At 45.2% G+C, this 1,153,433-nt stretch overlaps 2 protein-coding genes, 1 long non-coding RNA gene and 1 pseudogene across 5 annotated transcripts in view; 3 read left to right on the top strand and 1 right to left on the bottom strand.

The window, feature by feature from the left end:
* The window catches only part of LOC120990939 (protein unc-13 homolog A-like), a 2,175,961-nt gene extending 2,054,678 nt beyond the window's left edge, over positions 1-121,283 (bottom strand). The window contains exons 1-3 of the mRNA XM_040419831.1: positions 121,154-121,283; positions 47,863-47,962; positions 47,660-47,777 (exon numbers count right to left, since the gene is read on the bottom strand). Of these exons, the coding sequence (XP_040275765.1) occupies positions 47,660-47,777; positions 47,863-47,962; positions 121,154-121,283 (348 nt within the window). The remainder of the gene's footprint in view (positions 1-47,659; positions 47,778-47,862; positions 47,963-121,153) is intronic.
* Positions 121,284-454,705: 333,422 nt separating this feature from the next.
* Positions 454,706-1,105,336, top strand: NFIC (nuclear factor I C). Of its 3 annotated transcripts, XM_040417754.1 has the most exons (12): positions 454,710-454,972; positions 456,536-456,703; positions 571,341-571,872; positions 816,258-816,329; positions 816,470-816,544; positions 827,740-827,863; positions 890,096-890,220; positions 990,013-990,141; positions 990,318-990,502; positions 990,913-991,066; positions 992,324-992,409; positions 1,105,029-1,105,336. In XM_040417754.1, exons 2-12 carry the CDS (start codon positions 456,674-456,676, stop codon positions 1,105,044-1,105,046), a joined length of 1,530 nt encoding a protein of 509 aa, XP_040273688.1. In that variant the 5' UTR covers positions 454,710-454,972; positions 456,536-456,673; the 3' UTR covers positions 1,105,047-1,105,336. The 3 variants fall into 3 exon arrangements, with proteins under 3 accessions (XP_040273689.1, XP_040273688.1, XP_040273687.1); XM_040417755.1 differs by lacking the exon at positions 456,536-456,703 and having other exon boundaries at positions 454,706-454,972; XM_040417753.1 differs by lacking the exon at positions 454,710-454,972 and having other exon boundaries at positions 456,334-456,703.
* On the top strand, positions 746,512-746,686 carry LOC120992984 (annotated as a pseudogene).
* Positions 1,105,337-1,112,897: 7,561 nt separating the features above from the next.
* Positions 1,112,898-1,127,228, top strand: LOC120989565. Its single transcript, XR_005776280.1, has 4 exons — positions 1,112,898-1,112,908; positions 1,120,745-1,120,754; positions 1,126,227-1,126,230; positions 1,126,690-1,127,228. It is a non-coding gene; the product is annotated as an uncharacterized LOC120989565 (long non-coding RNA).
* Positions 1,127,229-1,153,433: the final 26,205 nt, after the last annotated feature.

The following is a 1,153,433-nucleotide window of genomic DNA, read 5'->3' as shown; positions in this document are numbered from 1 at the left end:
GACCAATAAATCTCGGACCTAATTTCCACGAGGGAACCTTCAACTTGATATTTCTGGTAGACAACCACACCAAGTCATTCACCCCAAGATCCGGACCTTCAGAGCGCTTCCTATCAGCCGCACGTTTGTATCTACCACCAATTCTCTTCAAACTTGCTTGCACACTCTGCCACACTGAAGAAAGTGAAGACGCAAATCGTTCCTATTCGGGAATCCCAGACGGCCCCCCCTCACTAAACGTACAAAACTGAGGATGGAAACCATACGCACCAAAAAATGGTGACTTATCGGTGGATTCTTGACGACGATTATTAATGGCAAACTCGGCTAACGGTAAATAAGATGACCATTCCTCCTGATTTTCGGAAACAAAGCATCTCAAATATGTCTCTAGGTTTTGATTGGTACGTTCAGTCTGACCATTGGACTGTGGATGGAAAGATGAAGAAAACAACAGATGAACCCCTAAACGAGAACAAAAAGCTTTCCAAAATTTAGAAACAAATTGGGTACCACGATCCAAAACAATATCGGAAGGGACCCCGTGAAGCTTCACGATGTGGTCAATAAAAACTTGAGCCAGTGTGTTAGCATTAGGCAATGCGCCAAGAGCAATAAAGTGCACCATTTTACTGAATCTGTCAACAACTACAAGAATAACAGTCTTCCCCGCTGATACTGGTAGATCCGTAATGAAATCCATTGACAGGTGCGTCCAAGGCCTGTTGGGGAAGGCCAGAGGTAAAAGACGCCCTGCCGGACGAGTATGATCTACCTTAGAACGAGCACAGGTAGCACATGCAGACACAAAATTCAACACCTCCTGGCGCCATTTAGGCCACCAGAACCGACGAGACACTAACTCAGAGGTTGCCCAACTACCTGGGTGTCCTTCCAGTGTGGAGTTATGTTGTTCTTTTAGTATCTCCAGTCGTAAATTTTCTGGCACAAACAGTTTACCCGAGGGGCAGGAGGCCGGGGCGTCCCCCTGAGCTTCCAACACCCTCCCCTCCAAACCTGAGTGTAATGCAGAGACCACCACCCCCTTTTGCAAAATGGGCTCTGATACCTCAACATCACCCCCTCCAGGAAAACTTCGAGACAATGCATCCGCCTTAGTATTTTTTGCCCCCGGGCGATAGGTTATTACAAAATTAAACCTAGTAAAAAATAACACCCCCTCCAAAAAATGACGCCACTCCTCAAAAGCCAACTTAATAGCCAAAAGTTCCCTGTTGCCAATATCATAGTTCCTTTCTGCAGTAGACAATTTCTTCGAAAAGAAAGCACACGGACGCCATTCACCAGGGGACGGGCCCTGAGATAGTATCGCTCCCACCCCCACCTCTGATGCGTCAACCTCTACAATAAAAGGAAGCGAGACATCTGGCTGTACGAGAATAGGGGCCGAGGTGAATCTCTCCTTCAGAGAGGCAAAGGCAGTTTTGGCTGCATGTGACCATTTGGAAAAATCGGATCCCTTTCGGGTCATGTCCGTCAGTGGTTTGACCACCAAGGAATAGTTCTTTATAAACTTTCTATAAAAATTGGCAAACCCCAGGAAGCGTTGCAATGCCTTCAGGTTCTCAGGCAGATCCCAGTCTATAATCGCCCGGACTTTCTCTGGATCCATGCGGAAAACTGAATCTGACAACACATACCCCAGAAATGGCAGTTCTTTTACGGCGAACACACATTTTTCTAACTTAGCAAACAATTTGTTGGCCCTTAATATCTGCAGCACTTGTCTCACATGGATCTTATGAGTATCCAGATCCGGGGAATAGACCAGGATGTCATCAAGATATATCACAACAAATCTCCCGATAAGGTGACTAAAAATATCGTTGACAAAATGTTGGAATACCGCAGGCGCATTAGTAAGACCAAATGGCATGACCAGATTTTCATAATGCCCTTCCGGAGTATTAAAAGCCGTCTTCCACTCATCCCCCTCTTTGATGCGAACCAGGTTATAGGCTCCTCTGAGATCCATTTTGGAGAACCATTTAGCACCAGCAACCTGATTAAAGAGGTCGGGAATGAGAGGAAGAGGATAGGGATCTCGGATAGTTATCCGGTTTAATTCCCGGAAATCCAGGCAAGGACGTAGGCCCCCATCTTTCTTTTTAACGAAAAAGAACCCTGCAGCCACAGGTGAAGAAGAGGGTCTGATGTGTCCCTTAGCCAAACTCTCCGAAATATAATCTTTCATAGACTTCCTCTCCGGGCCGGAAAGATTGTATAACCGGGTTTTAGGTAGTTTTGCCCCAGGTAATAGATTAATCGGGCAATCATATGGACGATGAGGTGGTAACCCCTGACAACCCTTCTCAGAGAACACATCCATAAAATCTGACAAAAAGGCAGGTAAAGATGTTACAGAGAGTGTAGAGCACCTACTACTCAAGCAGTTGTCCTTACAATGTTTACTCCACTCCACAATCTTCCCGGCCTGCCAATCCACCACTGGATTGTGAGTCACCAGCCAGGGAAGCCCCAATACCATAGGAGCCGGAAGACCGTCCAGGACATAACAAGAGATATGCTCTTTATGGAGGTCCCCTACCTGCAGATGGATATTATGGATGATCTGAGTTAACTCTCTCTGAGTAAGAGGGGAGGAGTCGATGGCAAACACAGGAATAGTTCTGCATACCGGTTCCGGAGTAAAACCCAGAGCCTGAGCAAACCGTGAATCCACCAAGTTGACCCCCGCCCCACTGTCCAAAAAGACGGAACAGATCTCAGTTTTATTGCCCGCCTCAACGGTAGCGGACAACAAAAACTGAGACATGCGTATGGAGGAAACGAATACGCCCAGACTGTTCTCCTCCGCACAATCTGGGGACTCTAGTTTTCCGGCGGCTCCTTTGTTTGTGGTCTCTTGGTTCTGAGGGACAAACCTTTACAAAATGACCCCTCCCCCCACAACGAAAACAAACCTCTGACCTACGGCGGGACTTAGGAGGATTCACCCGTCTAGTGGCGCCCCCTATTTGCATTGGTTCGACTGGACCATAACAGACCGATCCCTGCCCTATAGAGGCCTCCGTAAAATTTAATAGTCTCTCCCTGAGTCGTCTGTCGATTCTTATGGACAGAGACATAGCAGCCTCCAGAGACCCAGGGACCTCGTATACCGCCAGCGCGTCTTTTAATTTTTCAGACAACCCCTGGCAGAACTGACTCCTAAGGGCCAAGTCGTTCCATAACGTATCAGTAGCCCACCTACGGAATTCGGAACAATATAGTTCAGCAGACCGGTTCTCTTGCCGAAGTCTACGTAGCTTAGACTCAGCCAGTGAGACCCTGTCCGGGTCATCATATACGAGACCCAGGGCTTCAAAAAACTCCTCCACTGATCGTAAGGCCGGAGAGTCTGATGGTAGGGAGAAAGCCCAAGCCTGCGGATCTCCTTGCAGGAGAGAAATTACAATGCCCACCCGTTGTTCCTCACCGCCGGAGGATCTAGGGCGTAACCTGAAGAACAATTTGCAAGCTTCTCTGAAGGTTACAAATTGGTCTTTCCCTCCAGAGAACCTATCAGGTAAAGCCACTTTTGGCTCAGGAGTACCTTGGTTTCCCGTAGCAACGGTGGAACCCAAGGATTGCTGCTGCAGCACTGTTGCTTTTAATCCTGCCACTTCAAGGGATAACCCCTGTAATTGTTTCGCCAAAACCGAAACCGGATCCATAGTGGAACAGACAAAATACAAAGCAAAACAGCAAGCAAAAAAAAAAAAGGAAAAAAAGAAATGTCACTTTTTTTTTTAAAAGGCCAGATATACTGTCACGACCGCTATCCCAGCAGCAGTCGTGTCGCACCAGATGGAGGGGAAGGGGGACCCTTATCTACGGTTGGGAAATAGAATGGCCACCCCTGACTAACCCTAAGCTGGCACCTGTCTGCCCTGATACCCTAGACGAAGTGTGAACCCGTGCGGCGAGCAGGATGCCTAAACCCTCAGTCGCCCTAACAAGACTGGACTGGGGAAAGGCCGATGGGAGCGCTAGTCACCATCACTCACGTCTAGGAAAACAACAGGGGAAGACAGCAACAAACAAACAACAGCAGAGATAGACTTATCCAGTCACGAGCAGAGAAGGCGATCCCAAACACAACAGTCCACGCCGGACAAGAGCTCCACAGCAACACCATCAAACGATCTCCTTCCAAGGTCAGAGTAGCACTGGAAGTAAGGACTATATCTGGCAATGACTGCAAGTGAAAGTGAAACTAATATAGTAGCTGGGAGTGGCAGACAGAACTCACCTGAGAAGGATGCCTACAAACTCCCAGTCAGGACAAAAAGGTTCACAAGGCAAAACCCAGATGACATACCCTGAACCACGGAGCAAACTCACAAGCTATCGCGAGTAGCAAGTCGCTGAGACCTTCTCCTCCCAGACCTGTCTGGATCAGTCACAGTCGTGACACATTACCTATTAATCTCCCTCCAGACGTATTGAGCAATTTACAAAACAATTATCATTTTAAGTGGAATGACATCACCCTTAATTATTTAGGAGTGAAACTTACAAAAACATATGGTACCCTGTATACTCATAATTTTCTCCCACTTTTTCAGCAACTTAATACACTTATGGCTAAGTGGATGCCCTTGCCTATTTCTTTGTTGGGGCGTATCGCAGCGGTCAAAATGACTATACTACCCAAGTTATTATATGTGATGGAGACTATCCCAGTCCCGATACCTAAAAAAGAGCTGAGAGCATTACAATCTTCTATCCTTCGATTTGTCTGGAATGGGAAGAGACATAGAATTGCATGCAACACCCTAACTGCTCTTAAAACGCAGGGGGGTTTGGGGCTTCCTGACATAATGAAATATTATTGGGCGACGCATTTATGTCGGATCCCGGCGTGGTCCTCTCTTCAGGCATTTTCTAGATGGATGGAGATTGAAAAGCTTTGGTTAGCCCCCATTCATCCCAATGCTCTCCTGTGGTCCCCTCTACCAAATGATTGCTCTGTCCAGTTACTAGGCCCGATGTCACACACACACTCTATTCGGAAATGTTGTAAACGTAAATTTCCATTGGTTTCTGATAGACCCTCTCTGACCTCATTCCTATTCAACCCTGTGTTCAGGATAAGAATGCAGGGTACGCTCTTTAAGCCATGGTTCTCTAATAAGCTATTTAGATTTGCTGATATAGTGGACTATAGAACTTTGGAGATTATATCTTTTGATTTGCTCAAGGAGAAATATAGTCTTCCGGAGTCCTCTAGATGGCAGCATTTACAAATAAAACATTTGCTTAGATCTATGTTCCGAGATACGAAAGTGTCCACTCCAACACAGTTTGAAAAATTATGCAAACTTTCGACCTCTACTAAAGGTCTTATATCAGATATTTATGTCCTCCTCTCAACCCCGGAGCCACCTCAGGTCCTACGACATGCGTATATGTCTAAATGGGAGAGATGCCTTGAGCGAGACATCTCGCCAAATGAGTGGCAGCTTATCTGGCGTAGGGCTGCAATGTCATCCACTTGTGTGTCCTTCAGAGAGAATTCATACAAGACATTAATGTTTTGGTATCATACCCCCCAGATGCTTAGACATTTGAACCCTACGGTTTCTGGTACTTGTTGGAGGTGTGATTCTGGTCAAGGGTCTTTATTCCACATTTTTTGGGATTGTTCAATCATCTTCCCATTGTGGAAAGAAGTCCAGCGCCTTTTATTGCAGCTTCTTAATATCAAGTTTTCATTGGACCCCTACATGTTTCTATTGAACATGCCTCCAATAGTGCTAAAGAAGCCGGTGCTTTGCTTAGTACTTTATGTCCTGTCAGCGACATATGCCTCATTGCCCAGTTTTGGAAGAGGCAGGACATACCTACTAAATTAGATTTGTTTACTAGTATCACGGAAATTAGAAGAATGGAGTATTTGACAGCAGTTATTAATAACACGGTAGATAAGTTTAATAAGGTGTGGCAACCTTGGGATACTTTCTTTGATAAGAGCGACTAATACTCTCTTCCCCTTTTTGTATGTTTGCCCTTTTGTGTCTTGTCTTGTTTCCTATTTTCGTCTTTATAAGTATATATTATTATTTTAGAATGTGAGATTCATCTACCCGGTTTTCGGGACTTAATATGGCTTGCTGGGATTAGCATTATGATGCTGTATTTGTATTGTCATTCCTGCTATTTTATCCATTTAAAATTCCTGATAGTTAATTGTTTACATGAAAAAATTGTAAAAATGCACTTTTATTATTGTACTTTTTTCTTCAATAAAAAGACAATTATACAAAAAAAAACAGGTTATAATAGTCATATTTGATATCCCTGACCTCCATATTTTGTGGGGAATGTGAATCTGTGCTCGTTACTTATGTACAGCGGAGACATCCCGAGATATGGCACATACCATATTTCAGAACTGGCATTCATCTCAGAAATACAGCCGGCCCCAGCAGGCGGACTCTCAATTCCCCGCCTTGAGTCTGGGATCCTTATAACAAGGGCCTAGAATCTGCTGAAGAAGTTCTCCACTTTTAACAACACCTGGAGAGGGCCTCAGCCAGAGAACCCGTGGGCTGTAGGCATATTCGGATTATTACACTGGACAAAGGTTTCTTGGACTTTATCCCTGCAACTGACTATTTCACCAACGGACATCTCTTCTGCGGAAAATAAGTATTTTCTTTCTTTTCTCCCTTTTTGTTTATTGGACTATACTTTCCTTGATTATTGTTTTAATAATTACTGTACATCTTGATAATTTGTATTGTGTGTGTGTGTATATATATATACAGGGAGTGCAGAATTATTAGGCAAGTTGTATTTTTGAGGATTAATTTTATTATTGAACAACAACCATGTTCTCAATGAACCCAAAAAACTCATTAATATCAAAGCTGAATATTTTTGGAAGTAGTTCTTAGTTTGTTTTTAGTTTTAGCTATTTTAGGGGGATATCTGTGTGTGCAGGTGACTATTACTGTGCATAATTATTAGGCAACTTAACAAAAAACTAATATATACCCATTTCAATTATTTATTTTTACCAGTGAAACCAATATAACATCTCAACATTCACAAATATACATTTCTGACATTCAAAAACAAAACAAATCAGTGACCAATATAGCCACCTTTCTTTGCAAGGACACTCAAAAGCCTGCCATCCATGGATTCTGTCAGTGTTTTGATCTGTTCACCATCAACATTGCGTGCAGCAGCAACCACAGCCTCCCAGACACTGTTCAGAGAGGTGTACTGTTTTCCCTCCTTGTAAATCTCACATTTGATGATGGACCACAGGTTCTCAATGGGGTTCAGATCAGGTGAACAAGGAGGCCATGTCATTAGATTTTCTTCTTTTATACATTTCTTGCCAGCCACGCTGTGGAGTACTTGGACGCGTGTGATTGTCATGGTCTTACCTTCTTGCTGTTCTCCTTCGTTTGACATGTGCTGGCGGCCATCTTGGTTTCTGGGTTTCTTGTAGCCTTCCACCCTGCGGCTCCTCCTTCCCACTGGGAGGAGCTGGATGCCTAGCTCATATATATAGGAGGTCTGTGGCTTCAGTTCCTTGCTTGGTCCTCCTGTGTTCACATGCTTCTAAGACTGCTGCTGCTTCTGGTTCCTGATCCTGGCTTCGTCTGACTACCCTGCTGGTTCCTGATCCTGGCTTCGTCTGACTACCCTGCTGGTTCCTGATCCTGGCTTCGTCTGACTACCCTTCTGGTTCCTGACCCCTGGCCTCTCAAAGACTCTGCTTCGGTTTCACCATCCGCTTGGACTTTTGCTTTACAGCTTTATTTTCAATAAAGCCTTCTTATTTTCACTTATCTCTTGTTGTACGTCTGGTTCATGGTTCCGTGACATTAGGACCAAGCCATGAATTCTGACGGTACAGGGCCATCCTCGCTACCCATGCTGGTTGCCAGACTTGATCAGCAGGATCACCTGTTGGGTCGGTTCGCTGTGGCGTTGCTAACCCTGCTTGAACGCACGGCTCATTTCGCTCCCGTTGCCGATGGGTCGGTTGTCGCTCCTACTGCCGCTCCGGTTGTTGCGCCAGAGTCTACCCCGACACCTGTTGTTGCGCCTGCGGTGTATGACCGGTTCTGCCCCTCTTCCACAGCGCTTTGGGGGAGAGCCAACTCAGTGCCGAGGTTTCCTTAACCAGGTGGGCATTTATTTCGAGTTGCTGCCACATGCCTTTCCTACTGAGAGATCAAAGGTGGGCTTCTTGATCTCGCTGCTCTCGGACAAGGCCTTGGCCTGGGCCAGCCCTTTATGGGAGAACAACAATCCGGTGGTTGCCGAGTTTTCCGGTTTTGTTGCTTCTCTTCGGAAGGTATTCGATGTGCCGGCTCGTGCTGCCTCTGCTGCGAAGCTCCTTATGTCCATCAGACAGGGTTCACGATCCGTAGCTGAATACGCCATTGAGTTTCGTACCCTGGCAGCAGAGGTGGGCTGGAATAATGAGGCTCTGGTCGCTGCTTTCTCTCATGGTCTCTCGGATGCCTTGAAGGATGAGGTTGCAGCTAAGGACCTACCAGTGGAGCTCGAGTCTCTTATTTCTTTCCTGATTTTGATTGACACCAGACTCAGGGAGAGACCTTCCTTTAAGGAGAGCCTGCGGAGGTCTTCTAACAGATTGGCGCCTACGTTTGCTGTCCCACCCGTGCCTCCCTCTCCTCCCACGCCTCCTGGGGATGACTTGTCTGGGGGTGAACCCATGCAGCTGGGGTTTGCTCGCCTGTCCGAGGGGGAGAGGGTACTCCGGAGACGCGAGGGCCGATGCATGTACTGTGGTCTCGGTGGGCATTTTCGGTTGGCATGTCCGAACCGTCCGGGAGAACGCTCGCACCTGAGATCCTGTCGGGGGCAGATCTTGGGTGGAGTCTCCTCGTCCCCGGTTTCCCGTGTTGACAAACCACTGATCACTGTTGTCCTCTCCTGGGTCGGGGGCTCGGTGACGACCCAGGCGTTGGTGGACTCTGGTGCTGGTGGTTTGTTCATTGATAGTGTGTTCGCTGCCGCCAATTCCATTCCTCTGCAGGCTCGAGGTTCTCCACTGGCTCTTGAGGCGATAGACGGCAGACCCCTTCTGCCGCCACACGTGACTCATGAGACCCTTCCAGTGGGGATAGCCATTGGTGCCATTCACAGAGAGTCGGTCTGCCTCCAGGTTATTTCGTCTCCACACTACTCGGTGGTCTTGGGGTACCCCTGGCTCCAGAAGCATAATCCGACTTTCGATTGGAGATCGGCCGAGATCCTCTCGTGGTCACCGCAGTGTGGGGCTAGTTGCATCCATGGGTCTGTCAAGTTGCTGTGTACTTCCTCGGACTCTCTGTTGCCTCCTGAATACGAGGAGTACCGGGATGTATTCGATAAGGTGCGCGCGGTTGCCCTACCTCCGCACCGCCCATACGATTGTGCCATAGAGTTACAACCTGGTGCCGTTCCTCCTCGTGGCAAAGTCTATCCACTGTCGGTAGCGGAGAATGAGGCCATGGAGGAGTACGTGAGGGAGGCGCTTTCACGCGGACACATTCGCAAATCCTCGTCCCCGGCAGGGGCTGGATTTTTCTTTGTGAAAAAGAAGGGCGGTGAGTTGAGGCCTTGCATCGATTACAGGGGTCTCAATCGCATCACGATCAAGAACGCTTACCCGATACCCTTGATTTCCGAGCTGTTCGATCGCCTTAAAGGGGCCACGGTCTTTACCAAACTCGACCTGAGGGCGGCATATAACCTGGTAAGGATCAAGGCGGGCGATGAGTGGAAGACCGCGTTTAACACCAGGACCGGTCATTATGAATCCTTGGTTATGCCCTTTGGGTTGTGCAATGCGCCCGCAGTCTTTCAGGAATTCATCAACGATGTTTTCCATGACCTGTTGCAGCAGTGTGTGGTGGTCTATTTGGATGACATCTTGGTATATTCTGAATCCATGGAGGCCCACATTCTGGATGTCAGACGAGTGTTGCAACGGTTACGAGAGAACAAGCTGTTCGGTAAGCTTGAGAAATGCGAATTTCACCGATCCCAGGTAACCTTCTTAGGTTACATCATTTCCGCTGAGGGGTTCTCCATGGATCCTGAGAAGGTTTCGGCTGTCTTACAGTGGCCCCAGCCCAGTGGTCTTCGTTCCCTGCAGCGCTTTTTGGGCTTCGCCAATTATTATCGGAAGTTCATCAGGGACTTTTCCATGCTGGCCAAGCCTCTCACGGATCTGACCAGGAAGGGCAGTAATTCCCAGGTCTGGCCGCTCGAGGCCATCCGAGCTTTTGAGGCCCTAAAGTCCGCTTTTGTGTCGGCTCCGATTCTGTCGCATCCCAACCCTGGGTTGCCCTTTGTCCTCGAGGTGGACGCGTCTGAGACGGGAGTAGGCGCCCTTCTGTCCCAGCGTAGAACACCAGAGGGTCCTCTGCTTCCTTGTGGGTTTTACTCCCGGAAACTGTCTTCCGCGGAGTGCAACTATCAGATTGGTGACAGGGAGTTATTGGCCATCGTGCAGGCCCTTAAAGAATGGAGGCACTTGCTCGAGGGTTCGGTGGTTCCGGTTCTCATCCTGACGGACCATAAGAATCTGACCTACCTTTCTGAGGCCAAGAGATTGACACCACGTCAGGCCAGATGGGCTCTGTTCTTGTCACGTTTTAATTACGTGGTCTCCTACCTACCCGGTTCCAAGAACATCAGGGCGGATGCCCTATCACGGCAGTACTCCGAGCTGTCCAGGGAGGAGTCGATTCCGACTTCGGTCATACCTCCGAATCAGATCCTGGCCGCCATTCGCACCAGCCTGACCTCTCCCCTGGGTGAGCAGATTTTGGCGGCTCAATCTGGTGCTCCCTCTGGGAGACCCAACGGCAGATGTTTTGTGCCTGAGGAGTTGCGCACTCGGTTGTTGCGAACCTACCATAACTCCAAGACCGCGGGGCATCCTGGAAAGAATCAGCTGTCCTGGGCTGTTTCACGTCTGTTCTGGTGGCCTTCCCTACGTTCCGACATCGCCGCATATGTAGCGGCATGCTCCGTTTGTGCCCAGAGTAAGTCCCCTCGGCACCTTCCGTTGGGCCTTCTGCAACCCATAGCCACCGGGGAGCGCCCATGGTCACACCTGGGGATGGATTTCATTGTGGACCTCCCTGCATCCCGAGGCCATACGGTCATTCTCATGATTGTGGATCGGTTTTCCAAAATGTGCCACTGTGTTCCTCTCAAGAAGTTACCCTCTGCACAAGAGTTGGCCACGATTTTTGCCAGGGAGGTCTTCCGGTTGCACGGTTTGCCCAAGGAGATTGTGTCGGATCGGGGGAGTCAGTTTGTGTCCAGGTTCTGGCGCGCCTTTTGCTCCCAGTTGGGGATTCATCTCTCCTTCTCCTCGAGCCTACCATCCTCAGTCCAATGGGGCCGCAGAACGATCCAATCAGGCCTTGGAGCAATTCCTTCGTTGCTATGTCTCCGATCACCAAGACAATTGGGTTGACCTCCTGCCTTGGGCTGAGTTTGCCAGGAACACGGCGGTGAACTCTTCCTCTGGGACGTCTCCCTTCATGGCCAATTATGGGTTCCAACCTGCCGTGTTACCGGAGGTATTCTCTCCCCAGGATATTCCGGCTGTGGAGGATCACCTTTCCCTCCTACGTGCTTCTTGGGTACAGATCCAGAAGTCCCTTGAGGCCTCTGCGCAGCGCCAGAGACTCCAGGCTGATCGCAGACGAGCGCCTGCTCCTTCCTACCAGGTCGGAGACCGTGTATGGTTGTCCACCCGCAACCTCAACCTTCGAGTGCCCACTCCCAAGCTGGCGCCTCGCTTTGTTGGTCCCTTCCGAGTGCTTCGCAGGGTAAACCCGGTAGCCTATGCCCTTGCGCTTCCTCCTGGCATGCGGATCTCTAACGTGTTTCATGTCTCCCTGTTGAAGCCACTGGTGTGTAATCGTTTCACTTCCTCGGTTCCTCGGCCTCGTCCGGTCCGAGTGGGCAATCGTGAGGAGTATGAGGTGAGCAATATCCTGGACTCACGCCTGGTCCGCGGTCGGGTGCAGTTTTTGGTCCATTGGCGTGGTTATGGTCCAGAGGAGCGTTCCTGGGTTCCCTCCGCAGATGTCCATGCTCCTGCCTTGCTCCGAGCCTTCCACGCACGCTTCCCTCAGAAACCGTTTTTTGCTCGGCGGAGGAGGGGCCCTTGAGGGGGAGGTACTGTCATGGTCTTACCTTCTTGCTGTTCTCCTTCGTTTGACATGTGCTGGCGGCCATCTTGGTTTCTGGGTTTCTTGTAGCCTTCCACCCTGCGGCTCCTCCTTCCCACTGGGAGGAGCTGGATGCCTAGCTCATATATATAGGAGGTCTGTGGCTTCAGTTCCTTGCTTGGTCCTCCTGTGTTCACATGCTTCTAAGACTGCTGCTGCTTCTGGTTCCTGATCCTGGCTTCGTCTGACTACCCTGCTGGTTCCTGATCCTGGCTTCGTCTGACTACCCTGCTGGTTCCTGATCCTGGCTTCGTCTGACTACCCTTCTGGTTCCTGATCCTGGCTTCGTCTGACTACCCTGCTGGTTCCTGATCCTGGCTTCGTCTGACTACCCTTCTGGTTCCTGACCCCTGGCCTCTCAAAGACTCTGCTTCGGTTTCACCATCCGCTTGGACTTTTGCTTTACAGCTTTATTTTCAATAAAGCCTTCTTATTTTCACTTATCTCTTGTTGTACGTCTGGTTCATGGTTCCGTGACAGTGATGGAGCATTGTCCTGCATGAAAATCATGTTTTTCTTGAAGGATGCAGACTTCTTCCTGTACTACTGCTTGAAGAAGGTGTCTTCCAGAAACTGGCAGTAGGACTGGGAGTTGAGCTTGACTCCATCCTCAACCCGAAAAGGCCCCACAAGCTCATCTTTGATGATACCAGCCCAAACCAGTACTCCACCTCCACCTTGCTGGCGTCTGAGTCGGACTGGAGCTCTCTGCCCTTTACCAATCCAGCCACGGGCCCATCCATCTGGCCCATCAAGACTCACTCTCATTTCATCAGTCCATAAAACCTTAGAAAAATCAGTCTTGAGATATTTCTTGGCCCAGTCTTGACGTTTCAGCTTGTGTGTCTTGTTCAGTGGTGGTCGTCTTTCAGCCTTTCTTACCTTGGCCATGTCTCTGAGTATTGCACACCTTGTGCTTTTGGGCACTCCAGTGATGTTGCAGCTCTGAAATATGGCCAAACTGGTGGCAAGTGGCATCTTGGCAGCTGCACGCTTGACTTTTCTCAGTTCATGGGCAGTTATTTTGTGCCTTGGTTTTTCCACAAGCTTCTTGCGCCCCTGTTGACTATTTGAATGAAACGCTTGATTGTTCGATGATCACGCTTCAGAAGTTTTGCAATTTTAAGAGTGCTGCATCCCTCTGCAAGATATCTCACTATTTTTGACTTTTCTGAGCCTGTCAAGTCCTTCTTTTGACCCATTTTGCCAAAGGAAAGGAAGTTGCCTAATAATTATGCACACCTAATATAGGGTGTTGATGTCATTAGACCACACCCCTTCTCATTACAGAGATGCACATCACCTAATATGCTTAATTGGTAGTAGGCTTTCGAGCCTATACAGCTTGGAGTAAGACAACATGCATAAAGAGGATGATGTGGTCAAAATACTCATTTGCCTAATAATTCTGCACGCAGTGTATATATATATATATATGTAGTTAAGGCTGACATGTCAGCCTGCATTTGTGGGAGGGGCGGAGGTGCCTTTAAATAGTCAGGGCACGCGTTCCTCCTTGCCCGTGAGCTATCTGTGCAAGGAGGAGTTACTGCTGTTGTTTCCCGCCTAGCTCACGTCGCCAACACACACGTGTATCCAGCCACCCGTAAGTATGCTGGGGCCGCGGCTCCCTTCAACTGACAGGCTGCTTCGGTGTGCTGCAGCCGAACGCACAGGTAACATGGCTGCCCCCCCTTTTTTTCCCTAGGTTCAGGCTTGCCGGTCCCCTGCCTACTGCCCCCAGTACCTGGCCACCGTCTGCTTCCCTCAGCGCTGCCCGCCTGGGTTCTGTGGTTTAGCCGGGTGTCGGATCCCACACCAGACCGTATCCCCCATCGCTGCGTCCCTCGGTCTCCCGCGCAAGTCCCGCGATACTTTGGCACCTCCTCCCTGCTTCTGCCCGGTCAGCGTGTCCGACTTGTTCCTCCTTCTCCTGCTGCCGCTCAGCGTTCCCACAGGGTGGCAGCATGGAGACAGCTTGATAAAGTTAAAAAAAAAAAAAAAGAGCAAGCAGGACAACCATAGCTTACCCTAGGTTGTCTGTTAAAGTTAAAAAAAAAAAAAAAAAAAGAAACACAACAAAGTCAAGCACAGCCCAACCTGGGGGGAAATAAGTCCATAAAATCATTAAGAAACATGGACACAAATTAAAAACTATTATAAATACTTAACAAAAAAAAAACAGTTCATCGTCAGTTGCTTACGTTGCCCCGGGCAATACTGCTGCCACTGTTCCCGCAGGTCACCGTCATATATCCAACGCTCAATTTTACATATCACTGCATGTTTGGGGCCTGTCACTCTTTCGCGGCCATACGTTTTTTACTGGCTTCATGCGGATGCCTGCAACATCGTCCAGGTCACGGCTTAATATTTCCATGTATGATTAATTCTGTTGCCCTGTTACGTCCTGCAGGCTCACGTGTTCAATTCGATAATTTCCGTTGCCTGCCACGTCTTCGGTCTTACGTTTAACTTAATTATTCAGCCTGTAAACGCCATCCAGGTTCACGTTTTACTCTGTTATAATTTTGGTTGCCTGTTACGTTGTTCAGGTTTACGTTTTTAATTCATAATTCTGTGGCCTGCTACGTTGCCGGCCTTACGTTTTTAATTTATAAATGATGCCTGTCACGTCAACCAGGTGTACGTTTTTAACTGAGCATAAACTCTGCCTGTTACGTTCTGCAGGTTTACGTTTTTAATTCAATAATTTATGTTGCCTGCTACGTGTTGGGCTTACGTTTTATTTTATTATGTGGCCTGTCACGTCATCCAGGTTTACGTTTTTAACTCTTATGGTAATTTTGTTGCTTGTTACGTCATGCGGGCTTACGTTTTTAAATCATTAATTCTGTTGCCTGGTCGTTTTCAGGCTTACGTTTAAAAATAAATTAAAAGATTTTTTTCAATGTTCTTGATACCTCTCTCCCAGCCTCATGTGTACTAACATTATCGTCCTGTACACTTCAGGTCCGGGGCCAGTTGTGATTGCTCCTTTGTTTTTCCAGGGTCATTCTTCAGGTACCGTCTAGTCATTCTTACTTCGATGCGCACCTCTTTTTCACAGTACACTTCCCTCCACGGTTAAGTCACGTCATAATCACCAGCTGTCACTTTCTTTTTCAGGTCCACACAGGTACTGTAAGCGCTCACATTCCGGTCTGCACCAGCACAAAAAATAAAAAATAAATATATAAATTTATTTAATAATAATACAATGTCCACCATCACGGGGAACTATTTACTCCACGGTCGTCCGACCTTTAATTCTGTCACCATTTCTCACTCCAACAGTATGTCCCATCTATCGGACCACGAGGATTCCTTATCCATCCCTGACTCGTCCGCTTCCGCCCACGGCAGCACCATGTCACTCAGGAGTTGGACCATTCCAAGAATAATCAAAGAGCTCAACAGCCGAGGGATTTGTTACCCTGCGTCGGCTCGGAAGGCGGAGCTATACCGACTCCTGGTGTCCGAGCCCACGGCCCCTCCAGCGGATCAATGCCCATGTCAACGATTCAGCTTTCATTGGCACAGTTGCATGCCACAATCAATAACATTGCGACTTCCGTCTCGGATATGCAGGCCAGACTGGTTACGGTAGAATCCAGAGGGCTGTCACCTTGTCCCTCCATCCCTCCGGTTCCATTGGTCACTGCTTCGTGTTCCCATTCCCCAGGTAGGGCTTCGTTCACACCTGAGGTAGCTCCGGCACACTTTGTCCCAGATAACATTAGAAGGGATATTATAGACGGCAAGGACGTAAATTTAGCTAGCATTCTCATTGCTACCCATGACACCATCAACAATAGGACCATCGCGTGCGGCGACGTTTCCATCACTCTAAAAGCCAGGGACGTCCGCCTTAACAAAAAATTATCCATCCCCGAATTTGTCCTGGCCTTCAGCTTATTTAGGGACATCATCTGCTCCGCCTGCCCTGGAAGACGGGAGGAACTGGACACCTACCTGTACAGGGTCACGGATCTGGGCCACACGTATGGCGGCCACGCCTTCTATGATTATCATCGCTCGTTTTCGGCCAAGGCGGCCGCCACTCTGGCCCAGTTCCACCGCACCACTAATTGGGCATCCATGGACATGGAGCTCTTTTGCCGCCATTTTGCTGGTCTCAAGGCACCAGCTTGTGCGTCGTGCAATTCCATCCTCCACTCGTCAGATTGGTGCCCCAACGTGGTCCCTCCCGTCTCCCAGGGCAGGTTCCTTCCCAGCGCCTCCAGTTTCACACCAAGACCCACTCCATCCACCGACAAATTAGGCCGCCCCATAGTTTTCCTGGGTAATAGTCAATTGTGCAACAATTACAACTTGGCCATATGTAATTATAATAAATGTCGAGCCCTGCACATTTGCTCTGGTTGCTTTAGAGCCCATCCCATCACAACTTGCCCTCAGCGTTCCTCCAGGACCTCCTGACTAGTCGGAGTCAACGTACATCTCCTGGCAACTCTCCTACACAACCATCCCAATCCCCGTTTTGTTCAGTTTCTCACAGTAGGGTTTTCAGAGGGTTTTCATACGGGTCTGGTCGCACTTCCCCAGTCCACCTGGGAGGGTCCCAACCTCCTCTCAGCAGCCAAGGATACCGATTCTGTAGGAGGCCTCATACAATCAGAGCTGGAGAAGGGATTCCTCATAGGGCCATTTTCCACTGTCCCCTTCGATTCATGGAGGGTCAGCCCTATCGGCATTGTGGCAAAAAAATTCTCAAATAAAAAACGTCTAATTTATGATCTTTCTGCGCCTCATGGTTCCATCATCCCGAGTTTAAATTCTCTGATCCCCTCCAAAGAGTTCTCCATGAGGTACTCCTCAGTGGATGAAGCCATACAACTCATTCTCCAGGTTGGCAGAAGGGCTTGGCTATCCAAGGCGGATATCGCAGACGCGTTCAAATTGCTCCCCATTCACCCGCAGCTCTGGAGGTGGTACGGCATCAAATGGCAAAATCTTTATTATTTTGCTAGCCATCTGACCTTTGGATCCAAGAAGCAGCCCCTGGTTGTTTGATCAGTTCGCTCAGGCTCTGCATTGGATTCTAGTCAACTGCTGCGATTGCCCGCTGGTCATCCATTACCTGGATGATTTCCTGTTGGTTGAATCCCCAGGTATCAGACCCAGCAAGCTCAGGTCCCTTCTCCGGGTCTTCTCTGTGCTCAATGTTCCTGTCGCCTCTTCAAAGATAGAAGGCCCTTCGACGGTAATTACCTTTCTAGGGATAGTGTTGGACTCCGTTAAAATGCAAGCTAGGCTTCCGGAAGAGAAGCTTGCCAAAATCAGGGAAGAGATCTCCAAGGCAGCAGGCTCCAGGCGTTTCACTAAGGTTGAGTTACAATCTTTGCTGGGTATGTTGAACTTTGCTACCAGGATCATGCCGCAGGGCAGAGCTTTCACTTCCCGGTTGCTACAGCTGCTTCCATCAGCCTCCGAGCAGGATAGTCTCATCTGCCTAGACAGCCAAGCGATCGCGGATTTAGCAATGTGGGACACGTTCCTCGCCAGCTGGAACGGTGTCTCCATGTTTGTCCCACTATGGGGTCCCACATCAGCCACGATCTTCACGGACGCCGCGGCTTGTGCAGGTTACGCAGCAATCAGCGGGAATCAGTGGTTCGCTGGTCCCTGGCCCCTAGAGGTGTCTTCTGCGCAGCAAGCTTTAAAATCTTCCCCTTTACTAGAGGTGTACCCCATTGTAGCGGCGGCTCAAGTTTGGGGCAGTCAATGGGCCAATTCATCGGTAGTTTTCGTCATGGACAATCAGGCGGTGGTAGACATAATCGCCAAAGGCAGATCAAAATCTCCATTCATCATGTCATTTGTCCGTAGGTTGGTCTGGCTTTCCCTCTGTCACAATTTTCATGTCACTTGCAGGCATATCCAGGGTAAACAAAATATCGCCCCAGATGCCTTGTCACGATTTCATTTTCATGATTTTTTTCCAGGCAATGCCGGAGGCGGACCAAGTGGGTCTTTCCCCTCCTGCGTTCCAGACTCTGATCTTGGATTAAAATCGTTCATTGATTCAGCAAAAAGTCTGGTGAGAAATTCTTTATCGGTCAACACGTCCAGAAACTATAGAACAGGCTGGAATGTGTTCCACAAGTTCACGCTCCTTCACCCAAGACATGATACCGGCAAGACGGCGTACATCATGGCTTTCTTGGCATACTGCCATTTGGAGCTCAAACTGTCCTACAATTCCATAAAGCTATACCTGACCGGGGTACAGCATTTCCTCTCATTAGAAGATCCGGACTGTAGGTCGATTTTCCTGTCACAACCGATAAAAGCCACCCTTAGGGGCATTCAAAAAAGTAGCAGGGGTCCAAGCTCTCTCAGACAGCCGGTATCAGGAGAGCTCTTCAGGAAGTTATCCACCTCCCTAGATGGTAATCCTTTTGGGCTCCTTGCTAGTACCGTGGTCAAAGCGGCCATGTACCTCAGCTTTTATGGTTTTTTGCGGCCAGGGGAATTCACCAGCTCCTCTGCTAAAGCCAAAGGCTTAACTAGGGGCCAGCTGGTCCGGCAGGGAGACCAGTTCATCCTGTACCTCGCTTCATCTAAGACATCTGAAGTCGGTCCACCAGTGGGGATCAGGTACTTCCCCACTTTCAATGAATGGTGCCCGATCCAGGTCCTCCAGCAGCTCCTGGCGGTGTTGGGCGATTCGGCCCGAGACAGCCCGTTGCTTCCCCTTAAAGTCAGATCCATTACGTCATCCCAATTCATTTCGCACATCCGTTCCCTAGTGGCGGGTTTAGGTCATGATCCAAAAACCATTTCAGGGCATTCCTTCCGCATTGGGGCTGCATCCGCAGCATCAAGGCATAATGTCCCAGCTCACATCATCCAAAAAATGGGGCGCTGGCACTCGGCATGCTACGGGCGCTACATTCCGAATCCACACCGGGAGATATCCAAGGCCTTCTGTAGTCTGGTTTTATGATGTTCTGCAGGTACAATAAACTCCCTTTTCTACACTACCTGGCTTGTTCTTTGCCCCCTTATAGGCCTACCCGCGTTCATGGCTAAGGGCACACCACCAGCCATTTAGTCCAGGTATGAGGTAAGTAAACAGGGCAGGCCTGTCCCCCGCTATTCTACACAAGGTCTTCGCATCCGCAGCCGTGACCACAAGTAGTTAAGGCTGACATGTCAGCCTGCATTTGTGGGAGGGGCGGAGGTGCCTTTAAATAGCCAGGGCAAGCGTTCCTCCTTGCCCGTGAGCTATCTGTGCCCCTCCCACCCTCCCTCATTTTTCTACTTCTACCAGGGTATGCCCCCTTATAGGCCTACCCGCGTTCATGGCTAAGGGCACACCACCAGCCATTTAGTCCAGGTATGAGGTAAGTAAACAGGGCAGGCCTGTCCCCCGCTATTCTACACAAGGTCTTCGCATCCGCAGCCGTGACCACAAATATATATATATATATATATATATAATAAATGACCTCCAAGTCATTTCTCTATCCATATGCCTGTTTTCAAACACTGCAAAAACGTACCCTAGCCTCTCCGAAGAGAAAGCTACTCGGTTCTGTTATCCAGATAGTGGGTTCCTTGCTCCCATAAATCGCAAGGTGGTGGCAGTTAAACTACCCTGTGTGTGGTTCCGGTCCGGTCGCTCACACGCTTACTTGCGGTCAATCGGCGGTCCAACCCCTGCGCTTTCAGCCTATCGACTGTACGGACTCAAGTTAGACTGTCGGTGTGCTGAAAGTGGCTTGTGCAGGTGCAAAGGAGTGTTTAAATGCCAGGTAAAGGCACATACACTACATATAAAACAAAACAAAATCACAGAAATATTGTGGCAAATATGGGGGAACTGCTCAACCCCCAAACACTGTAGCGTGTTTTTCATTGGGGGAGCAGTCCCACCGCATGTGGACCGCAGCAAACGACTATCCCCAGCAAAAAATGCGTACAATGGAGGATGTCGGCGCGGTCCACATGCACCACAAAGGCATCCTACACAAACCGAAGCATTGGGCGGATGAAAATATAATCATATAAATCACAGAAAAATGCACCAAACGGATATGCCACTGACTATACTGGCTAGTCATAAATGCAGATATTAAAAGCTGAGACCTTTGCCAATATATTCCTGTCAGGAAAATATCGGAGCCCATCATGCACCACGTCACGGTCACTCAGCATGGCAAGGGGTCCTACCACTACGCTAACTATGGTGTGAACAAGGTCTGAAGGTGATGTAATCCAGCTCACAGCCAAGCCTCCACACAACCGCATAGCAGGACAACTAATGCAATGTGAACAAAGCAAGACTGTAAGCCACACCCATATCAGACCGTGTGATGGAGGTTACCAGGTGCAAAAGAGAGTGTTTGAATGCCAGGTAAAGGCACATACACTACATATAAAACAAAACAAAATCACATAAATATCGTGGCAAATATGGGGGAACCAGTATAGTCAGTGTCATATCCGTTTGGTGCATTTTTCTGTGATTTATATGATTATATTTTTATCCGCACAATGCTTCGGTTTGTGTAGGATGCCTTTGTGGTGCATGTGGACCGCGCCGACATCCTCCATTGTATGCATTTTTTCCTGGGGATGGTCGTTTGCTGCGGTCCACATGCTCCCCCAATGAAAAACACGCTACAGTATTTGGGGTTTGAGCAGTTCCCCAATATTTGCCACTATATTTCTGTGTTTGTGTCTTGTTTTATATGTAGTGTATGTGCCTTTATCTGGCATTTAAACACTCCTTTGCACCTGGTAACCTCCATCACACGGTCTGATATGGGTGTGGCTTACAGTCTTGCTTTGTTCACATTGCATTAGTTGTCCTGCTATGCGGTTGTGTGGAAGCTTGGCTGTGAGCTGGATTTCATCACCTTCAGACCTTGTTCACACCATAGTTAGCGTAGTGGTAGGACCCCTTGCCATGCTGAGTGACCGTGACATGGTGCATGATGGGCTCCGATATTTTCCTGACAGGAATATATTGACAAAAGTCTCAGCTTTTAATATCTGCATTTATGACTAGCCAGTATAGTCAGTGGCATATCCGTTTGGTGCATTTTTCTGTGATTTATATGATTATATTTTCATCCGCACAATGCTTCGGTTTGTGTAGGATGCCTTTGTGGTGCATGTGGACCGCGCCGACATCCTCCATTGTATGCATTTTTTGCTGGGGATAGTCGTTTGCTGCGGTCCACATGCGGTGGGACTGCTCCCCCAATGAAAAACACGCTACAGTGTTTGGGGTTTGAGCAGTTCACCCTCATTTGCCACGATATTTCTGTGATTTTGTTTTCACCTCCTAAACAACCCTAATCCGGGCCCTAACTACCTAACAATATGAATAGACCTTGAAGGTAGGAATATTCATATGCAGTATACCTAGGCCCTTATTTCCCTATAAGGCCCTGGAATAAGGTTAGGACCAGAGACAACCTATTCCTCCCCAGATGGAGGAATGGAAGTCTCTGTCTCAGGCCCAGATACAAACAAACAACAGGGAATATAACAAACACAATACAACAGGAAAAGACAAGACTTAGCTTAAAGTAGATAACTGGCAACTCCAGAAGCACCACAGAGTACAACCGACCAGCTAGTAAGAAGACAGGAAGAAACTCTATAAATCACACCTCCAAGAGAGAGAAGTAGCTACTTATGGGAAGTTAAATTACCAACAAGCAACACCTGAAGCAAGGGGTATAGCATTCACCAAAACACAGACACAATAAGATCCACAAGGAACTTGTCATTTTAACCCACGTGTTGCCAGTCTCTCTGATCTCCTGGTACCTGGCACGGGAACGTCCGTGACAGTGTGAGAGCCAAAAGTGAGTAAAAGGTTGCTGAAAGTCTTCTTTTGTGAGCTGACAGGGAGAGGCCCTCCAACAGGTTGACAGGGACGTTATATGTATAGTAAGTGCTGGACAGGGTAGGTTTTCTTTTGTTGTTTTGTTATTTTTTCTGCAACATTATCAATAAACCTGGCTACAAGTCAGCTTAAAACTTGTTCTGAATTGGATGGAGTTCTGAATTGGATGGAACAGATAAATGTCCTTTGACCCCAGCAAAGGTGATCCCTAGCATAACTCCTCACAATATATCTATATACATATATAATCTTTGCCCTGCACATGAGATATATATACTGAACAAAAATATAAACGCAGCACTTTCGGTTTTGCTCCCATTTTGTATGAGCTGAATTCAAAGATCTGAAACATTTTCTACATACACAAAAAAAACATTACTCTTAAATATTGTTCACAAATCTGTCTAAATCTAAGTGAGCACTTCTACTTTGCCGAGATAATCCATCCCAACTCACAGGTGTGGCATATCAAGGTGCTAATTAGACAGCATGAATATTGCACAGGTGTGCCTTACACTGCCCACAATAAAAGTCCATTCTGAAATGTGCACAGTTTTGCCTTACTGGGGGGGAAGGGGGTCAGAAAACCAGTCAGTATATGGTGTGGCCACCATTTGCCTCACGCAGTTCAACACATCTCCATCGCATAGAGTTGATTAGGTTGTTGATTGTGGCCTGTGGAATGTTGGTCCACTCCTCTTCAATAGCTGAGTGAAGTTGCAGAATATTGTCAGAAAATGGAACACGCTGCTGTATACGCCGATCCAGAGCATCCCAAACATGCTCAATGGGTGACATGTCCGGTGAGTATGCTGGCCATGCAAGAACTGGAATGTTTTCAGCTTCCAGAAATTGTGTACAGATCCTTGCAATATGGGGCTGTGCATTATCATGCTGCAACATGAGTTGATGGTCGTGGATAAATGGCACAACAATGGGCCTCAGGATCTCGTCACGGTATCTCTGTGCATTCAAAATGCCATCAATAAAATGCACCTGTGTTCGTTGTCCATAACATATGCCTGCCCATACCATAACCCCACTGCCACCATGGACCACTCGATCCACAACGTTGACGTCAGCAAACCGCTCACCCACACGACCCCATACATGCTGTCTGCCATCTGCCCTGAACAGTGAAAAACGGGACTTATCAGTAAACAGAACGCCTCTCCAACATGCCAGACGCCATCGAATGTGAGCATTTGCCAACTCAAGTCGGTTATGACGACGAACTGCAGTCAGGTCCACACCCCGATGAGGATGACGAGCATGCAGATGAGCTTCCCTGAGATGGTTCCTGACAGTTTGTGCAGAATTTTTTTGGTTATGCAAACCGATTGTTGCTGCAGCTGTCCGGGTGGCTGGTCTCAGACGATCATGGAGGTGAACATGCTGGATGTGGAGGTCCTGGGCTGGTGTGATTACACGTGGTCTGCGGTTGTGAGGCCGGTTGGATGTACTGCCAATTTCTCTGAAACGCCTTTGGAGACGGCTTATGGTAGAGAAATTAACATTCATTGCATGGGCAACAGCTCTGGTAGACATTCCTGCAGTCAGCATGCCAATTGCATGCTCCCTCAAATGTTGTGACATGTGTGGCATTGTGCTGTGTGATCAAACTGCACATTTCAGAGTGGCCTTTATTGTGGGCAGTCTAAGGCACACCTGTGTAATATTCATGCTGTCTAATCAGCACCTTGATATGCCACACCTGTGAGGTGGGATGGATTATATTGGCAAAGGAGAATTGCTCACTAACACAGATTTAGGCTTCATGCACATGACCGTTGTTTTGGTCCGCATTCGAGCAGCTGTTATTGCGGCTCGGATGCGGACCCATTCACTTCAATGGGACTCAGTGTGCTGTCCGCATCCATTGCACCGTTCCGTGGCCCCGCAAAAAAAATATAGCATGTCCTATTCTTGTCCGTTTTGCGGATCTGCGGTTTGCATGTAGCCTTAGACAGATTTTTGAACAATTTTTGAGAGTAATGGGTCTTTTGTGTATGTAGAAAATGTTTCAGATCTTTGAGTTCAGCTCATGCAAAAAGGGAGCAAAACCGAAAGTGTTACGTTTATATTTTTGTTCAGTGTATATATATTTACTGTATATATATATATATATATATATACACATACAAACACACACTGTATTTTTCGCCCTATAAGACAGAGTTAGAGGATTTTGAAGTTTAGTTGCATCAATAGAAAAAAATATTATATATAATTCTTTTTTTTTCTATCTATTGATACTAAACTGCACATGATACTGTATATATTGCAGTCCCCAATGCACGACATGGGAGGCACACGTTCGGGTGCATGAGCCCTTACACATGGCTTTTCATGTGTAGTTTGAAACATGTGCAGGTAGCCTAAGGCCTCTTTCACACGGGTGTCCCGGATTTTCTCTGAATGCGTCCCGGTGTCACGGCTGAGGATGGGGAAAACCCTCAGCCGTGCGATGCCAGGAGATGGTAGGTCGCTACTTGGCCAGGACCACAGAATTAGGGAGCAGGTCACCTCCTATCGCATCCCTAATCTGACCCTGACTCCTAGCTGCATGAGCCGACCTTGATGGTAGGAGGGCTCATACTCCGGAACCTCGGATCCCTACTAACCCTCCGCAGATCCCTGAGCTAGGAGCTGGGTAGACAGCCCGTTCCTACTGGACGCGGAGAAACAGGAGTCTAAAGTGGCCAAGCTGCAAGGAGATGGGGTACATAAAGAGACCTATGGATATGGAAGGAGAACAACTCTAGTTCAAACCTACCTGCCACAGCCTTGCTGACTGGATCCCGTGCTCACAAGCTGATGTCCAGACCATACATAAACGGACACAGCAAACACACATACACACACAGGAACCCAGATCCATAGCTGCATTAAACATGAAAGGAAAGCAACATCAACTTAACATCACATATAAACATTTATGACCACAAGGGTGGCCCTCACTGGCAGATGGTATAAGGGACCAGGAGGGTGCCTCCAGCTTACAAACAAGGCTGGAGTACCCCTCAGACATCAGGTCTCAACTGAGGCTATATAGCCCAAAGTGGCCACAGACACACAGTGGAAAGGGAATTAACCCTTCCAACACCAAGGAGGGAAGTGAAACCACTTAAAGGGAAAGTGCATACATAACTAAACCTCACACACCACAAATTGGGAAAGTGCACACATAAATATCACACCGCACCAGTTACCGCCGGCAACGGCATGCGTGGCAATCATGTCCTGGGAATCAGCCAGCAGGCCGAGACACTGCCACACATGCACACAATACTACACGTTGCCACGGGAAACCACAAGTGCCGGAAGGTGTAACAGTGCACACCATACAAACCAAACCAGGAACAACCGCATGCAGTTGGCAGCAAGCTGCCTAGCAACCGCTCAGGATGCTATACCGCCCAACACAACCTTGTTGCCAGCGGCAACCACACATGACGCAACAAGTAGCCCTCACCATATAGTTGACAACTACCAAACCGCAGGCAACCACATGCGGGTCCAGAGTCACGACCATGACCATGGTCGTGACACCCGGGTGCATTGCGGGAAACCCACGTGAGTGCGCACAAAATTTGAGTCAGTTTTAACTGTGATTGTGTTGCGTTGTTCAGTTTTTACCGCGCGGGTGCAATGCGTTTTGCACGCATGTGATAAAAAACTGAATGTGGTACCCAGACTCAATCTTATTCACTGATGTTTGGGTTTGGGTTCGGTGTTGTGTAGATGTTATTATTTTCCCTTATAACATGGTTATAAGGGAAAATATTAGCATTCTTAATACAGAATGCTTAGTAAAATGTTGCTTGAGGGGTTAAAACAATTTAAAAAAATTAACTCACCGCATCCACTTGATCGCACAGCCGGCATCGTCTTATTTTGTCTTCTTTGAGGACCTGCAAAAGGACCTATGATGACATAATCACGCTCACCGCGTGGCAAGCGCGGTGACGTCAGTGCAGGTCCTGCTGAATGAAGATAGAAGATCCTTCTATCTTTATTCAGCAGGGCCTGTGCTGACCTCGCCACACTCACCACGTGGTGAGTGCGATTACATCATCAAAGGTCCTTTTGCAGGTCCTGAAAAAAGAAGAAAGAAAACGATGCCAGCTGCGCGAACAAGTGGATGAGGTGAGTTATTTTTTTATTTATTTTTTAACCCCTCAAGGCACATTTTAGTAAGCATTCTGTATTAAAAATGCTATTATTTTCCCATATAAACATGTTGTAAGGGAAAATAATACAGTGATTAGACTTTAATGGGGCTGCTCATCCCTATCATCTCCTAGCAACCATGCGTGAAAATCGAACCGCATCCGCACTTACTATTCATTTCTATGGGGCCTGCGTTGCATGAAAAACGCAGAATATAGAACATGCTGCAATTTTCACACAACGCATAAGTGATGCTAGAATATCACAGCTCATCTGCACAGCCCCATTGAAGTGAATGGGTCCGGATTCAGTGCGGGTGCAATGCGATCACCTCACGCATTGCACCCGCACAGAATTCTCACCCGTGTGAAAGGGGCCTAAGGATCCTCACACATGATTGCCAGAATAAATGCATACATACTACTTTGTTTAACTTTTTAATGGTGTTTTTTGCACACAGTGGTGTAAAACTGGTGTAAAGTAGAACTGGCTTAGTTGCCCATAGCAACAAATCAGATTCCACCTTTAATTTTCCAAAAGGGCTGTCAAAAATGAAAGGTGGAATCTGATTGGTTGCTATGGGTAACTAAGCCAGTTTTTTTTTGCACTAAAATGTAATGTTGATAAGTGCAAGATAATGCACCTGGGGCGTAAAAATCCAAGAGCAGAATATAAAATCAGTGATACAGTCCTAACCTCAGTCTCTGAGGAAAGGGATTTAGGGGTCATTATTTCAGAAGACTTAAAGGTAGGCAGACAATGTCATAGAGCAGCAGGAAATGCTAGCAGAATGCTTGGGTGTATAGGGAGAGGAATTACTAGTAGAAAGAGGGAGGTGCTTATGCCGCTCTACAGAGCACTAGTGAGACCTCATTTGGAGTATTGTGCTCAGTACTGGAGACCATATCTCCAGAAGGATATTGAGACTTTGGAGAGAGTTCAGAGAAGAGGTACTAAACTAGTGCATGGATTTCAGGATAAAACTTACGAGGAAAGATTAAAGGACCTTAACATGTATAGCTTGGAAGCAAGGCGAGACAGAGGGGATATGATCGAAACTTTTAAATACATAAAGGGAATCAACAAGGTAAAAGAGGAGAGAATATTTAAAAGAAGAAAAACTGCTACAAGAGGACATACACTGCTCAAAAAAATAAAGGGAACACTTAAACAACACAATGTAACTCCAAGTCAATCACACTTCTGTGAAATCAAACTGTCCACTTAGGAAGCAACACTGAGTGACAATCAATTTCACATGCTGTTGTGCAAATGGGATAGACAACAGGTGGAAATTATAGGCAATTAGCAAGACACCCCCAATAAAGGAGTGGTTCTGCAGGTGGTGACCACAGACCACTTCTCAGTTCCTATGCTTCCTGGCTGATGTTTTGGTCACTTTTGAATGCTGGCGGTGCTTTCACTCTAGTGGTAGCATGAGACGGAGTCTACAACCCACACAAGTGGCTCAGGTAGTGCAGCTTATCCAGGATGGCACATCAATGCGAGCTGTGGCAAGAAGGTTTGCTGTGTCTGTCAGCGTAGTGTCCAGAGCATGGAGGCTCTACCAGGAGACAGGCCAGTACATCAGGAGAGGTGGAGGAGGCCGTAGGAGGGCAACAACCCAGCAGCAGGACCGCTACCTCCGCCTTTGTGCAAGGAGGAACAGGAGGAGCACTGCCAGAGCCCTGCAAAATGACCTCCAGCAGGCCACAAATGTGCATGTGTCTGCTCAAACGGTCAGAAACAGACTCCATGAGGGTGATATGAGAGCCCGACGTCCACAGGTGGGGGTTGGGCTTACAGCCCAACACCGTGCAGGACGTTTGGCATTTGCCAGAGAACACCAAAATTGGCAAATTCGCCACTGGCGCCCTGTGCTCTTCACAGATGAAAGCAGGTTCACACTGAGCACATGTGACAGACGTGACAGAGTCTTGAGACGCCGTGGAGAACGTTCTGCTGCCTGCAACATCCTCCAGCATGACCGGCTTGACATTGGGTCAGTAATGGTGTGGGGTGGCATTTCTTTGGAGGGCCGCACAGCCCTCCATGTGCTCGCCAGAGGTAGCCTGACTGCCATCAGGTACTGAGATGAGATCCTCAGACCCCTTGTGAGACCATATGCTGGTGCGGTTGGCCCTGGGTTCCTCCTAATGCAAGACAATGCTAGACCTCATGTGGCTGGAGTGTGTCAGCAGTTCCTGCAAGACGAAGGCATTGATGCTATGGACTAGCCCGCCCGTTCCCCAGACCTGAATCCAATTAAGAACAACAGGGACATCATGTCTCGCTCTATCCACCAACGTCACGTTGCACCACAGACTGTCCAGGAGTTGGCAGATGCTTTAGTCCAGGTCTGGGAGGAGATCCCTCAGGAGACCGTCCGCCACCTCATCAGGAGCATGCACAGGCATTGTAGGGAGGTCATACAGGCACGTGGAGGCCACACACACTACTGAGCCTCATTTTGACTTGTTTTAAGGACATTACATCAAAGTTGGATCAGCCTGTAGTGTGTTTTTCCACTTTAATTTTGAGTGTGACTCCAAATCCAGACCTCCATGGGTTGAAAAATTTGATTTCCATTATTTTTTTTTTGTGAGATTTTGTTGTCAGCACATTCAACTATGTAAAGGACAAAGTATTTCAGAAGAATATTTAATCAATTCAGATCTAGGATGTGTTATTTTTGTGTTCCCTTTATTTTTTTGAGCAGTGTCGTTTTAAATTAGCGGGGCAAAGGTTTAAAAGTAATATCAGGAAGTATTACTTTACTGAGAGAGTAGTGGATGCATAGAATAGCCTTCCTGCAGAAGTGGTAGCTGCAAATACAGTGAAGAAGTTTAAGCAGGCATGGGATAAGCATAAGGCCATCCTTCATATAAGATAGGGCCAGGGGCTATTCATAGTATTCAGTATATTGGGCAGACTAGATGGGCCAAATGGTTCTTATCTGCCGACACATTCTATGTTTCTAGGTTTCTATGGTGTTTTTCCCATATAGAGGAAGTGATGTTAACCACCTCCGGACCGCCTAACGCAGGATCGCGTTCCGGAGGTGGCAGCGCTGCGCAGAGTCACGCATATACGCGTCATCTCGCGAGACGCGAGATTTCGCTCAAAGCCGGCCCGCGCATGTGCATCGCGGGCCAGCAAAAGTTAGAGGACAAGTTCGTCACCAGCCTGCCAGCAACGATCATTGGCTGGCAGGCTGGCGATTTTCAAAAAAACAAATGAAAAGCCAGATAACACATCATATTAGTAAATATGATGTGTTAAATGGCTTGTCTGCTCCTCTGCTGGTCCTTTTCGTCGGTTGGTTCCAGAAGAGGAGCAGACATCACAGTGAGTAGCACCAAACACTTCACCTTAGCCCCAGATCATCCCCATCACCCAAATTAACCCCTTGATCGCCCCTGTCAATCACCTAGTGAAAGGAAAAAAGTGATCAGTGTAAACTGTCACTTTTTTCACTGGTATTGACTGATAGGTTTTAGGATAGTTTAGGTCCCTTGGTTAGGTAGTTTAGCGTCAGTTAGCGCCCAGCCCACCGCACCGCAGTCACTGATTCGCTGATTAGCGTACCGCTAATCAGCATTTGTACTTTTATAGTATCTGTAAGTGATCAAAACTGATCACAGTCAGATCTATAATTGTATTAGTGTCACCTTAGCTCGCCCTCCACCCAAAACGCAGTGTTTGCCCGATCAGGCCTGATTGGTCGCCCACACGTGTGTTCACCCACGCCCGCCCCGCCGCAGTGACAAAAAATATTATATTTTTTGATCACTGCACAATCACTTTCCAAGCGCTGCGGCGATAAAAAAATCAGTTTTGATATTTTTTATCAACCGCAGCGGCCTCCGGTACTTCGCTAGCCTCCCCTTTGTAAGACAGGCTTGCTTTTTTTCTTGGGTAGTCTCAGGGAATACCCCTAAATTTAGTAGTCCAAATGTCAAACAGGGGGTATTCTTCTGAAGAGGCCTACAGGATTCTGACCCAGTCGGATGAGGAATGGGAACCCCCATCTGACGAATCTAGCGGGTCAGAATATGAACCTGTAGAGAGCAGTGGCAGTCTGACACAAAGTTCGGACGAGGAGGTTGAGGTCCCTGATAGCACCAGGCGTACCAGGCCCCGTGTCGCTAGACCACAGGTTGTGCAGGATCCGTTTCAAGGGCAGCAGAGTGGGGCTGGCGCTGTCGGATCACGTGGTGAGGCATACACCAGCAGCGCAGCCCTCCCTGGACCTAGTACCAGCACTGCCGTACAACATGGTGAAGTGGCGAGCACCAGAAGGGCAGTTGAAGCTGGTACGGTGGCACGTGCAATAGTTACCCCGTCGCAGCCACCGCAAAGACAGGCCCGTAGAGCCCCTAGAGTCCCTGAGGTGCTGGCAAACCCTGATTGGCAGTCACCAACTTCAGCCGCACCTGTTGTTCCCCCTTTCACCGCCCAGTCTGGAGTTCGGGTTGAGACAGCTCAGATCGGTTCGGCCCTAAGATTTTTTGAGCTGTTCTTGACTGCGGAGCTCTTGGACTTAGTCATGGCAGAGACAAACCGGTATGCCACACAATTTATATCCGCCAACCAGGGAAGCTATTATGCCCAGCCTTTCCAGTGGAAACCAGTCCAAGTTTCCGAAATTAAAATTTTTCTGGGCCTTCTCCTCAACATGGGCCTGACAAAAAAGCATGAATTGCGGTCATATTGGTCCACGAACCCGATTCATCACATGCCCATGTTCTCTGCTGCTATGTCCAGGGCACGTTTTGAGACCATCCTGCGTTTCCTGCACTTTAGTGACAGCAGCACCTCTCGTCCCAGATGCCACCCAGCTTTTGACCGGCTGCACAAAATTCGGCCCCTTATAGACCACTTCAACCAGAAATTTGCAGATTTGTATACCCCCGAGCATACATTTTACCGGGCGCCTTGGCTTCAAACAATACATCCCAAGCAAGCGTGCCCGGTATGGGGTCAAATTGTATAAGCTCCTTGAAAGGGCCACAGGCTATACCCACAAATTTCGGATCTATGAGGGAAAAGATCAGACCCTGGAGCCGGTCGGTTGCCCCGACTACCTGGGGAGCAGTGGGAAGACAGTCTGGGACTTGGTGTCACCCTTATTTGGCAAGCGGTACCATCTTTATGTGGACAATTTTTACACAAGTGTGCCCCTTTTCAGGCATTTGTTCCTAGAACAGATTGGCTGCTGTGGCACCGCGCGAACTAGTCGCGTGGGCTTCCCCCAACGGCTCATTACCACCCGTCTTGCAAGGGGGGAGAGGGCTGCCTTGTGTAACGAAGAACTGCTCACGGTGAAATGGAGAGACAAGCATGACGTTTACATACTCTCCTCCATTCACGCAGACACGACCATACAAATTGAAAGGGCAACCCGTGTCATTGAAAAGCCCCTCTCAGTCCACAACTATAATGCGCTCATGGGAGGGGTGGACTTCAATGACCAGATGTTGGCTCCCTATTTAGTTTCCCGACGCACCAGACGCTGGTATAAGAAGGTGTCTTTATATTTGATTCAATTGGCGATGTACAATAGTTTTGTTCTCTACAGTAAGGCTGGGAGAACGGGATCCTTCCTCAAATTTCAGGAAGAGATCATTGCGAACCTCCTGTATCCAGGAAGTTCCGTGGCCCCATCCACTAGTGTAGTTAGCCGTCTACACGAGCGACATTTCCCCAGTGTCGTTCCTGGTACCTCAACCCAACCGTCACCCCGAAAAAGATGTCGTGTCTGTAGCAGGAGTGGAATAAGGCGTGACATCCGCTATTTCTGTCCTGACTGTCCTGACCACCCTGCCCTATGCTTTGGAGAGTGTTTCCGGAAGTACCACACACAGGTACACTTAGCATAAGGATTGCATCTCACAGGACAGGCACACAGGGCTATTAGGGCCCTTTTACTCACAGCTGCTGCAAACCTCTCCTTTCACCTGGGATAAAGTGCATAATGTACTTCGCCACATCTTTGGGCGATTTGCGCTTTGCACATTGTCCCATGGGGAAGGAGAGGTTTGTCCTATAAAAGGTAAAAAAAAAAATTAAAAGTAAGCAAAAAAGTTAACGTTCAGTTCAAAAAGTAAAAAAAAAGTTTATATGTTCTGTTCAAAAGTTATTATAAAGTTAATAAATTTATTGCGTTGCGGCCTGGTTTTTTCTTTTTTGTTTTGTTTTTTTTACCTTCCAGGTGGACCAACCGATCGACTAGCTGCAGCACTGATGTGCATTCTGACAGAAGCATTGCGCTGCTGTCAGATTACACACAAGTCGGTGTATGCGGCGCTGCAAGATGAGATTTCTCCTCTGCAGTAAAAGATACGTTTGCCGAGGCATATGAGCTGAGGAGGTGGCGGTGTTCATATACTTTGGCAAACACTTTGTATATATAAAAAAAAAATTCCGGCAATGATTTATTCATTCATATCGATTGATGTGAATGGAGAAATCTGGTTTGCCAGGGCATACGAGCTAAGTGGGTATGGATGTTGGGCGGAGCTCCTATGTCCTGGCAGACGCCTTTCCCCTCCTTTTTTTTTTTTGGCAGAGATTTTTTCATCCACATTGATCGATGCGAATGAAGAAATCTGTGCCGTTCATTTTTTTTTTCAGCCCAGAGGCTGAACGGGAAAAAAAAATCTTATTACCCGTATGCTTAATATAAGGAGAATAGCAGAAACTCCTAATGCTGGCCATACATGTAATGATTGCGGAGACCCTCAAATGCCAGGGCAGTACAAACACCCCACAAATAACACCATTTTGGAAAGAAAACACCCCAAGGTATTCGCTGAGGGGCATATTGAGTCCATGAAAGATTGAAAATTTTGTCTCAAGTTAGCGGAAAGGGAGACTTTGTGAGAAAAAACCCAAGAAAATCAATTTCCGCTAACTTGTGACAAATTTATTTTTTTTCTATGAACTCGCCATGCCCCTCATTGAATACCTTGGGGTGTTTTCTTTCCAAAATGGGGTCACATGTGGAGTATTTATACTGCCCTGGCTTTTTAGGGGCCCTAAAGCGTGAGAAGAAGTCTGGGATCCAAATGTCTAAAAATGCCCTCCTAAAAGGAATGTGGGCCCCTTTGCACATCTAGGCTTCAAAAAAGTGTCACACATGAGGTATCGCCGTACTCAGGAGAAGTTGGGGAATGTGTTTTGGGGTGTCATTTTACATATACCCATGCTGGGTGAGATAAATATTTTGGTCAAATGCCAACTTTGTATAAAAAAATGGGAAAAGTTGTCTTTTGCCGAGATATTTCTCTCACCCAGCATGGGTATATGTTAAATGACACCCCAAAACACATTGCCCAACTTCTCCTGAGTACGGAGATACCACATGTGTGACACTTTTTTGCAGCCTAGGTGGGCAAAGGGGGCCACATTCCAAAGAGCACCTTTCGGATTTCACCGGCCATTTTTTACAGATTTTGATTTCAAACTACTTACCACATATTAGGGCCCCTAGAATCCCAGGGCAGTATAACTACCCCACAAGTGACCCCATTTTGGAAAGAAGACACCCCAAGGTATTCGCTGATGGGCATAGTGAGTTCATGGAAGTTTTTATTTTTTGTCACAAGTTAGTGGAATATGAGACTTTGTAAGAAAAAAAAAGAAAAAAAGAAAAATCATCATTTTCCGCTAACTTGTGACAAAAAATATAAAATTCTAGGAACTCGCCATGCCCCTCACGGAATACCTTGGGGTGTCTTCTTTCCAAAATGGGGTCACTTGTGGGGTAGTTATACTGCCCTGGCATTCTAGGGGCCCAAATGTGTGGTAAGTAGTTTGAAATCAAAATCTGTAAAAAATGGCCGGTGAAATCCGAAAGGTTCTCTTTGGAATGTGGGCCCCTTTGCCAAACCTAGGCTGCAAAAAAGTGTCACACATCTGGTATCTCCATACTCAGGAGAAGTTGGGCAATGTGTTTTGGGGTGTCATTTTACATATACCCATGCTGGGTGAGAGAAATATCTTGGCAAAAGACAACTTTTCCCATTTTTTTTTACAAAGTTGGCATTTGACCAAGATATTTATCTCACCCAGCATGGGTATATGTAAAATGACACCCCAAAACACATTGCCCAACTTCTCCTGAGTACGGAGATACCACATGTGTGACACTTTTTTGCAGCCTAGGTGGGCAAAGGGGGCCACATTCCAAAGAGCACCTTTCGGATTTCACCGGCCATTTTTTACAGATCTTGATTTCAAACTACTTACCACACATTAGGGCCCCTAGAATCCCAGGGCAGTATAACTACCCCACAAGTGACCCCATTTTGGAAAGAAGACACCCCAAGGTATTCCGTGAGGGGCATGGCGAGTTCCTAGAGTTTTTTATTTTTTGTCACAAGTTAGTGGAATGGATGTGCAGACCCGCACTTCCGGGTACCTTATCTCTGAGTAGGCTTCACTTCTGGTTTCGGCTCACGATTAGGCTACATCTTTTCAAAAACTCAAGACTGGCACATCCATACGCATCACTTGTGCGTTGCGTGAAAAACGCAGCATGCTCTATTTTGCGCGTTTTTCACGCAACGCAGGCCCCATAGAAGTGAATGGCAAGTGCGATCTTCACGCATGGTTGCTAGGAGACGATCGGGACGGGGACCCGATCATTATTATTTTCCCTTATAACATGGTTATAAGGGAAAATAATAGCATTCTTAATACAGAATGCATAGTACCATTCAAAAAAATAAAAAAAAAATTTAACTCACCTTAATCCACCATGGTGATGGACCATGTGATGAGGGCAGTGACATCATCAAAGGTCCTATTCCTACTACACAGCAAAGATGAAGACAGAAGAGAAGCCGGGCTGCGCGAACAAGTGGATTAAGGTGAGTTAAATTATTTTTTATTTTATTTTTAACCCCTCCAGCCCTATTGTACTATGCATTCTGTATTAAGAATGCTATTATTTTCCCTTATAATCATATATAAGGGAAGATAATACAATCTACACAACACCTAACCCAAACCCGAACTTCTGTGAAGAAGTCCGGGTTCGGTTCTGGGTACCAAACATGCCGATTTTTCTCACGCGCGTGCAAAACACATTACAATGTTTTGCACTTGCGCTGATAAATCTTGCATTTTCCCGCGACGCACCCGCATCTTATCCGGCCCAAAAACATGATGCCCGTTTGAAAGAGGCCTAAGCCTATCTAGGATGATACAGTAGGAGACACACTGGCTTTGCAGCATAGTATTACACATTATAGCTTAGATACACTAAATGGCACTGCCTCAACTATATAAGACTAGCAGCACAATATAACATATGAAAGGGCCACTTATCCAGTACATCTAAGCCTATCTGAATTACCATGCGATGCGGTTATATACAGGGGTGGCTGTGAGCAGTAACACTCAGGCCCCTTTCACACGGGCGTTGCGGAAAAATGTGCGGGTGCGTTGCGGGAACACCCGCGATTTTTCCGCGCGAGTGCAAAACATTAAAATGCGTTTTGCACTCGCGTGAGAAAAATCGCGCGTGTTTGGTACCCAAACCCGAACTTCTTCACAGAAGTTCGGGCTTGGGATCGGTGTTCTGTAAATAGTATTATTTTCCCTTATAACATGGTTATAAGGGAAAACAATAGCATTCTGAATACAGAATGCATAGTAAAACAGCGCTGGAGGGGTTAAAAAAAAATAAAAAATCATTTAACTCACCTTAATCCACTTGCTCGCGATGCCCGGCATCTCCGTCTGTCTCTTTTACTGTATAGGACCTGTGGTGAGCATTAACTATAGTTTAAGGACCTGGGATGACGTCACTCTGGTCATCACATGGTACCTCACATGATTTTTATAACCATGTTATAAGGGAAAATAATAAGGTTCGGGTCTCCATCCCGATCGTATCCTAGCAACCGTGCGTGAAAATCGCACCGCATCCGCACTTGCTTGCGGATGCTTGCGATTTTCACGCAACCCCATTCATTTCTATGGGGCCTGCGTTACGTGAAAAACGCACAAAGAGGAGCATGCTGCGATTTTCACGCAACGCAAAAGTGATGCGTGAAAATCACCGCTCGTGTGCACAGCCCCATAGAAATGAATGGGTCGGTATTCAGTGCGGGTGCAATGCGTTCACCTCCCGCATCGCATCCGCGCGGAATACTCGCTCGTGTGAAAGGGGCCTCATAAGTGCTAGCTAGGCCTACACACATTTAAAGCCTTTAGGCCCCTTTCACACGGGCGTTGCGGATTGGGGCCGGATGCGTTCAGGGTGTGTTCAGTGAAACTCGCACCACTTTGCAAGTAAGTTCAGTCAGTTTTGTCTTCGATTATATTCAGTTGTTCAGTTTTTTCCGCGCGGGTGCAATGCATTTTGATGCGTTTTTCACGCGCGTGATAAAAAGCTGAAGGTTTACAAACAACATCTCTTAGCAACCATTAGTGAAAAACGCATCGCACCCGCACTTGCTTGCGGATGCAATGCGTTTTTCACTGAAGCCCTATTCACTTCTATGGGGCCAGGGCTGCGTGAAAAACGCAGAATATAGAACATGCTGCGTTTTTCACGCAACGCAGAACTGATGCGTGAAAAAAAAAAACGCTCATGTACACAGACTCATTGAAATGAATAGGTCAGGATTCAGTGCGGGTGCTATGCGTTCACGTCACGCATTGCACCCGCACGGAAATCTCGCCCGTGTGAAAGGGGCCTTATTGTATTATCTTTCTGTTCAGTAACACTCATAGGAGACTCTGACTGCTGTGACACAGAGCACACAGGCCTGGAATGTGGCGGTGGGGCTTGTATGAACACAACACGGTGAGCTGCCAGTCACAAGATGGCTGCTACCATGAGCTGTTTTCCCTCATATAACATAATGACTAGTGTTGGTCGAGCACCAAAGTGCTCGGATGCTCGAGTAGAACACCTTGGGAAGGTCAGAAATTGATGGAAACGCCACTGAAATGGTTTGGGAACAGCATGGGGAGGATGTCTGGATGCATCTTGGCCTCCCAGGTCGCTGCTGGGAACGATGTTGTCCGAGTAGTACGCCACTTTTACAGACTGACAATAATACGCACCAAACCGAAGATAAAATAAATTTTTGAGGAAAAATTGTTAGGAAACATTATTTTCTGTATATTTGCCAAAAATTACAAGGAAGAGACACTACGATACAACCTGCATATCACATAAAGGAGGGCCTCATTCACATTGTGGTACAATTGTTCAGGTAGTGGGACCTCTACACTCATAAAGTCTATGCACTAAGGTAAAGGGCTGCCAAAAATTACAAGGAACTGGCACTCCAATACACCCTTTGTTACACACAAAGGAGGGCATCATACACACCCTTGAAAAATTATGATTAATGGCTTGCTGGTGACCCTCTAAAACATTAGGGGTGAGGGCCTGCTGCTGAGCTGACCATCTAATAAATTTTGTGGGCGAGTGCCTGCTGCCGAGATGACCATCTAAAACATTTTGTGGGCGAGGGCCTGCTGCTGAGCTGACTATCTAAAACATTTTGTGGGTGAGGGCCTGCTGCTGAGGTGACGATCTAAAACATTTTGTGGGTGAGGGGCTGCTGCTGAGCTGACCATCTAAAAAATTTGGTGGGTGAGGGCCTGCTGCCGAGCTGACCATCTAAAACATTTTGTGGGTGAAGGTCTGGTGCCAAGCTGACCATCTAAAACATTTTGTGGGCAAGGGTCTGCTGCCAAGCTGACCCTCTAAAACATTTTGTTGGCGAGGACCTGCTGCTGAGCTGACCCTCCAAAACATTGTGGTTGAGGGCCTGCTGGTGACCCTCAAAAAAATTATGGGTGAGGTGAGGGCCTGTTGGTGACCCTGTAAAACATTATGGGTGAGGGCCCGCTGCTGAGCTGACCCTCTAAAACATTAGGAGCGAGGGCAGCCTAATAAGCATGTTGATATGATGGAGGAGGATGAGAAAAGGGAGATGGAACCATATATCCTTTTTAGTGGTGGAAGGGGTGCATGGGAATACAGTGTATTTAATACACCATAAAAGCGACATTTAGAGTGCCTTTATGTTCAGCCGCTTTCCTCTGGTGGAGTAGAGAAGTCAGGGGCAATCCAGGCCTTGTTAATTTTTTATAAGAGTCAACCGGTCAGCATTTTCAGTTGACAGGCAGATGCGCTTATCAGTTATTATGCCCCCAGCATCACTAAATACACGCTCTGACAAAACACTGGCAGTGGGGCAGGCTAGCACCTCCAAGGCGTAGAGCACCAGATCGTGCCACGTCTGCAGCTTGGACATCCAATAGTTGTAAGGCACACATGGATCACTGAGGATGCTGACACTGTCTGCTACGTACTCGTTCACCATCTTCCAGAATTTTTCCCTCCTTGTGACACTAGTTCGCACATCAGGGTGAGGGTGCTGGCAGAGTGTCATAAAACTGTCACAGGCCTTGTAGAGGGTTGCCCTCCCTCTGTTGGAACTGCTGTGTGTTCCCCTCCCCTCGCCTCCTCGGTTGGCCAAGGAACTAGGTACACTGCAGCCAGGATTGTCAGCTGGAAATTTTTGGAGAAATTTTTCCACAAGGACCTTCAGGTATTGCACCATTTTGTTCATCCTCTCCTCCACAGGAATGAGAGATGAGAAGTTCTCTTTGTAGCGGGGGTCAAGAAGGGTGAACAACGCGTACAACGCGAGGGTCACGGGAAAGGCAGCCTAACATGAAGTCAGTCATGTGTGCCAGAGTCCCAACAGACAAGACTTCGCTGTCCTCATCAGGAGGATGACTCTCAATTTCCTCATCTCCTTCCTCCTTTTCTACCCATCCACGCTGAACAGATGGAATAAAACTTCCATGGGTACTACCCTCTGTAGCGGAGGCAACCATCTCCTGCTCCTCCTCCTGCTCATCATCCAATTTGCGCTGAGAAGACGAACTGAGGGTGGTCTTTCCCCATTTCCACCTCTTCCACATGCAAAGCGTCTGCCTTAATTGTGAGCAGCGAGCGTTTGAGTTGACACAGAAGTGGGTGGTTATGCTGATAATAGTGTCTATCGCCGCTCACCATCTGTGTTCATTCCTCAAAGTTGCGTAAAACCTCACAGAGGTCAGACATCAATGCCCACTCGTCGCTTGTGAAGAGTGGAAGCTGACTGGAAAGGCAACAACCATGTTGCAGCTGGTATTCCACTACTGCCCTCTGCTGCTCACAATGCCTGGCCAAAATGTGTAACGTAGATTCCCAGCGCGTGCTCACGTCGCGCAACAGTTGGTGAGCTGGCAATTGCAAGCGCTACTGCAGCGTTGCCAGACTGGCGGAAGCTGTCGATGACTTACAGAAATGGGCACACACGTGGCGCACCTTCACCAGTAGCTCAGGCAAATTGGGGTAGGTTTTGAGAAACCGCTGAACCACTAGGTTGAACACATGGGCTAGGCATTTTATGTGTGTCAGCTTGCCGAACTCCAAAGCCGCCACCAAGTTACAGACATTATCAGACACAACCATGCCTGGTTCTAGGTTGAGTGGCGAGAGCCACAGCTCAGTCTGGTCTCTTATCCCCTGCCACAGCTCTGTGGCGGTGTGCTGTTTGTCACCTAAGCAGATCAGTTTAAGCACGGCCTGTTGCCCACTGCAGTGCTACACTGCTTCCAGCTACTGACTAATGTCTGACTGGTGCTGCAAGATCATAATTCAGAGGTGAAAGTTGAGGTAGAGGAGGAAAAGGGGGGAATTGCAGCTGTAACACCCCAGAATTGTGTTAATACATGTCTCTACCCCGCTATTATCTCCTAAGAACCTTTATACTGTCATCAGATAGGATTTTGCGCACGTCCTCCACAAATGTACATATAAAACTATGTTAAATGCACTTGTTCATGTAATTAGCCTGGTTACCAGCAGGTGGCAGCATCATTAGCAGCGATAGTCTTAAAGTTATGGCAGTTTAGAGTGGAACAATCCTGTTATAGTCTGACCCCTCCCCCCCCCCCCTTCTACTGAGAGTGGGCTAGTTCCTCTTCATGCAGCAAGGGAGGGGAAAAACTGTTAGAACCAGATACTGTTTACCCCCTGTTGGAGAAAAGAGGGTTTTGAGTAGTACTCCCTCCTTAGGGAAGAAAGTAGGGGCATGGCTCCGCAAGAGACCTGGCCATATACCCAGTCTGAGCACCCTCAGCTCTGCTGGATGAAAAGGCAGAAACTACAGGAAAACTCCAGAGTTCCAGGAAGAAAGCATCCCCTGAGAATCCATCTGTGAGATAAGTCCAGTGCCTAGGAGAAGCCAATTCCTCCTCAGCTAGTCTGTCCCCACACAGCAGAAGTTACAGCTAAGTGCAGAAGCTAATCCTGCCACAGTTACAGAGATATCAGATGTTTATCCTGCAAGCTCCACATTTGAAGCAGAAGTACTCATTCCTGCCAATCATTGCCAAAACCCGCTGGGACCAAGAGACCAAAGCTGTATAAAGCAACGTTTGAATTTCATCTGATGGTCTGGATATAATATATTCTGCAAAGTTCCTCTATTACGCCTACTATCACTACACTCAAATTTATTGCAAGTGAGCCAGAAACCAGGAGTCCGGCCGTAGGTAGGAGACACCGGTATTTGCACTTTTGTTCAAAGGCCTGGGGTATAGACATCTATACGCTGCACTGGGACACAGAAGTAGATGTTCTAGCTGATGGTGCTTGCGAAGGTCCAGGTGCATGGCGGGAGGCATCCGGGCCTGCATCTTGGACAGGAGGTTGGCCAGCACGTAACACAGTGGAAGCGGAGGCAGTGGTGTGACCCGCAGACACTGGTTGTGGACCCAGGGTTTTGGTCCACCTATTAGGGTGCTTTGATGCCATGTGGTGGATCATGCTGGTGGTGGTGAGGTAGCTAGTGTGCACGCCCTTGCTCATTTTGGTACGGCACAGGTTGCAAATCACAATTCTTTTATCGTCCACACTTTCCTCCAAAAAGTGCCAGACTGCGGAACACCTACTGCTTGGCAAGAGAGATTGCCGCAAGGGGGTGATCCGGAGAACAGTTGCGGGCCTGTTTGGTGTGGCCCGCCTTCTCCCTTTTGCCACCCCACTGCCTCTTCCAGCCTGTTACGGTGCTGCGGATCCCCCCACTCTGTACTGCTTTCCTCGCTCGGCTTGCCACCTTCCCAGGTTGGGTCAGTGACTTCATCGTCCAGCACCCCCTCTTCCACTTCCGCACTCTGGTCATCCTCCTGACTTGTTGACTAAGAACAACCTCAGTTATTGACAACTCATCATGAACCTCTTGAGACACCAATTGCGGTATACTTATTGGCAACTGTGTCTCATCATCATCATCCAACTCGTGAAATACTAATTGCCGTTCCCCACCGTCATCTTCTTCTGACTGTGGATGCTCCAGAGTTTGGGAATCAGGGCACAAGATCTCCTCATGTCCCTCTTCAAGCGGGCTTGGCGAGAGGCCCAAATTAAGGAATGGCGATGAAAACAGCTCCTCTGAATATCTGAGTGTGGGATCACTTGTTTGCCAAGACTCTCCATGGTGGGTGGAAGGAGTATCAGGGTGAGGATTCTGTTGACCAGACTCTTGGCTACTGATACTGGACTTGGTGGAAGACAGGGTGGTGCTTAAACGACTGGAAGCTTTATCTGCTGCAATCCAACCGACCACCTGGTCGCACTGGTCTGACTTTGAGAGTGGTGTCCTGCGCCGCCCTGCAAACTGGGACATGAAGCTAGGTATCATGGATAAGTGTCTTTCTTGTGCTCTGGCAGCAGGCACAGTTTCACCGTGCCCAGGGCCACGGCATCTGCTTGCACCATAAGCAGCACGGCCACTTTCCCGTCCCGTACTGCTCGCCTTTGGCATATTGAATGGTATATATGCTTGCAAGTATGTCACACGTACAGTAGCGCAGGTTCTGTAAGTGTATTCGCAAATAAAGTACACAGACTGTTGAAAAAAAGACATGTGCTGAAGAGGTTATAATTTTCCAAAGAGCACATTGACTGGTCTAAAGAGACATTTTGTGGACTGATGAAAGTAAGATTGTTCTTTTTGGGTCTAGTGGCCGGAGACAGTTTGTCAGACGACCACCAAACACTGAATTCAAGCCACAGTACACTGTGAAGACAGTGAAGCATGGTGGCGCAAGCATCATGATATGGGGATGTTTCTCATACTACAGTGTTGGGCTTATTTATTGCATACCAGGGATCATGGATCACTTTGAATACATCAGAATACTTGAAGAGGTCATGCTGCCTTATGCTGAAGAGGAAATACCCTTCAAATGGATGTTCCAACAAGACAACAACCCCAAACACACCAGTAAACGTGCAACATCTTGGTTGCAGACCAACAAGATTGACGTTATGGAGGGGCCAGCCCAATCCCCGGATCTTAATCCAATAAAAAAATTGTGGGGTGACATAAAAAATGCAGTTTCTGAGGCAAAACCAAGAAATAGAGAAGAACTGTGGAATGTACTTCAATCACCCTGGGCTGGAATACCTGTTCACAGGTGCCAGATGTTGGTTGACTCCATGCAACACAGATGTACAGCAGTTCTCAGAAACAGTGGTTATACAACTAAATATTAATTCAGAAATATACAGAGGCTCTACTGTCAGAAATACACGGATAGGTGCTCTCTCCAAATAGGCAGCACCTATTGCCGAAGTGGTAGATAAACAAATGGGTATATAAAATGGAGGGCACTCAAATGTCTAGGTACACATATGGATAAATTATAAGTTATTTATTAGAAGTAAAATTGTAAACCACAGGGGTGTAAACAAGTGGTTCCAAATGAGTGGCGTCAGGGTTATTTGTGCCACAATACGTAATGTTATTACATAAACCACAGGGATGTAAAATAGGTGGTTCCAAATGAGTGGCGTCAGGATTATTTGAGCCACGATACGCAATGTTCTTATGTGCAGATAAAAGTTAGTACTAGTACAGGTGATCAGTCTGTCTAGTATAATAAAAATATATGTAGAATCCACGTCAGAGTGGGCTTGTGTGTGCCCAGCTAGGTATGACGTGGGTATCTGGATATCAAATAAAATGCACTGTAGAAGCAAATTAAGAGTAAATTGTATCAGGCAGTGTTACAGTCCCTTGTTGTGTCCAGGTGGATGGAGACAGTCTGTTATATATTAAGGCTGGAACAGTCTTACCCCATCGGAGATGTGTCCGGGTAGGTGGTATATACTGGCAGTGGTCCGATCCTGGGGAGCGTTGGTGCGCACGTCGACTTGTTCGGCTTCTCTGTCCGTTGTGGTGTATCTTACTTCCGGTATCTCTGGTAGTGTCCCACGTGGTGTAGAGGATGGCGTCTCGCGTTGCTCGGGGCGAGTCTCTGGCGTCTCTGGTTACGTCCCACGTGGTGCAGAGGATGGCATCTCACGTGACTCGGGGCGTATCTCCGTCACTGCGGTCAGCTGACTGGACACGTCACCTATTGTAGCCGGCTCTATTGGTAGCTTTTGCAGTCTTTCTTGATAGAACAAATGATAGCTTTAAAACCATATATGGGTCAAGCTACTGTCTGAATAAGGACCAAAAGCGTTTCGGTGCACTCTTGCACCTTCATCAGTGGCAGCCAGAGACGCCGGAGACTCGCCCCGAGCAACGCGAGACGCCATCCTCTACACCACGTGGGGCGCTACCAGAGATACCGGAAGTAGGAGACACCACAATGGACAGAGAAGCAGAACAAGTCGACGTGCGCACCAACGCTCCCCAGGATCGGACCACCGCCAGTATATACCACCTACCCGGACACATCTCCGATGGGGTAAGATTGTTCCAGCCTTAATATATAACAGACTGTCTCCATCCACCTGGACACAACAAGGGACCGTAACACTGCCTGATACAAATTACTCTTAATTTGCTTTTACAGTGCATTTTATTTGATATCCGGATACCCACGTCATACCTAGCTGGGCACACACAAGCCCACTCTGACGTGGATTCTACATATATTTTTATTATACTAGACAGACTGATCACCTGTACTAGTACTAACTTTTATCGTGGCTCAAATAATCCTGACGCCACTCATTTGGAACCACTTGTTTACACCCCTGTGGTTTATATAAGAACACTATGTATTGTGGCTCAAATAATCCTGACGCCACTCATTTGGAACCACTTCTTTACACCCCTGTGGTTTATATAAGAACACTATGTATTGTGGCTCAAATAACTCTGACGCCACTCATTTGGAACCACCTATTTTACATCCCTGTGGTTTATGTAATAACATTACGTATTGTGGCACAAATAACCCTGACGCCACTCATTTGGAACCACTTGTTTACACCCCTGTGGTTTACAATTTTACTTCTAATAAATAACTTATAATTTATCCATATATGTACCTAGACATTTGAGTGCCCTCCATTTTATATACCCATTTGTTTATCTACAACTAAATATTAGTTAAGTGATTCAAAGGAAAGCAAACATTTTTCAGTTTATATAGTGAATGTTTGAGTTTGTACAGAAGAATACAAACTGCTACTTTTAACAGTCTAATATTCACTTTTCTTCAATTTGTTTAGAGGAACAACAAAAATTTGATTTATTTCTCTTCATGTTTTAATTTGGAATAGAATGCATAGTGTAATCCCAATGCATTTGTGTGCATGGAAATAGAAGCTATTAGAAGGATTTTAAACTTTATTCACAACTGTACATCTGCAGGTGTAATAGGACCTTTAGGCTAGTTTCATACTAGCATTGTGAGGAACAGTCTGCTGGGTCTCTCTAGATTCGCATTGCTGGAAGCTACTGCATTCCCATCCAGCCCCCAATAAGGTCATGCATTTATGATTTATCATGTTACTGAGGATTTACAAGACTGCTCAGTGTTACAGCTGAAAGCATTAATGTCCCTATTCTGCTGGAAAAAATCCTGAAACCATCTGGATCAAAGAGAGGACATATCACGGGTACTGATACATTAGCTGTCGTTGCCCTGTCAAACTTAATCGGCGGGCCAGATTCCCTCTTGCGATCATCCTCCAGCTGCGCCTGGCCTCCAGGCCTACTCTGTCTCCTCACATAGGACATGTCCTGCCTATCAATAAGCCTTTTCCCTGCACTCCTGGCTCTTAAAAGGTGAGCGTGCGCACTTCCCAATTTACACCAGCCAATGTATGGCAACCTGTGAAGATTTAAGGCACTTTCCCCAGACCCCTGTATGGAGTAAAAGGGTGGACACTGGGGAACTGGCAGGATAATGCCCTTAGGTTTAGCCCTAAATCAAATCCATTGGTTAGCACAGTGGTTCCACACCCACTACTATTACAATTAAAACTAAGTAGCTCATGCAGATTCCCACCTCCCTGTGATCACATGATCACTAGGACTAGAGCAGGAAGCGGCAACATTGAAGCTGTATATACTGTACAGCACTGGAGAAAGCAGGGACAGTAAAAATCCATTCCTGCCTTCGCTATCGGGAGCCCTGCTGTCACTGACAGTGGGCTCCCAACTCCCACAGCTGAAAAATTGCAAAATAAACATGGAGTCCCAGTTATGGGTCTTCAACACAGTGAAAGCCAGATATCCCTCAAAGGAAGGAAAACCAAGCAAAAGGGTGACCCCATTATAGAGGTCACCAGATCCACCATATTAAGTGGTAGTGTTGATCACGAATATTCCAATTGCAAATTTTTATCGCGAATATAGGTACTTTGAAAACTCGCAAATATTTAGAATATAGTGATATATATATTCGTAATTTCAAATATAGATTTTTTTATTGCGAATTTTTGTAATGCGAATTTTTTCCGCAAATTTTTCAATTGCCAAGTAAAAACATGATTCCTCCCTGCTTCTTGCTTGTGGGCCAATGACTCATTGGCCCACAAGCAAGAAGCAGGGAGGAATCATGGATTTAAATGGGAAAAATTATGATTATTCTAAAAAACTAATATATAGCACTATAATGAATATATTAGTTTATTTGAATATTCGTAATATTCTAAAACAAGAATATATAGCATTATAGCGAATATTCAAAAAAATGAAAATAGAGCAATTTAGCTAATATAGTGCTATAATCTTCTTTGTTTAATAGTTGTAATTTTTTTCTCATCTGAAGTTCAGATTGGAAAAAAATTACAACTATTAAAAAAAAGATTATAGCACTATATTAGCTAAATTGCTCTACATTTGTTTTTTTCGAATATTTGCTGTATTACTATATATTCTTTTTTTAGAATATTACGAATATTTGAAAAAACTAATATATTCGATATAGTGCTATGACTTATTGGCCCACAAGCAAGAAGCAGGGAGGAATCATGTTTTTGCTCGGCAATTGAAAAATTAGCGATAAAAATTCACATTATGAAAATTTGCATATTACGCGATTATTACCTTGTCCATTTGTCGAGTAAAAAATCATAGAATATAACGAATATTCGAATTCGCAAATATTCACTGAATATTCTACAAAATATTTGTGAAAAATTGCGAATTTGAGTATGACCCCTGCCGCTCATCACTATTAAGTGGCCCTTATGTCAAGATCCAGCTCTTTTACAAGCCTTAAAGGGGTTACCCAACATCATAAACAGCCCCCCCCCCCCATGTGCCAGGCCCCTCAGAGGGAATATACTTACCCTGCTCCCTGAAGCGCTCCTGGTTCCTGCACCGCCGCTTCTCCCTGTACACGGATGAAAACATCCGTTGTTGGGGGGGGTGCAGCCAATGGCAGGCGTTGACAGGGACGAGCCAGCTTAGCGTTAACCATGATGCTAGGGAGGCTCATCCCCGCCTGCCATTGGCTGCTCCCCCCGACACCAGATGTTTTCATCCGTGTACAGGGAGAAGCAGCAGCGGCGGTGCAGGAACCAGGAGCTCCGCGGTGTAAATATATTCCTTCTGAGGGGCCCAGCACATGAGGGGTACTGTTTATGATATTGGATAACCCATTTAAGGATGTAACCCGGGAAGACCTGAGCCAGTTATCCATCCACAGATAGTTTTGGGGTGATGCACAATTAGCATGCACCTGCCATCTCTGCAAGGACATTCATGAACATTCTTGCTGAGATAAGAAAGGACCACCCAGATGTGTATAGTCTACGTCCGGAAGCATTTAAGAAACCAGAAGAAATAAAAAGGCCATAAAATAAGATGTATAGTATATTACAGTACCAAACATAGAACACCATAAAATACTCAGTTCTGCACAACCCTAAAGGGGATTGGGTATTCTGACTTTAACATTCAACGTGGATGGATTATGGCCACCTAGAATTTGCATGATCCTTCAAACAATTGACCTCTGTGTAAGTATCTTTTTTATTTTGAACACATACCTCATTGGATTGTCTTATGGTTCTTAGTGGGATCCATACAGTACCCACCATGGTGTCCCAAATAAGTCCTTTGTTCCAGACTTCTACTGTTAGGCCAAGGTCCAGCCGATTAATCTCACTAAAAGAAATGTGACATAGCATCTAGTTAAGACATGTACAAAGTTGATTTTACTAAGGAAAATTTTTCTGTACATTATACTCACAACATGAAGTCTTGCTCCCAGCAGGGAAGGTTCCCTCTTACTGCAATTGTTGTGCTCTTCACATTTTGTACTTTTAGTGTTACATAGGCATTAAACTTTTCTGTCAAAAACAAAAATAAATGTAGTTTTAAAATACACATCGATGTACACAGGTGTAGGTCGTAAAGATACTGTATATAGGGTGGGTAGGGTAAAAAAACAGGAACCATGAGGTCAGATCCCAACTGGAAATGTTATGGCATATGCTAGGGACATACCATAATATATGATTTGAATATGACTTTAAACAGAACCCCAACAGCCTTCTATAGTAATTTTTAATTAGAGGGACTGTCAGGCTCCTTTAGAGACCCTGAAATAAATATTTGTCCGTCTGTCTCATTGTCACACCAAACTGCTGGGGGGCTGGTGGTGCATAAATCAACAATTAAAATCTAATTCACATTATTAAAAAAAAAAAACAGATTGTTTCTTTAATGTTAGACCTAGATTGCCCATTGACATATAAAAATAGTAAAAATGGCCATTACGTCGCACAAAAAAAATTCCCTTTTGAAGATTCCAACAACCAAAATTTTTTTAAAGAAGTATTTCCATCTGGGAAATTCATGGCATATCGCTAGTGCAGTTTCCCACTACGTGACCGTGGGCACCGCAAACTTGTTTTTATTGTGTTTTAATGTCTTATATTATGCCTGTAGTCAGGGAGGCCCACGGGGATGGAATCCCACCCAGCCAGACGTAAACAATGAAAGCGTTGGCTTCAGCACTGCTGCAGCGATAGGTCCACATAGAGTGTGTGATGATAATTTGCATACAATATCAGGTTCGTAACACAAAGTTCACAAGTCATAAGTCAACCAATAGGGTGAGACGGCGGACAGAGGCAGAGCGTGTGTGCGTGCGTGCGTGCGTGCGTGCCGTCCCGTCGGCAGACAGTGCTATGTGTTGTACGGGGCCGGACGCGGGACCTGGATGGTGAAGCTGCAGGCAGTGAGTGAGGTCCAGAGCAGAGAGCTCAGCCTCTACAAATTATAAGACTGAGGATGCTGCCGGGAAGGAATGGGGACTGGGAGATAGCAGCTGCCAGCTTACCGGTCTCCAGTGCACCCCTCCTGTCCTGAGTCCTGACTGATGTGCCAATGAAGGGCGGGAAACTCCTGCTACAGGCTGCTATGCAGGCAGGGCCAGGGGCCCAGGACCTAGTTGCTGCTAGTCTGTGTACAAAGTGGCCAGTTTCTACTGGTTTCCCCAGATTGTGCTGGCTGGGTTCTACTGGGTTATAGTCACTGTGTGAGAGACACTGCTGTAATGTGACTGTACAGCATGTCACCTCAGTTTGGGGGGTGTACTGTACTGCCACTACCTTACCTTCTGATGTATCCCTGTTTTAGAATTGACTTAAAGTGTCAACTACATTCACATGGCTGTGGTGCCACTGGGCTTTTGGAACCATGCCTCTGCCCCTGTCTTTGGCCACATCTTGTGGAACTCTGACCCATCGAAGTCAATGGGTCTGCGTCCACACCATGATGTTGTGTTCACACAGTTGGTACTTTGCAGATCTGCGGTTCGCAATGCAGAGCACAGGCGTGGCAGCACCATAGCCATGTGAACGTAGCAGCCTAACTTTAAGTCAATTATCCCTTTAGAGGGGTTGTCTCATCATAGACAATGGGGTTGCATATCTCTAGGATATACCCCCATTGTCTTATAAGTGTGTGTCCAGCCGCTGGGACCTGCACCTATATCGAGAACGGAACACTGCAAGGTGGTGGCTGGAGGACTCCGGTCCGGCCACCACCAAGCCGGCTTCCCATAGAAGTGAATGGGAGCGTACCGCGCATGACTGGCCACTGCTCCCATTCACTTCTATGGGCTCGAGGGAAATAGAGGAGCCAGCACTCGGCTATTTTCGCCAGCCCCTTAGAAAATGAATGTAGGGCAGCTGCGTATTCGCAGTGCACCCTCCTTGACTTTTGGATCTCCGTTCTCTATATAGGTGGGGGTCCCAGCGGTGGGACCCGCACCTATAAGACAATGGGGACATATCCTAGCAATATGCCCCCATTGTCTATGATGAGACAACCCCTTTCACCCATATGCTGTTAGATGGCATCATTATTATTATTATTATGCACTTATTGGATTAAAATGTATTTTCTCAGTGAGATTTTAGTTCTGCCATTGGGCATGATGAGCGTGTAATGGTCTGGTGGTGTTAGGAAACGATATTGAGGGTGGGGGGGGGGGCAAACTGAACTCTTGCACCAGGGCTCATGAGCCTTTAGCTACGCCCCTGATCTCATGTCATATTCTCCCATGTCACTATGTGATTCTACATGTAAGATCCTTTTACGTAGGGTGCACTACACTAGTTTCTCCACAAGATGGGGCAGTGTTACAGTGTGTATATATAGCTTAGCCCAGGCCCAAGTTAGGCAGTCTTTCCCTGAAGTTTAGACAGAGAGCAGCCATGAAGTAGCTGCTTGCTGGAGGGAGGCCTCCTGCCTCTCTGCTCTCTCCCTGTTGGCTCCACGCCCAGGGTTAAAGTTACAAGATTCCACCCAGAGGTAAGAAGTCCACTTCTACAGCTCACTCTTCCGGGGTGACCAGTGTCCAGCTACTAAAGCAAGTTTTCAAAGGGATTTTTTTATAGTCTTAAAGTCAAAGAATAGCACACGGCCATATTTAAGGGCTTCCCAGGCACCTTTGCAAGCAGGTGTAGGACATAGCTTCCGGCATCTACATCTCCAGTTTAAACCCTGAGGACAGACAGGCCATCTGTCAGAAAACACTGGAAAATAGAAGTTCAAAGACTCAGCAAACCACCTTCAAGTCAGGTTAGGATCCGGCGAGAGTTTTTACCAGCCAAAGACTTTTATTTCTTCAAAGCCTAGTCTGAAGCAGTAGCATTCTTACATATATATATAGGACTAAGAGCCTGTTTCTTCTGAGGACTTACATTTCCCTACCCCTGTATGCATGGGACTGTATTTTACACTGGGATGTACAAAGGACTGTTTTATAAATTGGATGGAAATGTTACTGGGAGAAACGTTCAGTAAAAGTTATAATTTGGATTGCACCATCCTTGTCTCAGTCTTCAGTTCGTCAATTAACACTACAGTAAATGGTTGTACCATCACAAAAGGTACTGCCGTCACGACTACAAGGGACCTTGCCATAGGCACATTAATACAGACCATCAAGGGCACCTCAAACCACCATCTGGCTTGTGTCCCTTACACCAGAGTGTGCCCCAGAGAATTATTGCGCCGTTCTCCTCTTCACTTATGCGAGCCTACCCAGGGACGACATAACCGTGAGTAACAAGAACTGTATTTACCTCGGCCCACCTATTGCTCACACCGTGACCTCACGTATAATTCCCTTGTTTGGTCTGGCATACCGCACTAGGACATGCCATCAATGTTAGTTCAATGCGAGTTCTACCTCTGGGCCCTGATCGTATCAACAAAATGGGCACCCAAAGTGAAGGGAGAACAGCAGCCCATGAGCGGCCAACCTCCATTTACTACTATGGGAGTCCTGAAAATTGCTGAGCGCAAGTTCCAAAGCAGTAAAAGGAGAGGTGGCCAGAGCGTTTAACTCTGTGCCATTAGAAGCCACCACAGCCATGCCTACTAATGGCATGGCTGTGATTGGCCAGTGCAGCATGTGACCCAGCCTCTATATAAGCTGGAGTCACGTAGCGCTGCACGTCATTCTGCTGTGCTTATTGTAGGGATAGGATGCTGATTCTGTGAGGGAGAGAATTGGAAAGAAACTTTAATAAGAACTGCAATTAAACTCAGCAATCTACATAAATTTTGTTGTGTGGGTGCAGTGCACAATCTTTTACTCTCTCCTGAGCCCAGTGACAGAGAAAAATAACTTTTATCCGTCTGTTAGTCAGGTGAACGGCGGCGGACATTTTATGCAACCTCAGTGCACCAGCACTGCATATGTGTTTTTGTGACATTGAAATGCAAGCTTGAAATACTGCAATAATAATCTGGGTTTAAAAAAACACCCAATTTTGACAATATCCTACATCTGGTGCCTTTGCAGCATTAATCAGTGTGCAATTTAAGCTAGAAATGCAGCTATAATTTTCTGGGTTTTAAAAAACACCCTTTTTGGGCAGAATACTAAATTTTACAGTCCTTGCTGCATCTGTAAGTGTGAAATTCAAGCGTTAAGTACTGCTGTCATATTCTGTTATTCAAAAAACACCCAATCACGTATAATTCCCTTGTTTGGGCTGGCATACCGCACTAGGACATGCCATCAATGTTAGTTTAATGCGAGTTCTACCTCTGGGCCCTGATCGTATCTCCAAAATGGGCACCCAAAGTGAACGGAGAACAGCAGCCCATGAGCGGCCAACCTCCATTTACTACTATGGGAGTCCTGAAAATTGCTGAGCACAAGTTCCAAAGCAGTAAAAGGAGAGGTGGCCATGCTTGCACTCCACTCACCACTATGGCACTTCTGAAAATAGGCGAGTGCACTATTTATGTATACAGGATTAGCTGTTAGTCAATGATAGCTGTAGGGGGGTTCTTATGTATAGAAAGAACAGAGGTATAAATTACAAGATTTGCAATTTTTTTTCCCCATTAAAACTAAATATAAATCTGCTCAGCTCCTTCTCCTCTATAATCTGCTGCCTGCGGATTAAGCCTCATGCACACAACAGTATTTTTTCACGGTCCGCAAAACGGGTTTCCGTTGTTCCGTGATCCGTTTCCGTTTTCTTTTCCGTGTGTCTTTCTTGATTTTTGGAGGATCACCAGACAAGTAAAGTGAAAAAAAAATCTAAGTCAAGTTTGCCTTGAAAATGATAGGATAAAAACGGACACGGATCACGGACGCGGATGACAATCTTGTGTGCCTCCTTGTTTTTTCACGGACCCATTGACTTGAATGGGTCCGCAAACCGTTGTCCATCAAAAAAATAGGACAGGTCATATTTTTTTGACGGACTGGAAACACGCATCACGGACGCGGATGACAAACGGTGCATCTTCCGAGTTTTCAACGGACCCATTGAAAGTCAATGGGTCCGCAGAAAATCACGGAAAACGGAACAACGGACACGGAACCCAACAACGGTCGTGTGCATGAGGCCTTACATTGCATTTTGTAGTGACAGGTATCCTTTAATTAAAAAAAAATAAAATCATAAGTCAAGTCTGGTCAAACAAAGACTTTTATGTTTGAGGTTGTTTAATCCCTTCAAGACCCTGCAATTTTTAACCTTCCTAATATTTTTGCAAATGTGACATGTGTCACATTCTGTGGTAATAACTTTAGAATGCTTTTACTTAGGACTCATGCACATGGCCACTGCCCAGCCGTGGCTGTACTGTGGTCAGCAAAACACGGGCATCGGCCGTGTGCACCACGCATCACAAATGCACACCCATTCACTTGAATTGGTCCACAATCCGGGAGATGCGGTGCGGAACATAGGCATGTGGGTTTTCTGTCTGTGCCTCCACACCACAAAAAAGTAGTTCATGCACTACTTTTTTGCAGTGCGGACAGTCAGATGCGGATCGTGGACCCCATTCAAGTGAATGGGTTCGCGATCTGCAAGCGGCAGCTCCACGGTCGGTGCTCGTACATTGTGGACTGCAATTTACGGTCCGCAGCACGTGCATAGCCGGCCTTCGGTGGTGTGCATGAGCCATTATTCAAGCAATTCTGAGTGTTTTCTAGAGACACATTGTACTTCATGTTAGTAGTAAATGTGATTCCATATGTAAAGTTTGGGTTCGTACCAAACTTTAGAATTTTTAGACCCCGAACCCAAAAATATCAGTAAAAGTTTGGGTTCAGGTTCGGTGTCCGGCAATTTATTGGAGTTTTTTTTAAAGGCTGCAGAGCGTTTAACTCTGTGCCATTAGAAGCCACCACAGCCATGCCTACTAATGGCATGGCTGTGATTGGCCAGTGCAGCATGTGACCCAGCCTCTATATAAGCTGGAGTCACGTAGCGCTGCACGTCATTCTGCTGTGCTTAGTGTAGGGATAGGATGCTGATTCTGTGAGGGAGAGAATAGGAAAGAAACTTTAATAAGAACTGCAATCTACATAAATTTTGTTGTGTGGGTGCAGTGCACAATCTTTTACCCTGCCCTGAGCCCAGTGACAGAGAAAAATAACTTTTATCCGTCTGTTAGTCAGGTGAACGGCGGCGGCCATTTTATGCAACCTCAGTGCACCAGCACTGCATATGTGTTTTTGTGACATTGAAATGCAAGCTTGAAATACTGCAATAATAATCTGGGTTAAAAAAAAACACCCAATTTTGACAATATCCTACATCTGGTGCCTTTGCAGCATTAATCAGTGTGCAATTTAAGCTAGAAATGCAGCTATAATTTTCTGGGTTTTAAAAAACACCCTTTTTGGGCAGAATACAAAATTTTACAGTCCTTGCTGCATCTGAACGTGTGAAATTCAAGCGTTATATACTGCTGTCTTTTTCTGATATAAAAAAACACCCTTTTTTGGCAAAATACTTAATTTGCGGCCTTGTCTGCATCTGTCAATGTGAAATTCAAGCGTTATATACTGCTTTCATATTCCGTTATTAAAAACAATACTCCTTTTTGGGCAAAGTACTTATTATTGCAGCCTTTGCTGCATCTGTTATTGTTAAAACAAACTTTAAATACTTCAATAATTTTCTGGGTTTTAAAAAACACCCATTTTTGGTAATACCCTCCACTGGGGCCTCTGCCGCATTAGTCAGTGTGCAATTTAAGCTAGAAATACAGCTTTAATTTTCTGGGTTTTAAAAAACACCCTTTTGGGGCAAAATTCTCAATTTTACAGCCCTTGCTGCATCTGTACATGTGAAATTCAAGCGTTATATACTGCTGTCTTATTCTGTTATAAAAAAAAAAAACATTTTGTGCAAAATACTTAATTTGCGGCCTTGTCTGCATCTGGCAGTGTGAAATTCAAGCGTTATATAGTGCTGTCATATACTGTTAATTAAAAAAAACTCCCTTTTTGGGCAAAGTACTTAATATTGCAGTCTTTGCTGAATCTGTGATTGTCAAACATAAATTTGAAATACTTTAATAATTTTCTGGCTTTTAGAAAACACCAATTTTTGGCAATACCCTCCATCTTGGGCCTCTGCCGCATTTGTCAGTGTGCAATTTAAGCTAGAAATACAGCTTTAGATTTCTGGGTTTTTAAAAACACCCTTTTTTGGCAAAATACTCAGTTTTACAGACCTTGCTGCATCTGAACGTGTGAAATTCAAGCGTTATATACTGCTGTCTTTTTCTGATATAAAAAAACACCCTTTTTTGGCAAAGTACTTAATATTGCAGCATTTGCTGCATCTGCTATTGTTAAAACAAGCTTTAAATACTTCAATAATTTTCTGGGTTTTAAAAAACACCCATTTTTAGAAATACACTCCATATTGGTCCTTTGCCGCATTAATCAGTGTGCAATTTAAGCTAGAAATACAGCTTTAGAATTCTGGGTTTTAAAAAAACACCCTTTTTTGGAAAAATACTCAGTTTTACAGACCTTGCTGCATCTGAAAGTGTGAAATTCAAGCGTTATAAACTGCTGTCATATTCTGATATTCAAAAAACACCCATTTTGGGCAAAATACTTAATTTGCGGCCTTGTCTGCATCTGTCAGTGTGAAATTCAGGCGTTATATACTGCTGTCATATTCTGTTATAAAAAAAACTCCCTTTTTGGCAAAGTACTTAATATTGCAGCCTTTGTTGCATCTGTGATTGTTAAACACAAGCTTGAAATACTTAAATAATTTATGGCTATTAAAAAACACAAATTTTTGGCAATAATTTCCATCTTTGGCCTCTGCCGCATTAGTCAGTGTATAATTTGAGCTAGAAATACAACTATAATTTTCAGGGTTTTAAAAAACACCCTTTTGTGCAAAATACTAAATTTTACAGCCTTTGCTGCATCTGTACGTGTGAAATTCAAGCTTTATATACTGCTGTCATATTCTGTTTTTCAAAAAACACCCATTTTGGGCAAAATACTTCATTTGTGGCCTTGTCTGCAGCTGTCAGTGTAAAATTCAAGCGTTATATACTTCTGTTTTTTTCTGATATAAAAAAAAACACCCTTTTTGGGCAAAGTAATTAATATTGCAGCATTTGCTGCATCTGTTATTGTTAAAACAAGCTTTAACTACTTCAATAATTTTCTGGGTTTTAAAACACACCCATTTTTGGCAATACACTCCATATGGGGCCTTTGACGCAATAATCAATGTGCAATTTAAGCTAGAAATACAGCTTTAGATTTCTGGGTTTTAAAAAACACCCTTTTTGGGCAAAATACACAATTTTACAGCCATTGCTGCATCTGTACATGTGAAATTCAAGCGTTATATACTGCTGTCATATTCTGTTATTCAAAAAACACCCTTTTGGGCAAAATACTTAATTTGCGGCCTTGTCTGCAGCTGTCAGTGTGACAATCAAGCGTTTTATACTGCTGTATTTTTCTTTTATAAAAAAAAACACAGATTTTGGGCAAAATACATAATTTGCGGCCTTGTCTGCATCTGTCAGTGTGAAATTCAAGCGTTATATACTGCTGTCATATTCTGTTATAAAAAAAACTCCCTTTTTGGCAAAGTACTTAATATTGCAGCCTTTGTTGCATCTGTGATTGTTAAACACAAGCTTGAAATACTTCAATAATTTATGGCTATTAAAAAACACAAATTTTTGGCAATAATTTCCATCTTTGGCCTCTGCCGCATTAGTCAGTGTATAATTTAAGCTAGAAATACAACTATAATTTTCAGGGTTTTAAAAAACACCCTTTTGTGCAAAATACTAAATTTTACAGCCTTTGCTGCATCTGTACGTGTGAAATTCAAGCTTTATATACTGCTGTCATATTCTGTTTTTCAAAAAACACCCATTTTGGGCAAAATACTTAATATTGCAGCCTTTGCTGCATCTGTTATTGTTAAAACAAGCTTTAAATACTTCAATCATTTTCTTGGTTTTAAAAAAACACCCATTTTTGGCAATACCCTCCATCTTGGGCCTCTGCCGCATTAGTCATTGTGCAATTTAAGCTAGAAATACAGCTTTAATTTTCTGGGTTTTAAAAAACACCCTTTTGGGGCAAAATTCTCAATTTTACAGCCCTTGCTGCATCTGTATGTGTGAAATTTAAGCGTTATATACTGCTGTCATATTCTATAAAAAAAAAAAAAAACATTTTGGGCAAAATACTTAATTTGCGGCCTTGTCTGCATCTGTCAATGTGAAATTCAAGCGTTATATAGTGCTGTCATATTCTGTTATTTTTAAAAAAAACTCCCTTTTTGGTCAAATTACTTAATATTGCAGTCTTTGCTGAATCTGTGATTGTCAAACATAAACTTGAAATACTTCAATAATTTTCTGGCTTTTATAAAACACCCATTTTTGGCAATACCCTCCATCATGGGCCTCTGCCGCATTAGGCTACTTTCACACTAGCGTTTGGGGTTCCGCTTATGAGCTCCGTTTGAAAACTCTCACAAGCGGCCCCGAACGCATCCGTACGGCCCCAATGCATTCTGAGTGGATGCGGATCCGCTCAGAATGTATCAGTCTGGCAGCGTTCAGCCTCCGCTCCGCTCAGCAGGCGGACACCCGAACGCAGCTTGCAGCGTTTTCGTGTCCGCCTGGCCGTGCGGAGCCAAACGGATCCGTCCAGACTTACAATGAAAGTCAATGGGGACGGATCAGTTTGTCTCGGCTCCGCTTTGACACCGTTCGAAACCGTTCACGTCTCTGCGCATGCCCAGTAACTTCCTGTCCCTTCCCCTCATCGTCGGCCATTTTGGATTGTCGACTTGGTGAGACTGGTAAGTGAAGTTTTGTCTGTTTGTCTATCTTTCTTTTTTTCTATCTATCTATCTATCTATCTATTTCTAGGGGTGGGGCTGCTGGCACTTGGGAAGGGGTGTGTGTGTCTGGAACAGTGGGGGCTGCTGGCACTGGTGGTGGGGGCTGCCTTTATGGGGGGCTTCTGGCACTGGGGGGCTGATGGCACTGCGGGGGTGTGAGTGGCTCGAATTGGGGGGTCTGCTGGCACTGCGGTGGTGTTTCTGTAAGGAACTGCGCATGCAGTGCTTCTGGCACTGCAGGGGTGTTTGTGGCTGGAACTGTGCGGCGCTTCTGGCACTGGCGGGGTTTATGTGGCTGGAACTGTGGTTGCTGCTGGCACAGCGGGGGTGTTTCTGTCAGGAACTGCGCATGCAGTGCTTCTGGCACTGCAGGGGTGTTTGTGGCTGGAATTGGGGGGTCTGCTGGCACTGCAGGGGTGTTTGTGGCTGGAACTGTGCGGTGCTTCCGGCACTGCGGGGGTATGTGTAGCTGGAACTGTGGGGGCTGAGGGGGGGGGGGCTGAGGGCACTGTGGGAAGGTTGTTTGGAACTGGGGGGCTGATGTCACTGTGGGTGGCTGCTGGCACTATGGGGGGGCTGCTGGCACTATGCGGGGCTGCTGTTTCTGGGGGTGTTTATGGCACTCGGGGGGATTATGGCTCCTGTCGGATTAATTTTTTAAATCATTTTATTATTAGGGTCGTTCAAAACAAAATTTATTTGAAGTAGAAAGTTCTGCGGTGGGCAAGCACCAATCAATATTTTAAAAAGTAAGTATTATAAAAAAATAAAAAATAAATGTTGATATATGTGGAAATAGTGCTCTAAACAAGTTCGTTTAACGTTATCTGCATTTTGTCTGGTATTCTGTTGCGTACAGATGTCATCAAAGAAGCGAGGCATCGATTGGAAAAACCCACCCAGAAGGCGCCGGCGTATTGAGTGGCCTGTAAGTATAAAATCAACGCTTGGAGTTTGTACTGTTTGATTCGTTGCATTAATCAGTATGTGCTCTTATTATAGATTTCTTCATCATCATCTGTGGAGGGCTCTCCACCTGCCGGGGCCGGCTCACCTGCTGCAGCTGCATCACCAGCGTCCAGGGGAGGTGGACCAAGCCCAGACCGGGGCTGTCAAGAAGTAAGTATATATATATATATATATATATATATATATGCACTCACCTAAAGAATTATTAGGAACACCTGTTCTATTTCTCATTAATGCAATTATCTAGTCAACCAATCACATGGCAGTTACTTCAATGCATTTAGGGGGGTGGTCCTGGTCAAGACAATCTCCTGAACTCCAAACTGAATGTCAGAATGGGAAAGAAAGGTGATTTAAGCAATTTTGAGCGTGGCATGGTTGTTGGTGCCAGACGGGCCGGTCTGAGTATTTCACAATCTGATCAGTTACTGGGATTTTCATGCACAACCATTTCTAGGGTTTACAAAGAATGGTGTGAAAAGGGAAAAACATCCAGTATGCGGCAGTCCTGTGGGCAAAAATGCCTTGTGGACGCTAGAGGTCAGAGGAGAATGGGCCGACTGATTCAAGCTGATAAAAGAGCAACGTTGACTGAAATAACCATTCGTTACAACCGAGGTATGCAGCAAAGCATTTTTGAAGCCACAACACGCACAACCTTGAGGGGGATGGGCTACAACAGCAGAAGACCCCACCGGGTATCACTCATCTCTACTACAAATAGGAAAAAGAGGCTACAATTTGCACGAGCTCACCAAAATTGGACTGTTGAAGACTGGAAAAATGTTGCCTGGTCTGATGAGTCTCGATTTCTGTTGAGACATACAAATGGTAGAGTCCGAATTTGGCGTAAACAGAATGAGAACATGTATCCATCCTCTGATGGCTACTTCCAGCAGGATAATGCACCATGTCACAAAGCTCGAATCATTTCAAATTGGTTTCTTGAACATGACAATGAGTTCACTGTACTAAAATGGCCCCCACAGTCACCAGATCTCAACCCAATAGAGCATCTTTGGGATGTGGTGGAACGGGAGCTTCGTGCCCTGGATGTGCATCCCTCAAATCTCCATCAACTGCAAGATGCTATCCTATCAATATGGGCCAACATTTCTAAAGAATGCTATCAGCACCTTGTTGAATCAATGGCGTAGAATTAAGGCAGTTCTGAAGGCAAAAGGGGGTCCAACACCGTATTAGTATGGTGTTCCTAATAATTCTTTAGATGAGTGTGTATATATATATATATACACTTACATATATATATATATATATATGTAATTTATTATTTTATTTAAATATATAAAAAAAAATAATAATGTTTGTTTCAGCAATCTGCACCTAGAGCCGCCAGCGAGGATCCCCCAGTCGCCTCCAGAGTCCGCGGGAATGAGCGTGGCGGTCGTAGACGTGTAAGTCTTGAATTAAGTAGTTTTAATTTGTATTTTGTATTAGGATTTACATTTAATTTTGTATTTCCTTTTTTCCGGGGTTCCGTAGGCTCCACCAGGGAAGATGAGGAGTTCGGGGTTCCTACCATCGATAACCTGGTCCTCATTCAACTGGTGGAGGCGCGTCCATCATTATGGGACCACTCCGACCGCCACCACGCTGATCATCATCATACCCAGTGGCTCTGGAGGGACATCTGTGCGGAAGTTTTTGAGACCTGGGGGGATCTAAATGCGGCGGCTCAGGAAAAATATGGTAAGTAAAGCAATATGTATTTTAATACATTAATATTGTTATTTTCCTTTCTTCTTGCTGATATAATTTTTTATGTTTTTTTTTCTATAGTCAAACAGGTTACAACGCGTTGGCGATCTATCCGGGACTGCTTCAGGAGGGATTATAACAGGGAGGTTCAGGCCCCGGGTGTCTCCGGAGGAACCTCAGGGTCCCCATACATCCATACGGCGGCCCTGGGGTTCCTACGAAGGGCGATGGCACCAAGAAGGTAAATATTTTTAACAACTGTTAAACATTTTTTTGTAAAGGGGCTGTCTGAGACAGCGGAGTGTTTGGCTCCCCTGTTTTGGCCAGTCCCCTACAGTCAGAGGGACAACTATTCTCTCTGTCTGAGTGTAAGGGGCTGTCTGAGACAGTGGAGTGTTTGGCTCCCCTGTTTTGGCCAGTCCCCTACAGTCAGAGGGACAACTGTTCTCTCCGTCTGAGTGTAAGGGGCTGTCTGAGACAGTGGAGTGTTTTTCTCCCCTGTTTTGGCCAGTCCCCTACAGTCAGAGGGACAACTGTTCTCTCCGTCTGAGTGTAAGGGGCTGTCTGAGACAGCGGAGTGTTTGGCTCCCCTGTTTTGGCCAGTCCCCTACAGTCAGAAGGACAACTGTTCTCTCCGTCTGAGTGTAAGGGGCTGTCTGAGACAGCGGAGTGTTTGGCTCCCCTGTTTTGGCCAGTCGCCTACAGTCAGAGGGACAACTGTTCTCTCAGTCTGAGTTTAAGGGGCTGTCTGAGACAGCGGAGTGTTTGGCTCCCCTGTTTTGGCCAGTCCCCTATGGTATACGGTAGACATAGCATAGAACATGGATGTTTTATTTAAAGAACAATTCCTAACTTTCCTTATTTTTTTCCTACAGAACTGCCACCGTCACTCGGGAGCCTGAACAACCTCCTGAGGCGGAACCGGAACAGATCGCCAGCGCCAGCCCTCCTGTCCCTCATGTATCGGCTCAGGATAATCCGGGTCCCCTACCGAATCCCTCCGCTCATCAGAGGCTCTTAGGATTTCGGCAAAATTTGAGAGCCCTGGTGAGCGGGCAGAGATCCGGTAGGCCAAATCGAGCTGATTATGCAAACCTTGTAGAGGTCGTTTCCGACGCTCTAGAAGGTTTTGCCCAACATCAGATGGAGTTTGGTGCTAACTTGATTCGCCGCTGGGAGGGGGCGGAGTCGGCGTTTCAACGCAGCCCAAACTACCATTATGGGCTAAGCATGATCAGTTTGATGGACTCAATGACGCCCGAGCAGTTACATGAGTTCAAGATCATGCAAGAGAACGGGGCATGGGAAATTATGCACCGCCCCCAAATCCCACCCCCACCCCCATCCCACACCTATCCCCCATCCCACACCTACCCCCCATCCCACTCCAGTGGCCAGTACCGCCAACCTTTCCCTTCCCACCCCCCCGAGCATGTGTTACCTTCTCTTTCTAATTCTTCTCCTGCTCAATATTTTCCTCCTACTTCTTTTCAAACTCCCTCCACCTCTACACATGCTCGGGTCCCCTCCTCCTCAGACCCTTCCTTTCTCCACACCCCACAATTACGCCCTGCATCCTTTCCTGTGGCCCGTAGTTTCACCTCGGTAGATCGCCAGGACAGGGGGGCTACCATTGCCAGCCCCAGACCATCTAGTCCACGACAGCCCACCTCCCCTCACCATTTCTAACAATTATAGTTTATTTTATTTTATTTATTTTAGTTTTTTATTGTTAAAAAAATAAAACTTTATTTATACTTTGCTATACAAAATGTGTCTGTCTTTTTATTGTCCTGTACAGGGTAACCTTGGCACTACAGCTGTGTTAAAATAAAAACTACCCTAGTCTCACTACTGTTCGTTTATTATAACAACCTTGGTAGTTTTTATATCAAAACAGCATTAGTGCCAATGTTGTAATTAACATGACCATCAATATTGAGCTATCTTTTGGCTCTTTATTGATCGTAGACCCTATGATTGGCACATGAACAAGCAAATGCTTGTTCATTGTTCAATCTTGTGCCCTTTCATATGAGCCCTTGTGGGAGTCACGGTCCATCAGCATCATCAGGAATTCATTAATAAATTGTAATTTTACTGTTTAATGATTTCCCGATGACGCTCTAATATAACTAGTGTGATTACCACAAGGGACACGCAAGGGACATACAGTTTTTAAAAGGGGTATTCACATAGACAATGGGGGGATTTTGCTTGAATATGCCCCCATTGTCTGATAGGTGTGGGTAACATTGGTAGGACCCACACCTATATCGAGAATGGAGTGGGGAGTACTGTGGCTGGAGGACAAGAAATTTCCCGTGGTACGTCCACCACCAAGCGCTAATCCCCACCTCTCCCATAGAAATGAATGGAGGGCGGCAGTGCAGTGCGACCTCATCCACTTTCCTGGCTCCGTTCTCAATATATGTGAGGATACCAGCAGTGGGACCCGCACCTATAAGACAATGTGGGCATATCAGTGGTATGCCCCCATTGTATGAGATCAGAAAACCCCTTTAAAGCCTCTTGCACACGACTGTATGCCCCAAGAGACATATGGTCCCTGAGCGGGCCATATGTCCCGTAGTAGCAGTGATCGTGCGCACAAGAGTACACAGCATCATAGTGTACAATGATTCTGTGCAAGTTGAGCTGCCCGCGGGTATATTGTCTTGCGCTAATAGATCATATGAGTGCGGGACAATAGCCCAGTATGCGGCACAACATGGTCAGCATCATGATCATCTTTACTCCCGTACGCACGATCAATGACGATCAGGGACATATGGCCCGCTAACGAACACTATACATCTTTAAGTGCATGTAGTCGTGTACAAGAGTCCGAAAGGTGTGGTCCATTATCAAAGCCGGACCAACTTTGAATTTCAACAAGATAGCCCTGCAGAAATATAGGAGTATGTCAACCCTGGGTTTCTAAATACATGAAGATGGAACCTAGAGATGCTACTTATTCCAAAACGGATCCGATAAACGGATGGCAAAACGGAAACGAACGTGACAAACGGATCCGCAATACAGACGGATCCGTTTGAACGGATCCGCCTGTATTGCTTCCGTTTGTCTCCGTTTAGTCAGTTTATTGACGGATCCGTTTGAAATGCATTTTAGACGGATCCGTTTGAAATGCATTTCAAACGGATCCGTGAAACGCTAGTGTTAGTCATAGTGCAATTTAAGCTAGAAATACAGCTTTAGATTTCTGGGTTTTAAAAAACACACTTTTTGGGCAAAATAATTAATTTGCCGGCCTTGTCTGCATTTGTCAGTGTGAGATACACGCTTTAGCTACTGCTGTCATATTCTGGCATTAAAAAAACTCCCTTTTTGGACAAAGTACTTAATATTGCAGCCTTTGCTGAATCTGTTATTTTTAAGACATGCTTTAAATAATTCAATAATTTTCTGGGTTTTAAAAAACACCCATTTTTGGCAATACCCTCCATCTGGGGCCTCTGCTGCAATACTTAGTGTGCAATTTAAGCTAGAAATACAGCTTTAATTTTCTGGGTTTTAAAAAACACCCTTTTTGGGCAAAATACACAATTTTACAGCCCTTACTGCATCTGTAAGTGTGAAATTCCAGCGTTATATACTGCTGTCTTATTCTGTTATTAAAAAAACACCCTTTTTGGGCAAAGTACTTAATATTGCAGCCTTTGCTGCATCTGTTATTGTTAAAACAAGCTTTAAATACTTCAATAATTTTCTTGGTTTTAAAAAACACCCATTTTTGGCAATACCCTCCATCTGAGGCCTCTGTCGCATTAGTCATTGTGCATTTTAAGCTATAAATACAGCTATAGATTTCTGGGTTTTAAAAAAACATTCTTTTTGGGCAAAATACACAATTTTACAGACCTTGCTGCAACTGAACGTGTGAAATTCAAGCGTTATATGCTGCTGTCAAATTCTGATATTCAAAAAACACCCATTTTGGGCAAAATACTTAATTTGCGGCCTTGTCTGCATCTGTCAGTGTGAAATTCAAGCGTTATATACTGCTGTCATATTCTATTATTCAAAAAACACACTTTTGGGCAAAATACCTAATTTGCGGCCTTGTCTGCAGCTGTCAGTGGGAAATTCAAGCGTTATATACTGCTGTCATATTCTGTTATTCAAAAAACACACTTTTGGGCAAAATACCTAATTTGCGGCCTTGTCTGCAGATGTCAGTGTGACAATCAAGTGTTATATACTGCTGTATTTTTAGTTTATTTAAAAAAAAAAACGATTTTGGGCAAAACACCTAATTTGCGGTCTTGTCTGCATCTGTCAGTGTGAAATTCAAGCGTTATATACTGCTGTCATATTCTGTTATTAACTTCTTAAGGACACAGACTTATTTCACCTAAAGGACCAGGCCATTTTTTGCAAATCTGACCAGTGTCACTTTAAGTGGTGATAACTTTAAAACGCTTTGACTTATCCAGGCTATTCTGAGATTGTTTTTTCGTCACATATTGTACTTCATGACACTGGTAAAATGAAGTAAAAAAAAAATCTTTTTTATTAAAAAAAAAATACCAAATTTACCACAAATTTGTAAAAAATTGAAAATTTCCAAGTTTCAATTTCTCTACTTCTATAATACATAGTAATACCTCCAAAAATAGTTATTACTTTACATTTCCCATATGTCTACTTCATGTTTGGATCATTTTGAGAATGATATTTTATTTTTTGGGGATGTTACAAGGCTTAGAAGTTTAGATCAAATACTGCAATTTTTTTGAAATTTTCAAAAACCGAATTTGTAGGGACCAGTTCAGGTCTGAAGTCACTTTGCGAGGCTTACATAATGGAAACCACCAAAAAATGACCCCATTCTAGAAACTACACCCCTTAAGGTATTCAAAACTGATTTTTACAAACGTCGTTAACCCTTTAGGTGTTCCACAAGAATTAATGGAAAATAGAGATAGATATAATATTAAATTTTTGGGCTAATTTTCTTTCAGTTACAAAGCAAGGGTTAACAGCCAAACCAAACTCAATATTTATGGCCCTGATTCTGTAGTTTACAGAAACACCCCATATGTGGTTGTAAACTACTGTATGGGCACACGGCAGGGCGCAGAAGGAAAGGAATGCCATACGGTTTTTGGAAGGCAGATTTTGCTGGACTGGTTTTTTTTGACACCATGTCCCATTTGAAGCCCCCCTGATGCAACCCTAGAGTAGAAATTCCATAAATGTACCCCATCTAAGAAACTACACCCCTCAAGGTATTGAAAACAGTTTTTACAAACGTTGTTAACCCTTTAGGTGTTCCACAAGAGTTATTGGCAAATGGAGATGAAATTTCAGAATTAAAATTTTTTGGCACATTTTCCATTTTAATCTATTTTTTTCAGTAACAAAGCAAGGGTTAACAGCCAAGCAAAACTCAATATTTATTGCCCAGATTCTGTAGTTTACAGAAACACCTTATATGTGGTCATAAACTACTGTATGGGCACATGGCAGGGCGCAGAAGGAAAGGAATGCCATATGGTTTTTAGAAGGCAGATTTTGCTGGACTGGTTTTTTTGACACCATGTCCCATTTGAAGCCCCCCTGATGCAATCCTAGAGTAGAAACTCCATAAAAGTGACCCCATTTAAGAAACTACACCTCTCAAGGTATTCAAAACTGATTTTACAAATGTTGTTAACCCTTTAGGTGTTCCATAAGAGTTATTGACAAATGGAGATGAAATTTCAGAATTTCAATTTTTGGGCAAATTTTCCATTTTAATCCATTTTTTCCAGTAACAAAGCAAGGATTAACAGCCAAACAAAACTCAATATTTATGGCCCTGATTCTATAGTTTACAGAAAAACCTTATATGTGGTCGTAAACTGCTGTACGGGCACACGGCAGGGCGCAGAAGGAAAGGAATGCCATACGGTTTTTGGAAGGCAGATTTTGCTGGACTGTTTTTTTTTTACACCATGTCCCATTTGAAGCCCCCCTGATGCACCCCTAGAGTAGAAACCCCCCAAAAATGACCCCATTTTAGAAACTACGGGATAGGGTGGAAGTTTTTTTGGTACTAGTTTAGGGTACAATGATTTTTGGTTGCTCTATATTACACTTTTTGTGAGGCAAGATAACAAGAAATAGCTGTTTTGGCACCGTTTTTATTTGTTATTTACAACATTCATCTGACAGGTTAGATCATGTGGTATTTTTATAGATTAGGTTGTCACGGACGCAGCGATACCTAATATGTATACTTTTTTATTTATTTATGTAAGTTTTACACAATGATTTTATTTTTGAAGCAAAAAAATCATGTTTTAGTGTTTCCATAGTCTGAGAGCCATCATTTTTTCAGTTTTTGGGCGATTACCTTGGGTAGGGTATGATTTTTGCGGGATGAGATGACGGTTTTATTGGCACTATTTTGGGGTGCGTGTGACTTTTTGATCGCTTGCTATTACACTTTTTGTGATGTAAGGTGACAAAAAATTGTTTATTTAGCACAGTTTTTTATTTTTTTTATTTACGATGTTCATCTGATGGGTTAGGTCATGTGATATTTTTATAGAGCCGGTCGATACGGACGCGGCGATACCTAATATGTATACTATTTTTTTTATTTATGTAAGTTTTACACAATAATATTATTTTTGAAACAAAAAAAAAAATCATGTTTTAGTGTCTCCATAGTCTGAGAGCCATAGTTTTTTCAGTTTTTGGGAGATTATCTTAGGTAGGGTCTCATTTTTTGCGGGATGAGATGACGGTTTTATTGGCACTATTTTGGGGTGCATATGACTTTTTCATCGCTTGCTATTACACTTTTTGTGATGTAAGGTCACAAAAAATGGTTTATTTAGCACAGTTTTTATTTTTTATTTTTTACGGTGTTCATCTGAGGGGTTAGGTCATGTGATATTTTTATAGAGCCGGTCGATACGAACGCGGCGATACCTAATATGTATACTTTTTTTTTAATTATGTAAGTTTTACAAAATAACAGCATTTTTAAAACAAAAAAAAATGATGTTTTAGTGTCTCCATATTTTGAGCCATAGTTTTTTTTTTTTTTTGGGCGATTGTCTAAGGTAGGGGCTCATTTTTTGCGGGATGAGGTGACGGTTAGATTGGTACTATTTTGGTGGGCAACGCCATTTTGATCTCTTACTGTTGTACTTTTTGTGATGTAAGGTGACAAAAAATGGTTTTTATTTTTTATTTTTTACGGTGTTCATCTGAGGGGTTAGGTCATGTGATATGTTTATAGAGCCAGTCGATACGAACGTGGCGATACCTAATATGTATACTATTTTTTACCAATTTTTTTTTAACTTTATTTGGGGAAAATTCAGTTTTTGTTTATTTTTACTTGAAACTTAATTTTTTTGGGGGAAAACTTTATTTTTTCAACTTTTTTTTCACTTAATTTTTTATCCCACTTTGGGACTTGAACTTTTGGGGGTCTAATCCTTTACAATGCATTCCAATACTTCTGTATTGGAATGCATTGGCTGTATGAGTAATACTGTGTATTACTCATACAGATTCCGGGGCCTGTGAGATCCAGGGGGCTGGATCTCACAGGCTCATCACCGGAAGGCAGCGCAGATGCCTCAGGAAGGCATCTGCGCTGCCTTCCATGCCATCGGGTCCCCCGCACAGCCCCATGGGGACCCGATTGCACCGCACGTCGCCGCCGCAATAGATAAAACCGCAAACCGCAGGTCTGAATTGACCAGCGGTTTGCGGCGACCCCCCCGGGCATTTAGCCGAAGTGCCTGCGCGGCGGTGATCAGAAATAGACAGGGCGTACCTTTGTCCTTAAGTACCAGGACATAATCGCGTACCTGTACGCCCTATGTCCTGAAGAGGTTAAAAAAAACTCCCTTTTTGGCAAAGTACTTAATATTGCAGCCTTTGTTGCATCTGTGATTGTTAAACACAAGCTTGAAATAATTTTATGGCTATTAAAAAACACCCATTTTTGGCAATAATTTTCATCTTTGGCCTCTGCCGCATTATCAGTGTGTAATTTAAGCTAGAACTACAGCTATAATTTTACTAAATGTTACAGCCTTTGCTGCATCTGTACGTGTGAAATTCAAGCGTTATATACTGCTGTCATATTCTGTTATTCAAAAAACACCCATTTTGGGCAAAATACTTAATTTGCGGGCTTGTCTGCAGCTGTCAGTGTGACAATCAAGCGTTATATACTGCTGTATTTTTCGTTTATTAAAAAAACACCCATTTTGGGCAAAATACTTAATTTGCGGCCTTGTCTGCAGCTGTCAGTGTAAAATTCAAGCGTTATATGCTGCTGTCTTTTTCTGATATTAAAAAAGCACCCTTTTTGCGCAAAGTACTTAATATTCCAGCCTTTGCTGCATCTCTTATTGTTAAAATAAGCTTTAAATACTATTTTCTTGGTTTTAAAAAGCACCCATTTTTGGCAATACACTCCATATGGGGCCTTTGCCGCATTAGTCAGTGTGCAATTTAAGCTAGAAATACAGCTTTAGATTTTTGGGTTTAAAAATAACACCCTTTTTGGGCAAAATACTCAATTTTACAGACCTCGCTGCATCTGAACGTGTGAAATTCAAGAGTTATATATTGCTGTCATATTCTGTTAGTCAAAGATCACTCATTTGGGCAATATACTTAATTTGCGGCCTTATCTGCATCTCTCAGTGTGAACTTCAAGCGTTATATACTGCTGTCATATTCTGTTATAAAAAAAACTCGCTTTTTGGCAAAGTACTTAATATTGTAGCCTTTGTTGCATCTGTGATTGTTAAACACAAGCTTCAAATACTTCAATAATTTTATGGCTTTTAAAAAACACCCATTTTTGGCAATAATTTCCATCTTTGGCCTCTGCCGCATTGGTCAGTGTGTAATTATGCTAGAAATAAAGCTATAATTTTCAGGGTTTTAAAAAACACCCTTTTTGTGCAAAATACAAAATTTTACAGCCTTTGCTGCATCTGTACGTGTGAAATTCAAGCGTTATATACTGCTGTTATAATCTGTTATTCAAAAAACACCCATTTTGGGCAAAATACTTAATTTGTGGCCTTGTCTGCATATGTAAGTGTGAAATTCAAGCGTTATATACTGCTGTCATATTATGTTATTCAAAAACACAATTTTAGGCAAAGTACTTAATATTGCAGTCTTTGCTGAATCTGTTATTGTCAAAACAAGCTTGAAATACTTAAATAATTTTCTGGGTATTAAAAAACACCCATTTTTGTCAATACCCTCCATCTGGGGCCTCTGCCGCATTAGTCCGTGTGCAATATAAGTTAGAAATACAGCTATAATTTTCAGGGTTTTAAAAAACACCCATTTAGGGTAAATTATTTAATTTGCGGCCTTGTCTGCATCTGTCAGTCAGTGTGAGATACACGCTTTAGATACTGCTGTATTTTTCTTTTATTAAAAAAACACCCATTTTGGGCAAAATACTTAATTTGCGGCCTTGTCTCCATCTGTACATGTGAAATTGAAGTGTCATATACTGCTGTCATATTCTGGCATTAAAAAAACTCCCTTTTTGGACAAAGTACTTAATATTGCAGCCTTTGCTGAATCTGTTATTGTTAAAACAAGCTTTAAATACTTCAATAATTTTCTGGGTTTTAAAAAACACCCATTTTTAGCAATACCCTCCATCTGGGGCCTCTAAAGCATTAGTCATTGTGCAATTTAAGCTAGAAATACAGCTTTAGATTTCTGGGTTTTAAAAAACACCCTTGTTGGGCAAAATGGTAAATTTTACAGCCCTTGCTGCATCTGTACATGTAAAATTCAAGCAATATATGCTGCTGTCATATTCTGTTATTCAAAAAACACCCATTTTGGGCAAAATACTTAATATTCCAGCCTTTGCTGCATCTCTTATTGTTAAAATAAGCTTTAAATACTTCAATAATTTTCTTGGTTTTAAAAAGCACCCATTTTTGGCAATACACTCCATATGGGGTCAGTGTGCAATTTAAGCTAGAAATACAGCTTTAGATTTTGGGTTTTAAAAAAACACCCTTTTTGGGCAAAATACTCAATTTTACAGACCTTGCTGCATCTGAACGTGTGAAATTCAAGAGTTATATATTGCTGTCATATTCTGTTAGTCAAAGATCACCCATTTTGGGCAATATACTTAATTTGCGGCCTTATCTGCATCTGTCAGTGTGAAATTCAAGCGTTATATACTGCTGTCATATTCTGTTATTAAAAAAAAACTCCCTTTTTGGCAAAGTACTTAATATTGTAGCCTTTGTTGCATCTGTGATTGTTAAACACAAGCTTCAAATACTTCAATAATTTTATGGCTTTTAAAAAACACCCATTTTTGGCAATAATTTCCATCTTTAGCCTCTGCCGCATTGGTCAGTGTGTAATTATGCTAGAAATAAAGCTATAATTTTCAGGGTTTTAAAAAACACCCTTTTTGTGCAAAATACAAAATTTTACAGCCTTTGCTGCATCTGTACGTGTGAAATTCAAGCGTTATATACTGCTGTTATAATCTGTTATTCAAAAAACACCCATTTTGGGCAAAATACTTAATTTGCAGCCTTGTCTGCATATATACGTGTGAAATTCAAGCGTTATATACTGCTGTCATATTATGTTATTCAAAAAACACAATTTTAGGCAAAGTACTTAATATTGCAGTCTTTGCTGAATCTGTTATTGTCAAAACAAGCTTGAAATACTTAAATAATTTTCTGGGTATTAAAAAACACCCATTTTTGTCAATACCCTCCATCTGGGGCCTCTGCCGCATTAGTCCGTGTGCAATATAAGTTAGAAATACAGCTATAATTTTCAGGGTTTTAAAAAACACCCATTTAGGGTAAATTATTTAATTTGCGGCCTTGTCTGCATCTGTCAGTCAGTGTGAGATACACGCTTTAGATACTGCTGTATTTTTCTTTTATTAAAAAAACACCCATTTTGGGCAAAATACTTAATTTGCGGCCTTGTCTGCATCTGTCAGTATGAAATGCAAGTGCTATATACTGCTGTCATATTCTGTTATTAAAAAAACTCCCTTATTGGGCAAAGTACTTAATATTGCATCCTTTGCTACATCTGTTATTGTTAAAGGGACACTGACAGGGCCAAAAAGCATATTAAGGTATATATATGACCGTACAGGTCTTATAAAGTGTATTAGAATCATCTAAGTATCCCCCCTGTCCACCTTATAACTACAGTAATCTGAAATTTTATAACCTGCTTGAATCGGGTTCAATCTGCCCAAGGGGCGGTGTTTCCCCTCAGCTTGCGCCCAGCCAGCCTCGCCACAATTGCCGTTTGAAGCGCCGCCCAGCTCATCAATATTCACTTTGCTGGGCGGCTACTAGTGTCCCCGGCCATCTTCAGCGCATGCGCCCGGCACCCTCACTGGCCGGGATCGCATCGCGCCTGCGCACAGTCTCATTCTCAGAGGCAGCCAGAATGAGACTGTGCAATCAAACTCCAGTATATGTAGGGTGTATCTCACATGGTCTGAACTAGTGTAGGCCTGAATTAAATATTTCTTTGCCCAAAATGGCTGTATTTCAAATGGCTTTATTTCAAATGCCTGAATCAAACCCCTGTTTGTAGAGGGTGTATCTCACAGGACCTGAACCAGTGTAAACCTAAATTATAGATTTCTTTGCCCAAAATGGCTGTATTTCAAATGTCTATATTTCAAATGCCTGAATAAAACCCCTGTATATAGAGGGTGTATCTCACACCGTCTGAAACAGTGTAGGTCTGAATTAAATATTTCTTTGCCCAAATTAGCTGTAATTCAAATGCCTGAATCAATCCCCTGTATGTAGAGGGTGTATCTTACACGGTCTGAACCAGTGTAGGCCTGAATTAAAGATTTCTTTGCTCAAAAAGGCTGTATTTCAAATGGCTGTATTTCAAATGCCTGAATCAAACTCCTGTATATAGAGGGTGTATCTCACTCGGTCTGAACCAGTGTAGGCCTGAATTAAATATTTCTTTGCCCAAATTGGCTGTATTTCAAATGCCTGAATCAAACCCCTGTATGTATAAGGGGGTGTATCTCACACGGCCTGAACCAGTGTAGGCCTGAATTAAAGATTTCCTTGCCCAAAATGGCTGTATTTCTAATTGCTGTATTTCAAATGCCTAAATCAAACCCCTGTATGTAGAGGATGTATCTCACACGGTCTGAACCAGTGTAGGCCTGAATTAAATATTTCTTTGCCCAAAATGGCTGTTTTTAAATATGCTGTATTTCAACTGCCTGAATCAATCCTCTGTATGTAGAGGATGTATCTCACATGGCCTGAACCAGTGTAGGCCTGAATTAAATATTTCTTTGCCCAAAATGGCTGTTTTTAAATATGCTGTATTTCAAATGCCTGAATCCAACCCTTGAATGTAGAGGGTAAATCTCTCACAGCCTAAACCAGTGTAGGCCTGAAATAAAGATTTCTTTGCCCAAAATGGCTGTATTTCAACTGCCTGAATCAAACCCCTGTATGTAGAGGCTGTATCTCACACGGCCTGAACCAGTGTAGGCCTGAATTAAATATTTCTTTGCCCAAAATGGCTGTATTTCAAATGGCTTTATTTCAAATGCCTGAATCAAACCCCTATTTGTAGAGGGTGTATCTCACAGGACCTGAACCAGTGTAAACCTAAATTATAGTTTTCTTTGCCCAAAATGGCTGCATTTCAAATGGCTGTATTTCAAATGCCTGAATAAAACCCCTGTATGTAGAGGGTGTATCTTACACGTTCTGAACCAGTGTAGGCCTGAATTAAAGATTTATTTGCCCAAAATGGCTGTATTTCAAATGGCTGTATTTCAAATGCCTGAATCAAACTCCTGTATGTAGAGGGTGTATCTCAAAGGGCCTGAACCAGTGTAGGCCTAAATTAAAGAATTCTTTGCCCCAAATGGCTGTATTTCAAATGGCTTTATTTCAAATGCCTGATTTAAACCCCTGTATGTTGAGGGTGTATCTCACACGGTCTGAACCAGTGTAGGGCTGAATTAAATATTTCTTTGCCCAAAATGGCTGTATTTGGAATTGCTGTATTCAAATGCCTGAATCCAACCCCTGAATGTAGAGGGTAAATCTCACACGGCCTGAACCAGTGTAGGCCTGAATTAAAGATTTCTTAGCCCAAAATGGCTGTATTTCAACTGCCTGAATCAAACCCCTGTATGTAGAGGGTGTATCTCACACAGCCTGAACCAGTGTAGGCCTGAATTAAATATTTCTTTGCCCAAAATAGCTGTATTTTAAACGCCTGAATAAAACCCCTGTATATAGAGTGTGTATTTCACGGGGCCTGAACCAGTGTAGGCCTAAATTAAAGATGTTTTTGCCTAAAATGGCTGTATTTCAAATTGCTATATTTCAAATGCCTGAATCAAACCCCTGTATGTACAGGGTGTATCTCACATGGCCTGAACAAGTGTAGGCCTGAATTAAAGATTTCTTTGCCCAAAATGGCTGTATTTCAAATGCCTGATTCAAACCCCTGTATGTAGAGGGTGTATGTCACACAGTCTTAACCAGTGTAGGCCTGAATTAAAGATTTTTGCCCAAAATGGCTGTATTTGAAAATCCCTGAATCCAACCCCTGTATGTAGAGGGTTTATCTCACAGGGCCTGAACTAGTGTAGGCCTGAATTAAATATTTCTTTGCCCAAATTAGCTGTATTTCAAATGCCTAAATCAAACCCCTGTATGTATAGGGGGGGGGGGGGGTGTATCTCACATGGCCTGAACCAGTGTAGGCCTGAATTAAAGAATTCTTTGCCCAAAATGGCTGTATTTTAAATGGCTTTATTTCAAATGCCTGATTCAATCCCCTGTATGTAGAGGGTGTATCTCACACGGTCTGAACCAGTGTAGGCCTGAATTAAATATTTATTTGCCCAAAATGGCTGTATTTCAAATGCCTGAATCAAACCCCTGTTTGTAGAGGGTGTATCTCACAGGGCCTGAACCAGTGTAGGCATAAATTTAATATTTCTTTGCCCAAAATGGCTGTATTTCTAATGGCTGTATTTCAAATGCCTGAATCAAACCCCTGTATGTTGAGGATGTATCTCACACGGTCTGAACAAGTGTAGGCCTGAATTAAATATTTCTTTGCCCAAAATGGCCGTATTTCAAATGGCTGCATTGCAAATGCCTGAATCAAATCCCTGTATGTAGAGGGTGTATCTCACACAATCTGAACCAGTGTAGGCCTGAATTTAATATTTCTTTGAACAAAATGGCTGTATTTCAAATGCCTGAATAAAAACCCCTGTATGTAGAGGGTGTATCTCACACGACCTGAACCAGTGTAGGCCTGAATTCAATATTGGTGCACCAAATGGCGGTATTTCAAATCTCTGAATCTAACCCAAATGTGTGTGTGTGAATCTCACAATGACATCTGCATCAAACGCTGCCAATTTTTTTTTTTTGCCCAAACCAGTGTTTGTTTCACAACTGAATTTGACAGCAGTATATAAGCCTGTAATTTCACACGTGCTGATGCTGCAAGGCCTGAAAATAGTGTTTTTTGTCAAAAAGGTGTGTTTTTAAAACCCCAGAAATTGATGGGTGTATTTCTACCTTAAATTGCACACTGACTAATCCAGATGTCCTAGATTGCCAAAAAAGTGGTTTTTTTTGGTAACAGAATATAAAAGCTGTATATATTAAACTTGAATTTTACAGTTGCAGATCAGGAAATAAAGTTTTTTGGAAAAAAAAGTATGTTTTTAAAACCCCAGAAAATGATGGGTGTATTTCTAGCTGAAAGGGAACCTGTCATGTGGATATTTGATTATAATCTAACTAATTATATACAATCATTAACTACTAAAAAGTGCCTTAGATGTATTCACTTACTGGTGTGACAGATGGTTACCTCATGATATACACACAAAGATGCCACATGCCGCTTGCTAATGAGCTGATTTGAGTCCAGCGTGATGTCATTGAGTCCAGCGTTTATTTAATTAACAGCTATAGCCACTCCCCTGTCCACCTGCTGCTGATTCATATGGAAAATAACTGTCAATCAGCAGCAGGTAGGCGGGGAGAGTCAGGAGCTCTTAAATATTGATGATTCATCATTACCAGCTGGAGCTTTTCAATTCAAGATGTTGGCAGATTGACTGGGTCAATTAAAGAAAGTGACCCAGCATTTTGCTAAGAGAATCAGTCACTTATTTATGTTAGCCTTTTAGTTAGGACACCATAAAACTGGTGACAGGTTCCCTTTAAATTGCACACTGACTAATCCAGATGTTGTAGATTGCCAAAAAACTGTTTTTTTGGTAACAGAATATGAAACTGTATATTTTAAACTTGAATTTAACACTTGCAGATCAGTAAAATACATTTTTTTGGCAAACAAGTGTGTTTTTAAAACCCCAGAAAATGATGGGTGTATTTCTAGCTTAAATTGCACACTGACTAATCCAGATGTTGTAGATTGCAAAAAAAAAAGGTTATTTCCAATGTCCCAAAAGCTCAGATGCAGTGCTGGTGCACTGAGCTTGCATAAAATGGCCGCCGCCCACCTAACTAACAGAATTTTAAATGTTATTTTTTTTGGGTCAATGGGCTCAGGGCAGGGTAAAACGATTGTGCCCTGCACCCACACAACTATTTCTATGTAGATTGCTGAGTTAGATTCTCTCCTATTCTCTCCCTGAAATCACAAGTCCAGCAGCATCCTCTCCCTTCACTTGTAACAGTAGAGTGACATGCAGCGCTATGTGACTCAAGCTTATATAGAGCCTGTGTCACATGCTGCTCTGGCCAATCACAGCCATGCCATTAGTAGGCATGGCTACAAACACAAAAAAAAAAAAAACGGGGGGGTCAGCACATCCCAATGCGTAGGTGCACGTCGCAGTGTGGCTGCAAATATACATTTGACAAACACATAGGGCAACAGCACTCTACAAACCAAAGGTAGAGTACAAAAGTATATTACATAGTAAATGCTATGCTAATAACTTAGAGATGCTTAGCAAATACATTTTGTACAAAATCATTTGAGCCCGTCTGCCGCACGCCAAGGCGATCTCTAATAAGACGGGTCCTAACACTAAAGCTTACCTGTTGGGTGCCATAACAGCGACCATGAAATCCAGGAAATGCAGGTCCCACATGCATGCTGGGCCCCTGTTGATCCATATCTGTGTGGAGCCAAAATGGCCTACATGGAATCCAGGGACTATAAATACCAGCATGCATGCTGAGCAAACTATATACTCAAGCTAATTAAAATCAGCCTGTGAGGCAGAAGAGGCTAGGGAGTGCACGACCCTGCATATGGGGGTCAGCCACTACTCCCATATATAATACTACAAACACAAAAAAGGGGGGTCAGCACATCCCAATGCGTAGGTGCACGTCGCAGTATGGCTGCAAATATACATTTGACAAACACATAGGGCAACAGCACTCTACAAACCAAAGGTAGAGTACAAAAGTATATTACATAGTAAATGCTATGCTAATAACTTAGAGATGCTTAGCAAATACATTTTGTACAAAATCATTTGAGCCCGTCTGCCGCAGTAGGCCATTTTGGCTCCACACAGATATGGATCAACAGGGGCCCAGCATGCATGTGGGACCTGCATTTCCTGGATTTCATGGTCGCTGTTATGGCACCCAACAGGTGAGCTTTAGTGTTAGGACCCGTCTTATTAGAGATCGCCTTGGCGTGCGGCAGACGGGCTCAAATGATTCTGTACAAAATTTATTTGCTAAGCATCTCTAAGTTATTAGCATAGCATTTACTATGTAATATACTTTTGTACTCTACCTTTGGTTTGTAGAGTGCTCTTGCCCTATGTGTTTGTCATTAGTAGGCATGGCTGTGATGGCTTCTAAGGTCAGGCAGTTAACTGCTTGTTGATTGGCTGCTCTGCAGCCTTTCAAAAAGCGTCAAGAAAGCGCCGAACACCGGACTCGAACCCAAACTTTTACTGAAATGTTTGGGTTCAGGTCCGGGGTCCAAAAATCCTAAAGTTCTGTACGAACCCGAACTTTACAGTTCGGGTTCGCTCAACCCTATTCACCACCAATGACTGGGCCTCCATGTGAGACCTTTGTTCCTTGTTGCGCTGTTTCGAGTACTCCACCAACATGGCCAGTGCCGATAACGCCGTTCTCAGCATTACTATCCCACTTCTAAGTCTCCTTGAAAAAACGCTGCTGGCAATGATGGAAGAGGATGTGGCACAGGAGGAGGAAGAGGGATCATTTCATAGGGTTTCCGGACAGTCATTCACAAGTGGCTCCGAGGGTGGGTTCCTGCACCCACAAATGCCAGGTACACAATTGTCCAGCCAGGGCACAGTTCTGGAGGATGACTAGGTGGAGGATGAGGAGATGGAAAAGGAGGAACCATGTTCACAGCAGGGTGGCACCCAGACCAGCTCATGGCCATCACTGGTGCGTGGCTGGGGGGATACAGAGGACACAGACGATAGACATCCCACAGAGGACAGCTTTTCATTGCTTCTGGGAAGCCTGGCACACATGAGTGATTACATGTTGCAGTGTCTCCGCAACGACCGCCGAGTTGCCCACATTCTAACTTGTGCTGATTACTGAGTGGCCACACTGCTGGATCCCTGTTAGGCCTCATGCACACGACCATTTTTTTTAAGGTCCGCAAAAACGGGGTCCGTAGGTCCGTGATCCGTGACCGTTTTTTCGCCCGTGGGTCCGTCCTGAATTACAATGCAAGTCAATGGGGACGGATCCGTTTGACGTTGACACAATATGGTGCAATTGCAAACGGATCCGTCCCCCATTGACTTTCAATGTAAAGTCAGGAGTCCCTTTTAGGCTACTTTCACACTAGCATTGTTTAAATCCGGCGTTCAATTCCGACACCGGAACTGCCCGCCGGATCCAGAAAAACGTGTGAAAACGGATTACATTTGAATCCTGATCAGGATTTTGATCACAATGAAAAAATGCATTGGAAAAAACGGATCCGCCATTTATGGACTTTAACTTTTTTTTTACATTTTTCGGGTTTAACATGCAAAAGCCGGATCCGGTTTGACTGAACACACGGCGCTGGATCCGGCGTTAATGCAAGTCAATGGGAAAAAGACCGGATCCGGCTCAGCCAAAGTGTTCCAGATTTTTGGCCGGAGGTAAAAATACAACATGCTACTGTTTTCTGAAAAGCCTGATCAGTCAAAAAGACTGAACTGAAGACATCCTGATGCATCCTGAATGGATTACTCTCCATTCAGAATGCATTAGGATAAAACTGATCAGTTCTTTTCCGGATTTGAGCCCCTAGGACGGAACTCTGCGCCGGAAAAGAAAAACGCTAGTGTGAAAGTACCCTTATACCATCGGATCGGAGTTTTCTCCAATCCGATTGTATATTTTAACTTGAAGCATCCCCATCACCATGGGAACGCCTCTATGTTAGAATATACCATCGTGAAACTCAGATCCGACAGTATATTCTAACACATTGGTGGCCAGTGCGGCCGGCCCCTTCTCCCTCCCCTGTAGTTAACACATTGGTGGCCAGTGCGGCCGGCCACCCCTCCCTCCCTTGTAGTTAACACATTGGTAGCCAGTGCGGCCGCCCCCCCCTCCCTCCCCTGTAGTACTGTAGATTCATTGGTGGCCAGTGGGCCCCTCTCCCTCCCCCTCCTAATTAAAATCTCCCCCCCTATCATTGGGACTCCGATCGGTACTCTCCGCTGCCACCAATGATAGGGGGGGAGATTTTAATTAGGAGGGGGAGGGAGGGGGGGGCCCACTGGCCACCAATGAATCTACAGTACTACAGGGGAGGGAGGGGGGGCCGGCCGCACTGGCCACCAATGTGTTAACTACAGGGGAGGGAGAGGGGCTGGCCGCACTGGCCACAAATGTGTTAACTACAGGGGAGGGAGGGGGGGGGCTGGCCGCACTGGCCACCAATGTGTTAACTACAAGGGAGGGAGGGGGGGCCGGCCGCAGTGGCCACCAATGTGTTAAATACAACGGAGGGAGGGGGGCCCACTGGCCACCAATGAATTTAAAACTGGGGAGGAAGGGGGGGTGCCCCCTCCTGCCTGGCAGCACATGATCTCTTACAGGGGGCTATGATACGCACAATTAACCCCTCAGGTGCAGCACCTGAGGGGTTAATTGTGCGGATCACAGCCCCCTGTAAGAGATCGGGTGCTGCCAGGCAGCAGGGGGCAGTCATGTACACAGTTCAAAGTATATTCTAACTAGAAGCGTCCCCATCACTATGGTAACGCCTCTGTGTTAGAATATACAGTCGTGGCCAAAAGTTTTGAGAATGACACAAATATTAGTTTTCACAAAGTTTGCTGCTAAACTGCTTTTAGATCTTTGTTTCAGTTGTTTCTGTGATGTAGTGAAATATAATTACACGCACTTTATACGTTTCAAAGGCTTTTATCGAGAAATTACATGACGATTATGCAAAGAGTCAGTATTTGCAGTGTTGGCCCTTCTTTTTCAGGACCTCTGGAATTCGACTGGGCATGCTCTCAATCAACTTCTGGGCCAATTCCTGACTGATAGCAACCCATTCTTTCATAATTACTTCTTGGAGTTTGTCAGAATTAGTGGGATTTTGTTTGTCCACCACCCTCTTGAGGATTGACCACAAGTTCTCAATGGGATTAAGATCTGGGGAGTTTCCAGGCCATGGACCCAAAATGTCAACGTTTTGGTCCACGAGCCACTTAGTTATCACTTTTGCCTTATGGCACGGTGCTCCATCGTGCTGGAAAATGCATTGTTCTTCACCAAACTGTTGTTGGATTGTTGGAAGAAGTTGCTGTTGGAGGGTGTTTTGGTACCATTCTTTATTCATGGCTGTGTTTTTGGGCAAAATTGTGAGTGAGCCCACTCCCTTGGATGAGAAGCAACCCCACACATGAATGGTCTCAGGATGCTTTACTGTTGGCATGACACAGGACTGATGGTAGCGCTCACCTTTTCTTCTCCGGACAAGCCTTTTTCCTGATGCCCCAAACAATCGGAAAGAGGCTTAATCAGAGAATATGACTTTGCCCCAGTCCTCAGCAGTCCATTCCCCAAACTTTCTGCAGAAGATAAATCTGTCCCTGATGGTTTTTTTTGGAGAGAAGTGGCTTCTTTGCTGCCCTTCTTGACACCAGGCCATCTTCCAAAAGTCTTTGCCTCACTGTGCGTGCAGATGCGCTCACACCTGCCTGCTGCCATTCCTGAGCAAGCTCTGCACTGGTGGCACTCCGATCCCGTAGCTGAATCCTCTTTAGGAGACGATCCTGGCGCTTGCTGGACTTTCTTGGACGCCCTGAAGCCTTCTTAACAAGAATTGAACCTCTTTCCTTGAAGTTCTTGATGATCCTATAAATTGTTGATTGAGGTGCAATCTTAGTAGCCACAATATCCTTGCCTGTGAAGCCATTTTTATGCTACGCAATGATGGTTGCACCCGTTTCTTTGCAGGTCACCATGGTTAACAATGGAAGAACAATGATTTCAAGCATCACCCTCCTTTTAACATGTCAAGTCTGCCATTTTAACCCAATCAGCCTGACAATGATCTCCAGCCTTGTGCTCGTCAACATTCTCACCTGAGTTAACAAGACGATTACTGAAATGATCTCAGCAGGTCCTTTAATGACAGCAATGAAATGCAGTGGAAAGTTTTTTTGGGGATTAAGTTAATTTTCATGGCAAAGAAGGACTATGCAATTCATCTGATCACTCTTCATAACATTCTGGAGTATATGCAAATTGCTATTATAAAAACTTAAGTAGCAACTTTTCCAATTTCCAATATTTATGTAATTCTCAAAACTTTTGGCCACGACTGTAATGTCAGATCTGAGTTTTCATGGAGTGAAAACTCAGCTCTGAAAAAGCTTTTATGCAATGGCCAGCCTGCTCTACTCTATCTTTGTGCTGGGGTTTTGGCTTGATCCCATGACATTCTACTATTGGCTGGCAGCAGATGTCATAGTAAGCTGCCAGCCAATAGAAAACAAAAAGCAGTACTGGCAAGTGCTGTGCCAGTACTGCGGTTCCCAGCCTGAGAATGGCCATAGGAGGTGGTGGGAGGAGGAGACAGCAATTGTACTTTGTCCTCCTCACTGAGCAAGTGGGAGGAGCTCCAACTCTGCAGCTGTATGTAGTACCTGCTTCTAGAAAGTACAGCACAATAGTAGGTAGGGGAAGCCTGTAGATCTAATAAAAACATTCAGTGCTGCTTTGGGGCCCCTTCTAAGCTCTGGCCCGAAGCAGTCGCTTCCCCTGGTTTCCTGATAGCTACGCCACTGATGCCAACATAAAGCAGACATATGGGGAATGTTGATTGATAACTATTTTATGAGGTATTATTATCTGTCTTAAACGTAGAGAAATTGTAATTTTGAAAATTTTAGATTCTTAATTAACCGCCTCCGGACCGCCTAACTCAGGATCGCGTTCCGGAGGCGGCAGCGCTGCGCAGAGTCACGCATATACGCGTCATCTCGCGAGACGCAAGATTTCGCTCAAAGCCGGCCCGCGCATTCGCATAGCGGGCCGGCAAAAGTTAAAGGACAATTTCGTCACCAGCCTGCCAGCAACGATCATTGGCTGGCAGGCTGGCGATTTTCAAAAAAACAAATCACAAGCCATATAACAGATCATATTAGTAAATATGATCTGTTATATGGCTTGTCTGCTCCTCTGCTGGTCCTTTTCGTCGGTTGGATCCAGCAGAGGAGCAGGCTTCACAGTGAGTAGCACCAACACTACACTTTAGCCCCAGATCACCCCCTGCACCCCAATTAACCCTTTGATCACCCCTTTGATCGCCCCTGTCAATCACTAGTGAAAGGAAAAAAGTGATCAGTGTAAACTGTCACTTTCTTTTTTCACTAGTATTGGCTGTTAGGTTTTAGGATAGTTTAGGCCCCTTGGTTAGGTAGTTAGCGATTGGTTAGCGCCCAGCCCACCGCACCGCAGTCCCTTATTCGCTGTTTAGCGTATCGCTAATCAGCATTTGTACTTTTATAGTATCTGTAAGTGATCAAAACTGATCATGGTCAGATCTATAATAGTATTAGTGTCACTTTAGTTCGCCCTCCACCCAAAACGCAGTGTTTGCCCGACCAGGCCTGATCGGTCGCCCACACGTGCGATCACCCACGCCTGCCCCACCGCAGTGACAAAAAATATATATTTTTTGATCACTGCACATTCACTTTACAAGCACTGCGGCGATAAAAAAAATCTGTTTTGATATTTTTTATCAACCGCAGCGGCCTCCGGTACTTCGCTAGCCTCCCCTTTGTAAGACAGGCTTGCTTTTTTTCTTGGGTAGTCTCAGGGAATACCCCTAAATTTAGTAGTCCAAATGTCAAACAGGGGGTATTCTTCTGAAGAGGCCTACAGGATTCTGACCCAGTCGGATGAGGAATGGGAACCCTCATCTGACGAATCTAGCGGGTCAGAATATGAACCTGTAGAAAGCAGTGGCTCTCTGACCCAAAGTTCGGACGAGGAGGCTGAGGTCCCTGATAGCACCAGGCGTACCCGGCCCCGTGTCGCTAGACCACAGGTTACGCAGGATCCGCTTCAAGAGCAGCAGAGTGGGGCTGGCGCTGCCGGATCACGTGGTGAGGCATACACCAGCAGCGCAGCCCTCCCTGGACCTAGTACCAGCACTGCCGTACAACATGGTGACGTGGCGAGCACCAGAAGGGCAGTTGAAGCTGGTACGGTGGCACGTGCAATAGTTACCCCGTCGCAGCCACCGCACAGACAGGCCCGTAGAGCCCCTAGAATCCCTGAGGTGCTGGAAAACCCTGATTGGCAGTCACCAACTTCAGCCGCACCATTAACATAGTAACATAGTAACATAGTTCATAAGGCCGAAAAAAGACATTTGTCCATCCAGTTCGGCCTGTTATCCTGCAAGTTGATCCAGAGGAAGGCAAAAAACCCTGTGAGGTAGAAGCCAATTTTCTCCACTTTAGGGGAATAAAAAATTTCTTCCCGACTCCAATCAGAATAACTCCCTGGATCAACGACCCCTCTCTAGTAGCTATAGCCTGTAATATTATTACGCTCTAGAAACACATCCAGGCCCCTCTTGAATTCCTTTATTGTACTCACCATCACCACCTCCTCAGGCAGAGAGTTCCATAGTCTCACTGCTCTTACCGTAAAGAATCCTCTTCTATGTTTGTGTACAAACCTTCTTTCCTCCAGACGCAGAGGATGTCCCCTCGTCACAGTCACAGTCCTGGGGATAAATAGCTGATGGGATAGATCTCTGTACTGACCCCTGATATATTTATACATATTAATTAGATCTCCCCTCAGTCGTCTTTTTTCTAAAGTGAATAACCCTAATTTTGATAATCTTTCAGGGTACTGTAGTTGCCCCATTCCAGTTATTACTTTAGTTGCCCTCCTCTGAACCCTCTCTAGCTCTGCTATGTCTGCCTTGTTTACAGGAGCCCAGAACTGTACACAGTACTCCATGTGTGGTCTGACTAGCGATTTGTAAAGTGGTAGGACTATGTTCATATCACGGGAATCTATGCCCCTTTTGATGCAACCCATTATCTTGTTGGCCTTGGCAGCAGCTGCCTGACACTGGTTTTTGCTGTTTAGTTTGCTGTTTATTAAAATTCCTAGATCCTTTTCCATGTCAGTGTTACCGAGTGTTTTACCATTTAGTATGTACGGGTGACTTGCATTTTTCCTTCCCATGTGCATAACCTTACATTTATCAGTGTTAAACCTCATCTGCCACTTATCTGCCCAAGCCTCCAATCTATCCAGATCCCTCTGTAGTAGTATACTGTCCTCTTCAGTGTAAATTACTTTACACAGTTTAGTGTCATCTGCGAAAATTGATACTCTACTATGCAAGCCTTCTACAAGATCATTAATAAATATATTGAAGAGAATAGGGCCCAATACTGACCCCTGAGGTACCCCACTAGTGACAGTGACCCAATCTGAATGTGTACCGTTAATAACCACCCTCTGTTTTCTATCACTCAGCCAGTTACGTACCCACATACAGATGTTTTCTCCCAGTCCGAGCATTCTCATTTTATATACTAACCTTTTATGCGGTACAGTGTCAAATGCTTTGGAGAAGTCCAGATATACGACATCCATTGATTCGCCGCTGTCTAGTCTAGAACTTACCTCCTCATAGAAACTGATTAAATTAGTTTGACATGACCGATCCCTCACGAAGCCATGCTGATATGGCGTTATTTGCTTATTTCCGTTGAGATGCTCTAATATAGCATCTCTCAGAAAACCTTCAAACAGTTTACCCACAACAGATGTTAAACTTACCGGCCTATAGTTTCCAGGCTCTGTTTTTGGCCCCTTTTTGAATATTGGCACCACATATGCCACGCGCCAATCCTGTGGGACATTCCCTGTCAGTATAGAGTCTGCAAATATCAGAAATAAGGGTCTGGCTATGACATTACTTAATTCCTTTAGGATACGGGGGTGTATGCCATCCGGTCCTGGCGATTTGTCTATTTTAATCTTTTTAAGCCGCTGATGTACTTCTTCCTGGGTCAGACAGGACACTTTTAATGGGGAATTTATTTTTGCATTCTGCATGTCATCTGACAATTTATTTTCCTCAGTGAATACATTGGAGAAAAAAATATTTAACAGCTTTGCTTTCTCCTCGTCGCTCTCTGCGACTCCCCCCTCATTACTCTTTAAAGGGCCAACACCTTCAGCTTTATACTTTTTAACATTTATATAATTGAAGAACATTTTAGGGTTGGTTTTACTCTGGCAATTAATCTCTCGGTCTCTAGTTTGGCCGCTTTTATTTGTTTTTTACATGTTCTATTTTTTTCCTTATAGTGTTTCAGTGCTTCCGTGCAACCCTCCTGTTTTAGTGTTTTATATGCTTTCTTTTTGTCATTTATTGCTTTCTTTACAGTTCTATTTATCCACATTGGTTTCTTTTTGTTCCTTAACCTTTTATTACCATACGGTATGTACCTCTGACAATGAGTTTTTAGGATGTTTTTAAAGATATCCCATTTTGTGTCTGTATTTGTGAGGACTTTGTCCCAGTTAGTTTGGCCTATGGCCTCTCTTAGTTGGCTAAATTTAGCTTTATTGAAGTTTGGTATTTTTGTTCCTCCCTGTAGAAACGCTCTTTTGAATGATAATTGGAAGGTTATTACTTTATGGTCACTATTTCCCAGGTGTCCCCCGACCTGCACGTCTGTTGTTCTGTCAGGTCTATTGGTTAATACTAAGTCCAGTATGGCCGTCCCTCTAGTCGGGTCCTGAACCAGTTGGGAGAGGTAATTGTCTTTGGTTATAGCCACGAACCTGTTTCCCTTATGAGATATACAAGTTTCAGTTTCCCAGTCTATATCTGGGTAGTTGAAGTCCCCCATAATAACCACCTCATTATGATTTGCCGCCTCGTCTATCTCGTTTAGTAGTAGATTTTCTGTGGACTCTGGTATATTAGGTGGTTTATAGTAAACTCCTATTAGTAATTTATTGTTGTTTTTAGCTCCATGTATCTCTACCCATAGTGACTCCACATGTTCATGTCCCTCACTTATATCTTCTCGGACTGTGGGCTTTAGACAGGACTTTATATAAAGGCAGACCCCTCCCCCTCTCCGGTTTTGACGATCCTTTCTAAACAGACTGTAACCTTGTACATTAACTGCCCAGTCATAGCTATCATCCAGCCATGTCTCAGTTATTCCCACTATGTCATAGTCCTCCTCACACATCACTAATTCCAGTTCACCAGTTTTATTAGTCAGGCTTCTGGCATTAGTATACATACATTTGAGAGGTTTATGTATATTTTTTACCCTACACCTTTCCTTCTGAATTGTTCTAGTCCCTCCTTCCATTCCTCCCCCATTCTTATTACCTTGTCCCCGGTCTCTATCTGCACTATCTTCCCCTCCTATAACGTAATTACCCTCCCCCCTAGTCCCTAGTTTAAACACTCCTCCAACCTTATAGCCATCTTTCTCCCCAGCACAGCTGCCCCTTCCCCATTGAGGTGCAGCCCGTCCCTACGATAGAGCCTGTTGCCGATAGAAAAATCGGCCCAGTTCTCCAGGAACCCAAACCCCTCCATCCTACACCAGTTCTTGAGCCACTTGTTAATCTCCCTAATCTCCCATTGCCTTTCTTGTGTGGCTCGTGGTACAGGCAGTATTTCGGAAAATACTACCTTAGAGGTCCTTGCCCTCAGCTTTTGACCTAAATCCCTGAAATCATTTTTAAGGACTCTCCACCTACCTCTAACTTTGTCATTGGTTCCGATATGGACCATGACCGCTGGATCGTCTCCAGCCCCTCCCAGTAATCTGTCAACCCGATCCGCGATGTGTCGAACTCTAGCGCCAGGAAGACAGCACACTGTTCGGCGATCACGGTCTTTGTGACAGATTTCCCTATCTGTTCCCCTAATAATGGAGTCTCCCACTACCAGCACCTGTCTGGCCTGCCCTGCTCTCCTGGTTCCCTGCTTACTGGAGCTGACATTCCCCTGACTGGCAGAGGAAGTGTCTGGCTGCAGCAGTGCCGTCCCCGGACTGACATCCCCCTCATCTGCCAAACGTGCAAACTTGTTGGGGTTTGTCAGATCAGGGCTAGCCTCCCTGGCACTCTTCCCTCTACCCCGCTTTCTAACTTTTACCCAGCTAGCTACCTCACTTTCCTCAGCCTCCTCTCTGTCACCCTCCCCCTCATCTACCCCAAAGAGTGCTTGCTCGGTGAGAAGCAAACTCTTTTGCAAATTATCAATGCCTCTCAGTGTTGCAACTTGCCCATTTAGAGACTCGATCTGCGATTCCAAACGGGTAATTTGCTCACATCTAGAACAAAGATATACACCCTCGAACGGCTGTTCCAGGACTGCATACATCATGCAAGATGTGCACTGGACTGCGTTGTAAATTGTGCAACACATACTAAATGGGGATTACAACAGTAAAAAAGTAAAACAGTATAAATGATTTAGATTTAGACCCTGTCTGCTGTAGTTGAAGGACCACGTAAAATTAAGCCAACAACAAACAAGGAAATTATATCCAACCTTAGTTTCCAAACTCCTTTTCTTAAACTCCTTATTTTTTAACTCCACTTAATAAGAAGCCACTTAGTAGAGCAAGCCTCAGAAAGAGCAGGCTCTGAAGAGTATAAGTGGCTCAATTTATAGCACCTGGTTGCCCCAGGCACTCGCCTTAATTAAGCAGAGAAAAAAAAAAACAAAAAAAAAACGATTTTAAATGCAAGTACAAAAATACAAACACTTAACTTTCAATGATCTCTGCTGCAATCCACACTCAGCCACCTGCAAACACTCCCACAAAACCACACACAGCTCTAGAACTCCTTATTTTTTAACTCCACTTAATAAGAAGCCACTTAGTAGAGCAAGCCTCAGAAAGAGCAGGCTCTGAAGAGTATAAGTGGCTCAATTTATAGCACCTGGTTGCCCCAGGCACTCGCCTTAATTAAGCAGAGAAAAAAAAAAAAAAAAAAACGATTTTAAATGCAAGTACAAAAATACAAACACTTAACTTTCAATGATCTCTGCTGCAATCCACACTCAGCCACCTGCAATCACTCCCACAAAACCACACACAGCTCTAGAACTCCTTATTTTTTAACTCCACTTAATAAGAAGCCACTTAGTAGAGCAAGCCTCAGAAAGAGCAGGCTCTGAAGAGTATAAGTGGCTCAATTTATAGCACCTGGTTGCCCCAGGCACTCGCCTTAATTAAGCAGAGAAAAAAAACAAAAAAAAAAAAAAACGATTTTAAATGCAAGTACAAAAATACAAACACTTAACTTTCAATGATCTCTGCTGCAATCCACACTCAGCCACCTGCAATCACTCCCACAAAACCACACACAGCTCTAGAACTCCTTATTTTTTAACTCCACTTAATAAGAAGCCACTTAGTAGAGCAAGCCTCAGAAAGAGCAGGCTCTGAAGAGTATAAGTGGCTCAATTTATAGCACCTGGTTGCCCCAGGCACTCGCCTTAATTAAGCAGAGAAAAAAAAAAAAAAAAACGATTTTAAATGCAAGTACAAAAATACAAACACTTAACTTTCAATGATCTCTGCTGCAATCCACACTCAGCCACCTGCAATCACTCCCACAAAACCACACACAGCTCTAGAACTCCTTATTTTTTAACTCCACTTAATAAGAAGCCACTTAGTAGAGCAAGCCTCAGAAAGAGCAGGCTCTGAAGAGTATAAGTGGCTCAATTTATAGCACCTGGTTGCCCCAGGCACTCGCCTTAATTAAGCAGAGAAAAAAAAAAAAAAAAAAAAAACGATTTTAAATGCAAGTACAAAAATACAAACACTTAACTTTCAATGATCTCTGCTGCAATCCACACTCAGCCACCTGCAATCACTCCCACAAAACCACACACAGCTCTAGAACTCCTTATTTTTTAACTCCACTTAATAAGAAGCCACTTAGTAGAGCAAGCCTCAGAAAGAGCAGGCTCTGAAGAGTATAAGTGGCTCAATTTATAGCACCTGGTTGCCCCAGGCACTCGCCTTAATTAAGCAGAGAAAAAAAAAAAAAAAAAAAAAAACGATTTTAAATGCAAGTACAAAAATACAAACACTTAACTTTCAATGATCTCTGCTGCAATCCACACTCAGCCACCTGCAATCACTCCCACAAAACCACACACAGCTCTAGAACTCCTTATTTTTTAACTCCACTTAATAAGAAGCCACTTAGTAGAGCAAGCCTCAGAAAGAGCAGGCTCTGAAGAGTATAAGTGGCTCAATTTATAGCACCTGGTTGCCCCAGGCACTCGCCTTAATTAAGCAGAGAAAAAAAAACAAAAAAAAAAACGATTTTAAATGCAAGTACAAAAATACAAACACTTAACTTTCAATGATCTCTGCTGCAATCCACACTCAGCCACCTGCAATCACTCCCACAAAACCACACACAGCTCTAGAACTCCTTATTTTTTAACTCCACTTAATAAGAAGCCACTTAGTAGAGCAAGCCTCAGAAAGAGCAGGCTCTGAAGAGTATAAGTGGCTCAATTTATAGCACCTGGTTGCCCCAGGCACTCGCCTTAATTAAGCAGAGAAAAAAACAAACAAAAAAAAAACGATTTTAAATGCAAGTACAAAAATACAAACACTTAACTTTCAATGATCTCTGCTGCAATCCACACTCAGCCACCTGCAATCACTCCCACAAAACCACACACAGCTCTAGAACTCCTTATTTTTTAACTCCCCCTTTCACCTCCCAGTCTGGAGTTCGGGTTGAGACGGCTCAGATCGGTTCGGCCCTGGGATTTTTTGAGCTGTTCTTGACTGCGGAGCTCTTGGACTTAGTCGTGGCAGAGACAAACCGGTATGCCACACAATTTATATCCGCCAACCCGGGAAGCTTTTATGCCCAGCCTTTCCGGTGGAAACCAGTCCAAGTTTCCGAAATTAAATTTTTTCTGGGCCTTCTCCTCAACATGGGTCTAACTAAAAAGCATGAATTGCGGTCATATGGGTCCACGAACCCGATTCATCACATGCCCATGTTCTCTGCTGCTATGTCCAGTGCACGATTTGAGGCCATCCTGCGTTTCCTGCATTTTAGCGACAACACCACCTCCCGTCCCAGAGGCCACCCTGCTTTTGACCGGCTCCACAAAATTCGGCCCCTCATAGACCACTTCAACCAGAAATTTGCAGATTTGTATACCCCCGAGCAAAACATCTGCGTAGACGAGTCCCTAATACATTTTACCGGGCGCCTTGGCTTCAAACAATGCATCCCAAGCAAGCGTCCCCTGTATGGGGTCAAATTGTATAAGTTCTGTGAAAGGGCCACAGGCTATACCCACAAATTTCGGATCTATGAGGGAAAAGATCAGACCCTGGAGCCGGTCGGTTGCCCTGACTACCTGGGGAGCAGTGGGAAGACAGTCTGGGACTTGGTGTCACCCTTATTTGGCAAGGGGTACCATCTTTATGTGGACAATTTCTACACAAGTGTGGCCCTCTTTAGGCATTTGTTTGTAGAACAGATTTGCGCCTGTGGCACCGCGCGAACTAGTCGCGTGGGCTTCCCCCAACGGCTCGTTACCACCCGTCTTGCAAGGGGGGAGAGGGCTGCCTTGTGTAACGAAGAACTGCTCGCGGTGAAATGGAGAGACAAGCGTGACGTTTACATGCTCTCTTCCATTCACGCAGACACGACAATACAAATTGAGCGAGCAACCCGTGTCATTGAAAAGCCCCTCTCAGTCCACGACTATAATTTGCTCATGGGAGGGGTGGACTTCAATAACCAGATGTTGTCTCCGTATTTAGTTTCCCGACGCACCAGACGCTGGTATAAGAAGGTGTCTGTATATTTAATTCAATTGGCTCTGTGCAATAGTTTTGTTCTCTACAGTAAGGCTGGGAGAACACGATCCTTCCTAAAATTCCAGGAAGAGATCATCGAGAACCTCCTGTATCCAGAAGGTTCCGTGGCCCCATCCACCAGTGTAGTTAGCCGTCTACACGAGCGACATTTCCCCAGTGTCGTTCCTGGTACCTCAACCCAACCGTCACCCCAAAAAAGATGTCGTGTCTGTAGCAGGAGTGGAATAAGGCGTGACACCCGCTATTTCTGTCCTGACTGTCCTGACCACCCTGCCCTATGCTTCGGAGAGTGTTTCCAGAAGTACTACACCCAGGTACACCTAGCATAGGGATTGCATGTCACAGGACAGGCACACAGGGCTATTAGGGCCCTTTCATTCACAGCTGCTGCAAACCTCTCCTTTCACCTGGGATAAAGTGCATAATGTACTTCGCCACATCTTTGGGCGCTTTGCGCTTTGCACATTGTCCCATGGGGAAGGAGAGGTTTGTTCTATAAAGGTAAAAAAAACGAAACAAAAAAATTACCGGTAAGTAAAAAAGTTAATGTTCAGTTAAAAAAGTAAAAAAAAGTTTATATGTTCTGTTCAAAAGTTAAGAAATTTATTGCGTTGCGGCCTGGTTTTTTCTTTTTTGTTTTGTTTTTTTTACCTTCCAGGTGGACCAACCGATTGACTAGCTGCAGCACTGATGTGCATTCTGACAGAAGCATTGCGCTGCTGTCAGATTACACGCAAATCGGTGTATGCGGCGCTGCAAGACGAGATTTCTCCTCTGCAGTAAAAGATACGTTTGCCGAGGCATATGAGCTGAGGAGGTGGCGGTGTTCATATACTTTGGCAAACACTTTGTATATATAAAAAAAATAATCCCGGCAAGGATTTATTCATCCACATCGATTGATGTGAATGGAGAAATCTGGTTTGCCAGGGCATACGAGCTAAGTGGGTATGGATGTTGGGCGGAGCTCCTATGTCCTGGCAGACGCCTTTCCCCTCCTTTTTCTTTTTTTGGCAGAGATTTTTTCATCCACATTGATCGATGCGAATGAAGAAATCTGTGCCGCTCATTTTTTTCTTTCAGCCCAGAGGCTGAACGGAAAAAAAAAATCTCATTACCCGTATGCTCAATATAAGGAGAATAGCAGAAACTCCTAATGCTGGCCATACATGTAATGATTGCGGAGACCCTCAAATGCCAGGGCAGTACAAACACCCCACAAATAACACCATTTTGGAAAGAAGACACCCCAAGGTATTCGCTGAGGGGCATATTGAGTCCATGAAAGATTGAAATTTTTGTCCCAAGTTAGCGGAAAGGGAGACTTTGTGCGAAAAAAAAAAAAAAAATCAATTTCTGCTAACTTGTGCCAAAAAAAAAAATTCTAGGAACTCGCCATGGCCCTTATTGAATACCTTGGGGTGTCTTCTTTCCAAAATGGGGTCACATGTGGGGTATTTATACTGCCCTGTCATTTTAGGGGCCCCAAAGCGTGAGAAGAAGTCTGGTATCCAAATGTCTAAAAATGCCCTCCTAAAAGGATTGTGGGCCCCTTTGCGCATCTAGGCTGCAAAAAAGTGTCACACATGTGGTATCTCCGTACTCAGGAGAAGTTGGGGAATGTGTTTTGGGGTGTCATTTTACATATACCCATGCTGGGTGAGATAAATATCTTGGTCAAATGCCAACTTTGTATAAAAAAATGGGAAAAGTTGTCTTTTGCCAAGATATTTCTCTCACCCAGCATGGGTATATGTAAAATGACACCCCAAAACACATTCCCCAACTTCTCCTGAGTACGGAGATACCACATGTGTGACACTTTTTTGCAGCTTAGGTGGGCAAAGGGGCCCACATTCCAAAGAGAACCTTTCGAATTTCACCGACCATTTTTTACAGATTTTTATTTCAAACTCCTTACCACACATTTGGGCCCCTAGAATGCCAGGGCTGTATAACTACCCCACAAGTGACCCCATTTTGGAAAGAAGAAACCCCAAGGTATTCCGTGAGGGGCATGGCGAGTTCCTAAAATTTATTATTTTTTTCACAAGTTAGCGGAAAATGATGATTTTTTTTATTTTTTATTTTTTATTACAAAGTCTCATATTCCACTAACTTGTGACAAAAAATAAAAAATTCTAGGAAATCGCCATGCCCCTCACGGAATACCTTGGGGTGTCTTCTTTCCAAAATGGGGTCACTTGTGGGGTAGTTATACTGCCCTGGCATTCAAATGTGTGGTAAGAAGTTTGAAATCAAAATGTGTAAAAAATGACCGGTGAAATCCGAAAGGTGCTCTTTGGAATGTGGGCCCCTTTGCCCACCTAGGCTGCAAAAAAGTGACACACATGTGGTATCTCCGTACTCAGGAGAAGTTGGGGAATGTGTTTTGGGGTGTCATTTTACATATACCCATGCTGGGTGAGAGAAATATCTTGGCAAAATACAACTTTTTCCATTTTTTTATACAAAGTTGGCATTTGACCAAGATATTTATCTCACCCAGCATGGGTATATGTAAAATGACACCCCAAAACACATTCCCCAACTTCTCCTGAGTACGGAGATACCACATGTGTGACACTTTTTTGCAGCCTAGGTGGGCAAAGGGGCCCATATTCCAAAGAGCACCTTTCGGATTTTACAGGCCATTTTTTACAGATTTTGATTTCAAACTCCTTACCACACATTTGGGCCCCTAGAATGCCAGGGCAGTATAACTACCCCACAAGTGACCCCATTTTGGAAAGAAGACACCCCAAGGTATTCGCTGATGGGCATAGTGAGTTCATAGAAGTTTTTATTTTTTGTCACAAGTTAGTGGAATATGAGACTTTGTAAGAAAAAAATAAAATAAAAAAAAATCATAATTTTCCACTAGCTTGTGACAAAAAATAAAAAGTTCTATGAACTCACTATGCCCATCAGCGAATACCTTAGGGTGTCTACTTTCCAAAATGGGGTCATTTGTGGGGTGTTTGTACTGTCTGGGCATTGTAGAACCTCAGGAAACATGACAGGTGCTCAGAAAGTCAGAGCTGCTTCAAAAAGCGGAAATTCACATTTTTGTACCATAGTTTGCAAACGCTATAACTTTTACCCAATCCATTTTTTTTTACCTAAACATTTTTTTTTTTATCAAAGACATGTAGAACAATACATTTAGAGAAAAATTTATATATGTCGTTTTTTTTGCAAAATTGTACACCCTGAAAGTGAAAAATGTCATTTTTTTGCAAAAAAAATCGTTAAATTTCGATAAATAACAAAAAAAGTAAAAATGTCAGCAGCAATGAAATACCACCAAATGAAAGCTCTATTAGTGAGAAGAAAAGGAGGTACAATTCATTTGGGTGGTAAGTTGCATGACCGAGCAATAAACGGTGAAATTAGTGTAGGTCAGAAGTGTAAAAAGTGGCCTGGTCATTAAGGGTGTTTAAGCTATGGGGGCTGAGGTGGTTAAATAAAGGTGAAATATATTGACTCAAATTTACCATTGTCATGAAGTACAATGTGTCATGAGAAAACAATCTCAGAATGGCTTGGATAAGTAAAAGCGTTCCAAAGTTATTAGCACAAAAAAAGACGTATGTCAGATTTGCAAAAATCGGCCTTGGATTTAAAGTGAAAAGTGGCTTGGTAGTGAAGGGGTTAAAGTAATCAACAATTCACACAGATCCATCAGATCCATCCATGGAGCAGATCCATCAATCTACAATAGTCCAGCCATGTTTTATGAAAACATAGGGGCACGTTTATTAACCACTTTCCGTCCGCCCATAGACTATAAACGTCCTATGGGTGGTTCTCTATTTCTGAACGGACGTTCCAGAACGTCCGTTCAGAAAGTGCAGCTGCACGCTAATCGTGCAGCCGCTGATCGGGTTGCCCGCTGTCAGTGAGGGGTGCATTTCTTCTGTAACTGGGGCTACTATGTCAGCCCCAGTTACAGGAGAAATCAACAGTGAAAAAAAAAAGAAAAAGTGAAGCAAATGTCCCCCAGAGGTCTTGTATGACCTTATGGGGGACGAAAAGTGTAAAATAAAAAAATAAAAAATAGAGGGTTGAAAAAATAAAATAAAAAGAAGTTTCACATGTAAAAAAAAAAAAAAGTCCCCAAGTGTAAGGAATAAAAAAAAAAAGTTAAAAATAGAAAAAATAAAATAGACATATTTTGTATTGCCGCGTCCGTAAAAACCAGCTCTATAAAAATATCACATGACCTAACCCCTCGGGTGAACACCGTAAAAAAAAAAAAAAAAAAAGCAATTTTTGTCACCTTACATCACAAAAGGTGCAACACCAAGTGATCAAAAACGCGTATGTCCCACAAAATGGTACCAATAAAACCGTCACCTCATCCCGCAAAAAATGAGCCCCTACATAAGAAAATCTCTCAAAATATAAAAAAACTATAGCTCTTAGAACATGGAGACACTAAAACATCTTTTTTTTGGTTTCAAAAATGCTATTATTGTGTTAAAGTGAAACAAATAAAAAAAGTATACATATTAGGTATTGCCGCGTCCGTAAAAACCAGCTTTATAAAAATATCACATGAGCTAACCCCTCAGGTGAACACCGTAAAAAAAAATAATAATAAAACTGTGTCAAAACAAGCAATTTTTGTCACCTTGCATCACAAAAGGTGCAACACCAAGTGATCAAAAACGCGTATGTCCCACAAAATGGTACCAATAAAACCGTCACCTCATCCTGCAAAAAATGAGCCCCTACATAAGAAAATCTCTCAAAAAATAAAAAAAAACTATAGCTCTCAGAACATGGACACATTAAAACATAATTTTTTTGTTTCAAAAATGCTATTATTGTGTAAAACTTTAATAAATGAGAAAAAGTATACATATTAGGTATCGCCACGTCCGTAACAATCTGCTCTATAAAAATGTCACTTGACTGAACCCCTCAGGTGAACGCTGTAAAAATAAATAAATAGAAACTGTGCTAAAACAACCAATTTTTTGGTCACCTTGCCCCATAAAGTGTTATAATGAATGATCAAAAAATCATATGTACCAAAAAATAGTACTAATAAAACTGGCACCTTATCCCCTAGTTTCCAAAATGGGGTCACTTCTTGGGAGTTTCTACTGTAAGGGTGCATCAGGGGGGCTTCAAATGGGACATGGCATCTAAAAACCATGTGGAGTTCCTTTTCTTCTGCGCCCTGCCGTGTTCCCATACAGCAGTTTATGACCACATGTGGGGTGTTTCTGTAAACCGCAGAATCTGGGTAATATATATTGAGTTTTGTTTGGCTGTTAACCATCGATGTGTTAAAGAAAAAATTGGATTAAAATGGAAAATCTGCCAAAAAAGTGAAATTTTAAAATTTGATCTCCATTTTCCTTTAATTCTTGTGGAACGCCTAAAGGGTTAACAAAGTTAGTAAAATCGGTTTTGAATACCTTGAGGGGTGTAGTTTCTACAATGGGGTCATTTATGGGGGTATCCACTATGTAGGCCCCACAAAGTGACTTCAGACCTGAACTGGTCCTTAAAAAGTGGGTTTTGGCAATTTTCTTAAAAATTTGAAGAATTGCTTCTAAACTTCTAAGCCTTCTAACGTCCTAAAAAAATAAAATGACATTTCCAAAATGATGCCAACATAAAGTAGACATATGGGGAATGTTAAGTAATAAATATTTTATGAGGTATCACTTTCTGTTTTAAAAGCAGAGAAATTGAAATTTAGAAAATTGCAAATTTTTCAAATTTTTGGGTAAATTTGGGATTTTTTCATAAATAAAGGTGAAATATTTTGACTCAAATTTATGACTATCATGAAGTACAATGTGTCACGAGAAAACAATCTCTGAATGACTTGGATAAATAAAGGCGTTCCAAAGTTATTACCACATAAAGTGAGATATGTCAGTTTTGCAAAATTAGGCCTGGTCAGGAAGAGGGCAAATGGCCCAGATGGCAAGTGGTTAAGAACTTTTAATAAAGCCCCATAGCTGGCGGAGGATCCGCCAAAGTTATGAAGAGGTGCATTTCATCTCCAAGACCATCTCCGCCCCTTGTAAAACACACTCTGCCCGAATCCCTGGGGTTTAGCCAGGTTAGCCGGCGAAACATGTCGGTGGGTAGTGTTTAAAGCTATTTTAGGCAGCAAGTGTACTGGTTATTAGAAACTAATATGATATAGATTTGATATGTAGCGCAGGGACAGAGAAGGAGTGAGTCTGTAGCAAAGTACAGACACAGCTCACCATATCCCAGCAGTTGCTACATCACACTGTGAAGGCAACAGAGTTACAAATATATTCAAATAAAAATAACCAAGTTACACAGCTGATATTTTTAGATACTTTTAATTAGTCAGATGTTTTAAGACAATGATAACAATAAAAGCTATGTTTTAGAATGTAGAAGATAGCACATGTAATTGAAAGGCCTCTTTGGTCTCAATGACCATTTGAAAATAATGAAGAGGTGCAGGCCCTTCCCCACTCACGCCACAATTTTAGACCTGGCGTGAGCAGGGAGAAGTCGCAGATAGTGGCATAACTAACTCTTGCACCGCCATCTGTGCCTGAAATGCGCCTAATATAAGCATCTTTTAGTATTATAAATGACCCCAATAGTAGAAATCATAAACTCTCATGACACAGACATCAGCCAGTATCTGTACATTTACAGACATTAATGTGGTCATTTATCAAACTGTTGTAAAGTAGAACTAGCTTAGTTGCCCATAGCAACCAATCAGATTCCACCTTTTATTTTTCAAAAGAGCTGTCAAAAATGAAATGTGTAATCTGGTTGCTATGGGTAACTAATCCAGTTCTACTTTACACCAGTTTGATAAGTGTATTTGAGGGCATGAAATTTGGAGTTTAAAGCTGAAAGGAGGGATCAGGTTCTAAAGAATAATGAAGGAGGATGGATAAATGGAACAAAGTTTGATTAAACAGCATGATAGATCTGTCTAAATAGATACAGGTGAAACTCGAAAAATTTGAATATCATGCAAAAGTTCATTTAGTTCAGTCATACAACTTAAAAGGTGAAACTAATATATGAGAGACTCATTACATGCAAAGCGAGATATTTCAAGCCTTTATTTGTTATAATATGGATAATTAATCATTATCCATATTAAAACAAATAAAGGTTCGAAATATCTCGCTTTGCATGTAATGATGGCTTACATCTTATGAAAACCACAAATTCACAATCTCAGAAAATTAGAATATTGTGAAAAGGTTCAATATTCTAGGCTCTAAGTGTCACACTATAGTCAGTTAATTAATCCATAACACCTGCAAAGGGTTCCTGAGCCTTTAAATTGTCTGGTTCAGTAGGAATCACAATAATGGGAAAGACTGCTGAACTGACAGTTGTGTAGAAAACCATCATTGACACCCTCCATAAGGAGGGAAAGCTTCTAAAGGTATTTGCAAAAAAAATTCATGACAAATGGATGGATTCAGGAACAAATGTAGTTTACTAGAGGTGGAAGCTATAATCCAAAGGAGAAACAGTTCAAATGAAACAAGTGTACGTAAGTCTTTCATTTAACCCACCTGGTGACTGGGATCGGAAGCGATTAGAGTTGAGCGAACACCTGGATGTTCGGGTTCGACGAGTTCGGCCGAACTTTCGAAAAATGTTCGGGTTCGGGATCCGAACTCGACCCGAACTTCATCCCGAACCCGAACCCCATAGAAGTCAATGGGGACCCGAACTTTTGGGCACTAAAAAGGCTGTAAAACACACCCGGAAAGGGCTAGAGGGCTGCAAAAGGCAGCAAAATGTAGTTAAATCCCCTGCAAACAAATGTAGATAGGGAAATGATGAGTTAACATAAAATAAATAAAAATTAAACAATATTAATTGGAGTGAGGTCCCATAGCACAGAATCAGGCTTCAAGTCACCCACCAATGGAGAAGGTCACTTACTATTATTTTGACCACAGCACCCAGACAAGGGAGAGAGGTCCCACAGCAGCGAACCAGGCATCATATCACCCACCACAGGAGTAGGCCACCATTTAGTTACTTTGACCCCTACACCCAGACGGAGGAGAGAGGTTACACAGCAGAGAATCAGGCATTTAGATCACCCACCACAGGAGTAGGCCACCATTGAATCAGACCCCGGCAACCATGTCAGATGGCACAAGCATAAGCTTTATATCAATCAGCACAGGAGAAGGCGACTTTGACAGACTTTGACCCCTACACCCGGACGGAGGAGAGAGGTTTCAAAGCAGAGAATCAGGCATTTAGATCACCCACCACAGGAGTAGGCCCCAATTTAATGGGACCCCGGCAACCATGTCAGATGGCACAACCATCAGCTTCATATCAATCAGCACAGGAGAAGGCGACTTTGAAAGACTTTGACCCCTACACCCAGACGGAGGAGAGAGGTTTCACAGCAGAGAATCAGGCATTTAGATCACCCACCACAGGAGTAGGCCCCCATTGAATCAGACCCTGGCAACCATGTCAGATGGCACAACCATCAGCTTTATATCAATCAGCACAGGAGAAGGCGACTTTGAAAGACTTTGACCCCTACACCCAGATGGAGGAGAGAGGTTTCACAGCAGAGAATCAGGCATCATATCAACCACCACAGGAGAAGCCACCATTTAGTTACTTTGACCCCTGCACCCAGGAAGAGGAGAGAGGCACCACAGCACATATTCTGGCATCATATCAGCCACCACAGGAGAAGCCACCATTGAGTTACTTTGACCCCTGCACCCAGGAAGAGGAGAGAGGCACCACAGCACATATTCTGGCATCATATCAGCCACCACAGGAGAAGCCACCATTGAGTTACTTTGACCCCCGCACCCAGGAAGAGGAGAGAGGCACCACAGCACATATTCTGGCATCATATCAGCCACCACAGGAGAAGCCACCATTGAATTACTTTGACCCCTGCACCCAGGAAGAGGAGAGAGGCCCCACAGCACATATTCTGGCATCATATCAGCCACCACAGGAGAAGCCACCATTTAGTTACTTTGACCCCTTCACCCAAACAGAGGAGAGAGGTTCCACATCAGAGAATCAGGCATCATATCAACCACCACAGGAGTAGGCCACAATTTAATGGGACCCCGGCAACCATGTCAGATGGCACAACCATCAGCTTCATATCAATCAGCACAGGAGAAGGCGACTTTGAAAGACTTTGACCCCTACACCCAGACGGAGGAGAGGGGTTTCACAGCAGAGAATCAGGCATTTAGATCACCCACCACAGGAGTAGGCCCCCATTGAATCAGACCCTGGCAACCATGTCAGATGGCACAACCATCAGCTTTATATCAATCAGCACAGGAGAAGCCACCATTGAGTTACTTTGACCCCTGCACCCAGGAAGAGGAGAGAGGCCCCACAGCACATATTCTGGCATCATATCAGCCACCACAGGAGAAGCCACCATTGAGTTACTTTGACCCCTGCACCCAGGAAGAGGAGAGAGGCCCCACAGCACATATTCTGGCATCATATCAGCCACCACAGGAGAAGCCACCATTGAGTTACTTTGACCCCCGCACCCAGGAAGAGGAGAGAGGCACCACAGCACATATTCTGGCATCATATCAGCCACCACAGGAGAAGCCACCATTGAGTTACTTTGACCCCTGCACCCAGGAAGAGGAGAGAGGCCCCACAGCACATATTCTGGCATCATACTAACCACCACAGGAGAAGCCACCATTGAGTTACTTTGACCCCTGCACCCAGGAAGAGGAGAGAGGCCCCACAGCACATATTCTGGCATCATATCAGCCACCACAGGAGAAGCCACCATTGAGTTACTTTGACCCCCGCACCCAGGAAGAGGAGAGAGGCACCACAGCACATATTCTGGCATCATATCACACACCACAGGAGAAGGCCTCTTTCAGTGATTTAGGCCTTTGGACCCAGACAGAGGAGAGAGGCACCACAGCACATATTCTGGCATCATATCAGCCACCACAGGAGAAGCCACCATTGAGTTACTTTGACCCCTGCACCCAGGAAGAGGAGAGAGGCCCCACAGCACATATTCTGGCATCATATCAGCCACCACAGGAGAAGCCACCATTGAGTTACTTTGACCCCCGCACCCAGGAAGAGGAGAGAGGCACCACAGCACATATTCAGGCATCATATCACACACCACAGGAGAAGGCCTCTTTCAGTGATTTAGGCCTTTGGACCCAGACAGAGGAGAGAGGCACCACAGCACATATTCTGGCATCATATCAGCCACCACAGGAGAAGCCACCATTGAGTTACTTTGACCCCTGCACCCAGGAAGAGGAGAGAGGCCCCACAGCACATATTCTGGCATCATATCAGCCACCACAGGAGAAGCCACCATTGAGTTACTTTGACCCCTGCACCCAGGAAGAGGAGAGAGGCCCCACAGCACATATTCTGGCATCATATCAGCCACCACAGGAGAAGCCACCATTTAGTTACTTTGACCCCTTCACCCAAACAGAGGAGAGAGGTTCCACATCAGAGAATCAGGCATCATATCAACCACCACAGGAGTAGGCCACAATTTAATGGGACCCCGGCAACCATGTCAGATGGCACAACCATCAGCTTCATATCAATCAGCACAGGAGAAGGCGACTTTGAAAGACTTTGACCCCTACACCCAGACGGAGGAGAGAGGTTTCACAGCAGAGAATCAGGCATTTAGATCACCCACCACAGGAGTAGGCCCCCATTGAATCAGACCCTGGCAACCATGTCAGATGGCACAACCATCAGCTTTATATCAATCAGCACAGGAGAAGCCACCATTGAGTTACTTTGACCCCTGCACCCAGGAAGAGGAGAGAGGCCCCACAGCACATATTCTGGCATCATATCAGCCACCACAGGAGAAGCCACCATTGAGTTACTTTGACCCCCGCACCCAGGAAGAGGAGAGAGGCCCCACAGCACATATTCTGGCATCATATCAGCCACCACAGGAGAAGCCACCATTGAGTTACTTTGACCCCCGCACCCAGGAAGAGGAGAGAGGCACCACAGCACATATTCTGGCATCATATCAGCCACCACAGGAGAAGCCACCATTGAGTTACTTTGACCCCTGCACCCAGAAAGAGGAGAGAGGCCCCACAGCACATATTCTGGCATCATACTAACCACCACAGGAGAAGCCACCATTGAGTTACTTTGACCCCTGCACCCAGGAAGAGGAGAGAGGCCCCACAGCACATATTCTGGCATCATATCAGCCACCACAGGAGAAGCCACCATTGAGTTACTTTGACCCCCGCACCCAGGAAGAGGAGAGAGGCACCACAGCACATATTCTGGCATCATATCAGCCACCACAGGAGAAGCCACCATTGAGTTACTTTGACCCCCGCACCCAGGAAGAGGAGAGAGGCACCACAGCACATATTCAGGCATCATATCACACACCACAGGAGAAGGCCTCTTTCAGTGATTTAGGCCTTTGGACCCAGACAGAGGAGAGAGGCACCACAGCACATATTCTGGCATCATATCAGCCACCACAGGAGAAGCCACCATTGAGTTACTTTGACCCCTGCACCCAGGAAGAGGAGAGAGGCCCCACAGCACATATTCTGGCATCATATCAGCCACCACAGGAGAAGCCACCATTGAGTTACTTTGACCCCTGCACCCAGGAAGAGGAGAGAGGCCCCACAGCACATATTCTGGCATCATACTAACCACCACAGGAGAAGCCACCATTGAGTTACTTTGACCCCTGCACCCAGGAAGAGGAGAGAGGCCCCACAGCACATATTCTGGCATCATATCAGCCACCACAGGAGAAGCCACCATTGAGTTACTTTGACCCCCGCACCCAGGAAGAGGAGAGAGGCACCACAGCACATATTCTGGCATCATATCAGCCACCACAGGAGAAGCCACCATTGAGTTACTTTGACCCCTGCACCCAGGAAGAGGAGAGAGGCCCCACAGCACATATTCTGGCATCATATCAGCCACCACAGGAGAAGCCACCATTGAGTTACTTTGACCCCCGCACCCAGGAAGAGGAGAGAGGCACCACAGCACATATTCTGGCATCATATCAGCCACCACAGGAGAAGCCACCATTGAGTTACTTTGACCCCCGCACCCAGGAAGAGGAGAGAGGCACCACAGCACATATTCAGGCATCATATCACACACCACAGGAGAAGGCCTCTTTCAGTGATTTAGGCCTTTGGACCCAGACAGAGGAGAGAGGCACCACAGCACATATTCTGGCATCATAGCCACCACAGGAGAAGCCACCATTGAGTTACTTTGACCCCTGCACCCAGGAAGAGGAGAGAGGCCCCACAGCACATATTCTGGCATCATATCAGCCACCACAGGAGAAGCCACCATTTAGTTACTTTGACCCCTGCACCCAGGAAGAGGAGAGAGGCACCACAGCACATATTCTGGCATCATATCAGCCACCACAGGAGAAGCCACCATTTAGTTACTTTGACCCCTTCACCCAAACAGAGGAGAGAGGTTCCACATCAGAGAATCAGGCATCATATCAACCACCACAGGAGTAGGCCACAATTTAGTTTATTTGACCCCTGCACCCAGGAAGAGGAGAGAGGCCCCACAGCACATATTCTGGCATCATATCACACACCACAGGAGAAGGCCTCTTTCAGTGATTTAGGCCTTTGGACCCAGACAGAGGAGAGAGGTCAGAGATTAGCTTCATATCCCCCAGCACAGCAGAAGACCGCTTTATTTGACTTAGGCCTCAGCACCCAGACAGAAGACAGAGGTAGCATGGCAGAGGTTATGGCTTCATGTCACCCGTTAGTTTAACCGGCCACTTTCATCTGGTTAGGCCCCGGCGCCCAGACAGAGAAGAGTTTCATTCAACTGTGGGTTTCATAAAATTTGTATCAAATAAAGAAGTGGCCCGTAGCACAACAAGACATGTTTTAGGCAGTTAATAAGGACTACTCTGCACAAGGGAGGGACAGGTCCTGTGGGATCCATGCCTGGTTCATCTTTATGAAGGTCAGCTTGTCCACGTTGGCTGTGGACAGGCGGCTGCGCTTGTCAGTAATGACGCCCCCTGCCGTGCTGAATACGCGTTCAGATAAAACGCTGGCCGCCGGGCAGGAAAGCACCTCCAAGGCATAACATGCTAACTCTGGCCACGTGGACAATTTCGAAACCCAGTAGTTGAATGGGGCCGAACCATCCGTCAGGATGTGGAGGGGTGTGCAGACATACTGTTCAACCATGTTAGTGAAATGCTGCCTCCTGCTAACACGTTCCGTATCAGGTGTCGGTGCAGATAGCTGTGGCGTGGAGACAAAACTTTTCCACATTTCTGCCATGCTAACCCTGCCCTCAGATGAGCTGGCCGTGACACAGCTGCGTTGGTGACCTCTTGCCACTCCTCTGCCTTCACCTTCCACCTGTTCCCCTGTGACATGTGGGAATGCTCTCAAGAGCGCCTCTATCAGCGTGCGCTTGTACTCGCGCATCTTACGGTCGCTCTCCAGTTCAGGAATTAAAGTGGGCACATTGTCTTTATACCGGGGATCCAGCAGGGTGGCCACCCAGTAGTCTGCACACGTTAAAACGTGGGCAACTCTGCTGTCGTTGCGCAGGCATTGGAGCATATATTCGCTCATGTGGGCCAGGCTACCCATGGGTAAGGACAAGCTGTCCTCTGTGGGAGGCGTATCGTCATCGTCCACCGTATCCCCCCAGCCACGCACCAGTGATGGGCCTGGGCTGCCACCCCGCTGTGAACTTGCGTCATCCTCGTCCCCCTCCACCTCCTCCTCCTCATCCTCCTCGTCCTCCAGTACAGTGCCTTGGCTGGCGACTTGTGAACCTGTCCTCTGCTGCTTAAACAAACCTCCCTCTGAGCCACTTCGAACAGACTGGCCCGAAAGTGTTAGAAACGAGCCCTCATCCTCCTCCTCCTCCTCCACCTGGGCCACCTCCTCTAACATCATTGCCCTAAGTGTTTTCTCAAGGAGACATAGAAGTGGTATTGTAACGCTGATAACAGTGTCATCGCCACTGGCCATGTTGGTGGAGTACTCGAAACAGCGCAGCAGGGCACACAGGTCTCGCATGGAGGCCCAATCATTGGTGGTGAAGTGGTGCTGTTCGGCAGTACGACTGACGCGAGCGTGCTGCAGCTGAAACTCCACTATGGCCTGCTGCTGCTCACACAGTCTCTCCAGCATGTGCAAGGTGGAGTTCCACCGGGTGGGCACGTCGCATATGAGGCGGTGAGCGGGAAGGCCGAAGTTCCGCTGTAGCGCAGACAGGCGAGCAGCGGCAGGATGTGAACGGCGGAAGCGCGCACAGACGGCCCGCACTTTATGCAGCAGCTCTGACATGTTGGGGTAGTGGTGAATGAACCTCTGCACCACCAAGTTCAGCACATGCGCCAGGCAAGGGATGTGCGTCAAACCGGCTAGTCCCAGAGCTGCCACGAGATTTCGCCCATTATCGCATACCACCAGGCCTGGCTTGAGGCCCACCGGCAGAAACCACTCGTCGGTCTGTTGTTCAATACCCCGCCACAACTCCTTTGCGCTGTGGGGCCTGTCCCCCAAACATATGAGTTTCAGAATGGCCTGCTGACGTTTACCCCGGGCTGTGCTGAAGTTGGTGGTGAAGGTGTGTGGCTGACCGGATGAGCTGGTGGAAGCAGTGGAGGAGGAAGCCGAGTAGGAGGAGGAGGCTACAGGAGGCAGAGAATGATGCCCTGCGATCCTAGGGGGCGGAAGGACGTGCGCCAAGGAACTGTCCGCCGGGGGCCCAGCCGCCACTACATTCATCCAGTGTGCAGTTAGTGAGATATAGCGTCCCTGGCTGTGCTTACTGGTCCACGTATCTGTGGTTAGGTGGACCTTGCCACAAATGGCGTTGCGCAGTGCACACTTGATTTTATCGGACACTTGCATGTGCAGGGAAGGCACGGCTGTCTTGGAGAAGTAGTGGCGGCTGGGAACCACATACTGCGTGACAGCCATGGCCATCAGCTGTTTGAAGCTGTCTGTGTCCACCAGCCGGAATGACAGCATTTCAAAGGCCAGCAGTTTAGAAATGCTGGCGTTCAGGCCAAGGACTCGAGGGTGACTCGGGGGGAATTTGCGCTTCCTCTCTAAGGTTTGAGATATTGAGAGCTGAACGCTGCTGTGTGATATAGTGGAGACGCTAGTTGACGGTGGCGGTGGTGGTGGTGTCGGTGGCACATCCTCTGTTTGCTGCTCGGCAGGTGGCAACATTCCTCTCGAGGCGGAAGCCGAGGCAGCAGCGGTAGAGGGAGCAGGGGGAGCCTCAGCGAGTGCCTGGTTTTTAAGGTGTGTACCCCACTGCAGTTCATGCTTTGCATGTAGATGCCTGGTCATGCAGGTTGTGCTGAGGTTCAGAACGTTAATGCCTCGCCTCAGGCTCTGATGGCAGAGCGTGCAAGTCACTCGGGTCTTGTCGGTAGGACATTGTTTAAAGAAGTGCCATGCCAGGGAACTCTTTGAAGCTGCCTTTGTGGGGCTGGGTCCCTGTTGGCGATGTCCAGTAGCAGGCGAACTCTGGGGGCGGCGGCTCGTCTGCTTTGGCCCCCTGCTCCCTCTTTGGCTTCGCTGTTGTCTCGGTCTCACCACTACCTCTTCCTCTGAACTGTGAAAGTCATCGCCACGACCTTCAGTCCATGTGGGGTCTAAGACCTCATCGTCCTCTGCATCGTCTTCCACCCAGTCTCCCTCCCTGACCTCCTCCTGTTCAGTCTGCACACTGCAAAAAGACGCGGCAGTGGGCACCTGTGTTTCGTCATCATCAGAGAGTCGGTGACTCTGCTGTGGTGGTATTCCCATGTCCTCTTCATCTGGAGACATAAGTGGTTGTGCGTCAGTGCATGGTATGTCTTCCTCCACTGGGGAAGGGCTAGGTGGACGCCCCTGGGAAACCCTGGAAGCAGAGTCTTCAAACAGAAGAAGAGACTGCTGCATAACTTGTGGCTCAGACCGTTTCCCTGATATGCTTGGGGGTGATGTGACAGACTGATGGGCTTGGTTTTCAGGTGCCACCTGTGCGCTTTCCGCAGAAGACTGGGTGGAAGACCATGTGGTGAACGTGCTGGAAGCACTGTCGGCCACCCAATCGATTAATGCCTGTACCTGCTCAGGCCTTACCATCCTAAGAGCGGCATTGGGCCCCACGAGATATTGCGGTACATTCTGCCGGCTAGTTGAGGGAGTTCGTTCCCTACTGTGTGCGCCTGGGGCCGAACGGCCACGTCCTCTACCAGCAACAGAGGCTCCACGGACACCACCACGACCGCGTCCTCGTCCCTTAATAGTATTTTTCTTCATTGTTGCGATTCAACTCGCACCACAATGAAATATATTATTTTTTATAAGCAAAATCCCCTCACTGGAATACTTTCAGTCTTTTGACTGTATGGATTACAGATGGAATGACTGTTATATGTGAGTACCGCTTTCTTTGACAGATTCTAGTATGGGTACATATATGTTTTCCCAACCCCAGCACATTAGTTTGCTAATTCCAGATGTATGAAACGCAGGCCTAACTGTATCTAGTATATTGAACGCCAGATAAACTAACTTGGCCTTTTTTAAATAAAAAAAAAATTCCCTCACTGGAATACTTTCAGTCTTTTGACTGTATGGATTACAGATGGAATGACTGTTATATGTGAGTACCGCTTTCTTTGACAGATTCTAGTATGGGTACATATATGTTTTCCCAACCCCAGCACATTAGTTTGCTAATTCCAGATGTATGAAACGCAGGCCTAACTGTATCTAGTATATTGAACGCCAGATAAACTAACTTGGCCTTTTTTAAATAAAAAAAATCCCCTCACTGGAATACTTTCAGTCTTTTGACTGTATGGATTACAGATGGAATGACTGTTATATGTGAGTACCGCTTTCTTTGACAGATTCTAGTATGGGTACATATATGTTTTCCCAACCCCAGCACATTAGTTTGCTAATTCCAGATGTATGAAACGCAGGCCTAACTGTATCTAGTATATTGAACGCCAGATAAACTAACTTGGCCTTTTTTAAATAAAAAAAATCCCCTCACTGGAATACTTTCAGTCTTTTGACTGTATGGATTACAGATGGAATGACTGTTATATGTGAGTACCGCTTTCTTTGACAGATTCTAGTATGGGTACATATATGTTTTCCCAACCCCAGCACATTAGTTTGCTAATTCCAGATGTATGAAACGCAGGCCTAACTGTATCTAGAATATTGAACGCCAGATAAACTAACTTGGCCTTTTTTAAATAAAAAAAATCCCCTCACTGGAATACTTTCAGTCTTTTGACTGTATGGATTACAGATGGAATGACTGTTATATGTGAGTACCGCTTTCTTTGACAGATTCTAGTATGGGTACATATATGTTTTCCCAACCCCAGCACATTAGTTTGCTAATTCCAGATGTATGAAACGCAGGCCTAACTGTATCTAGTATATTGAACGCCAGATAAACTAACTTGGCCTTTTTTAAATAAAAAAAATCCCCTCACTGGAATACTTTCAGTCTTTTGACTGTATGGATTACAGATGGAATGACTGTTATATGTGAGTACCGCTTTCTTTGACAGATTCTAGTATGGGTACATATATGTTTTCCCAACCCCAGCACATTAGTTTGCTAATTCCAGATGTATGAAACGCAGGCCTAACTGTATCTAGTATATTGAACGCCAGATAAACTAACTTGGCCTTTTTTAAATAAAAAAAAAATTCCCTCACTGGAATACTTTATGGCTTTTCACTGTATGGATTACAGGTGGACTGGTATTAGTAGGGGTGACACAAGCACACCCAAGTCCCTGATGTAGGATTTCTATGGCACAGACCACTATTACAAGTGATTAATGGACGTTGGGAGAGATTGTGCTGCAGCACTAGTCCCAAGATGGCCGCCGCCTATCAGCCCAGTAACATGTGCCACAAAATGGTCTGCACAACCTTTAAAAAAAATAGCCTTGGACTGTGCTGCTAAATCGCTATTGGTCTGAATCCCAGGTGTAGATGTCTGACTTGTTTGGAGCTTTGGAATGCACACTGTGGCAGCTTCTGCTGCAGCACTACAAGTCGCAAAATGGCGGCCGGCGGTCAGCCCAGGTACATGTGGATGGAAAAATCACTCTGGCCACTCTAAAAATAGCCAATCCCTATCAAAAAAGCAGCTCAGCTGCAGTTGTTCAGATGAATCACAGGTGGAGGAGAGAAATTTGCTTCCAGTTATTCAATTATCCCTGCCTATTCTCGCCCTAGCATCAGCTGCGTCTATCCCTGTTCTATTCACATCGGGAGTGAGCACGTCCCGACGTGCGCACAAGCTTATAAAGAGGCTGAGTCACATGCTGCACTTGGCCAATCACAGCCTTGCTAATAGTAGGCATGGCTGCGATGGCATCTTAGGGCAAGTAGTATGATGCATGTTGATTGGCTGCTTTGCAGCCTTTCAAAATGCGCCAAAATACATGCCGAACGACGAACCCGAACCCGAACTTTTACGAAAAAGTTCGGGTTCGGGTCCGTGTCACGAACACCCCAAAATTCGGTACGGACCCGAACTATGCTCGAACTGTTCGCTCAACACTACTCCCTTGGTCTTACAATTTATGAAATCTCTGATTTTATGAGTGTAATTAGTCACCGAACAGGTCAGTTTTTGTAGTTCGTAGAAAATTACAGGCCTTACAAGTGCCACATCTAAAAACCCCTATTGGTCTTCTATCAAGCCATGTACCATTGTTTGTCGGACCAGTGTAGTGGCTGTGTACCAAACGGTCCTTTAGACTTCTACCCTTTCTATATGTGATCTGTGGGAAAGGACGGATCACTTTAGAGAGATCCTTATCCATGGCTAGAATTGGCCAATATGTTCTCAGAATGGCTAAGACTTCTTCGTTGGCTACGTCGAATGTCGAGAAGACAAATCAGATTATCATCCCGGTTTTTAGTGGCTTTTGGCAACAGGAGGTCAGTCTTCTTTTTTTTTTTTTCCTGATATCTGGAATGCTTATTTTAGGATAGATCCAAGGTAACCTCTCTGGGATAATCTGTTTTGTAATTTTCTCGACTCACGATAGAAGTTCTCGTTATTAGAGCAGTTCCTGCGGATGCGTAAATATTGCCCCTTAGGGATACCTCTTTTTACTGTAAACGGGTGATGACTATTCCAAAGTAAGATACTATTAGTGGCGGTAGGTTTTCGGTACACTGATGTAGTTAGGTTCCCTAAGGTGAGTTTTACTTCAACATCCAGAAAAGTTATACACTCAGGTTAAATTTCGGATGCAAAGCTCAAACTGATATCATTGTTATTAAGTGTGGTGATGAAAACAATAAACTCCTCCTTACCATTCTAAATCAGAAAGACAACATTGTCAATGTAACGAATCCAAAAAAGGATCTTATCGTTCCACCAGACTAGCTTCTACCTTTAGTAAAATACATTTGTCCCTCACTGGACCATAATGGTGCGAGAAGCACCTGTAATAATAACAGTGACTAGGGATGAGCGAACCCAAACTGTATAGTTCGGGTTCGTACCGAATTTTGGGGTGTCCGTGACACGGACCCGAACCCGAACATTTTCGTAAAAGTCCGGGTTCAGGTACGGTGTTTCGGCGCTTTCTTGGCGCTTTTTTGAAAGGCTGCAAAGCAGCCAATCAACAAGCGTCATACTACTTGCCCCAAGAGGCCATCACAGCCATGCCTACTATTGGCATGGCTGTGATTGGCCAGTGCAGCATGTGACCCAGCCTCTATAAGCGCTTGGGTCACGTAGCGCTGCACGTCACTCTGCTGTTACAAGTGTGGGGAGAGGTTGCAGCTGCGACGTTAGGGCGAGATTAGGCAGTGATTAACTCCTCCAAAACACTTAAGACAGTGATCGATCTACAGCTGTGGATCATTGAACTGCTGCTATTCAAGAGCGTTTTTCAGTCACTTTTTTCTGGGGTGATCGGCGGCCATTTTGTGGCTTGTGGTGCGCCAGCACAAGCTGCCACCAAGTCCATTTAACCATCAATAGTGTGGTTATTTTTTGCTATATCCTACATCAGGGGCAAGCTGTCACAAAGTCCATTTAACCATCAATAGTGTGGTTATTTTTTGGCTATATCCTACATCAAGGGCAAGCTGCCACCAAGTCCATTTAACCATCAATAGTGTGGTTATTTAAATCTATCCCTAAAAGGGTATATTAGATTCAAGGTGCTGATAGGGTCATTCTCAATAACTTCACACACACGCTACTGTGCATATCCAAGTCTAATTCTGTCCGTAAACGTATACCTGTCACCCAGCGCCTAAATAATAGCCCTCAAATTCATATCCAGCTAAATCTGTCATTACTGCTGTGCCTGTATTAGTGGAATACGGTACCTAAATAGATAGCCAGATAGTGTTAGGTGTCTGTAAAAAAAGGCCTGAATTTGAATTCAATACATTGGGCCAAATAATATTTTTCTTATTGTGGTGAACGGTAACAATGAGGAAAACATCTAGTAAGGGACACGGACGCGGACATGGTCGTGGTGGTGTTAGTGGACCCTCTGGTGCTGGGAGAGGACGTGGCCGTTCTGCCACAGCCACACGTCCTAGTGAACCAACTACCTCGGGTCCCAGTAGCCAGCAGAATTTACAGCGATATTTAAGGGGGCCAATGCCGTTCTAAGGATGGTAAGGCCTGAGCAGGGACAGGCATTAGTCAATTGGGTGGCCGACAGTGGATCCAGCACGTTCACATTATCTCCCACCCAGTCTTCTGCAGAAAGCGCACAGATGGCGCATGAAAACCAAGCCCATCAGTCTGTCACATCACCCCCATGCATATCAGGGAAACTGTCTGAGCCTCAAGTTATGCAGCAGTCTCTTATGCTGTTTGAAGACTCTGCTGGCAGGGTTTCCCAAGGTCATCCACCTAGCCCTTCCCCAGGGGTGGAAGAGATAGAATGCACTAACGCACAACCACTTATGTTTCCTGATGATGAGGACATGGGAATACCACCTCAGCACGTCTCTGATGATGACGAAACACAGGTGCCAACTGCTGCGTCTTTCTGCAGTGTGCAGACTGAACAGGAGGTCAGGGATCAAGACTGGGTGGAAGACGATGCAGGGGACGATGAGGTCCTAGACCCCACATGGAATGAAGGTCGTGCCACTGACTTTCACAGTTCGGAGGAAGAGGCAGTGGTGAGACCGAGCCAACAGCGTAGCAAAAGACAAAGAGGGAGCAGTGGGCAAAAGCAGAACACCCGCCGCCAAGAGACTCCGCCTGCTACTGACCGCCGCCATCTGGGACCAAGCACCCCAAAGGCAGCTTCAAGGAGTTCCCTGGCATGGCACTTCTTCAAACAATGTGCTGAAGACAAGACCCGAGTGGTTTGCACGCTGTGCCATCAGAGCCTGAAGCGAGGCATTAACATTCTGAACCTTAGCACAACCTGCATGACCAGGCACCTGCATGCAAAGCATGAACTGCAGTGGAGTAAACGCCTTAAAAACAAGGAAGTCACTCAGGCTCCCCCTGCGGCCTCTTCTGCTGCTGCCGCCTCGGCCTCTTCCTCCGCCTCTGGAGGAACGTTGGCACCTGCCGCCCAGCAAACATGGGATGTACCACCAACACCACCACCTGCGTCACCAAGCATCTCAACCATGTCACACGGCAGCGTTCAGCTCTCCATCTCACAAACATTTGAGAGAAAGCGTAAATTCCCACCTAGCCACCCTCGATCCCTGGCCCTGAATGCCAGCATTTCTAAACTACTGGCCTATGAAATGCTGTCATTCAGGCTGGTGGACACAGACAGCTTCAAACAGCTCATGTCGCTTGCTGTCCCACAGTATGTTGTTCCCAGCCGGCACTACTTCTCCAAGAGAGCCGTGCCTTCCCTGCACAACCAAGTATCCGATAAAATCAAGTGTGCACTGCGCAACGCCATCTGTGGCAAGGTCCACCTAACCACAGATACGTGGACCAGTAAGCACGGCCAGGGACGCTATATCTCCCTAACTGCACACTGGGTAAATGTAGTGGCGGCTGGGCCCTAGGCGGAGAGCTGTTTGGCGCACGTCCTTCCGCCGCCAAGGATCGCAGGGCAACATTCTTTGCCTCCTGTCTCCTCCTCCTCTTACTCAGCTTCTTCCTCCTCTTCTTCCACCTGCTCATCCAGTCAGCCACACACCTTCACCACCAACTTCAGCACAGCCCGGGGTAAACGTCAGCAGGCCATTCCTGAAACTCATATGTTTGGGGGACAGGCCCCACACCGCACAGGATTTGTGGCGGGGTATAGAACAACAGACCGACGAGTGGTTGCTGCCGGTGAGCCTCAAGCCCGGCCTGGTGGTGTGCGATAATGGGCGAAATCTCGTTGCAGCTCTGGGACTAGCCGGTTTGACGCACATCCCTTGCCTGGCGCATGTGCTGAATTTGGTGGTGCAGAAGTTCATTCGCAACTACCCCGACATGTCAGAGCTGCTGCATAAAGTGCGGGCCGTCTGTTTGCGCTTCCGGCGTTCACATCCTGCCGCTGCTCGTCTGTCTGTGCTACAGCGTAACTTCGGCCTTCCCGCTCACCGCCTCATATGCGACGTGCCCACCAGGTGGAACTCCACCTTGCACATGCTGGACAGACTGTGCGAGCAGCAGCATGCCATAGTGGAGTTTCAGTTGCAGCACGCACGGGTCAGTCGCACTGCGGAACAGCACCACTTCACCACCAATGACTGGGCCTCCATGCGAGACCTGTGTGCCCTGTTGCGCTGTTTCGAGTACTCCACCAACATGGCCAGTGGCGATGACGCCATTATCAGCGTTACAATACCACTTCTATGTCTCCTTGAGAAAACACTTAGGGCGATGATGGAGAAGGAGGTGGCCCAGGAGGAGGAGGAGGAAGAGGGGTCATTTTTAGCACTTTCAGGCAAGTCTCTTCGAAGTGACTCAGAGGGAGTTTTTTTGCAACAGCAGAGGCCAGGTACAAATGTGGCCAGACAGGGCCCACTACTGGAGGACGAGGAGGACGAGGATGAGGAGGAGGTGGAGGAGGATGAGGATGAAGCATGTTCACAGCGGGGTGGCACCCAACGCAGCTCGGGCCCATCACTGGTGCGTGGCTGGGGGGAAACACAGGACGATGACGATACGCCTCCCACAGAGGACAGCTTGTCCTTACCTCTGGGCAGCCTGGCACACATGAGCGACTACATGCTGCAGTGCCTGCGCAACGATAGCAGAGTTGCCCACATTTTAACGTGTGCGAACTACTGGGTTGCCACCCTGCTGGATCCCCGGTACAAAGACAATGTGCCCACCTTACTTCCTGCACTGGAGCGTGATAGGAAGATGCGCGAGTACAAGCGCACGTTGGTAGACGCGCTACTGAGAGCATTCCCAAATGTCACAGGGGAACAAGTGGAAGCCCAAGGCGAAGGCAGAGGAGGAGCAAGAGGTCGCCAACGCAGCTGTGTCACGGCCAGCTCCTCTGAGGGCAGGGTTAGCATGGCAGAGATGTGGAAAAGTTTTGTCACCACGCCACAGCTAACTGCACCACCACCTGATACGGAATGTGTTAGCAGGAGGCAACATTTCACTAACATGGTGGAACAGTACGTGTGCACACCCCTCCACATACTGACTGATGGTTCGGCCCCATTCAACTTCTGGGTCTCCAAATTGTCCATGTGGCCAGAGCTAGCCTTTTATGCCTTGGAGGTGCTGGCCTGCCCGGCGGCCAGCGTTTTGTCTGAACGTGTATTCAGCACGGCAGGGGGCGTCATTACAGACAAACGCAGCCGCCTGTCTACAGCCAATGTGGACAAGCTGACGTTCATAAAAATGAACCAGGCATGGATCCCACAGGACCTGTCCATCCCTTGTGCAGATTAGACATTAACTACCTCCCCTTAACCATATATTATTGTACTCCAGGACACTTCCTCATTCAATCCTATTTTTATTTTCATTTTACCATTATATTGCGGGGCAACCCAAAGTTGAATGAACCTCTCCTCTGTCTGGGTGCTGGGGCCTAAAAATATCTGACAGTGGCCTGTTCCAGTGGTGGGTGACATGAAGCCTGATTCTCTGCTATGACATGAAGACTGATTCTCTGCTGACATGAAGCCAGATTCTCTGCTATGGGACCTCTCTCCTCTGCCTGGGTGCCTGGGCCTAAATATCTGACAATGGACTGTTCCAGTGGTGGGTGACGTGAAACCTGATTCTCTGCTATGGGACCTCTCTCCTCTGCCTGGGTGCCTGCGCCTAAATATCTGACAATGGACTGTTCCAGTGGTGGGTGACGTGAAGCCTGATTCTCTGCTATGACATGAAGACTGATTCTCTGCTGATATGAAGCCAGATTCTATGTTATGGGACCTCTCTCCTCTGTCTGGGTGCCGGGCCTAAATTATATGACAATGGACTGTTCCAATGTTGGGTGACGTGAAGCATAATTCTCTGCTATGACATGAAGACTGATTCTCTGCTGACATGAAGCCTGAATCTCTGCTATGGGACCTCTCTCCTCTGCCTGGGTGCCTGGGCCTAAATATCTGACAATGGACTGTTCCAGTGGTGGGTGACGTGAATCCTGATTCTCTGCTATGACATGAAGCCTGATTCTCTGCTATGACATGAAGACTGATTCTCTGCTGACATGAAGCCAGATTCTATGTTATGGGACCTCTCTCCTCTGCCTGGGTGCCGGGGCCTAAAAATATCTGACAGTGGCCTGTTCCAGTGGTGGATGACATGAAGCCTGATTCTCTGCTATGACATGAAGACTGATTCTCTGCTGACATGAAGCCTGATTCTCTACTATGGGACCTCTCTCCAATTGATATTGGTTAATTTTTATTTATTTTATTTTTATTTTAATTCATTTCCCTATCCACATTTGTTTGCAGGGGATTTAACTACATTTTGCTGCCTTTTGCAGCCCTCTAGCCCTTTCCTGGGCTGTTTTACAGCCTTTTTAGTGCCGAAAAGTTTGGGTCCCCATTGACTTCAATGGGGTTCGGGTTCGGGACGAAGTTCGGGTCGGGTTCGGATCCCGAACCCGAACATTTCCGGGAAGTTCAGCCGAACTTCTCGAACCCAAACATCCAGGTGTTCGCTCAACTCTAACAGTGACCTATACATCAAGGTCCCTGTAATCTGTGTATATAGTGAGTATAGGCACCCCACTACCATGGGGTTCCCTCTCACCTTTTTTTTAAATATATCTTTACTATCAGATTCTAATCCTCTCCCCTCTTAACAATACACTTTGGCTAGCTGTATATATCTATTCATATGTCCTTCAGCTAAAAGGGGTCCTCTGAATTAGTATTATGTTAATCTTAATCATAAGGCATTTCTTTCTATTAGTTTTTTACTATCGGAGCTCTTGACCCCATTACTTCCGGTTTCTGAGTCTTGCGATTCACATGTGCGTTCCAAATACCGGAAGTCACATGTTTGCGCTTCATTTCAGCGTTCCACAGGCCGGAAATATTTTTCCGTTGTCCGGAAGTTCTGTGTGACGCTTGCGCTTAAATTCTGAGCGCCAACGTCTGTACACTAGCCGCTTTTACTCCCATACATCAGCATGCCAAGCACTGTGGGCATTTTATATCAGTATCTGCTGACATGGTCTCATACATATCTTGATCCCACATGTGAACTCAGGGAGATAAGTACCTTATCATTTTTGTATCATCTTTTTTGTATCATTATATTAATCCCTAGGATTATTTATTATTACCACCCCCTGATGAACCACCAGATGCGGAGGAAACGCGTTGGGTTTTCACTGTTTATATATGCGTATAAGGTTGATTCCTGTACCCATTCGAACATGTACATATCAGATACGTACATAAATGTAGGGTTCAGTCAGGCTTTAGGTACGGGGACAGGGGGCCTCCACAATATTATCTGGGCAGAGAATATATTTTAGGGCCAAAATAGGGATAGAATTTTCTACCCCGAGGCTCGGCTTTGCTACCCCAAATATACCTACTATTTCCTGCATCAGTCCTGCATCAGCCCTGCTATAAAATCAATAATTATTTTGTTTTGTTAGGCGAGAGCCTGTTTTTCTTTTTTTGTTATTGGTTTATCACTAGGGTATCTGCCCTGTTACCCCCAAGTCTAATTAAAGGTAATTTTAGAAGTACAAACAGAAAATGCAAATGTGATCGCACACTACATCCAGCATTCTGCCCTGCCTCCATGCTGGATGAGACATTGGTGTACATTTTGGCCAAAGCGTAATAAGCCACTCACCGCGTCAAGGTCGTCTCATTTGAGTCGTCCCTAACTCTTGTTCCTACCTGTTTATGGGCTATGACAGCCACATAAAGTCCAGGGAATGCAGGTCAGCATGCAAGCCAAGTACACTCTGCTTTTAACCCCGTCCGGTGCCATTACAGCTTTCATCGGATCCAGGGATGCAAGTACGAACATGCATGCTGAGCCCACCATATACTTCTCCTGGAGCCAAATGGCTACTGGTAGGTTCTATATAAGCAGACTCAGTTTTATACTGACTTTAAAACCAGCCTCCAGGACAGATTGACTGGTCAGGTGTGCAGGACTCAAAGGAGATCGCCACGCCTCCAATATAAGCTACAAAGAAAAAATGTGGGGGGTTGAGTCCGCACAACCCGCATGTAGGTGCATATCACTATGGCGAAATACATATACAAACAGAAAATGCAAATGTGATCGCACACTACATCCAGCATTCTGCCCTGCCTCCATGCTGGATGAGACATTGGTGTACATTTTGGCCAAAGCGTAATAAGCCACTCACCGTGTCAAAATGTACACCAATGTCTCATCCAGCATGGAGGCAGGGCAGAATGCTGGATGTAGTGTGTGATCACATTTGCATTTTCTGTTTGTATATGTATTTCGCCATAGTGATATGCACCTACATGCGGGTTGTGCGGACACAACCCCCCACATTTTTTCTTTGTAGCTTATATTGGAGGCGTGGCGATCTCCTTTGAGTCCTGCACACCTGACCAGTCAATCTGTCCTGGAGGCTGGTTTTAAAGTCAGTATAAAACTGAGTCTGCTTATATAGAACTTACCAGTAGCCATTTGGCTCCAGGAGAAGTATATGATGGGCTCAGCATGCATGTTGGTACTTGCATCCCTGGATCCGATGAAAGCTGTAATGGCACCGGACGGGGTTAAAAGCAGAGTGTACTTGGCTTGCATGCTGACCTGCATTCCCTGGACTTTATGTGGCTGTCATGGCCCATAAACAGGTAGGAACAAGAGTTAGGGACCACTCAAATGAGACGACCTTGACGCGGTGAGTGGCTTATTACGCTTTGGCCAAAATGTACACCAATGTCTCATCCAGCATGGAGGCAGGGCAGAATGCTGGATGTAGTGTTCGATCACATTTGCATTTTCTGTTTGTATATGTATTTCGCCATAGTGATATGCACCTACATGCGGGTTGTGCGGACTCAACCCCCCACAAATTTTAGAAGTACGTTTATTTTCCTCATTAATTTTCCTAATTAATCAATAGGTGTCGTCCATCCATCATATTTACTCTAAGTATTCTTTATGCAATTGCAAAAGAAGTTGGATCTTCCCAAAGTGCTGTATCAAAGCACATTAATAGAAAGTTATGTGGAAGGGATAAGTGTGGAATAAAAAGGTGCACAAGCAGCAGGGATGACGGCAGCCTGAGGAGGATTGTCAGGAAAAGGCCATTCAAAAGTGTTGGGGGCTTTCACAAGGAGTGGACTGAGCCTGGACTTAATGCATCAAGAGCCACCACACACACAGACGGATCCTGGACATGGGCTTCAAATTTCATATTCTTCTTGTCAAGCCTCTCCTGAACAACAAACAACGTCAGAAGCATCTTACCTGGGCTAAAGAAAAAAAGAACTGGTCTGTTGCTCAGTGGTCCAAAGTCCTCTTTTCTGTTGAGAGCAACTTTTGCATCTCATTTTGGAAACCAAGGACCCATAGTCTGGAAGAATGGAGAGGCACACAGTGCAAGATGCTTGAAGTAGAATGTGACGTTTCCACAGTCTGTGTTGATTTGGGGAGCCATGTCATCTGCTGTGTTGGTCCAGTGTGCTTCATTAAGTCCAGAGTCAACGCAGCCATCTACCAGGAGATTTTGGAGCACCTCATGCTTCCTTCCACTTTATGGAGATTTTTTGGCAATGTGTGCAGGACTTGGCACCTGCACACATTGCCAAAAGTACCAAAACCTGGTTCAATGACCATGGGATTACCGTGAGATTACTTGATTGGCCAGCAAACTCAACTGACCTGTACCCCATAGAGAATCTATGGGGCATTGCCAAGAGAAAGATGAGACATGAGACCGAACAATGCAGAAGAGCTGAAGGCTGCTATTGAAGCATCCTGGTCTTCCATAACACTTTAGCAGTGCCATAGGCTCATAGCATCCATGCCACGTCGCATTGAGGCAGTAATTGATGCAAAAGGGGCCCAAACCAAGTACTGAGTACATATTCATGATTATACTTTTCAGAGGTCCTACATTTTTCCATTTAACATCCTTTTTTTTATTGATTTCATGTAATATTCTAATTTTCGGAGATTGTGACTTTGGGGTTTTCATAAACTGTAAGCCATAATCATCCAAATTATAACAAAGGCTTGACATATCTCGCTATGCATGTAATGAGTCTATCCACCACATATGTAGGTAAGTACCCCGGTGTTGATGGCATCTCCAGCAATCATCAGAGCTGAGACAATTCTTTTGTTTGAGCCTAACCGGTGTGATATCCCATTGTATATGTGGTATCCACCTGGTGATTAACTTGAATGAGTTTTCTTGAAGGCGCGTACAGCGAGAGAAGCCGTGTGAGTTGCAATATATTTGTTTTCTTTCCTGTTTTGTCCAAGTGGTGTCAAACTGTCAGTCTTTACTCCACTCTGAGATATAACCTCCGTCAAGTGGGGATTTCTCCTGTTGGAGGATATTATAGATTTGAGAAAGTAAGTGTTTAGGAGGATTTTCAACGGCTATCAGTTTTTCAAACTGAGTTTGTCCTCTCATACAGTTTGAGTAGGTCAGATAGGGAGATAGTAACGAATGCATGTGTGCCTTGTGTAATGAATGGAGAGGTGTGTGGGCCAGAGGGTCTTCAGATTCTTCTGTCTCAAGAAATGAGTAAATTGGTATGTGTATCAGCTCTGATACTTTCAAATCTATATCCGTGTACCTTTTAAGATATAATTCTGGGATATCTGCTACAGTCATGAGGGGATAATATGGGGCTGAATTTGTCCCTATATAATTGCCAGGTTTTGAGTGAAGACTGAGTAATGGTATTTTGGGTGAGATGGGTTGGCACCTGTCTCTCTTTGCCATAGTAGAGATCTTAGTGGGCTGTTTGCTAAGTGTTCTTCCATTGTGATCCAGAGCTTGTTGTTGTTTGTTTTAGTCCAATGTATTATTCTGGACAGATGTACTGCTTCTTAGTACAATTTCCAATCACGTAGTGCCATACCGCCGCTTGTTTTATGTTGCGTGAGTATAGCATTGTTTAAGCAGGGTCTTTTGTCCTGCCATAGGTATTTGTTTATATATATATATTTTTTTTTATTGTGGTGAAGAACGAGATTGGGATTGGAAGTGTTTGGAATAGGTGTAACAGTTTTGGAAGTAGAATTGCTTTGATAAGGTTCTTTCGCCCAATCCAAGAAAGGAAAGGAAGAGACCAGGATTCTAATATTGATTGGAAGGTTTGGGGAATAAGTGCATAATTAAGGGAGTATAACTTATTCCAGATTGGGCTTTTTTTGAGACCAAGGTAAGTGATGTGGGCCATTGGAAAGGGTACTTGGATTGTAGAGTGCTCTTCTCCTCTCCGCTGATATTTATTCCTATAGCCTCTGATTTGGTTGCATTTATTTTAAAATTGGAGATAGTGCCATAATCATCTATAATGCGTGTAGCGCTGTGAATGGGTTCATTATAAATACCAGGATATCATCTGCGTAAGCTGCTGTGCTATGTACAAATCATCTGTCGTCGTACCCACTGATATCTGGGTGTTCTCTAATGGACTGCAGTAATGGTTCTAGGGAACGAACAAAGTACTGGGGCAAAGGTCAGCCCTGTCTAGTCCCATTACATATCTTAAAAGGGGTCGACAAGGACTAATTAATACGTAGTCTGGCAGTAGGATACAAATACATCACGAAGATGGCGTCTATAAACGCTTGTGGGTAACCAAAGTGATTCAGTACCTGTTTCATGTAGGTACAGTCCACCCTATCGAAGGACTTCTCCACGTCCATCCCCAACAGCACCAATGGGGATTTTTTGCTTGACGCATTCTGTAGTAAGGATAAGACTCTCATAGTATTATCTTTCCCCTCTCTATTCGCTACAAATCCCACCTGTCCAGGGGAGATTAAAGAGGGGATCCAGGGTTTCAATCTATTTGCTAACAAACTAGCGTAAAGCTTCAGATCTGTGTTTAGCAATGATATAGGTCTGTAGCTTCCTCATTGCGTGGGGTCCTTTCCTTCATGTATTAATGTAATGTATGCTTCTAAAGCCTGCTTTGGTATGAGGGCTCCTGATAAGTATGCATGACATGTGTCTGTTAGTTGCCGGAGTAGTACAGCAGAGAATGAATCGTAGTATGAGCTAGGGAGGTCATCTGTGCCTGGATCCTTGCTTTTTGGGCACTTCCGCAGGGCGGACCGGACCTCCTCCTGAGAAAATGGCTTCAGTAATTCCTGATGTGATAAGGTTGTCAATTCGGGTGGAGTAATGTGCGAGAGGAATTTTGTAATGTGGGAGGAGTGATCCTGCGTATTTTTCCTTTCTTCGGATGAATTTAATTGGTATAACGAGGAATAGAACTCATTTCGTTTTGATCTCTGAGATATTGTCACGGCTGTATGTGAGCAACAAGAGCATACAGTTAATAGAGCTACTGACCGGACCCAAACTAGGGAGGATAAAGGGTGACCCCTGTCAGACCCTCAAAGCTCTCCCTATGCTGCTAAAGCACATGCCCGGATCCAAATGGTGGAACGGGGCATGCCCACGTACCTAAGACTGATGACCACTGTAACCCCTACAATAGTGGAAGGGGCACGGCCACCGGTGCCCTGCTCAGAATATGGAGGGAACCGTGGCCACCTCAGATCCAGTCAGAAAATAAACAGGTACACAACAATGTCTGCAAACTTAGCTGAAGGTGCTGCAGCCGCAGAGAAGACGGATCCAAGGACAGCTGGCAATATCCGGAGTGCTTGCTGCAGCAGAACACAGGTCCAGTGAAATGATAGCTAACAAGTGAAGATACTCAAGCAAGAGCTACAACTCAAATGAGAACTATAATCCACAACCTAGAAAGGAGGAGGGGTGATTTAAGGGCAGGGAAATCAAACGCAGGAGGAACAGCTGGGAGGACTCCTCCAAGCTCTAGTAGTGACATCATCACAGGGGTGGAGAAACAGAGCTGTGAGAACGTCTCAAAACTCTGGTAGTGACAGATATGTGTACAGGGTTTACGTCTTTTGATGAGGGACATCATGAGTTTAGAGGCTTTTCTCCCGGTGGGCGTAAAAGGAGTGTTTGACTGACATGTAAATCTTTGCTGAGATCTTGTTTAGCAAATCATGTAACATTAGGCATGTAGATGTGAGTTGTTATAGACAGTTGGTTGCTAGTTATTGTTTGTGTAGTTGTTCAAGTTTATTTCTGACTGTAAATGTAGTATTTGTTTTATCTCTTTGTTTTTTATGAAACAAACCTGCAGAAATTAATTCTCCTCTAATTGTAGCTTTGTGGGCTTCCCAGACCACTGGGATGGGAACTCCTGTATTTAGGTTTTGTTTAAAAAAGAGGTCTAGGCGAAATTGGATTTTGGAGTGGACTGAGGAGACCGAGAGCAGAGTCTCGTTTAGGCACCAAGATGCCTTAGGTGGAGCGTGATTGCATAGAGTCAGGTTAAGTTCCAATGGGGAGTGGTCGGAGTGGATGCTTGAACCTATGGTTGCAGATTGTATTGTATTGAGAGAGGTCTGTTGTAAGAAAAAATAATCTATCCTATGATAGGAGTTGTGTGGGGCAGAGTATAATGTAAAGTCTTTATCAGAGGGGTCAACGAAGCGCCAGGTGTCTAAGTGAGAGAAGTTGTAGTGATTTTTTGATATGTCTGAGAGATCTGTATGAGAGGGAGGACTTCCCAGAGGTGGTGTCAAGAAGGGGGTCGAGGGCTACATTAAAGTCTCGTCCTACTATTAGTTTGCCCACTTTGAGGCTATCTAGCTCCGATAGTGTTGTGCGGCTCCATGAGGTTGCGTGTTAGGGGCATAGAGATTAGATAGGGTGACTACTGTACCATTCAGTCTCCCTGTAAACGTTATTGTTCTGCCATCAGGGTCTGTGTGTGAGTCAATAAGTTCAAAGGAGAGATGTTTGGCAAATGCAATGGAAATACCTTTAGAGTTTTTTGTAGTAGAGTGAGTGGAACCATTTATCAAAGTAGTGTTTGTGGAAGGATGGGGTTTTGTCTTTCAAGAAGTGGGTCTCCTAGAGGAAAAGGACATCCACTTGTGCTTTTTTGAAATTGTGAAGGACTTTGCTTCGTTTAACAGCTGAGTTGAGTCCTCTTGTGTTAAACGAGACTAGTTTCAGGGTGGTCATTTTAAAATAGCGGAGGTGATCGTCCAGACTATGGCCTGGACTATGTGGAGTGAATGTTGGATATGTAGGATGCCCGCATAGCTCTGGGGAAGGTGTAGGGGGGGGGGGATAAGCATGAGGTGAAAATTGTAAAGTACAATTAACATAATCATTGTAATAAGAGATTTAAGATGTAACAATTTGTGAACAAGTGAGTAAGTCAGCCCTGGGGATTATTGAACTAAAGAGGATATCTTGATGTCATGCAGAAACAAAACTGTATGTGGGATCTGGACTTAGTTCGCCACTGTCAGAACAGAGGGATGGATGCGTGAGCGATGCTGGGGTGCTGGGGCACAGGTCCGCCACCTCGCAGACGTAGTATCAGTCTGCGAAATGTGGGTAAAAGTAGCACTTCCCGTGCCGCGTCAGCTCCCCGCAATCCATCCAGAAAATCCCATTGTTACTTTACGGGAATGTTTGTAAATGTAATCAAGAATGAAAATTCTATTAACTGGGATAAACGCTCATCACCCAACTTCTAGATGGTTCAGGTAGGGTCCACGTCGATCCGTCTAGATGTCAGTTTCATTTGGCGCTTGTGGTTCCTGTTGCGCTTCTCCGCTTCCACTTGTTCCCACGGTGTTGGTGGTGGGATCACAGGTAGTGCTGTCAGGTCTTGTATCAGGGACCAGTCTGGAATGTCCAGGTCTGTGATCTTTAAGGATCTGTAGGATTTTGGGAAGTTCTGAGTAGTTTCTCAAGAACCGGCCATCTGTAAGGAATGTCCCGTCGCCTGAGTATTTGTGTCAGTGGTCTCAGGATATTTCTTTTAGAGAGTGTGACTCTTGATAAATCTTGGTAGATTGATATTGAGAAGCCTTCCGTTGTAGCAGGGGGTTTTGTCCTGGCCAGGCGCAGAATGGATTCTGTGACTTTTGTAAGAAAGAGGCAACAAATTACATCTCTCGGTGGGTCAGGTGTTGAGGGCTTGGCTTTTAATGATCTGTGTGCCTTTTCGATAGAGATCTTTAAAGGATATGAGCCCCCAAGATAGAGACGAAGATTTGTTTTACGGTGTCAGGAAGGGCTTCAGAAGAGACAGATTCCGGGATTCCTTTCAAGCATAGGTTGTTTTGTCATGCTCTATTCTCTTGGTCTTTAATCCAATTTACTATTTTATTTATGTGCGCCTGGCAAGACCCAAAGCTTGATTATGCGGATTCGGTGTAGGAGATCAGTTGGGATTGTGTGGTTTCCTATTGCTCTACCCTGCCTCCTATGTTTCTCAGATCTTGTTTGATATCCTGTAATTCCTTTATCACTAGTTTGAGAGCTTTTGAGAGGGCTTTTACTAAAAAGACTCTAGATATCGGGAGGCTTTTTTCGGCTTGTGTATCATCCTCGTCGCTTTCCATCTCTTGTAGATTGGGGGGAGATAGTTCTCTTTCTGTGGTTCTGATAGGGGATGCTTTACTTGAGTGACTTATTCTGGGTTGTACGGATGGTTAGCGTTTTTTGCACAAGAGTCCAGAGAGCCTGTAAAACATGAGTTGGATGTACTCTTGGACTTGTGAGGACTATTTTTCACCATATCTAGTGATATGTGGCCTGAGATTTGAATTTTTTCTGCGGTTTTCAGGTGTTGTGATAAATAAAATAAAGGCAAGTAAGAGTCTCCTCTGCTTGTGGCCACAAGAAGCTGAAGAATGGCACATTACTGAGCCTCTTTTTCAATTGTGTGGAGAGGAGTAAAAAAAAAAAAGAAGAAAATTGTGTCAGTGGCCCTTTAAATTTAAAAGAAATATCTCTTAAAGTCTCAGTAAAGGTCAGAAAAATTGTGATATGCCCTCTACCAGATTTCCCTGAGTAGATATTGATATATAGGGGCCCTTGTTTCACTGAGGGGGGGCTCCAGAAAAATTAAGATAAAGCCTTCAGCATGTCCCTGAATAGTGAGTAAAGGAATAGAGCCCCTGAGTTTCTCAGGGGAGCTTCGGATAATTAAGGCTATGCCATTAATAAATGTAGCAGTGCTGATACGGTTTGTCCGAAACACTGTACACTGGTGGTAGGTGGGCAGCAGTGGCCTGCTCGATATGGGTTGTAGACTTTATATTCTTAACTGTCAGACAAGGGGAGAGGGTAACTGTCTTAGCTTGTGCAATGGTATGGTGGGTTTACACCCTTAATTGCCCAGGCTGTAGGGTCTGGGTTCTGGCGTGTCCAGTAGATCCCCTGACAACGGTGCTTGATTCTTCTGGAGGCAAGTGTGAGCCCAAAATAGTGTCTTCACAGCACAGATGTAACAGCAGGATGGTATGTGTGCTGGTTGGGTTAGTTTCCTCCCACGGGCTCCCTGACATCTGGTGTTTCCTCCGATGCCCGAGTTGGTGAGCTGTGGGGTGTCGGAGCTCCTCTGGGGTTGTTGTGTCCGCGTGTCGGTGCATGGACTGTATCGCGACTGGTGGAACTCAGGCCCCCAGCCATCTAGACGCCTCTGGTCGGGCTCTTTTTTGATGTCGGCAATATGGTGGGCTCGGTTATTAAGGTTTTAGGGTCCAATGTGGTGTATTTTGAGCTGGGTGGATGGGGATTCTATTCTGGCAGCCGGAGCTGTGCTAGGAGACGTCCTCCCTGGTCTGCAGCAAGCCATGCCCCCCAACCTATTAGGTAACTTTTAATGTCTTTAAAAGTGTATTGTGTAGAAAGTAACTCCTCTACACTATGCCTGTTCTGAGATGTGATGGTGTAAGAAAAGTGCAGACCACCAGAAGACAGAGCAACAGGGGGAGCAGTATCATATTTTTTAACCAATGCTTTCATGAGTCATCAGGTTGAGAAAGTTTGACCGGAATATGTATTTTCTTTACATTTTATATAACTCATACAGTATGTATTACTAAAGTGATCAAAACATGCACATAGTATTTCTTACCTTGTGGCCCATCAAACTTTGCTTTCTTCACTATAAAAAGAAAACATGCAAATCAGATATGATATAATTTTATAAGACAAAATATAATATGAAAAAAATAAAAAAAATGTGCCACATTAAAGGGAATCTGTCACCAGTTTTATGCTGCTAGATTCTAACAGCTTTAGTGCATGCCAATGAGTCCACATATTCATGAGCCCATGGTTCTCCCCAACTATCTGCCTTTGATGGACAGTTTTGTTTTCCATACAGGGAGTGCAGAATTATTACGCAAATGAGTATTTTGACCACATCATCCTCTTTATGCATGTTGTCTTACTCCAAGCTGTATAGGCTCGAAAGCCTACTACCAATTAAGCATATTAGGTGATGTGCATCTCTGTAATGAGAAGGGGTGTGGTCTAATGACATCAACACCCTATATTAGGTGTGCATAATTATTAGGCAAGGTAGAGACATGGCCAAGGTAAGAAAGGCTGAAAGACGACCACCACTGAACAAGACACACAAGCTGAAACGTCAAGACTGGGCCAAGAAATATCTCAAGACTGATTTTTCTAAGGTTTTATGGACTGATGAAATGAGAGTGAGTCTTGATGGGCCAGATGGATGGGCCCGTGGCTGGATTGGTAAAGGGCAGAGAGCTCCAGTCCGACTCAGACGCCAGCAAGGTGGAGGTGGAGTACTGGTTTGGGCTGGTATCATCAAAGATGAGCTTGTGGGGTCTTTTCGGGTTGAGGATGGAGTCAAGCTCAACTCCCAGTCCTACTGCCAGTTTCTGGAAGACACCTTCTTCAAGCACTGGTACAGGAAAAAGTCTGCATCCTTCAAGAAAAACATGATTTTCATGCAGGACAATGCTCCATCACACGCGTCCAAGTACTCCACAGCGTGGCTGGCAAGAAAGGGTATAAAAGAAGAAAATCTAATGACATGGCCTCCTTGTTCACCTGATCTAAACCCCATTGAGAACCTGTGGTCCATCATCAAATGTGAGATTTACAAGGAGGGAAAACAGTACACCTCTCTGAACAGTGTCTGGGAGGCTGTTGTTGCTGCTGCACGCAATGTTGATGGTGAACAGATCAAAACACTGACAGAATCCATGGATGGCAGGCTTTTAAGTGTCCTTGCAAAGAAAGGTGGCTATATTGGTCACTGATTTGTTTTTGTTTTGTTTTTGAATGTCAGAAATGTATATTTGTGAATGTTGAGATGTTATATTGGTTTCACTGTTAAAAATAAATAATTGAAATGGGTATATATTTGTTTTTTGTTAAGTTGCCTAATAATTATGCACAGTAATAGTCACCTGCACACACAGATATCCCCCTAAAATAGCTAAAACTAAAAACAAACTAAAAACTACTTCCAAAAATATTCAGCTTTGATATTAATGAGTTTTTTGGGTTCATTGAGAACATGGTTGTTGTTCAATAATAAAATTAATCCTCAAAAATACAACTTGCCTAATAATTCTGCACTCCCTGTATGAATCAGCCCCGCTGACAGTTGGTCTAACATAACAACACAGTTTATACGGCTGAAAATCCGACATCCATCCAGTTCAGCCTGTTATCCTGCAAGTTGATCCAGAGGAAGGCAAAAAAAAATGAGGTAGAAGCCAATTTCCCCCACTTTCTTTCCTTCCCGACTCCAATCAGGAAATCAGTATAACTCCCTGGATCAACAACCCATCTCTAGTAACTATCATGTAATATTATTACACTCCAGAAATACATCCAGCCGCTCTTGAACTCTTTTCGTGAATTCACCATCACCACCTCCTCAGGCAGAGAGTTCCATAGTCTCACTGCTCTTACAGTAAAGAATCCTCTTCTATGTTTGTGTACAAGCCTTCTTTCCTCCAGATGCAGAGGATGTCCCCTCGTCACATTCCTGGGGATAAATAGATGATGGGAGAGATCTCTGTACTGACCCCTGATATATTTATACATAGTTATTAGATCGCCCCTTAGTCAAATGTTTGCTAAAGTGAATAACCCTAATTTTGATAATCTTTCAGGGTACTGTAGCCCACTCATTCCAGTTATTACTTTAGTTGCCCTTCTTTGAACCCTCTCTAGCTCTGCTATGTCTGCCTTGTTCACAGGAGCCCAGAACTGTACACAGGACTCCATGTGTGGTCTGACTAGTGATTTTTCAAGCGGCAGGACTATGTTCTCATCACAGGCATCTATTCCCCTTTGATGCAACCCATTATCTTATTGCCCTTGGCAGCAGCTGCCTGACACTGGTTTTTACAGCTTAGTATGCTGTTCACTAAAATTCCTAGGTCCTTTTCCATGTCAGTGTTACCCAGTGTTTTACCATTTAGTATGTACTGTTTTCTCCCCCCCCCCCCATTAGCATAACCTTACATTTGTAAGTGTTAAACCTTATCTGCCACTTCTCCGCCCAAGCCTCCAATCTATCCAGTATACTGTCCTCTTCCGTGTTAATTACTTTACACAGTTTAGTATCATCTGTAGAGATGAGCGAATCGAAGCTAATGAAGTGGAATTTGATCCGAATTTCATCAAACTTCGTGGTAACTAATCAAATTTTTTCCTAAAAGTGATCCCTCCTTCCCAGAGTTCCTTGCTCCATGTCCTAACATGTGCAGCACATGTTAGGATATGGAGCAAGGAACTCTGGGAAGGAGGGATCATCCATAATGCCATGCATGCAGCCAACCAGCAGCTAACCAGCCCTGTGATGTCACAGCCCTATAAATAGCCTCAGCCATTTTGGATTCAGCCATTTTCCAGTGTACTTAGTGAAGGGAGAGAGACGTCAGCAGGCACTAGAGAAAGTGCTAGGAAAATCTTGAAAACTTTTATTTTGCTGAATAGAAATTCAGGGAATGAGAATTAGAAGTGTAGGGAAAGGATATGGAGGAATTATTCCACAGTATAAAAGCAGAACAGGGATCAATATGGGAGTTTACAGCGTGGGTAATAGGAACAATCCTATTACAACTGGCTGCACTGACTGGGGATCCAAATTGCCTTTTATACTGCTGCTTTCAGGTTTGCAATAGATGATACCTCTAATTACAGCAAACCTTTCTTTTTATTGGGGCGCAAGTGCTGTGTGATATAGCCATTAACAGGGTGTATTGCTAGTAAATATTTATGTCTTATTAGCCCTTGTGCATTGCAGTTATATGTTCTAAAGCCTTTTTTGACATGTATAAGTGGCAAAAAAAATATTATTTGTCATTCTGCGATGCAGTTACATGTTCTAAAGCTTTTTTGGCGTGTATAAGTGAGAAAAAAATTATTTGCTGTTTTGTGGTGAAGTGAGAAAATTACAGCCCTTTTTGGCATGTTTTAGTGGCAAAAAATATATTATTTGCCGTTCAGCGGTGAAGTTCCATTGTACCACAGCCATTTATAGGGTGTATTAACCCCATAGGGACACAGCCTTATTTCACCTTAAGGACCAGGCCATTTTTTGAAAATCTGACCACTGTCACTTTAAGTGCTGATAACTTTAAAACGCTTTGACTTATCCAGGCCGTTCTGAGATTGTTTTTTCGTCACATATTGTACTTCATGACACTGGTAAAATGAAGTCAAAAAAATTATTTTCTTTGCACAAAATAATTCCTAATTTACCAAAAAATTGGAAAAATTAGCAAATTTCAAAGTTTCAGTTTCTCTAGATCTGTAATACATAGTAATACCCCCAAAAATTGTGATGACTTTACATTCCCCATATGTCTACCTTATGTTTGAATTGTTTTGGGAATGATATTTTATTTTTTGGGGATGTTATAAGGCTTAGAAGTTTAGAAGCAAATCTTGAAATTTTTCAGAAATTTACAAAAACTCAATTTTTAGGGACCAGTTCAGGTCTGAAGTCACTTTGCGAGGCTTACATAATAGAAACCACCCAAAAATGACCCCATCTAAGAAACTACACCCCTCAAGGTATTCAAAACTGATTTTACAAACTTCGTTAACCCTTTAGGTGTTGCACAAGAGTTATTGGCAAATGGGGATGAAATTTGAGAATTTCATTTTTTTGCCTAATTTTCCATTTTAACCCATTTTTTCCACTAACAAAGCAAGGGTTAACAGCCAAACAAGACTGTATCTTTATTGCCCTGACTCTGCCGTTTACATAAACGCCCAATATGTGGCCGTAAACTACTGTACGGCCACACAGCGGGGCGTAGAGTGAAAGGCGCGCCGTTTGGTTTTTGGAAGACAGATTTTGCTGGACTGGTTTATTTACACCATCTCCCATTTGAAGCCCCTCTGATGCACCCCTAGAGTAGAAACTCCATAAAAGTGACCCCATCTAAGAAACTATACCCCTCAAGGTATTCAAAACTGATTTTACAAACGTTGTTAACCCTTTAGGTGTTGCACAAGATTTAATGGAAAATTGAGATACAATTTCAAAATTTCACTTTTTTGGCAGATTTTCCATTTTAATATTTTTTTTCCAGTTACAAAGCAAGGGTTAACAGCCAAACAAAACTCATTATTTATGGCCCTGATTCTATAGTTTACAGAAACACCCCATATGTGGTCGTAAACTGCTGTACGGGCACACGGCAGGGCGCAGAAGGAAAGGAATGCAATACGGTTTTTGGAAGGCAGATTTTGCTGGACTGTTTTTTTTTGACACAATGTCCCATTTGAAGCCCCCCTGATGCACCCCTAGAGTAGAAACTCCAAAAAAGTGACCCCATTTTAGAAACTACGGGATAGGGTGGCAGTATTGTTGGTACTAGTTTAGGGTACATATGATTTTTGGTTGCTCTATATTACACTTTTTGTGAGACTTTTTGGCACTGTTTTTTTTTTTTGTTATTTACAACATTCATCTGACAGGTTAGATCATGTGGTAATTTTATAGAGCAGGTTGTCACGGACACCTAATATGTATGCTTTTTTTATTTATTTATGTAAGTTTTACACAATGATTTCATTTTGAAAACAAAGAAAATGTTTTAGTGTCTCCATAGTCTAAGAGCCATAGTTTTTTCAGTTTTTGAGCGATTATCTTAAGTCGGGTCTCATTTTTTGCGGGATGAAATGATGGTTTGATTGGCATCTATTTTGGGGTGCATATGACTTTTTGATCGCTTGCTATTACACTTTTTGTGACGTAAGATGACAAAAAATGGCTTTTTTTACACCGTTTTTATTTTTAATTTTTTACGGTGGTCATCTGAGGGGTTAGATCATGTGATATTTTTATAGAGCCGGTCGATACGGACGCGGCGATACCTAATATGTATACTTTTTTTTAATTTATGTAAGTTTTACACAAGGATTTCATTTTTGAAACAAAAAAAAACATGTTTTAGTGTTTCCATAGTCTAAGAGCCATAGTTTTTTTCAGTTTTGGGGCGATTATCTTGGGTAGTGTATGATTTTTGTGGGATGAGATGACGGTTTGATTGTTACAATTTTGGCGTACATGCGACTTTTTTGATCACTTTTATTACCTTTTTTTGGAAAGTAAGGTGGGCAAAATTTCAATTTCATCATAGTTTTTTATTTTTTATTTTTATGGCGTTCACCGTTTGGGTAAAGTAACATGACCGTTTTATAGATCAGGTCATATGGAATTGGAATTTTTTCATTTTTAATCAGTGATAAATGTGTTTTTTGATTTTTACTTTTTTTTCACTTTTTTTCACTTTTTTTTTTACCCAGACCCACTTGGTTCTTGAAGATCCAGTGGGTCTGATGTCTGTATAATACAGTACAGTACAATATATATTGTACTGTACTGTATTTTACTTACACTTTGTCTGAACAGATCTCTGCCTTTAGCACAGATCTGTTCAGCACCATGGACAGCAGTACGCCTGAGACGGCGTCCTGTTGCAATGGGAACCTTCCCCGTCTGCTCAGAACTTCGCAGACGGGGAAGGGTAAGGACGGGGCTGTCGGGGGGCTGTCTGGGGGCTCTCTCCCTCTCCCATCGGGGGGCTGCAGTGCCTTTGCAGCCCCCCGATGGGAGAGGGAGGGAGCTCCCTCTTACTGTTAACTTTTTCCATACAGCGGTCCGTACGGACCGCTGTATGGAAAGGGTTAAACGGCTGACATCGCACCGCAGATGTCAGCCGTTTATACCAGGGTGCCAGCAATGTGCTGGCACCCTGGTATACCCACTAACCACGAACGATCATTCAAGGGGAGGCGGGCGGGGGATCGCGATCCCGCCTGCCGCACCGCCCGCCTTTTGCACCGCCCGCACCGCCCGCAACCCTCCCCCTGCACCTCCACCGGGCTAAAATCACTCAGGGGTGCAGGGGGGGGGATACAGATATATTTTGGACATTATAAAGTTTCTGATCCTCGCGGTCAGGGACCGCGGGGATCAGAAACTGCAAAAAGCGCATCAAACCGCAGGTCTGAATTGACCTGCGGTTTGTTGCGATCGCCGACATGGGGGGGTCACAGGACCCCCCCACGCATTTAGCCTAGGTGCCTGCTCAATGATTTGAGCAGGCACCTTGTTCCGATCACTGCCGGCCGGGCGGCAGTGATCGGAACAACACATGACGTACCGGTACGTCATGTGTCCTTAAGTACCAAGACATCATGACGTACCGGTACGTCATGTGTCCTTAAGAGGTTAATAGGATAGATACATACGTCCTATTAGCCATTCTGCTGTGAATCAACATCGTTATACAGTCATTGTTGGGGTGTGTTAATGGGAAAAATAAGTATGTTATTAGCCATTCTGCAGTAAATTTACATTGTCATACAGACATTGTTGCACTGTATTAATAGCAAAAATAAGTATGTGTTATTAGTAGAGTTGAGCGGACACCTGGATGTTCAGGTTCGACGAGTTCGGCCGAACTTCGGAAAAAAGTTCGAGTTCGGGACCCGAACTTGACCCCGAACCCGATTGAAGTCAATAGGGACACGAACTTTTGAACACTAAAATGGCTGTAAAAATGTGATGGAAAGGGCTAGAAAGCTGCAAATGGCATCAACATGTGGTTAAGTGCTCTGCAAACAAATGTGGATAGGGAAATGACTTTAAGTAACATAAAATACGTAAAAATAATAATCTTGATCTAGGAGAACCAGGTACATATGAAGTAGGAGGTTGAGGAGGCAGTGGATGTGGCGGCGTAGGTGGAAGTGGCGGTGGAGGAGGTAGCCTACACTGCTTTTTGGTTTAAAATTTATTTTTATTTTTTTAAATTAGGGTACACCTCAAAACATTGGGAAATATAACCCTCCGGTCGTGCTAAACACATGTTCAGTCAATACACTGGCTGCAGGGCAGGCCATCACCTCCAAGGCGTAAAGGGCAAGCTCAGGCCATGTGCCCAATTTGGAGACCCAGAAGTTGCAGGGGTCAGTCAGTTCGTGTAGGTGTGTGCACACTTACTGCCCCACCATGTCACACGTCCCCGTGATGTTCACGATCCAATTTGATATCTGCTCTATCAACTTTCGATGTTCTTTTCTGCGCCTACCATGGTGATCACGGGTGGCGGGGAATCAGGGTTCCAGGCCAGAGAGGGAGCGTGAGAAAGAGAGACCACATCCAAGGGAGGATTCATTTTTTCTAATTTAAAATTATAGAGTTGAAATATGGGAGAAATTATTAAAGCATAAAAGTGTGACAACTTTTCAAAGTTTAAGCATTGAATGTAAGGATGTGGTGCGCATTAATTACTGAATAATTTATTAAATTTTATTCCCTGTCACCTATGCATAGCAGGTGTTTATTCACGTCTAAAATTGTATAATGTCAACCCAAGAATGTAACAGAAAAATGATTGAAATTTATTAAGCTGTCAACTAGGTAGAGGAGGAGTATATTACACCCCCCCCCCCCAAAAAAAAAATTGGTGAATTTCACCAGAATTTTATTTTTTATTTTTTACCGGTCTACTAGGTATAGCAGTGGTACTATACACCCAAAAATTAGTGAATTTCACCTGAAATGTTAATGACATTTTGCGCTTGTATTCGCGTATCTAACGATCACGGTCCAGTGATGGAATTAAGGACGGTACGTTGTCCTTTCAATAAGGATCCAGCAGCGTGGCCACCCAGTAATCAGCACACGTTAGAATGTGGGCAACTCCGCGGTCGTTGTGGAGACACTGCAGTATGTAATCGCTCATGTGTGCCAGGCTGCCCAGAGGCAACAAAAAGCTGTCCTCTGTGGGAGGTGTATCGTCTGTGTCCTCTGTATCCCCCCATCCACGCACCAGTGATGGCCATGAGCTGGTCTGGGTGCCACCCTGCTGTGAACATGGTTCCTCCTCCTCCATATCCTCCTACTCATCCTCCACCTCCTCATCCTCCAGAACTGTGCCCTGGCTGGACAATTGTGTACCTGGCGTTTGTGGGTGCAGGAACCCACCCTCGGAGCCACTTGGGAATGACTGGCCGGAAACCATACGAAATGATCCCTCTTCCTCCTCCTCATGCGCCACATCCTCTTCCATCATCGCCAGGAGCATTTTTTCAAGGAGGCATAGAAGTGGGATAGTAACGCTGAGAACGGCGTTATCGGTACTGGCCATGTTGGTGGAGTACTCGAAACAGCGCAACAAGGAACACAGGTCTCGCATGGAGGCCCAGTCATTGGTGGTGAAGTGGTGCTGTTCCGCCGAGCGACTCACCCGTGCGTGCTGCAGCTGAAACTCCACTATCGCCTGCTGCTGGCACAGTCTGGCCAGCATGTGCAAGGTGGAGTTCCACCTTGTGGGCACGTCTCATATGAGGCGGTGAGCGAGAAGGCCGAAGTTACTCTGCAGCGCTGACAGGCGAGTAGCAGCAGGGTGAGAACGCCGAAAGTGCGCACAGACAGCCCGCACTTTATGCAGCAGCTCTAAAATGTCGGGGTAATTTTAAAGGAATCTCTGCACCACCAAATTCAGCACATGCGCCAGGCAAGGGATGTGCATCAAACCGGCTAGTCTCAGAGCTGCTACGAGATTTCGCCCATTATCGCACACCACAAGGCCGGGCTTGAGGCTGACTGGCACAAACCACTCATCGGTCTGTTTTTCAAGGCCCGTCCACAACTCCTGCTTGGTGTGGGGTTTGTACCCCAAACAGATAACTTTTAAAACTGCCTGCTGTCCTTTACCCATGGCTGTGCTGAAGCTGGTGGTGAAGGTGTTGCGCTGACCGGAGGAGGAGCTGGTAGAGGATGAGGAAGCAGAGTAGGAGGAGGAAGCAACAGGAGGCAAACTGAAGCGCCCTGCAATCCTCGGTGGTGGAAGGACATGCGCCAAACTGCTATCCACTTCAGGTCCAGCCGCCACTGCATTTACCCAGTGTGCTGTTATAGAGATATAACGGCCCTGACCGTGCTTACTGGTCCACATATCCGTAGTCAGGTGCACCTTGCCACAGATGGCATTGCACACCTGATTTTGTCCCCTACTTGGTTGTGAAGGGAAGGGATGGCTCGCCTTGAAAAATAGTGGCGGCTGGGCACGACTTACTGTGGGACAGCCACCGCCATAAGGCCTTTAAAACTATCCGTCTCCAACAGACGGAATGACAGCATTTCAAAGGCAAGTAATTTAGAAATGCTGGCATTCAGGGCTAGGGATCACGGATGGGTAGGGTGGTACTTCCTCTTCCTCTCCAGCATTTGGGGTATGGAGAGCTGAACGCTTCCGTGGGACATTGTGGAGATGCTTGGTGACCAAGGTGTTGGTGTTGCTGGCAAATCCTCTGTTTGCGGAGTGCCAGGTGGCACTGTCACTCCAGAGGTGGATGAAAAGGCCGAGACTGCAGCAGAAGAGGAAGCAGGAGGAGCCAGAGACCTTTCTTGGTTTTTGAGGTGTCTACTCCACTGCAGCTCGTGCTTTGCACTTAAATGCCTGGTCATGCAGGTTGTGCTCAGGTTGAGAACTTTTATGCCTCACTTCAGGCCCTGATTGCACAGCGTGCAAACCACTCGTGTCTTGTTGTCAGCACATTGTCTGAAGAACTGCCACACCAGGGAACTCCTTAGTGCTGGCTTTGGTGTGCTCGGTCCCTTGCTGCGGTGGGCAGTAGGAGGCGTACTGTCTAGAGGACGGCCGCTCCGCTTTTGCACCCTGCTCCATCTTCTGCTGTGCTGGTGGCTCTGTGCGACCATCGCCTCTTCCTCCGAACTACATAGGTCACTCGCATGACCTTGATTCAATGTGGGGTCGAGGACCTCATCGTCCTCCACATCATCTTCCACGCAGTCTTCACCCCTGCCTTCCTTGTCGGTCTGCACACTTTCAAAATCCCCAGCAGTTGGCACCTGTGTTTCGTCATCATCCGAGACGTGCTGCGATGGTCCTCCCATGTACTCATCTTGAAAGATAAGTGGTTGGGCATCGGTGCACTCAATCTCTTCCACTTCTGGGGCAGGGCTAGGTGAATGGCCCTGGGAAACCCTGCTAACAGAGTCATCAAAAAGCAGAAGAGACTGCTGCATGACTTGGGGCTCAGACTGCTTGGCTGATTTGCAAGGGGGTGAGTGGAAAGACTGATGGACAACGGTGGCAGGTGCCAACTGTGGTATTTCAGCAGTTGACTGGGTGGGAGACAATGTGAAGGAACTGGATCCACTGTCAGCAACCCAATCTACTATCGCCTATACTTGTTCAGGCTTCACCATTCGTATTGCGGCATTAGGCCCGACCAAATACCGCTTCAGGTTTTATCGCCTACTCTCACCTGAGGAAGGGGTTTCACTTGTGCGTGTAGCTGGCACAGTCCTCTACCTGCAACAGGAGCTCCACCAGCAGCACCACGACCTGGGCCACGTGCCTTATTTGACGCTCTCCTCATATTTTTCGAATTTAGGATCTTGCCCTAAATTGGTGTTTAATAGTAGAATAGAACGACAGTATGTAAAGTGAGTATCTCACAGGGCCTGAACCAGTGTAGGCCTGAAGTAAATATATCTTTGCCCAAAATGGCTGTATTCCAAATGGCTGTATTTCAAATCCCTGAATCAAACCCTTGTATGTAGAGGGAGTATCTCACACGGTCTGAACCAGTGTAGGCCTGAAGTAAATATATCTTTGCACAAAATGGCTGTATTCCAAATGGCTGTATTTCAAATGCCTGATTCAAACTCCTGTATGTAGAGGGGGTATCTCACAGGGCCTGAACCAGTGTAGGCCTGAAGTAAATATATCTTTGCCCAAAATGGCTGTATTTCAAATCCTGATTTAAACCCCTGTATGGAGAGGGGATATCTCACACGGTCTGAACCAGTGTAGGCCTGAAGTAAATATATATTTGCACAAAATGGCTGTATTTCAAATGGCTTTATTTCAAATCCCTGATTCAAACCCCTGTATGTAAAGGGTGTATCTCACACGGTCTGAACCACTGTGGACCTGAATTCAATATTGGTGCACCAAATGGCTGTATTTAAAATCTCTGAATTTAACCCAAATGTATTAAGGGTGTATCTCACAATGACATCTGCATCAAAGGCTGCCAACTAAATTTGTTGTGCCCTGTAATTTCACACGTGCTGATGCTGCAAGGCCTGAAAATAGTGTTTTTTGTCAAAAAAGTGTGTTTTTCAAAACACAGAAAATTATGTGTGTATTTCTACCTTAAATTGCACACTGACTAATCCAGATGTTGTAGATTGCCAAAATAGTCTTTTTTTGGTAACAGAATATGAAAGCTGTATATATTAAACTTGAATTTAACACTTGCAGATCTGGAAAATACTGTTTTTTGAAAAAAAATAGTGTGTTTTTAAAACCCCAGAAAATGATGTGTGTATTTCTACCTTAAATTGCACACTGACTATTCCAGATGTTGTAGTTTGCCCAAAAAAAGGGTGATTTGCAATGCCCCAATAGCTCAGATGCAGTGCTGATGCACTGAGCATGCATAAAATGGCCGCCACCGCCGCCACCCACCTAACTAACAGAATTATAAAAGCAATATTATTTTTATTTTTTTTGGTCAATGGCCTCAGGGCAGGGTAAAACGATTGTGTCCTGCACCCACACAACTATTTCTAGGTAGATCGCTGAGTTATATTCTCTCCTACTCAATCCCTGAAATCACAAGTCCAGCAGCATTCTCTCCCTACACTTGTAACAGCAGAGTGACGTGCAGCGCTATGTGACTCAAGCTTATATAGAGCCTGGGTCACATGCTGCTCTGGCCAATCACAGCCATGCCATTAGTAGGCATGGCTGTGATGGCCTCTTGGGGCAAGTAGTATGACGCTTGTTGATTGCCTGCTGTGCAGCCTTTCAAACAGCTCCAAGGAAGCGCCAAACACCGAACCCAAACTTTTACGGAAATGTTCGGGTCCGGGGTCCAAAAATCCTAAAGTTCCGTACGAACCCGAACTGTACAGTTCGGGTTCGCTCAACCCTAGTTATTAGCTGTTCTGCTTTGAATTTCCATTGTCATACAGTCATTGTTGGTGTTTATTAATAGGAAAAATAAATATTTCATAGCCGTTCTGCAGTGAATTTACATTGTCATTCAGCGGTGATATTGGTCCTGCGACAACGTCTGCCACCTCATCCTCCACTCTGTCCTCAATCTCCACTGCAGGGACAATTCACAGTGCCCTACCAGCATACCACATGTGTAGGGCATAGCGGTGTCACGCTGTTCTGCATCTACTCACCAGCAGCTAGTCTTGGAGCAGAACCTGAATTTGTGGCCGCAACTGGTGAGTTTGTCCGGGAAAAGTTGTCCTGCACGGCCAGTAGTGTAGCTTTAGAGTGGGTGTTTAGTGTGGTGGGGGCCAAAGTTACCCCAAGGAGAACTCGCCTGTCCACCCAAAATGTGGAGAGACTGACCTTTGTCAAGATGAATCAGGCATGGATCAGCCAGGATTTCCACCCACCAATGCCTAATGCATCAGATTAGATCATCCATGCTGCCTCACTCAAACCTTGACAAGAGACTGGTTTCCTCTGGCTACCTGCCTCAGCTACTATTCTGATGCTACCACCCTCCTGATGCCACACATTTGATGCTAATTGCTCCTTCTTACACCCACCATCGTCAGCGGGTACTGTTATTGCCACCCACCTCCCCACTCTGTTACCGGGTCACTCTGTGGTCTCCTGATGCTACTGCTGCCACCTCCCCACTCTGTCATTGTGCCACTCTGTGGCCTCCTCATGCTGCTGCTGCTGCCACCTCCACACTTTGTCACCTTGCCACTCTGTGGTCTCCTCATGCTGCTGCTAACTCAACACTATGTTACTGGGCCAATCTTTGGCTTCCTCATTCTGCTGCCACCTCCACACTGTCATTGTGCCACTCTGTGGCGTCCTCATGCTGCTGCCACCGCTACACTCTGTCAGTTTGCCACTTTGTGGTCTCCTCATGCTCCTGCTACCTCAACACTGTCACCTTGCCAGTTTATGGCTTCCTACTGCTGCTGCCACCTCTACACTGTCACTGCGCCACTCTGTGGCCTCCTCATGCTGCTGCTAACTCAACACTATGTTACTGGGCCACTCTTTGGCCTCCTCATGCTGCTGCCACCTCACCACTGTCACTGGGCCACTCTGTGGTCCCCTCATGCTGCTGCCACCTCACCACTTTGTCATTGGACCACTCTGTGGACTTCTCATACTGTTCCCACCCTCCCCACTTTATGACTGGGCCACTATTTTGCCTTTTTGGCCTGGTTGACATAACCATTTATTTGACCCTTCTTCTGATCTGTCAGAAGGAAGGAAAAATAAGACGCACAATGGATCCAGTCTGTGTAGCAGCTGTAAGGCCTGCATGATCCCATCAGAATTGGCTCATGATTTAGTAGCCAAAAGCAGGAGTGGGTACAAAACACAGAAGATTTGCAAATATTCCATTCACGTGTCACCTCTATTTTGGATCTACTCCTGCTTTTTTTGGCATTAGCAATACTGATGGATTACTGACCAAATGCTGACCGAGTGAAGGCGGATGCTCAACAGATAGGATCCGTTTTTTGGGGAGTTATTGTTCTAACAGATCAGAGGAAGGGCAAAATAATCAGTGACATCTACACAAACTTACTGATGACACCCTCTCCACTCTGTTGGGGGCTCTACTTGTATAAGCATTTAATAAACCAGGTTCTGTAGACATCTATGTAGAATAAGCTGACGACGTTGTGATAGTAGTGCGCTTCTTCTTGACGCTAACATCGACCAGTAAGGCTTAGTTCACACTTGAGTTATGTAGTTGGTCAGTTTTGGCCCCGTAACTGCCCAAATAAGTGAAGTGTGCAGTGATTCTAAGAGTGATGCCTGTCATCTGCGTGTCATACTGACTCAAAGTATTGTTTCACTACCACAGTAGACTCTACACCACTATACATGCTCTCTGCAGCCAGGAAATAGCAGTTTTCTAACGCGATTCGCCGCAAATGAATTCGGATCGAATCAAATATTTTTGGAAAATTCTGCGAACCGGCCGAGATGTTTGGATCCATGTGCAGTAAAGGGCTCGATCTAGCTTTGTTAGAAAGAGATTTACATGTTCGATATCTTATCTGAGTTAAATTTTTTACATTAGTCATGGGATAACTTCTTTAAATTAGTTTGACATGACTGATCCCTCATGAAGCCATGCTGATATGGCATTATTTGCTTATTTTCATTGAGGTACTCCAAGATAGCATCTCTTAGAAAACCAAAGCAAATCAGTAGCTCAACTATTCAGGATCAAGGAGAAGGTGCTCTATCCCAGGCATACCCACCGCCTGATAAATGACAATGTTATAATATAGACAAAATGTATGGCACTCTATTGACTGGTGTAGCATGGATAAGATCAAGATAAATATTTAGTGATAAAGGAATATTTATTCATATAAAAAAAATTAAACTGTTAACACATCCCTATATAAAATAAAAGTGTTGGTATCAAAAACCAAAAAAGTTGCGAACAAAAAAGTGCTGGACTGTCCTGGATAAAAATCAATTGTGGTATTTTGTCCAATCAGATCTGATTAGGTATCAACTCTAAAGAAAGGAATCCTCTTGGTGTCAAGTAACAAGGGTTGATGTTTAAATACTAGAGACTGAGTTTTGTTTCCTTAGAATATATAGTTGCTGTTGACTTATAGTTCCATCAGAATGATCTTATGACCGTTCATTTAAAATCCTGGTAAGTAACATCTTATAATAAAGAATACCAAGGTGACATTGCAGATATATAAAAATGCTCAATTCAATCGCTATTTAATAGTACGTTACCACTCTTCATAAGTTGTTTGTTGTCTCGCACTAGCGATGTATTGCTGCAGTCCTGGCTTGTCTCCTTACAGCTGTGCGCTAGGGTAGCGAATCGCGTTCCCGTCCAACATACCATGTGGCGTCCCACGTGGTTCAGAGCAGAGTTGATTATTGGTTGGTGGTGTAGTAGCAGTCTGCTCCTATGGCGCTTGTAAATAAGCTGAATTTTGGGAACAAGGAGAGTCCGGTAGTAGCAGCCAAGCTTTAGAAATACAATTAAAGATCTCAACATTTTTTATCTCGCCAGATATGGCTTGTTGGCTATTGTATATCCCCAAACGCGTTTCGGAGCACATGCTCCTTCCTCAGTGGGTATCAATAGCCATTTGATTCAGCAAATTTATATCTAGTCCTCAATTAGATGGCCTAAGTGTTATCAAAAAGCCGGGCTGGATTGGGGAAATGATTGTTCATAAAGCAATATCAACCGTTACTTAATATTATCTTGAGCATTGTTGTAGGCTCTGATGTATGTTTATTTCAAAATAAGCAAAAAGAAGAAATAAATAGAAAAAAAATAGTTTAAAAAATGGAGAACAAAAGAGAATAAAATATTATTGCCAAAAAACGCATATGCGTTATCTATGCGTTTATGCTGCGTTTTATGTTAAAACTGAATCTTCATATAAACAGATATCATACATAAAAGACTATATCTAGTCATATAACCATTGTAAGCATCCAAGGGGTGAGGTGATTGATGGCAAGTATGTGTCACTGAGGCTGCTGCTCTCAGTGATGTAAATCCCGGATGTAAATGGCAACCAGTGATGTTAGATCGCTGAGTTCGTGGTAGCTAGAATTTGGGTCCGGGATTTAGGAGTGACTGAAGAGTTTGGTTGGGAAGGTTACTCCCATACTCCATCTCGGGTGTTATCACCTCACACAGCTGGAAACAAATTTAAAAGACACACTGCCAGTGTGTGTGTTTTGGTCTGGAGAGGACTTGGGAGCATTCCTCTCCACAGTGTTCCAGAGAAGGAAAGAGGCAAGACTCTGCACAAAGGTGACTCCTGTATTTCTGCCTGTTTAAAAATGAAGCGTTATATGACACATGAGGGCTGAAGATAAGTGCTTTATGTGACTGAACTTTGATCCCAAGTCCTCTCCAGACCAACACACACACACACACACACACACACACTGGCAGTGTGTATTTTAAAATAGCTTCCAGCTGTGTGAGGTGGTAACACCCGAGATGGAGTATGGGAGTGACCTTCCCATCCAAACTCTTAAGTCACTTCTAAATCCCGGACCCAAATTCCAGCTAACAAGAACATGTAACATCACTGGTTGCCATTTACCACCCGGGATTTACATCATTGAGAGCAGCAGCCTCAGTGACACATACTTGCCATCAATAACCTCACCCCTTGGATGCTTACATATCCCCCCCCCCCGCCCAAGACCCTAATAGACAGTGAAATTTTGCAACATTCTCAGTGTGCGTCTGTAATATATGCATTTTCATTGTTCCACTTTGAGTAAAGCGTGAATGGCAAATATAGCATTCATATGGATTTTCACTGAATAAGTTCTTATATGTTTCCGTTTGTAGGTGTCTCTACTAATATAACTGCACAAACTGCACTGAAAAGGCCTCTTTCCAGTGTGAGAATGGATATGTCTCTTCCACTTGCTTACCTCAACCCTGGTGTAATCACACATGGAACATTTATAAGGTTCCTCATGAGTACGCTTGTAACGCGATGTCTGACCAATTCACTACTTTACTTGTCACAAAGGCCATGTCACAGTCTGGGCACTTATAAGGCCTTAGTAACAGGATACCATAAATTATCGCTTACCGCAAAATGAGGAAATCTTTGATCAGCATGAGGCTCCTGGAGTACCTCATTCAGTACGTTTACATTTTCCCATGCATGTTTCAGGGTGGAGACTCGTAACTGAGCAGTCCCGAAGTTCTTCCGTGACACTTCCAAGTCTGGGACATTCTGCTCAGGGTTAGACTGCTCACCCTGATCCCCAACCAACACTGCGAGGGGAAAACTGTTCGATACATCCATGGTCAACCCTACAGCATCTGTTTGAGCATCCTCACCTAAGGGAACTGGGTTGAACAAAGGTGAACATGTAACAGGCATATCAATAGAGTGGGGTTGAGACCAGAGTTCCCAGAACAACAGAAAATCACGTCCCACAATCAACAGATGTATCAAGTCTCGTACCACACCCACTTCATGGGTCACTGTCCCGCAGCCAGTCTCTACATTCAATTTGGCAAGCGGATAATGCTTAGTGTCCCCATGGATACAAACCACCCCCACCCGACTTTCAGGGACAACCAGGTCATGGGGTACTGCAGCATGTAAGAGGGTGACCCGGCTACCTGAGTCCAACAGGGCCACCACACTAACCCCGTTTATCTAACATCACTGGTTGCCATTTACATCACTGAGAGCAGCAACCTCAGTGACACATACTTGCCATCAATCACCTCACCCCTTGGATGCTTACAATGGTTATGACTAGATAGTCTTTTATGTATGATATCTGTTTATATTTACAAATGGTTATATGAAGATTCAGTTTTAACTTAAAACGCACCATAAACGCATAGATAACGCATATGCGTTTTTTGGCAATATAATATTTTATTCTCTTTTTCTCTATTTTTTTTCAAAATGTTTTCCTATTTATTTCTTCTTTTTGCTTATTTTGAAATAAACATATATCACAGCCTACAACAATGCTCAAGATAATATTAAGTAACTGTTCATAAAGCAATATCAACAATCTAACATTTCCACAATTCAGCCCGGCTTTTTGATAACACTTAGCCGGATTGAACACCGCCCAGGCCGTCTAATTGAGGACTAGATATAAATTAGCTGAATCAAATGGCTATTGATACCTACTAAGGAAGGAGTAACGCGTTTGGAGATATACAATAGCCAACAAGCCATATCTGGTGAGATACAATTAAAGATCTCAACATTTCTTATTTCTATAGCTTGGCTGCTACTACCAGACACTCCTTGTTCCCAAAATCCAGCTGATTTACAAGCGACATAGGAGCAGACTGCTACTACACCACAAACCAATAATCAACTCCGCTCTGAACTATGTTGGAGGGGAACGCGATTCGCTACCCAAGCGCACAGCTGTAAGGAGACAAGCCGGGACTGCAGCAATACATCGCTAGTACGAGACAACAAACAACTAGGGTAGGGTTGAGCGTACCCGAACTGTAAAGTTCGGGTTCGTACCGAACTTTAGGATTTTTGGAACCCAGACCTGAACCCGAACATTTCAGTAAAAGTTCGGGTTCCGGTTCGGTGTTCGGTGATTTCCCTGCACTTTTTGAAAGGCACAACAAGCGTTTAGCTCTGTGCCCTTAGAAGCCATCACAGTCATGACTACTAATGGCATGGCTGTGATTGGCCTGTGTAGCGTGTGACCCAGCCTCTATATAAGCTGGAGTGATGTAGCGCTGCGCGTCACTCTGCTGTGCTTAGTGTAGGGAGAGGATGCTGCTGGTGATTTCAGGAAGAGAATATAAGAGAATCTTTGCTCAAAACGTGAATCTAACTCAGCGATCTACATACATTGTGTTGTGTGGGTGCAGGGCACAATTTATTTATCCTGCCCTGAGCCCAGTGACCGAAAAAAAAAATTACTTTTATAAGTCAGTTAGGTGGGCGGCGCCATTTTATGCAAGCTCAGTGCACCAGCACTGCATCTGAGCTTTCGGGAGCTTTATTTAAAAAAAATCAATTTACAACATCTGGTGCATTTGCAGGCTTAGTCAGTGTGCAATTTAAGCTAGAAATACAGCCATCATTTTCTGGGTTTTTAAAAACACACTTTTTTGCCAAAAAACACTATTTTCCAGATCTGCAAGTGTTAAATTCAAGTTTACTATATACAGCTTTCATATTCTGTTACCAAAAAAACTATTTTTTGGCAATATACAACATCTGGATTGGTCAGTGTGCAATTTAAGCTAGAAATACAGCCATCATTTTCTGGGTTTTTAAAAACACACTTTTTTGCCAAAAAACACTATTTTCCAGATCCGCAAGTGTTAAATTCAAGTTTACTATATACAGCTTTCATATTCTGTTACCAAAAAAACACTTTTTTGGCAATATACAACATCTGGATTGGTCAGTGTACAATTTAAGCTAGAAATACAGCCATCATTTTCTGGGTTTTTAAAAACACACTTTTTTGCCAGATTCCACAATTTTTCTGACCTTGCAGCATCAGCTCGTGTGAAATTCCAGGGTTATATACTGCTGTCAAATTCAGTTATTAAACAAACACTCGTTTGGGCAAAAAAAAATTAGTTGCCAGCCTTTGCTGCAGATGTAATTGGGAGATACTGCCTTTACATACTGTCTTTCTAATCAGTTATTTGAAATAAAGCCACGTTCTAGTGTGAATCAGGGAGTGTGAAATACACCCTTTAAATACAGGGCTTCTATTCAGGTATTTGAAATACAGCCATTTTGGGAAAAGAAATCTAATTGCGGCCTAGTGTGGATCAGGACGTGTGAGATACACCCTTTACAGGGGTTTGATTCTTTTATTAATAAAACACCTTTTTTTGTGCAAAATACACAATTTTTCAGGCCTTGCAGCATCTTGACGTTTGCAATTCCAGGGTTATATACTGCTTCCATATTCAGTTATTAAACAAAAACCCGTTTGGGCAAAAAAAGTTTATTTGGCAGCCTTTGCTGCATATGTCATTGTGAGATACACCCATTATATATTTGGGTTCTATTCAGATATTTGAAATACTGCCATTTGGTGCACATATCTTTAATTGAGGCCTAGTGTGAGTCAGGCCGTGTGAGATACACCCTTTAAATACAGGGGTTTGATTCAGGCATTTGAAATACAGCAATTTTGGGCAAACAAATTTAATTGAGGCCTAGTCTGGTTCAGGCCGTGTGAGATACACCTTGTAAATACTGTCGTTCTATTCTACTATTAATTAAAAACCCATTTAAGGCAAGATCCTAAATTCGAGAAATATGAGGAGAGCGTCAAATAAGGGAGAGGACGTGGTCGATCTGTGCCAGCTACACGCATAAGTGAAAACCCTTCCTCAGGTGTGAGTAGGCGACAGAACCTGCAGCGGTATTTGGTCGGGCCTAAAGCGACTCTACGAATGGTGAGGCCTGAACAAGTACAGGCGATAGTAGATTGGGTTGCTGACAGTGGATCCAGTTCCTTCACATTGTGTCCCACCCAGTCTCCTGCTGAAAGACCACAGTTGGCACCTGCAGCCGATGTCCATCAGTCTTTCACCTCACCCCCTTGCAAATCAGCTATCACGGTCGGCGTGACTATCACATACGTGACGCAGAGGGAGGGAACAAGGAAGGCCCTGCCCAAGTGAGAGGGAAGGTGGTGACCCCTGACTCACCTAGCGGCTGGCACCTGGCTGCCCTGATGTCCCTAGACGGGTTCCTCACCCGTACGCCGATCACGTGCCTAAAGCCCTGGCTTTCCCTAAGCTGAGCCGTAGATAGTGAACAGGGCGGTGGGAACACTAGTCCGCACCACTAGCTCTAAAGGAAAACACCAAGGGAAGGACAGACAATACAAACTCAACATATAATCCCAGGTGGGCGACAACAGGAGACAACAAGAAGCCCAACAGGGATCCGGAGGGTAGCACTCTGAAACGACAACCGGGATTAACAACTCCAGTGGGTCAGTATAGATGTCCAGGCAGGAAGCTCTATAACTGGCAACTAGAGAAGAGTGAGGGGAGAATATAAGGAGGTTGGGAGTGGCAGACAAGAAACAGCTGAGGAGGAGAAGCTATGGATCCCTGATTGAGACAAAAAGGATAGCAAGGCAAACACAGAAAACAATCACTAAGAAACAACGTGATCTTTAGATATAGAGCGCGCAGCCACCCGCTGCGACCTCCTGACCCCGGGTATAACGGAGTCAGACGTGGCTCTTGATACCCTCGTGACAGTACCCCCCCTTTCACGAGGGGCCTCCGGACACTCAGGACCAGGTCTCTCCGGATGAGAGGCATGGAAAGCCTGAATTAACCTGTTGGCGTTTACCTCTGACGCTGGAACCCACATTCTTTCCTCGGGACCGTAACCCCTCCAATGCACCAGATACTGAAGAGAGCGGCGGACCCGACGAGAATCAACAATTCTGGCTATTTGAAACTCCAGATTACCATCCACAATAACAGGAGGAGGTGGCAGCGGTGATGGTTCTAGAGGTGGAACATACTTCTTGAGTAACGATTTATGGAAGACGTTATGGATCTTAAAAGTCTGAGGTAGCTCCAGGCGAAAAGCCACAGGGTTAATGACGGCTACTATTTTATAAGGACCAATGAACCTAGGGCCCAGTTTCCAAGAGGGAACCTTCAACTTAATATTCCTAGTAGACAACCACACATAGTCATTCACCCCTAGGTCCGGACCTGGCGACCGTTTCTTATCGGCCATGCATTTATATTTACCACTCATCTTATTTAAGTTAACTTGCACCTTCTGCCATACCGAAGAAAGAGATGAAGAAAACCTTTCCTCTTCGGGAACCCCAGAAGACCCCCCCTCTTTGAAAGTACAAAATTGGGGATGAAAACCGTATGCACCAAGGAATGGTGACTTGCCAGTGGACTCCTGATAATGATTATTTATGGCAAACTCAGCTAACGGTAAATATGATGACCACAACTCTTGGTTTTCAGACACAAAACACCTTAAATATGTTTCTAGGTTTTGGTTGGTACGCTCAGTCTGTCCATTCGACTGAGGATGGAAAGCTGAGGAAAAGGACAAGTGTACCCCCAAACGGGAACAAAAAGCTTTCCAAAACTTAGAAATAAACTGGGTTCCCCGATCCGAAACCACATCGGAAGGGACCCCGTGAAGCTTCACGATTTCACTGATAAACACCTGAGCAAGAGTTTTAGCATTAGGAAGTGCGGGTAGCGCAATAAAGTGTACCATCTTGCTAAACCTGTCTACTACTACCAAAATAACTGTTTTACCCGCAGACAACGGTAAGTCAGTGATGAAATCCATTGACAGATGTGTCCATGGCCTATTGGGGATAAAAAGAGGCAATAAAGACCCTGCTGGACGTGTATGAGAGACTTTCGCGCGTGCACAAGTAGAGCAAGTAGACACGAAATCCATTACATCCTGACGCAACCTTGGCCACCAAAAACAACGAGATAATAGCTCCAAGGTTGCTTTACTACCCGGGTGCCCAGCAAGTGCCGAATTATGATGTTCTTTTAATAATTCAAGACGCAGGTTTAACGGTACAAACAATTTCTCTGAGGGGCAAGAGGCCGGGGCGTCCCCCTGGGCCTCTAACACCTTTCCCTCTAGAACAGAGTGTACAGCAGAGACAACCACTCCTTTTTGTAAAATAGGTACCGGATCACTAGCATTACCCCCTCCAGGGAAACTACGAGATAACGCGTCTGCCTTGGTATTTTTTGCCCCAGGACGATAGGTGATTACAAAGTTAAATCTGGTAAAGAATAGCGACCACCTAGCTTGTCTAGGGGTGAGACGCTTAGCCGATTCTAGGTACAGAAGGTTTTTGTGATCCGTAATCACCGTGACGGGGTGGATTGCTCCCTCTAAGAAGTGACGCCACTCTTCAAGCGCCAGCTTAATCGCCAACAGTTCCCTATTTCCAACATCATAGTTCTTCTCTGCAGAAGATAATTTTTTGGAAAAGAAAGCGCAAGGGCGCCATTTGCCAGGAGACGGACCCTGAGACAATACAGCCCCTACTCCCACCTCTGACGCATCTACCTCAACAATAAAAGGCTGGGAGACATCAGGTTGAATTAGAACAGGTGCCGAGGTAAACCTCTCTTTTAGAGAGGAAAATGCATTTTTAGCGGCGTCAGACCATTTAGAAAAATCAGTCCCCTTCCTAGTCATGTCGGTAAGGGGTTTAACGATCACTGAATAATTTTTAATGAACTTTCTATAGAAATTTGCGAAACCCAAAAACCGTTGTAGGGCTTTAAGGTTCTCAGGAAGATCCCAATCTAAAATTGCCTGGACCTTCCCAGGATCCATACGGAAACCTGAAGCAGATAATAGATATCCCAGGAACTGTATTTCCTGAACGGCGAAGACACATTTTTCAATTTTCGCATATAATTTATTCGTCCGTAGGACCTGCAGTACTTGCCTGACATGCACCTCATGTGTTTTCAGATCAGCCGAATAAATTAAGATATCATCTAGGTATATGACTACAAACCTGCCGATGAGATGACTAAAAATATTATTAACGAAATGTTGGAAGACAGCGGGGGCATTGGTCAGACCGAAAGGCATAACTAGATTTTCATAATGCCCCTCAGGGGTGTTAAAAGCTGTCTTCCACTCATCCCCTTCCCTGATACGAATCAGATTGTAGGCCCCCCTAAGATCAAGTTTGGAGAACCATCTAGCACCCGCAATCTGATTAAAAAGGTCAGGAATGAGAGGAAGAGGGTATGGGTCTCGGATGGTTATCTGGTTTAGCTCACGGAAATCTAGGCAAGGACGCAGGCCCCCATCTTTCTTTTTAACAAAGAAAAACCCTGCAGCCACGGGTGAAGAAGAGGGTCTGATGTGTCCCTTAGCCAGACTCTCGGAGATATAATCTTTCATGGCTTGTCTCTCGGGACCCGAAAGATTATACAACCTGGACTTGGGTAATTTTGCACCGGGAATCAGGTTAACTGGGCAATCATAAGGACGATGAGGTGGTAGCTTCTGACAACCCCTTTCAGAAAAAACGTCCTCAAAGTCCGAAATAAATGTAGGTAGGGAAGCTATGAAGGCGATTAAGCAATTGTTATTTAAGCAATTCTCTCTGCAATGCTCACTCCACTCCAATATCTCCCTGGCCTGCCAATCCACCACTGGATTGTGCGCTACCAACCAGGGAAGACCCAATACCACAGGAGAGGGAAGGCCCTCCAGAACGTAACATGAAAGACACTCATTATGGTGGTCCCCTACCCGAAGGTGTAAATTATGAACAATGTGGGTGAGGTTTCTCTGAGACAGAGGAGCTGAATCTATAGCGAATACGGGAATAGGTCTCTGCAGCGTACAGAGAGACAAACCCATAGTGCGGGCAAAATGGGCATCTATCAAATTTACCCCTGCTCCACTGTCTAGAAAAAAAGAAATAGACTCCGTCTTAACACCAAAAACAATAACCGCTGGTAACACAAATTGAGATGTTCGTATGGAGGAAACGTATACCCCCCGGCTGACATCCTCCGCACAGCCTGGGGTTAGTAGTTTTCCGACGGTCTTTTGTTTTTGAGAAAGGAGGGACAGACATTAATGAAATGACCCTTCCCCCCACAGAAAAAACAAGCCCCCCCCCTACGGCGAACCTCAGGAGGACGGACCTGACGAGAAGTTCCGCCTAGCTGCATAGGCTCTTCTAAGTCAGTACAGACTAATTGTTGCTTGGGAGAGGTAACCAATTGCTCAGGAATTTTCGATCTCTCCCTAAGACGCCTATCTATTCTGATAGAGAGGGACATAACAGCATCAAGGGAAAGGGGGGTCTCATACAGCGCCAGTGCATCCTTAACCCTTTCAGATAACCCAGAGCAGAACTGACTCCTGAGAGCCGGGTCGTTCCACTGAGTATCCGTAGCCCACCTACGGAACTCTGAGCAATATTCCTCTGCTGACCGATCTCCCTGTAGGAGTCTCCGTAACTTCGACTCAGCCAGGGCGACTCGGTCAGGGTCATCATATATGAGACCCAAAGCCCCAAAAAATCCCTCCACTGACCGGAGAGCCTGGGAACCAGGGGGTAACGAGAACGCCCAGGATTGTGGGTCCCCCTGAAGCAGGGAAATGACAATCCCTACCCGCTGTTCTTCATTACCTGAGGAGTAAGGGCGCAACTTAAAGTATAATTTGCAGGCCTCACGGAACGTCGCAAATTTGTCCCTTCCCCCAGAAAATCTGTCAGGAAGAACAACCTTGGGTTCTGTAACTACCTGGTTACCCATAGCAACCGCTGGGGGTGCGGTCTGCTGCATTTGCTGCTGTTGTTGGAGGACAGACGACTTCAATCCTGCCACCTCCAAAGACAGGCCTTGAAGCTGTTTTGCCAAGGCAGCAATAGGATCCATATTGGATTCTAAGTAGAGAAAAAAAAAACAACAAAAAATTTTTTTTTTTTTTTTTTTTTTTCCTCTCAAAAAGTAAAGGCCAGTTATAATATCACGGTCGGCGTGACTATCACATACGTGACGCAGAGGGAGGGAACAAGGAAGGCCCTGCCCAAGTGAGAGGGAAGGTGGTGACCCCTGACTCACCTAGCGGCTGGCACCTGGCTGCCCTGACGTCCCTAGACGGGTTCCTCACCCGTACGCCGATCACGTGCCTAAAGCCCTGGCTTTCCCTAAGCTGAGCCGTAGATAGTGAACAGGGCGGTGGGAACACTAGTCCGCACCACTAGCTCTAAAGGAAAACACCAAGGGAAGGACAGACAATACAAACTCAACATATAATCCCAGGTGGGCGACAACAGGAGACAACAAGAAGCCCAACAGGGATCCGGAGGGTAGCACTGTGGAACGACAACCAGGATTCACAACTCCAGTGGGTCAGTATAGATGTCCAGGCAGGAAGCTCTATAACTGGCAACTAGAGAAGAGTGAGGGGAGAATATAAGGAGGTTGGGAGTGGCAGACAAGAAACAGCTATGGATCCCTGATTGAGACAAAAAGGATAGCAAGGCAAACACAGAAAACAATCACTAAGAAACAACGTGATCTTTAGATATAGAGCGCGCAGCCACCCGCTGCGACCTCCTGACCCCGGGTATAACGGAGTCAGACGTGGCTCTTGATACCCTCGTGACATCAGCCAAGCATTCTGAGCCCCAAGTCATGCAGCAGTCTCTTCTGCTTTTTGATGACTCTGTTAGCAGGGTTTCCCAGGGCCATTCACCTAGCCCTGCCCCAGAAGTGGAAGAGATTGAGTGCACCGATGCCCAACCACTTATCTTTAAAGATGAGTACATGGGAGGACCATCGCAGCACGTCTCGGATGATGACAAAACACAGGTGCCAACTGCTGGGGATTTTGAAAGTGTGCAGACCGACAAGGAAGGCAGGGGTGAAGACTGGGTGGAAGATGATGTGGAGGACGATGAGGTCCTCGACCCCACATTAAATCAAGGTCATGCGAGTGACCTATGTAGTTCGGAGGAAGAGGCGGTGGTCGCACAGAGCCACCAGCACAGCAGAAGAGGATACAGGGTGCAAAAGCAGAGCGGCCGTCCTCTAGACAGTACGCCACCTACTGCCCACCACAGCAAGGGACAGAGCACACCAAAGCCAGGTCGAAGGAGTTCCCTGGCGTGGCAGTTCTTCAGACAATGTGCTGATGACAAGACATGAGTGGTTTGCACGCTGTGCAATCAGAGCCTGAAGCGAGGCATAAACGTTCTCAACCTGAGTACAACCTGCATGACCAGGCATTTAAGTGCCAAGCACGAGCTGCAGTGGAGTAGACACCTCAAAAACCAAATGGTACATCACACCCACAAATTGTTGAATTTCAACTGAAAATGTAACTGACAATTATTTTTTTTAACCTCTTCAGGACACATGACGAACCCGATGCCTGCTCAAATCATTGAGTAGGCACCTTGACTAGATGCGTCGGAGGGTCCTGTGACCCCCCCCCCATGACGGCGATCGCAGCAAACCGCAGGTCAATTCAGACCTGCGGTTTGCTGCGTTTCCGGGTTATTCGGGTCTCTGGGGACCCGATAACCCGGAACAGGATGGTTATCGGTGATGTGATTTACTCTACCAATCACCATCCCGCGATCCTAAGAGGTTATGGTGACATCACCTCTCAGGATCGCCTCTGATTGGTTGGTGGGCGGGCCGGCGGGAGATTCAAATGTTGCCAGCGCTCCTCTCCTCCTCCTTTTGTGTCCCGGAGCGGGGGAGAGAGGAGCGTTGCCTGCACGTCGTCGATCTGTGCCAGCATCACCCCATCTGTGCCCCTTGCCCACCAGGACCCGATCCGTGCCCCAGCCCCCCCCCCCCCCATCTGATTAGCAGGTAATTAGGGAAAGTTTAGGGAAAGGTTGGGCTAGGCAGGGATAATAAAGGGAGGTACTGTGTGACCCTAGACCCCCCAGGGGTGCTGCCTCTTGCCCCCCCCCTGACCCTCCCCCCAACTTTTTTGAGGTGCAGGATTTTTTATTTTTTTTGTGTGTGTACGCTGACTGTGGCCGGCACTTTTTTTTTTTCAAATTTTTTGCCCTTTTTTTTTAGTCTTTTTTTTTTGTTAGTTTTAGGGTGAGTTTGCGAACACCCGTGCCCCCACTCACACGCACACCAAATAAATATTTACATGCACGCTCATACACACGCAGACACACACTCCCCTATACGCCCAGCTTGCCTCCGAGTCCGAGAGTCCCAGTGAGGACGAGGATGACCCCACTTTCCTGTTGTCATCCGCGTCCTCCTCATCATCTAGCGATGATGATGCGCCCCCAAGGCGGCGGAGCAAGGGGACCGCCATGTTAGGGACTAGTTTTCCGGCCCACCAGTTAAATCCACCGGAGCCCCCTGCCGGTGAACTTGTCTGGTGTACCCCAGAGCGATATGAGCCCATGATTCCTGATTTTGTAGGCCAACCAGGAATCCAGATTTCCACAGTGGGCTTCACTGAATATGACTTTCTTTTTGTCATTTTTTCAGTGACCAACTGGTAAATCTAATGGTGGAGCAGACGAACCTGTACGCCCAACAGTTCGTTGCTCAACACCTGGGCTCCTTTTTGGCTAGGCCCGGTGGCTGGACGCCGGTCAGTGCAGCCGAGATGAGGACATTTTGGGGCCTCATGCTGCATATGGGCCTAGTCAAGAAACCTAGTGTCAGGCATTACTGGAGTGGGGACATCCTCTACCAGACCCCACTTTACAGTACGGCCATGACACGCTCCCGGTTTGAGGCCATCCCGAAATTTCTGCATTATTCAGATAATGCAGCATGTCCCCCCTGAGGTGATCCTGCCCATGACCATCTGTATAAGATACGGCCGGTCATCGATCACTTTGGGGCCAAATTTGTACAGGCCTATGTACCTGGAAGGGAGGTCGCGGTTGAGTCTCTCATTGCGTTCAAGGGGAGACTCTTTTTCCGCCAGTTTGTTCCCTCAAAGCGGGCGAGGTATGGCGTGAAGCTATGCAAACTTTGTGAGAGTACCTCAGGGTACACTTACAAGTTTTGTGTGTACGAGGGGCGAGATTCCCGTATTCAACCCCCAGAATGTCCCCCCGACTCTGGGTGTTAGCGGGAAACTTGTGTGGGACCTTATGCACCCACTGCTAGATAAGGGTTACCACCTTTACGTGGATAACTTTTATACTGGTATCCCCTTGTTCCAGTCCCTTGCCACCAGATCCACGTCCGCTTGTGGGACCGTGCGGAAAAATCAATGCGGCCTCCCTACCCTCCCCCTCCAGGTACCTATCCCCAGGGGTGAGACCCGTGCCCTTACCACTTGAAACCTGTTGCTGGTCAGGTATAAGGACAAGAGGGATGTCCTTGTACTGTCCACAATTCATGGTAACGGCATCACCCCTGTCCCTGTGCGAGGTACCGCGGCAACGGTCCTCAAGCCCGATTGTATCGTCGACTACAATCGGTATATGGGAGGAGTTGATCTCTCTGATCAAGTCCTCAAGCCATATGATGCCATGCGCGAAACCCGGGCATGGTACAAAAAAGTTGCGGTCTACTTGGTGCAGGTTGCCATGTACAACTCAAATGGAAAAAAATTGGAAAAACTAAAATAATTTATTAACAGTATACAAATTAGGTATCTCAGAGTCCGTAAGAATCTCCTCTATAAAAATACCCCATGACCCAACCCCCAAGATTAACACGGTCCAAAAAAAAAAAGGTGCAAAATATTTTTTTGTCACCGTTGCATAACAAAAATTTTAATAGCAAGCGATCAAAAAGTCATATAGCCCCCAAAATAGTGCCAATAAAACCGTCCTCTCATCCCGCAAAAAATGAGCCGCCACATAAGATAATCGGCTAAAAAACAAAAAATGACTATCCTTTTTGATACAAAAAAAATGTTTTGTATCTCTAAAGTCTAAATCTAGTCTAAAACCTAAATAAATTAATTTACAATATATATATTGTAAATAAAGTTGACTTATTAGGTATTGCCGCATCCGTAAGAATCTCCTCTATAAAAATACCCCATGACCTAACCCTCCAGATTAACACGGTCAAAAAAAATAATTTAAAAACTGTGCCAAAACAGCTATTTTTGTCACTTTTCCATTTCAATCAGTATTTTCCGGTAACAAAGCAAGGGTTAACAACCAAACAAAACTTAATATTTATTACCCAGATACTGCAGTTTACAGAAATGCCACATTTGTGGTCTTAAACTGCTGTATCACTAAAAGGCAGGGCGCAAAAGGAAAGGACCGACATGGTTTCTGGAAGGCCGATTTTGATGACCTTTTTTTATTGACACCATGTCCCTTTTGAAGCCCCCCTGATGCCCCCCCTAGAGTAAAAACTCCCTAAAAGTGACCCCATCTAAGAAACTACACCCCTCAAGGTATTCAAAACTGATTTTACTAACTTTATTAACCCTTTAGGTGTTCCTCAACAGTTAATGGCAAATGGAGGTGAAATTTCAGAATTTAAATTTTTAGTAACCTTGCCTCACAAAAATGTAATATAGAGCAACCAAAAATCATATGTACCCTAAAAATAGTCCCAACAAAACCGCCACCTTATCCCATAGTTTCCAAAATGGGGTCACTTTTAGGGAGTTTCTACTCTAGGGGTGCATCAGGGGGGTTGAAACAGGACACAGTGTAAATAAACCGGTCCATAAAAATCAGCCCTCCAAAAACCACACGGCGCTCCTTTCCCTCTACGCCCCGCCGTGTGGCCGTACAGTAGTGTACAACCACATATGGGGTGTTTCTGTAAACGGCAGAGTCAGGGCAATAAAGATAGTCTTGTTTGGCTGTTAACCCTTGTTTTGTTAGTGGAAAAAATGGGTTAAAATGGAAAATTTGGCAAAAAAATTTAATTCTCAAATTTTATCCCAATTTGCCAATAACTCTTGTGCAACACCTAAAGGGTTAACGACGTTTGTAAAATCAGTTTTGAATACCTTAAGGGGTGTAGTTTCTTAGATGGGGTCACTTTTAGGGAGTTTCTACTCTAGGGGTGCATCAGGGGGGTTTCAAATGGGGCATGGTGTAAATAATCCAGTCCAGCAAAATCTGCCTTCTAAAAACCATATGGCATACACCTTTTCCCTCTACGCCCTACTGTGTGGCCGTACCGTAGTGTACGACCACATATGGGGTGTTTCTGTAAACGGCAATAACTATTGTGCAACATCTAAAGGGTTAACAAAGTTTGTAAAATCAGTTTTGAATACCTTGAGGGGTATAGTTTCTAGAATGGGGTCATTTTTGGGTGGTTTCTAATTTTTAAGCCTCGCAAAGTGATTTCAGACCTAATCTGGTCCCTAAAAATTGGGTTTTTGAAAATTTCTGAAAAATTTCAAGATTTGCTTTTAAACTTCTAAGCCTTGTAACATCCCCAAAAAATAAAATATCATTCCCAAAATGATCCAAACATGAAGTTGACATATGGGGAATGTAAAGTAATAACTACACTGCTCAAAAAAATAAAGGGAACACTTAAACAACACAATGCAACTCCAAGTCAATCACACTTCTGTGAAATCAAACTGTCCACTTAGGAAGCAACACTGAGTGACAATCAATTTCACATGCTGTTGTGCAAATGGGATAGACAACAGGTGGAAATTATAGGCAATTAGCAAGACACCCCCAATAAAGAAGTGGTTCTGCAGGTGGTGACGACAGACCACTTCTCAGTTCCTATGCTTCCTGGCTGATGTTTTGGTCACTTTTGAATGCTGGCGGTGCTTTCACTCTAGTGGTAGCATGAGACGGAGTCTACAACCCACACAAGTGGCTCAGGTAGTGCAGCTTATCCAGGATGGCACATCAATGCGAGCTGTGGCAAGAAAGTTTGCTGTGTCTGTCAGCGTAGTGTCCAGAGCATGGAGGCGCTACCAGGAGACAGGCCAGTACATCAGGAGACGTGGAGGAGGCCGTAGGAGGGCAACAACCCAGCAGCAGGACTGCTACCTCCGCCTTTGTGCAAGGAGGAACAGGAGGAGCACTGCCAGAGCCCTGCAAAATGACCTCCAGCAGGCCACAAATGTGCATGTGTCTGCTCAAACGGTCAAAAACAGACTCCATGAGGGTGATATGAGGGCCCGACGTCCACAGGTGGGGGTTGTGCTTACAGCCCAACACCGTGCAGGACGTTTGGCATTTGCCAGAGAACACCAAGATTGGCAAATTCGCCACTGGCGCCCTGTGCTCTTCACAGATGAAAGCAGGTTCACACTGAGCACATGTGACAGACGTGACAGAGTCTTGAGACGCCGTGGAGAACGTTCTGCTGCCTGCAACATCCTGCAGCATGACCGGTTTGGCATTGGGTCAGTAATGGTGTGAGGTGGCATTTCTTTGGAGGGCCGCACAGCCCTCCATGTGCTCGCCAGAGGTAGCCTGACTGCCATTAGGTACCGAGATGAGATCCTCAGACCCCTTGTGAGACCATATGCTGGTGCGGTTGGCCCTGGGTTCCTCCTAATGCAAGATAATGCTAGACCTCATGTGGCTGGAGTGTGTCAGCAGTTCCTGCAAGATGAAGGCATTGATGCTATGGACTGGCCCGCCCGTTCCCCAGACCTGAATCCAATTGAGCACATCTGGGACATCATGTCTCGCTCTATCCACCAACGTCACGTTGCACCACAGACTGTCCAGGAGTTGGCAGATGCTTTAGTCCAGGTCTGGGAGGAGATCCCTCAGGAGACCGTCCACCACCTCATCAGGAGCATGCACAGGCGTTGTAGGGAGGTCATACAGGCACGTGGAGGCCACACACACTACTGAGCCTCATTTTGACTTGTTTTAAGGACATTACATCAAAGTTGGATCAGCCTGTAGTGTGTTTTTCCACTTTAATTTTGAGTGTGACTCCAAATCCAGACCTCCATGGGTTGAAAAATTAGATTTCCATTTTTAAATTTTTGTGTGATTTTGTTGTCAGCACATTCAACTATGTAAAGAACAAAGTATTTCAGAAGAATATTTAATTAACTCAGATCTAGGATGTGTAATTTTTGTGTTCGCTTTATTTTTTTGAGCAGTGTATTTTTGGAGGTATTACTATGTATTATAGAAGTAGAGAAATTGAAACTTGGAAATTTTCAATTTTTAAAAATTTTTTGCTAAATTTGGTATTTTTTTTTATGAATAAAAATTACATTTTTTTACTTCATTTTACCAGTGTCATTAAGTACAATATGTGACGAAAAAACTATCTCAGAATGGCTTGGATAAGTCAAAGCGTTTTAAAGTTATCACCACTTAAAGTAACACTGGTCAGATTTGCAAAAAATGGCCTGGTCCTTAAGGTGAAATAAAGCTGTGTCCCAAAGGGGTTAAACCTGTCTACTCGGTATAGCAGTGGTACACTACTATACCTAGTAGACAGGTTTAAAAAAATAATTAGTAAATAAGTGGTTGGCTCACATGGCCATGCAGTACTTCAGTAAATGTCCGATTGGTTAGGTGGGCGCTTTTCCTTCCTTTTCTAGACGCGTTTCGGGGCGTCTACACCCCTTCCTCAGTGGGGTGTAGACGCCCCGAAACGCGTCTGGTAAAGGAAGGAAAAGCGCCCACCTAACCAATCGGACATTTACTGAAGTACTGCATGGCCATGAGATAAAGATTTTCAACCAAAATCAGCGATACAGTTCACAGTAACAGACGCCGCCGAAAAGGTATCATTCCTGTTTGTATAATCCCGCGACAACGTGACGTCATTCACTCGAGGCGAGCGACGCGAGACGCTGAGTGCTGCCGTCACTGCTCGCTCCTCGTGCAAACGAACCATACGTCTCAGGGGAACGGCTCAGCAGGAGACAGGTAGGAACCTGGAACTAGCATTTTACTTACCTTGGCGGCAATGTCAAATAGCTGAACAAATACAAGTAAATTCCGGATGGACTTTTGCATCATTGTCCTGTTACATATCATCCATCTGCACCCGTGAGGTGATTTATATATATATATACAGGACATTCCCTCTGTCTTGTGGTTTGTGATATTCAACGTATGAACAGTGATTTCCAGTACAACCAATTGGTTGATTAAAGACACCTGCGAACGCCGCATATCATCACTGCACATTGCGTCACATAAGATTGTGGGTATAGGGTTATCACCCCACCAACAGTATTTTTATTCATTATTTTTTATTTAATTTTAAAGTTTTAATTCTTGGTAGCAATCGTATTGTATTTTATTTGCCTAAGATACGCACTTCTAGAAGGTTTTATTATACAGGTTATTCCTGCAATTACTAATAAATTTATCCTTATGGTCCTAATGCTGTGAGCACTCACTCATCGCTTTAAAAAAAATAATTGTCAGTTACATTTTCATGTGAAATTCACCAATTTTTGGGTGTGATGTACCACTGCTATACCGAGTAGACAGGTAAAAAAAAAAAATTGTCTGTTACATTTTTCGGTTGAAATTCACCAATTTTTGGGTGTAATATACCCCTCCTCTATCTAGTTGACAGCTTAATAATTTTCAATAATTTTTTCGGGTGACAATAAACAATTGTGTTTTCTGTCAAAGACCCCTGCTCTACCAAGTAGACAGGTTAATTAATTTCACTAATTTTTCTGTTACATTCTTGGGTTGACATAAAATTTTAGACGTGAAAAAACCTCTGCTCTGCATAGGTGACAGGGAATAAAATTTAATAAATTCTTCAGTAATTAATGCGCGCCACATCCTTTCATTCAATGCTTGAACTTTAAAAAGTTGTCACACTTTTATGCTTTAATAATTTCTCCCATAATTCAACTTTATCATTTTAAATTTGAAAAATGTAATCCTCCCTTGGATGTGGTCTCTCTTTCTCACGCTCCCTCTCCGGCATGGAACCCTGATTCCCCGCCACCCGTGATCACCATGGTAGGCGCAGAAAAGAACACCGAAAGTTGATAGAGCAGATATAAAATTGGATTGTGAACTTCACAGGGACGTGCGACATGGTGGGGCAGTAAGTTTGCACACGCCTACACGAACTGACTGACAGGGGTCAGCCCCTGCAACTTCTGGGTCTCCAAATTGGGCACATGGCCTGAGCTTGCCCTTTACCCCTTGGAGGTACTGGCCTGCTCTGCAGCCAGTGTATTGTCTGAACGTGTGTTTAGCTTGACTGCAGGGGGTTATAACAGGTTATATTTCCCAATGTTTTGGTGTGTCCCCAAATTTAAAAAATAAAATTTAAAACCAAAAAACTGTGTAGGCTACCTCCTCCTCCACCGCCGCTTCCACCTACACCACCACATCCACCGCCTCCTCAACCGCCTACTTCATATGGACCTCGTCCTCCTAGATCAAGATTATTATTTTTTATCTTTACGTATTTTATGTTATTTAAAGTAATTTCCCTATCCACATTTGTTTGCAGATGCTCTTAACTACATTTTGATGCCATTTGCAGCCCTCTAGCCCTTTCCATGACATTTTTACAGCCATTTTAGTGCTCAAAAGTTCGGGTCCCCATTGACTTCAAAGGGTTCGGGTTCGGTGTCAAGTTTGGGTCAAGTTCAGGTCCCGAACTCGAACTTTTTTCCAAAGTTCGGCTGAACCCGTCGAACCCGAACATCCAGGTGTCCGCTCAACTCTATATATGAGCATTTTTATATATCTGCAATGTCACCTTGGTATTCTTTATTATAAGATGCTACTTACCAGGATTTTAAATGAACTGTCATAAGATCATTCTGATGGAACTATAAGTCAACAGCAACTATATATTCTAATGAAACAAAACTCAGTCTCTAGTATTTAAACATCAACCCTTGTTACTTGACACTAAGAGGATTCCTTTCTTTAGAGTGGATACCTAATCAGATCTGATTTGACAAAATACCACAATTTATTTTTATCCAGGACAGTCCAGCACTTTTTTGTTCGCTACTTTTTTGGTTTTTGATACCAACACTTATCACTCTCGTTTGGGCTATTGACTATCAATTGATTTTTCAGGTCAATTTTGAGCCACATGATTATAAGATTGATTGTATGTTATTGTCTTATTTTTGACACGTCTGGCCAATTATTTGCTCATTCGAGATAGATCGGAGATATGTCATATCATATCTAGGCCATTATGTCATATTTTCATATTTTATATTCACCATTTTATTTTATATAAATATTCCTTTATCACGAAATATTTATCTTGATCTTATCCATGCTACACCAGTCAATAGAATGCCATCCATTTTGTCTATATTATAACACATTATCTCTTAGAAAACGTTCAAACAGTTTACCCACAACAGATGTTAAACTTACCGGCCTATAGTTTCTGGGCTCTGTTTTTGGACCTTTTTTTATTTATTTTTTTATTATTGGCACCAGATTTGCTATGCGCCAATCCTGTTGAACACTCCCTGTCAATACAAAATCCTTAAATATTAAAAATAAGGGTCTGGTTATAACATTACTTAATTCTCTTAGGATAGGTTGGTGTATGCCATCTGGTTTCGGCGATGTGTTTATTTTAATCTTTTTAAGACGCAGCTCCACTTCATGGGTCACACAGGGCACTTCAAATAGGGAATTTAGTTTTACATTCTGCATTTCATCAGTTAATACAGTGGAGAAAAAAATATTTAATAGCTTTGCTTTCTCCTCATTGCTGTCTGCAACTTCCCTTTCATCACTCTGTAAAGGGCCGACACCTTCAGATTTATACTTTTTACCATTTATATAATTGAAGAACAGTTTAGGGTTAGTTTTACTCGCTTTAGCAATGAATCACACTCATTGGCAATTACTCTGCCTATCTGGGACCCTGGATTGTCCCTGACCTTGCTAATTTTCTAACATTTTCTCCTGGCATTGACCCCATCTGGCTGTGTTTGTATGTTGTGTTGGTTTTGAGACATCTCTCTGGTTTGGACGTTGGCCTGATCTTGACTTTATTTTGGATTCTGATCTGGTCCTGGTTTTGCCTGTCTGTTTCTGACCTCTTTCTGTATAACTACTCCTTCACCCCACTAGGTTTAGGTCATATTAGGGACAGTCACTAAGCTGTGGGCCACCTGACTTACCGGAACTGATGCCAGAAACTGGTGTAAGTTATAACTAAAGTCTGTGCCAGCCCCTGGCTGGCGTAAACTTCAGTTTCTGCCACAGGGCAAAGATTAGCCTATTCTTAACAGAGGCAGAATGCCTGCCTGTATCTTTACATGGCATGCACAAGTATTAGTTGTCAGAAGAAAGAATGGCTTGTTCTGCACAAGTGTCTAAAAATTAGGCCTTAACAAGAACACAATATTTGCAGCAGCAGTAGCAGCATAGCATGGAACAGATAAGGCAGTAGATGTATGTACTGTAGTAGATGTGTGTAGCAGTAGTGGCAACTGTGTAGCAGTAAAAGTAGTGACAGTAGGGGTAATGGATGTGGCAGCATGGAAATAGCACCTGGGAATTAGCAGCTGTGGCGTGTGTGGTAGTGGCAGCAGCAGCCATACAGTACAAAACATGATGATAGACAGGCAGACAGCACAGTGGCATGATTTTAGCAGTGGCAGGCATGTTGTAGAGAACATGATGATTGGCAAGCAGACTGTCAGTGACAAGATGGGGCACAATCAATCAGTGAGGGCAAATCTATTTATCAGCCTCATATGAAAATCCTCACATATCCATACCTCATTCATTTTGACAAAAGTGATGTTTTGGACACTGGTGGAGGACAACTTGGTCCTGTCACGAACCAGCGGGTGTGAACCCACTGTGCCACATGTCCTACCTTCTCTAAGAGCGTTATCTAAGTGAACCCCTTGATCTTCTTCACAGTACTCCGATGGTGGGGATAGAATTTCCCGATAGGAACACCAGGTTGCTACCCCTTGTGGAGGATTGGCACACGAGGCAGCTGGTCCAGGCGGACCAGGAGGTACCCGAGCAAGGTACAGACGTAGTCAGCTGGCTGAGTCGTAACCAGGAGCAACAGTGCAGGACCAAAGGATGAGGCAGAGCTGAAGTCAAACAAGCAGTAGGTCAGGGCAGGCGGCACAGGTCAGGCAATCGGCTTGGCAACAGGAGAGGCAAGGCAAATAGGCAGGGATCAAACAGGAAGCAGAGTTCAGGAACACAAGCACGGGTCAGGTACACAGGACCACAAGCAGAGATAACAGCAACCTTAACAGGACACACGGACCTTGACGCTGAGGCATCGGGGAAGGGGTCTGAGCCACTAATATATGTGCAGGAGGGCTAGGATTGGTGAGCGAGGTCACATGGTCTAACCCATAAAGCACAGGAAGTGACGCGCGCCGGCCCTTAAGGAAGTGCTGCAGGGATCAAGCAGCAAAGATGTTGTTGCAAGGGCTGAAGGGAAACTGTGAAGCGGATCCCAGAACAAACAGTTACTACAAGGACAGAGCCCAGGATTGCAGCAGTGAATGGGAAAGCACTGGCAGCGGATCACCACTGAACATGGCGCTCGGGGACTGCGGCGGTAAGCAGGGGAACAGTTTGGAGTGTGGGAGGAAACCCATGCAAAGACCTACTGATAGGGACCTTAGATTGTGAGCCCCATTGGGGACAGCTTAATACTGACATCTGTAAATCGCTGAGGGATGGCATTATATTCAATTGGGTCCATTAGGTGCTGTTCCCTCCTGAGATGACATTGGAGGCTGGACAAGAGAGAACAGAGAGCTAACTGGGCCAGTTCAGACCAATGTTCCAGTCTGCCTGCCCAGAAGCCCATAGGGTCAGGGAACATGGCATGAAACAGAGAAACGCCACAGCATTTAGAGAACAAGAAAATTTTAAACAAGATTTTTTGCTGGCCATAAATACAAATATCATACAGCAAAATGATATTTGGGTTAAGGCGTGTATATGTGCCACATTTGCTGAATGACAAGACAATTAAGGCTACTTTCACACTAGCGTTCTTTGCAGATCCATCATGGATCTGCAAAATGCTTCCGTTACAATAATACAACCGCATGCATCCGTCATGAATGGATCCTGTTGTATTATGTCTTATATAGCCAAGACTGTCATGAACTCCATTGAAAGTCAATGGGGTACAGATCCGTTTTCTATTGTCAGATAAAAATGGATCCATCCCCATTGACTTACATTGTGTGTCAGGATGGACAGACGTCTCGCTCCGCATCCCAGGACGGACAGAAAAACGCTGAACGGAGACAAACTAATGAATTCTGAGTGGATCCTTTTCCATTCAGAATGCATTAGGGCAAAACTAATCCATTTTGGACCGCTTGTGACAGCCCATGACGGATCTCACAAACTGAAAGCCAAAACGGTAGTGTGAAAGTAGCCTAATACTTTTGCTTGCCTGGCCAGAAGTCCTACACACGGCACCGACCAGAAAAGTTATGTATTGGTAATGTTGTGGAAGTGCACCACTATCCCCACAACTAAGCTTTATAGCAGTACTACACCACCAGTAACTTGGCCTGGTGTGGGTTCAGCTTGCACACAATCTAATGTCTGGTCAAGAATAGTTTTCTCATGATCACATAATCCGTTATGGATGTCTAAAATTGGAGCGGAGAAGTGTAAGCAGAAGAGAAACAGCAGATGATGATGACAAGGACACTGTACTGCTTGGGAATGCAGGCTAGCTGCCACAAAGTAGACCAGGATAAGGACAGACTTGTTTTGATTTGGAATGCTTGCCAGTTCTATTGCAACCGGTAATGTCGCCTCATGTGTGGTAGTAAAGCCCTGGTACCCTTATTTGTGTTTGAATGCCCACAGCATACTACGATCAGCCCTGCATTGAGGCTGTACAGCGCAGTATACTGCTGTAAGCCTCTCTGGGGGCTTTATTTCCCTTGTAACTGGGGCTACTATGTCAGCCCCAGTTACAGGAGAAATCAATAGTGGGGGGGAGGAAGTGAAGTTAAATGTCCCCCAGAGGTCTTGTATGACCTTATGGGGGACGCAAAGTGTAAAATAAAAAATAAATAAGTGTTTTAAATATAAAAAAAATAAAAAATCTCCAATTAAGTAATAAAAATAAATAAATAAAATAGACATATTTGGAATTGCCACGTCCATAACGACCGGCTCTATAAATAGATCACGATCCATCCCGTCTGATAAACACCGCAAAAAAATAAAATAAAAACTTACGGCATCAAAATGTGGTTAAGAGCATGGCAAGTGCTCTGCAATCAAATGTGGATAGGGAAATGACTTTAAAAAATTATAATCTTGATCTAGGAGGACAAGGTCCATATGGAGTAGGAGGTTGAGGAGGCGGTGGATGTGGCTGTGTAGGTGGAAGCCTACACTGCTTTTTGGTTTTAAATTTTTATTTTATTTTTTATTAGGGTATACCCCAAAACATTGGGAAATATAACTTGTTATAACCCCCTCCAGTTGTGCTAAACACACGTTCAGACAATATACTGGCTGCAGGGCAGGCCAGCACCTCCAAGGTGTAAAGGTTAAGCTCAGGCCATGTGCCCAATTTGGAGACCCAGAAGTTGCAGGGGGCAGAACCATCAGTCAGTTCGTGCAGGCATGTGCAAACAAAGAGAAACCACATCCAAGGGAGATCAATGGATGAAATTTAATTGTGATTGAGCGGAAATGTGGGAGAAGCTATTAAAACGGAAATATCTGACGGAAAGAAGGGGGCGCATGGCAATTACCCACTCCTGACTCGGGGAGGTAGTGATGATAAATAACAATACAGGACTCTTAAGATGCCCTGTTATTTGAATGATTAATAAAAAAATATAGGGAATGTCACTGGGGTATTTTGGATTTGGAAACATTAGCCAGGAGAGGCCCTGCTGCTGCTATGTTGACTCTAGATAACTTCTGCCTGATCGCACGTTCCTGTGACGTCCACCATCCATTTGGATATCTTCTCTATCAACTTTCGATGTTCTTTTCTGAGCCTACCATGTTGATCATGGTTATCGGTGAATCAGGGTTTCACGCCAGAGAGGGAGCGTGAGAAAGGGAGACCTCATCCAAGGGAGGTCAATAGCTGCAATGGGATGAAGCGGAAATGTGGGACAAATTATTAAAGCAAAAGGATCGAAGGAAAGGGCCAATTAAAGATGAATTTTAGAAATTTAAGTCCCTGTCACCTATGCAGAGCAGGGGTTTTTCATCGCCAGAAATGGGTTAATGTCTCCCACCAAAGGAACAGATTTTTTTTTTTTTTCGGTCCCTGTCACCTATGCAGAGCAGGGGTTTATTCACGGCAAAAATTGTAAAATGTCAACCCAAGAATGTAACAGAAAAATTTGTGAAATTTATTAACCTGTCTACTTGGTAGAGCAGGGGTCTATCACAGCCAAAAATTGTTGAATGTCACCCGAAAATATAAAAGAAAAATTAGTGAAATTTATTAAGCTGTCAACTAGGTAGAGCAGGGGTATATCACAGCCAAAAAATAGGTGAATTTCACCCAAAATGTCAGACAAATTCGTGTTTTTTATTTTTTTACCTGTCTACTAGGTATAGTAGTGGTATATCACACCCAAAAATTGGTGAATTTAACCTGAAAATGTAATAGACAAATTAGTGAAATGCTGCCTCCTGCTAAGACGTTCCATATCAGCTGGTGGTGCTGGTTGTTGTGGCGTGCTGGCAAAGCTTTTCCACATTTCGGCCTTGCTGCCCCAGCTGCGTTGGCGACCTTTTCCTCCTCCTCTGCCTTTGCCTTGTGCTTTCACTGTGCACCCGCTGTCAGGTGGGAATGCCACCAGCAGCGCGTCTACCAGCGTGCGCTAGTACTCGCGCATCTTACGATCACGCTCCAGTGAGGGAATTATGAATGGTTTGTTGTCCTTGTAACGGGGATCCAGCAGCGTGGAACACTCAGGGGTTTTACTGCCACATGATTAGGGGCCATCTCATTAGGATAAAGCACATCAACTGCACCGAGCCTGCGGCCAAAGTGTTGAAGTGGTGTCCGAGATCCCCAAGGGCCAAGCCAAGTAACTAAGTTTTCATGTGAAATATGTTTGTTATACACATATAGCCTACACTGTGCCACACAATATACAGTCGTGGCCAAAAGTTTTGAGAATGACAAAAATATTAGTTTTCACAAAGTTTGCTGCTAAACTGCTTTTAGATCTTTGTTTCAGTTGTTTCTGTGATGTAGTGAAATATAATTACACGCACTTCATACGTTTCAAAGGCTTTTATCGACAATTACATGACATTTATGCAAAGAGTCAGTATTTGCAGTGTTGGCCCTTCTTTTTCAGGACCTCTGCAATTCGACTGGGCATGCTCTCAATCAACTTCTTGGGCAATTCCTGACTGATAGCAACCCATTCTTTCATAATCACTTCTTGGAGTTTGACCACAAGTTCTCAATGGGATTAAGATCTGGGGAGTTTCCAGGCCATGGACCCAAAATGTCAACGTTTTGGTCCCTGAGCCACTTAGTTATCACTTTTGCCTTATGGCACGGTGCTCCATCGTGCTGGAAAATGCATTGTTCTCACCAAACTGTTGTTGGATTGTTGGAAGAAGTTGCTGTTGGAGGGTGGAGGGTGTTTTGGTACCATTCTTTATTCATGGCTGTGTTTTTGGGCAAAATTGTGAGTGAGCCCACTCCCTTGGATGAGAAGCAACCCCACACATGAATGGTCTCAGGATGCTTTACTGTTGGCATGACACAGGACTGATGGTAGCGCTCACCTTTTCTTCTCCGGACAAGCCTTTTTCCAGATGCCCCAAACAATCAGAAAGAGGCTTCATCGGAGAATATGACTTTGCCCCAGTCCTCAGCAGTCCATTCACCATACTTTCTGCAGAAGATCAATCTGTCCCTGATGTTTTTTTTGGAGAGAAGTGGCTTCTTTGCTGGCCTTCTTGACACCAGGCCATCTTCCAAAAGTCTTCGCCTCACTGTGCGTGCAGATGCGCTCACACCTGCCTGCTGCCATTCTTGAGCAAGCTCTGCACTGGTGGCACTCCGATCCCGCAGCTGAATCCTCTTTAGGAGACGATCCTGGCGCTTGCTGGACTTTCTTGGATGCCCTGAAGCCTTCTTAACAAGAATTGAACCTCTTTCCTTGAAGTTCTTGATTATCCTATAAATTGTTGATTGAGGTGCAATCTTAGTAGCCACAATATCTTTGCCTGTGAAGCCATTTTTATGCAACGCAATGATGGCTGCACGCGTTTCTTTGCAGGTCACCATGGTTAACAATGGAAGAACAATGATTTCAAGCATCACCCTCCTTTTAACATGTCAAGTCTGCCATTTTAACCCAATCAGCCTGACATAATGATCTCCAGCCTTGTGCTCGTCAACATTCTCACCTGAGTTAACAAGACGGTTACTGAAATAATCTCAGCAGGTCCTTTAATGACAGCAATGAAATGCAGTGGAAAGGTTTTTTGGGGATTAAGTTAATTTTCATGGCAAAGAAGGACTATGCAATTCATTTGATCACTCTTCATAATATTCTGGAGTATATGCAAATTGCTATTATAAAAACTTAAGCAGCAACTTTTCCAATTTCCAATATTTTTGTAATTCTCAAAACTTTTGGCCACGACTGTACAGTATACCTCTACACTGTGTAGGGGTTATACTGTTTATTGTACAGCATGGCACAGGTTATATTGTCCGACATGATGTAACCTCCATACATTTTATATACAGCATACAGTAATCCACCTTGCCATCTATGCTTTGAATCTGGTTTTATATGTTACTTGGTTTTTGTACATTTACTTGTGTGTGCTAGTTGAGACCTGCTGTGATTGGGTTTTAGTTAGTTATTAAATGCTAACGTGACAGTTTTTTGGTTTTGCACATTATTGATGATTGTATTTTATGACTACTCTTCTAAGGGTATTGCCTTCCTTTATACTGCAGTTCCCCTGTACCACTCTGCCTGGGACTTTTAGCAGTTTAAGCAGTAATTTATGATTTTCTTTTGCTCTCAATAAATCTTGTGTTAAGCATCAAAAAAAAAAAAAAAATATATATATATATATATATGGAGAGACGGCTGCAAGTATTCTTCTGATATGATTTCATTGAGCAGTTTTGATCGGGAGGGGGGGGGGGGGGGGGGGTTTTGACACTCGCCCTGAGAGAAATTTTACCTAGAAACTGCACTGGTGGCCAGAGGTGAATGAAGAGGCTGCAGCAGAAGAGGAAGCAGGAGGAGCCAGAGACCTATTTATTGGTTTTTGAGGTGTCTACTCCACTACAGCTCATGCTTTGCACTTAGATGCCTGGTCATGCAGGTTGTGCTCAGGTTGAGAACGTTTATGCCTAGCTTCAGGCTCTGATTGCACAGCGTGCAAACCACTCGTGTCTTGTCGTCAGCACATTGTCTGAAGAACTGCCACGCTAGGGAACTCCTTCGACCTGGCTTTGGTGTGCTCGGTCCCTTGCTGCGGTGGGCAGTAGCAGGCGTACTGTCTAGAGGACGGCCGCTCCGCTTTTGCACCCTGCTCCCTCTTCTGCTGTGCTGGTGGCTCTGTGCGACCACCGCCTCTTCCTCCGAACTTCATAGGTCACTCGCATGACCTTGATTCCATGTGGGGTCGAGGACCTCATCGGCCTCCACATCATCTTCCACGCAGTCTTCACCCCTGCCTTACTTGTCGGTCTGCACACTTTCGAAAGCCCCAGCAGTTGGCACCTGTGTTTCGTCATCATCCGAGACGTGCTGCAATGATCCTCCCATGTACTCATCTTGAAAGATAAGTGGTTGGGCATCGGTGCACTCAATCTCTTCCGTTACTGCGGCAGGGCTAGGTGGATGGCCCTGGGAAACCCTGCTAACAGAGTCATCAAAAAGCAAAGACTGCTGCATGACTTGGGGCTCAGACGGCTTGGCTGATTTGCAAGGGGGTGAGGTGAAAGACTGATGGACATCGGCTGCAGGTGCCAACTGTGGTCTTTCAGCAGGAGACTGGGAGGGAGACAATGTGAAGGAACTGGATCCACTGTCAGCAACCAAATCTACTATCGCCTGTACTTGTTCAGGCCTCACCATTAGTAGAGCCGCATTAGGCCCGACCAAATACCGCTGCAGGTTCTGTCGCCTACTCGCACCTGAGGAAGGGTTTTCACTTGTGCGTGTAGCTGGCACAGATCGACCACGTCCTCTCCCTGCAACAGGAGCTCCACCAGCAACGACCTGGGACACGTCCCTTATTTGACGCTCTCCTCATATTTCTCGAATTTAGGATCTTGCCCTAAATGGGTGTTTAATTAATAGTAGAATAGAACGACCGTATGTAAAGGGTGTATCTCACATGGCCTGAACCAGACTAAGCCTAAATTAAAGATTTATTTGCCCAAAATGGCTGTATTTCAAATGCCTGAATCAAACCCCTGTATGTAAAGGGTGTATCTCACACAGACTGAACCAGTGTAGGCCTGAATTAAAGATTTCTTTGACCAAAATGGCTGCATTTTAAATGCCTGAATCAAACCCCTGTATGTAAAGGGTGTATCTCACAAGGCCTGAACCACTGTAGGCCCGAATTAAATATTGGTGCACCAAATGGCGGTATTTCAAATCTCAGAATCTAACCCAAATGTATTAAGGGTGTATCTCACAATGACATATGCAGCAAAGGCTGCCAAATAAACTTTTTTTGCCCAAACGCAGGAATCTCAAGTCTCCCGGACGTTCAAGGAGTCTCCCGCTATTAGATAGCGGCTCCCTGACACCCGCATGTGAAACAATATAACCCGGAAAGGTTTACTGATAGCAGAGCAGAGAGATAAGAGAAGTGACAGGACAGAGTTTAGATTACAGGTTGAATTAACCCTTTAGGACTAAATTGGCTTCTCAAGGAGATATATATGTTAAAGGCATCCCTTCTGTCTCATTCAGTAGCTATATAACTATTGAGAGAGATGTATTTTTTTTAAATACATTTACACATTTAACCCTCCATTTTAATTTATATTATTTACCCCAGTGTTAAATTCACAGCCCCTGGATGCTTGTTTTTTTCCTACAGTGGGGTAGATAATTACACATAGGGTTTTAAAGAATAAACTTCCTGACTCAGACCAAGAGCCGACTCAGCGAGTCAGCAAGTGAATTGAAGCATCCGCGCATGCGCATTGCGCAACCTAAGCTTCGGTTCACTTGCTTCTTTTCAGCTCAGCGAATGAACCGAAGATTCGATTCATGAATCAGTTCATTTGAATGAACTGATTCAAATGAACAGATTCATGTGAAAGATCCGAACTTCCCATCTCTAGTTTACTCTCAGTAAACCTTTCCGGCAACCTGTAGCAGTGTCCCCTTCTCGACGCGTGCGCACAGCGCAAGAAGAAGCCGATGCCAGCAGTCCGCAACGGCGCATCAGGCTGAGCCTGTGCGCACGCGCGGGATCTCAAAGCGGGAAGAGGGGGAGGGAGGGAGAGGCGGCACTGAGGAGTAGAAGGCGGCACTGGGCACGAACGGCGATGCGTGCGGCCGGGCACCATGCATCCACAGACCTCCCCTGCTTGGGCACCTTAATTCAATGATTGACAGGTTAGTAAAACCTGTTTTTCCGCAGAATAAAGCCACAAATAGCTTTTATAAGGCCACGTTAGAAATCAGAATGCTACCCTGGACATGAGCATATGTTTAGCTCACAGGGCTTATAGGTGGTGGCAGAATCCCTTTAACCGCCTCCGGACCGCCTAATGCAGGATCGCGTTCCAGAGGCGGCAGCGCTGCGCAGAGTCACGCATATACGCGTCATCTCGCAAAACGCGACATTTCGCTCAAAGCCGGCCCGCGCATGCGCATCGCGGGCCGGCAAAAGTTAGAGGACAAGTTCGTCACCAGCCTGCCAGCAACGATCATTGGCTGGCAGGCTGGCAGGCTGGCGATTTTCAAAAAAACGAATGAAAAGCCAGATAACACATCATATTAGTAAATATGATGTGTTAAATGGCTTGTCTGCTCCTCTGCTGGTCCTTTTCGTCGGTTGGTTCCAGCAGAGGAGCAGACATCACAGTGAGTAGCACCAAACACTTCACCTTAGCCCCAGATCACCCCTATCACCCGAATTAACCCCTTGATCACCCCTTGATCGCCCCTGTCAATCACCTAGTGAAAGGAAAAAAGTGATCAGTGTAAACTGTCACATTTTTTTCCACTGGTATTGACTGATAGGTTTTAGGATAGTTTAGGCCCCTTGGTTAGGTAGTTTAGCGTCAGTTAGCACCCAGCCCACTGCACCGCAGTCACTGATTCGCTGATTAGCGTATCGCTAATCAGCATTTGTACATTTATAGTATCTGTAAGTGATCAAAACTGATCACAGTCAGATCTATAATTGTATTAGTGTCACCTTAGCTCGCCCTCCACCCAAAACGCAGTGTTTGCCCGATCAGGCCTGATCGGTCGCCCACACGTGCGTTCACCCACACCCGCCCCGCCGCAGTGACAAAAAATATATATTTTTTGGATCACTGCACAATCACTTTCCAAGCGCTGCGGCGATAAAAAAATCAGTTTTGATATTTTTTATCAACCGCAGCGGCCTCCGGTACTTCGCTAGCCTCCCCTTTGTAAGACAGGCTTGCTTTTTTTCTTGGGTAGTCTCAGGGAATACCCCTAAATTTAGTAGTCCAAATGTCAAACAGGGGGTATTCTTCTGAAGAGGCCTACAGGATTCTGACCCAGTCGGATGAGGAATGGGAACTCTCATCTGACGAATCTAGCGGGTCAGAATATGAACCTGTAGAAAGCAGTGGCACTCTGACCCAAAGTTCAGACGAGGAGGTTGAGGTCCCTGATAGAACCAGGCGTACCCGGCCCCGTGTCGCTAGACCACAGGTTGCGCAGGATCTGCTTCAAGAGCAGCAGAGTGGGGCTGGCGCTGTCGGATCACGTGGTGAGGCATACACCAGCAGCGCAGCCCTCCCTGGACCTAGTACCAGCACTGCCGTACAACATGGTGAAGTGGCGAGCACCAGAAGCGCAGTTGAAGCTGGTACGGTGGCACGTGCAGTATTTACCCCGTCGCAGCCACCGCACAGACAGGCCCGTAGAGCCCCTAGAGTCCCTGAGGTGCTGGCAAATCCTGATTGGCAGTCACCAACTTCAGCCGCACCTGTAGTTCCCCCTTTCACCGCCCAGTCTGGAGTTCGGGTTGAGACAGCTCAGATCGGTTCGGCCCTGGGATTTTTTGAGCTGTTCTTGACTGCGGAGCTCTTGGACTTAGTCGTGGCAGAGACAAACCGGTATGCCACACAATTTATATCCGCCAACCCGGGAAGCTATTATGCCCAGCCTTTCCGGTGGAAACCAGTCCAAGTTTCCGAAATTAAAATTTTTCTGGGCCTTCTCCTCAACATGGGTCTAACTAAAAAGCATGAATTGCGGTCATATTGGTCCACGAAGCCGATTCATCACATGCCCATGTTCTCTGCTGCTATGTCCAGGGCACGATTTGAGGCCATCCTGCGTTTCCTGCACTTTAGCGACAACACCACCTCCCGTCCCAGAGGCCACCCAGCTTTTGACCGGCTCCACAAAATTCGGCCCCTCATAGACCACTTCAACCAGAAATTTGCAGATTTGTATACCCCCGAGCAAAACATCTGCGTAGACGAGTCCCTAATACATTTTACCGGGCGCCTTGGCTTCAAACAATACATCCCAAGCAAGCGCGCCCGGTATGGGGTCAAATTGTATAAGCTCTGTGAAAGGGCCACAGGCTATACCCACAAATTTCGGATCTATGAGGGAAAAGATCAGACCCTGGAGCCGGTCGGTTGCCCTGACTACCTGGGGAGCAGTGGGAAGACAGTCTGGGACTTGGTGTCACCCTTATTTGGCAAGGGGTACCATCTTTATGTGGACAATTTCTACACAAGTGTGGCCCTCTTCAGGCATTTGTTCCTAGAACAGATTGGCTGCTGTGGCACCGCGCGAACTAGTCGCGTGGGCTTCCCCCAACGGCTTGTTACCACCCGTCTTGCAAGGGGGGAGAGGGCTGCCTTGTGTAACGAAGAACTGCTCGCGGTGAAATGGAGAGACAAGCGTGACGTTTACATGCTCTCCTCCATTCACGCAGACACGACAATACAAATTGAGCGAGCAACCCGTGTCATTGAAAAGCCCCTCTGTGTCCACAACTATAATTTGCTCATGGGAGGGGTGGACTTCAATGACCAGATGTTGTCTCGGTATTTAGTTTCCCGACGCACCAGACGCTGGTATAAGAAGGTGTCTGTATATTTAATTCAATTGGCTGCATATAATAGTTTTGTTCTCTACAGTAAGGCTGGGAGAACAGGATCCTTCCTCAAATTTCAGGAAGAGATCATCGAGAACCTCCTGTATCCAGAAGGTTCCGTGGCCCCATCCACCAGTGTAGTTAGCCGTCTACACGAGCGTCATTTCCCCAGTGTCGTTCCTGGTACCTCAACCCAACCGTCACCCCGAAAAAGATGTCGTGTCTGTAGCAGGAGTTGAATAAGGCGTTTCACATTCGCTATTTCTGTCCTGACTGTCCTGACCACCCTGCCCTATGCTTTGGAGAGTGTTTCCGGAAGTACCACACACAGGTACACTTAGCATAGGGATTGCATCTCACAGGACAAAAAAAAAAACACCAGTAAGCAAAAAAGTTAACTTCAGTTCAAAAAGTCAAAAAAAAGTTTATATGTTCTGTTCAAAGTTATTATAAAGTTAATAAAATTTATTGCGTTGCGGCCTGGTTTTTTCTTTTTTCTTTTTTTTTTTACCTTCCAGGTGGACCAACCGATCGACTAGTTGCAGCACTGATGTGCATTCTGACAGAAGCATTGCGCTGCTGTCAGATTACACACAAGTCGGTGTATGCGGTGCTGCAAGACGAGATTTCTCCTCTGCAGTAAAAGATACGTTTGCCGAGGCATATGAGCTGAGGAGGTGGCGGTGTTCATATGCTTTGGCAAACACTTTGTATATATAAAAAAAATAATAATAATCCCGGCAATGATTTATTCATCCACATCGATTGATGTGAATGGATAAATCTGGTTTGCCAGGGCATACGGGCTAAGTGGGTATGGATGTTGGGGCGGAGCTCCTATGTCCTGGCAGACGCCTTTCCCCTCCTTTTTTTTTTTTTGGCAGAGAATTTTTCATCCACATTGATCGATGCGAATGAAGAAATCTGTGCCGTTCATTTTTTTCTTTCAGCCCACAGGCTGAACCCGAAAAAAAAAATCTCATTACCCGTATGCTCAATATAAGGAGAATAGCAGAAACTCCTAATGCTGGCCATACATGTAATGACTGCGGAGACCCTTAAATGCCAGGGCAGTACAAACACCCCACAAATAACACCATTTTGGAAAGAAGACACCCCAAGGTATTCGCTGAGGGGCATATTGAGTCCATGAAAGATTGAAATTTTTGTCTCAAGTTAGCGGAAAGGGAGACTTTGTGAGAAAAAAAACCAAAAAATCAATTTCCGCTAACTTGTGCCAAAAATTATTTTTTTCTATGAACTCGCCATGCCCCTCATTGAATACCTTGGGGTGTCTTCTTTCCAAAATGGGGTCACATGTGGGGTATTTATACTGCCCTGGCTTTTTAGGGGCCCTAAAGCGTGAGAAGAAGTCTGGGATCCAAATGTCTAAAAATGCTCTCCTAAAAGGAATTTGGGCACCTTTGCGCATCTAGGCTGCAAAAAAGTGTCACACATGTGGTATCGCCGTACTCAGGAGAAGTTGTGGAATGTGTTTTGGGGTGTCATTTTACATATACCCATGCTGGGTGAGATAAATATCTTGGTCAAATGCCAACTTTGTATAAAAAAATGGGAAAAGTTGTCTTTTGCCGAGATATTTCTCTCACCCAGCATGGGTATATCTTGGCAAAAGACAACTTTTCCCATTTTTTTATACAAAGTTGGCATTTGACCAAGATATTTATCTCACCCAGCATGGGTATATGTAAAATGACACCCCAAAACACATTCCCCAACTTCTCCTGAGTACGGCAATACCACATGTGTGACACTTTTTTGCAGCCTAGGTGGGCAAAGGGGCCCACATTCCAAAGAGCACCTTTCGGATTTCACCGGCCATTTTTTACAGATTTTGATTTCAAACTACTTACCACACATTTGGTCCCCTAGAATGCCAGGGCAGTATAACTACCCCACAAGTGACCCCATTTTGGAAAGAAGACACCCCAAGGTATTCGCTGATGGGCATAGTGAGTTCATAGAAGTTTTTATTTTTTGTCACAAGTTAGTGGAATATGAGACTTTGTAAGAAAAAAAAAAATCATAATTTTCCACTAACTTGTGACAAAAAATAAAAAGTTCAATGAACTCACTATGCCCATCAGCGAATACCTTAGGGTGTCTACTTTCCGAAATGGGTTCATTTGTGGGGTGTTTGTACTGTCCGGCCATTGTAGAACCTCAGGAAACATGACAGGTGCTCAGAAAGTCAGAGCTGCTTCAAAAAGCGGAAATTCACATTTTTGTACCATAGTTTGTAAACGCTATAACTTTTACCCAAACCATTTTTTTTTTACCCAAACATTTTTTTTTTATCAAAGACATGTAGAACAATAAATTTAGAGAAAAATGCATATATGGATGTCGTTTTTTTTTGCAAAATTTTACAACTGAAAGTGAAAAATGTCATTTTTTTGCAAAAAAATCGTTAAATTTCGATTAATAACAAAAAAAGTAAAAATGTCAGCAGCAATGAAATACCACCAAATGAAAGCTCTATTAGTGAGAAGAAAAGGAGGTAAAATTCATTTGGGTGGTAAGTTGCATGACCGAGCAATAAACGGTGAAAGTACTGTAGGTCAGAAGTGTAAAAAGTGGCCTGGTCATTAAGGGTGTTTAAGCTATGGGGGCTGAGGTGGTTAATCATATACATAAATATGATAATTTGGGGCAGGGTAATGAGCCCAGTCCTCCACACCATAGAGCAAAGTGTGCAGATACTGCATATGTTTGGAAAATGTAATAAAAAGTTTGTGAAAGAAAACCTCCCTGAAATGAGAAGTGCACCTCCCTGAAATGAGTTTTTGCAGGTTGGGTCTGCAAACGGGTGTGTGTTTAATAACTCAATATGGCAGCAGTATATAACCCAGGAATTTCAAACGTTCTTATGCTGCAAGGCCTGAAATATTGTGTATTTTGCCCCAAAAAGGGTGTTTTATTAATGAAAGAATATAAGCCCTACAGGGTGTATCTCAAACAGCCTGACCCACTGTAGGCCTGAATTAAAGATTTATTTGCCCAAAATGGCTGTATTTCAAATGCCTGAATCACACCCTTTACATACAGGGGTTTATCTCACACGGCCTGTACCATTGTAGGCCTGACTTAAATATTGGTGCACCAAATGGCGGTATTTCAAATCTCTGAATCTAACCCAAATGTATTAAGGGTGTATCTCACAATGACATCTGCATCAAAGGCTGCCAACTACATTTTTTTTTGCCCAAACGAGTGTTTAACAACTAAATTTGACAGCAGTATATAAGCCTGTAATTTCACACGTGCTGATGCTGCAAGGCCTGAAAATAGTGTTTTTTGGCAAAAATGTGTTTTTAAAACCCCAGAAAATGATGGCTGTATTTCTAGCTTAAATTGCACACTGACTAATCCAGATGTTGTATATTGCCAAAAAGATGGTGATTGTCAATGTCCCAAAAGCACAGATGCAGTGCTGGTGCACTGAGCTTGCATAAAATGTCCGCCACGACCGCCCACCTAACTGAATTATTAAAGTTATTTTTTTTCGGTCACTGGGCTCAGGGCAGAATAAAAAAATTGTGCCCTGCACCCACAAAACACAATGTATGCGGATCGCTGAGTTAGATTCTGATTTTGAGCAAAGAGTCTCTCCTATTCTCTCCCTGAAATCACCAGCAGCATCCTCTCCCTACACTAAGCACAGCAGAGTGACGTGCAGCGGTACGTGACTCCAGCTTATATAGAGGCTGGGTCACATGCTACACTGTTCGGCGCTTCCCTGGCGCTTTTTGAAAGGCTGCACAGCAGCCAATCAACATGCGGTTAACTGTCTCACCTTAGAAGCCATCACAGCCATGCCTACTAATGGCATGGCTGTGATTGGCCAGAGCAGCATGTGACCCAGGCTCTATATAAGCTTGAGTCAGTAGCGCTGCACGTCACTCTGCTGTTGCAAGTGTAAGGAGAGGATGCTGCTGGACTTGTGATTTCAGGGACAGAATAGGAGAGAATCTAACTCGGCGATCTACAGAGAAATAGTTGACCAAAAAAATAAGTTTTTTAAAAATTCTGTTAGTTGGGTGGGTGGCGGCGGAGGCGACCATTTTATGCAAGCTCGGTGCACCAGCACTGCATCTGAGCTTTTGGAAAACTGCAAATCACAATTTTTTTGGGCAAACTACAATATCTGGATTAGTCAGTGTGCAATTTAAGCTAGAAATACACCCATTGTTTTCTGTTGTTTGAAAAACACACTTTTTTGACAAAAAACACTATTCTCAGGCCTTGCAGCATCAGCACGTGTGAAATTACAGGCTTATATACTGCTGTCAAATTCAGTTGTTAAACAAACACTCGTTTGTGCACAAAAAATTTAGTTGGCAGCTTTTGATGCAGATGTCATTGTAAGATACACCCTTAAAGGCTCTTTCACACTTGCGTTGTTCTTTTCCGGCATAGAGTTCTGTCGTCGGGGCTCTATGCCGGAAAAATCCTGATCAGGATTATCCCAATGCATTCTGAATGGAGAGAAATCCGTTCAGGATGCATCAGGATGTCTTCAGTTCAGGACCGGAACGTTTTTTGGCAGGAGAAAATACCGCAGCATGCTGCGCTTTTTGCTCCGGCCAAAAATCCTGAACACTTGCCGCAAGGCCGGATCCGGAATTAATGCCCATTGAAAGGCATTAATCCGGATCCGGCCTTGAGCTAAACGTCGTTTCGGCGCATTACCGGATCCGACGTTTAGCTTTTTCTAAATAGTTACCATGGCTGCCAGGACGCTTTTGGGCAAAGAAATCTTTAATTCAGGCCTACACTGGTTCAGACCGTTTGAGATACACCCTTTACATACTGTTGTTCTATTCTATTATTTAAACACCCATTTATGAGGAGAGCGTTAAATAAGGGACGTGGCCCAGGTCATTTTTCTGCTGGTGGAGCTCCTGTTGCAGGGAGAGGACGTGGTCGATCTGTGCCAGCTACACGCACAAGTGAAACCCCTTACTCAGGTGCGAGTAGGCGACAAAACCTGCAGCTGTATTTGGTCGGGCATAATGCTGCTCGACGAATGGTGAGGCCTGATCAAGTACAGGCGATAGTAGATTCGGTTGCTGACAGTGAATCCAGTTCCTTCACATTGTCTCCGACCCAGTCTCCTGCAGAAAGACCACAGTTGGCACCTGCAGCCGAAGTCCATCAGTCTTTCAACTCACCCCCTTGCAAATTAGCCAAGCCGTCTGAGCCCCAAGTCATGCAGCAGTCTCTTCTGCTTTTTGATGACTCTGTTAGCAGGGTTTTCCAGGGCCATCCACCTAGCCCTGCCCCAGACGTGGAAGAGATGCCCGATGCCCAACCACTTATATTTCAAGAGGAGTACATGGGAGGACCATCGCAGCACGTCTCGTATGATGACAAAACACAGTGCCAACTGCTGGGGCTTTCGAAAGTGTGCAGACTGACAAGGAAGGCAGGGGTGAAGACTGGGTGGAAGATGATGTGGAGGACGATGAGGTCCTCGACCCCACATGGAATCAAGGTCATGCGAGTGACCTATGTAGTTCGGAGGAAGAGGCGGTGGTCGCACAGAGCCACCAGCACAGCAGAAGAGGGAGCAGGGTGCAAAAGCGGAGCGGCCGTCCTCTAGACAGTACGCCTGCTACTGCCCACCGCAGCAAGGGACCGAGCACACCAAAGCCAGCTCCAAGGAGTTCCCTGGCATGGCAGTTCTTCAGACAATGTGCTGACGACAAGACACGAGTGGTTTGCATGCTGTGCAATCAGAGCCTGAAGCGAGGCATAAACGTTCTCAACCTGAGCACAACCTGCATGACCAGGCATTTAAGTGCAAAGCACGAGCTGCAGTGGAGTAGACACCTCAAAAACCAAGAAAGGTCTCTGGCTCCTCCTGCCTCCTCTTCTGCTGCAGTCTCGGCCTCTTCATCCACATCTGGAGTGACAGTGCCACCTGCCACCCTGCAAACAGAGGATCTGCCAGCAACACCACCATCTGGGTCACCAAACATCTCCACAATGTCCCACGGAAGTGTTCAGCTCTCCCTCTCCCAAACACTGGAGCGGAAGAGGAAGTACTCCCCTACCCACCCGCGATCCCTGGCCCTGAATGCCAGCATTTCTAAATTACTGGCCTTTGAAATGCTGTCATTCCGTCTGGTGGAGATGGACAGTTTTAAAGGCCTTATGGCGGTGGCTGTCCCACAGTACGTCGTGCCCAGCTGCCACTACTTTTCGAGGCGAGCCATCCCTCCCCAGCACAACCAAGTAGGGGACAAAATCAGGTGTGCACTGCGCAATGCCATCTGTGGCAAGGTGCACCTCACTACGGATATGTTGACCAGTAAGCATGGTCAGGTAGATTATATCTCCATCAAAGCACACTGGGTAAATGCAGTGGCGGCTGGGCCTGAGGGGGATAGCAGTTTGTCCCATGTCCTTCCACCACAGAGGATTGCAGGGCGCTTCAGTTTGCCTCCTGTTGCTTCCTCCTCCGACTCTGCTTCCTCATCCTCTACCGGCTCCTCATCCAGTCAGCGTAACACTTTCACCACAGTGGAGTAGACACCTCAAAAACCAGTGACAGTGCCACCTGGCACCCTGCAAACAGAGGATCTGCCAGCAACACCAAAACCTAGGTCACCAAGCATCTCCACAATGTCCCACGGAAACGTTCAGCTCTCCATATCCCAAACGCTGGAGCGGAAGAGGAAGTACCCCCCTACCCACCCTCGATCCCTAGTCCTGAATGCCAGCATTTCTAAATTACTGGCCTTTGAAATGCTGTCATTCCGTCTGGTGGAGACGGATAGTTTTAAAGGCCTCATGGCGGTGGCTGTCCCACAGTACGTCGTGCCCAGCCGCCACTACTTTTCATGGCGAGCCATCCCTTCCCTGCACAACCAAGTAGGGGACAAAATCAGGTGTGCACTGCGCAACGCTATCTGTGGTAAGGTGCACCTGACTACGGATACGTGGACCAGTAAGCACGGTCAGGGCCGTTATATCTCCATAACAGCACACTGGGTAAATGCAGAGTCGGCTGGGCCTGAGGCGGATAGCAGTTTGGCGCATGTCCTTACACCACCGAGGATTGCAGGCCGCTTCAGTTTGCCTCCTGTTGCTTCCTCCTCCTACTCTGCTTCCTCATCCTCTACCAGCTCCTCATCCGGTCAGCGTAACACCTTCACCACCAACTTCAGCACAGCCAGGGGTAAACGACAGCAGGCAGTTTAAAAACGTATCTGTTTGGGGGACAAACCCCACACCTCGCAGGAGCTGTGGACGGGCCTTGAACAACAGACCGATGAGTGGTTTGTGCCAGCCAGCCTCAAGCCCGGCCTGGTGGTGTGCGATAATGGGCGGAATCTCATAGCAGCTCTGGGACTAACCAGTTTGACGCACATCCCTTGCCTGGCGCATGTGCTGAATTTGGTGGTGCAGAGATTCCTTAAAAATTACCCCGATATGTCAGAGCTGCTGCATAAAGTGCGCGCCGTCTGTGCCGTCTGTGCGCGCTTTCGGCATTCTCACCCTACTGCTGCTCACCTGTCAGCGCTGCAGCGTAACTTCGGCCTTCCCGCTAACCACCTCATATGCGACGTGCCCACAAGCTGGAACTCCACCTTGCACATGCTGGCCAGACTGTGCGAGCAGAAGCAGGCGGTAGTGGAGTTTCAGCTGCAGCACGCACCGGTGAGTCGGCAGATCAGCACCACTTAACCACCAATGACTGGGCCTCCATGCGAGACCTGTGTTCCTGTTTAGAGTACGCCACCAACATGGCCAGTACCGATAACGCCGTTCTCAGCGTTACTATCCCACTTCTATACCTCCTTGAAAAAACGCTCCTGGCGATGAGGGAAGAGGATGTGGCACAGGAGGAGGAGGAAGAGGGATCATTTCGTAGGGTTTCTGGCCAGTCATTCCCAAGTGGCTCCGAGGGTGGGTTCCTGCACCCACAAACCCAAGGTACACAATTGTCCAGCCAGGCCACAATTCTGGAGGATGACAAGGTGGAGGAGGAGGAGATGGAGGAGGAGGAACCATGTTCACAGCAGGGTGGCACCCAGACCAGCTCATGGGCATTACTGGTGCGTGGATAGGGGGATACAGAGGACACAGACGATACACCTCCCACAGAGGACAGCTTTTCGTTGCCTCTGGGCAGCCTGGCACACATGAGCGATTACATGCTACAGTGTCTCCGCAACGACCGAGTTGCCCACATTCTAACTTGTGCTGATTACTGGGTGGCCACGCTGCTGGATCCCCGTTACAAGGACAACGTACTGTCCATAATTCCATCACTGGAGCGTTATCGTAAGATGCGAAAGTAAAAGCGCACGCTGGTAGACGTGCTGCTGAAGGCATTCCCACCTGACAGCGGGGGCACAGTGGAAGCACAAAGCGAAGGCAGAGGACGAGGAAGAGGTCGCCAACGTAGCTGAGGCACCACCAGCACCTCAGAAGGCAGGGTTAGCAAGGCCGAAATGTGGAAAAGCTTTGTCAGCACGCCACAACATCCAGCACCACCAGCTGATATGGAACGTCTAAGCAGGAGCCAGCATTTCACCAACATGGTGGAGCAGTATGTGTGCACATGCCTACACGTACTGAATGACGGGTCTGCCCCCTTCAACTTCTGGGTCTCCAAATTGGGCACATGGCCTGAGCTTGGCTTGCCCTTTACGCCTTGGAGGTGCTGGCCTGCCCTGCAGCCGGTGTATTGTCTGAACGTGTCCCAATATTTCCCAATATTTTGGGGTGTGCCCTAATTTAAAAAAATTAAAATAAATTTTAAACCGAAAAGCAGTGTAGGCTACCTCCTCCTTCTCCACCGCCACTTCCACCTACACCGCCACATCCACCGCCTCCTCAACCTCCTACTCCATATGGACCTGGTCCTCCTAGATCAAGATTATTATTTTTTATTTTTATGTATTATATGTTATTTTAAGTCCTTTCCCTATCCACATTTGTTTGCAGAGCTCTTGCCATGCTCTTAACCACATTTTGACGACATTTGCAGCCTTCTAACCTTTTCCATGACATTTTTACAGCCTTTTTAGTGCTCAAAAGTTCGGGTCCCCATTGACTTCAATGGGGTTCGGGTTTGGGGTCAAGTTCGGGTCCCGAACTCAAACTTTTTTCCGAAGTTCGGCCGAACCTGTTGAACCCAAACATCCAGGTGTCCGCTCAACTCTATTTACTAATTGTCAAATTGAGCGGAGTTAGCCACTGCTCGTCCTGTGACTGCAGAGCTAAAATCAGTGCAAGATCAGTTTGGCTTTTGGCTTCCAGTCACAACAGCCGCAGCACAGCATGGCAACGTCTTACCTGGCATATCGAATAGCTTCTGGGGAGTTTGGGGGGTGCAGCGGAAGAGTTGGTAGCAGTGAAAAAGGAGGAGTCAGCCAAGGAGGAGACGGAGGATGGAGTAGGAGGAGGAGAAGAGGCAGGCCTGCATGCAATCCATAGCGGTAACACCAAATCCACACGGGTGCCACGGGTTACATGCTTGACGGCCGTCAGAAGGTTCACCAAGTGGGCAGTAAAAGTTATGTACCTTCCCTGCCTGTGTTTGCAAGACCATGTGTCTGTGGTCAGATGTATATTGGCACTGACACTGTGTGCCAGAGATACAGTCACTTGCCGCTAACCGTGGCCATATAGCTCCGGGATGCCCTTCTGGGAGAAATATTTCTTTCTAGGGACCTTCCATTATGGTGTGCCAATGGCCACAAATTTTCTAAAGGCCTCCGAGTCCACCAATTTATATGGCAGTAGTTGGTGAGCTAGCATTTCCGACAAGCCAGCGGTCAGCCGTTGGGAAAGAGGATAATTCGGTGTCATAATTTTTTTACACTCAAACATTTGGGCCACAGAAGCCTGCCTTGTGCCAGATGAACGCGACGACGGCATGGTGGAAGGTGGAGTGGAAGACAAATGGGAGGAGAGAGGAGAAGAAGAGGCAGGACGTGGAACATTAGGAGTGTGGCTTTGTGGGTTCTGACGGCGTTGCTCCCACCCGGCTCGGTGATGGGAGGCCAGGTGCCTTCTTAAGGCGGTCGTCCCTAGGTGAGTGTTGGGCTTACCGCGGCTTATGCGTTGACAGCTGCAGATGGTAACACTATTATCAGCAGCTGACACACTGCGGAGCCATGTGCTGGCCTTCCTGGGAGCGCAAGATGTGACAGTGCATGGTGGATGTCTTGCTCCAGATAAATTTGCAGTCTGCTATTTGCCTCTGTGCACTGCGACTTCTGCCTGCTTCTCCTCCTTCTCCTGCCTATCTGCTGCTCCATCTCTCCCTCTGAACCCCCCTCCTCTTCCTCTCTTGTGGGCACCCACGTGACATCCATCGACACGTCATCATCATCACCTTCACCACCACTGATATTAGAGATCTCGGAGTAGGCAGCAACAGCGTGTCACCGCCAGTTCTGTGAGAAGGTCTGGCAGACGTTCTTCTCTACCTCTTGTATGATGTTCTTTGTTTTGGTTTCACTTTGTCATCTCCTTTCCTTCTGCCAGGTGTCACTTATTTAGACTAATCGTCTTCCTTTATATTCCCTCCCATACTGCCTCACTTTGCGGTTTATACTACTTCCTGGATGAAGTGTTCACTGCTGGAGGCTGCTGCTGCTGTTTGCTCAGATAAGTCTTTTCCTTTATTGTGTTTCCTTGCTGGCTTGATTCTAGGTGACCCTGACTCTATCCGTATTAAGTGCAGAGAGCCGGTGGTCGTGTCCCCTCACTATTATAAGGTTTTCAGGTGTCGCACAGACTTGGGTACATGGGCATGCTATCGTCTACCATTGAGACCCTTGCATGTGCATAGCAGTCAGGGAGAGCTCTTAGGGTTTTATAGGGCTCACCTATATGCTCCTTAGTTTTGAGATCAAGCCAGTCGGTCGTTTATTTATAAGTTCCAGCTATCTGCAACTTCATCTGTGACACAACAGGGACCACCCTCCTTGGGCTGATCTGGGTACTGTCGTCAGACCGCTGGGTGGTGGCCATTGCTACCTCCTCTTCCTCATCCGATGCCAAGAATGGCTGCATATCGGTAAGGTCTGGGAATTGATGGGTGTAGGGGCTATGGTGGTGTCTTTGGGGTGCACACAGCAGAGAGTGAGGAGGGTGCAGATACAGAGGATGAGGAGGGTGAAGAAGCGGAAGGCTGAGTAAGACACTCAACCAACTCTGGTGCGCCCTTTAACGTAATTGCACGCACCTTCTCCAACTTCCCACTTAGGCTCCAGCCTGGTGCACCTGCCTGACCCCTACCACCCCTGCGGAATGGCCTGCCTCTTCCTCTGCCTGTCATTTTCAAAATGACCCTGTGACAAAGTCCTGTCACGGCCTATGGTGTGCGCTGTGACACTGTTGCTACACTTGCAGTTGCCAGCGGAAACGTGTTGCTGTGTGTGCATGCGGTGGCAGTGTCTCGGCCTTCTGCGTGATTGCTGTGACATGGTTGCCACGCATGTTGTTGCCTGCCGCAACGTGTAGCTTTCCATGCTTGTGTGTACACTTCCCCTTTAAGTGGCTTCCTCCCCTTGTCTGGTGTTGGAAAGGTTAACTCCCTTCCTAGTGCTTTTACACTGGGTTTATTTGTGTGTGTGTGGGTGTTGCTGCTTGGGCTATTTAGCCTCTGCTGGATGCCTGAAGCTGGGGGGTACTCCAGCCATGGTGTATGCTGGAGCTATCTTCCTGGCATATTCCATCTGTCCAGTGAGGGCCACCCTTGTGGTCATAGAAGATGTTTTTATGGTGTCTTATGTTTATTGCAGCTATGGGTGTCCTGGGTCCCTGCGTGGTTTGTGCTGTGTCCTTAATGTTTGTGCTGTGTCCTTAATGTTTGCCCAGCTTCAGGCATCCAGCAGAGGCTAAATAGCCCAAGCAGCAACACCCACACACACACAAATAAACCCAGTGTAAAAACACTAGGAAGGGAGTTAACCCTTCCAACAGCAGACAAGGGGAGGAAGCCACTTAAAGGGGAAGTGCACACACAAGCATGGAAAGCTACACGTTGCCGCAGGCAACAACATGCGTTGGCCAAGACTGTAGAAACGCTATGGTGTTGTTTTCTGTTACTTATATTGCTTCTATGGTTTTTAAACCGCTTGCCGTCACACTAACGCCGATAAGTAAGCAGCACCAATCACCACACACACACATTACATTCCCCCCTGTCACTTATTAACCCCTTATTAACCCCTGATCACCCCATATAGACTCCCTGATCACCCCCCTGTCACCCCCCCCTGTCATTGATCCCCCCCCGTAAGGGTCCCTTATCACCGCCTGTTACTTAGCTACTTGTTAGGTAGTTAGCGCCCAGCCCATTAGGGTCACCTTAGGCTCTACAAAAAATGCAGTGTTCGCCCTATCAGGCCTGATCTTGTGCGCACACTTGCGTTCAGTCCGCCCCACCGCAGCGACCGAATTATTTTTTTTCTGATCACTGCAAAAACACCGCAAAATCGCTGCGGCGCTATAAAGATCACTTTTGAGCTTTCTGGATCTTTATTAGCGATCGCAGATTTACTTCGCAAGCACTCCTTTTTCCTAGGCAGGTGTGCTCTTTTTCCTGGGTAGTCTCAGAGGAATACCCCCTAAATTTAGTTAGCCCAAAATGTCAAAGGGGTATTCCGCTGAAGAGGCCTACAGGATTCTGGCCCTGATGGATGAAAGCGATGGGGATGCCTCACCCGCTGAATCCAGTGGTTCAGAATATGAACCTGTAGACAGCAGTGGCACTCTAACCGCTAGTGAAGATGACGAGGTTGAGGTCCCTGCTATGGCCAAGCGTACCCGACCCCATGTCAGTGTTCTGCATACCCCGCGTGATGAGCATCATTTGCAGCAGAGTGCTGCTAGCGCTGATCTTCAAACCCAAATTGGCAATCCCCTGCTTCCGCCGCACCCGTATTGCCGCCCAGTCTGGAGTTCACGTGGAGACAGCTCATTTAGGATCGGCCCTTGAGTTTTTTGAGCTGTTCTTCACCGCGGATCTCTATGACTTAGTTGTGGCAGAAACCAACCGCTACGCCACACAGTTTATAACCGCCAATCCAGAAAGCTTCTATGCCCAGCCTTTCCGGTGGAAACCAGTCACAATTTCCGAATTTAAAATATTTTTGGGCCTTATCCTCAGCATGGGTCTAACTAAAAAAAAAATATTGCAGTCCTATTGGTCTAAAGACCCAATACATTACATGCCCATGTTCTCTGCTGCTATGTCCAGGGCACGTTTTGAGGTCATCATGCGCTTAATGCATTTTACTGACAATAAAACGTGTCATCCAAGAGGCCACCCTGCTTATGACCGGCTCCACAAAATTCAGCCCCTCATAGACCGTTTGTCATCCAGGTTTGCAGATGTGTATACCCCCAATCAGAACATCTGCATAGACGAGTCCCTTGTACATTTTACCGGGCGCCTTGGCATCAAACAGTACATCCCCAGCAAGCGCACCCGGTATGGGGTCAAACTGTATAAGCTCTGTGAAAGGGCCACAGGCTATACATATTGTTTTAGGGTCTATGAGGGAAAAGACTCAAAACTGGAGCCGGTCGGATGTCCTGACTACCTGGGGAGCAGTGGCAAGATTGTCTGGGACTTGGTGTCACCCTTACTCCACAAGGGGTACCACTTATACGTGGACAATTTTTACACAAGCGTGGCCCTCTTTCGGCACTTACATCTAGTCGGAATTGAATGCTGTGGCACCGCGCGACCTAGTCGCCGGGGCTTCTCCCAATGGCTCGTTAATACCCGACTTGCACGGGGGGAGAGGGCTGCCTTGTGTGACCAAGAACTGCTCGCGGTGAAGTGGAGGGACAAGAGGGACGTTTACCTTCTGTCCACCATTCACGCAGACACGACAGAACAAATTGAAAGGGCAACTGGAGTCATTGAGAAATCCGTCTCTGTCCACGACTATAACCTTCACATGGGAGGGGTGGACTTCAATGACCAGATGTTGGCTCCCTATTTAGTGTCCCGCCGCACCAGAGGCTGGTATAAGAAGGTGTCTGTTTATTTAATTCAATTGGCTCTGTATAATAGTTTTGTTCTTGACAGTAAGGCTGGGAGAACGGGATCCTTCCTAAAATATCAGAAAGAGATCATTTCGGAACTCCTGTATCCAGGAGGGTCCGTGCCCCAAGTCCGTGATGTAGTTAGCCGGCTACATGACAGACACTTCCCGAGTGTCTATCCTGGTACCCCAACTCAGCGTTCCCCAAGAAAAAGATGTCGTGTCTGTAGCAGGGCTGGAATAAGGCGTGACACCACCGTTTTTTGTCCAGACTGTCCTGACCACCCTGCCCTATGCATAGGGGAGTGTTTCTGCAAGTACCACACACAGGTACACTATTAGTGTAGGGATCGCGTGACACAGGACAGGCACACAGGGGTCTTAGGGCCCTTTCACACATAGCTGCTACAAACCTCTCCTTTCACCTGGGACAAAGTGCATAATGGGCGATTTGAGCTTTGCACATTGTCCCATGGGGAAGGAGAGGTTTGTCCTCTAAAGGTAAAAAATAAATAAAAAAAATCACAGGTAAGCAAAAAGTTAATGTTCTGTTTCAAATGTTATATAAAGTTTATAAAAGTTGATGTTAATAAATTTATTGCGCTGCTGCCTGTTTTTTTTTTTTTTTTACCTTCTAGGTGGACCAAGCGATCAACCAGCTGCAGCACTGATGTGCATTCTGACAGAAGCATTGCGCTGCTGTTAGATTACACAAAGTGTGTGTATGCGGCGCTGCAAGACGAGATTTCTCCTCTGCAGTAAAAAAGATACGTTTGCCGAGGCTTATGAGCTGAGGGGCGGTGTTCATATGCTTTGGCAAACATTTTTTTATAAAAAATAAATAAAATTCTGGAAATGATTTATTCATCCACATTGATTGATGTGAATGGAGAAATCGGGTTTGCCAGGGTATACGAGCTGAAGTGGGTTTGGATGTTGGGCGGAGCTCCAATGTCCTGGCAGACGCCTTTCCCTTCTTTTTTTTTTTGCACATTTTTTGGCAGAGATTTTTTCATCCACATTGATCGATGCGAATGAAGAAATCTGTGCCGTTCATTTTTTCTTTCAGCCCAGAGGCTGAACGGAAAAAAAATTCTCATTGCCCGTATGCTCAATATAAGGAGAATAGCAGAAACTCCTAATGCTCGCCATACATGTAATGAATGTGGAGACCCTCAAATGCCAGGGCAGTACAAACACCCCACAAATGACCCCATTTTGGAAAGAAGACACCCCAAGGTATTCGCTGAGGGGCATATTGAGTCCATGAAAGATTTAACTTTTTGTCACAAGTTAGCGGAAAGGGAGACTTTGTGAGAAAAACAAAAAAATATCAATTTCCGCTAACTTGTGGAAAAAAAAAAAACTTCTATGAACTCGCCATGCCCCTTATGGAAATACCTTGGGGTGTCTTCTTTCCAAAATGGGGTCACATGTGGGGTATTTATACTGCCCTGGCATTTTAGGGGCCCTAAAGCGTGAGAAGAAGTCTGGAATCCAAATGTCTAAAAATGCCCTCCTAAAAGGTACTCATTGGAATTTGGGCCCCTGTGTGTGAGAAATATCTATCTAAATGACAACTTTTTCCATTTTTTTTATACAAAGTTGTCAATTTACAGAGATATTTCTCTCACCCAGCATGGGTATATGTAAAAATACACCCCAAAACACATTGCCCTACTTCTTCTGAGTACGGCAATACCACATGTGTGACACTTTTTTGCAGCCTAGGTGCACAAAGGGGCTCAAATTCCAATGAGTACCTTTAGGATTTCACAGGGCATTTTTTACGCATTTGAATTCCAAACTACTTCTCGCGCTTTAGGGCCCCTAAAATGCCAGGGCAGTATAAATACCCCACAAGTGACCCCATTTTGGAAAGAAGACACCCCAAGGTATTCCGTGAGGGGCATGGTGAGTTCATGTAAAATTTTATTTTTTGTCACAAGTTAGTGGAATATTATACTTTGTAAGAAAAAATAAATAATAATCATTTTCCGCTAACTTGTGCCAAAAAATAAATAAATCTTCTATGAACTCACCATGCCCCTCACGGAATACCTTGGGGTGTCTTCTTTCCAAAATGGGGTCACTTGTGGGGTATTTATACTGCCCTGGCATTTTAGGGGCCCTAAAGCGTGAGAAGTACGGTAGTTTGGAATCCAAATGCGTAAAAAATGCCCTGTGAAATCCTAAAGGTACTCATTGGAATTTGGGCCCCTTTGTGCACCTAGGCTGCAAAAAAGTGTCACACATGTGGTATCGCCGTACTCAGGAGAAGTAGGGCAATGTGTTTTGGGGTGTCTTTTCACACATACCCATCCTGTGTGTGAGAAATATCTCTGTAAATGACAACTTTTTCCATTTTTTTTATACAAAGTTGTCAATTTACAGAGCTATTTCTCTCGCTCAGCATGGGTATATGTAAAAATACACCCCAAAACACATTGCCCTACTTCTTCTGAGTACGGCGATACCACATGTGTGACACTTTTTTGCAGCCTAGGTGCGTAAAGGGGCCGAAAGTCCAAAGAGTACCTTTAGGCTTTACAGGGTTGCTCACAATTTAGCCCCGCCCAAAATGCCAGAACAGTAAACACACCCCACAAATGACCCCATTTCGGAAAGTAGACACCCAAGGTATTCACTGAGGGGCATAGTGAGTCCGTGGGAGATTTTTTTTTTTTGCCAGAAGTTGGCAGAAATGGAAACTTTATTTTTTTTTTTCCTCAGAAAGTGTTATTTTCCGCTAACTTGTGAAAAAAAATTAAATCATACATGAACTCACCATGCCCCTCCGCGAATACTTTGGGGTGTCTTCTTTCTAAAATAGGGTCATTTGAGGGGTATTTATACTATACTGGCATTTTAGCACCTCAAGAAACATGACAGGTGCTCAGAAAGTCAGAGCTGCTTCAAAATGCGGAAATTCACATTTTTGTACCATAGTTTGTAAACGCTATAACTTTTGCGCAAACCAATAAATATATACTTATTGGATTTTTTTTATCAAAGACATGTAGCACAATAAATTCTGACACAAACTTGTATAAAAATGTAATTATATTTGAACAATTTAACCAGAGAAAGTTAAAAATACAAATTTTTTTTGAAAATTGCCGTCTATTTTGATTAATATCAGAAAAACGAAAAATCTCAGCAGCAATCAAATACCACCAAAAGAAAGCTGTATTTCTGAGAAGAAAAGGAGGTAAAATTCATTTGGATGCCAAGTTGCATGACCGAGCAATAAACCGTTAAAATTGTGAAGTGCCGATTTGTAAAAAAGGGCCTGGTCACTAGGGGGGTATAAACCTGTGGTCCTTAAGTGGTTAATCTGGTTCTCATACACTGAGTTGTTCGACCTACATATTGCAGGTTGCAGGGACTCTCCAAAAGATAGATAACAAAAGATGAGCCACAGTCCAAGTGTGTTTTATTTCAAAATTTTCCCCTGTGATAGATGAAATAAAATCTGATTGACCGGGGGAGATTTTATGTGTTTGCATTGGTAATTTCCGATGGTATCCTGAGTAGTTTTTTTATTTTTTTATTTACCTTACTAGGTGCCAAGATATTTTTTAAGGTTATGTTTCTTCTGTATGTGAGGTTTGTTTTTTTTGGTAATATTTTTTTCAGAATGGGGTCATTCAGTAGAATGTTCCAGTTTTTTGTGAAGATATTTTTTATTTCATTATGGGCAGTGTTATAAGTGGTGATAAAATTATATTTGAATTGATCTCCATTTTTATTAGTTATTTTTTTTTATTCGCTATTTTGAATCAGGAGACAAGTTTTTTTTATATGCTGAGGATAAAATTTTTGATGGGTATTTTTTCTCCTTAAATCTTTTTTGTAAGACTTTGGCTTATTTGGTGAAATCTTCAGTTGAGGTACAAATTTTCCTTATCCAGCGGTATTGTCCGTATGGAATATTCTTCAGTCATTTGTGGTAATGGCTGCTTTGAAAATGTAAATAATTATTTGTGTCAACTTGTTTAAAGTGTGTTTTGAATCCAATTGTGTTATTATCGGACCGAAATAGTGTGACATCTAAGAAAACTATTTTGTCTCTAGAAAAATTTGGGCAAAAATGAATGCCCCAGGAGTTGTTGTTCCATTCTTCTACAAAGTCAAGGGCATCTTTTTGTGTGCCTTTCCAAATGATGAACAAATCATCTAGGTATCTTTTATAGTACACGATGAGCGGAGAAAAAGTCAAGGACTGTGCAATGTGTTGTTCAAACCAGCCCATAAAGAGATTAGCATAACTTGGTGCCACTCGCATGCCCATTGCACAGCCCTTTATCTGTTGATATAGAGTGTCATTGAATGAAAAAATGTTATTGCAAAGAATAAACTCAATTCCTTTGAGAAGGAAATTAATTTGTTCAATGTTGAGTCTATTGTGACTGATTAGTGTTTCTTCTACTGCTTTTAGTCCTAATTGGTGTGAGATGTTAGAATATAGAGAGGTGACGTCTTGTGTGAAGAAGGAATAACTAGCCGGGAACTCGACTGTTTGCAGTTCAGTTATTAATTGTGGGGAGTCTTTTAGGTATGTAGGGAGTTCTAAAACATATTCTTGGAGAAACAGATCTATGTACTGAAATAAATTTGGATGTGATAGACCCTATCCCTGAGATGGTTGTTGTAGTTTTTTGTGTATTTTACGTAAATAGTAAAAGAACGGAGTTTGGTGATGCTTGACGGTAAGGAACTCTTTTTCTTTTTTATTGAGTATATTGTGATCAATTGCTTCTCGGAGCAGAGCTTTATATTTTTCCAGAATGGTATCAGTGGGGTCAATTAATAGAGGACTGTAATACATATCATCAGACAGTATTCGCATAGATTCCAATAAATAATCGTCTTTGTTTAGAAATACGACACCGCCTCCTTTGTCTGCAGAGCGAATAATCAGGTCAGGATTGTCTTACAAGGTTTTTAGAGCTGATTTTTCATTTCTACTAAGATTATTGCGTGTGATGTGATGTTCTTTTTCTAATTGACGAAACTGCATGAAAACAATGGATTGAAATGTCTCTAAATGGTTCCCTCTGTGATGGATTGGATAAAAATTAGACGGAGGTTTGACTGGTACATGTAAAAACTCTGTAGTTGTACGTTGGGAATTGCTAGTCGAGGAATTCTCTTTGGAAGAACTATTTACAGAGTTGTCTCTTTTTTATTTCAAAATGTTGATTTAATGTAAGCTTTCTGATGTAGGAATTTAGATCCAAAAACAATGTGAAAGCACTAGGAGGTGCGCATGAACAGAAAGATAAGCCCAAAACTAATAATTTTATTTCACTGTTATTTATGAGGTGATTGGATAGATTGAATATTTTTATGTGTTTATTTTGTTTTTGTTGTGGCTGTTGGTTTTCAGATTCTGAAGTATCATCTCTAGAGGTTTTCCTCCTATTTTTTCCTCCCCTACACCCTCTGGTTGTTTTCTTTTTTTGGCTTTCTTTGTGAGGGGGATGGGGAGAAGCTGCATTAGGGTTGGTATTGTTGCTGGGTAGAGGGGTGGAAGGTAGTGTCCCAGCTGTTTTAATGGATGATTTGGTTATTATGGGGTTTGTATGTGGTATTTTCTCTATTTTTGGGCTTAAATGGTGGGTTTTGTGTCGAATTGACCGTGAGGGCAGATGCATGACGGTATTCTAAAAAAGTAGTTGTAGAAAGATTAGAAAGAGAATCAGAGTTCTGATTTGATATGGCTGGAACTGCAGAGTTAGGAGAGAGATCTGTCTGATTTTAAAAAATGATGTCATCATCATCAATGAGGTCTATAAGTACTCCAGGTGTGTTTGGAGGTGTGGAGGAAACAGGTTTGGAGATGTTGGGAGAGAGTCTCTGTTTGTCCAGATTCCTATTGCTACTGAAAGAACTGTTCTGTATGGTAGGTCTTACAGAACCAGTAGTGGATAATGTGGATGTGTCAGGACATGGTATGAAACTGCTAGCAGGTTGAGGTGCATGTTGCTGATGTTTGTATTTGCTATTGGTAATAGTGCGACTATTTGGGGGGGAAGTGCGTTGATTTCTGTTGTTGGAATGCTCTTTTGTGTCGATAGTGGCAGAATTAGGAGTATATTGGTAAACTGGTTTGTCCATGTGGTTCTAAAGGTTTCTGATTAGATTTATTTGAGAATTGGATTTCTGATTTCTCTTAGGCCATTTGTGTATTGATTACTGAGAAAATCTTCCCTATCTCAGTTGAATTTTTCAGCTTTATTAGCGATTAGCTCTAGCTCAAATTTCTGTAATTTCTGGAAAATGGAGAGATTCCGTTTCTGAAAGTCAACTTAACTATTGTATTGTGTTAGCTGATTTTTAGTTTTTTCAATATTACAAATCGCTGAAATAGCGATCACTCTCATTTTATGTATTAATTTGTCGATATGACCAAAGGAACATTGCATAAAATATTTCCCCTTTTCTTTGGTAAAGAGATCATCATCAGGAAAGGAAGATTGTAGGGGGGGAACCTTAAACCCCTAGGTATGATCTGTTCCTTGAAGTACATCTGTAGGAACAGAACATCAATTGTATGATATATTTCTATTTTATGTGCATCTTCAAGTACAAGAAAAAGATCAGTCATTATTTCAAGCTCATCTGGAGGGATTGTTTCCTCCTGACTGTGCAATAGGATGTCCACGGGTTTCTTGCTGGTTAGTAAGGTAATCCATGTTATGAAGAGAAGGGGATGAGTGGTAAATCTGTTCACTAAGTTGCGCTGCGGGTCCTCCAGAGAGAGGATTACCTTACTAACCAGCAAGAAACCTGTGGACATCTTATTGCACAGACAATTGGACTGATTGGAACAACTCAAATGCAAGCAAATCAGGAGGAAACAATCCCTCCAGATGAGCTCGAAATAATGACTGATCCTTTTCTTGTACTTGAAGATGCACAGAAAATAGAAATATATCATACCATTGATGTTCTGTTCCTACAGATGTACTTGAAGGAACAGATCATACCTAGGTCCTTTAGCCAGCTCCTGAAGAAAGTATACATATGACGCGTGTTCGGCTCATTCGAAGTCAGGGAGAACTGAGCACAGGAAGGGACAGACAGTGTAGGGAGTGTAATTGAATATTATTTCTGTACAAATAACGTTTCAGAGACCCAAAAGTCCTTGTAAGGACTATTGTGTGTGACAGCAGCTATACATGTTTGTAGTGTAACATGCACTAAATTGCTCAGTGTTAGTGAGAGCTGTGCATAGGAAGGGACAGACAGTGTAGGGAGTGCAATAGGAAGATTTTTATACAAAAAACATTTCAGAGATCCAAAAGTCCTTTTAACCACTTCAGCCCCCCTACCTTAAACACCCTTAATGACCAGGCCACTTTTTACACTTCTGACCTACACTACTTTCACCGTTTATTGCTCGGTCATTCAACTTACCACCCAAATTTATTTTACCTCCTTTTCTTCTCACTAATATAGCTTTCATTTGGTGGTATTTCATTGCTGCTGACATTTTTACTTTTTTTGTTATTAATCAAAATTGAACGATTTTTTTGCAAAAAAATGAAATTTTTCACTTTCAGTTGTAAAATTTTGCAAAAAAAACGACATCCATATATAAATTTTTCTCTAAATTTATTGTTCTACATGTCCTTGATAAAAAAATAAATGGTTTGGGTAAAAGTTATAGCGTTTACAAACTATGGTACAAAAATGTGAATTTCCGCTTTTTGAAGCAGCTCTGACTTTCTGAGCACCTGTCATGTTTCCTGAGGTTCTACAATGCCCAGACAGTAGAAAAACCCCACAAATGACCCAATTTCGGAAAGTAGACACCCCAAGGTATTCGCTGATGGGCATAGTGAGTTCATAGAACTTTTTATTTTTTGTCACAAGTTAGTGGAAAATGATGATTTTTTATTTATTTTTTCTTACAAAGTCTCATATTCCACTAACTTGTGACAAAAAATAAAAACTTCCATGAACTCACTATGCCCATCACGAAATACCTTGGGGTGTCTTCTTTCCAAAATGGGGTCACTTGTGGGGTAGTTATACTGCCCTGGCATTTTAGGGGCCCAAATGCGTGCAAAGTAGTTTGAAATCAAAATCTGTAAAAAATGGCCGGTGAAATCCGAAAGGTGCTCTCTGGAATGTGGGCCCCTTTGCCCACCTAGGCTGCGAAAAAGTGTCACACATGTGGTATTTCCGTACTCTGGAGAAGTTGGGCAATGTTTTTTGGGGTGTCATTTTACATATACCCATGCTGGGTGAGAGAAATATCTTGGCAAAAGACAACTTTTCCCATTTTTTTATACAAAGTTGGCATTTGACCAAGATATTTATCTCACCCAGCATGGGAATATGTAAAATGACACCCCAAAACACATTGCCCAACTTCTCCTGAGTACGGCAATACCACATGTGTGACACTTTTTTGCAGCCTAGGTGGGCAAAGGGGCCCACATTCCAAAGAGCACCTTTAGGATTTCACAGGTCATTTTTTACACATTTTGATTTCAAACTACTTACCACACATTAGGGCCCCTAGAATGCCTGGGCAGTATAACTACCCCACAAGTGACCCCATTTTGGAAAGAAGACACCCCAAGGTATTCCGTGAGGGGCATGGCGAGTTCCTAGAATTTTTTATTTTTTGTCACAAGTTAGCGGAAAATGATGATTTTTTTTTTCCCACTAACTTGTGACAAAAAATAAAAACTTCCATGAACTCACTATGCCCATCACGAAATACCTGGGGGTGTCTTCTTTCCGAAATGGGGTCACTTGTGGGGTAGTTATACTGCCCTGGCATTTTAGGGGCCCGAATGCGTGAGAAGTAGTTTGAAATCAAAATCTGTAAAAAATGGCCGGTGAAATCCGAAAGGTGCTCTTTGGAATGTGGGCCCCTTTGCCCACCTAGGCTGCAAAAAAGTGTCACACATCTGGTATTGCCGTACTCAGGAGAAGTTGGGCAATGTGTTTTGGGGTGTCATTTTACATATACCCATGCTGGGTGAGATAAATATCTCGGTCAAATGCCAACTTTGTATAAAAAAAATGGGAAAAGTTGTCTTTTGCCAAGATATTTCTCTCACCCAGCATGGGTATATGTAAAAAGACACCCCAAAACACATTGCCCAACTTCTCCTGAGTACGGGGATACCAGATGTGTGACACTTTTTTGCAGCCTAGGTGGGCAAAGGGGCCCACATTCCAAAGAGCACCTTTCGGATTTCACCGGCCATTTTTTACAGATTTTGATTTCAAACCACTTCTCACGCATTCGGCCCCTAAAATGCCAGGGCAGTATAACTACCCCACAAGTGACCCTATTTTGGAAAGAAGACACCCCAGGTATTTCGTGATGGGCATAGTGAGTTCATGGAAGTTTTTATTTTTTGTCACAAGTTAGTGGAATATGAGACTTTGTAAGAAAAAAAGAAAAAAAGAAAAAATCATCATTTTCCGCTAACTTGTGACAAAATATAAAAAATTCTAGGAACTCGCCATGCCCCTCACGGAATACCTTGGGGTGTCTTCTTTCCAAAATGGGGTCACTTGTGGGGTAGTTATACTGCCCTGGCATTCTAGGGGCCCTAATGTGTGGTAAGTAGGTAAATGACCAGTAAAATCCGAAAGGTGCTCTTTGGAATGTGTGCCCCTTTGCCCACCTAGGCTGCAAAAAAGTGTCACACATGTGGTTTCGCCGTATTCAGGAGAAGTTGGGCAATGTGTTTTGGGGTATCTTTTTACATATACCCATGCTGGGTGAGATAAATATCTCGGCAAAAGACAACTTTTCCAATTTTTTATACAAAGTTGGCATTTGACCAAGATATTTATCTCACCCAGCATGGTTATATGTAAAATGACACCCCAAAACACATTGCCCAACTTCTCCTGAGTACGGCGATACCAGATGTGTGACACTTTTTTGCAGCCTAGATGCGCAAAGGGGCCCACATTCCTTTTATGAGGGCATTTTTAGACATTTGGATCCCAGACTTCTTCTCACGCTTTAGGGCCCCTAAAATGCCAGGGCAGTATAAATACCCCACATGTGACCCCATTTTGAAAAGAAGACACCCCAAGGTATTCAATGAGGGGCATGGCAAGTTCATAGAAATTATTTTTTTTTTGGCACAATTTAGCGGAAATTATTATTTTTTTTTTTCTCACAAAGTCTCCCTTTTCGCTAACTTGGGACAAAAATTTCAATCTTTCATGGACTCAATATGCCCCTCAGTGAATACCTTGGGGTGTCTTCTTTCCGAAATGGGGTCACATGTGGGGTATTTATACTGCCCTGGCATTCTAGGGGCCGAATGCGTGAGAAGAAGTCTGGAATATAAATGTCTAAATAAATTTACGCATTTGGATTCCGTGAGTGGTATGGGGAGTTCATGTGAGATTTTATTTTTTGACACAAGTTAGTGGAATATGAGACTTTGTAAGAAAAAAAATAATAATTTCCGCTAACTTGGGCCAAAAAAATGTCTGAATGGAGCCTTACAGGGGGGTGATCAATGACACGGGGGTGATCAGGGAGTCTATATGGGGTGATCACCCCCCTGTCATTGATCACCCCCCTATAAGGCTCCATTCAGACGTCCGTATGTGTTTTGCGGATCCGATCCATGTATCAGTGGATCCGTAAAAATCATACGGACGTCTGAATGGAGCCTTACAAGGGGGTGATCAATGACAGGGGGGTGATCAATGACAGGGGGGTGATCAGGGAGTCTATATGGGGTGATTAGGGGTTAATAAAGTGACAGGGGGGTGTAGTGTAGTGTGGTGCTTGGTGCTACTTATTACTGAGCTACCTGTGTCCTCTGGTGGTCGATCCAAACAAAAGGGACCACCAGAGGACCAGGTAGCAGGTATATTAGACGCTGTTATCAAAACAGCGTCTAATATACCTGTTAGGGGTTAAAAAAAATCGCATCTCAAGCCTGCCAGCGAACGATCGCCGCTGGCAGGCTGGAGATCCACTCGCTTACCTTCCGATCCTGTGAAATCTTGCGTCTCGCGAGATGACGCATATATGCGTGACTCTGCGCAGGGCTGCCGCCTCCGGAACGCGATCCTGCGTTAGGCGGTCCGGAGGCGGTTAAGGACTATTGTGTGTGACCGCAGCAATATATATTTTTAGCGCATCCTGCGCAAAATACCATCTAATAGGCCGCTGTGGACAGTTTAAATTATTCGCTCCACATCTCCTGTGTAAATTGTGCGCATCCCTAAAATATCAGTAACATCCAGTGCACTTTTTTCCTTAGACGGTGTCCCCTGCGGACAGTTAAATTATCCGGGCCACATCTCCTATTTAAAATGTGCGCATCCCTAAAATATCATTGACATCCAGTACACTTTTTCCGTAGACACTGCAAACTGTGACATTACCTGTGGTACCTGTTCTGTATAATGTTTCCTAATCACAAATACCTTTGTGATTGGCCGTGATGCTGATGGTGCACGTAGAGGCCGTGGCCCTGTGTGCGGTGAAACTGTGCCTGCTGCCAGAGCACAAGAAAAACAATCATCCAAGATACCTAGCCTCATGTCCCAGTTTGCAGGGTGGCGTAGGACACGACTCTTAAATCCAGACCAGTGTGACCAGGTGGTCAGTTGGATTGCAGCAGATAATGCTTCCAGTCGGTTAAGCACCACCCTGTCTTCCACCAAGTCCAGTCTCAGTAGCCAGGAGTTTGGTCAACACAATCACAATCCTCACCCTGATCCTCCTTCCTCCCACCATATACAGTCTGGCCAAACAAGTGATCCCACACTTGGACCTCTTTTCATCGCCATTACTTGATTTGGCCCCCTCGCCAAGCACGAGATGAGATCTTGTGCCCTGGTTCCCAACCTATTGAACATCCACAGTAGTGATGAGCAGGAGGTGCCATATTCGATTTTTGCGATATTTCGCGAGTATTCGATTGAATATTCGTCTTACCGTATATTCGTCGAAATCGAATATTCGTCATTATTCTATTTATCGTGAATAATATGCGATTTAATTATTCGCATATTGCGATTTTCTTTTAACTGTATAAGGCAACTTTCCTATTGGTTGGCTATTTAGAATATTCACATTTTATTTTCCAATCTGTACAGTTGTTCGCATACTCCTCCCCGACAAGTGTCCCCGTCACCATGGGAATGCCTGTGGATTTGAAAAATACCATCGGATCTGAGTTTTCCCTGAGATCGTAAAAAACTCAAATCCGATGGTATATTCTAACACACAGGCTTTTCCCATGGTGATAGGGACGCTTGTCGGGGAGGAGTATGCAAATTTTTTCCAAATCTAAACTTCAGAAGAGACAAAAAAAAATTGACTATAAAAAAATGATCTGTATATTCTGTTTTACAATATTACGAATATTCTAAAAAATGAAGTTATAGCAATATAGTGAATATTCGTAAAATACACATATAGACTGCAATTTAGCTAATAGTGCTATAATCTTTTTTTTATAGTCTAATTTTTTTTGTCTCTTCTGAAGTTCAGATTTTGAAAAAATGTACACTATTAAAAAAAAATACTATAGCACTTTATTAGCTAAATTGCAGTCTATATGTGTATTTCACGAATATTCACTATATTGCTATAACTTCGTGTTTTAGAATATGACGAATATGACGAATATTCTAAAAAACGAATATATAGCAATATAGCGAATATTCGTTATTTAGAATATTCGTCTTTTTTTTTCAATCTGTACGGTCGTTCGCATACCCCTCCCCGACAAGCGTCTCCGTCACCATGGGAACGCCTGTGGGTTAGAATATACCATCGGATCTGAGATTTCACGATCTCAGGGAAAACTCAGATCCGATGGTATTTTCTAACCCACAAGCGTTCCCATGGTGATACGCGAACGACTGTACAGATTGGAAAAAATTGGAAAAGATTGGGGAAAAAAAGACGAATATTCTAAATAACGAATATATTCCCTATATTGCTATATATTTGTTTTTTAGAATATTCGTCATTCTATTTTCCATATGAAAGCATGATTCCTTCCTGCTTAAGTTGCTTGTGGGCCAATGACTCATTGACCCACAAGAAAGAAGCAGGAAGGAATAATGTTTTCAGATGTTAAAAAATGACGAATATTCGATATAGCGAATAGTATATAGCACTATATTCGTAATATTCGTGAAGTTGCGATATTCACGATTAATATTCGCTATTCGAATATTCGCGCTCAACACTAATCCACAATCGCAAGAACATGATGGTGGGGAACCGCAATTAGTGTTTAATGAGGTGGATGATGATTAGACACCGTTGCTAATGAGTCAACCGCAATTACTGTCTCAAGATGTTGATGAAGAGGATGAGACACAGTTGTCAATCACTGAGGTTGTGGTTAGATCAACAAATCAGGAGAGTCAGAGTGAGGAAGTGGAAGAGGAGGTGTTGGACGATGAGGTCACGGACCCAACTTGGGAAGGTGGAAAGCCGAGTGAGGACAGCAGTACAGAGGGGGAAGGATCTGCAGCACCGCAACAGCCTGGAAGAGGCAGTGGTGTGGCAAAAGGGAGAAGGCGGGCCACACCACACAGGCCTGCTACTGTTCCACGGAGCAACCCCTTACGGAAATCTCCCTTGCCAAGGGGTAGATGTTCCACATCATAAATACGGCGCTTTTTTGAGAATAGTAGTTCGCAACCTGTGACATACGAAAATGAGCCGGGTGTGAACACTAGCAACCTCACCACCACCAGCATGATCCGCCACATGGCATCCAAGCACCGTAATAAGTGGAACGAACGCCTGGGTCCACAATCAGTGTCTGTGGGTCACACCACTGCCTCCTCTTCCCCTGTGTTAGGTGCTCGCCCTGCACCTGGACCTTCGCAAGCACCATCAGCGACCACATCCACTTCCATGTCCCAGCGCAGCGTAAAATATCCTTACCCCATGCAAGTGCAAATACCCAGCCACTCACCCACAGGCCATAGCACTAAATGCGCAACGTTCTAAATTAATGGCCCTGAGAAATTTTACCATTTAGGCTTGTGGACACTGAGGACTTCCACAGCCTGATGTCCGCGGCCGTCCCTCGTTAAGCAGTCCCCAGCCACCACTATTTTTCACGGTGTGCCGTGCCCGTCTTACACCAACATGTGTCATGTAACATCACACATGCCCTGACCAACGCAGTTACTAGGAAGGTCCACTTTACCACGGACACTTGGACAAGTGCATTTGGCCAGGGACGCTACATTTCCCTGACGGCACACTGGGTGAACGTTGTGGAGGCAGGGAGCGAGTCGAACCCTGGGATGGCACAGGTGCTACCAACGCCAAGGATTGCAGGCCCTACGTAGATCAGGATTTCCGCCAGCACCTACGTTATTGGCTCCAACCCACACTTCTCCTCCTCCACCTTTGAATTATCTTCGTGCAGCACCAGTTAGTCATCAGTTGGTAGCTGGAAGCAGTGTAGCACTACAGTGTGGAAGCAGTAGAAGGCCGTGCTGAAGCTGATATGCTTAGGGGAAAAACAGCACACTGCCGCAGAGCTGTGGTAGGGGATAAGAGACCAGACTGAGCTGTGGCTCTCGCCACTCAACCTAGAACCCGGCATGGTAGTGTCTGATAATGGCCGTAACTTGGTGGGGGCTTTGGAGCTCAGCAAGCTCAGACACATCCCATGCCTAGCCCACGTGTTCAACCTTGTGGTTCAGCGGTTTCTAAAAACCTACCCCAATTTTCCTGCGCTACTGGTGAAGGTGCGCCGTGTGTGTGCACATTTCCGCAAGTCACCGACAGCTTCAGCCGGTCTGTCAATGCTGCAGCAGCGCTTAAAATTGCCAGCTCACCGGCTGCTGTGCGACGTGAGCACGCGCTGGAACTTGACATTCCACATGTTGGCCAGGCTTTGTGATCAGCAGAGGGCAGTAGTGGAATACCAGCTGCAACATGGTCGTCGCATTTCCAGTGAGCTTCCACTATTCACAAGCGAGGAGTGGGCATGGATGTCTGAGCTCTGTGAGGTTTAAAGAAACTTTGAGGAATCAACACAGATGGTGAGCAGCGATAACGTTATCAGTGTAATCATCCCACTTCTGTGTCTACTCAAATGCTCACTGCTCACAATTAAGGACGACGCTTTGCATGTGGAAGAGGTGGAAATTGGGGAAGACATTACATAGGGTGATGGCCAGACCACCCACAGTTCGTCTTCTCAGCGCGAATTGGAATATGAAGAGGAGGAGGAAGAGCAGAGAGGGTAGTACCCATGAAAGTTTAATTCCATCTGTTCAGAGTAGGTGGGCACAAGAGGAGGAAGAGGGTGAGGAGATTGAGAGTGATCCTCCTGATGACGAGTCGACAGCGAAGTCTTGCCTGTTGGTACTCTGGCACAGGTAGCTGACTTCATGTTAGGCAGCTTTTCCCACGACCCGCGTGTTATACGCATTTTAGACAACACGGATTACTAGTTGTTCACCCTTCTCGGCCCCCGCTACAAAGAGAACTTCTCATCTCTCATTTCTCTGGTGAAGAGGATGAGCAAAACAGGCAATACCAGAAGATCCGTGTTGAAAAATTGCTCCAAATATTTTCATCTGACAACGCTGGCAGCAGAGTCCGTAGTTTCTTGGCCAACCGAGGAGTGGAGACAAGGGGAACACAGCAGTTCCACCAAAGGCAGGGAAACACTCTCTAAAGCCTGGGACAGTTTCATGACACCCTGCCAGCACCCTCACCCTGATGCGCGGCCTAGTGTCACAAGGAGGGAAACATTTTGGAAGATGGTGGAGTACATAGCAGACCGTGTCAGCGTCCTCAATGATCCCTCAGTGCCTTACCACTACTGGGTGTCCAAGCTGGACATGTGGCACGAACTGGCGCTCTACGCCTTGGAGGTGTTGGCCTGCCCTGCCGCCAGCGTTTTGTCTGAGCGGGTATTTAGTGCTGCTGGTGGCATTATAACAGATAAGCGTATCCGCCTGTCAACTGAAAATGCTGACAGGTTGACTCTTATAAAAATTAACAAGGCCTGGATTGACCATGACTTCTCGACTCCACCAGACAAAAGCAGCTGAACATAAAGGCACTTTAAATGTGTTGTTTATAATGTACTGAATACACTGTATTCCCATGCACCCCTTTCACCACAAACAAGGGTACATGGTTGAATCTTCCTTTTCTCTTCCTACTCCTCCTCTTCCATCATATTAACATGCTTATTAGTCATATATAATGCCCTCACATATATGCCCTTCGCATATAATGTTTTACAGGGTCAGCTCACATGCAGGCCCTTACATATAATTTTTTAGATGGTCAGCTCAGCTGCAGGCCCTAGCATATAATTTTTTAGAGGGTCAGCTCACCAGCAGGCCTTCACCTACAATCTTTTAGTGGGTCAGCTCACAAGCAGGGCTGGACATAAAATCTTTTACAGGGTCAGCTCATCAGTAGGCCGGCACCTCAAATCTTTTACAGGGTCAGCTCACCTGAAGGCCCTCACATTTAATATTTTAGAGGGCCAGCTCACCAGCAGGCCCTCGCATATAATGTTTTACAGGGTCAGCTCACCTGCAGGCCCTCACCTTATTATACCTAATAGGTCATTTGCATGCATGCTGCCTTGCTTGGATGTGGTAGCTGTAGCTGTTTCTCAGGCTCCCTCTCCGGAATTGAACCATGATTTCCCCCGTTACCCATGGTCTACATGGTTTGGGCTGAAAATAACATTAAAAGTTGATAGTGCAGACATCCGGATCGTTGCCGTCACAGGGATGTGCGATTGTCCCCAGGTTATCTAGAGTCACTAAAGCGGCAGCAGGCTCTCGCCCAGAATGTTTTAGATGATCAGATCAGCAGGCCCTTGCTCCAAATGTTTTTGAGGGTCGCCAGCAGGCTATCAATAATAATTTTTCAAGGCTGTGTATGATGCCCTCCTCTATGTGTAAGAAAGGGGTGTATTGGAGTGCCGTTTCCTTGTAATTTTTGGCAGCCCTTTCACTTAGTTCACTTAGGCTTTATGAGTGTAGGAGTCCCACAACATGAACAACTGTACCACAATTTGAATAAGGCCCTCTTTATATGATATACAGGTTGTATCGGAGTGCCTCTTCCTTGTAATTTTTGGCAGCACTTGCACTTTATATACAAGTAAATATACAGGAAAGAATGTTTCCTATAAATTTTTCCTCTAAAAAAAAAATTATTTGGTTTTGTGTGTATTATTGTCAGTCTGTAAAAGTGGCGTACTACTCGGACCAGGGGCGGACACAGACAGCAGAGGGCCCTTGTGCAAGGAATGTGACTGCCCCCCAAGCCAAATTTGCAACCTAACCTATTCCGTCCTAACATTACTTATAGCAATACAAAACATACAGGGTAAGGCAACTTTCACACCTGTGGCACTACACTCTGGCCACCTGATCCGGCAGAAAATGCAATGAATCAGCCCAGACACAAACCGCAGCATGCAGCGGTTTGTGTCCCGCTGATTCTCTGCATTTTTGCCAGATTGTGGCCGGATCTCTGCCATACCCCATTATAGTCAATGGGGCCGGTGGGCATTCTGTCTGCATCCAGCAGTGCTGGAGCATTCCCGCAGGCTGTTCTCTGCTGGAAGAACCTGCCAGAATCACTAACGCAGATGTGAAAGTAGCCTAATACAGCGCCACATACTTCTTCCATCCAGTGACGTCTCCTTTGATGTAGATGTTCTCTGTCCCCATATTCTCCTTTCAGACCAGACCGCCATGATGATTTCTTTCAGCCATCTCTTATTTCTGCAGAGTTTGACAGACATTTTAGTTTCCTACTTTTCCATCATCCTCCCACCTTCTGAACATCTTATCCTGCCACGCCCAATACTGTGCCCGCTGTGCTCCCTATACAAGTTACACACAGATAGTTCCCCTTCAATAATTATTGGCACACAGTGTCCAAAAAATAACTGTGCCCAGGGAACAGTGTCCCTGACACTAGTAGCGTAAACATAATGTTCCCCCTAAAAAATTGTGCTAAGCTGATACTGTGCCAGGATTCCCACCAAAGTAACAGTGCTCCCTAAAGTCCCACCAATAGAAATAATTATCTACTAGACGACATGTAGTAGTAATAGTGCCACCAAAGTAAAAATGTCCCCACTGTGTCCCAGAAGTAATAATGCTCCCATAGTGCTCATACTAATATTCATGTTCCTCATAGTCCCTCAACTGTAATAAAGCCCATCATAATGCCCCCGGTAGTAATAATTCTCTTTATAATGTGTTACAGTAAAAATAAAAAATGCCCTGTTGTGTGGCAGTATAAAAAATACCTCCTCTTAGTGTCCCCTGTAGATCCAATGTCCCCATAGTGCCCTCATAATGTGTGCCATTGCCCCCTACTGTGTGCCCAAAAAAACTCTTAGTGCCCCCAGTTGAGACAAGGACCCCATAGTGCCCTATAATTTGCGCCAGTATAAAATACTCCTATATCGTGCCCCAATAGTGTGCCTCCCCTTATCCCCATGGTGCTTGACAATGTGCCAGTATAAAATGCCCCCATAATGTGTGCCAGTATAATTCCCCTATATAATGACCCCAATAGTGCTCCTCTCCCCCTTCTCGATAGTGCCCCCCATGTGTCCCAGTATATAGGATACCGTCTCTAGTAAATGCCGCCATAGATGCTCCCCCTTCTCCATAGTGCTCCCCATGTGTGCTAGTATATAAGATAGGGTGCCCAAAGTGCTCCTTCCCTCCCTAGTGCCCCACATGTCTGCCAGTATATAAGATAGGGCCCCAGAAGATTCCCCCATAGTGCTCCTTTACCTCTTTCTCCATAGTGCCCCCCATGTGTGCCAGTATACAAGATAGGGCCCCCATAGTGCTCTTCCCTCTCCATAGTGCCCCCCATGTCTGCCAGTATATAAAATAGGCAGGCCCCCCCCCACCCATATGTCACTTGCTCAGAACCCCCAGAGTCAGGAGGACCCCCTCCCCCTAATATCAGTTGCTCATTATTTATTCAGGCCTCCATATCGATGTGACAGATGCCTCCATCAGCACTCAGATCAGACTTACTTCTCCTGCTCTGCTGCTTTTCATGTCCTGCGTACATCGTCAGGTCATAGTGCTCGCTGTACGCAGTCAGGCTGGAGGAGACCAGGGAGGAAGTGGAGCCACAGGGGTAAGTAAGAGCTTTTCTCCACTGACTCTCTCTTGCATACTAGAGGGGGCCTATTCATACTAGTGAATATTATCAAAAGACCACGGCATTCTGTAAATATTTTTAGTTGCTTATTTTATTTCATATCTTTTGTATATATATTTTTCTTTTGCATATCCATCCAAAAGTAATAGCCACTGGCCAACGTTTCGGTCTAATGTTAGACCTTGTTCACGGCCTATTATATAAATAAGTACATAATTACATTTATATACATATACTGATCAGGCACAAAGTTATTACATGCATATCGTGATAACAAAATGGACAATGTTTAATGGGATATAACATTGATAAGGGGAGAAAAAGATGTCTATCATCGATGAGAATACATGATGGGAATACAAAACGAACCGGACCCATCCATATTGTACACAGACGGATATTGGACTTATAGCATGTAATTGAAAATAGAAATTAAACAATAACAGTAGCAAAATGACAAGCACAAATTGTCAAAAATGAAATGTCAAAAATGACAAAATTGAAAAATGAAATGAAATGAAAATGGCAAAATGACTGTAGCAACAGCTAGAGTAATGCAAACCCAGTGACCGGAACACTCTCCTACATTACTCCAGTTGCCATCCTCTCACCACCAAACAATCCTTACCCCGTTCACAGTTCCAAAGGGTAGCTCGAATTGTCAAAGACCCCACACTCCTCTACTGAAACGAGAACAGACTCTTCCCGTACGCCAAAGCTCCCCTCCTAATACTACTCCATCATCACCCCGTCTCCCGCTAGTAGTGACATACCACCCTATCATGCCTAAAATTCAAACAGTAATAAAAAAACACTGGTCGATCTTGAAAGATTCTTATCCAGATATCCCTGAATTTCAGTCACCGGTCCGCATGTGTTATAAAAGACCACAAAATTTAAGAGATCGATTAGTCAAGGCTGATATTGGACCGTTAAGACCTTCCATAAAACAAACCACACTAGCACCTTCAAAAACAGGCACCTACCCATGCCTCAACTGCACCCAATGCAACAATGTCATCAGAGGTAACAGGATTATTCACCCCCACTCAGGCAAAATATACCACCCAAAAGGCTTCTATACATGCTCCTCTTCATATGTCGTATATCTGATCCGTTGTCCATGTGGCCTTGCATATGTGGGAGAAACTACCCAATGTGTACGGGACCGCATTTCCAAGCACAAAACGGAATTACCGGTTCCACATCACTTCATTTCAGCAAATCATCAGATTAACAAATTAAAGTTTCAAATTTTAGAACAAGTAGCATCGGCAAGACGTGGAGGCAACAGGATAGCACGGTTAAAACAACGTGAGGCTTACTGGATCTATGAACTTAATACTTTGACACCTCGTGGATTAAATAGAGACTTTGATTTCTGTATCTCTTGATCCTTTACAATTTTTCATTTCATTTTGTCGCTTTAATATTGACTCATAATGTTCTCATCTTATTAACCTATTAAGCTATTTGTACCAATTTTTACAATAGGTGATAATTATGGATTTCCAAATATTAACTCTCTCCCCCCCCCCCCCTCTTTATTCTCCACAGGTGAAATGACCACTATCAGCCAGGTAGTAGTATACCATTAGTGATATAATATAGTATAAGATACTGCTATTATTATAATATATTGATAGAAATATGGATAGAAAAAATATATATTTAGAAATGTAGAGACATATTATCTTACTAATCACTATAGGGACTAATGCATTACCCTGTATATCGATGTTACCTGATAAATTACTAACATAGTATAGATACTATATTTTTTTCCCCTTAAGAGATATATATATCTGAGGTCTATTATCTTATTCTGGTACTCCTTACAAGCTTCTCAGTGGCATTTCTACTATTTTCTGGCTCTCTCATACATAATTACTAGTTGCCAATGCCCTTCTTAGACACTAGAGTACCTCTGCGCATGCGCCCGCTATTGACCGCGCTCCCGGCATTGACTACTCCCACTACGCATGCGCCTATTCATGATGTCATCATTTCGGCGCCAGTCGCGCCGCGCCTTGTCATCCCCGCGGTCCTTTGAAATTTCATAGGCGCCCAGCATCCCCACGCCATCCACGATTCTCCCTACTCCACAGTACTAAGGTATGTACAGCGATTACGACCAAGTGAGCAGCGATTATATTAACTATGCCACGCTTGTTATGCCTGTTATGCTTGCTAGGGTATTTATACTTAGAGAGTGTCCTTATACAATATTCTTGATATCTTACCTACAACTAAACTATTAGTTATGCCCAATGGACCGCTCTGAACATCTCCTATTTTAACCATTCTAATGCCACTATTTTCCTTAACTCTGCTCCCCTCCATTCTATTATGGCTACTGCTATGCTATTCTAGCACACCTATTGAATGACTTTATATACTACCATCTACCTAATATTATACCATTTGGCTTCCACAGATATCTCATCCCTACGCTGGTACCTCTGCCTGGCTACCACTATTCTGTGGTCTCATTACTCTAGCTGTTACTACAGTCATTTTGCCATTTTCATTTCATTTCATTTTTCAATTTTGTCATTTTTGACATTTCATTTTTGACAATTTGTGCTTGTCATTTTGCTACTGTTATTGTTTAATTTCTATTTTCAATTACATGCTATAAGTCCAATATCCGTCTGTGTACAATATGGATGGGTCCGGTTCGTTTTGTATTCCCATCATGTATTCTCATCGATGATAGACGTCTTTTTCTCCCCTTATCAATGTTATATCTCATTAAACATTGTCCATTTTGTTATCACGATATGCATGTAATAACTTTGTGCCTGATCAGTATATGTATATAAATGTAATTATGTACTTATTTATATAATAGGCCGTGAACAAGGTCTAACATTAGACCGAAACGTTGGCCAGTGGCTATTACTTTTGGATGGATATACAAAAGAAAAATATATATACAAAAGATATGAAATAAAATAAGCAACTAAAAATATTTACAGAGTGCCGTGGTCTTTTGATAATATTTGCACGTACCCTTACCACTGAGCACCTCCCAACCTTCAACAAGGAGTGCCGCTGAACCCCATATTTATTCATACTAGTGAGCGCTTCTGAAAGTGCTCACTAGTATAAATGGCCCCCCTCACATGCCGGGCCCCTGTGCAGCTGAACTGGCTGCACAGGCGATATGTCCGCCCCTGACTCGGACAACATAGTTCCCAGCAGCAACCTGCGAGTAGAAGATGCATCCAGACATCCTCCCCATGCTGTTCCAGAACCATTTTGTGGTGTTTCTATCAATTTCTGAAATTTTCCTATGAACCAGGCACTCTCCCCTTTTCAGAGCAGGGGGTGCCTTGGTTTAATGCTCAGTTTCTCCCATTGACTTCCATTATACTCGGGTGCTTGGTCGAGCACCCGAATATCCCGATGTGTTCAGCCCGAGCACTACGGTGCTCGATCAACACTACTACATACCTAAAAGACTCCACACAATTAATAACTGAACTACAAACAGTCGAGTTAGCCGGCTAGTTATTCCCTCTTCACACAAGACGTCACCTCTCTATATTCTAACATCTCACACCAATTAGGACTAAAAGCAGTAGAAGAAACACTAATCAGTCACAATAGACTCAAAATTGAACAAATTAATTTCCTTCTCAAAGGAATTGAGTTTATTCTTTGTAATAACGTTTTTTCATTCAATGACACTCTATATTAACAGATAAAGGGCTGTGCGATGGGCATGCGAGTGGCACCAAGTTATGCCAATCTCTTTATGGGCCGGTTTGAACAACAACACATTGCACAGTCCCTGACTTTTTCTCCGCTCATCATGTACTATAAAAAGATACATAGATGATTTGTTCATCATTTTGAAAGGCACACAAAAAGATGCCCTTGACTTTGTAGAAGAACTGAGCAACAACACCTGTTGCATTCATTTTTGCCCAAATTTTTCTAGAGACGAAATTGTTTTCTTAGCTGTCACACAATTTCGGTCCAATAATAACATAATTGGATCCAAATTACACTTTAAACAAGTTGACACAAATAGTTATTTACATTTTCAAAGCAGCCATTACCACAAATGACTTAAGAATATCCCATACGGACAATACCGCTGGTTAAGGAAAAATTGTACCTCAACTGAAGATTTACAAAAAGTCTTACAAAAAAGATTTAAAGTGAAAAAATACCCATCAAAAATGTTATCCTCAGCATATAAAAAAACTTGTCTCCTGACTCAAAATGACTGTCTAACAGCGAATAAAAAATAATCAATAAAAATGGAGATCAATTTAAATATAATTTTATCACCACTTATAACACTGCCCATAATGAAATAAAAAATATCTTCACAAAAAACTGGAACATTCTACTAAATTACCCCATTCTGAAAAAAAATATTACCAATAAAACCAAACATCACATACAGAAGAAAGACAACCTTAAAAAATATCTTGGCACCTAGTATGGTGAATAAAAAAATAAAAAAAAATAAATAAGCATGCCCACAAATACTCAGGATACCATTCTAAATTACCGATGCGAACACATAAAATCTGATTGACCAGGGGAGATGTTCCTGCATTATAAACATTTTATTTCATCTATTACAGGGGAAAATGTTAAAATAAAAGACACTTGGACTGCGGCTCATCTTTTGTTATCTATCTTTTGGAGTGTCCCTGCAACGTGCAATATGTAGGTCGAACAACTCAGTGTATGTGAACCAGATAAAAAAAAAACATAGAAGCAATATCAGTAACGGAAAACAACACCATAGCGTTTCTAGAAATTTCGATACATAGCACAATTGCAATATATCTGTTCTAAAACTCACCATCATCGACTGGATTCCTCTAAACAATAAAAATATATTCCAACAATTAGTAAATAAAGAATCCTACTGGATATTTTGCCTGCAGACCCTGGTACCTGAAGGTCTCAATGAAGTCATAGAACATACTAAATAAACAGTATTCAAGCTTCCTACTACAAGCACTTACTATAGATGAATAAATATTCACTATAGAATAATAAATAATTATTTCAACAGAGCTTCTCATTTTAACAGAGCTTTCTATTATAAATAATTATTTGTCAGTTATTTATTTATTTTTTATTAGTTTAATAATTTACTATTAGGCCTCTTTCACACGGGCGTTGCGGGAAAATGTGCGGGTGCATTACGGGAACACCCGCGATTTTTCCGCACGAGTGCAAAACATTGTAATGCGTTTTGCACTCGCGTGAGAAAAATCGTGCATGTTTGGTATAACATAGTTATAAGGGAAAATAATAGCATTCTGAATACAGAATGCATAGTAAAACAGCGCTGGAGGGGTTAAAAATAAATAAAAAATCATTTAACTCACCTTAATCCACTTGATCGCGATGCCGGCATCTCCTTCTGTCTCCTTTACTGAACTGGACCTGTGGTGAGCATTCATTACAGGTCAAGGACCTGTGGTGACGTCACTCCGGTCATCACATGATCCATCACCATGGTAAAAGATCATTTGATGGATCATGTGATGACCGGAGTGACGTCACCACAGGTCCTTGACCTGTAATGAATGCTCACCACAGGTCCAGTTCAGTAAAGGAGACAGAAGGAGATGCCGGGCATCGTGATCAAGTGGAATAAGGTGAGTTAAATTATTTATTTTTAACCCCTCCAGTGCTATTTTACTATGCATTCTGTATTCAGAATGCTATTATTTTCCCTTATAACCATGTTATAAGGGAAAATAATAATGATCGGGTCTCCATCCCGATCGTCTCCTAGCAACCGTGCGTGAAAATCGCACCGCATCCGCACTTGCTTGCGGATGCTTGCGATTTTCACACAACCCCATTCACTTCTATGGGGCCTGCGTTGCGTGAAAAACGCAGAATATAGAGCATGCTGCGATTTTCACGCAACGCACAAGTGATGCGTGAAAATCACCGCTCATGTGAACAGCCCCATAGAAATGAATGGGTGGGTGCAATGCGTCCAACTCACGCATCGCATCCGTGTGGAATACTCGCCCGTGTGAAAGGGGCCTTAGGGTTGAGCGAACCCGAACTTTAGGATTTTTGGACCCCGGACCCGAACCCGAACATTTCATTAAAAGTTTGGGTTCGGGTTTGTTGTTCGGCGATTTCTTGGCGCTTTTTGAAAGGCTGTAGAGCAAGCCAATCAACAAGCGTTTAACTGTGTGACCTTAGAAGCCATCACAGCCATGCCTACTAATGGCATGGCTGTGATTGTCCAGTGCAGCATATGACCCAGCCTCTATATAAGCTGGAGTCACGTAGCGCTGCACGTCACTCTGCTGTGCTTAGTGTAGGGAGAGGATGCTGCTGCTGCTGCTCTGAGGGAGAGAATAGGACAGATTCTGTTATCAGAACTCTAATTGAACTCAACGATGTACATAGATTTAGTTGTGTGGGTGCAGTGCACAATCTTTTTACCCTGCCCTGAGCCCAGTTTTATCCGTCTGTTAGTTAGGTGGGCGGCGGCGGCCATTTTATGCAAGCTCAGTGCACCAGCACTGCATCTGAGCTTTTGTGACATTCAAATCCAAGCTTGAAATACTGCACTAATAATCTGGTTTTAAAAAACACCCTTTTTTGGCAATATACAACATTTGGTGCCTTTGCATGATTAGTCAGTGTGCAATTTAAGCTAGAAATACAGCCATAATTTTCAGCGTTTTTAAAAATACCCTTTTTGTGCAAAATACACAATTTTAAAGCCCTAGCAGCATCTGCACGTGTGAAATTCAGTCGTTATATAGAGCTTTCATAATCTGTTAGTAAAAAAACACCCTTTGTTTTGCAAAATAATTAATATTGCAGCCCTTGCTGTATCTGTGATTGTTAAAAACAAGTTTTAAAAAATGTAATAATTTTATGGCTTTGAAAAAACTTTGCAGGATTACCGTATTTTTCGCCCTATAAGACGCACCGGCCCATAAGACGCACCTAGGTTTTTGAGAAGGAAAATAAGAAAAAAATTGTTTTTTTTTAACCAAAAGGTGTGCTTTTGGTGGGTTTGAACTAATGGTGGTCTGTGCATGACACTATTATGGGGGATCTGTGGATGATGCACTGTTATGGGGTGGGGGATCTGTGGATGGCATTATGATGGTGGGGGGGATCTGTGGATGGCATTATGATGGTGGGGGGGATCTGTGGATGGCATTATGATGGTGGGGAGATCTGTGGATGGCATTATGATGGTGGGGGGGATCTGTGGATGGCATTATGATGGTGGGGGGATCTGTGGATGGCATTATGATGGGGGGGAATCTGTGGATGGCACTGCTATGTGTCATCCACAGATCCCCCCATCATAATGCCATCCACAGAAAGGCACTGTACTCTGGCCCCGCCGCTCAGTAAATACTGTATTATACGTAGTGTTAATCATAATATCTAAACTGAATAATGATGCGCTCCCCCTGCTCCCCATGTGTACCGTACTTATCGGTACACATGTCACGCTCCTGTAGTAAGCACTAGCAGGCAGGCCGGGCGGCCATAACTCACTGAGGTCACGTGCCTGCTCCGCCTGCTTCATTCATAAAGTAGGCGGAGCAGGTACATGACCTCCATGAGTTACGGCTGCCCAGCCTGCCTGCCTGCTAGCTGCTAGTGCTTACTACAGGAGCGTGACATGTGTACCGATAAGTACGGTACACATGGGGAGCAGGGGGAGCGCATCATTATTCAGTTTAGATATTATGATTAACACTAGGTATAATACAGTACATACTGAGCGGCGGGGCCAGAGTACAGTGCCTGCACTGCCCCGCCGCTCTCCCTGCCTACTACAGACCCTCCTCCCTCCTCACTAATACCCACTTTTGGGTGCGTCTTATGGGGCGAAAAATAAGGTAGTCGGTGTGCAATTTAAGCTAGAAATACAGCCATAATTTTCGGGGTTTTTATAAACACCCTCTTTTGGCAAAATACAATTTTACAGCCCTTGCTGCATTAGCACGTGTGAAATTCAAGTGTTATATATAGCTTTCATATTCTGTTAGTAAAAAAAAAACATTTTTTTGCAAAATACTTAATATTGCAGCCCTTGCTGCATCAGTGATTGTTAAAAACAAGTTTTAAAAACTTCAATAATTTTCTGGCTTTGAAAAAACACCCATTTTTGGCAATATCCAACATCTGTTGCCTTTGCAGGATTAGTCAGTGTGCAATTTAATCTAGCAATACAGCCATAATTTTATGGGTTTTTAAAAACACCCTTTTTTTGCAAAATACACAATTTTACAGCCCTTGCTGCATCAGCACATGTGAAATTCAAATATCCGTATTTTTCGCCCCATAAGACGCACTTTTCCCCCCCAAAAGTGGGGGAAAAGTGCCCCTGCATCTTATGGGGCGAATGCTGGCAATTTACATCGCAGTCTACGATGCTGCAGCATCGCAGACTGCGATGTATTAGTGAGGAGGGAGGAGGGTCTGTAGTAGGCGGGGAGAGTGGCGGGGCCGTGCAGGCACTATACGCTGGCCCGCCGCTCAGTATGTACTGTATACGTAGTGTTAATCATCATATCTAAACTGCGCTCCACCTGCTCCCCATGTGTACCGTACTTACCAGTACATGTCACGCTCCTGTAGTAAGCACTAGCAGATAGCAGGCAGGCCGGGCTGCAGGTGGCCGTAACTCACTGAGCAGGAATGTGCCTTCCGTGAGTTACGTCCGGATGTTATGGGGTGGGGGATTTGTGGATGGCACTGTTATGTGGGGGATCTGTGGATGGCATTATAATAGTGGGGGGTCTGTGGATGGCATTATGATGGTGGGGGGAATCTCTGGATGGCATTATGATGGGGGGATTTGTGGATGGGACTGTTATGGGGTAGTGGATCTGTGGAGGACACTGCTATGTGTCATCCACAGATCCCCCCATAACAGTGCCATCCACAGATCCCCCCATCAAAATGTCATCCATAGATCCCCCCCCACCATCATAATGCCATCCACAGATCCCCCCCACCATCATAATGCCACCCACAGATCCCCCCACCATCATAATGCCACCCACAGATCCCCCACCATCATAATGCCATTCACAGATCCCCCCACCATCATAATGCCATCCACAGACCCCCCACTATCATAATGCCATCCACAGATCCCCCACATAACAGTGCTATGCACAAATCCCCCACCCCATAACAGTGCATCATCCACAGATCCCCCATAATAGTGTCATGCACAGACCGCCATTAGTTCAAACCCACCAAAAGCACACCTTTTGGTTACAAATATTTTTTTTCTTATTTTCCTCCTCAAAAACTTAGGTGCGTCTTATGGGCCTATAAGACGCATCGTCTTATAGGGCGAAAAATACTGTATATACAGCTTTCATATTCTGTTAGTAAAAAAAACACTTTTTTGGCAATATACATCTGGTGCCTTTGCAGGATTAGTCAGTGTGCAATTTAAGCTAGAAATACAGCTATAATTTTCTGGGTTTTTAAAAACACCCTTTTTGGGCAAAATACACATTTTTACAGCCCTTGCTGCATCAGCACGTGTGAAATTCAAGAGTTATATACTGCTGTCATGTTCTGTTATCAAACAAATACCCATTTTGGCCAAAAAATGTAATTTTGCAGCTTTTGCTGCATATGTCATTGTGAGATACACACTTTAGATATTAAGGTTCTATTCAGTTATTAGAAAAACAGCCATTTTGGGCAAAAAACTTTAAATTGCGACCTAGTCTGAATCAGTACATGTGAGATACACACTTTAGATACTGTGGTTATATTCTTCTATTTTTAAAACACTCTTTTAGGGCAAAATACACAATTTTACAGCTCTTGCTGCATCAGCACGTGTGAAATTCAAGGGTTATATACTGCTGTCATATTCAGTTATTAAACAAACGTAATTTTGCAGCCATTGCTGCAAATGTCATTGTGAAATACACACTTTAGATAATGTGGTTCTATTCAGTTATTTAAAAAACAACCATTTTGGGCAAAAAACTTTAATTGCTGCCTAGTCTGGATCTGTACGTGTGAGATACACCCTTTACATACTGTGGTTCTATTCTGATATTTGAAAAACAGCCATTTTGGGCAAAAAACTTTAATTGCGGCCTAGTCTACATCTGTATATGTAAGATACACACTTTAAATACTACGGTTTTATTCTTCTATTAATAAAACACCCATTTTGGGCAGAAAACTTTAATTGCGGCCTAGTCTGCATCTGTACGTGTGAGATACAACCTTTACATAAAGTCGTTCTATTCTCCTATTAATTAAACACCCATTTATGGCAAGATCCTAAATTTGAGAAATGTGAGGGGAGCGTCAAATAAGGGACGTGGGCCAGGTCGTGGTGCTCCTGTTGCAGGGAGAGGACGTGGTCGATCTGTGCCAGCTACACGCACAAATGAAACCCCTTCCTCAGGTGCGAGTAGGTGACAGAACCTGCAGCGGTATTTGGTCGGGCCTAATGCGGCTCTACGAATGGTGAGGCCAGAACAAGTACAGGCGATAGTAGATTGGGTTGCTGACAGTGCTTTCAGTTCCTTCAGATCGTCTCCCACCCAGTCTCCTGCTGAAAGATCAGAGCTGCAGCTGATGTCCAGCAGTCTTTCACCTCACTCCCTTGCAAATCAGCCAAGCAGTCTGAGCCCCAAGTCATGCAGCAGTCTCTTCTGCTTTTTGATGACTCTGTTAGCTGGGTTTCCCAGGGTCATCCACCTAGCCCTGCCGCAGAAGTGGAAGAGATTGAGTGCACCGATGCCCAACCACTTATGTTTCAAGATGAGTAAATGGGAGGACCATCACAGCACGTCTCGGATGATGACGAAACACAAGTGCCAACTGCTGGGGCTTTCAAAAGTGTGCAGACTGACAAGGAGGGAAGGGGTGAAGACTAGGTGGAAGATGATGTGGAGGACGATGAGGTTCTCGACCCCACAGGGAATCAAGGTCATGCGAATGACCTATGTATTTCGGAGGAAGAGGCGCACAGCCGAAGAGGGAGCAGGGTGCAAAAGCAGAGCAGCCATCCCCTAGACAGTACACCTGCTACTGCCCACCGCAGCAAGGGACCGAGCACACCAAAGCCAGCTCCAAGGAGTTCCCTGGCATGGCAGTTCTTCAGACAATATGCTGACGACAAGACACGAGTGGTTTGCACGCTGTGCAATCAGAGCCTGAAGCGAGGCATAAACATTCTCAACCTGAGCACAACCTGCATGACCAGGCATTTAAGTGCAAAGCACGAGCTGCAGTGGAGTAGACACCTCAAAAACCAAGAAAGGTCTCTGGCTCCTCCTGCCTCCTCTTCTGCTGCAGTCTCGGCCTCTTCATCCACATCTGGAGTGACAGTGCCACCTGCCACCCTGCAAACAGAGGATCTGCCAGCAACACCACCATCTGGGTCACCAAACATCTCCACAATGTCCCACGGAAGTGTTCAGCTCTCCCTCTCCCAAACACTGGAGCGGAAGAGGAAGTACTCCCCTACCCACCCGCGATCCCTGGCCCTGAATGCCAGCATTTCTAAATTACTGGCCTTTGAAATGCTGTCATTCCGTCTGGTGGAGATGGACAGTTTTAAAGGCCTTATGGCGGTGGCTGTCCCACAGTACGTCGTGCCCAGCTGCCACTACTTTTCGAGGCGAGCCATCCCTCCCCAGCACAACCAAGTAGGGGACAAAATCAGGTGTGCACTGCGCAATGCCATCTGTGGCAAGGTGCACCTCACTACGGATATGTTGACCAGTAAGCATGGTCAGGTAGATTATATCTCCATCAAAGCACACTGGGTAAATGCAGTGGCGGCTGGGCCTGAGGGGGATAGCAGTTTGTCCCATGTCCTTCCACCACAGAGGATTGCAGGGCGCTTCAGTTTGCCTCCTGTTGCTTCCTCCTCCGACTCTGCTTCCTCATCCTCTACCGGCTCCTCATCCAGTCAGCGTAACACTTTCACCACCAACTTCAGCACAGCCAGGGGTAAACAACAGCAGGCAGTTTTAAAACGTATGTGTTTGGGGGACAAACCCCACACCGCGCAGGAGCTGTGGATGGGCCTTGAACAACAGACCGATGAGTGGTTGGTGCCAGTGAGCCTCAAGCACTTCCTGGTAGTGTGCGATAATGGGCAAAATCTTGTAGCAGCTCTGGGACTAGCTGGTTTGACGCACATCCCTTGCCTGACGCATGTGTTGAATTTGGTGGTGCAGAGGCGATAGTGGAGTTTCAGCTGTAGCACGCACGGTTAAGTTGCTCTGTGGAACAGCACCACTTCACCACCAATGACTGGGCCTCCATGCGAGACCTGTGTTCCTTGTTGCGTTGTTTTGAGTACTCCACAAACATGGCTTGTGCCGATAACGCCGTTCTCAGAGTTACTATCCCACTTCTATGCCTCCTTGAAAAAATGCTGCTGGCGATGATGGAATGGGATGTGGCACAGGAGGAGGAGGAGGAAGAGGGATCATTATATGGGGTTTCAGGCCAGTCATTCACAAGTGGCTCGGAGGGTGGATTCCTGCACCCACAACGCCAGGTACACAATTGTCCAGCCAGGGCACAGATCTGGAGGATGACGAGGAGGAGATGGAGGAGCAACCATGTTCATAGCAGGGTGTCACCCAGACCAGCTAATGGTCATTACTGGATGCGTGGCTGGGTGGATACAGAGGACAGGGACGATACACCTCCCACAGAGGACAGCTTTTCGTAGCCTCTGGACAGCCTGGCACACATGAGCGATTACATGCTGCAGTGTCTCTGCAATGACCGCCAAGTTGCCCACATTCTAACTTGTGCTGATTATTGGGTGACCATGCTGCTGGATCCCCATTACAAGGACAACGTACCGTCCTTATTTCCCTCACTGGAGCGTGATCGTAAGATGTGCAGTACAAGCACGCGCTGGTAGATGCGCTGCTGGTGGCATTCACACCTGACAGCGGGGGCACATTGGAAGCACAAGGTGAAGGCAGAGGAAGAGGTCGCCAACGCAGCTGGGGCACCGCCAGCACCTCAGAAGGCAGGGTTAGACAGGGTCCACTGTGCCCCTGCTGTCAGGTGGGAATGACACACATCTTACGATCACACTGCACTCAGGGCCGGTGCAAGGATTTTTGCCGCCCTAGGCAAGATAAAAATTGCCGCCCCCCTCTTATCAGATGATCTGCCCATATCATGACATCACATATGTTCCACCCCTTTCTCAGCTTTTAAATTAAAAGAACTGCTATGTTTCCCTTAGGGTTAATCCAGCTTCTTGTAGCTGTCTCTTTTTGAGGGACGGAATTGCGGACCCATACATTTCTATGGGGCCGCACGACGTGCGGCCCCAATCCGGAATTGCGGACCCGGATCCGCAATTCCGATCCTGAAAAAAATAGAACATGTCCTATTCTTGTCCACAATAGCGGACAAGAATAGGAAAATTCTCTTAGTGCCGGCAATGTGCGGTCCGCAAAATGCGGAACGTACATTGCCGCTGTCCGTGTTTTGTGGATCAGCAAAACACACAGGGATGTGTGAATGGACCCTAAATGTGAGGTAAATTAGTTTCCAATGTAGTATTAATAACTAAACAATTAAATAATAAACATATTGCATTGTCTACTTACCACCAGGACAATAAGATGATCTGGTCTCTGGCTGCAGTCTGGCTCTGGGGACTCCCGTGTCACTCTCTTCTCCCCCCTCCCTAGTCCCTCCCTTGTCACTCTCCCCCCCCCCTCCCTTGTCACTCTCTTTTCCCCCCCTCCCTCCCTTGTCACTCTCTCCCCCCCCCCCCTCCCTCCCTTGTCACTCTCATTTTACCCCCCCCTTGTCACTCTCATTTTACCCCCCCTTGTCACTCTCATTTTTTTTTTACACCGCAGAAGGGCGCCCCCTGCTAAATGGCGCCCTAGGCGACTGCCTAAGTCGCCTTACTGGTGACGCCGGCCCTGACTGCACTGACGGAATTAACCCCTTAAGGACACAGCCTTTTTACACCTTAGGACCAGGCCATTTTTTGCAAATCTGACCAGAGTCCCTTTAAGTGCTGATAACTTTAAAACGCTTTGACTTATCCAGGCCGTTCTGAGATTGTTTTTTCGTCACATATTGTACTTCATGACACTGGTAAAATGAAGTCAAAAAAATTATTTTTTTTGCACCAAAAAATACCTAATTTAACAAAAATTTGGAAAAATTAGCAAATTTCAAAGTTTCAGTTTCTCTACTTCTGTAATACATAGTAATACCCCCCAAAATTGTGATGACTTTACATTCCCCATATGTCTACTTCATGTTTGAATTGTTTTGGGAATGATATTTTATTTTTTGGGGATGTTATAAGGCTTAGAAGTTTAGAAGCAAATCTTGAAATTTTTAAGAAATTTACAAAAACTCAATTTTTAGGGACCAGTTCAGGTCTCAAGTCACTTTGCGAGGATTACATAATAGAAACCACCCAAAAATGACCCCATCTAAGAAACTACACCCCTCAAGGTATTCAAAACTGATTTTGCATACGTCGTTAACCCTTTAGGTGTTGCACAAGAGTTATTGGCAAATGGGGAGGAAATTTGAGAATTTCATTTTTTTGTCTAATTTTTCATTTTAACCCATTTTTTCCACTAACAAACCAAGGGTTAACAGCCAAACAAGACTGTATCTTTATTGCCCTGACTCTGCCGTTTACAGAAACACCCAATATGTGGCCGTAAACTACTGTACGGCCACACAGCGGGGCGTAGAGTGAAAGGTGCACCGTTTGGTTTTTGGAAGGCTGATTTTTATGGACTGGTTTATTTACACCATGTCCCATTTGAAGCCCCCCTGATGCACCCCTAGAGGAGAAACTCCCTAAAAGTGACCCGATCTAAGAAACTACACCCCTCAAGGTATTCAAAACTGATTTTACATACGTCGTTAACCCTTTAGGTGTTGCACAAGAGTTATTGGCAAATGGCGATGAAATTTGAGAATTTAATTTTTTTGCCTAATTTTCGATTTTAACCCATTTTTTCCACTAACAAAGCAAGGGTTAACATCCAAACAAGACTGTATCTTTATTGCCCTGACTCTGCTGTTTACAGAAACACCCCATATGTGGCCGTAAACTACTGTACTGGCACACAGCGGGGCGTAGAGTGAAAGGTGCGCCGTTTGGTTTTTGGAGGGCTGATTTTGCTGGACCCTTTTTTTGGCACCATGTCCCATTTGAAGCCCCCCTGATGCACCCCTAGATTATAAACTCCATAAAAGTGACCCCATCTAAGAAACTACACCCCTCAAGGTATTCAAAACTGATTTTACAAACTTTGTTAACCCTTTAGGTGTTGCACAAGATTTAATGGAAAATAGAGATACAATTTCAAAATTTCACTTTTTTGGCAGATTTTCCATTTTAATATTTTTTTTCCAGTTACAAAGCAAGGGTTAACACTTAACAGCCAAACAAAACTCATTATTTATGGCCCTAATTCTGTAGTTTACAGAAACACCCCATATGTGGTCGTAAAAAGCTGTACGGGCACACGGCAGGGCGCAGAAAGAAAGGAATGCCAAACGGTTTTTGGAAGGCAGGTTTTGCTGGACAGTTTTTTTTTACACCATGTCCCATTTGAAGCCCCCCTGATGCACCCCTAGAGTAGAAACTCCAAAAAAGTGACCCCATTTTAGAAACTACGGGATAGGTTGGCGGAACGTACATTGCCGCTGTCCGTGTTTTGTGGATCAGCAAAACACACAGGGATGTGTGAATGGACCCTAAATGTGAGGTAAATTAGTTTCCAATGTAGTATTAATAACTAAACAATTAAATAATAAACATATTGCATTGTCTACTTACCACCAGGACAATAAGATGATCTGGTCTCTGGCTGCAGTCTGGCTCTGGGGACTCCCGTGTCACTCTCTTCTCCCCCCTCCCTAGTCCCTCCCTTGTCACTCTCCCCCCCCTCCCTTGTCACTCTCTTTTCCCCCCCTCCCTCCCTTGTCACTCTCTCCCCCCCCCCCCTCCCTCCCTTGTCACTCTCATTTTACCCCCCCCTTGTCACTCTCATTTTACCCCCCCTTGTCACTCTCATTTTTTTTTTACACCGCAGAAGGGCGCCCCCTGCTAAATGGCGCCCTAGGCGACTGCCTAAGTCGCCTTACTGGTGACGCCGGCCCTGACTGCACTGACGGAATTAACCCCTTAAGGACACAGCCTTTTTACACCTTAGGACCAGGCCATTTTTTGCAAATCTGACCAGAGTCCCTTTAAGTGCTGATAACTTTAAAACGCTTTGACTTATCCAGGCCGTTCTGAGATTGTTTTTTCGTCACATATTGTACTTCATGACACTGGTAAAATGAAGTCAAAAAAATTATTTTTTTTGCACCAAAAAATACCTAATTTAACAAAAATTTGGAAAAATTAGCAAATTTCAAAGTTTCAGTTTCTCTACTTCTGTAATACATAGTAATACCCCCCAAAATTGTGATGACTTTACATTCCCCATATGTCTACTTCATGTTTGAATTGTTTTGGGAATGATATTTTATTTTTTGGGGATGTTATAAGGCTTAGAAGTTTAGAAGCAAATCTTGAAATTTTTAAGAAATTTACAAAAACTCAATTTTTAGGGACCAGTTCAGGTCTCAAGTCACTTTGCGAGGATTACATAATAGAAACCACCCAAAAATGACCCCATCTAAGAAACTACACCCCTCAAGGTATTCAAAACTGATTTTGCATACGTCGTTAACCCTTTAGGTGTTGCACAAGAGTTATTGGCAAATGGGGAGGAAATTTGAGAATTTCATTTTTTTGTCTAATTTTTCATTTTAACCCATTTTTTCCACTAACAAACCAAGGGTTAACAGCCAAACAAGACTGTATCTTTATTGCCCTGACTCTGCCGTTTACAGAAACACCCAATATGTGGCCGTAAACTACTGTACGGCCACACAGCGGGGCGTAGAGTGAAAGGTGCACCGTTTGGTTTTTGGAAGGCTGATTTTTATGGACTGGTTTATTTACACCATGTCCCATTTGAAGCCCCCCTGATGCACCCCTAGAGGAGAAACTCCCTAAAAGTGACCCGATCTAAGAAACTACACCCCTCAAGGTATTCAAAACTGATTTTACATACGTCGTTAACCCTTTAGGTGTTGCACAAGAGTTATTGGCAAATGGCGATGAAATTTGAGAATTTAATTTTTTTGCCTAATTTTCGATTTTAACCCATTTTTTCCACTAACAAAGCAAGGGTTAACATCCAAACAAGACTGTATCTTTATTGCCCTGACTCTGCTGTTTACAGAAACACCCCATATGTGGCCGTAAACTACTGTACTGGCACACAGCGGGGCGTAGAGTGAAAGGTGCGCCGTTTGGTTTTTGGAGGGCTGATTTTGCTGGACCCTTTTTTTGGCACCATGTCCCATTTGAAGCCCCCCTGATGCACCCCTAGATTATAAACTCCATAAAAGTGACCCCATCTAAGAAACTACACCCCTCAAGGTATTCAAAACTGATTTTACAAACTTTGTTAACCCTTTAGGTGTTGCACAAGATTTAATGGAAAATAGAGATACAATTTCAAAATTTCACTTTTTTGGCAGATTTTCCATTTTAATATTTTTTTTCCAGTTACAAAGCAAGGGTTAACACTTAACAGCCAAACAAAACTCATTATTTATGGCCCTAATTCTGTAGTTTACAGAAACACCCCATATGTGGTCGTAAAAAGCTGTACGGGCACACGGCAGGGCGCAGAAAGAAAGGAATGCCAAACGGTTTTTGGAAGGCAGGTTTTGCTGGACAGTTTTTTTTTACACCATGTCCCATTTGAAGCCCCCCTGATGCACCCCTAGAGTAGAAACTCCAAAAAAGTGACCCCATTTTAGAAACTACGGGATAGGTTGGCAGTTTTGTTGGTACTAGTTTAGGGTACATATGATTTTTGGTTGCTCTATATTACACTTTTTGTGCGGCAAGGTAACAAGAAATAGCTTTTTTGGCACCGTTTTTTTTTTTGTTATTTACAACATTCATCTGACAGGTTAGATCATGTGGTAATTTCATAGAGCAGGTTGTCACGGACGTGGCGATACCTAATATGTATACAATTTTTTTAATTATGTAAGTTTTACACAATGATTTCATTTTTAAAACAAAAACAATGTTTTAGTGTCTCCATAGTCTAAGAGCCATAGTTTTTTCAGTTTTTGGGCGATTATCTTAAGTAGGGTCTCATTTTTTGCGGGATGAGATGACGGTTTGATTGGCATCTATTTTTGGGTGCATATGACTTTTTGATTGCTTGCTATTACACTTTTTGTGACGTAAGATGACAAAAAATTGCTTTTTTTACACCGTTTTTATTTTTATTTTTTTACGGTGGTCATCTGAGGGGTTAGATCATGTGAAATTTTTATAGAGCCGGTCGATACGGACGCGGAGATACCTAATATGTATACTTTTTTTTATTTATGTAAGTTTTACACAATTTTTTAGTGTTTCCATAGTCTAAGAGCCATAGTTTTTTCAGTTTTTGGGCGATTATCTTGGGTAGGGTATGATTTTTGCGGGATGAGATGACGGTTTGATTGTTACAATTTTGGCGTACATGCGACTTTTTTGATCACTTTTATTACCTTTTTTGAGAAGTAAGGTGGTCAAAATTTCAATTTCATCATAGTTTTTTATTTTTTATTTTTATGGCGTTCACCGTTCGGGTTCACTTTTATTCACTTTTTTTTTGACCCAGACCCACTTGGTTCTTGAAGATCCAGTGGGTCTGATGTCTGTATAATACAGTACAGTACAATATATATTGTACTGCACTGTATTTTACACTTGTCTGAACAGATCTATGCCTTTTAGCACAGATCTGTTCAGCACCATGGACAGCAGGACGCCTGAGAAGGCGTCCTGTTGCCATGGGAACCTTCCCCATCTGCTCAGTACTGGTCAGAACTGCGCAGACGGGGAAGGGTAAGGAGGGGATCTGTCGGGGGGCTGTCTGGGGGCTCTCTCCCTCCCCATCGGGGGGCTGCAAAGGCACAGCAGCCCCCCGATGGGAGAGGGAGGGAGCTCCCTGCGCTGTTAACCTTTTCCATACAGCGGTCCGTACGGACCGCTGTATGGAAAGGGTTAAACGGCTGACATCGCATCGCAGATGTCAGCCGTTTATACCAGGGTGCCAGCAATGTGCTGGCACCCTGGTATACCCACTAGAAACCAACGATTATACAAGGGGAGGCGGGCGGGGGACACCGCCCACACCGCCCGCAACCCTCCCCCTGCACCTCCCGCCACCATAAAATCATTCGGGGGTGCAGGGGGGGTAATAAAACATTATTTTAGGCATATAAAGTTTCTGATCCCCGCGGTCAGGGACCGCGGGGACCAGAAACTGCAGAAATCGCAGCAAACCGCAGGTCTGAATTGACCTGCGGTTTGCCGCGATCGCCGACATGGGGGGGTCACGGGACCCCCCCGCGCATTTAGCCTAGGTGCCTGCTCAATGATTTGAGCAGGCCCTGGGTTCCGATCACTGACGGCCGGGTGGCAGTGATCGGAACAACACATGACGTACCGGTACGTCATGTGTCCTTAAGTACCAGGACATCATGACGTACCGGTACGTCATGTGTCCTTAAGAGGTTAAGGACGGTACGTTGTCCTTTTAACAGGGATCCAGCAGCGTGGCCACCCAGTAATCAGCTAGTTAGAATGTGGGCAACTCTGCGGTCCGCCCCTGATCTAGCCTTATTCTTGAGGTTTATGAGTGGCTTGCACTGTGCAGTGAATTCTCTGTATAAAGTCAGGTCCAAAAAAATTCAGACATCGACACAATTCTAACATTTTTGGCTCTATACACCACCATAATGGATTGGAAATGAAACTGTCACCGCCAGATCTGTGAGAAGGTCTGTTAGACGTTCTTCTCTACCTCTTGCATGACGTTCTTTGTTTTGGTTTCACTTTGTTATCTCCTTTCCTTCTCCCAGCTGTCACCTATTTACACTAATTGTCTCCCTTTATATTCCCTCCCATACTGCCTCACTTTGTGGTTTATACTTCTTCCTGGATGAGTTGTTCACTGCTGGAGCCTGCTTCTGCTGATTCCTCAGATAAGTCTGTTTCCTTTATTTGTGTTTCCTTGCTGGCTTGATTCTAGATGACCCTGACTCCGTCCGTATTAAGTGCAGGGAGCCAGTGGTCGTGTCCCCTCACTATTATAGGGTTTTCAGGTGTCATATAGTATTAGGTACGTGGGCATGCAATCGTCTACCATAAAGACCTTTGCATGGGCATAGCAGTCAGGGAGAGCTCTAGGGGTTTTATAGGGCTCACCCATATGCTCCTTAATTTGGGATCAAGCCAGTCGGATGTTTATTTATAAGTTCCAGCTTTCTGCAACACCATCCGTGACAGAAACGAACAAGATCTGCTTTAACTGCAGACTGTCATCTTTAATTTAAGGGTATTTACATCCAAATCAGGAGAACGGTGTAGTAATTACAACAGTTTGCATATGTGCCTCCCACTTGTTAAGGAACCAAAAGTAATGGGACAGAATAATAATCATAAATCAAACTTTCACTTTTTAATACTTGGTTGTATATCCTTTGCAGTCAATTACAGCCTGAAGTCTGGAACGCATAGACATCAGCAGACGCTGGATTTCATCCCTGGTGATGCTCTGCCAGGCCTCTACTGCAACTGTCTTCAGTTCCTGCTTGTTCTTGGGGCATTTTCCCTTCAGTTTTGCCTTCAGCAAGTGAAATGCATGCTCAATCGGATTCAGGTCAGGTGATTGACTTGGCCATTGCATAACATTCCACTTCTTTACCTTAAAAAACTCTGGTTGCTTTTGCAGTATTCTTTGGGTCATTGTCCATCTACACTGTGAAGCGCCGTCCAATGAGTTCTAAAGCATTTGGCTAAATATGAGCAGATAATATTGCCCGCAACACTTCAGAATTCATCCTGCTGCTTTTGTCAGCAGTCACATCATCAATAAATACAAGAGAACCAGTTCCATTGGCAGCCATACATGCCCATGCCATGACACTACCACCACCATGCTTCACTGATGATGTGGTATGCTTAGGATCATGAGCAGTTCCTTTCCTTCTCCATACTCTTCTCTTCCCATCACTCTAGTACAAGTTGATATTGGTCTCATCTGTCCATAGGAGGTTTTATCAGAAGGCTTTTTTAGATGTCGTTTGGCAAACTCTAATCTGGCCTTCTTGTTTTTGATGCTCACCAATGGTTTACATCTTGTGGTGAACCCTCTGTATTCACTCTGGTGAAGTCTCTTGATTGTTGACTTTGACACACATACACCTACCTCCTGGAGAGTGTTCTTGATCTGGCCAACTGTTGTGAAGGGTGTTTTCTTCACCAGGGAAAGAATTCTTCGGTCATTCACCACAGTTGTTTTCCATGGTCCCCCGGGTCTTTTGGTGTTGCTGAGCTCACCGGTACGTTCCTTCTTTTTAAGAATGTTCCAAACAGTTGTTTTGGCCACGCCTAATGTTTTTGCTATCTCTCTGATGGGTTTGTTTTGTTTTTTCAGCCTAATGATGGCTTGCTTCACTGATATTGACAGCTCTTTGTATCTAATCTTGAGAGTTGAAAGCAACAGATTCCAAATGCAAATAGCACACTTGAAATGAACTCTTGACCTTTTATCTGCTCATTGTAATTTGGATAATGAGGGAATAACACACACCTGGGCATGGAACAGCTGAGAAGCCAATTGTCTCATTACTTTTGGTCCCTTAATAAGTGGGAGGCACATATGCAAACTGTTGTAATTCCTACACCGTTCACCTGATTTGGAGGTAAATACCTTCAAATTAAAGCTGACATTCTGCAGTTAAAGCACATTTTGTTCTTTTCATTTCAAATCCATTGTGGTGGTGTATAGACCCAAAAATGTTAGAATTTTGTCGATGTCCCAATATTTATGAACCTGACTGTAGCTAATTTTTTTCATGACATGTTCCTCCATTGCGCCTCTGTGCCCATCGTTCTGTATGCTAATTAATAGGGAAGAGGAGACATTAGCTTTTCTCAGTGGGTGTCTCTTTTATCTGGCTGTGGCTCTGTCCAATCATAGCGGAGCCGTCACAGCTGTTTTTTCTCAATGGCTGTGACATGCTCCGCTGTGATTGGACTGTGCCACAGGCAGATAGAAGAGATGCCCACTGAGAAAAGCTGATGTCTCCTCCTCCCTGTACCGATTATATTAATTAGCATACAGGGCGCCTAAACAGAACAAGGGGCACAGCAGCGCAACAGAGGAGGATATTGTGAAAAAAATAGCAATATGACATCTAGGGAACATGGGCTACAATGTGAGTCACCAGTTTTTACTTTTTAAAAGTGATAAAAGTTCCTCTTTAAGGCAGTGCTGGAAAATAATGGTGGCCACACACAATATTGACACTTTGGGCACTATTTGGCCATTTTACTTAGGGTTGTACTCACTTTTGTTGCCAGCAAGTTAGACATTAATGGCTGTGTGTTATTTTGAGGACGCACCAAATTTACACTGTTACGCAAGCTGTACACTGACTACTTTCCATCCCATAAAAAGATATAATAAAATATTTACAAAAATGTGAGGGGAGGACTCACTTTTGTGAGATAATGTATATACACACAAACACACACACTTATTTACTTACAGGCTGCAGGTTCTCTGCCTTCACCTCTGATGTCTCTTTGAGGTTAAAGGACCTTTTTGAACACAATAATGGTAGGCTAAAGGACCTTTGATCATGTGACACGATGACATCATCAAAGGTCTTTTAGCCTACCATTACTACATTTCAAAGGTCCTCGATACTGGTATGTACACCATTTCTAGTAAAATTCAGGCCAGGCCAGGGCCCTTCAGATACAGCCACACTGGAGGCCCAGCCTGGCCTAAATTGTACTATAAAAGACTGCTGACAAAAGTAATTAAAATTTACTAAATATTAACTAATAAAAATCAGACATTGCTTTTGAATTGTGGTTCAACAGAATCATTTATAAAAAAAATCTAATGAAACTGGCCTGAACATTTTTAGCTGTGTGTTTTTACTCCCTATCCTGCTAAAGGACCCATGAATCTGCGACTGAGACCATTGTACTCTGCACAGATTCAAGACATCCTGTGTCAGATGCAGCAAAGCAGCCCCAAAACATAACCTAGCCTCCTCCATGTTTCACAGTAGACTAGTGATGTCCGGTTCATGAACGAATCGTTCTTTTGAATCGATTCAGTTCACTGAATGGGAGGAGTCGATTCCTCTGACTGAGCTGATCCATGTGAAACAGCTCAGTCAGATAGCACAGCAATAGAGACGCTGGCAGCAGGGAGGAGTGTAATCTGATCCTAGAGTGGAAGCCAGCCCCTCCCCTCCCTGGCCGGCAACCAATCAGAGCTCAGGCAAGCAGCACTGAGTCACACACTGTACAGGAGAGAGTCTAAGAATCGAATGAGTCTACTACGGGGGTGCACAACCTTTTCTGTTTGGGGGCCACATTTTCAGACTGAAGGGATCCCAAGGGCCGAAAATTAAAGTTAAAGGGATATTACCAACTGAAATACTATATTTATGGTGTATTGTACATACAGTATATAATATAAATGTCTGATTACACCTCTAGGATTCCCATCTAATGGAAAAATACATGAAAAATGTATGAAAACAGCCACAAAACATAGACATACATGTCTGTTACCAGATGGTTGGGGGCCGCACAGAATGATATCAAGGGCCTTATGTGGCACCCCTGGTCTACTAGTTAAAAGAATCTAAAGATCCTACTTAGTTATAGACTCATTCGATTCTTTGAGTTAAAAGAACCGTCAGTCACTAGAACAGTTTACACTGAGGCTGATGCTTTTGTTGCAGCAGTGATGAGGTTAAGGGACAGACGGGCAGTCAGCAGAGAGATAAGAGAAGGGACATCACAGAGTTTAGATTACAGGTTGAATTAACCCTTTAGGGTCAAATTAGCTTCTCAAGGAGATATATATGTTAAAGGCATCCCTTCTTCTGTCTCATTCAGTAGCTATATAACTATTGAGAGAGATGTATTTTTTTTAAATACATTTACACATTTAACCCTCCATTTTAATTATATAATTTACCCCAATGTTAAATTCACACCCCCTGGATGCGTGTTTTTTTTTTCCTACAGTGGGGTAGATAATTACACATTTACACACAGGGTTTTACAGAATAAACTTCCTGACTCAGACCAAGAGCCGACTCAGCGAGTCAGCAAGTGAATCGAAGCTTCCATCATCAGCGCATCCGCATTGCGCAACCTAAACTTCGGTTCACTTGCTTCTTGTCAGCTCAGCGAGTGAACTGAAGATTCGATTCATGAATCGGTTCATTTGAATGAACTGATTCAAATGAACCGATTCATGTGAAAGATCCGAACTTCCCATCTCTAGATACAACGTTCTTTTCTTTGTATGCTTCATTTTTGTTTCTGTGAAGATACATAAGATATGACTTGCCAAAAGGCTCCAGTTTTGTCTCATCTGTTTAAAGGACATTCTCCCAGAAGCTTTGTGGCTTGCCAATATGCATTTTGGCAAATTCCAGCCGACCTTTTTTATGATTTGCTTTCCACCTCGGTCTTCTTCCATTAAGTCCACTTGGGCAACGGATGGTGCAATCTGATACTGATGTACCTGGACCCTGGAGTTCAGCTCTAATCTCTTTGGAAGTTGTTCTGGGCTCTTTGGTCACCATTTGTATTATCTATATCTTTAACCCGCAATCTGGCTGGATAGAAAATGGAGTAAGGGAGTTGTAGTGCTCTTAAGCAGCGCTTGGTATCCTGGAATTGAGCCCTCTTTCGCTGCACCTCCACCAAAAAATCCTAACTAGAGTTGAGCGAACCCGAACTGTAAAGTTCAGGTTCGTAACGAACTTTAGGGTTTTCGGCACCCAGACCCGAACCCGAACATTTACATAAAAGTTCGGGTTGGGGTTTGGTGTTCGGCGATTTTTATGGCGCTTGTTGAAAGGCTGCAAAGCAGCCAATCAACAAACGTCATACTACTTGCCCCAAAAGGCCATCATAGCCATGCCTACTATTGGCATGGCTGTGATTGGCCAACTGCAGCATGTGACCCAGCCTCTATTTAAGCTGGAGTCACGAAGCCACCCGTCACTCTGCTCGGATTAGTGTAGGGAGAGGCTGCAGCAGCTGTGAGGGAGAGATCAGGGAGAAATCTTATCAAGAACTAGTTTATGTACTCAGCGATCTACAGAAAAAGTGTTTTGTGGGTGCAGTGCACAATTTTTTTAAGCCTGCCCTGAGCCAACTACTGCTAAAAACAAACTTTTTTTTCTTCAGTTAGTCAATATCAATACATGATCGGCAGCCATTTTATGCAACGATAGTGCACCAGCATAGGCTATCTGCAAGTCCAGAAATACAGCTTTGGGGTGAAGCTGTATTACTGGGGTGAAAAAAAACTCTAATATACTGCACATCTGGGATTAGGCAAGCATAAGTGACTGTCATATTTAGGCCATAAATACGGCTTTGGCATACTGGGGTGAAAAAAAGCCTCTCAGTCACTTATGCATGTGTAATCCCACATGTGCAGTATATGAGAGGCTTTTTTCACCCCAGTATGCCAAAGCGGTATTTATGGCCTAAATATGACAGTCACTTATGCTTGTGTAATACCAGATGTGCAATATATTAGAGGGTTTTTTCACCCTAACCAAAAAGCTGTATTTCTGTCCTAAATGAGACAGTCACTTATGCATGTGTAATCCCACATGTGCAGTATATGTCTCATTTAGGACAGAAATACAGATTTTTGGTTAGGGTGAAAAAACCCTCTAATATACTGCACATCTGGTATTAGATAAGCATAAGTGACTGTCACATTTAGGCCATAAATACGGCTTTGGCATACTGGGGTGAAAAAAGCCTCTCATATACTGCACATCTGGGATTACACGTGCATAAGTGACTATCATATTTAGGCCATAAATACGGCTTTGGCATACAGGGGTAAAAAAGCCTCTCATATATTGCACATCTGGGATTACACGTGCATAAGTGACTAACCAAAAAGCAGTATTTATGTCCTAAATGTGACAGTCACTTATGCAGGTGTAATCCCAGATGTGCAGTATATTAGAGGCTTTTTTCACCCCAGTAACCAAAAAGCCGTATTTTTGGCCTAAATGTGACAGTCACTTATGCTTGTCTAATACCAGATGTGCAATATATTAGAGGCTTTTTTCACCCCAGTAACCAAAAAGCCGTATTTATGGCCTAAATGTGACAGCCAATTATGCACGTCTAATCCTAGATGTGCAGTATAAGTGACTGTCACATTTAGGCCATAAATACGGCTTTGGCATACAGGGGTAAAAAAGCCTCTCATATATTGCACATCTGGGATTACACGTGCATAAGTGACTGTCACATTTAGGACAGAAATACAGCTTTTTGGTTAGGGTGAAAAAACCCTCTAATATACTGCACATCTGGGATTACACATGCATAAGTGACTATCACATTTAGGCCATAAATACGGCTTTTTGGTTACTGGGGTGAGAAAAGCCTCTGATATACTGCACATCTGGGATAAGACGTGCATAAGTGAGTGTCACATTTAGGCCACAAATACCGCTGTCATATAGAGTTAAAAATAATTAACCGCAAATATAAACCCTGATGTAGAGTATTGCACTGTATTTTTTTTTTTTTAACATACTTAACCACTTTTTACTTTGCTTTCTGAACGCTAACTATGAGGCAAACATCTAATAAGGGACGCGGTCATGGTCATGGTGTTGGTGGAGCCTCTGGTGCAGGGAGAGGACGTGGCCGTTCTGCCACAGCTACACGTCCTACTGAATCTACTACCTCAGATCCCAGTAGCCGCCAGAATCTACAGCGATATTTGGTCGGGTCTAATGCCGTTCTAAGGATGGTAAGGCCTGAGCAAGTACAGGCGCTAGTCAATTTGGTGGCCGACAGTGGATCCAGCATGTTCACATTATCTCCCACCCAGTCTTCTGCAGAAGGCGCATAGGTGGCACCTGAAACCCATGCCCATCAGTCTGGCACATCACCCCCGTGCATATCAGGGAACCTGTCTGAGCCTCAAGTCATGCAGCAGTCTCTTATGCTGTTTGAAGACTCTGCTGGCAGGGTTTTCCAAGGGCATCCACCTAGCCCTTCCCCAGGGGTGGAAGACATAGAATGCACTGACGCACAACCACTTATGTTTCCTGATGAGGACATGGGAATACCACCTCAGCATGTCTCTGATGATGATGAAACACAGGTGCCAACTGCTGCGTCTTTCTGCAGTGTGCAGACCGAGAAGGAGGTCAGGGAGGAAGACTGGGTGGAAGACGATGCAGGGGACGATGAGGTCCTTGACCCCACATGGAAGGAAGGTCGTGCCACTGACTTTCAGAGTTCGGAGGAAGAGGCAGTGGTGAGACCAAGCCAACAGCGTATAAAAAGCGGGAGCAGGGTGCAAAAGCAGAGCAGCCGTCTCCAAAAACAGTTCGCCTGCTACTGGCCACCGTCACCAGGGACCGAGCATGACAAAGACAGCTTCAAGGAGTTCCCTGGTATGGCACTTCTTCACACAATGTGCTGACGACAATACCCAAGTGGTTTGCACGCTGTGCCATCAGAGTCTGAAGCGAGGCATTAACGTTCTGAACCTTAGCACAACCTGCATGACCAGGCATCTACATGCGAGACACGGGCTGCAGTGGAGTAAGCACCTTCAAAACCAAGAAAGGGCTCAGGCCCCTCCTGCTCCCTCTTCTGCTGCTGCCCTGGACTCTTCCTCCGCTTCTGGAGGAACGTTGGCACCTGCAGCCCAGCAAACAGAGGATGTGCCACCAACAACACCACCTCCGTCACCAAGCATCTCCTCCATGTCACAGGGAAGCATTCAGCTCTCCATCTCACAAACCTTTGAGAGAAAGTGTAAATTCCCACCTAGCCACCCTCGATCCCTGGCCCTGAATGCCGGCCTTTGAAATGCTATCATTCAGGCTGGTGGAGACGGACAGCTTCAAACAGCTCATGTCGCATGCTGTCCCACAGTACGTCGTTCCCAGCTGCCACTACTTCTCCAGGAGAGCCGTTCCCTCCCTGCACAACCAAGTATCGGATAAAATGAAGTGTGCACTGCGCAACACCATCTGTGGCAACGTCCACCTAACCACAGATAAGTGGACCATTAAGCATGGCCAGGGACGCTATATCTCCCTAACTGCACACTGGGTAAATGTAGTGGCGGCTGGGCCCCAGGCGGAGAGCTCTTTGGCGCACGTCCTTCCGCCGCCAAGGATCGCAGGGCATCATTCTTTGCCTCCTCTTCTACCACCTCCTCATCTGGTCAGCGACAGACCTTCACCACAAACTTCAGCACAGCCAGGGGTAAACGTCAGCAGGCCATTCTGAAACTGATGTGTTTGGGGGACAGGCCCCACACCACGCAGGAGTTGTGGCGGGGTATAGAACAACAGACCGACGAGTGGTTGCTGCCAGTGGGCCTCAAGCCCGGCCTGGTGGTGTGCGATTAATGGGTGAAATCTCGTTGCAGCTCTGGGACTAGCCGGTTTGACGCACATCCCTTGTCTGGCGCATATGCTGAATTTGTTGGTGCAGAAATTCATTCACAACTACCCCGATATGTCTGAGTTGCTGCATAAAGTGCGGGCCGTCTGTGCGCGCTTCCGGCGTTCTCATCCTGCCGCCGCTCGGCTGTCTGCTCTACAGCGTAACTTCGGCCTTCCCGCTCACCGCCTCATATGCGACGTGCCCACCAGGTGGAACTCCACCTTGCACATTTTGGAGAGACTGTGCGAGCAGTAGCAGGCCATAGTGGAGTTTCAGCTGCAGCACGCACGGGTGAGTCGCACTGCGGAACAGCACAACTTAACCACCAATGACTGGGCCTCCATGCGAGACCTGTGTGCCCTGTTGCGCTGTTTTGAGTACTCCACCAACATGGCCAGTGGCGATGACGCCGTTATCAGCGTTACAATACCACTTCTATGTCTCCTTGAGAAAACACTAAGGGCGATGATTGAAGAGGATGTGGACTAGGACGAGGAGGAGGAAGAGGGATCATCTCTTTCAGGCCAGTCTTTTAGAAGTGGCTCAGAAAGAGGATTTTTGCAACAGCAGAGGCAGGTACAAAATTGGCCAGCCAGGGCCCACTATTGGAGGACGAGGAGGAGGAGGAGGATGGGGATGAAGCATGTTCACAGCGGGGTGGTATCCAACGCAGCTCGGGCCCATCACTGGTCTGGGGGCTGGGGGGATACGGAGGAAGCAGACGATACGCCTCCCACAGAGGACAGCTTGTCCTTACCTCTGGGCAGCTGGCACACATGAGCGACTAAATGCTGCAATGCCTGCGCAACGACTGCAGAGTTGCCCACATTTTAACATGTGCTGACTACTGGGTGGCCACCCTGCTGGATCCCCGTTACAAAGACAATGTGCCGTCCTTAATTCCCTCACTGGAGCGTGATCGGAAGATGCGCGATTACAGGCGCATGATGGTAGACGCTCTCCTGAGAGCTTTCCCGACTGACGCCGGGGGGTAAGTGGAAGCACAAGGCGAAGGCAGGGGAGGAGGAAGAGGTCGCCAACGCAGCTGTGTCAGCGCCAGCACCTCAGAAGGCAGGGTTAGCATGGCCAACATGTGGAAAAGCTTTGTCACCTCGTCGCAACAACTGGCCCCAACTGCTGATATGGAGCGTGTTAGCAGGAGGCAGCATTTGAACAACATGGTGGAACAGTACCTCTGCACACGCCTACACGTACTGACTGAAGGTTCTGCCCCATTCAACTTCTGGGTCTCCAAATTGTCCACATGGCCAGAGTTTGCCCTGTATGCCTTGGAGGTGCTGGCCTGCCCTGCAGCCAGTGTAATCTCTGAACATGTATTTAGCACGGCAGGAGGCGTCATTACAGACAGACGCAGCCGCCTGTCCACAGCCATCATGGACAAGCTCACGTTCATTAAAATGAACCAGGCTTGGATCCCACAAGACTTGTCTGTACCTTGTGCAGAATAAACATTTATACCACCATCAAACATACATTCTTGTACTCAAGTCAAGTGCAATGATATTTGTCCCAATATTTTAAGGGCTACCTACCCCAATAAAAAAAAATAAAAAAAACATTGCTGGCTACCTGTTCCTCCTCCATTGCTGCCTCCACCTACAACACCACATTCACCGCCTCCTCAACCTCCGACTCCTTATCCACCTCCTTCTCTGAGTTGCAGGTTAATAATTTGTAATTTTTAGTTATTTTATTTCATTTTAAGTTATTTCCCTATCCACATTTGTTTGCAGAGCAGTTGCCTTGCTCTTAAGTACATTTTACTGCCTTTTACATCCCTTTAGCCTTTTCAAGGACTATTTTAGAGCCATTTTAATAAAATAAAAAGTGCCAATTTTAGTTCCCTAAATTGAAAAAATTCTTATTTTCAATTGTCGGGTGACATTTTACCATTTTTGGCGTATACAAACCCCTGCTGTGCCTGGGTGACAGGGGCCTAAATCTGTCAAAATCCTCTGTTCTATTGCTGGGTGACATGAACCCCCTTTTGCCGTGAATGAACCCCTGCTGTGCCTGGGTGACAGGGGCCTAAATCTCTCAAAATCCTTTGTTGTATTGCTGGGTGACATGAACCCCCTTTTGCCGTGAATGAACACCTGCTCTGCATTGCTGACAGGGGCCTAAATCTCTCTAATCCTCTGTTCTATTGCCGTGAATGAACCCCTGCTGTGTCTGGGTGACTGGGGCCTAAATCTCTCAAAATCCTCTGTTCTATTGCTGGCTGACATGAACCCCCTTTTGCCATGAATGAACCCCTGCTCTGCATTGCTGACAGGGGCCTAAATCTCTCAAAATCCTCTGTTCTATTGCTGGGTGACATGAACCCCCTTTTGCCGTGAACGAACCCCTGCTGTGCCTGGGTGACAGGGGCCTAAATCTCTCAAAATCCTCTGTTCTATTGCTGGGTGACATGAACCCCCTTTTGCCGTGAACGAACCCCTGCTGTGCCTGGGTGACAGGGGCCTAAATCTGTCAAAATCCTCTGTTCTATTGCTGGGTGACATGAACCCCCTTTTGCCGTGAATGAACCCCTGCTGTGCCTGGGTGACAGGGGCCTAAATCTCTCAAAATCCTTTGTTGTATTGCTGGGTGACATGAACCCCCTTTTGCCGTGAACTAACCCCTGCTGTGCCTGGGTGACAGGGGCCTAAATCTGTCAAAATCCTCTGTTCTATTGCTGGGTGACATGAACCCCCTTTTGCCGTGAATGAACCCCTGCTGTGCCTGGGTGACAGGGGCCTAAATCTCTCAAAATCCTTTGTTGTATTGCTGGGTGACATGAACCCCCTTTTGCCGTGAACGAACCCCTGCTGTGCCTGGGTGACAGGGGCCTAAATCTGTCAAAATCCTCTGTTCTATTGCTGGGTGACATGAACCCCCTTTTGCCGTGAATGAACCCCTGCTGTGCCTGGGTGACAGGGGCCTAAATCTCTCAAAATCCTTTGTTGTATTGCTGGGTGACATGAACCCCCTTTTGCCGTGAATGAACACCTGCTCTGCATTGCTGACAGGGGCCTAAATCTCTCTAATCCTCTGTTCTATTGCCGTGAATGAACCCCTGCTGTGTCTGGGTGACTGGGGCCTAAATCTCTCGAAATCCTTTGTTGTATTGCTGGGTGACATGAACCCCCTTTTGCCGTGAATGAACACCTGCTCTGCATTGCTGACAGTGGCCTAAATCTCTCTAATCCTCTGTTCTATTGCCGTGAATGAACCCCTGCTGTGTCTGGGTGACTGGGGCCTAAATCTCTCAAAATCCTTTGTTCTATTGCTGGCTGACATGAACCCCCTTTTGCCATGAATGAACCCCTGCTCTGCATTGCTGACAGGGGCCTAAATCTCTCAAAATCCTCTGTTCTATTGCTGGGTGACATGATCCCCCTTTTGCCGTGAATGAACCCCTGCTGTGCCTGGGTGACAGGGGCCTAAATCTCTCAAAATCCTCTGTTCTATTGCTGGGTGACATGAACCCCCTTTTGCCGTGAACGAACCCCTGCTGTGCCTGGGTGACAGGGGCCTAAATCTGTCAAAATCCTCTGTTCTATTGCTGGCTGACATGAACCCCCTTTTGCCATGAATGAACCCCTGCTCTGCATTGCTGACAGGGGCCTAAATCTCTCAAAATCCTCTGTTCTATTGCTGGGTGACATGATCCCCCTTTTGCCGTGAATGAACCCCTGCTGTGCCTGGGTGACAGGGGCCTAAATCTCTCAAAATCCTCTGTTCTATTGCTGGCTGACATGAACCCCCTTTTGCCATGAATGAACCCCTGCTCTGCATTGCTGACAGGGGCCTAAATCTCTCAAAATCCTCTGTTCTATTGCTGGGTGACATGATCCCCCTTTTGCCGTGAATGAACCCCTGCTGTGCCTGGGTGACAGGGGCCTAAATCTCTCAAAATCCTCTGTTCTATTGCTGGGTGACATGAACCCCCTTTTGCCGTGAACGAACCCCTGCTGTGCCTGGGTGACAGGGGCCTAAATCTCTCAAAATCCTCTGTTCTATTGCTGGGTGACATAAACCCCCTTTTGCCGTGAATGAACCCCTGCTCTGCATTGCTGACAGGGAACTAAATTTAGTGAAAACATCTGTTACTGATCGGAAGATGCGCGACTGCAAGCGCACCCTGATGATAGCATTCCCACCTGACAGCGGGGGCACAGTGGAAGCACAAGGCGAAGGCAGAGGAGGAGGAAGAGGTCGCCAACGCAGTTGGGGCACCACCAGCACCTGAGAAGGCAGGGTTAGCATGGCCAAAATGTGGAAAAGCTTTGTCAGCCTTGGAGGTGCTGACCTGCCCTGCAGCCAGTGTATAGTGTAAACGTGTGTTTAGCACGGCAGAGAGCATTATCACAGGCCGCAGCCAATGTGGACAAGCTTACATTTATTAAAATGAACCAGGCATGGATCCCACAGGACTTGTCCGTACCTTGTGCAGTATAGACATTTATACCAGCCTCAACCATCCATTCTTGTACTGAAGTGCACTTATTCTTTGTTTTATTTTGTTAAATGTCCCAATATTTTGGGGGATACCCCAATTAAAAAATAAATAATAACACAAATCAGTGTTGGCTACCTATTCCTCCTTCACCGCCGCTTCCACCTACACCACCACTTCAACCTACACCGCCACATCCACCCATCCACCGCCATCTCAACCTACTACTCCTAGATCCAGATTGTTACTTAAAAATTTTCTGTATTTTATGTTATTTTAAGTCATTTCCCTATCCACATTTGTTTGCAGAACAGTTGTCATGCTCTTAAGCACATTTTGATGCCTTTTGCAGCCCTTTAGCCCTTTCCAGGACTATTTTAGAGCCATTTTAGTGCCCAAAAGTTCGGGTCCCCATTGACTTCAATGGGGTTCGGGGTCAAGTTCAGGTCAAGTTCGGGTCCCAAACTTTTTTTTCAAGTTCGGCTGAACCCGAACATCCAGGTGTCCACTCAACTCTAATCCTAACGGATGGAAACTTTCCCGCAGTCCACCAAGATAGGCCCAATCTATCTGGCTTTGCGTAGTATAATGTCCCGGTCCTTTTAATACAGGATCCTGATTAGGACTGGACATGGAGGTTATCCAGGAGGCAAAGGTCTGGTAGGAACTCATTGAGCTCTTTCAACAGCAAATAAAGCTGTGAGAGATTATTATCCAAAAGTAGTTAACAACCAGGATTCAGAATAATTACTAGGATTTCTGCCCTCCGTCTCAGGAACCTGTATAACCCTTCTCACTTAGCCTCTCAGATACTTTCTGCAAGTCATGCGCATAAAGTTCACATCCTCCTCCACACCACCCATAAGGGTATTAAGGTTTGTAAGGGCTGAATTACATTGCGCCACAGCAGAGAAAACACCCTTAGGGTCCATTCACACGTCCGTTTTTTCTTTCCTGATCTGTTCTGTTTTTTCAGGAACAGATCAGGACCAGATCTGGACCCATTCATTTTCAATGGGTCCTGGAAAAAATCGGACAGCACAATGTGTGCTGTCCGTTTCCGTTGTTCCGTTCCGCATGTCCGAAAAAATATAAAACATGTCCTATTCTTTTCCGCAAAAATCGGATCCTGGACCAATACAAAGTCAATGGATCCGCAAAAAACGGAAGACATTCGTATGTCATTACGTATGTCATCCGTTTTATGCGGATTCCGTTCCTGGAAATTAGGCTTCCTCCCCAGTATTAAATGTGACCAGTGTGGCCCCCCTCCCTCTATATTCATTGGTGGCCAGTGCGGCAGTGCGGATTCCCAGTAAGTTTTCTACAGATCTGATTTTTCACTCCCCCCCCCCCCATCATCGGTGGCCAGTGCGGATTCCCAGTATTAATAAATGTGCCCAGTGCGGTCTCACCTCTCCCCCCCCCCCCCCCCCATCATCGGTGGCCAGTGCGGATTCCCAGTATTAATAAATGTGCCCAGTGCGGTCTCACCTCTCCCCCCCCCCCCATCATCGGTGGCCAGTGCAGATTCCCAGTATTAATAAATGTGCCCAGTGCGGTCTCACCTCTTCCCCCCCCCCATCATTGGTGGCAGCGGAGAGTACCGATCGGAGTCCCAGTTTAAATCGCTGGGGCTCCGATCGGTTACCATGGCAGCCAAGACGCTATTGCAGTCTTGGCTGCCATGGTTACTTAGCAATAAATACAAGCATTATACTTACCTGCGACTGCGAGCTGCGATGTGTGTCCGGCCGGGAGCTCCTCCTACTGATAAGTGACAGGTCTGTGCTAAAAGCAATGCGCCGCACAGACCTTTCACTTACAAGTAGGAGGAGCTCCTGGCCGGTCAGACATCGCAGCTCGCAGTCGCAGGTAAGTATAATGCTTGTATTTATTGCTAAGTAACCATGGCAGCCAAGACTGCAATAGCGTCTTGGCTGCCATGGTAACCGATCGGAGCCCCAGCGATTTAAACTGGGACTCCGATCGGTACTCTCCGCTGCCACCAATGATGGGGGGGGGGGTGGGAAGAGGTGAGACCGCACTGGGCACATTTATTAATACTGGGAATCCGCACTGGCCACCGATGATGAGGGGGGGGGGGGGAAGGGTGAGACCACACTGGGCACATTTATTAATACTGGGAATCCGCACTGGCCACCAATGATGGGGGGGGGGGGAGAGGTGAGACCGCACTGGGCACATTTATTAATACTGGGAATCCGCACTGGCCACCAATGATGGGGGGGGGGGGAGAGGTGAGACCGCACTGGGCACATTTATTAATACTGGGAATCCGCACTGGCCACCAATGATGGGGGGGGGGAGAGGTGAGGCCGCACTGGTCACATCCGCACTGGCCACCAATGAATATAGAGGGGGGGGCCGCACTAGTCACATTTAATACTGGGGAGGGAGGGGGGTCTGCCCCCTCCTGCCTGGCAGCACCTGATCTCTCACAGGGGGCTATGATTCGCACAATAATTGTGCGGATCACAGCCCCCTGTAAGAGATCGGGTGCTGCCAGGCAGCAGGGGGCAGTCATGTACACCGTTCTCAGTATATTCTAACTAGAAGCGTCCCCATCACCATGGGAACGCCTTTGTGTTAGAATATACTGTCGGATTTGAGTTTTCACATGTTTCCGTTTTTTGCGGATCCGCAAAAAACGGATGACATACGGAAACATTTTCAGGAACAACGGATCTGCGAAAAACGGACTGAAAATCGGGATGTAGAAAAATACGGACGTGTGAATGTAGCCTTAATAGTAGATTTGTGGTAAGTATAGGCAGTGCAACTGTGAGTTTTGTTGTCTCTGGACATGGCGGCTTGGCTGCTGCACCCATTGCGCCCTCAGAATGATTCCCAGAGGGCCATTTAAGGCCCTGTATCACCATTGGACTCCCAGGCCTCCTGCGTTGACTGTGAGGACGAGTCAGATTCAGTCACACAGGTAAAGTTATGGATATCGGCCATATTTGCCATGCAGCCTAGGTGTAGCCAGTGCTCTGTCACCTCCAAACTCCTTGTCCTTGGCAGCCTCATTAGTTTTCTGGGTCATAGTAATGCTCGAAGGTAGGCAATTGTCATAGCTGTGTAATAGAGCTCAATGGAGGAAAAGAGCAACAGGTTGTCACTGATAAAGAATGATTCACTGTGAGAGCTCTTGTTGGGCATGTCCGCTCACAATCTCAGTCATGCTCCACCCCATTATCAATCTCTTCAATTTTCATCCATTTTTCTATTGTGGTTACATCCAAGGAGTTTGGCTACAGTCCCATAGACCTCAAAAATTCTGAATACATAACATGTGCAACTATAGTAAATGGAGCATCAAGCTGTTAGGAGATGGTCTTATAGCTTTTACTTTTAACATGCTTGTCAATAATTTTCTTTCTAATCCCCTGAAACAACTCTCTCCTTACTTTTCTTTGGCCCATTTGGTACCAAACCCTTTAAATAGGCAGACTGACTGATTACAAGTTAGAAGACATCTGTGTTGCTAATTACAGGACACACCTTAGTTTAACATGCTCCTATGGTCAAATTATTTTCAATCTTTTCTAGGGGTACCATCATTTTTGTCCAGGACAGTTCTATTAGTTCCATTCAAAAGCAATGTATGATTTTCATTAGATGATTCCCAGTAAATGTTTATTTATCATTACTTTTGTCAGTTTAAAGTTATTTCAGGGACCATAGTGTTTTTTTTTATGCCTAAACATAAGAGTAACAACAATTTTGTCCACGTGTATATACATTTACCATATATGAATATGCTTATATGTACTCTTTAATGCTCTTCCTTTTATCTATGAGGGAGAGAGATCATGCAATATTTATTACTATCCTAGACCCATTTACAGTATTTGCAGTGACAGATTTTAGACTGCTTTAGGTAGAAGCTTGGTTCTTAATCTGTCTATTAGACTGTTCTGGCATTTCATGTCTTTTAAGGAAGTGTGTGAGCAGTTGTTTTATTTCACAGCTGAGTTGATGCTCTGGAACTCTAGAGAGAAAGGAATTTCAATTAGTGTAAGTATAAAGCCGTAGCCTGCTCTCCCTGCATTCACTGGAAGCCTTTTGGCACCAGGAGAGGTATAGAGTCCACTCTCTATATGGAACCTGCACTCCCTGAATTTTATGATAGCCATCATGGCACATAACAGGTAGAATTTTGTGTTAGGTTCGCCTTGACGTGTGGCAGACGGGTCCAAATAATTTTGTACAAAATATATTTGCCAAGAATCTCAAATTTACTTAATAAGCATAGCATTAGCATCAAAATACTTTTTTGTGCTTTATTTGTTTTGCAGAGTATTGTTGCATTGTATATTTTTTTTTGCGCACCTGTGCATTGGGATATGCAGACCAACCCTTTTTTCTTTACAGTTTGAACAACAGGTGTGGCTGACTCTATTCAGTCGTACACTCCTGACCAGCCTGTCTGCCCCATAGGCTGATGTAACGGTCACGTACACACACACACACACAGGGGGGAGGATAGTGACCACTGCGCTCCACCCTCACCCCTGGCCCTGCCTACTTGCCTCACGAGTCCTGATGACAGGGGACAACTGGACGGCAGTCCCTAACTTAGTATACGTGCGGGAAGGACAGACAAGACAAATAACGGATAGTGAACGGACTGGGTCAAAACCAAGAGGACAACGCAGTACAGAGGTATAAGCAAAGAAAGGTCAGGAGAAGCCGGGGTCATAAATACCAGGAGAGTCGAGAAGTACCAAAGGAGTCCGCAAAGAATAGTCAGGTGGAAGCCGAGGTCAATATACCAGGAAGGATGCACAGTACAGGAGGAGCAGGCAAAGGATCGTCAGGGAACAGGATCAGGTAAGTACACAGGTATCCAACAACTGCCAGGAACCTAAATTAACAGGCAACCTGTGGCCAGCAGGCTGCCTGTATTTATAGTGGGGAGTGAGGGTCATGTGACGTGGCCAGCGTCACATGACCAACAGACCGACCAGTCGAGCACCGAGTTATCAGCTCGGCGCTCAAGGCAGACTTAGGAGCAGGGAGCCTCCCAGCTAGCAAAGCAGCCCTGGGAACGAGGTCAAACACAGATCCTCGCTCCCGAAGCTAAGCAGCAGGTCTCCGGCTGATGGGAGACTGAGTGTGCCTTCGGCACCCCGTTACAGCTGATTTTAATTAGTGTATAAAGCTGTAGCCTGCTCTCACTGGAAGCCTTTTGGCATCAGGAGAGGTATAGAGTGGACTCTCATTGCATTCCTTCATAGGTTGTCGCCGTCCCCCATTGTTTGTATGGGTGGGCGGTGCATATTTACAACAATATAGGTGCATGTTGTGCCATCTAATTATATGTGTTGTTAGCAATTAACTTGTATTGTATACTAGTCCCTTATGTCTGGAGTGTTTATTTTTTGTCACATTCCAGCTTCTCCATATTTTGCTGCTATAAGTATTTTATGACAATTGATTATTATTTCTGTGTATGTGTACTTATTAATAAATTATGTATTTTTTTATTTTGTTGCGTGGAGGTTTTTGATTTGGTTAGGTGTTGTACTATGGTCCCATGCAAGATATATATGTTGTTTATAATTTGGTGTTTATATTAGAAAACCAACCTCATAGAAAAAAGCCACCATATTGTTACTACCCACAGAAAGGTACAATGTTCTTGCACCTGGGCTATATAGCAAGCGCAATGGCTACTATGGCTATAGTTATGCCCATGATGCAGTGCCCTGAGGTTAAAAAAACACATACTGCATAAAACATCTGTTATTCCACAAAAATCCTTCCTATTCAAACTGATAGGACACTACACACACAAATATTGAGGAATAATCATTGCTGTTCAGTGAAATGGATGTAAAGAGCTGTCATGTCAAGCATTTTAATATTCTAATGCATTAAAAAGTACACATGAGAACATGAAAAATGTTGAATACTTGACATATTCCATCTATTCCAAATATTAAAGGGGTAGTCTGAGAAAATTAAAAATCTCAGACTAGCTCCCCAATGGGCTAAAATACAAAATGATGTTATATCATATAATACCATATACATAATCCATATGCTATTTATTATGTATTCTAACACAAATGTGGTTACCCAGATCCAAGAGTAGTACATGTAATATATAAATTATATCTAAACATAATAATATGATATAGATAGGCAGACATATATATAGCCAAAAAGAAAGATCCAGTCTATGCACAACATAACCCCACCCTTTTCCGTCTGCTCACGTCACCTCCCAGTTTTCTATTCATAAATTCCTCATTTAGGAAAAAATAGCAGAATCAGCTCCACAGTGGACAGTGGGCGTGTGTACATGGGGCAAAATACAGAGAGGCACAGCTCATTGTGTACAAGAAACCAGGGGCATTAGGGAAAGAATAATAGGCAGACTGAGAGTGGGGAGGTGACAACATGAATGAAAGTGACAGTTTGTAGGAGACAGAGTGGCATTCATTAACTGCCACAGAGCTGATGTAGATAGATAGATAGGTGATGGATACTAGCTAGATAGATAGATAGATAGATAGATAGATAGATAGATAGGTGATGGATACTAGCTAGATAGATAGATAGATAGATAGATAGATAGATAGATAGGTGATGGATACTAGCTAGATAGATAGATAGATAGATAGATAGATAGATAGATAGATAGATAGATAGATAGATAGATATGAGATAGATAATAGATATTAGATAGATAGATAGATAGATAGATAGATAGATAGATAGATAGATAGATAGATCGAAAGATAATAGATATTAGATAGATAATAGGATAGATGATAGATAGATAGATAGATAGATAGATAGATAGATAGATAGATAGATAGATAGATAATGGATAGATAGATAGATAGATAGATAGATAGATAGATAGATTACATAGATAGATACTAGACAGATGCAATATTTGCAGTGATATATATATATATATATATCTGAGTGGATAGATAGATAGATAGATAGATAGATAGATAATATATGACATTTGCTTAAGAGTATTTTGTAATGATTCAGTGATGGAGGGACATATAACCTTAAATGACAATGTAGACTATTTCACTTCTGAAAAACTCTCTCACTAGTTCATTCCCAGAGGATTCTAAATAAAATAACAAAATATACATTTCCTTTATCAAGTAAAAGACCCCCCCCCCCCCCTAATTATGTACACACACCCATCACAGAAACAGAAGACTATAATCCCCATCTTCTGCCTTACCCAGCACGCCTCATTATATATATATATATACACCTCACATATAAGAACGGAAATATTCCCATCATGTAACGGATCACTAGATTAGAGGAGCCAACACCCAAACCGACATGAGTTCCCTGTCTTAGTCTTACCTCCCACACACAGCAGGGACATGGTGCCTCTTGTACAGCAGGCAGTGATGCCCACCGCTCTGGCAGCGTTAACTGGTCAGCGCTATCCTCCGGCTACAGCTGGTCATAATGACTCTCTCTTGCATTGCCCACTGTCTGCCATCTTTATGCTTCAGCACCAAGGTTGTGGAGAGCTCCGCCTGACGTCAGCTCTGAGGGGCGGGGCTCAGGAGGCGCGCACACCTGATTTGTTGTACATGAGGCGGCTAAGCGCTCCCTTCTAGCCTCTGTACACGCCATGGCTCAGCGGATGCTCTGGAACAGCAGGGAGTGTGCAAAAGGGGGAGGTGTGCATGCCCATAGCAAGGTGTCTACAGGAAGAAAAGAATGAATGGGAAATCAGCTGGAGAAGGGTCTATGGACAGAGGTTTGCAAACATTTCAATCAGTGCTGTTCAATGAAATGGGCGGCCAGAATTGTAATATTCTGACACATTAGCAAGTGACAGTGCACATGAGAACATGCAAAATGTTAAATACATGACATATTCCAGTGTTTTGAAAAAAAAACACCAAAAAAACATTTCATGCGTTTCATGCTTTTATTTCAGCTGACCTAGCACATTTTACAATTTGCTGGATTTGTAAATGCAAATGTATGTAAGATGTCAACATCCTACATGAATTCAAAGAGTGATTAATTCACATGGCAAGAATTACATGTATCAAATATTCACTGGCAGCATTAGGAGCACCATACACGTGTTAATTCATATACTGTACATAATGCATAGCCTATTATATACACTGGTGGAAAATGAAAAAAGATCGCCTGGAAAACTGGATGCGATTAAAGTGAGATTGACAAAGTATAAACTGCTAGTGGTGCTTGGTCACTGACAACACAACCAAGGTGGTGCACCCTTTATTTTAGGTTCCATGATGAGCCATGGTCATATTAACCACTTAAGGACCACAGGTTTATACCCCCCTAGTGACCAGGCCCTTTTTTACAAATCGGCACTCCACAACTTTAGCGGTTTATTGCTCGGTCATGCAACTTACCACCCAAATGAATTTTACCTCCTTTTCTTCTCAGTAATAGAGCTTTCATTTGGTGGTATTTCATTGCTGCTGACATTTTTACTTTTTTTGTTATTAATCGAAATTTAACGATTTTTTTGCAAAAAAATGACATTTTTCACTTTCAGTTCTCTAAATTTATTGTTCTACATGTCTTTGATAAAAAAAAATGTTTGGGTAAAAAAAAAATGGAAAATGCAAATGTGATCGCACTCTACATCCAGCATTCTGCCCTGCCTCCATGCTGGATGAGACATTGGTGTACATTTTGGCCAAAGCGTAATAAGCCACTCACCACGTCAAGGTTGCCTCATTTGAGTGGTCCCTAACACTAGTTCCTACCTGTTTATGGGCCATGACAGCCACACAAAGTCCAGGGAATGCAGGTCAGCATGCAAGCCAAGTACACCCCGTCCGGTGCCATTACAGCTTTCATCGGATCCAGGGATGCAAGTACCAACATGCATGCTGAGCCCACCATATACTTCTCCTGGAGCCAAATGGCCACTGGTAGGTTCTATATAAGCAGACTCAGTTTTATACTGACTTTAAAACCAGCCTCCAGGACAGATTGACTGGTCAGGTGTGCATGACTCAAAGGAGATCGCCACGCCTCCAATATATACTACAAAGAAAAAATGTGGGGGGTTGAGTCAGCACAACCCGTATGTGGTGCACATCACTATGGCGAAATACATATACAAACGGAAAATGCAAATGTGATCGCACTCTACATCCAGCACTCTGCCCCGATCTCCTTTGAGTCATGCACACCTGACCAGTCAATCTGTCCTGGAGGCTGGTTTTAAAGTCAGTATAAAACTGAGTCTGCTTATATAGAACCTACCAGTAGCCATTTGGCTCCAGGAGAAGTATATGGTGGGCTCAGCATGCATGTTGGTACTTGCATCCCTGGATCCGATGAAAGCTGTAATGGCACCGGACGGGGTTAAAAGCAGAGTGTGCTTGGCGTGCATGCTGACCTGCATTCCCTGGACTTTGTGTGGCTGTCATGGCCCATAAACAGGTAGGAACTAGTGTTAGGGACCACTCAAATGGAGGCAACCTTGACATGGTGAGTCGCTTATTACGCTTTGGCCAAAATGTACACCAATGTCTCATCCAGCATGGAGGCAGGGCAGAGTGCTGGATGTAGAGTGCGATCACATTTGCATTTTCCGTTTGTATATGTATTTCGCCATAGTGATGTGCACCACATACGGGTTGTGCTGACTCAACCCCCCACATTTTTTCTTTGTAAAAAAAAAAATGGTTTGGGTAAAAGTTATAGCGTTTACAAACTATGGTACAAAAATGTGAATTTCCGCTTTTTGAAGCAGCTCTGACTTTCTAAGCACCTGTCATGTTTCCTGAGGTTCTACAATGCTCAGACAGTACAAACACCTCACAAATGACCCCATTTCGGAAAGTAGACACCCTAAGGTATTCGCTGATGGGCATAGTGAGTTCATAGAACTTTTTATTTTTTGTCACAAGTTAGCGGAAAATAATGATTTTATTTTTTTTTTTCTTACAAAGTCTCATATTCCACTAACTTGTGACAAAAAATAAAAACTTCCATGAACTCACTATGCCCATCATGAAATACCTTGGGGTGTCTTCTTTCCAAAATGGGGTCACTTGTGGGGTAGTTATACTGCCCTGGCATTTTAGGGGCCCTAATGCGTGCGAAGTAGTTTAAAATCAAAATCTGTAAAAAATGGCCGGTGAAATCCGAAAGGTGCTCTTTGGAATGTGGGCCCCTTTGCCCACCTAGGCTGCAAAAAAGTGTCACACACGTGGTATCTCCATACTCAGGAGAAGTTGGGCAATGTGTTTTGGGGTGTCATTTTACATATACCCATGCTGGGTGAGATAAATATCTTGGTCAAATGCCAACTTTGTATAAAACAAAATGGGAAAAGTTGTCTTTTGCCAAGATATTTCTCTCACCCAGCATGGGTATATGTAAAAAGACACCCCAAAACACATTGCCCAACTTCTCCTGAGTACGGGGATACCACATGTGTGACACTTTTTTGCAGCCTAGGTGGGCAAAGGGGCCCACATTCCAAAGAGCACCTTTCAGATTTCACCGGCCATTTTTTTACAGATTTTGATTTCAAACCACTTCTCACGCATTCGGCCCCTAAAATGCCAGGGCAGTATAACTACCCCACAAGTGACCCCATTTTGGAAAGAAGACACCCCCAGGTATTTCATGATGGGCATAGTGAGTTCATGGAAGTTTTTATTTTTTGTCACAAGTTAGTAGAATATGAGACTTTGTAAGAAAAAAAAAATCATCATTTTCCGCTAACTTGTGACAAAAAATAAAAAATTCTAGGAACTCGCCATGGCCCTCACGGAATACCTTGGGGTGTCTTCTTTCCAAAATGGGGTCACTTGTGGGGTAGTTATACTGCCCTGGCATTCTAGGGGCCCTAATGTGTGGTAAGTAGGTAAATGACCTGTGAAATCCGAAAGGTGCTCTTTGGAATGTGGGCCCCTTTGCCCACCTAGGCTGCAAAAAAGTGTCACACATGTGGTATCGCCGTATTCAGGAGAAGTTGGGCAATGTGTTTTGGGGTGTCTTTTTACATATACCCATGCTGGGTGAGAGAAATATCTCGGCAAAAGACAACTTTTCCCATTTTTTATACAAAGTTGGCATTTGACCAAGATATTTATCTCACCCAGCATGGGTATATGTAAAATGACACCCCAAAACACATTGCCCAACTTCTCCTGAGTACGGCGATACCATATGTGTGACACTTTTTTGCAGCCTAGATGCGCAAAGGGGCCCACATTCCTTTTATGAGGGCATTTTTAGACATTTGGATCCCAGACTTCTTCTCACGCTTTAGGGCCCCTAAAATGCCAGGGCAGTATAAATACCCCACATGTGACCCCATTTTGGAAAGAAGACACCCCAAGCTACCTGTGTCCTCTGGTGGTCGATCCAAACAAAAGGGACCACCAGAGGACCAGGTAGCAGGTATATTAGACGCTGTTATCAAAACAGCGTCTAATATACCTGTTAGGGGTTAAAAAAAATCGCATCTCAAGCCTGCCAGCGAACGATCGCCGCTGGCAGGCTGGAGATCCACTCGCTTACCTTCCGATCCTGTGAACGCGCGCGCTTGTGTGCGCGCGTTCACAGGAAATCTCGGCTCACGCGAGATGACACCAATCGGCGTTAGTGTAGCCTGGGAGAGCCGCCGCGATGACGCCTTTCGGCGTTAGGTGTGCGGCAAGTGGTTAATACTGGGTGGCATCTCCCCTTGCTGCGATACAGGTTGTGTATGAAGAAATAAAAACAGAAAAAACAGAACGAGGGTTAGTTAAAATATTTTGGGTGGAACACCCAAAATATATGAATAACTAGGGGCGCCAATAGGAGAGAAGTATCAAGTAAAAATAAAAAGCTTCTTCAAAAGAAAATGTCGGGAAGGCTGCTAATAATAGTGGTTATGTGAAGAGAGCTTACACTCCCTATTGTATCTACATGTAACTATAATGATAGAATCCAATGTTGCTAAATAACTAACTCAAAAGTATAAATAGTTGCCAAATGATGGATATATATACCGTATTTTTCATTTAATAAGACGCACTTTTTTCCCTCCAAAGTGGAGGGAAAAAGTCACTGTGTCTTATAAAACGAATGCGACGCAAATTAGGTGGCTCAGGAGCTCTCACTAACATTTGGGTGGGCTGGCGGCTTCACTGAAGGCTTCTGCCGCCAGCCCGCGCTTCCTGGACAAGACCGCACCAGGGATGGACGGGCTGGCGGATTCACTTATTGTGCTCTGCTGCTGCCAGTCCGCGTGTCCATATTGAGGGGGGCTCTACGCTATTATAGTAAGGGTACTTTCACACTAGCGTTATTCTCTTCCGGTATTGAAATCCGGTAAAGGGTCTCAATACCGGAAAAAAACGCATCAGTTTTGTCCTAATGCACTCTGAATGGAAAGAAATCCGTTCACTATACATCAGGATGTCTTCCGTCCCGTGCCTTGTACGGTATTTGACCGGACAAAATACCGCAGCTTACTGCTGAATTTTTTCCAGACAAAATCACGGAACAATGCCGCACTTGCCGAATCCGGCATTAATTTTCATAGAGATGTATTAATGCTGGATCCGGAACCAAGTGTTCTGGAAATCGCCGGTTCCGGTTTTCCGGTCTGCGCATGCACCGGGATATAGGAGGAGCTAGTTTCGCTTTTGATCTTTGAAATATTTTTTATACCGGATCTGTTATTCTACATGAAACGGATCCGATATATCACTGGATCCGTCTAACGGGAAAAAAAAGATATCCGTTTTTATATGGCTTGCCGGATCGGATTCTAACAACGCCAGTGTGAAAGTACCCTAAGCTGTTGGGCGGGTGGCTTCACTTACTGCGTACTGCTACCGCCAGTCCACACATCCATCATACCTTTTCAAGGCTCTCCTGAGCCCACCATTGGGCGGGCTGGCGGCTTCAATGAATGCGCTCTGCTGCCACCAGCCCGCACTTCATTAGTCCTGCTGATTGGTGCTGAGCTCACTGGTGCTGCCCAAACCTCCGCCAATCAGCTTCCTTCCAATTTTCCGCTGTACCAGCTCTGCTCCTGCTGTGTACAGCGGTTTTGTAGACCCAGTCCCCTTTCATCCATAGGTATCCACCCATGTACTGCAGTATATAAGTGGATTCTTATGGATGAGGGGGGTTATAGTCATATTTAATATAAAAACATGCCAATTACAGAACAGTCCCTGGATAGTGTTTATATTTATTCTGATTATAACTCCCCTCATCCTTGGGAATACACCAATGTACAGTACCTACAATGATGATCGGGGTTATAATCACATAAGTGTCATCCACAGATCCCTCATAACAGTGCGTCATCCACAGATCCCCCATGACAGTGTCATCCACAGATCCCCATAACAGTGTCATCCACACATCCCCCCATAACAGTGCATCATCCACAGACCCCCATTAGTTCAAAACCCACCAAAAGCACACCATTTGGTTTAAACTATTTTTTTTCTTATCTTCCTCCTCAAAAACCTAGTTGCGTCTTATCATCAGGTGCATCTTATAAAGCGAAAAATACGGTAAATAGAATATTATGAGTGAACAAATATAGAAAAATAAAATGAATAAAATTATGTACAAAAATCTAACGATTATATATTCATGTAAAATTGAATCAAACAAAATGCATTGACTCACTTCACTGGGGAGGTTGTCTGTAGGATAAAGCTCAAGACACCCACAAACTCAACCCTCCCTGGCCAGAATCGCATGAAGAGTATAAGGAAATGATAGCAGCCCAGGCGATGAAGCTTCTGATAGGTTACTTTTATTAAAAATATTGGCTCAATGCGTTTCAGGGTATTATAGGTCCCTCCTTCCTCAAGAGCAATGTATAAAATAGTCATACCTGAACATCATTTAAAAAGAGTCTCATTTCCCGGCGGTCGGTCGCACTCACGGTTCGTGGAACCGGAAGTGACGTTCAACGCCGAGCCCTTCCAGTATCTACAGTTGGAAAACATGTAGTCAATATTATAATAAGGAATAAATATTGGTTTTAATGTGCAAATAGTATACAGTATTAGGCATTTGGGGACTAATTAAAAGTATAGTTGGACTCAATAAACACTGAAAATGGGTCTCTACCATATATTGTTCTTCCACTACTGAAATGCGCATTCCGGCACATGCATTCCCCAGTGGAACGCAAATAGTCAATCCCACGCTAGGCAACAATTGTGCATTGGCTGTAATCCTCTAAAAATATGTATATATGTAATAAAATAAGTGGTTAAACCATAAATTAAAGGTGAGCCTATTCAAATATAAGATTAAAGCTATTTGTTTTTCTATTTTGTAGATGAACTTATTGAAATATGAGATAGAAACTATTTGAGTTTATGCGCTATATGGCCGGAATCCCGATACGTTCCATCTGTACAGCATAGATCTATTAACACATATTCTAACAAATTATCAGAAATCCATACAATATTAGATCACATAATTATAGCAGTTAAAACTAGAGTTGAGCGGACACCTGGATGTTCGGGTTCGACGGATTCTGCCGAACTTCACAAAAAAGTTCGAGTTCGGGCCCTGAACTTGACCCGAACTTGACCCCATTGAAGTCAATGGGGACCTGGACTTTGGAGCACTAAAATGACTGTAAAAAAGTAATGGAAAGGGCTAGAGGGCTGCAAATGGCAGCAAAATGTGGTTAAGAGCATGGCAAGTGCTCTGCAAACAAATGTGGATAGGGAAATTACTTCAAATAACATAAAATACATAAAAATCTAAAATAATAATCTTGATCTAGGACGAGGAGGTCCATATGGAGTAGGAGGTTGAGGAAGCGGTGGATGTTGCGGTGTAGGTGGAAGCAGTGGTGGAGGAGGAGGAGGTAGCCAACACTGATTTTCGGTTATGTTTTTTATTTTATTTTATTTTTGTTTAAATTTGGGTAGACCCCAAAACATTGGGAAATATAACCTGTGATAACCCCCTCCAGCTGTACTAAACAAACGTTCAGACAATACACTGGCTGCAGGGCAGGCCAGCACCTCCAAGGCGTAAAGGGCAAGCTCAGGCCAGGTGCCCAATTTGGAGACCAAGAAGTTGAAGGGGGCAGACCCATCAGTCAGTAGGTGTAGGCGTGTGCACACATACTGCTCAACCATGTCGCACGTCCCTGTGACGTCCACGATCCAATTGGATATCTTCTCTATCAACTTTCGATGTTCTTTTCTGTGCCTACCATGGTGATCACGGGTAGCGGGGAATCAGGGCTCCAGGCCGGAGAGGTAGCCTGAGTAAGCGATACCACATCCAAGGGAGCTTAATGGATGAAATTAAATGTGATCGAGCGGAAATGTGCAACAAATTATTGAAGCAGAAGCTTCCAAGTAAAGGAGCGGGCGCGCAGCAATTACCCACTCCCTACTCGGGGAGATAGTGACGATAAATAACAATACAGGACTCTTAAGATGCCCTGTTATTTGAATGATTAATAAAAAATTATAGGGAATGTCACTGGGGTATTTTGGATTTGGAAACGTTAGACAGGAGAGGCCCTGCTGCCGCTTTGTTGACTCTAGATAACTTCTGCCTGATCGCACGACCCCGTGACGTCCACGATCCAATTGGATATCTTCTCTATCAACTTTCGATGTTCTTTTCTGCGCCTACCATGTTGATCACGGTTAGCGGCAAATCAGGGTTCCACGCCGGAAAGGGAGCATGAGAAAGGGATACCACATCCAAGGGAGGTCAATGGCTGCAATGTGATCGAACTGCAATGTGGGACAAGTTTCATAAAGCAGAAGGATCGAATGAAAGGAGGGGGCGCGCATCAATTAAAGACAAATTTTAGAAATTTAAGTCCCTGTCACCTATGCAGAGCAGGGGTTTGTATACGGCAAAATTGGTAAAATGTCACCTGAGAATGTAACAGACGCTTTTGCACCCTGCTCCCTCTTTTGCTGTGCTGGTGCCTCTGTGCGACCACCACCTCTTCCTCCAAACTAGACAGGTCACTCTCATGACCTTGATTCCATGTGGGGTCTAGTATCTCATCATCCTTCACATCATCTTCCACCCACAATTTACCCCTGCCCTCCTTGTCGGTCTGCAGACTGCAGAAAGCCGCAGCAGTTGGCACCTGTGTTTTGTCATCATCAGAGACGTGCTGCGGTGGTCTTCCAATGTCCTCATCCTGAAACATAAATGGTTGGGCATCAGCGCACTCAATCTCTTCCACTTCTGGTGTAGGACATGATGGCCATAAGCTGGTTTGGGTGCCACCCTGCTGTGAACACAGTTCCTCCTCCTCCTCCATCTCCTCTTCCTCATCCTCCACCTCGTCATCCTCCAGAACTGTGCCCTGGCTGGACAATTGTGTACCTGGCATATGTTGTTGCAAGAACCCACCCTCAGAGCCACTTGTGAATGACTGGCCTGAAACCCTTGTAAATGAGCCCTCTTCCTCCTCCTCCTCCTCCTCCTCCTGTCCCACATCCTTTTCCATCATCGCCCGAAGCGTTTTTTCAAGGAGGCATAGAAGTGGGATAGTATTGCTGAGAACGACGTCATCGGCACTGGCCATGGTGGTGGAGTACTCGAAACAGCGCAACAAGGCACACAGGTCTCGCATGGAGGCCCAGTCATTGGTGGTGAAGTGGTGCTGTTTCGCAGAACGACTCACCTGTGCGTGCTGTAGCTGAAACTCCACTTTTGCCTGCTGCTCGCACAGTCTGGCCAGCATGTGCAAGGTGGAGTTACACCTTGTGGGCACGTCGCATATGAGGTGGTGAGCGGGAAGACCGAAGTTACTCAGCAGCGCTGACAGGCAAGCAGCAGCAGGGTGAGAATGCCAAAAGCGTGCACAGACGGCCCGCACTTTCTGCAGCAGCTCTAACATATCGGGGTAATTTTTAAGGAATCTCTGCACCATCAAATTCAGCACAAGCACCCGGCAAGGGGTGTGCGTCAAACCGGCTAGTCCCAGATCTGCTACGAGATTTCACCCATTATCGCACACCACCAGGCTGGGCTTGAGGCTGACTGGGTCCAACCACTCATCGGTCTGTTGTTCAATGCCCTTCCACAGCTCCTGCGCGGTGTGGGGTTTGTCCCCCAAACAGATACGTTTTAAAACTGCCTGCTGTCATTTACCTCTGGCTGTGCTGATGTTGGTGATGAAGGTGTTACGCTGACCGGATGAGGAGGCGGTAGAGGATGAGGAAGCGGTGAAGGAGGATGAAGCAACAGGAGGCAAAGAGAAGCGCCCTGCAATCCTCAGTGGTGGAAGGACATGCGCCAAACTGCTATCCGCCTCAGACCCAGCCGCCACTGCATTTACCCAGTGTGCTGTTAGAGAGATATAACGTCCCTGACCGTGCTTACTGGTCCACGTATCCATAGTTAGGTAGAGCTTGCCACAGATGACGCTGCGCAGTACACACCTGATTTTGTCCCCCACTTGGTTGTGCAGGGAAGGGATGGCTCGCCTGGAAAAGTAGTGGCGGCTGGGCACGACGTACTGTTGGACAGCCACCGCTATAAGGCTTTTAAATCTCTCCATCTCCACCAGATGGAATGACAGCAGCATTTCAAAGGCCAGTAATTTAGAAAGATGACCAGCTCCCAAGAAGTCAATTACATCTAATTTAATCCCAACCTATAAAATTATGCCAGATATTGGCCAATCATACATAAAGATATGCACTCTTGTGTGCTGACATGAACACACCAAATAGCAGTATAAAATCAAAAGGCAATTATGAATCTAAGATAGCAATAAAATTAAAATAGCAATAAAATTATAATAGTCACGGTCCCTCCTTTCTATTAAGCTGCGGAGCTTTCGCAGCTTACTCTATAATATTTGGACTGCAGCCCTACGTTGTTTTCTTTACAATTTTCTTCATTGATGTATTTTTAGCAGGATGGTGGAATGTTCTACGGGGTATATGTGAGTGTCCAGTGTCTTAATTTACACTGATAGGTGCGTTAAATGATTAACAGTGATGGAGCGCAAGTCCACGTGTCCAGACGCTTCGCCGCCTTTGTAGTGTAACGGGTAGTTTTCTTTTTTATAGCGCTTGTGCGCTTCTTACCCGATGTTGATGTATCTACACGGTGACAACTGTTGGCATACAGTCCAGGTATCGGCCGCTCCACGAATAGTCTCCGGTTACTAATGACGCTGTGCGCCTGCGCAGTGCGGCTTTCCGGACGCTGACTGTTCCACTTGTGATCTCTGGTTGTTAGCAGTACTGGGCACCTGCGCAATACACGGTTCCGGACGCTCACAGCCCTCAAGTTGTTTCACTACGATAATCTAGCTTCACACTTGCGAATTTTCCACTTTTCAATTCCCGGTCATAGAAATGTTACACCAATTGTTACAGGGGTGCAGTCACTTTTCTAGCCAGACACGTTTCAAAACCGCATGGGTTTTTTCCTCAGTGGCAGTATATTGCCACAAAACCCGGACCGGACCGTGACTAATCATTCCATATACTAAACAATCCTATATCAAGTACTCATTCAATCATAAAATATAGGTTATTCACCTCATGTATATTAGTGTTGTACACTGCATACTAACATCAATAAATATGATAGTGATATTACATTATGTAAACATCGTATACAAAATCTTGATTCAGCAGACTTGGTTTTTATTGATGTGATGGCTGGATTCGGTGAGAGGGTGCAGGACATGTCAATGCGCTGATAAAACAGCCTGCCACCGAATCATCTATAAGAACCCAAAGATTTTGAGTTCAGAATTGAGTCCCCTAGGTGCTATAGTTCCAAATTCGTAGATCATTTTAGACTCGTACCTGGACATTTTAGATATAAAGTTGCCTCCCCTCCAGTCTTTCTTAACAGTCTGTAGAGCTGCGTACTTCAAGCCTGTTGGATCACTAGCATGGTGTATTTTAAAATGATTAGACAACACATGTTTATCTGTCACGGGGTAGCGTCACGGGTATAAAGATAGAGCGGAGGTGCACCCCCTCTGCTGCCACCCGGTCCCCTGTCCCTGCCTACTTGCACCACCCGCCCTAAGTGACGAGGCGCAACTCGGCGACAGTCCCTGACCTGAGTAAGTGCAAGCAGTGAGATAGAGACAGCAGGGAAGCGGACAGCCAATGAGAAGTAGCAACATTGAGTGGACAGAGAGGTGGAACAAGCAAGGTACCACCAAAAACTGAAGGGCGAGGATGGTCAACTAGCCGGGTTGAGTCGAGGAGGTCACGTCAGTACGAGGGAGGAGACAGAGACAGATCTGAGAGCGGGCCGAGGTCAAAATACGGGAGGTCACGTCAGTACAAGAGAAGAGGCAAAGACAAAATCCAAAAGCAAGCCGAGGTCAAAATCCGAGAGGTAGCGTCAAGGTTCAAGGAGCAGGCAGAAGAGGTGTCTGGAAGCAGATCAAGGGTCAAATCCAAAGGTAAGCTAAATAACAATAATAATACACAGCCTAAGGGACCAAAATCAAGGGCAACCTGTAGCCAGCAGGTTGCCTGTATTTATAGTGGGGAGTGAGGGTCATGTGACGTGGCCAGTGTCACATAACCGACAGACAGGCAAGTCGAGCACCGAGTGATCAGCTCAGCGCTCAAGGCAGACCTAGGAGCAGGGAGCCTCCCAGCTAGCAAAGCCACCCTGGGAACGAGGCCGAACACAGATCCTCGCTCCCGAAGCTAAGCAGCAGGTCTGCGGCTGATGGGAGAGTGAGTGTGCCTTCAGCGCCCTGTTACAGTACCCCCCCCCCCTTTACGAGGGGCCACCGGACCCAAACCCTTGGGTACAAATCTCCCAGGATGCTCATCATGAAACTTCTTGATGATCTTCGGGGCGTGGATCTCAGTAGCTGGGACCCAAGACCTCTCCTCGGGTCCATAGCCCTTCCAGTGGACCAGGTATTGAAAGGAGTTCCTAACCTTTCTAACATCAATAATTGTAGAGATGATAAATTCCTCCTGACCTTCAACCTCCACAGGTGGAGGAGTTTTTTTTAACCGGAACCACTGGTGACACATATCTCTTAAGCAACGACTTATGAAACACATCATGTATACGAAAGGAGTCGGGTAGCTTAAGTCTAAGGACACTGGGTTAACAACCTCAATAATATTGTATGGTCCAATGAAACGCGGAGAGAATTTCCTAGAACACTGTTTCAAAGCAAGATTCTTAGTCGACAACCACACCTTATCGCTGAGTACAAAATTTACCCCCTTGGAATGTCTCTTAGTGGCATGTTTACACTGGGTTTTATGGGCCTTTCCAGGTTCGTTTGAACCTGTGCCCAGACTGTGCACAGTCTAGAGGTAAAAGAATCTGCCTGCGGGTTGAGTGATACAGAGGGACTAGAACAAAAGTGAGGATGCAAACCACTGTTACAAAAAAAAGGAGACACCCCCGTGGAAGAATTAACTCGATTGTTAATAGCGAACTCTGCCAACGGGAGGTATCTCACCCATAAGAGTTGATTATGTGATACATAGCACCTTAGAAAAAGCTCCACTGCCTGATTTAACCATTCCGTCTGCCCACTGGTCTCTGGATGGAAAGCAGACGAAAAGGAAAAAGAGATGTCGCATCTTCGACAAAAAGTCCTCCAGAAACCCGAAACAAACTGAACGCCTCTATCAGAGACGATATTCTCAGGGACACCATGCAGACGTACCACATGTTCAATGAACAAGGATGCTAAAGTCTTCGCATCAGGGAGCTTACTTAAAGGAATAAAGTGCACCATCTTGCTAAAACGGTCAACCACTACCCACACCACTGATTTCCCCTCAGAAGGGGACAGATCAGAAATAAAATCAATGGAAATGTGAGACCATGGCTTGCAGGGAATGGGTAGTGGTTGTAGTTCACCAGCGGGAAGTGTTCTCAGGGTCTTAGACCTGGGACAAACATCGCAAGCCAAAACATAAGACTGTACATCCTTAGACAAAGTGGGCCACCAGAAAGACCTCAGCAGCAATTCCTTAGTGGCAGCAATACCTGGATGACCAGAGAGCACGACATTCACCCAATAATTGAAAACGAAAGCACTCAGGAACAAATAACTTATCTGCCGGTGTTTGTGGAGGAGCAAGTTGCTGAGCCCGTTGAATCTTAGAGGAAAGATCCGCAGAAACTGCTGCCACAAAGATGCTTGTTGCGGAGATTCAAGGTATACCCTCAATATCTTCACTTAAATCCCCTTGTAGCTGAAGAAGCAGGTCAATATCCAAGAGACAATTTCCCCAGTAACTGGACGACACACAGTTTGGGAGTCAACTGACTTTACTAGGCATGCGCACCTGGTTTCAAACCTCCAACAGCCTCATTTACATACAATACATAGATTACTATGGTACAGGGAGAAGTGGGGTCAGACAATAGCAAGGGCTGATGGGAGGTTGAAGGGGGACACTGCAGCTAGTTTAAACTGGTCTCCCAGTGTCCCTGAGACAACACCCTGCTGGGGAAACAATGGGACAGGAAAAGGGGGAGGGGAAGAGGTACAGACAAGAAAGACATTCTGTAAGTGGCTAGGTTTGCCACAATGCTTGCCGGCAAGATGGGTTCCGGGGGGGTGTCAGGAGGTTGGACGGCATTAAAACTCCGGGACAAGACATCTGCCTTAATATTTTTACTTCCTGGTCTGAAAGTAACAGAAAAATTAAAACAAGTAAAAAACAGGGCCCATCTGGCTTGTCTAGGATTAAGGCGTTTGGCTGCCTCAAGAAACACTAAGTTCTTATGATCGGTGAGGACAGTAATACGGTGTCTAGACCCTTCTAAAAAATGCCTCCATTCCTCAAATGCCATTTTATGCCAGTAATTTGCGTTTTCCAATATCATAATTTCTCTCCGAAGGAGAGAACTTACGAGAGAAGAAGGCGCATGGCCTTAAATTAGTGAGGTTAAAAGACCCATGAGAAAGGATGGCCCCCACACCATCCTCTGAGGCATCAACCTCCACCACAAAAGGTTCCTCGGTATCGGGCTGAACCAAGACTGGAGCCATCTGAAAACAATTTTTACGGGTATCAAAGGACCGACAGGCCTCCAACGACCAGTTAACCAGATCAGAACCTTTTTTAGTTAAGTCAGTAAGGGGCTTGGCAATAACAGAAAAATTCTTTATGAATTTACGGTAAAAATTGGCGAATCCTAAAAAGCATTGGAGTGCCTTTAAGGAGGATGGTCTTACCCAGTCTTGGATAGCCTGAACCTTACTGGGATCCATTTTAAATGAATGAGGAGTAAGAATATAGCCGAGATAAGGAATCTCTTGAACTCCAAACACACATTTCTCTAATTTAACGGACAGATGATTCTCCCTCAGGATTTTAAGAACCAATCTGATGTGAGACACATGAGAATCCCAGTCGGGTGAAAAGACAAGAATAGCATCGAGATAAACAATCATAACTTTGTCGATGAGTTCTCTAAAAATGTCATTCATGAAATTCTGAAACACAGCTGGGGCATTGCAAAGACCGAATGGCATAACAAGATACTCAAAGTGTCCCTCTGGAGTATTAAAAGCAGTTTTCCACTCATCTCCCTCCTTAATATGAACTAGGTTTTACGCTCCTCTTAAATCAAATTTAGAAAACCACGAAGCACCCAAAATCTGGTTAAACAAATCAGGAATCAACGGGATGGAATACTGATTCCTAATAGTGATTTTATTCAAATTTCTATAGTCAATGCAGGGCCTGAGACCACCGTCCTTCTTTTTAACGAAAAATAATCCTGCTCCCAGGGGAGAGGTGGAGGGCCTAATATGTCCCTTCTTGAGACTCTCCTGGATATAGTCTTTCATGGCCCTGCGCTCATATCAAAAATATGTATCGAGGAACAGCTTTATTTTGAATACAAGCTGTCATTTGCCTCGATGGCTGTTGAATGTACCATTCAGCCAATTCCGTAGGATGACGCGTAACTGCACCAAGAACGAACTGTTCGAACGGGAAGCAATACCCATGAAAAATCAATTTGTGGATAAACAGTATCCACCCGTGCTGCTGGATGATGCATTGGATAGAGTGAAAAATGTAGATAGACGCACATTTTTTGAAGAAAAAAATAAAGAAAGTAATCAAGGAGAAGCAACATCTAAGTTAATATTACCCTTCAATGTGGAATACAAAAAGATTTCAAAAGTGGTGAATAAACACTGGCACATGTTGCGTGAGGATAACATTTTGGCTACTGCTTTGCCAATCAAACCTCTTACTGTTTATACAAAAGCAGCAAATCTGGGGTTGCAAGTAGCTCCTACTATTAGGAAAAAAGAAGAAAAAAAGATCCATAATTACACCTTGGATGACCCTGAAGGGGTTTTAAGGATGTGGTACTTGTGGGAATTGTAGAACAACAAAATTCCCCAGGAAAACCACAAAAGTAATCTCCCAAACTACTTCATATGAATGGGAGATCAATGAAATATTATCATGCAACAGTAAAGCCGATATTTATGTGTTGGAGTGCCCATGTGCGAAACAATATGTGGGTCGCACCAGTAGGACCCTCAAGATCAGGGTCTCCGAACATATAAATAACATTAAGAATGGTTATGATAAACATGTGTTGTCTAATCATTTTAAAATACACCATGCTAGTGATCAAACAGGCTTGAAGTACGCAGCTCTACAGACTGTTAAGAAAGACTGGAGGGGAGGCGACTTTATATCTAAAATGTCCAGGTACGAATCTAAAATGATCTACGAATTTGGAACTATAGCACCTAGGGGACTCAATTCTGAACTCTAAATCTTTGGGTTCTTATAGATGGTTCGGTGGCAGGAGTACACGACGTGTCGATGCCAGGCTGTTTTATCAGCGCATTGACACGTCCTGCACCCTCCCACCGAATCCAGCCATCACATCAATGAAAACCAAGTCTGCTGAATCAAGATTTTGTATACGATGTTTACATAATGTAATATCACTATCATATTTAACCACCTCCCGTCTGCACGTTGACTATAAACGTCCGGGAGGTGGTTCTCTATTTCTGAATGGACGTTCCAGAACATCCATTCAGAAACTGCTGCTGCACACCCAGGTGTCCCTGCCTTCTGGATCGCTGCATACACAGCGCTCACCGAGCGCTGTGTATGCAGAGCAGGAAGCGCTATGCGCTTCCTGTTCCGGCCGCCGGGATCGAAGAATGCAGGAGCTGTGTGAGGTTTTTCACAGACCTCGATCAGCCCTGTACTGAGGCTGTACAGCCTCTCTGGGGGGTGTATTTCTCCTGTAACTGGTTCTACTATGTCAGCCCCAGTTACAGGAGAAATCAACAGTGAAAAAATAAAAAAAAGTGAAGTAAATGTCCCCCAGAGGTCTTGTATGACCTTATGGAAAAGTGTAAAATAAAAAATTAAAAAATAAAGTGTTAAAAATATAAAATAAAAATAAAGGTTTCACATGTAAAAAAAAAAGTAAGGAAAAATTTCAAAAATGGAAAAAATAAAATAAAATAGACATATTTGGTATTCCTGCATCCGTGACGGTCGGCTCTATAAATATATCACATAATCGACCCAGTCCGATAAACACCATAAAAAAAAACCTGTCAAAAAAAGTTATTTTTGTCACCTTACATCACAAAAAGTGCAACACCAAGTGATCAAAAAGGCGTATGTCCCACAAAATGGTACCTTTTTTTAGTTTCAAAAATGCTATTATTGTGTTAAAGTGAAATAAATTTTAAAAGTATACATATTAGGTATTGCCGCGTCCGTAACAACCAGCTCTAAAAAAATATCACATGACCTAACCCCTCGGGTGAACACCGTAAAAAACAAAAAGAAAACTGTGTCAAAACAAGCAATTTTTGTCACCTTACATCACATAAAGTGCAACACCAAGTGATCAAAAAGGCGTATGTCCCACAAAATGGTACCAATTAGTCCCTACATAAGAAAATCTCTCAAAAAATTTAAAATATATAGCTCTCAGAACATGGACACATTAAAACATAATTTTTTTTGTTTCAAAAATGCTATTATTGTGTAAAACTTAAATAAATAAGAAAAAGTATACATATTAGGTATCGCCACGTCCGTAATAATCTGCTCTATAAAAATGTCACTTGACCAAACCCCTCAGGTGAACTCTGTAAAAGTAAATAAATAAAAACTGTGCTAAAACAACCAATTTTTTGGTCACCTTGCCCCATAAAGTGCTATAATGAATGATCAAAAAATCATATGTACCCAAAAATAGTACCAATAAAACTGGCACCTTATCCCCTAGTTTCCAAAATGGGATCACTTCTTGGAAGTTTCTACTGTAAGGGTGCATCAGGGGGGCTTCAAATGGGACATGGCATCTAAAAACCATGTGTAGTTCCTTTTCTTCTGCGCCCTGCCGTGTGCCCATACAGCAGTTTATGACCACATGTGGGGTGTTTCTGTAAACCGCTGAATCTGGGTAATAAATATTGAGTTTTGTTTGGCTGTTAACATTTTAAAATTTCACTTTTTTGGCAGATTTTCCATTTTAATCCAATTTTTTCTTTAACACATCGATGGTTATCTCCATTTTCCTTTCATTCTTGTGGAACGCCTAAAGGGTTAACAAAGTTTGTAAAATCGGTTTTAAGTAACTTGAGGGGTGTAGTTTCTACAATGGGGTGATTTATGGGGGTATCCACTATGTAGGCCCCCCAAAGTGACTTCAGACCTGAACTGGTCCTTAAAAAGTGGGTTTTGGCAATTTTCTTAAAAATTTGAAGAATTGCTTCTAAACTTCTAAGCCTTCTAAAGTCCTAAAAAAATAAAATGACATTTCCAAAATGATGCCAACATAAAGTAGACATATGGAAAATGTTAAATAATAAATATTTTATGAGGTATCACTTTCTGTTTTAAAAGCAGAGAAATTGAAATTTAGAAAATTGCTAATTTTTCTAAATTTTTGGTAAATTTGGGATTTTTTCACAAATAAAGGTGAAATATATTGACTCAAATTTATGACTATCATGAAGTACAATGTGTCACGAGAAAACAATCTCTGAATGACTTGGATAAGTAAAGGCGTTCCAAAGTTATTACCACATAAAGTGAGATATGTCAGATTTGCAAAATTAGGCCTGGTCAGGAAGGGGGCAAATGGCCCAGATGGGAAGTGGTTAATGATGTTAGTATGCAGTGTACAACACTAATATACATGAGGTGAATAACCTATATTTTATGATTGAATGAGTACTTGATATAGGATTGTTTAGTATATGGAATGATTAGTCACGGTCCGGTCCAGGTTTTAATTTTTACTTAGGCTCCTTATAAGGAGCAATATGTCCACCTTTCTCCATTCAATATACTGCCACTGAGGAAGAAACCCATGCGGTTTTGAAATGCGTCTGGCTAGAAAAGTGACTGCACCCCTGTTACAATTGGTGTAACATTTCTATGACCGGGAATTGAAAAGTGGAAAATTCGCAAGTGTGAAGCTAGATTATCGTAGTGAAACAACTTGAGGGCTGTGAGCGTCCAGAACCTTGTATTGCGCAGGTGTGAGAACTGCTAACAACCAGAGATTACATGTGGAACAGTCAGCATCCGGAAAGCCGCACTGCGCAGGCACGCAGCGTCATTAGTAACCGGAGACTATCCGTGGAGCGGGCCGATACCTGGACTGTATACCAACAGACGTCACCGTAAAGATACATCAACATCGGGTAAGAAGCGCACAAGCGCTATAAAAAAGAAAACTACCCGTTACACTACAAAGGCAGCGAATCGACTGGACACGTGGACTTGCGCTCCATCTCTGTTAATCATTTAACGCACCTATCAGTGTGAATTGAGACACTGGACACTCACATATGCCCCATAGAACATTCCACCATCCTGCTGAAAATACATCAATGAAGAAAATTTCAAGGAAAACAACGTAGGGCTGCAGTCCAAATATTATAGATTAAGCTGCGAAAGCTCCGCAGCTTAATAGAAAGGAGGGACCGTGACTATTATAATGTTATTGCTATTTTAATTTTATTGCTATCTTAGATTCATAATTGCCTTTTGATTTTATACTGCTATTTGGTGTGTTCATGTCAGCACACAAGAGTGCATATCTTTATGTATGATTGGCCAATATCTGGCATAATTTTATAGGTTGGGATTAAATTTGATGTAATAGACTTCTTGTGAGCTGGTCATCTTTTTGTATATTTATTGTTTAGCTATTGGATGGTGGCAGGCCATGCTCTATTTTGGTGAGCTTCCAATAACTATTTTTTTTCAGTAATTTAGAAATGTTGGCATTCAGGGCCAGGGATCGTGGGTGGGTAAGGGGGTAATTCCTCTTTTGCTCCAGTGTTTGGGAGATAGACAGTTGAACATTGGGAGATGCTTGGTGACTTAGGTGGTGGCGTTGCTGGCAGATCCTCTGTTTGCGGCGTGGCAGGTGCCACTGTCACTCCAGAGGTGGATGAAGAGGCCGAGACTGCAGCAGAGGAGAAAGCAGGAGGAGCCAGAGACCTTTCTTGGTTTTTGAGGTGTCTACTCCACTGCAGCTCGTGCTTTGCACTTACATGACTGGTCATGCAGGTTGTGCTCAGGTTGAGAACGTTTATGCCTCGCTTCAGGCTCTGATTGCACAGCGTGCAAACCACTTTTGTCTTGTCGTCAGCACATTGTCTGAAGAACTGCCACGCCAGGGAACTCCTTGGAGCTGGCTTTGGTGTGCTCAGTCCCTTGCTGCGGTGGGCAGTAGTAGGCGTACTGTCTAGGAGACGGCCACTCCGCTTTTGCACCCTATTCCCTCTTTCGCTGTGCTGGGGGGCTCTGTGCGACCACCGCCTTTTCCTCCGAACTACAAAGGTCACTCGCATGACCTTGATTCCATGTGGGTTCGGGAACCTCATCGCCCTCCACATCATCTTCCACCCATTCTTGACCGCTGCCCTTCTTGTCGGTCTGCACACTTTAGAAAGCCACAGCATCTGTGTTTTGTCATCATCTGAGACGTGCTTTGTTGGTCCTCCCATGTACTCATCCTGAAACATAAGTGGTTGGGCATTGGTGCACTCAATTTCTTCCACTTCTGGGGCAGGGCTATGTGGATGGCCCTGGGAAATCCTGCTAGCAGAGTCATCAGAAAGCAGAAGAGACTGCTCCATGACTTGGCGCTCAGGCTGCTTGGCTGCTTTGCAAGGGGGTGAGGTGAAAGACTGATGGACATGGGCTGCAGGTGCCAACTCTGATCTTTCAACAGGAGACTGGGTGGGAGACAATGTGAAGGAACTGGAGGCACTGTCAGCCACCCAATCTACTATCGCCTGTACTTGTTCTGGCCTCACCATTCGTAGAGCCGCATTCATTGAAAGTTCTGTCGCCTACTCGCACCTGAGGAAGTTGTTTCCCTTGTGCTTGTAGCTGGCACAGATCGACCACATCCTCTTCCATCAAAAGAAGCTCCACCAGCAGCACCACGACCGGGGCCACGTCCCTTATTTGACATTCTTCTCATTCTTTGCGTTCACCCACCAAACTAACAGATGGTTTATGTCAGGCGACAATGTAACCGCCAATAGTCAACAATTAAGTTCACTGAGAGGAAGGCAGTGCCAGTGTCAAAAAGATGAAAAATTTATTGAGGTCACATTTATTGAGGTGTGACAGGCGAATTATATATAATCACTTCACGGTCACAAAAAATGTCTCTTAGAGATGTCGCGAACATAAAATTTTCCGTTCGCGAACGGCAAACGCGAAATTCCGCAAATGTTCGCGAACGGGTGAACCGGGCAAACCGCCATAGACTTCAATAGGCAGGTGAATTTTAAAACCCACAGGGACTCTTTCTGGCCAGAATAGTGATGGAAAAGTTGTTTCAAGGGGACTAACACCTGGACTGTGGCATGCCGGAGGGGGATCCATGGCAAAACTCCCATGGAAAATTACGTAGTTGACGCAGAGTCGGGTTTTAATCCATAAAGGGCATAAATCACCTAACATTCCTAAATTGTTTGGAATAACGTGCTTTAAAACATCAGGTATGATGTTGTATCGATCAGGTAGTGTAAGGGTTACACCCGCTTCACAGTGACAGACCAAACTATGACAGACCAAACTCCCCTTTTAACGCACCGCAAACAGTCCATTTGCACAACCGCAACCTCCCCATTTGCACAAGGTTGGATACCAATCTAGCCATGTCCCGTTCCTTGTCCTCACTGACGTCATTGAAGGTCTCTTCCTCCACCCAGCCACGTACAACACCAAGGGTCCCCGAAAGGTGACAACAAGCCGCCTGGGACGCCTGCTGTGGTTGGTCTTCCACCTCCTCAAAGCCACCGTCCTCCTCTGACTCCTCTTCTTGAGACTCCTCTCTCTGCGTTGCCGTAGGTCCAGCAATCGACGACGACAAGGCTGCTTCTGGTGGTGATGGTGACCACAACTCTTCTTTTTCATGCTCATCTACGGCCTGATCCAGCACTCTTCGCAGGGTACGCTCCAGAAAAAACGCATATGGGATGAGGTCGATGATGTTGCCTTGGGTTTGACTGACCAGGTTTGTCACCTCCGCAAAAGGACGCATGAGCCTACAGCTATTGTGCATGAGCGTTCAGTAACACGGCAAAAAAATACCCAGCTCCGCAGAGGCTGTCCTCTTTTTTTTTCATTAAAAAAATCTGTTTTTACCAGTTTAATCTCTGTTTTGTCCCCTATCAGGGGCCGGTGTGGTGTATGGAATAGATTTTAGGAACCGGGAGACGGAAAAAGATGCTTGGTCGGTCCTCTTACTTCCAATTTGGGGCACTGCGCGTGCGCCGTGCAATGTATTGTGCTACCCTATATGAGTGGTATGTTAAGTAGTACTATTCCTATCAGTTTAATCCCTGTTACGTCCCCTATCAGGGGCCGGTGTATGGAATAGATTTTAGGAACCGGGAGATGGAAAAAGATGCTTGGTTGGTCCTCTTACTTCCAATTTGGGGCACTGCGCGTGCGCCGTGCAATGTACTGTGCTACCCGATATGAGTGGTATGTTAAGTAGTACTATTCCTATCAGTTCAATCCCTGTTACGTCCCCTATTAGGGGACGTGTATCGAATACAGTTTATACAACTGCAAAGAGTTGTAAATAGTTGACACGTGTAAGGCCGATTCATTGGCCTGTATTTGTGGGAGGGGCTTGGCTGCCTACTTCAACGGCCAGCGCCCCTCCCACCTTGTACGACGCAGTTGTGTTTCCAGGAAGCGTGCGCTCGTACCTTCATTCGGCTCAGCAGGCGAGGGTAAGCAGCCTTTAGTCCGGTTAGCGAGGTCGGCCCCTAGGTGAGTGGGGGCCCCACGCTCCGGACAGTCATGTCATATTCTAGCCGGCGGGGGGTGGGGCCCACGACGGGAGAAGGTCTCCCCTCCGCCCCCGTTCTGAGCGCCCGAGCAATACGCCGCTCCACGCGGCAGCGGTCACCAGCCTGCGGGGGGCGGAGCCCATGAGGGGAAGGGCTCTCCCGCCCCCGATTTCATGCCAGGGGGCCGCGCTGTTTTCCCCACGTGGTGGAGTGTCCAGCCGGCGGCGGGTCGGCCCCTCAGGCAAAAGGGGGGCTCCCCTGCACTGGGCGCTCTGCCAGGGAACAGTGCGGCCTCCCACGTGGCACGTCTCCAAACCGGCTGGGGGCAGGGCCATGATGTATAAGGCCTCCCCCTGCCCGGCTCAATGCCAGGGGGTTGTGCTGGTTCCCCACGTGGTGGAGTGCCCAGCCGGCGGCGGGTCGGCCCCTCAGGCAAAGGGGGCACCCCCGCACTGGGCGCTCTGCCAGGGAGCGGTACGGCCCCCCACGCAGCAACATTTCTCTGACCGGTGAGGGCGGGGCCCATGTTAAATTAAAGGCTCCCCCATACCGGTTTATGCCAGGGAGCTGCGCTGCTCCCCACGCGGTAAGAGCGCCCAGCCGGCGGGTGGGTCGGCCATTAGTCGGAGCAGGGCTCCCCCGCACTGGGCGCTCTACCAGGGAGCCGCGTAAGCCCCCCACGTGGCTCACGAGCTGTGTTGGTGTGGGGCGGGGGCCATTGTGCAGAAGGTGTCCCCCTGCTCTGATCCACGGTGCCAGGGGGCGTCGCGCTCCCCACGCAGTTATTGCGGAGGAGTGCGGGGGACGCGGTGGCCCCGCTCCTCACCTGCATTAAAGTCTCACCTGCATTAAAGTCTGGCACGGGCCACCGTGCCGCGTAGATAGGCAGGGATCCATGACTACAGTAGGGCCGACCAGGGGGAGAAGATATTAGCCTGTGGCTTGCATCCTTCTGCCGGCCGTACACAAAGTGGGCAGCTCATGTTACGTCACTTATGTCTTACTTATTCGTGTGGTTCCTTACAAACGCGTGCACAATCCAGGGTTGATGCTTTAATTGATTTGCTTCTAGATCCTAGTCTTGTCTTGGTTACATCCTGAGATTATAGCTTGTCGGCAAGCTAGTAGGGGTACACGTTGGGGAAGGGGGAGAAGAGTACTCACAAGCGGGGTTGTGTCTCATGCACTGTCTCACGTCCAGGTTGTGCTGTTTCACAAGTTCTCGCGGTGGTCAGTCTGTAGATTTCTAAGCGGGTAAGTATATCATGTTCCCTCTGTGTGGTACTTCTGGGTGTCGGTTCCTGGCCACTTCCTCACGGTCCTTCTAGTGTCAATGTGCAGAGCTACACGGGGGCGGGGCACCTTACCATACATTTCTGAACAGGTTCACTGGTGCTGGTGGTCGTCCAGTTAAGCCGGTCATTTACGTTACTGTTTCCACAGCTGTCATGTCACATGCATCGGACATCGTCGAGGCGACTGTGGACGAGATTGTGGCAGTATACAGTCACTGAGAGCATGGACTATCCCTAGACTTATGTCGGAATTAACGAAGAGGGGTATCCCTTTCCCGACTTCCGCCAGGAAGGCGGAATTATATCGGCTGTGGAAAGACTCTGCGGCGTCTGGTCAAGATGATCTCCCTATGACCACGGTGCAAACATTGCTTGCTCAGTTGCATGTCATGCTGAACAGCCTAACGTCAGCTGTCACTTCTATACAAGCGAGGTTGTAGTCAGTTGAGTCTCGCGGCTCGGTCATTACTGTCTCTCCCCCTGATGTGCCGGTTGCCACCACCTCCGCTGTAGGGGAAATCCATACTACCCTGGCTGTCCCCAATGTGGCTCCTTCTCATTTTGTCCCGACCAACGTCAGGAAAGACATCTTAGAGGGTAGGGATGTTAACCTCGCTTCCTTACTGATAGCTTCCAGGGATTTGTCCGACAACAAAGTCATAGCTTGCGGGGAAGTCTCGGTGGTGCTGAGAGGCCGTGACCACAGGCTTAACCGCAAGTTAACCATCCCGGAGTTTGTGATGGCATTTAGCCTTTTCAGAGATGTCATATGTTCTGCTAGGTCGGACAGGAGGGAGGAACTCGATCTGTACCTTTTTCGAGTTACAGAGTTGGGTCATAAATACGGAGGAGTTTCATTTTATGATTATCATTGTTCTTTTGCAGCCAAGGCAGCAGCAGCTTTCACTCAGTTTGGATATGTCACAGATTGGTCCAACTTGGACACCGAATTGTTTTGCAGGCATTTTGCGGGTCTGAAAGCTCCCTCCTGTTCCGCTTGTTAGTCCATTTTCCACTCTACCGAGTGGTGCCACAAGTCAGCCGCCAGTACGCTGTCATACCCTTCTGGCTCGTCGACTGGGCCACTCGATGTCTTCAGACCTCCTAGTACTGTTGACAAGTTAGGCCGGCCCATTATTCAGTTGGGCAGGGCCCAAATTTGTAATAATTATAACTTCGGATCTTGTAATTTTGGTCAATGCCGTCTGCTGCACATTTGTACCAATTGCTTTAGGGCCCATCCCAGAGTCGCATGCTCATTAAAATCAGTTAAAGCCTACATGAGTGTGGTCAATACTGATTGTTTACGGGGGTATTTGCAAGGACACCATAATCCAGGGTTCGTGCAGTTTTTGATTTCAGGATTCTGCGGGGGCTTTCATACAGGGTTAATCACAACACCAGAGTACACGTATGAGTGCAAGAACCTTCAGTCTGCCGAGAGGAACCCTGATTCTGTAGACAAGCCTAATAGAGTTCGAGTTGGGTAAGGGTTTCTTGATCGGTCCCTTTAAAGTGCCCCCCTTCCAGCGGTGGAGGGTTAGTCCCGTTGGGGTGGTCATGGGCAAATTTAGCAAGAAGGAGAGACTTATTATCGACCTGTCAGCTCCACATGGTTCCCATGTCCCTAGTCTTAACTCCCTCATTCCTTCAGAGGAAGTGGGCATGAGGTATTCGTCTATTGACCAGGCCATCGCCATCATCATGCAGTTAGGGCCCAGAGCGATGTTGTCTAAGGCTGATATATCGGATGCCTTTAAGTTGCTTCCCATCATGCCAGCGCTCTGGCAGTGGCACGGCATCAAGTGGAAGGACCAATACTATTTTTCCACCAAACTCACCTTCGGTTCTAAGAGCAGCCCGTGGCTCTTTGATCAGTTGGCTCAGGCCCTCCATTGGGTTTTAGAACATAAGGTCCGCTGCGAATTTGTTATCCATTATTTAGATGACTTCCTGCTGATTGCGAGGCCAGGAGCAGCCCCCCTAGGTTATTAAGGTGTTTCTCCCAGTTAGGGGTCCCGGTCTCCCCCAAGAAAGTTGAAGGCCCGTCCACAGTCATCACCTTCCTGGGCATTGAGCTAGACTCACAGGACATGTTAGCCAGGTTGCCATCGGACAAACTGGTCAGAATTAGGGAAGTCATTCACAGGTTTTCTGTCACAACAGTGGTCACCAAGGCGGATTTACAGTGGCTACTGGGTATGTTGAATTTCGCCATGCGTATCATTCCGCAAGGCAGGTCGTTCATCTCCCGCTTGCTGGTGTTCCTGACCACGGCCCCGGAACAAGACAGCCCAGTGCGTTTGGATAGCCAGGCCTTAGCTGATCTTCACATGTGGGACCACTTTCTTTGTCAGTGGAACGGGGTGTCTTTGTTTATACCCGAGTTGTCTAGCTAATCCCCTGTAGTCTTTTCAGACGCGGCTGCGAGCTCAGGGTTTGCTGCTATTTTTGGCACCCACTGGGTAACGAATGGCCTGCCGAGGTGAGACAGATCCTAGGTTTCCTACAAACATCGGCGCTGTTCAAACTGTACCCCATTGTGGTAGCCGCCCATGTGTGGGGCAGTCGCTGGGTAAATCGATCTGGTTTGTTCGTTACTGATAACGCTGCCGTAGTAGACATTTTAAATAGTGGGTTGTCTAAATCCTCATATGTCATGTGTCTCTTGAGACGTTTAGTTCAACTATCCCTACATTATCATTTCTGTGTCAATAGTACGCATGTGCCAGGTTCGCAAAATGTGGCTGCTGACGCTTTATCGAGGGCTAATTTCTCCCTTTTCTTGCAGGTCATGCCAGAGGCAGATGTTGTGGGCGCTACCGTCCCTCCCCACGAGTCATTAATACTAATGTGACCGGTCACCTAGAGACGGCCCACGCTTTACTAGCCAAGTCCCTTTCACCAAACACGACCAGGGCATATAACTCCGGGTGGAGGGCGTTCTGCATGTCCTCAGGGAGAGTCCAGTTTTGTGGAGTATATCCTTGCTTTCATTGGCTACTGCCACTCAGAGCTCAAGCTGTCCCACAACACGGTGAGGTCATACTTGTCGGGGGTTCAGCATTTCTTATCCGTCAGTCACCCTGAACGGGCATCGGTGTTTTCTATGCATGCTGTCAAAGCTACGTTGAGGGGTCTTGGCAGATGTGGATCCGGAGGCCAAGTGCGCAGACAAGCTGTCACTGGGCTCCTTTTCCGTAACCTATCCGACATCCTGGATAGGAGCCCTTTCGGGGTTTTGCCCAGCTTGGTGCTCAAATCCGCCGTTTATTTTGCCTTCTATGGCTTCTTGAGACCTGGGGAGTTTACTTGTTCTCCTGGTAGTGGCAGGTTTCTCACAATCGGCCAGTTGGTCCAGAGTGCCGAGGGGTACGTGCTACTACTCAGGACGTCCAAGACTTCACAGATGGGTCCCCCAGTTCCTGGAGCTATTTTCCCACGTCTCATCAATGGTGCCCTGTCACAGTCTTCCGTCAGTTGCAGTCAGCATTAGCGGGGTTCGGGCCAGATAGTCCTCTGTTGCCTTTCGGGGTGGTACCACTCACTACTCATCAGTTCGTGTCCCACATACGCTCCTTAGTGGCCAGTTTGGGTGGCGACCCAGCTGCGATCTCAGGACACTCGTTTCGCATAGGTGCCGCATCCGCGGCCTCAAAGAATCAGGTACCAGCGCATGTCATCCAGAAGTTAGGGCGTTGGCGCTCCGCGTGTTTTAGCCGTTATATACCACACCCCGAAACTGAGATGTCAATGGCTTTCCAAAGTTTGGTTTTGTAAGTTATGTTGTAATAAATTATTCCTGCTAATCAGTGTGTCTTTTGCCCTCTTTCAGGCGTCCCTACTACGGCGCGGTTGCAGCATAACTCTAACCACTTAGGGGCAGGGTAATTAGGTAGGACGGGGTACGTTCTCTTGGTTGCCACGACCACAAGTGTAAGGCCGATTCATTGGCCTGTATTTGTGGGAGGGGGTTGGCTGCCTACTTCAACGGCCAGCGCCCCTCCCACCTTGTACGACGCAGTTGTGTTTCCCCTCCCCCCCCATCCCTTACTGCCTACTACTCTCAAAGGGGATGCCCTCTTTCAGGCGTCCCTACTACGGCGCGGTTGTGGCATAACTCTAACCGCTTAGGGGCAGGGTAATTAGGTAGGACGGGGTACGTTCTCTTGGTTGCCACGACCACAAACTCATGACATAAATTTTATTCCTCTATGCGTCAATCTTGGTGTAGTGATGACTGTGCTCGTGCGCACGTTTGGGAGATTGCAGGCGATGGCGGTTTTTCAAAGCCTATGGTCGTGCTGAGGTAGTTCAGTGACAGTTAGGTGACCCAGAAAACAATGATTCTGCAGTGTGGGCCCATTGTTGGCCTAGTAGGCTTTAATGATCACCTTAGATGATCACAAAGAATATATATTTTTTTTGCAGCCCCAGTGCAGCACCAGAAGCCAGAAAAATTAGGCATGTACATGCCTAAAAAATTAGGTATTGTTATGTTTTCCAGGCAGAAATTGCACTAAATAATTGCGGCATGCAAGTCATCCGGCATGCAGAGATTAAATACAGCAGCGTGTGGATCATTTTTAACCCAAGGCATCTCATCAGGCCTTTTTAAGTCAAATGCATCCCCCACTGTCAGTCCCTTCGGGATCCATGCCTCATTCATTGTAATAAAGGTGAGGTAATCTAGACTTTTTTGACCTAGGCGACTTCTCTTCTCAGTGACAATACCTCCTGCTGCGCTGAAGGTCGTTTCTGACAGGACACTTGAAGCGGGGTGTAATGGCACCGTCTCAGCAGACAAGGGGTTAAAATTCGTTTAGGCGATAAGCCCCTTTCTGAGAGACAGGCACAGCTACTGCAGGATACACCAAACTCCCGAACTGGATACAAAGTAGCACTCCAAACTGGAACCTCACGAATAGCTGCTAGCAGACGAACAGGGATCAGCTTACACTTCTGGCAATCGGTCTTCTAACAGCATACAGTGAATCCCCCCCAATAACGAGACAAGGCTCCGTGTTGAGGGTCAAACAGTGGTCTGACTGTACTTCACGTACAGCCTCTTTTATTCATAAACCACAAACATAGTACTGCCCACAAGGGTTTGAAATACAACCAATCAGTAATTAACAACACATACAATGTAACTACAGCAACCAATCATTCACACCCCCAGAGGACCAGAATGAAGACTGTGACATAGGACAAATATGCAGCACTGTAGGATACACAGAGACAATACATCCCCACAATGCATCATGGTCTCCTCCTCTCTGTCCCGGAGACAACCGAGGCGTAATCCAATTATCTCTCAAGACAAAGAGAAGTCACCAATACACATGCGCAGACAACAGGACAGACATCACCCTTTAAACACACAATGGGACAATGGCACAATAGAAACACCCCCAGCATTTTCCTCCCAAGCTGACAAATTACACTTATTATAAATTGTTACAACTTTGTGAGTTTACATTGGCCATACATATAACTTACATCAATTTAAACAGTATAACTTGGGGACAAACCTATCCAAAATTCACTTGAATAGGTTCAGGGGTTTAAAAGTTAGTATATGGCCCATAATCCAGGGGCAAGAGGCCAGCAGCCAGTCCTCTCCAAAACCCAGTGGCGAGGTTGGTTTCGCCACACATCTCCCCCCCCCCCCAGGGAAGACTAACCAGATACCTGACCTCACGCCGGTCGGTACCTGAGTTAGTCTGGCAGCCCACCCACAACCCAATACTGGACCTGTTGCATTTGGTAGCCTGTCTCTGTCCAGTGAGTCCACCAAGGTTATGCTGGAAGCTGGTACTCCCGGTCTCTGTGTTGCTCCCTGGCTTAGAGTCTGGTTGTTGGAGGGGGAGACCGACTGTCTCTACCCCCTGTGCTGTAAGTGCAGAGACCACGGTCCCATCTGCACGGTTGTGGGTTTTACTGTCTCCCCCTGGTGCGTTAAGCTGCCGCTGGGGAGAGGGGGTAACGAGCTCCTCTCCCATACATACTTCCAGCCGCTGGGGAGGGCGACCGACCGTCTCCGCTCTCAATACAGTGTCCTGCTGCTGGGGAAAGGAGACTGGGCTCTCTATTCCCTGTTGGACACTCTGCCGCTGGGGGACAGGACCGACTGTCTCTGCCCCCTGTAACTCCGCCTGCCGCTGGGGAATGGAGACTGGGATCCCAATTCCCGGCACATCACTCGGCCGCTGGGGAATGGAGACTGGGCTCCCAATTCCCAAAAAATCATGCTGCTGCTGGGGGACAGGAACAACTACCTCTGCCCCCTGTAACTCAGCCTGCCGCTGGGGATATGCCTTCCCGGCATATCACTCTGCTGCTGGGGGGCAGGAACAACTACCTCTGCCCCCTGTAACTCAGCCTGCCGCTGGGGAGGGAGGACGCTGCTCTCCTCTCCCTGCACTTCACACTGCCGCTGGGGAATGGAGACTGGGCTCCCAATTCCCTGCAGGACCGGTGGAGAGACCTCGGTCCCATCTCTACCGGCCACCTGGGGTCCTTCCCAGTAACACTCTACAATATCTGCCCAGCTGAATGGGTCTGGATCTGGGTCTGTCACCTTACCGTCCTGCTGAGCCTTCTCAATGGAGTGGAAGAGATCTCGGTAGTCCTGCTCCAGTTCCCACTCCAGGGTTGCTAGGTAAGCCAGGTCTTGCTCTACCTCATGGGGGTCACCCCACTCATGCCTAGCCTCCCTCTCATAGAAAATGTCCTGAAGTCTGGACTGTGCAGGGCTCCCGAAGTCAGGCTCTGCAAAGGACTCCCATAACAAGCCAGGACCATCAAACGCCTCTCCCTCTGGCTTGTCATGTTCGGCTGTCCAGGGTATATACTGTGCCATATACCACCAAAGCGCCTGGTAGGCATCCTCCAGCCATAGCTCCTGCCATACCCGGTGCTCTAGATCCTTCACCCATTCCTCCAGGGGCTGCTCTCCCAGGAAGGGCATCCGCAGGGCCACTTGCTTCTGCAACCGCTGCTCTTCACTGGGGAGACTCTCACCCCGCTGGTATTGTAGATTATCCAGGGCCTGGTACCAGATGCCTTTCCTTAATGCATCCCGGCCATCCAGGTCCTCCTCCTCGTATAACACTGCTGGTTCCATCCTGCTGCTGTCAGGGATGCTGTACTGGGACATGCGTTGTCCTTAAATTGTAGAATCCACAGAAATGGTGTCTCCTGTAGCTGTCCTTCTGGCTGTAGGAACGATCCCGCTGCTTGCCACCAATGTAACGGCACCGTTTCAGCAGACAAGGGGTTAAAATCCGTTTAGGCGATAAGCCCCTTTCTGAGAGACAGGCACAGCTACTGCAGGATACACCAAACTACCGAACTGGATACAAAGTAGCACTCCAAACTGGAACCTCACGAATAGCTGCTAGCAGACGAACAGGGATCAGCTTACACTTCTGGCAATCGGTCTTCTAACAGCATACAGTGAATCCCCCCAATAACGAGACAAGGCTCCGTGTTGAGGGTCAAACAGTGGTCTGACTGTACTTCACGTACAGCCTCTTTTATTCATAAACCACAAACATAGTACTGCCCACAAGGGTTTGAAATACAACCAATCAGTAATTAACAACACATACAATGTAACTACAGCAACCAATCGTTCACACCCCCAGAGGACCAGAATGAAGACTGTGACATAGGACAAATATGCAGCACTGTAGGATACACAGAGACAATACATCCCCACAATGCATCATGGTCTCCTCCTCTCTGTCCCGGAGACAACCGAGGCGTAATCCAATTATCTCTCAAGACAAAGAGAAGTCACCAATACACATGCGCAGACAACAGGACAGACATCACTCTTTAAACACACAATGGGACAATGGCACAATAGAAACACACCCGGCATTTTCCTCCCAAGCTGACAAATTACACTTATTATAAATTGTTACAACTTTGTGAGTTTACATTGGCCATACATATAACTTACATCAATTTAAACAGTATAACTTGGGGAAAAACCTATCCAAAATTCATTTGAATAGGTTCAGGGGTTTAAAAGTTAGTATATGGCCCATAATCCAGGGGCAAGAGGTTGGTTTCGCCACACGGGGCACGCCAGAAGTTCTATCGCAAATTGGGATAGCTCAGGCCACAGGTCAAGCCTGCACACCCAGTAGTCAAGGGGTTCATCGCTCCTCAGAGTGTCGATATCTGCAGTTAAGGCGAGGTAGTCTGCTACCTGTCGGTCGAGTCGTTCTCTGAGGGTGGACCCCGAAGGGCTGTGGCGATGCGTAGGACTTAAAAAGCTCTGCATGTCCTCCATCAACAACACGTCTGTAAAGCGTCCTGTCCTTGCCGGCGTGGTTGTGGTAGGAGGAGGATTACTTTCACCTCTTCCCCTGTTAGATTCCCGTTGTGCTGTGACATCACCCTTATACGCTGTGTAAAGCATACTTTTTAACTTGTTTTGGAACTGCTGCATCCTTTCCGACTTCCGGTAATTTGGTAACATTTCAGCCACTTTCTGCTTATACCGGGGGTCTAGTAGCGTGGCCACCCAGTACAGGTATTTCTCCTTCAGCCTTTTTATACGAGGGTCCCTCAACAGGCATGCCAGCATGAAAGACCCCATTTGCACAAGGTTTGATGCCGAGCTACTCATGTCCCGTTCCTCGTCCTCACCGATCTCATTGAAGGTCTGTTCTTCCCCCCAGCCACGTACAACACCACGGGTACCAGATAGGTGATGACGAGCACCCTGGGATGCCTGCTGTGGTTGGTCTTCCTCCTCCTCAAAGCCACATTCCTCCTCTGACTCCTCTTCCTCAGACTCCTCTTCCAGCGTTGCAGCAGGTCCAGCAAACGATGCTGATAAGGCTGTTTCTGGTGGTGATGGTGACCACAACTCTTCCTCTTCAAGCTCATCTACGGCCCGATCCAGCACTCTTCGCAGGGCACGCTCCAGGAAGAAAACAAATAAGATGATGTCGCTGATGGTGCCTTCGGTGCAAATGACTAGGTTTGTCACCTCCTCAAAAGGACGCATGAGCCTACAGGCATTGCGCATGAGCGTCCAGTAACGTGGCAGAAAAATACCCAGCTCAGCAGAGGCTGTCCTAGCACCCCGGTCATACAAATACTCGTTGACGGCTTTTTCTTGTTGGAGCAGGCGGTCGAACATTAGGAGTGTTGAATTCCAACGTGTCGGGCTGTCACAAATCAAGCGCCTCACTGGCATGTTGTTTCGCCGCTGAATATCGGAAAAGTGCGCCATGGCCATGTAGGAACGCCTGAAATGGCCACACACCTTCCTGGCCTGCTTGAGGACGTCCTGTAAGCCTGGATACTTATGCACAAAGCGTTGTACGATCAGATTCAACACATGTGCCATGCACGGCACATGTGTCAACTTGCCCAAATTCAATGCCGCCAACAAATTATATTACAGAGAATTATTTTTTACTGTTTTAAATGCAAGCTACTGTGCCACCAGATATGAGTGGTGGGCACTGGCAGTGGGCACAGTACACTCTGTGGGCCTGACACACACGCTGGCAGGCAACTGCAATTATATTTCATAGATTTTTTTTTTTACTGTTTTAAATATAACCTACTGTGCTACCAGATATGAGTGGTGGGCACTGGCAGTGGGCACAGTACACTCTGTGGGCCTGACATACACGCTGGCAGTCAACTGCAATTATATTACAGAAAAAAAAATGTTTTAAATGCAAGCTACTGTGCCACCAGATATGAGTGGTGGGCACTGGCAGTGGGCACAGTACACTCTGTGGGCCTGACACACATGCTGGCAGGCAACTGCAATTATATTACAGAGATTTTTGTTTTTTACAGTTTAAAATGCAAGCTACTGTGCCACCAGATATGAGTGATGGGCACTGGCAGTGGGCACAGTACACTCTGTGGGCCTGACACACACGCTGGCAGGCAACTGCAATTATATTACAGAGAAAAAATTGTTTTACTGTTTTAAATGCAAGCTACTGTGCCACCAGATATGAGTGGTGGGCACTGGCAGTGGGCACAGTACACTCTGTGGGCCTGACACACACGCTGGCAGGCAACTGCAATTATATTACAGAGAAAAAATTGTTTTACTGTTTTAAATGCAAGCTACTGTAACACCAGATATGAGTGATGGGCACTGGCATTGGGCACAGTACACTCTGTGGGCCTGACACACATGCTGGCAGGCAACTGCAATTATATTACAGAGATTTTTTTTTTACTGTTTAAAATTAAAGCTACTGTGCCACCAGATATGAGTGATGGGCACTGGCAGTGGGCACAGTGCACTCTGTGGGCCTGACACACACGCTGGCAGGCCACTGCAATTATATTACAGATAAAAAATTGTTTTACTGTTTTAAATGCAAGCTACTGTGCCACCAGATATGAGTGGTGGGCACTGGCAGTGGGCACAGTACACTCTGTGGGCCTGACACACACGCTGGCAGGCAACTGCAATTATATTACAGAGAAAAAATAGTTTTACTGTTTTAAATGCAAGCTACTGTGCCACCAGATATGAGTGGTGGGCACTGGCAGTGGGCACAGTACACTCTGTGGGCCTGACCCACACGTTGACAGGCAACTGCAATTATATTACAGAGAAAAAATAGTTTTACTGTTTTAAATGCAAGCTACTGTGCAACCAGATATGAGTGGTGGGCACTGGCAGTGGGCATAGTACACTCTGTGGGCCTGACACACACGCTGGCAGGCAACTGCAATTATATTACAGAGAAAAAATTGTTTTACTGTTTTAAATGCAAGCTACTGTGCCACCAGATATGAGTGGTGGGCACTGGCAGTGGGCATAGTACACTCTGTGGGCCTGACCCACACGCTGGCAGGCAACTGCAATTATATTACAGCAAATTTTTTTTTCCTGTTTAAAATGCAAGCTACTGTGCCACCAGATATGAGTGATGGGCACTGGCAGTGGGCACAGTACACTCTGTGGGCCTGACACACACGCTGGCAGGCAACTGCAATTATATTACAGAGAAAAAATTGTTTTACTGTTTTAAATGCAAGCTACTGTGCAACCAGATATGAGTGGTGGGCACTGGCAGTGGGCATAGTACACTCTGTGGGCCTGACCCACACGCTGGCAGGCAACTGCAATTATATTACAGAGAATTTTTTTTTCCTGTTTAAAATGCAAGCTACTGTGCCACCAGATCTGAGTGGTGGGCACTGGCAGTGGGCACAGTACACTCTGTGGGCCTGACACACACGCTGGCAGGCAACTGCAATTATATTACAGAGAAAAAATTGTTTTACTGTTTTAAATGCAAGCTACTGTAACACCAGATATGAGTGATGGGCACTGGCAGTGGGCACAGTACACTCTGTGGGCCTGACACACATGCTGGCAGGCAACTGCAATTATATTACAGAGAAAAAATTGTTTTACTGTTTTAAATGCAAGCTACTGTGCCACCAGATATGAGTGGTGGGCACTGGCAGTGGGCACAGTACACTCTGTGGGCCTGACACACACGCTGGCAGGCAACTGCAATTATATTACAGAGATTTTTTTTTACTGTTTAAAATGCAAGATACTGTGCCACCAGATATGAGTGAGAGGCACTGGCAGTGGGCACAGTACACTCTGTGGGCCTGACACACACGCTGGCAGGCAACTGCAATTATATTACAGAGAATCTTTTCTTTGTGTTTAAAATGCAAGCTACTGTGCCACCAGATATGAGTGGTGGGCACTGGCAGTGGGCACAGTACACTCTGTGGGCCTGACACACACGCTGGCAGGCAACCTCAATTATATTACAGAGAAAAAATAGTTTTACTGTTTTAAATGCAAGCTACTGTGCCACCAGATATGAGTGGTGGGCACTGGCAGTGGGCACAGTACACTCTGTGGGCCTGACACACACGCTGGCAGGCAACTGCAATTATATTACAGAGAATATTTTTTTTACTGTTTTAAAGGCAAGCTACTGTGCCACCAGATATGAGTGGTGGGCACAGTACACTCTGTAAGCCTGAGACACACTCTGGCAGGCAACTGCAATTATATTACAGAGAAAAAATTGTTTTACTGTTTTAAATGCAAGCTACTGTGCCACCAGATATGAGTGAGAGGCACTGGCAGTGGGCACAGTACACTCTGTGGGCCTGACACACACGCTGGCAGGCAACTGCAATTATATTACAGAGAATCTTTTTTTTGTGTTTAAAATGCAAGCTACTGTGCCACCAGATATGAGTGGTGGGCACTGGCAGTGGGCACAGTACACTCTGTGGGCCTGACACACACGCTGGCAGGCAACTGCAATTATATTACAGAGATTTTTTTTTTTACTGTTTAAAATGAAAGCTACTGTGCCACCAGATATGAGTGATGGGCACTGGCAGTGGGCACAGTACACTCTGTGGGCCTGACACACACGCTGGCAGGCAACTGCAATTATATTACAGAGAAAAAATTGTTTTACTGTTTTAAATGCAAGCTACTGTGCCACTAGATATGAATGGTGGCATTGGCAGTGGGCACAGTACACTTTGTGGGCCTGACACACATGCTGGCAGTCAACTGCAATTATATTACAGAGATTTTTTTTTTTACTGTTTTAAATGCGTGCTACTGTGCCACCAGATATGAGTGGTGGGCACTGGCAGTGGGCACACTACACTCTGTGGGCCTGACACACACGCTGGCAGGCAACTGCAATTATATTACAGAGATTTTTTCTTTACTGTTTAAAATGAAAGCTACTGTGCCACCAGATATGAGTGATGGGCACTGGCAGTGGGCACAGTACACTCTGTGGGCCTGACACACACGCTGGCAGGCAACTGTAATTTTATATCATGACCCGGAGGCTCCTATTGCATTCTCAATCTTTACTGTAACCATAGCAGCAAAGAGAAAAAATACACAGAAACCATCAAACCATCCCACAAGGGTAACCCCTCCCATAGTCCAGTCCATAAATAGAACCTCCCACCGGAACTCTCCCTCTTTCTTTGCTGCTTTCCATGGCAAGATAAGTGTATTTTTTATGACTGACATATTTCTTGTTCTGACTTGTTTTTTATCTTCTTAAGACTTACAAATATATGTTCCTGTATTTGGGGTATTCGTTATATATATATATTATTTGCTGTATATCGTTTTTCTGTTTTATTGAGTTTTGTGGGTAGTTATATTTCTCCCCCTCTTGTCCCCCCTAGTAGTTATTCTTCCCCTTTATGTTCCCTGGTTAATCGCCGCTACTGCCTTTGTCCCTCTACCCGCCTTGTGCGGGTTACTGCTCTTCCGCCCCCCCACTCCTTTTCTCTTACCTCCGTTCGCGCCGGCTCTATCTCTCTGAGCTGTGCGCGTTCTTCTTCCGTGGTCTCGCGAGACGAGATCCCGGCCCCCGTCGTTTTCTCTCCAGCGCTCCCGAGATTCTCGGGCGCCATCTTACGCCTCCCTCCGGACTACTTCACTTTGGGCCGGATCGGCGGCGTGTTTAGAAGCTGGACAGTGTCTCCATTCCCGCGTTTCTGGTGGGCGGAGCTTCTTCTTGTCGGCTGCGCCATTGCCACTGCGCTTATTTTCCTCATCAGGTTTGCGGTTCTTCCGGAGTGACTAACTCCTTACAATGTCTCTTCCTACACAGCCCACTGCAGCTGCCCCCTCTCCTACCTTAATGCCTACCCCAGCCTCACCTGCTCTGCCCCAGTCAGCATTACAGCAGTCCATTACAGAGGCTATTAACAGTGCTATGGGCTCCATGTCCTCTGCCATTTACCAATCCATTGCCCAAGCGCTGAGGGTTCAGAACCCTGCCCCTAATCCCCCTGCCGCTAATGCCTCCAGAATTACAGAATCAGATAGCCTAGTTCTATCACAAGACCGCGTGCTTAGTTCACGCAAGCGAGCCTGCACGCGCCAGGCAGAAAAAGCGCGCCCCTGGAAGTCAGCTCGGGCTCAGCCCGTCCCTAGTTCCGACTCAGAATTGGAGTCCGAGGAGGAGGCTTATAGTGATGGCCATAGTGCCTCTGACCTAGACCTAGAGGAGGTCCTAGTGGAAGATGAGGATTTCGTCCCTGAAATCCCTCGGTCTCGCCCATCGGCTAGTACGGCCCCTGAGACCCATGGGTCAACAACATCCCTTGTAGACCCTTCGGGCAAACCATTGTTCGACCCGGATAGTTTACATCATCCACGGTCCGCTGAGTGGTTACCCACCCCACACGTGGCCCGATATTTGGAGGACAGGGTTAGGAGACCCCTTTCTAAGGAGACGCGCAGCAAGTTAAAGGCCGAGTGCCCGCGTCCCTTAGTCCCAAACAAAGTTTGTGAAACCCCCAATGTGGATCCTAAAATGATCCAATTTTTAGCCAAGACTGGCTTTAATCCCCGCAGAGGGCTCGACTCGGCACTACGTGCCTGCCAAGATAAACTGCTGGATAGCTTAGGTCCCTTGACCAAAATTTTTGAGTTGGCAGAATCTGCCAGATCTGAGGGCACTCCCATTGACCCAGATGAGCTGCGTGGCTGGGCTCAGCGCGCCATCTGTATGGTTGGAAACGTGAATTCTTCACTTTCCATGGAACGGAGGAAAGCAATCCTCATCAAGATCGAGCCAAAGTTATCCAACATGGCTCTTACTGAGTCGGTCAAGGAGGCACAGGGGCTCCTTTTCGGTGATACTATCATTAAGGATCTGGGCAAGTTTGTCGGGGCTTTCACTGCATTGGATAAGGCCCAAAGCTCCATGCGAAAAGTTTTTCAGGGGAGAGTCTCTTTCAGGGCCGGCAGTTTTAGGGGCCGTCTGTCTGGCCGTGCCCATTTCCAGACCCGTGGCAGCGGTCGAGGCTCCTTCAATCAGCGCCAGGTGTTCCAGGACCAGAGGCCGCAATCCTCTTTTTTCCCATCCAGAGGTTCATCCGGTAGATCCCGGTCCTTCAGGGGATTCTCAGGATCAAGACGTCCCCTCGGTAAGTGACCAGAATCAAATGTCTTTTTCAAACCATTGCATAGGGGGCAGACTCCATCATTTTTTGGATGCTTGGTCCCGCATCACATCCAACGGTTTCATATAGAACTGACTGTTTCTCCTCTGTTCCTCCCCTATCCGCACCAGAGAGTGCTTTCAAGTCAATCCCGACATTGCTTGAACACGGAGCTTCATTCCCTCCGTTTGAAGGGGGCTATAGAGCTTGCCCCGATTCCAGAAGGGGGAATCATAAGCGACATTTTCTTGGTACAGAAAAAAGGGGGTCAGTTTCGACCAGTCATAAACCTGAAACGTCTCAAACATTTTGTACGGTACCGCCATTACTCAGGGACATTCTTGTTCCGTACGATTGGATGGTGAAGTTGGACTTGAAGGACGCGTACCTGACGGTTCCCATTGCTCCACCTTCCAGGGACCTCCTTCAATTCCTGTGGAGCGGTCAGGTCTGGCGATTCACCTGCCTTCCCTTCGGCCTTTCTTCGGCTCCTTGGTGCTTCACCAAGCTGATGAAACAGGTGGTAGCTTGGCTCCGTCTTCAAGGGATTCGTCTGATAATTTACTTGGACGATATCCTGATCCTGGCCCAGTCCCCCAACATTCTCCTGACTCACTTACGGATGTCAATTTCCCTGCTCACGGGCCTGGGGTTTATCATCAACACCGAGAAGTCGTCCCTTCAACCTTCCAGATCCATCGAGTTTTTGGGATTTGTGGTTGATTCGTCCACTCAGAGTCTTTGTCTTCCGGGTTCCAAGGTCAGGTCCATCCGCAAGGAGTTACGTCATACTCTGAAGCTTCCCCAAGTCTCCCTACGTCACTTGGCTCGGGTTATAGGTCTTTTGTATTCTTCCATCCAGGCAATCTTCCCGGCTCCGTTATATTATCGGGCTCTTCAACGGCTAAAGATCGCTCACCTTCAATCGGGAGCGGCGTATGTGGATTTGGTGGTCCTGGATCAGGAGACGAGAGACGAGCTGGCGTGGTGGATTTCCAACCTCGATGCATGGAATGGCAAAGCCATCGTAGGCCCTCAACCGGATCTCATCATAGAAGCGGATGCCAGTCTTCTCGGCTGGGGTGCCCATTGCGAAGGAGTCTCCACTGGGGATCCGTGGTCGGCGGTCGAATCCCATCTCCACATAAATGCTCTGGAACTCTTGGCGGGGTCGTTTGCCATTCGCAGTTTTGCCAACAACAGGATCTCGGCATGCATCAAGCTCAGGATGGACAACGTGTCTGCGTTCCGGTACGTCAACGCCATGGGAGGGACTCACTCGGCGATCTTGACTCATTTGGCGAAAGAGTTCTGGACGTATTGCCTGGACAATGGATTCAAGGTGATCGCGGAATATATCCCGGGCCTTCACAATACCTTCGCGGATTGGAGTTCTCTGTACACCTCAGACTTCAGCGATTGGAGATTGGATCCGGCGGTGTTTGCCTCTATCGATTCCCTTTGGGGACCGTTTACCCTGGACCTCTTTGCGTCGCGTTGGAATTCCCATCTTCCCAGGTTCTACAGCTGGAGGCCGGACCCTCTGTCGGAGGCAGTGGACGCCCTTCTTCAGGACTGGTCGGGACATCTTTCGTATGCCTTTCCTCCTTTCATGCTGATTCCTCAAGTGCTGTCTCAAATTCGTCGCCAGTCGGCGGAATTGGTCCTGATAGTTCCCTTCTGGCGGTCTCAGGTCTGGTTTCCTCAACTCCTGGAACTCCTGATAGAAGATCCTCGTCTCCTTCCGTTCTCCCGGAGTCTCCTCCTCGGCCCGCTAGGCCAGCATCATCCTCTCCTGTTGGACGGCTCCCTCCGACTCATGGGGTGCAGAGTTTCGGGATGCAGTGTGAGATCGCTGGAATATCGGGGACGGCTAGGTTCCTCTTGGACAGCGCTTGGGCCCCCGGTACTAGACGGGCATATCGATCAGCTTGGGGCATCTGGTCTCGTTGGTGCGTTGGACGGGGTTTGGATCCCGTTTCGGCCCCTGTGACCGAGGTACTTCAGTTTTTGTCTTCTCTCTTTGATGAGGGTAAGGCTTACAGGACAATGAATGTCTTCAGGTCGGCAATCTCTTCACGCCACCAGGGGTTCGCTGGTTGTCCAATTGGCCAGCATCCTCTGGTTTGTCGGCTCCTCATGGGCTCTCGCCTTTCTCGTCCTCCTCAGCCTCGGTTCTCCTCTTCTTGGGACGTCCGGCTGGTTCTGGATTTCTTTTCTCAGTGGCCTTCCAATTCGGATCTCTCTCTGCGGCAGCTGTCTGCGAAACTAGTGTCCTTGCTCTGTCTTGTTTCTTGCAAGAGAGTTTCGGATGTTAGGGCTCTGGACTTTAATGCTCTCTCTTTTTCCCCGAATGGAGTTTCCTTCAACATTTCCCGCCATACAAAAACGAACATCAAGTCGGTCTCTTATCCGGAGTTTCCCAATTCTCCGGCCCTTTTGTCCGGTGGGTTGCCTGAGGGAATACTTATCTCGTACTTCTTCCCTCCGTTCGCTTGGAGGACATCATGAGATTGGCTGACTGGTCTAGGTCCTCTACGTTCCGGGAGTTTTAATTTTAGGCCGGCTCCACATGCCTTCGCGTCTGTTATCTCCACACTTTGAACTTGCAATAAGAGCCTCCGGGTCGTGATATAAAATTACATGATTTTCCTAGTTTATGACGTAAAGTCATGATTTTATGAATGACACGGAGGCGAGTATTGCCCCTCCCGATTTTGCTACCTTTTATTACTGCTTATATTAATAAAGTTGTTATGTTCCCTCCCTGATTGTGTTCTGTGGTTATTATTATTATTATTATTATTATTATTATAATTATTATTATTCCTAGATCTTTTTGGTTGAACTGATTTATGTTTTTTATTACTTGTTCATTATTTATTTATTCTCCACAGTCGGTCTATACTACCGTTGAAATTTTAGATTCTGGCAGATTACCATGTGCCTTTGTATTTCTTCCTGTAGGTTGATGTCCTACTCTGCTGTTTCCAAGTGCCCTTCCGGTGGCTGGTTTTTCTGTGCCCTCCAGTGGTTGTCGTTTCTGGCGGTGTTCCTGATGGGCCCTGTTTCGTTACTGCCCTGCTCGGTTGAGTTTTCCGGTTGGAACGAGTTGGTGGAAGTTCTTTCCGGTCCGGTTATACAGTATTGAAGTTCTTCGCTACAAAGAAAGAGGAAGAGTTCCGGTGGGAGGTTCTATTTATGGACTGGACTATGGGAGGGGTTACCCTTGTGGGATGGTTTGATGGTTTCTGTGTATTTTTTCTCTTTGCTGCTATGGTTACAGTAAAGATTGAGAATGCAATACTCGACTCCGGGTCGTTCATAAAATCATGACTTTACGTCATAAACTAGGAAAATCATGTAATTATATTACAGAGATTTTTTTTTTTACTGTTTTAAATGCAAGCTACTGTGCCACCAGATATGAGTGGTGGGCACTGGCAGTGGGCACATTACATTTTTTGGGCCTGACACACACGCTGGCAGGCAACTGCAATTATATTACAGAGAAAAAATTGTTTTACTGTTTTAAATGCAAGCTACTGTGCCACTAGATATGAATGGTGGGCATTGGCAGTGGGCACAGTACACTTTGTGGGCCTGACACACACGCTGGCAGTTAACTGCAATTATATTATAGATTTTTTTTTTTTTACTGTTTTAAATGCAAGCTACTGTGCCACCAGATATGAGTGGTGGGCATTGGCAGTGGGCACAGTACACTCTGTGGGCCTGACACACACGCTGGCAGGCAACTGCAGTTATATTACAGAGAATAAATTGTTTTACTGTTTTAAATGCAAGCTACTGTGCCACCAGATATGAGTTGTGGGCACTGGCAGTGGGCACAGTACACTCTGTGGGCCTGACACACACGCTGGCAGGCAACTGCAATTATATTACAGAGAAAAAAAAAAAAAAAAGCAGACTGATGTACTAGCCGTAAAAAGTGCTTTTTGGAGTGTTGTCAGGACGCTGTCCTTACAGCAGATCAGATGAGTCTTTGAGGACTGGAGTGGACACAGAACACTGGCATAGCTAACGATTTCCCTACTAAATCAGCAGCAGCACTTTCCCTGCTCTCACTAACACTGGTCAACCAATATTAACCGGACAGAATAAATATCGAATAAATGGAAAAAACAGACCCCCAAGGAGTCATAATAATCACCAAAAAATGAAACTAACTTTCGTATATATGAAAATCCAAAAGACTTTATTATAAATATATATATGAACAATACATACATGCATGATAAAAGAAGGCAGCACAAGGCAGGACACAAAAAGAATGCTAGCTAAAAAAGTATACCTCAAAACCTCATGACAGCAACGCCCCAAACAAAGTGCAAAGGAGGCAATTGTAGAGATTGAGGTTAAAGTACAAGGACAAGATTAAACATACATTTTTCTACATCTATCCTGTTTTTTGTTTAACTCCAATCATTCAAAAGTTTGGGATCCATTTAAACATCGATATCTCCGCAGTGTATGGCAAAATAGGCCAGTGTTTATTCTCATCCCACACGAGGCATTATTGCTGACACACTTCGTTGTTTCAAATGGATACTTAGTCAGCGCGGGTTCTTTTCTGTTTCTCCTAATAGTTTGTTCTATTTTTTATTTTTTTTTGGCAATTATCCCCTTACCAGAACCCTGCAGCGACACACCCCTCTGTAACCGCATTACAGTACTGGTGATCTCCCATCTCCCCTCAAACTAGACGGCAGCGCTAGTATCCATATTAATACTAAGATTAAACATACCCTGAGTGGTGCAAAGATCTCTCGGCCGACTCCTGACCCAACGCCGTTTCGCCAGTAAACCTGGCTTCTTCCGGCCGAGAGATCTTTGCACCACTCAGGGTATGTTTAATCTTGTCCTTGTACTTTAACCTCAATCTCTACAATTGCCTCCTTTGCACTTTGTTTGGGGCGTTGCTGTCATGAGGTTTTGAGGTATGCTTTTTTAGCTAGCATTCTTTTTTCCCTGTTGTTATTTTCGTGCACTGATCTCCCGGCCTCTCCTTGGGTCCTGCTCCTCATCTGTGTGTCCTGCCTTGTGCTGCCTTCTTTTATCATGCATGTATGTATTGTTCATATATATTTATAATAAAGTCTTTTGGATTTTCATATATACGAAAGTCAGTTTCATTTTTTGGTGATTATTTTTTCTCACTAACACTGCAGCTTCCTAATGAATCTAAGATGGATGCTGTCCTTGCTTTTTGATAGGAGGTGGGAGGGTCTGGGAGGGAGGGTATGCTGCTGATTGGCTGGAATGTGTCTGCTGACTGTGAGGTACAGGGTCAAAGTTTGCTCAATAATGACGTATAGGGGGCGGACCGAACATCGCATATGTTCGCCCGCCGCGAAGAAACGCGAACAAGCGATGTTCGCCGGGAACTGTTCGCCGGCGAATAGTTCGGGACATCTCTACTGATAAGTTGCCCTTTTTAGGGGCATATGGGTTCCACCCGCAATTTGGCACATTTTCTGGTATGGAGACTTCTGATATACCTGAAGAGGAATGTTATTCCTCTTCTTTGACATCTATTTGGCAGGGGAAAAAAAAGTATAAACGTATGGCTGACAAGAGATGTATGAATGGTCCGGACCTGAGTGTGGGTGATTCTGTGTGGCTGTCCACAAGAAACATTAAGTTGAAAGTACCTTCTTGGAATTTGGGTCCAAGGTAGTAATAGTTGAACATCGGCCGGGACGTTTTGCGAACGCTATCAAATGTTCGCGAACCGCAAGTTCACGGCGGGCCCCATTCACTTTAATGGCAGGCAAACCTGCAAAACCTTCAGGTCATATTTGCAGCCACCAAATACTTACTAGAAGTGCACAAATCATCCCACAACATGGACAGTGACATACCAGAGGGAAATCAATGGCCAAAATTCCCACAAAAAATATATATTTTAATCAGGGGTCATTTTTATGCGTCCTAAAGGGAAACTGTCAAAAACGTGCCCTGCTGGAGCCTAGAAATTTTTTATTTTAGACCATGGGAGTACAGGCCCCAAACATTAGGCATTCACCGGACATAAAAACATCAAGTGATAATGTGGATGGAGGTTTATTAGATGGTCAATGGATATCAATTTTACTGCAGGTCAGTGGACTACAGGCCCAAAAAATTATTCATTTACCATACAGAAAAGAACAATTGGAAATGTGGATAGAGGTACATTAGTTGGTCACCGTATAACAATTTTACTGTTGGCCAGTTAGAATACAGGCCCCAAAAATGATGCATTCACCTTACAGAAAACATCAAGTGATTATGTGGCTGGAGGTATATTAGACGGTCATTGGATATCAATTTTACTGCAGGCCAGTGGAGTTCAGGCCAAAAACATTATGCATTCGCCGTACAGAAAATATCAAGTGATTATGTGGCTGGAGGTATATTAGACGGTCATTGGATAACTTTTTTACTGCATGCCAGTGTACTACAGGCCCCAAAAATTATTCATTCACCGGACAGAAAACATTAAGTGATTATGTAGCTGGAGGTACATTAGGCGGTCACCGTATAACAATTTAACTTTTTTTTTATGCTTTATTTGAAAAACTCAAAATTACATTAAGTAGAAAAAACATTGCTTTCCTCCATACACAGCAAATGACTTATAATGTTAATGCAAGGTCACAAGGTGAACTAGATATTTCTTCTTAAGTTATGTTCTTAGTGCATTTAAACAATATAGTTGTCCCACAAATTCTATTTCATTTTGTAAATCCCTTTCTTTACTTTCCCTTGCTCTCCCACTCTTTTTCCCCTACTTTCCCCCCTTCCCCTTTTGCATCCCCCCTATCTCCAAATATAAGGAGAGGGAGAAAACAAACACACAAAAGAAAAAATAAAAAAATAAATAAACTATTCGGAAGCCATTATATAAAAAATATTGCCTAATATATTGTATATTCTACAATAATACCCCGCCCAAGTAATACCGCTCCGCACCTTAATTTCCAGTTATTCCCTTAATGGAATCTGCTATTTGGTCCCTATTCCATATCTATTAGATCTATAGTTCTTCCAAAGGAGCCACCTTACTGTCACAGCGGCTTGAGGTTTAACAGATTTAACCATAATGGTCTCATATTTACTATGTAAAGTGTAGGGGGTTCAACAGACTTCCATTTTGTGGCCATACACATCCTAGCAGCCGTCAAAATCTGCTCTACAGCCCACCGGGCCTGGTGTTGGATAACTGCCAGCACTATCTGCAGGAGCGCCAGTGCTGGGTCTGGATTTACAGGGCTGTGAATGACACAGAAAATTAACCGAAAAAACTCCCCCCAAAAAGGGAGAACCTTAGGACAGGTCCACAGAGGTATTTAGCAAAGTACTGATGCCAGAACAGTGTTTCCAACATGCATTGGAATAACCTGAAATACCTTGGGCTAATCTGTGCGGGGCAAGGTACCATCGCAGATGTACTTTATTGACCTGTTCTATGGGATTAACACACAAAGATGTGTAAGTCGACCATTTACAAGCTTGCCTCCATTGTTCTATTGTAAAAGTAGTTTGAAGATCTTGTTCCCATTTTAACATATAGGGCAGTTTCTGGTTTTCTTCTAACTGGTTCAAAAAACGATAGAATGGAGAAAGGCCCTGGTAAAACTTTTCTGTTGTGTAAAAGGCTTTGTATATTGTCTGTCCAGTTTGTTTTTTGATGTTTTATAGAATTGGTGGTCAAAAAATGCCTTTTCTGTAAATATTGATAGAAAAAAAACTGAGGATAGCCAAATGAGACTCGTAATTGTTCGAACGGCAAAAGGACCTCTCCAGCATAAAGCAAATGCAGCATTTTGATGCCTCTACTTTCCTACCCTTTCAAAGAAAGACCTGGTATATGTGGTTCTAAAGATCTAACAGAGAGATACTTACGGGGGAGCATCATTCTTTTTGACGAAGCTAATACATTTTTCCAAATGTGGAAGGAGTGGAGTGCCGAAGCTAGTGGACAAAATAACTGTATAGCTTTAAAATATTCTGCCTCGGCATATGTCTTAATAGAGGCTCCCTCAGTAAGGGCATTTTCAATATGAACCCATTTATGCGTAGAGGATGACTTAAACCATTCTCTCATAGCGTCTAGAGCAGCTGCTTTGTAGTACCTACTATTATTCGGAACACCCATCCCACCCTCTAAAAAGGAGAGGTAGAGTACTCCTTGTGCCACTATGGGGCACCTACCTCTCCAAATAAACTGTAACAATAGATTTTGTAATTCTTTAAGAATTGACCTGTGTATAGGTAAGGGAATACAACGTAGCACATACAGTATTTTTGGTAGAAACAACATTTTAAAAATATGGATGTGTGCCACCCACGAAAGCTCCAATTGCATAATCCTGTTGATTTTTGGTTTAAGGATGGTAAGTAGTTGTTTAATATTACGGGAAACCAATGTTGTGATTGGAAAAGACAATTTATTTCCCAAATAGGGTATCCCGTCCAGGGACCACCCAAAGGGATATTTTGTAGAGAGGCATTGAATCAAAGAGGGATCCATCATTATTTGAAGCACCACAGACTTGGAAAGATTAAGTTTATAATAAGATACTTGAGAGAATTTCATTAACAAAGCGGGGAAGGAAGTTTGTAGTTTTATACAAGTAATGATAACATCATCAGCGTATAAACCGATGATATGGCTAATATTCCCTACTAAAACTCCTGAAATATTTGGATTTAATCTGATGGCCTTTGCCAAAGGTTCCATCGTTAGGGCAAAGATACGGAGATAGGCGTCAGCCCTGCCTTGTGCCGTTGCTGATACGGAAAGGTGAGGACAAAGACCCTGAAACATGAACTCTAGCCGTAGGGTTCAACTATAAGCCCAGGATGGATCTCAAAAACACTCCTTTAAAACCCAATTTATTGAGAACAGCCTCCATGAACCCCCAGTGCACTCTGTCTAAAGCTTTTTCAGCATCCAATGAAAGAAGAGCGCTGGGGGTCCCGGAAAGCTGCATCACCTGGAGTAAATTAATCATCCTTCTTGTCCCATCTCTGGTCTGTCTTCCGGCCACAAATCGTACCTGGTCTGTATTTACTAGAGCAGGCAAGATCTGCTGTAGTCGTAAGGCCAACAATTTAGCATATAGTTTAAGATCACAATTTAATAAGGCTATTGGTCTAAAGTTTTCAGGTTTAGTAAGGGGTTTACCTGTCTTGGGAAAAGAAATTATTATGGCAGAAAGCTGGTTCGGACCAAAAAAGTTTATAATAATCACATGGGAGACCATCGGGTCCCGGTGTTTTATAATGGAGCGAGGTTTTAATAATATAAGCAATTTCTTTTACATTAATACGAGTATTTAGAATTGCTAATTGTTCTTCTGACACTTGATGTAAGTTTATCTTTGCTAGAAAGGATTTAACCACTTCAGCCCCCCTACCTTAAACACCCTTAATGACCAGGCCACTTTTTACACTTCTGACCTACACTACTTTCACCGTTTATTGCTCGGTCATGCAACTTACCACCCAAATGAATTTTACCTCCTTTTCTTCTCACTAATAGAGCTTTCATTTGGTGGTATTTCATTGCTGCTGACATTTTTACTTTTTTTGTTATTTATCGAAATTTAACATTTTTCACTTTCAGTTGTAAAATTTTGCAAAAAAAACGACATCCATATATAAATTTTTCTCTAAATTTATTGTTCTACATGTCTTTGATACAAAAAAAATGTTTGGGCAAAGAAAAATGGTTTGGGTAAAAGTTAGAGCGTTTACAAACTATGGTACAAAAATGTGAATTTCTGCTTTTTGAAGCAGCTCTGACTTTCTGAGCACCTGTCATGTTTCCTGAGGTTCTACAATGGCCAGACAGTAGAAAAACCCCACAAATGACCCCATTTCAGAAAGTAGACACCCTAAGGTATTCGCTGATGGGCATAGTGAGTTCATAGAACTTTTTATTTTTTGTCACAAGTTAGCGGAAAATGATGATTATTATTATTATTTTTTTTTTCTTACAAAGTCTCATATTCCACTAACTTGTGACAAAAAATAAAAACTTCCATGAACTCACTATGCCCATCAGCGAATACCTTGGGATGTCTTCTTTCCAAAATGGGGTCACTTGTGGGGTAGTTATACTGCCCTGGCATTTTAGGGGCCCTAATGTGTGGTAAGTAGTTTGAAATCAAAATCTGTAAAAAATGGCCGGTGAAATCCGAAAGGTGCTCTTTGGAATGTGGGCCCCTTTGCCCACCTAGGCTGCAAAAAAGTGTCACACATGTGGTATCGCCGTACTCAGGAGAAGTTGGGGAATGTGTTTTGGGGTGTCATTTTACATATACCCATGCTGGGTGAGAGAAATATCTCGGTCAAATGCCAACTTTGTATAAAAAAAATGGGAAAAGATGTCTTTTGCCAAGATATTTCTCTCACCCAGCATGGGTATATGTAAAATGACACCCCAAAACACATTGCCCAACTTCTACTGAGTACGGAGATACCACATGTGTGACACTTTTTTGCAGCCTAGGTGGGCAAAGGGGCCCACATTCCAAAGAGCACCTTTCAGATTTCACCGGCCATTTTTTACAGATTTTGACTTCAAACTACTTACCACACATTAGGGCCCCTAGAATGCCAGGGAAGTATAACTACCCCACAAGTGACCCCATTTTGGAAAGAAGACATCCCAAGGTATTCGCTGATGGGCATAGTGAGTTCATGGAAGTTTATTTTTTGTCACAAGTTAGTGGAATATGAGACTTTGTAAGAAAAAAAATAAAAAATAAAAAATCATCATTTTCCGCTAACTTGTGACAAAAAATAAAAAATTCTAGGAACTCGCCATGCCCCTCACGGAATACCTTGGGGTGTCTTCTTTCCAAAATGGGGTCACTTGTGGGGTAGTTATACTGCCCTGGCATTCTAGGGGCCCTAATGTGTGGTAAGTAGTTTGAAATCAAAATCTGTAAAAAATGGCCGGTGAAATCCAAAAGGTGCTCTTTGGAATGTGGGCCCCTTTGCCCACCTAGGCTGCAAAAAAGTGTCACACATGTGGTGTCTCCGTACTCAGGAGAAGTTGGGCAATGTGTTTTGGGGTGTCATTTTACATATACCCATGCTGGGTGAGAGAAATATCTCGGCAAAAGACAACTTTTCCCATTTTTTTATACAAAGTTGGCATTTGACCGAGATATTTCTCTCACCCAGCATGGGTATATGTAAAATGACACCCCAAAACATATTCCCCAACTTCTCCTGAGTACGGCGATACCACATGTGTGACACTTTTTTGCAGCCTAGATGCGCAAAGGGGCCCACATTCCTTTTAGGGGGGCATTTTTAGACATTTGGATCCCAGACTTCTTCTTACTCTTTAGGGCCCCTAAAAAGCCAGGGCAGTATAAATACCCCACATGTGACCCCATTTTGAAAAGAAGACACCCCAAGGTATTCAATGAGGGGCATGACGAGTTCATAGAATTTTTTTTTTTTGCCACAAGTTAGCGGAAATTGATTTTTTTTTTTATTTTTCTCAAAGTTTCCCTTTCCGCTAACTTGGGCCAAAAATTTCAATCTTTCATGGACTCAATATGCCCCTCACGGAATACCTTGGGGTGTCTTCTTTCCAAAATGGGGTCATTTGTGGGGTGTTTGTACTGCCCTGGAATTTGAGGGTCTCCGCAATCATTACATGTATGGCCAGCATTAGGAGTTTCTGCTATTCTCCTTATATTGAGCATACGGGTAATGAGATATTTTTTTTTCCGTTCAGCCTCTGGGCTGAAAGAAAAAATGAACGGCACAGATTTCTTCATTCGCATCGATCAATGTGGATGAAAAAATCTCTGCCAAAAAGAAAAAGGAGGGGAAAGGCGTCTGCCAGGACATAGGAGCTCCGCCCAACATCCATACCCACTTAGCTCGTATGCCCTGGCAAACCAGATTTCTCCATTCACATCAATCGATGTGGATGAATAAATCATTGCCGGGAATTATTTTTTTTATATATACAAAGTGTTTGCCAAAGCATATGAACACCGCCGCCTCCTCAGCTCATATGCCTCGGCAAACGTATCTTTTACTGCAGAGGAGAAATCTCGTCTTGCAGCGCCGCATACACTGACTTTTGTGTAATCTGACAGCAGCGCAATGCTTCTGTCAGAATGCACATCAGTGCTGCAGCTAGTCGATCGGTTGGTAAAAGGTAAAAAAAAAAAAAAAAAAAGAAAAAACCAGGCCGCAACACAATAAATTTATTAACTTTATAATAACTTTTAAACATTACATATAAACTTTTGAACTGAACGTTAACTTTTTGGCTTACCGGTGATTATTTTAATTTTTTTTTTACCTTTATAGGACAAACCTCTCCTTCCCCATGGGACAATGTGCAAAGCGCAATTAGCCCAAAGATGTGGCGAAGTACATTATGCACTTTATCCCAGGTGAAAGGAGAGGTTTGCAGTAGCTGTGAGTGTAAGGGTCCTAATATCCCTGTGTGCCTGTCCTGTGAGATGCAATCCCTATGCTAAGTGTACCTGTGTGTGGTACTTCCGGAAACACTCCCCTAAGCATAGGGCAGGGTGGTCAGGGCAGTCAGGACAGAAATAGCGGGTGTCACGCCTTATTCCACTCCTGCTACAGACACAACATCTTTTTCGGGGTGACGGTTGGGTTGAGGTACCAGGAACGACACTGGGGAAATGTCGCTCGTGTAGACGGCTAACTACACTGGTGGATGGGGCCACGGAACCTCCTGCATACAGGAGGTTCGCGATGATATCTTCCTGAAATTTGAGGAAGGATCCCGTTCTCCCAGCCTTACTGTAGAGAACAAAACTATTGTACATCGCCAATTGAATCAAATATACAGACACCTTATACCAGCGTCTGGTGCGTCGGGAAACTAAATAGGGAGCCAACATCTGGTCATTGAAGTCCACCCCTCCCATGAGCGCATTATAGTCGTGGACTGAGAGGGGCTTTTCAATGACACGGGTTGCCCTTTCAATTTGTATTGTCGTGTCTGCGTGAAGGGAGGAGAGCATGTAAACGTCACGCTTGTCTCTCCATTTCACCGCGAGCAGTTCTTCGTTACACAAGGCAGCTGTCACGGCTGTATGTGAGCAACAAGAGTATACACAGTAAAAGAGCTACTGACCGGACCCAAACTAGGGAGGATAAAGGGTGACCCCTGTCAGACCCTCAAAGCTCTCCCTATGCTGCTAAAGCACATGCCCGGATCCAAATGGTGGAACGAGGCATGCCCGCGTACCTAAGACTGATGACCACTGTAACCCCTACAATAGTGGAAGGGGCACGGCCACCGGTGCCCTGCTCAGTATATGGAGGGAACCGTGGCCACCTCAGATCCAGTCAGAAAATAACCAGGTACACAACAATGTCTGCACACTTAGCTGAAGGAGCTGCAGCCGCAGAGAAGACGGATCCAAGGACAGCTGGCAATATCCGGAGTGCTTGCTGCAGCAGAACACAGGTCCAGTGAACTGATAGCTACAAGTGAAGATACTCAAGCAAGAGCTACAACTGAACTGAGAAATATAATCCACGCCCTACAATAGGAGGAGGGGTGATTTAAAGGCAGGGAAATCAAACGCAGGAGGAACAGCTGGGAGGAAGGAAACAGAAAGTAAAGACTTCATCACAGGGGCGGAGAAACAGAGCAGTGAGAACTCCTCCAAGCTCTAGTAGTGACATCATCACAGGGGTGGAGAAACAGAGCTGTGAGAACGTCCCAAAGCTCTGGTAGTGACAGCAGCCCTCTCCCCCCTTGCAAGACGGGTGGCAACGAGCCGTTGGGGGAAGCCCCGGCGACTAGGTCGCACGGTGCCACAGCAGCCAATCTGTTCTAGGAACAAATGCCTGAAGAGGGGCACACTTGTGTAAAAATTGACCACATAAAGATGGTACCCCTTGCCAAATAAGGGTGACACCAAGTCCCAGACTGTCTTCCCACTGCTCCGCAGGTAGTCAGGGCAACCGACCGGCTCCAGGGTCTGATCTTTTCCCTCATAGATCCGAAATTTGTGGGTATAGCCTGTGGCCCTTTCACAGAGCTTATACAATTTGACCCCATACCGGGCACGTTTGCTTGGGATGTATTGTTTGAAGCCAAGGCGCCCGGTAAAATGTATTAGGGACTCGTCTACGCAGATGTTTTGCTCAGGGGTATACAAATCTGCAAATTTCTGGTTGAAGTGGTCTATGAGGGGCCGAATTTTGTGGAGCCGGTCAAAAGCTGGGTGGCATCTGGGACGGGAGGTGCTGTTGTCGCTAAAGTGCAGGAAACACAGGATGGCCTCAAATCGTGTCCTGGACATAGCAGCAGAGAACATGGGCATGTGATGAATCGGGTTCGTGGACCAATATGACCGCAATTCATGCTTTTTGGTTAGACCCATGTTGAGGAGAAGGCCCAGAAAAATTTTAATTTCGGAAACTTGGACTGGTTTCCACCGGAAAGGCTGGGCATAATAGCTTCCCGGGTTGGCGGCTATAAATTGAGTGGCATACCGATTTGTTTCTGCCACGACTAAGTCCAAGAGCTCCGCAGTCAAGAACAGCTCAAAAAATCCCAGGGCCGAACCGATCTGAGCTGTCTCAACCCGAACTCCAGACTGGGCGGTGAAAGGGGGAACTACAGGTGCGGCTGAAGTTGGTGACTGCCAATCAGGGTTTGCCAGCACCTCAGGGATTCTAGGGGCTCTACGGGCCTGTCTTTGCGGTGGCTGCGACGGGGTAACTACTGCACGTGCCACCGTACCAGCTTCAACTGCCCTTCTGGTGCTCGCCACTTCACCATGTTGTACTGCAGTGCTGGTACTAGGTCCAGAGAGGGCTGCGCTGCTGGTGTATGCCTCACCACGTGATCCGACAGCGCCAGCCCCACTTTGCTGCCCTTGAAACGGATCCTGCACAACCTGTGGTCTAGCGACATGGGGCCGGGTACGCCTGGTGCTATCAGGGACCTCGACCTCCTCGTCCGAACTGTGGGTCAGACTGCCACTGCTTTCTACAGGTTCATATTCTGACCCGCTAGATTCGTCAGACGAGGGTTCCCATTCCTCATTCGACTGGGTCAGAATCCTGTAGGCCTCTTCAGAAGAATACCCCCTGTTTGACATTTGGACTACTAAATTTAGGGGTATTCCCTGAGACTACCCAAGAAAAAAAGCAAACCTGTCTTACAAAGGGGAGGCTAGCGAAGTACCGGAGGCCGCTGCGGTTGATAAAAAATATCAAAACAGATTTTTTTATCGCCGCAGCGCTTGTAAAGTGATTGTGCAGTGATCAAAAAAAAATATTTTTTTGTCACTGCGGCGGGGCGGGCATGGGTGAACGCACGTGTGGGCGACCGATCAGGCCTGATCGGGCAAACACTGCGTTTTGGGTGGAGGGCAAGCTAAGGTGACACTAATACAATTATAGATCTGACTGTGATCAGTTTTGATCACTTACAGATACTATAAAAGTACAAATGCTGATTAGCGATACGCTAATCAGCGAATAAGTGACTGCGGTGCGGTGGGCTGGGCGCTAAACAATCGCTAAACTACCTAACCAAGGGGCCTAAACTAACCTAAAACCTATCAGTCAATACCAGTGGGGAAAAAAAGTGACAGTTTACACTGATCACTTTTTTCCTTTCACTAGGTGATTGATAGGGGTGATCAAGGGGTTAATTCGGGTGATGGGGGTTGATCTGGGGCTAAGTAAAATGTTTGGTGCTACTCACTGTGATGTCTGCTCCTCTGCTTGGACCAACCGACGAAAAGGACCAGCAGAGGAGCAGACAAGCCATTTAACACATCATATTTACAAATATAATGTGTTATCTGGCTTTTGATTCGATTTTTAAAAAATCATCAGCTTGCCAGCCGATGACGTGACCCCCCTCTAACTTTTGCCGGCCCGCGATGCGCATGCGCGGGCCGGCTTTGAGCGAAATCTCACATCTCGCGAGATGACACGTATATGCGTGACTCTGCGCAGGGCTGCCGCCTCCGGAACGCGATCCTGCGTTAGGCGGTCCGGAGGCGGTTAATCAGCTCATCTGTAGGTAGTATTATCAAAGGATCATCCTTTAAGTTATACAGTTTAGAGTAGTAGGCCGCAAAGGCCTCCACTATATCTCTGGATCTGAAACACGATAATCCGAACTCCGTTCTATGTATCTAAAATTTGCATTAGCTGTCATTTGTTTAACTCTTTTAGAGAAAAATGTACTCGCCCTCTTTCCCATAGCATAATTTTTAGCCTTACATCTTGACAAATTACATTCGTACTGATATAATAGCAGGGTGCGAAGTTGATTTCTCGCCTGCAGGAGTTGAGCTGTTAATACATGATTTGGGGATTTTCTATTTGTATCCTCCAAGTCTCTGATGCGATCCATCGCCTCTTTAATTTCTTTCTCTCTATAGCGCTTAGCCAATGAGGCAGCTTGTAAAAAAAGACCCCTTATAAACGCCTTATGTACCTCCCATAAAGTAACATCTGAGACTTCTAAGTTGTCATTAGTTAAAAAGTAACTCTGCAGGGCCTCTGTAATTCTACTTACTACTCTCGGAGATTTAAGCAAGGGCTGAGGCGCCAGGGGGAGTGCGGTGTGCGTGGTATCCTTCTCGTTTGCATGATGATATCTCCAGACATCATGCAAACCTTCCTCTAGCAATACTTTCTGCAGATCTTCTCTTTGAACAGAGGCCTCAGATGCACAATCTATATCTTTAGAGACGAAAATATTAAAATCCCCGCAGACCACCAATCCCCTCTTTGCCACCAGCCTCACTCTCTGCAATACTGAGCGAATAAACGCCCATGTAGACCGATTTGGAGCATAGAGATTAATCTCTATGCTCCAAATCGGTCGACCCGGGCGTTTATTTATTATTTATTATTTTAGTATGTACGATAAATAGTTTTTTTTTTACAATAGTTAACTATTGTAAACAAAAAACTATTTATCGTACATACTAAAATAATAAATCTCCCTCCTGGGTCTACGTATTCGGACGCGACCGAGAAGGTCAAACAGTTCCTAACAAGGATACAAATCCCGCCCTTCTTAGCTGCGGCCGTTGCATGCTTATTGTATGAGAAATCTCTGTGGGATAAACGCCAGCAATCATTCTGCAACAAATGTGTTTCTTGTAGACAGGCAATATCGCACTAAGATTTAACTAATTCTTTCCATAGAGTATCTCTCTTATATGGGGAATTTAGCCCCCTAACATTTAAAGATATAATCTTCACCACCATTACAACTTAAACAGGGTATAAGAAAACCATACTTCTTTGAGCTGTTGCATAAAAAACAACTGTCAAAAAAAAAAAGAAACACACAACACAAAAAAAACACAGCATAACTTTCCAGCAGAATTCTCTGACATTAGTTGGGGAAAAGTGCGTAGTTAATATCCCTGCGAACAATAGGAGAACTGCATAAAACTCCAGTGGAACCAAATATAAGACCTAAACCACCATTGTCAGGCCACAGTCTAGTCATTCCCAATTTTTTCCAGCCGTCTGGTTGACCTCCTGGGATGCTGGGCATCTGGGAGCAACTGCCACATCTGCATCAGAGCTTCCGTCTCAGTAAGAGTAAAACAAGTTACCGTAGACCCGTCTTTAGTTATTATCAGTTTTGTAGGGAATCCCCATCTATAGGGTATACTTTCATTTCTTAAAATCTTGGTAACAGGGGCAAACTCTCTTCTTTTTGCCAAAGTGGTCTGAGAATACCCCTAAGTCTTTATACATAACAGACAACCCAGGTTTATGTCGGAGTTGAAAAAGAAAAACCTCTTTAGTTCTATAAAAATGAAGTCTAACCAGCGTGTACAGAAAGGTCAAGGTGCCTAGGTCTAGGCACCCGGTGGATTTATTCTGACACGAAACATCTTTCTCTTTGACCAACGCATCTACCACCAGCTCAGGGGGGTTGTGATGGGCTGTCCTTGTGCCCCCACTTTCGCAAACCTCTACCTGGGCTGGTGGGAGAAGGAGGTTGTGCAATGAGCAGGACACTGGTGCGGTGGCCAATGATGCAGTGGGTCAGGATATGTGCATATAAGTTTATGAGTAGTTCGTGACGCCAATTGCAGCGTGCGCAGGTACTGTAACAGGGCCCTTTAAGATGTTGTAACTCACGTACCAGGTGAGGAATGCCAGAGGGGGCTAATGTCTCTGTGTAGTAGGTATTGTGTCAACGGTGTCTCCTACCTTGGTACGGCTGGACTCCTGGATCCCGGCTCACTTGCAATAAATTGAGTGTGGTTAGTAGGAGTAACTGAGGAACTTTGGTAGTAAGGAATGAGATCCAGACTGGTGATATAATCCAACTTGTCTTTACTTAATGATTGGCAGCTTGAATCCATACGAGTTACAGCATAGGTCTTGGGTCCCAGCAGGTATTGGCAATATGTGGCAGGAATCAATATGTATTCTGCTTCTATTCATATGCCTAGTGAATCTGGCAGGTATCTATCTTCTGCTCTGTCTGTCTTCTTAGTATGGGCCTGACTAGCTGAGGAGGTACTTGGTTTCTCCTGGACTCTGGATAAGTTACTCTCAGTTCTGCTCGCAGGGTATATTTTGTCCTGGAGGTCTGTAGATCTGGAGGTGCTGCTTGCTTTGTCACCAGCTGAGGTATAAGACTCAGGCTGGGAAGAGTGATCCTTGGTCTCAGCCGAGACAGATCCTGGTCTGGGATCCCTATTTCTGGGAGCTCCTACCAACACAGCCTTCCCCTAGCAGGGGTAGCTGGTACACACTCTAACTTAACTTCCTCTCCTCCCCATGAGGTAGGATGTGGGAACATTCCACTCCTCCTCAAAGAGGGGGGAGCTAGACTGAAATGAACTATTCCAGTCTAGATATACTAAACTGGCTATGGTCTGCTGAACATATTGCTGCCACCTGCTGGTGTACATGGAAATTACAGCAAAATACATAAAACAGGCCTAAAAAATACATATAATGGAAAATGCATTGTTAGACTACACAAGATGGCAATACATATGCACCTGACATGTTGCAGCGGGGAGACAGAGTTTAGTGACATACTCTGGGATGTTACAGTTGTAGTCACCGACATGATGGAACAGTACACATCTTGTATCCAACTGTGGATTAGATATATAGATGACGTGCTGATACTATGGAATGGCACCAGAACTAGCTTCATGCATTTTGTGGAAACCCTAAATATCAACCAACTGGGCCTATTTTTTACATCTGAGATGCAGGAGAGCCAGATTGCCTTCCTGGACCTTACTATTTCAATAGGTAGGGACAGGAGAATTACCACCAAACTATTTAGAAAACAAACCTCCACTAATAGTCTCCTGCACTGGGAGAGTGGACACCCCAGGAGGAATTGTTCTGAGCTAGGTGAGTTCAAGGCAGCGGCATCTGATTTAAGATCAAGATTTGTAAATCGGGGGTATCCACAGCACACCTTGAAAAAGGCATATCATCATGCCATGAGTGCGAATCGGAGTGAACTATTGGTCCCAAACATTAGAACCAATGCTGATCCACCCCTTGGATCATAGCCACTTTTGATAAAGCTCATCGACAGGTCCGTGAGATTTTGCAGAATCACTGGTCCATTCTTCAGTCTGATCCAGATATCGGGTCATCTATATCTGACCGTCCCTCTGTCACGTATCGGCGTGGTCCCAACTTACGAGATCGATTGGTGCACAGCCTCTATACACGTCCCGCGTCTGGTACATGGCTCAAAAACACAGCTAAAGGTACCTTCCCCTGTGGTTCCTGCATTCAGGGCCGTCTTTGCCGCAGGGCAAAAGGGGCAGCTGCCCCGGGCCCAGTTGCTCCTGAAGGACCAAGGGAGCTCCATTTCCCAACTCCTATTCACTAGTGACTGTCACCACAGGGGCGTCGCTAGGTTAAAACATTCGGGGCCTGGGCCCCTGATGTTTTGTCCCAGGCCCCGAATGTCCTGCCTGCCTGCTAGATACAACTGTATTGCCGTACACAGAACGGCAATACAATTGAATCTAATACACTGGGAAGAGGTGAAGGACCTGTGGTGACATCACAGGTCATGTGATCAGCAAAATAGGCTGTGATAGGATGACCTGGATGATGTCACCATCATGTGACCAGTGCAGGATTGGACGAGTGAAGGAGAAGGAGCCTAATGCTGATGTCTGTACATGAGAAAAGGTAAGTTAAGGGAGAGGCAGAGCAATGCTGGGAGTTGTAGTTATTTAACTAGGATGTATGTTAGGGCTGAAGGGAGGGATGTTATTGACATGGAACTGCATGTTGAAAGTGGATGGTGGGGGGGAAAAATGTTTATGTACATGGGACTTAATGTTTAGGCTACTTTCACATCTGGATCATGACTAAGAACACGACAGTTCGAAACGCGTAGATCTTTGGAACCGGTGGGCACCAGTGTTTTTTTGACTGCTGTATTTACCTGAATTTTGGTGACAATAAAGACCGGGATTATCACATTATCCATCGTGGTGCTGGAGCATTTCTTCTATTTCCTCTATCTTCAATCAGGACTGGCTTGAGTCCGCTCCGTGCACCGCTGTGCAGGACGTTGAGGTGAGCTGGCTGTAACCCTTTCTAGGCTACTTTCACACTTGCGTTTGGGGATCCGCTTGTGAGGTCCGTTTCAAGGCTCTCACAAGCAGCCCCAAATGCATCAGTTTAACCCCAATGCATTCTGAATGGATGCGGATCCATTCAGAATGCATTCGTTCGGCCCCCCGTTCCGTTTTGGAGGCGGACCCCAAAATGCTGCAAGCAGCGTTTTTGTGTCCGCATGGCCTTGCGGATCCAAACGGATCCGTCCTGACTTACAATGTAAGTAAATGGGGACGGATCCCTTAGCATTGACACAAAATGGTGCAATTGTAAACGGATCCGTCCCCCATTGACTTTCAATGTAAGTCAGGACGGATCCGTATTGGGACTTAGAAATTCAAATCTAATACAAACTAATCGGTCCTAAACGGATGCATTCGTTTGTATTATCGGTGCGGATCCGTCCTGTACAAGTACAGGACAGATCCGCACGAACGCAAGTGTGAAAGTAGCCTTAGGGGGTGATGTTTACATGGGATTGTGCGTTGGAGGCGGCTGGGGAGGAGGTGATGTTATTTACATGGGACTGTATGGTGGAGGGAGGAATATAACTGCAGGGGGCACTGCAGATCCAGGGGACATTATAGGCGGTCTTATTACTACTGGGGGCTCTATAGGAGGGTCTCATAGATCCGCTCTTCTAATAATGGGGGCATTGTTGAGGAGCATTATCACGGTGGGGCAGTGTTACTAATGAGGGCATTCTAGAAGGGAATTACTATTGGTGGGACTATGAGTAGCACTATTACTATGGGGGGCAGTAATGTTTCTTCAGGATAGTATTTGGGGGTATTGGGGGGGCAGGGGTGTAACTAAAGGCTCATGGGCCCCGGTGCAAGAGTTCAGCTTGGGCCCCCATTCCCTCAGTGCTTTGTGTGTCTTATGTGGCACAAGGGTCTTTGGGCCCCTTCATGCTCCTGGGCCCGGTAGCGACTGCTACCTCTGCACCCCTTATAGCTACACCCCTGGGGGGGGGGGGACATCAAGCAGCAGGATAACACTGTGGGGACTCCAGTTGGGGGATAATGATAGAATGTGAGGAAGCTAAGATGTCTGTGTGTCACACTCTGCAGATCCGCACGAACGCAAGTGTGAAAGTAGCCTTAGGGGGTGATGTTTACATGGGATTGTGCGTTGGAGGCGGCTGGGGAGGAGGTGATGTTATTTACATGGGACTGTATGGTGGAGGGAGGAATATAACTGCAGGGGGCACTGCAGATCCAGGGGACATTATAGGCGGTCTTATTACTACTGGGGGCTCTATAGGAGGGTCTCATAGATCCGCTCTTCTAATAATGGGGGCATTGTTGAGGAGCATTATCACGGTGGGGCAGTGTTACTAATGAGGGCATTCTAGAAGGGAATTACTATTGGTGGGACTATGAGTAGCACTATTACTATGGGGGGCAGTAATGTTTCTTCAGGATAGTATTTGGGGGTATTGGGGGGGCAGGGGTGTAACTAAAGGCTCATGGGCCCCGGTGCAAGAGTTCAGCTTGGGCCCCCATTCCCTCAGTGCTTTGTGTGTCTTATGTGGCACAAGGGTCTTTGGGCCCCTTCATGCTCCTGGGCCCGGTAGCGACTGCTACCTCTGCACCCCTTATAGCTACACCCCTGGGGGGGGGGGGACATCAAGCAGCAGGATAACACTGTGGGGACTCCAGTTGGGGGATAATGATAGAATGTGAGGAAGCTAAGATGTCTGTGTGTCACACTCTGCAGAGACGAGGCGGCTGAGAGAAGTTGTCCAGACCGAGTGGAGAAGATGATGACAGAGGGGAGACGTCACCTGGAGGCCCTGGACGTGACAGGTAAGTGCTGCTGTATAGCAAGTACAGCAAAGTGCGGGGGGGGGGGGGGGGGGGATCCAGGGGGCCCAAGTAAATTCTTGCCCAGGGTCCAATCAATATTAAAGACGGCCCTGCCTGCATTATATGCAAGAACATCATGAAAGGAGATTTCTTCACCAGTTTTTCGACTGGTGAGAGATTTAATATCCGTTCCTTTATCAGATGTACCTCAGTGGGTTTGGTGTACCTGATTACCTGTAAGTGCGGCCTACAGTATGTAGGCAAGACCAAACGTGAGATTAGGAGGAGAATAGGCGAACACCTATCTGATATCCGCAATTCACGGGACACAACTGTGTCACGTCATGTACGTGAAGTACATGACGGGGATCCCGATGTTCTGCGGGTACAATAGATCCATTCGTGGCGGAGACATTGACACACTGTTACTCCGTAAAGAAGCAATGTGGATCTTTAAGTTGCAAACCATCCATCCGAGGGGTTTGAATGAAGCTATTTCATATGCTTGCTTCATCTAATCTAATTTAGTGCAAGATTGGGTTTTCCACTACTGTTAATTAAGCCTATGCACATACAGTAATATGATGTTGTCCCCTCCCTCTTTTCCTCCTTGACTTCCCCACCCTCCTCTCTGTGATTCGTACCTGATCGCAGGGAGTAGGCATGGAGATTGACATGTAGGGAGGACTGGTGACACATTGCTCTAGGTCTTGTTTGTTTTCTTTTATTTAGTGGTTCGATATTTGATGCAAATGTATTCTGATTTATTACCTCTAAGGGTCGTCTATTATACCCACATCAGTACTAGGCGAATTTAAGACATATTCGCCGCAGATTTCGGTTCCCCCAATACAGCAGCGCACATTGCACAATCGCGAGGAGGTGGATGAACTTACCAGGGTACTCGGCGGGTCAAGGGGCGGATGTCAGATGACGCGCTCAGTTTTGATTTGCGGTAGGACCAGCACACACCTCCCCTTAGGCGGGGCTTGTGTGATATCCTTTCGGCGCTCATGCGGCCGCGTACGGCCGTCAAAGCGCCGGAGCCTTGACACGCAAAAGTATGGGGCACTTTTCCCTTACAGGCTTACCTTATCGAGAGACTTTCGCTCCTGATGACACGGGGCAGACTATGTTACGTAGAAACGCGTTGAGCCGGTGATCTCTATCCAGGACACGGCTCTGTAGGCAGGGTGCTTATCAAGTGTCAGGCAGCGCACCAGCTGACCTGGAAGTGTGAATGCGGTCCGATACTTAGACCCAGTGCGACTCTGCATGAGTGGGTAGGCAGACTGAGGTAGCTGATTTAGCATCTATAGAGACACTGAATATTGTGTGGTTGCTGTACTTTTGGATGTCCTGATAGGGTGTGTGATTGATTTCACATACTAACAGTTTATGAGCTTGGAAGACAATACAGACTCCATTCTCAACAGGGCCTCCAGCCTCAATTCACTATCAGCTACTCTGCTGTTGAGTGCTAGGTAGGACTGCAAACGAATGCACCTGTGCCTGGTTCAAATACAAGAACAGTGTCCTGATTCCTTCTCCAGCAGATATTAGCACAAATGTGCCAGCAGGATTAGGATTTAGTCCAGACTGTGTGTTATGTAGCGGGTCTATTATCATCCTGGAGCCTGAAATTCACGAAAGTGATGTACAGAATTCTCCCGTTTTAATCAGACATTAATAAATACTTTATTATTTTCTTTTAAATATATTCTTCAGGCAGTGTGATACGAACCCGGTGGATCCTGTCTACCATAAGGTCACAAGAATGTTAACCAGGCAATATTTCTTTAAGGAATTCAACATAAAAAGCCTATAATTGTGAGTCTTGAATATCTTCATGGATCCTCTAATACAAACATTATTTCTTCTGGATCTATCTTCGAGATCACATATCATACTCTTCATGCGCGAGACCTCTTCTTCTAGCTCATAATGAGCATCTATTAAGGCATTATGTGAAGTAGTATATTCTGCCATCTTAGACTCGATGTGTGAAGTACGCTCGCCAAGCTCAGATATTTCCCGCTGTAGATCACTTAACATATTTTTAAAATCTCCTAACAGAGTGGTGCAGAAAGTCTCAAGCATAATTTGCATGTCGCGTTTCGTAAGGGTCCCCCGTTAACTCTGTCCCAGATGTCCCAGGGGAATCGGTTAACTCTACAACAGGTATTCCAGGGGGTCACTCCATATCGCCACTCACAGTGGGAAAAGCTGAATGTGGCAAAACCGGGGCCAAGACCATAGCCGCAGCTGTAGCAGAGCCGCAGACCGGAGGCAGGGTCCAAGCTCTGGCTTCCCCATAGTCCGGCTCCCGCTCGCGCGATATTCGGGCAGCGGAGCCCATGCCTTCCTGCCTCCCCAGCTCTACCGCAGTCGCAGCTGCAGTGAAAGGTTCCCTAGCGTGCAGCTCAGTGAGTCTAAGTAGTGGGCCCTTTCTGACCCCTTTGCCGCGGGGCATCATGAGTTATTTGCAAACCAGCACAGACTAGGATCGGTCTGAGCTGCTTTGGTGTTCTACTCGGAGCTCCCTCCTCAGGCAGCCGACACCATCCGTGAACAGGCCACACCCCCTTTAACAACAGGCCCCAGAAATTATGCATTCTACGTATATAAAAGATCAAGTGATTATGTGGTTGGAGGTATATTAGATGGTCATTGGATAACAATTTTAATGCAGGCCAGTGTAGTACAGGCCCCAAAAATTATTCATTCAACGTACAGAAAAGAACAAGTAATTATGTGGCTGGAGGTATATTAGAAGGTCAATGGATATCAATTTAACTGCAGGCCAGTACAAATACATGTCAAATACATATGTTTAAAAGAACTTAAAATATAAAATTGGATTAAAAACATGGCTTCCGAAATCCCCTCTCTTGAAAAAAAAATAAATTATAATAGTTGAAATTCGATAACACGTGGTCATCACAGGTGTTGAATTCCTCCGTGGCCCCAAACATTAGGCATTCACCGGACCGAAAAGGCCTTTTATGCTGATGTATTTACATAAGTCAGGGACCATTCTTTGTTCTGGGTGGTGGCGGATATGAGTGGGCTGGCATGAGGAAATTCAATTAAACGTGGTTGTCACAGGTGTTGAATTCCTCCGAGATCCATGCCTCATTCATTTTTAGAAATGTGAGGTAGTCCACACTGTCGTGAGCTAGGCGAGTGCGCTTATTGGTCACGATCCCCCCTGCTGCGCTTAACATCCTTTCAGACAGGACACTCAACGAGGGGTAAAGCCAAGAGTTCCATGGCAACAGGTCAAGCTTGCACACGCAGTAGTCAAGAGGTTCCTGTCGGTCTAGGCATTCCCTGAGGCTGGATCCGGAGGGCGGCTGTCGATGGGTTGGCTGCAAGAATTATCTCATATCCGAAGTGACCAACACATCTTCAAACCGCCCTCTTCTTGCATGTGCTGTAGGATTGGTACCCGCAACTATTTCTCTGTGGGTGGAAATTTCTCTGCCAGTGCCTGCAACAGCAGAATGCAGCATCTTTTGAAGCAAGGCCTGGAAATGCTGAATTCTGACAGCCCTCTGTGATGGTGGTAACATTTCCGCCATTTTGTGTTTGTACTGGGGATCTAAGTACGTTGCCACCCAGTACTGGTCCTTTCCCTTTATGCTTTTTATATGGGCGTCCCTCTTCAAACACTGGAGCATGAAGGCCCCTATTTGCACTAAACTGGAAGCGGTGGAGCTGCCTGGCTCCTGCTCATCGTCCAGGAGAATGTCGTCCTCGGTCTCCTCCCCGCATCCACGGACAACACCAGGGATCCCAGAAAAGTTTAAAGCCATCCTCCTCTGATTCCTCTTCAGACTCCTGCTGGCTTGTCTCAGATGGAGTAGCCCCCTGGGAATTCATTCAGCATTGTGACTTCCTCATCTTCCTTTTCCTGCTCCTCGACGGCTTGATCAATGACACAACACAATGCACGCTCCAGAAAGAAGGCGAAAGGTACGATGTCACTAATGGTGCCCTAGCTGCGACTGATCAGTTTGGTGATATCATCAAATGGCCGCAGAAGTCTGCATGCGTCGCGCATGAGTAGCCACTGGCACGGTGGAAAAAAAAAAACCTCCCTAGAACCTGTCCTGCTGCAGAGTTCATACCGGTAGTCGTTAATGGCACGTTTCTGATTGAGCAGCCCATCAAGCATATACAAGGTGTAGTTCCAGCGCTTCGGGCAGTCATAAATCAGAGATCTGATGGGCAAGTGGTGTTGCCCCTGTCAGCAAGGCGAGCCATGGCCGTGTAAGATGTTCTAAAATTGCCAGAGATTTTCCGGCCTGCCGCAAGACGTCCTGGACCCCGGGGTATTTGGCAACGAATCGCTGCACGACTAAGTTCAAGCGTGTGCCATGCATGGCACGTGTGTCATTTTGCCCTGTTTCAGCGTGCTCAGCAGATTGGCACCGTTGTCGCACACCACTTTAGCAACTGTCAAATTAAGCGGGGTTAGCCACTGATCGGCCTGTGACAGCAGAGCTGAAAGGAGTGCAGGACCAGTGTGGCTCTTGGCTTCCAGGCATAACAGCCACAGCACAGCATGGCAACGTTTCACCTGGCATGTCAAATAGGTTCTGGGGAGCTGTGGGGGTGCAGCGGAAGCGGCGGTAGCAGTGGAAAAGGAGGAGTCAGCCGAGGAGGAGAGGGAGGATGGAGTAGGAGGAGGAGAAAAAGAGGCAGACCTGCATGCAATCCGTGGAGGTAACACCAAATCCACACGGGTGCCACGGGTTGCATGCTTGACAGCCGTAAGAAGGTTCACCCAGTGGGCAGTAAAAGTTATGTGCCTTCCCTGCCTGTATTTGCTAGACCACATGTCTGTGGTCAGATATATCTTGGCACCGACATTGTGTGCCAGAGATACATTCACTTGCCACTGAACATGGCCATATAGCTCTGGGATGCCCTTCTGGGAGAAATATTTCCTTCCGGGGTACTTCTATTGCGGTGTGCCAATGGACACAAATTTTCTAAAGGCCTCCAAGTCCACCAGTTTATATGGCAGAAGTTGGCAGGCTAGCAGTTCCAATAAGCTGGCTGTCAGCCGTTGGGCAAGAGGGTTATCCTGCGTCATCAACTTTTTCGTTCGAACATTTGGGCCACAGAAGCCTGCTTTTTGCCAGATGATGCATGGTGGATGGTTCGCTCCAGATACATTTGCAGTCTGCTTTTTGCCTCCTGTGCACTGCGAGTTCTGCCGTCTTCTCCTCCTTCTCCTCCCTATCTGCTGCTCCGTCTCTCCCTCTGAACTCCCCTCCTCTTCCTCTCTTGTGGGCACCCACGTGACGTCCATCGACACGTCATCATCGTCACCTTTACCACCACTGACATTAGAGATCTCAGAGTAGGCAGCAACAGCGGGGACCACCCTCCTGGGCTGATCTGGGTACTGTCGTCAGACCGCTGGTTGGCGGCCGTTGCTGCCTCCTCTTCCTGATCCGATGCCAAGAATGGCTGCACATCTGTAAGGTCTGGGAATGGATGGGAAAATAATTCCTCTGACTCGAGTGGAGGGGCTATGGTGGTTGTGGTGATGGTGTATTTGGAGGTGCACACAGCAGAGAGTGAGGAGGGTGCTGATATAGAGAATGAGGAGGGTGCAGAAGCGAAAGGCTGAATGAGCCACTCAACCAACTCTGGTGCGTCCTTTGACGTAATCACACGCACCTTCTCCAACTTCCCACTTAGGCGAGCCTGCTGCACCTGCCCGTGCCCTACCACCCCTCCGGAATGGCCTGCCTCTTCCTCTGCCTGTCATTTTCAAAATGGCCCTCTGACAAAGTCCCTATATAAGAGCAGTGTTTGTGGAAGCAGGTATATAGAACACCTTAATGATTATTTGCTGGAAGCAGGTATATCAAACCCCTTTAATTAGTTTTTTTGGGGGCAACAGGTATATCACACCAGTATCAATTAGTTGTTCCAATAGCGTTTGTCCCTCTGTATAGCTGCGGTATCGCAGCAGAACCACATACAACTGCTGCACAATACAAATGCACTATATAGAAAGTATATTATAGGTATATTACACCCCTGCCTCAATCAGTTTTTTTGGGGGCAACTGGTATATCACACCAGTTGCAATTAGTTGTTCCAATAGCGTTTGTCCCTCTGTATAGCTGCGATATCTCAGCAGATCCACACACAACTGCTGCACAATACAAATGCACTATATAGAAATTATATTAAAGGTATATCACACCCCTGCCTCAATCAGTTTTTTTGGGGGGCAACTGGTATATCACACCAGTTGTGATTAGTTGTTCCAATAGCAATTGTCCCTCTGTATAGCTGCGGTATCTCAGCAGAACCGCACACAACTGCTGCACAATACAAATGCACTATATAAAAAGTATATTATAGGTATATCACACCCCTGCCTCAATCAGTTTTTTTGGGGGGGGGGCAACTGGTATATCACACCAGTTGCAATTAGATATTCCATTAGCGTTTGTCCCTCTGTATAGCTGCAGTATCGCAGCAGAACCGCACACAACTGCTTCACAATACCAAGGCACTATAATATACTTTTTATGTTAGAAAGTATATTACAAGTATATCACATCCCTCAGTATGTCACACCTATAGATAGCACACCTATACCAGTCCTTAAAATAACTTTTTTAGCCCTATTAGCTAGCGTTTGGTGTCCCTAACAGTCTGTCCCTGCTCCACACAGCAACCTCTCCCTACACTGGCAAAAGAGTGAATGTAAAATGGCTGCCAGATCGGGTTTATTTATAGGGTAGGGGGTGTGTCCATGTGCTGAAACATCTCAATTGGCTGTCCTGTCCCACCTGATGGAAGTGTCATGGGTCAAAGTTCGGCGCAATGCAAAACAATATGGACCAAGGTTTATTGGTCCATATAAGATCACTGCCATTATTAACCCGGTAGTCTTTCGTCTTGAATTTCCTCAGGCTTTGAAGATTCATAATGTGTTCCATAAGTCGTTGTTGAAGAGATATGTCGAACCTGCTGAACCATCCTCCTTGCCTCTCGTTCCTGTCATGGTGGACGGTAATCTGGAATTTCAGATCGCCAGGATAGTTTACTCCCGAAATCTCTGTAGTTCCCTTTAGTATCTCGTTCCCTGGAGGGGTTACGGACCAGAAAGCCTTTCACAAACCTTATCCAGATAAAGTCAGTCCTGGGTGTCTGGAGGACACCCGTAGAAGGGGGAGTACTGTCACTGTCTCTCCCATGACAGTGGTCAGAAGATCTAAAGAGAATGGCTGCTCGTGATGTGATCTGATAGCCTCTTTAGTTTCACTTCTTTCTGTGTTGTTGCTGGGTATGACAACACCTTTTGTCTCAGGTGCAGCTTAAAGGGAACCTGTCATGTGGATATTTGATTATAATCTAACTAATTATATACAATCATTAACTACTAAAAAGTACCTTAGATGTATTTACTTACTGGTGTGACAGATGGTTACCTCATAACATACACACAAAGATGCCGCATGCGATTTGAGTCCAGCGTGATGTCATTGAGTCCAGCGTATATTTAATTAAGAGCTATAGCTTCTCCCCTGCCCACCTGCTGCTGATTCATATGGAAAATAACTGTCATTCAGCAGCAGGTGGGCGGGGAGAATCAGGAGCTCATGAATATTCAGGACTCATTATTATGAGCTGGAGCTTTTCAATACAAGATGTTTGCAGATTGACTTGGTCAATTAAAGAAAGTGACCCAGCATTTTGTTAAGAGAATCAGTCACTTATTTATGTTGCCCTTAGTTAGGACACCATAAAACTGGTGACAGGTTCCCTTTAAGTGGTCTTTCCAATTCTTCTATTTAGTCTGGTCTCACCCATCCTGCGGTTGAAAGCTCTTTTTTGGTTGTGGAAGTGCTAGTGTTGGTTCTCCTCTGAGTTCCTGCTCAGTGTCTTTTCTTTATTTCTTGTTTGCTGTATTCCCCTATCTTTGGGTATTAGTCCGGAGGGAGTCTCCTGTTCCTTCAGCTGGGAAGGAACAGGACACCTTTTGTCCTGACATGATCTCCAGTGCCCTTTAGGGTCAGATAGGGCTCTAGGTTCCCGCGTAAGAACATTCCTACCATCAAGGTCTGTTCATACTGGTAGTAGTCAGGGCTCGGTTTAGGGATTCACTAGGGTGTGACCTTTCCCCTTTCCCTAGTTTCAAGGCCTAGTACCTTTTCCCTTCCTTCTTGTGTTTGGCATGGAGTTTACTACCCACACCACGCCGTGAAAGGAACTGGCTGAATACCATGCCTGGTTACAGCATTTAAGGGGAAATAATTGATATGCCAAGGTTGACACGTGCATCTTTGCAAGATCTTCTCTACCATTCCTGGGGTACATCATCTCTGATACTGGTTTGCAGATGGATACAGAGAAGTTGGATGCAGTGTTGAACTCGCACCACCCTCAAGGTCTTCATTCCATACAGCGGTTTCTGGGTTTTTCAAATTTCTATCGCTAGTTCAGTACAAATTTTTCATCCCTGACATCTCCAATCTCTGCTCTTACCAAGAAAGGGATGAATGCCCGATCCTGGACTCCTGTGTCACCGCCAGTTCTGTGAGAAGGTCTGACAGACATCCTTCTCTACCTCTTGCATGATGTTCTTTGTTTTGGTTTCACTTTCTCATCTCATTTCCTTCTCCCAAGTGTCACCTATTTAGACTAATCCTCTTTCCTTTATATTCCCTCCCATACTGCCTCACTTTGCGGTTTATACTACTTCCTGGATTGAAGTGTTCACTGCTGGAGGCTTCTGCTGCTGCTTGTTCAGATAAGTCCTTTCATGTATTGTGTTTCCTTGCTGGCTTGATTCTAGGTGACCCTGACTCCCTCCGTATGGAGTGCAGGGAGCCGGTTGTCGTGTCCCCTCACTATTATAGGGTTTTCAGGTGTCACACATTCTTAGGTACGTGGGCATACAATCGTCTACCTTTGAGACCCTTGTATGTGCTTAGCAGTCAGGGTGAGCTCTTAGGGTTTTATAGGGGTCATCTATATGCTCCTTAGTTTGGGATCAAGCCAGTCAGACGTTTATTCATAACTTCCAGCAATCTGCAAAATCATCCGTGACATTATAAACCGCCATAACCGTCTTAAGCATGGATCCGGTTTCAGCTTTGATTGACCGCATGCAAGGTCTTTCACTGGAGGTAGCAGATCTCCGTAAAACTGTGTCTCAGTTTCAGGTGACCGGTTCTGCTTGCGTTCATGGAGTTGGTTCCGAGCCTAAGATCTCGCTTCCGGATACGTTCTCCGGGGGTAGTGAGAATTTTGTTCGCTTTAGAGAGGCTTGCAAACTCCATTTTCGCCTACTTTCCCCATTCCTCTGGTGATCATCATCTCGCTGCTCAGGGATAACGCTCAGTCTTGAGCCTTTTTGCTGCCGGTGGGGGCACGGCCCCTCCGATCGGTGGATGAATTTTTTGTAGCCCTGGGGTGTATATATGATAACCCTGATCGTATTTCTCTGGCTGAATCTAAACTGCATCTTTTATGCCAGGGTAAACAGTCCGCAGAGATATATTGTTCTGAATTTCGGAGATGGGCAGCTGATACTGGTTGGAACGATGCTGCACTCCGAAGTCAATTTTGCCATGGTCTTTCGGAGGGATTGAAAGATGCATTTTCATTTCATGAGAGACCTGCCTCGTTGGAGTCTGCCATGTCTCTAGCTATTCGTATTGACAGGCGTCTTAGAGAGAGAGGAGAGACCACTACTTCCTGTCATATTCAGTCCAAGGACAGTGGGGCTGTCTCATTCAGTACGCAGGGGTCTCAGTCTCTCTCAATCCCCTCTGAGCAGGAGGCCATGCAGCTGGGTTTGCTTGCCTCTGATAGTAGAGTATTCAGCTCTCAGAGGAGGGTTTGTTTCTGTTGTGGGGGTATAAATCATTTGGCTAATGTCTGCCCCTCTAGGAGATTCATGGAGTTTTCTGAGGGTAATTAAAAAGAAACAAAAAGAAAAAAAGCCTCTAAAAACTTTCCATTTGCTACTATTGGCAACGTTGATGCAGAAATTGAAGGTTTGCCGTTTGCTTGTAGTTCCCGTTTTCTCCTACCTGCCAGGGTGGCGCTAGACGGCAAGAACATTGTGAGATTTTTGTAGATAGTAGAGCAGCTGTCAATCTCATTGATAATCAATTTGCTATAACGCATGGTTTCCAGGTATGCACTTTGGAAAAGGATATACCTGTTTTTGCTATAGATTCCGCTCCACTTTCTCAAAGATCGTTAAAGGGCATAGTTCACAATATCCGTTTGACTGTGGGTGATGCTCATGTTGAGGATATGTCATGTTTCGTCCTAAGCGGATTACCTACTCCTCTAGTGTTGGGGCTACCCTGGCTCACTAAACATAACCCCACCATTGATTGGCAAGCAAGGCAAATAAATGGTTGGAGTGAGTTTTGGAGAGAGAATTGCCTCACGTCGTCTCTTTCAGAGGTTTCTACCAAGACTGTACCATCTTTTCTCTCTGAATTTTCGGATGTGTTTTCCGAGAGTGGTGTCCAGGAGCTGCCCCCTCACCGGGAGTACGCTTGCCCTATTAATCTCATCCCAGGCGCCAAGCTGCCAAAATCACGTTTATACAATCTCTCCCAACCTGAAAGAGTCACTATGCGTACTTATATCTCTGAGAGCCTGAGAAAGGGACACATCCGACCCTCGAAGTCACCTGTTGCCGCTGTTTTTTTTTTTTGTTAAGAAAAAAGATGCTTCTTTAAGACCTTGTCTGGATTTCAGGGAGCTGAACCGTATCACAATTCGTGACCCATATCCGCTTCCTCTGATACCGGACCTGTTTAACCAGATTGTTGGGGCTAAAGTTTTTTCTAAGTTGGATTTAAGAGGGGCATACAACCTAGTCAGGGTCAGGGAAGGGGACGAATGGAAGACGGCCTTCAATACCCCTGAGGGTCATTTTGAGAATTTGGTTATGCCCTTTGGTTTGATGAATGCTCTGGCCGTCTTCCAACATTTTGTGAACAGCATTTTTTATCATTTAATGGGAAAATTTGTACTGGTGTATCTAGATGAAATTTTTATTTTTTCTCCTGATTTCAAAACTCATAGGGACCACCTACGTCAGGTCTTGCTGATTCTGCGGGAGAATAAATTATACGCTAAACTGTAAAAATGTGTGTTTGCAGTTCCGGAGATTCAATTTCTTGGTTTTCTTCTCACCGCTTCTGGTTTTCACATGGACCCTGAGAAGGTCCGCGCTGTGCTTGATTGGGAGCTTCCTGAGAATCAGAAGGCTCTGATGCGGTTTTTGGGTTTTGCCAATTATTACAGAAAGTTCATTTTGAATTATTCCTCTGTTGTTAAGACACTTTACTACTTTCTGGATTGAAGTGTTCACTGCTGGAGGCTTCTGCTGCTGCTTGTTCAGATAAGTCCTTTCATGTATTGTGTTTCCTTGCTGGCCTGATTCTAGGTGACCCTGACTCCCTCCGTATGAAGTGCAGGGAGCCGGTTGTCGTGTCCCCTCACTATTATAGGGTTTTCAGGTGTCACACAGTCTTAGGTACGTGGGCATACAATCGTCTACCTTTGAGACCCTTGTATGTGCTTAGCAGTCAGGGTGAGCTTAGGGTTTTATAGGGGTCACCTATATGCTCCTTAGTTTGGGATCAAGCCAGTCGGACGTTTATTCATAACTTCCAGCAATCTGCAACATCATCCGTGACATCCTGAGGCCAAAGCTGCCTTTATTCAATAAAAAAAATCCTTCCCCCTCTGCTCCTATTCTTCACCACCCTGATGTATCCATACAGTTCTTCATGGAGGTTGATGCTTCCTCTATCAGAGCTGGTGCAGTCTTGTTACAGAAACATTCCAAGCACAATACAGTCTCCTGTGGGTTTTTCTCCAAGCTCCTCTGCTCAGCTAAAAAGAACTACTGTATTGGAGACTGAACTTCTCATCATTAAACTGGCCCTGGAGGAGTGACGTTATTTGTTGGAAGGTGCAGAACATTCAGTGGTCATCTTTACCAACCACAAGAATCTTACGTCTCTTCAAAAAGCATCTAAATCCTCGTCAGGCCAGATGGGCACTCTTTTCTCATTTTAATTTTGAGTTACACTTCCATCCAAGATATTTACAGTTGGTCACTAGGACCAATAATTGTCTCTGGGTTGACAACGTGTTATTTAGGTATCTAAAATATAACATTTATTGATCGTCCTTAAAAATAAATCATTGATGCAAACTAACACACAATTAAAACTATCAGCCGTGTCTGCACTATGACTAGTAATAGTCTGGTTGTAACTGTGGTCTCACTGGAGATACAAGCCTAAACTGAAGGCTACTTAGCTAGCTCCACACTCTGCGTGCCGGTCATCCAGACTCTCTTTGGTGTGCACGGTTAGTATCACAGTACACTCCCACAGGTGGTAGCAGCTCCCCTAGTGTTCAGCGCGAATATTCGAAAAGCGAATATTTTTTCGCGAATATCGTAACTTCGCGATTTCGCGAATATTTCGAATATAGTGCTATATATTCGTAAAAACAAATATTCGTTTTTTGTTTTTTTTAAAGAAAATTACAGTGCACATATAATTGATTGTTTCCCAAAAGTGCAAAAGCTCAGATCTTACTCACATTGCCGAGAAAGTGATTGAGGCGCGAATCTTCGTAATGCGATTATATTAGCGCACAGGCGAATATCGCCACTTGTCCCAGAACGGAGAGGCAAAGGGCTTTGCATTCAAATAGTATAGCACCATATTCGCGAATATTTAGAACTTAAAAAAAATTTGATTTACGAATATTCGTATTTTTTATTTTAGTTTCCACCGTACAGATTACATTGATCTGTACTCTGTAAACTACTGTCATCACCCCCCACTGTATCTCGATTGTTTCCCTAAAGTCCAAAAGCTCAGATTTTACTCATATTGCCTAGTAAGGCTACTTTCACACTAGCGTTCGGAGCGGGTCCGTCTGATGTTTCATCAGACGGATCCGCTCCTATAATGCAGACGTTTGCATCCGTTCAGAACGGATCCGTCTGCATTATAACTTAGAAAAATTTCTAAGTGTGAAAGTAGCCTGAGCGGATCCCTCCAGACCTTACATTGAAAGTCAATGGGGGCGGATCCGTTTGAAGATTGAGCCATATAGTGTCATCTTCAAACGGATCCGTCCCCATTGACTTACATTGTAAGTCTGGACGGATCCGCACGGCCAGGCGGACACCCGAACGCTGCAAGCAGCGTTCAGGTGTCCGCTCACTGAGCGGAGCGGAGGCTGAACGCTGGCAGACGGATGCATTCTCAGCGGATCCGCCTCCACTGAGAATGCATTAGGGCTGGACGGCTGCGTTCAGGGCCGCTTGTGAGCCCCTTCAAACTGAGCTCACGAGCGGACACCTGAACGCAGGTGTGAAAGTAGCCTTAGTGATTGAGGCGCGAATCTTCGTAATGCGATTATATTAGCGCACAGGCGAATATCGGCACTTGTACCAGAACGGAGAGGCAAAGGGCTTTGCATTCATATATTAGTGATTGCGGCGCGAATCTTCGTAAGGCGATTATATTAGCGCACAGGCGAATATCGGCACTTGTCCCAGAACAGAGAGGCAAAGGGCTTTGCATTCAAATAGTATATAGCACCATATTCACGAATATTTAGAACTTCGAAAAAATTTGATTTACGAATATTCGTATTTTTTATTTTAGTTTCCACCGTACAGATTACATTGATCTGTACTCTGTAAACTACTGTCATCACCCCCCACTGTATCTCGATTGTTTCCCAAAAGTCCAAAAGCTCAGATTTTACTCATATTGCCGAGTGAGTGATTGAGGCGCGAATTTTCGTAATGTGATTATATTAGCGCACATGCGAATATCGGCTTTTCGTGAGGACACTAACCCCTCCCTTATTTTAGATTGTGGGCCAATGAGAAGGAGTCAAACAGGTTAGCAACATCCCTAGCAACCAATCAGAAAGTTTCCCACCCCATTACTATATAAGATTTTGTCACGGCAGCCATTTTGTGCAGTTTCATGTGGTGGTGATTGAGAGAGGAGCTTGGAACTGTGCAGTGCTTTGCTTTTTTAAAAGCAAATTATAAATCGAATTTATTACTGATTCTGATAGTGTTAGATAGGGTAGGTTAGTGTAGCTGATAGGTTAAAGATTAGGGTACAGTTAGTGAATAGTTAGCAGATAGTTTCTAGTGCAGTGTGTAGTGTAGGGTACAGTTAGGAGACTAATAATCATTTATTTAGGTTAGTGAATAGTTAGCATATAGTTTCTAGTGCAGGGTGCAGTGTAGGGTACAGTTAGGAGAAATGTAATCATTTATTTAGGTTAGTGAATAGTTAGCAGATAGTTTCTAGTGCAGGGTGTAGGTTAGTTATAGTGTAGGCTTTAGTTGTTTTTTCTTTTAGTTTTCTAGTTTAGTGTCTGTAATAAAAAAAAAAAAGTTTATTAGTTTTCGTTTATTACTGTTTAGTTTGTGTCGTGTCAGTGTCTACGTCCTTTGTTAGTTAAAAAAAAAAAAAAAAGTTTATTCGTTTTAGTGTTTTTTCCTTTACTGGTTATTACTAAGTGTATTGTCAGCGTCAGTGTCTACATCCTTTGTTACCTTTGTTAGTTAAAAAAAAAGAAGAAAAAAGTTTATTAGTTTTAGTGTTTTTTCTTTTACTGGTTATTCGGTGTATTGTCAGCGTCAGTGTCTACGTCCTTTGTTAGTTAGTTAAAAAAATAAAAAAGTTTATTAGTTTTAGTGTTTTTTCCTTTACTGGTTATTACTAAGTGTATGGTCAGCGTCAGTGTCTACGTCCTTTGTTAGTTAAAAAAAAAAAAAAGTATTTTCTTTGATTTATTATATATAATTTTTGTTTTATTTATTGTACCACAGTCCCCATCCCAATAAACCTTTTCCCTAATTCACTTTATATAATTTAATTTTTGTAGGAGCAGGGGTAGGAGAGTAGTTGGTCCCAATGCTGGACAGCTGCCAGCACGGGGCCGCTCCTCTACCCACCGAGGTGCGGACGCAGGTGCCAGAGGCGTCCGCCTTATTCGCAATTTTTTTGCAACTGGCAGCAGGAGAATTACATCTCAGGATGCTGAGCAAGTTATGTCTCTCGTGGCACAAGCCAGTGCCACAGAGTCCTCTGCCCCGGCTCCGAGTAGCAGCAGAAGCAGTTTGTCTCCTGTAGGACCAACCCCCAGCCCCCAAGAATCGTCCCTGCTCCTGTTTGACAGCGACAGTGAGAGGAACACCTTGGGGGAGGTAATGCAGGAGGCTGACTTGCAGTTCAGTCCTCAGGGTCAGGACCTTATGGAAGGGATGGAGGAGGAGATGGAGGGGGTACCACCTGTATGTACCCCAGTGACATCCCTTCCAACAGGTGCGGGCGGTTTCAGCCATCGAAACCCCACACCTAGTCAGACCCAGGCGTCAGCGAGGGGACAGAGGAGCCAGGTCAGGTGCCCCACGTCTGCTGTTCCCCTTAGACCACCACTGGTTGGCCCTGTGTCTGACATATCGGGGGACGAAGAGGAGGGTGATAGAGAATGGGTGCCACCTCCCTTGTCAGGCATCAGCAGCACTGATGAGGAGGAAGGTAGGCACCAGAGTCAAATGGTGCGACAGGTTGCCAGTGAGCCCAGAGTCAGGGGCTCGACTGGTAATGGCAGTAGGAGGAGGCAGCAGCAGCCACCTCCACCTGTCCGCACCGAGCCTGAGCAGGCGCAAGTCAGCACCGCCCCATCTGACAGGAGGGTGGTGCGTAAGTCGCCTGTTTGGGCTTACTTCACCCTGGCACCAGATGTTGCCACAATTGGCATTTGTAATCTGTGCCATGCCAGGGTGAGGAGAGGGAGGTCTGCGGCACGGCTGGGTACCACTGCCCTCACCCAGCACATACGAGTCAACCACTGGCGGGAGTGGGAACAGATGCAGGGTGGTCACAGCAGTGGCGTCACCAGCAGTGCGCAGGGGACAGCAGCTCCTGCCACTGTTCTGCAGCCACCCCAACCACTTCCAACAAGGCGTTCCCACTCCCCCGCTCCCTCTCCTAGAGGTACTGGTACTGGCAGCCAGACCTCTGCCTCCACCGCACCCTCCTCTATGTCCTCCACTGCCGTCCGGCGCCAGCCCACGGTTGCTGACCTTTTTGAACGCACCGCGCCCTATGCCCCCGGGGACCGACGCATGCGTTCACTCAATGGGCTCCTGGCAAGGGTTATCGCCCAACATCTGCTGCCCTTCAATCTTGTGGACAGCAATCCATTCCGGCAGATGTTGGAGCAGGCACAACCCAGATGGCGTGTCCCCAGCCGCCATTTCTTTGCCAGGACTGGCGTCCCTGCCCTACACCAGCACATTGTGCAGAATGTATCCCTGTCGCTGGATCATGCTGTCAGTGACAGGGTGCATCTGACAATGGATGCTTGGACCAGCAGGCATGGGCAGAGACGCTGTATCAGCTTTACTGCCCATTGGGTATCCCTCCGAGGTGCCGGGGAGGGATCAGCGGCATCTGACTTTGTGGTGCCGCCCCGGGGTGTCCAGGGGAGAACTGCTGCTCTACCCCCACAAGCCACTGTCTCCACTGCTGCTGAGCCCCCCCAGTAAGCGTCCCCGTAGCTACGCAAGTGTGGTGCACGTCCGCTGCCAGGCCGTGCTCCAGCTTGTGAGCTTAGGGGAACGGAGACTCACTGGACCTGATGTTCTGGCCGCACTACAGGCTCAGGTCCAGAAGTGGCTGACACCCCGAAGGCTCCAGGCAGGTATGGTTGTCTGTGACAATGGCAGCAACCTCCTCGCCGCCTTCCATGCTGGCAGTCTTACCCACGTACCCTGCATGGCACATGTCCTCAACCTAGTTGTGCAGAAATTCCTCAGAAAATACGAAGGGTTGAGTGACATTGTGCCAAGGGTACGGAGGATTGCCAGCCACTTTAGACGGTCCCCAACTGCTGCTGCGTCCCTGTCCAGACTGCAGCGGGACAACAGCCTGCCCCTTCACAGGCTGATTGTCGACAGCGTGACGCGGTGGAACTCCACCCTCCACATGCTGGAGAGGTTGTGGGAGCAGCGAAGGGCGGTGAGGGAATACCTGCTGGACCAAGGCACTCCAGGGCCAGCACACCCACTCCCATACATCACTAATGCGGAGTGGGGGCAGATACAGCAGGTCTGCCACGTGTTGGCCCCATTTGAGCAGGCGACCAAGATGGTCAGCGGGGAGCATGTCGGCCTCAATGACGTGCTCCCCTTAGTGTTCCTGCTGGACAGGACACTAGATCGCCTGCTCGAGGCTGGGAAAAGTGCCTTGGTGGAGCAAGAGGAGGCAATGCTTCACCAGGACCAGGACGAGGAGGATGATGATGTGGACGTCCAGGAGTCTGGGCCTGGTCAGGAGGGAGAGACGGTGTTGGGGGCACCGTTAGTTCGGGGGTGGGGCAGCTCTGACCGGGAGCATCAGCAACAGCAGCAGGAGGACCAAGAGGTCATGGTCCTGGGCAGCCATGAACAGTCACAGCGGGCTGTCCTCTTCCCTATGGCTGCCCACATGCTGCGATGCCTCCGGAGGGACCCCCGGATCAAGAGAATCAAGGAGAGGGAAGATTATTGGTTGGCCACCCTTTTAGACCCTCGCTGCAAGGGGAAACTGGAGCAGTTCATCCCAGCCAGCCGTAGACAGGCTCGGATGGATCAACTGCGGGCCGGTCTAATCAAGCGGCTGGAGCAGGCCAACCCTCGGCCTCACGCTCCAGTTATCCCCGCCCATCTCACCCAGCAGGTGGCTGGCACTAGCAGCACCAGCCGAGCAGGTGACCTTATGGGTGAGATGCGGTCGTTCTACCAGTCTGCGCGACCCAGTAGCAGCAGCAGCAGTCACCACCAGCGGCTGGCCCGCATGGTGGCAGACTACATGGGGTCCGTTGGTGCTTCCGACAGCATGAGCATCGACGACCCCATGGAGTACTGGGTCGCCAGGCTGGACACCTGCCGCGAGCTCGCTCAGTATGCGCTGGAGTTACTATCTTGCCCCCCCTCCAGCGTACTGTCTGAGCGGACTTTCAGCGCGGCAGGTGGGGTGGTCACGGACAAGCGGACCCGTCTGTCCACAGACTCAGTGGACAGACTTACATTCATTAAAATGAACGAGTCCTGGATCGGCAGTGACTTCTTGGCCCCCACTGTCGGTTCAGGCCGTTGAAGGGTCCCTTGTCCATCCCTCTCCTTGTCTCTCCCTCCTAAACTATGTTGTTTTTTTATTTTTTTTTAAATATTTATTTATATATTTACTTATTTATATATTAGAAATTTTTAATTATGAAATTTGTCTAATTTGTATTTATTGTTGTGTATGAATTATGAATTATTAAATTATTGATGAATTATTAAATCGTATTATTGATGTATATATTACTTTTTAATTAAAGATTTTATTTTAACATTATTTATTTTAATGATTTGATATATTATTAGATTCATTTATTTACTTAATGTAATTTGACTTAAATTGATTGTTACCAATCAAAAAATTATTGATAAATTAAGTAAATTAAAGCATATTGAGTCAGTATCAGAACACTGCGGCTACACAGCCAGCCTAACCGTGTGATGATTCCTACACGCCAGAGGGCACTAGTAGTGGTGGTGTTTATCACGGCTCTCTCATCCTCCTTTTGTCTGTGAGGAGTAATGGGTACGGCCGCTCTCCACACCCATACATGATCTTCAAAACAATACTTATTACAACAATGATGATTATCTAATCAGACATGATAAAAAATAAAGTTATATTTAGTGCATACATATATTCGCATACTTGCGCATGCGCGAATATTTAAATATACTATTGCTTAATAATTACTATACTATACAGATATGGATCAAACATGCATTCAAAAAGTTATCACATGAAGTGTTGTACTTACAGTTAGCAGGAGTTCATCCTCTTCATCGTGGAATTTGCTGCCCACCATTTTCTCTGGTCAAGATTCACTCTTAAAATGGATCTGACGCACTCGCGATAAACCGCGCCTATAATGCATGCACACCTGCGCGCGCACAATCGCATCACACTATTATTAACTTGGGTGGTGTTATGTAGCGAATAAACGAATAAGCGAATATAACAAATAGGCGAATATTTGAAAAATGCTATTAACCCTGCCACAGTAGTTAAAATATAACGTCGGAACTTAGTTTTCACGAACGTATGGAAAACTCAGATCCGATGGTATATTCTAACCACACAGTGAAGTGACGCTTGTCGGGGAGGAGTATGTTAAATGTATCGCATAATATGTATTATGCGATTCAAAAATTCTAATTATCGCATATGCGATAAAATAGCGAATTCGAATATTCGCAAATAGCGAATTCGAATATGGGACATGCCGCTCAACACTAGTGTTCACCACTCACTCATAGTGCATTCCTAACTGAACTTGTTACTTGGCAGAACATCGGCTGGCTAAAATGTTAACATGTATCACTTTCTGCCCCCCCGACATGTTTCGCCAAACACTTGGCGTCTTCAGGGGTTTGGGCAGTGAACTGTCCAACTGACAAAAACATCAAGGTGAATGCTCTGTCCTGGTTGTTTGAGTCATCGGACCAGCAAGACATTGTTGAGCCGACTTGCATGATCACCGTGGCTTCTGTTCAGGTCAAGGACATTCCTCCCAGGAGGATCTTCATGCCACTAGCCAAAAGGAAACATATACTAGCCTGGGGACAAGACTCCACACTGGCCAGTCATCCAGGGATCAACAAGACTTTAGAACTTTTATCACGCCGCTACTTGTGGCTCACACTTCCAAAAGATGTGCGTGGTTATGTGTCTGCCTGTACCACCTGTGTTCAGAATAAAGTCTCCAGGACCAAACCTCCCAGGCTGTTGTTACCTCTTCCTGTTCCTAATGCCACGTGGCAACACATTGTCATGGATTTTGTCACCGAACTTCCACCTTCTGCCGGATGTACTATACAGCTAACTGGGTGGTTGTGGACTGGTTCTCCAAGATAGTTCACTTTGTTTCTTTATCTGGATTTCCCTCGGCTGCTAAACTTTCTAAATTGTTTGTAGAGCACATATTCCAGTTATGTGGACTACCTTTGCACATAGTTTCCAATCACAGAGTGCAGTTTACCTCTAAGCTCTGGAGAGCTCTTTGCCTGCTGCTCGAGATAGAAATAGACTTCTCTTTGGGATATAATCCCCAGACCAACGGGCAAGTAGAGTGAGTCAATCAAACATTAGAGAATTATCTCTGGCATGTTGTCTCAGCTCAACACGACAACTGGATACAATTGTTACCTTGTGCAGAGTTCTCCTATAATAACCCTTCTAGTGAGTCTACAGGATCCTCTCCATTCTTTGTCATTTATGGACAACATACTCGTACTCCTCTTCCTGTTGTATACATCTTCTGGGATACCATCTGCAGATTCATCTTTTAAGGGTTTCTTTAAGATTTGGTGCTAGAACAAAGACTGCATTAACAAAGCGGTGACTTGTATGAAAAAGAATGCAGACAAGAGAAGAAGACTGCCTCTGTTCTCTTCAGGAGATAAGGTATAGCTCTCCTTTAAAAATATCCATTTAAGGCAGGCATCCTCCAACTGCGGCCCTCCAGCTGTTGTAAAACTACAACTCCCACAATGCCCTGCTGTAGGCTGATACCTGTAGGCTGTTCGGGCATGCTGGGAGTTGTAGTTTTTCAACAGCTGGATGGCCGCAGTTTGAGGATGCCTGATTTAAGGGTTCCCAGTTTCAAATTTGCCCCTAGGTTCCTGAGACCCTTTGGAGTATTGAAGAGGATCAATGAAGTCACATATAAGTTACGTCTGCCTCTCTCTCTGCAGATTCCTAATGCCTTCCACATATCCTTGCTGAAACCGGTAGTTCTAAATGGTTTCTCTACTTTTCCATCTACTCCAATGCCGGTGTCTGAAGATTCTAAGAATGTATTTGATGACAAAGACATCCTGGATAGAGATGAGCAAATTTTTCAAAAATTCGATTCGACCGGTTCTCAGAATTTTCTGAAAAAATGTGGTTTGATCTGAATTTATTCACGGTGAATCGCGTTAAAAACGTCTATTTCCTGACTGCAGAGAGCCTTTATGGGGGTGTAGAACACTGTGTCTTGCAGTAACACGCATAGGGAGTCTGCTGTGGTAGTGAAATAATACTCTCAGTCAGAATGACATACAGATGACAGGCGAATTACTGCAAAGAAAAAGGGGTCAGTCAGCACATTCCAATGTCCAGGTGCGCACTGCCATGGTTAAAAACACAAAGAAAAAAACACAATGCAACAGCACTCTGCAGACCAAATAAAGTACAATAATGCCATAGTGATAGAACATATTCTGGTGCTAATGCTAAGTTTGTTTTGTAAATTTGAGATTCTTGTCAAATACATTTTGTACAAAATTATTTGGGCCCGTCTGCCACATGTCAAGGCGATCTCTGTAAGACGGGAACCTAACACTAAATGCTACCTGTTATTAGAGATGTGGCGAACATAAAATTTTCCGTTCGCGAACGGCGAACGCGAATTTCTGCAAATGTTCGCGAACCGGGTGAACCGCCATAGACTTCAATAGGCAGGCGAATTTTAAAACCCACAGGGACTCTTTCTAGCCACAGTAGCGATGGAAAAATTGTTTCAAGGGGACTAACACCTGGACTGTGGCATGCCGGAGGGGGATCCATGGCAAAACTCCCATGGAAAATTACATAGTTGACGCAGAGTTGTATTTTAATCCATAAAGGGCATAAATCACCTAACAATCCAATATTTTTTTGAACAACGTGTTTTAAAACATCCAGTGTGTGTATACGATCAGGTATGATGTTGTATTGATCAGGTAGTGTAAGGGTTATGCTAGCTTCACAGACATTGACAGACCAAACTCCCCTTTTAATGCACCACAAACAACCGCAAACAGTCCATTTGCCCAACCGCAAACTCCCCATTTGTACAAGGTTGGATACCAAGCTAGCCATGTCCCGTTGATGTCATTGAAGGTTTCTTCCTCCACCCAGCCACGTACAACACCAAGGGTCCCGGAAAGGTGAATTGAATAGATTTTTCGAACGGGGAGATGGTTAAAAAAAACGCTGGCTCCCTCCCCTTTGTTTGAATCCACGCCACGGTCACTGTGTCTGCGCCGTGCAATTTACTGTCCCACCCGATATGAGTGCTATTTTCTGTAGTTCTCTCTTCTCATCAGTTTAATCCCTGTTATGTCCCCAATCTGGGGTCCATTTATTAAATTGATTTTTCGAACAGGGAGATGGTTTAAAAAAACGCTGTCTCCCTCCCCTTTGTTTGAATTTACGCCACGGTCACTGCGTCTGCGCCGTGCAATTTACTGTCACACGCGATATGAGTGGTATTTTCTGTAGTTCTCTCTTCTCATCAGTTTAATCCCTGTTACGTCCCCAATCTGGGGTCCATTTATTAAATTGATTTTTCGAACGGGGAGATGGTTAAAAAAACGCTGGCTCCCTCCCCTTTGTTTGAATTTACGCCACGATCACTGCGTCTGCGCCGTGCAATTTACTGTCACACCCAATATGAGTGGTATTTTCTGTAGTTCTCTCTTCTCATCAGTTTAACCCCTTAAGGACCGGGCTCATTTTCACCTTAAGGACCAGGCCATTTTTTGGAAAACTGACCAGTGTCACTTTAAGTGCTAATAACTTTAAAACGCTTTGACTTATCCAGGCCGTTCTGAGATAGTTTTTTCGTCACATATTGTACTTCATGACACTGCACAAAAAATACCTAATTTACCAAAAATTTGGAAAAATTTGCAAATTTCAAAGTTTCAGTTTCTCTACTTCTGTAATACATAGTAATACCCAAAAAAATTGTGATGACTTTACATTCCCCATATGTCTACTTCATGCTTGAATTGTTTTGGGAATGATATTTTATTTTTTGGGGATGTTATAAGGCTTAGAAGTTTAGAAGCAAATCTTGAGATTTTTCCGAAATTTACAAAAACTCTATTTTTAGGGACCAGTTCAGGTTTGAAGTCACTTTGCGAGGCTTACATAATAGAAACCACCCAAAAATGACCCCATCTAAGAAACTACACCCCTCAAGGTATTCAAAACTTATTTTGCATACATTTTAACCCTTTAGGTGTTGCACAAGAGTTATTGGCAAATGGGGAGGAAATTTGAGAATTTCTTTTTTTTGTCTAATTTTTCATTTTAACCCATTTTTTCCACTAACAAAGCAAGGGTTAACAGCCAAACAAGACTGTATCTTTATTGCCCTGACTCTGCCGTTTACAGAAACACCCAATATGTGGCCGTAAACTACTGTACGGCCACACACCGGAGCGTAGAGTGAAAGGTGCGCCGTTTGGTTTTTGGAAGGCAGATTTTTATGGACTGGTTTATTTACACCATGTCCCATTTGAAGCCCCCTGATGCACCCCTAGAGGAGAAACTCGCTAAAAGTGACCCGATCTAAGAAACTACACCCCTCAAGGTATTCAAAACTGATTTTACATACGTCGTTAACCCTTTAGGTGTTGCACAAGAGTTATTGGCAAATAGAGATGAAATTTGAGAATTTAATTTTTTTGCCTAATTTTCAATTTTAACCCATTTTTTCCACTAACAAAGCAAGGGTTAACAGCCAAACAAAACTGTATCTTTATTGCCCTGACTCTGCTCTTCACAGAAACACCCCATATGTGGCCGTAAACTACTGTATGGCCACACAGCGGGGCGTAGAGTAAAAGGTGCGCCGTTTGGTTTTTGGAGGGCTAATTTTGCTGGACTGTTTTTTTGACACCATGTCCCATTTGAACCCCCCCTGATGCACCCCTGGAATAGAAACTCCATAAAAGTGACCCCATCTAAGAAACTACACCCCTCAAGGTATTCAAAACTGATTTTACAAACTTTGTTAACCCTTTAGGTGTTGCACAAGATTTAATGGAAAATAGAGACACAATTTCAAAATTTCACATTTTTGGCAGATTTTCCATTTTAATATTTTTTTTCCAGTTACAAAGCAAGGGTTAACAGCCAAACAAAACTCATTATTTATGGCCCTGATTCTGTAGTTTACAGAAACACCCCATATGTGGTCGTAAACCGCTGTACGGGCACACGGCATGGCGCAGAAGGAAAGGAATGCCATACGGTTTTTGGAAGGCAGGTTTTGCTGGACTGGTTTTTTTGACACCATGTCCCATTTGAAGCCCCCCCGATGCACCCCTAGAGTAGAAACTCCAAAAAAGTGACCCCATTTTAGAAACGGCAGGATAGGGTGGCAGTTTTGTTGGTACTAGTTTAGGGTACATATGATTTTTGGTTGATCTATATTACACTTTTTGTGCGGCAAGGTAACAAGAAATAGTTTTATTGGCACTTTTTTTTTTTGTTATATACAACTTTTATCTGACAGGTTAGATCATGTGGTAATTTTATAGAGCAGGTTGTCACGGATGCGGCGATACCTAATATGTATACAATTTTTTTTATTTATGTAAGTTTTATACAATAACTTCATTTTTAAAACCCAAAAAATGTTTTGGTGTCTCCATAGTCTAAGAGCCATAGTTTTTTCAGTTTTTGGGCGATTATCTTGAGTAGGGTCTCATTTTTTGCGGGATGAGATGACGGTTTAATTGGCACTATTTTGGGGTGCATATGAATTTTTGATCGCTTGCTATTACACTTTTTGTGACGTAAGATGGCAAAAAAATGCTTTTTTTACACCGCTTTTTTTTTTTTTTTTTTTTTACGGTGGTCACCTGAGGGGTTAGGTCATGTGATATTTTTATAGAGCCGGTCGATACGGACGCGGCGATACCTAATATGTATACTTTATTTTTATTTATGTAAGTTTTACACAATGATTTCATTTTTGAAACAAAAAAAAAATCATGTTTTAGTGTTTCCATAGTCTAAGAGCCATAGTTTTTTCAGTTTTTGGGCGATTATCTTGAGGAGGGTCTCATTTTTTGCGGGATGAGATGACGGTTTGATTGGTACTATTTTGGCGTACATGCGACTTTTTTGATCACTTTTATTACCTTTTTTGGGAAGTAAGGTGGGCAAAATTTCAATTTTCTCATAGTTTTTATTTTTTTATTTTTATGGCGTTCACCATGTGGGAAAAATAACATGACCGTTTTATAGATAAGGTCGTTACGGACGCGGCGATACCTAATATGTGTAGTTTATTTTATTTTTTTAATTTTTATTCAGTGATAAATGTTTTTTTTTTTTTATCTTAACTTTTTTCACTTTTTTTTACATTTTTTTGACCCAGACCCACTTGGTTCTTGAAGAGCCAGTGGGTCTGATGTCTGTATAATACAGTACAGTACAATATATATTGCACTGTACTGTATTTTACTTACACTGAACAGATCTATGCTTTTAGCACAGATCTGTTCAGCACCATGGACAGAAGGACGCCTGAGCAGGCGTCCTGTTGCCATGGGAACCTTCCCCGTCTGCCACAACTTCGCAGACGGGGAAGGGTAAGCACAGGGCTGAGGGGGGCTGTCGGGGGGCTCTCTCCCTCTCCATCGGGGGGCTGCAAAAGCACAGCAGCCCCCCGATGGAGAGGGAGGGAGCTCCCTGACCGATGACAGTTAACTTTTTCCATACAGCGGTCCGTACGGACCGCGGTATGGAAAGGGTTAAACGGCTGACATCTGCACAGATGTCAGCCTTTTATACCAGGGTGCCAGCAATGTGCTGGCACCCTGGTATACCCACTAGAAGCCAACGATCGTTCATGGGGAGGCGGGCGGGGGATCGCGATCCCGCCTGCCGCACCGCCCGCCTCCCGCAACGCCCCCACCGCATGCGACACCCCCCAGTGCCATAAAATATTGATTTTAGGCACTGTAAAGTTTCTGATCCCCGCGGTCAGGGACCGCGGGGATCAGAAACTGCAAAAAGCGCAGAAAACCGCAGGTCTTAATTGACCTGCGGTTTGCTGCGATCGCCGACACGGGGGGGTCACATGACCCCCCCTGGCGTTGTCACAGGATGCCGGCTGAATGATTTCAGCCGGCATCCTGTTCAGATTAACCCCTGGGGCGCCGGAATGCCTATTTAAAGTTAGGACGTACCGGTACGTCCTTGGTCCTTAAGGACTCGGGAAATAGGGCGTACCGGTACGTCCTATGTCCTTAAGGGGTTAATCCCTGTTATGTCCCATATCAGGGTGGGATTGGCTTTTGTGAAAAAATTTTTAGGCCGGGTACCTTCGACTGCCTTCACAGTGACAGACCAAACTCTGATACACCAAACTGAATTGATTTTAGGAACCGGGAGATGGAAAAAGCAGCTTGGTCGGTCTTCTTACTCCCAAGTTGGGGCACTGCGCGTGCACGGAGCAATATGCTGTGACACCCTATATGAGTGGTGTCTTAACTAGTACTATTCCTATCAGTTTAATCCCTGTTACGTCCCCTATCCGGGGACGTGTGTCGAATTGATTAACCATTGTCGAATTAACGAACCATTACGACATCCTGGAATAATTTAGTTCTGAGCTTTGTACTTGCTTTGTATTGGAATTGATGGGGATTTTTTAAATTGTCTGCATTATTTCTAATAAACTATTAAGAGACTTTATTATGATTTTTTTATTTTATGTATTAAAAACCCACCCATACAACTTAAAAAAAAATCATTAAAAAATGTAAGTTTTTTCTATGAAAAATTATCCAGCCGATCGCTTTCGGTCTGATCATAATGAAGCAACGGCCTTATCATCTGGGGTGTGCCAACACACTCAAAGGTGATGATCGCTTCATTGTTATACGCAAGCCCCTTCACCACAACAAGGTAACGATCACGAAGGGGAATTGACACTTGTATGTGCCTCACAGTGAAAAATTAGGCATGTACACATGCCTGAAAAATAATGTTATTGTTGCAGCCGCTGTTGTAGCAGCGGCCAGGAAAATTTATGTTTTCAAGGCAGAAAGGTGACTAAAACATTGCGGCTTGAACCCTAGTTGGTGGCGGAGAATTCACGAAAGTCATCCGGTATGCAGACATTAAATACAGCAGCGTGGGGACCATTTTGAGGCCAAGGCATGTCATCAGGCCTTTTGTTAGTCAAACGTATCCCCCACTGTCAGTCCCTTCGGGATCCATGCCTCATTCATCTTAATGAAGGTGAGGTAATCAACACTTTTTTGACCGAGGAGACTTCTTTTGTCAGTGACAATGCCTCCTGCTGCACTGAAGGTCCTTTCTGACAGGACACTTGAAGCGGGGCAGGCCAGAAGTTCTATAGCAAACTGGGATAGCTCAGGCCACAGGTCAAGCCTGCACACCCAGTAGTCAAGGGGTTCATCGCTCCGTAGAGTGTCAATATCTGCAGTTAAGGCGAGGTAGTCTGCTACCTGTCGGTCGAGTCGTTCTCTAAGGCTGGATCCCGAAGGGCTGTGGCGATGTGTAGGACTGAAAAAGCTCTGCATGTCCTCCATCAACAACACATCTGTAAAGCGCCCTGTCCTTGCCGCCGTGGTCGTGGTAGGAGGAGGATTACTTTCACCTCTTCCCCTGTTAGATTCCCGTTGTGCTGTGACATCCCCCTTATAAGCTGTGTAAAGCATATTTTTTTGTTTTGTTTTGAACTGCTGCATCCTTTCTGACTTTCAGTAAGTTGAGAAGACAGGTTGGCATTAGCAGGAGGTGCTCAAACCCACATGCAGTTGTGCATATATATAGGGGAGCAAATCCTGCACTTGTGGCCCGTTGCTAATGGCAATCCCCAGCAAAATGCATACGGTGGAGGATGCCCGCGGCGAACCACAAGTACCACAATAGACATCCTACACAAGGTAACTCCTCCCTCCACCCATTGCAAGCATGGCTACATGCTGGAGGTAACTGGTGAGCTGTTTGTGAGTCGGCCTTATGCTCCTGTAAATTTGCCCACTGGCTCCTGGTATTGCCCATACAGCTCAGGTAGGAGAGTGTTAGGTCCCGGGCTACTTGAGAAACCTTGGCGTGGTGCCCGGGCTTTGACATGTTCTACACCGTAGGACATGTTGACTAATCTCTCAATTTTAAAATCAGTTTGAGGGTTTAGTGAGACTGCAGAGTGCACCTGAGACTGCAGAGTGCCACCCAGTACAGGTCGTTCTCCTTCATCCTTTTTATACGAGGGTCCCTCAACAGACATGACAGCATGAAAGACCCCATTTGCACAAGGTTGGATGCCGAGCTACTCATTTCCCGTTCCTCGTCCTCACTGATGTCATTGATGGTCTGTTCTTCACCCCAGCCACGTACAACTCCACGGGTCCCAGATAGGTGACAACAACGAGCACCCTGGGATGCCTGCTGTGGTTGGTCTTCCTCCTCCTCAAAGCCACATTCCTCCTCTGACTCCTCTTCCTCATACTCCTCTTGCAGCGTTGCCGCAGGTCCGGCAAGCGATGATGACAAGGCTGTTTCTGGGGGTGATGGTGACCACAACTCTTCCTCTTCCTCTTCACGCTCATCTACAGCCTGATCCAGCACTCTTCGCAGGGCACGGTCCAGGAAGAAAACAAATGGGATGAGGTCGCTGATGGTGCCTTCGGTGCGACTGACTAGGTTTGTCACCTCCTCAAAAGGACGCATGAGCCTACAGGCATTGCGCATGAGCGTCCAGTAACGTGGCAAAAAAATTCCCAGCTCCGCAGAGGCTGTCTTAGCACCCCGGTCATACAAATACTCGTTGGCGGCTTTTTCTTGTTGGAGCAGGCGGTCGAACATTAGGAGAGTTGAATTCCAACGTGTCGGGCTGTCGCAAATCAAGCGCCTCACTGGCATGTTGTTTCGGCGCTGAATGTCTGAAAAGTGTGCCATGGCCGTGTAGGAACGCGTGAAATGGCCACACACCTTCCTGCCTGCTTGAGGACGTCCTGTAAGCCTGGGACTTAGACACAAAGCGTTGTACGATGAGATTCAACACATGTGCCATGCACGGCACATGTGACAACTTGCCCAAATTCAATGCCGCCAAATTGCTTCCATTGTCACACACCACTTTGCCGATCTCCAGTTGGTGCGGGGTCAGCCACTGATCCACCTGTGCGTTCAGGGCGGACAGGAGTGCTGGTCCAATGTGGCTCTCTGCTTTCAGGCAAGTCAAACCCAGGACAGCGTGACACTGTCGTATCCGGGATGTGGAATAGCCCCTGGGAGCTGGGGGGATTCATTTGATGTGCAGCCAGACACCGCAGCAGAAGAGGACTCAGCCGAGGAGGTTATGGAAGAGGATGGAGTAGGAGGAGTAGAGGAGGTGGCAGTAGGCCTGCCTGCAAGTCGTGGCGGTGTCACCAACTCCGCTGCAGAGCCACGCATTCCATGCTTGTCAGCCGTCAGCAGGTTGACCCAATGCGCAGTGTAGGTGATATACCTGCCCTGACCGTGCTTTGCAGACCAGGTATCAGTGGTCAGATGGACCCTTGCCCCAACACTGTATGCCAGAGATGCCATGACTTCCTTTTCAATCACTGAGTAGAGGTTTGGGATTGCTTTTTTTGAAAAAAAAATTTGTCCGGGTACCTTCCACTGTGGTGTCCCAATAGCGACAAATTTTTTGAAGGCCTCAGACTCCACCAGCTGGTATGGTAAAAGCTGGCGGGCTAAGAGTTCCGTCAAGCCAGCTGTCAGACGCCGGGCAAGGGGGTGACTCTGTGACATTGGCTTCCTACGCTCAAACATTTCCTTTACAGACACCTGACTGTGGGCAGATGAGATGGAACTGCTGAAGGTGAGAGGCGGAGTGGCGGGTGGTTGAGAGGGGGCAAGGAGGACAGCAGTGGTTGACGTTGCTGAAGATGCTGGACCAGAAGGAGGATGGTGGCTTTGAGTTTGTGTGCTGCTTCTACTCGTCATCATGTGTTGATCCCATAGGCGTTTGTGATGTGCGATCATGTGCCTTCGCAAAGCAGTTGTACCTAGGTGGGTGTTGGATTTCCCACGACTCAGTTTCTTTTGGCACAGGTTGCAAATGGCATCGCTGTTGTCAGAGGCAGACACACAAAAAAATGCCACACTGCTGAGCTTTGCAATGACGGCATTCTGGTGGTGGCAACAGCATGTGTTGATTGGCGTGCTGTCTGGCTGACCCCGGGTGCTGATACATGCTGTCTGACTGTGCCACTAGCTCCTTGCGACGACCTCCCCCTGCTTCCAACTCGTCTCCTCCTTCTCTCTGTCTCCCCTTCTGAACTTTCCCCCTCTTCTTCTTCTCTTCGAGCAGGCACCCACGTGGCATCCACGCACACATCGTCATCATCAACCACTTCACTTGTATCTGACACCTCAGCAAAGGAAGCAGCAGCGGGAACAACATCATCATCATCATCACACTGTACGTCCATGTGTGTAATGCTGCCTGACTAAGACATATCCCTGTTATCTCCATCCTGTGGCAATAATGGTTGCACATCACTAATTTCATCCAACTGATGTGTAAATAACTCCTCTGAGGGATCAAGTGAAGCGGCTGTGGTGGATGTGGTGGTAGTGGTGGTGGTGGTGGCGGCGGGCCGGAGAGTGGTAACTTGAGAGCAGGTGACCAAAGCTGAGCTGGAGGAGGATGGTGCATCAAGGTTCTTAGCGGAAGCTGTTGAAGATGGGGTGTCCTGTGTAAGCCAGTCAACTATTTTCTCCGAATTTTTTGGGTTGAGGGTACGTGGCCTCTGAACACTGGGCATTATTCCAGGGCCAGTGGAAATCACAGCACCACGACCATGACGGCCCCTGCGGCGTGGCCTGCCTCTGCCTGTCATTTTTTATTAGATAAGTGTTGCTATGCGTGCAAGGTACTGTGCCACCCTATATAAGTGGTGGGCAGTGGGCACAGTACAGTCTGTGTGGGCCTGACACACACTGGCTTGCAAATGTATTTATATCACAGAAAAATATTAAATAGAATTTTTATTTATCTGTGAGGGATTTGTGAGTGAGTGACACCCTGTAACGGTATAAGTGGAAGCCTAGCCACTAGCCAGTGGCCACAATACAGTCTGTGTGGGCCTGACACACACTGGCTTGCAACTGTGATTATATCACAGAAAAAGATTAAATAGAATTTTTTTTTATCTGCGAAGTATTTGTGAGTGAGTGACACCCTGTAACGGTATAAGTGAAGGCCTAGCCACTAGCCAGTGGCCACAATACAGTCTGTGTGGGCCCGACACACACGGGCTTGCAAAAGTGATTAGATTACAGAAAAATATTAAATATAATTTTTTTTTATCTGCAAGGTATTTGAGTGAGTGACACCCTGTAACGGTATAAGTGGAGGCCTAGCCAGTGGCCACAATACAGTCTGTGTGGGCCTGACACTCACTGGCTTGCAACTGTGATTATATCACAGAAAAATATTAAATATAATTTTTTTTATCTGCGAGGTATTTGTGAGTGAGTGACACCCTGTAACAGTATAAGTGGAGGCCTAGCCACTAGCCAGTGGCCACAACACAGTCTGTGTGGGCATGACACACACTGGCTTGCAACTGTGATTATATCACAGAAAAATATTAAATTGAATTTTTATTTTGACTTATGGGATGGAAGATACTTCGGCCCATAAACCTGCCCTTTACCTTACTGCCCCCTCCCGTCCCACAATTAACAAACAGAGACATCTTCTTGGGAAAAGAGCCTTCTCGGCCATTTTATTCAACAACATTAATTATCACTTAACAGAAATACGTAATAACACGCATAACATATCAATTACCATAACATATGAACCATTGCATAGGATCCTAGAAGGCAACGGGTAAGCTGTGTTCTCCACCATTCACCTCCACTTGTCATACCGCCTTACCCTCGGCCGCGGTCACCGACCCGAGAGCACCGAATACTCCAAACTGTAATTAATCTCCCCTGTAGGCCCATCTGCCCAACAGGAGCCCCATGCACAAGCTTACCGAACCTCCTGAGATGCACACTCCACCTTGGCATGCACCTCTTAAACTTATCATTGCCTTCCAGGACCCTCCATTACCATGCCACGAACGACCATAGGAGACACCTCACCTATGGGAGTCCCGCCACCCCCGAAGAGCCGTCTCCAGACCCTCCTGAATCCCTAAGGCCCACATATCAATACCCACCTCATTCAGGTGAACACCATCAGACCTAAGGAACTGAGGCGATGCCGCCTCCAGCTCCCGGTGACGCACCACAATTCCACCATGGCGCCTCACAAAACGTCCAACCTCCCTATTAAGCTTAGCCCGGGCCTTGTTAAGACGGTCAACTGACCTCGCAAAACGTCACACTCTCCAAGCCACCACCTCGGACCAAACCACCAACACACCCGGAACATCTGACCACAAACGCAGGAGATCCAGCTTCATATCACGAATCACCTCCCTAGTACTGCGAACACCCAGATCATTCCCCCCAACATGCAATACAACAATATCAGGTGACCTGTCCAACGAGCCCGAAGCATGAAATTCCGGAAGCACCCTACCCCACAAAAGGCCCCGTATGCCAATCCAGCGCACTTGCATGTCAGGCGGGTCGAACCCCAATTGCCGTCCGTTCCTCCGCACGTCCGCCCGCCCGCAATGCTCCACAGTACACGTAAAAATGTCCGAAGATCCAAGCCATACAAGCCGACCCTGTAAACACAGAAATTAAAACCTAACTCACCAGTCAGCTTAACAAAATTCCATATAAAACAACTGAACATTGCTCCCCTTGGCACTCACAACATGTGGGGACGAACATACGACTGATAACACCTAGATTCCCACCGACCAATCCGTTTAATGGCCTGCTCCCCCAGGCCCCATCTGGCCGCCTCCGTTGCCGCCCCAATCCTAAAGGAATGAGACGCAAAGTCCTGTGCCCGAAAAACCGCAACAAACTGATACAGCGACAATGCCGACCCATCCACATGCATCAACAACGAACCCACCACATCCGGCCTAACCGCCAACAACTCCTCCACACACCTGACCGGACACAAAACCGACCCGAGTAACGGGCGCAGTATAATAACCACCCCTTTGCCCTCCTGATCCGTCTTAGACCTGCGCAATATGCAACGCAAACCCCCCCCAGAAAAACACACATCCTGCCGCAACAAACCGCCCCCACACGACCGACTACCCGACACCAATTCAGACACCCTGAAGGCCCCAAAAAAGGCCAAGGAAAAAGCAGCCCTAAACAAACAAACCTCATAAGGCGTCAAACACACCACACCAGCCATCTCCCACAACGACTGCAACACTGCCCACGAAACCGGCCTACGAGTGTCTGGCCGCGCGGCACTTCGCCTATAACCCTTCAAAGCTTGCCTAACCAGAAAACAGTTAGACACATCCACAAGACCCCACAACCGAAATCAAAAAGTGACATCCGCCACTCGCTTGGAAACCACCGAAACAGACACCCCCGAACTATAAGACAAACCGATAAAATATACTAACAACATCTGGAAATCCTCCACTACCTCACAACCCCCCACCTGATCCAGCAACTGCTCCCACTGGGACCACACCGAAGAATACGCCAACCACGTACTCCTACTCACGGGACCGGCGAATCAACTCAGAGGAGACCCCAAGGCCACGTTCCAGAGCCACTGAGGACATGGTAGACCAATCTCGTCCGCATCCGGCACCAACCCGCGAAAACGATCCCACTGAAAGCGAGAAAGTGAATCAGCAATGTCGTTATCAACACCCGGAACATGCACAGCCACAAAACAAGCATTCAACCGCAAGCCGCTAAGCACTAAATGGCGAAGCAAGCGCAACACCGGGGGCGAATTAGCAGACTGACTGTTAATCGCCTGAACCACCCCCATGTTGTCACAGCAAAATCTCACTCTTTTATTCCTGAGCACATCCCCCCCACAACTCAACAGACAAAACGATCGGAAACAATTCCAACAAAACCAAATTCCTCAAAAAACCCGCCTCCACCCAAACATCCGGCCAGGCACCTGCACTCCACTGCCCCCCACAAAAGGCCCCGTAACCACAAGACCCCGACGCATCCGTACACAGCTCCAAATCAACACTGGCCACAGGCGCCCCCATCCACACCGAACGCCCATTAAATTCCCCCAAAAAACGCTCCCACACCAGCAAATCATCCCGAACCTCAGACGATAATCGCAAAAAATGAAAAGGCCTCTGCACCCCAGCCGTCGCCATGGCCAAGCGCCTGCAGAACACCCGGCCCATTGGCAGAATTCTACAAGCAAAATTCAACTTCCCTAGAACTGACTGCACAAGCAGCAACTGCACCTTTTTCGCCCTCCTCAAAAAAGCAATATCATCGCGCAAATCCGCCACCTTTTCATCCGGCAACCGGCACTCCATGGCCACACTATCAATCACTATACCCAAAAATTTTACAGAAGTCGCTGGACCCTCCGTCTTTTTCGGCGCCAACGGGACACCCAAACGACCAGCTATGCTCTCCATCGTGTGCAATAACACCGAACAAACTCGCGACCCAGCAGGTCCCAGAAACAAAAAATCGTCAAGATTATGTAAAACGGAAGTCCAACCCGCCTCCTGCTTCACCACCCACTCCAAGAAGGAAGCAAACTTCTCAAACAAAGAACATGAATTTGCACAACCCATCGGTAGACAACAATCAACATAAAAACTGCCCTCCCACTTAAACCCCAACAAATGAAAACTATCTGGATGAATGGGTAACAGACGAAAGGCAGCCTCTATATCCGTCTTCGCCAACAAAGCCCCTTTACCAAAACGACGCACCCACCGAACCGCCTCATCAAACGAAGTATACGAAACCGAACAAAGCTCCACAGCAATACCATCATTAACAGAACTACCCTCAGGAAACGACAAATGGTGTATGAGCCTAAACTTGCCCGCCTCCTTTTTAGGAACCAAACCCAAAGGTGACACCCACAAATCCGACAACGGGGATTCTGCAAATTGGCCAGCGACCCTCCCTGCCGCGACCTCCTTACCAATCTTCTCCGCTACCACGTCCGGTCTACGCAAAGCCGACGCCAAGTTACGGGGAGCCACCACCGGACTAACCGAAAAACACGGTATCCGAAAACCATCCGTGAAACCAACGAACAACAAAGCCGCTGCAGCCCTATCTGGGTACCTCTCTAACCACGGCACCATCTCTTCCACCTTCACCGGCGTCACCCCTCTTCTGCGCCCCATCAACTCCTTTACCTCGCCCCCGCTTGAAACACTGTGACAGACTGTGCACCCCACCACATCCGGAACATTCATGCTTGAACCGGCAGTCAGCGAGGTATCTGCAATAACCTTAATTGAACTGCCAGCAGCAACCCTTCTTTTGCCCGCCACCAGGCTCGGACGCCGAGGAAGCCCCGGCCGCCTCATGAAAGGACTGATGACCCACCTTTGGAGCAGCCATAAGCCGCATCCAAAGACCGATACCTTTATGATCCCAACGAATACTCGCCCGGACCGCCTTTCGCTGACGAAATTGTTCATCGTACCTCAACCATGCCACACCCCCATACGTCCTATAGGCCTCACCAACGGCATCCATGTAACAGAAAAGAGCGGAACAGTGTTCCGGCGCTTTTTCCCCCACCACACTCGCCAGAATGGCAAAAGCCTGCAGCCAATTCAAATACGTCCTCGGTATCAACCGATACCGACGCTTCTCCTCCTCCTCTTTTTTGGACTCATCAGGCCTAACCCTATCCAAACTAAACTTTTCCAACTGGAGCAACGAGAATATCTCCACGTACTCGTCCCTCCAGATCTTCTCCTTAACCTCCGCCTTCAAATGAGCCCCCTGCGGCCCCTCAAAGCAGACGTAACCCTCACCCCTAGCTGCGTCCGCCAACCGCACCTCGTCCCCAACCTTACTTTTTCCCCCAACACCGCCCGACACATCCCCAGCCCCCGGAACCGCCAAATCCGCCTCAACGCTACTCGAGCCGGCCCCGCCAGACTGACACCCCACACCACCAGACGCTACCGGAGCCCATACCGCCGTATGCGACTCCCGAACACCCGACCCCAATCTAGACAAAAGCGACACCATCCCCTCTAGCAATTCCTGCGCCGGCCCCTGGCCCTGCAAAACACCACCCCCCACCATTTGCTCAACAGGAGCCCGTTGCTGACCCGAAGGCCCCTCACCTGACCTGCCCTGAGGTATCCGCCCAGCAGCCATGGTCCGCCCAGACGCTCCCGCCATCGATGGTCCGCTCAGCTGCGCCGCTGCCGGACCGGCTCCATCTTCGTCCATCCGCCCGTCAGCTTCCCAGTCGTCCTGACTCACTTCGCCGTCCTCCACCTCCACGCCCGCCAGCCATCCAGGCCCGCCGCTAGGCGGCCGCTGCCTCTCGTTGTCCCCGGCAACTGACACCACCCGGCTCCGTCCAGGCTCACCGGCAGGGGAACAGGCAGCCGCCTCAGAAATAGCTCCATCACTGCCGTCATCCTGTACTGCAGCGCCTCCGGATCCAGCTCCCACAGCAACAGCAGCCTCCTGAACCGACCCGGCTGCAGTACCAGGAACAGCCACCGGTGTGTCTGCTGAGCTCCGTCCACTCCCCTGCAGTCTCACAGAAGAACGCCGCCAGCCCTGCGACAAGGGCCGCTGCGCAACTCTCTCCACTGCGGACGACAATCCAGGATCCAGGCCCCCACCGACAGACCGTGGTGCCGCACACTCCTCTACCAACCGTGGCCGACTCACCGCCCGCTCCCCAGGTACGACGTCTGGCTCGCTCCCCTTCCGACAAGGCCTCCAGGGGAGGCGCCGCACCACCATAGCTCCCCCCAAGCCGCGAATAGGACGAGGCGACGGGAGCAACCCGGTCCTCTCCCGCTGTAGCCCGGAGCCGACCAGGATTCCTCCCGCTGCGGCGGCAAGGCACCGGACTCACTGCCCTCACCGCCCGCACCGGAGGGTCCCTGCTGGGGCTCCTTAAGTGCCGCCGCACCCGTGGGGTAGCCTCAGGGCTCAGTCTCTCTGGGGGCACAGACCTCCTAGCCCTGGGCCTTGCAGCAGGGGCGGCCGGTGTGGGGACCGGACCCGCCAAAACAGCCTGTAGACTCTGCTGCAACCAATCGGCCCCATGTCTCTCCGCCGCCGCCTTCACTGCCCCTAATAAAGCCTCCAAAGACTCCATAACTCACAGCGCACGCCAGACACGAGAAAAACTTTCTACTTCTTCCACGAGCGCCGTCTGACAAAACTCCGCCCCCACTCCCCTCATATACTGCCCGGGAATCCATGACCATGACCCCTCCCCACAACCTAACCTTAACCCTCAACTGCCTAACTTCCCCCCAAGTCAAACAGCACTATGCTAAGGCTGTGCCTAGCTCCGTTGCTCCCAATCTGTGAGGTATTTGTGAGTGAGTGACACCCTGTAACGGTATAACTGGAGGCCTAGCCAGTGGCCACAATACAGTCTGTGTGGGCCTGACACACACTGGCTTGCAACTGTGATTATATCACAGAAAAATATTAAATAGAATTTTTTTTTATCTGCGAGGTATTTGTGAGTGAGTGACACCCTGTAACAGTATAAGTGGAGGCCTAGCCACTAGCCAGTGGCCACAATACAGTCTGTGTGGGCCTGACACACACTGGCTTGCAAATGTGATTAGATGACAGAAAAATATTAAATAGAATTTTTTTTATCTGCGAGGTATTTGTGAGTGAGTGACACCCTGTAACGGTATAAGTGGAGGCCTAGCCACTAGCCAGTGGCCACAATACAGTCTGTGTGGGCGTGACACACACTGGCTTGCAACTGTGATTAGATCACAGAAAAATATTAAATATAATTTTTTTTATCTGCAAGGTATTTTCTGTCACACCCTGTATGAATGGTGTGCACACAGTACTGTCTGTGACTGAGCCTGCAGCCTCTCACACACGGGCAGGCAACTGCAATATATATATATATATATATATATATTAAAAAAAAAAAAAAGCAGACTGATGTACCAGCCCTGAAAAGGGCTTTTTGGGGTGCTGTCAGGACGCTGTCCTTACAGCAGATGAGTCTGTGGACACAGAACACTGCCCTAGCTAACGCTTTCCCTATTGAATCAGCAGCAGCACTGTCCCTCCTCTCACTGAGAATGCAGATTCCGAATGAATCTAAAATGGATGCTGTCCAGGAGGTGGGAGGGTCTGGGTGGGAGGGAGGGTCTGCTGCTGATTGGCTGGAATGTGTCTGCTGACTGTGAGGTACAGGGTCAAAGTTTACTCAATGATGATGTATAGGGGGCGGACCGAACATCGCATATGTTCGCCCGCCGCGGCGAACGCGAACAAGCTATGTTCGCCGGGAACTATTCGCCGGCGAACTATTTGGGCCATCACTACCTGTTATGTGCCATAACTACCACCATAAAATTCAGATGGTGCAGGTTTCACATGCATGCTGGGTCCACTCTGCTTTTTATAATTTTTGTTGCCAAAATAGTCTCCATTAAATTTAGGGGATGCTGGTACCAACATGCATGCTGAGCCCACTCTATACCTCTCCTGGTACCAGACGGCTTCTAATCAATGCAGTGAGAGTCCACTCTATACCTCTCCTGGTGCCAAAAGGTTTCCAGTGAGTGCAGGTAGAGCAGGCTACAGCTTTAGGCCTCCTGCACACGAACGTGTGCGCCCCGTGGTCGTGCTGTGCCCCGCAAAATGCGGGCCGCAATGCACAAACACTGTCTGTGGGGCAGCCGCTGCAGATCGCGGACCTATTCACTTTAATGGCGATCCGGCCGTTCCGCAGAGAGATTGGACATGTTCCACCTTTATGCGGAACGGAAGTACGGGAGTGTTAGCGTTTTTTCTCCAGGCAGGTTTATTATGGTTATACGATGAGGCATCAGACCTCCAACCCGTGAATATTTCCATTTGCAGTGAATATCCTATTTGCACTGGCCAGGAGATACCGACCACCCAGACTTAATTCAGGTAGTCAATATCTGAAATCTTTATTCCACAGCACATACTTATAGGAAATTGGGGGTGGGAACATCAAAATTACTGGAGCGCGTGACATGTTACAGTTGAAACTTCGTTAAACAATACTGGTATCTGCTATATTCAAAACATGAAAGGGTTATTTTACATATTGGCCAAGGTTTATCTAAATGCTAACAAGTTGAATGACTTGTCATAGGTTGCTGTCATTGCATGTGAGATGTGATTTTAAATAGCCTTTTGTTACGGGAGGAAGGTGCTATTGTGTTCACCAACTGGCAGGGTGTGAGATCCTTGTAATTTGGGGTACTGCATTCCACAAGAGATGAGGCCTGTAGGCCTTGTATAATCCATGATGTCTAAATAGTAAAATTATGAAAAATCCCTTTCAGGGACGAAACCCCACGGAAGCACTTCGTAGTGCTCCCATAGGGTTCCGTTCCGTGCTTCCATTCCGCATCTCTGGATTTGCAGACCCATTTAAGTGAATGGGTCCGCATCCGTGTATTGCGGATCTGCAAATGCGGTCCGCATTCGGCAACGGGAAGCACACGTTCGTCTGCAGGAGGCCTTATACTTACACTAATTAAAATCATCCTATGGGGCAGACAGGCTGGTAAGGGGTGCAAGACTAAATGGAGTCAGCCACAACTCCAGTATAAACTGCAAAGGAAAAGGGGGTCAGTCAGCACATCCCAATGCTCAGGTGTGCTCTGCCATGACTAAAAACACAAATTAAAAAAACACAATGTAACAGCACTCTGCAAACCAAATAAAGTACAATAATGCCACAGTAATAGAAAATATTCTGGTGCTAATGCTACGCTTGTTTTGTAAATTTGAGATTCTTGGCAAATACATTTTTTGCACAATTATTTGGGCCCGTCTGCCACACGTCAAGGCGATCTCTGTAAGACGGGAACCTAACACTAAATGCTACCTGTCATGTGCCATAACGACCACCATAAAATTCAGAGAGTGCAGGTTCCACATGCATGCTGGGTCCACTCTGCTTTTTATAATTTTTGTTGCCAAAATGGCCTCCATTAAATTCAGGGGATGCAGGTACCAACATGCATGCTGAGTCCACTCTATACCTCTCCTGGTGCCAGATGGCTTCCAATGAATGCAATGAGAGTCCACTCTAAACCTCTCCTGGTGCCAAAAGGCTTCCAGTGAGTGCAGGGAGAGCAGACTACAGCTTTATACTTACACTAATTGCAGTTTTTAGCCATGGCAGCGCACACATAATGTGGAGGTGGCAGCAGCATGAAGAGGCCACAGAGTGGCAAGGTGACATAGTGTGGAGATGGAAGCAGCATCAGGAGGCCACAGAGTGGCAAGGTGACAGTGTGAAGGTGGCAGCAGCATGAGGAGACCACAGAGTGGAAAGGCGACATAGTGTGGAGGTTGCAGCAGCATGAGGAGACCACAGAGTGGCAAGGTGACATAGTGTGGAGGTCGCAGCAGCATCAGGATGCCACAGAGTGGAGATGGCAACAGCATGAGGAGACCATAGAGTGACCTGGTGACAGAGTGGGGAGGTGGGTAGCAATAACAGTACCCGCTGAAGATGGTGGATGTAAGAAGGAGCACTTAGCATCATATGTGTGGCATCAGGCAGGTGGCAGCATAAGAATAGTAGCTGAGGCAGGTAGCCAGAAGAAACCGGTCTCTTTTGTCAATGTGTTGGTGTGGCACCATGGATGATCTAGTCTGATGCATCAGGCATTGGTGGGTGGAAATCCTAGCTGATCCACGCCTGATTCATCTTGACAAAGGTGTCACGGGGAGCCGGCGGCACACTCTCCCTCCGCAGCGCCACAAGGATGCGGGCGGCATTCTCGTCCACATGGGGACCAGGAGGAAGGGAGGATCAGGCCGCGCATGCCTCCTCTGCCTGACCGGCGTCAGGGATGCACTCTTCCCAATCCTACGTGACAAAACGTCAGTCTCTTCACATTTTGGGGGGACAGGCGAGTTGTTTTTGGGGTAACTATGGCCCCCACTGAACTAAACGCCCTTTCTGATGCCACACTACTGGCCGAGCAGGACAGCTTTTTAAGGGCAAACTCTGCCAGTTGCGGCCACAAATCCAGTTTGGCTGCCCAGTAGTCCACCGGATCTTCAATGTCAGCTGGCAGGGTGCTGTCCAAGTATGCTACCACCTGATGGTTCAGGTCCTGCTCCAGGTCTATCTGCTGCTGGTGAGTTGTTTTTCTTCACTAGGCGGGTGAAGAAAGCTGCTCATCCGTGACTCTAGACTCAGGCTGCTGTTGATGGAGCTGGTATTGCTCCTGCCACCCTACCCCTCCCCAGAAGCCATGGCAGTGGAATGTGAGTGCAGAAGGCCCCCTCGGTCAGACCTGCGAGAGGATGGACGATGGCGCAGATAGGCAGCGGCCAACTGACTACATAGGATGTCTCTATAGTAGTTCAGTTTGTCCTCCCTCTCAGCGGGTGTAAAAAAGGCCCCCATTGTGGACCGGTAACGAGGGTCCAACAAGGTGGAGAGCCAGAAGTTATCCCTCTGCCGAATAGTGATAATTCGGCTGTCACTACGCAAGCAAGTGAGCATGCATCAGGCAATTTGTGCAAGTGACTCGGAGGGACTCCCTTCCTACATCTCCACTGCATACTGCCATGGTGTGTCTGGGTACTCTGCCTTCTCTTCCTCATCTCCCTGTAGCTCCACTGGCTGCTCCTCCTCTCCTGTCACCCATAAAAACCACCCATTTCGCTACACATTACTTGTGCTCTAATGTCGTCCTCCTCCTCCAGTTCAGCCCCCACAGGGCTCATGTGGTCATGAGATCTAGGCGCCACGTCTCCAGTCCTCCGACCAGCCAGATTTACGAGCATCAGTTCCAGGACATGAAGCAGTGGAATGACATTGTTCATCCCGTAGTCCTGGCGACTGAGCAAACGGGCCCTCCTCAAAGGGCCAGAGCAAACGGCAGGTGTCACCCATGAGCTGCACTGGCTGACATCGAAGTTACACTCCTGTCCGCTTGGATCATCAAGAAATCATTTATGGCATTTTTCTGTTTGTTTAGTCGATCCAACATATGGAGGGTGGAATTCCAACGTGTGGAAATGTTGCATATCAGCCTATGTTGGGGGATGCCGTTATGCTACTGCAGCTCATGGAGGGTGTGCTTTGTGTTGTACGCTGTATGGGTGTGCTTTACGAGTGGCTGAAGTGCATGCAGTTTCCTAGCCATTTTTAGCATGTCTTGCAGATGGGTGGAAGACTTCAGGAACCACTTAATAACCAGATTGAACACGTGTGCCATGCATGGCGCATGGCTCAGCCCTCCTTGACGCTGCGCTGACACCATGTTCTTCCCGTGGTCGGTCACCATGGTTCCGATTTTGAGTTGTCGCAGAGAAAGCCAGGATTCGATTTCTTGATGAAGGTCGCGGAGCAGTTCCTCCCATCTGTGACTCCGTTCACCCAGGCAAACGAGGTGCAGAACTGCGTGACACCGCCATGCCCTGCACATGTGGTATTCTGGAGGGGCATTGTAAATTGTCCCTGCAGTAGAGGCTGAGGACACGGTGGAGGATGAGGAGACAGAGGCAGACATTGTCACAGGACCAACGGCGTGAAAACATGGAGGCGGAAACTGTGTCACCTGGCCAAGTTGCTGGTGTGGCTCTGCAGGAACCACATTCACCCAGTGGGCAGTAAAGGATATGTATTGTCCCTGACCATAGTTACAGCTCCACACATTGGAGCTGCCGTGCACTTTGGCAGACACCGACAGGCTCAAGGACTGGCCAACCTTCTGTTCTACATACGTGTGCAGAGCTGGTACTGAAAAGAAATGACAGCTTGGGCCTCTCCACCTCAGTTTGGCACAAGACATCAGTTCTCTGAAAGGTGCAGAGTCCACCATTTGGAAAAGGAGGGACTGCAGCACCAGCAACTTGGACAGGAGCACGTCCAGCTTCTGAGTCGTTGAATATGTGCATGCATACTGTTGTCTCTTGGCAATCGCTTCGGTGATCGATTGCTGACGGAATGACTGACAAGGAGTAGGAGGGCGAGGAAGAGGAGCATCATGACCAGCAGATGATGGGAAGGACAGACAGATCCCTTCAGCTGAGGTGGTGGAACCTTGACTGACTGAAATAGGCTGCGTGCCACTGGGTGATTCAGCAGTTGTTGCGGCAGACTGGACCACCACATCGGAGCCACAGTTCTCCCAGGCCACTTTATGGTGATGCTGCATATGTTGACGTAGGGACGTGGTGCCAACATTGACACCCTGGCCACGCTTCACCTTCTGCCCACAGATTCTACATATGGCCATGTTCGCCTCCTTCGGCGGCTTAAAAAAAACTGCCTCACCGCCGAGTAGTTGATTTTACCCCCAACACTACGCACTGACTGACTGCTACCGCACGTTTGGCTCCCGACCTCCCACTGAGGCCACCCTGCTGACTCCTGCCCATGCCAGCGACTTGCTGGCTCACGGGCAAGCTGCCACCCTCTTCTCCCGATGATGATGAAGCCCTTTCATCACCCGACTCCCAAGTGAGATCACCTACATTATCATCATCATTGAGTACTGTCTGCACGTCACTGATGTCCTCCTCAACCGTCTCTGGGTCAGGAGCCTGACCGCTCACAATACCAGCTTCCACACCACTCTCCTCATCACTACTTGCCTGCCTAGTGGAGGAGGTCTCCTCCACATCTTGGCTTGCCAGTAGCTGCTGACTGTCTTTTAGTAGCTCTTCCTCACTGTATAATGAAGCTGAGCCCACAGCATATAATACTTCTCTGGCTGAGGGAACAGAAAAGGACAGAGGCAGGTTGAGGACAGGTGAGGGCACAAGACCTGCTCCTGGACCATGCCAACTAAAGGTTGTGTCTGACGAACCCACTGACTCTTGCCTGGGGGTGTCTGATGTCACTTGCGATGAAGTCAAAGATCGAGTCAACCATTTAAGAACCGCTGGGTTGCTGGTCAAGACAAGACCGCTAGATGACACAGGGAGCTCAGGCCTTTTTAAGTGACCCCTGCTGCCTCGGCCCCTTACTCTGCTGTGACCTCTGCCTGCGCCAGAAACATTTAGGCCTCTGCCACTCCTCTGTGCACGGCCTGGCACTTCTCTATCTGACATACTGTTAGATTAAATAAAGAAATAAAAAGGAAATTAAAACACCTCAAAAAAGTCTGTAATTTTCTAACTTCACCACACAACAGCTAATAAGCCCTTTTTTCACACAAATACACGCAAAAAAGGGCTTTAGAACATATAACTGCACCGCTGAACAGAAAATACAGTGGATATAAAAAGTCTACACACCCCATTTAAAATGTCAGGTTTCTGTGATGTAAAAAAATTATACAAAGATAAATCATTTCAGAACTTTTTCCACCTTTAATGTGACTTATAAACTGTACCACTCAATTAAAAAACAAACTGAAATCTTTTAGGTGGAGGGAAGAAAAAATAACTAAAACAATGTGGTTGCATAAGTTTGCACACCCTCTTATAACTGGGGATGTAGCTATGTTCAGAATTAAGCAATCACATTCAAAATCATGTTAAATAGGAGTCAGCATACACCTGCCATCATTTAAAGTGCCTCTGATTAACCCCAAATAAAGTTCAGCTGCTCTAGTTGGTCTTTCCTGAAATTTTCTTAGTCGCATCTCACAGCAAAAGCCATGGTCCACAGAGAGCTTCCAAAGCATCAGAGGGATCTCATTGTTAAAAGGTATCAGTCAGGAGAAGGGTACAAAAGAATTTCCAAGGCATTAGATATACCATGGAACACAGTGAAGACAGTCATCATCAAGTGGAGAAAATATGGGGACCTACTAAAAGAAACATAGAAACATAGAATGTGTCGGCAGATAAGAACCATTTGGCCCATCTAGTTTGCCCAATATACTAAATACTATGGATAGCCCCTGGCCCTATCTTATATGAAGGATGGCCTTATGCCTATCCCATGCATGCTTAAACTCCTCCACTGTATTTGCAGCTACCACTTCTGCAGGAAGGCTATTCCATCCATCCACTACTCTCTCAGTAAAGTAATACTTCCTGATATTACTTTTAAACCTTTGCCCCTCTAATTTAAAACTATGTCCTCTTGTAGCAGTTTTTCTTCTTTTAAATATTCCCTCCTCTTTTACCTTGTTGATTCCCTTTATGTTTTTAAAAGTTTCTATCATATCCCCTCTGTCTCGTCTTTCTTCCAAGCTATACATGTTAAGGTCCTTTAATCTTTCCTGGTAAGTTTTATCCTGCAATCCATGTACCAGTTTAGTACAGTAGGTGTTTGTGACATTGTGTTTTCAGCACGACAGCGTCGCGCTGATACTCGGCGACGTGGTGCCGAGATCTCGCACTCACTGGGATAGCGACAGCACATCCCAGCAAGCGCGTCATAGAAGAGGCGGGAGATCCGACTTGGATTCCCGCCAATTCTACACGTGTGCGGCGTTTGTTATGAATCCTGAGGGGGAAGTCCCCGCCGGATTTTAAATAAAAATCCGGCCTGGGTCCCGCCCTCAGGAGCATACCGGGCCCTTAGGTCTGTTATGGGTTGTAAGGAGAGCCCCCCCTACGCCGAAAAAAACGGCGTAGGGGGTCCCCCTACAATCCATACCAGACCCGTATCCAAAGCACGCTACCCGGCCAGCCAGGAAGGGAGTGGGGACGAGCGAGCGCCCCCCCCCCTCCTGAGCCGTACCAGGCTGCATGCCCTCAACATGGGGGGTTGGGTGCTCTGGGGCAGGGGGCGCACTGCGGCCCCCCCACCTCAGAGCACCCTGTCCCCATGTTGATGAGGACAGGGCCCCTTCCCGACAACCCTGGCCGTTGGTTGTCGGGGTATGCGGGCGGGAGGCTTATCGGAATCTGGGAGCCCCCTTTAATAAGGGGGGCCCCCAGATACCGGCCCCCCACCCTAAGTGAATGAGTATGGGGTACATCGTACCCCTACCCATTCACCTGCAAGAAAAGTGGTAAAAACACAAATAAACCACACAGTGTATTAAAATATTTTATTTTTCTGCTCCGGAGGCCGCCCCCTGTCTTCTTTATTAGCTCTTTTACCAGGGGGGGCTCTTCTTCTTCCGATATCCCGACGGGTCTTCTCCGCTATCCGGGGGGGTCTTCTCAACTCTCCGGGGTTCTCCTTCTGTCTTCTCCTTCTGTCTTGTTGTCTCCTTCTGTCTTCTGTCTCTGGGGGGGGCTCTTCTTCTTCCGATATCCCGACGGGTCTTCTCCGCTATCCGGGGGGGTCTTCTCAACTCTTCGGGGTTCTCCTTCTGTCTTCTCCTTCTGTTCTTCTTCTGTCTTCTCCTTCCTTCTTGTTGTCTCGGCGCACCCCGGTTCTTCGTCTCGCGAGACTCGGCGCACCCCGATTCTTCTCTCTGTTGTTGACTCGGCGCACCCCGGTTCTCGCGAGACGAAGAATCGGGGTGCGCCGAGTCTCGCGAGACGAAGAACCGGGGTGCGCCGAGTCAACAACAGAGAGAAGAATCGGGGTGCGCCGAGTCTCGCGAGACGAAGAACCGGGGTGCGCCGAGACAACAAGAAGGAAGGAGAAGACAGAAGAAGAACAGAAGGAGAAGACAGAAGGAGAACCCCGAAGAGTTGAGAAGACCCCCCCGGATAGCGGAGAAGACCCGTCGGGATATCGGAAGAAGAAGAGCCCCCCCCGGAGACAGAAGACAGAAGGAGACAACAAGACAGAAGGAGAAGACAGAAGGAGAACCCCGGAGAGTTGAGAAGACCCCCCCCGGATAGCGGAGAAGACCCGTCGGGATATCGGAAGAAGAAGAGCCCCCCCTGGTAAAAGAGCTAATAAAGAAGACAGGGGGCGGCCTCCGGAGCAGAAAAATAAAATATTTTAATACACTGTGTGGTTTATTTGTGTTTTTACCACTTTTCTTGCAGGTGAATGGGTAGGGGTACGATGTACCCCATACTCATTCACTTAGGGTGGGGGGCCGGTATCTGGGGGCCCCCTTATTAAAGGGGGCTTCCAGATTCCGATAAGCCTCCCGCCCGCATACCCCGACAACCAACGGCCAGGGTTGTCGGGAAGGGGCCCTGTCCTCATCAACATGGGGACAGGGTGCTCTGAGGTGGGGGGGCCGCAGTGCGCCCCCTGCCCCAGAGCACCCAACCCCCCATGTTGAGGGCATGCAGCCTGGTACGGCTCAGGAGGGGGGGGGGCGCTCGCTCGTCCCCACTCCCTTCCTGGCTGGCCGGGTAGCGTGCTTTGGATACGGGTCTGGTATGGATTGTAGGGGGACCCCTACGCCGTTTTTTTCGGCGTAGGGGGGGCTCTCCTTACAACCCATAACAGACCTAAGGGCCCGGTATGCTCCTGAGGGCGGGACCCAGGCCGGATTTTTATTTAAAATCCGGCGGGGACTTCCCCCTCAGGATTCATAACAAACGCCGCACACGTGTAGAATTGGCGGGAATCCAAGTCGGATCTCCCGCCTCTTCTATGACGCGCTTGCTCTCCATCGCGGCAAGCCAGCTCGGCGCTGGCTCCCGCGATGGGGCTCGTATGTGCTCAATCTCGCCGAGAAATACGGCGAGATTGACACAAAATCGGGTTCACCTACTGTAGCTCTTCTCTGAACTCTCTCCAAAGTATCAATATCCTTCTGGAGATATGGTCTCCAGTACGGAGCACAATACTCCAAATGAGGTCTCACTAGTGCTCTGTAGAGCGGCATGAGCACCTCCCTCTTTCTACTGGTAATTCCTCTCCCTATACACCCAAGCATTCTGCTAGCATTTCCTGCTGCTCTATGACATTGTCTGCCTACCTTTAAGTCTTCTGAAATAATGACCCCTAAATCCCTTTCCTCAGATACTGAGGTTAGGACTGTATCACTGATTTTATATTCTGCTCTTGGGTTTTTACATCCCAGGTGCATTATCTTGCACTTATCAACATTAAATTTTAGTTGCCAGATTTTTGACCATTCCTCTAGTTTTCCCAAGTCCTTTTCCATTTGGTGTATCCCTCCAGGAACATCAACCCTGTTACAAATCTTTGTGTCATCAGCAAAAAAACACACCTTACCATCAAGGCCTTCTGCAATTTCGCTGATAAAGATATTAAACAATATGGGTCCCAGAACAGATCCCTGAGGTACCCCACTGGTAACAAGACCTTGGTCTGAATATACTCCATTGACTACAACCCTCTGTTGCCTGTCCCTCAGCCACTGCCTAATCCATTCAAAAAAGAGTCAAAATGTGCCATGCTGATAGACTCATACCCAAAAAGACTGAGTGCTGTAATAAAATCAAAAGGTGCTTCAACAAAGTATTAGTTTAAGGATGTGCACACTTATGCATAGTTCTGAAATGATTTATCTTTGTCTAATTTTTTTACATCACAGAAACCCGACATTTTAACAGGGGTGTGTAGACTTTTTATAGCCACTGTATATTTTTATTTTGCCACCATTACACGACAAAAAGGGCTTTATAACATATAACTGCACTGCTCAACGGCAAATATATTTTTCTTTTGCCACTAATAGATGCCACAAAAGGCTTTAGAACATATAACTGCACCACTGAACGGCAAATATATTTTTCTTTTTCCACTTATACACACCACAAAAGACTTTAGTACATATAACTGCACTGCTGAATGGCAAATATGTTATTCTTTTGCCACTTATATACACATATAGAACATATAACTACACCGCTGAACGGCACTTTTATTTTATTATTTTGCCACTATTACACGACAAAAAGGGCTTTAGCGCATATAACTGCACATATATTTAACTTTTACCACTAATACACGCCACAAAAGTCTTTAGAACATATAACTGCACTGCTCAACGGCAAATAAATTTTTCTTTTGCCACTAATAGATGCCACAAAAGGCTTTAGAACATTTGTGGTCCGAACCTCATGCGAGAGGGAGTTGCCCAGCCGCCACCCCCCTCCCCAAATGGCCTGTGGTGTGCCTTGGCCTTATCAGGTCAGTATGCCTAAAAGGGGGCATACTCTGATAGTGATGAAATGATGACTGAATGAAAAAGTGGGAAATGGGTGGGCGGGGGACGTCCGAAGCAGCCGACGTGCTGCCTGTGTGAGCGGAGCCGAATAAGAAGGTTGAAGGCTAGCCAACAGCTAGCCTTCAAACTTGTGGTCCGAACCTCATGCGAGAGGGAGTTGCCCAGCCGCCACCCCCCTCTTCAAATGTCCTGTGGTGTGCCTTGGCCTTACCAGGTCAGTATGCCTAAAAGGGGGCAAAAACCAACTGATAAGGGAAGGGCTGGTCTGACCTGTTACTCTGCCAACTTGCTGAAAGCTTGGACCAGCTCTGCCTGAGGCTCCGGGATGTATCGAACAAAGCATCCCGAACTCCAGCGCCCCAAATGTTTAATGATGTGTGCTGGGACCCCCTGCTTGGAAGCCGCCCCGATGCGAAAGGAATGCCCCGAGAATTGTCCAGGATTCAACCCTATGTTGGTCAACAGGATGCGGATGTGCTTGACAAATTGGCTAGATGTCAGCGGATCGGTAGGAAATGGGAGTAAGGGGTCAGTGGAGATGTGGAGACTAAGAGCCAAAAACAGATTGTCCAAGACTGTCACTGGACACCACGCGTTTGTGGTCTGGAAGAACTTGACTAAGTGGCCGGGACCCACCTTCCTGGTTTTATCGTGAATCAACTGCAACTGATAGCTACTACGCACCTTGACTAAATCGCCCTTGCGGAGAGCCACTGCCCCCTGTCTAGCCTGTGTTACCTGGCCTCAAAAACCCGTAGAATGCTAAATACATAGCTGATTTGATCACTAGACTGGGAAGAACTCTGAACGGTGATAGTGACAGAACTTCCGACAGTCTGTGAAAGAATTCCCCCGTGATAGGCCGACGGATCAACTTGACCGTGACCTGACTTTTCTGTATGCCCCTGAGGACGGCCTTGATTGGGTGAGCCGAAAATATGGACGGTCTTTCCGGCTCCTGAAGTGCCCAAAAATGCTGCACCCCTGCCAAATATAACCTTATTGTATTGTAAGATAGGGCCAGAACTGAGTGACAGTAGGATACAAAGGCCACCATGTACTTGACCTGACCCGTGTCACCCCTAGGACACTTCAACTGAAAATCAGAGAAAACCACACACGCTCGGTGGTATGCCCCTAATGTACTGCCCGACAATGATTTTGTGATGAGTGAACTGGCGTCCACCATCAGAGAATCTAATCCAATACCAGCAGCCGCCAGTCTGGTACCGGGGTGCCCACTGCATCCGCTTCTGGATTCTGTAAGAAAAAGCGTGGAAAATCAAAACGAGACAAAGCATCAGCTGCAACATTGCTCACCCCATACAAAAGGGCATAAAATTGAAACCCCTGCTCCAGAGCTATCCAGGTCAACCTGCGCATGAAAGACATGAGTAAAGATTTGGATCTACCCTTATTTATGATTTCGCCATGTTGTCAGGGTGGAAAACCACCGTGTGACCGGACCACCTGTGCCCCCAAACTATAGCAGCTGCCACGATAATATAGATCTCAAACAATGCCGATGTCTGAGAAAAACCCGGCATCTGTAGTACCTCCGTGGGCCATGAGCCGGCGAACCAGTGTGAGCCAAATATGGCAGAGAAACCTGCCGAGGCAGCCGCATCTGAAAATACGTGTGGGGAATCGATAGTAGCCCTCGGAACAAACATGGAGATGCCATTCCACCCACTGAGAAATCTGTCCCACATGAACAGATCTGCCCGGGCGTTGGAATTAAGATGAACTGATGAGTCCAAATCACTGGTTTCTTGCAGTAACACTAACAACCTTGAAATAAATGACCTACCCTGAGGAATGATCCTCATGGCAAAGTTTAACATGCTGTAACTCTCTTTTAGTGCAGACCTGAGAAATGACCAAGGAACGGACACCTGACTTGATCCTGTTGAGTTTCTCTTGGGGCAGACTAGCCGACATCTCGCATGAATTTAAGGAGATCCCTAAAAACGTGATGACTTGCGCAGGCCCTTCTGTTTTGTGATCAGCCACCGGAATGTTTAACTGCTTAAAAACTTGCAAAAGAACTTGCAAGTCAACAGGCGCCTCTGAGGGGCTCTCAATCAACAAAAAATCGTCAAGGTAATGAATGATGTTCTGGCAACCCCATACCTCCAACAAAATCCACTCCAGCACCTGCGCTAATTTGTCGAAAAGACTGGGGCTGCTTTTGGAACCAAAGGTCAATTTGGTGGCGAAATAATATGCATCTCTCCACTTGATACCATGCCACTGCCAGAGAGATGGGCTAATGGGCAGCAATTTGAACGCATCAGAGATATCAGCTTTTGACAGCCAAGCACCCTTACCTGTCTGCAGTATATTTCAAAGAAAACTCTTCAGACGGGATCAACGAATTGAGACTTGGGACGTGAGAAGAATGAGGAGCAGACAAATCATAAATCAAACAAAATTTATTCGAATATTTCCCCTGCACCACCCCCACCGGGCTCACCCTCCATGTGTGAAAAGGAGGGGACTGGAAAGGACCTATGACAAAGCCCTTGTCCAGCTCACTCCTCAACAATTCGTCCACCAGACCAGCATGTTTGGAAGCAGACTGAAGGTTAGGGCATTCAAAAGTCTGCTGTGGCAAGGTGATGAGCCCAGTGTGGAACCCCCGGGAAAAACCCTTCCACCAGGAATGAACGGAACGGCTGAACCGGGTGAAGCCGCAGTAGCTGGTCTAATAACTCCACGTCCACCCGGCTCAGTCATGCCAACTTCAAGGTGCAGACCGTGACCGGATGTGCCCTGAAGCACGTGGCACAGACGTGCAACAACCTACACTGACTGTAGTTGCAAATGGCATCATTAAAATTATTGCACAGCTGGGCTTTGCCTAAAAAATGAATTGGTCTCCCTAGTCTATCATGCTGAGCTGACTGCTGACTAGGACCCGGGTTGGATGTTCCCCTTGAGGTACTGGGAACAGCTGTAAGGTCAGCCAATGGACACTAAGTGGTAGTATGGGCAGGAGACTGACATGTGGCGCACACCGGGGATTTCAAACTGGCGAAGTGCCTGCAAAATAGCTCCATGTCAATGTTGCTCCAGTTTGTGACTACCTGAAACTGGGCCCAAATGGCTGCCGCTTTGGCCGAGAAGGACCTATAATAGTCATAGAACGCTGAACCCCCGTACTTATGTGCCAGATCCACCACCCTGTAAAGGTAAGTGTCCAGCTCTTCTCTTCTGTGGGGGCTGGCGGAACACAAAACGTCTCTGAACAGACTGAAGGCCAGGACAAATTCAGCCAGTGACAGTTTGCGGGCAAGCCTGGGGTCCTTGGTTTTGAGCACCACCGACACCTCGCTACAGCCGAAGGATTTATTCTCCGCCACGTCATGGGATGCTATTAACAAGGACGCCAGGTTGACATCCTTGCCCTCCAAGATATCCCTCTTAATACTAGGCCTGACAAAATACACTGGCGCAACTGAAGGTATCCCACCACCCTGTGACAGATTGGGTGTTGCTACCAAAGTAGATGTAGTACCTGCTACCACAGCCGGAGGTGCCGCATCACTGGTTGGCCCGACTACTAGGGGGGGGGTCGCGACGCTGCTACATCACCTCCATCCGGGTTTGTAAATCCTGGATGGAATTTGTGAGCGTGTATCTGCACCAACAAGGTGTTGATGGAAGTGTTGTCACTGTTTGTAGCAGGTCTGACTGGTGGTGTACCGGGAAAGAGTAATTTGAATAGTTCTGCCTTTCTGGCAGTAGCCGCGAACGGAATGCCTCTCCTCAGCAGTTCGGCTGTTAGTTTAGGTACTGTCCATGACCTGAGAAAAGGGATGCTACCATGTTCGGACCCTCTGCCTGGAGATGGAGGCAAGGACGCAAATTCCTCAATATCAGAAGGCTGAGACATGACCACTGAAACAACCAAACAAAAATAACTTGTTAACCCTGCGACCTGCTGCCCGCAAGCTGGCAGACAAGGTGACAGACTAGAAAACGCCCCCCTCCTCCCCCGCAGCGTGATACGAATGAACAAGAAGCCAACGAGGCTGACAGGAAGTATGTTAGTCGTTTCCACTGACGTATGAAGCGAGCCCGAGTTTTAGATCTGCGACGTAACAGATCAATTATAAACGAATACTGCGGGCTAAATGAACCTACAGATGTGGTAGGTAAGTATAGGAATAGGAATTGTGGGAAAACAGACCGTATGACGTATAACACTAGTCTACGAGATATGAGACAACGTGTGCCTGACTGCCGTGACAGCGTGGTTGTACTAGCATGAAGTTTTGAGGAAAAGAAAAAAAAGTTGTTGTTTTTTTAAAACAAATTTTTTTTTTTTTTTTAGTTTTTTTTTTTTCTTCTTTACACTTTCTTTCCTTCAACGTCAAAAGCTAACCGATGTGAGGAAAATACTGGCTAAAATAAGCATGTACTGTATGTAAATGCAAAATGGTGTGCACAACTTGATGAAACTAGCAAGCAACCCCAAGGAATAGCACCTGACGCAGCTACCGGAGCCCTTTCAAACAATGCCCAGGTAACTTGCAACCCCACACATGCACTTTAAGGAATAGCCATAGAATGTTGCAGCAGTGCTGAGCAGATATGACCCTTATGTGTTGCAATGCTGCCACCTAGTGCCATGTCCAGAATTGCATGTGAGAGATATGAGACGAGGAGCGATCCTCCAGCGTACCTCCCCCTGCCTCCCTCCCTGCTACCCTGCCTCACCTTCCCACACCCAGTTTGCACAAACCAGCGATCCTGAACGTAAATCCTGTGGAATTCTGGCAAGAAGAAAAGTTTCCACCCTGCGTCTGAAAGCTCCGACTCGTGGGGCGCTTGGTGATGACCTCACTGACCCGGAAGTAGGCACGGACGTCCGAAGCAGCCGACGTGCTGCCTGTGTGAGCGGAGCCGAATAAGAAGGTACCGGCTCCTCCCACAAATCCAGGCTAGCCAACAGCTAGCCTTCAAACATAACTGCACTGCTGAACGGCAAATATGTTATTCTTTTGCCACTTATACACACATATAGAACATATAACTGCACCGCTGAACGGCACTTTTATTTTATTATTTTGCCACTATTACACGACAAAAAGGGCTTTAGCGCATATAACTGCACTGCTGAACGGCAAATATATTTTACTTTTACCACTAATACACGCCACAAAAGTCTTTAGAACATATAACTGCACCGCTGAACGGCAAATATATTTTTCTTTTGGCACTAATACACACCATAAAAGGCTTTAGAACATATAACTGCACCGCTGAACTGCAAATATATTTTTATTTTTCCACTTATAAATGCCTCAAAAGTCTTTAGAACATATAACTGCACCACTGAATGACAAATATATTTTTATTTTGCCACTGTTACACGACAAAAAAGGCTTTAGAAAATATAACTGCACCGCTGAACGGAAAATATATTTTTCTTTTGCCACTAATACATGACAAAGAGTGCTGTAATTTTAGCACTTCACCACACAATGGCTAAAAAGCCATTTTTTCCCCACTAATACAAGCCAAAAAATGCTTTAGAACATATAACTGCACCGCACAAGGGCAAATAAGACTTAGGCCTCTTTCACACTTGCGTTGTTGGGATCCGGCATGCACTTCCGTTGCCGGAGGTGCCTGCCGGATCCGGAAAAACGCAAGTGTACTGAAAGCATTTGAAGACGGAACCGTCTTCCAAATGCTTTCAGTGTTACTATGGCACCCAGGACGCTATTAAAGTCCTGGTTGCCATAGTAGGAGCGGGGAGCGGGGGAGCGGTATACTTACAGTCCGTGCGGCTCCCGGGGCGCTCCAGAATGACGTCAGAGCGCCCCATGCGCATGGATGACGTGATCACATGGATCACGTGATCCATGCGCTTGGGGCGCCCTGACGTCACTCTGGAGCGCCCGGGGAGCCGCACGGACGGTGAGTACACTGCTCCCCCGCTCCCCACTACACTTACCATGGCTGTCAGGACTTTAGCGTCCCGGCAGCCATGGTAACCATTCTGAAAAAGCTAAATGTCGGCTCCGGCAATGCGCCGAAACGACGTTTAGCTTAAGGCCGGATCCGGATCAATGCCTTCCAATGGGCATTAATTCCGGATCCGGCCTTGCGGCAAGTGTTCCGGATTTTTGGCCGGAGCAAAAAGCGCAGCATGCTGCGGTATTTTCTCCGGCCAACAAACGTTCCGTACCGGAACTGAAGACATCCTGATGCATCCTGAACGGATTACTCTCCATTCAGAATGCATTAGGATAATCCTGATCAGGATTCTTCCGGCATAGAGCCCCGACGACGGAACTCTATGCCGGAAGACAATAACGCAGGTGTGAAAGAGCCCTTAGAAATATTTCCTTGTAATAAACCCTGTTAATGGCTGTAACACCCCAATAACAAGAACGGTTTGCTGGAAATACAGAGCTGTATAATGTCAATTTGGGTGCCCAGTCAGTGCAGCAAGGTGTAATAGGATTGTTCCTAATAACCAGGCTGTAACCTCTGCTACGGAACCCTGTTCAACATAAATGCTTTGGAATGATTCCTCCCTATCCTTTCCCTACACACTGAATAATCTTTTCCTGCACTTGTAAATCTTTTTTTAGCACAATTAAGTTTTTCCTAGCACTGTCCCTAGTGTCTGCTGACGTCTCTCCCTGCACTAAGTACACTGAAAAATGGCAGAATCCAAGATGGCTGAGGCCATTTATAGGGCTGTTAAATCACAGGCTGGCTGCTGATTGGCTGCATGCATGGCATTATGGGTTATCCCGCCTTCCCAGAGTTCCTTGCTCCATGTCCTCACATGTACAGGAGCCATTTCAGGAAAAAGTGTGATACGTTACCATGAAGCGTAAGGAAATTCGGATTCGGTGCAAATGAAATTCCACTTCATCAACTTCGATTCACTCATCTCTAATCCTGGACATAAAAAAGCGTGGCAAGAATACCTACTATCTTGTGAACTGGAAAGGCTTTGATCCTGAGGAGAGGTCTTGGGGACCAAAGGAGAACATCCATGCTCGAATTTAATAAAAAGGTTCTTGTTTAGTCTTGGACTCAAAACGATGGGGCATAAGGAAGGGGGGTACAGTAACAGTGGTTACTGACCGCCAATGTTCCCCTACTTACCGGTTCAGTCCTGGGCTCTGTGTTCGCGAGTCATTAGCTTCCAGTGAATCGTCCTTCCTGGAATCCACTCCACGGTTTCCAGCCTGTTCCCTGGAGTACTTCTTTAATGGTCGGCACGCATCACTTCCTGTGATTTATGGTTTTAGCACATGTAACAGTGCTGACCATTGATTACCAGCCTCCACTACTTTTCAAGGTGTGCCATTCTTGCCCTGCACGAACAAGTGGTGAAAAAAAAACAGGTGTGTGCTGTGCAATGCCATCAGTGGCAAGGTCCACATAACCACTGATACATGGACCAGTAAACACGGGCAAGGATGTTATATCTCCCTAACTACCCACTGGGTAAATGTAGTGGCGGCTGCGGGCGAGGCGGAAATTGGTTTGGCGCACGTCCTCCAGCAATCCGTCAGCGCAATACCTGCACCACCAACTTCAGCACAGCCAGGGGGAAACTATAGCAGGTTGTTCTGAAACTCATATGCTTTGGGGAAAGACCACACACTGAGCAGGAGCTGTGGGTGGGCATGGAAGAACAGACAGATGAATGGTTGGTGCCGCGGAACCTCAAGCCCAGCCTGGTGGTGTGCGAAATCTCGTAGCAGCTCTGGGCCTACCCAGTTTGACAAACATCCCTTGCCTGGCACATGTGCTGAAATTGGTGGTGCAGAGGTTCCTGAAAAATTACCCCGATATGTCAGAGCTGCTGCAGAAAGTGAGGGCCGTTTGTGTGCTCTTCCGGCATTCTCACCCTGCTACTGCTGCTCGCCTGTCTGCACTGCAGCGTAACTTGGGCCTTCCCGCTCACCGTTCATATGCAATGTACCCACAAGGTGGAACTCCAGCTTGCACATGCTGGAGAGACTGTGCGAGCAGCAACAAGCGATAGTGGAGTTATAGCTGCAGCTCGCACGGGTGAGTCACTCTGCGGAACAGCACAAATTCACCAACGAGTGGGCCTCCATGCAGGATGTGTGTGCCGTGTTGTGCTGTTTCGAGTACTCCACCAACATGGCCAGTTCCGATGACACCGTCCTCAGCGTTACTATCCAAGTTTTATGTCTCCTTGAAAAAACGCTTCAGGCAGTGAAGGATGAGGATGTGGCACAGGAGGAAGTGGAGGAGGAAGAGGGATCATTCCCACGGTTATTAAGCCAGTCGATCACAGGCAGCTTGGAGGGTGGGTTCCTGCATCAACAGCGGCCAGGTACACAACTGTCCAGCCCGGGCACAGTTTTGGAGGATGATGAGGAGGAGACCAAAAAGCAACCCCCAGTTGAGGCCGAGAGTACGCCCCGGGCCTTCCATGACAAATCCTTGTGCGCGTTGGTTAACCTGTCTGAAGACATATAAGTCCATACAGTCACTGCGGTGTCATCAGGGGGCCCTGAAACTGACTTCACCAAGTACTTCCCTCTGTTTAGCTTGTGGATCTTCTATTACATCTTTGTAATACCTTGGAGCGTGCCAGTTATAAGGGATAGAGCTGTCCTACTTGTCCCAGCCTAGACCCCTCCAGAGGGGCAGGGAAAGAAGACATGGCCTTGCCCGCAGAGCCATTTGCAGTCCTCAGAGTCCGGCGAACACAGTCACACACAAAGGCGATCCACAGTAGAGTAGGTCAATGCGTGGAGTGGACACAGCTTTCTCACTCTCCCTGTTCTAAAAATTAATTATATATATATGGTCACCAGATAGGGGACGTATGAGATATTAAAACGACAAACAGATTATTTTTTTTTTTTTTTAGAGCCAGAGGAGCTTGCTTTCTTCACCCGTGCAACAAAATCGTGCAGCGTGCCACACAAAAAACATGCGCACCCCATAAACTTTCCCAGTCCCTCTGAGCCAGAAGGCACCTTCAAGGGACCAAGACAAAAAGGCAACCCCCAGCCAAAGCTGGGAGTACGCCCTGGCAACCCTGAGCCGAAGCCGAGAGTATGCCATATCTGTGCTCCGGTCTCCACCTAGGCTGCCACCCCAGGTGTCGTCACGAACAGTGGCGTAGGGATCGCCATAGCAGCCATAGCAATGGCTATGGGGCCCTACGCCACTGGGGGCCCAGGATGCCGGCTGAGGATAAAAAATAAAAAATTCAAGTGGCGATGCGATCGGGGCCCCCCCCTCTCCTCATAAGTGGCAGCGGCAGTACCGATCGGAGTCCCAGCTGTAATGCTGGGGCTCCGATCGGTTACCATGGCAGCCAGGACGCTACTGAATTCCTGGCTGCCATGGTCAGTTAGTTATACTTACATGCGCTGTGGCCGCCGGGCGCTCCTCCTTCTTGTAACTCGTCACAGGTCTGTGTGGCGCATCGCTATAAGCATAAGCAATGCGCCGCACAGACCTGTGACGCGTAACAAGAAGAAAGAGCGCCAGGCGGCCACAGCACATGTAATGATGTAAGTATGCCGCACTGCAGAGTAACTGACCATTGTAGCTGTGAGTCCTGCAGAGCCTGCTGTACGTCCCTGTTCTGACTGTGCGATTCTGTCTGTGTGCTGTGTCCTGTACATGTCAATGGTGGTAGGTGAGGGGTAATCCGGGGACGCCCCCCCCCCCCCCACCTTGTCATGGGTAGTGACCTGGGCTGCCGCTGACACCACTGATGGGGGGGCTGGAGGGCACACTGCCCACCAATGATTTTGATACCGGAGGGGGGGGGCAAACTGCCCACCAATTAATGATTTTAATACAGGGGGGGCACACTGCCCAACAATGAATGATTTTAATACAGGGGAGGGAGGGCACACTGCCCACCAATGATTTTAATACCGGGGAGGGCGCACTGGGGGCTGATGGAGAGGGTACTGGGGGCTGATGGAGAGGCTACTGGGGGCTGATGGAGAGGCTACTGGGGGCTGATGGAGAGGCTACTGGGGGGCTGATGGAGAGGCTACTGGGGGGCTGATGGAGAGGCTACTGGGGGGCTGATGGAGATGCTAATGGGGGTTGATGGAGAGGCTACTGGGGGGCTGATGGAGAGGCTACTAGGGGCTGATGGAGAGGCTACTGGGGGCTGATGGAGAGGCTAGTGGGGGCTGATGGAGAGGCTACTGGGGGGCTGATGGAGAGGCTACTGGGGGGCTGATGGAGAGGCTACTGGGGGGCTGATGGAGAGGCTACTGGGGGGCTGATGGAGAGGCTACTGGGGGGCTGATGGAGAGGCTACTGGGGGCTGCTATGAGGCCACTTGGGGCTGCTATGAGGCTACTGAGGGCTCTTATCTGAGGTCTGATTGGGGGTCATTCATATTGGGGTCTGAGCTGAGGTGTGATCTGAGGTCTTATTGGGGTCTTATTAACATTGGGGATCTTATTGGGGCTGTTAGCTGAGGTCTGATTAACATTGGGGGTCTAATTGGTGGTCTGACCTGAGGTATAATGAAATTTTTTTTTTTCCGGAGCAGCTTGGAGAAAAAAGGCCTCGTAGTCTCCCACACTCCTTCTGCCCGGCCAAGCCTGCCAGCACCCCTGAGGCCAAGCCTGCCAGCACCCCTGAGACCAAGCCAACCAGCACCCCTGAGTCTTCAGAACTGTAAGTAAATTATATATAAGGGGAGCTTATAATATGAAAGAGACGAATTATGTCAGAGCAGCTCTTTACCTACACGTGTATCAGCACTAGATATATACCCCTTACTCTGCCTAATACCAAAACTACACAAGATAAATATCCCTACCTTCTGTCTAATACACATACACACCCCACGATATGTACTTTCACCTTCTTGTGTTACAGACCCCTGTACAATTTAACAATCTTCTTTAATACACAGACATTTAGATTCATACATTTCCTACACTGGCACAAATGCGTTGCCAGTGACCAACTGTCTGTGCTCAGTCCTACGCGTAACCGTCGCAAGTGCATGAGGAGCTGCGGATGTAGCGGCGAGGTCCGAGAGGTGTGTGGGGATGGGAGATCCGGGAGGGGGGGGGCCCATAATTTTTTTTTGCTATGGGGCCCAGTCATTTCTAGCTACGCCCCTGGTCACGAAGCTCGACTACTAGGTCTTTGCAGGGGGGTGAGGAACCAGATGGCCACACACAGACCCCCAGACCTCAAGGGGAGTAACCCATAAGGGCGCCTAGAAATCCTTGTGACAGATAAATGTGGAAAGTTAACACACAGTGAACAAAAAATAAAGTGAATGTGTGCTGAAGCTCAGACAGGACATTCGGACGGAATTATAAAAATTCCTCCTCCTTATGCCAGGCCTAATAGCCGGGCAAAGAATAGAGGTGAGTGTGCTCAAATTGTGATAAAGTAAAGTGCGTGCAAATGTGCCGTCACTCAAGGGGCTCCCACCCCCAGTGAGTTCAGGCACCACAGGGTCAACAATCCTGGAGCACTTCTGCACCTCGGGCTTTCAAACATCTCAGCCCCTGGCTTTGATTCAGCAGGGCCCTTGGTCACCTATGGCCCAAGCCGTACACACTAGGGATGCAATGTGGTTCTGTGTTCTACATCCTGGCGGTGCTCTGAACAACCAGGAATTAATAAGAACGGATACTACACTTGATCTTAGCCAAAAGACCGAGAAGCCGGCTGTGGATAATAGAGTTGAGCGGACACCTGGATGTTCGGGTTCGACGAGTTCGGCCGAGTTCCACTATCGCCTGCTGCTGTTCGCACAGTCTGGCCAGCATGTGCAAGGTGGAGTTCCACCTTGTGGGCATGTCGCATATCAGGCGCGGAGCGGGAAGGCCGAAGTTACGCTCCAGCGCTGACAGACGAGCAGCAGCAGGGTGAGAATGCCGAAAGCACGCACAGACGGCCCGCACTTTATGCAGCAGCTCTGACATGTCGGGGTAATTTTTAAGGAATCTCTGCACCACCAAATTCAGCACATGCGCCAGGCAAGGGATGTGCGTCAAACCGGCTAGTCCCAGAACTGCTACGAGATTTCGCTCATTATCGCACACCACCAGGCCGGGCTTGAGGCTGACTGGCACAAACCACTCATCGGTCTGTTGTTCAAGGCCCGTCCACAGCTCCTGCGCGGTGTGGGGTTTGTCCCCCAAACAGATAAGTTTTAAAACTGCCTGCTGTCGTTTACCCCTGGCAGTGCTGAAGTTGGTGGTAAAGGTGTTACGCTGACCGGATGAGGAGCTGGTAGAGGATGAGGAAGCAGAGTAGGAGGAGGAAGCAACAGTAGGCAAACTGAAGCGCCCTGCAATCCTCGGTGGTGTAAGGACATGCGCCAAACTGCTATCCGCTTCTGGCCCAGCCGCCACTGCATTTACCCAGTGTGCTGTTATGAAGATATAACGGCCCTGACCATGCTTACTGGTCCACAGATTTTTTTCCCCTACTTGGTTGTGAAGGGAATGGATGGCTCGCCTTGAAAAGTAGTGGTGGCTGGGCACGACGTACTGTGGGACAGCCACCACCATAAGGCCTTTAGAACTATCCGTCTCCACCAGACGGAATGACAGCATTTCAAAGGCAAGTAATTGAGAAATGCTGGCGGGTAGGGGGGTACTTCCTCTTCCTCTCCAGCGTTTGGGATATGGAGAGCTGAACGCTTCCGTGTAACATTGTGGAGATGCTTGGTGACCGAGGTGTTGGTGTTGCTGGCAAATCCTCTGTTTGTGGGGTGCCAGGTGGCATTGTCACTCCAGAGGTGGATGAAGAGGCAGCGACTGCAGCAGAAGAGGAAGCAGGAGGAGCCAGAGACCTTTCTTGGTTTTTGAGGTGTCTACTCCACTGCAGCTCGTGTTTTGCAATTAAATGCCTGGTCATGCAGGTTGTGCTCAGGTTGAGAACGTTTATGCCTCGCTTCAGGCTCTGATTGCACAGCGTGCAAACCACTCGTGTCTTGTTGTCAGCACATTGTCTGAAGAACTGCCACGCCAGGGAACTCCTTGGAGTTGGCTTTGGTGTGTTCGGTCCCTTGCTGTGGTGGGCAGTAGGAGGCGTACTGTCTAAAGGACGGCTGCTCCGCTTTTGCACCCTGCTCCCTCTTCTGCTGTGCTGGTGGCTCTGTGCGACCACCGCCTCTTCCTCCGAACTACATAGGTCACTCGCATGACCTTGAGTCCATGTGGGGTCGAGGACCTCATTGTCTTCCACATCGTCTTCCACCCAGTCTTCACCCCTGACTTCCTTGTCGGTCTGCACACTTTCGAATGCCCCAGCAGTTGGCACCTGTGTTTCGTCATCATCCGAGACCTGCTGCGATGGTCCTCCCATGTACTCATCTTGAAAAATAAGTGGTTGGACATCAGTAGACTCAATCTCCTTCACTTCTGGGGCAGGGCTAGGTGGATGGCCCTGGCAAACCCTGCTAACAGAGTCATCAAAAAGCAGAAGAGACTGCTTGGCTGATTTGCAAGGGGGTGAGGTGAAAGACTGATGTACATCGGCTACAGGTGCCAACTGTGGTCTTTCAGCAGGAGACTGGGTGGGAAACAATGTAAAGGAACTGGATCCACTGTCAGCAACCCAATCTACTATCGCCTGTACTTGTTCTGGCCTCACCATTCGTAGATCAGCATTAGGCCCGACCAAATACCGCTGCAGGTTTTGTCACCTGCTTGCACCTAAGGAAGGGGTTTCACTTGTGCGTGTAGCTGGCACAGATCGACCACGTCCTCTCCCTGCAACAGGAGCTCCACCAGCAGCACCATGACCTGGGCCACGTCCCTTATTTGACGCTCTCCTCATATTTTTTGAATTTAGGATCTTGCCCTAAATGGGTGTTTAATTAATAGTAAAAAAGAACGACAGCATGTAAAGAGTGTATCTCACACGGCCTGAACAAGACTAGGCCTCAATTAAAGATTTATTTGCACAAAAATGGCTGTATTTCAAATGCCTAATTCAAACCCCTGTATGTAGAGGTGGTATCTCACAGGGCCCGAACCTCTGTAGGCCTGAAGTAAATATATCTTTGCACAAAAAGGCTGTATTTCAAATGGGTGTATTTCAAATGCCTAATTCAAACCCCTGTATGTAGAGGTAGTATCTCAGAGGGCCTGAACCTCTGTAGGCCTGCAGTAAATATATCTTTGCACAAAATGGCTGTATTTCAAATGCCTGAGTCAAACCCCTGTATGTAGGGGGGTATCTCACACGGTCTGAACCAGTGTAGGCCTGAAGTAAATATATCTTTGCACAAAATGGCTGTATTTCAAATGCTTAATTCAAACCCCTGTATGTAGAGGTAATATCTCAGAGGGCCTGAACCTCTGTAGGCCTGAAGTAAATATATATTTTGCACAAAATGGATGTATTTCAAATGGCTGTATTTCAAATGCCTAATTCAAACCCCTGTATGTAGGGGGGTATCTCACACGGTCTAAATCAGTGTAGGCCTGAAGTAAATATATCTTTGCACAAAATGGCTGTATTTCAAATGCCTAATTCAAACCCTTGTATGTAGAGGTAATATCTCAGAGGGCCTGAAACTCTGTAGGCCTGAAGTAAATATATCTTTGCACAAAATGGCTGTATTTCAAATGCCTAATTCAAACCCCTGTATGTAGGGGGGTTTCTCACACGGTCTGAACCATTGTAGTTCTGAAGTAAATATATCTTTGCACAAAATGGCTGTATTTCAAATGCCTGATTCAAATGCCTGTATGTACGGGGGTATCTCACACAATGTGAACCAGACTAGGCCTCAATTAAAGATTTCTTTGCACAAAATGGCTGTATTTCAAATGCCTAATTCAAACCCCTGTATGTAGAGGTAGTATCTCATAGGCCAGAACCTCTGTAGGCCTGAAGTAAATATATCTTTGCACAAAATGGCTGTATTTCAAATGTCTAATTCAAACCCCTGTATGTAGAGGTGGTTTCTCACAGGGCCTGAACCTCTGTACGCCTGAAGTAAATATATCTTTGCACAAAAAGGTTGTATTTCAAATGGCTGTATTTCAAATGTCTAATTCAAACCCCTGTATGTAGAGGTAGTATCTCAGAGGGCCTGAACCTCTGTAGGCCTAAAGTAAATATATCTTTGCATAAAATGTCTGTATTTCAAATGCTTAATTCAAACCCCTGTATGTAGAGGTGGTATCTCAGAGGGCCTGAACCTCTGTAGGCCTGAAGTGATTATATCTTTGCACAAAATGGCTGTATTTCAAATGGCTGTATTTCAAATTCCTAATTCAAACCCCTGTATGTAGGGGCGTATCTCACACGGTCTGAACCAGTGTAGGCCTGAAGTAAATATATCTTTGCACAAAATGGTTGTATTTCAAATGGCTGTATTTAAAATGCCTGATTCAAACCCATGTATGTAGGGGGGTATCTCACACGGTCTGAACCAATGAAGGCCTGAAGTAAATATATCTTTGAACAAAATGGCTGTATTTCAAATGCCTAATTCAAACCCCTGTATGTTAGAGGTAGTATCTCAGAGGGCCTGAACCTCTGTACGCCTGCAGTAAATATATCTTTGCACAAAATGGCTATATTTCAAATGGCTGTATTTCAAATGCCTAATTCAAACCCCTGTATGTAGAGGTCGTATCTTACACGGCCTGAACCTCTGTATGTCTGAAGTAAATATATCTTTGCACAAAAAGGCTGTATTTCAAATGTCTGTATTTCAAATGCCTGATTCAAACCACTGTAGGTAGAGGGGGTATCTCACAAGGCCTGAACCAGTGTAGGCCTGAATTTAATATTGGTGCACCAAATGGCGGTATTTAAAATCTCTGAATGTAACCCAAATGAATTAAGGGTGTATCTCACAATGACATCTGCATCAAAGTCTGCCAACAAAATGTATTGTGTCCGAATGAGTGTTTGTTTAAAAATTGAATTTGACAGCAGTATATAAGCCTGTAATTTCACACGTGCCGATGCTGCAAGGCCTGAAAATGGTGATTTTTTTGTCAAAAGAGTGTGTTTTTCAAACCCCAGAAAATGATGGGTGTATTTCTACTTTAAATTGCACACTGACTAATACAAAAAGTCATTTTTTGTTAACAGAATATGAAAGCTGTATATATTAAACTTGAATTTAACACTTGCAGATCTGGAAAATACTGTTTTTTGAAAAGAAAATTGTGTGTTTTTCAAACCCCAGAAAATGATGGGTGTATTTCTACCTTAAATTGCACACTGACTAATACAGATGTTGTAGATTGCCAAAAAAGTCATTTTTTTGCTAACAGAATATGAAAGCTGTATATATTAAACTTGAATTTAACACTTGCAGATCTGGAAAATACTGTTATTTAAAAAAAAGTGTGTTTTTAACCCCTTAAGGACACATGACATACCGATACGGCATGTTTCCCGAGTCCTTAAGGACACATGACGTACCGGTACGTCATGTGTTGTTCCGATCATGTGTTGTTCCGCCCGGCCAGCGGTGATCGGAACAAGGTGCCTGCTCAAATCATTGAGAAGGCACCTTGGCTAAATGCGCGGGGGGGTCCCGTGACCCCCCCATGTCACCCTCAGGTGGCCACCGTAAAAAAATTAAAACGGTAAAAAAAAAGCCATTTTTTGTCATCTTACGTCACAAAAAGTGTAATAGCAAGCGATTAAAAAGCCATATGCAACCCAAAATAGTGCCAATCAAACCGTCATCTCATCCCACAAAAAATGAGACCCTACTTAAGATAATCGCCCAAAAACTGAAAAAACTATGGCTCTTAGACTATGGAGACACAAAACTTTTTTTGGGGGTTTCAAAAATGAAATCATTGTGTAAAACTTACATAAAAAAAAAATTGGATACATATTAGGTATCGCCGCGTTCGTGACAACCTGCTCTATAAAATTATCACATGATCTAACCTGTCAGATGAATGTTGTAAATAACAAAAAAAACGGTGCCAAAAAAGCTATTTCTTGTTACCTTGCCGCACAAAAAGTGTAATATAGAGCAACCAAAAATCATATGTACCCTAAACTAGTACCAACAAAACTGCCACCCTATCCCGTAGATTCTAAAATGGGGTCACTATTTTGGAGTTTCTACTCTAGGGGTGCATCAGGGGGGCTTCAAATGGGACATGGTGTCAAAAAAAAAACAGTCCAGCAAAATCTGCCTTCCAAAAACCGTATGGCATTCCTTTCCTTCTGCGCCCTGCCATGTGCTCGTACAGCAGTTTACAACCACATATGGGGGGTTTCTGTAAACTACAGAATCAGGGCCATAAATAATGAGTTTTGTTTGGCTGTTAACCCTTGCTTTGTAACTGGAAAAAAAATATAAAAATTGAAAATCTGCCAAAAAAGTGAAATTTTGAAATTGTATCTCTATTTTCCATTAAATCTTGTGCAACATCTAAAGGGTTAACAAAGTTTGTAAAATCAGTTTTAAATACCTTGAGGGGTGTAGTTTCTTAGATGGGGTCACTTTTATGGAGTTTCTACTCTAGGGGTGCATCAGGAGGGCTTCAAATGGGACATGGTGTCAAAAAACCAGTCCAGCAAAATCTGGCTTCCAAAAACCATACGGCGCACCTTTCCCTCTACGCCCTACTGTGTGCCCGTACAGTAGTTTATGGCCACATATGGGGTGTTTCTGCAAACTACAGAATCGGGGCAATAAATATAGCATTTTGTTTGGCTGTTATCCTTAACTCTTGTGGAACACCTAAAGGGTTAACGACATTTGTAAAATCAGTTTTGAATACCTTCAGGGGTGTAGTTTCTAGAACTACAAACCTTCGATTTGTTTGAATCCACGCCACTGTCACTGCGTCTGCGCCGTGCAATTTACTGTCACACCCGATATGAGTGGTATTTTCTGTAGTTCTCTCTTCTCATCAGTTTAATCCCTGTCACGTCCCCAATCTGGGGTCCATTTATTAAATAGATTTTTCGAACGGGGAGATGGTTAAAAAAACGCTGGCTCCCTCCCCTTTGTTTGAATCCACGCCACGGTCTCTGCGTCTGCACCGTGCAATTTACTGTCACACCCGTGAATGGTATTTTCTGTAGTACTATTCTCATCAGTTTAATCCCTGTATGGTCCCCAATCTGGGATACATTTATTAAATAGATTTTTCGAACGGGGAGATGGTTAAAAAAACGCTGGCTCCATCCCCTTTGTTTGAATCCACGCCACGGTCACTGCGTCTGTGCCGTGCAATTTACTGTCACACTCGATATGAGTGGTATTTTCTGTAGTACTATTCTCATCAGTTAAATCCCTGTATGGTCCCCAATCTGGGATCCATTTATTAAATTGATTTTTCGAACGGGACGATGGTTAAAAAAACGCTGGCTCCCTCCCCTTTGTTTGAATCCACGCCACGGTCACTGCGTCTGCACCGTGCAATTTACTGTCACACACGATATGAGTGGTATTTTCTGTAGTTCTCTCTTCTCATCAGTTTAATCCCTGTTACGTCCCCAATCTGGGGTCCATTTATTAAATAGATTTTTTGAACGGGGAGATGGTTAAAAAAACGCTGGCTCCCTCCCCTTTGTTTGAATCCACGCCACGGTCAATGCGTCTCCGCAGTGCAATTTACTGTGACACCCGTGAGTGGTATTTTCTGTAGTACTATTCTCATCAGTTTAATCCCTGTATGGTCCCCAATCTGGGATCCATTTATTAAATTGATTTTTCGAACGGGGAGATGGTTAAAAAAACGCTGGCTCCCTCCCCTTTGTTTGAATCCACACCACGGTCACTGCGTCTGCGCCGTGCAATTTACTGTCACACCCGATATGAGTGGTATTTTCTGTAGTACTACTCTCATCAGTTTAATCCCTGTTACGTCCCCAATCTGGGGTCCATTTATTAAATAAATTTTTTCGAACGGGGAGATGGTTAAAAAAACGCTGGCACCCTCCCCTTTGTTTGGATCCACGCCACGGTCACTGCGTCTGCGCCGTGCAATTTACTGTCACACCCGATATGAGTGGTATTTTCTGTAGTACTATTCTCATCAGTTTAATCCCTGTTACGTCCCATATCAGGGTGGGATTGCCTTTTGTGAAAAAAAATTTAGGTCGGGTACCTTCGACTGCCATCACAGTGACAGACCAAACTCTGATACACCAAACTGAATTGATTTTAGGAATCGGAAGATGGAAAAAGCAGCTTGGTCGGTCTTCTTACTCCCAAGTTGGGGCACTGTGAGTGCACGGAGCAATGTGCTGTGACACCCTATATGAGTGGTGTCTTAACTAGTACTATTCCTATCAATTTAATCCCTGTTACGTCCCCTATCCGGGGACGTGTGTCGAATTGATTAACCATTGTCGAATTAACGAACCATTACGACATCCTGGAATAATTTAGTTCTGAGCTTTGTACTTGCTTTGTATTGGAATTGATGGGGATTTTTTAAATTGTCTGCATTATTTCTAATAAACTATTAAGAGACTTTATTATGATTTTTTTATTTTATGTATTAAAAACCCACCCATACAACTTAAAAAAAAAAAAAAGCAACGGCCTTATCATCTGGGGTGTGGCAACATTGCCAACACACTCATAGAGGTGATGATCGCTTCATTGTTATACGCAAGCCCCTTCACCATAACAAGGTAACGATCACGAAGGGGAATTGACACTTGTATGTGCCTTTTTTTTGTTTTGTTTTTGCAGCCACAGTGCAGCACCAGAGGCCAGAAGAATTAGGCATGTACACATGCCTGAAAAATAATATTATTGTTGCAGCCGCTGTTGTAGCAGCGGCCGAAAAAATTTATGTTTTCAAGGCAGAAAGGTGACTAAAACATTGCGGCTTGAACCCTAGTTGGTGGCGGAGAATTCACGAAACTCATCCGGTATGCAGACATTAAATACAGCAGCGTTGGGACCATTTTGAGGCCAAGGCATGTCATCAGGCCTTTTGTTAGTCAAACGTATCCCCCACTGTCAGTCCCTTCGGGATCCATGCCTCATTTATCTTAATGAAGGTGAGGTAATCAACACTTTATTGACCAAGGCGACTTCTTTTGTCAGTGACAATGCCTCCTGCTGTACTGAAGGTCCTTTCGGGCAGGCCAGAAGTTCTATCGCAAACTGGGATAGCTCAGGCCACAGGTCAAGCCTGCACACCCAGTAGTCAAGGGGTTCATCGCTCCTCAGAGTGTCGATATCTGCAGTTAAGGCGAGGTAGTCTGCTACCTGTCAGTCGAGTCGTTCTCTAAGGCTGGATCCCGAAGGGCTGTGGCGATGTGTAGGACTGAAAAAGCTCTGCATGTCCTCCATCAACAACACATCTGTAAAGCGCCCTGTCCTTGCTGCCGTGGTCGTGGTAGGAGGAGGATTACTTTCACCTCTTCCCCTGTTAGATTCACGTTGTGCTGTGACATCCCCTTTATAAGCTGTATAAAGCATTTTTTTTTGTTTTGTTTTGAACTGCTGCATCCTTTCTGACTTTCGGTAATTTGGTAACATTTCCACCACTTTCTGCTTATACCGGGGGTCTAGTAGCGTGGCCACCCAGTACAGATCGTTCTCCTTCATCCTTTTTATATAAGGGTCCCTCAACAGACATGACAGCATGAAAGACCCCATTTGCACAAGGTTGGATGCCGAGCTACTCATTTCCCGTTCCTCGTCCTCAATGATGTCATTGACGGTCTGTTCTTCACCCCAGCCACGTACAACACCACGGGTCCCAGATAGGTGACAACAACGAGCACCCTGGGATGCCTGCTGTGGTTGGTCTTCCTCCTCCTCAAAGCCACATTCCTCCTCTGACTCCTCTTCCTCATAATCCTCTTGCAGCTTTGCCGCAGGTCCGGCAAGCGATGATGACAAGGCTGTTTCTGGTGGTGATGGTGACCACAACTCTTCCTCTTCACGCTCATCTACAGCCTGATCCAGCACTCTTCGCAGGGCACGCTCCAGGAAGAAAACAAATGGGATGAGGTCACTGATGGTGCCTTCGGTGCGACTGACTAGGTTTGTCACCTCCTCAAAAGGACGCATGAGCCTACAGGCATTGCGCATGAGCGTCCAGTAACGTGACAAAAAAATTCCCAGCTCCGCAGAGGCTGTCCTAGCACCCCGGTCATACAAATACTCGTTGACGGCCTTTTCTTGTTGGAGCAGGCGGTCGAACATTAGGAGTGTTGAATTCCAACGTGTCTGGCTGTCGCAAATCAAGCGCCTCACTGGCATGTTGTTTCGGCGCTGAATGTCTGAAAAGTGCACCATGGCCATGTAGGAACGCCTGAAATGGCCACATACCTTCCTGGCCTGCTTGAGGACGTCCTGTAAGCCTGGGCAGGGGCGTAGCGTGGGAGGGGCCGGGGGGGCCGTTGCCCCGGGCGCCACTCTGCAGGGGGCGCCGTCTGCGGGGCTGGCAGAAGTTAAATCGCCGATGCTGTGTTTTTTTTTCTTCACACAGCGTCCGGCTGCAGAGCAGAGTGAGGAGGCAAGAGGGGGCGGGGCATGCACGGCAGTTCCCGATAGGCTCCGCCCACTTTCCAGGCGGGAAAGACTGCGGGAAAAGTGCAGACTGCAGAGCGAGACAGGAGCCGGAGGCAGCAAGAAGAAGCAGAAGATCATGGCTGCAGCTGAATCAGTAGGAGACTGTAGTCCAGCCATAAGCCTAGAGACAGTGATTCAACTTGAATTACTTAGTGGGGGCATTGTGCACTGTCTGTGGGGGCAGTATTACTTTGTTGGGGCCCTGGGGGGCAAATTACGTAATGGGCAGTGCCCATTACGTAATTTGCCCCCCAGTGCCCCCACTAAGTAATACTAACTGCCCCCACAGACAGTGCACAACTCACTGCACACTGCCCATTACGTAATTTGCCCCCCCAGTGCCCCCACTAAGTAATAGTGCCCCACAGACAGTGCACAGTTGTGTCAGTATTACTTAGTGGGCCACTGGGGGGCAAATAACATAATGGAAGGCATTGTGCACTGTCTGTGGGGGCAGTTAGTATTACTTAGTGGGGGCACTGGGGGGAAAATTACGTAATGGGCAGTGTGCAGTGAGTTGTGCACTGTCTGTGGGGGCAGTATTACTTTGTTGGGGCACTGGGGGGCAAATTACTTAATGGGCAGGGCCCATTACGTAATTTTCCCCCCAGTGCCCCCACTAAGTAATACTAAGTGACTGAACAAACGCATGCCCTCGTACAGGAACAGCCGAACAGGAGGAGTCAGATCGATGACAGCCAGGTAGGGGGCGTGGCGCGGGCAGCGGCTAGTCGGGATTCGGACTCGAGATCGCCGGCGCCCCCAGGCAGAGTGCGCTCTACGCTGTGGCCTACTCTGCTTATAGGTGGCGCCGGCCCTGGATTCAAGCGACCCTGAGACAGAGTGAGTGACAGTCAGTGTCACTGTCCCAGAGTCCCAAAGTCCCACCCTGAGTGTGTAATTAGGTCAGTAGTTTACTTTGTTGGCATGGGCTGAGGGCAGGCAGGCTTTAGGGTTAATATATGAGAATATGAGTTAAGAGCCCGTAAGTGTCATGAGAGCCAGGCCAAGGCTGCCAAGCAGATGGCACCATGGCACTGCAGTCAGAGTGCTGGTGAAGGATGACCAGGGACACTGAGACAGTACTGCCTCTCTGGGATGCCATCTGCCCATCTCTGCTGTCCATATACCAGGCCTACCCTGGTATATGGACAGCAGAGATGGGCAGATGGCATCCTCTGAGCAGTACTGTCTCTTTGGTCATCCTTCACCAGCACCCTGACTGCCACTTGCTTGGCCTGGCTCTCATGGCACTTCACTGCCTGGTGCTCGGCTATCAGCACTGAGTGACAGTCAGTGTCGCAGTGTGACTCAGTGCTGATAGCCGAGCACCAGGCAGTGAAGTGCCATGAGAGCCAGGCCAAGCAGGACCGTGGCAGTCAGGGTGCTGGTGAAGGATGACCAGAGAGACAGTACTGCCCAGAGGATGCCATCTGCCCATCTCTGCTGTCCATATACCAGGTCTACCAGCATTAGCCCTTGATATACCACCTGCCCACCTGGTCACCCCACCTAACACTCACGAAGACAAGTGACTCAGACTGTTAGGTGTGGGGTGACCAGGCGGTATATGAAGGGGTAATACTGGTAGGCCTGGTATATGGACAGGAGAGATGGGCAGATGGCATCCTCTGGGGGTTGTATCTTACATGGGACTGTATGCTGGAGGAGCTGAAGGAAGAGTGATGTATTTTACATGGGACTGTTTGCAAGAAGGACTAAAGGCAGGGGGAGTGTTGTATCTTACACAGGACTGTATGCTGGAGGGGCTGAAGGGGGCCATAATTATTACTATAATACTACAGAGGTGGTCATTATAATAATAATAATAATAATAATAATAATAATAATACAGAGGGGGCCATTATATATTATAATTATACAGAGAGCATTATACTTATGGGCACTATGGGGGAAGGGGAGGTCTGTTATCTGAGGATGATAGTAAAGTGAGGAATCTAAAACATTTTCTGCAAAACTTTGCAGAGACGAGACGTGGCTGAAAGAAGGTGTCATGATGGTCCTATCTCCAAATGAGGACGTTGAGGAAAGTCTACATCACAGGAGATGTCACTGGATGTAACAGGTATGGGGCGGTATTCTCCTGTATCTTTCATAGCAATGTATGTAATGTCCATACAAATATCTGTTTCACGGTAGGGTAGGGGGGAGGGGGTATATAGAATTTGGCCCACACTGCCTCAGCCTGGCCCCAGACTTGAGGTCACACTGTGTGTGTTCTGAATTCTGGGGCCTCACACCCATCTACTACATTATCTGTACTCAGAGAGTTATCACTGTGTTATCTGTGTTGTTACATAGGAGATGCAGGAGACATCTACTACATTATCTGTACTCAGAGTTATCACTGTGTTATCTCTGGTGTTACATAGGACTGCAGGAGACATCTACTACATTATCTGTACTCAGAGTTATCACTGTGTTATCTGTGGTGTTACATAGGACTGCAGGTGACATCTATTACATTATTTGTTTAAAAAAAGGGGCGTGGTCACAGGTTGGGGGGGCACAATACTTGGCTTGCCCCGGGTGCTGGTTACCCACGCTACGCCACTGAGCCTGGGTACTTAGACACAAAGCGTTGTACGATGAGATTCAACACATGTGCCATGCACGGCACATGTGACAACTTGCCCAAATTCAATGCCGCCAACAAATTGCCTCCATTGTCACACACCACTTTACCGATCTCCAGTTGGTGCGGGGTCAGCCACTGATCCACCTGTGCGTTCAGGGCGGACAGGAGTGCTGGTCTGGTGTGGCTCTCTGCTTTCAGGCAAGTCAACCCCAAGACAGCGTGACACTGTCGTATCCAGGATGTGGAATAGCCCCTGGGGAGCTGGGGGGATTCAGTTGATGTGCAGCCAGACGCCGCAGCAGAAGAGGACTCAGCCGAGGAGGTTATGGAAGAGGATGGAGTAGGAGGAGTAGAGGAGGTGGCAGCAGGCCTGCCTGCAAGTCGTGGCGGTGTCACCAACTCCGCTGAAGAGCCACGCATTCCATGCTTGGCAGCCGTCAGCAGGTTGACCCAATGCGCAGTGTAGGTGATATACAGTACAGACCAAAAGTTTGGACACACCTTCTCATTCAAAGAGTTTTCCTTTATTTTCATGACTATGAATGCATCAAAACTATGAATTAACACATGTGGAATTATATACTTATGGGCAGGGCTGAATGCGTCTTGGACGTGGGTAAGGCATGCCGAACCTGAACTATGGCTGAGTTGTGCCGGGAGCCACGGGCGTGGGTAAGCCTGGAGAGGGCGTACCCTATTGGAGTGTGTGAAAAAAGGGGTGGGAGGGAGGGGTAAGTGAGACACACCACCTGAGGGAAGGAATTGGCAGGTATATATAGGGAGCCAACGCCCTGCCCACAAATACAGGCTGAAATCAGCCTTAATACTTATGGGCAGGGCTGAATGCGTCTTGGACGTGGGTAAGGCATGCCGAACCTGAACTATGGCTGAGTTGTGCCGGGAGCCACGGGCGTGGGTAAGCCTGGAGAGGGCAAAAAGACAAGTACACTATGTTGTCTAAACCGGTTTATTCATATACTTTCAACTCGCATGACCTATAACGCCAATGACTGAAAAGCCTGGGATATTTCCCTGTGTGGGTTTGGAATGTATCTAATGAAACAAGATGATCTCCAGTGCCCCATGGAACGAATGACATGAGCAGGGACTTGGTGTTTCGACGCTGACGAAGCCGCTCCGATGCGGAACGAGTGACCCGAGATGACTCCTGGGTCGTACCCAAGGCCTGCTGCCAGAGAACGGATATGGGACGTGAATTGGTTTGAAGAGAGGGGTTTGTCTTTGAAGGGCAGGAGAGGACTGTTACGAGGCGCTGTCTGTAACAGGGATAATAATTTGTTGAGGATCCGAACTGGGCACCAGTTATTTTGGGTAGGGAAATATTTAGTCTCCGTGGGTGGCCCTGCTTGGTTTGTTTTGGTCAGTGAAAGGCTGAGTACGAAATAGTCATTATGCCACGACAGCTGTTCTTTGCGGAGACAGCCATGTCCCGGAGAGCTGCCAGTGAATTCTCCTGGCCGGAGGAAGCCGTAAAACTTAAAAACATGGCTGCTTGTATTACCGTGCTGGTCAAGGGCCCAAAAGGACAGCCATCTAGGGCAGAAGACAAATCCCTGAACAGCTTGCTGGACACCGGTTGTCTACGGGTGGGAGCCTGTTTTGTATTTTTTTGTATTCCCCTGAGGGCCGCCTTGATTGCCTGGTTTGAAAAAAATAGAAGATCGACCCAGATTACTGAGCATGAAGTGATGTTGGAGGCCCGCTAGGTATAATTTGATGGTATTATAAGAGAGTTTAAGTTGGGAATAACAGAAAGCTATGAACGCCAGCAAGTATGATGTTTCGTCACGGCCGCCCTGAGGGTAAAGGAGTCTAAAACTATCAAACGCTTTCAACCCGGCTCTGTAATTCCTGGCCGTATTTGGGGCTAATGATTGACTTATGAGGTGTTTTGCTGTCGAAATCAAAGACTCTAGCCCATCACTAGAGTGTTGTGTGTCGGGATTGAGGCTCCCGTGGGGTCCGCGTCGGGCATCTCCTGAAAGAAAACCAAGAAATTAAATCTAGACAGTGCATCTGCTGCTACATTTCTTTGACCCTGAGAAATCGTGGATCCGCCTTTGACTGAACCTGACTTTGATGAATGACTTGATCTGGATTGCCGCGAACAGAAAAAACCAACAATAAGAGCTAAATAAGGTATATACAGACTGGGATATGCAAGGATAGAACCTCCCAGTGCTATTACCCTCGTTGCGTATGACTTACCTTGCGGGACTTTTAGCCTACTTTGAGAATGATAGTGGCCGGAGACACTTCTAGGAATCTGAGGGAAAACATTTAAGTAAACTGAATAACGTAGCCGTGAGAAAAGGATGGGGACCGTGAAACCCCTTGATTGTCCGGAAGGCTCCTAAAAGCCGAGCCTGGACAGACTAGAACGGGGTGTGGCGAACCCAATATGACATATGATGTGGATACAGCAGTGGCTAACTTGGAGGTCCAGTTGTCACTCAACATTTAGCTCATCCTAGGGGTAACCCGGACAGGACAAATGGTGTGACATGTTATCAGTGGTAGCTGAACCTGGACAACCTATGTGACATACTACATTAAACATGGCCTGGACGATCCAGGTGACATACTACATTAAACATGGCCTGGACGATCCAGGTGACATACTACATTAAACATGGCCTGGACGATCCAGGTGACATACTACATTAAACATGGCCTGGACGATCCAGGTGACATACTACATTAAACATGGCCTGGACGATCCAGGTGACATACTACATTAAACATGGCCTGGACGATCCAGGTGACATACTACATTAAACATGGCCTGGACGATCCAGGTGACATACTACATTAAACATGGCCTGGACGATCCAGGTGACATACTACATTAAACATGGCCTGGACGATCCAGGTGACATACTACATTAAACATGGCCTGGACGATCCAGGTGACATACTACATTAAACATGGCCTGGACGATCCAGGTGACATACTACATTAAACATGGCCTGGACGATCCAGGTGACATACTACATTAAACATGGCCTGGACGATCCAGGTGACATACTACATTAAACATGGCCTGGACGATCCAGGTGACATACTACATTAAACATGGCCTGGACGATCCAGGTGACATACTACATTAAACATGGCCTGGACGATCCAGGTGACATACTACATTAAACATGGCCTGGACGATCCAGGTGACATACTACATTAAACATGGCCTGGACGATCCAGGTGACATACTACATTAAACATGGCCTGGACGATCCAGGTGACATACTACATTAAACATGGCCTGGACGATCCAGGTGACATACTACATTAAACATGGCCTGGACGATCCAGGTGACATACTACATTAAACATGGCCTGGACGATCCAGGTGACATACTACATTAAACATGGCCTGGACGATCCAGGTGACATACTACATTAAACATGGCCTGGACGATCCAGGTGACATACTACTTAAAAACGTGGCCTGGACGATCCAGGTGACATAACATTAGACTTGGCCTGGACGATCCAGGTGAAATACCATATTGAACATAGCCTGGACAATACAGGTAACATACAACATTGAACCCGGCCTGGATGATCCAGACGACGCACAACATTAGACTCGGCCTGGACAATCCAGGTAACATACTACGTAAAACTCGGCCCCGTATGATCCAGGGGACATATAAAAAACTCAGCCTGGACGATCCAGGTGACGTGTTACATTGGCTCGTTTGAAAAACTAACTGCGTGTCACAACAATGGCTAAATTGAAGGTCCAGTTGTCGCCCAACATTTAGCTCATCCTGGCGTGACCCAGAGGCAAGATAAATGATGTGACATGGTATAAGTGGTAGCTGAACCTAGACGATCCAGGTGACATACAACGCTAAAGTTGGCCTGGACGATCCAGGTGACATACAACATTGAACTCGGCCTGGACGATCCAGGTGACATACAACGTTTAAAGTTGGCCTGGACGATCCAGGTGACATAACATTAAACACGGCCTGGACGATCCAGGTGACATACAACGCTAAAGTTGGCCTGGACGATCCAGGTGACATACAACATTAAATTCGGCCTGGCGATCCAGGTGACATACAATGCTAAAGTTGGCCTGGACGATCCAGGTGACATAACATTAAACACGGCCTGGACGATCCAGGTGACATACAACGCTAAAGTTGGCCTGGACGATCCAGGTGACATACAACATTGAACTCGGCCTGGACGATCCAGGTGACATACAACGTTTAAAGTTGGCCTGGACGATCCAGGTGACATGACATTAAACACGGCCTGGACGATCCAGGTGACGTACAACATTGAACTTGGCCTGAGTGGTCCAGGCGACAGATGATTTAAGTACGCGGTATATGTGATAACTGAACTGATCGCGCGCCGCTGACGAATCTTTCCAGCCAAACCTGCGTTTGGAAACAGGGAGCCTGCCACGCGCAATTTTGGACCCCTGACACCTGCTGGCAGTGTGAATCCCTGCTTCCATGCCGTGACACAATTCTGACCTGCAGGGACCAAGTAACTTACTGGCCCATGTGCTGTTGATTAATATATGCAAATACGCACACCAAAATTGCCCCTGACACAGGCTGGAAGCTGGGCTGCCGCAGTTTGGCGTAACGCCGGCAACAATGCCCACTGCTTCCCATCTGTGCCGCCTCTGCTATATAGCGTCTCTGCTGGGGCAATGATTTATTATCCCCCTTTTTTTTTTTTTATCTGGGGTGGATATTTCCGAGTGGGCATGTGGCGCACTCATGGCCGCTGCAGGGAGGGGAAGGGGGACCCCCGTGCTTGCTACCCTGCTTGGACTGGGATGTGCGGTCCCCAAGTGCGAGCCTGGAGTGGACGGACGTGTGTGGGAGGTGTTGCGATCAGTGCTCGGCTGGAGGAGGGCAGGCGGAAGTGGATGCGTTCCACCTTGAACCGCAGAACCTTTGTGGAGGAGTGCTACTGCCCGTAGCCGTGAGTAGACGGGAGCTCATGCTCCAAGAACTTACGTGTAACCGAACGACCTCTCTGATATCGTGGCGCTGTGTAGCGAATCGCACTTGAACAACCCGACGTGAAGCTGGAAAAAAACAGACGTGAAGCTTGCATGGCAGCTAGATGTGGCTCCTCCTACAAAGTAAGTGAGACACACCACCTGAGGGAAGGAATTGGCAGGTATATATAGGGAGCCAACGCCCTGCCCACAAATACAGGCTGAAATCAGCCTTAATACATAACAAACAAGTGTGAAACAACTGAAAATATGTCATATTCTAGGTTCGTCAAAGTTGCCACCTTTTGCTTTGATTACTGCTTTGCACACTCTTGGCATTCTCTTGATGAGCTTCAAGAGGTAGTCCCCTGAAATGGTCTTCCAACAGTCTTGAAGGAATTCCCAGAGATGCTTAGCACTTGTTGGCCCTTTTGCCTTCACTCTGCGGTCCAGCTCACCCCAAACCATCTCGATTGGGTTCAGGTCCGGTGACTGTGGAGGCCAGGTCATCTGGCGCAGCACCCCATTACTCTCCTTCATGGTCAAATAGCCCTTACTTTCAAAGTTTTCCCAATTTTTCGGCTGACTGACTGACCTTCATTTCTTAAAGTAATGATGGCCACTCGTTTTTCTTTACTTAGCTGCTTTTTTCTTGCCATAATACAAATTCTAACAGTCTATTCAGTAGGACTATCAGCTGTGTATCCACCTGACTTCTCCTCAACGCGACTGATGGTCCCAACCCCATTTATAAGGCAAGAAATCCCACTTATTAAACCTGACAGGGCACACCTGTGAAGTGAAAACAATTTCAGGGGTCTACCTCTTGAAGCTCAAAAGAATGCCAAGAGTGTGCAAAGCAGTAATCAAAGCAAAAGGTGGCTACTTTGAAGAACCTAGAATATGACATATCTTCCGTTGTTTCACTCTTGTTTTTTATGTACAGTGGGATGCGAAAGTTTGGGCAACCTTGTTAATCGTCATGATTTTCCTGTATAAATCGTTGGTTGTTACGATAAAAAATGTCAGTTAAACATATCATATAGGAGACACACACAGTGATATTTGAGAAGTGAAATTAAGTTTATTGGATTTACAGAAAGTGTGCTATAATTGTTTAAACAAAATTAGGCAGGTGCATAAATTTGGACACCACAAAAAAGAAATGAAATCAATATTTAGTAGATCCTCCTTTTGCAGAAATTACAGCCTCTAAAGGCTTCCTGTAGGTTCCAATGAGAGTCTGGATTCTGGTTGAAGGTATTTTGGACTATTCCTCTTTACAAAACATCTTTAGTTCATTCAGGTTTGATGGCTTCCGAGCATAGACAGCTCTCTTTAAGTCACACCACAGATTTTCAATTATATTCACGTCTGGGGACTGAGATGGCCATTCCAGAACGTTGTACTTGTTCCTCTGCATAAATGCCTTAGTGGATTTTGAGCAGTGTTTAGGGTCGTTGTCTTCTTGAAAGATCCAGCCCTGGCACAGCTTCAGCTTTGTCACTGATTCCTGGACATTGGTCTCCAGAATCTGCTGATACTGAGTGGAATCCATGCGTCCCTCAACTTTGACAAGATTCCCAGTCCCTGCACTGGCCACACAGCGCCACAGCATGATGGAACCACCACAATATTTTACTGTAGGTAGCAGGTGTTTTTCTTGGAATGCTGTGTTGTTTTTCCTCCATGCATAACGCCCCTTGTTATGGCCAAATAACTAAATTTTAGTTTCATCAGTCCTCAGCACCTTATTCCAAAATGAAGCTGGCTTGTTTCAAATGTGCTTTAGCCCACCTCAAGCGGCACTTTTTGTGCTGTGGACGGAGAAAATGCTTCATCTGCATCACTCTCGCATACAGCATCTCCTTGTGTAAAGTGCGCCGAATGGTTGAACGATGCACAGTGACTCCATCTGCAGCAAGATGATGTTGTAGGTCTTTGGTGCTGGTCTGTGGGTTGACTCTGACTGTTCTCACCATTCGTCGCTTCTGTCTATCCAAGATTTTTCTTGGTCTGCCACTTCGAGCCTTAACTTGAACTGAGCCTGTGGTCTTCCATTTCCTCAATATGTTCCTAACTGTGGAAACAGACAGCTGAAATCTCTGAGACAGCTTTCTGTATCCTTCCCCTAAACCATGATGGTGAACAATCTTTGTCTTCAGGTCATTTGAGAGTTGTTTTGAGACCCCCATGTTGCTACTCTTTAGAGAAAATGTAAAGAGGAGGGAAACTTACAATTGACCCCCTTAAATACTCTTTCTCATATTTGGATTCACCTGTGTATGTAGGTCAGGGGTCACTGAGCTTACCAAGCCAATTTGAGTTCCAATAAATAGTTCTAAAGGTTTTGGAATCAATAAATTGACAACAGTGCCCAAATTTATGCACCTGCCTAATGTTGTTTAAACAATTATAGCACGCTTTCTGTAAATCCAATAAACTTCATTTTACTTCTCAAATATCACTGTGTGTGTCTCCTATATGATATATTCAACTGACATTTTTTTATCGCAACAACCAACGATTTATACAGGAAAATCATGACGATTAACAAGGTTGCCCAAACTTTCGCATCCCACTGTATATAATTCCACATGTGTTAATTCATAGTTTTGATGCCTTCAGTGTGAATCTACAATTTTCATAGTCATGAAAATAAAAGAAAACTCTTTGAATGAGAAGGTGTGTCCAAACTTTTGGTATGTACTGAACCTGCCCTGACCGTGCTTTGCAGACCAGGTATCAGTGGTCGGATGGACCCTTGCCCCAACACTGTATGCCAGAGATGCCATGACTTCCTTTTCAATCACTGAGTAGAGGTTTGGGATTGCCTTTTTTGAAAAAATAATTCGTACGGGTACCTTCCATTGTGGTGTCCCAATAGCAACAAATTTTTTGAAGGCCTCAGACTCCACCAGCTTGTATGGTAAAAGCTGGCGGGCTAAGAGTTCAGTCAAGCCAGCTGTCAGAAGCCGGGCATGGGGGTGACTCTGTGACATTGGCTTCCTACGCTCAAACATTTCCTTTACAGACACCTGACTGTGGGCAGATGAGATGGAACTGCTGAAGGTGAGAGGCGGAGTGGCGGGGGGTTGAGAGGGGGCAAGGAGGACAGCAGTGGTTGACGTGGTTGAAGATGCTGGACCAGGAGGAGGATGGTGGCTTTGAGCTTGTGTGCTGCTTCTACTCGTCATCATGTGTTGATCCCATAGGCGTTTGTGATGTGCGATCATGTGCCTTCGCAAAGCAGTTTTACCTAAATGGGTGTTGGATTTCGCACGACTCAGTTTCTTTTGGCACAGGTTGCAAATGGCATCGCTGTTGTCAGAGGCAGACACACAAAAAAAATGCCACACTGCTGAGCTTTGCAATGGCGGCATTCTGGTGGTGGCAACAGCATGTGTTGATTGGCGTGCTGTCTGGCTGACCCCGGGTGCCGATACATGCTGTCTGACTGTGCCACTAGCTTCTTGCGACGACCTCCCCCTGCTTCCAACTCGTCTCCTCCTCTCTGTCTCCCATTCTGAACTTTTCCCCTCTTCTTCTTCTCTTCGAGCAGGCACCCACGTGGCATCCACGGACACATCGTCATCATCAACCATTTCACTTGTATCTGACACCTCAACAAAGGAAGCAGCAGCGGGTACAACATCATCATCATCATCACACTGTACGTCCATGTGTGTAATGCTGCCTGACTGAGACATATCCCTGTTATCTCCATCCTCTGGCAATAATGGTTGCGCGTCACTAATTTCATCCAATTGATGTGTAAATAACTCCTCTGAGGGATCAAGTGAAGCGGCTGTGGTGGCTGTGGTGGTAGTGGTGGTGGTGGCGGCAGGCGGGAGAGTGGTAACTTGAGAGCAGGTGACCAAAGCTGAGCTGGAGGAGGATGATGCGTCAAGGTTCTTAGCGGAAGCTGTTGAAGATTGGGTGTCCTGTGTAAGCCAGTCAACTATTTTCTCCGAATTTTTTGGGTTCAGGGTACGTGGTCTCTGAACACTGGACATTATTCCAGGGCCAGTGGAAATCACAGCACCATGACCACGACGGCCCCTGCGGCGTGGCCTGCCTCTGCCTGTCATTTTTTATTAGATAAGTGTTACTATGCGTGCAAGGTACTGTGCCACCCTATATAAGTGGTGGGCAGTGGGCACAGTACAGTCTGTGTGGGCCTGACACACACTGGCTTGCAACTGTAATTATATCACAGAAAAAGATTAAATAGAATTTATTTTTATCTGCGAGGTATTTGTGAGTGAGTGACACCCTGTAACGGTATAAGTGGAGGCCTAGCCACTAGCCAGTGGCTACAATACAGTCTGTGTGGGCCTGACACACACGGGCTTGCAACTGTAATTATATCACAGAAAAAGATTAAATAGAATTTTTTTTATCTGAAAGGTATTTGTGTGAGTGACACCCTGTAACGGTATGAATAGAGGCCTAGCCAGTGGCCACAATACAGTCTGTGTGGGCCTGACACACACGGGCTTGCAAATGTGATTATATCACAGAAAAAGATTAAATATAATTTTTTTATCTGAAAGATATTTGATTGAGTGATACCCTGTAACTGTATAAGTGGAGTACTAGCCACTAGCCAGGGGCTACATTACAGTCTGTGTGGGCCTGACACACACGGGCTTGCAAATGTGATTATATCACAGAAAAATATTAAATAGAATTTTTTTTATCTGAAAGGTATTTAAGTGAGTGACACCCTGTAACGGTATGAGTGGAGGCCTAGCCAGTGGCCACAATACAGTCTGTGTGGGCCTGACACACACTGGCTTGCAAATGTGATTATATCACAGAAAAAGATTAAATAGAATTTTTTTTTATCTGAAAGGTATTTGAGTGACACCCTGTAACGGTATGAGTGGAGGCCTAGCCAGTGGCCACTATACAGTCTGTGTGGGCCTGACACACACCGGCTTGCAGCTGTGATTATATCACAGAAAAATATTAAATAGAATTTTTTTTTATCTGAAAGGTATTTGAGTGAGTGACACCCTGTAACGGTATGAGTGGAGGCCTAGCCAGTAGCCACAATACAGTCTGTGTGGGCCTGACACAAACGGGCTTGCAAATGTGATTATATCACAGAATAGTATTAAATATAATTTTTTTTTATCTGCAAGGTATTTGGGAGTGAGTGACACCCTGCTATCGGTATGAGTGGAGGCCTAGCCACTAGCCAGTGGCCACAATACAGTCTGTGTGGGCCTGACACAAACGGGCTTGCAAATGTGATTATATCACAGAATAGTATTAAATAGAATTTTTTTTATCTGCGAGGTATTTGTGAGTGAGTGACACCCTGTAACGGTATAAGTGGAGGCCTAGCCACTAGCCAGTGGCCACAATACAGTCTGTGTGGGCCTGATACACACGGGCTTGCAAATGTGATTAGATCACAGAAAAATATTAGATATAATTTTTTTTATCTGAAAGGTATTTGAGTGAGTGACACCCTGTAACGGTATGAGTGCAGGCCTAGCCAGTGGGCACAGTACAGTCTGTGTGGGCCTGACACACACGGGCTTGCAAATGTGATTATATCACAGAAAAATATTAAATATAATTTTTATTTATCTGCGAGGTATTTGAGTGAGTGACACCCTGTAACGGTATGAGTGGAGGCCTAGCCACTAGCCAGTGGCCACAATACAGTCTGTGTGGGCCTGACACACACGGGCTTGCAAATGTGATTATATCACAGAAAAATATTAAATAGAATTTTTTTTTTATCTGCGAGGTATTTGTGAGTGAGTGACACCCTGTAACGGTATAAGTGGAGGTCTAGCCACTAGCCAGTGGCCACAATACAGTCTGTGTGGGCCTGACACACACGGGCTTACAAATGTGACTATATCACAGAAAAATATTAAATATAATTTTTTTTTATCTGAAAGGTATTTGAGTGAGTGACACCCTGTAACGGTATAAGTGGAGGCCTAGCCAGTGGCCACAATACAGCCTGTGTGGCCCTGACACACACTGGCTTGCAAATGTGATTATATCACAGAAAAAGATTAAATATAATTTTTTTTTATCTGCGAGGTATTTGTGAGTGAGTGACACCCTGTAACGGTATAAGTGGAGGTCTAGCCACTAGCCAGTGGCCACAATACAGTCTGCGTGGGCCTGACACACACGGGCTTGCAAATGTGATTATATCACAGAAAAATATTAAATAGAATTTTTTTTTATCTGAAAGGTATTTGAGTGAGTGACACCCTGTAACGGTATGAGTGGAGGCCTAGCCACTAGCCACAATACAGTCTGTGTGGGCCTGACACACACTGGCTTGCAACTGTGATTTTATTTCAAGCCACGGAGGCTCCTATTGCTATATCTTTCTTTACTACAAAAACCACAGCAGCAAAGAAAAAACTTAAGAGATTAGCATATCTCTAGGTAACAAACCCCTCCCACATGGTCCCCTATATATATAGTCTCTGTCACAGGAAACCCTCCTCTTTCTTTGCTGCTGCCACAGCTAAGTACTTCACTGTGTCATTTTTTCTAATGTTATGCATAGTAGATATATATATTTCTTTCCATTACAGGGCGCGTTCTTCTTTATTCACTAACTTAATTACTGTCAGTTTATTGTTTTCTCTGGTTTATTTTGCCCAGGTAGTTTAATTTTTTTTATCTACATTGCGCCCATTACGTTTTTCTTCATACTGCTTCCCTATTGTCTTACTCATCTATCGGCTCTCTCAGATATTACCCCGCAACCGCACTTCCACTTTCGCCGTGCAGCATACGGGTAGGTTACCCGACACTGCTAGATTGTGAGGTGTATTTCCCTTTAAGCCAGTTAGGCCTGTTGCAGGCAATCTTTATTCCAGCCAGCAGAGGGAGCCCCCAGTTCAGTATAAATAGGCTAGGGCCTAGCCTAGGAGTGTAGTTAGAAGTTTCTGGAGAGGGTGCTGAGAGATTCAGGGCTCAGTCAAGAGTGCAGAGATTGCACTACTGGTGTGGAGGGTCATACCCACCCAGCTTTCCAGGTTAGTTATACCTGAAGAACTCAAAAGATAGAGCCTGCCATCAGGAGGGAAGAAGACCTCTACCAAGTATTTGCTCAAGGGTTATCACCAGGATTTAGGTGTCCGGACCTTGAGGGTATTGCTGCAAGTAGCATAAGAGGGAATCCCTGAACCTAGAAGGCCTGTCTCGAAGTTAACCTTGTTGTAAGTAAAAGCCTGAACCACTACTGTTAACTGTATGGTAAAGTGGGGAATAACTTTGGAACTGTATTCTCTGGCTGTTCAGCCTACTACAAATCCATGCAGTAAAGTTGACCTGTTGTATGAATACCTGGACTCCTCCATTATTCCACCTATCACTACACGGTGTGTCACCGTTCAATTGGCACTGGCGTCACGACATTTATGAACTGCCTGTTTCAGTATTTACCCAGATTGAAGACGACAGTGAATCCCAGGTTAGTGGGTTGCCCTGCACTACGACTCCCCGCATACCCAAAGCGGCTACTGACCCCCTGGGATACTGCATCGCTCTTTTTGGCGTCACGAACAGGATCCGCATGCTTCTGGAGTGCAGAGAAGTGTGAACTGTGTGCTTTAACTATTCCACCACCGTATTGCAAGGACTGTACCCTTTATTCCCAAGTCGGTGGATTACAAGTGTGCCTGGGAGGATTCGGAGGCGCTGTGCTGTGTTGCGCTACCCCCAGGAAAAGAAAATCGTGTTGTGGATTACAATTTATTCACTTGTCAACAACCCTGCTTGCTGTCAGGGAATGGTGACCAAGATGGCCACCGGCTGCCTGGAGTAAAGTTTCGCGCGCTGCTGAGGACCTTCGTGGGCGGATCCCTTCAAAGACACAGAGAATCCCGCCCCTCTTCATCATCGCACCGCCGCGGCCCTGCTTCTTCTACGTCACCGCGTACTCAGGACGTCCGGAGTCTCTCGAGATTTGGACTGCGCAAACCCGGCGATACCGGTAAGGACTTGTAACCGGAGGGAAGGGGATTGTTCCGGCCCCTTTAGTCGCCAGCGGCCACATCGTAATAAGCTAACATGTCAGAACCGGGAGTTCCCGAGCAGCCGGCCCCGGGAGAGCTTGCGGCTCCTAATCATCCTATAGCCCCCAGCATGATGCCCTTTACCATGCCTTACTATTTTGGGGCCCCATGTTTTCCCCGCTATAAAGGAGAGACCCATACCCTAAGAGACTTTAAAGAAAAGCTGCTGGCATTATTCAAACTGTACCCCATAAATGCCGACCAGCAAATGGAAATCCTGCTAGCACAACTGGAGGGAGCTGCCCGCAGAGAGGTATTATCCTGGCCTGCTGCTGAACGGAGTACTCTAGAGCAGATATTCACCCGCCTCAGGGCCACTTTTGAAACAAGGACTGCCTCAGAGATAAAGATGCACTTCTTTGGCAAGAAACAGAAGTCCGGTGAGTCCCTCCGTGACTATGCCCTATCACTTCAGGAGGCTTTAGGGGCTGTAATCCAGATAGATCCCAAAGAGGCTGATAATCAGGACCAGACCCTAAGGGAACAATTTATCACCGGGGTGTCTAGTGAGCAAATAAGGACCCAATTAAAGATGCTGTCCGCCCAGCACCCTAACAGTGCCTTTCTGGACTTTAAAGAACTGGCTATAAAAATTCTGGGGTCAGCAGTATCTACGGAGTTGAGCACCCCACCTGAGTCATCAGCCTGCAGGCCAAAACCGCTTATCACTAACCAAGCTCAGGCCGGTCAAGCTGTTCAAGCTTCAGCTACCGATACTATCGCCATGCTGACAGAGCAAGTAAATCACCTCACTAAAAGTCTAGAGAGAGTGTGCAGAAAAATAGAGGAATGGGAAAAACCCATAATGTCAGAAGAAGAGTTCCTGTCACCTCCTAGGCTGTTCCCACCTCCATACCAAGAGACTCACCCCAGGGATCCTGGGAGGCGTAATAGAAATCGCAAGCGGCCCGTGTGTACATACTGCAAAAAGGTGGGACACACAGAATCCATGTGCTGGCAGTTAAACGGGCAACCCCTGAGGCTGAGGACCACCCCTCGGGAGGTAGAACAATAGGTCCAAAAGATCCAAATTGGATGCCACGGTATGTAGGATCCCATCCTAAAATCAATATAGAGATCAATGGGGTCCCCTTTGAAGCCCTATTAGATACTGGGTCCCAGGTCACTACCATTCAGCTGCCTGCATTTGAAAAGTTCTGGGACACCGACCAATTGATCCAGCCGCCTGAATCCTGGGTAGAGATTATCGCCAGCAATGGCAAACCAGTAAAGATTCATGGATACTGGGAACCCACCCTGCAGGTGGGAGAAGTAACCTTACCGCAACAGGGGGTGATAGTAGTACAGGCCGGCGACAGAGGAGGACATCCTGTCATTCTAGGCACCAATGTCTTCAAAAACTGTTATTCAGAAATACTTGCCGTATTACACCAGACTTTGCCCACTGCTTCCTCTGCATCCAAGAGGGTGATTCAAAAGACTATTACTGTGTTAAGTGCCCAGCAGAGGTTTGCTAATGGGAAAGGAGAAATTTGTACTGCCAGGATCCGTGATATTAAGCCTGTGACTTTGCCTCCTAATTCTCAAACTCTTTTATGGTGTCGTGCTGTCCTGGGAGTCCAAGGCCGAGATTATCCAGCCCTGGTGGAACCAATCCAGTTGGAGAACTATCCTTATGTGAGAGCTGCCAAGTGCCTGGTGAACGTCTCCCAAGGTAAAGTACCTGTCCGTCTGATTAACCTGAGTGATCATCCTGTGGCGCTTACTAAGCATTACCCTGTTGCTCAGCTGTCCCAGGTGTCCTTCCAAGACATCATTCGTCTTCCAGTGACAGAAAAGCCGCCAGCTGCAGTCAGTGGATGTTCGCCGGTGACCCAGCCACAGGTGCCCTGGTGGGAAGAGCTCCATGTCGGGGACGAGACTACCCCCCAACAACAACAAGAAGGGATTATACAGCTTGTCAAAGAGCACCACCAGGCCTTCAGTAAGCATGCTACTGATTATGGAGAGGTTAGTGCCATACAACACACCATACCTACTGGCTCTCATCCTCCTATCAAGGAGAGATACAGACCTTTACCGCCTACTTCATATCAGACTGTAAAAGAGATGATCCAAGAGATGAAAGACTCTAATGTAATCCGGGACAGTCGTAGCCCGTGGGCGGCACCCCTGGTCCTTGTAAAGAAGAAGGATGGTGGTATCCGTTTCTGCGTGGATTATAGGAAAATTAATCAAATAACCCACAAAGATGCATACCCACTGCCCCGCATTGAGGAGTCACTAACTGCTCTGGGCTCCTCTGCCTATTTCTCCACATTGGACTTGACCAGTGGCTACTGGCAAGTACCCATGGCCCCTGCAGATAGGGAAAAGACTGCTTTCACCACTCCCATGGGCCTGTTCGAATTCAATTGTATGCCGTTCGGGTTATGTAATGCCCCAGGAACTTTCCAGAGACTAATGGAGCGGTGTTTGGGTCACAAAAACTTCGAAACAGTGCTGCTGTTTCTAGATGACGTCATTGTGTACTCAAAAACATATGAAGACCATCTGAAACATTTAGCAGAAGTATTTGAAATCCTTATCAAATATGGCTTGAAGGTAAAGCCATCCAAGTGTCACTTGCTCAAACCTGGGGCATGTGGTAAGCGGAGAGGGCGTGCAACCTGACCCTGATAAGCTAGCGGCTGTCCGTAATTGGCCGGTTCCTACTACCGTCAAGGAAGTGAGGGGTTTCCTTGGTTTTGCAGGCTACTATAGACGGTTTATCCCCCATTTTGCTCAAATAGCTGATCCTATCCAGGAACTCTTGAGGGGGCAACCCAAGAAAAGTCCTAGAACTCCCGTGCCCATTGAGTGGAATGAGGAAAGAGAGATAGCGTTCCAATTGCTAAAAAAGAAACTGACCGAGCCTCCTGTGTTAGGTTATCCAGATTATAGCAAGCCTTTCCATCTTTATACCGATGCTAGCAAGCGAGGCCTGGGAGCTGTGTTAGCCCAAATCCAAGAGGGAAAAGAGAGAGTGATAGCATATGCAAGCCGCTCCCTGAAAGGAGCTGAGAAAAATGACCAGAATTATAGTTCCTTCAAACTAGAGTTCCTGGCATTAGTGTGGGCAGTGACGGAAAAATTCAAAGATTATCTAGCCGCCACCCCGTTCATTGCATTCACTGACAATAACCCTCTGGCACATCTAAATACAGCTAAATTAGGGGCCTTGGAGCAGAGATGGGCCTCTCGCCTCGCCAACTATGATTTCTCTGTAAAATATCGTGCTGGACGTACTAATGATAATGCTGATGCTTTATCCAGGCTTCCCACAGAGACAGCTCCTGATGATGTGCGAGGTGCTTGGGAAGATGTAGAGATGCCGGCCTTCTATAACAAATTTGCTCAACAGGATCAGGCTCGAGCTACCAATGACAGAGCTGCAGTTCCTTCACCCTCCAGTAGGCCTGAACCTAAAGAAGAAAGGTGGGTGAAACTACAGTCTGAAAGTAGAGTGCTGGGTGAGTTGTTGGACTTCATTACTAGTGGCAGAGCCCCTGAGAGGATTCAGCGTAAGAGTGCAGATCCTGAGCTCATCAAACTGTGGAGACAGCGCCATCAACTCTTCATACAAAAGAGCCTATTGTTACGGAGAAGCCTAGACCCAGTGTCCAACGAAAGAGTACACCAGATTCTCATACCCCGACGAGATGCAGGTATGGTGTTGGAGATGTACCACAATCAATCCGGTCACTTTGGGGTCCAAAAGACTGAGGCTAATATCCGCCAGCGGTTTTACTGGGTGGGCATGAGAGAAGACATTGAGAAGTGGTGTCGGGAGTGTGTAGCCTGTGCCTTAAAACGAAGTGAGCACCATGATCAGAGGGCACCACTGAGACCCATTGTAAGTACCCGTCCTCTTGAACTTGTCGCCATCGACCATGTGAAACTGGAGCCTAGTCGCTCAGGGTATGCTTATGCCATGACTATTATTGACCATTTCACTAAGTTTGTTGTAGCGGTGCCTGTGAGAGACCAGACAGCCAAGACTACAGCCGAACTGTTCTGGAAGCATTTCCTCCTGCCCTACGGATGTCCAGAAAAGATCCTCACCGATCAAGGACCTGCTTTTGAGTCCCATCTGTTCCATGAACTGTGCCGCTTACACAACTGTAAGAAGATCCGGACAACGGCCTACCATCCTCAAGGTAATGGATTATGTGAAAAAATGAATCAGACCTTGATAGAGATGCTGAGGGCCGTACCTCCTGAAACCAGAGGAGATTGGCCTAATCTGTTGCCACAGCTAATGTTCACGTACAATCATACCATCCATTGTTCCACTGGGTATACCCCTTTTTATTTGATGTTTGGGCGCCAAGGGACATTGCCTGCTGATCACTCCTTGGACATACATGTACCTGATTGCATCAAACCATTACCTAATACCGACTGGGTTGCTGAGCACCAAAGGCGATTGAATACAGCCAAAGCTATTGTTCAGGAATGGATGGACAATGTTAGAGACCGACAGCAGAGAGACTATGATCAGGCAGCCCATGCAGAACCCTTGACAATAGGGGCTGTGGTATGGTTAAAAAATAACCGTCGTACAAGTAAACTGGACAGTAAATGGGAGCAAAGTCCCAAATGTTGGGACTCATACTTATGAGATCACCCGGGAAGACAAGGGATCCCAAATTGTACACAGAAACCGGTTAAAACTCTGCCTGACACCAGAACCCAGTGCCGAGAGTTCTAGATCTGAATCCCCTGTGTCAGAGTCATCAATACAGCCCGAGGATCCTATGCAGGCTGTCAGTAATCTAAGGTATGACGGTGATCCCATGCATTGGCTTCTGACACCATGGTTGAACTTGCTGGTGCCTGCTCCGGCACCTACTGTATCTTCACCTCCAGAAGAGCCGGTTCAAGATGCCCCGGATCCAGTTTCCCCTCTAGTGAATCTAGTTGTTCCTGTTGTTCCTGTTGTTCCTGTTGTTCCTGACCAAGGTCTCACTGATGGAGACCCTCCTGTTGCTCCTCTCTCTTCTACCTCGTTGCTAAGGGAAGAGGAGACCCCTGTGTTGAGAAGGTCCACCCGGATGACCAGGGGACGTCCGCCAGTCCGTTTAGGAGACTTTGATTATACTGGTGGTGTCTCCTCCCGGGCAGTTGCTACTGGTAATACCTTGCTTGACATTTGTGCGCAAGAATGGACTCCCCCACGTGAGCCCTTGCCTGTGATACACCCACAGGAAACCCCTGGGTAGTTCCGTTATTATACTGCCACCAAAGAAAATGGACTAACCTGGTTCACCCTAAGTCCGCTGTGCCAGGTCAGCGGCCGTGCCTAAGAAGCAAGAAGACGCCCCTTTTCCTTACGTCATTTGTTCATGAAGTTACCAATGTTATGTTTTCTGTGTGAAATAATTATTTATTATATTTATAATAGAATGCTTATGTTATGTACCATGTTATGCCGGTTCAGGAAGGTGTGTGTGAGTACGAGGCCTTACTCACGTTAAAGTCTGGGGGTGTGCAGCATACGGGTAGGTTACCCGACACTGCTAGATTGTGAGGTGTATTTCCCTTTAAGCCAGTTAGGCCTGTTGCAGGCAATCTTTATTCCAGCCAGCAGAGGGAGCCCCCAGTTCAGTATAAATAGGCTAGGGCCTAGCCTAGGAGTGTAGTTAGAAGTTTCTGGAGAGAGTGCTGAGAGATTCAGGGCTCAGTCAAGAGTGCAGAGATTGCACTACTGGTGTGGAGGGTCATACCCACCCAGCTTTCCAGGTTAGTTATACCTGAAGAACTCAAAAGATAGAGCCTGCCGTCAGGAGGGAAGAAGACCTCTACCAAGTATTTGCTCAAGGGTTATCACCAGGATTTAGGTGTCCGGACCTTGAGGGTATTGCTGCAAGTAGCATAAGAAGGAATCCCTGAACCTAGAAGGCCTGTCTCGAAGTTAACCTTGTTGTAAGTAAAAGCCTGAACCACTACTGTTAACTGTATGGTAAAGTGGGGAATAACTTTGGAACTGTATTCTCTGGCTGTTCAGCCTACTACAAATCCATGCAGTAAAGTTGACCTGTTGTATGAATACCTGGACTCCTCCATTATTCCACCTATCACTACACGGTGTGTCACCGTTCAATTGGCACTGGCGTCACGACATTTATGAACTGCCTGTTCCAGTATTTACCCAGATTGAAGACAGTGAATCCCAGGTTAGTGGGTTGCCCTGCACTACGACTCCCCGCATACCCAAAGTGGCTACTAACCCCCTGGGATACTGCAGCCGTACCTTAATTATTCATTAATTATTCATTTATACTGTATCCTACATAGGCTATTATGGCTCATACCCCATCTAAACAGTCTATGGCAGAGGATTCTGAGGTAGAATTTCACTCCCCTGCTACAGCTCCTACATTTAGTGGAGCCCCTTTAATTTTAGAACCTTCCCATGTGGATATCCTAGAACGCTCTGTGTCAGAGGCTATTATGGCGGCAATGGGATCCATGTCCCATTCCCTATCCAGGTCAATTGCTGATGCACTCATAGTTCAACCCCCCCCACCCAGGGTTGACACCCAATCAGGTACTGCTTCCCATCCAACCTCCAGAATCGAATTGATTGGTGTGTCCAAAGCCACCCATGATAGAGCGCCAGAATCGCACAAAAGAGCCTATTCCCGCCAGGCAGAAAAGGCGAGGAGCTGGAAATGTGCCAGAGCACAACTAGAGTCAGATTCAGGATCCGAAATTGGTTCCGACTACGAGGAGGTTAGGTTCGAGGATGAGGAATTCCCAGATGCAGACCTGTCTGACTCCCCATCTGCTCGGCCCATTGATAGTTCCGCTACTGCGGCAGGACCGTCTACTTCTCAAGCTGCATCAGGTTCATCGGGCCCTTTGACCGACCCCTCTGGGGAGCCATTATTTGACCCCGACTCACAACACCATCCGAGATCGGCTGAATGGCTACCGCTGAATCATGTAGCCCAATATCTAGAATCCAGAGTCTGCTGCCCTCTCAGTAAGGAGGCACGTAAAAACCTCAAAGCCGAATGCCCGCGGCCTTTAATAGCAAACAAGGTTTGCGATACACTAGCAGTAGACCCTAAGATGGTCCAATTTCTTTCCAAAACTGGCTGGAATCCTAGGAGAGGCCTAGATTCTGCTCTTCGGGCTTGCCAGGACAAGCTCCTGGACGTCTTTGGGCCCCTAGCCAAGATTTTCGAATTGGCCGAGACCGCTAGAGCGGCTAATGAATTTGTGGACCCTGAGGTCCTCCGTGGTTGGACACAACGTGCCATTTGTATAGCCGGGAATGTTAACACTTCCCTTTCAATCGAGAGACGTAAGGCGATCTTATTTAACCAACTCCGGACCGCCTAACGCAGGATCGCGTTCCGGAGGTGGCAGCGCTGCGCAGAGTCACGCATATACGCGTCATCTCGCAAGACGCGAGATTTCGCTCAAAGCCGGCCCGCGCATGCGCATCGCGGGCCGGCAAATGTTAAAGAAGAAGTTCGTCACCAGCCTGCCAGCAACGATCATTGGCTGGCAGGCTGGCGATTTTCAAAAAATCCAATCACAAGCCATATAACAGATCATATTAGTAAATATGATCTGTTATATGGCTTCTCTGCTCCTCTGCTGGTCCTTTTCGTTGGTTGGATCCAGCAGAGGAGCAGACTGAACTGTGAGTACACCAAACACTTCACTGTAGCCCCAGATCACCCCCCTGCACCCCAATTAACCCTTTGATCACCCCTTTGATCGCCCCTGTCAATCACTAGTGAAAGACAAAAAGTGATCAGTGTAAACTGTCACTTTTTTTTTTCACTAGTATTGGCTGTTAGGTTTTAGGGATAGTTTAGGCCCCTTGGTTAGGTAGTTAGCGTCAGTTAGCGCCCACCCCATCGCACCGCAGTCTCTTTTATTCGCTGATTAGCGTATCGGTAATCAGCATTTGTACTTTTATAGTATCTGTAAGTGATCAAAACTGATCACGGTCAGATCTATAATAGTATTAGTGTCACCTTAGCTCGCCCTCCACTCAAAACGCAGTGTTTGCCTGATCAGGCCTGATCGGTCGCCCACACGTGCGTTCACCCACGCCCGCCCCACCGCAGTGACAAAAAATTATTATTTTTTGATCACTGCACATTCACTTTACACGCACTGCGGCGATAAAAAAATCAGTTTTGATATTTTTTATCAACCGCAGCGGCCTCCGGTACTTCGCTAGCCTCCCCTTTGTAAGACAGGCTTGCTTTTTTTCTTGGGTAGTCTCAGGGAATACCCCTAAATTTAGTAGTCCAAAATGTCAAACGGGGTATTCTTCTGAAGAGGCCTACAGGATTCTGACCCAGTCGGATGAGGAGTGGGAACCCTCATCTGATGAATCTAGCGGGTCAGAATATGAACCTGTAGAAAGCAGTGGCTCTCTGACCCAAAGTTCGGACGAGGAGGTTGAGGTCCCTGGCAGCACCAGGCGTACCCGGCCCCATGTCGCTAGACCACAGGTTGCGCAGGATCCGCTTCAAGAGCAGCAGAGTGGGGCTGTCGCTGCCGGATCACGTGGTGAGGCATACACCAGCAGCACAGCCCTTCCTGGACCTAGTACCAGCACTGCCGTACAACATGGTGAAGTAGCGAGCACCAGAAGGGCAGTTGAAGCTGGTACGGTGGCACGTGCAATAGTTACCCCGTCGCAGCCACCGCACAGACAGGCCCGTAGAGCCCCTAGAATCCCTGAGGTGCTGGCAAACCCTGATTGGCAGTCACCAACTTCAGCCGCACCAGTAGTTCCCCCTTTCACCGCCCAGTCTGGAGTTCGGGTTGAGACGGCTCAAATCGGTTCGGCCCTGGGATTTTTTGAGCTGTTCTTGACTGCGGAGCTCTTGGACTTAGTCGTGGCAGAGACAAACCGGTATGCCACACAATTTATAACCGCAAACCCGGGAAGCTATTATGCCCAGCCTTTCCGGTGGAAACCAGTCCAAAATTTTTCTGGGCCTTCTCCTCAACATGGGCCTGACAAAAAAGCATGAATTGCGGTCATATTGGTCCACGCACCCGATTCATCACATGCCCATGTTCTCTGCTGCTATGTCCAGGACACGATTTGAGACCATCCTGCGTTTTCTGCATTTTAGCGACAACACCACCTCCCGTCCCAGAGGCCACCCTGCTTTTGACCCACTCCACAAAATTCGGCCCCTCATAGACCATTTCAACCAGAAATTTGCAGATTTGTATACCCCTGAGCAAAACATCTGCGTAGACGAGTCCCTAATACATTTTACCGGGCGCCTTGGCTTCAAACAATACATCCCAAGCAAGCGTGCCCGGTATGGGGTCAAATTGTATAAGCTCTGTGAAAGGGCCACAGGCTATACCCACAAATTTCGGATCTATGAGGGAAAAGATCAGACCCTGGAGCCGGTCGGTTGCCCTGACTACCTGGGGAGCAGTGGGAAGACAGTCTGGGACTTGGTGTCACCCTTATTCGGCAAGGGGTACCATCTTTATGTGGACAATTTTTACACAAGTGTGGCCCTCTTTAGGCATTTGTTTCTAGAACGGATTTGCGCCTGTGGCACCGCGCGAACTAGTCGCGTGGGCTTCCCCCAACGGCTTGTAACCACCCGTCTTGCAAGGGGGGAGAGGGCTACCTTGTGTAACGAAGAACTGCTCGCGGTGAAATGGAGAGACAAGCGTGACGTTTACATGCTCTCCTCCATTCACGCAGAAACGACAATCCAAATTGAGCGAGCAACCCGTGTCATTGAAAAGCCCCTCTGTGTCCACGACTATAATGCGCTCATGGGAGGGGTGGACTTCAATGACCAGATAATGTCTCCGTATTTAGTTTCCCGCAGAACCAGACGCTGGTATAAGAAGGTGTCTGTATATTTAATTCAATTGGCGCTGTATAATAGTTTTGTTCTCTACAGTAAGGCTGGGAGAACACGATCTTTCCTCAAATTCCAGGAAGAGATCATCGAGAACCTCCTTTACCCAGGATGTTCCGTGGCCCCATCCACCAGTGTAGTTAGCCGTCTACACGAGCGACATTTCCCCAGTGTCGTTCCTGGTACCTCAACCCAACCGTCACCCCGAAAAAGATGTCGTGTCTGTAGCAGGAGTGGAATAAGGCGTGACACCCGCTATTTCTGTCCTGACTGTGCTGACCACCCTGCCCTATGCTATGGAGAGTGTTTCCGGAAGTACCACACACAGGTACACTTAGCATAGGGATTGCATCTCACAGGACAGGCACACAGGGCTATTAGGGCCCTTTTACTCACAGCTGCTGCAAACCTCTCCTTTCACCTGGGATAAAGTGCATAGCGTACTTTGCCACATCTTTGGGCGATTTGCGCTTTGCACATTGTCCCATGGGGAAGGAGAGGTTTGTTCTATAAAGGTAAAAAAAACTAAACAAAAAAAAAATTACCGGTAAGTAAAAAAGTTAAAAAAGTTAAAAAAAAGTTAATATGTTCTGTTCTAAAGTTAATAAAGTTATTGCTTTGCGGCCTGGTTTTTTCTTTTTTGTTTTGTTTTTTTTACCTTCCAGGTGGACCAACCGATCGACTAGCTGCAGCACTGATGTGCATTCGGACAGAAGCATTGCGCTGCTGTCAGATTACACGCAAGTCGGTGTATGCGGCGCTGCAAGACGAGATTTCTCCTCTGCAGTAAAAGATACGTTTGCCGAGGCATATGAGCTGAGGAGGTGGCGGTGTTCATATACTTTGGCAAACACTTTGTATATATTAAAAAAAAAATCCCGGCAATGATTTATTCATCCACATCGATTGATGTGAATGGAGAAATCGGGTTTGCCAGGGCATACGAGCTAAGTGGGTATGGATGTTGGGCGGAGCTCCTATGTCCTGGCAGACGCCTTTCCCCTCCTCTTTCTTTTTTTGGCAGAGATTTTTTCATCCACATTGATCGATGCGAATGAAGAATACTGTGCCGTTCATTTTTTTCTTTCAGCCCAGAGGCTGAACGGAAAAAAAAAATCTCATTACCTGTATGCTCAATATAAGGAGAATAGCAGAAACTCCTAATGCTGGGCATACATGTAATGATTGCGGAGACCCTCAAATGCCAGGGCAGTACAAACACCCCACAAATAACACCATTTTGAAAAGAAGACACCCCAAGGTATTCGCTGAGGGGCATATTGAGTCCATGAAAGATTGAAATTTTTGTCCCAAGTTAGCGGAAAGGGAGACTTTGTGAGAACAAAATCAAAAAAATCAATTTCCGCTAACTTGTGCCAAAATTTTTTTTTTCCTATGAACTCGCCATGCCCCTCATTGAATACCTTGGGGTGTCTTCTTTCCAAAATGGGGTCACATGTGGGGTATTTATACTGCCCTGGCATTTTAGGGGCCCAAAAGCGTGAGAAGAAGTCTGGTATCCAAATGTCTAAAAATGCCCTCCTAAAAGGAATTTGGGCACCTTTGCCCACCTAGGCTGCAAAAAAGTGTCACACATCTGATATCTCCGTATTCAGGAGAAGTTGGGGAATGTGTTTTGGGGTGTCATTTTACATATACCCATGCTGGGTGAGATAAATATCTTGGTCAAATGCCAACTTTGTATAAAAAAATGGGAAAAGTTGTCTTTTGCCAAGATATTTATCTCACCCAGCATGGGTATATGAAAAATGACACCACAAAACACATTCCCCAACTTCTCCTGAATACGGCGATACCACATGAGTGACACTTTTTGCAGCCTAGGTGGGCAAAGGGGCCCACATTCCAAAGAGCACCTTTCGGATTTCACAGGTCATTTACCTACTTACCACACATTAGGGCACCTGGAAAATGCCAGGGCAGTATAACTACCCCACAAGTGACCCCATTTTGGAAAGAAGACACCCCAAGGTATTCCGTGAGGGGCATGGCAAGTTCCTAGAATTTTTTATTTTTTGTCACAAGTTAGTGGAAAATGATGATTTTTTTTTTTTTTTCATACAAAGTCTCATATTCCACTAACTTGTGACAAAAAATAAAAACTTCCAAGAACTCACTATGCCCATCAGCGAATACCTTGGGGTCTCTTCTTTCCAAAATGGGGTCACTTGTGGGGTAGTTATACTGCCCTGGCATTCTAGGGGCCCAAATATGTGGTAAGGAGTTTGAAATCAAATTCTGTAAAAATTACCTGTGAAATCCGAAAGGTGCTCTTTGGAATATGGGCCCCTTTGCCCACCTAGGCTGCAAAAAAGTGTCACACATGTGGTATCTCTGTATTCAGGAGAAGTTGAGGAATGTGTTTTGGGGTGTCTTTTTACATATACCCATGCTGGGTGAGATAAATATCTTGGTCAAATGCCAACTTTGTATAAAAAAATGGGAAAAGTTGTCTTTTGCCAAGATATTTCTCTCACCCAGCATGGGTATATGTAAAATGACACCCCAAAACACATTCCCCAACTTCTCCTGAGTACGGAGATACCAGATGTGTGACACTTTTTTGCAGCCTAGGTGGGCAAAGGGGCCCATATTCCAAAGAGCACCTTTCGGATTTCACTGGTCAGTTTTTACAGAATTTGATTTCAAACTCCTTACCACACATTTGGGCCCCTAGAATGCGAGGGCAGTATAACTACCCCACAAGTGACCCCATTTTGGAAAGAAGACACCCCAAGGTATTCCGTGAGGGGCATGGCGAGTTCCTAGAATTTTTTATTTTTTGTCACAAGTTAGTGGAAAATGATGATTTATTTTTTTATTTATTTTTTTCATACAAAGTCTCATATTCCACTAACTTGTGACAAAAAATAAAAACTTCCATGAACTCAGTATGCCCATCAGCGAATACCTTGGGGTCTCTTCTTTCCAAAATGGGGTCACTTGTGGGGTAGTTATACTGCCCTGGCATTCTAGGGGCCCAAATGTGTGGTAAGGAGTTTGAAATCAAATTCTGTAAAAACTGACCAGTGAAATCCGAAAGGTGCTCTTTGGAATATGGGCCCCTTTGCCCACCTAGGCTGCAAAAAAGTGTCACACATGTGGTATCTCTGTATTCAGGAGAAGTTGAGGAATGTGTTTTGGGGTGTATTTTTACATATACCCATGCTGGGTGAGATAAATATCTTGGTCAAATGCCAACTTTGTATAAAAAAAATGGGAAAAGTTGTCTTTTGCCAAGATATTTCTCTCACCCAGCATGGGTATATGTAAAATGACACCCCAAAACACATTCCCCAACTTCTCCTGAGTACGGAGATACCAGATGTGTGACACTTTTTTGCAGCCTAGGTGGGCAAAGGGGCCCATATTACAAAGAGCACCTTTCGGATTTCACTGGTCAGTTTTTACAGAATTTGATTTCAAACTCCTTACCACACATTTGGGCCCCTAGAATGCCAGGGCAGTATAACTACCCCACAAGTGACCCCATTTTGGAAAGAAGAGACCCCAAGGTATTTCGTGATGGGCATAGTGAGTTCATAGAACTTTTTATTTTTTGTCACAAGTTAGTGGAATATGAGACTTTGTAAGAAAAATAAAAAATAAAAAAAAAATCATCATTTTCCGCTAACTTGTGACAAAAAATAAAAAGTTCTATGAACTCACTATGCCCATCAGCGAATACCTTAGCGTGTGTACTTTCCGAAATGGGGTCATTTGTGGGGTGTTTGTACTGTCTGGGCATTGTAGAACCTCAGGAAACATGACAGGTGCTCAGAAAGTCAGAGCTGCTTCAAAAAGCGGAAATTCACATTTTTGTACTATAGTTTGTAAACGCTATAACTTTTACCCAAACCATTTTTTTTTTTTACCCAAACATTTTTTTTTTATCAAAGACATGTAGAACAATAAATTTAGAGCAAAATTTATATATGGATCTCGTTTTTTTTGCAAAATTTTACAACTGAAAGTGAAAAATGTCATTTTTTTGCAAAAAAATCGTTAAATTTCGATTAATAACAAAAAAAGTAAAAATGTCAGCAGCAATGAAATACCACCAAATGAAAGCTCTATTAGTGAGAAGAAAAGGAGGTAAAATTCATTTGGGTGGTAAGTTGCATGACCGAGCAATAAACGGTGAAAGTAGTGTAGGTCAGAAGTGTAAAAAGTGGCCTGGTCTTTCAGGGTGTTTAAGCACTGGGGGCTGAGGTGGTTAAGAACGAGCCAAAATGATCTAATCTGGCCCTATCCGAAGCAGGAAGTGAGGCACAAGGTCTCCTTTTTGGCGACTCATTTATCAAAGATATGAGCAAATATGTTGGAGCATTTAAGGCCCTTGACAAGCCCCAATCCTCTATGAGGAGGGTTTTCCATCCTTGTTTTTCACACAGGGCCGGCAGTTCCAGGGGCCGTATGTCCGGCCGCTCCTCATTCCAGACCCGGGGCTCGGGTTGAGGTTCCTACAACCACAGCTCCTTCTCTGAAAGATCCTCATTCCAGGATTCCAAACAACTATCGGGTTTCTTCCCATCACGAGGTGCTCCCAATCATAGAGGCTTCCGTGGAGGCTCCAGCTCCCGTCGCCCTTTCGGTAAGTGTACCACCACTTCTTTCTTCTCCAATTTGTGTAGGGGGCAGACTCCGACATTTTTCTCGTCTTTGGTCCACCATCACCACGGACACTTGGGTGCTCTCCACAATTCTTGGTTTCCAAATAGAGTTGGTAAGTCTTCCGAGTCTCCCCTTCCCTCCCCACCCTATGATCACCCCATCAGACACCCTATTTCATATAGACAGGGAGCTGATGGACCTGCTCAGAAAGGAAGCGATCGAACGTGCACCAAATTTCCCTGGGGGTGTCCTGAGCACTATCTTTCTGGTACACAAGAAGGGCGGCCAAATGCGTCCCGTCATCAACCTGCGCCCCCTAAACAGTTTTGTACGGTATCGACACTTCAAGATGGAGGGCATCCATCTTCTCAGGGATCTTCTACTAAAAGGGGATTGGATGGTAAAACTCGACCTAAAGGACGCATACCTCACTGTCCCAGTAGAAGAATCCTTCAGAGACCTACTTCGTTTTCTGTGGAAGGGAGAAACTTGGCGCTTCACTTGCCTCACCTTCGGCCTCTCGTCGGCTCCATGGTGTTTCACCAAACTCATGCGGCCGGTAGTAGCATGGCTTCGCAGTCGAGGAATTCGACTAATTATCTACCTGGACGACATCCTTTTGTTGGCCCAGGACAGACATACCCTCCTATCACATCTGGAACTCACTTCGAACCTGTTAACCGGGTTAGGATTCCTCATCAATTACGACAAGTCCGTTTTGACCCCAGCACGGACAATGGAATTCCTAGGGTTTTCTGTGAATTCGGTAGCAGAAACCCTCAGTCTTCCGACAACAAAGATCAAGGAGATTCGCAAGGAATTACGCAGAACACTGGAAATACCACAAATTTCCCTTCGACATCTGGCTCGGATCATCGGCCTCCTATCCTCCTCCATCCAGGCCGTTTTTCCAGCCCCTTTACATTACCGGGCCCTTCAACGCCTGAAGACGGCCCATTTACACAGGGGAGCCACCAACGCGGATCTTATTTGTCTAGACGACGAAACTCGGGACGAAATCCGTTGGTGGATCTGCAATCTCCAAGCCTGGAATGGGAAGGCGATTTGCGGTCCTCGTCCGGATTTAACAGTGGATTCCGATGCCAGCCTCCTCGGCTGGGGGGCCCACTGCGAAGGCATTTCTACCGGAGGTCCTTGGTCGATGGAGGAATCTCCTCTGCACATCAATGCTTTGGAGCTCCTGGCGGGCTCATTCGCCATTCGCAGTTTTGCGAAAGACATGATCAGAACTTGCATTCGACTACGCATGGACAACGTCTCCGCTGTCCGTTATGTCAATGCCATGGGCGGTACACACTCTCCCATGCTTTCTCATTTGGCCAGGGAATTCTGGTCTTTCTGTCTGAGCCGGGAACTTACAGTGGTGGCGGAATATATTCCAGGATTACACAACGTTCAGGCGGACTGGAGCTCACGCTATCTCAGGGATACCAGCGATTGGAGATTAAACTCGCAGGTGTTCTCTGCCATCTCCTCAGTCTGGGGTCCTGTTTACATCGACCTCTTTGCTTCCCGTTTGAACAAACAACTACCGAGATTCTTCAGTTGGCGCCCGGACCCGGAAGCGGAAGCTGTGGACGCCTTCCTTCAGGACTGGTCCGAAGACCTCCACTACGCGTTTCCGCCGTTCTCAATGATCCCGAGAACCCTGAGTCAAGTTCGTTTCCATTCAGCAGAGATCATATTGATTGTTCCGTTCTGGACCACTCAGTCGTGGTTTCCCAACCTTTTGGAGCTTCTCATCCTTCCTCCCCTTCTCTTGCCAGATTGTCCAGATCTTCTCTTAGGTCCAGGAGACGTTCAACACCCTCTTCTTCTGGATGGTTCTCTTCGACTGCTGGCTTGCAGAGTATCAGGCGTTCCCACGAAGGCCGCGACCTTTCGGAAGCAACTTGGAGATTACTGGAGGAGTCTTGGGCTCCCAGCACCAGACGGGTTTATAAAGCAGCCTGGAGATCTTGGTCTAGTTGGTGCGTGGACCGGAGTCTGGATCCCGTTTCGGCCCCTGTAGTGGACATCTTGAGTTTTCTTACTTCCCTATTCGAGGATGGTAAGGCCTATCGGACTATAAATCTTTGCAGATGCGCCATTTCCTCTTTTCACCAGGGTTTCGAAGGCCGTCCAGCTGGACAACACCCATTGGTCTGTCGCTTACTCAAGGGTTCCAGGATGTCCCGTCCTCCCAGACCACGTTTTTCTGCCACATGGGACGTTTCTTTGGTTTTAAATTTCTTCTCTTCCTGGCCTTCCAACTCCGAACTTTCATTACGTCAATTGTCGGCTAAGCTAGTCACTTTGTTCTGTCTTATCTCTTGCAAGAGAGTTTCTGACGTGAGAGCTTTAGATTATGATGCCAGATTTTTCTCTCCTGAAGGAGTCACTTTTGACATTTCTCGTCGAACTAAGACCCAGATTCGCTCCGTTTCTTTTCCTTGTTTTCCGACGGTTCCCGCTCTCTGTCCGGTATCTTGTTTACGGGAATATGAGTCTGGAACTTTATCTCATCGTTCCAACGAGGTCCCTCAATTGTTCCTTTCTTATCGCTATCCGTTCGCCCCGGTCTCCACCACAACTTTGGCCAGGTGGGTGAAATGGCTCATGTCTTTGGCAGGCGTTGACACTTCCGTATTCACTGCTCATTCTACTCGGAGCGCGTCTTCCACTTCTATGATGGCAGCAGGTGCTCGTCTGGAAGAAGTTATGAAAATTGCAGACTGGTCCAGGGTATCAACTTTCAGAGAATTTTACTTTCGTCCTACTCAACATGTATTTTCTTCTGTTATTGGACAGCTTTAACCACTTCCCATCTGGGCCCTTTGCCCCCTTCCTGACCAGGCCAAATTTTGCAAAACTGACATATCTCACTTTATGTGGTAATAACTTTGGAACGCCTTTATTTATCCAAGTCATTCAGAGATTGTTTTCTCGTGACACATTGTACTTCATGATAGTCATAAATTTGAGTCAAAATATTTCACCTTTATTTATAAAAAAATCCCAAATTTACCCAAAAATTTGAAAAATTCGCAATTTTCTAAATTTCAATTTCTCTGCTTTTAAAACAGAAAGTGATACCTCATAAAATATTTATTATTTAACATTCCCCATATGTCTACTTTATGTTGGCATCATTTTGGAAATGTCATTTTATTTTTTTAGGACGTTAGAAGGCTTAGAAGTTTAGAAGCAATTCTTCAAATTTTTAAGAAAATTGCCAAAACCCACTTTATAAGGACCAGTTCAGGTCTGAAGTCACTTTGTGGGGCCTACATAGTGGATACCCCCATAAATGACCCCATTGTCGAAACTACACCCCTCAAGGTATTCAAAACCGATTTTACAAACTTTGTTAACCCTTTAGGCGTTCCACAAGAATTAAAGGAAAATGGAGATCAAATTTTTAAATTTCACTTTTTTGGCAGATTTTCCATTTTAATCAATTTTTTTTCTTTAACACATCGATGGTTAACAGCCAAACAAAACTCAATATTTATTACCCAGATTCTGCGGTTTACAGAAACACCCCACATGTGGTCGTAAACTGCTGTATGGGCACACGGCAGGGCGCAGAAGATAAGGAACTCCACATGGTTTTTAGATGCCATGTCCCATTTGAAGCCCCCTGATGCACACTTACAGTAGAAACTCCCAAGAAGTGACCCCATTTTGGAAACTAGGGGATAAGGTGCCAGTTTTATTAGTACTATTTTTGGGTACATATGATTTTTTGATCATTCATTATAACACTTTATGGGGCAAGGTGACCAAAAAATTGGTTGTTTTAGCACAGTTTCTATTTATTTATTTTTACAGCGTTCACCTGAGGGGTTTAGTCATGTGACATTTTTATAGAGCAGATTGTTACGGACGTGGCGATACCTAATATGTATAGGTTTTAATGTGTCCATGTTCTGAGAGCTATAGTTTTTTTATTTTTTGAGAGATTTTCTTATGTAGGGGCTCATTTTTTGTGGGATGAGGTGACGGTTTTATTGGTACTATTTTGTGGGACATACGCGTTTTTGATCACTTGGTGTTGCACCTTTTGTGATGCAAGGTGACAAAAATTGCTTGTTTTGACACAGTTTTTTTTTTTTTTTTTACGGTGTTCACCCGAGGGGTTAGGTCATGTGATATTTTTATAGAGCTGGTTTTTACAGACGCGGTAATACCTAATATGTATACTTTTTTTTATTTGTTTCACTTTAACACAATAATAGCATTTTTGAAACCAAAAAAATGATGTTTTAGTGTCTCCATGTTCTAAGAGCTATAGTTTTTTTATTTTTTGAGAGATTTTCTTATGTAGGGGCTCATTTTTTGCGGGATGAGGTGACGGTTTTATTGGTACCATTTTGTGGGACATACGCGTTTTTGATCACTTGGTGTTGCACCTTTTGTGATGCAAGGTGACAAAAATTGCTTGTTTTGACTTTTTTTTTTTTTTACGGTGTTCACCCGAGGGGTTAGGTCATGTGATATTTTATAGAGCTGGTTTTTACGGACGCGGCAATACTAAATATGTCTATTTTATTTTATTGTTTCTATTTTTAATTTTTTTTTTTTATTCCTTACTTGGGATTTTTTTTTTTTTACATGTGAAACTTTTTTTTATTTTATTTTTTCAACCCTTTATTTTATTTTTATTTTATTTTACACTTTTCGTCCCCCATAAGGTCATACAAGACCTCTGGGGGACATTTACTTCACTTTTTATTTTTTTTTTACACTGTTGATTTCTCCTGTAACTGGGGCTGACATAGTAGCCCCAGTTACAGGACAAATGCACTCCTATAGAGGCTGTACAGCAGCAATCCTGCGCTGTACAGCCTCACAGCAGGGCTGATCGAGGTCTCAGAGACCTCACACAGCTCCTGCACTCTCCGGTCACGGCGGTCACATGACCGCCGGGTCGGAACAGGAAGCGCACAGCGCTTCCTGCTCTGCAGACACAGCGCTCGGTGAGCGCTGTGTCTGCAGCGATCGTGAAGGCAGGGACACCTGGGCACTGTCCCTGCCTTGTCTTAGGCTGGGTTCACACTTGAGCGTTTTACAGCGCGTTCAAACGCGCTGTAAAACGCTCAACACATGAAAACCAATGCTTCCCTATGGCCCTGGTTCTCACTTGAGCGTTTTACAGCGCTGAAAAACGCGCTGTAAAACGCCCTACGCTCAAACAAGTACTTGAGCTTCTTTGGGGCGTTTTGACGCGCGTTTGTGGCCATAGGACATTGCAGTCAATCAGACAAACGCGCGTTTACTATTGCAAAAACCGCTCGTCAAAAACGCGCGTTAAACGCGCATATCAAAGACGCTCAGGTCTGAACCCAGCCTTAGGGTTGCCCTGCTGTCACTGACAGCGGGCAACCCGATCAGCAGCTGCACGATTAGCGTGCAGCTGCTATTTCTGACAGGACGTTTTAAAACGTGCTGTCAGAAATAGACGTCCACCCATAGGACGTTTATATCCTATGGGCGGACGTGAGGCGGTTAAACTCGCAATAGGAGTCTCCGTGGCTTGAAATAAAATTGGATGATTTTACTAATTTATGACGTAAAGTCATGATTTTATTAAAGACACGGAGGCGAGTATTGCCCCCCCCCCCCTCATTTTCTTATTTCCCTCCCTTGTCACATTAATTAATATATTTATCTTACTATTTTGCTTTTGTATTGATTACTTTATGCTTACTATTTATCATGTTGTTTACTGCTTTGCATACATATTTTATTTTAAAGGAGACTAGTATCCCCTCTATGTGATTTCCTGTTTCTGTTCTTTCTTCCAGTGTGACTTAATCATCTTTATTGGCTAGATTACATATGATCTACGTTTCTAGTTTCCAGTTACAGCATCGCAGTTCCAGTTCCTCCAGTTTCTTGAATTCTGTTTTCCAAGGTTCCTGAAGAGTTGGAGTGGCATCCGCTTTTTTCTGAAAGGTATTTGAGTGAGTGACACCCTGTAACGGTATGAGTGGAGGCTTAGCCAGTGGCCACAATAGAGTCTTTGTGGGCCTGACACACACTGGCTTGCAACTGTGATTATGTCACAGAAAAATATTTTAAATTTTTTTTTTTTATCTGCGAGGTATTTGTGAGTGAGTGACACCCTGTAACAGTATAAGTGGAGGCCTAGCCACTAGCCAGTGGCCACAATACACGGGCTTGCAAATGTGATTATATCACAGAAAAATATTAAATAGAATTTTTTTTATCTGAAAGGTATTTAAGTGAGTGACACCCTGTAACGGTATGAGTGGAGGCCTAGCCAGTGGCCACAATACAGTCTGTGTGGGCCTGACACACACGGGCTTGCAAATGTGATTATATCACAGAAAAATATTAAATATAATTTTTTTTTATCTGCGAGGTATTTGTGAGTGAGTGACACCCTGTAACGGTATGAGTGGAGGCCTAGCCAGTGGCCACAATACTGTCACGGCTGAGGATGGGGAAAACCCTCAGCCGTGCGATGAACGAAGAAGGTGGTCGCTGCTCGACCAGGACGACAGAATTAGGGAGCAGGTCACCTCCTAATCGCATCCCTAATCTGACCCTGACTCCTAGCTGCATGAGCCGACCTTGATGGTAGGAGGGCTCATGCTCCGGAACCTTGTAGTCCCTGCTAGCCCTCAGGACGGCCCTAAACTAGGAGCAGGGTAAGACGACCTGTTCCTTCTGGACACGGAGGAACAGGAGTCTCACTGGCCAAGCTGCAGGGAAAAGGGGAACACAAACAGTCCTATGGATATGGCAGGTGAACTAGTACTAGTTCCACCTACCTGCCACAGCCTTGCCGACTGGATCCCTCTGCTGGCAAGCTGATTTCCACACAACATTAAATGAACCCAGCAAACACACATCCACACACAGGAACCCAGATCCATAGCTGCACCAAATAACAAAAGGAAAATATCAACAGAACATCACATAGACATAAACTTATGACATCCAGGGTGGCCCTCACTGGCAGATGGTAAATAAGCAGGAGGATGTCTCCAGCAAGCATGGCTGAAGCACCCTCTCTGACTACTGCCTTCCACTGAGGCTTTATAGGGCCAAGAAGCCACACCCACAGTCAGACACACCCAGTGCACACACACACTAGGAAGGAAGTTAACCCTTCCAACACGAGGGAAGGGAAAACAACAAACTTAAAGGGGAAGTGCACACAACACATATAGCACACCGATAAAAGGCACACCTATAAATAGAGGTTGCCAGGTGCAACCGCATGCCTACTGCAGCAAGCTGCCTAGCACCGCTCAGGCTGCTCTGCTGCCACATACACAATGTTGCCAGCGGCAACCACAGGTGAGGCAACATACTATAGCCCTCACCTGTGATTGACAACAACACCAAGACCGCAGGCAACTGCATGCGATTAAGAGTCACGACCATGACCATGGCCGTGACAAATACAGTCTGTGTGGGCCTGACACACACTGGCTTGCAACTGTCATTATATCACAGAAAAAGATTAAATAGTATTTTTTTTATCTGCGAGGTATTTGTGAGTGAGTGACACCCTGTAACGGTATGAGTGGAGGCCTAGCCAGTAGCCACAATACAGTCTGTGTGGGCCTGACACACACGGGCTTGCAACTGTGATTATATCACAGAAAAGTATTAAATAGAATTTTTTTTTATCTGCGAGGTATTTGTGAGTGAGTGACACCCTGTAATGGTATAATTGGAGGCCTAGCCACTAGCCAGTGGGCACAATACAGTCTGTATGGGCCTGACACACATGTGGCTTCCAAATGTGATTATATCACAGAAAAATATTAAATAGATTATTTTTTTATCTGCGAGGTATTTGTGAGTGAGTGACACCCTGTAACGTTATAATTGGAGGCCTAGCCACTAGCCAGTGGCCACAATACAATCTGTGTGTGCCTAACACACACGGGCTTGCAAATGTGATTATATCACAGAAAAATATTAAATATAATTTTTTTTATCTGAAAGGTATTTGAGTGAGTGACACCCTGTAACGGTATAAGTGGAGGCCTAGCCACTAGCCAGTGGCCACAATACAGTCTGTGTGTGCCTGACACACACGGGCTTGCAAATGTGATTATATCACAGAAAAATATTAAATAGAATTTTTTTTTTAACTGTGAGGTATTTGTGAGTGAGTGACACCCTGTAACGGTATAAGTGGAGGCCTAGCCACTAGCCAGTGGCCACAATACAGTCTGTGTGGGCCTGACACACACGGGCTTGGAAATGTGATTAGATCACAGAAAAAAATTAAATATATATATTTTTTTATCTGCGAGGTATTTGTGAGTGAGTGACACCCTGTAACGGTATAAGTGGAGGCCTAGCCACTAGCCAGTGGCCACAATACAGTCTGCGTGGGCCTGACACATACGGGCTTGCAAATGTGATTATATCACAGAAAAATATTAAATAGAATTTTTTTTATCTGCGAGGTATTTGTGAGTGAGTGACACCCTGTAACGGTATAAGTGGAGGCCTAGCCAGTGGCCACAATACAGTCTGTGTGGGCCTGATACACACGGGCTTGCAAATGTGATTATATCACAGAAAAATATTAAATAGATTTTTTTTTATCTGAAAGGTATTTAAGTGAGTGACACCCTGTAACGATATAAGTGGAGGCCTAGCCAGTGGCCACAATACAGTCTGTGTGGGCCTGACACTCACTGACTTCCAACTGTGATTATATCACAGAAAAATATTAAATATATTTTTTTTTTATCTGCGAGGTATTTGTGAGTGAGTGATACCCTATAATGGTATAATTTGAGGCCTAGCCACTAGCCAGTGGCCACAATACAGTTTGTGTGGGCCTGACACACACGGGTTTGCAAATGTGATTATATCACAGAAAAATATTAAATAGAATTTTTTTATCTGCGAGGTATTTGTGAGTGAGTGACACCCTGTAACGGTATAAGTGGAGGCCTAGCCACTAGCCAGTGGCCACAATACAGTCTGTGTGGGCCTGACACACACGGGCTTGCAAATGTGATTATATCACAGAAAAATATTAAATAGAATTTTTTTTTTCTGAAAGGTATTTGAGTGAGTGACACCCTGTAACGGTATGAGTGGAGGCCTAGCCAGTGGCCACAATACAGTCTGTGTGGGCCTGACACACACGGGCTTGCAGCTGTGATTATATCACAGAAAAATATTAAATATATATATTTTTTTAACTGTGAGGTATTTGTGAGTGAGTGACACCCTGTAACGGTATAAGTGGAGGCCTAGCCAGTGGCCACAATACAGTCTGTGTGGGCCTGACACACACTGGCTTGCAACTGTGATTATATCACAGAAAAAGATTAAATAGTATTTTTTTTTATCTGCGAGGTATTTGTGAGTGAGTGACACCCTGTAACGGTATGAGTGGAGGCCTAGCCAGTGGCCACAATACAGTGTGTGTGGGCCTGACACACACGGGTTTGCAAATGTGATTATATCACAGAAAAATATTAAATAGAATTTTTTTTTATCTGAAAGGTATTTGAGTGAGTGACACCCTGTAACGGTATGAGTGGAGGCCTAGCCAGTAGCCACAACACAGTCTGTGTGGGCCTGACACACACGGGCTTGCAACTGTGATTATATCACAGAAAAGTATTAAATAGAATTTTTTTTTATCTGCGAGGTATTTGTGAGTGAGTGACACCCTGTAACGGTATAAGTGGAGGCCTAGCCACTAGCCAGTGGCCACAATACAGTCTGTGTGGTCCTGACACACACTGGCTTGCAACTGTGATTATATCACAGAAAAGTATTAAATAGAATTTTTTTTTATCTGGGAGGTATTTGTGAGTGAGTGACACCCTGTAATGGTATAAGTGGAGGCCTAGCCACTAGCCAGTGGCCACAATACAGTCTGCGTGGGCCTGACACACACGGGCTTGCAAATGTGATTATATATCAAAAAAATATGAAATATAATTTTTTTTATCTGCGAGGTATTTGTGAGTGAGTGACACCCTGTAACGGTATAAGTGGAGGCCTAGCCACTAGCCAGTGGCCACAATACAGTCTGCGTGGGCCTGACACACACGGGCTTGCAAATGTGATTATATCACAAAAAAATATGAAATATAATTTTTTTTTATCTGCGAGGTATTTGTGAGTGAGTGACACCCTGTAACGGTATAAGTGGAGGCCTAGCCACTAGCCAGTGGCCACAATACAGTCTGTGTGGGCCTGACACACACTGGCTTGCAAATGTGATTATATCACAGAAAAATATTAAATATAATTTTTTTTTTATCTGCGAGGTATTTGTGAGTGAGTGACACCCTGTAACGGTATAAGTGGAGGCCTAGCCACTAGCCAGTGGCCACAATACACGGGCTTGCAAATGTGATTATATCACAGAAAAATATTAAATAGAATTTTTTTATCTGAAAGGTATTTAAGTGAGTGACACCCTGTAACGGTATGAGTGGAGGCCTAGCCACTAGCCAGTGGCCACAATACAGTCTGTGTGGGCCTGATACACACGGGCTTGCAAATGTGATTATATCACAGAAAAATATTAAATAGAATTTTTTTTATCTGAAAGGTATTTAAGTGAGTGACACCCTGTAACGATTTAAGTGGAGGCCTAGCCAGTGGCCACAATACAGTCTGTGTGGGCCTGACACTCACTGACTTCCAACTTTGATTATATCACAGAAAAATATTAAACATAATTTTTTTTTATCTGCGAGGTATTTGTGAGTGAGTGACACCCTGTAATGGTATAATTTGAGGCCTAGCCACTAGCCAGTGGCCACAATACAGTCTGTGTGGGCCTGACACACACGGGTTTGCAAATGTGATTATATCACAGAAAAAGATTAAATATAATTTTTTTTATCTGAAAGGTATTTGAGTGAGTGACACCCTGTAACGGTATAAGTGGAGGTCTAGCCAGTGGCCATAATACAGTCTGTGTGGACCTGACACACACTGGCTTGCAGCTGTGATTATATCACAGAAAAAGATTAAATATATTTTTTTTTTATCTGTGAGGTATTTGTGAGTGAGTGACACCCTGTAACGGTATGAGTGGAGGCCTAGCCAGTAGCCACAATACAGTCTGCGTGGGCCTGACACACACGGGCTTGCAAATGTGATTATATCACAGAAAAATATTAAATATAATTTTTTTTTATCTGAAAGGTATTTGAGTGAGTGACACCCTGTAACGGTATGAGTGGAGGCCTAGCCAGTAGCCACAATACAGTCTGTGTGGGCCTGACACACACTGGATTGCAACTGTGATTTAATTTCAAGCCACGGAGGCTCCTATTGCTATATCTTCCTTTACTCCAAAAACCACAGCCCGACCACAGAGGTCTCCCGTAGAAGGGGGGGTACTGTCATGCCCTGCTCGGACGGTGTGCGGAGGTCTGTCAGATTGGCAGCACGTGTCTAACCTTTTGTTTTGGAATCATGCTGGATCCGCCTTCCTTCAGGTGCTCTGGGTGGGGTCATTGGCTTAAATTGCCTTCACTCCCAGAGGGCCGCGCGGGTTATAGAATAGGAAGGAAGGAAGTAAGTAAGTAAGTAAGTAAGTCTAGGCTGTTTGTGTGTCTTCTGCCCCTTCTCCCCTTTCACCATCTCAGAGATTCTAGGGTGTTTGCAGTCCAGGCACGAGATCACATTATTCCTGTCATCAAGGTCTGAATGTTGGCTTAGCAGCGTAGGGACAGAACTCAGGGATATGCTAGGAGGAGACCATTCCCCAGCATCTCGCCTAGACACTTGTTTATTTGGTTGTCTGTATATCTGAGATACTGTCCGCCGCGACAAAACCCCTGTATGTAGAGGGGGTATCTCACAGGGCCTGAACCAGTGTAGGCCTGAAGTAAATATATCTTTGCACAAAATGGCTGTATTTCAAATGGCTTTATTTCAAATGCCCGATTCAAACCCCTGTATGTGTAGAGGGGGTATCTCACAGGTCCTGAACAAGTGTAGGCCTGAAGTAAATATATCTTTGCCCAAAATGGCAGTATTTTAAATCCTTGAATCAAACCCCTGTATGTAGAGGGAGTATCTCACACGTTCTGAACCACTGTAGGCCTGAAGTAAAGATATCTTTGCACAAAATGGCTGTATTTCTAATGCCCGATTCAAACCCCTGTATGTGTAGAGGGGGTATCTCACAGGTCCTGAACCAGTGTAGGCCTGAAGTAAATATATCTTTGCCCAAAATGGCTGTATTTCAAATGCCTGATTCAAACCCCTGTATGTAGAGGGGGTATCTCACAGGGCCTGAACCACTGTAGGCCTGAATTAAATATATCTTTGCACAAAATGGCTGTATTTCAAATGGCTGTATTTCAAATGCCTGATTCAAACCCCTGTATGTAGAGGGGGTATCTCACAGGGCCTGAACCACCGTAGGCCTGAAGTAAATATATCTTTGCCCAAAATGGCTGTATTTTAAATGCCTGATTCAAACCCCTGTATGTAGAGGGGGTATCTCACAGGGCCTGAACCACTGTAGGCCTGAAGTAAATATATCTTTACCCAAAATGGGGGGGAAATGCCCCTGCGTCTTATGGGGCAAATGCTTGCAGTTTAACATCGCAAGCTGCGATGTACGAGCGAGCGGAGACTCAGGGAGGGACTGGGAAGAGGAGCTGGGGGCCGGCGGCAATAACGGCGGGGCGGTGCAGTTAGTGTAGTATAGCCCCGCCGGTATACTAATATAAGATGTCTTATTCAATTAATAGTTATTAAACATGCCCCCTCACTCCTAATAGTACCTTACTTCTTAACCGCTTCTGTAGAATGCAGGCAGGCAGGCCGGGCGGCAGCGTAACTCCCTGATGTCACGTGCCTGCGCCGCCTACTTTATGAATGAAGCAGACGGCGCAGGCAAGTGACGTCAGTGAGGGACGCGCCGGCCTTTCGGCCTGCCTGCCGGCATTGTACAGAAGCTGTTAGGCTGTAAGGTACTATTAGGAGTGAGGGGGCATGTGTAATCACTATTAATTGAATAAGACATCTTATATTAGTATACCGGAGCGCGGGGGGGGGGGGGGGATCTGTGGATGACATTTTTATGGGGGACATCAGTGTTATGGGCTGGGGGGGTCTGCGGATGGCACTGTTATGGGGTGGGGGGGGGGGGCTGTGGATGTCACATATATAACAGTGCCTGATTCAAACCCCTGTATGTGTAGATGGGGTATCTCACAGGTCCTGAACCAGTGTAGGCCTGAAGTAAATACACTGCTCAAAAAAATAAAGGGAACACAAAAATAACACATCCTAGATCTGAGTTAATTAATAATTCTTCTGATATACTTTGTTCTTTACATAGTTGAATGTGCTGACAACAAAATCACACAAAAAAAAAAAAAAGGAAATCAAATTTTTCTACCCATGGAGGTCTGGATTTGGAGTCACACTCAAAATTAAAGTGGAAAAACACACTACAGGCTCATCCAACTTTGATGTAATGTCCTTAAAACAAGTCAAAATGAGGCTCAGTAGTGTGTGTGGCCTCCACGTGCCTGTATGACCTCCCTACAACGCCTGTGCATGCTCCTGATGAGGTGGCGGGCGGTCTCCTGAGGAATCTCCTCCCAGACCTGGACTAAAGCATCTGCCAACTCCTGGACAGTCTGTGGTGAAACGTGACGTTGGTGGATAGAGCGAGACATGATGTCCCAGATGTGCTCAATTGGATTCAGGTCTGGGGAACAGGCGGGCCAGTCCATAGCATCAATGCCTTCGTCTTGCAGGAACTGCTGACACACTCCAGCCACATGAGGTCTAGCATTGTCTTGCATTAGGAGGAACCCAGGGCCAACCGCACCAGCATATGGTCTCACAAGGGGTCTGAGGATCTCATCTCGGTACCTAATGGCAGTCAGGCTACCTCTAGCGAGCACATGAAGGGCTGTGCGGCCCTCCAAATAAATGCCACCCCATACCATTACTGACCCAATGCCAAACCGGTCATGCTGGAGGATGTTGCAGGCAGCAGAACGTTCTCCACGGCGTCTCCAGACTCTGTCACGTCTGTCACATGTGCTCAGTGTGAACTTGCTTTCATCTGTGAAGAGCACAGGGCGCCAGTGGCGAATTTGCCAATCTTGGTGTTCTCTGGCAAATGCCAAACGTCCTGCACGGTGTTGGGCTGTAAGCACAACCCCCACCTGTGGACGTCGTGCCCTCATATCACCCTCATGGAGTCTGTTTCTGACCGTTTGAGCAGACACATGCACATTTGTGGCCTGCTGGAGGTCATTTTGCAGGGCTCTGGCAGTGCTCCTCCTGTTCCTCCTTGCACAAAGGCGGAGGTAGCGGTCCTGCTGCTGGGTTGTTGCCCTCCTACGGCCCCCTCCATGTCTCCTGATGTACTGGCCTGTCTCCTGGTAGCGCCTCCATGCTCTGGACACTACGCTGACAGACACAGCAAACCTTATTGCCACAGCTCGCATTGATGTGCCATCCTGGATAAGCTGCACTACCTGGGCCACTTGTGTGGGTTGTAGACTCCGTCTCATGCTACCACTAGAGTGAAAGCACTGCCAGCATTCAAAAGTGACCAAAACATCAGCCAGGAAGCATAGGAACTGAGAAGTGGCCTGTGGTCACCACCTGCAGAACCACTCCTTTATTGGGGGTGTCTTGCTAATTGCCTATAATTTCCACCTGTTGTCTATCCCATTTGTGATGGGGACGCTTCTAGTTAGAATATACTACGAACTCAAAATACTGATTACTAACTACTCTCCCATCTATAGAACAGTGGAAAATTAAAGTTGATCAGCTTTACCGTTTTGAGGAACTTTCCGCATTGGAGGCTAGGAACCATCAGAAATTTCTAAAACAATGGCGGGGGTGGAGGGAATTTAGATTCACTAGTAGCCATTCTCACTCTCCATTATCCAAAGTCGATACGCTGTAGATATATCGGGAGAACACAATCTCTGCTTAGCCTGATTTCTGCTTAGTTTACCCTAACTTATGCTTAGTTTATCTTACCAAAGTTCAAATAACTAAAAGGATGCTTAACCTTTATGCGCTCACATTTATGAATCTTCTTACCTTACTGCTTTGTACTTGGAACTTCATGGCATTAACAATGTACTACATGTACTGTAGATGTACCCTTGAATGCGTCATGTTAGGCGCCTTGCTTCTTATTATGTACCATGTATTTATTTTTTCTTATTTGAAAATAAAAAATTTAATAAAAAAATAAAAAATAAAAAAGAATATACTACGAACTGTGTACATGACTGCCCCCTGCTGCCTGGCAGCACCCGATCTCTTACAGGGGGCTGTGATCCACACAATTAACCCCTCAGGTGCCACACCCCTCTATTGTATTAATATCATTGGTGGTCAGTGTGCGGCCTCCCCTCTACCCCCCCCCCCCCCTTCCCCGATCATTGGTGGCAGCAGAGAGTTCCGATCGGAGTCCCAGTTTAATCGCTGGGGCTCCGATCGGTAACCATGGCAACCAGGACGCTACTGCAGTCCTGGTTGCCATGGTTACTTAGCAATATTAGAAGCATCATACTTACCTGCTGCGCTGTGACCGGCCGGGAGCTCCTCCTACTGGTAAGTTACAGATCATTAAGCAATGCGCCGCACAGACCTGTCAGCGCTGTAGGAGGAGCTCCCGGCCGGTCACAGACAGCGCAGCAGGTAAGTATGATGCTTCTAATATTGCTAAGTAACCATGGCAACCAGGACTGCAGTAGCGTCCTGGTTGCCCTGGTTACCAATCGGAGCCCCAGCGATTAAACTGGGACTCCAATCAGAACTCTCCGCTGCCACCAATGATCGGGGGGGGGGAGAGGGGAGGCCACACACTGGCCACCAATGATATTAATACAATAGAGGGGGGGCCGGGGGGGGGCGCACATTGGCCACCAATGATAATACAATAGATGGAGGGGGGGGCGCACACTGGCCACCAATAATATTCAAACTGGGGAGGGAGGGGGGTCTGCCCCCTGCTGCCTGGCAGCCCCTGATCTCTTACAGGGGGCTATGATACGCACAATTAACCCCTTCAGGTGTGGCACCTGAGGGGCTAATTGTGCTGATCACAGCCCCCTGTAAGAGATCGGGTGCTGCCAGGCAGCAGGGGGCAGTCATGTACACAGTTCGTAGTATATTCTAACTTGAAGCGTCCCCATCACCATGGGAACGCCTCTGTGTTAGAATATACTGTCGGATATGAGTTTTCACGATGTAACTCAAATCCGATGGTATATTCTAACATAGAGGCGTTCCCATGGTGATGGGACGCTTCAAGTTAAAATATACTATCGGATTGGAGAAAACTCTGAATCGATGGTATATTAACTCCTGACTTTACATTGAAAGTCAATGGGGGACGGATCCGTTTGCAATTGCACCATATTGTGTCAACGTCAAACGGATCCGTCCACATTGACTTGCATTGTAAGTCAGGACGGATCCGTTTGGCTCTGCACGGCCAGGTGGACACCAAAACGACTTTTTTTTCATGTCCGTGGATCCTCCAAAAATCAAGGAAGACCCACGGACGAAAAAAAAGGTCATGGATCATGGACCAACGGAACCCCGTTTTGCGGACCGTGAAAAAATACTGTCGTGTGCATGAGGCCTAATACAGATGTTGTAGATTGCCCAAAAAAATGGTTATTTGCAATGTCCCAAAAGCTCAGATGCAGTGCTGGTGCACTGAGCTTGCATAAAATGGCCGCCGCCGCTACCCACCTAACTAACAGAATTATAAAAGTTATTTTTTTTTTGGTCAATGGCTTCAAGGCAGGGTAAAACGATTGTGTCCTGCACCCACACAACTATTTCTAGGTAGATCGCTGAGTTTAATTCTCTGCTATTCTCTCCCTGAAATCACAAGTCCAGCAGCATCCTTTCCCTACACTTGTAACAGCAGAGTGACGTGCAGCGCTACGTGACTCAAGCTTATATAGGGCCTGGGTCACATGCTGCTCTGGCTAAACACAGCCATGCCATTAGTAGGCATGGCTGTGATGGCCTCTTGGGGCAAGTAGTATGACGCTTGTTGCTTGGCTGCTGTGCAGCCTTTCAAAAAGCGCCAAGAAAGCGCTGAACACCGAACCCGAACTTTTACGGAAATGTTCGGGGTCGGGTCTGGGGTCCAAAAAACCTAAAGTTCGGTACGAACCCGAACTTTACAGTTCGGGTTCGCTCAACCCTAGTTAGTACATTTACAATGCTGTACCATGACAGTAACTTAATACACTTCAAAGTTGTTATCTATTGTCCTTTTTTCTGTACTTTTAAGGCTACTTTCACACTTGCGGCAGGACGGATCCGACAGGCTGTTCACCATGTCGGATCCGTCCTTCCGCTATTTCGTCTGCCGCCGCTCCGTCCCCATTGACTATAATGGGGACGGGGGCGGAGGTCCGGCGCAGCACGGCGAGAGCCGCCGGACTAAAAAGTCGGACATGCAGGACTTTTAGTCCGGCGGCCTATCGCCGTGCACCGTCGGAGCTCCGCCCCCATTATAGTCAATGGGGACGGAGCGGCAGTCCGGCGGCACGGCGAAATAGCGGAAGGACGGATCTGACATGGTGAACAGCCTGTCGGATCCGTCCTGCCGCAAGTGTGAAAGTAGCCTAAAAGTATTTGAACAACAAAATAACAGTTATGAGGCTTAAACACAACGAATGCCAGATATTCCTCCAGGGAAGGAAAACCAAATAAAGGGGTGTCCCCATTATAGAGATCACCAGAGCCACCATATTAAGTGGCCCCTATATCAAGATCCAGCATTTTTACAAGCCTTAGGAATCTTTCATACGGGCGAGAATTCCGCACGGGTGCAATGCACCCGCACTGAATCCGGACCCATTCACTTCAATGGGGCTGTGCAGATGAGAGGTGATTTTCACGCATCACTTGTGCATTGCGTGAAAATCGCAGCATGTTCTATATTCTGTGTTTTTCACGCAACGCAGGCCCCATAGAAATGAATAGGGATGCGTGAAAATCGCATAGCATCCGCAAGCAAGTGCGGATGCAATGCGATTTTCACGCATGGTTGCTAGAAGATGATGTTATTAAAAGGCATTCTATTTTAGCTTATAGAGCTGCGGACATGCACGGTCCCATAAAGCTGTGTCCTTTTATTGTGTTTAAAAAATGATTTTAGAGATATGTAAATGAGCCTGGTAAGCTGTTCTAACCTTTTGTGCCCAGCCACGCCCCCCTGCGAAGGAGCCCAACATCGCCTGCGTCCTCCGAATCTCCTCCTTTCTTCACAGTTAGATTGCCGTAATCTCGCGATGCGCAGTTCCTTCCCTGAGGCTGATGCCAGCACAGGGAAGGAACACTATACCGGCACTGCGCATGCGCTAGCTGGCGCATCACGAGATTACGGCAATCTAACTGTGAAGAAAGGAGGAGATTGGGAGGACGCAGGCGGTGCTGGGCTCCTTCACAGGGGGGCCTGGCTGGGCACCAAGAAGGTTAGTACAGCCCCTTGGGCACCTTACCAGGCTCATTTACATATCTATAAAATAATTTTTTAAACACAATAAAAGGACACAGCTTTATGGGACAGGTATATTGCGGACATGCTAGCGGCGATCTAGCCGTGCATGTCCGCAGCTCTATAAGCTAAAACGAGGTGACAGAATCCCTTTAAATTGATAAAAGTCAATTTACTGTATTTTCCCTTATAACATGGCTATAAAGGAAAATAGCATTCTTAATACAGAATGCTTACTAAAATGTTGTTTGAGGGGTTTAAATTTTTTTTTTAAATGAACTCACCTCATCCTCTGGTTCACACAGCCGGCATCGTCTTCTTTCTTCATCTTTCAAGACCTGCAAAAGGACCTTTGATGACGTAATCGCGCTCAGTGACGTCAGCGCAGGTCCTGCAGAATGAAGATAGAAGGTGGTGAGCGCAATTACGCCATCAAAGGTCGAGAATGCTATTATTTTTCTTTATAACCATGTTATAAGGGAAAATAATGAAATATACAGAACACCTAACCCAAACCCGAACTTCAGTGAAGAAGTCCGGGTTCGGGTCTGAGTACCACATTAAATTTTTTATCACGCGCATGCAAAATGCATTGCACTCGCATGTAAAAACTGAACCACGCAACACAATCGCAGTCAAAACTGATTGAAATTGCGTGCGCACTCGTGTGGGTTTCCCGCAATGCACACGCGGCGCATCCGGAGCAAATCTGGGATGCCCGTGTGAAAGAGGCCTTAAGGATGTGACAGCAGAATACCTAAGCCAGTTATCCATCCACAGACAACTGTTTAGGGGTGTTGCCCCGTACACTGAATAGCAGCTGTGTTTCGTCTTGCTCAGCCCCATTCACTTCTATGGGGCTGAGCTGCTCCTATGCCACGTGAACGATGAACGTGGCATCACTGGCCTAGGAGCCCCGCTGCCTTCTCGAACAGCTGATTGGCAAGGGTCCCAGGTGTTGGACCACCACCAATCAGATACTGATGACCTATCCTGAGGATAGGTCATCGGTATTAAAATGGCAGAAACCCCTTTAACCCCTCGGACTAATAGAAGTAGACAGGAACAGGGGTGGACTGACCATTCGGGCACTCTGTCATGGACAGAGAGCCCACGGCCACTAGGGGGCCCAGCGGCAGTGGCAACGGCAGGAAGAAAGGAGCGCTTCCATTGTGGAAGTGCTCATGCTTATATTCATCTGTATAGCCGTCCCCTGGACGGCGATACAGATGAACAGTGCGGGGCAGTGGAGAGGTGTCTCCCTTGCCCATTCCTCTGATAGGCTACAGGCACTACGCCTGCAGCCTATCAGAGGCCGATACAGGCGGCGCAAATGATGTCATCGCGCCGCCTGAGCCATACAGAGCGGGATACAGGCCGGAAGAGGCCTGCATCGCATCAGAGTATTATGGAGGTAAGTATAAGTGTTTTTTGTTTTAATTATTTTTAGTATAGTATGGCGGGGGGGTGAGGGCCCTATGGAGAAGGGGGGAAGGAGCACTATGGGGGCATCTATTTAGGGCCCCTATATATTGGAACATTATGGAGGGGCACTATGGGGGCATCTATTGGGGGCCCCTATATACTGGCACATTATGGGGGGGCACTATGGAGAAGGGGGGAAGGAGCACTATGGGGGGATCTATTGGGGGCCCCTATATACTGGCATGTTATGGGAGGGCACTATGGAGAAGGGGGGAAGGAGTACTATGGGGACATCTAATGAGGGCCCTATATACTGGCACATTATGGGGGGGCACTATGGAGAAGGGGGGAGGAGCACTATGGGGGCATCTATATATACTGGCACATTATGGGGGTGCACTATGGAGAAGGGAGGGAAAGAGCACTATGGGGGCATCTAATGGGGTCCCCTATATACTGGCACATTATGGGGGGGCTCTATGGAGAAGGGGGAAGGAGTACTATGGGGGCAGATATCTAATGAGGGCCCTATATACTGGCACATTATGGGAGGGCTCTATGGAGAAGGGGGGGGAATTATCACAATGGGGGCCCTATATACTAGCAAATATTATGGGGGGCACTATGGGGGCTTCTACTGGGGGCCCTATATACTGGCACACATTATGGAGGGAACTATGGAGAAGTGTGGGGGAAAAGAGCACTATGGGGGAATCTCCTGGGGGCCCTATATACTGGCATGCATTATGGGGGGACACTATAGAGAAGTGGGGGAGAAGAGCACTATGGGGGCATTATATAGGGGCATTTAATACTGGCGCCCATTTTGGTGCCACTATTGGGAAGGGGGGAGAGAAGCATTATGGGGAAATCTATGTGGGGCAGTCTATAGGGGCATTTTATACTGGCACATTATGAAGGGCACTATGGGGACAGGGGGAGGAGCACTATAGGGTTATCTTCTGGGGGCACTATATAGGACAGGGAGGAGAACTATGGGGGCATCTTCTGGGGGCACTATATAGGAGTATTTTATACTGGCACAAATTATAGGGGCACTATGGGCACCTTAGCTCAACTGGGGGCACTAAGTGTTTTTTGTAGTGGCACACAGTACGGGTAATTTGGTCACATGAGGTCACTCTGGGGACATTGGCTCTACTGGGAGCACTAAGAGGAGTTTTTTTTTTTTTTTACTCCCACACAACAGGGCATTTTTTGTACTGGCGCACATTATAACGGGGCTAGTATTACAACTGGGGTACTATGGGAGCATTATTACTTCTGGGACACAATTACTGTTGGGGGCACTGTAGGAGCACTATTACTACTAAGTGCACTCTGGCACAGAATTATTACTGGTATTTTGGGGAGCACTATTGCTGTGGGGGCACCCTGGCACAGTATCAGCTTGGCACAGTTATTTTTGGGGGACATTATGGTTACACTATTAGTGTCAGGGGCACTATTTGCTGGGTACAGTTATTTTTTTTAACATTGTGTTCCAATAATTATTGAAGGGGGGTTGTGTGTAACTAATATTTTCAGGGGGTTTATCTGTTTCTACAGTATAGTTTTGGGGGGCACAGCGTCTCAGTATGGGGGTGCATGATGGGATGTTCTCAGCTGGATGCTCCAACTGAGAACAGCCTGCCGGATTCCAGTTCATCAAAAAAATATAACCTGTCCTATTCTTATCAGTGCAAAAAAGTCATCCGTGTCCGCGTCTGTGTCCGTTTTTTTCTACAAGACCTTGGTGCAATAAAATTACACTTTTCATTAACCTTCCTTTTTTTCCTCTGTCAGACAAAAAAAAAAGGAAGACACAAGGAAACACAACTGAAGCAAAATCGGACAAGGACCACTGAAGCCAAATCACTGGCAGGAATGTATTCCATGTATGCTGGTTGCTGGTGTCATGTGTGCTGGCCTGCGGTCTTGTCAGCAGCTGTGTGTGAACTTCTCCCTGTGTTCTTTGCCTGTTTTTAGTGTAAAAAATGCTGTTTTAGACGCATTTTATTTTTCTGTCGCATTCACTACTGAAATTGCCCCTGTTTTGTTCACCTATTTAGATTTTTTTGGCCAGTGTTCCACACATCCAGTCCTCAGGGCCCACCTGCTGGTCATGTTTTCAGGATTTCCTTAGTATTGAGCAGGTGATATTATTAGTGTCAGTGCATCAGGACTTACCATACACATTCATTCTGTGGGATATTCACAAATCCTGACCGGTAGGTGGGCCCTGAGGACTGGAGTTGAGGAACTCTGTTTTAGGCTAATTCAGAAGTTTTTCAACTTTTGCTACTTTTTTCCCGACCTATTTATATAGGTGCGCCTTTTTTTGCACCTGAATTGGTCACAAAAACAGTCTAATTTGTACTCCACCCCAGGACTGGCATACTTTTCTTTGTCTGTTTTCAGTGATGAAGTGACTTTTTGCCATTTCCAAGAGGCATGTGGCGCAAATAAATTAGACCAGTGTAAGTGAATATGAACCTGTCTAACTGCAAAACAACAACCAGGTCAGACTAAGGCCTCATGCACATGACAGTGTTTTTTCACCAGTGGATCTAGGGCGCATGCGCAAGATTACGGAGTACCATCGGCGATGAAAGGAGTGAATAATTAGCAGTGGGGCGGTGCTGGGCTCCTAGAGAATGGGCGCGGCTGGGCACCAACGGCCAGAGGGACAGCCCCATGGGCACATTACTGAGGTAATTATTAGCATCTAAAAAAATTTTTTTTAACAAAATGACAAAACAGATGGCAGTAATACTGGTATATTTTAAAACAAATCGAGGAGACTGATGTGGTGATGTCAAAAGCTCTGTTACTAAAATCCAACTGTCACCACCAGACATCTGAGAAGCTCTGACAGACGTCCTTCAGAACCTCCTCCTTGAGGTTCCTTTTGTTTTGCTTTCATTTTCTCATCTCGTTAGTCTCTCTCAGCTGTCAGGTAGTTGCACTGATTGCATCCCTTTAAATTCCTTCCCATACTGCATCACTTTGCGGTTTATACAACTTCTTGGAGTATATGCATGCTGGATGCTACTACTGAGTCTTCTACAGATAAGTTTTGTTTATTCATTTGTATTTTCCTGTTTGCTGGATCCCAGGAGACCCTGACTCCCTCCGTATCAAGTGTAGGGAGCCGGTGGTCGTGTCCCCTCACTATTATAGGGTCTTCAGGGGTTATTCAGTCGAGGCACGAGGATATGTGATCTTCTACCATTGAGAATTTTGCATAGGCTGAGCAGTTTAGGGAGAGAGCCAGGTCTGTTGCAGGGCTATCCCTTTGGTTCCTTAGTTTTGGATCCAGTCAGCCGGATCTTCCTTTTGTGTCTTCTAGTTTGCTGTATACCTTCCGTGACATTATAAACCACCATAACCGTCTCAAGCATGGATCCGGTTTCACTTTTGACTGAACACATGCAGGGTCTTTCATTGGAGGTAGCGGATCTCCGTAAAACTGTTTCGCAGTTTCAGGTGACCGGTTCAGCTTGCGTTCATGGAGTTTGTTCTGAGCCTAAGATCTCGCTCCCGGATACGTTCTCCGGGGGTAGTGAGAATTTTGTTAGTTTTAGAGAGGCTTGCAAACTCCATTTTCGCTTACTTCCCCATTCCTCTGGTGATGAGGAGCAGATGGTGGGGATCATCATCTCGCTGCTCAGGGATAACGCTCAGTCTTGGGCTTTTTCGCTGCCAGTGGGGGCACGGCCCCTCTGTTCAGTGGATGAATTTTTTTTTAGCCCTGGGTCAGAAAAATGATGATCCGGATCGTATTGCTCTGGCTGAGTCTAGACTACGTCTTTTATGCCAGGGTAAACAATCCGCAGAGATATACTGCTCAGATGGGCAGCTGATACTGGTTGGAATGATGCTGCACTCCGAAGTCAATTTTGCCATGGTCTTTCAGAGGGATTGAAAGATGCATTTGCCTTTCATGAGAGACCTACCTCCCGGGACTCTGCCATGTCTCGGGCTGTTCGTATTGACAGGCGTCTTAGAGAGAGAGGAGAGATCACTCCTTCCTGTCATACTCAGTCCAAGGACAGTGCGGCGGTCTCATTCAGTGCACAGGGGTCTCAGTCGCTCTCAATCCCTTCTGAGCAGGAGCCCATGCAGCTGGGTTTGCTTGCCTCTGACAATAGAGGATTCAGCTCTCATGGGAAGGTTTGTTTCTGTTGTGGAGGTATAAATCATTTGGCAAATGTTTGTCCCTCTAGGAGATTCAGGCAGTTTTTTGAGAGTAATAAAGAAACAAAGAAAAAAATCCTCTAAAAACATTCCATCTGTTACTATTGGCAAGGTTGATGCGGAAATTGAAGGTTTTCCGTTTGCTTGTAGTTCCCGTTTTGTCCTACCTGCCAGGGTGGCGCTAGAGAGCAAGAATATTTTTTGTGAAATTTTTGTAGATAGTGGAGCATCTTATTGATAATCAATTTGCTATAACTCATGGTTTCCAGGTATGCACTTTGGGAAAGGATATACCTGTTTTTGCTATTGATTCCGTTCCACTTTCTCAGAAATCGTTAAAGGGCATAGTTCACAATATCCGTTTGATTGTGAGTGATACTCATGTTGAGGATGTGTCATGTTTCGTCCTAAACGGGTTGCCTACTCCTCTAGTGTTGGGGCTACCCTGGCTCACTAAACATAACCCCACCATTGATTGGCAAGCGAGGCAAATAAATGGTTGGAGTGACTTTTGCAGAGAGAATTGCCTCACGACATCTGTTTCAGAGGTTTCTACTAGGGGTGGGCGATATGGCCTAAAATCTATATTGCGATATAATTTTAAGCATGTGCGATATGCGATATATATCGCGATATATTGTTTTCTATATTTGGGGGGGCGTGTTTAAACTTCTTTTTAACTTTTTATTTAATAACTATTAGCCTCCTTAAGGGCTAGAACCCTTGTCATATTCACCCTAATAGAGCTCTATTAGGGTGAATAGGACTTTACACTCTCCCTGCTGCCCTGTGCTTTGTGCACACAGCAGCAGGGAGCTGATCCCCCTCCCCTAAATGGTGCCATCCACAGATCCCCCTCCCCTAAATGGTGCCATCCACAGATCCCCACTCCCCTAAACGGTGCCATCCCCAGATCCCCCCTCCCCTAAACGGTGCCATCCCCAGATCCCCCCCTCCCTTAAACGGTGCCATCCCCAGATCCCCCCCTCCCTTAAACGGTGCCATCCCCAGATCCCCCCCTCCCCTAAACGGTGCCATCCACAGATCCCCCCTCCCCTAAACGGTGCCATCCACAGATCCCCCCCTCCCCTAAACGGTGCCATCCACAGATCCCCCCCTCCCCTAAACGGTGCCATCCACAGATCCCCCCCTCCCCTAAACGGTGCCATCCTCAGATCTCCCCCTCCCCTAAACGGTGCCATCCACAGATCCCCCCCCTCCCCTAAACGGTGCCATCCCCAGATCCCCCCCTCCCCTAAACGGTGCCATCCCCAGATCCCCCCCTCCCCTAAACGGTGCCATCCACAGATCCCCCCCTCCCCTAAACGGTGCCATCCACAGATCCCCCCCCCTAAACGGTGCCATCCCCAGATCCCCCCTCCCCTAAACGGTGCCATCCCCAGATCCCCCCCTCCCCTAAACGGTGCCATCCACAGATCCCCCCCCCTCCCCTAAACGGTGCCATCCACAGATCCCCCCCTCCCCTAAACAGTGCCATCCACAGATCCCCCCCCTCCCCTAAACGGTGCCATCCACAGATCCCCCCCCCCCCCCGACGCTCACAGGAATACATTTAAAAACAAATCAGTAACTTTAACTTTATTCATTGGTGATCTCTTTACTGTACACCTTACTAGGTCTTAGCTCCGGTAACAGCAGGCAGTGCGTGGGGCGGCGCTCACTCACTGACGTCACGCGCCTGCGCCGCCTAGTGGGAGGAGCAGGCGCGTGACGTCAGTGAGTGAGCGCCGCCCGCAACCACTGCCTGCTGTTACCGGAGCTAAGACCTAGTAAGGTATACAGTAAAGAGATCACCAATGAATAAAGTTAAAGTTACTGATTAGTTTTTAAATGTTCTACTGTCAGCGGCGTGGCCCTGTATATTCTAACCCCCAGGCAAGCGTCCCTGTCACCATGGGAACGCCTGGGGGTTAGAATATACCATCGGATTTGAGTTTTCACGCGCTCACTGAGATCGTGAAAACTCAATGATTTACTGTCAGTCCCTCCCCTCCTCCTCCTCCTCTTTTGTCATTGGTGGTCAGCGGCAGCCGCGCACAGTGGGGAGGGAGGGACTCTCTCCTTCTCCATTGTGCCCAGTGTGCCGGCTCAGGAGAAGATGGTGCGCGCAGAGAGCGCGATCATATCGCGGTCCGGCGATATAGGCGATATGCTCAAAATCCATATCGTGGCACAAATTTATATCGCATATCGCCTATATCGTCTATATCGCCCACCCCTAGTTTCTACTAAAACTGTACCATCTTTCCTCTCTGAATTTTCGGATGTGTTTTCTGAGAGTGGTGTTCAGGAATTGCCCCCTCACAGGGAGTACGATTGCCCTATTAATCTCACCCCAGGCGCCAAGCTGCCTAAATCTCGTTTATACAATCTCTCCCAACCTGAAAGGGTCGCTATGCGTGCTTATATCTCAGAGTCTGAGAAAGGGACACATACGACCCTCGAAGTCACCTGTTGCCGCTGGTTTTTTCTTTGTTAAGAAAAAAGATGGTTCTTTAAGACCATGTCTGGATTTCAGGGAGCTGAACAGTATCACAATTTGTGACCCTTATCCGCTTCCTCTTATCCCGGACCTGTTTAACCAGATTGTGGGGGCTAAAGTTTTTTCCAAATTGGATCTAAGAGGGGCATACAACCTGGTCAGGGTCAGAGAAGGAGAGGAATGGAAGACGGCCTTCAATACCCCTGAGGGCCATTTTAGGAATTTGGTTATGCCTTTTGGTTTGATGAATGCTCCAGCCGTCTTTCAGCATTTTGTGAACAGCATTTTTTATCATTTAATGGGGAAATTTGTATTAGTGTATCTGGATGACATTTTGATTTTTTCTCCTGATTTCAAAACTCATAAGGAACATTTACGTCAGGTCTTGCTCATCCTGCGGGAGAATAAATGATACGCTAAACTGGAAAAATGTGTGTTTGCGGTTCCAGAAATTAAATTTCTGGGGTTTCTTCTCTCCGCTTCTGGTTTTCGCATGGACCCCGAGAAGGTCCGCGCTGTGCTTGAGTGGGAGCTTCCTGAGAATTAGAAGGCGCTGATGCGTTTTCTGGGTTTTGCCAATTATTACAGGAAGTTTATTTTGAATTATTCCTCTGTTAAACCACTCACTGATATGACTAGAAAGGGGGTAGATTTTTCCTCCTGGTCGGTAGAGGCGCGTAAGGCCTTTTCTAATATCAAGGAGAGTTTTGCTTCCGCTCCCATCTTGGTACAACCTGATATTTCTCTACCCTTCATAGTTGAGGTTGATGCTTCTGAAGAGTCCTCTGATAAGTCACCATTTTTTGGTGCATATGGGTTTCATCCGCAGTTTGGGACATTCTCTGGAGAGGGGTCTTCTGGTTTACCTGATGAGGACAGATTCTCCTCGTCTTTGTCATCGATTTGGCAAAAGATTCAGGATAATCTAAAGAGCATGAGTGAGAGATATAAGCGTGTGGCGGATAAGAGACGTGTGCCTGGTCCGGACCTGAATGTTGGTGATCTGGTGTGGTTGTCTACTAAGAATATCAAATTGAAGGTTCCCTCCTGGAAGTTGGGTCCTAAGTTTATTGGGCCTTACAAAATCTTGTCCGTCATCAATCCTGTTGCCTACCGTCTTGATCTTCCTCAGACTTGGAAGATCCATAATGTTTTTCATAAGTCCTTATTAAAACCTTATGTCCAACCCATTGTACCCTCGTCTTTGCCACCTCCTCCGATTGTGGTTGATGGTAATCTTGAATTTCAGGTCTCTAGGATTGTGGATTCTCGTGTTGTCCGCGGTTCTCTCCAGTACCTCGTTCATTGGGAGGGTTATGGTCCTGAGGAGAGGATGTGGGTCCCAGTGACGGACATTAAGGCCACTTGTCTCATCAGGGCTTTCCATAGGTCCCATCCTGAGAAGGTGGGCTCTGAGTGTCCGGAGTCAACTCGTAGAAGGAGGGGTACTGTCACCACCAGACATCTGAGAAGCTCTGACAGACGTCCTTCAGAACCTCCTCCTTGAGGTTCCTTTTGTTTTGCTTTCATTTTCTCATCTCGTTAGTCTCTCTCAGCTGTCAGGTAGTTTCACTGATTGCATCCCTTTAAATTCCTTCCCATACTGCATCACTTTGCGGTTTATACAACTTCCTGGAGTATATGCATGCTGGATGCTACTACTGAGTCTTCTACAGATAAGTTTTGTTTATTCATTTGTATTTTCCTGTTAGCTAGATACCAGGAGACCCTGACTCCCTCCGTATCAAGTGTAGGGAGCCGGTGGTCGTGTCCCCTCAATATTATAGGGTATTCAGGGGTTATTCAGTCGAGGCACGAGGATATGCGATCTTCCACCATTGAGAATTTTGCATAGGCTGAGCAGTTTAGGGAGAGAGCCAGGTCTGTTGCAGGGCTATCCCTTTGGTTCCTTAGTTTTGGATCCAGTCAGCCGGATCTTCCTTTTGTGTCTTCTAGTTTGCTGTACACCTTCCGTGACACCAGCTGACAGAATCCCTTAAAAAAAATAGAGCCACAAAATGGGATATTTTTTTAAAGTATCCTAAAATCTAATTGTAAGAGGTACATACATTATGGGAATAAAAGGCTAAAGAACAAGAAGAAACTAATGTGAATAAATAGAACTGTAAAGAAACCAATAAATGACAAAACAAAAATGCATTAAAATAACTAAAACAGGAGGGTAGCGAGGAAGCACTGAAAAACTACAAATAAATGCAGCCAAACTAGAGACGGAGAGATTAATTGCCAAAGAGAGCAAAACTAACCCTAAAATGTTCTTCAATGATATAAATGGTAAAAATTATAAATCGGAAGGTGTCAGCCTTCTACAGTGTAATGAGGAAGGAGTTACAGAGAGCGATATGGAGAAAGCAAAGCTATTAAATATTTTTTTCTCCACTGTATTCACTGAGGAAAATAAACTGTCAAATGAAATGCAGAATGTAAGCGTAAAAGTGCCCTGTCTGACCCAGGAAGAAGTACAGCGGTGTCTTAAGAAGATTAAAATAGACAAATTGCTAGGACCAGATGGCATACAACCCCGTATCCTAAGAGAATTAAGTAATGTCATAGCCAGACCCTTATTTCTAAAATTTAATGACTCTATACTGACAGGGAATGTTCCACAGGATTGGCGCATAGCAAATGTCACATTCACTAGTGCAGTACCTCAGGGGTCAGTATTGGGCCTTATTCTCTTCAATATATTTTTCAATGATCTTGTAGAAGGCTTGCACAGTAAAATATTTTTACTGTATATCAATATTTTTGCAGATGACACTAAACTATGTAAAGTAATTAACACTGAAGAGGACAATATACTGCTACAGATGGATTTGGATAGATTAAAAGGCTTGGGCAGAGAAGTGGCAGATGAGGTTTAACATTGACAAATGTAAGGTTATACACATAGGAAGGAATAATGCAAGTCACCAGTACATACTAAATGGTAAAACACTGGGTCACACTGACATGGAAAAGGACCTAGTAATTTTAATAAACAGCAAACTAAGCTGTAAAAACCAGTGTCAAGTAACTGCTGCAAGGCCAATAAGATAATGGATTGCATCAAAAGGGGCATAGATGCCCGTGATGAGAACATAGTCCTGCCACTTTACAAATCACTAGTCAGACCACACATGGAGTACTGTGTACAGTTCTGGGCTCCTGTGAACAAGGCAGACATAGCAGAGCTGGAGAGGGTTCAGAGGAGGGCAACTAAAGTAATAACTGGAATGGGGGGACTACAGTACCCTGAAAGATTATCAACATTAGGGTTATTCACTTTAGAAAAAGACGAATAAGGGAAGATCTAATTACTATGTATAAATATATCAGGGGTCAGTACAGAGATCTCTCCCATCATCTATTTATCCCCAGGACTGTGACGAGGGGACATCCTCTGCGTCTGGTGGAAAGAAGGCTTGTACACAAACATAGAAGAGGATTCCTTCCGGTAAGAGCAGTGAGACTATGGAACTCTCTGCCTGAGGAGGTGGTGATGGTGAGTTCACTAATGGTACTTTCACACTAGTGGCAGGGGACTCTGGCAGGCTGTTCTGGCGGGTGAACAGCCTGTCCGATCCGTCCTGCCGCTAGTTCACATGTGCCCCTGGACTGCCGCTCCGTCTCCATTAACTATAATGGGGGCGGAGTTCGGGCGGCAGCTCACACAGAGAGGCAGCCAGACTGAAAGTACTGCATGAACTCCGCCCCCACCCACATTATAGTCAATGGAGTCGGGGCGGCAGTCTGAGTGCACATGTGAACTAGCGGCAGGATGGATCAGACAGGCTGTTCACCCGCCGGAACAGCCTGCCGAAGTTCCCTGCCGCTAGTGTGAAACTAGCCTAAAAGAGTTCAAGAGGGGCCTGGATGTATTTCTGGAGTGTAATAATATTACAGGCTATAGCTACTAGAGAGGGGTCGTTGATCCAGGGAGTTATTCTGATTGCCTTATTGGAGTCGGGAAGGAATTTTTTTTCCCCTTAAGTGTGGAAAATTGGCTTCTACCTCAGTTTTTTTTTTGCCTTCCTCTGGATCAACTTGCAGGATAACAGGCCGAACTGAATGGAAAAATGTCTTTTTTTCGGCCTTATATACTATGTTACCCAGTTTATTATTATAGACACGATCAGAGCTGAGATGAATTTTAGGTATAGAGGAAAGCTACCAGTGTCCTCTTTTCCCCAGAACCTACCTTATCAAAGTTGCTGCAGAGACCCCCATATTCAATCATCTGGTATCATCTTGCTGCTGTGTGAGCAGGTAATATTTTAATGTATCCATACGGTGGACCCCCAAAATAAATTTTACTGGTGGGCCCAAGGCACCCCAGTCTGACACTGTATGTGTGTGTGTGTATATATATATATATATATATATATATATATATATAAATGGCGGCACTGACTGCAATCAGGAAAATCGGGTGCATGTTCCAGGGGAATCGACCTCTTACCCCAATCAATAAATCCAGAAAAAGGACGGCACTCCAGCTGAATGAAAGTGAAGTTTTTCTTTATTCAACCATACGGTGCAACGTTTCGGCTCCAAAAATGAGCCTTTCTCAAGCAGAGATACAAATCAAGTGAAGGCAAATATATAGGTGACTTAATCAAAGTACAGATCATGTGATCATGCCACACCCAGTGGGCGTGTTACAAAAGTGACAGCTACAAAATCATGATAAAATACAATGGTACAGGTGCATAATAAGGCAAATGAAATGATTATATATATATCTAGTATTTGTATACATAACCAAAAAAACATCAATCAGGCATACATGTCTAGCATTTGCATACATAAGTGAAAGGACAGACCCATCGATCCGGTACATCTAGAAGTAAACAATCGATGGATGCGTCCAGTGAATGTAAAACATACCGAAGGAGGAGCAAAGGGACGATCAAGAGGACACATATAAACGGTGAGGGGCCCATTCTATGCGATCGTTAAACATAGCAAACATACCACTACTCGGAAGCGGCGTAACATCAATCAGGGACCGGTGGCAGCTGCAGGACGCCGAGCATCATCAGAACCGGCCTCTGCTCTTGCGTCATCACAGCGCCACTCAATACAGCCTAGGTGCGTTGCGGCGCATGCCCAGTGTGCATCAGGTCTCAAAATGCCATCTTTTAAGCTGGAGAAATGCCCATACCCTGTATTCAGACACCGTATCTGTTGTAAACCAGGGTATCGCGATCCAGACTAGTGCAGACAGCCCGGAATCCAGATCGTCCACATACTGTACCCTGACCAGAGCCCACTAATCCCACGGAAAACCGCGGTATAAAAGGGGGTATCTGTCAAGGGTGTCCGGTCGCTATCATACCCAAGAGGGTTCTCCTCCTACAGGTACACAGGTGTCACAGGGAGCAAATCTATACCAGAAGGATGAAGTAATTACAACAGCACCATCAAAATATATATAAAACAGTCCCCTGGTGCACACCGGATCCGGTAGTGGAAAAATGCAAATATATAAAACCAACCCAAAAAATTTTGGGGTAAAAAAAGAGAAAAACGCAAAGCTGGTAGGAATGTCACCCTCCCGTATACAGTAATGCGTCCACTTCATCCTTAAGCTCCAACCTTCCAAATGGTAATTGCAGGTGATCTGTGAATAAAAAACAAAGAAAGATAAAATTACTGTTGAAACAACAGATTCTAGAAATAAATACATTCTCTCAGTTTGTACACGAAAACACAGTAGCACAACCTGCTAGACACAGGAGGCAAGCCACACCTCACACAACATCCCCGAAATAAAATTCTATGTTCAATCCATTTGGTCTCAGGCTATTCAGCCTATGGATCCAACCTAGTTCCTTACGCTTAAGTAACCTTGACCTGTCACCGCCACGTCTGGGCTGAGGCACATGGTCGAGGATCCAAACTATCAGATCACCCTCCCTGTGTCTGGCCTTAGAAAAATGCTTAGATACCAGTAGATCGAGGAGTTTCTTCCGGATGCTTAAGCGATGATTGTTCAAGCGGGTCTTGAGGTCAGTCGTCGTTTCACCCACATAAAGCAGATTGCATGGGCAAGATAGCACGTAAATAATGTAGCTAGAATTGCATGTGAGATGAAACAATGTTGTAAGATTCACCCGTGTGGGGATGTATAAATGTTTTCCCTTTTCGGATGTATCTGCAATTGACGCACCCCAGGCAGGGAAAACAGCCCAAGCCCGGCTGCGTCAATGCAGTTTGTCTGGAGGACCCCTTGGAGCCAATGTCTGCCTTGACCAACTGGTCTCGGAGATTCCTTGAGCGCCGGTAGGAGAACAATGGTGGATATTGAAACTCTGGTATCTCCTTGAAACAAGATCCCAAGAGATCCCAGTGTTTCCTGAGAACTTTGTTAATTGAGGGACTAAGTTCACTATAGACTGACACGAACGGAATCCTAGCTGCTTTCTGCACGGTTTTCAGCTGGGACAGCAATCCATCCCTATCAAGACCGCGTGCCCTATCCATGTGCTGATCTAATAATCGTTTCGGGTAACCCCTATCACGAAATCTCATTGCCATGGACTCTAGGGTCGCGTTGGCCTTGTGTTCATCAGATACGACACGTTTAACCCTAAGGAACTGAGAGAAGGGGAGTGACTGGACCATTCTCCTAGGGTGAGAGCTATTGTAGCACAGGAAGGTGTTGGTATCCGTGGATTTGGTGTATAATTTCGTATGTAATATACCTCCGCTAAACACAACCCTGGTGTCCAAGAACTGGATGTCCGTACTGGAATGGACGAGAGTGAACTGCAGATTGGAATCATGGCTATTTAAAAAGGCATGAAAATCAGTCAACTCCACCTCGCTACCTGTCCATATGAGGAAGATGTCGTCGATATATCTCCACCACCTCAGCACATGGCTGAAGTGGTGGGACAGATAGACGACATCTTCCTCATAGCACCGCATAAAAATATTCGCATAAGTGGGGGCCACGTGGGACCCCATGGCCACACCCCGCTGTTGCAAATAATAAGCAGCAGAAGTAGAGAAAAAAAAAGAAAAAAGAAAGAGGGTTATCCAAAAGCTGCCAGGGACTGTGCTTTGTCCCTGAAGAAAAGGATAAAGAAGGGGCGCCACAAGGATCGTACGATAAAGGGATTGAACAAGGAAAAAAAGGAAAAAAAGTTTGCTGGAGAGGCAGCTCTGGTGTGGGATGAAACCAACCACCACAGAGAAATCGAGATAATCAGTGAAGGGTAGGGAACAGGGGGTAGTCACTCACCCCGAGTGTTAACCGGTCACTGTAAATAAATGAACAGTTGAGCGCCAAACTCCCAAAAGACAGAATAGAGGTGTTGGAAAATCATTGACAGTAGCAAAGATCACCAAACTCAAGTGCTATAGGCTGGTATGTAGAGCACAGTTGAGAATAGGTGCTAAAAATAGGATGATGCTTGTATATTATTAGGTCAAGTCATGTAGCAATAAAACTGAATAGATGCATAAAATAAATATTTCAAGAAAGTTAAAAATATTAGAACTATGGAGACAATAATAAAGATAAAAACATTGGTAAAAATCCACTCACTTCACAGGGGGGGCGCCACCAGGATAAACTTAAAACACCTGTGGCAAGTCACCTCCCTAAGCCGGGATCGCGTGTAAGTTGTTAGAGGTAGACGTCTACGTCCTGGGTGTACAGCCTGGTTGGTAAAGCAGCAGACAAATCCAAAGGTACGTATTCGATCCTCTTTGATGATAAAACGTAAGGCTCAACGCGTTTCAGGGGTCACAATACCCCCTTCATCAGGAGCAGGATATACAATAGACATAATGTATGGGCTTTAAATACATGTGGATGTGCCGTTTTGGCGCCAAAAAACAGTGGGTGGAGTTACAAGTGATGACATCATCGTTATGGGAATAAGAATATTTTTGTTATAAAATACAGGTACGTTGGTGGTGCTTGTAGTAGGTAAAAGGCTGGACACCTATACACACAAAAACTATATGAAAAGCTACCCTCAGATCGTTGATGTTTCTATATTAGAATCGCATAACCGGAAGTCAGGTGGGTGGAACGCAGCGTGCGTTCCACCAGACCATATCCGGGATAGAGTAAGCCGCAACCGGAAGTGAGCCGCCACCGGAAGTTGCTATATTAGAAGTGGGTGGAACGCAATATGCGTTCCACCTAGTACATATCCGGAATAGAGAGACCGGAAGTTGGCCTGTGGAACACACAGGTGCACAAGCAGCTATAGTAAAAGCGAGTGGAACGCAGTATGCGTTCCACCTGGCGCATATCCGGATCGAGGAGACCGGAAGTGCGCCTGTGGGACGCACAGGGGTCCAACCATGTTGCAAATGCCTACTAGACATACGAGAAATAAGTACATAAATATGGAAATACATCTGGCCATAAAAATCTTGAATGGCCTTAAAAATCTTTTTTTTTATAAAAAACAAGTAATATAACAATAAAAGGATCAGTAAAATAAGGAAATGTGCGTACCTTGATTCACCCTATATATAGCTACAGGGATAATGTCACTCATAGTAATAATATTTGTAATAATATAAAGAAATAAGTGGGTATCGACGTTAAAATCGGGTCGCATAAAAGATATACATAAAAACTAGTTTATATTGATATCTGTGGGGAATAAATACGCTTCTGTTAGACAGTACGGGTATAATGTCTCCAGAAATGCCCATTTTGCCCCAACTGGAATATAATGATGGGTAGTGTACAAATACTAATAGTAAAAGTGTAAATAACGTAGTGATCATACCACAATAATGTAAGGAAAAAATGGTATATTGATGTATAGATGAATGGATCTGTATATTTATTTGAGTAGTTACCATTGAAAGATTAGGTATATGGTGGTATATGGTATATGGTGATATCGTATCTGTAAATGAATCGAGATCTTATATAGGGAGCTAGTAATTTAGTAGTTGGTATATTCAAGAGATTCATTGAGACCGAAGGGTATGAGGGTGTTTAGCTTGAAGATCCAGAACATTTCTTTTCTGCACAGTGTTTGGAATGATCGGGGAACCCATTCGAGTGGCGTAACTGACAGAGATGCGGGGTCGCCTTCATGATGAGAAGCGTAGTGTCGGGATACACTGTGTGTGCAAATTTTGCGTCTTATGTTAGAACGATGCTCATTCATACATTCCTTCAGAGATTGAGTTGTGCGCCCAACATACAGAAGGTTACACGGACATTGCAGTAGGTAAACCACATTTGTAGTGCTGCAATTCATAGGATGGTGTATGGAAATTGGTTTCATAGGGTGAGGTAAGATCACCCGTTCGCCGCAACAGTTTATGATGTCACAGCACATACATCTTTTTATTCCGCATTTGTGTGAGCCTATTTTCTGTAGGCTCTTGTTGGGACCCGATTTGGGACATCGTGGGTTAATCTCAAGTTTGGGACACGAGGGGGCTAAAATGTTTTTCAAGGTCTGGGCACGTTTAAAAATTAAATTAGAAGTTTTTGGAATAGTCTTGCCTATAATGGGATCCTTTAATAAAATATTCCAGTGTTTATTTATTAGTTTTCTGATATCCATGTGTCTGGAGTTGTAACGTGTGACAAAGTGAAAATTGGATTGAATATTATCTGTAACTGAAGTTTTATTTTTCTTTTGGCCACTGAGACTATCTTTTTGGGATATTCCTAAGGCTCTCTTTTCTGAATCTTTTACGAGTTTGCTCGGGTAACCTTTATCGTGGAAGCGTTTTTTCAAAATGGAAAGTTGTTCCCTACAGACCATGTCATTTGAGCAGTTCCTGCGAATTGCAAATAATAGACATCCTTAAAAAGGAAATAATTGTAATGAAGAACAATGTTGAGCAAATCAACAATGAAATCTGTAGCATGGGAGGTATAGGAGGACTTCATGAGCATTTTCCTGACTGCTTGGACACCACTATCATGTACTATGGACGTATATAGTGATGTAACATCGAATGATGCTAACATCACGGAAGCCACCTGTGACACATCAGTATCTCGTAATTTAACCAGAAAATCTGATGTGTCCTGTATATAGGAAGACCAGGGCCGGTACAAGGCAGGGGCCGAAGGAGCGGGTGCCCTGGGCGCTACCATTTGCGGACAGGAGGGGGGCGCAGGTGAAGTGCCAGCAGCAGTGGCGTCGCCAGGGGGGGGCCAGAGGGGGCCACGGCCCCCCCTACATCATGCTGTGCCCCCCCATGTGCCCCCCCCCCCCCAAGTGAGCAGCCGCCGCCGGGCACAGGGAGATGAGCGCTTCCATTGCGCTCATCTCCATTGTAAACTGTCTGTGCCAGCGGAGGTGCAGGGGAGGGAGAGGCGTGTCCCTTCCCTTTCCTCTGATAGGCTGCAGGCAGGCACCAAAGTGGAGGAGAGGCCCCGCCCCCTAATTACTCCTGTTTACCTTTCTAAAGCTAAAGGACCTTTGATGATGTCATCACAGGTCCTGTAAGGAAACTGCACAGTGTAAAGTGTAGTTCCCAGGTTAGAACAGTGCATCTGCCAGGACCTGTGATGACATCATCTTCAACATCACAGGTCCTGCAGAATCTAGCAAAGGAACTGCACCAAAAATGGTGTAGTTCCTAGGTTTCAAAGGTACATCTGCCAGGACCTGTGATGACATCATCACAGGTCCTTCAACCCCTAACAGCAAGTATTAAAAGTTCACAAGCAGCTCTGTATTGATCCATACAGACTGGAATGGAGAGGTAAGAGGAGGTCCTCCACTTTTCATCATTTACCCCTTCCCCCTCCATGCCCTGTTTTTACTCATTGCTCACTCATGTATACTACTTCAGACAGTTACCACTACCTCATGTACCTCACAGTGACTATAATGCATAACTGACCACATATTTCTATAAACACTGCATCTACAGTATTATACCTTCTATGTGTCACATCAATACACTGCTCTGTATATATATATATATATATATATACACACACACATACATGCACACACACTGCATATATTACACAGTATTATACATGCAATATGTACAGATATATAGTATATACCGCAGTGCACTGATATGTGAGGTATGAGGTATAATAGATGCTGTGTGTACAGATATCAGTACACTTCTGTATATACTATATATGTGAGGTACGAGGTATAATAGATGCAGTGTGTACACATATATAGTATATACAGCAGTGTACTGATATGTGAGGTACGAGGTGTCAATACACTGCTGTATTTACTATATACCTGTACACACTGCATCTATTATACCTCGTACCTCACATATTACACTACTGTATATACTGTATACACTGCATATATTATACCCCGTACCTCACATATCAGTACACTGCTGTATATACTATATACCTGTACACACTGCATCTATTATACCCTGTACCTCACATATCAGAACACTAGGGAATATACTATATACCTGTACACACTGCATCTATTATACCGCGTACCTCACATAACTGTACACTGCTGTATATAATATACATCTGCATCTATTATACCTCTTTTGTGTGCCAGGGCTGTTTTGTAATCCCATTCCGGCCCTGATGGCATAAATTATAAAACGCAGCAGCAAGAATAGTTCATGGAACAAAGGGAGGGGCTATAAAAGGGGAATGGGGGCCCAATTTAGATTCCTGCTATGGGGCCCAGTGATTTTTATGTACGCCCCCGGCTGCAGGCACTAGGCCGGCAGCCTATCAGAGGCCGGCGCAATGACGTCATCGTGCCGCCTGAGCCTTACATTACAGCGTGGGACACAGGAAGAGGCTGCATCGCATCGCTGACACTTAGGTAAGTATAAGTGTTTTTTTTTTGTTTTTTTTTACAATAGTGTTACTGGCACATTGGGGGGGGCTTATTACAAAACTGGCACATGATGATGGGGGGGACTTTATACTGGCACATGATGATGGGGGGGAACTTTATAGTGTCTGTGACTTTCAAAGTCCCACAGTCCTTTGTTCTATTGCTTTAAGTATATTCTTGTTTTGAAACAACATTGATTCTTTCTTAAAAACGGGGGGGGGGGGGGGGGGGGGGGCAGCTTGCCATCTTCGCCCTGGGCACCAAATGGCCTTGTCCCAGCCCTGAGGAAGACCCACCTATAGAGAACTCTCGCAGTACTTTGTCCAGAAAGATAGCTATGTTGCTGAAGATGGAATCCAACCCTGAGACGATGGGGCGTCCCGGGGGATCAATGAGGGTCTTGTGAATCTTGGGCAGCACATAAATCACCGGAGTGACTGGATGTGCCACCTCAAGAAATTCACACAGACCCCCATCGATAATACCAGCAACCATAGCATCCCTCAGACAACTGCGGATGACACCAGCTATCTTGAACCTAGGGTCAGAGTCCAAGACTCTATAAACATGGGGGTCCCCTAGTTGTCGCATGACCTCTTGTACATATTTGTTGGTGTCCATCACCACAACAGCACCACCCTTGTCCGCAGGCTTCAGAACAAGGGTGGGGTCAGATCTAAGAGCTTCAAGAGCCTCAATCTCAGCGCCAGTCAGATTGGGGCGTCTAAAGTCAAGATCCCCCTGTACGGAAGACCTGAGCTCAGAAAGCCCCCGTCTGACTCTACTGATGTATGCTTCAACAGCTGGTTCATTGATGTTGGGTGTGAAATTACTCTTCAAAAATAAATTGAGAGATCCCAGTGTGAATTCACTGGTCTGGGGTCTTTCAACACTGATCTTATTATGATGCCATATTTTGAGTTTAATGCGGCGAAAAAAGGAAAATAAATTGGATTCCAGTTCAAACCAGTTCACAGAGGAACTGGGACAAAATGAAAATCCTTTCGATAGGACACTCACTTGTGTGGGAGACAGTTCTTTAGAAGACAGATTGACAACAGTAATTTTTTCTTCCCCATGTTGCTTTTGGTTACCGCAGGTCGGATCTTGTTGCTCCGCAGCCTGCCTGGACCTCCTGTGTCCATGTCCACCTCTCCTGATGCGTCGCCCCGTCTTTCTGGAATCCGTGGAGCCTGGTATAAAAAAAGACTGTTCACCATCAGTGGAAATCTGTGTGGTCTTCCTCCTTTTTCTAACGTCCTTCTGTTGTTTATTAAACTGTCTCTCCGACTGCCAATTATAGATGTTACCCTTTTTATAATCTTCAGTGTCTCTACACCACTTGATTCTTTTGTTCTCCTCAGAATCAGTCTGGAAGAGCTTCATTTGAACAGACATATCCTCCATATATTTGGTAAAGTCCTCAGTAGACAAAAGCGTTTGGAGATAGGTCTCAAGCTCACGTATGTCACAATTCAAAATAGCAAGTTCATGCTGTAAAAACTCGATGTTGAGTAATATGAAATCAAGGGAGTAGCGATTAGATAACGCCTCAAACTTTTTACAAAATGTAGGATTGTTGAAAAAGAGGTTAGGCTGTATATTAGACCGCATCCCTCTGGGATTTTTTGCGTTTTGTGATACTCCCCCAATGTCATCATGTGCAGATGAAGGGATACCATGCGTTTGGAGACATTCTCAAACTTACGTTTAAGCTCTTTGATGGAAGGGGTGTTGAGGAAGGTGGCATCTCCTCCTATGTCGCGCAGTATGCGCTCGGCGTCTTCTGCTGTGTACACACAACCATAGGTTGAAATAGATTCAGGATTCGACATGATGAAAAATAAAAATAAAAATGAGCAAAGTGCGGAAAAAGCTGTGAGTCGTGCTCAGCCAATAAGCCAAAGATATAGAAGAAAAATGGCGGCACTGACTGCAATCAGGAAAATCGGGTGCACGTTCCAGGGGAATCGACCTCTTACCCCAATCAATAAATCCAGAAAAAGGACGGCACTCCAGCTGAATGAAAGTGAAGTTTTTCTTTATTCAACCATACGGTGCAACGTTTCGGCTCCAAAAATGAGCCTTTCTCAAGCAGAGATACAAACCAAGTGAAGGCAAATATATAGGTGACTTAAAGGGTTTCTACCACTAAGTTTTCACATAATTAGCTTTCAGACACTAGCGATCCGCTAGTGTCTGCTCTACCAAACCATCCTAATATAATTGCTTTTGGGGCAGCCGTTTCGCAAAAAAAAGAACTTATATTGATATGCTAATGAGCCTCTAGGTGCTATGGGGGCGTCATTAGCACCTAGAGGCTCGGTCTACCTTCACAAAATGCCGCCGCCCAGCGCGTCCCTCCAGCCCGCCCATCTCCTCCGGAATGCGATCCTCCCTGTGAGCGTATGTATTCGGCGCATGCGCAGTGAATGTCTGGACGCTTCCCTGCTCAGACATCTCCACTGCGCCTGCGCCGATGACATCATAGTGCTCCGAGGAACAGGCGCAGTGGAGATGTCTGTGCAGAAAGCGGTCAGACATTCACTGCGCATGCGCCGAATACATACACTCACAGGGAGGATCGCATTCCGGAGGAGATGGGCGGGCTGGAGGGACGCGCTGGGCAGCCGCATTTTGTGAAGGTAGACCGAGCCTCTAGGTGCTAATGACGCCCCCATAGCACCTAGAGGCTCATTAGCATATCAATATAAGTTCGATTTTTAGCGAAATGGCTGCCCCAAAAGCTATTATATTAGGATGGTTTGGGAGAGCAGACACTAGCAGATCGCTAGTGTAGTGTCCCACTAGGTGGGCGTGGGCACTGCACAAGGGTCAATTGGGCGACGTGTTGCTCCTGCTCACAAGGGACAGAAATGTTATATTTAACTATGCATTTAATGTATTTTCTAATGTGTTTTATATGCAATGTTCCCCTGTGTTAATGCTTAGCAGGCCTAGTTGGGTGTAGTTAGACATCCCAGACACTAGAGGGAGATAGGGAGCCCCTAGTATAAATGTCCAGGCCCAGACAGGGAGGAGGGAGTTCATAGTCAGGAGTCTGTGGAGACAGAAGTGAGAAGGCACCAGCCAGAGATATGCTGAGGGCCTCCTCCTGACATGCAGCTTGATAGCCCTGGCTGCTAGCTATGACCAGGAGGCTAGTGAAGAATCCTAGCCTGCCTGTAGTCCAAGGGAGCCTCAGTTAGCTCCGAAGTCACCCCAGTAGTAGGACAGAACCTCCTGGGAGAAAACCTGCAGTTACCCTCAAGTCAAGCAGAGACAGTGTCACCAGCTCAGATGAGTAAGCTAATGGGCAGAGGAACTATAGAGTGAGAGCAAGAATCCATACGGGAGGAAGATATATTTTACCAAGGATTTAAGCCAGCATTTAGGCATCCGGGCCTTGGGATAGAAACCAGACAGGAGTTCTAAAGAACAGCGTACACTATTTCTGAGGAGAAGGTACAGCCTGATTCTGAGTGTGTTGTGGATTACCCTCTGAGTATCTTGCACAGAATTATACCTGCCAGTATTTGTATTGAAGCCTGCTTGTGAAGCACTTGATATAAGGGACTGCATTACCATCTTGATGTACAAAGTTGGACTGTTTAAGTAAAGCAACGTTTGGTTCACTATACCACCTGTGTACCTCACTTATTACTACTATAAATCGGTGTGCCACCGTTACAGGCACTGGCGTCACGATTCCAAAAGGGACCTTGCTTCAGGCACTCAAAATACCGGTAACATCCAGGGCACCTCATCCACCATCAGGCCTGGTCCCTACCTACGGAGTGTGCCCCAGAGGAACTTGTGTCTACCTCTCCTTCACTGCCGCATGCCTGCCCAGGGTTCTCCAATACAGTGAGCAACCCTCGATTGCCCATAACCGTGACCTCACTTCGCAATACCCTGCAGGTCTGGCGTGCTGCACTAGTGTCTGAAAGCTAATTATGTGAAAACGAAGTGGTAGAAACCCTTTAATCAAAGTACAGATCATGTGATCATGCCACACCCAGTGGGCGTGTTTTCATTTGCCTTATTATGCACCTGTACCATTGTATCTTATCATGATTTTGTAGCTGTCACTTTTGTAACACGCCCACTGGATGTGGCATGATCACATGATCTGTACTTTGATTAAGTCACCTATATATTTGCCTTCACTTGGTTTGTATCTCTGCTTGAGAGAGGCTCATTTTTGGAGCCGAAACGTTGCACCGTATGGTTGAATAAAGAAAAACTTCACTTTCATTCAGCTGGAGTGCCGTCCTTTTTCTGGATTTATATATATATTTTTTTTTTCCATGGGCTTTTGTAGGTGACAGATGCCACTCAGTTGGTCTGTTAAATTCGGGAAATCTTTGTGATGAAAACTTTTGATGGGCACTGCAGAACACACAATATGAAATAGGGTATTGTAAAAGGAAGTGAAAGCCCTGTATCATTTATGGAAAGTCATAACTGTAGAATATACTGTTTTCACTACAGCTAGAAAGCTCCATCCCTGTGATCAAGTAGTTAACCCAATGCTTGTGAAGTCTTAGGAGAGAGGGCTCCTCCCTCACCCCTGCAGATGCCAAGGGGCACAGACCAGACGGGTACTGCGTGTGTGTGTGGAGGAGGGGACATGCAGATAAGGAGGAGGCGATAGTGACTGAGAAAGAAGACACAGTGGAGGGTCAGGGTAAATAGGGGGAGACTGAGGGAGGCGCACATGACAAGAAATGTGCACAAACATGGAGTTTGTGGCAGTCCAGTAATGACATACGAGTCCATATGTAGAAGTACCAGATTACTTTGTCTCTTGATACAACGTGACGTGCCGATTAGAGACCTGAAGCCTCTGTGGAGCTGCTGAGGTGGGATGTCCGCATTAGAACTAAGCTCCCTTCACAGTGCGGCATTATTTTCGGGTGCTCCTTTATCCCCGGCTCCCTCTCCCCTCCCTCCGGCCCAGTAATTCCCCAGCTTGAGCAGCGGGGAGGGCAGGAGCTCAGACTATGTTACTCAGCATTTCATTCTCGGCGTCAGTCAAAGGAGTCGGGGGCACCAGGACCCGCAGTGGCCACTGAGACAGGACACAAAGGGACCCTGATGGCAGTCTCATCACCTCCCTTCTACTGTGCCCGGCGAGCATGGACCTGGGAAGAGCCAGTGGCACCTCCAGCCTAATTGCGGATCCCTAATTATAGCGGGCACAGTGAGTGAGGGCGCTGGATCATGGTAGGTGACAGCGCACTGTGGGTGGGGTTGTTATGGGCAGTGCCTGGGGGGTTGTCTGGGTCAGCCCCACATAGTTCCTACATAGGGCACTGTGGAGTGGGGAAGGAAATGCTGTCCCTTCTGTATTAGTGGGGTGACACTCCATACCTTCACCCGTCCATGTCTAGGAGGGGAATTTAGGACAAGGGGTGGGGAGGTTCTACTTTAACAGGCTGGAGGCTGTGGCTGGTTAAACATGGCCGCGTAGGAAGGGGAGGACCTAGCGCAGGCATCGGGATGAACTTGGAAGAGAAGCTGGGGACAGGTTCTCCTGACTAGACAAATGTCCATGCGAGAGCCGTATTAAAGCGGCAGTGCCCACCCCCATCCAGCGAGTCGTGGGCAGGGCAGAAGTTACCGTACTAGAGATGGCATGGGGCGAGCAGGCACAGCTGTACATATGTCCTAATCTACCCCCGGGCAGCGAAAAGCGCATGCAAATGAACGTGAACTAGAGGGCTGCCAGCCGCAGTGCCGCTTCCTGCTGCAGTGCCCCTGCCAGGAGGTGCTACACGCTGTGCCCAACTTTCCGGAACCTATAGTGCGAGGCTGCCCATTATCCCTCCAGCTGGAAGAACCATGTAAATAAGACCTCTCCGAATCTAGAATCCTGCAGTGGGGCAGTAAACCACTGGCGATCTGTGGGTGCGAGATACAGCCCATAAGCTCTTCTGGAACATCATGGGCATAGGTCTGATCTGTACAGTCGTCTAAAAACCTTACCTTACTATGGGGCAAATGGATCTGATTGTATACTGACAATATGTGCCCTGTTTCTGGGTTACTACAAACGTGCATAAAGCCTCATTTGGATTAGTACATGGGCACAGAACATTAGGTGAAGTACCTGATGTCACCTCTTAAGCAGGAAACGTACCTTTAGGACCCTGCTAAGTCTCCTGAATGCTAGGGTTGACTCCATGCTCACTCCACTAGCTCAAGTCTAGACAGTCATGTAGTGTGATAGTTTCCCACGTAATAATAGTCAGCTATTGTAATAGTTTCCCAGTCACACGGAGGGAGAAGCAATTCCTCTTTTACTAGTTTTCACCAATCTCTTGCTGGTGGCTGTGGCACTTCTGGTCAGGTCCTGATACATCACTGGTTAACCATTTGTTTGCTAGAATAGGCTTGAAGTGCACAAGGAGCAGCAAAGCACCCATCAGTGTCCACATTCTCTGTGTACAGAGACTATATCTTTAAAGGGATGTCATTTTTTTTATCAGTTTTTTTTTTTTTTAATAGCGTAGGATGGGCCTGATGTAGGACGTCACCCATCGCTCTCCTCCTCCTCCCCCCTCCTTCCTACACGCTCTCTTTTTTCTGTCTTTTTTATTCTATCGCTCCTCTGGTTAGTTTTCTAATGGAACACAATTCACAAAGTTGCCTTCTGCCTCCCTGTGAGGAAGCCTAAATTGGACACTGTGCTATAGGTTTTTTAAAGCGGAACCCCCTGCCACGATCCAAATCTGGAATTCCCAAAGGAAGCATTATTCCTTTTATTCTTTAATGTGCATTTTGCAGGAATATTTTTTATTTTTGTGGGGCATACGGAAAGTTGGATGTGGGTTGCAGAAGGAAAAGCAAGCATCCAGCTGCTGCCTGTGACTCAGTAACTTTGTGTGTGTAACAGTGGAGTATAAGAGGATACACTATACAGCCATGTATGCGTCACCTTTATGTCTGACACAGGTAAAGTGACTTTCATCCAATTATTCTCTTAGCAGCTTGAAATCCTCTTCTCCCACCCTGCTTGCTACTTCCCGCTGCCTTCTCAAGGCTTGTCATACACAGCTACGTTTGCATCTTTAGAGGAGGTTTAATGCATGGCAATGTAGGCTGAGAAGCTTGGCCCAGAATAAGAAAGTGCCTGTTCCTAAACATTACAATTGTGGTAATTGTGATGTTTATGGCTTTTCAGAATATGGAAAAATGAAACTAGAAACATGTTATAAGTTTGGAAGGAAGTGCTCATGTCTCCAAAAAAGGTCAAATTTTCACACATTTTTGTCTTAGTTATTGTTGAAAATATCAACGGAGATATAGTTTTGGCTGTAGGTTTTTAAGAACTGGTATTTTCTCAGGAATGTATTGCAGGCCATTCTTTGCTGATTATAAAAAAAAAAAAAATCTAGTCACATGTCTAGTCCGCCCCTCACCCCACACCCTCTTGCCCGCTCTTTTCTGGGACATGTATTTTATATCTATATATATATATATATATATATATATATATATATGTGTATTGTGTGTAATTTGGAGTGGGGGCATTCGGCAGCATCGCGTATTTCGGAAGAATTGTTTAGGAGCTTGTTTTTGATTATATTAATGTACTTTTATGTTCTATAGATAAATGGTTGCTTGTTTATGTCTTATCAAACTTACACTATAGTCCCGTTATTCCCTGAGGTGCTTAGGAATAGTGGGTGTTTTCTACTTTGCTCCCTATTCTAATGCACGGAAGCTTGGTAACTACCGCAGATCAAAAACTAGGTCCAGCTTGTTGTGTATCTTATTGTTTGCTCAAATGGCAGCACAGGAGTTAATGGACTGGTGGGTGGAAAAGGCCTGGTGAATGAAATGACCTTGGCCTGGTATGACAGCACTCCCAATAAGCAGTAGAAACCAATTGTTCACACTTTAATGGAATTTTGTTACACATGTGGTTTAAATTGTCATCTCTCGTGTCCATCTATCTATCTCTCTATCTCTGGATATAGCTGTGTATGTAGGAGTATTAATAGAGCAAATGGTACCTGGCATGAACTTGCAAAAAACTTTGGGGTCATTTATTAAGGGACTTATGACAATTTTAGTAGTAAAAATAGTTGAAAGTCCCTTTTTTAACCGGCCCTGCGACAATATTTAGTCACATGGCCAGTTTTAAGCCATGTTCGGCAGTTGGGCGAGATGAGGGTGTGCCAGGGACGGGACTCTGGGCCTGGCAAATTTGTTAACATTTACACCTGAAAACAGGGCCTGGAGTAGTTTTGACACCTCATCATAAATTAGCAGGATCTTACAGCAGCATGGGGGAAGATCTAAGACTGGCGTAAAAAGCTTGTCTTGGTAAATCACCCACATTGTTTATGAACATTCATCCTGGGTGTTCAATCAACTATATAGCGCAGAGTATTTTTTTGTGCGGAAAAACTGGAAACTTGCATAGAGGAAAGCAGCATTACCCTTGGCAAAGTAGGGTTGTCACGATACCCAAAATTTGATTCGATTTCGATACCATAAAGTATTGCGATACTGAATACCATTCGATACCACACAAAAAATAAAAATAAACACAAAATAAAGCCGCATGCATTCTGCATTTTATTGAACGTCCGGCCCATAATAGAACAGTCCTATCCTAATTTTTGGGGGGGACAAGGTGACAAAAAAAATGGCAAATCATGTGTTTTTTTATTTTTTTGAGTTTATATTTTTATATGTAAAATTGGGAATGGGGGTGATTTAAACTTTTAATATTTTGGTGTGTTTTTTTTTTTTTTTTTTAACTTTAACCACCTTAGGGGGGCTAGAACCCTTGTCCTACACCCTGATAGAGATCTATTAGGGAGAATAGGATTTTACACTGTCCCTGCTGCCATGTGCTTTGTGCACACAGCAGCAGGGAGCTTACCATGGAAGCCATGGAAGGCTTTAGTAGTGTCTTGGCTGCCATGGTAACCAATCTAAGCCCCACAACTGCTGGGGCTCCGATCGGAAGCTTCAACCAATGAGAATACTGAGGAGAAGGGGAGGGGACCCTGTGGCCATTGCACCACCAATGAAGATAATGAACATTATTATAATACTAGGGTGGGGGGCGCACTGCGCCACCAATGACTATAATTTACCAATAAATACAAATGTCGGCGGGTGCCAGCCTTATCACACAGCCAGCACCCAGCCTCAATGATGGGGATCCTGCAAACCCCATCAATTAACCCCTCAGGTGCGGTAATTGACGTAGTTCGGGGGATTGCCACACCCTGTCATTGAGGCGGGGTGCCAGCTGTGTGATACGGCCAGCACCTGGCGCCCTACATTTGTATTTAGGGGTAAATTATATTCATTGATGGAGCAGTTGCCACAGCCCCTCCTCTCCTCCTCAGTACTATCTTCTCACTGGTGGCCAGCGGCAGCCACGTCACAGTGGGGAAGGAGGGACTCCTTCCTTCTCCACTGTGCCGGCTGAGGAGAACATGGTGAGCAGCAAAGGCGGTGCGCGCCATGTTCTCTAACAGATGCTAGTAGTGCAGCCTAATATTGGAAAATAGCAAATCCCGGTATCGGTTCAATCCGGGTGTAAAAGTATTGAAAATTCAATACCCGGTGCAACCCTATGGCAAAGCAGTAGGTTGTGTATGTGAGCCCTAGTGTAGGGCTTTTACCCACACTTGTTTACATATATGCAGGATCATATAACAATGAGAGTTAATCCCTATTAATCTCCCTGTTTTTTTTTGTGTGTGTATATATATATATATATATATTAAGGCAATTTGCCTGGATTTGTGGGAGGGGCTGAGGTCCGCCTCCAGCCTATTTAGGGCACTCCCTTACCTGGCTCCTGCATCATTTGAGGTCTGAGCTTTGAGAGAGGAGGTCGCTTGTGGAGTTCCTGGAGAGTTACCTGCGAGTCGCTGGATTTCTGGGAGTTTTTTCGTTGCCATCCGTTCTGGATTTGGAGCATTTCGGTTCTATTTTTCCGGCTTCACTCGGTTCACTGTGGGTCACGTTTGCCCGTTAAACTGCGAGTCATCCATACGGTACAGCCGGGGCCTCACGGTTGCCCCCTCTACCGGTTCAAATTCATTTCACCAAACGCTGCACCAATATCACTGTTTTCTCGTACAAGTCACCAGTATTTCATTTCTGTCACGCCTTGTTCATGCACAATTTGTCTACACCGTACCACTATTCCGGTCGGCCCCCCTGCGGCAAGCATGCAGTCGTTTTCCTGGGCAATCCCCCATTTCTGTTCATTTCACCAAACGCTGCACTAATGTCACGGCTTTCTCGCACAAGTCACCAGCATTTCATTTCTGTCATGTCTTGTTCATGCATAAATTATCTGCACCGTATCACCCCTGCGGCATGCAGGCAGTGGTTTTTGAGTCATCCATACGGTACAGCCGGGGCCTCACGGTTGCCCCCTGTTCATTTCATTTCACCAAACATTGCACTCATGTCACGGGTTTCTCGTCACAAGTCACTATCATTTCATGTCGGTCATGCTTTTGTTCATGTAGAAGAATTGGTCACACTGTACCACTACTCCGGTCAACACCCCTGCAGCGCAGGCAGGTTGTTTCCTGGGCTCATTCCCCATTTCTGCTCATTTCCTTTTCCCCACATTCATTCACAATCATGCCTCCCCCTTGTTTCATGTTAAAAAATCGACATGTCCAATAGTACACACTTGCTCACATTGGCTTCCACATCGGGCACAGCACACACCCTCCCTCCATGTCCGGCGTCACGGGCACGCCGCTGTTCAGGCACCATCCCCCACTACCTCCGGTCTGTTCCGCCGCGCGGCCGGCCGCGTCTTGGCGCCTGGTCTGCGCACGCGCGGCCGGGGTACGGCGCATGCGCGTTGTCCCTGCGGCCGTCCGGCGGTGCGTCTGGGGCGGGGAGCCGCCGTCGGCAGGTCTGGTCTCCGGTCTGGCCGTTTTCTGCAAATCACACTCATGCCCCCCCCTTTTTGGTTCATGGCAAACAGCGTGACCAGAAGTGCACACACTTGCTCACAAACCTTCCGTAGCAGTGCACACGGCACACCCTCCCTCCATGATCAGCATTTCTGGGCCCGCACTGCTGCTCCAGGCGCCCCCACTGCCTCCGGTCCGTTCCGCCGCTCCTCCTGCCGCGCGGCCGGCCGCGTCCCGGTACCTGGTCTGCGCACGCGCGGCCGGGGTACTGCGCATGCGTGGCGATGCGTCGGCGCATGCGCGGTGTCCCGGCGGCCGTCCGCGGTGCATTCGATGCGGGGAGCCGGCGTCGGGCGGTTCGGCTCAGCTGGCAGGCGGAACTCCAGGGCGAGCGGTTCCCATAGCATGCCCCCTCCTGCGCAGGCTGTGCAGCCAGGGGGGCATCCAGCAAGCCCCAAACTGAGCACCCTCCATATTAAAAAGCACCCCAGCAGCCCCCGCATTAAACTGGAACCCCAAAAAAAAAAAAAAAAATACCCCAGCAGCCCCCGCATTAAACTGGAACCCAAAAAAAATAAAAAAAATAAATTAAACAGAAAAAGGAGGTTACTGGTATTCCGCCACATGAAAAAAAAAAAAAAACACATTTGATTTCAAGCAGCACGTTCCCACGTTTTACATGGGCATACGGCCACGCCGCAGGTCTCTTTGTCACACCATGCGCAAGCTGTCATTTCGCAGGCAACCGTCATGATCCTCCGGGTCATGCCATATGTACAACATGCATTTCACATTTCATCATACTATTTTATGTCTACCCTCCCCTTTTCAGGCGGTCAACCTATAATATATTTTGCACTACCGTGTATCTGGAGAATTTTATTGCTACCAGGTACATTCACCTGCGCATTTACAAAGGTTTTCTTACATTTCGGATGGTCCCGTTAGGGTCAGCTTGCTGGCTGTAGGGGCACCATCATCCCACTAGGTTACCCCCTTCTTGGCTTCGCCATCAGTTAGTGGTCCCGCGAGGCCGACACCCCGCCTCAAACGTGCAGAGGCAACCGCCCACCGCGCCACCTCGTTAGTAAGCCGCCTCGCGTGTTGCATAGAGAGGGCCTCACCTGTCACTCCCTTCCCCTAGTCCTGTCTTACAGTCACCGAGAGGCCAACGCTCCTGCCACTACCACAAGTGGCCTCATTAACCCCCTGCGCCAAATCATAGGTAGAGCCTCTCAAGCCGCTTGGCAAATTAGCAGGGCCTCATCTGTCACCATGCAAGTATAATTTTTTCGCCATCCGGCCTAGCTAGCTTGCCAGCACGATCCTGTGTTTCCCCAAGCTAATCAACTGTTTTGTTTTACTATGTCTCTGGAAGGGATAGAGAACTTCTCCCTACCTGGCTCCCCTGCTAGATCCGTCACTGCTACCCAGGGAGACGATCTAGCCAGTCCAGCATTCATCAGATCCTGGACAATCCCGCGCATAACGACGGAGTTAAGGCGACGGCATGTTCCCTTCCCCGCCACGGCAGGGAAAGCAGAGCTTTTCCGGCTGCTGCGCACACCAACCGATAACAGGGAGGCAGGGGAAGGACCTAGCCAGTCCAGCACAGGGGATATACATGCCATGCTGTCCTCTCTAATGACATCCATGTCTAAAGTCAACGCCAGGTTGGAGAGGCTGGAATCGGTCACCACGACCCTCTCCTTGGCAGGGCCACCACCGGCAGCGTCACCGGCGCCGGCCGGATTGCCAGTGATCACGCCGACCGTTAGCCTGGAGGACCAAGAAGTCAGCCCGGCGCACATAATACCGGAGGAGGAACCTGGGGTACCCATCGCCACCAAGAAGACAGAAGGGCCAGACACGGTCATCACCTTTCCTGAGTACCCAGTTAGATTCAGCCTCAAGGCAAGCCAGTTTGCCATCCGGGAAGATTCAGGACATTCTCGCCCACATAGACAACTACCTTCAACTCGGCACCGGCAACCGCAAAGAACTGCAGTCCCCGCTGGGCTCCCTGAACTTTGCCATGCTCATCATACCTCAGGGTCGCTCATTTATATCATGGCTCCTGCACCTCTCCCCTTTTTCCTACACGGTTGTCCCTGGATGCCCACGCTGCGGCAGATCTGGGCATGTGCGGGAGATTTCTGTCCACCTGGAATGGCGGGAGCTTGTTTCTCCCTCAGCTGTCGGACTCTTCCCCCTCTATCTGGTCAGATGCGGCATCTACCACAGGCTTCGCTGCCATTTTGGGAACGATTGGCTGTGGGACAGCTGGCCTCCTGCGGTCCGGGGTTGGAGGGATTCTCCACTGCCTCAGCGCTTTCGAGATCTACCCCATCGTGGCGGCTGCCGTGGCGTGGGGTCATTCATGGGCAAACATGTCGGTCCGGTGCTATGCAGACAACCAGGCGACCTGCCAGATCATCAACAAAGATCGTTCCAAGTCCCTCACAATCGTGAGGTTTCTGCGGAGACTTACTTGGTTGGCCGCTTGCAATAATTTCTTCTTACATTGTTCCCATGTCCCGGGGGTGTGCAATACGGCAGCTGACAATCTGTCTCGCTTCTAAATTCAGGCATTTCATCAAGCTCTTCCATCAGCGTCACCCACGGCCTCCATCACTCCATCATTTCAACAGCTCATTCTGGATTAGAAGGCATCATGCGGCATAGCCAGTCTTTGTCCCGCTTAGCACTGTCAGACAATACACATAGAACATACGACAGAGCGTTCACACTATTCAACAGGTCCCTGTTGGAACACAACATCACGCCCCCTTTTGTCATGACGTCTCTTCCGGAGTTTGCTTCTTTTTGCCACCTCAAACTCAAAATGTCATACAACACCATCAAACTATATCTCACTGGCATTCAACATCATATGCTAAATCATACACCCCAATAACATCAGCTTCATATCCTCGCACCAGATCAAAACCATACTCAGAGGTATTCAGAAAACGGAACCCGCTCGTCCAGCCCAGAGGCTACCCATAAACAATCATATCTTCAAAGCATTATCCGACTTGCTGGACGCCACTCCTCTTGAAACTGATACCAACTCCATCATCAAAACGGCAATTTACTTGGCCTTCTACGGATTCCTGAGACCCGGGAAATTCACTACAACCTCCACGACCCAAACCTCACCTTGTCGTCTTGTCTCCCACTTGTCGATACACATGGATCACTACATCCTGTCCTTACCTCACTCCAAGAATAGTCAGCACTTACCCGTCAACATTTCATATTACCCCACGCACAACAGATGGTGTCCAGTCAGGGTTCTGGATGCTTACTATCAGCGTCACAAGTTTCTACCCTCTCAACCGCTACTTCAACTACATGGTTCGGTACTCACCACCACCACCTTCATGACCCATGTCAGGTCATCCCTCACACAACTAGGCCTCAACGCAGCCAACTACTCAGGGCACTCCTTTCGCATTGGAGCCACGTCCACGGCCTCCAGTGCCAACATCCTCACTCATGTCATCAGGAAATTGGGGCGCTGGAAGTCATCCGCTTACGCGCAATACATTCCCAAATCAACACAAGAGTTAAGAGTGGCTTTCCAACACATGTCGGGTTAAGCTATTGATATATCAATTGGCTACAATAAACTGGTTTATTTCCATTTTTGCCCTCTTCTTTCTCAGGCCTACCTCATCCTCGGTTTCGGCACACCACAACCGACTGCACTCATTCCCTGCTTTCCCAGGGCTCTTCACTGTACTACCGTAAGCCCCTTACACAAGTATTAAGGCAATTTGCCTGGATTTGTGGGAGGGGCTGAGGTCCGCCTCCAGCCGATTTAGGGCACTCCCTTACCTGGCTCCTGCATTATTTGAGGTCTGAGCTTTTGACCCTCCCACCACTCCACTCATTTACAACTCATTTCTTCGATATCTTTTCCTTGGGTAGGCCCTCTTCTTTCTCAGGCCTACCTCATCCCCGGTTTCAGCACACCACAACCGACTGCACTCATTCCCTGCTTTCCCAGGGCTCTTCACTGTACTACCGTAAGCCCCTTACACAAATATATATACACACATACACAAACACACACACTCACCTAAAGAATTATTAGGAACACCTTACTAATACGGTGTTGGACCCCCTTTTGCCTTCAGAACTGCCTTAATTCTACGTGGCATTGATTCAACAAGGTGCTGATAGCATTCTTTAGAAATGTTGGGCCATATTGATAGGATAGCATCTTGCAGTTGATGTAGATTTGAGGGATACACATCCAGGGCACGAAGCTCCCGTTCCACCACATCCCAAAGATGCTCTATTGGGTTGAGATCTGGTGACTGTGGGGGCCATTTTAGTACAGTGAACTCATTGTCATGTTCAAGAAACCAATTTGAAATGATTCGAGCTTTGTGACATGGTGCATTATCCTGTTGGAAGTAGCCATCAGAGGATGGATACATGTTCTAATTCTGTTTACGCCAAATTCGGACTCTACCATTTGAATGTCTCAACAGAAATCGAGACTCATCAGACCAGGCAACATTTTTCTGCAAATTGTAGCCTCTTTTTCCTATTTGTAGTGGAGATGAGTGGTACCTGGTGGGGTCTTCTGCTGTTGTAGCCCATCCGACTCAAGGTTGTGCGTGTTGTGGCTTCACAAATGCTTTGCTGCATACCTCGGTTGTAACGAGTGGTTATTTCAGTCAACGTTGCTCTTCTATCAGCTTGAATCAGTCGGCCCATTCTCCTCTGACCTCTAGCATCCACAAGGCATTTTTGCCCACAGGACTGCTGCATACTGGATGTTTTTCCCTTTTCACACCATTCATTGTAAACCCTAGAAATGGTTGTGCGTGAAAATCCCAGTAACTGAGCAGATTGTGAAATACTCAGAACGGCCCATCTGGCACCAACAACCATGCCACGCTCAAAATTGCTTAAATCACTTTTCTTTCCCATTCTGACATTCAGTTTGGAGTTCAGGAGATTGTCTTGACCAGGACCACACCTCTAAATGCATTGAAGCAACTGCCATGTGATTGGTTGACTAGATAATTGCATTCATGAGAAATAGAACAGGTGTTCCTAATAATTCTTTAGGTGAGTGTGTATATATATATATATATATATATATATATATATATATACAGTCTTGTGAAAAAATTAGGACACCCTTTGAAAGCATGTGGTTTTTTGTAACATTTTTAATAAATGGTTATTTCATCTCAGTTTCAACAATACAGAGAGATTAAAGTAATCCGACTAAACAAAGAAAACTGAAGAAAAGTCTTTTCAAGATCTTCTGTAAATGTCATTCTACAAAAATGCCTATTCTAACTGAGGAAAAAGATAGGACACCCTTGCCCCTAATAGCGAGTGTTACCTCCTTTGGCTGAAATAACTGCAGTGAGACGGTTCTTGTAGCCATCTACCAGTCTTCGACATCGGTCTGAGGAAATTTTACCCCACTCCTCAATGCAGAACTTTTTCAGCTGTGAGATGTTTGAGGGGTTTCTTGCACGTACAGCCCTTTTCAAGTCACCCCACAGCATCTCAATGGGATTCAAATCTGGACTTTGACTTGGCCATTCCAGGACTCTCCATTTCTTCTTTTTCAGCCAATCTTTGGTTGATTTACTAGTATGTTTTGGGTCATTGTCATGTTGCATGGTCCAGTTCCGCTTCAGCTTTAATTTTCTAACTGATGGTCTCACATGTTCTTCAAGCACCTTCTGATACACAGTAGAATTCATCGTGGATTCTATGATGGTGAGCTGACCAGGTCCTGCTGCAGCAAAGCAGCCCCAAACCATGACACTTCCCCCTCCATGCTTCACAGTTGGTATGAGGTTCTTTTCTTGGAATGCTGTGTTTGGTTTACGCCAAACATGTCCTCTGCTGTTGTGTCCAAATAATTCAATTTTGGACTCATCTGTCCAAAGAACATTATTCCAGAAGTCCTGGTCTTTGTCAACTTTATCGCTGGCAAATGTCAGTCTGGCCTCGATGTTTCTCTTGGAAAGCAAAGGTTTCCTCCTTGCACACCTCCCATGCAAGTTAAACTTGTACAGTCTCTTTCTGATTGTAGAGGCATGTACTTCTACATCAACAGTAGCCAGAGCCTGCTGTAGTTCTCGAGATGACACTTTAGGGTTTTTGGATACCTCTTTTAGCATCTTGCGGTCTGCTCTTGGGGTGAACTTGCTGGGGCGACCAGTCCTGGGCATGTTGGCAGTTGTTTTGAAAGCCCTCCACTTGTAGACTATCTTCCGGACAGTGGAATGGCTGATTTCAAAATCTTTTGAGATCTTTTTAAATCCCTTCCCAGACTCATAGGCTGCTACAATCTTTTTTCTGAAGTCCTCTGACAGCTCTTTTGCTCTCACCATGGTGCTCACTCTCACTTCAACAGTCAGGAGCACACCAAACTAAATGTCTGAGGTTTAAATAGGGCAAGCCTCATTCAACATGCAGAGTAACGATCTACTAATTATGTGCACCTGGTGTGATATACCTGTGTGAGATCTGAGCCAATTTAAGAGGGAATACATGTGAGGGTGTCCTATCTTTTTCCTCAGTTAGAATAGGCATTTTTGTAGAATGACATTTACAGAAGATCTTGAAAAGACTTTTCTTCAGTTTTCTTTGTTTAGTTGGATTACTTTAATCTCTCTGTATTGTTGAAACGGAGATGAAATAACCATTTATTAAAAATGTTACAAAAAACCACATGCTTTCAAAGGGTGTCCTAATTTTTTCACATGACTGTATATATATATATATATATATAGTGCCTTGATAAAGTATTCATACACCTTGTACTCTTCCACATTTTTTCACATTGCACCAGGGGTTGGGAACCTTTTTGCTGCCAAGGGCCATTTGGATATTTGTAACATCGTTTGGGGGCCATACAAAATTCTCAACTTAAAAATTTGACTGCTATATTTGGTCAAACATATAACTGACTTAAGGTTAAGTTACAGAAATTGCGCTTCAGTTTAAAAAATCGAGAGCACTGTATTTTTGCAGCACAAAATGGCGCCTGCACTATATGTTACAGATAGTAAAGGCGCCATTTTGACCACATATAACAGTCTCATTTTTAAGTTGAGAATGTTATATATTTAGTTCTTTATTTGGCATTAATGGCAGCGAAGCTAAACCCAGAGGGGGGTTCACCCAGCTTTCACTCTCCTTGCCACTGTCCCTGCCTCTTTCTTCGCAACTGTTCCTGCCTTTGTCCCTTTCTTAGCCTCAGATCTACCCCCCCCCTCCATCAGCCTCCTATCAGACCCCCCAGCCTACATCAGCCTCAGTTCAGACCCTCATCAGACTCTCCCCAGACTCAGATCACACCAGACCTACAACCTCAGATCAGACCCTCCCTAGCCTCAGATCAGCCCCCATCAGACCCCCAGCTTTAGATCAGGCACTTGGCAGATTCACTTACCCTCCCTGGACTTCTCCCCGCCGCGCTGTACTGTGACCTGACGGCGCACAGCGTCAGGTCATAGTGCACGTCTACGTGCACTACGTCCTGACACTGTACGTGTCAGGACACAGCGTGGGGCCGGAAGAAGACCAGGGAAGGCAAAGACAGCCAGTGCAGCGCTGTTCTCATCTTCCTGTGGCTCCCACATTACACCCACAAACTTAAATGTATTTTATGGGTATTTTATTTGATAGACCAACACAAAGTGGTATGTGTGAAATTTAAAATAAAATTATGCATGGTTTTTAGTGATGGGCGAACATCAGCAGGGACGGTTCGCAAACGCGAACAAATGTTCGCAAACCGCAAGTTCGTTGTGGGCCCCATTCACTTTAATGGCAGGCGAACCTGAAAAACCTTCAGCTCATATTTGCAGCCACCAAATACTTAGACAAATCTGTATCTAAATCAGGGGACATTTTTATGCATCTTAAAGGGAAATTCTCTGAAATATGACCTGTCGGAGCCTAGAAAATTCTTATTTTAGGCCACGGGAGTACGGGCCTTAAAAATTAGGCATTCACCTGACATAAAAGAAATTCTGATTGTGGCTCGAGGTACATTATGCGGTCAGTGGATAAAAATGTTACTGTCACTGGACTACAGGCCCCAAATATAAGGCATTCACCAGACAGAAAAGATCAAGTGATTATGTGGCCGGAGGTATATTACACAATTAATGGATATCAATTTTACTGCAGGCTATTACAAATACAGGTCATATACATATGTTTAAAAGAACTAAAAATATAAAATTGGATTAAAAACTTCTCTAATGAAATCCCCCTTCTTGAAAAAACCCTAATGATAATAGTTAAAATTCAATAACTCGTGGTCTTCACTGGTGTTGAATTCCTCCGAGGCCACAACAATTATTCATTCAGTGTACATAAAAGAACAAGTATGTGGCTGGAGGTAGATTACACAGTCATTGGATATACATTTACCAGCAGGTCAGTGTACTACAGGTCCCAAAAATTATGCATTCAGCGTACATAAAAGAACAAGTAAGTATGTGGCTGGAGGTCTATTAGATGGTCAATGGATATCAATTTTACTGAAGGCCAGTAGAAATACAGGTCAAATACATATGTTTAAAAGAACTAAAAATATAAAATTTAATAAAAAAAATGGCTAACGAAATCCCCCCTCTTGAAAAAAACCCTAATGATAATAGTTAAAACACATGGTCGTCACAGGTGTTAAATTCCTTAGAGGCCCAAAACATTAGGCATTCAACGGACAGAAAAGGGCTTTTATGCCGCTGTATTTACCTAAGACAGGGACCAATATTTGTTCTGGGTGGTGGCGAATATTTGTGGGCTGGCATGAGGAAATTCAATTAAACGTGGTCGTCACAAGTGTTGAATTCCTCCAAGATCCAAGCCTCATTCATTTTTAGAAATGTGAGGTAGTCCACACTGTCGTGAGCTAGACGAGTGCGCTTATCGGTCACGATCCCCCCTGCTGCGCTGAACGTCCTTTTGGACAGGACACTAGACGAGCGGCAGGCCAACAGTTCCATGGCAAATTGTGCCAGCTCTGGCAACAGATCAAGCCTGCAGACCCAGTAGTCAAGAGGTTCCTAGCTTCTCAGAGCATCCACATCGGCCATTAACCCGATGTAGTCGGACACCTGTCGGTCTAGGCGTTCCATGAAGCTGAATCCTGAAGGCGTCTGTCGATGGGTTGGCTGCAAGAATGATCTCATATCTGAAGTGACCAACACATATTCAAACCGCCCTCTTCTTGCATGCACTGTTGGATTGGTACCCGCAACTGTTTCTCTGGGAGTAGAAATTCCACTGCCAGCGCCCGCAAAAGCAGAATGCAGCATTTCTCGAAGCAGTGCCTGGAAGTGCTGCATTCTAACAGCCCTCTGTGATGCTGGTAACATGTCCGCCATTTTGTGTTTGTACCGGGGGTTCAAGTACGTTGCCACACAGTACTGGTCCTTGCCCTTTATGCTTTTTATAGGGGGGTCCCTCTTCAAGCACTAGAGCATGAAGGCCCCCATTTGCACTAAACTGGAAGCGGTGGAGTGGCCTGGCTCCTGCTCATCGTCCAGAATAATGTCTTCCTCGGTCTCCTCCCCCCAGCCACGGACAACACCAGGGATCCTAGAAACGTTTAAAGCATGCTCTTTTTATTCCTCCTCCGCCCCGGCACCATCCTCCTCTGACTCCTCTTCAGACTCCTTTTCACTTGTCTCAGATAGAGTAGCCCCCCAGGGAAATTATCCAGCATTGCGACCTCCTCATCTTCCTGCTCCTTGACGGCTTGATCAATGACACGACGCAATGCACGCTGCAGAAAGAAGGCGTAAGGTACGATGTCACGGATGGTGCCCTGGCTGCGACTGACCAGTTTGGTGATCTCATCAAATGGCCACAGAAGTCTGCATGCGTCGCGCATGAGCAGCCACTGGCGCAGTGAAAAAAATAAATAAATATCTCCCTAGAACCTGTCCTGCCGCAGAGTTTGAACAGGTAGTCGTTAACTGCACATTTCTGCTGGAGCAGCCTATCAAGCATATACAAGGTGGAGTTCCATTGCGTCGGTCAGTCACAAATCAGACGTCTGACAGGCAGGTAGTGTCGCGGCTGAACGCCAGCAAGGCGAGCCATGGCCGTGTAAGATCTTCTAAAATGGCCAGAGATTTTCCTGGCCTGCCGCAAGACGTCCTGGACCCCGGGGTATTTGGCAATGAATCGCTGCACGAGTAAGTTAAGAACGTGTGCCCTGTTTCAGCGTGCTCAGCAGATTGGCAGTGTTGTCACACACCATTTTACCAACTGTCAAATTGAGCGGGGTTAGCCACTGATCGGTCTGTGACTGCAAAGCTGAAAGGAGTGCAGGACCAGTGTGGCTCTTGGCTTCTAGGCACAACAGCAGCAGCACAGTATTGCAACGTCTCACCTGGCATGACAAAAACCTATTTGGGAGGCGCAGCGGAAGAGGCGGTAGCAGTGGAAAAGGAGGAGTCAGCTGAGGAGGAGACGAGGCAGGCCTGCATTCAATCCGTGGCGGTAACACCAAATCCACATGGGTGCCACAGGTTGCATGCTTGACGGCCGTCAGAAGGTTCACCCAGTGGGCAGTAAAAGTTATGTACCTTCCCTGCCCGTGTTTGCTAGACCACGTGTCTGTGGTCAGATATATCTTGGCACCGACACTGTGTGCCAGAGATACATTCACTTGCCGCTAAATGTGGCCATATAGCTCTGGGATGCCCTTCTGGGAGAAGTATTTCCTTCCGGGGAACTTCCATTGCGGTGTGCCAATGGCCACAAATTTTCTAAAGGCCTCTGAGTCCACCAATTTATATGGCAGTAATTGGCGGGCTAGCAGTTCCGACAAGCCGACGTTCAGCAAGAGGGTTATCCGGCATCATCTTTTTTCGCTCGAAAATTTGGTCCACGGGAGCCTGCCTTTTGCCAGATGAACGCGACGACGGCACGGTCGAAGGTGGTGTGGAGGACAAATGAGAGGAGAAGGGGAAGGAGAAGAGGCAGGACGTGGAGCACCAGGAGTGTGTCTTTGTGGGTTCAGACGGTGTTGCTCCCACTGGGCTCGGTGATGGGAGGCCAAGTGCCTTCTTAAGGCGGTCGTCCCTAGGTGAGTGTTGGGCTTACTGCAACTTATGCGTTGCAGATGACAACACTATTGTCAGCAGCGGACACGTTAAAAAAAAAGCCCACACTGCGGAGCCATGTGTCGGCGTCCTGGGAGCACCAGATGTGACCGTGCATGGTGGATGGCTCGTTCCAGATACATTAGCAGTCTGCTTTTTACCTCTTGTGCACTGTAAGTTCTGCCTCCTTCTCTTCCCCATCTGCTGCTCAGTCTCTCCCTCTGAACTCCCCTCCTCTTCATCTCTTGTGGGCACCCACGTGACGTCCACAGACACATCATCATTGTCGCCTTCACCACCACTGACATTAGAGATCTCGGAGTAGGCAGCAACAACAGGGACCACCCTCCTTGGTCTGATCTGCGTACTGTTGTCAGACTGCTGGGTGGCGACCTCCTCTTCCTGATCAAAGGCTGCGCATGCGCATCGGTAAAGTCTTGTAATGGATGTGAAAATAGTTTCTCTGACTCGAGCGGAGGTGATATGGTGGTGGTGGTGTCTTTGGGGGTGCACACAGCAGAGAGTGAAGAGGGTGCAGATAGAGAGGATGAGGAGGGTGCAGACGCGGAAGGCTGTGTGAGCCACTCAACCAAGTCTGGTGATTCCTTTGACGTAATCGCACTCATTTTATGCAACTTCCCACTTAGGCTCTGGCCTGGTGCACCTGCCCGACCCCTACCACCCCTTAGGAATGGCCTGCCTCTTCCTCTGCCTGTTATTTTCAAAATTACTCTGTGACAAAAGTCCCTATAGAAGAGCAGTATTTGTGGAAGAAGGTATATCACACCCATGCTTCAATCAGTTTTTTGGGGGGGCAACTGGTATATCACACCAGTAGAATTTATTTGTTCGAATGGCATTTGTCACTATCTGTAGCAGAGGTAACGCAGCTAAACCGGAAACAAATACTGCACTACCTAAATGCACTATATAGAAAGTATATTATTGGTATATTACACCCCTGCTTCAATCAGTTTTTTGGGGGGAAACTGGTATATCACACCAGTAGAAATTATTTGTTCCAATAGCGTTTGTCACTCTGTAGCTGCAGTATCGCAGCAGAACCGCACAAAACTGCTGCACAATACAAATGCACTATAATACACTTTCTATGTTAGAATGTATATTACACCCCTCAGTAAGTCACACCTATCGCTAGCACACCTATACCAGTCCTTAAAAGGACTTTTATGGCCCTGTTAGCTAGTGTTTGGTGTCCCTAACAGTTGGTGTCTGCTCCACACTGCAACCTTTCCCTACACTGGCAAAAGACTGAATGTAAAATGGATCAGGTTTATTTATAAGGTAGGGGGTATGTCCATGTGCTGAAACGTCTCAATTGGCTGTCCTGTACCACCTGATAGATGTGTCATCGGTCAAAGTTTTTTACAATGTAAAAGAATATGGCACCGGCGGACATCGCCACATGTTCGGTGAACCGTGAACGAGCCAAGTTTGCAGCGAAACGACCGCCGGGCGAACCGCAAGGCCATCTCTAATGGTTTTCATACTTTTTAATAAATAAAAATCTGGAAAGTGTGGCGTGCATTTGTATTCTGCTTCCTGAATCAATACTTTGTAGGAACACCTTTTACTGCAATTACAGCTGCAAGTCTTTTGGGATATGTCTTTACCAGCTTTGCACATCTAGAGGCTAAAATGTTTGCCCATTCTTCTTTGCAAACTATCTCAAGCTCAGTCAGATTAAATTGCTCTGGCTGTAAGTTTAGGGTCGTTGTCTTGCTGGAAGGTGAACCTCCACCCCGGTCTCAAGTCTTTTGCAGCCTCTACCAGGTTTTCCTCCCGAATTGTCCTGTATTTAGCTCCATTCATCATCCCATCAACTCTTACCAGCTTCCCTGCTAAAATAACGCATCCCCACAGCATGATGCTGCCACCACTATGGTTCACAGTGGAGATGGTGTGTTCATGGTGATGTGCAGTTTATTTTTCCATTACACATAGCGTTTTGAATTTAGGCCAAAAAGTTTAACTTTGATCTCTGACTAGAGCACCTTCTTCCACATCTGCTGTGTCCTCTACATGGCTTGTGGCAAACTGCAAACAGGACTTCTTATGGCTTGCTTTCCAAAATGTCTTTCTTCTTGCCACTCTTCCATAATGGCCAGATTTGTGGAGACCCACAACCAATAGCTGTCCTGTGGACAGAACATTTGAGCTGTGGATCTCTGCAGTCACCATGGGCCTCTAGGCTGCTTCTCTGATTAGTGATTTCCTTGACTGGGCTGTCAGTTTAAGTGGACAGCCATGTCTTGGTAGGTTTGCAGTTGTGCTATACTCCTTCCATTTTTGGATGATGGATTGAACAGAGCTTTATGAGATGTTCAGAGGTTGGAATATAAAAAAAAAAAAAAACTAAACATGCTTTACACTTTTCATGATGCTATTTGGTCACTAATGTTCTCTAACAAACTTCTGAGGCCTTCACAGAGCAGCTGTAGTATTACTGATAATAAATTATATACAGATGGACTCCATTTACTTATTAGGTGACTTCTGAAGGCAATTGGTCACACTGGATTTTATTTAGGGGTATCAGAGTACAGGGGGCTGAACACAAATGCACACCAAACTTTTCAGATTTTTATTTATTAAAAATGTTGAAAACCATTTGTCATTTTCTTTTCACTTTAAACATATTTGCTACATACACACAGATTACTTGTAATATTGCTTGAGAAAGGGCTCATTGTGTTGGGCTTAAACATTGTATATGGGCGAGTAAAAGAGTGTGAATGGGCGAATACTTTTTCACCATCTATAATACACACACATACACTCACCTAAAGAATTATTAGGAACACCATACTAATACGGTGTTGGACCCCCTTTTGCCTTCAGAACTGCCTTAATTCTACTTGGCATTGATTCAACAAGGTGCTGATAGCATTCTTTAGAAATGTTGGCCCATATTGATAGGATAGCATCTTGCAGTTGATGGAGATTTGAGGGATGCACATCCAGGGCACAAAGCTCCCGTTCCACCACATCCCGAAGATGCTCTATTGGGTTGAGATCCTATTACCATCCTATTTGTAGTGGAGATGAGTGGTACCCGGTGGGGTCTTCTGCTGTTGTAGCCCATCCGCCTCAAGGTTGTGCGTGTTGTGGCTTCACAAATGCTTTGCTGCATACCTCAGTTGTAACGAGTGGTTATTTCAGTCAACATTGCTCTTCTATCAGCTTGAATCAGTCGGCCCATTCTCCTCTGACCTCTAGCATCCACAAGGCATTTTTGCCCACAGGACTGCTGCATACTGGATGTTTTTCCCTTTTCACACCATTCTTTGTAAACCCTAGAAATGGTTGTGCGTGAAAATCCCAGTAACTGAGCAGATTGTGAAATACTCAGACCGGCCCGTCTGGCACCAACAACCATGCCACGCTCAAAATTGCTTAAATCACCTTTCTTTCCCATTCTGACATTCAGTTTTGAGTTCAGGAGATTGTCTTGACCAGGACCACACCCCTAAATGCATTGAAGAGAAATAGAACAGGTGTTCCTAATAATTCTTTAGGTGAGTGTATATGATATAACAAAAACATCTACTTATTTTATTTTTCTTGAGTTTTATATTTGGAAATGAGGAACATGACCCCACAGTGAACATTGAGCAGCCACCCATGCGCAACCACACTACTTTCCCGATATCTGAAAATAGCCCGATTTCCGGCAGTTACACAGAGGTGAATGAAAGAACGGCCGCGCTCTCCATTCACCGCTATGGGACATCAGAAAATAGCTTGCACGCTTATTTCTGTAACTTCTATGAATGGAGAGCATTCTGTGCATTGGTGGTGAGCTCTTAACTTTGGGGGCTCCATTCTGAAGGTGGGAGCCACACTTATCTGACATTGATGGTATATACTAGTGATATGCCATCTATGTCCCAGATGGGCCAACCCCTGTAATATAATTAAATATTTTAGTTGCCTAAAATGGGTTTAACTGAGCCATTAAACCCATTAAATAAGGGGTCTGTTAATATATTAATATTGATGGCCTATCATCAGGATAAACTATCAAACTGCAGTGCACTCCTGGGAGATGCAGGTGCTTGATGGTCAAACAGGAAAAGGTGCTGCCTTCCCACAGAAAGTAAAATGACAGGAGCTGCAAAAGGGTGAGTAAAGTAACTCGAAACGGTGAACATTACACCAAAGAGCAGCAGATTATTGCATTGATGTAATTAAAATAATGGTATTCACTACTCCAGATAGGGTTGTCACGCTCACGATACCAAAATTTTGATTTGATTTCGATACCATAAAAAAGTATTGCAATACTCGCCATTTGATACCACACGAAAAAAATAAAACACCAAAAAAGCCGTGTGCATTCCATATTTATGATATTTTATGCTACTGGAATGTTATAAATATATTTGTTTTTAAATTAGGTTGTAGCATTGTCCCCTAAATAACTCCTTGCATGTGACCTGGGTGTGTTTGCAAGGGATTAACTTTACTTCAATCCCTCAATCTTGCACTCACTTTCCACTCAGGCCGCAAATTGAGCATGAAACACGTCCTCAACACAGTCCATCACCCCAAAACACATTGCTACGCCTACAAAAAAAAGTATCAATTTAAATTAGGGGCGAATAGGTACGCCAACAATGCCCTACTCACAAGCACACACACAGTGACACAACCATACTTATACTCTAAAACAGAGTTATGGTTCGTTTAGGGCAACAAAAGTAAAGTTTTAGGCTACTTTCACACTAGCGCTTCAGTTTTGTCCCAATTCATTGTCAATGGGGACAAAACCGAACTGAACAGAACGGAATGCTCCAAAATGCATTCCGTTCCGATTAGTTGAGTTCCCAGACCGGAAAGCAAACCGCAACATGTTGTAGTTTCCTTTCCGTCCTGGGATGCGGAGCAAGTCTCTGACACAATAGAAAACGGATCTGTCCCCCATTGACTTTCAATGGAGTTAATGACGGATCCGTCTTGGCAATGGTAAAGATAATGCAACCGGATCCGTTCATAACGGATGCAGATGGTTGTATTATCAGTAACGGAAGCGTTTTTGCTGAACCCTGACGGATCTAGCAAAAACGCTAGTGTGAAAGTAGCCTTAGTGTACAGAAAGGTACAGTACTTAGTTTCAAAAATTTAAAGAAATAAACATAAATAGATAAACAGTTATGAAAAAAAAAAGAAATACAGAAAAGTCTAGTACTTAGCGTGTTCCTTGGTAAAAGTCCTTTGCGGTTTGTTCCTGGGAACTGGGAAATGTACGCAGACTAATTAGATCGGAACCTCAACTTGTGTCAAATAATGTCCACGATCACATAGTTTTACCCCCCCCCCCCTCCCCCTCAGCAAAGAGGTGTACTGAGAGGTTGGGGTGGACTAGGAACTTAAAGTGGCCCTGGAAAAAATACTGAAAGTGGCCCTATTTTGTGGTTGGGTCCAAATTGATGGAAGAAGGGCCAGCAATACCATATTGTGGCACATTATGCCACCCCAACAGAGCCAAGTACCACAGTCCATCACAAAATACTGCCAGCAAATAGAGCCCCAGAAACTTCCATTGGCCGGCCATGAGGAGGGCCTAGGTTGCCCCCTGGGCATCGGCCCATCGGGAAGTTTCCCTGTAAGGTCTATGGCCAATCCACCCCTGCTGAGAGGGCAACCCCAATCCATTCTGGCCCAGCCTTCAGGGAAGGCCCTTCATTGCGCTTGTTCTTCACACTTGAAATAGGACCAAAATGTGATTTGAAGCATGTACAGAAGAAAGTGCAGGCACAGACAAGCTTTCATCATACCAACTGTTTAGACACCAGATGTGTATGTTTCCCTGAATACAAGATCCTTATTTAATACGAATGCATGCAGTTAGGTATGGGGTGTTTGGACTTCCTGCTATGCCCATGTTGTACCCAGTGCAATTATGAAAAATTATCAGTATTTAGGTCTTAACATGAATGATTTGCAGCTTATGATATATTTACTCATATTCTGGTACATAGTCCAACAGCCCCTGGACCACATGTTGTGCCCTGAGTACATTACAATATTACAGAAGGGGACATATGACGTACTCATAAACTCACATAACAGAGAATATATGCTACCAGAGCGGAGGGACTCTACGATCATATACCTAATGCCGGCTAAGTGCAATATTACACAATGGGGTGTATGACAGAATATCTATCTGTATGTTGAGCTTTATGGAAGAGCTCATTGACCTCACTAGGATGCTTTCATAAGGCGTACCCTTTTTTGCAGGTTAGTCAGGTTGTTGCCCTGTTAGAACTGTTCCATATGTGCTGTTAATGTATAGAATACAATGCCTGACTTCGAGAATGGAACAGTTTAGCAATGAAGCATGAGGCAAAATTCATTTGTACTTATTTGCAGCAGTCACTATCAGCAAGTTCTAAACTGCCACTGAAAACTCTGCACTAAATGTTTTTTTTAAGCTTCAAGGATTTCAGGCACCAGCCTTAGATCACCGTGATCAGTGGCAAGCAATTGGCTGGTGTTGTTTAAAGCACGCTGCCATTGGACACTAAAGCAGTGGAAATGCATCTTCTGGAGCCAGTAGTGGACCAGGAAAATGTTTGGGGACCATGAAGGCCCCTGCTGGTGATAAGTCGCTGGCAGAAAAAAAACAACTACAAGGGCTCCGGAGTAATGTCTGCAGAGTAGTAGTAGAAGTGTCCAGGCTGCACTGCAAAACTGGGAGTGGGCTTTAAAGTGTTATAGGTGGAGCTTAGTGACCCGAGGAGAGTTACTAGATATAACTTTACTTGGAGCCCCAGAAATGCCAAATCCGTCTGTCTAAAGCAGGCATGCGCAACCTGCGGCCCTCCAGCTGTTGCAAAACTACAACGCTCATAATTCGCAGACAGCCTACATCTATCAGCCTACAGAAGGGCATGGTGAGGGTATTGTAGTTTTACAGCTGGAGGGCCGCAGGTTGAGCATCCCTTGTCTAGAGTGTTGATTCAGCCTTTGTTATCTTGCAGTTGAGAACCTTTTCTGTATATGGTACATAGCGCCACTTAAAAATGTGCTTGATCTAGGCCACTTTAGCTGACCACATGCAATTTTACCATTCATGGAAACCAGGAGTAGACAGATTTGATTTTACCCATGTGATCCTACTTTTCCCAAGGTAAGCTGCGCAAGTAGTGGCTGGCAGACAATTATCTCACTTTCACAGTAGAATTAAACAACTGTAGTCTAAGGGATAGATATTGGCCAAGTTATAGTAGCAGTTTAATGAAGACCCAATGCTTCTATTAGCAAGCAAGACCTAAAAATAATGGATCCATCTTGATGGGTCTGCCTAGATCTTTGACCTGAAGTACAGTACATCCATCTCATGGGATGAATAAGACAACTACATGTAAATGAAAGCCAGGTCTTATCATCCGTGTCTGGGCTTACTAATTATCAACTAGTATCTACAGTAAACCTTTCCAGAATATGCTATGAATATGATGTTTGGTTGTATAATGCAAGCACATTCTGCCTTTTCAAGTATGCATCAGTATCTGATCGGTGGGGGGGTCAGACACCTGGGACCCCAGCCGATCAGCTTTTTGAGAAGGCACCACGTGGCCTCACAGCTTACGAAGCATAGCGCCGTACATTGTATAGCGACTGTGTTTGGTATCATGCTCAGTACCATTCACTTCAATGGAGCTGAGTGCGATTCCAAACACAGCCGTTATACAATGCGTAAGGCTGTGGTTGGTAAGCTGACCTATCCGGAGGATAAGCCATCAGGATCAAAATCTCAGAAACCCCTTTAAGGCTTACATTCACACGAAAAAAATAGCCATGAAAAACGGACACACTGTCAGTTTTTTGTAACCATTTTTCAACCAGTTCTGCATAAATTTTTTTGCAATCTGGCAGTTTTCTTTCAAATTTCTGTTTATTAAGGATAATAAATCAAAATGTACACTCAAACAATAAAGGGGCATCATACCCCTGGATCATAAAGCAGAGAGCATGGCAAAAAATCATATCATTACAAAAACCTTAATTATGAATCTGACGATGAATCACAGATGAATCAGGACATTGTATGAGAAGGGAGAAAAGAAAGGTGACCAAACCTTCTGCTTACTTAGGAAAATAATAAAGTGAGTAAGGGGGGTTAGGAACCTCCTTCAGATTTTTCAAGCCATTTGGCCCACGTTAACAAGTATTTATCATGTGACAACGACTCCCAACTAGACATTTCCTCAAATCTTCAAATGTCATGTACTTTTTCCTTTCACATCTGCACAGTTGGGGCCTGTTCAGAGAGCCATTTTAGTGGAATGAGTAATTTGGCAGCTGCTATACAGTCTTGTGAAAAAATTAGGACACCCTTTGAAAGCATGTGGTTTTTTGTAACATTTTTAATAAATGGTTATTTCATCTCCGTTTCAACAATACAGAGAGATTAAAGTAATCCGACTAAACAAAGAAAACTGAAGAAAAGTCTTTTCAAGATCTTCTGTAAATGTCATTCTACAAAAATGCCTATTCTAACTGAGGAAAAAGATAGGACACCCTTGCCCCTAATAGCGAGTGTTACCTCCTTTGGCTGAAATAACTGCAGTGAGACGGTTCTTGTAGCCATCTACCAGTCTTCGACATCGGTCTGAGGAAATTTTACCCCACTCCTCAATGCAGAACTTTTTCAGCTGTGAGATGTTTGAGGGGTTTCTTGCACGTACAGCCCTTTTCAAGTCACCCCACAGCATCTCAATGGGATTCAAATCTGGACTTTGACTTGGCCATTCCAGGACTCTCCATTTCTTCTTTTTCAGCCAATCTTTGGTTGATTTACTAGTATGTTTTGGGTCATTGTCATGTTGCATGGTCCAGTTCCGCTTCAGCTTTAATTTTCTAACTGATGGTCTCACATGTTCTTCAAGCACCTTCTGATACACAGTAGAATTCATCGTGGATTCTATGATGGTGAGCTGACCAGGTCCTGCTGCAGCAAAGCAGCCCCAAACCATGACACTTCCCCCTCCATGCTTCACAGTTGGTATGAGGTTCTTTTCTTGGAATGCTGTGTTTGGTTTACGCCAAACATGTCCTCTGCTGTTGTGTCCAAATAATTCAATTTTGGACTCATCTGTCCAAAGAACATTATTCCAGAAGTCCTGGTCTTTGTCAACTTTATCGCTGGCAAATGTCAGTCTGGCCTCGATGTTTCTCTTGGAAAGCAAAGGTTTCCTCCTTGCACACCTCCCATGCAAGTTAAACTTGTACAGTCTCTTTCTGATTGTAGAGGCATGTACTTCTACATCAACAGTAGCCAGAGCCTGCTGTAGTTCTCAAGATGACACTTTAGGGTTTTTGGATACCTCTTTTAGCATCTTGCGGTCTGCTCTTGGGGTGAACTTGCTGGGGCGACCAGTCCTGGGCATGTTGGCAGTTGTTTTGAAAGCCCTCCACTTGTAGACTATCTTCCGGACAGTGGAATGGCTGATTTCAAAATCTTTTGAGATCTTTTTAAATCCCTTCCCAGACTCATAGGCTGCTACAATCTTTTTTCTGAAGTCCTCTGACAGCTCTTTTGCTCTCACCATGGTGCTCACTCTCACTTCAACAGTCAGGAGCACACCAAACTAAATGTCTGAGGTTTAAATAGGGCAAGCCTCATTCAACATGCAGAGTAACGATCTACTAAATATGTGCACCTGGTGTGATATACCTGTGTGAGATCTGAGCCAATTTAAGAGGGAATACATGTGAGGGTGTCCTATCTTTTTCCTCAGTTAGAATAGGCATTTTTGTAGAATGACATTTACAGAAGATCTTGAAAAGACTTTTCTTCAGTTTTCTTTGTTTAGTTGGATTACTTTAATCTCTCTGTATTGTTGAAACGGAGATGAAATAACCATTTATTAAAAATGTTACAAAAAACCACATGCTTTCAAAGGGTGTCCTAATTTTTTCACATGACTGTAAGGTGAGATAGCAAGGAATGTTTGCTAAGGGGACAGTGGAGATCTGGCAGATTCAGAAGAACAGCGGTGGGTGATAAGGTCGTGCTGGCTGGACATATATTTTTTATTTCACTAGCCACTCCATCCCAAAATGGGCGGATACCAGGGCAAGACCACCAAACATGCAAAGCTGTGCCCTTTTCTGCTGAGCACCGCCAACAATCCGCAGATACCTCTGGAAACATCTTATTCAATAGATCTGGTGTGCGGTACCATTTAGAGACAATCTTAAAAGAATTTTCTTGTATGGATATGCAACGGGAAAAACCATGTGAATGACTAAGGATCCTGTCTGCATCTGAGAAATGCGTGTTGAGGTCTGATTCCCACTGGGAGATATAGAGTGGTCTTTTATCATCTTTTGGTTCCAGAATTTTGTTATATATACACACACACACACGTGAGAGTAGTTTGCTTCTAGGATTAGGGGATTGGAGGATGACGTCATACCAAGAGGGAATGTACCCCCGAGAAGCTTTGTTTAGATATTCTGTGCAAATTTTACTGAAATGGAGGTAATGCAAGTGAGACCATTTGTGCGTCTTGTAAGATAATTTCAATGACTCTGCATCTGGGACCTTGTTACCCTTCAGCACGTCCCCCACCGCGACATTACCAAACCCAGACCACAAGTTAAAAACATCAATGTAACCCAAACTAAGGAGATATGGAACTAGGCGAATTGGCGTAAAAGGGGAGAGGCCCATCGGAAATGACATTTGAGAAGCGAATTTCCTCCATGCCCTATAAACCCCAACAAATGAGGGGTTAGTTGAGTTATCTTCTACAATGGTTGAGGGCGAGGTCTCCCACAATCTGGCCAATTCCGAGGGGTCCCATGAAATATTGGCTATTTGACAGCCTAGCTTGGGAGAGTAAGGGTTCAGAATTTCCGAATGTAGTCTAATCAGGTTGGACAGGTAGTAGCTTTTGACGTCTGGGAGGCCGAAACCCCCTCTCACAATAGGTTGGGACAAACAGCCGTAAGATAGCCTAGGTCTAAGCTTCTTCCATATGGAAACTGAAAAGAGTTTTTGAACCTGAGATAAGTAGGAAGGGAGATCAGCAGGGTCTGGAAAAGGTATAACAGTCTAGGGAGGACATAAGTCTTCAAAAGGTTTTTCCTACCTATCCAGGACAAGAAGGGGATCTTGAGGTCTTCCAATTGTGCCTTAATGTCAGACAGCAGAGGGGAGTAATTTAAGCGAAATAGCTGGGTGGGGGAAGGTGTTAAATTGACACCAAGGTATTTAATGTGGGAAGTGGAAAATTGAAAGGGATAGGAGTTAGATAGATTGGCCATGGTGATCCGAGGCAAATTAATACCCATGGCTGAGCATTTAGATAAATTGATCTTAAAATTTGATATATGGCCAAATTCATCTAACAATTTTAATACCTCAGGGAAAGCAGTGATCGGGTCTGACATAATTAGCAACATGTCGTCTGCAAAGGCCGCCACGGTATGGTGAGTGGAGCCAACTTTAAACCCTTTGATGGTGTCACTCTGTCTAATTTTCTGAATAAGGGTCTCCAGGCAAAGTATGAAAAGGGAAGGGGACAATGGGCACCCCTGGCGAGTACCGTTTGAAATGTCGAAATAAGGGGATAAAATACCATTGACCCTCACTCGGGCATGAGGGGCTGAGTACAAGGACATCACTGCCCCCACAAATTTAGGATGGAAACCAAACCTGGAAAGGGTGGCCTCCATAAACCTCCAGTCCACTCTATCAAACGCCTTCTCGGCGTCTGTGCTCAATAGAGTCAGGCTATTCTTAGATCGCAGAGCATGTTGAATTAGCAGCTGAACTCTAAATGTGCTGTCCCTGCACTCACGCCCCCCAACAAAGCCAGTCTGGTCGGGAGAAATAAGGGTTTTCAAAAAAGGGACAATTCTGTAGGCCAACAGTTTGGCCCAAAGTTTTATATCGGCGTTTAAAAGGGATATAGGCCTGTAACTAGATGGGATTTCTGGGTCTTTATTGGGTTTTGGGAGGACCACAATATGCGCCTCTAGTGCCTGCTTTGCTGGAGAAGCACCATCTAGCAAGGAGTTAAAATACGACACCAGGTGGGGGCCAAGTACATGGGAATTTTTTTTGTAGTACGCAATTGGTAGGCCATCAGGGCCGGGGCTTTTACCCGAGGGAGTGGAGCTGAGGATTTTTTGAACCTCTGAAAGGGTGGTAGGAGAGGTCAGGGATTCACTATCCGCTAGGGATAGTGTTGGTAAGTTAAGCGAAGATAATAAAGTATTGGTGAGGGTATTCCTATCCTGGATGGCATTAGGGGACTCTTTCCCACGTAAATTGTATAGGGCAGAGTAGTATGAGTTAAATATTTTGGCTATGCTTGGGGTGTCTGATACTGACGTATTCTTATCACCACGCATTTTAATAATATAAGATTGATCACTCCTCTTTTTTGATTTGGGCCGTCATTAATCTATTCCCTCTGTTCCCATGTGCATACTGCCGGTGTCTGATTTTGAGATAAGCCTTAGCAGCCCTGACATTCAGAAGATCCTTTAGCTCTTTCCTTAGAGCGAACAGAGCCTCTAAATCGGTTTCTGACATAGACCTTTTATGTGCCTGTTCAAGAGCCGAGATCTTGGAAAGGAGGAAGTTTAGGCGACTATCGCGTTTCTTTTTTAGGAAAGAACCTAATGCTATGAACTCTCCACGCACAACAGCTTTATGAGCTTCCCAGATAGAAGCTGGAGAGGTCCCTGCCAGATCATTAAAGGAGAAATAATCTACCAGCTTTTTCCCAAATGAGTCAGTGTCGGCCTGAGTGTTCAGAAGTGTAGGGTTAAGGGACCAAACCCATTTCCTGCCAGAGGCCCCAGGGACTGTGAAGGATAGAGAGACCGGAGCGTGGTCCGAGATCGTGATGTTGTGAATGTCAGCCTCACTAACCCGAGGCAGCAACCTGTCAGAGATGAATAAATAATCAAGGCGTTGATAAGATTTATGGGGGTGTGAGTAGTAGGAGTACTCTTTTTTTTGTCACCATGCATGGATCTCCACACGTCACACACACCCATAATCCTAAGCTTACTGAGTATCCCCTTCAGCACCCCAGAGGAGACCGCGGACCTGCGAGTGGAGGCATCCAAATGGGGGTTCAATGTTAAATTAAAATCCCCACCTATGATTAACATGCCGGAGGTGAAAATGGAAATCTTACGCAAAATCCTGTTCAGCCATTTAGAGGTATTGTTATTAGGAGCATATAGATTACACAAGGTGACCTCCACACCTCCCAAAGTGCTTTTCAAGAGTAGAAACCTCCCCTCGGGGTCCGCCATCTCCGCCATTACACACAAGGGGACACTCTTATGTATACCAATACTAACCCCTCTAGAAGCTGTAGAAGTATTACATGCATGGAACCAGTGTTGAAAAGAGGAGCGAGCTAGATTGGGGACCCGACCCTTTTTAAAATGCGTTTCTTGTAGCATAGCTATTTGTGTCTTATTTGACCTCAGTATCTGGAAGATACGACTCCTCTTAATAGGATTATTACCCCCGTTGACATTAAAGGTGGTCACATTTAGTTTTAGGTCAATCATCTGAAGTAATTAAGCTTAATAAAAGGCTATTTGATGGTGGCTCTATGATCCAACTTGAAAACCAAAACAACAACTAAGAGGAGCCTTGCGGAACTTAAAGCTCCATGTATGCGCATACCAATTATGCGCATAAATTTGAGGGTTGGGGAGAACAACAACATGTGATAGCCTGATCTGCCCAAGCCTCAAGTGACCTAAGCCCATATCAGATGACTAGGCAAATGTACTAACACCGTTGGAACAGTGAACCTGCATATTACCAGAACACATAAATTTCTAATCCAGCCGGATTTAAACAGACCTTGACTACAAGATGCATTGAGGAGAGAAAGGGGAGAAAGTAAGGTAAAGGGGGGGGCAGCAGATACTAGGCCGGAATGAACGAGTCACGGACAGACAAATTCAACAGGCAGGTTTAGAGTGGAAAACAGGCACGATACAATGCCAGATTCAGAGACGGATGTCTCAGAAATCATTCAATCATTAGTGTCCATCCTTGAGGGGCCGCCGTTTCTTCTAATCTTCTGCCTTTTAACCGTGGACCATTTCGACGGGGCCTGCAACGGGGGTAAGTCCTCCTCCAGTGGAATCGGCATCTAAGAAGACAGGACCATAGGCTCCAGGTTAAGTGGCTCCCAAATCTGACGTACGTCCTCTGGTGTGCGAATAGTGAAGCGCTTATTACCATGTGTGATGAGGAGGCCAAAGGGATATAGCCAACGGTACGCGATTTTAGAGGAGCGCAAGACATCCGTAAGGAGTTTCAATAGCCGCCTTTTTTGCAAAGTAGAGGAGGCAATGTCCTGATATATCTGAACTTTAGAGCCCATGAGCTGAATTTCTCCCATAGATCTGGCTCGTTGCAGGGCAGCTTCGGTGTCTCTGAAGCTTAACAGCCCACATATAACGTCTCTGGGGTTGTCAGAAGGCGGAGGTTTTGAGCGCAGGGCCCTATGCACTCTCTCCACCACTACTTTGCTATCCCTGTCAGGGCCGAGTAGAAGCTCGAAAAGAGACCCCATAACTTTAAATAGGTCCTCCGTGTCTTCCAGGAGCAGAAGGGAGCTATTTATTGCCAAGCGGTGGGAGTCTAGAGTGACCCTAACTGCAGCATTAAAAGTTAACAGTGCATCCTGATTTTGTTCCAGGGTATCCACTCTTTCACCAATATGGCGGACCTCCGTCTTGATGACAGTTAGGTTAGCAGCTATAGGGGCCAAAGCCCTTGACAGAGCCTCATCCAGGTAGCTCCTGGTGAGGTTGACAGAATCGCTCACCTCTGGTTGCGAGGGGGAGAACTCTGCTGCATCGTCGGCGTCTGGCTCCAGAGAGTGAGGAAGCGCTGTATCCTTCAGCCGAGGCACCATCTTATAAGCGCGCCCGGCCTGCTGCGAAGGTTGGCGGCTGACAAACTTCTCCATATTCTGCTGAGGTTGAGAGCCCTCCAAGGAAGATGCCGTGGTGCCCAGTGAGTTCTTCGGCTGGATTTTCCGGAGGGTTAGTGTGCTGAAAAAGAGGCTTAATAGAGGCTTGGTGGCGGGAGCTCTACTCTCTAGCTTCCACCATCTAGCGCGGTCAGGCTCCGCCCCAATCTGGCAGTTTTCAATGGCTGTTTTGCACCCGTTTTTAATGGCCATTAAAATTTATTATTTTCTTTGGCTTTCTTTTTTTTTTTATCCCAACCCCTGCAGTATACATAATGTCCCTCATAGTGGCCACCAGCTGTAGTAATGTCCCCCATAGTGGTGCTCAGCAGTAATAATTAGTGTTGAGTGAATCGAATCATCCGAAGCGGAATGCGATCCGAAGTTTAGGAAAAACTCAGGATTTTTGTAACCTCTGAGCACCTGAATGAGTCTCAGATGCCGCGATCAGCATTGTATGCGGTATTTGAGGGGTTAAATGATGGGGGGGTGCATGATCGCCGTTCCGCGTCATTGTGCTCACTCCATATAATGAAAAACGATTTGTGACGAAGTAATTCGCAACAAATAAAATTTCTTGACGAAGTTCAGTGAAGCTAACAAATCGAATTTTTCAAAACTTCGGTAGTAATAATGTATCCCCAAAGTAGCCCCCAGCAGTAATAATGTCAACCATTGTGGCCCCTAATGTCCCTCATAGTGGTTCTCAGCTGTAATAATGTACTTAAGCCGAAAAATTTAATTACTCACCATCAAGAGAGGAGCGATTGCCTCTTTACATGCAGGTGGATGAGGCAATTTTTTTTAACCCCTCAAAGGCCATTTTGCGCTAATATACCCATTTATAACAGCCGGTAGACAGGTGCACTCCTGTCTAACGGCCATTAACCCCTTTGGGACACAGCCTTATTTCACCTTAAGGACCAGGCCATTTTTTGCAAATCTGACCAGTGTCACTTTAAGTAGTGATAACTTTAAAACGCTTTGACTTATCCAGCCCATTCTGAGATAGTTTTTTCGTCACATATTGTACTTCATGACACTGGTAAAATGAAGTAAAAAAAAATTATTTTTTTATAAAAAAATACAAAATTTACAATTTTTTTTTAAAAAAATGCAAATTTCCAAGTTTCAATTTCTCTACTTCTATAATACATAGTAATACCTCCAAAAATAGTTATTACTTTACATTCCCCATATGTCTACTTCATGTTTGGATCATTTTGGGAAGGATATTTTTTGGGGATGTTACAAGGCTTAGAAGAAGTTTAGAAGCAAATCTTGAAATTTTTCAGAAATTTTCAAAAACCCAATTTTTAGGGACCAGTTCAGGTCTGAAGTCACTTTGCGAGGCTTACATAATAGAAACCACCCAAAAATGACCCCATTCTAGAAACCACCTCTCAAGGTATTTTACAAACTTTGTTAACCCTTTAGGTGTACCACAAGAATTAATGGAAAATAGAGATACAATTTAAAAATTTCACTTTTTTGGCAGATTTTCCATTTTAATAATTTTTTTCCAGTTACAAAGCAAGGGTTAACAGCCAAACCAAACTTAATATTTATGGCCCTGATTCTGTAGTTTACAGAAACACCCCATATGTGGTCGTAAACCGCTGTACGGGCACACGGCAGGGCGCAGAAGGAAAGGAATGCCATACGGTTTTTGGAAGGCAGGTTTTGCTGGACTGTTTTTTTGACACCATGTCCCATTTGAAGCCCTCCTGATGAACCCCTAGAGTAGAAACTGCATAAAAGTGACCCCCATCTAAGAAACTACACCCCTCAAGGTATTCAAAACTGGTTTTACAAACGTTGTTAACCCTTTAGGAGTACCACAAGAATTAATGGAAAATAGAGATACAATTTAAAAATTTCACATTTTTGGCAGATTTTCCATTTTAATAATTTTTTTCCAGTTATAAAGCAAGGGTTAACAGCCAAACCAAACTCAATATTTATGGCCCTGATTCTGTAGTTTACAGAAACACCCCATATGTGGTCGTAAACTACTGTACGGGCACACGGCAGGGCGCAGAAGGAAAGGAATGCCATACGGTTTTTGGAAGGCAGATTTTTCTGGACTGTTTTTTTTGACACCATGTCCCATTTGAAGCCCCCCTGATTTACCCCTAGAGTAGAAACTCCAAAAAAGTGACCCCATTTTAGAAACTACGGGATAGGGTGGAAGTTTTCTTGGTACTAATTTAGGGTACATATGAATTTTGGTTACTCTATATTACACTTTTTGTGAGGCAAGGTAACAAGAAATAGCTGTTTTGGCACAGTTTTTATTTTTTGTTATTTACAACATCTGACAGGTTAGATCATGTGGTATTTTTATAGACCAGGTTGTCATGGACGCGACGATACCTAAAATGTATACTTTTTTTATTTATGTAAGTTTTACACAATGATTTCTTTTTAAAAAAAAAAAAAATCATGTTTTAGTGTTTCCATAGTCTGAGAGCCATAATTTTTTCCGTTTTTGGGCGATTACCTTGGGTAGGGTATGATTTTTGCGGGATGAGATGACGGTTTTATTGGCACTATTTTGGGGTGTGTGTGACTTTTTGATCGCTTGCTATTACACTTTTTGTGATGTAAAGTGACAAAAGATGGTTTATTTAGCACAGTTTTTATTTAAATTTTTTTACGGTGTTCATCTGAGGGGTTTGGTCATGTGATATTTTTATAGAGTCGGTCGATACGGACGCGGTGATACCCAATATGTATACTTTTTTTTTATTTATGTAAGTTTTACACAATAATATTTTTGAAACAAAAAAAAATCATGTTTTAGTGTCTCCATATTCTGAGAGCCATAGTTTTTTCCGTTTTTGGGCGATTACCTTAGGTAGGGTATGATTTTTGCGGGATGAGATGACGGTTTGATTGGCACTATTTTGGGGTGTGTGTGACTTTTTGATCGCTTGCTATTACACTTTTTGTGATGTAAGGTGACAAAATGGTTTATTTAGCACAGTTTTTTTTTTTTTTACGGTGTTCATCTGAGGGGTTAGGTCATGTGATATTTTTATACAGCCGGTCGATACGGACGCGGCGATACCTAATATGTATACTTTTTTAAATTTATATAAGTTTTACACAATAACAGTTTTTTTAAAACAAAAAAAATTATGTTTTAATGTCTCCATATTCTGAGCCATAGTTTTTTTTTTTTTGGAGCGATTGTCTCAGGTAGGGGCTAATTTTTGGCGGGATGAGGTGACGGTTAGATTGGTAATATTTTGGTGGGCAAACGGCCTTTTGATCGCTTGCTGTTGTACTTTTTGTGATGTAAGGTGACAAAAAAAATGGTTTATTTAGCACAGTTTTTATTTTTTACGGTGTTCATCTGAGGGATTAGGTCATGTGATATGTTTATAGAGCCGGTCGATACGGACGCGGCGATACCCAATATATATACTCTTTTTTTTTCTCCCCCTATATCTTCCCTTTTTTTTTTTTACTTTATTTGGGGAAAATGACGTTTTTGTTTATTTTTACTTGAAACTTTTAATTTTTTTGGGGGAAAACTTTATTTTTTAAACTTTTATTTTCACTTTATTTTTTGTCCCACTTTGGGACTAGAACTTTTGTGGGTCAGTAAGGGTACAGAGGGGAGGTAACAAGTTGGTTGTGTTCCTGCACAGACTCACTCTATCCAATCAGTGTTGCCATTTTCAGACTGTGCAGGGACACCCCCCCAACTGGTTACCTCCCCCTGTACCCTTATTGAAGGCTAATAGCAATTCAGTTATAAATTCTAGTAGAAATAATAAAGGAATGGCACAATATACAGACATAAGAATAGATGTTCGAGAATTGTTATTACGCAAGGAATGCATGAAGCTATTAAAACAGGCATGTCAGGAGCCGTGAAAGGTCCTCTTTAATCTCCTTTCTGAAGACACATATCTGCAAGAATCTGTTATTTCACCTTTCACTCTTTCTGTAACTTTTGTAACATATTTCAGCTATGTCTTTTTACAGTAATGATTCTCTGAGGAGAGAACGATTGAAATCATTGGAGCTCTTAGATCCTCCTCCTCGCCTCTAGACCCATGCCCAGCGTCCGTGGTGAGGTCCGCTGCGGTTGCAATGGCACCATACATTCGAGACATTATAAATAGTTTCTTTTTCCAGCGGTCAGGTGCCAGCTATTCTGAAGCAGGCAGTGGTAACACCCCTGCCTAAGAAACTGGCGCTACCTATGACCGATCTGAGTAACCTTAAACCGATTTCGGGACTGCCGTTCGCTGCAAAGATAGGCGAGAGGGAGGTTGTTGCACAACTACAGGGATATCTGGAGGCCAATCACATTCTTGACGACTTCCAGTCGGGATTCCGTCCCGGAAGGGGTACTGAGACCGCTCTGGTCAATGTCTAGGGCGATCTACTGATGGCATTAGACCAGAACGACTCTATGGTCCTAGTCCTTCTGGACCTATCATCCGCTTTTGACACTATTGACCATCAAGTGTTACTGAACCGGTTAAAAGTGGTAGCCGGATTAGATGGAAAGGCCTTGGCATGGATGGTCTCATTTCTCCAGGACAAGGTACAACGAGTGAAGATGGGGGTATTTCACTCAGCCGATCTCCCACTGTCCTGTGGAGTACCACAAGGCTCAACACTATCCCCAGTCTTGTTCAACATCTATCTGAGACCATTGGTCGACATCATCAGGAGCCACAATCTTCAGTTTCATGTTTATGCGGATGATACACAACTGTACTTTAGGCTTGCCAAAGGAACAGTTGATCAAGTCCATCTGGCCGGATGTCTCTTAGAGATCGATCACTGGATGAGTGCCAATCATCTAAAGCTTAATGGCACCAAAACTAAATATATTACATTCAGTGACCAGAAAATTACACCCTCAGCACCCCAATGGCTATTGTCTTTTAGAATAGATTGGTGGTTGGCTCACACTCAGGTGATTGTGGGCAGGTGCTACAAACTCACAACTTGGGTGCCCGAACCCAAAAAGTTAGTGAACAATAGAAAAAGAGAGGAGTGAGCACTCACACTATCTGGACCATAGGGAATAAATGATATTTAATAAATGGTAATTTACATCAACACTCAAATCCAATAAAATTTCATAAAATAGTAAATGGTACCAACATAAAATCACACTGACGAATGGTGGTTGTGTAAACCTTGCGTAATTGGTGTTCAAGGCTAACACTTTACACCACGTAGAGTTGTATGGTAGCAAAAGTCAGTGATACCGCAGGCCGCGATCGGCAGCTCTAATGTCCCGGTGAAAGATTCGTATGACTCCGGATTATTAAAGTGTCCACGTGCATAGAGATGTCTCTCAATATAGCAGTCTCTCCACAATTGATCCGGTATAACCGCACAGGGCTATAGTTAGTACGTGCACAGTTCAGGTTCCTACCTTATCCCAAGTTACACCAGACTGTTCCACGCTGGGCCGTCCTGCCACGAGCAGCGAGTGATGCCGGCCGCTTCGGCGTCTCACGTCACAGATCTCGGGTCGCTGACGTCACAATATCGCGGGAACAGAAAATTCGGCTGGTATGGATGGTAGATCGTTATTGGAACCTGTAGTTGACTCCTGTGTCCTGGAGATGTATTAGTAAGATTCCTTATCGCATGGCCATGCAATGTATTTCATCAGAATCCAGTGGGTTAGGTGGGCGCTTCTTCCAATCACCATGGCTATTGTCTTTTAGACCTGTCCCTGAGACAGCCATCCAGGTCAGGGACTTGGGAGTGGTCTTGGACTCCAGATTAACCCTGGCTCCTCAGATAAATCAGGTAGTTAATACCTGTCACTACCAGCTGAAACTTCTGAGGAGGATCTTAAAATACATCGAATCCCCTCTCAGGAAAGCCTTGGTCGGAGCAGCGATCAGCAGTCGGTTGGACTATTGTAATGCCTTGTACATGGGACTCCCTAAGAAGAACTTGCATAGACTTCAACTTGTGCAGAATGCCGCAGCAAGGCTACCAACGGGTGTTGCCCGTCGAGAGCATATCACTCCCTCTCTTAATGCCTTGCAATGGCTCCCCGTCCAACAACGGGTGATGTTCAAGATTGGATGCTTCATGCATAGGGTATTCCATGGTGTGGGGCCCCTGTACCTGCGACGTAAATTCACCAGGTACGCCCCGTTGAGGACATTGAGGTCTAGTAACTTTGCGAATTTTAACATCCTGCAAGTTAACAAGATCAGACGTGGAGGTAGATCCTTTTTGACTCAAAGGGCCAGATTTTGGAACCACCTACCTCTGGCCCTGAAAATGATTCCCAGTCTTCTCTCATTCAGACGTGCACTGAAAACCTTACTTTTCAAACAGGCGTTTGATCTTCATATATAACACTTATTTTTGGTTCATATAATTTTGGGGGTTTTCCTAAATTTTAGTCTATAAATTCACGGTTGGTAATGTCCCTTCTATTTTAAAGATACTTTTTCCTCACGTTTATTAATTTTGTTCTCTTCACATTCTCTATATCTCATCCGAACCCTTTGAACCTTGAGATCCCCCTACCTTCCCTCCCTTTTTCTTGATTCTCCATTTGATAAGTGCTAGGAAATTGGTCTCTGGAATAGGTGCCTTATTCTCTAGGCCTTTGCGGCCCATGGCAACGTGTCATGCCTTCTTCTTGAATCAGCCAGCTAAGCGCATCGAGGCCCTAAGGGTAAGACAGTGTGTACACAAGACTATACATCATCAATCATTGTTAGAAAGTTTTTCCTGGAGAAAGCAAGTAGTAAGATGAACCAGCACACAATATGTCATAATCTATTATAACTTGTTTTATGCGGCTTTATTGGTAACATCTAAAAATGTTAAACTTGTTTTGGAGAAAACCAAAGCAACCACTGGAAATGGTCCTTCCATGTTGATGGTTCTAATATTTAGTTGTAGAGACTTTTCTGAAGATGTAGACTCAGAGGGGGAGATTTTTCTCCCTACATTAGTTTTAAGACGTATAAAAGTCACAAATACAGTGTTTACGAATCTTTAAATACCATTGCAACAAGATTGTTGCAAGCGGCATTTGTATGCCGCTCTCACCACTTTCTGAAAGGGGGACCAGGCATGGGCTGGTCTATCGCACCTAGTACATTTGTCTTCATTGACACCAGTTTTCACAGAGCTGGTGTAGATTTTAGCGCACAGACTGGGGTAGAATGCACCTAACCTCGTCATAAATTAGGTACATCTAGCAGCGCAGGGGATATCTAAGGGTACTTTCACACTTGCGGCAGGACGGATCCGACAGGCTGTTCACCATGTCAGATCCGTCCTTCGCTATTTCGCCGGCGGTGCACGGCGAAAGCCACCGGACTAAAAAGTCGGACATGCAGGACTTTTTAGTCGGACATGCAGGACTTTTTAGTCCGACGACTTTCGCCGTGCACCGCCAGAGCTCCGCCCCTGCGGTCCGGCGGCACGGCGAAATAGCGGAAGGACGGATCCGACATGGTGAACAGCCTGTAGGATCCGTCCTGCCGCAAGTGTGAAAGTAGCCTAAGACCAGCATTTAATAGAAACATAGAAGCATATAATGTGTCGGCAGATAAGAACCATTTGGCCCATCTAGTCTGCCCAATATACTGAATACTATGAATAACCCTTGGCCCTATATTATATAAAGGATGGCCTTATGCCTATCCCATGGATGCTTAAACTCTTTCACTGTATTTGCAGCTACCACTTCTGCAGGAAGGCTATTCCATGCATCCACTACTCTCTCAGTAAAGTAATACTTCCTGATATTACTTTTTAACCTTTGACCCTCTAATTTAAAACTATGTCCTCTTGTAGCAGTTTTTCTTCTTTTAAATATTCTCTCCTCTTTTACCTTGTTGATTCCCTTTATGTATTTAAAAGTTTCTATCATATCCCCTCTGTCTCGTCTTTCTTCCAAGCTATACATGTTACTTTCTTAGGTCCCTTGCTCAAAAGATGTGTGCCTTTTTACACTATTCACTCCAGTATTGAAAAAATGAGTTTGGTTAGGGCTCTTTCACACTTGCGTTGTCCGGATCAGTCGTGCACTCCATTTGCCGGAGGTGCCCGCCGGATCCGTAACAACGCAAGTGAACTGAAAGCATTTGAAGACGGATCCGTCTTCAAAATGCGTTCATTGTTACTATGGCACCCAGGACGCTATTAAAGTCCTGGCTGCCATAGTAGTAGTGGGGAGCAGGGGAGCAGTATACTTACAGTCCGTGCGGCTCCCGGGGCGCTCCAGAATGACGTCAGAGCGCCCCATGTGCATGGATGACGTGATCCATGCGACACGTCATCCATGTGCGTGGGGCGCCCTGACGTCACTCTGAAGAGCCCCGGGAGCCGCATGGACGGTAAGTATACTGCTCCCCCGCTCCCCACTACACTTTACCATGGCAACCAGGACTTTAGCGTCCTGGAAACCATGGTAACCATTCAGAAAAAGCTAAACGTCGGATCCGGTAATGCGCCGAAACAACGTTTAGCTTAAGGCCGGATCCGGATTAATGCCTTTCAATGGGCATTAATTCCGGATCCGGCCTTGCGGCAAGTGTTCAGGATTTTTGGCCGGAGCAAAAAGCGCAGCATGCTGCAGTATTTTCTCCGGCCAAAAAACGTTCCGTTCCGGAACTGAAGACATCCTGATGCATCCTGAACGGATTTCTCTCCATTCAGAATGCATTGGGATAATCCTGATCAGGATTCTTCCGGCATAGAGCCCCGGCGACGGAACTCTATGCCGGAACCCAACAACTCAAGTGTGAAAGAGCCCTTAGCTATGTTAATGAGTTTCGAAAAGTTACAAAGTTCAAAAAAAAAATCTAACTCACTGCAGTACAAGGGTGTCGTCAGAAAACTGTAGTAATATTTCTAGACAAAGGTGTTAGGTTTAAAGATGCACCAAACTTAACAAACACCATACAACATTTGATAAATTTGGTGCAAAGTGCGCCAACGCAGACTACTGCAAAACTGACTTCCAATATTACCCTCTTGATGAATTCCCCCCACAGACTTCACATATTGTTATCATTTATTGCTGAATATACATTCTCTGTTTAAGACCCCTTTCACATGAGCGAGTGTTGCGCCCGCACAGAATCCGGACCCATTCATTTCAATAGGTCTGTGTACATGAGCGTTGGGTTTCACGCATCACTTGTGCGTTGCATGAAAATCGCAGCATGTTCTATATTCAGTGATTTTCAAGCAATGCTGGCCCTATAGAAGTGAATGGGGCTGCACGAAAATCGCATTGCATCTGCAAGCAAGTGCGAATGCGATGCGTTTTTGACGGATGGTTGCTAAGAGATGTTGTTTGTATACCTTCAGTTTTTTACCACACTTGTGCAAAATGCATTAAATCGCATTGCACCCGTGCAATAAAAACTGAACAACTGAAGCGATCGCATAGAAAACGGAATGAACTTGCTTGCGAAATAGCGCATTTTTCACTGAATGCATCCGCAACGCATCTGGGCCTATTCCGCTCACACTCGTCTGCAAGGGGCCTAAATGAAACTTAAATTTTATAAATGTCAGGTCCAAAGACCTGAGTAAACCTGGGATACAACATATATGTCTAGTTATAGAGCTGGCAGCTTTTCACTGCTATTGCAAACATAAAAGCTTAGTGGTAAATTAGAAACACAGTATTGAGCATTTCTCTTTTGTAATATGTATGTAAATGTCATGTATCAACACATGTTCTCTATGTATATTCCTAAATGCACACACAGAATCCGTGTCCTCGTATAACCTTACTTTCTGTTCTCTTAACACAAACACCCCTCTCAAGCTCCACCTGTTCTACTCCGGAAGTAAGACCCCCCTTCCCCCTCCCGTTCTTGCATTTGCTTTGTTGAGTTAACCATTCATTGACCCACAGCAATTATTATAGCAGAGTGCTCTGTTTTCAGCTTTCATGTACAGAACAAGATTAAAAACTATGTTGTGCTTATATATTCTTTATCAAGGAATGGTGCATACAAATTACATATATTACATATGTTCCTACCGTGCAGTGCATGGCTTGTTAGTTCACTTGTGGAATGCTCTGCAGTAAAAGTCAGTATGCTGTATTAAGATGAAGAAAGATTGAGATTCCTCGGTGGTTGATCAACCACTGAGGAATCTCAATCTTTTTTCATCTTATATTTACTGGCTAACACGGTAAAAAAAAAAAATATATATATATACATATATATATTTTTGTTTACTTGATGCTGTATTAAGACTTTGCGGTAATGGTGTTGTTAAATGGAAGGGCAAAGTATACAAGACTTAAAGGGGTTGTCTCACTTCAGCAAAATGTGTTTATCATGTAGAGAAAGTTAATACAAGGCCCTTACTAATGTATTGTTGTTTTTCATTTTGCTTCCTTTGCTGGCTGGATACATTTTTCCATTAAATTATACACTGCTTGTTTCCATGATTACAACCACCCTGCAATCGAGCAGCAGTGGTCGTGCTTACACACTATAGAAAAAAGTGCTGGACTATGTGCACTCCATGGTCCTGGCCACCAGAGAGGCTGGCACTTTTTCCTATAGTGTGCAAACACGGCCACCGCTGCTGGATTACAGGGTGGTGGTAACCATTGAAAAAGAGCAGTGTGTAATGTAATGGAAAAATTTATCTAGCCAGCAATGGAAGAAATATGGATAATAAAAATACTAGAGGTGGGACGAATCCAATTTTTTTCGAATCCGAAAAGGTTCTCTAATATATTGAATCTTTAGAATCTCGAATCTTACGAATCCTGTACATAAGAATTGTGTGAACGGTGTAAGAAACAAAGTGATCCAAACACTTATGCGGGGGATCTGTGGTTGACACTGCTATGGGGGGGGGGGGGGGGAATCTGTGGATGGCACTGTTATGGGGGGGGGATCTGTGGATGGCACTGTTATGGGGGGATCTGTGTATAGCACTGTTATGGGGGGGATCTGTGTATAGCACTGTTATGGGGGGGATCTGTGTATAGCACTGTTATGGGGGGGATCTGTGTATAGCACTGTTATGGGGGGGGATCTGTGGATGACACTGTTATGGGGGGGGATCTGTGGATGACACTGTTATGGGGGGGATCTGTGGATGGCACTGTTATGGGGAGGATCTGTGGATGGCACTGTTATGGGGGGGATCTGTGGATGGCACTGTTATGGGGGATCTCTGGATGGTTCTGTGATGGGGGGGGGGGGATCTGTGTATGACACATACACTGCGTGCAGAATTATTAGGCAAATGAGTATTTTGACCACATCATCCTCTTTATGCATGTTGTCTTACTCCAAGCTGTATAGGCTCGAAAGCCTACTACCAATTAAGCATATTAGGTGATGTGCATCTCTGTAATGAGAAGGTGTGGTCTAATTACATCAACACCCTATATTAGGTGTGCATAATTATTAGGCAACTTCCTTTCCTTTGGCAAAATGGGTCAAAAGAAGGACTTGACAGGCTCAGAAAAGTCAAAAATAGTGAGATATCTTGCAGAGGGATGCAGCACTCTTAAAATTGCAAAGCTTCTGAAGCGTGATCATCGAACAATCAAGCGTTTCATTCAAAATAGTCAACAGGGTCGCAAGAAGCGTGTGGAAAAACCAAGGCGCAAAATAACTGCCCATGAACTGAGAAAAGTCAAGCGTGCAGCTGCCAAGATGCCACTTGCCACCAGTTTGGCCATATTTCAGAGCTGCAACATCACTGGAGTGTCCAAAAGCACAAGGTGTGCAATACTCAGAGACATGGCCAAGGTAAGAAAGGATGAAAGACGACCACCACTGAACAAGACACACAAGCTGAAACGTCAAGACTGGGCCAAGAAATATCTCAAGACTGATTTTTCTAAGGTTTTATGGACTGATGAAATGAGAGTGAGTCTTGATGGGCCAGATGGATGGGCCCGTGGCTGGATTGGTAAAGGGCAGAGAGCTCCAGTCCGACTCAGACGCCAGCAAGGTGGAGGTGGAGTACTGGTTTGGGCTGGTATCATCAAAGATGAGCTTGTGGGGCCTTTTCGGGTTGAGGATGGAGTCAAGCTCAACTCCCAGTCCTACTGCCAGTTTCTGGAAGACACCTTCTTCAAGCAGTGGTACAGGAAGAAGTCTGCATCCTTCAAGAAAAACATGATTTTCATGCAGGACAATGCTCCATCACACGCGTCCAAGTACTCCACAGCATGGCTGGCAAGAAAGGGTATAAAAGAAGAAAATCTAATGACATGGCCTCCTTGTTCACCTGATCTGAACCCCATTGAGAACCTGTGGTCCATCATCAAATGTGAGATTTACAAGGAGGGAAAACAGTACACCTCTCTGAACAGTGTCTGGGAGGCTGTGGTTGCTGCTGCACGCAATGTTGATGGTGAACAGATCAAAACACTGACAGAATCCATGGATGGCAGGCTTTTGAGTGTCCTTGCAAAGAAAGGTGGCTATATTGGTCACTGATTTGTTTTTGTTTTGTTTTTGAATGTCAGAAATGTATATTTGTGAATGTTGAGATGTTATATTGGTTTCACTGGTAAAAATAAATAATTGAAATGGGTATATATTTGTTTTTTGTTAAGTTGCCTAATAATTATGCACAGTAATAGTCACCTGCACACACAGATATCCCCCTAAAATAGCTAAAACTAAAAACAAACTAAAAACTACTTCCAAAAATATTCAGCTTTGATATTAATGAGTTTTTTGGGTTCATTGATAACATGGTTGTTGTTCAATAATAAAATTAATCCTCAAAAATACAACTTGCCTAATAATTCTGCACTCCCTGTATATAGCATCTTATGCTATGTGCCATCCACAGATCCTTCCCATAAGTGTCCCTGCAGTGTGAATGACCCCCAATACAGGGGCTGGGGGCCGGCATCTGGATTAGGAATGACAGTGGGGACCGGTGCAATCCCTGTATTCTATTGCACCAGCCCCGCTCACTGTAAAAGGCATTGTTAAAATAGGCATTAAAGGCATTGTAAAAATATAATAATCATTTGTAATCCAGCTGTATTACATACAACTAAGTTCCATAGCAGAGAGGAGGCAGGCAGGAAGGACAGGCGGGCGACGCGTCACTCACTACGTCATGCGCCCGTGCCGCCTGCTTAATTCATAAAGTGGGCGGCGCAGGTGCATGATGTAATGAGTGACGCGCCGCCCGCCCTCCCTCCCGGCCTGCCTCCCTCCTCCTCTGGAACTTAGTTGTAAGTAATACAGCTGGATTACAAATGATTATTATATCTTAACAATGCCTACAGGTTAGATAAGATTATACAACAGTGAGCGGGGCCGGTGCATTAGAATACAGGGACTGCACCGGTCCCCGCTGTCATTCCTAATCCAGATGCCGGCCCCCAGCCCCTCCTTCCTCTGTTGATACACCCACCCAGCGCGATGTGCGGCATGGCGGCAGCCGTGTATCATTAGGTAAACTAATCGCAGTATTTTTGGGTCGGCCAAATCGCCATATCGCATTCTGGGATTCGTCGGATTCAAATTTTACTAAATTAGGTTGGGATTAGAGTCCACGAATCCAACAAGATTCGAGGGATTCGTGGATTTGACGGATTAGTCGTACCACCTCTAAACAATACATTAGTAAGTGCCTTGTATTAACTTTCTCTACATGATAACTGCCATTTGCTGAAGTGAGAAAATCCTTTTAAATCTTTTAAGTCTAATCAAAAGACCTATGAAAATGTGTAAGCATAATGTCACGGCTGTATGTGAGCAACAATAGTATACACAGTAAAAGAGCTACTGACCGGACCCAAACTAGGGAGGATAAAGGGTGACCCCTGTCAGACCCTCAAAGCTCTCCCTATTCTGCTAAAGCACATGCCCGGATCCAAATGGCGGAACGAGGCATGCCCACGTGCCTAAGACTGATGACCACTGTAACCCCTACAATAGTGGAAGGGGCACGGCCACCGGTGCCCTACTCAGTATATGGAGGGAACCGTGGCCACCTCAGATCCAGTCAGAAAATAATCAGGTACACAGCAATGTCTGTACACTTAGCTGAAGGTGTTGCAGCCGCAGAGGAGACGGATCCAAGGACAGCTGGCAATATCCGGAGTGCTTGCTGCAGCAGAACACAGGTCCAGTGAACTGATAGCTACAAGTGAAGATACTAAAGCAAGAGCTACAACTGAAATGAGAACTATAATCCACGCCCTACAATAGGAGGAGGGGTGATATAAAGAGAGGGAAATCAAACGCATGAGGAACAGCTGGGAGGAAGGAAACCAAAAGTAAACAGAGCAGTGAGAACTCCTCCCAGCTCTAGTAGTGACATCATCACAGGGGTGGAGAAACAGAGCTGTGAGAACGTCCCAAAGCTCTGGTAGTGACACATTATGTGAGTGCTTTCCATATAAAGAAACGAACGAAGAAAAGATAGAGGCGGCACAGTTGCTACACTCGAGACAATCTCCACTGTAAAACAACAAAAGCAGTCCACCGCACATCCATGCCTTTGATACAATATAGCGGTGCACAAGCCCAACAACAATGGATGCAGTCCGAATAGGTAGAGAACAATAAGGGTGGCAATCACCAATGTAGTAAAATGAAAATCATCCTTTATTCATCCAGGATAACATTCAGCAGAGCTAGTAGTATCACACACACACACTTGTTGGGTAGTGACCACTGAACTCCACCCGCACCCCTGTCCCTGCCTACTTGCCTCGCAAGTCCTAGCGACAAGGGACAACTGGTCGACAAACCCTTAGCTAGGATAGTGCAGGGAAGACAAACACCACAAGTAACGGGAAAGTCAAACAAGCCGCGTCAATAACCAAGAGAGCAGAAAGGTACCGAAGGAGCTGGCAGAGAATCGTCAGGACAAGCCGAAGTCAAAACCAGGAGGGAACGCCAAGACCAAAGGATGAGACGGATGGGAAATCGGAAGCCAAGCAGGAACAAAAAACCAGGTGAGTATCTCGCAGGAAGGACCTCAATAACAGGCAATCTGTGGCCAGCAGATTGCCTGTTTAAATAGGGCGCTGGTGGAGTCATGTGACGTGGCCAGCGTCACATGACTCCTGAGTTCTAATGCTGCCGTGAGCTGCTCAGCACTCAGCCCTATTGTGGTTAAGGGGGAGCGGGCGACGCCAGCCGTCCCCGCTTCCGCACAAAGCGCATCATGACAGTACCCCCCCTCCACACGGGGCCACCGGACCCAAGGCCCCTGGCAACAGCTTCTCAGGATGGAGAGGAGCGGACTGTGAAGGAACAACAGGAGTAACATGTTTTTTCAGCAGAGATTTGTGGAAGACGTCATGGATGTGGAAAGATTCAGGTAACTTCAATCTAAACGACACTGGATTAATTACCTCCGTAATCTCGTATGGACCTATAATACAAGGTGCAAACTTTTTGGAGGCCACCTTAAGAGGCACATTCTTAGAGGATAGCCACACCTTATCCCCAACCTGAAAATACATCCCCTTAGAACATCTCTTATTTGCTTAGATTTTTTTGATTATTTTGAGCTTTTTCTAGGTTCGACTGAACCCGAGCCCAAACTGTGCACAGTTCAGATGAGACCTTATCTGCCTCAGAGTTAGATGAGGAGACAGATGATCCAGAATAAAAACGAGGATGGAAACCGTAATTACAGAAAAATGGGGAGACACCAGCGGAGGACTTAACATGGTTGTTTATCGCAAATTCTGCCAAAGGAAGGTATTTAACCCACAACTGTTGATCACCAGAGACATATGACCTGAGAAATTGTTCCACAGACTGATTAAGTCGCTCCGTCTGCCCGTTACTCTCAGGATGATAGGCAGACGAAAAGGACAATGAGATTTGGCACCTCCGACCGAATTTTGTTTCCGTGTCTGTTCCGTTTTTTGCGGATAGGATTCGGACCCATTCATTTCAATGGGTCCGCAAAAAACGTGTGCTGTCCGCATCAGTATGTCCGTTCCGTTGCTCCGCAAAAAAAATAGTGCATGTCCTATTTCTTTCTAGTTTGCGGACAAGGATAGGCATTATTACAATGGATCCGCAAAAAAAAACTGATGCCATACGGAAAGTCATCCGTTTTTTTTGTGGACCGCAAAACACATACGGTCGTGTGCATGTAGCCTTCGGGCTGTTTCACACGAGCGGATGCCGTGCGTGACATCCGCTCCGTGAATGACAGCCAAGACCCGATGCGGACAGCAGAAGCACGGAGCATTAACATGACTGATAATGCTCCGTGCCTCTCTGATCGCTTTACTACGAAATCACAGTGAGATAAAGTTGTCACTGTGATTTCGTAGTAAAGAGATCACAGAGAGGCACGGAGCATTATCAGTCATGTTAATGCTCCGTGCTTCTGCTGTCCGCATCGGGTCTTGGCTGTCATTCACGGAGCGGATGTCACGCACGGCATCCGCTCGTGTGAAACAGCCCTTACCCAGTCCAAAATTGCTAATACCTTGCTTGGATTCATTTTAAAAGCATGAGGAGTGAGAACATACCCTAGATACTAAATTTCTTGAACCCAAAAAACAATTTTCTCCTGGCCGCCAATTGATTCTTCCTCAAAACCTCCAACACTTGTTTAACATGAGACACATGACTCAAAATCAGGGGAAAAAAAAAATCAAAACCTCATCAAGGTAGACAATTACAAATTTACCCAAGAATTCTCTAAAAATATAATTCATAAAGTTTTGAAACACAGCTGGCGCATTGCTGAGTCCAAAAGGCATTACAAAATATTCAAAGTGTCCAGCTGGCGTATTGAAAGCTGTCTTCCACTTGTCTCCCTCCTTAATTCAAATTAAGTTATATGCCCCTTTCAGATCAATTTTAGAGAACCAGGGAGCCCCCATTACTTGATTAAACAAATCAAGAATCAACGGACGGGAGTATTGATTCTTGATCGTAATCTTATTTAATCCCACCCCCATAGGAGATACAGAAGGCCTAATGTGTCCCTTACTGATACTTTCTTCAACATAATCCTCCATGGCCTTGCGTTCAGGTCTGGAAAGATTATAGATACGTCCCTTGGGAAACCTGGCCCCCTCTATCAATTCAATGGCGCAATCTTAAGATCTATGGGGCGGTTACAACTCGGGGTTCGAGGAGGAGAATACATCCATATATTCCTTTAAGAGTAAAGGCAATATATTGGATTCTGCTGAGACCCCCGGTTGCACTACAGACAAGCACGAGTCGCATTCAACCCCCCATTTCACTAGTTCCCCCCTTGGTCCAGTCCATAATGTGGTTATGTAACTGGAGCCAAGGCATTCCCAGTACTACCTCTACTGGTAAGTTTTCTAGAACCAACAAAGAGCATATTTCAGAGTGACACACCCCCACAGTCAAGGATATCTCAGTGGTAGAATACTTCACAGTACCACCCACCAGGGGGGTGGAGTCGATAGCCATGATGTGGATGGGAGTGGGTAGTGTCAAAATCGAAATACCCAACTTTAATGCAAATCTCATATCAATAAAGTTGGCAGCAGAACCTGAGTCAATGAACGCATTACCAGAACATTTGTTAATACCCAAGGAGACAGTAATAAGTACTAATAACTTATTCCTGACCACATTAGGAAATACCTGGTTCTTAAGCTCCCCCATCTTGGTAGATTTACCGGAAGAAGGTTTCTTGGAGCATTGGTTAATCCAATGGCCTGACTCGCCACTAATAGAAACAAGCCCCTTGTCGGTGACACTGATCTCTACGAGTCATCCCAACCTGCATGGGTTCCTCAGAAGATAAATCTGACTGAAGCACCTCCTGGGAAAAAAGCAAACGTTCCTGCTGTCTCTCCCTAACACGTCTGTCAAGTCGAACAGCGAGTGTCATGGTCTCCTCTAATGTCTCAGGAAGCTGGTAGTTCACTAATAGGTCGTTAAGATTTTCAGACAACCCTGACCTAAACTGTCTTTTAAGGGCTGGTTCATTCCAGCCAGAAGGAACACACCATCTCCTGAAATAGGTACAATAGTCTTCGGCAGGTTGGTCTCCCTGTACCAAAGCCTTAAGAGCGGTCTCAGCTACCATGGCCCTGTCAGGTTCATCATACAAGGTTCCCAGTGCCTGGAAGAACCCCTCGACAGAGCTGAGACAACCAGCATCAGAAGGCAAGGAAAAAGCCCAATCTTGGGGATCTCCCTGGAGGCGAGAGATTACTATGCCCATGTGTTGGCTCTCAGAACCGGATGACAAAAGGGCGTAATCTGAAATAAAGTTTACAATTCTCTTTGAAAGAAACTTTTTACGGTCACCTGAAAATGTGTGGAGGCACATTGTCCTGACTCAAGTCAAAAAAGCCGCGTCAATAACCAAGAGATCAGAAAGGTACCGGAAAAGCAGGCATAGAATCGTCAGGACAATCCAAAGTCAAAACCAGGAGGGAACGCCAAGACCAAAGGATGAGACGGACGGGAAATCGAAAGCAAAGCAGGAACAACAAACCAGGTGAGTATCTCGCAAGAAGGACCTCAATAACAGGCAATCTGTGGCCAGCAGATTGCCTGTTTAAATAGGGTGCTGGTGGAGTCATGTGATGTGGCCAGCATCACAGGACTCTTGAGTTGTAATGCGGCCGATTGAGCCGCGCGGTGCTCAGCCCTATTGTGGTTACCATGATGACGCGAGCGTGCCCCGGCCGTCCCCGCTTCCGCACAGAGCACATCGTGACAAGGAGGGGAGATGGCGGTCAACGGCCCGAGGAAGCGCAAAGTTGCGCTAAACGGCTGTTGCCGCTACTATATTTGAGAAACTGACATCTCGCCCCTACTAGCTCTGCTGAATGTTATCCCGGATGAATAAAGGATGATTTTCATTTTACTACATTGATGAGTGCCACCCTCATAGTTCTCCAACTATTCGGATTATCTGAGTGCTTTCTTTCAGGATCCTCACATGAGACATATTAGACTTCTACCCACATTGTAACACAGTAAGTATAAAGTATTTAGCTAGGTCTCCACAGTTGCAATTTTGTCTCCAAATCAGCATCCACTGACCTCTGCTTCATTGATGCCTCTCTATTATGAGGTCTTATCTGTGGTCCATTGGCCTGGTGACCCATAACTGTTTATTATATTGTTTGTGTCACGGATCAGTGGATGTGAACCCACTGTGCCACTGACTAGCAATACTCCAGAGGGGCGTGACTAAGCAACTACCCGGATTTCACTAGCTCCTCAGATGTTGAGGGTAGGCTTGACCGTCATACCCATTGTATGACACCAGTGATTCTTATTAGTGATTCCAATTTAGTGTGTGGTATTATTATACCTTGTAGGCAGCCTGCCCACTATTTTAGGGCTCATGCACATGACCGTTGGATGTTTTGCGGTCCACAAATTGCGGATGCATAAAACACGGATGCCAGCCATGTGCATTCCTCATTTTGCGGAAAGGAACAATCCTAGTAGAACAGTCCTATCCTTATCAGTAATACCGACAATTATAGGATATGTTCTATTTTTTTGTGGCATGGCCATGTGAACATATGGACACAGGATGTACACATAGCCATTAACGTTTTTCTTCGTAGCCCCACTGAAGTCAATGGTTCTGCCTACAGGCTGAGAAACCCCCCGGAATGTACACGGAAAAAAAATACGTTTGTGTGCATGAGCCCTTAGGGTCATTTTTGACTTAGATCTTTCCTTCACCCTTGCATCTCAGAAACATCCAGAATCCACCTTTTTTTTGTGGAGACAGCAAATACTCCAAGGGTATGACCACACGGTGAGGTTATGATGCGTTCATGATGGGGTTAGGATCCGCTGCATCTCATTTTGCAGTAGAAATCAAGAGGAAAATAGGTTCCTGAGTTACACTTGGCACTTTTAAAGTTGTGATGACTGCACCTGATTTACACTCAGTTTACCACACATAAAACATGTCCTGATATTTGAGTAGCCACATGCAGTATACACTCACCTAAAGAATTATTAGGAATCACATGGCAGTTGCTTCAATGCATGTAGGGTTGTGGTCCTGGTCAAGACAATCTTCTGAACTCCAAACTGAATGTCAGAATGGGAAAGAAAGGTGATTTAAGCAATTTTGAGCGTGGCAAGGTTGTTGGTGCCAGACGTGCCGGTCGGAGTATTTCACAATCTGCTCAGTTACTGGGATTTTCACGTACAACCATTTCTAGGGTTTACAAAGAATGGTGTGAAAAGGAAAAAACATCCAGTATGCAGCAGTCCTGTGGGCAAAAATGCCTTGTTGATGCTAGAGGTCAGAGGAGAATGGGCCGACTGATTCAAGCTGATAGAAGAGCAACGTTGACTGAAATAACCACTCGTTACAACCGAGGTATGCAGCAAAGCATTTGTGAAGCCACAACACGCACAACCTTGAGGCGGATGGGCTACAACAGCAGAAGACCCCACCGGGTATCACTCATCTCCACTACAAATTAGAAAAGAGGCTACAATTTGCACAAGCTCACCAAAATTGGACTGTTGAAGACTGGAAAAATGGTTTCTTGAACATGACCATGAGTTCACTGTACTAAAATGGCCCCCACAGTCACCAGATCTCAACCCAATAGAGCATCTTTGGGATGTGGTGTAACGGGAGCTTCGTGCCCTGGATGTGCATCCCTCAAATCTCCAACTGCAAGATGCTATCCTATCAATATGGGCCAACATTTCTAAAGAAAGCTATCAGCACTTTGTTGAATCAATGCCACGTAGAATTAAGGCAGTTCTGAAGGCAAAAGGGGTCCAACACCGTATTAGTATGGTGTTCCTAATAATTCTTTACGTAAGTGTATGTTTAACATATTTTTCCTTGTCCGTCACTATTTGAAATTAATCATAATGCTAAAGAACCACCAATCTATAAACAATCGCTCGTAAAAAAAAATACCCTAAATTTATGATTGGCGACTGCATGCATACCATAACCACATCATTACTTCATCACGAGCACATCGTGTGGCCATTCTCTAAGGGTACCTGCACACGAGTGCGGGTATTCTAACAGAGCTTCTTCACAGATTTTTCTATGAATTGCTCTGCATTTCTGCACAAAATCTGCATCGGACTTTCTCTGCTCCGCCACTGATTGACAGTTTTTTCCAACTAAAGTAGCAGCAGGGGGCAGAGAAAATCAGGAACTCATGTATATTAAAAATATTCAACATTTTAGCATAACGGCTGAATCAATTAAAGAAAGTGACCCAGCATTTTACTAAGGGGATCTGTCACTAGTTTATGTTACCCTTAGTTAGGACAACATGAAGCTGGTGAGAGGTTCTCTTTAAAAGGGTTGTTCACTTTTTTCTATTGACAGCACTGTCCTATTCACTTGAACAGATAGGAGCTGTCCCATTGAAGTGAATGGGGGTACCATATTTGTAATTATACTGCTCTCCTCTGCAGTTGCGACGGCGAGCAGGTAAACAGAGGAAAGAACAACGTGCTCGTACAAACGCTGCTTTCTCTTCCAAACAGCTGATGGGCGGGGTGCCGGGAGTCGGCCGATCATCAGGATAGGTCATCAATATAAGATCAGTAGGGGGCCATCAATAGAAAAAAGTGGAGAACCTCTGTAATGGCATTCTCCAGCTTGGGTGATTGAGCTAGTGTTCACCTACTCCTGAGCAGACACATTTCTGTTTCGCGTCTATTTTGAAATGATAGCAATCAAGGTTATTCTATTCCACTACTACATCGCAATTCCCATACGTAATTTGGATGTCATATTCATCCTGTGAAATATTTCCTTACACTTACTGTAGCTACTATGACTGTGTGAACGTTGATGGATTCTCTGTGTTAGGTGACTGATCTAGTGCTCACTGATGTCTGTTCTCCTCAGCAAAGACACGCTTTTGTCTAATAGGAAAGGCTCATCTTTCTGTCCAGCCTCTACAGTAGCGGTGGGGAACCTTTTTCCTGCCAAGGGCCATATGGATATTTGTAATATCGTTTGGGGGGGCCATACAAATTTCTCAACTTAAAAATTTGATTGCTATATTTGTTCAAACTTAGGAGTAAGTTACATAAATTGCGATTCAATTTTTAAAAAAATCGAGAGCGCTGTGTTTTTGCAGCACAATATGGTGCCTGCACTATATATTACATATAGTACAGCTGCCATTTTGACCAAACATAGCAATCTAATTTTTAAGTTCAAAATGTTATATTCAGTTCTTTATTTGGCATTAATGGCAGCCAAGGTTCACCCAGCTTTTACTTTCCCTGCTTCTGCCTTCGCAACTGTCCCTGCCTTTGTCCCTTTCTCAGCCTCAGATCTGTCCCCCACCTCCATCAGACTCCTAACAGCCTATATCAGCCTCAGATTAGACCTCCCAGGCTCAGATCAGACCCCCCCAGCCTCATATCAGGCTCCCATCAGACCCCCCCAGCCTCATATCAGGCTCCCATCAGACCCCCCAGCCTCAGATCAGACCCCCCAGCCTCAGATCAGACCCCCCAGCCTCAGAACAGACCCCCCCAGCCTCAGATCAGACCCCCCCAGCCTCAGATCAGACCCTCCCTCGCATCAGATCAGACCCTCCCCCGCATCAGATCAGACCCTCCCCCGCATCAGTTCAGACCCTCCCCCGCATCAGATCAGACCCTCCCCCGCATCAGATCAGACCCTCCCCCGCATCAGATCAGACCCTCCCCGCATCAGTACAGACCCTCCCCGCATCAGATCAGACCCTCCCCGCATCAGATCAGACCCTCCCCCGCATCAGATCAGACCCTCCCCCGCATCAGATCAGACCCTCCCCCGCATCAGATCAGACCCTCCCCCGCATCAGATCAGACCCCTATCAGACCCTCCTCACCCTCCATTAGCCGCTGATCATACCCCCCCAGCTGCCAATCAGGCCTCAGATCAGTCGTTTAAAAAAAAAAACTAATAAATTTACCTTTCCAGCTATAGATGGCGCTGCCATTCGACAGATTCACTCATCTTCCCTGGTCTTCTTCCTGCCGTGCTGTACAGTCGTGGCCAAAAGTTTTGAGAATGACAAAAATATTAGTTTTCACAAAGTTTGCTGCTAAACTGCTTTTAGATCTTTGTTTCAGTTGTTTCTGTGATGTAGTGAAATATAATTACACGCACTTCATACGTTTCAAAGTGCAACCCATTCTTTCATAATCACTTCTTGGAGTTTGTCAGAATTAGTGGGTTTTTGTTTGTCCACCCGCCTCTTGAGGATTGACCACAAGTTCTCAATGGGATTAAGATCTGGGGAGTTTCCAGGCCATGGACCCAAAATGTCAACGTTTTGGTCCCCGAGCCACTTAGTTATCACTTTTGCCTTATGGCACGGTGCTCCATCGTGCTGGAAAATGCATTGTTCTTCACCAAACTGTTGTTGGATTGTTGGAAGAAGTTGCTGTTGGAGGGTGTTTTGGTACCATTCTTTATTCATGGCTGTGTTTTTGGGCAAAATTGTGAGCCCACTCCCTTGGATGAGAAGCAACCCCACACATGAATGGTCTCAGGATGCTTTACTGTTGGCATGACACAGGACTGATGGTAGCGCTCACCTTTTCTTCTCTGGACAAGCCTTTTTCCAGATGCCCCAAACAATCGGAAAGAGGCTTCATCTGAGAATATGACTTTGCCCCAGTCCTCAGCTGTCCATTCACCATACTTTGTGCAGAAGATCAATCTGTCCCTGATGGGGTTTTTTTGGAGAGAAGTGGCTTCTTTGCTTCCCTTCTTGACACCAGGCCATCTTCCAAAAGTCTTTGCCTCACTGTGCGTGCAGATGCGCTCACACCTGCCTGCTGCCATTCCTGAGCAAACTCTGCACTGGTGGCACTCCGATCCCGCAGCTGAATCCTCTTTAGGAGATGAACCTGGTGCTTGCTGGACTTTCTTGGACGCCCTGAAGCCTTCTTAACAAGAATTGAACCTGATGACCCTTTAAATTGTTGATTGAGGTGCAATCTTAGTAGCCACAATATCCTTGCCTGTGAAGCCATTTTTATGCAACGCAATGATGGCTGCACGCGTTTCTTTGCAGGTCACCATGGTTAACAATGGAAGAACAATGATTTCAAGCATCACCCTCCTTTTAACATGTCAAGTCTGACATTTTAACCCAATCAGCCTGACATAATGATCTCCAGCCTTGTGCTCGTCAACATTCTCAACAAGACGATTACTGAAATGATCTCAGCAGGTCCTTTAATGACAGCAATGAAATGCAGTGGAAAGGTTTTTTTGGGATTAAGTTAATTTTCATGGCAAAGAAGGACTATGCAATTCATCTGATCACTCTTCAAAAAAAAAAACTTAAGCAGCAACTTTTCCAATATTTATGTAATTCTCAAAACTTTTGGCCACGACTGTACTGTGATCTGACAGGGCACAGCGTCAGTTTATAGTGCGTGTCTACATGCACTATGTCCTGACACTGTATGTGCTCCATGTTCTGACACTGTACGTGTCAGGACACAGAGTGGGGCCAGAAGAAGACCAGGGAAAGCGAGTACAGCTAGTGCAGTGCTGTTCTAACCTTCCTGTGCCTCCCGCATGCTAATGACCGCTTCAATAATGGAAGCGGTCATTAGCATTTTCACTATGTGCTATTGCAGAGGGCCAGGGGCCACATGAGATGATACGGCCCGCAAGCAAGTATTTTTCCACCCCTGCTCTACACCAATACTTCCACCCTGCACCAGTTACTGGCATGGATGCTTTTCAACTATAGAATACAATTCAGATATATCACGTTCACCAACAAAGCTCTTTACAGTGCTGCATCTCAATCTACCTTTCTTAAACTCTGCCAATGATTTTAGACGAACATCCTCTATAATCTAATCTGAACTTCCCACTTCCATTTTATGGAGGTTCTCTGGTTGTGTACCTAAAAAGTCTCTTGCAGCTAACTTCCGGACAGAAGACACTCTTACTCTTCTGTTGCGCAGTTGCAGTAGCAGAGTTTGGGGTGGCCCCAACGCTACACTGCATTCCCCAGACACCGTCAAGGTCTCACCACGTGTTGCTGCTCTCCAGAAGGGATGGTAAGGCATGGTGCACCCCAATGGGAAATAAGTATAGAGACTCAGGGTCTGCAGTAACCAGGGTGCCTCTTTACTGGAGGGATTCAGGTGCAAAACAATACAAGCGACACTTATAGGGCTGGCTTCTCCAGTCTCCCTGGCAGAAGAAAGGTTTGATGCTAAGGAAAGGCATGAACTAGCTGTCCCTCTCTCCTCAGAAGGCTGGTACCCTGGTCCAAAGGTTGAAAGCCCACTGTCTGTAGCTCAGTAGTTTGAGTGACTCCTTGGTCACAGGGCTGGTGACCCATGGTCTATGGCTCAGCGTCCTATCTAATCGTCTTCTTCTGGTCACTCATGCAGGCTGGCATGAGTCTCCCCTCCAAGTACTGGTCCCTAACTGCAGAACACTAGGGGTTCTGACTGCTCTCCTTATATACAGTTTTAACTAGACTAGAATCTTCTATTGGGAGGGGTGGAGTGGAGAAGGTCAGCACAAACAGATACATTGTAACACTTTTTGTGTCTAATAGACTTACACTAGAGCTTTAATGATACTCAATGGCAATGACAGAGCAGGTTTTCCAGACAAAAACAAGTTTCCAGACATAACAACATAACTAAAACCAGACATTCAAAAGGTCAGTCTGTCTGGTTTTGGTGGTAAACAAGTCAGACTTTTTCTCTCCAAAACATGCTCTGCTTTAAACCCTATGGCAGCTGTGGAAAATTACCAGCTTCTTATTCAAAGTCCCAAAAGTCTCTCAGTATTCAATAATCCTTTTCACGGAGCCTAGCAAATACAGTGCAAATGAACAGGATATATATATCACAACATACATATAAAATGCAGTTACACAGTATTAAACAGTGCACATTAACCCTTTCAAGAGAAATAAAGTTAGGCTACTTTCACACTCGCGTTTTGTGCGGATCTGTCATGGACGGATCCGTTCAGATAATACAATTATCTGTATCCGTTCAGAACGGATCCGTTTGTATGATCTTTAACATAGCCAAGATGGATCCATCTTGAACACCATTGAAAGTCAATGGAGGACGGATCCGTTTTCTATTGTGCCAGATTGTGTCAGTGAAATTGGCTTCATCAGACGGACACCAAAACACTGCAAGTAGCGTTTTGGTGTCCGTCTCCAAAGCGGAATGGAGACTGAGCAGATCCTTTTCCATTCAGAATGCATAAGAATGCAAGCTGATCTGTTTTGGACCGCTTGTGCCCTGAACGGATCTCACAAACGGAAAGCCAAAACGCGAGTGTGAAAGTAGACTAAGAGGTTTTAATTTTGCATAGGGGAAACGGGAAAATGTCCACAAATTTCCAGACTTTACAGTACCCCTACTCCAGGGAACTACACTGTCGTTTCTTCGGCTGGCATCATGTGAATGCCCAGCTGGATACAGGCTCTTTTGACATAACAACCAAATGTGCTCCTCTTTCTTCCTGTTCAGAAACATCTATATTAGGCAGCTGAACATGAAGAAAGAGGGGCATATCTGGTCGCAACGTCAGAGGAAGAGCCCTCAACGAGACAGGCAGTTAAATGATCCCTGCAAGAATTGTGGAATCAGAGGAGCGGTGGAAGGCTAAGTACTGCTTAAAATGTCTTCTGTAAACAGGTTAGCGGAAAGAGACTTTTTAGGTACAGGATTGGAGAACCCCTCTGAAGACTTTTCTTGAGCTACGACAGTTCTCTGGAATATGCTATTCTGGACAATCAGGTGCCAAGCACACACAGTCTTAGAAGGTTATTCCCATTTCAGCCTTTCGAGATGAGATGGGAACATGAATAAGTGTTGGCTTGAGTAGGCAGAAATCAGAACTACACAGTTCTGTTGACCGTGGAGCTCCAGTGTTGACTTCCAGCAACAGAGCTACTGTACACCTGAACAGCTGATCATCAAGGGTTCAGGATGTCTGATCCTATCAATTAGCTATCTCATAGTAATGATGCACAACCCCTTTAACCATTCCCTAAAAATACATCTTTTTAGGCAGGTTTATCACTTTGGCCATATACATTAGATAGAAATTGGTTAATAGTTGAACAGTAGTTGAACAATCATCTGATGAATCAACTTGCCACAGACTTTGCTATACACATTTTAGTCCATATTTTCCGTTACAGTTGTTCAAACTGGCCATATATCTGTGTCTATGACATATCAACATTTGTCTGAAAAGTCAGTGACTGTTATGCAAGCGGGTATGGACCCACTGCGCCACTGACCAGCTATACCCTGGAGGGGCGTGGCTCAGTAACTACCTGGTCTTCACTAGAGCCTCTGAAGGTGAGGATAGGTTTGGGCCGTTAGGGTAGTCACCATGTACGGCTCCTAAAAAGTCCCCGGGTCAGTGGCAGCTGACCAGGAGGTCATAAATACCGGTGCAAAGCACTGAGGGAAAAGCCATAGTCAGAAGGTTCGGACTCAGGGCAGGCAAAGATTAAGCAAAGTCCGTAATTGAAGTCCAAGGTCAGAGGCAGGCAGAGATGAAGCAAAGTCTGTTAAATTGAGAAGCAGGTTCCAGTACACAGTAAAGCAGAATATTCAAAACACCGTCACACAAGGAACTAGACTGGCTAGTGACAAAGATTGCTCAGGCGCCTTCATGGGGCAGGAAGCACCTTTAAATACATCCTGCAACCCAGCCATAGGCTGGGGAGATAGAGGACGTGTACGTGCTGCCTAAGAAAAGGAGGAGAGACACTCTAGCGCACGCCCAGTACAGTACTCTAGGCAGGAAGGAAGCTCTAGCATGGAGCACAGTAACTGCTTGTCAGCACTATGCACGGCAGTAGGAGAGAAAGAGAGAGCCCGGCGCCAGAGCCTTCGAGTAGGGACAGCAGCGCTGGCATGGACCGCTGGGCTCACAGTATTCCACCCCCACCCCCTCTCCTCCTGTCTTGCCCTAGACAAAAAAATGTTCAGTAAAAGAGGGGCATTGATGTACTCTCTAGGTTTCCAACATCTTTCCTCAGGGCTACAACACCGTTCAATCCACAAGAAACAGGGTTCTACCTCTACTCTTCATCATAGATGTTCTCTTCTCCGAATGCACCAGAAGCTGAGACAGGTTTCTTTACAAAACGATTCAGAATGACAGGTTTTAGCAGGGAGACGTGGAAAGAGAAAGGCCAGCAGTGGGATGTTAGGTTGTTGACCATAAACAACAAAAAATGGGGACTTGGAAGACTCGCCGACTTGGTCATTGTACAAAAACTCAGCCCATGGTAATAGCTCGGCCCAGTCGTCATGATGGAGGTTGGTGAAATGTTGCAAAAAAATTGGTCAGGATCTGATATACACGTTCCACTTGACCATTAGACTGCGGATGATAAGCCAAAAGAAGTCCAGAGACACATTCAATAGCTTACAGAAAGCTCTCCAGAATGTAGATGTGAACTACACTTCTCTATCTAACACAATTCCACCAGCTGAGGAGCAGAAGGAAGACCAGGCAGAGGTACGAAGAAACCACAGGTTACCATCTTACCCAAGGAAGCTTTTTGTGAAAGCACAGCCCCAGCTCCAAGAGACAATGCATCCACCTCAAGATAAAATTGCTTGTTAGCAATAGGGCGATGGAGAACTGGAGCCGCAGAGAAGGCTTGCTTCAACGCTAGGAAAGCCTATTCAGCCTCAGCTATCCAATTCTTGGGATTTGCTCCTTTGCGGGTCAAGGCAGAGATGGGGGCAGTCAAGGACGAGAAGTGTGGCACGAACTGGTGAACCGCTGGATTACTTTTAAACCAGCCTCAGCTTCTCAAGATCCATCTGCAGGCCAGTATCAGTTATTATGTATCCTAGGAATGGAAGTGAAGACTGCTCAAAGAAACATTTCTCGAAGTTGGCGTGCAGACTATCTTTTCTTAACTTTTGAAGAACCTGATGTACCTGCCTCCGGTAAGTAGCCAAATCTGGAGAAAAACAAAGAATATCATCTAGGTACACCACAACACAGGAATAGAACAAGTCTCTGAAGATGTCATTTATGAATTCTTGAAACACTACATGGGCATTGCTTAGCCCAAAGGGCATCACCTGGTATTCGTAGTGATCGTCGCGGGTGTTGAAGGCGGTCTTCCACTCATTCCCCTGACGATTCCTGATCAGGTTGTAGATCCCACGTAGTTCTAATTTGGAGAATACTTTAGCTCCCCTGAGGCGGTCAAACAATTTAGGAATAAGGTGATCTTGTTAAGACCCCTGTAGTCGATGCATGGACGTAGGGAGCCATCTTTCTTCACAAAGAAGAAACCTGCACCAGCCAAAGAGGAAGATTTGCAGATAAATCCTCTGTCGAGGTTCTCCTTGATATACTCAGACATGGACTGAGTCTTGGCTGGTGACAGGGGATAGATGCGTCCCAGTGGATTCGAGGAACCAGGTACCAAGTCAATAGGGCAGTCATACGGCCTGTGAGGAGGTAGCATCTCAGCCCCTTTCTTGTCAAAGATGTCCACATAAGCATGATAGGCTACTGGGAGACCCTGGAGATTGGGTGGTACCTGAGGTGACCGAGCCGACTGAACATAAGAAAGGCACCTCCCAAGACAGGACTGTCCCAAACAAAACACCTCTCGGGACCTCCAGTCAAGAACAGGTTCATGAACATGAAGCCACAGAAGCCCTACTAGGAGAGGATGAGACAGACTTGAGAGGACCAGGAACAACATCTCTTCAGTATGAATGCTCACACCTGTAATTTTACAGGGTCAGTGATGAACTGTATGCACTTAGATACAATTAGAGGAATCTGCAGACGTCAAACAGGTATCTGATGATCCACTAGGCCTTGTTGCAGGAGTTGAGACCCTCCCAGAAGGCGGCCACTAAAGCCTCATTATCCTAGCCCAACTCAGAGGCAAGGGTCTAGAACTGGACTGAATGCTGGCCCACGGACTGACTTCCTTGGCGCAGCCACAATATAGAAAACGCGGCTGAGGTAGTGCGTCGTCAAACACTCTACAGAAAGCCTCTAGGAAGGTCTGTAGATTCAGAAGTACTAGGTCACTCCTCTCCCAGAGTGGGTTGATCCAGGCCAGGACCTCTCCTGTAAGGTGCGACATTAAAAAAGCGACCTTGGCTCGGTCAGAGATGAACTGATGCAGAGTGAAAGTCTGTTTTACTGCATATTGGGTGGTTTCTATTACGTAAGCCCCTCGAAATCACTTTATAACTGAATTGGTGCTAAAGATAAATTGTTTTTGGAAATTTTGTTGAAAATTTTAAAAATTGCTTCTAAGCTTCTAAGGCTCCCTTTCACACTGGCGAGTTTTCCGCGCAGGTGCAATGTGTGAGGTGAACGCATTGCATCCGCACTGAATCCGGACCCATTCACTTCAATGGGGCTGTTCAGGTGAACGGTTATTTTCACGCATCACTTGTGCATTGTGTGAAAATCGCAGCATGTTCTATATTCAGCGTTTTTCACGCAACGCAGGCCCCATAGAAATGAATGAAGATGCGTGAAAATCGCAAGCATCCGCAAGCAAGTGCGGATGCAGTGTGATTTTCACGCATGGTTGCTAGGAGATGAGTCAATTTACTGTATTGACATGGTTATAAGGGAAAATAATAGCATAGCAATACAAAATGCTTACTAAAATGTGGCTTGAGGGGTTAAAAAATATAATATATAAATAACTCACCTCATCCTCTTGTTCGCGCAGCCGGCATGTCTTCTTTCAGGACCTGCAAAAGGACCTTTGATGACGTAATCTCAGCGCAGGTCCTGCTGAATGAAGAAAGAAGATTCTATCTTCATTCAGCAGGACCTGTGCTGATGTCACCGCGCTCACCACACGGTGAGCGCGATTACATCATCAAATGTCCTTTTGCAGGACCTGAAAGATGAAGAAAGCAGACGATGCCGGATGCGAGAACAAGCGGATGAGGCAAGTAAATTTTTTTATTTTTAACCACTCAAGCAACATTTAAGTAAGCATTCTGTATTAAGAATGCTATTATTTTCCTTTATAACCATGTTATAAGAGAAAATAATAAAATATACAGAACACCTAAGGCCTCATGCACACGACCGTTTTTTATTTGCTGTCCGCAAAAACGGGGTCCGTAGGTCCGTGATCCGTGTCCGTTTTTCTTCCGTGGGTCTTCCTTGATTTTTGGAGGATCCACGGACATGAAGGAAAAAGTCGTTTTGGTGTCCGCCTGGCCGTGCGGAGCCAAACGGATCCGTCCTGACTTACAATGCAAGTCAATGGGGACGGATCCGTTTGACGTTGACACAGTATGGTGCAATTGCAAACGGATCCATCCCCCATTGACTTTCAATGTAAAGTCAGGAGTCCCTATTATACCATCGGATCAGAGTTTTCTCCAATCCGATGGTATATTTTAACTTGAAGCGTCCCCATCACCATGGGAACGCCTCCATGTTAAAATATACCATGGGATTTGAGTTATATTGTGAAAACTCATATCCGACAGTATATTCTAACACAGAGGCGTTCCTATAGTGATGGGGACGCTTCAAGTTAGAATATACTAAGAACTTTGTACATGACTGCCCCTGCTGCCTGGCAGCACCCAATCTCTTACAGGGGGCTGTGATTCGCACAATTAACCCCTCAGGTGCCCCTCAGGCCGGGCGCTCCTCCTACTGGTAAGTGAAAGGTCTGTGCGGCGCATTGCTTATAGCACAGACCTGTCACTTACCAGTAGGAGGAGCGCCCGGCCGGTCACAGACATCGCAGGTAAGTATAATGCTTCTAAAATTGTTAAGTAACCATGGCAGCCAGGACTGCAGTAGCGTCCTTGTTGCCATGGTTACCGATCGGAGTCTCAGCGATTAAACTGGGACTCCGATCGGAACTCTCCGCTGCCACCAATGATGGGCATCTACACCTGGTGCCGGCCCAGACTTAAAAGCCATACAGAAGTCAGCGCATGCTTGCTGAGATATAAACAGGTAGAATATACATATATTTTTTTTAGTGAAGATTTTAAATGTCCAGGTCAGACGTGCGCGGTGTGTAGATAGTGAGACACGGAGATATTTAAGAAGATATGATGTTGAGTCAATATTTGTTTTTGACTGTATTTTGTCTAAGGGAACACCTTTTGCTCATGTTAGGTTTTTTTGTGTTTATATTGCAAATGGAGGTATCAAACAATATACACTGCTCAAAAAAATAAAGGGAACACTTAAACACAATGTAACTCCAAGTCAATCACACTTCTGTGAAATCAAACTGTCCACTTAGGAAGCAACATTGAGTGACAATCAATTTCACATGCTGTTGTGCAAATGGGATAGACAACAGGTGGAAATTATAGGCAATTAGCAAGACACCCCCCAATAAAGGAGTGGTTCTGCAGGTGGTGACCACAGACCACTTCTCAGTTCCTATGCTTCCTGGCTGATGTTTTGGTCACTTTTGAATGCTGGCGGTGCTTTCACTCTAGTGGTAGCATGAGACGGAGTCTAAAACCCACACAAGTGGCTCAGGTAGTGCAGCTTATCCAGGATGGCACATCAATGCGAGCTGTGGCAAGAAGGTTTGCTGTGTCTGTCAGCGTAGTGTCCAGAGCATGGAGGCGCTTCCAGGAGACAGGCCAGTACATCAGGAGACGTGGAGGAGGCCGTAGGAGGGCAACAACCCAGCAGCAGGACCGCTACCTCCGCCTTTGTGCAAGGAGGAACAGGAGGAGCACTGCCAGAGCCCTGCAAAATGACCTCCAGCAGGCCACAAATGTGCATGTGTCTGCTCAAACGGTCAGAAACAGACTCCATGAGGGTGATATGAGGGCCCGACGTCCACAGGTGGGGGTTGTGCTTACAGCCCAACACCGTGCAGGACGTTTGGCATTTGCCAGAGAACACCAAGATTGGCAAATTCATCACTGGCGCCCTGTGCTCTTCACAGATGAAAGCAGGTTCACACTGAGCACATGTGACAGACGCCGTGAGTCTTGAGACGCCGTGGAGAACGTTCTGCTGCCTGCAACATCCTCCAGCATGACCGGTTTGGCATTGGGTCAGGAATGGTGTGGGGTGGCATTTTTTTGGAGGGCCGCACAGCCCTCCATGTGCTCGCCAGAGGTAGCCTGACTGCCATTAGGTACCGAGATGAGATCCTCAGACCCCTTGTGAGACCATATGCTGGTGCGGTTGGCCCTGGGTTCCTCCTAATGCAAGACAATGCTAGACCTCATGTGGCTGGAGTGTGTCAGCAGTTCCTGCAAGACGAAGGCATTGATGCTATGGACTGGCCCGCCCGTTCCCCAGACCTGAATCCAATTGAGCACATCTGGGACATCATGTCTCGCTCTATCCACCAACGTCACGTTGCACCACAGACTGTCCAGGAGTGGGCAGATACTTTAGTCCAGGTGTAACGGTCACATCCACACACACACAGGGGAAAGGATAGTGACCACTGCGCTCCACCCTCACCCCTGGCCCTGCCTACTTGCCTCACGAGTCCTGATGACAGGGGACAACTGAACGACAGTCCCTAACTTAGGATATGTGCAGGGAAGACAGACAAGACAAAATACGGAACATGTCAGAACCAAGAGAGCTACGCAGTACAAAGGATTAAGCAAAGAATGGTCAGGAGAAGCCGGGGTCAAATACCAGGAGAGCAGAGAAGTACAAGAGGAGTCCTAAGAGAGTAGTCAGGTGGGAGCCGAGGTCACAATACCAGGACGGATGCGCAGTACAGGAGGAGCAGGCAAAAGGCTGGTCAGGGAACAGGATCAGGTAAGTATTCAGCAGTCCAACAAATAGCCAGGAACCTAGAAATTAACAGGCAACCTGTAGCCTTGAGAGATAGATTCTTGGAGGACAACCATACTTTATCCCCAACCTGAAAGTTTACCCCCCTTGAACGTCTATCGGCCTTGAGTTTTTGAGAACATTGAGCCATTTCTAGGTTCGATTGAACCCGGACCCAAACTGTGCACAGTTCGGAGGAGAGTTTATCCGCTTCAGGGTTAGAGGAGGAGATGGACGACCCAGAATGAAAACGGGGATGAAAATCATGGTTACAAAAGAAAGGGGAGACCCCAGCGGAAGAATTGACACGGTTATTCAAAGCAAATTCAGCCAACGGAAGGAATTTGACCCATAATTGCTGGTCATCAGCAACATACAACCTCAAGAATTGTTCCACAGACTGATTAAGGCGTTCAGTCTGCCCATTACTCTCAGGATGGTAGGCAGAAGAAAAAGACAATGAAATTTTACATCTTTGACAGAAGGCCCTCCAGAATTTGGACACAAACTGCACACCCCTGTCAGAAACAATATTTTCAGGGATAACATGTAAACGAACAATCTCTCTCACAAAAATAGACGCCAGGGTTTTAGCATTCAGAAGTTTAGACAGGGGAATGAAATGAACCATCTTGCTAAACCTATCGACCACTACCCAAACCACAGTCTTACCCTCCGCCAGCGGTAGGTCAGTTATAAAGTCCATCGAGATATGGGACCAGGGTCTACTGGGAATGGGTAGGGGTCGTAGGTTACCAGCAGGGCGAGTACTAGGTGTCTTAGACCTGGCACAAACCTCACAGGCTGACACGTAGGACTTAACATCCCTGGTCAGAGTGGGCCACCAATAAGATCTAGAAACCAGATCCTTAGTGCCCTCAACACCCGGATGTCCACAAAAGGCAGAATCGTGACACTCCCCCAACAGCTGGAGACTAAATTGTACGGGAACAAACAACTTATCTGTTGGGGTGGATGCCGGTGCCAGATGTTGTTCAGCCTTAATGCGAACCGAGATATCCTGGGTTAGAGCTGCTAAGATGATGTTTGTTGGTAGGATGGATTCAGGCGGCGTCTCAGTGGGCTGAAAAGCATGGAAGCTCCAAGATGATGCGTCTGCTTTCACATTTTTACTTCCCGGCCTGAACGTAATGGAGAAATCAAAACGGGTAAAAAACAGAACCTCTTAGCTGACTCGAGAAACATTAGGTTTTTATGATCAGTGACAACAGTTACTCGATGCCTTGCCCCCTCCAAAAAATGCCTCCACTCCTCAAATGCCCATTTAATAGCCAGCAGCTCCCTATTCCCTATGTCATAGTTTCTCTCCGTGGGAGAGAATTTCCTGGAGAAAAAGGCACACGGTCTTAGGTTAGTGAGGCTAGCAGGACCTTGTGAAAGGACTGCTCCTGCGCTATCCTCGGACGCATCCACCTCCACAATAAAAGATTTCTCCTGATCAGGCTGGATCAGAATGGGAGCGCTACTAAATGCCTTTTTTAAGGTTTCAAATGAAGAGATTGCCTTGGTAGACCAATTCTCCAAATCCGCCCCTTTCTTCGTAAGGTCGGTCAATGGCTTAGCAATTACAGAAAAATTCATGATAAATTTACGATAGTAATTGGCGAAACCCAAAAACCGTTGTAAAGCCTTTAAGGATGAAGGCCTTACCCATTCCTTAATTGCTAAAACCTTACCAGGATCCATCTTAAAGGCGTGAGGAGTCAAAACATGCCCTAGAAACAGTATCTCCTGTACACCAAAGACACATTTCTCTTGCTTAGCGGATAGCTGGTTCTCCCTCAACACCTCTAATACTTGTTTGACATGAGACACATGAAATTCGAAATCTGGAGAGAATATCAAAATGTCGTCAAGATAGACAATAATAAATTTACCTAAGAACTCCCTGAGAATATCGTTCATTAAGTTTTGGAACACAGCTGGGGCATTGCTGAGTCCAAAAGGCATCACCTGATATTCAAAGTGTCCTATCGGAGTATTGAACGCTGTCTTCCATTCGTCTCCCTCCTTGATTCGGATTAGATTGTATGCCGCTTTCAGGTCAATCTTGGAAAACCAGGTTGCCCCCAGAACCTGGTTAAATAAATCCGGAATCAATGGGAGAGAGTATCTATTTTGGACAGTGATCTTATTCAATCTCCGGTAATCAATACAAGGCCTAAGACCACCATCCTTCTTTTTAACAAAGAAAAACCCTGCTCCCATAGGAGAGACTGAAGGTCTAATATGCCCTTTAGCAAGGCTCTCCTTAATATAATCTTCCATAGCCTTGCGTTCGGGCCCTGAAAGATTATAAATTCGCCCTTTAGGAAATTCGGCACCCTCTATTAGCTTTATGGAGCAATCATAAGGTCTATGGGGGGGGGGGGGTAGAACCTCTGGAGTAGGGGATGAGAATACATCAGAAAATTCTTTAATAACTGAAGGTAATGTATTAGACCTTACTGAAACCCCAGCCTGGACCACGGACAAGTATGAGTCACACTTAGGTCCCCATTTCACCAACTCTCCTTTGGACCAATCAATTGTGGGGTTATGTAAACAGAGCCAAGGCAACCCTAGTACCACTTCAACCGGTAGGTTCTCCAGGACTAAAAGAGAACATCTCTCGGAGTGGCACACACCCACGGTCAGAGAAATTTCAGAGGTACATGACCTCACCGTACCACCCATCAGGGGAGTAGCATCAATAGCCATGACATGGATAGGTGTAAGTAAAGCAAACATTGAAATACCCAATTTACTAGCAAATTCAAAGTCAATAAAGCTGGCCGCTGAACCGGAATCAATAAAGGCCTTACCCGGCCACTTATTAACCCCCAGAGAAATTGTTATGGGTACCAAAAGCTTATATTTAGAAAAATTAGGGTGTACCTGGTCTTTAGGTTGTCTTGCCTTAGGAGATTTGTCAGAGAGGACCATCTTAGGACAGTTGTTAATCCAATGGCCAGGATCTCCACAGTAGAAGCACTCTCCGCGTCTGCGACGAAGATTACCCCGGGTCATGCCAACCTGCATGGGTACCTCGGTGGAGGCCTCAGTGTTGTCCCTGGAAAAGGCCTCTGGCTGGAACACCATCTGAGAACAGAACTGTCGTTCTTGTCGTCTCTCTCTAACTCGTCGGTCAAGTCGGACAACTAGGGTCATCATCTCCTCTAAGGTCTCTGGAATTTGATAACTGACTAATAGATCTTTTAAATTATTAGACAGACCAGACCTAAACTGACTCTTCAGGGCTGGTTCATTCCATCCTGAGGGTACACACCACCGTCTGAATTGGGTGCAATACTCCTCTGCAGGGAGATGGCCCTGAACCAGTGCCCTAAGAGCCGTCTCGGCTACCAGGGCCCTGTCTGGTTCGTCTTAGAGGGTACCCAGGGCCTGAAAAAAAAACCACACAGAAGTCAGACAACTGGCCCCAGGAGGTAATGAGAATGCCCAGGCCTGGGGATCACCCTGTAGAAGAGAAATGATAATCCCCACGCGTTGGCTCTCGGGACCGGAGGACACGGGGCGCAAACGGAAGTAGAGTTTGCAACTCTCCTTAAAGGAGAGAAACCTCTTCCGGTCTCCAGAAAAGGGTTCTGGGAGCTTGATCTGGGGTTCAAAATGTGGACTGGAGGGCAGAGGAGTGGAAGAACCTTGCCCTAACTCAAAAGAACGGAGTTTCTCTCCTAGCTACTGCACCACCTGTGTCAAGCTAGAGACATGGTCAGTCAGGGTAGTAAGCGGATTCATGATACAGTGGTTATTGGGCCTGTTAATCTGTAACGGTCACGTCCACACACACACAGGGGAAAGGATAGTGACCACTGCGCTCCACCCTCACCCCTGGCCCTGCCTACTTGCCTCACGAGTCCTGATGACAGGGGACAACTGGACGACATTCCCTAACTTAGGATATGTGCAAGGAAGACAGACAAGACAAAATACGGAACATGAACGGACCGGGTCAGAACCAAGAGAGCTACGCAGTACAAAGGATTAAGCAAAGAATGGTCAGGAGAAGCCGGGGTCAAATACCAGGAGAGCAGAGAAATACAAGAGGAGTCCTAAGAGAGTAGTCAGGTGGGAGCCGAGGTCACAATACCAGGACGGATGCGCAGTACAGGAGGAGCAGGCAAAAGGATGGTCAGGGAACAGGATCAGGTAAGTATTCAGCAGTCCAACAAATAGCCAGGAACCTAGAAATTAACAGGCAACCTGTAGCCAGCAGGCTGCCTGTATTTATAGTGGGGAGTGAGGGTCATGTGACGTGGCCAGCGTCACATGACCGACAGACCAACCAGTCGAGCACCGAGTGATCAGCTCGGCGCTCAAGGCAGACTAGGAGCAGGGAGCCACCCAGCTAGTAAAGCCGCCCTGGGAATGAGGTCAAACACAGAACCTCATTCCAAAAGCTAAGCAACAGGTCTGCGGGCAATGGGGGACCGAGTGCACCTTCGGAACCCCGTGACACCAGGTCTGGGAGGAGATCCCTCAGGAGACCGTCCGCCACCTCATCAGTAGCATGCACAGGCATTGTAGGGAGGTCGTGGAGGCCACACACACTACTGAGCCTCATTTTGACTTGTTTTAAGGACATTACATCAAAGTTGGATCAGTCTGTAGTGTGTTTTTCCACTTTAATTTTGAGTGTGACTCCAAATCCAGACCTCCATGGGTTGAAAAATTTGATTTCCATTACATTCAACTATGTAAAGAACAAAGTATTTCAGAAGAATATTTAATTAATTCTGATCTAGGATGTGTTATTTTTGTGTTCCCTTTATTTTTTTGAGCAGTGTATATACATTTATATGCAGGATAAATGCAGACATTTATCCTGCGCTGGTTGCAGACCGCTATTAAACTAACCAGGGGGGGGGGGATTTTTATTAGGAGGGGGGGAGAGGGGAGGCCACACTGGCCACCAATGAATGTAATACAGGGGACGGAGGGGGGTGTGCCCCCTCCTGCCTGGCAGCACCTGATCTCTTACAGGGGACTATGATATGCACAATTAACCCCTCAGGTGCGGCACCTGAGGGGTTAATTGTGCGGATCACAGCCCCCTGTAAGAGATCAGGTGCTGCCAGGCAGCAGGGGGCAGTCATGTACACAGTTCGTAGTATATTCTAACTTGAAGCGTCCCTATCACTATGGGAACGCCTCTGTGTTACAATATACTGTCGGATCTGAGTTTTCACGAAGTGAAAACTCAGCTCTGAAAAAGCTTTTATGCAGACGGATCTGCGGATCCGTCTGTGTGAAAGTAGCCTACGGACCACGGACGCGGATGTCAATCTTGTGTGCATCCGTGTTTTTTCACGGACCCATTGACTTGAATGGGTCCGTGAACCGTTGTCCGCAAAAATATAGGACAGGTCCTATTTTTTTGACTGACAGGAAACACGGATCACGGCCGCGGATGAACAACGGTGCATTTTCCGAGTTTTCAACTGACCCATTGAAAGTCAATCGGTTCGCAGAAAATCACGGAAAACGGAAAAACGAACACAACGGTCGTGTGCATGAGGCCTAACCCAAACTTCAGTGAAGAAGTCCGGGTTCGGGTCTAGGTACCACATTCATTTTTTTCTCATGCGCTTGCAAAATGCATTGCACTCACGCAGGAAATACTAAACATCGGAATGCAATTGCAGTCAAAACTGACTGCAATTGCGTGTCTACTCGCGCGGTTTTCCCGCAATGCACACGCAACGCATCCGGAGCAAATCCAGAATGCCCGTGTGAAAGAGGCCTAAGCCTTCTAACGTCCTAAAAAAAATAAAATGATTTTTACAAAATGATGCCAACATAAAATAGACATATGGGGAATGTTAAATAATTAAATATTTTATGAAGTATCACTTTCTGTTTTAAAAGCAGAGAAATTAAAATTTAGATTTTTTTTTTATAAATAAAGGTTAAATATATTGACTCAAATTTATGACTGTCATGAAGTACAATGTGTCACAAGAAAACATTCTCAGAATGGCATGGATAAGTAAAGCATTCCAAAATTATTACAACATAAAGTGACATGTCAGATTTGCAAAAATCGGCCTGGGATTTTAGGTGAAAAGTGGCTCGGTACTGAAAGGCTTAATAAATACAAACTTTTTAAAACAGCCAGTGAAGAGTGCGCTTCTGGGTTTCCGCCTTCTCAGATGCTGTAGTCACCTTTGACGATGGCATCTGAGAGGTTAACTGTCCATGATAGGCATTACTGCTGGTCACCGACATTAGCAGGCACCCTCTAGCTTTGACCCTCCCTCTGCTCCGGAGCGGGTGCCATCTTTAAAGGCTTAACATCTGCCGTACATGTAAGGCGGATGCTATGAAGAAGTTAACCCTGTGGATACTGGAGGTTTTTTCGTTTTAGCGTTTTCATTTTTCTTCCCCATCTTCCTTGAGCCATAACTTTTTTATATTTCCGTTCACATATCCATATGAGGGATTGTTTTTTGCAGGGACAAGTTGTACTTTCTAATGCCACCTTTTAATACGGCATACAATGTAGTGGGAATTGAAAAAAATATATAAAAATGCAATTACAACACGTTTGATGGGTTTTGTCCCTATGGCATTCCCTTTGCAGCAACGGACCCATGCCCTTCATTCTCCGGGTCAGTACGATTACAACAATACCACATATGTATACACTCACCTAAAGAATTATTAGGAACACCTGTTCTATTTCTCATTAATGCAATTATCTAGTCAACCAATCACATGGCAGTTGCTTCAATGCATTTAGGGGTGTGGTCCTGGTCACGACAATCTCCTGAACTCCAAACTGAATGTCAGAATGAAAGAAAGGTGATTTAAGCAATTTTGAGCGTGGCATGGTTGTTGGTGCCAGACGGGCCGGTCTGAGTATTTCACAATCTGCTCAGTTACTGGGATTTTCACGCACAACCATTTCTAGGGTTTACAAAGAATGGTGTGAAAAGGGAAAAACATCCAGTATGCGGCAGTCCTGTGGGCAAAAATGCCTTGTGGATGCTAGAGGTCAGAGGAGAATGGGCCGACTGATTCAAGCTGATAGAAGAGCAACGTTGACTGAAATAACCACTTGTTACAACCGAAGTATGCAGCAAAGCATTTGTGAAGCCACAACACGCACAACCTTGAGGCGGATGGGCTACAACAGCAAAAGACCCCACCGGGTACCACTCATCTCCACTACAAATAGGAAAAAGAGGCTACAATTTGCACGAGCTCACCAAAATTGGACTGTTGAAGACTGGAAAAATGTTGCCTGGTCTGATGAGTCTCGATTTCTGTTGAGACATTCAAATGGTAGAGTCTAAATTTGGCGTAAACAGAATGAGAACATGTATCCATCATGCCTTGTTATCACTGTACCACGGTGGTGGTGGTGTAATGGTGTGGGGGATGTTTTCTAGGCACACTTTAGGCCCCTTATTGCCAATTGGGCATCGTTTAAATGCCATGGGCTACCTGAGCATTGTTTCTGACCATGTCCATCCCTTCATGACCACCATGTACCCATCCTCTGATGGCTACTTCCAGCAGGATAATGCACCATGTCACAAAGCTCAAATAATTTCAAATTGGTTTCTTGAACATGACAATGAGTTTACTGTACTAAAATGGCCCCCACAGTCACCAGATCTCAACCCAATTGTCACGACTGTGACTGATCCAGACAGGTCTGGGAGGAGAAGGTCGCAGCGACTTGCTACTCGCGATAGCTTGTGAGTTTTCTCCATGGTTCAGGGTATGTCATCCGGGTTTTGCCTTGTGAACCTTTTTGTCCTGACTGGGAGTTTGTAGGCATCCTTCTCAGGTGAGTCCTGTCTGCCACTCCCAGCTACTATATTAGTTTCAGTTTCACTTGCAGTCATTGCCAGATATAGTCCTTACTTCCAGTTCTATTCTGACCTTTGAAGGAGATCGTTTGATGGTGTTGCTGTGGAGCTCTTGTCCGGCATGGACTGTCGTGATTGGGATCGCCTTCTCTGCTCGTGACTGGATAAGTCTATCTCTGCTATAGTTTGTTTGTTGCTGTCTTCCCCTGCTGTTCTCCTAGACATGAGTGATGGTGACTAGTGCTCCCATCGGCCTTTCCCACCTCTAGGCTTGTTAGGGTGACTGAGGGTTTAGGCATCCTGCTCGCCGCACGGGTTCACACCCCGTCTAGGGTATCAGGGCAGACAGGTGCCAGCTTAGGGTTAGTCAGGGGTGGCCATACTATTGCCATCCGTAGATAAGGGTCCCCCTTCCCCTCCGTCTGGTGCGACACGACTGCTGCTGGGATAGCGGTCGTGACACCAATAGAGCATCTTTGGGATGTGGTGGAACGGGAGCTTCGTGCCCTGGATGTGCATCCCTCAAATCTCCATCAACTGCAAGATGCTATCCTATCAATATGGGCCAACATTTCTAAAGAATGCTTTCAGCACCTTGTTGAATCAATGCCACGTAGAATTAAGGCAGTTCTGAAGGCAAAAGGGGGTCCAACACCGTATTAGTATGGTGTTCCTAATAATTCTTTAGGTGAGTTTATGTCTAAATAGTGTAATTACATCACCATAACCCCCATAACATTTTTATAGTTTTATCTACTAAACTGTTTTGGGGCTCAATTTCTGCTGGATAATCTGTAGTTGGCGCAGTGGCAATTTTCGATTGGAGCCTCAGCAGTGAAATTGAGGGGCTCCAGTCGGTTACTATGGCAGCCTGGATGCTACTGAAACGTTCCATGGTAAGCTCCCTGTTGCTGTGGACACAAAGCACAAGGCAGCAGGGACAGTGTAAAATTCTATTCACCCTAATAGATCTCTATTAGGGTGAATAGGACAAGCGATCAAAAGATCTGAGGTTATAGCTCCTTAAGGCTGGGTTCACACCTGAGCGTTTTACAGCGCGTTCCTACGCGCTGTAAAACGCTCAACAGGCAAAAACCAATATTTCCCTATGGGCATGGTTCTCACCTGAGCATTTTACAGCGCGTACGAACGCGCTGTAAAACTCCCTACGCCCCAAGAAGTACAGGAGCTTCTTTGGGGCGTATTGTCGCACGTAACACCTCTGTTTTTCATTGTACGCCTCTGTGGTCAATAGCAAGAACGCGCGTACGACGCGCGTTTCCAAAATACAAAAACGCCCCAAAATACGCCCGATAAAAATGCCTGTAAACAGCGCATATCGAATACACTCAGGTCTGAACCCAGCCTTAGGGATCTTTCACACGAGCGGATGCCGTGCGAGTAATCCGCTGCATGAAAGAGAGCCAAGCCACTCTCTGGACCTCAGAGACATGGAGCATTAACATGATTGATAATGCTCCGTGCCTCTCTGTGATCTTTTTACTACAACATCACAGTGAGATAAAGTAGTCACCATGATTTTGTAGTAAAAAGGTCACAGAGAGGCACGGAGCATTATCAATCATGTTAATGCTCCGTGTCTCTGCTGTCCGGAGCTGGGCCTGGCTCTTTCACGCAGCAGATTACACGCACAGCATCCACTCGTGTGAAAGAGCCCTAAGGGGGCTAATAGCTATTAAATTAAAAAAAAATACAACGTTTATAAAAAAATAAAAAAAACATCTAAATATTAACCCCTTCAAGTGACAGCCAGTTTGGACCAAAGGCCAGAGCCCCATTTTTTAAATCTGACATGTGTTACTTTATGTGGTAATAACTTTGGAACGCTTTTACTTATCCAAGCCATTCTGAGATTGTTTTCTAATGATACATCGTACTTCATATTAGTGGTGAATTTGAGTTGATACGTTTTACCTTTATACATTAAAATAATAATAATAATTTGAATTTCTTTGCTTATAAGATGGATAGTGATACTTCATAAAATAGTTATCATTTTAAATTCCCCATATGTCTACTTTATGTTGGCATCATTTTGTAAATGTTGTTTTATTTTTTTTTAGGAAGTTAGAAGGCTTAGAAGCGCACATTTTTACGAAAATTTTCAAAACCCACTTTTTTTAAGGGCCATTTCGGTTATGAAGTCATTTTGTGGGGTTACATAGTAGAAACCACCCATAAATGACCATATTTTAGAAACTACAAGCCTCAAGTTATTCTAAACTGATTTTACAAACTTTATTAACCGTTTAGGTGTTCCACAAGAATTAAAGCAAAATGAAGGCGAAATTTTAAAAGTTCATTTTGTGGCAGATTATCCATTTAAATCCAATTTTCCTGTAACACAGCAAAGAAACCTCAATATTTATTACCATGATTCTGCGGTTTACAGAAACACCCCATATGTGGTCGTAACTCGCTGTATGGGCACACGGCAGGGTGCAGAAGGAAAGGAGCACCATATTATTAACGGAGGGCCGATTTTGCTGGAATGGTTTTCAGGTGCCATGTGTGGGGATTTGCTCTGGTAGACAGGCTTGCGGACTCAGTACAGAGGCAATGACAACGTCTTTAACTTAAATAGTGCAGTGTTTTATTCACACAGATGTAAAGTGACAAAATAACAGTTTCAAGAAAAAAAACTGTCACCTTGAGTCTGGTGTTTGTTCACACCAGGCTGCAGCACATAAGTCCTTGAAGGAAGCAGTAGTCCATGTGCTTTTGTCCACAAACAATGTAGCAGGCCTAGTTCAGGCCCAACCGCTCAAGCTCCAACACCCAGACTGCCAGCACTCCACTAGCAGATGGAGGATAATCCACACAGCTGAACATGCTGACTGGGTTTTTATATCCCAGCCAAAACCCGGCCTGGAACTGTGGGGAACAGCCACCCACCCTGCTCTTTGGCTGCTCCCAATAAGAACCGGCCCGGATTGGCTTTACAGCCATTCTGACAGCTGAAGTGTCAGACTGCACTACAGAACTGACACTTCAGGAAAAAAATCCGGTTCTTACCTCACCGAGGCCAGGAACCTCTGTGACACGTATCTTCCGTCAATGACAGATCCTTGTTCCTTCTTACATACCTCCCCTCTTTGTTCAACCCTGAGGGGGTGAACACTTGCCAGACAGTGTACGCGGGACAGGGCATCCGCGTTTCCCTGTAACCTGCTTGCCCTGTGTTCCACGGAAAAGTTAAAATTTTGCAAAGATAAGAACCACCTGGTGACCCGAGCATTCCTCTTTTTGGCCTGGCTGATCCATTTCAGAGGGGACTGGTCGGTCACAAGACGGAACCTTCTCCCCAAAAGATAGTAGCGGAGAGACTCGAGTGCCCACTTGATGGCCAGGCACTCTCTCTCCACTATACTGTACCTAGTCTCGGCTGGGGTGAGCTTCCGGCTGAGGAAGACAACGGGATGCTCCTCCCCGTCAATATCTTGAGATAGTACAGCACCGAGACCTACCTCGGAGGCATCGGTCTGCACTATAAACTCCCTTTTGAAGTCGTGCGTCACCAAAACCGGGGACCCACACAGGGCCGATTTCAAAGCGGAGAAAGCCTTTTCTGCCTGCTCATTCCAGTGGACCGTCACTGACTTGCGTCCCTTCAAAAGGCCTGTCAATGGTGTGGCGACTGTAGCAAAATTGGGGACAAACCCCATATAGTACCCCACCATACCCAGGAACGACTTTACTTGCCGAGTAGTGACAGGTCGGGGCCAATTCCTAATTGCCTCAATTTTGTTCACCTGAGGTTTGATCTTTCCGTGCCTAATGACATACCCCAGGTACTTGGTCTCTTCTAACCCTATCGAGCACATTTTTGGGTTAGCGGTTAAGCCAGCCTTCCTAAGGGAGTCCACTACAGCCTGTACTTTTGGTAAGTGACTTTCCCAGTCGGTGCTATGGACAACGATATCGTCCAGGTACGCCGAAGCGCATCGACGATGTGGACGGAGTACAATATCCATTAACCTTTGAAACGTGGCGGGAGCGCCATGTAGACCAAAGGGTAATACCTTGTACTGATACAGCCCCTCTGGCGTGACTAAAGCCGTTTTTTCTTTGGAAGCCTCCGTCAAGGGTACCTGCCAGTACCCTTTGGTGAGGTCCAACACAGAAAAATACCGGGCTTGGCCCAATTTTTCAATAAGCTCAGCCACTCGGGCCATGGGATACGCGTCAAACTTTGACACCTCATTAAGTTTGCGGAAGTCATTACAGAACCGCAATGTCCCATTTGGCTTGGGTATTAATACGATTCAACTGGCCCACTCACTTTTTGACTCTTCAATGACACCCAGCTGGAGCATTAGCTGCACTTCCTCCGTGATAGCTTGTCGCCGAGCCTCGGGTACCCGGTACGGTTTTAACCGGACTTTCGCCTGAGTCTCAGTGATAATGTCATGCTGGATTACGGACGTGCGTCCAGGGAGGTCTGAGAACACATCTGTGTTCCGACTTATGAACTCCCTGGCTTCCCGAGCCTGTTTAGAGGAGAGGCTGTCAGCAATTTTCACGGTGGCAGCAGCTTCCCCTCCTTCAGACCGAGGGGCCGAAACCGCTTCCCCTAGAAACCGCTTCCCCTAGAAACCCTGGTCGTGGGCTGTCTTCCATACAGGTTTCCCTTTCCTTCCACGGCTTGAGCAGATTCACATGGTACACCTGCTGCGGCTTTCGCCTCCCTGGCTGGTGTACTTTGTAATCTACCTCTCCAATTTTTTCAAGTACTTCGTAGGGCCCCTGCCACCTAGCTAGGAACTTACTGTCTACAATCGGTACCAGAACTAACACCCGATCACCCGGGTTAAATTTTCGGACCCGAGCCTGCCGATTATAGACCCTACTCTGGGCTCGCTGCGCTGCCTCCATATGCTCCCTAACCATCCGTCCCTGCATCTGGGTGACGTACTCAACAACACTTTTGTGCGGTGTGGTTTGTTGTTCCCACACCTCTTTGGCGACGTACAATAAACCACGAGGGTGTCTGCCGTATAGCAGTTCGAAGGGCGAGAACCCGGTAGAGGCCTGGGGCACTTCTCGCACTGTGAACATGAGATAGGGCAGAAGGAGGTCCCAGTCCCTCCCATCCTTAGACACCGCTCTTTTCAACATATTTTATAGCGTCTGGTTAAACCTCTCTACCAGGCCATCAGTTTGCGGATGATAAACGGATGTCTGTAATTGTTTTATGTGGAGCAACTTACAGAGTTCTCTCATGACCTTGGACATAAATGGGGTCCCTTGGTCAGTTAGAACCTCCTTAGGCAGACCCACTCTAGAAAACATTTCCATCAACTCCTTAGCTATGAGTTTAGCTAATGTATGACACATTGGCACCGCCTCCGGGTACCGCGTGGCGTAGTCGAGGATGACCAGGATGTGCTGGTGCCCTCTAGCTGACTTCGGTACTGGGCCTATGAGATCCACAGCGATCCGCTTGAATGGAACCTCAATAATCGGGAGCGGGACCAGGGGACTGCGGAAATGTGGCTGGGGGCTGGTTATCTGGCAGGTTGGGCAAGACTTACAATACTCTTCTACCTCTCTGAACACACTGGGCCAGTAGAACCTCTGTAGAATCCGGTCTTGCATTTTCTGCTGGCCCAGGTGTCCCCCAAGAACATGTTGGTGGGCTAAATCCAACACAACCTTGTGATACGCCTTGGGCACCACCAGCTGTTCAATATGCTCACCCCGTAGTTGATTTACTCGGTACAGCATCTCCTGTTGAACCACAAATTGGGGGATCATAGACTCGGCCCCCGGTTGTTGCGGCTCACCCTCAACCACTACTACATTTTCCCAGGCTCGAGATAGAGTCGGGTCCTGGTGCTGGGCCGTACCAAAATTATCTCCGGAGACGTTGAGGTCTGCCAACTAAGGGCCCGGCGGCAAGTCCTCCACGTCTCCTACCATCACACTTAGCGGGGTTGTCTCCCCCTCCTCCACCAAAGTGGCGGTCCCCCCTACCACTGGCCCTTCGGACTCGGGTTCCCAGGGTTCTGGTCTCCCCCCTGAGCCGGGCCACTCTGCTAGGGTTACATCTGTCTCATGTGTATTGGTGACTTTCATATCCGGCCAGAGTGTCGGGAACCCGGGGAAGTCTCTCCCAATTATTAATTCATAAGGTAGCCCTGTGGCGACGGCCACCTCATGAGTCCACCTGCCGGCCACCGTTTTTAGACAGACCAATGCGGTGGGATAGTCTTTTAAGTCCCCATGGATACAGACTACGCTGACCTTTCGGCCAGTATACTCAGCAGGCCGCACCAGGGCAGCTCTTGCCAGGGACACCAGGCTCCCTGAATCCAGCAGTGCCACCGCCAGAGTGCCCCCCACTTCCACCTGGCTATTGTCCATAGTCTCGGAGGTTCCTGTGGCACACAACTTTCTGGCATATAATGAGTGGTGGTAGCCATAGTTGGTGTCCATGGGTTCCCCCCGATGGGGACAGTCGGCTCTTATGTGTCCAGGCTCCTGACAACGCCAGCAGACCACTGGGTTTGGGTCTGCAGGGGGTACATCCCGGGCGGGTCTAGCTGGCACCGGCCGCCTGGTCTGGGGTGGAGTTTTCCGGGGTTTGACTGGCCCCCTCCCAAAAGAACCCCCCTGTAGATTTCTGGTGGCCTCGTAGCGCTCGACCAGGTCGACCATCTCCAGGGCATTACCTGGAGACACCTGGCCGATCCAGTGCTGGAGAGGGTAAGGCAAAGCCCTCCAGAACACATCCACCAGCAGACGGTCCAGCATAGTCGTAGGAGTCAAAACGTCAGGCTGCAGCCATTTTTGCAGTATGTGCAACAGTTCATAGTACTGTGGTCTAGCGGGTTCAGCCGGGTTAAATTCCCACTGATGCACCCGCTGGGCCCGGACCAACACATTCACCCCCAGTCTCGCCAGGATCTCACCTTTTATGGTAGTCGGTCGCTTGATCATCAGGGAGATCAAAGAAAACTTTCTGGGGTCCAGACGCCAGGAACTGAGCGACGACGTCAGCCCACTGGTCTCGGGGTAACTTTTCTCTCACAGCCACCTTTTCGAATACTGCTAGATAGGTCTCAACGTCATCAGATGGGGTCATCTTTGGGATCGCCGCGCGGGCAGCTTTCCGGGCATCGTGGATGTTGTGGGATGCTCCTGCAGCTTGCAACGCCATCACATGCTACAATAGTAGCTGGTTAGTTTGCTGCTGCTGCTTATTAGCCTCCCGCTGCTGCAAGTTAGCCTCCACAAGGGCCTTTACAACCGCCTCCATTTTGTCAGGGGACATGGGTCGCAACTTTGCCGGCTTGATATAGGACATAAACTTGTGCCAGGAAAAACAAAAACTTTTTAGCCTTCAGGCCTGCCTCACTGCGTCTGCCCGCATTCTCCATCAAATGTGGGGATTTGCTCTGGTAGACAGGCTTGCGGACGCAGTACAGAGGCAATGACAACGTCTTTAACTTAAATAGTGCAGTGTTTTATTCACACAGATGTAAAGTGACAAAATAACAGTTTCAAGAAAAAAAACAGTCACCTTGAGTCTGGTGTTTGTTCACACCAGGCTGCAGCATATAAGTCCTTGAAGGAAGCAGTAGTCCATGTGCTTTTGTCCACAAACAATGTAGCAGGCCTAGTCCAGGCCCAACCGCTCAAGCTCCAACACCCAGACTGCCAGCACTCCACTAGCAGATGGAGGATAATCCACACAGCTGAACATGCTGGCTGGGTTTTTATATCCCAGCCAAAACCCGGCCTGGAACCGTGGGGAACAGCCACCCACCCTGCTTTTTGGCTGCTCCCAATAAGAACCGGCCCGGATTGGCTTTACAGCCATTCTGACAGCTGAAGTGTTAGACTGCACTACAGAACTGACACTTCAGGAAAAAAATCTGGTTCTTACCTCACCGAGGCCAGGAACCTTGGTGGCACGTATCTTCCGTCAATGACAGATCCTTGTTCCTTCTTACATATGTCACATTTGAAGAGACCCTGTGGTACCCCTAGAAAGAAAACCCCAAAAAGTGACCCCATTTTGGAAACTACCCCCCTCAAGGATTAAATTTAGTGGTAAAGTGAATGCTTTGATCCAACAAGCGTTTCATAGAATTTAGAAACACATGGCTGTGAAAATTAAAAATTTACTTTTATTTCCAATATAAAGTTGCTTTAGCCCCAAATTTTTCATTTTCACAAGGGGTAACAGTAGAAAATGCACCCCAAAATTTGTGATGCATTTTTTCTCGAATACAACACCTCATACGTGGTTATAAACCGCTCTTTGGGGGCACGGCAGCATTCAGAAGGGCAAGAGCGGCATCGGAATTTTCTAACATGCAATTTGCTGAAATTAGTTTAGGGCCCATAACATTTGTATTTTTTCACCATCGTAGCTTTGTGTGGACTTGTTTTCTTGCGGGACGGGCTGTAGTTTTTATTAGTATAATTTTTGGGTACATACAGTACAGACCAAAAGTTTGGACACACCTTCTCATTCAAAGAGTTTTCTTTATTTTCATGACTATGAAGGCATCAAAACTATGAATTAACACATGTGGAATTATATACATAACAAACAAGTGTGAAACAACTGAAAATATGTCATATTCTAGGTTCTTCAAAGTAGCCACCTTTTGCTTTGATTACTGCTTTGCACACTCTTGGCATTCTCTTGATGAGCTTCAAGAGGTAGTCCCCTGAAATGGTCTTCCAACAGTCTTGAAGGAGTTCCTAGAGATGCTTAGCACTTGCCCTTTTGCCTTCACTCTGCGGTCTAGCTCACCCCAAACCATCTCGATTGGGTTCAGGTCCGGTGACTGTGGAGGCCAGGTCATCTGGCGCAGCACCCCATCACTCTCCTTCATGGGCAAATAGCCCTTACTTTCAAAGTTTTCCCAATTTTTTGGCTGACTGACTGACCTTAATTTCTTAAAGTAATGATGGCCACTCGTTTTTCTTTACTTAGCTGCTTTTTTCTTGCCATAATACAAATTCTAACAGTCTATTCAGTAGGACTATCAGCTGTGTATCCACCTGACTTCTCCTCAACGCAACTGATGGTCCCAACCCCATTTATAAGGCAAGAAATCCCACTTATTACACCTGACAGGGCACACCTGTGAAGTGAAAACCATTTCACGGGACTACCTCTTGAAGCTCATCAAGAGAATGCCAAGAGTGTGCAAAGCAGTAATCAAAGCATATTTTCAGTTGTTTCACACTTGTTTGTTATGTATATAATTCCACATGTGTTAATTCATAGTTTTGATGCCTTCAGTGTGAATCTACAATTTTCATAGTCATGAAAATAAAGAGAACTCTTTGAATGAGAAGGTGTGTCCAAACTTTTGGTCTGTACTGTATGTATTTTTGATCACTTTTTATACCATTTTTAGTGAAGGTGAAGTGGTCAAAAATGGCAATTCTGTCTGCTTTTAATTTTTATTTTTTATGGGGTTCCTCTTATGGTAAATATTATATATCTATTTTATTATGTGGGTTGATATGGTTATGGCGATATCAAATTTATGTAGTTTTTTTATGTTTTACTACTTTTTCAGCATAAAATCACTTTTGTGTTAAAAATAAATGATATTTTGCATCACCATATACTAAAGTGCATAACATTTATATTTTTTCACCAATGTAGCTGTGTGGGGGCTTGATTATTGCAGGGCAGGCTGTCGTTTTTATTAGTATCATTTTGGGGTACATATGGCTTTTTGATCACTTTCTATACCATTTTTTGTGGAGGTGAAGTGGATCAATGGCAATTCTGTCTTTTTATTTATTTTTTATGGGGTTCCTCTTGTGGTAAATATATGATTATTTTATTCTGTGGGTTGATACGGTTATGGCAAGATTTGATTTAAGTAGTTAATCTGTTTTCCCTTAGATTTGTCAACAGCACAATAATTGGTTAACAATCCCCCTGTGAGCTATCAGGACCTGTGTAATTTTTAATGATTAAGTCTGCAACACCCTGCTGTATAAATGGTCCTTCCCCCTTCAACTCATTGAGTATTTTATAAAGTAATCCTGTAAGAAAGAAAAAACAATTTTTTGACTTAAGGTGGGAAGTTTGTGCTGCTGACAAGACTAAGGCCCCTTGCAGACGAGCGTGTCCGGATAAGGTCCGGATGCGTTGCGGGAAAATGCGTGATTTTTCCGCGCGAGTGCAAAACATTGTAATGCGTTTTGCACACGTGTGAGAAAAATCGGCATGTTTGGTACCCAAACCCGAACTTCTTCACAGAAGTTCGGGTTTGGGTTCGGTGTTGTGTAGACTGTATTATTTTCCCTTATAACATGGTTATAAGGGAAAATAATAGCATTCTTAATACAGAATGCATAGTACAATAGGGCTGAAGGGGTTAAAAATAAATAAATACATTTTTTATCTCACCTTAATCCACTTGCTCGTGCAGCCCAGCTTCTCTTCTGTTTTCTTCTTTGAGGAATAGGACCTTTTATGACATCACTTCACTCATCACATGGTCAATCACATGATCCATCACCATGGTGATGGATCATGTGATGGACCATGTGATGAGCGCAGTGATGTCATCAAAGGTCCTTTTCCTGTGCACAGCAAAGATGAAGACAGAAGAGAACCCGGGCTGTGCGAGCAAGTGGATTATGGGGATTTTTTTTTTTTTAACCCCTCTAACCCTATTGTACTATGCATTCTGTATTAAGAATGCTATTATTTTCCCTTATAACCATGTTATAAGGGAAAATAATAATGATCGGGTCTCCATCCCGATCGTCTCCTAGCAACCGTGCGTGAAAATCGCACCGCTTCCGTATTTGCTTGCGGATGCTTGCGATTTTCACGCAGCCCCATTCACTTCTATGGGGCCTGCGTTGCGTGAAAAACGCAGAATATAGAACATACTGCGATTTTCATGCAATGCACAAGTGATGCGTGAAAACCAACGCTCAAGTGCACAGCCCCATAGAAATTAATGGGTCCGGGATCAGTGCAGGTGCAATGCGTTCACCTCACGCATTGCACCCGCGTGGAAATCTCGCCTGTGTGAAAGGGGCCTAAGGGAAAACAGATTAACTACTGTACTTAAATATAATCTTCCCTAGCGTCTGTCAGCAGCACAATAATGGGATTTAGCGAGTAGTATCCCTGGGCGGGTTAGTAGTTGTAACCGAATCTAACACAGATCTAACAAAAAGAGTTTTTTTCTGCACATAGAGAGTCCAATTTGGAATGCTTGAAGAAGGTCACTGGAGTAGACCAAGATGCACTGTTACAAATTTGCGCCAAAGGAACCGAACTCTGCTCTGCCCAGGAAGTGGCTGTGGCTTTCGTCGAGTGTGCCTTGGTGTACTAGGGTGGTTTTAAATTCGGATTTATGTATGCTTCCTTAATACATTCTGAGATCCATCTAGATATTGTTGCTTTGGAGGCTGATTTTCCTCTACTGTTACCCTGAAACGTAATAAACAAACTCTTGTCTTTACGGAACTCTCTTGTTCTGTCAATATACATACTTAGACATCTGACCACACCAATTTTGGTGTAGTCAACCTGAGCATTCTCCTCAGCTGAAGGAGAATACCTAGGAAGAGTTATCACTTGATTTATATTTGAAAATGAGGGAACTTAAGATTCCTTTCATCTTTTGTAACTAAACAGTACTCTATCTGAATAAAGATAGATAAGGCTCTTCGGCTGCCAAAGCCTGTTATTCTCCTACCCTTTTTGCTGAAGGTACAGCCACTAAAAGGGCAGTCTTAAGAGAGAGAAATTTTAATGGTGTTTCCTCAAGTGGTTCAAAGGGTTGCTCACATAGTTGTCTTAGTACTAGTGAGAGATCCCAAGAAGCCCTCGGCTGGATTCTTCTAGGTCTTAGCCTATTCAAGGCTTTGAGGAAATCTTTGACCTCCTGAAACTGAAATAATTTCTTTTGGAGATAAGCTGAAAGAGCGCCCACCTGAACACGGATTGTACTGGTAAATAATCCTCAATCAAAACCATCCTGAGGAAACTCCAGTATTTGGGGCCTAGATGGAGAAGAAGGATTAATACCTCTTCCGAAGCACCAGGAACTAAAAAAATGTCTGATTCTGGCATAAGTTCTATTAGTAGATACACTCCTAGAGTGTGCTAAGGTATTTAGGACCCTATCTGAAAAACCTCTATCTTTTAGTATGGGCCTACCAAGCTGTTAGATGGAAGGACCTCAGATTGTGACACAATTGAGACCCCTGAGAAACTAGGTCCCACTGTAGGGGAAGTTCCCAATACATCATGGTCATGGTCCATGGTCATGGTCCATGCTCATGGTCATGAGGAGAGAGAACAAAGCTCTCTTCGGCCAGAACAGTATTATTACTATGACTGAGGCTTGCTCCTGCTTGATCTTGGTCAATACTCTCGGTATCATCGTTGTGGGTGGAAATACGAATGCCAGTGTGAAGTCCCAAGGAATCGACATGGCAACTATTGCTAAGGGTTGATCCTCTGCATATAGGGAACAAAACCTTTTTAGCTTGGCATTCAGCCTGGTGGCCATAAGATCTATGTCTGGTAACCCCCACAGATCCGATATCTGATGGAATACCTCGAGAGAGGGACCATTCCCTGAGAGCTGTTTCCGCAGTCTCCTTCGTAACTAAGGAGGAAGGTAATACACCTGTCCTGCTCACAGGACGAAAAAAACTCAATGAGCTAAAGGGGGAGGTCAATTTATACAGCAAGGTGTTGCAGACTTAGGCTACATGCACACAACCGTTTGTCTTTTTGTGGTCCGCAAACCGCGGATCCGCAAAAAACGGAAGCTGCCCGTGTGCCTTTCGCAATTTGCGGAACGGAACTGGCGGCCCATTGTAGAAATGCCTATTCCTGTCCGCAAAACGGACAAGAATAGGACATGCTATATTTTTTTTGCGGGGCCACGGAACGGAGCAAAGGATGCGGACAGCACATGGAGTGCTGTCCGCATCTTTTGTGGCCCCATTGAAGTGAATGGGTCCGCACCCGAGCCGCAAAAACTGCGGCTCGGATGCGGACCCGAACTACGGTCGTGTGCATGAGGCCTTAATCATTAAAAATTCCACAGGTCCTTCTAGCTCACAGGGGGGCTTGTTAACCCATTATTGTGCTGCTGACAGATGCTAGGGAATACAGAATTTATGTATTTTATATATTTTTACTAGTTTTTCTGCATAAAATCACTTTTGTGTTAAAAATAAATGATATTTTGCTTCGCCATATACTAAAGTCCATAACTTTGTTATTTTTTTACCAATGTAGGTGTGTGGGGGCTTTTTTTTGCATGACAGGCTGTAGGTTTTATTGGTATCATTTTGGGGTACATATGTGTTTTTTAACACTTGTTATTTATTTTTTTGTGAGGTGACAAAAACAGCAATTCTGTCATTTTTTCCCCACATTCTTTTTTAGAGTTCACCGCGCAGGATTAGTAATTTGATACTTTTAAAGATCAGGTCATTACGGACACGGCAATACCAATTATGTGTAGTTTTTTTATTTATTTCTTTTTTTAATGACCATGACAATTTTTTTTTATTCTTATTTAAATTATTATTATTTTTTTCACTTTTTCACTTTTTTATTTATTTATCAAGACCCATCTAGATCTTGAAGATCCAGTGAGCCTGATGGCTATACAGTGCATTGCAATAGTCATCCGTCTTTTTTTACCATATACGGAACAATTCATTACAATGGGTCCGCAAAAAAAAATGGAAGGTACTCCGTGTGCATTCCGTTTCCGTATGTCCGTATTTCCGTTCCACAAAAAAATAGAACATGTCCTATTATTGTCCGCATTATGGACAAGGATAGTACTGTTCTATTAGGGGCCAGCTGTTCCGTTCCGCAAAATACGGAATGCACATGGACGTCATCCATATATTTTGCGGATCCGTTCTTTGCAAACCGCAAAATGCATACGGTCGTGTGCATGAGTCCTAAGGTTGATCAGATCTTTAGGGTCTTTGTAAAGTGTCGGGTTGCCATGGCAACCATCTCAGCAGCGGCAGCCCCATGGAAGAAAGAGGGAGCTCCTTCCCTCTCAACCCCATGGATGCCGCGGGCGGCTGCTGACCGCGGCCTCTATGGGGTTATGCCAGCACAGATTTCAGCCATAGCAGCAGAGTGTCAGTTGTAAGTTACAGCTGACACTCTCTGCTGATGGCTGAAGCCACAGCCATCAATGACAGCAGATAGCACATCTCAGCAGGGGACATCTGGGGGCAATGGGGGGCAATGGCAGCATGTAACATAGTAACATAGTACATAAGGCCGAAAAAAGACATTTGTCCATCCAGTTCGGCCTGTTATCCTGCAAGTTGATCCAGAGGAAGGCAAAAAAAACCCTGTGAGGTAGAAGCCAATTTTCCTCACTTTAGGGGAATAAAAAATTCCTTCCCGACTCCAATCAGGCAATCAGAATAACTCCCTGGATCAACGACCCCTCTCTAGTAGCTATAGCCTGTAATATTTTTACGCTCCAGAAACACATCCAGGCCCCTCTTGAATTCCTTTATTGTACTCACCATCACCACCTCCTCAGGCAGAGAGTTCCATAGTCTCACTGCTCTTACCGTAAAGAATCCTCTTCTATGTTTGTGTACAAACCTTCTTTCCTCCAGACGCAGAGGATGTCCCCTCGTCACAGTCCTGGGGATAAATAGATGATGGAATAGATCTCTATACTGACCACTGATATATTTATACATAGTAATTAGATCTCCCCTCAGTCATCTTTTTTCTAACGTGAATAACCCTAATTTTGATAATCTTTCAGGGTACTGTAGTTGCCCCATTCCAGTTATTACTTTAGTTGCTCTCCTCTGGACCCTCTCCAGCTCTGCTATGTCTGCCTTGTTCACTGGAGCCCAGAACTGTACACAGTACTCCATGTGTAGTCTGACTAATGATTTGTAAAGTAGTAGGAATATGATCTCATCACGGGCATCTATGCCCCTTTTGATGCAACCCATTATCTTATTGGCCTTGGCAGCAGCTGCCTGACACTGTTTTTTGCAGCTTAGTTTGCTGTTTATTAAAATTCCTAGATCCTTTTCCATGTCAGTGTTACCGAGTGTTTTACCATTTAGTATGTACGGGTGACTTATTATTCCTTCCCATGTGCATAACTTTACATTTCTCAGTGTTAAACCTCATCTGCCACTTCTCTGCCCAAGCCTCCAATCTATCCAGATCCCTCTGTAGTAGTATACCAGGCATCCTCAAACTGCGGCCCTCCAGCTGTTGTAAAACTACAACTCCCACAATGCCCTGCTGTAGGCTGATATCTGTAGGCTGTTCGGGCATGCTGGGAGTTGTAGTTTTGCAACAGCTGGAGGGCCGCAGTTTGAGGATGCCTGTAGTATACTGTCCTCTTCAGTGTTAATTACTTTACAAAGTTTAGTGTCATCTGCGAAAATTGATATTTTACTATGCAAGCCTTCTACAAGATCATTAATAAATATATTGAAGAGAATAGGGCCCAATACTGACCCCTGAGGTACTCCACTAGTGACAGGGACCCAATCTGAGTGTGTACCGTTAATAACCACCCTCTGTTTTCTATCATTGAGCCAGTTACTTACCCACTTACAGACGTTTTCTCCCAGTCCAAGCGTTCTCATTTTATATACTAACCTTTTATGTGGTACAGTGTCAAATGCTTTGGAGAAGTCCAGATATACGACATCCATTGATTCGCCGCTGTCAAGTCTAGAACTTACCTCCTCATAGAAACTGATTAAATTAGTTTGGCATGACCGATCCCTCACGAAGCCATGCTGATATGGCGTTATTTGCTTATTTCCGTTGAGATGCTCTAAGATAGAATCTCTTAGAAAACCTTCAAACAGTTTACCCACAACAGATGTTAAACTTACCGGCCTATAGTTTCCAGGCTCTGTTTTTGGACCCTTTTTGAATATTGGTGCCACATTTGCCATGCGCCAATCCTGTGGGACATTCCCTGTCAGTATAGAGTCCGCAAATATCAGAAATAAGGGTCTGGCTATGACATTACTTAATTCCCTTAGGATACGGGGGTGTATGCCATCCGGTCCTGGCGATTTGTCTATTTTGATCTTTTTAAGTCGCTGTTGTACTTCTTCCTGGGTCAGACAGCACACTTTTAATGGCGAATTTATTTCAACATTCAGCATTTCATCTGACAGTTTATATTCCTCAGTGAATACACTGGAGAGAAAAATATTTAACAGCTTTACTTTCTCCTCGTCGCTCTCTGCGAATCCCCCCTCATTACTCTTTAAAGGGCCGACACCTTCAGATTTATACTTTTTAACATTTATATAATTGAAGAACAGTTTAGGGTTAGTTTTACTCTCTTTGGCAATTAATCTCTCGGTCTCTAGTTTGGCCGCTTTTATTTGTTTTTTACATGTTCTGTTTTTTTCCTTATAGTTTTTCAGTGCTTCCGTGCTACCCTCCTGTTTTAGTGTTTTATATGCTTTCTTTTTGTCATTTATTACTTTCTTTACAGTTCTGTTTATCCACATTGGTTTCTTTTTGTTTCTTAACCTTTTATTCCCATACGGTATGTACCTCTCACAATGAGATTTTAGGATGTTTTTAAAGATATCCCATTTTGTGGCTGTATTTTTATTTTTGAGGACTTTGTCCCAGTTAGTTAGGCCTATGGCCTCTCTTAGTTGGCTAAATTTAGCTTTTTTGAAGTTTGGTATTTTTGTTCCTCCCTGTAGAAACTCTCTTTTGAATGATAATTGGAAGGTTATTACTTTATGGTCACTATTTCCCAGGTGTCCCCCAACCTGCACGTCTGTTGTTCTGTCAGGTCTATTGGTTAATACTAAGTCCAGTATGGCCGTCCCTCTAGTCGGGTCCTGAACCAGTTGGGAGAGAAAATTGTCTTTGGTTATTGCCAAGAATCTGTTTCCTTTATGAGATATACAAGTTTCAGTTTCCCAGTCTATATCTGGGTAGTTGAAGTCCCCCATAATAACCACCTCATTATGATTTGCCGCCTTGTCTATCTCGTTTAGTAGTAGATTTTCTGTGGACTCTGGTATATTAGGTGGTTTATAGTAAACTCCTATTAGTAATTTATTGTTGTTTTTAGCTCCATGTATCTCTACCCACAGTGACTCCACATGTTCATGTCCCTCACTTATATCTTCACGGAGTGTGGGCTTTAGACAGGACTTTACATAAAGGCAAACCCCTCCCCCTCTCCGGGGGGCACTTAGATTTATTAGGGGCACCGGGGGCATGGTGGCAGTCCTGCCTGATTTCAGGCTGTGATCTCCAGCGTGGAGATCACAGCCTGATACCGGCATTTCTCTCAATGAAGCACTCAGATTGGTTAGTCTTCAGAGACTAAACAATTGGAGCGCTTGCCAGCAAGGGACCACTATGATTGGTCCCTTGCCGGCTTCACCAGTGTCTCTGCAGTAAGTCAATTGCAATTTGGACGTACAGTTACGTCCAAATGCTTGAAAGGGTTAAAATTTTACATCACTCCCCTTTCCCAATTTTACATATAAAAATATATAAACAATGAAAAATAAAAATATTAGGTATTGCCATGTCCGATATATTTAATATTAAATTGGATGATATATTATTGAAAATAGTTATACACTGCGTGCAGAATTATTAGGCAAATTAGTATTTTGACCACATCATCCTCTTTATGCATGTTGTCTTACTCCAAGCTGTATAGGCTCGAAAGCCTACTACCAATTAAGCATATTAGGTGATGTGCATCTCTGTAATGAGAAGGGGTGTGGTCTAATGACATCAACACCCTATATTAGGTGTGCATAATTATTAGGCAACTTCCTTTCCTTTGGCAAAATGGGTCAAAAGAAGGACTTGACAGGCTCAGAAAAGTCAAAAATAGTGAGATATCTTGCAGAGGGATGCAGCACTCTTAAAATTGCAAAGCTTCTGAAGCGTGATCATCGAACAATCAAGCGTTTCATTCAAAATAGTCAACAGGGTCGCAAGAAGCGTGTGGAAAAACCAAGGCGCAAAATAACTGCCCATGAACTGAGAAAAGTCAAGCGTGCAGATGCCAAGATGCCACTTGCCACCAGTTTGGCCATATTTCAGAGCTGCAACATCACTGGAGTGCCCAAAAGCACAAGGTGTGCAATACTCAGAGACATGGCCAAGGTAAGAAAGGCTGAAAGACGACCACCACTGAACAAGACACACAAGCTGAAACGTCAAGACTGGGCCAAGAAATATCTCAAGACTGATTTTTCTAAGGTTTTATGGACTGATGAAATGAGAGTGAGTCTTGATGGGCCAGATGGATGGGCCCGTGGCTGGATTGGTAAAGGGCAGAGAGCTCCAGTCCAACTCAGACGCCAGCAAGGTGGAGGTGGAGTACTGGTTTGGGCTGGAATCATCAAAGATGAGCTTGTGGGGCCTTTTCGGGTTGAGGATGGAGTCAAGCTCAACTCCCAGTCCTACTGCCAGTTTCTGGAAGACACCTTCTTCAAGCAGTGGTACAGGAAGAAGTCTGCATCCTTCAAGAAAAACATGATTTTCATGCAGGACAATGCTCCATCACACGCGTCCAAGTACTCCACAGCGTGGCTGGCAAGAAAGGGTATAAAAGAAGAAAATCTAATGACATGGCCTCCTTGTTCACCTGATCTGAACCCCATTGAGAACCTGTGGTCCATCATCAAATGTGAGATTTACAAGGAGGGAAAACAGTACACCTCTCTGAACAGTGTCTGGGAGGCTGTGGTTGTTGCTGCACACAATGTTGATGGTGAACAGATCAAAACACTGACAGAATCCATGGATGGCAGGCTTTTGAGTGTCCTTGCAAAGAAAGGTGGCTATATTGGTCACTGATTTGTTTTTGTTTTGTTTTTGAATGTCAGAAATGTATATTTGTGAATGTTGAGATGTTATATTGGTTTCACTGGTAAAAATAAATAATTGAAATGGGTATATATTTGTTTTTTGTTAAGTTGCCTAATAATTATGCACAGTAATAGTCACCTGCACACACAGATATCCCCCTAAAATAGCTAAAACTAAAAACAAACTAAAAACTACTTCCAAAAATATTCAGCTTTGATATTAATGAGTTTTTTGGGTTAATTGAGAACATGGTTGTTGTTCAATAATAAAATTAATCCTCAAAAATACAACTTGCCTAATAATTCTGCACTCCCTGTATTATTGATATAAAAAAATATGAAATAATAAATATTATAATGCGGTGAACGCGCTGTAACAAAAAAAATAAAAATAAATGAAAAACATGCGATTCACAATTTTTTATCCCTCTAAAAATAGAATAGGACTTGTTTATTATGTGCTGGACGTTCTGAAAAATGTGGATTGCACAAGTCTTTTTTGGTATTTTCTTTTTCTTTCACGTGGTATCGAATGATATTGAGTATCACAATACTTTTTTATGGTATCGAAATAAAATCACTAACCATCTTATGATGAATTTCATCATGGACATCGATGTGTGAATAAGCATCTTGTAGGACCGCGCGCTTATTGACAAGTTTCAGGATAACCACTCCAAGTCAAAACCATCCACTTCTGCATATACAGGTAAAATGTTGGTTTCCACAGACAACTTACCTCTCCTCTTGTTCCTGTGGAGTATCAAAAACCGCACCAATAGTGAAGTACTGATGTCATTAACCCCATGTACTCCTGGTATTATACTCACAAGCACACGAGTATATGTAAGCACATCAGATGAAGGCCGTCATTACGAACTCCTCTAGCTCTCTTCTTCCCATAGATAATTGTACAGAAAATTTGCTCTGATAGTGAAGCACTGTCACCAATATGTATATAAACAGATTTTTAATATACTCACAAACGTCAGTAGAAATACAGGCAAATCAGACAGAATAAAATACAGCAATTTTGTGCATGCCCGACCCGGGTTTCGCTCCAAGCTTCATCAGGGGCATATATCTTAATCATCCGCACAAGTGTTTAAGTATCCACCCAGTTTCCCTCCCCCTTTCTCCCAAAACACTATTTTTACATTGCCAGTATTGACCATAAAACCACTATATAAAACTTCCATAATGTTATAAAACAAACTACAACCAGAGTTAAAATATATTTTCTCATTTTCGTACTACCCGCCACTATTTTCCTTTTCAGCCGCTACACTTTCATTCATAAATTGCTCCACTAGGCAATACGCCACTCAGGTTGATCACGTGGTTTGTATCCACCAATCATAATTCAGGTGGACCGTTCCAAATCTATTGTTGTCCATATTTCAGCTTACAGAGCAAGGGACCTCCATCCTCCATGTACTAATCTATCAGACAAGGTTTTAAATCGAATTCCACGTTTAATCCCTGGGGCTGGATCTGTCACGGATGTAGTAGGGGAGAACACCAAAAGACAACAAGAAGGAAGGGGAAAGACACTAGGCCTCACCGCTAGGGAAGGAAAAGGGTCGCCACCTATAAAATCCTGCTCCTGGCCCTAACTCCTATCCATATGGGCACCTCTCGATGGTAGATACCCATACACAGGAACCTAGAAAACCCTGGTGACCCTCAGATGCCCTAAAGATAATGACAGGGCAGAGACCACAAATTCCTTCCCTGGTGAAGGAACTAGTGTCTCACTGAGGCCTAGTAAACAACCGGGGGGGGGGGGAATAATACAAAACACAACAAGCGGAACACTTAACTTCAGAGGATGATAGATGAACAGGACTTCAACACGAACCACACTCCAGCTCTTCCAAGACCAAATTAAGCTATCCCAAGCAAGGAGTGATGGGAAAAGTCAGACTAAATAGGGCGAGGTAAAGGTCACATGATCCACACCTGAACAGGAGGTGTGGACATACCAGCAACACACAGACAAAGTGAAACCGAAAGAGACTGTCAGATCACTAATCCGTAGATAATCTTTCAGACCTTCTGAGACCTGTCACAGATGTGACAGGATCGTATCTAATTCGTAGATACACTTTACTTCTTTGCGAACTTTCTTTGCCACAGCTTCTCCTCCCCACCAGTTCGCCTTCACTAGTTCAATCCCTGCAAAGGTAAGTCCCCCAGGACTGTTTTGATGAAATTTTTCTATAATGTAGCGATACTCCATCGTGTGTCTCTAATCCTTTTCTGATGTTCCTAATGTGTTCTTGTACATGCGTTTTTAACTTCCGCATGGTGCGGCCCACATACTGGAGGCCACACGGGCACTCCAGCATATAGACCACTCCTGCAGTTTTGCATGTAATATTCCCCTTGATTTTAAAATCCTTGTTTCTTTTATTAGAATGGACAGTTGTCACTCTACACTGTCTATTGTTCTTATTTCTGTTTTTACATGGGAGACAGAACCCACACCAGGACAATTTTTCTCCTCCTTTCCTCACATCATCTAAGGCAGTGTTTCTCAACCAGTGTGCCTCCAGCTGTTGGAAAACTACAACTCCCAGCATGCCCGGACAGCCTTTGGCTGTGCGGGTATGCTGGGAGTTGTAGTTTTGCAACAGCTGGAGGCACACTGGTTGAGAAACACTGATCTAAGGGAATGGCACTATGCACCAGATGGTTTCCAAGGTTGGGGGCTCTTTTAAAAATAATATCCGGTCATTCTTTAGCACTGCCCAATTTTTCCTAATGGCATTTTTAATAATGCCAGCATGCGTGCTATATTGTGTGAGGAACATGAAGCAAAAATCTTTTTTTATCCTTTTACCTCTTTCTTTTCCTTTTAGGTTTCCCACTTGTTCTATATTTCTACTACAACTTATTAGTTAATCCCTCTTATATCCCTTTTCCACAAATCTCTCCTGAATAATCTGATTCTGTTCTCTGAACGTGGTCACATCTGTGAAGTTGCGGTAAACTCTTTTTATCTGCCCCTTCGGGATATTCTGTAACCAGGGACTGTAATGGCAGCTATTCATATCAATGTAGCCATTTACATCATTCTCCTTGAAGAAGGTTTTCGTTTTAAAAATCCCTCCCTCAATGAAGATCGTCAAATCCAAGAAATTAACCGCTTCATTACTAATACTACTAGTAAACTTCAGATTCCATTCGTTTATATTCAATTCCCTAATGAATTCCTCTAGTCCCTGCCTCTCTCTTTCCAATATCAACAGGCAGTTGATATTCTGGCGCCACATATAGTCAATTTGCCTGATGATGTAATTTTGGTCAGACATGTGTTAATCTTTTCTTTCTCCCAAAATGACATATACAGATTAGCAAAACTGGGGGTGAATTTTGCCCCCATCGCCGTCCCAACCCTCTGCAGATAGTATTTATTCCCAAACCAGAAGTAATTACGATCCAGACAATATGCAACACAATCCAGAATAAAAGCACCCTGTTTTTCAGACATCGCTGGATCGCTATTCAATTCTCTCAATCCTAATTCCTTAGGAGATGTGACGTCCACAGTTGCTAGCCACATATTCTCTTTATATGGGCCTAAATCATTCACCAATTTGATCACACTCCTGGAGTCTTTCAAGAAGGAGGGATTTTTAATGACATATTTTTGCAAAAAGTAATCGATATACTCTGTAAGTCTGCTCATTAATGAGTTTATGCCTGAGACAATAGGTCTCCCTGGGGGGTTCAACCAAGCTCTTATGGATAGGGAGACCTATTGTCTCATTGAGGGATCTTCATTCAGGGAGGGATCTTTAAAACTAAAACCTTCTTTAAGGAGAATGATGTAAATGGCTACATTGATATGAATAGCTGCCATTACAGTCCCTGGTTATGGAATATCCCGAAGGGGCAGATAAAAAGAATTTACCGCAACTGCACAGATGTGACCACGTTCAGAGAACAGAGTCAGATTATTCAGGAGAGATTTGTGGAAAAGGGATATAAGAGGGATGAACTAATAAGTTGTAGTAGAAATATAGAACAAGTGGGAAACCTAACAGGAAAAGAAGGAGGTAAAAGGATAAACAAAGATTTTCGCTTCACATTCATCACACAATATAGCACGCATGCTGGCATTATTAAAAATGCCATTAGGAAAAATTGGGCAGTGCTAAAGAATGACTCTGTATTAGGAAAAGAAATCCCGGATCGACCAGATATTATTTTTAAAAGAGCCCCCAACCTTGGAAACCATCTGGTGCATAGTGCCATTCCCTTAGATGATGTGAGGAAAGGAGGAGAAAAATCATCCTGGTGTGGGTTCCGTTTCCCATGTAAAAACAGAAATAAGAACAATAGACAGTGTAGAGTGACAACTGTCCATTCTAATAATAGAAACAAAGATTTCAAAATCAAGGGGAATATTACATGCGAAACCGCAGGAGTGATCTACATGCTGAAGTGCCCGTGTGGCCTCCAGTATGTGGGCCGCACCATGCGGAAGTTAAAAACTCATGTACAAGAACACATTAGGAACATCAGAAAAGGATTAGAGACACATGGAGTATCGTTACATTATAAAAATGTTCATCAAAAAAATCCTAGGGGACTTACCTTTGCAGGGATTGAACTAGTGAAGGCGAACTGGCGGTGGGAGGGGGGGGGGGGAGATGCTGTGGCGAAGATAGATTGCAAAGAAGTAAAGTGTATCTACGAAATCTACGAATTAGATACGATCCAGCCCCAGGGATTAAACATGGAATTTGATTTAAAACCTTGTCTGATAGATTAGTATATGGTGGATGGAGGTCCCTTGCTCTGTAAGCTGAAATATGGACAACAATAGATTTGGAACGGTCCACCTGAATTATGATTGGTGGATACAAACCACGTGATCAACCTGAGTGGCGGATTACCTAGTGGAGCAATTTTATGAATGGAAGTGTAGTGGCTGAAAAGGAAAATAGTGGCGGGGAGTACGAAAATTAGAGAATATATTTTAACTCTGTAGTTTGTTTTATAATATTATGGAAGTTTTATATAGTGGTTTTATAGTCAATACTGGCAATGTAAAAATAGTGTTTTGGGAGAAAGGGGGAGGGGAACTGGGTGGATACTTAAACACTTGTGCGGATGATTAAGATATATGCCCCTGACGAAGGTTGGAGCGAAACCCGGGTCGGGCATACACAAGATTGCTGTGTTTTACTCTGTCTGATTTGCCTGTATTTCTACTGACTTTTGTGAGTATATTAAATCCGTTTATATACACATTGGTGACAGTGCTTCACTATTAGAACAAATATTCTATAGAATTATCTAGGGGAAGAAGAGAGCTAGAGGAGTTCGTAATGATGGCCTTCATCTGATGTGCTTACATATACTCGTGTGCTTGTGAGTATAATACCAGGAGTACATGGGGTTAATGACAGCAGTACTTTTTGATACTCCACAGGAATGAGTGGAGAGGGAAGTTGTCGGTGGAAACCAACATTTTACCTTTTATATGCAAAAGTGGATGGTTCTGATTTGGAGTGATTATCCTTAAACTTGTCAATAAGAGTGCGGTCCTACAAGACACATTGAACTAAGTGTGAATTAAGCCCACATCATTATTGTGACCTGCTGCGGCAAAGTATCAAGGCAACGTATTGGAGGACTCTCATTTTATATTTTTGATGTGTGAATAAGGCCTAACATTGTTTTTAATAGAAATCCAGAACATAGTTTATAAAAAAAACTGACATGTTTCTGCGCAGAGAGGCCAAGTTTGTGGGTGTAACATAAAAATATGTGGAAATCCGGGCCATATAGGGATTGCAAATACGCTTGTGTGAAAGTAGCCATAAGGTGTAAAAGATTTGCACCTGTTCTGTGTTTTTGACCTGCATCTGGTTTTGGCTCACAATCACTGACTAAGGGCTCGTTCAAACAACCGTTGGTGTCCCGTGCCCGTGCTGTGAACCGCAAATTGCGGTCCGCAATGCACGGCACCTTCGGTGGGGCAGGCACATGGGGATCGCAGATTCATTCACTTGAATGGGTCTGCGATCCCTCCGTTCTGCAAAAAGATAGAGCACGTTCTATCTTTTTGCGGTGCGGAGGCATGGAATGGAACCCCAGAAAGCACTCCGTAGTGCTTCCGTAGTATTCTGTTCCGTGCTTCCGTTCCGCATCTCCGGATTTGCGGACCCATTGTCTTGCCCTGCTCAGACGATGTGCGGAGGTCTGTCAGATTAGCAGCACGTGTCTAATCATTTGTTTTGTTTTGGAGTCATGCTAGATCCGCCTCCCTTCAGGTGCTCTGGGTGGGGTCATTGGCTTAAATTACTTTCACTCCCAGGGGGCCGTGCGGGTTATAGCTCAGTCAGTCTGTGGAAGTAAGGAGTGAAGGATTGGCTTTTCCGGCTCAGATAAGTTGGTTTCTTATTTCTTTGGTTTGCTGTCTTGGCTTTTGTGTGTCGTCTGTCCCCTCCTGGTTCTGAGGGAGCAGGCTGCCCCTTTTTCCCCTTTCCCCATCTCAGGGATTCTAGGGTATTCTCAGCCCAGGCACGAGGACACATTATTCCTACCTTCAAGGTCTGAATGTGGGCAAAGCAGAATAGGGAGAGCAGTTAGGGATTAGCTAGGAGGTGACCTTATCCCCAGCTTCTCGCCTAGAAAACTTGTTTTGTGATTTATGTATCTTATATCCTGTCTGCCGTGACACCCATTGAAATGAATAAGTCCGCATCCGTGATGCGGAATGACAACGGAACGATGCCCGTGTATTGCGGGTCCGCAATACGGGAATGGGACACCAACGGTCGTGTGAACGAGCCCTAAATAAATGTGAACTAGGCGTAACACATTTGGAATATGTGAGGAAACTGCATGAAAATATGCATAACTAAACTGCTGTATCCATGTACGCTTAGGCCTCTTTCACATGAGCGTGACGGATTGGCTCCGGATGCATTCATGGTGCGTTCAGTGAAACTCACACCATTTTGCAAGCAAGTTCAGTCAGTTTTGTCTGCGATTGTGTTCTTTTTTTTTCCGCGTGGGTGAAATGCGTTTTTCATGAGCGTGATAAAAAAACTGAAGGTTTACAAACAACATCTCTTTGCAACCATCAGTGAAAAACGTTCTTCACGGACCCCTCATTCACTTCTATTTGGCCAGGGCTGCAAGAAAAACGCAGAATATAGAACATGCTGCGTTTTTTACTTAACGCAGAACTGATGCATGAAAAAAACGCTCATGTACACAGACCTATTGAAATGAATGGGTCAGAATTTAGTGCGGGTGCTATGCGTTCACATAATGCATTGCACCCGCGAGGGAATACTCTCTAGTTTGAAAGGGGCCTTACAGTGCTCTTGAAAAATAAGAGCAACAGAGTCTTTCTTTTGGACAGTTTTCATGAATTTGCCCCATTGTGTATTAATTAATTAATTGTATTGTTTTAATCACTGATGCATTTTCTGTGAACCATACAGTATATATAGGTTGGGTTTCCACAAGGCAGAATAAGTTCTGCATAAAGGACAAATATTATCTCCGGTCTTTTTTGAATCCACTTATCTCCAAAAACTGCATCAGAAAACCTGAACGTGTAAACTCAACCATATTGAGCACGTATGCACTATTACTTTATGATTCATAAAGGTTCATTGGAGCTGAAATGTTGCATGGGTAAATAAAGGTGTGTATTAATTGAAGTGCGGCCTTATCTTTATTTATCTGGTATGTAGAACGTACACATCCACATGATGGATTCAAAAGGGTTAATATCATTGACTAAATCTGTATATGATTAATCTTTTGTTCCACAGTAAAAACCATAGACATATTCAACACAAAAATAAATAAGCATTTAACCTTTATTAAAACGCAGGCCTCCAAGCATTGATCACTAATTTGAAAGAAAAGTACAAGGTGGAAATCCAAGGCTGAGCCTTTAAAGGGATTTTCCAGTTACGACAAACACAAAAACATAACACCATAACATGTGCTTTCACATCACCATATGTATTTTGCGGTCCGCAAAACGTGGATCTTCAAAAAATATAGATGACATCCGTGTTTTGTTGCGAAGCTATTGTAACAATGCCTATTCTTGTCTGCAAAACGAACAACAAAAAAACATGTTATATCTTTTTTTGTGGAACTGCAGAATGGACATAGAGATCATGGTAATCTGTCCTAATGATTTGCAGCTCCATTGAAATAAATGGGTCCACATCCGATCCGCAAAAAAAAAATATGGTCGTGTGAACAGGGCCTAAGTCAGATTAGGACGTTCTAAGTGCATTTAGACTCCTCCAACATAATTGCTATCTATGGCCTGCACCCTGTGTATACATACCAGTGCAGGACTCTGTAGCATCAGGTCTCTGCCTCTCCTTTCCCTCCCAGCTGGAACATCACAAATCCAAGCAGGTTTGCAGCCTCATTAGTATTCACTTCAATGCAGCTGAAGTTGTGTTGGATATGGGTTGGGGACGAGCCCTTTTTCAGCACATAGAGAAACATTTACTAAGACTGGCTTTTTACAGAGTTAGGCTGGGTTCACACGAGCGTGTCCGGATTAGTTCCGGATGCGTCCCGGTGTGTTGCGGCAAACCCGCGCGAGTAGGAATGCAATTGCAGTGAGTTTTGACTGCGATTGCGTTTCGATGTTCAGTTTTTATCGTGCGTGTGCAATGTGTTTTGCACGCGCGTGATAAAAAACCGACTGTGGTACCCAGACCCGAACTTCTTCACAGAAGTTCAGGTTTGGGTTCGGTGTTGTGTAGATGTTATTATTTTCCCTTATAACATGGTTATAAGGGAAAATAATAGCATTCTGAAAACAGAATGCTTAGTAGGTGATCAGTTGAGGGTTAAAAAAATAAAAATAAATTAACTCACCTTCTCCTGTTGTTCGCGTAGTTCTCCCGGTCTTTAGTTCTTTAAAAGATAAACTATTGGCTAAAGGACCTTTGGTGACGTCAGATCACATGCTCCAATCACATGGTCCATCACCGCGGTGATGGACCATGTGATTGGAGCATGTGATCTTACGTCACCAAAGGTCCTTTAGCCCATAGTTCATCTTTTGAGAAGTAAAGAAGAGACCGGGACTTACGCGAACAAACGGAGAAGGTGAGTTAATTTTTTTTATTTTTTTTAACCCTCAACTGATCACTTACTATGCATTCTGTTTTCAGAATGCTATTATTTTCCCTTATAACCATGTTATAAGGGAAAATAATACAGTGAATAGACTGTCACCTAGCAACCATGCGTGAAAATCGCACAGCATCCGCACTTGCTTGCGGATGCTTGCGATTTTCACGCAACCCCATTCACTTCTATGGGGCCTGCGTTGCGTGAAAAACGCAGAATATAGAGCATGCTGCGATTTTCACGCAACGCACAAGTGACGCGTGAAAATCACCGCTCATCTGAACAGCCCCATAGAAATGAATGGGTCAGGATTCAGTGCGGGTGCAATACGTTCACCTACCGCATTGCACCCGCGCGGAATACTCGCCCGTGTGAACGCAGCCTTAAGCCTCATGCAGACGTCCGTGGAACATGGTCCATGAGATACCGGACTGGCATCCTCCTGGTTGGTTGCTATGATGCCGTGCGATTCGTGCCGCCGCTGCTGTACAGTAATACACTCGTCATAGCAACCAATGACGCCGTGTGCTCCTGCACTCAGGAGGCGGCCAGTCCGGTATCTCACGGACCGTGTTCCACGGACATCTGCATGAGGCTTTAGCGCCCCCCAGTGGCCGTATTGCGGCCCGCAATACACGGGCACCGGCCGTGTGCATTCTGCATCACGGATCGCGGACCCATTCACTTGAATGGGTCTGCAATCACAGAGATGCAGAACGGAGGCATGGATTAGAACCCCACGGAAGCACTACCCCACGTAGTGCTTCCGTGACGTTTCTGGCCGTGCCTCTGCACCGCTAAAAAGTAGCGCATGCACTACTTTTTTGCGGTGCGGATCCGCTTGCGGCTGCCCAATGGTATGTGCCCGTGCATTGCGGACCGCAGCATGGGCACAGAGCCCTTATGTTCATGGGCATGAGCCCTTAGGTCTCATGCACATGAATGTATTTTATTTCCGCTTCTGTTCCGTTTTATTTGTGGACCATATGCGGAACCATTCACTTCAATGGGTCCGCAAAAACAATGGAAGGTACTCCGTGTGCATTCCGTTTCCGTATTTCTGTTCCGCAAAAAAGTAGCGCATGTCCTATTATTGTCCGCAAATCACGGTCCAAGGCCCCCATCAAGTCAGTGGGTCCGCAAAAAATACGGAACGAACACGGAACACATCCGTATGTCATCCGTATTTTGCAGATCCATACTGTAGAAAAGCTATGCCCAGCCCATATTGCTCATGTGTTTGGTGATTAATAAGTTACTGTTTCCGTTTCCGATCCACAAAAAATGGATCGCATATGAAAACCATACGGATATGTTTTGTGGAATAACGGAACGGAAGAGGACTTAAATCCGAGAAAAAAAAAACTCTGATGCGGAACAACAGATCCGTGAAAAACGGACCGCAAAACAACAATGGTCGTGTGCATGAGCCCTTAAGCCTCATTCACACGTCAGTGTTCAAATCCGTGAGGAGGTGGTCAATGATGCATCCGTGAAGCTGTCTGTAAAGGATCCGTGTGTCCGTTTTCTTGCTGTCCGTGTTGCATCCGTGTGAGGCCTCATGCACACGACCGTTGTTTTATTCCGTGTCCGTTGTTCCGTTTTTCGTGATTTTCTGCGGACCCATTGACTTTCAATGGGTCCGATGAAAACTCGGCTAATGCACAGTTTGTCATCTGCGTCCGTGATCCATGGTTCCAGTCCGTCAAAAAAATATAACCTGTCCTATTTTTTTCGCGGAAAACGGTTCGCGGACCCATTCAAGTCAATGGGACCGTGAAAGAACGCGGAGGCACACAAGATTGTCATCCGTGTCCGCGCGTCCGTTTTTTTCCTATCATTTGCATGCCAAACTTGACATAGACTTTTTTTTACTTTCCTTCATGTCTGGTGATCCTCCAAAAATAAAGGAAGGAACACGGAAACAAAAACGGATCACGGAACAACGGAACCCCATTTTGCGGAACGGAACACAACAACGGTCGTGTGCATGAGGCCTTACACTGACACTGAACAGCTGAAAAATTATTTTCAAAGCATCTCTTCCTAATGATCTGTCAAACACGGATGCAACACAGATGGCATCCGTGTTGCATCCATGGTTTTCACGGACCCATACAGTATAATGGACGTGATGGATCCATGAACACGGACAAAATAGAGCATGCATCTGTGCTAAAAACACATTAAAATGAATGGGGACGTGTACTGTCCGTGGAGAACACTAACAGCACACTTCCGTGAAACACTGAAGTGTGAATAAGGCTTTAGAGTTGTCTAATATATGACTAAGCGTGCATCTGTGGTAGTCCTTGCGCCTAATGTAAAAACAGGGGCTGCCGTAGTTTTTTGCTAACATTTACATTAACATCTACAGTAAGTCCAGTTGCCTTGATTTATTCTTTACAGATAGTTACGCCTGTTTCCATGCATAAATGTTAGTAAATTTTCTGGGGCTGAAGCCCCCACCCCGTCACACCTAACTAGAGGACACGCAGTGCGACTATATATTGTAGCAAGGCTGGTTAAAAAAGGGGACTTGCAAGCAACTATTTTATGCCTAAAATTGTGGCAAGTCCCTAGTAAGTGTCCCCATAGACTTTTTCTAAAATAAATTATTTGACAAGTCTTCATCATGATTTGAAATCTAGTCCTTTTGAGTGTCAGGCAGAAGAGCTGCTCTGTTGGAAGGGCTGGATTTTTTGTGCTTAAAGCTATTTTCTTCACAGGCATAACACTAAATAAATTGCACCATCTACCAATCACCATAAATAATATGTGTAATATATTGTACAGCTTATTATGATTACAGGAATACCAAATATTGTTTTGTTATATTTTAGGCCTCATGCACACGACCTTTCCATTTTTTGCGGTCCTCAAATTGTGAATCTGCAAAACACGGAACCCGCCCGTGTACCTTCCGCAACGGAACAGGCGGCCCATTGTAGAAATGCCTATTGTCCGCAAAACGGACAAGAATAGGACATGTTATATTTTTTTTGCGGGGCCACGTAACGGAGCAACAGATGCAGACAGCACACAGAGTGCTGTCCGCATCTTTTGCGGCCCCATTGAAGTGAATGGGTCCACACCCGAGCTGCAAAAACTGCGGCTCGGATGCAGTCCAGAACAACGGTGTGCATGAGGCCTAACACTAATAAATGTAAGGTTATGCACATAGGAAGGAATAATGCAAGTCACCCATACATACTAAATGGTGAAAAACTGAGTAAGGGCTCATGCACATGACCGTATGGATTTTGCGGTCTGCAAAAAACGGATCCGCAAAAAATACGGATAACATCCGTAAAAATTCCGTATTTTGTGGAACGGAACAGCTTCATAGAACAGTACTATCCTTGTCCATAGAGAAAATAGAAGGAATGCTCCAGCACCACGATGGATAGTATAATAATCCCGGTCTTTATTGTCACCAACATTCAGGTAAATACAGCAGTCAAAAGAAACACTGGTGCCCACCGGTTCCCCGGATCTACGCGTTTCGAACTGTCGTGTTCTTAGTCATGATCATGACTAAGAACACGACAGTTTGAAACGCGTAGAACCTGAATGTTGGTGACAATAAAGACCGGGATTATTATACTATCCATCGTGGTGCTGGAGCATTCCTTCTATTTTCTCTATCTTCAACCAGGACTGGCTTGAGTCCGCTCCGTGCACCGCCGTGCAGGACGTTGAGGTGAGCTGGCTGTAACCCTTTCCATGCTATATCCTTGTCCATAATGCAGACAATAATAGGACATGTTCTATTTTTTTGCAGAACGGAAATACAGACGGACACTGAAAGAAAATACATTTGTGTGCATGAGCCCTAACACTGACATGGAAAAGGACTTACTGTAACTGTAGCAATCCATGTCAGGCAGCTGTTGCTAAGACCAATAAGATTATGCCACCTGCCACTATACCAATCACTAGTCAGACCACACATGGAGTACTGTGTACAGTTCTGGGCTCCCGTGAACAAGGCAGACATAGCAGAGCTGGAGAGGGTTTAGAGGACAGTAACTAAAGTAAAAACTGGAATGGGGCAACTACAATACCCTGAAAGATTATCAAAATTACGGTTATTCAGTTTAAAAAAAAGACAACTGAGGGGCGATCTAATAACTATGTATGAATACATAAGGGGGCAGTACAGAGATCTCTCCCATGATCTATTTATACCCAGGACTGTGACTGTGACTGTGATGAGGGTAAATCCTCTGCGACTAGAGAAGTGATGGCTAACCTCCAGCACTCCAGCTGTGGTGAAACTATGACTCCCAGCATGCTCCATTTATTTCTAGAGAGTTCTGAGAATAGCCAAGCAAATGTGCATCTTGGGAGTTGTAGTTTTACCACAGCTGGAGTGCCAGAGGTTAGCCATCACAGGACTAGAGGAAAGAAGGTTTCTACACAAACATAAGATGATTCTTTACTGTAGGAGCAGTGAGACTATGGAACTAGGAAGTTGTGATAGTGAATAGTGATGGACGAACATCTGCCGGGACGGTTCGCGGCGGGTCCCATTCATTTTAATGGCAGGCAAACCTGAAAAACCTTCAGCTCATATTTGCAGCCAAGAAATAATTACTAGAAGTGCCCAAATAGTCCCACAGCATGGACAGTGACATACCAGATGTATTATTCGAATTTGCGATCTCCATTCATAATTTTTTTTCGATGCAAAATATCAGCAATATGATTTTCGCGTACTCGCATGCGCAAATGCACTATACAGTACCCAAATGCACTATAAAGAAAGTATATTGGTATATAACACCCCACTTCAATCAGTTTTTTGGGGGGTGACTAGTACCAGTAGAAATGATTTGTTCCAATAACGCTTGTCCCTCTATATACCTGCAGTATCGCTGCAGAATCGCACACAACTGCCGCACAACACAAATGCAATATAATATACTTTCTAACATAGAAAGTATATTATAACATTGTACAAGGAAGGCAATCTGTCACGGCGGACAGGGTAAGATACACAGAAAGATAAACAAACAAGTCTCTAGGCGAGAAGCTGGGGATCAAGGTCACCTCCTGACAAATCCCTACCAGCTCTCCCTATACTGCTATGCCCACATTCAGACCCTTAAGGTGGAAATAATGTGTCCTCGTGCCTGGGCTGGGAATACCCTAAAATCCCTGAGATGGTGACAGGGGAATAGAGGCAGCCTGCTCCCTCAGAACCTGGAGGGGCAGGCGTCTCTCTAACAGCCTGGACCGCAAACCACAACAGAACAAAAAACCAACTTATCTTTCTGAGCAGGAACAGCCAATCCTTCCTTCCTTGCATACACAGATCCAGACAGAAGCTATAACCCTCAGGGAACACTGGGAGTAGGTGTGATTTAAACTCAACGACCCCACCCAGTGCACCTGAAGGGAGGCGGATCTAGCTTGACTCCAAAACAAAAGGCTAGACATGAGCTGCTAATCTGTCAGACCTCCGCACATAGCCTGAGCAGGGCATGACACAATCCATTAGAATATACATAAAGACTGGCAATGTGCATTCCGCAATTTGCGGACCGCACATCGCTGGCAGTATAATAGAAAATCCCTAATCTTGTCCGCAATTGTGGACAAGAATAGGAAATGTTCTATTTTTTTGCGGAAACTCAAATGCAAATGTGGATGCGGAAAGCACATTCCGGCCCCATTGAAAATGAATGGGTCTGCACTCGTTCCGAAAAATTGCGGAACGGATGCGGACCCATATTGCGGAAGTGTGAATGGAAAAAATATCCCTCAAAATTAAAATAAATTAAAGTTAAGTAAAAAGCATAGATGTGGTAGGCAATAACAAACGCTCGGCGGCACGAAATCAGGTCTCGGCAGCACCAAATCAGAAACCATATGTCCTACAACAATCCGGGGGGTTCCAGTGCACATCCATGAATCCCGGAGGGAAAGCAAAAAACATCTATCCCTGGGCTGATGATGTGGTATTGAAGGACAGGGTGGGCAAAGAACTGTCCCTGATATTGCCCTACAGGGGGGTGCTATTCTGGCCCTGATAGCCTAATCACAGACCACCCGCCCTGATAAAATCAACCCCGTCCGGAACCTTACCCTATATAAAAAATGGCCATAGTAACCCCCTAGCCCCTAGGCCCCTGACTTTCAGTTGGACCCCCTTTTGCCTTCAGAACTGCCTTAATTCTACGTCGCATTGATTCAACAAGGTGCTGATAGCATTCTTTAGAAATGTTGGCCCATATTGATAGGATAGCATCTTGCAGTTGATGGAGATTTGAGGGATGCACATCCAGGGCACGAAGTTCCCGTTCCGCCACATCCCAAAGATGCTCTATTGGGTTGAGATCTGGTGACTGTGGGGGCCATTTTAGTACAGTGAACTCATTGTCATGTTCTAGAAACCAATTTGAAATGATTCGAGCTTTGTGACATGGTGCATTATCCTGCTGGAAGTAGCCATCAGAGGATGGATACATGTTCTCATTCTGTTTACGCCAAATTCGGACTCTACCATTTGAATGTCTCAACAGAAATCGCGATTCATCAGACCAGGCAACATTTTTCCAGTCTTCAACAGTCCAATTTTGGTGAGCTCGTGCAAATTGTAGCCTCTTTTTCCTATTTGTAGCGGAGATGAGTGGTACCCGGTGGGGTCTTCTGCTGTTGTAGCCCATCCGCCTCAAGGTTGTGCGTGTTGTGGCTTCACAAATGCTTTGCTGCATACCTCGGTTGTAAAGAGTGGTTATTTCAGTCAACGTTGCTCTTCTATCAGCTTGAATCAGTCGGCCCATTCTCCTCTGACCTCTAGCATCCACAAGGCATTTTTGCCCACAGGACTGCCGCATACTGGATGTTTTTCCCTTTTCACACCATTATTTGTAAACCCTAGAAATGGTTGTGCGTGAAAATCCCAGTAACTGAGCAGATTGTGAAATACTCAGACCGGCCCGTCTGGCACCAACAACCATGCCACGCTCAAAATTGCTTAAATCACCTTTCTTTCCCATTCTGACATTCAGTTTGGAGTTCAGGAGATCGTCTTGACCAGGACCACACCAATAAATGCATTGAAGCAACTGCCATGTGATTGGTTGACTAGATAATTGCATTAATGAGAAATAGAACAGGTGTTCCTAATAATTCTTTAGGTGAGTGTAGATCTATGTGTTTTTGACAAATAAAAGTATATTATAAGTATATTGCACCCCTCTGTGTATCATACCTATCGATAGCACACGTATACCAGTCCTTAAAAGGACTTTTGTGGCCCTATTAGCTAGCGTTTGGTGTCCCTAACAGCCTGTCCCTGCTCCACACAGCAACCTCTCTTTACACTGGCAAAACACTGAATGTAAAATGGCGGCCAGATCAGGTTTATGTATAAGGTAGGGGGTATGTCTATGTGCTGACACGTCTCAATTGGCTGTCCTGTACCACCTGATGGATGTGTCATGGGTCAACGTTCTTCACAATGTAAAAGAATATGGCGGGCGCGAATATCTCCATATGTTCGCATGTTCGGCGTATCGCGAACACGCAAAGTTCGCCGCGAAATGACCGCTGGGTGAACCGCAAGGCCATCTCTAATAGTGAACTCGCTAAAAGAGTTTAAGATGGGCCTTGATGTTTTTCTAGAGTGTGTTAATATTGCATCTTATAGTTACTAGAATTTTGGAGAAGGTTGGTTGATCTAAGGAATTATTTTAATTGCTTCAATCAGGAAGAAATTTATTCACTAAAATAAGGAAAATTGGCTTCTACATAGGGACGGGCTGCACCTCAACGGGGAAGGGGCAGCTGTGTTGGGGAGAAAGATGGCTAGAAGGTTGGAGGAGTGTTTAAACTAGGGACTGGGGGGGAGGGTAATTACATTATAGGATGGGAAGATAGTGCAGATAGAGATCGGGGGCAAGGTAGTGGGACTGGGGGAGGAATGGAAGGAGAGACTAGAACAGTTCAGAAGGAAAGGTGTAGGGTAAAAAATATACATAAACCTCTCAAATGTATGTATACTAATGTCAGAAGCCTGACTAATAAAACTGGTGAACTGGAATTAGTAAAGTACAGTCATGTGAAAAAATTAGGACACCCTTTGAAAGCATGTGGTTTTTTGTAACATTTTTAATAAATGGTTATTTCATCTCCGTTTCAACAATACAGAGAGATTAAAGTAATCCAACTAAACAAAGAAAACTGAAGAAAAGTCTTTTCAAGATCTTCTGTAAATGTCATTCTACAAAAATGCCTATTCTAACTGAGGAAAAAGATAGGACACCCTCACATGTATTCCCTCTTAAATTGGCTCAGATCTCACACAGGTATATCACACCAGGTGCACATAATTAGTAGATCGTTACTCTGCATGTTGAATGAGGCTTGCCCTATTTAAACCTCAGACATTTAGTTTGGTGTGCTCCTGACTGTTGAAGTGAGAGTGAGCACCATGGTGAGAGCAAAAGAGCTGTCAGAGGACTTCAGAAAAAAGATTATAGCAGCCTATGAGTCTGGGAAGGGATTTAAAAAGATCTCAAAAGATTTTGAAATCAGCCATTCCACTGTCCGGAAGATAGTCTACAAGTGGAGGGCTTTCAAAACAACTGCCAACATGCCCAGGACTGGTCGCCCCAGCAAGTTCACCCCAAGAGCAGACCGCAAGATGCTAAAAGAAGTATCCAAAAACCCTAAAGTGTCATCTCGAGAACTACAGCAGGCTCTGGCTACTGTTGATGTAGAAGTACATGCCTCTACAATCAGAAAGAGACTGTACAAGTTTAACTTGCATGGGAGGTGTGCAAGGAGGAAACCTTTGCTTTCCAAGAGAAACATCGAGGCCAGACTGACATTTGCCAGCGATAAAGTTGACAAAGACCAGGACTTCTGGAATAATGTTCTTTGGACAGATGAGTCCAAAATTGAATTATTTGGACACAACAGCAGAGGACATGTTTGGCGTAAACCAAACACAGCATTCCAAGAAAAGAACCTCATACCAACTGTGAAGCATGGAGGTGGAAGTGTCATGGTTTGGGGCTGCTTTGCTGCAGCAGGACCTGGTCAGCTCACCATCATAGAATCCACGATGAATTCTACTGTGTATCAGAAGGTGCTTGAAGAACATGTGAGACCATCAGTTAGAAAATTAAAGCTGAAGCGGAACTGGACCATGCAACATGACAATGACCCAAAACATACTAGTAAATCAACCAAAGATTGGCTGAAAAAGAAGAAATGGAGAGTCCTGGAATGGCCAAGTCAAAGTCCAGATTTGAATCCCATTGAGATGCTGTGGGGTGACTTGAAAAGGGCTGTACGTGCAAGAAACCCCTCAAACATCTCACAGCTGAAAAAGTTCTGCATTGAGGAGTGGGGTAAAATTTCCTCAGACCGATGTCGAAGACTGGTAGATGGCTACAAGAACCGTCTCACTGCAGTTATTTCAGCCAAAGGAGGTAACACTCGCTATTAGGGGCAAGGGTGTCCTATCTTTTTCCTCAGTTAGAATAGGCATTTTTGTAGAATGACATTTACAGAAGATCTTGAAAAGACTTTTCTTCAGTTTTCTTTGTTTAGTCGGATTACTTTAATCTCTCTGTATTGTTGAAACGGAGATGAAATAACCATTTATTAAAAATGTTACAAAAAACCACATGCTTTCAAAGGGTGTCCTAATTTTTTCACAAGACTGTATGAGGAGAACTATGACATAGTGGGAATAACGGAAACATGGCTGGGTGATAGCTATGACTGTGCAGTTAATGTACAGTCGTGGCCAAAAGTTTTGAGAATGACACAAATATTAGTTTTCACAAAGTTTGCTGCTAAACTGCTTTTAGATCCTTGTTTCAGTTGTTTCTGTGATGTAGTGAAATATAATTACACGCACTTTATACGTTTCAAAGGCTTTTATCGACAATTACATGACATTTATGCAACAAATCAGTATTTGCAGTGTTGGCCCTTCTTTTTCAGGACCTCTGCAATTCGACTGGGCATGCTCTCAATCAACTTCTGGGCCAATTCCTGACTGATAGCAACCCATTCTTTCATAATCACTTCTTGGAGTTTGTCAGAATTAGTGAGTTTTTGTTTGTCGACCCGCCTCTTGAGGATTGACCACAAGTTCTCAATGGGATTAAGATCTGGGGAGTTTCCAGGCCATGGACCCAAAATGTCAACGTTTTGGTCCCCGAGCCACTTAGTTATCACTTTTACCTTATGGCACGGTGCTCCATCGTGCTGGAAAATGCATTGTTCTTCACCAAACTGTTGTTGGATTGTTGGAAGAAGTTGCTGTTGGAGGGTGTTTTGGTACCATTCTTTATTCATGGCTGTGTTTTTGGGCAAAATTGTGAGTGAGCCCACTCCCTTGGATGAGAAGCAACCCCACACATAAATGGTCTCAGGATGCTTTACTGTTGGCATGACACAGGACTGATGGTAGCGCTCACCTTTTCTTCTCCGGACAAGCCTTTTTCCAGATGCCCTAAACAATCGGAAAGAGGCTTCATCGGAGAATATGACTTTGCCCCAGTCCTCAGCAGTCCATTCGCCATACTTTCTGCAGAAGATCAATCTGTCCCTGATGTTTTTTTTTGGAGAGAAGTGGCTTCTTTGCTGCCCTTCTTGACACCAGGCCATCTTCCAAAAGTCTTCGTCTCACTGTGCGTGCAGATGCGCTCACACCTGCCTGCTGCCATTCCTGAGCAAGCTCTGCACTGGTGGCACTCCGATCCCGCAGCTGAATCCTCTTTAGGAGACGATCCTGACCCTTACTGGACTTTCTTGGACGCCCTGAAGCCTTCTTAACAAGAATTGAACCTCTTTCCTTGAAGTTCTTGATGATCCTATAAATTGTTGATTGAGGTGCAATCTTAGTAGCCACAATATCCTTGCCTGTGAAGCCATTTTTATGCAACGCAATGATGGCTGCACGCGTTTCTTTGCAGGTCACCATGGTTAACAATGGAAGAACAATGATTTTAAGCATCACCCTCCTTTTAACATGTCAAGTCTGCCATTTTAACCCAATCAGCCTGACATAATGATCTCCAGCCTTGTGCTCGTCAACATTCTCACCTGAGTTAACAAGACGATTACTGAAATGATCTCAGTAGGTCCTTTAATGACAGCAATGAAATGCAGTGGAAAGTTTATTTTGGGATTAAGTTAATTTTCATGGCAAAGAAGGACTATGCAATTCATCTGATCACTTTTCATAACATTCTGGAGTATATGCAAATTGCTATTATAAAAACTTAAGCAGCAACTTTTCCAATTTCCAATATTTATGTAATTCTCAAAACTTTTGGCCACGACTGTACAAGGTTACAGTCTGTTTAGAAAGGATCGTCAAAATCGGAGAGGGGGAGGGGTCTGCCTTTATGTAAAGTCCTGTCTAAAGCCCATACTCTGGGAAGATATAAGTGAGGGACATGAACATGTGGAGTCACTGTGGGTAGAGATACATGGAGCTAAAAACAATAATAAATTACTAATAGGAGTAAAATCTCATTGTGAGAGGTACATACCATATGGGAATAAAAGGTTAAGGAACAAAAGGAAACCAATGTGGATAAATGTGGATAAATAGAACTGTAAAGAAAGCGATAAAACATGTAAACAAATAAAAGCGGCCAAACCAGAGACTGAGAGATTAATTGCCAAAGAAAGTAAAACTAACCCTAAAATGTTCTTCAATTATATAAATGTTAAAAAGTAGAAATCTGAAGGTGTCGGCCCTTTAAAGAGTAATGAGGGGGGAGTGGCAGAGAGCGACGAGGAGAAAGCAAAACTGTTAAATATTTTTTTTCTCCAGTGTATTCACTGAGGAAAATAAACTGTCAGATGAAATGCTGAATGTAAAAATAAATTCCCCATTAAAAGTGTCCTGTCTGACAAGAAGTACAACAGCGACTTAAAAAGATTAAAATAGACAAATCGCCAGGACCGGATGGCATACAACCCCGTATCCTATGTGAATTAAGTAATGTCATAGCCAGACCCTTATTTCTGATATTTGCGGACTCTATACTGACAGGGAATGTTTCACAGGATTGGCGCATAGCAAATGTGGTGCCAATAATCAAAAAGGGTCCAAAAACAGAGACTGGAAACTATAGGCCGGTAAGTTTAACATCTGTTGTGGGTAAACTGTTTGAAGGTTTTCTAAGAGATTCTATCTTAGAGCATCTCAACGGAAATAAGCAAATAACATCATATCAGCATGGCTTCATGAGGGATCGGTCATGCCAAACTAATTTAATCAGTTTCTATGAGGAGCTAAGTTCTAGACTTGACGTATTGCGGCCCGCAATTTGTGGGCCGCAATACGGCCACGGATCACACACGTTTGTGTGAACTAGGCCTCAGATTGGGTCACTGTCACTAGTGGGGTACCTCAGGGGTCAGTATTGGGCCCTATTCTCTTCAATATATTTATTAATGATCTTGTAGAAGGATTGCACAGTAAAATAAAATTTTTCGCAGATGACACTAAACTGTGTAAAGTAATTAACACTGAAGAGGACAGTATACTACTACAGAGGGATCTGGATAGATTGGAGGCTTGGGCAGAGAAGTGGCAGATGAAGTTTTAGGGTACTTTCACACTAGCGGCATGACGGATCCGACAGGCTGTTCACTCTGTCGGATCCATCCTGCCGCCGAACCGCCGCTCCGTCCCCCTTGACTATAATGAGGATGGTGGCAGACCTCCAGCGCAGCATGGCAGTTCACGGTTAGAGGCCGCCGGACTAAAGTCGGACATGCAGTACTTTTAGTCCGGCGGCCTTTGCACTGCCGTACTGCGCCGGAGCTCCGCCCCCATCCACATTATAGTCAAACATAGAAGAGGATTCTTTACGGTAAGAGCGGTGAGACTATGGAACTCTCTGCCTGAGGAGGTTGTGATGGTGAGTACAATAAAGGAATTCAAGAGGGGCCTGGATGTATTTCTGGAGTGTAATAATATTACAGGCTATAGCTACTAGAGAGGGGTCGTTGATCCAGGGAGTTATTCTGATTGCATGATTGGAGTCGGGAAGGAATTTTTTTATTCCCCTAAAGTGGGGAAAATTGGCTTTTAACTCAGTTTTTTTTTTTTTACCGGCCTCTGGATCAACTTGCAGGATGACCGAACTGGATGGACAAATGTCTTTTTCGGCCTTATGTACTATGTTACTATGTTACATCACAAGTTTTTTTGCCTTCCTCTGGATCAACTTTCAGGTTAAGTGCTCAAGCGGTCTGCAAAACACAGATACCGGTCGTGTACATTCAGGCGGCCCCTAATAGAACAGTCCTATCCTTGTCTGTAATGCGGACAATAATAGGACATGTTCTTTTTTTTTTGCGGAACGGTCATGCGAACATGGAATGCACACGGAGTAATTAAATTTTTTTTTTTGTGGCCCCATTGTAGTGAATCTGGATCCTTAAAAAAATGGAACGGATACGGAAAAAAAAATATATTCATATGTATGAGCCCTAACAGGCTAAACTGGATGGACATATAACCTATCCAGGATAGGTTATGAATATAAAATAAGTGGGGTCCCCACCGATCAGCTGTTTGAAGGGAATGCAGCGCCTAGAAGCAATCGTAATTGTTGTTGTAGTTTTTTTGGCCAGGTGCAAGGATTGCTATATGCCTCATTTATAACGCATGCCTTATCATAAGTTAGCTGAATCCTATGGTAGCGCAAGTGAGAAACTAATACTGGCGCAAAAAGCAGGTTAGTTAGTAAATGTGCCTCACAAACTTGCATTTCTGAATGGACTCTATTGCCTCCTGCACATGACCGTATGGCCTTTTCAGTATTTTGCGGTTCTTTTTCTCATGGATCCGTTTTTCTGTTTTTTGTTTCAATAGTTTTTCCACTTCCATTCCGTTAGGTTTCCGTTTGTGATCCGCTTTTTGCGGATCGCAAACTGAAGCATACAATAATGTTTAATATTGCCCACAAATAACGATCCGTGGCTCCATTCAAGTCAATGGTTCCGCCAAAAAAAAACAGAATTCATATGGAATGCATCTGTATGTCTTCAGTATCCGTATCCGTTCCGTTTTTGCAGAACCATCTATTGAAAATGTTATGCCCAGCCCAATTTTTTTGTGTACTTACTGTTTAAACATTATTGTATGCTTCCGTTTCCATTTGCAATCCGCAAAAAACGGATCACAAACGGAAACCAAACGGAACAGATAAACGGAAGCGGAATGGAAACACTACTGAAACGAAAAACCGAAAAAAAGTCATACGGTCGTGTGCAAGAGGCCAAGGGGTGCTGGCACACAGTGCATTTCTGACATGCATTCGGGATGCAATTTTTTATTGTAGCTAGTTAAAATAGATTAAATAATTTCTACATGATAAATGCCAATTGCTGAGGTGAGACAACCCCTTTAAGCCACTTTCACATTGAATTTTGCATCAGTATTTGTAAGCCAAAGGCCTCATGCACACAGCCGTTGTGCGACAATTGCTGTCCCCAATGCATGAGCAACATCCGTGCAGCGGGCCGAACCATTCAACTTGAATGGTTCCGTGGTCTGTCCACACTGCAAAAAAATGACATGTCATATTTATTTGCGGTGCGGAACAACGGAAAGAAACACCACGGAAGCACTCCGTAGTGCTTCCGGTGTTCCGTTCCATGACTCCGTTCCGCATCGCCGGAATTGCGGACCCATTCAAGGTAATGGGTGCGCATCCGTGATGCGTGGTGCACACGGCCGGGGGCTGTGGATCGCTGATGAGGCCAAAACCAGGAATGGAAACTGCAAATAAAAATATAATGGAAGGATATGTACCTGTTCTGGAACCACTCCTGGTTTTGGCTTATGAATACTGATGATAAATAAGTATAAGTGGCCTTTTTGAAAATGCTGTTCTACATATGGCGACTAATGGTAATTTTTCACTCTTCCCACCCAGGATGAATTTCACCCTTTTATTGAAGCCCTACTCCCTCATGTACGAGCTTTTGCCTACACCTGGTTCAACCTTCAGGCACGAAAAAGAAAATATTTCAAGAAACATGAGAAAAAAATGACTAAAGAGGAAGAGCGAGGTGTAAAGGATGAACTGTTGAACGAGAAAGCAGAGGTTAAGCAGAAATGGGCATCACGTCTTTTAGCAAAGCTTCGCAAAGATATCAGGCCAGAGTTTCGGGAGGACTTTGTGCTATCTATTACTGGAAAGAAGGCAGCCAGTTGTGTCCTCTCAAACCCGGACCAGAAGGGCAAGATGAGGAGAATAGACTGTCTACGACAGGCAGATAAGGTGTGGAGGTTGGATCTTGTTATGGTAATCCTTTTCAAAGGCATTCCATTGGAGAGCACGGATGGAGAGAGACTTGTGAAAGCAGTTCACTGCTCAAACCCCCAGTTGTGTGTGCAGCCACACCACATTAGTGTCTCTGTAAAAGAACTAGACCTGTATTTGGCTTACTTCATTCGAGAGAGAGGTGAGACAATATTAGTTTATTCAGCATTTCAAACATGTTTCTATAAGGCCAGTTGCACACAATGCAGATCACGTGTGTTTTTTCTGCATGGATTTTTGTGCAGAAAAACTGCAGCATAGTACTGTACCAGCAAACTGTTTGAGAATACACGTTGCTAATTTTTTCTGTGTGGAAATTGACCTGCCATGTCAAATATGTTTCACCGTTTTCCAATGAAGGTTCAGATCTACGGAAAATCTGCATCTAATCCACACCAAAATCTGTGAATAATAGTTGCGGATATGCTGCAGAAATGCTCGGATCTTATGTGTCTTCTCCCGCACACATGTGCAGGCGGCCTAATGCCATTTCTATCTCCTGACAACCTCTACATAAATATTAAACCATTATGAACTTGTTTTGTTGAGGTATGATTGGTATTGTTTACTGTACCTTTTGCAAGACATATAGGGGAGATAAGTATCTGAACGGCAGGGGTCCAATCACTGGGGCCCCGCTAATCACTTGAACAAGGGTCTATGTTCCCCTATTTGATTAGTGGCATACATGTTAATTCAACTCTATGGCGCTCTACTTTGCAATGTGATGTTTCATACAATCCATAGAAGCTTGTGTATGGAGAGGATGGGTCCAAGTTATAGCAATGCAAAGTTTAGTGTTCAGTTGACAAACCTCCTATAACAAAAATCCCAGACAACCCCTTTAAGATCTAGTTCTTATATTGATTTATTTTCATTCTTTGAAATGACTTAACATATTGAACCCCCTAAAAAACCGTGAGGCTGAAATATTTGGGTCATTTACAAAAATGCCAGTCTTTGTTTTTCCCTTGCGCTGGCTGAGAAAAAGCCTATTTTATTATGAGGCTTCATGAAAAATTAGGCTCACTGCCGGCAGTCCATGTGCCCGGAGTAAAAAGTACTACAGCCCCTGACTACAGTAGTTTTTACTACTCTTTTATGCCTGTTTCCATACACATTTGCTAGGGGAGATTTATCAAAACTAGTGTAAAGGAAAACTAGCTTAGTTTCCCATAGCAACAAATCAGACTCCACCTTTAATTTTTCAGAGCTCCTTTGGAAAATGAAAGGTAAAATCTGATTGGTTGCTATAGGCAACTAAGCCAGTTTTCCTTTACACTAGTTTTGATAATTCTCCCCCAGTAAATGTGTCGGAGTCAAAGTTCCCAGCCACATCCCCATCACTCCCTTGCCACTCCCAACTGGCACAAACACGCCTGTGTGAAAAAATATTGCTTCACAGGCATTCAAAAAGTCTTGTGACTATTTTGACGCCAAAAGTTGGCATAAAAATATTCGTAAATATTCAGTGCCAGGAGGCCTAACATGTTTGTAAGAGGTTTTGTGCTAAATCCAAATGTACCTAACTTTAAATTTGCCAAGATTATGCCTATTAGGAAAAACACGGATATCTTCCCATGTGCGTTCCTCAATTTGCGGACTACACATGCCGCTGCTATCATAGAAAATGTATATTCTTGTCTGCAATTGCGGACAAGAATAGGACATGTTCTATTTTTTTTGCGGGGCCGGGGCACTGAAGTACGGCTGCGGACAGCACATGGTGTGCTGTCCGCATCTTTTGCGGCCCCGTATGAATGAATGGATCCGCACCCGTTCCGCAAAATTGCGGAGCGGTTGCGGACTCATTAATACAGTCGTGTGAATGTAGCCTTATATTGAAAAAACTTTCACTTTCTGTTTTAAGCTTTCCGCCTGGTATTAATAATTTTTTGAACATAGTTAGCACGGTTGAAAAAAGACATAAGTCCATCAAGTTCAACCAAGGGATAGATGGGGACGCGAATCCCAGAAGGAAGTGAGGCTCAGATTTCTACACGTTTTCATAAGCATTAATGTTTACTTTTAAGAATTTGTCTAAACCCTTTTTAAAACTGTCCACTGTTCCTGCTGTGACCATATCGTGAGGAAGTCTATTCCAGAGATTCACAGTTCTTACAGTAAAGAAGCTTTGACGCTTCCGGAGACTGAACTTTTTCCTCTCCAATCGGAGGCAGTGCCCCCTTGTATTTTGAGTGTATTTTACATGGAACAGTTTCTCCCCGTATTTTTTGTATGGCCCATTTATATATGTGTATAGGTTAATCATGTCCCCCCTTAGATGTCTCTTCTCAAGACTAAATAAATTCAATTATTTTAATCTTTCTTCATAACTAAGACCCTCCATGCCCCTTATTATTTTAGTCACTCTTATCTGTATTTTTTCCAGCTGTAATACGTCTTTTCTATGGACTGATGCCCAGTAGTGTTGAGCGAGCATGCTGTTCGGCTCGAGCATCGCTATGCTCGGCAAATTGCAGTGCTCGGCCGAATACTGCGGGTGCTAGAGTACAATTTAATACAATGAAAGTCAATGGAAGACCCGAGCATCAAACTAGGCACCCCCTGCTCTGAAAAAGAGAGGGTGTCTGGTTCACAAAAAAAGTTAGAAATTGATGGAAACGCCATCAAAACGGTTTGGAAACAGCATTAAGAGGATGAATGGATGAATCTTGGACTCCTATTATCTATGACATACAATAGACAACCACACAAAGGCTATATGCCAAAAGCCAGGTATGTGGAAACCAACAATCTATCCATGAGACAGATATCAGTCAGCATACCTTACAATGGCAGCCTTGTGCACTATGAGACATTCCAAACCAGCTCTCATCTAACTGAGAGCCAGTAAGCCTCAAAGTTGCTTTACATCTGTTGGATGGCTTGGGTGGACCTGCACACCTAGATCAATATCATTAGGGTGACGAAAAGTTTTCCGATTGCCCTAACATAATATTCAATAACTTTTCTATACAGTTTTGTCATGTAAAAACGAATTTGCATAAACATGGGCATATGGGAAAGACATGCAAATGAGCAGAATCTGCCTTGTTTTTCAGCTAAAAAACTATTTGCATTGAAAATTTGCAATCTACACTACTCATGAACAGCGCCATCTATTGGTTTCATAGTCTTGTCATAAGACTCATAGTCTAATAGTCTTGTCATAAGACTATGAAACCAATAGATGGCGCTGTTCATCTTGTTGTGGCGCTAGTAAGTGGGGCACCCTTCTCAACAGAGTCTACACACCATGTAGCACTCAGCCTTTTGCATGGAAAATTCGCAATAAAAATTCACAATTAGAATATTCGCGATCTACACTACTCATGAACAGCTCCATCTATTGGATTCATAGTCTTGTCATAAAACTATGAAACCAATAGATGGCGCTGTTCATGAGTCATTACAAGCAGGGAAATAGTCCTCAGATACACCCTAGCAAGCTTATATTACCGCAGATAAAGTGCTAGAAGATGTGTGAATGATAGCAGCAATCCGATATACACCTCAGTGTTAGCGCAGGCTTCATAGTCTTGTCATAAGACTCCTAGTATAATAGTCTTGTCTTAAGACTATTAAACCAATAGATGGCGCTGTTCATGACTCATAGATGGCGCTGTTTGAGTAGTGTAGATTGCAAATGGTTTTTCAGCTGAAAAACAAGACAGATTCTGCTCATTTGCATGTCTTTCCCATATGCCCATGTTTATGCAAATTCGTTTTTACATGACAAAACTGTATACAAAGGTTATTGAATATTATGTTAGGGCAATCGGAAAACTTTTTGTCACCCTAATGATATTGATCTAGGTGTGCAGGTCCACCCAAGCCATCCAACAGATGTAAAGCAACTTTGAGGCTTACTGGCTCTCAGTCAGATGAGAGCTGGTTTGGAATGTCTCATAGTGCACAAGGCTGCCATTGTAAGGTATGCTGACTGATATCTGTCTCATGGATAGATTGTTGATTTCCACATACCTGGCTTTTGGCATATAGCGTTTGAGTGGTTGTCTATTGTATGTAATAGATAATAGGAGTCCAAGACGCATCCAGCCAACCTCTTAATGCTGTTTCCAAGCCATTTTGATGGGGTTTCCAGCAATTTCTAACCTTTTTTTGTGAACCAGACACCCTCTTCTGACTGGGGGGTGCCTGGGGTTCTCCCATTGACTTCCATTGTGCTCGGTAGAGCACACAAGCATATCGATAGTGTTTATCGAGCACCAAAGTGCTCGTGTCGAACACAATGTGCATAAAGACTCATTCACACGTCAGTGTTCAGTCAGTGATTTCCATCAGTGACTGTGAGCCAAAACCAGGTGCGGCTCTAAACACAGAACAGGTGCAGATATTTCCTCTATACCTTATGTCTGTGGAGGCTCCAATCCTGGTTTTGGCTCACAATCACTGATGAAAATCACTGACCAAAACAGTGACATGTGAATGAGGCATCTAAGTGGAGCTTATGAGGGGGATTTTTGAGGTCAGTTTTGCTTGATTCTGGATTGCTGTTATTTGCACCACAACATCACAAGCTGTTTGTTAAGTCTTTAAATATGTCTAGAAATGTTGCTCTAGTTTTTATGCCACCCTCTGCTGGAGTAAACCTGAACACTTAAAGGGTTTGTGCAGCAATAGGATAGGTCATCAATATCTGATCTGGGGGGGATGTCTGACACCCCTGCCGATCATCTGTATGAAGAGGAGATGGTGCTCCATGCAAGCTATGCTTCCTGTTCATTACACTGCACTTCGTCTCTACTGGAGATGACACATAGTATAATGACCAGGAAATTCAAAGTAAGCCAGTCAGTAGTTAATACAGAGTTAAGTCACATTTACACACACCAACTAAGGGCTCTTTCACACTTGCGTTATTGTCTTCCGGCATAGAGTTCCGTCGTCGGGACTCTATGCCGGAAGAATACTGATCAGGATTATCCTAATGCATTCTGAATGGAGAGTAATCCGTTCAGGATGCATCAGGATGTCTTCAGTTCCGGTACGGAACGTTTTTTGGCCGGAGAAAATACCGCAGCATGCTGCGCTTTTTGCTCCGGCCAAAAATCCTGAAGACTTGCCGCAAGGCCGGATCCGGGATCAATGCCCATTGAAAGGCATTGATCCGGATCCGGCCTTAAGCTAAACGTCGTTTCGGCGCATTGCCGGACCCGACGTTTAGCTTTTTCTGAATAGTTACCATGGCTGCCGGGACGCTAAAGTCCTGACAGCCATGGTAAGTGTAGCGGGGAGCAGGGGAGCAGCATACTTACCGTCCGTGCGGCTCCCCGGGCGCTCCAGAGTGACGTCAGGGCGCCCCAAGCGCATGGATCACGTGATCACATGGATCACGTCATCCATGCGCATGGGGCGCTCTGACGTCATTCTGGAGCGCCCCGGGAGCCGCACGGACTGTAAGTATACCGCTCCCCCGCTCCCCGCTCCTACTATGGCAACCAGGACTTTAATAGCGTCCTGGGTGCCATAGTAACACTGAAAGCATTTGGAAGACGGTTCCGTCTTCAAATGCTTTCAGTACACTTGCGTTGTTACGGATCCGGCAGGCACCTCCGGCAACGGAAGTGCATGCCGGATCCCAACAACGCAAGTGTGAAAGAGGCCTTAGTAGGCAATTATCAGGAAGGAACATTAACTGTATAAATGAATGAGGACTAGCGATGGCTACTGCCATCACCCGCCCCTATGCAAGTTCATTGATTCTGGGCTGCAGATCGCTGTTTAAACAGGGCACTCTACTGCCCATAAATAATGATTTAGGTTTATACATGAACGATGATTTCATCCTATTCGCATGTGTTTTGATCATTCATCGGGTTATCTGCGACACCTTTACACAGACCAATTATCAGGAATGATTGTTCACACTAACACTCGTTCCCGATAATCAGCCCGACAATTCTAGACAGCCTGTCTAAGGCCTGTATTATACTGGCCGAGGGTCAGCCAGATCATGGCTAACAAGCATTCATAGGAACGCTCATAGCGATGATCTGCCTGTGTAATGCCTCATTCACACAGTCAGTGTTTGGTCAGTGATTTCCATCAGTTATTTTGACCCAAAACCAGGTGCGGCTCTGAACACAGAACAAGTGCAGATCTTTCCCTTATATCTTATCTCTGTGGAGGCTTCAATCCTGGGTTTGGGTCACAATCACTGTTGGAAATCACTGACCAAAACACTGAATGAGAATGTGAATGAGGCTTAAATGGAACCTGTTATCAACTTTATGCTACCCGTTCTAACGACCGCATAAAGTATTGACAGGTGAGTTGATTTCAGAGGCTTGTCATTTAAAAGTTAAAAGTAATCATTGAAGACTGGGCCTGGAAAAGAGTCACGGCCACCTGAGAAGAGTCATGGGTATTCATAAATTCCTACTCTCCCTGCCCACCTGCTGATTGACAGTCTTCTACCTAGTTTTCTCCCTATCTCTCTTTAGGAGAGAACTGCCAATCATCAGCAGATGGGCAGGAGTGCAGGAGATTATGAATAACCATGACTCTTCTCAGGTAGATTTACTTTTAGCTCATGAGTGACACACCACTGAAATAAGCATTTCTGTCACTATTTTATGCTGCCCTCAGTGAGGTCAGCATAAAGTTGACAGGTTCTCTTTAAGGGTGCCTTCACACGTGGCAGATTTGGTGGCAGAAAATTCTGCGACTAAAAACCAGTTCCATTTACCTTAATGGAGCTTGCAGAAATCCATGTGCTTGCAAATCTGCCGAATGTGAAGTCACCCTTAAAGTGCCGGCAGCAGATCATGCTGTCTAACCACATCCTGCAGCCGGCAAATAATGATTCGGTATGGGGAGGAGAGATGGCATTAGTGATCACTTCTTCCCATACTGTGGAGGAGATTACTACATGTAATAGCAGCGGTCTCCTCCACTGACGAGCTGACATTAGTCGGAAATGAATGCTTCCCTCCCGAATCGTAATGCTCGTCTGCTAGTCTAATACAGCCCTAAGTTTACAGCATCTATAGCAGGGGTGGGGAACTTTTTTGCTGCCAAGGGCCATTTGGATATTTGTAACATTGTTCGCAGGCCATACAAAATTTTCAACTTTAAAAATGTTACTCCTATATTTGGTCTAACATATAATTGACTTAGTAAGTTACATAAATTGCGGTTCAATAAAAAAAAACTCTAGAGCGCTGTATTTTTGCAGTACAGAATGGTGCCTTTGTCCCTTTCTCAGCCTCAGATCTGCACCCCCACCTCCATCAGCCTCCTTTCATATCTCCCAGCCTCAGATCAGACCCAGACCCCCATCAGACCCTCCCTAGCCTCAGATCAGCCTCCATCAGACCCCCCAGCCTCAGATCAGACCCCAATCAGACCCCCCCAGCCGCAGATCAGACTCCAAACCTCAGAACAGACCCCCCAGCCTCAGATCAGACCCCCATCAGACCCCCCAGCCTCAGATCAGATCTTTCCCACCCTCCATTAACGTCAGATCAGCCTCTATTAGACCCCCAGCCTCAGATCAGACTTCATCACACCCTCCAACCTCAGATCGGATCCCCAGCCTCAGATCAGACTCCCATCGGACACCCCAGCCTCAGATCAGACCCCCCCAACCTCAGATCAGACCCTCCAGCCTCAGATCAGACCCCCATCAGACCCTCCAGCCTCAGATCAGACCCCCATCAGACCCCCCAGCCTCAGATCAGACCCCCCCACTCTCAGATCAAACCTCGCAGCCTCAGATCAGACCCCCATCAGACCCTTCCCAGCCTCAGATCAGACCTTCCTCACCCTCCATTAGCCTCAGATCAGCCCTTATAAGACCCCCAGCAGCAGATCAGACTCCACACCTCAGAACAGACCCCCATCAGACCCCCAGCCTCAGATCAGACCCTTCCCAGCCTTAGATCAGACCCCCATCAGACCTTCCCCACCCTCCATTAGCCTCAGATCAGCCTCTATTAGACCCCAGCCTCAGCTCAGACTCCATCACACCCTCCAGCCTCAGACCCCACAGCATCCAATCAGACCTCAGATCAGACGTTTTAAAAAAATAAAAAAATAAACTTACCTCTCCATCTCTGGACAGCGCTGCCACTTGGCAGATTCACTTCACCCACCCCCCCCTGTTCTTCTTCCCGTCGTGTTGTATTGTCACCTGACAGTGCAGAACATCAGGTCATAGTAGGCGCTGTTCTCATCTTCCTGTGCCTCCAGCATGCTAATGACCAATTCCATAATGGAAGTGTTCATTAGCATTATGTGTTCTGGAAGAGGGCCGGGGGCCACATGAGATGATCCCGCGGACTGCAGGTTCCCCACCCCTAATCTATAGGATTAGTAAATTTATGGCCTCTGTCTGTTATTACAGTAGGCATAGGAAACCCACAAAGCTAGTACACAGCCTCAAGCAGGATATCACGCCATGTTTCCTGTTATTTTTAAGAAGCCATGCCCCTTTTCCCTTAGTCAACTAAAACTGTTGTTTGTCTTGGTAATGGTGTCAAGTGGCTTAATAAATATGGTGCTGTTGCATTTTGCAAAATTTCCATCTATGACTTTTCACGCCTTTCAGATCCACTTGGCCTGACTTTGTTTTCTATTCTTTCTGTCTCACTTTGCCTCTCTTGCATCAGCATTATTCTACCAGCTCACTGCTGAGGTCCCTTTCAAACGAGCGAGTTTTCCGCGCGGGTGCAATGCGTGAGGTGAACGCATAGCACCCGCACTGAATCCTGACCCATTCATTTCAATGGGTCTGTGTACATGAGCGTTGTTTTTCACGCATCAGTTCTGTGTTGCGTGAAAATCGCATCATGTTCTATATTCTGCGTTTTTCACGCAGCCCTGGCCCCATAGAAGTGAATGGGGCTGCTTGAAAAACGCATTGCATCCGCAAGCAAGTGCGGGTGCGATGTGTTTTTCACTGATGGTTGCTAAGAGATGTTGTTCGTAAACATTCCGTTTTTTATCACGCGCGTGAAAAACGCATCAAAACGCATTGCTCCCTCGCGGAAAAAACTGAACAACTAAACGCAACCGCAGACAAAACTGACTCAACTTGCTTGCAAAATAGTGAGAATTTCACTGAACGCACTCTTAACGCATCCGGCCCCAATCCGCAACGCCCATGTGAAACCAGCCTTAAGGTTTAAACACTAGGACAATTTGGCCTCCCTACTGAAGGGAGAATGTCTATCTGTGCTCCTAGTAATGTGCTTCTCCTTCTGACTCTTCCGCTTCATCTGCCTATGTCTCACTCATTGAGGGTCATTTACATGACAGGCGTTTTATGCCGGTCTTTGTTTCAGCTCTAAGCTGCCGGGAGATTCAACTATATTATGGTGCACCTCCGGCAGCCCATGCGCGTGGAGTGAAAACTACTTCAACCCCTTGACTGGAGTAGTTTTCACTCCTTTTTAGGGTGCCTGCACACGTTACAGAATTTTCCATAACTGAAAATCACTTCCATCCACCTGAATGGGGCTTGCAGAAATCAATGTGCTTGCCTCCCCATTCAAATGAATGGAACTGATTTTCAGTTGCAGAAAATTCTGTAACAAATCTTCATCATGTTTCCAGGCGTAAAAGTTGGTAAATTTGTCAAGTGGCAAGGACGGCGCAAAAACACCTTTGCAACAAAATATCATCCCCAGGCATTAAAAAAGTTGCAAAATGGTGACTTTTGTTTGCTGCTAAAAGTGGTGTGGCACTCTTACTATATGACTCCCTATATGATATCTTGTGGGGTTTATTTCTCCTTAGGAGGTCACATGACTTTTCTTCATTGTGGTTTCTTTGTCCCTTATTTCAGATAGAGTTCAGTTCCCTTCTGGCATGGAGTAGAAAATGCAGAGGGAACTGAAGCTAGAACTAATTGCATAGTTTTCTATGGGACCATTCTCCTACATTCGGCGTATCAGTTTTGATGCCAGAAAAACGCTGCATACTAAGTTTTTCTGTTCATCAGTGGATTTGACGCCGGATCTGTGCACTGAAGTTGTGTCTGGCTCCCAGCCTAATATAGATAGCCAATCAAAACTGATATATGTGAAGCAGGTCTTAAAGAGGTTTTCTGGAGTTAAAAACATTAATACCCTATCCTTCAGAGGTTGTCCAATTTAGGGCTCATTCAGACAACTGATGTTCACATTCGATTGCTTTCTGTGTACAACAGACAGTACCCGGACACTCTCACATTATAGTCAACAGGCCATTTAGGCCTCATGCACACGGCCGTTGCTTGGCTGTTCTGTGCATTGGGGACCACAACTGCGGTCCCCAATGCACAGCCACCATGTGTGCAGCTGCCGCAACGGATCCAGACCCATTCAACTTGTTCAACATGTTCTATTTTTTTGTGGTGCGGAGGCAGGGAGAGAAACTACGGGGTGCTTCCATGGGATTTTATGCCTCTGTTCCGCAAAGCACCTGTTTGCAGGTCACAATACGGACACGGAAGCATGAAGCCTAAATGTGTGATTTTTCCACACCGGCCAGTGTTCTGTTTAGAGAACATAAAAATGGACAGAATACAGACACCATCCATGAAAAAATTGCAGTTTTTTCGTGGCAAGTGTATAGATGGGTTTTAGATCACTTTTCTAAAAGAGCCTATAGAAAACCCAGTTTCATATACCCTCTTAACTTGTGAATTCTGAGGTAATACAAAAGATCCCCGGTTCAGGATACTCATCTTTTGCATAGCATGCCAAGTACCCCTAAATGACAGGAAGTTCCAGCCGAATGCGCCCAAGGAAACGATCAGTGATAAATGTTAACTAGAGTTGAGCGAACCCGAACTGTAAAGTTCGGGTTCGTACCGAACTTTATGTTTTTCGGCACCCGAACATTTACGTAAAAGCTCGGGTTCGGTGTTCGGCGATTTTTATGGTGCTTTTTGAAAGCCAATCAACAAGCGTCATACTACTTGCCCCAAAAGGCCTACTATTGGCATTGCTGTGATTGGCCAACTGCAGCATGTGACCCAGCCTCTATTTAAGCTGGAGTCACTTAGCACCGCCCGTCACTTTGCTCGGATTAGTGTAGTGAGAGGCTGCAGCTGCTGTGAGGGAGAGATCTTATCAAGAACTGGTTTATGTACTCAGCGATCTACAGAAAAAGTGTTTTGTAGGTGCAGTGCACAATTTTTTTAAGCCTGCCCTGAGCCAACTACTGCTGAAAACGAACTTTTTTTTCTTCATTTCATCAATATCAATACCTGATTGGCAACCATTTTATGCAACGATAGCCTATGCTGGTGCACTATCTGCAAGTCCAGAAATACAGCTTTTTTCTTACTGGGGTGAAAAAACCCTCTGATATACTGCACATCTGTGATTACACGTGCATAAGTCACTGTCACATTTAGGACAGAAATACAGCTTTTTGGTTAGGGTGAAAAAACCCTCTGATATACTGCACATCTGTGATTACACGTGCATAAGTGATTGTCGCATTAAGGCCAGAAATCCGGCTTTGGCATACTGGGGTGAAAAAACCCTCTGATATACTGCACATCTCTGATTGCACGTGCATAAGTGATCGTCACATTAAGGCCAGAAATACAGCTTTGGCATACTTGGGTGAAAAAACCCTCTAATATACTGCACATCTGGGATTAGACAAGCATAAGTGACTGTCACATTTAGGACAGAAATACAACTTTTTGGTTAGGGTGAAAAAAGCCTCTAATATACTGCACATCTGTGATTACACATGCATAAGTCACTGTCACATTTAGGACAGAAATACAGCTTTTTTCTTACTGGGGTGAAAAAAAACCTCTGATATACTGCACATCTCTGATTGCACGTGCATAAGTGATTGTCACATTTAGGTCAGAAATACGCCTTTTTCGTTACTGGGGTGAAAAAAGCCTCTAATATACTGCACATCTGGGGTGAAACGTGCATAAGTGAGTGTCACATTTAGGCCACAAATACCGCTGTCATATAGAGTTTTAAAAAATAAATTTAGTGCAATACCCTACATCAGAGTTTTTATTGGCGGTTAGTTTTTTTTAACAACCTTAACCACTTTTTACTTTGCTTTGTAAACGCTAACTATGAGGCAAACATCTAATAAGGGACACGGTCATGGTCGTGGTGTTGGTGGAGCCTCTGGTCAGGGAGGAAGACTGGGTGGAAGACGATGCAGGGGACAATGAGGTCCTAGACCCCACATGGAATGAAGGTCGTGCCACTGACTTTCAGAGTTCGGAGGAAGAGGCAGTGGTGAGACCGAGCCAACAGTGTAGCAAAAGCGGGAGCAGGGTGCAAAAGCAGAGCAGCCGTCGCCAAAACAGTTGGCCTGCTACTGGCCACCGTCAACAGGGACCGAGCACACCAAAGGCAGCTTCAAGGAGTTCCCTGGCATGGCACTTCTTCACACAATGTGCTGACGACAAGACCCGAGTGGTTTGCACGCTGTGCCATCAGAGCCTGAAGCGAGGCATTAACGTTCTGAACCTTAGCACAACCTGCATGACCAGGCATCTACATGCGAGACACGGGCTGCAGTGGAGAAAGCACCTTCAAAACCAAGAAAGGGCTCAGGCCCCTCCTGCTCGCTCTTCTGCTGCTGCCTCAGCCTCTTCCTCCGCCTCTGGAGGAACGTTGGCACCTGCCACCCAGCAAACAGAGGATGTGCCACCAACAACACCACTTCCGTCACCAAGCATCTCCACCATGTCACACGGAAGCGTTCAGCTCTCCATCTCACAAACCTTTGAGAGAAAGCGTAAATTCCCACCTAGCCACCCTCGATCCCTGGCCCTGAATGCCAGCATTTCTAAACTGCTGGCCTTTGAAATGCTGTCATTCAGGCTGGTGGAGACGGACAGCTTCAAACAGCTCATGTCGCTTGCTGTTCCACAGTACGTCGTTCCCAGCCGCCACTACTTCTCCAGGAGAGCCGTGCCCTCCCTGCACAACCAAGTATCGGATAAAATCAAGTGTGCACTGCGCAACCCCATCTGTGGCAAGGTCCACCTAACCACAGATACGTGGACCAGTAAGCACGGCCAGGGACGCTATATCTCCCTATCTGCACACTGGGTAAATGTAGTGGCGGCTGGGCCCCAGGCGGAGAGCTGTTTGGCGCACGTCCTTCCGCCGCCAAGGATCGCAGGGCATCATACTTTGCCTCCTCTTCCTACTCTGCTTCCTCCTCCTCTTCTTCCACCTCCTCATCCGGTCAGCGACAGACCTTCACCACCAACTTCAGCACATCCAGGGGTAAACGTCAGCAGGCCGTTCTGAAACTGATGTGTTTGGGGGACAGGCCCCACACTGCACAGGAGTTGTGGCAGGGTATAGAACAACAGACCGACGAGTGGTTGCTGCCAGTGGGCCTCAAGCCCGGCCTGGTGGTGTGCGATAATGGGCGAAATCTCGTTGCAGCTCTGGGACTAGCTGGTTTGACGCACATCCCTTGCCTGGTGCATGTGCTGAATTTGGTGGTGCAGAAATTCACAACTACCCCGACATGTCTGAGCTTCTGCATAAAGTGCGGGCCGTCTGTGCGCGCTTTCGGCGTTCTCACCCTGCTGCTGCTCGAATGTCAGCGCTGCAGCATAACTTCGGCCTTCCCGCCCACCGCCTCATATGCGACGTGCCCACCAGGTGGAACTCCACCTTGCACATGCTGGAGAGACTGTGCAAGCAGCAGCAGGAAATAGTGGAGTTTCAGCTGCAGCACGCACGGGTGAGTCGCACTGCGGAACAGCACAACTTCACCACCAATGACTGGGCCTCCATGCGAGACCTATATGCCCTGTTGCGCTGTTTCGAGTACTCCACCAACATGGCCAGTGACGATGACGCCGTTATCAGCGTTCAAAATACCACTTCTATGTCTCCTTGAGAAAACACTTAGGGCGATGATGGAAGAGGATGTGGCCCAGGACGAGGAGGAGGAATAGGGGTCATCTCTAACACTTTCAGGCCAGTCTTTTAGAAGTGGCTCAGAAAGAGGATTTTTGCAACAGCAGAGGCCAGGTACAAATTTGGCCAGACAGGGCCCACTACTGGAGGAGGAGGATGGGGATGAAGCATGTTAACAGCGGGGTGGCATCCAACGCAGCTCGGGCTCATCACTGGTGCGTCGCTGGGGGGATACGGAGGACTCAGACGATACGCCTCCCACAGAGGACAGCTTGTCCTTACCTCTGGGCAGCCTGGCACACATGAGCGACTACATGCTGCAGTGCCTGCACAACAACTGCAGAGTTGCCCACATTTTAACGTGTGCTGACTACTGGGTGGCCACCCTGCTTCGATCCCCATTACAAAGACAATGTGCCGTCCTTAATTCCCTCACTGGATCGTGATCGGAAGATGCGCGACTACAGGCGCACGCTGGTAGACGTGCTCCTGAGAGCATTGCCGACTGACGCCGGGGGACAAGTGGAAGCACAAGGCGAAGGCAGGGGAGGAGGTCCCCAATGCAGCTGTGTCAGCGCCAGCACCTCAGAAGGCAGAGTTAGCATGGCCGACATGTGGAAAAGCTTTGTCACCTCGCCGCAACAACCGGCCCCAACTGCTGATATGGAGCGTGTTTGCAGGAGGCAGCATTTGAACAACATGGTGGAACAGTACCTGTGCACACGACTACACGTACTGACTGATGGTTCAACTTCTGGGTCTCCAAATTGTCCACATGGCCAGAGCTTGCCCTGTATGCCTTGGAGGTGCTGGCCTGCCCTGCAGCCAGTGTACTCTCTGAACGTGTATTTAGCACGGCAGGAGGCGTCATTACAGACAGACACAGCCGCCTGTCCACAGCTAACGTGGACAAGCTCAAGTTCATTAAAATTAACCAGGCTTGGATCCCACAAGACTTGTCTGTACCTTGTGCAGAATAGACATTTATACCACCATCAAACATACATTCTTGTACTTAAAGGGCTTCTGTCACCCCACTAAACATTTTTTTATTTTTTTTGGTTAGTTATAATCCCTTATACTGCGATTTTTTTTCATACATACCGTAATGAATAATTTTGGTTCAGTAGATTATGTTAAAAACGTATTTTTAAAATATGCAAATTACCTTGCTACCAGCAAGTAGGGCGGCTACTTGCTGGTAGCAGTCGCATCCTCCTATCCTAAAGACGCCCCCTCCGCATGTTGATTGACAGGGCCAACGGACGGGATCGTCCTCTGGCTGGTCCTGTCTGCTATCAAGATCTCGCGCCTGCGCCGTAACGGTATTCAGTCGGCGCAGGCACACTGAGAGTAGGACGCTCGCTCGGCCGCTCCATCCTCAATGCGCCTGCGCCGATGACGTCATCAAGTACACCCGGAAGAGATTTATTATTAATAATCGTTGGTGGTATAGTGTTAATAACTGTCATTTTTATAAAATTATTTATTCCCATTTCGTTGGTGATTTTTGTGGCAGCATGCTTATTACGTACATACTTACCTGATTCGAGCATCCAGCGACGTCACCAGACTCTCCGCCTCCTTCCAGCGATGCCGGCGTCTTCTCTTCCGGGTGTACTTGATGACGTCATCGGCGCAGGCGCATTGAGGATGGAGCGGCCGAGCCAGCGTCCTCCTCTCAGTGCGCCTGTGCCGACTGAATACCGTTAAGGCGCAGGCGCGAGATCTTGATAGCAGACAGGACCAGCCAGAGGACGATCCCGTCCGTTGGCCCTGTCAATCAACATGCGGAGGGGGCGTCTTTAGGATAGGAGGATGCGGCTGCTACCAGCAAGTAGCCGCCCTACTTGCTGGTAGCAAGGTAATTTGCATATTTTAAAAATACGTTTTTAACATAATCTACTGAACCGAAATGATTAATTATAGTATGTATGAAAAAATCGCAGTCTAGGGATTATAACTAACCAAAAAAAATAAAAAATGTTTAGTGGGGTGATAGAAGCCCTTTAAGTCAAGTGCAATGATTCTTTGTTTTAATTTTTTTTATTTGTCCCAATATTTTGGGGGCTACCTACCCAATAAAAAATAAAAAAAAAACATTGTTGGCTACCTGTTCCTCCTCCATTGCTGCCTCCACCTACAACACCACATTCACCGCATCCTCAACCTCCGACTCCATATCCACCTCCTTCTCTGAGTTGCAGGTTAATAATTTGTAATTTTTAGTTATTTTATTTCATTTTAAGTTATTTCCCTATCCACATTTGTTTGCAGAGCAGTTGCCATGCTCTTAAGCACATTTTACTGCCTTTTACATCCCTCTAGCCTTTTCAAGGACTATTTTAGAGCCATTTTAATTTTAAAAAGTGCCAATTTTAGTGCCCTAAATTGAAAAAATTCTTATTTTCAATTGTCGGGTGACATTTTACCATTTTTGGCGTATACAAAACCCTGCTGTGCCTGGGTGACAGGGGCCTAAAGCTCTCAAAATCCTCTGTTCTATTGCTGGGTGACATGTACCCCCTTTTGCCATGAATGAACCCCTGCTGTGCCTGGGTGACAGGGGCCTAAAGCTCTCAAAATCCTCTGTTCTATTGCTGGGTGACATTTACTCCTTTTTGCCGTGAATGAACCCCTGCTCTGCATTGCTGGCAGGGGCCTAAATCTCTCAAAATCCTCTGTTCTATTGCTGGGTGACATGTACTCCCTTTTGCCGTGAATGAACCCCTGCTCTGCATTGCTGACAGGGAACTAAATTTAGTGAAAACATCTGTTACTGATCGGAAGATGCGCGACTACAAGTGCACGCTGATGATAGCATTCCCACCTGACAGCGGGGGCACAGTGGAAGCACAAGGCGAAGGCAGAGGAGGAGGAAGAGGTCTCCAACGCAGCTGGGGAACTGCCAGCACCTGAGAAGGCAGGGTTAGCATGGCCAAAATGTGGAAAAGCTTTGTCAGCCTTGGAGGTGCTGACCTGCTCTGCAGCCAGTGTATAGTGTGAACGTGTGTTTAGCACGGCAGAGAGCATTATCACAGGCCACAGCCAATGTGGACAAGCTTACGTTTATTAAAGTGAACCAGGCATGGATCCCACAGGACTTGTCTGTACCTTGTGCAGAATAGACATTTATACCAGCCTCCACCATCCATTCTTGTACTCAAGTGCACTTATTCTTAGTTTTATTTTGTTATATGTCCCAATATTTTGGGGGATACCCCAATTTAAAAATAAAAAATAACACAAATCAGTGCTACCTATTCCTCCTTCACCGCCGCTTCCACCTACACCCCCACATCAACCTACACCGCCACATCCACCCATCCACCGCCTCCTCAACCTCCTACTCCTAGATCCAGATTGTTATTTTAAATTTTTCTGTATTTTATGTTATTTGAAATAATTTCCCTATCCACATTCGTTTGCAGAACAGTTGCCATGCTCTTAAGCACATTTTGATGCCTTTTGCAGCCCTCTAGCCCTTTCCAGGACTATTTTAGAGCCATTTTAGTGCCCAAAAGTTCGGGTCCTCATTGACCTCAATGGGGTTTGGGGTCAAGTTCGGGTCCCGAACCCGAACTTTTCTTTCAAGTTCGGCCGAACCTGCCGAACCCGAACATCCAGATGTCCGCTCGACTCTAATGTTAACAAAATAAGGCTATTCTCAAGCTACCATCAGAGGCTCTGATCCAAGGCTCTGTCAGCAGTTCCTTCAGATGTGACAGAAATAATAGCATAGCATACACCACAAATTTTCTTGTAAAATGACAGTCTCCACATTTGTACCCATGATGGATGGCTATTATTTGTTAAATCACATTCCACGTTGCCAAACATATAGGAGAATACAGCACTACACACCTATTAAATCCAGTGACATCTCCTTTGATTGTAGACATTTTCTTTCCTCTTCTCCATTAGGCTCTGGCCGCCATGACAACATCTTCCACCCATGTCTCATCTCTGCAGAGTTCATCACACAGACATCTTAGGTAGGGTTGAGCGAGCCCGAACTGTAAAGGTCGGGTTCGTACCGAACTTTAGGATTTTTGGACCCCGGCCCCGAACCCGAACATTTCAGTAAAAGTTCGGGTTTGTTGTTTGGCGATTTCTCAGCGCTTTTTGAAAGGCTGCAGAGCAGCCAATCAACAAGCGTTTAACTGTGTGCCCTTAGAAGCCATCACAGCCCAGCCTACTAATGGCTGTGATTGGCCAGAGCAGCATGTGACCCAGGCTCTATATAAGCTGGAGTCACGTAGCGCTGCACGTCACTCTGCTGTTACTAGTGTAGGGAGAGGATGCTGCTGCTGGTGATTTCAGGGAGATAATAGGACCGAGTCTGTGATCAGAACTCGAATATAACTCAGCGATCTACATACATTTAGTGGTGTGGATGCATTGCACAATATTTTTACCCTGCCTCGAGCCCAGTGACAGAAAAAAATAACTTTTATCCGTCTGTTAGTTAGGTGGGCGGAGGCCATTTTATGCAAGCTCAGTGCACCAGCACTGCATCTGAGCTTTTGTCACATTCAAATCCAAGCTTGAAATACTGCACTAATAATCTGGTTTTAAAAAACACCCTTTTTTGGCAATATACAACATTTGGTGCATATGCAGGATTAGTCAGTGTGCAATTTATACTAGAAATACAGTCATAATTTTCTGGGTTTCATATTCTGTTACTAAAAAAACACACTTTTTTGGCAATATCCAACATCTGGATTAGTCAGTGTGCAATTTAAAGGGGTTCTGCACTTTCATTTAACTGATGATCTATCCTCTGGATAGATCATCAGCTTCTGATCGGTGGGGGTCCAACACCCGGGACCCCTGCCAATCAGCCGGTTCAGAAGGCAGCGGCGCTCCTGCAGCGCCGCGGCCTTCTCACTGTTTACCGCCGGGCCGCCGGCCCACTGACGTCACTACTAGTATCAACTAGTGTGGGCGCGGCTAAGCTCCATTCAAGTGAACAGAGCTTAGCCGCGCCCAGGCAAGTTGATACTAGTCGTGACGTCAGTGGGCCGGCGGTAAACAGTGAGAAGGCCGCGGCGCTGCTAGAGCGCCGCTGCCTTCTCAAACAGCTGATCGCTGGGGGTCCCGGGTGTCGGACTCCGCCAATCAGAAGCTGATGATCTATCCAGAGGATAGATCATCAGTTAAATGAAAGTGCAAAACCCCTTTAAGCTAGAAATACAGCCATAATTTTCTGGATTTTTAAAAACACCCTTTTTGTGCAAAATACACTATTTTACAGCCCTAGCTGCATCTGCACGTGTGAAATTCAATCGTTTTATACAGCTTTCATATTCTGTTATAAAAAAAACTACCTTTTTTTTCAAAATACTTAAAGGGCTTGGCCACCTTATGCATAAAAAAAAAAAATGGCCCCAGATAATAACTAAAGCCAATAGATATTAGTATAATGATAGAAATACTGTGTATGTATAATTTTTCTAATGTGTTCAGCATAGTATGCTCCCATAGATGAGAGGCTGTGTGGGCGGAGCAGCTGCAAAGTGAAAGTAAAAATCCCAGCATGCATCACAGCAAGCATCTTTAGTGGAGTAAATAGTTTAAAATAGTAGGGCACACCACCACTTGATGCCACACGGAGAGTTAATACAAAGATATTTATTAGGTCATTATGACATATAGTATTTGTGACATATAATGTTAAAATTTACTAAAACACATAAATTATTACTATAAAATTCCTAAAATACAGTCATCAATAGTGTAATCGGCTGGGTTATAAACGAAATCTTATATGTAACAGTCTTTTCTAAGGGTTAATTAACCCAAATGATGTCCGAGGAGGGGATTCAATCTGATAGTCGGATATAATATTTGAATGATAGTCACTTGTATTTTTTGTGTGGATTAGTTGCCACTTATCCTGAATCGCTGTAATGCCGCAAGTAAATCGCTGCCTAATTACAGGACTAAGCCGGAATGATTTTTACTCACTGTTTTTGGGTAATGCCGGTTTTCATATCACTCGTGGTGTCCCACGTGTAGTGAAAGTCTTTTATAGGCTGCGGTATAGTGCGGTTTTCACTTGCTGCAGAAATGGTGGAAAAAACTTTTGGGATCCTCAGTGGTTGTAGTTAGCTGTGCCGTCTTAGAGATCACCTGGAAGCGAATACCTTCTGCGTTATTTGTTCATAATATGCAGAGTTGACTTTCACCAGGAAGGATAGGTCTCAGCAAGAAATGACAGGTATCCAGCTTTTCTTTACAACAAGATGCAAATTCACCGATCCCTTTCTTAAAGCGCTTATTGTCCTCCGGTTCTGTGCTTTTATCTCATGGGATTAGTTACCATACGCGTTTCGGAGTGGGCTACGACTCCTTCTTTAGAGGAGTGGTCACATGACATCCCTGGCCAACTATGATACCATAGTAACAACAGCACCTCAGGTGTCATTTCATCAAGTCAGCATCTGTCTGTCTATTTATCTATCTTCTATCTATTTCATATATATCTATCTATCTCATAGCTATCAATTAAATTTTTAGGATACTGTCTTATGTAAGGGCTCTTTTTTATTTTTTGAACAATTGTCTTATGTAGGGTCTCATTTTTTGCGGGATGAGATGGCAGTTTAATTGGAACTATTTTGGGGGGCATACGCCTTTTTAATAGCTTGGTATTACACTTTTTGTGATGTAAGATGACAAAAAATTGCTTATTTTACACCGTTTTCATTTATTATTATTTTTACTGTGTTCACGTGAGGGGTTAGGTCATGTGATATTTTTATAGAGCAGGTTCTTACGGATGCGGCGATGTCTAATATGTGTTTTTTTTTTTTTTTACTTTAACACAATAATAGCATTTTATAAAAAAAAATTACGTTTTAGTGTCTCCATAGTCTGAGAGCTATATTTTATTTATTTTTTGGGCGATTGTCTCATGTAGGGCTCATTTTTTGCGGGATGTGGTGACGGTTTGATTGGTACCATTTTGGCGTACATACGACTTTTTTGATCACTTTTATTACCTTTTTTGGAAGTGAGGTGGGCAAACTTTTTATTTGATCATTGTTTTTTTAATTTTTTTATGGCATTCTGGGAAAGTAACATGACCCTTTCATAGATCAGGTCGTTACGGACGGGGTGATATCAAACATGTAGTGTATTTTATTTTTTTATAAATCTGTGATAAATGTGCGGCTATAAGAAGAATTCAATTTTATTTTTTTTAACTTTTATTCACTTTTTTTTTCTTTTTTTTTGACCCAGACCCACTTGGTTCTTGTAGATCCAGTGGGTCTGATGCCTATATAATACACTACAGTACATTATATAGTATACTGTAGTGTACTGTAACTTTACACACCGGCTTATCAAGCTGCTGCTGCCTGTCACAGATGGTGTTGCAGAAAGCTGGAACTTATAAATAAACATCCGACTGGCTTGATCCCAAACTAAGGAGCATATGGGTGAGCCCTATAAAACCACTAGAGCTCTCCCTGACTGCTATGCCCATGCAAAGATCTTTATGGTAGACGATTGCATGCCCTCGTACCTTATACTATGTGACACCTGAAAACCCTATAATAGTGAAGGGACACGACCACTGGCTCCCTGCACTTAATACGGACGGAGTCAGGGTCACCTACAATCAAGCCAGCAAGAAACACAAATAAAGGAAACAGACTTATCTGAGGAATCAGGAGAAGCAGCCTCCAGCAGTGAACACAATCCAGGAAGAAGTATAAACCGCATGGGAGGGAATATAAAGGGAGACAATCAGTGCAAATAGGTGACAGCTGGGAGAAGGAAAGGAGATAAGCTAGTGAAACCAAAACAAAGAACATCATACAACAGGTAGAGAAAAACGTCTGCCAGATCTTCTCACAGAGCTGGCGGTGACAGTACCCCTCCCTCTACGGGTGGACTCCGGACACTCAGAGCCCACCTTCTCAGGATGAGACCTATGGAAAGCCCTGATGAGACGAGTGGCCTTAATGTCCGCCACTGGGACCCACATCCTCTCCTCAGGACCATAACCCTCCCAATGAACAAGGTACTGGAGAGAACCACGGATAATGCGAGAATCCACAATCCTAAAGACCTGAAATTCAAGATTACCATCAACAACAATCGGAGGAGGAGGCCAAGAGGAGGGTACAGTGGGTTGGACATAAGGTTTTAATAGGGACCTGTGAAAAACATTATGGATCTTCCAAGTCTGAGGAAGATCAAGACGGAAGGCAACGGGATTGATGACGGACAAGATCTTGTAGGGCCCAATAAACCTAGGACCCAACTTCCAGGAGGGAACCTTCAGTTTGATATTCTTTGTAGACAACCACACCAGATCCCCCACATTCAGGTCCGGACCAGGCACACGTCTCTTATCCGCCACACGCTTATATCTCTCACTCATCCTCTTCAGATTACCCTGAATCTTTTGCCAAATAAATGACAAAAACGAGGAAAATCTCTCCTCATCAGGTAAACCAGAAGACCCCTCTCCAGAGAATGTCCCAAACTGCGGATGAAACCCATATGCACCAAAAAATGGTGACTGTTATTTAAAGCAAACTCGGCAAGGGACAAAAAAGAACACCAATCCTCCTGATTCTCCGCCACAAAACAGCGCAGATATGTCTCCAGATTCTGATTGACGCGTTCGGTCTGACCATTCGACTGCGGGTGAAAAGCAGAAGAGAACGACAACTGAACCCCCAAGCGAGAACAGAAGGCCTTCCAGAATCTGGAAACAAATTGCGTGCCCCTATCAGAAACGATGTCTGAAGGAATGCCATGCAATTTAACAATGTGATCAACAAACGCTTGCGCCAACGTCTTAGCATTGGGTAACCCAGGAAAGGGAATGAAATGCGCCATTTTGCTAAAACGGTCCACTACTACCAGAATCACAGTCTTCCCCGAGGAACGAGGCAGGTCCGTAATGAAGTCCATGGACAGATGCGTCCAAGGACTGGAAGGAATGGGTAACGGGAGGAGAGAACCCGATGGCCGTAAATGAGGGACCTTGGCACGAGCACAGGTCTCGCAGGCTGCCACAAAACCCTCCACTGTCTTACGAAGAGCCGGCCACCAGAATCTCCGAGCAATGAGATCCACTGTGACTCTGCTCCCCGGGTGCCCAGCAAGGACAGTATCGTGGTGCTCCTTAAAAACCTTGTGTCGTAAAGCGAGAGGCACAGACAACCTCCCAGGGGAACAAAGATCAGGAGCCTCTGCCTGGGCTGCCTGAACCTCTGCCTCCAAATCAGGATAAAGAGCAGAGACGACCACCCCTTCAGCCAAAATGGGACCCGGGTCTTCAAAGTTCCCCCTTCCCGGAAAACAACGTGACAGGGCATCTGCCCTCACATTTTTAACCCCAGGGCGGAATGTAACAACAAAATTAAACCTAGAAAAGAACAAAGACCATCTGGCCTGTCTCGGGTTCAGACGCTTGGCCGATTCCAAGTAGGCCAGATTCTTATGGTCTGTAAACACGGTAATAGGGTGTCTGGCTCCCTGTAACCAATGGCGCCATTCCTCAAAAGCTAATTTGATGGCCAACAACTCCCTATCTCCCACATCGTAATTTCTCTCGGCAGAGGAGAGTTTCCTTGAGAAAAAGGCACACGGTCGCCATTTGGCAGGAGAGGGACCCTGAGAAAAACCGCACCCACACCCACCTCAGAAGCGTCCACCTCAACAATAAAAAGTAGAGAGACATCAGGTTGTACCAAAATGGGAGCGGAAGCAAAACTCTCTTTGATACTAGAAAAGGCTTTAAGCTCATCTACCGACCACGAAGAAATATCTACCCCTTTTTAGTCATATCAGTGAGTGGCTTAACAACAGAGGAATAATTCAAAATGAACTTTCTGTAATAATTGGCAAAACCCAAAAACCACATCAGCGCCTTCTGATTCTCAGGAAGCTCCCAATCAAGCACAGCGCGAACCTTCTCAGGATCCATGCGAAAACCAGAAGCGGAGAGAAGAAAACCAGAAGCGGAGCCGCAAACACATATTTTTCCAGTTTAACGTACAATTTATTATCCCGCAGAATCAGCAAGACCTGACGTAAAGTGGTCTCGATGAGTCTTTAAATCAGGAGAAAAAATCAAAATGTCATCCAGATACACCAGTACAAATTTCCCCATTAAATGATGAAAAATGCTGTTCACAAAATGTTGGAAGACGGCCGGAGCATTCATCAAACCAAAGGGCATAACCAAATTCTCGAAATGACCCTCAGGGGTATTGAAGGCCGTCTTTAATTCATCCCCTTCCCTGACCCTGACTAGGTTGTATGCCCCTCTTAAATGCAACTTAGAAAAAACCTTAGCCCCAACAATCTGGTTAAACAGGTCCGGGATCAGAGGAAGCAGATATGGGTCACGAACCGTGATACGGTTCAGCTCCCTGAAATCCAGACAAGGTCTTAAAGAACCATCTTTTTTCTTAACAAAAAAAAAAAAACAGCAGCAACAGGTGACTTCGAGGGTCGGATGTGTCCCTTTCTCAGGCTCTCAGAGATATAAGTACGCATAGCGACTCTTTCAGGTTGGGAGAGATAAACGTGATTTTGGCAGTTTGGCGCCTGGGATGAGATTAATAGGGCAGTCGTACTCCCGGTGAGGGGGCAACTCCTGGACACCACTCTCGGAAAACACATCCGAAAATTCAGAGAGAAAAGATGGCACAGTCTTGGTAGAAATCTCTAAAAGAGACGCCGTAAGGCAATTCTCTCTGCAAAACTCACTCCAACCATTTATTTTCCTTGCTTGCCAATCAATGGTGGGGTTATGTTTAGTGAGCCAGGGCACTGTTGATCACGAATATTCGAATTTCAAATTTTTATCGCGAATATAGGTACTTCGAAAATTCGCAAATATTATTAATATGGTGATATACACTCACCTAAAGAATTATTAGGAACACCTGTTCTATTTCTCATTAATGCAATTATCTAGTCAACCAATCACATGGCAGTTGCTTCAATGCATTTAGGGGTGTGGTCCTGGTCAAGACAATCTCCTGAACTCCAAACTGAATGTCAGAATGGGAAAGAAAGGTGATTTAAGCAATTTTGAGCGTGGCATGGTTGTTGGTGCCAGACAGGCCGGTCTGAGTATTTCACAATCTGCTCAGTTACTGGGATTTTCACGCACAACCATTTCTTGGGTTTATAAAAAATTGTGTGAAAAGGGAAAAACATCCAGTATGCGGCAGTCCTGTAGGCGAAAATGCCTTGTGGACGCTAGAGGTCAGAGGAGAATGGGCCGACTGATTCAAGCTGATAGAAGAGCAACGTTGACTGAAATAACCACTCGTTACAACCGAGGTATGCAGCAAAGCATTTGTGAAGCCACAACACGCACAACCTTGAGGCGGATGGGCTACAACAGCAGAAGACCCCACCGGGTACCACTCATCTCCACTACAAATAGGAAAAAGAGGCTACAATTTGCACAAGCTAATCAAAATTGGACTGTTGGAGACTGGAAAAATGTTGCCTGGTCTGATGAGTCTCTATTTCTGTTGAGACATTCAAATGGTAGAGTCCTAATTTGGCGTAAACAGAATGAGAACATGTATCCATCATGCCTTGTTACCACTGTGCAGGCTGGTGGTGGTGGTGTAATGGTGTGGGGGATGTTTTCTGGGCACACTTTAGGCCCCTTAGTGCCAATTGGGCATCGTTTAAATGCCACGGGCTACCTGAGCATTGTTTCTGACCATGTCCATCCCTTCATGACCACCATGTACCCATCCTCTGATCGCTACTTCCAGCAGGATAATGCACCATGTCACAAAGCTCGAATCATTTCAAATTGGTTTCTTGAACATGACAATGAGTTCACTGTACTAAAATGGCCCCCACAGTCACCAGATCTCAACCCAATAGAGCATCTTTGGGATGTGGTGGAACGGGAGCTTCGTGCCCTGGATGTGCATCCCTCAAATCTCCATCAACTGCAAGATGCTATCCTATCAATATGGGCCAACATTTCTAAAGAATGCTATCAGCACCTTGTTGAATCAATGCCAAGTAGAATTAAGACCGTTCTGAAGGCAAAAGGCTGTCCAACACCGTATTAGTATGGTGTTCCTAATAATTCTTTAGGTGAGTGTATATTCGTAATTTTGAATATTCGTTTTTTTTTATTTATCAGTACACATGATCCCTCCCTGCTTCTAGCTTGTGGGCCAATGAGAAGGCTGCAGTATATTTGACTTTAGGAGTAGTGTTGTTTACGAATTTTCGTAATGCGAATTTTTATTGCGAATTTTTCAACTTACAACTATTAGACAAAGAAGATTATAGCACTATATTAGCTAAATTGCTCTATATTCGTTTTTTTTTTTTCAAATATTCGCTATATTGCTATAACTTAGTTTTTTCGAATATTCGTAATATTCTAAATCAAGAATATATAGCAATATAGCGAATATTCGAAAAAAATATAGCTAATATAGTGCTATAATCTTCTTTGTCTAATAGTTGTAATTTTTTTCTCATCTGAAGTTCAGATTTGAAAAAAATTACAACTATAAAAAAAAGATTATAGCACTATATTAGCTAAATTGCCCTATATTCGTTTTTTTCGAATATTCGCTATATTGCTATATATTCTTGTTTTAGAATATTACGAATATTCGAAAAAACTAAGTTATAGCAATATAGCGAATATTCTGGAAAAAAAAAACGAATATAGAGCAATTTAGCTAATATAGTGCTATAATCTTCTTTGTCTAATAGTTGTAAGTTGAAAAATTCGCATTATGAAAATTCGCATATTACACGATCATTACCTTGCCGATTTTTGCGAGTAAAAAAATCATAGAATATAACTAATATTCGAATTTGCGAATATTCAACGAATATTCTACAAAATATTCGCAAAATATCGCGAATTCGAATATGACCCCTGCCGCTCATCACTAAGCCAGCGTAGCCCCAACACTAGAGGAGTAGGTAATCCGCTTAAGACGAAACATGACATATCCTCAACATGAGCGTCACCCACAGTCAAACGGATATTGTGAACTATGCCCTTTAACGATCTTTGAGAAAGTGGAGCGGAATCAATAGCAAAAACAGGTATATCCTTCTCCAAAGTGCATACCTGGAAACCATGCGTTATTGCAAATTGATTATCAATGAGATTGACAGCTGCTCCACTATCTACAAAAATCTCACAAACCATGTTCTTGCTGTCTAGCGACACCCTGGCAGGTAGGAGAAAACGGGAACTACAATTAAATGGCAAACCTTCAATTTCTGCATCAACCTTGCCAATAGTAGCAAATGGAAAGTTTTTAGAGGGTTTTTTTCTTTTTGTTTTTCTTTTATTACCCTCATAAAACTCCATGAATCTCCTAGAGGGGCAAACATTAGCCAAATGATTTATACCCCCACAACAGAAACAAACCTTCCTCTGAGAGCTGAATCCTGTACTATCAGAGGCAAGCAAACCCAGCTGCATGGCCTCCTCAGAGGGGATTGAGAGAGACTGAGAACCCTGTGCACTGAATGAGACAGCCCCACTGTCCTTCGGCTGAATATGACAGGAAGGAGTAGTCTCCTCTCTCTCTCTAACACGCCTATCAATGCGAACAGCTAGAGACATGGCTGACTCTAACGATGCTGGTCTCTCATAAAAAGCAAATGCATCTTTCAATCTTTCTGAAAGACCATGGCAAAATTGACTTCGGAGTGCAGCATCATTCTAACCAGTATATGCTGCCCATCTCCGAAATTCTGAACAATATATCTCTGCGGACTGTTTACCCTGGCATAAAAGACGCAGTTTAGATTCAGCCAGAGCAATACGATCCGGGTCATCATATATCTGTCCCAGGGCTACAAAAAATTCATCCACCGATCAGAGGGGCCGTGCCCCAACCGGTAGCGAAAAGGCCTAAGACTGAACGTTATCCCTGAGCAGCAAGATGATGATCCCCACCCTCTGCTCCTTATCACCAGAGGAATGGGGAATTAGGCGAAAATGGAGTTTGCAAGCCTCTCTAAAGCGAACAAAATTCTCACTACCCCCGGAGAACGTATCCGGAAGCGAGATCTTAGGCTCGGAACAAACTCCATGAACGCAAGCAGAACTGGTCACCTGAAACTGATACAGTTTTACGGAGATCTGCTACCTCCAGTGAAAAACCTTGCATGCGGTCAATCAAGGCTGAAACCGGATCCATGCTTAAGACGGTTATGGCGGTTTATAATGTCACGGATGGTGTTGCAGAAAGCTGGAACTTATAAATAAACATCCGACGGGCTTGATCCCAAACTAAGGAGCATATGGGTGAGCCCTATAAAACCCCTAGAGCATGGGTGTCAAACATGCGGCCCGCAATGAATATCTTTGCGGCCCGGCAAAGATGCAGCATCGCAGACTGCTATGTATGAGCCGGGAGAGAGGAGGGGCTGGAGTCCGTAACTAGGGGCGGGGCCCGGTGCAGTCACTGTACTCTTACACCGGGCCCCGCCGCTCACCAAAGTTTTTATAAACGTGAATCCTTATCCTGTTATTAAGTTGAACTAACGTTGCCCTCTCCCATGTTCCCATGTTCCCCTGTATCCCCATAGCACTTACTTAAGCTTCAATAGCAGGCAGAGCGGACGGCAGCAGTAACGTCACTCACTGACGTCGAGCGCCTGCTCCGCCCACTTTATGAATGAAGCAGGTGGAGCAGACGCGCGACGTCAGTGAGTGACGTTACTGCTGCCGTCCGCTCTGCCTGCTATGGAAGCGTGTTCGTAAGTGCTGTGGGGATACAGGGGAACATGGGAGAGGGCAGCGTTAGTTCAACTTAATAACAGGATAAGGATTCACGTTTATAAATACTTCGGTGAGCAGAGGGCCGGTGTATTGGGGGACACTGTTATGAGGGGGATCTGTGGATGACATATAGCAGTGTCATCCACAGATCCCCCCCATAACAGTTCCATCCACAGATCCCCCCACCTCATAACCATGCCATCCACAGATATCCCACCCCATAGCAGTACCATCCACAGATATCCCACCCCATAACAGTTCCATCCACAGATCCCCCACCTCATAACAATGCCATCCACAGATCCCCCATAACAGCACCATCCACAGATCCCCCACCCCATAACAATGCCATCCACAGATCCCCCCACCCCATAACAATGCCATCCACAGATCCCCCTACCCCATAACAATGCCATCCACAGATATCCCACCCCATAGCAGTACCATCCACAGATCCCCATAACAGTGCCATCCACAGATCCCCCATAACAGTGCCATCCACAGATCCCCCATAACAGTGCCATCCACAGATCCCCCATAACAGTGCCATCCACAGATCCCCATAACAGCGCCATCCACAGATCCCCCATAACAGCGCCATCCACAGATCCCCCATAACAGCGCCATCCACAGATCCCCCATAACAGTGCCATCCACAGATCCCCCATAACAGTGCCATCCACAGATCCCCCATAACAGTGCCATCCACAGGTCCCCCATAACAGTGCCATCCACAGATCCCCCACATGACAGTGCGTCATCCACAGATCCCCCATAATAGTGTCATGCACAGACCACCATTAATTCAAAGCCCACCAAAAGCACAACTTTTGGTTAAAAATATTTTTTTCTTATTTTCCTCCTCAAATATAGTGAAGTTTAATATTTGTATATATATATATATATATATATAAATAGGTCTCACTTGTGTTATTGGGCAACGGGATGTTGGGGGTCAGCAGTCATGAAACGACAATGTTGTTCTATGAAAATGTACGATTTTTTTTTTTTTTGATGCGGCCCACATAAACTTAAATTTTGTTTTTTTGGCCCATGTTAGCCTTTGAGTTTGACATGCTTGCCCTAGAGCTCTCCCTGACTGCTATGCCCATGCAAAGATCTTTATGGTAGACGATTGCATGCCCTCGTACCTTATACTATGTGACACCTGAAAACCCCATAATAGTGAGGGGACACAACCACCGGCTCCCTGCACTTAATACGGATGGACCTACAATCAAGCCAGCAAGAAACAAAAATAAAGGAAACAGAATTATCTGAGGAATCAGGAGAAGCAGCCTCCAGCAGTGAACACAATCCAGGAAGAAGTATAAACTGCAAAGTGAGGCAGTATGGGAGGGAATATAAAGGGAGACAATCAGTGCAAATAGGTGACAGCTGGGAGAAGAAAAGGAGATGAGAAAGTGAAACCAAAACAAAGAACATCATACAACAGGTAGAGAAGAACGTCTGCCAGATCTTCTCACAGAGCTGGCGGTTACAACACCCTTAACATACTGTGGTTCTATTCAGTTATTTGAAAAACAACCATTTTGGGCAAAAAACGTAATTTTGCAGCCTTTTCTGCATATGTCATTGTGAGATACACACTTTAGATATTGTGGTTCTATTTAGTTATCTAAAAAACAACCATTTTGGTCAAAAAACTTAAATTGTGGCCTATTCTGGATTAGTACGTGTGAGATATACACTTTACATACTGTGGTTCTATTCAGTTATTTGATAAAACAGCCATTTTGTGCAAAAAACTTAAATTCCGGCCTAGTCTGGATCAGTACGTGTGAGATACACCCTTTAGATAATGTGGTTCTATTCTGTTATTTGAAGAAGAAAAAAACATTTTGGGCAAAAAACTTTAATTCCGGCCTAGTCTGGATCAGTTTGTGTGAGATACACACTTTAGATACTGTGGTTATATTCTTCTATTAATAAAACACCCTTTTTGGGCAAAATACACAATTTTACAGCCCTTGATGCGTCAGAACGTGTGAAATTCAAAATGTATATACTGCTGTCACATTCAGTTATTAAACAAACGCCCATTTTGGGCCAAAAATGTAATTTTGCAGCTTATGCTGCATATGTTATTGTGAGATACACACTTTACATACTGTGGTTCTATTCAGTGAATTACACACTTTAGATACTGTGGTTATATTCTGTTATTTGAAAAACAGCCATTTTGGGCAAAAAACTTAAATTGCGGCCTAGTCTGCATCAGTTCGTGTGAGATACACACTTTAGATACTGTGGTTATATTCAGATATTAATAAAACACACTTTTTGGGCAAAATACACAATTTTACAGCCCTTGATGCATCAGAACGTGTGAAATTCAAGGTTTATATACTGCTGTCATATTCTGTTTTTAAACAAACACCCATTTTGGGCCAAAAACTTACTTTTGCAGCCTTTGCTGCATATGTCATTGTGAGATACACACTTTAGATACTGTGGTTATATTCAGTTATTTGAAAAACAGCCATTTTGGTAAATAAACTTAGTTTGCGGCCTAGTCTGGATCTTTATGTGTGAGATACACACTTTAGATTCTGTGGTTATATTCTTATATTAATGAAACACCCTTTTGGGCAAAATACACAATTTTACAGCCCTTGCTGAATCAGAACGTGTGAAATTAAAGGTTTATGCTGGTTTATGCGGTCATATTCTGTTTTTAAACAAACACCCATTTTGGGCCAAAAATGTAATTTTGCAGCCTTTGCTGCATATGTCATTGTGAGATACACACTTTAGATACTGTGGTTCTATTCAGATATTTGAAAAACAACCATTTTGGGCATAAAACTTTACATGCGCCTAGTCTGGATCAGGACGTGTGAGATACACACTTTACACACTGTGGTTCTATTTAGTTTTTTGAAAAACAGCCATTTTGGGCCAATAACTTTAATTGTGGCCTAGTCTGCATCTGTACGTGTGAGATACAACCTTTACATACTGTCGTTCTGTTCTGCTATTAATTAAACACCCATTTAGGGCAAGATAATAAATTTGAGAAATATGAGGAGAGCGTCAAATAAGGGACGTGGCCCAGGTCGTGGTGCTGCTGGTGGAGCTCCTGTTGCAGGGAGAGGATGTGGTCGATCTGTGTCAGCTACACACACAAGTGAAACCCCTTCCTCAGGTGCGAGTAGCCGACAGAACCTGAAACGGTATTTGGTCGGGCCTAATGCGGCTCTACGAATGGTGAGGCCAGAACAAGTACATGCGATAGTAGATTGGGTGGCTGACAGTGCCACCAGTTCCTTCACATTGTCTCCCACCCAGTCTCCTGCTGAAAGATCAGAGTTGGCACCTGCAGCCGATGTCCATCAGTCTTTTACCTCACTCCCTTGCAAATCAGCCAAGCAGTATGAGCCCCAAGTTATGAAGCAGTCTCTTCTGCTTTTTGATGACTCTGTTAGCAGGGTTTCCCAGGGCCATCCACCTATCCCTGCCCCAGAAGTGGAAGAGATTGAGTGCACCGATGCCCAACCACTTATGTTTCAAGATGAGTACATGGGAGGACCATCGCAGCACGTTTCGGACGATGGCGAAACACAGGTGCCAACTGCTGGGGCTTTTGCAGACTGACAAGGAGAGCAGGGGTGAAGACTGGGTGGAAGATGATGTGGAGGACGATGAGGTCCTCGACCCCACATGGAATCAAGGTCATGCGAGTAACCTATGTAGTTCGGAGGAAGAGGTGGTGGTCGCACAGAGCCACCAGCAAAGCAGAAGAGGGAACAGGGTGCAAAAGCGGAGCGGCCGTCCCCTAGACAGTACTCCTGTTACTGCCCACCGCAGCAATGTACCGAGCACACCAAACCAGCTCCAAGGAGTTCCCTGGCGTGGAAGTTCTTCAGACAATGTGCTGACGACAAGACACGAGTGGTTTGCACGCTGTGCAATCAGAGCCTGAAGCGAGGCATAAACGTTCTCAACCTGAGCACAAAATGCATGACCAGGCATTTAAGTGCAAAGCACGAGCTGCAGTGGAGTAGACACCTCAAAAACCAAGAAAGGTCTCTGGCTCTTCCTGCCTCCTCTTCTGCTGCAGTCTTAGCCTCTTCATCCACCTCTGGAGTGACAGTGCCACCTGCCACCCCGCAAACAGAGGATCTGCCAGCAACACCACCACCTGGGTCACAAAGCATCTCCACAATGTCCCACGGAAGCGTTCAGCTCTCCATCTCCCAAACACTGGAGAGGAAGAGGAAGTACCCCCCTACCCACCTGTGATCCCTAGCCCTAAATGCCAGCATTTCTAAATTACTGGCCATTGAAATGCTGTCATTCCATCTGGTGGAGACGGAGAGTTTTAAAGACCTTATGGCGGTGGCAGTCCCGCAGTATGTCGTGCCCACCTGCCACTTCTTTTCCAGGTGAGCCATACCTTCCCTGCACAACTAAGTGGGGGACAAAATGAGGTGTGCACTGCGCAATGCAAAACTAAACGTTGAGGGGCACACCTGACAATACGAAGAGGAGTGCAGGCCTGGTATCAAAAAAGACAAGCATGAACTAAACTAGAAAAAGAAATACCATAACTCAGCCGCACCTCCAAGAATAAAACATGATTTATTGAGACATATTAATTAAAAACATGGATTCATGGAGCAAGCCCCACTGATGGGTAAGGTAATGTACTACAATACATCAAGTATCACCATGCAATAAACAATACCGCAACAGGATAACAGTAAAATGCCTGCAACACCTGGGTAAAATACTTATCATGCAACACAGTGGTAGCACATGGAGAATCAAAAGCCCATCAGTGGGGAGAGCTGAAAGCCCTCACGCGTATCGCTAGTACAAAGACTAGCTTCCTCAGAGGTCCATGTGAATCCGAATGACTGTTTCAACATTTTTATAGTCAACATAATTATTTCATAATTAAGCAAAGCTGTGGTCTAACCTATCAAAAAAATCCTATTGAGGGGGCCAGGAAAAGGGCGGCAGAGGGTGTGTGTGTTACCTGGATACTCCCCAGTGCATGGTCGCGCGCAGATGCCAGCCGAATATTTGAAGTGTGCTGTTGTACTCTCTTCCTAAGTTCCTACATGGTCTGGCCCACGTAGATCCTGTTACAGGGGCAAAAAAAGGGGTAGACTACATTCTTGGAGCGGCAGTTGACATAGTGTTTAAGATCCACCCTGCTATCTTCTCCATAGGCAAAGCTATCAGAATTCAGCATGAATTGGCAGATATTGCAGTCCCCACAGGAATATGTGCCTCTCACAACCAGACAGTTGAGAAGCTCTGACAGGAGCCTTTCAGATCCTCCTCCTTGAATTTCTTTGTTTTGGTTGAGTTCCTCATCTCGTTAGTCTATCTCAGCTGTCATGCAGTTGGACTGATTGCTGCCCTTTAAGTTCCTCCCCAGAATGCAGTAGTGTGCGGCTTATACAACTTCCTGGAGTGTGTGTGCATGCTGTTCCTAGTTCCCAGTCCACAGTCCACAGTCCCCAGTCGTCTGCAAGATAAGTGCTGTTTATGTATTTATTATTTTCTGTTTTCTGGATCCAGATGACCCTGACTCCCTCCGTGTCTGTGTAGGGAGCCGGTGGTCGTGTCCCCTCACTATTGTAGGGTCTTCAGGTGTAAGATAGTCGAGGTACGTGGATATGCACCCATCCACCTTTGGGGTGGTCGCATAGGCTGAGCAATAAGGGAGAGCGGCAGGTCTCATGCAGGGGTCTCCCTTTTGTTCCTTAGTTGTGGATCCAGTGAGTCATTGTTTATATTGTATTGTCTTGTTTCCTGTACACCATCCGTGACAGTGCCTTTTAATGTGCCACCTCTGCCCGTAGTGCCAAGCCGGCGTGTTGTGAAAGCAAGTGCGCATGCGCAAGATGGCGCACAAACCGGAAGTCGGCACCGCGATGGGCTCCAAAGACCAGAAACGCACCCCGGTGTCGACGTCCCCTTCGGCCGCCAGCCCGCGTCACTACATCCAATGGAACGCAAACAGGCAAGGGGCACAATGGAGCGCAATGGAACGCAAGGGGCAAAGGTGAATATTGTTATTACAAACATTTAAATCGAGCCACATAGTATCTATTGATAAACAAGTCCATGACAAAAATCTAATTAAGTATTATAACATAGTTTAGTATTTTGAGTCAATCACAAGAGGGCAACTACATGATTGTATATACAGTGTGATTTAAAATGAAAAACCGACATAATCAAGCTGTAGGCCATAATAGACCCACAATCAAGACAATAATTCATGCATATATCAAACAATACATAATCCACAGTGACTCCATAATTATGTAAACAAAACATAAACAGGCCATTGGGCCATAATAAATCTGCCAGCAGGTACAATAATTTATCAAAACACATTATGATTAAGTACAGAAAATAAATAAATAAAAATGTAAATACAGGGAGTGCAGAATTATTAGGCAAGTTGTATTTTTGAGGATTAATTTTATTATTGAACAACCACCATGTTCTCAATGAACCCAAAAAACTTATTAATATTAAAGCTGAATATTTTTGGAAGTGTTTTTTTAGTTTGTTTTTAGTTTTAGCTATTTTAGGGGGATATCTGTGTGTGCAGGTGACTATTACTGTACATAATTATTAGGCAACTTAACAAAAAACAAATATATACCCATTTCAATTATTTATTTTTACCAGTGAAACCAATATAACATCTCAACATTCACAAATATACATTTCTGACATTCAAAAACAAAACAAAAACAAATCAGTGACCAATATAGCCACCTTTCTTTGCAAGGACACTCAAAAGCCTGCCATCCATGGATTCTGTCAGTGTTTTGATCTGTTCACCATCAACATTGCGTGCAGCAGCAACCACAGCCTCCCAGACACTGTTCAGAGAGGTGTACTGTTTTCCCTCCTTGTATATCTCACATTTGATGATGGACCACAGGTTCTCAATGGGGTTCAGATCAGGTGAACAAGGAGGCCATGTCATTAGATTTTCTTCTTTTATACCCTTTCTTGCCAGCCACGCTGTGGAGTACTTGGACGCGTGTGATGGAGCATTGTCCTGCATGAAAATCATGTTTTTCTTGAAGGATGCAGACTTCTTCCTGTACCACTGCTTGAAGAAGGTGTCTTCCAGAAACTGGCAGTAGGACTGGGAGTTGAGCTTGACTCCATCCTCAACCCGAAAAGGCCCCACAAGCTCATCTTTGATGATACCAGCCCAAACCAGTACTCCACCTCCACCTTGCTGGCGTCTGAGTCGGACTGGAGCTCTCTGCCCTTTACCAATCCAGCCACGGGCCCATCCATCTGGCCCATCAAGACTCACTCTCATTTCATCAGTCCATAAAACCTTAGAAAAATCAGTCTTGAGATATTTCTTGGCCCAGTCTTGACGTTTCAGCTTGTGTGTCTTGTTCAGTGGTGGTCGTCTTTCAGCCTTTCTTACCTTGGCCATGTCTCTGAGTATTGCACATCTTGTGCTTTTGGGCACTCCAGTGATGTTGCAGCTCTGAAATATGGCCAAACTGGTGGCAAGTGGCATCTTGGCAGCTGCACGCTTGACTTTTCTCAGTTCATGGGCAGTTATTTTGCGCCTTGGTTTTTCCACACGCTTCTTGCGACCCTGTTGACTATTTTGAATGAAACGCTTGATTGTTCGATGATCACGCTTCAGAAGCTTTGCAATTTTAAGAGTGCTGCATCCCTCTGCAAGATATCTCACTATTTTTGACTTTTCTGAGCCTGTCAAGTCCTTCTTTTGACCCATTTTGCCAAAGGAAAGGAAGTTGCCTAATAATTATGTACACCCGATATAGGGTGTTGATGTCATTAGACCACACCCCTTCTCATTACAGAGATGCACATCACCTAATATGCTTAATTGGTAGTAGGCTTTCGAGCCTATACAGCTTGGAGTAAGACAACATGCATAAAGAGGTTGATGTGGTCAAAAAACTCATTTGCCTAATAATTCTGCACGCAGTGTAAGTGCGTACATGAACAGATGGTGCCCTCAATGACAATGTTCCTTATTGGCTCGATTTATACAATTATACACCCCGGACCAAGTCCTGCACCCCCAACAACTGTTTCCCTGAGTCCGAGTAAAAAATAAAAGATAAAAATTAAGAAATACAAAAACACATGTCGATGGACTCAATGTTTCAACGAACCAAGGGATGGGGGACCATGCACCGGGGAGAAAATGGGCCAGGCAAGCAGGCGCAAAAATAGGAGGAGGACCAGCACACACACACATCTACATACTGAATAAATATTAAATGGACAATTAATTAGTTCGAGCAGAAGTACATGACATTACAATATTATAGGTAGTTCCATATAGTGTCCAAAATACAAACAATACAATACTATGGGTACAAAGGGTAAAACGACAACCCATGGGTTGAGTATACTCCAGTAATCAGAGGTCATTAAAGTGCTAAGTGCTATCCAATGTGCCTTTTACAATAACAACAAGTGAGCAAAAATAAGAATAAGAAAGAGCAGACGGGAGGAATCCACAAATTCTTTATTCCTGCATTCCAGTGTCGTCAGGCCTTTTTAAATCTATAAAGGAGACAAACAGAGTGGAAGTGAAAGCAGACAAAGTAAAATAAACTGGGTGATACATGGGTCTGTTCAACCAGGACAGAACTTATGTATAATAACCCGTGAAAGTGAGTTCCTCATTTAGACCCCCTGGGGCCTGTGAACCAAGGTTAAAAATCCACCTTGATTCCGAACGGAGCAAACTCTTAGAGATATGTGTACCCCTGATGTTACCCCGGACAGTATCCAACCCTGCCACCCGTAGATCGTCATACCTACCATCATGGTTATCCAGAAAGTGGGTTGCCACCGATGTTAGGGGTTTCTCCCCCTTGCTTCTGTCCCGTGCCGCCAGCCGAATATTTGAAGTGTGCTGTTGTACTCTCTTCCTAAGTTCCTACATGGTCTGGCCCACGTAGATCCTGTTACAGGGGCAAAAAAAGGCGTAGACTACATTCTTGGAGCGGCAGTTGACATAGTGTTTAAGATCCACCCTGCTATCTTCTCCATAGGCAAAGCTATCAGAATTCAGCATGAATTGGCAGATATTGCAGTCCCCACAGGGATATGTGCCTTTTAATGTGCCACCTCTGCCCGTAGTGCCAACCGGGCGTTGGAAATGGCTACGTACAAGGGTGTCTTTGAGATTTGGTGCCCTCCGTGCTATGATCCTGGGTTTATCATCAACATGCAAGGCTAATTTACCATCCGACCGAAGTAAAAACCAATGAGTATTCAAGATTTTGTAGAGATCAGACCACTGGTTGTTGTATCTAGTGATCACACGTACTTTGTTATCCCGTGATTTGACCTTGTGTACAAATAGGTCCTCACGTTTAGATTCCTTGGCCCTTTCGAATGCCCGAGATACAACCTTTTTAGGATAGCCCCTCTCATGCAGTCTTGATGATAAATCTTGTGAGGCCTCCCTGAAATCACTGAATTCGGTGCAGTTGCGTAAACGTAAAAACTGGCCCCTTGGTATACCCTTCTTCAGGTGTACCGGGTGGAAACTCGCAAAATGGAGTAGATTGTTAGTTGCAGTGCTTTTGCGAAACAGAGATGTCACAATACTAGAGTCCTTAAATTTTACTCGGAGATCCAGAAAATCAACCTCAGATTCCGAGATTTTGTATGTTAGGAATATGTTCAACGGGTTCTCATTAAGATGGCCAATGAAGCGCTCACACTAATGTCTAGATCCCTGCCAAAAAAAGATAACGTCATCAATATCTGAATATCGATCTGCCTGTAAAAAGTGCGGTCAAAAAGAAAAGAATTATGCGTGAGCACAAATTCTAATAGACTCACCAGGAAAGTGTGGTGGGCTGGATCGCCAGTGATTAAACCAGACAGAAAGAACTCGACAGCAGCAATCCCATCACTATGGGCAATGTTGGAGTACAATGACTCAACGTCACATGTGACCATCAGAGTGCCAGGCGGCAAAACAACATCCCTCAATTCCTGTATCAGGTGCATAGAATCCCGGATGTATGATTTGAGGCCCAAAATGAAAGACTGTAAGAAAAAATCCAAATAAATGCATGCTTGTTCGCATAGGCCCCCAATGCCTGCCACAATTGGGCGGCCAGGTGAGTTCTCTAGATGTTTGTGCACTTCGGGCAACATATAGAATGTAGGTGTAATGGGACAACTCACCTCCAAGAACTGGAGTTCCCGCTTGGTAATAATCCTAATATCGAACGCCCTCTTTAGAAGATGGTCCAGTTTTTTCTTGAATGTTGTGGTGGGATCTGCTGGGATAGGGGTGTAGAAAACTCTATTACCCAGTTGACGTTTGGCTTTATTCATATACATCCCCGTATCCCATAATACAACAGTCCCACCTTTGTCCGCTTCCTTTATAACAAAGGATTTGTTTTGTTGAAGTTGTCTAATAATATTGGACTCTGCCACGGCCATATTTCTCCCCTTGATGGTATTCTTTTGTAATTTACAAACTTCTTGTAGGACTGCTTGAAAAAATTAATTAATATTAGGGAACATGCTCAAAGAGGGCGTGATGGTGGATGGTTTAGATAAACTAAAAGATCTCCTACCTAGGTCACTCTCACTCCCCTTAACTAAGTCCATTAGGTCCAAAGAAACACCGCGTTCATCCTCCGCAAGTTATTTCACTAATGTTGGTTGAGCATAGAGTAGTTTGAAGCATAATTGCCTACAAAATAAATAAATATATATATTTTATAAACTCAAACTTATCAAGTGTACTCATGGGGGAGAAGGACAATCCTTTTTTCAAGACCAATCTTTCTTTGTCCGATAATACATAAGAAGACAGATTTATAACCTGGAGTGACCCAATGTCCTGGGATTGTCCGGCTCCTACATCCGTTTCCTGTGGGGTGGTGGATAGTTGTTGCCCCTGTGCAACTGAGGTCCCCTTTTTCTGGGATTTACGTAGTCCCCTCCGAGTTCGCTGTCCTCGCTGCTTCATAGCAGTGTCATTCGGATGATGACCCTTTGAGGGTGCCCGTGTATTACCACTGTGTTTCCACCTATAGGCCTGTTTCCTCTCAAAGTCACCCTTATCCCGCTGGAATTTAGACTTTTTACCCAACATGATCTCCTTATCGAATTGATCCAGAGTCTCTTTCAATTTAGCATGAAATATAACAACCTTCTCCTTATCATGCTGTTCAAGTTTGACCTCCTAACTCAACAAGTCCGCTGTAGAAGTTCCCTGTCATATCAATGAGAATCCTGGAACATTGTAAGAGTCCCTGTTCCCAGGTCTCCTTGAAATCTGCAGTAAGCTCCCAAGCTGGAAATTTTTACACCCGCAAGCCCCTGGGGATGATGGAACACTTGAGGTATTCCTTGTACAAAAAAAGAGCAAGGATTTAACAAGGTAAAAAAATCTCATTTTATTTATTATAAATCACATGAACATTACAGGTGAGACTCAAAAGGGACAGAACATGGAGACTGGGCCACAAAAGGGCTCTGCAATGTGGAGAATCACAATGGGGGATAATGTGACCATATACAGCAGGTAACAGACAATAAACAGAAGCTGTGAACATTGGAGTAGTTGCGGGTGCAATTGCTGTCCCCTAGTGTTGAACAACTACCTAGCTCTTATTCACAGCGTCCAAGCAATGGATGCTGTAGGGTATAATTGGGTGTTATTGTTATATGCCATCTTTATGAGTAGTATTGCACCGTCCAATTATACCCTACAGCATCCATTGCTTGGACGCTGTGAATAAGAGCTAGGTAGTTGTTCAACACTAGGGGACAGCAATTGCACCCGCAACTACTCCAATGTTCACAGCTTCTGTTTATTGTCTGTTACCTGCTGTATATGGTCACATTATCCCCCATTGTGATTCTCCACATTGCAGAGCCCTTTTGTGGCCCAGTCTCCATGTTCTGTCCCTTTTGAGTCTCGCCTGTAATGTTCATGTGATTTATAATAAATAAAATGAGATTTTTTTACCTTGTTAAATCCTTGCTCTTTTTTTGTACAGGTTGCAGTAAGTTGGTGAGTGAGGTTCGGTTTTTGGGTTATTGTAGGCTCTAACACTTGAGGTATTCCTCCAAGGCTCTTAATGTTCCACCAAACCCGTGTGTAGAGCTTGTGGGTGTCAACAATCTCAGAGGTCAATGACCTAAAATCACCACCTGTGTCGGTAACACCTTCCTCATGGAACAACGCAGTTGCCTGCGAAGTCCATGCTGCCTCTCTAGCCTCCAAATTAAATGCCACTTGAAAAATCAATGCAAAACTAAACGATGAGGGGCACACCTGAGGTGTGCACTGCGCAACGCCATCTGTGGCAAGGTGCACCTCACTACGGATACATGGACCAGTAAGCACGGTCATGGATGTTATATCTGCATAACAGCACACTGGGTAAATGCAGTGGTGGCTTGGCCTGAGGCGGATAGCAGTTTGGCGCATGTCCTTTCACCTCTGAGGATTGCAGGGCGCTTCAGTTTTCCTCCTATTGCTTCCTCTTCCTACTCCGCTTCCTCATCCTCTACCGGCTCCTCATCCGGTCAGCGCGTAACACCTTCACCCCCAATTTCAGCACAGCCAGGGGTAAACGGCAGCAGGCAGTTTTAAAACTCATCTGTTTGGTGTACAAACCCCACATCGCGCAGGAGCTGTGGACGGGCCTTGAACAACAGACCAATGAGTGGTTGGTGCCAGTGAGCCTCAAGCCCGGCCTGGTGGTATGCGATAATGGGCGAAATCTCGTAGCAGCTCTGGGACTAGCCGGTTTGATGCACACCCCGTGCCTGGCGCATGTGCTGAATTTGTTGGTGCAGAGATTCCTTAAAAATTACCCCGATATGTCAGAGCTGCTGCATAAAATGCGGGCCGTCTGTGCGCGCTTTCGGCGTTCTAACCCTGTTGCTGCTCTCCTGTCAGCGCTGCAGCATAACTTCGGCCTTCCGGCTCACCGCCTCATATGGGACGTGCCCACAAGGTGGAACTCCACCTTGCACATGCTGGCCAGACTGTGCGAGCAGCAGCAGGCGATAGTGGAGTTTCAGCTGCAGCACGCAAGGGTGAGTCGCTCTGCGGAACAGCACCACTTCACTGCCAATGACTGGGCCTCCATGCGAGACCTGTGTTCCTTGTTGCGCTGTTTCGAGTACTCCACCAGTGTCAATAACACTGTTCTCAGCGTTACAATACCACTTCTATGCCTACTTGAAAAAACGCTGCTGGCGATAATGGAAGAGAATGTGGCACAGGAGGAGGAAGAGTAAGAGGGATCATTTCGTAGGGTTTCCGGCCAGTCATTCACAAGTGACTCCGAGGGTGGGTTCCTGCACCCACAAACTCCAGGTACACTATATTCCAGCCAGGGCACAGTTCTGGAGGATGGGGAGGAGGAGGTAGAGGAGGAGGAACTATGTTCACAGCAGGGTGACACCCAGACCAGCTCATGGCCATTACTGGTGCGTGGCTGGGGGTATACAGAGGACACAGACAATACACCTCCCACAGAGGACAGATTTTCGTTGCCTCTGGGCAGCCTGGCACACATTACATGCTGCAGTGTCTCTGCAACTACCGCCGAGTTGCCCACATTCTAACTTGTGCCGATTACTGGGTGGCTACGCTGCTGGATCCCCGTTACAAGGACAACGTACCGTCCTTAATTCCCTCACTGGAGCATGATCGTAAGATGCGCGATTACAAGCGAACGCTGGTAGACGCGCTGCTGGTGGCATTCCCACCTGACAGCGAGGGCACAGTGGAAGCATAAGGCGAAGGCAGAGGAGGAGGAAGAGGTCGCCAACTCCTGGGGCACCGCCAGCACCTCAAAAGGCAGGGTTAGCATGGCCGAAATGTGGAAAAGCTTTGTCAGCAGGCCACAACAACCAGCACCATCAGCTGATATGGAACGTCTTAGCAGGAGGCAGCATTTCACCAACATGGTGGAGCAGTATGTTTGCACACGCCTACACGTACTGAATGACGGGTCTGCCCCTTTCAACTTCTGGGTCTCCAAATTGGGCACATGGCCTGAGCTTGCCATTTATGCCTCGGAGGTGCTGGCCTGCCCTGCAGCCAGTGTATTATCTGAATGTTTGTTTAGCACGGCAGGGGGCGTTATCACAGACAAGCGCAGCCGCCTGTCCACAGCCAATGTGGACAAGCTCACGTTCATTAAAATGAACCAGGCATGGATCCCACAGGACTTGTCTGTACCTTGTGCAGAATAGACTAGTGTTGATCACGAATATTCGAATTTTGAATTTTTATCGCGAATATAGGTACTTCGAAAATTCGCGAATATTTTGAATATAGTGATATATATTCGTAATTTTGAATATTCGATTTTTTTTAAAATCAGTACACATGATCCCTCCCTGCTTATAGCTTGTGGGCCAATGAGAAGGCTGCAGTATATTTAACTTTAGGAGTAGTGTTGTTTGCGAATTTTCAACTTACAACTATTAGACAAAGAATATATAGCAATATAGCGAATATTCAAAAAAAAATTAATATAGAGCAATTTAGCTAATATAGTGCTATAATCTTATTTGTCTAATAGTTGTAATTTTTTTCTCATCTGAAGTTCAGATTGGAAAAAAATTACAACTATAAAAAAAAAAAGATTATAGCATTATATTAGCTATATTGCTCTATATTCGTTTTTTCCGAATATTCGCTATATTGCTATATATTCTTGTTTTAGAATATTACGAATATTCGAAAAAACAAAGTTATAGCAATATAGCGAACATTCGAAAAAAATAAAAATATGAATATAGGGCAATTTAGCTAATATAGTGCTATAATCTTTTTATTTAATAGTTGTAATTTTTTTCCAATCTGAACTTCAGATGAGAAAAAAATTACAACTATTAGACAAAGAAGATTATAGCACTATATTAGCTAAATTGCTCTATATTCGTTATTTTTTTTTTTGAATATTCGCTATATTGCTATATATTCTTGTTTTAGAATATTACGAATATTCGAAAAAACAAAGTTAGCAATATAGCGAATATTCAGAAAAAAAAACGAATATAGAGCAATTTAGCGAATATAGTGCTATAATCTTCTTTGTCTAATAGTTGTAAGTTGAAAAATTTGCAATAAAAATTTGCATTACGAAAATTCGCATATTACACGATCATTACGTTGCCGATTTTTCGAGTAAAAAAATCATAGAATATAACGAATATTCGAATTTGCGAATATTCAAGGAATATTCTACAAAATATTTGCGAAATATCGCGAATTCGAATATGACCCCTGCCGCTCATCACTAGAATAGACATGTATAACGGCCTTAACCAGCCATTGTTATACTGCAGCGCAATTGCTCATTCTTGTATTTTGGATATTTCACACTCTTTTGGAGTGTACCCTAATTAAAAATAAATAAATAAATAAAAACCAAAAACCAGTGTTGGCTACCTCGTCCTCCTCCAACGCTGCTTCCACCTACACCGCTACGTCCACCGCCTCCTCAAACTCCTACTCCATATGGACCTCCACCTCATAAATCAAATTGTTTTTTGAGTTGTACATATTTTATTTTATTTGATGTCATTTCACTACCTTGTCTGTTACATTTTTAGGTGAGATTCACTAATTTTTGGGTGTGATGTACCACTGCTATATCTAGTAGACAGGTTCAAAACATTCACAAATTTGTCTGTTACATTTTCGGGTAAAATTCCCCAATTTTGGTGTGTGATGTACCACTGCTATACCTAGTAGACAGGTTAAAAAATTCACAAAGTTGTCTGTTACATTTTCAGGTGAAATTCACAAATTTTTGGGTGTGATGTACCACTGCTATACCTAGTAGACAGGTTAAACAAATTCACAAAGTTGTCTGTTACATTTTGAGGTGAAATTCACTAATATTTGGGTGTAATATACCCCTTCTCTACCTAGTTGACAGCTTAATAAATTTCACTAATTTTTCTTTTACATTTTCGGGTGACATTATTATTTTTTTTCTGTCATAGACCCCTGCTCTACCAAGTAGACAGGTTAATTAAGTTCACTAATTTTTCTGTTACATTCTTGGGTTGACATTTTACAATTTTGGACATGAAAAAAACCCTGCCTTCTTTAATTGATGCGCACTACCTCCTTTCATTCAATGCTTAAACTGAAACAAGTTGGCCCACATTTGCGCTTCAATAATTTGTCCCACATTTGCGCTTTAATAATTTGTCACACATTTGCGCTTTAATAATTTGTCACACATTTGCACTTTAATAATTTGTCCCACATTTGCTCTTCAATAATTTGTCCCACATTTGTGCTTCAATAACTTTTCCCAATAACTTTTCCCAATTTGATTAATTTATCTATGTATGGAAAGACTGAGCACTCACCAGCTAGACCAAGTGGAGACCAAGAGCAGATATATATAATATAACAATAATTTATTAATAGGATATTAGCAAATAGCCCTAAACTTATACTGCAATAAAATCTAAAATACAATGACAATATAAAATGATGTAGTACCCAGATAACGAATTAAAATGTGATAATTACATCTATATTAATACAATGATATACCATAGACAATGCTAAAAAGGGCAACTAATATAAAAGTGGATATATATTCGATAGATATTCGGTATATGTTCGATAAACCACTACTCAGTCCAGTGAAGAAATATGCCAGGTATAATGTCCGATGATATAAGCGGATAAGTGTCCCTGTATTTAAAGAAATAAATTTGCTTGTGTGGAAGCAAATGAACATACAGTCTAGGGATACGAATGCACCTGTTGTTTGCCGTCTGATGTGAGTATAACCGTGGCGTCCCACGAGGCTCACTGAATCAGATTAGGCAGTACCTGTATAAAAAGAACAATGATTTGGATCGCTCCATGCCAGAGTTTCTGTATGACCAGATCCAAAACCATATTTTCGCTCCATCTTACCTTAAGGGATGTTGGGTATAAAAGGAGGATTAAACCCCACTTACAGACCACCACTGAGGAAGGGGCCAGGAAAGGACCCCGAAACGCGTTTGGTTTCTGTACACCTTGGACATCAGCTGATGAACTTTTACGAGACCCCAACATCCCGACAATTGGATCTTAATTTTGCCGGAACAGCGACATCCCGCAAATGCGAATGAAGTAAGACGCCTTGATTATTACCAACCAAGTCCAGGCTTGCAACATCGGTGAACACTATTAAGAGATCTCTCGTCCTGAGAGCTATATGATCACCTCGAGCAAGCGACTAGACCCAGGTACTGCCTAATCTGATTCAGTGAGCCTCGTGGGACGCCACGGTTATACTCACATCAGACGGCAAACAACAGGTGCATTCGTATCCCTAGACTGTATGTTCATTTGCTTCCACACAAGCGAATTTATTTCTTTAAATACAGGGACACTTATCCGCTTATATCATCGGACATTATACCTGGCATATTTCTTCACTGGACTGAGTAGTGGTTTATCGAACATATACCGAATATCTATCGAATATATATCCACTTTTATATTAGTTGCCCTTTTTAGCATTGTCTATGGTATATCATTGTATTAATATAGATGTAATTATCACATTTTAATTCGTTATCTGGGTACTACATCATTTTGTATTGTCATTGTATTTTAGATTTTATTGCAGTATAAGTTTAGGGCTATTTGCTAATATCCTATTAATAAATTATTGTTATATTATATATATCTGCTCTTGGTCTCCACTTGGTCTAGCTGGTGAGTGCTCAGTCTTTCCATACATATATACTATAACCCTTTTATGACTGGGTGAGTCATACCAGACTTAGTAGCACCCATTTCCATAGCCGCTTACAGAGTGAGCCACCATTCCTTGATTCTATTTCTATTGATTTTGTCACCCATTTGGTGAGCTCCTCTGCATCCAGCTATGGACATCTGGAACCATATGGAGACCAAACGTCAAAAAGTTGAAAAATTCAACTTTGATTCTAGGGAAGAAAGAATAAATACGGACCAAACTACAACAGAAGTATTCAGAGAACTTGAGACCCTTCTCCATAAACAACTTAGACAAAGATGGGAAATTAGATCCCTCACTCAATTTATAGAGAAGGGCTATATCCCTAAAGGCCTGACATTTTCAAAAATTCCAGCACAGGACCTTGTTAATACTGATTTCTCCAAAGAATGGGATAAATTCTTCTTTGATCAGTCAGTGGCACTGATCCAACTCATTATTAAGAGGAGAACCCAAATATTGGAGGAAACTATGATTAACATTTCTAGAGTAAAGGACATTATAGATAAATTCCCAATAAATGAGGAATTCAATATCTGGCAAGAAAGACTGTGCAAAAGTATGGACAAATTAGAACATGACATTATAGATAAAAAATTTAATAAATTTATTAATTATGACAGGAAAAAAACTTATCATCCACAAACTCAATTTGTAGGAAACGTGTCATCTCCAGACACGCACTCTAACACAAAAGACCTAAAATTAATTAACACTAATGTAAATCACCACACACAGGACACCACAAAAGTGAAGCCTAATATTCCCACCTCCAATAGATACGAGGCTTTAATGAGTGATCATTTTTTAGACCGTACACCACCACACCACAGAGCACGGACGAAACACCATCACAAAGACACCAGACACTCACCGAACAGGTCACAGTATTCCCCCCCACCCAGCTTACACCCTTACAATTTGAGGAACCGACAGGAGAACACAATTTGGGATCACAGAACCCGTCGAGACACATCACCCCAGAGACACAACGAATACCAAGAACACAATTGGTCACCAGAGAGACAACAACAGAAAACTCACAAAAAATACACATATCAAACAGGAAGAGGAAAACACGGAGAAGTCAACGAAAGGGAGCACAATCACAACAGGAAACACAATTAGAGCAGGATGCCATAATTAATTTAAGTAATGTCAATCTAACTGATTCTCAAATTAAACTCTTGAATAAAGGTCTTAAATTCGCCCCTACTCCTAAAACAAATAAATTTGATATATATATAGGGATTGAAAAATACATTCGAAAACTATGTCTTAAAAAATATTTCCTTAAAAATCCAATTGCCCCAAACCTAGAGGACAACCTGAAATATAGGCACACAGATTTAAGACCAAAGTCTCTAAAATACCCTAGACAAGAAATTAGTATTGAAATGAACACATTTAGAAAAAATGTAGAACAGGAATTAAGGTCATTAAAATTTAAAAATATGAGATCTAACCTTTCCAATTTGGAAGTCTAAGCAATAAAAAATCTGCAATCGATGGAAAATATTATAATACGCCCTGCCGACAAAGGCGGGGCCATTGTAATTATGAATACCGAATCATATACTAATGAATGTAGGAGACAGTTAACGGACACAAATACCTACATTAAATTAAATGCAGATCCCATAGATGATTTTAAAAATATTTAAAAAAATTATTGTAATAAAGGCACAGACAATAAGATTTTATCAGATCGTGAAACTAAATTTATTTTAGACACACAATGTAGACTCCCAGTTTTTTATTGCTTACCTAAAGTGCATAAAAACCCAATTAATCCACCGGGCCGCCCTATCATCTCGGGCATCGGCTCCTTAACGGCAAATCTTTCCCAGTATATAGACAACCTGCTTCAACCGGTTGTGAAAAAAACTAGGTCTTACATCAAAGATACAACACAAATTGTGAATATCATTGAAAAACTAAAATATGACCCTCAATGGATTCTAGGTACCCTAGATGTACAGACACTATATGCATCAATCGATCATACACAAGGAGTATTAGCGATGAAAAATCAACTTAAAAATAGCAAAGTGTTTCAGAATGAACAAATTGAGTTTATAGCGGAGGGAGTCGAATTAATTTTAAAACATAATTATTTTTACTTTGACACAGACTATTATCTACAAATTACCGGAACAGCGATGGGCACCAGGTTCGCCCCCAGCTATGCCAATCTATTTATGGCTGAGTGGGAAACATCAAATATAGACCACAAGCTGGGGTCGGACCTGGTGCTATGGTACCGCTATATCGATGATGTGATTTTTATCTGGAGGGGAAGTGAAACCACATTGAATTCCTTTTTGGATCAAATTAATATAAATGAATTGAACCTCCGCTTCTCCTCCAACATTAGTAAGACACACCTAGAATTTTTGGATCTCAACATTAAAGTCGAACAGAATAGATTACTATGTTCCACATACCAAAAACCTACAGCTAGAAACAGTTTTATTCTGTATTCTAGCTGTCATTTACCTAGGTGGCTACTCAACATCCCTAGCAGCCAATTTAGACGTCTGAAAAGGAACTGCACTCATAATAAAATTTTCGAACAAGAAGCAGAAATCCTAAAATCACAGTTTGTAGATAAAAAATACCCAATAAAATGTATTGAAGAATCATTAAACAAAATTAAAAGATTGGATAGACAGTCGTTTTTTGATAAAACCCCTAAAGACAATCTGATAGAACAAGATAAAATGCCAGGATTAGAACGTACAAACATAGTTCTCCCTTTTAACACACAATATAAAAAAATTTAAAAATTTTTAAATAAACACTGGCATTTTATTCAGAAAGACAAAACAATCGGAGCATTATTACCAAGCAAACCAATTATAATTTACACGAAGGCCCCAAACTTGGGTTTAAAAATTGCCCCAACGGTAAAATCTAGCATCCCTATTTTGGATTCATCTCTACAGGGATGGCTCCATTTAAAAGGTTTTTTCAGATGCAACACTTGTCCAAATTGTAAAAAGACACGTTTTAATAAAAAAACAATGAATGTCACATCCACCTCTAATGGTTTTAAACATGAAATACAAGACTTTTTAACATGTAATAGTAAAAATGTAATTTATATTCTTCAATGCCCGTGCAATAAACAGTATATAGGACGCACGAAAAGAACTTTAAAAGAAAGAATTTCCGAACACTTTTACAAAATTAGGGGTGGATCAGACAAACACACAGTGTCGAGACATTTTAAATTACACCATGACCAAGACCCAAGCTGTCTTTCCTTTGCTGCCATTGAAAATGTTAGACCTCATTGGAGAGGAGGGGACAACATTAAACACATGTCTCGCGTTGAGACACGGTTTATATTCAATTTTGATTCAATTATACCCTTGGGTTTGAATGCCGAATCTGAACTGTTCGGCTTTCTATAACACATTCCCGTAGGGGTGGAGGCCCCCCTCCCGATGTGGCCCAGAGGTGGAATTAATACCCACTCTGGTCCGCCTCTGGAGGGCGGCCACCATTTCTTTACTCTCCTCTCCGGTGACTCTACAACCAAGTTATAAATAAGGATCATTAAATATAGTTTCAATACAGTTTTACGATAGTCTGTATCAATTATTTTAAACATTGTTAACCTTTTAAACATTGTTATATTTTATATATAGTTATATTTCTTTTATAATATAATATAAATGTTTTTGTGATAATATATATAAAATGTATGTTTTAAACTGATAGAGTCTGTGCCTCCATATGTGCATCGCATATAGGCAACGACATACACATTTTAACACATATTTATATCTTTTATGAAAATGCATATTATAACTGTTTCTATATATGTTTATTGTATTTGTAGTAAAATTGTATTTTATGATGTAAAACTAACGAAAAATAATATAATTTGTACCCATATATATAAAGGATAACAAAACGCATATGCACTGAAAAAACCGCATCTGCGTTTTATAAACCATAAAACCGCATTGTTAACGCATATGAAAATAGTGCATAACAAGTTTGAGAAATGCTAGATAACATGATTTGCTAAAAATTGAGCTGAAAACTGAGATATGCCAGACAATGTGATTGCTAAAGTCGAGACATGCCAGACAATATGATTGTTTCAGAATGACTGCAATTATAACATCTGAAAACACCTTTCTGTATAAAAAGAACAATGATTTGGATCGCTCCATGCCAGAGTTTCTGTATGACCAGATCCAAAACCATATTTTCGCTCCATCTTACCTTAAGGGATGTTGGGTATAAAAGGAGGATTAAACCCCTCTTACAGACCACCACTGAGGAAGGGGCCAGGAAAGGACCCCGAAACGCGTTTGGTTTCTGTACACCTTGGACATCAGCTGATGAACTTTTACGAGACCCCAACATCCCGACAATTGGATCTTAATTTTGCCGGAACAGCGACATCCCGCAAATGCGAATGAAGTAAGACGCCTTGATTATTACCAACCAAGTCCAGGCTTGCAACATCGGTGAACACTATTAAGAGATCTCTCGTGCTGAGAGCTATATGATCACCTCGAGCAAGCGACTAGACCCAGGTACTGCCTAATCTGATTCAGTGAGCCTCGTGGGACTCCACGGTTATACTCACATCAGACGGCAAACAACAGGAGCATTCGTATCCCTAGACTGTATGTTCATTTGCTTCCACACAAGCGAATTTATTTCTTTAAATACAGGGACACTTATCCGCTTATATCATCGGACATTATACCTGGCATATTTCTTCACTGGACTGAGTAGTGGTTTATCGAACATATACCGAATATCTATCGAATATATATCCACTTTTATATTAGTTGCCCTTTTTAGCATTGTCTATGGTATATCATTGTATTAATATAGATGTAATTATCACATTTTAATTCGTTATCTGGGTACTACATCATTTTATATTGTCATTGTATTTTAGATTTTATTGCAGTATAAGTTTAGGGCTATATTATATATATATGCTCTTGGTCTCCACTTGGTCTAGCTAATGAGTGCTCAGTCTTTCCATACATATATACTATAACCCTTTTATGACTGGGTGGGTCATACCAGACTTAGTAGCACCCATTTCCATAGCCGCTTACAGAGTGAGCCATCATTCCTTGATTCTATTTCTATTGATTAATTTATCTCCCTTGGATGTGGTCTCTCTTTCTCACGCTCCCTCTCCGGCGTAGAACCCTGATTCGCTGATAACCGTGATCAACATGGTAGGCTCAGTAAAGAACATTGAAAGTTCATAGAGAAGATATCCAAATGGATGCTGGATGCTGGATGTCACGGGGGCACCTCTGGATAGGTGACAGCAACATAAATTTCCAAAAATCATCTGTTACATTGTCAGGTGACATTTTACTAATTTTGCCGGATAGAAACCCCGGCTCTGCATAGGTGTCAGGGAATAAAATTTCTGAAATTCTTCTGTAATTGATGCGCGCCACCTACTTTCATTCAATGCTTAAACTTTAAGTTGTTCCACATTTGGGCTTCAATACTTTGTCCCATATTTCCACTCTATCATATTTAATTTGAAACAATTAACCTCCCTTGGATGTCGTCTCTCTTTCTCATGCTCCCTCTCTGGCGTGGAACCCTGATTCGCCGATAACCGTGATCAACATGGTAGTCTCAGAAAAGAACATCGAAAGTTGATAGAAAAGATATCCAAATGGATGGTGGACGTCACAGGGACGTGCGATCAGGCAGAAGTTATCTAAGTCAACAAAGCGGCAGCAGGGCCTCTCCTGGCTAACGTTTCCAAATCGAAAATACCACAGTGACATTCCCTATAATTTTTTATTAATCATTCCAATAACAGGGCATCTTAAGAGTCCTGTATTGTTATTTATCGTCACTACCTCCCCGAGTCGGGAGTGGGTAATTGCCGCGCACTCCCTCCTTAACGTGGAAGCTTATGCTTCAATACTTTGTCGCACATTTCTGCTCGATTACATTTAATTTCATCCATTGACCTCCCTTGGATGTGGTATCCCTTTCTCAGGCTCCCTCTCCAGCCTGGAACCCTGAATCCCCGCCACTCGTGATCACCATGGTAGGCGCATAAAAGAACATCGAAAGTTGATAAAGAAGATATTCAATTGGATCATGGACATCACGGGGACGTGCAACATGGTGGAGCAGTATGTATGCACACGCCTACACGTACTCAATGATGGGTCTGCCCCCTTCAACTTCTGGGTCTCCAAATTGGGCACATTGCCTGAGCTTGCCCTTTACGCCTTGGAGGTGCTGGCCTGCCCTGCAGCCAGTGTATTGTCTGAACGTGTGTTTAGCATGACTGGAGGGGGTTATCACAGGTTATATTTCCCAATGTTTTGGGGTGTACCCGAATTAAAAAAATTAAAATAAATTTAAAACCAAAAAGCAGCGTAGGCTGCTTCTTCCTCCGCCAGTGCCACATCCACCTACACCGCCACATCCACCGCCTCCTCAACCTCCTACTCCATATGGACCTCGTCCTCCTAGATCAAGATTATTAGTTTTAATTTTTACGTATTTTATGTTATTTGAAGTCATTTCCCTATCTACATTTGTTTGCAAAGCACTTGCCATGCTCTTAACCACATTTTGCTGGCATTTGCAGCCCTCTAGCCCTTTCCGTGACATTTTTAGAGCCATTTTAGTGCTCAAAAGTTCGGGTCCCCATTGACTTCATTGGGGTTCGGGTTCGGGGTCAAGTTCGGGTCCCGATCTCAAACTTTTTTGTGAAGTTCAGCCGAACCCATCAATCCCGAACATCCAGGTGTCCGCTCAACTCTAGTCTTGTTGGAACATCCATTTCAAGGGCATTTCCTCTTCAGCATAAGGCAACATGATGACCTCTTCAAGTATTCTGATGTATTCAAACTGATCTATGATCCCTGGTATGCGATAAATAAATAAGTTCTCCCATTGAGAAACATCCCCATATCATGATGCTTGCACCAACATGCTTCACTATCTTCACAGTACATGGAGTGCAGCATTATTAGGCAAGTTGTATTTTTGAGGATTAATTTTATTATTGAACAACAACCATGTTCTCAATGAACCCAAAAAACTCATTAATATCAAAGCTGAATATTTTTGGAAGTAGTTTTTAGTTTGTTTTTAGTTTTAGCTATTTTAGGGGGATATCTGTGTGTGCAGGTGACTATTACTGTGCATAATTATTAGGCAACTTAACAAAAAACAAATATATACCCATTTCAATTATTTATTTTTACCAGTGAAACCAATATAACATCTCAACATTCACAAATATACATTTCTGACATTCAAAAACAAAACAAAAACAAATCAGTGACCAATATAGCCACCTTTCTTTGCAAGGACACTCAAAAGCCTGCCATCCATGGATTCTGTCAGTGTTTTGATCTGTTCACCATCAACATTGCGTGCAGCAGCAACCACAGCCTCCCAGACACTGTTCAGAGAGGTGTACTGTTTTCCCTCCTTGTAAATCTCACATTTGATGATGGACCACATGTTCTCAATGGGGTTCAGATCAGGTGAACAAGGAGGCCATGTCATTAGATTTTCTTCTTTTATACCCTTTCTTGCCAGCCACGCTGTGGAGTACTTGGACGCGTGTGATGGAGCATTGTCCTGCATGAAAATCATGTTTTTCTTGAAGGATGCAGACTTCTTCCTGTACCACTGCTTGAAGAAGGTGTCTTCCAGAAACTGGCAGTAGGACTGGGAGTTGAGCTTGACTCCATCCTCAACCCGAAAAGGCCCCACAAGCTCATCTTTGATGATACCAGCCCAAACCAGTACTCCACCTCCACCTTGCTGGCGTCTGAGTCGGACTGGAGCTCTCTGCCCTTTACCAATCCAGCCACGGGCCCATCCATCTGGCCCATCAAGACTCACTCTCATTTCATCAGTCCATAAAACCTTAGAAAAATCAGTCTTGAGATATTTCTTGGACCAGTCTTGACGTTTCAGCTTGTGTGTCTTGTTCAGTGGTGGTCGTCTTTCAGCCTTTCTTACCTTGGCCATGTCTCTGAGTATTGCACACCTTGTGCTTTTGGACACTCCAGTGATGTTGCAGCTCTGAAATATGGCCAAACTGGTGGCAAGTGGCATCTTGGCAGCTGCACGCTTGACTTTTCTCAGTTCATGGGCAGTTATTTTGCGCCTTGGTTTTTCCACACGCTTCTTGCGACCCTGTTGACTATTTTGAATGAAACGCTTGATTGTTCGATGATCACGCTTGAGAAGCTTTGCAATTTTAAGAGTGCTGCATCCCTCTGCAAGATATCTCACTATTTTTGACTTTTCTGAGCCTGTCAAGTCCTTCTTTTGACCCATTTTGCCAAAGGAAAGGAAGTTGCCTAATAATTATGCACACCTAATATAGGGTGTTGATGTCATTAGACCACACCCCTTCTCATTACAGAGATGCACATCACCTAATATGCTTAATTGGTAGTAGGCTTTCGAGCCTATACAGCTTGGAGTAAGACAACATGCATAAAGAGGATGATGTGGTCAAAATACTCATTTGCCTAATAATTCTGCACACAGTGTATACTGTGGCTTGAATTCAGTGATTGGGGGTCATCTGACAAACTGCCTCCGGCCACTAGACCCAAAAAGAACAATCTTACTTTCATCCGTCCACAAAATGTCTCTTTAGGCCAGTCAATGTTCTCTTTGGCAAATTGTAACCTCTTCAGCACGTCTTTTTTTCAACAGTGGGACTTTACGGGGGCTTCTTGCAGATAGTTCGGCTTCACATAGGCCTCTAGGAGCTGATTGTTGGCTGAGTCCTTGCCATTTTTGCTATTCTTCTATCCATTCGAATGGTAGTTTTTCACTTTCTTCCACGTCTTTCATTTTAAAGCATTTGCGATCATTTTAGCTGAGCAGCCTATAATTTACTGCACTTATTTATATGTTTTCCCCTCTCCAATCAATTTTTTAATCAAGGTACACTGTTCTTCTGAACAATTTCTGGAACGCCCCATTTCCTCAGGATTTCAGAGAAAAATGCACTGTAACCAGCATGTACAACATTTTCTGCCTTTCTTCCTTAAAGGGACGCTGACAGGCGAAATCAGCATATATAGTTAGATATATCACATTACAGGTCTTATAGAGTCTTTTAAAAGCATATAACTATCCCCCCTGTCCACCTTATAAAGAGCGAAATATAAAGTTTTATAACCTGCATCTGCGGTCAGCAATCTGCCCAAGGGGCGGCGTTTCATGTGAAAATGCGCCCAGCCAGCCTTCCCAACTGCCGTTCTTAAGCCCCGCCCAGCTCATCATTATTCACTTCGCTGGGCGGGGCTAGAACTCTCCCCAGTCCCGATCCTGCGCCTGCGCAATTCAATCCTCCCGGCATCGTTCATGCCCAATCTTCTGCGCCTGCGCCCCGCCGTGCCGTCGGACGCACTATAATTAACCCCTTATATGATGTGAGTGAGCAGCGCTCTGAAGCGCTGCTCTGAACAGTGCATGGCTGAGGCTGCAGCTGCGCAGGCGGTTGTTTCACCCAGAATAGGTGGTTATATCACTGCGGCCTTGTATGCCAGATCTCACTTGATCACAAACCCCTAAGTCTTGGCGCCTACAAAGTTCTGGGTCTAATTGTCTGCGGTCTCTGAGGCTAAACTCTGGGGACAGGAGCTCCTCTTCTCCGCTGTAAACTGCTGCCCATGGGGAAGTCGGCCCCTATGTTGCATACCTATGGGGCATACTTCCTAACCGCTCCGGATCTGGCGGGACAGTCCCGGATTTCAGTTTCTCATGGTCCCGGTATGGGGGAGCTATGTCCAGCTCTCTGGCAGCTCTCTCCGTTTCCAAAATAAGTAGAGACAGCTGCCTGTAATTATGAAGTATAGAGCGGTCAGTCGGCTCTCTGCTCCATCATTCCTCCCCCCTGCTGGCACTCCACACTGCTAGTCTGCGCAGGGGGAGGGGCCACCCGACAGTCAGCCTCTGCTCCTCCTACACAGACCAGAGCAGTCAATGTGTGTCCTGCTTCTTTTTTCTGTGAGTGGGCACAATCCTGGGCATATTTCTGTGAGGGGACACAATCCTGGGCGTATTTCTGTGAGGGGGCACAATCCTGGGAGTATTTCTGTGATGGGGCACAAACTTGGGCGTATTTCTGTGAGTGGGCACAATCCTGGGTGTATTTCTGTGAGGGGGCACAATCCTGGGCGTATTTCTGTGAGGGGCACATAACTTGGTAGAGTTGCACCGGGTATCAATACCCAATTGATACTTTTGGACCCAGATCGATTCTATACACATTAGGTTGCGCAGTCTAGTATCAGTTAGAGAACATGGGACGCGCCACTCTCAGCGCACACCATGTTCTTTTCAGCAGCACAGTGGAGAAGGAGGGAGTCACTCCCTCACTGTGCCGCTGCTGCCGCTGCCACCAGTGAGTTGATAGTACTGAGAAGGAGGGGCTGTGGGTGCCAGCGGCGGTATCACATACCCGGCCTCAATAAAAGGGTGCTGAAATCTCGCGAACCGCAGCAATTGAGGGCTTAATTGACCTGGATTGCAGCGCCCTGTCATAGAGGTCAGGTATGTGATACCGCTGCCGTCACCCGCAGCCTACACTTGAATTAATGGGTTACAGCCCCTCCCTTCTTCCTCAGTACTATCTCCTCATTGATGGCAGCGGCACAGTGAGGGAGTGACTCCCTCCTTCCCCAAAACCCCCCCAAACCTAGTATAATCTTCATTGGTGGAGCAGCGGCAACAGGGTGTCGTCCCCCCCTCTATCTTCATTGGTGGCAGTCGTAGGCAGCCAGGACGCTATTGAAGCCATCCATGGCTGCCATGGTAAGCTCCCTGCTGCTGTGTGCACAAAGGACAGGGCAGCAGGGACAGTGTAAAGTCCTAGCCCCTAAGGGCTCTTTCACACCTGCGTTCTTTTCTTCCGGCATAGAGTTCCGTCGTCGGGGCTCTATGCCGGAAGAATCCTGATCAGGATTATCCTAATGCATTCTGAATGGAGAGAAATCCGTTCAGGATGCATCAGGATGTCTTCAGTTCCGGAACGGAACGTTTTTTGGCCGGAGAAAATACCGCAGCATGCTGCGCTTTTTGCTCCGGCCAAAAATCCTGAAGACTTGCCGCAAGGCCGGATCCGGAATTAATGCCCATTGAAAGGCATTGATCCGGATCCGGCCTTAAGCTAAACGTTGTTTCGGCGCATTGCCGGACCCGACATTTCGCTTTTTCTGAATGGTTACCATGGCTCCCGGGACGCTAAAGTCCTGTTTGCCATGGTAAAGTGTAGCGGGGAGCGGGGGAGCAGCATACTTACCGTCCGTGCGGCTCCCCGGGCGCTCCAGAGTGACGTCAGGGCGCCCCAAGCGCATGGATCACGTGATCACATGGATCACGTCATCCATGCGCATGGGGCGCTCTGACGTCATTCTGGAGCGCCCCGGGAGCCGCACGGACTGTAAGTATGCTGCTCCCCTGCTCCCCGCTCCTACTATGGCAACCAGGACTTTAATAGCGTCCTGGGTGCCATAGTAACACTGAAAGCATTTTGAAGACGGCTCAGTCTTCAAATGCTTTCAGTACACTTGCGTTTTTCCGGATCCGGCGGGCACCTCCGGCAACGGAAGTGCACGCCGGATCCCAACAACGCAAGTGTGAAAGAGGCCTTAGGGGGCTAATAGTAAATAAAAAGTAAAAAAAATAATAATAATTTAAAAACACCAAAAAATCACCCCCTTTCGCAATTTTACATATAAAATATATAAACAATAAAAAGTAAACATATTAAGCTACTTTACCATTAGTGTTTCTATTTTCCAGTATTGAGATCTGTTATAGGGTCTCAATACTGGAAAAAAACGCTTGCGTTTTGTGCCTATTTATTGTCAATAGGGACAAAATGTAGCTGAACAGAACAGAATGCTCCAAAATGCGTTCTCATACCGGAGAGCATACTGCAGCAAGCTGCGGTTTTCTTTCGTCATGGGATGCGGATCAAGATGGATCCGTCATGACCCACAGTGCAAGTCAATGGGGACAGATCCGTTGAACTCTATTACTATCTAATTTTCAATGGAATTCATGACGGATCCGTCTTGGCTATGTTAAAGATAATACAAGCGGATCCTTTCATTACAGATGCATATGGTTGTGTTATCAGTAACGGAAGTGTTTTTGCTGAGCCCTGCCGGATCGAGCAAAAACACTAGTGTGAAAGTAGCCTTACATATCGCCCTGCCAGAAAAAGTGCGAACTATTAAAATATTAAAAAATATCTCCTATGCGGTGAACACCATAACAGATTTTTTTTTTTAAAAAGGCACGATTTGTCATTTTTTTTTGTTTCCTTGTCCCCCCCCAAAATAGGATAGGACTGTTCTATTATGGGCCAGATGTAAAATGCAGAATGCACACAGCTTTTTTTGTGTTTTATTTTTTTAGCGTAGTATCGAGTATCGCAATACTTTTTTATGGTATTGAATCTAAATTTTGTTATCGTGACAACCCTATATCTGGGCATAACTACTGTGAGGAGGCACGTATCTGGGCATAACTACTGTGAGGGGGCACGTATCAGGGCAGAATCTGTGAAGAGGGCACAATGGGGGCATAAATACTGTGTGGTGGCACAAAAGGGGGCTAATTACTATGTCGGGCATTTAGGGGACTGGTTGGGATTAGGTGTTTTGGGCGTAGTTAAAGGCGTTGCCTAGTGCAGAAAAAATGTTCACGCCACACATAATGTCCCTCTTCCTTCTTTTCAAAAGTTGGAACGTATGAGATGGGGGGCATTGGCATCTGCTCAATTTGCCTGCGTTAGGGGCAGAGCAGGAAGTGGGTGGTGCAGAACCAAGCATAGGTAGCTGGCACATTTATTATAAATCTACATGTACATCATACCGGAAATCTACACCAACTTCCTTGCTGGTATAGATTTCAGTTGGGGCACATGAATCTGCACAGATGCAACAAAATGATTAAGAGGCGCGCGCCTCTTAATAATTGTGGTGTCTCTGTTCATCCTACTGACAGTTCGATGTGCGCTCATCTAGGCACTTAGATTAGCTGTTTTCCTTTTTTTTTTCTTTGCTTTCTCTGCTGTCTTTCTGGAATCCAGTATCATAATATTTATATTTCTGTTGGGTTTGTTTCCCTGCTGACCTAAAATCCCCTTTTCCTTCTTTTTCTGCTTCTCCTTTTAATGGATCAGAGGCGCTTCCCTGTACAGAAAGATTAACGCCATTAGGGTGCTGCCACATACAGCCTTTTTTGTTGTTGTTACAAAACACAAGATAATTCTGGGTTTTTTACAAGTGGTTTTTACGGGTGTAACAATTTTTTATTAGTTTTTTTTTTTAGACCTTCTATAGATAAGTCTGTAGGAAGTCACCTGAAGAAAAACTCTGCACCCAGAACATGCTGTGATTTCAGTAAAATGCCACTGACCCCAAAAGATGCACCTCTAGTGTCAAAAAAACACTTGGGTGGGTGGCTGTTCCCCACGTCCAGGCCAGGTTTTGGGCTGGGGTTTAAAAGCCCAGCCAGCAGCTCAGCTGGTGGTGAAATGAACCTCCAGGTGATAGTGGAGCTCTGTGGTTTGGGAGCTGAGGAGTTCTGCCATACTGCAAGGCTCAGAGCTGCATGAGAGCTGCCAGCTGAAAGCCAGGCGCCCTAAAGCCTGCTGTGGACTGCCAGGTGACGTGTTTTGAGTTCTGTGGACTTTTGATATGTGGATTAACACGAGGATTCCTGCGGTGTGAATTAACACCAGGGCCCTGCCAAGTATTGTGTTTCTTTTCCGCCTTTTTGTGTAAATAAACACTGACTTTTGCTTTTCAACCGTGGTTTTGCCTCTGTATTGCATCCGCTTACCTTGCTTACCAGAGCAAATCCCTACAATTGGTGGAGGATGCGGGCTAGCGCAGTGAGGCTGGCGTGAATGCTGAAATATTTTTGGTTTGCACACGGTTGTATGTCATTTATCAAATTGGCTAGATTCAAACCGGTGTCATGTGACGAAATGGAGGCTGTTATTAAGGCCCTCGTGGAGGCTACCCGGAACTTACAGGGAGGTTCTGTTGGGAGGGGGGCAGTTAAATCCCGTAACTCTCCACCCCAGACCCAGCAACCAATACCCACCAAACCTGCCCGGGATGTAAACCCTGTGGACCTCACTCCAATAATCTGCTAGCGGTGTCAGGAGCCTGGCCATGTTCCAGCGGACTGTCCACGGCAGGGGGAACCCATGGACACGAACTATAGCTTCCGTCAATCATTATATGCCAGGAAACTGTGTGCAATGGGTGCTCCGGAGTCTCTGAACCACCTGTGCCAGATTGAGGTGGGAGACACTCCAGCGGAGGCTCTGTTGGACTCAGGAAGTCTGGTGACCCTGATAAGGGCTTCCCTGGTACGCTTACCGGTCGTAAGGTTGGAGTCATGTGTATACATGGGTACTTAAAAGACTATGCTACTGCTATGGTGTCGCTGTCTACGGTTCCGATCCACGAGGTGGCTGTTGAAACCAACCTACATTATGAACTTATAGTAGGGAGAGACTTCCCGGGTTTCACGGCACTGTGGCCTGTTCCGAGAGTGACTGACATGCATGAACAGATGTAACCCTAGCAGAGTGGCCCGGCTCAAGGGGGAGACCAGAATCCTGGGAACCTGTGTCCAAAGGGCCAGCGGTAGGAGTGACAGCCACTTCAGTGAAAGAGGAAGAGACAACCCCACTGAATGTAATGGTGGGAGACATGGAGGCCTTGCCGCCGGGGCCTGAGCTGGCAGACCTCAATGTCTCCGGGGATAATTTTGGTACCGTGCAACACCGGGATCCATCCTTATCCCGAGCCTGGGAAAATGTACTAATAATAGATGGTAAATCAGAGTCAGTGTTCCCCCATTTTGTGGTTCACCAGGATATGTTGTATCGGGTAAATCAGCTGTGAGGTGAATCCGTTGAACAGTTGGTGGTGCCCCAGGCTTATCGCAAACTCGTGTTAGAGTTAGCCCACCAGCATGTTCTCGGGAGTCATCTGGGAATGCAGAAAACACAGGACCGGATACTACAACGGTTTTACTGGCCCAGTGTGTTTAAAGAGGTGGACGAGTTCTGTAAGTCTTGCCCGACCTGCCAGGCAACTAGCCCCCATCACCTTTTTCGCAGTCCCTTGGTACCCCTCCCGATCATCAAGGTACTGTTTGAGCAAATCGCAATGGACCTGGTAGGTCCTGTACCGAAGTCCGCTAGGGGACACCAACACATTTTGGTTGTCCTTGATTAAGCTACTCTGTTCCCGGAGGCAGTGCCACTGCGACATACATTGGCGAAACTTATAGCTAAAGAGCTAATGGAGATGTTCTCCCGAGTGGGGCTACCTAAAGAGGTCCTGACTGACCAGGGGACCCCTTTTATGTCAAAGGTCATGAGGAAACTCTGCAAGTTGCTGCATATTAAACAGTTACGGACGTCCGTGTACCATCCACAAATGGACGGACTGGTTGAAAGGTTTAACAAAACTCTAAAAACTATGTTAAAAGGGGTGGTGACCAAAGATGGAAAGGATTGGGACCTTCTTCTTCCCTATCTCATGTTCGCAGTGCGAGAGGTGCCCCAGGCCACTACTGGGTTCTCGCCCTTCGAATTGCTATATGGCAGACATCCTCGTGGCTTGTTGGATGTAGCCAAAGAGGCATGGGAACAACAACCCACTCCGCATAAAAGCCTCCTTGAATATGTTACCAAGATGCAACACCGGATATAGACCGTTTTGCCTCTTGTCAGGGGACGGACATATGGAAGCTGCTCAGCGAGCCCAGAGTCGGATCTATAATCGGCAGGCTCGGGTCCGGAACTTTAACCCGGGTGATCCGGTTTGTTTTGGTTCTGGTGCCGAACGTGGACAGAAAGTTCCTAGCCAGGTGGCAGGGGCCCTACGGGGTACGTGAAAAAATTGGAGAGGTAAATTACAAAGTACACCAGCCGGGGAGGCGAAAGCCGGAGCAGGTTTACCATGTTAATTTACTAAAACCTTGGAAGGATAGGGAAACCTGTACGGAAGACAGCCCACGGCCGGGCTTTCTTGGACAAGAGATTCCGGCTCCTATGTCTGATGCAAGGGAAGCGGTTGCCACAATAAAAATTGCTGACAGCCTCTCCTCTAAACAGACTCAGGAAACCAGGGAGTTCGTTAGTCGGAACACGGATGTGTTGTCAGACCTCCCTGGACGCACTTCCATAATCTGACATGACATTGTCACTGAGCCTCAGGCAAAAATCCGGTTAAAGCCATACCGAGTACCCGAGGCTCGGCGAAAAGCCATCTCAGAGGAAGTGCCTCTCACCTTGCGGCTGGAGGTCATTGAGGAGTCTAAAAGTGAGTGGGCCAGTCCTATAGTCCTAATTCCCAAGCCAGACGGGACGTTACGATTTTGTAACGATTTTCGGAAATTAAACGAAATATCAAAGTTCGATGCATATCCAATGCCTTGTGTACAGTCTCTGACAAAAGTCTTGTCGCTTCTCTATTTTGTAAAAACTCCTGCTATTAACCTGACTTTTAATTAATCAATTGGTGTTAGAAATAGCTCATATGAAAAGCTAAAGCCCTCCTAAATGATGTGTAATGTACTGAAATAAATTAGTTTCACTGAAAAAAGATTTATCATTTAATCAAGACAGAAAGGTAAAATTTTGGCAAGACAAAAGTTTTGTCGCCTATACAGAAATAGAACAACTTTACTGCAAATCCAAAAATGTGTCAGCAAATTAAGTAGTGGTGCTGTGAGATCCAAATTTAATATCTTGTATGACTTCCATGAGCTTGAAGGACAGCATCCATGCGGTTTGGCAAGGATTCATACAATTTATTGATGAAGTCATCAGGAATAGCAAAGAAAACAGTCTTGCAAGCCTCCCAGAGTTCATCAATATTCTTTGGTTTCGTCTTCCATGCTTCCTCTTTCATCCTACACCACATATGATCAATGATGTTCATGTTTGGTGACTGGGCTGGCCAATCCTGGAGCATCTTGATCTTCTTCGCCTTAAGGAACTTTGATGTGGAGATGGAAGTATGCGATGGAGCACCATCCTGCTGCAGAATTTTGCCTTTTTTATGGTTGGGAATATAAGAGGTAGCTAAGATTTCTTGGTATTTTAGACTATTGATGTTGCCTTCCACCATGCAGATCCCTCGCACACTGGATGTAACCCCAGACCATGATTTTGCCTCCACCAAACTTCACTGTTTTCTGGGTAAATCTCGGCTCCATGCGGGTTCCAGTAGGTCTCCTGCAATATTTGCGGCGACTGTGGTGTAATTCAACAGAAGATTCATCTGAAAAATCCACCTTCTGCCACTTTTCCAGCGTCCATCCTTTTAGCAGGCTGTGGCCCTTGGCAAATGCCACACGTTTTTTCAATTGTCTTTTGTTTAGTGCTGGCTTATGGGCACTGATTCGACCATGGAGGCCATTTCGAGACAGAATCCGACAAACTGTTCTGGTTGACACAGGGACTTCAGGTGACCAGGTCTCGTGGAGCTCTGCTGCAGTGAAAAATGGGCTGACCTTGGATTTTCGAGCCAAGAAACGGTCCTCTCGAGCAGTTGTCTTGCGGTTTCGGCCTGACCTGGCCTTGTCCAAAACGTCTCCAGTCTCTTCAAATCTTTTTTTTATCCTCTGAACTTGACGCTGAGACACATTGAAGGTGTCTGCCACATCAGCAGTGGATCTGCTCTTCAGCCTCTTGATAAATCAACACTTTAGTCTCCGGGTGAATCTTAGGCATGTTTGCAGAGGTCTAGTTGCAGTTCATGTGAAGGTCTAGTGTACTGGGGTTCCTTTTATACACACCTGAGACCGAATTGATCCATTATATATATTTTTTTTACTCGTTTTATTGCAAAGTAAATTTACAAGCATGGCACATAGAAATTACAGTAACCCTCGCAGGGGCCATACGTAAAAGCAAAAGCAGTGCATGAGGAAGCTTACATACATATTCAATCAGCTGTGGACGCCAGGGCTCCAAATGAAAAATGTTAACACAGTCAGTGTTTATCAAGGGGTAGAAACGTGCGGGTGTATAATAGATGTAGGCTAGCACTGCGGGCCTCAGAAGGCCAGCCAAGCTGGCTCTCAAGCCCCCTTGCATGCCCATATAAAGGCTATCCAGAACCGTCGGCCACCAGGTACCGACTCGAGTCATGCATGGTAAGTGAGGACTCGCACCAGGCCCCCCACACCCTATCAAACTTCTGCGGGCATCCCCTATGCTTGTAGACCATGTTTTCCATAGATACCGTAGCATTCACTAGGGAAAGCCATTGTCCCCTGGAAGGTAAAATGTCCCCCATCCATCGCAGGGCGATTGCCTTTCTGGCCATAAACAGTGTTCCTTCCAGGAAGATCTTATGATAGTGTGACCAAGATTCTTCGTCTACTATACCTAGTATGCACATTTTGGGACACAGCTGCAGTGTTGGAGGCACCAGGGCCCTGAGAATCTCCAGTACAGATACCCAATACTGCCGGATGTATGAACAGTCCCACATCAGGTGCCAAAAGTCTGCGCCCTCCACACTGCACCTGTGGCACCTGGCGCTGTCCATCCTGCCCATCTTGTGAAGCCTAGTAGGGGTTAAATAGCTGTAATGCAAAATGAAGAGCTGCGTCATCCTATTATTAATAGAGGGGGACACTCTAGTAGGCGCCAGTAAAGCCTCCTCCCACTCCTCATCGGACAAAGAGGGTATAAACCCCTTCCACTTGTCCACTACGGCCAGCGGAGTCACCAGCATACGGCGATCTAGCAGATGGGTATAAAGGGCCGACACTATCCCCCTAGGTCCCTGAGATCTGAGTATGCCGATGGTGGGATACTTGGATATGCTTCTACCACTGCCTCTAAATTGGGTCTGAAGTGCATGTCGCAGCTGAAGGTACCTATAAAATAGGGTGCTTGGTACTGGGAACCTGTCTCGGATTTGCGAGAAAGCTAGTAGCTTACTATCCTCATATAAGTCCCCCAACGCTAGGATCCCATACCTTCTCCACTCCCTTGCCCCCTCTAATCCCGACAGGTGAGGAAACATACAGTTATCCCATATAGGAATATCGCAAGGTAAATCTTTATAAGCATTCAGCTTGGAAGCCTGCCATGTCTGATGGGCTAGTTTGTGCAGCGGGAGGGTAGCTTTTTGTAGGCGTCCCATCCCTTCCAACACAGGCCATAAAGTCGAAACCTGCAGATATTCATGCAGATAATATTCCGCATTAGGCCTTGAGGTCTCAGTAACCCAGCTCCTCAGAAATCTCAGCTGACTGGCAATAAAATAAAGGAAGAAATCAGGCAGGGCAGCGCCGCCTTGCAACTTCGACCTCTGAAGGACCGGGAGCGAGAGCTTCCTTCTAGCCTTCCCCCAGACAAAAGCAGTGACCAAGGAGTGTATGCGTTTAAAGAAGCTCCGAGGGATCGGTGTGCAGGCGTGGGACAATACATATAGACCTTTAGGTAACAAAACCATTTTCACTAGATTCAGCCTGCCCATAACAGACAACGGGAGGGACTCCCAAGTTTTCATTTTATCTCTAAAAAGAGTTTCCAGGGGCTCAACATTCAGATCGTAAGCAAGCTGTGATGCCCTAGTGATCATCACCCCAAGATATTTGAATCTATCCACTACTGGCAGGTTATGGTGGTAATTCGCCCAGTCGTGGTCCCATAAAGGCATGATGGCGGACTTACCCCAGTTTATGTGTAGACCAGAATAGCGTCCAAACAGCGCTACTATCTCAATCGCCCTTGGCAGGGACACCTCCGGGCTAGACATAAATAGTATCAGGTCATCCGCGTACAGGCCTATTCTCTCCTCCCTACAGCCCATTGATACTCCTGCGTACACTGGGTCCTGCCCGATTCTGATTGCCAGGTGTTCTATCGCAATTGCAAACAATAGGGGTGAAAGCGGGCAACCCTGCCTGGTACCCCTGTGCAGGGAGATCTCCTCGGAGTAAGAGCCATTGAGCTGAATACGTGCAGATGGGTTATTATATAGAGTATATTAATCTATTTAGCAAACTTGGGACCGAAACCAAAGCTCCTCAGCACAGCTATCAAGAAAGGCCACTCCAGAGAGTCAAAAGCTTTGGCCGTGTCTAAAGAGGCCAAGGCCCACCTTTCTTTCCCAGCCGAGCCTATTTGCGCAATCACCTGAGTTCTCCTGATATTATCCGAGGTGGATCTTCCCGGCATAAATCCAGATTGATCAGAGTGGATCACTGAGGTTATCGCCTTATTGAGTCTGTTGGCTAATATCCTAGTCAGGATTTTATAATCTAAGTTCAGTAACGAAATTGGACGATAAGATCCACAGTCCAGCGGATCCTTGCCAGGCTTCAAAATTAAAACAATGGAGGCATCATACATAGAAACTGGCAATGATCCGCCGGAGTGCACCGCCTCATATAGCTTTACTAGTTGTGGCGCCAGTACCTCCTTGTACCTTGCATACACTTCCACCGGAATGCCATCAGGACCCGGGGCCTTCCCAGAGGGGAGATCCGAAATGGCTCTCTCCACTTCCTCCAAGGTGATATCCTCTTCCATAATACCCCTATCCAGGTCGCTAATTCGGGGATAGGTGACCTCAGTGAGGTACGCCTCCAGGTCCTGCTCAGTATAATTTGCCGCTGACTTATATAGGTCCGCATAAAAAGTGTGTAGACAATTTAATATATCACGAACCGTCTCCACTATGCGGCCATCGGTCTCCCTAAGGCGGAGTACCGGTGGAGCCATAGTGTTAGCCCGGGCTATATGGGCCAGCAACTTCCCGGCCTGGTTACCCACCTCGAACGCCTGCTGTTTAAGGAAAAAGAGTTTCCTTTTGCTCTTTTCTTCCAAATGCATGGTATAGTGTCTGCCCCTGGTCAGCCACACCCCTCTATGTTCTTCCGTGGGGGACTCAGTAAACCTCCTCTCTGCTTCCTTACAACTCGCAAGCAATTCTTCCTCCTTACGCTGCGCATCCCTCTTGACATATGAAATGGAAGACTTGAGAAAGCCTCTAAGGTACGCCTTCAGGGTCTCCCAAAGTAGCAGGGGATCAGTGGAGACATCGTGGGCCTCAAAGAACACCTTTAGCTGATCAGGAACCCTGTCCGACGGGCCAAATAGAGTGAGCCAGAAAGGGTGGATATGCATCTTACTGCCTATTCCAGGAGAGTTAGAGGGTTCCAGCTTGGCCAGAACCGGTGCATGATCGGAGGGGCCTTGCGGTCCGTACCGGATGCTTACCAAATCAGTGTAGGCTGTGGGATTGCCAAATAAGTAATCAATTCTAGAGAGGGCGCCCCGAGAGGGTGTAAAACAGGAGTATCCTCTGATATTCGGATTCCTGACCCTCCACATGTCTATCCACCCCATCTCCTGGGAAATCCTAGCCAAGGACGTATCGTCGCATCCCGACCCCATACTATCCGGCCTGTTTCTAAATCTATCCATGTTCTCGCTCATGACCTGGTTAAAGTCCCCCATACATAGTAATCGAGCATTGGGATAGTGAGTTACAAAGCCCACAACTGACTGCAATAGGGAGACAGAGGCAGGGGGTGAGTTATACAGGTTAACTATCACATATGGGACACAATCAACATGCGCAAATAAGAAAATATATTGACCTCCTGGATCGATCATGGAATGATGGATCTCGCATCTCAAGCTTCTGTGAAACAAGAGCGCCACTCCCCTAGAGTGCGAGCTACCATAGGCATTAAATAGATGCTGGACCCAGGGTTTTTTAAGCCTATGTCCCGTTTCCGGGGTGAGATGAGTCTCCTGGAGGCCTAGAATGTAGGGACTAAAGGACTGTATCTGAGAGAACACAGCTATCCTCTTCTTTGGGTCACCCAGTCCCCTGACATTCCACGACATAACTCTCAAGGGGGCCATAAGGGCGTAGTAACTATATCCAGGCCAGGTAACCCCTCAATCACTCCGCTCCTCAACATAGTCTGCAACTGCTTAGAACAATACATCAATCCTACTACAGGAAGGTAATAGACATTTGGCCATGCTTGATACGAGTGTGCATATGCAAGCAATAAAAGAACAAATAACATCAACTTGAAAGACCTGAGTGTGTCAGGTACAGGACCAATAAACATAATGGTCCTAAACTCGGGGACCTGTATGGTGTAAATGGTTGGTAGTACCACACAGGTGTTGCTCCAACCCTCATTACAACATAATCTTGAAAACTGCCACCTTTGGATTAAAGGAGCCGAGCCCAATGACACAGTGTCCCGTCTAGCGATCATGAAGCTCCCACTCCAGGAGGGGTGCTGACAAATAATGTCCAGAACGTCATGAACTGCATGACACAACACTGAAACTGTGATACTTGCAAAAACGTAATTAAGCTCTAATATCCTCTCACATGGGGGGAACAAATAATACTTGCTGTGACCCTAGGAGCCCGCTCATCGCAGGGGCGGGCGAGCCGCCACTCTCGAGGCCCAGTCCTCAGCCTCTTTGGGGTCGTTGAAGAAGACGGTCTTTTCACCGTCTATCACTCTAAGGCGGGCAGGGTAGGCCATAGAGTATTGCAGGTTCAGCTCCCGTAGACGGCGCTTTACCGCCACGAATGTAGCCCTTCTCTTCTGGAGGTCCGCCGAGAAGTCCGGGAAAAGAGAGATCCTCACGTTGTCGTGCCTGATGTCTTGTTTTTGTCTGGCCTGACTGAGGAGTAGGTCGCGATCTCTCCAATTCAGGAGACGAGCCAGAAGTGGCCTCGGTGGAGCACCCGGTGGAGGTGGCCTGGCAGGGACACTGTGGGCCCTCTCCACAGCATATGCCGATGTGAACGGCGCTTCAGGAAACTGCTCCTTGAACCAAGCCTCCAGGAACGCTGCCGGATCTCTTCCCTCAGCCCTCTCAGGTAGGCCCAGAATTCTCACATTATTACGGCGCGACCTGTTTTCTAGGTCGTCGCATTTCTGCTGCCATTGACCCACCGCTCTCTCCAGATCTTGCACTCTCCCCTCTATTGGTCTTGTCAGGTCTTCTAGGGCCGAGACGCGGTCCTCAGTGGTTTTGACCCGGTCACGCAGCTGCTGCATGTCATGGCGGAGTAAGCTGACGTCCACTCTCACCTCCTCCAGCTTCCCGGTCAGCGAAGACTGGCACGAGGAGACCGCCACTAATAGCTGGTCATAAGCTGCCTTTAGGGTGAACTCAGGTTCGGTTGGTTCGTCCGCCTCCGCTTGCTGAGCAGTCTGGCCCCTTGTGACCGCCGCGCGCGACGGTGAAGCGGTCGCGGCGCCATGCTGGGCCTCAGATCTGGCAAATTCCTTTAACCTCTCCGCCGCGTTTTGAGCTTTGCTAGGCCCCATCGTCGGTGTGCGGGGTCTTCTCTTGCGTCTGCACACCTTCCAGTCAGTGTCGGTGATCGACAGTTTGTCAGGATGAAGCAGGATTTCAGAGGGTTATCGGAGCTTCTCTCAAACGCGTGCTCTCATGCCGGCAGTTGGCCACGCCCCCTGAATTGATCCATTATTAGTCACAGGTGAAGCTCATATGACAAGGCGACAACACTTATGTCTTGGCAAAAATTGACTCAATGGGCTTTACCAAGCTGTGAATATTAGAATACTTTTTGTCAGTTTAGTTTTGCACTGAAACATTATTACAAAAGCTGTTGGAATAAAAATGACCCATTTCTTGTAACAAAATCTTGATTAGAAATATATTTTAGCGGCACTTCAGGTCAATTTGTACACAAGCGACAAGACTTTTGTCAGGGACTGTAGATGAACTAATTGAGAAATTAGGCTAAGCCAGGTATTTTTCTGTTTTGGACCTCACCAAAGGGTATTGGCAGGTACCCTTGACGGAGGCTGCCAAAGAGAAAACTGCCTTCATTACACCAGAGGGGCTGTACCAGTATAAGGTGTTACCCTTTGGCCTGCATGGCGCCCCCACCACCTTCCAACGTCTAATGGATATCGTACTTCGTCCACATCGGCGGTACGCCTCGGCTTTCCTGGACGATATTATCATTCACAGTACCGACTGGGAAAGTCACAGGCCATAGTGGACTCCCTTCGAAAGGCGGGACTAACAGCTAACCCAAAGAAATGTGCAATAGGGTTAGAGGAGACTAGATACCTTGGGTATGTCATTGGGCGCGGAGTCATTAAACACCAAGGAAGCAAAATAGAGGCAATATGGAATTGGCCCCGACCTGCCACCTCTAGACAAGTAAAGTCGTTCCTGGCAATGGTGGGCTTTTACATGAGGTTTTTCACCCATTTTGCCACTTTAGCGGATCTGTTGACAGGGCTCTTAAAGGGATGGAATTCCATGATAGTCCGCTAGAATGACCAGGCGGAAGAGGCTTTCTCCGCTTTGAAGTCGGCCCTGTGTGTGTCCCCGGTTTTGGTGACGCCAGACTTCAAGAGGGAATTTGTGGTACAGACTGATGCCTCCGAAGTAGGCCTCGGTGCGGTACTGTCTCAGGAAGTCAACGGGGAGGAGCATCCCGTTGTCATCCTTAGCCGAAAGCTCACTCCAGCGGAGATCCGGTACAGTATAGTGGAGAGAGAGTGCCTGACCATCAAGTGGGCAATCGAGTCTCTCCGCTATTATCTGTTGGGGAGGAAGTTCCGTCTGGTGACTGATCACTCCCCTCTCAAGTGGATGAGCCAGGCCAAAGAGAGGAATGCTCGGGTCACCAGGTGGTTCTTGTCTCTGCAAAACTTTAAGTTCATAGTAGAACACAGGGCAGGCCGGTTACAGGGAAATGCGGATGTCCTGTCCTGAGTACACTGTCTGGCGTGTGTTCAAGCCCTCAGGGTTAAACAAAGGGGGGAGGTCATTGACGGAAGGTACGTGTCACCAAGGTTCCTGGCCTTGGTGAGATAAGAACCTGAAATTTTGTGTGCCAGCGGCAGCTAGTGCTCGCTAACACTGTTTTACTTAGTGTGGCTATAAAGCCAATTCGGGCCGGTTCTTATTGGGAGCAGCCAAAGAGCAGGGTGGGTGGCTGTTCCCCATGTCCAGGCCAGGTTTTGGGCTGGGGTTTAAAAGCCCAGCCAGCAGCTCAGTTGGTGGTGGAATGAACTTCCTGGTGATAGTGGAGCTCTGTGGTTTGGGAGCTGAGGAGTTAGAAACATAGAATGTGTCGGCAGATAAGAACCATTTGTCCCATCTAGTCTGCCCAATATACCATACTACAAGGCTCAGAGCTGCATTTGAGCTGCCAGCTGGAAGCCAGGCACCGTAAAGCCTGCTGTGGACTGCCAGGTGACGTGTTTTGAGTTTTGTGGACTTTTGATGTGTGGATTAACACGAGGATTCCTGCAGTGTGAATTAACACCAGGGCCCTGCCAAGTATTGTGTTTCTTTTCTGCCTTTTTGTGAGAATAAACACTGACTTTTGCTTTTCAACCGTGGTTTTGCCTCTGTATTGCGTCCACTTACCTTGCCTACGAGAGTCCTTACAATATAAATACTGTGTGTGTGTGTGTACTGTATATATATATATATATACACACACACACATACATACATACATACACATGTTCAAAGCAATTCATTTTCATGGTGAAGCAGGAAGCCATACGCTCCCTGATTCACTGGTATCCGGTGCTCCCCAGCAGGCCGCACATCGTGCTGCTGGCTGTGTGGGAGGAGAGGTGCCCGGAAACCAGCCTCCTCCACAGCCAGTGTGTGTGTGTGTGTGAGCGCGTCTGCTGCTGCTGCTGGGGAGCACAGGAGGTACCAATCATCAGGAAAATGGGTAAGTATTTGTGTTTTTTTTTTTTTTATGGAGCTGGAGAAGGCACTAGGGGTCCAAGGAGGATGTAATCACAGTGAGGGGGCACAAAGGTGGGCCTTACTACTGTGAAGGGGGCGACAAGAAGGACATAACTACTGTGGGGGGACACAAAGGTGGGCATAACTACTGTGAGAGGGCATAATGTGGGCAAAACTGCAGTGAGGGGGCACAATGTGGGCATTTCTGCTGTAAAGAAGGCACAATATGGGCATAACTACTGTGAAGGAGGCATAGTGTTGGTATTAGTACTGTGTTGTAGCACTAAGGAAAACCAATGCCCTAGATTACCCTGTTATACATTGGGATCGCTCAGTCTTACAGGGCCAGCACGGCGCCCCCTCCTAGGTAGGCTAGGGGCAGCACTGAAATTTTCTCTCTTTATGTACATTTGAATGCCATGTGCGGGGGAGGGAGGCACCACACTGAATCCCTGCCAATGGTGGTGGAAAGCCTAGTTACAACTCTGATACCCGACGTGGCATGGATGTTCATCTAGCTATATAATTATTTTCTAAAGCTATTTTTTCGATGAAAATGTCCACTATTTTTCAAATGTATTTATGTTTTTTTTTCCTTTTATAGGCCTCCATACACATTAGTTGGCTTAACCTGCTGTTCTCTCTGAGTTAGGCCAGCAGTTTCACCCTTTCAGTACCATGCCATATTTCACCTTAAGGGCCAGGCTGTTTTGGGGAAATTTGACATGTGTCACTTTGTGGTAATATCTTTGGAACGCTTTTACTTATCCAAGCCATTCTACGATTGTTTTCTCGTGACACGTTGTACTTTATGACAGTGGTAAATTTGAGTCAATATATTTAATTTTTATTAATAAAAAAAATCTTGCAGCTTTCCAAATTTCTATTGTAAATGCCATTTTATTTTTATGTTAGAAGGCTTAGAATTTTAGAAGCAAATCTTAAAATTTTAAAGAAAATTTCCAAAACCTACTTTTTTAAGGACCAGTTCAGTTATTAAATTACTTTTGGGCTTACATAATAGAAACCACCCATAAATGGCCCCATTTTAGAAACTACACCCCTCAAGGTATTCAAAAAAGATTTTAGGAAACTTTGTTAACCCTTTAGGTGTTCCACAAGAATTAAAGGAAAATGTAGATGAAATTTCAGAATTTCACTTTAATGGCAGATTTTCCATTTTAATACATTTTTTCCTGTAATACAGCAAGAGTTAACAGCCTCAAACTCAATATTTATTACCCTGATTCTATCGTTTACGACCACATATGGGGTGTTTCTGTAAACTGATGTATTGGGCACATGGCAGGGCGCAGAAGAGAAGGAGCAATATATGGTTTTTGGAGGGCAGATTTCACTGGGATAATTTTCAGTTGCCATGTCACATTTGAAGACCCCCTGATACATCCCTAGAGTAAAAACGCCCAAAAAGTTACCATTTTAGAAACTATGGGATAAGGTAGCAGTTTTGTTGGTACTATTGTGGGGTACATATGATTTTTGTTTGCTCTATATTACGCTTTTTGTGATGTAAGGTAACAAAAAATGGCTGTTCTGGCACCGTTTTTATGTTCACCTGACAGGTTAGATCATGTGCTATTTTTATAGAGCAGATTGATACGGATGCAAAAATACCAAATGTGACAACTTTTTTTTTTGTTTCCATTTTACATAATAAAGCATTTTTGAGAAAAAAAATCATGTTTTTATGTCTCCATTTTCTGAAAGCCATATTTTTTAAAATTTTCTGCCATTCGCTTGTTTTTTGCGGGAAGAGTTGACATTTTTGTTGGTATCAATTTGTGTACATATGATTCTTTTGATCATTCAATATTACACTTTTTGGGGTAAGGTGACAAAAAAAATTTTTGTTTTGGCACTGATTTTATTTTTTATTTTTCTAACGCCATTCACCTTAGAGGGTAGATCATGTGATATTTTTATAGAGCAGGTCCTTACGGATGCAACGATACCTAATATGTCTATTTTTCTTTATTTATTTTGGTTTTACACAATAAAAGAATTTTAGAAAAAAATCATGATTTGTGTTTCTATATTGTGAAAGCCATATATATATATATATTTTTTTTTGGTCTTATGTAGGGTCTTATGTAGGGGCAAATTTTTTGCGGGATGAGATGATGGTTTGATTGGTACTATTTTGGAGTACATATGACTATTTAATCACTTGGTATTACACTTTTTGTGATGTAAGGTGACAAAATTTGGCTGTTTTAGCACAGATTTAATTTTTTTTTTGCAGCGTTCAGGTGACTGGGTGGACCATCTGATATTTTTATAGAGCTGGTAATACCCAATATGCCTTTCATTTTATTTTATTTTTTACGCGGCAATACCCAATATGTCTTTCATATTTTATTATTTTTTACAATTTTATGTTTTTTATTATGGGAAAGGGTCTTTTTTTACTTGAAATGTTTATTTCCTTATTTATTTATTTACCTTTTTATTTTTGTCCCACTCTAAGACTTCAACTTCTGGGGGTGTGATACCCTCTGTAATGCATTACACTGACAGCCTGCCTGTGAGACCCAGTGTAAGCTTTCTCAGCCATCGGGTCCCCGTCACTGCAGCACGAGAACCCGGTGGGAACGGGGAGGGAACTCGTACCTTCCACAAACCCCCTGCATGCTGCGGTCAGGTTTGACCATGGCATACAAGGGGTTAATACGCCAGTATCTGTGTTTTCATCGATGCCGGGTTATGCGCAGGGAACCAGCTGTCATAGACTGCCGAGTCTGTGCCGCTTATCACGGAAGCGCAGCTCCTGCACCTGCTCGATCAACACGCCGTAGCTGTACAGCGCTGGCCCTTAAGTCATGGATCTTAGCGCCATACATGCACAGCAAAGTCCTCTATGGGTTAATGTGTGTGTGGGGAGCTCCCAACTCTCCCCTGACATTATTAGAAGGATCCGGCGAAATGAATAGCTCCTTTTTCCTCTCCCCTCAATAAATACATGTACACCTTGATCATAAAATGATCATAAAAATAAATATAGATTTCCTAAAAATGTAAAATTTTATGACAACTTTAAATTTATGTTCACAAATTCCAGAAATCTAGCAAGCAAAATGGGAGAGTTTGAGACCTTTGTACTGGAGAAACATATTGATGTAGCTGGTGTTGCTGAGACATGGCTGGACTCTTCTCATGATTGGGCTGTAAATCGCCAAGGTTGGGCTAAACGCAAAGGTGGTGGTGTATGTTTATATGCCAGGAGTGATATAAAAGTAAGTGGGAAAGAAACAATTGTCGATGTACAGTCGTGGCCAAAAGTTTTGAGAATGACACAAATATTAGTTTTCACAAAGTTTGCTGCTAAACTGCTTTTAGATCTTTGTTTCAGTTGTTTCTGTGATGTAGTGAAATATAATTACATGCACTTCATACGTTTCAAAGGCTTTTATCGACAATTACATGACATTTATGCAAATAGTCAGTATTTGCAGTGTTGGCCCTTCTTTTTCAGGACCTCTGCAATTCGACTGGGTATGCTCTCAATCAACTTCTGGGCCAATTCCTGACTGATAGCAACCCATTCTTTCATAATTACTTCTTGGAGTTTGTCAGAATTAGTGGGTTTTTGTTTGTCCAACCGCCTCTTGAGGATTGACCACAAGTTCTCAATGGGATTAAGATCTGGGGAGTTTCCAGGCCATGGACCCAAAATGTCAACGTTTTGGTCCCCGAGCCACTTAGTTATCACTTTTGCCTTATGGCACGGTGCTCCATCGTGCTGGAAAATGCATTATTCTTCACCAAACAGTTTTTGGATTGTTGGAAGAAGTTGCTGTTGGAGGGTGTTTTGGTACCATTCTTTATTCATGGCTGTTTTTTTGTGCAAAATTGTGAGTGAGCCCACTCCCTTGGATGAGAAGCAACCCCACACATGAATGGTCTCAGGATGCTTTACTGTTGGCATGACACAGGACTGATGGTAGCACTCACCTTTTCTTCTCCGGACAGGCTTTTTTCCAGATGCCCCAAACAATCGGAAAGAGGCTTCATCGGAGCATATGACCCAGTCCTCAGCAGTCCATTCACCATACTTTTTGCAGAAGATCAATCTGTCCCTGATGGTTTTTTTGGAGAGAAGTGGCTTCTTTGCTGGCCTTCTTGACACCAGGTCATCAAGTCTGCCATTTTAACCCAATTAGCCTGACATAATGATCTCCAGCCTTGTGCTCGTCAACATTCTCACCTGAGTTAACAAGACGATTACTGAAATGATCTCAGCAGGTCCTTTAATGACAGCAATGAAATGCAGTGGAAAGGTTTTTTTGGGATTAGGTTAATTTTCATGGCAAAGAAGGATCATGCAATTCATCTGTTCACTCTTCATAACATTCTGGAGTATATGCAAATTTCTATTATAAAAACTTAAGCAGCAACTTTTCCAATTTCCAATATTTATCTAATTCTCAAAACTTTTGGCCACGACTGTAGGTTGTGAAGATGTTGAAATCTTGTGGATGGAATTTCAGAGGGAAAAAAAAAATATGAAAAAATAATTCTTGGTGTGAACTATAGACCACCCCCCGCCCCTCCCAATATCACTGAGGAGGTAGAAGATCAACTGTATGTACCAGTGCAGGCTGGCACAGTAGTGATAATGGGATGAGAAATTTTAACTATACAAACATAGTTTTAAGGGCCAGTTTGTAGAAGATCCTACTAGAGGTGATTCTCTTCTGGATCTAGCAATGCAGAGCTTGTGAGAAATGTCACTGTCCATGAAAACCTTGGTAACAGTGACCACAATATAATTATATTCCAACTAAACTGTAAAAAACTAACTCGGGTAGGTAGGGCAAAAACACTTAATTTCAAAAAGGCGAATTTCCCAGGGTTGAGTGCTGCACTTCAGGACATAGACTGGGAGCAACTATTGTCACATAATGACACTAATGCTAAATGGGAGTGCTTTAAATCTACTTTGGATAAGTATATTGTTAAATACATTCCTAGAGGTAACAAGTACAAGCGATTAAAATTAAACCCCACATGGCTTAAAAATACAGGTGAAACTCGAAAAATTTGAATATCGTACAAAGTTAATTTATTTCAGTAATGCAACTTAAAAGGTCAAACTAACATATGAGATAGACTCATTACATGTAAAGTGAGATATTTCAAGCTTTTATTTGTTATAATTTGGATGATTATGGCTTATAGCTTATGAAACCCCAAACTCACAATTTTGAGGTACCCTTTGCTCAGGGGATATGGATTAATTAGCTGACTAGAGTGTGACACTTTGAGCCTAGAATATTGAACCTTTTTTACAAAATTCTAATTTTAAGCTGCATTAATGCAATTCCTTTTCATTTGCATTACTGAAATAAATGTACTTTTGCACGATATTCAAATTTTTCGAGTTTCATCTGTAGTGTAAAAAGGACAATAAATGACAAAAATAGAGCCTTTAAGAAATACAAATCGGAGGGGTCAGTTGTAGCCTTTAAAAAATTATAAAGAACTAAATAAATTATGTAAAGGGTTAATAAAATCAGCGAAAATACACAATGAAATACAGGTGGCCAAAGAAAGAAATAACAACCCCAAAAATATTCTTCAAATACATAAATGCAAAAAAAAAACAAGGTCAGAACATGTAGGGCCCCTAAATGATGGTAACAAGGTGTTAGTCACTAAATGTATTTTTTTTGGTATAGTTTTTTTTTATTCATTTCACCAGTGCATAGTAATGTATAGACAAAATTAGGGTTGTCCCGATACCGATACTAGTAACGGTATCGGGACCGATTCCGAGTTTTCTCGGCGGTACTCAGCCGCCGATACCCCGCCCCGATACATAAATAGAATACTATGGGCGTAACTATGGGCGGGGCCCGGTGCAGTCACTGTACTCTTACACCGGGCCCCGCCGCTCACCAAAGTATTTATAAACGTGAATCCTTATCCTGTTATTAAGTTGAACTAACGCTGCCCTCTCCCATGTTCCCCTGTATCCCCCTGTATCCCCACAGCACTTACTTAAGCTTCCATAGCAGGCAGAGCAGACGGCAGCAGTAACGTCACTCACTGACGTAGAGCGCCTGCTCCGCCCACTTTATGAGTGAAGCAGGCGGAGCAGACGCGCGACGTCAGTGAGTGACGTTACTGGTGCCGTCCGCTCTGCCTGCTATGGAAGCTTAAGTAAGTGCTGTGGGGATACAGGGGGATACAGGGGGATACAGGGGAACATGGGAAAGGGCAGCGTTAGTTCAACTTAATAACAGGATAAGGATTCACGTTTATAAATACTTCGGTGAGCGGCGGGGCCCGGTGTATTGGGGGACACTGTTATGAGGGGGATCTGTGGATGACATATAGCAGTGTCATCCACAGATCCTCCCCATAACAGTTCCATCCACAGATCCCCTATAACAGCACCATCCACAGATCCCCCACCAAATAACAATGCCATCCTCAGATCCCCCCACCCCATAACAATGCCATCCACAGATATCCCACCCCATAGCAGTACCATCCACAGATCCCCATAACAGTGCCATCCACAGATCCCCCATAACAGTGCCATCCACAGATCCCCCATAACAGTGCCATCCACAGATCCCCCATAACAGCGCCATCCACAGATCCCCATAACAGCGCCATCCACAGATCCCCCATAACAGTGCCATCCACAGATCCCCCATAACAGTGCCATCCACAGATCCCCATAACAGTGCCATCCACAGATCCCCCATAACAGCGCCATCCACAGATCCCCATAACAGCGCCATCCACAGATCCCCCATAACAGTGCCATCCACAGATCCCCCATAACAGTGCCATCCACAGATCCCCATAACAGTGCCATCCACAGATCCCCATAACAGTGCCATCCACAGATCCCCCATAACAGCACCATCCACAGATCCCCATAACAGCGCCATCCACAGATCCCCCATAACAGTGCCATCCACAGATCCCCCATAACAGTGCCATCCACAGATCCCCCATAACAGTGCCATCCACAGATCCCCCACATGACAGTGCGTCATCCACAGATCCACAGATCCCCCAAAACGGTCACATGACATTTAAAAAAAGTATCGGTATTCGGTATCGGTGACTACTTGAAAAAAAGTATCGGTACTTGTACTCGGTCCTAAAAAAGTGGTATCGGGACAACCCTAGACAAAATGTTGCAAAATCAGCATATAGGTGATACAGATTTCCATTTTCTTTTACAGAACATATCAATCAAATTAGCAAAACAATATGTTCACATGTTAAAAAAAAAACAACCCTAACTCCTAACACATCATATCACTTTCTGCAACGACCAATCAGTTATTAACATTGTTTTAAGCTGATACATGCTGAGCATAAGCTCATACCCGTACAAGTGTACCAGTGCATTCCAAATGCCTCCCATGGAATCAATTAATACATAACTTCCCCAGGGTCCTAAATGTTTTTTTTTTAGCTCTGTATATACTGTACAAAAGAACAGAGGGCATCTCATGAGGGTGGTGCCACTGGTCTTATTACTTCAAATAACATACTTACCTGGCTGACTGTAGATATGGTCCTTAATATGCTAAAAATATTAAAAGTGAACAAGGCCCCAGGTCCAGATGGATTACACCCTAGAGCTCAGTTCAGTTATTGCTTTGCCTCTGAAGGCGAATGTAGTGCCCATTGTAGTGCGAATGTAGTGCCCATTTTCAAAAAGGGTGCTAGGTCTTCACCAGGAAATTATAGACCAGTAAGCTTAACATCCATAGTGGGGAAAAATGTTTGAGGGCCTTCTACGGGACTACATACAGGATTATGTCAATAATATACACTGAGCAAAAATATAAGCACGACACTTTCGGTTTTGCTCCCATTTTGCATGAGCTGAACTCAAAGATCTGAAGCATTTTCTACATACACAAAAGACTCAGTACTCTCAAATATTGTTCACAAATCTGTCAAAATCTGTGTTAGGGAGCACTTCTCCTTTCCCGAGATAATCCATCCCACCTCACAGGTGTGGCATATCAAGGTGCTGATTAGACAGCATGAATATTGCACAGGTGTGCCTTAGACTGCCCACAATAAAAGGCCACCCTTAAATGTGCACAGTTTTGCCTTACTGGGGGGGGGGGGGGGGGGGGGGAGTCATAAAACCAGTCAGTATCTGGTGTGGCCACCATTTGCCTCACGCAGTGCAACCCATCTCCGTCACATAGAGTTGATCAGGTTGTTGCTTGTGGCCTGTGGAATGTTGGTCCACTCCTCTTCAATAGCTGTGCGAAGTTGCAGAATATTGTCAGGAACTGGAACATGCTGTCGTATACGCTGATCCAAAGCATCCCAAACATGCTCAATGGGTGACATGTCCGGTGAGTATGCTGGCCATACAAAAACTGGGATGTTTTCAGCTTCCAGGAATTGTGTACAGATCCTTGCAATATGGGGCTGTGCATTATCATGCTGCAACATGAGTTGATGGTCGTAGATAAATGGCACAACAATGCGCTTCAGGATCTCGTCACGGTATCTCTGTGCATTCAAAATGAATGCCATCAATAAAATGCACCTGTGTTCGTTGTCCATAACATATGCCTGCCCATACCATAACCCCACTGCCACCATGGGCCACTCGATCCACAATGTTGATGTCAGCAAACCACTCACCCACACGACGCTACACATGCTGTCTGCCATCTGCCCTGAACAGTGAAAATCGGAACTCATCCGTGAACAGAACACCTCTCCAACGTGCCAGATGCCATAGAATGTGAGCATTTGCCCACTCAAGTCGATTACGACGACGAACTACAGTCAGGTTCAGACCCCGATGAGGACGACTAGCATGCAGATGAGCTTCCCTGAGACAATTTCTGACAGTTTGTGCAGAAATTCTTTGGTTATGCAAACCGATTGTTGCTGCAGCTCTCCGGGTGGCTGGTCTTAGATGATCATGGAGGTGAACATGCTGGATGTGGAGTTCCTGGGCTGGTGTGGTTACATGTGGTTTGCGGTTCTGAGGCTGTTGGATGTACTGCCAAATTCTCTGAAACGCCTTTGGAGACGGCTTATTGGATGAACATTCATTGCAAGGGCAACAGCTCTGGTAGACATTCCTGCAGTCAGCATGCCAATTACACGCTCCCTCAAATGTTGCGACATCTGTGGCATTGTGCTGTGTGATCAAACTGCACATTTCAGAGTGACCTTTTATTGTGGGCAGTCTAAGGCACATCTGTGCAATAATTATACTGTCTAATCAACACCTTGATATGCCACACCTGTGAGATGGGTTGGATTATCTCGGCAAAGGGGAAGTGCTTACTAACACAGATTTAGACAGATTTGTGAACAATATTTGAGAGTAATGGGTCTTTTGTGTATGTAGAAAATGTTTCAGATCTTTGAGTTCAGCTCATGCAAAATGGGAGCAAAACCGAAAGTGTTGCGTTGATATTTTTGTTCAGTGTAATAAATGATAGCCAACATGGTTTTATTAAGAACAGAAGCTGTCAAACTAACCTGATTTGTTTTTATGAGGAGGTGAGTAGAAGCCTGGACAGAGAGAAGGCTGTCGATATTGTGTTTTTGGACTTTGCTAAGGTGTTTGATACTGTTCCACACAGACGACTAATGGGTAAATTGAGGTCTATTGGTTTAGAAAATATAATTTGTAATTGGATTGAAAAATGGCTTCATGATCATATCCAAAGAGTTGTGGTCAATGATTCCTACTCTAAATGGTCCCCGGTTATAAGTGGTGTACCCAAAAGTTCTGTGCTGGGTCTGATTATTATTTAACTCATTCATTAATGACGTAGAGGATGGGATTAATAGGGCTGTTTCTATTTTTTGCAGATGACACCAAACTTTGTAATACAGTACAGTCTATAAAGATGTTAATAAGTTACAAGCTGACTTTGACAAACTTTCTGTTGGCAAATGAGGTTCAATATACAGTAGATAATTGTAAACGTATGCACTTGGGGGCTAATAATCTGCATGCAGCATATGTCCTAGGGGGAGTAAAACTGTGAGAGTCACTTGTTGAAAAATATCTTGGTGTATTACTAGATCATAGACTATATAACAGCATGCAATGCCAGTCAGCTGCCTCTAAGGCCAACATAATGTTGTCTTGTTTAAAAGAGGTATGGACTCGCAGGACAGGAATGTAATATTGCCAATATACAAAGCGCTGGTGCAGCCTCAACTGGAATACGCGGTTCAGACTGGGCATCAGTCCATAAAAAGGATGCCCTGGAGTTAGAAAAAGTACAGAGGAGAGCAACTAAACTCATAAAGGGCCTGGAAGATCTTAATTATGAACTGAATTTGTTTAGCCCTGAAAAAAGACGTCTAAGGGGCACATGATTAACCTGTAGAAATATACATCTGGAGAAAAAAAGATTCAGTCATAAGAAACGACAAGCATTCTTTACTGTAAGGTCTGTGAATCTCTGGAATAGCCTGCCACAGGAGCTGGTCACAGCAAATACAATAGATGGCTTAAAAAAAGATTTAGATGACTTTTTAGTTCCAGATAACATTGAGGCTTATGAAAATGTATGGAAATCGTGTTCTACACATTTGGCCCAACCCCTTTTTAAAAGGAGGATGGATATTGATCCAGGGATTGGATAATCATAGTGTCACGCCTTGCCCTGTGAATGTGCGGGGATCTGTCAGACTGGCTACACATGTCTGACTCCTCTCTTTGTTTTGGTTTTGGTTTGAGCTGGATCCACCATCCCTCAGGTTTACTGGGTTGATTGTTAGCGAGGCTATGTATTCCTCCTTCCCCCAGTGGCCTGTGCGGGTTATAGTTCATTCTTGTGGGCTTTGGATGTGTTGTGGATCGTCTGCTCCAGCTCAGCTCAAGATAAGTCCTCCCTGTTTCTTCCCTTGGTGTCTTTTATCTAGGCCTCTAGGGAGACGCTTGCTTCCTCCTGTTTGAAGAAGCAGGTCGCCTCTTCCCTTTTCCCTACTGCTCAGGGTTTTCCCAGGGTGTATAGACTTAGGCACGAGGGCATGTGCATATCCACCATTAGGTTATGCACTTGTGCACAGCAGTATAGGGAAAGCCTTAGGGATCGCTAGGAGGTGACCCTTTTCTCCCTAGCTTTTGGGCCTTGTCATTTGTTCTGTTTGTTTTCCCTGTGTTTGGTTATTTCCCTGCTTACCTACCTACCGTGACACATAGGTTGCACTTGATGGACTTTTGTCTTTTTCCAACCTTAACAACTATGTAACTATGTAACCTTCAGCCAAGCCGGTGTATGGGGGAGCTGCGAGGGAATCGGGAGAGATACAGCAGCTGATCGTTTGACCAACAGCTATTGAATTTGTATGGTCTCCCTAACACTTTGGTCATGTCTACAAACTTTGCTACTGCCACAGGTGCCAATGCCGGGAGGAACATCTTTCCACCTGTTTTGGTAGTGCCCTTTTGTGGCCTGATTCTTACTTTTCCCCTGCACTTCAGTCTGCCTCACATGTCCCTGCATGCACAGTCCTTGGCAGCTGTCCTGTGGTCCTAGGATAGCTGAAGTATGTCCTGATTTTAACCATCTCTGCGTCCTGAGGACGCAGAGACAGTTGAATGCAGTAGTGAAGCAGGGAGCCGTCAGCTCCCTGTTTCACCATTACCCAGCCTGTGCTCTCCAAAGCCTCAGGTGTGATACAGTGACACGTTGGGGGACATTTATTAAGCGAATTATGCCGCTATTGTGGTGTAGAAAAGTCGCAAATTATGACACAATCCATATTTGTGCAATAATTTATGACTTGTTAAGCTCCGAGAAAAAGGGACGAGGTGTAGCGGAAGGTAGCAGTGTTTTGTGGCACCCGCTGGATTTACCATAACTCTCGCCAGAAAGTGGCGTAAATTATAGCTAAAGTCTACTCCAGCTTGTAGCTGGTGTAGATTTCAGTATCTGGTGCATGGCATGGCAGAGATTTTATTTATTTATTAAGAGGGAGTCTTTCACCAAAAAACCCCATTATAGAACACTAACATCAGGATTATTATTATTTATTATTAAAGCGCCATTCATTCCATAGCGCTGTACATATTAAAAGAGTATACATACAAAATACAGACAATTGCACTAAACCTAAACAAGACGAGTTACAAACTGGTGCAGAAGGAGAGAGGACCCTGCCCGTGAGGGCTTACAATTTGCATGGTATTGTAGAAGGACACAGTAGGTGAGGGTGAAGCTGGTCATGGTGGTATAGAGGCAGAAGAGTCACTGGTTGTAGGCTTGTCTGAAGAGGTGGGTTTTTAGGTTTCTTTTGAAGGATTCCACTATAGGTGAGAGTCTGATATGTTGGGGGGGAGGGTAGCGAGTTCCAGAGTGTGGGGGATGCACGGGAGAAATCTTAGAGGCGATTGTGGGAAGAGGTGATAAGGGGAGAGGGGAGGATCTCCATTACATTCCCCATATATGCTACCTTTCATACAGGGAGTGCAGAATTATTAGGCAAGTTGTATTTTTGAGGATTAATTTTATTATTGAACAACAACCATGTTCTCAATGAACCCAAAAAACTCATTAATATCAAAGCTGAATATTTTTGGAAGTAGTTTTTAGTTTGTTTTTAGTTTTAGCTATTTTAGGGGGATATCTGTGTGTGCAGGTGACTATTACTGTGCATAATTATTAGGCAACTTAACAAAAAACAAATATATACCCATTTCAATTATTTATTTTTACCAGTGAAACCAATATAACATCTCAACATTCACAAATATACATTTCTGACATTCAAAAACAAAACAAAAACAAATCAGTGACCAATATAGCCACCTTTCTTTGCAAGGACACTCAAAAGCCTGCCATCCATGGATTCTGTCAGTGTTTTGATCTGTTCACCATCAACATTGCGTGCAGCAGCAACCACAGCCTCCCAGACACTGTTCAGAGAGGTGTACTGTTTTCCCTCCTTGTAAATCTCACATTTGATGATGGACCACAGGTTCTCAATGGGGTTCAGATCAGGTGAACAAGGAGGCCATGTCATTAGATTTTCTTCTTTTATACCCTTTCTTGCCAGCCACGCTGTGGAGTACTTGGACGCGTGTGATGGAGCATTGTCCTGCATGAAAATCATGTTTTTCTTGAAGGATGCAGACTTCTTCCTGTACCACTGCTTGAAGAAGGTGTCTTCCAGAAACTGGCAGTAGGACTGGGAGTTGAGCTTGACTCCATCCTCAACCCGAAAAGGCCCCACAAGCTCATCTTTGATGATACCAGCCCAAACCAGTACTCCACCTCCACCTTGCTGGCGTCTGAGTCGGACTGGAGCTCTCTGCCCTTTACCAATCCAGCCACGGGCCCATCCATCTGGCCCATCAAGACTCACTCTCATTTCATCAGTCCATAAAACCTTAGAAAAATCAGTCTTGAGATATTTCTTGGCCCAGTCTTGACGTTTCAGCTTGTGTGTCTTGTTCAGTGGTGGTCGTCTTTCAGCCTTTCTTACCTTGGCCATGTCTCTGAGTATTGCACACCTTGTGCTTTTGGACACTCCAGTGATGTTGCAGCTCTGAAATATGGCCAAACTGGTGGCAAGTGGCATCTTGGCAGCTGCACGCTTGACTTTTCTCAGTTCATGGGCAGTTATTTTGCGCCTTGGTTTTTCCACACGCTTCTTGCGACCCTGTTGACTATTTTGAATGAAACGCTTGATTGTTCGATGATCACGCTTGAGAAGCTTTGCAATTTTAAGAGTGCTGCATCCCTCTGCAAGATATCTCACTATTTTTGACTTTTCTGAGCCTGTCAAGTCCTTCTTTTGACCCATTTTGCCAAAGGAAAGGAAGTTGCCTAATAATTATGCACACCTAATATAGGGTGTTGATGTCATTAGACCACACCCCTTCTCATTACAGAGATGCACATCACCTAATATGCTTAATTGGTAGTAGGCTTTCGAGCCTATACAGCTTGGAGTAAGACAACATGCATAAAGAGGATGATGTGGTCAAAATACTCATTTGCCTAATAATTCTGCACGCAGTGTATTGCTGTCCATCGCCGATTTTCACAGAAAAACACTTTTACTCAATATGTTAATTAGCTTCTGAAGGTGCCCAAGGGCGGCGTTCATGCAGCCGTTGCCCAGGCCCCTCGTCGCTTTTCATACAAAACCCCTCCCCTTTCACCCCTCTGGCCCGCCCTAGGTTCTTCTGATTACGTCCTCCTCATGGTGAGAAATCCAGCACCAGCGCCGTTCAACAGATTCGCCGCGCCTGCGCACTTCATTCCCCATTATGGGCAGAGGCACAAGGCTGGCTAGATCAGGCCGGTATATGTGCATTAAACCCTCTTGTGCCTCTGCTCATAATGGGGAATCAAGTGCACAGGCGCGGCGAATCTGTTGAACGGCGCTGGCGTTGGATTTCTCACTAAGAGGAGGACGTAATCAGAACCTAGGGTGGGCCAGAGGGGTGAAAGGGGAGGGGTTTTATATGAAAAGTGACGATGGGCGCTGGAACGCATGAATGCCGCCCCTGGGCACCTATAGAAGCTAATTAACATATTGAATAAAAGTGTTTTTCAGAGAAAATTGGCGATAGACAGCAATGGAATGGTAGCATTCTAATATGCGGAATGTAATGGAGATCCTGATGTTAGTGTTCTATAATGGTGATTTTAGGTGAAAGATTCCCTTTAACAAATTAAGCGCATCTCATGCCAGTGCAGATAGATCAAGACTGGTGTATGAGTATGCCAGTTTTGATAAACGTCCCTCATTGTCTCTGCTGGGCTGTGTAGGAGGAGCATGCAGGCCAGAGAATCGACCTTTGTGTCCTACTACACAGCCCAGCAGGCATGATTTGTCACCACTTGTATATTTATGGTTGAAGACAGTACACCACCGTATTACTTTGAATTATTGGTGCGCCGCGTCATGCCTGCTGGGGTGCTCAGGATATGCTCTGATCATTGGGGAAATGTTGCTAGGGGAGTATTAGTTTTTCTTTTATTAAGAAGTATTATGGGGCATAACTACTATGGGGGCATGACTACTGTGTGTAGACACAATGGGGGCATGACTAATATATGTATACAGTGAGAGAGAGAGGGATTACATCCCAGTTTTCCATATATATACAGTACAAACCAAAAGTTTGGACATACCTTCTCATTCAAAGAGTTTTCTTTATTTTCATGACTATGAAAATTGTAGATTCACACTGAAGGCATCAAAACTATGAATTAACACATGTGCAATTATATACATAACAAACAAGTGTGAAACAACTGAAAATATGTCATATTCTAGGTTCTTCAAAGTAGCCACCTTTTGCTTTGATTACTGCTTTGCACACTCTTGGCATTCTCTTGATGAGCTTCAAGAGGTAGTCCCCTGAAATAGTTTTCACTTCACAGGTGTGCCCTGTCAGGTTTAATAAGTGGGATTTCTTGCCTTATAAATGGGGTTGGGACCATCAGTCGCGTTGAGGAGAAGTCAGGTGGATACACAGCTGATAGTCCTACTGAATAGACTGGTAGAATTTTGTATTATGGCAAGAAAAAAGCAGCTAAGTAAAGAAAAACGAGTGGCCATCATTACTTTAAGAAATGAAGGTCAGTCAGCCGAAAAATTGGGAAAACTTTGAAAGTAAGGGCTATTTGACCATGAAGGAGAGTGATGGGTTGCTGCACCAGATGACCTGGCCTCCACAGTCACCGGACCTGAACCCAATCGAGATGGTTTGGGGTGAGCTGGACCGCAGAGTGAAGGCAAAAGGGCCAACAAGTGCTAAGCATCTCTGGGAACTCCTTCAAGACTGTTGGAAGATCATTTCAGGGGACTACCTCTTGAAGCTCATCAAAAGAATGCCAAGAGTGTGCAAAGCAGTAATCAAAGCAAAAGGTGGCTACTTTGAAGAACCTAGAATATGACATATTTTCAGTTGTTTCACACTTGTTTGTTATGTATATAATTCCACATGTGTTAATTCATAGTTTTGATGCCTTCATAGTCATGAAAATAAAGAAAACTCTTTGAATGAGAAGGTGTGTCCAAACCTTTGGTCTGTACTGTATATATATTTATGAGTATGAATATGTCCCATTTTTATACTATGATTGGATTAAGTGCTAAACTTTATCCATTTGAAAGTTGTGTGGAGTGGCGGTCAGGATTGGTAATTATTCCTGGTTTTGGAGAGGAGAGCTAGTGCATTCCTCTTCACATCAACATTCTAGAGGGCACTTGTATATTTGAAGATTTGAATAAATTGGACACATTCTTAATATTGTTTGCTACTTGTCATTTTTTTTTTCTTTCAGTTCCTTCCTTTTTTCTGTTTGATGGTATATGAAAGGTTGACAGTTATTCAGCTTTGATTTTTGGGGGGTTTTGTGAATGTGGTCCGTGTTTATCCACACACCCACAACCTTTGATCTATAGTCATAACTAGAAATGGCTGATATGTCATGGATGCTCATGTAGTACAATTAGATGGAGCAGAAGCTGACAAGCAGAGAACGGTCTCAAGTGGAAAATCTTCCTCTTTGATGTTAATATGCCTATATAAAAAGATTGTCTTTGTGGGTCAAACCCTTTCATTAGCCTTTACTTCCAATTAGTTGTTGTCAGGTTATCAGGTTTAAGTGAAAGGGAATGCTACAGAGGATCATGGTGTTTGTATGCTCAGTAGTAAATCTTTTTGTCCTTTGACACATTTCTATAAAAATAAACTTCTCTGTGTTAAACCTCTTTTCATGATGTCACAGGATTCCCATTGTTAATTGTATATTATCTGTTGAATATATTATGCACATTTGTGTCATTGTCAACAGTTTATAGCTGTATACTCTGCAGCCTCATGTCCAGGACTGGGGTGAAATGAGGGGATATTCTCCTATCAGCTCTGAATTTTAATCAGGCTCTGATTGCCAGTCCAGACCGGAATCAGTCGATGACTATTGATCAGCCTGTGAGAAGAGTGCTGCGTATTGTTAAGTAGAGAATGGAATGGAGCCTATTTTACCTCTGCAGTTGCAGAATATTTGGAAAAGCACTTTGCTCATTGTGGGATTTTTGTCATTTACATTGTTTCACAATTTACTTTTGCTATGTTTTGTTCTATTTGAATATTAAAGGGAGTCTGTCATCAAAGTTTCACCTTTTTAACCCTTCCCATAGCCTTCTAGCAGCCTTACAGTTAATAAAAACGTTACCTTTATGAGCAATCCGGGATAAGAATAGGACATGCTTTATCTTTTTTGCGGGGCCGTGGAACGGAACTATGGATGCGGACAGCACACTGTTCGCATCTTTTGCGGCCCCATTGAAATGAATGGGTCCGCACTCGTTCTTCAAAATTACGGAAGGGATGCGGACTCATTTATACGGCTGTCTGAGTGAGCCCTAAAAGATACATCCAGATAAAAAATAAAAAATTCACATATCTCCAGAATCCAACTTTTTGTGTCAAGACGTTTAGTAACATAGTAACATACACTGCTCAAAAAAATAAAGGGAACACTTAAACAACACCATGTAACTCCAAGTCAATCACACTTCTGTGAAATCAAACTGTCCACTTAGGAAGCAACACTGAGTGACAATCAATTCCACATGCTGTTGTGCAAATGGGATAGACAACAGGTGGAAATTATAGGCAATTAGCAAGACACCCCCAATAAAGGAGTGGTTCTGCAGGTGGTAACCACAGACCACTTCTCAGTTCCTATGCTTCCTGGCTGATGTTTTGGTCACTTTTGAATGCTGGCGGTGCTTTCACTCTAGTGGTAGCATGAGACAGAGTCTACAACCCACACAAGTGGCCCAGGAAGTGCAGCTTATCCAGGATGGCACATCAATGCGAGCTGTGGCAAGAAGGTTTGCTGTGTCTGTCAGTGTATTGTCCAGAGCATGGAGGCGCTACTAGGAGACAGGCCAGTACATCAGGAGACGTGGAGGAGGCCATAGGAGGGCAACAACCCAGCAGCAGGACCGCTACCTCCGCCTTTGTGCAAGGAGGAACAGGAGGAGCACTGCCAGAGCCCTGCAAAATGACCTCCAGCAGGCCACAAATGTGCATGTGTCTGCTCAAACGGTCATAAACAGACTCCATGAGGGTGATATGAGGGCCCGACGTCCACAGGTGGGGGTTGTGCTTACAGCCCAACACCGTGCAGGACGTTTGGCATTTGCCAGAGAACACCAAGATTGGCAAATTCGCCACTGGCGCCCTGTGCTCTTCACAGATGAAAGCAGGTTCACACTGAGCACATGTGACAGATGTGACAGAGTCTGGAGACACAGTGGAGAACGTTCTGCTGCCTGCAACATCCTCCAGCATGACCGGTTTGGCATTGGGTCAGTAATGGTGTGGGGTGGCATTTCTTTGGAGGGCTGCACAGCCCTCCATGTGCTCGCCAGAGGTAGCCTGACTGCCATTAGGTACCGAGATGAGATCCTCAGACCCCTTGTGAGACCATATGCTGGTGCGGTTGGCCCTGGGTTCCTCGTAATGCAAGAGAATGCTAGACCTCATGTGGCTGTAGTGTGTCAGCAGTTCCTGCAAGACGAAGGCATTGATGCTATGGACTGGCCCGCCCGTTCCCCAGACCTGAATCCAATTGAGCACATCTGGGACATCATGTCTCGCTCTATCCACCAACGTCACGTTGCACCACAGACTGTCCAGGAGTTGGCAGATGCTTTAGTCCAGGTCTGGGAGGAGATCCCTCAGGAGACCGTCCGCCACCTCATCAGGAGCATGCACAGGCGTTGTAGGGAGGTCATACAGGCACGTGGAGGCCACACACACTACTGAGCCTCATTTTGACTTGTTTTAAGGACATTACATCAAAGTTGGATCAGCCTGTAGTGTGCTTTTCCACTTTAATTTTGAGTGTGACTCCAAATCCAGACCTCCATGGGTTAAAAAATTTGATTTCCATTTTTTTATTTTTGTGTGATTTTGTTGTCAGCACATTCAACTATGTAAAGAACAAAGTATTTCAGAAGAATATTTAATTAATTCAGATCTAGGATGTGTTATTTTTGTGTTCCCTTTATTTTTTTGAGCAGTGTAGTTTACAAGGCTGAAAAAAGACATCTGTCCATCCAGTTCAGGCCTCTTTGCACACAAACGTTTTTTTTTCCATTTACGTTCAATTTTTTGTGTTCCGTATATGGACGTGTACGGAACCATTCATTTCATTAGATCCGCAAAAAAAGGAAGGTACTCCGTATGCCTTCCGTTTCCGTATTTCCGTTTTCCCGTTCCGTTCAAAGATAGAACATGTCCTATTATTGTCCGCATAACGTACAAGGATAGTACTTTTCTATTAGGGGCCAGCTGTTCCGTAAAAAACGGAATGCACACGGACGTCATCCGTATTTTTTGCGGATCCGTTTTTTGTGCACCGCAAAATACTGAAAAAGCCATACGGTCGTGTACAAGAGGCCTCAGCCTGTTATCCTGCAAGTTGCATCAAAATTCTGCTGCTTTTCCTCCAGACCTGTCAATTTATGTTCATTAAAGATCAGGAATGGCAAATTTCATATCTCATTAGAGATGAGCGAATCGACGTTGACGAAGTGGAATTCGATCCGAATTTCAGGAAAAATTCAATTCGCACCGAAGCCGAATTTCCTCACACTTCATGGTAACGAATACAATTTTTTCCTAAAATGGCTGCTGCAAGTGTTAGGACATGGAGCAAAGAACTCTGGTAACGACGGATCACCCACATTGCCATGCATGCAGCCAATCAGGAGCCAGCCAGCCCCTGTGATGTCACAGCCCTATAACTAGCCTCAGCCATCTTGGATTCTGCCATTTTCCAGTGTGCTTAGTGCGGGGAGACATGTCAGCAAGCGCTAGGGACAGTGCTAGGGAAGACTTTATTGTGCTGAAAAACCGATTTGTGATGTCACAGCCCTATAACTAGCCTCAGCCATCTTGGATTCTGCCATTTTCCAGTGTGCTTAGTGCGGGGAGACATGTCAGCAAGCGCTAGGGAAAGTGCTAGGAAAGACTTCATTGTGCTGAATAAACGATTTACAAGTTCAGGGTAAGATTATTCAAGGTGTAGGGAAAGGATAGGGAGGCATTATCCACACTATAAGGCCCCATTCACACGTCCGCAATTTAGTTCCGCATATTGTGGAACGGAATTGCGGACCCATTCATTTCTATAGGCCCGGCTCCGGAAATGCGGCCCCGCACTTCCGGGTCCGCATTTCTGTTCCCGAAATAAATAGAACATAATAAATGAATAAATGTCCTATTAGCCATTCTGCATTGATTTAACTTTTTTTTTTTTTGGGCGGGGGTGTTAATAGGAAAAAAAAAAGGGTGCATTAATAGGATATATATGTACGTCCTATTAGCCGTTCTGAGTTGATTAGACATGGTTTTAATTTTTTTTGGGGGGGGGTGTATTAATAGGAAAAAAAGGAAAAAATATATATGTCATAATTGCTGTTCAGCGGTGAAGTTATATTGTGCTACAGCCATTTATGTGGTGTATAAAAAGGAAATATACATACGTCCCATTAGCCGTTCTGCGGTGAATTGGGATTGTTATATTTCTTTTTTTCACCATTCTGCGGTGAATTGTAATTATTTTATTTTTGGAGGGAGCAGTGGCGACTCTAGGAACAATATATAGGGGGGGCACAAAGATACCACAGTCAAAAATGGGGGGGGCAAAAACAAAATAAGTATATATAAATAAGATTACAAAATACGAGAGAATTGCGGTATGCAGGGATACATTTATAATAAAACAATTTACTTACAAAAGAAGCTATTCAGTCGTTTGCTGTGCTATCCTCTGCTTGCTTCAGCGGATTCTTTCCCCTTCTTTCTGTCTCTCGTCAGTGCGCAGGTGCACTGTTATGGTGGATCTGTGGAAGACACACTGTTATGGGGGCATCTGTGGATGACACATTATGCCTCTCATTAGCCCTCATTATGCCTCTCATCACTTCCATATCAGCCCCCATGCCTCTCATTAGCCCCCATATCAGCCCTTATGCCTCATTAGCCCCCATTATAAGCCCTTATGCCTCATTAGCCCACATTATTCCTCTTATTAGCCCCCATTATGCCTCTTATCACCCCCATATCAGCCCCCATGCCTCTTATTAGCCCCCATATCAGCCCTTATGCCTCATTAGCCCCCATTATAAGCCCTTATGCCTCATTAGCCCCCATTATTCCTCTTATTAGCCCCCATTATGCCTCTTATCACCCCCATATCAGCCCCCATGTCTCTCATTAGCCCCCATATCAGCCCTTATGCCTCATTAGCCCCCATTATAAGCAATTATGCCTCATTAGCCCACATTATGCCTCTTATTAGCCCACATTATAAGCCATTATGCCTCTTATTAGCCCCATATGCCTAATTAGCCCCCATTATGTCTCTAATTAGCCCCCATTATGCCTCATTAGCCCCCATATGCCTCTAATAGTCTAATTAGCCCCCATTGTCTCTAATTAGCCCTCATGATGCCTCTCATTAGCCCCCATGATGCATCATTAGCCCCCATATGCCTCATTAGCCCCCATATGCTTCCAATTAGCCCCCATAGCCCCATATGCCTCTAATTAGCCCCCATATGCCTCCAATTAGCCCCCATATGCCTCCAATTAGTCCCCATATGCCTCCAATTAGCCCCCTTATGCCTCCAATTAGCCCCCAAATGCCTCCAATTAGCCCCCATATGCCTCCAATTAGCCCCCATATGCCTCCAATTAGCCCCCATAGCCCCCATATGCCTCCAATTAGCCCCCATATGCCTCCAATTAGCCCCCAGCAGCCACATTTTTTATAAAATAAAAAAACACTTACCTCTCCTGCTCCTGGACGGACGCCGCCTGCAATTTTCTCTCTCCTCAGTCGACTGTGCTCTGAACTGGCGCGCACAGAGTGAGGTCACAGAGCGCCCTCACGCTGTGCGCAGCCCTGCACAGCCGACAGCCGAGGACCAGGAAGTGGTAAGTACAGAGCGTTTACCGCTTCCTGGTCCTTCGGTACTAATGAGCGCTTCCATAATGGAAGCGCTCATTAGTATTCATCTGGGAGAATCAGCGGGGGGGCACCCAGGGGGGCAAAGAACAACATAGGGTGGGCGATTGCCCCCCTCACCCCCCTCTAGCGACGCCACTAGGGGGAGGGATTTCATTCATTAATCAGAAAAAATATATATATGGGGGGTGGCAGCATGAGTCGTGTCTTGACCAGCAACCCAGCGGTACTTGAATGGTTGACTCGATCTTCGACTTCGTCGCAAGTAACATGAGACACCGCCAGCCAAGAGTCAATGGGTTCCTCTGATAAGACGCTAGTTGGCATGGCCTGGTAGCAGGCCCTGTGCCCCCACCTGTCCTGAACCTTCCTCTGTCATTTTCAGTTCGCTCACTGTGAGAAGTATTATATGCCGTAGGCTCGGCTCCACTTCTTAGCGAGGACAAGCTACTAGAGGACAGTCAGCAGCTACTGCCCAGCCATTATCTGGAGGAGACATCCGCTGCTTCCTCCGGTAGGCAGGTAAGTAGTGATTAATGAGAGTTGTGTAGGAGCAGATGTTGTGAGCGGTCAGGCTCCTGCCCCTGAGACCACTGAGGGGGATATCAGTGACGTGCAGACAGTAGCGGATGATGATGATGTAGCCGATTGAACTTGGGAGCCGGGTGAAGAAGGGGCTTCATCATCATCAAGAGAAGAGGGTAGCAGCTTGCGCGTGAGGCAGCGGCTGAGCCAGCGTGGCTGTGAATCAGCAGGGTGGCAGCAGTGGGAGGTCAGGAGCCAAACGTGCCCGGGGGATAGGGTACCCGTTTCACAGGAATGTTGGGGGGCAAATGTCATACTCGGCGGTGTGGAAATTTTTTGTTAAGCCGCCGGAGGCGGTGAACATGGCCATTTGCCGAATTTGTGGGCAGAAGGTGAAACATAGCCAGGATGCCAATGTTGGCACCACGGCCCTGCGTCAACACATGCAGCATCACCATAAAGTGGCCTGGGAGAACGTTGGCTCCGATGTGATGGTCCTACCTGCCGCAGCAACTGCTGCATCACCCAGTGGCACGCACCCAATTTCATGCAGTCAAGGCTCCACCACCTCAGCCGAAGGGAGCTGTCAGTCCTTCCCATCATCTGCTGATCCTGATGCTCCTGCTCCTCATACTCCTCGTCAGTCATTCCGTCAGCAATCGATAACCGATGCGATTGCCAAGAGACAACAGTATGCGTGTACTCATGCAACGGTGCAGACGCTGAACGTGCTCCTGGCCAAGTTGCTGGTGCTGCAGTCCCTCCCTTTCCAAGTGGTAGCCTCTGCACCTTTCAGAGAACTGATGGCTTGTGCAGAGCTGAGGTGGAGAGTCCCAAGCCGTCATTTCTTTGCAAAAAAGGCAGTACCAGCCCTGCGCACATATGTAGAACAGAAGGTGGGCCAGTCCTTGAGCCAGTCGGTGTCTGCCGAAGTGCACGGCAGCGGCGACATGTGGAACTGTAACTACAGTCAAGGACAATATATGTCCTTAACGGCCCACTGGGTAAATATGGTTCCTGCCCAGCCATACCAGCAACTTGGCCAGGCGACACCGCTTCCACCTCCACATTCTCATGCCGTTGGTAGTGATAGATGAACATCTGCCGGGACGGTTCACGAACGCACGAACACGATCAAATGTTCGCAAACCGCTAATTCGCAGTGGGTCCCATTCATTTTAATGGCAGGCAAAACTGAAAAACTTTCAGCTCATATTTCCAGCCAAGAAATAATTACTAGAAGTGCACAAATAGTCCCACAACATGGACAGTGATATATCAGATGTATTATTCGAATTTGCGATCTCCATTCATAATTTTTTTCAATGCGAAATATCGGCAATATAACTTTCGCGTACGCGCATGCTCAAATGCATTATACAGTACCCAAATGCACTATAAAGAAAGTATATTGGTATATAACACACCGCTTCAATCAGTTTTTTTGTGGGGCGACTGGTATATCACACCAGTAGAAATTATTTGTTCCAATAACGCTTGTCCCTCTATATACCTGCAGTATCGCAGCAGAACCGCACACAACTGCCGCACAATACAAATGCACTATAATATACTTTCTAACATAGAAAGTATATTATAACATTGTACAAGGAAGGCAATCCGTTAGAATATACATAAAGATAAAACATAACCTTTAATAATGTTACTATGAGGGTCCATTCACACGTCCGTAAGTGTCTTGCGGATCCGCAAAACACGGACACCGGCAATGTGCATTCCGCAATTTGCGGACCGCACATCGCCGGCACTATAATAGAAAATGCCTAATCTTGTCCGCAATTGCAGACAAGAATAGGATATGTTCTATTTTTTTGCGGAAACGAAAGCAAGGATGCGGAAGGGCGGATCCGCAAATGCGGATGCATCTCCGCAAATGCGGATGCAGACAGCACATTCCGGCCCCATTGAAAATGAATGGGTCTGCACCCGTTCCGCTAAATTGTGGAATGGATGCGGACACATTTTGCGGACGTGTGAATGGACCCTAATAGAAAATGCCTAATCTAGCATAGATTTGGTAGGCTGTCCCTGCTCCACAAGTGCTCGGCGGCACCAAATCAGAAACCATATGTCCTACCACAATCCGGGGGGTTCCAGTGCACATCCATGAATCCCGGAGGGAAAGCAAAAAACATCTATCCCTGGGCTAGATAAGGATGTGGTATTGAAGGACAGGGTGGGCAAAGAACTGTCCCTGATATTGCCCTACAGGGGGGTGCTATTCTGGCCCTGATAGCCTAACCACAGACCACCCGCCCTGATAAGAGCGACCCCGTCTGGAACCTTACCCTATATAAAAATGGCTCTAGTAAGCCCCTAGCCCCTAGGCCCTTGACTTCCAGGTGATCACTATATAGATCTATGTGTTTTTGACTCATTATAAAAGTATATTATAAGTATATTGCACCCCTCTGTGTATCACACCTATCGATAGCACACCTATGTATATCAGGCCTTAAAAGGACTTTTGTGGCCCTATTAGCTAGCGTTTGATGTCCCTAACAGCCTGTCCCTGCTCCACACAGCAACCTCTCCCTACACTGGCAAAACACTGAATGTAAAATGGCAGCCAGATCAGGTTTATTCATAAGGTAGGGGGTATGTCCATGTGCTAAAATGTCTCAATTGGCTATGCTGTACCACCTGATGGATGTGTCATGGGTCAAAGTTCTTAACAATGTAAAAGAATATGGCGGGCGCAAATATCTCCATATGTTCGCATGTTTGGCGAATCGCGAATACGCAAAGTTCGCGGCAAAACGACCGCCGGGGAACCGCAAGGCCATCTCTAGCCATTGGTCCTGCGACAATGTCCGCCTCTACCTCCTCATCCTCCACCGTGTCCTCAGCCTCCACTGCAGGGACAATTCACAGAGAAAGGCCATAAACGATTTCTTGATGATACAGGCAGGCAGAGGTACTCCCCTGTGTAACTTCAATTTTAGCCAGTAACAGCTCATGTGTGACACCTGCCATTTGCTCGGGCCCTTTGAGGAGGCCAGGACTACGGGATGAACAATGATTCATGTCCTGGAGCACATGCTTCTAAATTTGGCTGGAAAGGGGACAGGAGACGTGGTGACTACATCTCATGGCCACATGAGCCCTGTGGGGGGCTAAACTAGAGGAGGAGGAAATCATTTGAGCACATGAAATGTGTAGAGAAATGGGTGGTTTTCATACACAGGTGACAGGAGAGGAGGAGTAAGAGCAGCCAGAGGAGCTACAGGGCGACGAGGAAGACGAGGCAGAGGACCCAGACACACCGTGGCAGCTGAATAGTCACCATTTGGCAGAGGGATGACTACTGGCTCTCCACCATGTTAGACCCTCGCTACTGGTCGAAAATGGGGGCCTTTTCTACACCCGCTGAGAGGGAAAACAAACTTAACTACTATCGAGACATCCTATGTAGTCAGTTGGCCGCTACCTATGTGCGCCATCACCCATCCTCACGCAGGTCTGACCGGGGGGCCTTCTGCGCTCACGTTCCACTGCCATGGCTGCTGGAGTGGGGGGGGGGGGGGGGCAGGAGCAGTACCAGCTCCATCAGCAGCAACTTAAGTCTAGAGTAACTGATGAGCATTTTTCTTCACCTGCTGTCACGGATGGTGTTGCAGAAAGCTGGAACTTATAAATAAACATCCGACTGGCTTGATCCCAAACTAAGGAGCATATGGGTGAGCCCTATAAAACCACTAGAGCTCTCCCTGACTGCTATGCCCATGCAAATATCTTTATGGTAGACAATTGCATGCCCTCGTACCTTATACTATGTGACACCTGAAAACCCTATAATAGTGAGGGGCACGACCACCGGCTCCCTGCACTTAATACGGACGGGGTCAGGGTCACCTACAATCAAGCCAGCAAGAAACACAAATAAAGGAAACAGACTTATCTGAGGAATCAGGAGAAGATGCCTCCAGCAGTGAACACAATCCAGGAATAAGTATAAACCCCAAAGTGAGGCAGTATGGGAGGGAATATAAAGGGAGACAATCAGTGCCAATAGGTGACAGCTGGGAGAAGGAAAAGAGATGAGAAAGTAAAACCAAAACAAAAGAACATCATACAACAGGTAGAGAAGAACGTCTGCCAGATCTTCTCACAGAGCTGGAGGTGACAGTACCCCTCCCTCTACGGGTGGACTCTGGACACTCAGAGCCCACCTTCTCAGGATGAGACCTATGGAAAGCCCTGATGAGACGAGTGGCCTTAATGTCTGCCACTGGGACCCACATCCTCTCCTCAGGACCATAACCCTCCCAATGAACGAGGTACTGGAGAGAACCGCGGATAATGCGAGAATCCACAATCCTAGAGACCTGAAATTCAAGATTACCATCAACAACAATCGGAGGAGGAGGCAAAGAGGAGGGTACAGTGGGTTGGACATAAGGTTTTAATAGGGACCTGTGAAAAACATTATGGATCTTCCAAGTCTGAGGAAGATCAAGACGGAAGGCAACGGGATTGATGACGGACAAGATCTTGTAGGGCCCAATAAACCTAGGACCCAACTTCCAGGAGGGAACCTTCAGTTTGATATTCTTTGTAGACAACCACACCAGATCCCCCACATTCAAGTCCGGACCAGGCACATGTCTCTTATCCGCCACACGCTTATATCTCTCTCTCATCCTCTTCAGATTACCCTGAATCTTTTGCCAAATAAATGACAAAGACGAGGAAAATCTCTCCTCATCAGGTAAACCAGAAGACCCCTCTCCAGAGAATGTCCCAAACTGCGGATGAAACCCATATGCACCAAAAAATTGTGATTTATCAGAGGACTCCTGGCGACAGTTATTTAAAGCAAACTCAGCAAGGGACAAAAAAGAACACCAATCCTCCTGATTCTCTGCCACAAAACAGCGCAGATATGTCTCCAGATTCTGATTGACGCGTTCGGTCTGACCATTCGACTGCGGGTGAAAAGCAGAAGAGAACGACAACCGAACCCCCAAGCGAGAACAGAAGGCCTTCCAGAATCTGGAAACAAATTGCGTGCCCCTATCAGAAACGATGTCTGAAGGAATGCCATGCAATTTAACAATGTGATCAACAAACGCTTGCGCCAGCGTCTTAGCATTGGGTAACCCAGGAAAGGGAATGAAATGCGCCATTTTGCTAAAATGGTCCACTACTACCAGAATCACAGTCTTCCCCGAGGAACGAGGCAGGTCCGTAATAAAGTCCATGGACAGATGCGTCCAAGGATGGGAAGGAATGGGTAACGGGAGGAGAGAACCCAATGGTCGTGAATGAGGGACCTTGGCACGAGCACAGGTCTCGCAGGCTGCCACAAAACCCTCCACCGTCTTTCGAAGAGCCGGCCACCAGAATCTCCGAGCAATGAGATCCACTGTGGCTCTGCTCCCCGGGTGCCCAGCAAGGACAGTATCGTGGTGCTCCTTAAAAACCTTGTGTCGTAAAGTGAGAGGCACAAACAACCTCCCAGGGGGACAAAGATCAGGAGCCTCTGCCTGGGCTGCCTGAACCTCTGCCTCCAAATCAGGATAAAGAGCAGAGACGACCACCCCTTCAGCCAAAATGGGACCCGGGTCTTCAAAGTTCCCCCCTCCCGGAAAACAACGTGACAGGGCATCTGCCTTCACATTTTTAATCCCAGGGCGGAACGTAACAACAAAATTAAACCTAGAAAAGAACAAAGACCATCTGGCCTGTCTCGGGTTCAGACGCTTGGCCAATTCCAAGTAGGCCAGATTCTTATGGTCTGTAAACACGGTAATAGGGTGTCTGGCTCCCTCTAACCAATGGCGCCATTCCTCAAAAGCTAATTTGATGGCCAACAACTCCCTATCTCCCACATCGTAATTTCTCTCTGCAGAGGAGAGTTTCCTTGAGAAAAAGGCACACGATTTGGCAGGAGAGGGACCCTGAGATAAGACCGCACCCACACCCACCTCAGAAGTGTCCACCTCAACAATAAAAGGTAGAGAGACATCAGGTTGTACCAAAATGGGAGCGGAAGCAAAACTCTTTGATACTAGAAAAGGCTTTAAGCGCATCTACCGACCACGAAGAAAAAAGTACCCCTTTTTAGTCATATTAGTGAGTGGCTTAACAACAGAGGAATAATTCAAAATGAACTTTCTGTAATAATTGGCAAAACCCAAAAACCGCATCAGCGCCTTCTGATTCTCAGGAAGCTCCCAATCAAGCACAGCGCGGACCTTCTCAGGGTCCATGCGAAAACCAGAAGCGGAGAGAAGAAAACCAAGAAATTGAATCTCCGGAGCCGCAAACACACATTTTTCCAGTTTAACGTACAATTTATTATATTGCAGAATCAGCAAGACCTGACGTAGGTGGTCTAGATGAGTCTTGAAATCAGGAGAAAAAATCAAAATGTCATCCAGATACACCAGTACAAATTTCCCCATTAAATGATGAAAAATGCTGTTCACAAAATGTTGGAAGACGGCCGGAGCATTCATCAAACCAAAGGGCATAACCAAATTCTCGAAATGACCCTTAGGGGTATTGAAGACCGTCTTCCATTCGTCCCCTTCCCTGACCAGGTTGTATGTCCCTCTTAAATCCAACTTAGAAAAAACCTTAGCCCCAACAATCTGGTTAAACAGGTCCGGGATCAGAGGAAGCGGATATGGGTCACGAACCGTGATACGGTTCAGCTCCCTGAAATCCAGACAGGGTCTTAAAGAACCATCTTTGTTCTTAACAAAAAAAAAAAAAACAGCGGCAACAGGTAACTTCGAGGGTCGGATGTGTCCCTTTCTCAGGCTCTCAGAGATATAAGTACGCATAGCGACTCTTTCAGGTTGGGAGAGATTGTATAAACGTGATTTTGGCAGTTTGGCGCCTGGGATGAGATTAATAGGGCAGTCGTACTCCCAGTGCGGGGGCAACTCCTGGACACCACTCTCGGAAAACACATCCGAAAATTCTGAGAGAAAAGATGACACAGTCTTGGTAGAAATCTCTGAAAGAGACGCTGTGAGGCAATTCTCTCTGCAAAAGTCACTCCAAACATTTATTTGCCTTGCTTGCAAATCAATGGTGGGGTTATGTTTTAGTGAGCCAGGGTAGCCCCAACACTAGAGGAGTAGGTAATACGCTTAAGACGAAACATGACATATTCTCAACATGAGTGTCACCCACAGTCAAACGGATATTGTGAACTATGCCCTTTAACAATCTTTGAGAAAGTGGAGCGGAATCGATAGCAAAAACAGGTATATCCTTTTTCAAAGTGCATACCTGGAAACCATGCGTTATTGCAAATTGATTATCAATGAGATTGACAGCTGCTCCACTATCTACAAAAATCTCACAAACAATGTTCTTGCTGTCTAGCGACACCCTGGCAGGTAGGCGAAAACGGGAACTACAAGTAAATGGCAAACCTTCAATTTCCGCATCAACCTTGCCAATAGTAGCAAATGGAAAGTTTTTAGAGGTTTTTTTTCTTTTTGTTTTTTTCTTTTATTACCCTCAGAAAACTCCATGAATCTCCTAGAGGGGCAAACATTAGCCAAATGATTTATTCCCCCACAACAGAAACAAACCCTCCTCTGAGAGCTGAATCTTCTACTATCAGAGGCAAGCAAACCCAGCTGCATGGCCTCCTCCTCAGAGGGGATTGAGAGAGACTGAGACCTCTGTGCACTGAATGAGACAGCCCCACTGTCCTTGGACCGAATATGACAGGAAGGAGTAGTCTCCTCTCTCTCTCTAAGACGCCTGTCAATGCGAACAGATAGAGACATGGCTGACTCTAACGATGCTGGTCTCTCATGAAAAGCAAATGCATCTTTCAATCTTACCGAAAGACCATGGCAAAATTGACTTCGGAGTGCAGCATCATTCCAGCCAGTTTCAGCTTCCCATCTCTGAAATTCTGAACAATATATCTCTGCGGACTGTTTAGCCTGGCATAAAAGACGCAGTTTAGATTCAGCCAGAGCAATACGATCCAGGTCATCATATATCTGTCCCAGGGCTACAAAAAAATCATCCACCGATCGGAGGGGCCGTGCCCCGACCGGCAGCGAAAAGGCCCAAGACTGAGCGTTATCCCTGAGCAGAGAGATGATGATCCTCACCCTCTGCTCCTCATCACCAGAGGAATGGGGAAGTAGGCGAAAATGGAGTTTGCAAGCCTCTCTAAAGCGAACAAAATTCTCACTACCCCCGGAGAACGTATCCGGAAGCGAGATCTTAGGCTCGGAACAAACTCCATGAATGCAAGCAGAACCGGTCACCTGAAACTGATACACAGTTTTACGGAGATCTGCTACCTCCAGTGAAAGACCTTGCATGCGGTCAATCAAGGCTGAAACCGGATCCATGCTTAAGACGGTTATGGCGGTTTATAATGTCACGGATGGTGTTGCAGAAAGCTGGAACTTATAAATAAACATCCGACTGGCTTGATCCCAAACTAAGGAGCATATGTGTGAGCCCTATAAAACCCCTAGAGCTCTCCCTGACTGCTATGCCCATGCAAAGATCTTTATGGTAGACGATTGCATGCCCTCTTACCTTATACTATGTGACACCTGAAAACCCTATAATAGTGAGGGGACATGACCACCGGCTCCCTGCACTTAATACGGACGGAGTCAGGGTCACCTACAATCAAGCCAGCAAGAAACACAAATAAAGGAAACAGACTTATCTGAGGAATCAGGAGAAGCAGCCTCCAGCAGTGAACACAATCCAGGAAGAAGTATAAACCGCAAAGTGAGGCAGTATGGGAGGGAATATAAAGGGAGACAATCAGTGCAAATTGGTGACAGCTGGGAGAAGGAAAAGAGATGAGAAAGTGAAACCAAAACAAAGAACATCATACAACAGGTAGAGAAGAACGTCTGCCAGATCTTCTCACAGAGCTGGCGGTGACACCTGCCTACTGAAGAAACTACTCACCAGCAGCAACAGCTAGACATAGAGCAGAACCTGAACCAGCAGGTTGTCGAATACTTGGAGTGCACCCTGCCACCCCACATTGAAGATCCTCTGGACTACTGGGCAGCCAAACTGGATTTTTGGCCGCAACTGGCCGAGTTTGCCCTAGACAAGCTTTCCTGCCCGGCCAGCAGTGCGGCATCAGAGCAGGTATTTAGTGCAGCGACGGTCATAGTTACCCCAAGGAGAACTCGTCCATTCACCCAAAATGTGGAGAAACTGACCTTTGTGGATCAGCCAGGATTGTCAAACACCAGTGCCTGATGCATCAAATTAGATCATCTATGGTGCCACACCTACACTTTCACTTTAGAGAACTGTTTCTTCTAGCTACCTGCTTCAGCTACTATTCTGATGCTGCCACCCGCCTGATGCCACACCTGCTGCCTGGTTCTCTTACTGCCACCCACCATCTTAAGCTGGTACTGGTATTGCCCTCAACACTATGTCACTGGGCCACTCTGTGATCTCCTCATGCTGCTGCCACCTCCCCACTCTGTGGTCTTATCATGCTGCTGCCAGTGTACCACTATGTCACTGGGCCACTCTATGGTCTCCTCAGGCTGCTGCCACCTCACCACTCTGTGGTGTCCTCACAGCTGCTGCTACCTCAACACTATGTCACTGGGCCACTCTGTGGTCTCCTCATGCTCCTGCCACCTCACCACTATGTCACTGGGCCACTTTGTGGTCTTATCATGCTGCTGCCACCACACCACTGTGTCATTGGGCCACTCTGTGGACTTCTTATACTGTTCAGAGTGCTGTTCCATTTCTTGAAAGTATGGGCCTGCAACCCTGGATACGAGCACCACCACCTTTCAGAATGCCAACTTATTACATCTACATACATAACTCAAGGGGCTACAATCCGAACTCCCAATTTTCTATCACAAATTAGGAGTTTGTCTGCTCATATTAGCATGTTCCCTGGGCTCTTCTTTCTTATCCCTGCTGTTCTTATGAGTGCCATCTAATTCTCATGCCACTTCTGATTTTTATTAGTGACAGTTAGGGTTGCATCGGGTATTGAATTATCGATACCCAATCGATACTTTTGTACCCAGATCAATACCGGGATTTCTCATTTACCGATTTTAGGCTGCGCTACTGCGCAGCGTAGTATCAGAGATCATGGCGTGTGCTGCTCTCAGCGCACGCTATGTTCTCCTCAGCAGCACAGTGGAGAAGGAGAGAGTCTCTACCTCCCTATTTTGCCGCCGCAGGAGCTGCCACCAATGAGAAGAGAGAGGGGAAGAGGAGGGGAGGGGCTGTGGCCACTGCGCCACCAATAAAGAAAACTAACCTTTTAATACAAATATAGGTGGCAGAATCACATACCCGGCACCCGACCTCTATGACAAGGCGCTGCGATCCGCGGCAATAAACCCCTCAGGTGTTGTTAAGGGGGGATATTAATCACCAATATTTATGCAAATATCGATAATTAATATTCATAAATGGGAGGAACCATCTGTTCATGACTCCGCCCATTTATACCTTTATAAACATAAAACACTACTGATTACCTCTGATTGCCTATACACTACACTGAACTACACTACGTGCGACTTACTATCACTATACTACGGCGGCGAAAAACACCATACACTGTATTATGAACAATAAGGAATATTTATTACACAATACAATTATACAAGTCTAACAATACGCTATATCTATATATATTCATAGATCAATGGATATGAATATATATACATACAGAAGTACACACCGCAGTATAGAAACAGTACTACAATAAACACAATACAAACCTAACTACACTACACAGCACAATCCCAAATTCCACCCCACACACTATCTATATAATACAATAATACATTCGCATACACACAAATATCAGCAACCCACCCGCCTGACTAATCACTGTCCCTATGGGGTACACAGGGTTATGAGTTATCAGGACAGTGGTAGCAGGGATCAGGCATTGAAGAGGTTAATGGTCAGGACTCTGCAGGGACAGGGCAATGCAGAGGTTAATGTTCTGCAGGGATTTATTCACCCACTATATGTTCTAATATTTGCTTATAATTATATATATCTATATCAATGGAATAGATATATATATTTATAGCAGCACACAACAATATAAGTAACAATACACTATTTCGGTCCCAAGTCTTCCCCAACATCTAACTACAATTGTACTAATACACATGCATACACTTTACCAGCAGCCCCCCCAATCCTGACAATATACTATCCCTACAGGGAATAACCAGGGGTTATTACGGAACAGGGGATATGAGGGATCTACAATCCTGGGGGAACACAGGAGATATATGATTATAGGGGGACTCAGGGCAGGAGAGGTTAAGGGTAATCAAGGGTTATACAGGGGGTGACTGGGCTGCTTCCAGGGTACAGGCTCATCAAGGATTAATGCTGAGACATGAAGTCAGCAGCCAGGGGTTAGGGGATGGTTGGTACTCAGCCATTTTTCAGGGCCATGTGGCCTCTCTTCAGGGTGCAGCTCCCATGTTTGTCATTGCAGTCCAGGAATCCAAGAGAGAGCATGTCTGCCATGCTGGGGGCTTTATAGCACAAAAGCAGCCCCCCTCCTTCTTCAACAGGAGGGTGATGACATCATCGTGGGGTCGTGTGACGGAATGCTAGAGCTGAAACAAAGGACTTCCTGCACAAGCTGTAAGCCTCCCAACTGCCACAACATAACATCACACACTCCCACGCCATAAACGAACCAGGCTGATCAATATATATATATATATATATATGTACACATATACACACTACACAACCTGGGGATACTTAGGTATATACATCCATATAGATGTTTGGGGCACATCTACATGCATGTCCATATACACAATATCATAAATGGGCAGTAATACGCCCACCTGCATATGGATATATTATACATAGAGATGTATGCTGACAAGGGGGCATACATACATCTCCATGTATACACCCATACCACCTGGACCGGCCCATGCAAAAGGGCCAATATACATGCATATATGTAAGGGCATATATACATATATATTTAAATCCAAACTTCCCTCAACAGGTGTCATAGAGGTCGGGTGCCGGGTATGTGATTCTGCCACCTATATTTGTATTAAAAGGTTAGTTATCTTCATTGGTGGTGTAGTGCGCCCCCTCAACCCAAGTATTACAAATCATAATCATTGGTGGCGCAGTGCGCCCCCCCCAAACCCCCCAGTATTAAAGTCATTGGCGGCAGTGGCCACAGGTTCTCCTCCTCCCCTCTTAATTGGTGGTAATGGCAGCTTTCGAAGCCCCAGCAGTGAAATCTCAAGGCTCCGATCAGTTACCATGGCAGCCAGGACGCTACTGAAACCTTGGCTGCCATGGTAAGCTCCCTGCTGCTGTGTGCACAGGGCAGCAGGGAGAGTCTGAAGTCCTATTCTCCCTAATAGATCTCTATTGGGCCGAATGCACACGGATAGTATTGCAATACTTTTTTATGGTATCGAAATCAAATCAAAATTTTGGTATCGTGATAATCCTAGTTGCAGTAAGTATTTTATGGACCGTACATGTTCAGTGAGACAAGTAAATGCAGATATGCAGATATAACCACACCCACACAACAAGGATCACAGGAAAATGTTCTGTTATGGTGATCTAATTGAGGAGGAAGATCCTGCCAGGGCACAACTTAGGTATTTCCTATTACAGTGTCTGAAAAAATAAGGGGAGTTCTCAGCCTGGAACAAAAGCATATAAAGCCTATATTTATGGATACAGTTTAAAAATTGTGACAGGATCTAGCAACAATTGTTCAGCAATGTATGGACATTTCTACTTCATTGTCATGCTGTGGTAAATATCAGCACAGAATATTGAATGCTTATTATTAATTTATTAGCTCCTGTGAATCACATTTAGGCTAATTCATGTGCAAATCTGCTGGCCAATCGATGTTTAAGTATCATCTGCAGATTTTGACTGCAGATTTTCTAAATAGAAGATCAACCAATAATAGAAACATAGAAACATAGAATGTGTCGGCAGATAAGAACCATTTGGCCCATCTAGTCTGCCCAATATACTGAATACTATGAATAGCCCCTGGCCCTATCTTATATGAAGGATGGCCTTATGCCTATCCCATGCATGCTTAAAGGGGTATTCCCATCTTGTTCATCATGTTTCATTTAATTTTATAACCCCCATTGAGCCTTTCACTAAATATAATGCTTTTTTAAAATCCTATTGTTTTCTTCAAAAATAGAAAAATCACATTCTATAGTTTATATTCGCTGCCCATGGATACGGCCACCGATCACTGGCCGCATCCATGGGCCGCGCTTGCGCAGAGCTCACCCATGGCCGGCCTCTCTTAGTTTCCAGGAGCGCGCACATCATGCGGCTGCGCATGTGCAGATCAATCTTCCTTCGTGCCGCGGGTCCAACGCAGCACAAAGGAAGATAGTTTAGCACATGTGCGGCCACCCGAACAGTTTGTGGGAGGAAGAGACGTCCGGACAGCGTTGGAGAGCCAGCGGAGGACTGGGACACAACTTCAGAAGGGGTGAGTATTTTGTTTACATGCACCACCAATTCCACCAACGATTGGGGGCTGATGGAGGCACTTGGGGGGGCTGATGGAGGCACAATGGGGGCTGATGGAGGCACAATGGGGGCTGATGGAGGCACAATGGGGCTGATGGAGGCACAGTGGGGGCTGATGGAGGCACAATGGTGCCGATGGAGCCATAAAGGGGGCTGATGGAGACACAATGGGGGCTGATGGGGCACAATGGGGGCTGATGGGGCACAATGGGGCTGATGGAGGCACAATGGGGCTGATGGAGGCACAATGGGGCTGATGGAGGCACAATAGGGGCTGATGGAGGCACAATGGGGGTGATGGAGGAACTTGGGCTGATGGGGGCTGATGGAGGTACAATGGGGCTGATGGAGGCACTTGGGCTGATAGAGGCACAATGGAGGCACAATGGGGGCTGATGGAGGCACAATGGAGGCTGATGGAGGCACTTGAGCTGATGGAGGCACAATGGGGGCTGTTGGAGGCATATAGGGGCTGTTGGGGGCATATGGGGGGGCTGATGGAGGCATATGGGGGGCTGATGGAGGCATTTGAGGGGCCGATGGATGTAGCAGAGCTGAATATGCTGCTGTTCAGCCATAGTTCTACTGGGAAAAGGGAAAAGACAGATGTAGCAGAGCTATATATATGTGGCAGGTCAGCATTAATGCTAGTGGAAGAGAGAAACTGATGTAGCAGAGATGAATACACTGCTGTTCAGACACAGTTCTAATCGGGAAGGGAATAGACAGATGTAGCAGAGCTGTATATGTGGCGGGTCAGTATCAATGCTGGTGGAAGAGAGAAACAGATGTAGCAGAGCTGATTTAAGAGATAAACAGACAGATGTAGCAGAGCTGTATATAAAGCTTTTCAGACACAGTGCTAGTGGGGGAGTAGAATAAAGATATAGCAGGGCTGTATAGGAAGCTATTCAGCCAAAGTGATGTTAGGGGACTGGAGAAGACACATGTAGCTGAACTGTATATGCATCTATAAAGATACATAGTGTAAGGTTTATACACAACTGGAGTACAGCTGTAATGGAAACAAATCTGCATCAGTGCTGGTGGGTGGGGGTTGGTCAAGCTTTTGAGCTAATGTATAATATGGAATTATAGTTTTTGATACACAGAATGGGTTTGTAAAACATTAGACTGAGATTTTGTGTGTAAAACTGTGCAGAAGAGCCAGGTGTTACTGTACACTGAGCTCACTTCACATGGCTCTCTGATGATTCCCCAGCAGGGGGAGGGGCCTCACAAACACTGCAGGCTGCCAGACTGATGAGTCATACTCCTCACATGAACTAGCACGCAAGGCCTGAGTTCTCAGTGTGATGTCATAAGGGGGCGTGGCCGGCCTTCACTCTAGCTGCCTAAACCCGCCCATCCTTAGCAGCAGAAAACCAGGAAGTGAACAGCTAGCTGGCAGCAATTGAGGATGAAGTAGCAAGATGGGAATACCCCTTTAAACTCCTTCACTGTATTTGCAGCTACCACTTCTGCAGGAACGCTATTCCATGCATACACTACTCTCTCAGTAAAGTAATACATCCTGATATTACTTTTAAACCTTTGCCCCTCTAATTTAAAACTATGTCCTCTTGTAGCAGTTTTTCTTCTTTTAAATATTCTATCCTCTTTTACCTTGTTGATTCCCTTTATGTATTTAAAAGTTTCTATCATATCCCCTCTGTCTCGTCTTTCTTCCAAGCTATACAATCCATTTACTAGTTTAGTAGCTCTTCTCTGAACTCTCTCCAAAGTATCAATATCATTCTGGAGATATGGTCTCCAGTACTGCGCACAATACTCCAAATGAGGTCTCACTAGTGCTCTGTAGAGCGGCATGAGCACCTCCCTCTTTCTACTGGTAATGCCTCTCCCTATACACCCAAGCATTCTGCTAGCATTTCCTGCTGCTCTATGACATTGTCTGCCTACCTTTAAGTCTTCTGAAATAATGACCCCTAAATCCCTTTCCTCAGATATTGAGGTTAGGACTGTATCACTGATTTTATATTCTGCTCTTGGGTTTTTACACCCCAGGTGCATTATCTTGCACTTATCAACATTAAATTTTAGTTGCCAGATTTTTGACCATTCCTCTAGTTTTTCTAAATACTTTTCCATTTGGTGTATCCCTCCAAAAATATATATATATATAAAATATATATATAGTCCCGTTGTCAAAAAAGTTTAACATATTCTTTATTTTTTTACTAGATACTTTTGTCTGGAATAGTGTAGTCTACTAAATTTTTTGGGTGATATACTGACATACAATGGACAGAAGGACACCTTAAAGGTGTTTCTGGTCTTGGTGCTGACAAACCATGGGGTCCTAACCTGTGCACCTGAACATAAAAAATAAAAAAAACACTCCCTTGTCTGTGGTCCTGGTGCTGTTCCATTCTTTGCTGCTTCTGGTGTCTGCAGGACCAGGAACTTACTGAGGCTTAAATGGTACATCACTGCTGTGACATGGTGTTCAAGCAGCTGTGACTGCTTGTGAGTGGTTTATTAATGTTTAGGAACACAGTTTAGGATCTCCAGGGGTTGTCGACTCCAAGGCCGAACAACCCCTTTAATGTAAAAAAAAAAAAAACGAAAAAGAAAGAAAATATTCTCTAAGAAACAGCTACATGTGACAAATCACAACAAACATTTTCCTTTGAAATCCTGAAATAACGAAAGCCATCATTGTAAAAAGGGAAATTTAAAATGAATGTGAAAAGATACAGTACAATTGAAGTGATACAGTCTAAAGGTATAGACAATTATTATATACACATCTTATTCCATATTTTTCTATAATGTAAAAGTTTACTAAGAACAGTGGAAGTACAATTGCTATAATTAATTATCTGTGGATCCGCAAAACACGTTACGAATGTGTGAATGGACCCTTATAGACATACAGCAGGGTCCTTAATTGAGCTTTTTAACTTGAGTTGTGAATGCTTACAGCCATTCTGATTGTGACTATTGTGGCAGCTCTAACATTTTTCTAAAAAGAAGGGGGAAAAGAATGAATTATTATTATTATTCCATTTAACATCTCTGCGTAGATACTGGGAATATAATGGGGCAGATTTTTTTTGTATTCAAAATCACCTAAAATCCATTATATTTAAAAGGACACTAAAATAATAAAAACAAATAACAATCTCATTGTTTGTCTTGTTTCTGTTTCATCAGATATCACAATTGCAGACCATGAAAAAAAAATAGAAAAGCAGTGTAAACATTTTTTTTTTCCCCATCTCCGTTCTGTTTTCTGCGTTCCGTATATGGACCGTATACAGAAGCATTCATTTGAATGGATCCGCCAAAAAAACGGAAGGTACTCCGTATGCCGTCCGTTTCTGTATTTCCGTTCAAAGATAGAACATGTCCTATTATTGTCCTCACAACGGACAAGGATAGTGCTGTTCTATTAGGGGCCAGCTGTTCCGTTCCGCATAAAACGAAATGCACACAGATGTCATCCGTATTTTTTGTGGATCCGTTTTTTGCGAACCGCAAATTACTGAAAAAGCCATACGGTCGTGTGCAAGAGGCCTTAGGCTGCAGCCATGTCATCCCCTCCCCCGCTCCTTCTTCCCAATCTGATGCTAGTGCACGTCAGCCAGAAAGTTTAGGAGGACGGCTGGGTATAGGCTGCATAATTTTTGTCTACACAGTAAACTTAGCCATTTTGGTGGAAGAAATCGCCTAGTGACTGATAGCACAAAATATATTTGGTGACAGTGCCAGCCATAGTGCCAATAGTCACAACTGTAGTATATGCATAGTTAAAAAAGGATAATTTAAAAAAGAGGTGTTAAAATAACCTACTTGATACTTGGATATACATCCAGGTTATCAATGAGATGTAAAAATTCGGGCACCAGTATCTATGAAATAAAGGAAGTGAGAAGAAGCTGTTTGATCCGCGTGCTGTTTTCCATCCCTATTGCACGACCGTGAGGCTGACCTCAACTTCTACAATACTACAGGCGATCCCGGCCAGGGGGGAATATCTTTACCACAGGAGTCTCGAGTTTATCCTGGTGGTTTCTTTCCCCCCCCAGTGAAGTGAGTGGAGACACATTGATATTTATTTCTTTAATAATATGTTTTATCAGATTTTACTATTCACCCATCTAATAACCGTTAGTTCCTTACAATTTCTTGATTCATGTCTAGGATTGGCGCTCACTAGTAGTCATTTTGTTACCATTGATTTGTATATGCATAGTACCAGCCACAGTACATACGGCTGAATAGATAATCTGCCATTCACTATCGTACTTTGTTCAGGGACAGATGTGTATGCAGGCGCTAGGGAGAGTGAAAGAAAAACTAATTGTAAAAAAAAAAAAAAAGGAAAGAATCGATTTACTAGTGCAGGGAAAGGATAGTGAGAGGAATCATTTCATAGGCAGGGAGAGACATGTGCAGATGCTAGGGAGGATCATAGGAAAATCCTCATTGTGAAAAAAAGCGATTTACAAGTGCAGGGAAACCAAAAAGTTATAGCGGTCAGAATAGGGTTGTAAAAAATAGGTTTTAATTTTTTTTTGTATTATAAGTGTGGTATCGTTGTAACCGTACTGACCTGAAGAATAAATATAACAGGTCAATTTTACTGCATAGTGTACAGTGTAAAAATAAAAATAAAATAACCTTTATCAGAATTGCGTTTTTTCCCAATTCTAACCCATTGGGAATAATTTTTTTCTCCTTCCTACTACATGGTATGCAACCGTAAATGGTGCCATTAGAAGGTACAACTTGTCCCACAAAAAATAAGCCCTCATAAGGCTATGTGAATTGAAAAATAAAAAATTTAGGACTATGGGAATGTGTTTTAGAAATATTAATAGTAGAAATCCGCTCTCATCAGACTTTGTGTAAGGACAGGCAAATCTCTCAACCGCAGTTAGACAAAGGTGTTTTCATGTTCAGTTCTGCTGAGCAACTCCCTTGCTACCGCCCAGTCTGTACCCTTTTATTGTTTACTCACAAAAGGTGTAACAATAGAAAAGGGTCTGGCCCATCACCCGACCACTTTCTTCATGTAACAAGGATGCAGGAAGTGGTGACATACAGGAAGTGATGACATAGGAAGACAAGACACCATCATTTAGAATAACATAGCCAGCTAAAAAACACATGTATCCTATAACCACTGGAGTTAACTTTATCCAGCCTTGCTCAGTGATCAATGCCAGATAAAGTTACTATGATCCTCATGCATGTTTATTTACAGGACAACGTCATTATCTCCAGCGGCTGATCAGGCGCACTAGAGACAACAAACGCACGTTCCTTTCATATATTGTTCTCTTAACAAATGCATTCACGCCAAGCCAATAAATCCGGAACTTGCACGGGGGCCCTAGCCGGCGTCCATACATCAGCCAACAAAACACTGCTCTGCTGAACACATCAGTCTCCCCCGGCCCACAGCCCAGTGCTTAGCACATGGACCATTCGCCGACAAAGACCTCTGTGCCCAGCAGCTGTGACAGGACATACACAGGAAGATATCCACTCCAATGGTTTACCCTGACATTGAGAGACATGATGACAATACACAATATATTAGAAACACATCCTAATAAAATTTCCACAATAGTCCCTCCTCTTTGTCATATGCTCCCCAGTGTCCCTCGACGAATCTCGATCTTCTTTGAAAAAAAACAAACAGTCTTGTCTACGAAAAGTCCTGAATCCATAAAACAAAACAGATGATGGAAAACAGAAAGTCAATCTTGACACGTAGCTCAAAAACAAATCTTGACTCGGAAATTCTTTTCTTCGGGAGCTGACTCAGGAGGTGGTGTTTCGCGCTGTTCGCCGGCTGGTTTGGAATCTTCTGCATCTGGTCCATGGTTTGGTCTTCAGGGCATCTTGTCTGTTCGGGCTTCGGTAACTCAGTCGATTAGACATCAGGAACATCTCACTCCGGCGTATAGAAGGAATGGAAACAAAAAAACAAAAGTACATGTCCTATTTCCTTTCGCCGTATCCAATGGAAAACCAGTGAGCCCCAAGACCTCCCAAAGCTTTAAAAAGGATTCCAACCCTCACTAGTCATAGCTCCGCCTCTGCCCTGCTCCTGTCAGTATGGGCCTGACCCTTGTCAATGGTGTCTGCTAGCCAGGCATAACCATCATCTAATTCACAGAAACCCTCCTTTGGACGCTCTACTGATGTTTCTCAGTGATCTCTCTAACTTCCTCAACGGTTTCTTTGAACATCTCATCCACTATGGACCACAAAACAACTCCCTTCCAGCTCTCCCTGCCTTTCTTATCTCCTTCCACACCATCAGTTTCTCCCAATCGGCTACAACGTAAGATACAGGGACAAGCTTCACCAGGACACATGAACCTCTGGAATTAGGGGGAATTACCTTATAAGCAGCTAATCCGCATAGGAAATAGTAACTTCACACAAGAACTTCTGACGGTCACGGGCTTCCAGTAGTAACTGAATAGACTGAGGGATCGCTCCCTGAGTCTGAATGTCACACCCTTCTTTCCAGCAGATATAATGTGGTCTATGGGTGTTATTAACCGCCTCCGGACCGCCTAACGCAGGATTGTGGTCCGGACCGGTCGATTCATTCCTCCTAGACGTGCCGGCGCGTCATCTCGCGAGAGGCGAGATTTCCTGTGAACGCGCGCACATAGGAGCACGCGTTCACAGGAACCGAAGGTAAACGAGTGGATCTGCAGCCTGCCAGCGGCGATCGTTCGCTGGCAGGCTGTAGATGCGATTTTTTTTAACCCCTTAAAGGTATATTAGACGCTGTTTTGATAACAGCGTCTAATATACCTGCTACCTGGTCCTATGGTAGTCCCTTTTGCTTGGATCGACCACCAGAGGACACAGGCAGCTCTGTAAGTAGCACCAATCACCACTACACTACACCCCCCCCTGTCACTTATTAACCTCTTATCACCCCATATAGACTCCCTGATCACCCCCCTGTCATTGATCACCCCCCTGTAAGGCTCCATTCAGACGTCCGTATGTGTTTTACGGATCAGCGGATCCGCAGAACACATACGGACGTCTGAATGGAGCCTTACAGGGGGGTGATCACCCCATATATACTCCCTTATCACCCCCATGTAAGGCTCCATTCAGACCTCCGTATGTGTTTTGCGGATCCGCAAAACACTGACACCGCGGATCCGCAAAACACGGACACCGGCAATGTGCTTTCCGCATTTTGCGGATCCGCACATTGTCAGAACTATATAGAAAATGCCTTTTTTAGGACATGTTCTATAGGCTCTACAAAAAACGCAGTGACAGAAATATATTTTTTTCTGATCACTGCAAAAACACCGTAAAATCGCTGCGGCGCTATAAAAAGATCACTTTTGAGGGGCATGGCGAGTTCATAGAAGATGCCCTGGCATTTTAGGGGCCCTAAAGCGTGAGAAGAAGTCTGGAATATAAATGTCAAAATTTTTTTACGCATTTGGATTCCGTGAGGGGCATGGTGAGTTCATGTGAGATTTTTTTTTTTGTCACAAGTTAGTGGAAATTGTTTTTTTTTTTTTCTTACAAAGTCTCATATTCCACTAACTTGTGACAAAAAATAAAATCTCACATAAACTCACCATACCCCTCACGGAATCCAAATGCGTAAATTTTTTTGGACATTTATATTCCACACTTCTTCTCACGCTTTAGGGCCCTTAAAATGCCAGGGCAGTATAAATACCCCACAAGTGACCCCATTTCGGAAATAAGACACCCCAAGGTATTCGCTGAGGGGCATATTGAGTCCATGAAAGATTGAACTTTTTGTCACAAGTTAGCGGAAAGGGAGACTTTGTGAGAAAAAACAAAAAAAAATATCAATTTCCGCTAACTTGTGCCAAAAAAAAACAACTTCTGTGAACTCGCCATGCCCCTCACGGAATACCTTGGGGTGTCTTCTTTCCAAAATGGGGTCACATGTGGGGTATTTATACTGCCCTGGCATTTTAGGGGCCCTAAAGCGTGAGAAGAAGTCTGGAATCCAAATGTCTAAAAATGCCCTCCTAAAAGGAATTTGGGCCCCTTTGCGCACCTAGGCTGCAAAAAAGTGTAGACACATGTGGTATCGCCGTACTCAGGAGAAGTAGGGCAATGCGTTTTGGCGTGTCTTTTTACATATACCCATGCTGGGTGAGAGAAATATCTCTCTAAAATGACAACTTTGTATAAAAAAAATGGAAAAAGTTGACTTTTACAGAGATATTTCTTTCACCCAGCATGGGTATATGTAAAATTACACCCCAAAACACATTGCCCTACTTCTCCTGAGTATGACTATACCACATGTGTGACACTTTTTTGCAGCCTAGGTGGGCAAAGGGGCCCACATTCTAAAGAGCACCTTTAGGATTTCACAGGACATTTTTTACACATTTGAATTTCAAGCTACTTCTCACGCATTAGGGCCCCTAAAATGCCAGGGCAGTATAACTACCCCACAAGTGACCCCATTTTGGAAAGAAGACACCCCAAGGTATTTTGTGATGGGCATAGTGAGTTCATGGAAGTTTTTATTTTTTGTAACAAGTTAGTGAAATATGAGACTTTGTAAGGAAAAAAAAATATATCATAATTTTCCGCTAACTTGTGCCAAAAAAAAAACAATTCTAGGAACTCGCCATGCCCCTCACGGAATACCTTGGGGTGTCTTCTTTCCAAAATGGGGTCACTTGTGGGGTATTTATACTGCCCTGGCATTTTAGGGGCCCTAATGCGTGAGAAGTAGTTTGAAATCCAAATGTGTTAAAAATGCCCCGTGAAATCCTAAAGGTGCTCTTTAGAATTTGGGCCCCTTTGCCCACCTAGGCTGCAAAAAAAGTGTCACACATGTGGTATCGCTGTACTCAGGAGAAGTAGGGCTATGTGTTTTGGGGTGTCTTTTTACATATACCCATGCTGGGTGAGAGAAATATCTCTGTCAAATGACAACTTTGTATAAAAAAATGGGAAAAGTTGTCTTTTAGAGAGATATTTCTCTCACCCAGCATGGGTATATGTAAAAAGACACCCCAAAACACATTGCCCAACTTCTCCTGAGTACGACGATACCACATGTGTGACACTTTTTTGCAGCCTAGGTGGGCAAAGGGGCCCAAATTCTAAAGAGCACCTTTAGGATTTCACAGGACATTTTTTACACATTTGAATTTCAAACTACTTCTCACGCATTAGGGCCCCTAAAATGCCAGGGCAGTATAACTACCCCACAAGTGATACTGCGGGGATCATCATCTCGCTGCTCAGGGATAAAGCTCAGTCTTGGGCCTTTTCCCTGCCGGTGGGGGCACGGCCTCTCCAATCGGTGGATGAATTTTTTGTAGCCCTGGGGCAGATATATGATGACCCGGATCGTATTGCTCTGGCTGAATCTAAACTGCGTCTTTTATGCCAGGGTAAACAGTCCGCAGAGAAATATTGTTCTGATTTTCGGAAATGGGCAGCTGATACTGGTTGGAATGATGCTGCACTCCGAAATCAATTTTGCCATGGTCTTTCGGAAAGATTGAAAGATGCATTCACTTTTCATGAGACACCAGCGTCGTTAGAGTCAGCCATGTCTCTAGCTGTTTGTATTGACAGGCGTCTTAGAGAGAGAGAGGAGACTACTCTTTCCTGTCATATTCAGCCCAAGGACAGTGGGGCTGTCTCATTCAGAGCGCAGGGGTCTCAGTCTGTCTCAATCCCCTCTGAGGAGGAGGCCATGCAGCTGGGTTTGCTTGCCTCTGATAGTAGAGGATTCAGCTCTCAGAGGAGGGTGTGTTTCTGTTGTGTGGGTATAAATCATTTAGCTAAGGTTTGCCCCTCTAGGAGATTCATGGCGTTTTCTTAGGGTAATAAAAACAAAACAAAACAAAAAAAAACTCTCATTGATAATCAATTTGCAACAACGCATGGTTTCCAGGTATGCACTTTGGAAAAGGATATACTGTCACGTATGGTCTTGCAGAAAGCTGAAACTTATAAATAAACATCCGACTGGCTTGATCCCAAACTAAGGAGCATATGGGTGAGCCCTATAAAACCACTAGAGCTCTCCCTGACTGCTATGCCCATGCAAAGGTCTTTATGGTAGACGATTGCATGCCCCCGTACCTTATACTATGTGACACCTGAAAACTCTATAATAGTGATGGGACACGACCACCGGCTCCCTGCACTTAATACGGACGGAGTCAGGGTCACCTACAATCAAGCCAGCAAGGAAACACAAATAAAGGAAACAGACTTATTTGAGGAATCAGGAGAAGCAGCATCCAGCAGTGAACAACTCATCCAGGAAGAAGTATAAACCGCAAAGTGAGGCAGTAAATAGGTGACAGCTGGGAGAAGGAAAGGAGATGACAAAGTGAAACCAAAACAAAGAACGTCATGCAAGAGGTAGCGAAGAACGTCTAACAGACCTTCTCACAGAGCTGGCGGTGACATATACCGTTTTTGCTATCGATTCCGCTCCACTTTCTCAAAGATCGTTAAAGGGCATAGTTCACAATATCCGTTTGACTGTGGGTGACGCTCATGTTGAGGATATGTAATGTTTCGTCTTAAGCGAATTACCTACCCCTCTTGTGTTAGGGCTACCCTGGCTCACTAAACATAACCCCATCATTGATTGGCAAGCAAGGCAAATAAATGGTTGGAGTGAATTTTGCAGAGAGAATTGCCTCACGGCGTCTCTTTCAGAGGTTTCTACCAAGACTGTGCCATCTTTTCTCTCTGAATTTTCGGATGTGTTTTCCGAGAGTGGTGCCCAGGAGTTGCCCCCTCACCGGGAGTACGACTGCCCTATTAATCTCATCCCAGGCGCCAAGCTGCCAAAATCACGACTATACAATCTCTCCCAACCTGAAAGAGTCGCTATGCGTACTTATATCTCTGAGAGCCTGAGAAGGACACATCCGACCCTCGAAGTCACCTGTTGCCGCTGGGTTTTTTTTTGTTAAGAAAAAATATGCTTTTTTAAAGACCTTGTCTGGATTTCAGGGAGCTGAACCGTATCACGATTCGTGACCCATATCCGCTTCCTCTGATCCCGGACCTGTTTAACCAGATTGTTGGGGCTAAGTTGGATTTAAGAGGGGCATACAACCTAGTCAGGGAAGGGGACGAATGGAAGACGGCCTTCAATACCCCTGAGGGTCATTTCGAGAATTTGGTTATGCCCTTTGGTTTGATGAATGCTCCGGCCGTCTTCCAACATTTTGTGAACAGCATTTTTTATCATTTAATGGGGAAACTTGTACCGGTGTATCTTGATGACATTTTGATTTTTTTCTCCTGATTTCAATACTCATCAGGACCTCCTGATCTTTGTCCTCCTGGGAGGTTGTTTGTGCCTCTCGCTTAAGACACAAGGTTTTTAACCACTTAAGGATCTCAGGTTTATACCCCCCTAGTGACCAGGCCCTTTTTTACAAATCAGCACTTCACAACTTTAACGGTTTATTGCTCGGTCATGCAACTTGGCACCCAAATTAATGTTACGTCATTTTCTTCTCACAAATACAGCTTTCTTTTGGTCATATTTGATTGCTGCTGAGATTTTTCGTTTTTCTGATATTAATCAAAATAGACCGCAATTTTCTCAAAAAATGTGTATTTTTAACTTTCTCTGGTTAAATTGTTTAAATATAATTACATTTCTATACAAGTTTGTGTCAGAATTTATTGTGCTACATGTCCTTGATAAAAAAAAAATCCAATAAGTGTATATTTATTGGTTTGCGCAAAAGTTATAGCGTTTACAAACTATGGTACAAAAATGTGAATTTCGGCATTTTGAAGCAGCTCTGACTTTCTGAGCACCTGTCATGTTTCTTAAGGTGCTAGAATGCCAGGATAGTATAAATACCCCCCAAATGACCCCATTTTAGAAAGAAGACACCCCAAAGTATTCGCGGAGTGGCATGGTGAGTTTATGTATGATTTAATTTTTTTTCACAAGTTAGCGGAAAATGACACTTTCTGAGGAAAAAAATAAATAAATAAAGTTTCCATTTCTGCTAACTTCTGGCAAAAAAAATAAAAAATCTCCCACGGACTCACTATGCCCCTAAGTGAATACCTTGGGGTGTCTACTTTCCGAAATGGGGTCATTTGTGGGGTGTGTTTACTGTTCTGGCATTTTGGGCGGGGCTAAACTGTGAGCAACCCTGTAAAGCCTAAAGGTACTCGTTGGACTTTCGGCCCCTTTACGCACCTAGGCTGCAAAAAAGTGTCACACATGTGGTATCGCTGTACTCAGAAGAAGTAGGGCAATGTGTTTTGGGGTGTATTTTTACATATACCCATACTGTGTGTGAGAAATATCTCTGTAAATGACAACTTTTTCCATTTTATTTATACAAAGTTGTCAATTTACAGAGGTATTTCTCTCACCCAGCATGAATATATGTAAAAATACACCCCAAAACACATTGCCCTACTTTTTCTGAGTACGGCAATACCACATGTGTGACACTTTTTTGCAGCCTAGGTGCACAATGGGGCCCAAATTCCAATGAGTACATTTAGGATTTCACAGGGCATTTTTTACGCATTTGAATTCCAAACTACTTCTCACGCTTTAGGGCCCCTAAAATGCCAGGGCAGTATAAATACCCCACAAGTGACCCCATTTTGGAAAGAAGACATCCCAAGGTATTCCGTGAGGGGCATGGCGAGTTCATGTAAAATTTTATTTTTTGTCACAAGTTTGTGGAATATGATACTTTATAAGAAAATAAATAAATAAATAAATAAATCATTTTCCGCTAACTTGTGCCAAAAAAAAAAATCTTCTATGAACTCGCCATGCCCCTCACGGAATACCTTGGGGTGTCTTCTTTCCAAAATGGGGTCACTTGTGGGGTATTTATACTGCCCTGGCATTTTAGGGGCCCTAAAGCGTGAGAAGTAGTTTGGAATCCAAATGCGTAAAAAATGCCCTGTGAAATCCTAAAGGTACTCATTGGAATTTGGGCCCCTTTGTGCACCTAGGCTGCAAAAAAGTGTCACATGTGGTATCGCCGTACTCAGAAGAAGTAAAGCAATGTGTTTTGGGGTGTATTTTTACATATACCCATGCTGGGTGAGAGAAATATCTCTGTAAATTGACAACTTTATATAATTTTTTTTTTTAAAAGTTGTCATTTACAGAGATATTTATCACACACAGGATGGGTATGTGTGAAAAGACACCCCAAAACACATTGCCCTACTTCTCCTGAGTACGGCAATACCACGTGTGACACTTTTTTGCAGCCTAGGTGGGCAAAGGGGCCCAAATTCCAATGAGTACCTTTTAGGAGGGCATTTTTAGACATTTGGATTCCAGACTTCTTCTCACGCTTTAGGGCCCCTAAAATGCCAGGGCAGTATAAATACCCCACATGTGACCCCATTTTGGAAAGAAGACACCCCAAGGTATTCCGTGAGGGGCATGGCGAGTTCATAGAAGATTTTTTCTTTTGGCACAAGTTAGCGGAAATAGATTTTCTTTTGTTTTCGTCTCGTCTTGCAGCGCCGCATACACCAACTTTGTGTAATGTGACAGCAGCGCAATGCTTCTGTCAGAATGCACATCAGTGCTGCAGCTGGTTGATCGCTTGGTCTACCTAGAAGCTAAAAAAAAAAAAAAACAGGCAGCAACGCAATAAATTTATTAACATCAACTTTTATAAACTTTATATAACATTTGAAACAGGACATTACCTTTTTTGCTTACAAGTAATTTGTTTTTATTTTTTTTTCCTTTAGAGGACAAACCTTTCCTTCCCCATGAGACAACAATGTGCAAAGCGCAAATCGCCCAGAGATGTGGCGAAGTACATTATGCACTTTGTCCCAGGTGAAAGGAGAGGTTTGTAGCAGCTCTGTGTGAAAGGGCCCTAGGACCCCTGTGTGCCTGTCTTGTTTCACACGGTCCCTACACTAATAGTGTACCTGTGTGTGGAACTTGCGGAAACACTCCCCTATGCATAGGACAGGCTGGTCAGGACAGTCAGGACAAAAAACTGTGGTGTCACGCCTTATTCCAGCCCTGCTACAGACACAACATCTTTTTCTTGGGGAACGCTGAGTTGGGGTACCAGGATAGACACTCGGGAAGTGTCTGTCATGTAGCCAGCTAACTACATCAGGGACTTGGGGCACGGACCCTCCTGGATACAGGAGTTCCAAAATGATCTCTTCCTGGAATTTTAGGAAGGATCCCGTTCTCCCAACCTTACTGTAGAGAACAAAACTATTATAGACAGCCAATTGAATTAAATAAACAGACACCTTCTTATACCAGCGTCTGGTGCGGCGGGACACTAAATAGGGAGCCAACATCTGGTCACTGAAGTCCACCCCTCCCATGTGAAGGTTATAGTTGTGGACAGAGAGGGGTTTCTCAATGACTCCAGTTGCCCTTTCAATTTGGACAGTCGTGTCTGCGTGAATGGTAGACAGAAAGTAAACGTCTCTTGTCCCTCCACTTCACCACGAGCAGTTCTTGGTCACACAAGGCAGCCCTCTCCCCCCGTGCAAGTCGGGTATTAACGAGCCGTTGGGGGAAGCCCCAGTGACTAGGTCGCGCGGTGCCACAGCATTGAATTCCGACTATATGTAAGTGCCGAAAGAGGGCCACGCTTGTGTAAAAATTGTCCACGTATAAGTGGTACCCCTTGTGGAGTAAGGGTGACACTAAGTCCCAGACAATCTTGCCACTGCTCCCCAGGTAGTCAGGGCATCCGACCAGCTCCAGTTTTGAGTCTTTTCCCTCATAGACCCTAAAACGATATGTATAGAGCTTATACAGTTTGACCCCATACCGGGCGCGCTTGCTGGGGGTGTACTGTTTGATGCCAAGGCGCCCGGTAAAATGTACAAATGACTCGTCTATGCAGATGTTCTGATTGGGGGTATACACATCTGCAAACCTGGATGACAAACGGTCTTTGAGGGGCCGAATTTTGTGGAGCCGGTCATAAGCAGGGTGGGCTCTTGGATAACAGGTTTTATTGTCAGTAAAATGCATAAAGCGCATGATGCCCTCAAAACGTGCCCTGGACATAGCAGCAGAGAACATAGGCATGTAATGTATTGGGTCTTTAGACCAATAGGACCGCAATACATTTTTTTTAGTTAGACCCATGCTGAGGCTAAGGCCCAAAAATATTTTAAATTCGGAAACTGTGACTGGTTTCCACCAGAAAGTCTGGGCATAGAAGCTTTCTGGATTGGCGGTTATATACTGTGTGGCGTAGCGGTTGGTTTCTGCCACAACAAATTCATAGAGATCCGCGGTGAAGAACAGCTCAAAAAACTCGAGGGCTGATCCTAAATGAGCTGTCTCCACGCGAACTCCAGACTGGGCGGTGAAAGGGGGCAATACGGGTGCGGCGGAAGCAGGTGATTGCCAATTTGGGTTTGCCAGCACCTCTGGTGGTCAATCCTCAAGAGGCGCGTAGACAAACAAAAACCCACTAATTCTGACAAACTCCAAGAAGTGATTATGAAAGAATGAGTTGCTATCAGTCAGGAATTGGCCCAGAAGTTGATTGAGAGCATGCCCAGTCGAATTGCAGAGGTCCTGAAAAAGAAGGGCCAACACTGCAAATACTGACTCTTTGCATAAGGCCTCATGCACACGACTGTTGTGTGCATCAGTGGCCGTTGTGCCGTTTTCTGTTTTTTTTTGCGGACCCATTGACTTTCAATAGGTCCGTGGAAAAATCGGAAAATGCACCGTTTTGCAGCCGCATCCGTGATCCGTGTTTCCTGACCGTCAAAAAAATATGACCTGTCCTATTTTTTTGACGGACAACGTTTCACGGACCCATTCAAGTCAATGGGTCCGTGAACGAACACGGATGCACACAAGATTGGCATCCGTGGCCGTAGGTTACTTTCATACAGACGGATCCGAAGATCCGTCTGCATAAAAGCTTTTTCAGAGATGAGTTTTCACTTCGTGAAAACTCATATCCGACAGTATATTCTAACACAGAGGCGTTCCCATAGTGATGGGGACGCTTCTAGTTAGAATATACTACAAACTGTGTACATGACTGCCCCCTGCTGCCTGGCAGCACCCGATCTCTTACAGGGGGCTGTGATCCGCACAATTAACCCCTCAGGTGCTGCACCTGAGGGGTTAATTGTGCATATCATAGCCCCCTATAAGAGATCAGGGGCTGCCAGGCAGCAGGGGGCAGACCCCCCTCCCTCCCCAGTTTTAATTTCATTGGTGGCCAGTGCGGCCCCCCTCCCTCCCTCTATTGTATTATTTTCATTGGTGGCACAGTGTGCGGCCCCCCCGGCCCCCCCTCCCCCCATCTATTGTATTATTTTCATTGGTGGCACAGTGTGCGCCCCCCCTCTATTGTATTATTTTCATTGGTGGCACAGTGTGCGGCCTCCCCTTACTTAGCAATATTAGAAGCATCATACTTACCTGCTGCGCTGTCTGTAACCAGCCGGGAGCTCCTCCTACTGGTAAGTGACAGATCATTAACCACCTCAGGACCGCCGTACGCAGGATTGCGTCTTTGCGGCGGTCCTGTTGTTCTGGGTGGACGCGCCGGTGCGTCCTCTCGCGAGACGCGAGATTTCGTGCATTGCCGGCCCGCGCATGCGCATCGCGGGCCGGCAAAAGTTAAAGAAGTATTTCGTCACCAGCCTGCCAGCAACGATCATTGGCTGGCAGGCTGGCGATTTTCAAAAAATCGAATCAGAAGCCAGATAACAGATCATATTAGTAAATATGATCTGTTATATGGCTTCTCTGCTCCTGTGCTGGTCCTTTTCGTCGGTTGGATCCAGCACAGGAGCAGACTTCACAGTGAGTAGCACCAACACCACACTTTAGCCCCAGATCACCCCCCTGCACCCCAATTAACCCTTTGATCACCCCTTTGATCGCCCCTGTCAATCACTATTGAAAGGAAAAAAAGTGATCAGTGTAAACTGTCACTTTTTTTTTTTCACTAGTATTGGCTGTTAGGTTTTAGGGATAGTTTAGGCCCCTTGGTTAGGTAGTTAGCGTCAGTTAGCGCCCAGCCCACCGCACCGCAGTCACTTTTATTCGCTGATTAGCGTATCGCTAATCAGCATTTGTACTTTTATAGTATCTGTAAGTGATCAAAACTGATCACGGTCAGATCTATAATAGTATTAGTGTCACTTTAGTTCGCCCTCCACCCAAAACGCAGTGTTTGCCCGATCAGGCCTGATCGGTCGCCCACACGTGCGTTCACCCACGCCCGCCCCACCGCAGTGACAAAAAAAATTTTGTTTTTTGATCACTGCACATTCACTTTACAAGCACTGCGGCGATAAAAAAATCAGTTTTGATATTTTTTATCAACCGCAGCAGCCTCCGGTACTTCGCTAGCCTCCCCTTTGTAAGACAGGTTTGCTTTTTTTCTTGGGTAGTCTCAGGGAATACCCCTAAATTTAGTAGTCCAAATGTCAAACAGGGGGTATTCTTCTGAAGAGGCCTACAGGATTCTGACCCAGTCGGATGAGGAGTGGGAACCCTCATCTGATGAATCTAGCGGGTCAGAATATGAACCTGTGGAAAGCAGTGGCTCTCTGACCCAAAGTTCGGACGAGGAGGTGGAGGTCCCTGGCAGCACCAGGCGTACCCGGCCCCGTGTCGCTAGACCACAGGTTACGCAGGATCCGTTTCAAGAGCAGCAGAGTGGGGCTGTCGCTGCCGGATCACGTGGTGAGGCATACACCAGCAGCGCAGCCCTTCCTGGACCTAGTACCAGCACTGCCGTACAACATGGTGACGTGGCGAGCACCAGAAGGGCAGTTGAAGCTGGTACGGTGGCACGTGCACTAGTTACCCCGTCGCAGCCACCGCGCAGACAGGCCCGTAGAGCCCCTAGAATCCCTGAGGTGCTGGCAAACCCTGATTGGCAGTCACCAACTTCAGCCGCACCTGTAGTTCCCCCTTTCACCGCCCAGTCTGGAGTTCGGGTTGAGACGGCTCAAATCGGTTCGGCCCTGGGATTTTTTGAGCTGTTCTTGACTGCGGAGCTCTTGGACTTAGTCGTGGCAGAAACAAATCGGTATGCCACACAATTTATATCCGCCAACCCGGGAAGCTCTTATGCCCAGTCTTTCCGGTGGAAACCAGTCCAAGTTTCCGAAATTAAAATTTTTTTGGGCCTTCTCCTCAACATGGGTCTAACTAAAAAGCATGAATTGCGGTCATATTGGTCCACGAACCCAATTCATCACATGCCCATGTTCTCTGCTGCTATGTCCAGGACACGATTTGAGACCATCCTACGTTTTCTGCATTTTAGCGACAACACCACCTCCCGTCCCAGAGGCCACCCAGCTTTTGACCGGCTCCACAAAATTCGGCCCCTCATAGACCATTTCAACCAGAAATTTGCAGATTTGTATACCCCTGAGCAAAACATCTGCGTAGACGAGTCCCTAATACATTTTACCGGGCGCCTTGGCTTCAAACAATACATCCCAAGCAAGCTCGCCCGGTATGGGGTCAAATTGTATAAGCTCTGTGAAAGGGCCACAGGCTATACCCACAAATTTCGGATCTATGAGGGAAAAGATCAGACCCTGGAGCCGGTCGGTTGCCCTGACTACCTGGGGAGCAGTGGGAAGACAGTCTGGGACTTGGTGTCACCCTTATTCGGCAAGGGGTACCATCTTTATGTGGACAATTTCTACACAAGTGTGGCCCTCTTTAGGCATTTGTTTCTAGAACGGATTTGCGCCTGTGGCACCGCGCGAACTAGTCGCGTGGGCTTCCCCCAACGGCTTGTAACCACCCGTCTTGCAAGGGGGGAGAGGGCTGCCTTGTGTAACGAAGAACTGCTCGCGGTGAAATGGAGAGACAAGCGTGACGTTTACATGCTCTCCTCCATTCACGCAGACACGACAATCCAAATTGAAAGGGCAACCCGTGTCATTGAAAAGCCCCTCTCAGTCCACGACTATAATGCGCTCATGGGAGGGGTGGACTTCAATGACCAGATGTTGGCTCCCTATTTAGTTTCCCGCAGAACCAGACGCTGGTATAAGAAGGTGTCTGTATATTTAATTCAATTGGCGCTGTACAATAGTTTTGTTCTCTACAGTAAGGCTGGGAGAACACGATCTTTCCTCAAATTCCAGGAAGAGATCATCGAGAACCTCCTTTACCCAGGAGGTTCCGTGGCCCCATCCACCAGTGTAGTTAGCCGTCTACACGAGCGACATTTCCCCAGTGTCGTTGCTGGTACCTCAACCCAACCGCCACCCCGAAAAAAATGTCGTGTCTGTAGCAGGAGTGGAATAAGGCGTGACACCCGCTATTTCTGTCCTGACTGTCCTGACCACCCTGCCCTATGCTTTGGTGAGTGTTTCCGGAAGTACCACACACAGGTACACCTAGCATAGGGATTGCATCTCACAGGACAGGCACACAGGGCTATTAGGGCCCTTTTACTCACAGCTGCTGCAAACCTCTCCTTTCACCTGGGATAAAGTGCATAATGTACTTCGCCACATCTTTGGGCAATTTGCGCTTTGCACATTGTCCCATGGGGAAGGAGAGGTTTGTTCTATAAAGGTAAAAAAAACTAAACAAAAAAAAAATTACCGGTAAGTAAAAAAGTTAAACGTTCAGTTAAAAAAGTTAAAAAAAAGTTTCTATGTTCTGTTCAACAGTTAATAAATTTATTGCGTTGCGGCCTGGTTTTTTCTTTTTTGTTTTGTTTTTTTTACCTTTCAGGTGGACCAACCGATCGACTAGCTGCAGCACTGATGTGCATTCTGACAGAAGCATTGCGCTGCTGTCAGATTACACGCAAGTCGGTGTATGCGGCGCTGCAAGACGGGATTTCTCCTCTGCAGTAAAAGATATGTTTGCCGAGGCATATGAGCTGAGGAGGTGGCGGTGTTCATATACTTTGGCAAACACTTTGTATATATAAAAAAAAAAATCCCGGCAATGATTTATTCATCCACATCGATTGATGTGAATGGAGAAATCTGGTTTGCCAGGGCATACGAGCTGAAGTGGGTATGGATGTTGGGCGGAGCTCCTATGTCCTGGCAGACGCCTTTCCCCTCCTTTTTTTTTTTTTGGCAGAGATTTTTTCATCCACATTGATCGATGCGAATGAAGAAATCTGTGCCGTTCATTTTTTTCTTTCAGCCCAGAGGCTGAACGGAAAAAAAAAATCTCATTACCCGTATGCTCAATATAAGGAGAATAGCAGAAACTCCTAATGCTGGGCATACATGTAATGATTGTGGAGACCCTCAAATGCCAGGGCAGTACAAACACCCCACAAATAACACCATTTTGGAAAGAAGACACCCCAAGGTATTCGCTGAGGGGCATATTGAGTCCATGAAAGATTGAAATTTTTGTCCCAAGTTAGCGGAAAGGGAGACTTTGTGAGAACAAAATCAAAAAAATCAATTTCCGCTAACTTGTGCCAAAATTATTTTTTTTCTATGAACTCGCCATGCCCCTCATTGAATACCTTGGGGTGTCTTCTTTCCAAAATGGGGTCACATGTGGGGTATTTATACTGCCCTGGCATTTTAGGGGCCCCAAAGCGTGAGAAGAAGTCTGGTATCCAAATGTCTAAAAATGCCCTCCTAAAAGGAATTTGGGCCCCTTTGCCCACCTAGGCTGCAAAAAAGTGTCACACATGTGGTATCTCCGTATTCAGCAGAAGTTGGGGAATATGTTTTGGGGTGTCATTTTACATATACCCATGCTGGGTGAGATAAATATCTTGGTCAAATGCCAACTTTGTATAAAAAAAATGGGAAAAGTTGTCTTTTGCCAAGATATTTATCTCACCCAGCATGGGTATATGTAAAATGACACCGCAAAACACATTCCCCACCTTCTCCTGAGTACGGAGATACCAGATGTGTGACACTTTTTTGCAGCCTAGGTGGGCAAAGGGGCCCACATTCCAAAGAGCACCTTTCAGATTTCACAGGTCATTTACCTACTTACCAGACATTAGGGCCCCTGGAAAATGCCAGGGCAGTATAACTACCCCATAAGTGACCCCATTTTGGAAAGAAGACACCCCAAGGTATTCCGTGAGGGGCATGGCAAGTTCCTAGAATTTTTTATTTTTTGTCACAAGTTAGTGGAAAATGATGATTTTTTTTTTTTTTTTTTTTTCTTACAAAGTCTCATATTCCACTAACTTGTGACAAAAAATAAAAACTTCCATGAACTCACTATGCCCATCAGCGAATACCTTGGGGTCTCTTCTTTCCAAAATGGGGTCACTTGTGGGGTAGTTATACTGCTCTGGCATTCTAGGGGCCCAAATGTGTGGTAAGGAGTTTGAAATCAAATTCAGTAAAAATTGACCTGTGAAATCCGAAAGGTGCTCTTTGGAATATGGGCCCCTTTGCCCACCTAGGCTGCAAAAAAGTGTCACACATCTGGTATCCCCGTACTCAGGAGAAGTTGAGGAATGTGTTTTGGGGTGTCTTTTTACATATACCCATGCTGGGTGAGATAAATATCTTGGTCAAATGACAACTTTGTATAAAAAAATGGGAAAAGTTGTCTTTTGCCAAGATATTTCTCTCACCCAGCATGGGTATATATAAAATGACACCCCAAAACACATTCCCCACCTTCTCCTGAGTACGGAGATACCAGATGTGTGACACTTTTTTGCAGCCTAGGTGGGCAAAGGGGCCCATATTCCAAAGAGCACCTTTCGGATTTCACTCGGCATTTTTTACTGAATTTGATTTCAAACTCCTTACCACACATTTGGGCCCCTAAAATGCCAGGGCAGTATAACTACCCCACAAGTGACCCCATTTTGGAAAGAAGACACCCCAAGGTATTCTGTGAGGGGCATGGCGAGTTCCTAGAATTTTTTATTTTTTGTCACAAGTTAGTGGAAAATGATGATTTTTTTTTTTTTTTTTCATACAAAGTCTCATATTCCACTAACTTGTGACAAAAAATAAAAACTTCCATGAACTCACTATGCCCATCAGCGAATACCTTGGGGTCTCTTCTTTCCAAAATGGGGTCACTTGTGGGGTAGTTATACTGCCCTGGCATTCTAGGGGCCCAAATGTGTGGTAAGGAGTTTGAAATCAAATTCAGTAAAAAATGACGAGTGAAATCCGAAAGGTGCTCTTTGGAATATGGGCCCCTTTGCCCACCTAGGCTGCAAAAAAGTGTCACACATCTGGTATCTCCGTACTCAGGAGAAGGTGGGGAATGTGTTTTGGGGTGTCATTTTATATATACCCATGCTGGGTGAGAGAAATATCTTGGCAAAAGACAACTTTTCCCATTTTTTTATACAAAGTTGTCATTTGACCAAGATATTTATCTCACCCAGCATGGGTATATGTAAAAAGACACCCCAAAACACATTCCTCAACTTCTCCTGAGTACGGGGATACCAGATGTGTGACACTTTTTTGCAGCCTAGGTGGGCAAAGGGGCCCATATTCCAAAGAGCACCTTTCGGATTTCACAGGTCAATTTTTACTGAATTTGATTTCAAACTCCTTACCACACATTTGGGCCCCTAGAATACCAGGGCAGTATAACTACCCCACAAGTGACCCCATTTTGGAAAGAAGAGACCCCAAGGTATTCGCTGATGGGCATAGTGAGTTCATGGAAGTTTTTATTTTTTGTCACAAGTTAGTGGAATATGAGACTTTGTATGAAAAAAAAAAAAAAAAATCATCATTTTCCACTAACTTGTGACAAAAAATAAAAAATTCTAGGAACTCGCCATGCCCCTCACGGAATACCTTGGGTTCTCTTCTTTCCAAAATGGGGTCACTTGTGGGGTAGTTATACTGCCCTGGCATTCTAGGGGCCCGAATGTGTGGTAAGGAGTTTGAAATCAAATTCAGTAAAAAATGACGATTGAAATCCGAAAGGTGCTCTTTGGAATATGGGCCCCTTTGCCCACCTAGGCTGCAAAAAAGTGTCACACATCTGGTATCTCCGTACTCAGGAGAAGGTGGGGAATGTGTTTTGGGGTGTCATTTTATATATACCCATGCTGGGTGAGAGAAATATCTTGGCAAAAGACAACTTTTCCCATTTTTTTATACAAAGTTGTCATTTGACCAAGATATTTATCTCACCCAGCATGGGTATATGTAAAAAGACACCCCAAAACACATTCCTCAACTTCTCCTGAGTACGGGGATACCAGATGTGTGACACTTTTTTGCAGCCTAGGTGGGCAAAGGGGCCCATATTCCAAAGAGCACCTTTCGGATTTCACAGGTCATTTTTTACTGAATTTGATTTCAAACTCCTTACCACACATTTGGGCCCCTAGAATGCCAGGGCAGTATAACTACCCCACAAGTGACCCCATTTTGGAAAGAAGAGACCCCAAGGTATTCGCTGATGGGCATAGTGAGTTCATAGAACTTTTTATTTTTTGTCACAAGTTAGTGGAATATGAGACTTTGTAAGAAAAAAAAAAAAAAAAAAAAAAATCATCATTTTCCGCTAACTTGTGACAAAAAATAAAAAGTTCTATGAACTCACTATGCCCATCAGCGAATACCTTAGGGTGTGTACTTTCAGAAATGGGGTCATTTGTGGGGTGTTTGTACTGTCTGGGCATTGTAGAACCTCAGGAAACATGACAGGTGCTCAGAAAGTCAGAGCTGCTTCAAAAAGCGGAAATTCACATTTTTGTACCATAGTTTGTAAACGCTATAACTTTTACCCAAACCATTTTTTTTCTACCCAAACATTTTTTTTTTATCAAAGACATGTAGAACTATAAATTTAGAGCAAAATTTCTATATGGATGTCGTTTTTTTTGCAAAATTTTACAACTGAAAGTGAAAAATGTCATTTTTTTGCAAAAAAATCGTTAAATTTCGATTAATAACAAAAAAAGTAAAAATGTCAGCAGCAATGAAATACCACCAAATGAAAGCTCTATTAGTGAGAAGAAAAGGAGGTAAAATTCATTTGGGTGGTAAGTTGCATGACCGAGCAATAAACGGTGAAAGTAGTGTAGGTCAGAAGTGTAAAAAGTGGCCTGGTCTTTCAGGGTGTTTAAGCACTGGGGGCTGAGGTGGTTAAGCAATGCGCCGCACAAACCTGTCACCAGTAGGAGGAGCTTCCGGCCGGTCACAGACAGCGCAGCAGGTAAGTATGATGCTTCTAAAATTGCTAAGTAACCATGGCAACCAGGACTGCAGTAGCGTCCTGGTTGCCATGGTTACCGATCGGAGCCCCAGCGATTAAACTGGGACTCCGATCGGAACTCTCCGCTGCCACCAATGATCGGGGGGGGGGGAGAGGGGAGGCCGCACACTGTGCCACCAATGAAAATAATACAATAGAGGGAGGGAGGGGGGGCCGCACACTGTGCCACCAATGAAAATAATACAATAGAGGGAGGGGGGGCGGGCGCACACTGGCCACCAATGAAATTAATACAATAGAGGGAGGGAGGGGGGGCCGAGGGGGGTCTGCCCCCTGCTGCCTGGCAGCCCCTGATCTCTTACAGGGGACTATGATACGCACAATTAACCCCCTCAGGTGCGGCACCTGATGGGTTAATTGTGCGGATCACAGCCCCCTTTAAGAGATCGAGTGCTGCCAGGCAGCAGGGGCCAGTCATGTACAAAGTTCTTAGTATATTCTAACTTGAAGCGTCCCCATCACCATGGGAACGCCTCTGTTAGAATATACTGTCGGATCTGAGTTTCACGATCTAACTCATATCCGACAGTATATTCTAACAGAGGCGTTCCCATGGTGATGGGGACGCTTCAAGTTAAAATATACCATCGGATTGGAGAAAACTCCGATCCGATGGTATAATAGGGACTCCTGACTTTACATTGAAAGTCAATGGGGGACGGATCCATTTGAAATTGCACCATATTGTGTCAACGTCAAACGGATCCGTCCCCATTGTCTTGCATTGTAATTCAGGACGGATCCATTTGGCTCCGCACGGCCAGGCGGACACCAAAACGACTTTTTTTTCATGTCCGTGGATCCTCCAAAAATCAAAGAAGACCCATGGATGAAAAAACGGTCACGGATCACGGACCTACGGACTCCGTTTTTGCGGACCGTGAAAAAAAATGGTCGTGTGCATGAGGCCTAAAGGTCATGTAATTGTCGATAAAAGCCTTTGAAACTTATGAAGTGCGTGTAATTATATTTCCCTACATCACAGAAACAACTGAAACAAAGATCTAAAAGCAGTTTAGCAGCAAACTTTGTGAAAACTAATATTTGTGTCATTCTCAAAACTTTTGGCCACGACTGTACACTGTAGTACCTGTATTAATTATGCCAAACAAGTCTACAATTCAATGTAACAGCCACACATATACAAACATTAAGCAGAATCATCAACTATAGAACAATTTCACCGCTAAACTGCCACTAATGCTCACACAATGATTCCTGTATCAGACTGGTCACTGAGCTATACCATAACCGAACACTCAACTGATATCCATTCTAGACAAAACTGACATTTGAGGCAAAAACAACCAAATTGCTTTCCATAGACACCAAAACTAAAAATGAACCAGCTCAGACTTAAATAAATTCCTTGTTAAAACCTGCAGCACCAAACTAACCAAGATGGCCGACAAACCCACATGGCCTTCACACATACAAAGGAAAATAAAATGTCAGACAAACCCACATGGCCTTCACACATACAAAGGAAAATAAAATGGTATCTACAATATCCAGCAATAGGAAAACTAAACTAAACAAAACAGTTTCTATATTCCCTGTTCCTCACCCCCGAATCCAGAGCAAACCTCCACTCTGCAGGTGATTTACAGTCTAACAATATAAAAATACTCTTTAAATGCTGTCTCTAATGTACTGCTCAGCACACACATACTCAGATCCACCATAAACTACACAACGGAAAAGCACTTACCTTATCCTTACACAAATAGAGCCGAAAAACTTTCTTTTAACAAGCAGAAATTTTCTCTGACGCAGCAGACAAAACTACAGTTTACTTTTCTCTCCCATTTTACCTGCTGTGCAGAGAAAAAAATCAGTTGAATCCTTCCAAGCTCGCCATCTGTTATAGAAATATTAATAGTAGAAATCCGCTCTCATCAGACTTTGTGTAAGGACAGGCAAATCTCTCAACCGCAGTCAGACAAAGGTGTTTTCATGTTCAGTTCTGCTGAGCAACTCCCTTGCTCCCGCCCAGTCTGTACCTTTTTATTGTTTACTCACAAAAGGTGTAACAATAGAAAATGGGCTGGCCCATCACCGACCACTTACTTCATGTAACAAGGATGCAGGAAGTGATGACATACAGGAAGTGATGACATAGGAAGACAAGACACCATCATTTAGAATAACATAGCCAGCTAACAAACACATGTATCCTATAACAACTGGAGTTAATTTTATCCAGCCTTGCCAGATAAAGTTACTATGATCCTCAAGCATGTTTATTTACAGGACAACGTCATTATCTCCAGCGGCTGATCAGTCGCACTAGAGACAACAAACGCACGTTCCTTTCATATATTGTTCTCTTAACAAATGCATCCACACCAAGCCAATAAATCCGCGTCTTGCACGGGGGCCCTAGCCGGCATCCATACATCAGCCAACAAAACACTGCTCTGCTGAACACATCAGTCTCCCCCGGCCCACAGCCCAGTGCTTAGCACATGGACCATTCGCTGACGGAGACCTCTGTGCCCAGCAGCTGTGACAGGACATACACAGGAAGATATCCACTCCAATGGTTTACCCTGACACTGAGAGACATGATGACAATACACAATATATTAGAAACACATCCTAATAAAATTTCCACAACAAAGGCAGGGAGTGAAAAACGAAAACGCACAAATGGAAAATCTCAGGGTCCTGAAGGGATTAAAGGAAAATGTAGATGAAATTTCTGAATTTCACTTTTTTGGCAGATTTTCCATTTCAATCAATTTTTTTCTGGTAACAAAGCAAGGGTTAACAAACAAAACTCAATATTTATTACCCTGATTCTGTAGTTTACAGAAACACCCTATGTGGTTTTTGGAAGGGCAGATTTCACTGGGATAATTTTAAGTTGCCATGTCACATTTGAAGACCCCCTGATGCACACCTAGAGTAGAAACTCCAAAAGAGTGGATCATGTGATGTGCGCAGTGACGTCACCAAAGGTCCTTTTCTCCCAAGTCATCAAAGAAGAAAAAAGAAGAGAAGCCAGGCAGCGCGAACAAGTGGATAAAGTGAGTTTAATTATTTTTTATTAATTTTTTAACCCCTCCATCCCTAATTTATTTAGCATTCTGTATTAAGAATGCTATTATTTTCCCTTATAACCATGTTATAAGGGAAAATAATAAAACACCAATCCCAAACCCAAACTTCTGTGAAGAAGTCCGGGTTCGGGTCTGGGTACCAAACATGCCGATTTTTCTCACGCGCGTGCAAAACGCATTAAAACGCTTTGCACTCACGAGAAAAATCGTGCATTTTCCTGCAACGCACCCACATCTTTTCCCGCACGTCATCCGCAACGCCCGTGTGAAAGAGTCCTTAGTGTCTCCATAATATGAGAGCCATATTTTTTTTTTTTTTTGCCCGATTTTTTTATGTAGGGGCTCATTTTTTGCGGAATGAAGTGACGGTTTGATTGGTACTATTTTGGGGGCCTTTTTGATCGCTTGGTGTTGCACTTTTTGTGATGTAAGGTGTCAAAAATAAATGATTGTTTTAGCACAGTTTTTATTTTATTTTTTCGACAGCATTCAGGTGAGGGGGTGGATCATGTGATATTTTTATAGAGCTAGTTGTTATGATCTTTTTTTTTCTTTTTTTACAATTTTATGTGTTTTTATTTAGTGTATTTTTTATTTTTAAACTTTTTTTTTATTAAGAAAAACACTTTCTTTAACTTTTTAAAATGTTTTACTTTTTATGTTTGTCCCACTCTGGGACTTCAACTTCTGGGGTCTGATCCCCTCTGCAATGCATTACAATACAACCTGTATTGTAATGCATTGACTGACAGCTTTTATGCTGACAGCCTGCCTGTGAGACCCAGCCTAAAGGGCTGCATCTCACAGACTTCCATAGAAGGCAAGCCCCAATGAATATGGAAGGCATCGGGCTGCCTTCTCTGCGATCAGGTCTCCACCACTGCAGCGCGAGGACCCAATGGGGAAGCGGAGGACACGCGTACCTCTGCATGCCTCGGTCAGCTTTGATTGTTTTCATTGATGCCAGCGTATGCAGCAGGGGTCCGGCTGTCAGTGACTGCCGGGTTCGTGCCGCTGATCTGGCAGGCGCAGCTCCTGCACCCGCCCGATTAGCCTGCTGTACATGTACGGCGCTGGTCCTTAAGTCACGTCCACCAGCATTGTACATGGAGTGTCCTCTACTAGGTTTTCATGTTAAACATATTTCTAAATAATTTTTGATAATATATTTTCCATTTCATTATCTATATTTAAACAAAAAACTTAAAATCCTGCAGTTATCGCACTGGCCACTAAGCTTAATAATAGCCTCCACTTCTTGGCCTGAACTGATCACTTTACTGCAGTTTTCTGCTTATCTGTCATTGTAATCCTGCCTGTAATGATATTATCTCTGTGTATAGATAAGACAGGATCCACCATTCAAAATTGATGATTGTCAAAGCTTATCTAGTCTTTCCTTGTACATAACTTCTTCTGTCCCCACATGAAGGCGAATGAAGGTGTAAATAATAATGACTTTGTGACTGTCCTACCTTCGTATCCAAGCAGTGGAGCAGACCGGACCGGCAGATGCTCAGGTTAGATGGATGCAGACGTAGACATGAGGATGCAATCAAACGTGGGTTTGTTTGATCCAGAGCAGTGACATACAGTGATGCAATACAGGAATGCAGTAGATGCTGTCATGTGGATGTCTTTTCTGAGGCTAACTTCTGAGGCTACTGCTGAGGCTACTGCTGGTCAAAAACTGATGCCTTCACAAGCCAAGGTGTGTGTCTCCAGTCACAAAGAAATGCAGCACTAAAAAAGGCTACAGGAAGTGACCAGGCCCAAGGCTGCTAAAACCACGCCCAGAGAAAAAACTTTATTTAACAAGAACGAAGGCGTGCAGCATATGAATTCCGGCCAGCAGATGGCAGCAGAGAACAATAGACTTAAACAACATAGGTAAAACAAGAAATAATACAGTGCAGAAATTCAATATGAAAGGAACAGCACACTCCCCGTCTGAAATTCACTTTGGGGATTTCACTATGACGAATGTCCATAAAATATAAACAACCTGTAAAAGAAAAACATGTTAGAATGCAAAAACATAGATTAGTCCTATTTTCCAACTTGGAATGGAGAAGATCTGCGAAGCTAGATACAGTCCTGTTCACCCTGCAGGGACGTTCTCGATGGGTAATATTAAAATGAGTTCGTTGATTGGTCTTGAGAACATTTTGAGCTCGCCTTTCCTGAAGATCTTCAACTCCACCTTCCGGACCTTGCCATCCTTGCTAGGGAAAACCTTTGAAATGAGTCCGATAGGCCAGTCAATCCTTTCGGTTTGTTGCTCTTTCACGGAGGGAAGTGGGGTATCCCAATCCTTGACTGTTTCAGAAAACGGTCTCAGTAGAGATTTACCTTGTATGGTAATGGGCGCTACAAATCCCAGCGGATCAAATAGGCTGTTTACTACTGATAGGACGCCTCGCTTTGTGAATGGCTTGTCTGCACAACTTATCTGAAAACCGAAGGAGTCAGCCGAGAGATCCCATCTGAGGCCCAAGCTCCTCTGCACAGGTGGACTGTCCAGTCCCAAGTTAATGTCCTTGAATCCTGGTGCATGATCGCCTGATTCGAAGGCCCTCATAACGGCCAGGCTGTTTGAAGCAATTTTGTGTAGTCTAAGTTTAGCTTGGTACAACATACTTTGAGTCCTTTTAAGCAGATCGATAGCCGCTTCTTCAGTCGGTAGTGATTTGAGTCCATCGTCTACGTAGAAGTCCTTTTCTACAAAGTCTCTGGCGTCTTTACCGTACTTGGATTCTCCCTCTAATGCAGTGCGCCGAAGGCCGTAAGTTGCCACGGCAGGTGAAGGGCTGTTTCCAAATACGTGTACCCTCATACGATATTCTGCCATCTCTGCGTTGGTGTCGTTATTCTTGTACCACAGAAACCTGAGGAAATTCCGGTGGTCCTCTCTGACTACGAAACAGTGGAACATCTGTTCAATGTCAGCGGTGATGGCAACGAGCTCTTTTCTGAACCTCATCAGGACTCCAACTAGGTTATTCGTCAGATTAGGACCTGTGAGAAGGACATCATTAAGCGATACACCTTGATGTTTGGCACTTGAGTCGAAAACAACCCTAATTTGATTAGGTTTCCGTGGGTGATACACTCCAAATGAAGGCAAGTACCAGCACTCGTCGTTCTTCCCTAAGGATGGAGCTGGTTCTGCATGGTTGTTGCGGAATATTTTGTCGATAAAGGCAACGATGTGTTCTCTCATCTCAGGCTTACTGTTCATGGTACGTTGAAGAGAGTTAAATCTAGACAGAGCTTGTTCCCTATTGTTCGGGAGTCTCACCCTGGTAGCTCGGAAGGGTAATGGAGAAACCCAGTGATTGGTTTCGTCTTTAAGGAACTCATTGTCCATTATCTTGATAAATTCTCTGTCCTCTACTGACAAAGCTACTTTATCATCGTCCTTGCTGGTATGAAAGACTAATCTTCCCAAGTTGTCGGCAAAGGGAGGAATGTCGTCAGGTGGTTGTATGAGGTCTGGAGGCTTCTCTTTCACCTCATAGTGATGAGGGCAAGGCTTAATGCAAGTTGTGCGTCCATCTCCACGCACGTACGTTTTGAATGAGCGGATTTTCGGTTGATCCAAGCATACATTTCCTATGACTACCCATCCCAAGTCCAGTCTCTGGGCGTATGGTGCATAGTCGGGACCATTACACTGTTGACGCACCTTGTGTACCCTTAGATTGTCTCTGCCAAGCAGGAGTAGAATCTCGGCGTTGTTGTCCATAGGTGGGATAACGTTGGCTAGGTGCCTTAGGTGTGGATGGTGAAATGCAGCTTCCGGGGTAGGAATTTCATCCCTATGGTTAGGTATTTGATCGCATTCGATCAGAGTCGGTATAGGTATTTCCGTATTTCCACTGACGGAACAAGCGATGAATCCTTGTGCCCTCCTGCCGCTAGTCTCTATGCGGCCCGAGCAGGTGTTTAAGATGTAGGGTTCTGACGGTCCCTTTATTACAAAGGCTTCAAAGAATTTAGGTCCTGCTAGGGAGCGGTTGCTTTGGTCGTCAATGATGGCATACATTTTTACTGCCTTTTCTGGTAGCCCCTCCGTGTAGACCTTGATTAGGCATATGCGGGCACAACATTTCTCACTCTGGCCCTCCCCACATACGTCCGAGCATGAGCAGGAAACAGCAGTGGCTGTGTTAGCGTGGTTCTGGGGCTCCCCGCCATGACTTTGAGCAGGACTGGTGGTGAAAGCAGCAGGTGAATCCCTTGTGAGTGGAGTTGGGTGCATAGCTGAGGCATGTCTTTTACTATGACACTCCTCACACTTGATAATGGATTTACAGTCCTTAGCCATGTGCTCCAATGAAGCACAGCACTTGAAACATACCCCAAGCTCGGTGAGGACTTTCTTGCGCTCCTGTATGGTTTTGGATCTAAATCCTCTGCATTTGTTCAGTGAGTGTGGTTTTTTATGAATGGGACATTCACGATTGAAGGCCTTGTCTCCTGATGAGGTAGTGTACTGTTTACCAGTGGGTACTGCAGATGATGGTAGGTTAGTCTTTCTAACACTCACGCTGCTCTTAAAGTCTCTGTGTTTATGTACAATACTTTCATACCTTGATGATGGTGTCACTGAGGCTGTAGTATTGAACTCCAGGAAGTCGAGGCTGGGGTCATTCCTCATCTGGGACTGTTCATCGATGAATCTACAGAAATGAATAAATGGGGGAAAAGTGACGTCATGCACTCTTTTGTACCTTGAGACTGATGCCGCCCACTTCTCTTGCAGGCTGTATGGTAGCTTCACGACAATTGGGTTCACCCCATGGGCTGTATCCAGGTAGCACAGCCCAGACAGACGAGGGTCTCTTTTGGCGAGCTCCAGTTCCATGAGCAAATCACTTAAATCCTGAAGCTTATGGACATCTTTGAGACTGATCTTGGGGACGTTCTGCAGTCTCCTGAATAGTGCCTTCTCTATTGCTTCTGCACTGCCAAAGGTGCGTTCGAGTCTCTGCCAGGCTGCAGCGAGACCTGCTTCTGCTTGTCCCACATAGACAGTTCTAAGGCTCTTGATGCGATTTGTGGAGCCTGGGCCCAGCCAGTTGATCAAGAGGTCGAGCTCCTGCTCTGCGGTTAGGTTGAGGTTGGCGATGGCGGCTTTGAAGGTTGCCTTCCAGGCTCTGTAGCTCTCCGCATGGTCATCAAATTTTGAGAGACTGGTGTTAATTAGCTCTCTGCTCACCATAAACCTGGCAAACTCAGACATATCTGATTTCTCACTGCTTGTTGCCATGACAACTTGTGATGCCCCTGGGGCGTATAGGCTGCGTGGCGTGAAAGGGTGAGATGCTTCCGGGTAGAATGATGTTGCTGCAGGGTTGAGCTGTGGTCTAGCCTCTGTAGATTCTGATGACTGCTGCTTGAGCTGTGGACGTAGGCCAGGAAACACCTGGTAGCCATCTTGCTGTAATAACTGCCCTTGAGAGAGCGCGTCTGGGCGACTGTTATTGGATTGCTCGGGTGCTGTGGGCAGTGGCGTATCTAAGCTATGGCAGCCATGGCTAGTGCCATAGGCGCCAAGCGGGGGGAGGCGACCAGGGCCGATCCTACACGGGGTGCAGTGGGTGCCCGGGCCCCGCACCCCAGCGCTGCGGCCCTGGTGACAAGTGGGGGCGGCCGCGGCCGGCAGAGCAGGAGATGAGCGCCTCCATTGCGGAAGCGCTCATCTCCATAGTCATCTGTATTGCCGTCCTCAGGACGGCAATACAGATGCCTGTCTGTGCTGCGGCAGAGGAGGGAGAGGTGTGTCCCCTCCTGTTCCTCTGATAGGCTGCCGGCTTAGTGCTGGCAGCCTATCAGAGGCCGGTGATGGCGCGATGACGTCATCGCGTCGCCTGAGCCGTATAGCGAGGGACACACAGACGGAAGAGGGGGCCTGCATCGCATCGCATTGCTGGAGGTAAGTATAAGTGTATTATTTTTTTTAATTTTTTTATATAGGTACAATACTGGGCTGGCACATGATAAGGGGGGCTACTGGGCTGGCACATAAGGGGGGACTACTGGGCTGGGCTGGCACATGATAAGGGGGGCTACTGGGCTGGCACATAATAAGGGGGGACTACTGGGCTGGCACATGATAAGGGGGGGACTACTGGGTTGGCACATGATAAGGGGGGCTACTGGCACATGATATGGGGGGGCTCTGGCTACTGACACATGATATGGGGGGGCTCTGGCTACTGGCACATGATGGTGGGGGGGGGGCTCTGGCTACTGGCACATGATATGGGGGGGGCTCTGGCTACTGGCACATGATATGGGGGGCTACTGGCACATGATAAGGGGGGCTACTGGCACATGATAAGGGGGGCTACCGGCTACTGGCACATGATAAGGGGGCTACTGGCACATGATAAGGGGGGCTACTGGCACATGATAAGGAGGGCTACTGGCACATAGGGGGGCTACTGGCACATAAGGGGGGCTACTGGCACATGATATGGGGGGGCTCTGGCTACTGGCATATGATATGGGGGGCTCTGGCTACTGGCACATGATGGTGGGGGGGCTCTTATTTCTGGCACATGATTGGGGCACTCTGGCTACTGGCACATGATATTGGGGGCTCTGGCTACTGACACATGATATGGGGGGGCTCTGGCTACTGACATGATATGGGGGGGCTCTGGCTACTGGCACATGATGGTGGGGGGGCTCTTATTACTGGCACATGATTGGGGGCATCTATGGGGGCACATCTTACTGCAGATTATTGGGGGGCACTATAGGGGCATCTACTGAGGCTAAAAAAGAAGATATTTTATATGGGGGCTCTGTATAGGGGCATTTTATACTGGGACACATTATGGTGGGTACTATGGGGAAGGGGGGGCACTATGGGGGTCATCTACGGGGGCACTGAGAAGGGGTATTTTATATTGGCACATTATGGGAACATTAGCTCAACTGGGGGCATTACAAATGTTTTGCATATTATAAGGAGAATTATTACTACTGGGGGGGCATTATGGTGGGCTTTATTACTCCCCCATGGTATGACCCCCTAGTAGCAGCACCAGCCTCTCCCTGCTCTGCTATCCCTCTGCCCTTTCTCCAAATCCTTATTATGAAATCTTTCTCATTAGGTTAAAGCACAACATCAGCTCCGCCGAGCCCCCGGCCAAAGTGTTGAAGTGGCGTCCGAGATCCCCAAGGGCCAAGTCAAGTAACTAAGTTTTTATGGGGGTTCTACAAAAGAGCTATCGTGTTTTTTTTTTTGTTAAGGTTATCTGAAAGATGGGTTTAAAATATTTTGACAGGGGCGCAGTTTCAGTGCTTGCCATAGGCGCCATTTTCACTAGATACGCCTCTGGCTGTGGGTGTCACTGGCACTGCGGGTAGAGCTGACTTGGAGGTTTCGGTGTTGTTGGCTTGGACAGTACTGCACACTGGGGGTGGTGCAGGTAACTGTTTCAGTACATAGTCGCTGGTGCGATCAGCTGGATCGTCTATCTCCTCTGGTGGTAAGCAGACTGAATCAAGGCCTTGGCTCAATGCTTGCTCAAGTAGTCTTACTTTTGCTAATGCGATTTCCTCTTCCCTCTCTGATTCAAGGATCTTTATTCGAGCCTCTGCTTCTGCCCTCTTGGCTTCTGCCTCCGCTTCTGCCCTCTTGGCTTCTGCCTCCGCTTCAGCCCTCTTGGCCGCCGCCTCCGCTTCTGCCCTCTTGGCTTCTGCCTCTGCTTCAGCCCTCTTGGCCGCCGCCTCCGCTTCTGCCCTCTTGGCTGCCGCCTCCGCTTCAGCCCTCTTGGCTTCTGCCTCCGCTTCAGCCCTCTTGGCCGCCGCCTCTGCTTCTGCCTTCTTGGCTTCTGCCTCCGCTTCAGCCCTCTTGGCCGCCGTCTGTGCTTCTGCCCTCGCAAGGACTTCTTTTTCGGTGAAGGAACGCCTCACTTTGGATTGCTCTGCATTTATGCGGGCCTCTAGTAATCTGTCGCTCAGGGTGGAGCTTCTAGAGCATGATGATCTATAGGACCGCGAGGAATGTTTTGATGAATGCGATCTGTGTGATCTGGTTTCTTGTAAATGAGAGATGCGGAGTTCCACTTTATCTTTAGCGTCCAGCACCATGGCGTCTCTTTGTCTGTCTATTGATTCTGCCTTGCACAATTCTGACGGGGCTTCTTCAATATTAGAGTCTTTTAGAAAGGTTATATACCTTGTGGACAGTTTCTTGTACCTTTCATGGGCTGCGTCCAGCCGCCCGACGGCAACTTGTAAACTGGTGGCATCGCCTGAGGAGGACTTAAGTCCTGATATGAGGGAGGAAACTCGTTCCCATAGCTCTTCCAGGTTGTCACATAGCTCATCTTTCCTGGTGTGATAGTTTTCTGTGATCTTTATAGTTGGTTTGAGAGAGCGCCTTGGTCGCGTGACTTGGTCTGCTGGAAGTGTGGGTTCTACCTCCAGCTCTTCATAATGATCAGTATCGGGTTGCATTTGCTTTGTTTCATCACTGGGGAACTGTACGAGGTCCTTTTCGGCCATTTTGATTTAAGGTGCGCTGTCTCTTTAAGAAATCGAACTTTTGAATTGGGGGCTGAAAATTGCAGTGCGGCTCAGATGAGGCACCCCGATGAGTTTCCCAAAGTCCTTTTAGTGAATTGCGGGGTTTTGGTATAAGGGAGGCCCCGCGTGCGTGAACAGTTCTTATATCATGCGAGCAAGGGTTAACATCGGATGTATAAAGTGGCTTGGCGAGTAGTGGAGGACTTCCAGGCGAGAATATATCTACTGCGGACACGCCGTGCTTCCCCTTAGGCTTATGGGACATGCACTGTTGCCGGGCAGATTTGCTGGGAGTGGGCCTGTTGCAGGGGAGGTTCCTGAGTGTGGCGCTGGGCTCTGAGGGAACCTGTAGCCGGGCATTGGACATTCAGACGGATATTGACTGGGGTATAAGGCTTTAAGGCAGTTTTTGACTGTTCTGTCCCCACATGAAGGCGATTGAAGGTGTAAATAATAATGACTTTGTGACTGTCCTACCTTCGTATCCAAGCAGTGGAGCAGACCGGACCGGCAGATGCTCAGGTTAGATGGATCCAGACGTAGACATGAGGATGCAATCAAACGTGGGTTTATTTGATCCAGAGCAGTGACATACAGTGATGCAATACAGGAATGCAGTAGATGCTGTCATGTGGATGTCTTTTCTGAGGCTAACTTCTGAGGCTACTGCTGAGGCAACTGCTGGTCAAAAACTGATGCCTTCACAAGCCAAGGTGTGTGTCTCCAGTCACAAAGAAATGCAGCACTAAAAAAGGCTACAGGAAGTGACCAGGCCCAAGGCTGCTAAAACCACGCCCAGAGAAAAAACTTTATTTAACAAGAACGAAGGCGTGCAGCATATGAATTCCGGCCAGCAGATGGCAGCAGAGAACAATAGACTTAAACAACATAGGTAAAACAAGAAATAATACAGTGCAGAAATTCAATATGAAAGGAACAGCACATAACTATAAAAAAGTGTAAAAAAAAAGTAATAAAAATGTAAAAATTCAAATCGCCCCCCCTTTCCCTAAAATAAATAAAAAAAGCACATCATAGGTATTGCCAAGTGCGAAAACGCCCATACTATAAAAATATAAAATATTTTCCCCATACAGCAAATGGCAAAACAGAACAAAACGTCAAAATGGCAGATTTTTTTTTTTTTGCCGCTTCATTTCCCTCAAATTTTTTTAATAAAAAATGATCAAAATGCCGTACACATCCCAGAATGGTATCAGTGAAATGTAAAGATCGCTCTGGAAAGGCAGGGAGCACAAAATGAAAATGCAAAAATGATAAAATCTCTGGGGTAGAAAGGGTTAAGCCTAGTAGGGGTGTTTAATGAGCTGACCTGCAGGGATGTATTCAGACTGGTGGAGGGTGAATACTCTGCTGGGAAAACACAGAAGAGGTCTGATCTACTCAGCTGTACAAACAGAATAGCACAACTGACCCGTTGGGAAAGGGTGGACATGAGGACTACTTTATACTCTTAAAAGGGGTTATCCAACCCCTAAAATAAGTCCCCTCACAAAGGTTGTACTTACCTGGCTCCCTGACACCCGCGTCGCGTCTGACGCCTGCATGGCCGCCGCTGCATCTCCCCGTTGCGCGGATGAAAACATCTGGTGATTTGAGCCGATGCTAGAGAGTTTTGTTCCCGTCGCAGCCTGCTATTGGCTGTCCCTCCTCCGATGCCGGATGTTTTCATCCGCACGATGGGGAGATGCAGAGGCAGTCATGATCAAAAAGTTGTAAGTACCCCAAATTGGTACCAATCAAACTGTCATCTCATCCTGCAAAAAATGAGCCCCACCTAAGACAATCGCCAGAAGAAAAAAAAAGCCTCTCAGAACATGGTAACAAAAATGAGATTTGATTCTGTTCAAAAATGCTTTTACCGTGTAAAACTTAACAAAAATAAAAATAATAGGCACATTAGGTATCGCAGCATCTGTAACAACCTGCTCTATAAAAATATGACATGATACTCTGTCAGGTGAATGCTGTGAAAGTAGAATAAATAAAAACTATGCCAGAACAGTCATTTTTTGTCACCTTGGCTTACAAAATGCATAATATAGAGTGATCATATCTGTATGCAAACGGATACCATTTGTAGACGGATCCGGATGCAGATCCGTCTCACAAATGCACTGCAATACCGAATCCGTCTCTCCGGTTGTCATCTGGAAAAACGGATCCGGTATTTATCTTTTTAACATTTTTAAAGGTCTGAGTATGCGCAGACCGCAAAACCGGATCCGTTTTTTCCAGAACACTTGAGGCCGGATGCGGCATTAATGCATTTCAATGGAAAATAATGCCGGCAAGTGTTCCGGAATTTTGGACGGAGAAAATACTGCAGCATGCTGCTGTATTTTCTCCTTCCAAAAACCATACAGTGACTGAACTGAAGACATCCTGATGCATACTGAATGGATTGCTCTCCGTTCAGAATGCACTAGGTCTCATGCACACGACAGTTCCGTTATTTGCGATCCGCAAATTGCGGATCCGCAAAACATGGAAGCCGCCCGTGTGCCTTCCGCAATTTGCGTAACGGAACAGGCGGCCCATTGTAGAAATGCCTATTCTTGCCTGCAAAACGGACAAGATTAGGGCATGTTATATATTTTTTGCGGTCCACGGAACGGAGCAACGGATACAGACAGCACACGGAGTGCTCTCAGCATCTTTTGCAGCCCCATTGAAGTGAATGGGTTCGCACACGAGCTGCAAAAACTGTGGCTCGAATGCGGACCAGAACAACGGTCGTGTGCATGAGGCCTTATGATACTCAATACCGGAAAAGTTTAACGCAAGTGTGAAAGTACCCTAAGGCCGAAAAAAGACATCTGTCCATCCAGTTCAGCCTGTTATCCTGCAAGTTGATCCAGAGGAAGGAAAAAAAAAAAACAACTGTGAGGTACTAGCCAATTTTCCCCACTTAAGGGGAAAAAAATTCCATCCCGACTCCAATCAGGCAATCAGAATAACTCCCTGGATCACCGACCCCTCTCTAGTAGCTATATCCTGTAAAATTATTACACTCCAGAAATACATCCAGGCCCCTCTGGAATTCCTTTATTGTACTCAACATCACCACCTCCTCAGGCAGAGAGTTCCATAGTCTCACTGCTCTTACCGTAAAGAATCCTCTTCTATGTTTGTGTACAAGCCTTCTTTCCACCAGACGCAGAGGATGTCCCCTTGTCACAGTCATGGGGATAAATAGATGATGGGATAGATCTCTGTACTGTCCGTTGATATATTTATACATAGTAATTAAATCTCCCTTCAGTTTTTTTTTCTAAAGTGAATAACCCTAATGCTGATAATCTTTCAGGGTACTGTAGTCCCTCCATTCCAGTTATTACTTTAGTTACCCTCCTCTGTACCCTCTCCAGCTCTGCTACAGTATGTCTGCCTTGTTCACAGGAGCCCAGAACTGTACACAGTACTCCATGTGTGGTCTGACTAGTGATTTGTAAAGTGGCAGAACTATGTTCTCATCACGGGCATCTATGCCCCTTTTGATGCAACCCATTATCTTATTGCCCTTGGCAGCAGCTGCCTGACACTGTTTTTTGCAGCTTAGTTTGCTGTTCACTAAAATTCCTATATCCTTTTCCATGTCAGTGTTACCGAGTGTTTTACCATTTAGTATGTATGGGTGACTTGCATTATTCCTTCCCATGTGCATAACTTTACATTTCTCAGTGTTAAACCTCATCTGCCACTTCTCTGCCCAAGCCTCCAATCTATCCAGATCCCTCTGTAGTAGTATACTGTCCTCTTCAGTGTAAATTACTTTACACAGTTTAGTGTCATCCGCAAAAATGTATATATACTGTGCAAGCCTTCTACAAGATCATTAATAAATATATTGAAGAGGATAGGGCCCAACATAGTCCCCTGAGTTACTCCACTAGTGACAGTGACCCAATCTGAGTGTGTAACCTAAAAATAACCACCCTCTGTTTTCTATCATATTTCTTTGAAATATACAGAAAATGATGTGCAATTAAAGACAAAATGTGAATATGACAGAAACTGCTAGAAAGCTAGAGGAAATAATAGAAAGCTTGAGATATAGGAGAAAGGGTAGAAGATAAGAGGAAGTAAGAGAAGGAAATTGAATGAGCAGCTGAAAAGAGGGAGTGGAGGGAGAGAGAGAGGAAAGGGCTCTTGCCAAATTCAACTACTTTGTTTGGCAGGCTTGCATGCTAGAATATTTAACCCTGTAGTTGTTCCGCTCTAAAGCACAGACACTTCCGTGATTCCCCAGCTTGTTTTGGGTACGGATGTCCGTTTTAACAGTTACCACCTAAATTACTAATGTTAACTCTTTGACTAACAGGGAAGCCAGCTTATGCCATGTACTTTCAGTACCATGCTCCTAACCACTTAATAGTTTAAAACCTTTTTAGTGGGCATTGGGTAGAGAAACTGCCTCCACTATCTTAACCCCCCTTTTCCTTTAAACCTCTGTGCTTAACACACATTTTCACAGTGGCCACAAAATGGCCGCCATGTCATAAAACTGAGAAAGAGGAGGGAAAAGAAAATGTAAATCTAGTAGAAAAACAAAATGGCTGCCTAGACATTACACAGGTACCGCGTGACCTTAAGTATTACCCCTTCCAACCCACTCCTTCCTTTTTAAAACGCTCCACCCCCACACTCCGTCTGTGTACTATTAAATATATGATCAGTACTGACTGTGTGTTGTACATTACATCTAGTTACATTTGCTTCATTCACTGTGGATAGGAAGGAAAAGCAAGCTATCATCAGGTTGTGTTACATGTTCACACAGACACATGAAATACTGTACTCTCTGGATACGTGTGCTAAATGCAAACCGAGCAACACAAACAAACAGATGTGGAGGGAACGCCATGTGCCAGAATTGTAGATCTCCGCCAACATTAACTATTTCATGGCTGTGGCTCTGTAGTCTTTTCACAAAACTAGAAACCAAAAACGTGCAAGTTTCTGGCACAACCGAATTGAAAGGAGTATCAAGCAGGCTAAACACCATATTTATCTGTGCTAGTTTTTCTGAAGTGCCAGTAAAAAGTGTATGTAGCTTCCAAGTAAAATGCAGCCCAATGTAGTAACCAAGAAAACTGTCCCACATTGTGTGCATGCTAGATTTAATTTCTATATTCATATCCAGATCTAATATAACATACAGGCAGGTAACGTTTGTAGAAAATATGCAGGTCATACTCACGTCTACCGAGTAAGCCACCTGTAAACAGAAATCCTAGCACATGTTTTCTACATGTCTTTCATTGGGGGAAATTCATCAAAATTGGTGCAAAGGAAAACTGGTTTAGTGGCCCATAGCAACCATTTTTCAGAGCTTTAGAAAATGAAAGGTGGAATCTGATTGGTTGCTATGGGCAACTAAGGCTACTTTCACATCTGCGTTTTCCTTTCTGATAATCTCAAAACCGGAAGAAAAAGCTTCAGTTTTGTCCCCATTGTCAATGAGGACAAAACTGAACGGAATGGAGGGCACCACAATGCTTTCCGTTTCGTTGCGTTCCGATTAAGCACATAAAAATGCTGCAAGCTGCATTTTTGAGTGCATCATAGGAAACGGAGCAAAACTGATCCTGCATGAAACACAATGTAAGTCAATGGTGATGGATAAGTTTATTCAGACATGAGTTCATTTGGAAGACAATACAACCGTATCCGTTCTGAACGGATGCAGAAGGTTGTATTATATACCGTATGCGTTTTTCCTGATCCAACAAAAACGCAGATGTGAAAGTAGCCTAAGCCAGTTTTCCCATGCATCAGTTTTAATAAATCTCACCCAATGTGTTGTTCCCCATTTGTTATGCAGTCAAGGTAAAAGTAAACATTTAGGCCCTTCCCATCTATCCCAGCCAAGAGGACATGGCAGATCAAAAAGCATCTGCGACAGGTATTTCTGGGTAAAATTGAGGGGCTATTGTTAAAAGAAAATTTTGGGATAGATATAAATAGATGGCGAAGTTAATAGGGTTAGTTTATTGTTAAGGCATCCACACATAAGCAACACTGCTCAAACTTGTCGATTTCTGCAGGATACGCCAACTGTCTTAGGTGTATGAGGTTGTTGTGTCACTCTCTAGGCAGATGATGAGGGAAAGACAAATCTGCATGTTGAATTTCAGCATGCTTGATCTTTTGCTCTCATAGGAGTTAAGCCACCAACAGAGGTGTCTGGCAGCAGCTTATTCTCCTCTCCCAAATGAAAACACATGCATTCTTTGCCAACCTGATGCTGCATGGGGTTGATTTGAAGGAATAGCTGATGAAGGCGTTGTCATGGACGTATCAAGACATACGGACGTTCCCGCGACAGGTGGCGGGAGATCTGTTAGACTGGCAACATATGGTTTGATCTGACATGTTTTCCTTTTGGATCAAATGACGTCTGTGTTGTTTCTGGTGCTTGCCACACCTTCTTTTCCCGGGTGTCGCTATTGTGATAATTTTACCTTCTCTACTTATTGTTGTTTCTCCCACTATGCTTTATACGGTTTATAGCTTCTGTTGGACTTGTGGTTAGCTTGTGTTTGGTTCTTGGCTGAGTTCCTGGTGCTACCAAAGCTTCATTGAAGATAAGTGTTTTCTTCCCCTTTTGTATTTTGTTTATATATGTGTGTGTTGCCTTTCCCTGTCGTTTGTCATTAGGCCTGAGGGAGACTCCTCTTCGTCCTTCCCTTTGGAGGACAAGGGTAGACTTAGTCCTGACATTAGTTCCAGGGTCTTATAGGGCGAGACAGGATTCTAGGTATCTGGTGTATGACCTTTGGGGCCTGTTCATACTAGTAGTCTGTCAGGACTGGAGTTAGAGTTTTCTCTCGGAGGTATCCCTTTTCCTTTCCTAGTTTCCGGTATGCCTTTTCCCCTCCTATGCTCGTTGTGGTGTTTTCCTCCCACACATGAGCCTGACATTATAAACCGCCAAAACCGTCATTTTTGCTTGTTTCAGTACAGCCATGAATTCTATTGCTGCACTGGCAAGACAGCTGCAGGGGCTGTCTTTGGAAGTAGCTGACCTCTGCACGACTGTCTCGCAGATCTAGAGACCACAGGCTGCTAATCCTAGTGGTTGTGGTTACTAGGCCTGTCTCAAGCCTAAAGTTGCCCTCCCAGACAGATTGTCAAATTGTATTTTAGGCTACGTCCACACTCATCTGGGGATGAGAATCAGAGAGTTGGTGTGGTTATTTCGTTGCTTAAGGGGGACGCTCAGTCATGAGCTTTTTTTCTGCTGACCGGATCGCAGTCTCCCTGGTTGGTTGATGAATTTTTCAAAGCTCTTGGCCTCATCTATGATGACCCGGATCGGACCTCCCTGACCGAGACCAAGCTATGTGGCCTCCGTCAGGGAGAGAGTTCTGCTGAGATCTATTGCTCTGAGTTTAGAATGTGGGCTACAGATACTGAGTGGAATGATCCGGCTCTCTGTAGTCAGTTTTGTCAGGGATTATCAGAGAGGCTGAAGGACGCTTTGGCCTTTCATGAGAATCCTGAGTCTCTGGAAGCCATTATGTCTCTTGCAGTACTCATTGTTAGACACCTGAGAGAGAGAGATCTAGGGGCCCCCACTCTCAGGACGTACTATGACATAACGTATCGTCCTCCTCTGACACTTTGGGTGAAGATACTCCTGGGTTTTTGTCTGTGGACGAACCCATGGAGTTAGGGGGAGCTACTCCAAGATCCACTTTAAGCATTCTGGTCGTAGGAAGGGAGTGTATTTTTTCTGCAGACAGAAAGGACATTTTATCAATGTATGTCCATGCATTCAGCCTCAAAAAGAAAAAAAAAGGATGTTTAATTCCCATCTGACTCTTAGAGGGGTGGGAGAAGAGTCAGAAAATGTGCCTTTGTACCCGATTTCTCCTCACTGCTGAGGTGGCGCTAGAGTCCAAGGCTGTGGGGATTGAGGTGTTTATCGACAGTGGGGCAGGAGTGAACCTGATTGATGCTCAGTTCGTCCGTATTTACGGGTTGTCTCCAAGTGCATTAGAACTATTTGACAGTGGTGAAACCCTTAACTGACATGACTTAGAAAGGGCCGGATATCTCAGTGTGGTCTGATTCGCCGTTGCGAGCCTTTTCTGCGGTTAAGGAGTGCTTCTTATTGGTGCAGCCGGATGTATCACAACCTTTCATTGTGGAAGTTGACGCATCCAAGGTGGGGGTAGGAGCAGTTTTATCGCAGGTCTCGTCACCTGGTAAATGGCCCCCATGTGCATTTTTCTCAAAAAATCTCTGCCGCAGAGAGAAATTACGATGTGGGTAATAGAGAGTTGCTGGCCATTAAGTTGGCTTTTGAGGAGTGGCGTCATTGGTTGGAAGGGGCAATTCATCCGATCACGGTGTTCACAGATCACAAAAATCTTGCTTACCTGGAGTCGACTGAACCCGAGGCAGGCCAGACGGTCTTTGTTTTTCACCAGATTCAATTTCATTGTCACTTATCGTCGATATTGTCTGAGGGGGTGGTGATATCCGCTGTATACCTTGACCTAGAGGTGAAGGTGTTAGAGCTCAGGGAGATGCACCAGAGTCTTGCCCCTCTGGGAAATTGTTTGTTCCATCAGAATTGCGTCATAAGGTGTTTGAGGAACATCACTGTACGGTTCTTATGGGACACCCTGGGAGTAGATCCACTCATAGATTCTGGTGGCCGGGGTTGCGTAAGTCTGTTGAGGACTATGTGTCGGCCTGTAGTATCTGTGCATGTGCTAAGGTGAGACATACTCAACCTTCTGGATCTCTACTTGCGTTGCCCATCCCGTTCAGACCATAGACTCACTTGTCTATGGATTTTATTAATGATCTGATCGTCTGAAAAGACAGTTATTCTGCTGGTAATTTATAGTTTTAGTAAAATAGTGCACTTTATAGCATTTCCTGGCCTAGCTAATGCTAAAACACTTGTGCAAGTGTTTGTTGACAGCATTGTGAAACTTCATGGCATTCCCTCTGATGTCACGTGGTCTCAGATCGTGGGACTCAGTTTGTGTCCAGATTTTGGAAGGCGTTCTGTACTCGGCTGGGGGTACAACTGTCTTTTTCTTCTGCTTTTCATCCTCAGACGAATGGACAGACGGAGCGCACTAATCAGAGTCTGAATATTTACTTAAGGCTTCTTTCACACTGGCATTTTGGCCTTCCATTTGGGAGATCCTTTCAGGGCTTCTCACAAGCGGTCCAAAACGGATCAGTTTTGCCCTAATGCATTCTGAATGGAAAAGGATCCGCAAAGAATGCATCAGTTTGCCTCAGTTTGCCTCCATTCCTTCTCCATTCCGCTTTGGAGGCGGACACCAAAACGCTGCTTGCAGCGTTTTGATGTCTGTCTGACGAAACTGAGCCAAACGGATCCGTTCTGACACACAATGTAAGTCAATGGGGACGGATCCGTTTTCTATGACACAATCTGGCACAATTGAAAATGGATCCGTCCTCCATTGACTTTTAATGGTGTTCAAGATGGATCTGTCTTGGCTATGTTAAAGATAATACAAACGGATCCGTTCTGAACGGATGCAGGCGGTTGTATTATCTGAACGGATCCGTCTGTGCAGATCCATGACAGATCTGCACCAAACGCGAGTGTGAAAGTAGCCTAAGTCAATGGGGGCGGATCCGTTTTCTATGACACAATCTGGTACAATAGAAAACTGATCCGTCCTCCATTGACTTTCAATGGTGTTCAAGACGGATCCGTCTTGGCTATGTTAAAGATAATTCAAACTGATCCGTTCTGAACAGATAAAGACAGTTGTATTATCTGAACGGATCCGTCTGTGCAGATCCATGACGGATCCGCACCAAACGCGAGTGTGAAAGTAGCCTAAGATGTTTTGCCTCTGAGAACCAGGATGAGTGGTCCTCGTTTTAGTCTTTGGCAGAGTTTGCCATAAACAATCGTAGATAGGAGTCCACTGGTAAGTCGCCGTTTTTTGGGGCATATGGGTTTCAAATCACGGAATAAAATATACGGGTGTGCGTCTATTTCTATAGATAAATCACTGCCTGTGTAAGACGCTAAAAATGAACAAAACAATTCTTTATTAATTGTAAAGGTAAAAAAAGGGAGGTAACACCCAATTACAGGCCTCACTTGTAGTACTCCCGACACCACAGACAATAACAAATAACTGTGCAGGTGTACATATAGAAACATAGAATGTGTCGGCAGATAAGAACCATTTGGCCCATCTAGTCTGCCCAATATACTGAATACTATGAATAGCCCCTGGCCCTATCTTATATGAAGGATTGCCTTATGCCTATCCCATGCATGCTTAAACTCCTTCACTGTATTTGCAGCTACCACTTCTGCAGGAAGGCTATTCCATGCATCCACTACTCTCTCAGTAAAGTAATACTTCCTGATATTACTTTTAAACCTTTGCCCCTCTAATTTAAAACAATGTCCTCTTGTAGCAGTTTTTCTTCTTTTAAATATTCTCTCCTCTTTTACCTTGTTGATTCCCTTTATGTATTTAAAAGTTTCTATCATATCCCCTCTGTCTCGTCTTTCTTCCAAGCTATACATGTTAAGGTCCTTTAATCTTTCCTGGTAAGTTTTATCCTGCAATCCATGTACCAGTTTAGTAGCTCTTCTCTGAACTCTCTCCAAAGTATCAATATCCTTCTGGAGATATGGTCTCCAGTACTGCACACAATACTCCAAATGAGGTCTCACTAGTGCTCTGTAGAGCGGCATGAGCACCTCCCTCTTTCTACTGGTAATGCCTCTCCCTATACACCCAAGCATTCTGCTAGCATTTCCTGCTGCTCTATGACATTGTCTGCCTACCTTTATGTCTTCTGAAATAATGACCCTTAAAATCCCTTTCCTCAGATTCTGAGGTTAGGACTGTATCACTGATTTTATATTCTGCTCTTGATTTTGTACGCCCCAGGTGCATTATCTTGCACTTATCAACATTAAATTTTAGTTGCCAGATTTTTGACCATTCCTCTAGTTTTCCTAAATCCTTTTCCATTTGGTGTATCCCTCCAGGAACATCAACCCTGTTACAAATCTTTGTGTCATCAGCAAAAAGACACACCTTACCATCGAGGCCTTCTGCAATTTTGCTGATAAAGATATTAAACAATTTGGGTCCCAGAACAGATCCCTGAGGTACCCCACTGGTAACAAGACCATGGTCTGAATATACTCCATTGATTACAACCCTCTGTTATCTGTCCCTCAGCCACTGCCTAATCCATTCAACAATATGGGAGTCCACGCACAAAGACTGCAATTTATAAGCCTTCTATGTGGTACAGTATCAAAAGCCTTACTAAAGTCCAGATAAGCGATGTCTACTGCACCTCCGGCATCTATTATTTTAGTCACCCAATCAAAAAAATCAATAAGATTAGTTTGACATGATCTCCCTGAAGTAAACCCATGCTGTTTTTCATCTTTCAATCCATGGGATTTTAGATGTTCCACAATCCTCTCCTTAAGTATGGTTTCTATTAATTTCCCCACTATTGATGTCAGGCTTACAGGCCTATAGTTGCCTGATTCCTCCCTACTACCTTTCTTGTGAATGGGCACAACATTTGCCAATTTCCAATCTTCTGGGACGACTCCTGTTGCCAGTGATTGGTTAAATAAATCTGTTAATGGTTTTGCTAGTTCACTGTTGAGCTCTTTTAATAGCTTTGGGTGTATCCCATCAGGCCCCTGTGACTTATTTGTATTAATTTTAGACAGCTGACTTAGAACCTCTTTCTCTGTAAAGACACATGCATCAAAAGATTCATTAGTCTTCTTTCCTAACTGAGGTCCCTTTCCTTCATTTTCCTTTGTAAAAACTGAACAGAAGTATTCATTGAGGCAGTCAGCTAGTTCTTTATCTTCTTCCATATACCTTCCTTCTTTTGTTTTTAATTTGTTAATTCCTTGTTTTAGTTTCCTTTTTTCATTTATATATCTGAAGAATGTCTTATCACCTTTTATCGTATGCATACATTCGCATATGGTTTCACCCGCAATTTGGCACATTCTCTGGTTTGGAGGCTTCCGGTATCCCTGAAGAGGAACGTTTTTTTTTGTTTATATATAAACGTGTGGCGGACAGGAAACGTATGAATGGTCTGGACCTAAGTGTGGGTGATTTTGTGTGACTGTCTACAAGAAATATTAGGTTGAAGGTTCCTTCTTGGAAGTTTGGTCCAAGGTTTATTGGTCCATATAAGATCCCTGCCATTATTAATCCTGTAGCTTTTCTGAACTTCCTCAGGCTTTGAAAATTCATAATGTATGTCACAAATCTTTGTTGAAGAGATATGTTGAACCTTTGGAGTAGTCCCCTTTGCCACCCGCTTCTTTCATGGTGAACGGCAGTTTGGAATTCCAGATCGCCAAGGTTATTGACTCTCCATAGATCTCTGCAGTATCTTGTTCACTGGAAGGGTTATGAGCCAGAGGAGAGGATGTGGGTATGAATGCCAGTCGTTTGGTGAAAGCCTTTCACAGGTCTCATCTGGATAAGGTTGGTCCTGGGTGCCCGGAGGTCACCCGTAGAAGGGGGAGGGGTACTGTCACAGACGTCCCGAGACATACGGACGTTCCCGCGACAGTTGGCAGGAGATCTGTGAGACTGGCAACACGTGGTTTGATCTGACATGTTTTCCCTTTGGATCAAATGACGTCTGTGTTGTTTCTGTTGCTTGCCACACCTTCTTTCCCCAGGTGTGGCTATTGTAGTCATTTTACCTTCTCTATTTATTGTTGTTTCTACCACTATGCTTTGCGATTTATAGCTTCGGTTGGACTTGTGGTTAGCCTGTGTTTGGTTTTCAGTTAAGTTCCTGGTGCTACCAAACCTTCATTGAAGATAAGTGTTTTCTTCCCTTTTTGTATTTTGATTATATATGTGTGTGTTGTCTTTCGATGTTGTTTGTCATTAGGCCTGAGGAAGACTTCTGTTCGTTCTTCCCTTTGGAGGAACAGGTAGACTCAATTCTGACATTAGTTCCAGGTTCCTATAGGGCGAGACAGGATTCTAGGTATCCGGCGTATGAACTTGCCTACCTTTGGGTTCTGTTCATACTAGCTGTCCCTAAATATCCCTCAAGCTATACTCAGCCCAGAGATGCACCTGGATGGTAGGAGAACTCTGTCCCCGTGCCTCGACTACCTGTCCTTATAACGCTCTTACTAGAGGTGAAATACCTATTACTAAATCTACCAAGGAAAATGTACCTGGGTCTCAGTATATACTAAATATGATACATATTAGATAGAGAATTATCGAGAGCAGTATAGATATACAGTCCCGGTCAATACATGATACATTACTCGTCTCGACGCGTTTCCCCTTCTAATCTAGAAGGTTCGTCAGGGGACACAAGTATCAGAAAAAAAATCTCTAATATCATAACATGTGTGTCACAGATAAACCACAAATGCGGAAACAGAGACCAAGCAGAGTCGCAAATAAAGCGAAACAAAACAAAACTGGAGCACCCACAAGCCAGCACTTGTCTGTGAGAGTAAACACTAAATACGTGTAACTACTACGTTTAGATAAACCGTACTGAATTCCAGTGTAATACTTATCTGGTGATGAACTTCAGTTTCAACTCACAGACCGATGGTGCAGGGCTTGAGGTGCTCCAGGGGGCAGAAAAAGATGTGGCTCCAATTAAACCATTCACCCACATTCACTTTTAAATCCCAGAGGGGGGCGGTCCTCTATTCTCATTGCCCAATCCTGGGCTGTACAAAAGGTCATGTGACCAGGCCATTGAGCGTGTCATGGGGCTCAGGTTATGTTTGGATTTGATTTTCATCATACAAATATGAAACACGGGCTATATATAGTCCCAGTGTATATTATAATAGTCAGATGCTGCCTGTATGATTATAAGAAGACCCAAACAAACCATGCAATTGGAACGCACGCCTGCCCGAGTAGAGGGGGCGTGTCAAGATGGCCGTGTGTTCCAAGCGAGTCCCAGGAGGATAATGTGCGCTTCATCATCTCAATTAGGTATGCTCCTACCGGAATTCAGAGAGCGTGTCACGATGGCCATGCGTCCCAAGAGATTCAGTGGTGACATCCGTGTGCTTCATCACTATGCCTTGGTAGATTTAGCAATAGGTATTTCACCTCTAGTAAGGGCGTTATAAGGACAGGTAGTCGAGGCACGGGGACAGAGTTCTCCTACCATCCAGGTGCATCTCTGGGCTGAGTATAGCTTGAGGGATATTTAGGGACAGCTAGTATGAACAGAACCCAAAGGTAGGCAAGTTCATACGCCGGATACCTAGAATCCTGTCTCGCCCTATAGGAACCTGGAACTAATGTCAGAATTGAGTCTACCTGTTCCTCCAAAGGGAAGAACGAACAGAAGTCTTCCTCAGGCCTAATGACAAACAACATCGAAAGACAACACACACATATATAATCAAAATACAAAAAGGGAAGAAAACACTTATCTTCAATGAAGGTTTGGTAGCACCAGGAACTCAACTGAAAACCAAACACAGTGCTCCTACCATCCAGGTGCATCTCTGGGCTGAGTATAGCTCGAGGGATATTTAGGGACAGATATTAGGGATTTATACCTATTGCCCCATTCCTCTGTCCATTAGTTATTGCCGTCTACCTGGTCCAGAAAAGCTCTATTCTGTGTTTGTCCATGTGTTCATTGGTCCCCTGTAAGGGATCCATATTTAATGATCTTTAATAAAAGTTAAGTTTTAGGTAGTTGTTTTCAGTGATAGTGATTTTGATGTTACAACTACCCTTCTAATATTTTTTTTGACGAGAATAATTTGTTTCCATAGCTGGTTTTCTATCAGGCACATTGTTCACAGAGGATCTTATAAAAGAAGCACGAGATATATTTTCGGATAAGGAGCTACCCGGCCTCTCAAACTCACTGACTTGCAAACTCACGTTCACTGATTCATATGATGAATACAAAAACAACATCAAATCCTGGTGGGAGATAAAGTCCATATAAAGCTACCTGGAACATAAAATCATCCCAAGAGGGCTGCGTATTGGTATCACCCTGGCTGAGCGTGTACGCTCACCTGAATTATTGATACAGTGGGAACAGGAACTGACTAACAGCTCTCTCAGGTTAATGAACATACTTCTAGCGGAGGAGAAGGTATTCTTTGAAAAATCCTCAGAAAAACTAAAAGGCCTAGTTGAATTGGCTGTGTCTTTTAAAACCGACCCCGAGTTCAGTAGGAGGGAATCTTCTCTCCAGACGGCAGTGGAGAGATTTCAGGGACAAATAAAAGAAAGAAAACACAGGCAATTCAATAAGGACCTAAAAGAGTTTAAGGAAAACAGGGCGTATCAATTTGATAATAAGCCCCAGCTTCCCTCTGAGACAGACATCTCATCCTCGGAACAGGAGTTTTCTGACTCAGAGATTCCCTATACCAGAGGGAGGAATAATTATAGACGAGGACAGAGAGGAGGGGGTAGAGGACGCTATAACAACAGAAGATGGCCGAGATCAAATGGGAAGAAGGGGAGAGGTGGCGAATACCCATCACCCTCTCCATCTTCCTCCTCCTCCTCTATACCCAATTCTATACCAACCACTCAGGGGGATTTTTTAGCCAGGGGCGGTCCATACCAACTCCGCGACTGTACCTAGCCAGGGGGGATATAGAGGAGAATGATCAATTACAAATTGTTAATCTTTCCTCACGCACCCTTAATGCAGCGGAGGAGACCCTCCTCAAGAAGGGATTGTCCTTTGTCCCCACAACGAGGTTCAAACCCTTTGTGTGGATTAAGGACCTTCACCTTTTCTCAAGAAAATTGAAATGGCACAAGTTCATGAAGAACAACAATAGAATTACCTGTGAGGAACTCGGTTTGCAAGAAAGTGAGTTTGGGGACTTTAGAGTATTTTTTGATTTATTGGAAGAAGGGTCTCGTAAATCGGGTCAGGGTCCATTCACGGACCTTCGCCCGAAAAGTAGAAATTACCTCCCCCTATGAATTACGACCACATAGATATCTTCCTTCAAATGGTTACTGAAGACATTGAAAAATTATCTTCCCCCACATCCTATTTTCATAATCTTTCTGGACCTGAAACCTAGGCCCTTCGGAGCCTCGAGCAGGACACCTCAATAGTGATCAAACCGGCCGACAAGGGTGGTAACCTCGTGATTATGGGACATCTACAATATAAACAGATGTGTGAACGCCTACTAAATGACAAACATTGCTATCGGGTGAGGCTTCGGACCCCACGGACATTTTCATGAGGGAGCTCACGTCTAAACTGAATGATGGACTTTCCAATAAAGTCATCAATGATACTGAATATCGCTTTCTGCTACCGAGCACACCTCAGACAGCCACCTTCTATGGATTACCCAAAATCCATAAGGGCGTATCACCTTTGAAGGGTCGCCCCATAGTGTCTGGGGTGGGCTCGATCACCCAGAACAGCGGTATTTACATTGATCAAGTATTAAAAAACTTTGTATCTGCTCTTCCATCCTATACTAGGGATACGATGGATTTTTTACGTAAAATAGAGACCATCAACATCGAAACATCTTGCTCACTTGCGAGCATAGATGTTGAATCTCTATATAGCTCCATTCCTCATGCCAAGAGTCTGATGGCAGCCACCGAGTTCCTCAAAACGAGGGCAGCCTGTCACAGTCCACACAATGCTTTTGTGGTGACCCTCTTAGACTTTGTTCTGACCCACAAATTCTTCCTGTTCGATGCACAGTTCTTCCACCAGCTCAGGGGGACCGCAATGGGGAGCCCCTGTGCCCCTACTTATGCCAACCTCCTCCTGGGCTGGTGGGAAGATAGAGTGGTCTTCCCTGATGTACAGACCTGGTGGGGTGACAAGATAGTCTTCTGGACACGTTATATTGATGATGTGTTTATAATCTGGAATGGCGGCGTCGATGAATTTGAGTTGTTTGTTAAAACTCTGAATATAAATGAGCTGGGACTGTCTTTCACTTTTGAATTCCATTCAGAGACTCTAACTTTTCTTGATATTAGGGTCACTAAAGTTGGTGATAGACTTGTCACAACCACCTTCAGGAAGACTACTGCCACAAACAGTCTGTTGCACTGGGATAGCCATCACCCCACGAACTTGAAAAGGGGCATTCCCCGGGGTCAGTATCTCAGAATGAGGAGAAACTGCTCAGATCCAGAAAGTTTTCACAATGAATCTAGAAAATTACAAAACTGTTTTAGGAAGAAGGGTTACCCACAACATGTCTTGAGAGGGGCTTTTCAAAACGCTGCGTTGTGTGAGCGTAACTCCCTATTGGTACCCAGGGAGCCTCTTACTTGTGGCAAGGGTGGAGACATTGTCAGGATTATATCCACCTTTGACGTAAGGAACCAGGAAATCAGGGAAATTATTAGTAAGTACTGGCCAATTCTCCTGATGGACCCCGGAGTATCAGATGTACTCCCCCCCCCCCCGGCCCTAGCATTACCTTTAGACGGGGCAGGTGTCTCCGTGACCGCCTAGTACATAGTCATTATACACGACCGGCTTTGGGGGGTACGTGGCTTGATCGGAAGCCACTAGGTACGTTCCGATGCGGGTCCTGTATGGCATATAGCTTCTTGAAAAACACAAAAGTCAACATCTGCTCGGTCACTAAGAAGAACTATGACATTAGAGATTTTATCAACTGCAGGAGCAAGGGGTGGTTTATCTCCCACAATGTCCCTGTCCCAAGGACTATGTGGGAAAAACCTATAGGGAATTCCGGAGACGCATTCTGGAACATATCATTGACATCAAAAAGAAAAAAGATACTCCCATAGCAAACCACATGTGGGAATTCCATGGTGGCGACCCAAAGTCCCTGAATTTCTCAGCCCTGGAGGTGGTAAGACCCTCTCCCAGGAAAGGTGACTGGGACCGCAGGATCCTTCAGAAAGAAACTGAATGGATCTATAGGTTCAGCTCACAGTCACCGGGAGGGTTGAATGAGAAACTAACATTTTCTTGTTTCCTGTAACTCATTTAACTCTTTGGTCCATGAGGGTAGCTTTCTCTATCCATAACCTTCTGTCACGACCGCTATCCCAGCAGCAGTCGTGTCGCACCAGACGGAGGGGAAGGGGGACCCTTATCTACGGATGGGAATAGTATGGCCACCCCTGACTAACCCTAAGCTGGCACCTGTCTGCCCTGATACCCTAGACGGGGTGTAAACCCGTGCGGCGAGCAGGATGCCTAAACCCTAAGTCACCCTAACAAGCCTAGAGTGGGGAAAGGCCGATGGGAGCACTAGTCACTATCACTCATGTCTAGGAGAACAGCAGGGGAAGACAGCAAAAAACAAACTATAGCAGAGATAGACTTATCCAGTCATGAGCAGAGAAGGCGATCCCAAACACGACAGTCCACGCCGGACAAGAGCTCCACAGCAACACCATCAAACAATCTCCTTCAAAGGTCAGAATAGAACTGGAAGTAAGGACTATATCTGGCAATGACTGCAAGTGAAACTGAAACTAATATAGTAGCTGGGAGTGACAGACAGGACTCACCTGAGAAGGATGCCTACAAACTCCCAGTCAGGACAAAAAGGTTCACAAGGCAAAACCCGGATGACATACCCTGAACCATGGAGCAAACTCACAAGCTATCGCGAGTAGCAAGTCGCTGCGACCTTCTCCTCCCAGACCTGTCTGGATCAGTCACAGTCGTGACAGTACCCCCCTTTCTACGAGGGGCCCCTGGACCCTCAAGACCAGGCCTCTCCGGATGGGAGCTATGAAAAGCCCGAATGAGTCTGTCCGCTTTTATCTCTGAAGCTGGAACCCACATTCTCTCTTCGGAACCATAACCTCTCCAGTGCACCAGGTACTGAAGAGAGCGGCGAACATATCGTGAGTCAACAATCTTTTCTACCTGAAACTCTAGACTGCCATCAACAACCACCGGTGGAGGCGGTAGTGGCAATGGTTCAGGAGGTTCTACATATCTCTTAAGCAGAGATCTGTGGAAAACATTATGGATCCTTAGAGTCTGAGGTAGCTCCAGACGAAAAGCCACCGGGTTAATGATCTTAATTACCCTATAAGGACCAATAAATCTCGGACCTAATTTCCACGAGGGAACCTTCAACTTGATATTTCTGGTAGACAACCACACCAAGTCATTCACCCCAAGGTCCGGACCTTCAGAGCGCCTCCTATCAGCCACACGTTTGTATCTACCACCCATTCTCTTCAAACTTTCTTGCACACTCTGCCACACTGAAGAAAGTGAAGACGCAAATCGTTCCTCCTCGGGAATCCCAGACGGCCCCTCCCTCACTAAACGTACAAAACTGAGGATGGAAACCATACGCACCAAAAAATGGTGACTTATCGGTGGATTCTTGATGACGAATATTAATGGCAAACTCGGCTAACGGTAAATAAGATGACCATTCCTCCTGATTTTCGGAAACAAAGCATCTCAAATATGTCTCTAGGTTTTGATTGGTACGTTCAGTCTGACCGTTGGACTGTGGATGGAAAGATGAAGAAAACGACAGATGAACCCCTAAACGAGAACAAAAAGCTTTCCAAAATTTAGAAACGAATTGGGTACCACGATCCGAAACAATATCGGAAGGGACCCCGTGAAGCTTCACGATGTGGTCAATAAAAACCTGAGCCAGTGTGTTAGCATTAGGCAATGCGGCAAGAGCAATAAAGTGCACCATTTTACTGAATCTGTCAACAACTACAAGAATAACAGTTTTCCCCGCTGATACTGGTAGATCCGTAATGAAATCCATTGATAGGTGCGTCCAAGGCCTGTTGGGGATGGCTAGAGGTAAAAGACGCCCTGCCGGACGAGTATGATCTACCTTAGAACGAGCACAGGTAGCACATGCAGACACAAAATTCAACACCTCCTGGCGCCACTTAGGCCACCAGAACCGACGAGACACTAATTCAGAGGTTGCCCTACTACCTGGGTGTCCTGCCAGTGTGGAGTTATGGTGTTCTTTTAGTATCTCCAGGCGTAAATTTTCTGGCACAAACAGTTTACCCGAGGGGCAGGAGGCCGGGGCGTCCCCCTGAGCTTCCAACACCCTCCCCTATAAACCTGAGTGTAATGCAGAGACCACCACCCCCTTTTGCAAAATGGGCTCTGGTACCTCAACATCACCCCCTCCAGGAAAACTTCGAGACAATGCATCCGCCTTAGTATTTTTTGCCCCCGGGCGATAGGTTATTACAAAATTAAACCTAGTAAAAAATAACGACCACCGAGCCTGTCTAGGGGTGAGACGTTTAGCAGACTCCAGATATAATACGTTTTTGTGATCAGTAATCACCGTGACGGGATGAACCGCCCCCTCCAAAAAATGACGCCACTCTTTAAAAGCCAACTTAATAGCCAAAAGTTCCCTGTTGCCAATATCATAGTTCCTTTCTGCAGTAGACAATTTCTTCGAAAAGAAAGCACACGGACGCCATTCACCAGAGGATGGGCCCTGAGATAGTACTGCTCCCACCCCCACCTCTGATGCGTCAACCTCTACAATAAAAGGAAGCGAGACATCTGGCTGTACGAGAATAGGGGCCGAGGTGAATCTCTCCTTCAGAGATGCAAAAGCAGTTTTGGCTGCATGTGACCATTTGGAAAAATCGGATCCCTTTCGGGTCATGTCCGTCAGTGGTTTGACCACCAAGGAATAGTTCTTTATAAATTTTCTATAAAAATTGGCAAACCCCAGGAAGCGTTGCAATGCCTTCAGGTTCTCAGGCAGATCCCAGTCTATAATCGCCCGGACTTTCTCTGGATCCATGCGGAAACCTGAATCTGACAACACATACCCCAGAAATGGCAGTTCTTTTACGGCGAACACACATTTTTCTAACTTGGCAAACAATTTGTTGGCCCTTAATATCTGCAGCACTTGTCTCACATGGATCTTATGTGTATCCAGATCTGGGGAATAGACCAGGATGTCATCAAGATATATCACAACAAATCTCCCGATAAGGTGACTAAAAATATCGTTGACAAAATGTTGGAATACCGCAGGCGCATTAGTAAGACCAAATGGCATGACCAGATTTTCATAATGCCCTTCCGGAGTATTAAAAGCCATCTTCCACTCATCCCCCTCTTTGATGCGAACCGGGTTATAGGCTCCTCTGAGATCCATTTTGGAGAACCATTTAGCACCAGCAACCTGATTAAAGAGGTCGGGAATGAGAGGAAGAGGATAGGGATCTCGGATAGTTATCCGGTTTAATTCCCGGAAATCCAGGCAAGGACGTAGGCCCCCATCTTTCTTTTTAACGAAAAAGAACCCTGCAGCCACAGGTGAAGAAGAGGGTCTGATGTGTCCCTTAGCCAAACTCTCCGAAATATAATCTTTCATAGCCTTCCTCTCCGGGCCGGAAAGATTGTATAACCGGGTTTTAGGTAGTTTTGCCCCAGGTAATAGATTAATCGGGCAATCATATGGACGATGAGGTGGTAACCCCTGACAACCCTTCTCAGAGAACACATCCATAAAATCTGACAGAAAGGCAGGTAAAGATGTTACAGAGAGTGTAGAGCACCTACTACTCAAGCAGTTGTCCTTACAATGTTCACTCCACTCCACAATCTCCCCGGCCTGCCAATCCACCACTGGATTGTGAGTCACCAGCCAGGGAAGCCCCAATACCATAGGAGCCAGAAGACCGTCCAGGACATAACAAGAGATATGCTCTTTATGGAGGTCCCCTACCTGCAGATGGATATTATGGATGATCTGAGTTAACTCTTTCTGAGTAAGAGGGGAGGAGTCGATGGCAAAAACAGGAATAGTTCTGCGTATCGGTTCCGGAGTAAAACCCAGAGCCTGAGCAAACCATGAATCCACCAAGTTGACCCCCGCCCCACTGTCCAAAAAGACGGAACAGATCTCAGTCTTATTGCCCGCCTCAACGGTAGTGGACAACAAAAACTGAGACATGCGTATGGAGGAAACGAATACGCCCAGACTGTTATCCTCCGCACAATCTGGGGACTCTAGTTTTCCAGCGGCTCCTTTGTTTGTGGTCTCTTGGGTTCTGAGGGACAAACCTTTACAAAATGACCCCTCCCCCCACAACGAAAACAAACCTCTGACCTACGGCGGAACTTAGGAGGATTCACCAGTCTAGTGGCGCCCCCTATTTGCATTGGTTCGACTGGATCATAACAAACCGATCCCTGCCCTATAGAGGCCTCCGTAAAATTTAATAGTCTCTCCCTGAGTCGTCTGTCGATTCTTATGGACAGAGACATAGCAGCCTCCAGAGACCCAGGGACCTCGTATACCGCCAGCGCGTCTTTTAATTTTTCAGACAACCCCTGGCAGAACTGACTCCTAAGGGCCGAGTCGTTCCATAACGTATCAGTAGCCCACCTACGGAATTCGGAACAATATAGTTCAGCAGACCGGTTCTCTTGCCGAAGTCTACGTAGCTTAGACTCAGCCAGTGAGACCCTGTCCGGGTCATCATATACGAGACCCAGGGCTTCAAAAAACTCCTCCACTGATCGTAAGGCTAGAGAGTCTGATGGTAGGGAGAAAGCCCAAGCCTGCGGATCTCCTTGCAGGAGAGAAATTACAATGCCCACCCGTTGTTCCTCACCGCCGGAGGATCTAGGGCGTAACCTGAAGAACAATTTGCAAGCTTCTCTGAAGGTTACAAATTGGTCTCTCCCTCCTGAGAACCTATCAGGTAAAGCCACTTTTGGCTCAGGAGTACCTTGGTTTCCCGTAGCAGCGGTGGAACCCAAGGATGGCTGCTGCTGCTGCAGCACTGTTGCTTTTAATCCTGCCACTTCAAGGGATAATCCCTGTAATTGTTTCACCAAAACCGTAACCGGATCCATAGTGGAACAGAAAAATACAAAGCAAAACAGCAAGCAAAAAAAAAAAAAGAAATGTCACTTTTTTTTTTTTTTTAAAAGGCCAGATATACTGTCACGACCGCTATCCCAGCAGCAGTCGTGTCGCACCAGACAGAGGGGAAGGGGGACCCTTATCTACGGATGGGAATAGTATAGCCACCCCTGACTAACCCTAAGCTGGCACCTGTCTGCCCTGATACCCTAGACGGGGTGTGAACCCGTGCGGCGAGCAGGATGCCTAAACCCTAAGTCACCCTAACAAGCCTAGAGTGTGGAAAGGCCGATGGGAGCACTAGTCACCATCACTCATGTCTAGGAGAACAGCAGGGGAAGACAGCAACAAACAAACTATAGCAGAGATAGACTTATCCAGTCACGAGCAGAGAAGGCGATCCCAATCACGACAGTCCACGCCGGACAAGAGCTCCACAGCAACACCATCAAACGATCTCCTTCAAAGGTCAGAATAGAACTGGAAGTAAGGACTATATCTGGCAATGACTGCAAGTGAAACTGAAACTAATATAGTAGCTGGGAGTGGCAGACAGGACTCACCTGAGAAGGATGCCTACAAACTCCCAGTCAGGACAAAAAGGTTCACAAGGCAAAACCCGGATGACATACCCTGAACCATGGAGCAAACTCACAAGCTATCGCGAGTAGCAAGTCGCTGCGACCTTCTCCTCCCAGACCTGTCTGGATCAGTCACAGTCGTGACACCTTCGTCCTCTTTAACTGATAGAACAGGATATCGACACATGAAGTGTCAGTTTACAACTGTAAGGCTAGCTCAACATCTGAGTGCCGATTGGTATATTGTATATATCTTTTTTCATGGTAAAGATAGTCTGAAGTCCATGCACACTCAGAGGAATATACCACTATGTTTTCCCCAGTAATTTTTAACCCCACAATCACCTGTATCTAAGTGCAGAGATGTGGGCTATAGGGTTGGCACTAAGAGGGTTAATTCACGGTCCGCCCTTGGCCCCATACCTATATCTTGATTGGGTGGGGTGAAACACGGGATCTCTCTATGATGGAACGCAATGCGCTCCATGTCACTTCCTGTACATGCGCTCCTGGACTGTCTGAATGGAACGCATGTCTCTATTCACTGGTATCATGTGTTCAGATGAGCGTGCGCGTCAGTGTACTTCCATGGAACGCACGGCTATTATGGAACGCACGGCCATCATGTACCTCCATGGAACGCACGGCCATTATGGAACGCACGGCCATCATGTACCTCCATGGAACGCACGGCCATCATGACACGCCCCTTGAGTTCCGGTGGGCGTGCGCTTCGGCATAGTGATGTCACCACTGAATCTCTTGGAACGCATGGCCATCGTGACACGCTCTCTGAGTTCCGGTAGGAGCATACCTAATTGAGATGATGAAGCGCACATTTTCCTCCTGGGACTCGCTTAGAACGCACAGCCATCTTGACACGCCCCTTCCACTCGGGCAGGCGTGCGTTCCAATTGCATGGTTTGTTTGGATCTTCTCATAATCATACAGGCAGCATCTGACTATTATAATATACACTGGGACTCTATATAGCCCGTGTTTCATATTTGTATGATGAAAATCAAATCCAAACATAACCTGAGCCCCATGACACGCTCAATGGCCTGGTCACATGACCTTTTGTACAGCCCAGGATTGGGCAATGAGAATAGAGGACCGCCCCCCTCTGGGGTTTAAAAGTGAGTGTGGGTGAATGGTTTAATTGGAGCCACATCTTTTTCTGCCCCCTGGAGCACCTCAAGCCCTGCACCATCGGTCTGTGAGTTGAAACTGAAGTTCATCACCAGATAAGTATTACACTGGAATTCAGTACGGTTTATTCAAATGTAATAGTTACACGTATTTTGTGTTTACTCTCACAGACAAGTGCTGGCTTGTGGGTGCTCCAGTTTTGTTTTGTTTTGCTTTATTTGCGACTCTGCTTGGTCTCTGTTTCCGCATTTGTGGTTTATCTGTGACACACATGTTATGATATTAGAGATTTTTTTCTGATACTTGTGTCCCCTGACGAACCTTCTAGATTAGAAGGGGAAACGCGTCGAGACGAGTAATGTATCATGTATTGACCGGGACTGTATATCTATACTGCTCTCGATAATTCTCTATCTAATATGTATCATATTTAGTATATACTAAGACCCAGGTACATTTTCCTTGGTAGATTTAGTATTAGGTATTTCATCTCTAGTAAGGGCGTTATAAGGACAGGTAGTCGAGGCACGGGGACAGAGTGCTCCTACCATCCAGGTGCATCTCTGGGCTGAGTATAGCTCGAGGGATATTTAGGGACAGATATTAGGGATTTATACCTATTGCCCCATTCCTCTGTCTATTAGTTACTGCCGTCTACCTGGTCCAGAAAAGCTCTATTCTGTGTTTGTCCATGTGTTCATTGGTCCCCTGTAAGGGATCCATATTTAATGATCTTTAATAAAAGTTAAGTTTTAGGTAGTTGTTTTCAGTGATAGTGATTTTGATGTTACAACTACCCTTCTAATATTTTTTTTTACGAGAAAAATCTGTTCATACTAGTAGTCAGGACTGGAGTTAGGGTTTTCTCTAGGAGGTGTCCCTTTTCCTTCCCTAGTTTCCAGGCCTTTTTCCGATATCCCCTTTTCCCTCCTATGCTCGGTGTGGTGTTTTCCTCCCACACACGAGCATGACAGGTGTGTGACCAGAATTTAGACAGAGAGGGTAAAATAGGTGGAAACTATCTAAAGGGATGCTAATATGCTTTGTAGAGCCAGAGGTTGCATTACAATATGCATTTTCACCACCAGTGAGTATGAGTCATTTAGCCCCCCCCCCTTATATGAACCAGAGTGGAGAGCTGCTGAAAAATGCTCAAAATCCCAGTATGGCCATACATGGATAGTGAATTTCAATAGGAAAAGTATCCTTTACTTACCCTATAATGACCCTTAAAGGGGTTATGCCATGATAGATATAAAAATGAAAATCAGACATCATGTTGTACCTAACAATCTCTTTCTAACAAAGCTAGAACCAGCACTGTGTCATGACCAGTGGGTGAGAACCCGCTGCCCCACGTGACAAACTACCTCTGAGGGCAATGTCTAAGCACACTCCTCGTTCTTCACACAAAACCTCTGATGGTGAGGAGAGACTTTATCGAGGGGAGTTTTAGGTGCTACCTCAGAGGGGAATTGGAACACGAGGGGAATCGGGACCAAAGTGTGAACCCACTCGACTGACTTCCAGGTGACACAATACACCCAATGGATGCTGGGAGGCCAGAGGCTGATCAGACGGAAGCATAGTCAGGGTACGAAGGCAGAAGTCAGGGTAAGTGGCAGTCAGGCAAAGTCCATAAACATAGATCAGGATCAGGGCAGGCGACAATCAGGCAAAGTCTGTAAAATGTAATCCAAAGCCTGGTACACAGAATTACAAGAACAAACAGAGCACCTTCGCTCAAACAGGAAACTAGACAAGCTAGGAAGCTAAGTTGGTCAGGTGCCTTCTGCAGAAGGGGGCACCTCTGAATACCTCCTGCAGACCAGCCATAAGCTGGGGAAGATGGGAGGCGTGCACATGCTGCCTCACATAAGGAAGAGAGACACGCCCGCAAACACACTAAATCAGTGATGATGAACCTTTTAGAGACCAAGTGCCCAAACTGCAACTCAAAACCCACTTATTTATCGGAAAGTGCCAACAGAATGATTTAACCTGACTACTACAGTCCAATATAGTATATCTTCCATGTACTTTATCATTTAGCTATAATAGCCTAAATTTTATGTGCTGCCTGTGCTGTTCATAGTGCGCTCTGCACTTGATGAATTGCAGGAAAAATCTAAGGCATATTGGTATGCCTTAGGCTACTTTCACACTTGCGTTGTTCTTTTCCGGCATAGAGTTCCGTCACAGGGGCTCTATACCGGAAAAGAACTGATCAGGTATGTCCCCATGCATTCTGAATGGAGAGTAATCCGTTCAGTTTGCATCAGTATGTCTTCAGTTCAGTCGTTTTGACTGATCAGGCAAAAGAGAAAACCGTAGCATGCTACGGTTTTATCTCCGGCTAAAAAAACTGAAGACTTGCCTGAATGCCGGATCAGGCATTTTTTCCCATAGGAATGTATTAGTGCCGGATCCGGCATTCAGAATACCGGAATGCCGGATCCGTCCTTCCGGTATGCGCATGCGCAGACTGAAAAAAAGGTGAAAAAATAAATGCCGGATCCGTTTTTGCCGGATGACACCGGAAAGACGGATCCGGCATTTCAATGCATTTTTTCGACTGATCAGGATCCTGATCAGTCTTACTAATGCCATCAGTTAGCATACATTTTGCCTGATCCGGCAGGCAGTTCCGGCGACGGAACTGCTTGCCGGATCTCTCTGCCGCAAGTGTGAAAGTAGCCTTAGACTTTTTTTCAGATCGCAGGTGCCCACAGAGAGGGCTCTGAGTGCCCCCTCTAGCACCCGTGCCTTAGGTTTGCCACTACTCTTGATCGAGCACCAAAGTGCTCGGGTGTTCGGGTGCTTGGGTCGAACACCTTGGGATGCTTGGGTACTCTACCGAGCACCCGAGCACAATGGAAGTCAGTGGGAGAACCCGAACATTAAACCATGCACTCCCTGCTCTGATGAGGGGAGGGTGTCTGGTTCATAGGAAAAGGCCAGAAATTGATGGAAACCCCACCGAAATGGTTCGGGAACAGCATGAGGAGGACATCTGGATGCATCTTGGACTCCCAGGTCACTGCTGGGAACGATGTTGTCCGAGTAGTAAGCCACTTTTACAGACTAACAATAATACACACCATACCGAAGATAAAATCGATTTTAGAGGAAAAATTGTTAGGAAACATTCTTTCCTATATATTTCCTTGTATATAAAGTGCAAGTGCTGCCAAAAATTACAAGGAAGAGGCACCCCAATACAATAATGGAGGGCCTCATTCACGTTGTGGTACAATTGTTCAGGTAGTGGGACTCCTACACTCATAAAGCCTATGCACTAAGTTAAAGGGCTTCCAAAAAATTGCAAGGAACCAGCACTCCAATACACCCTTTATTACACATAAAGAAGGGCATCATACACCCTTGAAAAATTATGATTGATGGACTGCTGGTGACCCTCAAAAACATTACGGGCGAGGGCCTGCTGCTGATCTGACCATCTAAAGCATTAGGGGTAAGGGTCTGCTGGTGAGCTGACCTTCTAAAAGATTGTAGGTGAGGGCCTGCTGGTGAGCTGACCCTCTAAGGCCTCTTTCACACTTGCGTTGTCCGGATCCGTCGTGCCCCCCATTTGCCGGAGGTGCCCGCCGGATCCGTAACACCGCAAGTGAACTGAAAGCATTTGAAGACGGATCAGTCTTCAAAATGCGTTCAGTGTTACTATGGCACCCAGGACGCTATTAAAGTCCTGGCTGCCATAGTAGTAGTGGGGAGCGGGGGAGCAGTATACTTACCGTCCGTGCGGCTCCCGGGGCGCTCCAGAATGACGTCAGAGCGCCCCATGCGCATGGATGACGTGATCCATGCGATCACGTCATCCATGCGCGTGGGGCTCTCTGACGTCACTCTGAAGCGCCCCGGGAGCCGCACGGACGGTAAGTATACTGCTCCCCCGCTCCCCACTACACTTTACCATGGCAAACAGGACTTTAGCGTCCTGGCAGCCATGGTAACCATTCAGAAAAAGCTAAACGTCGGATCCGGTAATGCGCCGAAACGACGTTTAGCTTAAGGCCGGATCCGGATTAATGCCTTTCAATGGCCATTAATTCCGGATCCGGCCTTGCGGCAAGTGTTCAGGATTTTTGACCGGAGCAAAAAGCGCAGCATGCTGCAGTATTTTCTCCGGCCAAAAAACGTTCCGGTCCTGAACTGAAGACATCCTGATGCATCCTGAACGGATTTCTCTCCATTCAGAATGCATTGGGATAATCCTGATCAGGATTCTTCCGGCATAGAGCCCCGACGACGGAACTCTATGCCGGAACAGAACAACGCAAGTGTGAAAGAGCCCTAAAACATTATATGCAAGGACCTGAATGTAAGCTGACCCTCTAAAAGATTGTAGGTGATGGCCTGCTGCTGAGATGACCCTCTAACAGATTGTAGGTGAGGGCTTGCTGGTGAGCTTACCCTGTAAAAGATTATGGATGAGGGCTTGCTGGTGAGCTGACCCTCAAATCATTATATGCGAAGGCCTGCAGGTGAGCTGACCCTCTAAAAGATTGTAGGTCAGGGCCTGCAGGTGAGCTCACCCTCTAAACGATTGTAGGTGATGGCCTGCAGGTGAACTGACCCTTTAAAAGATTATAGGTTAGGGCCTGCTGGTGAGCTGACCCTGTAAAACATTATGGTTGAGGGCCTGCTGGTGAGCTGACCCTCAAAAACATTATATGCGAGGGCCTGCTGGTGATCTGACCCTCTAAAAGATTGTAGGTGAGGGTCTGCAGTTGAGCTGCACTAAGTGAAAGGGCTTCCAAAAATTTCAAGGAACTGGCACTTCAATACAGCTTTTATTACACATAAAGAAGGGCATCATACACCCTTGAAAAATTATGATTGATGGCCTGCTGGTGACCCACAAAAAAATTAAGAGCAAGTGCCTGCTGGTGACCATCTAAAACATTATGGGCGAGGGCCTGCTGCTGAGCTGACCATCTAAAGCATTAGGGGTAAGGGTCTTTTGCAGAGCTGACTCTCTAAAATATTAGGGACGAGTGCCTGCTGCTGATCTAAGCATCGAAAAACATATGGGCGAGTGCCTGCTGCTTAGCTAACCATTGAAAAAATTATGGGCGAAGGCCTGCTGGTGAGCTGGCCCTGTAAAACATTATATGCGAGGGCCTGCTGGTGAGATGACCCTGAAAAACATTATATGCCAGGGCCTACTGGTGAGCTGACCCTATAAAAGATTGTAGGTGAGGGCCTGCTGGTGAGCTGACCCTATAAAACATTATGGTTGAGGGCCTGCTGGTGAGCTGACCATCTAAAACATTACATGCGAGGGCCTGCAGGTGAGCTGACCTTCTAAAAGATTGTAGGTGAGGGCCTGCTGGTGAACTAACCCTCTAAAACATTAGATGCAAGGGCCTGCAGGTGAGCTGACCCTCTAAAAGATTGTAGGTAATGGCCTGCTGGTGAGCTGACCCTGTAAAACATTATGTTTGAGGGCCTGCTGGTGAGCTGACCCTCAAATCATTCTATGCGAGGGCCTACTGGTGAGCTGACCCTCTAAAAGATTGTAGTTGAGGGCCTGCTGGTGAGCTGACCCTCTAAAATTTGTCCATTTTAATCTTTTTAAGATGCTGCCGCACTTCTTCTTGAGTCGGGCAGGCCACATTTAATGGGGAGACGGCACGCTTCGGCAACAGGACGTACATGTGAGGAAAAGGCGTGGCCAAAAGTGGGCGTGTGGTGTTATGCAGGTGGGTGGTGTTATGCAGATTGGGAACCTGAAGTGGAGCATTTTAGTGAGGGCAGACGGATGAACTCCCTGTTTTGTCAGAGCGACATGCCTCCTGGAATGACACTGGGGCCTGGAGGCTGTCACCTTGAGAAGTATTCTGCCTCGATGAACGGTGGCCTTGGTGGCGAACCCTTTTCAGGTTATCTGTTCTCGGCTTTTATGGTGTGATCACTTGTAGTATCTTTTCTTCTCAGTTTAATATCTCCTAATATCTTAACAGCACTAATAGATTTTTAGGACAGGGAGAGTGATAAAGAGCTTTTTATATCCACTCCATGCATTGACCTACTGTACTGCAGATCACCAGTGTATGTGACTGTGTTCGCCAGACTCTGAGGCCTGCACACGACTGTGCAGGCAAGGCCATATCTCTCTTCTTTCTCCTGCCCCTCTGGAGAAGTCTTAGACAACAGGGACAGATGCAGATAATACAATTGCTGGGATAACCTGTATTATCTTTTCTTGTCAGTTTAATATCTCCTACATCCCCTATCTGGGGACCATATATTAAAATAATTTCCTCCTACAACCGTCGATAAAGGGGTGCTCTTAATCTTGTTTTAATTTTATGCCTGTCACAGACACACTCCACAGAAGAATTTTCTCTCCTACAACAGTTAGATGGATAAGGGGTGTGTGGCAGGTGCAGCACTACGAAGTGCCTTTTGCGCTGTGGCATTAGAAGAATTTTGATATCTCTGATTTTTAGTCTAACCAGACTGTCTGTGACTCTGTAATTCCTCTAGCGCCGTTCTATGGAAACAGTAGGTTTAAAGAGCACACCAAATGCTTGAAATAACTTCTTTATTAACTTCAACAACTTTTCTTCAGAAAACACTCCCGCCTCCGCAGCAGATAGTCAATGTACAAAACATGTGTTGAATAAAGTATCATAATATGGCGGCATGCATAAGATGGTGGTTCGACTGTTCAATCTTGTCATTCAACATAAAATGGATATATTTCTATCTTGAGTATCTGTACTCTCACTTTAAATTATTTAAGCACTTTATGATCTCTATGAGAGGTATATCTGAGGTCTAATAGTTCTACTTGCTCTACTTGGTTTGCAGTTTGCTCTATACAATTGCTTATGATCGGGTATGAGCAGTTCGCATTTGTATGCAATTTGTTTGGATTGTATGATTGTATGGCTCAGTAGTTCGTTTGTACGGTGGAACTGTAAGTAAACATACATATAACCAGTTCAGTATACAGTTCTAATCACTATATTAACAGTAGGAACATTACAATACCTATTTTAGCCTCTTGCTTCCAAAAAACACAGCTCTTAGTGGAGTGTGTGTCTGTTCAGCTCCTCTCTCTGGTGAATAATGATTCCAGCAGCTCCTGCTAGTTGAATTTCCCACACAAGCTGTGTGTGAGGCTGGCTGTAATTGGTCAAAATACCTGGGCTGTGTGAGGCTAGCTAGGATTGGTCAAGACTCCTGCTTAGCAACAACAGTTTAACTCTTTTATTTCTGTTGTGTCTGCTGTGTTATTGAGCTTACCTTACATTATATAATGAATCTTAAAGGCATACTATCTTTTCTGCTTCTGTGAACAGAAAATATAACAGTTGTATGACTTCCAAACATGAAGTCACTGTAAATAACTCTGCTTTTGTCTTTAACACACAAACATAGGAACTGTATTAAGGTTATTGGTAGGTCTAGCTGTATAAACACACAAGCTATATTAGGGTGTTCCTAACTTTTTTATTTTTATTCATGACTTTCACAGACACACTCCACAGAAGAATTTCCTCTCCTACAATAGTTAGATGGATGAAGGGATGTTCTTTTTTTTTTTGAAAATTAATGACTTTCACAGACACACTCCACAGAAGAATTTCCTCTCCCACATTATTTGAATAGATGCAAAATGGGTTGTCTTATTACTAGCTGCACACCTCAAGAACACCTCAAGAACCACAAAAGATCAGAGGCTCCCCCTGCTCATTTTCCTGTTACAGTGGCAAGTACGGGTTTTTTTCACCACAAAAAATATGTAGGTCTCATCGACCCAATTAACAGGCTGATTAACAATAATTCATGTTCAGGTTCGGTATCGGGACACCAAAATGTCCGGTACGGTCCTGAACGTGGTGGTCTAAGTTCGCTCATCACTACCCAAAAAGCATTTTAGAGAATTCAGGAAGACTTGACTGTGAAAAAATAATAATAATAAACAAATAAAAAATAAATAAATAAACAATAAAATGTTGATTTAGCCCCAATTTTTTTATTTTCACAGAAGGTAACAGGAGAAAAAACACCCAACAATTCAATTTTTTCCTGAATATGGCACGTGGCTGCATTCAGAAAAGAAGGCGTGGCATCTGGATTTTCTAACATGGAATTTGCTGAATTTGTTTTAAGAGCAAGAACTTTTTTATTTTGTTGTTGACGGAGCTCATTTTTTGTGTGACAAACTGTAGTTGTTATTGGAACTATTTTGGGATACAAGAGTTTTTTTTATGGCTTTTTATACAATTTTTTTGGGGAGTTGAGGTGGGCAAGTTTTGAGGAGTTGAGGTGTTTTTTTTATTTTTTATGGGGTTATGGTGATTGATACCAAATTCATATAGTTATTTTTTCAGGTTTTACTACTTTTGCATCATAAAATCACTTTTTATTAAAAATCTTTGTTTGTATCACCATATCTAAAAACTTTTTTATTCTTCCATCCACATAGCTGTGTGAAGTTTCTTTTGTGGGATAAGCTGTAGTTTTTATTAGTACCATTTTGGGGTACATATAACTATTTTATTGCCTATTATACCATTTTTTATGAGGTGAAGTGACGAAAAAAGCAATTCCCTCAATTCCTGACAGGATAAGCACCATGCTCTATTTATAGATCTGGTGCATGAAGTTTTTTTTTTTTCATGAAAATACAGGAAAAAGGCATGATCAGACCAACTGTAGGGTCTGGTAGGCTTCGTTACATGGTTGGCCATGAGGCATTCCAACCATTGGGACACTGCGATCACTGCTTGACCAAAGGATAGAAAGTTGTCGAAGCAGTACTGCATGTGTAAGGCCTCATGCATATTTCCGTGTCTGTCTGACAACTGTGGAAAAGCAGGCCGTGTTTCATCCGTGAAGAATCAGTGATTGGTCCATGTTTCCATTTTTTGCCCTTCATGTGTCATCTATATCTCATGGAGACTGCTTAGCTGAAAATTAATTTTCGGAGCATCTGCTACCAATGGTCCATGAAACGCTGAAAGAACATGGATGCTATCCATGTGTCAATAGTTTTTCATGGACCCATAGACTGAAAGGGCATGTTTGGTCTGTATCACGGACCAAAGTAGTGCATGTCTCCATATTTTTTACACTGATCCACAGAAAAGCACTAATTTGTGAACAAACACATTAAAATCAATGGGTTTGGGTACTTTCCATAGAAAATGTGTATAGCACACGTTCATAAAGAAATGTGAACGAGACCTAAAGAAATAGATTCAGTCAGTGGTGTTATATCTCCAAATTGGTGTTGTTTGGGCAATATGGATGGATGTTGTGTTGTAATCATGGGAATGTTTATCAATGAACGTACTGTACATTATTTGTACAGCTGGATTGTATGTTTGGTTAGTGAATATATTCTACAAACTGCATTGAGTGACAAGTGATGGCATGAGATAGTGTTTTTTTGTTTTTTGTTTTTTTTTCTAAATAAAATCATTGACACTTATCATGGCTAGTAGTGATGAGCGGCAGGGGTAATATTCGAATTCGCGATATTTTGCGAATATGTAGTAGAATATTTGTTGAATATTCGTGAATTCGAATATTCGTTATATTCTACGATTTTTTTTTACTCGAAAAAAATTTACAAAAGGTAATGATCGCGTAATATGCAAATTTTCGTCATATTTGAATTTTTTTAATTTTTATCGCAAGAAAACCACAGCATGACGGTCACTCAATTAAAAATAGATTCTTATTCACTTCTGGCGGGTATTTTTTTAAAGTCTAGAATAATTATGGAACTTCAGAGATAGCATGATGTTCATACGACAGTTTTAGATGGAAATGTACTTGATCATAACATACTTGTACCAAATGCACATCAAGTCATCTAGCCATTAGTGTTGATCACGAATATTCAAATTGCAAATTTTTATCACGAATAAAGATACTTCAAAAATTTGCGAATATTTAGAATATAGTGATATATATTCGTAATTTCGAATATTCGAGATTGTTTTTTATAGCAAATTTTCGTAATGCGAATTTTCATAATGCAAATTTTTATCGCAAATTTTTCAACTGCCGAGTTAAAACATGATTCCTCCCTGCTTCTTGCTTGTGGACCAATGAGTCATAGCACTATATCGAATATATTTGTTTTTTCAAATATTCGTAATATTCTAAAACAAGAATATATAGCAATACAGCGAATATTCGAAAAAAACTAATGTAGAGCAATTTAGCTAATATAGTGCTATAATCTTTTTTTTTAATAGTTGTAATTTTTTTTCAATCTGAAATTTAGATGAGAAAAAAATTACAACTATTAGACAAAGAAGATTATAGCACTATATTAGCTAAATTGCTGTATATTATATTTTTTTTCTAATATTTGCTATATTGCTATATATTCTTGATTTAGAATATTACGAATATTCGAAAAAACAAATATATTCGATATAGTGCTATATATTTGTTTTTTAGAATATTCATCATTTTTACCATTTAAAGTCATGATTCCTCCCTGCTTCTTGCTTGTTGGCCAATGAGTCATTGGCCCACAAGCAAGAAGCAGGGAGGAATCATGTTTTTACTCGGCAATTGAAAAATTTGCGATAAAAATTTGCATTATGAAAATTCGCATTATGAAAATTTGCTATAAAAAACAATCTCGAATATTCAAAATTACGAATATATATCACTATATTCTAAATATTCGCAAATTTTTGAAGTACCTTTATTCGTGATAAAAATTTGCAATTTGAATATTCGTGATCAACACTAATGGCTGGATGACTTGATGTGCATTTGGTACAAGTATGTTATGATCAAGTACATTTCCATCTAAAACTGTCGTATGAACATCATGCTATCTCTGAAGTTCCATAATTATTCTAGACTTTAAAAAAATACCCGCCAGAAGTGAATAAGAATCTATTTTTAATTGAGTGACCGTCATGCTGTGGTTTTCTTTCTGTCTTAGGCCTTATTCACACGTCCGTTGTTTCTTTCCTGATCTGTTCCGTTTTTTGCGGAACAGATCTGGACCAGATCTGGACCCATTCATTTTCAATGGGTCCTGAAAAAAAATCAGACATTGAGCTGTCCGTTTTTTTTCAGGACCCATTGAAAATGAATGGGTCCAGATCTGGTCCAGATCTGTTCCGCAAAAAACGGAACAGATCAGGAAAGAAACAACGGACGTGTGAATGGACCCTAATGATAATGTTTTACATGGCAACATATTTTGGGCATCCATCCTAAGCTCAACAACTGGGGTTCATGAGGCACATGTGGCTCCTGAGCCACTGAATAGTTACCATGTAAACTTCCAAGCAAAGGTTGTGAGCTATGCCTCTTTATGAGACAGTGGCATATGTCAAACATAGATTAATAAAAAGAAACCAATTCCATACGCTATACTATTTTTTGCAGGATGCCTCTGTTTGGAAAAGTGCAGCAACTTCTCTCTTATAGGGTTTGAAAAAAAAGGTATACCGACAAATGCCCAAAGAATATTGGGTGAATTGCAGGGGCAAATGCAGGATTTTAAAATGATTAACCCCCATCTCATTCAGCCCCATACATTTCCGGCGTTGAGCTGGCATAAGGCATGCTTTTCATGTTTAGAGTGTTTTTATGAATTCTATGATTATTATGTATGCAAAACTGTCAGCAATAAAGTTGACTAAAGTTATTAGTAGTATTGATCGCAAATATTCTAATCGTGAGTTTTTATCACGAATATCGGCACTTCGAGAATTTGCGAAGATGTAGAATATAGTGCAATATATTCGTAATCGTGAATATTCTAGATTTTTTTTTCCATCAGTAACCTCCCTTCTTGCTTGTGGGCCAATGCGAAGGCTGCAATATCTTTGTCAGAGCTTAGCAACATCCCTAGCAACCAATAGGAAAGTTGCCTACCCCTTTACTGTATAAGAAACTCCCCAGCAGCCAATTTCTGCTGTTTTTGTAGTTGTGAGAGAGAGAGCAGTGTCATTGCTGTGCTCTGTGCTTTCATCTGGATCCTATTCCTTATTCAATTACATTAGATAGTTAGTTAGCTCATATATATAATACAGATAGTCAGCGTAGGTTAGATAGTGATATAGTGTAGCTGATAGGATCCAGTGCAGGGTGTTAGGTAGTGTGATCCGAATTACTGTACTGTGCATTTTCTCCGGTCTCAGGAAACTTCTAGCAGCTTGAAAAATGTAGCAAAAGTGAGCCACGCTTGTATTGTATGCGCAATACGCGCATATTACATTGCCGATTTTCGCAATCAAGAAAATAATGACTGGAGATCACGAATTCTAGAGTTTATCGCGAATATTAGGCCAAAACTTTGCGAAATATCGCAAAAACAAATATTGCCCATGCTGCTCATCACTAGTTTAATTAATAATGTTTATTGTGACCCAATTCCATTCTATATTTATGAAGCACAATAAATCTGATAACACCTACCTTAGGAAGGGGTTTAATATGTATATAAAAACAACTATAAAAACTCCCTGTGCCGAATATGAAATACATATCGCCAGTGAGATACGTTATGGTCACTGGTTACCAAGGCGTGACGTTACGCCCTCCTGGAGGAGCAGGTAAGGTCAGCTTGATACAGTTTACACAGACACCTCCTGTCCACGTGGGCACAGAGAGGCAACAAGCTGAGAGAGCCTTTTCACTGCCCCAGTGAACAGCGCTTTCTCAGCCCGGGTATACTGCCACCAGCTTCTCCTTTGATATAAGCCCGGTCCACTAACGGGATTATATAAGGTGAGAAACCAACCCGCAGTAGCATATAACTAGGCTGAAACACGATAAAAGACAGCACAAGATTAAATTATGTATTTAATCGCCTTAAGGGCTCACTAGACATAACACAATATACACAGAAAATATATACAGTGGTCTGAGGTTACAAATACAGATGATAGGGTACAACAGGGTTAAGCAGAACAATAAGTCAGTTTATCAGGTATATGAGTCCTGTGGGTTGTGACGAGTTCTTAGCTGGAGTCACGTGGGAGGCAGTGATGTCATCCGGTTGCAGGTCCCTCTAAACACATGGCACAATGTGACCTTCAGAGAAAAGACCCGCCCGCTTAATGGCACAAGCCTTTTAAGCTGTAGCCGGCCCCTCCCCTACCGGCCTCTGGGAGGGGTCCACTCCCCCCCTGCTGGGCTGCCAGCATATGAGCCACAAAACCGATTAGGGCTCATGGCTCCAGACCAGAATGTCGCAGGGAGGTGGTTCTGGGACCAATGGATCCACCTGGGTTACGACTACCAGTAGAGTCCAAGCATGGTACTGTTATTAGGTTTCTGTGGGGAGATATGTATTTCTCCACTACCTGGCATTCCACCACCAAACTATGAGCACGGGCCTGTTCATCATGGCCACAGGGACACAAATATGCATCTGGTTTATGTCTGTAATGGACGGGTGATTCATAATTCCTTATGAATCGCCCATTCCATGATGTCTGATAATGTACATTGAACTGGGGAATGGCCTAGACCCCCTTCAGAGAGGTTTTTCCTGTTCCATTAGCTGGGTTCCTGGCTGGCTGAATGGAGGCGAGAAATTGTAAACAACGGTGGCCTGCTAGAGGTTCTCTGCCATTTGGCTGGTCTTTAAAGCAGGCCCCCCCTGTGGAGTTCACTAACTCTGCTATTTGACAGCTGATGGCTGGTGTGGGAACATGGCTGACAATGAACAATAATCCATATTCCTCACACTCTCCCCCTTTTTGAGGGCGCTAGGGGCAGCACATTCCTGTGTTTCCCCGTCGCTCATCCACACCCTCTCTGGTGGTGAATGGCAAAGGGGTACGGCTGGAGCGCAAGGCTTCCGCGTACCCACCTCCCATTTGTTCCTGGCCAATGGAGTTACCCTGACTGAGCATGACACCGAGGCAAAAATTATTGGCGTCAGTCGGTACTATAAACGGCCGCGTGAAGTCGGCTGCCTGGGGTACCGGGAAGCTGGAAAGGGCGTCCTTCAGTGCCTGGAAGGCCATCTCACAGTCATTTGTCCAATCAACTACAGAGGGCAGCTTCCTCCTGGTGCGATCCGTCAGGGGCCTCGCCAGGGTTCTATAGTAGGGCGTGAACCACCTATAGTACCCGGCGGTGCCCAGGAAGGACATCACCTGGTTCTTGTCCCGGAGGGTGAGCCAGGATGTGCTGGCATCCACTCTACCGGGCTCCGGTTCCAAAGATTCACCGCCTGCCCGGGGCCCCTTACTTATGCCCAGCTGTCACTTTCCTGTTGTAAGTGTCAAGACTGCCTGGCAGATCTGCCCGAGCATCTGTGCCAGATGCTCTCAGGGATCCTACCATGTAGGATCGAAGACGGCAATGACCTCCAGTTACGCGGCCGCTTACTCTTAGAGTCCCTTAAGCAGCTTGACCATCCGCTTAGAAGTGGCAGGGGCATACTCCATGCCCAATGGCATCTCAGTGGGCTCCGTCCTTCCGGGCGTTTTGGTGAATATTTCCTGGAAGGGGCGGCATTCCGGGAGGGCACCTGCCTCCCGCTCATGATGCGCCTGCATCAGGTTCACGGGGAAGGCCTTCTGCCTTCCGTGGGGATGTTCCAGGGTGACCAGGTACATCCTGGCATTGACCCACTAGTGCTCGAAGTACGGACCTCCCCAGGCCGCCTGAAGCTTTTCCTGAGGTACGGGAACGAGTATCCACGCTTGCTGACCCACTTGGTGTGTTCCCTCACAAGCCTTCTGGTAGTACCCCAGCTTCTGGTCGGTCTGGGCCTGCCCCATACTGTAATACTGTTGTGCACCAACCTCGACAAGGTCTGCGCCTTTTCCTGGAAGCACACGACACACTCGATGACCGACACCCCAGGGGTAGCTACGTCTCCCATCCAGCCTCTGACTTAGCGGCCCCTGGGTATCTGGCCATTGGAATCTCGTGCGCAACCCACAAAAACTTCGCCCTAAACAGATAAGGTACCACGAATTGTCGGTCCCTAGGCCACACCTCTGGTGAGCCCTGCTGGACTGTTTCCTGGCACAACCGTCCTTGGTCCCATACCGCCCTCTGGGGTTCTAAGTCCAAGGGAAGTCGTGCTACCTGCTCAGTGAGAGGTTTGAAGCTGGCGCTAGCCCCTGAAACCCCTGGTGGGACGTGGCCAGAATAGACGAGACTGCCACGTCCCCTGTCAGTTCTACTACCGTCTGACTTGGCAGCCACTTGTTCGGAAGGGGGAAAGCCATCAGACCCCTGAGGGGCCCCTAGGGCCCCAGCACTCCCACTGCACGTGACAGCAGCTATGGACGCTGCCACCGCTGGTAGTGCCTGCTTCCCCTCGACTTCCGAGCAAGTCGCCTGTCCAGACGGACTAACCTGGCCCTCTAACATCCCGGTTGTGGAGGAACCCTGCACTGAGGCTTTACCTGGGAGCCCAACTTCTCCTGGGACAGCCCTAACCTCATTTGCATCCTCCTCTTCCACAGCTGTCTGCCCCCTGCTTGTCCACTCAGTCGCCAAACCTAAGGACAACAGGTTCCAGCATGTTTGCTGGCCACACCCTGGGGCCTCAGCTTAGCTGGCGTGAATGACTCCCTCCCCACTGAGGGGAGAGGCACACATTACATCCCCCACCCGCACATCCCCATCAACAGGCATGTTATGAACATTAACAGTATCAACAGAGGTGGACATGGCATCATATTCTGGGGGATTGGACCTCGGTGTATCAGCGGCCATGTACTTAGACACAAGCCGCCCCAGGTCCGTCCCCAGCAAAACACTGGCAGGGATACTTGAGGATACCCCCACCTCCCTCACTCCTCGACCGGTGCCCCAGTCCAAATAGACCTTGGCGACGGGCAGCGACGGTTCTACTCCTCCAATCCCGGAGACAGTAAGGGATCTCCCGGGCAATAAATAATGGGGTGCCACTAGTTCAGGCCGTACCAGAGTCATCTCAGCGCCGGTGTCTCTAAGGCCCATGGCCACAGCTTGGCCCATGGTGACCGGTTGAAAATTGTCAAGGGACCTACCACGACCCCCACCCACAAACAACACAGTGGACAGTTTCCGGGTCAATAAATGCGATGTGTCCCTCAGGCGCTGTGGACACATGGCCTTGAAGTGTCCTGGCTGCTTACAGAGGTAGCACAGTCGGTGTTCCCCCACCAACGTGGAAAGTGAAGCCGGGGCCGGTGCCCACTTGGGTCTAGGGGCAGGGGTAGCAGGTGCAGCGTGCGTCTTACCTGCTCTCCAGCCAACAGGTTTCCGGGCCTCTGAAGTCCTGTTCTTGGTGTACTCGTCAGCCAGGGCTGCTGTTGCAGAGGCCCCTTTTGGCTTCCGGTCACGGAGGTACTGCTGGAGATCCTCCGGGCAATTCCACAAGAACTTCTGTGGCGATGAGCTCCTTCAGCTGTTGGACGGTGGAGAGCTCCAATTCCGTGGTCCACTGGTCGACTGCTCTCAGCAGGGCCCGCATGTGATCGGCCCAGCTCTGGGTAGGACCTTCCAGTATGACTCAGGGGTCAAGTTGTACTGCCAGACCAGAGCCTGCTTAATTTCCTCATAGCTCATAGCTCAGGATGGTCTCGCTGGGCAGGTACCCGAAGATTTCAAGGGCTTTTCCCCTGAGACATGGTGTTAGGAATCCGACCCACTGGTCCTCCGGCAGCTGGTACTGATGGCAGGCCGTCTCAAACACCAACAAGAAAGTGTCCAAGCAGAGGGAAGTCCTCCACCCACAGTTTTGGAATCCGGATCTCTGGAGACTCACATCGGGGCTGAGGAGGGCTTCTAGAGTTATAGCTGGAGCACTCGCAGCTGATGCTCACGCTCTGCTTGCTCACGTCGTTCTGCAGCTTCTGCTTGATCGCGATGTTTTGCAGCCTCTGCTTGCTCGCGACGCTCTGCAGCTGCCATGAGGATCTCGTAGAAAGCCTGGTCTCCGGCCTGGAGACGGTCTAAGGCAGCTTGTAGGAGAGCAGCCGAGCCTGCCTGGCAGGGGGGATGGGCAGGTGGAGTGCGGCCCACCGTGGGCCTCACCACCGGCAACTGGCTCCTTGGGGAGCTTTGGCTGCGCTCCCCCTCGCCTTGAATAAAGTTGCCTTCCACCTCCTCTTGGCCCCCTATCTGGACTGCGTCCTCTCCGCTACCGTTCATAGCATCTCCTTTGCTTTTCATCTTATGATACTGGCCATCATTGCCACGGATGATCACTGACACAGACTGCAACCTGATGCACACACACCCTATTGTATTTGCACTCAGACTGTCTAGTGTTGAGCTGATCTTAAGACTCCAGCGGCAAAAGCTACTGCTGGTAGTATTTAGTGTCTGGGATTATGGGTCCCACACTCACACACACACTAGTATCTCAATCCCACTTTGCTGCCAACAATATGTGATGAATACTGTAATCCGACTGACTTTGGATGTCAAATACGTATAGCCAGCGAGATACGGTATGGTTACTGGTTACCAAGGCGTGACGTTACGCATTCCTGGAGGAGCAGGTAAGGTCAGCTTGATACAGTTTACACAGACACCTCCTATCCACGCGGGCACAGAGAGGCAACAAGCTGAGAGAGCCTTTTCACTGCCCCAGTGAAACAGCACTTACTCAGCCCGGGTATACTGCCACCAGCTTTTTGTTTGATATAAGCCCAGTCTGCTAACGGGATTATATAGGCTGAGAAACCAACCCGCAGTAGCGTATAACTAGGCCAAAAAACGGACGTGGGGATTCGTGATCGAGATACAAGACAGCACAAGATTAAATTATGTATTTAATCGCCTTAAGGGTTCACTAGACCTAGCACAATATACACAGAAAATATATACAGTGGTCTGAGGTTACAAATACAGATGATAGGGTACAACAAGGTTAAGCAGAACAATAAGTCAGTTTACCAGATATATAAGTCCTGTGGGTTGTGATGAGTACTTAGCTGGAGTCATGTGGGAGGCAATGATGTCATCCGGTTGCAGGTCCCTCTAAACACATGGCACAATGTGACCCCCTTCAGAGAAAAGACACTCCCGCTTGCTGGCACAAGCCTTTTAAGTTGTAGCCGGCCCCTCCCTTCCCGGCCTCTGGGAGGGGTCCACTCCCCCCCTGCTGGGCTGCCAGCACATGAGCCACAAAACCGATTAGGACTCATGGCTCCAGACCAGAATGTCACAGGGAGGTGGTTCAGGGACCAATGGATCTTCCTGGGTTCTGGCTACCAGTAAAGTCCAAACATGTTAGCGTTATTTGGTTTCTGTGGGGAGATATGTATATCTCCCCTCCCTGGCATCACACCATCAAACTATGACCATGGGCCTGTTCATCGTGGCCACAGAGGCACAAATATGCATCTGGTTTATGTCTGTGATGGACGGGCAATTCATAATTCCTTATGAATCGCCAGTTCCATGATGTCTGATAATGTTCATTGAACTGGGGAATGGCCTAGACCCCTTGCAGAGAGGGTTTTCCTGTTCAATTAGCTGTGTTCCTGGCTCGCTGAATGGAGGTGAGAAATTGTAAACAACGGTGGCCTGCTAGAGGTTCTCTGCCATTTGGCTGGGCTTTGAAGCAGGGCACCCCTGTGGAGTTCACCATCTCTGCTATCTGACAGCTGGTGTGGGAACATGGCTGACATTGAACAATAATCCATATTCCTCACACTCTCCCTCGTTTGTCCCTAGAACATAATATGGTATTCACCCTGAAAGGGACTGCCCAGCCTTCTCCCTAGCATAACATATAACTGCAAATTTTGTGTTGTCTTGCAAACCTGCTGCATGCCCGACTGTTAAAGACTCACTAGGAGCATTGAAAAAGACAGCCTAACCACACAGGAACCTGTCCCTGTCAGGTTCACAGTACAACTAGAATGACTGAGGGCAACTCAATGAAACCAAGAGTCACAGTGCCCCCTGTCCTGTACAGCAAAATGCCTGCCTCCTACACTTGGCAGCTAGTTATATAGTGCCTGCCCCCACCAGGTCTGCAGCTGTAGGCAGTCAATCTGTGCCCCCATAGGCTTAGCAACACTGTAAGCTGTACCTACATCTTTCATGGCTGTTCCTTATGACTCTCTGTTCCTTGACTAAGCATCCTCCTGCCCCTCTCCAACTACCTAGTAGCAGCTGTACAGGCACCTCCGTGCTCCTCACTAATGCACTGTTGCACGACTAAGAAGACGGGAGGAGCCTGTGCAGAAAAAAAAAAAGACTGATTAGGGGGATTCTGGGCAACCACAATCCCTCCAGGTGCACTCCTGAATGGAACCATAGGGATAAGTTTGCTATTTGTACAGGGAGTTTTCCCAGCACACATATTGCATGGACACTGAGTTTGAACATATTTTTACTGCCTGAATTATATTACAATAAGTCAAAACAGATAATGTAAATCTAGTGACTAAGCATACTCTTTATTATATATTATATATATATATATATATATACACACACACATACACACACAGGTATATATAATATATTAGTGCAGTGTAAAGGGAAGAAGTATGCTGTGTATGGAGGGAATGCTGATTGCGCAGTGCGGGTGGATGTTCTGCTCCTCTGCAGGGAAGACAAAATTGAAGATCTTGCTGCTTGAAAATGAGAAGTGCTGAGATCAGCGTCTGCAGGAGCACGAAATTAATAGAGAGACGCAGAAACGAGGGAGGGCTGCCCACGGGCACGTTTCACAGGAGAACTAGGCAGACCCTAGAACTGAGAGAACTATTACTTGTAGTTCTCTTACTCACTGATAATGAACGGGAGGGAAGTGTCACAGTTTATGCTATACTAAAAAGAGAGATTACAGGCAGGCCCTACTACAAGTTACCTATATGTATATACACTACTCACAAAGTTAGGGATATTTGGCTTTCGGGTGAAATTTATGGAAAACGTAAAGTTCACGCCACAGTGAAATTATATCATGAAATTAGGGCAGGGCATTTAAGTAAAAACATGCAATGGTGATTTCCTCATCTCAAACAATTTATTGAAACAAAAGCCAACAGTGGTACACCCCCACAAAAACTGTTAATGTCTTAAAAACTTTTCATGTGGCCTTGAGCATCAATTACAGCTTGACAACGATGTCTCAGGCTGTTCATATGTCGACTTATTGTCTGCTGAGGCATGGCATCCCACTCTTTTTGAAGGGAGGTCCTCAGGTCATCGAGGTTCTGGGGTATAGAGTTACGAGCCTCTACATGGCGACTCAGCTGATCCCATAGGTGTCACCGCCAGCTCTGTGAGAAGGTCTGTTAGACGTTCTTCTCTACCTCTTGCATGAAGTTCTTTGTTTTGGTTTCACTTTGTCATCTCCTTTCCTTCTCCCAGCTGTCATCTATTTGCACTGATTGTCTCCCTTTATATTCCCTCCCATACTGCCTCACTTTGCGGTTTATACTTCTTCCTGGATGAGTTGTTCACTGCTGGATGCTCCTTCTCCTGATTCCTCAGATAAGTCTGTTTCCTTTATTTGTGTTTACTTGCTGGCTTGATTGTAGGTGACCCTGACTCTGTCCGTATTAAGTGCAGGGAGCCGGTGGTCGTGTCCCCTCACTATTATAGGGTTTTCAGGTGTCAGATAGTATAAGGTACGTGGACATGCAATCGTCTACCATAAAGATCTTTGCATGGGCATAGCAGTCAAGGAGAGCTCTAGGGGTTTTATAGGGCTCACCCATATGCTCCTTAGTTTGGGATCAAGCCAGTCAGATGTTTATTTATAAGTTCCAGCTTTCTGGAACACCATCCTTGACAATAGGTTTTCAATGGGATTTAAGTCTGGAGAAAGTGCAGTAATCTCCATTTGAGGTACCCCAGTCTACAGCAGCCGTTCCCTAATGATGCGACCTGGATGAGCTGGTGCTTTTTCGTCCATGAAGATGAAATTAGGCCTGTGCTGTTCATGCAGAGGCACAATGACTGGATTATTGATGTTATTCAAGTAGTATGGGCTTGTCACTGTACCATACACAAAGTGTAGGACAGTTCTGTAGTGACTAGACACACCTGCTACCCCACCACACACTGTAACACCACCACCACTAAAGACAAACAGTGGCTGATGCATAGCGCTCTCCTTGATGTCTTCAACATCGTTGGCGGCCATCATTTCTGCTCAGCATCAATCGACTTTAATCAGTGAACAGCATTGAGGCCCACTGGTCCATCATCCAGCGTAGATTCTCCCAGGCCAATAAAACACGATGATGCCTGTGGTCAGGCCCCTGCAGGTCATCAAGCATGCAGACCATGCTGATGTAAATGGTTTCAAATGGTCTGACATGACTCTTGGGTGCTTGGTGCCTTTCACCTCCCTTAAATGTGCCTGGAGTTGTGTGGCATTCATCATACTGTTCCGCAGGGCATTGTTCACAGTGAAGCTGTCATCAGTGTGGGATGTGGCCAAAGGAATTCCACTTCTATGCCTTTCTGTGGCTCTTCCAGTCTCTCTGTATCTCTGTTGCAACCTGCCGATTACACTTTGTGATACTCTAAGCTCAGTGGCCACTTCCGTCTGAGAACATCCTGCTTGAAGCCTTCCATATAGTACAAAAGATTGTTATCTTTATTACACATAATTATTACACAAAAATACAATATAAAATTTGCGGTTGAGGGCTACAGAGCAAGAATCACCCCTCCCCCCCACACAGATACCAATGGGTCAATTGAAACTATTCAAATGAAATATACACATCAATAAATGGCACCTAAACGGTGTTACAGTCATAAATTACATTGTAGTCGTCCATGGCCGGTACAACACTAAAAAGGAATCTATACCTAATCACATATGGTCAGAACACATCCGGATTCCTCCCTAGATATGGTCCAAACTCAGTGGGAACTCCCGGTAAGTGCAACTAGCGACCATTAAAAAAGTGTAAACAACTGCTGACCAACACAGACAAACAATATACTGACCCTGTATATCCGTGGGGAGGGAGGACGGAACGACGCCCTGACGTACGTTTCGCCTTAGCTTTGTCCAAGGGAATAGAGACACTGAGTTGCTACCTCCAATATAAACCCAGTATCCAGCTGGGATCATTCAGCAGCAATTAGTACACTCCAATCAACAACCATCCTGGGGAAGAGGGTGTACCCTAAAAACCAGAACATCCCATAGCGATTTATTGATGTGTATGTTTCATTTGTATAGTTTAAATTGACCCATTGGTATCTGTGTGGGGGGAGGGGTAATTCTTGCTCTGTAGCCCTCACCTGCAAATTTTATATTGTATTGTATTTTTGTGTAATAAAGATAACAATTTTTTGTACTACATGTGTGGTTCTACTTTTTGGGTTCAGCTATTGGCATGATTCCACGCATTATGCATATGCTTTTGTATATGGTCATTTTTGGGTGTGCTGCTTGAAGCCATGCAATTGCGAAGTACTGTTGATCAATTATTAGGTGTTGTCTTGGTCACCTGATGTCAAAATGTGAACAGCATGATGAGGAGGACTGTTTAAATACCAATTCTAAATGAACAAGGAAATTTATTGCGCGATTCATGGATCAAACACCTGTTTTGAATTTTACTGTTAAACTTCTTATTAGGGAACAGCAAGTTGTGCAAAAAGTCCTGAAACATTGAACAGTTGCACATGTGCATTTAAAAGTTTGGATAAGGTCACATTAAGTGAAATTTTACCCACAAGCCAAATATCACAAACTTTTTGTGAGTAGTGTATATATATTGTGTGTGTATATATATATATATATATATATATATATATATATATATATATAATGCATTTGGAAAGTCTTCAGACCCTTTCACTTTTTTCATATTTTGTTATGTTGTGGCCTTGTGCTAAAATAAAGAATGATTCAAGTTTTTCACTATCATTCTACACTTAGTACCCCATAATAAAATGAAAAAAATTTGGGACATTTATAAATATATTTACGCCACCATTGTGGTGTAAATACGTTACAAATTATGGCATAAGAAACTGGCATAAGTTATAGCTGAAGTATATGACAACCCTTAGCTGTCACAGACTTCAGTTTCTGGTGCACGGACTGCTAGAGATGCTCCTTATTTATTAACAGGCATCTACCTCTTAATAAATTAGGCACATCTCACGCCGGAGGAATCAAGACTGCAGTAAGGGAACCTTATTGGGTCTTCCTGGGTATGATGCCTTGATCTAGGAATTTTCTGCCATTCTTATCTGCAGTTCTTCTCAAGGTCTGTCAGGTTGGATGGGGATCTATGGTGACAGACATTTTCTGGTCTCTCCAGAGATGATCAAATGTGTTCAAGTCAGTACTCTGACGAGGCCACTCAAGGACATTCGTAGAGTTGTCCCTAAGCTACTTCATTGTTGTTTTGGCTGTGTGCTTAGGGTTACTTTCTTGTTGGAAGGTGAACCTTCATCCCAGTCTGAGGTTTGGAGCACTGTGGATCAGATTTTCATTAAGGATATTTGTAATTTGCCCCATTCAGCTATCCAACAATCCTTACCAGTCTCTCTGTTCCAGCTTCTGAGAAAAACACACCCATAGCATGATGCAACCACCACCATGCTTCACTATAGCTAAGGTATTGAGTAAGTGATGAGCAGTGCCTTGTTTCCTCCAGACATGACACTTAGAATTGAAGTTCAGTTCTTGTTTCATCAGACCAGAGAATCTTGTTTCTCACAATCTGAGAGAGTCCTTTAAGTGTTTTTGTCATCTGTACACATGCTTTAATGTGTCTGTTACTGAGGAGAGGTGTCACGGTGGACAGGATACAAGATACACAGAATACCACCAAACAAGTGTCTAGGCAAGAAGCTGGGGATAAAGGTCACCTCCTGTCAAATCCCTACCAGCTCTCCCTAGACTTCTATGCCCACGTTCAGACCCTGAAGGTGGGCATAAACGTGTCCCCGTGCCTAGGCTGAAGATTCCCTAAAATCCCTAAGATGGTGAAAGGGGGAAGAGGCAGCCTGCCCCCTTAGGACCTGGAGGGGGCAGGCGTCTCTCTAACAGCCTAGACAGACAACCACAAGCAAACAAAACCAACTTATCTTGTTACTGAGCAGGATCAGCAAATCAATCCTTCCTTCCTTCCTCTGAGCAAGACAGAAGCTATAACCCGCACAGGACACTGGGAGTGGGCGTAATTTAAACTCAAACCAACGACCCCACCCAGTGCACCTGAAGGGAGGCGGATACAGCTCAACTCCAAAACAAAAGGCTACACACGTGCTGCTAACCAGAGCAGGGCATAAGAAGAGGATTTTTATATAGCCACTTTGCCATAAAGCCCAGATAGGTGGGGTGCTGCAACTTTCAGATGACTGACCTTCCAGAAGCTTTCTCCATCTGTACACATGATCTTTGAAGCTCATCCAGAGTTACCATTGGGTTCATCGGGTCACCTCTCTTACCAAGATGCTTCTCCACTGATTACTTAGTTTGGTGGGGAGGTAAGCTCTAGGAAGAGTCCAGGTTCCAAACTTCTTCCATTAAAGAATTATGGACGCCACTGTGCATTTAGGACATTTCTGTGCAGCAGAAATTTTTTTGCACCCTTCTCCAAGTCAATGCTTCCACACAATCTTGTCTCTTAGCTGTAAAGGCAGTTCTTTCCTCTTAGTGGCTTGGTTTTTGCTCGGATATGCATTGTCAGCTGTGAAAACTTATATAGACAGGGGTGTGTCTTTACAAATCATGCCCAATCAACTGAATTTACCACAAGTGGACTCTCAAAAATGATCAAGAGAAATGGGAGGCACAAGCTGAAGTTCAAAGCATATAAATATTTACGTACATATGAAATTTTAGTTTTTCCTTTTCTCAATTTCTAAAATACTGTTTTCATTTTCTCATTATGGGGTATTTGTTATGACCAGTGGATAAGAACCTGCTGCCCCACCTGACCAACTCCCTCTGAGGGTGATGTCTGAGCACACCCCTTGTTCTTCACACAATACATCTGATGGCGAGGAGAGACTTTCCCGAGGGGAGTACCAGGTGCTACCTCAGAGGGTAAATGGAATACAATGGAAACATAGTCAGGGTACAAAGGCAGAAGTCAGGGCAGGCGGCAGTCAGGCAAAGTCCGTAAATGTAGATCAGGGTCAAGACAGGCAGCAATCAGGCAAAGTCCGTAAGACGTAATCAAAAGTCTGGTACACAGAATGACAGGAACCAACAGAACAGCTTAGCTCAAACAGAAAACTAGACAAGCCAGGAACCTAAGTTGCTCAGGAGCTTTCCTGTAGTAGGAGGTTACTCTAAATACCTCCTGCAGGCCAGCCATAGGCTGGGAAAAATGAAAGCTGTGCGCATGCTGCCTCACATACTGAAGAGAGACACACCCGCACACACCCTAAATACACACACGGAACTCTGTGCCAGAGTCAGGAGGGAGATGCTGGTGGCAGAAGTCCAGACCACAGCTTAGAACCCCAGAAAGCTGGGTTAACACGCCCTTACGCCCCCTTTTTTTCAGGCCTGACACTAGACGAAAACATTTTCTTAAGAGGGGCATTAAAATTCTCTCTTGGCTCCCAAGATCTCTCCTTCATGGCTCCCTTCCAGTCCAGTTCTTTGTTGAGGAGACATGGAAAGAATTCGGAACCCAGAGAGAGGGAGGCAACTGATGGATCATGTGATGAGCGCAGTGACGTCACCAAAGGTCCTTTTGCCAGGTCCTGAAGAAAGAAGAGGAGATCCGCTACGCGACCAAGTGAATGGGGTGAGTTAAATTTGTTTATTATTTTTAACCCCTCAATGGACATTTTACTAAGTAAATTAAGAATGCTATTATTTCCCCTTATAACCATAATTTCCCCTTATATTTCCCCATATAACCATGTTATAAAGGAAAATAATAAATATCGGGTCCCCATACAATATCGGGTCCCCCACAATATAGAGCACGCTGCGATTTTGACGCAACGCACAAGTGATGGGTGAAAATCACTGCTCATGTGCACAGCCCCATAGAAATGAATGAGTCCGGATTCAGTGCGGGTGCAATGCGTTCACCTCATGCATTGCACCCGCGCGGAAAACTCGCCCGTGTTAGGCTACTTTCACACTAGCGTTCGGGGCTCCGCTCGTGAGCTCCGTTTGAAGGGGCTCACGAGCGGCCCCGAACGCATCTGTCTGGCCCTAATCCATTCTCAGTGGAGGCGGATCCACTGAGAATGCATCCGCCTGCCAGCGCTCAGCGTTCGGGTGTCCGCCTGGCCGTGCGGAGGCGAGCAGATCCGTCCAGACTTACAATGTAAGTCAATGGGGACGGATCCGCTTGAAGATGACACTATATGGCTCAATCTTCAAGCGGATCCGTTCCCCATTGACTTTCAATGTAAAGTCTGAACGGATCCGCTCAGGCTACTTTCAGACTTAGAAAATTTTCTAAGTAATAATGCAGACGGATCCGTTCTGAACGGATGCAAACGTCTGCATTATCGGAGCGGATCCGTCTGATGAAACATCAGACGGATCCGCTCCGAACGCTAGTGTGAAAGTAGCCTAAAAGAGGCCTAAGGCGATGGATCATGTGATGGACCATGTGATGTGCGCAGTGATGTCACCAAAGGTCCTTTTCTCCCAGGTCTTCAAAGAAGAAGAAAGAAGAGAAGCCGGGCTGCGTGAACAAGTGGATGAGGTGAGTTAAAATTTATTTTTATTTTTTTAACCCCTCCATCCCTAATTTACTTAGCATTCTGTATTAGGAATGCTATTATTTTCCCTTATAACCATGTTGTATAACCAAACCTGAACTTCTGTAAAGAAGTCCGGGTTCAGGTCTGGGTACCAAACATGCACATTTTCCCGCAACGCACCCGCATCCTATCCGGCCCTCACACGCGACGCCCCTGTGAAAAAGGCCTAAGGGTATTGAAGCTGCAATTCATAAGGCCAACATAATAAATGAGCAAATCTAAGCAATAACTGGATTTAAAAAATGCATGATTGTTCAGAATAAAAAAAAAAAAATTTGATCAAATGAGTTTCAAAATCATAAAATCATCCCCTTTTACATATAATACAAAAATAAATACATAAATAACAAAAAATATAAGCATCATGGGTTTCAGCGCGACTGAAAATGCCCATTAATGCACTATTAAAATATAAAAATATTTTTTCAATACGGTGTAAGGGGGGGGTTTGCTCTTCTCCGGGGGTGATTCACACAACTATCGTCGCCAGACACACAAGTTTCAGGTCCAAACATCACTTTATTTGGCACCTCAGCAAACCAAACATAAATGATACAAAATAAACACCTGCCCGGCTGGGCTCTAACTAAACATATAATAACCTGACTCACCTAAAGTCACAGTTCACACCCTGTGAACACAAGCGGCTTTCTCAGCCAATGTCCCACAGCCTCCTGGCTGTATAGAGCACAGTATGCCCACTGTCTCCAGTCCAGTGTCTCAGCACACATGGGGAATAGTGGTCTATCAGCCCTCCTGGCTTGGACCACACAGAGCCTCCAGGCCTCTGTCCACAGGTAACACACTCCCCCCTTGCTGACACCCTGGGAGTTGCTTTGTGCCAGCCTGATTACTTCCAGCTGGTCTCGCCTGTGGTGGAATAGGGGTGTGGACCGAACTATCCACCCCTTCCTTGCCTCTAAACTGAGTGAGACCTGTCACTGTCTCACATATCCCCCCCCCCCCTCCCCTTTGTTCAAGCCCGTGAGGGTGAACACCTGCATAACCACAGGAGGCTGGTGAGAGGGCATCCACCTGGCCTGGACGTGGGGAACAGCCACCCACCCTACTCTTTGGCTGCTCCCAATAAGAACCGGCCCAGATTGGCTTTACAGCCACACTAAGTAACACAGTGTCAGCGAGCACTAGCTGCCACTGACACAGAAAATTACCGGTTCTTATTTCACCAAGGCCAGGAACCTCGGTGACCTGTACCTTCCCCTTGTTCTTCCAGACCCACACCAGCAGAGCTTGGTTTATCACCAAAACCAACATCTTGCCTAACAGAAACTGCCTAATGGCCTCATGTGCCCATCTCATGGCCAGATACTCTTTTTCTACGCTTTCCCGAGTGATAATGATGCGCTGTCGTATATTTTGATCTCTCTCTCTTTTTAGATCCTCTGGCTCCTGTACATGAGTCTCACGTCCTTTCTTGGACTGCTGCAACTCTTGACTGAACTGTTCCCAGTCATGGTCATGACCCGACACTTTCTCCTTTGCTTTGAAGGGCTCCTTCAGCAGAGCATGCTTGCCCCAGCTCGCTTCTTTTACGTGCAACTGGGTCACTTCTTCCTTCTTTCCAGCAGTAGTTACGCCAGCTACTATGGCAGTTTCAGAGACCTCTGCTTCTTTAGTGGCTTTTTCCACTTCAGCCGCGGCTCCCTTTGGCTTAACTTTGGTCTCTGTAGCACCTGGGTACTTCACGTCAACCAACACATCGGCCTTAACTTTTTCAGCCTTTCTCTTCTCGAAGTCTCCAGTCTCTTTGACCGCCTTCTCATCCTTCTCGGACATGGCACCATACACTTGCCCTGTTAACTCCTCCCCCTCTTTCTCATCGAGGCAGGAGGCACCAGGGTCTTCAGCAGTCTCCTCGTCTTCTGTCATTTTCTCCAGAGGCTCACCGAGGACACTGTTCTCCTTTTGTGGAGGAGTCAGGAGATACAGCCCATCGTAATAGCCCGGATCCAAAAACTGATCATTCACCTCCTCGTACTTCTTCCCCAGCAGGCTGCTGGCTATTTGGAAGGCCTTGTATGCAGAGGGGGCGTCTTCCAGGCCTGGGCTACACGCTACCACGGGTCTGTGGTCTTCGGCATCCACATCAGCCCCATCAACTGGTTCAGCAGAAGCATCTTCCATCTTCTCTGCCACAGCCAGCACCACAGTGCCACCATCTCCAGTCCCATTTTTAACAGGCTCTGGCTTCATAGCGTCCTTCAGAGAACTCTCCTCTTCAGGTTTCTCACCTTCCACCTGCTGCTCGAGAGCACCTTTAGATTTCTCCAACTTATCTTTTAAGCTCATTAGATTTTACGTCTCTGCTCCGAGTTGCTTGTTCAGCCTCTCCAATTCAGAACGCTCCTCAAGCGCTTCTTCCAGGTCTCTAGCCAAGGAAAGGGCCTTGGTCTCCTTTTCCCAAGCATCAGTCTCTGTTTGGTCACGTTTTTCACCATATCGAGCTGAGACGTATTTCTCTTCAGCTAGGAGCCAGTCACACTTCTCCTGTTTCTTCGCTAGATTAGACATAACTTGCTTCTGGTGGTCCAGGTCCACCATCAGATCATTCAATTCTCGCTGAAGTTTGTTCTTGGTTTTCTCCACCTTTTCATATGTCACACCCTGTTTCTCCAGGCGCTGAACCATCAACTCCCTGTTTTTCAACAGTTTCTTTTCAGCTTTTTGCACAAGCTTGTTGGAAGTACCCCGCTTTTGGGCCTCCGGTTCCAGCTGCTCCTTGCTCGGCTCTGCTGCAGCAGATGTAGGAGTATCACCATTCTCTTTCTGGCTCTCCTTCTTTGCCCTTTCTGAAACCTTCAGTTGCTCTGTGAAGACAGCTAGTCCCGTCTCTAACGTTTCTAGGGAGCGTGAGGAGAGAGAGAGATCATCCTCCTGTTTGCAGCTGTACTGTCCTGTCATCTACAACTGTCTGGATATGGGCTTCAGACACTAGGCTGACGTCACCCGACTTAATTCTCATCTCGTCAGATATAACTGTCTGGTCGCTACTAGTAACCACCTTAGTTTTGCAGGACCTTGACACGGTAGCTTCAGTCTCTGAGTTGCTATCGGTCACAGCACATACGTCACATATAACGTTCGTGTCATTATTAATTCTGACCTCTAGGGGCACTCATGAGCTAATCCCCATCTGGGACACTTCCTCAGTAACCATAAAACACTGTGGAGACTGCATATCCACCTCTGGTACGTGCGGTACACCCTCTAGCCCTACCATATTTTCCTGCACATTCAAACACTGAGTTGGAGCTGTGCTTTGCTCCACATTACTTATATGCACTTCTTCAAATCTTTTGATCAAGTCATATAGATCTTCATGAAAAATAGCAGATGAAGAAAATAAAGCTTCATAATCATTTGCATTTTTACCACCAGGGGGCGCTTCTCCCCTGACCACAACCTGCAACGGAAAAGATATATCACTGTCACCACATATTTCATATGACATCACATTTTCCTTATGCATTTCCGCACTTTTGTCACCATTACTTTGCACTTGACCAGCAACATTGTTTCCAATGGTCAATATTCTTTCCCCATGCAGGTCAAAGTGCAGCTCCCTTAGATCCTCACTTAAAGGGACAGGTACAGGTTCTGCAGGAGTTTCGTCACTATCTGCAGAAGTGTCTACCTTACCCCACAGTAACAAACCGATATCACGGCCCAACACTCCCTCATGCATGAGCGTATCTGTAACATCAAGTTCATAAGTCCCTGTTCTCATTGGAGTCTGACGCTCAGTGAAAATCAGCGGATAGTCCTTATCCGCACGACTGTCCAGCACCTTTATTATTTTACCAGTCTCAGGTTTCAATATGGTGCTACCTCTTTCCCGGGCTAGCATGGGATCCCGGATCCTTGTCATCCCAAAACTAGCTTTGGTCATGGGCAACGGAGGTAACACAGAAACCTTCTCCTCTGTAGATTTCTGCGAGGGAGCAATCACAGCAGGCTTATCCGCCTGTTCAGACAGTTTTTTTTCTGTGTGACTTATTACCTACCGGCCCAGCAGGTATCAACTGCTGCCGGCTCACTGTCACTGGGTCTGCCACATAGTTAATAACAGGAACAGTCTTACCCTTTGTTGTCACGGGTTCAGCAATCTCGGGAGGCGAGGACATCCCATGGACATCTCTACCGAGACCATCATCCTTTTTCCGGACTTTGGAAGACTGCCCCTGGTTCCTGGTACCACGATCACCTACAGACTCCGTGATGCAACCGTTGCTACATTTTTTTTCCTGAAATGTCATTATTGCAGTCTGACACTTCAGCTGTTTAGTATGGCTGTAAAGCTGATCCGGGACGGCTCTTACTTGGAGTAGCCAAAGTGCTGGGTGGGTGGCTTCTCCCCACGTTCCAGGCCGGGTCTTGGGAGGCTTATAAAAAGCAGTTAGCACTGTCAGGTGATGTGATTTTATGGATTTTTTTTCTCTCTCACAGTTGAAGTGTACCTACGATAAAAATTAAAGACCTCTCCATTCTTTGTAGGTGGGAAAACTTGCAAAATCAACACAGTGTAACAAATACTTATTTTTCCTACTGTAGGACTGTAGGTGAGGTTCTTGTGGTCGGTATAGATGACCACAGGGTGAGCCGCTCCCTCCAGAAGGTACCACCATTCCTCCAATGCCATCTTGATGGCCAACAACTCTCTGGCCCCAATCAAGTAGTTGTGCTCAGGAGTAGATAAAGCCCTGGTGAAGAAGCCACAGGTTGTCATCTTACCCGAGGAATACTTTTCCTAAAGCACCACCCCAGCTCCAATAGATGATGCATTCACTTTAAGATACAAATGCTTACTGGCATCTGGACAATGGAGTACTGGAGCCATAGAGATGGCCTGCTTCAAGGCTTGAAAGGCTGATTCAGCCTCAGCTGTCCAAATCTTGGGATTCACTCCTTTGCAGGTCAGAAGGGAGCTGTCAAGGAATAGAAGTGTGCAACAAACTGGTGGTAGTAATTGGCAAGCCACATGAAATGTTGAATTGCCTTTAGACCAGAAGGACCACTTCAGAATTGCAGACAGCTTCTCAGGATCCATCTGCAAGCCAGTATCAGATATTATGTACCCCAGGAATGGAAGTGAGGACTGTTCAAAAATACATTTTTAGAATTTGTTGTACAGATTATTTTCTCAAAGTCTTTTTAGGACCAGGCAGACCTGTTTCTGGTGGGAGACCAAATCTGAGGAGAAGATTAGAATGTCGTCAAGATAGACCACAACACAGGAATACAGTAAGTCTTGAAATACTGCTGGGGCATTGCTTAGTCTAAAGGGCATCACCAGATACTTATAGTGACCATCACGCAGGTTGAAGGCAGTCTTCCACTCACCCCCTTGACTAATATCGGATCAAGTTGTAGGTACCACGTAGATCTAGTTTGGAGAAGATCTTAGCTCCTCTCAGGCAGTCAATCAACTCTGGAATAAGGGGAACAGGTTATTTGTTCTTGACTGTGAGCTTATTGAGACCCCTATAATTGATGCATGGCTGGAGACAACCATGTTCTTTCTTTACAAAGAAGAAGCCAGCGCCAGCTAGAGAGCATGATTTCCGGATAAATCCTCTATCAAGATTTTCTTTAATATATTTGGACATGGCTTGTGTCTCTGCTGGCAACAGGGGATAAATGTGACCATGGATTGGTGAAGAACCAGGAACCAGGTCAATAGGACAATCATGGGGCCTGTTTGGAGGTAACATCTCAGCCTCCTCTTTATCAAAGATGTCCGCATAGGAGTGATATTCCGTAGGCAGATCTTGAAGATTTGGTGGTACCCAAGATGACCAAGCAGGCTAAACAGGAGAAAGACATTTTCCAAGGCAGGACTTTCCCCAACGAAGCACCTCTCTGGACTTCCAATCAAAAATAGGTAATGGATACGGATCCATGGTAGTCCCAAAAGGAGAAGATGAGACAGACTTGGAAGAATCAAGAACAAAATCACTTCAGTATGGAGAGCTCCCACCTGCAGTTTCACAGGTTCAGTAGTAAATTGCACGGACTCGCATAGAGCTCTTCTATCGACAGATGACAACCATCAATGGTATCTGCAGGCGTCAGACTGGAATACGATATCGATCCACTATGGCTTGCTGCAGGAAATTTCCAGAATCCAGAAGAGCCGTCTTTGTGAATTGATTAACGACCAAGTTGCTGCCAGAGTCAGAGAGAGAGAGGAATTATCTTCACCTAGGGTCGGCTCTGCAACAGACCATAGGCTCGGGAGTTTCCTGGCTTCAAGGGACAAGCATGGTTAAAATCATCAGAACCACCACAAAAGAAACAGTCCTTTAGCATGGCGGTGATCATGTTCCTGTTCTGTCAGCCTGACTCGGTCAACCTGCATGGGCTCTGTAGCTGCAGACAACATGAAAGGCTGAGGGGTAGGAGCTTGCTGAAGGGAAGATGCCAGGCGAAAAGGTATCCTCTCACGTGCCACCTCTCTGGCACGTTCCTGGAACCACAAATCAATTCGAGTGACCAGGGAGACAAGGCCATCCAAGGTAGAAGGAGCATTCTGTCCAGCCAGCTCATCCTTAATTTTCCCGCAGAGACCTTCCCAAAAGGCAGCCACGAGTGCCTCATTATTCCAGCCTAGTTCAGAGGTCAGGGTAGGGAACTGGACTGCATACTGGCCCACGGATTGGCTCCCTTGACGCAACCGCAGTATAGAGGATGCGGCTGAAGTGGTGCATCCTGGCTCATTGATCACCCTACAGAAGGCTTCTAGGAAGGCCTGTAGATCTATTGTGACTGGGTCATTCCGTTTCCACAGAGGGTTGATCCAGGCCAGTGCCTCTCCAGTAAGGTGCAAAATAAGAAAAGCCACTTTGGCTCGGTCCGAGACAAATTGGTGAGGCAAGAGTTCAAGATGTAAGGTGCATTGATTTATGAACCAACAGTACTGCTTAGTATCACTGTTTAAGCATGTAGGAGCTGAAAGGCGAGGTCCAGATCCTGGTATGTAGAGAGATGACGGGGCGGGAGCCAGGTTAACCGTGGCTGAGGGACCTTATGGTGTAGGGTTGGTGAACGTCAGGTCATTTAGGGGCATATTTACATTAAGTAAATAAGACAGGATTTGATTCTGGCGCTCACGCTGTTGGGCCAACTCAGTGAGACTGGGAGGGTTCTGATCAGTGAGTTCCATAGCCTGAGCAAACTGTTATGTTAAAAACTCCCTCCCCTACGTCACCAGCTCCCTCTGAGGGGGATGTCTGAGCACACCCCTCGTTCTTCACACAATACCTCTGATGGTGAGGAGAAACTTTTCCAAGGGGAGTACCAGGTGCTACCTCAGAGGGGAATTGCAACACGAGGGAATCAGGACCAGAGTGTGAACCCACTGGACTGACCTCCAGGTGACAGACTACACCCAGTGGATGCTGGGAGGTCAGAGGCTGATCAGATGGAAGCATAGTCAGGGTAAGAAGGCAGAAGTCAGGGCAGGTGGAAATCAGGCAAAGTCCGTAAAATGTAATCAAATGTCCGATACACAGAATGACAACAACCAACAGAACACAGATCAAACAGGAAACTAGACAAGCTAGGAAAAGAAGTTACTCAGGTGCCAGGAGGCACCTCTAAATACCTCCTGCAGGCCAGCCATAGGCTGGGAAGATGGTAGGTGTGCGCATGCTGCCTCACGTAAGGAGGAGAGACACACTCACACACACCCTAAATACACACAAGGAACTCTGAGCCAGAGTGCAAGCTCTGCTCAGAGCTAGGAGGGAGATGCTGGTGGCAGAAGTGCAGATCACAGCTAAGAACCCCGCTGCCCACGTCTGTTCAGCACAGAGGAGTGAGGGAGCCCGGCGCCTGTACCTGCGTGTGGGGACAGAATCGCAGGCACGGGAAGCCAGGTTTACAGTATTGTATGCAGATTGATGGGTAAACAGGTGAATTTATTTGATTTTAACACGATTTCGTTTTTACTGTAGCACAACAAAATGTGGAATAAGTGAAAAGGTCTGAAGACTTACCGAATGCTGTGTGTGTGTATATATATATATATATATATATATATATATATTGGGAGACAGTGACAGATCTCACACAGGTTAGAGGCAAGGAAGGGGTGGATAGGGCGGCCCACAACCCTATTCCACCACAGGTGAGACCAGCAAAGATATGTGCCATTGCCAAGGGTAGAGAGCGGTTTGGCTCTCAGGAGTTCCTATATTTCCTGCAAATGTGCACAGAGTCCTAAAGGGTGCGGCTGGAGTGACCATCCGGGAAAAGTCTGGACTCAAGGCCATGGGTAAGAACGTTCCTGTTGATTGTGTGGCAGAACCCGTGACAATGGGCCGGCGGCAGTTGCTACCTGCTGGGCCGGTATGGGGTAAGACACCTAGTCGAGAAACTGCTACAAAAATATGTGACAATGTGAAAAAAGCAGTGTCTGAACAGGCGGGTAAGCCTGTTGTAGTTGCTTCCCCACAGGAGACTGCAGGGGAGAAGGTTACTGTGTTGCCTAAAAATTGCCCGTAACAAAACCTAGGTTTGGAATGGCAAAACTCAGAGATCCTATGCTAGCCAGGGTAAGAGGTAGCACGATAGTGAAACCTGAGACTGATAAAGTGATAAAGGGGCTGGACAGTCATACGGATAATAAGGACTATCCGGTGGTTCTCACTCAATGTGAGACTCCAGTGAGAACTGGGACTTGTGAACTTGATGTTATAAATAAGCTCATACATGAGGGAAGGTTGGGCCGTGATTTCCCGTTGTTCCGTGACTTGTGGGGAATTGGAAACATTTCTGCAGTCCATGACGAAACTCCTGCAGAACTGGTACCTAATCCTTTAAGTGAAGTGACCATTAAAAACAATGGTGCAGATAAGGTGCAAGGTGATTGTGTCAAGTTGGCGGAAATGCATAATGAAAGGGGGATGTCATGTGAAATATCTGATGTTGATAACATGCCTTTTCCGTTGCAGGTTGTGGTCAGGGTAGAAGCTTTCCCTGGTGGTAAAAATGTAAATGATGATGAAGCTTTATTTTCCATGAAGATCTATATGACTTGATCAAAAGATTTGAAGAAGAGCATATAAGTAGTGTGGAGCAAAGTACAGCTCCAACTCAGTGTTTGAATGTGCAGGAAAATATGGTAGGGCTAGAGGGTGTACCGCACGTACCAGAGCTGGATATGCAGTCTCCACAGTGTTTTATGGTTACTAAGGAAGTGTCCCAGGTGGGGATTAGCTCATCGGTGCCCCTAGAGGTCAGAATTAATAATAATGACATGAACGGTATATGTGACGTATGTGCTGTGACCGATAGCAACTCAGAGTGAAGCTACCATGTCAAGGATCCTGCGAAACTAAGGTGGTTACTAGTAGCGACCAGACAGTTATATATGACGAGATGAGAATTAAGTCGGGTGACGTCAGCCTAGTGTTTGAAGCCCATATCCAGACAGTTGTAGATGACCTGACAAGACAGTACAGCTGCAAACAGGAGGATGAACTTTCTCTCTCCACACGTTCCCTAGAAACATTAGACAAGGGACTAGCTGTCTTCACAGAGCAACTGAAGAAGGCTTCAGAAGGGTCAAAGGAGGAGAGCCAGAAAGAGAATGGTGATACTCCTACATCTGCTGCAGCAGAGCCAAGCGAGGAGCAGCTGGAACCGGAGGCCCAAAAGCGGGGCACTTCCCACAAGCTTGTGCGAAAAGCTAAAACTGCTGAAAAACATAGAGTTGATGGTTCAGCGCCTGGAGAAAAAGGGTCTGACATACGAAAAGTTGGAGAAAACCAAGAACAAACTTCAGCGAGAATTGAATGATCTGATGGTGGACCTGGACCACCAGAAGCAAATTATGTCTAACCTAGAGAAGAAATAGAAGTTTGACTGGCTCCTGGCTGAAGAGAAATACCTCTTGGCTCGATATGACGAAGAACGTGACCGAGCGGAGACTAATGCTTGGGAGAAGGAGACCAAGGCCTTCTTGCTTGGCTAGAGCCCTTGAAGCGCTTGAGGAGTCAGCTTAATTTGAGAGGCTGAACAAGCAACTCAAAGCAGAGATAGAGGATCTCGTGAGCTCAAAGGATGACGTCGGGAAGAACATCTATGAGTTGGATAAGTCTAAGTTAGAGCCTTTTAAGAATGGGTCTGGAGATGGTGGCACTGCGGTGCTGGCTGAGAAGATGGAAGATACTTCTGCTGAACCAGTTGATGCGGCTGATGTGGATGCCAAAGACCACAGACCCGTGGTAGAGTGTAGCCCAGGCCTGGAGGACATCCCCTCTGCCTACAAGGCCTTCCGAATAGCCAGCAGCCTGCCGGGGAAGAAGTACAAGGAGGTGAACGATCAGTTTTTGGATCCTGGCTATTATGATGGTTGGCTCTCCTGACTCCTCCCCAAAAGGAGAACAGTGTCCTGAGTGAGCCTCTGGAGAAAATGCCAGAAGACGAAGAGTCTGCTAAAGACCCCGGTGTCCCCGGTGCCTCCTGCCTCGATGAGAAAGAGGGGGAGGAGTTAAGAGGGCAAGTGTATGGTGCCATGTCTGATAAGGATGAGAAGGCTGTCAAAGAGATTGGAGACTCCAAGAAGACAAAGGCTGAAGAAGTTAAGGCCAATGTGTTGGTGGACGTGAAGTCCTCAGGTGCTTTGCTGCCTTTTATATATATATATATATATATATATATATATATATATAGTGGGAGGTTAAGCTCGGGATCACCTTTGCTGGGGTCAAAGGGCACTTGTCTGTTTCACACAATTCTGACCAGCCGCCAAGGCAGTGGCGTAGGGATCGCCATAGCAGCCATAGCAATGGCTATGGGGCCCTACGCCACTGGGGGCCCGCCGCGACTGAGGATAAAAAATAAATAAAAATAAAATAAAAAATGTGGCGAGTGGGCCAGGCGTGGCGCTGTGATAGGGGCAGGGCTCCAGATGGACTCTCCCTCCCCCTGTGCTGCTGCCGCCGCAGCCAATAAGAAGAGGGACAGGGCCGGGGGAGGGGCTGTGGCCACTGCGCCGCCGCCAATGAAGATAACTGACCTGTTAATACAAATACAGGAGGCGGGTGCCGGAATCACATAGCCGGCACCCGACCTCTATGACAGAGAGCTGGGATCAGCGGCAGTTAACCCCTCAGGTGCCGCTCCCTGTCATAGAGGTCGGGTGCCGCTATTTGATTCCGGCACCCGCCTCCTGCATTTGTATTAACAGGTCAGTTATCTTCATTAACATTGAGTGCGCCCCCCCCAGTATAATAAACATTGAGTGCGCCCCCCCCAGTATAATAAACATTGAGTGCGGCCCCCCCCAGTATAATAAACATTGAGTGCGGCCCCCCCCCCCCCCAGTATAATAAACATATAAACATTGGTGGGCAGTGCCAATGAGGGTTAAAAAATAAAAACAAAAAATTAACTCACCTCCTCCAATTGATCGCGTAGCTGCTGCCGGTCTCCTGTTCTTTCTTCAGGACCTGTGGTGACGTCACTGAGCTCCAGCCTCCATCACATGGTCCATTACCATGGTGATGGATCATGTGATGTATCATATGATGAGCTCAGTGACATCACCACAGGTCCTTTGACAGGTCCTGAAGAAAGTACAGGAGACCGGCTGCTACGCGATCAATTGGAGGTGGTGAGTTAATTTTTATTTATTTTTTTAACCCTCATTGGCACTGCCCACCAATGTTTATATGTTTATTATACTAGGGAGGGGGGGAGGCGCACTGCGCCACCAATGTTTATTATACTGGGGGGGGGCGCACTGCACCACCAATGTTTACATTTTTATTATACTAGGGAGGGGGGGCACACTGCGCCACCAATGTTTATTATGTTGGGGGGGGCACACTGTGCCACCAATGTTTATTATACTGGGGTGTTGGGGGGGGGGGCGCACTGCGCCACCAATGTTTATTATACTGGGGTGTTGGGGCGGGCGCACTGCGCCACCAATGTTTATATGTTTATTGTACATGGGAGGGGGGGCGCACTGCGCCACCAATGTTTATTATGTTGGGGGGGCGCACTGTGCCACCAATGTTTATTATACTGGGGTGTTGGGGGGGCGCACTGCACCACCAATGTTTATATGTTTATTATACTAGGGAGGGGGGGCGCACTGCGCCACCAATGTTTATTATGTTGGGGGGGGCGCACTGCGCCACCAATGTTTATTATGTTGGGGGGGGGGGCGCACACCACACTATTAAATAATGCAGCTGCGCCTGCCAGGCTTGAGTAGGTATATGTGTGAATAGGGAAGATGCTGAGATCCGGCTGTACCTCACAGTGAGGTACAGCCAGATCTCAGCATCTTCCCTAATCCATATTCACACATATACCTGCTCAAGCCTGGGAGGCGCAGCTGCATTATTTAAAGGGATTCTGTCAGATTTAACCCCTCTAACCTAAGCATATGCTCATGTCCAGACTAATAAGAAGAATCCTAAGCTGGCCTTATTAAACCTCACTGTGGCTCTATTTGCCCAAAAAACTGGTTTTTATAACCTGTCAATCACTTACTTAAGGTGCCCAAGGGGACGTCCGTTAATACAGGGTGCCCGACCACACCCCTTGCCGTCTGGGACGGGGAGGATTGCGGAGGCGGCGCTGAGCTGTAGAAGGCGGCACTGAAGACAGGGAAGGCGGCGCTGGGCAACGGACAGCAAGGGGTGCGGCCCGGCACCCTGTATTAACGGACCTCACCTTGGGCACCTTAAGTAAGTGATTGACAGGTTATAAAAACCTGTTTTTTGGGCAAATAGAGCCACAGTGAGGTTTAATAAGGCCAGCTTAGGATTCTTCTTATTAGTCTGGACATGAGCATATGTTTAGGTTAGAGGGGTTAAATCTGATGACAGAATCCCTTTAATAGTGTGGTGTGGGGATGTTGGGGTGGGAGATCCGGGAGGGGGGGGGGGGGCCATAAATTTTTTTTGCTTTGGGGCCCAGTCATTTCTAGCTACGCCCCTGCACCAAGGTATAAGTTTCCAGCTGGCCTGTAGCCAGGTTTATTCAGCAGGTTGCATAAATAAAATAGAACAACAAAAGAAAAATCTTGCCTGTCTGGCACTTGCTAAACATCAAAGGTTCCTATCTATCCGCTGGAGGGGTTTTCCCGGCAAGCTCACACAACAAGACTTCAGCAACCTAGTACTCACGGTTTGCTCACTCACACAGACATGCTTTCTGTGTCCCCAGGCAGAGAGAGAGTGACTGACCTCCTGACTCTGTTATATCCCCACCCTCAGTGCTGCTTCATTAATTACCTCACAGGTGAGAGTATTTCACCTGCTACTTCACTTAGGGAAATATACCTCCCTTCCACTACCAATCCAAAATTGGTGTCACAATATATACAGTTTCAAGAAAAAGTATGTGAACCCTTTGGAATGATATGGATTTCTGCACAAATTGGTCATAAAATGTCACAACAATAGACAATCACAGTCTGCTTAAACTAATAACACACAAATAATTAAATGTTACCATGTTTTTATTGAACACACCATGTAAACATTCACGGTGCAGGTGGATAAAGTATGGTGGTCCCCTTTGTTTGGATCGACCACCAGAGGACACAGGTAGCTCAGTAAAGTAGCACCAAACACCACTACACTACACTACACCCCTCCCCGTCACTTATTAACCCCTTATTAGCCCCTGATCACCCCATATAGACTCCCTGATCACCCCCCTGTCATCGATTACCCCCCTGTCATTGATCACACCCCTGTAAAGCTCCATTCAGACGTCCGCATGATTTTTACGGATCCACTGATAGATGGATCGGATCCGCAAAACGCACACGGACGTCTGAATGGAGCCTTACAGGGGCGTGATCAATGACTGTGGTGATCACCCCATATAGACTCCCTGATCACCCCCCTGTCATTGATTACCCCCCTGTCATTGATCACACCCCTGTAAAGCTCCATTCAGACGTCCGCATGATTTTTACGGATCCACTGATAGATGGATCGGATCCGCAAAACGCACACAGACGTCTGAATGGAGCCTTACAGGGGCGTGATCAATGACTGTGGTGATCACCCCATATAGACTCCCTGATCAACCCCCTGTCATTGATTACCCCCTGTCATTGATTCTATGAACTCGCCATGCCCCTCATTGAATACCTTGGGGTGTCTTCTTTCCAAAATGGGGTCACATGTGGGGTATTTATACTGCCCTGGCATTCTAGGGGCCCCAAAGCGTGAGAAGAAGTCTGGTATCCAAATGTCTAAAAATGCCCTCCTAAAAGGAATTTGGGCACCTTTGCGCATCTAGGCTGCAAAAAAAGTGTCAAACATCTGGTATCGCCGTACTCAGGAGAAGTTGGGGAATGTGTTTTGGGGTGTCATTTTACATATACCCATGCTGGGTGAGAGAAATATCTGCTTAAACTAATAACACACAAATAATTAAATGTTACCATGTTTTTATTGAACACACCATGTAAACATTCACGGTGCAGGTGGATAAAGTATGTAAATCGCTAGATTAACCACTTCCCGCAACTGTAACGCCGAAAGGCGTCATTGCGGCGGCTCCCCCAGGCTACGCTAATGCCAATTGGCGTCATCTCGCGTGAGCCGAGATTTCCTGTGAACGCGCGCACACAGGCGCGCGCGCTCACAGGAACGGAAGGTAAGAGAGTTGATCTCCAGCCTGCCAGCGGCGATCGTTCGCTGGCAGGCTGGAGATGTGATTTTTTTAACCCCTAACAGGTATATTAGACGCTGTTTTGATAACAGCGTCTAATATACCTGCTACCTGGTCCTCTGGTGGTCCCCTTTGTTTGGATCGACCACCAGAGGACACAGGTAGCTCAGTAAAGTAGCACCAAACACCACTACACTACACTACACCCCCCCCCCGTTACTTATTAACCCCTTATTAGCCCCTGATCACCCCATATAGACTCCCTGATCACCCCCCTGTCATTGATTACCCCCCTGTCATTGATCACACCCCTGTAAAGCTCCATTCAGACGTCCGCATGATTTTTACGGATCCACTGATAGATGGATCGGATCCGCAAAACGCACACGGACGTCTGAATGGAGACTTACAGGGGCGTGATCAATGACTGTGGTGATCACCCCATATAGACTCCCTGATCACCCCCCTGTCATTGATTACCCCCCTGTCATTGATCACACCCCTGTAAAGCTCCATTCAGACGTCCGCATGATTTTTACGGATCCACTGATAGATGGATCGGATCCGCAAAACGCACACAGACGTCTGAATGGAGCTTTACAGGGGCGTGATCAATGACTGTGGTGATCACCCCATATAGACTCCCTGATCACCCCCCTGTCATTGATCACACCCTTGTAAAGCTCCATTCAGACGTCCGCATGATTTTTACGGATCCACTGATAGATGGATCGGATCTGCAAAACGCATACGAACGTCTGAATGGAGCCTTACAGGGGCGTGATCAATGACTGTGGTGATCACCCCATATAGACTCCCTCATCACCCCCCTGTCATTGATCACACCCCTGTAAAGCTACATTCAGACGTCCGCATGATTTTTACGGATCCACTGATAGATGGATCGGATCCGCAAAACGCACACGGATGTCTGAATGGAGCCTTACAGGGGCGTGATCAATGACTGTGGTGATCACCCCATATAGACTCCCTGATCACCCCCCTGTCATTGATTACCCCCCTGTCATTGATCACACCCCTGTAAAGCTCCATTAAGACGCCCGCATGATTTTTACGGATCCACTGATAGATGGATCGGATCCGCAAAACGCATACGGACGTCTGAATGGAGCCTTACAGGGGCGTGATCAATGACTGTTGTGATCACCCCATATAGACTCCCTCATCACCCCCCTGTCATTGATCACACCCCTGTAAAGCTCCATTCAGACGTCCGCATGATTTTTACGGATCCACTGATAGATGGATCGGATCCGCAAAACGCATACGGACGTCTGAATGGAGCCTTACAGGGGCATGATCAATGACTGTGGTGATCACCCCATATAGACTCCCTGATCACCCCCCTGTCATTGATCACCCCCCCTGTCATTGATCACCCCCATGTCATTGATCACCCCCCTGTCATTGATCACCCCTCTGTAAGGCTCCATTCAGACATTTTTTTGGCCCAAGTTAGCGGAAATTATTATTTTTTTCTTACAAAGTCTCATATTCCACTAACTTGTGTCAAAAAATTAAATCTCACATGAACTCACCATACCCCTCACGGAATCTAAATGCGTAAAATTTTTTAGACATTTATATTCCAGACTTCTTCTCACGCTTTAGGGCCCCTAGAATGCCAGGGCAGTATAAATACCCCACATGTGACCCCATTTCGGAAAGAAGACACCCCCAGGTATTCCGTGAGGGGCATATTGAGTCCATGAAAGATTGAAATTTTTGTCCCAAGTTAGCGGAAAGGGAGACTTTGTGAGAAAAAAATAAAAAATATCAATTTCCGCTAACTTGTGCCAAAAAAAAAAAAATTCTATGAACTCGCCATGCCCCTCATTGAATACCTTGGGGTGTCTTCTTTCCAAAATGGGGTCACATGTGGGGTATTTATACTGCCCTGGCATTCTAGGGGCCCCAAAGCGTGAGAAGAAGTCTGGTATCCAAATGTCTAAAAATGCCCTCCTAAAAGGAATTTGGGCACCTTTGCGCATCTAGGCTGCAAAAAAAGTGTCAAACATCTGGTATCGCCGTACTCAGGAGAAGTTGGGGAATGTGTTTTGGGGTGTCATTTTACATATACCCATGCTGGGTGAGAGAAATATCTTGGTCAAATGCCAACTTTGTATAAAAAAATGGGAAAAGTTGTCTTTTGCCAAGATATTTCTCTCACCCAGCATGGGTATATGTAAAATGACACCCCAAAACACATTCCCCAACTTCTCCTGAATACGGCGATACCACATGTGTGACACTTTTTTGCAGCCTAGGTGGGCAAAGGGGCCCATATTCCAAAGAGCACCTTTAGGATTTCACAGGTCATTTACCTACTTACCACAAATTAGGGCCCCTGGAAAATGCCAGGGCAGTATAACTACCCCACAAGTGACCCCATTTTGGAAAGAAGACACCCCAAGGTATTCCGTGAGGGGCATGGCGAGTTCCTAGAATTTTTTATTTTTTGTCACAAGTTAGTGGAAAATGATGATTTTTTCTCATATTCCACTAACTTGTGACAAAAAATAAAAACTTCCATGAACTCACTATGCCCATCAGCGAATACCTTGGGGTGTCTTCTTTCCAAAATGGGGTCACTTGTGGGGTAGTTATACTGCCCTGGCATTCTAGGGGCCCAAATGTGTGGTAAGGAGTTTGAAATCAAATTCTGTAAAAAATGACCAGTGAAATCCGAAAGGTGCTCTTTGGAATATGGGCCCCTTTGCCCACCTAGGCTGCAAAAAAGTGTCACACATGTGGTATCTCCGTATTCAGGAGAAGTTGGGGAATGTGTTTTGGGGTGTCATTTTACATATACCCATGCTGGATTAGAGAAATATCTTGGCAAAAGACAACTTTTACCATTTTTTTATACAAAGTTGTCTTTTGCCAAGATATTTCTCTCACCCAGCATGGGTATATGTAAAATGACACCCCAAAACACATTCCCCAACTTCTCCTGAATACGGAGATACCACATGTGTGACACTTTTTTGCAGCCTAGGTGGGCAAAGGGGCCCACATTCCAAAGAGCACCTTTCGGATTTCACCAGCCATTTTTTACAGAATTTGATTTCAAACTCCTTATCACACATTTGGGCCCCTAGAATGCCAGGGCAGTATAACTACCTCACAAGTGACCCCATTTTGGAAAGAAGACATCCCAAGGTATTCGCTGATGGGCATAGTGAGTTCATGGAAGCTTTTATTTTTTGTCACAAGTTAGTGGAATATGAGACTTTGTAAGAAAAAAAAAAAAAAATCATCATTTTCCGCTAACTTGTGACAAAAAATAAAAAGTTCTATGAACTCACTATGCCCATCAGCGAATACCTTAGGGTGTGTACTTTCCGAAATGGGGTCATTTGTGGGGTGTTTGTACTGTCTGGGCATTGTAGAACCTCAGGAAACATGACAGGTGCTCAGAATGTCAGAGCTGCTTCAAAAAGCGGAAATTCACATTTTTGTACCATAGTTTGTAAACGCTATAACTTTTACCCAAACTATTTTTTTTTACCCAAACATTTTTTTTTTATCAAAGACATGTAGAACAATAAATTTAGAGCAAAATTTATATATGGATCTCGTTTTTTTTGCAAAATTTTACAACTGAAAGTGAAAAATGTCATTTTTTTGCAAAAAAATCGTTAAATTTCGATTAATAACAAAAAAAGTAAAAATGTCAGCAGCAATGAAATACCACCAAATGAAAGCTCTATTAGTGAGAAGAAAAGGAGGTAAAATTCATTTGGGTGGTAAGTTGCATGACCGAGCAATAAACCGCTAAAGTTGTGGAGTGCCGATTTGTAAAAAAGGGCCTGGTCACTAGGGGGGTATAAACCTGTGGTCCTTAAGTGGTTAATGACATCTCAAAGAGCTAATTGGAGTGAGGTCTCAGCCAACTGAAGTCCAATCAATGAGATGAGATTGGAAGTGTTGCTTACAGTTGCCCTGCCCTATAAAAAACACACACCAGTTCCGCGTTTGCTTTTTACAAGACGTATTGGGTGGAGTGAATAATGCCTTGCACAAAAGAGCTCTCAGACGACCTACGATTAAGAATTGTTGACTTGCATAAAGCTGGAAAGGGTTATAAAAGTATCTCCAAAAGCCTTGCTGTTCATCAGTCCACGGTAAGACAAATTGTCTATAAATGGAGAAAGTTCAGCACTGCTGATACTCTCCCTAGGAGTGGCCGTCCTGTAAAGATGACTGCAAGCGCGCAGCGCAGACTGCTCAATGAGGTGAAGAAGAATCCTAGAGTGTTAGCTAAAGACTTACAAAAGTCTCTGGCATATGCTAACATCCCTGTTAGTGAATCTACGATACGTAAAACACTATACAAGAATGCATTTCATGGGATGATACCACAGAGGAAGCCACTGCTGTCCAAAAAAAACATTGCTGCACGTTTACAGTTTGCACAAGAGCCCCTGGATGTTCCACGGCAGTACTGGCAAAATTTTCTGTGGACAGATGAAACCAAAGTTGAGTTGTTTGGAAGAAACACACATCACTAAGTGTGGAGAAAAAGAGGCACAGCACACCAACATCAAAACCTCATCCCAACTGTGAAGTATGGTGGTGGGGGCATCATGGTTTGGGGCTGCTTTGCTGCATCAGGGACTGGACGTATTGCTATCATCAAAGGAAAAATGAATTTCCAAGTTTATCAAGACATTTTGCAGGAGAACTTAAGGCCATCTGTCCACCAGCTGAAGCTCAACAGAAGATGGGTGTTGCAACAGGACAATGACCCAAAGCATAGAAGTAAATCAACAACAGAATGGCTTAAACAGAAGAAAATACGCCTTCTGGAGTGGCGTCTTCTGCAGAGTCCTGATCTCAACCTGATTGAGATGCTGTGGCATGACCTCAAGAAAGCGATTCACACCAGACATCCCAAAAATATTGCTGAACTGAAACAGTTCTGTAAAGAGGAATGGTCAAGAATTACTCCTGACCGTTGTGCTCGTCTGATCTGCAACTACAGTTGAGACCTACCTGGTGATGTATGAGAAAATGGCCACCAGGGAAAAGCTGCCCCAAGACCAGTGGGCTGAAGTCGTCGCTCCTTTTCTGACATCAGAGTCACAGCGGGTGTATTTTGACTTGCTGAACGATCAAGTGGCCGACTACCCAAAGGTAAAGGGGGAGATTTGGGCAAGACTGGGGGCAAATGTGTTGGTCTGGGCCCAGCGGGTGCATCAGTGGGGGTTAAACCCGGCTGAGACCGTGAGACCCCAGTATTATGACCTGCTCAACCTGTTGCAAAAGTGGCTACAACCTGACATGCTGAGCCCCACTGCTATGTTGGAACGGTTGTCAGCAGACAGGTTCTGGAGGGCTCTGCCACTCCCTCTCCAGCAATGGATTGGCCAGGTCTCTCCAGGTAATGCGCTGGAGATGATCGACCTGGTGGAGCGGTATGAGGATACCTGGAACTTACAGAGGGGTTCTGTTGGGAGAAGGGCAGTCAAATCCCATAACTCTCCACCCCGGACCCGGAAACCGGTGCCCACCAAACCCGCCTGGGATGTAACCCCTGTGGACCCCACTCCAATAATCTGCTGGCGATGTCGGGAGCCTGGCCATGTTCGAGCGGACTGTCCACGGCAGGGGGAACCCATGGACACAAACTATGGCTTCCGTCAATCGTTATATGCCAGGAAACTGTGTGCAGTGGGTGCTCCGGAGTCTCTGAACCACCTGTGCCAGGTTGAGGTAGGAGACACTCCAGCAGAGGCTCTGTTGGACTCAGGAAGTCTGGTGACCCTGGTAAGGGCTTCCCTGGTACGATCCGCTGAGTACACCGGCCGTAAGGTCGGAGTCATGTGTATACATGGGTACTTAAAAGACTATGCTACTGCTATGGTGTCGCTGTCTATGGTTTCCAGCAGGTGGATCCATGAGGTGGCTGTTGCAACCAACCTACACTATGAACTTATAGTAGGGAGAGACTTCCCGGGTTTCACGGCACTGTGGCCTGTTCCGAGAGTGACTCATATGCATGAGACGGGTGTAACCCTAGCAGAATGGCCAGGCTCAGGGGGGAGACCAGAACCCTGGGAACCTGAGTCCGAAGGGCCAGCGGTAGTGGTGACCGCCACTATGGTGGAAGAGGAGGAGACAACCCTGCTGAGTGCAATAGTGAGAGACATGGAAGACTTGCCGCTGGGACCTGAGCTGGCAGACCTCAATGTCAAGAGCCTGGGAAAATGTACTAATAATAGATGGTGAATCACAACAACCAGGGGCAGAGTCAGTGTTCCCCTGTTTTGTGGTTCATCAGGATATGTTGTATTGGGTAAATCAGCTGCGAGGTGAATCCGTTGAACAGTTGGTGGTGCCCCAGGCTTAACGCATTTATATTTAGCAGCCGCTGCAGGCAGATTCTGAAGCTAGCTCTGTTACTGCACAGTGCTGAGTGTCTCACTCAGCACTGTGCAGTAACAGAGCTAGCTTCAGAATCTGCCTGCAGCGGCTGCTAAATATAAAGCAGCCTAGCAGAAAACAGGAGAGCAGAGCGGTCAGTAGCACCTCCACACCTATCTAAAGGGCTCCACAAATTTCAACAATATTCATGATCCACACAGCAGGCATAGCTGATCATTTTAATTTTAAATGTTAGTTTATTATAGTGTCTTTTTTTATTTATAGGAAACAATAAATGTTACGTTTTAGTTTAAAACTATCACACGTGTCAACCCAGAGACAACTGTTGGTCTTAATGACCATTTGAAAAATAAATATTTGAATTGTGTCTCAACACGTTGTGAAGGGTCACTCAAACAGCGCCAGGCTTAACGCAAACTCGTGTTAGAGTTAGCCCACTAACATGTTCTCGGGGGTCATCTGGGAATGCAGAAAACACAGGACCGGATGCTACAACGGTTTTACTGGCCCAGTGTGTTTAAAGAGGTGGACGAGTTCTGTAAGTCTTCCCCGACCTGCCATGCAACTAGCCCCCAGCCGCTTTTTCGCAGTCCCTTGGTACCCCTCCCAATCATTGAGCGAATCGCTATAGACCTAGTAGGTCCTGTACCAAAGTCCACTAGGGGACACCAACACATTTTGGTTGTCCTTGATTACGCTACTCGGTACCCGGGAGGCAGTGCCACTGCAACATACATCGGCAAAACTTATAGCTAAAGAGCTAATGGAGATGTTCTCCCGAGTGGGGCTACCTAAAGAGGTCCTGATTGACCAGGGGACCCCTTTTATGTCCAAGGTCATGAGGGAACTCTGCAAGTTGCTGCGTATTAAACAGTTACGGACGTCCGTGTATCATCCACAAACGGATGGACTGGTTAAAAGGTTTAACAAAACACAAAAAAAATGTTAAAAAGGGTGGTGACCAAAGATGGAAAGGATTGGGACCTTCTTCTGCCCTATCTCATGTTCACAGTGTGAGAGGTGCCCCAGGCCTCTACTGGGTTCTCGCCCTTCGAATTGCTATATGGCAGACATCCTCGTGGCTTGTTGGACATAGCCAAAGAGGCGTAGGAACAACAACCCACTCCGCATAAAAGCGTCCTGGAATATGTTACCATGATGCAACAGCGCATAGAGACCGTTTTGCCTCTTGTCAGGGAACATATGGAGGCCGCTCAGTGAGCCCAGAGTCGGATCTATAATCGGCAGGCTCGGGTCCGGAAATTTAACCCGGGTGATCGGGTTTTGGTTCTGGTGCCGACAGTGGACAGTAAGTTCCTAGCCAGGTGGCAGGGGCCCTACGAGGTACATGAAAAAATTGGAGAGGTAAATTACAAGGTAAAATTGCGGCTGGACGTCATTGAGGAGTCTAATAGTGAGTGGGCCAGTCCTATAGTCATAATTCCCAAGCCAGACGGGACGTTACGATTTTGTAGCGATTTTCGGAAATTAAACGAAATATCAAAGTTCGATGCATATCCAATGCCTTGGGTAGATGAACTAATTGAGAAATTAGGCCAAGCCAGGTATTTTTTTGTTTTGGACCTCACCAAAGGGTATTGGCAGGTACCCTTGATGGAGGCTGCCAAAGAGAAAACTGCCTTCATTACACCAGAGGGGCTGTACCAGTATAAGGTGTTACCCTTTGGCCTGCATGGCGCCCCCGCCACTTTCCAATGTCTAATGGATATCGTACTTCGTCCACATCGGCGGTACGCCTCGGCTTACCTGGACGGTATTATCATTCACAGTACTGACTGGAAAAGTCACCTGCTCAAAGTACAGGCTGTAGTGGACTCCCTTAGAATGGCAGGATTAACAGCTAACCCAAAGAAATGTGCGATAGGGTTAGAGGAGACTAAATACCTTGGGTATGTCATTGGGAGCGGAGTAGAGGCGATACGGAATTGGCTCTGACCTGCCACCTCTAGACAAGTAATGTCGTTCCTGGGAATGGTGGGCTATTACATGAGGTTTGTCCCCCATTTTGCCACTTTAGCGGCTCCGTTGACAGGGCTCTTAAAGGGTCGGAAGTCCATGATAGTCTGCTGGAATGACCAGGCGGAAGAGGCTTTCTCCGCTTTGAAGTTGGTCCTGTGTGGGTCCCCGGTTTTGGTGACGCCCGACTTCAAGAGGGAATTTGTGGTACAGACTGATGCTTCCGAAGTAGGCCTCGGTGTGGTACTGTCTCAGGAAGTCAACGGGGAGGAGCATCCCATTGTCTTCCTCAGCCGTAAGCTCACTCCAGCGGAGACCCGGTACAGTATAGTTGAAAGAGAGTGCCTGGCCATCAAGTGGGCACTCGAGTCTCTCGGCTATTATCTGTTTGGGAGGAAGTTCCGTCTAGTGACCGATCACTCCCCTCTCAAGTGGATGAGCTTGGCCAAAGAGAGGAATGCTCGGGTCACCAGGTGGTTCTTGTCGCTGCAAAACTTTAAGTTCACAGTAGAACACAGGGCAGGCCGGTTACAGGGAAACGCGGATGCCCTGTCCCGAGTACACTCTTTGGCGTGTGTTCACCTCCTCAGGGTTGAACAAAGGGGGGAGGTATGTAGGAAGGCGCAAGGGTCCGTCATTGACGGAAGGTACGTGTCACTGAGGTTCCTGGCCTCGGTGAGCTAGGAACCGTTTATTTTGTGTGTCAGCGGCAGCTAGTGCTCGCTGACACAGTTTTTTCTTAGTGTGGCTGAAAATCCGGGCCGGTTCTTATTGGGAGCAGCCAAAGAGCAGGGTTGGTGGCTGTTTCCCACGTCCAGGCCAGGTTTTGGGCTGGGGTTTAAAAACCCACCCAGCAGATCAGCTGCGTGTGGAATGATCCTTCAGGTGATAGTGGAGCTGTGGAATCTCTGTATTGGGATCTGAGGCTGTGTCTGTGTGTGAGGCTTGTAGCTGGATGCATGACTGTGACCTGTCTGGAAGGACAAGGGAACGACATCCAGGTCTGGGACTCTTTATGCGGTACCCGCAGCATGGTGTGAAGTGAACACCAGGACTTGACCTTCTATTGCGTTACCTGCAGCAAGGTGTGAATGGAACACCAGGATTTAAACCAAGGTGACTTTGTTTATATTTTCTTTAACCCCTACCCGACCTTTGACGTACTGTTATGTCATGGGAACCACTGAATTCCCTCAATTTGACATAATAGTACGTCATAGTGATCGCGCGGGCATCGGAGCGGTGCACGCGCGATCACTGCAGGGGCCCGGCAGTCCGTGGTAGCCGGGCCCCTGCTGTATCCTCCAGCATCGCTGTAAAAGCCGATGCCGGCGGATTAACCCCTTCTATGCCGCGGTCTGCTTTGACCGCGACATAGAAGAGGTTTGTGTCAGGTGAGGGAGAGCATCGAGTCCCCGCGCTGCTGTGGCGTGGACCCGATGCGACACAAGGCAGCCCCTATGCCGTGCAGAGGCTGCCCAATGCCTTGCACGGCATCGGGAACTGCCTTCTACGGGAGCCGAGGAGATCCAGCCTCAGTCTGGGTCTCCTAGGCAACCTGTTAGTGTATGACTCAGTGTCATAAACTAACAGGCAATGCATTACAATACAGATGTATTGTAATGCATTGCAGAGGTGATCAGACCCCCAAAAGTGAATGTCATAAATAAAGTAAAGTAAAAAAAGTTTAAAAAAAAGTGTTTTTATTAAAATTAATAAAGTAATCAAATTAATAAAGTAAAGAAAAAAAACGCCCCTTTCCACTTATTTTATAATAAAAAACTGAAAAAACAAATAAAAAAAACAAACAAAACTAATATGTGTATTAGGTATTTCCGCGTCCGTAATGACCGGCTCTATAAATATATCACATGATCCACCCTGTCCGATAAACACCATAAAAAAAAAAAAAAAACTCTGTAAAAAAAAGCAATTTTTGTCACACATCACAAAAAGTGTAACACCAAGCGATCAAAAAGGCGTATTCCCCCCAAAATGGTATCAATAAAACCGTCACCTCATCCCGCAAATAATGAGCCCCTACCTAAGACAATCACCCAAAAAAACTATAGCTCTCAGAACATGGAGACACTAAAACATAATTTTTTTTGTGTCAAAACTGCTATTATTGTGCTAAAGTGAAAAAAAAAATAAAAAGTATACATATTAGGTATCGACACGTCCGTAACAAACAGCTCTATAAAAATATCACATGACCTAACCACTCAGGTGAACACCGTAATTTTTTATTTTTAAAAAGCCATTTTTGCAACATTACATCACAAAAATTGCAACAGCAAGTGATCCAAAAGGCGTATGCCCCCCAAAATAGTACCAATCAGTCCTTCACCACTCCCACAAAAAATTAGACCTTACCTGAGAGAATCGGTCCAAAAATAAAAAAGCTATGACTCTCAGACTATGAGACACTAAAATATGATTATTTTTTGCTTCAAAACTGCTATTATTGTGCTAAAGTGAAAAAAAAAAAAGTATACATATTAGGTATTGCCACGTGCGTAACGATCTGCTCTATAAAAAAGTCACATGACCTAATCCCTCGGTTAAACGCTGTAAAAATAAAAACGGTGCCAAAACATCTATTTTTTTGTTACCTTGCCTCACAAAAAACTTAAAATAGAGCAATAAAAAATCATATGTACCAATAAAACTGGCACCTTATCCTGTAGTTTCCAAAATGTGGTCACTTTTTTGAGTTTCTACTGTAGGGGTCCATCAGAGGGGCTTTAAATGGGACATGGCATCTAAAAACCAGTTCAGCTAAATTTGCCTTCCAAAAACCGTATGGCGTTCCTTTCCTTCTGCGCCCTGCAGTTTACGATCACATGTGGGGTGTTTCTGTAAACCGCAGAATCAGGGTAATAAATATTGAGTTTTATTTGGCTGTTAACTCTTGCTTTGCTACTGAATAAAATGGATTAAAATGTAAAATCTGCCAAAAATGTGAAATTCTGAAATTTTATCTCCATTTTCCATCAATTCTTGTGGAACACCTAAAGGGTTAAGAAAGTTTGTAAAATCAGTTTTGTATACCTTGAGGGGTGTAGTTTCTAAAATGGGGTGATTTTTGGATGGTTTCTATTATGTAAGCCTCACAAAGTGACTTCAGACCTGAACTGGTCCTTAAAAAGTGGGTTTGGGAAATTTTCCAAAAAATTTCAAGATTTGCTTCCATACTTCTAAGCCTTCTAACGTCCCCAAAAAATAAAATGTAATTTTTAAATTGATCCAAACATGAAGTAGACATATGGGGAATGTAAAGTAATTACTATTTTTGAAGGTATTATTATCTATTATAAAAGTAGAGAAATAGAAATTTGGAAAATTGGAAATTTTTCAAAACTTTTAGTAAATTTTATATTTTTTATGAATAAAAATGTATTTATTTTTTTTGCTTATTTTTACCACTGTCATGAAGTACAATATGTGACGAGAAAACAATCTCAGAATGGCCTGTATAAGTAAAAGCATTTTAAAGTTATCACCACATAAAGTGACACATGTCAGATTTGCAAAAAATGGCCTGGGCAGGAAGGTGAAAACAGGCCCGGGGTTAAAGGAGTTAATGCCTTTTTGTGTGAATAAACACAGAACTTTTGCTTTTCAACCGTGGTCTTGCCTCTGAATTGCGTCCGCTTACCCAGCCTACCAGAGCAAATCCCTAATAAATAAATATATATATATATATATATATATATATATATATAAATAACACAACATTTTTTACCTGAAATTTTTATTTCCTGTAGTCCGTAGGCAGTACAGTCAAGAATGGGTTAAAACCCACTAGGTAAAACTAGACAGAGAAAGGTTAATAAGCAGTAGTAATAAATTAACTAACTAACTACCATGGACCCTATTAATCTGAGTGGGAAGAGGGAGCCAGTGTATTTTTAAAAAGCAATATTTAATTTATTGAAGGGATGGAAAGCTGTGCTCCCTAAAGATTACAGGAAAATAATATTTCAGGTAAATACATTTTCGTTTTCCTGAGTGTCCTACGGCAGCACAGTCACGAATGGGACCTACAAAGCACTGTTCAAATAGGTGAGATATAAGACTACAGGTACTGTATATTCAAATATTATATGGAAAATGTAGAGGCCTAGCGATTAAGTGTAGCCTGTAATTTCTTTACTTTAAAGGTGAAGACATTGACCATGTGGCAGCATTGTTCCAGTGGTATGTGCCACAGTTCAGTCCAAAAGATTGCAGTGGAGCAGGTAGAGTGTACTCCTACATGAAGAGGTGACTGGTGAAATTCATAGCAGTTCTCAATAGATCACCTGATCCATAGAGCTAGTGGCATTACTTGCTTTCTGGTCCTAATCAGGTCCTTGATGCTGAATAAACAGGGCCTTAGATTTCCTGAAGGTATCTGTCCTTTGGATATATGTTAAGACAATCCTTCTGACATCAAGGGAGTGCCATTCCTCCTTCTCCTGACCTTGTGGATCCTAGATCTCGGAGATAAAGTCCCTTATATTACAGATTTCTGTAGTTTACGAATACGCCTTGCAGAGGTAATGACACCTATTAAGAAGATCTTGAATATGATGAATCGGAGAAGAAACCTCTAATATTTTAAATTGATGTTTAGTCAGAGCAGTTAGCAGTATAGACACCTAGAAACCAGGTTAGAAATATTGCTTTGTAAATATGCCTTGATAGTGGTAAATTGCACCAAATTTTTTAATACATTCTACAATACATTTTACAAAAATGTAATAGGCCTTCCAACAGCTACCATAGCATTAACAACTGCAGTGGAAATCCTAGGTATATCATGTTATTCTAACAGCTTCCACTTCGTGAGGTGTAACTTCTGTGGATGAAGAAGACCCTCCTAGAAGACAAGGTACGGAATGCCTGTCGGACTCCAGTAATGGGGCCAGATTTATCATTAGCTCAAGTCAGAATAATGGAGTGAAAAAGTCCCAAAAAAGTCCCAAACGCTAAAACTGCGCACAAATTTGCGACTTTTTTCTGCTCTGCACTATGCTCGCCAGTTTTCTGAAAGTGGGCGTGTTTTCTTATGTAAATGAATCTCTAGACAGATTTACTATTGGGACTATTTAAAAAAGTCGCAAAAAAGTCGCAAAAAAGTCCCAACTTCACTCCAGTGAGGACCATGCTTATCTTATGAGACTTTTTAATAGAACATGCGACTTTTTCATAAAAACGTGCGACTTTTTCGTAAAGATGTGCGACTTCTGTAAAGCTGCTTACTGACGGATAAACTGCTACCGTCAAACCACATTTATTACAGTCTTAAAGGGCCGATCATAAATCTGACTGGGCTAAAACTGACTTTAGCCATATGTGAAAGTGGAGTGAGCTGTCAGAGTAATGATAAATCTGGCCCATTGTCTTTTGAGAATTACCACAGAAACATGAACCAGGCCATGAAAGGCCATCATGGGAGAATGGCTATGGCTTCTCCAGACTCTTCCTGAGCACTGTCAGCACAAATGGAGGCTATGGGGATATAACGTCTCCTCCCAGCTGATCAATAGACAGTGTGACGCTAGAGCATGGTGAGAGCAATACAAAAAAATCAAAGCTGGATATTTTTTCCTCTCTGTCACCATAACATCCAGAGTTGTTTTCCCCTTTCTTCACTATCCAAGAGAAGATTGTAGAGTTGAGGCTTCACTCTTCTAGATAAAGCTCCTTGCAGCATGTTTATTGATGTATACTGTGTGGAAAATTTGCTTGACTGAACAAGCATTTGGTGGTTGGGAGGGAAAGGTTGAAAGTAAGCTAAGGCCAATCTAACAGCCTTGAGAGCCTTCAGGTTGGGTGACATCCCCTTCTTCTTGTGGCACATTTTCTGGACACACAATCTGTCTATAGGCGCATCTGTGATGCAGGTGGACTCCTCCACAGTGAGGACTTTTCTGAGGCTGGTTATCATAAATTTGCCACACAGTAAATGCTGGGATTTTAGCCACCACTTCAGCTCATGGTGACTTGATGGATGCATCTAAAAGTCGCTTAACTAGGCTCTTGTGACATCTGTTCCAAGGAGTGCATATTGTCTTGGAGGGTGTGGACATGAGATTTGGCCCATAGCATAACATATATGATGCAGTTATAAGATGCAACATTTTCATGTCATAACAAGGGGGGGGGGGGGTGCGGAGGGAAACCCCCTTCATCATTGTGTGTCTTTCCTCTCTGATGACAAACTTGTTAGTTTATGAGAAATTATGATGAGACCCAGTATTTTTTCTCCTGAGTTGGGACTAGCTGGGATTCCTTGAAATAGAAAAGAGTCATTATCTTGTAACAGCTGCATATTTCTGTGCAGATCCATCAAGGTATAGGTGTCAGTCACACCTTGCATGCTTAAAGGGCTTCTGTCACCCCACTAAAGTGATTTTTTTTTTGGGGCTAGTTAAATTAGTTATATTGCGATATATGAAAATATAATGGTGTTACTTACTTTGATCCAGCAGTTTCTTCCAAAAACGAAGTTTTATAATATGTAAATTCGGTCTCTACCAGCAAGTAGGGCGGCTACTTGCTGGTAGCTGCTGCAGAAAACCGCCCCCTCGTCGTGTTGATTGACAGGGCCAGCCGGGATCTCCTCCTCCGGCCAGCCCTGTCGGCATTTCAAAAATCGCGCGCCTGTGTTCATTCGGCGCAGGCGCTCTGAGATGAGGAGGCTCGTCTCCTCAGAACTCCCTTAGTGCGCCTGCGCCGATGACGTCTTCTATTTCGGTGATGTCATCGGCGCAGGCGCACTGAGGGAGTTCTGAGGAGACGAGCCTCCTCATCTTCTTTCTTTGCTCTGTGCAGGAAAAGGACCTGTGGTGACGTCACTCCGGTCATCACATGATCCATCACCATGGTAAAAGATCATGTGACGGACCATGTGATGACCAGAGTGACGTCACCACAGGTCCTTTTCCTGCACACAGCAAAGACAGAAGAGATGCCGGCTGGGCGATCAAGTGGATTAAGGTGAGTTAAATATATTTTTTTTAACCCCTCCAGCGCTATTTTACTTAGCATTCTGTATTCAGAATGCTATTATTTTCCCTTATAACCATGTTATAAGGGAAAATAATACAATCTACAGAACACCGATCCCAAGCCCGAACTTCTGTGAAGAAGTTCGGGTTTGGGTACCAAACATGCCGATTTTTCTCACGTACGTGCAAAACGCATTACAATGTTTTGCACTCGCGCGGAAAACGCACCTGCACCTTTTCCCGCAACGCCCGTGTGAAAGGGGCCTAATAGCTCTTCTGCCAAGAATGCAGGAGATAATTTTTTTTTCAATGATCATAGGAGCGTCACAGAGAAACTCTGATGCAGGGTAGTTTCTGTAGTTTCTGTAGGATCTGCCCCCTAGACACCTCTCATACACATCTTGACACAGTTGGCTCAGCCAGATTCTCAGTGCCCTTGTCCAAGAAATAGATGTCAGGACCATTATAGGCCGCCGAAGGTGAAGTATAAGACTATTTTTTATTTTTTTTAATAATGAGTCCGCTTTCTTATTTATGTGTCACTTCAAGCATGATGTCTCTTCTGAAGGAAATATAACCACTGTCTTGCCACTGCTGAATCAGCTTTTGGGACACTGTCCCTCACTTCAGAGAATTTCCATCTAATTTCTGGTTTCAGTCACTCATCCATGTGACGTTCAATACCTTTGCATTAATAAATACAAAAGGATTAAGGGAGTGATATCTTATAGGCTAACCAGAAAAAAAACATATTGCTAGTTTTCAGAGCACAAAGGCTCCTTCAGGCAAGATTACAAATGGAAGACTGAGAAACAGGCACAATACTTATAGGATGTCTGTGGTGTCCTAGATATAACTGGGTGTCCTTTTCACCAAGGGTTTCAGAATATTCTCTATCCAGCCCGAGATACCTTCAGTTAACGTCCCATTACCTGAAATGATTGGTCTGCCAGTATTTCCTTCTTTATGTATTTTCTGTAAATGTAAAAGGTTCCCATTTTAGGATTGTCCGGTATAAGGTCCAGTATAGAGGTGCTTCCCATTTGAAGTTCTTTATAATTTGTATATGTTCTTCTGCAAAATTTCTGGTAGAGTCTTCCTTAAAAGCAGTGTGTAGAATCTTCTGTTGGAGAGTTGTCTGTGTGCCTCTTGAACATAATGTGTTCATAATCACTACAGCGCCACATTTAGCCACTGGTTTGATGATGATATTTTTGTTGGATTTCGATGATTTTATATCTCTCCTTTCTTCTACACCAATATTGTGTGTTATTTTATGATGTTTATCCAAAATATCCGATTTAACTTTTTTTCTGAAGCAGTTTATGTATTCGTCCAGATTTTTGTTATATCCAGTTTGTGGGGCCCAATCTGTTGTTTTCCTTCTTGATGGGGTATCTTGTTCTGCCTCTATTTGTGATGTGGGATCTGCTTTTTCATGAAATAATAATTTCAGACTTAATCTGCGGAAAAATTCTTCCATATCATTGAGTTCTGTCAAGTTATTTTGTGGGACAAAATGTCAGTCCTTTAGATAGTACTCTCATCTCTGAGAAAAGTGTCTCCAAATTATTTGTGCATATTTCCTTGTTTCCAGTCGTTAGAGGCCCGATTTTATCCTTAGGCCCCTTTCACACGGGCGAGTTTTCCACACCTCACGCATTGCAACCGCATTGAATCCGGACCTATTCATTTCTATGGGGCTGTACACATCACTTGTGCTTTGCATGAAAATCGCAGCATGCTCTATATTGTGCGTTTTTCACACAACACATGCCCCATAGAAGTGAATGGGGCTGCGTGAAAATCGCAAGCATCCGCAAGCAAGTGCGGATACGGTGCAATTTTCACGCATGGTTTCTAGGTGACGATCAGTATGGGGACCCAATCATTATTTTCCCTTATAACATGGTTATAAGGGAAAATAATAGCATTCTTAATACAGAATGCTAAGTAAATTAGGGATGGAGGAGTTAGAAAAGAAAAAATAAATAAAAATTAAACTCCCCTCATCCACTTGTTCGCGCTGCCCGGCTCGTCTTCTTTCTTCTTGTGATGAACGCAGTGACGTTACCAAAGGTCCTTTTCCCCATGCCTCCACAACGGCACTACCTGGAGGTTGGCCCGCCTTCTCAGGGACAGGAAACAATAGCGAGATCAGCCAATAAAGGGCCCCCTCCCTCTTACCTCTCCAGTTTCCTGTCCTTCAGAAGGTCTGGATCGCGGATCAGCAGCTCGCGCGGCCTTTCTTCGTGTGTAGTAGTCCCGGCTCTGCCGGAGGGCCGTTGCAGGAGGAGGGTCCGCGGGACTCAGCCATACTGTCCCTCCCTCCTCTTGGTGTAAATTCGGCGGACGCCGGTAACCCCGGGCTTTTACCTCCCGCGTGCCGTGAAGCTGGATCTGTGGGCAGCAGGGGGCGTTCCTGGTCCTGGGAACGCTCCCCATGAGAGAAAATCACGTCAGCACGGCGGGGCGCACGAGGGGAGGGGCTATGATGTCATTGGATCAGGAAGTGAAATACAGAGCAGGCTGCCGGCGTTCCTAGCAGCTATCGAGCTCTGTTTTTTTTTGAGAAGCATATCCCTGCAAGCTGGATCCGAGTCCCCTAGAAAGTTCACAGATGCTCCCAGGCCCTCAAGCCTGGTAAGCCTCCTCCCTATTTTTTATTGGAGTAATTTTAGAGGACACTTTGGGTGTTTAATGTTACCTTACACTTCTCTTTGGTGGCGGTTCCAAAATTATTATTTTCTTAAGTACTTACAGTGTCATCCTAAATTGTGTCTCCTAGGGGAGAGACATCTCAAAAAGCGAACCGTCCCTCAAAAAGAAATGTGCCATCTGCAAAAAAGCACTTTCTAGTTCCTATAAAAAGCCTCTGTCAGACGTGTTGTGACAAGGTGGTCTCGGATGAATCCCCTACACTAATTGAAAGCCTAAGAACCAGTATTAAAGAGGAAGTTGGGGCTGCTGTAGAAGCAAAATTGTCTACTGTCCCGTTCAAATCCTCTACGTCAAGTGCCTCTGTTATCGAACAAGACTCGGACGTAGACGAAGGGGAAATCACATCTGACTCAGACTCATCTATTTCTGCGGACGTCTATAGGAAGCCTCTTTGCTCAATCGAAGAGACAGATTCATTACTGAAAACCATCCGTGCCACAATAAACTTAGAGGAACCCAAAGAACCACTATCGGTGCAAGATCAGATGTTTGCAGGTTTGGCAGACAAGAAAAAATGCGTCTTTCCAGTCCACAGCAGTATTAAAACCTTAATTCTCAATGAGTGGAAAGATCCTGAAAAAAGACAGTCGGCATCAAAAATATTTAAGAGAAAATATCCTTTTTTGGAAGAGGATTCCGCCACATGGGACAAGACCCCTAGGGTGGATGCACCAGTAGCAAGAATTTCGAAAAAAAACGGCACAACCCTTTGAGGATCTGGGTTTGCTCAAAGATCCAATGGATAAAAAATGTGAGAGTCTGCTTAAAAAAAAACGTGGGAATCCTCCACTGCAGTTCTAAGACCCGGAATCTAGACGACCTTCACAGCCAGAACCCTGTCTTTGTGGTTAGGTCAATTAGAGGAACACATCGAGTCCGGCACTCCGAGAGAAGACATACTAGCCTCAATCCCCATGTTGAAACAGGCCACAAACTTTATGGCGGACGCTTCCGTGGACATAGTGAGATTGTCAGCCAGAACAGCTGCCCTGTCCAATGCTTCTCGCAGAGCAATTTGGTTGAGAACCTGGTCGAGGGATACGGCATAAAAAAACAAGCTATGTGCCTTGCCTTGCGAGGGGGATAGTGTTTGGCTCAGCACTTGATGCTATTTTAGAGAAAGCAAAAAAGGCTTTCCCACGGAATCAAAGTTTTATCACCAGAGGCGATCCTTTCGGCCTCAAAGACGTGGTAGACTGATCAGAAGAAAAAAGAATCAGGAACGTCTTGGCAAACATCCAGAGGAAAAGGGAAAGGGTTTCTGTTTAATCCCGAAAAGTCTTCCCGGCCCACTACCCAATGACGCCAGAGGAGCAGTAGGGGGAAGGCTCATGCATTTTTACTCAGCTTGGGTAAATATTCTGGCCTCCCCTTGGGTGCTGGGGGTGATAAAAGAAGGCTACAGACTGGAATTCATCCGTCTCCCCCCAGACCGTTACATGGAAAACTCCAGACAAAGGGGAAAAAATCATGAAGCGATGGACCAACAAATATCGCTCCTGTTAGAGAAGAGAGCCATCATTCCAGTACCAGTAGGGGAACAAAAGAAGGGATTCTATTCTCCTATATTTCTGGTGAAAAAAACAAACAGTACTTTCAGGGCGATAATAAATTTAAAGACCCTAAACAAATACATTGTTTACAAAAAATTCTAAATGGAGACCGTAAAATCTGTGGTCAATCTTCTACCAAAAAATTGCTATATGATAGCATTAGACCTGGCGGATGCCTACTATCACATTCCAATCCAGAAGAGAGACCAGAAGTTTCTAAGGATAGCGGTTTGGTTCCAGGGATCTCTCTGCCACTATCAATTTCAAGTTCTACCATTCGGCCTCAGTCAGCCCCGAGACTATTCACCAAGGTCATGATGGAAGTAGCAAAATTCCTTCATCTAGCAGAAATTTCCTTTGTACCGTACCTAGACGATTTTTTAATCACAGCCCCGTCAGAAAATCTTCTTCTGTGTCACCTTCAGACAATTCTTTTAACCCTAGCCGACCTGGGTTGAATAATAAACCAACAGAAGTCTTGTCTTCTCCCCTCACAGGAAAATATCTTTTTAGGCGTTCTACTGGACTCACGCCTTATGATTTCTTTTCTGCTGGAGCAGAAACAACAGAATTTAATTTCCAGTATCAAGAATTTCCAAAGACAAAGGGTAGCCTCCTTCAGGGAAATAATGGTAATCTTGGGACTCATGACGCTTCAAGCCTTCCTTCTAGAACACTGGGACAAAAATCTGACATCTCTAAACAAGAAGATAAAAATCCCATCGTATCTGAAGATGACCCTATCCTGGTGGACAAATCAGTCAAATTTATCCCAGGGGGTGGAGTGGAGGCAGACGGACCAGTTAGTCATCACAACTGATGCCAGTCAGCAAGGCCCACATGGATGGGAAGATGACACAGGGCTTATGGAAGACACAGCTACAACAAGCTTCATCGAATATGAGGGAACTAAGTGCGGTCTGGGAAGCCATAAAAAGGTTTTCCCCCTACATCTATCTGAAAAATGTAAAAATCCTCTCCGACAATTCTACCACAGTGGCCTACCTAAACAAACAGGGGGGAACAAGAAGCCGCTCCATGTCTTTAGTCACGAGGAAGATCCTAGATTGGGCCGAGAAAAATCTATGCTGTCTATCAGCAGCCCACGTAAGAGGAAAAGAAAATCAAGTGGCGGACTTCGTGAGCAGGGATCGGCTAAAGCCGGGAGAATGGAGCCTGAATCGTCAGATCTTTGCTCAAGTTTGTACCAGATGGGGCACTCCAAAGATCGACCTATTTGCCACAAGGAAAAACAGGCAAGTCTCGGGCTTCTTTTCCCTATCCTCTCTAGACCGGCTCCTAGGAGTGGACGCCCTGTCATCGCCCTGGCCTCAGAAACTTCTTTATGCGTTCCCGCCTTTTCCTCTAATACCGAAGGTCATTTCCAAGATCCTGGAAGAGAAAGCTCAAATTCTCCTAATCACCCCTTTCTGGCCGAGGAGAACATGGTTTCCAACACTGAAAAACCTAGCAGGAGAAGAATTCTGGGTTCTCCCACCCCGACCAGATCTACTTCTCCAGGGACCAGTGAGGCATCCCAGAGTCAACCAGCTTCGCTTGACAGTTTGGAAACTGAGAGGCGCATCTTGAGAGAAAAAGGTTTCTCAGAGGCGGTAATCTCCACTCCAACTCAAATCTACTTGAGAACATGGGAGTCCTTTTTACGTTTTGGGGACGGCAGGTGGGATCCCTCCAAGAAACCAGAGGTGACCCTAATCCTGGACTTCCTTCAGGCAGGACTTGATAAAGGTCTATCTGTAAGTACCCTAAGAGTCCAAGTAGCGTCTCTAAGCGCTTTCCTAAATAGCAAGCTTTTAGATTTGAATGTGGTCAAGAGATTCCTTAAAGGGGCAAGTAGAATTCGCCCTAGACTTAGATCTTCTGTCCCTCCTTGGGACTTAAATCTGGTCCTATCCAGTCTAATGCATCCGCCTTTTGAACCCATTGAAGAGATCTTCTTGAGAACATTAACGCTCAAAACAGTATTCTTATTAGCTATCACCACTGCAAGAAGAATAGGAGAAATACAGGCTTTCTCTATTTTACCTCCCTATCTTATGGTTTTAGAAGATAGAATTATATTAAAACATGCTCCTGAGTTCCTTCCCAAGGTAGTGTCAAGGTTCCACTGTCAGCAGGAAATCACTCTTCCCTCCTTTTGTTCCCAGGCGACATCAGATAAGGAAAAGTTGTTCCATAACCTAGATGTTAGAAGGTGCGTTCTACAGTACTTGGAAGCAACCAAGTCAAACCAGTTGCTAATACAATATCTAGGTCTTCACCGAGGCAAAGCAGCCAGCAAGACTTCCATCTCCAGATGGATAAAGGCCTGCATTACTTTAGCCTATTTCCTATTTAGGCCCCTCCTTCATTGAAAGCTCATTCCACCAGAGCATTGTCAGCATCCTGGGCTGAGGGCACCTCAGCCTCATTGGAAGATATCTGTCGAGCAGCCACATGGTCCAACCTTTGTACCTTTTTTAAGCATTACAAGCTGGACAATTCTACCAATAAAGACTTATCTTTTGGCCGCAGAGTATTATCTGCGGTGGTCCCACCCTAGTCATGTCTCCTATGTTATTCCTCCAGGTAGTGCCGTTGTGGAGGCGTGGGGAAAATACATAAATTACTCTTACCGGTAATTGGATTTTCCTTTAGCCTCCACAACGGCACAGGATTCCCACCCAAAAAAAAAAAAAAAGGGGGGTATATAGATATATATTTTCACATGTATTTACTTTCAAATATCTTTTTTGTTAGGTATTATGGGCCGTTGCATTTTTTTGCGGCACACTATTGAGTTGAAGAATGAAGAACCTTATTTCAAGTGATATTACCTCTGTTGTTTATGTTTATACCTTATTATTAAATTTATTCTTTGTTTCATGCCTATTCTGAGTCCTAGGTTAATAACTGGAGAGGTAAGAGGGAGGGGGCCCTTTATTGGCTGATCTTGCTATTGTTTCCTGTCCCTGAGAAGGCGGGCCAACCTCCAGGTAGTTCCGTTATGGAGGCTAAAGGAAAATCCAATTACCGGTAAGAGTAATTTATGTCTTTTCCTCCCAGGTCATCAAAGAAGAAGAAAGAAGACGAGCCGGGCAGTGCAAACAAGTGGATGAGTCAAGTTTTAGTTTTTTTTTTTTTATCCCCTTCATCCCTAATTTACTTAGCATTCTGTATTAAGAATGCTATTATTTTCCCTTATAACCATGTTATAAGGGAAAATAATAAAAATCTACACAACACCAAACCCAAACTTCTGTGAAGAAGTCCGGGTTCGGCTCTGGGTACCAAATGCATTGCAAGAACTGATCCGTCTCTCCGCTTGTCATGCGGATGGACGGATCCGTCTTGCAGTCTTTTTCACAGTTTTCCCGGTCTGCGTATGCGCAGACCAGAAGGACGGATCTGTCCTTCAGTTGTTTTGCAATGCCGGATCCGGCACTAATGCAAGTCAATTGGAATTAATGCTGGATCCGGTATTCCGGCGACTGATCATTCATTTTGGACGGACATAATACCGCAGCATGCTGCGGTATTATGTCCGGCCAAAACGCCTGACAGTGAGTGAACGGAAGGCATACTGATGCAAACTGAACGGATTTCTATCCATTCAGAATGCATTGGGATATGCCTGATCAGTTCTTTTCCGGCATAGAGCCCTTTTGACAGAACTCTATACCGGAAAAGAATAACGCTAGTGTGAAAGTACCCTAAGATAAGAGTTCATGCCCATGAACGTGTGCCATCCGTTCCATGTATTGGGGACCCCAATTTGTGGTCCCCAAAGTATGGGCAATATCTGCACGGTTTCTGCAGACGGATGCAGACCCATTCAACTTGAGCACTCTGTAGTGCTTCCATGGGGTTCCATGCCTCTGTTCCGCACCACACCTCTCAGTGCACATTGCGGATCCGCTGTTTGTGGCCCAAAATACGGGCCTGGCTGGCACACATTCGTATGCATGAGCCCTAAGGCTGAGCAATAGGTGGACATGGTCTGCGGAGACAAGTCTAGTAACTCATCCAGTACTAGATGACCAGGAAACACTCCTGTTTTTTGGGAGTTTCTAACATTTAAAGGCTATCTGTCAGCAGATTTGTACCTATGAAACTGGCTGATCTGTTGTATGTGGGTTTGTCAGCTAAAGGCATCTGTGATGGTTCCATGTTTATTTGTGCCTGCATTGCTGAGAAAAATGATGTTTTAATATATATGCAAGTAAGCCTCTAGGAGCAACAGGGGTGATACCATTACTCCAAAAGTCTAAGCTCTCTCTGCAACTGCCGTGCCCTCTCCACTTTGATTGACAAGCAACACAGTCACAAATGGAATAAATCCCCTAGGTAGAACTAGACAGAGACAGTAAGCCGTAATTAAAGATGAGCGTATCGAAGTGGAATTCGATCCAAATTTCAGGAAAAATTTGATTTGCGCTTTATGGTAATGAATCATATTTTTTCTAAAATAGCTGATGCACATGTTAGAAAGAGGAAGTAAGAAGCCCAGGAACGAGGGAGCACCCATAATGCCATGCAGGTAGCCAATCAGCAGATAGCCAGCCCTATAAAAAGTCTCCTTCTGCCCTTTCTCTGCTATTTTACAGTGCAAGGAGAGACATTACAGGCACTAGGGACAGTGTTTAGGAAAGACTTCATTCACCAAAAATTACTATTCAGCAGTTCAGATTATTCATAGTGTAAAATTATGATAGGGAGGCATTAGCCACACTGTTGGGAGAGAGCAGGGGACAACTGAACAGTGTAAAGCCTGGCTAATAGGGGCTATTCTATTACACCTTGCTGCACTAATTGGAGATACAAAGTGATCTAATACTACAGATTTTAGGTTGTTTGCATTCTTTGATATATCAGTAATTCAAGTAATTCTGCATTCTGTTATTGGAGTGAAATTGCAGCTTGATACTACATGTTGAATTTTTTTTCTATATAAGTACATCCATTAATCCTTGTTTCGGGGGTGAAATTGCTCCCTGAAACTACTGCTACTTTACCCTTACAGTTACTGTTACAGTACAGTATGTCCGACAGACAGAAGACACGCACTTGTAAGGGAACAGACAATGGCCAAAACAGGGGCGTAGCTAGAAATGCATGGGCCCCATAGCAAAAAAAATTTATGGGCCCCCCACATATCTATCGGGCCTCCCACCACCCCTTCCAGAGCTCCCACCCAAACACCCATCCTAGGTCTCCCACCGCCATGAGCAGTTTCACACTTGCGGCAGGGCGGATCCGACAGGCTGTTCACCATGTCGGATCCGTCCTGCGGCTATTTCGCCGTGCCCGCGGACCGCCGCTCCGTCCCCATTGACTATAATGGGGACGGGGGCGGAGCTCCGGCGCAGCACGGCGGTGCATGGAGAAAGGCCGCCGGACTAAAATTACTGCATGTCAGGCTTTTTAGTCCGGCGGCTTTCTCCGTGCACCGCCGTGCTGCGCTGGAGCTCCGCCCCCGTCCCCATTATAGTCAATGGGGACGGAGCGGCAGTCCGCGGGCACGGCGAAATAGCCGCAGGATGGATCCGACATGGTGAACAGCCTGTCGGATCCATCCTGCCGCAAGTGTGAAAGTACCCTTAAGAATTTAGATTATCTCAGAAATCATAAATTCTCAATAATCTCACTTCCTTAAATTCCAATGAATCACATATTCACATCACTTACTTGTAGTCACACAGACAGCAGGTGCCAGCCAGGCACAGACTGGAGTGGCACGACCGACGGCGTCACGGCGGGACTGAGTCTGTCACTGGACTGGAGAGTGGAGACCAGGCAGTGAGGCAGGCACTGACTCCACTGAGACTGAGGACTGGAGTGACTGTGAGGTCACGGGTGGGTTCCCCTCTCTCTCACTTTCTCTGAGTGTCTGAGGCTCTGAGCTGCGCCGCCGCCTGCTCTGCTCAGCCAGACTGGTTTCGGGCAGTCAGATTAGCATATCAGCCGCCAGCCGCATAGCGCCTAATCTGACTGGCGCCAGTGCGGCCGGCGGGACCCTCCATTCTCCACAACAGCCAACAGGTACCCCGGCCCGGCCCCGCCCCCTCCACCGCCTGTGTCCGCCTCCTGAGTCCTCCCTCTAGTTACTAGGACTCTAGGAGGCGGAGCTGGAGGAAATCTTTCCTTCACGCACTGCGCTGGTGCCAGCCTGGCTCCGCCTCTGCTACGCCCCCGTTCCGGCCCCCTCCACCGCCTACCTCATGTTCTCCTTCCTTGTGTGTGCGACAGACAGTGCGCCCCGGCCCGGGCCCGCCTGCTCCTACTACAGCTCCTCCTTCCTGTTGGCTTCCTTCCCCCCAGCCAGGCCCGAGCCGCGGACCGCCCGATCCTCGCCCAGTGGGCGGGCGGTCGGGCCTGGCTGGCTGTGCCTGCCTGTGTGTGTCGTGTTTGTATTAATAAAAAAAAAAATAAATAATTATGCGCTTTGGACGGGCCCCCAGTGGCGTAGGGCCCCATAGCCACTGCTATGGTTGCTATGGCGATCCCTACGCCACTGGGCCAAAATGTTTCTGGAGTTGTCAGAAGTAGCAGCAGAAGAAGTGGGGGGTGGTAGCAGCAGTCACAGCAACAGGCCTGAACTGCCAGTGTCATCCAGCGATCGTGTTTTGACCAGCAACCCAGCTGTTGTTGAATGGTTGACTCTGTCTTCTACCTTATCTCAAGTGACATCAGACACCCCCAGCCAGGAGTCTGTGGGTACCACTGACACCACGCTTAGTTGGCATTGCCCGGGAACAAGCTCTGTGTCCCCACCTGTCCTGAACTCTTTCATTTTCTGTTCCTTCTGCTCGGGAAGCATTGTATGCCATCTTCTCGGCTTCGTTTTTCACTGAGGATGAGCTTCTAGAGGACAGTCAGCAGCTACTGCCCAGCCAAGATGTGAAGGAGAGATCGGCTGCTACCTCCGGTAGGCGGGCAAGTAGCGACGATGAGAGTCGTGTGGGAGCTGGTGTTGGGAGCGGTCAGACACGTGGCCCTGAGACTGGTCAGGGTGACGTGCAGACAGTAGCGGATGATGATGTAGCTGATCACACGTGGGAGTCGGTTGAAGAGGTTTTCATCATCATCAGGAGAAGAGGGTGGCAGTTTATGTGTGAGGCAGCGGCATAGTCAGCAGGGTGGTAGCAGTGTGAGGTCTGGAGCCAAACGTGCCCGGGGTAGACCGTCTGCTACGCAGAAGCCTACCTTTCCAGAAACAACTAGTGGTGCACAGGTTCGCGGTGTGGGAATTTTCATAAAGCCGCCAGAGGACGTCAGTGTGGGTAGAATCTGTGGGCAGAAGGTGAAGCATGGCCAGGATGCCAATGTTGGCACCACGGCCCTGCATCAACACATGCAGCATCACCATAAAGTGGCCTGGGAACACTGTGGCACTAATGTAGTGGTGCAGCCTGATGCAGCAACCGCTGCATCACCCAGTGGCCTGCACCCCTTCTCTAGCAGTCAAGGCTCCACCAGCTCAGCAAAAGGGAGCTGTATTTCCTTCCCATCATCTACTGGTCCTGATGCTCCTGCTCCTCCTCGTCACTCGTTTCGTCAGCAGTCGATCACCGAGGGGATTGCAAAAAGACAATAGTATGCGTGCACTCATCCGGTGGTGCAGAATCTGAACATGCTCCTGGCCAAGTTGCTGGTACTACTGTCCCTCCCTTTCCATGTGGTGGACTCTGCACCTTTCAAAGAACTGATGGCTTGTGCCAAGTCAAGGTGGAGAGTCCCAAGCCATAATTAGTTCTCCAAAAAGGCTGTACCAGTCCTACACACGTATGTTGAACAGAAGGTGGGCCAATCCTTGAGCCTGTCAGTGTCTGCTAATGTTCACGGCAGCGCCGATGTGTGAAGCTGTAACTACGATCAAGGACAATATATGTCCTTTACGGCTCACTAGTTAAATGTGGTTCTTGCCCAGCCACACCAGCAACATGGTCAGGTGACGGCATTGCCACCTCACATTCTCAAGCTGTGAGTCCTGCGCCTATGTCCTCCTCTGCCTCCTCATCCTCCACCTTGTCCTCAACCTCCACTGCAGGCAAAATTCGGAGTGCTACTCCAGCATACCACCTGTGCTGTTCTGCACCTCGTTTGCCTGGGCGAACAGAGTCACACCAGGGAGGAACTGCTCTCTGTCCTTCAAAAGAAAATCAAATCCTGTCTCTCTCCTCGCCAACTTAAAATCGGAACCATGGTCACAGACAATGGGAAAAACATTGTGTCGGTGCTGCATCAAGGAGGGCTGACCCATGCACTCTGCATGGTGCACTTCTTTAATCTGGTTGTAATGCGATTCCTGAAGTCTTTCACCCAACTGCAAGACATCCTGAAAACGGCTAGGAAACTGTACATGCACTTCAGCCACTCTTACACTGCAAAGCACCCCCTCCTTGAGCTGCAAAGGCAGATGAAGGCCGTAAACGATTTCTTTATAATGCAAGCGGACAGGAGCATTCTCCTGTGTAACTTTGATGTTAGCCAGTGGCAGCTCATGCGTGACACCTGCCGTTTGCTCAGGCCCTTTTGAGGAGGTTACTTTATTTGTCAGTCGCCAGGACTACGGGATGAACAACGTCATTCCACTCCTTCACATCCTGGAGCAGATCCTGATAAATCTGGATGGCCAGGGGATAGAAGATGTGGTGCCTACATCTCACGGCCACCTGAGCCCTGTGGGGGCTGAACTGGAGGAGGAGGAAGAAGACCTTCATTGCAAAAGCAATGTATACAGAATTGGGTTGTTTTCTGCACAAAGTCACAGGAGAGGAGCAGGAGAAGCTAGAGGGCCATGAGGAAGACCAGGCAGATGACACCGACACACTGCGGCAGTGTGCAGTGGAGATGGAGGCAGGGAGTCCCTCTGATACCCTTGCGCTAATGGCCAGATGCATGCTGAGTTGCTTGCGTAGTGACAGACGTATTATCACCATTCGGCAGATGGATAACTACTGGCTCTCCACCATGTTAGACCCTCGCTGCCGCTCCAAAATGGGGGCCTTTTTTTCCACCCGCTAAGAGGGAGGATAAACTCAACTACTATCGAGGCATCTTATGTAGTCAGTTGGCCGCTGCCCATTGTCCATCCTCACGAAGGTCTGAGTTGGGGGGGCCCTCTGTGCTCATGTTCCACTGCCAAGGCTACTGGAGGGGAGTGGGGGGGGGGGCAGGAGCAGCACCAGCTCCATCAGCAGCAACTTAAGTCTGGAGTCTCTAATGAGCATCTTTCTTCACCAACCTACTGACGAAACCACCCACCAGCAGCAAGACATGGAGCAGAACCTGACCCGGCATGTGGTGACATTCTTGGACTGCCCCCACCCCCCCCCTCAACCAAGATCCCCGGACCTACTGGGCAGCCAAACTTGATTTGTGGCCGCAACTGGCCGAGTTTGCCCTGGACAAGCTTTCCTACCCGGCCAGTAGTGCGACATCAAAGTGGGTGTTTAGTGCTGCTGGTGGCATAGTTACCATAAGGAACTCACCTTTACACCCAATATATCGTGAGACTGACCTTTTGTGAAGATGAATCAGGCGTAGATCAGCCAGGATTTCCTCACACCAGTGCCTGATGCATTAGACTAGATCATTCTGGGTGCCACACCCAAACTTTGTGAAAAGAAACCCGTTTCTTCTGACCATCTGCTTCAGCCACTATTCTTATGCCACACACCTGCTGCCTCTGTTGCCATGATCTCTTACTGCCACCCACCATCTTGTGCTGTTACTACCACTGTTGTTTCCCCCCACCCTGTGACTGGGCCACTGTGTTGACTCCTCATGCGGTTGCCACCTCACCATTCTGTGACTAGACCACTATGTTGACTCTTCATGTGGTTGCCACCTCATTACTCTGTGACTGACCACGATGTTGACTTCTCATGTGTTTGCTACCCTCACCACTCTGTGACTGACCACGATGTTGACTTCTCATGTGTTTGCTACCCTCACCACTCAGTAACTGGGCCATTGTGTTGACCATTCATGTATTTGCCACCCTCACCACTCTGTGACTGACCACTATGTTTACTCCTCATGCGGTTGCCACCCTCCCCAAAATCTAACTGGGCCACTCTGTTGACTTCTCATGCGGTTGCCACAGTCACCACTCTGTAACTGGGCCACTGTGTTGACTCATGCGGTTGCCACCCTTCCCACTCTGTAACTGGGCCACTGTGTTGACTCCTTGTCACGGTCCCTCCTGTGAGAGAGATCAGAAGATCGGATAGACTTGTTGCACGTGAGGCTATCTGACAGGTCTCTCTGTTTTCCTCTATGTATGTTGTTGTTTGGTTGGATCTCACCTCTCCTCAGGTGCCACTCGTTATCAGTGATGTGGCTCTATTTAGATCTGCCTCACACTGCTGACCATGTGGTTGATAGTTTCTGCTTGGAGTTGCTAGTGCTGGTTTGTCTTGGATCTCCTGCTTCTCCATACATCTCTAAACTAAGTACTTGTTGCCTTCGCTGTTTCTTATTATCTGGTGTGTGTTCTTTCTAGGCCTCAGGGAGACGCAGGTTTCTTCATTCTTGAAGGAACCAGCTGTCTCATCCCCTGATACCTTTCCTAGGGCTTGTCAGTTTTAGCAGGGCTTTAGGTATCCGGCGTATGAGTATTTCCAACATTAGGATCTGCTCATACTGGCAGGAGTTAGGGAAAGGACTAGGGATTACTAGGAGGTCACCATCCCTCTTCCTTAGCTTTTGAGCCCTAGATTGTTGTCTATTTGGTGTTTTCCCTTCCCCTTAACCTCTGACACTCCTCCATGCGTTTGCGATCCTAATCACTTTGTGACTGGGCCACTGTGTTGACCCCCTTCCTGATCCCTAAAAATAGTTATGTCCAGAAACGTAATTTGGTTGGCATGAATCTCTGACGTGAAGTATAATTTCTCTTCATTGCTATTGAGGTCTGTCACAAAATGATTGAAGTCCTCAATATTCCCTGACCAGAGAATTAGCACATCATTGAGGTACTGTAACCATAGGCTGATGTAATCAGCCCATTCATTGGTGTCCTCAGAGGACACCACCTCACGTTCCCACCAGCCCAGGTAGAGGTTGGCATAGGTGGGTGCACAAGGGCTTCCCACTGCCACCCTCCTGAGCTGGTGGTAGGTGTGGCGGTCAAAGAGGCACACATTATGCTCCAGAATAAAATGGAGAAATTCCAACACAAACTCATTATGTGAATACAAGTGTGTGCCTCTCTGATGCAAGCAGGCCGCCACAGCTCCACACCATTTGTCATGGTGTATGGAGCTGTAGAGTGCCTCCACATCGAGACTGGCCAGCATAGTTTGACTATCAATCTGAATGCCCTCAAATTTCTTAATCACGTCCATCGAGTCTGTGAAGAGCAAAACAAACAGTCGGAGGACCGTATCCACATAAGTACTAATATTGTGCGTTAGGTTCCCCGTCCCTGAGACGATTGGTCCCTCTGAGGGGCATAAGACCTTTGTGGACTTTTGAAAGACTATAGAAGCAGGGGGTTTGACTCCTTATGCAGTTTCCACCCTACCTACTTTTTGACTTGGCCACTATTATCCCTGTTTGCCCTTTTTTTCTGATCTGTCAGAAGGACGGAAAAAATGATTAAAACAACGGATCCTGTCGTTGGAGCATCTGTAAGACCTGTATCACATGGTCCCTATTTTACATCAGGATATTCTCATGATTTGGAAGCCAAAAGCAGGAGTGGGTACAAACACAGAAGACATGCAAACTTTCCATCTCTGTTGTGGATCCACTCCTGTTTATTTTCCGACCTTAGCAATACTGATGGAATACTGACCAAATGCTGACCATGTGAAGGCAGATGCTCAAAAGACAGGATCTGTTTTGGGGGTTGTTGTTGTTATGACGGATCAGAAGAAGGAAAAAAAAAGTGACGTCAACACAAACTTACTGCTGACACCCTCTCCACTAATTCATGGGGGCATTTCTTGTTTCATCGTGTAACAGAACAGGTTCTGTAGAAATCTATGTGGAATCAGGTGACAACGGTGTAAAAGGAGTGCGCTCTTTCACTCTATAGTACAATCTTGGGCCAATTCACAGTATTTTATACCTGATTTTAACACTGACCTATAAGGTTAAGTTCACACTTGAGTTATTTGGTCAGTTTTGGCCCCTTAACTGACTAAATAAGTTAAGTATGAAGTGATTCTAAGAGTGACGCCTGTCATGCATACGCAAAGTAACTGTTTCCCTACAATTGCGGACTAACTATGCATGTTTCTGCAGTGCAGTGTTCTACACCAATATACAGGCTCTCTGCACCCAGGAAATAGCAGATTTTTAACGCGATTCGTCACAAACAAATTCGGATAGAATCAAATCTTTTTGGAAAATTCAGCAAACCATCTGAATCTAATTTTAGAAAAATCCGCTCAACTCTAGCCGTAATAATCAATTAATCACCATGGACCCTATAAAGCTGAGCAGGAAGTAGCCAGTGTATTTTATTTCTCTGTAGGTCATGGTAGAGACAAGATCTTACAACCTTTAAAGACTTATACATATATATTCATCTAAATGTACTTACAAATACATTCAGACATATTGGAACAAACATCTAGATCAGGGGCATCTATAGACAATAGTGGGTAATGTAGCATCATAACATGTCCTGGAATTGTCATACTAGAACTGTGACCTTCAGATACATTTGGCCTTAAGATACTACAGGGAGGGCCATTTTTATGGATACACCTTAATAAAATGGGAATGGTTAGTGATATTAACTTCCTGTTTGTGGCACATTAGTATATGTGAGGGGGGAAACTTTTCAAGATGGGTGGTGACCATGGCGGCCAATTTGAAGTTGGCCATTTTGAATCCAACTTTTGTTTTTTCAATAGGAAGAGGGTCATGTGACAGATCAAACTTATTGGGAATTTCACAAGAAAAACAATGGTGTGCTTGGTTTTAACGTAACTTTATTCTTTCATGAGTTATTTACAAGTTTCTGACCACTTATAAAATGTGTTCAATGTGCTGCCGATTGTGTTGGATTGTTAATGCAACCCTCTTCTCCCACTCTTCACACACTGATATCAACACCGCAGGAGAAATGCTAGCACAGGCTTCCAGTATCCGTAGTTTCAGGTGCTGCACATCTCGTATCTTCACAGCATAGACGATTGCCTTCAGATGATACGAGATGTGCAGCACATGAAACTACGGATACTGGAAGCCTGTGCTAGCATTTCTCCTGCAGTGTTGCTATCAGTGTGTGAAGAGTGGGAGAAAAGGGTTGCATTGACAATCCAACACAATGGGCAGCACATTGAACACATTTTGTAAGTGGTCAGAAACTTGTAAATAACTCATGAAAGAATAAAGTTACGTTAAAACCAAGCACACCATTGTTTTTCTTGTGAAATTCCCAATAAGCTTGATGTGTCACATGACCCTCTTCCTATTGAAAAAACAAAAGTTGGAGTCAAAATGGCCGACTTCAAAATGGCCACCATGGTCACCACCCATCTTGAAAAGTTTCCCCCCTCACATATACTAATGTGCCACAAACAGGAAGTTAATATCACCAACCATTCCCATTTTATTAAGGTATATCCATATAAATGGCCCACCCTGTACAGTGGCCTTTGATGCATTTCAGCTTCAATCAATGCAACAATCTATTTCCCAGTGAAATCCTGAATTGAAGACTTCCAAGAGCTTGTGCATCCTTCCCTTGATTTCATATCTAATATTTAATTGCTTATTGAATTTGGTTTTGGGATTTTTGGAAAGTGTGTGTTTGATTTTAGTTTAAAAGTAGAGCAATGAATGAAATTGTGTAAGCTAAGTAATTAAAGTGCATATTTTGTATAGTAGTGATTTTTGAATCTTCATTCAGGGTGCCATGAGATGACATGTCAAATTCCATGCACACCCTGTACTTTATTCAGAAAATAAAAAAAATGTCACAGGTATATGAAAACTCAAAGGATCGCTCCAACAGTTAACAATAATACAGATTGTTAAAACTTTGATGTTTCTTTGAGTAGCTTGTTGCAATTGATATTTTTAGAGCTTTAGAAATAAATCTTGAGAAGATAGAAAGAAAAAGACCTTTTACTCTCTTGATTAAGTGTAGATGTAAATTTACTGGCTAACATGGTTGCAGGAGCCCTTATCTTAAGAAATTTTGAAGGTACACTATCCATTAAGGCTGCAATACTCAATACTGCCAAAACATTAAAGTGTGTTCTTTATCAGTACCATCAATACTGCTCAGGAGAGCTCCACAGACTCTTATCAAAGCATTTACAGAGTATCGGGATTATTGTGACAATGCTGCTCCATATTACTGGTCTAACCACAAGAGTGTGCATCACCATTTTATTTTATATCCTATCTATATGTGTGTCTAGAGACAAAAAACGCTTTAAATAGGATGCTTAGTTAATGTTTTTAATGTTTTTTTCTTAATAAAAGTACATTTTTATCTTATAAATTGACAAAACAGTGATCTTTGTAATACCGTTCTCAAACCCAGGCCTATGAATTTTTACATTCCATTTAATATGATAAATTAGCATTCCATGGATATACTTTATATATGTTGTGTATGCCCTTATGATTAAAGTAATTGGCATTATACCCCTCTTTCATTCTTTGTTGCAGATTCTGAACAGGATAGCAGCCCTCGCACAGTTATAGGCTCAGACCTGGAGGACACTAAACCGATTAATTTGGGTGAGTGTTTGTGTGATGCCTTGTACTGTCATCCAAGTTCTGCTGTTTGTGATCGGTCTGTACATCCTTTATGTACAGCCACCCACATGTCCATATGTATGCTATGCTATTAGTCCTGTCATAGTTCTTTGTCTCTGCAGATATGACAGATTTCCAAGAGAGTTTTGTCACTTCTGGTGTTTTCAGCGTGACAGAGTTGATTCAAGTATCTAGAAGTGAGTAGCAGTCCCTCAACGATTCTTAATCTGAGAGTGTGTCAGTGATGAGAATGAAAGTATGTTTATTTATAGTACATATGTTTTATTCATGTTCATAATTTGTGTGCCTGGGCCATTTTCTTAGATTTTGCATGGGAATTGCTGATTATTATGCATTGATATGTGGCATTGGAATATAAATGAATTATTTAACAGTAACCTCTGTCTTTGGCAAATTGTTGAATAAATAGATAGAACACGTTTATTGAATTGATGTAAACTACCGGGATAACTATGTGATATGGGGAAGCAATGTGATACAATCAGTTTGCCTTAGGCTACTTTCACACTTGCGGCAGAGAGATCCGGCAAGCAGTTCCGTCGCCGGAACTGCCTGCCGGATCAGGCAAAATGTATGCTAACTGATGGCATTAGTAAGACTGATCAGGATCCTCATCAGTCTTAAAAATGCCTGATCAGTCGAAAAAATGCATTGAAATGCCGGATCCGTCTTTCCGGTGTCATCCGGCAAAAACGGATCCGGCATTTATTTTTTCACCTTTTTTTCAGTCTGCGCATGCGCATACCGGAAGGACGGATCCGGCATTCCGGTATTCTGAATGCCGGATCCGGCACTAATACATTCCTATGGGAAAAAATGCCTGATCCGGCATTCAGGCAAGTCTTCAGTTTTTTTAGCCGGAGATGAAACCGTAGCATGCTACGGTTTTCTCTTTTGCCTGATCAGTCAAAACGACTGAACTGAAGACATACTGACGCAAACTGAACGGATTACTCTCCATTCAGAATGCATGGGGACATACCTGATCAGTTCTTTTCCGGTATAGAGCCCCTGTGACGGAACTCTATGCCGGAAAAGAACAACGCAAGTGTGAAAGTAGCCTTACTCTGTACCTAAAGGCATACTTGTTATACAATTGTATTGAAAGTGTAGTCTATAGCCCTTTTAAGTATAGTTGGGCTGCTGAATCCTGATGTTTCCTGGCCAATGGTATGCCAAATAGTGTTTCATTGTAATACCTGGTAAATTAAAATAAAAATTTCTGGAACTAGTGGACTATAGGACCCAGAAAGATTACCAAAATTTGGGTAATATTATTTGAAAAAAAGGATGATTTATTTATAGCAAGGATTGTGGCTGTGACAAGGGGATATCCACTACATCTAGAGGAAATAAGGTTACTCCATCAGTATAGAAGGGGCTGAACTGAATAGATTTATGTCTTTTTCAGCCTTATTAACTATGTTACTATATAGAAACACATTTGTGTACAGTCATTAAATAAAATCAGAAGAATGAAATAAAACCGGCACTCCCAAAAATCTTTGCTGGTGATAGATTTATTGGTCACTCATATGACGCGCGGCGTTTCGGCACTCACAGGTGCCTTTTTTAAACAAGAAGTGTTTGAAAAAGGCACCTGTGAGTGCCGAAACGCCGCGCGTCATATGAGTGACCAATAAATCTATCACCAGCAAAGATTTTTGGGAGTGCCGGTTTTATTTCATTCTTCTGATTTTGGGATTACGTCCACACAAACCGAGCACCCCTCAACCAGTACGCTGTGCCGCCTGACTTCATTACACATTAAATAAAATCATGTCACTAGTAGAGTTGAGCGGACACCTGGATGTTCAGGTTCGGCAGGTTCGGCCGAACTTGAAAAAAAAGTTCGGGTTCGGGACCCGAACTTGACCCCGAACCCCATTGAAGTCAATAGGGACCCAAACTTTTTGCCACTAAAATGGCTCTAAAATAGCCCTGGAAAGAGCTAGAGGGCTGCAAAAGGTAGCAAAATGTGTTTAACCACTTGCCGTCACGGTAACGCCAATAGGCGTCCGGACGGCAGCACTCTCAGGTCTCAGTGACGCCTATTTGCGTCATCTCGTGAGACCTGAGATTTCCTGTGAACGCGCGCTCGCAGGAACGCGCGCTCACAGGATCGCGCAGTATACAAGTTTAACTACAGCCTGCCAGTGCTGATCATTGGCTGGCAGGCTGTAGATTTATAAAAGAACCAATCAAATAGGTATATCAGACGCTTTTTTGTAAATAGCGTCTGATATACCTGCTCCTCTGGTGGTCCCTTTTGCTTGAATCGACCACCAGAGGACACAGGCAGCTCTGTAAGTAGCAACAAGCACCACACACACATTACACCCCCCCCGTCGCTTATTAACCCCTTATTAACCCCTGATCACCCCACATAGACTCCCTGATCACCCCCTGTCATTGATCACCCCCTGTAAGGGTCCCTTATCACCGCCAGTTAGTTAGCTACTTGTTAAGTAGTTAGCGCCCAGCCCACCACACCGCAGTCACTGATTAGTCGCTGATTAGCGTCATCGCTGTCGCTAATCAGCACTAGTACTATATAGAATCTGTAAGTGATCAAGACTGATCGCAATCAGATCTATATCTATCTTTTACATATACCCATACTGTGTGTGAGAAATATCTCTGTAAATGACAACTTTTTTATTTTTTTTATGCAAAGTTGTCAATTTACAGAGATATTTTTCTGACCCAGCATGGGTATATGTAAAAATACACCCCAAAACACATTGCCCTACTTCTTCTGAGTACGGCGATACCACATGTGTGACACTTTTTTGCAGCCTAGGTGTGTAAAGGGGCTGAAAGTCCAACGAGTACCTTTAGGCTTTACAGGGTTGTTCACAATTTAGCCCTGCCCAAAATGCCAGAACAGTAAACACACCCCACAAATGACCCCATTTCGGAAAGTAGACACCCCAAGGTATTCACTGAGAGGCATAGTGAGTCCGTGGGAGATTAAAAAATTTTTTGCCAAAAGTTAGCAGAAATGGAAACTTTATTATTATTATTTTTTTCCTCAGAAAGTGTCATTTTCCGCTAACTTGTGAAAAAAAATTAAATCATACATAAACTCACTATGCCCCTCCGCAAATACTTTGGGGTGTCTTCTTTCTAAAATGGGGTCATTTGGGGGGTATTTATACTATCCTGGCATTCTAGAACCTCAAGAAACATGACAGGTGCTCAGAAAGTCAGAGCTGCTTCAAAATGCGGAAATTCACATTTTTGTACCATAGTTTGTAAACGCTATAACTTTTGCGCAAACCAATAAATATACACTTATTGGATTTTTTTTTATCAAAGACATGTAGCACAATAAATTCTGACCCAAACTTGTATAGAAATGTAATTATATTTGAACAATTTTACCAGAAAAAGTTAAAAATACACTTTTTTTTGAGAAAATTGCGGTCTATTTTGATTAATATCAGAAAAACGAAAAATCTCAGCAGCAATCAAATATGACCAAAAGAAAGCTGTATTTATGAAAAGAAAAGGAGGTAAAATTCATTTGGGTGCCAAGTTGCATGACCGAGCAATAAACCGTTAAAGTTGTGAAGTGCCGATTTGTAAAAAAGGGCCTGGTCACTAGGGGGGTATAAACCTGTGGTCCTTAAGCATGGCAAATGCTATGCAAACAAATGTGGATAGGGAAATTTATTAAAAAAAAACATAAAAGACCTTAAAAAAATAATTAGGAATGATGTAGGAGGAAGAGGTTGAGGAGGCGGTGAATGGGTGGATGTGGCCGTGTAGGCTCACGTGGCGGTCTAGGTGGAAGCGGCAGCGAAGGAGGAATAGGTAGCCAACACAGATGTGTGTTATTTTGCATTTTTACATAGGGGTATCCCCCAAAATATTGGGACATATAAAAAAATAAAATAAAAAAGGAATAAGTGCACTTGAGTACAAGGATGGATGGTTGAGGCTGTTAGAACTGTCTATTCTGCACAAGGTACAGACAAGTCTTGTGGGATCCAGGCCTCGTTCATTTTAATGAACGTGAGCTTGTCCACGTTGGCTGTGGACAGGCGGCTGCGTCTGTCTGTAATGACGCCTCCTGCCGTGCTAAATACACGTTCAGAGAGTACACTGGCTGCAGGGCAGGCCAGCACCTCCAAGGCATACAGAGCAAGCTCTGGCCATGTGGACAATTTGGAGACCCAGAAGTTGAATGGGGCAGAACCATCAGTCAGTACATGTAGGCGTGTGCACAGGTACTGTTCCACCATGTTGTTCAAATGCTGCCTCCTGCTAACACGCTCCATATCAGCAGTTGGGGCCGGTTGTTGAGGCGTGGTGACAAAGCTTTTCCACATGTCGGCCATGCTAACCCTGCCTTCTGAGGTGCTGGTGCTGACAGAGCTGCGTTGGCGGCCTCTTCCTCCTCCCCTGCCTTCGCCTTGTGCTTCCACTTGTCCCCCGACGTCAGTCGGGAATGCTCTCAGGAGCGCGTCTACCAGCGTGCGCCTGTAGTCGCGCATCTTCCGATCACGCTGCAGTGAGGGAATTAAGGACGGCACATTGTCTTTGTAACGGGGATCCAGCAGGGTGGCCACCCAGTAGTCAGCACACGTTAAATTGAGGGCAACTCTGCTGTCGTTGCGCAGGCACTGCAGCATGTAGTCGCTCATGTGTGCCAGGCTGCCCAGAGGTAAGGACAAGCTGTCCTCTGTGGGAGGCGTATCGTCTGCGTCCTCCGTATCCCCCCAGCCACACACCAGTGATGGGCCCGAGCTGCGTTGAGTGCCACCCCGCTGTGAACATGCTTCATCCCCATCCTCCTCCTCATCCTCCTCCTCCTCGTCCTCCAGTAGTGGGCCCTGGCTGGCCAAATTTGTACCTGGCCTCTTCTGTTGCAAAAAAACTCCCTCTGAGCCACTTCTAAAAGACTGGCCTGAAAGTGTTAGAGATGACCACTCTTCCTCGTCCTGGGCCACATCCTCTTCCATCATCGCCCTAAGTGCTTTCTCAAGGAGACATAGAAGTGGTATTGTAACGCTGATAACAGCGTCATCGCCACTGGCCATGTTGGTGGAGTACTCAAAACAGCGCAACAGGGCACACAGATCTCGCATGGAGGCCCAGTCATTGGTGGTGAAGTGGTGCTGTTCCGCAGTGCGACTCACCCGTGCGTGCTGCAGCTGAAAATCCACTATGGCCTGCTGCTGCTCGCATGGTCTCTCCAGCATGTGCAAGGTGGAGTTCCACCTGGTGGGCACGTCGCATATGAGGCGGTGAGCGGGAAGGCCGAAGTTACGCTGTAGAGCAGACAGCCGAGCGGCGGCAGGATGAGAACGCCGGAAGCGCGCACAGACAGCCCGCACTTTATGCAGCAGCTCTGACATGTCGGGGTAGTTGTGAATGAATTTCTGCACCTCCAAATTCAGCACATGCGCCAGGCAAGGGATGTGCGTCAAACTGGCTAGTCCCAGAGCTGCAAAGAGATTTTGCCCATTATCGCACACCACCAGGCCGGGCTTGAGGCTCACTGGCAGCAACCACTCGTCGGTCTGTTGTTCTATACCCCGCCACAACTCCTGCGCGGTGTGGGGCCTGTCCCCCAAACGCATCAGTTTCAGAACGGCCTGCTGACGTTTACCCCTGGCTGTGCTGAAGTTGGTGGTGAAGGTCTGTCACTGACCGGATGAGGAGGTGGTATAGGAGGAGGAAGCCGAGTAGGAAGAGGAGGCAACAGGAGGCAAAGAATGATGCCCTGCGATGCTTGGCGGCGTAAGGACGTGCGCCAAACAGCTCTCCGCCTGGGGCCCAGCCGCCACTACATTTACCCAGTGTGCAGTTAGGGAGATATAGCGTCCCTGGCCGTGCTTACTGGTCCACGTATCTGTGGTTAGGTGGACCTTGCCACAGATGGCGTTGCGCAGTGCACACTTGATTTTATCCGATACTTGGTTGTGCAGGGAGGGCACGGCTCTCCTGGAGAAGTAGTGGCGGCTGGGAACGACTGGGTACTGTGGGACAGCAAGCGACATGAGCTGTTTGAAGCTGTCTGTCTCCACCAACCTGATTGACAGCATTTCAAAGGCCAGTAGTTTAGAAATGCTGGCATTCAGGGCCAGGGATCGAGGGTGGCTAGGTGGGAATTTACGCTTTCTCTCAAAGGTTTGTGAGATGGAGAGCTGAACGCTTCCGTGTGACATGGTGGAGATGCTTGGTGACGGAGGTGGTGTTGTTGGTGGCACATCCTCTGTTTGCTGGGTGGCAGGTGCCAACGTTCCTCCAGAGGCGGAGGAAGAGGCTGAGGCGGCAGCAGAAGAGGGAGCAGGAGGGGCCCTTTCTTGGTTTTGAAGGTGCTTACTCCAGCCTGCGGCCCATGTCTCGCATGTAGATGCCTGGTCATGCAGGTTGTGCTAAGGTTCAGAACGTTAATGCCTCGCTTCAGGCTCTGATAGCACAGCGTGCAAACCACTCGGGTCTTGTCATCAGCACATTGTGTGAAGAAGTGCCATGCCAGGGAACTCCTTGAAGCTTCCTTTGGTGTGCTCGTTCCCTGGTGACGGTGGCCAGTAGCAGGCGAACTGTTTTGGCGACTGCTGCTCTGCTTTTGCACCCTGCTCCCTCTTTTGCTACGCTGTTGGCTCTGTCTCACCACTGCCTCTTCCTCCGAACTCTGAAAGTCAGTGGTACGACCTTCATTCCATGTGGGGTCTAGGATCTCATCGTCCCCTGCATCGTCTTCCACCCAGTCTTCTTCCCTGACCTCCTTTTCGGTCTGCACACTGCAGAAAGACGCAGCAGTTGGCACCTGTGTTTCGTCATCATCAGAGACGTGCTGTGGTGGTATTCCCATGTCCTCATCAGGAAACATAAGTGGTTGTGCGTCAGTGCATTCTATGTCTTCCACCCCTGGGGAAGGGCTAGGTGGATGCCCTTGGGAAACCCTGCCAGCAGAGTCTTCAAACAGCATAAGAGACTGCTGCATGACTTGAGGCTCAGACAGGTTCCCCGATGTGCACGGGGGTGATGTGACAGACTGATGGGCATGGGTTTCAGGCGCCACCTGTGCGCTTTCTGCAGAAGACTGGGTGGGAGATAATGTGAACCTGCTGGATCCACTGTCGGCCACCCAATTGACTAGCGCCTGTACTTGCTCAGGCCTTACCATTCTTAGAACGACATTAGGCCAGACCAAATATCGCTGTAGATTCTGGCGGCTACTGGGACCTGAGGTAGTAGGTTCAGTAGGACGTGTAGCTGTGGCAGAACGGCCACGTCCTCTCCCTGCACCAGAGGCTCCACCAACACCACGACCATGACCGTGTCCCTTATTAGGTGTTTTCCTCATAGTTAGCGTTCACCAAGCAAAGTAAAAAGTGGTTAAGTCTGTTAAAAATAATTAACCACTAATAAAAACCCTGATGTAGGGTATTGCACTTAAATATATATATTTTTTACTCTATATGACAGCGGTATTTGTGGCCTAAATTTCACAGTCACTTATGCACTTGTAATCCCAGATGTGCAGTATATCAGAGGGTATTTTTAACCCCAGGAAGCAAAAAGCCGTATTTGTGGCCTAAATGTGACACTCACTTATGCACCTATAATCCTAGATGTGCACTATATGAAACAGATGTTTTTTTCCCGCCCCAGTATGAGAGCCATATTTCTGGCCTAAATTTCACAGTCACTTGCAGCGATAATCCTAGATGTGCACTATATGAAAAAAAAAAATATTTTAACCCCAGTGTCTCAAAGCAGTATTTCTGGACTTGCAGACATGCAGATATCCTGCGCTGGTGCACTATCGTTGCATAAAATGGCTGCTTATTATGTATTGATATTGACTAACTGAAGGAAAAAAAGTTCGTTTTCAGTAGTAGTTGGCTTTGGGCAGCCTTAAAACAATTGTGCACTGCACCCACAAAACACATTTGCTGTAGATCGCTGAGTAAAAAAGCAGTTCTTCATAAGATTTCTCCCTGATCTCTCCCTCACAGCAGCTGCAGCATATCCCTACACTAATTCGAGCAGAGTGACGGGCGGCGCTACGTGACTCTAGCTTAAATAGAGGCTGGGTCACATGCAGTTGGCCAATCACAGCCATGCCAATAGTAGCCATGGCTGTGATGGCCTTTTGGGGCAAGTAGTATGACGCTTGTTGATTGGCTGCTTTGCAGCCTTTCAAAAAGCGCCATAAAAATCGCCGAACACCGAACCCGAACTTTTACATAAATGTTCGGGTGCCGAAAAACCTAAAGTTCGGTACGAACCCGAACTTTACAGTTCGGGTTCGCTCAACTCTAGTCACTAGTATACATTAAACAGCAGGAGCTGCGCCCGCCCGATCAGCTGCAGGGGTCCGGGACTCACTGATAGCTGGACCCCTGCTGTATGCGCTGGCATCGGTGAAAACACAGATGCCGGCGCATTTACCCTTGCACTGCCGTGGTCAGCGCTGACCGCAGCACGTGCAGTATCCTGCCGGGTGCGGGGTGTCCATCGGGTCCCCGCGCTGCTGTGATGGGGACCCGATGGCTTGGACGACACCCCATTAGGTGAACGCTGTAAAATAATTTATAAAAACTGTGCCAAAACTGGCATTTTCTGGTCCCCTTGCCTCACAAAAAGTGTAATACCAAGTGATCAAAAAGGCATATTTAGCCCAAAATGGTACCAATCAAACCATCATCTCATCCAGCAAAAAAATTACACCCTACCTAAGACAATCTCCCCAAAAAATTTAAAAACTATGGCTCTCAGAAGATGGCAACACAAAAACAAGATTTTATTCTGTTCAAAAAGGCTTTCACTGTGTAAAACTTAACAAAAATAAAAATGATAGACATATTGGGTATTGCCACGTCCATAACAACCTGCTGTATAAAAATATCACATATATGCTCCCTCAGGTGAATGCTGTAAGAAAAAATATATATAAAAACACTATGCCAAAACTATGCCATTTTTTTCACCTTGCCACACAAAAAGTCTTATGTATTCCAAAATGGTACCAATGGAAACATCACCTCATTCACATTATACAATCACTTAAAAAATAAAAACCAATGGCATCCGCAAACCAATCCATCAAAATCTGTGCTGCAAAAGCCATATTGCGCTCCTTCCCTTCTCCATCCTGCCATGTGCCCCTACAGCAGTTTACCACCACTTATGCCAATATAAAGTAGACATATGGGAAATGTTGATTGATAACTGTTTTATGAGGCATTACTATCTGTTTTAAAGTTAGAAAAATTCAAATTTAGAAAATTGTGAATTTTTCCAAATTTTTAGTAAATTTTGGATTATTTTATAAATAACGGTGAAAAGTATTGACTCAAATTTACTGTCATGAAGTACAATGTGTCACGAGAAAACAATCTCAGAATGGCTTGGATAAGTAAAAGCGTTCCAAAGTTATTACCACATAAAGTGACACATGTCAGATTTGCAAAAATCAGCCTGGGATTTAAGGTGAAAAGTGGCTCGGTACTGAAGGGGTTAAAGTTAAATAATAACCGCCTCCGGACCGCCTAACGCAGGATTGCGTTCCGGAGGCAGTCGATTTGTTCCTCTTCGGCGCTTCATCTCGCGAGACGCGAGATTTCCTGTGAACGCGCGCACAAAGGAGCATGCGTTCACAGGATCGGGAGGTAAACGAGTGGATCTACAGCCTGCCAGCGGCGATCGTTCGCTGGCAGGCTGTAGATGCGATTTTTTTAACCCCAAAAAGGTATATTAGACGCTGTTTTGTTAACAGCGTCTAATATACCTGCTACCTGGTCCTCTGGTGGTCCCTTTTGCTTGGATCGACCACCAGAGGACACAGGCAGCTCTGTAAGTAGCACCAAACACCACTACACTACATCCCCCCTGTCACTTATTAGCCCCTTATTAACCCCTGATCACCCCATATTAGACTAACTGATCACCCCCCTGTCATTGATCACCCCCCTGTAAGGCTCCATTCAGACGTCCGTATGTGTTTTGCGGATCCGCGGATCCACGGATCCGCAAAACACATACGGACGTCTGAATGGAGCCTTACAGGGGGGTGATCACCCCATATAGACTCCCTGATCACCCCCCTGTCATTGATCTCACCCCTGTAAGGCTCCATTCAGACGTCCGTATGTGTTTTGCGTATCCACGGATCCGCAAATCACGGACACCGGCAATGTGCTTTCCGCATTTTGCGGATCCGCACATTGCCAGAACTATATAGAAAATGCCTTTTCTTGTCCGCAATTGCGGACAAGAATAGGACATGTTCTATAGGCTCTACAAAAAACGCAGTGTTTGCCCGATCAGGCCTGATCTTGTGCGCACACTTGCGTTCAGTCCGCCTCACCGCAGTGACAGAATTTTATTTTTTCTGATCACTGCAAAAACACCGTAAAATCGCTGCGGCGCTATAAAGATCACTTTTGAGGGGCATGGCGAGTTCATAGAAGATTTTTTTTTTGGCACAAGTTAGCGGAAAGTGTTATATATATTTTTTTTTTTACAAAGTCTCATATTCCACTAACTTGTGACAAAAAATAAAATGAACATGAACTCACGAAATCTAAATGCGTAAAATTTTTTAGACATTTATATTCCAGACTTCTTCTCACGCTTTAGGGCCCCTAAAATGCCAGGGCAGTATAAATACCCCACAAGTGACCCCATTTTGGAAAGAAGACATCCCAAGGTATTCCGTGAGGGGTATGGTGAGTTCATGTAAAATTTTATTTTTTGGCACAAGTTAGTGGAATATGAGACTTTGTAAGAAAAAAAATCATTTTCCGCTAACTTGTGACAAAAAATAAAAACTTCCATGAACTCACTATGCCCATCAGCGAATACCTTAGGGTGTCTACTTTCTGAAATGGGGTCATTTGTGGGGTGTTTTTACTGTCTGGGCATTGTAGAACCTCAGGAAACATGACAGGTGCTCAGAAAGTCAGACCTGCTTCAAAATGCGGAAATTCACATTTTTGTTCCATAGTTTGTAAACGCTATAACTTTTGCGCAAACCAATAAATATACACTTATTGCATTTTTTTTTATCAGACATGTAGAACAATAAATTTAGAGAAAAATTTATATAGAAATGTAGTTTTCTTTGAAAAATTTTACAACAGAAAGTGAAAAATGTCATTTTTTTGGCAAAAATTTCGATTAATAAAAAAAAATAAAAAATGTCAGCAGCAATGAAATACCACCAAATGAAAGCTCTATTAGTGAGAAGAAAAGGAGGTAAAATTCATTTGGGTGGTAAGTTGTATGACCAAGCAATAAACCGTGAAATTAGTGTAGTGCAGAATTGTAAAAAGTGGTCTGGTCATTAAGGGGGTTTAAGCTAGGGGAGCTGAGGTGGATAATATTTATCACTTCTATTTTGCAGCCCCAGTTGTGTCTGGCACAGGACCCAATTTCTCTCTAGGAGAGCTACAGGGACACCTGGCATATGATTTAAACCCAGCTGGAACTGGTATGAGAAGAACCCTCCCTAGCACGTCATCAAGCGGGTATGTCATTTGGTGTGTATGAATTAAAGTGTTGCCACATACCTCAATATAGATTACTGTGAGATTTGTTTTGGTATCTTGATCCAGAAGTTTTTGTCCCCTTCCTGATTGTTGCCTCCGTTACTGAGAAAAGCATTTTCTAATATGTAAATTAGTTGTTTGGTGCAACAGGGCTGTCACCATTGCACCTTGATGTACCAAAATCTCTCTTCCTCATCGCTGCCAGCCTCACCCCACACAAGCGTTCAGTGGCAGGTCCGGGCAGGGGGGATCTAATCTTGTCTGTTCCTGTTACTAAGTGTGCGCCGTCACTTTAGAAATCGGCACATGCGCAGTAGAGATTACTTCGACCCCAGTAATTACCAGGGCTGTACTGCACGTATCCTGATTCCCAGAGTGAAAACGCAAACAAAGTTACACAGAGGGGACCTTATGGTGTGGTAAGGTCCAACAGTGATGCCCCAAACATTTAATTTGCATATTCAGAAAAGCAGTATTTCTCAGTAACTGAAGCACGACCGGGAGGGGGACAAAAACATTTGTGTCCAGATACCAAAACAGATCTAACAGTGGTCTTGCTTTTATATTGAGGTATGTGTTGACAGATTCAAGATCTACAAATGTTAAAATTTTCTAGCACCTAGCTCCAATCTGTGGCATATGAGAGGGGCATAAAAGCCAGATTGAAAGCAAAGATTTTTGGCCAATTGAAACCTATAAAATCAGAACAAGTCGTGTAGGATGATTGCAATGCCTCCTGTTTGTGGATATGCCAGTTATCGCCACTTGTCGCAAATTGAGAGGGACAGAATCCTTAAACCGAGACACCTTGGTTTACGCAGCAGATTGGTACACATCTAGGTTGAGATGTCAGCACTGTTCAATAGTGATCCATTCTGTACTTCATGTGAAATTGGACATTACATCTCAAGCCTAGGGCAACAAACAGTGTCTACACAAACCTTTAGAAAGCATTTGCATGACATTCAGCTATAGGTGTTCATTGGACCTCAGGCTATCATCATGCGCAGGAAGATGGAAATTGAGGCTGGAATGGAGCTTTGTCCTCTTCAGTGATGAGTCCTGCTTTTGCCTCAGACTCAACGATAACTGGAGATTGGTCTGGAAACCATGTAGGCAAAACCATGAAGAGGCCTTCACAAAGGAAATCACACCAGTCCTACTGTTGAGATTATAATGTGGGTTGGCATATTATATGGTAGCAGGACCCCTCTAGTCTTTATTTCCGGTACACTAACATCTCAGTGTTACATTGATTTGGTCATGGAACCAGCGTTTCAGCCAGGAGCTGTTTTTTAATAGGATAACACATGTTGCGCATGCTACTGTGAGCAGTTTGCGTGACCGAAACAGGTTATCATGGTGTGCATTGTTTCTGGACGGGTCTCCCATTGATCACAGACATTCAGCAATTGCAAAGGGAGCTGCCAGCAGCAGATCTTGATGATTTGCATGGCAGAACATTTCTCAGACAGCTATTAATGACCTCATTGATAGCATGCCAAGGCTTGTAAGTGTGTGTATTTCTGAGCATGGCTCTCATATTCAATATTGAATAAATTGGGATGTTTAGAATATTTTATTTCTATTTTTTATCTTTTGAATATGATTAAAGGGGTTACCCAGGACTGGCGTCAGCACCCGGCTTACCCAGGCAAGTGCTGAGGCCCACTCGTTTCCGCCCCTTTAAACATTTTGACGTACTTTATGCTGCTGTGCCGGTGCTGACATCTCACAGGCCTGCGAGACAGATTGGAGGAGGAACGTGAACTAACTTGATCACATCAGGGGCAGAGCGGAGGCGGAGCTGATTAGCAGCAGCAGCGCAGCTGAAGACAGCATAGCAGTCGAGCGCTAAAGTATCCAGGAGAAGGGTAGGAGTTGTAGGACAGTGTGAGATGTGAGTCTGACGTGGGACTAGTAACATGAGGGAAAGGCCGTGGGGCTACTGCAGCATGGTGTGGTGTTTTTGGGGAGGGATTCTTCCCCCAGCCTCCCCCCCAGACTTTAAGAGAATAATGAATTGAGCGCTCAGCAACAAACCTCTTTGTGGGGGAATTCCTTAGACCCCCCCCCCCCATACTTAAGGCTACCACATACAATGTAATGTATATATGGATGAGAAATGCACATGTCACACACACAGGGGGTGGGGAAGTGACCACTGAGCTCCATCCGCACCCCTGTCCCTGCCTACTTGCCTTGCAGGTCCTAGCGACAAGGGACAACTGGTCGACAAACCCTTAGCTAGGAAAGTGCAGGGAAGACAGACAACACATGCAACAGAGAAGTCAAACAAGCCGAGTCAAAAAGCAGGAGAAGCCGAAGTCAGAACCAGGAGGGAACCCCAAGACCAAGGGATGAGACAGACTGTAAATCAGAATCCAAGCAGGAACAATAAACCAGGTAAGTATATCGCAGGAAGGACCTCAATAACAGGCAATCTGTGGCCAGCAGATTGCCTGTTTAAATAGGGCGCAAGTGGAGTCATGTGACGTGGCCAGCATCGCATGACTCCTGAGTTCCAATACAGCCGAGCGCCGAGTGATCAGCTCGCACTCAGCCCCAGAGCGGTTAACATGGGAACGGGCAACGCCGGGCGCGCTGATGACGCGAGTGCGCCTCTGCCGTCCCTGCCTCCTTGAACCACGCACAGAGAGCATCGTGACAGCACAGCAAGCAGTAAAGCAAATATTCCTAAAGGTATCAGCAGCATGTCCAGCCTCAGTCATCAGTGAGTGAGTCTGTCATTACTGATAACTTAGCACTGATAAGTTATCAGTAATCAGTAATGACAGACTCACTCACTGCTGACTGAGGCTGGACATGCTGCTGACTGAGCCTTTAGGAATATTTGCTTTACTGCTTGCTGTGCATTTCTTTTCCTCATCCATATAAATGTATGTGCATAGTATGTGGTAGCCTGAGGTATACTGGGGATGGCGTCTAAGGAATTCCCCCACAAAGAGGTTTGTTGCTCATTATTCTCCTATTAGTGGAGGCTGGAGGATCCCTCCCCAAAAACACCACACCATGTAGCATTAGTACATGGCATTTGGTAGCACACACACGCCATGCAAACGAGTCTGGTCTGGGGTCCTAATAATTTATCTATATTATGTAGTTGCCCCTACCCTCTACAGAAAATAAATTCGGCCTGCAGACTACCTAAATAAACGGAAACACCAAATTAGACCCCTAAATTCAGACCCTTATATTCAGACCCCAGATTAGACCCCTAAATTAGTTTATCCCCAGACTAGATCCTAAATAAAATCAGAGCCCCAGACTAAACTCCTAAATTTGGAACTTAGACCAGAACCCCTAAATTCACTTTAACCCCAGTCTTCTAAATTCAGACACCCAGACCATGTATTTTCAAATGTTTTATGTCTTTACAGTATGTCCAAATAAAATATTTTCATATTCATAGTCTGTCTGTTTCTCTTTAGAGGGTGTACAGTAAAAACTGAATACTGTGAGTAGACCTGAGGGATTAAAACACTGGTTAGATAAAAAAAAATAAAGTAGGGACATAAGGATTGATTTACATATATCCACGCTGTAGTGTTTTCTGTTTATTGTATTTGGCACCATATATAATACATGCAGTTTTCTTGCCTTGTGTGTTGTGCAAAATGCCACAAGGATGCCCAATGAGGCTTTATCGCCCAAGGGCCCACATGAACCTGGAGCCGACCCTGGGGTTACCCATGACTAATGCAAATAATTAAAATCAGACATCATATTGTGCATGACAACCTCTTTCTAACAAAGCCAGTACTAGCCTGGTACCTTACATGGATCCAAAGATCTCCCTATTCATTGCTCTGCTAGATTTATATCAAGCTGACAGCTCAAGGGGAGTGTCTTTCCTGCTGCAGCAAAGGGGGTGTGTCTCAGCTCTCCCTATCACAGCTCAGGAGGCAGTTGAAGGATGAAACTGAGCATATGCAACCTTCTCAGTGAGCAGGTCAAAGAAATAAGGGAAAAAAAACTGCAGGTTGCACTATACAGATCCATTTCATTAAATATTCAGTGGCTATGCAAAAAAAATTATTAAATGCAATTACAAAAGTATTCAGATGCAGGTTCTGGTTTGAAGACTGTAGAATATTTTTTGTGGGACAACCACTTTATCATGTCTATCAATCCTGTGATTTCCAGAATTCTATTACTTTTCCTTCTTGAGGTTGCAGTTTCAATTATGTTGAGGAGTGTAATTGCATAAAATGAGGTGTCATAAATTTAAATCAAACACATACCTCAAAACCAGTCTGGATTCCGGTTTATACAAAACTTCTGGTAGGGAGCAACCGTATAGCACCTGAGTATGATTTGTTGTTTTATAGGTTTCTTTTATTGGTTTGAATCTGTCCTCATATAGAAAAGAAGATTATCAATCATTGTGTGGGACAGCCATCTGGAAAAGAAAATGTGAATAGGAAATGAAAATAGGGGAAAAAAATGAGTTGTAGGATCTTCCTGTAGAAACTTCTCAGAGAAATTTCTCCTGATCCCATCCATTTTTGTCCAACAAGAAACTGAGAGACTTCATTTTGCTAACAGGGGTTCAGTATGCCAGCGATAGGAGACAAATCAGTGGGAAAGGGCTCTTCCTGCAGCCAGTTGTCTTGCCATCAGATAAAGGTTTGATCTAATATTTGTGAGAAGGAAGTAGAACTGGATGATATCCTGGATCATATGCTTATACAATAATTCGTCATATATGCCTCACTCACAAATCTGAGGGGTCAGCTGTAAGCCTTTGAAATATACAAAGGGCTTACAAAATCTGCTAAAATACATAATGAACGGCAGGCGGCCAAAAAGAAAAATAAATATCCCCAAAATTCTTTATATATTAAGGTCAGATGCAGTAGGTCCCCTAAATAATGTTAACAGGGAGCGTCACAGGAAATAGTAACATAATACTAGACATCTCTCCATCCAGTCCAGCCTGTTATCCTGCAAGTTGATCCCGAGGAAGGAAAAAAAACATGTGAGGTAGAAGCTAATCAGAAAAAGGAAGAGCTACTAAACAGATTTTTAGGTCTATATGTGCAAACAAAGAGGAGGTGATGTAGATGGAGCGTGTGCAGTAAATACAGGGGTGCACCTAGCCTTTCTGCTGCCTGAGGCAAGCTCTTAAATGGCGCCTCCCCCACATGCCAAATTCTCAACCTAACCCCTTCTCTCCAGCCCTACTGTTAAAGACATACACTCACCTAAAGAATTATTAGGAACACCATATTAATACGGTGTTGGACCCCCTTTTGCCTTCAGAACTGCCTTAATTCTACGTGGCATTGATTCAACAAGGTGCTGATAGCATTCTTTAGAAATGTTGGCCCATATTGATAGGATAGCATCTTGCAGTTGATGGAGATTTGAGGGATGCACATCCAGGGCACGAAGCTCCCGTTCCACCACATCCCAAAGATGCTCTATTGGGTTGAGATCTGGTGACTGTGGGGGCCATTTTAGTACAGTGAACTCATTGTCATGTTTAAGAAACCAATTTGAAATGATTCGAGCTTTGTGACATGGTGCATTATCCTGCTGGAAGTAGCCATCAGAGGATGGATACATGTTCTCATTCTGTTTACGGCAAATTCGGACTCTACCATTTGAATGTCTAAACAGAAATCGAGACTCATCAGACCAGGCAACATTTTTCCAGTCTTCAACAGTCCAATTTTGGTGAGCTCGTGCAAATTGTAGCCTCTTTTTCCTATTTGTAGTGGAGATGAGTGGTACCCGGTGGAGTCTTCTGCTGTTGTAGCCCATCCGCCTCAAGGTTGTGCGTGTTGTGGCTTCACAAATGCTTTGCTGCATACCTCGGTTGTAACGAGTGGTTATTTCAGTCAACGTTGCTCTTCTATCAGCTTGAATCAGTCGGCCCATTCTCCTCTGACCTCTAGCATCCACAAGGCATTTTTGCCCACAGGACTGCCGCATACTATCACGGCTGAGGATGGGGAAAACCCTCAGCCGTGTGATGCCAGGAGATGTTAGTGGCTGCTCGGCCAGGACAACAGAATAAGGGAGCAGGTCACCTCCTAATGCATCCCTAATTCTGACCCTAACTCCTAGCTGCATGAGCCGACCTTGAAGGTAGGAGGGCTCATGCTCAGGAATCTTGGATCCCTTCTGACCCTCCGTCGATCCCTGTACTAGGAGCTGGGTAGACAGTCCGTTCCTCCTGGACACGGAGTAACAGGAGTCTAAAATGGCCAAGCTATAAAGAAAAGGGAACATAAACAGACATATGGCAATGGCAGGTAAGTGAGACTAGTACCACACTTACCTGCCACAGACACACAACCTGGAACCCACGTGCAAGTGCTTCTGTCCACAAACAACACAAAGGACACCGCACACACAGACATCACACGGGAACCCAGGAAACCATATTCTGCAATAAATAAAGACCAAACAAACATCTTCTAAACACCATACATAAACCTATGACCACAAGGGTGGCCCCCACTGGCAGATGGAATACACAGGAGGCTGCTCCAGCTAACCATGGCTGAAGTACCCCTCAGACAAGTGATATACACTGAGGCTTTATAGGCCCAAGTGGCCACACCCACACAGACACACCCAGTGTTCACACACACAGAAGGGATTTAACCCTTCCAACACCAGGCAAGGGAAGATGGACACTTAAAGGGGAATACACACATAAACAAACACACTTCACCTGTTGCCGCGGGCAACGGCATGCGTGGCAATCATGTCCTGGGGATCAACCATAGGGCTGAGACACTGCCACCACATGCACACAACACCACACGTTGCCACGGGCAACCAAGTGAAGGAAAGTGTCACAAAACATAACACTGGCCGTGACACATACTGGATGTTTTTCCCTTTTCACACCATTCTTTGTAAACCCTAGAAATGGTTGTGCGTGAAAATCCCAGTAACTGAGCAGATTGTGAAATACTCAGACCGGCCCATCTGGCACCAACAACCATGCCACGCTCAAAATTGCTTAAATCACCTTTCTTTCCCATTCTGACATTCAGTTTGGAGTTCAGGAGATTGTCTTGACCAGGAGCACACCCCTAAATGCATTGAAGCAACTGCCATGTGATTGGTTGACTAGATAATTGCATTAATGAGAAATAGAACAGGTGTTCCTAATAATTCTTTAGGTGAGTGTACATGGATAACATTACATACAGCGCTACAAAACATAAAGTGAAATACAGCGCCACATACTGTACCTCTTACATCCAGTGACGTCTCCTCTGATATAGACATTCTCGTTCCTCATATTCTCCATTGGAAGCTGACCTCCTTGACAACTTCTTTCAGTTGCGTCTCTGTAGAATTTTGCACACAGACATCTTAGATTCCTCACTTTTTCATCATCCTCCTCCTGTAGGTGCCCCAGTCCCTTCAATAATAATAATGCCCCTAGCAATAACAATGCCCTAGTTGTGCAGTCCCATTTAAATTACATCATTCTCCTCCCTACAACATACAGTCCAATCTAAATAACATTAGACCCCTCCAACATACAGTCCCAACCTCCACACAGCCCATGCTACCTTGTTGCCTGGCCACAACTTAATGTTTCCTGGGGCCCAGACTCTTTGGCAGCATTGAAGTCCTGCCAGTTAATGGCAGCACTGGTCAGTTAAGATCTATGGGAACTGGGTATTGCGGATGTGCTAGCGGCCATCTAGCAACCCATGTCCTCAGCTCTATACCCAAAATCCTGGTGACAGGTTCCCTTTAAATTGTCACGTGACGTCAGTTACTTCACCAGGGGCAGGCATAACAGCAGACAGAGAAAGAGTGGGGCTGGCACTGCCTTGCAGCTAGTAGAAGCAGCGTCCCTCCCCAGTGGAATGAGCAACAGAGAAAATTATTCAGTAGCAGGGAGGGAGTGCAGCTAAGTGCAGGTATTCACTGATAGCAGCCCCTAGCAGGATTCAGACCCTTTCTGCCTTTAGCTGAATGTTGCTTGTGCTGATCAGTTGTTCATGTGCGGCGATACCCCTTCCTCTTTTGGTGGAGTGATGCACCCTGTGACAGCGCATAGAGTACAGTACTCTGTGTGCTGTCACCAGGGGCGGATTAAGGGTACTGTATTGGAAGTGTGGGCCCCTTTCAAGCCCCATACACACCGATGTGTCAACTCTTAAGATAATTGGTCCCTTTTCTTAATCTACAATGGAGGGAATATTAATAATTGGTTACTGCACACAGGCATTGATGTCACCATACACTATACAAAATAATATTACATGTAATATATCCTGTATTACATATAGGTACATACTGTACTTCACATCCCACATGTTATTACATACAGGAACATATTGCACATCACACATTTTATTACATATGGGCAGGGGTGCACCACCCATGAGGCCAGGTGAGGTGATCGCCTCAGGCAGGGGCATGAGAGGGGCAGCTGAAAGGTCATGGGCTGAAGGGAAGGGGTTAGGTTAAGAAATTGACATTGGAGAGGGAGGGGCGCCATTTCAGTTTTCGCCTCAGGCAGCACAAAAGGCTAGGTGCACCCCTGTATACGGGTGGGCCACATACTACACATGTTATTACATACGGGCACATACTACACATTACACACATTATTAACCTCTTTAGGACACATGACGTACCGGTATGGCATGTTGTCCCGGTACTTAAGGACACATGACGTACCGGTACGTCATGTGTATTTCCGATCGCCGCCGCCCGGCGGGCGGTGATCCGAACAACGTGCCTGCTCAAATCGTTGAGCAGGCACCTTGGCGAAATGCGCGTGGGGGTCCTGTGACCCCCCCGTGTCGGCGATCGCCGCAAACCGCAGGTTAATTCAGACCTGCGGTTTGCGGCTTTTCAATGGTGCGGCGGGCGCAGGGGCACAGGTGCCATCAGGTTCCCGTGGGGCTGTAGGGGAGACCCGATGGCATGGAAGTCAGCGCGATGCCTAAGGAAGGCTTCGCGCTGCCTTCTGGTGACGAGCCTGTGAGATCCAGTCCCCTGGATCTCACAGGCCGGAAGCTGTATAAATAATACACACAGTATTACTCATACAGCCAATGCATTCCAATACAGAAGTATTGGAATGCATTGCAAAGGATTAGACCCCCAAAAGCTCAAGTCCCAAAGTGGGACAAAAAATAAAGTGAAAAAAAAGGTTTAAAAAAATAAAGTTTCCCCCCAAAAAATTTAGTTTTAAGTAAAAATAAACAAAAACGTAATTTTCCCCAAATAAAGTTAAAAAAAAATTGGTAAAAAATAGGGGAAAAAAAAAAAGTTGACATATTAGGTATCACCGCATCCGTAATAACTTGCTCTATAAAAATATCACATGACATAACCCCTCAGTTGAATACCGTAAAAAAATAAAAATTAAAACCGTGTAAAAAAAGCAATTTTTGTCACCTTACATCACATAAAGTGTAATAGCAAGCGATCAAAAAGTCACACGCACCCCAAAATAGTGCCAATCAAACTGTCATCTCATGCCGCAAAAATCATACCCTACCCAAGATAATCACCCAAAAACTGAAAAAACTATTGCTCTCAGACTATGGAAACACTAAAACATGATTTTTTTTGTGTAAAACTCACATAAATAAAAAGAAAAGTATACATATTAGGTATCGCCGCGTCCATGACATCCTGGTCTATGAAAATACCACATGATCTAACCTGTCAGATGAATGTTGTAAATAACAAAAAATAAAAACGGTTGTAAAACTGCTATTTCTTGTTACCTTGCCTCACAAAAAGTGTAATATAGAGCAACCAAAAATCATATGTACCCTAAAATAGTACCAACAAAACTGCCACCCTATCCCGTAGTTTCTAAAATGGGGTCACTTTTTTGGAGTTTCTACTCTAGGAGTGCATCAGGGGTGCTTCAAATGGGACATGGTGTCAAAAAAACAGTCAAGCAAAATCTGCCTTCCAAAAACTGTACGGCATTCCTTTCCTTCTGCACCCTGCCGTGTGCCCGTACAGCGGTTTACGACCACATATGGGGTGTTTCTGTAAACGGCAAATGAACTGATCCCCTTGGATGGGGACAGAGGGAATAAAACTTAATATTTAATAGGTGATATTAGGATAAATGGCCCAAAAAGAAAATATACAAAACACACATATATGACAGGCCCGCGTGGGCCTAGACAAAAGCAAGGTAATGCCAGTATAGAAAAGGAACGCTCTCACCCATGATGGATACGATGAATGGGACTCATCAGGAGGGAGCCAATTCAGGACCCTGGGAAAGCGTCTTCTGTTTTTTTCTGCTGGTGATAACTGGAAACCATGCGAAGAAGATGTCAAGCGAGCAGTTGCTCTAGGCATAGGCAGTGGTCGGGAACGGTTTCCCTAGTCAGACCCTAAGACAGGGAAGGGGCTAATGAGACCCTGCCTACCTACACAGGTAGGTAGTTTTTGCCCTGCAAGGAGCGACCCCGTCCGGATACCTGTCTCTGGTGGGGACTGGTATCCCTGGTATACCCTAAACAATTCCCGACGTGTCACGTTTCATTTGCATAAAACTCATCAGGGGAAATATATATTAGAGGGTAACAGGCAAACCAAGCCTGTAGTTTAAAGGCGAAAAGGAAAATAGCAACAATAAAGCCAGAGGGCTAATAACTCTGAGCTGGGCCAGTTAGGGCCGCTATGGCTCAAAACAGGCAGGAGGGTGGACCAGTGGGACCATCCAGGCTCAGAAAAAAGAGAGAAGTGTGGTCGGGCCAGTGGGACCGAACAACAGCAAAAGCAAAGACAGGTGGACCTAAAGTGCTGGCGTGCCAGTGGGCCGCGTCAGCACAATGGTATGCAGCTATGAGGCATAACAAGGTCCCTGTGAGGCCCAAAACGTTGGGTGCATAGTAAGGGGCTGTCGGCGAATGAGTACCTTCAAAGTGCCACTTTTAAGAGGCAGAGCGCAGCGCGCCAGTTGTCCAGGGATGCCCACCGGAAGTCACGCGAGGCCGGGTACGCCCAATCACGTGATCAGGCCTACGTGCCGTGGAACGCGGTGCACGGCAGCGCCTGCGCTCCACGTCACGCCCAGGGAGCTACATAGATGGGGGTGTGCTCATTGTGGGACACACGTACAGGGGGCTTGGTCGTGTGGAACGCAGCACGCAAGCCGCTGCACCGAGATGGCACGCAGGTCAGAGGAGGGACGAAAGTTTCCACACTGCAGGCGGGCTGGTTGCCAGACAATCAGGACGCCGGGAATTATACCGCGGAGCGTCAATGATTGCATGGGAGACCAACATTCAAATGGGTCTCATGTTTCGACAAAGCAAAATAATGCTTACATAGCAGAGCTACATATGTACAGATTAGGGAGACAACAAGCTTATTTTAGGACAGTTGGACTGATATTAAGACTAGATTAAGAAGTGAATAAAACTGGGTGACAGTGGTGACAGTGGTGACCGGATGATCACAAAAAACAACTATAATTAAGTTGTTCATTGAGGCCCAATGGAGCCATGGTTTTTAGATAGTAGATCCAGCGGGTTTCCCGCTGCAGGATCACCCGGTCCCAGTCCCCCCCTCCCCGACGTGGAGGAAGGACCCTGTCAATGCCCATGACAGACACATGCGCAATACCATTGTGATGGTTGTGAATGTGGTTGGCCACTGGTGTGTCTTTGGCCTTAGAAATGTCGTTCAAGTGTTCGCAGTTTATGAAGTGGTTAATGGTGTATGCTTTCCCAGTAATGTTGCTGCAGAAAGTCTTGCCAGTTTGTATATGGCTACATGCAATGCAGCCGCTGCATCTATAGCACCCTTTGATATTAGACTGTAACCACATGGAGCCAGAAGGTGCAGGGGGTATGAACTCGCTCGAGAACAGTCTATCACGGAGACTGCGTCCTCTGCGGTATGTGAGATGTGGATACTCCCCCACCGCCTCTCTTAGATCTGGGTCCATGAGTAAGATACCCCAGTTGTTGCGTACAATATCTCGGACCTCGGGTGCTGCCCGATCAAATATACTGACCAGGCGGATAAGGTTCCCAGTCTGTGCCTGGTTGGACTTAGGGACTAGGAGATTCGTTCTGTCCTCTTGTAGGGCTGACCGAAAGGCTCCTCTCAGTACCTTATCAGGATACCCACGCTGACGGAATCTAAGTCGCAAGTCATCAGCCTGTTTGGTAAATTCTTTTTTGGAGGAGCAGTTTCTCCTAAGGCGGAGGTACTGCCCCTTAGGAATACCTTTTCTAAGCGGGAGTGGGTGACTGCTCTCCCACTTAAGCAAAGTATTGGTTGAGGTAGGTTTCCTATAGACCGTCTGTCGGGATTCGAACCCGTGACCAGCCACATCCCAGGCGGTAGCCCTGCTTACTAGGCTACCGTCCTCTCTGGACAATACTCCCTGAAACCTATTATGTAACCTCAGTCTTGCCAAGCCTTGCTCATCACCCTTGATTCCCCACACCTGGTACTTCCCTATATAAGTCCAGCCCCTTGCACTCTAGCTTGCTGATTATTGAGCTCCTGAGCCTTGATCAAGCTTCTCCTCATCTGCTGCTCTTGCTACAACTGGAAGTCCACTGCTGACCAGGAATTGCCTACCGACTACTCTTCTGCTTGTCCCTACCTACTGAACTGCTACCACCGTTGCCATCCGGATTGTCTGACTACGCTTACTGCCGCCTGCCCTGACCCACCGCCTGCCTACCGACTACTCTTCTGCTTGTCCCTACCTACTGAACTGCTACCACCGTTGCCATCCGGATTGTCTGACCACGCTTACTGCCGCCTGCCCTGACCCACCGCCTGCCTACCGACTACGCCTCTGCCAGACTTCCTGCACCTACTACCTGCCTGCGGTCCTTGCCACTGGGCTCCACTCCTACCTCCAGCCAGCGGTCCTCTGACTCAGGTGAGCCTGTAGGACTGTTACAGAATAATCAGCCACACTATGGAGTCCGCAATGGCCACTCTGCGTAAGCAGGTCTCCGAACTTCAAGAATTTGGTACTACATATCAGGAGAAATTTGCCCAGCTCCAAGGCGTAGTCCAAAGCCAACAGAGGGAGATTATTGAACTACAGAGGCAACTCCTGGACGTTCGCGGCGCGCCCGCAGACACCCGCATGCCACTCCCATCAAGATTCAGCGGCGACAGACGCCAGTATCGGGGGTTTCTAAACCAATGCCGCATCTATTTTCAGATGTACCCGGCCCCCTTCACCACCGAGAAAAAGAAGGTGCTATTCGTGGTCAATCTCCTGACGGATGAAGCATTAGTATGGGCATCACCATACTTGGAGACTAACAGTCAGCTTCTGGACAACCTAAACAACTTCATCACCGCCATGAGCCAAGTCTTCGATGACCCCAACCGCTGTGCGACAGCCGAGGCGCGACTACATGGTCTGCGGCAAGGGAGACGCTCCGTCGCCGAATACACCGCCGAGTTTTGCCATTGGGTCACGGACACCACCTGGAACCCAGCGGCACAGAGAAGCCAATTCCGGCGAGGCCTGTCAGAATTAATAAAGGACGACCTCGCCAGAGTTGAGGCCCCGGACGATCTGGATGACTTCATTCAGTTATGCATCCGGATAGATCAAAGACTCTCCAAGAGGAAGAAAGAAAGACTCTGGTCCTCGGACCACAGACCCACTTACTCCTTCTCTTCCACCGCCCAGCGCGACCCCCAGTCAGTAACTGAACCTATGCAGGTCGACGCTCTAAGTAGGTCTCTATTCACAGCTGAGAAGGAGAGAAGGCTGGCCGAAAACCTCTGCCTCTACTGTGGGGAGCCGGGTCATTTTGCCATCAAATGTCCTCATAAGATCCGAAAGACTATTGCCGTCACGGAGCTAAAGGAGCAACCACAGACTCCAACCCCGCCAGCAGCCCCGGAAAATAACAACACGGCGGCTCATGGATCCCACTTCATCGTCCCCATCCTCATCGACATTGAGGGGCGACAACTCCCCTGTTCAGCGATGTTAGACTCCGGGGCGGGAGGCAACTTCATGGACCTAACCTTCGCCCGCGAAAAGAACATTCCACTGACAATCAAGGCAGCCCCCGTTGACCTGGAAACCGTCGACGGATCCCCACTCTCCTCGGGGCCGGCCACTCACGAGACCACCGAACTACAACTCCTCATAGAACCTGATCACCGTGAAAAGATCCACTTCTCTCTGATCGCCTCCCCGAAGTTCCCAGTGATCTTGGGCATCCCATGGTTGGCCACCCACAACCCCTCGGTGGACTGGGAAACCCGCTGCATACGATTCCCATCCGAGTTCTGCACGCTAAATTGCTCCCACAAACCCGTCCTTCCACCCGAAGACACCACCATCTCAAAACTATCCGTCAAGGATCTGCTACCCCCTTAATACCGTGAGTTCCAGGATGTCTGCGACAAGAAAAACGCAGACAAGCTGCCACCACACCGACCCTATGACTGCCCTATAGAACTGTTGCCCGGGGCCGAAATACCCTTTGGCAGTATCTACTCCCTCTCAGAGCCTGAACTCAAGGCTCTGAAAGAGTACCTGGACGAGGACCTGAGGAAGGGGTTCATCCGGCCCTCCACCTCCCCCGCGGGAGCCCCCTTTTTCTTCGTAGAGAAAAAAAGACTCCTCCCTGCGTCCCTGCATAGACTACAGAAAGCTTAATGACATAACCGTAAAAAAACGGTACCCGCTCCCACTGATTTCCGAACTCCTTGAGAGACTCCGGGAAGCGAAGATCTTCACCAAACTCGACCTTCGAGGGGCCTACAACCTCGTCCGAATCCGCCCTGGGGACGAATGGAAGACCGCCTTCCGGACACGTTATGGTCATTTTGAGTACCTGGTCATGCCTTTCGGACTCTGCAATGCTCCCGCCACCTTCCAGCACTTCATTGACGACGTCCTCAGGGACATGCTGGATCTGTTTGTAGTCGTTTACCTGGACGACATCTTGATCTTCTCTGAAGACCTCGAGCAGCACCGCGAACACGTCCGCAGGGTACTGCAGAGACTCAGACAGAACTCTCTCTATATCAAGCTAGAGAAATGCGAGTTTGAGCGAACCACCACTCAGTTCCTCGGATACATCATCTCCCCAGAGGGCCTAAGTATGGATCCGGGGAAGGTCCAAGCTGTGATGAACTGGCCCATTCCGAAAAACGAGAAGGAGATACAAAGATTCATTGGCTTCGCCAACTTCTATCGGAAGTTTATCCGAAACTTCTCCAAGGTCATATCACCAATCACCCAACTCACCAAGAAGGCAGTCCCCTTCTCCTGGACACCCGAGGCCCAGGAGGCCTTCACCAAGTTGAAACTCCTCTTCACTTCTGCCCCAATCCTAATCCACCCGAACCCCGAGCTCCCATTTACAGTCGAAGTGGATGCATCAGACTCTGCGGTGGGGGCAGTTTTGTCACAACGGACAGGGGAGAGGATGCTATTACACCCGTGCGCATATTTCTCCCGCCAGATGTCCCCCTCCGAGAAGAACTATGACATCGGTAACAAAGAACTGCTGGCGATCAAGGATGCCTTCTCCGAGTGGAGACACCTGCTGGAGGGAGCCACCAACCCCATAATCGTACTAACTGACCACAAGAACCTCGAGTTCATCCGCAGCGCAAAGAGACTCTCAGCCAGACAGGCCAGATGGAGCCTATTCTTTTCCCGCTTCAACTATCTCATCACCTATCGCCCTGGATCAAAAAACGGCAAGGCTGACGCCCTCTCCAGAATGTTTTCCGAGCCCTCACAGAGTAACAAGGGCCAAAATAACATCTTACCCGAGAGAAGGGTCGTAGGGGCCACCTACTCTAAAGAACTCCTGGGCACAATCAAAGAAGGATACGAAAATGACCCCTTCCTCGCCCACCCCACAAGGAATATCAGCCTTACGTTTAAGAACGGTCATTGGTTTCATCAGGACCTACAACTATATGTACCAGAAATCGCACGGCTCGAAGTGCTCAAATTCAACCATGACTCCAAGCTGGCCGGCCATTTTGGCATAAGAAAGACCCAGGAGCTTCTCTCCCGCTCCTTCTGGTGGCCAACATACAAGGAGGACATCAAGAGGTACATCTCCTCGTGCGCGGTCTGTGCCCGCAATAAGACTCTTCGTTCCTCCCCTGTGGGTCTGTTACAACCCCTCCCTATTCCCTCCCGCCCCTGGGGCTCGATCTCCATGGACTTTGTGGTAGACCTTCCTCCTTCAAAAGGGATGAACACTATCCTGGTCGTGGTCGACCGTCTCACCAAGATGGCCCATTTCATCCCCTACAAAGGCATACCCACCGCCAAACAGACGGCCGATCTAATTCTCAGAGAGGTCTTCAGGCTGCATGGGATCCCGGACGACATGGTCTCCGACCGAGGCGTACAATTTGCCGCAAAGTTCTGGAAGAACTTCTGCCTGGCGCTCGGGGTTAAAGTGAACCTATCCTCCGCTTTCCACCCTCAGTCAAACGGGCAGACTGAGAGAACTAATCAGACCCTAGAGCAGTACCTACGCTGTTTCAGCTCCCACCTGCAGGATGACTGGCTTGACCATCTCCCCACGGCCGAGTTCGCCTACAACAATGCTGAGCATAGCTCAACCAAGCACAGCCCTTTCTTTGCTAACACAGGCTCGCACCCGGTGTTCATTCCCCACCTGCCCGTCGCCTCCACCCTCCCAGCAGTGGCCGAACGCCTAACAACCCTACAGGAGGCACAAAAGAACATTATAAACAACCTCCAGCTCGCCCAGAGGCGTTTTAAACAGGGAGCAGACAGACGTCGCAAACCCACCCCGGGCTTCCATGTGGGAGACAAGGTGTGGCTGTCCACCAGGAACCTCAGATTGAAGGTCCCCTCCAAAAAGTTGGCCCAAAGATACATGGGTCCGTTTCGGGTCACCGAACAAATCAACGAGGTCACGTTCCGGCTCGACCTTCCGGACTCCATTAGGGTGCACCCTGTCTTCCATTGCTCACTCCTCAAGCCATACGTGGAGAACACCTTCACAGGCCGCCACTCGCCCCCTCCACCACCCGTGAGGGTACAGGGTGAAGAAGAATACGTTGTCGCAAAGATCCTCGACTCCAGGATCCACCGGGGAAGACTACAATACCTAATTGGGTGGGAGGGTTACCCTCCCGAGGATAACTCCTGGGAGCCAGAAGAAAATGTCCACGCCCCCAGACTGGTAAAAGAGTTCCACCAACGGCACCCCGGTAAGCCTGCCCCTGCGGTGCCTGGAGGTCACCTTGGAAGGGGGGGAGTACTGTCGGGATTCGAACCCGTGACCAGCCACATCCCAGGCGGTAGCCCTGCTTACTAGGCTACCGTCCTCTCTGGACAATACTCCCTGAAACCTATTATGTAACCTCAGTCTTGCCAAGCCTTGCTCATCACCCTTGATTCCCGACACCTGGTACTTCCCTATATAAGTCCAGCCCCTTGCACTCTAGCTTGCTGATTATTGAGCTCCTGAGCCTTGATCAAGCTTCTCCTCATCTGCTGCTCTTGCTACAACTGGAAGTCCACTGCTGACCAGGAATTGCCTACCGACTACTCTTCTGCTTGTCCCTACCTACTGAACTGCTACCACCGTTGCCATCCGGATTGTCTGACTACGCTTACTGCCGCCTGCCCTGACCCACCGCCTGCCTACCGACTACTCTTCTGCTTGTCCCTACCTACTGAACTGCTACCACCGTTGCCATCCGGATTGTCTGACCACGCTTACTGCCGCCTGCCCTGACCCACCGCCTGCCTACCGACTACGCCTCTGCCAGACTTCCTGCACCTACTACCTGCCTGCGGTCCTTGCCACTGGGCTCCACTCCTTCCTCCAGCCAGCGGTCCTCTGACTCAGGTGAGCCTGTAGGACTGTTACACCGTCGTGGTCAGCTCTCCTTCTTCCATTTTGGAGATGAGGACGTCTAGGAACGGCAGGCGGACGGTATTGTTCTCACTAGTGAAGCGGAGACCTATGTTGATATTATTCAGTGCCTCCATTTGAGAACAAAACGAGACATCGTCACCATTCCAGATGATGAAAATATTGTCAATGTATCGCGCCCACAGTCCCACAGGGTCCATGGTGACAGATCCCGCATCCGTGAAGACCAGGGTCTCCTCCCACCAGCCCAGGAACAGATTTGCATACGACGGGGCACATGGGCTCCCCATCGCGGTGCCCCTGAGCTGGTGGTAGACCCTGCCGCTGAAGGAGAACACGTTACGGGTGAGTGTGAACTCCAACAGGCGGAGGATGAAGAGACTGTGGGCGCGATACTGACGGCCTCGACTGCTCAAGAAGAATTCCACAGCCTTGAGACCCAAGGAGTGGGGGATACTTGAGTATAGCGCCTCTACATCAATGCTTGCGAGCAGACTGTCTGCTTCTATGTAGATGCCCTCCAGCCGCTTCAGGAGATCTGTGGTGTCGCGGGTATAAGAGGGAAGGGCGGTCACAAATGGGGCCAGGATTTGGTCAACGTATATTCCTACATTTTGGCAAAGATTGCCCAATCCCGATACTATGGGGCGTCCCTTCAGTGGATTAGTTCCTTTATGAAGTTTGGGGAGGCAATAGAAGGTGGCCATGCGAGGACAAGAGGGTAATAGAAACTTAAACTCCTCATCAGAAATGATATGTGCCAGCTTTGCCTCCTCAAGGATAGTTTTTAATTCAGACCTGAAATCATTAGTTGGGTCCCGAGGTAACACCTCATATGTGGAAGGGTCATGCAGGAGAGATTCACACATTGCTCTATATTGGCCTCGGTCCATGATCACTGTGTTACCCCCCTTATCCGAGGGTTTAATTACAATAGAGCGGTCACTCTCAAGGTCAGAGATCACAGTGGCCTGGATCCGGTCAATATTGGAACAATGCGATGGTCTAAGCTCTTCAATTTGGTGTGAGACCAAGTCTAAAAAGACATCAACACAAGATGGGTCTGCAGACACTGGTGGCATTTTATTGCTTTTTACTTTCAAATTGGTGAAAGGACCTAGACCCTCTTGTTGTTCGGGTACTCTATCAAGGTCATATAACAGACGTACATCCGAGAGGATATCGAGAGGGATGCCAAGTTCCCGACACTGTTTCCTTTCTTGCAATTTGAAAAATTTTCGCCCCATTTAAGCCTCCCCAAACTTCATAAAGGAACTAATCCACTGAAGGGATGCCCCATAGTATCGGGAGTGGGCAATCTTTGCCAAAATGTAGGAATATACGTTGACCAAATCCTGGCCCCATTTGTGACCGCCCTTCCCTCTTATACCCGCGACACCACAGATCTCCTGAAGCGGCTGGAGGGCATCTACATAGAAGCAGACAGTCTGCTCGCAAGCATTGATGTAGAGGCGCTATACTCAAGTATTCCCCACTCCTTGGGTCTCAAGGCTGTGGAATTCTCCTTGAGCAGTCGAGGCCGTCAGTATCGCGCCCACAGTCTCTTCATCCATCACCTGTTGGAGTTCACACTCACCCGTAACGTGTTCTCCTTCAGCGGCAGGGTCTACCACCAGCTCAGGGGCACCGCGATGGGGAGCCCATGTGCCCCGTCGTATGCAAATCTGTTCCTGGGCTGGTGGGAGGAGACCCTGGTCTTCACGGATGCGGTATCCACCACCATGGACCCCGTGGGACTGTGGGCGCGATACATTGACGATATTTTCATCATCTGAAATGGTGACGATGTCTCGTTTTGTTCTCTAGTGGAGGCACTGAATAACAACAACATAGGTCTCCGCTTCACTAGTGAGAACAATACCGTCCGCCTGCCATTCCTAGACGTCCTCATCTCCAAAACGGAAGAAGGAGAGCTGACCATGACGGTCTATAGGAAACCTACCTCGACCAATACTTTGCTTAAGTAGGAGAGCAGTCACCCACTACCGCTTAGGAAAGGTATTCCTAAGGGGCAGTACCTCCGCCTTAGGAGAAACTGCTCCTCCAAAAAATAATTTATCAAACAGGCTGATGACTTGCGACTTAGATTCCGTCAGCGTGGGTATCCTAATAAGGTACTGAGAGGAGCCTTTCGGTCAGCCCTACAAGAGGACAGAACAAATCTCCTAGTCCCTAAGTCCAACCAGGCACAGACTGGGAACCTTATCCGCCTGGTCAGTACATTTGATCGGGCAGCACCCGAGGTCCGAGACAACTGGGGTATCTTATTCATGGACCCAGATCTAAGAGAGGCGGTGGGGTAGTATGCACATCTCACATACCGCAGAGGACGCAGTCTCCGTGATAGACCGTTCTTGAGCGAGTTCATACCCCCTGCACCTTCTGGCTCCATGTGGTTACAGTCTAATATCAAAGGGTGCTATAGATGCAGCGGCTGCATTGCGCGTAGCCATATACAAACTGGCAAGACTTTCCGCAGCAACATTACTGGGAAAGCATACACCATTAACCACTTCATAAACTGCAGGACTCGAGGGGTGATTTATCGACTTGCGTGCGAATGCGGCAAAGAATATGTCGGGAAGACCATCCGCGAGTTCCACAGACGAGTGGGCGAAAACTTGAACGACATTTCTAAGGCCAAAGACACACCAGTGGCCAACCACATTCACAACCATCACAATGGTATTGCGCATGTGTCTGTCATGGGCATTGACAGGATCCTTCCTCCACGTCGGGGGGGGGGGGACTGGGACCGGGCGATCCCGCAGCGGGAAACCCGCTGGATCTACTATCTAAAAAACATGGCTCCATTGGGCCTCAATGAACAACTTAATTACAGTTGTTTTTTGTGATCATCCGGTCACCGCTGTCACCCAGTTTTATTCACTTCTTAATCTAGTCTTAATATCAGTCCAACTGTCCTAAAATAAGCTTGTTGTCTCCCTAATCTGTACATATGTAGCTCTGCTATGTAAGCATTATTTTGCTTTGTCGAAACATGAGACCCATTTGAATGTTGATCTCCCATGCAACCATTGATGCTCCGTGGTATAATTCCCGGCGTCCTGATTGTCTGGCAACCAGCCCGCCTCCAGGGTGGAAACTTTCATCCCTCCTCTGACCTGCGTGCCATCTCGGTGCAGCGGCTCGCGCGCTGCGTTCCACGCGACCACGCCCCCTGTACGTGCGTCCCACGATGCACACCTCCATCTATGTAGCTCCCTGGGCGTGACGTGGAGCGCAGGCGCTGCCGTGTACCGCGTTCCGCGGCACGTAGGCCTGATCACGTGATTGGGCGTACCCGGCCTCACGTGACTTCCGGTGGGTGTCCCTGGACAACTGGCGCGCTGCGCTCTGCCTCTTAAAAGTGTCACTTTGAAGGTACTCATTCGCCGACAGCCCCTTACTATGCACCCAACGTTTTGGGCCTCACAGGGACCTTGTTATGCCTCATAGCTGCATACCATTGTGCTGACGCGACCCACTGGCACGCCGGCACTTTAGGTCCACCTGTCTTTGCTTTTGCTGTTGTTCGGTCCCACTGGCCCGACCACACTTCTCTCTTTTTTTTCTGAGCCTGGATGGTCCCACTGGTCCACCCTCCTGCCTGTTTTGAGCCATAGCGGCCCTAACTGGCCCAGCTCAGAGTTATTAGCCCTCTGGCTTTATTGTTGCTATTTTCCTTTTCTCCTTTAAACTACAGGCTTGGTTTGCCTGTTACCCTCTAATATATATTTCCCCTGATGAGTTTTATGCAAATGAAACGTGACACGTCGGGAATTGTTTAGGGTATACCAGGGATACCAGCCCCCACCAGTAACAGGTATCCGGACGGGGTCGCTCCTTGCGGGGCAAGAACTCCGTGTAGGTAGGCATGGGTCTCATTAGCCCCTTCCCTGTCTTAGGGTCTGACTAGGGAAACTGTTCCCGACCACTGCCTATGCCTAGAGCAACTGCTCGCTTGACATCTTCTTCGCATGGTTTCCAGTTATCACCAGCAGAAAGAAACAGAAGACGCTTTCCCAGGGTCCTGAATTGGCTCCCTCCTGATGAGTCCCATTCATCGTGTCCATCATGGGTGAGAGCGTTCCTTTTCTATACTGGCATTACCTTGCTTTTGTCTAGGCCCACACGGGCCTGTCATATATGTGTGTTTTGTATATTTTCTTTTTGGGCCATTTATCATAATATTACCTGTTAAATGTTACGTTTTATTCCCTCTGTCCCCATCCAAGGGGATCAGTTAATTTGCCTTTGACTCTTGGGAGTATATTGGATAAGCCTTCACTGAGCTAGACCATTTGTATTATGTTTCTGTAAACTACAGAATCAGAGCCATAAATATTGAGTTTTGTTTGGCTGTTAACCCTTTGTATCTGGAAAAAAATTATTAAAATGGAAAATCTGCCAAAAAAGTGAAATTTTGAAATATTTTCCATTAATTCTTGTGGAATACCTAAAGGGTTAACAAAGTTTTTAAAATCAGTTTTAAATAGCTTGACGGTGTAGTTTCTAGAATGGGGTCATTTTTGAGTGGTTTCTATTATGGTAGCCTCACAAAGTGACTTCAGACCTGAACTGGTCCTTTAAAAAGTGAGTTTTTGAACATTTCTGAAAAATTTCAAGATTTATTTCTAAGGCTACTTTCACACTAGCGTTCGGAGCGGGTCCGTCTGATGTTTCATCAGACGGATCCGCTCCTATAATGCAGACGTTTGCATCCGTTCAGAACGGATCCGTCTGCATTATAACTTATAAATTTCTAAGTGTGAAAGTAGCTTGAGCGGATCCGTCCAGACTTTACATTGAAAGTCAATGGGGCGCGGATCCGTTTGAAGATTGAGCCATATAGTGTCATCTTCAAACGGATCCGTCCCCATTGACTTACATTGTAAGTCTGGACGGATCCGCTCGCCTCCGCACGGCCAGGCGGACACCCGAACGCTGCAAGCAGCGTTCAGCTGTCCGCTCACTGAGCGGAGCGGAGGCTGAACGCTGGCAGACTGATGCATTCTCAGCGGATCCGCCTCCACTGAGAATGCATTAGGGCCGGACGGCTGCGTTCGGGGCCGCTTGTGAGCCCCTTCAAACGGAGCTCACGAGCGGACACCCGAACGCAGGTGTGAAAGTAGCCTAAGCCTTGTAACATCCCCAAAAAATAAAATGTCATTCCCAAAATGATCCAAACATGAAGTAGACATATGGGGAATGTAAAGTAATAACTATTTTTATAGGTATTACTATGTATTATACAGGGTGGGCCATTTTATATGGATACGGCTTAATAAAATGGGAATGGTTGGTGATATTAACTTCCTGTTTGTGGCACATTAGTATATGTGAGGGGGGAAACTTTTCAAGATGGGTGGTGACCATGGCGGCCATTTTGAAGTCGGCCATTTTGAATCCAACTTTTGTTTTTTCAATAGGAAGAGGGTCATGTGACACATCAAACTTATTGGGAATTTCACAAGAAAAACAATGGTGTGCTTGGTTTTAACGTAACTTTATTCTTTCATGAGTTATTTACAAGTTTTTCTTTGTTTACAGCCATTGACATGTCGCCGAGGTTAACACGTGAGGAGCGGATAGAAATTGTGTTGATGTCTGGTGAACGCAGTAACCGGGTCATTGCAGCAGATTTCAGTGCAAGACAGCCTACGAGACCACCCATCTCCCATGCTACAGTTAGCAAACTGCTTGCTAAGTTTCGTGAAACTGGTTCAGTGTTGGATTTGCCAAAATGTGGACGCATGAAATCTGTCTCTAATGAAGAAACATCAGTGGCTGTCCTAGCTTCATTCAGAAAGAGCCCACAGCGTAGCACTCGCTGCATGTCACTGGAGAGTGGCATTAGTCGAACATCCCTTCGGCGGATATTAGCTACTCACAAATGGCACCCTTACAAACTCCAGCTACTGCAGCATCTCAACGAGGATGACCCAGATCAGCGCACAGAATTTGCAGAATGGGCAAAACAAAAATTGGAACAGGACCCTCAGTTTACGCAGAAGATTTTGTTCAGTGATGAGGCAAACTTTTATGTGAATGGTGAAGTTAACAAACAAAACCACCGCTATTGGTCTGACACTAACCCACATTGGATAGATCCCTCCAAGACTGTTGGAACAAAAAAATTGATGGTATGGTGTGTTATATGGGGTACAAAGATAGTAGGGCCATTCTTCATCAATGGAAACCTCAAGGCCACTGTATATGCGAAATTACTACATGATGATGTGTTTCCCTCTTTATGCACTGAAGCTGGCACGTTCCCTGAGTTTTTCCAGCAAGATGGTACACCACCACATTATGGGTGTCAGGTCCGAGCATTCCTAGATGAACATTTTCCTGGAAAGTGGATTGGTCGTCGTGGGCCAGTTGAATGGCCCCCAAGGTTTTGCCGATCTGACCCCCTTAGACTTTTATCTTTGGGGTCATCTGAAGGCAATTGTCTATGCTGTGAAGATAAGAGATGTGCAGCACCTGAAACTACGGATACTGGAAGCCTGTGCTAGCATTTCTCCTGCGGTGTTGCTATCAGTGTGTGAAGAGTAAGAGAAGAGGGTTGCATTGACAATCCAACACAATGGGCAGCACATTGAACACATTTTATAAGTGGTCAGAAACTTGTAAATAACTCATGAAATAATAAAGTTACGTTAAAACCAAGCACACCATTGTTTTTCTTGTGAAATTCCCAATAAGTTTGATGTGTCACATGACCCTCTTCCTATTGAAAAAACAAAAGTTGGATTAAAAATGGCCGACTTCAAAATGGCCGCCATGGTCACCACCCATCTTGAAAAGTTTCCCCCTCACATATACTAATGTGCCACAAACAGGAAGTTAATATCACCAACCATTCCCATTTTATTAAGGTGTATCCATATAAATGGCCCACCCTGTAGAAGTAGAGAAATTGAAACTTGGAAATTTGCAATTTTTAAAAAATTTGTGGTAAATATTGTATTTTTTTATAAATAAAATAAAAAAAATTTGACTTCATTTTACCAGTGTCATGAAGTACAATATGTGACGCAAAAAACAGTCTCAAAATGGCCTGGATAAGTCAAAGCGTTTTAAAGTTATCACTAGGGATGAGCGAACCCGAACTGTATAATTTTGGGGTGTCCGTGACACGGACCCGAACCCGAACATTTTCGTAAAAGTCCGGGTTCGGGTTCAGTGTTCGGCGCTTTCTTGGTGCTTTTTGAAAGGCTGCAAAGCAGCCAATCAACAAGCGTCATACTACTTGCCCCAAGAGGCCATCACAGCCTTGCCTACTATTGGCATGGCTGTGATTGGCCAGTGCAGCATGTGAGCCAGCCTCTATATAAGCTTGGGTCACGTAGCGCTGCACGTCACTCTGCTGATACAAGCGTAGGGAGAGGTTGCTGCTGCGACGTTAGGGCGAGATTAGGCAGATTAACTCCTCCAAAAGACTTAATTCAGTGATCGATCTCCAGCTGTGGATCATTGAAGTGCTGATATTAAATTGCTCACTTTTTTTAGGCTGCCTAGAGCGTTTTTATATCACTTTTTTTCTGGGGTGATCGGCGGCCATTTCGTGGCTTGTGGTGCGCCAGCACAAGCTACCACCAAGTGCATTTAACCATCAATAGTGTGGTTATTTTTTGCTATATTCTACATCAGGTGCAGGCTGAGCCTGTGTCACCCAAGTGCATTTAACCATCAATAATGTGGTTATTTTTTGGCCATATACTACATCAGGTGCAGGCTGAGCCTGTGTCACCCAAGTGCATTTAACCATCAATAGTGTGGTTATTTTTTGGCCATATACTACATCAGGGGCAAGTTGAGCCTGTCACCCAGCGCCTAAAAAATAGCCCTGACATTTATATTCCTCCAAGTCAGTACTGTTTTAGCTGGTCAAATTATTTGTAGTGACCGTAAAAGCACAGTTTTTGTTCTGGGTTGAGAAACTATTCCCAAATTTGCCATTCTCAAAATTAGTAGTTTCTGCTATATCAGGCCTACTTTAAATCTATCCCAAAAAGGGTATATTAGATTCAAGGTGCTGATAGTGTCATTCTGAAAAACTTAACACACACGCTACAGTGCAGATACAAGTCTAATTCTGTGATTAAAGGTATACCTGTCACACAGCGCCTAAAAAATAGGCCTGACATTTATATTCCTCCAAATCAGTACTGTTTAAGCTGGTCAAATTATTTGTAGTGACCGTAAAAGCACAGTTTTTGTTCTGGGTTGAAAAACTATTCCCAAATTTGCCATTTTCAAAATTGTGGTGAACGGGAACAATGAGGAAAACATCTAGTAAGGGACGCGGACGTGGACATGGTCGTGGTGGTGTTAGTGGACCCTCTGGTGCTGGGAGAGGACGTGGCCGTTCTGCCACAGCCACACGTCCTAGTGTACCAACTACTTCAGGTCCCAGTAGCCGCCAGAATTTACAGGGATATTTGGTGGGGCCCAATGCCGATCTAAGGATGGTAAGGCCTGAGCAGGTACAGGCATTAGTCAATTGGGTGGCCGACAGTGCATCCAGCACGTTCACATTATCTCCCACCCAGTCTTCTGCAGAAAGCGCACAGATGGCGCATGAAAACCAAGCCCATCAGTCTGTCACATCACCCCCATGCATATCAGGGAAACTGTCTGAGCCTCAAGTTATGCAGTAGTCTCTTATGCTGTTTGAAGACTCTGCTGCCAGGGTTTCCCAAGGGCATCCACCTAGCCCTTCCCCAGGGGTGGAAGACATAGAATGCACTGACGCACAACCACTTATGTTTCCTGATGATGAGGACATGGGAATACCACCTCAGCACGTCTCTGATGATGACGAAACACAGGTGCCAACTGCTGCGTCTTTCTGCAGTGTGCAGACTGAACAGGAGGTCAGGGATCAAGACTGGGTGGAAGACGATGCAGGGGACGATGAGGTCCTAGACCCCACATGGAATGAAGGTCATGCCACTGACTTTCACAGTTCGGAGGAAGAGGCAGTGGTGAGACCGAGCCAACAGCGTAGCAAAAGAGGGAGCAGTGGGCAAAATCAGAACACCCGCCGCCAAGAGACTCCACCTGCTACTGACCGCCGCCATCTGGGACCGAGCACCCCAAAGGCAGCTTCAAGGAGTTCCCTGGCATGGCACTTCTTCAAACAATGTGCTGACGACAAGATCTGAGTGGTTTGCACGCTGTGCCATCAGAGCCTGAAGCGAGGCATTAACGTTCTGAACCTTAGCACAACCTGCATGACCAGGCACCTGCATGCAAAGCATGAACTGCAGTGGAGTAAACACCTTAAAAACAAGGAAGTCACTCAGGCTTCCCCTGCTACCTCTTCTGCTGCTGACGCCTCGGCCTCTTCTGCTGCTGCCGCCTCTGCCTCTTCCTCTGCCTCTGGAGGAACGTTGGCACCTGCCGCCCAGCAAACATGGGATGTACCACCAACACCACCACCTGCGTCACCAAGCATCTCAACCATGTCACACGGCAGCGTTCAGCTCTCCATCTCACAAACATTTGAGAGAAAGCGTAAATTCCCACCTAGCGACCCTCGATCCCTGGCCCTGAATGCCAGCATTTCTAAACTACTGGCCTATGAAATGCTGTCATTCAGGCTGGTGGACACAGACAGCTTCAAACAGCTCATGTCGCTTGCTGTCCCACAGTATGTTGTTCCCAGCCGGCACTACTTTTCCAAGAGAGCCGTGCCTTCCCTGTACAACCAAGTATCCGATAAAATCAAGTGTGCACTGCGCAACGCCATCTGTGGCAAGGTCCACCTAACCACAGATACGTGGACCAGTAAGCACGGCCAGGGACGCTATATCTCCCTAACTGCACACTGGGTAAATGTAGTGGCGGCTGGGCCCCAGGCGGAGAGCTGTTTGGCGCACGTCCTTCCGCCGCCAAGGATTGCAGGGCAACATTCTTTGCCTCCTGTTGCCTCCTCTTCCTACTCAGCTTCCTCCTCCTCTTCTTCCACCTGCTCATCCAGTCAGCCACACACCTTCACCACCAACTTCAGCACAGCCCGGGTAAACGTCAGCAGGCCATTCTGAAACTCATATGTTTGGGGGACAGGCCCCACACCGCACAGGATTTGTGGCGGGGTATAGAACAACAGACCGACGAGTGGTTGCTGCCGTTGAGCCTCAAGCCCGGCCTGGTGGTGTGCGATAATGGGCGAAATCTCGTTGCAGCTCTGGGACTAGCCGGTTTGACGCACATCCCTTGCCTAGCGCATGTGCTGAATTTGGTGGTGCAGAAGTTCATTCGCAACTACCCCGACATGTTAGAGCTGCTGCATAAAGTGCGAGCCGTCTGTTTGCGCTTCCGGCGTTCACATCCTGCCGCTGCTCGCCTGTCTGCGCTACAGCGTAACTTCGGCCTTCCCGCTCACCGCCTCATATGCGACGTGCCCACCAGGTGGAACTCCACCTTGCGCATGCTGGACAGACTGTGCGAGCAGCAGCAGGCCATAGTGGAGTTTCAGCTGCAGCACGCACGGGTCAGTCGCACTGCGGAACAGCACCACTTCACCACCAATGACTGGGCCTCCATGCGAGACCTGTGTGCCCTGTTGCGCTGTTTTGAGTACTCCACCAACATGGCCAGTGGCGATGACGCCATTATCAGCGTTACAATACCACTTCTATGTCTCCTTGAGAAAACACTTAGGGCGATGATGGAAAAGGAGGTGGCCCAGGAGGAAGAGGGAGGAAGAGGGGTCATTTTTAGCACTTTCAGGCCAGTCTCTTCGAAGTGACTCAGAGGGAGGTTTTTTGCAACAGCAGAGGCCAGGTACAAATGTGGCCAGACAGGGCCCACTACTGGAGGACGAGGAGGATGAGGGGGAGGTGGAGGAGGATGAGGATGAAGCATGTTCACAGCGGGGTGGCACCCAACGCAGCTCGGGCCCATCACTGGTGCGTGGCTGGGGGGAAACGCAGGACGATGACGATACGCCTCCCACAGAGGACAGCTTGTCCTTACCTCTGGGCAGCCTGGCACACATGAGCGACTACATGCTGCAGTGCCTGCGCAACGATACCAGAGTTGCCCACATTTTAACGTGTGCGGACTACTGGGTTGCCACCCTGCTGGATCCCCGGTACAAAGACAATGTGCCCACCTTACTTCCTGCACTGGAGCGTGATAGGAAGATGCGCGAGTACAAGCGCACGTTGGTAGACGCGCTACTGAGAGCATTCCCAAATGTCACAGGGGAACAAGTGGAAGCCCAAGGCGAAGGCAGAGGAGGAGCAAGAGGTCGCCAACGCAGCTGTGTCACGGCCAGCTCCTCTGAGGGCAGGGTTAGCATGGCAGAGATGTGGAAAAGTTTTGTCACCACGCCACAGCTAACTGCACCACCACCTGATACGGAACGTGTTAGCAGGAGGCAACATTTCACTAACATGGTGGAACAGTACGTGTGCACACCCCTCCACGTACTGACTGATGGTTCGGCCCCATTCAACTTCTGGGTCTCCAAATTGTCCATGTGGCCAGAGCTAGCCTTTTATGCCTTGGAGGTGCTTGCCTGCCTGGCGGCCAGCGTTTTGTCTGAACGTGTATTCAGCACGGCAGGGGGCGTCATTACAGACAAACGCAGCCGCCTGTCTACAGCCAATGTGGACAAGCTGACGTTCATAAAAATGAACCAGGCATGGATCCCACAGGACCTGTCCATCCCTTGTGCAGATTAGACATTAACTACCTCCCCTTAACCATATATTATTGTACTCCAGGGCACTTCCTCATTCAATCCTATTTTTATTTTCATTTTAACATTATATTGCGGGGCAACCCAAAGTTGAATGAACCTCTCCTCTGTCTGGGTGCCGGGGCCTAAAAATATCTGGCCTGTTCCAGTGGTGGGTGACATGAAGCCTGATTCTCTGCTATGACATGAAGACTGATTCTCTGCTGACATGAAGCCAGATTCTCTGCTATGGGACCTCTCTCCTCTGCCTGGGTGCCTGGGCCTAAATATCTGACAATGGACTGTTCCAGTGGTGGGTGACGTGAAGCCTGATTCTCTGCTATGGGACCTCTCTCCTCTGCCTGGGTGCCTGGGCCTAAATATCTGACAATGGACTGTTCCAATGTTGGGTGACATGAAGCATGATTCTCTGCTATGACATGAAGCCAGATTCTCTGCTGACATGAAGCCAGATTCTCTGCTATGGGACCTCTCTCCTCTGCCTGGGTGCCTGGGCCTAAATATCTGACAATAGACTGTTCCAATGTTGGGTGACGTAAAGCATGATTCTCTGCTATGACATGAAGACTGATTCTCTGCTGACATGAAGCCAGATTCTCTGCTGACATGAAGCCAGATTCTCTCCTATGGGACCTCTCTCCTCTGTCTGGGTGCCGGGGCCTAAATTATATGACAATGGACTGTTCCAATGTTGGGTGACGTGAATTATGATTCTCTGCTATGACATGAAGACTGATTCTCTGCTGACATGAAGCCAGATTCTATGTTATGGGACCTCTCTTCTCTGTCTGGGTGCCGGGGCCTAAAAATATCTGACAGTGGCCTGTTCCAGTGGTGGGTGACATGAAGCCTGATTCTCTGCTATGACATGAAGACTGATTCTCTGATGAGTCGCTGACATGAAGCCAGATTCTTTGTTATGGGACCTCTCTCCTCTGTCTGGGTGCCGGGGCCTAAATTATATGACAATGGACTGTTCCAATGTTGGGTGACGTGAAGCATGATTCTCTGCTATGACATGAAGACTGATTCTCTGCTGACATGAAGCCAGATTCTATGTTATGGGACCTCTCTCCTCTGTCTGGGTGCCGGGGCCTAAATTATATAACAATGGACTGTTCCAATGTTGGGTGACGTGAAGCATGATTCTCTGCTATGACATGAAGACTGATTCTCTGCTGACATGAAGCCTGAATCTCTGCTATGGGACCTCTCTCCTCTGCCTGGGTGGGCTGGGCCTAAATATCTGACAATGGACTGTTCCAGTGGTGGGTGACGCGAAGCCTGATTCTCTGCTATGACATGAAGCCTGATTCTCTGCTATGACATGAAGCATGATTCTCTGCTATGACATGAAGACTGATTCTCTGCTGACATGAAGCCATATTCTATGTTATGGGACCTCTCTCCTCTGCCTGGGTGCCGGGGCCTAAATATCTGACAATGGACTGTTCCAGTTTTGGGTGACGTGAAGCCTGATTCTCTGCTATGACATGAAGACTGATTCTCTGCTGACATGAAGCTTGATTCTCTGCTATGGGACCTCTCTCCAATTGATATTGGTTAATTTTTATTTATTTTATTTTTATTTTAATTCATTTCCCTATCCACATTTGTTTGCAGGGGATTTAACTACATTTTGCTGCCTTTTGCAGCCCTCTAGCCCTTTCCTGGGCTGTTTTACAGCCTTTTTAGTGCCGAAAAGTTCGGGTCCTCATTGACTTCAATAGGGTTCGGGTTCAGGACGAAGTTCGGGTCGGGTTCGGATCCCGAACCCGAACATTTCCGGGAAGTTCGGCCGAACTTCTCGAACCCGAACATCCAGGTGTTCGCTCAACTCTACCCATGATCACTCCCTGGTTCTTGCTTATGGGCCAATAAGTGTCACCGCCATCTCTCTGAGAAGGTCTGGCAGACGTTCTTCTGTACCTCTTGCATGATGTTCTTTATTTTGGTTTCACTTTGTCATCTCCTTTCCTTCTCCCAGCTGTCACCTATTTACACTAATTGCCTCCCTTTATATTCCCTCCCATACTGCCTCACTTTGCGGTTTATACAACTTCCTGGATTGTGTTCACTGCTGGGGCTGCTGCTGCTGCTGATTCCTCAAGATAAGTCTTTTTCCTTTATTTGTGTTTCCTTGCTGGCTTTTTGATTCTAGGTGACCCTCACTACGTCCGTATTAAGTGCAGGGAGACGGTGGTCGTGTCCCCTCACTATTATAGGGTTTTCAGGTGTCACATAGGAAAGGGTACGTGGGCATGCAATCGTCTACCATAAAGATCTTTGCATGGGCATTGCAGTCAGGGAGAGCTCTAGGGGTTTTATAGGGCTCACCCATATGCTCCTTAGTTTGGGTTCAAGCCAGTAGGATGTTTATTTATAAGTTCCAACTTTCTGCAACACCATCCGTGACAATAAGAAGGCTGCGATGTCTTTGTCTGAACTTAGCAACATCCCTAGCAACTAATAGGAAAGTTGCCTACCCCTTACTATATAAGAACTTCCCCACCAGCCGTTTTCTACAATTTTCTACAGTTTTTTTAAAGTTCTGAGCGAGACAGCAGTGTCATTGCTGTGCTCTGTGCTTTCCACTTATTACATTATATAGATAGTGTGTGTGTGTGTGTATATATATATATATATATATATATATATATACACACACACTGCTCAAAAAAATAAAGGGAACACAAAAATAACACATCCTAGATCTGAGTTAATTAACTATTCTTCTGAAATACTTTGTTCTTTACATAGTTGAATGTGCTGACAACAAAATCACAAAAATTAAAAAATGGAAATCAAATTTTTCAACCCATGGAGGTCTGGATTTGGAGTCACACTCAAAATTAAAGTGGAAAAACACACTACAGGCTGATCCAACTTTGATGTAATGTCCTTAAAACAAGTCAAAATGAGGCTCAGTAGTGCGTGTGGCCTCCACGTGCCTGTATGACCCCCCTACAACGCCTGTGCATGCTCCTGATGAGGTGGCGGACGGTCTCCTGAGGGATCTCCTCCCAGACCTGGACTAAAGCATCTGCCAACTCCTGGACAGTCTGTGGTGCTACGTGACGTTGGTGGATAGAGCGAGACATGATGTCCCAGATGTGCTCAATTGGATTCAGGTCTGGAGAACGGGCGGGCCAGTCCATAGCATCAATGCCTTCGTCTTGCAGGAACTGCTGACACACTCCAGCCACATGAGGTCTAGCATTGTCTTGCATTAGGAGGAACCCAGGGCCAACGGCACCAGCATATGGTCTCACAAGGGGTCTGAGGATCTCATCTCGGTACCTAATGGCAGTCAGGCTACCTCTGGCGAGCACATGGAGGGCTGTGCGGCCCTCCAAAGAAATGCCACCCCACACCATTACTGACCCAATGCCAAACCGGTCATGCTGGAGGATGTTGCAGGCAGCAGAACGTTCTCCACGGCGTCTCCAGACTCTGTCACGTCTGTCACATGTGCTCAGTGTGAACCTGCTTTCATCTGTGAAGAGCACAGGGCGCCAGTGGTGAATTTGCCAATCTTGGTGTTCTCTGGCAAATGCCAAACGTCCTGCACGGTGTTGGGCTGTAAGCAAAACCCCCACCTGTGGATGTCGGGCCCTCATATCACCCTCATGGAGTCTGTTTCTGACCGTTTGAGCAGACACATGCACATTTGTGGCCTGCTGGAGGTCATTTTGCAGGGCTCTGGCAGTGCTCCTCCTGTTCCTCCTTGCACAAAGGCGGAGGTAGCGGTCCTGCTGCTGGGTTGTTGCCCTCCTACGGCCTCCTCCACGTCTCCTGATGTACTGACCTGTCTCCTGGTAGCGCCTCCATGCTCTGGACACTACGCTGACAGACACTGCAAACCTTCTTGCCACAGCTTGCATTGATGTGCTATCCTGGATAAGCTGCACTACCTGAGCCACTTGTGTGGGTTGTAGACTCCGTCTCATGCTACCACTAGAGTGAAAGCACCGCCAGCATTCAAAAGTGACCAAAACATCAGCCAGGAAGCATAGGAACTGAGAAGTGTCTGTGGTCACCACCTGCAGAACCACTCCTTTATTGGGGGTGTCTTGCTAATTGCCTATAATTTCCACCTGTTGTCTATCCCCTTTGCACAACAGCATGTGAAATTGATTGTCACTCAGTGTTGCTTCCTAAGTGGACAGTTTGATTTCACAGAAGTGTGATTGACTTGGAGTTACATTGTGTTATTTAAGTGTTCCCTTTATTTTTTTGAGCAGTGTATATATATATATATATATATATATATATTATATATATTCAAAAGATGAGGCAGCACTCCAGTAGATGAGGTGAAAAACGGTGGACCCTTTATTGACCCCTCTGCTAGCAGGGGTCTGTGTCCCTACCGCAGGGTGGCAGATCGCTGTCTGCACATCGCAGCACTATGGGTCCCAGTACTGGCTTACCTTGTAGGAGACGCAGGAGCCCGCCAGCATACCGCCGCATCCGTCCTCACTGCCAGGTGTCATCTGATGCGCTATAGCTTGCGCGCGCGCACCTCTCCCTTTCTTATAGCAGTAGGCAGCTGGTTCCTGATTACCGTCCCCACCCGGAGGCGGGACTATTTGTATTTCAGGCAGCTTCACTCATCATGAAGTGCCCAAGCGTGGTTGTTGTACCTCTTGACTCCCGCTGAAGCGTCCCACTGTGTCTGTTCATTGGATTTCCTGGATTCTGACCTCTGCTTTGTTTGACCACGCATCTGCCTGCCGTCTGTTTATTGGATCACCTGGATTATAGACCTCTGCACTGTCTGACTACGCATCTGTCCATCGCCTCCTGTAAGTCTGCCTGGATCCAGACCCTGCACTGCCTGACAATGAGACCGCTTATATCTGCACGCTATATTGCTCTGAACTTTGTGTTGCCTGTATCTGTTAAGTGACTTTTGAATACTGTCTGCCAGTAAAGACCATCTGTTCCTTTACTCTGCCTTTGTTGGACTCTGTTCACACTACTGCAGGTAGCTGCATTCTGGGTAACTTGTGCAGACACCAGGGTCCTGACTCTGAGAGTCTGCAGTCAGCAATATTAGACTAATTCCAAGTCCTCTATCAGCTGACACAGAGGATCCACATCCTCTGGTCGTAACAATCACACACGTTATTACATAGTAACATAGTACATAAGGCCGAAAAAAGACATTTGTCCATCCAGTTCGGCCTGTTATCCTGCAATTTGATCCATAGGAAGGCAAAAAAAAAAACCCTGTGAGGTAGAAACCAATTTTCCCCACTTTAGGGGAATAAAAAATTCTTTCCCGACTCCAATCAGGCAATCAGAATAACTCCCTGGATCAACGACCCCTCTCTAGTAGCTATAGCCTGTAATATTATTACACTCCAGAAATACATCCAGGCCCCTCTTGAATTCCTTTATTGTACTCACCATCACCACCTCCTCAGGCAGAGAGTTCCATAGTCTCACTGCTCTTACCGTAAAGAATCCTTTTCTATGTTTGTGTACAAACCTTCTTTCCTCCAAACGCAGAGGATGTCCCCTCATCACAGTCACGGGGATAAATAGATGATGGGATAGATCTCTGTACTGACCCCTGATATATTTATACATATTAATTAGATCTCCCCTCACTCATCTTTTTTCTAAAGTGAATAACCCTAATTTTGATAATCTTTCAGGGTACTGTAGTTGCCCCATTCCAGTTATTACTTTAGTTGCCTTCCTCTGGACCTTCTCCAGCTCTGCTATGTCTGCCTTGTTTACAGTAGCCCAGAACTGTACACAGTACTCCATGTGTGGTCTGACTAGCGATTTGTAAAGTGGTGGTACAAACATGTAAACATCACATGCACTCACTTTTATGCAGGATTCTTGGGGCTCCTGCAGCGTACTCAAGTTGTGTGTAGAAATGTGTTGCTGGGTGTAGTAGTGCAATAGACACTAACCTGAGACGGCTGACTCTCTGCATAGGCAGGTGATGGTAGGAAAATGTTTGTGACGCCAGTGCCAATTAAACGGTGGCACGCCGTTTGCTGATAGCAGGAATAACTGAGGAACCACGTGATGTTAAAACAAAACTCCAACTTTAGTAGTTTTCATATAGAGACATTAACGGAATCGCAGTTCCTTGGCATACGGTTGATTTTTCAATACAGTTGATGCAGGCAATACAGATTAAGCAAGGTGACTTCAGAGTGTGAAACACAGGACTTGCAGTACAGGAGCTTGCACTCTATTCCTGACTGATCCTGGAACATAGAAAATCTTCTCCAAGGCCCAATACCCTAGCTCTGGCGTATATCCTTGGTTCTATCTTTATAAAGTACCTCCTCTGTTGTCTTGAGTACCTCTTGCTTCTCTGAGCTTGCCCCTGTCTCTCTCTCAGCTTCCTCAGACTCTTTAACTGAGGTATTCCTGTTTCGACATATGGGAATTCAGGAGGGGAACCTTCTCCTAGAATCTGGAACCCGGTTACAGGGACTGCAAAACCCTCTCCTGGACCGCAGGCTTCAGGCCTGGACTTGTCTCTGACATGGTCTAGTCTCCAACCACAACTCTAGACTCAACTTTAGACTCAACTTTAGACTCAACTGCCCTTCCTTTCCCTGTCTGGGCCTTATATAAACTAGGGCTCCCTAGCTCCCTCTAGTGACTAAGAGCTGGATTGACACCCCTAGCAGGCCTGTACATGCAAGTTTCACAGTAACAGGGAAATACATAGCATTACATTACATGGCAATTTATAAAGATGACATATACCAACTTCCCCATAATTAAGGAGGGACGACAGCACACCAAGTGACACTTTTGTAGTGACGGGCATTACAGTCCCCGCACACTACACTCCATCATGCAGTGGACGGGGAGTCCAGCAGCTAGAGGGGTGGGCGCAAGCCAGGACTGAGCACCCAGTACTCACCCAGATTTAAGCACTGCATCTCCTGACAACCCTCCCCTCCCTCTCCGACCTCGGCCCAGACTACACAGCTGTATCATTTTACACCAGCCCTGGGAAGCTCTGGCTGTTTAAACATGAGCAGGTGGATAAGAAGGTAAGGGTTAACTGAGCACTAGCTAGCCAAGAGGAAGGCGGAGGGGCATTCACTGACCAGCATTTCTGCAGTGTTGGTTCCTCTGAACAGGAGCAGGCTGGGAGGAGGAGTCTTTTTCTGACAACGTCCATATCAGGCTGCTGTAAGTGGGACCACAGGGCTGGCGGAAGTAATAGAGTTCATGAGCACTGCTGCCCATTGGCTAATCAGCAGCCCACAGCCTAGCTATTAAGCAATGAGCTGTTCTGCAGATCTGAACAGCTAATCACTGGCTGTGCTGGGATCTTCTTGCGAGTCTTGAGTCTGTGCAGAGGGAGAACTGTGCCCCCTCTGGCCCCATGCCCCGCCTGCCCCCTCTCTATTACCCCCAGCATATAGTGCAGGCAGCAGCAGAACAGTGCCTGTGTGCAGGGCATGTCCTGAGGCGGTAGTAGGTCTTTACTGCTCTGTGACCGTTCTGTTTTGGATTGCCGCCCCATGCCTTCCTCTAGATGGCACTGCCACCTCACCTCATTAAAGGTTCACCCCTGTTTAAATACATCAAGCATTGGCTAAATGTAGGTATGGTAGGTATAAGAGGGGCACACCTACATAAAAAAAAACACATAAGGAGAAACAAAATATATGGCTATAGGAATTTATTACTTATTAAAACTAATAGTAATACTATTAAAATCAATTAAAATATATAAAAACATAAATAACCAGTGGTAACATGTATGTCAAATGTGCAAATAAGCATATAAATAATCACAAAATATTGAGCAGCTTGAAATATATGAATAAATATGCACTATTGGTGTAGTCCTCATTCGATCTGAAAGAGAGCACGAAAAGACACAAAATGGATGCAAAATAAATTATCGATGCATAATCGAATATTTTGAGCAGAAATGGAGAGCAATTAAGTTGAATGCAGATCCATCTCACAGTTTGGATACAGCACCAAATGCTTAATTGGGAACAGCCTTTTGAAAAAGTATTTAAACCCACCATATCCATAAGAAAGACAACCACTGAGGAAGGAGTCGCAGTTAACTCCGAAACGCGTATAGGGAAGTCTTCTTATGGAAAATAAACAAGTAATTTCTTGAACACCACAACCTCTGGAGCGATTCATAAGAAAAATAATAAAGTAAAGGGATGGGGGAATATGATTAGTGACTATGTGCACACTCAGCATCAGCAGCAAGGAGTTAGAGGGGTTTTACAACCCCTAATGCCCCCAAAATGCCAGGGGGGGGGGGAGTAGGAGGAAACCACACTGTCCTCTACGAGCCTCCTCCCCCCCTGAGTCCTCTATGAGCCCCTCCAACTCCTAATGCCCCCCAAAATGTTCAGGACAGTGTGATTTCCTCCTACTCCTCCCCTCCCCTGGGCATTTTGGGGGGCATTAGGGGTTGGGGGGTTCATAGAGGACTCGGGGGAGGCTCATAGAGGACAGTGTGCTTTCCTCCTACTCCCCCCCCCCCCCCCCCCCTGGGCATTTTGGGGGGAATTAGGGGTTGGGGGGGAGCTCATATTGGACTCAGAGGGGGAGTCTCATAGAGAACAGAGCAGGAGGAAAGCACACTGTCCTCTATGAGCCCCCCCCCCCCCCCCCCCCTTCCCTATGAGTTCTCTTGCTGCATCATGAACTAACTAGACCTTGCCCGGTCAGGGCCGGACTGGGGATAAAAACCAGCCCTGGAAAAAGTTGCATACCAGCCCCACAGCATTGCGTCATTATTTACTTGTTTATAATAGGAGAAAGCCTTCATTTTAAAACACGTGTGTAAACACGAATATGAACTTTGCCCCATGATAGCTCTTTTGTAGAACCCCCATTGTTCATATTATCACAGTGTTTTCCCAACCAGGATGCCTCCAACTGTTGCAAAACTACAACTCTCAGCATGCTCAGACAGTGTTTTACCATGCCCTTTGACCCGCCCCTTTTTTGTTGGCCACCTATTTAATGATTGTTGCATGCAACATTTTACTTGACCAGCTATTTTAGATATTATACGCAGTCCTGTTACAATCCCCCCCAATGAGCCTTTCGACCAAATAAAAATATTTATAAAATCTCACCCATATGCTGCAAAAAATTAAATAAATCTGCAATGTAAAATCGAATAAAGATCAACTACAAACATAAACATATTTCACATAAAAACTTAGTTACTTGGCTTGGCCCTTGGGGGTCTCGGACACCACTTCAACACTTGGACGGGGGCTCGGCGGAGCTGATGTTGTGCTTTATCCTAATGAGAAAGATTTCATAATAAGGATTTGGAGAATGGGCAGAGGGATAGCAGAGCAGGAAGAGGCTAGAGCTGCTACTAGGGGGTCATACCATGGGGGAGTAATAAAGCCCACCATAATGCCCCCCCCCCCCTCAGTAGTAATAATTCTCCTTATAATGTGCAAAACATACCCCTTTGTAATGCCCCCAGTTGAGCTAATGTTCCCATAATGTGCCAATATAAAATACCCCTTCTCAGTGCCCCCGTAGATGACCCCCATAGTGCTCCCCCCCTTCCCCATAGTACCCACCATAATGTGTCCCAGTATAAAATGCTCCTATACAGAGCCCCCCCCATATAAAATACCCCTTCTTTTTAGCCTCAGTAGATGCCCATATAGTGCCACCCAATAATCTGCCAGTAATAAGTGCCCCCAATCATGTGCCAGTAAGATGTGCCCCCATAGATGCCCCCAATCTTGTGCCAGTAATAAGAGCCCCCCCACCATCATGTGCCAGTAGCCAGAGCCCCCCATATCATGTGCCAGTAGCCAGAGTGCCCCCCTTATCATGTGCCAGTAGTCCCCCCATCATGTTCCAGTAGTCGTCCTTATGTGCCACTAGCCCCCCTTATCATGTGCCAGTAGTCCCCCTTATGTGCCAGTAGCCCCCCCCTTATGTGCCAGTAGTCCCCCTTATGTGCCAGTAGCCCCCATAATGTGCCAGTAGTCCCCCTTATGTGCCAGTAGTCGCCCCTTATGTGCCAATAGCCCCCTTATGTGCCAGTAGCCCCCCCATCATGTGCCAGTAGTCCCCCTTATGTGCCAGTAGTCCCCCTTATGTGCCAGTAGCCCCCTTATCATGTGCCAGCCCAGTAGTCCCCCCTTATCATGTGCCAGCCCAGTAGTCCCCCCTTATCATGTGCCAGCCCAGTAGTCCCCCCCCCTTATACTTAACTCCAGCGATGCGATGCAGGCCTCTTCCGGCCTGTGTCCCTCGCTATACAGCTCAGGCGGCGCGATGATGTCATCGCGCCGCCTGCACCGGGCTCTGATAGGCTGCCGGCCTAGGGCTGGCAGCCTATCAGAGGAACAGGAGGAGACACACCTCTCCCTCCCCTGCCGCAGCATAGACATCTGTATCGCCGTCCTGAGGTCGGCGATACAGATGACTATGGAGATGAGCGCTTCCACAATGGAAGCGCTCATCTCCTGCTGCTGTGCCCTGCCGCCCGCCGCCCCCACTTGTCACCAGGGCCGCGGCCTTGCGGCACTCAGGCCTGCCGGCCTAGCGGGAAATTTCCTGGTATCCCGGCAGGCCAGTCCGGCCCTGGGAGCGGTCCTTCAGTCTGGGCCAGGGCCAGGGGCTGCACTCACTGCCACTGCACTTGCTGTCGGCTGATGACTTCAGCCAGGCGGGCGGCGAGGAATGATGCCGGGGCCCTGGCCGGGTACAGGGTGCAGCTTGCGTCGCCTCACTCTGTATGTAGTTGAGCGGCTGCGGTGCCCACTCCTGCTGCCTGTGCCAGCAATACACTGGCCAATCAGCAGCTGCCTCTTTGCACTGTTTGGCCAGTGTAAAACGCAACACGCCTACAGCTGCAACCCCGTCGGATCATTCAGGTCAGACTCCAGACTCAAACGGGGGGGGGAATGGGGGACGGACGAATACAAGTGCCGCTGTTCTGCATATTAACTACTGTCTGTGTTTGTGCACAGTAAACGGAGGGGGCAGGGCCTTCTGTGCGTTCCGGGCCCCCCTGTGCCGCGGGCCCCATAGCAACGGCGTGGTCTGCCTATATTGGTGGACGCCACTGCTTGTAGATTATAGACTAAATAGAAGCAACTGACTGACACTGCATGCAAAGGGCTTATGCACACAAACGTATTTTCTTTCCGCTTCCGTTCAGTTTTTTTTTGCGGACTGTATGCAAAACCATTCACTTCAATGGGTCTGCAAAAACAACGAAAGGTACTCCTTGTGCATTCCGTTTCCGTATTTCCTTTCCGCAAAAAAGTAGTGCATGTCCTATTATTTCCACAAATCACGGTCCGAGGCTCCATTCAAATCAATGGGTCCGCAAAAAATGTGGATCGCACATATTGCTCAGGTGTTTGGTGATTAATAAGTTACTGTTTCCGATCCGCAAAAAAACGGATCGCATACGGAAACCATACAGATATGTTTTGTGGAATAACGGAATGGAAGAGGACTTAAATCAGAGAAAAAAAACAACTCAGATACGGAACAACGCATTAGTTAAAAAAGGACCGCAAAACAACACCGGTCGTGTGCATGAGCCTTAAGGCTGTAGGGGAATGTACTTGTGGGACAGAAAGATAATATTACTTTACAAAGCTTTGGTGCAGCGTCTTCTGTAATATGCTGCTCAGTTCTGTTCAGTTCTGGTAACTGGTTCACAGTTAGGATGCATTGGAGCTAGAAAAAAATACAAAGAAGGGCAACTAAACCTATAAGGGGCATGGTGTTTTAATTATGAGGATAAATTTTAAAAAATTTCACTTAGTCTTGAAAAGAGGCATCTAATAGGGGGCATGATTAATATATACAAATATATAAATGGCCCATGCAAAAAATGGTGAACAGATTAAGTAACACCAATTCAGGGATTATTTTGGTGGGTTTAGCCGATATCATATTGATTAGTATTTCCAGATCTTTTTTCAATTTGGCAAGTTTTGGACATGTCTAGAAGGTGTGTAACAGGTGCCCTTTTGGTTGCATTTTCTCCAGCAATTGTCTGAGCAAGTGCTATAGAATTGGTGAAGCTTAACTGGTGTATAATACCATCTACTGTGCATTTTGAAGAATTGCTCTCTGTGGTTCATGCAGATAGTAGCTTTTTTAAATAGTTGTGTCGCTTTGTTCCATTTATTCAAGGATATAGCTCTATTAAGGTCAGTCTCCCACTTCTTGTGATATGTTGTATGTTCTTGGATTAAATCGTCGTTGCAGTTGTCATAGATCTTTTTTAAGTTGTTTTTCCTACTGTATCTCCAATTAGAGAATGGTTTAGGAGGTCCGACAGTTGTTGTGGAATCCAGATGTTTTTTATAACTTTGTGCATGCATCTGTCTGAAGAAGTTGTATTTTTCTTTAACCCCTTAAGGACACAGCCTTATTTCACCTTAAGGACCAGGCCATTTTTTGAAAATCTGACCAGTGTCACTTTAAGTGGTGATAACTTTAAAACGCTTTGACTTATCCAGGCCATTCTGAGAATGTTTTTTCGTCACATATTGTACTTCATGACACTGGTGAATGAAGGTGTCTGAGTATATACTGTTGCATTGCGGACGGGTTTGTGTATAGTGCAAAGATCGCTTTGATCATTGAATCTGGGAGATTGTATTGAGAAAGGGCCATTTTGACATAGTCCCATTGAATCCTGTTGAACGCCTTCTCTGCATCCAGAGAAAGAAGCAGAGAAGACGTTCTTCTGGTTTTTGCCCAGTAAGCCAGATCAATGATCTTACTAGTGCCATCATATGGTTCATATGGTTGCCTGTTATTTGTAAAGCCTACCTGATCTAAATTGATCAGTGACAATATTTGGTAGTTGGCTCTCCTGGAGATATTTAGTTATTTGTTCTTTAGTTGGTTGATGTGTAATTTTGTCATTTTTTCAATTATAGTTTTCCGTAGTATTTTGCTATTGAGTTAGCTATTTCCACAGGATTGGTTATTTTTTTCTTTGAGACTCAAGGATACAATACCCTCTCACACATATCTTTATAACATATAGGATATTGATAGCAAGGAATTGGAAGTCAACAACTATTCCTAAGATTGAAAATGTAATAGAGATGGTATCAAGGAATTACATTAATGAAAAAATGCATGGGATATGCTTAGGTAAAAGCGCGATCATCAAACGAAAAAATGGGATACTTGGTTAAAACACTACCCAGAGGAATCAAAAGTAAGGAGGTTATTGACAAGAACTGATCAACCTAGAGTTGTTGTTTTATTACCGATCAAACGAAGTTGAAAATTAGATGTTACATTAAAGTTCTAATAATTACCGTACATTCAAGCCTGAATAGATAGTTGATGTTTTTATGGTGAGCATTGGCTCACGGTTTTCTTTTTCAGATATATGTTACAAATGACAAAACAGCTTAAATACTAGAATGTCTAAACGTTTGATAGTTTAATTATACTTTCCCTTTTTCTTACAAAAAAATTAAATAAAAATGTATCAACGAGACATGTCTTAAAATCAGTGGCGTCGCCAGGGGGAAGCCAGAGGGGGCCACGGCCCCCCCTACATCACGCTGTGCCCCCCCATTTGACCCCCCAACTAAAATGCCCCACCCCCCAAGTGAGCCGCCGCCGCCGGGCACAGGGAGATGAGCGCTTCCATTGCGCTCATCTCCATAGTAATCTGCCTGTGCTGCGGCGGTGCAGGGGAGAGAGAGGCGTGTCCCTTCCCCTTCCTCTGATAGGCTGCAGGCACTAGGCCGGCAGCCTACCAGAGGCCGGCGCAGGCGGCGCGATGACGTCATCGCGCTGCCTGAGCCATACAGCGCGGGACACAGGCCGGAAGAGGCCTGCATCGAAATGCCACCAGCACTCACGCAACCCACGATCACGCTCCAGTGATGAAATTAAGGATGGTATGTTGTCCTTGTAACAGGGATCCAGCATGGTGGCCACCCAGTAATCACCACAAGTTAGAATGTGGCCAACTCGGTGGTCGTTGCGGAGACACTGCAGCATGTAATCGCTCATGTGTGCCAGGCTGCCCAGAGGCAAAGAAAAGCTGTCCTCTGTGGCAGGTGTATTGTTTGTGTCCTCTGTATCCCCCCAGCCACGCACCACTGATGGCCATGAGCTGGTTTGGGTGCAACCCTGCTGTGAACATGGTTCCTCCTCCTCCATCTCCTCCTCCTCATCCTCCACCTCTTCATCCTCCAGAACTGTGGCCTGGCTGGACAATTGTGTACCTGGCGTTTGTGGGTGCAGGAACCCATCCTCGGAGCCACTTGTTAATGACTAGCCGGAAACCCTATGAAATGATCCCTCTTCCTCCTCCTCCTGTGCCACATCCTCTTACATCATCGCCAGAAGCGCTTTTTCCAGGAGGCATACAAGTGGGATAGTAACGCTGAGAACGACGTTATCGGCACTGGCCATGTTGGTGGAGTACTCGAAACAGCGCAACAAGGAAGACAGGTCTTGCATGAAGGCCCAGTCATTGTTGGTGAAGTGGTGCTGTTCCGCAGAGCGACTCACCCGTGCGTGCTGCAGCTGAAACTCCACTAAAATAATCATGCCCCCTAGTAATGGAATACGGATACTAAAGTGGGAGGTATTTTTGTCCTGGAATCTCTGATCTCCACGCTTCCCTCTACATTCCTTGAGTAACTAAATACAGTCCTAACTGGTCATGAGTACACAAAGTACTCGAAAAACTGTATCAAAAAGGGTTTTAGTTAGATTATGCTTAACCCGAGTTTCAATATTTAATTATATTTAATAAATTCTAATGTTCTCATTAGGTGATGACTATAATTAATTAACCGTGCATCTCCTGATCAGAAGAGCTACAACTGCGAATAAATCATGTCCTGTTTCATTATTATTTTTGTAAAAGTTTTGGGGCATGATTAAATCTGTGTCATATGTTTATAGTAAGTGTCTATGGAATAGACCCACTATAAAGTATTCTCAGTGGTCTCAAATAAATGTTGTTAATTAACTGAGTGTGCCTTGTTGTATTTATATTAAGATTAAACTTTTATTTTTACCATTTAAAATAATGATGAGACGGCTGAGTTCAATGGAACTGCTGCGCTATTTATATTAGAGAGAGGGAGAGGAGGGACCAGTTACATAGTAGTGGTTAAAGCTTGTCTGTCTAGAAGGCTTATTGTATATAGGGGGAGAACCTAGTTTATTTCACTAGAAGTCCCTATGCCCTTACCCTACTTGACCTAGTCTAGTCAGGGTGATAGCCTTAATGGCTGTAGTCGGAGCACTCGTCTTGAGAAAGACGACCCCCAGCCTCAGGAACCTCGGGCCTGTACTAAGAGTCCCTATGCTCTTACCTCTCTATTGTTTGTTGTCCTTTTTCATCCGACGCGTTTCGCCAGGTATGGCTCTTCAGGGAATGACGAGGATGTTCAGGTGATGAAGGCAGTAGCTCTCACCTGTATCGATCATGCGGCAGTGGCGGCGTTGTGGAGCTGTGCGTCTCTTTTTGTGCGTCTCGCTCCTCCCCTGCATGGAATTAACCAGTGAGCTGGTGAGGGCCAGGCGCATACTTGACACTCCCCCCTTGTATGTCACCTGTCTGCTTCTCGGCGGAGACATGCGCAGACAAGTCCCGCTTGTTCCGTCGGACGGCCTGGCTATGCTCTGCTCTAGTGCGGAAGTGACGTAGTGTTTGGGAGTGGTTAGTTGTCATGGGGATCTCATACCGCGTCCCCGGCCGGCTTTTTGTTTAGCAAGGTTACTTTTACCTGAAAGGTATTGATAGTTAGGTTTAAATTTGTTCAAAATTGGCAAAATACACTCTAACTGGGCATCGATTATAGAGTAATATCATTTCTTTAAACTTATATTATATTTTGTGAATTGTTTGATTGCTGTCATATTGATATTTTTATCGCAATCATATTTACATTTTTGGTTATAGTTTGGTGCATATCTGCATGGACACATTGTTGCTTGTCATTTTAATACCTATATATACCATAGAGGGCCATTTAGGATTATCCTCCATACGTATATTGTATATTTATAGGAAGGGTTTGTAGGAGAGATATTCATTGAGGCCATTGGGTGTAACTGACTTCAATCTATAAATCCATCTGGCTTCTGCCTTCAGGATTAGTTTATCCCAGTCCCCCCCCCTCCTGGGTTTAGGGACATGTTGGATACCTATAAACTGAAGGCATGCCGTATTACCACCATGGCATTGGTTGATGTGCCGTGCCACTGATGTATCTTTTTTGTTTTGAACATCATTATAGTGATCTCTGATGCGTCTCCTAAATTCTCTCTTTGTCTTCCCTACATAGTCTAGGGGACAGGAGCACTGTGCCAGATATACCACCCCCATGGTTAAACAATTCACGTAGTCACGGATGGTGTATTCTCTCTCCGTATGTGAGCACGTGAATGTTTTGGTTTTCTTTATTTGACTACAGGCCAGACACCTACCACATTTAAAGGTGCCTGTAGGTTTCCTGGATAGCCAGTTGTCAGGGTTAGTAGGGGGTAGGTAATGGCTGTTAACCAATCTGTCTTTCAGGCTTCTCCCCTTCCTATAGGTTATTTGTGGGTATGGTCCTACTATATCCTCCAAATCAGGATCAGTTTTTAGTATGTCCCAGTGTTTAATTAATATCTGCCTGACTTGTTGGTGGGCATTATCAAAGGTCCCTATAATACGGGTACTCCTGGCCGGGGCAGTGTAGTCTGTCCTTTTATTCTTTGGAATGAGCAGCCCATCCCTATTCTCTGAGGCAGCTGCCTCATAGGCCACTCTGAGTATACCATCCGGGTATCCTCTGTCTCTGAATCTGTACCTTAGCTCCTTTGCCTCACTCTTGAATTTTTTAAAAGTGGAGCAGTTGCGCCGGAGTCTAAGGTACTGACCCTTTGGTATGCCTTTCCGTAGAGCATAGGGATGGGCACTTTCCCAACGGAGTAGACTGTTTGTTGCTGTCTTTTTACGGTATACCGAAGTGATAATGTTGTTGTTAGGGCCTCTTTCAATGAGCACATCCAGAAAAGCTAGAGTGTCGCGGCTGTATTCAGATGTGAATCTAAGGCCCATAGTATTATCATTGATTATCTCCATGAATTCCCCAAAGTCCTCTGCCGTTCCTCGCCACATTATAAAGACATCGTCGATGAACCTCAGCCATAGGACTATCCTGTCTTGCCATCTTTCCATCTCTTCTGAGCCAATAATATTGGCTTCCCACCAGCCCAGGAGCAGATTAGCATACGATGGCGCACAAGAACTGCCCATCTGGGTGTTCTGGCGGAGTAAGTACATAAACCATTAGGCAATTCCGAATATGGCATATATTAACAGCAATTTTATTATGCCATTCGGATTGCACTATTTAGCCTTTTAGATGATATGGCTAATGAGACTAATAGGAGACTAATAAACCCCCCCCCCCTTTTCTTCTTCCCTGTGCTGACTAGCGCCTTAAAAAGTTAACTTCAGGGGGCAATTGGTGCAATACCTCTATGCACTTCCCCTACACCGTAACTACCCGGGGAGAAGCTGGAATGCCGCAGCATCGCTAAACCGGAAGTGACGTCTGCGGTCCAGCAAACCGGAAGCGATGCTTGCGTTCCAGGACACCGGAAGTTGCGGACGGCGTGCGTTCCACCCACCGGATATTCAGCTCCCGGAGGTGTAAACGCGCGCTCGTGCGCTCATTTAAATCAAGGCAGCACAGGGAAGCCCCACTGCCTTACCAAACACGGCAGGTGGCAGTCCGGACACCATTGGGGCATATCACCAGTAAGTTGCTTCACCTGTGGGACGCCAAGAGATGGGCGATCCAGTAAGTAAATATCAACGCTTTATTTATTTATTTTCAGGTGACATCCCTCTTCATCGATAAGAGAGTCTGTGTGAGTTATTCTGCCCCAAGTATGGCCTGCCTCACGGTATCATCCAGGACATAGTATTTACACTTTTTATCTATCTATTTATCCTGTTTTGATCCATGATGTTATTCATAACAATTATCATCCTTTAACCGACCCCCTGATGAACCCTAGTGGGAAAACGCGTCGGGGTTAAAATCAACATCAGTATATGTGTTAAGTTCCCAAGGTACAGGGCTGTACAGGGCCAGACAGGGTAGGTACGGGGACAGGGTGATCCCACCATCAGGGATCATCCCTGGGAAAAGGGTTAACCTAGGGCGGGTACAGGGAGAGAACCATCCCCAGCACCCATAATAAGTGCCCTAACCTTTTCCCCATATCCCACACCACTCATAAATGTCATAAGTGCCCTTGGAATTTGCACCACTTACATCTTATTTATTATTTGCACCAATTCACGGTGGTAGCTGGGCGATATCCTTTCCTGATATATATGTTTTTCGGTCACCCAGTTATCATAGGGTGATACTTTTTGCTTTTTAAATTGAACTAATAAAAGCTACATTTAAAAGGGTCCAATCTCTAGGCTAATATTCACTTTCACAGACACTTCTACTATTGTTATATATCTAATTTTTCTCCGAGATTTTTCTGAAACTCCACTATCGACTGCTGCTGCTCACACAGTCTGGCCAGCATGTGTAAGGTGGAGTTCCACCTTGTTGGCTCATCGCATATCAGGCGGTGAGCAGGAAGGCCGAAGTTACGCTACAGCGCTGACAGGCGAGCAGCAGCAGGGTGAGAATGCCGAAAGCGCGCACAGACGGCCCGCACTTTCTGCAGCAGCCCTGACATATCAGGGTAACTTTTAAGGAACCTCTGCACCACCAAATTCAGCACATACGCCAGGCAAAGGATGTGCGTCAAACCGGCTAGGCCCAGAACTGCTACAAGATTTCGCCCATTATCGCACACCACCAGGCCGGGCTTGAGGCTCACTGGCACCAACCACTTATCGGTCTGTTGTTCCATGCCCATCCACAGCTCCTGCGCAGTGTGGGGTTTGTCCCCCAAACAGATACGTTTTAAAACTGCCTGCTGTCGTTTACCTCTGGCTGTGCTGAAGTTGGTGGTGAAGGTGTTACGCTGACCGGATGAGGAGCTGGTAGAGGATGAGGAAGCGGAGTAGGAGGATGAAGCAACAGGAGGCAAAGAGAAGCGCCCTTCAATCCTTGGTTGTGGAAGGACATGCACCAAACTGCTATCCGCCTCAGGCCCAGCCGCCGATGCATTTACCCAGTGTGCTGTTAGGGAGATATAACGTCCCTGACTGTGCTTACTGTTCCACGTATCCGTAGTTAGGTGGACCTTGCCACAGATGGCATTGCGCAGTGCACACCTGATTTTGTCCCCCAATTGGTTGTGCAGGGAAGGGATGGCTCGCCTGAAAAAGTAGTGGCGGATGGGCACAACGTACTGTGGGACAGCCACCGCCATAAGGCTTTTAAAACTCTCCGTCTCCACCAGGCGGAATGACAGCATTTCAAAGGCCAGTAATTTCTGCAGAAATTCTCCCTGACTGATGACTTGTGCCTGCTTAGGAAGTCTGCTTGACAGTTTTCTGAGCCTTTTCGGTGCACCGCTGAAAGAGAAAGCACTCTCCCTTCTAAAAATTGGAAAATCTTGAACGTCAGACCCAGTAACTGAGGTGATCTTGTCCCCATCTGCTTGTTGACATAGGCTACCACTGTTGCACTCTCTGACAGATTCCTGACATGTCGGTCTATTGGGGAGGGAAAGTACCCCTTCTCCTATCAGATGCCTTGTACAATATATAATCTAGTGTCAGGCCAAATAAAAAATTTCCCTGTCAAGGAAGGGCACATAATTTGGATTTAGAGGTGACATCTCCCTTCCATCCCTTCAGCCAAAGGGATCTTCTGGCCGAGTTAGACAATGCTGCTGCTCTGGCCGATAACCTTAGAGCATCAGCTGACGCATCCGAAATAAAGTCGACTGCTTTTAGCATCATAGGTATTGCTTCCAGTACCTGCTCCCTTGGGGTTCTATTAGCAATAAGTGATTCTAATTCCCCTAACTAGACTTTAAGTGACCTTGCCACCGATGTAGTAGCAATATTAGGCTTAAAGGGCTTCTGTCACCCCACTAAACTCTTTTTTTTTTTTTGTGTACTTATAATCCCTATCCTGCCATATCGCCATACATTCTGTTATTAATAATTTTCGTTCAGTAGATTTAGCAAAAAACTTACTTTTATGATATGCTAATTACCTTTCTACCAGCAAGTAGGGCGTCTACTTGCTGGTAGCAGCCGCAGAAAACCGCCCCCTCCTTCTGTTGATTGACAGGGCCAGCCGCGATCTCCTCCTCCGGCCAGCCCTGTCAGCATTAAAAAAAATCGCGCGCCTGTGTTGATTCGGCACAGGCGCTCTGAGATAAGAAGGCTCACCTCCTCAGCACTCCCTCAGTGCGCCTGCGCCGATGACGTCTTCTCTTTCGGTGATGTCATCAGCGCAGGCGCACTGAGGGAGTGCTGAGGAGGCGAGCCTCCTTATCTCAGAGCGCCTGCGCCGAATCAACACAGGTGCGCGATTTTTGAAATGCTGACAGGGCTGGCCGGCTGCTACCAGCAAGTAGACGCCCTACTTTGCTGGTAGAAAGGTAATTAGCATATCATAAAAGTAAGTTTTTTGCTAAATCTACTGAACGAAAATTATTAATAACATAATGTATGGCAATATGGCAGGATAGGGATTATAAGTACACAAAAAAAAAAATATCAGTTTAGTGGGGTGACAGAAGCCCTTTAACCGCCTCCGGACCGCCTAACGCAGGATCGCGTTCCGGAGGCGGAAGCCCTGCGCACAGTCACGCATATACGCGTCATCTCGCGATGGCCGAGATTTCCTGTGAGCGCGCGCACACAGGCGCGCGCGCTCACAGGATCGGAAGGTAAGAGAGTTGATCTCCAGCCTGCCAGCGGCGATCGTTCGCTGGCAGGCTGGAGATGTGTTTTTTTTAACCCCTAACAGGTATATTAGACGCTGTTTTGATAACAGCGTCTAATATACCTGCTACCTGGTCCTCTGGTGGTCCCATTTGTTTGGATCGACCACCAGAGGACACAGGTAGCTCAGTAAAGTAGCACCAAGCACCACTACACTACACCCCCCCCCCCATCACTTATTAACCCCTTATTAGCCCCTGATCACCCCTAATCACCCCTGATCACCCCATATAGACTCCCTGATCACCCCCCTGTCATTGATTACCCCCCTGTCATTGATCAACCCCCTGTAAAGCTCCATTCAGACGTCCGCATGATTTTTACGGATCCACTGATAGATGGATCGGATCCGCAAAACGCATCCGGACGTCTGAATGAAGCCTTACAGGGGCATGATCAATGACTGTGGTGATCACCCCATATAGACTCCCTGATCACCCCCCTGTCATTGATTACCCCCCTGTCATTGATTACCCCCCTGTAAAGCTCCATTCAGATGTCCGCATGATTTTTACGGATGCACTGATACATGGATCGGATCCGCAAAACGCATCCGGTCGTCTGAATGAAGCCTTACAGGGGCATGATCAATGACTGTGGTGATCACCCCCCTGTCATTGATCACCCCCCTGTAAAGCTCCATTCAGATGTCCGCATGATTTTTACGGATGCACTGATAGATGGATCGGATCCGCAAAACGCATCCGGACGTCTGAATGAAGCCTTACAGGGGCATGATCAATGACTGTGGTGATCACCCCATATAGACTCCCTGATCACCCCCCTGTCATTGATTACCCCCCTGTCATTGATTACCCCCCTGTAAAGCTCCATTCAGATGTCCGCATGATTTTTACGGATGCACTGATAGATGGATCGGATCCGCAAAACGCATCCGGACGTCTGAATGAAGCCTTACAGGGGCATGATCAATGACTGTGGTTATCACCCCATATAGACTCCCTGATCACCCCCCTGTAAAGCTCCATTCAGATGTCCGCATGATTTTTACGGATGCACTGATACATGGATCGGATCCGCAAAACGCATCCGGTCGTCTGAATGAAGCCTTACAGGGGCATGATCAATGACTGTGGTGATCACCCCCCTGTCATTGATTACCCCCCTGTAAAGCTCCATTCAGATGTCCGCATGATTTTTACGGATGCACTGATAGATGGATCCGATCCGCAAAACGCATCCGGACGTCTGAATGAAGCCTTACAGGGGCATGATCAATGACTGTGGTGATCACCCCATATAGACTCCCTGATCACCCCCCTGTCATTGATTACCCCCCTGTAAAGCTCCATTCAGATGTCCGCATGATTTTTACGGATGCACTGATAGATGGATCGGATCCGCAAAACGCATCCGGACGTCTGAATGAAGCCTTACAGGGGCATGATCAATGACTGTGGTGATCACCCCATATAGACTCCCTGATCACCCCCCTGTCATTGATCACCCCCCTGTCATTGATTACCCCCCTGTAAAGCTCCATTCAGATGTCCGCATGATTTTTACGGATGCACTGATAGATGGATCGGATCCGCAAAACGCATCCGGACGTCTGAATGAAGCCTTACACGGGCGTGATCAATGACTGTGGTTATCACCCCATATAGACTCCCTGATCACCCCCCTGTCATTGATCACCCCCCTGTCATTGATCACCCCCCCTGTCATTGATCACCCCCCCTGTCATTGATCACCCCTCTGTAAGGCTCCATTCAGATATTTTTTTGGCCCAAGTTAGCAGAATTTTTTTTTTTTTTTCTTACAAAGTCTCATATTCCACTAACTTGTGTCAAAAAATAAAATCTCACATGAACTCACCATACCCCTCACGGAAACCAAATGCGTAAAATTTTTTAGACATTTATATTCCAGACTTCTTCTCACGCTTTAGGGCCCCTAGAATGCCAGGGCAGTATAAATACCCCACATGTGACCCCATTTCGGAAAGAAGACACCCCCAGGTATTCCGTGAGGGGCATATTGAGTCCATGAAAGATTGAAATTTTTGTCCCAAGTTAGCGGAACGGGAGACTTTGTGAGAAAAAAATTAAAAATATCAATTTCCGCTAACTTGTGCCAAAAAAAAAAAAATTTCTATGAACTCGCCATGCCCCTCATTGAATACCTTGGGGTGTCTTCTTTCCAAAATGGGGTCACATGTGGGGTATTTATACTGCCCTGGCATTCTAGGGGCCCCAAAGCGTGAGAAGAAGTCTGGTATCCAAATGTCTAAAAATGCCCTCCTAAAAGGAATTTGGGCACCTTTGCGCATCTAGGCTGCAAAAAAGTGTCACACATCTGGTATCGCCGTACTCAGGAGAAGTTGGGGAATGTGTTTTGGGGTGTCATTTTACATATACCCATGCTGGGTGAGAGAAATATCTTGGTCAAATGCCAACTTTGTATAAAAAAATGGGAAAAGTTGTCTTTTGCCAAGATATTTCTCTCACCCAGCATGGGTATATGTAAAATGACACCCCAAAACACATTCCCCAACTTCTCCTGAATACGGCGATACCACATGTGTGACACTTTTTTGCAGCCTAGGTGGGCAAAGGGGCCCATATTCCAAAGAGCACCTTTAGGATTTCACAGGTCATTTACCTACTTACCACACATTAGGGCCCCTGGAAAATGCCAGGGCAGTATAACTACCCCACAAGTGACCCCATTTTGGAAAGAAGACACCCCAAGGTATTCCGTGAGGGGCATGGCGAGTTCCTAGAATTTTTTATTTTTTGTCACAAGTTAGTGGAAAATGCTTATTTTTTTTTTTTTTTTTTTTTCATACAAAGTCTCATATTCCACTAACTTGTGACAAAAAATAAAAACTTCCATGAACTCACTTTGCCCATCAGCGAATACCTTGGGGTCTCTTCTTTCCAAAATGGGGTCACTTGTGGGGTAGTTATACTGCCCTGGCATTCTAGGGGCCCAAATGTGTGGTAAGGAGTTTGAAATCAAATTCTGTAAAAAATGACCTGTGAAATCCGAAAGGTGCTCTTTTGAATATGGGCCCCTTTGCCCACCTCGGCTGCAAAAAAGTGTCACACATCTGGTATCTCCGTAATCGGGAGAAGTTGGGGAATGTGTTTTGGGGTGTCATTTTACATATACCCATGCTGGGTAAGAGAAATATCTTGGCAAAAGACAACTTTTCCCATTTTTTTATACAAAGTTGGCATTTGACCAAGATATTTATCTCACCCAGCATGGGTATATGTAAAAAGACACCCCAAAACACATTCCTCAACTTCTCCTGAATACAGAGATACCAGATGTGTGACACTTTTTTGCAGCCTAGGTGGGCAAAGGGGCCCACATTCCAAAGAGCACCTTTCGGATTTCACAGGTCATTTACCTACTTACCACACATTTGGGCCCCTAGAATGCCAGGGCAGTATAACTACCCCACAAGTGACCCCATTTTGGAAAGAAGAGACCCCAAGGTATTCGCTGATGGGCATAGTGAGTTCATGGAAGTTTTTATTTTTTGTCACAAGTTTGTGGAATATGAGACTTTGTATGAAAAAAAAAAAAAAAAAAAAAAAATCATCATTTTCCACTAACTTGTGACAAAAAATAAAAAATTCTAGGAACTCGCCATGCCCCTCACGGAATACCTTGGGGTGTCTTCTTTCCAAAATGGGGTCACTTGTGGGGTAGTTATACTGCCCTGGTATTCTAGGGGCCCAAATGTGTGGTAAGGAGTTTGAAATCAAATTCAGGAAAAAATGAGGAGTGAAATCCGAAAGGTGCTCTTTGGAATATGGGCCCCTTTGCCCACCTAGGCTGCAAAAAAGTGTCACACATCTGGTATCCCCGTACTCAGGAGAAGTTGAGGAATGTGTTTTGGGGTGTCTTTTTACATATACCCATGCTGGGTGAGATAAATATCTTGGTCAAATGACAACTTTGTATAAAAAAATGGGAAAAGTTGTCTTTTGCCAAGATATTTCTCTCACCCAGCATGGGTATATATAAAATGACACCCCAAAACACATTCCCCACCTTCTCCTGAGTACGGAGATACCAGATGTGTGACACTTTTTTGCAGCCTAGGTGGGCAAAGGGGCCCATATTCCAAAGAGCACCTTTCGGATTTCACAGGTCATTTTTTACAGAATTTGATTTCAAACTCCTTACCACACATTTGGGCCCCTAGAATGCCAGGGCAGTATAACTACCCCACAAGTGACCCCATTTTGGAAAGAAGAGACCCCAAGGTATTCGCTGATGGGCATAGTGAGTTCATAGAAGTTTTTATTTTTTGTCACAAGTTAGTGGAATATGAGACTTTGTAAGGAAAAAAAAAAAAAAAAAAAAAATCATCATTTTCCGCTAACTTGTGACAAAAAATAAAAAGTTCTATGAACTCACTATGCCCATCAGCGAATACCTTAGGGTGTGTACTTTCAGAAATGGGGTCATTTGTGGGGTGTTTGTACTGTCTGGGCATTGTAGAACCTCAGGAAACATGACAGGTGCTCAGAAAGTCAGAGCTGCTTCAAAAAGCGGAAATTCACATTTTTGTACCATAGTTTGTAAACGCTATAACTTTTACCCAAACCATTTTTTTTTTACCCAAACATTTTTTTTTTATCAAAGACATGTAGAACTATAAATTTAGAGCAAAATTTCTATATGGATGTCGTTTTTTTTGCAAAATTTTACAACTGAAAGTGAAAAATGTCATTTTTTTGCAAAAAAAACGTTAAATTTCGATTAATAACAAAAAAAGTAAAAATGTCAGCAGCAATGAAATACCACCAAATGAAAGCTCTATTAGTGAGAAGAAAAGGAGGTAAAATTCATTTGGGTGGTAAGTTGCATGACCGAGCAATAAACGGTGAAAGTAGTGTAGGTCAGAAGTGTAAAAAGTGGTCTGGTCTTTCAGGGTGTTTAAGCACTGGGGGCTGAGGTGGTTAACCGCCTCCGGACCGCCTAACGCAGGATCGCGTTCCGGAGGCGGAAGCCCTGCGCACAGTCACGCATATATGCGTCATCTCGCGATGGCCGAGATTTCCTGTGAGCGCGCGCACACAGGCGCGCGCGCTCACAGGATCGGAAGGTAAGCGAGTGGATCTCCAGCCTGCCAGCGGCGATCGTTCGCTGGCAGGCTGGAGATGTGATTTTTTTAACCCCTAACAGGTATATTAGACGCTGTTATGATAACAGCGTCTAATATACCTGCTACCTGGTCCTCTGGTGGTCCCATTTGTTTGGATCGACCACCAGAGGACACAGGTAGCTCAGTAATATGTTGCACCAAGCACCACTACACTACATCCCCCCCCCCGTCACTTATTAACCCCTTATTCACCCTTGATCACCCCTGATCACCCTATATAGACTCCCTGATCACCCCCCTGTCATTGATCACCCCCTGTCATTGATCACCCCCCTGTAAGGCTGCATTCAGATGTCCGTATTATTTTTACGGATCCACTGATAGATGGATCGGATCCGCAAAACGCATACGGACGTCTGAATGGAGCCTTACAGGGGAGTGATCAATGACAGAGGTGATCACCCCATATAGACTCCCTGATCACCCCCTGTCATTGATCACCCCCCTGTCATTGATCACCCCCCTGTCATTGATCACCCCCCTGTAAGGCTGCATTCAGATGTCCGTATGATTTTTACAGATCCACTGATACATGGATCGGATCCGCAAAACACATACGGACATCTGAATGGAGCCTTACAGGGGGGTGATCACCCCATATAGACTCCCTGATCATCCCCCTGTCATTGATCACCCCCCTGTCATTGATCACCCCCCTGTAAGACTGCATTCAGATGTCCGTATGATTTTTACGGATCCACTGATAGATGGATTGGATCCGCAAAACGCATACAGACGTCTGAATGGAGCCTTACAGGGGAGTGATCAATGACGGAGGTGATCACCCCATATAGACTCCCTGATCACCCCCTGTCATTGATCACCCCCCTGTCATTGATCACCCCCCTGTAAGGCTGCATTCAGATGTCCGTATGATTTTTACGAATCCACTGATAGATGGATCGGATCCGCAAAACACATACGGACATCTGAATGGAGCCTTATAGGGGGGTGATCAATGACAGGGGGGTGATCACCCCATATAGACTCCCTGATCACCCCCCTTTCATTGATCACCCCCCCTGTAAGGCTCCATTCAGACATTTTTTTGGCCCAAGTTAGCGGAAATTATTATTTTTTTTCTTACAAAGTCTCATATTCCACTAACTTGTGTCAAAAAATAAAATCTCACATGAACTCACCATACCCCTCACGGAATCCAAATGCGTAAAAATTTTTAGACATTTATATTCCAGACTTCTTCTCACGCTTTAGGGCCCCTGGAATGCCAGGGCAGTATAAATACCCCACATGTGACCCCATTTCGGAAAGAAGACACCCCAAGGTATTCCGTGAGGGGCATATTGAGTCCATGAAAGATTGAAATTTTTGTCCCAAGTTAGCGGAAAGGGAGACTTTGTGAGAAAAAAATAAAATATCAATTTCCGCTAACTTGTGCCAAAAAAAAAAAATTTCTATGAACTCGCCATGCCCCTCATTGAATACCTTGGGGTGTCTTCTTTCCAAAATGGGGTCACATGTGGGCTATTTATACTGCCCTGGCATTCTAGGGGCCCTAAAGCGTGAGAAGAAGTCTGGGATCCAAATGTCTAAAAATGCCCTCATAAAATGAATGTGGGCCCCTTTGCGCATCTAGGCTGCAAAAAAGTGTCACACATGTGGTATCGCCATACTCAGGAGAAGTTGGGCAATGTGTTTTGGGGTGTCATTTTACATATACCCATGCTGGGTATGGACAGGAAACAGGAAGAAACTGAGGAATGGAGTATGGAGGACCCTTTTAAAGATCTGGGAAGTTTCTGTTTCCTGTCCGGAAAGGGGAGGATCTCTCACAGGTGCAGTCATTGGGCATAATGGAAAAAAACGCTGCTTGCAGCGTTATTCTGTCCGTGATGGGGATGCAACCAAACGGAACAGAATGCATTTTGGTGCACTCTGTTACGTTCAGTTATGTCCCCATTGACCATGAATGGGGACAAAACGGAAGCGTTTTTTCGAGATCCTATGACGGAACTCATTAGCGGAAAGGGAAAGCGCAGGTGTGAAAATAGGCTTAATATCAAATAATATTTTAAAGGAAATATTTATTTCTGAAAAATGGAGAGCTGTAACATTTTAGTTCTATACATTGTGCAGTTATATGTATTGTAAAGGATCGCTCTCTTTTAGGGGTCGGCAATGACAGACTTAGCATAAATAGGGGGGTTTAAGTTCAAACGGTGCTTTGCTTTGGCACTTCAGCACCAGCACAAAACATAAACAAACAAAATAAACACCTGCTCGTCTAGGCACTCACTAATACATTGGTGTTATCCTAACTCACCTCTAAAGCGTGGTTCACACCCAGGGTAAGATCAGGCTTTTCTCAAACATAATGTCCAGTAGCCTTCTGGTTTTCACACAGCCTTGTGGCCCCCAGCCATCCTGGCTGCATCCACCCAGAGCCTCTGCAGGCTTCCTTTACCAAGTCCTCTCTGGACTCCTATACTGAGGGCTGGTTTATCACCCAGTGATTAAACCCCGCTGGTCTCACCTGTGGTGGAATAGGGGTGTGAGCTGAAATATCCACCCCCTCTACACCTCTATCATTTATGAGGCCTGTCACTGCCTCACAGTATTGATATAAATATATGCAGTATGTTAGGCAAAGCTGGAAATGCACTGAATACAGGTTTCCAGGAATAGTATTCCGTTTTGAAATATGTCATAGCATCTTGCCTGGGTTTTCTAAAATATTTTGTGCTTCTTTATAAAAGGAGGCACAATGCTTATCATAAAGGGATAACAATTGTTATTAGAATAATCCATATTAAAAGATAGATACAGTTAAAAAAACATAATTACACACAATAAAGCTGAAGGCATGATAGTAGCCCAAGGTTCAAAATGGAAAATGAATAGGCATCCACCTTAGGTAAATCACAGTAACACAACATAAACATTGAAATGCATAAATGCAGGAATACTTTAACCCTATTAAAATATTGAACAGAGACCCAATAAGGAACCATGTTACAGAATTTTATATATATATATATATATATATATATATATATATATACACAGTCCGGTCCATAAATATTAGGACATCGACACAATTCTAACATTTTTTGCTCTATACACCACCACAATGGATTTGAAATGAAACAAACAATATGTGCTTTAACTGCAGACTGTCAGCTTTAATTTGAGGGTATTTACATCCAAATCAGGTGAACAGTGTAGGAATTACAAGAGTTATACAGTTGTGTTCAAAATTATTCAACCCCCACTGAAATTGAGTGTTTTGGCCAGTTTGACATTGATTTTGATCATTTAAGTCATCTTGTTTACAATTAAATCAAAGAGGCACTTGTAAGGCTACTTTCACACTAGCGTTCGGAGCGGATCCGTCTGATGTTTCATCAGACGGATCCGCTCCGATAATGCAGACGTTTGCATCCGTTCAGAACGGATCCGTCTGCATTATAATTTAGAAAATTTTCTAAGTCAGAAAGTAGCCTGAGCGGATCCGTTCAGACTTTACATTGAAAGTCAATGGGGAACGGATCCGCTTGAAGATTGAGCCATATAGTGTCATCTTCAAGCGGATCCGTCCCCATTGACTTCCATTATAAGTCTGGACGGATCCGCTCGCCTCCGCACGGCCAGGCGGACACCCGAACGCTGCAAGCAGCGTTCAGGTGTCCGCTCACTGAGCGGAGCGGAGGCTGAGCGCTGGCAGGCGGATGCATTCTCAGTGGATCCGCCTCCACTGAGAATGCATTAGGGCCGGACGGATGCGTTCGGGGCCGCTCGTGAGCCCCTTCAAACGGAGCTCACGAGCGGACACCCGAACGCTCGTGTGAAAGTAGCCTAAGTCAGACAAATATAACATAACATTTATAATGAAATAACCACAAATGTATTTTCTGTGCTCACATCATTAGCAGTTTTATTCAACCCCCAAGTGACATTCAATCTTAGTACTTAGTACAACATCCTTTTCCAGTTATAACAGCTTTTAAACGTGAAGCATAGCTTGACACAAGTGTCTTGCAGCGATCTACGGGTATCTTCGCCCATTCTTCATGGGCAAAAGCCTCCAGTTCAGTCACATTCTTAGGCTTGCGCGCTGCAACTGCTTTCTTTAAGTCCCACCAGAGGTTCTCAATCGGATTTAAGTCTGGTGACTGCGATGGCCACTTCAAAATGTTCCAGCCTTTAATCTGCAACCATGCTCTAGTGGACTTGGAGGTATGCTTGGGATCATTGTCCTGTTGAAAGGTCCCACGTCTCCCAAGCCTCAGGTTTGTGACGGACTGCGTCACATTTTCATCCAATATCTCCTGGTACCGAAGAGAATTTATGGTACCTTGCACACGCTGAAGCTTCCCTGTACCTGTAGAAGCAAAACAGCCCCAAAGCATGATTGACCCCCGCCATGCTTCACAGTAGGCAAGGTGTTCTTTTCTTCATAGGCCTTGTTCTTCCTCCTCCAAACATAGCGTTGATCCATGGGCCCAAACAGTTCTAATTTTGTTTCATCAGTCCACAGAACACTATCCCAAAACTTTTGTGGTTTGTCCACATGGCTTTTGGCATACTGCAGTCGACTCTTCTTATTCTTTGGAGACAGCAAGGGGGTGCGCCTGGGAGTTCTGGCATGGAGGCCTTCATTACGCAGTGTGCGCCTTATTGTCTGAGCTGAAACTTCAGTACCCACATCTGACAAATCTTTTTTCAGTTCCTCAGCAGTCACACGGGGACTTTTCTCCACTTTGCGCTTCAGGTAGCGCACAGCAGTCGAAGTCAGCATCTTCTTTCTGCCACGACCAGGTAGCGTTTCAACAGTGCCCTTTGACTTGAATTTGCGAATGATGCTCTTGGTATGTTTAACATCTTTGCAATCTTCTTATAGCCATTGCCCGTCCTGTGAAGAGAAATCACCTCTTCTCTTGTCTTCCTGGACCATTCTCTTGACTTCACCATGTTTGTAAACACACCAGTAAATGTCTAGAAGGAGCTGAGTATCACAGTCCTTTTAAATCTGCCTAATTGGTGCTTATTATGCTTGATTGCTGCTCCTTGACATCCACAGGTGTTTTCAATACCTGATCGAAAACACTTGAATGAACCTCTGTTCTTAAGAGTGGTAGTCTTTAAGGGGTTGAATAATTGTGTCAATGAAGAAATCACAAAAAAAACCATTTAATACTGTATTACAAAAACAATTGATGTCATTTTAGTTGCATTTGGTTCTTTAAAAAGTCCTTGTAAGATTTCATTCTGAACACAATTACAAATGTACACTAAATTCCCTAAAACCCTTTACAGCATTGGGGGTTGAATAATTTTGAACACAACTGTATATACAGGTGAAACTCGAAAAATTTGAATATCGGGCAAATTAGTAATGCAAATTAAAAGGAATTGCATTAATGCAGCATAAAATTAGAATTTTGTGAAAAGGTTCAATATTCTAGGCTCAAAGTGTCACACTCTAGTCAGCTAATTAATCCATATTCCCTGAGCAAAGTGTACCTCAAATAAAGGCTTGAAATATCTCGCTTTGCTTCTAATGAGTCTATCTCATATGTTAGTTTCACCTTTTAAGTTGCATTACTGAAATAAATGAACTTTGCACAATATTCTAATTTTTTGAGTTTCACCTGTATATATACAGTAAAAAAGAATGGTGTTGCTGTTTGCCATTGCTTCTCCTGAGGGTGACAGCTATTATAAAATGCTGCTGTTTAAACCTGGCATAGCTAACAGAAACATCTTTAACCCAATCTGCCAACATTAAACACGCATTGTTGCAAAAATCTCAAGATATTGTGTCCAATCATCAGAAAAGAAGAGCCATGTCACCTCCTCTCTCCAGCACATTTGCTTAGGGCACTTAATTTATTTTCATTGTACAAACATCATGGCTTTTTCCCTTTAGTGTGCGGGATTCTCTGCCTTCTTTAACTGCATCTGTTTTTAATCTGGATTATTATAAGGGCTCATGCACACTACCGTGTGCCCCCCGTGGCCGTATTGCGGCCCACATACAGCGGGTCTGCAATACATGGGCATCGGCCATGTGCATTCCGCATCACGGATCACAGACCCATTCACTTGAATGGGTCCCCAATCACAGAGATGCGGAATGGAGGCACTTATCGGAACCCCACGGAAGTACTAGGGAGTGCTCCCGTAGGGTTTCTGGCCATGCCGCCGCACCACAAAAAAGTAACGCATGCACTACTTTTTTGCGGTGCGCACCGTTGGATGCAGATCACGGACCCCATTCAAGTGAATAGGTCCACAATCCACATGCAGCTGCCCCACGGTCTGTGCCTGTGCATTGCAGCATCGGCACGGAGCCCTTACGTTCGTGGGTATGAGCCCTTATTCCGTGAAGTTTTCTAGTTTGTATAATTAATCCCACAGGGTTATTTAGAACCCAACTTCGATCGATTTTTCTAGAGAGGAGAGTGATCAGCAACTTCCAGCTACAGATGAAAGCCTGTTTAATGAAATAGTGGTGAAGGTTGGAAAGAAAATGCAATTGTATGCTTTTATGAATATGTTCTTCTTCTTTTATAAGGAGTAAGAGGCACAAATCTGGGTCTCTGGAGGATGATGTGGACACAAGTCCTGGAGGAGAGTTCTACACATCTCCATCTTCTCCAACTGGGAGCAGCCGAAACTGGACAGAGGACATGGAGGGAGGTAGGTGCTTCAATGCAATGTACAAACATAAAAACATGAACATCATATATAAATCTCAAGATCTTCTTAGGCTACTTTCGCAGTCCGCAAAAACGGGGTCCGTAGGTCCGTGATCCGTGTCCGTTTTTTCTTCCATGGGTCTTCCTTGATTTTTGGAGGATCCACGGACATGAAGGAAAAAGTCGTTTTGGTGTCCGCCTGGCCGTGCGGAGCCAAACGGATCCGTCCTGACTTACAATGCAAGTCAATGGGGACGGATCCATTTGACGTTGACACAGTATGGTGCAATTGCAAACGGATCCGTCCCCCATTGAGTTTCAATGTAAAGTCAGGAGTCCCTATTATACCATCGGATCAGAGTTTTCTCCAATCCGATGGTATAGTTTAACTTGAAGCGTCCCCATCACCATGGGAATTGCCTCTATGTTAAAATATACCATCGGATTTGAGTGATATCGTGAAAACTCATATCCGACAGTATATTCTAACACAGAGGCGTTCCCATAGTGATGGGGACGCTTCAAGTGAGAATATACTAAGAACTTTGTACATGACTGCCCCCTGCTGCCTGGCAGAACCCGATCTCTTACAGAAGGCTGTGATCCGCACAATTAACCCCTCAGGTGCCGCACCTGAGGGGTTAATTGTGCATATCATAGCCCCTTGTAAGAGATCAGGTGCTGCCAGGCAGGAGGGGGCACACCCCCCTCCCTCCCATGTATTCCATTCATTCAATTTTAGAAGCATTATACTTACCTACGCTGTCTGTGGCTGGCCGAGCGCTCATCCTACTGGTAAGTAAAAGGTCTGTGCGGCGCACAGGACAGGAAACACGGATCACAGCCGCGGATGAACAACGTTGCATTTTCCGAGTTTTCAACAGACCCATTGAAAGTCAATGGGTCCGCAGAAAATCACGGAAAACGGAACAATGGCCACGGATGCACACAACGGTCGTGTGCATGAGGCCTTAAAAGAAGCAAAAATTCATCACGATTCTTTGTCCTTTTTAATCTTTACTCTCAAAAATCTTATTAAGAGAAGTCATGCGGTTTATGTCCTTATTATAGAAGTAAAGGGTATGGTTTTTGAGAAACCGTTAAGTAAAACAGTGTTTCACAGACGTGTGCTGTACGTGTTCTCCACGGACAGCACACGTCCCCATTTATTTGAAAGTGTGTATTCAGACATCAGTGTTTTAGCATGGTCTGTGGGTCCGTGTTTTTACCACAGATGCATGCTCTTTTTTTGTCCGTGTTCACGGATCCATCATGTCCATTATGGGTCTATGGGTCCCTGAAAACCACGGATGCAACACGGATGCCTTCCGTGTTGCATCCGTGTTTCACAGATCATTAAGAAGAGATGCTTTAAAAATTATTTTTTAGCTGTTCAGTGTCAGTAAAACACGGATGGCACACGGACAGCAAAAAATGGACCCACGGATCCTTCACGGACAGTTTCACGGATGCATCACTGACCACCTGCTTACAGATTTGAGCACGGACACGGACGTGTGAATGAGGCTTAAGACTGTGTTCACATTACATTCCAGCCATCTATCGGTAGTTTATGTCAAGTGGATTTGCCAACATATGCCTACTAAAGAAAGCTCCAAGATTTGCTATTGTAAAGGCAGACAGCAACATACGTAGGCACCCAGTTTAAATAGACAAAAAGGATATTTTGCAGGATATGTTTTTTGTGCGGGATGCCTCTGCATACAGTAGAAGAACACAGTCAATGTGCTTTTCTATACAGTTTTGGCATCTGTTGGTTGAATGGGGGCCTATGCATATATTTTACACTATGTGATATAATATTTTGTTTATACCCTTTCCTCTCTGCAATGTACTATTATGGCATAGAGCACAGGTAGTTAATACTCTGTGCCATAATAGTGCACAATGGCAATGACATGAGCTCAGGAACTGTGCCTGCACCTTCTCTTGCAGGTGACAGCTTTATAATACAGCTGCCACCGAACTCTGACTTCCAGCATTAGATATAACTCCAATCCCAGCATTTTAACACTTCAGATGCTGCGGTCAACAGCGATCACAGCATCTGAGGGTTAGACAGCTCCCTCTGTCCTCCAATTGGCACTTCGCCAATACAATCGTTGATTGCCAAGTAGTTGGCTTGGCAGCCGGGGGCCTTCTGAAAGGCCCCCAGAATTGTCGTTATTTGGTCACCTCAGCTCCCTCCCAAAAATGAATAAAAATTATCAAAAGGTCTCATGTATTAACATAGTATCAATAAAAACTATAGATTGCCCTCAAACAGCAGAAAACCTAATAAAACCATATCAATTTGTTATCTCCATAATCATACTGACCCACAGAATAAACTTAAAAAAGTTTTCAGAGATTTTACTACTGATGACCTATCCTCAGGATAGGTCATCAGTATCTGACCGGTGGGGGTCCAACACTCCGGACCCCCACTAATCAGCTGCTTGAAAAGGCACCAACGCTCCTATGAGCGCTGCAGCCTTCTCACAGTTTACCAAGCACAGCGCTGTACATTGTTTAGCGGCTGTGCTTGGTATCTCGCTCAGCCCCATTGACTTCTATAGGGCTGAACTACTCCTAGGCCACGTGATACATGAACATATCGTCACTGGTCTAGGAAAAGGTGGAGAAGACCACAGCACTCACAGGAGCACTAGTGCCTTCTCAAACAGCTGATTGGCGGGCGTCCAAGGTGTCAGATCCCCACAAATCAGATACTGGTTACCTATCCTGAGGATAGGTCATGAGTAGTAAAATCTCAGAAAATCCCTTTAACTTGCCATTTTTTAATGTGCAGCGAACAATATAAAACTAAATCCTAAAAAAATATTAATATTGCATTATTTCACACCGTTTCCCACAATTTTTTTTAAAAAACTTTGCAATTCACTTGATGTACTCCAGAATGGTGCTGTTAAAACAATACATCTTGCGCCGCTTAAAACTAGGCTTCATACGGCTATGTTGACAGAAAAAAAAAAGATGGCTTTTGAAATCTGGAGATAAAAATAAAAAATAAAAAATACCAATGTTGAGCCTTAAAGGGTTTGTCTCATTGCAATAACCTATCCCCTATCCGCCAATCAGACACTTATCCCCATCCTGTGGATAGAGGATAAGTTCTTGGAATGGGACAACCCCTTTAACTACTGAACTAGGCAACATCCTTAAGGGGATAAATGTATAAAGTAGCAAATATAATTTTGTGAAATTATTGAGAACCAATATGAATAAGCGAGGGGAATAGATTTATCACAATCTGTATGAAAAATCCATTATAATCTATTATGGCCAGATTTTTTTTTCGCTTTGGCTAGCAAAGTCCATCAAGTTTCAGTTTCTATTTGTTTTTACTGGATAGAAAAGTGAAGAATGCTTTGCTATTCCGTTTGTGAAAGCACAGCAGAAAATTTATAGAAAGCAGAATTGTGGACAGAAAGACTCTTGGTTTTATATGTTTTGATTTTATATATAGTTTTATAAAATGAAATGTTTTTTTTTATTAATTGAAAAGATGAAATTGGGTAATATCTTAGTAATATTCTTTCTGAGATTGGGGATTTTGATGCTGCTTAAACTTACCTTTGCAGATCTGGCTCATGTATGTTTTGTTCACACAGGACATAGAACACTTCAGTTATTATCTAAGTATCATATATTTTCGTCATAGCTGAAATTTAACTACAGTTGGGTTAGGCCTCTTTCACACGGGCGTTACGGGAAAATGTGCGGGTGCGTTAACCCCTCCAGCGCTGTTTTACTTTGCATTCTGTATTCAGAATGCTATTATTTTCCCTTATAAACATGTTATAAGGGAAAATAATAATGATCGGGTCTCCATCCCAATGGTCTCCTAGCAACCGTGCGTGAAAATCGCACCGCATCCGCACTTGCTTGCGGATGCTTGCGATTTTCACGCAACCCCATTCACTTCTATGGAGCCTGCGTTGCGTGAAAAACGCAGAATCATGTGAACAACCCCATAGAAATGAATGGGTCGGTATTCAGTGCGGGTGCAATGCGTTCAACTCACGCATCGCATCCGCGCGGAATACTCGCCCGTGTGAAAGGGGCCTAAGGGTGCATTAACATAACAGTTTAGCTTTTTGTTAGGCCTCTTTCCCACAAGTGTGTGCGTGCCACAAAATGCGGCCCACGATGCACGAGCACAGTCCGTGGGGCAGCCGCAGTAGATCGCGGACCCATTCACTAGAATGGGACCGCGATCCGGCCGTTCCGCAAAAAGATAGGACATGTTTTATCTTTTTGCGGAAAGGAAGTACGGGACGAAACCCCAAGGAACCACTCCGTAGTGCTTCCGTAGGGTTCCGTTCCGTGGTTCCGACCATTCCGCATCTCCGGATTTGCGGACCCATTGAAGTGAATGGGTCCGCATTCGTGATGCGTAATGCCCAATGCGGTCCGCAATACGGCACACGCCCGTGGGAAAGAGGCCTTCTTCTGATCCGTCAGAAGAAGAGGGAGAGGAAAAAAAAAACAGGATCCAGTAAAAAAAAACTGATCTTGTTGCATCAGTTGTCATCCATTTGAGCCATTTCCATCTAAGATCCGTTTTTTAGACGGAAATAAAATTCTGTACTTTTGTTTCCGTAAAAAAAAACGTATCTCAGATGGAAATGGCTCAAACGGATGACAGCTGACGCAACAGGATCCGTTTTTTTTTACTGGATCCTGTAAAAAAAACTGATCCTGTGTAATCCTATGCATAAGGCCTCTTTCACACTGGTGTGTGCGACCCGTTGCCGTATTGCGGCCCGCAAAATGCGGGCCGCAATACACGAGCACAGTCCATAGGGCAGCCGCAGCGGATTGCAGACCCATTCACTTGAATGGGTCCGTGATCCGGCCATTCCGCAAAAAGATAGGACATGTTCTATCTTTTTGCTGAACGGAAGTACGGGACGAAACCCCACGGAGCCACTCCGTAGTGCTTCCATAGGGTTCCATTCAAGTGAATGGGTCCGCATCCGTGATGCGGAATGCCCACGGAACGGCACCTGTGTATTGCAGATCCGCAAATGCCTAAGGGCTCGTTCACACGACTGTTGCCCCTCCGTTGCTGTATTGCGGCCTGCATACGGTGGGTCCGCAATACACGGGGAACCGGCCGCGTGCATTCCGCATCACGGATGCGGACCCATTCACTTGAATGGGTCCGCAAATCCGGAGATGCGATGCAGAACGGAAGCATGGAACAAAACCCCCCCTTTTTTTTTACAGGATCCTGTTTTTTTCCCCCCTCTCTCTTCTTGTAACGGATCAGAAGAATGGAAGGCTAAACGGTGATCACTGGCGTACATACAGGGGTCGCAGGGGTCGCAGTTGCGACTGGGCCCAGCACTCCAGAGGGCCCGGCCACCTGTGGAGCGCTCTAATGGGGCCCAGCATGAAGTAGAGTGGCAATTTCGGGCCCCATCAGAGCGCTCCATGCCTCCATTACATGTATAATATGGGGGGGGGGGAGCGCGCACTCACTCACTCCCGGCCAGGCAGTTCCGTTTCCATAGTGAAGCAGGGAAACATCACATAACTACTGTGAGGGGGGCACATATGAAGGCATAACTACTGTGAGGGGGCACGTAATCTGTCATAACCACTGTGAGGGGCACATATGTGGGCATATCTAATGTGAAGGGCACATAATCTAGCATAACCACTCTGAGGAGGCACATAACTCGGCATAAATACTGTGAAGGGGCACATAATCTGCAATAACTACTGTGAGGGGCACATAATCTGACATTACTACTGTGAGGGGCATATAATCTGTCATTACTACCGTGAGGGGACACATAATTGAGGGGGCACATATCTGGGCATATCTACTTTGAGTGGGCACATAACTTGGCATAAATACTGTGAAGGGGCACATTATCTGGCATTACTACTGTGAGGGGGCACATAATCTGGCATTACTACTGTGAAGGGGCACATAATCTGGCATTGCTACTGTGAGGGGGCACATAATCTGGCATTACTACTGTGATGGGACACATAATCTGGCATTACTACTGTGAAGGGACACATAATCTGGCATTACTACTGTGCGGGGACACATAATCTAGGCATTACTACTGTGAGGGGGCACATATTTGGCATTACTACTGTGAGAGGACACATAACTGGGCATTACTACTGTGAGGGGACACATAATCTGGCATTACTACTGTGAGGGAGGCACATATCTGGGCATAACTACTGTAAGGGGACACATATTTGGCAAAACTACTATGATGGGGCACATATCTGGGCATAACTACTGTGAGGGGCCACAAGGTGGGCATTAGTACTGTGTGGTTGCACTTAGGGGAAATGTCCTAGATTACCCTGCTATACATTGGCATGGCTCAGTCTTACAGGCGAGCACAGCGCCCCCTGCTGGTGATTTCACAGGGGCAATCACCATCCCTTCCTTATGTGATTGGGAGGGGGCCCCATGGATCAGTTTCGCACCGGGGCCCCATGGATTGTGTGTACGCCACTGACGGTGATCTGAGGTGGAGGTGTCTTTCACAACCTTTTGTTGTGGTATCCTGTTTGATACTTCCTTGTGGTCAACTATTTAATTCCATAATTTTTTTCCTCCTCAAAGGTTTGTGACCCTGTTATCATCATGCAAAGTGTTCTCATCATAATTTTACATACATACTTTGTCAGCAGCAGCTTTTTTATGCCACTTGCAGGTCAATAAATGACGATATAAACTGTACAAAGCCCTGTATAGAGAAGATTCCCAATAATGCCATTTTATTAATGAAGGTTAGGCTTCCAAAGTGTGCTACAGTTGTGGAAAAGAATGATTTGCCTGCTGCGTTTTGTTTCATTCCCCAGTACAGCTATGTATGTACACTCACCTAAAGAATTATTAGGAACACCATACTAATGCGGTGTTGGACCCCCTTTTGCCTTCAGAACTGCCTTAATTCTACGTGGCATTGATTCAACAAGGTGCTGATAGCATTCTTTAGAAATGTTGGCCCATATTGATAGGATAGCATCTTGCAGTTGATGGAGATTTGAGGGATGCACATCCAGGGCTCGAAGCTCCCGTTCCGCCACATCCCAAAGATGCTCTATTGGGTTGACATCTGGTGACTGTGGGGGCCATTTTAGTACAGTGAACCCATTGTCATGTTCAAGAAACCATTTTTCCAGTCTTCAACAGTCCAATTTTGGTGAGCTTGTGCAAATTGTAGCCTCTTTTTCCTATTTGTAGTGGAGATGAGTGGTACCCGGTGGGGTCTTCTGCTGTTGTAGCCCATCCGCCTCAAGGTTGTGCGTGTTGTGGCTTCACAAATGCTTTGCTGCATACCTCGGTTGTAACGTTATTTCAGTCAACGTTGCTCTTCTATCAGCTTGAATCAGTCGGCCCATTCTCCTCTGACCTCTAGCATTCACAAGGCATTTTTGCCCACAGGACTGCCACATACTGGATGTTTTTCCCTTTTCACACCATTCTTTGTAACCCTAGAAATGGTTGTGCGTGAAAATCCCAGTAACTGAGCAGATTGTGAAATACTCAGAGCGGCCCGTCTGGCACCAACAACCATGCCACGCTCAAAATTGCTTAAATCACCTTTCTTTCCCATTCTGACATTCAGTTTGGAGTTCAGGAGATTGTCTTGACCAGGACCACCCCCCTAAATGCATTGAAGCAACTGCCATGTGATTGGTTGACTAGATAATTGCATTAATGAGAAATAGAACAGGTGTTCCTAATAATTCTTTAGGTGAGTGTGTGTGTGTATATATATATATATATATATATATATATAATACACATATACAAAAAAATGATTCATAAAAAATATATATATGTATTAAGGCAATTTGCCTGGATTTGTGGGAGGGGTTGAGGTCCGCCTCCAGCCTATTTAGGGCACTCCCCTTACCTGGCTCCTGCATCATCTGAGGTCTGAGCTTTTGGAGAGGAAGTCGCTTGTGGAGTTTCTGGAGAGTTACCTGCGAGTCGCTGAGTTTCTGGGAGTTTTGCGTTGCCATCAGTTTCTGGATTTGGAGCATTTCTGTTCTATTTATCCTGCTTCACTCGGTTCACTGTGGGCCGCGGTTGCCCGTTAAACTGTGAGTCATCCATACGGTACAGCCGGGGCCTCACGATTGCCCCCTGTACCGGTTCATTTCATTTCACCAAACGTTGCACTCATGTCACGGTTTTCTCGTTACAAGTCACTAGCATTTCATGTCTGTCATGCTTTTGTTCATGCATAAGAATTTGTCTACACCGTACCACTACTCCGGTCAACACCCCTGCAGCAAGCAGGCAGGTTGTTTCCTGGGCTCATCCCCCATTACAGCTCTCATTTCCATTTGCACCCCACAATCATTCACAATCATGCCCCCCCTTGTTTCATGTTGTATCGGCATGTCCAATAGTACACACACTTGCTCACATAGGCTTTCCGTATCGGTGCACACAGCACACACCCTCCCTCCATGACCGGCATCGCCCCCCCCCCCCCCCCCCACTGCCTCCGGTCTGTTCCGCCGCTCGGGCCAGGGTACGGCGCATGCGCGACGGTGCGTCGGCGCGTGCGCGGTGTCCCGGCGGCCGTCCGGCAGTGCGTCTGATGCGGGGAGCCGCCGTCGGGTGGTCTGGCCTCCGGCCTGGCCGGCGGAACTCCGGGTCGGGCGTTTTTTCTGCATCATGCCCCCACCCGCACAGTCAGCAGTCAGGGGGGCATCCAGCATTGCCTGGGAAAACCCCTCCATATTAAATCACCCCAGCAGCTCCCCAAACATAAACTGGAACCCACCATTGCACCGGGAAAAAAAAAATATATATATATATATATAACACAGAGAAATTGGTATCCCGCCGCATATCACATGGCCACTCGTTCAACCAAAAAAAAATAATCTTTAACTCCAAGGCAAACCGTACGTTCACACGTTCCGCATCAGCATACGGCCACACCGCAGGCCTCATTTCTCACACTATCCGCACAAGCATGGCATTCTCGCAGGCTTACGTTTATGATCCTCCTGGGTCATGCTAAATGTTCAAACTACAGTCCACATTCATCATACTACTTTCTCTCTACCCCCCCTTTTTAGGCGGTCAAGCTATAACATATTTTGCGCTGCACGTGTATCCGGAGAATTGTTTCTTGCTACCAGGTACGTACACCTGCTCATAAACAATTGGTTCTCCTTACATTTCGGAAGGTCCCGTTAGGGGTCAGCGTGCTGTCTTTAGGGGCACTATCATCCCACTAGGTTACCCCCTCTTGGCTTCGCAATCAGTTAGTGGTCCCGCGAGGCCAATACCCCGCCTCAAACGTTCAGAGGCAGCCGCCCATTGCGCCACTCGTTAGTAAGCCGCCTCGCGTGTTGCATAGAGAGGGCCTCACCTGTCACTCCCTTCCCCTAGTTCTGTCTTACAGTCACCGAGAGGCCAACGCTCCTGCCACTACAACAAGTGGCCTCATTAACCCCTCGCGCCAACTCATAGGTAGAGCCTCTCAAGCCGCTTGGCAATTAGCAGGGCCTCATCTGTCACCATGCAAGTATAATTTCTTCGCCGTCCAGCCTAGCTAGCTTGCCAGCACGATCCTGTGTTTCCCCAAGCTAATCAACTGTTTTATTTTAGTATGTCTCTGGATGGGATAGAGAACTTCTCCCTGCCTGGCACCCCTGCTAGATCCGTCACTGCTACCCAGGGAGACGATCTAGCCAGTCCAGCATCCATCAGATCCTGGACAATTCCGCGCATAACGACGGAGTTAAGGAGACGGCATGTTCCCTTCCCCGCCACGGCGAGGAAAGCGGAGCTTTTCCGGCTACTGCGCGCGTCAACCGATAACGGGGAGGCAGGGGCAGGACCTAGCCAGTCCGGCACCGGGGACATACATGCCATGCTGTCCTCTCTGATGACATCCATGTCCACAGTCAACGCCAGGTTGGAGAGGCTAGAATCGGTCACCACGACCCTTTCCTTGGCAGGGCCGCCACCGGCGGCGTCACCGGCAGCGGCTGGATTGCCAGTGATCACGCCGTCCGTTAGCCTGGAGGACCAGGAAGTCAGCCCGGCGCACATGATACCGGAGCACTTGAAAAGGGACATCCTGGAAGGTAAGGATGTAAACCTGGCCTCCCTTCTGATTGCCTCCCAGGATGTGGTTGAGAACACAACCTATGCCTATGATGAGGTTTCGGTTGTGGTCAAGTCCAGGGATGCCCGCCTCAATAGAAAATTGACTATTCCCGAATTCGTTTTGGCTTTTGGGATCTATAGAGAGGTCATCTGTGCGGTCTACCCCAACAGAAGGGAGGAATTCGACCTCTACATGCACAAACTGGTGGACCTGGGCAACAAATACGGAGGGTCGGCTTTCTATGACTATCACAGGTCTTTTTTGGCGAAAGTGGCGGGGGCTTTCTCCCAGTACGGAGTCCGCTCCAACTGGGCAAGGATCGACACGGTCATATTTTGTCGGCACTTCGCAGGCCTAAGGACCCCAGCCTGTGCATACTGCTCCTCCACGGCCCACACCACCAATTTCTGCCCGAACACGGCGGACAGACAGGCCCTCTCACAAGCAGCCGGTCCCTCCGGGGTCTCAGAAAGGTCAGCCCGGGACAAGCTGGGTCGGCCGATCAAGTTTCTGGGCAAGTCCCAGATTTGCAACAATTTCAATGAGGGGTCCTGCAATTACAGCGGGTGTAAATGTTTCCGGGCACATGCCAAGTCCATGTGCCCAAATAAAATGTTTGCAAAACCGTATCTAACAACCATCAACATGCCAGTTTTTACCGCCTTCATGTCACAACACCCATCCAGGCATCTCTCAGATTTCCTTGTTTCAGGGTTGACAGAGGGCTTCCACACGGGCATCCTGCACATGCCAACTGGCACCCTGGAATGTCCCAACCTTCTATCAGCTCAACATAACCCCACCGCGATTGACGCCCTCATAACCCAAGAAGTAACAGAGGGCTTCGTGTTAGGACCTTTCAAAACCCCCCCCATTCGCCACATGGCGCACCAACCCCATTGGCATCGTCACTGGGAAATCTTCCCAGAAACAGAGGCTCATCATCGACTTATCGGCGCCACACGGTTCAGCCAACCCCAGTCTCAACTCCCTCATTACCTCAGAGGAATTATCTCTGCAGTACACCACCATAGATCACGCCATCACCGCCATCATACAGGCAGGGGTGGGGGCATGGCTCAGCAAAACCGACATCGCCAACGCCTTCAAGTTGCTACCGATTCACCCTACACTGTGGCATCTTCACGGCATCAAGTTGTCCGGAGACTATTATTTTTTCTCCCAGTTGACTTTCGGTTCCAAGAGTAGCCCGGCCATTTTTGACATATTTGCAGAAGCATTGTGCTGGTTGCTTTTAAACGTAGCAAGGTGCCCGATGGTATTACATTACCTGGATGATTTTCTACTGGTGGAGGAAAACACTTCCCCCCCCTCCAGCCTCAGAGCCACCATCAAGCTATTCGAAGAACTTGGGGTACCCATCGCCACCAAGAAGACAGAAGGGCCAGACACGGTCATCACCTTCCTGGGTATGCAGTTGGATTCAGCCTCAATGCAAGCCAGTTTGCCATCCGGGAAGATCCAGGACATTCTCACCCACATAGACAACTACCTTCAACTCGGCACCTGCAACCGCAAAGAACTACAGTCCCTGCTGGGCTCCCTGAACTTTGCATGCGCATCATACCTCAGGGTCGCTCATTTATATCACGGCTTCTGCACCTCTTCCCCTTTTTCCTACACGACTCACACAGGTTGTCCCTGGATGCCCACGCTGCGGCAGATCTGGGCATGTGGAGGAGATTTCTGTCCACCTGGAATGGCAGGAGCTTGTTTCTCCCTCAGCTGTCGGACTCTTCCCCCTCTATCTGGTCAGATGCGGCATCTACCACAGGCTTTGCGGCCATTTTTGGGAACGATTGGCTGTGGGGCAGCTGGCCTCCTGCGGTCCGGGATTTGGAAGGATTCTCCACTACCTTAGCGCTTTTCGAGATTTATCCCATCGTGGCGGCTGCCGTGGCGTGGGGTCATTCATGGGCGAACATGTCGGTCCGGTGCTACTCAGACAACCAAGCAACCTGCCAGATCATCAACAAAGGTCGTTCCAAATGCCTCACAATCATGAGGTTTCTACGGAGACTTACTTGGTTGGCCGCTTGCAATAACTTCTTCTTACATTGTTTTTCATGTTCCGGGGGTGTGCAATACGGCAGCTGACCATCTGTCTCGCTTCAAATTTCAGGCTTTTCATCAGGCTCTCCCATCAGCGTCACCCACGGCCTCCATCACTCCATCATTTCAACAACTCATTCTGGATTAGAAGTCATCATGCGGCATAGCCAGACTTTGTCCCGCTTAGCACTGTCAGACAATACACATAGAACATACAACAGAGCGTTCACACTATTCAATAGGTTCCTGTTGGAACACAACATCACGCACCCTTTTGTCATGACGTCTCTTTTGGGGGTTTGCTTCTTTCTGCCACCCTCAAACTCAAAATGTCATACAACACCATCAAACTATATCTCACTGGCATTCAACATCATATGCTAATCATACACCCCAATAACATCAGCTTCATGGCCTCGCACCAGATCAAAACCATACTCAGAGGTATTCAGAAGACGGAACCCGCACGTCCAGCCCAGAGGCTACCCATAAACAATCATATCTTCAAAGCATTATCCGACTTGCTGGACGCCACGCCTTTTGAAGCAGATACTAACTCCATCATCAAAACGGCAATTTACTTGGCCTTCTACGGGTTCCTGAGACCCGGGGAATTCACTACAACCTCCACGACCCAAACCTCACCTTGTCTTCTTGCCTCCCACTTGACGAAACACCTGGATCATTACATCCTGTCCTTACCGCACTCCAAGAATAGTCAGCACTCACCCGTCAACATTTCATATTACCCCACGCACACAGATGGTGTCCAGTCAGGGTTCTGGACGCCTACAGTCAGCGTCACAACTTTCTACCCTCTCAACCGCTACTTCAACTTCATGGTTCGGGTACTCACCACCACCACCACCTTCATGACCCATATCAGGTCATCCCTCACACAACTGGGCCTCAACGCAGCCAACTACTCAGGGCACTCCTTTCGCATTGGAGCCGCGTCCACGGCCTCCAGTGCCAACATCCCTACTCATGTCATCAAGAAATTGGGGCGCTGGAAGTCATCCGCTTACGCGCGATACAATCCCAATCCAGCGCAAGAGTTAAGAGTGGCTTTCCAAAACATGTCGGGTTGAGCTATTTATGTATTAATTGGCTACAATAAACTGGTTTATTTCCATTTTTGCCCTCTTCTTTCTCAGGCCTACCTCATCCTCGGTTTCGGCACACCACAACCGACTGCACTCATTCCCTGCTTTCCCAGGGCTCTTCACTGTACTACCGTAAGCGCCTAACACAAGTATTAAGGCAATTTGCCTGGATTGTGGGAGGGGCTGAGGTCCGCCTCCAGCCTATTTAGGGCACTCCCTTACCTGGCTCCTGCACCATCTGAGGTCTGAGCTTTTGACCCTCCCACCACTCCACTCATTCACAACTCATTTCTTCCATATCTTTTCCTTGGGTAGGCCCTCTTCTTTCTCAGGCCTACCTCATCCTCGGTTTCGGCACACCACAACCGACTGCACTCATTCCCTGCTTTCCCAGGGCTCTTCACTGTACTACCGTAAGCGCCTAACACAAATATATATATATATAAAATGTAAATAAAAAAATATAATGTATATAAAAAATATATCATAATGAAAAAGTACATCTATATACATACGTATAAAGGAAATCATACATATATATATATATATATATATATATATATATATAAAAAAGGAATTATAAAGAAAATCCCTGTATAAATAATAATAATAATAATAATAATAAAAAAAAATAATATAAATATATGAGTCCATATGATTGCACCTAATCTAAATATTAAAAAAAAAAAATATATATATATATATATATATATATATATATATACACACAAATGAAAAAATCACCAGCAGCACCATCCAAAAAAGAGTATGGGAATAGGTGCTTACCCACTAGTATAGAAAGAAAAATTGGACTGCACTCCTGTAGACTTTGAAAATTGTCAGTGAAGAAACTTTATTCACCCATAAAGTGGCACGGAGCGACGTTTCGCTCATGTATGAGCTGAAACGTCGCTCCGTGCCACTTTTATGGGTGAATAAAGTTTCTTCACTGACAATTTTGAAAGTCTACAGGAGTGCAGTACAATTTTTCTTTCTATATATATATATATATATATATATATATATAATACAGTACAGACCAAAAGGTTTGGACACACCTTCTCATTCAAAGAGTTTTCTCTATTTTCATGACTATGAAAATTGTAGATTCACACTGAAGGCATCAAAACTATGAATTAACACATGTGGAATTATATACATAACAAACAAGTGTGAAACAACTGAAAATATGTCATATTCTATGTCATATTTTGCTTTGATTACTGCTTTGTACACTCTTGGCATTCTCTTGATGAGCTTCAAGAGGTAGTCCCCTGAAATGGTTTTCCACTTCACAGGTGTGCCCTGTCAGGTTTAATAAGTGGGATTTCTTGCTTATAAATGGGGTTGGGGCCATCAGTGGCGTTGAGGAGAAGTCAGGTGGATACACAGCTGATAGTCCTACTGAATAGACTGTTAGAATTTGTATTATGGCAAGAAAAAAGCAGCTAAGTAAAGAAAAACGAGTGGCCATCATTACTTTAAGAAATAAAGGTCAGTCAGTCAGCCGAAAAATTGGGAAAACTTTGAAAGTAAGGGCTATTTGACCACGGAGGAGAGTGATGGAGTGCTGCGCCAGATGACCTGGCCTCCACAGTCACCGGACCTGAACCCAATTGAGATGGTTTGGGGTGAGCTGGACCGCAGAGTGAAGGCAAAAGGGCCAACAAGTGCTAAGCATCTCTGTGAACTCCTTCAAGACTGTTGGAAGACCATTTTCAGGGGACTACCTCTTGAAGCTCATCAAGAGAATGCCAAGAGTGTGCAAAGCAGTAATCAAAGCAAAAGGTGGCTACTTTGAAGAACCTAGAATATGACATATTTTCAGTTGTTTCACACTTGTTTGTTATGTATATAATTCCACATGTGTTAATTCATAGTTTTGATGCCTTCATAGTCATGAAAATAAAGAAAACTCTTTGAATGAGAAGGTGTGTCCAAACTTTTGGTCTGTACTGTATATACATATAAATAAATACAGAAAATATACCCATGTACATACAATTGGGGAGGAAGCCAAAGAGGAAAAATGTATAATTAGTATATTCTAGTGCTTCATTTAAGCCAAACGGGGACATAGTACTAAGGTGATAGATCCAGTACATCTCCTTGCGGGACAATTGTTGATATGATTGTGGCACCCATTCCTGTGGAGTGACTTTTAAAACCGTTGCGTCACTATTGTGGTGTTCGAAAAAATGTCTCGAAACACTATGTGTACAAACTTTACGATTAATATTAGAGCGGTGTTCATTAATTCGCTCTCTCAAACACTGTGTGGTCCTTCCTACAGAGCTTAATTTGCAAGGACATTCTAATACATAACGTTCCTGGAACTGCAATCCATAGTATGTGTTAAGAAAAAAAACTTCATCGGACCCTGGGATACTGATTGTTTTCCTCTTATGAGTTATAATCTGGCAACATTTACATTTTTTACTGAAACATTTAAAAGATCCTTTATTATCGTTGTGGGTAGAAGTTAGTCGATTAATCCTCTCTCTTTGGCCTCATGCACACGACCGTTGTGTGCATCCGTGGCCGTTGTTCCGTTTTCCGTGATTTTCTGCGGACCTATTGACTTTCAATGGGTCCGTTGAAAACTCGGAAAATGCACCGTTGTTCATCTGCGGCCGTGATCCGTGTTTCCTGTCCGTCAAAAAAATATGACCTGTCCTATTTTTTTGACGGACAACGGTTCACGGACCCATTCAAGTCAATGGGTCCGTGAAAAAACACGGATGCACACAAGATTGGCATCCGCGTCCGTGATCCGTGGCCGTAGGCTAATTTCACACAGATGGATCGCAGATGCGTCTGCATAAAAGCTTTTTTAGAGCTGAGTTTTCACTTCGTGAAAACTCAAATCCGACAGTTTATTCTAACACAGAGGCGTTCCCATGTTGATGGGGACGCTTCAAGTTAGAATATACTAAGAACTTTGTACATGACTGCCCAATTAACCCCTCAGGAGCCGAACCTGAGGGGTTAATTGTGCGGATCATAGCCCCCTCTAAGAGATCAGGTGCTGCCAGTCAGGAGGGGGGCAGACCCCCCTCCCCTGTATTTAACTCATTGGTGGCCAGTACGGCCCCCCTCCCTCCCCTGTATTTAACTCATTGGTGGCAAGTGCGGCCCCCCTCTCTCCCTCCCCAGTATTATATTCATTGGTGGCCAGTGCGGCCTCCCCTCTTCCCCCCCTAATTAAAATCACCTTCCCCCATCATTGATGGCCAGTGCGGCCTCCCCTCTCCCCCCCCAATTTAAAATCACCCCCCCATCATTGGTGGCCAGTGCGGCCTCCCCTCTCCCCCCCCCCCCTAATTAAAATCACCTTTCCCCATCATTGGTGGCAGCGGAGAGTTCCGATCGGAGTCCCAGTTTAATCGCTGGGGCTCCAATCGGTAACCATGGCAACCAGAACGCTACTGCAGTCCTGGTTGCCATGGTTACTTAGCAATTTTTAGAAGCATTATACTTACCTGCGATGTCTGTGACCGGCCGGGCGCTCCTCCTACTGGTAAGTGACAGGTCTGTGCTATAGGCAATGCGCCGCACAGACCTTACACTTACCAGTAGGAGGAGCGGCCGGTCACAGACAGCGAAGGTAAGTATAATGCTTCTAAAATTGCTAAGTAACCATGGCAACCAGGACTGCAGTAGCGTCCTGGTTGCCATGGTTACCGATCGGAGCCCCAGCGATTAAACTGGGACTCCGATCGGAACTCTCCGCTGCCACCAATGATGGGGGAAGGTGATTTTAATTAGGGGGGGGAGGGAGGCCACACTGGCCACCAATGATGGGGGGGGTGATTTAATTAGGGAGGAGGGGAGAGGGGAAGCCACACTGGCCACCAATGATGGGGGGGGTGATTTTTAATTAGGGGGAGGAGAGGGGGAGGCCGCACTGGCCACCAATGATGGGGGGGGGGATTTTAATTAGGGAGGGGGGGAGAGGGGAGGCCGCACTGGCCACCAATGAAGGGGGGGTGATTTTAATTAGTGGGGGGGGGGAAGAGGGGAGGGCCGCACTGGCCACCAATGATGGGGGGAAGGTGATTTTAATTAGGTGGGGGGGCAAAGAGGGTAGGCCGCACTGGCCACCAATGAATATAATACTGGGGAGGGAGGGAGGGGGCAGCATCTGGGCCACCAATGAGTTAAATACAGGGGAGGGGGGTCTGCCCCCTCCTGCCTGGCAGCACCTGATCTCTTACAGGGGGCTATGACACGCACAATTAACCCCTCAGGTGCGGCACCTGATGGGTTAATTGTGCGGATCACAGCCCTCTGTAAGAGATCGGGTGCTGCCAGGCGCAGGGGGCAGTCATGTACACAGTTCTTAGTATATTCTAACTTGAAGCGTCCCCATCACTATGGGAACGCCTCTGTGTTAGAATATACTGTCGGATCTGAGTTTTGACGATCTAACTCAAATCCGATGGTATATTCTAACATAGAGGCGTTCCCATGATGATGGGAACGCTTCAAGTTAAAATATACCATTGGATTGGAGAAAACTCTGATCCTATGGTATATTAACTCCTGACTTTACATTGAAAGTCAATGGGGACGGATCCGTTTGCAATTGCACCATATTGTGTCAACGTCAAACGGATCCGTCCCCATTGATTTGCATTGTAAGTCAGGACGGATCCATTTGGCTCCGCACGGCCAGGCGGACACCAAAACGTCTTTTTCTTCATGTCCGTGGATCCTCCAAAAAATAAAGGAAGACCCACGGAAGAAAAAACGGACACGGATCACGGACCTACGGACCCCGTTTTTGTGGACCTTAAAAAAAAACGGTCGTGTGCATGAGGCCTTTTCTTGAGATGAGGATACGACGGGGCCAGTAGATTTTTTAAGGTTGGAGCCCTTCTAAAAGTAACAGTCGGACCAGAGGGCAATATATCTTTCAAAACTGGGTCCTTTGAAAGTATAGTCCAGTGTTTGGTCAATATTTTCCTTATTTGTAAATGTCTATTGCTGTATCGGGTGATAAGGTTAACCTGGAGGTCTCTATTGGGGCTTGTTTGAATATTTTAGGTGTAGAGCTGTTTCTTGGTCTAGTCTCAGGGTTCTCTCCATTGATCCTTTAATCTGGTGCACCTGCCCGACCCCTACGACCCCTGCGGAAGGGCCTGCCTCTTCCTCTGCCTGTCATTTTCAAAATGACCCTGTGACAAAAGTCCCTATAGAAGAGCAGTATTTGTGGAAGAAGGTATATCACACCCATGCCTCAATCAGTTTTTTGGGGGGGCAACTGTTAAATTACACCAGTAGAAATTATTGGTTCCAATAGTGTCTTTCACTCTGTGTAGATGCGGTAACGCAGCAAAGCCGCAGACAAATGCTGCTCTACCTAAATGCACTATATAGAACGTATATTATTGGTATTTAAAATTCCTGCTTCAATTAGTTTTTTTGTGGGGCAACTGGTTAATCACAGCAGTAGAAATTATTTCTTCAAATAGTGTTTTTCACTCTGTGTACATGTGGTAAAACGCAGAGAAATGCTGCACTACCTAAATGTACTATATAGAACAGATATTATTGGTATATAACACCCCTACTTCAATCAGTTTTTTGGGGGTCAACTGATAAATCACACCAGTAGAAATTATTTCTTCAAATAGTGTTTTTCACTCTGTGTAGATGCGGTAACGCAGCAAAACCGCAGACAAATGCTGCTCTACCGAAATGCACTATATAGAAAGTATATTATTGGTAAATAACACACCTGCCTCAATCAGTTTTTTTGTGGGGGAACTGGTATATCACCAGTAGAAATGAATTGTTCCAATAGCGTTTGGCACTCTCTGTAGCTGCAGTATCGCAGCAGAACCGCACACAACTGCTGTAGAATACAATTGCACTATAATATACTTTCTATGTTAGAATGTATATTATAAGTATCAAGGAGCCCTGGACAACAGATTAGTGTAAATTCAGCATTTAATATACATCGATAAAATAAAGTATACATGAATAGAGATGGTCTTGCGGTTCGCCCGGTGGTCGTTTTGCGGCAAACTTTGCGTGTTCGCGATCCGCCGAACATGCGAACATATGGAGAAATTTGCGCCCGCCATATTCTTTTACATTATAAAGAACTTTGACCCATGACACATCCATCAGGTGGTACAGGACAGCCAATTGAGACATTTCAGCACACGGACATACCCCCTACCTTATAAATAAACCGGATCTGGCTGCCATTTTACATTCAGTGTTTTGCCAGTGTAGGGAGAGGTTGCTGTGTGGAGCAGGGACAGGCTGTTAGGGACACCAAACGCTAGCTAATAGGGCCACAAAAGTCATTTTAAGGACTAGTATAGGTGTGCTATCTATATGTACCTGATGAAGGTACGCCGAAACGCGCGTCGGGGTAACGCCATCCCAGGCATTCAGGTCTCTGTTACTTTTTGGTGAGTCCGTTCCATCTCCATCCATATCTCCATCCATATTCATGGCTTGTCACATATAGTTAGGACACGGCTTCAGTGGGTATATACAGCAGCTCCTTGCTGCGTCATATTGTATAACACCTTTTGGGGACACTACCTGCTATAGCTATATTGTTTGGCAATTTTTCTGTGATGTTTTTACACTAGGACTCGCTTCTATTGAATTATTGTGTATGTCAGTGTGACGTTTATATATCCAGATTTTGCATTGCTGGGATGGTGTTTTTGCTCCTTATCCCCCTTTTTTATGGTATTTATTATCAATTGATTTTGTAACTAATAAAGTATACTATTTTTCATTATTGGACATCTATGAGCTTCAGTTCTCTTGTTTTTTCTTGTATCTAGAGAGCTTGTCCAGTTGCATATAGATGTTGGGAGGTCTGTTTATATAGCCGCACCATTGTGGTGTATATTTGTTCGGCAGTTGACACCCATGGTTGTTTTTGTTTTTTATATCTATATGTGTGATACACAGAGGGGTGCGATATACTTATACTTTTATAATGAGTCAAAAACACATAGATCTATATAGTGATCACCTGGAAGTCAGCGGCCTACGGGCTAGGGGCTTACTAGGGCCATTTTTATATAGGGTAAGGTCCCGGACGGGGTCGCTCTTATCAGGGCGGGTGGTCTGTGGTTAGGCTATCAGGACCAGAATAGCACCCCCCTGCAGGGCAATATTAGGGACAGTTCTTTTCCCACCCTGTCCTTCAATACGACATCATCATCTAGACCAGGGATAGATGGTTTTTGCTTTCCTTCCGGGATTCATGGATGTGCACTGGAACCCCCCCGGATTGTGGTAGGACATATGGTTTCTGATTTGGTGCCGCCGAGCACTTGTTATTGCCTACCACATCTATGCTTTTTGCTTAAAGGGGTTCTGCACTTTGTTTTAACTGATGATCTATCCTCTTGATAGATCATCAGCATCTGATCGCGGGGGTCCGACAGCCGGACCGCCGCCGATCAGCTGTTTAAGAAGGCAGCGGCACTTCAGCAGCACTGCGGCCTTCTCGCTGTTTACCGCTGGCCCAGTGACGTCACGACTAGTATCAACTAGCGTGGGCGGGGCTAAGCTCTGTTCACTTGTTCACGTTAGTTGATACTAGTCGTGACGTCACTTGGCCAGCGGTAAACAGTGAGAAGGCCACGCCGCTGCTGGAGCGCCGCTGCCTTCTCAAACAGTTGATCGGCGGGGGTCCTGGGTGTCGGACGCCCGCCGATCAGATGCTGATGATCTATCCAGAGGATAGATCATCAGTTAAAACAAAGTGCAGAACCCCTTTAACTTTAATAATTTTATTTATTTTCATTTTGAGGGATATCTTTTGCATTCACACGTCCGCAAAATGGGTCCGCATCCGTTCTGCAATTTTGCGGAACGGGTGCAGACCCATTCATGTTCAATGGGGCCGGAATGTGCTGTCCGCATCCGCACTTTCGCATCTGTGCTTCCGTTTCCACAAAAAAACAGAACATGTCCTATTCTTGTCCGCAATTGCAGACAGGATTAGGCATTTTCTATTATAGTGCCGGCGATGTGCGGTCCACAAATTGCGGAATGCACATTGCCGGTGTCTGTGTTTTGCGGATCCGCAAAACACTTACGGACGTGTGAATGGACCCTCATAGTAAAATTATTAAAGGTTACGTTTTATCTTTATGTATATTCTAATGGATTGCCTTCCTTGTACAATGTTATAATGTACTTTCTATGTTAGAAAGTATATTATAGTGCATTTGTATTGTGCGGCAGTTGTGTGCGATTCTGCTGCGATACTGCAGGTATATAGAGGGACAAGCGTTATTGGAACAAATAATTTCTACTGGTGTGATATACCAGTCGCCCTGCAAAAAAACTGATTGAAGCGGGGTGTTATATACCAATATACTTTCTTTATAGTGCATTTGGGTAATGTATAGTGCATTTGCGCATGCGCGTACGCGAAAAATATATTGCCGATATTTTGCATTGAAAAAAATTATAAATGGAGATCGCAAATTTGAATAATACATCTGTTATGTCACTGTCCATGTTGTGGGACTATTTGTGCACTTCTAGTAATTATTTATTGGCTGCAAATATGAGCTGAAGGTTTTTCAGGTTCGCCTGCCATTAAAATGAATGGGACCCGCCGCGAACTTGCGGTTCGTGAACATTCCCAGCAGATGTTCGTCCATCACTATACATAAACATATAACAAAAAGAAATTCCGCAGCACTTCCAAGGCGTAAAAATGAAAAGATAGTTCTTTATTTACCAGACAGCAACGTTTCGATCCTTCTCTCTGGGATCTTTCTCAAGCAGTGAACAAATACTAGCATAGCATGCTTTTTATACAGCTTAGTGTCATTAATCAATAAACATTTCTCAATTGATATATATTAATAAAATAATGAAAAAATAATAAAAAAACATAATGCAAACACGTGAATACATAGATTGTGTAAATCATGGGTTCCATATAAATAGGATATAGAATTAATATCAAAAATAACATATTATAGTGCAATACAAATACAAAGCGACATGATTCATGATTATATCCATCTGATCATGATTAGCGATGGTGAATAGTGCAGGTGTACCTGATAAAAACATTCACAATCCAAGAAGGTCCTTCGGTGGAGATGGGACACAAACCACATGGAGTTCGGCGTATCAATAATGAAACTGCGCATGTCAAAGGACCTTAAAGATCCAGCTCGTCATGTGATCTATGTTTTGGTCACATGATCGCTGAAATCATAATGTTGGAGTTCACGCCCTCTCTTAGGACAGCGTCATGCGTTCCAGGGTGGAGCGCACAATATCCACTTGTATAGAGGAATCCAAGCGCCGCACTTAACAAGTGACGCGCACGCATCCCCATGGAGACCAGCAAATGCTACTAGGTATCGAACCCTCACGGCACATACTCAGCGGCACGGACACAGTCACAGCATATCACAGAAAAAGCATATGGGAGTACATCAGGATGTGAAAACAGCTCAGGGAGAATTCAAATTTAGCCCAGTATCTTTAACAGTATCTGCACATCAATAATAGTAAAAGCGTATGGTAATACCTTAAGAAATCAATGTATCGTATATGACCCACTGGCCAAGTATATAGTAGATGCCCCTAGTCTTACGAGGAGTCGTAACTGTGAATCCTGTGTGTATGACACAAGTCCACAGTATTGCATTGCCGCAATTGTCAGTGAACACCCATCCCTGGGGGTCAACATGGCAAAATGATAGCTACATCCTCTAGATTACGGGGAATAAAATTCAATACTAACGAACCAAAGACAAAACTCCCAGTTTTCAACACATCCAAATATGTAACACCCAACCTGCTGAGTCTGTTTGTCCATGACGGTCACCAAGCCGAAAGCATAGACCGCAAATGGCGCGACCCCACAGTCAGCAACTGGTCACCAAACAAGTAATGTAATATATGAATTTATTAAAATTAAAAAAAATATTCAAAGCATAAAGTGGTAATCATAAACAATTGTTATTATAGTATTCCATGTTCAATCAATGGTCTGCTTGTCCAATTTGATTATATTTTCATGTCCACCTTTCATATTACGGACCAAACTTGGATTGTAAACTGCAGAGACAAAAATATATACGATATGATTACATAATATATCACCCACAGTATTTAAACAGGGGGTACTAGTATATAACCCCCCAGGAACAAAAGGTCAACAACATCCACAATGCCATTAGGATAAGATCCACGGTCTGAAGTCTACATTCAGTCCTGCCGGTTTTAACGTATTAAGTCTAGAGATCCAAAGAATCTTGCGTTGTTTCAAAAGGAGTTGTCGATTGCCACCTCCTCTAGGGGTAGGTATATGATCTATCAACATACACTTCAAATCGCGTTCATGGTGATCCAAATCCACAAAGTGTTTGGGGACAGGAAGATCCATTCGTTTTTTACGGATCATGTATCTATGTTGGTTGATTCTGGATTTAAAATCTAATGATGTTTCACCAATATATAGCAGTTGGCATGGACACCATAATGCATATATCACATATACCGAATCACACGTTAAAAAATGTCTAATTGTGTACTTTTTTTGTGTCATAGGATGTGTAAACACACTGCCCTTATGCATATATCGACAATTCACACAGTTCAAGCAAGGAAAGCTGCCCAATTTAGGACAGCGTAAATATGTTTGTCCAATTGATCGTTGTGGACCAATGTCTGTGTGCACTAGTTTATCCTTCAAATTTTTTGGTCGCTTATATGACATAAGGGGAGGGTGTTTAAATTCCTCAATATCGCCAAATCCACTTCTCAAGATAGGCCAATGCCGTACAACTATCTGTTGGACCTGTTTACTGTTTTCAGTATATGTACTGACTAGTGGAATTCTATTTGTCTTCTTTATGGTTGCTTTCCTTTTTTCCAATAGCTGATTGCGAGGTCTATGTTGTATGATCTCAAGATGTTCGCTTAACAATGATGATGGAAATCCTCTATCTCTAAAATTCTGTGTCATGCACTCAAGTGTACCCCCAAGTTCATTCTCATCACTTACTATGCGTTTTGCACGTAAATATTGGCTTAACGGTAGTGACTTAACCATCGCCCTGGGATGTGCACTATTGAAACACAATAAAGTATTTCGATCCGTTGGTTTACGGTACAATGTTGTAGAAAGTGACTGTCCTGTCAATGTAATAGATGTATCAAGGAAATGTATTTGTGTCTTTGAATATTCAAGAGTAAATTTAATGTCAACATCTATAGTATTCAAAAATTGCCCTTTGCCCTGTTGCCCTTTTTCTTATACATAAACATAAACATAAAATGAATATACCTAGCTATGTATATTGCGCAGGATTGCACCAATGTTAGAACTCCATTATACCGCCGTATGAGAGCGCTCTCGTTGAGATGGATGGCTGATTGTCCCAATGGAGCAAATTATAAAACGTACCACCTGGTCAGGGGACGCTGAGAACTAATGTCCCATATAAGAATGGATCAGTGGTAAATGATATCCACTAAGTAGTAGGAGCGTGCTACTTGTCATCTGTTGTTACAGATATGTCCATATCTTGAGTGTCACAACCATATATAATCACCAGGCCCTTCCAGCTCTCCCCATGTTGCGGCAGACCTTCTTATAATGATGATATATATTATTATATTTTTATATTTTTACACATAAATGATTGTACATTTGAATGCGCTGTATGTTATATATCAGGTTTGATACGTTTTCACATAAAACGCATCAAAAACGCATATGCGATTTTTATCACAATGCTACCACTCCGGGGTGGGATTTAAGAAGAACCAGTTTCCCATCATCCTACTCACATTAGAGTATAAATATGTCACACTTCCTGCTTGCTAACACCACCACTGAGGAAGGGGAGGTACCCCGAAACGCGTATGGTCTGGTCGGAGTAGCAAGCAATATATGAATATGGACTCAACCCTATACGGTCTACCATAAGCTGAATAATATTCATTCATCTATTGGTGACCCAGGAGCAAAGTGTTTTTCTGCTATACACAGATTACACCTGGAGACGTGGAATTTAACTTCTGCTCCCTCCCAGCGTATGATCCGCCGATCACGTGGAAACATTCATATCACGTGAGTTACCGCCAGGTCACGTGGGACGCCGCGCTACGACCGTGAGACCACACGGGACGCTGTAGTGAGTCAAGGCGGTGGGAAAAAGAAGGTACCCGGCATCCGGCGGTAATGTACAGGGTGGGCCATTTATATCGATACACCTTAATAAAATGGGAATGGTTGGTGATATTAACTTCCTGTTTGTGGCACATTAGTATATGTGAGGGGGGAAACTTTTCAAGATGGGTGGTGACCATTGCGGCCATTTTGAAGTCGGCCATTTTGAATCCAACTTTTGTTTTTTCAATAGGAAGAGGGTCATGTGACACATCAAACTTATTGGGAATTTCACAGGAAAAACAATGGTGTGCTTGGTTTTAACGTAACTTTATTCTTTCATGAGTTATTTACAAGTTTCTGACCACTTATAAAATGTGTTCAATGTGCTTGCCATTGTGTTGGATTGTCAATGCAACCCTCTTCTCCCACTCTTCACACACTGATAGCAACACCGCAGGAGAAATGCTAGCACAGGCTTCCAGTATCCGTAGTTTCAGGTGCTGCACATCTCGTATCTTCACAGCATTGACAATTGCCTTCAGATGACCCCAAAGATAAAAGTCTAAGGGGGTCAGATCGGGAGACCTTGGGGGCCATTCAACTGGCCCACGACGACCAATCCACTTTCCAGGAAACTGTTCATCTAGGAATGCTCGGACCTGACACCCATAATGTGGTGGTGCACCATCTTGCTGGAAAAACTCAGGGAACGTGCCAGCTTCAGTGCATAAAGAGGGAAACACATCATCATGTAGCAATTTCGCATATCCAGTGGCCTTGAGGTTTCCATTGATGAAGAATGTCCCCACTATCTTTGTACCCCATATACCACACCATACCATCAATTTTTTTGTTCCAACAGTCTTGGAGGGATCTATCCAATGTGGGTTAGTGTCAGACCAATAGCGGTGGTTTTGTTTGTTAACTTCACCATTCACATAAAAGTTTGCCTCATCACTGAACAAAATCTTCTGCGTAAACTGAGGGTCCTGTTCCAATTTTTGTTTTGCCCATTCTGCAAATTCAGTCCGCCGATCTGGGTCATCCTCGTTGAGATGCTGCAGTAGCTGGAATTTGTAAGGGTGCCATTTGTGAGTAGCTAATATCCACGAAGGGATGTTCGACTAATGCCACTCTCCAGTGACATGCGGCGAGTGCTACGCTGTGGGCTCTTGCTGAATGAAGCTAGGACAGCCACTGATGTTTCTTCATTAGAGACAGATTTCATGCGTCCACATTTTTGCAAATCCAACACTGAACCAGTTTCACAAAACTTAGCAAGCAGTTTGCTAACTGTAGCATGGGAGATGGGCGGTCTCGTAGGGTGTCTTGCATTGAAATCTGCTGCAATGACCAGGTTACTGCGTTCACCAGACATCAACACAATTTCTATCCGCTCCTCACGTGTTAACCTCGGCGACATGTCAATGGCTGTAAACAAAGATAAACTTGTAAATAACTCATGAAAGAATAAAGTTACGTTAAAACCAAGCACACCATTGTTTTTCTTGTGAAATTCCCAATAAGTTTGATGTGTCACATGACCCTCTTCCTATTGAAAAAACAAAAGTTGGATTCAAAATGGCCGACTTAAAAATGGCGGCCATGGTCACCACCCATCTTGAAAAGTTTCCCCCCTCACATATACTAATGTGCCACAAACAGGAAGTTAATATCACCAACCATTCCCATTTTATTAAGGTGTATCCATATAAATGGCTCACCCTGTAGATGCGTCAGAGGTGGGAGTGGGGGCTGTACTGTCTCAGGGTCCGTCTCCTGGCAAATGGCATCCTTGCGCTTTCTTTTCTAAAAAACTATCTGCAGTGGAGAAGAACTATGATATTAGCAATAGGGAACTATTAGCTATTAAACTAGCGTTTGAAGAATGGCGTCACTTTTTAGAGGGAGCAATCCACCCCGTCACGGTGATTACGGACCACAAAAACCTTCTGTACCTTGAATCAGCTAAGCGTCTCACCCCTAGACAAGCTATGTGGTCGCTATTTTTTACCAGGTTTAACTTTTTCATCACCTATCGTCCTGGGGCAAAAAATACCAAGGCAGATGCATTATCTCGTTGTTTCCCTGGAGGGGGTTATGTGAGTGATCCGGTACCCATTTTACAAAGAGGAGTGGTTGTCTCTGCTGTACACTCTGTTCTGGAGGAAAAGGTGTTAGAGGCCCAAGGGGGACGCCCCGGTCTCTTGCCCCTCAAAGAAATTGTTTGTACCGTTAAACCTGCGTCTCAAATTATTAAAGGAACATCATAATTCGGCACTTGCTGGGCACCCGGGTAGTAAAGCAACCTTGGAGCTATTGTCTCGTCGTTTTTGGTGGCCACGGTTGCGTCAGGATGTAATGGATTTTGTGTCTACTTGTTCTACTTGTGCACGCGCGAAAGTCTCTCATACACGTCCAGCAGGGTCTTTATTGCCACTTGTCATTCCCAATAAGCCATGGACACATCTATCAATGGATTCCATCACTGACTTACCTTTGTCTGCGGGTAAAACAGTTATCTTGGTAGTAGTGGACAGGTTTAGCAAAATGGTACACTTTATTGCGTTACCCGCACTACCTAATGCTAAGACTCTTTTCAGGTGTTCATCAGTGAAATCGTGAAGCTTCACGGGGTCCCTTCCGATGTTGTTTCGGATCGAGGAACCCAGTTTATTTCAAAGTTTTGGAAAGCTTTTTGTTCCCGTTTGGGGGTACACTTGTCCTTTTCCTCAGCTTTCCATCCTCAGTCGAATGGACAGACTGAGCGTACCAACCAAAACCTTTAGACATACCTAAGGTGTTTTGTGTCTGAAAACCAAGAGGTGTGGTCATCATATTTACCGTTAGCTGAGTTTGCTATAAATAATCGCCGTCAGGAATCCACTGGCAAGTCACCATTTCTCGGTGCATATGGTTTTCATCCCCAATTCTGTACTTTCAAAGAAGGTGGGTCATCAGGGGTTCCCGAAGAGGAACGGTTTTCGTCATCTCTTTCATCTGTATGTCAGAAGGTGCAAGCTAACTTGAGAAATATAGGAGGTAAATATAAATGCATGGCTGATAAGAGACGGTCGCCAGGTCTGGACCTAGGAGTGAAGGACTGTGTGGTTATTTACTAGGAATATTAAGTTAAAGGTTCCCTCTTGGAAACTGGGTCCTTACAAAATAGTAGCCATCATTAACCCCGTGGCTTTTCGCCTGGAGCTACCTCAGACTTTTAAAATCCATAACGTCTTCTATAAGTCGTTACTCAAAAAGTATGTTCCACCTCTAGAACAGTCACCGCTGCCACCCCCTCCTGTTATTGTTGATGGTAATCTGGAGTTTCAAATATCCAAAATTGTTGATTCTCGTCGGGTCCGCCGCTCTCTTCAATATCTGGTGCATTGGAGGGGTTACGGTCCTGAGGAAAGAATGTGGGTTCCAGCGTCAGAGGTAAACGCCAACAGGTTAGTTCAGGCTTTCCATGCCTCTCATCCTGAGAGACCTGGTCCTGAGTGTCCGGAGGCCCCTTGTGGAGAGGGGGGTACTGTCACGAGGGTGTCAAGAGCCACGTCTGACTCCGTTATACCCGGGGTCAGGAAGTCACAGCGGGTGGCTGTGCGCTCTATGTCTAAAGATTGCGCTGCTTCTTAATGATAGCTTTCTCTGTTTGCCTTGCAATCCTATTTGTCTCATTCAGGGATCCGTAGCTTCTTCTCCTCAGCTGTTTCTTGTCCGTCACTCCCAACCTCCTTATATTCTCCCTCCCACTTCTCTGGTTGCCAGATATAGAGATTCCTGCCTGGACTTCTATACTGAGCCACTGGAGCTGTGTAGCTGTGATTCCTGGTTGTCGTTCCAGAGCGTTACCCTCCGGATCCCTGTTGGGCTTTTGTTTTCCGCTGTTGTCGCCTACCGGGGATTATATGTTTCGTCAGTATTGTCTGTCCTCTCCCTGGTGTTTCCCTTTAGTGTTAGTGGTGCGGACTAGTGTTCCCACTGCCCTATTCACTACTTAGGGCTCATCTTAAGGAAAGCCAGGGTTTAGGCACGTGATCGGCGTACGGGTGAAAAACCTGTCTAGGGACGTCAGGGCAGTCAGGTGCCAGCCTCAAGGTGAGTTAGGGGTCACCACCTTTCCCTCTCCCTTGGACAGGGCCTTCCTTTTTCCCTCTCTTTGCGTCACGTATGTGATCGGCACGCCTGTTGTGATACTAAGGCACACCTGTGCAATATTCATGCTGTCTAATCAGCACCTTGATATGCCGCACCTGTGAGGTGGGATGGATTATCTCGGTAAAGGAGAAGTGCTCACTAACACAGATTCAGACAGATTTGTGAACAATATTTGAGAGTAATGGGTCTTTTGTGTATGTAGAAAATGTTTCAGATCTTTGAGTTCAGCTCATGGAAAATGGGAGCAAAACCGAAAGTGTTGCATTTAAATTTTTGTTCATATTTTTTTTTTTTTTTTTTAATTTGCAGAAATTGTGACCCCTGACAATCTTCTCTGTCTTCACTCTCCCCTCTCCCTCCTACCCTATCCTTGCGTCAGTATCCACGTCAGTACCCCCCGACAAAGACACAGGGGAAGGGAGACTGGGGGAACAAAGCTAGGACAAACAAAGAACAAAACGAGACAGTAAGACTGATCTCACCCGATCTGCAGAAATCCTGAGAATGACCAGGAGGAGGCGGGGGTTTCGGGAACTTTAGACTTCATAGATGCAGAGGCGAAGAGTGACACGAGGAGCAGAAGTAGGGAAGCAAAGCTGGGAAACCACACGCCGGCGGCAGCAGCAGCAGCAGCGCTACGCATTCACGGGCAGGAAGACAAGGCGATTCAAAAAGCCCCTCCCCCCCCAGTTGGGGCTAGGCATATATCCAGCACAACGGGGATTCAGGGAAGACCACAGGGGATTACACAAGCCGGAGCAGCGGCAGTAAAAGCAGCTGCGTCCCGGCAGTAATGAGGTGTGGGGTACTGGTTTCACAAATTCATTGCCTGGTAACACAAAATACAAAGATGGAATAAGAAACCCTGGTCTACACGTTGCAGTCATTACACATGCCAGATAGATGCACAAAAAGGTAAAACTAAGTCCATTTAGGGTGTGACTACAGATTGCAGAAACGCTGCAGATTTTCTGGTCCCTATGCAAGCCTATTAGCATGTCAATTTATTTAGCAGTTTTTCTGTGTCTTTACCCATAGACTTACGTAGGGAGAAGCAAAATTAGCAGCAGAAAATCTGCAGCGTTTCTGCAACATGTTTTTGTACCCTAGTGAAGACTCAAAAGTGCATAAATAATATATTAATGCTAGTTTGACATAGGATTCATATCTATACTCATCTTCCGTTCTTCTGCTCCATTATAGGAGCAGAAGAACGGAAAGGATGGATTTGTCACATAACTGAGCCAAACGGAGGCTACAGGCCCCATAATGGAGTCCGTTAGGGGGAAAGGTTTTTGAAGCTGAGACAAAAGTTGTGCATCCTGGAAGCCTAACGGATCCCATTATAGTCTATAGAGTCCGTAGGCTCCGTTCGGCTCAGTTATGTGACAAATCAGTCCTTTCCCTTTTTCTGTTCCTATACTGGAACAGAAGAACGGAATGGTTGAACGCTGATGTGAACCCAGCATTACAGATAACTATATGGAAGCAGATCCTTGCTAAAGAGGACCCTTTACACAGTTTTTTTTTTGTTTAACTGTGTACCTTTTACATGTGCAGAGTACCCTCCACTGATGCTGGCAGAATTTTTATTTTTCTTTTAAAGACCACTTGTCTGCCCTGCTGTGCTCCCCTAAAGTTTTGTTGCCCAATATGATAATACTGAGTGGTCCAGTGGCAGCGGACCGTGTCACAGCCGTCTTCCCTGTCTATGATAATATAATTATTGCCAAAATCCCAGTGTTTTATTGTCAGTGGCCCCTTCTCTCTCTCACTCTGTGTGTGTGAGTATATGTATATATATTGTGGGGATTCGCTCTGGTAGGCAGGTTAGCGGACGCAGTATAGAGGCAATAACAAAGTATTTAAAGGGGTTGGCCACTATATAAGTACTTTCCACTATATAGTGGGAGGTAGGGTAAAAAAGAGTTTCCTTATATACTTTATTAAAAAAAATCTGAATGGTAATGTATTTATAATGAGCCCCGCCCTCTCAGCCCCGCTCTGCGTGCAGCCAGTTCGTGCATGGCTGCATGCGACATGGAGGAGCTTTAGAGAAAGCTCGTCCATGGCTTTATTCTAACTACACATGCGCTGCTTTTCCTAATAAGAGCAGAGCATGCCCAGTCTGCCCCTGCCACTGGCGCGCTCCCTGCTCTGACTCTGTCTCTACAACCGGCTTATTCCTGTCAGAGTTCGGAGCGGGAAGAAAAGTAAGAGCGCGTGCCCCCTCTCACTGTAAATATTTCATTTTTCCCCCACTCACTCTGCATATATTTCATTTTGCCCCCACTCTCTGGTTACATTTAATTTTGCCCCCTCTCACTCTGTATATATTTCATTTTGCCCCCTCTCACTCTGTATATATTTCATTTTGTCCCCACCCCCTTGTGTATATTTCATTTTTCCCCTACTCAAACTGTATATATTTCATTTTGCCCCCTGTATATAGTTGGCTGCCACTGTCCCCTTCTCACTCTGTTTAGATTTGATTATTTGGCCCCCTCTGTCTCATATATATGGTCCCCCTTTCGAAATTCTGTTTATAGTGCCGGCTGTCCCACCAGTATGGCGCGTGTGTATGCATAAAAATAAAAAAAAAACTGTGTTCTGTTCCGCTCCGTCTCTGCTTGCAGCCTTGAGTTCAGGCGTCTCACAAGAATCCTCCCGCGAGACCCATGACCTCCAGTGCCGGCTCTCACCGACATCGACATGAAATGATAATGCAGCCGTGGCACTGGAGAGGGTAGGGGCATGTGCGCATCTGCACTGCACTGGCTTTTTAAATTATAAGTCAAAGCAGAGGGGACTGGCTAAAAGTACTTGCAGGCCCCCCAACCCCACCCGGTCGCAGTCGCACCCTCTGTGACCGTGATCGTTACGCCCCTAAATAAATATGTATCCTGATATGTTATATTTACTCCAAATGGAGACATTAAAAATAGAGCTCATTCCACAGAAAACAAGCTGTCATACAGTTTAATTGACAGAAAATAATAAAGGCATTGCTCTTTGAATGCAGTGATGTAAAAGCAAAATATTGAGAGAAAAAAATGGCCTGGAAAGGAGAGGGCTGAACACGATCATAATGAAATGGTTAACTTTGTGATAGGCTTAGAAATAGCAAGATTTATCTGCATTGCAGGCAGTTTGTACCACAAGCACCATCCATAATCTTACTGAATACAGCATGTTTACCGTGTTACTCACTTTCAGGATATTCAGAACTGGGTTAACATTCTAAACCTCAAGAATTTATAAGAATCTGTTGGAGAACCAGGGAACAGGGCCGTCTTTAATATTGATTGGGCAAGAATTTCCTTGGGCCCCCTGAAATGCTAAGGTCCATCCGTCTTCATGAGTGATTATGGCAGGGAAGGCAGGTTAGTTAGTGTACCTGAGCATTAGATTTTAAGACGACTGTGGCCACTGGGGGGGCACAGGAGGCAGAAGCACAGCTCCCGCACAGCCCGTCTCCCCTTTTCAAATAGAAGACGGGTGGCCCTTAGCAACGCTCATTTCAGAGAGCGCTGCTAAGGGCCATTTCAGCCACAGTTTTCTACTAAAATTAAACGTTTTGGCTAAATAAACTATATTCTAAAAATGTTACTTATCACTTGCCCTACATTTTAGCAAAAAAAAAAATTAAATAGCAGTTACACTTTAAGCTCCTCCAAGCAACGGTCGTCCTGAGGATCGGTGATAAACGCCTGTCATACGGTTGCTAATCACTGCAGTATTATTTATTTAGGGACTGTAAGCACATGCAGTCTCAGGAGTGGTCCACACCACACCCCTGCCTTGCAGCCTCACAGGAGTACAGGACCAGTATCTGTACACGTATGTATGGCATAATTAATGGAATGACACATAACATGACATGAGTTACCAGGCTGCCTGGTAAAGACCTGTGTCACTCATGTCATGTCATGTGTGATGTGTCATTCCATTAATCATGCTTTACATACGTGTACAGATACTGGTCCAGGCTACAGGCCAGCAGACACATTATTATTGCCACATCATGTGTCACAGACTCACATGCCACTCTGACTGTACTGTACAGCCATTCAGACAGTTCCACTTCCTTTAGAAAATCGAGCCTGCAGTGCACACCAGCGACAAGGGACTTACTTACAGATAGTTTAGAGGTGACCGTGACTCAGGTGAGTAACCGAACCGTTACTGAGGGTCTAGACTAGTGATGGTGGTGGTGATGGACTGGGTGTCTCCTCTGTGGCGCGGCCGCCTTTGCAAGTTGAGGAACTTGAGGGCCGAGGCAGGCGGCAGCGGGAGAATGTGGCGCAGAGGCAGGCAGCATACGTACCGTAGGGACGCAAGGGCAGGCCCGGGTCGGAGGTCGGGAGGAGGAGCTAGCACGGCACTGGCCGGCAGACTCGGCAGTAAGTAATTGTAATTGACAGACAAGTCTTTCACTAATGCGAGCAGCAAGCCACACACCGCTCGCTCGCATAGACAAGAAGTAAATGTGGGAGTCTGGAAAGGGAGATGCCTTGGGCCCCAGGAGCAACTGGGCCCGGGGCAGCTGCCCCTTTTGCCCTGCGGCAAAGACGGCCCTGCCAGGGAACACAGTAAAGCAATAGCAGGACATTTGCACTGAGAGCTGCAACACTGCTTGTGTGGCAATAACTGGGACTTCTATGTAGGTTTCCTCCCTGCTGTGTCACATGTTTACTGTATTGTAGCTTAGCTGTCCTGAGATGAACTGCCAGGTCCTGACACCCCCTCCTTTTTCTCATAACTCCCCCTCCCTCTACTCTCAGTTAATATCTTTGTTCAGACTGCAGTTGGATATGTTTCAGAAGCTCCTTGTATGGGGCAGGCAGTGAAATTTACACTGCCTGTAACTCAGTTTAGTTTTAAGCAACTATGCATGCATTTGCTTAAATACAGTGGCAAAATATTTGTTTGCTGCAATAATGCCTGGTCACACATTTACTTTTGAAAGAATATGACAGCGCCCCACAAAATGATGCTTATATAATATTGATCTCATAGTCTCTTCATTTGTAAGGATTTATGGTTCTATTTTAATCTGATTTTAGAAATGGAATTTAAATCATGATGCAGTTGAGGTCATGTCCCAACTATTCTAGGAGCTAGGCAATTACTTTATCTTGCTTGCATTTTAGAACAGTGGGACCATGTCACATTGGCGCAAACTCATTAATAAATGCTATAAACAGTGCCCCTCATGTCTGTTCATGGTCATTCAGAGAAATATTTTTTTGAATCATACTTAACCTTGCCAAACTTATAAGATAAACAATAAAGCCATAATTTGACTTTTAATCCCCCCCCCCAACATTCCCCATAAGAAACACCTTCTGCTCGAAATCAATCCAAGATCCCATTTATATGATTTTTAATCTGTACCCACTATAAATAATAAATGTATAAGATCTGCACCCTTTTCACCACATTTTGCACAATTGAAGAAGTCAGTCTGTAATCTTACTCTATTCAAACATTTTGAAATGTAATACAATTTGTGGCAGATAAAACCTATGATGAACTTTCTGTGACATTTTAGGAATATTTTTGTAAGTATTTGAACATTGTGAAGCTCTTATTTCACCTAACTTACTCTCCCAATATTTCGAAATAGCAAATATTATATGTGACATATTATATTGCAACAAAATTTTATATATTCCCGAAATAGCCCCTTTCCTTAGTGTGTGTGTGTGTGTTTTTATTAGATATAAACGTATATATCATTGAATCATCATTATGAAATATATAAATTGGACAAATCTTTAGTTGTGAGAAAATATATCAACATTTAGCTCAAGCTCATAACAGACCTGTGGTTTGTCTTTCTCAAGTTTAGTTTTTTTCCTTTGACTGTACTATAAAGTAAACCAAAACAATTATGGGTTCATTTATCAAACTGGTATAAATAGCAACCAATCAGATTCCACCTTTCATTTTTGTCAGCTCCTTTGGAAAATGAAAGGAGGAATTTGACTGGTTGCTATGGGCAACTAAGCCAGTTCCACTTTACACCAGTTTGAAAAATAATTCCATTAGTATTCAGACCACCAAAAAACAAAAAAATGCAGCGTGTATGATTGATCTTTGGAGCTAGATGCAGGCAGCAGGGGCGAAACTTGAAGCTCCTGGGCCATAATGCACAATCCTTTATCCTGTGCCATTTATACTACTGGTGTCTTCTTATGCATCAAAGAGCCCCTCAGCCATGTGCAATTGCAGCCCTATACCACTTATGCACAAGGTGACAAAATTGCCTGCGTGTGTATAAAGTGTTATATGAAAAAACAGGGGCTTTTTGGCGAACCAAGTAAAGATGATGTCTTAATGGGGTCCGAATGCCTGCCCATAAGACACATACACTGCCTGGGCCAGAGCCAAGAAAAATGTTATTTAATCGAAGGCACAGAAGTAGGCCACATGTGCATCCCTTGGTTGAACTTAATAGAATTATGTCTTTTTTCAACCGTATCAACTATATAACCATGTGCAGACCGACGAGAGTTACATTTTGTATATAGGAGCACCAAATCAAATTTTTGCATATAACAGTGGTACTTTTGCTTTCCTGGCTAAGAGTCAGTCCCAGCACACCACCTGGGCCATACCCAAGAAAAATTAGATTTAGGTGTGCCATATTTGTGGACCAACGAGAAAAAGTACATTTAGGCGAAGGCGCTAAAGTGGGCTACATTTACGACAACTAACTGGTATGGCAGTAACTGAACCAATAATTGAATAATGGGAAAACCTTAAAACAATCTTTAATTCATCGTATGTTAAAATGATAGGGCCAATAATTAATCAAACAAAACTACCTCAAAAGATAGTCATCTACTGCCAACCAGAGTGATATGGTGGAGAGTACAAGCAGCCACAAGGTGTGCTCACTGGCTTACTCAGAGGGTGAGTGCGGAAACAAAGGGATACAATAAACGAGGGAGACAGATACTGGGTCTCTTCCCCTAAATCATCCCTTAATCTTCACTCATAAACAAAAACACCCCTCTCTGTCTGTCCCTTGGTGTCCCTTATAGGCAATGTAGTGACTGCCCAGCTTCGTCAGAGTTTAAAGACCAATCACACCCTGGGGCAGACAAACAAACATATAACGTATATACTGTCCCGATGCGTTTCACTGGCAATGGGCCAGGTCATCAGGGGACCAATGAATATCAAGAAATCAGTAAATACACATAGTGGGCGCTCCTCCAGCATCAGACACTACCAAATATTCCGGCGCCAGCAAGTAAAGAACAATGCTATTAGTGAATAGAGAGTACTTAGCTCGCCATGTGTATAGGATTCCTGGGTCCGCTCCTCTCCTGCATATGGCAGTGGGGAGCGATTACTTGTGCTGGCGTTCTTTTTAAGACAGCGCGGGTTTAATTGAGTCCTCCCCTAGGATCACGTGATCGGTCACGCGGGTCGTGACGTAACTGGTCACATGGTACCCGCTTCACAACGCAGAATCACATGATCGGGATCGGCACCAACTATGTGTCAGTGCCGCCAATTCGCTGAGGCCAGCCCTCTACAGTAGGAGGTAGGTCTAGCGCTGTGAAGGGGCGGATTTAAGATGGAGATGTGGAGACATAGAGGTGGGCTAACTCAAGTTCACACAAACCACCATATAGCCAGACGATAATCGCCAAATGAGGTGCGTCACTTCCATACAATCACGGGAGGTGCTACCAGGGTATTTACATAGCAGATTCAACAGGTAACAGATCAGTTACAAAAAATGGACATAATACTTTTTGTATATTTTTTATTTATTTTTTATTTTTTAAACCAGTCAACCCCACATATGCACAAATTATATGCACAGGTGAGTATACGTGTTTCAAAGTAAATTATAACTATTAGGGTCAGATACCTGTCCAACGACAGATCCAGCGACAAAATATATAGTAGTGGGGTAAATGAAATCGTATAAAGCCCTATGGTCAGAAAAGGTCAATAACACACATATGGGCCATAACACAGGCATCACGCGTAAATGGATCCCATAACATATGAACAGGACTCGGATAGAGGTATTTACCTCCAGTACATGAGTTACATTGATTTCAGGGGAATTTTAATTGATCGGACACCAATATGGGCATCTTCAGCTCATAAGTGGGAATACCGCAGAGGGAACAGGGCGATACCCGAAATCATCGAGAACACCTGGTTTCCTCAATGTAGCAGCCAAATGAAAGCTGCTCATTGAGGCCAGTGGGGTGGTAGGTCTTTAATTCGAATATCCACCATGTCTCCCTCTGCAGTATCTTCCTATCCCAATTACCCCCTCTCTTGAGGGGAGGGATCAGTTCAATGACCATAAAAGTCATGCCCTTAAAATTTCCGTTATGCTCAGTTCTACGTGCTTAGCTAGTACCCCACTAGCTAGGCACGTAGAACTGAGCATAACGGAAATTTTCTATTGTGCCTAATGTCACCAAGATGTTCCCCCACCCTCCTTCGAAAGTTGCCTTGTAGATTACTCCCCTGGATCCACAATTCAAAAAGCACTTGATAGAGTAGGTCTTGCCTGTTACATTACTGCAGAAGTCACGACCCCTGATGATAAAGGGGCAGGCAACACAGCCACTGAAGTGAAAGCAGCCCTCCAGTGGTTTAAGCCATGTTCCCACATGTTCGCTGGTCTCACTGAAGTGGCTGTGAACTAACCGGTCTCGTAGACTGCCACCCCTGCGATATGTGACCTGTGCGGTTGGTGCAACAATTCCTTTGATATCGGGATCCAAGAGTAGAATATTCCAATGTTTGGAGATGACATTACGCACTTCTCTTGCGGCACCATCAAAGGTGCCTATCAGGCGTATTTGATTATCCACCACATGTGTTTTATTAGGGTGAAGAAGTTCCGTTCAACTCCTCGACCGGGCTCTATGATAGGCTAATTTAAGAGTAGATTTGGGATATCCCTTTTCCTTAAATCTATTACGTAAATCATCAGCCTGTTGTTTGTACTCACTCAATGTGGAACAGTTCCTCCTCATACGTAGGTACTGCCCCGTAGGGATACCTCTTTTCAGAGGGAGGGGATGGTGACTGTTCCAATTCAATAGAGAGTTTGTGGATGTTGGTTTCCTGTACGTTTTAGTCTGAAGTTCCCCCCGATCACCTCTCATGATGACTATATCCAGGAAAGGGAGAATGTCCTTTTGAATCTCCGAGGTAAATCTCAACCCCACATCAATGATGTTGAGCACCCCCACAAAGTGCTGCAGTTGTTCAGCTTCACCATTCCATAGTAGGAAAATATCATCGATGAATCTGACCCACGTCACCACTTGCGCAGCCACATGGGTCAGAGACTCACCGAAGACAATGGTCTCCTCCCACCAGCCCAGGAACAGGTTAGATACGATGGGGCACAGGGACTCCCCATCGCAGTGCCCCAGAGCTGGTGGTAAAAGATGCCGCCAAAGAGGAAGTAATTGCAGGTGAGCGTGAACTCCAGAAGTCTAAGTACTAGACAGTTATGAGCGTGGAAATGGCAACCTCTGGTTAACAAAAACGTCTCCACTGCCCTCAATCCTAGATGGTGTGGGATTGAGCAGTAGAGCGCCTCCACGTTGATGGAGGCCAACCAGGTGTCATTTTTCATGGAGATACCTTCCAAACGACCCAAGAGATCGCCTGTGTCCCTAATATAGGAAGGTAGAGTCTTGACAAAAGGGGTCAAGATGTGATCGATATAGATCCCCACATTTTGTCCTATACTGTTCACCCCGGACACTATAGGTCTTCCCTTGAGAGGGGTGGTTCCCTTGTGAACATTGGGAAGGCTATAAAAAGTTGGTATAGTAGGGTATTTCTTGTAGAGAAAATCAAATTCATCCTCAGAGATTAAACCTGCTGATTTTGCCTCACAGAGAATAGTTTTCAGCTCTTTTTGATATCGAACAGTGGGATCACTTTTTAATTTCTCATACATGTCCCTATCACTCAAAAGATCAAGGCAACATTTTTTGTATTGTGGCGTATCTAAAACAACCATATTACCTCCTTTATCGGAGGATTTGATCGTGATGTTATCACGTTCCAGATTCTCAATTGCCTTATATTCTTATATTCCATCAGATATCTTACAGGATGTTAAACTCTTATTTAATCTGAGTGATAGCACTTTACAAGAGGGGAAAGGGCCATTTACCACGCTAAAGAATAGAAGCACAAAATACCACCAGCAGGCGACCCTTCTTGTATTGATGTTTTTATGAATCAGGTTTCCCGAGAATTAGAACATTTGGTTCTTGAGAAACCTAAATTCAACTGCTCCAAAGCAGAATATAAGGCAATTGAGAATCTGGAACGTGATAACAACATCACAATCAAATCCTCCGATAAAGGAGGTAATGTGGTTGTTTTAGATACGCCACAATACAAAAAACTTTGCCTTCATCTTTTGAGTGATAGGTACACGTATGAGAAATTAAAAAGTGATCCCACTGTTCGATATCAAAAAGAATTGAAAACTATTCTCTGTGAGGCAAAATCAGCAGGTTTAATCTCTGAGGATGAATTTGATTTTCTGTACAAGAAATACCCTACTATACCAACTTTTTATAGCATTCCCAAGGTTCACAAGGGAACCACCACTCTCAAGGGAAGACCTATAGTGTCCGGGGTGAACAGTATAGGACAAAATGCAGATAGCTGGAACTTATAAATAAACAGCAATGTTGCAAAGTTGTATTCATTTTAAATGTTTACACAATTCAAAATTTCAAAGTATTGTACAATATGCTGTAAAAATGTCAAAATGATACATTTATCCGTATATCTATCTATCTTTCTACCCTTCTATCAATCTATCTATTTATCTTTCTATCAAACATCTATTTATCTTTCTATCTAACCGTCTATCTTTCCACTATCTTTCTATCTATCACATATCTATTTATCTATCAATTTATCTATCTATTTATCTACATATCTAGCTATCTACCTATTTGCCTATTTATCTAACAATTTATCTATCCATTCTATCTATCTATCTATCTATCTATCTATCTATCAATAATCTAACTATCTACCATTCTATCTATTTTATCTATCTATCTGTCTTTCTATCTATCTGTCTTTCTATCTATTATCTATCTTTCTATCTATAACATATCTATTTATCTATCTATCTATCACTTTATCAATCAACAACCTATCTATACAACTATGTATCTAGCTTCTAACAGCTATCAATTTATCTATCTATCTATCTATTTATGCATATATCTATGTATACGTATATATCTATTTATAAAGCTTCTAATATCTATCTAAGTTTATCTATTTATCTATGTTTACGCATATCTATTTATCAAGCTTCTAATATCTTTCTAACGACATATCTTTCTATTTAGCGATCTATAACACGGCTATCTATCAAACATCTATTTATCTTTCTATCTATCAAACATCTATTTATCTTTCTATCTTACTGTCTATCTTTCCACTATCTTTCTATCTATCACATATCTATTTATCTAACAATTTATCTATCAACAATCTATCTAAATATCTGCCAATTTATTTATCTAGCTTCTAATATCTAACAGCCTATCTTTCTATCTATCTTTCTATCTATCAATCTATCTATATATTGACCTATCTATCTAGCTGTCTTTCTATCTATCTTTCTATTATCTATCTTTCCATTATCTTTCTATCACATATCTATTTATCTATCAATTTATCTATCCATTTATCTTTATATCTATCTATCTTGCTATTAAGCTGTCTATATATCGATCTATCTTTCCACTTTATATCTATCCAGCTATCTAACAATTTATCTATCTATCTATCTATCTATCTATCAAACTATCTATTTATCTAGTATCTATCAGGTTTATTTGAAGTACACAGTTTTCCCGAAGCTATTAAATCCCATCAAGTTATTAAAAGCCTATGAAGCCATTAATAAAAGCGTATGAATCGCACAAATCTCTTAGAATCTTTAAAAGATCTATCTTCTAATAAGCCAGTTGGCGATCATTTTGTACAAACACCTGCCAAGTTTAGACGTCCACAATGTATAGTCAGCCTAATGCATGAGCAGCACCAATTTTTACAGCGTATTTTCTTGTTCCAAATTTTTGCACTGCTTTGAATAAGGTTTAACGACTCCATAAGAACCGATAGATTTTGTCGTGTAGTACTGTTTTTCTCAATATTTCGGATATGTAAAACAAATAAAAAACATTATCAGGCATTACACACAAATACATTTTTATATACAGGCAAAGTAAAATTTACAACGTTAACCAAACCTTCTGTAACAAAGTTCGGTAAAACAAATAAAAACATTATCAGACATTACACACAAATACATTTTTACATACATTCAAAGTAAAAGTTACAACGTTAACCGCTATATATATATATGAATCTCTTAAGAAAAAATGGTTCAAGCCGTAACATGTGTTAGTTATACAAAGATAAACCGATACATTGATTCTGATGTTGACGTATTAAAGGGGCCCCGGGCACCATGAAAATGAGGGGGTCAATCTATGGCAACATGTAATAGAGCTGAAAGAGCTAAACAGTTTGATATATAGTTTTATGGGTTAAGATTCAGTAAAGCTTAGCATTAATGATGGGGCTGTGTTATCACTGATAGCTGTTTATACAGAGATAGCTGTCAGGCACTGCTATGAAGGGCTGTCTATACGGCCTTTACATAATCACAATTACGTGGCACTGATCACAGCGCTAATACACTATATAGAAGCCATTGGAGAGGGAGTGCGTAACACAATGTAGACCTAAATGCCCCATTCATCCAGCAGCAGCTGTATGAGCACTACGTTCAGTGGTAAATTAATAAGCGTCATGTAAATATTAATAATAATTTGTGTTAAAGAGGTCTTGTTATCTCTCATGAAGTGGCTTTTTACTAAACACATGTATTCATCATGAAATAACAAGGCTGTTTCCTTTTTTCTTAGAACTCTATATTGTTCCTCCGTTATTTCTTCCTAGAAATTAAGATATAAATGAATAACGGACCCATGAATATTTAGGTCAGCTGTTTGTTCATACAATTACATATTTATAAATAACTAGATATTAGGCCCGTTACAATAACGGGGCGCTAGAATTGCAACGATCAACGCCGCCCCCCCCACACGCACCGCCCGCACCCGAGCGCCATCCGCTACATGCCACCCCACACGCCGCCCGAGCTGTCCAATTCTAGCGCCCCGTTATTTTAACGGGCCTAATGTCTAGTTATTTATAAATATGTAATTGTATGAACAAACAGCTGACCTAAATATTCATGTGTCTGTTATTCATTTATATCTTAATTTCTAGGAAGAAATAACGGAGGAACAATATAGAGTTCTAAGAAAAAAGGAAACAGCCTTGTTATTTCATGATGAATACATGTGTTTAGTAAAAAGCCACTTCATGAGAGATAACAAGACCTCTTTAACACAAATTATTATTAATATTTACATGACACTTATTAATTTACCACTGAACGTACTGCTCATACAGCTGCTGCTGGATGAATGGGGCATTTAGGTCTACATTGTGTTACGCACTCCCGCTCCAATGGCTTCTATATAGTGTATTAGCGCTGTGATCAGTGCCGCGTAATTGTGATTATGTAAAGGCCGTATAGACATCCCTTCATAGCAGTGCCTGACAGCTATCTCTGTATAAACAGCTATCAGTGATAACACAGCCCCATCATTAATGCTAAGCTTTACTAAATCTTAACCCATATCAAACTATATATCAAACTGTTTAGTTCTTTCAGCTCTATTACATATTGCCATAGATTTACCCCCTCATTTTCATGGTGCCCGGGGCCCCTTTAATACGTCAACTTCAGAATCAATTGTAGGAGAGTACCTGGGGTGGTGGTAGATGGGAGGTACGTGCCACCGGGGGTCCTGGCCCCGGTGGAGTAAGAGCCGGAAAAGTGCATTTTGCAGCGGTTATGCTGTTAACACAGCGGATCCGGGCCGGCTCTTACTGGGAGCAGGCAGATATGCGGACGGGTGCCTGTCTCCCCACGGTCCAGGCCAGGTTTTGCAGGGAAGGGTTAAAACCCGACCAGCAACAAGGGTGTGGTGCGCAATGTGGAGCTTCTGTGTTCTCTGGCTGTGAGAGTGAGAAGTGGAGGTGAGCTGAGCTGTGTGCTGAGGCCTATAAAGGAGTGTGCAGGAACCCGCAGCTGAAGCCAGGAGGGATCCGTGTCCCGTGGCTAGAAGCCGGACCCATGGACTTACTTCACCAAGGAAAAAAAGGTGACATTACTCCCGGCTTTAAATATACTTTGCTTTATGTGACGGAAACAGGCCTCAAGTAGCCTGCAGCAGGGACCTGCTGTGTTTGAACTATTATTTTGCTGTTGTGTGTGACCACCCTCCCTATGAACTGCACCGTCTTTCACTTGTATGCATCGTGTGAATAAACAAAGCATCGTGTTTTACACCAAGACCGGTCTGTGTTGCCTCTATACTGCACTCGCTACCACTGCCTACCAGAGCGGATCCCCACACAATGTATCGGTTTATCTTTGTATAACTAACACATGTTACGGCTTGAACCATTTTTTCTTAAGAGATTCATATATATAGCGGTTAACGTTGTAAATTTTACTTTGCCTGTATATAAAAATGTATTTGTGTGTAATGCCTGATAATGTTTTTTATTTGTTTTACATATCCGAAATATTGAGAAAAACAGTACTACACGACAAAAGCTATCGGTTCTTATGGAGTCATTAAACCTTATTCAAAGCAGTGCAAAAATTTGGAATAAGAAAATACGCTGTAAAAATTGGTGCTGCTCATGCATTAGGCTGACTATACATTGTGGACGTCTAAACTTGGCAGGTGTTTGTACAAAATGATCGCAAACTGGCTTATTAGAAGATAGATCTTTTAAAGATTCTAAGAGATTCGTGCGATTTATACGCTTTTATTAATGGCTTCATAGGCTTTTAATAACTTGATGGGATTTAATAGCTTCGGGAAAACTGTGTACTTCAAATAAACCTGATAGATACTAGATAAATAGATAGTTTGATAGATAGATAGATAAATTGTTAGACAGCTGGATAGATATAAAGTGGAAAGATAGATCGATATATAGACAGCTTAATAGCAAGATAGATAGATATAAAGATAAATGGATAGATAAATTGATAGATAAATAGATATGTGATAGAAAGATAATGGAAAGATAGATAATAGAAAGATAGATAGAAAGACAGCTAAATAGATAGGTCAATATATAGATAGATTGATAGAAAGATAGATAGAAAGATAGGCTGTTAGATATTAGAAGCTAGATAAATAAATTGGCAGATATTTAGATAGATTGTTGATAGATAAATTGTTAGATAAATAGATATGTGATAGATAGAAAGATAGTGGAAAGATAGACAGTAAGATAGAAAGATAAATAGATGTTTGATAGATAGAAAGATAAATAGATGTTTGATAGATAGAAAGATAAATAGATGTTTGATAGATAGCCGTGTTATAGATAGATCGCTAGATAGAAAGATATGTCATTAGAAAGATATTAGAAGCTTGATAAATAGATATGCGTTGTAAAGGGGGAATATTAATCACCAATATTTATGCAAATATCAATAATTAATATTCATAAATGGGAGGAGCCACCTAGTGATAACTCCGCCCATTTATGCCTTTATATAATAATAACAATACCTTCGCTATGCTCTACACTGATCACTTATGCTAACTGCATGCGCCTTACTAACTCGCTACCGCTAACAAGTACACGCTACACAAAAGGGTACAAATATAACAGTATTTATTACACCAAGCAATACACTAACAATACACTACGCACGCAGTACACTACAATACAGCACTAAATATACCATCCTAAACTACACTACCCATTCCCAATTCTACCCATCAACTAACTATACAATTCACACATTCAAGTATATGAACCCACCCCACCTGACTATTCACTGTCCCTACGGGGTATGACGAAGGGTTAAAAGGATTTGTTTGCAGAACAGAGGCATGCTCTACAGAGGATTTGTTTGCAGAACAGAAGCATGCTCTGCAGAGGACCAGGGTAACCACCAGGGGTTAATCAGGGTTAGGGTTCCAGGGGTCAGTAGGGGATCGTTGGTGGGATAGGGGTGGATCAGGGGTACAAATAGGGCCACAGGAACAGGCTGCACAGGGGACTTAAGGGTTAATGCCTGGCAGGGAAGGGGTTCCTAGGGTAACCAGGGGTGTCTAGGGTTACCAGGGGGGTCACAATGGGGTTAATCAGGGGTGATCAGGGGTGTAGGGAAAGGGTTGGCAGGCAAGGGACCAGGGGTGCACCAGGGGAGAGAGCAGTAGGGGATAGTCTGGCAGGGAAGGGGTTAAGAACAGCAGCAATGCTGCTGAGGTACTTAGGGTTTCTGCTCGTTGTCCAGGGTGATCCTCGCCAGCCAGGGGGCCTCCTTCTGGGGGGTGGGGGCGGCAGGGGTCCGGTACTTCTCCCAGAGCGCAGGGCGCGCTCTCTTCAGGTGGGGGTCCGGTCGGTCCTTAAGCCGGCGGGGGAGGGGGGGGGGTCCCGATGTCCTGAGCGCCGATGCGCTCTCCAGTGGGGGCCCCGATCCTCACTCCTGAGTGCCGGGGCCGCCGGATATTTATCCCCCCGGCGGCCCGCACTCCCGCGCCACCAGGGGGCGCGCGCGCGCACCCACACCACAGTGCAGGACACGTGGGCCGGCGCGGTGAGATGACGTCACCGCGCCTGCCCGCGCGTCCCTGCACGCGCGCCGCGTGCACTTGCTGACAGGCGGGAGATCCTTTGATCTCCTGCCTGTAGCTCCCAGCATTCCGGACATCGCAAGGGAATTGCGATGCCAGAATGCACATAATAGAGTGAGCGGAGGTATCTCCTCTCTCTCTATTATGCTTAATTATCTCCAGCAGGACTGCAGATAATTAGAACAAAAGGATTCAAATTCTATTGAATTTGAATCCTTTTGAGGTCACCAGAATGACCGGACCTTGTCCGGTCATCCTGGCGCCTTCACCCAGATTACATCAATGTAAATGCTTGGGGCACATTTACATTGATGCATCTGTGTCCATGTAAGGGGGGGGGGGATTTATATGGTATGGGGATATGACAAGGGGGCATAATATGAATATACATGTGTATCGATGCTTGGGGCACATCCATACACATGTATACATTAATCATACTTCTAAGGGGGATTATATAAGGGGCCACATATTATCAGGGGCACATCACAAGCCCCTACATTATCAGGGGCACATCACAAGCCCCTACATTATCAGGGGGCACATATTTCCCACAGGGGCCAGCATGAGCCCCTGTGGATCACCATGGGCAGACGTGCGCAGATGCTGGGCACATCTGCGCACATCGTCCCATGCTGCTATGTCTAATGTATGCACATATATACCATACATGCCCGCACGTGTTTGCAGGCATGCATGGATATATATGCATATGTCTCAACCGTTCCTCAACAATCCCCCTGTTGTCGGAATATAATACGACAATATAATGGGGGAACGGGTTGAGATATATTTGCCCCCCTTCAACCCCATCTTTGGTGGGAGTTCAGGAAGAACTGTAGTGCACACTGATCTTTAGGTACTTAGACATCCCTCATCCAGCTTCCTCCGACCTGCCCTTCACCGTAACCTCCTCCTCCGTCCACAGGATACACCGTCTTCTTCTTGACCACACACCCACAGTCTCTCGGTTATTCTGCCGATCTTCAGGTATCTTCGCCCCCCCCCCCCCCCCAATTCTGGAGTGGGTTCACCCTTACAGTCTTTAACTGGCCTTTCTATAACAGTCTCTTGGTGTCGGCCACCCCCAACTTTGGAGTGACCACACCCCCACAGTCTCTCGGTAATTCTGCCGATCTTCAGGTATCTTCGCCCCCCCAATTCTGGAGTGGGTTCACCCTTACAGTCTTTGCCCAACTTTCTTCTATCCAACGTCTGTTTCCATCTTGATGGGTGCGGTTCTCCCGTGGACAGATTAATAGGTCTTTACAAGGCAGGTCAAACTCTTAAGCGGTGATGTCATGGTACCTAAATTCTACTGCGGAGAACACCTCCGCCACACTACACCTCCAGCCCTTCCCTTAAGAACCTCACCGTTCCAGGGTTCAAGGTGGCAAATGAATGATGCCTGTCCCTATCGTGACCTAACCTTATCCCCATTCACACAAAATACATGCCACATCCCTCCCAACACCACCAAATTTCATTAAATGTGTGTACCCATAGAGACTAATGCAACCTGGCATATCTCTACACCTCCAAAGACACAGGTAGGTCGCAGACCCCTGTGTCAATGGGAAATTACTATAGGATGAAAATGTGTACAGCCAAATAATAACTCACCGCAATGCGTTGGGCGAGTTTCCCTGGGTATAGGCTGTCACACATTTGTACCTAAAGTGTCTATGGGTACACAATCAACCAACATAATCAATCAATAAATACAATGTGCTATGGGGTTTCAGGGTAGTACAAGTTATACGTCCCGAACCCTCATAGGAAACAAAGTGTGTCCATACAATATTTGGCTACAGGAACAATGTTTGAGTTATGTCCTGAGCCTACTCCTCCGGATAGTTCTGTAAAGTTCTGTCTGGTTCTGGTGTATTTGGTCAATAAGTCCCTTGACCCTCCGATTACGATGACCAGAACCAGAAGAAGTTTCACTGGGTGAAACAAGTGAATAAGTTCTTCCACCCGAACGTCTCCCAAGTCTTCCTTCAGAGCCTTAAATAATGCTCCCGCTGGATTGTGGCACAGTCTTCTCTAGAACACCTCTAGGTAGAGGTCGCTTCGTTGCCAAAATCCAGTGGGATCCTCTGGAGCCTCACAAAAGTGTCAGGGGGAATAGCTGGCCTCTTCGGTGGCATCTCCTGAGTTTTTCTTCCGCTCCATATAAAATCACACCTATGGTAGAAGAAAACACCAGGCGCTCCCAGGGGAATTTCTCCCCTAACAGTGCAATTAATGTGAAAATTTCCAGCACCAATACCTTTGACCCATGGGTAGAGAAAGGTATTGAGCTGCCCTTTATCTCACAGGACCCCTCGTTATCCCAACACTGGTGTCTGAACACCCTACCTTCAGAGGATTGAGTCCTCTGCTGCACATCCCTCTGCACCAACAGATAAGGATGGCCACCCTACTAGGTTAGGATAACTGGAGTTCTGTGGACAAAGTACCATCTTGTTATTGATGGCACCGCATCCCTGTCCACTCGTGTGCACCCAGGCTGACTTCCCCCTGTGATCCCGTCTTGTGGAGGCCCGCAGAACCAATGGCATAGGCATGCCCTGGCTCCCCGGGACCCCACAACACAAGAACACAGTCCACACTCTGCTGCCAAACACTCTGCGTCCAATCCCTATCAGAGCTGTGCTACCTGACCGGACTAGAATTAAGTGCGCAGCACAACATTACACCAATGTTGTCTGTCCGCCCCAGTCCCCAGCGCAACACAGCCCTACCGAAAACCTGAAGCACAACAGTGCTATCTGTATCGATCTGAGACCCTGGTTGCCCAGAATAATATCACATCATCCTTTGTGTGCTGCATGGAGAAGGTCCTTATGCCTTCTCCCGACCAGCAGGATTTCCCGTGTGATATTATCTGCTCGCAAACCTATACGTTCTCGATCCACAGTATAACACTGTTCCACTCCAAGGGGACACAGAATGAAACAAAGACAGCAGACGGGACTTACAACACTACATAAATCAGCATGGTAGAACACATCCGTAGACAAGGACTACCACCATCAACATCAAGAAGAACTTACAAACAGATAACAAAAACACACAACATGGACATACACAGGGAACAAACGGTGTAACAAACAGTACAGGGGTGTCAAATGTTGCCTAGCCTAGCTTGGCCACTCTGACCCCTCAGCAGCTGGTGATGCTGCCGAGAGGTAACCCCTTTATGGCCAAGCTGACTAGACCCCACTGCACAATTTGTTACCTGGCTGATACTGTTGGACACATTGCAATTACTTGCACAAGGGCAATTCCTTGCAATGTGTCCTTTGTTCCCACACCTGAAACACGTGACTTGGTTTTCTGTCCTGTGTGTTTTGCAGTGTCTCGCTATGTGACCTAGGCCACCACATGCAAAACATCTGATGTTTGCTCTGCATGGCCCAGGTCCATCTACACTGCAGTCATGCTCCCTTCTCCTGAATTGTACCATCCTCAGGGACGCACTCTTCAACACAGTTCTTTTTCCCAAAGTCAGGGACAAATCTCTGTTAGTCTGGACCGACTTGACCTGATGATCAGACCGGTCACAGACTACTCTCCCCCCTTGTGGCCCTGCACAGGGCAACATTTTGGGAGATTCCGACCCTGGCTTTACGGAAAAAGAAAGGGCCGGCACCAACTTGGTGATGACATGTTGCATGCCAGTCATTATCTGGGACCTTACAGCAACCTGAGCCTTCAATTTGGCTACCGTCACGTCAGTAGAGGCAGTCCGCTCCTTGAAGGCCTTGACCTCAGTATAAGACTGAGTCAACTTAGCCTCAATTTCCTCCTTCTGCCTCTGCAGCTCTACTAACTGTGACTCTATCTTGGCCACCTGCGCATCTCGGTCAACAGTAGACTGCACATTCTCTGCCAGCTGTGCCTGCAATGCCGAAACCTGGTCCGAACTACTGGCACAGCACTGGCAGTGAATGGCCGGAGGAATTGTCTCCGTTGACCGAGACACCAGCGCCACTTCCTTTGGCTTACAGATGCTAGCCTCAAACGTATGAACGAGTTTGGCTAGCATCTGAAGTCGTTTGGTGGTCTTGTTCAAAACCATCCGTTTGTTCACACAAAGCTTGTCATAACTACAAGCCTGTGCCAACAAATCGGACCACAGCATTTCTGCTGACTTGTATGTAGTGGGGAGGATGGGGTTAAATGTGCTGTGTTTGGCTAAGTGTTGCAGTGTGGGGAAGTTCATACTCACCGTTTGATGAGTGTCCATTTTCTCCTTGGGGCCGTACCTCTTCGTCCTTGCAGCTGCTTGGAAGAAGTCCATTTTCCCGGATCGCTTCTTCCCCAGCCGGACTTGTACGCTGCTCCCACGAAGATGGATCTCCTTCAGTGACGTGTGCTCTTCTCCCTTGCAATCACTTGAGCGATGCTTGTTGGTGCTGTACTTTTCCGTGTCTTCTTCTCTTACCCCAGCGACGGTGACCGTGTAAAGCAAATACAAAAATATTAGTACACAGATAGACTATAGATTCTCTGCAAAAGATTTTGTTTTATTTCTGGAACTCTAAGGGAAGTATCGCTTCTCCTGTACGAATTATCGGGTACTAGACGCTCAGACACTCCGCTGACCGCGTCTCTCCTGCCCGCTAATTCACAGTACCAGCGACCCTCAGCCTTAAGACCAAAAACAAACGCAAAATCCACGCAGTGGGCCTGGCTCGCCAATGTAAAGGGGGAATATTAATCACCAATATTTATGCAAATATCAATAATTAATATTCATAAATGGGAGGAGCCACCTAGTGATAACTCCGCCCATTTATGCCTTTATATAATAATAACAATACCTTCGCTATGCTCTACACTGATCACTTATGCTAACTGCATGCGCCTTACTAACTCGCTACCGCTAACAAGTACACGCTACACAAAAGGGTACAAATATAACAGTATTTATTACACCAAGCAATACACTAACAATACACTACGCACGCAGTACACTACAATACAGCACTAAATATACCATCCTAAACTACACTACCCATTCCCAATTCTACCCATCAACTAACTATACAATTCACACATTCAAGTATATGAACCCACCCCACCTGACTATTCACTGTCCCTACGGGGTATGACGAAGGGTTAAAAGGATTTGTTTGCAGAACAGAGGCATGCTCTACAGAGGATTTGTTTGCAGAACAGAAGCATGCTCTGCAGAGGACCAGGGTAACCACCAGGGGTTAATCAGGGTTAGGGTTCCAGGGGTCAGTAGGGGATCGTTGGTGGGATAGGGGTGGATCAGGGGTACAAATAGGGCCACAGGAACAGGCTGCACAGGGGACTTAAGGGTTAATGCCTGGCAGGGAAGGGGTTCCTAGGGTAACCAGGGGTGTCTAGGGTTACCAGGGGGGTCACAATGGGGTTAATCAGGGGTGATCAGGGGTGTAGGGAAAGGGTTGGCAGGCAAGGGACCAGGGGTGCACCAGGGGAGAGAGCAGTAGGGGATAGTCTGGCAGGGAAGGGGTTAAGAACAGCAGCAATGCTGCTGAGGTACTTAGGGTTTCTGCTCGTTGTCCAGGGTGATCCTCGCCAGCCAGGGGGCCTCCTTCTGGGGGGTGGGGGCGGCAGGGGTCCGGTACTTCTCCCAGAGCGCAGGGCGCGCTCTCTTCAGGTGGGGGTCCGGTCGGTCCTTAAGCCGGCGGGGGAGGGGGGGGGTCCCGATGTCCTGAGCGCCGATGCGCTCTCCAGTGGGGGCCCCGATCCTCACTCCTGAGTGCCGGGGCCGCCGGATATTTATCCCCCCGGCGGCCCGCACTCCCGCGCCACCAGGGGGCGCGCGCGCACCCACACCACAGTGCAGGACACGTGGGCCGGCGCGGTGAGATGACGTCACCGCGCCTGCCCGCGCGTCCCTGCACGCGCGCCGCGTGCACTTGCTGACAGGCGGGAGATCCTTTGATCTCCTGCCTGTAGCTCCCAGCATTCCGGACATCGCAAGGGAATTGCGATGCCAGAATGCACATAATAGAGTGAGCGGAGGTATCTCCTCTCTCTCTATTATGCTTAATTATCTCCAGCAGGACTGCAGATAATTAGAACAAAAGGATTCAAATTCTATTGAATTTGAATCCTTTTGAGGTCACCAGAATGACCGGACCTTGTCCGGTCATCCTGGCGCCTTCACCCAGATTACATCAATGTAAATGCTTGGGGCACATTTACATTGATGCATCTGTGTCCATGTAAGGGGGGGGGGGATTTATATGGTATAGGGATATGACAAGGGGGCATAATATGAATATACATGTGTATCGATGCTTGGGGCACATCCATACATATGTATACATTAATCATACTTCTAAGGGGGATTATATAAGGGGCCACATATTATCAGGGGCACATCACAAGCCCCTACATTATCAGGGGCACATCACAAGCCCCTACATTATCAGGGGGCACATATTTCCCACAGGGGCCAGCATGAGCCCCTGTGGATCACCATGGGCAGACGTGCGCAGATGCTGGGCACATCTGCGCACATCGTCCCATGCTGCTATGTCTAATGTATGCACATATATACCATACATGCCCGCACGTGTTTGCAGGCATGCATGGATATATATGCATATGTCTCAACCGTTCCTCAACATGCGTATACATAGATAAATAGATAAACTTAGATAGATATTAGAAGCTTTATAAATAGATATACGTATACATAGATATATGCATAAATAGATAGATAGATAGATAAATTGATAGCTATTGAAAGCTAGATAAATAGTTGTATAGATAGATAGGTTGTTGATTGATAAATTGATAGATAAATAGATATGTTATAGATAGAAAGATAGTGGAAAAATAGATAATAGATAGAAAGATAGATAGAAAGACAGATAGATAAAATAGATAGAATGGTAGATAGTTAGATTGTTGATAGATACATTGTTAGATAGATAGATAGATAGATAGATAGATAGATAGATAGATAGATAGAATGGATAGATAAATTGTTAGATAAATAGGCAAATAGGTAGATAGCTAGATATGTAAATAGATATCTAAATTGATAGATAAATTGATATGTGATAGATAGAAAAATAGTTGAAAGCTAGACGGTTAGATAGAAAGATAAATAGATGTTTGATAGAAAGATAAATAGATAGATTTTTGATAGATAGCCATGTTATAGAAGATAGATGGTTAGGTAAATAGATATGTGATAATGGAAAGATAGATAATAGATAGAAAGACAGATAGATAGATAAAATAGATAGATTGGTAGATAGTTAGATTGTTGATAGATAAATTGTTAGATAGATAGATAGATAGATAGATAGATAGATAAATTGTTAGATAAATAGGCAAATAGGTAGATAGCTAGATATGTAGATAGATAAATAGATAAATTGATAGATAAATAGATATGTGATAGATAGAAAGATAGTGGAAAGATAGACGGTTAGATAGAAAGATAAATAGATGTTTGATAGAAACATAAATAGATAGAAAGATAGATAGATAGCTATACGGATAAATTGATAATTTAGAAATTTTTACAGTATATTGTACAACATTTTTGAAATTTTCTATTGTGTAAACATTTTAAATGAATACAACTTTGCAACATTGCGGTGTGTATTGACACAGAGTGGTGGGGATGGTTGGCACAGAGAAATACTAAGGTGTGTATTGACACAGAGTGTTGGGGGTTGGTTGTGTAGGATATGTCTTAGGACATCTGTGACAGTGCACAACAGTATATAAATTTAATATCAAGCAATATAAATTTAATATCAATTCGGACATTAGATGTCACCATCTGTAGTAAGCTGTCTGGAATCTCTCAAAACCTCAACATTCTGCTTACAGTAGGCTTTTGTCGTCATTTGTAAACTGCCGGGCATTAGCAGTAATCTGAGAAGCATGTCTCGGAGGATGTCACCATCTGTATTAATATGTCATGAATCTGAGAAGCAATATAAATTTTAATATCAAGCACTATAAATTTAATATCAAGCAATATAAATGTAATATCAAGCAATATAAAAGGGGCGGGGGTATCTGTATAAAAGGGGGCGTGGTACCTGTCCCTTTGCAGTTTGACGAAACATATACCCCCTTACTACTATAGTTTATGGTTGCAATGGGTATCTGAGTCTGCTAAGACCCAGCAGCTCCTGCAGTTACTGAAGATACTTCTATCATGTGATCACTATCACCAGAGCAGAACCGACATTGCTTATTTGAGCAATGTATATAAAGTAACGGCTTTATTACAATCTCTGCTTTCTTATTGGTGATCACTGACAACTACCCCTTCAGTTGCACGATCTCTGTGCAGCTGCTAACTCTGCAAGTACATTCAGAAATGCCTTTGCAGAGTAAAATGTGGACTGCCCAGACATTTAAAGTCTATGGGCGATCCATATTATCACTATTTTATTTATTACACTAAGTTATTTACATATATTGTGTGCATACTTTTTGAATGGCTTTTCGAACATCCATTCCATTATTTCCATCACTAAAATTCAATTTTCAAGCAGATAAAGCAGTGATCCATTTTCCTAGGAACTGAGAGGGCACCACTGTCTGCTTTTTGGGGCAGTATAGTCGATATACCTTCTCTCCTCTCCATACAGTAGCAGCATCCTCATTTGTTTATGAATCTAAATGCTCCTAAAGATGACGAAATACATAAGTCTAAAGTTGATCAAAACTGACAAATTCAACCAAAATGATTGTATGTGGAAAACAACAAAGGCAACCGAGAGAAGGTACATCTTAGTAATGGATGTTAGGTGTGAAGAGGATGAGGAAGAAATACAAGGGAGGAGAGAGAGAGGGGGGAAAAGAAAACAAAAAGGGGCATGGAAGGGGTATCTGATCCCCAAAACCTCAGAAGATGCCCATATGCCCTGTTGGGGTGCTCCTCCCAAAACTTGTCCATAATCCCCCCCAAATAATCCTGTGATATTCTGGTAAAGTGGACATCTACTACCCCCCAAATGTCCTCTGGGTCCACCCTCTGCCTCTTGGCCTACAACTGCACATGTAAGACCCCCAAGATACCCTTCAGAGATAAAGTAAGATATCAGGAGGTGTATTGAAAAGGTTGAACCTTTTTTGCTAAGTCATCAGCATTAAAGTGTGTAACTAGAAAGGTCTTCCATTTCCATAAGAACTTGGGAGCAGATTCCTCTTTATGCCATTTTGCCTCAAATTAAACATATCTCAAAAGTAGTTTCAGTTGAGAGACTACAGCCAGTATTCCAGGCATACCCGGGGAGAGCTATTCCTGTGATAATACTCGTTTGGCTACCAATAAAACTGAACAAAGGAAAAAAGGACAACTCTAAGCATGAGTGTGTGAGTGGATAAGCTTTCTGGGCACCACCATAAAAGTTCAGAACAGCTCAATACAAACATCCCTGTATCGGAAACCTACATACCTCAAATGGGACAGCTTCCACCCCAAACACATTAAAAAGTCTGTCATCTATAGTCAAGCCATCAAATATAATTGAATTTGTTCCAGCTAAGCGGACAGGGATGAGCATTTGCATCATCTGAAAAGGAAATTTTTTACACCAGGGCTATCATTCTGCTTCAATTGAAGATCAGATCACAAGAGCCACTAGGATCCCCAGAAGTCAACTTCCACAATACAAGGAAAATAGAGAAACAGTGTGTACCTCTGGTAGTCCACAACTAGAGGTACTGAGGAAAACTGCCCAAAATGTGCATTATGTCCTATTTCAGGATGACCAGCCCAAAAGACAATTTTCCCAGATCCTCCCTTACTATGTTACCGACAAACTCCAATTCTGACAAATATTCTAATCAGAAGTTCATTGCAATGTTCCACACAAAAAGGAACTCCCCTCTGTAATATAAGAAGATGTAAAAACCTATAATGACAACAGATAAGATCCAAATCCCCAACACATAGCAGGACTATAAGATCCCTGGGACATTCACGTGTTCTACCTGATTATCTGCACTAAATGTCCTGTTGGGAGGCCTCTATGTTGGAGAAACAGGATATAAAACTTAAAGAAAGAATGAGGTCCCACTGCCACACAATTCAAGAGAAAAAGGTACATTTTCTTGTGGCTAAGTATTTCTGTAGCCCAGGACACAATGAAGAAGATATGAAAGTAGTCATGTTAAAGGCTAATATCAAGTCTCAAAGAGCCATAAGAATTTGGAAATGCACATTTATAACACTACTTGACTGGTTAAATACTGGACTGAATTAGTCCCAATGATATTGTCATGATGGGGAGTGGGGGGGAACTCCCCACCGAACACCGTAAGGAAGTGGGAGCTGAAACAAGGCCATTACACCGGGGAAAGGGAGCAGGGAATCTCCTAATGCATCCCTAAACTTTGCCCTGACTCCTAACCATATGAGCAGACCCAGATGGTAGGAAGGCTCATACACAGGAAACTCAGACCCTAAGTCGCCCTGATCCCTGAAATTAAGTTCAGGATTTGCAGATGACCTGTTCCTCCATAACACGGACGAACAGGAGTCTCCGCAGGCCTAGCAGCAAAGATAGGGGAAGACAGTGAACAGCAACTGGATCGGCAGGTAAGATTCCAGTGATACAACAACACATCGGAACAACAAGCACTTACCTGCTGCAGCAACAGGGTGGAACACCAACACCAATAACTATCTGGACCCCCATGCGGACAGAATGCATGGCAGCACCTGACAGAGCTGCTCCCTGACTTGTAGTTCCCCCTCCGGGGAACCCAGGATCCCTCTCACCGAAAGCACTGACAAACACAGGAAATGTCTAGCAACCATGCTGAACTACAAACACTAAACAGACCAGACATGGAACACAAAACAACACACGCCAAACATAAACCACACCAAACTAAACAACAGGTGAGGCTGGTTAGAGGAAATAGAAACAAGGGGAAGAAATAGGAGAGACATTGATGTCTAACTAGGTGGCCCTCACATTGGACAGATGGAATATCCAGACAGGAGCAAGCTCCATCACCAACCAAGGTAGGAGTACCACTTACCTCAGACTCACAGCACCATAATAAGAAGAGCCATGACGCCACACCCAGAACACACCTAGATCCACACCTTAACCCCGCACACACCAGACTGGGAAGGAACAAAGAGAAAGGGAGCAGAGCACAAACATGTAGAACAACACATTGCCCCAGGCAACTGCAAGCACGGCAAACATGTCACGGCAAACTACACCGGGACCGAGACACAGCAATGACAGATATATGGCACACTAAAAGTTCTAAAGAGTCTTTTATAGACATAGTGGGGACACCAGGTCTCTAAGATAAGATCAATTCAGAGACCATAAAACTTTCACACCACTTATCTGTAGGATAATTAAGTGCTCATTCTCAAGATTTTTTATATTCTGTTGTTTTTCAAATGTCCATTCATTACATCATGTCTGTGTTCTTATTGTGTGTGTATATATATATATATATATATATATATATATATATATACGTATTGCTGTTTCTTCACAAATTTGACCGTATGAAGGGACTGATGTTGTCTCGAAAGCTCGCTATGTAACATGATTGCTTTTATTTTTGTTAGCCATTAAAAGGTATCAGACCTGCAAGACTATAGAGCAATAAACTGAAAAAGCTGACCTATACATGTTTTCCCTCCTGTCCAACCACAGTTCATAATCACTCCTAGCTGCCTGCTATTTCTCTTTAGCGCTGGGATAGGCAGATCGCAAAAACATGGTGTAGGCCACCCTCAACGTCCTGCTCATATCCTGGTATTTTTGGAAAACTATCTTGCACACGTTGCTAATGTAACCCATGATCTTACCCCTCAGGACTGCTTTACCCAATTCCCAGTACAGTGGAGCATCCGATGCATGAAGAGCATTGTTGCCCTGGAACTTCAACCACCAACCTTGCAACATCCCCTTCAGGTTTTCATCTCCTGCCAGAAACGAAGATATCTAGGACTGTGTCTCTGGGCCAAGGGATAACTACTACACCAGCGGCTCTGCACCTGTCTTCCTTAAAGGATTGAACCAAATTGAAATCCCCCCTTCAACCGTTTTGTGAACCGCATCCTGGTGCAACTTATTCTCCAAATGCGCAAAAAAAGATCTGTTTTCTCCATTGGAGGCATAGATGTTGTATATGCTATAGCTAGTGCCTTCATAAAAACTTGGACAACCCCTTTAGGGTCCATTCACACGTCAGCAAAATGGGTCCGCATCCGTTCCGCAATTTTGCGGCACGGGTGCAGACCCATTCATTTTCAATGGGGCCGGAATGTGCTGTCCGCATCTGCATTTGCGGATCCCACTTCCGCATCCGTGCTTCCGTTTCCCCAAAAAAAAGAACATGTCCTATTCTTATCCGCGGACAAGATTAGGCATTTTCTATTATAGTGTCGGCGATGTGCGGTCCGCAGATTGCGGAATGCACATTGCCCGTGTCTGTGTTTTGCGGATCCGCAATTTGCGAATCCGCAAAACACTTACGGACGTGTGAATGGACCCTTAAGGTCATCAAAACTTACCATCTTAAACATTCACTGTTATAATCTTACTACTGACCCTTCCTCTATAGTTACCTACAACTTCAAAAACTTTAAAGCTAATTTTTTATTATTATTTTTTAATACTCTGAATGCTGAGTTTTTAGATTAATTGTGATTTCGGTCATGTCTTTTGCCTTTTTCATAATTAAAGTAATTGTCCCATGAAATCAACATATCCCATATTCACTGCTTATTGGGATCTGACAGCTAGGACCCATATAATCATAAGAATGTCAGTCCAGTGTGTTGGTATGAATGGAGCAACTGCACGCATGCTCAACATGGCAACAGGCAGTCAGACAACCACCGATCAGATGCTTATCCCCTGTCATGTAGATAGGGAATAAATTGATTTGTCGCACTTTAACCATTTTTACCACTTCACCCTCTACTTTTAGCTAGATCTTTCCACCATCCCAATGATATCTGTGGTCTGCAGACGTGTACAGCAGACTAGAATAGAGATGAATTTCCTAAACATAAAGCATAAAAATGGTTAGTGGGGCTACTGCCAACTTATAAGACAGCATCAAAGCATCCACTACAAAGGTTCATCTATTGGAACAATAAATTCTAATGGTGTATATTTTTTAAAGATTTTTTTTCATCATAGATAATGCTTTCATATCGTACCAAAACATAACCTTCATGATCTATTTTTCTAAGGAAAAACACATTTTCTTCCGCATTTCGCTGTTAGGTTTAAAGGAACTGATTTATGCAAAAAACTTCAGACACACAATTATGTGTGTCACTGTAATATGTGAGAGCATTCATTCCATGACAGCACCCCTGTAGAGATCTTCTTGGGTTACCCTCATTCCCATTACATTCCAGCCCCTGTTCTGGTCTGTGGGTGGTGGGGTGAGTTTGCCTGTCCAGCCACACGTGGATGTTTGTGGGCCTCTGCGTGCCGTGCTCATACACCCCTCTTCCTTTGGTAGCATTTGTCTGCTTCTCTGGTGGAATCCATGGAGCAAAGTGTAATGATGATGACTTCTGGTCCCAGGAGTAGAGAGAAAAAAGGGGTCAGCACTATGGACCAAAAGTGGGAGAAGCTTAGAGACACTCTGGGAGAGGGCCTAGCCAGCCAGCACAGAGGAGGTAGCTAATGCCAAAAGACTTGGAAGCTCGCTACCTCTGCTGCTCTTGGACTCATGCAGTCCCATGATGGAGCCAATTCCAGGTGGGGCAAGAGGGGTTACACCCAGTGGCGTAGCGTGGGTTGCCAGCACCCGGGGCAAGGCAAAAATTGTGCTTCCCCCGGCCTGTGGGCATGTCCCTTTTAACAGATAATGTAGTAGACCACTTGCAGTCCTATGTAACACCACAGATAACACAGTAATAACTCTCCGTGTACAGATAATGTAGTAGATTCACCTGCAGTCCTATGTAACACCTCAGATAACACAGTGATAACTCTCTGAGTACAGATAATGTAGTAGATGGGTGTGAGCCCCCAGAATGCAGAACACGCACAGTGTGACCTGAAGTCTGGGGCCAGGATGCGGCAGGGTGGGCCAAATTCTCAATCTCCTCCCCCAACCATACCGTGAAACAGATATGTGGATGGACATTATTATATACAGGAGAATACAGCACCATACCTGTTACATCCAGTGACGTCTCCTGTGATGTAGACTTTCCTCTACGTCTTCATTCAGAGATAAGACCGCCATGATACCTTCTTTCAGCCGCTTCTTGTCTCTGCAGAGTTTCACAGAAAGAAATGTTGGTTCCTCACTTTACTATCATCCTCTCCTTCCTGGTGTCTCAACACTGTCATCCTGCTGCCCCCCAATACTGTGCTAGAGCCATACAGATAGTCCCCCATTACCCATAATATTATTCCCCCTGTATTATAATGGCCCCCTCTGTATTAGTATTATTATTAATATTAATGACCCCCTTTGTATAATTATTAATAATTATTATTATTAATATAATGGCCCCCTCTTTATTATTAATATATTGGCCCCTCTTTATTATTAAAATAATGGCCCCCTCTTTATTATTAATATAATGGTCCCCTCTTTATTTTTAATATAATGGCCCCCTCTTTATTATTAATGTAATGGCCCCCTCTTTATTATTAGCCCCTTTCCGACTGCCATACGGCTATATATACATGCTAGCTGCACATACCCCGTGCAGCTAGCAAGTGTATAGACGTCATGGCAGCTCTTTAATCTAAGCGCTGCAAAATGCTGGGATTAAAGCTTCTGCCCCTGCCCAGCATATAGTGCAGTAATGCCATCAAGGGACCAATCAGAGTGGTCCCTTGCCAGCAATCGATCCGATTGGTTAGTCTCTGCAGACTAACCAATCGGATCGCGGCAGTGAAAAAGTGCCTGTTCCAGGCTCTGATCTGCTCTCTGCAGATCAGAGCCTGAAATCAGGTAATGTGTTCTGGTGCCCCCCGATCTGTGCCCCCCCTGTGCGCCTCCAAACGCACCCTGTGGGCCCTGCCTCCGCCATCTGTCTCCGCCTGCCCCTGATGCGGTCCCCCCCACTCCATCCATATCCATGTATTCTGCCCCAGATGCGCCCCCCCAATCCATGCATCCTGCCCCCATCTGTTCCCCCTCAATTCTGGCCATACCCCCTCTTTCCAGCGCTGCCCCATTTGTGCCCCCTGCCCCTGATGCAGTCCCCCTGCTGTGTTTGATGGTGGCGGCTCCATTCCTGAGTCTCCGCCATCAGCAGAGAGTGTCAGCTGTATGCTGACACTCTTCTGTAACCCCTTAGATGCCGCAACAGCAGCATCCATGGGGTTAATAGAGGGAGGGGGCTCCCTCTCAAAACCATCGGGGTTGCCGCGCTGCGAAGCGCTCGATGGTTGCCACCCACAGGAAATCTGATAGTATACTTTGCAATGCAAGAGCATTGCAAAGTATAGTACAGCCATCAGTCCCACTGGATCTTCAAGATCCAAGTGAGACTTGATAAAAAAAAAATTTGAAAATAATAAAAGTAAAAATAAATAAATAAATAAAAATGTAAATTAAAAAAATATTACCTTTCCTATAAAAAATGGAAAAAAAATACACATATTAGGTATCACCGTGTCTGTAACGACCGTCTCTATAAATATATCACATGATCCACCCCGTCCGATAAACACCATAAAAAAATTATAATAAAAACTGTTTAAAAAAAAGGCATTTTTGTCACCTTACATCACAAAAAGTGCAACACCAAGCGATCAAAAAGGCGTATGTCAAACAAAATGGTACCAATAAACCGCCACCTCATCCCACAAAAAATTAGACCCTGCATAAGAAAATCCCTCAAAAAATAAAAAAAACTATAGCTCTCAGAACATGGAGACACTAAAACCTCATTTTTCAAATATGCTACTATTGTGTTAAAGTGAAATAAAAAAAAGTGTACATATTAGGTATCGCCGCGTCCGTAACAACATGCTCGATAAAAATATCACATGACCTAACCCCTTAGGTGAACACCGTAAAAAAAAATATATATATAAAAACAGTGCCAAAAAAAGCTATTTTTGTCACCTTACATCACAAAAAGTGCAACACCAAGCGATAAAAAAGGTGTATGACCCCCAAAATAGTACCAACCAAACCGTCACCTCATACTGCAAAAAATGATACCCTATTTAAGACAATCGCCCAAAGAATAAAAAAGCTATGGCTCTCAGACTATGGAGACACTTGCGTTGTCCGGATCCGTCGTGCACTCCATTTGCCGGAGGTGCCCGCCGGATCCGTAACAACGCAAGTGAACTGAAAGCATTTGAAGACGGATCCGTTCAAAATGCGTTCAGTGTTACTATGGCACCCAGGACGCTATTAAAGTCCTGGCTGCCATAGTAGTAGTGGGGAGCGGGGGAGCAGTATACTTACTCTGCGGGCTCATGCTCAGGAACCTCGGATCCCTACTCACCCTCCGCCGATCCCTGAACTAGGAGCTGGGTAGACCACCTGTTCCTCCTGGATGCAGAGAAACAGGAGTCTACACTGGCCGAGCTGCAAGGAGATATAAACATAAACAGACTATGGCCATAGTAGGACTATCAGCTGTGTATCCACCTGACTTCTCCTCAACGCAACTGATGGTCCCAACCCCATTTATAAGGCAAGAAATCCCACTTATTAAACCTGACAGGGCACACCTGTGAAGTTCAGGGGTCTACCTCTTGAAGCTCATCAAGAGAATGCCAAGAGTGTGCAAAGCAGTAATCAAAGCAAAAGGTGGCTACTTAGAATAACATAGAATATGACATATTTTCAGTTGTTTCACACTTGTTTGTTATGTATATAATTCCAAATGTGTTAATTCATAGTTTTGATGCCTTCAGTGTGTATCTACAATTTTCATAGTCATGAAAATAAAGAAAACTCTTTGAATGAGAAGGTGTGTCCAAACTTTTGGTCTGTACTGTAAGTACACCGTGTCTGTAACGACCGGAGGTTTTGGCTCTTCTATGCTGAGCCATACGCTGATGTAGTTGTTGTTTTGTTTCGCCGATATACAGTTCTGAGCATTCCTCATTGCACTGGACTGCGTACACAATGTTGTTCATCTTGTGTTTAGGCGTTGGGTCTTTTGGGTGAACCAGTTGTTGCCTCAGTGTGTTGCTGGGTTTAAAGCAGACAGGGATGTGATGTTTATTAAAAATCCTTTTGAGTTTCTCAGACACCCCAGCTACATATGGGATAACCATATTCTTGCGTCTGTCATGCTTCTTGCCCTCACTGGTAGTCTTGGTGCTTTTTCTTCTCCTTCCTTCTGTTTTGACAAAGGCCCAATCTGGATACCCACAAGTTTTAAGAGCCCCTCTTAGGTGTTTGAATTCCTTCGCCTTGGCCTCTGTGCTGGTGGAGATTTTCTCTGCCCGTTGGTGTAGAGTCTGGATGACTCCCAGTTTGTGGTCTCTATTAATGACTGAAATACACATCACAACCACTGGGTGGTGAGTGCTCCACATTTAGCTTTTTTCTCAGGCTGCTTTTTCTTCTGTTTAGAGAACAGAGAAGCTGGCCTCAGATATGAGATATTTATCGGCAGACCCAGCTAAATTTGGTGAGATCTATTGAGAATATTAAGTGTGAGAAAGTCAAACACATAAGAATAAAGGAACACTAAATCCAGAATCCAAACATCATGTGTGATACTGTCTGCTGAGCTGCATATCTAATCCTTTTATGTGTGATACTGTCTGCTGAGCTGTGTATCTGATCCTATCATGTGTGATACTGCCTGCTGATCCGTGCATATATTCCTATCATGTGTGATACTGCCTGCTGGGCTGTGTATCTAATCATATCCTGTGTGACACTGTCTGCTGAGCTGCGTATCTAATCCTATTATGTGTGACAGAACTGCGTATCTATTTCTATCCTGTGTGATATTGTCTGTTGAGTTGTGTATCTAATCCTATCATGTATGATACCGTCTGCTGAGCTGGGTATCTAATCCTATCCTGTGTGATACTGTCTGCTGAGCTGGGTATCTAATCCTATTATGTGTAATAGTGTCTGCTGAACTTCGTATCTAATCATATTATGTGTAATAGTGTCTGCTAAACTGCGTTTCTAATCATATTATGTGTGATACTGCCTGCTGAGCTGTGCATCTAATCATATCCTGTGTGACACTGTCTGCTGAGCTGCGTATCTAATCCTATTATGTTTCATACTGTCTGCTGAGCTGTGAATCTAATCATATCATGTGTGATACTGTCTGTTGAGTGTTGTATCTAATCATATCATGTGTGATACTGTCTGCTGAGCTGGGTATTTAATCATATCATATATGATACTGTCTGCTGAGCTAGTTATCTAATCCTATCTTGCGTGATACTGTCTGCTGAGCTTTGGAACTAATCCTATCCTGTGTGATACTGTCTGCTGAGCTTTGTATCTAATCATATCCTGTGTGACATTGTCTGCTGAGCTGCTTATCTAATCCTTTTATGTGTGATAGTGTCTGCTGAACTGTGTATCTAATCAAATTATGTTTGATACTGCCTGCTAAGCTGTGTATATAACCATATCCTGTGTCACACTGTCTGCTGAGCTGAGTATCTAATCCTATTATGTGTGAAACTGTCTGCTGAACTGCGTATCTAGTCATATTATGTGTGATACTGCCTGCTAAGCTGTGTATCTAATCCTATTATGTTTGATACTGTCCGCTGAGCTGTGTATCTAATCATATCATGTGAGATACTGTCTGCTGAGCTGGGTATCTAATCCTATTTTGTGTAATACTGCCTGCTGAGCTTTGGATCTAATCCTATCCTGTGTGATACTGTCTAATGAGCTGGGTATCTATTCATATCATGTGTGATACTCTCTGCTGAGCTGAGTATTCAATCCTATCATGTGTGAAACTGTATGCTGAGTTGTGTATCTAATCCTATCATATATGATACTGTCTGCTGAGCTAGGTATCTAATCCTATCTTTTGTGATACTGTCTGCTGAGCTTTGTATGTAATCATATCATGTGTGATACGGTCTGCTGACCTGGGTATCTAATCCTATCATGCGTGATACTGTCTGCTGAGCTGTGTATCTAATCCTATCATGTCTGATACTGTCTGCTGAGCTACGTATTTAATCCTATTATGTGTGATAGTGTCTGCTAAACTGCATATCTAATCATATTATGTGTGATACTGCATGCTGAGCTGTGCATCTAATCAGATCCTGCGTGACATTGTCTGCTGAGCTGCGTATCTAATCCTATTATGTGTATTACTGTCTGCTGAACATCGTATCTAGTCATACTATGTGTGATACTGCCTTCTGAGCTGTGTATCTAATTCTATTATGTTTGATACTGTCTGCTGAGCTGTGCATCTAATCATATCATGTGTGATACTGTCTGCTGAGCTGGGTATTTAAACCTATCATGCGTGATACTGTTGTGTATCTAATCCTATCCTGTGTGATACTGTCTGCTGAGCTGTGTATCTAATCATACAGTCAGGTCCATAAATATTGGGACATCGACACAATTCTAAAATTTTTGGCTCTATACACCACCACAATGGATTTGAAATGAAACGAACAAGATGTGCTTTAACTGCAGACTCTCCAATTTAATTTGAGGGTATTTACATCCAAATCAGGTGAACAGTGTAGGAATTACAACAGTTTGCATATGTGCCTCCTACTTTTAAGGGACCAAAAATAATGGGACAATTGGCTTCTCAGCTGTTCCATGCCCAGGTGTGTGTTATTCCCTCATTATCCCAATTTCAATGAGCAGATAAAAGGTCCAGAGTTCATTTCAAGTGTGCTATTTGCGTTTGGAATCTGTTGCTGTCAACTCTCAAGATGAGATCCAAAGAGCTGTCACTATCAGTGAAGGAAGCCATCATTAGGCTGAAAAAAAAAAAAAAAAAACATCAGAGAGATATCAAAAACATTAGGCGTGGCCAAAACAACTGTTTGGAACATTCTTAAAAAGAAGGAACGCACCAGTGAGCTCAGCAACACCAAAAGACCCGGAAGACCACGGAAAACAACTGTGGTGGATGACAGGTCAAGCTCAGGCCATGTGCCCAATTTGGAGACCCAGAATTTGCAGGGTTCAGAACCATCAGTCAGTTCGTGTGCAAACATACTGCCCCACCATGTTGCACGTCCCCGTGATGTTCACGATCCAATTGTATATCTGCTCTATCAACTTTCGATGTTCTTTTCTGCACCTACCATGTTGATCACGGTTAGCGGCGAATCAGGGTTCCACCCCGGAGAGGGAGCGTGGGAAAGAGAGACCACATCCAAGGGAGATCAATGGATGAAATTTAATTGTGATTGAGCGGAAATATGGGAGAAGCTATTAAAACGGAAGAACTGAAGGAAAGGAGGGGGCGCGCAGCAATTACCCACTCCCGACTCGGGGAGGTAGTGACGATAAATAACAATTCAGGACTCTTAAGATGCCCTGTTATTTGAATGATTAATAAAAAAATTATAGGGAATGTCACTGTGGTATTTTGGATTTGGAAACGTTAGCCAGGAGAGGCCCTGCTGCCGCTTTGTTGACTCTAGATAACTTCTGCCTGATCGCACGTTCCTGTGACGTCCACCCTCCATTTGGATATCTACTCTATCAACTTTCGATGTTCTTTTCTGAGCCTACCATGTTGATCACGGTTATCGGTGAATCAGGGTTCCACGCCAGAGTGGGAGCTTGAGAAAGGGAGACCTGATCCCAGGGAGGTCAATGGCTGCAATGGGATGAAGCGGAAATGTGGGACAAATTATTAAAGCAAAAGGATCGAATGAAAGGGCCAATTAAAGACGAATTTTAGAAATTTAAGTCCTGTCACCTACAGTACAGACCAAAAGTTTGGACACACCTACTCATTCAAAGAGTTTTCTTTATTTTCATGACTATGAAAATTGTAGATTCACAGTGAAGGCATCAAAACTATGAATTAACACATGTGGAATTATATACATAACAAACAAGTGTGAAACAACTGAAAATATGTCATATTCTAGGTTATTCTAAGTAGCCACCTTTTGCTTTGATTACTGCTTTGCACACTCTTGGCATTCTCTTGATGAGCTTCAAGAGGTAGTCCCCTGAAATGGTTTACACTTCACAGGTGTGCCCTGTCAGGTTTAATAAGTGGGATTTCTTGCCTTATAAATGGGGTTGGGACCATCAGTTGCGTTGAGGAGAAGTCAGGTGGATACACAGCTGATAGTCCTACTGAATAGACTGTTAGAATTTGTATTATGGCAAGAAAAAAGCAGCTAAGTAAAGAAAAACGAGTGGCCATCATTACTTTAAGAAATGAAGGTCAGTCAGTCAGCCGAAAAATTGGGAAAACTTTGAAAGTAAGGGCTATTTAACCATGAAGGAGAGTGATGGGGTGCTGCGCCAGATGACCTGGCCTCCACAGTCAGCGGACATGAACCCAATCGAGATGGTTTGGGGTGAGCTGGACCGCAGAGTGAAGACAAAAGGGCCAACAAGTGCTAAGCCATCTCTGGGAACTCGCTCCAGTGAGGGAATTAAGGGCGGTACGTTGTCCTTGTAATGGAGATCTAGCAGCGTGGCCACCCAGTAATAAGCACAAGTTAGAATGTGGGCAACTCGGCGGTCATTGCGGAGACACTGTAGCATGTAATCGCTCATGTGTGCTAGAACTGTGCCCTTGCTGGACAATTGTGTACCTGGTATTTGTGGGTGCAGGAAACAACCCTCTGAGCCACTTGTGAATGACTGGCCGGAAACCCTATGAAATGATCCCTCTTCCTCCTCCTCCTCCTATGCCACATCCTCTTCCATCATCGCCAGCAGCATTTTTTCAAGGAGGCATAGAAGTGGAATAGTAACGCTGAGAACGGCGTTATCGGCACTGGCCATGTTGGTGGAGTACTCGAAACAGCGCAACAAGGAACACAGGTCTGGCATAGAGGCCCAGTCATTTGTGGTGAAGTGGTGCTGTTCCACAGAGCGACTCACCCGTGCTTGCTGCAGCTAAAACTCCACTATCGCCTGCTGCTGCTCGCACAGTCTGGCCAGCATGTGCAAGGTGGAGTTTTACCTTGTGGGCACGTCGCATATGAGGTGGTGAGCGGGAAGACTGAAGTTACGCTGCAGCGCTGACAGGCGAGCAGCAGCAGGGTGAGAACGCTGAAAGCGCACACAGGCGGCCCGCACTTTATGCAGCAGTTCTGACATATCGGGGTAATTTTTAAGGAATCTCTGCACCACCAAATTCAGCACATGCGCCAGACAAGGGATGTGCGTCAAACGGCTAGTCCCAGAGCTGCTTCATGCTGACCGGATGAGAAGCCGGTAGAGGATGAGGAAGTGGAGTAGGAGGAGGAAGCAACAGGAAGCAAACTGAATCGCCCTGCAATCCTCGGTGGTGGAAGGACATGCGGCAAACTGCTATTCACCTCAGGCCCAGCCACCACTGCTTTTACCCAGTGTGCTGTTATGGAGATATAATGTCCCTGACCGTGCTTACTGGTCCACGTATCCGTAGTAAGGTGCACCATGCCACAGATGACGTTGCGCAGTGCACACCTGATTTTGTCCCCCACTTGGTTGTGCAGGGAAGGGATAGCACGCCTGGAAAAGAAGTGGCAGCTGGGCATGACATACTGTGGAACAGCCACCTCCATAAGGCTTTTAAAACTCTCCGTCTCCACCAGACAGAATGACAGAATTTCAAAGGACAGTAATTTTAAAATGCTGGCATTCAGGGCCAGGGATCACGGATTCGCGGATGGGTAGGGGGGTACTTCCTCTTCCGCTCCAGTGTTTGGGATATGGAGAGATGAACGCTTCCGTGGGACATTGTGGAGATGCTTGGTGACCTAGATGGTGGTGTTGCTGGCAGATCCTCTGTTTGCGGGGTGGCAGGTGGCACTGTCACTCCAGAGGTGAATGAAGAGGCCGAGACTGCAGCAGAAGAGGAAGCAGGAGGAGCCAGAGACCTTTCTTGGTTTTTGAGGTGTCTACTCCACTGCCCCTCGTGCTTTGCACTTAGATGCCTGATCATGCAGGTTGTGCTCAGGTTGAGAACGTTTATGCCTCGCTTCAGGCTCTGATTGCACAGCGTGCAAACCACTCGTGTCATGTCTTCAGCACATTGTCTGAAGAACTGCCACGCCAGGGAACTCCTTGGAGCTGGCTTTGGTGTGCTCGGTCCCTTGCTGCGGTGGGCAGTAGCAGGTGTACTGTCTAGGGGACGGCCGCTCCGCTTTTGCACCCTGCTCCCTCTTCTGCTGTGCTGGTGGCTCTGTGCGACCACCGCCTCCTCCTCTGAACTACACAGGTCACTCGCATGACCTTGATTCCATGTGGTGTCGAGGACCTCATCGTCCTCCACATCATCTTCCACCCAGTCTTCACCCCTGCCCTCCTTGTCGGTCTGCACACTTTCGAAAGCCCCAGCAGTTGGCACCTGTGTTTCGTAATCATCCGAGACGTGCTGTGATGGTCCTCCCATGTACTCATCTTGAAACATAAGTGGTTGGACATCGGTGCACTCAATCTCTTCCACATTTGGGGCAGGGATAGGTGGATGGTCCTGGAAAACCCTGCTAACAGAGTCATCAAAAAGCAGAAGAGACTGCTGCATGACTTGGGGCTCAGACTGCTTGGCTGATTTGCAAGGGGGTGAGGTGAAAGACTGATGGACATCGGCTGCAGGTGCCAACTCTGATCTTTCAGCAGGAGACTGGGTGGAAGACAATGTGAAGGAACTGGAGGCACTGTCAGCAACCCAATCTACTATCGCCTGTACTTGTTCAGGCCTCACCATTCGTAGAGCCGCATTAGGCCCGACCAAATACCGCTGCAGGTTCTGTCGCCTACTCGCACCTGAGGAAGGTGTTTTACTTTTGCGTGTAGCTGGCAAAGATCGACCACGTCCTCTCCCTGCAACAGGAGCTCCATCAGCAGCACCACGACAGGGGCCATGTCCCTTATTTGACGCTCTCCTCATATTTCTCAAATTTAGGATCTTGCCCTAAATGGGTGTTTTTTTTTATAGCAGAATAGAACCACAATATCTAAAGGGTGTATTTCACAAGTACAGATGCAGACTAGGCCGCAATTAAATATTTTTGCCCAAAATGGGTGTTTTTATAATAGCAGAATAGAACCACAGTATCTAAAGGGTGTATCTCACAATGACCTATGCAGCAAAGGCTGCAAAATTAAGTTTTTTGACCTAAATGTTTTTTTTTTAATAGCAGAATAGAACAACAGTATGTAAAGGGTGTATCTCACAATGACATATGCAGCAAAAGCTGAAAAAAATAGTTTTTTTTGCCCTAAATGGGTGTTTTTTTAATAGCAGAATAGAACAACAGGATATAAAGGGTGTATCTCACAATGACAGATGCAGCAAAGGCTGAAAAATTTTGTTTTTTGCCCTAAATGGTTGGTTTTTTAATAGCAGAATAGAACTACATTATGTAAAAGGTTTATCTCACAATGACAGATGCAGCAAAGGCTGCAATATTAAAGAGGACCTTTCACCAGAATAAAACATCTAAACTAACTATACAGCCATGTAGAGCGGCGCCCGGGGATCCCCCTGCACTTACTGTTATCCCCGGGCGCCGCTCTGTTCTCCCGTTATAGCCTCCGGTATCTTCATAGTTAGGCTCCACCCAGGGGAACCTGACGGCCTCTCATTCTCCCATGCTGAAGCGCTGGCCAATCGCAGCGCTAAGCTCATAGCCTGAGAGAAAAAAAAACCTCTCAGGCTATGAGCTGAGCGCTGCGATTGGCCAGCGCTACAGCATAGGAGAAAGAGACGCCGTCAGGTTCCCCTGGGTGGAGCCTAACTATGAAGATACCAGAGACTATACCGGGCGAACGGAGCGGCACCCAGGGATAATAGTAAGTGCAGGGGGATCCCTGGGCGCCGCTCTACATGGCTGTATAGTTAGTTTAGATGTTTTATTCTGGTGAAAGGTCCTCTTTAAGTACTTTGCCCAAAAATTTCATTTTTTTTACTAACAGAATTTGACACCAGTATATAACGCTTGAATCTCACACGTGCAGATGCAGCAAGGGCTGTAAAACTGTATATTTTGACAAAAAATTTGTGTTTTTTAAAACCAAGAAAATTATAGCTTTATTTCTAGCTTTAATTGCACACTGACTAATGCGGCAGAGGCCCAAGATGAAGGTTATTGCCAAAAATTTGTGTTTTTTCAAAGCCAGAAAATGATTGAAGTATTTCAAACTTGTTTTTAACAATCACAGATGCAGCAAGGGCTGCAATATTAAGTATTTTGCCCAAAAAGGGTGTTTTTTTTTTTACTAACAGAATATGACAGCAGTATATAACGCTTGAATTTCACACGTGCAGATGCAGCAAGGGCTGTAAAATGTTGTATTTTGCCCAAAATGGGTATATTTTAAAACCCAGAAAATTATAGCTGTATTTCTAGCTTAAATTGCACACTGACTAATGAGGCAGAGGCCCAAGATGAAGGGTATTGACAAAACTGGGTGTTTTTTCAAAGCCAGAAAATTATTGAAGTATTTCAAGCTTCGATTTGAATTTCACAAAAAGCACATATGCAGTGCTGGTGCATTGAGCTTGCATAAAATAGCCGCCGCCGCCCACCTAACGAACAGACGGATACAAGTCATTTTTCTCTGTCACTGGGCTCAGGGCAGGGTAAAAAGATTGTGCACTGCACCTACACAACTAAATCTACGTAGATCGCTGAGTTCAATTGGAGTTCTGATTAAAAATTCTGTCCTGTTCTCTCCTTCACAGCAGCAGCATCCTCTCACTACAATAATCACAGTATAATGACGTGCAGTGCTGCGTGACTCCAGCTTATATAGAGGCTGGATCACATGCTGCACTGGCCAATCACAGCTATGCCATTAGTAGGCATGGCTGTGATGGCTTCTAAGGGCACACAGTTAAACGCTTGTTGATTGGCTGCTCTGCAGCCTTTCAAAAAGTGCTAAGAAATCGCCGAACACCGACCCGAACTTTTACAGAAATGTTCGGGTTCGGGTCCGGGTCCCGGGTCCAAAAATCCTGAAGTTCGGTTTGCTCAACCCTAATCTAATCCTATCCTATGTGATACTGTCTGATGAGCTGGGTATTTATTCATATAATGTGTGATACTGTCTGCTGAGCTGGGTATCTAATCTTATCATGCGTTATGCTGTCTGCTGAGCTGTGTATCTAATCCTATAATGTGTGATACTGTGTGCTGAGCTTCATATCTAATACTTTTATGTTTGATACTGTCTGTTGAACTGTGTATCTAATCATATCATGTGTGCTACTGCCTGCTGGGCTGTGTATCTAATCATATCATGTGTGATACTGTCTACTGAGCTGGGTAATTAATCCTATTATATATGATACTGTCTGCTGAACTGGGTATCTAATCCTATCTTGTGTAATACTGTCTGCTGAACTTTGGATCTAATCCTATCCTGTGTGATACTGTCTGCTGAGCTGTGTATCTAGTCCTATCATGTGTGATACTGTCTGCTGAGCTGTGTATCTAGTCCTATCATGTGTGATACTGTCTGCTGAGTTGTGTATCTAATCCTATTATGTGTGATACTGTATGCTGAGCTGGGTATTTAATCATATCATGTGTGATACTGTCTGCTGAGTTGTGTATCTAATCCTTTTATGTGCGATACTGTTTGCTGAGCTGTGTATCTAATCCAATCATATATGATACTGTCTGCTGAGCTGGGTATCTAATTCTATCTTGTGTAATACTGTCTGCTGAGCTTTGGATCTAATCCTATCCTGTGTGATACTGTCTGATGAGTTGGGTATCTATTTATATCATGTGTGATACTGTCTGCTGAGATGGGTATTTAATCATTCATATCATGTGTTATAATGTCTGCTGAGCTTGGTATTTAATCCTATCATGTGTGATACTTTCTGCTGAGTTGTGCATCTAATCCTATCCTGTGTGATACTGACTGCTGAGCTTTGTATGTAATCATATCATGTGTGATACTGTCTGCTGAGCTGGGTATTTAATCCTATCATGCATGATACTGTGTGCTGAGCAATGTATCTAATCCTATTATGTGTGATAGTGTCTGCTGAACTGTGTATCTAATTTTGTTATGTGTGATACTGCCTGCTGAGCTGTGTATCTAATCATATCCTGTGTGACACTTTCTGCTGTGCTGCGTATCTAATCCTATCCTGTGTGATACTGTCTGCTGAACTGCGTATCTAGTCATATTATGTGTGATACTGCCTGCTGAGCTTTGGGTCTAATCCTTTTATGTTTGTTACTGTCTGCTGAGCTGTGTATCTAATCCTATTATGTTTGATACTGTCTGCTGAGCTATGTATCTAAACAGATCATGTGTGATACTGTATGCTGAGCTTTGGATTTAATCCTATCCTGTGTGATACTTTCTGCTGAGATGGTTATTTAATCATATCATGTGTGATACTGTCTGCTGAACTGGGTATTTAATCTTATCATGTGTGATACTATCTGCTGAGTTGTGTATCTAATCCTATCCTGTGTGATACTGTCTGCTGAGCTGTGTATCTAATCCTATCATATATGATACTGTCTGCTGAGCTGGGTGTCTAATCCTATCTTGTGTGATACTGTCTGCTGAACTTTGGATCTAATCCCATCATGTGTGATACTGTCTGCTGAGCTGGGTATCTATTTATATCATGTGTGATACTGTCTGCTGAGCTGGGTATCTAGTCCTATCTTGTGTGATACTGTTTGCTGAACTTTGGATCTAATCCTATCATGTGTGATACTGTCTGCTGAGCTGTGTATCTAGTCCTATCATGTGTGATACTGTCTGCTGAGCTGGGTATTTTATCCTATCATGTGTGATATTGTCTGCTAAGTTGTGTATCTGATCCTATCCTGTGTTATACTGTCTGCTGAGCTGTGTATCTAATCATATCATGTGTGATACTGTCTGCTGAGCTGGGTATCTACTCCTATCATTCGTGATACTGTCTGCTGAGCTGTGTATCTAATCCTATCATCTATGATACTGTCTGCTGAGCTGGGGATCTAATCCTATCTTGTGTGATACTGTCTTCTGAGCTTTGTATCTAATCATATCATGTGTGATACTGTCTGCTGAGCTGGGTATCTACTCCTATCATGCGTGATACTGTCTGCTGAGCTGTGTATCTAATCCTATAATGTGTGATACTGTCTGCTGAGCTGCATATGTAATCCTATTATGTGTGATAGTGTCTCCTGAACTACGTATCTAATCATATTATGTGTGATACTGCCTACTGAGCTGTGCATCTAATCATATCCTTTGTGACATTATACATTATATGTGCTAATGTAGCATGACAGAAATGAAAAAAAAAAAATAACTTGCTTCAATAAATTCTTGTGTAATATTTTCTCATTCAATAAAACTGTTTGTTAATTTACAGAATCGAATAACTTGTAACTTTCTCAGACTGTCAAATTTATAATGTGAAATACAGTTGCAAAGGGAATGAGACATCACAATGGCTGCTGGGATGCTAGCAGTTATTTATGGCTCTTCCATGGCTGGACTCTGGGCATCCATAGCAAGGCATTCAAGGTTTCATGGATAATGCCAATCTCTGGTAGTCCCAGCCTGAACCTATCCCGGCAGAAAACTCTCTTCTGTTAAAAAGGGGGATGGGCGGGACTGAAATACAGCAGCACCTCTCTTATCTCAGCAGTGGCAGCTCACAAAGCAGAGCTCCTTATCTCTGTATCTGTATCACACTCTATACAGATACATACAATAGCTTCATAAACAGTATCACAACTGCTAGGATTAGATACACAGCTGAGCACACTCCTCTCCTGAAATACTATGTGCTGCTGGGGACCCTGCTCCTTCCACTATGTAACGCTCAGCCTGTGACCCACCACAAGATCAGCACACTCCTCTCCTGAAATGCTCTTTGCTACTGGGAGGACCTTGGTCCTTTCACTATGTAAGGGATCATGCACACAAACGCATTATCTTTCCGTGTCCTTTCCGTTTTTTTTGCGGACCGTATGCGGAACCATTCACTTCAATGGGTCTGCAAAAACAACGGAAATGACTCAGTTTGCATTCCGTTTTCGTGTGTCCGCTTGGCCGTTCCGCAAAAAAGTAGTGCGTTTCCTATTATGGTCCACAAATCACGATCTGTGGCTCCATTCAAGTCAAAGGAGCCGCAAAAAATACAAAATGCATATGGAACACATCCGTATGTCATCTGTATTTTGCGGATCCATGCACACTTTACTGTTTCCAAACATTACAGTACATTACAGTTATGATAACAAACTACCTGTTTCCGTTTGCGATCCTCAAAAAACGGATCGCATACGGAAACCATAAGGATATGTTATGTGGCATAACGGAACAGATGCAGCCACAAACAGAAAAAAAAAACTCAGATACGGAACAACGGATCCATTAAAAATGGTCCGCAAAACTGCAATCGTTGTGTGCATGAGCCCTAACTCTCATCCTCAGCACACTCCTCTTCTGAAATCCTCTGTGCTGCTTGGACCCTGCTGCTTCTATTATGTAACAGGATTAGATGCAGCAGCTCAGAAAACATTATCACACATGACACTATTAGATACACAGTTTAGCAGCTCAGCAGACAGTATCACACATGACAGAATTAGATACACAGTTCACCATGCAGTATCACACAACAGGATTAGATACGAAACTCAAAGGACAGTATCACACATGGCAGAATTAAATACACATCTCTTCATACAGTGTCATACATGATAGGATTAGATACAAAGCTCAAAGGACAGTATTACACATGATAGGATTATATACACAGCTTATCAGACAGTAGCACACATGGTAGGATAAGATACACAGCTCAGAGGACAATATGACACATGATAAGATTAGATACACAGCTCACAGGGCAGTATCACACATGATAGGATTAGATACACAGCTCAGCAGACAGTACTGCACATGGTAGGATTAGATACACAGCTCAGAGGACAGTATAACACATGATAGAATTAGATACATTGGCTCAGCAGACAGTATCATACATGTTAGGATTAGGTACACAGCTAAGAGGACAGTATCACATATGATTGGATTAGATACATAGCTCAGCATACAATCAATAATCAACAAGTATTTTAAATGTCATGCAAAAATTGTGGTATATACTGACATTTTGTCTGAATTGTATTATGTACGTTTGTAACATGTAATGGGGCTGTTAAAAATGTATAATAATCTCTGCATAATACTGTGGTTGGTATATGTTAGTTTGAATATAATACTAGACTAGCACTGTATACTTGATACCAATTGTATCTAAATCATAGTATACGGCATATAGAATTGTAGTGAACCATGGCACAGTTCAAAATATATGATAATCATTGATCAGTAAAAAAAAATAAGTGTCTGTCGGAGGGATTTTTTTGTTTAATGCAGGGATCAGCAACCTTCGTCACTCCAGCTGTTGTGAAACTACAATTCCCAGCATGCTCCATTCATTTCTATGAGAGTTCTGAGAAGAGCAGAGCAAGTATGCATGCTGGGAGTTGTAGTTTCACAACACCTGGAGTGCCGGAGGTTGCCTACCCCTGGTAATGTATACAATATATTTTTTATATATGTTAAACGTAAGACAAAGACTAGTGATGAGCGAGCATGATCGGCCGAATACCGGTTCGGCTCGACCATCGCTATGCTCAGCACATAGCGGTACTCGGCCGAGTACCGCATGTGCTCGAGCGCCATGCTCAAGTCTCCTTCCCGCACATTTTGCGGCTGCTAAGCAGCCAATAAACGTATAGATAAGTACTGCCATCATTGTAATGCCAGTAGCCATGTTGGCTGCTGGCATTACAGTGATTGGCTAGCGGGAACGCGTCATCGGGTGCTATATAGCACCCGATGACACGTGCTCGGATCAGTCATAGTCAGGGAGAGCAGAGGGTAGGAAAGGAAAGGCAGTGTAGGGAGCGAAATTATCTGTTATTATTCTAAGAAAGCTGTGTGTTTTAGAGCAGCAATATATTTTTACCTGCGCTAAATAGATCAGTCTCAGGGATATCCGTGCTGAGGAAGGCACAGATAGTGCAGGGAGAGAAATTTGATGTTTTTACTACCAAAAGCTTAAAAGGACCCCAGAGTCCTTTTAAGGACTACTGTGTGTGTGTTTGACAGCAGCAAGATATATTTCTTTAATACCTATTAGTGACATATACTGTACATCATCCACAGACTGTGTCTTTTTGTTTAAATTCAAATAATCAGCGCCACATTTATTGTCTATAGTGTGCGTTTAATACACATCCGTGACATATAAAGTACTCCATCCGAAAACTGTTCCTTTAGCGTGAATTTAAGTAATCTGGGCCTAATCTAGTGTCCACAGTGTGTTGTATTCTGTGACATATACAGTACGCCATCCAAAAACTGTTTCTTTAGGGCAAATTTAACTAATCTGTGCCAAATATAGTCTCCATATTCTGTGGGTTTCTGTGACATACACTGTCCTGCATCTGAAAACTGAGTTTGTATTGCAATTTCCAATAATCTGGGCCTAATATAGTGTCCATAATCTGTGGTGTTCTGTAACCAATACTGTACTACATCAGAAAACAGTGTCTGTATTGCAAACTCCAATAATCTGGGCCTAATATAGTGTCCTTAATCTGTGGTGTTCTGCAACCAATACTGTACTACATAAGAAAACATTGTCTGTATTGCAAATTCCAATAATCTGGGCCTAATATAGTGTCCATATTCTGTGGTGTTCTGTAACCAATACTGTACTACATCAGAAAACAGTGTCTGTATTGCAGATTCCAATAATCTGGGCCTAATATAATGTCCATAATCTGTGGTGTACTGTAACCAATACTGTACTAATTCAGTAAACAGTGTCTGTATTGCAAATTCCAATAATCTGGGCCTAATATAGTGTCCATATTCTGTGGGTTTCTGTGACAAATACTTTCCTGCATCCGAAAACGGTGTCTTTAGTGGCCTGTAAAGCAATCTGTGCCACATCTAGTGACAAAACCATTAATATGAAGAAGGCGAGCACTAAGAGACGGGAAAGTGGGCGTGATGCTGATGGTGCACGCAGAGGCCGTGGCCCTGGGCGCAATGAAACTGTACCTGCTGCCAGTGCACCAGAAAAAAATTTTACCGTACCCAGCTTCATGTCCAACTTAGCTGGGCGGCGCAGGGCAACACTGTCCAAGTCGGACCAGTGCGAACAGTTGGTTGGTTTAATTGCTGAAGATAATGCTTCCAGTCGGTTAAGCACCACCCTCTCTTCCACCAAGTCCAATCTCTGTAGCCAAGAGTCTGGTCAACCGAATCCTCACTCTGCTCATCCTTCCTCCCACCATGGAGAGGTTCGCCAAACAAGTGATCCCACACTCTGATATTCCGAGGAGCTCTTTCCAGCGCCACTATTACATTTTGCCCTCGCGCCCTGCACGCTTGAAGAGGGACCTGAGATATTGTGCCCTGATTCCCAACTTCTTGAGGCTTCACAGTCTCAAGAAGATGATGGTGGTGAATGGCAATCATTCGTTCACAAGGTGGATGATGATGAGATACAGTTGTCAATCACTGAGGTCGTGGTTAGGTCAAGTCAGGAGGATGAACAGAGTGAGGAAGTGGAAGAGGAGGTGGTGGATGATGAGGTCACTGACCCAACATGGGAAGGTGAAAAGACGAGCGAGGACAGCAGTACAGTGGGGGAGGGATCGGCAGCACCGCAACAGGCTGGAAGAGGCAGTGGGGTTGCAAAAGGGAGAAGTCGGCCCACACCAAACAGGCCCGCAACCGTTACACCGAGCACCCCCATGCGAAAATCTAACTTGTCAAGGGGTAGGTGTTCCGCAGTATGGCGCTTTTTTGAGGAAAGTGCAGACGACAAAAGAGTGGTAGTTTGCAACCTATGCCGTACCAAAATGAGCCGGGGCGTGAACACTAGCAACCTCACCACCACCAGCATGATCCGACCTATGGCATTCAAGCACCCTAATAAGTGGGACGAACACCTGGGTCCACAATCTGGGTCTGTAAGTCACACCACTGCCTCCTCTTCCCCTGTGTTACGCACTGCTGGCCAATTCCCTGTTGAATGAAGAATTTTGGGATCTGCACACCTTAAATGGGATGAGTGCTCATAGAGGATCAAGACAATTATAGGTAGGAATCTATGGCACACCACACATTGTAATATTTGAAGATAGTAATTTTAATTCATTAATTTATGTGCTTTTTCTTTGCAACACTTTGTGTCATTCCACATCCAATATTACATATTAGGCATAACATAGGGTCATATACAGAAGTCCCGACATTTCGGTCAGTTGTGACCTTTATCAAGGGATCTAGGAAAAATGTAGTAAAGACATATAAGTAGGAGGGAATAAAAGCGTGCGTAAAGAAAAACAGAGATCCGGGATGAGATTATGTACAAACCAAATGTACAAGGAAATATTCATAATAAAAGACTAGGTATGGTTGATCTCTTGATTAATGCCATTGTGAACCATTAAATAGGAGAGCTTAGGATAAAATATAGTAATGAGTAGGGCAAAAGTGGAGGAGGAGAGAAAGTAGTACCAGGGGATTGTATTGTTAACCGAAAAGGATGATGTGCAAATGGAGAATGCAAATAAGTATATAGATTAGAGTATTATTAAATACCTGCGGCCCATGCGTATGTTTGAGGCGCTGGATGTGCATAGACCGGCGTTCTGCCAGGTTTATGTAGTAAAGTGTAGGGCCTCCTTGTAGGAGACGCGCCGGCGGTCGGACCGCACGTGCATGCGCAATAAGAACAGAAGTCTAGTTAGGGCAAAAGTGATTGTCCTTGCTATAGAGGATGACGCTAATTTGTGGGTGCAGTGACTACTAGTTAAATGGGTTGTCCGGGATCAAGATTGTTTTTTTTTTAAAATGTTAAATCACTGTTAATAGTGGATTGAAGGTCCCCCCAGATGTTTTTAGGTATTTTTACACTTCAGCTGGGCTCCTACAGTCCCTCACTGATTGTTTACCTCTATGTTTATGTGTGCGGTAACTTCCAGCGCAGCATCGCGTTATTTCCTTCGTGCAGCCGTCTCCCTAATTTATATGCCGCCTCCTGCCGCAACTATTCCTCCCTCTTAGTCACTCCCATAAGCGCCTCCTGGCTCAGTCCCTCCATCCTTGCTAAGAATACGCCCTGCCCGGTGATGTCACCGGACCAGAGGGGCGGGGCTTGGTGCAATGTGTTGCCGCCTAGTTTCCGCCCCTCAGTGTGCTCTGCATAATCACTGAGGCTGGCTGTGACGTCACCGGGCTCCCTGCGAAGCGGAAGCAGAGGCTTTGCTCCGCAGAAAGGGACCCGGTTACGTCACAGAATCTTTGAAAAGTGGCACTTCCGGCAGAGAATTTAGGACAAGAAAATGGGGCATCAGAAAAGTCTTGCAAAGGTATGACAGGACTGTATGTAATATTTATGTGCTTGGTGTTCTCTTACAGCAATGTCCCCAATCCCGGAAAACCCCTTTAAGTGGTGTCTGGAAAAATGGTTGGGACCTGTATATCGAAGCATGTGTATAGTATATGGGGAAATAAGAAGAAGATTGGAAAGGGGAAAGAGATGGTATAGATGCTATAGGATAGATATGGGAAATGGTTATGAAAAGGTAAATTAACTGAAAAATTTAATGTTAATCATGAGGACATAAATAAGTTAATTAAATCAATAAATTAAAGAGCAATATCGATAGATAATGTATTATAATACAATTATACTGACTGACTAGGGTGAGAAGGGGGAGGGAGAGGGGGAAAAGGGCGTTGGGGGAAGGGATGGGTGGGAGGAGAGGGGAGAAGGGGAAAAAGGGGGGGGGGGGACCAATTCACCCATAGGAGTATATGACTAGATGGATCTAGGAAATCTTCCAATTTAGTGAATCTGTGAACAACAAAAAAGATGATAGAATGTCAGAAAAAGTAAGACATATTATGTCATTTTATACATTATAGTAAAAGTCACATTCTCTATTCAGTCCCTTTGGGAACAAAGTATCCAAGCGGTGTATCCAATATGATTCACGTTGCTTCAATAGCAAGGTCCGTTTCCTCCTCGTCGTGGTATTGGTATCTGTTCCAAAAATTGAAAACGCATTGTAGAGATTTGATGGTTAAATTGTTTGAAGTGTGCCGGAATTGTTAAGAGTAATTGATCAGTTCTGATTGTTGATTTATGTTTGGAGATTCTATCTCTAATGTGCTGGGTGGTCTAGCCAACGTAGATCAATCCGCAAGGACATTTGATCAGATACACAACATGAGAAGAATCACAAGTGAAGTATCCCTTAATGGGATATTTCTTGCCTGAGTGGGGATGTGTGATAACATCTCCTTTGATAACGCTGGAACACTGTGCGCAGTGTAGGCACAGGAAAGTGACGGTTTTAGGGGTCCCTAGAAATCTTTGGCAAAGGATCCTAGATAGGGGGCCAATGTCAGCTCTAATCAGATGCTCTCTAATGTTTCGTGGATGTTTGTAGCATGTAAGAGGAGGAGAATGAAACTCTTGTACATTAGGGTAGGCTTGAGATAATATATGCCATTGCTGGCGGACCGTATTTTGGATCTTCTGTGTGAGCGGGTGATATGTAAGTATACAAGGTATCCTATTGGGAGTACTTGGATGTTCAACTATCTGTCGTGGTGGCCCATGTTTGGGTTGAATCATATGCTGGGGGTATCCCCTCTGGAGAAACTTTGATGACATCTCTTCTTTCCTCTTTTATCTGGTGGAAGGATCAGTTACAATACGTTCCACTCGAGTTAGTTGGGATTTGGGTATGCTATCAGAGCCAGAATAGCACCCCCTGTAGGGCAATATCAGGGACAGTTCTTTGCCCACCCTGTCCTTCAAAAACACATCATCATCTAGCCCAGGGATAGATGTTTTTTGCTTTCCCTCCGGGATTCATGGATGTGCACTGGAACCCCCCGGATTGTGGTAGGACATATGGTTTCTGATTTGGTGCCACCGAGCACTTGTTATTGCCTACCACATCTATGCTTTTTGCTTAACTTTAATAATTACATTTATTTTTATTTTGAGGGATATCTCTTCCATTCACACGTCAGCAAAATGGGTCCGCATCCGATCTGCAATTTTGCGGAACGGGTGCGGACCCATTCATTTTCTATGGGGACGGAATGGATGCGGACAGCACACAGTGTGCTTGATTAGAAGAAAGAACCGGCACTCCTTGCGATGTAATTATCAGTATTTTATTCGCCACTCTTGGATAGAGGTGACGCGCGTTTCGGCACATGCAAGTGCCTTTGTCAAACTCATGCAAACAGCAAGTGGCAATGAAATGAACATCAACATACAGTACAGACCAAAAGTTTGGACACACCTTCTCATTTAAAGAGTTTTCTTTATTTTCATGACGGTATCAAAACTATGAATTAACACATGTGGAATTATATACATAACAAACAAGTGTGAAACAACTGAAAATATGTCATATTCTAGGTTCTTCAAAGTAGCCACCTTTTGCTTTGATTACTGCTTTGCACACTCTTGGCATTCTCTTGATGAGCTTCAAGAGGTAGTCCCCTGAAATGGTCTTCCAACAGTCTTGAAGGAGTTCCCAGAGATGCTTAGCACTTGTTGTCCCTTTTACCTTCACTCTGCGGTCCAACTCACCCCAAACCATCTCGATTGGGTTCAGGTCCGGTGACTGTGGAGGCCAGGTCATCTGGCGCAGCACCCCATCACTCTTCTTCATGGTCAAATAGCCCTTACTTTCAAAGTTTTCCCAATTTTTCGGCTGACTGACTGACCTTCATTTCTTAAAGTAATGATAGCCACTAGTTTTTCTTTACTTAGCTGCTTTTTTCTTGCCATAATACAAATTCTAACAGTCTATTCAGTAGGACTATCAGCTGTGTATCCACCTGACTTCTCCTCAATGCAACTGATGGTCCCAACCCCATTTATAAGGCAAGAAATCCCACTTATTAAACCTGACAGGGCACACCTGTGAAGTGAAAACCATTTCAGGGGACTACCTCTTGAAGCTCATCAAGAGAATGCCAAGAGTGTGCAAAGCAGTAATCAAAGCAAAAGGTGGCTACTTTGAAGAACCTAGAATATGACATATTTTCAGTTGTTTCACACTTGTTTGTTATGTATATAATTCCACATGTGTTAATTCATAGTTTTGATGCCTTCAGTGTGAATCTACAATTTTCATAGTCATGGAAATAAAGAAAACTCTTTGAATGAGAAGGTGTTTCCAAACTTTTGGTCTGTACTGTATGTTTAAATAGCCCGCCCCTCATCACATGATAGAGGCTTTCGGGTCTTTCTTCTAATCAAGCATCTGGGGGACACCCGCGGACCGTGCACCCACAACAGCAGTGCCGCCCCGACATCTATTTTCAAGCACACAGTGTGCTGTCCGCATCCGCATTTGCGGAGCGCGGCCCCGATCTTCGGGTCCGCAGCTCCGCAAAAGATAGAACATGTCCTATTCTTGTCCGCAACTGCGGACAAGAATAGGCATTTCTATAGGGGTGCCGGGCGGGTGTGTTGCGGATCCGCAATTTGCGGGTCCGCAACACACCACAGACGTGTGAATAAGGCGTAATAGAAAATGCCTAATCTTGTCTGCAATTGCAGACAAGAATAGGGCATGTTCTATTTTTTTGCGGGCACGGATGCGGAAGTGCGGATTTGCAAATGCGGATGTGCGGACAGCACATTCTGGCCTCATTGAAAATGAATGGGTCTGCACCCATTCCACAAAATTGCAGATCGGATGCAGACCCATTTTGCTGACGTGTGAATGGAAGAGATATCCCTCAAAATAAAAATAAATTTAATTATTAAAGTTAAGCAAAAAGCATAGATGTGGTAGGCAATAACAAGTGCTCGGTGGCACCAAATCAGAAACCATATGTCCTACCACAATCCGGGGGGTTCCAGTGCACATCCATGAATCCCGGAGGGAAAGCAAAAAACATCTATCCCTGGGCTAGATGATGATGTGTTTTTGAAGGACAGGGTGGGCAAAGAACTGTCCCTGATATTGCCCTACAGGGGGTGCTATTCTGGCTCTGATAGCCTAACCACAGACCACCCGCCCTGATAAGAGCGACCCCGTCCGGGACCTAACCCTATATAAAAATGGCCCTAGTAAGCCCCTAGGCCCCTGACTTCCAGGTGATCACTATATAGATCTATGTGTTTTTGACTCATTATAAAAGTATATTATAAGTATATCACACCCCTCTGTGTATCACACCTATCGATAGCACACCTATACCAGACCTTAAAAGAACTTTTGTTGCCCTTTAGCTAGCGTTTGGTGTCTCTAACAGCCTGTCCCTGCTCCACACAGCAACCTCTCCCTACACTGGCAAAACACTGAATATAAAATGGCGGCCAGATCAGGTTTATTTATAAGGTAGGGGGTATGTCCATGTGCTAAAACGTCTCAATTGGCTATCCTGTACGACCTGATAGATGTGTCATGAGTCAAAGTTCTTCACAATGTAAAAGAATATGGCGGGCGCGAATATCTCCATATGTTCGCATGTTTGGTGAATCGTGAACACGCAAAGTTCACCGCGAAACAACCACTGGGCGAACCGCAAGGCCATCTCTACTAGGGACCCCTAAAACCGGCACTTTACCGTGCCTACACTGCGCACAGTGTTCCATCGCTATCAAAGGAGATGTTATCACACATCCCCACCCAGGCAAGAAATATCCCATTAAGGGATACTTCACTTGTGATTCCTCTCATGTTGTGTATCTGATCAAATGTCCTTGCGGATTGATCTACGTTGGCTAGACCACCCAGCACATTAGAGATAGAATCTCCAAACATAAATCTACAATCAGAACTGATCAATTACTCTTACCAATTCTGGCACACTTCAAACAATTTAAAATCAAATCTCTACAATGCGTTTTCAATTTTTGGAATAGATACCAAAGATACCAATACCACGACGAGGAGGAAACCGGACCTTGCTATTGAAGCAACGTGAATCATATTGGATACACCGCTTGGATACTTTGTTCCCAAAGGGACTGAATAGAGAATGTGACTTTTACTATAATGTATAAAATGACATATGTCTTACTTTTTCTGACATTCTATTATCTTTTTTGTTGTTCACAGATTCACTAAATTGGAAGATTTCCTAGATCCATCTAGTCATATACTCCTATGGGTAAATTGGTCCCCCTTTCCCCCCCACTTTTTTCCCCTTCTCCCCTCCCACCCAACCCCCTTTTCCCCCTCTCCCTCCCCCTTCTCACCCTAGTCAGTCAGTATAACTGTATTATAATACATTATCTATCGATATTGCTCTTTAATTTATTGATTTAATTAACTTATTTATGTCCTCATGATTAACGTTTTATTTTTCAGTTCATTTACCTTTTCATAACCATTTCCCATATCTATCCTATAGCATCTATACCATCTCTCTTTCCCCTTTCCAATCTTCTTCTTATTTTCCCATATACTATACACATGCTTCGATATACAGGTCCCAACCATTTTTCCAGACACCACTTAACTACTAGTCACTGCACCCACAAATTAGCGCCATCCTCTATAGCAAGGGCAATCACTTTTGCCCTAACTAGACTTCTGTTCTTATTGAGCATGCGCGCGCAGTCCGACGCAATGACGTCAGACCGCCGTCGCGTCACCTACAAGGAGGCCCTACACTTTACTACATAAACCCGGCAGAACGCTGGTCTATGCACATCCAGCTCCTCAAACAGACGCATGGGCCGCAGGTATTTAAGAATGCTCTAATCTATATACTTATTTGCATTCTCCATTTGCACATCATCCTTTTCGGTTAACAATACAATCCCCTGGTACTACTTTCTCTCCTCCTCCACTTTTGCCCTACTCATTACTATATTTTACCCTAAGCTCTCCTATTTAATGGTTCACAATGGCATTAATCAAGAGATCAACCATACCTAGTCTTTCATTATGAATATTTCCTTGTACATTTAGTTTGTACATAATCTCATCCTGGATCTCTGTTTTTCTTTACTCGCGCTTTTATTCCCTCCTACTTATATGTCTTTACTACATTTTTCTTAGATCCCTTGATAAAGATCACAACTGACCGAAACGTCGGGACTTCTGTATATGACCCTATGTTATGCCTAATATATAATATTGGATGTGGAATGAATAGCACATTAATTAATGAATGAAAATTACTATCTTCAAATATTACAACGTGTGGTGTGCAATAGATTCCTACCTATAATCCCCTGTTGAAGGCGCAGGCCCGGATGCCCCTCGCCCTGCACCTAGACCTTCGCATGAACCATCAGCAACAACATCCATTTCCCTGTCCCAAGGCAGCGTCCAAATGTCCATAAACAGTCATTCTAATGCAAGCGCAATCCACACAGATGTTTAGTGGCGATAACGCTATTATCAGCGTAACCATACCACTGCTGTGTCTTCTCAAACGATCGCTGCTCACAATTAAGGACAACACTACAGTTTGTCTTCTCAGCGCGAATTAGACCATGAAGAGGAGGAGGAGTGGAGACAGTTGCCTCTGCTACAGAGGGTAGTACCCATGGAACTTTAATTCCATCTGCTCAGCATGGATGGGCAGAAGAGGAGGAGGATGAGGAGATGGAGAGTCATCCTGATTTCGACATCGACATCTTGCCTGTTGGTACTCGGGCACACATGGCTGACTTCTTGTTAGGCTGCCTTTCCCGCGACCCTCGCGTTTTTCACATTTTAGATAACACAGATTACTGGGTGTTCACCCTTCTAGACCCCCGCTACAAAGACAAAGAGAACTTCTCAGCTCTCATTCCTTTGGTGGAGAGCACGAGTAAAACTGTGCAATACCAGAAGGTACTTTTTGAGAGATTGCTCCAACGCGGCCGGCAGAGTCCGTACTTCCTTAGGCAACCGAGGAAGGGAGACAAGGGGAATACACAGCAGTTCCAACAAAGGCAGGGCAACACTTTCCAAGGCATGGGACACTTTCATGACACCCCGCCAGCAACCTCACCCTGAAGCACGGTCTAGTGGTACAAGGAGTGAAAAGTTTTGGAAGATGGTGAGGGAATACATAGCAGACCGTATCAGCATCCTAAATGATCCCTCAGTGCCTTACAACTACTGGGTGTCCAAGCTAGACACGTGGCACGAACTGGCGCTCTACGCCTTGGAGGTGCTGGCCTGCCCTACTGCTAGCGTTTTGTCTGAGCGTGTATTTAGTAGTGCTGGTGGCATTATAACAGATAAGCGTATCTGCTTGTCCACTGGCAATGCTGACAGGTTGACTCAGATAAAAATGAACAAGGCCTGGATTGCCCCCGACTTCTCAACTTCACCAGAGGAGAGCTGAGCTGATGATGAACATAAAGGCAATTTCAATCTATCATTTACAATGTACTCAATCTACTGTGGTGTATGCCCATGCACCTTTTCCACCACAAAAATAGAGTATATGGTTGAATCTTGTTTTCTCCTCCTCCTCCAGATTGTATATATTCCCTCCACTCTAATTTTTTTTATAGGGTCAGCTCAACTGCAGGCCCTCAACTCTAATTTATTTTATAGGGTCAGCTCAACTGCAGGCCCTCTACTCAAATTTTTTTAGAGCGTCAGCTGTACAGCATGCACTCGCATATAATGTTTTAGAGCGGCATTTGAACAGCATTTACTCGCATATAATGTTTTAGAGCATCAGCTCACCTGAAGGCATTCGCATATAATGTTTTAGAGCATCAGCTGAACAGCATGCACTCGCATATAATGTTTTAGAGCGTCATTTGAACAGCATTTACTTGCATATAATGTTTTAGAGCGTCAGGTCGCCTGAAGGCATTCTCAAATAATGTTTTAGAGCATCAGCTGAACAGCATGCACTCGCATATAATGTTTTAGAGCATCAGCTGAACAACATGCACTTGAAAATAATGTTTTAGAGTGTCAGCTGTAGAGCATGCGCTTGCATATAATGTTTTAGAGTGTCATTTGAACAGCATGCACTCGCATATAATGTTTTAGAGCGTCAGCTCACCCGAAGGCACTTGCAAATAATGTTTTAGAGCATCAGCTGAACAACATGCACTTGAAAATAATGTTTTAGAGCATCAGCTCACCTGCAGGCACTCGCATATAATGTTTTAGAGCATCAGCTGAACAGCATGCACTTGCATATAATGTTTTACAGCGTCAGCTCACCTGCAGGCACTCGCATATAATGTTTTAGAGCGTCAGCTCACCAGCAGGCCCTCACCCCTAATATTTTAGAGGGTCAGCTCAGCAGCTCATGTTTTGAATGATCAGATCAGCAAGCCCTTGCTCCAAGTGTTTTTGAGGGTCACCAGCAGGCCACCAACCATAATTTTTCAAGGGTGTGTATGATGCCCTCCTTTATGTGTAACAAAGGGTGTTTTGGAGTGCCGGTTCCTTGTAATTTTTGCCAGCCCCTTCACTTAGTGCATTCATGCATTTCACTTAGGCTTCATGAGTGTAGGAGTCCCACTAAATAAACTATTGTACCACAATGTGAATGAGGCCCTCCTTTATGTGATATACAGGCTGTTTCAGAGTGCCTCTTGCTTGTAATTTTTTGCAGCACTTGCACTTTATATACAATTTAATATACAGGAAAGAATGTTTCCTAACAATCTTTCCTGAAAATTGTTTTTTTTTGGGGGGTTTTGTGCATATTTTTGTCAGTCTGTAAAAGTGGTGTACAACTCGGACGACATGGTTCCCAGCAGCGACCTCGGAGTCCAAGATGCATCCATTTTGGTGGTGTTTCTGTCACTTTCTGACTTTTTCCAATGGACCAGGCACCCTCCCCTCTTCAGAGCATGGGGTGCCTGGTTGTCTCCCATTGACTTCCATTATTCCCGATCCATTTTGGTGGTGTTTCTGTCACTTTCTGACTTTTTCCAATGGACCAGGCACCCTCCCCTCTTCAGAGCATGGGGTGCCTGGTTGTCTCCCATTGACTTCCATTATACTCGGGTGCTGAATGTGTTCGGGCTAAACACCCGAATACTTTGGTGCTCGATCATCACTAACAAAGACGTGATGTGAACCCGGCCAAATTTCACAGTTGTAATTCCATTACCAGGTCTTGACCTCATGTTCAGGTATTAGCTAGTAACACAATGCGCCACCTGCTATCTGAATGTTGTATTGCAATTTATACAATTTAGATATAACGTAATTTCATAACACACATCTCAGGCCATGTTGAGTTATGTGTCACGCCGGTGACAGGTTTGAGAAGGTCTGAAAGAATATCTGCACATTAGTTATCTGACAGCCTCTTTTGGTTTCACTTTGTCTGTGTGTTGCTGGTATGTCCACACCCCCTGTTCAGGTGTGGATCATGTGACCTTCACCTCCCCCTATTTAGTCTGACTTAACCCATCACTCCTTGCTCTGGATAGCTTCATTTGGTTTTTGGAAGAGCTGGAGTGTGGTTCATGGTGAAGTCCTGTTCGTCCATCATCCATCAGCCTCAGAAGTTAAGTGTTCCGCTTGTTGTGTTTTGTATTCCCCCCCACCTGGGAAGGAGCGGGTTGTCTCTGCCCGGTGATTACTATTAGGGCAACTGAGGCCACCAGGGTTTTCTAGGTTCCTGTGTATGGGCATCTCTACCATCGAGAGGTGCCCATACAGATAGGAGTTAGGGCCAGGAGCAGGGATTTATAGGTGGTGACCCTTTTCTTTCCCTAGCGGTGAGGCCTAGTGTCTTTTCCCTCCCTTCTTGTTGTCCTTTGGTGTTCTCCCCTACAACATCCGTGACATTATGTGAGCAGTTAAGTGTGGACACATCTGTACATTAAATTTCAGATGGAGTCTGGAGCTATGGATTAGCATGATATGTATTACTGTATTACAATATATGTGTCTTACCAGAAGTTTCTAAGAATAGCCATTCAGTTGGACGACTTGGTTCTAAAACTTCAGTTTTGGGTTCTTTCATTCAGTCTGTCCCAAGCCCCAAGGGTCTTGATCAAGATAGTGACATAGATGATGGCCCATATCAGGAAGTAGTGATTTTTCCATACCTGGATGTTTTTCTAATGGTAGCTGATTCAGAACAGAGGCTTTTCCAGCTTGTCTCCTAATCAAAAGTGCCCGTTTTTGGGAGTTATATTAGATTCCATATCGCAGAAGTATTATCTTCCCCACCAGAAAGCTCTTTTGGTCACTTCACTAGTACAAGAAGCCATGTTAAATTGGTACATAGTCCTCAGAGAAGCCAGCTCTGCTCTGGCACCATGCAGAATCTGTTCTATGGGACAATAATACCTTAAGGCACTTAAAATATATGAAGGCAATGTTTCTAGCCTTATCTCATGGTCTCTCTTCAGTAAAGAATAAAGATTTCATAAACAAGCAGTGAGGTACCAGACCCCAAGGATTGATGTCTTTTCCACCAGATTTTTCAATTACCTGAAGCATCTTTGAGTTTTTGCTTTGAGGTTCATCTCAGGGAGGTCTCCAACCAACAGGCAGTCTTTCTGAGTCATCACCATCTGATCTGCGGAGTGGGTGCTAGATCATAGTATATTCAATCAGATGCCCTTTGCAGTACACCACACATAGATACATTTGCTACTTGGTCAAGTTTTGTCTCTTCCCCCAGGATTTACCATCAGGGATTGACACCTTTTCCCCAATAATGGAGGGAGGGTCTCCCTTATGCCTTTCCTCCCCTAAAACTCTTGCCAAGGGCTCTAAAAAACGATCAGAGAGGAGGCAGCCACTGTGGTACTGATTGCCTCATTTCGGTCCAGGAGGGTGTGGTTCTCTTGGCTTTGCAGGATGTCCATAGTAACTCCTGGTTTTGTTTTAGAGATTCGCAGTCTCCTTTATCAGGGACCAGTTTACCATCCAGAAGTGAAAAGTTTACCACTGACGGCCTGGCTTTGAAAGGCAGATTTTAAGTAAGAGAACAAGTAATTTCTACCCTACTAGCAGGTAACATCTGTTTTCTATCTCAAGATCTGGAGGACTTTTTGTTGATTTGCCAACAAACCCATAGATGTCCTGTTGAGTCCAGATATTCCTTTCTTTCTGGATTTCTTGCTGGTGAATGCAGCGGGATATAGTAGTTGCATAAAACCTTCAATGCAACTACTATATTCCACTGCATTCCCCAGTTACTAGTTCTTTCTGCCTGATACAGTATATACGAGGCTACCCCGGTTTCGGTTTCCTCCACATTTTTATCTGTATAACAATAAACATTTTTTGTTTTCTTTTAAATGTCCTTACAGGCAGTGATTATATATTCAGAACCTCACTTTTAAAATACTTTCTATTAAATTTGCCTTTCTTTTCGCTATTTCCTCATCTAAAGGAGTTTGTGAGATAGACATCGGGCGATGTCTCCTCGAATATCTGAACATTTCTCAAGAGTGGAGTGATTCTTGTCAACTTTTGCTACAGTTTCAAGGGTCTGTTTAGTATACTCATCGTCCCCCACCTTGGTCAATATCTACCTCATCGGCAGAGAAGGCCTGTGCCTCTATAAAGCAAATATGTAAGGCAGCCACCTGGAGTTCCCCACATTATTTTATAAGCCTTAGCTCCTGTCTAATGATGGCTTCCATAAATATATATATATATATATATATATATATATTGTGGCAATGTGAACATTGAGGTGTTGTTTCCCCAGGTTCCAGTCCGGGACTTAGGGCATGCTCATGTCCAGGGATGCTATTTAATCCTGCTAATGGATCCTGGGTGGGTCTCACTCTGGAGAGTGTGCAGACAGAGGCCTGGTGAGCCTCTGTCAGTATGGTCTCAGCTAGGCAAGGCTGAGGGGCCACGAGGCTATGCAATAGCCTGGACTTTGGGGGACTCAGCGACACCCAAGAACAAGCATTGAAAGGTCAGAGTCAAGAGGACTGCTAGACCACAACCCCCTCCAAAGGTACTGCATTTGTTACAGCCTGAGGGCTGGTGGACTGTATGTCTGGGGTAAGCCGCACCTGGTTCCATGTGTGAACGCTATCGTATAGCCGAGTTAGGGATACGATGTTTATTATGTTTAGGTAGAGCCCAGACGGGCAGGCTTTTGTTTTATGCCATGTTGTGTATGAAGAGTGTAAAATAAATTGCACTGTTTGGACCTGAAACCCAGTGGTTATGAAGATCCTTGTGAGAATGACCCCCGAATAAGAGGCGATCCCTTACATATGGTGGAGGATGCGGGCAATAACAGCAGGTTGCTAGGGGCAACGACCTGACGGAAAAGAGCAGGTGCTGCTGAATGTTGCCAAGGAATTGCTGTGTTTCTGTGCAGTGACTTAAAGGGCCGGAAGCCTGCTTGTTCGCTGGAGCTGGAGCAGGTGCTGCTGGAAAACTGCTGGTTAATCTGGACTTTATTTTTCTGAGGTGTAAGGTGTGCAGGGATTTAAAGGGCACAGTAAAAGAAACTGACCTGTGAAAATGGCTGCCAAATGGTGGAGCGCGTGGGAAAAGTCCTGTGAGATGGTGATCGGGGGGATCCCGCTGCTGGTTGTACTAGACTCCCGCCAACAAGTGTCTCAGGTCCTGCCCGTAATTCTGGACTTTCTGGAGAGAGGGCCAGAGACAGATGTCACCGTGTCTCTGACCTTTATAACAGACTATGGCCCTGTGCAGTGGGAGCTCTTAAAATGTGAGACCCTGGAAGTGGAGTTTGTGCTTGGCAAAGATTTCCCGTTATTTTGGCAGCTGTGGAGAGGAGAAAATGCTACAAATTGTGTACCTGGAGAATCCGATGAACAGCAGATATGTGCCGTTGCCAAGGGCAACCGTCGGGAAGACAAAGAGGTGGAAAGTGATGCGGTTCTCAGGAGTGCATATCTTCCCTGCGACTGTGTCCGGAGTCCTGGAGAGGAAGTGCGGAGGTGCAGTAAAGCTGTTGCTAGGAGCAACCACAACCTTGATGAGTCCGCGGGAGAGAATGGCACTGCTTTACCAGAATGGTTTATTACAAAGGGTAAGACTGTTCCTGTTATTAACTATGTGGCAGACCCAGTGACAGTAAGCCGGCGGCAGGGGATACCTGCTGGTCCGGTAGGTAATAAGTCACACAGAGAAAAAACTGTGTCTGAACAGGCGGATAAGCCTGCTGTGATTGCTCCCTCGCAGAAACCTGCAGGGGAGAAGGTTTCTGGGTCGCCCAAAAAGCTGGTGATCAAAGCTAGATTTGGGGTGGTGAAAGTCAGAGATCCCATGCTAGCCCAGGTAAGAGGTAGCATGATGGCCGCCCCAGAGACTGGTAGAGTGTTACATGTTCGGGACAATTATGTGAATAATACGGACTCTCAGGTGGTTCTCACTGAGAGTGAACCTGATGTTACAAATACGCTCATACATGAGGAAATGGTGGGCCGTAATTTCCCCTTATGCTTGGAGGTTTTAAGTAATGGAGACATTTCTGCAGAGAGTGACAAAACTCCTGCAGAACCTGTACCTGTCCCTTTAAATGATAATGTGAAGGAGCTGCACATTGAGAACAAGGGTGCAGATAAGGTGAAAAGTGATGGTACCATGTTTGACGAAATGCATAATGGAAATGTGATGTCATGTGAAATATGTGATAATAATGACAGGCCTTTTCCTTTGCAGGCTGTGATTGGGGAAAAAGCTAACCCTGTTGGTAAACATGTTTCTGATATAAAAGTGTTGATAAATGTTGAAGAAACACCCCTAGGAGACCCCATTGTAGACAATGTGACGGGGCTAGAGGGTGTACCACACGTACCAGAGGTGGATGTGCAGTCTCCACAGGTTTCTATGATTAATAAAATGTCCCAGGTGGGGATTGACTCATGGGTGCCCCTAGAGGTCAGGGTTAATAATGACACAAACAGTATAAGTGGCGTATGTGCCGTGACAGTTAGCAACTTTGAGAGTGAGGCTACCATGTCAAGACCCAGCAAAACTAAAGTGGTTACTAGTAGCGACCAGATGACAGTTATATCTGACGAGACGAGAGTTCAGTCGGGTGACAGCCTAGTGTCTGAAGCTCATATCCTGACAGTTGTAGATGACCTGACAGGACAGTACAGCTACAAACTTGAAGATGTTTTCTCTCGCTCTGCACAGTCCCTAGATACACTAGAAATGGGGCTAGCGGTTCTAGCAGAGCAACTGCAGGAGTCTCCAGAGGAGTCACAGAAAGAGATGAATGAACTGAAGGAACTAGAGTCACTAATAGAAGCGGAAATTCTCCAACTTCAAGAGGAACTTGCAGCTTCTGAGCGATCAAGACTTCATGCAGAGCAGGAAAGAGATGAGCTGGCTGATGAGGTTCTAGACAGCGCCTCAGAAAAATCTGCTCTCTTGGAGGAGAAAAGTCATTTGGAAGCCAGGATGGCTCAACTTGATCAAGAGTTGCGTGTTCGGATGGTAGACCTGGACCACCAGAAACAAATTGTGTCTAAATTGGAGAAGAAACATAAGATGTTGGACAAGCTCCTGGCTGAAGAGAAAACCACCTCGGCCAGATATGCCGAAGAACGTGACCAAGCGGAGACTGATGCTCGAGAGAAGGCGACCAAGGCCCTCTCCTTGGCTAGAGCCCTTGAAGAAGTGCTTGAGGAGCGAAATGAATTAGAGAGGCTGAACAAGCAACTCAGAGCAGAGATGGAAGCTCTCATGAGCTCAAAAGATGCCATCTATGAGTTGGAGAAGCCTAAGCGTGCTGCTGCACAGCAGGTGGAAGAAAATGAGAAACTGGAATATCCTCTGGAAGGTGCCAAGAAGTCAGAGCCTGGTAAAAGTGGGTCTGGAGATGGTGGTGCCGGGGTGCTGGCCAAGGCAGAGAAGGTGGAAAAGGTATCGGCTGAACCAGTTGATGGGGCTGATGTGCATGCAGAGGCCAAGAGTCTCATGACAGTGTGTAACCAGGACCAGGTTGCAAAAGACGTCCCCTCTGCCTACAAGGTCTTCCAAGTAGCCAGCAGCCTGCTGGGGAAGAGATATGAGGAGATGGACGACCAGTTTGCAGATCCGGGCTATTACGATGGGCTGTCTCTCCTGACTCCTCCCCAAAAGGAGTCCAGTATCTTGGGTGAGCCTCTGGAGAAAACGCCAGAAGACAAGGAGTATGCTGAAGACCCCAGTGCCTCCAACCTTGATGCGAAAGGGAAGGAGGAATTAAGAAAGCAAGGATATGATGCCATGTCCCTGAATGGTGAGAAGGCTAATAAAGTAAAGGAGGACACCAAAGAGACCAAGGCCAAGGAAGCTAAGGCCAAGCTCTTGAAGTGGGAGAAATCCTTGGATGTTCCAGAGATCAAGGGTAAAGCCGAAGTGGGGAGAGGCAGTGAAGAGGCAGAAGACCCTGAAACTGAGGCACCATCTGAGGAAACCACTGCTGGAAAAGAAGCGAGCGGGGGCAAGCCAGCTCTGCTGACGGAGCTTCGCAAAGACAAGAAGAAAAGGCCTAAGCGTCTGCAAGAGCCAGCGAAGTCAAACAGAGAGTCGGTCGTTTGCATAAAAATATATTCTGAAGGGAGTTCCAGAAGCCGAGATCGAAATTCTAAGAGTAAAGGAAAAAGAAATGTACGATCTACTGTTAAAATAAAGAGACAAAAAGTGGCGAGTCATAAGAAGCGTGCTCGGCTGAAGCAGCTGTGTAAGTCAAAGAGCGAGAAAGATAAAAAAATAAAAAGAGAGGGTCTGCCTGTCACATGGACATGGGAACATTGTAGACAATGTCTCTTGGGCAAGATGTCAGTGTGGGTAACAAACCAAGCACTGATGGCATGGGTCTGGCAAAATAAAGGGAAGCCTCTGACCCTGACCACATCTTCCAGGGGGAAGGTTGAGCCAGGCGATGGCAAGAAAATGCGGATGCCCTGTCACGAGCATCCAGTTGGTACATGTGTTCACCCCCACAGGTTTGAACAGAGGGGGGGGATATGTGGCAATGTGAACATTGAGGTGTTGTTTCCCCAGGTTCCAGTCCGGGACTTAGGGCATGCTCATGTCCAGGGATGCTATTTAATCCTGCTAATGGATCCTGGGTGGGTCTCACTCTGGAGAGTGTGCAGACAGAGGCCTGGTGAGCCTCTGTCAGTATGGTCTCAGCTAGGCAAGGCTGAGGGGCCACGAGGCTATGCAATAGCCTGGACTTTGGGGGACTCAGCGACACCCAAGAACAAGCATTGAAAGGTCAGAGTCAGGAGGACTGCTAGACCACAACCCCCTCCAAAGGTACTGCATTTGTTACAGCCTGAGGGCTGGTGGACTGTATGTCTGGGGTAAGCCGCACCTGGTTCCATGTGTGAACGCTATCGTATAGCCGAGTTAGGGATACGATGTTTATTATGTTTAGGTAGAGCCCAGACGGGCAGGCTTTTGTTTTATGCCATGTTGTGTATGAAGAGTGTAAAATAAATTGCACTGTTTGGACCTGAAACCCAGTGGTTATGAAGATCCTTGTGAGAATGACCCCCGAATAAGAGGCGATCCCTTACAATATATATATATACACACACACATATACCATATTTTTCGCTCTATAAGATGCACCTGGGTTTTAGAGGAGGAAGTGTTAATCAGACCTGAGCTCAGACCCCAATTAGACCTCAGCTCAGACCCCCAATGTTAATTAGACCTCCGTTCAGACTCCCAATATTAATCAGACCCCCAAACAGACCTCCGACACAACCAAATAGACCTCAGACCAAACAGACCGACAGTGTTAATTAGAATGCAGCTCAGACACTCCTAAAAGACCTCAGATCAGAGCTCAAATGTTAATCAGACCCCCAAACTGATCTCAGATCAGACCCCCAATGTTAAACAGACAAAACAAAATAATTAAACTCGCCTCTCCTGTTCTGGACGCTGCTGCTACTGAGATCCAGTGCTCTTCCTGCTGTGCTGTGACCTGACATCGCACAGCATGAGGTCACACAGTGCGCCTACGTCCTCACACTGTGCGCAGGTCACAGCACAGCATGCGGCTCTGGCACACGAAAACCAGTGAGTGGTGAGTACAGAGCTAGCACAAGGAGTGATGCATTCGGTGCTCCCCATTCCTGCTTTACTAATGAGTGCTTCCATAATGGAAGCGCTCATTAGTATTCACCCTATAGGACACACTGACTGGTCTATGCAGGGGTGCTGTCATAGGCTCAAGATAAACAGATTGCCAATAAATGTAATCTAAATTATTCTCTTTTATTCTAGTCTCATTCTTAGGTTACATTTGACCTTGCTATGACCGTTGCATTTTGCATTTTTGTGATAAGTAACTGAATACTATACAGTGTGATTTTCCATTATAGTGGTGGACATTTGTACACATCCTCACTATGCATTGTCAGTTAGGAAGTATAGTATATGCAGATGCTGTATGCAAAGTGATAAATGGAAGGTGGAATTGAAATTGGACAATATGAATTGACACTGTATGTACTACTGCATACAAAGCTTTGTTTTGTAGTAGTGTTCACATATTAAAGTCAATTTTGACTAGTATAAAACATGTAACCAAGGATAAAAACCAGGAAAAGAAAACTGTACGACTGTACTCAATAACATGGGTAACCTGAGCAAATGAATTGGTTACAATCATGGGCGGATTGGCCATAGATCTTACAGGGAAATTTCCCAGTCGGCTGATGCCCCAGGGGGCCACCAAAGTCTCTGCCGCTGACCGGGTGCATAATGAGCTCTCCTACAGTATTTAACGTTGTGAGAATTCAACTGCTGTGGTCTGTATCTCGCCTCCTAAGCCCCCTGCTCCATATCTTAATCAAAGACAACTGGAAGAGAACAGATGGTAGCCATCTCACCTCCTAAGCCCCCTGCTCCATATCTTAATCAAAGACAACTGGAAGAGAACAAATTGTAGCTATTAATGGCCACCACAGAGGGCCAGTATATTGTGGTACACTATGTTATTTGGTTCTGCTGGGATGGTATTTTGCACTATGGTATTGCTGACCCTGCCTACTTTTGTCACCCTGCCTACAAAATGGGCCACTTTTAGTTTTTTTTCCAGTCCACCCCTGGTTACAATTATTGTTTAGTATATTCTGTGGTATCACTGGCAGATACATGGCAGTGACCAGTTGATAGTCACTGGTGAGGGGATGGGAGAAGGCAAACGGAGCTCCCCACTTATAAATACTTTTATCAATCTAAATACCTTAATATCTATCTATCTATCTATCTATCTTAATTAGAGATGAGCAAATTTCAAGTTATGCTTCGTTTGGTGGTAAAAGCAGCATTGTGTTATGGATTCCGTTACCACGGACCATAACGCAATTCTGTGACAGAATGCATAACGGAATGCCTTTAGAGGCTTTCCGTTATTCATTCCGTCATAATAGAAGTCTATGGCCTGCATAACGGATCCGTCCCGTTTCCATTATGCAGGAGAGGACTCCCCTGCATAAAGGAAATGGGACGGATCCGTTTTGCAGCCCATAGACTTCTATTATGACAGAATGAATAACGGAATGCCTCTAAAGGCATTCCGTTATGCATTCCATTATATAATTGTGTTATGGTCCGTGGAATCCATAACGCAATTCTGCTTTTACCACCAAACGAAGCGTGAACTAATTTCAAAATATGAAATTCGCTTATCTCTAATCTTAATCTAACCAATGCATTTCTATATCCAACCATCTCTCCATCTCCATGAGTTATCAGATAATACCGTCAGATTGCTGAGTTGTCATACAATCCATCTACCGTTTACAGCAGCCTGTATTCTCCATATGGAGCAAGGATCATAGTCTGTGATCTTTAATTCTTTTTATATTCACTAAATGGGCGATGGAACATTAGGTGAGATCTACTGAGCTACTAAGTACTTATGTTTTCAATTTATGTTTTTAGAAACTCTTCTCAGTCCCCCCCGTTTAATTTGTCCTGTCTCTAGTCCTAATGTCACTATAAAGAGTTCCAGTATGCACATAAACAGTTGGATACACCTTGTTATGGAGTGAATGCAGATAAAGCTTTCCCCTTCTGTCCAGCATAGCCTAGCCCAGGGATGGCCAACCTGAGGCTCTCCAGCTGTTGCAAAACTACAACTCCCAGCATGCCCACACGGCCTACAGCTATTAGCCTACAGCAGGGCATGGTGGAAGTTATAGTTTTACAGCAGCTGGAGAGCCACAGGTTGGCCATCCCTGGCCTAGCCTAATGCCTTTCATTACCTGTGGCAAGATGTTTAAACGTACCTGATACCTGTTCTGTATTATAATTGATTGGATAGGAATGTCTCCCACTGTGAAGAAGTCTGAATTGGACAAATCACCATTTCACAGCCCATCTCCTCAAGATACTTCCCCAAGAATCAGTGGCTTCACACAACATCACAGGCCGGTCATAGCTGTGCACAGTGGTGAGTGCATAATCCCTAGATTTGCTCCCAAATGAGAGCATAGCTCTCTAGAGCACACATAAGATCTAGTACTTTGTTATATGTCAAATATTTCCTGTGCTTTTATTTTTCAGTTGTTTAATTATCCCTCTCCCCCCCCCCCCCCTTTATTGTTCCGTTATTTTTGGACTACATAGGTCTTGCCCGAAGTCCCCACACTTCCACTACGTTACACTTCCCACCTTCCTCCCTCCTTCCCCAGGCTGCCTCCACTTACTTTCCACATACAGCTATTCGCTATCCCCCTCACCTAAATCCTCAGGATCCCCTGAAAGACTTGGTGTCGCTTGCCTGTGACCCATCCAATCAGCAACCAGGCCCGGTAAGCATTTGAGGGTTTGTAAAAGTAAGCCTGAGTCAAAAGAGACAGGGGACTTTATATAGAAATAATCACTAGCATATGTACCGTAAACTTTTTCTGGAGAAAAATAATAAGATAATTGTGGGGAGGGTGCTGCATCTTGAGGATTTTCCTACTGTATGTGATAAATATTTTGGAGTAGTATTCCAGTATTCCAGATACATCTAGTTGGATAACATAAAAAATATACAGGCAATCCATGGCTGTACCAAATATGTTCTGTTGTGAATTATCTAGTTTTAGAATAAGGGGTTCTGTGTAGCTGCTATAATCTATTTATTCCACTGGGTATTTCCCTTGAAATAATATGTACTATGGAGTCATGCTTTAGACTGTTACCACTTTTCCTCTCCACCCACTTGCTCTCTAAGCTGAATGGGAGTGGCCAGGTGAAAGTTTCGAGTCACTATATCTCCACGCAGATGTTGGCCCCGCCTCCTCCAGGGATGACCCGCCTGTCATTGCCCTCCGACACCAAATCTACCACAGCATCCGACGGTGGTAACTCCTCACCCACTTCTCCAAGTGAGTTCTCCAACTGTTACAAAATAGAAAAATGGTAATCTTATGACAAATAATTAATGTAGAAAAATTATAATATTGGTAATAGTAAAGAAAAGCATGTATTGACTAACATATACTTTATTTATGACTAAGGGTTCATTCAGACGACTACAGTATATCCATTTTGCGGTCCGCAAATTGCACATCCGCAAAACATGGGTACCGGCCGTGTGCGTTCCCCATTTTGTGGAACAGAAGGGCCAGCCCTATGATAGAAATGCCTATTCTTGTCTTTTTTGCAGGTCCGTGGAATGGAAGTACAGATGCGGACAGAACACAGTGTGCTGTCCACATCTTTTGTAGCCCTATTGAAATATACAGTTGTCTGAATGAGCCCTAAATATTGAAGGGGTTGATCACTTTCTGGTTACTGGTGATCACTGTGCATGTAAGATGAATAAATTGCACTTACTAATTTAGCTTTTGTTGATATTATGTGCTGTTTGCTAGATTTTGCAACCTATGTACCCTTTTTGCGGAAATCTTCTCTGCTGTCCTCATAAAGGTCCTGTCCATAAAATGGCAGTTGATAGAGGATCATGTGACCAGACACATCACCCAACCGCCTCCGTTCTAACCCACTGCAGCTGCACTAAACTCCTAACAGTGCAAGTGTAGATGGCAGATGCAGTATATTTGAACAGAGCAGATTGAGTGATGTGTATTGGAATGGAGGAGGCTGAGGGATGTGTCTGGTTAAATATCCCTCCATCTGCGGCTATTTTATGGATAGGACTTCTGTGTGGACAGCACAAAAGACTTGGCCACCAAGAGTTCATACGTTATGAAATGGTGCAGAATATCAACAAATGCTATATTAGTAAGTGCCATATAATCATCTTACAAACACATAGATCAGCAGTAAGTCCACATCATTACAGCAGTGTACCTTTCTATGGTCTGTGACTGCTCTTATTTTATTGCGATGAAAGCAAATGCTTTGACATGCAGCATCCTTAATCCCCAATGCATGAGAGAAATTTTATGCTGTATCATTCAGCATTTTAATTCCAAGCATTATAATTTACGTCTTTATTGCTTTTCTGTAGTTCTGTAGTTGTCATGTTGGTGGTTAAGGGCTCAGTATTCTTGAAACCTGTATGAAATCACAATCACTTAATCTGAACAATTTTAAGACTATTTTTATATAGCCTGCACCCTTAAGCCCCCCACCCACCCATTTTGGAGTTTGTATCAATAATTATTCTTTCTTTACAGCATATTCTTCCCCTAGTACACCTCCTGCCAATCGATCCTTTGTAGGGCTTGGACCCCGGGATCCTGGGAGCATATATCAGCCACAGGTAAGTTTGTTCAAGGTATGCTTTAGCATACATAATAGTGGTGGAGGTTTATTAATACTGCCTTAAATTTAGATAGCTTAAAGCTAGACTAGGTTGACCTATGCTGTGTAATAGATTTGACACATCTTGCTAGGCATGTAAGAAACATTTATTTTCCTTAACCACTTTGAGACCAGGCCATTTACCCCCTTCCTGACCAAGACTAATTTTGCGAGTCTGACATGCGTCAATTTATGTGATAAAAACTTTGGAATGTTTTTACTTACCCAAGCCGTTTTAAGATTTACATATTGTATGTCATGTTATTGTTAAATTGAGTCCGTATGTTATACCTTTATTTATAAAATAAATCAAAAATTTACAGAAAATTTCGAAAAATTCACTATTTTCTAAATTTGAACCTCTCTGCTTTTAACCCTTTTGCTACTGGAGCAATAGGCAAACATGGCGCCCGCTCGCACATGCAGTGAGCGTCATGGCCGGCAGGCCTCTGCTGTTTCTAACAGCAGAGACCTAACGCTAATTACTGCGACCGGCAATAATGTCGATCCCGGTAATTAAAGCCTTTAGATGCCGTGATTAAGTGAGATCACGGCATCTAAATTGTCAAAAACCCGGAAGCTCACACTTCTGGAAATCCTACCGACATCCCCTGCGACCAATGGGGATGCCGGTAACTGATTTTAATGCTATGGGTCTCGCTGAAGAGACCTAGAGTATTTAAACTGCAATTATTATTTTGGACACCAGATGGCAGGCCAACATAAGAAATGAGCAATAGACAATAATAAAGTCATTTTAAAAATACATGATTGTTCAAAATAAAAAATTTAAAAATAGTTTTTTTAGGCTCATATATAAGCTTCAAAGTCATTACAAAAAAATAAAAAAGACTGTTAACAAATATGTAAAAAATATAAAATTTTATATCACCCCCCTTTCCATATAATAAAAAATATGGCAAATGGCATAATGGAAAAAGGGTCAAAATGGTCAATTTGCCATTTTTTTTATTGCTTCTTTTACCCAAAAAATTTAATAAAATGTGATCAAAAAGTTACACACGTTCCAAAATGGAATCATTAAAAACTACAGATTGTCCCGCAAAGAATGAGCCCCCACACAGCTCAGTAGATATAACTATAAAAAAGTTATGGGGGTCAGAATATGGTGATGTAAAAAAAATATATATTTTTTTTTCAAAGTATAAAGGGGTTCTGCAGTTTTTTCAAACTGATGATCTATCCTCTGGATAGATCATCAGCACCTGATCGGCGGGGGTCCGACACCCGGGACCCCTGCCGATCAGCTGTTTGAAAAGGCAGCGGCGTTGGCAGTAGCGCCGCGGCCTTCTTGCTGTTTACCGCAGGCCCAGTCACGAATAGTATCAATGGCCTTGGCGGGGCTAAGCTCTGTTCACTTAAATATAGCTTAGCTCCGCCCAGGCCATTGGATACTAGTCATGACATCACTGGGCCTGCGGTAAATAGCGAGAAGGCTGCGACACTACTGCCAGCGCCACTGCGTTCTAAAACAGCTGATAGGCAGGGGTCCTGGGAGTCGGACCCCCGCTGATCAGATGCTGATGATCTATCCAGATGATGATGATCTATCCAGAGGATAGATCATCAGTTTGAAAAACTTCAGAACCCCTTTAAATTTATTTTGACACTATTTAGACATAAAAAAAACTATACATATGGGGTATCATTGTAATTGTACTGACCCAGAGAATGAAGTGCATGGGTCAGTTTTGCCGCAAACTAAACGCTGGGGGAACAAAAGCCGTAAAACTGTGGAGAAATTCCTTTTTTTAAATTTTAAACATTTTTTACCGCTTCCCACTATATTCTATGCCATAATTAATGGTGGCATTAGAAAGTAGAACTTGTCCCGCAAACAATAAGCCCTCATACAGCTATATGAATGGAAATATAAATAAGTTATGGCTCAAGGAAGATAGGGAAGAAAAATGAAAACGCAAAAACAAAAAAACGGTAGTGAAATGGTAGTGAAATGTAGTGAAATGGTTAAGACAGATAGTGATACCTCTTAAAATATTTATTAATTAGCATTCATCACCATATGTCTGCTTTATGTTCGCATTATTTTGGCATCATTAGGTTTAGAATTTTAGAAGCAATTTTTGAAAAATCAAGTTTTTTTAAGGACTAATTCAGTTCTGAAGTCACTTTGCATAATAAAAACCACCCATAAATTAAGTATTCCACAGAAATTAAAGCAAAATGGAGAAAAAATGTCAAAAAGTACCTTTTTTTTTTGCACATTTTCTATTTTAATCTATTTTTTCCTGTAACACATCAAGGGTTGACAACAAAACTAACCTCAATATTTATTATCCTGAATCTGCAGTTTGGTCATAAACTGCTGTATGGGCACACAGCAGGGCTCAGAAAGTAAGGAGCACCATGGGTGCCATATTGCATTTGAAGGGACCCTGAGGTACCCCTACTGTGAAAACCCCCAAAAAGTAACCACATTTTGGAAACTACACCACCCAAGAAATTTTTAAGGGGTGTAGTAAGCACTTTGGCCCAACCGGCATAGAATTTATAATACTTGGCTGTGAAGATAAAAAATTACATCTGTTTTACAAGAAAATAGTGCTTTAGACCCAAACTTTTTTTTTCATAAAGGATAACAGGAGAATATCAACTCATAATTTTCTACCCCGTTTGTGGTCGTAAACTGATGCTTTGGTGATACGCATACGGTGATAAGTGAAAAAGTCGCATCTGGATTTTCTAACATGGAATTTGCTGAAATGGCTTTTAAGAGCCATAACTTTTAAAAGATATTGTTGACTTTACACTGTAAGGACTTACTTTATGCAGGACAAGCTGTAGTTTTTATTGGCACCATTTTGGGGTAGATTTGCCTTTCTGATCCCTTTTTATAAAAATTTTTGGGAAGCGAGGTGGGCAAAAATTTAAATTCTGTCAGGGTTTTTCATTTTTATTTTTTATAAGGTTCACTATGTGGTATACCATATTTATCGTCCCATAAGACGCATTTCCCCCCCCCCCCCAAAAAAAAGTGGGGGAAAATGCTCCTGCGTCTTATGGGGCGAATACTAATGAGTAGTGATGAACGAACATCTGCCAGGACGGATCGCGAATGCAATCGCGCAAACGCGATCAAATGTTCGCGAACCGCAAGTTCGCGGCGGGTCCCATTTATTTTAATGGCAGGTGAACCTGAAAAACCTTCAGCTCATATTTGCAGCCAAGAAATAATTACTAGACGTGCACAAATAGTCCCACAACATGGACAGTGACATACCAGATGTATTATTCGAATTTGCGATCTCCATTTATTATTTTTTTCAATGTGAAATATCGGCAATATATTTTTCGCGTACGCGCATGCGCAAATGCACTATACATTACCCAAATGCACTATAAAGAAAGTATATTGGTATATAACACCCCGCTTCAATCATTTTTTTGGGGGGGCGACTGGTATATCACACCAGTAGAAATTATTTGTTCCAATAACGCTTGTCCCTCTATATACCTGCAGTATCGCAGCAGAACCGCACACAACTGCCGCACAATACAAATGCACTATAATATACTTTCTAACATAGAAAGTATATTAAAACATTGTACAAGGAAGGCAAACCATTAGAATATACATAAAGTTAAAACGTAATAATAGTTAATAATTTCACTATGAGTGTCCATTCACACGTCCGTAAGTGTTTTGCGGATCCGCAAAACACGGACACCGGTAATGTGCATTCCGCAATTTGTGGACCGCACATCGCCGGCACTATAATAGAAAATGCCTAATCTTGTCTGACAAGAATAGGACATGTTCTATTTTTTTGTGGAAACGGAAGCACAGATGCGGAAGTGCTGATACGCAAATGCGGATGCGGATCCGCAAATGCGGATGCAGACAGCACATTCCGGTCCCATTGAACATGAATGGGTCTGCACCCGGTCCTCAAAATTGCGAAACGGATGCGGACCCATTTTGCGGACATGTCAATGGAAAATATATCCCTCAAAATGAAAATAAATTAAATTATTAAAGTTAAAGGGGTTCTGCACTTTGTTTTAGCCTAACCGCAGACCACCCGCCCTGATAAGAGCGACCCCGTCCTGAACCTTAGCCTATATAAAAATGGCCCTAGTAAGCCCCTAGCCCCTAGGCCGCTGACTTCCAGGTGATCACTATATAGATCTATGTGTTTTTAACTAATCATAAAAGTATAAGTATATAGTATGTCCATGTGCTGAAATGACTAAATTTGCTGTCCTGTACTACCTGATGGATGTGTCATGGGTCAAAGTTCTTCATAATGTAAAAGAATATGGCGGGCGCAAATTTCTCCATATGTTCACATGTTCGGCGAATCGCGAACACGCAAGTTCGCTGCGAAACGATCGCCGTGTGAACCGCAAGGCCATCTCTACTAATGAGCGCTTCCACAATGGAAGCGCTCATTAGTACCGGAGGACCAGGAATCTGTGAAGGCTCTGTACTCACCACCTCCTGGTCCTCGGCTGTCAGCTATGCTGTGGCTGTGCACAGCGTGAGGGCACTCTTTGACCTCACGCTGTGAGCGCCAGTTCACAGCACAGCCAACGGCAGGATGAAGAGGATCACAATGTAGGTGAGGAGCGGCGGCGTCCAGAGCAGGAAAGGTAAGTGGTTATTTTATTTTATAAAACATGAGGCAATATGGGGCTGATCTGGGGCAATATAGGGCTCATGGGGCCTGATCTAGGGCAATATGGAGCTGCTGGGGGCTGATCTGGGGCAATATGGGGCTCCTGAGGCAATACAGGGCTCCTGGGGGCTGATCTGGAGCAATGGGGGCTGCTGGGGGCTAATATGAGAGGCAATGGGGGCTGCTGGTGGCTGATATGAGGCAATGGGGGCTGCTGGGGGCTAATATGAGAGGCAATGGGGGCTGATATGAGGCAATGGGGACTGCTGGGGGCTAATATGAGAGGCAATGGGGGCTGCTTGTGACTGATATTAAGTAATAGGGACTGCTGGGGCTGATATGAGACTGCTGGGGACTGATAAGAGGCAAACGGTGGCTGATGAGAGTCATGGGGCTCTTATCTGAGGTCTGATTGGGGTCATTCACATTGGGGTCTGAGCTGAAGTCTGATTGGGGGTCTGATCTGAGGTCTTGCTGGGGTCTTATTAACATTGGGGGTCTGATTGCTGGTCTGACCTGAGGTCTAATGAAAAATATTTTTTTCTTATTGTCCTCCTCTAAAACCTAGGTGCGTCTTATGGGCCAGTGCGTCTTATAGGGCAAAATACGGTATATGATATGCTTACTTTATTCTTCAGGTTGATATGAATATGACGATTATTTATTTCATGTGTTACTATTTTTGCATAATAAAATCCCTTTATATTAAAAATCAGTTATATTTCGCACCCCACATACTAATATTTGTACATTTTTCTGCCAGCTTAGATGTCCGAGGGCTTACCTTTTGCAGTACAGACTGTAATTTTTATCATTTTCAGGTACTTAACCACTTTCCGTCCGCCCATAGGATATAAACGTCCTATGGGTGGACCTCTATTTCTGAAAGCACGTTTTAAAACGTCCTTTCAGAAATAGCAGCTGCACGCTAATCGTGCAGCTGCTGATCGGGTTGCCCGCTGTCAGTGACAGCAGGGCAACCCAGAGAGAAGGCAGGGACAGTGCCCAGGTGTCTCTGCCTTCTGGAACGCTGCGGAGAGTGCAGGGGCTGTGTGAGGTCTCTCAGAGACCTCGATCAGCCCTGCTCTGAGGCTGTACAGCGCTGGATTGCTGCTGTACAGCCTCTCTAGGGATGCATTTCTTCTGTAACTGGGGCTACTATGTCAGCCCCAGTTACAGGAGAAATCAACAGTGAAAAAAAAAAGAAAAAGTGAAGTAAATGTCCCCCAGAGGTCTTGTATGACCTTATGGGGGACGAAAAGTGTAAAATAAAAAAAATAAAAATAAAAGGTTAAAAATAGAAAAAATAAAATAAAATAGACATATTTGGTATTGCCGCGTCCGTAAAAACCAGCTCTATAAAAATATCACATGACCTAACCCCTCGGGTGAACACCGTAAAAAAAAAAAAAAAAAACTGTGTCAAAACAAGCAATTTTTGTCACCTTGCATCACAAAAGGTGCAACACCAAGTGATCAAAAACGCGTATGTCCCACAAGATGGTACCAATAAAACCGTCACCTAATCCCGCAAAAAATAAGCCCCTACATAAGAAAATCTCTCAAAAAATAAAAAAACTATAGCTCTTAGAACATGGAGACACTAAAACATAATTTTTTTGGTTTCAAAAATGCTATTATTGTGTTAAAGTGAAACAAATAAAAAAAGTATACATATTAGGTATTGCCGCATCCGTAAAAACAGCTCTATAAAAATATCACATGAGCTAACCCCTCAGGTGAACACCGTAAAAAAAAAAAAAAAACTGTGTCAAAACAAGCAATTTTTGTCACCTTGCATCACAAAAGGTGCAACACCAAGTGATCAAAAATGCGTATGTCCCACAAAATAGTACCAATAAAACCGTCACCTCATCCCGCAAAAAATGAGCCCCTACATAAGAAAATCTCTCAAAAAATAAAAAAACTATAGCTCTCAGAACATGGACACATTAAAACATAATTTTTTTGTTTCAAAAATGCTATTATTGTGTAAAACTTTAATAAATGAGAAAAAGTATACATATTAGGTATCGCCACGTCCGTAACAATCTGCTCTATAAAAATGTCACTTGACTGAACCCCTCAGGTGAACGCTGTAAAAATAAATAAATAGAAACTGTGCTAAAACAACCAATTTTTTGGTCACCTTGCCCCATAAAGTGTTATAATGAATGATCAAAAAATCATATGTACCCAAAAATAGTAAATAAAACTGGCACCTTATCCCCTAGTTTCCAAAATGGGGTCACTTCTTGGGAGTTTATACTGTAAGGGTGCATCAGGGGGCTTCAAATGGGACATGGCATCTAAAAACCATGTGTAGTTCCTTTTCTTCTGCGCCCTGCCGTGTGCCCATACAGCAATTTATGACCACATGTGGGGTGTTTCTGTAAACCGCAGAATCTGGGTAATAAATATTGAGTTTTGTTTGGCTGTTAACCATCGATGTGTTAAAGAAAAAAATTGATTAAAATGGAAAATCTGCCAAAAAAGTGAAATTTAAAAATTTGATCTCCATTTTCCTTTAATTCTTGTGGAACGCCTAAAGGGTTAACAAAGTTTGTAAAATCGGTTTTGAATACCTTGAGGGGTGTAGTTTCTACAATAGGGTCATTTATGGGGGTATCCACTATGTAGGCCCCACAAAGTGACTTCAGACCTGAACTGGTCCTTAAAAAGTGGGTTTTGGCAATTTTCTTAAAAATTTGAAGAATTGCTTCTAAACTTCTAACGTCCTAAAAAAATAAAATGACATTTCCAAAATGATGCCAACATAAAGTAGACATATGGGGAATGTTAAGTAATAAATATTTTATGAGGTATCACTTTCTGTTTTAAAAGCAGAGAAATTGAAATTTAGAAAATTGCAAATTTTTCAAATTTTTTGGTAAATTTGGGATTTTTTCATAAATAAAGGTGAAATATTTTGACTCAAATTTATGACTATCATGAAGTACAATGTGTCACGAGAAAACAATCTCTGAATGACTTGGATAAATAAAGGCGTTCCAAAGTTATTACCACATAAAGTGAGATATGTCAGTTTTGCAAAATTTGGCCTGGTCAGGAAGGGGGCAAATGGCCCAGATGGCAGGTGGTTAAGACTTTTTGATGACTTGATATTATGTTTTTTTGGGAGGAGAGATGACAAAAAAAGCTATTTTAACATCATTTAAAAAAAATTCTGGCTTTAACTGATGGGGTAGATCATGTAATATTTTTATAATGCCAGTTGTAACGGATGCGGCGATGCCAAATATGTCTATTAAATTTTTTTTAAGTTTTACACAATAAGAGCATTTTTGGGGGAAAAAAATCATGTTTTTGTGTTGCCAATTTCTTACAACCATATATTTTTTACATTTTTCAGGCTATGGTCTTGTATGTAGGATTAGGTGACATTTTCATTGGTACAATTTTGGGGTACATACGACTTTTTGATCGCTTAATATAATATTTTTTGTGGGAGGTGAGGTGACAAAAAAAAGCTGCTTTGACGTAATTTTTTTTAATTTTTTTTATGCTCTTCACCTGATGGGGTACATCATGTGATATTTTTATAGAGCCAATCATTACAGCCACGGTGATACCAAATAGGTCTAGTTTTTTTAAAACAATTTTTAATTGACAATTGGGGAAAAGGGTGCTTTTTAACATGTGAAATTTTTATTTTTTATTTTTATTACGCATTTTTTTATTTTACACTTTCTGTTCCCCATAAGGTTATACAAGACCTCTGGGGGACATTTAACATCACATTTTTTTTTTTTTTGTACTATTGATTTTTCCTGTAACTGGGGCTTACATAGTAGCCCCAGTTACAGGGGGAATACAACCCACAGAGAGACTGTGCAGCAGTATACTATGCTGTACAGCCTCACTGCAGGGCTGATCGCGGTATCAGGAAGACCTGACAGCATCTGCTATCTACCGGCCCCAGCGGTCACATGACTGCCAGGGTCAGAACAGGAAGTGGGATATCACTTCCTTAGATGAATACACAGCACTCATTCAGCATTGTGTGTTCAGCCATCTAGAAGGCAGGGACACAGAGGAACGTGTGCAGCTGCAATCTCTGAATGGATGTTCTAAAACGTCCATTCAAAGATAAATCCCGACCCGCATGACATTTATAGTCTATGAGCTGTTGTGAAGTGGTTAAAAACAATAATTTTTTTCCCTTAGTCCTAACAGCAGCACAACTGGGGTATTACTGCCCCTGTGGACAATCAGGACAGGTGGAACTTTTATTAATGAAATCAAAATAAAGTGATAATTAACCAATTAGGCCCCTATAAAGACCTCCCCAAACACACACACTGTGCGAAATGTTTAGTAATAAACCCACAAAAAATTAGAGGGAGGGATATACTGTACGTGTGCTGCTGTTAGGACTAAAGGAAAACAAATTATCATTAGAAATTAACGATTCCTTTACGTCCCAACAGCAGCACAACTGGGGACTTAGTGTCACGACCATGCTCATGGTCGTGACTCCTAAACCGCATGCTGTTGCCTGCGGTCTCGTGTGGTTGTTTCAACCACAGGTGAGGGCCGCTTGTATGTTGCCTCAGTTGTGGTTGCCGTTGGCAACATGTTCTTGTGATGTTTTGGCAGTATAGCAGCCTGAGCGGTTGCTAGGCAGCTTGCTGTCAAGTGCATGCGGTTGCACCTGTCTTGGTGTGTTTGTATGTGTGCACGAGGTTTTGTATGTGTGATTTTTGTTTGTGCACAAGGTTTATTTATGGGTGCACGTCCCCTTTAAGTGGCTGTCTTCCCTTCCCTGGTGTGAGAAGGGTTAATTCCCTTCCTAGTATGTGAGCACTGGGTGTGTCTGTGTGGGTGTGGCTACTTGGGCCTATATAGCCTCTGCGGAGAGCAGTAGTCAGAGGGGTACTTCAGCTATGGTCTGCTGGAGTCATCCTCCTACCTAATACCATCTGCCAGTGAGGGCCACCCTTGTGGTCATAGCAAATGTATGTGATGTTTAGTCGATGTTGCTTTCCCTTTGTTATTTAATGCAGCTATGGATCTGGGTTCCTGTCTGTATGTGTGTTGGCTGTGTCCTTTTAAGTATTGTGTGGACGGCAGCGTGTCAGCACAGGGATCCAGTCAGCAAGGCTGTGGCAGGTAGGTGGAACTTGTGCAGTTCACCTGCCATATCCATAGGTCTGTTTTTGTATTCTGTTTCCTTGCAGCTTGGCCAGTGAGACTCCTGTTCCTCCGTGTCCAGGAGGAACGGGCTGTCTACCCACTTCCTAGCTCAGGGATCGGCGGAGGGTCAGTAGGGATCCGAGGCTCTTGAGCATGAGCCCTCCTACCTTCAAGGTCGGCTCATGCAGCTAGGAGTCAGGGTCAGATTAGGGAAGCCCTAGGAGGTGACCTGCTCCCTATTTATGTCGTCCTGGCCGAGTAGCGACCTACCATCTCCTGGCCTCGCACGGCTGAGGGTTTCCCCCATCCTCAGCCGTGACACTTAGCAAGAAAAGAACCTATGAGGGAGGGTCTTCCAGCTGAACTGAATTCAAGACAGACCTGCCAAAGGCGGTATGTTCTGAACTCCTTAAGTCAAGTCTATAATGGCTTACAAATGTAGAGTGAGAACTCCATGAGGCAGCAGCACAAATGTGCTCTAAAGGTACTAGGCTCCTCTCAGCCGTAGATGCAGCTACCGCTCTGGTAGAATGAGCGTGGTTAAAATCAGGGAGCGCCAATACCTGAGCAAAAAAATCTTCTCTGATGGCTTCTTTGATCCAACAGCTTAATGTCGGTTTAGAAGTTTTAAGACCTTTGTTCCTTCCTGCAAAAAGAATTAAAACATTTTCGGATCTTCGAAAGTCTTTAGTTCTTTCTAGGTATATTCTCATACTTCTGGTAACATCTAGGATCTGTAAGACCTGCTCTTCTTCCGACACTGTAGACGGATAAAAAACAGGTAAAGAAATGACCTGGTTTAAATTGTGGAAAGAAGGTACCTTAGGAACAAAGGTGGGGAGAAACCACAGGCGGACTCTATCTGGTAAAAATAGAGTATATGGCTCCACAGCAGCCAAGGCTTGCAATTCTCCGATTCTCTTTGCTGAATTAATGGCAAGCAAAAAACTGGTTTTCCAAGATAAGAATTTTAAATCCACGCTCTGAAGGGGCTCAAAGAGGGGGAGAGCATAACCCCCTGAGCACGACTGGCAGATCCCACTGAGGTATAGGGATCAGGATCCTAGGTTGCAGTCTTTTGGCTCCTTTAAGGAACCTTTTGATTAGAGGGTCCTGAGAAAAGGGCTTGCTGAGGTATGTACACTTAGAGTTGAAGGTTTGAGACCTTTGTCTAATCCATCCTGTAGGAACTGAAGAACATAAGAAAGAGGGGGATCCAATGAGGACACCTCATTTAGGGCACACCACTGCAGAAAAATCCTTCTGATTCTGGAATAGGCTTTGTTGGTAGCTACCGATCTGGAATGAGATAAAGTCCTCAGGACCCTGGCAAGAAAAACCTCTAGACTCTAGAAGGGGGCGATCAACCTCCAGGCTGTCAGGTTGAGACTCTTCAAGTCTAGACAGGACCCTACCAGATGTACTAGGTCCTGCCTCAGGGGAAGCTTCCAATATTGCCCCTGGCTCATGTGCCTGAGCTGGGTGAACCAAGACCTCTTCGGCCAGAAAGGTATTATGGCGATCACTGAAGTCTGGTCTTGCCTGAGTTTCATCAATACTGTTGGTATCATGGATACTGGAGGGAATACATAGGCCAGCCTGAACCTCCACGGAATGAACAGAGCATCTTCCACCCAAGGATTGGGTTCCCTGTATAGGGAGCAGAATCTGTCCACCTTGGCATTGAACCTTGTCGCCATAAGATCGATCTCTGGCATTCCCCACCATTGCGTAATCTGATGGAAATCTTCTTGGCTTAGGGACCACTCGCCTGGCACCGGAAGATTTTGACTTAGGCGATGCACCACCACATTGAGAGTTCCTCTGATGTGAACTGCGGCTAGGTGGGTAAGGTTATTCTCTGCCCAAGACAGGATCAATCCCACTTCTTGGAGAAGAGGTTGAGATCTCGTTCCTCCCTGTCTATGTAGAATACTGTCGTCACATTGTCAGAGCGAACTCTGACTGCCTTGCCCTGGACTTGAGGCGTGAAGTGTAGGAGTGCCAACCGGACCGCTCTTAATTAATCTTAAGTTTGACGACATTTGGCTCTCTTGGGGAGTCCAAGTACCCTGTACTGGAACTTCTTCCAGATGGGCTCCCCAACCTAGAAGGGATGCATCTGTGGTCAACATGATCCACTGGGGTGGAATTAAGGACCTCCCATCTTTCAGCTGCTTCCACCACCTGAGGGAGCGGCATACCCAAAGAGACAGGAAGCATTTCTTGTCTAACCCAGTAGGGTTGTGGTTCCACAGGCCCAACACTTCTGAAGAGGGCGCAAGTGTGCTAGGGCCCAAGGGACTGCCTCTGCAGTTGCTGACATGTGGCCCAACATCTTCATCAAGGTTCTGATGGAAACCACACGGGGGACCATCAGAAACACTGCGGCTCTGATTACTTTTGCGTATCTCCGGAGTGAGAGAGAGAGTCATCCGAGAGGAGTCTTTTATGAACCCCAAGAATCTTCTTGATGTTGCTGGTATGATCTCGGATTGATGAAGATGGTTCTGCAACATATCTAGAAATGCGACTTTTAGTAGCCAGTCGTCTAGATAAGGAATACTTTCTAAACCCCCTAGCCTCAAGGCTGCCACTATAGCGACCACAACCTTTGTGACGGTGTGGGGGGCAGAAGAGATTCCAAGGGGCAGGACAGCAAACTATAAATGTCTGACAGTGCCCCTGAGAGAGACAGCCATCCGTAGGTATCTTCTGTCATCCGGATGAATGGGTACATGAAGATATGCATCCTTGAGGTCTATGGTGACCATGAGATTCCCTGGTTGCAGAACCTGTATGACCGAGCGAATGGTCTCCATTCTGAACCTCTTTTGGGTTACAAAACTGTTCAGGTAACGGAGATCTATTATCATTCGCCAGCTTCCGTCCGGCTTGGGTACAATAAACACGGGGGAACACACTCCGGATCCTTTCTCTGCAGACGGCGCTTCCTTTTGTAGGTAAAGAAGGATGGATTGTTCTAAGCACGCCTGTTTTACAGGAGAGAGTAGTGAGAGTAGTGAAGGAGGAGGAGCTAAAAAGCTTATTCCGTACCCCTCTCCTATAACTTGAAGGACCCACTGGTCCGAAATACTGTGTTCCCAATTTTTTAGGAAATGGCGGAGACGGCCGCCTACAGTAGTGAGAAAGCCGGGGGGAATAAGAGGGTCTACAATAAGACCTGCCAAGGAAGTAGAGATGGCGTCAAAGGCTCGACTTCTACTCTCTAGGGTCCTGGGTGCGAGGATTTCCTCTGCCGAGAGAGTCTTGTCCTCTGCGGGATCTATGGTAGGATTGGGATCTGGATCCCCTAAATTGCCTACCTCTCCCCCTAGAGGATTGCTGAGGGAAAAATAAAGTTTATCCAGCTCACCATAAGCGTTCGGTGCACGGAGAGGACCAGATCCGTCCCTTGTACAATCAGAGAAATAAAGGAAAATTCTCCAGCATCCGTCAGTATTGGTCGTCTTTATTGTAGATCGGCATAACAGTACATGCTTCAATCTTCACCACCCTCCACCACGGGTTAACATGTTTCAAACTTGGAAGTTCTTAATCATAACCTAGGTTATGATTAAGAACTTCCAAGTTTGAAACATGTTAACCCGTGGTGGAGGGTGGTGAAGATTGAAGCATGTACTGTTATGCCGATCTACAATAAAGACGACCAATACTGACGGATGCTGGAGAATTTTCCTTTATTTCTCTGATTGCTGAGGGAGACACATTGCTTTTTTTATCAGAGAGTACCTCCATAATCCTATCTAGCTCAGACCCAAATAGTCTCCCTGGTTCGTAAGTGAGACCACAGAGATTGTACTTAAAGGCATTGTCTGCCTTCCAGGGTCTGAGCCAGAGGGGCCTCCTACTGGCCGCAGAAAGATGCTGCCTTACTTAAGAAATCCTCTCCCAAAAGAGCAGACCTGAACTGTGAACTGATATCAGTTCTAGCCACGCCAGAGTCTACATCTGTTTGAATTTCCAGGACCTTCTTCCGCGAGGACACAACTGCAACTGAAGCGTAGGCGGATGCGGCAGAATAGCTTCTTCTTAAAGTGCCTTCAACTCTTCTATCCAGTGGATCCTGGAGATTAGAACCATCCTCAGAGAGAACCACAGTGCATCTTGACAGCTTGGATATGGCTAAATCCACCTTGAAAGGAGGACCCCATTGGTCCAATTGACTTTGGACTAGGGGATATAATGTTTTAAACCTTTTAGATATTATCGGGCCCTTTTCTGGATACTTCCATTCAGTTGTCATCAAACTTCTGAGTGACTCTTCCACTTTGAAGGCACCCTAGAGGTGGCTGTAGAAGCTTCCCCTTGATCAACATGCTGGTCCCTTGACCTGATCGATCTCAATAGTCGCTGAACTTTTTCCATTGGGAATATCTGGGTGGTAGTGTCCTCATCTTCTTCACTATCTGAAGCTGAGGAATGGGGTCTTCTCCAAAAAACAAAGATCTCCTAGGAGAACTATGTCTAGGCCTTTTCTGGGCTAATGCATCAGTTATGGGCTTGCCCACGAACTCCTTCACCCAGGTTATCATGTCCAGAGAATAGAGCTTAGGATCTGGAGGGGGAGGCCACAACTCTGACATTTGCTATTGAAGAAAATAGCGGATAGCAGCAGCATCAGAGGCGGATGGAGAATTAGCAGGTAGCGTCACTTAGGAGTGTTTCTCCGAAGCTTCAGCACAGTAGTGTGCGTGAGCACAACTGTGTTGGCACTATGGCATCAGCAACTCTCAGAACAAGGAGTGAACGGAGAGACAGCTGAAGAAGAATGAGCTTCTTAAATAGCAGAGAGGGGAGGAGAATCTTCTGCCTCACTCTGATCTCAGAGAGCCCTACTCCACAGAGAAAAAAAGGAGAAAAGAAAAAACTCTCCAGGGGAAGCTCAAGGTAGAAGCACAGAAAAGCACTAATTTTATGTCAGGGAAGTAAAATAGTGATTAATACTTTAAGTTTAAACCAGTACTTCCAGTCCTTCACCGGACCGGAAGCTCGGCAGTTCCCTGAACCCCCTGCCGACCGGAGAGAGGCAGAGACGCCAGGACCAAAATGGCGGTGGTGGAGCGTGGTAGGTTTATAAAAACGCTACCTAAACTACTCTACACAAGGTAAACATAAGACCCAGTCTGCGTCAGGAACGGACAGCTTAAGCTACAAGGGAAACCGCACGCCGGTCCTCACAGCTGAAACTGTAAGAACAGAACTAGAAATTAAAATACATATAGAACAAATTGGTCTCCAAGAGACCAGCACATGTCTCTTCTGTCCGCAGGACACAAAAAATCGCACAGTGTGTTTTTTTGGGGTGTGTCTTTATAGGGGCCTAATTGGTTAATTATCACTTTATTTTAAATTTAATTAATAAAAGTTCCACCTGTCCTGATTGTCCACAGGGGCAGTAATACTCCAGTTGTGCTGCTTTTGGGACGTAAGAGAATAATGTATTCTGATTGTCCATATTGCCTCCTTTACTGGCTTGATTCACTTTTCCATCACATAATACACTGCTCGTTTCCAACAACCACCCTGCAATTCAGCAACGGTGATCGTTGGTTGCACACTATCGGAAAAGGCGCCAGCCACTTTGGTGGCCGGGATTGCAGGAGTGCACATAGGCTGGTGTGCAAACAGGGCCAGCACTGCTGGATTGCTGGGTGGTCGTAACCCCTGGAAACTAGCAGTGAATAGTGTGATGAAAAAATGAATAAAGACAGCAAAGGAAACGATATGGACAATCACAATACATTAGTAAGTGCCTTGTATTAATTTTGGCTACACTATAAATGCCATTTGCTGCAGTGAGACAACTCCTTTAATACACTTCTTAGTTGGCTTACTTTAAACCAATCTTTTGCTCTGAAATTGAATCACATTTTTAAGGGACACTAAACCAGAATCCAATCAAATAAAAAGAATAACAGACAATTTAATATAACATAATCTTATTTTTCTTTCTCCTCTCCTGTCCTATATCACAATTGCAGATTATCAATAAATATAATAGAATAGCGGTGTATTATTCTCGCTGCTTCCATGTCTTCTTCCCCCTCCCTTTCCCCCCTCTGATGCTAGTGCACATGAGCTAGAAAGTTTAGGAGAAGAGGGATGAGTTAAAGCTTCATACTTTGTCTACACAGTGACTGTGGCCATTTTGTTGGAAGGAATCTCTTAGTTACCAGTAGAGATGTCGTGAACATAAAATTTTCCGTTCGCGAACGGCGAACGCGAATTTCTGCAAATGTTCGCGAACGGGCGAACCGCAATAGACTTCAATAGGCAGGCGAATTTTAAAACCCACAGGGACTCTTTCTAGCCACAGTAGTGATGGAAAAGTTGTTTCAAGGGGACTAACACCTGGACTGTGGCATGCCGGAGGGGGATCCATGGCAAAACTCCCATGGAAAATTACATAGTTGACGCAGAGTTGGGTTTTAATCCATAAAGGGCATAAATCACCTAACAATCCCAATTTTTTTTTGAACAACGTGGTTTAAAACATCCAGTGTGTGTATACAATCAGGTATGATGTTGTATCGATCAGGTAGTGTAAGGGTTACGCCCGCTTCACAGACATTGACAGACCAAACTCCCCTTTTAATGCACCGCAAACAACCGCAAACAGTCCATTTGCCCAACCGCAAACTCCCCATTTGCACAAGGTTTGATACCAAGCTAGCCATGTCCCGTTGATGTCATTGAAGGTTTCTTCCTCCACCCAGCCAGGTACAACACCAAGGGTCCCCGAAAGGTGAATTGAATTAATTTTTCAAACGGGGAGATGGTTAAAAAAACGCTGGCTCCCTTCCCTTTGTTTGAATCCACGGTCACTGCATCTGTGCCGTGCAATTTACTCTCACACCCGATATGAGTGGTATTTTCTGTAGTTCTCTCTTCTCATCAGTTTAATCCCTGTTACGTCCCCAATCTGGGGTCCATTTATTAAATAGATTTTTCGAACGGGGAGATGGTTAAAAAAACGCTGGCTCCCTCCCCTTTGTTTGAATCCATGCCACGGTCACTGCGTCTGCGCCGTGCAATTTACTCTCACACCCGATATGAGTGGTATTTTCTGTAGTTCTCTCTTCTCATTAGTTTAATCCCTGTTACGTCCCCAATCTGGGGTCCATTTATTAAATTGATTTTTCGAACGGGGAGATGGTTAAAAAAACGCTGGCTCCCTCCCCTTTGTTTGAATCCACGCCACGGTCACTGCGTCTGCGCCGTGCAATTTACTCTCACACCCGATATGAGTGGTATTTTCTGTAGTTCTCTCTTCTCATCAGTTTAATCCCTGTTACGTCCCCAATCTGGGGTCCATTTATTAAATTGATTTTTCGAACGGGGAGATGGTTAAAAAAACGCTGGCTCCCTCCCCTTTGTTTGAATCCACGCCATGGTCACTGCGTCTGCGCCGTGCAATTTACTCTCACACCCAATATGAGTGGTATTTTCTGTAGTTCTCTCTTCTCATCAGTTTAATCCCTGTTACGTCCCCAATCTGGGGTCCATTTATTAAATAGATTTTTCGAACGGGGAGATGGTTAAAAAAACGCTGGCTCCCTCCCCTTTGTTTGAATCCATGCCACGGTCACTGCGTCTGCGCCGTGCAATTTACTCTCACACCCGATATGAGTGGTATTTTCTGTAGTTCTCTCTTCTCATCAGTTTAATCCCTGTTACGTCCCCAATCTGGGGTCCATTTATTAAATAGATTTTTCGAACGGGGAGATGGTTAAAAAAACGCTGGCTCCCTCCCCTTTGTTTGAATCCACGCCACGGTCACTGCGTCTGCGCCGTGCAATTTACTCTCACACCCGATATGAGTGGTATTTTCTGTAGTTCTCTCTTCTCATCAGTTTAATCCCTGTTACGTCCCCAATCTGGGGTCCATTTATTAAATTGATTTTTCGAACGGGGAGATGGTTAAAAAAACGCTGGCTCCCTCCCCTTTGTTTGAATCCACGCCATGGTCACTGCGTCTGCGCCGTGCAATTTACTCTCACACCCAATATGAGTGGTATTTTCTGTAGTTCTCTCTTCTCATCAGTTTAATCCCTGTTACGTCCCCAATCTGGGGTCCATTTATTAAATAGATTTTTCGAACGGGGAGATAGTTAAAAAAACGCTGGCTCCCTCCCCTTTGTTTGAATCCATGCCACGGTCACTGCGTCTGCGCTGTGCAATTTACTCTCACACCCGATATGAGTGGTATTTTCTGTAGTACTATTCTCATCAGTTTAATCCCTGTTGCGTCCCATATTAGGGATTGCCTTTTGTGGAAAAAAATTTAGGCCGGGTACCTTCGACTGCCTTCACAGTGACAGACCAAACTCTGATACACCAAAATGAATTGATTTTAGGAACTGGGAGATGGAAAAAGCAGCTTGGTCGGTCCTCTTACTCCCAAGTTAGGGCACTGCGCGTGCACGGAGCAATGTGTTGTGACACCCTATATGAGTGGTGTCTTAACTCGTACTATTCCTATCAGTTTAATCCCTGTTACGTCCCATATCCAGGGACGTGTGTAGAATTGATTAACCATTGTCGAATTAACGAACCATTACAACATCCTGCAATAATTTAGTTCTGAGCTTTGTACTTGCTTTGTATTGGAATTGATGGGAATTTTTTAAATTGTCTGCAATATTTCTAATAAACTATTAAGAGACTTTATTATGATTTTTTTATTTTATGTATTAAAAAGCCATAAAAAAACATGTTTTTTCTATGAAAAATTATCCAGCCGATCGCTTTTGGTCTGATCATAATGAAGCAACGGCCTTATGATCTGGGGTGTGGCAACATTGCCAACACACTCATAGAGGTGATGATCGCTTCATTGTGATACGCAAGCCCCTTCACCACAACAAGGTAACGATCACGAAGGGGAATTGACACTTGTATGTGCCTTTTTATTTTTGTTTTGTTTTTGCAGTCACAGTGCAGCACCAGAGGCCAGAAAAATTAGGCATGTACACATGCCTGAAAAATAATGGTATTGTTGCAGCCGCTGTTGTAGCAGCGGCCGGAAAAATTGATGTTTTCAAGGCAGAAAGGTGACTAAAACATTGTGGCTTGAACCCTAGTTGGTGGCGGAGAATTCACGAAAGTCATCCGGTATGCAGACATTAAATACAGCAGCGTGGGGACCATTTTGAGGCCAAGGCATGTCATCAGGCCTTTTGTTAGTCAAACGTATTCCCCACTGTCAGTCCCTTCGGGATCCATGCCTCATTCATCTTAATTAAGGTGAGGTAATCAACACTTTTTTGACCGAGGCGACTTCTTTAGTCAGTGACAATGCCTCCTGCTGCACTGAAGGTCCTTTCTGACAGGACACTTGAAGCGGGGCAGGCCAGAAGTTCTATCGCAAACTGGGATAGCTCAGGCCACAGGTCAAGCCTGCACACCCAGTACTCAAGGGGTTCATCGCTCCTCAGAGTGTCGATATCTGCAGTTAAGGCGAGGTAGTCTGCTACCTGTCGGTCGAGTCGTTCTCTAAGGCTGGATCCCGAAGGGCTGTGGCGATGTGTAGGACTGAAAAAGCTCTGCATGTCCTCCATCAACAACACATCTGTAAAGCGTCCTGTCCTTGCCGCAGTGGTCGTGGTAGGAGGAGGATTACTTTCACCTCTTCCCCAGTTAGATTCCCGTTGTGCTGTGACATCCCCCTTATAAGCTGTGTAAAGCATATTTTTTAGTTTGGTTTTGAACTGCTGCATCCTTTCTGACTTTCGGTAATTTGGTAACATTTCCACCACTTTCTGCTTATACCGGGGGTCTAGTAGCGTGGCCACCCAGTACAGGTCGTTCTCCTTCATCCTTTTTATACAAGGGTCCCTCAACAGACATGACAGCATAAAAGACCCCATTTGCACAAGGTTGGATGCCGCGCTACTCATTTCCCGTTCCTCGTCCTCACTGATGTCATTGACGGTCTGTTCTTCACCCCAGCCACGTACAACACCACGGGTCCCAGATAGGTGACAACAACGAGCACCCTTGGATGCCTGCTGTGGTTGGTCTTCCTCCTCCTCAAAGCCACATTCCTCCTCTGACTCCTCTTCCTCATACTCCTCTTGCAGCATTGCCGCAGGTCCAGGAAGCGATGATGACAAGGCTGTTTCTGGTGGTGATGGTGACCACAACTCTTCCTCTTCACGCTCATCTACAGCCTGATCCAGCACTCTTCGCAGGGCACGCTCCAGGAAGAAAACAAATGGGATGAGGTCGCTGATGGTGCCTTCGGTGCGACTGACTAGGTTTGTCACCTCCTCAAAAGGTTGCATGAGCCTACAGGCATTGCGCATGAGCGTCCAGTAACGTGGCAAAAAAATTCCCAGCTCCGCAGAGGCTGTCCTAGCACCCTGGTCATACAAATACTCGTTGATGGCTTTTTCTTGTTGGAGCAGGCGGTCGAACATTAGGAGTGTTGAATTCCAACGTGTCGGGCTGTCGCAAATCAAGCGCCTCACTGGCATGTTCTTTCGGCGCTGAATGTCTGAAAAGTGCGCCATGGCCGTGTAGGAATGCCTGAAATGGCCACATACCTTCCTGGCCTGCTTGAGGACGTCCTGTAAGCCTGGGTACTTAGACACAAAGCGTTGTACGATGAGATTCAACACATGTGCCATGCACGGCACATGTGAAAACTTGCCCAAATTCAATGCCGCCAACAAATTGCTTCCATTGTCACACACCACTTTGCCAATCTCCAGTTGGTGCGGGGTCAGCCTGTGATCCACCTGTGCGTTCAGGGCGGACAGGAGTGCTGGTCCGGTGTGGCTCTCTGCTTTCAGGCAAGTCAACCCCAAGACAGCGTGACACTGTCATATCCGGGATGTGGAATAGCCCCTGGGGAGCTGGGGGGATTCAGTTGATGTGCAGCCAGACGCCGCAGCAGAAGAGGACTCAGCCGAGGAGGTTATCGAAGAGGATGGAGTAGGAGGAGTAGAAGAGGTGGCGGTAGGCCTGCCTGCAAGTCGTGACGGTGTCACCAACTCCGCTGCAGAGCCACGCATTCCATGCTTGGCAGCCGTCAGCAGGTTGACCCAATGCGCAGTGTACGTGATATACCTGCCCTGACCATGCTTTGCAGACCAGGTATCAGTGGTCAGATGGACCCTTGCCCCAACACTGTATGGCAGAGATGCCATGACTTCCTTTTCAATCACTGAGTAGAGGTTTGGGATTGCCTTTTTTGAAAAAAAAATTTGCCTGGGTACCTTCCACTGTGGTGTCCCAATAGCGACAAATTTTTTGAAGGCCTCAGACTCCACCAGCTGATATGGTAAAATCTGGCGGGCTAAGAGTTCCGTCAAGCCAGCTGTCAGACGCCGGGCAAGGGGGTGACTCTGTGACATTGGCTTCTTACGCTCAAACATTTCCTTGACAGACACCTGACTGTGGGCAGATGAGATGGAACTGCTGAAGGTAAGAGGCGGAGTGGCGGGTGGTTGAGAGGGGGCAAGGAGGACAGCAGTGGTTGACGTGGCTGAAGATGCTGGACCAGGAGGAGGATGGTGGCTTTGAGTTTGTGTGCTGCTTGTACTCATGTGTTGATCCCATAGGCGTTTGTGATGTGCGATTATGTGCCTTCGCAAAGCAGTTGTACCGAGGTGGGTGTTGGACTTCCCACGACTCAGTTTCTTTTGGCACAGGTTGCAAATGGCATTGCTGTTATCAGAGGCAGACACACAAAAAAAATGCCACACTGCTGAGCTTTGCAATGACGGCATTCTGGTGGTGGCAACAGCATGTGTTGATTGGCGTGCTGTCTGGCTGACCCTGGGTGCCAATACATGCTGTCTGACTGTGCCACTAGCTCCTTGCGACGACCTCCCCCTGCTTCCAACTCGTCTCCTCCTTCTCTCTGTCTCCCCTTCTGAACTTCCCCCTCTTCTTCTTCTTCTCTTCGAGCAGGCACCCACGTGGCATCCACGGACACATCGTCATCATCAACCACTTCACTTGTATCTGACACCTCAGCAAAGGAAGCAGCAGCGGGTACAACATCATCATCACACTGTACGTCCATGTGTGTAATGCTGCCTGACTGAGACATATCCCTGTTATCTACATCCTCTGGCAATAATGGTTGCGCATCACTAATTTCATCCAACTGATGTGTAAATAACTCCTCTGAGGGATCCATTGAAGCGGCTGTGGTGGCTGTGGTGGTAGTGGTGGTGGCGGCGGCCGGGAGAGTGATAACTTGAGAGCAGGTGACCAAAGCTGAGCTGGAGGAGGATGGTGCTTTAAGGTTCTTAGCGGAAGCTGTTGAAGATTGGGTGTCCTGTGTAAGCCAGTCAACTATTTTCTCAGAATTTTTTGGGTTCAGGGTACGTGGCCTCTGAACACTGGGCATTATTCCAGGGCCAGTGGAAATCACAGCACCACGACCACGACGGCCCCTGCGGGGTGGCCTGCCTCTACCTGTCATTTTTTTTTTTAGATAAGTGGTACTATGCGTGCAAGGTACTGTGCCACCCTATATAAGTGGTGGGCAGTGGGCACAGTACAGTCTGTGTGGGCCAGACACACACTGGCTTGCAACTGGGATTATATCACAGAAAAATATTAAATTTAATATTTTTTATCTGCAAGGTATTTGTGAGTGAGTGACACCCTGTAACGGTATGAGTGGTGGGCTAGCCAGTGGCCACAGTACAGTCTGTGGGCCAGACACACACTGGCTTGCAACCGGGATTATATCACAGAAAATTATTAAATAGAATTTTTTTTATCTGCAAGGTATTTGTGAGGGAGTGACACCCTGTAACGGTATGAGTGGTGGGCTAGCCAGTGGCCAAAGTACAGTCTGTGGGCCAGACACACTCTGGCTTGCAACTGGGATTATATCACAGAAAAATATTTAATTGAATTTTTTTTATCTGCAAGGTATTTGTGAGTGAGTGACACCCTGTAACGGTATGAGTGGTGGGCTAGCCAGTGGCCACAGTACAGTCTATGGGCCAGACACACACTGGCTTGCAACTGGGATTATATCACAGAAAAATATTAAATTGAATTTTTTTTATCTAAAAGGTATGTGTGAGTGACACCCTGTATGAATGGTGTGCACACAGTACTGTCTGTAGGCCAGACAGTCAGTCACTGGCTTGCAACTGCTATTATATCACAGAGAAATAATAAATTGAATTATTTTTATCTGCAAGGTATTTTCTGTCACACCCTGTATGAATGGTGTGCACACAGTACTGTCTGTGACTGAGCCTGCAGCCTCTCAAACAGGCTCGGACTGGCCCACAGGGGTACAGGGGAATCCCCCGGTGGGCCCCTGAGCAAGGTGGGCCCCTAGTCTTCCACCCCCTGCACAAGTTGTACATAACACAGTAGACTTACTGCGCTACATACATATATTCAATGTACAGCACCTCAACCAGCCTATTTTCATATAAAAAACTTGTTAGATTATTTATTATATTTGAATGTATCCGTACAGTGGGCCCCCAAAATAAATTTTACTGGTGGGCCCTAGGCTCCCCAGTCCGACACTGCTCTCACACAACACGGGCAGGCAACTGCAATATATATATAAATATAAGAAATAAAAAAAAAGCAGACTGATGTACCAGCCCTGAAAAGGGCTTTTTGGGGTGCTGTGGACACAGAACACTGCCCTAGCTAACGCTTTCCCTATTAGATCATCAGCAGCAGCACTGTCCCTCCTCTCACTGAGAAGGCAGATTCCGAATGAATCTAAAATGGATGCTGTCCAGGAGGTGGGAGGGTCAGTCTGCTGCTGATTGGCTGGAATGTGTTTGCTGACTGTGAGGTACAGGGTCAAAGCTTACTCAATGATGATGTCAGGACTCGAACCCGTGGCCGGTCATGTCCCAGGCAGTAGCTCTACCCACTAGGCTACCGTCTCTCCTTGGACTGTTCTCTAGCTAACTTCTAACTACCTCTCTTGTTCTTGCCTTGACCGTCTGATTATTCCAATCTCTTGCACCTGCTACTTCCCTATAAAACCCAGCCCTTGAACCCAGCTTTTTGCTAGTTATTGTGCCTCCAAGCCTGTAGCAAGCTTCCTCTCTGCTCCTCCACCACTTTTGCTGATCTACCATCGTTGCCAACCCAGACCGTTTTGACCTCGCTGAATTGCCGCCTGCATTGACTGCTTACCACTGACCACGCCTCCGTCTACTCCTGCTGTTATCTCGCTGCCATCTCTGCTGCCAACCTGGACTGATCGACCACGCTACCTGTCTCCTGCTTCTGTGGGACTTTGCCTCTGGACTCCATACTTCCAGCTCGGGTGTCCTCAGACTCAGGTGAGCCTGGATTGATACTACCATCCCGTAACAGAATAACCAGCCCAAAAAAATAATGGAGTCCGCAGTGGCCACCCTGCGCAAGCAGGTGTCTGAGCTGCAAGAGTTCGGCACCACCTACCAGGAGAAATTTTCGCAGATCCAAGGCCTGGTACAGAGTCAACAGGGGGAGATCATTGAGCTCCAATGGCAACTCCTGGACATACGCGGCGCGGCTGCAGACACCCGCATGCCACTACCCTCGAAATTCAATGGAGATCGTCGCCAGTACCGGGGCTTTCTCAATCAGTACCATATCTACTTCCAGATGCATCCGGCCCCCTTTTCCACTGACGAGAAGAAATTATTGTTCATTGTTAACCTCCTGACGGACGAGGCCCTAGCATGGGCGTCTCCATACGTGGAAATCGATAGCTGTCTGCTGCACGATCTGGATGTTTTCATCACAGCTATGAGCCAGGTCTTTGATGACCCCAATCGCTGTGCGACAGCTGAGGCAAGACTACACAGTCTTCGACAGGGAAGACGCTCTGTCGCCGAGTACGCCGCCGAGTTCCGCCGCTGGGTCTCAGACACCAACTGGAACCCAGCTGCTCAAAGGAGCCAATTTCGGCGAGGTCTATCGGAGACGATCAAAGATGAACTTGCCAGACTTGAAGCCCCGGATGATTTGGACGACTTCATTCAGGTGTGTGTCCGTATTGATCAGAGGCTCACCGAGAGATGGAAAGAAAGGCTCTGGTTCCAAGGCGACAGACCCACTTACTCTACTACCCAGCAGGTCGCCCAACCTCCCATCGAGCCGATGCTGGTTGACGCAGTGCGCAAGACTCTGTCCGTAGCAGAAAAAGAACGACGACTGGCCGAAGGCCTCTGCCTCTACTGTGGGGAGCCAGGGCACATTGCCATCAAATGCCCCAACAAATCCTGCAGAACCATTGCCGTCACTAAACTGCGAGAGCAGCGGCAGGCCGCAATCCCACCGGTGACAGCAGAGACAACTGAGTTAGCAACCACCGGGTCCCACTTCACCGTTCCAATTGTCATTACTATCAGGGATCGACAACTTCTCTGTTCTGCAATGCTCGACTCCGGGGCTGGCGACAATTTTATAGATCTAACTTTTGCTCACGAGAACAACATTCCGCTTGTAACCAAGACAGCCCCCATCGATCTGGAAACGGTGGATGGGTCCCCACTCTCCTCGGGACCCGTTACACATCAGACCACAGATTTACAGCTCCACATTAAAACCGGCCACCACGAGATGATCCACTTCTCTTTGATTGCCTCCCCCAAGTTTCCGGTGATCTTGGGCATCCCGTGGTTAGTCACTCACAACCCTTCGGTGGACTGGGAAACCCGCTGTCTACGGTTCACATCCGAGTTCTGCTCTTCGAACTGTCTGCATGAACCTGCTTCCCCAACGCCCAAAGAATCTATCATCTTGGAACCAACGGTCAAGGAGCCGTTGCCTCCACAATATAGCGAGTTTCAGGATGTCTGCGACAAAAAAAACGCAGACAAGTTGCCCCCGCATCGACCATACGACTGCCCAATTGAATTATTACCTGGGGCTGAAATACCCTTCGGCAGCATCTACTCCCTCTCGGAGCCTGAACTCAAGGCCCTGAAGGACTACTTGGACGAGGACCTAAAGAAGGGCTTCATTCGACCCTCCACCTCCCCCACGGGAGCACCCTTCTTCTTCGTGGAGAAAAAAGACTCCTCTCTACACCCTTGCATTGACTACCGCAAGCTGAATGATGTTACAGTAAAAAAACGTTACCCTCTCCCCCTGATTTCGGAACTTCTCGAGAGACTTCGGGCGGCGAAAGTCTTTACGAAACTCGATCTTCGAGGGGCCTATAATCTGGTTCGCATTCGCCCCGGGGATGAATGGAAGACCGCCTTTCGCACACGATATGGACATTTTGAATACTTAGTTATGCCCTTTGGACTTTGCAATGCCCCAGTGTAATGACCGGCGTCACGCAAAGGGAGGGAAATGGGAAGGCCCTGTCCAAGGGAGAGGGAAAGGTGGTGACCCCTGACTCACCTTGAGGCTGGCACCTGACTGCCCTGACGTCCCTAGACGGGTTCCTCATCCGTACGCCGATCACGTGCCTAAACCCTGGCTTTCCCTAAGATGAGCCCTATGTAGTGAACAGGGCGGTGGGATCACTAGTCCGCACCACTGACACTAAAAGGAAAACACCAAGGAGAGGACAGACAATACAGACAAAACATATAATCCCAGGTGGGTGACAACAGCAGACAACAAAAGCCCAACAGGGATCCGGAGGGTAACGTTCTGGAACAACAACCAGGGAACACAGCTACACAGCTCCAGTGGGTCAGTATAGAAGTCCAGGCAGGAAGCTCTATATCTGGCAACCAGAGAAGTGAGAGATGGGAATATAAGGAGGTTGGGATTGCTGGACAAGAAACAGCTGAGGAGGAGCAGCTACGGATCCCTGAGTGAGCCAAAAAGGATTGCAAGGCAAACCCAGAAAGCTACCATTAAGAAACAGTACTGTCTTTAGACATAGAGCGCGCAGCCACCCGCTGCGACTTCCTGACCCCGGGTATAACGGAGTCAGACGTGGCTCTTGACACCCTCGTGACACCCAGCCACTTTCCAACATTTCATTAATGACGTCCTTAGGGACATGCTGGATCTGTTCGTAGTGTTATACCTGGACGATATTTAAATTTTCTCGGAAAATCTCGAACAACATCGCGAACATGTCCGCAGGGTGTTACAAAGACTTCGCGAGCAGTCCCTTTACATCAAGCTCGAGAAATGCGAGTTCGAACAGACCACCACCCAGTTTCTCGGTTACATCATCTCCCCGGATGGGCTGAGTATGGATCCTTGGAAAATTCAGGCTGTAATAGATTGGCCTCCCCCTAAGAACGAAAAAGAAATACAGAGGTTTGTCGGCTTCGCCAACTTTTACCGAAAATTCTTTCGGAACTTCTCAAAAATCATTACTCCAATTACCCAGTTAACCAAAAAGACTGTGCCCTTTTCCTGGACACTCGAAGCACAGGAAGCCTTCACCAAGCTTAAATCCCTCTTCACGTCTGCTCCAATTCTGATCCATCCTAATCCTGAACTGCCATTCAGAATTGAAGTGGACGCTTCCGACACCGCAGTAGGCGCTGTCCTATCACAACGTACGGGAGAAAAGATGCTTTTACACCCTTGCGCCTTCTTCTCTCGCCAAATGTCCCCCGCAGAGAGGAACTATGACATCGGGAATAAGGAGTTACTGGCAATCAAAGATGCCTTCTCGGAGTGGAGACATCTATTGGAGGGGGCCATCAATCCCATAACTGTGTTCACTGACCACCGAAACCTCGAATTCATCCGTTCTGCCAAGAGGCTTTCCGCCAGACAAGCCAGATGGAGCCTTTTTTTTTCTCGATTCAATTTCATTATCACATATCGCCCTGGGTCGAAGAATGGCAAAGCAGATGCCCTTTCCAGGATGTTCTCTGAACCTTCACAGGACAACAAGGGCCAAGCCAGCATTCTACCCGAGAAAAAGGTCTTAGGAGCTACTTACCCAAAGGAACTCCTGGGGTCAATCAAGAAGGCTTATGAAAAGGACCCCTTCCTCACCCACCCAGCAAAAGACGTCAACCTCACCCTCAAGGGTGGCTTCTGGGTATACCTGGATCGACAACTGTACGTACCAGAAATGGCACGGCTCGATGTACTAAAATATAACCACGATACCAAGTTGGCTGGCCATCCAGGTACAAGGAAGACCCAGGAACTCCTGTCCCGCTCCTTCTGGTGGCCGACATATAAGAGAGATACTAAAAGGTTTGTCTCCTCATGCACGGTCTGTGCCCGCAACAAGACTCCCCGCTCTTCACCCGTGGGGCTTCTGCGACCACTCCCCATCCCCTCCCGCCCTTGGGGTTCAATTTCTATGGACTTTGTGGTTGACCTACCCCCTTCAAAAGGGATGAACACCGTCCTGGTCGTCGTGGACCGCCTTACCAAGATGGCCCATCCCCTGCAAGGGCCTACCCACCGCCAAACAGACGGCTGACCTGGTATTCCGTGAAATCTTTAGGTTACACGGGGTTCCGGATGATGTGGTCTCTGACCAAGGAGTGCAATTCACCTCTAAATTCTGGAAAGACTTCTGCCTGGCCCTTGGGATCACGGTAAACCTGTCCTCCACTTTCCATCCCCAATCTAATGGGCAGACAGAGAGCACAAACCATACCCTCGAGCAGTACCTACGTTGTTTCATCACTCATTTGCAGGATGACTGGTTGGACCACCTTCCTACGGCCGAGTTTTCCTACAATAATGTGGAACACAGTTCCACCCATTACAGTCCTTTCTATGCCAACACTGGCCTGCATCCAGCTTTCATCCCACGCCTGCCTATCACCTCCACGCTTCCAGCTGTGGCCGAACGCCTGGCAAATTTACAAGAGGCACAAGAGAACATTTCCAATAATCTCCTTGAGGCTCAGAGACGCTTTAAGCGGGCGACAGACAAACGTCGTAGACCCGCTCCGGACTTTCAGATAGGAGATCAAGTGTGGCTCTCCACAAGAAACCTAAGACTGAAGGTACGTGCTCAGAAATTGGGCCAAAAATACTTGGGGCCTTTCCGGATCTCTGAAGTCACCTTCCGGCTGGACCTCCCACATTCCATCAGGGTGCACCCAGTTTTCCATTGCTCCCTTCTCAAACCGTTTGTAGAGAACACCTTCCCTGGCCGCCATACCACCAGTAAGGGTACAAGGCGAAGAGGAGTACATTGTCTCAAAGATCCTTGACTCCAGACTCCACCGGGGCAAAATCCAATACTTGATTTCCTGGAAAGGCTATCCTCCAGAAGACAACTCCTGGGAACCGGAGAAGAACATTCATGCCCCCAGACTTGTCAGGGAGTTCCATCTGAGTCACCCAGATAAGCCTTCCCCTGCGGTGCCCGGAGGTCACCTTGGAAGGAAGGGAGTACTGTCAGGACTCGAACCTGTGGCCGGTCATGTCCCAGGCGGTAGCTCTACCCACTAGGCTACCATCTCTCCTTGGACTGTTCTCTAGCTAACTGCTAACTTCTAACTACCTCTCTTGTTCTTGCCTTGACCGTCTGATTATTCCAATCTCTTGCACCTGCTACTTCCCTATAAAACCCAGCCCTTGAACCCAGCCCTTTGCTGGTTATTGTGCCTCCAAGCCTGTAGCAAGCTTCCTCTCTGCTCCTTCACCACTTTTGCTGATCTACCATCGTTGCCAACCCGGACCGTTTTGACCTCGCTGAATTGCCTCCTGCATTGACTCACTGCTTACCACCGACTACGCCTCCGTCTACTCCTGCTGTTATCTCGCTGCCATCTCTGCTGCCAACCTGGACTGATCGACCACGCTACCTGCCTCCTGCTTCTGTGGGCCTTTGCCTCTGGACTCCATACTTCCAGCTCGGGTGTCCTCAGACTCAGGTGAGCCTGGATTGATACTACCATCCTGTAACAGATGATGTATAGGGGGTGGACCGAACATCGCATATGTTCGCCCGCCACGGCGAACGCGAACAAGCTATGTTCGCCGGGAACTATTCGCCGGTGAACTATTTGGGACATCTCTAGTTACCAGTAGTATGAAATAAAGAGAGTGCCAGCCATAGTATCAATGGTACCAGCAGTAGTATACTGTATTACAAGCACAATGGAAGTCAATGAGAGAACCCGAGCATTAAACCAGGCACCCCCTGCTCTGAAGAAGGGAGGGTGTCTGGTTCACATGAAAAAGTCAGAAATTGATGGAAACACCACTGAAATGGTTCGGGGGGTTCAGCATGGGGAGGATGTCTGGATTCATCTTGGACTCCCAGGTTGCTGCCGGGAACGATGTTGTCCGAGTAGTACGCCACTTTTACAGACTGACAATAATACACACAAAACCAAAGATAAAATCGATTTTAGAAGAAAAATTGTTAGGAAACATTCTTTCCTATATATTTACTTGTACTGTATATAAAGTGCAAGTTCTGCCAGAAATTGCAAAGAAGAGGCACTCCGATACAACCTGTATGTCACATAAAGGAGGGCCTCATTTACATTGTGGTACAATTGTTCAGGTAGTGGGACTCCTACAATCATAAAGCCTATGCTTTATGTGCTAAGTGAAAGGGCTGCCAAAAATTACAAGGAACCGACGCTCCATTACACCCTTTATTACACATAAAGGAGGGCATCATACACACCCTTGAAAAATTATGATTGCTCGCCTGCTGGTGACCCTCAAAAACATTAGGAGCAAGGGCCTGCTGGTGACCCTCTAAAACATTAGGGGCGAGGGCCTGCTGCTGATCTGACCATCTAAAACATTAGGAGTGAGGGTCTGCTACTGAGATGACTCTCTAAAACATTAAGGGCGATGGCCTGCTACTGAGCTGACCATCAGAAAAATTATGGTTGAGGGCTTGCTGCTGAGCTGAGCATCAAATAAATTATGGTTCAGGGTATGCTGGTGAGCTGACTCTCAAACATTAGGGGCGATGGCCTGCTGCTGATCTGACCATGAAAAATATTATGGGCGAGGGCCTGCTGCTAAGCTGACCATCGAAAAAATTATGTTTGAGGGCCTGCTGCTGAGCTGACCCTCTAAAACATTAGGGGTCAGGGTCTGCTGCTGAGCTGACTCTCTAAAACATCAGCGGCTAATGCCTGCTGCTGATCTGTCCATCTAAAACTTTATGGGCGAGGGCCTGCTGCTGAGTTGACCATCTAAAACATTATTGGTGAGTGTCTGCTGCTGAGCTGACCATCGAAAAAATGATGGTTGAGGGCCTGCTGCTGAGCTGACCATCTAAAACATTAGGGTCGAGGGCCTGCTGCTGATCTGACCATGGAAAAAATTATGGGCGAGGGCCTGCTGCTGTCACTACCAGAGCTTTGAGACGTTCTCACAGCTCTGTTTCTCCACCCCTGTGATGATGTCACTACTAGAGCTTGGAGGAGTTCTCACTGCTCTGTTTCTCCGCCCCTGTGATGAGCTCTTTACTTTCTGTTTCCTTCCTCCCAGCTGTTCCTCCTGCGTTTGATTTCCCTGCCTTTAAATCACCCCTCCTCCTTTTGTAGTGTGTATTATATTTCTCATTTGAGTTGTAGCTCTTGCTTGAGTATCTTCCCTTGTATGCTATCCTTTCACTGGACCTGTGTTCTGCTGCAGCAAGTACTCCGGTTGTTGCCAGCCTGTCTTTGGATCCGTCTTCACTGCGCCTGCAGCTGCTTCAGCTAAGTGTGCAGACATTGTAGTGTATCTGTGTGTTTTCTGACTGGATCCGAGGTGACCACGGTTCCCTCCATATACTGAGCAGGGCACCGGTGGCCGTGCCCCTTCCACTATTGTAGGGGTTACAGTGGTCATCAGTCTCAGGTACGCGGGCATGCCTCGTTCCACCATTTGGATCCGGGCATGGGCTTAGCAGCATAGGGAGAGCTTTGAGGGTCTGACAGGGGTCACCCTTTATCCTCCCTAGTTTGGGTCCGGTCAGTAGCTCTATTTTCTGTCCATGCTCTTGTTGCTCACATACAGCCGTGACATTATAATCCACCAAAACCGTCTTTTTTGACATGGATCCGCTTTCTGGCCTGGTTGACCGCATGCAGGGTCTTTCTTTGGAGGTAGCGAATCTCCGTCAATCTATGACTCAGCTTCAAGCATTGGGCTCTGGTCCGACCCATGGAGTCTGTTGCGAGCCAAAGGTCTCACTTCCGGAAACATTCTCCGGGGGCAGTGAGTTTTGTTCGCTTCAGAGAGGCATGCAAACTCCATTTTTGCTTGTGTCCCCATTCCTCTGGTAATCAGGAGCAGAGGGTGAGGATTGTCATCTCCCTGCTCAGGGGTAATGCTCAGACTTGGGCTTTTTTGCTGCCATCAGGGGATCCCTCCCTTCGATCCGTGGAAGGATTTTTTGTGGCCCTGCGGCAGATATATGATGACCCGGATCGTGTTGCTCTGGCCGAATCTAACTTACGTTTTTTTATGCCAGAGCAAACTGTCTGCGGAGCTTTATTGTTCTGAATTTCGGAGATGGGCAGCTGATTCAGGTTGGAATGATGCTGCACTCCGGAGTCAGTTCTGTCATGGTCTCTCAGAGAGATTGAAAGATGCGTTTGCTTTCCATGAGAGACCAACGTCCTTAGAGTCTGCCATGTCATTGGTGGTACGCCTTGACAGGCGTCTAAGAGAAAGAAACGAGACCTCTCTGTCCAGCCATTGTCAGTCTAGGGGCAGTGGTGCGGACTCATTCAGTGTGCAGGGGCCTCATCCTGTCTCAGTCCCCTCTGAGGAGGAGCCCATGCAGCTAGGTCGACTTGCCCCTGATAAAAGAGGATTTAGTCCTCAGAGTATGGTGTGTTTTTGTTGTGGGGGCATAGGTCATTTGGCAAATGTTTGTCCGTCTAGGAGATTCTTGAACTGTACTAAGAGCGATAATAAGAGAAAAACCTCAAAAGGTAAATCATCAAACTCTGCTTCATCTGCTACTTTGGGCAAAGTTGATGTAGGAATTGATGCTTTTCCTCTGACCTGCAGTTCCCGTTTTCTCCTGTCTGCCAGGGTGGCGCTAGAGAGCAAAGTCATTTCTTGTGAGATTTTTGTTGATAGTGGAGCGGCCGTCAATCTTATTGACACTCAATTTGTAGCCATGCATGGTTTTCAGGTTTGCACATTAGAAAAGGATATACCTGTTTTTGCTATTGACTCTGCTCCACTCTCACAGAGATCTCTGAAGGGCATTGTTCACAATATCCGGTTAGCTGTAGGTGACACTCATGTGGAGGATATATCTTGTTTTGTCCTTAACGGATTGCCTTCTCCTTTAGTTTTGGGGTTACCCTGGCTCACTAGACATAACCCCACTATTGATTGGCAAGGAAGGCAAATAAATGAGTGGAGTGACTTTTGTAGAGAGAATTGTCTTACAGCGACTTTTGCAGAGGTGTCTACTAAAACTGTGCCATCATTTCTCTCTGATTTCTCGGACGTGTTTTCCGAGAGCGGTTTTCAGGAGCTACCTCCTCACCGGGAGTTTGACTGTCCCATTAACCTCATTCCCGGCGCCAAGCTGCCAAAAGCTCGCCTCTACAATCTCTCACAACCGGAAAGAATCGCAATGCAAACCTATATCTCCGAGAGTCTCGATAAGGGGCATATTCGTCCCTCAAAATCACCTGTTGCCGCTGGGTTTTTTTTTGTTAAAAAAAAAGATGGCTCTCTGAGACCTTGCCTAGATTTTAGGGAGCTGAACCGTATCACTATTCGCGATCCCTATCCCCTTCCTCTGATTCCGGACCTCTTCAACCAAATTGTTGGGGCCAAGGTTTTTTCCAAATTGGATTTGAGAGGCGCGTACAACCTGGTCAGGGTCAGAGAGGGGGATGAATGGAAAACTGCCTTTAATACCCCTAACGGGCATTTCGAGAATCTCGTTATGCCTTTCGGCCTGATGAATGCTCCGGCCGTCTTTCAGCATTTTGTTAACAGTATTTTCTACCATTTAATGGGGAAATTTGTATTGGTGTATCTTGATATTTTGATTTTTTCCCCTGATGTTCAGACCCATCAGGATCATCTTTTTCAGGTTCTGCAGATTCTGCGGGAAAATAAATTGTACGCCAAGCTGGAGAAATGTCTTTTTATGGTATCGGAGATTCAATTTCTGGGTTTTCTCCTCTCTGCTTCTGGTTTTCGCATGGATCCGGAGAAGGTCCGTGCTGTACTTGAGTGGGAGCTTCCTGAGAATCAGAAGGCATTGATGCGCTTTCTGGGTTTTGCGAACTATTACAGAAAGTTCATTTTGAATTATTCCTCTGTTGTCAAACCCCTCACTGACATGACAAAAAAGGAGGCGGATTTTTCCTCTTGGTCGGAGGAGGCGCTTGCAGCTTTTTCTAAGATTAAAGAGAGTTTTGCATCTGCTCCCGTCTTGGTGCATCCCGATGTTTCCTTACCTTTTATTGTTGAGGTGGATGCTTCCGAGGTGGGTGTGGGTGCGGTTTTGTCCCAGGGCCCTTCTCCTGCCAAATGGCGACCCTGTGCCTTTTTCTCTAAAAAACTCTCCCCGGCAGAGAAAAACTATGATGTGGGAGATAGGGAGTTGTTGGCCATCAAGTTGGCTTTCGAGCAATGGCGCCATTGGTTGGAGGGGGCCAGGCACCCTATCACCGTTTTTACCGACCATAAGAATCTGGCATACTTGGAGTCGGCCAGGCGTATGAATCCGAGACAGGCCAGATGGTCTCTGTTCTTCTCCAGATTCAATTTTGTCATTACATTCCGCCCTGGGATCAAAAATGTGAAGGCTGATGCTCTCTCTCGCTGTTTTCCTGGAGGAGGAAACTCCGAGGACCCGGGTCCCATTTTGGCGGAGGGGGTAGTTGTTTCTGCTCTATATTCTGATTTGGAGGCCGAGGTCCAGGCTGCCCAGACTGAGGCACCTGCCCGTTGTCCTTCTGGGAAGTTGTTTGTGCCTCCTGAGCTACGTCACAAACTCTTCAAGGAGCATCATGATACTGTTCTTGCTGGTCACCCCGGGAGTAGAGCCACGGTAGATCTCATTGCTCGGAGATTTTGGTGGCCGGCTCTTCGTAAGTCGGTGGAGGGTTTTGTGGCTGCTTGTGAGATGTGCGCTCGCGCTAAGGTCCCTCGTTCACGGCCTTCAGGTTCCCTTCTCCCGTTACCCATACCTTCCCGTCCTTGGACACACCTGTCCATGGACTTTATCACGGATCTTCCTCGTTCCTCAGGGAAGTCGGTGATCCTGGTGGTGGTGGACCGTTTTAGCAAGATGGCTCATTTCGTACCTTTCCCTGGTTTACCCAATGCTAAAACGTTGGCGCAAGCTTTTGTCGACCATATTGTTAAATTGCACGGCATTCCCTCTGATATTGTTTCCGATAGAGGCACGCAGTTTGTGTCCAGATTCTGGAAGGCTTTCTGTTCTCGCCTGGGGGTTCGGCTGTCCTTCTCTTCTGCTTTTCACCCGCAGTCGAATGGTCAGACTGAGCGCCTCAATCAGAATCTGGAGACATATTTGCGCTGTTTTGTGGCAGAGAACCAGGAGGATTGGTGTTCATTTCTCCCTCTTGCTGAGTTTCTGACTTATCAGAAATCTTCTGATAAGTCACCATTCTTTGGTGCATATGGGTTCCATCCGCAGTTTGGGACATTCTCGGGAGGGGCTCTTTCTGGTTTACCTGAGGAGGAGAGATTTTCCTCGTCTTTGTCTACCATTTGGCAAAAGATTCAGAGTAATCTTAGAAAGATGAGTGAGAACTATAAGTGTGTGGCTGATAAGAGACGTGTGCTTGGTCCGGACCTGAATGTGGGTGATCTGGTGTGGTTGTCTACAAGAAATATTAAACTGAAGGTTCCCTCCTGGAAATTGGGTCCCAAGTTTATTGGGCCTTATAAAATCTTGTCAGTCATCAATCCTGTTGCCTTCCGTCTTGATCTTCCACGGGTTTGGAAGATACATAATGTATTTCACAGATCTCTCTTAAAACCATATGTCCAGCCCACGGTACCCTCCTCTTTGCCTCCTCCTCCGATTTTGGTTGATGGCTATCTGGAGTTTGAGGTTTCCAGAATTGTGGACTCTCGCATTGTCCGCGGTTCTATTCAATACCTCGTTCATTGCAAGGGTTATGGTCCTGAGGAGAGGATGTGGGTTACGGTGTCGGACATTAAAGCCACTCGCCTCATCAGGGCATTTCATAGGGCTCATCCTGAGAAGGTGGGTCCTGGGTGTCCGGAGTCCACCCGTAGAGGGGGGGGTACTGTCACTACCAGAGCTTTGAGACGTTCTCACAGCTCTGTTTCTCCACCCCTGTGATGATGTCACTACTAGAGCTTGGAGGAGTTCTCACTGCTCTGTTTCTCCGCCCCTGTGATGAGCTCTTTACTTTCTGTTTCCTTCCTCCCAGCTGTTCCTCCTGCGTTTGATTTCCCTGCCTTTAAATCACCCCTCCTCCTTTTGTAGTGTGTATTATATTTCTCATTTGAGTTGTAGCTCTTGCTTGAGTATCTTCCCTTGTATGCTATCCTTTCACTGGACCTGTGTTCTGCTGCAGCAAGTACTCCGGATATTGCCAGCCTGTCTTTGGATCCGTCTTCACTGCGGCTGCAGCTCCTTCAGCTAAGTGTGCAGACATTGTAGTGTATCTGTGTGTTTTCTGACTGGATCCGAGGCGACCACGGTTCCCTCCATATACTGAGCAGGGCACCGATGGCCGTGCCCCTTCCACTATTGTAGGGGTTACAGTGGTCATCAGTCTCAGGTACGCAGGCATGCCTCGTTCCACCATTTGGATCCGGGCATGGGCTTAGCAGCATAGGGAGAGCTTTGAGGGTCTGACAGGGGTCACCCTTTATCCTCCCTAGTTTGGGTCCGGTCAGTAGCTCTATTTTCTGTGCATGCTCTTGTTGCTCACATACAGCCGTGACAGCTGCTGAGTTGACCCTCTAAAACATTAGGGGTGAGGGTCTGCTGCTGAGCTGACCCTCTAAAACATTATGGGCAAGGGCAGCCTAATAAGCATGTTGATATGATGGAGGTGGAGGACGAGAAAAGAAAGATTGAACCATATACCCTTTTTTGTGGTGGAAGGGGTGCATGGGAATACAGTGTATTTAATACACCATAAAAGCCACATTTAAAGTGCCTTTATGTTCAGCCGCTTTCCTCTGGTGGAGTAGAGAAATCAGGGGCAATCCAGGCCTTGTATATTTTGATAAGAGTCAACCTGTCAGCATTTTCAGTTGACAGTCAGATGCGCTTATCAGTTATTATTCCCCCAGCAGCACTAAATACCCGCTCTGACAAAACGCTGGTGAGATGACCATATAAAACATTAGGGGTAAGGTTCTGCTGCTGAGCTGACTCTCTAAAACATCAGCGGCTAATGCCTGCTGCTGATCTGACCATCTAAAACATTATGGGTGAGGGCCTGCTGCTGAGCTGACCATCTAAAACATTAGGGTCGAGGGCCTGCTGCTGATCTGACCATGGAAAAAATTATGGGCGAGGGCCTGCTGCTGAGTTGACCATCTAAAACATTAGGGGTGAGGGTCTGCTGCTGAGCTTAGAATCAAAAAATTATGGTTGACTGCCTGCTGCTGAGCTGACCATCGAAAAAATTATGGTTGAGGGCCTGCTGCTGAGCTGACCATCGAAAAAATTATGGTTGAGGGCCTGCTGCTGAGCTGACGCTCTAAAACATTAGGGGCAAGGATCTGCTGTCGAGGTGACCATCTAAAACATTATGGGCGAGGGCCTGCTGCTGACTGACCATCTAAAACATTAGGGGTGAGGGTCTGCTGCTGAGTTGACTCTCTAAAACATCAGCGGCTTATGCTGCTGCTGATCTGACCATCTAAAACATTATGAGCGAGGGCCTGCTGCTGACTGACCATCTAAAACATTAGAGTTTTGCACGTAAAAATAAAAAAAAGGGGGTTAGAGTAAAAATACTCAAAACAGAACCAAGGGCTGTAGAGTAGCCCTGATTTGTAAAGAAAGATTAGGAGGAAGAGCGCCAAGGGACAAGGTGCTATAGAAAGAATGAAGGGTTCCAGGTAGAAAGTTTGATAGGTTTTTAGGCAGCTCACACCATAGAAGAAGCTAGCCTCAGAGTCGAGGCTGCCCGTGATATCAAGTTTTGAGGAAAAAGCAATCAAGGGGTAGAAACCCGTGGAGCGCCACAAACTATCAGTGCAGAAAAGGTTAATTAGAACAGATGAAAGTGAGTTCTTTAACCACGTAGGTGATGACTGAGTAGAAGTATCAAAATAGGAAGTCAAGTCAGAGTTATACTCAATGGTCTTATGTATAGTAATTAAAAACAGAGCAGGTAAAACTGGATCAATAAAAAAGTATCAATAAAATTCATAAAATCAGAATGACAACACTGACGGCTGTTTTGGTTGTACTTACTTCACCAGGGGGGGTAGTGCAAGATAAAGCTCAAGACACTTGCACTTAAAGCCCCCCCTCACCGAGGTCGCCTGTAGGTAGTCAATCCACCGAATGGTCCCAAATGATGAACTGGGGGCCTTGTTAAATAAATCAGGTGGTCTTTAATACAAAAAAAAGAGCTCAACGCGTTTCGGGGGTTAAATACAGTCCCCCTTCCTCAGGAGCAAGATATAACATACAAATGCTGATCCAAGTATATATAGTGGTTTCAAAATATATTTATTTAAGAAGGCCTCCGGTTCATCATTTGGGACCATTCGGTAGATTGACTACCTACAGGCGACCTCGGCGAGGGGGGGCTTTAAGTGCAAGTGTCTTGAGCTTTATCTTGCACTACTCCCCCCCCTCCCCCCCCCCCGGTGAAGTAAGTACAACCAAAACAGCCGTCAGTGTTGTCATTCTGATTTTATGAATTTTATTGATACCTTTTTTATTGATCCAGTTTTACCTGCTCTGTTTTTAATTACTATACATAAGACCATTGAGTATAACTCTGACTTGGCTTCCTATTTTTATACATCTACTCAGTCATCACCTACGTGGTTAAAGAACTCACTTTCATCTGTTCTAATTAACCTTTTCTGCACTGATAGTTTGTGGCGCTCCACGGGTTTCTACCCCTTGATTGCTTTTTCCTCAAAACTTAAAACATTAGGGATGAGGGTCTGCTGCTGAGCTGACCATCTAAAAAATTAGGGGTGAGGGTCTGCTGCTGAGTTGACCCTCTAAAACATCAGCAGCTTATGCTGCTGCTGATCTGACCATCTAAAACATTATGGGCGAGGGCCTGCTGCTGAGCTGATCATCTAAAACATTATGGGCGAGGGCCTGCTGCTGAGCTGATCATCTAAAACATTAGGGTCGAGGACCTGCTGCTGATCTGACCATGGAAAAAATTATGGGCAAGGGCCTGCTGCTGAGAAATCAGAGGCAATCCAGGCCTTGTTCATTTTGATAAGAGTCAACCTGTCAGCATTTTCAGTTGACAGTCAGATGCGCTTATCAGTTATGATGCCCCCAGCAGCACTAAATACCCGCTCTGACAAAACGCTGGTGGCAGGGAAGGCCAGTACCTCCAAGGCGTAGAGCGCCCGTTCGTGCCACGTGTACAGCTTGGACACCCAATAGTTGTAAGGCACAGAGGGATCATTGAGGACGCTGACACGGTCTGCTACTTACTCCTTCACCATCTTCCAAAACTTTACTCTCCTTGTGACACTAGGACACGCATTAGGGTGAGGTTGCTGGCGGGGTGTCATGAAACTGTCCCCGGCCTTGGAGAGTGTTGCCTTGCCTCTGTTGGAACTGCTGTGTGTTCCCCTTATCTCCCCTCCTCGGTTGCCCAAGGAACTACGTACTCTGCTGCCAGTGTTGTCAGCTGGAAATTTTTGGAGCAATTTATTCACAAGGACTTTCTGGTATTGCACCATTTTGCTCATCCTCTCCACTACAGGAATGAGAGATGAGAAGTTCTCTTTGTAGTAGGGGTCAGAAAGGGTAAACAACCAGTAATCCGTGTTGGCCAAAATGCGTATAACGCGAGGGTCACGGGAAAGGCAGCATAGCATAAAGTCAGCCATGTGTGCCAGAGTCCCAACAGAATTCGCTGTCCTCATCAGGAGGATGACTCTCAATCTCCTCATCCTCTTCCTCCTCTTCGGCCCATCCACACTGAACAGATGGAATAAACCTGCTGTGGGTACTACCCTCTGTAGCCGAGGCAACCGTCTCCTGCTCCTCCTCCTTATCATCCAATTCACGCTGAGAAGACGAACGGGTGGTCTGGCTATAACCCTGTGTGCTGTCTTCCCCCATTTCCACCTCTTCCACATGCAAAGGGTCCTCTTTCATTGTGAGCAGCGAGCAACACAGAAGTGGGATGGTTACGCTAATAATAACGAAATCGCCGCTCACCATCTGTGTTGATTCCTCAAAGTTGCGTAAAACCTCACAGAGGTCAGACATTCATGCCCACTCGTCGCTTGTGAAGAGCAGAAGCTGACTGGAAAGGCGACAACCATGTTGCAGCTGGTATTCCACTACTGTCTGTTGCTCACAAAGCCTGGCCAAAATGTGGAATGTGGAGTTCCAGCGCCTGCTCATGTCGCACAACAGTCGGTGAGCTGGCAATTGCAAGTGCTGCTGCAGCGTTGCCAGACCAGCGGCAACTGTAGATGACTTTCAGAAATGGGCACACACGTGGCGCACCTTCACCAGTAGCTCAGGCAAATTGGGGTAGGTTTTGAGAAACCGCTGAACCACTAAGTTGAACACGTGGGCTAGGCATGGGATGTGTCTGAGCTTGCTGAGCTCCAAAGTCGCCACCAAGTTACGGCCATTATCAGACACAACCATGGCTGGTTCTAGGTTGAGTGGCGAGAGCCACAGCTTAGTCTGGTCCCTTATACCCTGCCACAGCTCTGCGGAGGTGTGCTGTTTGTCACCTAAACATTAGTTTCAGCAGGGCCTGTTACTGCTTCCACACTGCAGTGCTACACTGCTACCAGCTACTGACTGATGGCTGACTGGTGCTGCAAGATGATAATTCAGAGGTGGAAGTGGAGGAGGTGGAGGCGGAGAAATGGGGGTTGCAGCCACTAATGTAGGTGGTGGCAGAAATCCTGATGGAAGTAGCGCCCGCAATCCTTGGCGTCGGTAGCACCTGTGCCATCCCAGGGTCCGACTTGCTCCCGGCCTCCACAACGTTCACCCAGTGTGCCATCAGGGAAATGTAGTGTCCCTGGCCACAAGCACTTGTCCATGTGTCAGTCGTTAAGTGGACCTTCCAATAACTGCATTGGTCAGGGCATGGGTGATGTCACGGGACACATGCTGGTATAAGGCGTGGACGGCACACCGGGAAAAATAGTGGCAGCTGGGGAGTGAGTAAGGAGGGACCGCAGCGGAAAGCCTCAGTGTCCACAAACCTAAATGGCAACATTTATAAGGCCAGTAATTTGGAAAGGTGCACATTTAGTGCTATGGCCTGTCGGTGGGTGGCTGGGTATTTGCGCCTTCGTTCTAAGGCCTGGGATATGGATATCTGTATGCTGTGCTGGGACACAGAAGTAGGTGTGCTAGCTGATGGTGCTTGCGAAGGTCCAGGTTCAGGATGGGAGGCATCTGGGCCTGCGTCTTGGACAGGCAATTGGCCAGCACGTAACACAGGAGGCAGTGGTGTGACCTGCAGACACTGATTGTGGACTCAGGCGTTCGGCCCACGTATTAGGGTGCTTTGATGCCATGTGGCGGATCATGCTGGTGGTGGTGAGGTTGCTAGTGTTCATGCCCCTGCTCATTTTGGTATGGCACAGGTTGAAAATGACAATTCCTTTATCGTCCGCACTTTCCTCAAAAAAGCGCCAGACTGCAGAACACCTACCCCTTCGCAAGGGAGATTGCCACAAGGGGGTGCTCCGGGGAACAGTTGCGGGCCTGTTTTGTGTGGACCGCCTTCTCCCTTTTGCCATCCCACTGCCTCTTCCAGCCTGTTGCGGTCCTGCGGATCCCTCCCCCTCTGTACTGCTGTCCTTGCATGGTCCACCACGTCCTCTTCCACTTCCTCACTCTGGTCATTCTCCAGACAACCTCACTTATTGACAACCGTGTCTCATCCTCATCATCCACCTCGTGAAACACTAATTGCCGTTCCCCACCGTCATCTTCTTGTGACTGTGGATGCTTAAGAGTTTGGGCATCAGTACACACGATCTCCTCATGTCCCTCTTCAAGTGGGCTTGGCGAGAGTCCCAAGTCAAGGAATGGTGATGAAAAGAGCTCCTCGGAATATCCAAGTGTGGGATCAATTGTTTGTCAAGACTCTCCATGGTGGGAGGAAGAAGGATCAGGCCAGACTCTTGGCTACTGAGACTGGACAAAATGTGACATGAAGCTAGGTATCATGGATGAGTGTGTTTCTTGTGCTCTGGCAGCAGGCACAGTTTCACCGCACCAAGGGCCACGGCCTCTGCATGCACCATCAGCAGCACGGCCACTTTCCCTTACTGCTCACCTTCGGCATATTAAATGGTATATATGCTTGCAAGTATGTCACATGTACACTAGCGCAGGTTTTGTAAGTGTATGCGCAAATAAATTAAACTGAATGTCACTGATATTTAGGATGCGCAAACGTTATACAGGAGATGTAGCGCAGGTAATGTCGCTGCTGTCACCAGCGGCTAATAAAAAATTACAGGGAATGTCACAGCTATTTGGGATGCGCAAACGTTATACCGGAGATGAGGCGCAGGTAATGTCACTGCTGTCACCAGCGGCTAATAAGAAATGACAGGGAATATCAGTGATATTTATGATGAGCAAACGTTATAAAGGAGATGTAGCTCAGGTAATATCGCTGCTATCATCAGAGGCTAAAAAAAAATTACAGGGAATGTCACAGCTTTGGACCCCGAACCCGAACTTTTCAGTAAAATTTTGGGTTCGGGTTCGGTATTCGGCAATTTTATGGCGCTTTTTGAAAGGCTGCAGAGCAGCCAATCAACACGCGTTTAACTCGTGTGCCCTTAGAAGCCATCACAGCCATGCCTACTAATGGCATGGCTGTGATTGGCCAGTGCAGCATGTGACCCAGCCTCTATATAAGCTGGAGTCACATAGCGCTGCATGTCATTCTGCTCTGATTAGTGTAGGGATAGGATGCTGCTGATGTGAGGGAGAGAATAGGACAGAATCTTTAATCAAAAGTGCTTGTTAACTCAGCGATCTACCTATATTTTGTTATGTGGGAGCAGTGCACAATCTTTTTACCCTGCCCTGAGCCCAGTGACCAAGGAAAAAAAAAACTTTTATCCGTTTGTTAGTTAGATGGGCGGCGGCGACCATTTTATGCAAGTTCTGTGCACCAGTGACAGTCAAATAGAAGCTAGAAATACAGCAATAATTTTCTGGGTTTTAAAAAACACCCTTTTTGGGCAAAATACTCCATTTTACAGCCCTTGCTGCATCTATCAGTGTGAAATTCAAGCGTTATATACTGCTGTCATATGCTGTTAAAAAAAACACCCATTTAGGGCAAAATCCTAATTTTGCCGCGTTTGCTGCATCTGTCATTGTTAAAAGCAAGCTTGAAATGCTTCAATAATTTTCTGGGTTTTAGAAAAAAAACCATTTTAGGCAATACCCTCCATCTGGGGCCTAAATTGCACACTGACTAATGCGGATTTTGCCCTAAATGGGTGTTTTTTTAATAACAGAATATGACAGCAGTATATAACGCTTAAATTTCACACTGACAGATGCAGCAAGGGCTGTAAAATTGAGTATTTTGCCCAAAAAGGGTGTTTTTTAAAACCCAGAAAATTATTGCTGTATTTCTAGCTTAAATTGCACACTGACTAATGAGTACTGCTGTGATATTCTGTTATAAAAAAAACACCCATTTAGGGCAAAATCCGAATTTTGCGGTGTTTGCTGCATCTGTCATTGTTAAAAACAAGCTTGAAATCCTTCAATAATTTTCTGGGTTTTAAAAAACACCCATTTTTGGCAATATCTTCCATCTGGGGCCTATGCCGCATTAGTCAATGTGCAATTTAAGCTAGAAATACAGCAATAATTTGTTGGGTTTTAAAAAACACTCTTTTTGGGCAAAATACTCAATTTTACAACCCTTGCTTCATCTGTCAGTGTGAAAATTCAAGCGTTATATACTGCTGTGATATTCTGTTATAAAAAAACACCCATTTAGGGCAAAATCCTAATTTTGCGGTGTTTGCTGCATTTGTCATTGTTAAAAACAAGCTTGAAATCCTTCAATAATTTTCTGGGTTTTAAAAAACACCCATTTTTGGCAATATCTTCCATCTGGGGCCTATGCCGCATTAGTCAATGTGCAATTTAAGCTAGAAATACAGCAATAATTTGTTGGGTTTTAAAAAACACTCTTTTAGGGCAAAATCCAAATTTTGCAGCGTTTGCTGCATCTGTCAGTGTGAAATTCAAGCGTTAGATACTGCTGTCATATTCTGTTATTAAAAAAACACCCATTTTGGGCAAAGTACTTAATATTGCAGCCTTTGCTGCATCTGTCATTGTGAGATACACGTGTTAGATACTGGTGTTCTATTCTGTTATTCAAAAAACACCCATTTTGGGCAAAAAATAATAATTTGTGGCCTTGTCTGCATATGTCAGTGTGAGATACTATCTTGAAATACAGCAATAAAATTCTGGGTTTAAAAAAACACAAATTTTCAGCAAAGTACTTAATATTGCAGCCTTTGCTGCATCTGTCATTGTGAGATACACGTGTTAGATACTGCTGTTCTATTCTGCTATTAGAAAAACACCTATTTTGGGCAAAAACCTAAATTTACAGCCTTTGCTGCATCTGTCAGTGTGAGATACATGTGTTCGATACTGCTGTTCTATTCTGCTATTAAAAAAACACAGATTTTGGGCAAAAACTTAATTTGGCAGTCTTTGCTGCATCTTTCAGTGTGAGATACATGCATTAGATACTGTTGTTCTATTCTGTTATTAAAAAAAAACACCTATTTTGGGAAAGATCCTAAATTTGAGGAGAGCGTCAAATAAGAAACGTGGCCCCGATCGTGGTGCTGCTGAATCCCCGTTACAAGGACAATGTTCCGTCCTTAATTCTGTCACTGGAGTGTGATCTTAAGTTGCGCGAGTACAAGCGCATGCTGGTAGATGCGCTGCTGGTGGGATTCCCACCTGACAGCGGGGGCACAGTGGAAGCACAAGGCGAAGGCAGAGGAGGAGGAAACGCAGTTGGGGCACCACCAGCACCTCAGAAGGCAGGGTTAGCATGGCCGAAATGTGGAAAAGCTTTGTGAGCAAGCCACAACAACCAGCAACACCAGCTGATATGGAACGTCTTAGCAGGAGGCAGCATTTCAGCAACATGGTGGAGCAGTACTTGTGCACACGCCTACACGTACTGAATGACTGGTCTGCCCCCTTCTTCTTCTGGATCTCCAAATTGGGCACATGGACTGAGCTTGCCCTTTATGCCTTGGAGGTGCTGGCCTGCCCTGCAGCCAGTGTATTGTCTGAACATGTGTTTAGCAAAGCAGGGGGCGTTATCACAGACAAGCGCAGCCACCTGTCCACAGCCAATGTGGACAAGCTCACGTTCATTAAAATGAACCAGGCATGGATCCCACAGGACTTGTCCGTACCTTGTGCAGAATAGACATGTATATGTCACGGATTTAGTAGGGGAGAACACCAAAAGACACTAGGCCTCACTGCTATGAAAGGAAAAGGGTCACTACCTATAAAACCCTGCTCCTGGCCCTAACTCTCCGTATGGGCACCTCTCGATGGTAGAGATGCCCATACACAGGAACCTAGAAAACCCTGGTGTCCCTCGGATGCCCTAATGGTAATGACAGGGCAGAGACTAACTGCTCCTTCCCTGGTGAAGGAACCAGTGTCTCGCTGAGGCCTAGTAAACAACAAAGGTGGGGGGGAATACAAAATACAACAAACGGAGCACTTAACTTCTGAGGCTGATGGATGATGGGTGAACAGGACTTCAACTACAACCACACTCCAGCTCTTTCAAAAACCAAATTAAGCTATCCAGAGCAAGGAGTGATGGGTAAAGTCAGACTAAATAGGGGGAGGTAAAGGTCACATGATCCACACCTGAACAGGAGGTGTGGACATACAAGCAACACACAAAGTGAAACCAAAAGAGGCTGTCAGATCACTAATGTGCAGATAATCTTTCAGACCTTCTAAAGCCTTAACCAGCCATTGTTATACTACAGCGCAATTGCTCATTGTTGTATTTTGGATATTTCACACTCTTTTGGAGTGTACCCTAATTAAAAAAACAAAACAAAACAAAATGTGTTGGCTACCTTGTCCTCCACCGGTGCTTCCACCTACACTGCTACGTCCACCGCCTCCTCAACCTCATACTCCATATGGACCTCCACCTCATACATCAAGATTATTATTTTTTATTTGTACGTATTTTATTTTATGTCATTTCACTAATTTGTCTGTTAAATTTCCGGTTGAAAATCGCAAATTTTTGGGTGTGATATACCACTGCTATACCTAGTAGACAAGGAATTTGTCTGTTACATTTTCTGGTGAAATTCACAAATTTTTGGGTGTGATATACCATTGCTATACCTAGTAGACAGGTAAAAAAATTCATTAATTTGTCTGTTACATATTCGGGTGAAATTCACAAATTTTTGGGTGTGATATTGTAATGACCGGCGTCACGCAAAGGGAGGGAAATGGGAAGGCCCTGTCCAAGGGAGAGGGAAAGGTGGTGACCCCTGACTCACCTTGCGGCTGGCACCTGACTGCCCTGACGTCCCTAGACGGGTTCCTCACCCGTACGACGATCACGTGCCTAAACCCTGGCTTTCCCTAAGATGAGCCCTATGTAGTGAACGGGGCGGTGGGATCACTAGTCCACACCACTGACACTAAGAGGAAAACACCAAGGAGAGGACAGACAATACAGACAAACATATATAATCCCAGGTGGGCGACAACAGCAGACCACGAAGGCCCAACAGGGATCCGGAGGGTAACGCTCTGGAACAACAACCAGGGATCACAGCTACACAGCTCCAGTGGGTTAGTATAGAAGTCCAGGCAGGAAGCTCTATATCTGGCAACCAGAAAAGTGGGAGAGGGGAATATAAGGAGGTTGGGAGTGCTGGACAAGAAACAGCTGAGGAGAAGGAGCTACGGATCCCTGAGTGAGCCAAAAAGGGTTGCAAGGCAAACCCAGAAAGCTACCATAAAGAAAACACTATCTTTCTACATAGAGCGCGCAGCCACTCGCTGCGACTTCCTGAGCCCGGGTATAACGGAGTCAGGCGTGGCTCTTGACACCCTCGTGACAGATATACCCCGGCTGTACCTAGTGGACAGGTAAAAAGATTTCACTAATTTGTCTGTTACATTTTCGGGTGAAATTCACCAATTTTTGGCTATGATATACCACTGCTATACCTAGTAGACAGGTAAAAAAAATTCACTAATTTGTCAAGATAGGTCATCAATATCTGAAAGTCAGTAGTCTGACACCCTGCACCCCCACCGATCAGCTGTTTGAAGATCAGCTGTTTGGTCCATTCACCTGAATGGAGCAAATACTTGTTATTACACTACATCACTGCTCCGGGGTAGACGACACATAGTGCAAAGAAGAGAAAGTAGTGCTCGCATGGAGCCCCTCCTTCTCTTTAAACAGTTGATTATGGGGGTGCGGGGTGTCTGAACCTTGCCAATCAGATATTGATGACCTATCCTGGGAATAGGTCTTCAATATAAACAGGTTGCACAACCCCATTAACAGCAAAACTAACCTCAATAATCATTACCCTAGTTCTGCAGTTTACAGAAACACCATGTTTAGTATTTAGTATTTATGGACACACCATGTTTAGTATTTTGCACAAGCTTAGTGAAGGAAGGATGCTCTCCGACTGCTGACCTCCTTACTGCACCTACACCTATTACATTACAGTACACCGGGAAGAAGACACTCCCTGCAGAGAAATGCCGGCTGATGTATTTCAGGTGTACTATGATGTATTCAGCGCAGGCGAGTAAGGAAGTCGGCAGCCAACGAGTGTCCTTAAGTGTTGATCAAGCATGCTCGGCCGAACACCAGTTCGGCTCGAGAGTCGCGATGCTCGGCACATTGCGGTGTTCGGCCGAATACCGCGTGTGCTTTAGCGCGATGCTCAAGTCTCCTCCCCGCATGTTTGTTGGCTGCTACGCAGCCAATAAACTTCGAGGTAAGTACTGACACTCACTGTAATGCAGTAGCCATGCTGGTTACTGGCATTACAGTGATTGGCTGGCCAGAACGCGTCATAGGGTGCTATAAAGCACTAGTGTTGAGGGCGAATATTCAAATCGCAAATTTTAATTGCGAATATTGCCACTTCGAGAATCAGCGAATATGTTGAATATAGTGCTATATATTCATATTCGCGAATAGTGTTGATCGCTAATATTCTAATTGCGAATTTATTACGAATATCGGCACTTAGCAACATCCCTAGCAAACAATAGGAAAGTTGCCTACCCCTTAGTGTTGATCGCGAATATTCTAATCGCTAATTTTTATTGCGAATATATTACATTGCCAATTTTCACAATCAAGAAAATAATGGCTGGAGATCACGAATTCTCGAATTTGCTAATTTATGGCGAATATTTGGCCCACAAATTCGCGAAATATCGCGAATTCGAATATTGCCTATGCCGCTCATCACTATAAAGCACCTGATGACATGTGGTTTGGCCAGTCTTAGTCAGGGACAGACAGTGTAGGGAATTTAATTAAATTTTTTTGTTAGGCAGGGTTGGTGTTAGAGACCCAAAAGTCTCTAGTTTTAGCGCAACCTGTGCTAAATTGCGTGCCATTAGAGACCCAAAAGTCCTTTTAAGGACTATTGTTGTATCTGGCAGCAATATATATTTTTAGCGCAACCTGCACTAAATAGCTTGCAATTGACTGGCCGCTGCAGACAGCAACATTATCTGGGCTACATCTGTGCGCAGCCTAAAAATATCTGTGACATACAGTGTACTTTTTCCATAGACGGTGTCCGCTGCAAACGCGCTCGGGGTAGACCACCTGCTTTGTGGTAGCCTACCTGCCAGGGAAGTAGCAGTGCAGGGGTTCAAGGAGGCAGTGGTGGTAGCAGTTAGTCACTGCATAGTATTGGGGGTAAAATCACCTACTCGGCAGTGTGGCAGTTTTTTTTTAAGCCGTCGGAGGAGGTGAACGTGGCCATATGTAGAATCTGTGGGTAGAGGGTGAAGCGTGGCCAGGGTGCCAATGTTGGCACTACAGCCCTGCGTCAACATATGCAGCGTTGCCATAAATTGGCCTGTGAGAACTTTGGCTCCGATGTGGTGGTCCACCCTGCCGCAGCAACCGCTGCATTACCCAGTGGCACGCACCTGGTTTCAGCCAGTCAAGGCTTGACTACCTCAGCCGAAGGGAGCTGTCTGTCCTTATAACAGACACACTTTATCCAGCTCACCTTCCTGGTCAATGTATGCTCCCGACTCCTGAAATCTTAGGGGTGTGTCCCCCTTGCAATCAGCATGAAACTTGAGAAAAAGAACGGTTTCGGATTCAGATGGAGATCCTCTTAAAACTTCTTCTTTATTGATAAATTCTTTTACAGCAGACACAGCTACTTGGTACACAAGACAAGTTGACGCGTTTCGGGTACTTGACCCTTAGGCTACTTTCACACTAGCGTTCGGGTGTCCGCTCGTGCGCACTGTTTGAAGGGGCTCACGAGCGGCCCCGAACGCATCCGTCTGGCCCTAATTCATTCTCAGTGGAGGCGGATACACTGAGAATGCATCCGCCTGCCAGCGCTCAGCCTCCTCTCCGCTCAGTGAGCGGACACCTGAACGCTGCTTGCAGCGTTCGGGTGTCCGCCTGGCCGTGCGGAGGCGAGCGGATCCGTCCAGACTTACAATGTAAGTCAATGGGGGCGGATCCGCTTGAAGATGACACCATATGGCTCAATCTTCAAGCGGATCCGTTCCCCATTGACTTACAATGTAAAGTCTGAACGGATCCGCTCAGACAACTTTCACACTTAGAAAATTTTCTAAGTTTTAATGCAGACGCATCCGTTCTGAACGGATGCGAACGTCTGCATTATCGGAGCGGATCCGTCTGATGAAACATCAGACGGATCCGCTCCGAACGCAAGTGTGAAAGTAGCCTTAGTCGTAACAACATAACATAGTGAAACACAAGAATTTAAATGTATTCTAAGCCCACCGCTCCAAACTCCAGGGGAGGAGAGCACCTTCTTCATTGGTTGTTTCATTACGTTAAACACCCATCATCTAGACTGCTAATCACAGAGTAGATGTCCTTCACATTGTGCTGAAGCTCTTAATCCAATTAACCCCTAAAGGGCTATTGCCCCATATTGTTAAACTGAAAAATAAGAGGAGGAAGAAAATCGCACAATGTGAATGGTATACTACATATAAAAACATATAATAACATTACTAATATGACCTTATTCATGCCATTGGAATCCTAACATAAAGGGTTCCATCTATTACCCCTAGGAGGATGACATATATAATACATTGCCTCTTTTTTGTAATTTACTGGTAGATGTACATGAACTCCCTTTTTAGGTTTAAACCAGCCGGGACTCTACTGTTTAATCTAAATATCCAGATGGAGGAGTTTTTTTCGGTGGTCACCACCTCTTGGGGGTGCAAACACCCTCTCTATTGCAAAAGCAATACGGGAATGCATTTGCACAAAATGTCTTGCTGCATTGGAAATATTTAATGCGTTAGGATTTCTGATATAATTTAGATGCTCCAGGAGCCGATTTTTGAATTTGTGTATAGTACTCCCAATGTACATCAAGTCACATTCAGTGCAACGGATAATGTAAACCACCCCTGTAGTGTTACAATTAATGTAACTTTTGATTGGAAAACTACAGGAGTGGTCTGAATTTTCAAAGGATTGCAAGGGAGTCACATAGTTACAGGTTTTGCATGGATTGCCCCCGCACCTTGTGAACCCCTTGTAACTAAGCCAGTTTTGTTTTTTGTTAATACCGAGTCTATTGGAAGTGAATAGAGACGGAGACAGAGAGCAGGACAATGTAGCAGCCCTCCTAGGTACTATTCTACAACCAGATTTTAGTGCATTATATAGGATCTCGTCGTCATATAAAATCGGCAAGCATCCCTTAATCACAGAACAAATTTTATTAAATTGCTTACTGTATGTTATGGATAAAATCGGAATATTATCCTGTTCTCTGTCTCCATGTGCCATCACATTCCTTCCTGAATTTTTGGATTTTCTCCTTTCCTTCCCAGACCCAAAAAGCATGTGAAATCAGTTTTTTTGCATCGCAATATTTCTACCCCTCAGCAACATCCAATCAGGGTAGTTTCTCGCTTTTAACCTTTTATCCACTATACTAAATTCCTCCTCCAAGAACATCGGTAAACTGCAATTTCTCGCAGTCCGTATGTATTCTCCCACAGGGGTCGCTTTTATAGTATGTAAGGGATGATGGCTTCTAGCATTCAGGATCGAATTCCCTGCCTCTTTTTTCCTATATGTTCTCATCTGGACAACCATGGAGTGTCAAGTCCAAAAAGTTGATACTGGATTAATTCACTATGCATGTAAAACGCAAATTATAGTCATTGGCATTTAAATAGGCCTGGAGGTCCGGGACGGCAGACACATCGCCCGCCCAAATCAAGACATTTTGTGCAAATGCATGCCCGTAGAGTGAAAAGCTTTAATGCTTTTGCAATAGAGAGGGTGTATGCACCCCCAAGAGGTGGTGACCACCGAAAAAAACTCCTCCTACGGGAGGCGTTCTGGATATTTAGATTAAACAGTAGAGTCCCGGCTGGTTTAAACCTAAAAAGGGAGTTCATGTACATCTACCAGTAAATTACAAAAAAGAGGCAATGTATTATATATGTCATCCTCCTAGGGGTAATAGATGGAACCCTTTATGTTAGGATTCCAATGGCATGAATAAGGTCATATTAGTAATGTTATTATATGTTTTTATATGTAGTATACCATTCACATTGTGCGGTTTTCTTCCTCCTCTTATTTTTCAGTTTAACATGACAGGGCAATAGCCCTTTTAGGGGTTAATTGGATTAAGAGCTTCAGCACAATGTGAAGGACATCTACTGTGATTAGCAGTCTAGATGATGGGTGTTTAACGTAATGAAACAACCAATGAAGAAGGTGCTCTCCTCCCCTGGAGTTTGGAGCGGTGGGCTTAGAATACATTTAAATTCTTGTGTTTCACTATGTTATGTTGTTACGACTAAGGGTCAAGTACCCGAAACGCGTCAACTTGTCTTGTGTACCAAGTGGCTGTGTCTGCTGTAAAGTAATTTATTAATAAAGAAGTTTTAAGAGGATCTCCATCTGAATCCGAAACCGTTCTTTTTCTCAAGTTTCAAGCTGTCTGTCCTTCCCATCATCTGCCGGTACTGATGCTCCTCCTACTCCTCATTACTTATTCCATCAGCAATCGATCACCGAAGCGATAGCCAAAAGACAACAGTATGCGTGCACTCATCCAACGGCGCAGAAGCTGAACGTGCTCCTGTCCAAATTGCTGGTGCTGCAGTCCCTCCCTTTCCAAGTGGTGGACTCTGCACCTTTCAGAGAACTGATGGCTTGTGCCGAGCCAATGTGCAGAGTCCCAAGCCTTCATTTAACATAGTAACATAGTAACATAGTATATAAGGCCAAAAAAAGACATTTGTCCATCCACTTCGGCCTGTTATCCTGCAAGTTGATCCAGAGGAAGGCAAAAAAACCCTGTTAGGTACAAGCCAATTTTCCCCACTTAAGGGGGGAAAAATTCCTTTCCAACTCCAATAAGGCAATCAGAATAACTCCCTGGATCAATGACCCCTCTCTAGTAGCTATAGCCTGTAATATTATTACACTCCAGAAATTCATCCAAACCCCTCTTGAATTATTTTATTGTACTCACCATCACCACCTCCTCAGGCAGAGAGTTCCATAGTCTCACTGCTCTTACCGTAAAGAAACCTTTTCTGTGTTTGTGTACAAACCTTCTTTCCTCCAGACGCAGATGATGTCCCCTCATCATAGTCCTGGGGATAAATAGATAATGGGAGAGATCTCTGTACTGCTCCCTGATATATTTATACATAGTAATTAGATCTCCCCTCAGTCATCTTTTTTCTAAAGTGAATAACCCTAATGTTAATAATCTTTCAGGGTACTGTAGTTGCCCCATTTCCAGTAATTACTTTAGTTGCCCTCCTCTGAACCCTCTCCAGCCCTGCTATGTCTGCCTTGTTCACAGGAGCCCAGAACTGTACACAGTACTCCATGTGTGGTCTAACTAGTGATTTGTAAAGTGGTAGGACTATGTTCTCATCACGGGCATATGCCCCTTTTGATGCAACCCATTATCTTATTGGCCTTGGCAGCAGCTTCCTGACACTGGTTTGCTTAGTTTGCTGTCTATTAAACTTCCTAGGTCCTTTTCCATGTCAGTGTTACCCAGTGTTTTACCATTTAGTATGTATGGGTGATTTGCTTTATTCCTTCCCATGTGCAAAACCTTACATTTGTCAGTGTTAAACCTCATCTGCCACTTCTCTGCCCAAGCCTCTAATCTATCCAGATCCATCTGTAGCAGTATATTGTCCTCTTCAGTGTTAATTACTCTACACAGTTTAGTGTCATCTGCTAAAATGAATATCTTACTGTGCAAGCCTTCTACAAGATCATTAATAAATATATTGAAGAGAATAGGGCCCAATACTGACCCCTGAGGTACTCCGCTAGTGACAGTGACCCAATCTGAGTGTGTACTGTTAATAACCACCCTCTGTTTTCAATCATTGAGCCAGTTACTTACCCACATACAGACGTTTTCTCCCAGTCCGAGCATTCTCATTTTATATACTGACCCCTGAGGTACTCCGCTAGTGACAGTGACCCAATCTGAGTGTGTACTGTTAATAACCACCCTCTGTTTTCAATCATTGAGCCTGTTACTTACCCACATACAGACTTTTTCTCCCAGTCCGAGCATTCTCATTTTATATACTAACCTTTTATGTGGTACAGTGTCAAAAGCTTTGGAGAAGTCCAGATATACAACATCCATTGATTCGCCGCTGTCAAGTCTAGAACATACTTCCTCATAGAAGCTGATTAAATAAGTTTGACATGACCAATCCCTCATGAAGCCATGCTGATATGATGTAATTTACTTGTTTTCATTGAGATCCTCCAAGATAGCATCTCTTAGAAAACCTTCCAACTGTTTACTCACAACAGATGTTAAACTTACCGGCCTATAGTTTCCGGGGTCTGTTTTTGCGTTTTGAATATTGGCACCACATTTGCTATGCGCCAATACCATGGAACACTCCCTGTCAGTATAGAGTCTGTAAATATCAGAAACAAGGGTCTAGTTATGACATTAGTGTCCTCAGTCTCCACTGCAGGGACAATGCACAGTGTCCCTCCAGCATACCACATGTGCAGGGCACTGCGTTGTCACGCTGTTCTGCACCTCGTTTGCCTGGGCGACTGGAGTCACACAGGGGAGCAACTGCTCCATGTCCTTCGGCAAAAAATCGAATCCTGTCTTACTCCATGACAACTCAAAATCGGAACCATGCTGACCGACAACGGGAAGAACATTGTGTCAGCGCTGCATCAAGGAGGGCCCTGCATGGCACACATGTTCAATCTGGTTGTGAAGCGGTTCCTGAAGTCTTCCACTCATCTGCAAGACATCCTAAAATGGCCAGGAAACTTTCATGCACTTCAGCCACTCGTACACTGCAAAGCACACTCTCCTCGAGCTGCAGCGGCAGAACGGCATCCCCCAACATAGGCTTATATGCAACATTTCCACCCGTTGGATTTCCACCCTTCATATGTTGGACCTACTGTACGAAAGGACATAAACAATTTCCTGATGATCCAAGTGGACAGGAGTACTGCCCTGTGTAACTTCGATGTCAGCCAGTGGCCGATCATGCGTGACACCTGTCGTTTGCTCTGGCCCTTTGAGGAGGCCACGTTATTTGTCAGTCGTCAGGACTACAGGATGAACGATGTCATTCCACTGCTTCATGTCCTGGAACAGATGCTGGTAAATATGGCTGGTCATGGGACTGGAGACGTGGCGCCTAGATCTCACAGCCACATGAGCCCTCTGGGGGCTGAACTGGAGGAGGAGGAGGACATTAGAGCACAAGCAATGTGTAGCGAAATGGGTGGTTTTTCTACACAGGTGACAGGAGAGGAGAAGCAGGAGCAGCCAGAGGAGCTACAGGGCAATGAGGAAGATGAGGCAGAGGACCCAGACACACCGTGGCAGTATGCAGTGGAGGTGGAGGCAGGGAGTCCCTTCGAGTCACTTGCATAAATGGCCCGCTGCATGCTCACTTTCTTGGGTAGTGACAGCCGAATTGTCACCATTCGGCAGAAGTATGACTTCTGGCTCTCCACCTTGTTGGACCCTCACTACCGGTCCAAAATGGGGGCCTGAACTACTATAGAGACATCCTATGTAGTCAGTTGACCGCTGCCTATCTGCGCCATCATCCATCCTCTCGCAGGTCTGACCGGGGGCGCCCTCTGCGCTCACGTTCCACTGCCATGGCTGCTGGGAAGGGGTGGGGTGGCAGGAGCAGTACCAGCTTCATCAGCAGAAGCCTGAGTCTAGAGTCACTGATGAGCAGCTTTCTTCATCCGCATAGTGAAGAAACTACTCATCAGCAGCTAGACATAGAGCAGAACCTGAACCAGCAGGTGGTGGCATACTTGCAGTGCACCCTGTCAGCAGTCATTGAAGATCCGCTGGACTACTGGGCAGCCAAACTCTATTTGTGGCCGCAACTGGCCAAGTTTGCCCTGGAAAAGGTGACCTGCCTGGCCAGTAGTGTGGCATCAGAGCGGATGTTTAGTGCAGCGGGGGACATAGTTCCCCCAAGAAGAACTCACCTGTCCACCCAAAATGTGGAGAGACTAACCTTTGTCAAGATGAATCAGGCGTGGATCAGCCAGGATTTCCACCCACCAATTTCTGATGAATCATTCATGGTGCCACTCCAACACTTTAACAAAAGAGACCGGTTTCTTCTGGCTACCTGTCTCAGATACTATTATGATGCTACCACCCGCCTGATGCCACACATCTAATGCCAAGTGCTCCTGCTTTCACCCACCATCTACAGCCAATACTGGTATTGCCACCCACCTCTACACTGTCACTTTGCCACTCTGTGGCTTCCTGACCTGTCTCCAGACTTGATAAAGGGGTCTGTGGTACCCCGAAACGCGTCGTCATTGAATAAATGTAAATTTGTTTGACAACTGGTTGTGAATGTGCGCCTCTTGTTGTCCACACACTTTACTCCTATGAGTCGGCCCTCTTTCAGTACTATTGTTTACCCGATTGGCGGTGTGACTCCCGCCCAAGGTGATTGGACAAGTTCAGGCTGCACCAACCGTCAACCATTTCTATTTGGCCTTCATTGTGGTTGTGCCCAATTTGGTGTAAGTCAAATAGGGAGAAATCGTTTGCACACCTATCTGTGGATATAGTGTTTACTTGAAATACTCAACCTATGAGCGCCTTTCTCTCCTCATTGCCACTATTTACCTCCACACTATGTCACCTTGCCACTCTGTGGTCTCTTCATGCTGCTGCCACCTCCACACTATGTCACTTTGCCACTCTGTGGTCTCTTCATGCTGCTGCCACCTCCACACTATGTCACTTTGCCACTCTGTGGCCTCCTCATGCTGCTGCTGCTGCCACCTCCACACTATGTCACCTTGCCACTCTGTGATCTCCTGATGCTGCCGCCACCTCCATACTCATGTCATTTGGCCACTCTGTGGTCTCCTCATGCTGCTTCCACCTCACCACTATGTCATAGGGCCACTCTGTGGACTTCTCATGCTGTTACCACCCTCCCCACTTCATGACTGGGGCTCTATTTAGCCTTTTTGGCTTGGTTGACATTATCATTTATTTGACCATTCTTCTGATCTGTCAGAAGGAAGGTAAAATGAGACACACAACGGATCCTCTCTGTGTAGCAGCTGTAAGGCCTGTATGGTCCTATCAGAATTGGCTTATGATTTGGTAGCCAAAAGCAGGAGTGGGTACAAAACACAGAAGACTTGCAAATATTCTGTTCACATGTCATCTCTGTTTTGGATCCACTCCTGTTTTTTTGGCATTAGCAATACTGATGGATTACTGACCAAATGCTGACTGAGTGAAGGCGGATGCTCCACAGACAGGATCCGTTTTTTGTGGGTTATTGTGCTGACGGATCAAAGGAAGGGCAAAATAATCAGTGACATCAACACAAACTTACTGCTGACACCCTCTCCACCCTGTCGGGGGCTTTACTTGTTTAAGCGTTTAATAGAACAGGTTCTGTAGTCATGTGGAATCAGCTGTCGACGATGTAAAAGAGGAATTTAGATTTCCAGAGAGTCTATTCTTCAGCAACATAAAATTTTTCTTTTTTGTTCAGGTTAGGTTAAGTATTAGGAACATCTCAAAGATATTGGCGGTCTTGGATGCGGTAGGCTGGCTATGCCAAAGATGCCATAGTTGAAGGCAGATGTCATTAATATTGACGCTGATAAAGGCTTGAGTGTGATGTTTTCAAGTACCTGACCAGCTGTCTTTTCAAGGCCCTTTTTCACATTGTACATTTGCCAATCCCAAGTCATAGATCTTGCAGGGTTTCTTTCTAAATTAATATGTTTGGGTAAAGGAACAAGATAGTAATGTACCTTGTCTCCCTCGTTTAGCATTGTGATTGTACCCCTACAAAGATTCCTCCTCAGATGAAAGGCATAAAAATAAGTGAGATGAAGTATGTTTGAGACTATTTGGAGATTACCTGGTTTGTTTTTAGACAATGCAAATCTTCACATATTATTTTTATTTGCAACACTAAAGGTGCATTTAGAAGCACCAATTATCAGGCCAGTTATTGGGAACGACTGTTCCTGCAAATTGTCGCTCCCGACAATCTGCCCTTGTAGTGCGTCATGTGGTCTAAACAGCGATCTACTGCTCAGAAGCCATGATTCTGTATGAGGATGAGGGATTGCAATATTGATCCCCGACCCTCATACAGTGATGGAGATCACTGCATGTAAATGCAGCGGTCGCCTTCACTGAACGAGCGGCCCCCTGTAGATCCTGTGTAGCTTCTCCATAAATTTGAACATTGTGGGATGTCTGACTTTCAAATGCCATGTATTTAGTCTTAAAATTTTGCATGTCGGCATAGATGTTTGTAAGCAAACAGTTCATATTGTTTGCATAAAGCTCCAAACTCAGTTCAGCGGATTCCATAATGAAGGCTTGCTTATCCTGTTACAATTCTGGGAAACACTGATGGAATCCGAAGGAGAAACAATGAGCAGAGCACAATAAAGGACTGGTAGTAGATGTCCACAGCAGAAATACTTGAAGTGTAGATGAGGTGAAGTACAAGTCCAAAAAAGAGTAAGAACTGCTAAGAATCTGGCGAAGATCATTCTCCGGCGCCAGGAGACTAGAAGAAGTCACAATACAATTTAGTTTGGATAAACTGCATGAACTGAAGTAGGCCCAAACAGGAAAGAAGATGGTTCCCATCCCACAAACAATGGCCATCTTAATTAAGGGCAAGTAAAAGAACAAACCAGCAGCCTCCAGTTGTAAGGAGTGGAAGTGCAGCACCATTCCTCTAAGTGTAAAACAGCAGCCTCTAGTGGCCAATTAGTGGAAGACAACAGATTCCTGACATTGGGATCTATTGGGCATTGGCAGTGTCTGGCAAATGCCGGTTACATTAATTCCAGTATTCTGTTTCTATGCCACTTTTAATATTTTTTTTTTTTTTTTTTTATAAATCTTTATTAAATTTTTACAACCATTTACAAAAATTATTCAATATTCAATTGTTACATTTATATACAATTAGTAACGTTTTTCCAACCATTACAAAATGTATTCAATATTCGATTGTTACATTTATATACAATTGCCCCACCCCCCTCCCTTTGCGCGCCGCATGCTCCTTCCAAAAAAAAATATATATATTATAATTCTTCTCTTCACCATATCCAATCTCCCCGTCTCACCAACTCCCCCACATCCCCTGGTCCCTACTCTCCCTCCCCAAAACCACTCAATTTTTATTTAACCATTTCTGCCATAACCTAGCGAATCTATATTTTTTCTTATTACCTACCAGATGAAATTCCTCCCTGGCAAGTGAGACTCTGGTAGAGCTCTCCCATTCTTTGGAGGGGAGTGGTGTCCCTACAGTCAAGGTGTCCAACAATACATTTCCTGGCCTGGTATAGAAGTTTAGATGCTATCTCTCAGTGTTGGGGGACATCCACTCAATCCATCACCCCCAAAATACATTTTTCAAATTGCCTTGGCACTTTAAACTGGTGGTATTCCTCTAATTTTTCATAAACTTTTTCCCAATACTCTTGAATTTTTACACATGTCCATAATACGTGTATATCGTCCGCTCCTACCTCACCACATTTTGGACAAGTAAAAACTTTAGACTTGTAACACTTCATTAACATCTTGGGAGAGTAGTAGAGGAGGTACAATATGTTAAATTGAGTAATTCTATGGGAAAAATTCCTTGAAACCTTATTTTTTGCCTATATGGCCAATTGACAAAAATCTTCTCATTGAGAGTTTAAGTTCCTCCGCCATTTATACATTAGACTATCAACTGCTCTTTTGTTCTTTTAATATAACAAGCATTGATATATTCTTGAAACCAGTTTCTTCCTGGGTGTTAATTTAATGATATTAACTAAAGGCTGCGGTAGAGCAATTATTTGTGTACCTTTTCCTAACATCTTATTCAGTGCTTGTTTTAATTGAAAATAAAAAAAAACTCAGCTCTATATTTTTCAGTTGACAGTTATCTTTAAGTTTTTCATAGGGAATTATATCCCCCTCTTCCCATACCTGGCCTAGTTTATATATTCCATGTTTCCACCAAATTTTTTGTTCAATCAACTTTAATTCTATGAGATAAATATTATCCCACAGTATGGTGTCAGCATGGAAACCACTCTGGGACCACAATTCTCTTGCCACCTTCCAAATTTTAGCCATCACACAAATAAAGGTATCTTATTGTATGCCTGTTGCGTCAAGATGCCTGCTTTCAGTATTTGAAAGATATTACATTTTTCCAATCTTTTATGAATCCCTGCTATTATATTCTTATATCTTTGCGTGTTGCTCCATAATATCATATTTTTTATATTACTAGAAATGAAATAAAGTCTGGTACTGATAATCCACCCTCCTTCTACTGAATGCACAATATTTGTGCCTTTATCCTCGTTTTTTTCCCCAAACCATATTAAATCCGTTAGTAAACTAGTTATTATTTTAAATAATCTTTTGGGGATTGTTACCGGTGTGTTCCACAAAGTATAGTTCAAAGCAGGTAATAAACAGATTTTCACCAGAGAGATACGACCAGCCATCGAGACATAGTCTTTTCCAGACCTCTATTTTCTTCTTTATTTCCTGTATTTTTGGGACCACATTCAACTGTACATAATCCCTGGGGTTGGGGGTGATCTGAATACCCAAATATTTAACAGGTTCGTTAATCATCTTAATTTCCAGCAAACCCGGTCTGAAGTTGTTCAGAGGATCAATCGGGACACAAGCTGATTTAGACCAGTCTATACTAAGTTTAACATGTTTACCAAACTGATCAAATACTTGAAAAATCTTAGAAAGTGATCCATGTGAACCCACAAACAGCATAATATCGTCTGCCTATAAAGCAATTTTTTCCTCATGAGTGCCATACCTAAACCCCACAATATCTTTGTCTTGCCCGATCATATCGGCGAGCGGCTCCATAGCTATAGCAAATAGCAGAGGAGAAAGGGGACATCCCTGTCAAACCCCTCTGCCAATATATTATCGGAATATTCTCAGTTTACTATCACCCTTGGGGAAATTTCAGTATATAATAGCTTTACCCAAAAGACAAAATTGTCACCAAATCCCATTTTCCTCAATGTACTAATCAAAAAGGGCCATTCTATAGTATCAAAAGCCTTTGAGGCATCTATGGTTACAATCATCCGTTCTCCGCAATTTGTGGGTTCAAGCTGGGTATTCACAAAATATCTTATGATGTTATCAGTTGTAGTTTTTCCTGACATGAACCCCGCTTGATCCTCATGAACAAGAACCGAAACCACACTCCTGAGTCTAGTTGCCAAAATCCTAGCTAATATTTTATTGTCAGTATTAATTAATGAAATGGGACGATATGAGTCCGGAAAAGCTGGATCCTTTCCGGGTTTTAAAATAAGTGTAATTAAAGCTTCTCGCAGGATATCTGGCAATTTCCCTATCTGCTTCAAGGTCTCCCTCATTATAAGCAATTTCGGTATTAATATTTCTTTATATTGGGCATAAACCTCAAACGGAATACCATCTATTCTTGGGGCCTTGTTCTTTGTTATCCTAGATAGTGTTTCATTCACTTCTAAAGGAGTTAAAGGAACTTACAGGGACTTACATTGACCTATTGTTAACCTAGAGATAATAATTTCATCCAAAAAATGTTGTATCTGTTCCGAGCTTTTATTTATCTTACTGCTATATATGTCTGCAAAATATTCTTTAAGCAATTCTATTTTAGCCATTTGTGCAGTGATTTTATGTCCCAATTCATCAACTAGACAATGAATATAATTTTTTTGTTTGAGCCGCTACCAAGGCGGCTATCTTTTTTCCCGGTATGTGTGCATAAATATAATTATCCCTTACATAGTTTTCTTTTTGATGTTCTGCCAGCAAGAATAGTTCGTCTTTTAATTTGGAAGCTTTCTCTATCCACGCAGTATAGTGTTGCTCTGTGTAATTCTCAATATACCTTTTTCATTTTTTTTCCATCTCTTTTTCCAGATTATTTATTTTCTCTCATATTCCTTTCTTATATATTACTGTGTATTTTGCAATAATCCCTCTGATAAAGGCCTTTGCGGTCTCCCATACCATATTAACTGCCGCTGAACCATCATTCATATAAAAAAAACTCTATATTATCTCTTTCAGGATTTTACTGTGTGTACCCATCATATTTATCCATCCCATATTTATATTCATCCCTCTTTTTTCTTTTTTTTTTAATTGGTTTTATATTTATATTAATTGGATTGTGATCCGAAATTCCGCGTTGCCCGTATTTAACCCCTTCAATATCTAGTGAGCCTTTATTATTTGTGAAAACTAAATCAATCCGTGATAGACTCCTGTGGGTCTTTGAAAAACATGAATATTTTCTTAATTTTGGATACATAACCCTCCAAATATCAATCCAACCCATCTCCTCTGTAATATTTTTTAATTTTGATCCCATACAAGGAAGTTGAGTGTTACCTATTCTACATCTATCTAATCTTACATCCATTACGTTATTAACCCCTTAAGGACACAGCCTTATTACACCTTAGGACCAGGCCATTTTTTGCAAATCTGACCAGTGTCACTTTAAGTACTGATAACTTTAAAACGCTTTGACTTATCCAGGCCGTTCTGAGATTGTTTTTTCGTCACATATTGTACTTCATGACACTGGTAAAATGAAGTAAAAAAAAATTATTTTTTTTGCACCAAAGAATAGCTAATTTAACAAAAAATTTAAAAAATGTGCAAATCTCAAAGTTTCAGTTTCTCTACTTCTGTAATACATAGTAATACCCCTAAGAGCCATAGCTTTTTTCCGTTTTGGGGCGATTATCTTGGGTAGGGTATGATTTTTGCGGGATGAGATGACGGTTTGATTGTTACAATTTTGGCGTACATACGACTTTTTTGATCACTTTTATTAACTTTTTTGGGAAGTAAGGTGGGCAAAATTTCAATTTCATCATGGTTTTTTATTTTTTATTTTTTTGGCGTTCACCATTCGGGTAAAGTAACATGACCGTTTTATAGATCAGGTCGTTACGGACGCGGCGATACCAAACATGTGTAGGGAATTTTTTTTTTTTCATTTTTAATCAGTGATAAATGTGTTTTTTGATTTTTACTTTATTTTCTTTACTTTTTTTCACTTTTTTTTTGACCCAGACCCACTTGGTTCTTGAAGATCCAGTGGGTCTGATGTCTGTATAATACAGTACAGTACAATATATATTGTACTGTACTGTATTTTACACATTGTCGGAACAGATCTATGCCTTTTAGCACAGATCTGTTCAGCACCATGGACAGCAGGATGCCTGAGACGGCGTCCTGTTGCCATGGGAACCTTCCCCGTCTGCTCAGTAGTGGTCAGAACTGCGCAGACGAGGAAGGGTAAGGACGGGGCTGTCGGGGGGCTGTCTGGGGGCTCTCTCCCATCGGGGGGCTGCAAAGGCACAGCAGCCCCCCGATGGGAGAGGGAGGGAGCTCCCTGAGCTGTTAACCTTTTCCATACAGCGGTCCGTACGGAAAGGGTTAAACGGCTGACATCGCATCACCGATGTCAGCTGTTTATACCAGGGTGTCAGCAATGTGCTGGCACCCTGGTATACCCACTAACCACCAACAATTTTTCTAGGGGAGGCGGGCGGGGGATCGCGATCCCGCCTGCTGCACCTCCCGCACCGCCCGCACCCCTCCCCCTGCACCTCCCACCGGGCTAAAATCACTCAGGGGTGCAGGGGGGGATACAGATATATTTTAGGAATGCTAAAGTTTCTGATCCCCGCGGTCAGGGACCGCGGGGATCAGAAACTGCAGAAATCGCAGCAAACCGCAGGTCTGAATTGACCTGCGGTTTGCCGCGATCGCCGAAATGGGGGGGTCACGGGACCCCCCCGCGCCTTTAGCCTAGGTGCCTGCTCAATGATTTGAGCAGGCACCGGGTTCCGATCACTGCCAGCCGCACGCTGTACATGTACGCCCTGTGTCCTTAAGTACCAGGGCACAAGGGCGTACAGGTACGCCCTATGTCCTTAAGGGGTTAAAGTCCCCACAACTAAAAGTGGTTTATCCCCCACCTTAAGTGCAATATCGTGTATTTTTAGTAGGACGGCAATTTTAAAGGGTGGTGGTATATACACACTTGCTATTATCCATGCTCTGCCTTCCAGTATACAATCAAGCAAAACATAGCACCCCTCCCTATCTACAACTGCTTTCACTATTTTTATATCTATATACCGATGTATTAATATGCTCACCCCTCTCGCATATGAAGAATAAACTGAATGGAAGGAGTGCTGCATCCACGGCCTGGAAACCCCAACCATCATCTCGCCCGTCAGGTGTGTTTCTTGCAGACAGACTATAGCAGAGAGAAGCCTATGTATTGCATCAAAAACCGCAACTCTCTTTATGCCCCTGCTCAAGCCCCTAATATTCCACGAGATGATTCTCATATAATTTATTCTTGGATCTACCCATTACCAGGATATTATTCAGGGACGGGAGGGAGAGAGGAACACGGAATGAGAGAGGAAAAGGAGGAGAAAAGAAAAAAAAAACGCAAACTGCACACATAACCTCATTATCCAGCCCTCCTGAATGAGCCAGGATAGCCTCAACCCTGGTTCTCTGTTAAAGGGGATATTAATTATTGGTATTTATGCCAATCTCAATAATTAATATTCATAAATAGGTATGAGTCGTCTAGTGATGCATCCACCTATTTACACTAATTAAACAAACACTACTGATTAGTATTACCTCACTCTATTCCTGAACTACGTGCGTTCACACTAGTACTATTACTACTACTACTATACTATGGCGGTGATACAATATAAAAGACTACACGCGGTACCTTGAACAATAAAAGGAATTTATTATACAATGACATGTCCAATACTACTATCTATATATATATATATATATATATATATATATATACAAACCGGATTCCAAAAAAGTTGGGACACTAAACAAATTGTGAATAAAAACTGAATGCAATGATGTGGAGATGGCAAATGTCAATATTTTATTTGTAATAGAACGTAGATGACAGATAAAACGTTTAATCCGAGTAAATGTATCATTTTAAAGGAAAAATACGTTGATTCCAATTTTCACGGTGTCAACAAATCCCCAAAAAGTTGGGACAAGTAGCAATAAGAGGCTGGAAAAAGTAAATTTGAGCATAACGAAGAGCTGGAAGACCAATTAACACTAATTAGGTCAATTGGCAACATGATTGGGTATAAAAAGAGCTTCTCAGAGTGGCAGTGTCTCTCAGAAGCCAAGATGGGTAGAGGATCACCAATTCCCACAATGTTGCGCAGAAAGATAGTGGAGCAATATCAGAAAGGTGTTACCCAGCGAAAAATTGCAAAGACTTTGCATCTATCATCAACTGTGCATAACATCATCCGAAGATTCACAGAATCTGGAACAATCTCTGTGCGTAAGGGTCAAGGCCGTAAAACCATACTGGATGCCCGGGCCCTTAAACGACACTGCACCACAAACAGGAATGCTACTGTAAAGGAAATCACAGAATGGGCTCAGGAATACTTCCAGAAACCATTGTCAGTGAAGACAATCCACCGTGCCATCCGCCGTTGCCAGCTGAAACTCTACAGTGCAAAGAAGAAGCCATTTCTAAGCAAGATCCACAAGCTCAGGCGTTTTCACTGGGCCAGGGATCATTTAAAATGGAGTGTGGCAAATGGAAGACTGTTCTGTGGTCAGACGAGTCACGATTTGAAGTTCTTTTTGGAAATCTGGGACGCCATGTCATCCGGACCAAAGAGGACAAGGACAACCCAAGTTGTTATCAACGCTCAGTTCAGAAGCCTGCATCTCTGATGGTATGGGGTTGCATGAGTGCGTGTGGCATGGGCAGCTTGCATGTCTGGAAAGGCACCATCAATGCAGAAAAATATATTCAGGTTCTAGAACAACATATGCTCCCATCCAGACGTCATCTGTTTCAGGGAAGACCCTGCATTTTTCAACAAGATAATGCCAGACCACATTCTGCATCAATCACAACATCATGGCTGCGTAGGAGAAGGATCCGGGTACTGAAATGGCCAGTCTGCATTCCAGAACTTTCACCTATAGAGAACATTTGGCGCATCATAAAGAGGAAGGTGCAACAAAGAAGGCCCAAGTGTCATGGTCTTACCTGCTTGCTGCTCTCCTTCGTTTGACATGTGCTGGCGGCCATCTTGGTTTCTGGGTTTCTTGTAGCCTTCCACCCTGCGGCTCCTCCTTCCCCTGGGAGGAGCTGGATGCCTAGCTCATATATATAGGAGGTCTGTGGCTTCAGTTCCTTGCTTGGTCCTCTTGTGTTCACATGCTTCTAAGACTGCTGCTGCTTCTGGTTCCTGATCCTGGCTTCGTCTGACTACCCTGCTGGTTCCTGATCCTGGCTTCGCCTGACTACCCTGCTGGTTCCTGATCCTGGCTTCGTCTGACTACCCTGCTGGTTCCTGATCCTGGCTTCGTCTGACTACCCTTCTGGTTCCTGACCTCTGGCTTCGCAAAGACTCTGCTCGGTTTCACCATCCGTTTGGACTTTTGCTTTACAGCTTTATTTTCAATAAAGCCTTCTTATTTTCACTTATCTCTTGTTGTACGTCTGGTTCATGGTTCCGTGACACCAAGATGATTGAACAGTTAGAGGCCTGTATTAGACAAGAATGGGAGAGCATTCCTATTTCTAAACTTGAGAAACTGGTCTCCTCGGTCCCCAGACGTCTGAGTGTTGTAAGAAGAAGGGGAGATGCCACACAGTGGTGAAAATGGCCTTGTCCCAACTTTTTGGGGATTTGTTGACACCATGAAATTCAGATTCAACATATTTTTCCCTTTAAAATGGTACATTTTCTCAGTTTAAACTTTTGTTCCGTGATTTATGTTCTATTCTGAATAAAATATTAGAAGTTGGCACCTCCACATCATTGCATTCAGTTTTTATTCACGATTTGTATAGTGTCCCAACTTTTTTGGAATCCGGTTTGTGTGTGTGTGTGTGTATATGTATATGTATATATATATATATATATATATATATATATATATATATATAATGTATGTATGTCTATACAAAGGGTTATACAAACATATATTTGTGGTCATGGCTGCGGATGAGAGAACCTGTGTGGAAGAAGTGGTGAGGAACAGACCTGTCATTGACCTGGACTGGATGACTGGTGGTGTGCCCTTAGCCATGAACGAGGGTAGGCCTATAAGGGGGCCCACCCTGGTAAGATATAAGAAGAAGGGAGGGTGGGAGGGGCACAGAAAGCTCACGGACAGCGGGAGATAGCGCGCCTAGAATTTAAAGGGCACCTCCGCCCCTTCGACAAATACAGGCTGACTCGTCAGCCTTAACTACTTGTGGTCATGGCTGTGAATGAGAGAACATGTGTGGAAGAAGTGGTGAGGAACAGACCTGACCTGTTTACCTACCATTGACCTGGACTGGATGGCTGGTGGTGTGCCCTTAGCCATGAACGAGGGTAGGCCTATAAGGGGGCAAAAAGCAAGCCAGGTAGGCCTACCAAACTACAGAAGGCCTCAGACATCTCCACGCGGGGGTTCGGAATGTACCGACCGTAACATGAAGAGTGCCAGCGACCCATTTTTTGAATGATGTGACCCGGAACATTGTGCTTCGAAGCTGCGGATGCAGCCCCAATACGGAAAGAATGCCCCAAAATGGTTTTCGGGTCATACCCTAATCCGGCCGCTAGTAAGCGGATGTGCGAAATAAACTGGGATGAAGTGATGGATCTAACCTTGAACAGGAGCAAAGGGCTATCTTGGGCCAAATCACCCAAAACCACCAGTAGCTTCTGAAAAACCTGCACCGGGCACCATTCATTGAAAGACTGGAAGTACCTGACTTCTACCGGTGGCCCGACTTGGGACGTTTTGGAAGAGGCGAGGTACAGTACGAATTGCACCAGACTAGTTGACCCCTGGTTAAATCCTTGACTCTGGCAGGGGTGCTGGTGAACTCCCCTGGCCTTAAGAAACCGTAAAAGCTAAGATACATGGCCGCTTTGATAACCGTGCTGGAAAGGAGCCCAAAGGGATTTCCATCTAGGGAGGTGGATAATTTCCTAAAAAGCTCTCCTGATACCGGCTGTCTGCGAGTGCCAGTCCCCCCGCTGCTCTTTTGTATGCCCCTGAGGGTGGCTTTTATCGCCTGTGGCAAGAAAACCGATCTGCTGTCTGGATCTTCTAACGTGAGGAAATGCTGTACCTAGGCCAGGTATAATTTTATAGAGTTGTAGGAAAGTTTGAGTTCCGAGTGGCAGTATGCCAAAAAGGCCATGATGTATGCGGTCTTGCCGGTACTATGTCTTGGGTGAAGGAGTGTGAATCTGTTGAAAACATTCCAGCCAGTTTTGTAATTTCTAGACGTATTGATAGACAAAGACTGAATCAATGTAAGATTTTAATCCATGACCAATGTTTGGAAAGCTGGAGGGGATAAACCTGCTCGATCCGCCTCCGGCAATGTCTAGAAATAATTGCGAAAATTAAATCGTGATAGGGCATCTGCGGCGACATTTTTTGTGCCCTGGATGTGCCTGCATGTTATATGAAAATTGTGGCACAGGGAAAGCCAGACCAACCGGCGGACAAAAGACATGATGAAAGGTGACTTGGATCTGCCTTTGGTGATGATATCTACCACCGCCTGATTGTCGGTGACAAAAACTACTGAAGAGTTGGCCCATTGACTGCCCCAAACTTGGGCCGCTGCTACAATTGGGTACACCTCTAGCAATGGGGAAGACTGTAAAGCACGCTGAACCTAAGATACTTCTTCGAGCCAGGAACCAGCAAACCATTGATTTCCACTGATTGCTGCGTAACCTGCAGAGGCGGCCACGTCCGTAAAGATCTTTGCCGATACGGGACCCCATTGAGGAATGAACATGGAGACGCCGTTCCAATTGGAGAGGAACGTATTCCACATTGCCAAATCGGCGAACGCTTGGCTGTCTAAGCAGATGGGGCTATCCTGCTTGGGGGCTGAGGGAAGTAACTGCAACAACCAGGAGGTGAAGGCCCTGCCTTGGGGCATGATTCTGGTGGCAAAATTCAACATGCCCAGCAAAGATTGCAATTCTATACTTTAGTAAAAACTCTAGAACCTACTGATTTGGATATCTCTTCTCTGATTTTTGAGAGCTTCTCCTCCGGTAGCCTAGCTTCCATTTTGATGGTATCTAAAACTATACCTAGGAAGGTGATTACCGTCGAGGGGCCTTCTACCTTTGAAGATGTGACGGGGACGTTAAGTGCAGAGAATATCTGGAGGAGGGACCTGAGTTTGCTGGGACTGCAGTCTGGTGGCTCTACCAACAGGAAATCATCCAGATAATGAATGACCAGCGGGCAATCACAGCGGTTGACTAAAACCCAATGCAGAGCCTGCGCAAATTGATCGAACAGCCAGGGACTGCTCTTGGACCCAAAGGTCAAACAACTTGCAAAATAGTACAGGTCTTGCCATTTGATGCCATAAAACTGCCAGAGCTGCGGGTGGATAGGCAGCAGTTTGAAAGCATGCGCAATGTCGGCTTTGGATAGCCAAGCTTATCTGCCTACCTGGAGGATGAGATGGATGGCATCATCGACTGAGGAGTTCTGCATGGAGAATTCCTCGGAGGGAATTAGAGAGTTGAGGCTCAGAATGCTGGAACCATGAGGCGCAGAGAGATCATAAATTAGACGTTTTTTATTGGAGAATTTTTTTGCCACAATGCCAATGGGGCTGACCCTCCAATAATTAAAGGGAACAGTGGAAAATGGCCTGATAAGGAATCCCTTCTCTAATTCGGACTGTATTAAGACTCCAACAGAGTCGGGATCCCTTGCGGATGAGAGGAGTTTGGGACCCTCCCATGTAGACTGGGGAAGAGCGACTAGCCCCATGTGGAACCCCTCGGAAAACACGGATATTAAGAACTGGACAAAACAAGAATTGGGATGGTTTTGGAGGAGTGCCGCCAAGAGGTCCAGGTTAACCCTGGCTAGTCATGAGATCCTGGATGAACTCTGTGGGAAGGCTGTCAGGGGGTAGGCTCTAAAACAATTTGAGCAAATGTGCAGGGCCCTACATTTGTTGTGGTTACAGATGGCCATGTTATAATTGTTACAAATTTGACTGTTGCCCAGGAAAACTATGGGGAGGCCCAATTTATCAGTGGATGGGGCAGGTCTCTGCGGAAGACCAGAGGTACTGGGAAGGAATCTGCCCTGAGGGACGTGAGGAACTGCGTTAGGGCACCAATCTGAAGAGTGGCAAGAGGCACATGCTGGAGCCCTGAGGCCAGTGAAATGGCGACAAAAGAGCTCCATATTCATGGAAGCCCAGTTGGTAGCATGCTGAAACTGAGCAAAAGAGGCGGCCGCCTTGGCGGAAAACGAGCAGTGGTAGTCGTAGAAGGCGTGGCCGCCATACTTGTGACCTAGATCCGTGACCCTGTACAGATAGGTGTCCAATTCCTCCTGTCTCTCAGGGTGGGCAGAACAGATGATGTCCCTGTATAAACTAAAGGCCAGAACAAATTCAGGGATGGACAGTTTTTTGTTGAGGCGGACGTCCCTAGCTTTTAAGATGATGGAAACGTCGCCGCAATCGATTGTCCTGTTGTCTAGTGTGTCGTTGGTGGCTATGAGGATGCAAGCTAGATTAATGTCTTTCCCCTCTAGGATATCCTTCCTGATGTTATCAGGGACAAAATGTGCTGGAGCTACCTCAGGCGTGTAAGAGGCCCTACCTGGGAAATGAGAACAGGAAGCGGAGGCCACTGGAACAGGAGGGGCAGAGGGACTAGGTGTCAGACCCCTGGACTCTACGGCAATCAGCCTAGCCTGCATGTCTGACACAGAGGTGGCAATGTTGTTGATGGTAGAATGCAACTGCTTCAATGACAGTTGGATTGTTGACATGGAGACTTGTTCCGCCAGTGGAGCCGTTGGCTCAGACACCAAGTGTCTGAATAGCTCTGCCTTCCGGGCCGATGCTGGATAACTAATCCCTCGCTTGTTGAGTTCTGTAATCAGTTTGGGGTTGTCCAACTTCTTAGCGACATGGTGCTGCCATGGCCGGAAGCGGAAGTTTCAGGGATCGACAGGGATTCCTCCACGTCTGATAAGTGAGACATGCTGCGAGTATGAGATAATAATGACAGAATTTGACGGACAGATGGCCGGCCCTGGTGTAAAGAGAGAGACCCGAGACCGTGAAGTGAAAAAATAACGAAGTGATGGTGCTGGTGAAGAAGGGAGAGTGCGCGCTTACCTGTGCGGAACCTGGGAAAGAAAGTTGCAAACTGGCAATGACGTGACTTGAACAGAGAAGGGGGTGGACTGTGGAAAAAGGTGCGCACCAAAGTGATAATGACTAGATGGTACCTAAAGAAAGAATCAGGAACAAAGATGAAAACAACGGGCCCCGGACCTGAATTGTACAGGATGATGAGGTTAGTTCTCAAGAGCATGGGAGTGGCGGACCGAGAGAACATGTAGGTGAGTATATTTATAAAATATATGTGTATATGAATAATTATAATTATTTTTTTTTTAGCCTGAGTGTAGCGACCAAGCAATGACCTTTGTCGATATAAACCGGAAAAATGCACCAGGCACTGGATATGAACGAATTAAATGTGAGCCTGAATAAACGTGACAGGCAACATACATTAAAGAATTACAGCGGAAGCCTGAATAAATGTAGCAGGCAACGGAAATTAATGAATTAAAAACGTAAGCCCAAATAACGTACCAAGCAACAGACATTAATTAATTAAAAACGTAGCCTGAATAACATGGCGGGCAACATGTATTGAAGAATTAAAAACGTAGGCCTGAATAACGTACCAGGCAACAGAAATTAATGAATTAAAACGTAAACCTGAATAACGTACCAGGCAACATAAAATAACGATTTAAAAACGTAAGCCTGAATAACATACCAGGCAACAGACGTGATAAATTGAATCGTAAGCCTGGTTAAACGTGACCGGCTACAGACATAGAAGAATTAAAAACGTAAGCCAGAAACGTAACGGCCTTGACATTAATGGATTAAAACGTAAGCCTCCAAAACGTAGCAGGCAACAGACATTAAAGAATTGATACGTGAGCCTTAATGACGTAGCAGGCAACAGACATTAAAGAATTAATACGTAAGCCTGAAAAACGTAGCAGGCAACAGACATTAAGAAATATTACGTAAGCCTGAAAAACGTAGCAGGCAACAGATATTAAAAAATTTATACGTAAGCCTGAATGACGTAGCAGGCAACAGACATTGAAGAATTAATACGTAGGCCTGAATGACGTAGCAGGCAACAGACATTAAATAAATAATACCTAAGCCTGAATGACGTAGCAGGCAAACAGGCATGATAGAAACTGAAACTTGAGCATAACTAAGTGGTGGCCCCTGATTATAATGACTTGATGATAGTGAACATGACCAACGTGGCGGTAGCTGAAAAAGTGAAATGGACGTGAGCCTGAATAAGGTGACAGGCAAATATGAAAATAACAGGCACAGGCCCCTAAGATGTATCAAAGAGCCTGGGAGACGTGACCGGCCGTGGACAATGAAAGGTTAATGAGGACTGAAAGTCCAGGCCTGACGGGGTTGGAAAGAGACGGCCAGACGCACCAGGATCTCTAACTATGACGGATATCACTAGACACAATCCCACTTCCAATACTCACCCCAAAAATCTAGCTATACTTAACACTTGCATACACGTTAGCAGCCCATCTAATCTGTCTCTAAACTGTCCCTAATGGAGTACGAGGGGTAAACACACACTCAATGCTGCGGGGGCAGGCAGGGCAGCAGTAAAGGGGTATTAAGGGATACCAGGGGAGGTATTACAGGGGTTAAGAAGGGGGGAATTCAGGGAAGCAGGGGTTACTGTGCAGGGGGTAACCCAGGAAAGGGTTAACACTTTCTGGATGGAGGTGTACAGCAGGACAGTAATGAAGGGGTAAATACCCTGCAGGGGTAACAGGGGTTAATGCAGGAGAATGATCGTTGGTGGTATAGGGCAGGGGAATAATACTCAGCCGATATGCTCGTTGTCCAGGGGGTGCTCGTTTCTCCAGGGGATGATCCTCTCTGGCTGCTGGTGGCAAGTAAGTACCTTGAGCGTAGCGCCGCCGGACTATTTAAGTTCGGCGGCGCTCGCTCCCGATCCACCAGTCACCGCGCCGGCCAGCGCATCCCGGAGCGCGCTTCCAGGCGGGGGGATCCTTTGATCCTCCCGCCTGTGGAGCGGATGCTCACCTCCAGCGCTGTAATTACAGCGCCGGAGGTCAGCCACACACAGCGGCATGGAAACTCTTTGTTCCCATGTCCCTGTTAGGCACACCATCTCAAGGGCAGAGGATCTTATTGATCCTCTGTCCTTTGAAGAGGCCGACGCTGGACATAATTCCTTTGCGCATACATGTTTATAGATACTTGGGGCACATCTATAAACATATATGAGCGGACATAATATACATATAGGGGGCAGGTATATATTATTTATACAGTATATACATGTATGGGGGATAATAAGCCCACCTATACAATTATATACATAGAGATGCATGCTGCCGAGGGGGCGTACATACATCTCTATGTATATACCCACCCCAACTGGACAGGCCCATGTAAAAGGACCAATATATACAAATATATATAGATCTATATATATGCATATATGTCAGGGCATATATACATATACACTTAAATCTCACACTTCCCTCAACAATCCTCCTGTTGTCGAGAACAAGACAATAAACATTTTGGGGAAGGGTTGGGATGTATTTGTCTCCTCAATCGCACTCTTGGTGACAGTTCAGGAAGGACTGAAGTAATATGGCTCTTAGGTACCTAGACATCACCCATTGCGACTAACACCTCCGACCTGCCCTTCACCAAACGTCTCCATCCACAGAATACACCGTCTTTTTCCCGCTGGATAACTTTCTTTGTATCTTTCATTATGATCTTCAGGTATCAGCCACTCCCAATGTAGTCTATTCCTGACTCCGGAATGGCTTCACCCTCGCCGTCTTTAGGTCACTCCACTCAGCAACTGTGGACTGTCCTTCTTTCTTTCTCTTTGTCAGTGTTGCTCTTCTGGCATCAGCCACCCCCAATGTCAGTGCCAGTCTTTAGGTGACAGTCACTTCCAATGATTCCGGAATGACTTTACCCTCAATCCATGTAGCACCTCCTTCTGGGGTATAGTGTTGATCACGAATATTCGAATTACGAATTTTTATCGCGAATATAGGTAATTCGAAAATTTGCGAATATTTAGAATATAGTGATATATATTCGTATAATATCGCAAATTTTTCAATTGCTGAGTAAAAACATGATTCCTCCCTGCTTCTTGCTTGTGGGCCAATGACTCATTGGCCCACAAGCAAGAAGCAGGGAGGAATCATTACTTTAAATGGAAAAAATGATGAATATTCAAAAAAAATTATATATAGCACTATATCGAATATAAAACAAGAATATATAGCAATATAGCGAATATTCGAATAAAAACAAATATAGAGCAATTTAGCTTATATAGTGCTATAATCTTTTTTTTCAATAGTTGAAATTTTTTTCCAATCTGAACTTCAGATGAGAAAAAAATTACAACTATTAGACAAAGAAGATTATAGCACTATATTAGCTAAATTGCTCTATATTCTATATATTTTTTGAATATTCGCTATATTGCTATATATTCTTGTTTTAGAATATTACGAATATTCGAAAAAACAAATATATTCGATATAGTGCTATGACTCATTGGCCCACAAGCAAGAAGCAGGGAGGAATCATGTTTTTGCTCGGCAATTGAAAAATTTGTGATAATTCGCATATTACGCGATCATTACATTACATTTTTTTACTCATAAAAAAATTGACAGAGTATAATGAATATTCGAATTCGCGAATATTCTACAAAATATTTGCGAAATATCGCGAATTCGAATATGACCCCTGCCGGTCATCACTAATGGGGTACACACGGCCGTAGGCTGGCCTTTTAACACAAGCATGACTTCCATCTTGATTGAAGACTCAGTTGTTGGAGAGGTTCTCCCATGGACATATACGTAGGTCTTTACAAGGCAGGTCCGAATTTCTGGCAAGAGGTGATGTCATAGTACCTAAATTCTAACTGCGGTAAAGAACCTCGAACTGCTACCATTAAGTCCAACCCTTACAAATGTCACCGTTGTTGAGGTTAAAGTTGCCAATACCTTTAGTAAAGGAGGGGCCTGTCCCTAGGGAATCTACTCATCCCCACTCACACAAATAGGTCACATCCCTCCCAATACAGCCAAATTCAATTTAGTGTGTGTACCCATAGAGACTCATGCAACCTGGCATATCACTCTACACTTCCAAAGACACCGGTAGGTTACAGACCCCCGTGTCAATGGGAAATGACTATAGGATGCAAGTGTACGTCCAGCCATATTGTAGTATAGCGGTCACACACTTGCCCCTAGAGTGTCCATGGGTACACAAGGAACTCATATGCAAATAATCAATATATATATACACGCAATACTATGAGGTCACAGGATGCTCTTGGATTTTGTTGGAGCTATGTCCTGAGCCTCCTACGATTAACTTTGTGAAGTTCTGTCTGGTTCTGGTTTCGTTGGTTCGAAAGTATCTTGACCCTCCTGTATTTTAGACACAGTCCCATGTACATGACGATTACCAGAACCAGAAGAACTGTCACCGGATGTATCAATAGGTTGAAGAAGGATGTTGCCTTTGGACTGTAGCCGAACAGACTTTCCCACCAGGAAACCTTTGAGTCCTTGTCTAAGGCGGTAGTGATTGCAGTTATTTTGTTCTTGTCGTGCGCCAGTTGGATGGTGGCCTGTTTCTCTGTCTCTCGAAGATTCTGAAGTATTTCATCTTCTTGGCTGAAGTCTAGCAGGAGATGTTTGAGTTCTATACCAAAGCCCAGAGAAATCTTCTGGAGTCTCACAGGAACGTCAGGGCGGATGTCGAGTCTCTTCTCCGGGGTGATAGGTGTCCTTCCTTGTAGCTCTGCGACATCTAAACCTAGGACGGGACTAAGGGTGCAATACGCTCCAGGGAGGAGTTCTCCTCTCTCGGTGCAATTAGTCCCATAAATTGCATAAGACATATTTTGCCTTTGGTACCAACACCAATACCCCTGTCCCAAATATTTAGGGGAGGAGGGTATTGGGCTAGCCTTCATCTCACAGTACCCCTCGGTGCTCCAACACTGGTGTCTAAGCACCCGATCCTGACTACCTTGACAGAGGATAGCATCCTCTTTCTTCCAACATCCCTTTGTGTCTAACAGATAAGGATGGCCTCCCTCATAGGTTAGAACGCCCGAGGGGAGCTGTGGATGAAGTACCGTCCGGTTATTTATGACAATCCCTAGGTTAACTGCTTTGTAACCCTGTCTAAGATGGCCAGATACAGGAGCCAATGACGAAGCAGTGCAAGTGAGATTCCTACATCCGTGCCACTGGACTACCCACCAGTTGGTGTGATTGGCTGCAAAAGGAGATATAAGAGGACTTACCCGTTGGCGGAGGTTGAATGGGAAGTGGCCGCCGTACAATGATGATACAATATGTTTAAGGTTGTCCGAGAGTTCACTTTGGACTTGCGTACACGCCAGAGCAAGCTGAGCTCTATCCTGTTCTGCCAAGAGACCCACAACTAACCTTCTAAACTTCTCTCGTAGAGCAGAAGATAGAGAGGTAGTGGCATCTATGTGCGAATGCTGTAAACCCTCTAAGACGTGGTTTACATCAAGCTGGGTCTCGAATCCTTCCCCGGCGTGTCCCGCAACAACCCCAAGTTTTCCACTCAGGACTTCCATATCCATAGTGTTCAGGGCGCCCACTCCCAACTCACCTCCGCCTAGTCCCATGGCTACCAGATCTCTCTTACCCTGCCTCTATCCAACCTCTTATCATGTCAATTTGGTTCCTCACAACTCCCCACATCTGTGATCCCACTGATAAACTCTGAAGTCATCTACAGAAATTCTCCAAGTAAATAGGATGAATTTTGCCCCCGTGATGATCTTCCATGGGGATGACAGTTGAGGAGCTATAGTATCTGCCAATTGATGGATAGGGGCATTGCAAGAGTCTGAATGCAGTTTTACAGGTTGAGGCCTGTCACTTCATAGGGGATCCTCACCACTGTTACACAAACTTGCCCTCTACCTCTGAAGGGATACCATTGGTCACTTTTTCACCAGCCTGAAACACTAGTTTTCCTATGGGTTTGGATTTGGACAGATAGACCCATTGGGTAAATGTCCAGCACCCTTCATCTACTGCCTCGCAAAAAGGCCATCTAAACGAGCCATCTATATTGATGTCAAAATTAATATCCCTGCCACTGGGGTCTTTCCAATCGGAAGACACATACCCACCCTGGTATTCCTTATTCATAGGGGTACCGTCCATCCATACATCCACTGTAGGGGTATCCACCCCATTGCACACTAAATCCCAACTCCAGGGATTAGTGTCCAACATTACCATTTGGGTATCTTGTTCCCAGTGGGCATAGGTGACGAAATGGCATCCAGTCACCTACTTAACACAATTGTCTCTCATGATGGTGATCATTAAAGACCATATGGATGGAGATCCCTTTAACTGACCATACCTATAATCCTTGGCATCTGTCCGTACTTTTAAAACAGTGGCTCGGTAAAAGCCTTCCAGTTTTACCGGACCACTCTGGTCGTTCCATAGTGCCTGACCAGAGTTACTGCAGTTTAACTTTAACATCATTATACTGGTTCGTATGTAATCTGTGGACACATGTCCCTGAACATAACTGGATTCCCTAGTGATAATCATATGGGAATCCCTTAACATACAATAAGCTTTTAGGGTACCCTTTACTGGAATGGGTCTATCAAAATATGTCCTTACCCTCAGCCCATCATGGCTATCCCTCCTTATGAAGGTAGCTTTAAGGATATACCAGCCACTATACTCTGCCCCAGTGACATCCTTAGGACTCAGAACCCCCTTCCTTGGTACACAACACCGTAGTAGTGTTGGCTTCCACTTGCTTGTAAGGGTGCAAGTGAGGGTCCCTAGACACCCATCTTAAAGATTTCATAGGAGTAGGGTCAGAGTCCTGAAAATGTCTGAATTCCTTGAGGCAGAGGGCATGTCAATCATGTTGTATGGCAGAAACATTCTCCACAGGGGTATAATGTTGAATTACTCCTTTGGCAAAACCCTCCCTCTGGAAACCATACAGATACCACTGTCCCGGTGTAAAGGAGAAGTTCTCGTATGGTTCCAGGATTTTGCTCTCCAAACATTCCACCATTAAAAGACCAGGTTTACTAATTGATATGTTGGCCATACCATTATTAACTCCCAGGCCCTCCCCCAAAGAGGTTGAGCCTGCCATCCTCATGCTTACCACCAGTGTCACAAGCTGGAGATGTGCTATGTTCAGAGGATCTCTAAATCTTTTCTGGCTAGTCGGAACCTTGGCGAGTCTCCCTCCCGTGATCTTCAATTCAATGTAAATGTAATCAGTTTCATGGATCCACCATCGACCCACCAAACCCCCCCTCCCCAAACTCTAAGAATTCACGTTATTGAGTTGGGGAGGCTCGGGTGGCCTTGGCCTGGTCGATATGGATCCACAAAACCTCCTGCCACCTGCGTGACTTTTTCTTGGTCGTTATCGGCCTTTGTACCTTCAGCATAGTGTCACCCATTACTTCAAGGACCTGATAGGGTCCTTCCCAGTTTGCGTCCCAGGGGCCGGCCCAACAGAAGATCGGTATCGTAACACAGGATCCCTTGCTGTATTGACCAGGGATGCTGTGGAGATGTGAAGTGTGTCATTAGAAGAGGATCTTTGGCTTGTTCCTCCTCAAATGACACCGGGCCTTTATTCGGGTTGGTACGAACTGCAATCTGGTAGGCTGGTAGCGGCTCAGTGCCTGTTTCCCGAAGGATCCCAGACACTGCCGCTAGTTTGGCCAATTCATCCGCCTTGTTGTTACCTAGCGTCAAAGGCTCGTCCCCTTTCTGATGCGCAGGGATTTTTATGATGGCTGCTTCTGCCGTGTGTGCCATGCCCCATTCCCAAAGTTCTTTCAGGACCGACAAATGAGCCAGAGGTTTGTTTTGGCTGTCCACAAATCCTATTCTTTTCCATGTATCCAAGTGCAGGGTGAGAGAACGAACTACATATGAACTGTCGCTATATATAGTTTGTTTCCCTGGGGGTTGAAGAAGCAAGGCTTCCTTGACCGCCTCCAGTTCTGCCCGCTGTGCTGACATGTGACATGGTAACTTGACAAGATTCTGGGTACCTGTGGTCTCATCCAGCACAGCAAAACCTGTGACATAGGTCCCATCCATGTAAAATCGAGAGCCATCAACAAAGATGACTCTGTCTTCTGGATGTTTATCGGTCCTGAAAATCTGTGGCGCGTTGATATGCGCTGGTTGGCCACAGTCATGTTCGGTGCCAGTTAGGTTCAGTAACTGGGACAGAACATACTTGGCTTTGTGGTTCACCTGCAGACTCCGGCCACTGAGATCCATAATCCACCTCCCGAATCTCTGTTGGGAGACTCCAGGGAGTGTATCACGGAGCAGGAGGGCCAATGGAGAGTGTGGAATCTGCAAAGTGAGGGGCCTGAAGCCTACAATATGTTCGGTGGTTTTGACGGCATAGTGTATGGCTGCCAGTTGTTTGGCACACTCATTGAACCCTCGTTCAACGGGCGAAAGTAACCTGGAGAAGTATCCCAGCGGTCTAGTGTCATACCCTATCTTCTGTAGGAGGACCGCTGAGATAGACTCCATCCCTGCATGCGCCTGTATGGCTATTTCCCCTTCAGGATGGGAAGTGGCCAATACAGGGGCAGAGGAGAGATCCCTTTTCAAAGTAGAAAAGGTCTCTTCCTGTGCATCAGACCAACCTTTGATTGAGGGGTCTTCTCCTCTGAGGAGTTCATAGAGGGGTTTCGCTTTGGCAGCAAAATCCTCTATGAACTCCCTCATGAAATTAGCAACTCCCAGGAATTTTCTCAAATCCTGTAGAGTGCCCTGCCTAGGTAACTTTACCATGGCTTCCACTCTGGCTGCCACGATTCCTTTGGCTCCAAAAGAAATTTGGACTCCAAGGAAAGTCACCTCTGTTCTGGCCAAATTTGCCTTGTGGGGAGTCGGCTTGAGTCCTGACTTGGCCAGGAGTCCCAATAGCTCTTTTAACAGAACCAAGTGTTCTTCTATGGTTTCTGTGTGTAAGAGCAAGTCGTCCACGTATTGCAGAAGGCATCCCGGCCGTGAAAATACACTCAGAATGGCCGCCAATGCCTGGTGAAAATACGCGGGACTACTGTGGAACCCCTGGGGGAGTACACCGAACATGTACTGTTTGTCCCCCACTGTAAAGGCAAAATTGTACCTACAGTTTTTAGTGAGTTCAATTGAAAATAACCCATTGGCAACATCTATGGTCGAGAATATGCGACTTTGCCTCTTATTCTGGCCATGATGTCGGGAGTCTGTGCCACCACTGTAGCGGACATTGGGGTGTATTTGTTAAGGACCCGGAGGTCTATAGTGAGCCTCCATGCATTGGTGTCCTTCTTCTTTACTGGCCAGAGGGCATTGTTGCATTTAGAATTGCCCTCTATGACCACCCCCTAGTTTCCAATTCCTGGACGGTTGTCACATCTGTGACAGGTCTCAGAAGGTCCGCATTAGTGATCTGACAGCCTCTTTCGGTTTCACTTTGTCTGTGTGTTGCTGGTATATCCACACCTCCTGTTCAGGTGTGGATCATGTGACCTTTACCTTGCCCTATTTAGTCTGACTTTTCCTATCACTCCTTGCTTGGGATAGCTTCATTTGGTCTTGGAAGAGCTGGAGTGTGGTTCGTGTTGAAGTCTCATATTCCACTAACTTGTGTCAAAAAATGAAATCTCACATGAACTCCCCATACCCCTCACGGGAATCCAAATGCGTAAAAATTTTAGACATTTATATTCCAGACTTCTTCTCACGCTTTAGGGCCCCTAGAATGCCAGGGCAGTATAAATACCCCACATGTGACCCCATTTCGGAAAGAAGACACCCCAAGGTATTTGCTGAGGGGCATATTGAGTCCATGAAAGATTGAAATTTTTGTCCCAAGTTAGCGGAAAGGGAGACTTTGTTAGAAAAAAATAAAAAATCTATTTCCGCTAACTTGTGCTAAAAAAAATAATTCTATGAACTCTCCATGCCCCTCATTGAATACTTTGGGGTGTCTTCTTTCCAAAATGGGGTCACATGTGGTGTATTTATACTGCCCTGGCATTTTAGGGGCCCTAAAGCGTGAGAAGAAGTCTGGGATCCAAATGTCTAAAAATGCCCTCATAAAAGGAATGTGGGCCCCTTTGCGCATCTAGGCTGCAAAAAAGTGTCACACATCTGGTATCGCCGTACTCAGGAGAAGTTGGGCAATGTGTTTTGGGGTGTCATTTTACATATACCCATGCTGGGTGAGATAAATATCTTGGTCAAATGCCAACTTTGTATAAAAAAAATGGGAAAAGTTGTCTTTTGCCGAGATATTTCTCTCACCCAGCATGGGTATATGTAAAATGACACCCCAAAACACATTGCCCAACTTCTCCTGAATACGGCGATACCACGTGTGACACTTTTTTGCAGCCTAGTTGGGCAAAGGGGCCCACATTCCAAAGAGCACCTTTCGGATTTCACAGGTCATTTACCTACTTGCCACACATTAGGGCCCCTAGAATGCCAGGGCAGTATAACTACCCCACAAGTGACCCCATTTTGGAAAGAAAACACCCCAAGGTATTCCGTGAGGGGCATGGCGAGTTCCTAAAAATTTTTATTTTTTTGTCACAAGTTAGCGGAAAATGCTGTGTTTTTTTTTTGTTTTTTTTCTTACAAAGTCTCATATTCCACTAACTTGTGACTAAAAATAAAAACTTCCATGAACTCACTATGCCCATCACGAAATACCTTGGGGTGTCTTATTTCCAAAATGGGGTCACTTGTGGGGTAGTTATACTGCCCTGGCATTCTAGGGGCCCTAATGTGTGGTAAGTAGTTTGAAATCAAAATCTGTAAAAAATGGCCTGTGAAATCCGAAAGGTGCTCTTTGGATCGTGGGCCCCTTTGCCCACCTAGGCTGCAAAAAAGTGTCACACATGTGGTATCTCTGTACTCAGGAGAAGTTGGGCAATGTGTTTTGGCGTGTCATTTTACATATACCCATGCTGGGTGAGAGAAATATCTTGGCAAAAGACAACTTTTCCCATTTTTTTTTATACAAAGTTGGCATTTGACCAAGATATTTATCTCACCCAGCATGGGTATATGTAAAATGACACCCCAAAACACATTGCCCAACTTCTCCTGAGTACGGAGATACCACATGTGTGACACTTTTTTGCAGCCTAGGTGGGCAAAGGGGCCCACATTCCAAAGAGCACCTTTCGGATTTCACCGGCCATTTTTTACAGATTTTGATTTCAAACTACTTACCACACATTAGGGCCCCTAGAATGCCAGGGCAGTATAACTACCCCACAAGTGACCCCATTTTGGAAAGAAGACACACCAAGGTATTTCGTGATGGGCATAGTGAGTTCATGGAAGTTTTTATTTTTTGTCACAAGTTAGTGGAATATGAGACTTTGTAAGAAAAAAAAATATATAAAAAAAAATAATAAGGGTACTGCTTCCTTTGGCACTTATGGTGGAGAGACACTGGTAGTTGCGCCTTGTGATGAGCCTATGCAGTTAGAAGGAGCTACTCCTGGCAAAAGCCTGGGTCATGTGAAAGGAGTCTGCTTTTATTATGGCAAGAAGGGACATTTTGTAAATATTTGTCCATACTTGCAGCATCAAGGTGTAAACAGAAAGGAAAAAACTTTTAATCCTCAAATTACTATTGGTGGTGTGGATGGGGAGCAAGAAAACCTACTTTTGTCTTTTACTGGTAGTACCCGTTTTCTCCTGTCTGCCGAGGTGGCGCTAGAATCCAAAACTGTGAAAATCGAAGCATTTATCGACAGTGGGGCAGGAGTTAACTTGATTGATGGACAGTTTGTACGCATTCATGGGTTGACTACTAATGCATTAGAGAAAAGTATTTCTGTCTTTGCAATTGACTCAGCACCTCTCACCCAAAAATGCCTGTCGCAGGTAGTGAATGACATTCATTTAAGAGTGGGTGATTTGCATCAGGAATCTATCTCCTGTTATGTATTGGAGGGTCTGCCTGCTCCGTTGGTGTTGGGCTTACCATGGTTAAGCAAACATAACCCTATCATCGACTGGCAAGCGAGACAGATTCTCGATTGGAGTGATTTTTGCATGGACAATTGTCTTAATGCATCATTCTCTATGGTGACCACTAAAACTGTACCCTCGTTCATTTCAGAATTTTCTGATGTTTTCTCTGAGAGTGGTAATCAGAAGTTGCCTCCGCACCGGGAGTATGACTGTCCCGTCAATCTTATTCCCGGAGCTAAATTGCCAAAATCTCGGTTGTATAATCTTTCGGAACCCAAAAGAAAGGCCAGGCGAGAGTATATCACCGAGAGTTTGGCAAAGGGACATATTAGACCATCCAAGTCCCCAGTGGCTGCTGGGTTTTTATTTGTAAAGAAAAAAGATGGTACCCTGGACCATGCCTGATCCTTACCCCCTTCCTTTGATTCCGGATTTGTTTAGTCAGATTGTCGGTGCCAAGGTGTTCTCTAAGTTGGATCTGAGGGAGGCATATAATCGGGTAAGGTTCAAGGAGGGGGATGAGTGGAAGACCGCATTTAATACCCCTGAGGGTCATTTTGAAAACCTAGTCATGGCCTTTGGGTTAACCAATGCTTCTGCGGTTTTTCAACACTTTGTTAATGACATCTTTCATCATCTGGTGGGGAGGTTTGTCGTTGTATACCTTGATGACATACTAATTTATTCTCCTAATATGGAGTCTCATCAGGATCATGTGAGACAGGTGTTTAAGATCCTAAGAGAGAATAAGTTGTATGCTAAGATGGAAAAGTGTGTATTTTCTGTACAGGAAGTGCAATTTCTGGGTTACCTGCTCTCATCCTCAGGTTTTCGTATGGATCCCGAGAAGGTCTGTGCCGTGTTGGACTGGGATCGACCTGAAAATCTGAAAGCGCTTATGCGGTTTTTGGGGTTTACCAACTACTACCGTAAATTTATCTTGAACTATTCATCTGTGGTTAAACCTTTAACACATATTAACATATTTCTGTCTGGTCTGATGCGGCATTACAGGCCTTTTCTGCTGTGAAAGAATGTTTTGCTTCGGCCCCTATTCTGATGCAAACGGACGTGACTCAGCCATTTATTGTTGAGGTTGACGCGTCTGAGGTAGGGGTAGGAGCAATCTTGTCGCAAGGTCCTTCACTTAGTAAATGGCGCCCATGTGCATTTTTCTCTAAAAAAACTCTCTACTGCTGAAAGGAATTATGAATAGGGAATTGCTGGCCATTAAGTTGGCGTTCGAAGAATGGCGGCATTGGTTGGAAGGAGCAATTCACCCTATTATGGTAATTACGGATCACAAGAATCTGGCCTACCTGGAGACGGCTAAGCGACTGAACCCAAGGCAGGCCAGGTGGTCATTGTTTTTCACCAGATTTAACTTCATTGTCACTTACCACCCTGGGGTTAAGAGCATCAAGGCGGACGCTTTGTCGCGTAGCTTTCCTGGAGGGAGGGTGAGTCTAATGACCCTAGTCCCATTTTATCTGAAGGGGTAGTCATATCCGCTCTTTATCCTGATCTCGAGGCCAGGGTGTTGGAGGCACAGGAGGATGCTCCGGACTCTTGTCCTCCGGGGAAGTTGTTTGTTCCCTCCGAATTACGTCACAAGGTGTTTGAGGAACATCACTGTACGGTGCTTGCTGGGCACCCTGGGAGCAGATCGACTGTCGATCTCATCTCTCAAAGATTTTGGTGGCCGGGGTTGCATAAGCGTGTTGAGAACTGTGTCAGCCTGTGGTACCTGTGCACGTGCTAAGGTGACACATACTCGGCCTTCCGGATCTCTGCTTCCATTGCCCATCCCGTCCATACCTTGGACCCATTTGTCCATGGATTTTATCACGAATTTACCGAATTCTTCGGGAAAAACTGTGATTCTGGTGGTTGTAGATTGTTTTAGTAAAATGGCACACTTTATTGCATTACCTAGTCTTCCCAATGCTAAAACTCTTGCACAGGTGTTTGTCGACAACATCGTGAAACTACATGGCATTCCTTTTGATGTGGTGTCCGATCAGTTTGTTTCCAGATTCTGGAGAGCGTTCTGTACTCGTCTGTGTGTACAATTGTCCTTCTCTTCGGCTTTTCATCCTCAGTCGAATGGACAGACGGAGCGCACTAATCAGAATCTGGAGACTTACTTGAGATGTTTTGTTTCAGAGAATCAGAAAGAGTGGTCTTCATTTTTGTCTTTAACTGAGTTTGCTATAAATAACCGTAGACAGGAATCCCCTGATAAGTTGCCGTTTTTTGGGGCATATGGGTTCCATCCACAGTTTGGTACCATTTCTGGTGCTCAAAATTCCGGCATTCCTGAGGAGGAACGATTTTCCTCTTCTTTGTCTTCTATTTGGCGGAAAATCTAAAATAACCTGAAAAAGATGGGCAACAGGTATAAGCGTGCGGCTGACAGGAGATATATGAATGGTCCGGAACCTGAGAGTGGGTGATTCTGTGTGGTTGTCTACAAGAAACATTAAACTTAAGGTACCTTCTTGGAAGTTAAGCCCTAGATTTATTGGTCCATATAAGATCACTGCCATTGTTAACCCTGTAGCATTCAGTCTTGAACTTCCTCAGGCGTTGAAAATACATAACGTATTTCATAAATCGTTGCTAAAGAAATATGTCGAAGTTGAGCCGTCCTCCTTGCCTCCCACTCCTGTCATGGTGGACGGCAATTTAGAATTTCAGATCAGCGGGATTGTGGACTCCCGAGTTCTCCGGAGATCCCTCCAGTATCTCGTTCATTGGAGAGGGTACGGACCAGAGGAGAGGATGTGAGTTCCAGTGACCGATGTTTATGCTAGTCGTCTGGTGAGAGCATTCCACAGAGCTCATCCTGATAAGGTCGGTGCTGGGTGCCTGGAGGTCACCCATAGAAGGGGGGTACTGTCACATCTGTGACAGGTCTCAGAAGGTCTGAAAGATTATCTACGCATTAGTGATCTGACAGTCTCTTTCGGTTTTACTTTGTGTGTTGCTGGTATATCCACACCTCCTGTTCAGGTGTGGATCATGTGACCTCTACCTCGCCCTATTTAGTCTGACTTTTCCCATCACTCCTTGCTTGGGATAGCTTCATTTGGTTTTGGAAAAGCTGGAGTGTGGTTTGTGTTGAAGTCCTGTTCGTCTATCAGCCTCAGAAGTGTTCCGCTTGTTGTGTTTTGTATCCCCCCCCCTGTTGCTTACTAGGCCTCAGTGAGATGCTAGTTCCTTCACCAGGGAAGGAAAGGGTGGTCCCTGCCCTGTCATTATCTTTAGGGCATCTGAGGGTCACCAAGGTTTTCTAGGTTCCTGTGTATGGGTATCTCTACCATCGAGAGGTGTCTATACGGATAGGAGTTAGGGCCAGGAGCAGGGTTTTTATAGGTGGTGACCCTTTTCCTTCCCTAGCGGTGAGGCCTAGTGTCTTTCCTCTTCCTTCTTGTTGTCTTTTGGTGTTCTCCCCTACTACATCCATGACAACGGTGTCCAGAATTGAATGGGTGGCTTCTGGCGGAAAGCAGTATTGGCGTTGATGTGGAGGGTCGGGACCTTGTTTGTCCACCTGAACGCCAATTAGTCTGCTACAATCGTTTTTGCTCTGGGCCCACAGATCGGGGTACTGATACACAATAGGCTCGAGGTCTGGATTATGCGAGATCTCTGGCCAGTTGTGTTCGAGTACTTCAGTAGAATTATCTACTGTTGTCAATGGTGGTCCCAGACACTGGCATTGGATGACAAACACCTTGGATTGTCTGGGACCCTTCCATACAATACTATTTGCCAGATCTAGGATCCACCCATTTTGGGTCATTACGTCGGTTCCAATAATGTTGTCAGAACCAGGGTAATACCACATTGGGATCCTAAGGGTCATGTACCTGGTAATCTGGACAATTATCTCTTCGATTCTGTGGGCCTTCACCCCCTCCCCTTGTTGTCCTGTTCCTGGAATCAGTTGCTATACTTGTTCTCCCTGGGTGTTTGGGTGAAATGCAGTGTCCGTTCCACCTGTCCCCTAGTGTCTACCGCGTCGGATGTTTGATCTTGTGGGAGACCTTGACGCCGTCGCCGCTGTCTCCCCCTGTGCCATTCCCGAAACACAAACCTGTTTAGTGGGCAACATGCTGTTAGCACCAGGCCATGACAGATTCGAAATTACCTGCTGCAAATCCGCAATGGTTTGCGTTGTCGCAGCCAGATCCTCTCGAAGTTGAACAATCGTGGTATCCGTAGATACCGCATTGTTCCTAAACTGATTTATCTTCAGTGTACAGTCTGAGCAGTTCCTTGTCCATGTCAGAGTAGAAACTCTCTTTGTCCAAGAGTCTAGACTCTAACACGCAAATCTCTCTGCCCCTCTCGACCATACACTGGGACTTCTCTTGTAATTGTGTTTGTAATGTGTGTAACTGTTTAATGTTCTCAACACAACAATGCCTTTGTTGTGTTGTTAAGTGTTTCAAGATGTTCTGGCTTCCAAATGATATCCTCATAGGTGTAAACCAATTTTGTTAACATTTGGAGCCGTTTTTTTTTTTTTTTTTAACACACTATTATTAATGCAGATTTTATCATGAGCGTATGCCTGGTCCAATAGAGTGGACCATAGCAGCTCAGTGGATTTGTAAGTGGTGGGAATTATGGGGTTGTATGTGCTATGTTTGCTGAGGTGTTGCAGTGTAGACAAGTTTATACTCACTTTTTGATGAGAGGCCAACTTCTTTGGTGTCGTTGTTTGTTGTCCTGTGTTGCTGTCCACGGAGGTCCTTCAATATTCGGAACGCCTTCTCCCGACCAGCCAGACGACTTCTGTTCAGCTTCAATGATGATGGTTCTCTCTTCAGTGGTGTAGGTGATGACTTCTCTCCAGTTCTCAGTGGGCGTGTAAGGGAATCAGAAAATACTTAATACACAAATCAGAAAGATTTAAGTTCTCTGCTGTAGATTTTGGTTCGTGACTAGCTCTGAAAAATTGCTTTCAGTCCGAATTATCAGGTCCTGGATGCTCAGAATCCACTGACCACATCTCTGTTGCCTGACTAATTCACAGAATAGCGACTTCCTTCACCAAAGCCAAACATGGACGCAAATTCCTAGCAGTGGGCCTGGCTCGCCAATGTTAAAGGGGATATTAATTATTGGTATTTATGCCAATCTCAATAATTAATATTCATAAATAGGTATGAGTCGTCTAGTGATGCCTCCACCTATTTACACCAATTAAACAAACACTACTGATTACCTCACTCTATTCCTGAACTACGTGCGTTCACACTAGTACTATTACTACTACTACACTATGGCGGCGATACAATATAAAAGACTACACTCTGTACCTTCAACAATAAAAGGAATGTATTATACAATGACACGTCCAATACTAATATATATATATATATATATATATATATATATACACAGTACAGACCAAAAGTTTGCACACACCTTCTCATTCAAAGAGTTTTCTTTATTTTCATTGTAGATTCACAGATTCACACTGAAGGCATCAAAACTATGAATTAACACATGTGGAATTATATACATAACAAACAAGTGTGAAACAACTGAAAATATGTCATATTCTAGGTTCTTCAAAGTAGCCACCTTTTGCTTTGATTACTGCTTTGCACACTCTTGGCATTCTCTTGATGAGCTTCAAGAGGTAGACCCCTGAAATGGTTTTCACTTCACAGGTGTGCCCTGTCAGGTTTAATAAGTGGGATTTCTTGCCTTATAAATGGGGTTGGGACCATCAGTTGCGTTGAGGAGAAGTCAGGTGGATACACAGCTGATAGTCCTACTGAATAGACTGTTAGAATTTGTATTATGGCAAGAAAAAAGCAGCTAAGTAAAGAAAAACGAGTGGCCAAAAGGTCAGTCAGTCAGCCGAAAAATTGGGAAAACTTTGAAAGTAAGGGCTATTTGACCATGAAGGAGAGTGATGGGGTGCTGCGCCAGATGACCTGGCCTCCACAGTCAGCGGACCTGAACCCAATCGAGATGGTTTGGGGTGAGCTGGACCGCAGAGTGAAGGCAAAAGGGCCAACAAGTGCTAAGCATCTCTGGGAACTCCTTCAAGACTGTTGGAAGACCATTTCAGGGGACTACCTCTTGAAGCTCATCAAGAGAATGCCAAGAGTGTGCAAAGCAGTAATCAAAGCAAAAGGTGGCTACTTTGAAGAACCCAGAATATGACATATTTTCAGTTGTTTCACACTTGTTTGTTATGTATATAATTCCACATGTGTTAATTCATAGTTTTGATGCCTTCATAGTCATGAAAATAAAGAAAACTCTTTGAATGAGAAGGTGTGTCCAAATTTTTGGTCTGTACTGTATGTCCCCACTTGCCATACAGGGCCAATATATACACGGTCATACAGGAAATATATACTAACTATAAGGGGGCACATATATTTATATATATATATATATATATATATATATATATAAAGGGGGCACATTTTCCCCACAGGGGCCACATATTTCCCACAGGGGCCACCAAGGGCAGATGTGCGCAGATGCTGGGCACATCTGCGCACATCATCCTATGATGTGGCAGTCAATGCATGCATATATGGATATATATGCATACGTCTCAACCCTTCCTCAACAATCCCCCTGTTGTCGGAAATACGACAATATATCTTGGGGGAAGGGTTGAGATATATTTGCCCCCCTCGCGGTATTATTGCCGATCTTCAGTTATGGCCCGCCTCCAAGGAATCTGGAGCGGGTTCACCCTCACAACCTCAGTCTCCAACTTTCTTCAAGCACGACTTTCGTCCAATGTCTCTTGTTCCATCTTGATGGGCGCGGTTCTCCCATGGACAGATTAATAGGTATTTACAAGGCAGGTCAGATTTTTCATTGCGCGAGATGATGTCATGGTACCTAAATTCTAACTGCGGAGAACACCTCCACCACACTACACATCCAGCCCATCCCTTAAGAACTTCACCGTTCCGGGTTTCAAGGTGGCAAATGGCGAACAGAGGAGGCCTGTCCCTATCGTGTCCTAATCTTATCCCCATTCACACACAATCAGGTCACATCCCTCCCAACATCACCAAATTCCATTAAGAGTGTGTACCCATAGAGACTCATGCAACCTGGCCTATCTTTCTACACCTCCAAAGACACAGGCAGGTCGTAGACCCACGTGTCAATGGGAAACGACTATAGGATGCAAATGTGTACAGCCAAATTATAACTCACCGCAGTGTGTTGGGTGAGTTTCCCTGGGTATAGGCTGTCACACATTTGTACCTAGAGTGTCCATGGGTACACAATTGACCAACAAACAAAATAAATATATGTACATAGTGCTATGGGGTTTCAGGGTAGCACAAGTTATACGTCCTGAACCTTCATAGGAAACAAAGTGTGTCCATAAGATATTTGGCTACAGGACAATGTTGGAGTTATATCCTGAGCCTCCTCCTCCGGTTAGTTTGGTAAAGTTCTGTCTGGTTCTGGTGTATTTGGTCAATAAGTCCCTTGACCCTCCGATACACATTCTAATGTAGATGACGATGACCAGAACCAGAAGAAGTTTCACTGGGTGAAAAAAGCGATCGTAGAATAAGCTCTTCCACCCGAACGTCTCCAAGTCTTTCTCCAGAGCCTGAGATAATGCTCCCGCTGGATTGTGGCACAGTCCTTCATCTCTAGAACACCTCTGAACAAAGATTGCTTGGTTGCCAAAATCCAGTGGGATCCTCTGGAGCCTCACAAGAGTGTCAGGGGGGGATAGCTAGTCTCTTCTGTGGTGTCATCTGGGTTTTTCCTCTGTTCCATATTAAACACACCTATGGCAGAAGAAAATACCAGGCGCTCCTGGGGGGATTTCTCCCCTCACGGTGCAATTAAATGTCAAAATCTGCCCTTCATCTCACAGGACCCCTCGTCATCCTAACACTGGTGTCTGAACACCCTACCTTCAGAGGATCGCGTCCCCTGCTTCACATCCCTCTGCACCAACAGATAAGGATGGCCGCCCTACTAGGTTAGGATATCCGAGGTGGGCTGTGGACAAAGCATCATTTTGTTATTGATGGCACTGTATCCTTGTCCACTCATGTGTACCCAGGCTGACTTCCCCCTGTGATCCTGTCCTGTGGAGGCCTGCAGAACCAACGGCATGGGTCATGCCCTGGCTCTCCAGGACTCCACAACACAAGGACACAGTCCACACTCTGCTGCCGATAGCAGCAGCGACTGGACTCTCAGCGGGGAATGAGAACAATCAGCAGGGTGAGACACATTCATAGACGAGGACCCTTTCCATCCACATAAAAAACATACAAACAGGTAACAAACACACAGCATGGACATACACGGGAAACAGACGGTGTAACAAATAGTACAGGGGTTTCAAATGTTGCCTAGCCTAGCTAGCTTGGCCATTCTGACTCCTCAGCGCCTGATGAGGCATGTGTCGCTGAGAGGTAACCCCTTTATGGCCAAACTGACTAGACACCGCTGCACGATTTGTTACCTGGATCCCATCACTGGACACATTGCAATTACTTGCACAAGGGCAATTCCTTGCAATGTGTCCTTTGTTCCCACACCTGAAGCACCTGATTGGGCTTTCTGTCCTGTGTGTTTTGTTCTTACTTGTTTTGCAGTGCTTCGCTATATGACCCAAGCCACCACACGCAAAACATTTAATGTTTGCACGGCATGGCTTAGGTCCGTCTACACTGCAACCGCGCTCCCTGAATTGTTCCATCTTCAGGGAGGCACTTTTCATGATCTTTCTTTTTCCCAAAGTCAGGGAAAAATCTCTGTTAGTCTGGACAGGCTTGTTCTGGCGATTTGGCCTGTCACAGACTACTCTCCCCCCTTTTTGCCCTGCACAGGGCAAAGTTTTGGGAGATTCCGACCCTGACTTTACGGAAAAAGAAAGGGCCGGCACCAACTTGGTGATGACCTGTTGCATGCCAGTCATTATCTGGGAGCTTACATCAACCGGAGCCTTCAATTTTGCTACCGTCACATCAGTAGAGGCAGTCTGTTCCTTGAAGGTCTTGACCTCAGTATAAGACTGAGTCAACTTAGCCTCAATTTCCTCCTTCTGCCTCTGCAGCTCTACTAACTGTGACTCTAACCTAGCCACCTGCGCATCTCGGTCAACAGTAGACTGCACATTCTCCGCCAGCTGTGCCCGCAATGCCGAAACCTGGTCCGAATTACTGGCACAGCAATGGCAGTGAATGGTCGGAGGAATTGTCTCCGTTGACTGAGACACCAGCGCAACTTCCTTTTGCTTTCAGATGCTAACCTTAAATGTTTGCACAAGTTTGGCTAGCATCCGAAGCCGTTTGGTGGCCTTGTTCAACACAGTCCGTTTGTTAACACATAGCTTGTCGTAACTACAAGCCTGTGCTAACAAATCGGACCACAGCATTTCTGCTGACTTGTATGTGGTGGGGAGGATGGGATCAAATTTACTGTGTCTGCTCAAGTGTTGCAGTGTGGGGAAGTCCATACTCACTTTTTGATGAGCGTCCATCTTCTCATTGGCACCGTACCTTTTCGTCCTACGCAGCTGCTTGGAAGAAGTCCTTTATCTACCGGATCGCTTCTTCCCGACCAGCCGGACTTGTACGCTGCTGCAACGAAGATGGATCTCCTTCAGTGATGTGTCCTCTTCTCCCTTGCAATCACTCGAGCGATGCAGTGACCGTGTAAAGCAAATAGCAAAATATTAGTTCACAGATAGATTAAAGATTCTCTGCTAAAGATTTTGATCTGCGTTTGGTGCTATAAGGAAGAGTTGCGTTACCTGTCCGAATTATCAGGTCCTAGACGCTCATGACCACTGACTGACTCTCTTGCCTGATAATTCACAGTATAACCGACCTCTAGCCTCAAAACCAAACACAGATTTCAAAATCTGAGCAGTGGGCCTGGCTCGCCAATGTAAAGGGGGAATATTAATTACTAATATTTATGCAAATATCAATAATTAATATTCATAAATAGGAGGAGCCGTCTATTGATGACTCCACCTATTTTTACCCTTATATTAATAACCCTACTTTCACTATACCTTACGCTAATCACTAAACTAGATGCATGCGCCTTACTAACTACCGCTAGTAACCACACGTTACACAATAGGTATGAATAACACACAGTATTTATTAACACCTACAGTACACAACACACGCAATGCACTAACAATACAGTACTAAAAATACTGTACTAAACTACACTACACAATCCCAAATTCCACCCACAAACTAACTATACAGTACACACACACATATATTAGCAGCCCACCCCACCTGGTTCTAATCCTATCCCTAAGGGAATAACGAAGGGTTAATGGTGGCGCTGCAGGGGTGAATGCAGGCCACAGACACAGAAATACAGTGAGGGGTACAGGATTACAGGGCAGCTACAGGGGTAGGACAGGGCCTTCAGGGATAGGGATTGCAATGGGATGTGTTGGTGGCAGGGAAGGGGTTACTATTGTTGGGGATATAGGGGGTATGTGAGGGGTAGGTAGGGGCTAGACAGGTTGATACTTAGTCCTTCCAGGGTTATTAGGCCTTCTCCAGGTGCACGTCATGGAGCTGCTCTCTCCCATGTCTCTCCTTGTAGTCAAGTTGCAAGAAAGGCCTGTTCCCTTTGTCTTGGACTGATATATAAGTCACTCTCACTCCCCCCCCCCCTTCCCCCATCCAAGGTGTAGGGAAATGACATCATCGTGTGCATGTGACGGAATGCATGCACTCAGATTGAAGCAGATACTGGCCCCCTGAGGCTCACAATCTGTACAGCCAACGACACCATGGCACCACACACACACACACACACACACATGTCATAGACAGTCCCTAAACAGAAGGTGGGGGAGCCCTGCTGGGCATGTTTCAAAGGGATCTATTGATCTTCTGAAGTGACCAGAAGCTGGACAATCTAGCCATCTGGTGCCATCACCCGCAGGTATGCAGGAGGAGGCGGGGGGGGGGGGGGCACCATGACTGGGGGACATAACTGGCCACATGCATATAAGACAATTGGGGCATATCTATATATATTATATATACCCAACTCTAATGTAAGTATATATGGACATGTGTGCAAATACAGGGGCATACAGACATATCCACATATACACACATAACACTATGACCTTCCCCCCTCTGGCCATACAGGGCCAATATATATATATATATATATATATATATATATATATTAGACACACATATACATATACACACACATGCACAACTATACCACTTCCCTCTACACATATACATAGTACATAATACATATATATATCCACAGATGCTTGGGGCACATCTATAAACACATACACATACAAAACTGGGGGTATGAATGGGCAATAATAAGCCCACATACATACTGTCATGCTGACATAAGTGTACAGTCGTGGCCAAAAGTTTTGAGAATGACACAAATATTAGTTTTCACAAAGTTTGCTGCTAAACTGCTTTTAGATCTTTGTTTCAGTTGTTTCTGTGATGTAGTGAAATATAATTACACGCACTTCATACGTTTCAAAGGCTTTTATCGACAATTACATGACATTTATGCAAAGAGTCAGTATTTGCAGTGTTGGCCCTTCTTTTTCAGGACCTCTGCAATTCGACTGGGCATGCTCTCAATCAACTTCTGGGCCAATTCCTGACTGATAGCAACCCATTCTTTCATAATCACTTCTTGGAGTTTGTCAGAATTTGTGGGTTTTTGTTTGTCCACCCGCCTCTTGAGGATTGACCACAAGTTCTCAATGGGATTAAGATCTGGGTAGTTTCCAGGCCATGGACCCAAAATGTCAACGTTTTGGTCCCCGAGCCACTTAGTTATCATTTTTGCCTTATGGCACGGTGCCCCATCGTGCTGGAAAATGCATTGTTCTTCACCAAACTGTTTTTGGATTGTTGGAAGAAGTTGCTGTTGGAGGGTGTTTTGGTACCATTCTTTATTCATGGCTGTGTTTTTGGGCAAAATTGTGAGTGAGCCCACTCCCTTGGATGAGAAGCAACCCCACACATGAATGATCTCAGGATGCTTTACTGTTGGCATGACACAGGACTGATGGTAGCGCTCACCTTTTCTTCTCCGGACAAGCCTTTTTCCAGATGCCCCAAACAATCGGAAACAGGCTTCATCGGAGAATATGACTTTGCCCCAGTCCTCAGCAGTCCATTCACCATACTTTCTGCAGAAGATCAATCTGTCCCTGATGTTTTTTTTGGAGAGAAGTGGCTTCTTTGCTGCCCTTCTTGACACCAGGCCATCTTCTAAAAGTCTTCGCCTCACTGTGCGTGCAGATGGGCTCACACCTGCCTGCTGCCATTCCTGAGCAAGCTCTGCACTGGTGGCACTCCGATCCCGCAGCTGAATCCTCTTTAGGAGACGATCCTGGCGCTTGCTGGACTTTCTAGGACGCCCTAAAGCCTTCTTAACAAGAATTTAACCTCTTTCCTTGAAGTTCTTGATGATCCTATAAATTGTTGATTGAGGTGCAATCTTAGTAGCCACAATATCCTTGCCTGCGTTTCTTTGCAGGTCACCATGGTTAACAATGGAAGAACAATGATTTCAAGCATCACCCTCCTTTTAACATGTCAAGTCTGCCATTTTATCCCAATCAGCCTGACATAATGATCTCCAGCCTTGTGCTCGTCAACATTCTCACCTGAGTTAACAAGACGATTACTGAAATGATCTCAGCAGGTCCTTTAATGACAGCAATGAAATGCAGTGGAAAGTTTATTTGGGATTAAGTTAATTTTCATGGCAAAGAAGGACTATGCAATTCATCTGATCACTTTTCATAACATTCTGGAGTATATGCAAATTGCTATTATAAAAACTTAATCAGCAACTTTTCCAATTTCCAATATTTATGTAATTCTCAAAACTTTTGGCCACGACTGTATATACATAGACACGTGTGCAAATACATACATACATATCTATATATATACACACACACTCGCATATACCTGGGGCATCACATACAGGGGACATACATATGTCCCCACTTGCCATACAGGGCCAATATATACACCGTCATACAGGAAATATATACTAATTATAAGGGGACACATATAAGGGGGCATATAATATCCAAAGGATGAGGCAGCACTCCAAATAAAGTGAAAAAAGTGGATCCTTTATTCCCCTCTGCAACGTTTCAACCGTCTCAATGCGGTCTTTCTTAAGCATACCACAAGGTGTCATACACGGGTATATATACCCACAATACATAGCAAACAATTAAAGTGACAATTATTCAATACAAAGTATAATAAAGTAAATAGTGCAATATACAATATATATGACTGGCGTGGTCTATATGACATGATGATTTACATGACATGATGATCTACAAAGTGCAATACAGTGTGCACAAACGCAATATTCATAGTGACAGCATAACTGTGAATTAATTAATAACAATAAAGTTCATCAACACAATATCATATCACCTGTGTGCGTATAAGGAAGTGATTAAATTAATAAGATTAAAAACAACTCACACGGCGGTGCATGGACAGGGGCGCCAAAATCTGCGTTCTCCCTGCCGAACCGCGCATGCCCACAGTCCCCGCCACGTCATAAAAGCGACACCTTCAGAGGAGAAGCCAAGCGCCGTCACCATGGAGACGTGGAAACCACATGACCAGAGCGACCGTCACGTGACCACTCAAGAGGAGGCGCCGGGCTGAGCCCCGCCCACGAAGCCGGACGTGCGTCGCCCAGCCAACCACAACGGCGTCGTTGCCCCGGCAACAACAAGCCCAGCACCGTGCCATCCACAGATCCCCCCCATAACAGTGCCATCCACAGATCCCCCCCCATAACAGTGCCATCCACAGATCCCCCCCATAACAGTGCCATCCACAGATCCCCCCCCAATAACAGTGCCATCCACAGATCCCCCATAACAGTGCCATCCACAGATCCCCCCATAACAGTGCCATCCACAGATCCCCCCATAACAGTGCCATCCACAGATCCCCCCATAAAAGTGCCATACACAGATCCCCTATAAGAGTGCCAGCACTACTGTTCTAGCGTGAGTTATTGTAACGGGCTTAATGTCTAGTGTGTGTATATATATATATATATATATATATATATATATATATATATATATAAGTTTAGTAAGTTTGCGTACTTCTCATGTAATAGTTCTCAGTCAAAATGACAATATGCTTTATATTTTAGTCCAGATGCTGCATTTGTCCAGATGCTGGGCCCCGCTGCCATTACATTCACACTAAACAGCGACACTGTTATGGGGGGGATCTGTGGATGACACATAGCATAAGATGCTATGTGTCATCCACAGATACCCCCATAACAGTGTCACACACAGACCCCAATAAGTGTCACACACAGACCCCAATAAGTGTCAGCCACAGACCAGCCCCATAACAGTGTCAGCCACATATACCCCCATAACAGTGTCAGCGACAGACCAGCCCCATAACAGTGTCAGCCACAGCGCCCCCATAAGAGTGCCATCCACAGATCCCCCATAACAGTGCCATCCACAGATCCCCCCCCATAACAGTGCCATCCACAGATCCCCCCCATAACAGTGCCATCCACAGATCCCACCCATAACAGTGCCATCCACAGATCCCCCCATAACAGTGCCATCCACAGATCCCCCCATAACAGTGCCATCCACAGATCCCCCCATAACAGTGCCATCCACAGATCCCCCCCATAACAGTGTCATCCACAGATCCCCCCCCCCCATAACAGTGTCATCCACAGATCCCCCCCATAACAGTGCCATCCACAGATCCCCCCATAACAGTGCCATCCACAGATCCCCCCATAACAGTGCCATCCACAGATCCCCCCCATAACAGTGCCATTCACAGATCCCCCATAACAGTGTCATCCACAGATCCCCCATAACAGTGTCATCCACAGATCCCCCATAACAGTTTTATCCCCCTCACAGTGCCAGCACTACTGTTCAAGTGCCCGTTATTGTAAAGGGGCTTAATGTCTAGTGTGTATATATATATATATATATATATATATATATGTTTAGTAAGTTTGCGTACTTCTCATGTAATAGTTCTCAGTCAAAATGACAATATGCTTTATATTTTAGTCCAGATGCTGCATTTGTCTTGTTGATTCATAGACCTATTGACAATTTGTCAACAGACTTACTTCTTTACCTCATAATTGAGCTCCTGTAATGTTGAATTCTGGCTGCACTGCATTCTGGGTGAGTACTGCGCTGGTGGAGCAATTAAATCAAGGCCTGGACAAGGTATTTAGGTGCCCTAGGCAGAGCAGGCAAATTGCGCCAACCCCCCCAACTCCAAATCAATTCACCTTTACCTAATTGATTCAAAAAAGAGATTTAAACACATCTTATAAGATGCAGTCACAGGTATACCCAATGTAAATCAACTGACTTACAAAGTGACACCTCCACGGATTTCAATAGTTCAATTTCCTTTTCTCTCCATTTGGTTCAGACCATAATGTGCAGATGTCTTTGGCCAGTGGTGTACTACCCCCTCTGCTATATAAAGACAAGAGGATTAATAAATTGCACATGATAGATGGGGGAGCTGTGGTAGGTTTTACATTAGGGCCAGGAGATTAGGTTACACCTCTGACTTGACTCATTGCTTCTGCCATCCATCCCCACCTTCTATAGCAAAGAACACCTCATCCAGCTGCCCATTTAACGAGCCCATCCTGTAGTTTCCACCAATACTGAACCAAAGAACATAACTACAGAACTACAAAATGATGGGACCAAAACCGAACTTTAGGCATCAAACCCCAGACCAGTCCCCAAATACAGACCCCAGATTAGCCCCACATTCATACAAACTCCAGATAAGACCCCAAATTTATACGGACCACATATAACCTCTTTTTTTTTTAATTATAAATATTTATTACATTTTTCCAATTCTTACATAATTATTCAATAATCATCTTATTCTTGCATTATTATGTTGGTTAATTAAATAAATATTTCCTCAACCCCCCACCCGTAATATGTCGGTTGCTAAAGAAAAAAAAGAAAAATAATATTACTCTCCTCACTCTATCGCCCCTCTCCCCTGCCGACCCTCAGTTTTTATTTAGCCATTTCTGCCATAACCTGGCAAATCTGTGTTTTTTCTTAATCCCAGTCAAATGAAACTGCTCTCTGGCTAGCAACATCCTAGTACGGTTCTCCCATTCTTTAACTGTAGGGGCACCACTCCCCCCCCCCCCCCCCCCCCATGTCCAACTATACATTTCCTGGCTTAGAACAGTAGTTTAGTTGCAATTTCCCTGTGTTGGGGCACTTCCACACCATCCATCACCCCTAAGATGCATTCCTCAAAATGTCTGGGCACTATAAACTGATGGTATTCCTCTATTTTTTTTAATTATCTTTACACAATAGTCTTGGATTTTTATACATGTCCATAATATATGTATATCATCCACTCCTATCTCTCCACATTTTTGACAAGTAAAGACTTTAGAGACGATACAATATATTAAATTGGGTTATTCTATAAGAGGAGAAATTCCTTGAAACCCTGGTATAGCTGAATCCTAAAAATCTTCCCGCGTAGGGTCCTGAATACCCTGCCATTTATGGATCAGGTTATCAACTGCTCTTCTGTTATTTTTTTGATGCGACAGCCGTTGGTATATTCTTGAAATCTATTTCTTGCCAGGTATTAACTTAGTAATATTGTCCAAAGCCTGTGGCAAAGTAGTTATTTGTGTGCCTTTCCCTATCGTCTTATACAGTGCGTGTTTTAGTTGTAAGTAATAGAACCTCGACCCTATATTTTTCAATTGGTATTTCCTTTTTAACTCTTCATAAGGTATAATGTCCCTCTCCTCCCATACCTGACCTAATTTGTATATTCCGTATTTCCACCAGATCTTCTGCTCAATTAATTTTAATTCTGTGAGGCCAATATTGTCCCATAGTATGGTGTCTACATAGAACCCAGTTTGGGACCATAATTCTTTTACCGTCTCCTAGCTCTTGGCCATCAACAGAATCAAAGGTATATATTTACATCCCTGTTGGGCCAGAATACCTGTTTCCATAACTTGAAAGATATTACATTTCTCCGGTCTTTTATTTATCCCTGCTATTGCGTATTACTCCATGCTATCATATTTTTTATAATCCCTGAACTAAAATAAAGTTCTAAATCTGGTACAGATAATTCGCCCTCCTTCTCCTGGATACTCAGTATCTGTACCTTTTTATCCTCGTTTTTTTTCCTCGCCATATTAAATCAGTTAGTAGACTGGCTATTATTTTAAAGTATCTTTTGTGGATTGTCACTGGTGTATTCCACAGAATATAATTCAAGGCGGGTAATACACACATCTTAACCAGCGAAATACGTCCTGCCATCGACATATCTTTTCTATACCTCAATTTTTTCTTAATTTCCTGGATTTTTGGGATCACATTTAATCTAACATAATCATTGGGGTCCGGGGTAATCTGAATTCCCAAATATTTAACTGGTTCATTAATCTTCTTAATTTCCAACTGTCCCGGTCTAAAATTGTTCAGAGGGTCACACGCCGATTTAGACCAGTTTATACTGAGTCCCGCATGTTTACCAAATTGTTTGAATACTTGAAATATCCTATTAAGTGATCCATGTGAACCCACAAATAACATGATATCATCCGCGTATAAAGCAATTTTTTCCTCATGAGTACGGTATCTGAACCCCACAATTCCCTGGTCCTGTCTGATCATGTCTGCAAGCGGTTCAATAGCTATAGCAAATAGCAGAGGGGAGAGGGGGCATCCCTGTCTAACCCCTCTGCCAATTGGTATGCAACCTGAGTGTTCTCCATTTACTATCACCCTTGCAGAGATTTCAGTATACAATAGCTTTACCCATGTAACAAAGTGATCGCTAAATCCCATTTTCTTCATTGTGTTAAACAGAAAGGGCCATTCTATCGTGTCAAAAGCCTTTGAGGCATCTATAGTTACAATCAGCCGTTCTCCGCAATTTGTGGGTTCAAACTGAGTATTCACAAAGTATCTCTTAATATTCTCTGTGGTAGTTTTCCCCAACATGAATCCCGATTGGTCCTCGTGAACAAGCGCCGAAATCACACTCCTAAGTCTATTTGCGAAAATCTTAGCTAATATTTTATTATCAGTGGTGATCAATGAGATAGGACGGTACGAATCCATCCGGACCGGGTCCTCACCTGGCTTTAAAATAAGTGTGATCAATGCTTCTCGCATAGTCTGGCAATTTTCCCATCTGCTCCGCTGACTCCCAGATTCTAAGCAGTTTTGGAATTAATATTTCCATAGCATCATCACGACGGCATACAAGGAGATTGACCCCTGACCTCTGTAGGGGCAGGAACAGAGAAAGGTTAAATACCCTCCTCCCACCACCAACACCAGTGTTTCCTGTCCCTACAGAGGACAGGGCAGAGAAAGGTCTCCCTGTATGCAGGGAGATGAAGCTAAGGAAATGGAACCTGTTTATTTTTTATTTTCCGTTACCTTTGGAAAACGCCGGCATCCAGCATGGCGTCCCCCTGCCCTCCCGCGGTCCAAGTACTAACGCTGGGCAGGGGGTTCAGGGCTATCTCGTCCTGGTTATTCCGGGGCCTGTCCCTGGCGCAGACTCCCTCCTAGCCTAAGGAAAGGGCGATAGCTGGGTGCGCGCCGGCGCATGGAGCGCATGTTTCTGACGTCACGGCCGGCGACCCGGAAGTGACGTCGCGGCGGCAGCGTGGAGCCCAGTTTAAAACCGAGGCATAAACGCTGGTTACCGCCCGTGTCAGAACGCTCCCAGGATCGGTCCCCACTGGTGCGGAACCCTTGCCTACAGAGAGGACGATGTCAGCATCTGAGCGATCCCCCAGAGCTGAGCCACCGGCGCTGCTACCAACTGTGAGTCCCCTTCGGGGGTATTGTTTGTGCAGGTCAGGGAGTCTGTTGATCCCCCTCTCCTGCTGTAATGGGTGGAAGGGGGAAAAAAGAGAGAGAGGAAGTTATTTCCAGGGGCAGCTAGCTCGCCTCTGCTGTCCCCCTCTTGCTCTCTCTCTCTCTCCCTCTAGTGGTCATACCCTGATGCCCTGCCTTCTCCTCTCTTTTAGGCTAAAGAAGCCCCGAAAAAAATCAAAAAGACACTCAAATGTATCTCCTGCAATAGCAGACTTCCTGACTGCTACCCTAAAAAGTTGTGCAAGTCTTGTATTTCTAATATTGTACGGGATGAAGCACCCTCCTTAAAAGAGGAATTGAAAACCATGATTCAGGAAGAGATCCGTTCATCCCTGGCCCACCTGTCCACTAATCCCCCCGACTTGCCGCAACCTAAGAGGAAGCGGGCTAGGTCTCCGTCCCCTTCGGACCTAGAAGTTATGGCGGATGAAAGTGCCCACTCCGTTAAGTCATGGGAAGAGGGGGAGAGAGTCTCTGATACAGACTCAGTGGATGACAGTCGTAGATATTACTTTTCTACAGAAGAAATGTCCGACCTATTAAAGGCAGTAAGGTCGACCATGGGCGTGGAGGAAGTGCAACGTACCCATTCAGTACAAGAAGAAATGTTTGGGGGCCTAAGAGTCAAGAAAACTCGTGTGTTCCCCATTAACGAGAGTATTAGGGATATGGTCCTTGATGAGTGGGCAGATCCAGAAAGACGTCTGGGAGTCCCGGCTGCGTTCAAAAATAGGTTGCTTTTTGATCCAGAGGAATCTAAAATTTTCAATGAAATTCCCAAGATCGATGTACAGGTGGCCAAAGTGAACAAAAAAACATCTCTCCCATTTGAAGATACCTCCCAACTTAAAGATTCAATGGATCGTAAAGCGGACAGTCTTCTCAGGAAATCCTGGGAGGCGTCCATGTTCAATATTAAAACCAATATTGCGGCTACCTCAGTCGCCCGATCCATGTATCTTTGGTTGGGAGAATTGGAAACTCATATTAAGGATAGAACATCTAGGGAACAAATTCTTAGTTCTCTCCCTCTTTTAAAATCCGCCACGGCCTTCCTGGCGGATGCCTCTGCCGAATCAGTCCGATTCTCAGCCAGAGACGCGGCACTTTCCAATGCAGCCAGAAGAGCCCTCTGGATGAAGTGCTGGTCAGGGGACAAGACGTCTAAATTGAAGCTCTGTTCCATACCCTTTTCTGGAGAATATGTGTTTGGCCCGGTGCTAGATAAGATTCTAGAGAAGGCCGCGGACAAAAAGAAGGGGTTTCCGGAAGATCGCCCCTCCAGACGCCGGTATCCTTTTCGCCCCTCCTCGGGTCAAGAAAAAAGCTACAGGGGGAAAGGGAAATCAGGACGTTGGAGCTATCCAAAAGGGGGAAGAGGAAGAGGCCAATCCTTCTCCCACCCAAAATCCTCCGATAAGCAATGACGTCGGGGTGGGGGGAAGACTCTCAAGATTCCTGGGGTCATGGGAATCCATCTCCCAGAACCCCTGGATTTCCAAGGTAGTCGGGGCAGGCTACCAAATAGAGTGGTCTTCAAGACCCCCAAACAAATTTTCACTGACACGGTTCCAAATGAACCTTTGGCAAGGAGTCCAGAAACTTCACTTAATGAATGTAATCTCACCGGTCCCGCCTCCAGAAAGAGGCAGGGGTTTCTATTCAACCCTATTTCTAATCAGGAAGAAAGAAGGCACTTTTCGGACTATCATAAACCTGAAACCACTAAACAGATTCATCCGTTATCAAAAATTCAGGATGGAGACCCTAGCATCTACAATCCCTCTGCTAAGCAAAGACGTCTTCATGTGCACAATAGACCTACAAGACGCTTATTACCACATTCCCATTCACACCGACTCACAAAAGTTTCTCCGGTTTGCAATCCAGGATATATCAGGAAACGTCCATCACTACCAGTTCAGGGCCCTTCCCTTCGGGATTTCATCTGCGCCAAGAATATTTACCAAAGTAGTGGTAGAGATGGTCGCCTTTGCCCGAAGACAGGGACTTATGATAATCCCTTATTTGGACGATTTCCTTCTAGTCAGCGAAAGTCTCAGCCAAATCAGTTCGAACCTGAAGCTTTTTCTCTCCATCCTAGACGATCTGGGGTGGATCGTGAACAAAGGAAAGTCCGTCCTCACCCCCTCAAGGGAAGTTCGTTTCTTAGGGATGATCCTAGACTCCCGAAGGCAAGCGGTATTCCTACCTCGAGACAAAATATCAGTTCTCCAACAAAAGATCAGGTCCTTTCAAAAAAGAAGATCCTGCTCTATCAGAGAGGCGATGAGTCTGCTGGGCCTGCTAACATCCTGTATTCAGGCAGTTCCCTGGTGTCAAATACACTTCAGACCCCTACAGTCCTGGATCCTGAGTGTCTGGGACAAGTGCCAATCCTCTCTAGATCATCAAGTAAGTCCACCAACTCAGATTCTGCAGTCCCTAAATTGGTGGAAAGACCACGGAAACTTATCTCGGGGAAATCCGTGGCAGAAAACTCCCCAGGTCCAGGTAATAACAGACGCAAGTCTGTCCGGCTGGGGTGCAAAGGTGGGGGATCGTATGTTCCAGGGCACTTGGCCAGATTCGATCAGATCCCAGTCATCGAACTTCAGGGAACTGAGAGCAGTCTGGGAGGTGTTAAAGGTAGCAGAGGAAATGTTGTGTCATCATCACATAAAAGTGCTGTCGGACAACACTACGGCCATTGCCTACCTCTCCCATCAAGGGGGAACGCGGTCCGTAACCCTACAAGCACTGTCAACAAAAATCTTTGCTTGGGCAGAACAGAATGTGGCCTCGATATCGGCAGTTCATCTGAAGGGAATACTAAATCAGGAAGCGGATTTTCTCAGTCGCCACAGAATCGACCATACAGAATGGTCTCTAAGTCCAGAAATATTCGGGCTAGTAGTAAGGAAATGGGGTATGCCCGACGTGGATCTGTTTGCCACCAGGGCAAACTCAAAGGTGGAAACATTCTGTTCCCTAAACCCCAGGGACAGACCTCATGCCTTAGACGCCTTCGCCATTCGTTGGCATTGGAATCTGTGCTATGCCTTCCCTCCACTTCCTCTAATTCCGAAGGTGGTACAAAAAATTCTTCAAGACAAGGCCACGGTGATTGTGATCGCTCCCCTATGGCCAAAGAGAAGCTGGTTCTCATCCCTCCAAAAATTTTCCCTACAAGATCCATGGCTCCTTCCTGTGCGGGGGGATCTACTCCAGCAGGGTCCAGTTCTACACCCAAACCCACAGTTTCTGAAATTGGCGGCTTGAATCCTGAGTCCCAAACCCTGAAGCTTCAGGGCCTGTCAGACGGAGTTATTGCTACTTTGAAAGCCTCCAGAAAGAAGGTAACGTCAGCAATTTACCTTAAGATATGGAAACGTTTTTGTTCCTGGAGTGGGGACGAATCGCCACATTTGCGTAAACCCAACATCCAAAGAATACTGGATTTCCTACAGCAAGGTCTGGACCTGGGACTTAGACCCTCTACCTTGAAAGTCCAAATTTCAGCCCTAGGTTGTTTCTTTGACCAAGATATAGCCGGCCATCGTTGGATCAAAAGATTCATTAAGGCGGCGACGAGGCTCCGCCCAACGATCACCGCCCGTGTCCCTTCCTGGGATCTGAACGTCGTTCTTACAGGCCTTACTTTACCACCCTTTGAACCCATGTCTGACTGTCCAATAAAATTATGGTCCTTGAAAACGGCCTTCTTAATTGCGATAACTTCGGCCCGCAGAATAGGGGAATTACAAGCCCTATCAATCAGGGAACCCTACCTCCGTATTCTAGATGATAGGATTATTCTCCGTTTGGATCCTGGATTTCTCCCCAAAGTCGTATCCAATTTTCATCGGAGCCAGGAGGTTACCCTACCTTCTTTTTGCCAGCACCCCTCTAATGATAAAGAATCGGCGTTTCACTCTCTGGACGTTAGACGGGCAGTCCTAAACTATATCACGGTGACTGAGAAGTTTAGAAAATCTGACAATCTTCTAGTCCTGTTTGGAGGAAGATTTAAGGGCCAAAAAGCCTCCCGGTCCTCTATAGCTAGATGGCTCAAAGAAGCCATTAGTCTTTGTTACCAGATACAAAACCTTACATGTCCAGTCAACATTAGGGCCCATTCCACTCGAGCCATGTCTTCCTCTCAGGCGGAGAGAGCTGGGGCTTCTCTGGAGGAAATCTGTCGTGCTGCCACTTGGTCCAGCATTCATACATTTATAAAGCACTATCGCCTGGATCTTTCCAGATCTTCTGATCTGTCCTTCGGGCGGAAAGTCCTCCAGGCTGTAGCCCCCCCTTAACTGATATATTTTTTATATCTCCTTGTATGCCGTCGTGATGATGCTATGGAAAAACCGGAATTAGTCTTACCGGTAATTCTGTTTCCATGAGATCATCACGACGGCACGTTATTCCCTCCCTATGATTTAAATCATTTTGACCTAGTAGGTCTCTAGAAGGTATGAAGTAATACCTTTGTTTCACTATTTTCCACCACCGGGTTGCTCTGTGTGATTTTGGAAACACTGGTGTTGGTGGTGGGAGGAGGGTATTTAACCTTTCTCTGTTCCTGCCCCTACAGAGGTCAGGGGTCAATCTCCTTGTATGCCGTCGTGATGATCTCATGGAAACAGAATTACCGGTAAGACTAATTCCGGTTTTCTTTATATTGAGCGTACACCTCAAACGGGATGCCATCTATTCCTGGGGCCTTGTTCTTTGTTTTCCCGTTTAACATATCCTTCACTTCTATCGGGGTTAAGGGAGCTTCCAGGGACTTACATTGATCTGTTGTTAACCTCGAAATAATAATTTCATCCAAAAACTGTTGTATTTGCTCTGAATTTTTGTTTATCTTACTACTATATATATCCGCAAAGTATTTTTGGAGTAACTCTATTTTGGCTGTTTGTTAAGTATTTTTATGTCCCATTTCATCCATTATACAGTGGATATACTTGTTCTTTTTTGTTTGGGTCGCTACCAAGGCCGCAAATTTTTTCCCAGGAGTATGTGCATATATATAGTTATCCCTTACATAATTTTATTTTTGTTGTTCTGCCAATAAGAGCAATTCATCCTTTAATTCAGAGGCCTTCTCTGTCCAGAGAGTATAATTTTGATCTGTAGGGTTTGCAATATAATTTTTTTCCTTTTTTTTCTGCCTCACTTTCCAATTTTGTTATTTTCTCCTTTGTTCCTTTCTTGTATATTACTGTATATTTTGTAATATTCCCTCTAATAAAGGCCTTGGCAGCCTCCCATATCATATTAACTGTCGTTGATCCCTCGTTCATCTCAAAGAACTCTCTTATCTCTCGCAAGATCTTATTGTGTATATCCATCATATTTATCCACCCTATATTTATATTCATCCCTTTTTTTTATTTTTTGTGTTTTTATATTTATATTAATTGGATTGTGATCCGAAACTCCCCGTTGCCCATATTTCACCCCTACAATTTCCAGTGAGCCTTTCTCATTTGTAAAAGCTAAATCGATCCGTGATAGACTCCTGTGAGTCTTTGAAAAACACGAATATTTCCGTAGATTAGGGTGCATAACCCTCCAAATGTCAATCCATCCCATCTCTTTAGTGATATTTTTTTAATTTGGATCCCATACAGGGCCCCTGAATATTCCCCAATTTACATCTATCTATTCTTGCATCCATAACGTTATTAAAATCCCCAACCACCAACAGTGATTTATCCCCTACCTTAAGTGCAATATCATAAATTTTTAATAGGACGTCGATTTTAAAGGGTGGCGGTATATACACACTTGCTATTAACCACGCCCTACCTTCCAGTATACAATCCAATAGGACATAGCAGCCCTCCCTATCTATAGTTACTTTCACTATTTTTATATCTTATGTCCCGATGTATTAATATGCTTACTCCTCTGGCGTATGCTGAATACACTGAGTGGAAAGCATGTTGCATCCATGGTCTACCTATCCCATCCATCGTCTCATTCGTCAGGTGTGTTTCCTGTAAACAGACTATAGCGGGAAGAGACCTGTGTATTGCATCAAAGACCGCAACTCTCTTTGAACCTCTACTCAACCCCCTAATATTCCATGAGATAATTCTCATATTTTTTGTTCATAATCCTATCCATCACCAGGATGTGGCAGGACCCCCAATGTTGTAGAAGGGTCAGGAACCCTGAGACAAAGGAAGGAGAAGGAGGGCACGGCAGGGGTGAAAGAGGGAGACAAGGGAGGAGAAAAAGAGAAAGAGAAAAGGAGGGGGGAAAAAAAGAAAAAAAAGGGCAACCGACAGACATTACCCATCCCTCATAAATGATCCAGGAAACCTAAGCCCTGGTTCTCTAACCTAGCATTCCCCCTTACGGCACCCCGTCCATCCCAGCCCCCGCTCAGCCCTTTATCTTTTCCTTGACCCATTCTCCCGCCGCCTCTGCTGTATCGGAAAACCACGATTTACTTTCCCATTCAATCCTCAACTTGGCCGGAAACATCATTGAGTATTTCACATTCTTTGACTGCAATATTTTTTTCACATCCATAAACCGGCTTCTTTCATTTACCGTTTCTTTTGCATAATCGGGAAATACCATAACTGTTGTATCCGCATAATCCAGCCTCCCTTTCCTCCTTGCGCTACGCAATATCTCCTCCTTATCCCTGACCGAGAGTAGATTCAAAATCATTACCCTCGGTCTCGTTCCTGGAGGAAGTATCTTTGCCGGCACTCTATAAGCACTCTCCACAAAGTTTTTATATTCAGAAATATCCTGACCCAATTGTTTCCTCAACCACTCTTGTATAAAAATGCGGGGGTCTTGCCCCTCTGCTCCCTCTGGGATCCCCAGGCATCTCAGAGTTGACCTCCTGGACCTATTTTCCAACTGTAATAGTTTGTTTTTCATTCCCTTATTTTCTATCATTAACATATTTTTCTCTTTAACCACTGTCTGCACTAAGTCCTCCACTTCCGATGTTCTTTTCTCCACTTCTGTCAGTCTGTCTTTATAATTTTGTAAGTCCGCCCTGAGGAGTCCAACCGATTCCCTAATATTTCTCGTCTGGAGAGAGAGGTCCTGTATTGCCATATTACATTTTTTTTTTCCTGAAATATATCTTGCAGGCTAGGAGCCTGCTCCAAGAGATTTCTTATTTTTTTGGCCTCATTTAGCTGTTTATTACCTCTCTCCCCAGACTGAGAATCTTCCCCAGCTAACACCGACTCCAGGTTTCCCTCCAAGAGCAGTTCCCCCTCCTAGTCTAATAACCCATCCTCTTTTTTTTTCTTTGCAGGGCTATGTCCACGCATGTTAATCAGGAGTAACTGTTTGGATCTTTCAATTCTTTTAGGCATTGGGGAGACCAATGTATTCAACTCTGCTTGCCCCTTTGCCTTTTTCCCTGTACCCTGTCTCGACATTCTCCTACTTTACCTCTAACCAAACTAACCCAGGTACTCTATCCTTATAAAGCCCACAGGGGGAGACCATTCACATTCCCACAGCAATATTATAACAGTAACTCTATCGCATGCACTTAAATCAGCAAGTTTCATATATCCACAAGCAATTATCCGTTAGCAGTCCATCTTTGCTGTTAATAACGTAGTACAGTTAGTTCGCAGGGGTTACAGGCAGTCTCTTGATTAGTTATATTATTTAGATTAGTTCCTGTTAGATCACAGTTACCAGTCCCCGTACTTTCTCATGTAGTTGAGTTGCACTGGTAGTGCTAGCATGCTGTACTGATTTCAGGTTCCTTTCCACCCTGTCCATAAACGATTAGGCCTTGAGACAGGTTAGCAATATCTCCTTTATAACACACTGGTCAGTCAGGTTGGGGTTCAGGCCGCTTCAACTTTTTAGGTGCCTGCAGTCAGAGTCTTATCTAGGAAAGTGTAGTTAGCACTATAAACGGACCCTGTTCCTGACCACCGGGTATATTCTTTCCGACCGCAAACCTCTGGACCAGTAACCACCCACGGTCACTAACGTTCCCTCCACCTCTGCCGTGGTCTAGAGCCTAAGTGCCGGTTTTAGTTTGGGGGGGGGGGGACCACACAAATTCCACCTGTATTCTTTAGAACCTGTTATTATGGCCCCCTCTACCCTTCCAGCCCGCACTCCCGCTCACTTGCTATTCTATCCGGTTAAGATACCACAGTTCCAACGAGGCTGTGACAGAGTATCCAGGTCACACCACCCTGCCCAGAATTAAAGGGGAGAAGGGGAGCGCTCCCACTACTCCAACAGGCCCCACACTGTCACACCTCAGTCCTATGTGATTTTCCAAAGGGCCCCTCAGGTGCTTACCTCCCACACCAGTGGGATGACGACCTTCCGGCAGCAGACCTCAGCGTAGGGCTATTAATAGACGGCCAGCAGAAAAATAAGCCGAGAAACAGGCGAGCGGTAACCAGCGCGGCATCAGGCACCACCAGCTGGCTTCATGGCCGGCACCATTGCGGGAGCTGGAGTAGAGCGGTTTCACAGCAGTGTCCCAGGCAGCCTCAGGGCGAAGATCGCGGCGGCATCAGGGCTTCACTCAGAGCGGGATCGCATCAGGCTGGGAGCACGAACGCCGAAGGGCCCCAGATTAACCCCACATTCATACAAACTCCAGATAAGACCCCAAATTTATACGGACCACAAATACATGTGGCCCCCTATAACCTCTTTAATTTAAATGCAGACCTCAGATCAGTCCCCACATTAATGTGGCTATCTATAACCCCCACTCCACCACCCCTTAAAGGGGATCTCAAATGAGACCCTAAATTCATGTGACCCTCTAAATCATCATATCCCTGCAGACATTAGATCAGACCCCAAAATTCATGTGCCCCCCCCCCTAAGCCCTCTTCCATCAGATCACTGCAGACCTCAGATCAGACTCCAAAACTCAGTAGCCCCCCTCCAGACAAATGTGAACACTGGCAACACAGTGGCTCGTGGTTAGCACTGTTGTCTTGCAGTGCTGGGGTCCTGGCTTCGAATATGACCAAGGACAACATCTGCATGAAGTTTGTATGTTCTTGTGTTTCCTACAGGTACTCCGGTTTCCTCCCACACTCCAAAGACATACTTATAGGGACCTTAGGTTGTTAGCTCCATTGGGGACAGTGTGATGCTAATGTCTGTAAAACACTGCAGAATATGTCAGCGCTATATAAGAGAGTATAATAAAAAAAAATAAACCCCAGAGAACCAGTGTACAGGCCTTGATAAATCCCCCCACCCACCTCAGTTGCCCCCCCCCCTTCTGAGACCCCTGCAGATTTCAGATCAAACCACAATATTCAGGAGCCCCCTCTCCCTCAGACCTGTGCAGACCTCAGTTCAGACCACAAAATTTAGGAGCCCCCCCTCCTGCAGACCTTGGGCACCTACCTTCGCCTACCCATCGTTCCGGCCCTGAATTAAATATGTATGACTACTATTGAGCAATATATAGAAATACTAGTAGAAATTAAAACTGTGCTGCTTCCCATGACACCTAGTAATATTGTGGCTTACAATAGAGGACATCAAGGTAATTGCAGATTTTAAGATGGCTTGCTGCGTTCTATAGGGAGGTACTCCACATTTCCACCAAACTCGTTTCTATAAATCTGCCTAGTGATTATTTACCTCTTAGCTTAAAGGCTATGTACACCTCTGTACAGGGCTGAGATGCTCTAGTAACAGGTTCTGAATTTTCTCTCTGCTCTTTATAAACACTCAGGGGATCATTTATTAATCAGAAATATGCCTAATTAGGCGTATTTGTGTTGCAGATTGCAAAGTAGGTGTGGTGGGTAAGGGGACATTTAGAAGTGGTAGTGGATCCGCCGAAGTTATGAAGAGGTCTGCGCCTCTTCATAACTCCGGCGGATCCACCGCCAGCACATGGGCTTATTAATAAATGTGCCCCTCAATCCTTATCTTACCGATAAGAATGTAGCTTAAATAAGTGTTTATGAGCTCTTTGTAAATTAGACATAAGGGTTATTAGATGAGGCACAAAGTGAAAGTAAAAAGTACAATTCACACAGCTAGACAAATAGTTAACCCTTTGTGACAAAATGGCTCAATGATTTTGCATTTTACCAATTTTTTGCCTAAAACGAGTAAAATGCAATTATAAAAAAAATTGCCTCCGAAGGTGTACATAGCCTTTAAATAAATGTTTATAGCCTTTCAGTAATTTAGAGATTTAGAGGTTTATTAGATGACCAGCATAAAGTGAAAGTACAATTCACACAACTAGGCTTAATAAAGAGTCAAGAACATTTGTAAAAAAATCTTTTTTGCCCAAAATAAGTAAAATGCAATCCTAAAAAAAAATTGTCCCCAAAGGTGTACATAGCCTTTAAGGAACATTAGTCGTGTGACACAATGTTTTGAATAAACAAGAATAATAAGTGTAAGATGCTCTCTTTCTGTTGATGCCATTTATTTCACAATGTTAAAGCTCAAGTTTCAATGTTCTCTTCCCTTTCCTTCCTCGATTTTTTTTTTTTTCAGTCATGGTACTTGGGATAGCAGCCTGGCCTACCTCCCATCCACTGGAACCAGCAGACATAAAACGAAGGTCTCTGCAAAGTTTCATATCCAGGACAACAGCTAAAAGTGTCTTTTTTAAATAAATATTGTTCCCACAACAAAGCAAATAATAAATCAGTGATATACTCCAGAGGTCAGTGGGAGATGAACAAGTGATAATATACTTTGATGGTCTCATGCAACAGGATGTCTTAGAGCGTTTGCTCTTGCATTATGGATTTTGAGAAAATATACATGTAACGGTATATGATTTTAATATTCTTTTAATCTTAACCCAGGAGGAAGAACAAAGATCTTCCTGTATGGATATACTTTATTATTGTTGCTATTATGAATTATTAATAATATTATTATGCAATTGATATAACCTCATTGTTTATTTCCTATGCTTCCTCGCTGAAAAGTTTAACTGTTTTTGGCTGAAGGACTTTGAGTTATGACAGCTTGCCATTTGAGGGATATACAAAATTTTGTGGTATGGAACTAGGTCTTGTTTGTAACGAAAGGGTACCTAGAAAACTAGCTACATACATACATACATAGTAACATAGTACATAAGGCCGAAAAAAGACATTTGTCTATCCAGTTCGGCCTGTCATCCTGCAAGTTGATCCAGAGGAAGGCAAAAAAAAAAAGAGATTCTTGTCACATACATCTATGATTGTAACCCAATGTACCAATGATGTGTTTAAGGACCTGGCACACAGTCTGTGTTCTCATCTCTACATTGTGTTCTCTGAACTTGTGTTCTCTGAACTTGTGCTGCTGTGATTCTTTTTTATATATATATATATATATATATATATAATTTATTTTATTTTTTAACACCTAAACACCTAAAATTACAGGTTTTTGTCATGTAAAAACTTTGTCCACCTTTAATGTCACCTATAATCTGTATAATTCAATTGAAAAACAAAGTGAAATCTTTTAGCGTGGAAAATAAAAATAAAGAACTAAAATAATGATGCACATCCTTAAACGTATACTTCGTTAAAGGGCTTCTGTCACCCCACTAAACTCATTTTTTTTGTTTTGTGTACTCATAATCCCTATCCTGCCATATTGCCATACATTATGTTATTAATTTTCGTTCAGTAGATTTAGCAAAAAACTTACTTTTATGATATGCTAATTACCAGCAAGTAGGGCGTCTACTTGCTGGTAGCAGCCGCAGAAAACCGCCCCCTCCTTCTGTTGATTGACAGGGCCAGCCGCGATCTCCTCCTTCGGCCAGCCCTGTCAGCATTTCAAAAATCGCGCGCCTGTGTTAATTCGGCGCAGGCGCTCTGAGATAAGGAGGCTCGCCTCCTCAGCACTCCCTTAGTGCGCCTCCGCCGATGACGTCTTCTCTTTCGGTGACGTCATCAGCGCAGGCGCACTAAGGGAGTGCTGAGGAGGCGAGCCTCCTTATCTCAGAGCGCCTGCGCCGAATCAACACAGGCGCGCGATTTTTGAAATGCTGACAGGGCTGGCCGAAGGAGGAGATCGCGGCTGGCCCTGTCAATCAACAGAAGGAGGGGGTGGTTTTCTGCAGCTGCTACCAGCAAGTAGACGCCCTACTTGCTGGTAGAAAGGTAATTAGCATATCATAAAAGTAAGTTTTTTGCTAAATCTACTGAACGAAAATTATTAATAACATAATGTATGGCAGGATAGGGATTATAAGTACACAACAAAAAAAAAATGAGTTTAGTGGGGTGACAGAAGCCCTTTAAAGTACCATTTGAATTTATGACAGCATTCAGTCTCTTTTGGGTAGGAGTTTGGGTTGACTATGAGCATGACACATCTTGACTTGGCAATCTTTGCCCACTCTTCCTTGCAGAAGCACTCCAAATCTATCAGATTGATGGGCAGCTCCTGTGTACAAGGCTCTTCAGGTCAACCCACAGATTTTCAACTGGATTCAGGTCTGGGCCCTGGCTTTGATCTTTTTTTGGCGAAGCCATTCTTTTGGTGATTTGGAGATAAGCTTTGAGTTGTTGTAGTGCTGAAAGGTGAAATTCCTCTTCATAATCAGCTTTTTAGCGGAGGCATAGGGTTTTGTGGCCAAATTGATATTTGAAATTGTTCATAATTTCCTGCACGTTAAAAGTGTTGTCCAAGTTATTTTTATTGATGAACTATCCTCAGGATAGGTAATCAATAGCAGATCAGCGGGGGTCTGACACCCTGTACTCCCGCCTATCAGCTGGTTGAAGAGGAGGCGTGTGCCGTGCCAGCGCTGCCTTCTCTTCATTGTTTATCTGCTCATGGGTATGGTGTCCTTTTGGTGATGCACAGTGTTGGCTTTTCGCCACACATACCTTTGTAAATTATGGCCAAAATGTCCGACCCTTGTGACATCAGACAATAACATGTCTTCCCATATGCTTTTGGCAGAATTGATGTAGGTTTTGGGAAAACATAGCCTGGCTTGGATGTTTTTCTTTGTAACATAGTAACATGATAACATATTTTGTAAGGCTGAAAAAATCCATTCATCCAGTTCAGCTTGTTATCCTGTAAGTTGATGCAGACTTGTAATAGATGGCTTCGGTCTTGCAACCCTACCCCAGAGCCCAGACTAATGATGAATACAGGAGATTCTTGTCACATGCGGTATCCAATTAGTACTTGCCAGAAATTCCTGCAGCTCCTTGGTAATATCACTGTGTGCCAAATTGATCAGAATCACTTTAAATGATGGTAGTTGTGTGCTGACTACTGTTAAACATGTGTAAATATGATTAGCTAATTCTGGACACAATCACATTCCCAGTTAGGGCTCATGCACACAAACATATTTTGTTTCCATGTCCATTCAGTTATTTTTGCGGATAGGATGCAGACCCGTTCATTTCCATGGGTCCGCAAAACATCCGGACAGCACACCTTATGCTGTCCGCATCCGTATGTCTGTTCTGTAGCACCACAAAAAAAGATAGAAAATGTCCTATTCTGTCTGTTTTGTGGACAAGGATAGGCATTGTTACAATGGATCCGCAAAAAAAAAAACAGGTGCAATACGGATGTCACGCGGAAGTCATCTGTATTTTTTGCGGACCGCAAAATACATACGGTTGTGTGCATGAGCCCTTATAAGAGGGTCTTCACAATTATGCGGCAACATTTTTTTTAGTTTTCTTATTTTTATTTCCCCCCTCTAAATAATTTTAGCTTGTTTTTCAATAGAATTGTAAAGATTATGGGTCACATTGAAGGTAGAAAAAAATCTGAAATAATTTGTTTTGGTCTAATTTTTATACATAAACAAAACACAAAAACCTGGCACAGGGGTATGTAGACTTTTTATATCCACTGTATTTACAGTTGATGTTTACATATACCTTAGCCACATTAAACTTCAGTTTTTCTCAATTCCTGATGCTAGTACACATTTCTTCTCTTTGGTCAGTTAAGATCTCTACTAGAGATGAGCGAATTTAATATTTTGAAATTCGTTCACACTTTGTTCGGTGGTAAAAGGTGAATTGCGTTATGGATTCCGTTACCACAGACCATAATGCAATTCTAGAACGGAATGCATAACGGAATGCCTTTAGAGGCATTCTGTTATTCATTCCGTCATAATAGAAATCTATGGGCTGCAAAACTGATCCGTCCCGTTTCTGTTATGGGTTATGGTCCGTGGTAACAGAATCCATAACACAATTCACCTTTTACCACCAAACGAAGTGTGAACTAATTTCATAAGCGGAAATTCGCTCATCTCTAATCCCTACTATATTTCAAGAATGTGAAATGTCAGAATAATATTAGAGATAATTATTTATTTCAGCTTTTATTTCTTTCCTCACATTCCCAGTGACACAGACATTTACATACACATGGTTAATATTTGGTAGCATTGCCTTTAAATTGTCTAACTTGGGTCAAATGTTTTGGGTAGCTTTCCATAAGCTTCTCACAATAAGTTATTGGGATTGTGTTCTATTCGTTCTGACTGAACGAATTGTATGAGTTTTTGAGTTTTGTAGGCCTCCAGCTTTTTAGATCTGCCCATTAGCTTTAGATGGGATTGAGACCCACTCAGTTCCATATTGAAGGTGACAGTGCCTTCACTTTGTTGTTCTTAACCTGTGGTCCATTTGGAAGACCTATTTGTGTCCAAGGCCTTCCTAGCTGGTATCTTGAGATGTTGCTTCACCACATCATTTTATTATTGTGCCATCTGTTTTGTGAAGTGCAACAGTCCTTCCTGCAGCAAAACTCCCCCACAAAATTATGGTGCCACACTTGTGCTTCATGGTTGGGATGGTGTTCTTTGGCTTGCAAGCCTCCTCTTTCATACATAACCATGGTCTTCAACACCAAACAGTTATCAGACTAGACGACATTTATCCACAAAATAAGATCTCTGAGGGAGATTTATCAAACTGGTGTAAAGTAGAAATGGCTTAGTTGTCCATAGAAACCAATCAGATCCACCTTTTATTTTTAACAGCTCCTTTAGAAAATGAATTGTGGAATCTGATTGGTTGCTATGGGCAACTAAGCCAGTTCTACTTTACACCAGTTTGATAAGTCTCCCCCGTTGTGTCTATTTGCAGTTGTAAACTGTAACCTGGCTACTTTGTCAGTTTTGGAGCAGTGGCTTCAACCTTGCTGAGTGGCCTTTGAGTTCAAGTCGTGACATTGTGTTCTGGAATTTTCCAAGCTATGTAAACTTAAAATTCACAGCCACTGAGAATGTGGAAAACGGAAATTAATCATAGTCTCTAGTATTATTCCGACATTTCACATTATTAAAATATAGTTATATGTCAGGATTTTTTTTTACATTTTTTTATGAAAGTGGCTAAAGGGTATGTTGTACACTTATACTTATGACTTCAACTATAATATATATATATATATGTGTGTGTGTGTTTTATCAATGTTCTGCCAAGGATTGCACTTTCATTTATGCCGAATTTATATGTATGTATTCATGTGTGTGTATATATAGAACCATATATGCAGTTGTAATATGCTTTGCATATATCAGTTATTTAAGATGCAATGACTTGCATACTTCCCAAATTTAAATATAATCATGGATAAAAACATTTAAAGGGGTTTGAAGCTTTGAACATGCCTTTGAAATAAGCTAATCACAAATACATGCCAGTACCTGGCAGTTATTCAGTTTCCCTGCAGTGCCAGAAAAATTAAGCATTACACAGTGCCCATTTAAAATCAATGGATTGTCTGTGTAATGCAGTACAGGTCCAGAATAAGAGAGTGGCACTTTTTTGGAACTTCTCTGAACATTAGTATTCCCTCTGTGGACTCAAAATTGCCTAATAGGATGTAGAAAAAAAATGGTTTTATGAACTAGATGCCCCTTTTTGGGAAGAAAAATTAATTATAAACAAAAAGATTTTCCCCTAATACAATGAATGTTTGGATCTCTATTGCTATAAGAAATGTCTCCAGGAAAGGACAAAGAAATATTTCCCATTGAAAATCATTTAAATTGTAAGAACTGTCTTGTCTCGGATTAAATTAAATTGTTGTGTTAACCACTAATGGCGGAGTAAAATATTATGGCAAGATGGATAAATGTTCTGACAGATGGGGCAAATTACCTAATCATGTTTAGTACCATAGACATAAAGATTATTAACTATGATTGTATAGTTACCAGCTTGTCCACTATTCAGTGACAGGAACTTTGTTGTTCCAGCACCTACTTCCAGAGCTGAAATGAAACACCTGGTCGCTGGTGGTATGGAGTGTTGGAACCCTAACGCTCTGATATTGATGGTCTATGCTGATGATAGGCTATCAGTATCGGAATACTGGACAGCCCCTTCAACTATTCTTATCAGCAATAAACACACACAAGAAATACACAGTCGAATCACATTATGATGACCACCTCCTATTTTTTAGACTTCGGCAGTGCCTAGCTCATGAAGGACATCACTTGTCGTTAGCTGGCTTGGTGGGTAAATAAGGTGTGTGATAGGTTGTCTGAACACATATTCCTCATTGCGGTCATGGATAAAAGGAGTGATTATCAGTTGTGAAAAAGGGATGATTATTGGCTTTTTTGGGCCAATGGTGGCAGTATTTCTGAAACTCTACAATTTGTCAACTGTTCACATGCTGCTGTGGTGAAAGTGTATAGTGAGTGGACAAGTGGCACCATTGCGAATAAAGTGATATAGAAACTGCGGAGCACCACATGCCATTGATGTGAGAGGTGAACGTCAGCTATGAATGTGCACAAGGGCAGACTGGCATGCTACAGTGTAGCAGCTTACCACCAAAATGAACCAGGGGCTACCAGACGTGTGTCTAAATAAACAGTTCAGCAAACCCTACTGTGTTTGGGGCTCTGGATAAGATGGATGGTCACTGTATCTCTGCTAATGAAGTAGCATCAGCAGAAAATACTTAAATTTTTGTGGCAGTATCACAGTTGGACCTCCGCTGACTGGCAAAGGTTTGTCTTCTCTGATGTGTAATGTTTTCTGGGTGGATGCTGGCGTGTCAGGCGAGAAACATGAGAGAACAAACACCCTGCTGGAAGAGCACAAGCTGGTGGTGGCAGCGTTATGGTCTGGAGAATGTTTTTGTGGTATTCTCTGGGCGCACTAATACATGTGAAAGGCACTCTCTACCAATTTGGGTATGAATCCATCTTTGCAGATCATGTACAAACATGCATGCTAATTGTATTCCCTGGGGTGCAATGGATCTTCCAGCAAGACAATGCTATATGTCACACAGAAATGTCCAACATTGGTTACAGCATGAACAAGACTTCTGAGTACTATCCAGGCCCCTTAATTCTCCAGACGACTTGAACCCAATTGAGCATCTGTGGGACCACGTTGATTGTAATGTTCTCTCTGTGGATCCTCACCAACACACCATCCAGCAGCTGCAGTCAGCAAGGCTCCAGATACCTGTGACAACCTACCAGGAACTTATTGAGTCACTCCCAACCCACCTAGCTGTTGCCCGTTCTGCATACAGCAGTTACTCTGGATATTAGATGGTGGTATATGATAATGTGACTCAACTGTGTATAACCTAATTATTATTGTAGATTGCACATGTATTGTCACCCTTAATGAAGCACTCTCACAAAAATATTTTCTCTGGCTTATTAGAAAGGTACATGATGTAAATTGTAGTGAAAGTAATCTTCTTACCAAGGACTGTATTTCGAGTTATAACCTCCCTTCTGATCCTTAGCTGTGTCATGTAGCCAACACTCTGCCTCTCCAACTGGACAGGACAGGAAGTCAGTTTCTCTATTCACTCCTATGAGACTGACATTGAGGGTCCTGTAGGAATACATAAAGAAACTGGATTCCTGTCCACACATAAGATGCTGTGCTATTTGGCGAGTTGGTCACATGACAGCTGAGGATCAGAAGGGAGGTATAACTCACAAATACAGTCACTGCTAAGAAAACTACCTTCACTGCAGTTTACATCAGGTACTTTTCTAACAGGTTAGAGAATAATTTTTTTTTTTGTTGGAATGCTTAATTTTTTTCTACTGTTATTTTATTTTCTAATAGATTGTGATCCCATAACCAGATTGCTTGTTATGGTTTTATTTATCTTTTAACGCACCATTTTTGCACTGTATGATTTTAACCCTTTCACAACACCGCCCATTTTTATTTCTTGGTTTTCATTTTTTCCTCCCCGCCTTCCAAGAGACATTACCTTTTTACTTTTCTGTTCACATAGCCATATAAGGCCTTGTTTTTTGTCGGACAAATTATATTTTTTAATGGCACCTCTTAATTTACCAAAACTTGTATTGGTAAAATCATGGTGGGGTAAAATTGGGAAAAAAACTCAATTTTTTCTTTTTTATTAGTTTTGTTTTTATGGTGTTTATTGTTTGCTAAAAATGACATGACAGCCTTATTCTGTGGGTTAGTACAATTACAATAATTATTGTTGAGCGAAACAAAGCATTTGAAGCAGAATTTTGTGTGAAGTTTAGGAAAATGTACTTGCGCTTCGTGGTAACAAATCAGTTTTTCCTAAAATGACAGCTGCGTGTGTTACAAAGTGAAAGTTAGAAGCCCAGGAACTCAAGATTACCTATAGTGCCGACAGCCAGCCAATCCGCAGATAGCCATACCCTGTAATGTCACAGCCCTATAAAACTCTCATCCCCTGCGGTCTCCGCCATTGTCCTGTGAGCTGAGCATAGGGAGAGACGTGGCAATCGCTAATACGCTAGGGACGGTGTTGCTGAAAAGGATTAATAGAAGAATATTGGAGAGGGAGAGTGCAAGGAGACTTATTCAGTGTCAGTTTTATTTATTCCTACATTTACTTATACCTACATCAGCCGTAAACTAAGATATGTAATTCAGTACCAATGAGATGGAATTATTCCAGTGTCAGTGTGCCAACCAATACCATCAAGTCTGCACCCCTTAGGGGACCAGGTCTTAATGATCACCATCCTCCACTTTTGCTGGCTTTAATTCTTCTAAATCATCCTTTAAAGTCTCCATGTCTTAGAAAAGTCAGCAAGATGCAGAGAGAGGAGAAGCTAGATGTTCCTGATGACATATTCTCATCAATATTAGATGATGGTGAAAAGAAGGAAAAGCAGATGGTAGAAGAAGGGCTCCCACCTGTACGGCAGGAGAGCACTGGGGTTGGAGAAATGGGTATACCAAAGCTGATTAATATTCTGTGTTTACTGTCAAATAACCTGCAGGGGATTGTAGACCAGAACAGCAATAATATGCATATTGTGCCCCCACCTAACTAGCCAAACCCAATTCCAGCAATAGCCCCTGCTTAACCCCTAAAGGACTTAGGGCGTACCGGTACGCCCTATTTCCCGAATCCTTAAGGACTCAGGGCGTACCAGTACGTCCTAAGTTTAAATCGCGATTGCGGCGCTGCGGGGGTTAATCCAAACAGGATGCCGTTTGAAATCATTCAGCCGGCATTCTGTCAAAACGCTAGGGGGATCATGTGACCCCCCCCCGTATCGGCGATCGCCGTAAACCGCAGGTCAATTCAGACCTGCGGTTTGCAGCGCTTTCTGCAGTTTCTGACCGCGGGGATCAGAAAGTTTAAAATGCCCAAAATGTAGATTTTTCACCCCTCCCCCTGCACCCCTGAATTATTTTATGCCAGCGGGTGGTGCAGGGGGGGGGGGGTTGCAGGCGGTGCGGCAGGCGGGATCGCGATCCCCCGCCCGCCTCCTCTTGAAAATTCATTGGTGTACAGTGGTTATACCAGAGTGTCAGCACATTGCTGACACTCTGGTATAAACGGCTGACATCTGTGCAGATGTCAGCCGTTTAACACTTTCCATACCGCAGTCCGTACGGACTGCTGTATGGAAAAGGTTAACAGTCAGGGTCAGGGAGCTCCCTCCCTCTCCCATCGGGGGGCTGCTGTGCCTTTGCAGCCCCCAGACAGGATGGGGTGACAGAGGGAGGGAGCCCCCCTCCTTACCCTTCCCCGTCTGCTCAGTTGTGGCCACAACCGAGCAGACGGGGAAGGTTCCCATGGCAACAGGAGGCCTTCTCAGGCATTCTGCTGTCCATGGTGCTGAACAGATCTGTGCTAAAGGCATAGATCTGTTCAGACAAAGTGTAAGTAAAATTCAGTACAATACACTAGTGTACTGTACTGTATTATACAGACATCAGACCCACTGGATCTTCAAGAACCAAGTGGGTCTGGGTCAAAAAAATGTAAACAAAAGTGAAAAAAGTAAAGATAAAAAAAACACATTTATCACTGAATAAAAATTTAAAAAATTAAATACACTACACATATTGGGTATCGCCGCGTCCGTAACGACCTGATCTATAAAATGGTCATGTTATTTTTCCCGCCTGGTGAACGCCATAAAAATAAAAAAATTAAAACTATGAGAAAATTGAAATTTCGCCCACCTTACTTCCCAAAAAAGGTAATAAAAGTGATCAAAAAATTTGCATGTACACCAAAATAGTACCAATCAAACCGTCATCTCATCCTGCAAAAATCATACCCTACCCAAGATAATCGCCCAAAAACTGAAAAAACTATGGCTCTTACAATATGGAAACACTAAAACATGATTTTTTTTGTTTCAAAAATGAAGTCATTGTGAAAAAATGTCACGGATGGTGTTGCAGAAGGCTGGAACTTATAAATAAACATCCAACTGGCTTGATCCCAAACTAAGGAGCATATGGGTGAGCCCTATAAAACCCCTAGAGCTCTCCCTGACTGCTATGCCCATGCAAAGATCTTTATGGTAGACGATTGCATGCCCACGTACCTTATCCTATGTGACACCTGAAAACCCTGTAATAGTGAGGGGACACGACCACCGGCTCCCTGCACTTAATACAGACGGAGTCAGGGTCACCTAGAATCAAGCCATCAAGTAAACACAAATAAAGGAAAAATACTTATCTTGAGGAATCAGCAGCAGCAGTGAACACAATCCAGGAAGTAGAATAAACCGCAAAGTGAGGCAGTATGGGAGGGAATATAAAGGGAGGCAATTAGTGTAAATAGGTGACAGCTGGGAGAAGGAAAGGAAAGGAGATGACAAAGTGAAACCAAAACAAAGAACATCATGCAAGAGGTACAGAAGAACGTCTGCCAGACCTTCTCAGAGAGCTGGCGGTGACAAAAACGTACATAAATAAAAAAAGTATACATATTTGCCACATCCGTATCGACCGGCTCTATAAAAATATCACATGACCTAACCCCTCAGGTGACCACCGTAAAAAAAAAAAATTGAAACGGTGTGAAAAAAGCCATTTTTTGTCATCTTACATCACAAAAAGTGTAATAGCAAGCGATCAAAAAGTCATATGCACCCCAAAATAGTGCCAATCAAACAGTCATCTCATCCCACAAAAATTTAGACCCTACATAAGATAATCGCCCAAAAACTGAAAAAACTATGGCTCTCAGACTATGGAGACACTAAAACTTGTTTCAAAAATGAAATCATTGTGTAAAACTTACATAAATAAAAATATTGTATACATATTAGGTATCGCCGCGTCCGTGACAACCTGCTCTATAAAAATACCACATGATCTAACCTGTCAGATGAAAAAAAAACGTGCCAAAAAAGCTATTTCTTGTTATCTTGCCTCACAAAAAGTGTAATATAGAGCAACCAAAAATCATATGTACCCTAAACTAGTACCAACAAAACTGCCACCCTATCCCGTAGTTTCTAAAATGGGGTCACTTTTTTGGAGTTTCTACTCTAGGGGTGCATCAGGGGGGCTTCAAATGGGACATGGTGTCAAAAAAACCAGTCCAGCAAAATCTGCCTTCTAAAAACCATACAGCGCACCTTTCCCTCTACGCCCTACTGTGTGCCCATACAAAAGTTTACGGCCACATATGGGGTGTTTCTGCAAACTACAGAATCGGGGCAATAAATATAGCATTTTGTTTGGCTGTTAACCCTTGCTTTGTTACTGGAAAAAATGGAAAATTTGCCCAAAAATCTAAATTCAGAAATTTTAACACCATTTGCCATTAACTCTTGTGGAACACCTAAAGGGTTAACAAAGCTGGTAAAATCAGTTTTGAATACCTTGAGGGGTGTAGTTTATAGAATTGGGTCATTTTTGGGTGGTTTCTATTATGTAAGCCTCGCAAAGTGACTTCAGACCTGAACTGGTCCCTAAATTTTTTTTTTGAACATTTCTGAAAAATTTCAAGATTTGCTTCTAAACTTCTAAGCCTTGTAACATCCCCAAAAAATAAAATATCATTCCCAAAATGATCCAAACAGGAAGTAGACATATGGGGAATGTAAAGTAATAACTATTTTTGGAGGTATTACTATGTATTATAGAAGTAGAGAAATTGAAACTTGGAAATTTGCAATTTTTGGGTAAATTTGGTATTTTTTTATGAATAAAAATGATTTTTTTTTTTACTTCATTTTACCAGTGTCATAAAGTACACTATTTTTATATTTACATTTGGCCACTAGGACCATAGGTGTCCCTAAGCTTACACGTGTTAATAATTATAAAATATAGCATTTATTACTTGTCCTTAAAATTAACTTATTTAGAACTCTACAATTAAAATGATCAGCAAAGCCTGCCTGCCTTGTATTTATAATGGCAACAATGTGTCTGATTATTGAGTTCGTCCACTGGATGGCACTATACACATGTAGCTATGTTTCTCATTGCTTTCTTTATTAAGGCATCTCTCTACTCTGATATTGCACACTGTTATTTCCACAGCGTGCTGCTTGCTACTGTGACTGCCTTCCTGAACTATTCTCCTCTTGTAAATATATCTCCCAGATGTAATTGCAGGCCAGGCTACTGCTGGCTAAAACACTGATATCGCTAGCTGCCCCCCGACATGTTTCGCCAACCAGGCGTCTTCAGGGGTTTGGTTTAATTGTAGAGTTCTAAATAAGTTAATTTTAAGGACAAGTAATAAATGCTATATTTTATAATTATTAACACATGTAAACTTAGGGACACCTATGGTCCTAGTGGCCAAATGTAAATATAAGAATTTAAAGTCCCAACACGTGTTAGGGAGATATATGTAAATCAATCCATGAAGTACACTATGTGACAAAAAAAACTATCTCAGAATGGCCTGGATAAGTCAAAGCGTTTTAAAGTTATCACCACTTAAAGTGACACTGGTCAGATTTGCAAAAAAAATTGCCAAATCCTTAAGGTGAAATAGGGCTGAGTCCTTAAGGGGTTAAAGGTGCCGTGTGGCCATTAACAATGAAGACAGACTACACAGTGCAGTCTTCATTATTAAATGTAAGGCAGCTGCGGGCTAATTGACCACATTCACAACAGCATGGCCGCAACCTGCCCACAGCACAGCTACTCCGTGACAAATTAATTCAGAATTAATCAAATTTCTTGGCTAACTTCAGCAAAGCTGCCAAATCAAATTTTTCAAAACGTTGCTCATCTCAATACCAAATGTATATAGTTTTTTTTTTGTCTTACTACTTAAAAAATATAAACCTTTGAAAAGCATTTTTTCTTTGCATCTCCTTAGGCTACTTTCACACTAGCGTTCGGAGCGGATCCGTCTGATGTTTCATCAGACGGATCCGCTCCTATAATGCAGACGTTCGCATCCGTTCAGAACGGATCCGTCTGCATTATAACTTAGAAAATTTTCTAAGTCTGAAAGTAGCCTGAGCGGATCCGTTCAGACTTTACATTGAAAGTCAATGGGGGACGGATCCGCTTGAAGATTGAGCCATATGGTGTCATCTTCAAGCGGATCCGTCCCCATTGACTTACATTGTAAGTCCGGACGGATCCGCACGGCCAGGCGAAACACCCGAACGCTGCAAGCAGCGTTCAGGTGTCCGCTCACTGAGCGGAGCGGAGGCTGAGCGCTGGCAGGCGGATGCATTCTCAGTGGATCCGCCTCCATTGAGAATGCATCAGGGCTGGACGGCTGCTTTCAGGACCGCTCGTGAGCCCCTTCAAACGGAGCTCACGAGCGGACACCTGAACGCAGGTGTGAAAGTAGCCTTATTCTGACACCTTTAACTTTCTTATGTAGTATTTCCATCTACAGACCTATGTGAGGCGAGCTGTAGTTCTTATTGGTACCATTTTGGAATACATACAACTTTTTTATCACTTTTCGTTTAAACTTTTTGGTGGTGCTGAGGTGCCAAAAAAAAAAAACTGGCAAATCAGCAATTTGTATTTTTTCTGTTAGAGTTCATTGCTTATTTATTTTTAGATTTAAAATTGGGAAAGAGAAGTGATTTTGATTATATATATATATATATACAGTGGGGGAAATAATTATTTGACCCCTCACTGATTTTGTAAGTTTGTCCAATGACAAAGAAATGAAAAGTCTCAGAACAGTATCATTTCAATGGTAGGTTTATTGTAACAGTGGCAGATAGCACATCAAAAGGAAAATCGAAAAAAAAACTTTAAATAAAAGATAGCAACTGATTTGCATTTCATTGAGTGAAATAAGTATTTGAACCCCTACCAACCATTAAGAGTTCTGGCTCCCACAGAGTGGTTAGACACTTCTACTCAATTAGTCACCCTCATTAAGGACACCTGTCTTAACTAGTCACCTGTATAAAAGACACCTGTCCACAGAATCAATCAATCAAGCAGACTCCAAACTCTCCAACATGGGAAAGACCAAAGAGCTGTCCAAGGATGTCAGAGACAAAATTGTAGACCTGCACAAGGCTGGAATGGGCTACAAAACCATTAGCAAGAAGCTGGGAGAGAAGGTGACAACTGTTGGTGCGATTGTTCGAAAATGGAAGGAGCACAAAATGACCATCAATCGACCTCGCTCTGGGGCTCCACGCAAGATCTCACCTCGTGGGGTGTCAATGGTTCTGAGAAAGGTGAAAAAGCATCCTAGAACTACACGGGAGGAGTTAGTTAATGACCTCAAATTAGCAGGGACCACAGTCACCAAGAAAACCATTGGAAACACATTACACCGCAATGGATTAAAATCCTGCAGGGCTCGCAAGGTCCCCCTGCTCAGGAAGGCACATGTGCAGGCCCGTCTGAAGTTTGCCAATGAACACCTGAATGATTCAGAGAGTGACTGGGAGAAGGTGCTGTGGTCTGATGAGACCAAAATAGAGCTCTTTGGCATTAACTCAACTCGCTGTGTTTGGAGGAAGAAAAATGCTGCCTATGACCCCCAAAACACCGTCCCCACCGTCAAGCATGGGGGTGGAAACATTTTGCTTTGGGGGTGTTTTTCTGCTAAGGGCACAGGACAACTTATTCGCATAAACGGGAAAATGGACGGAGCCATGTATCGTGAAATCCTGAGCGACAACCTCCTTCCCTCTGCCAGGAAACTGAAAATGGGTCGTGGATGGGTGTTCCAGCACGACAATGACCCAAAACATACAGCAAAGGCAACAAAGGAGTGGCTCAAGAAGAAGCACATTAAGGTCATGGAGTGGCCTAGTCAGTCTCCGGACCTTAATCCAATCGAAAACCTATGGAGGGAGCTCAAGCTCAGAGTTGCACAGAGACAGCCTCGAAACCTTAGGGATTTAGAGATGATCTGCAAAGAGGAGTGGACCAACATTCCTCCTAAAATGTGCGCAAACTTGGTCATCAATTACAAGAAACGTTTGACCTCTGTGCTTGCAAACAAGGGTTTTTCCACCAAGTATTAAGTCTTTTTTTGTTAGAGGGTTCAAATACTTATTTCACTCAATGAAATGCAAATCAGTTGCTATCTTTTATTTAAAGTTATTTTTTCGATTTTCCTTTTGATGTGCTATCTGCCACTGTTACAATAAACCTACCATTGAAATGATACTGTTCTGAGACTTTTCATTTCTTTGTCATTGGACAAACTTACAAAATCAGTGAGGGGTCAAATAATTATTTCCCCCACTGTATATATATATATATATACACACTCACCTAAAGAATTATTAGGAACACCATACTAATACGGTGTTGGACCCCCTTTTGCCTTCAGAACTGCCTTAATTCTACGTGGCATTGATTCAACAAGGTGCTGATAGCATTCTTTAGAAATGTTGGCCCATATTGATAGGATAGCATCTTGCAGTTGATGGAGATTTGAGGGATTCACATCCAGGGCACGAAGCTCCCGTTCCACCACATCCCAAAGATGCTCTATTGGGTTGAGATCTGGTGACTGTGGGGGCCATTTTAGTACAGTAAACTCATTGTCATGTTCAAGAAACCAATTTGAAATGATTCGAGCTTTGTGAAATGGTGCATTATCCTGCTGGAAGTAGCCATCAGAGGATGGATACATGTTCTCATTCTGTTTACGCCAAATTCGGACTCTACCATTTGAATGTCTCAACAGAAATCGAGACTCATCAGACCAGGCAACATTTTTCCAGTCTTCAACAGTCCAATTTTGGTGAGCTCGTGCAAATTGTAGCCTCTTTTTCCTATTTGTAGTGGAGATGAGTGGTACCCGGTGGGGTCTTCTGCTGTTGTAGCCCATCCGCCTCAAGGTTGTGCGTGTTGTGGCTTCACAAATGCTTTTCTGCATACCTCGGTTGTAACGAGTGGTTATTTCAGTCAACGTTGCTCTTCTATCAGCTTGAATCAGTCGGCCCATTCTCCTCTGACCTCTAGCATCCACAAGGCATTTTTGCCCACAGGACTGCCGCATACTGGATGTTTTTCCCTTTTCACACCATTCTTTGTAAACCCTAGAAATGGTTGTACGTGAAAATCCCAGTAACTGAGCAGATTGTGAAATACTCAGACCGGCCCGTCTGGCACCAACAACCATGCCACGCTCAAAATTGCTTAAATCACCTTTCTTTCCCATTCTGACATTCAGTTTGGAGTTCAGGAGATTGTCTTGACCAGGACCACACCCCTAAATGCATTGAAGCAACTGCCATGTGATTGGTTGACTAGATAATTGCATTAATGAGAAATAGAACAGGTGTTCCTAATAATTCTTTAGGTGAGTGTGTGTGTGTGTGTGTGTATATATATATATATGTGTGTGTATATATATATATATATACGTCCAAAGAACGAGGTAGCACTCCAAATTCTAGTGAGAGGGTGATGACCCAATTTACTTCCCAGGCAACATTTCGGCCTACTCAATGAGGCTTTTGTCAGGCTTGACAAATGCCTCATTGAGTAGGCCGGAACGTGGCCTGGGAAATAAATTGGGTCATCACCCTCTCACTAGAATTTGGAGTGCTGCCTCATTCTTTAGACGCATTATACACTGGAGGAGAAGCCTGCCTTCCCTGAAGAGTTGCACCCTATTCACACCATCTGACTGTGCTGCTGCTCTATCTGTGTTGTTAGATATATATACTGTATATAAATTATTTTTTTTTTTTTTACACTGTCATTTGTAGTTTTCTTAGGGGAATATGCGATCCTTTGAGCGTTTATACCAGTGGTGCACAACCATTTTTTGTCTGAGGCCCGCACTAGACATGGTATAAATTTCACGGGCCAGAACCAGGTAGCTTTGCCAGAAAGAAATGCAAACACTGTGAAGGGGCACGTGTGAGCATTACTAAAATACATAATGCGTAGGCCTTTAAATCTGCGTTGGAGGCTGCGTTTGGAGCCTCTGTTGCAGAGTCTGTCGAACGACCAGACAAAAAAGCCTTGTATGCAGCACTTTTATGTCCGGTAAAAAGACAGGATCCCAAATGGAAACTGAACGGATCCCATCATAGTCGGTGGAGTCTGTTCAGCTTCTTTCCTGTGGGGTGACAGGAGGAGGGGGAAGCAGGGTCACTAGCGAGGTGACAGGAAGAGGGGGGAGCAGGGTCACTAGTGGGGTGACAGGAGGAGGGGGAGGCAGGGTCACTAGTGAGGTGACAGGAGGAGGGGGGAGCAGGGTCACTAGTGGGTTGACAGGGGGAGGGGGGAGTAGGGTCACTAGTGGGGTGACAGGAGGATGGAGAAGCAGGGTCACTAGTGAGGTGACAGGAGGAGGGGGAGCAGGGTCACTACTGGGTTGACATTAGGAGAGGGGAGCAGAGTCACTAGTTGGGTGACAGGAGGAGGGGGAGCAGGGTCACTAGTGGGGTGACAGGAGGAGGGGGGAGCAGGGTCACTAGTGGGGTGATAGGAAGAGGGGGGAGCAGGGTAACCTGGGACTAGTCACATGAGTCCACAGCTTCTTACCTCTCAAGCCGAGGCTTCCCCTGCTGCAGGACCTGTTTCTCTCTGGCGTGCGCCTATACCAACCAATAACAAAGCTCCTTGCTGTAAGGAGCTTTGCTATTGGTTATTTCAGGCACAGGCAGCATCGCTGCACTGCCTGTGCCGTTCACAGCGTTCACTGAGCTGATTAATGTGGGAGAAAAGTCTAAGGCGTATTAGACTTTTAGGCCCCTTTCACGCGGGCGAGTATTCCACGCGGATGCGATGCGTGAGGTGAACGCACCCGCACTGAATACCGACCCATTCAGTTCTATGGGGCTGTTCACATGAGCGGTGATTTTCACGCATCACTTGTGCGTTGCGTGAAAATCGCAGCATGCTCTATATTCAGCGTTTTTCACGCAACGCAGGCCCCATAGAAGTGAATGGGGTTGCGTGAAAATCGCAAGCATCCGCAAGCAAGTGCAGATGCGGTGCGATTTTCACGCACTGTTGCTAGGAGACGATCGGGATGGAGACCCGATCATTATTATTTTCCCTTATAACATGGTTATAAGGGAAAATAATAGCATTCTGAATAAAGAATGCATAGTAAAACAGCGCTGGAGGGGGTTAAAAAAAAATAAAAAATCATTTAACTCACCTTAGTCCACTTGATCGCGTAGCCGGCATCATCTTCTGTCTCCTTTGTTGAATAGGACCTGTGGTGTGCATTAATTATAGGTAAAGGACCTTTGATGACGTCACTCTGGTCATCACATGGTACGTCACATGATCTTTTACCATGGTGAATCACCATGGTAAAAGATCATGTGACGTACCATGTGATGACCGGAGTGACATCATCAAAGGTCCGTTACCTATAATTAATGCACACCACAGGTCCTATTCAACAAAGGAGCCAGAAGAAGATGCCGGCTACGCGATCAAGTGGACTAAGGTGAGTTAAATGATTTTTTATTTATTTTTAACCCCTCCAGCGCTGTTTTACTATGCATTCTGTATTCAGAATGCTATTATTTTCCCTTATAACCATGTTATAAGGGAAAATAATACAATCTACAGAACACCGATCCCAAGCCCGAACTTCTGTGAAGAAGTTCGGGTTTGGGTACCAAACATGCGCGATTTTTCTCACGCGAGTGCAAAACGCATTACAATGTTTTGCACTCGTGCGGAAAAATCGCGGGTGTTCCCGCAACGCACCCGCACAATTTCCCGCAACACCCGTGTGAAAGAGGCCTTAGACTTTTTGACTTTTTTCAGGGAGTCGCACGGGCTGCATGACACAAGCCAATTATTTGGACATCACTGGTTTATACCATATACTACAACAGAATACTATAGCAGTCTATAGGGCTTTAACAGGCAGTTAAACCTTCACAAGGCTCCAGGCTGTCATAGCAACCGATTAGAGCCCCTATATTTTGCCATAGGGGCTCTGATTGGAGGTTAGAGGTAGCCCTATCCCTCTGTCTATCCGGTCAGATGCAGCGATAACTATTGACTGTAGCATCTAAGGACTTAAGTTACAGACATCAGAGCCATCTACAATCCCTCTACATCTACAATCCATCTACCATTACACAGCTGGCAGGAGAGAAGGAGACCCCTAACCACTCAGATACAGCAGTCAATTTTGACCACAGCGTCTTAGGATTTAACTAACTGGGATCGTAGTCAAGTCAGATATAGGTAATTGCAGCTGGGTGTCAGCTACATTACACTTCCAGTACCCGCCACATATAGAGCAGGCTCAGTTTGTGAGCCTGCTCCATACATAAACAACTCACCAACAACAATGAGGTGCCTGTAGAGGTTATGTTAAATGTCTTCTTACTTTTATGTAAATTAACCTTAATCATTATATAATTAAAATTAATACAGGTTTAACTTAAAATTGCATATATACAAATATACTTTGTGTCCTAAGGTTTGGTTTTAACGAATCAGTGTAAGATTTCTAATTAGATCGTGTTTGGGAGATGACTATTGTTATTATTTATTTTAAAGCACCATCATTTCCAGGACATTGTACATATGAGAAAGGGTTTACATGTTTATAATGTATTACAAAAACTAGTACAATAGGCCCAAGCTAATGGCATGACGGAATCGAGGGGGGGGGGGGGGGGGGGGGAGAACCCTGCCCATTATGGCTTACAATCTGCAATCAAAGGGATTATAGGATCGCAGCACAAGGGAGAAAGAAAGACATTTCTCACTTACCCTTCTACCATCTTCACTTACAGCTAAAAAGATAAGTAAATTAATCTGCCAGCCTAGAATCCAGATTGTTCACAAATGTTGCCAATTACATAAGATTTAATAGCAAGAATAATGCAGGATTCAGTACTATTATTTCCATCAAAATAATGGCACCTTGCTGAACCTTACTGTAAGTTAATGGGGTACTTTGGGTAATATTATCTTCTTTACAAAAATGTGGCAAAATGTGATGGCTTCCACTAAACATTTAAACCATGATGCAGTTTTTTACAGAGTCTTAATTTAACATCAACAATTATTTAGCTATATTATTGCATAAAAGAGGACATTTTTCTTAATCAAAATGGCTCCTCAGTATCCATTAGGTGTTCAGCACTTGTTCAGCCTTCCTAGGACACTTGGTAACAGCTGAGTAATTTGTTATGTAACCATACAAACACTACTGACCAAAGTCCAAGAACCTGCTTATACGTGAAATTTGTGAACATGTAACACAATAAAAGTTATATAACCAGTCTACTTAGATAAATACGTTTTAAAAAGCCTCAAGCAGTTACTTAATACAGAAATTTGGGTAGTATGCAATGTCCATCAAGCATCTGAACTGTATAAAATGGAGTATATGTGTATAGCACATGTGTGGCTCTGTATAAGAGCAGGGCCCAATGTCATGATATTAACCTTCACTAATCAGTTATATGTAGCCCTTTGATGCCTTTGTAAGTATAATAGGAACGTTCACAGTGGTACTTTAACAAACATCATATTGCCCATAGGAATTGTTCAGGTTTAATTGTTTAAACTGCTCTAAACATTGAACATGATTGAACACTTTTAAGAGCTTTATTTCCCTGAGATTTAAATAGGTTTCCTGGATTTTACATTGATGACTTTAGGACAGGCTATCAATGTGTGATTAGTGGGAATCTCATCAGCAGGATCCCCACCAATAAGCAGATACACCTTGGCTGCAGTACCAACTCGGAGATGCACACATCCATGCAAATATGTCTGGTATTTTAGCTTGCTCCTTTCACTTGAATGGGCATAGTTGCAATAACAGACACAGCCGTGTATACTTCGATGTTGTTGTGGCATGTACTGCAGTGAGGTGTTTGGGCTGCTGCCCCTTCATTCTGCTAGTCTCAGGTGTGGAATCCAGACCGGTAAGACACTGAAGACCTGTCTTAAGGCTTAATGTAATAATATGTTAATATTAATATAGGAGACCCATTGTGTTTGCAGTAACATATGATGTATATGATTTGTATATTGTATATGATATGATGATAATGTATAACATAAGATGGGTTAATCTTTTTATCTCTCATGAGAATATAGAAATCAGCACTAAATATATATATATATATATATATATATATATATATATATATATATACACACCAAAATTCAAAGTGAAAAGTATGTATGTAAAGACACTACTTGAGTGTGCCTGTTAAATTAACACAAAAACAAAAAACTACTGTACCTACTTTGTTGGTATCTGAAGATAATAATGAGGTTGTCCTAACTGAATGAAACTTATCAGCCACTTTACAGAGTAAACTGCACGGTGCTACTTCTTGCAATCAGTCCCACTACTTGCACTCATCATACAGGCTTCTGGCTGAACACCTGCATGGCAGATTTAAATATTGCACTGTTCCCTTTGATAGTTAGGATGGAAGTGCGCATTCCCTTATGATTCACTTGCTGTCTCTGCAATGTACTAATAGTCTGTTTATAGGAGATTTTGAAGAAGGAAACAGTAGGGATGTCCTTCCCAGATGACCTATGTTTACCCCCAAAGAAATTCTTTACTTCTGTAGGAGTTCTCAGCAAGTGTTCAGATAACCTTCAGGAGGCTAATTTAGCTTTCTGATTAGGTATGCTATTCTCTGCCTCTAAAATAACAACAGTATTATAAAATTAAAAGTGATTGAGGAATGTTTTGAAGTGGTAAAAAAGTAATTTAACTCTGTTGTATAAGACCACCACAATAATCTGAGATGGGGGTCTGCTGTGTGTTAAGATGTCAATTGAAAGGAATACATGAAAAAAACACAATATAAATAAACACTAGAAATGATAAAATATCATATGAAACAAAATAGTATATATATATATATAAAGCATTAGATATGTACGAATAATCTTTCCCTTATTTGCACGGAATTTTCTATCACATTATGTGCCTTGCCTTCTGACAAATGATGAAATAACCACTTGCTCATTTGCTGCATGCTCTGACTTAAATATACAGGAAATATGAAATGTGTACAGACATTAAACAGTTAATGATTTCTGATTCCTTATTATTTTGTTAATGGATTTTTAATTGATATGTATGTTGTCCTCATCTTTTATGCAGTATTTCTGTTGACTTGTCTTTCGCCTTGTGCAATGTGCAACATTTGAGAGGCTGTTAAACATTGACAATGCTGGAAGTAGTTTTATTTCTGTTATATATATATACCAAAACAGCTGAAGGGCTCTGTGGTGGGGGATATTTGATCCTCACTTTTTTGTGTTTGGGGTGTGTTGTTTGATCAACACATAATGAAAAAGCTATTATTACCTATTACCCTAGCATATAAATAGAACTGGCATAATGTGGAAGCAGCTCAAATATGTAACAAATAAAAGGCTGGATGCCTCTCACCTCTCACGACCATATGTGTTTTGCAGTCCACAAATTGCGGATCTGCAAAACACAGATACCGGCCATGTGTGTTCCGCATTTTACGGAATGCATATGGCCAGCCCTATCATAGAAATGCTTATTCTTGTCAGCAAAGAACGGAAGTGCAGATGGCACTCGGTGTACTGTCTGCATCTTTTACGGCTCTGTTGAAATTAATGTATCCTCTCTATACAGTACATAAAAAAACAAAACTTGTTTGCCAATTGATGAGAAAAGGAAAAGGAAAACTATATTGTGTAAAATCAGGAGAAATTTGACTTATTAGGATCTTCAGCATTACATTTATACCCTTAAAATACCTTTCTCATGTTTAATTTTGCTGACATATTGCCAATTATACATAAAAACTTTATTAGAAAACTAATATAATTTCTATTGCTGATAAAAACAGTTGGAGCCCTTATCAAACAAGTGATAGTGACATCTTCATTTTCAACAGCAGTATAGGAATTGAAAGGTCACTTGCATGATTGGTTGCTGTAGGCAACAGGGGCATTTTTGATAGAGGAGAGTATATTAAAATTACCTTCGTAACTAAAAGTTTTGACAAATGTGAGTTTTGGCCCAACCCTCAGATGCTTCTACATTTTTATTTTCAAAAAATGGCATATTTCTTTCAGCTATCTGAAAATACTTAACAGTTTAAATTGGGTGTCGAGTTTCATGAGGAAACCAGACGAACCTCCGGATCTGCTTGCAGTAAAGAATTGATATTAATTTGACAGGCTATATTCACTCTTCACTCAGCTGCAGCAGTTACGTCACATCAACAACATGTGACCACTGCAGCCAATCATTTACCTTACAAGTTGAAACCTTGAGGCCAGTGATTGTCAGCAGCAGTCACATGTTGTCAATATGATGTCATCACTGCAGCCAGGTAAATAAAAGCCTGGACGTCAAAAACTATTTGGTGGTGTGAAATCTATCAGGTAAGTACTTACCTGTATTGTACATCCTCCAGAAACCCGACAACCACTTTAAATGTTGCTTTGGACAATATAATTGCCAGATTTGTGAAAAATAAATATGAGTGGGCCCCTTCCATTTGTTTATAACTTAAAATTTGCAATTGATTTGATTGGTAAATATATATCTAATACCCTTTATTCTTTCAAACGTTTAGGGTGTGTTTCCACATTCAGGTTTTTCATGCAGTTTTAAAATCATAACCCAAGAACGGATTCAAAACACAGGACATGTTTCATACTTTCCTTTCCATGTGTTTACTTGATTTGTGATCCATTTGCGGTATTCTGCATAAAAATACCTAAATTTGTGAACGCATCCTTTCATGGTTCATTATGTTACCAAACGTTGAATATTTGGAATATTTGAGTTTGAATGACCAGCTATGTTAACAGCCTCTCCAGATATTTTGGTCAGACAGATAAAGTTCTGCATTTATATTTCTTTACCATGTCATAAGTATATTGCACTATTGAATATGTCTTTGAAATCCCTATAGTTCTTCATACTACAGGGATCGATATATATAAACATTTCCTTTATGTAATTTTCCTTGAATTTGATCAATTCTGTAACTGCAATGCAAACCATTCCTTCATTTGTGTATCTTTTCACTGTTGTAAACTAGTAATGAATATTCCACAACTGCCCTGTTATTTTGATTCTATTAGAAATGTAAAAACAGAACTACAAAACTCTGACCTTCCTGTAAGTGACTGGATTGCCATATAGTGGAAGATGATTCTTCCCACAGCCAGACATGCAATAAAACATTACTGGGGCAGCATCGGATATACACACACTATCATATAGCTTTATCTGACAGTTAAGTTGATAGAGGAGAAATACACTTGCTAATAAAGAAGGTTCCTTTAGCTTGCCCCCAGTTCTGAACTACCATATTTTTCGCCCTATAAGACGCACGTAGGTTTTAGAGGAGGACAATAAGAGAAAATATTTTTCATTAGACCTCAGGTCAGACCGGCAATCAGACGCCCTATGTTAATCAGACCTCAGCTAACAGCCCCAATGTAAGATCCCAATAAGACCTCAGATCAGCCCCCAATCAGACCTCAGATAAGAGCCCCATGCCTCTCATTAGCCCCCATATGCCTCTCATCAGCCTCCATGCCTCTCATCAGCCCGCATCTGCCTCTCATGAGCCCCATGGGCATAGCTAAATGCTCATGGGCCCTGGTGCAAGAGTTCAGCTTGACCCCCACCCCTTCCCTCAGCGCTGGTGCGCCTAGCTTTTGTGCTGCCTGAGGCAACAATTAAAACGTCTCCCCCACCCCATGCCAATTCTCAACCTAAACCATTCCCTCCAGTCCTACTGTTAAAGGGGTTGTCCTTTTTTTACTACTGATGACCTATCCTCAGGATAGGTCATCAATATCAGATCAGCGGGGTCCCTCGGCACCCCCGCCGATCAGCTTTCTAAAGAGAGGGCAGCGCTTATATGAGAGCTGCTTTCTCTGCTCTGTTTACTTGCTCGCCACTGCAATTGCCATGGTGAGCAGGTAAACAGAGCAGAGAAGGCAGTGCTCGTATGGGAAAAAAAGCGGACAACCCGTTTAAAGACATATTTGGAAAACATTACATACAGAGCTACAGAACACAATGTAATACAGACCCACATATGTACCTCTTACATCCAGTGACTTCTCTGATATAGATGTTCTCTTTCCTCATCTTCTCCTTTCAGACCAAACCGCCATTGTGACTTTGTTCAGCCGCGTCACGTCTCTGTAGAGTTTAGCAAACAGACATCTTACTTTCCTTCTTTTCCATCCTCCCCCCCCACCTTCTCAACACTCAATCCTGCCACCCCCAATACTGTGTCTTCTGTGCCCCCCAATACTATCTTGCAGAAACAGTCCCCCTGAAAATACTGGTACCACACAAAAATATCCCTTTATATTGTGCGTCTGTACAAAAAAATACCCCCTTACCATTCAGATCAGACCCCCATATAAAACCCTAGATGAGACCCCCCTATCTTAGACCAGACCCCCTTTAGACCTCTGTTAGACCCCATATTAGACCCCAGTTTTAGACCTCAGATAAGACCCCCATTAGACCTCCAGACACCCATATCAGACCACCAGACCACCATTAGACCTCAGACCAGACCCCATATTAGACCTCAGACCAGACCTCCAGACCCCCATATCAGACCTTAGACCTCAGACCAGACCCTGATTAGACCTCAGACCAGACCTCCAGACCGCCTTTAAACATCCAGACTCCCACTAGACTTCCAAACCCCCATATCTGACCCCCATTATTCCTCCAAACCCCAATCAGACCCCTATTAGACCTCCAGACCCCCAAATAGACCTCCACACCCCCAATCAGACCCCCATTAGACCTCCAGGCCCACAATTAGACCCCCATTAGACCTCCAGACCCTCAATCAGACCTCCAGACCATCAGTCAGACATCCAGACCCCCATTAGACCCCTCATATCAGACCTCAGATCAGACTGTAAAATAAATAAATTAACTTGCCTCTCATGCCGCCATTATCCAGGTCATGGTTCTCTTTTCTTTTCGGGGTCCATGCTGCAGTCACCTGACTGCCTGCAGCGTCAGGTCAGAGAGCGTTCTGACGCTGTAGGCAGCAAAGACACAGCAGCGCGGGACCTGAGAAAAGCAAGCAGGAGGACGGTTAAGTACAGCACTCACAGCGATTCATTCCCCCACCTCCTGCATACTAGTGAGCACTTCCATAATGGAAGTACTCACTTTAATTCCCTTTATAAGATGCATTGCATCTTATAAAGGGAAAAGTACAGTACCACTTGCCTCTCATAAGCCCCCAGCAACCTTTCATCATCCCCCATTGCCTCATATCAGCCCCCAGCAGCCCCTATTGCCTCAGAACAGCCCCCATGCCTCATGCTTGATAAAAATAAGAAAAAAAACCCGCTTACCTCTCCTACTCCGGACGCCGCCACTACTCACTGCCAGCGCAGTCTTCTTCCTCCTGCTGTCGACTGTGATGTGAAGTTGTGCCGATGGCAGAGGACCAGGAAGCGGTGAGTACAGAGCCTTCACCGCTTCCCGGTCCCCCAGTACTAATCAGCACTTCCATAATGGAAGCGTTCATTAGAATTCACCCCATAAGATGAAGGGACATTTTTCCACTACTTTTGGGGTCTTGTAGGGCGAAAAATACAGTATTTTTATGTTTTCTTTAAAAAATAAATATAGACCAATAAGAAAAAAAAGTGAAAACCGGAACTGAACAGAAGCTGAACTATGACTTCATTTTACGCCTATGTATAACCTTTAATCATTGAGTATTTGTAGATACAGGACATGATTTGACATGCCCTTGTCCTGTCTTAAAGCATACATTATAAAAGAAAAGCTGCATCCACAATTCTGCTGGTTGAGTTTGAAAATCGGCAATAGGCTTGACAGACTTGTCCCTAGCAGATTAACTGATTTGATGTACTAAAATGGTACAGGTATATTACAGTACAGCCCATGGAGTTAAGCCAGCATTTATTAGAATACAGTTCACCACAACAGCCTCTGAGGACCTGTCACCACAAAATACAATGCAATCTGAAAGCACCATGTTATAGAGCAGAAGGAGCTGAAAAAGATTGAAATATAGTTTTGTGGGGAAAGATTCAGTTCAACTTGTAATTTATACATTTACTGTATATCTTTGCTTTTTCTGCTTCTTGTGAATACCCATCGGTACAGAAGGGAGGGGTTATTAGTGACTGACAGCTCTTTCTTATGCACACTTATATACACAATGCTATCAATCATTGATAACCCCTCCCTCCTGCACTGTTCACAGAAGGTGGAAAAAGCAGCTATATAAATGTATAAACTACTGGTTTGACTGAATCTTTTACCATAAAACTATATATCCATCTACTCAGCTCCTCTTGCTCTATAACCTGCTGCCTGCAGATTGCACTGGATTTTGTGGTGACAGGTTTCCTTTAAGCGACCAATACATGTAGGGAGATCTTAGCCCTGAAATCTGCCATATTAGAAAGGTCTTGTTTCTCAAAGACAATTCCAGTCCATATCCCTAATAGGTTTTATTGATGTAATAGAGGGGTTCCCCTGCTTAGGCCACCTTCTTGGGGCAAGAATAAGATTTAGCAGTAGCCACTGTTGCTCTGGTGGCATATTCAAGCATTACATGGACAGCCATTCCTTGAAATTGCTGCCACATAATGATACATATGGCTGCTGCAGGGCAAATGAGTAGAAAGATGCAGCTTCCTCTTTCAAAAACAGCTGATCACCATTGGTTAGAGAACCTGGATTTATGGACTTAACTTACTGTAGCTCTTGTGATCATTATAGAGTCTCTTTATACAGTAAATTCAAATGGCATAATTGTGTTCATAGATTGGTTGGTTGATTAATAATGCAGCTTGAGAGATAGCAACCATCTTTATTTTGAAATTCAATTCCCTTGTGACCATGTTACATCTTGCATTTTTTCTTAAAAATTGATCTGATAAACAATATATGGCAATCTTTTCACTTTGTGCTCTTACCTGTGCCCCACCTTTTCCTCTGCAGAATTATACATATTCTGTCTTTGTTGTAACTCTTGTGTATTCCAAAGCCTCCTAAATATATGCAACTTGTTCTATTTGTCCTACGCTGTGTGAGAGTAAAGGGGAGAGGACATCTCCTTTAACTTGCCAATGATTGTTTTTAAAGGGAAATGAGATAAAGAAAATGATAATACTCTTTATATATTCATCTAAACCAAATTAAGGATGTCCTTCTCCCCAGAACTGTTGTAGGACTCATTAACTCCAATGTAGTCAAAAGGAGCTGTAATGTGTTGCAGTTTCCTTTAGCTGTTTGAGGGTTAAATTAAGTGGTGATTTACATTTTGTTAAATTTGAATAATTAGGTTTTTATCTGTATAGTTTTCATGCATAGAAATTTCTTTTACTTCCGCAATTTTTTTTTTTGGGGGGGGGGGGGGGATCTGGGGCTTAAGGTGGGAGGAAATGTGTGTTTCCTTATTTTTTTAAGAACGGACAAATAGTTTCTTTTGTAAGCGATCGGCAAAACTAAGAAATAATATATATATACAAAAAACAGAGATTTTCTCTTTTATTCTAGAAACAATTGAGAAAGTTTTGACTGTGTCTGTGCTATGCATGTAGGCTTGTACTGTGTGAAGAGTTCAGATGTGTATTTTATGGATGTATGAGAATGTTTGATCAAATGCATGGTGTTTTGGTGATGCAACATTGGCCATTTAAAATAATCTTGTTGAAACAAGAATGAATTAAAGAGGTTTCCCACCTTATTTAGTTTTATAAGAATCAGATTAATGTTGCACAATAGCGTCAGAGATCCTACAGGCTCTTCCGGCAGGGAGCAGCCTGCTGGACCTCTGCACACTCCGGCATTGCATGCAGCAGTTTTTTTCCAGTAGATTCTCAGCATATTTGTTGGAATGGGACCCGACTGAGCCTTAGAAATCTTCAGCAATGCCGGATGCGGGTGCAGCAGACTGTTCCCTGCCGGATCTCCGACGCTAGTCTGCAAATAGCCTAAGAAGAAAAAAGCCATGATTTCTTAATGCCAAGTCTCAGCTCAATAGTAATTTGACTTCAGTATAAGAACTTTGAAGGGCAGACTGGTTGCTAAGCACTGGTTGTCTTCATAGCTATTTAAAAGGTTTACAAATTTATGGCAAGTCTGAATAATGGAACCCATCTATCTTGAGCAAGCCATGGTGGTTGATAGCACCAAAACCTAGGAGAAAATGAAGTCGAAAGCTCTCATCTTAGAAGGGATTGTATGGGGATGCCCATTCTTTTGATCAAGGTGGTTCAGAAAGGTGGGACTCCCACATGTAAACATTTCTGGCATTGCCTGTAGATATGCCATATATTTCAGATATGGTTTATGGATTGAATTAATTTATATGCAAGTAGTTGTAACCTGTGACTCTCACATTGTGTCATGTTAAGCTTTCATGGCTTGATAGAAAACGAAAAAGTGAATAGTCACAGATTGTAGCACACAGATATAAATGTATAAGGCATGTGTATATGGGATCTTGGGTGTGGCCTGCCCAGGCATGTGAATGGAGAAAACATGCTTAGATCCCACCCAGAATCATGTTCAATCTTCTTGTACCTACACAAACATTTCTACTACACATTGCTCAAGTGCAATGTACTTACTAGTGTGCTGGCCATTTCACCAGTCCATCAACCATTACATGCCAGAAATAATAAAAGTACTGCAGCCTAACAACCATGGTGCCACAACTGAAAACCCAACCAGAGACAGAGGAGTAGTTGCCAGACTTTGCACACTTGTCCAGCAAACACCCTCCTGCTGTGCCCAAGGGGATGGAAACTTTTGAACAATAAGATAGAGACCTATAAGGAGGATCTCATAGCTACCAATGAGGCACCCAGCTGCACCAGAAACACATGGTCTGTGGTACCATGGCTTAATTTGTAAAAATAATTGTTTGAAATTTAAGGGGCACGAGAGTTGTAACAAAAGATACAGTCAGTGCATTTCACATTTAATGTTATGTTTTCCATTATCAATGTACACTTAATGCCCCATAAAGAGAAAACATAATTTTAGAAATGATTTTAAATTTATTAAAAGGAAAAATTTTGCAGGGACAGGTATTCAGACCCTTTGCTTGAAATTTAGCTCTTGAACATATTTGAGACATTTTGACACCTGGATTGGAGTCCACTTGTGGCAAATTTAGTTGATTGGACATTATTTGGAAAGATGCACCCCTGTCTGTATAGTCTAACAAAAAAGATAGAGGGTTGTATTTCCAGGTTTTGGGAAAGACCTTCTCCCAAGGTTTGTGAAATACGTGAATAGGCGCCACTGGGAGGGGGGGGGGGGGGTTTGTTAGAAATAATCTTTAGAATAGGATGGACAGTCTAGGTGGTTTTTCGTACTGGTTTCGCAAATATTGGAGTGAAAGGCTCAAGTAGGTGTAAGCTGCTCAGTTGCATGGAAAAATCGCCCATGGGTGGTCTCAAATAGCAAGTGAATGAACCTTTAGGGGAATGAATCCCTCTGTGGATAGGTCTCCGGGGAAGGGAAAGAAAAAAAGAAGAGGGGAGGGGAATTGGGGTGGAAGAGGAAAGCGGGATAAGGAAAAAATAACAAGCTCTAATACCATTGGATAGGTGAGGGTGATTTACAATATATACAGGGAGTGCAGAATTATTAGGCAAGTTGTATTTTTGAGGATTAATTTTATTATTGAACAACAACCATGTTCTCAATGAACCCAAAAAAACTCATTAATATCAAAGCTGAATATTTTTGGAAGTAGTTTTTAGTTTGTTTTTAGTTTTAGCTATTTTAGGGGGATATCTGTGTGTGCAGGTGACTATTACTGTGCATAATTATTAGGCAACTTAACAAAAAACAAATATATACCCATTTCAATTATTTATTTTTACCAGTGAAACCAATATAACATCTCAACATTCACAAATATACATTTCTGACATTCAAAAACAAAACAAAAACAAATCAGTGACCAATATAGCCACCTTTCTTTGCAAGGACACTCAAAAGCCTGCCATCCATGGATTCTGTCAGTGTTTTGATCTGTTCACCATCAACATTGCGTGCAGCAGCAACCACAGCCTCCCAGACACTGTTCAGAGAGGTGTACTGTTTTCCCTCCTTGTAAATCTCACATTTGATGATGGACCACAGGTTCTCAATGGGGTTCAGATCAGGTGAACAAGGAGGCCATGTCATTAGATTTTCTTCTTTTATACCCTTTCTTGCCAGCCACGCTGTGGAGTACTTGGACGCGTGTGATGGAGCATTGTCCTGCATGAAAATCATGTTTTTCTTGAAGGATGCAGACTTCTTCCTGTACCACTGCTTGAAGAAGGTGTCTTCCAGAAACTGGCAGTAGGACTGGGAGTTGAGCTTGACTCCATCCTCAACCCGAAAAGGCCCCACAAGCTCATCTTTGATGATACCAGCCCAAACCAGTACTCCACCTCCACCTTGCTGGCGTCTGAGTCGGACTGGAGCTCTCTGCCCTTTACCAATCCAGCCACGGGCCCATCCATCTGGCCCATTAAGACTCACTCTCATTTCATCAGTCCATAAAACCTTAGAAAAATCAGTCTTGAGATATTTCTTGGCCCAGTCTTGACGTTTCAGCTTGTGTGTCTTGTTCAGTGGTGGTAGTCTTTCAGCCTTTCTTACCTTGGCCATGTCTCTGAGTATTGCACACCTTGTGCTTTTGGGCACTCCAGTGATGTTGCAGCTCTGAAATATGGCCATACTGGTGGCAAGTGGCATCTTGGCAGCTGCACGCTTGACTTTTCTCAGTTCATGGGCAGTTATTTTGCGCCTTGGTTTTTCCACACGCTTCTTGCGACCCTGTTGACTATTTTGAATGAAACGCTTGATTGTTCGATGATCACGCTTCAGAAGCTTTGCAATTTTAAGAGTGCTGCATCCCTCTGCAAGATATCTCATTATTTTTGACTTTTCTGAGCCTGTCAAGTCCTTCTTTTGACCTATTTTGCCAAAGGAAAGGAAGTTGCCTAATAATTATGCACACCTAATATAGGGTGTTGATGTCATTAGACCACACCCCTTCTCATTACAGAGATGCACATCACCTAATATGCTTAATTGGTAGTAGGCTTTCGAGCCTATACAGCTTGGAGTAAGACAACATGCATAAAGAGGATGATGTGGTCAAAATACTCATTTGCCTAATAATTCTGCACTCCCTGTAGATGTAAAAAATTTAAATACGTCCTATATTTATCTACTTATAGGTAAATAGGTTGATGATCAGAATATGTTGCTTCTACCAGGAGAGAACATGGATATAGAACTAGAATTAAAATCTTCCATTGTTAAAATATTTGAAGATGTATAGTTATATTGATATATTAGTTGTCAACTCACTTCACTGGGGGAGGAGGGGGCCTGATGGATAAACTCAAGACACCAACAGGTCTCGCCTCCCCTACCAAGATCGCTCGTAGAATGTTAAAGATTAATATCAGCTTCAGGAGACCGCGTCTTCATCAATGACCTTTAATAATTATCTCAATGCGTTTCAGGGGTTACAGGCAAATCCCCCTTCTTCAGGAGAAATATAACAATAATTTAACCCCTTTAGGACACAGCCTTATTTCACCTTAAGGACCAGGCCATTTTTTGCAAATCTGACCAGTGTCACTTTAAGTGGTGATAACTTTAAAACGCTTTGACTTATCCAGGCCATTCTCAGATAGTTATTTTTTTTGTCATATATTGGTCTTCATGACACTGGTAAAATGAAGTAAAAAAAAAAATCATTTTTATTTATTAAAAAAATACCAAATTTACCAATTTTTTTTAAAAAATTGCAAATTTCCAAGTTTCAATTTCTCTACTTCTATAATACATAGTAATACCTCCAAAAATAGTTATTAATTTACATTCCCCATATGTCTACTTCATGTTTGGATCATTTTGGGAATGATCTTTTATTTTTTGGGGATGTTACAAGGCTTAGAAGTTTAGAAGCAAATCTTGAAATTTTTCTGAAATTTTCAAAAACCCAATTTTTAGGGACCAGTTCAGGTCTGAAGTCACTTTGTGAGGCTTACATAATAGAAACCACCCAAAAATGACCCCATTCTAGAACTACACCCCAAAAGCTATTTAAAACTGATTTTACAAACATCGTTAACCCTTTAGGTGTTCCAGAAGAGTTAATGGCAATTGGAGATAACATTTCTGAATTTCGATTTTTTGGCAACTTTTCCATTTTAATCAATTTTTTCCAGTAACAAAGCAAGAGTTAACAGCCAAACAAAACTCAATAGTTATTTCCCCGATTCTGTAGTTTGCAGAAACACCCCATAAGCGGTCTCAAACTACTGTACGGGCACACAGTAGGGCGTAGAGGGAAAGGTGCGCCATATGGTTTTTGGAAGGCAGATTTTGCTGGACTGGTTTATTTACACCATGTCCCCTTTGAAGCCCCCCTGATGTACCCCTAGAGTAGAATCTCCATAAAAGTGACCCAATCTAAGAAACTACACCCCTCAAGGTATTCAAAACTGATTTTATGAACTTTGTTAACCCTTTAGGTGTTGCACAAGAGTTATTGGCAAATGGGGATAAAATTTGAGAATTTCATTTTTTTGCCACATTTTCCATTTTAACCCATTTTTCCACTAACAAAGCAAGGGTTAACAGTCAAACAAGACTGTATCTTTATTGCGCTGACTCTGCCGTTTACAGAAACACCTCATATGTGGTCGTACACTACTGTACGGCCACACGGCGGGCCGTAGAGGGAAAGGAGTGCCGTGTGGTTTTTGGAGGGCTGATTTTTATGGACCTGTTTATTTACACCGTGTCCTGTTTCAACCCAACTAATGCACCCCTGGAGTAGAAACTCCGTAAAAGTGACCCCATTTTGGAAACTACGGGATAAGGTGGCGGTTTTGTTGGGACTATTTATAGGGTACATATGATTTTTGGTTGCTCTATATTACATTTTTGTGAGGTAAGATTACCAAAAATTGAAATTCTGAAATTTCATCTCCATTCGCCATTAACTGTTGAGGAACACCTAAAGGGTTAATAAAGTTTGTAAAATCAGTTTTGAATACCTTGAGGGGTGGAGTTTCTTAGATAGGGTCACTTTTAGAGAGTTTCTACTCTAGGGGTGCATCAGGGGGGCTTCAAAAGGGACATGGTGTCAATAAAAAAGGCCCACAAAATCGGCCTTCCAGAAACCATGTCGGTCCTTTCCTTTTGCGCCCTGCCTTTTAGTGATACAGCAGTTTACGACCACAAATGTGGCGTTTCTGTAAACTGCAGTATCAGGGTAATAAATATTAAGTTTTGTTTGGATTGAAATGGAAACCCTTTGGCACCCCTTTTTTTTTGGACCGTGTTAATCTGAGGGGTTAGGTCATGGGGTATTTTTATAGAGGAGATTCTTTCGGATGTGGCGATACCTAATAAGTCAACTTTTTTACATTTATTTAGGTTTTAGATTATATTATCCTTTTTGATAAAAAAAAAATTTTGTATCTCTAAAGTCTGTCATTATTTTTTGGGCATTTTTAGTCGATTATCTTATGTAGGGGTTCCTTTTTTGCGGGATGAGAGGATGGTTTTATTAGCAGTATTTTGGGGGCTATATGACTTTTTAATAGCAAGCGATCAAACTTTTTGTTATGTAAGGTTCATTTCTTGCACCGTTTTTTTTTTTTTGGACCGTGTTCATCTGGGGGGGTTAGGTCATGGGGTATTTTTATAGAGGAGATTATTACAGACGCGGCGATACCTAATTTGTATACTTTTTTTTTAAATTATTTTAGTTTTACAAACATTTTGAACACATTTTTTTTGGTGTCTCGTCTGAGAACCATAGTTTTTTTATCTGATTGTGAGTGGCTAAATTGGGATATAAATTTAGTACTCCATGGAAGTGTGGTACTCCCTGAAGCAACCAATAATGCAGAGGCCCGGATGATCGGGGCACGTGTCACATTGAGTAGTGGTGTCCTTCCGTATCCCCTTCCTGTGACACACTCTGCACCTTTTTTGGGTTCGTCCCTTCTTTCCAGTATGGGGACCACACCTGGAAAGTGTTGGCCAGGGACGATCCTGGCGCCTCCAGTTCCCGAGGTACTCCGGCCTGCTCTTTCCCGGTCCGAAAAGATCAGGGCCTTGAGGACTGCCTCATAGAACTGAAGGAATGTCCCTGTGTTGCCAGCGCTCCGGAACAGCACAAAAGAGTTGTACAAGGCAACCTGTACCAAGTAGACCGCAACTTTTTTGTACCATGCCCGGGTTTTGTGCATGGCATTATATGACTTGAGGACTTAATCAGAGAGATCAACTCCTCCCATATACCGATTGTAGTCGACGATACAATCGGGCTTGAGGACCGTTGCCGCAGTACCTCGCACAGGGACAGGGGTGATGCCATTACCATGAATTGTGGACAGTACAAGGACATCCCTCTTGTCCTTTTATCTGACCCTGGGGATAGGTACCTGGAGGGGGTGGGCAGGGAGGCTGCGTTGATTTTTCCGCACGATTCCACAAGCGGACGTGGATCTGGCGGCGAGGGACTGGAACAAGGGGATACTAGTATAAAAGTTATCCATGTACAGGTGGTAACTCTTATCTAGCAGTGGGTGCATAAGGTCCCACACAAGTTTCCCGCTAACACCCAGAGTGGGGGGACATTCTGGGGGTTGAATACAGGAATCTCGCCCCTCGTACACACGAAACTTGTAAGTGTACCCTGAGGTACTCTCACAAAGTTTGTACAGCTTCACGCCATACATCGCCCGCTTTGAGGGAACATACTGGTGGAAAATGAGTCTCCCCTGTATTGCAATGAGAGACTCATCAACCGCAACCTACCTTCCAGGTACATCCTTCCAGGTACATAGGAGTGTACAGATTTGGCCCCAAAGTGATCGATGACCGGCCTGATTTTGTACAGGCAGTCATAGGCAGGATCACCTCGGGGGGACATGCTGCATTATCTAGCAGTCCCCTTGCTCCGCCTGGTTGCGTCTCTGCCGCCTTGGGGGCTCATCATCATCGCTAGATGATGAGGAGGACGTGGATGACAGCGGGAAAGTGGGGTCATCCTCGTCCTCACTGGGACTCTCTGACTCGGAGGCAAGCTGGGCGTATGCCTCCTCGGCCGAGAACATCCGGCGGGCCATAGGGGAGTGTGTGTGTGCATGCGTGTAAATCTTTATTCAGTGTGCGCGTGTGTGGGGGCACGGGTGTTCGCGGACTTATCCCTAAAACTAACAAAAAAAAGACTAAAAATGTATTTTTAAAAATTCAAAACCGCTGATCAGCCGTCCGAAGTTGATCAGCGGTGGGGTGTGCGATGCTCTAACAGTGGCCAGACGCTAAGAGTGACGGCCACAGTCAGCATACGCAAAAAAAAAAAAACTGCCTGGGCCCCAAAAAAGTTGTGGGGGGAGGGGGGCAAGCGGCAGCACCCCTGGGAGGTCTAGGGTCACACAGCTGTGCTGTGGACCCCAGACACCCTACTTAGGGTGATGCAATCAAACTTTTTTTTTCAACTAACTTTCCCTTTTATATCCCTTCCTAGCCCAACCTTTCCCTAGCCTTTCCCTAATTACCTGGCTGATCAGATAGGGAGGTCCTGGGGCAAGGATGGGTGCTGGGGCACAGATGGGGTGATGCTGGCTGAGACCCACACGTGCAGGCAGCGCTCCTCTCTCCTCTGCTCCCCGGACACAAAAGGAGGAGGAGTGGAGCACTGCCAAGATTTGAACGTCCCGCCGCCTGCCTACCTACCAATCAGAGGCGATCCTGAGAGGTGATGTCACCATCACCTCTCAGGATCGCAGGATGGTGATTGGTGGTGTAAAATCATACCACCGATCACCATCCTGTTCCGGGTTATCGGGTCCTCAGAGACCCGAATAACCCGGTAACGCAGCAAACCGCAGGTCTGAATTGACCTGCGGTTTGCTGCGATTGCCAACATGGGAGGGTCACAGGACCCCCCGGCGCATCTAGCCAAGGTGCCTGCTCAATGATTTGAGCAGGCACCGGGTTCCGATCACCGCCCGCCGGGCGGTGGTGATCGGAACTACGGTATACATGACGTACCGGTACGTCATGTGTCCTTAAGTACCAGGACAACATGCCGTACTGGTACATCATGTGTCCTGAAGAGGTTAAAAGTACACAAGACAAACATAATAAGAACATGCAGCTTTACCCCTTTAAATAGTGGTTAATTCCCGGCAATAATAGAGTGTAGGTTCGGAAATGAGCAGATGAGTTCCACCTTGGAACGCATGAAACTTCCGATAGGGTATCTTTAGTAAAATCTATGTAAATTCTATAAATATTCTTAAAATAATAAATGTCATTGGTGGCAGTGGAGAGCACTTCATGGAGGAACGCTGAGACTTCAAATGTTGAAGAAAAATCGGCCAGATGTCTGTCTTGTGTATTTTTATATTATTGTTATATTGCTCCTAAAGAAGGGGGATCTGCCTGTAACCCCCGAAAGGCGTTGAGATAATTATTAAATGTCATTGATTATGCTATCTCCTGAAGCTGACATCATCTCTAACATTCTACAAGCGATTTTGGCGGGGGAGCCGAAACCTGTTGGTGTCTTGGGTTTATCCTTCAGGCCGCCTCCCCAGTGAAATGAGTTGACAACTAATATATCAATATAACTATGCTTCTAATATTTCTTCAAATATTTTACCAATGGGAGATTTTAATTCTAGTTCTATATCCATGTTCTCTCCTGGTGGAAGCAACATATTCTGATCACCAACCTATTTACCTATAAGTAGATAAATACAGGATGTATTTACATTTTTTTACATCTATATATTGTATATCACCCTCACCTATTGTCACGGCCTTTGCTGTGTGCGCCGTGACACTTGTGCCATGCTTGCAGTTGCCGGTGGCAATGTGTTGCTGTTATGGCATGTGGTGGCAGTGTCTCGGCTTTGGCTGTGTGCGCCATGACATGGTTGCCATGCATGCTGCTGCTGGTGGCAACGTGTTGGCTGGTGTGTGCACTTCCCCTTTAAGTTGTAGCCTTCCCCTGCCTGTAGATGTAAGGGTTAACTCCCTGACTGGGTGTGGTCACTTGGGTTTTATCTCCTGTGGCTTCATGGCTGGAGTCAGTTGTACTTCAGCTGTCGTTGGTGCTCTGCTCCAGGCCAGGGTGATCTATCGGCCCAGTCCTTGAGGGCCACCTTGTAGGACATCAATGTCATCTGTGATGTCATTCCTTTGTCTCCCTTATCCTCTTTGTACCCAACCTCTCTTGTTGTATGTTTGGTGTGGGTTTATGTTCAGGGTTTGTTGTACGTCTTGTTTGTTGTTACATGTCTGGGCTGTTGTTGGTGTTTGTCCCTGCATGTGTGCAAGACGTTTTCCCTATGTGTGTTGTACCTCTGTGAGGGGGCTGGTTTCCCGGAGGGTTGAACCATAAGTCTGTATGAAGTGCTGCCTGGGGCTGCCGTGCTCCTTGTGGCATGGGGTCCAGGCAGTATCAGGAATGCTGGATATCTGTGTCTGTGTTGTCTGTACGGTGTCCTATTTGGTGTGTGGGCACGTGTACTTATGCACGGGTTCCAGTCGTGGTGGCTGCGGCAGGTAAGTGTGTTTCTGGTGTTCTTACCTGCTGACTCTGTTGCTGCATATGGTCTTTTCCTTTCCCTGCTGCTAGGCCATTTGAGACTCCTGTTCATCCGTGTCTGGGAAGAACAGGTCGTCTCTCCCCTGCTCCTATGTGAGGGATTATCAGGGCGACTCAGGACTAAAGGTATCCTGGTATGAGCCATCCTAACTTCCAGGTCCGCTCATACGGTGAGGAGTTAGGGTGAGGATTAGGGACGCTTTAGGAGGTGACCTGCTCCCTGATTCCGGCGTCCTGGCCTAGCTGCTTCCCCATTATACCTGACATTGTACTATGGGGGGTTTCCCCCTATGCCCACTGTGACACCTATCCAACGGTATTGGTGCTCATTATTTTTCCTCATCCCGGTTTCCTCTTCCACCCCAATTCCCCTCCCACTTCTTTTTTTTTTATTTTACTTCCCCAGAGACCTATCCATAGAAGGATTAATTCCCCTAAAGGTCCATTCAATTGCTGTAGAGCTCAGAGACATGATTTTTTGGAGACACAGAAATTTTGGGAGGCAAAATAATTCTTCTGCACTGAAAGTTCCCAAGAGCCCTGTGGCCTCCATAATTTTTAAATGAAAGAAGTTTGGAAGAACCAGGACTCTTTCTGGAGCTGGGCTGCCCCATCAATCTAAATAATCAGGGGGGGAGGGTCTTGGTATGAGCTATGGTAACTCTGGCTGAGCTCCAAAAATCATGTGTGCAGATGGGAGAATCTTCCAGAAGGTCAACCGGCACTCCACTAATCTGGGCTTTATGGCAGAGTGGTAAGAAAGAAACCTCTCCTCAGTAAAAGATACATGATAGCCAGCTTAGAGTTTGCAACCAAGATTGAACTTTTTGGCATCAATTGTAACAGTCATGTCTGAAGTAAACAAAGCACTGCTCATCACCTACCCAATACCATCCCTACAGTAAAGCCTGTTGGTGGCAGCATCATGCCGTGGGGGGGGTGTTTTTTTTCAGCAGCTGAGACATGAAGACTGTTCAAGCTTGAGGGAAAGCTAAATGGAGAAAAGTACAGAGGTATTCTTAATGAAAACCCAAGTTTGATGAAAACCCAAAATCAAAGTTCTCTGGACCTCAGACTCGGCTGAAGGTTCACCTTCCAACAAAGCAATGACCCTAAGCACACAGCCAAGACAACACAGGGGTAGCTTAGGGAAAACTGTGTGAATGTCCTTAAAGGGGTTCTGCAGTTTGTTTAAACTGGTGATCTATCCTCTGGATAGATCATCAGAATCTGACCAGCAGGGGTCTGACACCCAGGACACTGTTTACTGCAGGTCCAGTGACGCCACGACTAGTATCAACTGGCCTGAGTGCGGCTAAGCTCCATTCAAGTAAACAGAGCTTAGCAGCACCCAGGCCAGTTGGTACTAGTTGTGACGTCACTGGGCCTGTAGTAAACAGTGAGAAGGCCGCAGCACTCCTGGAGCGCCGCTGCCTTCTCAAACAGCTGATCAGCGGGGGTCCCGGGTGTCGGACCCCCGCCGATCAGATGCTGATGTTCTATCCAGAGGATAGATCATCAGTTTAAACAAACTGCAGAACCCCTTTAAGTTGACCAGCCAAAGCCCTGACTTGAACTCAATTGAACATCTCTGGAGAGACTTGAAAATGACTGTCCACCAAAGGTCTCCATCTTCCTCAACAGAGCGGATCTGCAGACCTTGTGGATATCATACCCAAGAAGACTGGAAGCTTAGTTGCTGCCAAAGGTGCTTGAACGAAGTCCTGAGTAAAAGATCTGAATTAAGGATAAATGAATTGATTTATAACAAAGCATGTTTGTTATGAATGTCACAGTAATTTGTCCCCCAAAAAATTTAGAAGCTTATGCGATTTATTTAGAAGAATCACATAAAACGTTGTGCAGCACCATTTTGCTGTGATAATTGGCGAGCAATACCATGAAGGAGGAAGGGGAGGGGGGCTTGCCCTGATTGGCTCACAGGCTGACAGCCTAGACTAGATCAGCCAATCTGAAGGGTAACAGGCAGGGAGATGCCTGTGCAGAACATCATTCTGCTGTGTACTTGCGACCTGGCAGGAAAGGAGGGACAGTAAAAGAAGATTATAGGGAGAGAATATCTGAGGTAGGGAGTGGAAACTGGTGACTCAGGTGTATTTGCTGGCAGGCTACTGCCGGTTCATCTTGTGGCAACTCGTTCTACATTACAGATTCCTGCTAAAACAGTAACTTTCTTTCACAACTGTGTTTGTGAGGGCATAAAGCATCACAATGTTTAGTCTTATCCCTTTTTCACTGCAAAAATATTGCAAGAGTTTTAGTGAACACATTATTCTGTGAAAAAAAAGTTCAATAATTTTACCACATTTCACATCCGTAACGCAAATTGCACACAAGTAACGCAAATTGCACACATACTATACCACAACATCTCATTGAAAAGGCGTGTTGTATATCATCACTTTTTCACTGCAAAGATATATTCAATAATTGCACGGCATTTGACATCCGTAACACAAATTACAGACAAGTAATATTACATAACAGCATCTACTTGAAATAACCGTCGTGTATCATCACTTTTTCATGCCAAAAGTATTGAACAAGTTTTAGTGAACGTGTGTTATTCTGTGAAAAAAGTGTTTAACCACTTCAGCTCCCCTAGCTTAAACACCCTTAATGACCAGGCCACTTTTTACACTTCTGCACTACACTACTTTCACCGTTTATTGCTCGGTCATGCAACTTACCACCCAAATTAATATTACCTCCTTTTCTTCTCACTAATAGAGCTTTCATTTGGTGGTATTTCATTGCTGCTGACATTTTTAAATTTTTTGTTATTAATCGAAATTTAACGATTTTTTTGCAAAAAAATGACATTTTTCACTTTCAGTTGTAAAATTTTGCAAAAAAAAACGACATCCATATATAAATTTTTCTCTAAATTTATTGTTCTACATGTCTTTGATAAAAAAAAAAATGTTTGGGTAAAAAAAAATGGTTTGGGTAAAAGTTATAGCGTTTACAAACTATGGTACAAAAATGTGAATTTCCGCTTTTTGAAGCAGCTCTGACTTTCTGAGCACCTGTCATGTTTCCTGAGGATCTACAATGGCCAGACAGTACAAACACCCCACAAATGACCCCATTTCGAAAAGTAGACACCCTAAGGTATTCGCTGATGGGCATAGTGAGTTCATAGAACTTTTTATTTTTTTGTCACAAGTTAGCGGAAAATGATGATTTTATTTTATTTTTATTTTTTTCTTACAAGGTCTCATATTCCACTAACTTGTGACAAAAAAATAAAAACTTCCATGAACTCACTATGCCCACCACGAAATACCTTGGGGTGTCTTCTTTCCAAAATGGGGTCACTTGTGGGGTAGTTATACTGCCCTGGCATTTTAGGGGCCCAAATGCGTGCAAAGTAGTTTGAAATCAAAATCTGTAAAAAATGGCCGGTGAAATCCGAAAGGTGCTCTTTGGAATGTGGGCCCCTTTGCCCACCTAGGCTGCAAAAAAGTGTCACACATGTGGTATTGCTGTACTCAGGAGAAGTTGGGCAATGTGTTTTGGGGTGTCATTTTACATATACCCATGCTGGGTGAGAGAAATATCTTGGTCAAATGCCAACTTTGTATAAAAAAAATGGGAAAAGTTGTCTTTTGCCAAGATATTTCTCTCACCCAGCATGGGTATATGTAAAATAACATAGTAACATAGTACATAAGGCCGAAAAAAGACATTTGTCCATCCAGTTCGGCCTGTTATCCTGCAAGTTGATCCAGAGGAAGGCAAAAAACCCTGTGAGGTAGAAGCCAATTTTCTCCACTTTAGGGGAATAAAAAATTCCTTCCCGACTCCAATCATGGAATCAGAATAACTCCCTGGATCAACGACCCCTCTCTAGTAGCTATAGCCTGTAATATTACGCTCTAGAAACACATCCAGGCCCCTCTTGAATTCCTTTATTGTACTCACCATGACCACCTCCTCAGGCAGAGAGTTCCATAGTCTCACTGCTCTTACCGTAAAGAATCCTCTTCTATGTTTGTGTACAAACCTTCTTTCCTCCAGACGCAGAGGATGTCCCCTCGTCACAGTCACAGTCCTGGGGATAAATAGCTGATGGGATAGATCTCTGTACTGACCCCTGATATATTTATACATATTAATTAGATCTCCCCTCAGTCGTCTTTTTTCTAAAGTGAATAACCCTAATTTTGATAATCTTTCAGGGTACTGTAGTTGCCCCATTCCAGTTATTACTTTAGTTGCCCTCCTCTGAACCCTCTCTAGCTCTGCTATGTCTGCCTTGTTTACAGGAGCCCAGAACTGTACACAGTACTCCATGTGTGGTCTGACTAGCGATTTGTAAAGTGGTAGGACTATGTTCATATCACGGGAATCTATGCCCCTTTTGATGCAACCCATTATCTTGTTGGCCTTGGCAGCAGCTGCCTGACACTGGTTTTTGCTGCTTAGTTTGCTGTTTATTAAAATTCCTAGATCCTTTTCCATGTCATTGTTACCGAGTGTTTTACCATTTAGTATGTACGGGTGACTTGCATTTTTCCTTCCCATGTGCATAACCTTACATTTATCAGTGTTAAACCTCATCTGCCACTTATCTGCCCAAGCCTCCAATCTATCTAGATCCCTCTGTAGTAGTATACTGTCCTCATCAGTGTAAATTACTTTACACAGTTTAGTGTCATCTGCGAAAATTGATACTTTACTATGCAAGCCTTCTACAAGATCATTAATAAATATATTGAAGAGAATAGGGCCCAATACTGACCCCTGAGGTACTCCGCTAGTGACAGTGACCCAATCTGATTGTGTACCGTTAATAACCACCCTCTGTTTTCTATCACTCAGCCAGTTACTTACCCACATACAGATGTTTTCTCCCAGTCCGAGCATTCTCATTTTATATACTAACCTTTTATGCGGTACAGTGTCAAATGCTTTGGAGAAGTCCAGATATACGACATCCATTGATTCGCCGCTGTCAAGTCTAGAACTTACCTCCTCATAGAAACTGATTAAATTAGTTTGACATGACCGATCCCTCACGAAGCCATGCTGATATGGCGTTATTTGCTTATTTCCGTTGAGATGCTCTAATATAGCATCTCTCAGAAAACCTTCAAACAGTTTACCCACAACAGATGTTAAACTTACCGGCCTATAGTTTCCAGGCTCTGTTTTTGGCCCCTTTTTGACTATTGGCACCACATATGCCACGCGCCAATCCTGTGGGACATTCCCTGTCAGTATAGAGTCTGCAAATATCAGAAATAAGGGTCTGGCTATGACATTACTTAACCACCTCCCGACCGCCTAACGCACGGATGCGTCCGGAAGGTGGTTGATTCATTCCTCCTGGACGCATCCGTGCGTCATCTCGCGAGACGCGAGATTTCCTGTGAACGCGCGCACACAGGCGCGCGCGCTCACAGGAACGGAAGGTAAGAGAGTTGATCTCCAGCCTGCCAGCGGCGATCGTTCGCTGGCAGGCTGGAGATGTGATTTTTTTAACCCCTAACAGGTATATTAGACGCTGTTTTGATAACAGCGTCTAATATACCTGCTACCTGGTCCTCTGGTGGTCCCCTTTGTTTGGATCGACCACCAGAGGACACAGGTAGCTCAGTAAAGTAGCACCAAGCACCACTACACTACACTACACCCCCCCCCCGTCACTTATTAACCCCTTATTAGCACCTGATCACCCCATATAGACTCCCTGATCACCCCCCTGTCATTGATTACCCCCCTGTCATTGATCAACCCCCTGTAAAGCTCCATTCAGACGTCCGCATGATTTTTACGGATCCACTGATAGATGGATCGGATCCGCAAAACGCATCCGGACGTCTGAATGAAGCCTTACAGGGGCGTGATCAATGACTGTGGTTATCACCCCATATAGACTCCCTGATCACCCCCCTGTCATTGATTACACCCCTGTCATTGATTTCCCCCCTGTAAAGCTCCATTCAGACGTCCGCATGATTTTTACGGATCCACTGATAGATGGATCGGATCCGCAAAACGCATCCGGACGTCTGAATGAAGCCTTACAGGGGCGTGATCAATGACTGTGGTTATCACCCCATATAGACTCCCTGATCACCCCCCTGTCATTGATCACACCCCTGTCATTGATCACCCCCCTGTAAAGCTCCATTCAGACGTCCGCATGATTTTTACGGATGCACTGATAGATGGATCGGATCCGCAAAACGCATCCGGACGTCTGAATGAAGCCTTACAGGGGCATGATCAATGACTGTGGTGATCACCCCATATAGACTCCCTGATCACCCCCCTGTAAAGCTCCATTCAGATGTCCGCATGATTTTTACGGATGCACTGATAGATGGATCCGATCCGCAAAACGCATCCGGACGTCTGAATGAAGCCTTACAGGGGCATGATCAATGACTGTGGTGATCACCCCATATAGACTCCCTGATCACCCCCCTGTAAAGCTCCATTCAGATGTCCGCATGATTTTTACGGATGCACTGATAGATGGATCCGATCCGCAAAACGCATCCGGACGTCTGAATGAAGCCTTACAGGGGCGTGATCAATGACTGTGGTTATCACCCCATATAGACTCCCTGATCACCCCCCTGTCATTGATTACACCCCTGTCATTGATCAACCCCCTGTAAAGCTCCATTCAGATGTCCGCATGATTTTTACGGATGCACTGATAGATGGATCGGATCCGCAAAACGCATCCGGACGTCTGAATGAAGCCTTACAGGGGCGTGATCAATGACTGTGGTTATCACCCCTGTCATTGATTACACCCCTGTCATTGATCAACCCCCTGTAAAGCTCCATTCAGATGTCCGCATGATTTTTACGGATGCACTGATAGATGGATCCGATCCGCAAAACGCATCCGGACGTCTGAATGAAGCCTTACAGGGGCATGATCAATGACTGTGGTGATCACCCCATATAGACTCCCTGATCACCCCCCTGTAAAGCTCCATTCAGATGTCCGCATGATTTTTACGGATGCACTAATAGATGGATCCGATCCGCAAAACGCATCCGGACGTCTGAATGAAGCCTTACAGGGGCGTGATCAATGACTGTGGTGATCACCCCATATAGACTCCCTGATCACCCCCCTGTCATTGATTACACCCCTGTAAAGCTCCATTCAGACGTCCGCATGATTTTTACGGATCCACTGATAGATGGATCGGATCCGCAAAACGCATCCGGACGTCTGAATGAAGCCTTACAGGGGCATGATCAATGACTGTGGTGATCACCCCATATAGACTCCCTGATCACCCCCCTGTCATTGATCACCCCCCCTGTCATTGATCACCCCCCCTGTCATTGATCACCCCCCCTGTCATTGATCACCCCCCCTGTCATTGATCACCCCCCCTGTCATTGATCACCCCCCTGTCATTGATCACCCCCCCTGTCATTGATCACCCCCCCTGTCATTGATCACCCCCCCTGTCATTGATCACCCCCCCTGTCATTGATCACCCCCCTGTCATTGATCACCCCTCTGTAAGGCTCCATTCAGACATTTTTTTGGCCCAAGTTAGCGGAATTATTTTTTTTTTTCTTACAAAGTCTCATATTCCACTAACTTGTGTCAAAAAATAAAATCTCACATGAACTCATCATACCCCTCACGGAATCCAAATGCGTAAAATTTTTTAGACATTTATATTCCAGACTTCTTCTCACGCTTTAGGGCCCCTAGAATGCCAGGGCAGTATAAATACCCCACATGTGACCCCATTTCGGAAAGAAGACACCCCCAGGTATTCCGTGAGGGGCATATTGAGTCCATGAAAGATTGAAATTTTTGTCCCAAGTTAGCGGAACGGGAGACTTTGTGAGAAAAAAATTAAAAATATCAATTTCCGCTAACTTGTGCCAAAAATTTTTTTTTTCTATGAACTCGCCATGCCCCTCATTGAATACCTTGGGGTGTCTTCTTTCCAAAATGGGGTCACATGTGGGGTATTTATACTGCCCTGGCATTCTAGGGGCCCCAAAGCGTGAGAAGAAGTCTGGTATCCAAATGTCTAAAAATGCCCTCCTAAAAGGAATTTGGGCACCTTTGCGCATCTAGGCTGCAAAAAAGTGTCACACATCTGGTATCGCCGTACTCAGGAGAAGTTGGGGAATGTGTTTTGGGGTGTCATTTTACATATACCCATGCTGGGTGAGAGAAATATCTTGGTCAAATGCCAACTTTGTATAAAAAAATGGGAAAAGTTGTCTTTTGCCAAGATATTTCTCTCACCCAGCAAGGGTATATGTAAAATGACACCCCAAAACACATTCCCCAACTTCTCCTGAATACGGCGATACCACATGTGTGACACTTTTTTGCAGCCTAGGTGGGCAAAGGGGCCCATATTCCAAAGAGCACCTTTAGGATTTCACAGGTCATTTACCTACTTACCACACAATAGGGCCCCTGGAAAATGCCAGGGCAGTATAACTACCCCACAAGTGACCCCATTTTGGAAAGAAGACACCCCAAGGTATTCCGTGAGGGGCATGGCGAGTTCCTAGAATTTTTTATTTTTTGTCACAAGTTAGTGGAAAATGCTGATTTTTTTTTTTTTTTTTTTTTTTTTATACAAAGTCTCATATTCCACTAACTTGTGACAAAAAATAAAAACTTCCATGAACTCACTATGTCCATCAGCGAATACCTTGGGGTGTCTTCTTTCCAAAATGGGGTCACTTGTGGGGTAGTTATACTGCCCTGGCATTCTAGTGGCCCAAATGTGTGGTAAGGAGTTTGAAATCAAATTCTGTAATAAATGACCTGTGAAATCCGAAAGGTGCTCTTTGGAATATGGGCCCCTTTGCCCACCTAGGCTGCAAAAAAGTGTCACACATCTGGTATCTCCGTACTCAGGAGAAGGTGGGGAATGTGTTTTGGGGTGTCATTTTACATATACCCCTGCTGGGTGAGAGAAATATCTTGGCAAAAGACAACTTTTCCCATTTTTTTATACAAAGTTGGCATTTGACCAAGATATTTCTCTCACCCAGCATGGGTATATGTAAAAAGACACCCCAAAACACATTCCCCAACTTCTACTGAATACGGAGATACCAGATGTGTGACACTTTTTTGCAGCCTAGGTGGGCAAAGGGGCCCATATTCCAAAGAGCACCTTTCGGATTTCACAGGTCAATTTTTACAGAATTTGATTTCAAACTCCTTACCACACATTTGGGCCCCTAGAATGCCAGGGCAGTATAACTACCCCACAAGTGACCCCATTTTGGAAAGAAGAGACCCCAAGGTATTCGCTGATGGGCATAGTGAGTTCATGGAAGTTTTTATTTTTTGTCACAAGTTAGTGGAATATGAGACTTTGTATGAAAAAAAAAAAAAAAAAAAAAAATCATCATTTTCCACTAACTTGTGACAAAAAATAAAAAATTCTAGGAACTCGCCATGCCCCTCACGGAATACCTTGGGGTGTCTTCTTTCCAAAATGGGGTCACTTGTGGGGTAGTTATACTGCCCTGGCATTCTAGGGGCCCAAATGTGTGGTAAGGAGTTTGAAATCAAATTCAGTAAAAAATGACGAGTGAAATCCGAAAGGTGCTCTTTG

The sequence above is a fragment of the Bufo bufo genome, chromosome 2, assembly GCF_905171765.1.
Source record: "Bufo bufo chromosome 2, aBufBuf1.1, whole genome shotgun sequence".
NCBI lineage: Eukaryota > Metazoa > Chordata > Amphibia > Anura > Bufonidae > Bufo > Bufo bufo.
This window is presented reverse-complemented; position numbering and strand designations above follow the sequence as displayed.

Coding starts and splice junctions, on each gene's coding strand:
- NFIC (XM_040417754.1), top strand. CDS start 456,674: ATGTATGCGTCACCTTTATGTCTGACACAG. Junction 456,704..571,340: donor CACCTTTATGTCTGACACAG/GTAAAGTGACTT, acceptor CTTCCCACCCAG/GATGAATTTCACCCTTTTAT. Junction 991,067..992,323: donor CTCCTCACCCACTTCTCCAA/GTGAGTTCTCCA, acceptor CTTTCTTTACAG/CATATTCTTCCCCTAGTACA.